Below are 1073443 nucleotides of genomic sequence, written 5' to 3'. Positions count from 1 at the left end.
GATGTTCTAAAGGACGCTTTATCTGGGGTAATTTTGGCCAATTCTTACGTTATTGTGTAGGATATTCAGAGATGCAGAGAATGAGCGATGGCTTTGTCTGCTAAGATCAGAGCAATTTACAAGCTTTACTGAGGGACAAGATCTCATAAAGGAACTTTTGAGCTGGAGTCTGTCAACACCACTGAGAACTGGCATGACATCAAGCTCCATGATTATGGATAGCTTCAGCATCAGTGGGCAGAGAGAAAGGCTGTGGGCATGTGGAATTCCTCCTAGCCAGAGCAGGAAGCCTTGCAGCTTATGACTGGCTTCATATTAGATTAATTTTTTTAATTAAAAAGGTAATCATATACATGGGAACAAAGTCAAATTGTACAATGGAAAACAAGTCTGTCTCCCATCCTAAATTCCTTGTTGAGTTCTCCTCTCAGGAACAGTCATTGTTGCCCAATTTATGTGGGCGTAAATATTCTAGGAGTTCATCAAGCATGGTCCTACTCCAGCTTCTACACAGAAGGGAGTGGCATCACCATAACCTCTGTCTCCTGCTCTGTTCACATAGTATCTTGTAGGTCATTCTTTAACTGTGATAATGGCTATGTCTTTTGTGTTCTCACTATGTCCAGAACACCAGGCTTGGTATTTGTACCTATATTTGTAATCCTCTCAACAGTTTATGAGGTGGGTACAATTATTAAGCTCGTTTTACAGATGCACAAATAAAGGCATGGAGGGATACATGACCTGCCCAAGGTTTCCAGTCTAGAGAGGCCAACCCAGGATTTTAACCCCAGAACCTGTTCAGGACAACTACCAGTGTTATCACCCTAGAGGCACCTCATTCTTAAAAACCAATACTATTATATCATACTTCATAGACACAATAGAAAGTATAAGGAGTATGTAGTATTTTTTTTGAGATGGAGTCTTGCTCTGTCACCCAGGCTGGAGTGAAATGGTGTGATTTCCGCTCACTGCAAGCTCTGCCTCCCAGGTTCAAGTGATTCTCCTGCCTCAGCCTCCCAAGTAGCTAGGATTACATGTGCCCGCCACCAAGCCCAGCTAATTTTTTTGTGTTTTTAGTAGAGACGGAGTTTCACCATGTTGGCCAGGCTGGTCTCGAACTCCTGACATTAGGTGATCCACCCACCTCTGCCTCCCAAAGTGCTGGGATTACAGGAGTGAGCCACCGCGCCCGGCCCAGGAGTATGTAGTATTAAGCACAGTAGTAAAATAAAAAATTGCAGGGGTTCCATACACTCTCTTGCTGTATAAAAATCATTTTACTCCGCATGTAATAATATCTAAATAATATCTCATTTTGTTTCTCTTCTCTTCTTTTTGAAGTAAAAATTATGTCATAGTTCCTCGTTCATTTGCACCACTCTGTTTTACTCCTTTGGGTGGATGTATCATAACTTACTTAACCAGTCTAACTGATGGGCATTCAGAATGTTTGAATCATTTGGCTGTTATTTGTAACAACCATGACCCTGCTTCTATATATGTCTTTGTATACCTCTCTGAGTATCCTCAAGGATAAAAGCCCAGGTCAAAAGCCCCAGTCAACTGGGTCAAGGGCTAGATAGGGCTAAGTTTGCCATACAAGGAGTTACACCAATGATCTCTTTCACAGTTGTTGAATGAGAGTCCTGCTTCATCACAATAGTTGGTAAAGTTAATTTTTTTTTTTGTCCTGGCCAGTTTGAAAAGTAAAAGCTTTCTACTTTTAAATTAAATAACATTTATTTAATTATGATTGAGGTCAAGTAGCCATTTGTATTCCATTTGTACATGAAAATAGCCTCACTTATTTATCTGTTACTTGTCTTTTCTTATTGAATCTCAACCGATCATTACAAATTGTGGAAATTAGCACTTTCTCTATAATCTGTGACAAATGCTTTCCTGCAGATTGTCATTTATTTTTTAACTCTGTTTATGGTAATTTTTCCTAAACAGAATTATGTGGTCAGATTCATAACTTTTATCATGTTGGAATATTATGTTTTATGTAGAAAGCCCTTCCAAAAACACTCAAGGGTCTTTTTTTTTAATGTTCTCAAGTTTTACTCTAATAATTTGGCAGTTTTATCTTTCGTATGTGTTTAAATATTCATCCATCTACTAGAAGTTTTTGGTTGAATGAAGTGAGATAAAAATTTTTATATTACTTTTTACAGATTGCTACCCTGGTACCCCAACTCCACTTTTGAATAATCTACCCTTTTACCCACTGATTTGAAATACAGTTTTTAAAAAAATTATTTCATTTTTTTAAGACAGGATCTCGCTCTGTCACCCAGGCTGGAGTGCAGTGACACGATCACAGCTCACTGCAGCCTTGACCTCCTGGGCTCAAGTGATCCTCCGATCTCAGCCTCCCGAGTAGCTGGGACCACAGGCACGTGTGCCACTACAACCAGCTAATTTTAAAAAATTATTTATAGAGATGGTATCTACCTATGTTACCCAGGCTTGTCTCAAACTCCTAGGCTCAAGCAATCCTCCTGCCTCAGCTTCCCAAAGTGTTGAGATTACAGGCGTGAGCCACTGCACCCAGCCTGAAATACAGTTGGATCATACATCAAATTGTTGTATGCATTTGGCCTGTTTCTTTACTCACTCCATGACTCCATTGATCTTTTTGCCTGTTCACACATGAAAACCAAACTACAGCTCTACAATATTTTTACATTATTGCTCTCTTTAAATTATTGCTCTTTTGAGTTTTCACAGTTTTTCTGGAAATGATCAAATGTTTATTTTTTTCTGCGTGAATTTTTCTTTAGCTTGTGTAGTTAAAAAAGTAGGAGATCCTATTGATATTTTTATTGAGATCACATTAGTTTAGGCAGAATTATTTTCAGCATTTACAACACTGATGTTTTCTACCCAATAATAAAGTAGTTCCCCCATATTTTAGTCTTCTCTTGTCTTTTGGTATCATTTATAAAGTATATTTATATAGGACCTGTGTATTTCTTAAAAATTATAGTCCCAGATATTCTTTTTTTTTTTACTCTTTTCCTCCATTATATTTTCTAGTGAGTTGCTGCTTGCACATGAGAAGCTACTAATTTTTGTTTAATTTTGTCACCAGGGATCTTACTAAGTCTCTTAATTGTTTACAACAGTTTTTCAGTTGATTCTCCTGTGTGAGTGTGTATTTGAGGCATACTATTGTATGATCTGCAAATAATAAAACATTTACTTCCTTCTCAATATTTTTGAATTTTTTCTCTTGTCTAATTATATTAATGAGTAATTCAAATACAATTTAGAATTGTGGCAATTGTGAGCATCCTGATCTCTTTCTTGACTTCAGTAGAAATATTTTGTCATTAAACACAATGCTGGCACCTGCACATGTGTAAAATCATGATAAATGAGTACGTTCCTATTTTATTAAGATATTAAATGTGAATTGTGTTGAACTTAATGCTTTTTCTTTTCTTTTCTTTTCTTTTTTGAGATGGTTCTCGCTCTGTCACCCAGGCTAGAGTGCAGTGGTAAGATCTTGGCTCACTGCAACCTCCACCTCCTGGGTTCAAGTGATTCTCCTGCCTTGGCCTCCCTAGTAGCTGGGATAACAGGTGCCCACCACCATGCCTGGCTAATTTTTTTGTATTATTAGTAGAGAGGGGTTTCACCATGTTTGCCAGCCTGGTCTCGAACTCCTGACCTCAGGTGATCTGCCCGCCTCTGCCTCCCAAAGTGCTGGGATTACAGGCATGAGCCACCACATCCAGCCGAACTTAATGCCTTTTCTAAATCTATGGACAAACTAATGTAGTTTTCCTCTTTTGACCTACTCCATGTTATATTAGTAGATTTCCTACTTCGGGGCATTTTCCCGTCTTAGATTGAACTCCATGTTGGCTATGGTGGATTTTTCTTTTAAAGCATGGTTGGATTACAGTTTTTATAACTATGTTCATGGGTGAGATTGGTTTATATTTTTCTTTTGGGAGGCATTCTCAAATGTTGTTATCTCTGTGTGTGTGTGTATATATATATACATATATACACACACATTTTTATTCATAAAAATAATTGGTTAAATGGAGCACAATATCTTGGATTGAATCTGGGAACAGAAAAGGATCATCAGTGGAAAAAGAATGGGTGAAATCCAAATAAAATCTGTAGATTAGTTAATAGTTCTGTACCATTAATAGTTTCTTAGTTTTGACAAACGTACTCTGGTTATAGAATACATTACCAGTACGGAAAGCTGGGAGAAGGCTGTATGAAAACTCCCTGTATTATCTTTGCAAGTCTTCTGTAAATCTAAAAGTATTCAAAAATAAAAGTTCTGAAATAAAACATACTTCGTAAGATTTCCTTCTTCATCATTCATAGCAGTTTCAATAACATTGACAGTATCAGCATTTTGGATGGTTGATGAAATCCATTTACAAAATCTACTGCGCTGAGTGCTCCCTTGAAGTCTCTGCTATGTGAACTATTCTGTTTCTATTTCTCTTTTTTCATTTCTGTATTTAGTAACTTATATCTTATTAGAAAACCATGAGGTTTTCATATTTATTTCTGCAAAATTGAGCAGGGTAATCATTTATTATTTTAAAATTTTCCTTGCAGCTGAGAATTTTCCGATTTCATACCTATTTTTTTTTTCTTTTTGTGGTTTTCTGCCATTTTCCTTGATTTGGTTAATTTTTCTCCTTTTATATTTATTATCTCTCCCTGCAATTTTCTCAAATTTATTTTATTTGTCTCGCCTTAATTTTTTTTTTTTTTTTTTTTGAGACCGGGTCTCACTCTGTTGCCCAGGTTGGAGCGCAGTGGCGTGATCTTGGCTCACTGCAACTTCCGCCTCCCAGGTTCAAGAGACTCTCCTGCCTCAGCCTCCCTAGTAGCTGGGATTACTGGCATGTGCCACGATGCCAAGCTAATTTTTGTATTTTTAGTAGAGATGGGGTTTCACCACGTTGGCCAGGCTGGTCTCGAACGCCTGACCTCAGGTAATCCACCCACCTCGGCCTCCCAAAGTGCTGGGATTATAGGTGTGAGCCACCACTCCCAGTAATTTTTTTAGTTGAGTGTATATACTGTTAATTTAAGTACTTAAAGCTATGAAATTCCCTCAACATATTGCTTTAGCTATATCATATAGCTTCTGATAAATGTTTTTGTGTATTATCTTTATTTCATAATATTCTGCAGTTCTGTTTTCTATTTTATTTTGGACCTGAGGTCTGTATAAGAGAAAATTTAAAAGGTTTTAGGGATCTGTTGCTTTTAAAAGTAACACTCGCTAGATTGGTTATTTTTATTTTTGAACAAGTCCTTACAGTGAGTAACCACTGTCATTTTTTTCTCTACGAATATTTTTATTTGATCATGAATACTTGCAAAACAAAAGCAGACATACAGTAAAATTCTTTATCTTCATTTCTGCCATATCTTCCCACACTTTAAAAAGTTCAGACTCCTTTTCCTAGCTTATGTGATTTTACTTTCATAATTTATCAGAGGTTGCATTGGACTTTCAGTTAAGTGAAAGGAGCTATACAATTAGATCATGTCTCTTTGGGAGGTTGTATAGTTAGAAGTTTAGGTTCAATGAAAATTTAGAATAAAGAAGTATAATGATAGAGACATATAGGACATAAACAGGAGAAGGGAATGATGATGAAATATGCTCCTAAATCTGCGAATTTCACATCTTAGGAAGCCAAGAATCCCCAGTCCCACCACTAACCTAAGATGCTGATGAAGTCCCCATCAGAAATAATAGGGACCCTTTAGTTCAATGCAGGAGGGCATCACTTACATGATTAAGGGAGGGCGTGTGTGTCAGCATTTGCAGCCCCATTTTTAGCTGATTGAAAATCTAGCCAACAACTTCCGGGCAGATAAGGTTGCCCCCCGACCAATTCCTGAGTGGTATCACCTCTGCTAGACACGAAATACTTCCACACCCTTGGCCTTCGGAGTGGCCATGCTCCATCCCTCGTCTTTCTGTGCGGCCTCTGTAGAGGCCAAGATCCTCTCCGACAGTTCTGCAAGCTGGGATGCCGCCCTGCTCTGCCAAGTGTCTCAAAGGTAAGGCGTTGCTTCAAATTATTCAGAAATAATAAAGCATACAAAACCCCATGTGGATTTTAAGAATATTCACACATAACCTATAAAACTGACTTTAGCCTTGAATGCTTCCTGAAGTAATGGATTTTGACTTGTTCCCCCAAATCTTCCCACATGACTCAATCTGATGAAAATGATATGATTCTCAAGGGATTCCTGTGGTTCCATCGCCCATACCGTTTGCCATTTTCCACCCTGTCCAATGTGGTGGGTCTTTTCTACTTGTTCCGCTTGGCTGATAGCTGTCCACATCTTCCGTGCCAGCCCTTGGGTGTGCATTCTTTCTTGAGACACGTCTCCAAATCAGATTACTGTAGTGAGCTTCCTCTTCCCCTGGGTATTTATTTATTTAGATATAAAGAAAGTTGACAAATGTGTTTTGTATTACATGCTATCAACTACAGCGGCTGCAGTTCCACAGGGCTGAGGGATGTTTTTCATCAAGGCCTGAGAGTTGCCCCTTGTGAGCCCAGTGTTCCTTCCATTTCTAGGTAGAGGGAATGGCCTGGGTCCCCTTAACTGGTCAGCAAAAAGTATAGGAGGAGGTACATCAGCTTCTATGTGCTTCTTCCTGTTTCTTTTTTCATTGTCTTCTTGTTGCTCTTTCTACAGCTCATTTTCTTTAGAGCACACACAGCTGTATATGGGTTTCAGGGCAGCATGCTCACATTTATTATAAATTCCATCTTTACTTGACTTCAGTGTCATATAGTAATAATGATTATTATTTTATAGTAATTACTTTCATTTTATTTTATAGTAATTTACTCTTATTTTATGAGCCAAAAAGAAATCAGGTGTTCTCATACTTCCTAGCTTATCATTGAATTCAGTTCGCCATGTTGTATGTGTGCATTTGCGTGTGTGCATGAGAAAGACAGAGGGAGGGACAGAGAATGGGTTGGCACTGATTAGGTGCCACAAAACAATAAAACATTGCCTAATTTGAATAGCTTCAAGGTATCACCCAATACTCACCATGGTAATAATAGTAATACCTAAGAAATTGTGTTGAATCTTCACACTATCCAATGCCACTCTTTGTTAGACTCTTCGTTAGGCGCCTTGCCTGTATTACATCTGTTAGTCCTCACGACGACTTTACAAGATAGGAATGCTATCCCCATTGGACGCATGACGTGACTGAGGCTCAGAGAGTGACTAATTCGTCTACAGTGGGAATGGGATCAAAACTCAGATTGTATAACCAACGATGGTCAGGATGCTCTGTGGAAGATGTAGCCTTCTTTACTAAAGGCTTTTCTACAGCTTCCTAAGAGAGTTTTCTCCCAAAAAGAATGCTTACACACTGTTGGTGGGGCTGTAAATTAGTTTAGCCATGTGGCAGACAGTGTGGCAATTCCTCGAAGACCTGAAGACAGAGTACCATCCGACCCAGCAATCCCATTACTGAGTATATACCTGAAGGAATATAAATCATTCTATTACAAAGACACATGCACATGAATGTCCATTGCAGCGCTATTCACAATAGCAAATACATGGAATCAACCTAAATGTCCATCAATGATAGACTAGATAAAGAAAATATGGTACATATAATCGGTATGGAATACTATGCAGTCATAAAAAAGAACAAGATCACATCCTTTGCAGGGACATGGATGGAGCTGGAGGCCTTTATCCTTAGCAAACTAACACAGGAACAGAAAACCAAATACTAAATGTTCTCTCATAAGTGGGAGCTAAATTATGAGAACACATGGACACATAGAGGGGAACAACAGACGCTCGGGCCTCCTTGAGGGTGGAGGTTGGGAGGAGGGAGAGGATCCAGAAAAACAACTAATGGGTATTAGGCTTAATACCTGGGGTGAGGAAATAATCAGTACAACAACCTCACCGCCATGTCACAAGTTTACCTGTGTAACAAATCTGTGCTTGTACTCTGAACTTAACATAAAAGTTAAAAAAAGAGTGTTTTCTCCCAATGTTGCAAGGAACCTCCTTTTAGAGTTGGGTAAACGTTTGAAGATTCAAAATAGAATTGAGTAATATCTGGAGCAGAAAATACAGCACCATTCCTGTCTGCTTTCCCTTCCTCTTTCTCAAGAGGCCTCTCCTTCCCACCTCATCTGCTTCTAGCAAATCAAATTGATACAATTATAAAATGTTAAGCTGTTTTTTAATTGTTATGGATGCTAATTTTTGTAACCTGTCATTCCCTATTTGTCTCATTAAAACATTTTATTTCCCATATTTATAGAGTGGCATCTAAGTTTTAGAAAGTGACAGTATTTTTTAAAGTGAGATTTCATTTCTTAGATAATTTATGCTTTCAGTTGTTTAGTTTACTCTTAGGTCATTACTTACTGCATAAATTAGTAGATCAAAGCGAAGAAATGGTTCTTAGAGTTTCAGCTGTAAGGCACCTGGCTGTCTTGGATGTAGGCCCTTGAATTTGGGCTCTAGGCATGAGTATTTTACCTTTTTACCTTACGATTAACCTTGTGATTAATGCCAGGGTTGTAAAAATCTCTTAAACCCATCTGACAAATTTTTCTTATGCACTAAACATGCCTAGCGGCAGCTCCCTGGATTTACACAGCAAGTTTTGTGTTTAGGAGCAAGTTCAGGGTCTCCTGTTTGTGAAATCCTTACCATAACTACTTCCCTCCAAAGGGTCATTATGGAAACTGATCTTTCATAACAGAGGCATTGCAGAGCACACAATCAAGAAACACTGACTCTGCTTCTTGAGTAATATCAACAAGAAAGACATTTTTAGTCTTTACATGTGCGGTTCTAAGTTCAGAATAGCATTTCCTGTGGCTGAAAAATCTCAGGAGACTGTGATCTGGAGCAACAAGGTGGTGCAAACAGTTATTTTAATGAGAGCAGAGGCATGTGGCTCGCAGGAAGGGAGGAGAGTCCGCCTCTGCTGCTTCCACTCGAGTATGGGAGGGCAGCTCTGGGGAGAGGTACAGCCTGAAACCCTGCAGTGTTATTGTCTGGGTTGCCCTATAATTTAGGGTGCTGAGTGTGATATAAGAGGGCCATTAAATCAGGACATTAACCATGTCAGAAAGTAAATGAGCTCCTTTGTTGGATGGAGTTCTGTGGTCTTGGAGTCACCAGGGTAAATCATTCACATGAATACCGCTCCCATGAGGGGTCTGCATGGGCAGAGACCAGTAGATGTGGGTTTCATATACACCCCGAGTGTGCACACAGGTCCACACCCACTCGCACGCAAGCTATACTCCGCAAGGTAGGAGGACAACATTCACCTTCAGCTGAGATCCAACCATTTTACCAGCAAGCTCATCCGACCACTAACAGGATAAGGGACTGGCCTTGTTTTCACAGAAAGGCAGAGACACTTCTCCTTCGGCAGGCTGCCTGTGAGCCAGAGACCTTAAGTGGTTTTAAGTCAGCATTGCAAACTTTACCTTGTGATTCCAGAATTTATTTCTGGGTGATGAATCTTCATCTTTGAATCTTCATTTTGCAATATCTTACTATGAGTGTGTGTGTGTGTGTGTGTGTGTGTGTGTGTGTGTGTGTTTTAAACTAATATTTATTTATCTACTTTTCTACAAATCACTTGCAAAGCACTTTTCACATACGTCTTCTCATTGTAAGTTTTTAAAAAAAGATCCTCAATTTACAGAGACAAAAGTTAATATAAAGAGGAGGGTGAAAAAGATTCATGTTAAAATTTGCCAACAGAACAACTGGACATCCATAAGCAAAAAAATTTTAAAAGTCTCTGATCTAAGTCTCTTACCTTATAAAAGAATTAAGTCAAAATGTACCATGTAAAACTATAAAGCTCTTAGAAGAAAACAGGAGAACAGCTTCATGACCTTGGGTTGGGCGAGAAGTTCTTACATTTAACATCTAGTACATGACTGAGAAAAGAAAAACTTTGTGAATTGGATTTCAGCAAATTAAAATATTTTGCTCCACAAAAGGCACCATTAAGTGGGTGAAAACACAAGTCGTAAATGGGGAGGAAACACTTGCAAATCACGTATGAGATTAAGGACTTATATCCAGAGTATATAAAGAACCCTCAAAACTCAACAGTAAGAAAACAAACAACTGAATTTTTTCAATGGGCAAAATATTCGAAGAGACACTTCACCAAAGAAGATAAAAGCAAATGGACACAACGAGAAGTCTTCAACAGCATTAGCCTCTAGGAAAATGCAAATTAGAACAGCCATGAGAGTCCGTTTCCCACCTATTAGAATGGCTAAAATGAAAACACTAACAATACCAAGTGGTGGCAAGAATGAGACAACTGGCACTTTCACACATGCTGGTGGGAATGCAAAGTGACGTGGCCACTCTGAAAAACAGTTTGTCAGTTTAAGTTTAATGACACGCTTACCATACGACTCAAGAATCCCACGCCTAGATACTTGCTCTACAGAAATGAAAGCATGTTTACACAGAACCTGTGCATGACTGTTTATAGAAAGAGTATTTATCATCACTAAAACTGAAACACTCTTATTGATGGGTGAATTGAGAAACACACTGTGGTATATGAAATACTACCTCACAATAAAAAGGAATAAACTATTGAGACAGATGACAACATGGAGAAACTTCAAAGGCATTATACTGAGTGAAAAAAAACTAATTGCAAAAGGTTACCTACTGCGTGAGTTTATAAAGCAAAACCATAGGGATGGAAAACAGACCAGCAGTTGTCAGGGGTTGGGGGTGGAGAAGAGTTTGGCTATGAAAGGCAGCTTGAGGCCAGAGTCTGGGGGATGGAAGTCTTCCATAACCTAATTGTGGAGGTGGTTACACAAATCTACATGTCTTAAAACTCATAGAACTGTACACTACATGGAAGTCCATTTCACTGTCTATAAATTTAAACATTAATAATAAAAGCAAATAAGCAAAAATGGTAGCTGGCATTGATCAAGTGCTTACCATGTGCTTGGCCTATTGTGGCGTTCTGTCCAAGGGCATTCATTTCCACTTTGGTCCCTCTGACTCCAGCTTCCCACCACACCTCAGCTACCTGCTTTTCAGCTAGACTGGCACCAAGCCAAAAGCCCAGAACAACTTCAAGTTACTTCTGGTGATGCCTTTTTCACTTGGCTTCTTCTTTAGTTTAATAAGTTGGTGCATGGGATTTGTCTTCTACTGCAAGACCTGGCTTTTGTGTTAGGACAGGAGCTACGGGCTGGCTAGGATCTGTGACTAGCAGCGAGGTGGGACTCAGGCTTGTGACAGGAGGCTGAGCAGATGGCGGCCATCCCCAGGAGTCAGTCCTCTGGGAGCACAGAAAGTACTAAAATCCGATTGTTGGCACACGTGTGAGCAGGATGGAAAAGGGCCACCCTGGCTCACTAAAGGTTGTTCCTGGAACAGGATTGCCCCAGGGTGCCCTGGAACTAGTCATCCTGCAAGTCAGGGCTCAGTGAGTTGAGCATTGCTCTGACATAGAGAAAAATTAAAAGCATTCTGCATAAAGTCTGTCATTCTTCCTGTACACAGTGCAGGAGAGGGGCTCAAACTGACCAGAGGCAGACACCGATTTCAGAGCCTTTGTGACATTCAGGAAAGGTTCTGGAGTTGATTTGTGGCTGCAGATGACTCTGTCCTGACTTGGATGAAGCCAGAGGAGGCATGCAGGGGCTGCCTGGATTCTCCAATCCTGAGGGCAGTCGGACGTCTGTGGAGCTCATTCCATCTTGCCCTCTGCCCTGGGCATCGCTGTGATGGCCTGACCTCATTGGCTGTAAATTAAGGCCTCTCCATTTTCTGCAAACCTCCTGATCACTGCCCAGGTAGTGGGGCTCTGACAAGGTGTGTGGGAACTTTCCCAGGTTGGCCCCCCAGGAGAGGGGCTGGGTGGAAAGACCACTCTGCATGGACTGAATGGAGTGAGATCTGAGACAGGTGGGACATGTTTTCTGCATCGAGTGGAATTTCAAAGAGATTCCAGAAATAATCATGGCAAGACAGATCCATGCTTGAAGAGTCTTGAGCTGTGGGGACTGTTTCTCAAACAAAGACAGTGAAGGCAGTACAATTAAGTAGATTGGGGACTCAGAGGGCCTTGCTTAAATTTATTTTTCTGGGGGAAAGCACAGGATGGATAGGATTACCAAGATCACAGGGAGCAGAAGATGATGTCACTGGCTGAACAGAGAGCCTTCTGGTGGGGGGTGGGCTCACCCAGTTCTCAGCCACCCCACAGCTTCCCACTGGAGGTGAGGGGAGCCGATGACTTGGCAGGCAAAAGAGCAGGACTGTGTCCTCAGAGAAGCCTTGCTGTGTGACTCGGGGCTAGGAACTGGGGCACAGTCCATGTGCATGTTAGCACACAGACAGCAGACACTTCTGTTCCTGACTCGGCTTCCTTCTCGTGGTGGTTCTGCAAGGCAGCTCACTTGTTCTGGGCCAACGTGCATCTCAGCTGGAGATCGGGGAGGGTGGGCACCTATCTACTCTTCTGCCTGTCCCTGTTAGGTTCGCAGAGGAGCAGCGTTCTGCCCGGCTGCAGGGCCCTGACCGCTGCTGTGGGTCCGAGCGCCTGGCTTAGATTTGGACTGGTTTTGGGGGCATCAACATCAGGGAGCACTGAGGCCTCTCTGGACCTCTATGAGCCCCTTATGGTTGATCTTGAGTGACAGCATGCAACCCCAAAGCTCTTGTAGCCTGAAGAGGAGAATGCATTCAGCAACGTTGTTGAGCTTTACTGATGAGATTTCTCAGGTTCCAGCCCACCCAGGAGGTAATTGGGAGGAGTGAGAGTTGGCGATGATTTCCACTGATTTTCAGATGCCTGTTGAGAAGATGATATGGTTTTTCTCCTTTAATACATTAATGTGATGAAGTGTGTGCATTGACTTTCCAATAGTAAATCACTCTTGTATTCCAGGATTAAAAAAAGATAATACTTAACATGTAATGTTAACATTTTATGACTTAATCAAAACATTGAAAACAAATGGAACTATCAAGCTTATCATGAAGACATTAATCTTTACCACTCTGATTCCAAGTCAGGCACAATTCCTTCACATTTTAAAATGTCTGAAAATGGGACGCAACAATAGATGATATTTCATTCATCAGTAAGAGTTTTCCCTCTTGTGTTGCATTGTACAACCAATGTCATACAGTGCTTATAGCTCCGATTTTGGTTAAGTCAATATTCTTTATTTTGACTTTAAAAATTCAAAGCTGAGCCATATAGTAGACAGGATTACATCTCCTGTTTTGTGCAATCTTTGTTCCTTGTGTTAAGAATCATTCTGTCATATTATTTGCTTAGTTTTTTATATGCCTAAGCTAATTCCATTTTAAACATTCCAAAAAATCCATTTAACTCCATTCGGTGCAAATGTATGAGGTAAGGTGCTGTTTTCTTTATTTTTTCATCTGGACCAGTGGCAGGCTGGTACATGTTTAACAACTGCCTCTCCAAAAGAAAACACATGCATTTATATGCATATAAGTTTACTATAAGTGTTACTGACATAAAGGACAGTTAGCACACTACTTACAATTAACAATAAAAACTTTATTGTAACTTCTATACGACGAACTGTTTCTCACAGAATGCTTTCATTGATCTTTGTCAAACTCTTATAACCATAACGAATGAGTGTAGTTCTTTTTAAAATTTTTTATGTTATTTTTAATTTTTAGTGACAGGGTCTCCCTCTGTTGCCCAGGCTGGAGTGCAGTGATGTGATCTCATTGTCTGGAACTCCTGGGCTCAAGCAATCTTCCCGCCTCAGCTTACTGAGTAGGTGGGACTACAGGCATGCACCACCATGGCTGGCTAATTTTTAAATTTTTCCGTAGAGATGGAGTCTCACTTGCTGCCCAGGCTGGTCTCCATCTCCTGGCCTCAAAAGATTGATCCTCCTGCCTCAGCCTTCCAAGTGTAGAGATTATAGGTGTGAGCCACCATGCCCGGCCTGGAGTGCAGTTCTTATGTGTTAGTTTTTTAGTATTTTCACTTTTGTTAATGTATAAGACACAAGTGCAACAACAAGAATTTTTTTGAACTTCATTTTGTTCATCAATGATGTGAGTATAATTTCTTTGCTTCATTGCATATTAGTTTTTGAGTACTGAAAGACTATTTTCGTGTCTTTTATTCCTGCTATTCACAACGTAATGACTTCAGACTTGACTCATGTAAAGTCTAATCTGCATTAACAATGTCTTCATTATTTTCTTAAGTATAGACCATCAGAACAATAAATCAAGCCCTGATTTGAAGCTTTTGCTGGTTTCTGTGGTGTAAATACTTCCACCCAGGCCAATATCAAGCTACTAATGTGACATTGCTGAACACAGAGTTGGCAAGAGGTGCGTTGTACTCTACCATGAAAACACAATAAATGCACTCCTGAACTTAAAATAAAAGTTGAAAAAAAGAAAAAACAAAAAGAAACCACACGTGTTAAAATGCAAAAAAAAAAAAATACAATAAGTGTAAATTACAAGAACACAGATACCAGTAAAATGTAGTATAATGAGATATAGATGAATTTGGAATATTTATCATCTTTATTTCTAATATGATTAAGCCTTTTATAATTTACTTTTTAAATAATGACTGTGTTTAAAAACTGGCTTACAACATTCCCAAATATTTAACAATTGGCTCCAATGGGCTGACACCAGTACCACCACATGATAGAGCCCTCCCACCTAGAGTCCCTCCTCCTCCTGTACCCATCTTCACAGATCATTCTCTAGGCCTGCTGCACAGCTGTTGACCTCAGATTTCTCTTGGTTGTGATTCTAAAAATCCCCTTTACCTTTTGCTGCATTGGATTCCATTTTCTAGAGCCCACATCTTCCTCTTTCTCGGCTTACTCCCTCATTTTTAGGGAGCACATCCTTTAGTAGATCCCTGAGAAAAGGGAAATGGAATTTTTCTTGTCAGATCATCTAGGCACATGTCGAATGAAATCCACTGGCCTGATGTGTTTACCACTTGGTTGAGATATGCTTCATTATCATAGTTAGAAACCATCACTCACTCTTTTCTCATTTTTTAAATCATTTGTTCAATATGCATTGTGAATCTACTATGCTTCATTATTATTATCCTGTTGATTATAACAATAAAAATTCTTTTGCTACTTAAAGTCTTTCATGTGGAACATTATGCTTTTCAAGTCTTTGGCTTTGATATTTTTACCTTACAAATTCCATCATCAAACAGCTGTCATTCAAAGCTTGTTCAGCTTCATGTTCTTTCCTGCCTGGTCTCAAATGCCACACTTCACTTGCCATTAGTGTGACAGCATCTTTGAAGACAACGCTAAAGTCTGATTTTGCATGTGGCTTGTGTGGTGAGTTCTAAAATGCATTTAGGTGAGACAAAGCTTTATTTATTTACCCTGTATTCCTGATTTGTGCCCTAATTTCTTCAACCCAAACAACGAAGGCATGAGATACGATGACGGTAGAGGGACTTCTCGCTGTAAAATTATAGAATTCTGTTCCATGAATAATCTTTGGGTGACTTTATCCAGGGAAATCTGTAAAAATGAAGAATGGGGGAGGAGGAGAGTGAAGGAGAAAAGAAAGAAAAAGGAAATAGTAGAGGGCAGATGAAAATAGCAGCAGCAGCCACTTGCATGATTGGAATCTGAAATAAAAAGAGTCCCTCAAACTAGCATGTTCTTAAATGAGCTGAAGGAATTCTAATAGATTTTCAACAATTATTAAAAAAAAAATCTACATTTCAGAAAATCCAGCCTGGGCCTATGATCTGTTTATTTACTGATCTGGGATCCTTGAGAGGCCTTTAAAAATGTCAGCCTGGGCCAGGCGCAGTGGCTCATACCTGTAATCCCAGAACTTTGGGAGGCCGAGGCGGGCGGATCACGAGGTCAGCAGATCAAGACCATCCTGGCTAACACGGTGAAACCCTGTCTCTACTAAAAATACAAAAAAAATTAGCCGGTAGTGATGGCGGGTGCCTGTAGTCTCAGCTACTCGGGAGGCTGAGGCAGAAGAATGGCGTGAACCCGGGAGGCGGAGATCACGTCACTGCACTCCAGCCTGGGCTACAGAGCGAGACTCCGTCTCAAAAAAAAAAAAAAAAAAAAAGTCAGCCTGTTGGAGAGCATCCTTAGGGGATATTCCAGAAGTGTTCAGACTGCCTGGGAATTTTGTACCAGTCACCTGTGCTTCTAGGGGTTGGTACTACCCCTGAGAAAGAAGCCACGTAGGAAGGACGAATTCCTTGAGGGCATTTGGCTCTGTGTCCCATGAGGCTGGCACTCTAGCAGGGGTGGTCCAAAGAGACCTGAAAATTGGCAGTTCCCCAAGCCCTGATCCCTTACTCTCCACCAATCCCTTCCTGTTGAACCAACTATCAGGGCATGCCTGTGTGCCATGGGGCAGCCCACGGCCTGTCTGATCCTTTTCTGACCCCTTAGCCCATGGATGCTCAGGGGTCCTCTATCCAACCCAGCATGGTGTCACCTGGGTTGTGCTTTTTCCTGCTCTCTTTCTTGACCACTGGGCTCTCCTAATTCTGCATCCATCATCCCTGCTTCTTGTACTCTTTTAAAGCACCCTGGGTCTCAGACTAGCTCCCATGGACAAAAGCTGTGACTGGATCCGTCTGGGGCTTCACACTGGCTGGGCACGTGCTGAGGCTGGTTGCATTGCTCCTGGAGGAGAAGGCCCCACACTCATCCTCTCTCTTCTCTGTTGCTGTGACTGCACTCCCAAACAGTGAGGCTCAGCTGTGGGCCGGGCTCCGTTTCTACTGCCACTTCCGAAGTCAACGACAGGAACTAGAGGGTGTGGGCTGCCACAGGGGGCTCGTGCCAGAGGGACATGGGGGTTGCCCAGGGTGGTCAGAAGTGGACAATGCCAGAAGGTGAGAGCAGAAGGCTCGAAGATGAGAAACCAAGTTGTTCTTGGGCCTGCATGCTGGGCACAAACAAGGCTGGCAGAGGAACAGGGAGGGGAGAAGAAGGTGGGAACACGTGCTGTGCACATGCTGAGATAGTTGCAGTAGCCATAGTCTCTGCCAAATCCCTGGGGGAGCCACCTGGCTTTGCAGCCCACAGTTGGGGTGAACAGATTGGCCCCTGTCCTCCAAGAATGCCTGTGATCAGGACACCAGGGCAAGGATTTTGGGGGTCCATTACCCCTGGTTAGGACCCGTTCCTGCTGTGATCCTTTCCCTCCTATAAACACACCTTCTCCACAGGAGAAAAGCCCACTCTTCCACTCCTGGGCTCCAGGGGCAGATCCTGGGCTGTATAATTAATGTGGCAGTTTTCCTCATTCTGTGGTGCTTACAGAGGCTTTGAGCCATGACATGAACCTCTGATTTTTATCTAACTGTTCACATGTGGATGTTTCAGCTCCTCCCTCACTTCCACCACAATGCAGCACCATGCCTCTTCCAGGGGCCTCTCAACAAGTATTCTCCTTTAGGGCTGGCATGCATGTGCCCAACTTGCTCACTGAACAGACTACCTTGGCCTGCTCAGCTACTCACCCTTGACACCTTCATCAAGCACTGGTGCTCAGCTCAGCCCAGGGTCCCACAGCTCCTGTGTCCACACGTGAGTATGCACATGTCCGATCTCCCAGCATGTGCTGCCTGTCTGCCCAGGAGGCGGCTGACAGGGCAATCCTCCCACCAGGGTTCTGGCCAGGACAAACGAGGGGCTTCCCCATGATCCGGGTCCCTGGCAGTTAACAGGCTCCTCGTCTTGCCTCGATGGCCCCAGGAGACAATCCCCAAAAGACCACAGTTAGAAATCAGGACGTTTCCCAGGGTTTGGCTGCCAGGTTTATCCATGGCCATCTGATTACATACTTTAAATCATTGCAATGGTAAATCATCCATGTTACCAGCCTGGTGCTGGAATTCACTTTTTTATTGATGGAAACTCTGCAGTTTTACATTAGTTATAAGGGGAATTCAAGGTTGCTTATGAGAGGTTTTGCCCATACAAAAAAGTTTAGGAGTTATTGATGTCCCAAAAATGAGGGACTGGGATGGGCTGGCTGTTTCCCAAAAATCAGTGATTTGGCTTGATTTGCTATTAATCAATTTTCCTCACTTCTTTTGAATTTGATCTTATCTAATGAGAAGTAAATAAGTGGACAAAGTTAGTGAGTAGAATCAAGAAGCAACTGGAAAATTCCCACCAAAATGAGGAGATTTTCTTTTTAAAGTCCTGCCGCTTCTGCTTTCTTTCATATATAAGGGGAAAATTCTAGTTATGAAAGAGAAGCTGAAGGATGGCTGGAGATTACCACAGATTTTAATGGTGATTTTTTAAAAAAGGTTACTATCTTAATTTTATTCTGCACCAAAGAAGGACATATTTTCTACTGTTGTCTGCCTGTCATAACCTAACTTTTTTTTCTCTAAATGTTTGGATGGTGTAAGATCCTCTATAGTCTCATAGAACCTAAGCCAGAAGCAGGAACCTTCTGCATAACCACGAATCCTCAGGTGATTCCTTTTGAGAATTCTGGGGGATGGACAGAGGAAACGAAAGCAAATTTCCACAACCAAAGAGGTGAGTGGATGAGGAAGGTGAGTGGGAGGAAAGGATCCCAGAGCGCCTACTCCTGAACCCACGTCATCAGAAGAGACGTATCAGCCGGAAGGCTGTAGGCATTTCCTCAGTGGAAACAGGCAGGTTCCTGATAAATCAGCCTGGAGGTCAAGAAATCTGAGCTTTTTGAATAACAGGATTTAAATTCAGCAGATTTTTGGATGTCTGATATGAAACAATTGGGGAATTAACTTCTAAATTCAACAGCTAAAACAAAAAGATGAGGTGATAAAAGATTACCTACAGCAACAGTTTCCTCTGTGAGAAAATATAATTATGAGAGTCTCAGATGATCTTTCCTTTGTAAAACAAATACTTTATTACCTAGGTGTGAGTTTTCAGCTCTGGGAGGAAGGTACAGATGGAGAAAAACTGCAGGCACCTGCATTTGTAATGATTTGGGGAGTTTGTTTTATCAACTGCTCACAGGATTGAAATAGCACCTCTGGGACTGATTTCCTTGCCTAATTTCTGACTTTGCAGTCTCCAGATATTGAAGGAAGAATGGCAAGACAGTTCTGGGGTACAGCTGTGCAGTTTAGGGGACAGAAGTCATAGGGTAAGGACACTGCTGTTGACCTTCCACCTTGACCCCTCCCCTTCCTGGGACAGTGTGAAGCAGGCAGGCAGAGTGCAGACAGACTATAACATAGAATACCACCCAAGTTTTCAGATTGGCCTCAAGGTAGCACACAAATGAAGCAGACTGGACCTGCATGCTAAGCCTGCTAAAAGGAAAATTTAAATAGGACCTGTCTCATAACACAATACTCAGGATTATTTTTAAAATGATTTGTTATATAAAGGAGCAGGAAAATTACAACTTGAAAGAACAATCAACAGACGCTAACACTGAGATGAATTCAAATTTCATCTGATGATTCAGATGAAATTTTCTGACAAAGATTTTAAAGCAACCATCATAAAAATGCTCCAATAAGGAATTAGGAACGCTCTTGAAATATGTTAAAATCTTAATTTAAAAAGATACAAAATAACTAAATAGACATCACAGATAAAATGATATAACTACATGGAAGTAATAGAACAAAAAATGTAATAACCAAAATTAAAAACTTACTGAATGTGCTTAATAACAAAGAAGAGATAATAGAAGAAAGAACTTCTGAATTTGAAGGCAGATGAATAGAAATGATCCAGTTTGGACAATATATACAAAAAATGCACTGAAAAAAGAAGAACAGAGCCTCAGGGAACTGTGAAATAATAACAAAAGAAATCTAGTATGTGCATCATCAGAGTCCCAGTAAGGGAGGAGAAAGGGAGTAGGGTTGAAAGACATTTGAAGAAATAATGCCTAAAATCCCCCCAAATTTGGCAAAAGTCATAAGCCTACAGATTCAAGAGCAGAGTGAACCCCAAATAGGATAACTCAAGAAACCCATGCCCAGACATATCACAATCAAACTTCTGAAAACTAAGGACATAGGAAAATCACCTAGAAAGAAATAATGCATTACCTAAAAAGAAACAATAATTCTAGTAACAGTGGACTTATCATCAGAAATCCTGGAGTCCAGAAGGAAGTGGTACATGTTTCAAGTGCTGAAAGGAAAACAAACCATTAACTGTCAACTCAGGATTCTATATCCAGCAAAAATATCCTTCAGGAAGGAAGAGAGGATAAGAGCATTCTCAGATAAAGGAGAATTTGTTACCAGCAGACCTACCCTAGAAGAATGACTAAAGGAAGTTCTTCAAACAGAAAGAAAATAACAGAAAAAAAACTTAGAATGTGAGGAAGGAAGAAATAACAATGAAATGGGTAAAAATGGAGTTAAGTAAAACAGACTATCCCTTTACTCTTTAGTTTTTTGTTTGTTTGTTTGTTTTGTTTTGTTTGTTCTTTTTAAGAGAGAGTCTCACTCTGTCACCCAGGCTGGAGTCCAGTGGCGCCATCTCAGCTCACTGCAAGCTCCACCTCCCAGGTTCACACCATTCTCCTGCCTCAGCCTCCCAAGTAGCTGGGACTACAGGCGCCTGCCACCAGGCCTGGCCAATTTTTTTTGTATTTTTTAGTAGAAACAGGGTTTCACTGTGTTAGCCAGGATGGTCTCGATCTCCTATCCTCGTGATCCACCCGCCTCAGCCTCCCAAAGTGCTGGGATTACAGGCATGAGCCACCACGACCGGCCTAATTTTTTAAATAAAGTTTGATGGTTGAAGCAAAATGTTTGTAAAAACCCACATCATTTAATGTAGTGCTCAGTGTATGTAGAGGAAACATTTAAGGAAATTGTATTATAAAGGAGTGGGGGGATGGTTAAAGGCACCTAAATGGAGATAACATTTCTACATTTTATTTGAAGTGGTAAGATACTGACACCAGCAGACTGCAATAAGTTACATATGCATATTTTAATACCTAGAGAAACCACTAAAAAACTATAAAAGACATATACTTACAATATTTAAGATAAATAAAATAGCATTCTAGAAAATGTTTAACTCACAAGAAAACAAAACATTAAAAACAGAAACAAACAACACAGAGAACAAACAAAAAAATAAAATGGCAGACAGAAGAATAAAATGGCTAACATATTAATAATTACATTAAATGTAAATGATCTAAATGTGCCAGATATTGGCAGAGTGGATTAAAGATCATGACCCAACTACTTTCTGTCTATGAAGAACTTACTTCAAATTTAATAATATACGTAGTTTGAAAGTAAAAGAAGAGGCAGTAAGATGCCCATGGCCTCGGTGGGCAGGGGACAAGCTGAAGTTGGATGTTAAGTTCACAAATCAGAGATGTCACCAAGTTCAGAATCAATGTCAGAGAAGCAATTCTGAGCTCCCACTGTGAAGTGAGTGTTTAACAAATATGATTAATGTGGTTACTGCTGCCCCCACAAATTCATGCTATTACCACATTTGACTGATGATAAAACTATCACTCTGAGTCTTAAACCAAAACTTGCCTGAAACCAAGCTAATGAGTAAGGGACCAGGGGCATCTGCCAAGCACATCCAAATTTTTTTTACATTTCAGACTTAAAGCAGAACTGGAAGGCTTTAAGGAAGGAGAAGGGACAAAGTAAGGGGGCTTGTAGTTTGGAACAGTGAGTTCCAGCAAGATTGTAGATTTCTAGGATGGCCTCATCCTAAAACTCTGAGCCTGAACCCTGACCCCTAACTCTCACCCCACAGTGCTCACATTCAGGAGAAACCTTGAGTATTGATGATTTTAAGGGCTTTTTGTTTGAAAATTACATGTGGTAATGATATTGTGCATATGATTTTTAAAAAACAATTCTAATTTTTTGGATATATATATATACTTCAGTATTTGCAGACAAAATGGTATGATGTCTGGAATCTGCTCTGAAATAAGCCAATGTGTGTGTGAGTGTGTGTGTGTGGGTGGGAAGGACATCAGGGTGTTATTGAAATAAAATTATAAATGATTTAATACTTGCTGAAGTTGGCAATTGGTACATGTGGGTCCATTTGGTCTCTCTGCTTTTGTGTATATTTGAAAATTTTTATAATAAAATTGTTTTTTTAAAAGCCACCAAAGATAACCTGGAAAGGAAAGAGAAGCCATGTGCCTGAGGAGAGAAGGGAGGCCAGGCCAGGTTCCCTGGGTTAGGTGGGGGGATGGTGGAAGGATGCTGTTGATGAGCTGACTAGGCGTGTGAATTTTGGGTGTGGCTGGACTTGAACCAGCAGTTTTCCCATTCTCCGGTGCAACGTTTGTCCACTTAGCCCAGAATGCCTGAGGCTCAAGCACAGCTGTGCCTGCCAGAGGGAGGCCCAGTAAAAGGACATTCCCTTTGAGGAACTGGTGATCCAAAATGGGTACCCCAAACCAAGTGGACATCAATGGGACAAGTCTGTTCAATGCTAAACTGTATCCTTTTGTCCTTCATCCCCCTCAGCTTGCCCGAATCCACCTGGCACCTATATTCAAGCCTTTTATCTTTTCACATTCTGTTCCTGTTCTACCCTTTTCCCAAAGCCATGTCCACTCCCAGCGGCTTTAGTAAAAGCACTATGCTTCCATGTTCTTAAAATGATTTCTGAGATACCTACCCACTAAGAAATTCCTCCTAAATATTTAGATAAGGGGTGTTGAGTTCTACCACAATTCCTTCCTCACATATTCTTCCACCAAATACCTTGACTCATTTGCTTTTCTTTACTGTAAAAATGTAAACTCCCAGTTTATTAATTGGTATCTGTTTCTAATATTTCAGTCTGGCGCAGTGTGGTCTGTGCTGATGTGTCAGCTGCAGGAAGCAGGCATGGTACTACTGGTTTTCTTAGCTTACTCTGTGTAGTTACTCAAGAAAAGGCTCACTGACAGGCACCTCTCAGATGCTTCAGGAGAGGAGGGCTGTCTTTGTGAAAGGAATAGGAAGAATGGTGAGGTGTCGTTTGTGCTCTCCCCTGTCCCTGGCTGCCTCCACTTCCCTCGGGCATCTAGGACTGAGGCAGCCTTCTCACTAGGACCTCTAAAACCCAACTGCTGTATTTTCTGATGTCAAAACTTCTCAGTCCCATCTCCCCAGGATGCTCCTCCAGGTTAGAACAGCCAATCACTTGAACGGTGCTGCCTTAATGAGTTACTCAATTCTGACTAACATTTGCATTTTAATACTTTGGTCCAAAGGGTAAATATTATAGGCATCTGGAGCACCTTTGGAAGCTGGTGAAGGAGATATTCCAGAGTGTGGGTGGTTTCTAGCACCTTCATATCAGTCCATGTGGGCTGCGGCTAGAAGCTGGCACTGTGTTCGAATTATAAATCACCCAATAAACCATGACAAAGGAAAACATTGGCAAGCCACCTCCAGCTAGTTGATGAAGGCTTTATGAAGAGAAGATTCTTACCTGCGCTTAAGGAATATGGGAGCCTCTTCGAGAAAGCTGGAGGGAACGCCATCCCTGGACACAACTGGATTTGTCTGCCATGTGTTGGCACGCCTGGGGGCCTTTCACCTCGGGGTTCCATGATTTGGGACAGATTTCATGGTGGGATCTGTTGAATAGGAAATATACTGTTGGAAATAAGACAGGACAGAAGCCTTTCAGCTCCATCATTCTGAGCTTTTCCTAGGTTCACACTGGGTTTTTTGAGCTCCCAAATGCTGTATCACAGTGAACTCATATGGAAAGGCAAAACTTCTTATCCTGAACTGTATGGGTCAAATACTTCCTTCAAGGCAGACTCAAATGCTGGGAGGATCCCTCCCTCCTCTCTTCCTCTCCAATTTCGGCCTCCTGACGTCAGTGAAGCTTTTACTGGCCTAGACACTTTGGCCTTGGGCCCAGAAAGCATCATTGTGGACAGCCCAGACCTGAGGCTGATGGCCCAGATAATTGGACAATCTGGGCCCAGATACCAGTTTCCAAAACCAAAGAGATTTCTGTGTTGCGTGAGCTATCATTTAAGCCAGACAGAAAAGCTTTGACATTTCTTCCCCATTCCCTCTTTTTAAACAATGTAAAATGCTGTTCCACATGTAATTGTACTGGAGAAATGTGACAACTATAATTTTAGGCCTCAAATGCCCACAAACAGTTTTGTAAATCTTACAGACTCTATTCATCAATAAATTGTGTGTGTGATTAACCATTCTAAAATGGCTTTTTTCTTTTTTCCTCATTTAAAAAAATGTATAGCCCATTGACAATAGTTTTAAAATACTGAATTTATTTTAAAGATTTGAAACATATTTGGATAGATAAATATCTATATGTCTTAATATTTTAATTTACATATAATAATTAACTTTTCTCATGAACAATTCTGTGAGTTTTTACATACGCATAGATTCTTGTAACCACCACCACATATAGGATTCAAAACAAGTCCAGTATCCCAAAGGATGTGTCCTTTGGGTTTTCCCTTTGTAGTCAAGCCCTCCTTCCACACTTAACCCCTGACAATCACTTAATGTGTTCTCCATCACTAAGTTTTCCCTTTCCAGAATGTCATATAAATGGAATCATGTAACAGGTAACTTTAAGCATGACTTCTAACCACAATGCCTTTGCAATTCATCCAAGTCATTGTGTGTATCAAGAGTTTGTTCTGGCCGGACATGGTGGCTCACACCTATAATACCAGCACTTTGGGAGGCCGAGGCGGGTGGATCACGTGAGGTCAGAAGTTAGAGACCAGCTGGCCAAAATGGTGAAACCCAATCTCTATAAAAAATACAAAAATCAGCTGGGTGTAATAGCACGTGCCTGTAATCCCAGCTACTCAGGAGGCTGAGGCAGGAGAACCTATTGAATCCAAGAGGCAGAGGTTGCAGTGAGCCAAGATCGCACCACTGCACTCCAGCCTGGGCAACGAAAACAAGACTCTGTCTCAAAAAAAAAAAAAAAAAAAAAAAAAAAAAAGAATTAGTTCCTTTTCATTGCTGAGTAGTTTTCTGTTGTATGGATATACAAGTTTGTTTGCCTATTTACCCACTGAGACATATTGGGATCATTTCCACTTTTCTGGCAATTATAAATAATGTTGGTATAAACATTCATGAACTAATTATTGTGTGAATGTAAGTTTTCATTTCTCTATAGTAAATACCTAGGAGTGTGGTTGCTGGGTCATATTGTAAGTTTATGGTTAACTTTACAACAACTGCTCAACTATTTTCCAGAGTGATTGTATCATTTTGTATTCCCATCAACAAATGTATGCATGAGAGCTCCAGTTGCTCCTCATCCTCACCAACACTTGGTATTGAGTTCTTTTTTTAAAATTTTGCCATTTTAATAGGCATGTAATGGTGTGTCATTGTAGCTTTAATATGCACTTCCTTAATAGCTAATGGTACTGAGTATCTGTTCATGAGTTTATTTGCTATCCATATATCTTTTGGTGAAGTGTCTGTTAAAATGTTTTGCTCCTTAAAAGTTTTTTTTTTTTTTAATTGAGTAGAGTACATTCTGGATACAATCCTTTGTCTCAGCAGTCCCCAACATTTTTGGCACCAGGGACCAGTTTTGTCAAAGATAATTTTTTCCATGGACTGACAGAGGAGATGGTTTCAGGATGACACTGTTCCACCTCAGATCATCAGGCATTAGATTCTTATAAGGAGCGTGCAACCTAGATCCCTTGCATGTGCAATTCACAATGGGTTCCAAGCTCCTGTGAGAATCTAATGCCACCACTGATCTGACAGGAGCAGAGCTCAGATGGTAATGCTTGCTGGCCTGCCACTCACCTCCTGCTGTGCAGCCCAGTTCCTAACAGGCTAGTTTTATGTTTTACATGTAGGTCTACGATGCTATTTGAGTAAATTTTTAAATATTATGTGGGGTGTAGGTTAAGGCTTATTTATTTATTTTTTACATATGGTATTCAGTTGTTCTAGGACCATTTAGAGAAAAGTTTGTTCTTTCTTCACCTAACTGCCTTTGCACCTTTGTCAAAATTCGTTGGCCGTATTTTTGTGAACCTATTTTTTGAGTTTCTGTTCTGTTCCATGTATGCACATATCTATTCATTTGCCAATACTACACTGTATTGACTGCTGGAGTTTTATCGTATGTTTTAAAATTAGGTAATATGAGTCCTTGAACTTTGTTCTTCTTTTTAAAGATTTTGGCTATTCTAGTTCCTTAACCCATCCATACACATTTTAGAATAAGTTGTCTATATGTACAAAGGATCTTGCTGATATTTTAATTGGGAATGTGCTAAATCTATAAATCAATTTTGGGATTTATTGGCATCTTAAGTAAGCCTTCCAATCTGTGAACATGGTATGTCACTCTATTTAGATCTTCTTCGATCTCTTTCATTGCTGTTCTGGATTTTTCAGCATGTAAAAGCTGCACATATTTTGACAAATTTACTTATACCTAAGTACTTCATTTTGAAGGCTATTGTAAATGCTTTTAAAATATCAGTTTCCAACTGCCCAGTGTTATTATAAAGAAATGCAATTGATTTTGTTTATTGATATTATGTTCTGTGACAGGAAAATAAAATATTGGGACCCAAAACTCCCTATGCCAAAGAGAAAAATTAAGTTTGGAAGTGAGTTACCCAAATAAAAGCTGTCTTTTCTTTTTTTACTAAAAATATAACTACAGATAGAAGGCCAAATGTCTCCACAGGTGGCCTCTCTCATCCTGACAATGTAAATTAACAGGTTATTTTTACTAGTACAGGAAAATAGGAGACTAGAAATCATCCCCCAACCCACCCTAACATGAATACATATTTGACTTTTACCTCTACTCTGTGTTTATCTTATGTTAAGTGTAGGTTTCCCAAGTGCAAGATGAATACATAATTGACTGTTCCCTTTACGCTCCTTCCTTTTCATGCACAACATGTGGATTCAGTGAGACTAATCAAAGCCTCACAAGAATGTGGCCATACACTCCCTCTTTTTTTTTCTTTCCCCTTTCCCCTGCTGCTCACATTTTCCCTTTTAAATATTGAAGCCCTCAAAATCTTCTTTGGAAAAAGTTTGGGCCACAGATCCTACTGTGGCTTGCATCTCCTTTTCCCAGCAAAATAAACCTCTAAATTGATTGAGGCTCACCTCAGTCATTCTCTTTGGTCTCACAGTGGTATGACCTTGTTCAACACACTAGTTCTAGAAATTTTTTAAAGTGAATTTTCTATATAGACAATCATATCATCTCTTAATAAAGGTATTAACATTTTTCTTTCAAATCTGGATGCCTATTATTTCTTTTTCTTGCCTTATTGCATTTGCAAGCATTTTAATATGCCATCAAATAGGAGTAGTGAAGGCAGATATCCTTGCCTAGTTCCCAGACTTAGAAAGTATTCAGTCTTTGACTGTTAAGAATGATGTTAGCTGTAGGTTTTCTAGTATATGCCTTTTATCAGATTGAGGAACTTCATTACTATTCTTAGTTTGCCTAGGTTTAAAAAAATTATGCATAAATGTTGAATTCTATCCAGCAGTGTTTTTTCTCCATCTATTGATATGATCATAGTATTTTGTTACTGTTAAGTCTGTGTAGTGGTTAATTTTATTTGTCCACTTGCAGATTATTTTGGGATGAGTTTAACATTTAAATCAGTAAATTTTGGGTAAAGAAGATTGCCCTCAATAATGTGAGTGGGCCTCATCCACTCAGTTGAAAGTTTAAATAGAACAAAAAGATCAGCCTCCCTGAACAAGAGAAAATTCTCTGGCAGATGGCCATCAGACTTCATCCGCACCAGTGGCTCTTCTGAGTCTTGCCTGCTGGCCTTCAGACTGGAACTGCACCACTGGCTCTCCTGTATCTTGAGCCTGTTACAGAACTGAACTGGGGTCCACTCTCTCAGCACAGTAAGGGCAAACACCCACACTGAGATTTGCAGCAGGAGAAAGAAGAACATTTATTTATAGGACACCAGGCAAGGAGAATTGGGCAGCTCACGCTTAAGACACAACCTATCCAGTGGCTTGCAAGCAAGAATTTTTAAAGGTGGGGATAAATTTCAGGAAAGCAGAAGTTACAGGCAAAATTGTAAAGCAATATATGGAGGTTATACAATGGTTTGGCCTACAAAGTGGGGATATCTTGAAGTGAGGGCCTCTAGGTAATAGCTTCAAAATTTTTCTGATTTGCAATTGGTTAAGGAAGAGAAGCTTTGTTTAAAAATTTGAGGGGAGTAGAAAGATATGCTAAGTCTGACTTGTGTGACTTCCTCCCAGCACCTCAGGAAGAACTTCAGAACAAAGAACAGTGGTCAGAGTTTAGTCCTCCATTCCCCCTTATCTGAGAGGTCTATGTGCCAGTGGATTCATTTAGTGGAGGTCCAGATTTCTGAAAAAGCACTTAGGGACATACGTTAAGATGTTATCTTTAGTCAAATATCCTATGACTCTAACTTCCTTGACTATTGTTTTAAGCTACTATTACCTGCTTGTTTATCAAGTTACTCATTTACTTCTCAGGGCTGGGTTGGTGCCTGAAATTTCCCTTGAAGGAACTCAAGATTTCCTTTAATTTCTATGCCTGCAGGCCCCTAAGATGGACCCCTGCTCTATCTCAAGCCTGCCAGCCCACACTGCAGATTTTGGACTTGCCAGTCTCCATAATCTCATGAGCCAATTCTTTATAATAAATCTCTTTACACATGTATGCATGTGTAAAGAGAGCACTGTTAGGTCATGGAGTGATCTGGTAACAGAGATAGGCAAAATATCATCCTTCAATACTCCTAACCAAACACTTATAAGAAGCAAGGATCTGAGTGTGTATATAATACTTTCCAACATTTTTGTCACACTAGAAGTGTAATGACATTGGCTGGTTGGAGCTAATGTTGCTAGACAAAGAAGTGGGGAAATAAAAAGTTAAGCTCAGGGATATTAGTTTCCAGCACAAATGCTGAATTAATGACCTAAGAGCTTCTATGTCTGCCCTGAAAGAGACCATTATCTCCTGTAGCCTCAGAGCTGAGATTGCTGAAAACCAAACCCAGAATCTCATCCTGCAAGAGGCTGACTTACAATGTAAATTGAATTCCAAGCCTTGCAGAGTGTCCACTGCTAAATGAGGCATTGATTGGAAAGGAACTAGATCCTAAATTTGAAATGGGATGTGTAGAAAGTTGAAATGGGACCCTGATGAAGCTGAGGACATTGAGACCCTAAATTTTGATCAGACTCCTTTGTCAGTAGAAGGAGTCTTTCTGTCCCCAGTATGAGAAGCCTCTCCACCCCAGTGAGAGGAAATTAACTCTGTCTTGTTTGAGGAAGTTGCAATGGCTGCCTCGAGGCAGTTGCCCTGCAAGACAAGCAGATTGTCCTCAGGGTCCACCCCCAAGACACTTCTTTGTTTCTAAACCTGTAACTAGACTTAAGCCCCAATAGGATCCTAAAGGTAGGGTATGGAGTATGACTCATGAGATGTGCTACACTTTAAAGGAGCTACTTGAGTTTTCTAATTTACACAAACAGGAATCTGGGGAATATGTATGGAAACAGACATTAAGGTTGTGGGATAATGCTTGAAGGAACATAAAGTTGGATGAGGACAAATTTATTGATATGGGCCCACTAAGAAGAGATTCTGCATTTAATATTTCAGCTCAGGGAGTTAGAAAGGGCTTTAAAGTTTGGTTGGTTGGTTGGCTAAAATGAGGACTAAAAGGTGGCCCAGAGTGAGTGAGCTGAAAATACCAGAACTATCTTGCTACACTCAAAGGCTTAGAGAGATTGGAACATTAAAATAAATTTGTCATTTAAGGCCTGCGCACAGACCCTGAAACGGTCCAAAACACACACCTTTCACCATGACTGTGAGAAGTAAATTTATGAGGAGAGCCCCAGTGTCTTTGAAGAGCTCTGTGATCACTCTTCTTTGTAGGCCAGAACTTACAGTGGGAACTGTGGTCACTGATTGGGAAACCTACATCAAATGGAGTAACTGGATCTCAGGGTGGCAGCGGACAAGGTATATATTCAGCTGCCACAGGCAAGGAGGATGTGGTTATCATGATGTACAGCAAAGTCACAGCAGCAATCAGAATAGTCTATTTCACTTCTAGGAACACCATGGTCAGCTGCTAACCAATACCATAAGTAGATTTATGTTGTAAGTAGACTTATGTGTTGGTTAACAGTTGACCATGGCGGCCCCAGAAGTGAAATAGACAAGGAGCATAATAAATTCTTACTTCATCTGTATAAGCATAAAAGTTCTAGGTCAAGTAACCAAAAGTCTAAGCTGAATCACAAAAACAGAGAATCTTGGCCCCTCAATCAATTCCCAGACTTGAGCCAGTTTATCGACCCTTGAACTCCTTGAGCCAATTCCCCCAAATTTGTACTATTAATCTTTCTCCCAACTTTCCAAAAGAGACCTATGGCCTTTTACCAGGGTAGCTGTGCATTGGGAAAAAGAAAATAATCAGACCTCTAGAGTACTACTGGACACTGGTGCTGAGCTGATATCACCAATACCAGGAGACCCAAAACATCACTGAGGCCCACCAGTCAAAGTAGGGACTTATGGAAGTCAGGTGATCAATGGAGTTTCAGCTCAGCTGAGTTTCACAGTGGATCCAGCGAGCCTCAGAACCCATCTTGGGCTATTTCTCCAGTTCCAGAATGCATAATTGGAGTAGACATACTCGGTCACAGGCAGAATCCTTACATTGCTCACCTGACCTATGATATGAGGGCTAATATGGTGGAAAAGGCCAATTGGAAGCCATTAGAGCTTCCTCCACATAGAAAAATAGTTAATCAAAAACAATACTGTGTCTATATCCCTGGAAGGATTGCACAGGTTGGTGCCACCGTCAAGGACCTGGAAGATGCAGAGATGGTGATTCCCACCATATCCCAATTCAACTTGCCTATTTGGCCTGCACAGAAGACAGATGGATCTTGGAGAATAATGGTGGATTATTATAAGCTTAATCAGGGGGTGAATCTAATTTTAGCTGCTATATAAGATGGAGTTTTACAGCTTGAGCAAATGAACACAACCCCTGGTAACTTGTACCAGCTATTTAACTGGCAAATGCTTTCCACCAGAAGCAGTTTGCTTTCAGCTAGCAAAGCCAGCAATACATCTTCACTGTCCTACCTCAGGGCTATATCAACTCTCAAGTCCTGTGTTATAATTTAGTTCACAGGATCTTGACTGTGTTTCCCTTCCACAAGATATCATACTGGTGCATTACCTTGATGACATTACACTGACTGGACCTAGTGAGCAAGAAATGTAACTACTCTAGATTTATTGAAAAGACATTTACATGCCGGGAGGTAAGAAATAAATCCAATAAAAATTCAGGGGCCGGCCAGGTGCGGTGGCTCACGCCTGTAATCCCAGCACTTTGGGAGGCTGAGGCGGGCAGATCATGAGGTCAGGAAATCAAGACCATCCTGGCTAACATGGTGAAACCCCGTCTCTACTAAAAATACAAAACATTAGCTGTGCGTGGTGGTGGGCACCTGTAGTCCCAGCTACTCAGGAGGCTGAGGCAGGAGAATGGCTTGAACCCGGGAGGCGAAGCTTGCAGTGAGCCAAGATTAGGCCACTGTACTCCAGCCTGGGCGACAGAGTGAGACTGCATCTCAAAAAAAAAAAAAAAAAAAAATTCAGGGGCCTTCTACCTCAGTGACATTTCTAAGGATCTGGTAGAGTGGGGCATTCCAATATATTAGTTCTAAAATGAAGGCTAAGTTGTTGAATCTGGCCTCTCCTACAGCAATATCAACAAAAAGGCACAATGCCTAGTGTGTCTCTCTGGATTTTGGAGGCAATATATTCCTCATCTGGGTTTGCTAATCTGATCCATTCACTGAGTGACTGAGTAACTCCAAAAGCTGCTTGTTTTGAGTGGGGCCCAGAATAAGAGAATGCTCTGCAACAGGTTCAGGCTGTTGTGCAAGCCGCTCTGTCACTTAGACCATATGACCCAGCAGATCCAGTGGTTCTTGAAGTATCAGTGGCAGATGGAGATGCTGTTTGGAGCATTTGGCAGGCACCTGGAGATGAATCACAGGAATAGATGGTTAGGATTTTGGGGCAAAGCCTTGCTATCCTCTGCAAATAACTACTCCTTTGAGAAACAGCTCTTGGCCTGCTACTGGGCCTCAGTAATGACTGAATGCCTAATTATGGACCATCAAATTCCCATACAATTTGAGCTGCCCATCATGAACTAGGTGGCGTATGACCCCTAACCCATAAAGTTGGGCATACACAGCAGGACTTCATCATCAAATGAGGGTGCTATATACAAGATTGGGTTCATGCGGGCCCAGAAGGCACAAATAAGCTACACGAAGAAGTGGCCCAAATGCCCATCGTCCCCACTCCTGCCATACTGCCTTCTGTCTCCCAGTCTGCACCTATGACCTCATGGGGAGTTCCCTATGATCAATTGACAGAGGAAGAGAAAGCACTGGCCTTGTTTATGTGATATGCAGGCACCACCTAAATGTGAGCACCTGCAGCACTACAGCCCCTTTCTGGGACATCCCTAAAGGACAGTGGTGAATGGAAATCCTCCCAGGCAGCAGAAATTTGAACAATACACCTGGTTATGCACTTTGCTTGAAAGGGGAAAAGGCTAGACATGTGACTATATACTGATTCATGGGCTGTGGCCAGTAGTTTGGCTGGATAGTCAAGGACACGTAAGAAACATGATTGGAAAATTGGTCACAAGGAATAGGTATGTGGATAGACCTCTCTGCATGGGCAAAAAAAAAATGAAGGTATTTGTATCCTATGTCAATGCCACCAAAGGGTGACCTCAGTAGAGGTGGACTTTAATAATTAAATGGATAGGATGACCTGTTCTGTGGATATCAATTAGCCTCTTTCCCCAGGGACTTCTGTTATTTCCCAGTGAACTCATAAAAAAAGTAGCCATGGTGGAGGTTATGCATGGGCTCAGTAACATGAACTTCTACTCATCAAAGATGACCTGACTACAGACACCACTGAGCACCCAATCTGCTAACAGCAGAGACCAGCTCTGAATCTCCACCATGGCATCATTCCCTGGGGTGTTCAGTCAGCTACCAGGTGGCAGGTTGATTATATTGGACTGTTTCTCTCATGGAAGAAGCAGCATTTTATTCTTACCAGAATATATATTCTAGATACAGATTTGCCTATCATGCACACAATGTTTCTGCCAAGACTACTATTCAGATTTATGGAATGCCTTATCCATTGTCATGGTATTCCACACAGCATTGTGTCTGGTCAAGGAATTCAATTTGCAGCAAATAAAGTGTGACAATAGACCTATGCCCCTGGACATCATTGGTCTTTCCATGTTCCACACCATCCTGATGCACCTGGCTTGATAGAATAGTGGAATTGGCATTGGAAAACTCAGCAACAGTTTCATCTAGGTGACAATACCTTACAGGTCTGGGGAAAGTTCTTTAGAAGGCTGTATATGCTCTGAAGTATCCAATATATGGTGCTGTTTCTCCCATAGCCAGGATGAACTTCTACTCATCAAAGATCCAGGAATCAAAGGTCCAGGAATCAAGGGGTGAAAATAGGAGTGACACCATTCACTACCATCCCTAGTGACTCACTGGCAAAATGTTTGCTTCCTGTTCCACAACTTCATATCCCCCTGGCCTAGAGGTCTTAGTACCAAAGGAAAGAATGCTTCTGCCAAGAGACACAACACTGATTCCACTGAATTGGAAGTTAGGACTGCCAACTGAGCATTTTGGACTCCTCAGGCCTCTGGATCAAGAGGAAAAAGAGTTACTGTGCTGGCTGGGGTGATTGATTCTGACTACCAAGGGAAACTGGATACTGCTCCACAATGATGGTAAAGAAGAATGTGTCTGGAGCACAGGAGATCCCCTAGGGCATCTCAGTATTACCAAGCCTTGAGATCAAAGTCAATAAAAAACTAGAACAACTCAATCCAGGCAGGGCTACTAACAGTCCAGACACCTCAGGAATGAAGGTTTGGGTACCACACTCGATAAAGAACTCCTACTTGCTGAAGTACCTGCTGAAGGCAAAGGGAACATGAAGTGGGTAGTGGAAGGTAGTTTTAATTGCCAGCTATGATCACGTGACCAGTTATAGAAATGAGAACTATAATTATAATGACTGTTTCTTCCATATTTTTGATGAACATGTTTGTGTGTGTATATATGCATGTATGTACCAAATATCTTTGTTTTCTTCCCTCTCTAATCTCATTATTATATACCATAAGATGTACTGATGTCAGATCACAGTATTTAAGTTTGTTAATGTTACAAGATCGGTGGGGTGCTGTTTTTCTGGCTGGAAATCTCTGTGGCTGGTGGCACCTTTTTGGCTGAGTTTTGTTCAGGCCCACTGGGCTCATTCAGCCCACTCAGCCTGGCAGGCTGTGCTTGGCTCACACTACCAGCCTGGATCCCATACCTGCCAAGGGTGAGCCAGGTGTCGAGTGGTGAGGGGTGTATGAGCAAACAAGCATGGGATCCAGTCACTGCACACAATCAGTCATGCTGGCCACTGCAGCAGGGCAGGCAGCTCCAGGTGTCAGCACAGGCCCTTGCTCTCTGTGAGGCTGCAGTTGGACCAGGTGCACTGCAAGCAGCTTACATGGCTGCAACTGGGGAATGTGGTGGCACCTGGTAGCTTGGAGACTCCAGGAGCTGCTAGGCCACAAAGAGGGAGTCACAGCCCTGGCCTGGGGAGCTTCTAAGTCTGGGCTCCCTGAAGGGCCACAGTTCTTCTCTCCTTCTCTTCACCCACAATGTGGCAAGCAAGGGGTGTGTTTCAGCCCTGTTTGTGTCACAGCTTTTTCAGTCCTGCCATGTGGCAGGTCCTGAGTTCTTGTCCTGTGTCCAGGAAGAATGAGGTATGCAGACAAGTGGAGGGTGAGCAAGGTGATGAAGAGCTTTACTGAGTGACAAAATAGCTCAGAGAAGGCCCTGCAGTGGGTAGCTCCTCTCTGCAGCCGGTTGTCCTGATGTCTGCTCAGCTATGGCTGAGCCCAGGGCTTTTATGGGCCTCAGAGGGGAGGAACTGCACACCAATTGGTCCACAGGCAGCCATGGGCCAGCCTGGAAAACATACCACAAGTTTCCATTCTGGTCTGTGGGACTGGAAGCCCAGCCTGCAGCCTTCAGGCCCTTCCTGGGCAGAAGGTGAGTCCTTACTGGGCACCTACCCCCTTCCACTCAGGAACCTGTGTGTCTCCGGCTGCATTCATGGTGCCTGTGCTGTAGGTGCCAATGGGCACCTGCAGGCCAGCATCAAGCTGCCCTCAGTGCCCCCTTGGCTTCCCTCCTATGCTCAACAGTGCTCAAAGTCTGGAGGGGTCCTAGGCAGCAGGTGGCTGGTGTGTCAGCACTGCCCTGAGTGTGTGCATACCTGGCTGGGCTGTGATAGTGTCCGGGCTTGGCCCTGACTTTTCTCTGAGATCAGAGCAGGCACTGGCAACAGGGAGAAGCCAGGCAGCAGGATAAGGTACTTCCAAGCCTGCAAGGGCAGGGGGAGACTTCTGGGGTCCTCAAGAGTGCAGGGATGCCTGGGTCCACACCTGTGGTTTGGGTTGCTGCAGCTCTGCCTGGTGGGGTAGGGATTCTGCCTGCTCCATGAAGCAGGAGGCCCTGGTCAGCAGCCATGACTTGGGTGGCTGCGGCTGCACCTGGGGAGCTCCCTTTCCATCAACTCAGAAGGGGCAGGGTTCCCATTTGTCCCTGGCTCCTGCCAGCTCCACGGAGTATGCAGCCCTGGCCACGCCTCCCTGTTGCAGCCAGAGTGATGGCAGCAGCCGCTCCAGATGGGCCTCTGCTGCCATCATTAACTTTATATCATAGCATTTAAATTACTGGATGTCAGGGAAAGGAGTAAACATCCAATGACTTTGCTTTCTTTTCTGGGGAAGAAGTTAGTGCATTTTCAGTTGTGTGCAAGACAATTGTATCCTAAGAAGATGCATTCAGATGCCAGGTTGACAAGAAGTAAACTTGTGACGGTTCATTTTATGTGTCAACTTTGAGGATGTTTTTGGATGAGATTATTTAAAACAATTTACTGTCGGTAAAGAAGACTGCTCTCCATAATGTGGGTGGGTCTCATTGAATTAGTTGAAGGCCTGCATGAAAAAAAAAAAAGACTGGTCTCCCCAGCAAGGTAAAATTTTTCAGCAGTCTGCCTTTAAATCTCATCTGCCCCATTGGCTCTTCTAGGTCTCAAGCCTACTGGCCCACACTACAGATTTGAATTTCCCAGCCTCCATTCCATAATTTATGTAAATCAGTTCCCCATAGGAAATCTCTTTCTCTCTCTTTCTCTCTCTCTCTCCCCCCCTCTCCTCTCCCCCTCCCTCTCCTTCTTCCTCTCCCTTTTCCTCTCCCTCTGTCCATTTCTGTTGGTTCTGCTTCTCTGGATAACTCACTAATGCAGCCTATTAATGTGGTGAATCACATTCATTACCTTCAAATATTGAGTCATTCTTATTTAGGATAAATTCCACTTCATTATGATGGATTTTTAAAAAATATTGCTGTATCCAATTTGCTAATATTTTATTGAGGACTTTTGGGTCTATAGTCATAGGAGTATTGGTCTGTGGTTTTCTTTTCTTGTGCTTGTCTTAGTTCAGTTTTGGTATGACAGTAACATTGGCCTACTAAAGAAGTTAAGAAGTGTTCTCTCCTTTGCTATTTTCTGGATGGGTTTATTAAGTATCACTGTTATTTTTCATTTGAATGTGTGGCCAAATTCACAATGAAACCATCTGGCTTGGAGTTTGCCTTTTTAGGTTTTGTTTTTAATGGCGAGTTCAAATTTTAAAAAATATATAAGACTATTTACACAGTTTATTTCTTCTTGATTTAATTTTGGTAGTTTGTGGCTTTTAAGAAATTGGCTCATCATCTAAATTATTAAATTTATGAGCATAGAGTTGTTCATAGTATCCCTTTATTATCCTTCTGATGTATTTAAAAGGTGTCAGATACTATGAACAACAATCAGGAATACCTTCTTTTTCCCCCTGATGTCGGCAATTTGTTTCTTTCATCTTTTTTTCTTGGTCAGTCTGGCTATAGGTTTATCAATTTTATTGACTTTTTTAAAGAATCAAATTTGGTTTTATTGATTTTATCTGTTGTTTTTACCTCTTAAATGTCGTTGATTCCTGCTCTCATCTTTATTATTTCTGCCCTCCTAGCTTTAGGTTTATTTTACTCTTTTTTCTAGCTAATTGAAGTGGAAGCTTAAATTATTGATTTGAGACCTTTCTTCTTTTATAATATATATTTCATATACCATAACTTTTCCTCTAAACACTGCTTTAGCTCCATCCCACAAATTTTTATATGTTATATTTTCATTTTATTTACTTCAAAAGATTTTTTAATTTCCCTTGAGACTTCTTTCTTGGCCTATGGATTATTTAGAAATACATTATTTAATTTTCAAATATTTGAAGATTTTCCAGACATTATTCTAATATTGATTTCTAGTTTAATTCCTTTATGGCCATAAACCATACTTGAATAATTTTTAAAAAATTAAATTTAACTTAAAAAAATTAGAATATGATCTTATTTTGTAAATGTTCTATAGGTACTTGAAAAGAATGTGTATTCTGCTTTTGTTGGGTGAAGTATCTACACATATCAATTAGGTTGAGCTGGTTGATGGTGTTCTTCGTGTCTTTTATATACTTGCTGATTTTCCATCTATTTGTTTGATTACTGAGAGAAATGCTTAAATCCACAACTGTAACTGTATATTTGTCTATTTCTCCTTTCAGTTCTATTTGGTTTTACTTTATGCATTTTGAAGCCCTGTTGTTAGGAACATACACATTTAGGATTGTTATATCTTCTTTAAACCTGTAATTTTTTTAGTATTTAAAAATAATCTTATAGAATGAGGTGACATTCAATTGAAAAAAAAGCACAATGGATTAACCCTTTTTAAAGAAAAACTTTATTTTTAATGTGTACTCTGAATTTCCTCATTTTTTAAAGCAAAGAGCCTCTGGAAATCATATTACATTATAGGCTGCTGTGACTAAGTTTTGATTAAATGTTTTTTTCTTTCCTAAATATCTCCCTTTGTTACATTAGTTAAGTGTAGGTCCTCATTTTGGTTGGTGTAATTCCAAAAAATCAAGGGTAGGGTTTTTTCCCTTCAGGCCCCAAAGCCACAGTCAAAAGTAGTCAGTTGTCTCTCTCTCCCTATGCCCCTCCTTCTGCATGGGTTTCTGTGTGTGTTTACTTGTAAAACATACCAACTCCCATGGAAAAACGATCAAATCTCAAAACTAAAATACAGAAGCTCCGCTTTTACCTGTAGCCTTGCTGCCAGTTATTTTCAGACAAGGGTTAGGATGTATGTTTTCCAGAGTTCCCCAAAGTGAGCCAGTGTACAGTGTTGGCCCTGACAAGCACGGGTGGGAATGAGGGAAAATAAAGAAATTTTCGCCCTTGCGTCAGGCTCTGGAAAGCAAAATTCAGAAAAAAGGCTGAGAAAAGCTTTCTTCCGAAGAACCTTTCTAAGCATTGTTGGAATCTGGCTTGAAAACAATGCACAGCATTTGACATTTCTTCATATTATGCCAAAGGTAGTTAACTAAGGAAGGTGCCAGCTCAGGTTGGAGATTTGAGACCTCATGGGTTGGCCCTGGAGTGATTATCTACTGCACTAGTCTACTGGACCTTCTCCGTTCTTCCAGCTTCAACAGCAAGAGGCCCCAGAGCTGTCATCCACGTCTCCTTACACGTTGGACATCTGCTTCAAGAACCCCTCCAATTAAAAGAGCAGGAAACTCCCCGGTGGCTGTTTACCACGTCCCCCACAGACCATGAAGTGAACATCTGATAACTGGCCGGGGGAGGAATAAACTCACTTTAGCTCATAGTTAACGGTTTAACAGGTCCCTGTGTGTTTATTCATAGAACCCTGGTTGGTTGGACTTGAGTTTAAATAGTTGATAGGAAGCAATACCTTCCTTCCTGATATCCCGAGCTCATCCAGAGCCAGAGGATGAACTTTCCCGGTTGGTTTACCGTCCCTATAAATAAACATAATGTCTGTATTTATAGAAGACCCACTGCCTCCGAATAAGTGGAGCTTGAATAATTGACGTCCTTCATAAACTCCCACTGTGGCGGAAGCAAGCCTCTTGGCCCTGGGGGCTCTTAGTGACCTCTGGGTGTCTTCAGCTCCTGGTGACCCAGAGTGAACAAACAAGTCCCCTGGCCACACCATGAAGGCCACAGGAAGCTGCAAGCTCACAAGCCCTCCTGCGCATGTGGTTAGCCTAAGGAAGACCACAGTAGGTATTTTTAAAGCTCTGCTCTAGGAATTGCTTAGGAGAAATGGCCCTAAATGGCTTAAACTCAAGGATGGGAACTGCCTACTGAAATCGATAGGCCTTTTTTGTGGTAGGCAAGGGAGTGAGAGTGGCCAGGTCCTTGAGAGCGCTGTCCTGCTTCCGTGCTTGTGCGGGTGACAGGGAGATTCTGGCCTCACTGTTCAGGGACAGCCACACTTGACAGGTGCTCCCCAGCAGGCTATACGCAGGATTGGTGCTAGGGCCACTGTGTCTACCTACATGGCATCCGCAAGCCCAGCCTGAGCGCAGCTGGCGATGGCTTATTCTAACCCCAAGGCCAACATTCCATTCCACCATCCTGTCCTGTTCTCTTGGGTTTGTTTCCAGATACAAGTGAGGATTCAGAGGATGTCCTGGACTGCTGAAATCCCTTTGATCTATTGCTTCCCACCCCAGGCAAAATGGCCTCTAGCCTTCATCATGATTAAATGACAGTACCACAAGAGAAAGAGGCACGGCTCGCTGCACCCGCAAGCTGTGCTGGCTACAAAAGAACCTTTCCATTCAGCTCAAAGCACACTGTTCAGAGACTGGCTTGTTGTAGCTGTGCACATGGTGTTGGCTTCAAAGGTAAGTTATTTCCTTGATGCTGTTTTGTTTTTTACTTGGTTGTTGTTCAGTACATGACATTGCTTGCTCTGCCTTATTTGGGCGTCACGGGAAGTGCTGGAATCTATTTGTGGGGATAAACACAAAAATAAACACTTGCAGAAGAGGGCATCTGAGGACACCTGAGACTGTTTAACTTGTGCCTGTGACTGAAGGGAAGTGGGTTCTAACCTGGCTGCCTTTGATGTGTGGTGGAAGGAGCCCAGGGCAGCGGGGCCAGTCACGCAAGGACATCGCTCAAGGCCCAGACCACCCTCCCTAATTGAGCCCAGCAGACGGCGAAGCTGGGAAAGGCACCCAGATTCCAGCTACACTGCTGGCATGGGCCTGGGCAGGCAGCTGAGCGGCCCATCGGGCGGGGACAGTGGCTGATTGTCTGGCTGAAAACAAGCCTGGGGGATTGTGTGTCGTGGGGAAGGGATCCCCGTCTGATCTTCATCCACAGGGACCCGGGGCACCTGGAGCCCTGTCAGAGCCCTGCTCCCAGGTTTCCGGCTGAATGGCCCAACAATGTTTACAGCCCTTACCCCCGGGGGGTGGGCGCCCCCAAGGTCCAGGCACCTGAAAGCAGAGAGGACTCACCCTTGTGTTATTATTCCCCAGGCTGCAGAGCCATGCTTGTTTCAGGCAGGCTGTGGACAGGTATGCACCAGCAGACACCCAACACCGAGCAAGGGGGTGGCAGGAGACACACGCACACCTGGGCCGTTCCCCTCACAGGTACGAAGCCGCTTCCCTGGGGGAGGCTTTTTATATCTGCCGACAGCGATCATGACAAGATAAAATGCAAGGATGCCTGGGTTTCTTGTCAAAGAAAATGAAGCTTATTCCAGGGCACCAGCACCTCCCCTGCAGGTCTGAAGCAGTCCAGCTCTAAAGGCTAGGAACCTTTTGTTTGCTGAGAATATTCTGGAATTTTTCAGCAGTTATTACAGCCCAGATGTAACGTCTGAAATGCATGAACAGAGCCTAAAGCACTCAGCCTTGCAGGGAACAGTTATGTCCCCTGTATATCCAGGAGTCTTGGTTTGGGGGCGTCATCTGAGGATTCCAGCAACACTCACAGCCCACCCCACTCCACTGCAGCCCCCTAGGGACCACAGTTGATTCTGCCAAACTAACTCTGAATCCTAACAGACGCTTAGGTTTTATAGCTGTTGTTCCTGGACACTGTGCAGCCACTGGCTCTTTTTTATTTTGCTCCACGGGTCCCAGGTTTTCGTCTGCAGAATGATTTGTTTCTCTAGTTCTCAGTTCACTTGGCGCTATGTGCGCCCCTCCAGGCCGTGCCTCGCTCCTTGGCCCACCCAGGCCTGTCCCAGCTCCCAGATGCACAGAAGGGAGCCCTGGGGGGCCTCGTCCAGCGCAAAGCCCAAAGCCTCCTTGTGCTTCCCACATGGTTCCCGTCTCACTCCCCTGCCTTCCTTCTCTTCTCCAGCTTCAGATCCCATCACTGAAAAGGTCATGCTGATTTTGACCCTTGGGCGCGTTCTAGGACTTGGTTTTGCTTTTGCTCACTCCCTGGCTTCACTCTGTGACTGCACTGGGTCACAGACCTTCCCCGGGTCTCCTCCCACTAACAACCCCGTTCCATTTGGTCCTGGCCCCCAGAACACCTGCCCAGTGTGGTTGGTTCTCCCTTTGGGCGTGAAGGTGGGGTAAAACTCAGTCCCTGTTCACTGTGTATTTGTCTGGTTTTAGCACACAGAGTAAACAAGCAGAGGCACAAGCAGGGCTAGTTAAGACCTTAGATCTTCCATGGAGTCACACTTTGCAGGTCTCACCTCACGTTGTACCAAACCTACCAAGGCACCTTCCCTCCCTGGGTGCACCTCACCCGGACCTCCAAGCGAGCGGAGCTGCACTGCACACGCTGCCATGCATTCACTCTGGTGGACGTTTGATGGACCACACGGCGACTTCTGTTGGCAGCATTTTTGGCTTATTTTCCAGCCAATGACTCCCCGGTGTCCTCATCCAGAGGCAGCTGCTGATAAGCTGCCCCAGTTTAACCTTCACAGACACAAAGGCCGTGGAGGTGGCCCTTGGTTTTTGCCTCCCTGCTGAAAACAACAACAAACCTCGAAACACCACCACTCGGCTTCTTTGGTTCCTGCTTCCCTACCCTCCTATGGAGTCTCTGATTTCTAGCCATCCATCTTACCCTGCAGATGGTCGCAGTACACAAGGGAAATTTACATGGAACAGTGGTGAGCAAAAAGACAGAAATGCTCTCCTTTTCCTGGGCCAGGTATGCACACTCGCCCACCCTTTCCCACATCCCTCCACTTCTTCTCCTCTGCTTTAGAATCCAAAGTTCTTCAGGAACTTACCCCAGAGACGACCCTTCTGCGCTTTCCTAGGGGCTTTTTTGCACTACAGCCTCTCCTCATTAAAAATAACAACAGAAAAAAAAATAAAAAACAAAAACTGATCTTGCTCCCACATCTCCTTCTAGATCCAACCCCTCTGTCCCTTCTCTGCCAGCATTCACCTGGAATTTGTCTTTTTGTGTCTGAGCTCTTTTCCCCCAGGCATCGTGATGCTGCGTCTATCAAACCCGACATTCTGACCAATGCCCTACCTAGCCTGTCAAGTGGTTATTGTATTCCATTGCTCTGGTTTTGTACCAGCACTGCACTATTTTAATGACTCTGGCTTTGCAAAATGGCCTAATGCCTGGTAGAGAGAGGTTGTTTTTGATGATGGTGTTTAAAATTGATTTAGCTCTTCAAATTCCTTGTTTCATATAAATTTTGGAATCGGTTTCCAAAGATGAATCAAAGAATCTTAATTGCATTTGCACTTAATGTATTAATTGGGAAGTAAAGTAACTAGATCTCTACAATGTTGAATTTTTCTATGCCTAGACAGTAAATATCTATTTATTTATTTTAATTTTGTATGTCTTTCAGTGTTTTCTAATAATCTCCATAAAGTTTGCACATTCTTGTTAGGTGTATTTTATATGGGTGTATGTATATGTCTTGCAGATGTGACATTTTAAATGTTACATTACTAGTTTCTTATTGAATATTTAATGAATAATTATTAATTTTTATAACTTTATTTTGTATTCATATACCCTTCCTCACTGTCTTACTAATTCTATTATTTTATCCATTGAGTTGCTTGTCTTTTTTTATATGGATGATGATAAATTACTTACAATTTTGTCTACCTTTCTAATTCTTATTCTTGTCTTGTTGCATTGTTTAGAATCTCTAGTACTCTATTCAATAGTAGTGGTGATAATGGGCATTTTCCCGCATTAAATATGTTGTTTTACTATTACATAAGCTGTCTGCAGTAGATTTTTGATAAGTGCCAATTATTATTTTCATGATATTTCCTTCTATGGTTATGATGTGCATGTTTTCTTGTGAACGTGCTTTAAATTGTATTGAGTGCTTTTTCTGTATCTTTTGAAAGGTACATAGATGTTTCTTCTTCTTCTTCTTCTTTTTTTTTTTTTTGAGATGGAGTCTTGCTCTGTCGCCCAGGCTGGAGTGCAGTGGCACGATCTTGGCTCACTGCAAGCTTTGCTTCCCAGGTTCACGCCATTCTCCTGCCTCAGCCTCCCGAGTAGCTGGGACTACAGGTGCCCACCACCATGCCCGGCTAATTTTTTATATTTTTAGTAGAGATGGGGTTTCACCATGTTAGCCAGGATGGTCTTGATCTCCTGACCTCGTGATCTGCCCACGTTGGCCTCCCAAAGTGTTGGGATTACAGGCGTGAGCCTCCGCGCCTGGACTTTTCTTCTTTAATATATTAACGAGGTGAAATATGCATACATTATACCTAATGAAAGAACCATCTTTCCATTTCTAGTGTAAGCCTAACTTAGTCATGACAAATTATTATTTTAGGACACTACAGATTAGAATCCCTAACATTTCCTGTAGGACTTTTACATTTATATTTCTAAGAGACTTCTAAGTGACCTGTACTTTTTCTTTCTTATAGGAACCATTGCATTTATTTTAATACAGATTATATTTACACGAAAAATAAATTAAAAGCTTATTTATTTTTATCTGCAAGATATATGTTATGTAAGTATTTTATCTTATTTAATTCTTATTATCTGTAAGAACTTATAAAAATAGGAATTATCTGTTCTTTGGCAATTTGATAAAAATATACCCAAAAAATCTGAGTGAGGTTGTAGATTGCCACCTGATTTTCTTGATTGCAACTGGTTTACTTTGGCAGCTTATATTCTATATATTCTTTGGTTTTTCAAAAGTGTATGAAATAGTTGTTCATAATATCTTCTTTGATTTAAAACATTTTTTCAGTATCTATAGTTATTTCCCTTTTTAATTGCCAGATTTGGGGTTTCGTACCTTCTTTTTCAATTGATTCATTCTGTCAAAGGATTTATTTAAAATCTTAATAGTTCTTTCAAAGAACCTCGGTTTTATGAATTATCTCTAGTACCTACTCTCCCCCAATCCATGTATTTCATTAACTTTTGCCCCCTTTTTTATTCTAAGCCTAATTTTTTCAATCTTTCTTGTTTTCTGCTAAATATATTAAAACTATATGTCTCCCTCTAAGTATTGTTTTGGATATATTCCACAGTTTTTGATAAGTAGTATTTTTATATTTATTTCATTGAAAATTGATAATTCCATTATGATTTCCTTTTAATCCACGAATTATTGAAAAGTAAAGCTTTTAGTTTTCAAACATGGAATGTTTTCAGTGAATTTTTTCTTTGTTGATTCCTGATTTTATTGTATCATGAAGACAGAATGCAGTCTGTATGATGTTGGTTATTTGGAATTTGTTAAGACTTTCTTTGTGGCCAAATATGTGATCAATTTTCATAACTGTTCTGTGTGCTTTTTGTTTTTTATATACAAAGTTAAAATTAAGTTTATAATTGAATTATTCCATTATCTACATCCCTCTTTTTTTTTGCCTGGTTGGTGTTTTCATTTTTGAGAAGTTTGCTAACATCTACTATAATATGGATTTATTTTCTCGATGGGTGTATTGTTTATTTTATCAGTATAAAATGTATTTCTTCACCCCTTTTAATACTGTTGCTTTAAACTTTATTTGGTGTGACATTAGTATTTCTATTATAGCATTTCTTTTGTTCACATTTGCCCATTTTGTTAGCTTGTTTGTCTTTCTATTATTAAGTTGTAGCAGTACTTTAAGTATACTGGGTACCAGTTTTTTATTTTGTCAGATATATGTTATGTGCATGTGTTATCTTACTCTGTGGCTTGTCTATTCGTTTTCCTCACTGGGCCTTTTGATCAGCAGAAGATTTAATTTTGATGAAGTCTAATTTATCAGGTTTTTTTTTCTTTTATTGTTATTGCTTTCTGTTTTGTCTGAGAAACCTTTGCCTATGCCCAAGTCCTGAAGACATTCTATTTTCCTTTAAAAGCTTCATGGTCCATTTCAAATTAATTGTTTTTTGAGATGGAGTATCGCTTTGTCACCCAGGCTGGGGTGCAGTGGCGTGATCTCGGCTCACTGCAACCTCTGCCTCCTGGGTTCAAGTGATTCTCCTGCCTCAGCCTCCTGAGTAGCTGGTACTATAGGCGTGTGCCACCACACCAGGCTAATTTTTTGTATTTTTAGTACAGATGGGGTTTCATCATGTTAGCCAGGATGGTTTCGATCTCCTGACCTCAGCCTCCCAAAGTGCTGGGATTACAGGTATGAGCCACTGCATCCAGCCATAGTATTCTTATTTTATATTGCTGGATAGTATTTGCCAATATTAGTAAAATTAGCAATTAGTAATAGTAATTACTATTACTTATTAGCAAATCAGTAATTAGTAATAGCACTTGCATTATTACTAAACTAATTAGTGATAGTTTGTCTATTACCTTATATACACATCCAATAGGCTATACAAGGATAAATATCAATAATATTAGCAAATATTAACAAATTAGTAATAGTAATTACTATTGCTTATTAGCAGATTACTAGTTAGTAATAATAACTGCATTGCTGGTATAAACTATTTCGTAGTGAAGTAGTATCCTTTTTATATATTGCTGGATGGCATTTACTAGTATTTTGTTAAGTTTTTTTGCACCTATGTTTATGAAAGACCTTGAGTCGTAATTCTCTTCCTTCTTTCCTCCCTCCCTCCCTCCCTTCCTTTTCTTTTTGTCAGGCTATTATTTGGTATTAGGGTTGTGCTGGCATCATTAAATGGGTTGGAATGTTTTTCATCCTCCTCTGTTTTCTGAATAAGTTTACATAAGATTGGTATTATTTCTTAAATGTTTAATAGAATTAATCAGTGAAAACATTTGGACCTGGAATTTTCTTTACTGGAGGAATTTAATTTCTTTAATATAGGACTATTCCTAATTTTTGTTTCATCTTGTATTAGTTTTGGTTAGTGGTGTTTCTCTAAGAATTTGTCTATTTCATCTAAGTTGTTAAATTTTTTGGCATAATACTGTTCATTATATTTCTTCTTTTATTCCCCTGATATTGGTAATTTGTGTTCTCTCTCTCTCTCTCATCAGTTTAGCTAAGCATTTATTAATTTTCTTAATCTTTTCAAAAAACCAACTTTTGGTTTTTAATTTTTTCTCTATTATTTTCCATTTTGTTGATTTCTGCCTGTATCTTTATTGTTTCTTTTATTCTACTCAACTTTGCTTTTTTTCCCCAACTTCTTAAGGTGAAATCATAGGTCATTGATTTAAGATTTTTTTATTTTATAATGTAAGTTTCTGAGCTGTAATGTTTTGATCTAAATTCTGCTTTACTCAAATTCCTAATTTTAATGCGTAGGGTTTTTGATTTTCTATCATTCAGTTTTAATATTTTTAAATTTTCATTGTGACTTTTTTTTTACTTATAGATTACTTAGAAGTGTGTTATTTGTTGCCAAATATTTGGGGTTTTCCTAGATATTTTATTCTTATAGATTTCTAAGTTAGTTCTGTAATTATCAGGGAACGTAGTCTATGTGATTTAAATCCTTGTAAATTTATTTAGTTTATTTAATAACCTATCATATGGTATATCTTGGTAAGCAAACTATGTGAACTTAAGAATACAGATTCAGCAATTTTAGATATATTGTCCTAAAACATCAATTAGATTAGAGTGGCTGATAGCATTATTCAGTTCATCTATATCTTTAGTGATGTTTTGGACTAGGTTTTATGACTATTCTTGAGAGAGCGATGTTTACAATTTTAACTTTGTGGAACTGTGTGATTCTTTCTTTAATTCTGTCAATTTTTGCTTCATGTATTTCGAAGCTCTGTTATTAGCCATATGTTTATCTATAATTTTTATAGATGAATCTAATAAATTGACCCTTTTATCATCATGACTTACCCTTCTTCATCTTCAGTAAAACTATTTGTCTTATGGTCAGTTTTGTCTGATATTAATGTAGCCATTCCAGTCTTCTTCTGCTTCCTGGTAGCATGGTACAAATGTTTTCATCCATTTACTTTCAACCTATCTGTGTCTTATTACATATAAGTCGTACCTCTTACAGATAGCATGTAGTTGGGTTTTGCTCTTTCATCCATAATGATAATATCATTCTTTTAATTGTCATGTTTGTTCTATTCTGTGATGGTTAATATTAAGTGTCAACTTGATTTGATTGAAGGATGCAAAGTATTGTTTCTGGGTGTGTCTGTAAGGATGTTGCCAGAGGAAGTTAACATTTGAGTCAGTGGACTGGGAAAGGAACACTCACTGTCAATGTGGGTGGGTACCTTTCCATCAGCTGCCAGTGCAACTAGAAAAAGCAGGCAGAAGAAGGTGAAATAAACTGGCTTGCTGAGTTGTCAGGCTTTCGTCTTTCTCCCATGCTGGATGCCTCCTGCCCTTGAACATCAGACTCTGAGTTCTTTGGCCTCTTGGACTTATGCCAGTGGTTTGCCAGGGGCTCTTGGGCCTTCACCCACAGATTGAAGGTGGCACTGTCGGCTTCCCTACTTCTGAGGCTTTGGGACTCAGACTGGGCCACTACTGGCTTCCTTGCTCCTCAGGTTGCAGACAGCAAGTGGGACTTCGTCTTGGTGATCATGTGAGTTAATTTTCCTTAATAAACTCCCTTTCATATATACATATATCCTATTAGTTCTGTCCCTCTGGAGATCCCTAATACAGATTTTGGTACCAGGAATGGGGTACTGCTATAAAGATCCCTGAAAATGTGGAAGTGACTTTGGAACTTGGTAATGGGCAGAGGTTGGAACAGTTTGGAAGGCTCAGAAGACAGGAAGATGTGGGAAAGTTTGGGACAGACTTGTTGAATGGTTTTGACCAAAATGCTAATAGTGATATGGACAATAAATTCCAGGCTGAGGTGGTCTCAGATGGAGATGAGGAACTTATTGGGAACTGGAGCAAAGGTCACTCTTGATATGCTTTAGCAAAGAGACTGGAGGCATTTTCTCCCTGCCCTAGAGATCTGTGGAAATTTGAACTTGAGAGAGTTGATTTAGGGTATCTGGCAGAAGAAATTTCTAAGCAGCAAAGCATTCAAGAGGTGACGGGCTTTTCCTGGAAGTGTGCAGGTATATGAGCTCACAAAGAGATGGTTTGAAATTGGAGCTTATGTTTAAAGGGGAAGCAAAGAATAAAAGTTTAGAAAATTTGCAGCCTCACCATGTGATAGAAAAGAAAAACCCGTTTTCTGGGGAGAACTTCAAGTTAGCTGCAGAAATTTTCATGAATAATGAGGAACTGAATGTTAATTGCCAAGACAATAAGGAAAATGTCTCTAGGGCATTTCAGAGATCTTCAAGGCAGCCCCTCCCATCACAGGTCCAGAGGTCTAGGAGGGAAAAATGGTTTCATGGGCCAGGCCCAGGGCCCAGCTGCTTTGTGCAACATAGGGACTTGGTGCCCTGTGTCCCAGCTGCTTCAGCTCCAGCTGTAGCTAAAAGGGGCCACAGTACAGGTCAGGCCATTGCTTCCGAGTGTGCAAGCCCCAAGCCTTTGAGCCTTCCACATGGTGTTGGGCCTGCAGGTGCACAGAAAACAAGAGTTGAGCTTTGGGTGCCTCTGCCTAGATTTCAGAAGATGTATGGAAACACCTGATTGTCCAGGCAGAAGTCTGCTGCAGGGGCAGAGCCCTCATGGGGAACCTCTACTAGGGCAATGCAGAGGGGAAATGTGGGGTTGGAGTCCCAACACAGAGTCCCCACTGAGGCATTGCCTAGTGGAGCTGTGAGAAGAGGGCCACCGTCCTTCAAACCCCAGAATGATAGATCCACTGATAGCTTGCACCATGCACTTGGAAAGGCCTTAGGCACTCAGTGCCAGCCAGTGAAACCAGCCAAAAGGGATATCTATTGGTTTTAACTATACCATTGCATTTTTAGATGTTTGTCTTGGGGATAACACTCCTAACCCTCCACAGTTTACTTCCTATTAATATTGCACCATTTACCTAAAGTGTAGAAACCTTGCAGCCATATAGGACCATTTCCCATTCCTCTGTTTTTTATGCTATAGCAATCATATGTGTTACCTCTACATATGTTACCTCACAAGGCATTGTTCTGTTTTTCCTTTGACAGTTTTATATATTTTTACAAATTAAAAGAGAAATAGTATATTTACCCAGAAATATACTATTTCTTATGTTATTCTTCCCTTCCTAAAGATCCAGTTTTCTGTTTAGTATCATTTCCCTTCAGCCTGAGCAACCTCTTTAAGCATTTCTTATACTGAAGTTTGCTGGCTATAAATTCTCTTAATTTTCTTTTTACCTAAGCATGTTTTTATTTCATCTTTATTCTTGAAAGATATTTTCACTGTATATAAACTTCTGAGTTAATGGTTTTTTCTTTCAAAGCTTTTAAATAACTTCTCATCTCCGTTGTTTCTGATGAGAAGTCAGTGATAACTCAAATGTTTTTCACCCATATGTATTTTTTTTCTCGCTTCTTTTGAGATTCTTTCTATAAAAAACTTGTTTTCAGAAGTTTGACTCTGATGTGCCCTGGCTTGGTTTTCTTTGTATTCGTACTTCTTGGAGTTTACTGAGCTTCTTTAATCTTTAAAATTTAGAAATTTGGAGCTATTTTTTTTTTGTAGAAATTATTTGCATTTTAAAACTTGTGATAAGATATAGATCGCATATAGAGCTTTATGTATATGATTTGGTAGTTTTAAGAACATTCACATTGCTGTGCAACCCAACTCCAGAACTCATTTCATTTCGCCAAAGTAAAACTCTATACCCACCACACAACTCTCTATTCCCTCCTCCCTTCAGGCCCTGGTAACCACCATTCTATTTTCCGTCTCTATAAATCTGACTATTCTAGGTATCTCATGTAAGTGGAACCATACAGTATTTGTCCTTTTCTGACTAGCTTATTTCACTTAGCACCATGTCCTCAAGGTGCATCCACGTTGTAGCATGTGTCCAAATTTCCTTCCTTTCTAAGGCTGAAGAATATCTTGCTGTATGTATACACCACATTTTGTTTATGTGCTCATGCATCGATGGACACTTGTGTTGCTTCCATCTTTTGGCTATTGTGGATAATGTGACTATGAAAATTGGTGTACAAATACCTGTTTGAATCCCTGCTCTCAATTCCTCTGGGTATATGCCCAAACATGGAATTGCTGAATCATATGGTAAATCTCTTTTCAATTTTTTTTTTTTTGAGACAGCATTTCACTCTTGTTGCCCAGGCTGGACTACAGTGGCACAATCTCGGCTCACTGCAGCCTCTACCTCCTGGGTTCAAGCAATTCTCCTGCCTCAGCCTCTCGAGTAGCTAGGATTACAGGCGCCTGCCACCACACCTGGCTAATTTTTTGTATTTTTAGTAGAGACAGGGTTTTGCCATGTTGGTCAAGCTGGTCTCAAACTCCTGACCTCAGGTGATCTGCCCGTCTTGGCCTCTCGAAGTGTTGGGATGACAGGTGTGATCCACTGCGCCTGGTCTATTTTCAATTTTTTCAGGAACCACCATACTCTGCCACAGCAGCTGAACCTTTTACACTCTTACAACAGTGCACTGGTGTTCCAATTTCATCATGTCCTTGTCAACTCTTCTTATTTTTTTAAGGTGGCACACTACTAGGTATGAAGTGGTATCTTATTGTGATTTTAATTTGTTTTTTTTTCAGTGATTAGTGATGTTGAACATCTCTTCATGTGCTTGTTAGCCATTTGTATATTTTCTTTGGAGAAATGTCTATTCAATTCTTTACCCATTTTTTTAATTGAGTTTTTTTTTGTTTGTTTTGTTTTGCTGTCGAGCTATTGGAATTCTGTCTGTATTCTGAATATTAACCCTTTATCAGATATATAATTTGTAAATATTTTCTCTCATTCTGTGGGCTGCTTTTTCATTTTGTTGATTATATTCTTTGATGTACAGATTTTTTATAATAAAATTTATCTATTTTTACTTTTGCTACCTGTGCTTTTAGTGTCATATCCAAGAAATCATTGCCAAGTCCAATGTCATGAAGCTTTCCCCTTATTTTATTATTATTATTTTGAGTGTAGTGGCGCGATCTCGGCTCACTGCAAGCTCCGCCTCCCGGGTTCACGCCATTCTCCTGCCTCAGCCTCCCGAGTAGCTGGGACTACAGGCGCCCGCCACCACGCCCAGCTAATTTTTTGTATTTTTAGTAGAGACGGGGCTTCACCATGTTCGCCAGGATGGTCTCGATCTCCTGACCTCGTGATCCGCCCGCCTCGGCCTCCCACAGTGCTGGGATTGCAGGCATGAGCCACTGTGCCGGCCACCCATTTTAACGTGTACAGTTGAATGGCACTCTGCACACTCACATTACTGTGCAGCCATCACTGCCATCTGCCTCCAGAACTCTTTCCATCTTCCCAAACTGAAATTCTGTACTCATTAAACACTAACTCCACATTCCCTCCTTCCCTCAGCCCCTGGCAAGCACCATTCTACTTTCTGTCTCTATGAATCTGATGACTCCAGGCACCTCGCATAAATGGAATCGTGCAGCATTGGTCCTTCGTGACTGGCTTATGATTGAGCGTAATGTCCTCAAGGGCTCACCATGTTGCAACACATGTCAGAATCTTTTGAAGGTGGAATAATATTTCATTGTATGTATATACCACATGTTGCTTATTCATTCATTGTTGGACATTTAGGTTGTTTTCATCTTTTTGTGAATAATGCTGCTGTGAATATGAACGTAGGAAGTTCATTTTATAAGGGGACCCAGGGAAGTTTTAACTGGTACATGATACGAGAGGTAACATCTATGGTCACGAGGCAAAGGAAGTTGCCAAATGCCTGTGGCTTGAGCCACATGAAGGGAGGGATGATTTAGGATGGGGGCCCACATAAAAGGAACATGCCAGGGAGCTTTTGCTGTGAAAAACACTTGCCTGACAGCAGAGAGTGCGCTTCATGCTCCTCTACCTACTGCTTCTGGACGGCTTATGTGTGTGCTGCACACCTCACTCCGCTGGCCGAGTTCTCTCCATCCAGATCTTCCGGCACTTGGGTGCAGTTACCTGCACTTTGCAGATGAGGAAATGGAAGCGCAAAGATATTAGTAGGCCTGTTCCTGTCACCAGCCAGCTGGCTCCAAACGTTGTCCTCCAAGGCATGGAAGGATGGTCAGGACATCGTGGGGTGCCTCTGTCAGAAGCACCCTGGTCCCTCAGGATCCTGATGTTCCTTCACATCCAGGGTGGCTGGATGCAGGGAGGAGGCCCAGAGAAAGTGGCACACGGTGTGAAGTTCAAGGATGCAGTGTGATGTGGCTCCAGGCCACCCAGTGACGTGAGGCAGGGGCATCCCATCCCTATCTTGCTTCTCGGTTTCTTCATCTGTAGAACATAGACAGCCACTCTTCCCTCATGGAGATGTTGAGAAAATCACAACCCACACGGTGTGGGAAGTCGTCTGCCCACAGTAGGCAGATGATGAGGGGGCAGCAATTTCAGGCCACTTTGCAGACCCTACACTATTCTTTTTTTTTTTTTTTTTTGAGATGGAGTCTCGCTCTGTCGCCCAGGCTGGAGTGCAGTGGCGTGATCTCAGCTCACTGCAAGCTCCGCCTCCCGGGTTCAAGCCATGCTCCTGCCTCAGCCTCCCGAGCAGGTGGGACTACAGGCGCCCGCCACCATGCCCGGCTAATTTTTTGTATTTTTAGTAGAGATGAGGTTTCACCGTATTAGCCAGGATGGTCTTGATCTCCTGACCTCGTGATCCGCCCGCCTTGGCCTCCCAAAGTGCTGGGATTACAGGCGTGAGCCACCGCCCCCGGCCAACCCTACGCTATTCTTGTGCCCTTGCCCGCTGGAGCCTGAGATGTGTGAGGGCAAGCCCATCCCCCTCCTGCGTAGACTTGCCCCTCTCAGCGAGGAGTGAGGGTGCTGGGAGGTGAGGGGTCATGCCCTCTTGGCACAGGGGGAGGCTGAGAGCACGGGCTCCTGTGAGGAGGGCAGGAGGGCAGACACTGAGGGCACATGCTGAGGGCAGGTGTTCCTGGCCCAACTAATACCCCACTGGGCAGGTAACAGCCGGAGGTAACAAAACCACAACATGGTGAGTGGCAGGGTAGGGGGCAGGTGGACAGAGAGTGGGGAGAGGTGTTGGGAAAGGCACAAGTTCTGGAATCAACCCGTCTGATTCCATTCCATCCACAAGGGCTGGTCCCCTGCTATTCTGGGCATGGACAGGCCGCAGCACAGGCCAATTGCAAAGATTCCCTTTGCTGAGCTCTGCGGCCCTCCTGTTATGGAGTCTGGTGCACAGCAGCCATTTGCCAAGTGGAGGCTGTATTTCTTCCAGAAAGCTGCCTTTCCTAAATTCCTTTCTACATCTGTCAGTTGGGAAGGCGGCTCCCTCTCTAACTCCCCTTCCCCTATGGTGAGCTCCTGCAAGCACATATAGTAGGTGCTCGATGCTTGCTGGCAAAATCAATGAATGGGCAGGGCATCATAGCCAAGACAGTCGAGGGCAACAGGAAGAGAAGAGTTCAGATTTCAAGAGGAAGCCGAGAGTAAAACCCTGTGCTGTCCTGGGAGACACATTCATAGGCATTTCATTCTGGAACTCTACCCGAGGCATCCAGGAGCCTGCCTGGGGGCCTCTGCCTCAATATTGCTGCATCTGTCCACACAGTCTTCTAGGTCCTATGTGTCTGCTAAGGGATGCTAACTTGACTGTTCGCAGAGCGGAGAAAGGCACGATCACCCAGAAAGCCCACACAGTAAGGACAGAGCCACAGTGTAAGCACTGGCTCAGCCTGTTGCTTCTGAGCCCCCATCCTGTGCAGGACCCCACTCTGTGTGGCAGAGAGGAAACACAGGGATGAATCCCATGGGCATCACCTCCCCCCAGGAGTTCATGCTCCAGGTGCAGGGCTTGGGAAGAGACACTGCAGAATCAGGCTTTGCAGTGAGCTGCTGTTTCCCTTGCTAGAAATGGTTTCTTTGGGTGATGATTGAATGGCGATGGTCTTCAGGGCTGTTCCGTTCAGTTGTGTAGTTGCATTGGGCCAAATGTGCCCAGCTAGGAGGCAAATTGGACCTGAAATCCAGCTCATGCCACTTTTGCCACACCATGCCAGGGGTTGCTGCTGCCCAGGGGGGCACCTTCTGTAATCTACACAAAGGCACAGCACGTGGGCAGTGCTGAGCTTGCTTCCTTCTGGTGCATCCGATGCCAGTGAGCAAGAAGGCAAGGTGCAGTGTGCAGCCCCTTGGTGGGACCCCAAACTGCTGCAGGGGAAGTAGCGGGGGCAGAGAGATGGGCGGCCCACCCACCTGTACAGGGCCCCTTACCTCCCCATTCCCTCTCATCCCAGCCCTGGGGCATGCTTGGAGGTTGGCAGAGCCTTGCAGGAACTGACTCTGGAGATTCTCAGAAGGAAAAGCAGGAGAGGGAGTTTCCAGAGATTGGCGGGGAACTGAGGGGAGATCCCTGTGACTGAAGCCTGCTTAGCAACATGGGAATCTCCTGCCATCACAGGATGCCAAAAGGGTGCAAGGCAAGAGAGACAAAAGGTAAAGTAACAAAGGCCCCTGATCAAAGCCAGGGGCTGGGTGTCCCTGGCTCCACTTTACACAGGAATCAACTGAGGCTCACTGGGTGAGGCTGCTTGACCCCCAGCACTCTACTAGTCAGTGGCTGGGCCACGCTTTAGACCGCGGCCTGCCTGGCTCCCCACAGCAGCTGCTGCCTCTGCATGGACACCACCCCAGCCTGGCACTGGGTGCAGTCGTGTGGGGGAAGCTGCAGCCTGGGCAGGTTGGGCTCTTGCGTTGCTCCCAGAGCAGCTGACCTCATCCCATCTGGGTGTGTGGGGAAGGCAGCAGGTGTGGTGCTGGGAGGGACACGAGCCCGTGTTCAACATGTCTGGAGAAATCAGTGACAACAGAAATGGCACGCGATTTCCGTATGGAGAGCAAAGCCACCGAGGGGTTTCTCCGGAAAAGTCAGGTGGATGGCATCGATTGCTCAAGGAGGATTTAGCAATAGGATGGAAGGAAGCCTACACGCTGGCGTCAGGAGCACGCTCAACCAGCACAAGAAGCGCACCCAGGCGGCAGGAGCCACAGCCGCCTCCAGGTGTCCGTGATGCGCCTTCAGCGGGCACCGCAGCTCTAGCTGCGCGTTAGGGTCCCCGGAGAAGTTACAAAGCGAGCGCATAGGCTTGGGCCCTATTCAATGGTTCTGCCTTAATTGCTCTGGGGAGACCCCGGCAGGGGCATGTTTTTGAGTTTCAGGACTCTACTGTGTAGCTGTAATGGAGAATCTTTCTCTGTGGGCTCATGACGCCCACCCAGGTCTGCTCCCCACCCCGTCCCATGAAGCCTTCTGCCTCCAGGGTGGCAGCAGGTCGACCAGGGGCCGTGTGAGCTGGAGCAGGCCGATCCTCACCTGCGTCTAGAGAGGCCATCTGGCCAGGTGACCCGTGAGGCTCCTCCCTGGGGCAAAATCTTCGTGAAGGGTGGGCTGGAGAAGACGTGAAGGCAGGTGGGACGCACCCACTTCCCAGCCCTGAGGGACTGGAGACTGGTGTCTCAGCCAGCTCAGGCTGCCATAGCAAAATACCACAGAATGGGAGGCTTAAACAACAGCTTGATTTTTCTCACAGTTCTGGAAGCTGGAAGCCCCAAATCAAGGCGTCGGCAGGGCTGGTTTCTCTGAGACCATCCTGGGCTTGCAGACGGCCGCCCTCTCTCCATATCCACATGTGATCCTTCCTCTGTGCCTGTCTGTGTCCTAATCTCTTTTTCTTGTAAGGACATGAGTCAGATCATGTTAGGGACCACCCTAACGACCCCAATTTAACCTAACTGCCTCTTTAAAGGCCCTGTCTCCAAATAGACACATTCTGAGGAATTGGGGGTTTAGGGCCTCGGTGCATGAATTTGGGAGAAACACAATTCAGCCCCTAACAGCTGTGCTGGAGGCTTGATGAGACGGCCCTGCCTAATCTAACTTCAGGACAGCAAGCACACACCTGTATGCTCACACTCACACACACACCTGCATGCTCACACACACACATGCCCGCATGCTCACACTCACACACATTGACACGCACACACACACTCACACACATACACACGCACACTCACACACACACAGACACACACATTCAAACACTCACACAGCACACTCACATTGACACACATTCACACACTCACACATACACACTCACACATACACATATACACACTCACACACATTGACACACACACTCATACACATTCACACACACGCACGCACACTCACACACATTGACACACACACTCACAAATTCACACACTCACACACATACACATGTACACACACATTGACATACACACACATTCACACACACACACACTCTCACATCACATTGATCTAGGGATTTCCTCAGGTTGAAACGGGCCTGACCATCTGCAAATGGGCAGGTAAGTCCAAATGCAGAACTGATCTTCACTTAGGGCTTCAGACAAAATCTCACTTAATTGATGTAAAAGCCCATTAACCGCCCCCCCCCGAAAGTAAAACAACAGCAACAACAACAAAAGGTGTTTCGAATTAGTTTTTGAAAGTAAAAGTATTTCAAGAAATTCACTCCATGAATGAGTCATGACATGGCATAGTGGGAAGAACAACTTCCTGGGGCCAGGAAAACCTGAGCTGAAAGTCAGTAGTGCCTGTGAGCAGCCCCTGGACCTGGGGCAACTCACTGACCTCTCTGAGCCCAGCTTCTTAGGGGCTTGTGAGCATCGTCCCCTGCCAGGGCCTCTGCACACCGCCTGGTCTGGAACAGGGACACCTTGGGTGCTCCTCCCTCCAAGCCTTCCCACCGCCCTGGTGCACAAGGCACCTACAGCTCTGGAGCTACCAGCTGAGGTGCTCTGGGCTCTCCTGCGGGGCTGAGGGGCTCGTGACGCTGGGCCTCTTCCTACAGTCACTCATATCCACGTGGAATGAGGTTTCCAATATCCATAGGCAAATATGATCCACCCACCTGCCTGCCTACCTTCTGAAGTCACCATTTCCCTGACATAATTGCATCTTACAGATCTTACAGCTGTTTCCTGTGGCCCACTCGATGGTTGGTGGCACCTTGGCATGTCCACCAGGTAGCACCTCATGCTGAACATCACAGCTGGCCCCAGGCAGGCCCTTCCCTTCCTCCTCACTCTGTCTACATCACTGGATCAGGGAAGCTGGCTTCATTCAACCCTTCCTTCTGTAGGTCCTGAAAGGTGAGGTGATGGCTGCTTCTCCACTCCCCACCCCTCTTTGTTGTGTAAGTGTGATTGGTCACACATCACAGAAAACTCATAAAGCAGATATTGGCCACGTAACGTAGAATTTGAAAGCAAACATCTATGCCATAGGAAACAGCCAATTGCCTTGACTCAGGAGCGCCCCCAAGAGCCTGTCTCACTGGGAATCCTTCAGCTGTCCCAAGAGGAAACCATTGCGTTGACTTTTGTGACAGTCATGTACTTGGTTTTAATGATGTTTATCACTTACTTACAAGTTCTTAAGCACCAGAGTTGAGTTGGGCCTCTTTCTGCCCCTGGGATCACTGGGCATGTCCTCGTCAGTGCCTGATTTCTTTTGCTCAGTGTGTTTGGGGGATCCTTCTATTTCATTGCCTGGTCTTCGCTCATTTCCTATTGCAGTTCCGTGCATGGCCCATTACATGAACACAACCATTGTTTTCTCTCTTCCATTGTTTTCTCTCTTCTGCTATTGATGGACTCGGGGTTGCTTCTGATCTTTGGCTCTTAGGAAGGTTGCTCCATAAACACCCTCTTACCTGTCTCCAGGTGCACCTGTGCACAGTGCCTGCCAGAAAACTACCTGGGGGTGGAACTGAGTTTCTTCACTTTGGCAGGTGCTGCAGACGGTCAGCTTCTCTTCTCACCAGCAGTGGGAGAGCCCCCTGTGCTCCAGCCCTCCCCAGAGCTGGGGATCATCAGACCTGAGAGCCACAGGTCCTCGTCCATGTGTAGCTGACCAGATGTGAGGATGCTCTGCCCATGTTTGGGGACAGCTTCTTTTCCTCTCCCCGTCTGGCTCCCCGCTGCTCCCTGTGTGCCCACCCCACCTGCCCCGGTGTTTGGCTGGCCTCCTCTTCCTGCTGAGCCAGTGCCTCTAAGGAGCTGCCAGCGGTGGGGATGCGCCAGGCCTCCTCCAGTTCTCCAGGGCACAGGCTTTCTGCAGCGACCATCCCGGGTCTCATTGAGCTCTGCACCCTGCACCCGCAGCAGCTGACCTCACGGAGTCTGCCCCTCTGCTGCAGCTTGCCCTGGCCTCCTGCCTGCCTCTTTCTGATCCTGTCATCTTTTGCCTCCTTGGCCTCCCTCCTGGCCTTGCTGCTGTCTCCCTTCCTCAGCTTGTCTTTTGGGGAATCTCTAACCTTCCAGAACTCCCTCTGCCCATATGGAGCCCCGATCTGGGCAGCACCACCCCTTTGCAAAACTCCCCTCTGTCCGCACCTCCCTGGGGCTTGCAGGCACCATCCAAGGAACAGCAGGACTCACCATCTCAGTGAGCCACGGCAGGGTAGCCCGGGTCTGAGGCAGCGTGGGATTGGGAGTCTGAGCCATGGCGTGGGCTATGGGACCTGGGCCAGGCAGCAAATGTCTCTAAGCTCTCCTGTTCTCATCCATAAAAGAACATAATTATAAGGATTCAGTGAGAGAATATCCACGGCAGTGTTTGGGAGTGATGTGCTACCTGGCTCAGAAGTCACTGTGAACATCATTGTCCCTTTCTGTAATGTAGCTTTCTGTCTGATGCATCTAGCTAGTATGTAAGGAGAACCTGGTGCACACAAGCTGTTACTTCACCTTATCTTGTTGTGGAGTGCTCGTAACTGCCCCCCAGGAGGTAGGCACCGTGTTCCTCTCTGCTTTACAGAAGAGGAAACCGAGGCCTAGGAAGGGGGCTGGCCTTGGCTGAGATGTCACCCCTGATGACAGGCAAAGCTGGGAATCTCATCTCTGTGGCCAGACTCCCAGCACCATCATGCACGGCTTTCTGGAGCAAAGGCAGAATGATGAGGAGATCACAGGCACGGAGGCAGGAGTGTGAAAGCATCAGAATATGCCACCCCAAAGGATGCCGCTTTGACATAAGGATTATTTTGAGCTGAAGGCAACTGAGAAACAGCCAGATGCAGAAAAAGCTCTCTACTCCCCATGCTCCCATCTGCCTCAAGGGAGGGCAGAAATTTGTCTTTTTTTTTTTTTTTTTTTTTTTGAGACAGAGTCTCACTCTGTCACCCAGGCTGGAGTGCAGTGGAGCAATCTTGGCTCACTGCAATCTCAGCCTCCTCAGTTCAAGAGATCCTCATGCCTCAGATCCCCAAGTAGCTGGGATTACAAGCATGCACCACCGCACTCGGCTAATTTTTGTATTTTTAGTAGAGACCGGGTTTCGCCGTGTTGGCCAGGCTGGTCTTGAACTCCTGACTTCCTCCTTCAACACCTGCCTCGGCCTCCCAAAGTGCTGGGATTACAGGCATGAGCCACGGTGGCTGGCCCAGAAATTCATTTTTGTGAAGGAATCCCCCTCCCCTCTCCTGTACCAGAAAGAAGCCACAACCCATCACCGGAGATGGCACCAACCTGAATAGTCATAACCTTTAACAAAATTACCCTTATCTTCCATTATTTCCCCCACATGTATCCCTTTCCACATTTGCCATCCCTAGAAGCTCAAAACATTTTTCCTTTGTCTTGTCACGTCTCCACAATTTTTTTATTTTTTTTGAAACAGAGTCTTGCTCTGTCACCCAGGCTGGAGTGCAGGGACACGATCTCGACTCACTGCAACCTCCGCCTCCCGGGTTCAAGTGATTCTCCAGCCTCAGCCTCCTGAGTAGCTGGGATTACAGGCATGTGCCACCATGCCCAGATAATTTTTGTATTTTTAGTAGAGATGGGGTTTCACCATGTTGGTCAGGCTTGTCTCAATCTCCTGACCTCGTGATCCTCCCGCCTTGGCCTCCCAAAGTGCTGGGATTACAGACATGAGCCACCATGCTGGCCACATCTCCACAATTTATGGCTCTTTGTTAAGATGTTACACAGGCTCCAAATGCTAACCACCTCAGAGAGTCACATTTCTTTGTGAATGCCCACGCATATGTATATAATTAAATCTGTTCTTTTCTCTTGTTAATTGCCTTTTGTCAGTTTAATTTGCAGGACCTCAGTCACTGAACATAAGAAGGTAGAAGACACATTTTTTTTTCTCCCTCACAAAGCCAGGACCCCTGAGGAGGGTCCCAGGCCCTGCTCATAGCACACCATGCCTAAGAGGGGACCAGCTCCAGGCAACAGCAGGGTAACCGCCCCCCATGATATGGAATGCTGTGGGATGTGCCAGGGTGTGGCCCCCAGCCAGGGTGAGCAAGCGGGTCAGCTCCCTCTGGCCCTTGGAGGCCTCAGTATGCCTTGCAGCCCGAGTCCTCCCTGTCCCTCCTTGCAGCCCGAGTCCTGCCTGTCCCTCCTTGCAGCCCTGGCTGCAGAAAGGGTGAACCTGCCTTGAGGGCACTGCCTGCGCCTTCCCAGGGAGCTCCTCTGGCCTCCCCTCTCCATTCGCCCACTCCTCCGTGGTTACATTTTGTGAAAACAGATGCTTTCCAGGAGAGTCACAGTTCATTAGGGAGATGGAGAGCAGGGATCCCAGGCTGCCACTGTGACCAGAATGGAGAGGCCTTCCCAGCACAGCAATCCCCTGGGCTGGTGCAGTGCCTGGCCCATCAGAGGGGCTGAATGGGCAGGGGCAGGGCAGACAGAGATTGCCCTACAGAGGTGACCTTTTGTTACTAGCTTGAGAGTTGCTTTCCTCTATCTCTTTAGATAAGTTATTTGGTAGATGCTGTTACTGATGTGTGCACTGTGGGCTTCAGCAAAGACAGAAACAGATCCCTGAGAACCCCTGGGAACAGCTGCAGTGGTGAGTGGCCACTCCCAGCAGTCCTCTCTCAGAGGACAGAGGGGCTACACAGAGGAGGAAAGGAGGGGTGTGGGTGTTTCTCCCCACGCCTTTTGCTTCCAGAGAGAGGCCTCTGGGATGCAGGATCTCCCCAGGTGTTGCTTCTTCAGCTGGGAGCTGTTGACACCCACCAGGGACTGGAAGATCCCTGGACAAAACGAAGGTGAGAAAGAAGCCCCGGAAGGGCCCAGGGGAGAGGGATGTGCCAAGAGAGAAAGATGGGGTTTCCTGGGGGCACCTGGACCCGCCTGGTCCCTGTACTCTGGGCCCTGCCCTGGCCCGTCACTACTGACCTGCTCTCCCAAACGCCAATCACACCACCCACACAGAATCACTGGCTAAATGAGGTTCATGGTTCTGTGTGGACACCTCCACATCCACCTTTTCACTACATTCAAACGGTGGCTCTTGCCTTTATTTTTGAAACAGCCTTACTGAGGTGTGATTGACATAGAACAAGCCGTGCCTATCTGGAGTGTACAATTTGCTAGCTTTGACTTAGGTAGACCCCCCAGGAAACCATCACCATGGTCAAGACAGTGAGCGCATTCATCAGCCCAAGCATTATTTATGTCTTTAAACTAACATAAATTATCATTAAACAAACTGGTATGGACACAAATTGACAGGAAATAGAAACCGAAGGCATGAGCCTCTCTTCTGTGGAGGGGATGGTTGGGGACGGTCACCACTTCCACGCATGCCTGTGGGGACTCCTGCAGGCAACCCACTCTGGTTTTCTGGAAAGCAGGAGAACATCCCAGAAATGCTACACAGAGTTCCTGAGGGCAGGTCTGCTGCCGGCTGAAGGAGAACCTGAATGTGGGCACGCCAGGCAGAGGGGATGGCCTGTCACCCTCTTCAGAAGGCGCTTCATGGTAGGAAGGTAAAGGGCAGCTCTCGGGTGTGGATTTAAAATCCTAGTCAGGCCTGAAGTAAAATTTGGGAAAGATTCCTGTCCTTCTGCCCGTTCCCAAGGCAACTGCCTTCTCCTCAGCACCTACTGGCATAGGGCATGCCCAACTCGGTACCCACCGGGTGCAGGCCAGAAACTCACAAACTCAACTGAGTTGTCAGGATGGGGCCTTGGCTGGTGGGCGGGCCTTGATCATCTCTGGTTTCTCTTGCTGGGATTTACTTATTTATTGCCAAAAGCTGAATACCTGGATTCCTAAGTGCGATCTCCTAATTCTTCCAGTTGGCAATGTAATGATTTTTTAAACACGTCAGGGGAGGCAGGTCTAAGGGCCCCCAAACTACAGGTGTCCGTCTCGAGGCATTAGCCCTATCGGGTGGCTCCAGATTGGCTCTTTCTTCACCCCCCAACAGATTCCCCTTGCATTTCACTTCATGTCAACAAACTTCCGCTGAGCAAGTGTGGCTGTCACGTCCAGGGCCCTGGGCTAGGGAAGCTGCAGAGGTGATTGGCCATCCCTGTCCGTGGGGAGACTTGCTAGCTGAAGTGCGCCACAGAAATGCATCCTAGTCCATGGGCTTAGGGAAGAGAAGGCAATTAGTCTACTGGGGTGCTCCCAGAAGGCTGCAGGAAGGAAGGAGCACTGGAGCTGAGAAAGATGATGAAGATCCACAGGTCAGCAGCGAGGAAGAAGAGGAGAGCTGCAGAGGTGGAGAGTGCAAGGTGTGTCCCGGGAGCGACAGGTGGTTTGCCTATGGGGCCAGACTGGGGACCCCAGGGATGCTGGGGTGTTGGGAGAAGAATGATTTGGAAAAAAGGAGACTCATCTTCTCCTGGTCTCTCTCCCTCTCTGAGGCCTCCTAAGGCATTGCCTCTGGGCCTCTTGGGGGTTCTGTGGAACTTGGATTATGATCCTAGAAACCTAGAAATAAGAGTGGCCACAAAGATTCTGTCGCTGAGACCCATCCAATGCAGGACCCCCGTCTCCTACAGCACTAATTTCATCCACATCCCCTTCCCACCTCTCCATCAAATAGGCCAGACCCCCAGCGTCCCTTCTTATAGAAATGGGAGGTGGGGACTCTTGAGTTTTTCCCAGCGTAAGAATAAAAAAATGAGCTGCCAAAAGTTGCCTGGAATCAGAACTCGGGAGCGCACTGGAGCTGGGAGAGAAGAAATGGATACAGACAAGCTTCCTCTGGCCAGCTGTGCCTACACTCTATAAAAAAGTGTCAGATTCAATCACCCGGGTTTGGGGGTTGTTGGCGCCAAACATCTGGATCTTTGGACGGGCCCCTAAGACGCCAGGATGTTGCACTTCCCACCTGGAAGTCTGCCGTCATCTAAGTGCAGCCCTGACTCGGGAGAGGGCGAGCACCTGGCCAGGCCCGGCCCACTTCCTCCGAGGGGCCTCGGCCCGGCTCCCTGCAGACGGACAGGACACACGTGTTCGCAGGACCTCTGGGGTGGGGGTGGGGAGGAGGCAGGGCCTGTCTAGCCTGTTCTGGGTCTTTCCTGGCTCTGAAGCAGCCCTGTGCCCACAACCAGGAACTTACCGCGGGTGGCTGCACCCTGGGTTGACTCAGGCCGACGGGCCTGGCCCCTGGGAAGTGGACGCGATGCTACGTAGGCTTTGCTTATGAAGGAAGAAATCTACTTACATCCATCTGACTCTCTCCTCTCACCAAGAATAAGCCACATAGTTCATTCCAAGGGTCTGAATTCCCAGAGGTGCTCTGTGTGTGTGTGTAGGCTTACTACTTCAAAAGGAGGCAAAACGATGCCAGCCCTTCAAAATACTTTGCAGCAATACAGTGACTTGAATTAGAGCCTGTCATCCCCACTAATTTGCTAGTAAATAAAGATGTTTCTGACCATCTAAAGGAGGTGGCCAGGGAAAGCCAACTAATTTTTGTGTGACGTAACGCCCCGCCCTCTCCTGGCTGGTGTCAAGGGCACTGCCCAGGTGTAAGTGCAGTAGTTGGCAGGAAATGTCTTGAGAATATGAAGCTGCATCCTAGTTCCTCCGTCGGTTAAACGTGGAGTTACCATGTGCCCAGCAATCCCACTCCTGGGATATACCCGAGACAAATGAGAATAGACGTCCACCCAGAAACCTGTCCGTGAATGCTCACAGCAGCACTGTTCACAACAGCGAAAAGTGGAAGCAACGTAGACGCCACCAGATGATGAATGAAGAAATGAAATAGGGTCCATCCATATCATGCAGTATTATTTGGCAGTAAGAAGGAACGAAGTACCAATACATCCTGCAGCATGAATGGGCCTTGAAAGCACGATGGCAAGTGAAAGAAGCCAGACACAGAATGATCAATATTGTATGATTCCAATTATGTAAAATGCCCAGAATAGGCAAATCCATAGAAATAAAAAACAATTCATAGTTTCCTAAGGCTGGGGGCAGAGAGGAATGAGGAGTGACTGCTAATGGCTATGAGGTTTGTTTTTGTAGTGATGGAATGTTCTATAATTTGGTGATGGATGTACAATTCCGTGAATAGACTAAAAGCCACTGGATTGTGCACTTTCAATGGGTAAATTGAATGTTATGTGAATTATACCACAATAAAATTGTTCTTTTAAAAGGCAAAAAAGCTGCACTCTCAACAAATTCCAGGATTCAGACTTTTTAAATTCCCAGATAGTTGCCCACCCAATCAGTCCACATAGTTGAGGGGATTTTGTTGTTGTTGTTTTTGATACGGAGTCTCGCTCTGTCACCCAGGCTGGAGTGCAGTGGCACAGTCTCAGCTGACTGCAACCTCCACCTCCCGGGTTCAAGGGACTCTCCTGCCTCAGCCTCCTGAGTAGCAGGGATTACAGATGCGTGCCACCACTCCCAGCTAATTTTTTGTATTTTTAGTAGAGACGGGGTTTCACCATGTTGGCCAGGGTGGTCTCGAGCTCCTGACCTTGTGATCCGCCCACCTCGGCCTCCCAAAGTGCTGGGATTACAGGTGTGAGCCACCGCGCCTGACTGAGAGGTTTTAATAGGGTTAAATAACGGACTTATGTTTTGTTGGTTGGCATCCAATATTTGGAATTGTGGCAAGATAGGACTGATCTCATCACCGTGCTCCCAGGGAGATAACAGTGGGATATGATTTTCCTTGACATAAAAGGCTGAGCTATGTTCTTACGATTTTAGAGGAAGGACTGAATGTTTATTACCCCAGAATCCAGTATTTGGACCCGTGAAACAAAGAATGATAGCTCATTTTGTTTTTATAGAGTCGGGGTATCACTCTGTTGTTCTTGCTGGAGTACATGGGTGCAATCGTGGCTCACTGCAACCTCGAACTCCGGGGCTGAAATGATATTCCTGTCTCAGCCTCCCGATTAGCTGGGACTACAGTTGCATGCCACCATGCCTGACTCATTAAAAAAAAAAATTGTAGAAATGTGGTCTTGCTATGTTGCCCAGGCTGCTCTCAAACTCCTGGCCTCAAGTGATCCTCCTGCCTCAGCCTCCTAGGTTGCTGGGACTATAGGCATAAGCCACTGCATGTGGTAGGATCTATGAAATTAAAAAAATGATAGCTTGTTGTTTTGCTGTGTGGCCTTGGGCAAATGACCTAGCCTCTCCGGTTTGTAGTTTCTTCCTTTATAAAATGGGGATAAAAATGGTACCATTTCTTAGGGTTCTATGAGGATTAAATAGGTAAAATATTTAAACCACTAGCCCGGGCGCAGTGGCTCATTCCTGTAATCCAAGCACTTCGGGAGGCTGAGGCGGGCAGATCGCCTGAGGTCAGGAGTTCGAGACCAGCCTGGCCAACATGGTAAAACCCCATCTCAACTAAAAATACACACACACACACAAAATTAGCTGAGCATGGTGGCAGGCGCCTGTAATTCCAGCTACATGGGAGGCTGAGGCGGGCAGATCACCTGAGGTCAGGAGTTCGAGACCAGCCTGGCCAACATGGTAAAACCCCGTCTCAACTAAAAATACACACACACAAAAAAAATTAGCTGAGCATGGTGGCAGGCGCCTGTAATTCCAGCTACATGGGAGGCTGAGGCAGAAGAATTGCTTGAACCAAGGAGGCAGAGGTTGCAGTGAGCCGAGACCGCACCATTGCACTCCAGCTTGGGCAATGAGAATGAAACTCCGTCTCAAAAAAAAAAAAAAAAAATTAAGCCACTAAAAATAGTGTCCAGCGTATTACACAATGCATTTACTACTATTTGCTTTCTGCTTCTGGGCCTAAGGACTTGGTCTCCACTGCCCGATGTCTTCCCCTTAAACTTTCAAATTGCTCACCACCTCACTCTGATAGGGTCCCTGGTCACCTATCACAAGGCACGATGCCTTGCCTGACCACACGAGCTAAGAGGGCCACTCCATCCCACTACTGTTTGTCTTCACCTCACTGTTATGACCTGAAATCGCTATGTCTGTGTTTGCTTGTGTGTTTACTATTTTGCTTTTCCATGAGCGTGCACACTGCCTTGTTCATGCATTGAACCTTGCCTGGGCCAGAGGCATTTGCTGAAGGAAAGAATGAATCAAAGAAGGGTGTCCCCTGTTCATGGAGCATGTCCCGGAGCTCTGTGCCCCCAACCTCAGAAGATTTAAGGAGGCCTAATCTGAGCAGTTAGAGGGACCTTCAGCAATTGTGTGTGTCCGGGGAGGCTCTCAGTCCTAGGAGCCCTGGAAATACAAAGTCCAGAAGTGAGAAGCCAGAAAAGTACTATCCTTTTGGCCAGAAGCTGAATTCATCTTGAGGGAAGACTCTTTCTTCTCGGGAAACACAACCACTGGTTGTGCCCTCGGATGAGGGCAGGTCCCGCTCTGCCATGGAGCAGCTGACAAGTGCAGAACTGGACACTTTTCAGGCAGGATGGAGGGGGACGGTGGGCAAAGGGCTGCTCCAGCCGAGCTTATCACCTGATCTCATCCCCGGATCTGGACCACGTGGCCAACGAGCTGCCAGAGAGGCAGGAAAAGTGAGTGTATTTTTGCTGAGCATATTAATACTCCAATCAAATTAGATCGGAATGAAGAAAAAGCAGAATCGCAGAATAGCTGTTAGCAAAGGAGAAAAATACGACAACAGTGATAGTCGTGGTACCCGCAGCCCCTCTCACAGAGCAGGAGGGTACAAAAGGGCCAGGTGCCCCATAACTCCCTCACAGTTGCTTTTCAAGCAATAAACAGAGTATAGGGGCTTACACGGAGCCAGCGGGTATGCTTGGGAAAACACCCAGTGACCCCAGCCCATGAGGCACTCAGAAAAGAGAGGACACCACAGCGGCCTCCCCTTAAAAATCAAGCAAGCAGGCCAGGCATGGTGGCTCCCGCTTGTAATCTCAGCACTTTGGGAGGCTGAAGCATCACTTGAGATCAGGAGTTCGAGACCAGCCTGGCCAACATGGTGAAACCCCATCTCTACTAAAAATGCAAAAATTAGCTGGGCGTGTTGGCAAACGCCTGTAATCCCAGCTGCTTGGGAGGCTGAGGTAGGAGAATCACTTGAACTGGGGAGGTGGAGGTTGCAGTGAGCCGAGATTGCACCACTGCACTCCAGCCTGGGCAACCGAGTGAGACCCTGTCTCAAAAAAAAAAAAAAAAAATCAAGCAAGCAAACAGCATTTTCCCCGACCCTAACTATGAAAGAAATGCCAGATCTCTTCACCATACACCATCTGGAAAATTCAGGGAACTATACAGAAGAAAACGAAAGCCCCAAACCCTACCAGTGTCAGATGAACACGGTTACCATTCTGACGTGATTCCTTCCAAACCCTCCCTTCCATTCCCGATAGCATTTTAGGTTGTGCGCTTTCCTTTGGAATGTATGACTTGCCTTTTGCCCTGAGTGCATAGATCAACCTTTTGTGTGTATGGAAAGTATTTGGAATCTCAAGAAGCCAGCATAGGGGCTTAAACACAGACAAAAAACACCCCTCCATCCCCCGGCTTCCCTCTCAGGTGTATACCCACTGTGACTTCCAAAGCTGGGTGCGTGAGTTGTGTGTTTCTTAAATTACACGGACTGCAGAAGCCACATGGGAAGCAAGCAATTCTCCAAAAGGGGCTTTTATATGCCTTGTGTGGCCAAGTGTGCCTCCAGCCCAGGGGAGAGGAAGTACATGGAGTTTACTTCTTGGACAGATCAGGCCTCTTTAAGTACTTTTTTTTTTTTTTAATTCAATTAGCTTGAGAGGGAAGGTGGGGAAGGTCACCAGCTGTGTGGTTTGTGAGTCAGTTGAATTTCAAGCTGTAAACTGCGTATTTCAGGCAATGGACATCTTAAGGCTTGGGGATTTTATTATTATTTATTTTCAAGTCTGGCCCTAGAACAGACTGGTTCTGTCCCTCTCCAGGTTTTAGCATTAGATCTTGATGTCTGTAAATAAGGAGGTAATTTGAGATATCTGTGACCTAAATTTGGGAGATTAATGAAATGAGGGTCTGGTGCCGTGAGGCTGGGGCGAAGAGACGGGTGAAAGTCTGTGTGTCAGGCACTCACTTCCAGGTGGCCTCCCTGCGGCTGACATTGGCTCTGAAACCTGATTGGGTCCAGCAGTTTGACCGCAGGCAGAATATTTAAATTGAAACTGTCCTGGAAAGTTTGGGGAGCATGATTGCCCTAAGTATTGCCTGTGCTTTATCTTGTTTATGTAACATACATTAGCAAATTTAAGCACTCGGGGACCAGGAAGTCAGCAGTGCGGGAGTTGGGGGCGGGTTGGGGGTTGAAGCCCCTGGTTTATCGTATTTGTGAGTTTCTGTGGTATAAACAATCTCACCAACTTGACATCATTGGAGGTTGGGGAGCGGTATGCAGTATGATATGGTACATATTATATGGTGTTTCCACCATATAAACACCAGATAGATTGTAAATAAACATAAACAATAGTAAAATTGAGTAAAATAAGTAGAAAGCGATGGGTTTGATGAGTTTTCAGTTTTACCTTTGCTCTTAATACAATTGTTTTTAATATAACTTACCTCATTGTAAGCTTACTATTCATTTTTTTTTTTTTTTTAAATAAAAGCTGCATTTAACAAGCAGATCACAAGATTTCTGCAAATGTAACAGCATTCCCTCATGATCAGGAATGAGGCGGCCCCAGGACACAGATGTCTAATGGGGCAGGTTGGGAGGGAGTGAGCACACACTGTCCTGTGTCTGACAAGGCCTAGGAAGGTTTCCACTGTACTCACCCTGCCAACCCTGCCAGCTCTGCAGCCCAGCTGTCTGGCTCTCTGGCTAAGCACCACCCAGGGATGCTTCCTGGTTCCCAGGTCTCACTCAAGCAGCCTACTGGACTGGGGCCCATCTCCAAGTCTCAGATCTTCCTCCCTCCCTCCCTTCCTCTCTGTCTCTGTGCCTGTCTGAGCCCAGGACAATAAGGCAAGTCATCAGCCTATTGTGTGTCTTTTTTTTTCGAGACAGAGTCTCACTGTTTTGCCCAGGCTGGAGTGCAGTGGCGTGATCTCGGCTCACTGCAACATCCACCTCCACAGTTCAAGCGATTCTCCTGCCTCAGCCTCCCAAGTAGCTAGGACCACAGGCATGCACCACCATGCCTGGCAACTTTTTGTATTTTCAGTAGAGACAGAGTTTTGCTATGTTGTCCAGGCTGGTCTCTAACTCCAGACCTCATGTGATCCGCACACCTCAGCCTCCTAAAGTGCTGGGAATACAGGCATGAGCCACCGCACCCAGCCGTGTGTGTCCTTCATAAATGTCATTTGTGGGGAGGGTCAGTTGGAGACATTTGAAAATCTCCTAAGCTGTTGAAAAGAGGCCAGAGACAGAAAGCAGGCCCTCCAGCCTGTAGCTGTCACCTGGAGGCTGTGCCCATGGTTCCCTGGCCTGACTTCCTGCGGCCATTCCACACCTGGGAAGAGGGAGGGAACTGCAGAAGCACCATTTACGGAGCATCTGCCAAGAGGGAAGTGGGGCTGATTGATGCTGCCTAGAAGAAAGGCCACCTCTTGGCTGAGTTATGCTACATCTCTCCTTGCCTGGAGCTGCCTCAGACAACGAAGGCATGCTGGACGCATGCCACCCCTGACCCAGAATGCGCAGAGAGGTCCATGCAGCGAGCCCCAGAGAGCAAGGATGAGGTGCCCACTCTTTACTCTTGAGCCAGCTCCTTGGCTTTGCGCTGCATGCCCGGGGAGGGAAGGGGGCTCAGAGTGGGAGGGGAAGGCCTGGCCAAGGCAAGTCCTGGAGGAGACACACTCCCACATTTAGAGACAAAGACATGCTGATCCTGAAGATATCATTAATTTAATTTTATAGGACAGAATCCTGGGAAGCTGGCCAACCTGAGGGAAGGAAGGGATGGGGGAAATTGGAATTCTAAAATATTTTAAAGCAGTTGCAATGGATTACTTTTGATTACTTTCAAGAACATAAAGTAACTTGAAGGAAGCTGACTATGGGTTGCAAATAGCACATTAAGAATAATGTGCTATTTGCATATTAAGAGTTTGTAAGAAATCCTACAGGCTAAAGGGTCCAGAGGCACAGTAGGGTGGGAAGGAGTGAGGGGGGTCCAGCAGGGAGAGTGTTCAGTTATTGAACTCAGGACATCTTGAATCCACCATCTCAACCCTGAGGGCTTTTGACTCTATGTTTATGAATATAAAAGCATTAGCCCAAATTGTTTCAATATTGGCTATTTTGGAGAAGAAAATATCTTCTAGAGCTAATTCCTTCATGGTCATTTGATTTCATGATCATTTTTTCATGAAGCAGCGTTGGAACAAAGTCCCTCTCTCCTACTGTCATTTTTACTTCACTGAAACTGCTTTTATCAGGATTCTTTCTTTTTTCCAGGACAACAACAACTAGGCTCCCAACCCCACTAGGACTCTCCTCTCTCCTGAAATGGCTGACTTTTCTTGGACAGTCTCCCTCCTCAGGGCTTGGCCCTGGCAGCTCTGGTCCCAGGTTAAAAATCCTGGGGAAGCCTCTAATAGATCCAGCAGTGTTCCCTGTCCATTCCTGGCCCAGTCACCTTTGGGCAACGGGCAGAGATGCAATGATGTCCCCACCCATCTTGGAGGCTGGGGCGGAGTCTGTAAGCAGGTGAAAACCCTGCTTCAACCCGGCCAGGTTTAGAATGGGGTTTCTGTCTTGGGCAGATGAAACACACCCACCCATGATTGCTTTGGTCATTTTTCCCAAATGCTAAATGATCACAGCTCAGTCAGAGAGACTTCTCCAAAACTCCAGCACTTCACAGATGAGTGTGTGTCAGCACAGTAAGCTTCCAGCAGAATGGAGCGGCACATGGGGCATCAGAGAAGCCCCACCCTGTGTGCCAGGCTGGGCTGGCCAGGAATCAGATGGCCATGGGTCCTTTATTCACAGGGCTGGGCATGGTCAGAGTTGTGAGTGGCCCAGCACCTCTAGGCAGACAGAGGCTGTGGGAAAAAGAGGGGTTTGTGGAGTCACGAAGGCTCTCCCAAGTATGGGTTGCTTGTTCTGTTCTGTTTTGCTGCTCAGCCTATTCCAGCAGGCCCCATCCAGCTCCTGTCCAGCTCTAGGTCAGCTGTGTAGGGGCCGTGACAATGGCTCTCTCCTGTTAGGGTCCCGTACCCTGCCAGGGCTTTCCACTCATGACTGCAGATCCTCAGGAAACCCACCCAGGACACGCTTTTCACCTGCTGTGTGTCTCTGCTGCATCTTCAGTAACATGGAGCTGTCTTTAGTCTCCAACTCCAGGACTGCATGAGAACCAATGAGGCCCCTAGAGCAAGGTCCCGGCACGGCCTGAGGGTGGCCCTTATGGACTTGTAATTGCAACTGCTCTCAGGAGCTGGTCGGTGCTCAGGCCCACCTGCCTCCCCACTCAGGGATGGCCACCATCGCTCCCTGGGGCTCTGGGCAACCACAGAAGACCTGGGGATCTGGGGCAGAGTTGCCTCCTGCCCACAGTAGGGGGAGGTCGCTGCACCTGGGGATAAAATCTGACAGACTGGGTGGGTCACTCCGACAGCCCCTGGGAGGGCGAGACTTGTGGGGGTGGCCACTTGTGGAGGGGCTGGGTGGCTGTTGCCATCCCAGGAGGGCAGTGCTATAATGCACTTGGCTGGAAGGCCTAGGCTGAACGGCTGATCTAATGCCTCCATGCAGGACTTGCATGGGGCATAAACACCTAGGGCAGCAATAAAGTGAAGAGGAAGGAGCTGGATCCCCTTATAACCCTCATTTCCACCTCCCAGGGAAGGTGGTGGAGGGAGGAAGCCTGGCTACATGGAGGGTGAGGCCTCGGGCAGGTCTCTGTATCCCACCCCTGGCACCTCTGGCTCCTGAACACACAGACACACAAACAGGGCCTCTCCCTGCATGGCCTTCTGTGGGCAGGGGCTTCCCTAAGCGAGGAGGGACCATCAGGAAGCAACACCTGGCATTTGCAAAGACAGGAAGGGTTCCACAGGTCCCGTTAACTCCCGGGCTGGAAGAGGAGCCCACTCACTCCTGTCTCGTGGACACTGCCGGGTGGCAGGTCCTGTCCCTGTGGCCCTGAGGACTCAGATGATGTCCCTTATCTGCCTCTACCCTCAGGCTTCTGCAGCCTTTTGCCTGGTGCCCACAAGGTAACAAAGCCTCACCTCCCACCCCAGGCTGATGGGGCGGGAGGCTCAGGAACCGCATGACACACAAAAGCCCTGCCTCCACTCTCATTCACTCACCTCCAAGGTGGCTCTAATTATCCTCATTTTATAGAAAACCGATGACCAGAGAAGCCCACAGAACTGGTCCCCGTGCACCCAGGGTTCAAACACAGGTCATCTGAACTCGAAGGCCTACATCAGAATTCCAGAAACCCCACCACCCTGGGACCAAAACCACCACCCTGGGGCCAAAACCACCACCGTGGGACCAAAACCACCACCGTGGGGCCAAAACCACCACCCTGGGGCCAAAACCACCACCCTGGGACCAAAACCAACACCCTGGGACCAAAACCACCACCGTGGGGCCAAAACCACCACCGTGGGACCAAAACCACCACCCTGGGGCCAAAACCACCACCCTGGGGCCAAAACCACCACCGTGGGGCCAAAACCACCACCGTGGGGCCAAAACCACCACCCTGGGACCAAAACCAACGCCCTGGGACCAAAACCAACGCCCTGGGACCAAAACCAACGCCCTGGGGCCAAAACCACCACCGTGGGACCAAAACCACCACCCTGGGGCCAAAACCACCACCCTGGGGCCAAAACCACCACCCTGGGACCAAAACCACAACCGTGGGGCCAAAACCACCACCGTGGGGCCAAAACCACCACCCTGGGGCCAAAACCACCACCCTGGGGCCAAAACCACCACCGTGGGACCAAAACCACCACCCTGGGGCCAAAACCACCACCCTGGGGCCAAAACCACCACCGTGGGACCAAAACCACCACCCTGGGGCCAAAACCACCACCCTGGGACCAAAACCACCACCCTGGGACCAAAACCACAACCGTGGGGCCAAAACCACCACCGTGGGGCCAAAACCACCACCCTGGGGCCAAAACCACCACCCTGGGGCCAAAACCACCACCGTGGGGCCAAAACCACCACCGTGGGGCCAAAACCACCACCCTGGGGCCAAAACCACCACCCTGGGACCAAAACCACCGCCCTGGGACCAAAACCACTGCCCTGGGACCAAAACCACCACCGTGGGGCCAAAACCACCACCGTGGGGCCAAAACCACCACCCTGGGACCAAAACCACCACCCTGGGACCAAAACCAACACCCTGGGACCAAAACCACCACCCTGGGACCAAAACCAACGCCCTGGGACCAAAACCACCACCCTGGGGCCAAAACCACCACCCTGGGACCAAAACCACCACCCTGGGGCCAAAACCACCACCCTGGGGCCAAAACCACCACCCTGGGACCTGCCACTCTCTGAGCTTCAGCTTCAGATTCCAGAGAGAAAGAGGAGGTGGGAGGATCTGACTGGTCCAGCCCAGGTCCTCGGGCCGGCCAGGGCCCTGGATGTCTCCACTGCATGCTGGCTGTGGCGTGCTTCAAGCCCTCACTGCTCCCAAGAGCCACTGATTTGCTCCCTCAGCCAGCTGGGACTGCTCTGATGTGGAACAGCAGAGACTTACTCAGGCCACTTTACTTTACTACCTTATTACCAGGGTGCCCTCAGCTGGAGTCGGTGCGGACTGGCCAGCCGACGCGGGGGCAGCCCAGGCCCTTCTGTTTCCTCCTTCTCTGTGTCTGTCCCTCTCATCACTCAACAAATGAGTGTGGGGAAAACGATAAGTAAATGGGGGCAGATGGGAGGGGAGATGGAGAGAGGGAGGGAGAGAAGGAAGGAGAGAAAGATGGAGGGAGGAAGGGAGAGAAAGGAGGAAGGGAGAGAAAGGAGAAAGGGAGGGAAGGAGAAAGGGAGGTTAGGAGAAAGGGAGGGAAGGAGAAAGGGAGGGAAGGGGAAAGGGAGGGAAGGAGAAAGGGAGGGAAGGGGAAAGGAGGACGGAAGTGGGGGGAAAAGGATGAGGGAAGGGAGGGGGGACAGCGCATCTGGTTTCCAGTTTCTGGCCCTCCTCTCACCAGCTGACAGACGCTGGCCGAGACCCTCATCCCCTGTGAGGCTTGTCTCCCTCATCTGTAAAGTGGGGCTGCAAGGCCTCCCCTCAGGGACTTTCAGTGGAGCTGGGAGCAGGCCCCTCATTTCCCTCCTGATCCTGAGAGCAAGGCAGGACCAGCTCTTTCCAGAACAGGGGCAGAGGGATTTTGGCTTCTGTGTCTCCTAATGACCTTCCAATGTCTCAGGTCTCCAGGAGGGAAGGAGTAATGCCCACCCGCCCGCAGGACCCTCCCCAGCCTGGCCCATAAGCTGTGGCCATTGGCCAGGAGAGATGTGCTTCCCCCTGGGGGGTCTGGAAGCCATTCACTCCCTCTCCGACCTCACCCCTTCATCTGCAGGTTAAGCAGTGAAGCCTGGACGGGGTGCCCAGCCCTGTGCCTGTCTGAGAGAACATAGTACCTGGGCCCAGGTTCCTCTGGGTGGTTTTGAGGTGCGGAGAGTAGAGGTGGGATCCCGGGCCAGTGCCCAGGGCCTGCCTGCCTGGAGCTGCTGCAGCTCCCAGGGAATGGGGTCTAGGTTGGCACCAGGCCAAGGTCTCCCAGCCCACACACTCCCAGACCTTGACTTGATCTTCTTAATTTCCACAATCCTCTTAATTGGCCGATCACAAGGCCTCCTAAGTCAATCAGATTCTCTCTTGACCACCCCCCACCATCTCTGTCTCATGCTGGGTGTCCCTCGCCATCCATCTCCCTTTGCCTCTCTGTTTCTGTCTGTCTCTGCACTGCCGTCTCCCCCTCCTCCCATATCTCTCTGGGCCTGTCCCTCCACTCCCTCCTTTGCTTCCGGCCTCACACTTTGGTCCCCACCCCCCTCCGGTGGTCTCACAGGGACAGCTGTGAAGAATTAGGAGCTGGACGGTGAGGATCAGCCCGGAGCGGCAGGGGATGATTTATGTCTCCGTGGGAGATCGGGCAGGTTTTCTTAATTATTTCACCCAACAGCACATGTCCTGGGGCTCTCGGGGATTTTCTTGGACTTTCCCTCCTCTCAAAGTCTTGATTCTCACCTGAGTTAGACAGTTTGTCTTCATTTGTAGAGCAGCTTTCAGGCCCCCAGAAACGGTCCCAGCCCCCCACGCCCCTAAGCTTCCAGAGAGTATCTGCGGTGAGCCCGGGAGCCCCGGGAACCAGCCTCCCCTGGCCCGCATCCCTGCATCCCTCCTCTTCCCAGAATGGGGTGCCTCTCCTCCGAGAGTCCCCTTGCCCCGTGTTGCCCCAGACCCCGATGGAGGGGCTCAGAGCCACACCTCTGCAAAGGGATGCGGGACCAGTTCTTACCCTAGGGGCCACCAATAACAGGGGCCACCAATAACAGCTGCTCCCTGCCCGGCTTCAGAGGCTGCTTCCCACTGAAGCCAGCTCCCTTGGGTGTCGCTGTCACAGGGACCAGAACCGCTGCCATTCCCTCGGGCAAGCTGCCCAGCGAGCTGCTGCCTTCTTCTCTGTGAAATGGGGCAACAAAGGCACCTGCCTCACAGGACGATTGCTACAGCTACCGCAACTCCCTGAGCATCTAGTACGTGCCAGCGCCACGTCACACCCTCTTGCCAATCATCCCGTTCTTCCTCTCAGTGACCATGGCAGGAGGGATTTGTATGTCCATTTTATGGATTGAGAGACTGAGGTTTAGAGATGTGAAATTATTTTGCTAAGTCCTGAGAGCTCCAGAAGGTGGTGTCGTGGAACCCCAGTGCTTATCTGGGGTGTTTTTTCATTATTCCACCCACAGGAAGCCCCTGGTGCCTTCCGCTTCTCTGCCCCATGACACTCCCCACTGCTGTGGCTGCGTGCCCACACGGGCTCCCACCACACACAGGAGGAGGGAGCTGACTGCCCTGGCAACTCCGCTTGTGGTTAAAGGAGGGGGAGCTCACATTTCAGTTCTTCCTGGCTTGGAAAAGGCCATTGGAAAAAACAGCCCTCCCACCCCCCAGCGATGTGTGTTCACAGCTCTTCAGCCCTGGCAGGCCTGAGCGCTCCCCCAAGGCAGTGGAGAGATCTGGGGCCATGGGCGGCAGCCACACCGCACAGTGGGGGAGGTACACTCTGGGTACAAGTACCTCATCCTGCAGGGTTTAGAGGGCCTGGAGGTCTGAGACTGGCTGAGCACAGGGCTCTGGGCGTTGGCAGTGTGTCTCACACACAGTTAGGCTGATACTGCTGGTGGAACTGCAGAGCTGTAGATCCAGAGGCTGCAAAAGGGAATGAGGTTCTCTCAGCCAGCAGGCCCTTAATTACAGGCTGCAGGTGAGTGGAAGAGCTTCATGCTGTGAACAGGCTCCAGAAAGCTTCATTCTTTATACTGGCCAAGGGGAGGGGGAGGAAAAGGAGGCCGGCCCAGGGATGCTAGATTAGACAAACCTGTGAGGTTCTAATAATATAAACACAAATCAAACTGTCTTAAGCAAAAAGAAACATTGATGAATGTAATTAAAATGTTTAAGGTGTAGCTTCAGGTATAGCTGGATCCAGATGCTCTAACAGTGTCACCAGGAAGCTGTCTGTCATCCTCTAGCTCAGCTTTCTTTGGCTTGGCTTCACTCTCAGGCAGCTCCTTCCAAGGAGCAGCCCTTGAGCAGCTCCTGGGCTACATCACCGGCTGCAAACAAGCCCAGAGGCTGCTGCTTACCGAGTGAACTGGGCCGCATGTTTGTCTCCAAACTAATCACATCAGTCGGGCTGGACTGTGCTGAATATTTCAGCCTCACTCACATCCTTCTCCTGAGTGGAGGCATCCATGCAAGGCTGCAGAACCACACGACAGAATACAATTGTGATGGGGTTGACACCCCAAGGAAATGCGGCAGCTGATACCAGGAAAGAGGAATGAACACGGGGCTGGGTCCACCTTGCCCAGGTCACTTCGGCACCCCATCCCTCCATTTCCTCATCAGCAAGAAAAGAGGGGCCGTAAGGCCCACCTCCCCAGGTGGACTCCACGTCTAAGCCCCCATGGCCCCATGGGTCAAGTGTGAGTTGTAAGGAACTGGGGGTGAAGGGAAGGCCCGAGCCAGGCCTCCACACCGGCCACCTCTCACTTCAGGTTCAGTGAGTGGGATGAAAAACACCACAAAATGAAGACAAAGGCTCTATTGCCTGTCCCTGGCTTCTCCTCACACTTTGTGCTGCCTGGGCCCTGCTGGCCTACTGTCAGCTCCTCTTCCTGCCCAGGGGACTTCAGCCAGACTCCTTCCCCTGCCGGGAGGCCTGTTCACCCCTCTAGCACCCACTGCCTGCCTGGATGCAACCTCTTGAAGGCATATGAGAGGTGGCCTTTTCACATCTGTCCCCTGGCCGGGGAGGCCGGGATGGTCGTCTGCTCCTCAGGTCCCTTGGGAGGAAGGCACGAGGGAGCTGCTGCTGACTAAAGCTGGAGGAGCCGTTCCCCCACCCCACAGGCTCCCTTGTCAGTCATTCCTCTTTGCCTGTAGCTCTTCCTCCCTTCCAGCCAGACTCAAGGCTGGGGCTGACTGTGTCAGGGAAGGGAGACCCGGAAGAGCCCAGTGAGGCCTGCAGGGGAAGCCTTGACCCATGGAGTCCAACCCTGCTCTCAGAAGCACGCACAAGGATGTAGCTTTGAGAGGACAAAGGCATCTGGCACTTCCTGCAGAAAAGGAGGGAAGAGTGTGGGATAGGATGACGGGGGGTTTCTGCTGACTGAGAGGCCCCAGGATCAGGCCCTGCACTGTGGGATGACTCACCCCACTTTCCAGGGGTCAGAGATACCTCATGGTAGGTTGAGGGATGCCAAGGCAGAGGAACTTGGACCCCCTCTTTCCTCTGAGACTCTGTGGCCTGGCTGGTGGCCACCTGGAGAGACACGGTCTGGAGGAGACTGGGACAGAGGTGCGGTGGCACTTGTCCTCTGCAGGGCTGAAATGGCCTGGGGGGCACTCACAGCTTTCTGGGGCTCCTAGGAGCGAGGTGGAGATGGCTAAGAGTTGGCAGTAGAGGACATGGAGTGGGGGCCCCATTCAGTGAGGATGTGCAGAGGTTTGAAGGCTGGCCTGCCACCTAGATGGCCCCTGTCCCATGCCAGGGTGGCATGGAAGCTCCCTGTCGGCATGGGACTTCCCCAGAGATAAAGGGCAAGGAGATGGGGAGAAGAGACTCCGGAACTCATCTGATGGGTCAGCACTCACGGGTCAGGAAGTGTCAAGCGCTGGGCCTCCATTCGGTGCTGCTGCTGTGTGTGTCTGCCCTCTGCCAGCACCACGCTTGGTTTCTATAGCTCTGTAGTAAGTCTCAGTACCGGGTATGTGGTTTCTCCTACTTCATTCTCCTCTGTCAGAGACTGTTATCTCGGGCCTTTCCTTTCTCATATATATTATAGAATAAGCTTGTCTGTATCTGTAAAAACCTTGCTGAGATTTTGATAGGAATGGTGTTAAAACTGCCGTCAGTTTGGGTAGAAGAGACATCTGTCGTGCTGAGCCTTCGAATCCATGAACCCTGACGTGTCTCCATGCACTGAGGTCTTCCTTGATTTCTTTCATCAGTGGCTTGTAATTTTCATCACACAGACTCTTATTTTTTAAACTCATAAAATGATTCACCTAGAGCTTTCCAGGTTGACTGTAGCATCCTCTTTGTCTTTATTCTTGCCGTCTTGCTGAAGGCAGTACTCCATCCCACTAAGGACACCTCGTTGAGCTCCAGGTCCATGTAATCCACGCCAAGTTGTGACTATGCACAAACTTAACCACCTCTGGGGGTGGGGAAGACATCCTGCTGAGGCAGCCCCTCCTCCGACTGTGCCCGCCAGAAAGTTCTTGCATGGAGTACATTTCTGCACCCAGGGGCCCTGGCTCTACCCCAGGGCCACCCACCCACAGTTCGAATCCCTGACTTTCTCTGCTTCACAAACCTTTTGTCTCTTCTCTAAGCCTCAACTCAGAGCACTCCGCTGGGTGTTTCTCAAAATTCGCCTCCCTCCGCTGACTGGTCCTCATCTTCTTTCAGCTCCTGACACTGTCAATCTGTCTCTGAAACACACATGAAACACACACACTCTCTCTCTCTCTTCTCTTCTTCCTTTGTCTCATCACCACACATTCCTTTCTCTTCCTCTCCAAGCCAGTCCCACGTCCTGGCTGCCCTCACAGGTGACAGCTGAGATCTGACTTACACCTGGCCAGGGACAAGGCACCTTCCACCTGCTCCCAAGTGTCCCAAATGAACCCAGAGAAGAATTGAAACAGACTCCAGTGGCTCTTCTCTTTCAGGATACTGTGCCACACGTAGGGATGAGCAGGGAAGCTTCCACACGAAGCCATCTAAACCTCAGTCTAACTTTGTTTTTGCAGGCTCTGGCAATGATGCCAGACTCTATGGGACAACAGGTCACCAAGGCAACCCTGCCCAGTGGATTTGGCCAACGTTTTGGACCGTGTAAATAACACCTCTATTCATGTCCAGCTGCTGGTGACCCGGAAGAGGCAGCAGACGCTGTGGAGGCTTTGCCAGCCTCCCTGCCTGGATCATGAGACCCTGAGCAATACACTTGTCTTTCTGAGTCTCTGCTTCCTCCTCACAAGGCAGGGTGCTAAGCTCTACCTCCCAAGGAGCTGGTGTGCATTGTGGAAATCAGATACAGTGCCGAGCACCACGCCTGGAACTGTGGTCATGGCACTGTGACCACCATCGTCATTAGCGTTTTGGAGGGAGGCCACGCAGTTCTGTGGCTGCTTGTGTCTCTGAACTTGCTCACTCATGTGGCTCCTTAAAGAGTGGTTTGTGGTGGTTTCTTCCTCAGATGAGAACAGCACCGGGTCCCGGGTTTCTATTTGTCTTGCATCTCCCAAAAGTGCTGACTTACTCAACCAAGTACACCCAGGCCCCGGGGCTGACCAGGGAAGTGATTCAGGGTGTGGCACAGGGGTGGGCAGGAGCACCCACCTGCTTGAGCCCCACAACACCATTGGGTGCGGCTGCCCAAGGACCCCCAACACTCATCCACACTTTTGGCCCTTTAGAGACCCAAGGCTTAGACTGCTCGAAGAAGGGAGGCTGCACCCTCAGCCGGAGAGAGGATTCAAATGGTAGCTAGCAAGACTCCAGAGATGTACAAGCAGCCGGGGGCCACCAGATACGGCAGGCAACCGGGCCCTTTAAGTGTGGCTAGTCCAGGTTGGCATGTCCTGAGAGTGTAAAATCCACACTGGATTTCAAAGACTTTGTACCAAAATTTATATATGTATTTTTATATATAATAATATCTTAGATATTAGATATATATCAGATATATAGATAATATAATATATATTAGATATATGTATATCTAATATATCTAACATAATAGATAATATATACGTTACAGTCTGTTTCTTTTCACTTTAAAAATATGGCTACCAGAAGCTTTGAAATGACATGTGGCTGGTATTTACAGCTCACGTTGTGTTTCTATAGGGTAGTGCCACTCAACAGACTGTCCAATATATATGACTTGTTTTAGGGGCCTGGTCCTGGGAGGCCAGGGTCCTCCTCTTTCCTTGATCCCAGGAGATCCTGCAGGGTCCTCGCCACCTAGCCCTCTTGGCCTTGGTGCACATACAACAAAATCCAGAACCCTGGAAGGCTCCTGTGCCCCCCTGCATCTTTGGATCTGCACACCCAGCCCTGTGCACACAGTCCCTCAAGCACATATAGCTCTCTTATGAAACTTGGGAACAGGACTTCCTGATTCAAGGTACTTTCCTGGTGTCCTCCAGAAAATCAACACAATAAACATGCAAATCTATGACAGCTACCATGGGAATAATGTCTCGGATACAGCACCCTTGTCCAGTATGCAACTTGCACAGCCATATGTGGCAGCCCTGCCAGTATCTAGCTGCTCAATAAATATTAGTTGGAGAGATAATTAAGGAAGAAATAATAGGGACCCCCACCCCCATGATGTTTCTGGGCTGAGGCTGCACCTCTTGTCCAATGAAAATGGCAGTTTTTTTCAAGCAAGAGGCCACTTCTCAGGACTGTGGCCCTAGCCTCACTCAGTGCCCACACGTGAAAACCACGTCAATGTAGCACCACACCTCCAACATTCAGAAAGTTCACATAGCTACGGGCAGAAGGTAAACACCTACCGATGCTTCAAGCCCAGCCTAGGACCCTCTGCGAAGAATCTCCCTCTCTGCACTGCTGATGTCACTGAACAGCCCCAGGGAGGGGGCGCTGGGCTAGTCTAACCTGAGCTGTTACCATCCTGGTTGAGGGACCATTGCTGTGTTGAAGGATGGGTGCTGATACAGACTGGTGCAGTGTGCTGGCATGCTTTTATCAGAGAGTGCTGATACACATCTGCTTAGAATGATTAAAGTTTCTCATCTCGTCTGACTCATAGGGCAGCATCCACAGAAAAGCAGAGGATGAGATAAGCCAGGAGGGCTGGGAGTGTCCGACTTTCACAGCTCTGTTTTCACCTCACAATGTCCTGTTTGCTCTCAGTGAGTTTGTTGGTTGGTTATATAAACATGTAGATATTTACTCATCTGTGGCAGGGTGAGTTTAACCCTTTTCTTCCTTGGCTTCTCACATATAGCTTTTATTTGTGTTTCATTCATGTTTAGCATTGATGATTTCTCTCATTTGACACTTTTCCATTACATGGAAATTTCAGTCCCCAGAAAAAATGTAAAAGAGGGTGTTTTGCTTGTTTGTGAATTCATCTTTCTTTTCTTTTAAAAGCATTTTCTATTTTCCCACATATGAGTTTGATTGCATCTAGAGAGCAACAGGAAGTGAGTGAGGGGCCAAGCTGAGAGCATCAAAACAATTCTCAGCCCCGTTTTCCAGAGCTCCTTGCAGTTCCTTTAACCAAATGGATGTTTTGCGGAGAGTTAGGTTATTTAGTACAGTAAACAATTTTTTTTCTTTTCCTTTCAGCCACTTAATGTGGTATCATGAAAGGAAGATCAACTTCTTAATGAAAAAAAGCTGTGATGGAAGAGGAGGCTATAGCACATCAGGAGCGCTTCCAGGCTTACATAAGTAACATTCCTGCTGCATAAACATCTTGGCAAATCCGGAGACTAAATCCCATCCCACACCGCTGGCCTGAACCAAACACTGTATAATATTTAAAAAAAAAAAAAAAAAAAAAGAATCCTGTTGATGGTAACAGTTTTCTTTCCAGAAACAAGTCATTAGTTTGGACAAAAAAATCCAATTGCATCTGCTGAGCTCCCCCCAAAGTTCTAGTGGAAATTATTATCTAGAGAAAAAGCAAGTGAGGAGTAAGAGTGGAGGATTGTGATCTCTTAAGAGTAAAACAGAAACGGCACTTAAACCCCATGATGTTCCTTTCGGCGCAAAATTGCAAACCCCAAATAATTAAACTACCCTAATTTGGCAAATGTCAACAAGAGAGTTCAAAAATAATCATCATAATTTTAATGCATTATTAACTCTACTAGAGATTTTAAACAAAATTAAACATTGACCTATTTACTTAACTCCTGAAATGACATGAAGTTGAAGGATACAGGCCGGGTGTGGCGACTCATGGCCATAATCCCAGCATTTGGGAGGCCTTGGTGGGCGGGTCACCTGAGGTCAAGAGTTCGAGACCAGCTTGGCCAACATGGAGAAACCCCATCTCTACTAAAAATAGAAAAAAAAAAAAATTAGCCAGGCGTGGTGGCAGGTGTCTCTAATCCCAGCTACTCTGGAGGCTGAGGCAGGAGAATCACTTGAACCCGGGGTAGGCGAAAACGTTGCAATGAGCTGAGATGGCACCGCTGCACTCCGCCCTGGGTGACAGAGTCAGATTCCCGGTCAAAAAAGGAACATTCATTAAACATTTACTGTGGCCAGGGGCTGTGGCTCACTCCTGTAATCCTAGCACTTTGGGAGGCTGAAGCGGGCAGGTCACCTGAGGTCAGGAGTTTGAGACCAGCCTGGCCAACACGGTAAAACCCCGTCTCTACTAAAAATACAAAAACGAAATTAGCTGGGTGTGGTGGCAGGCACCTGTAATCCCAGCTACTCAGGAGGCTGAGGCAGGAAAATCACTTGAACCTGGGAGGCAGAGGTTGCAGTGAGCCAAGACTGAGCCACTGCATTCCAGTCTGGGCAACAGAGCGAGACTCTGTCTCAAAAAAAAAAAAAAAAAAAGAAAAGTATGTACTTGGTGCTCTTGGGAGCCCCAGCTTTCCTGTAATACATACATAGGAATTCATATTAATATTTGTTCCCAAGAAAAGATGGGACTTACAGAGCACTATCTGTTTCATAACATATTCTCCATGACATTTTAATTCCAAGAAGTACTAACACCAAGTTGTGAGGGAAAGCGATTCCTTCTTTCTAAGTGTTTGAGGCATAAAAGCAAAGTCATATTCCAATAAAACCAGTTTCCATGGTTCCTGAGCTACAAAGAATATTTGCATTTCTTTCTTCAATTCCCACAAGTAACAACTCTTCAGAAGTGGTTCCTCTAAAGTCTTTTCTTCCAAAAGTCTGAACAGACCAATGATCATAGAAGTGATAGGGAAAATAGTTAGAGCTCCTCCTAGACCCCCCCAAAGGGCATCAAGTCCAAATCATTTCTCAGTGCTTCTCAAATTACTCCACTCCATAGGAAAAGAGGAAAACTTCCAACTATTTACAAAGCCAAGAGTATTACTGGTTTGAAAACTTGACAAAGAGTTTAACTAAAAGTAAAACTACAGACCAATCTCACTCATTAATATTGATTGGAAAATGTTAAAGAAAATCTAAGCAAATAGAATCAGGAAATCAGGACCAAGGCAAAGATGTTCACTATCGTCATTACTGTATAAAGTTGTATTGGAGGGATTAGCCAAAGAAAGAAAAAGAGGAAATAACTACAAGCAGATCAATTTGAAAGGAAACAATAACAATAAAAAAAATCTGTGTAGATGATATGATGATATATTAGGAGAGTCCCCAAATAATCACTGGAAAAGCTAAGGCAAACCATAAGACAATTCAGTAAAATAGCAGGCTATGAAATGAATAAACAGGAGCCAAAACCTCCATATCTATAAACAAAGGCCATCTAGGAGGAATAATAAAAGGGAAGATCTCATTTCTGATAGGGAGAAAAAAAGACCTTAGTGTAAACTTAATGAGAAACGTGCAACCTATTCAAGGAAAATACAAAACTTTTGTGAAAGATGCAAAAGTGTAATTAAGGAAATTGAGAGATATACCATGTTCGTAGATAGGAAGACCGAACATCAAAAAGATATCAATTTATTTTAAAATAATTTATAAATTTGGCATGGTCTCAATAAATATTATGGCTTTTTTTCTGGAGCTAGGCAAGCTGATTCAAAGGTTTAATTGAAGCACAAACAAGCAGAAATAGCCAGGAAAATCTGAAAAAACAATGTGGAGAAACTAGCATTACCAAATATTAAAACATATTACAAAGTTTTTATCATTTAAAAGAACAGTATAGAACTGGTGCACAGACTGACGGGACAGAATAGAAAAATCCAGAAATAGGCTCAACCGCTCATGGAAATTTAATATACACCAAAGGAAGCATCTCAAATCAGTGGAGAAAAAATAGTCTTTTAAAATTAGTGGCACTGGAATAATACCTGCATAGCTACAGAAAAAAAAGAGAAAACTAATTTGTTTCTCACCCTGTATACAAAGATAACTTCTTATTAGTTCAGAGATTAAATATTTAATATTATGGAATAATAAGAAATCATATAAAATAAAAAATGAATAAATTACTGATAATTCAGGGAGGGGGAAAAATGTTCCTAAACTATGACTGAAAATCCAGAAGCAATTAAGGAAAAGACTGACAAATTCGACAGCATATAAACAGAGGAAAACTTTTGCATGAAAAAAAAAAACAAAAACACCATAAATAAATGAAAAAGGAAAAATAGATTGTGAAAGAGTTTCTTAAAAGACAGAAGAAAAAGACTAAGAATCTCATAGAAAAATAAGCCAGAGCTATGAGCAGATATATCAGAAAAAAATGCAAATAGTCCTCATCCACATGCACATTGATTAACCATCTTCACAATAAGAGAAATGTAAATGAAAACTATAATGAGTATTATTCTTACATTTAAGGGACAAAAATCCAAAAGTTTGATGACAAACTTGGTGCTGGTGGGAGTAAGAAAAGATTCTTCAACACTATGAAAAGAAATTTTGAAATATTTAGCAAAATTACACAAGCATTTGATCCAGAAATCTCCCTTTAGAAATCTATTATAAATACATATTCCCAAAATGTTTTTTAAATATGCATGGTTATATTAAAAGGCAGGAAACAATTAAAATGTCCACAAATACAATTATATAAAGTTAGTGTTCAAACTATAGTACTTCTACTCAATGGAGAATTATTCAGATGTTAAGAGAAATGAGGACTATCTCTATGCATTGCTAAAGACAATCTCCAGAATATATCATTTTGTGAAGAAAAAACAATTGAAGAATACATTTTTAAAGAGAAACTTTTGTTTTTGTGCAATATAAATGTTCTACATAAATATAAAGTGAAATATGAGGAACATTTATAAAGTAATTTGTGAAAATAAAAAGTCAGATTTAACGAAATAAGTCTCTGTGTTGACTTAATGTCCTAGCCATACAGAGGGGTATATTTTAAAACACAGTAATTCCATGGAACATTTCTAGTGGGGTATACCCCAATGACAAAAAAAGTAACTGCAAAGAAATCTTAATTGTTACTAATCATGTTGCTAGAAATCATTTGGGAACTGATATTCTCAAGCTTATGTATATGCTAACATGAAGGAAATAACCATACAAATGTTAGGAATCAAGATTTTAAATAAAAGAGGTCCAATGTAAAATCTTTGTAATCCTGAATCTGAATCTGGAGATATCAGAATAAACTCATAATGTGTTTCCTTTAAGAAAAATGTATTTCCTTGTTCCATTTGTTCACAAAGGCCTAGAAACAATGATCAGCCAACGAGTGATAAACACCGCAAATGCCTCGATTTTGGTCTCTAAATTCCATTTTTCACCAAAAGAAATCAGGCTCTTTGAAGAAATGTCTGGATCCAGGTGTGGAGCAGGAAATACACAAGATAAACCTGGATCATCTTGTCAAATCTGAGAACATGTACACAGTCATGGACGGCTGCTATTGGGTCAAAGGGATTCAGGAACCAACCGCAGAAGGCTCCTACTGGCCAAAGGTAGTACAATATGAGCATCAAGAACAGCAGTTACAATGCATTGAAGCATAAACAACACATACATATGTTGAATCCGTGAGTTCATAATGATAAGCAAAAAAACATGAGACAAACGCCAAACTCATTTTTAACTTTTAAGGCTAATGGAATGCCAGTTTATTATTCTGAAATCTGTAAACAAAGGGGAAAAAAATTAAACATTTATCTGGCCTTCCCTGAAGGAACTGTGCCTCAGGGTAACAAAGTTTTTGGTGAGAGGAAGTTTCTCTTTGTAGAAGTATTTTAGTTAACACATGGAGAAGGAATGATAAAGTTGGAAGATCACCATTTTGAAACCTCTAATGGTCATCAATGTCTGCTAAAACCATTAGGCAAAAAGCTGATGGGGAATTTTAATAACTGATGGATCAGGCTAACAATATTTGAAACCATTGATCCATCTTAACAGCACAGAAGGGGAGAGAACCAGAGATTATGTGTCTCCTGATAGAAGTACACACCACCACCCATGAAGTATTTTTGCCAAAAAAAATCCAACCTGTTTATTATAAAGTCACAGATCTACCATTTTATAAGAAACACTGCAGATGGAAGATCATGTTAGATGACACCATAGGGATGCAATCAACAAGGTCCGGAATCTGACAAACTCCACAGGATGAATGACCCGGATCTTCAACAGGAAAATTAAGGGGGATGGGAAAGATGCTTAAGAGACTCATCAACCCATATGAAATGTGTGACCTTTATTTGAATCCTGATTCAAACAAACCAACTGTAAAAATGAGTTATGAGATAGTTCAGGAAATAAGAATATATGACATTTTTATTGTTAAAATTTTTAGATTTGATAATAGCAATATGGTTTTTTTTAAGAGTCTTATCTTTTAGATATAAATGCTAAAGTACTTATAGACTAAAATACTTGCTGTCTGGGATTTGCTTCAAAAGAATCCTATCGGGGGAAGGAAAGAAAATGGGCAGGCTAGAGATGCTATGTATTAGCTATGACGTGATGATTATTGAGATGCAATGATGGCTGTTTTTTATACCTTGTATATACATTTGGATATGTTCAGGACTTTTCTAACAAAATGTTAACAAAAGAAAATAAAGTTGTTCTTGATGTCTCAGGAGCCCACAGATGTCTGATGAGAAGGTATAGCGTTTCCATCCATGGATAGAACTTGTTAGGGTATACAGAAAAGACTCAAACCTCAGTTGCCTGTCCCCCATCCTTCATGCCAGACTCTCATGGTCAAGATTTCCAGAAATATAAGGACTATCTATGTAGTTTACATACAAGTGGGATGATATAGTTGGGGAGAGGAACTCAAATATCTAAAGCCCTGGGTAAGATGGGGGTAGGGGGTGGAATTTAATTGTATATTGGGAAATAACCACCACAAAACTTCTTTGACTAACAGGAGAAGAATTTTTTATCGAACTCTCAATCTGAAGATCATTAATTTTCTACCAAAAGTCAGGGTACACATGAACACCTAAATTCATTACTCACATCCATAAAGTTCATTGCTGCATCCAAAGATAAATGCAAAATCATCCACAAGTTGTTATATGGGGCATCTTTTCAGACTACTAACTTGGGTTATGTCTACTGTTGAATAGATCTGTGCAGTGTTTTATATGTCAGGGAAGTTAAAGCTACAGAACTAAGGTTGATAAAGATCCAACTTAAAGCATAAAATTTTATTTATTTATTAATTTATTTTTATTTTCATAGGTTATTGGGGAACAGGTGGTGTTTGGTGACATGAGTAAGTTCTTCAGTGGTGATTTGTGAGATTTTGGTGCACCCATCACCCGAGAAGTGTACACTGTACCTCTTTTATCCCTCAGCCCCCTCCCACCCTTTCCCTTCTAGTCCCCAAAATCTACTGCATCATTTTTAAAGCATGATATTTTAAAAAGGCAAAGGTTGAAAGAGCTAGCAGACAGAGTGGGCTCAATAAGTATTTGCTTACATGTTAGAAAAGCAACACTGGTATCTACCGTACTCTGCTATTTTCAGAAATACAGACAATGCAAATCACGAAAGTAGACACTCAATAAATGGTAATTATAAGTGAAAGACTAGCTGTGGGGCAGAGTAGATAATCATGATGAAGAACCATGAGCCAGAGAACTAAACAGGTTCTTGGCTAAAGGCCTCATTGATGTTCTAATGAGGAGACCTAATGGAATGTCTAAATGGGAGCTGCATGTGCTATTTAATTATAGGTTGCTGTGCATATCTATCAATTGTTTAGCTCATTTCATAGGGTGTAATGATTGTCTTTATTCAATCCCAAGCAAGAAAGCACATCAGAGATTGTTCCAGAGAGGGAATTGAACTGGAGGACCAAAGGACCCTGGAAGTCAATATTCTGGCACCCAGAGTGACCAGCATGTGATGAGCTGTACCCTTACAAAGTGGCACCTAATATACTCCTGCTGCTATTTGTGTACATGCATATATTAGATTAACCATAATGAAACTGCTGATATGCAACCATCATTGACCAAAAAAACAGCAATGTCATAGGATTCAACTTAATACTGTGAAACTTGAACATGCGGAAGGGATGGAGAAGTAGGTGAGACTAAAGTTCCTCAAAGGTGGTGGTTCTCAATGCTCCAAATACTCTCTTTATAACTAATGCTTTATAATGTCCCCATTTTTATCCTGAAATAAAAGTCAAGTAACATAACTCAACCACATTTAAAAATTTTTTAAATTCAGTACTATTCCCTAACTTTAATGTAATGCAGAAATGAGAAGACATTACTTTTTAAAAAATAATACATGTGATGGTTATTTTTATGTGTCAACTTGGCTAGGCCAGAGTACCTGAATATTTGGTCAAATACCAGTCTAGTTGCGGCTGTAAAGGTATTTTTTGGATTAGATTAACATTTAAATCACCAGACTTGGGTCCGCATAGTGGCTTACTCCTGCAATCCCAGCACTTTGGGAGGTTGAGGTGGGCAGATCACCTGAGGTCAGGAGTTCAAGACCAGCCTGGCCAACATGGTGAAACCCAATCTTTAATTAAAAAAAAAAAAATTAGCTGGGTGTAGTGACAGGTGCCTGTAATCCCAGCTACTTGGGAAGCTGAGGCAGTAGAATTGCTTGAACCTGGGAGGCGGAGGTCGCAGTGAGCTGAGATCTTGCTACTACACTCCAGCCTAGGCAATAAGAGTGAAACTTCATCTCAAAAAAAAAATAATCAGCAGATTTTAAATAAACCAGATTAATCCTTCATAAGGTGGATGGGCCTTGTTTAATCAGTTGAAGGTCTTAAGAGCAAAGACTGAGGTCCCCCAAGGAAGAAGGAATTCTGTCTCCAGGATGCCACTGGACTTAAGCTGCAGTGACAACTCTTCCTTGGATCTCCAGCCTGTCAGCCTGCCCTGCAGATTCTGGACATGCCAGCCCTCACAGTTATGTGAGAGCCAATTCCTTAAAATAAGTCAGTCTGTCTCTCTCTCTCTCTCTCTTCCTATTTCCTCCTCTCTCTCTCCCACCTCTGTCTTCTCCATATATATATATGTGCACACACACACAACACACACACACATATATATATATCTAATATGGTATATGTGTGTGCATGTACGTGAATATATCCAATAGTATGTATGTATACATATGTATATAAACGCATACACATTCACAGATGCACACTCACACACAATAGGTTGTACACATGTGTATACACAAACACACTCATTCTACTGGTTCTATTTCTCTAGAAAACCATGACTAATATAAGATGATTTAAAAATAAATTTGGCAGCTAACCAGGGAGGTGAAAGATCTCTAATAATGAGAATTACAAAACAGTACTCAAAGAAATCAGAGAAGACACAAACAAATGGAAAAAAATCCCAGGCTCATGGATAGGAAGAATCAATATCATTAAAATAGACCTACTTTCCAAAGCAACTACAGATTCAATGCTATTCCTATCAAACTACCAACAACATTCCTCACAGAACTAGAAAAAACTTTAAAAATTCACATGGAACCAAAAAAGAGCCTGAATAGCCAAGGCAATCCTAAGCAAAAAAAAAAAAAAAAAACAAGTCTGGAGGCATCACATTACCCAACTTCAAACTATACCACAGAGCTACAGTAACGAAAACAGCATGGTACTGGTACAAAAACAGGCACATACACCAATGTAACAGAATAGAGAGCCCAGGAGTAAGGCCGCACACTTACAACCATCTGATCTTCAACAAAGCCGACAAAAACAAGCAATGGGGAAAAGACTCCCTATTCAATAAATGTGCTGGATAACTGGCTAGCAATATGCAGAATATTGAAGCTGGACTCTCCATACACCATATACAAAAATTAATTTAAGATGGGTTAAAGACATAAATATAAAACCCAAAACTATAAAAAAACTCTGGAAAACAACCTAGGCAATACCATACTGGACATAGGAACTGGCAAAGAGTTCATGACAAAGACATCAAAAGCAATTGCAACAAAAGTAAAAACTGACAAATGGGATCTAATTAAACTTCAAAGCTTCTGCACAGCAAAAGAAACCATCAGCAGAATAAACAGACAACCTACAGAATAGGAGAAAACATTTGCAAACTATGCATCTGACAAAAGTCTAATACTCAGCATCTACAAGGAACTTAAACAAATTTACAAGGGAAAACAACCCCATTAAAGAGGGGGCAAAGGACATGAACAGACACTTTTCAAAAGAAGACAAATATGTGGCTAACAATTATATGAAAATAAGCTCAATATCACTGATCATTAGAGAAATGCAAATCAAAACCACAATGAGATACCATCTCACAGCAGTCAGAATGTCTACTACTAAAAAGTCAAAAAATAACAGATGCTGGCAAGGTTGTGGGAAAAATGGAACACTTACACACTGTTGGTGGAAATGTAAACTGGTTCAACCATTGTGAAAAGCAGTACGGCGATTCCTCAAAGAGCTAAAGGCAGAACTACCATTCAACCCTGTCATCCCATTACTGGGTATATACCCAGAGGAATATAAATCATTCTAGCATAAAGACAAATGTTCACTGCAGCACTATTCACAATAGCAAAGACATGGAATCAACCTAAATGCCCATCAGTGACAGACTGAATAAAGAAAATGTGGTACATAAACACCATGGAATACTGTGCAGTGATAAAAAAACAAGATCATGTCTTTTGCAGAAATGTGGATGGAGCTGGAGGCTGTTATCCTTAGCAAACTAACACAGAAACAGAAAACCAAGTACTGCATTCTCACCTATAAGTGGGAGCTAAATTATGAGAACTTGTGAACACAAAGAAGGAAACAATAGACATTGGGTCTACTTGAATGTTGAGGGTGGGAGGAGGGAGAGGAGCAGAAAAGACAACTATTGGGTACTGGGTTTAATACCTGGGTGATAAAATAATCTGTACAACAAACCCCCATGACATGAGTTTACCTACATAACAAACCTTCACATGTACCCCAGAACTTAAAACAAAAGTTAAAAAAAAAAAAAAGAAAAAAAATCATTGCCAAAACCATTGTCAAAAAAACGTTACTAGGAGTTAACATTACAATTGTGAAAGGAAAATGAATCTTGGGACCCCAAACTCACTAAGCCAGAGGGAAAAGCCAAGCTGGGAACCAGGTCATGCAAACCTGCCTCCCATTTTGATTCCTAAATAAGATGGTTACAAAGATGAAAAGCTACATACTTCCCTCACATTGTGCCCACATGAAAATTCCTTGTGGGACCCAAGATCTTTACCCTAAAGTGGTTCTGTTAAAGTTCACCATAGCCATGTAAATTGATAGCTTATCTTCACAGGTACAGAGACAAAGGACAGAACTCAAAGTCGTCCCTTTGTTCATCTGAGACAAATGCATACGTAATTGTTTCCTCTGCCCTGTTGTCTATGTTATCTTGTGTAAAAATGCAGATTCACTGAGCCAGACAAAGGCATGAATGACTATTTCCCCCTACCCCATTCACATGAAAATTGTGTATTTCTCAGTATCCTACCCTTTCCCTTTTGAATGTTGAAGCACTCAAAATCATATTTAAAGAAAGGCATAGACCTATCTCCCCAGTGCATGTCCTTAACTTTGGCAAATAAGCCTCCTAAAATGATTTTTTTAATTAAAATAAATAAATTAGGAAAAATTCTGCTTCTGGGAAGATGGAGTAGACATATCTTTCCCTAATTTCCCACTAAGCACAACTAAAACTCTGGACATTATATATAAAACAAACATGATAAGTCTCTGAAAGGTGATGAGGAGAAGGTAGGCTGGCTAAGTGCCTTAAGACTCAAGGAATGATGTGGTAGTGAGTTCTGTAGGGTTTCTTTTTGCCTCATATATCCTAAACTTGGAACTGAAAAAGCTGGCAAGCTGGAGATCCCGATGAACACAAACAACCACCACAATAACGAAAGCTTGCTCTCTCTAACAAAAGGGCCAAGAAAGGGGCAGCCTAGCAAGACAGAAAACTTGTACAGACTAACTGCTCTATTCCAATGAAAACCACAGAAAACATTACCTACATCAGCAAAGACCAAGTAGAGAGCCTAGACTTCTTCCTTTGTGAGACTCTTAACACACACCAAAGGGTGACATCAGAGAAGACCAAGTAGACACCTAAGATTTTCATCCCCACTGGTAAGTAATGAGATATGAACCCCCAGGGTCAGTGGAGACAAGTTAGGGAGCTAGACCTCCCACCCACATCCAGCAACAACAAAGAACCCCACAGCTCAGGTGTCCACAGAGGCTGAGTGAGGAACCTGGACTTCTACCCCTACCTGGCAGTAACAAGGCAGCACTCCTTTTCCACCTCTGCAAAAACAATGTCAGAGAAAGCTAGCTAAAACAGAAGATTTAAATATGGTCCAAATTTTCCTAACATAATACAAAAATGTCCAGATTAGAGTTGAAAATCACTCATCATGTCAAGAACTAGAAAGATCTCAAATGTAATGAAAAAGACAGTGAACAGATGCCAACATCAGGATGACAAAGACGTTAAAATTATCTTAAAGATATTTTAAAGAAGCCATGATAAAAATGCTCTAACGAGCAATTATGATCACGAAATACATCTAAAAAAAAACTTAAGAAACAGAAATTTTCCACAAAGAAGATGTAAAGAAGAACCAAATGAAAATTTTAGAACTGAAAAATACAATAGCTGAAATAAACAGCTTAGTAGATGGGTTCAACAGCAGAATGAGGGGACAGAGGAAAGAATCAGTAAACTTGAAGATAGAAAAATAGAAATAAGCCAATCTGAACAACAGAGAGAAAATATTCTGGAAAAAAAAAAAAAAAAGAACAGAGGGTTGGGGACTGAGGGGACTATGACAAACGATCTAATGTTTGGGTCAAAAGAGTCCTGGAAGAAAAAGGTCCAGGCTGAAAAAGCACTTGAAGAAATAATGGCTGAAAAACTTACCAAATTTAGCAACAGACATAAATTTATAGATTCAAGAAGTAGAACAAATGCCAAATGGAATAAACCCCAAGAAAAACATGCCAAGACACATCAAAGTAATACTTTTGAAAACTAAAGACAAAAAAAAAATTCTGAAAGTGGCCAGAGAAAACCATAACATCTTACCTATTGAGGAAAAACAATTTGAATGACAGCAGATTTCTCTTCAGAAAGCAAAGAGGCCGGAAGAAAGGGGTGTAATATTTTTCAAGTGCTGAAAGAAAGGAATTGTCAACCTAGAATCAATTCCTAGTAAAATAGCCTTATGACTGAAATGAAAAATCAAGACAGTTTTGAATGAAGGAAAACTAAGAAAATTGTCACCAGCAAATCTACCCTAAAATAATAAAGGAATTTCTCAAAATAGAGACAAAACAATGAAAGAAAGAATCTTAGAATATCTAAAAGGGGCTGGGGCCAATGGCTCGCACCGGTAATCCCAGCACTTCAGGATGCCAAGGCAGGCAGATCATGTGAGGCCAAGAGTTGGAGACCAGCCTGACCAACATGGCGAAACCCCATCTCTACTAAAAATACAAAAATTAGCCAGATGTGGCGGTGTGGCCCTGTAATCCCAGCTACTCAGGAGGCTGAGGCACAAGGATTGCTTGAACCTCGGAGGCGGAGGTTGCAGTGAGCCGAGATCATGCCATTTCACTCCAGCCTGGTGACACAGCAAGACTCTGTCTCAAAAAAAAAAAAAAAAAAAAAAAAAAGATATCTAAAAGGAAGAAAGAACATGGAAAGAAGAAAATTACTAACTAAAAGATTTTCCTTCTTCTCTTGAATTTTCTAAATTAAGTTTGATGGGAAAAGCAAAAATTATAACACTGTGTGATATGGTTCTAAAGATATGCAGGGGAAAATTCAGTACAGTTATAACTGGAAGAAGGTAAAGGGATATAAAGAGAGGGAAGATATCTATACTGAATTAACTGGTAAAATGACAATACTAGCAGACAGTGATAAATTATTTTATGTAATTTAATATTTAGAGCAATCACTGAAGAAAAATTCTAAGAAATAGACTCAAAAACACTACAGATAAATCAATTGGAATTCTAAAAAATGTTCAAGTAACCCATAGGAAGCAGGAAAAGAAAACAAAGAAACAATGAAAAAAAGGAGTAAACAAAATTTTAAAATGGCAGACTTAAGCTTTAACATATTTATAATTCTATTAAATGTAAATGATCTAAGTGCACCATTTATAAGACAGAGATTGGAAGAGTCTGTTTTAAATGGACAAAGTAGACAACATGCGAGAACAGATGGGCAATATAAGCAGGGAGGTAGAAATCGTAAGAAAGAACCAAAAAGAACTGCTGAAAGACAAAAACACTGTAACAGAAACGAAGGATGCATTTGATGGGCTTATTAGTAACCCATCAAAAGAAAGATAAGAAAGAGAGGAAAAAAACAGAAAAAAAATACTGGAACAATATTTCCACCAAATTAATGTCACACAGCAAACCATAGACCCAGGAAGTTCAGAGAACACCATGCAGGATAAATGCCAAAAACACTGCACCTAGGCCTATCATCTTCAAACTACAGAAAATCAAAGAGAGGAAAAACATGTTACTACAAAGAAACAAAGATAAGAAATTATATCCAACTTCTCTTCAGAAACCATGCGAGCAAGAAGAGAGTAGAGTGAAATAAAGTGTAGCGAAATAAAGCCCACAACCCAGCAACCTACAATTCTGTACCCTGTAAAATTATCCTTCAAAAGTGAAGGAAAAATACTTTCTCAGACAAACACATATTGAGGGAATTCGTTGTCAGTGAACCTGCCTTGCAAGAAATTTTAAAAGAAGTTCTTTAGGGAGAAGGAAAATAATGTAGTTCAGAAACCTGGACCTACATAAAGAAAGTATAAAGGTTGAAGAAAAAATACGTGAAGGGAAAATAAAAATGTTTATTTTTCTTATTCTCAATTGATTTAACAGATAAATTTGTTTAAAATAATAATAGCAACATTGTATTAGATATATATATGCACTTATATATAAATAAAATTAGTGACAGCAGTGATACGAAAAATGGAAAAGAGGAATTTGGATTATTTGTTATTATAAGGTATTCACACAACTTGTGAAGTGGGATATTGTTATTTAAAAGTACACTCAAATTAGTTGTCAATGTATGTTACAACTCTAGGGAAACCACTAAAAAATAAAAAAAGAAGTACAACTGATATGCCAAGAAAGGAGAGAAAATGGAATGTAAAATGCTAATTAAGACCACAAAAGATAGGAAAAGAGTGGAAGACAAAAGAAGAAAGAAAGATGAAAGGCAACAAATAGAAAAGTGTAACAAATATGGTAGATACGAATCCAATGATATCAATAATAATGTTGAATGTCAATGGTATAATATGAATCCAATTACACCAATAATAATTTTGAATGTCAATGATATAAATGCACCAACTAAAAGACAGTCATTGTCAGAGTGGATCAATAAACAAGACCCAACTATATGTTCTCCACCAAAAAAAACAAAAAACAAACCCACTTAAAATATGAAGATAAAAATAGGTTAAAAGAAAATGGACAAAATATTACAAAGTAAGATTAATCAAAAGAAAGCAGAAGTAGCCATATTAATTTTAGAAAAAGCAGACCTAAAAGCAGGGAAAGTGATCATGGATAAAGAAGGGCATTACATAGTGATAAATGGGTCAATTCTCCAAGAAGACATAACAATCCTTAACGTGTATGCCCTTAACATCAGTGTCAAACTATGAGACACAAAAACTGATAGAATTGCAAGGAAAAATAGATGAATACACTGTCATAGTTGAAGATTCAAAAACTCTTGATCATAAATGGGCAGATCCAGCAAGCAGTAAATCAGTAAGGACATAATTGAACTCAACAACACCATAAATCAACTGGATATAATTGATATCTCTAGACTATTTCATCCAACAACAGCAGAATACATATTCTTCTCAAGCTCACATGGGACATTCACCAAAATGGACCATATTCTGGGCTATAAAATACACGTAATTAAAAAAAACAAAAAACAGAAATCATTGAATATCTACTTTCAGACCCCAAAGTAATTAAACTAGAAATTAATGACAGGAAGATAATGGGATAATCCCCAACTACATAGAGATTAAACAACACCTTTCTAAATAATATATGGTCAAAGAAGAAAACTAAAGGGAAACTTTAAAATATTTGGGACTAAATGAAAATTAAAACATAACTAATAAAAATTTGTGGGATGCAGTGAAAGCAACACTTAGTGGGAAATTTACAGCACTGAATACACATATAAGAAAAGAAGATCTAAAAACAAACTAATTTCTACATTAGGAAGCTAGAAATAAAGAGTAAATTAAATTCCAAGTATACAGAAGAAAAGAAATAATAAGAATTAGAACAAAAATTAATTAAATTGAAAATAGGAAATTAACAGAAAAAAAATCAATGAAATAAAAACGTGGTACTTTGAAAAGACCAGTAAAATTGATAAGCCTTTAGCCAGGCTGAGAAAAAAAGACAGGACACAAATTACTAATGTCAGACATGAGAGAAGGGACGTCACTATAAATCCCATAGACACTGAAAGGATGATAAATAAATACTATGAACAACTCTATGCCCACAAATTTGGTAACCTAGATAAAATGGACCAATATCTTGAAAGACACAAGCTGCCAAAACTCACATAAGAAGAAACAGACAATCTTAATAGGTCTATATCTATTGAAGAGGTTGAATCAATTACCTCCAAAACAAAAAGCCTCAGGCCCATCCATATAGGTTCACTGGTGATTTCTACCAAACATTTAAGGAAGAAACTACACCAATTCTCTACAGCCACTTTCAGAAGATAGAAACAGAGGGAGGCTATGCATGTTTAGGGGCAGAGAGTATAAGGCAAATCTCTGCACCTTCCTCTCAATTTTGCTATGAACCTAAAACTGCTCTTAAAAATAAAGTCTTAAAAATTAAACAACAACAAACATTATTCAACCATATGTTATCCAAAAGAAATTTCTTCCAATATAATGATAAAGGCAGGTTGGCAGTAAAGGGATTTTTTAAAAATCATGCAAACATCAATCGAAGGAAAGCAGGAATGGCTATATAAACATAAGATGGAGTAGATATCAGAACAAAGAAAATTACCAGAGACAGAAAGAGACATATAATAATATAATAATAAAAGGGTCAATCCATCAAGAAGATATAGTAATTCTAAATATGTATGCACCTAACAACAGAGCTACAAGATGTATGAACACAAAACTGATAAAACTAAAAGGAGAAATAGAGAAATCCACAATTATAGTTGGAGATTTCAATGCACCTATCTGAACAATTTATGAAACAACTAGAAAGAAAATCAGCAAGTATAGAGAGAAGAATTCAGCAATACCATCAGTCAACAAATCTAAACGACATTCATAGAACACATCGCTCAACAGCAGAATATATATTCTTTCCAAGTGTCCACAAAACATATACCAAGATAGGACATATTACCAGCCATTAAAAAAATTCACAAATTTAAAAGAATTAGACTCATACCAAGTGTATTCTCTAACCACAGTGGAATTCAACAAGAAATCAAAAGCAGAAAAATAACAAGAAATTTCCAGACACTTAGAAACTAAACAACACATATTTAAATAATCCCTGAGTAAAAAATAAACTCTGTAGGAAAAAATGTTTTTAAATATATTAAAATGAATAAAAATTAAAATACAATATATCCAAATTTTAGGGACACAGCTAACATAGTGCTGAGAGGGAAATTTATAACATGAAACGCACACGTTAGGAAACAGGAAAAGTCTCAAATCATTAATCTGGGTTCTTAATCTAGAGAAAGAAATGCAAAATAAATCAATAGCAATCAAAAAGAACAAAATAATATGGATAAAAGCAGAAATTAATAAAATCGAAAACAAAATATAGAGAAAAATCAACAAAACAAAGAACTGGTTCTTTAAAAACACCAACAAAACTGACAAATCTTTAGAAAGACTAAAAACAAGAGAGAGATGCAAATTACCAATATCAGGGTTGAAACAAGGAATATTACTACAGTCTCTGCAGGATTATACAGACAGATAATAAGGCAATACGAGAAAGTATTCAACATGCATAAATTTGACAATTTAGATAAAACTGATCACTTCCTTAAAAAATATAAATTACCACAACTCGCCCAATATAAAATAGATCATGTAAATAGCCCCATAGTTCTTAAGGAAATTTAATTTATAATTTTAAAACTCCCAAAGAAGAAATCTCTAGGACAAGGCAGTTTTACTGGATAACTCTACCAAACTCTTTAAAAAGAATGAACACCAGTTATACAACCTCTTCCAGAAAATAGAAGAGGCAAGAACATTTTCCAATTCATTTTATGAGCCTAGTATTACCCTCATGCCACATTCAGATAAATGCCTTGTGGGGTTTATTCCAGGCATGCAAGATTGCTCCAATATTAGGAAACTAATCAATGTGATCCAACATATTAACAGCCTAAAGAAGGAAAACCACATATTCCTACCAATCAATGCAGAAAAAGCATTTGACAAGATTCAATACCCATTAATGTTTAAAAAATTCTCAAAAAATAGAAATAAAGGGGAAGTTGCTCAACTTGATAAAAGGATCTACAAAAAGCTACAGCAAACATTCTTACCTGTGAAAGATTGAATGCTTTCCTCCTAAGATTAGGAACAAAGGCAGGATGTCTGCTCTCATCACTCTTACTCAGCATAGACTGGAAGTTCTGGTCAATACAATAGAAAAGAAAGGTAATGAAAGGAAGAAATAAAAGTCACCCAATTTCTGGATGAGGTAATTGTCCACATAGACGATCCCAAGAGATATATTAAAAAAACTCTTAAGAATTTACAAATGTGTTCAGGAAAGTTGAAGCATACAAGATAAACATACAAAAATAACATTTTTCTATATAGTGCCAAAGAACACATGGAGATTGAAATTAAAAATACAATAGCATTTACAATTGTTCAAAGGAAAATAAAACATTTAGGTGTAAATCTAACAAATCACTTACAGGAATTGTATGCTGAAAACTATATAATGCTGATAAAGGAAATCAAAGATGATATAATAAATGGAAATGCATATTATGTTCATGGACTGGAGTCTCAACGCAGTAAAGATGTCGATTCTTCCTAAGTTAATATACAGAGTTAATGCAATTTTTGTCAAAATTCCAGGAATTTGCCATATAAATTCTCAAATTATATGGAATTTTGTTTTAGTTATATTTATATGAAAAAGGAAAATCACTGGAATAACTAAAGCAAAAGTTCAAAAAAGAATAAAGTGGGATAAATGAGTTTACTCAATTTCAAGACTTACTATTTATAGTGACAGTTATCAAGACTGTGTGGTATTGGCAGAGGGACAGACATACATAGATCAATAGAACAGAGCAGAGAACCCGGAAATAGACCCATACAAGTATGTCCAACTGAGTTTTAACAAAGCAGCAGAAGCAATTCAACAGAGTAAAGATAGCCTTTACAACAAATGGTACTAGTGCAATTGGACATCCAGAGGCAAAAAAAAAAAAGAATCTTGCCCTATCTTATACAAAAATTACTCAAAATACACCATGGGCTAAAATGTAAACTGTAAAATTATAAAACTTGTAGAAAAAAGAACATAACATAAAATATTCAGGGCTAAGGATAGAAGAAAATTCTTGAACTTGACACCAAAAACATGATCCATACAAGGAGAAACTGACATTGAACGTCATCAAAAACACTTTTGTTCCGCAAAAGATCCTGTTAAAAGGATGAAAACAAGCTACAGAGTGAGCAAAAATATTTGCAAACTACCTATCTATATTTATATAACTCATGTAATTAATCAGTAAAAAAGCAAACAATCCTTAGAAATTGGGCCAAAGACATGAACAGACATTTTACCAAAAAGGATGTACTAATGGCAAATAAGCACATGAAAAAATACTTAATGAGCTTAGCCATTAGGGAAACGTAAATTAAAAGCACAATAAATTATCACTAACTATCTAATCAGAATGGCTAAAATAAAAATTGGTGACGACAACACCAAAGCTGGTGATGTGGGGAAATTCAGTCGCTCACAGATGGCTGGTGGGAGTGTGAAATGATACAGTTAAAACCAGCCGGAAGTTTTATATAAATCTAAACATGCAACTAGCATTGCACTACTTGACATTTATCCAAGAGAAATGAAGACTTATATCCACCCAAATGCTTGAACATGAATGTTTATAGCAGCTTTGTTTGCAATTGCCGCATATGGAAAACAGCCCAGATGTCCTTCAGTGGGTGAATAATGAAACCAGCTGTGGTACATCCATACCATGGGATAATGCTGAGCAACAGCAAGGAACAGACTACTGATCCATGCAGCACCCTAAGTGGATCTGTGAGTCCATTTATCATATACTATTCTTTTTTCTTTCCCTTTCTTTTTTTTTTTTTTAGACAGTGTCTCACTCTGTCACCCAGCCTGGAGTGCAGTGGCATGATGGTAACTCACCGCAGCCTCAACCTCCTGGTCTCAAGCCGGGACTACAGGCGTGTGTTACCATGCCTAGCTTATGTAACACTCTTTAAATGACAAAATTATAGAAATAGAGAGCATATTAATGTTCATCAAGGGTTAAGGAGGGGCAGGGAGCTGGCGGGAAGCAGGTGTAGCCATAAGGAAATGGAACCGTTCTGCATCTTGACTACATCACTGTCAATATCCTAGCTGTGATATTATGCTACGGTTTTGAAAGATGTTACCATTGGAGAAAACAGGTAAGGAGATTTCTTTGTGTTATTTCTTACAACTGCACGTGAGTCTACAATGTTCTCAAAATAAAAAACATAATTAGAAAAAAATAAATGGCAGAAGCCACATATATAATAGTGGACAAGACACCAGCAACTATGGAAAGGCCAGGGTGACAGTAATAGATTTAAACGCAGGCTAATGCTGAAGTTTGTGTTAATTCAAATGCCATGAACAACAATACTGTTAGCAATGTTGGTTAACAAAAGGTTCACAATTCTCAATAAAATTCTGAACCAAACAATAATCTTTTCTCTCAAATAACACAGTATTTGCATTCTTGGAAACTACTAAGTATATTAAAACTACGCAAAACTGACTTTGTGTTTATATGTAACATGGAGTTAAATTCTAGGCTCACTGAATAAAACCCCAAATGTGACAACCAAAAATGCCCCCAAAGGGAAGTACGTTTTCCCTGCATTAATACCCGTTGCTCTACCCTCCAGCATTATCTGGAGACCACTGGTGAAGCAGGTATGTGAATCCATCTGTCTTTTATTAAACTAGGCATTAAAAAGACTTGTGAAATATTTTCTACATTTGCGAAATTACGTAAAACAATATCACTTTTCTCAATTTTTTTTCTGTTTCGGGAAATAGAGCTAGAGAGTAATGAAGTTCAGAAATCAGAAAGTTTGAAAATCGCTGCTCTCAGGCAAGTGCCCCATCTTCCCCCCTTGATATTGACAGCATCTAGTAACATGACTAAAACATGATAGGTGCTACATAAACACCTTTATTGAGCTGAACAAAGAGACCAGCTAGAAGACCAGAAAACCCCACTTCACCAGAACACTCCAAGTATTCCCTTGAGTACCCAGGATTCAATGAGTAGAGCAAAGGCTCCCACGGCTGGGGATCTTCCTTGTGTAACTGTGCCTCCCCTGGCGCCCTGGACAGTGTCTTCCATAGAGCTCCCACTTCCCATTTCACTTGAGACCCAGCCCAATTCCAGAGCCTGCCCAAGGTCACAGCTGAGAGCGAAGGACCCAGGGCTTTTGCCTCCAAGCCTCTGGCTTCCCCACCAGCCTTTGCTGCCCTAGCGGTGGCACTTTCACCCTTTCCTCTGATTGGCTGTGGAAATAGACAAGGCCTTGTCAAAGCTGTGGCTAGTGGGTTTCATGATTCTTTCTCATGTAGGACTCTGCCCCGGGATGAGGGGAACTCGCTAGAGAAATGGCTGCAAAAGCTGGGCTCTTGCTTCTCAGTCAGGAGACAGCCCTTCCTGGGGAAAGGACTGGGCACCAGCCAGAATGGAGAGGAGAGCCCTCCGTCTCATTGGTCCTGTGTGGAGCACCCTGACTAATGCAATGTCCTCTGATAAAACTAGCTGGAATATGTCCTTCGAATGTGCCGCAGTGACTGTCTTCTTCTCAGGTCTGTATGGCACCTACATGTTTTCTCCAAGCCTCAAACCCTCCAGTCGGCAGGGCCACCTGAAAGCCCAGGCACAGGAGCGCTGGCCCAAATTTCAGATGGTCACATGACTTTTCCATGCTTAGGAACATGTTTTCCTGCTCCCCACAGACAATCCATTATAGTATCAGGAGGAGAAAATTCTAGAATAAATCCATTCTCAATTCCCTGCATCCCTTTTGATGGTGCTCACACTGCGAAAGCTAATTGGGCAGGGTAACAGTGGGGCGAGGCACCCCATACCCCAGCTGCAGTTTACTCATTGAGTTAAGGATGGAAGCTTCCCTCTGTTTCTTCACCTGAACAAAAACCAATATTAAACCTTAATCTCCGGGCCTAGGAACATTTTACATTTGACCACTGTGACCCTCCAAAAGGCTGGGAGCAGGACATCCTGAAAATCAAACGAGTTGAGGCGAAAAATAATGTAGAATTGAGGAGTCTTCAATTAAGCTGTTTTGTAAAATGAGTCTAATGATTGATTTCTGCACAGCTGATCAGACAGGTCTTGAGGTTTATTCAGTTCTAGCAATAAGATGTCTCAGTACCCTGTTGGTGTGTGTGTGTAGTGGGGACAAGGAGGTGGCCTACTATCGTCATATCTGGTGTGTTTGCTTCCCTGGAGGTAATCATCACTCAACAGAAAGTAAAGCTCAAAGACCCCAAAAGTCCTAGATATCCTCAGAGCTATTAATTGTTTTTGTTGTTGTTCTGCAGTAGAACCAGAAAAGTTGGTAAGGAAAGGTCTGGAAGAGGGAGTTCCAGCCTCCCTCCAGGCCCTGCCTCCGATGCCAGACGCGCTGTAGAAAGCTGTAAACTGCTCCACAGTCCCACGCATGGGGAGAGAGATCCTGTTACCCTGACTTGCCTTCAGATCACCTCATGTCTTCTGAAAGCTGAGCTGCCTGTCATTTTATCGGGACTATTTTGACCGCAGAGGCCTCTGAATCGCCCACTTGGCAGGACTCGCCAGGCTTCTTGCTAAGCCCAGCCCAAGGTTCCCCGCAGGGGTTCACTCCACCATTTAATTATATGTGGTTTGAGAAGTCTGCAATAATCCTCTGAAAATGGACGGCCGTTTTGTTCTCCTCTCACGGCAGAGGCTCCTAAAACAGGCCAACCAATCTTCATTTGTTCTGTAAGCAGTGAGGGGCAAGGATAACACAAAGGTTCTACCCAGGTTCCCAGCTCCCGGGGAACGTGTGGCAAGGGGCACAAATATCATCAAGAGGTAAGGGGTCCCCACCCATGGGTGCGCAACACACAGCTCACAAAGTGGAAGGCTGGGAGTCCAATCCAGCCTACAGACACTTAGTCTCTGACAAATTTTGATTTTTTTTTCTCAATTTGCTTGGAAATTTTAACAGTTAAAACATTTTACATTAAGATCTGTATTTCTGGCCTCTCTTGAAAAATTGGGAGATTTAGCAGCTCCAGGCTGCATTCCCCAAGGCAACTGAGGGCTGGAGCTGAGGAATCATCGCCCCCTTCAGACGGGGCAGTGGATCTCAGAGCCTGGTCCTCATCAGTAGCAGCCACATCACCTGGACACTTGTTAGAACTGTGGAGTCTGAAGGCCGGGTGGGGTGGCTCACGCCTGTAATCCCAGCACTTTGGGAGGCCGAGGTGGGCGGATCACAAGGTCAAGAGATGGCCAACATGGTGAAGCCCTGTCTCTACTAAAAATACAAAAATTAGCTGGGCGTGGCGGTGCCTGCCTGTAGTCCCAGCTACTGGGGAGGCTGAGGCAGGAGAATTGCTTGAACCAAGAAGGCGGAGGTTGCAGTGATCCGAGATTGCGCCACTGCACTCCAGCCTGGTGAAAGAGCAAGACTCTGTCAAAAAAAGAAAGAAAGAAAGAAAAAGAAATGTGAAGTCTGCAAAAATCAAACTTGCAGAAGATGAGAGGAGAATGGTAACTACCAGAGACTGGGGACGGGGAATGGGGATGGGGAGATGTTGACCAAAGGGGTTCACAGTTTCAGCTGGACAGGAGGACTAGGTTTTTGAGATCTATTGTATGATATGGTGACCATGGTCAATAATAACGTAATATATTTAAAAATTACTAGAAGAATAGATTTCAAATGTTCTCACTACAGAGAAATGATAAATATGTGAAGTGATGGATGTGTTACTCTTTAGCTTGATATAATCATTCCACAATGTATACATGTATCAAAACATCATATTTTACCCCATAAGTATATGCAATTGTTATTTGTCAATTAAAAGTAAAAATTCAAATTAGCCATGCATGGTGGCATGCGCCTGTACTCCCAGCTGCTTGGGAGCCTAAGCCCAGGAGGCGGAGGTTGCAGTGAGCCGAGACTGCACTACTGCACTCCAACCTGGGTGTCAGAGTGAGACTCTGTCTCAAAAACAAAAACAAACAAACAAACAAATCCAAATAAACAAGAAAGAGAAATGCACGTTTTCAACCCCAGAACCACTGCCTCAGACACTCCGGCATAGGGCCCAGCACTCTGTGTTCGACAAGCCCTGCAGGGAGTCTGATGCTTGAATTTGAGGATGGCTGAGACCGAGCCTGGGTACTGTTTCCAAAGTGCCCACTGTGCCCTGATGCCTACTCCCAGCCTGGATCTACATCAAGTGTTGATGCTACCAGCCTCTGTGTTTGTGACTCCTAGCTTCACTGCTTTTGCATTTTGTATTTTGCATTTGCATTTTGTATTTGTATTCCACTCAGCTGGAATAGTTGGCAGCAATGTGCCTTGTTCTCTGCATACAAGGGGTGATGGGAGAAGGCTCTGATGTGCCTCCAGGCCAGGCTACAAAGTCAAAAGTCAAGCAGCAAGCGCTGAAGGCTCAATGCATGAAGACCCAAAAGAAGCTGAAAAGAAGAGAGGTGGCAGGAGAAGGCCCTGGATCGATGCCACCTGGATCTAGTCACTTTCATCCCCCGCCCTGGGGCGCCTTCTCACCCATATACATGTGACTTGGTGCAGCTGTAAGTGGCTATGTGCATATTTACGTGTTTCTAATATTTGTCCTGGGTTGTGTATTTTTCTGCCTGCTCTTCTGTCTCTACTTCAGAAGACACTTCCCTCTCGACAACCCAGGGCAAGGGCTGGGCCCTTACATCCTCTAAGCCCAGGGGTCTGCTGGGCAAACACTCACGGCCACCACAAAGATGGAGTGGAGCTGATCTGGCCGGGCTCTCAGCAAGAGGGTGCAGAGGAAAATGTAGGCAAAAGCCAGGAGAGCTGTATGGACACCTGGATCATGGCTGCCACTGATAAAATGGGCAAAAAAATGACAGCCCACTGGTTTGAAAAGGGGAGCAGAGCAGGCCTGAGCTGCCAAGGTCAAGGACAGGTGGGATTTGCTGTAGTGCCGCAGCCTGGCCATGGTGCTTGGCACAAAGCAGACACAGCCTAAGTATTTGCCGGAAAGAAGAAATAAAACAGTGTGGCACTGAAGTTGGGCTGAGGGGGCCCTGACATTTGCTCACTTACTCATTCCTCCATCTGTTCACTCTCTGCATGTGGCGCTTTTGTACCAGGCCCTGCTCCAAGCACAATCGGGAGCCAGGGATTCAGTGACACACTCAGCTGAATGGAGAAAGCAAAGAATTTCCATTAACACCTGCATAACATGCAGGTGCAGGACGGGCTGCCAGGTGCCAGGAGCTCTCATGTCATTTAAGTGGCTGCTCCTTCCTCAGCTGATCTAGGTTCCCGCAGCATCACACCGACCCCCTAGGTATGATCTGGGCCTCCCCTGCTTGAGGAAAGAAGGAAGAAGATAGGAGGACCTCATCTGTACCCATGTGGAGCTAGGAGCCTTAGACTCTGACTGCCCTGAGAGCGGTGGGCAACATGTTCATTTATATTGGAAAGATAATAATTACAACGAATATTATTATGGTAGCAGCAGCAGGAGTTAACAGTAAGAGCTGCCTTTATTGCCTGATGTATTAATCCATTCTCACACTGCTATAAAGAAGTACCTGAGACTGGGTAATTTATAAAGAAAAGAGGTTTAATTGCCTAACAGTTCCACAGAGTGTACAGAAGGCATGGCTGGGAGGCCTCAGGAAATTGGTGGAGAGTGGTAGAAGGGCAAGGGAAAGCAAGCGCATCTTCACGTGGCAGCAGGAGAGAAAGAGAGCAAAGGGGGAAGTGCTACGTACTTTCAAACAACCAGATCTTGTGAGAACTCATTCACTATCACGAGAACAGCAAGGGAGAAATCCTCCCCCATGATGCAATCACTTCCCACCAGGTCCCTGCCCCAACATTGGGGATTACAATTCAACATGAGATTTGGGTGGGGACACAGAGTCAAACCGTATCACCAGAGTTCTCACTAAGATATAGGCCAATGAGTCAGGCATATTTTCTGCATTTGGTCATTTTCTCATCACAACAGTCAAAAGGATTAGATATTTTGATCTTATTTTACAAATGAAGAAGCTCAGTATTAGGGAGTTTGGGTGTCAGGCATCTTTTCAAATCCAGTGAGGTACATTAGAAGAGCCAACCCTATATAAGAGACGGCAAAGGAAAGAAAACAAAATTAGAGTCCAAGAACCTAAGTCTAAACCTCACTTGGCTCTATTAATTATTAGCTACAGGCCACCACATACAGCTGCCCAGGTTGTCTACTGCATCACAACCCCAGGAGATGCTTTTCACTGAGAGAGCAGTGTGAGTGCTCTCTCAGGTTGTGCAACCTGGCGACCCTTGTTAGTTCTATGGCCACCTAACCTCCTCTCAGGGTATCGTGAGGGTTCAAGGAGATGTCTGCACCAAGTCTTTGTGTGCAAAGCCTGTGGCTCCAGGGATTCCATACCTGTCTTTCCACTGGATGTCTTCTTGGTGGGGAATCTGCTGCAGGTCACCAGGATTAGCCAAGCCCTGGCTGGCAGAGACAAACATTCTCAGAATGTCAGTTTCCTGCCTTCTGTGGAATGCGGCAGCCTGGAGACAAACAGGAACGGGAGCCAAGGACTCGTGTCTCTGGCCCCAGCTCTTCATTGTTAAATGCTCTCTTCACAGCCATGGGCTAACAGAGAAGCCACCAACAGGTGGTTCTGCTTTGCAGCGTGATGGAAACTTAGGCCCATCCCCTCCTCGTTTACAGTGCGTGCCAGCACCAGCCATCCTTGTGACAAAAAGATACCCAAGAAACAGCAGAGAGCCAAGACTCTCATCAATAGAGAGCTGTAAGCTTCCCCCCATGGAGCTGAGAATGGGGTACTGAACAGGGTCTGAACCCAGCACAAACTCTTCATGGGATTTGGTAGCACTGGGCTTCCAGAGGGCAAAAGAAGCTTCCAAACAGACAAAAATATAATGGCAGGTTTATGTTCTTCCTGGGAAATCTGATGACAAGTTCTCATGGAATGAAAGAATTGGCCTAAAATATGACTTGGCTCCAGGTACAAACATCAGTGTTGGTCAGCCCAGGGATCCTAACTTAGCCAAGAACTGAGGAACCACATATAAGAAGCCTCGAGGGGCATGGTCCCTCCTGCAGTGCTGTGTCCTGGAATTCATCCCCAAGCCACTGTGACCTTTCTCCTATATTACCTTGTTGCTATTCCCATGCACACAGCTCTCACTGGCTTGTTTTTTTGCCCGAGGCCTTCAACAAGGCTCACCTGCTCTCAGAAAAGCACTATGGATACTAGGCTTGCTTCTCATCTAAGGATACCCCTGTTGGGAGGGAGCCACCAACACAGCATGCTGGGGCTGAGCCGAGACCCCCTCCTCGCAGCTGGTGGACTGGGGATGAAGACCCCCAAGCTGGGCCTGGGGATTTGGGGTTGGGACTTGGAAATGCCTGATAGGATTTGTCACACACACTTGAATTGAAAACATGTCAGCAAGGAAGTTCAAGGTTGAACAGAGTCTCTTTAAGGTCTGACCTTTGGTCTGCCTAGAGAGCCACGTGGACGGGGAAATGATAATGAGAGAAGGGGGCCCAGAAAGAAAGAGGGGAAAGGCTCCTTCCTGGATTCTCTCTGGATTTCCCATTCCTGGGTCCAGGTCTTCCTGAGCTTTCCATTCCTTTAGGCTCCCCATGTCCTTAAAATAAATGCACCCCATTTGCACACTTTTCTATTTTTTGCCTGTTTGAGAGGATCACCATTACTGGGAGGTGACAACTTGCCCTGACTTGAACCTCCAGCAGTCACAAAGCAGTGCAAGGATGTGGAAGCCCCAGTTTCTGACATCATCTCCCAACTTTATGCTTAAAACATAGGGCACATATGTGACAACTCCCATGACTGTTTAATGACAGTCAGGACATCCATGTTCCTCATCCTTGTTCATCTTTGCACTATCCTTTTGAGGCAATTGTTGTTCCCAGTTTACAGGTAAAAACACTGAGGCTCAGAGAGGTTAAGCAACTTGCCTAAAGTCACACAGCTTCTGCTAATTCAGTGTATTCCTCAACTCATCCTCCAGTGCTAGAGACCCCTGGTCAGAAGGGCTTACAGAATTAACAAACCTTAGCCAGAGCAGGACTCTGAGGAGTTTACTAGTCTCATTAAGGCCCTGACACATGTTTTAAATTCATTCATTTTCTCAAGCTCTGGGGAAGGCTTGCAAAAGCAGCCCAGTGGATGGCAGCTGTGGAGACAGATCATGTCCTCGGGGCTTCATTCAGTGACTCACTCTCCTTGTCAGATTGAGCCCCTCTACTGCTGTGGCCGCTGCCTGGAGAAGAGGAGACGGCTCTGCCTGCTGCCGCCCCTGCCCTGGGTGGGAACCGCCAGGGCCACCTGCCATAAATGCAGCTCTCTAGGTCCCCTCTAAGATGGATGGAATCAGATCCTACCAATGTCCATCTTACAATCTGCTTGTTTAAAAAGTGATTGCACAATTAGCCGGGTGTGGTGGCAGGTGTCTATAATCCCAGCTACTGGGGAGGCTGAGGCAGGAGAATCGCTTGAACCCAGGAGGTGGAGGTTGCAGTGAGCTGAGATCACACCACTGCACTCCAGCCTGGGTAGCAGAGCGACACTCCATCTCAAAAAAAAAAAAAAAAAAAAAGTGGTTGCACAGAGCCTTATGTGCACTTGAACTTCAGACCTAAGTCACCATTTTGGAGACTTGAGGCCCATGTGTTCTCAAAGTGAACTGAAAGTCCTCCTCGTGGGCTTTCCCCCAGGGTTTCACTTCCATTCCTTTCCTGTCCTTTTCTTTCCTTTCCTTAGTGCTTTTGGTTCCTTGGAGCCACTGTCTGAGTGGGCCTGAGAGCGCTCGGGAAGTCAGATGAGGATGCTGCCGTCACGCTGTCTTCCCAGCCATGTGGGAGGTCAGCCTGGGTGGTTCTGGAAATTTGCTACCCACTGACTGAGAGAGCAAACACTGTCCCCAGGAAACAACTGGGTGACTCCTAGCACCTTCAGTGGGCCCTGGGCCCCAAAGGCCACTTTCCTGGCTGGTGGTCGCTGAGGGTTAACAGTGCCCTGAGCAGCGTCACTTTAGAATCTTTATAAAGGCTGTGCTGGGCAACAGTCAAGTCGGCCGGGGAGTGCATTGGTTGAGGTTGTCTTGACTGTCTGCAAGGCTGAGAAAACCTGAATCATCCATCTCAAACATGGGGGTAGGTGTGTAAACAGAAAGGGGGCCGGAGGAGTCCTCTGACATGCACCCTGTTGGTCAGCGCTGAGCCCAGGCCCTGGCAGAAAGGGCAGCCACCACTCAGCTCCCACTGATTGGGCCACATGGAGATTCATCCTGGAATTGAAAAGATCATCTGGATTTTCAAGAAATGGGAAATTCTGATTTTATGTGAAATTTCCCAACTTGTAATAAAATATTGGCATGTAATTTAATTTATAAACAACACCCTATACTGGCCAAACAAAATTATCTGCTGACTGGATGCGGCTCCCAGGCTGTCTGTTGTGGCCTCTGCTGTCAACGTTGTCTAAGAGGTAGTGGCTCTGCAAGGAGAGTGCATTGGCTTTGCTCAGACATGAACCTTCTGGTAGACAGTCTCAGCCTGTGGCTGCAGGCCAGCAGGGCAGAACCACCCAGGACACAGAGGCTGGGGTGGCAGGCACCAGAGGCTGAGCCATGGCTAGGCATGAGCTGGCCTGGAGAGCAGGTGTGGATAGGGACATGCATTTATTCTTTTTTTTTTTTTTTGACACGGAGTTTTGCTCTTGTAGCCCAGGCTGCAGTGCAATGGCGTGGTCTTGGCTCACTGCAACCTCTGCCTCCTGGGTTCAAGTGATTCTCTTGCCTCAGCCTCCTGAGTAGCTGGGATTACAGGTGCACGCCATCATGCCTGGCTAATTTCCGTACTATTAGTAGAGATGGAGTTTCACCATGTTGGCCAGGCTGGTCTCGAACTCTTGACCTCAGGTGATCCACCCGCCTTGGCCTCCCAAAGTGCTGGGATTACAGGTGTGAGCCACCGCGCCCGGCCTATTCTTTCAGCAAATATTTACTAGCTGCAGCATATGAGGCACTGAGATACATGGCAGCTTGTTAATTTCCTGGGGCTGCTGTAACAAATCACAACAGACTCGGTGGCTTTAAACAACAAAAATGTATCCCCTCACAGTTCTAGAGGCCAGAAGTTAGAAACCAGTAGCACTTGGCCAAAGTCAAGGTGTTGTTAGGGCCACCCTCCGGCGGAGGCACGAGGGGAGAAGCCCTTCCTCGGCTCTTCCAGCCTCTGGTGGCTGCATCACTCTAGTCTCTGCCTCGTGGCCACACGGCCTCCTTCCCTCCTGTGTGTGTCACATCTCTTTCTGCATCTCTTTTATAAGGACACCTGTTTGCTTTAGGAGCCACCTGGATAATCCGGGATAATCTCCCCATCTCAAAATCCTTCACATCTGCAAAGATCATTTTTCCTTATAAGGTAACATTTACAGGTTCCAGAGGTGAAGACCTGGTATCTTTGGGGGCCAGTATTCAGCCATGATTCAGGAGGAACATAACTCACAGGTGGCAAAGAACAAAAAACAGATAAGGTCCTTCTCCTCCTAGATCTTACTTTCTAGTGGGCAGAGGGGGCAGAAGAAAGCCAACATGCCAGTAAATACATAATCAAATCTCATGTTACAGACATGCTGGGGAGAATGACCAAGATCCTTTGGGCCCTGCTCCTCAGGCCTCAGGAATGTGCCCCACTGGGTTGTCCACCTCTGTCCGCCCCACCAGGTGGAGGCTGGGCTGTCCCTGACCGCATCCCCAAGCTCCTCAGCTCACACCTGTTGCACGTGTTTGCTGCAGACCCCGAGACTTGAATGAGAACATCATCTGGTGGGGATTGGGAGCCCGACAGGAAGGGAAGCCATCCGGGTGGTTCCCTTGAGAGCTATCTGGCGTCCTGCTGGAGGATGCAGTCAGTCTGGCTGCAGCTGAGGAAGGGCAGGCTCCCTCGGGGCTCACCTAGAGGGCTTGGCTGGTGACCACAGACTTCTTGGAGCACACTTCCCTTCTCAGTTCCAAGCCCCACTGGGGAGATTTTCCTGGCCCACGTAGAGCTTGTGCTGGGAATTCCACACCTGCCTATCACAAAGCAAGCACCAGCAAGGCACAGTGGTGGCACCTTCCACAGAGGGAGGACTCCTCTCCTCATAGGAGGGCCTGGCAGTCACTGTGTGAAGCCCCCAAAAGGTAGGCTGGGTCGGAGGGCTCGCCTCCAGCTTTTGGTCTCCAGTCTGGTTACAGCCATGTCTCCGGGAGCCCAGCCTCAGAGCTCCATTCCAGCAAGGCTGGGGGGAAGGTTCTGGACTGGGGCAGGGGGCCTGAAAACGTCAAGGTCACATGATGCATTCGATGGGGCTCAGGACACACCACCGCAAAACATGACCATAGGAGACCAAAATGTGCCACCTCCAAATACACTTCTTGGCGTATTTTGGTCTAGTTATTCAAGAAGGTGCAGACACAGGAGTAGCTCTGAAAAAGCTGTCCTTTTGTAAAAGAAATTTTTCATCTATAAAGGAAATCTACATTAGCTTAGTGAAGTATCTCTATCAGGAAGAGGGCTGCTCCCAGATAACTTTTATGACCTGAGGGACTTTTTATCTGCAGAACAAGACAACCTTTATTCACCATACATTTCCTTCCCTCATCCTACCATCAACCTGTGTTGCCACCTCCATCCCCCGACCCTGGAAGTCGCAAGCCTCTGTTCTGTAGCTCAGTATATAAGGTTCAGTTCTCTGACCCTTACTGAAGTCTTGTATTTTGTAGAATTCTCATGCAGATATGTGTAATTAAAATGGTTTTCTCTTGTTTATCTGTGTTATGTCAACTTAATTTGTATCCCAACCAAAAACTTAGGGGGGTGGAAGGAAGTCATTTCCCCCTCCTCTACACATGTCAATATTTAAGTGTGTTCCCATCCCCTTGACCCCCCCTGCCAGGCACACCCTGTTACTCCTACGTGTCAGATGTCATTCTCTCTTTATGAATGAAACAGGAGACTGAGGTCCAGGGAGGAATGTAACTCATCCAAACGCCTTCAGATTCCAGCAGGCCGTGCCCACTGGCATATGAATTTAAACGCAATTTGTAAATAAAATCCTCCAAAGCCACCTGCATCCACCCCTCTCTGATATCCCGGGAAGTTGGGAAACTCTGGAAGTACGCTGGTCTTCCCCGCAGTGGGAGCAGCGGGGAGCTGAGACTCTCCTGCCTGCCCCGGAGGAGCAGAAGCGTGGGAGGGTGGGCAAGTCAAGCACTTGGTATCTCCATTGTGAAACACCGGGATAATCAGGCTCTCCTTCCGAGGGGAGAGCTGTCAGGGCAGGTCCACAGAAGCCACGCGAGGGCTTTGAACTCTGCAACAGGCAGGGCTGGAGGGAGACAAAGGAGCCCCGGGGTGGGTATAGTTTCCAGGGCAGCCCTGGCCCTGGTCCCCTGACACCCTTGGAAAACAGAGAATCAGGCTTGGCATATTTAGCACCCGGAAGCAGCTAGGAACGGTGGCTGCAGAGTGAGAACTGAGTTATCCTGGTCACACCATCTACAGTTGTGTGTCCTTGACCACGAGTCTCCGTGGGAACTCGGTGTCCCCATTGAGAAAATAAGAACAATGCCCCTGACACAGGGTTGTTTTGAAAATTAGATATAATTTTCCATAATCCATAACACAGTAGGCACTACATTCAATGGTAGAACATTCTTGTTCTTGCTATCACAGTGTGACCTTGGGAGAGTCCATTCATCTCTCTCTACTTGGTTTCTTTAGATGTCAAAAGAGACATTCTCAGGTGCTTCGCTTTTCTTGTCTTTAAAATGGCAGCAGTCACAGTATGTTCCTTATCGGATGCTGGGAGGGTGCCACAAGTGAGCGTCAGGGGAACAGAGCCGGGTTCGTGCCGAGTACTCTGTGTGTGTGTGCTGGTATCCGTGCTACTCTATGGCACTGGGACACATCATCATTCCAGGCCTTACCAGGAGGAAGGGAATGGGATAAGAATGAAATCAGGGTAATGGGGATGGTAGAAGGAAGCCCAGCAAAGCTGCTGCTCCACGCAGTGAGGAGGGAGCATAGAGACCCTCCTACTCTCCCCCAGGCTCAGAGTCCCCAGGAAGCCTGGGGGACCACAGCCCTCCTCCGCATTCCAGACTACAGCCCCAAGCCCAGGATCTCGAGTGTCCTGCAAGGCCCTGACCCTTGGCAGCCACCCGGCAGGCCTACGCATACTAGGGCAGGCCCAGTGTGTGTTGGACTCAGGGTGGGCATATGTGGGCAGGGCACATGCACAGTGCACTAGTGAGGCATTTCTGCCCGCATTTCACCGACGAACAAACTGAGACATAAGGAGTTTCAGCAAATTGTCTGAGCCCCATGGTGAGTCAGTGAGGGCTGGGAAACTGGAGCCCTGGTATCCCTAAGGCTCCCGTATTCCCTGTAAGGAAGTTCTGGCATCGCCTAGAGAGAGAGTATTCTCTCACTGCTCACCACCCACCCCCACCCCAACCCAGCCCCTGAAAACACCCATGGGGCCTGGTAAACCATGAATCTCTCCCAAGTGTACCACGAGCTGGGCCCCATCTGCAGCAGGCATTCCCGGAGGGTTACATGCAGGTCCTGGTGATGCGGTGGGGCTGGCTGGTGGTCCACGCCATGAGGAGTGACCACATAGACCACCCTGCCCTCTGCCTACTTCCCAAGCTTAGAGTCCGCAGGAGGCCTGGGAGGCCACAGTGCCCAAACGGAACCAGGTATAGGCTACTTCCCTCTGATTGCTTTCAAGAAATCTGTGACCTCTGATCCATTCTGGGCTGGCCTCATTTAGGAGGTCAAGTTTCATGTCCCTTTTAGGAACAACCATGAGTCCCAGGCTGCCTCTGGCCCCTCCTGGCTTCTCCTCCTTCTCCAAGCATCCCTTGATAGAAGCTGGTGGAAAGCAGCTTGTCTGTTCTTGTGGGGCAGCCTCCAGGCATGGCTGCTTCAGCAGGGGCTCCACTTGCCCCTGTTAGCAGCTCCCCACACCCCCGATCCCATTCCCCTTAACCCAAAACTTCAGGAGCTCTGGGTTTACTCAGTCCAAAGGGGTCGGCCCTGTGCCACTGGAGTGTCTCCAGCCCACTTGTGGCCTTGGCCTCTGTGGCTATGTCCCCAAGGTGCAACAGAAGAGGCCGAAACGTTCTACAGAGTTCACTGCATGGTACCACGCACTGCAGTGATGACCTTGAGGATCCAGGCCCAAGAACAGGTGGAGGGGCACCCAGGGCTCAGGTCCATGTGATTCACTCAGGCTCAGCCATTGTTGCAAAGTCCCTCCAGGCCAGCTTAGCTTCCAGCATGTACCTTTGTAGTCATGCTACAGCGTGGAAATACATGTGAACATGGCATGGTCTTTGGTCAGTGAACACACTGCTCCGGGGTCTCCCTGTGCACACTGCTACACTCTGTTTCCCATCTCTCGTTCAGTTCAGAGCAGCTGCATGTCTGACTTCCAACAATGGAATGTGGGGAAAATGACGGGAGCCACCTCCAAACCATCCATGAAAACCTCCCACACAAGACTCCATGACCTCTCTCCATCTGCCTGCTGAATAGGGAAGCCCCTGAGGACTAGAGAGGGCAGGGCACAGGACAGAAGCACCGCGGGTCCCTTCCCTGGGTTGCCACTGAATAAGAGCCACCTGGGAGAGCCTTCCAGCCCAGCCAGGATCCCCCATGTGGGACCACTGCATCAGTGAAAAGAAAATTCCAGTGCTTTAAGCCAGGGATCAGCCAACTGCAGACTGCAGGCCAAATCCAGCCGCCTGCCTGTTTTTGTATGGCCTTCTGTATGTGAGCTCAAAATGGGTTTTATGGGTTTTTTTGTTTGTTTGTTTTTGTTTGTTTTGTTTTGTTTGAGACAAAGTCTTGCTCTGTTGCCCAGGCTGGAGTGCAGAGGCCCGATCTCAGCTCACTGCAACCTCCACCTCCAAGGTTCAAGCCATTCTCCTGCCTCAGCCTCCCAAGTAGCTGGGATTTCAGGCATGTGCCACCACGCTTGGATAATTTTTGTATTTTTAGTAGAGACGGGGTTTCATCATGTTCATCAGGTTGGTCTTGAATTCCTGACATCGTGATCCACCCGCCTCAGCCTCCCAAAGTGCTGGGATTACAGGCGTGAGCCACCGCGCCTGGCCAGGTTTTATGTTTTAAAAAAGGATTTAAAGAATAGGATTTTGTGACACAGAAAAATTATATGAAATTCAAATTTCAGTGCCCTTACATAAAGTTTGATTGGAGCACAGTCACACCAGTTCATTTACATCCCATCTGTGGCTGCTCTCACAGGACAACAGCAGAGGTGAGAGTTGCAAGACCGTATGGCCTGCAAAGCCTAAAAGTATTCCCCCCCAGTCCATACAGAGAGTTTGCCAACCCCTGCTTTCTTCTGTCACTAGGATTTGAGGGTTGTTTGTTACAGAAGTGAGCTTATCCTGGCTAACACAATTAAGTGACATGATAAATTTTTTTTTTTTTTGAGATGGAGTCTCACTCTGTTGCCCAGGCTGGAGTGCAGTGGCACTATCTGGGCTCACTGCAACCTCCGCCTCCTGAACTCAAGCGATTCTCCTGCCTCAGCCTCCTGAGTAGCTGGGATTACAGGTGCCTGCCACCACACCCAGCTAATTTTTGTATTTTTCATAGAGATGAGGTTTCACCACATTGACCAGGCTGGTCTTAAACTCCTGACCTTAAGTGATCCACCTGCCTTGGCCTCCCAAAGTGCTGGGATTACAGGCATGAGCCACCATGCCCAGCCATGATGAAGATTTTTAAGACTTTGAGATGTAGGGCAAAATTGCCTTTTGGAGGATTATGTTAACTTATACACTCCCACCAAGACTTATGAGCAGGACAATTGCCCCACTCTTTTGCCAATCCTGGGCATGTGACATACCCTCACTAGAAAACAAGAATAATGATTCCACCTGCCTAGGGCTATGGGGGAGCCGAAATGAAATAGTCTGTGACATACTAGGTGCCCAGTAAATATCACTATTGACCTTTGGGTGCTGAGAGGTCCTTCTCACAAGAGTGAGATCATAATACACGGATGTTTTTGATGCCTAAGTCTGGCCCCACAAGGAAGATCTTCTGATGCGTCAGGCGCATTGCTTTGAGAATGTCTGTGGATGGTACTCTCTCCTTCTGATGCCCATGTCGTTAAGTGGCCCTGTGACGATATCAGAACTGCCTGTTCTTTTCTTTATTTCTTGGGTTTGCACAACTCATCCAGGCTGTTAGAAGTGGAATGCGATTAGATGAGGAAAAGAAAAAAAAAAAAGCCCTGAGCACTTCTGCCAAGGAGAATTATACAGGTACTAGATCAGCACTCTACTCTGATAGAATGAGGAAACCCAAAGGCAAATTGGCACAGCCCTGCAAAAAACAAAGAGCCCTGTGTCCCCTTTGAAAATTCCTGCTGGTGATATGGCCAAGAAAAATTCGGGAAGATGAGAGGCAGTGACCAGACCACCTGAATTCCAGCACACTCCCTGGTTAAGAACTAATGGAAGTAAGGAAACTATTTTTGGAAGCTGGTTAAATATAAAAAGCAGAGACATGGATGGAAATTATATCAGATGACATCCACCATGCTCTCAGGAAAGTAAAAAGGAGAAAGGGGAGAGGGGAGAGGCAGTGTGACATGCTGCAGCCAGCACCCATGGTCCACAGGGCCCAGCTGTTAAATATTTAAGAACTTCCTGAACCTGTTCTTTAACTGTTGGTGAATTAAAGTCAGCCATGGTGGAAGTATTTGCACCACAGAAATTGGCAAAAGCCACAGATCAGGGCTTTGTGACTTTTTTCCCCAGAGTTCCAATTTACCAATACACCCCTGGGTAGAGGGAGAAGAGGGGAATGAAGGCAATGTTCCATCAGGAAAGGAGCCTCAACTCAGAGGAGGAGAAGCAGCAAAAAGGAAGAGCAATAACCTTAGTTTTTTTTGTCCCTTAGGGAAAATTTTCAGATATGGCCCAGACGGGTTAAGTGACTTGCCCAAAGTTACACAGCTAAGAAGTTTTAGAGCTAGAATTTGAACCCAAGTATTTCTGGTAATGATGATTTCTTTCAGTATCTTTTTTCTTTCACTCTCTCAACAACTGATTAATGAATTAATGAAAGGGAGTCACCTGTTTGAAAAAAGTGTCTTTAGGGTCAGCTGCCTGAAAAATTCTGAATCCATGGGTTAGAATCACATGTTTGCTTTTGGCTTGGTTACCAATGGCTTTGTTTTCACAAACCAAATACACTCTCAAAGGACCCAAATTTGCTATCTTTAAGGATTTTCTGTATGACTAATCCTGCATGTATAATCCTGGGAAGCCAGTTCCAAAGATTGGTTTTGAGAATGCTTTGGTGTTATCTCCTGAGTAATGAGTAATCTCTCAAGAAGTCCAAGTGTAAAAAGAAACACTCGCTTAGAGGCCAAATTCCAGGTATAGTCACTGGATCAAGGGACAAGATGGTGAGTTTGAAGGGGGGGCCTACGATCTACTGGCTCTCTCACACTTCTTAAAGGGCCCATTGGCTGGTGTCAGGGAGGTCGGGGAAGGAAGTTGAGGAGAGCTGGAAACATCCCAGGCTTCTGTTTGCATTTCTTTGGCAAGGGGTTGCCACTTGTGTGGACAAGTATTATTAGGATGACCTACCTTGATTTAGCTAGTCAGGATAAATAAAAAACCTTCTTGGTTTTCATAAATACTGTGGCATTTTACAGTCATGACTCAGTGCTTCATCTGCAATCAAGATTCAGACACCAATGACCAATGGTTGGAAGTGATGATTCATTCAAACAGCACATTGATTTTGCAATAGACCGTGGAACTCTGTCCACATAAAACTCATTATATTTCCCTGTCAGAACTCAGAGTCGTCAAGGCAACCTAGTCCTGCATGCCAACTCGTTCTGGTCCGTGTTCACGTTTTGTACTCACGGTCCTGTTCCTGTCGGTTTGAGGAGTGGAAAGTTCCCTGACATCAGCACTGCTAGCTCGTCCTCTTCAGGGGCTGATGCTGCAGCTGGCTGACTCTTGACAGCAAGTGGTTCTCCCCATTTGGGCAGGGCTTATGTTCTGCAAGGTTTATTAGGGCCAATTAGCTCCTCAGAAGGGTATTGCAAAAATAAAGTAAATTCAGGAGCTACCTCCCTTCAAATGGACACTGCTCTACCAACAAGCTATGGCACATCAAGGGCAGCGGCGTTAAATTCTCAGCCTTCAAGACACAGCCTGCAGCCCGCCCTCCTTTCCCCAGCAGCTCCTGGGAGCATCCCGGCCACGTGGACATGGCAGGCTGGGAAGACCCAACGATGGGGCACTATGCCATGTGTAAAGGGGATAACTAGCTTGGAATTACCCACTTACCGTATCCAATCTAACTTGGATAACTGTGAGAAATCGTATTCAACAATACTATTTACATATTGAAACTGTCTCAATAATTTGTAGATACTCATCTTTTCTGGAACGTTCATGAGTAATTTGTCTCAGTATCTCTATGTAACTGAGACAGAAAGCTTGGCTCTACCCATGAAAGAATTAGTCACTTACATAAATAAGGATACAAACGGCTTGAGGAAATAGATTCTGTGAGACTCAAAACAGGATTACCAAGAACTGAAATGTACACTGGTGAGGCACATCACGCCACACACACACACACACACACACACACACGACCCATCTGCCCACCGCCCTGCTGGCACCAGCATAGCAACAATGAACAATGGTGTGGAATGTGTACAGCATGACAGCACTGACATTTCCTCTTCCCAGTTAACCAGCGTGGCACTGCTGTGGTTCATTCACTGGCAGCTCATTCATTTGTTCCTTAATGTGACCTGACTCCCCATTCATTCCCTCCCCACCCCAAACCCGTCACCAGGCTCTCTGGAACTTTCCTATCTCCTCCACCTCTTCTCTAAATCTTCCTTGTGCGGGAACCTGGCTGCCCCCCCCACCGAGGACCCCACTTCCCCTGCAACCTCTCAAGGAGGGGAAGGGTTGCTGGTGTAAGAAAGTTGGGGGTGGGTTGGAAGCTGGGAGTGTCCCACGGCTGCTTCTACACCTCTCTATTCCTCCTGGCCACTGGCTTCCTCTCCCCGCTGCTGTGGTCCATCAACCTTCATTTTGGGGCAGACTTGAGCTGCTCATTGGCTTCGTCTCTTGTCACCACATGGCAGACTGTCTCTCTCAATGGCCAGCCAGGTCCTGACCTCCCCAGCACCTGAGCTGTCCTCCTTGTCCCCGCCCCCAACACTCCCATGGTCTCACCCTGCTGTTGCCAGTAGCTTCCCCACGTCCAAGGTCTCCATCTCCAGTATCCCTTCTGTGGCTGCCACACAGGGTCCTCCCAGCTCACCCACTCAATGTCCCCATGGCTGTAATCCACTCTCTCCCCAGTCCTCCCATCCCCATCCTCAGCACCTTCTCCCTCCCTTTCTTCACACCCTCCTCCATCATCATAACCCTTAACTCCCTGCCCACCCTGGCACTGTGAGTACTATACCCCCATGACTGAACCCTAATCTTGAATGGGCCCAGCCATTTGCCTTCTCCACATAGCTGTTGTTGCCAGAGAAAATCTCCCAACCAGGACGACTGGTTCTGCCTCCATCCATTAGAACATGACTCAGGGGCTCTCAGCATTGCTCAGGGTCCCGAATCCCTTCCTTGGAGTTGACTTTTCTGCTCTCTGAGGCCATCTCATGCTGTCTCCTCCCCTGGTCCACCCACAGGGCTGCCCTCACCTCCTGGTTCCTGCGTGAAACACTAGAAGTGAAGGGACCTCCCTTCACTTCCTGCATCCCATGGAAGCATGTCTGAGTCCAGGGAACTGTGACCTGCTCTCCCACCCCAGCCCTCATCTCGTGGCATCCTGCACCTGACCCTCTGGCCCTTCCCCTCTCTCACCATAGCCTTCAGCCTGTACACCGGATCATCCTTGGACATGCAGATTCCAGCACCTTCTACCTGAAAAAACCACACCCTCCGCCCCATTTCTTCGTCTCATTCTCTGCCCTCCTTCACGACAGAGGGTCTCCAAAACGGCTGTCTACACGCTGCCTCCATTTCCCCACCTCCATGATCCATACCTCTTCAACTCTCTCCAGCCTGACTATTGTCCCCTAGCTCCGTGGAAGCTCCCTTATTAGGGCCACCAATGTTTCCTTGTTCACAAATCCAGTAGACACTTTTTTCTCCCTATCGGCGTTGGTCACAGTCGTCCACTCCTCCTGTTTTAATACCTTCCCCTCCCGACTTCCTGGGCCTGTCACCCACTCAGCTTCCTGCAACTGCGCTTTCCACCCATGCCTCGCCCCGTCTGACCAACATTCCACACTGCAGCGCGCAGCCTTGGCCCTGGGTCCCTTCTCCTCCTCATCTCTCTTTTCAGAGGATCGCATTCAGCCTCATGGCTTTTACATACCTTCTGTACTCTGAGGATGCCAACAGGATGTCTCCAGACCTTGCCTCACCACCCGTACTCTTATTCTAGCTGCCCCCTTGGCACTCTCACTTGGCAGTCTAGGATGTGTCTGTCATGGAACAGGACCAAAATGGAGCTGTTAGTCCATTCCCTCTTCCCTCTGGGGAAAGCTCAATGAAACAAGTACACACACTTATTCTTGAGCCTTCTCCAGTCCTTCTTTCAGGCCTGCCACCAAGAAGATACCCTTGAGGCTCCACCCCTAAAACCTGGGTCAGTCTGATCTCAAACCTTTTGGCCTTTTAGGAGATAACTTGACAGGAAAGTCCTTGTGGCTCAGTAAGCTGTCATCCCCAGCTCCAAGCTCATCCAAGCCTTCAGCACCTCTCTGGCCTTGTGGCCTCCAGCTGCGTGCCCATTGCGATGCAGAGCTGGCATCCATGCTTGGCCAGAACACCTCCTCCCCTGTCAATAGCTCCTGGTTTCCCCATGGACAACTCACCTTCCTCCACTCTCTACCTGTCTTAGCCCAAGGTGACCCTACCCCCAGCTACTTGACAGCAGGAAGGCAACTCAAGTACAGCCAAACAATCTATTCCATTTCCTTGGGAACAGGACCCCAGCCAGGCCAAAAAGACCAAATTTTAGGACTTGGGAGTTACTGGAAATGTGACGCTCTCCAGCTGGGAGGGAGGGGGTCTTGATGACATTATTTGAGCCACTAAATCCACTTATTTCTGCACCTTTCAGTTATGGGGGCCAATAATCCCCCCACCTTTATTTTTACTTAAACCAGTTTGAGTAGGGATTATTTTACTCACAACTCAAAGAGCTCTGATGAATGCATCAGTTCATTCATTCATTCATTCATTCACTCGCTCATTCACATACTACGTGCTAAGCACTAATTCACCCGCTAATGATTTGCCTAATCACCATTGTGCTCACGTCACTGAAACCATATATGCCCTCCACCTGACCCCATTGCTTATGGGATCTAAAGTCCTGGCGTTTATAATTCCATAGTTGGGCCCTATCTGATATTTTTCCAGGCTCCTTAATAGAAACACACACATCAAAGAGACCAATTCCCTCTAGTCCCCTTCAAAAACCATATTTACTCCAGTTTCAACACTGTGTTGAAACTCCCAACTTGATCCATCTCCGATGCCCATCTCTGTCTCTCGGCCCCTCTGAGGAGTCACAGAGAAGGATGCTGGCTCACATACCATGCGTCCTTCTGCAGCACCTCCTCTGCTGGGTCCTGCCCCACAGCACTGCCCCAATGCATACACGTCCTGCTTCCCAAAGGGCAACGTGAGGGCCTGCGTCTCAAGTAGAGTTTGTGCCTCTGAGTGCCTGGGACAGAGCTGGACGTGCTCCTGAATGACAAGAACAGACACTAGTACACAGCTTACTATTGTCCAGGCCTGGTTCTATGTTAATTCAATTAACTCTCAGGATAGCCAGCAGTTGGGAAACCAAAGCACTCAGGAACTCACTCAAGGCCACATGGCTAGAAGGTGACGGAGCTGGAATAAGAACCTGGAACCGCCTCAATATGGGATTTCATCGAGGAAGGGGCAGAAGAGACCTTCAGGGAAAATGCACTTCTGAGGCCTCCTCTTCTAACCCAGTGCCTACCCTGCCATCTGAGGTGAACGTCCTTACTGAACTGATCTCTGCCCGAGTGGCTCAGAAAGTCAAGTCTATGGATCCCTGCTGGGCATCGTGTCAGTGTCAAAGTGCTCAAATGTTTCTAGACTCTTACCCCCAGCATCGGGTCTTGCAGCTTCCCAGCCCAGTAACAAACAGTGGACAGGCAGGGATCCGCGGCCCATTCTTTGAGTATAGGATCCAGTCAGCTCTTCTCCTGGAGTGCATGGCACCTCTTCACCTCTAGTCAACCCTGTCCGAGGTGGGCAGCCACATGTGATCCTAGAGTCCAGAAGGCTGGAGGCACGAGCTGAGAAGCAGGGAGCCGGCCAAGGAGACACCAGCCTGAGCAGAAGGCCAGCGGGAGCAGCTGAGACAGCGATGGGAAAGCAGCCCTGGCTGCTCGGCCTCCTGCTCCTAAGGCCAGTGGCCACAGGCCAGGCCAGCCCTGTCATTGACAGTCAAGAAGCCAGGGATTCAGTGCCAAGGGCCACTGGGTCTCCTGAGAATAATTAACCAGGTCGCCACTCGAAGACAGAAGGTCAGATTGATGGGCCTCCAACCAGGGGTCAATGGCCTCTGTCTGGTAAACACTCAAGTTTCATTAATTCTTTCAACAAACATTTACTGATTGCTGGGCTCTGTGCCAGCATGTGAGATCGAACCAGGCCTTCTGTCTTCTGGGCTGGTTGGGAGATGGGCGCCTCAACAAACTCTCACACTGACGGTCAAGGGAGGGGTGATGGGGAAGAAGAGGGGACACGGAGCCACCTACTTGGCTGCAGCTTCATAGAGAAGTTCAGTGGCCTCTCGCCCATGCCTGTGGTATGCGAAGCTGTTTGGGGACCTGCCCCTGCCTTGCCCAGCCCATTTCTCAGCATCAGGGCAACTGATCCTTCCAGGAGCCTCTGAGTTAACAAGCACAGTAAAAGCTAGGGGTCTTGCCATGGGCCAGGGGGCAGCACAAGAATAGAAGCCCCTTCCCCACTAAGTCCTGCCCCTCCTCCGGTCCCTTTCCACCTGCCATTCATTCGCACCCCCAGAACCTGATGTTCTGAGCTGGGACCTGTCACTTCTCCAGCAGAGGCTGGGAGGACAATAGAAAGACAATGTTCCTTATTCCTGAGAGGCAGCGTGACAGAATTTAAAACCTCAGCAAGATCTGGGTTCAAATCCTGACTCAGCCATTGACGAGAGAGCTATGAAGGGGTCGAGAGCTTAGACGGAGCTAGATGGCCTGGGGCCGAATTCCAGCACCGCCACCTCCCCTGTGTCAGAGTGTGTCACCTAACGTTCCTGTGAACTGAAGAGCACTGAAGAACCTGCCGTAGGGTTGTTCAGAGGAGCGAGCAACTGATTTCACGCAGGGCTTAAAACACGGCTTTGCTCACAGCAAGCACTTCGTTCTTGCCAGTTGTTGTTGGCCGTGGTTATTATACCTGCTGGGAGGGACATTGATATTATACCTGCTGGGAGGGACACTGAAAGATGTAAATGGGCCAGTCACTTAAACATGTCGAGCAGGTGCCTGGCAAACTTTAGTGTCCTTTCTTCCACGTTTTTCTGTTAAGATAAAGAACACAAGGAAGGCAGACCCTGCCATCCCCAGAATCCCCACGGCGAGGGCCTGCCGGGAGGGGTCTGTCTCCCGGGGCTGCTCCCGTGGTTCCCAGGGTGGCAGCAACTCGATTCCATTTTTGCAACACCCCTCAAGTCCTCTCAAGGGTCATCTGAAGTTCTTGAGATAATATCAATTTAAATTCACCTGATTTTTTAAACATGGTTCTTTAAAGAAGCAGGAAGACAGAGAGGTGGAAGAAGCTGAATGGCCGTGCCCGCGGGAGCATGGCTGGTCAGACGCCGGGTCTGAGGAGTACCGAGGTGAGCCCAGAGGACACTCCCCAGTCTCTGACCCTGGGGCAGATGCCAGGAAACTCTCTCCCTGGGACAGGCCCTACGTCTTGTGCAGGGAGGGAAGCTAAGTGTTGTACAGAAAAGACAAGGCTTAAAATGCTGATTCCTCCTCATGCCTGCCACCTCCTTCCTACCAGGCAGGGGCTTTTCTTGCTGCCTTTTTCAGAGCATTTTGTGGGAGGAAAGAGGAAAGCCATTGAGGGTCTCTAGGCTGAAGCCTCAAGGCTGGAAGGGATGGTGCAAAGGGAAGCAGGGGACACCAGACACAATCTCCCACCTGAAATGAGTGCCACACAGCCTGGCCAAGTGATGCTTAGCTAGTGGGATGAGCTGCCTGCAAGACCAACAGAGCCCTTCTCTCTGTAGCTGTCTCAGCACCCAGCCCTGCCCTCTGAAGAGAGAGGAGGCCTCACTGGGGGCCTTTCTCCATACAGCCTGCTAGGGACCTCACGGATTGTTGAAAGGGTAGCGCCATTGGGACCTCAGAGTCACCTGCACGTGCTCCCAGGGGGCCTGGGTAGACCTGGCCTCAAATCCCATTCCCTGACCACTGCCTGGTACCCTGTTGGCTGAAGGAACATCCCAGTGGATCTGCCAGCCAGGAGAGAGCCTTAGATGTCATTTCATTTCAAGTCATGCCAGCCCTTCCCTGAGCTGCCCACTGTGGTTTGGGCCGAAGTGTCCATCTAGATAGATAATTGCCAGCCTTGGCCTCATGTTGGGACTCGGTTTTTCCTAGCTCTCTTTGGCTTCTGTCTGCCTCTCCAGCTGGCAGAATCCTATCGTGCCTGGGCTGGCGGCACCGGCAGGCATCTGGGCAGGGCCGGCCAAGGTGAGAGCCAGGCCACCAGGTGAGCCCAGGCCACGATACCAGCAGGTGAGGCAGGTAGCGTGAGGATGAAGTGTCCTAGGGAGAGGAGCGTGGTGGGTGAGTCACTGCAGAGGAGTCCTCTGGGGTTATGAATAGGCCTGGCTGGCGAGATGGGAGGAAGAATGATAAAACACCATTGTAGGAGCAGCTTCCTGATAGGCAGTTATGAAACCAGGAATAATCCTTCTGAGGGAATTTCAGGCTTCAGGCAGCTCTGAGCCCCTTCCGTGCCAAGGCCAGCGTTATAAAGTGCACGAGGTGCCTGGGGCCTGCCGGAGCTGCGCCTATACAATGGCATTTAATTTATCAGCATGCCAGCCTCCCAGATAAGCATGCTCATCCCCAACTTAGACACGGATAAACAGACCAGGCGAGGCTCCCCGCCCGGGCTCCACAGCTGAACCAGTACAGGAACGCAGGTCTGTCTGACAGCGAGGCTTCAACCAGGCCATGAGGCTTGCTGGCCAGCCGTGGGGGACAGGCAGGACCCAGGAACCCCAAAATGATCACACCGTAAACTCTAGCATCCAGAGATTCCTAGTACAATGCAGTCAACCAAATACTCCACTGAGATCCGTATGTGAGGCCGGCTGCAGGAAACGCTGCCCAGCGAGGGAGGTAGTTGGAAATCCATTTAAATAGAAGCGGGTCTGTTAAAACCACTTCATCTTCATTTCCTTTTTAAAAAATTAAATAGGCCGGGTGCAGTGGCTCGTGCCTGTAATTCCAGCACTTTGGGAGCCTGAGGCGGGTGGATCACGAGGTCAGGAGATCGAGACCATCCTGGCCAACATGGTGAAACCCTGTCTCTACCAAAAATCAAAAATTAGCTGGGCGTGGTGGCAGGCACCTGTGGTCCCAGCTACTCGGGAGGCTGAGGCAGAAGAATCGCTTGAACCCAGAAAGCAGAGGCTGCAGTGAGCCGAGATCGCACCACTGCTCTCCAGCCTGGCGACAGAGCCAGACTCTGTCTAAATAAATAAGTAAATGCCACAGCTGGAAGAGGCTTCCAATAGGAACCAAGCAGAGGCCTGTTTTCTGCTACAAGGTCATCTTGCTTCCATTTGCCGGTGAGGGTCACGTCTCTGTCCATGCAGGAGTTCTGGAGACCATTCCAGAAATTCCCTGGCCCACACAGCCATGCCCACTCCAGCTTCTCCCACACAGCCCTCAGATGGAGCAAGGCTGGGCCTGGCCGGGTGGGCACCAGTGGCCTCAGGGGAGACCAGAATGTGGTCTGGTTGGGACCCCACCCGCTTCCCTGGGCTTCAGGCCCAACGTGCAGGCTTATGCACATTCTCAAGCTGCCTGGGAGCTGGACATCGGGGGTGAGTGACGTCAGAGCCTGGAGAGAGCATCCTCTGGCTGTGGCCTACGGGGTGTGGCGGGGATGGAGTCTGGCAAAGTTTCGCCTGCTCCTTCGAGCACTGCAGGCACAGAACCTCAGCAGGCCAAACCCCATCGGCACCAGCAAGGCCAGGAGGACACCACTCATGCAAACTAGAGGGTTTGGTTGGCCTGTTTTTGTTTTCTACATAAATACCAAACAACCATCTCTCCTTGCCTTTGACAAATCAGCAGCTCCATTGTGAAAGCTGACAGTGGAGGATGCACTTCAGGGAGGAATGGAAGGGGTCCAAGTCACCCTGGATATCTACTTATCTGGAACAGGGGGCTCTGAAAGGGGTGTCTGGGGAAGGTCTTTTCTCTAGTGGGGATCAAGAAGGAGCTGGCAGTAGCCTGGACAAAGCAGCTCCCCCCACCCCATAGGCACCGCTCGAAGCTCTTGCCTTTTCCCTGTTACCGTAGGATGACGTAAGTCCCAACCTGTGCCTCAGCTCTGTCTTCCTACTAGGGATTTTCAAGACGTTTGGCTCTTCTGAAGCCTGGACATTGCACACACAAGTTAGAGCCAAGCACAACTGCTTTAGCTTAAAACAAACTCTGCCTTCTGTAATTAAAGCCTCAACGCAATGGCTGTAATGTCTGTGTGCTTGCTGGCTTGTTTCCTGTGATCTCTCCAAGTATATCACAAGCCACTCATAAGCCATATGCAAACCCAGATGCACAGAACCCCACCCCCAACAACCCCAGCCTTCCCTCCTGACGGTGAGACATGGGCACTTCATTTATCAAAGTTCGAAGAGGCCAGATAGGTGCCAGGCATCCTGCAGCTTGTGGTCTTTGGCTGCATTCGAGTTTCTGGAACATTTATCTAACAACCCAAGGTGCCAGAGCTACTAACGCTGTGCTGAGGGCAGTGCAGCCTGAAGGGCTTTGAGGAAGGGAAACCGTGTAATCCGAACCCAAGCCCAGTTAGCATGGAAGCAACACAGCCATCTGCAGAGACAAGCCCAGCCCTCTTAACTGTCAACCCAAGATCAGTCAAGGGATCCAAGATACAGGTTCTGCCATTCCCAAATGGCACACACATCTTTCTCCACCAAGTGGCTGCTTATGAGCAACTGGGACGAAAGCATGCACCAAATCCCTTAGGTCCATGACAACAGGGCAGGTGGGGGTGCAGGTGCAGGTGGCGGCAATGGTGGAGATGGTAGAGCTTGTGGTGATGGTGCTTGCAGAGGAGGTGGTGATGACCATGGTGAGGAATAGCAGTGGGCAGGCCGATCCTGGTTCAGATGGAATTGGGTTGGCACTCCTTCCCGCAAGAGCATGAGCAACTGCACCGCTGGATCTTATACTCAGGAATTTTCCGACAGATTTAACACTTCAGAGGCACAACTGCCCCTTCCTACTAGAGCTTAAAGAGCACATCATAACCTGGGCCCGACATCAACCTGTCTTTCCTTCTGCTCACTTTTCCAGGGGTTCCGTCCATTTCTGTGGCTGTTGACTCCCAAGTCCGTGTTTCCAGCCCAGAACCCTCCCCTGAGCCTCAGCTCCTACATGGTAGTTCTTCTGGACATCCTGTGTCTGTTCTGCGATCAAACTCAGCATGTCCAAATGAGCTATTTTTTAACATCCATCCTGGTCTCAAACCTACCATCATTCTACATTCTCTATCATGATGAATCCATGCAGACACGAATCAGAAATTCCTACTATGTCCTGCACTCATCATCACCACCTCCCCTACGACCACTCTACCATCACCTCTACCAACACCTCCATGACCTCAACCTCCACCTTCACCCCCATTTCCGCCCCATCCCCACACCCACCACCTTCACCTCCACCACCATCACCACTTTTACCTCCTTTACCTCTGCCACCACCACCACCACCAATATAAACACCAACGTCATCTCCACCTCCACCTCCACCACCACCACCATGACCTCCACCACCACCTCCACCTCCATCATGACCTCCACTTCCACCTCCACCATGACCTCCACCACCACCTCCACCTCCACCATGACCTCCACCTCCACCTCCACCATGACCTCCACCTCCACCTCCACCATGACCTCCACCTTCACCTCCACCATGACCTCCACCTCCACCATGACCTCCACCTCCACCTCCACCATGACCTCCACTTCCACCTCCACCATGACCTCCACCTCCACCATGACCTCCACCTCCACCACCACCATGACCTCCACTTCCACCTCCACCACCCCCATCACAACTTCCACCACCACCTCCAATATAAACACCATCATCATCTCCACCTTCACCTCCATTTCTACCACCACCATCTCCACCTACACTACTTTTACCTCCACCTCTACCACTAACAACATCAACACTATCATCACCTCCACTGCCTCATCTTCGCCTCTGGCTTCTCTTCCACCACCATCACCATCATTGTCACCTCTAGCTTCCATCACCACCACCACCAACACCACCTCCACCTCCATCACCTCCACAGTCTTCACCACCACCTCCACCTCCACCTCCAACACCACACACACATGCACAAAACTTTGTGTGCATACACACACACACACACATGCACACACTCCTGCTGGGTCAGGTCACCTACTTTTAGTGATTCTTTCTCCTAAATTCTCTAGAGTCTGCCCCTATGTCAATCTTGCCATATCCAGCTCTGCACTCTTCATCTTCCTCTCCTCCCATCTGGCCTAGACACAGCTGTTACAGTGACCTTTCTAGAGGGCTTAAAGCCTGCAATGACTTCTTACCACATGCCCCCAGACTTTCCCAAATGTGCCCTAAAAGAAAGAGTCTTGATCATATTTGGAAAATGCTGAGTTAAAAAACTTAAATGCTTATGTTTACTGTAAGCTTTGTCACAGCCTTTAATATAAATGGGTATTCAGCCACATCTAGAGGAAGAATAGAGTTTCCCATAACTTGCTGGGGCTCCTCAGGGAAAAGTGGATACTGAACCACCTCTTTGGCTCTTGCTTCCCTTTCTCTGCCTTAAAAACCCTTATTCTGCTGATAAGAATAAAGGTTCCTTACACACCTTCCAAGGTGAATGTGGTCAGCCCCTCTCTACTCCTTCCTCACTCCTTCTCCAATACTGTAATCATCTGTCTCCATTTCTGATTTCCCCACTGGTCTGGAAGCTCCCTAAAGCAGAGAATAATAGTGATCTCCTGGGCCAACACAGCAATCAAGAAATGGTGTGTGTCCCATTCGTGTTTGTGGAGTAACTGTTGAATGTTTACTGATCTGGGCAAGAAAAGTTGAAGCAAAACCAGTGGTCTACTGGAGTGATGTGCCCACCCTCTGCATCTCAGGCCCTCTTCTCCCTCCAACACCTCAGCTCACTGCCCTGGACCCTGCCTCCACCCCTCCATCAATGTCGCTCTTACTCATGTCACCAGTGGCTGGAACCACTAACTCCCCCTGGCACATTTCTGCTTTCAGCCAACTCAACCTCTCAGCAGAATTCTACACAGTCCACCCTGTGGTCTCTCTGAGACACTCTCCAGCCCAGCCCCTGCCTGGTTTTCCTCCCACCCCTCTGGCTACTACGCTGTCCTGGTCTCCTTTACTGGCCTGGGCCTCTCTATCCTTCTGGCCAATGCTGGCATCCCTTCAGGCTTTGACCTTGTTCTCCTCATCCCCTGCTCTGGGCTCTGTCCATTAGCAGTTTCCTGACCCTTCCCAGCTGCTCCATGGCTGTGACTATCCCCGTCCTCTGATGATCCGTCATGATGTGTCTGCCCCAGACTTCTCCTTGGACCTTCCAGTCTGATCTCACTAACTGCCCAATGGACTAATGTCCTTTAATATCTCACTGGCACCTCAAACTCAGTGTAGCCAAAATCTTAACTCTTGATCTTCCCCCTCCAACCTAATCTGCCTCCGGTATTTTCGCATCTCCATAAACGGCTCGTCCATCTGGCTTACCTCCATGGCTTGGCCAAAGTTAGTTCCTCTACACAGATCTTCTTATAAATGTATTTTTTTGCAATAAGAATAATAAATATGTGACCTGCACTTTTAAAATACCATGTATAGGCCAGGTGAGGTGGCTCATGTCTGTAATCCAAACAGTTTGGGAGGCCGAGGCAGCCAGATTGCTTGAGCTTGAGACCAGCCTGGGCAACATGGTGAAACCCCATCTCTGCCAAAAATACAAAAATTAGTCGGGCATGATGACGTGCACCTGTAGTCCCAGCTACTTGGGGGGCTGAGGCAGGAGAATCACTTGAGCCCAAGAGGCGGAGGTTGCAGTGAGCCAGGATCACACCACTGTATTCCTGCCTGGGTGACAGAGCAAGACCCTGTCTTTAAAAAAAAAAAAAGTAATCATCTTGGTTTACTGAAACTCTTTGTTATAGATTAGCAAATCCCCATTTCCCCCTGCTCTGGCCCCTGGAAATCACCATTCTACTCTCTGCTTCTACGAGTTTCACTATTTTCAATATCTCAGATGTAAAATCATGAAATATTTGTCCTTCTGTGACTTGTTCATTTCACTTAGCATAATGTCTTCCAGGTTCATTTATGTTGTTGCAGACAGCAGTATTTTCAGCTTTTTCAAGACTGAATAATATTCCCTCATGTGTCTATACCACATTTTCTTTATCTATTTATTCTTTGAAGACACTTAGGTTGTTTCCACATCTTTGCTAGTGTGACTCATGCTGCAATGGCAGAGGAGCGCAGACGTCTCTTCAAGATCCTGATTTCAGTTCTTTAGAACAAATACCCAGTAGTGGGATTGTTGGATCATAATAGCTCCATTTTTACTTTTTTGAGGAATCTCCATACTGTTTTCCAGAGTGGCTGCACCATTTTGCATTCCTACCCAGTGTGTGAGGGTTCTAAATTCTCCACACCCTTGTCAACATGTATCTTTTGGGCTTTGGTAATAGCTATCTTGACAGGTGTGAGATGCTATCACTTTGAGGTTTTGGTTTGTGTTTCCTGGTGATTAGCGATGCTGAGCATTCTTCCCAGTCCACCCGTTTCTCTTGATCCTCATTGCCACCAGCCAATCCAAACACCAACCTCTCTATTGCTTGCATTCTTGTGGCAGCCTCCAAACAGGTCTCCTGGCATGTTCCTATCACAAAAGGCAGCAGCCTCACCCTTCTCAGCAGATCAACAAGAAACTCCCTTCTTGCCTCCTGGAGGCTCAGGGCTCTTAGACATTCTGCTTGTGTCACGCATAATGGAGCTTGCTTTAGTTTCCTGGGGCTGCCAGAACAAATACCATAGACAGGGTGGCTTAAACAATGGACGTTTATCATCTCACGGTTCTGGAAGCTGGAAGTCTGAGATCAGGGTGTCAGCAGGGCTGGTTCCTTCTAGGGGCCATAAGGGAGAATCCGTCCCAGGCCTGTCTCTCTCCTGGTGGGTTGCTGGCTATCTTTGGTGTTCCTCGTCTGGTAGACCCCCACCTTCATCTTCACTTGGCGTTCTTCCTGTGTGCGTGTCTGTATCCAAGTTTCTCATCTTTATAAGTTCACCAGTCATATTGGATTAGAGGCCCACTCTATTCCAGTATGGCCTTTTCCTAATTTAACTAACTGCATCTTCAATGACTCTATTTCCAAACAATTAGGGCAAGTTCTAAAGTACTAAAGCATTAAGACTTCAACTTCGGTTTTAGGGGCAGAGCCTGTCCACAGGTCCAAAGAAGACGCCACAGAGCCCTGGGTCAGCTGGCACGGGTGGGGGTCTCTCTGTGGTTGGTAGCACATGGACAGGGTGAGCATTGGTAGCACATGGGCGGGGTGAGCACTGGTAGCACATGGGCAGGGTGAGCACTGGTAGCACATGGGCAGGGTGAGCATTGGTAGCACATGGGCAGGGTGAGCATTGGTAGCACATGGGCAGGGTGAGCATTGGTAGCACATGGACAGGGTGAGCACCCAGTGTGGAAGGCATATGGTGGAGTGGCCAGCGTTATGAGGCCCTCAGACACTGCCTGGCCTAGGAAGGTCACTTTTGAATGAAGGGACCTTCACCCACCTCCAGAGAAGGCGGGGATCTCCGCTACATCTCTGGTGAGGAAACTGAGTGGGGGCCTCCACAGGGCTCCCCAGACCTCTTGCCAGCTCAGCTCTGAGAGCCCCAGTCACCAACAAGCTCTGGGGATGAAGCAGGGTGGCCGCTCACCCTGGCAGGGCCATGGCTCTAGCACCTTACTTATCTGCTGCCCAGAAGGTGCCGGCCCTCCCCTTCCTCATTCACCCTGTCGCCAAGAACTGAGGGCCGGCCAGAGCCTTCCCAGCACTTGCAAGATAAATGGGAGTGAGCAGACATTTCCATAGCCCGACTCCCTTTCTGTGGCTGCCTGGTCCACTTCAAGGTCCGCAGACTCCACTCCAGAAGAGCAGCAGCGCGAAGAGAACTTCTCCTGACATGGAGGTGTGCAAAGGGTGCACCTACGACAGCTGCTCCAGGTCGCTGGGCTCCATGGTCTGTGTGAGCCTTAGCACCGGGAAGGCACAGAGGGCCCTTCACATTGACATTTTATCTCCATTAAAGATGGCAGAGGGATTCCTGTGATGAGGTTAGCTCATCACAACCATGAGTCCCCCTCTTCCCTCCCACACAGCTGGGCTCCCAAGATTTCAAGAGTGCCCATAGCCGGCGAGCCGCAGCCTGGGCACAAACAGCTGCTCAATAAAGGCCTCCTGGCTGCTTCTTTATTCCCCATCGGCATGCTCAGCTTCCTGCTGGGACTCCCTCCCAAAGTAGGATTCTCTGATTATCTTTAGCTGACCTCTCTCCCAAGTTCCCCTGTGCTGTCTCTGGCCAGGATAACAGCATCACCACTTTCAGTTGCCTCAGCCAGAGATGTTGACTCCTCATAGCTTGTCCTCTCTGAGGCCCCTGGCTTCTGTCTCCCTATTTCCCTTGAGCCCTGCCGCATCTTTCCACGCAGAGAACCTCCCATCAGGCCTGCACTTGGCCTTGCCCTTAGCGTGATGATGGCCTTTGCTCTTGGCTCCGCTCTGGTGGGTTCTTTCCGTCCCATCCAACCTCCTCTCTGCCTCCAGAGCCCCAGGACAGCTTGAGAGCCTGTACCACCCGATGGTACACTGTTTGGACATGCATAGTCTGGCCTCTGCCTATTTGGCTTGACTTTCCCTGGCCAGCCTGCACCATCCTCTAAACATCCATGCCCTTCACCTCCTGCCTCAACCACACCAAGCCACTTTCTATCCCACACCAGGTCATGCTGTTTCCTACCATTGTACTTTTCACCACTACGTCCCTCCCTTTTGGAACCCTCTTCTTCTAGTCCTCTAGCCCACGAACCCTTATTCATCCTCTGAGGCCCAACTCCAACATCGACTTCTGTGACATCAGCCTGAGTCACCCCACTCCTTCATGTCTTCTCCCAGAGCAGGTTGGAACCTCATCCACATTGGATTTGTCACTTCCTATTGTAATCCTTTGTCAACCAGCCAGTCTCTCCCACAAGAGTCCCAAAAGTTCTCAAATGCCAGTGTGCACAAAATCACCTGCAGCATGATAAACAGCAGGCCACCTGGCTCCACGCCCGAGATTCCAATCTGGGGCCCAGGAATGAACATTTTCATAAACATACCAGGTGATCTTCATGCAGGTGATCCTGGGGCCCCATACTAGATCTGCTGCTCTCATGGGTTCCAGGCTTGGGGAATCTTGTCTTCTTCAGGGGTAGGCGTCCCCAGCTCCAGCTCAGCGACCATCACATGGAATAATAAATGAGAGACCTTGGCTCACAGCATGGCTTCCCCGCTTCTGCCAGCCAAGTGGCTATGGCAGGCCCCACCACTCCTCTGAGGTTCAAGGAAGACTTCCACCAGGCCCGGTTCACAGAGCTGTGAGGAGGATTTGGGAACATGAGAACCTCAGGCACAACATTTGGGCCCACTACATGATCAGTGAATACGGTTGAATCTATAGCAACATATGCTTCTTATAGTTTTCAAAATGTGCTGAGGCCTTACTCTAGTCATGTAATGGGATATCTGCTTACAAACAGTCATAGGAGTAAAAAAAATCCCTTCGTCCCCTCCCTTCTTAGGAGTCAATGGAGTTTACAATCTGTTCCGATTTCCCCCAGGTGTCAAAGGGAGGAGAGTGTTTCCAGCCTGCTGCATGTCCCCTGTAGTGGGGACAGGCCCTGGCGTGGGGACCATGGGGAGCTGCAGTGGTCCTGGGCCTGTACACACTGGCCAGCAGAAATCACCTTTTTCCCACGCCCCTCCCAGAAGGTTTGAGGAACAGGAATGAGACTGGGGCTGGAACAGAGACTGAGTGAAGGCCAGAGCCATGGGAAAAAAGGCGGGGGAAGTATGGGGGGCTCAGGCTAGGACAGCCACTGGAGGGCGTGGGCAGAAGAATGCACTGTCTGACTTCCACTATGAAACCATCACTGGCCGCTTTCTCGAGACTGGAATACGGGAAGAAATAGGGAGGCTGCCTGAGAGCGCACATCATTCAGATGTGAATTGATGGTGCTTAGACAAAGGTGAGGGCAGCAAACCTGATGAGAAGCGGCAGTTCCAGAAAGATCAACAGGGTTTCCTGGCAATTGGATATGGGGTGTGAGAGAAGACAGAAGTCAATTTGAGTGGGTTTCTGTTGCTTGCAGCCAAAAGACTGAGTCCTGACACTGGGTTCCTTTGCTCTCCCCAGGAGCTGGAGGTGCTCTCTTCCAGCAGACTCCCCACTGGGCCCAAGGAAAGCCTGGTAAGATGCTCCCTCAGAAGTCACCCAGGGCCCCATGAGGAATTAGAAGTGATGACTAAGCCAAAGAATTGAGTGAGTGAGGCTGTTTACACAGAGAAGCCCAGTCAGAAAGAACAAAAGGTGTGAATGAGAAATCCAGGAAATCGGCCATGAACCCAAGAGCTTGTTTGGGTTCAGCACACTTTCCCACACATTGTCAGCAGCTGCAAGGCCCATCCTCTGTGGCTGAAACTTCTCGGTGAAAGTGCCAGACCACACACATCAGCCTTTATGACTGTGCTGGTGTGGTGGAAGCAGTACTCACCTACCCTCTCTGTGAGCACTCCAGATTTCCCAGCCTCCCTTGTTATGAGGCCAGGTCATGTGACTAATTCTGACCAATGGACTGTGAGCACCAAAGATGGGTTTTACTTCCAGGACAAGCAGTAGGAGGCAATGTGTGTCCTCCATCCCTCTCTTTCTGTGTTACAGTGATCTGGGGCAAAATGGACGTCTCCTGGATCCTTGAGTCACCACGTGGAGAAGAACTATTGACCACTCTTGCTGGGCCTTACAGGAGCAAGAAATAAACTTCTGCTTCTTACAAGGTTAATTTATTGCCAGAGCATGGCATGGCATAGCTGTGGCAAATACAACTGGGTAAGGACTTGGGCACCAATTTAAAACTACAATACAAGGGTAGGTCACATTCATATATTACTTTGCAGTTTAAAAGAGCTTTTGCTTATTCTCATTTGATACTCACCTGTTCTATGAACTAGGTAGGTCTATCTGAATATTTTCAAATGGACACCTTCTGACTGGCTTCAAAAGCAATGATAGAGAAATCAATAGATTTCCTTTGTAGAAAACAAAATGTAAAAGAAGACTTTTTAAATCATACTATTAAAAGTTAATATAGACATACAGACAAACTTACTAGGAGCAAGCAGGACCTACTGAGAAAGCTATGAACTCGACTGAGGGAAATAAAATTTTAACAAATACTGAGTTCTTGATTAGGAAGATTCAGTATCATAAATATAAAAACTCTTCCAAGTTAACATATAAATGTAACATACTTTGAATCAAAACCCTCAGATGACTTTTTGAGAGGCTTGATAGTATGAATACGAAGTTTTTCTTGGAAAACGAAGAGGTGATAGTAATTTAAACATTGTGTGTGGGAGAGGTCACAGTGCACTACTAGATATTAAAACAAAGCTAACCCCAAACCACAACCATCAAGGTGGGCTCTAACGGAGAAATAAACATAACCACAAGATAGAATAGAAATCCTGCAAACAGACTCCAGTACTTCTTATTCCAAAGGGATTCGAAGCCAAAGCTTAACAGTTTTCAAACCCTCAAACTCTGGGGCATTCCATACATTGCCAGGGTAACAGTGGCTTATTATGGCAAAGATCCTCACTAGAATGGCCTGAGATGGAAAGGAAGGTGTGTTGAAATGTGTGTGTGACTTTGAAAAACTGCCTGCACACATATACATATTCCTAAAATGCAAAAAAATGATAAACAGTTCAAGATATTGCTTACTTCTGCAAGAGAAGAAAAAGAATGAAATCAGAAAGACTTCAAAGGTTCTTCAAAGACTTAATGATGTTCTATTTATTTTGCTGAGAGGTGGGTAGATGAGGGTTCATTATATTATTCTTTTTTTTTTTTTTTTTTGAGATGGAGTCTCACTCTGTCATCCAGGCTGGAGTACAGTGGTGCAATCTTGGCTCGCTGCAACCTCTGCCCCCCAGGTTCAAGTGACTCTCTTGCCTCAACCTCCAGAGTAGCTGGAACTACAGGCACATGCCACCACACCCAGCTAATTTTTTGTATTTTCAGGAGAGACAGGGTTTTACCATGTTGGCCAGGCTGGTCTTGAACTCTTGACCTCAGGTTATCTGCCCACCTCAGCCTCTCAAAGTGCTAGGGTTACAGGCATAACTGTGCCCAGCCCATTATATTATTCTTTATTCCTTATGTAGACAATCTACACATTCTTTGTATGTATGAAATATTTCCTAATACATTTTAAAACCCCTGAGGTGTATTGATATCCCTCCCAGGAAGATGTATCCACTCCATCTTCAGTTACAAATCAATGAATTAATAAATGAATAGTAAAATGACAAAAGATCTTGAAGAATTATAACGTGAAGCATTATCCATGATTCACCATATTTTGCAAAAAAAAAAAAAAAAATTGGTGATGAAGATGAGGTCCAGTGCTTTCATAAAAACAGGTGAGGAAATAACTTCTAGTGTCATGCTATTCTTCCCCTAGTACTTAACCTCCCTACCATACTGTACAAAAAAGACATAGACTTCCGATACAGCTGCAATCACCATTTAGAACTGTAATGGAAAAAAACAATATTTTTTTTTCCTTTTTTTTGAGATGGCGTCTCACCCTGCCACCCAGGCTAGAGTGCAGTGGCGCAATCTCAGCTCACTGCAACCTCTGCCTCCCAGGTTCAAGCAATTCTTCTGCCTCAGCCTCCCAAGCAGCTGGGACTACAGGTGTGTGCCACCACACCCAGCTAATTTTTGTATTTTTAGTAGACACAGGGTTTCACCATGTTGGCCAGGCTGGTTTTGAACTCCTGACCTGAAGTGATCCACCCACTTTGACTTCCCAAAGTGCTGGGATTACAGGCGTGAGCCACCATGCCTGGCCAAAAACAAAAACAAGTTTAAACAATTTTTAAACTCCCATAGGAATAGAAGATTATAAATTCTATATGGAAAAATCAACAAAAATTTATTGAAGGACATTTTTTAAAAGACATGAATAACTCCATGTTCCTCAGTGGAAATGCTCATTTTTATAAAAGGCTCACGTCTCCCCAAAATAGTATAAAACTGAATAAATTGCCAACCAATAACTTAAAGGATTCCTATAGAATTTGCAAAATGGGTTCTATTTTAATTATATCTGAAAGAAGAGCCAGAGGTGTCTGAAAATAAGAAAATTGAAAGGTTATTGAGATATTGGATATCAAACTATTCTATAAAGTTTTAGTTATTAAAGCATTGTGGTATTATTGGCAATAGGATAGACAGATTGATGAAAAAAAAAACCCCAGCAAGTCTTGAAACGAACTCAATATATGGTAGAGGTGTCATTTCAAACCAGCAGAGACAGACTCAAATGTTCAATAAATGAAGGCTGGACCTTTAACTAGTATTATGGATTATTTGCTTAGGGCCCAGCCCAGTGGCTCACACCTGTAATCCCAGTAGTTTGGGAGGCTGAGGCAGGAGGATCAATTAAGCCCAGGAGTTCAAGACCAGCCCGAGCAACATAGTGAGATCCTGTCACTACCAAAAAAAAAAAAAAAAAAATTGCCAGACATGGTGCCACATGCCTGTGGTTCAAGCTACTCAAGAGACTGAGGTGGGAGGATCCCTTGAGCCTGGGAAGTCGAGGCTGCAGTAAGTTGCGAGCATGCCACTGCACTTCAGCCTGGGTGACACAGTGAGACCCTGTCTTAAAAAAAAAAATTGAACTACTCAGATCCCTAACACATCACTATATACAAAAATAAAATTCAAATGAATCAAAGAATCAATTGCAAAAAATAAATTTATAAAAGTATTAGAAAATATATAGGAACATATCTTCATACTTAATATGCAGAAAGTTTTGCTAAGCAAGATATCGAATCCATTAGCCATAAAATAAAATAATGATATATTCAACTACCTACAAATTTGAGAAGTTCTGTACATTAATAACATCATTTTCTAAGTTTAATAGTGAGAGAGACTCAGGGAGAAATTATTTGTAATGTGTATGATAAATAATCCCAATTCACTAACTATAAAAAGTTTTAAGAATTAGTAAAAGAAAAAGAGCCACCTGGGCAGAATAACCAGGCAAATGACACCAAAACACAATTCACAGAAGAAATACAAATGTTACACTTAAAAACACAAGTTCAAACAATGAGATGACATTTAAAAATGTACCAGATTGGCAAACATTTTTAAAGATTGATAATATGACATGTGGGTTTGGTTATGAAAGAAAGGAATCCATCACAAGGCTGCATCACAAGCTCTTAGAGTATGGAATGGGCACCCTGTTTTGGAGGGCACTGAGCGATGCCCACTGACAAAACAGGCAGCCCTCTGATCCAGTAGTCTCACAGTTAGGAATGCACCTGACCCAAATCCTCACACCGTGCACAAGGCTACACATTCAGGAACATTTCCCGCAGTATTGCTAATAATAGCTAAAGTAGGAGAAACTTAAAGATCTCTTAGAATGGGACTGGCCAAATAAATGATGGTGTATTACTCCTGTGAAATATCATGCAATCATTCATAAGAATTAGGTGGTTCTAAATGTACAGAAGCAAAAAGAGACCAAAGGTATATTCTCAAATGCAAGATAGAGCCTCAAAACAGTACATTTGTTATGACCCATTTTTCAAGTGCCTCTCTCTCTCTCTCTATATATATATATATGTACAATATTTGTAGGGAGATATATATATATATATATCTCATATATATATATATATATATGTCATGAAACAAAGAACTAGAATGGTCCTTACCAACCTGTTACTCTAGCAAGAGAAATCAGATTGGGAGTGAGGTGGGAAGATGGGATCTGTGATGAAGAACTTTTAATAATCTACGTTTCTGTTGCATGAGACATTTTAAAAAGATATGTTAAAAAATAGTCAAAGAATAGTAAGTGCAGAATTTTTTTAAATTTTTAAAAATTATTTCATTTAAGTTTTTAAATCCTTAAATATATTTGCAGCAATCTTTCCTTTGTAAAGTAGTATATAGGACCATAAAATGACCACACAATCTGAACCATGCAAAGCAATCTTAGTGATTAAGAGGGAGAACACACCCTAAATCTCCTCTGAGAAGGGAACAAGGACTGGGTCTTGAAGAGAAACCTGCAAGTTTTTCTTAATATACTTCTGTGTTATTGGATAGTTGGCAATGAGCGTTAGAATTTTTAAAAGAAGAAAAACACATGCAGAAAAAGAGAAAGTCATCTGACAATACCATTGTTTTTCTAAAGAAATACTTAAAATACGTATACATGAAAATATTTCATTAGATTATTATTGAATTATCTTTATTAGATTTTTAAAATTATGAAGTAATACATGTTTGCAACAATGAAACAAGCCAAAGATGATGAAGAAAATGTTACCGTTTCTGGATTTGTTCCGTTTCACTGCTCTATGTGAATATTTGTGTGTCAATGCCATACTGTTCTGTTAAAGCAGTTTTAAAGCTGTAATATCCCCTGAGGCAAACTACTCCCCTCACACCATTCTTTTATAAGTTGTTCCAGGCTATTCTCAGACTTTGTTCTTTTCAATTACCTTTAAGATATATTTATTTAAAGATATAGTATAGTATAGGGATTCCATTTAAAATCACATTTCATTTTCATTTTTATACAATTTCGACTTTCTATTTAGGTATGTGATATGTCTCTCCAATGTTGTTTTAATTTCTTTAATAAAGTTGTATAATGTTCTTCAGTAGGTATTAGATTCTTCTTGCTAGTTTTATTTTTATTCCTATGAATATTGCAGGATTTTAAATAACTAAGATGAGTAGATTTCCATTTTCATTTCTAACTAAATTTTGATAATAGAGAAAGGCTATTTATTTTTGTATATTTACCTTGTATCCAGCAAACTTGCTACATGTTTTACTCAATACTAAGTTTTAATTAGTCTCTCAGGTTTTCAAGATATGCAATCAACCATGATAATTTTGTCTGTTTGTAATATTTATATTTTTAATTTAATTTTCATGTTTTATCTTAGTAATAAAAGCACACAGTTTTAAAAGTCAAATGATACTAGAAGATTTATAATTTTAAAAAGTAGTTTCTTGCTACACTCACTTTTTTTTGCCACACTTACTTTTTATTCTGAATCTTCAGATGCAGCCACCTTGACCTATTTTAGCTACTTCTTTCAACATTTTCACAGAGCCATATTTCTAAATGACATGTTCATATGAGCACATTTTTATTTTTTTAAGTTTAGATACTATCTATTGACTTCCTACAATGGTAAAATAAGAATTTAGCTCTCTTACACCACCCCTCACCCACACACATATTCCCCATTCTCCTAATACAGTTTTACCACAATAAACCAATTTTTATACTCACATAGTCATGGATATGTAAATATTATCTATAGCTGAGCCATACACATAGTGACCATCTTTCCTTTGCTTTACAGCTTTTCTTTTCCCTGAAGTTAATAATGGCTTTAGGTTTTTGTTTCTTCCTTCCTTTCTTTCTTTGCTTCTTTGTTTTCCTGTGTGTGCATGTGTATTGTTGTTATTGTTTTGTTTTGCTTAGCTATTCATTAACATCTCCTCTGGATACATTCTCCTCTCATTATATTTAAGTACACTCCATAATCTATTCATTTTGTATTTTTTTTGGAGATTTCTTTCGGTGGCCCTCTATCTTCCTGCTACAAATGGGATCAGCTGCTCTGACAGGCAAATACATGGCTGTAATTCTGGACTTCCATTCACATTAACCTTTCAAAACATCTTTTTGCCTTTCAGCCGTGTTTCCTGTTCACTTATTTTTCATTTTTCATGGTCTTTCTCTGTATTAATTTACTCTTTGCAGTAGTTAGAAGAGAGATGATGAGAAAGAAGTCATTCCCACTTGTTGTAAAAGTTTTCCAGTAGAGAGAGAAACATGAACTACTAAGCCAAAATGGCAGAAGAGAAGGGGTTAACTGAAAGAGAAAAACTGTGGTCACCCAAGATAAGAAGGTACTATGTGGGAGAAAGTTCCCAGAGATCACACATGGGTGAGCTGGCTTTGGAGAGGGGAAAGTCTTCCCACAAGCATCGACCGGAAGAGCTGAAAGGCAGACTCTACTTCTGGGAATTTGGCAGACTGGATTATTTGGGTCAACCCTTCTGCAGAAAACAATGACAAATGTCAGATAAAATAGGAGAGACACATATTTTGAAGCATCCAAAAGCTGGCTAAATATTAGATTTATTAAAGTTGCCTTTTTGACAGTCAAAAATGGTGTACTAATAATAATATCATACGTTGCAACCTAATAGTGAGGAATTATTAGGCCAAACATTTAAGAGAAAGAGGGAGCCCCAGAGACGAAAGAGCAATACTGGAGTTGCTTTTGCCTTGAGGGCAACTGCTGATCCAGCAAACTTGAACTTTGATTGGTTCCTGATGGTGACGGGGGAAAAACAAAAGTGAAGAGTATAACAGGAGAATCTCCCCACATTAAATCATGAGCCCAGAAAGCTATACCCTCAGAATAAAAATGAGTCAGTAGTAATCTTCTTCTCCCATCCGAGCGAGGGAATTAAATGAGGCACTGAGCAGAGCAGGAGAGGATGGCGATGTCCTCTCAATATTTGTAATCATAAGTAGGCCTTTAGGGAGATCTGCATCCCAAATTCACATTCCTGGGATGGTCCCAAACTAATCTTAAGTGCGAATTTAGTTTAAAGTACTCTTTGACTAGTAGTGACCTCAGGCAACTTCAGGAAAAAACAAATGCAAATCCCAAAGGGAAGCACTTCATCCCACAAATAATTTTTCAAGGACAGTGAGCATTATACAATAAAAAATAACCAAGCACATAAGGAAACAAGGCACCATGAGTGAGATCCAATAGAAAGAATGAACAGCAGAAACAAACCTGCAAAAAGTCAGATTCTAGAATCATATGACATGGATTATAAAATAACTACACTTCTTGATGTTAAAAGATTTTTGAAGCTTAAAATATCCTGCAGAGAATAGGAAACTATAAAAAGTGACATAGCAAATTTGAAATTGAACCAAATGGAACTTCTAGGAATAAAAATAAGGAATAATCATAATTTAAAACTCAGTCAACAGGTTCAACAAAAGCAGAAAAAGCTGAAGAAAGAATTTGGGAACTGGAAGCTAGGTCAAGATAAATCATCTAGAATGAAGCACAGTGACAAAAAATGGAAAATGTGAAAGAGAAGTTAAGAAATATGGACGACGGAATGAGAAGACCAACATGCATTTAATCAGAGTCAGCGAAGGAGAGGAAAACAATGGAGAAAAGTCAGTATTTGAAGAGATATTGGCTAGACATTTTCAGAACTGGCGGACGTTTGGAATATGATCCAGGGTAGTGTTCCTCACTAAATACATAACAAAATTTGTTCTGCCGTCATAGAGTTGTGGGTATTAGTAGGACTTGGGGAATTTTAAATTTTATTAAACCAAGATCACGCCACCCCACCCTCCGAGTTAAAATTCAGTATCAGTGTGATAACACGTTGCAAAATCAGCCCCTACTCTGGATGGGAAATGAAGACTTACAGCCCAGCTGAAATGCAGTAGAGGAAGTTCTTTAGAAATAGTGATATTAGGATAGAATTCCTTTGAATCCTCCCAAAAGAGCCACGAAGTTTCATTTTTAAAAATCAGTATTTTGGTGAAAAAGCATAACTTCTTGGAGGATGAAAAAGAAAATCCCACAAGGTCCTACATCAACAGCCTGGGCCAAGGCGCCAGAAAAACTTCATATACTCTGTCTTGTCATGAGTTACAATCATTGTTCTGGGAATTTTCTCAGGGGCTTGGCATTTTTCCTTATAAACAAAACTACATATCATTCTTGAAGCTGTCTGATAACTGGAATGCTAGCAGTTACAGCATCTTTTCCAGGCCAAAGAGCAATGCCCAGTGGTCCCAAAGGGCAGCTAGGGGTCTAGGTTTTGGTTTTCATTCCCCGGCGGAGCTGCTCTCATTCAGGACACATGTGGAGACAGCCAGCTCACATGGACCTCAGAGGGCTTCTTCCTCTACTCCACAGCCCTGTACTTTTCTCTGCCTGGAGATATTAAAGGTCAAGGGCTAAGGCTTCTGAGGGTCTGTTAGTATGTACTAAGTTCCTTGAGACTCCTAGCTCAAGTACGCATGGCTGGCACAGCACGTTCCTTGTTTGCAAATTAATCCTGTGATGAAGTTTATAAGACAAAGTTTGATGACCTCTTGGATAAAGGGATGCAGGCTCAGAGACAGTTTAAATAAACTGAACTAAAAAGGCAAAGAAATAATCATTGGCAAGCTTCCCAGTCATCTTTCTTTTAGTTTCTCTCCCTCCTTTCCTTCCTTCCTTGCTTCCTTTCTGTTAGTAATATCAGGGTAGTTTATCTCTTTATTATCTAGCCTTGATTCCCCACCATGCCTTGAGCAGAGCCCCTGATTTAGAGATTGATCAGGGAGTCATGCACACTTCTGTGTCATTGTACCTCTATTGGTGGTGGTGCTGGGCTCTTTCATGTGAATATGACACTGATCCCTGTAGGACTGGCAGAAGGTGGCTTACAGGCATTCTCAGCTACCTTGAGAGTCTGCTCTCATTGGAGTCTAGGTTCTCTTCCTCTCCAGTGCCTCCCCCTGGCCGCCCCGCACACTCTTCTTCATTCATAAACCTTCAGTCACTCCCCATCGTCTCCAGTCTCAAGGCTAACCTTGTTTGGCTTTCAAGGCCTTCCTCAGTCTCATCCCAATAACAGTCCCCAGCTGATTTCCAGCTCTCATTTCTCTAGTGGTTCTCAACCTGGGGTGCCCTAGAGGGTGTTTGGAAATGTGTAGAAGCATTTTCATTGTCATTAGGATGGGGGTGGCACTTACTGGGCAGGGTCCAGGCATGAGAATTACCCTCTAATGCCTGGAACAGTCCCACACACTGAACAATTGTCTCATCCCAATGCCAGTGGTGGCCCTGTTGAGAAACGCTGCTTGATTCTGGCCAAACTTGCTCACTCTCCATCCATCAAACCAGTTATGTGTGTTTGCACTCCTGGCCCAACCCACCTGGAATTTCCCTCCTTTCCTCTCTGCTCCTCTGAGTTCTACCCACTTAGAAGGCACTCATTTTAAAGATATGGCTTGCTTGGACACCCAGCTGAAGCCACTCCCTCTAAACCTTCAAAGCCACTATTATCATTGAGAGGCTGACCAGCTCGTGGGAGGTATATGGACAGTTGAGCCGCACAGCCCCAGGTTTGAGCCTCATTCTGCCACTCTACCCATGTGGCCTGAGGAGAGCCACTTCCTCTTGCTAAGCCTACTTTCCTCGTCTGTAAAGTAGAGATGATAATAGCACCTACCTTTTTTCTATGAGGAATTTTCTATGAGGATTAAATGCTGCACCATAGGGTAAAGTGCCCAGTGCCTCCTGGCATGTGGCAGGAACTCCATTAATGCTATACATATATTTGTATATATTCCTTACAAGACAGTGTGCTTATTCACTAAATGCTTGTAGAGTTGATATCCACCCCTAAGGCTGTCTACAAAGTTGAAGCATGGAGTTGCTGCAGAGTTGAAGCATCATGCTGGACAGACTGGGCGGGCAAAGGTTCATTTCCTGCAGCCACAGAATGTGTCTTAGTACGGGAGCCACTTGGAAGCGGCAAATGAAGAGGGGCCCCCACGGGGCAACACCCTCAGCATCCTATCTTTTCACTATGCGGAAGCACATGCTTAATGACGCCCACTGCCTGAGGTCCGTGCACGTCCCAAGGGAGAGCTAAGAGGAGAACATGGGCTCCATCAGTCTTACTGAGGGCAGTGACTGCCCATAAGAAATGGAAGCCAGAGGGTGAGAGTGAGATGCCATCCCCTGAAATGGAACGCCACTTCCACACCACTTCCAGCACCTCTCAGCTGCTCGCTCCTCGCACTGGTTCTGTGCTCCTAAAACTCTGTTACCTTGGAGTCTTCCTAACTCGGCTTTGCTCTGCGGCCTGACCACAGAGCATTGACCCTTAGAGGAGGAATGGCTTCACTGCATTTATCCAGTGACATGGGATGTTACAGATATCCAGGAATTAGGGCAAAGGCCAGGCCAGCCCCAGCTTGCTGGTCTGAGGCCAAAGCCCGAGACCCTGCTCTCTTTGAACTGGCTCATAGCAAACATGACGGCCTTGCCGATGAAAGTTGAGGATGTGACTTGCTTGGTAACACTTAAGAAATGAAAGTTGAGAGACTTCTCAGTGAGGAATGACTAAGCGTGATACTGTAAGCCAGGGACTTTCAAGTGCCTCCTCAACGATTTCCTACTTTTAAGGTTAACAACATTCCAGAAGTCTAAAAAGATGCACAGAGAGTATTCCAAACTCCCTAGAGGAAGAGTTCAGATGCAAGGCATTGAATTTGCTGGGCTTTGAAGACAAGGAAATGTCAAAACCAAACTCAGGACAATATGTTAAGGGAATGAATGGGACTGTCTGGTGGGAGTGAAGGAGCCGTGAACAGAGGGAGTAGGACTGAACCTGAGCTAAATGACAAGACTTCTGGGCACCTCACACAGCTTCTCTGAGTGTCTGCCTCATTATTCCATGAGAACATTGGCCTATAAAGACTACAGATGCTCCCTGACTTACAATGGGGTTGCATCCCAATACACCCTTCATAAGTTGAAAATATCATAAATCGAAAATGCATTTAATACACCTAACCTACCAAACATCATAGCTTAGCCTAGTTGACCTTAAACAGGCTCAGAACATTGACATTAGTCTACAGTTGGGCAAAATCATCTAACACAAAGCCTATTTTATAATAAGTGTTGAAAACCTCATGCAGTTTGTTGAATACTGTACTGAAGTATGGTTTCTAGTCAATGTGTATAACTTTTGCACCACTGTAAAGTTGGAAAACCCTAAGTCAAACCATCATAAAATCTGTATGTCTATGTGATGAGCCAGTTAAACACCCAATGGACTTTTACCCAAGGGATTGGTAAGTGGCCAAAATGATTGCATTGGTTGATTCATTGTCTGCTGGCTCTTTCCACAGAAGACTACCTCCTCACATGATGAGCCACAAAGGCATCTGAGGATGTCCAGCTCTCTTGGGTCACCCCAGATCCACCTGATGCTACATTCCTGGACCTGGGCCTGGTGCCAAGTTCTGCTCTTGACACTAGTCATCTGTTAGTTACCCCTCTGGACCGCCCCTTCTTCGTGTCTCCATGAGCTTGCTCCCAGACCCCAGGGCAGGGCTAATTCCATCAGGGCTCTGGACTGGGGGTCAGTTGCACCTGTGCCCAAAAGCCAGAGCCAAGAAGCTGCAATGTCCTTTGCTCACCACACTGCACTGGGTAGCACCTGGTGTATAGTCAGAGCACCAGGGTGAGAATGGACAAGGGCCAACTTGGACTCCTATTGTCTGAGGGGAATGCGGCTGTCGCTGCCCTGAACAGGCAAGTCAGAGAGGAGCTGGAACAGAGGCCTGATTTGGTTCCTTGCACCTGTTGGCACACCTCTCAATACAGGGTCTCAACAGGAGCTCTGGACTGAGAGTCACAATCATTTATACCCCCGGGTAAAAGTGTTCAAAAGAGAAAGGCTGGAGGGGACTCCCTGCCCAATGACACAGTGTCCCTCTTCAGGAGCTGGAGAAGCTTAGGCTTCAACATGGAGAAACGTGTCTGTCTCAAACCTATATCTGCCAATGTAGGCACATGTTTCCCTGCCAGGGGCCAGCTGGAAGCTTCTTGGAGCTCCTTATGCTTCTGGCCTCTGCAACTCACAAACTGTTCAGCAGGGCAAAACCCTTAACAAGCTGGAACATAATCAAAACTCTAAATGCATTAGGTCATTTCTCCTGTAATGAGAAAGAAAAATCACAATAAAACAAATTCACATCAAGAACATACTGAAAACAGTAACAAGAGCCATATCCACAAAACAATCTTAGCCTTGTCACCAGCGAGGAGGCAACCTTAGGATGGTGGCTGTAAGGCCATCAAATCCCCAAGGAACTGTCCAACCATCCAACAAAAGAATCAATACTGGAGACGATCGCTGTTTCCCAAGGCAGAGAGCAGACACATGCATCGCGCCTTGTCAGTGACGACGCAAATGGAAACGCTTCTGCGGTCAATCTTCAGTGAATGCGATGATTTTATTAACTGATTCTTGAGTATCCAGGGCCCTCCTTAAACATTCTGGTGAAAGGACATTTGTAAGATACACAAAGAATTCACACACCCTACATCTTGAGAAAATCAGACACTTCATATCCTTTTTGGAAATGAGATCGAGAACAAAATAAAATATAAAAATCTTTTAAAATCCATGAAACAATGAGGAGAAGAGAAGGGGATGAGGGGACAAACAAAAAGAAAAGGGGCCACTTGCCTGGCCCTTTGGAGGCCTGGAAAGTTAAACGTGTCCTAAAGTCATGGCACTGGCCGCCCTCCAAAATCTGAGAGGCACCTCAAGGCATTTGGAAGAAAGCACCACTTGGCTGGGAAAAGTGGTACCAAGGGAGGCTTTCAGGCCAGGAATTACAGGGAAAGTAACAATCATGTTAATCAAGTGCCTAGAATTGGCTTCACACCGACTTTCTCTGAAACCATTGGCCAAGTATATCTTTCAGTTTATTTGCACAATTGACCAAAACTCCTTCTACCTTAGAACGTATTAACCTGATCTACTTGTTCTTAAGGTTCAGGAGATCACAGATTCCTTTGAGAATCCAACAAAGCTATGTACCCTTTCCACCAAAAAATTATTGTTGGCACACACTTCTCAACGAATTAACAAGGACCCGAAGCCAACTCATAGACCCTGGTTTGAAACCCCCGTGCTAAAATGGGCTCCATTTGGGACCCAGGGACCAAGGATGGGCGCAGTTTCATTTCCCGAGTTTCAATATCAGGGGCCGATCATCTACGCGAGGTGACGTGATCACTCTAATCATAAGAGAAAGGCACCTTAGCGCCTCCCAAGTTTGCCCTGGGAATTTAGCATCCTCACTGGTTATTGTGGAGGCATCCATCCAGCCTGGCCAGGGCCCTTTCTCCCAGGGGCCTTCAGGCATTTACAAAACACCAGATGGCACGACACTTCTAGGCAGGTATGAGACAGGACAACCTATTAGTACTCAAATCAGGGACTGTCTCCATTAGGGATGTGTGTGTGTGTGTGTGTGTCCATGCACGCGTGCACCTGGGAATCTCAGGCCATCTCAGTGGGCTGGTTGAGTTCATCTAGACTCACCTGAGCCATTTCTTCACTTTGGAGCATTTCTCCAAAGAAATTATGGGTAAAACCAACATCACAAATGATGTAATGATTTGGCCCAGAAGTGATCCTCATCACTTCCCCTCCCGGCCCTTTGGCCGGGAGCAGTGCTATGGCCCTGTCTGAGAAGGGAGGAAAATAGAAACTCCCTGTGGTCCACCAGAGCAGAGCACTGGATCCAGGCAAGCTCAGGAGCTCTCCTCCACACACCCTTTACACAGGAATCAGAGACACCAATGGGAAAAAGGACATGCTCTAGGTCACTGTCTAGAAAGGGCACAGCCAAGACTCCAGCCTGGGTCTGTCCTACAAAGTTTCCATGCCCCTAATCACAGTCGGAGCTCAGTGGGGGTAAACAAAGGGAAGGCAGAAGCAAAGAACTTCCTTGCTCTGTGTGATGTGCTTTCAGGTCGCAAGGAGCTTTCTGCATGCTGGGGGACCACCTGCCCTGGGAGAGTCTGGGGTCTACAGGCCTCCCCGCATTCCACTACTGGGGAGAGCACACTGATGACAGCCCTCGCCTGGTGTTACTGATGTCTTAGCATGTTGGCCATGCAATAAGCAGATTTTCATCTCACCTCTGACTTGGTGGCACACGATGGGCCTCCTGGTGAGCTTGAGGGTCGTGCTGCAACATTCCATTTCTATTGCATCAGTGTCACTGGGGCACACAGAGCACGCCTTCCTGCAGCCCCAAACCTACAGGCTCCCCCAACAAGGCCCCTCCCCACACAGGGACCAGGGTGGCAAAGGGTGCACAATGCCCTCTTCCTGTGGCCTATTGAGAAGGAGTGGGCAGGGCACGGAGGCAGTGGGGAGGCTGTGAAGGAAGGTTTGCCTTCGTTTTAAGGTTTGGTGCTTTTAGGCATAAACTCTGAGTTTCTTTCCTCACACCATGCCCACAGCCAGGAGGCTGGGAAATCAGGCTTGCTGGGGCTCAGACCTGAGTAGCTAGTCTTCATGCTCTGAGCCAAAGAGCACAGCAGGGTCTGTGCCTGGGGTCAGTGTCCTCACAGCAGCAGCACCTGTGGCCCATAGCAATGACTGAACTATGGCCCTGGGGTCCTGGGTGGCACACCACCCCCCAGTATCAACTAGGAAGGGTCTGGAGTCAAGCTTCTGCCCCTACATTGTGTTGGCTGCCTCTTTCCTACACAATGTTTAGGAGTTTGCTTGATTTATTTTGAGAGCAAATTACTATCACAATTGGAGAGCCCTGAGCCCCTCGCCTGCCCCAGGACTCTCCTCAATCCCCCCGCGCTTTCTCTCTTTCTCTCTCTCTCTCCCCTGTACGCTGCCACCCATGCAGCTGATGCGACACAGCTGCGGAGTGATTTAACGCGGGGATCATTCCTGTCTGACACTCTGACTTGGGAGAAAACCTGGATGTTTTTGTGCATAATAGAGCTACTTTCCTCACTCAGCATCAGCATTTACAGGCTGTACAACTCACTCTTCCTGGAATTTGCTCTTCTGGTTCTTGTAATCCTGGGCTGAGTGATGCCATGCCTCCCTGTTCTCTGCTTCCTGCAAGGATTTTTTTTTTCTTTTTGGCTGGCCACATTTGATCCATTAGAAGCCTCCCCGTTTTTTCCCTTCCATTTCTCCCTTTCCATCCCCCCTTTCAGTCCACCCTGAGGGTTTCTGAATAAAGCCGGAGGAGTGCGTTCCCGCCTTTGACTCACGCTGCTCCAGCTGAAAGTTCACTGAATTTCCTTATGCACCAAGAAGCTTCACACTGAGTACCTCTGAGAAACTCTTACTCACTTGATTACAGCATTGCTAAACTTTTGGCAGAACACGTGTTTACCCATTTAATTATCATTATTCAGTGTTTCTCCCACTCAGATTTCTGGTTTTACATATTATGTCATTTTTGGCTGAGCAGACGTGTTGGGAGTGGTAGATAGAAAGGGGAAAAAGATACAGTGGATCCTGCTGTGCACCTAAACTTTAGTTTTTTCTCCCCAGGACGACTGTCTGCGAGCTATCCATGTCACTAAGCAAATATTCTTTCCTTTAAATCACTTTTCTTTTGTTTTCAGAAAAAGTCCCTTCCATTGGTACTCCCCTCATTGGGTCTTACTCATGCCTCAATCACTTCCTACTGGGGTTATAGATGGTTTTTGTTTCACGACATCTAAAATGATGTCTTTTGAATGAATATCCAAGGAGCCAAACAGACATAGAAAGATTGATTCTGGAAAATAAAATATTAGTCATTTGCTTTCCTCACTTGTGAAACACGCTGAAGGATTAAAATTCAAATCAGTCATCCAGATTTCCAAGGTTTTCGTCATCCCAATCAATCTCGTAATTCAAACCCAGAATCAGCTTCATCTATTCACATATGCCTTTCTTTTTTTGGTGGATTTGTGGGTGACCATTTCCAAGCCACTGGCCGGGGAAGACAAGAGAGGATGACCCCTGTATGTGAACCGCAGGTCACTAGCCCATGAGCCCAGCTGTCTCCAGGAGAGAACCGAGGAGCTTCTGCCAAGGACGCATTGACCTCTGGGATGCCCTGGCCTGAAAGGACCCCCACATTTGACTCTGCTCTAACTATCTGTCTCGTCACTGTTTTGTTCCCCACTGCTCCCCACCAGGGCTCCTGGCTCTAAGTCCACTCGAGGACGAAGGCGCCAGCTGAGAAGGCATGGTCCGAGAACATCTTGCCTGCAAGGGGCCATGCTCTGGTCCCAGCCTCGGCTCATGTGGGCAGCTGACACATCTTCCCATGAGTGGGAACTGCGGGTTCACCCTCGTCTTTGTCGTCCAGCACGTGGCCCTCAGGGAGCAGCCTTTCCTCACAGTCACCCGCTTCCCTCTGGGCCTTGACCCTGCTACTGACGAGAAGGCTACGTGCTCACCAAAAATGTGTGCTCATCTCTGAGTGTGGGGTGGTGCCCGGAGACAGCCCTGTCCAGCAGCAGCCCTGCCGGGGACGACATTTCCCCCTTCCCTTGCTTCCAGGCAAGGCCAGGGCCAAGTGACTAGTTCTTACCAGAGGAATGTCGGCAGATGTGCTGAGTGTCGTTTCTGAGGCAGACATGACTGAGCCTTCCCTCCAGTCTCCAGCTGGAGAAGGAGCAGATCCAGGGGCCTGGGGGATGGCAAAGACATGAGAGGGAGAGATCCAGGTCTCTATGGACGGGTCGCCGTTGCCCAAGCACATCTGCCTCGGACTGCTGTTCCATAGAGTGGAACACAAAGGCCTACATGCCAAACCACTGAGATGCAGGGGGTCATTTGTTCCGGCAGCCAGTGTCCCTTCAGCCTCCAACGGCCGTCTTCATCCCTCCCCCTCTGGAGCTGCTGAGTTCCTGGCAGAGCTCCCTGGGTGTGGCCGCCTGTCCTGAGCCTGCCACCTCCCAAGGGGCTAATTTCCCCACAACAGCTGAGACCAGCACCCTGAGGGCCAACAGCAGTGGCAGCTTCAAACCTCCAAGTCTTTTTTATTTTATTTTAATTATTTATTTATTTTTTGAGATGGAGTCTCACTCTGTTGCCCAGGCTGGAGTGCAGTGGCACAATCTTGGCTCACTGCAACCTCTGCCTGCCGGGTTCAAGTGATTCTCCTGTCTCAGCCTCCTGAGTAGCTGGGATTACAGGTGCACACCACCACGCCCGGCTAATGTTTGTATTTTTATTAGAGACGGGGTTTCCCCATGTTGGTCAGGCTGGTCTCGAACTCCTGACCTCAGGTTATCCACCTGCCTCAGCCTCCCAAAGTGCTGGGATTACAGGTGTGAGCCACTGCACCCAGCCTCCAAGTCTTTTGTCAAGATGACTTCCGTCCCTTCAGGGTATATCCAGCAGATGCTGCCCAGGCTGCTGTGAGGGGGACAAGGGCTCATTCCCCAGTAGGCACGAAGGGAAGCTATACGGGGGTCAGCTCCCCCAGGGTGCAAATCTGCACCCAGACTCCACAAGGAGCCTAGCCTGTCCCTCTCTCAGTTCTCAGCCTGCTAAACAGGAGAATGATGCTTCCTGCAGGGTGGCTAGAGGCTTTCAAAGGATAAGACAGCTAACGTGGCTGGTGCAAGGGCTCAGGAAACATCAGCTCCCTTCCGCCCTCCTTTCTGAGTAGGAAACTATGAGGCCGAAACTCATCTAGAAAGGCAAAGAGGGAAACCCCCCTAAAACCCCAAGACAGGTCAGGTGTGGTGGCTCATGCCTATAATCCCAGCACTTTGGGAGGCCAAGGCAAGCAGATCACCTGAGGTTGGGCATTTGAGACCAGCTTGACCAACATGGAGAAAGCCCATCTCTCCTAATAATACAAAAATTAGCCGGATGTGGTGGCGCATGCCTGTAATCCCAGCTACTTGGGAGGCTGAGGCACGAGAATCACTTGAACCCAGGGGGCGGGGGTTGCAGTGAGCCGAGATCACACCATTGCACTCCAGCCTGGGCAACAAGAGTGAAACTCCGTCTCACAAAAAAAAAAAAACCAAGACAGGCAGGCAAACCAGACAGGGTACAGTCACTTCTGGCCATGCCCTTCCCAATTAGGGCTGAACTCTGCCAGCCTTCCAGCATTCCAGGGAGGTGACATCTGGGCCAGGGGTCCCCAGCGGCCAGCCCAGGCCCACTGTGACCTGCGCCCCAGAACACACCACAGTGGCGTGCAGGGTGCTGTTGGGACCCCCTTCCCACCACACCTAGGGTCAGCTGGTGGCAGGAAGGAAGCTGCTTTCAGAGCTCTTTAAAACAGCCCTTGATTATGACAAAGCCAAAAAATAACAGATGCTGATGAGGTTGCTGAGAAAAGAGAACACTTACACACTGTTGGTGGAAGTGTAAATTAGTTCAGCCATTGTGGAAGACAGTGTGGCGATTCCTCAAACAGCTAAACACAGAACTACCATTCAAGCCAGCAATCCCATTACTGTGTATATACCCAAAGGAATAGAAATCATTCTACCATGAAGACACATGCACGCGTATGTTCACTGCAGCTCTAGTCACAATAGCTAAGACATGGAATCAGCCTACATGCCGATCAGTGACAGACTGGATAAAGAAAATGTGGTACATATACTCCATAGAATACTAAGCAGCCATAAAAAAGAACAAGATCATGTCCTTTGCAGGGACATGCATGGAGCTGGAGACCATCATCCTTAGCAAACTAACCCAGGAACAGAAAACTAAATCGCACATGTTCTCACCTACAAGTGGGAGCTAAATGATGAGAACACATGGACACATAGAGGGGAACGACACACACTGGGGCCTCCTTGAGGGTGGAGGCTGGGAGGAGGGAGAGGATCAGAAAAATAGCTATTGGGTACTAGGCTTAGTACCTGGGGACTAAATCTGTACAACAAACCCCCGTGACACACATTTACCTGCACATGTACCCCTGAACAAACCCGGACATGTATTCCCGAACCTAAAATTTAAAAAAACCTGCACATGTACTCCTGAACCTAAAATAACAGTTTTTTTAAATCATCCCTAGCTATATGAACTTAAATGGATGAATGAATATATCAGTCAATCGGTGCCTGGGGTGTGCGGCCACCTGCCTGTGTCTCGGATGGAGAATCAGTGCTCTCCCGTTGATCTTGTCCTGACGCAGATGCAGCCCAGGCTGCACTCTAGAAAGCCCACAGCTACTTTCCAGCCAGCTGCCTGACAAGGAGGGAACACAAGGGTTGTTCTCCTGGAGCAGCTCCAGCTCCACTGTCCTCGGGGGCCTGCCTCACCCTCCACATCTCTTTCAGCACCTGGGCAGCCCTACCCTGGTGTCCTAGGAAGTGCGCCTCATGTCCTGCACTCCTCCAGAGCATCTGCTGGAACTGCAGCATGGGAGCCCGCTTGTCATCGGGGGTCTTTTTGAGACTCTGGCCTTCGTCTCAATCCATCCTTGAGCACAGGGTACCTGGACGTGGCTTGCCTGAACCCCACTTCTGCAGAATGTCTGCTCTCAAGGAAACTCAGCCAAGACACCAAATTCCATAGGATGTGTCTGGTGACCCTGAAGAGGAATTCAGAACCTCTCATTTCAAATGGAATCAGATACTGAAGGATGATATTGGTCCTCTGTCCTTCCCTAAGGCCTGAGAGTGTCTAAATGTCAGCCAGGACAAACTCCGTTTGGGGAAAGTAGGGTAACTTGTTTAAAGCCCTGGAGATCCTAAGTGGAATTACATTTTTGTTATATGCAGGGGTTCTTGGGGAGCTCAGGATGGCCACTGCTCCTCCTTTCTCAGGAGGGCCCAGCAGTAAGGAGGAAATAAGGAAGTCACCTCCATCCTTGCCCTAAAGAGGTGCTTCATCAAGGCAACTCTTTCCTGCTCTGTGGCCAAGACCTGAGAGCCCTCCAAGGCCAGCTTCCAGAATAAAAAGGGAGATGACAACTCCGGAGCATAGGGGCAAAACATCTCCTCTCTGGAATGATGAGCCCAGATTCTCTTCCAGACCCACAGGGCAAAATCATGAGTATTTTTGGAGGATGGAGAGAGGAAACCCTTCCTTTCTTCTCCGCAGATGGAGCTGCTGCCACTAGTGCCTCAGCACTTCCAAAAAGGCCCACATGCCAGCCAGGCCCCCAAAATTAAAGGAGCAGTTCATATTTTCAGCAAGAGGAAGGGAGAGGAAAATGTGTGTAGATGACAGTTCTGCATGGTAGGGGCAGGGACAAAAGGGGCTATCAAAAATAGAACCAGGAGACCCACCCCCCCAGGGACACTTTCTGGCCTTGGGGCCCACTAGTAAAGTCTCAACCACAGCAGAGTCCACAGGAAACCACCCCCTGCCTGCTCAGATGGCCCTCAAGGAACTTCGAGGTTTAGAGAAGACTCTGTTAGAGTCCACGATAAAAGAGCCTGTGAAGAAATAAGATTTGGAGCTTTTGTCTACTGCGGTATTTGACTGGAAATATCAATTGCCTCTAGAGTTACAGACCCAACCCTGCATTAAAATACCCTTTCATGCCTGAAATGCTAGCAAGTGTTTAAAGCACCCTTCATTTATGGATGCTGCAAAACCATCAGACTTCAGAGTTTTTTGATAGAGGTAGTTCAACGACATTCAAACCACCTTTGCAAAAATTATAACAGTGAGAAAATGATGACAGTAAAAGTGACCTGACCTAACCAACTCCATCTTGCCTTTAACCTCCAAACTGCCTTTGGTCATTCCTGATTGTGGGCCAACCTAACTTTAGGAGAAATTTAGTCTATAGTTTAAATGATAACAGCCCTCCCCCTAAACTAAACTGCCTCTGTAAAACTAATGAAAGGCCAGTGGCTTAGGCAGCTTAGAGGAGCCTGAATTCATAGTTAAACTATTATCAGCCATGACTCCAGAGGTCATAAGATTTATAACTTCCCCAATTACTCCTGTAAATAACATCATCATTGTAGAGCCTGAAACTGGCCTTTTGAGATGTGTTTTCAGACTTTTGCATTTCTGACTGCTGGACGACTCCACCAGGACCAGCAACTCCTGTGGCCCCCACCCAGAAGCAGACTCAGTGCATGAGGACCATTTTCCACACCCCCATGATCATATCCCCAACAAGTCAGCAACACTCATTCTCTAGCCCCCCGCCCACCAAACTATATTTAAAAAACACTAGCCTCCAAATTTTCAGGGCGGCTTATTTGAGTAATAATAAATCTCCAGTCTCCTGTTCAGCCAGCTCTGTGTGTATTAGCTCCGTCTCTACTACAGTTCCCCTGTGTTGGGAAATGGGCTCTCTTTGGGCAGTGGGCAAGAAGAACCTGTTGTGTGGTTACAACATCAACCACTTCATTACCAAACACTAATGAAACAGAAAGGCCTCATTTTAGAGGGACTGACCCTTGAGCGAGCAGATCCATCTGCTGGAGATTTTCCAAGGCTCCTGGCCTGCCCCCCACGCCCAGTAGCCATCAAGTCAACTCTTGAAGGCAGGGTGGATGTCTGAATTCCTCCAATCAGGGGTAGGATTTGCACTCCACACAACTCTCTGTGTCTCCATATACAAGGTCTGGCCACATGCCTCAAGTTTCTCAACTTGCGAAGACACACAGAGGACATTCTGACAGGATGTGTCATGAGGTTTGTGAAAGAGGGTCCCTATGGGGCACAGCCATTGTCTGAGTTAGAAGAAAAGTGGGGCCCAGTCCTTTGTGCCCATGAAACCTTCCTCACCCCCACATGCTGGCCAGTCTCTTCTCTCTCCCCGAATCTGATCAGGTGCATAAAGGCTTCTGGATAATGGACTGTTGTTACGAGTTGCCTTTGCAACACTTCTATCTTCATCTTTTCTCCAGATGTCATAACATGATGGTCATAATGTTCATTTGTTTTCTTAAGAAATTCGTGCTAAGCACCAGGTGCTAGATGAAAAAGGAGTCCCATGTCCACAAAGCTCACAGTTTTGTGGGAAGGAGAGTCCCACAAGCAGGTGATACAGGGAATAACAAGACTCCCCACCTACTCTGGGGTGGTCAGAGAAGGCTTCCTGCAGGACAGGATGTCTCAGCTGAGACCTTCGGAATGCCTCGGATTCAACCAGCAGAAGGGAGAAACTGAAATGGCATGGGAACCTAGCCAGACTCAGGCCTCAGAAGCAGCAGACACAGAGACGGTGAGGTGAGAGAGAATGTCGCACTTGGGGAAATGGCTGAGACGCCAAGGAGAGATGAGGGGGGCCCACAGGCCCACAAGAAGCTTTAATTGCACCAGCAAGGTGGCTCATGCCTATAATCCCAGCACTTTGGGAGGCTGAGGTGGGTGAATCACTTGAGGTCAGGAGTTCGAGACTAGCCTGGCAAACATGGTGAAACCCCATCTCTACTGAAAATAGAAAAATTAGCCAGGTGTGATGGTGGCACATCTGTAATCCTACCTGCTGTAGAGGCTGATGCAGGAAAATTGCTTGAACCCAGGATGCGGAGGTTGCAGTGAGCCGAGATCACTGCTCCACTGCACTCCAGCCTGGGTGACAGAATAAGACTCCATCTCAAAAAAAACACACACACACACAAACTTAAAAACTAAAAATAAAAAGAAGCTTTAATTTCACCCCAGGGGCAACATCAGGACACAAACCTGGCCTGAGAATGGCTGACAGGTGAGTCTGAGTCAGCTGCCATATGTCATAAACTATAAGATGCCATCAATTTTAAGCCACAACCTGTCTCAGAAATGTTAAAATGTGAAAAACTGTCAATATTAGAATATGAGAGATAGAAGGCCACTCCACTGAATGAAGAAAAAATAGTATCAGCTCAAAGCAACCCACGCACCAGAGGAGTGAGGCAGTCCCACCTGGGGAATGCAGAGTGTGAGCTGGGGAGAGGAGGTTGCAAATAGCACCACTTTGCTGGGGACAATTGTATGCCCCTATATGGCCTACTCTCAACAATTTTTCCCAGGCCAAACAGATAAAAGAAAACCTCGGCCAGGTGCAGTGGCTTATGCCTATCATCCCAGCACTTTGGGAGGCTGAGGCAGGCGGATCATGAGGTCAGGAGTTCAAGACCAGTCTGACCAACATGGTGAAACCCCATCTCTACTAAAAATACAAAAATTAGCCAGGTGTGGTGGTGCTTGCCTGTAATCCAAGCTATTCAGGAGGCTGAGGCAGGAGAATTGCTTGAACCTAGGACGCGGAGGTTACAGTGAGCTGAGATCACACCACTGCACTCTAGCCCTCCAGCCGGGCGACAGAGCAAGACTCCATCTAAAAAAAAAAAAAAAAAAAAAGATTCCATTCCAAGATGGCCGAATAGGAACAGCTCCAGTCTGCAGCTCCCAGCGTGATAGATGCAGAAGATGGGTGATTTCTGCATTTCCAACTGAGGTACCTGGTTCATCTCACCAGGACTGGTTGGACAGTGGGTGCAGCCCACAGAGGGCATGTCAAAGCAGGGCGGGGCATTGCCTCATCCAGGAAGCACAAGGGGCCAGGGGATTTCCTTTTCCTAGCCAGGGGAAGCATAACAGACTGTACCTGGAAAAATGGGACACTCCCACCCAAATACTGCACTTTTCCAATGGTCTTAGCAAACAGCACACCAGGAGATTATATGCCACACCCACAGAACCTTGCTCACTGCTAGTCTGAGATCGAACTGCGAGGCAGCAAGCCTGGCAGGGGGAGGGGTGTCCGCCATTGCTGAGGCTTGAGTACGTAAACAAAGCAGCCAGGGAAGCTTGAACTGAGTGGAGCCCACCTCAGCTCACCAAGGCCTGCTGCCTCTGTAGTCTGCACCTCTAGGGGCAGGGCATAGCTGAACAAAAGGCAGCAGAAACTTCTGCAGACTTAAACGTCCCTGTCTGACAGCTCTGAAGAGAGCAGTGGTTCTGCCAGCACAGGGTTTGAGCTCTGAGAATGGACAGACTGCCTCCTCAAGTGGGTGCCTGACCCCCGTGTAGCCTAACTGGGAGACACCTCCCAGTAGGGGTCGACTGACACCTCATACAGGCAGGTGCCCCTCTGGGACGAAGCTTCCAGAAGAAGGATCAGGCAGCAATATTTGCTGTTCTGCAATATTTACTGTTTTGCTGCCTCTGCTGGTGATACCCAGGCAAACAGGGTCTAGAGTGGACCTCCAGCAAACTCCAACAGATCTGCAGCTGAGGGACCTGTTAGAAGGAAAACTAACAAACAGAAAGGAATAGCATCAACATCAACTAAAAGGACATCCACACCAAAACCCCATCTGTAGGTCACTAACATCGAAGACCAAAGGTAGAAAAAACCACAAAGATGGGGAGAAACCAGAGCAGAAAAGCTGAAAATTCTAAACACCAGAGAGTCTCTTCTCCTCCAAAGGGTCACAGCTCCTCGCCAGCAGCAGAACAAAGCTGGACAAAGAATGACTTTGACAAGCTGACAGAAGTAGACTTCAGAAGGTCGGTAATAACAAACTTCTCTGAGCTAAAGGAGGATGTTTGAACCCATCGCAAGGAAGCTAAAAACCTTGAAAAAAGATTAGACAAATGGCTAACTAGAATAAACAGTGTAGAGAAGACCTTAAATGACCTGATAGAGCTGAAAACCATGGCATGAGAACTACGTGACACATGCACAAGCTTCAATAGCCAATTTGATCAAGTGGAAGAAAGGGTATCAGTGATTCAAGATCAAATTAATGAAATAAAGCAAGAAGAGAAGTTTAGAGAAAAAAGAGTAAAAAGAAATAAAGCCTCCAAGAAATATGGGACTATGTAAAAAGACAAAATCTACGTCTGACTGGTGTACCTGAAAGTGACAGGGAGAATGGAACCAAGTTGGAAAACACTTTTCACGATATTATCCAGAACTTCCCCAACATAGCAAGGCAGGCCAGCATTCAAATTCAGGAAATACAGAGAACACCACAAAGATGCTCCTTGAAAAGAGCAACCCCAAGACACATAATTGTCAGATTCACCAAACTTGAAATGAAGGAAAAAATGTTAAGGGCAGCCAGAGAGAAAGGTTGGGTTACCCACAAAGGGAAGCCCATCAGACTAACAACAGATCTCTCGGCAGAAACTCTACAAGCCAGAAGAGAGTGGGGACCAATATTCAACATTCTTAAAAAAAGAATTTTCAACCCAGAATTTCATATCCAGCCAAACTAAGCTTCATAAGTGAAGGAGAAATAAAATCCTTTACAGACAAGCAAATGCTGAGAGATTTTGTCACCACCGGGCCTGACTTACAAGAGCTCCTGAAGGAAGCACTGAACATGGAAAGGAACAACCGGTACCAGCCACTACAAAAACATGCCAAATTGTAAAGACCATCAAGGCTAGGAAGAAACTGCATCAACTAATGGGCAAAATAACCAGCTAACATCATAATGACAGGATCAAATCCACACATAACAATATTAACCTTAAATGAAAATGGGCTAAATGTCCCAATTAAAAGACACAGACATAAATTGGATAAAGAGTCAAGACCCATCAGTGTGCTGTATTCAGGAGACCCATCTCACATGCAGAGACACATATAGGCTCAAAATAAAGGGATGGAGAAAGATCTACCAAGCAAATGGAAAACAAAAAAAAGCAGGGGTTGCAATCCTAATCTCTGATAAAACAGACTTTAAACCAACAAAGATCAAAAGAGACAAAGAAGGCCATTACATAATGGTAAAGGGATCAATTCGACAAGAAGAGCTAACTATCCTAAGTATATATGCACCCAATATAGGAGCACCCAGATTCATAAAGCAACTCCTTAGAGACCTACAAAGAGACTTAGCCTCCCACACAATAATAATGGGAGACTTTAACACCCCACTCTCTGTATTAGACAGATCAACGAGACAGAGGTTAACAAGGATACCCAGGAATTGAACTCAGCTCTGCACCAAGCGGACCTAATAGACATCTACAGAACTCTCCACCCCAAATCAACAGAATATACATTCTTCTCAGTACCACACCACACCTATTCCAAAATTGACCACATAGTTGGAAGTAAAGCACTCCTCAGCAAATGTAAAACAACAGAAATTACAACAAACTGTCTCTCAGACCACAGTGCAATCAATTAGAACTCAGGATGAAGAAACTCACTCAAAACTGCACAAATATATGGGAAATGAACAACCTGCTCCTGAATGACTACTGGGTAAATAACGAATTGAAGGCAGAAATAAAGATGTTCTTTGAAACCAATGAGAACAAAGACACAACATATCAGAATCTCTGGGACACATTTAAAGCAGTGTGTAGAGGGAAATTTATAGCACTAAATGCCCACAAGAGAAAGCAGGAAAGATCTAAAATTGACACCCTAACATCACAATTAAAAGAACTAGAGAAGCAAGAGCAAACACATTCAAAAGCTAGCAGAAGGCAAGAAATAACTAAGATCAGAGCAGAACTGAAGGAGACAGAGACATAAAAATCCCTTCAAAAAATCAGTGAATCCAGGAGCTGGTTTTTTGAAAAGATCAACAAAATTGATAGACCGCTAGCAAGACTAATAAAGAAGAAAAGAGAGAAGAATAAAAAAGATGCAATAAAAAATGATAAAGGGGATATCACCACCGATCCCACAGAAATACAAATTACCATCAGAGAATACTATAAACACCTCTACGCAAATAAACTAGAAAATCTAGAAGAAATGGATAAATTCCTGGACACGTACACCCTCCCAAGACTAAATCAGGAAGAAGTTGAATCTCTAAATAGACCAATAACAGGCTCCGAAATTGAGGCAATAATTAATAGCCTACCAACCAAAAAAAGTCCAGGACCAGACAGATTCACAGCCGAATTCTACCAGAAGTACAAAGAGAAGCTGGTACCATTCCTTCTGAAATTATTCCAATCAATAGAAAAAGAGAGAATCCTTCCTAACTCATTTTATGAGGCCAACATCATCTTGATACCAAAGCCTGGCAAAGCACAACAAAAAAAGAGAATTTTAGACCAATATCCCTGATGAACATTGATGTGAAAATCCTCAATAAAATACTGGCAAACTGAATCCAGCAGCACATCAAAAAGCTTATCCACCACAATAAAGTCAGCTTCATCCCTGGGATGCAAGGCTGGTTCAACATACGCAAATCAATAAATGTAATCCATCACATAAACAGAACCAACGACAAAAACCACACGATTATCTCAATGGATGCAGAAAAGGCCTTCAACAAAGGTCAACAGCCCTTCATGCTAAAAACTCTCAATAAACTAGGTATTGATGTAACATATCTCAAAATAATAAGAGCTATTTATGACAAACCCACAGCCAATATCATACTGAATGGGCAAAAACTGGAAGCATTCCCTTTGAAAACTGGCACAAGACAAGGATGCCCTCTCTCACCGCTCCTATTCAACATAGTATTGGCAGTTCTGGCCAGGGCAATCAGGCAGGAGAAATAAATAAAGGGTATTCAATAAGGAAAAGAGGAAGTCAAATTGTCCCTGTTTGCAGATGATATGATTGTATATCTAGAAAACCCCATCATCTCAGCCTAAAATTTCCTTAAGCTGATAAGCAACTTCAGCAAAGTCTCAGGATACAAAATCAATGTACAAAAATCACAAGCATTCCTATACACCAATAACAGACAAACAGAGAGCCAAATCATGAGTGAACTCCCTTTCACAATTGCTACAAAGAGAATAAAATACCTAGGAATCCAACTTACAAGGGATGTGAAGGCCCTCTTCAAGGAGAACTACAAGCCACTGCTCAATGAAATAAAAGTGGGCACAAACAAATGGAAGAACATTCTATGCTTATGGATAGGAAGAATCAATATCATGACAATGGCCATACTGCCCAAGGTAATTTATAGATTCAATGTCATCCCCATCAAGCTACCAATGACTTTCTTCACAGAGTTATAAAAAACTACTTTAAACTTTATATGGAACCAAAAAAGAGCCCAAATTGCCAAGACAATCCTAAGCAAAAAGAACAAAGCTCGAGGCATCACACTACTTGACTTCAAACTATACGACAAGGCTACAGTAACCAAAACAGCATGGTACTGGTACCAAAACAGAGATATAGGCCAATGGAACAGAACAGAGGCCTCAGAAATAACACCACACATCTACAATCATCTGATCTTTGACAAACCTGACAAAAACAAGAAATGGGGAAAGGATTCCCTATTTAATAAATGGTGCTGGGAAAACTGGCTAGCCATATGTAGAAAGCTGAAACTAGATCTCTTCTTTACACCTTATACAAAAATTAATTCAAGATGGATTAAAGACTTAAATGTTAGACCTAAAACCATAAAAACCCTAGAAGAAAACCTAGGCAATACCATTCAGGACATAGGCATGGGCAAGAACTGCATGACTAAAACACCAAAAGCAATGGCAACAAAAGCCAAAATTGACAAATGGGATCTAATTAAACTAAAGAGCTTCTGCACAGCAAAAGAAACTACCATCTGAGTGAACAGGCAACCTACAGAATGGGAGAAAATTTTTGTAATCTACCCATCTGATAAAGGGGTAATATCCAGAATCTACAAAGAACTTAAACAAATTTACAAGAAAAAAACAAACAACCTCATCAAAAAGTGGGCAAAGGATATGAACAGACACTTCTCAAAAGAAGACATTTATGCAGCCAACAGATACATGAAAAAATGGTCATCATCACTGGTCATCAGAGTAATGCAAATCAAAACCACAATGAGATAGCATCTCACAGTAGTCAGAATGGCGATCATTAAAAAGTCAGGAAACAACAGATGCTGGAGAGGATGTGGAGAAATAGGAACACTTTTACACTGTTGGTGGCAGTGTAAACTAGTTCAACCATTGTGGAAGATGGTGTGGCCATTCCTCAAGGATCTAGAACTAGAAATACCATTTGACCCAGTGATCCCATTACTGGGTATACACCCAAAGGATTATAAATCATGCTACTATAAAGACACATGCACACATATGTTTATTGTGGCACTACTCACAATAGCAAAGTCTTGGAACCAACCCAAATGTCCATTAATGATAGACTGGTTTAAGAAAATGTGGCATATATACACCAAGGAATACTATGCAGCCATAAAAAAGGATGAGTTCATATCCTTTGCAGAGACATGGATGAAGCTGGAAACCATCATTCTCAGCAAACTATCGCAAGGACAGAAAACCAAACACCGAATGTTCTCACTCATAGGTGGGAATTGAACAATGAGAACACGTGGACACGGGGCGGGGAACATCACACACTGGGGCCTGTGGTGGGGGGAGGGATAGCATTAGGAGATATACCTAATGTAAATGACAAGTTAATGGGTGCAGCAAACCAACATGGCACATGTATACCTATGTAACAAACCTGCACGTTGTGCACATGTACTCTAGAACTTAAAGTATATATTAAAAAAACTTTCACATACCAATAAATGGATTCAAAACCTCATCTCGGTCTGAAAAAAAAAAGTAAGCCTCAAGGCCTAATTAAAAATATATATATGAAGCAAAGGAAACGCTTGAACACTGTTGGTAAATTAGTACAGCCATTGTGGAAAACTCCATAGAGGTTCCTCAAAAAAATAAAAATAGAACTACCATAGATCCAGCAATCACCCTTCTGGTGATTTAGCCAAAAGATTTGAGATCAGTATGTGAAAGAGGTATCTGCACTCCCATGTTCACTGTGGCATTATTCACAATAGCCAAGATATAGAATCAACCTAAGGGTCCATCAACAGATGACGGATAAGGGAAATGTGGTACATATATACAATGGAGTACTATTAGCTTTAAAAAGAAGGAAATTCTGCCATTTGCAGCCACACGGATGGAATTGAAGAACATTATGCTAAGTGAAATAAGCCAGGCACAGGAAGACAAATACCACATGTTCTCACTTAAATGTGGAATCGAAAACAAGCAGATGGCTGGGCATGGTGGCTGATGCCTGTAATCTCAGTACTTTGAGAGGCTGAGATGGGAGGATCGCTGGAGAGTTAGAGACCATCCCTGGCAACATAGTGATACCCCCATCTCAACAAAAGATAAAAAAAAAATAGCCAGGTGTGGTGGCACAGGCCTCTGGGCCCAGCTACTCCGGAGGCTGAGTCGGGAGGATTGCTTGAGCGTGAAAGGTCGAAACTGCAGTGAGCCAGGGTCACGCCACTGCACTCTAGCCTGGGTGACAGAGTGAGACCTTATCTCAAAATAAATAAATAAATAAAATTTAAAAAAAGGGAAAAGGAGAGGGGAAGGAGGGAGGGAAGGGAGCAGAGGATAGAATGGCAGTTACCAGAGCCAGGGGTTAGGGAAAATTGGAAGGCAATGGTCAAAGGGTACAGGGCCTCAATTAAAAGGAGGAGGAATTTTATTTTCCTTGGAGATATAGTGCACATCATAATAAAATAGTAAATAATAATGTATAGTACATTTTAACATCGCTAAGAGAGTAAACTTCAAATGTTCTCACCACAAAAAAATGAAAAGTTTTGAGGTGATATGTTAATTAGCTTGATTTAATTTTTTCACATTGTATTCATGGATGAAAACAACACTTTGTACTCCATAAACATATACAACTATAATTTATCAATCTACAATTAAAAGCAGAAAAGTCCAAAAATGGGTTCCCTAAGTGGGACATGGAGATGAAAAGGACAACCTGTGCTTTTCTGAGGGGGCACATTTGGGCCGATCTCACGCATATGAGGCTCCCACCCACACAGAGCTGCCTTTCCAACCCCACACTCAACAGCAACCCCCAGACTGTCCCCTGCTCTGTGTCCCACCCTCTACTGAGGCTGTGGCTGTCCTGCCCTCTGCCGGATGGTCAGCATTCACACACCATATTTCCTGGTTGACATTTTACGCTCTTTTTAACATTTCTGAACTCATGTCTTTTACAATCGAGGCGTATGTTAAGATGGTGGCATTTTTCCCTTCTGAAAAGCTGTTACTGCTCTGATGGTGCCTCTTACAATAACGGTAAAATCCAGAGCCTTAGACTCGAGAATATTCGGTAATCCCCGTGCCCAGCAGATCACGCTGTAGCGAATGACTCATTAAAACACACACACACATGAAAACAGGACACCAGCTTTTTTTCTTTTCGTAAATACTGCGGTCTCCAACTGGTCTCCCCCTTTTGCAAATGTGCACAAATAACCACTAATAAACAAATTCCAAGCTCTATTGGGTAATTCCTCTTAAAAAGGAAAAAACTGGGGTAGTCTCTTAGTTTAGAGTCAGGAGTATTTTGGGTTAGAGTCACAGGAATTAGACTCAGGAGTATTTTAGGGAGTGCTTTTTGCCTCCATCTGTAAAAGTATGGATTCTGCAGTGAGGTCGGGTGGGGGAAATGACCCCAGCAAGGAGGAGGCTGGGCGATGTGGCTGGACGCAGCTTGCTTAACTTGCCGGCTGTCATTTGGCAGTGCCTGTTGACACCCATCATCTGGGTCCTCTTCACCGGAGCCCTGTACCCACTGTCCCTGTGTGGGAACTGAGTCTCTGGGAGTCAGGTGGCTTACCCATCACCACGCAGCACAGAGGTGTGCAGTCAGGACTTGAACGCAGGTGCATCCAATTCCACACACCCACAGAGATTCCCAGAGAGAGGCACGGCGCCCAGGGTGCTTTAACCCAAGATGCAAATGAGCTTCCCTTAAGTTCTGCCCAGTAGACCCCCAGTGCAGAGTTCCCCTCCCTGCTACGCAGTGCTGCCATTTCCACGTTGAAGAGCAATCGCCGGGTGGAGGTTCATTCATGAAACGTTTGTTTCTACCTGTCCCCCCAGAGCTGCGCTGGAAATGGCCCCTTTGACAACAGAACCATCGGCAGGGCTCGCCCCTTTCTGGTGACTTCCAGATATTAAAACAGTGTGGTCACCTCCTGCCATGCTCACCTGGCAGCTCTCAGGAAGTCTCGTGGGGGTGGGGGGACTTACTTTCCAATACCTCGAGCCTTTCCATTGTGGGTGTGGGCCTTAGTGCCAGAACCCAGCCTGGGGCTCTGGGGAAAGGGTCCTGAGCAGCCAATGTATTAACAGGGCTGGGGTGAGGCAGCCCGGGAGCAGAGCCCATCACTTCCCAGGCAATAGTGTAAACATCCCAACTCTCCCCATCTCCTCTTCTCTCCCTGAAGCGACTTCCACGTATACCCAGTGCTCCCAGCACGGGGTCCCTGTGATTCACAGCCTCCTGCCACTTCAGCGAGCATGCTTTGAAAAGTGAGCCCTCATCCTTCCAGTCTTCATCAAGTGTCCTATGAGCAGGCGGAGGATGACTGCACCAAGCAGGCCATGGCTATGCGGAGCCAAATATGGTGACTCTGATGGGTGGAATTGTGTTCCCAACTAAAATTCATGTGTTGAATCCTAACCCCGAGCGCTGCAGACTGCAATTTGCTAATAAATAGGGTCTTTGCAGGCTGCACCAAGTTAAGATGAGGTCACTAGGGTGGGCCCTAATCTAATGAGACTGGTGTCCTTATAAAAAGGAGATGAGGGCCAGGCGCAGTGGCTCACGCCTGTAATCCCAGCATTTTGGGAGGCTGAGGTGGGCAGATCACAAGGTCAGGAGATCGAGACCATCCTGGCTAGCACAGTGAAACCCCGTCTCTACTAAAAATACAAAAAGTTAGCCGGGCGTGGTGGTGGGCGCCTCTGGTCCCAGCTACTCGGGAGGCTGAGGCAGGAGAATGGCGTGAACCCGGGAGGCGGAGCTTGCAGTGAGCCGAGATCTTGCCATTGCACTCCATCCTGGGCAACAGAGTGAAACTCCGTCTCAGAAAAATAAATAAATAAATAAATAAATAAATAAATAAATAAATAAATAAAATAAAAAGGAGAGACGTGGAAAGAGAGAGACACACATGGGGAGACTGCCACATGGACATGAAGGCACAGATCAGGATGAGTTTTCAACAAGCCAAGGGATGCCAAAGATCTCCAGAAACCCTCCCTGAAGCTAGAGAGAGGCCTGGAGCAGAGTTTCCCTCCCAGCCCTCAGTAGGACCCCACCCTGCCAGCACCTTGATTTTTGTCTTTCAGCCTCCAGAACTGAGAGACGATCCATTTCTGCTGTTTAAGTCCCCAGGCTGTGGCACTCTGAAACAGCCCTCGCAAACTAATACGCTGACCAAACACCCTGGAATCTCCAGGAAAGTTACAATTCCAAGTGTCTAAACCTCAGTCCTCATAAGCTGTCAAAATGTCCCAGAAATTCACATTTCAGCTACAAAATACCCTCTCCCAAGCCACCTCCTAAACCCCCAAACAGCATGAAAGCTCATTGAGAGATCTAAGTCTTGATTCAGGATTCAGAGAATGAGGCCGTCAAACATATAGATCCATCTACAAAAGCCTGCCTCATTCAGGGCTCACTTTACCCAGGGGGAAGCAATCAGGTCTTCTCCCGCTCTCCAGACTCCTGTGATGGTGGTGGGGGCTGGACCCACCCTCGGAAGGCAGGCAAATTCCTGCCAGGAGTCAGCTGAGCCGAGCCATCTCTTGCAGAAAGCTCCAAGCCCTGCAGGGGTGAACCGGCTGCTGCTCCCCAGCTGGGAGCGCTGTCCATCCCTCGGTGCCCCAGGAGCCGCCCCTGGGAGGACAGCCCCGTTTGAAGCCCACGTGCAGGCGAAACCCCTTCAGAGCTGGGCATGGGTTTCCAGTCATCGCCACATCACTCTCTGTCTGAACTTGAACATACCTCAGGCTTGCTGGTTGTTACTGGGTCGCAGTAACTAGATTTTCTTGGGGGGTTGGGGTGGGTGGGTGGAAAGATACATCCAGAAAATGAAATGTAATGTTGCCTCTTATTCACCAAGAAGTTTTTCAAGCCAGAAGACCATGGTGTTTTTCGTTGATTGGTATTGCTTGATTTAGATTCGGAAGCTGGGCTCTCCTACAGTTACCCAGCCCTTCACTGGACTGGCTGACAAGGAACCAAACAGCCCTGTCAACCTGTGCAATGCTCGAGGGTCAGCCAGAAGCCGTGGAGCCCCTAGTCTGAGTGGGGAAAGCAATTCACAGTGGAATGTGCAGAGGCGGCTTCCAGCAAAACCCAACCCACAGTGGCTAGTGGCCCAAGACACGTCACCTGGGCGCTGGGTGAACGGTTTAAAGATGTCACAGTAAAGCCAGCCAAGGGATCAGTTGGACTACATGCAGCATTGTCTGTCTGCAGGGGAGTCCCCTGAGAGTTCCTAGAGACAGACATGTGGCTACCATCTCACCTCCACCACTTCCTCACCATATGACTTCAGGCAACTCCCTTAGCCTCTCTGTGCCTCAGTTTCCTCATCTTCATCTTGCGGTAATGGAGTGCCTGCCTCATAGAGTCATTGAGAAGAGTTGCCTGGAAGAGAGAGCATCCCGCAAGCACACACACACACACACACACACACACACACACACATGCATCCACGCACCCAGGTTGCTAAGTTGTCAGTAACCACAGCCTTTAGGCCATCACAGCCAGCAGGGCCTGAGGATCATCGAGTCCAGAGGAGGAAGGGATGGCCCGAGGGCAGGCCACAGGGGGCTCAGGGCCAGGCGGAAGCCCCCTCCCCTGAGGGGATCCCTGTGCCCTCACACAGAGCCGGGACGCTCCACATCCTTACACTCACAATGTGTCTTTTTCAGATCCCAGAAACCCACATTTCAGGAAAGATGATTTTCTTCAGTATAAGAGGCTCTTATTACAGGAAGGAAACAATTTTAAAATGGCATCTAGAAATGGCCACTTAGGTTAGGTGGGAACAGAGAGACATAATGACCCTCAGTCCTCCACTTTCCCACCCACATTTCTGTGAGGGGTGTGTGTGTGTGTGTGTGCGTGTGTGTGTTTAAACACAAGTCTGAGTCACAAAATTTAAAATCTAAGGAAGGGAATTTTCAAGCGAGTCTCGTCAGCTCCGGCTCTGTGGGACCCACCAGCTTGTCCTATCTATTTACTTTATTATTCGATTGTTGGCCAGAGAGATGAAATATGGGATTAGAGAGGAGGTGAGGGACAAAACAATCCACCATGGTGTAAATAAATGAAGAGCCAAATCCTCCGTCCAAACAAAACCCAAGCGGCCTGGCCAGGCCTTCCTCTCCACGCGCTGCCCCGCGCCTCGCCTCCCCTCAACCGCAGGAACATATGGGGTCGGAAAATGCACGTTAACAAAGTGCTGCGCGTCGCCAGGCGCTGGCTAGTCCCTGGAAGAGACACAAGCATTTCCCAGACTCTGCTGAGGGGCCAGATGTTTTCCTCATTAGGTTTTCCTCGGGTAGAAATAATTCTTGCCTGTTTAATGTTCAAGTCAATTAGTAATCACTCTACAAGGCCTGGGAGCTGTCTACTTTCAGTTGCCTTCAGAGATGAAACTCTAAAAACATATCCTAGCACACAGCATCATCTATGAAACATACCTGCCAAAAACGCTGACCCTGCACCCAGCCTGCCGCCAAACTTACTTCCAGTTTACCGGATATACCAAAAGTAGAGGAACAAGCTAAGTGACACCAGGGATAAACAGGCATGCAAATCCAGAATATGGGATATTCTCTAAGTCAAATTTTCTGGACTCTTTAGTCAACTCCTGAGATTTTTTTTTTTTTTTTTAGGTAGCGTGCACTATTCTGGAATGAAAGATCAAAGGGACACAACCAAATGCAACGTGTAAACCAAGATTCAATCCTGGTTTTAAAAAGTAAATCAAAACCGTTATAACAGATATTCTTGTGGCAACTGGGGAAATTTGAATAAGAACTCTGTATTAGACTTTGAAATTACCATTGTTTTCTTATGAATGATATCAGTATTCTGGTTATATTGAAGAATGTATTTTTGGATGCTAGCGAAGTATCATAATGTCTACACCTTCGTTTTATTTATTTATTTATTTTCAGAGACAAGGTCTCAGCCTGTCATCCAGGCTAGAGCACAGTGCACAGTCATGGCTCACTGCAACTTCAACCTCCGGGGCTCAAGTGATCCTCCCACCTCAGCCTCCCAAGTTGCTGGGACTACTGCTATTATTTTAAATTTTTTGTAGAGGTAGAGTCTTGCTAGATTGCCCCGGTTGGTCTCTAACTCCTGGGCTCAAGTGACCCTCCCACCAGAGCCTCCCAAAGTCCTAGGAGTACAGGTATAAACCACTATGCCCAACCAATAACTTAGTTTTAAATAGCACAGAAAAAAAGATATATAGGCGTCCATGTACACAGAAAGATAACTCAGTGATGTTAACATCTTCGCAAATGTGGAAACCACAAATGCTTTCATATTAAACAGCTGGGGAAAGAAAACAAAGAAAAAGAAAACCAAAAGAACAAAAATAGTTTTAAAACTAAAAAATAAAATTAAGTTAGGGGAAAAATCTATTCTAATTGAAAGCCATGCACTCCACTACTTTGTCTTCTGAAAAGCGTAATGGAGAACATACTGCCGGCCAACAAGTATGCATGATAAAACTACTAGGCATGAAAAGAGGAAACAAGAGCATTGTAAAATCAAAATGCAGCATAGGCCAGGTGCAGTGGCTCACACCTGTAACCCAGCACTTTGAGAGGCCAAGGCGGGAGGATCAGTTGAAAATGGAAGAGAGCCATCCATATACGCACCGATGATGATAGCTCAAAAATCAAGGAAAATCAAATACTGCCCAGTTCCTGTACTTGGTTATATGAATGATGAGAAAATGTTCTCACGTTGGTCTTCAGTCCTCTGGATGCTGAACTAAAAGAATTATACCGGGCTGGGCCCGGTGGCTCATGCCTGTAATCCTAGCACTTTGGGAGGCTGGGGTGGGTGGATCACGAGGTCAAGAGATCGAGACCCTCCTTGACCAACATGGTGAAACCCCATCTCTACTAAAAATACAAAAAGTAGCTAGGTTTGGTGGTGTGCACCTGTAGTCCAAGCTACTCAGGAGGCTGAGGCAGGAGAATCACTTGAACCCGGGAGGCAGAGGTTGCAGTGAGCCGAGATCGTGCCACTCCACTCTAGCCTGGCAACAGAGTAAGACTCTGTCTCAAAAAAAAAAAAAATATATATATATATATATACCCATTACAGGATGTTTTAGTTCATTCAGTTATTCATTCCATAAATATTTGCTGAGGGCCTGCTATAGTCCAGGCACATAGACATATATACATATGTCATGCTATGATGAAATACATAAAGCATGATTAAGGGGCTTGGGAATAGGGAGTCTGACTTTTGGCCAAGGGGCCAGGGTTGAGCTCTTGGAGAAGGTGCCCTCTGGGCTGAGGCTGGAGTGAGTGAGCGAGCCGCCCTGTGTTCCAGAGGGAGGAGTGCTTCTGGCAGAGGAACAGTCCATGCACAGAAAGGCTGCAGGGCAGGGGTGTGCTCTGCACGTGGGGATTGCAGGACTCAGAGCGGCTCCAGCAAAGTGCTACAGGCCAGAGAGGGCTGGAAGCCATGGGAAGCACTTCAGATTTGGTGAGTTGGAAGCCATCAGTAGGTTTGAGAGGAGGAGTGACATGTCTGATCTGTGTTTTTAAAGGTTAAAGCCAAATGATTCTCTTGAAAGAGTAAACCAGAATATTATCAAGTCTATGAAGGCAGGGGTGATATCAAAAACACCGAACAACTTTCCAGACAAGGGCTCTGCCAGTCTCAGCTGACACTGGTCCTTGCATAGAAGCCAGGTGCCAGAGAGCCCACCTGCTGGGGCAAGGGCCAGTTCTGGAGTTCCTGGATCTGGGTGAGGTATCTAAGATCCAGGAGGTCTCAGGGAATGCCTGTTTGCCCATCTGTATGGAAGTAGTTAATATTTTAACAAAAGAATGGGTAAACACAAGCACATATAAAGATAAAATGAATATAAATAAGAGTCAGTCGTGTCTCCATTTAACTGTCTAAAGTAGGTAGAATTGAGTTGGAAGTTTAAGAAAACCCAATCAAGGTCATCGATGAGCAGTTCGACTTCTTCCCCAACTGCCTTTATCCATAGACAATTCATCCATCCATCCATCCATCCATCCATGCATAGAATCCATAGTTTTTAAGTTACTGGCACGTGCCAAATACTGTTTTAGTGGAGAGGGTTTATCAGTAAAGACAGGCAACATCATGGCTCTAATGGAGTTTATATTTTTATGTAAATGGACAATCAACAGATACACAGCAAGCAAATTTCAGCCTGAAAAAATAAAAGCACTTGATGATAATAAGGTGATTGGGAAGTAGGTTAAATACTTTAGATTCCAGAAAAAAAAATCAGCAAGAGAAAGACCGTAGAATAGAACCTGTTCCTGTTGTATTTCTGGAGAAGCACCTGGCCATGTGGAAGGCTCTTTATGTTGGCCGGAAGAAAAATTGAATGTGGAATATTATTTAGCCAACAACAAGAATTCATTATATCTGCACATGGTAACATGAAAGTGTTTCTGCGCGTAGAAACGTGTAAGCTGCAGAGAGATCATTTTTGTAAACTCCATGCAGATAGATGCACAGAGAGAAAGAGCTGGAAGAACTCACACTGCATGGTTAGCACTGGGAAGGAAGAACAGGCTTTCACGTTTTACCTAAGGTATTTCTTCACTGATTATGTTTTAAGGGTATATGCTCATTTTGAAATAAAAAAGGACTTTCAAAAGATGCACACAGTAATTATATGCATTGGGGAGGTGACTTAGAGCAGGAATACTGCTGAATAATTTGGTTCAAACATGAAACCTACACAAGACAAAGTCACTTGACAGATGATGACTCTTCAGATGTTCAGGGAAACTCACACGCGCAGTCACACACGTTGCATCGGCCAGGCTCCCTGATGCCCCCAACGCCTCTCCTATGTCCAAGGAAATACTTTTGCAGAGCACGTTAGAGTTTCCAATGCATGTGTGTTATCTCAGAAACAAAGGGCAGAAGGGGAAAAAAACAGAAAATACAGTACAGTAAGTCTCAAATTTCAGCATCCTGTTGTCACCATTGAAATAACTTGCCAGGAATTCTAGCGGTTAAATAGTCCAGATCTTTACTACAGAGGAAGATTAGAGACGCTGACTCGATGAATTCAGTCCAGGCGAATTCTGTTACTGGTTTGCAACAAAAATAACTGGATGGGAAGAGACTGTCCTTGTGTTTTCTCACCCTAGAAAGACCCGCTTCATGTTGGGAGTATTAAAAGCCTGGAGACAAAGGCATCCTGTGCTGATTTTTGGACAGTATTAGAAAACTAACAAGGCGTGCCCTCCCTAAATTCTCCTGGGTAGTGTTGGTCCAAGGGCCTCACCATGGACAGCTGCACACAAAAAACCGGTGGGTGGGATGCTGGCAGGAGAGGGTCCCAGGGTGAGGGCTCCCTGACCCCAGAGGCTCAGCCTGCGAATCAGGTGACTCAAACTCCTGAAAGACCCTGTAATTTTCAGTTAACTAAATGGGGGGAAAATCAAGATGCAAATCACCTTTCAAGTATTTAATTTAATTAGACAAGGAAAATGAGGCTTCTTGAAAATTCTTACTTGGTATTAACTTCTGTCACAAAGCAGCCGAGAGTAATTGGTAAAAGTGAAAAAGTGATTACCGAGGCTTAAGCTTATTTCTCACAGCTGGTGCACTTTTACAAAGTGAGTTTCATGGTGCTAAACCCTCCACCAGAGCAAGACGGGCCCTGGAGCATGGATTCCAGCCTTTTCATAAGCCACCTCTAATAAGCCATGGTGAGAGGGTGGGTGGAGAGGGGAGCGTGGTAACAGGCAACGGATGTGGGGCTCCTGGCTCCATCTGTTGCCCTGAGTTCCTGGTTTCTCCCCCTGCTGGCTTCTCTGTGATGTGAGGATCACAGTGGGTGGCAGCTGAAGGAGCCCTCAGCTCATGCCTCTAACCCTGGGCAAATGACCCAGCCAGAGTCATACCACCAGTTACCAGCACAGCCAGCCTTCAGTGTCAGCCTGCGTGAGGCCAGGTTAGGCTCTTCTGTCTTTTAGCAAGCTAATCAGGAAGAAAATGGAGCCTGGTCTCACGAGCGCACTGCAGAAGCTGTTCATCTCGAATTCTTCGGCAGCCTCGCTTTCGTGTTACGGCATTAATAATTTTTGTTTATCTTCTTTATTCTCCAGGGGTCTAAACATTTGGAAGGTGGGTTCCTGATCCCATTCCTCCTCCAGGACGGACTACCGTGCATCAGATATAGGAAGCATTGGACATAACAGTTGAAAGAAAGAAAGAAAGGAATCTCTCCACGTCAATAACCAACCTAACTGATGAACTTCAGGAGTCTGTTTTTTCCACCAAAACAGAATAAAACTTCTAAGTAAGGGGTCAACACTTGCAATGCACCAACCTCTGTGTTGAAACTCAAAAACTGAGGAAAAAATAGACTCAGCCCACAAAAAACAATTAAGTGGGTAAGAAGACAATTTTCCTTTTTCATTTTTGAAAAAAAATATTAAAATGAAGGCTCAGAGAAAAATAACACAGTCATGTACTTACTTCCAAAACAGGTACATTTCATCAAACTCATTTTGTCCCTCCCAACCCAAAACAGTCAAATAAAATCAATATCATGGCAAGCCAGGACTTGTCTGGGGTCCTGAACCAGTAGGCCAGGGATCTAGCAGCATTTCCCTCTAGAAAAATATTGTTAGGCAAGTTAGTAGATATAGAGGTTGGAAAATACGACCATTGAAATCTTTGTGAGGATTCAAAGATCCTAAATATTTTGTTAAGCACATTTGCCTGATGAAAGATTTCTGAACCCCCTCTCCCTTACATCTTGACAGGCTGTGTTCTCATTAAGAGGGGCTACAAAACTGGCCAGGCTTTGGAGCAGGGCAGGCTGGACCCAGTCCTGGACTGTGTGTAGTAGATGACTGTACTTTGAAGAGAAACTTTGGATGTCCTTTTTCCTTCAGAGTGGTCTGTTTTTCCACTTTCAAAGGGGAATATGTCAAATCCATCTAATTGTATACATTAAATATGTGATTTTTTGTATAACACTTATATCTCAAAAAAGCTGTTAACCAAAAATGAGATGGAGTCTCGCCCTTTACCCAGGCTGGCGTGCCGTGGTGCGATCTCAGCTCACTGCAACCTTCACCTTCCAGGTTCAAGTGATTCTCCTGCCTCAGCCTCCTGAGTAGCTGGGACTATAGGTGCCAGCCACCACACCTGGATAATTTTTTAAAATTTGTTAGCAGAAATGGCATTTCACCATGTTGGCCAGGCGGGTCTCGAACTCCTGACCTCAAGCAATCCGCCTGCCTTGGCCTCCCAAAGTGCTGGGATTGCAGGTGTGAGCCACCATGCCTGGTAGACCATCTCTGTTTTAGTAGGCAGATTCCATGCAGAGATGACTCCACGTCGGTGGTCCCACCAGTGGCTCCAGGACCCACAGTAGCAGCAGCTTCTGATGTGAGGCTATGCTCACCTCCTGGCTGATTTATTTTTCTTAATGCCCCCGCAAGAAACTCGGGCTGCATTGAGTGGCTGGGAAAGGATTCGTAGGTGCCATGGTTTCTTTTACTGTTCAGGGGTTAGGGGGTGGGTTGGTCAGGCTGCAGCCAGCTGGAGCTGGCAAGGTGTTTTCTATCTGCGATCGGCAATTGGGGCAATGCTACCCATGCTTCTTAGAGACACTTCGTTGGCAGGCCGCCTCACGGGCAGTGCCAAGGCACATGCTGGCCGAAGCAGCTAGAGTCATCGTCTCTCCCACCCTGGAGCAGGCTAGGGCTGTCATTATTCACGTTTGGCACACATTATTATTTACGAGCCACCAAATGAGACTGAAGAACATTAACAGCAGGATAACAGAACTACAGGCTACTGGTTTTGTCTGTGCCCAACTGAAATTAAGTAGTTGCAAAAGATAATTGGAGACATGAAGGTCTCGATGTCGAGCCAGCTTGTAGTGTAGCCGGAGAGATTTGTAGTCTTTGTTCACATAACACATGCAGAACTATTCAAGGCCGGCCCATAAAATACAAAGACTCAGTTTCACGTGTGGGTTCTGAAAAATCACTGCATCTTTCCTTACAACTCATGGATAAGCAGATAGGTGGCTTTTCTAACATCTCATAGTGACTGTAGGATTTCTTTCTTTTTCTTTTTTTACCTTGTCCTTTCTTTGCTACAGAGAGTCCAAATACCCTCACACAGTGGTTCTAAGTTGGGTCCACAGACCAACAGCACACACCTCACCTGGGTGCTTGTTAGACACGGAGATTATTATTTTTTATTTTTTGAGACGGAGCCTCACTTTGTCACCCAGCCTGGAGTGCCGTGGCACGATCTTGGTTCACTGCAACCTCCGCCTCCCAGGCTCAGGCAATTCTTGTGGCTTAGCCTCCTGAGTAGCTGGGACTACAAGCACGTGCCACCACGCCTGGCTAATTTTTTTTTTTTCTGCTTAGTAGAGATGGAGTTTCATCATGTTGGCCAAGTTGGTCTTGAACTCCTGACCTCAGGTGATCTGCCTGCCTCAGCCTCCCAAAGTGCTGGGATTACAGGCATGAGCCGCCATGCCCGGATAGACGTGGAGATTCTTAAGCCCCACCTGAGAACCGCTGCATCTGAAATTCTGGGGGTAGGACCCGCACTATTTTAAAAAGCGCTCCAGTGGATACAGATGCTTGCTCACCTGCACTAACGCAGAGAGTACCGTAATTCCACACCCCAGGGATGGCGTACGTTTTGAATCTGGAAAGTATAAGTCCCTGGCTCCGCACAGCCCCAGCCCTGATCTCTACCCAGCCCAATCTTCCCGTGCCAGCCCTGCTTCTGTCCTCTCGCCCATCATCTGGGCTCCCACGCGGGCTCCTTCCAAGTGCTGGCACAAATCTGGTCCTTCAGCATAGGTGCTCAAAAAGTATGCGTTGAATGAGCTAGCGGCACTCACCAGGGTCATTTCTAAACACTCCTGGGATTTCGTGAACATGTGCAGTAAGGAACACCAGGGCAGAACCGAACGGGGGTTAGGCTTGAGTTGGAAGCACCGTGGGACTCCTCTCTCCTCTCAGGGTCTGTATCACTTCCAGGGGATAGACTCTGACCTGAAAAATCTCTCAAAGTGCATGTCATGCAAAGATGAGCTTCTACTAAGCAGGCTTTTTATTACTGCCCACTAAAACACAAGGTGATTAGAGTACTTTTTAATTAAATAATTGTTAGATGGAGTAGGAAGTAATGGTATCGGTTAATCTCAGGGTAGGGTTTTTTTTTTTTTGAACTCTCTAATAACTTCCTAAACATCAAGCATTTCCATGAAGCTAGCCAAAGTTACTTAATTATAGGCTTCACGAGTAAGTGTTTCTACAGAATTCTCAAAGGGCTCATCAGGCTCCTCATATAACACACGGTTTAGATGTTTCCACGCGGAGCCTGTATACGTGCTTTTTTAAAATTTTTTTTAGAGACGGAGTCTCGCTCTGTCGCCCAGGCTGGAGTGCAGTGGCACGATCTCGGCTCACTGCAACCTCCGCCTCGCGGGTTCTAGCAATTCTCCTGCCTCAGCCTCTGGAGTAGCTGGGACTATAGGCGCACACCGCCAAGCCCGGCTAATTTTTTGTATTTTAGTAGAGACAAGGTTTCACCGTGTTGCCCAGGCTGGTCTCGAACTCCTGAGCTCAGGCAATCCACCTGCCTCCGCCTCCCAAAGTGCTAGGATTACAGGTGTGAGCCACAGCGCCCGGCCTGTGCTTTTTTATCTCAAGGCACAAAGCTGTCCAGAAGTGCGTGCCACGAGGACTTCAACACCTGGGAGCCAGCCCGGCTCATGGATGAGGCAGCAACCAAACTCAGGTGCCGGCATCCCCACCCTGTCCGGCCACCAGTCACTGCAGGGCCTGGCATCGGTTACATAGTGGCTCTCCTGGGGGGTGGGGGGGTCTTTCCAGGCAGGTAAGCACACCCTGGTGACCAGAATGTCACAGCTCATCACCAAGACACTCGACATCGCTGTTGCATCCCCTCACAGCTGTGAGAGTCTCCCTTCAAAGGCCTTTCTGCAGAGGAAGCCAGCCTGGGTATTGCAACATAGGAGCCTGCAAGGCGTCGGGGCAAAGGAGGGCACAGTGGACCGGCAGCAATGCAGCCCCGGAGTCAAGCCCAGCATCGCCACCAGCGGGGAGCCCTCCAGGCTCTTTCAGTCTTGATGTTCGCTCCCGCCTGGAGGCCCCCTCCTGAGTGCTGACAGACTCTCTCTGCACATCTAAAACAGGGCCCATGTGGAGTTCAGTGAAGAAGCATAAAGAGAGCTGGGGGAGAACTCGGGGAACACGGGGGCAGCCTCCGAACTCACTCAGCCTGAGGCCTCTGAACCCACATGGCCCGAGGTCTCCAAACCCACCCAGCCTGAGGCAGGGCCTCGGGGTGGGGACCTGAGGTCCAGAAGGCAGGAGGTGGCAGGCCCTGTGTGGTACACTCAAGTCACCTGACGTCGGCAAGCTCAGCAGAGCGGGCAGATGCTCGGGAACTATCACAGGGCACCCATGTGCGGCGGCTTAACACTGCTGAGATCACAGGCCCCTTGGACATGGTGACAACGCCACAGACCTGCTTCCTGGGAAGGGTCATGTGTCTCCCCTCAGAGGGGCTTCCCAGCCCTGAATTTGGAGGCCCGAGGAGCATGAACATACACACACACACACACACACACACACACACACACACACACACAGAGCAGGAGAGTGGGACACATGTCACAAAACAGGCCCATGGGGAGCTAGGAGGGTGAGCTACGCCAGCTCAGGAGCCTGGGGAAGCCGTCCCAGTGAGAGGCCCTGAGGGCAGAGAAGGGAAGACGCCCCTCCAGCTCTTCACCTGTGGAAATGACGGGAACACCCACTGTGGGGTGGGGAGGGGGCGGTGGCCAGGACGCATGGGAAGGATGTAGATTAGGAGTGCGTACATGAACAAATCGCTGATTCCTTTCCAGTTCTCTCACCTGGCACCAGGGTTAGGACCAGGGGCCTGCCCTCACTCACCAGACATCTGCCAGCCAGGGACCACACACAGCGCCGTGCTCTTTGCTGGGCCGCAAGCCTAAGGCCAGATCCCTGCCTTCCAGGGGGCTTCCAAAGTGGCAGACAAACCAGTTTCCTCATTACAAAGAGGAATTGTGGGGCAACCCTTCCAACCAGGAGTTTCCCAAGGACACAGACAGACCCAAAGGCAAGGAAGGTGGAGGGAAAGGGCACCCTCCCAACTGGAACAGGAACGCCCAGAGAAGCTGGCCTTAGAGGCCACTGCTGTCCTGGGTACAGACTGGGTGTGCGGCAGGATGGAAACCTGCCCTTTGTTCTCCCCAGCCCGCAGACTCACAGACTACACTCCTGCCTGGGCACCAGCCTCTCTGCCACCTCTGGTGGGATGAAAGGGATGGAAAGTCTAGAGAATTCGAGCATAGGTTACTGTAAATCCACAGGCCGTGAACAATGAAGCCCGCTTTGGCCTGCACGATTGTAGCTGATCTCTCTGAAGAGGAGCTACAGGCCCAGCCTTCCCTCCGTGGATGTGGATGAGGCAGAGCTATAGTTTCCTCCCCAGCATGCTTTTTTGTTTTATTTGAGACAGAGTCTCGCTGTGTTGCCCAGGCTGGAGTGCAGTGGCGCCATCTCAGCTCACTACAACCTCCACCTTCCGGGTTCAAGTGATTCTTGCAGCCTCAGCCTCCCTAGTAGCTGGGATTACAGGCACCGGCCACCATACCCGGCAACTTTTTATATTTTTAGTAGAGACGGGGTTTCACCATGTTGGCCAGGCTGGTCTCAAACTCCTGACCTCAAGCGATCTGCCCGCCTCAGCCTCCCAAAATGCTGGGATTACAGGTGTGAGCCACTGCACCCGGCACCAGCATGCCTTGTATCAGAACCTCATCCTCATTCATCTAAGGCTTTAATGTAAACGCACACACCCCTTGCGGTGGTTGGTAAGCTTACGTCATTTACACATTATAGGACAAATATATCCTGAGAACAGACTTCACAAGAAGCAGGACTAAAGATGAGTTCTGAACAGGTTGTAGCAAAGCAGCAGCTGCTTCCTAGGCCTCCAGTGCAGGCAGGGCATGGTGGCAGAGCTCTGCTGGCCCCAGACAAGATGCTGTGCCCTCATCTTTGAGGGGCTCCTAGGTAAGGATGCTGCTGCTGTCACCGCTGCCTGTCTCCATCCCAGGTGCCAGGCCCACCTTAGAATCTGTCGTTGGACTGCTGCTGTGTGTCCTGCTCCATTCCTCTCAGGGAAGGCTCTCCTGACAAGGATAGGTAGGAGGCAAGGGCCGTTCATCTCTACTCCACTGGTATTACCCCAGCAGGCGAGGGCTGAGCCACTACACCTCATGCCCTAGAAACACCTGCCAGGGATGGGGCTGGGAGGCTGGGGTGGTGGGGGTGGTGACTTTCAAATCTACCTGGTATTAGGTTTGACAGGAAGTTGCAAAAGAGACATGATCACCTTGTCATTGACATGTGCACTGTGATTTTAAACACAGAACCTGAAGATGCTCTACATATAGTATATTTGAGTCAACAGTTCTGGGATAAAGCATCACTATCTTAGTCTCTACATATAGTATATTTGAGTCAACAGTTCTGGGATAAAGCATCGCTATCTTAGTCTCTACATATAGTATATTTGAGTCAACAGTTCTGGGATAAAGCATCACTATCTTAGTCTCAAAGGCTGATAAATTAGGATAAACTCTAATGACACGAGTCTTGAAATCACCACACTGAAATTGGCAATCTTACTTTTTACTTGCCTAATGATTTCACAAACTGATAATTTATCAGCTTCTTATAGAAACGTCAGGAGAAGACTCCACATAAGTAAATGTCAACTGTAAAATGTATACAACCACCCAACAGGTGCTATCAGATACAAGGATATTTATTTCAACTTTATTTTAAGATGAAATATCCAAGTTCTTCTCCCTACTCCTCCCCAAGTCTCTTTTTCTCTTTTCAGTGGAAGCGTGTGTTATAAATGTGAGGGATCGTAAAAAATGATGAAAGGATGGCAGTATATCAATCTCTTAGCTGCCTGTCATGAAAGCTAAAAGAAAAAGCAAGCCAAGTATGCATGCCACTGGCCTCTGTGTGCAGGCTCATGTATTCAGTTATCCTGCCCATCTCATCAACAGTGGACAGGCAGAGCTGAGAGCAGTAGCATCCTTGCCTAGGAAGTAACTCTTACTGCCACACTCCTGAGGCCGGCGAAGGACACATGGAGTTCCTAAGGGAGTCCTAGAACCCAAGACGTTTCCTTTTAGTCAAGATTATCCGAAAGGCGGCTAGGTGCGGTGGCTCATGCCTGTAATCCCAGCACTTTGCGGGGGCTGAGGCAGGCAGATCACCTTAGGTCAGGAGTTCGAGACCAGCCTGGCCAACATGGCTAAACCCTGTACCTACTAAAAATACAAAAAAATTAGCCGGGCATGGTGGTGCGCACCTGCAGTCCCAGCTACTTGGGAGGCTGAGGCATGGGAATCGCTCAAACCCGGGTGGCAGAGGTTGCAGTGAGTCGAGATCACACCACTGCACTCCAGCCTGGGTGACAGAGCAAGACTCCGTCTCAATTAAAAAAAAAAAAAAAAAAAAGATTATACAAAAGGCATGGTGGAGGCTAAAGCTGAACTCTTGGGTCACATTTTATAGGAAATTACAGGCATTTTATAGATGTGTGGGCTTTAAATCCAGGAAGCATAACATGCGAAATCCTAAGCCTTGCCAACTTCTGCCAAAACGGGTCTCACTCTGTTATTTCTGTCTTCATTACGGGATGATTTCCATTCCGTGGAAAACAACTGATCCAGCAGGAGAGGAGTGACACCAATTCAGGGATGGTGAGGACCAGCTAGGAGCGTAAGAAGGCCTGGCCTTCCCACCTGCCCAAGGAAGGGTTTGGACAAGGATTCACTTGAAAATCTGTGGGAGTATCCACAGTGTGAAAGGCACCATGCCAGGCAGGTACTAAAGAGGGCAGAAATGGTCAAACAAGGACCGAGTCGGCCAGGGCTTTCCTATGTAAGAATGATACCACCCATGACGTATATGAAACACTGGAGAAAAAGCAACATGGGGTAGAGATGGGGCGGGGGCTGCACGTCAGTCCCCATCCAGCTTCACGGAGAGTGCTGTCCAAGCACAGCTGGAGAATGCACGGATACTCCAGCGAGCCGCAGGTGCCTGGGGGCAGCTCTGAGTCAGCCATCCAGAGTGTGGCTTGCCCTGCCTCCTTTGGGGGCTCGTAGCGCTGTGGGGGCTCAGGGGGGGGAGAATCCTGACTATGATACAATTCCTGGCAACCAGAATCCAGTGGTCTCTGCTGAAGGTCTTAGTGCCCATACGAGACCAGTAGCTAGGTTCCACTGCCAGGTGACGCTGACAGCAGGGAGGCTGAAGGGAGGCGGCGGAGGGAAGAAGGAAGAGCCAAAGGCAATAGTGGCAGGAATTAGGAGGGACATACTTACCTGAGACTTAAAGCTATGAACGACCTGGCCCCCGTTTCCTTGGAGCCTTTAAGGAACAAAGTGAACACGCTAGGGGCCAAATGCCACATGCCACTGAGACCCTGGAAAATGGATTCTGCTGGCAAATACTGTTCAAGGGTCAGGCAAATAAGACCCAGTGTCCGTCTTCAAGTAACTCTCTGCCCAGTGGACTCACAGCAAATGACTTAAGAGCGCCAGTTAAACCAGGAAGAAATGTAATTTGTTCTCTGGCGCTACCCAAGATGGGAAATGGCTGTAGCCAACTAATGAGGCATTCTTCCAAAATGATAAGCTATATTTCCACCCAGGTAAGGCAGAGAAAATAAGCCATTTGGGAACTCTAAAATCAGCACACTAAAACAACCTGATGAGGCTGAGCCTACACCTTGTACACAGGCACGTACCTCACTAAAGGGTTAAGTGACCAGAATTAAGAGAGGGAAAATCTAGAAGCTCTCTAGAGAAATCTAAAATGGTCATGTACAGTAAGTCCATGCCCCACAAGTGTTCTTTTTTCTGGTAAAGAAAAAGAAAACTAAGAGGTGACCTGACCTAAAACTATCAGAGGAAGGAAAGCAACATTAGCTCAAAACTGAGCAGCAAGAAAAATATGACTACATTTGCCAGATAAAATAGGAAATCTCTGCAGCTGGAGTACTTCTGTGTCAGTCTACTCATCACATAACCAAATGTCTCAACTTAAACTGAATGTCATTGTCCAAATTCAGCCGTCTCTGTTCTGATTCATAAACTACTGTTTCACAGAAAAGTGAATCACTTCATTACTTCTTAATGTAACATAACATTACACTTTTAATTCAAAACAGTGCTCTAATAAACAGGAAACATAAAGGTTCTGAGTGAGATTTTCAAGATACTGGAATCAAGATTTAAAATATATTTATAGGCCTGGTGTGGTGGCTTACGCCTGTAATGCCAACACTTTGGGAGGCTGAGGCGGATCACTTGAGGTCAGGAGTTCAAGACCAGCCTGGCCAACAGGGCGAAACCCCATCTCTACTAAAAATACAAAAACTAGCCAGGCGTAGTGGCGCACACCTATAATCCCAGCTACTTGGGAGGCTGAGGCAGAAGAATCACTTGAACCTGGGAGGCAGAGGTTGCAGTGAGCCAAGACTGTGCCACTGCACTCCAGCCTGTGCGACAAAGCGAGACTCTGTCTCAAAAATCAAATAAAATAAATTTATAATAACTACAAATGATGACGTTTTTAAAAGGCCACATCTGCGAAAGAAGAGAAATACTGTGCTTGAATGCGATCCTTTACTTCCAACAGTTTATGCGTCAGAATGAATCAACCCCTTGCCTTGCAGATACACAACTGAAAAGCAGCATGAGGTGCTCTAGGCATAGCTGGATGAATGAGACTTAAAGATCACATCTAATCATTTAGTGTAAGATACTCGCTCAGGACAGTGAGAGACCAAGCACTGGGGCAACAGGGCTAGTTCAGGGTTTTACTCCCACACTGACTGATGATCTTTTATAGGCCATACGCAAATCACTCAGTCTTTTCAACTGTGATTCAAAATGCTGACTGTCACTCAGGAATCAGAGTTCTTCTGCAAGATAAGGAAATATCCATCAAATGAGCCATGGTCTTCAGGAAATACATTACAAAGCGTGGAACACTATTTGTCAGGGGTATACAAGAGAAGTCATGAGATCCAGTGGGCCATATGCTGGCTGACCCTTTGTTTCATTTAACAGGTAATAACAAAATAACTAAAGATAGAATAAAGAAAAATTATCTTTGTAACTTAGTATCTTGAGTTCTATCATCAAAACTTGTAAAACTTCCCTGTTACTCCTTCAGTTAAGCACACACAGTTACATTAAGTTATATAAATACAGACAGAGGATACAAATCCATTTTCTTTCATCTTAGATATCCAAATAAGTGAGATGTGGAACTATTTTTTTATCAAGTAGATAATGTTTTATCAATAGCTGTAAACCATTTTTGTAAACTGTCTTTCAGCTGAGAAAACAACACACTGCTTCTATCACATTGGAAAAGGAATGATCTCACGGTTTCCAAGCAACACAGCAATTTTTCAAAGCTGAACTCCCCTGCTGATCATTAGAAATAGTTTCAAATGTCCTATTCTTGGCCTTCATTCGTGCCAAACCCTGGACAAGGCTGCAACAAGATTATAGTTCCAAACCATCCCATCTCTGCACGGGGTGCTAAGCAGTCCCTCTTCCCTTTCTCTTAGCACACCATCATTCACATTCACTTCGGGTCTCTCCTGAATCAAGCTGTGCCTATGTTTTATAGAGGAAATGTGAAATCAAAGTTGTTTTGCTTCATCTCCTGCAGGGTAACTCCGTCAGATGCATTGCTTTGACTGCGTGCTGTCCTACGGCTAGAAATGCTGTGGTCTAAGTCCTGTCGTGAGTCAAGGTGTGGCACACACGGGGCAGGTGGCGATTACGGCCCAAGAAGGCCCAGTGCTGGGTCGATACACTCAACACTGTGATCATCTTTTGTTGGTGGGTATTTGCAGAATGCATTGAACAAATTAAAGGAGGGTAAGAAATGGCTTATCTGGTGACGATGGAGAGTGGTATTGTTTTCCACATCATCATATTCTTAACTCCCAGCGATCTAAAATGCTGATGAAGGAAGGATAGAGTTTTATTTATTTTCACCAAATAGCTGGACATATTAAAAACTTAAGGTAGACTGGAAATAAAATACAACTCCAACATGTTTTAAATCAGATTTGATTTTTTTAATTCAAATTGACCCAAAGCAAAACTTACATTAAAAAGGAAGAACAAAATACATTATGATATAACACACTAGGAGTTACATGAAAGCTAAATTTGTGGGCAAATGGCCTTATCCCAATCACATTCTGGGCTCATGAGCACTCCTGCAGGAAAGTTAGAATCTCAATTTCGTATGGTCCACGCCGGTCATTAAACTACACATTCTTGTCTCTTAGGGTGTGCATCTGACGAGTCATGCTAGAGTCCCTCATGCTCCAGATGTGTACTCTTGCTACTGCCAGAACGCTGGATTCTCTAGTGGAAATGCTGTTCCAAGCATGACTGATAATGAATTCAAAAACGAGACAGTCAAGTCCTCCAAACTAACAGGCATGGATTACTGTGTAGTAAATAGTTTAGAAATATGGGAATTAAATAATCTAAAAAACACTCTTACTCTGCTGTACATTTATAAACACAAATATTTACAAAAAAAAAAAAACACAAAACCTTGTTTTCGAAAGATGAGGTTTGCAGTTCATTAATGATCATAATCTTTTGTAAGCTGGTTTCTTTGGTGTATTTGCCAAATATATTTTTATAAAGGTTTAGTAATAGGCTTAAATAATAAATTTCAAAGGAAACATAAAAGAATCTGACAAATTTGAAAATATTCTGAACATTTTCTGTTCTGTTTCTGGAAAAAACAAACGGTTGATTTTTCTGAAAATATCTGTTCTCCCTATTCATTATGTGACCATGGAATGCTTCTCTGTGAATCCAATTCAAATGCAGACCTGCAGGTGTCACCACTATCATCTACCAGTAACCCACCTGGAGACATTTTAGTTATTGTGAAATGTGATTGGGATTTTATTAACAACAAAAATAAAACATTCTTTTTAAGCTTCCAGATAAATCAAACCTCAAACAATAAATAATGGAATTATACACTTCTTCATTAAATAGAAATTTCAAAATTCCAGGAAGAGTTCTCATAATTTTTTTTTTTTCTGAAGTCACAGCAGCAATACAGAACAAAGAATTTACCTTAATCTGATCTTTTTACGTGGAATTCCCTGACTCAAACTCAGTGGCTTAGTTTGGAAACCTCTGAATGGCTGGGGAGAGAAAATCTTTTGAAACTAAGTGAATAAATTCACACACACATACGTGGAAATCAGCCCTTGTGCAAGTGTAACATGAACATCACTGATGAGAGTGCAGAAACTCCAGGCACCCCTCTGCCTCCTCCTATCCCTGGGCCTGGGGTTGTAGGGAGAAGTCACACTCAATTCATTTCTAGCCACACCATGTCTCTAACAGTGCTAGTGTGAACTAGCCCTGACCTGGGTATTGGTTTAAAGAATGAGAATACAGCTTGGCAACTGTCTTCATAAGGGACTCTCTCTGGAGATAACTTTTTGGAACATTTTTATGGGGAAGAGGACAGACTACCCGTTCCTATCCATCAGGCTCCAGCTAGTTTGGGGATGGTTATAGAACTGGCCACACTCAGAGTGGCTGCCTGCGAAAGAGTCTATGCCAAAGAGTCTATGGGCCACACCAGCAATCTCCCGAATAATCCTCTTCTCTGAAGCTGCCCGTCTTCGGAAACCTGTGCAATGCTTAGGCACAAGCAGATCAGAGTCTAAGAGCAAACGCTGTGCTTGAGAAAACAGCACTGCTGGCTCTGAAAAAGGTGAAGCCAGAGAAAACTCCTAGTTCTGCTTAGTTACACTTCTGGGTGAAACAGTTTTACACTTCATGACTTAAATCTAGAAATTCAGACGAGAGAAGCCCTTCGTCTTGTAAACTTCTGATAACAAATTTATTAACAGTGTGTAAATATTTTTTTCCCAAAGCACTAAGAACGATACTGGGACATTTGAAAAGGTTCTTCTGAAGTTAATAACACAAATCAAGCCAGAACGTTTCTGAGGGCATCCTCTTAGATGCCTAATGCCTCTGGGACCTTTTCCATTGTTACTGACACTTTATCATATCCGTGTTTACACGGCAAACATATGCCCAATCAACCCAGAAAATAATTGTCCTGAAGAGCCTCACTGTATATAACCTTAAAATGGGAAATGTTTAATTAGCATATTAGAAATTAGCCAGACTTATAAATGTGTACCCCTTAAAGATTTTACGCTTAAAAAGTTTTTTTTTTTTAAACTGGGAAGAAAAGAAACACCATGAAGCCACCCCAAATTATTGAACCATTAAAGCCAAATGATTTAACAATTTTTAAGGGAAGACTCGACCACCAGGGTACAAAATTTTCTGCTTAAAGTGAAGTCAAAGACATAGCTTCAAATGGAAATTGCAACTGACATACGATGGCTCTGCAGTGACAACTGAAGCGGCGGCTCCTGTCCTCATGGGCATGTCAAAGCTGGCTGTGAAATGACGACCAGCAAGTGACATAATGGATAAAATACACCAGAAGGAGTATTGCACTGCAGGCACAGTTTTAAAAACAGAATACACTGGCTTCACAAAGTTATTTTCTTTCCCGTTAATTTTTTTAAAAGTACAACTCTAACTAGAGATAGAAATCGAGACGCAGTGTCTCAGGGTAGTGTACTACAGTTGTTAAAAAAAAAATAAGTTAAAAACAAGAGCACAGCAAAAGAAAAGCAGAGGTACTGGATTTATGTCATCCGAAAGCTACATTAATTAGGAAAAAGAACAGTTTGAAACGGCCAGTTTGTACTCATTAAAAATGAATGAGGTGACAGCGTTACTTCAAACATTTCTTAGGGCATTTTCCAAAAGAACCCAGGGTGGCCCTGGGTGAAACTGTGCCTCCAAACGTTAACAAGTGCTCTGCTGGTTTAGAATACCGTGCTTACCAAGGAACCATAAATTTGGAAAGGGTAAATTCTCCACTCTAAACCTGCTTGTGTCATTTAAGAAAAGACAATTTTTCTAAATGCAGTATTGTATACAAAGCTTGGACCTCTTAAACTTGGACCAAGAAACCAAATTAAGACCTTCAAGCATGTGGTGTGTGTTTTTATATATATATAAAAAATCCCTCCCCTACAATGAAAACCAACCAAACAAACAGAAAACCCAAAAGTGTATACCTGCTTTCTGATTTCACAGCAAATCAGAAATTGCATAGGATATACTTTGTGCAAGGCAAAAAGCCTTTTAAGTATCTAGAATAGAACTCCTAATCTTGCTCACAGTTCTGGCATATCAGATATCATCAAATTTGTGTTTTAAGTAGTCTTTCATGACCTTGGCAATTGGTAGTTCATCAAGTAGCTTTAGGTTTTGAAGGCCTATACATTGTCGAATTTTAATTCGGCACAGGTCCTGCAAGTTTCTGGGCTGTCCTAAAAAGACAGAAAAAAGAAAATGTTACAAAGCCACAAAGCACAATATTTAAGGCACTTTTGAAAAGAACTGTTCATTTCCCTGAGAAGTTCTCTCTATGGACTTGACATGCAAAGGACCGGAAAGATACCAACTCAAAGTGTCCTAGGACCTTCATGCGATGCCTTATTTGATCCTTTTCACAACCCTGGGATGGTGGATATTTTCAACTCCATTTTACAAATAAGAAAACTGAGTATCAGATGTAAACAAGTTGCTTAATATCAGACAACCAATTAAGGCTTTCGACTGAGACTAAAAACAGTTTTGATTCTAAGCTTCATATCCTTTCTGTTAGAAATCAGGAAAATTCTGGTTCTTGTCCTGACTAGGTCTCTCTCACGCTGGGTGAGCCACTGTGAGCCAATCATTCCTCTGAGCCTTGGCTTCTCAATCTGAAAAGTGTGGGGACTGAAAGAGATGTCCCCTATTGTGAGCCTCCCTTTCAGCTCTGGGTCTAGGACACTGGAGCCCGGACACCCACCACGGTCTCTGTGGAGCTTTCCAAACAAGCTTTCCAGATCTGCTCACCTGTTTTCCGTGATTCTGAACACAGCAGAACCTTGGTTGTAAGGCTGACAGTTGAGGAGTGCAGCAGGACGGGGGTGTGAAAAAGCGCCTCAAGGTATTCTGAATCTACATCGCTTCAAGCTTCCACACCCTGATCACTTGCCCATAAAAACCCGTTATATCTCAATTCAAAAGAAAAATCACAAAATCCTATTTCTTTCCCTTTGGAATATTTTGTTTTACAAAAACAATACAGATGGCTCCAAAAACAAGGAAGAAGTCTTCAACTGTGCTTCAGTAGTGTTTGGAGTCAAGGAAGTTTTGCTTTCATATTAAACATGATAATAAAGCTAATATATATTGAATACTTACTCTGCGCCATGTATTGTTAAGAGCTCATGACATGTATTAACTCCTTTCATCCTTTTATGAGGGAAGTACTTTGATCATCATCCCCATTTTATAGTCTCAGAGAGATTAAGTAACATGCTTAAAGTCAAGTTGAATGCCATATTTCAGTCATTCTCAAACTTCTTGGTTTCAAAACTCCTTTACACTTTAAAAAATTATTGCGAACCCCCAAACTTTTATGTGGGCTATCTCTATAGTAAATGCCATATTATAAGTTAAAACAGACATTTTAGAAATACTTTTAAATTCATTCTAATAAACCCATTACATGTTAACATAAATAACACATCATTATGAAAAATAACTATATTTTCCAAAACCAAAAAAAAATTTAACAAGAAGAATGTCATTCTTTCACATTTTTGCAAAGCTTTTAATGTCTGGTTTAATAGATGATAGCTGAATTTTCATATATGCTTCTGAATTCAATCTGTTGAGATAAATCACATCAATCACACCACCTGGTCTCTGGAAAAAACTGACACTCATGATAAAAGGAATGAGAGAAAGGCAAATCATGTGTCAGTGTTATTATGAAAATCAGGAGGAGACCCATGGAGAGAAAACAGAGTCCGGGATTACACCGCAACTTCTTGCTTACCTATGCAGTGTAATTTTGAGCTGTCTCTTTGTAGTCCTAAGAGACAGGAGCTCCCGTTCTCAGCCTACTAACCCATAACTGTGGGCAAGTCGTGTACACTTCCTGACATGGCTCAGCTGCAAACAAGCTTCTACACTGATCACAAGAAATAGGCCATCGATGATGTTGCCTTCTCAATCCCTGCTGTCTCTGAAAGTGTTGACCTTAGTAACATCATCAATTAATTACTAAAGGGCAGAAATGAGTTCCACAAATATGTGGAGTTTGATTTCCTTATTAAGGGTCAGTTTCTGTGAATGCCCTTGGTCAAACACATGGAACGGGAGAACACCTCATTAAAAGAAGTTGTGGAAAGAGAATACGTGGAGAATACACCGCACCCCAACCAGAATGAAGTGTCCTTGATGACTGGACCAGTTCAATTCAAGGGACAGAGGTATGGATCTTGACTGGTTCTTATGATGAGACTTCTCGAATCTGGTCCTTGGAAGGAAAGTCAACATTGATAATTGTGGGACACATGGATATTGTAACAGATGTGGCCTGGGTGACAAAAGACAGTTTGTGTTACTACTGAGTGGCTCTATGGATCAGACTATTCTCTTATGGGAGTGGAATGTCCAGAGAAACAAAGTGAAAACCCTACGCTGCTGCCCAAGTGTAGATTCCACAGCTATTGATAGCTCAGGAACTAAATTTTGCAGCGGCTCCTGAGATAAGGTGCTAAGGATCTGGTCTACTGTCCCTACAGAAGACGACGAAACGGAGGAATCCACAAACTGACCAAGAAAGAAACAGAAAACAGAGCAGCTGGGACTAACAAGGACTCCCATAGTGACCCTCTCTGGCCACAAGGAAGCAATCTCCTCAGTGCTGTGGTCAGATGCTGAAGAAATCTGCAGCGTATCTTGGGACCATGAAATTAGTGTGTGGGATGTCGCGTTTGGCAATCTGAAGTCAACTTTACAGGAAATAAAGTGTTTAATTGTATTTCCTATTCTCCACTTTGTAAATGTTTAGCATCTGGAAGCACAGATAGGCATATCAGACTGTGGGATCCCCAAACTAAAGATGGCTCTTTCGTGTTGCCGTCCCTAACCTCACATACAGGTTGGGAGACATCAGTAAAATGGTCTCCTACCCATGAACCACAGCAGATTTCAGGATCCTTATATAACACCGTCAAGCTGTGGGATTCAAGAAGTTGTAAGGCTCCTCTCTATGATGTGGCTGCTCATGAAGAGAAAGTTCTGAGAGCAGACTAGACAGACGCAGGGCTCCTTCCGAGTGGAGGAGCAGATAATAAACTGTATTCCTACAGATATTCCAGGGGGCATGAACTCGAATGATAATTTGATTATAGAGATTCTTTCTATAAATGAAAATTGGTAGAGAATCATGAAATTACATTGATGCAGATGCAGAAAGCAGCCTTTTGAAGTTTATATAAAGTTTTCACCCTTCATAACACCTATCACTGTCTTTTCTTATTTTGTATTTACAATACAAAAATTCGTGTTTATAAAACAGAAACTGTGGCTTGCATTCTCTATTTAAAAAAGAAAAAAAGGAAAGAAACCATTTTGACCTCACAGATACCCTAAAAGGGTCTTGGGGACTCCAGGGCCCACTAGACCATACTTGGAAAACTATTCTTGAACTTTATCCTTTATATCCATTGTACTTGCTTACAGTGATCACCGTTATTCAAAAGGAAGTACTTCTTCATAAATGACAAAGGCTGACTTAGACCTCTGCTCTGTAAGGCCTGTATGAACATACGCTTTTCGAGAGGTTACTTGCTATGTGGTCTCCTAACAGAATGGCAGCAGAAGTGACAGCTTTCTTGGAAATGTCTGTAAACTAGGAGTATGTGTATCCACAGATGTCTGTACATGGATCTGTACAGGGATGTGACACACACACTCATGGGCCTCTTGGGAAGATTATGTCTCCTCCACCTTTCAGATCTCTGCCAAAATAGCACTTCATCACAGGAGACTATGTCAGGATTCACCATCAGATACTCCCAGAGTTCCTCTCCTTTATAACATGTAATAAGGTTGTGAGTTCACATTTATTTGGTGATTACGAGTTAATTAATGCCCATCTTCCTCACTATATGACATGCTCCATGAGGGGAGGACCATGTCTGGCCCCATTTGCCAATGTAAATCCAACAGCTGACACGGTACTCGGCGAATATGAGTTGAATGAATGCTTAATCGGCTTGTCCTTAAAGTATAAAACAGTCAGCGTGCTGCAAAACACACTCAGGTCGACAGCAAATCATTTCCAAGCCTGTTTTGAATTATTTTTCAACACTATTCATGGGCTACTTTAGGAAAAGAATAAATTATCATTGTCATTCTTCAGTAAATGCTTACAGTATTTGATCTGCAAATGCAAACTGGAATGTGAATTAGATGTGAATCTTCTTTCTTTAAAGAATTTGATTTTCCTAATAGATGACGGGCTCTTTTTAAGTATTATTTACTTATTTATTGCAATGCAGTCTCACTGTATTGCCCAGGCTGGAGTGCAGTGGTGCAATCTCAATTCACTGCAACCTCCATCTCCCAAGTTCAAGCTATTCTCATGCCTCAGCCTCCCGAGTAGCTGGGATTATAGGCGTGTGCCACCATGCCCAGCTAACTTTTGTATTTTTAATAGAGATGGGGTCTCACCATGTTGGTCAGGCTGGTCTCAAACTCCTGGCCTCAGGTGATCCAGCTGCCTCAGCCTCCCAAAGTGCTGGGATTACGGGCATGAGCCGCCATGCCAGGCCCTTTTTAATATTAATAAAAAGAACCACCATAACATATTCAGGCAAAAAACAGAAGAGGAAAGAGTTGACGTATGTGTATACAGGCATACTTAGATGAAAACGTATCATCCAAAATAGTGGTAAAAACTAAATTACTAGAATTTGCTTAGCTAAGGTAAAAAAGAAGGGGCTGGCTGGGCACGGTGCATCATGCCTGTAATCCCAGCACTTTGGGAGGCCGAGGCAGGCGGATCACGAGGTCAGGAGATTGAGACCATCCTGGCCAACATGGTGAAACCCCGTCTCTACTAAAAAAATATAAAAAAAATTAGCCAGGCGTGGTGGTGGGCACCTGTAATCCCAGCTACTCAGAAGGCTGAGGCAGGAGAATCACTTGAACCCAGGAGGCAGAGGTTGCAGTGAGCCAAGATTGCGCCACTGCACTCCAGGCTGGGAGACAGAATGAGTCAGACTCTGCCTCAAAAAAAAAAAAAAAAAAAAAAAAAAAAAAAGAAGAAGAAGGGACGGAGACAAAAGGTTATGGAATGGGGGATCTGCTGATATGGATTTGTTTTGTGACAGACTGTTCTCTCCAAAGATGACCACATTACCTCCTATCTCTCATGCCTTTCCACAATGAGGCTGGATACTCCTACCATTAAGAGATGAGGTCTATGTTCCCTCTCCTTGAAACTGGGTGGGCCTATGATAATGGTGATAATGTTGTTATGTAACTTCCAAGGCTAAGTCATAAAAGGTGATGCAGCTTTTGCCAGACTCTTGGGACATTCACTACTGCAACACAGCCACCATTCCACCAGGACGCCCTAGCAACCTATACAAGGGAACTGAGGTCACTGACAGACAACCCTGGCTGAGCTCCCGGCCAACTGCCAGCACCAACTTGCCGGCCACCTGAGCCAGCCTTTTTTGTTGTTGTTGTTTTGTTTTGTTTTTTAGCCAGAGTCTCACTCTGTGGCCCAGCCTGGAGTGCAGTGGCACAATCTCAGCTCACTGCAACTTCCACCTCCAGGGTTCAAGCGATTCTCCTGCCTCAGCCTCCAGGCAGCTGGGACTACAGGCATGCACCACCACGCCTGGCTAATTTTTGTATTTTTAACAGAGACAGGGTTTCACCATGTTGGTCAGGCTGGTCTCAAACTCCTGACATCAGGTGATCTGCCTGCCTCGGCCTCCCAAGGTGCTGGGATTGCAGGCATGAGCCACCGCGCCCGGCCGCAAGAGTGAGCCATTTTCAAAGCAGAGAGGCCCCAGTCAAATTGCTCCAGAAAATAACGTGTGGAGCAGGGAAGTAAAACAAATGTCTCTTGTTGTTTTAAGCCACTAAGTTCTGCAGCATTAGATAAGTGAGTGAGACTCTGGGACCTGAAAGTGGGGCTTTGCCCTTGGCACCAGGCAGTGGGAGGGCTTTGAGGTGAGTGTTACAAGGAAGCCAGAAGGCCTTTAAGAAGCCTGTTGGTTGGGGCTGTATAAAAAAGTTTTTTGACTGTTACTAGAAGCTGGAAGACGGGGAAGCCTTGTACATATGTAATAGTGCAAAGTCTGGCAACACTGTCACATGTGGTAATGTGGTAAATAGGAAATGTCCTAATGACCTAATGATCTACTTAGGTAGATTCCTCAGGCAGAATACCGTTAAGTATCACTGGCTTTTCTTCATTGTCTATGATAAGATGCAAGAGGGCAAAAATGAGCCAACAACTTCAATTCAAGGGAAGCACTGACAGAAATGCTACCATCCTCACAAGTTATTTATCTCTGCGTAAGCCCTTCCCAGGGAAAAATGCACATTCTTAGGCCTAAATTTGTTGAAATGCTCTAGTCAATATGTTGAAATGCTCTAGACTAATTTTTCTTTTCCTTTAAATGTGTGTTGTTGGGAGAATCTGACCTTTTAAAGGTTTCTTGACCATGTGTAACTCCTGTCTGCAGAATTTCCTTTAATGATGGAGGCATATCACAGTGGTTAAAAGCATCAACTCTGGAGCCAGGCTGCCTGGATTTGGCTCCTGGCCCCACCACCACTTGCAATCTCTGTGATCTTGGGCTCCTTAGCTTCCTGCCTGTGTTCTCATAATAATCACACTCACCTCAAACGCTTTACAAGCATTAAAAAAGTTAATTTTGGAAAAGTGCTTACAATAGTGCCAAGCACATACTAAGTACCAGGTAAATACATTTTTAAATATGTGTAAGGATGTTTGCTTCTGGTTACCAAAAAAGTAGAGGGCCCCTCTTTGGAAGCTGGAGTCTCCATCTTCCTGGTGTCAGGACAGTAAGAAAACTAGATGACAGTTTAACAGTAAAGAAGCAACTGGAAACCCATTAGTGGGAAACAGTCCTGAGCAAACTGGTAGAAATCACATTCTGGAAATCCCTGCCTGACTTGAATCAGGCAGAGATGTGAGGGCTTTTGCCTGTATAAAAAGATGTGCAGAGATGAAGTGAGGGATATCACTACACTGTTTCTCCACGAGTGTACAGGTATGAACTCCTCTTGCCATGTACCAGTATTGCTGAGTGAAAAGTGAGCTAAATTTTAGGCATAATAAGGACTGCTTATGGTAAGTACTGTCATTTCTAAGACAGTCTAAGGAGCTATTTTTTTTCAGAAATGGCATTTTAAGAGTAGAAGATTATGACTGAAAGAGAAGTACTTATTTTTTTGTCAACAGATCGCTTAAAAGTATTTACTGAGCATCTATTAATGCTGTATGTATTCAACAATACACTATCCCAGAGATTAAAGGGCCAAGGGAAGAGAAGGGCAGTGGCAGAAGAAGAGAAGGCAGAGAAAGAGAATAAAGAGAATGAAAGAAGAAAAATCAACACAAATGTGCACACCATTTACTAGGCATCTTATAAAATTAATCCCTCCCCTGGGAGAGAACTACTTCCCCGTGCACGGGATCATAACAGGGAAAACTGGAAGACATCTCACAAAAGAGCATAATTTAAAGAATTACAAACCCTTTAGGGGATGCAGAAAAAACTACCAGGTATTCATCCTAATGAACTACAATGGAATTACATAACAGTTCAAAGGGTTATTAGTCTTTCCATTTTATAAAGAAGCCCATCATTAGTAATAATTGGGCTGGTATAAAATAGGAAATCATCTTTTGAAGGGTCTAGCGTAAATTACAAAACCAGGGCCAGCGGCATAATTTAGAAAATTAAATATCCTAAATCACCTCCCTGTGACATCGCCATTACCGTTTTTATGATAGGATCAACTTATTTATTTGTTTAAAAATACCTGGATTCATAAAGGTGGAGAGGAAAAACATTTTTAAATATCCAAAGTGAGCAAAATGAAGGCACAACAAAGTTCCAAAGTTGTTCTTTGGGGTGGAGAGGGGTAGAAATTGGAGGTGGAGGGAGGCACAAAGGAAGAAGTGAAAGATTTGCGTCCTCTGGATTGCTCTACACACCTGAACTTCCAGACTCTCTCCATCTTAGGTCAACATCTGGGATGGCCGCCCAATACCTCTGTTTTATTTCAGCTTCCCATTTTAAAATCCTACCATAGGCTGGGCATGGTGGCTCGCGCCTATAATCGCAGCACTTTGAGAGGCTAAGGCGGGCAGATCACTTGAGGTCAGGAGTTCGAGACCAGCCTGACCAACACGGCGAAACCCCATCTCTACTAAAAATACAAAAATTAGCTGGGTATGGTGGCATGTGCCTGTAGTCCCAACTACTCAGGAGGCTGAGGCAGGAGAATTGCATGAGCCTTGTAGGCAGAGGTTGCAGTGAGCTGAGATCACACCATTGCATTCCAGCATGGGTGACAAGTGAGACTCTGTCTCAAAAAAAACAAAAAAGAAAAGAAAAAAATCCTACCATAAACACATTTGATTCCTTTGCTCTTGCCTCTGAATTCCCTTCAGAGGGACCCTAGTATGAAATGTGCTAAACAAATCTTACTTTATAGGACAAAGGCAGTTTCCAGCTCTCCTTAAAATAACAATTACGCTATTCTCTTAGATAGAATCCCAATGTATACAACATCAGGCTTATGATATTTTTCTATTGGTAGCTTTTCTCCAAAGGTAAATGAGCTCTGAACTATATTTTCCATTTGCACTAAGTCAAATGACAAGAAATCTCTAGATGCCTATATTAAAAATAGAAAGTAATACAAATACTATAAAGGGCAGGATATTTTCTGTATCAAAGAACCTTAAAATGTGATGCAATTTGACCAAAAATTGTGTACTATTTATTTCTAAAAGTGATTCTTAATAACTGGGACTGAAAAACCTAGTAAGACTATGATATAATTATAAATCAATAATCAAAAATGCCCCTGGTTAAAATGTATTACATAAATTACTTCTCCAAAGAGTTGTACTACACAACATTGCTTTGGATAAACCATCCTACAAAAATATCAAAGTAGCATGCAAAAGGAACACAGAGGGGAAGGCACTTGTTTTAGAGGCATTTTGTGTGAACAGCTGCTCATATACTTATTGCTATATGGGGTTTAACCGGAGAAAGCCCAAGCCCGCTTTCTTAAAATTAAAAAAAAAGGAGTTGTGATCTTTCTTACTCCTTATTTAAGTTATTTTAAAGTTTGAAACGCTGCCTTTAAAGTTTTACTTCTACAGCTAGAACACAGTACTTGACTACTGCTGAAATTTAAACAAAAATATTTCGGGTTACTGTGGTATTTATAAAATAGTATCTTCAGATATCTGTGATTAATGTTCCAGAAAGCACCTAGTTTAACTACCTGACAGACTGTCTTCTGCAAAACCATTTATACAACTCAATTCCCACCTACTTGATCTTTTTCTTTTAGAAATACATGTCAGTTAACTCCTTAAAACGTACAAATCAAAATACAGCCCAGCCCTCCCTGTTACACACCTCCAAAGCATACTGGTGGTTGCTTCCAGTCTTTGAACAGTGTCTACTACAAACAGATCACTGCCTCAGCTCAGCCTCCTATGGAGAGTAAATACCAAACTAGAGTATTCTCTGACTTAAGAATCACCTAGACCAGAGCCTGCCACAGGAATAAAAGATGCTCTGTTCTCAGTCATAAGTAAGAGTTTAACAATGAGACCACATGGACACAGAGAGGGCAACATCATACACCGGCGCCTGTCGGAGAGTGGGGGACAAGGGGAGGGAGGGCATTAGGACAAATACCTAACGCATGCGGGCCTTAAAACCTAGATGACGGGTTGATAGGTGCAGCAAACCACCATGGCACATGTATACCTATGTAACAAAACTGCACATTCGGCACATGTATCCCAGAACTTAAAATAATAATTAAAAAGATGCTCTGTCAAAGTAAGCCGTGAAAGTAAGTTGTTCACACTCGTAAACAAATAAATGATTTATTTATTCAAGGACTTCCTGGCCCCTTTGATACGTTACTGCGCACGGCGAACCTCTGAAACCTGGACCTAGGATCCAAGGTACTAGTCTTCCAAACTGATGTGAATGATGAACCCACTGGACTCCACAGTATCTGGGAAAACCACAGTTTTTCTTTTTCTTTGAGACTAGTCAAGTGCAGTAGTGAGAAGGGAGGAAAGAGGAGAACCAGGGATCTGATCTGTAACTGACGGTGGACGCTACCTTTGGACTAGCCAGCCAGTTTTATGAACAAACTTCAGGAAATCACTGATCTCTGCAGAGCCTACGTAGTAAATATGATAGTAAACGGAAAGCAATAATGTGATAACATCTCATATTATCCACAGATTTTAACTTTAAACAGAAATACATTAGAGATTCATCAAATTCTGAAACACTAGGCTAACAGGACACCCTTAAAAATCTGATTTTAGGGAATGTATATCACTAGGTCTCAGCTTTTTAGTTTTAGGACCCCCTTGCACTTTTAAAATTGGAGAAGCTCAAAGAATCTTTATGTCAGTTATACTTATCTATATTTACTATTTTAGAAATTGAGAAATTTTTAAAATATCCAATTCACTTAAAATAAGAAAAAATCCACAATCAATTGAAATAAATTTTATGTAAAAAAAAAAAAAAGAGCTGCTTTCCAAAACAAAAAGGATTTTTGCGAGAACAGCACCTCTTACAGTTTTCTGCAAATCTCTTTTAATGTCTGGCTTCACAGAAGGCAGCTGGAGTCAGAGATCTGCTTCTGCATTTCATCTGTTACAACATGCTGTCTTGACTGAAGCACCTGAAGAAAATCCAGCCTCACTCAGATACGCAGTTGGAAAAGGAAGGAATTTTTAAATAAATTTTTTCAAGTAACTTTGGATCTTCTCTGATACTCCATCAAAACTAGACAAGTGGGTGTTTCTTAATGGTTAGTTACAATATGAAATCTGGAACCAAACTGATGAACTTTCGTACTCTGTTACATTAAAATCCATTGGTTCACCTTGCACTTGAAATGGATCGTTTATCCATGTGTGACTGTTGTCACATTACGCATTAGTCATTTGGAAAACAAGGTTCATTGGGTTATGTGGATCTTCCAAATGTTGACCTGTTCCATTACATGAGATCAAAAAATCACTTTTGTTAATATCTCCACTGATGGAAGAAGTCTCTAGATACTAGGAATCTCACAGCAGTAAATACAAGTTTTCTAAAATCCTCATTTGCAAAGCTCAAATTTTATGACTGGCCCTAAGTCCTGTCAGTTGTTTTCCTTAAAGTGACACGTGAATTTTACTCATTTTCAAGAAAATGTCTGCCAAATACCCAGGACTAAGCGGCTAGAGTTTAGCTTCTACTCTTTCCAGTAAAGATGGTGTCCCATGAAAAAGCTGCCAGCTCAGCTCAAACAAATGAAGTTGCTTTTCCTCAATCATCACTGCCCTTTGGTATGCAGTAAGAATGCTTGCCATTTCCATCCCACAGAACATTTAAAAAGCATTCGCAGGAACAGGATTTAATAAAATTAATTTTACCGCCTCATCACGGACATTCTTAAGTGGAATTGGAATGTCTTTTCCTGAGAGTGTCTGGCGGGGAACAACGACCAGTACCGGCTGGGGCCACTGTCTGGATTCACGCTAACATGCCAGCAGTTTCACCTGCCACTGCTTGTACACCATCAACACAAATGTCATCACAGTGAAAAAGGCAAATCACATCTTAGTATTGTTAGGAAATTCGTTTTGATCTCATAGGCACCTAAAACAATCTTGAGAAGCCCCGGCTAAAGTCCACACTGAAAAACATCATTCTAATATAAATAAATAAATAAAAAACAATTTTTGTTTTGCTTTAAATCACAAGAAGCAGAAAATCATAGCCTTTAAGAGTGGTTAGTGGCAAGAATTTTTAAAACGGAGGGACTTGGGGACTATGTTCCAATTCCCCTGTTTTTCAGAGAAGGAAGCTGATCCCAGCGGGGTGTGGGGAGTGTTAAACATCTTGTCAAAGTTTATAAGGCAAGTCAGACACTAGATCAGAAGCCCATTAGCTGCTCTATCATCCCATTCTACTTATTCAACAGCGCCTCTGACACAGGCACAGTGGGGGGATCTTTGGGATGATGTACAGGAGACACCTGATCCCAGTGGGCAAAACATTAATCAGCTCAAAGGACAACGGACAGATATGTTTTTCCTATTTTAAGTAAAAATGATAAACTAAATAGACTTCCAGTTTTAGTTCCAACATGTAAAGAGCTTGGAAATCATCACTCCCATTCTTACAAGACAAAAAACCTGAACAAACTCAAAGTCAATGACTTTTCATGGATCCATCAGAAAACTGAAGATGTGGGGCAAACCTCCACCACAGAGTCTGGAGAGGAAACAAATTCAGAGCCATGGCGGAGATCTGTGTACCTGGAGCCGCAGTCACTGAAGCCATAAACTGGTAGGAACACTGAAATGGTAATTTTGACGAACACTGAAATGGTAAATTTGACTGTGAATTGACTGGTCTGAGAGTGGCAGCCAGTATTAAGAAGCCCCCCACTCAGCTGTTTTACTCCCAGGAACCCCACCAAGTCCTCAAGGTAAAGAGCCAGTAAAGACGCTCTCATGGCTCCAGCATGAGGAGGTGAGAGTAACCCTTGTGAAATGCACCCAGAACCTTCTCCATGACAAAGGCCGGCGCCCCGGGGGGAAAGACTTTCTCAGAACCTTGTCTCAGAGCCACGAGGAAAGCCCATTCCTGAGTCCAGTCCCCTCTGGCCTCCTGTCTCGCTTATGGGGCTGGAAAAGCTACACAAGAAGAAACGTGTGAAGACGCAGCCTAGGGACCCAGGCCCAGGGAAAGACTGAGAGTGAATCAGAAGACTGCAGACCACTGGCCCTCCCCACACCTTACAACTGCACCAATGGGGCTCCACCGTGTAACAGAGGATGAAAGCCGAGAAAGCTGCAGGATGCACCCTCTCTCCAACAAGGCTGCTTAGGGAAGCCCAAAGCCAAGACACGGGACAGAAACAAGGGCACTGCAGGGACCGGAACCTTCTGGCACCTACAGCTGCAATAAACATGACGCACAGCCCAATTCACAGCCAGATTAACAAAAAGTCTCAGGTCAAAGGACTGTTTACCTCAGTTTCTGTTACCCACCATGTCTAGCTTCAGTAAAAAAAATCACAAAACATACTAAGAGGCAAGAAAAAAACACAGTTTGGAGAGACAAAATAAGCATCAGAACAAGACTTAAATATGACACAGGTGTTGGAATTACCAGCCGGGGAATTTAAAACAACCATTAATTATTAAGATTAATGAAATTATTAGATGGTAATTGTAAAATCCTGTCTTAATGCCTTAATAAGCAGCAGCTCTGAGGAGGTGAAATTCTCAACACAGTACAGATGTGGGTGTCACTGGCAAAGGGAAAAAGGAGTGACAAGGTGACCCCCCAACAGTGCTGTACCTTGTCTGCTGGGGCAAACCAACCTTTGACTCTGCTTTGCCTTTTGAACCTTTCCCTCCTACGTAAAGGGTAAAAAGCCTCACAGTGAAAGGAATTCCCAGGTAGAAAGCACAGTATGGCCTCTTTTCTGCAAATAATCTAGCCAATCAGACACCGCATCCTTTCCAGGGTCATTCTCCAGGAGGGAGCCATCCTGTTTACTGCTATCTTACCTTCCACTGGACTGTGTTACTGAAAGTTTCCTCCAATTTCCATACCATTTGCACAAGGAACTGCAGCTACTATTTCTTTCTTTCTTTCTTTCTTTTGAGATGGAGTCTCACTCTGTCACCCAGGCTGGAGTGCAGTGGCATGATCTCGGCTCACTGTAACTGCAGCCTCCCGGGTTCAAGAGATTCTCCTGCCTCAGCCTTGTGAGTAGCGGGGACAATAGGTGCGTGTCACCACACCCAGCTAATTTTTGTGTTTTTAGTAGAGACGGGGTTTCACCATGTTGGACGGGCTGGTCTCTAACTCCCGGCCTCAACTGATCCACCTGCTTTGGCCTCCCAAAGTGCTGGGATGACAGGTGTCAGCCACTGCACCTGGCCCTATCTCTTTTCTTTTCAATCCTTTCCTTTCACCTGCAGAAGTGGCTCGGTGAGAACAGTACTTACCTTGCCAGGTCTATAATTTGTGCTTAAGCATTCTGAGGTGGGGTTTTCCCCAAAAACATATATTTTCTCCTACTTCTCTTTGAACAAAATTCCAGTTGTGCCGATCATTAAAGCCTCACTTTTATACGTGTGTACATGTGAATACGTATATGATTAAACGTTCCTGCTAGTCACTGCCTGAGGTTCAGCTTTCTCATGGAATCTCTTTCTAAAAGATTTCATATTCTGAGTAACTCCCTGGTCCATACATTGACTATGGGAGTTTACCCTGTGAGGAAGAAGGTAAGAAAAAAACTCAGTAACTCACTATCTGATTCTTCAGGATGGGTGGTATTATTTACTCCTCAAGCTTTACTGAGGAACAATCTTTTCACAAGGTTATAGTACTGTACCTGTTTAATAACATCTGCTTGTGTCACCCTTTTCCTGTCCATAACCACTAAGTTTCTCTTTTGAATGGGGCAAACATTCCCACAACCTTCTGCTCTTCACCTGAGGCTGCAGAACTGTAACCAATGCCCACATGCCAGAGCCTCCGGGATCCTCTTAGTTCTGGAGTGGTGTGTGTGCAAATATTATGTACACATTATTCCACTTTGTGTGCATGAGCCTGAGAATGAGGGCCTCCTAAGTTTTGTGCCCTGGCCACTTCACTTGCCTCGACCTAGTCCTGGCCCAGGCACAAGGGGCTATTTACCTCCAGAATGTCCACTGCTGTCTGTCCTCACTACCATTTCTTTCTCTTTCTTTTCTTCCTTCCTCCTTCCTTCCCCTCCTTCCTTCCTTCCTCCTTCCTTCTTCCTTTCCTTCCTTTCTTCCTTTCTTTCCCTTTCCCCTTTCCTTTCCTCTCTTTCTTTCTCTTTTCTTTTTTTTCTTGAGAGAGTTTCACTCTTGTCACCCAGGCCGGAGTGCAGTAGCACAATCTTGGCTCACTGCAACCTCTGCCTCCTGGGTTCAAGCGATTCTCCTGCCTCAGCCTTCCAAGTAGCTGGGATTACAGGCATGTGCCACCATGCCCGGCTAATTTTTGTATTTTTAGTAGAGATGGGGTTTCACCATGTTGGCCAGGCTGGTCTCAAACTCCTGACCTCAGGTGCTCCGCCCGCCTCAGCCTCCCAAAGTGCTAGGATTACAGGCATGAGCCACTGCGCACAGCCGTCACTACCATTTCTACTTAACGTCGGTCACACCTTCACTGTTCTCTCTTTAATTTATTCATTCCATTCTTTTTTTTTTTTTTTTTTTTTGGCTACAAGTAAAAAACCAAAAACTGGCTTCTTATAAACACTGCCAACTAAGCAGGACGCAGGTTTCCTTCCACAGGTGGCGCTCATTATTCAGGCAGGTGCTGTGGCTCCTCTTAGCTGTGTTTATCATTCCTGGGCACAGAGAAGTGGCTCCTCCATGGATGGGCCCTGCTGCGCTCCTGCCGTCCTGGAAGGGGGAGGTTCTGAGGTCTGAATGCTGGACAGCGGGCTGGCTGTAGGGAACAGCAACAGCAGCTCTTCATGGCCTCTCCCCCTACTCAGCACTAACAAGTCACAAGCAGATGTTACTTTATTACCAAGCCACGGGTGCCGCTCTGTTTTTTTTTTGTTTTTGCACTATATAGATCAGAGTTTTTACGGCAATTTTTCCAAAAGGCCACAGTAGTTTTTAAATTTTGGTATTATAATTTTTTTGGTCTCTTCCAATTTAAATAATCTGTTTCTAGTCAAAACAGTGTGATGAAGACTAAAATGTCCCTGAATGAAGACCACCATGTGGCCCCTCTGCTGTCCTTATACCTCGGCAGTCTGCGATCTCCAATCATAAGCCAACAGCATGATGCCTGGGGCTGCGGTGCTCACAGCACGCGGGCTAGAAGAAGCTCTCAGCTTTGATTTAGTGCTCCCTGAACCAACCAACCTTCTTTCAAGCTGCTTTTCATGAGAAAGCTCAGTCCAGAGCATCAGCCACAGCTGCTCCTTCTAGCCCATATTGTTCACCAGGAAAAGAAAACCTATTTAGAGCCAAAGAACACACAGGTGAAGCAGAAACACCAAATTTGCTTTTGGCAGGAAACACCACTAGAGAGTCAAGAAATACTAAATTATGTTGAGGCACCTGAAGACAAAGGACAACTGGAGCCTTAACAGACGGACGGCCCTGCACTCAGGAAAGCAGCCCGTGCTTCCTCAGTCCCCACGCCTCGCTGTGCGCAGTCAGCCAGACTGCCAGGACTACTGAGGACCTCCTAGGTGCACAGCTCTGCTCCTCGTGCAGTGGAGAACCTAAGCACAGACAGAGGCAGTCCCCACTGACATTTCTATCTGCTCAAATTTTAAAGTGCATGTGAGTCTTTAACTCAACATTCCTGCTGTCCAACAACACTGCTAGGGGCAGCTCTGAGGGCTCCGGGACACACGGCAGCTGCCCACATGCTTGTCCTGCCCAGCGGCTCCTCTCAGCCACCTGGCTGCATGCCTCCATGTACAGACTCTGGACAGTTGTATACAGGGTTGAAACTGGGAGGCTTGAGTTGAATATGAATCTAAAGATTTGCTCTGTTGGTGGCAAGCCAGTCCTCGCTGTTAATCCCCCCTCACTTTATTAGTTACACACTTTATCTTGAAAAACAATTACAAAGAACAAGAACATTTTAAGTGTTAAGTGCATTATAAATATTAACTCATTTAATCCTCATAACAAGCCTGTATTATCTTAATTTGAAGGTGAGGACACTAAGGCACAGAGAGATTAGGCGACCTGCCCAAGGTCACAGCTAACATGGGATAGAGTTAAGGCTCAAACTCTTGCAGTCTAGCTCTAGTCTACGCCATTAACCGCTGAACAAAGTATTTTAAAAAAAGGGGCTGAGGCATTTAAGTGAGTATATAACATGCCTTCCTAAGGGCGGCCACACTCGTCATAACTAAGTCTCTAACGTAGAAGTTGAGAGAACAACAACAAGGCAAGCAGGACTGCAGCACTGCAGGTATCACATCTCCCAACTGTGGCAACTTCTGTGTGTCTCAGAAGCTTTCTGCAATGGAACACCCACCAGTCAGCCCCAAATACCTCTCCCAAGGCAGGCAGATCTGTGTGGACCAACAAAGGAACCACCAGGCACTTGTGGCCATTTAAACTTAAATCGCAATTAAATAAAATTGAAATTTCAGTTCCTCAGTGGCAACGGTCACATTAATAGGTGCTCAGCAGCCACATGGGACCAGTGGCTACTATACTGGACAGCAAAGAGAGACCATTTCCAACATTACAGAAACTGGTACTGGCCAGCACTAAGTAGACTAAGTAGTGTGATTTCTTCTTACGCTTTAGTCTGAAAACATTAGTGATAATAATTGCATCTTTTCTTCCATGAATCTGCAAAATTCAAATTACATTTTGTTTCTTCATAAAGCAAATTTGTACTCCAAAGGTCAGCTCCAAGGGGTAGAGTGGGTTACTTACAAGCAGGTCAAGTAAAGCCCTTGTCCTCTAGTAGCTGGTACCCAGGATGTTAATATGTCTTCTTGTATAATAATGACCGAAGGTTCAAAACCAGTGAGGAAAAAGGAACTCATTAAAAAGTTCAGCAGACAGCAAAATCCATTTTGTTCACAGATTTTAGCTTCATGTTGGACATTAAGCATGAGACACACATTCAACTGGTCACATGGAAGCTTGACAAGAGAGGATGGCTAAGTACACACAAGCTGATACCCCATCAGAGGAACAACTAGGACGCACGTGTTACTACAGAAAGTGGGCCAGACACTTCCAGGCTTTAAAAAAAGCACCCACACAAAAACGTTCAAATACAATGGAAGCCATGTGGTCCAGGGACAGTGGTGCCAAACTTCCCACTGCAAATATTTTCTTACAACAATTTCTAGCATCCTTAACTTCCACGAGCGGTATCCCTAAATACACAGCACCACTGCTCCATTTCATGTGGGTTCTCATGAAGCAGAAAAGCCACAATTAAAACGTGAACAACTTAGCAATAAAGCACAAATTCTAGGATATTTTCACAGGTAAGGAATCTAAGATCCAAAATTCTCCCTCTAACTCCTCAACTTGCAGTCAATGGAGGCCAGGTAAGATTATCCTTATGACCAACAGGAATTGCCTTGTTCTAACACAGATCTTTGTTCATTTAAAAAAAATTCTCCTCTCTGTCCTTCTCTCCATTCCTTCCCTCACTCTTACCGTCTACCCCTATTACATCTAGAAACACAACTGAATTTTTATGAAATCTTGTGATACAGTCAAAGTTATTTTTTTATTTCAGAAGAATGAGGCATCGCTTACCAAGCAGTGGTTATAGGAATGATTAGTATCTAGTCATCTTAAGTTGCAAAAACACATTAAGCTCCTCAGAAGATGCAAATTTTTAAAAAATGCAATAAAGTAATAATTATATTACATACTTGTGACTTCTTGTAAGAAATCCAAACATGGTCGACTACTTCCAGAAATACTTATTGAAACAGCCAATGGGGTCTGTCCTTCATAGTTCCGTGTGTTCGTGTCTGCTCCGTAATTATATAACATCCGTGCACACAGCACATCATCCCTAAGGGCAGATAAGTGTAAAGGAGTCTGTCCGTCTTCTAAGCGACCCAAGTTTGTGTCTGCCCCTCTCTGAAGGAACATTCGGCAATAAGAGTGATTGCTTTTGATCACGGCGTATCGCAACAGGAAACCATTCTGAATGTCGATGTTGGCATTGTGGTCCAGGAGGATTTTCACACAGCTTGACCTCTCTCGGATAATGGCGAGCTGAAGCGGTGTGGTACCTTTATCACTGAGTGGGTCAACCTCAGCCTTGAACTCCAGGAGGAGCCGGACAAATGAGTCCCTGCCGTAGTGGGCAGCCACATGGAGGGGAGTCCAGCCGTCATTGCTTTTTGCATTAATGATGTCGCTCCTGTATTCAGATTCTAACATCAAGCGTGCAATGCGGGCCCGGCCATGCATGGCTGCATAGTGAAGAGCCGTGAAGCCTCCGATTAAGTCTTTAACTGTAGGATCAGCTGGAGTTAAAACCAAAATGAAAGTATTAGCAGACTCCAAGACAAAACAACAAACATTACCATGGCACAGCAAACTGTGGCCAATTCTCATATAAAATGTGAAGCAACCAAACACTGTAATGAATATCAAGTACGTTTTTCCTCAGTTTAATTCAAGTCTGGTTTTAATGGAAAATAAATTTTGTAGAATGTTATCAAGTCTGGGTTAATGAAAGGAAAAAGACAAAGTGTTTAAAAAGATATACACAAAAAACGCGGAGTACAGATCACCACATCCCCTGTCTTTGCTAATTTAACCAACTGCCTCTGGCTACTCAACTCCTTCATCTCTGCACTGTTTCATGTTTCTCTTCTGTTTTGAACTTTTTGTTTTATTTTCTCTTGTGCTTCTTCTTGGTCTTAAAGAGAAGCATGTGTAGCAACATCTGCTGCTCTAAATTACAGATACACTATGCTCTGGCACACCGTGGTGTTTTAGGGTATATTAAGTAATAAGAAAAAAGTTTTTCTGTGGTCTGTAAAAATTCCAAAGCATCTCAGATATATGTCAAGTAATCTTGACAAATTGTTTTTTCACAAGATAGAAGTCTATTCTGAATTCTTAGTTTTACACGAACTTTGGAGTTTGTAAGAATTAAGCAATGCATTATGTGAATAACCTCAGCATTGTAAAAATATTTTCTAAAACAGTTCCAAAAACCTCTCCTAATTGACTGATCTCTGGGGAAGGAAAAACAACTATAATAATTTATCTGCTATGTGACTCAAGTCACAGACTTTTCTCACTGGCCTCAGATCTTTCATTAAGCCAAAGGTTGGTTCTTGATGGCGTTCACCCCATGGCATCCCTGGCTGGGGGCAGAAGACGGACGAGGACTGGTTATGCCGGGCACCTCCTAGAAGTCAGCAATTCCATGTAAAAGATCAATTGATCAGACCTAACTACCCAGGATGAAAATGCTCTCTTGTAAAAGTCACCTTAATTTTTGGCTTGTTAATAAAAGAAAAAAATCATTAATGTTTTACACACACACCTACACATACATACACACACACAGCCTCCACAGGTGAGTGAAAACTCACGTATTGTTTAATAAGTGTTATTTAGGTCTAGAACATATTATGACAAATGGTTCTCTTAGAAAAATCTGAGGCAGAAAACTATATGTAAAATAACAATACTGTGGAAAGTATTTCAGTGAAGGAGTTGCTAACAAAACCTATACAAAATAAGATGTTTTTAGGTAAGCCATATCATGTAGATTTCTAAAAACATTTACTGTAAAGTGACAGTACACAATGGTAGTATTAGTTGTATCTATTTAGGGGAAATAAGGGCATTATATCTACCTTGGTCTTAACTGAAAGAAAAATATACAGTACCTGTTTACCACAGGACTTAAATTTAAGTAGGGTAAGAACATTTTAACACAGCATTTTGCTGCCATCTGCTGGTAAGGCATGAGCATGACACTAATGTTTCCACCGGGCAGATACTGCTGAGCCCTTAAGTCACTCAAGCCGGTTCCAGGTGCATCGCTTACCAGAAGTTCAAAGTCAGGCGTGAAATCTACAAGATGCCCTCCCATTCAAATAAAACAAAACATCTTGCCAGAGGTCATTTCTAATCTATACCTGGCCAGTCAACTGCTGGCAGACATTCCCTCTTAATCCGCAAGTGAAATTTAAGAATACCTTCTTTTCACTTCTCCTACCCTTCAGCCACCATCCTTATTTGTATCCTATACTCGTTCTATTTGACAGTAAAATTAAAATTATGTTACAAAACATTGCACTTGCATCTTTGGTTTCCATTTCAGGTCTCTTTCAGGTTCTATGTACATTTTGAAGCTACACTGAGCTAAGGAAAAACAGAGATTAACACACACAACAATGACCTGCATAGTCTCTGTTAAAATCAAATGGGAGATTAGAAGCAATGAAAACGCGAACAAATGTAATTTAAAGATTATTAGCCCATGAAATAAGGTAAGAAAAATATCTCATTTGTAATAGCAACATAAACTACAAAATGCCAAGACAGAAATTCAGTAAGAAATGGACAAGACGTGAAAACATTAAGTGAACTCATGTCACTCTGTATCCACTCAAATGTCCTTTTATCAAAAAAAGAAAAGCCTTCCCTAAACATTTCATCTAAAACAGCAACCCCATCGAACTTATTACTTTGTCCCCTTATCAAACATTTTCTCCCCAGGTGGAACTTATTTTAAATAAGTTGTAGCATAATCTCAACAAGTTCATTTAAATTTACAAGAAAAAAAATTTAATGTATATAAACAGAAGCAAAGAAACATTACCTATGAATATGAGGGGATTTTTTTTTCTAATAGCTTTACTGAGGTAAAATGCACTCACTTTAAGGGTACAGATGATGAGCTTTGATAACTGCATACAAGTATATAACCCACCACCCTATTTAAAATATAGAGCATTCCATCATCTCAAAAAGTTCCTTCATCTCTCTTTAGCCCTTCCCAGACTCTGGGTCCCAGGCAAACCACTGGTCAAAAAAGTTTTGTCATTTCTGGAAATTCATATTAATAGAATCATATGTAGACTTCTGTGTTTGACTTACTTCACTTTGCATGATGTTTCCGAAATACTTCCATGTTGTATCGACAGTTCATTCTTTTGTATTGCTGGATAGTACTGTATACTATATAGTTTTTTTAATCAATTCATGAGAAGATGGGCATTTCAGTTCTTACCAATTTGAGCCTATTTGAATAATACTATCATGAATTAATATATGAGAGAGAGACAGAGAGAGAGAGAGAGAGAGAGAGACAGAGAGAGAAGGACAGGGGGAGAGAGTGTTTTCATCTCACTTGGGTTCAATACCCACGAGAGACTTGCTGGGTCGTATGTGAAATGCACATGAAACTTTCGTAAGTTCCTTTTTAAATGGCTACACCATCTTACATTCTCATCAGCAATGGATGAGTTCAGATTGTTCTACATCTTGGTATCATTAGTCATTTTAATTTCACTCATTCTAGAGAGATAAAATCGTGGCTTATTGTGCTTTTAATTTCTATTTCCCTAATAACTAGTTATACTGAACGTATTCATATACTGTTTTGTGAACTGTCTGTTCACCTCCTTTATCCATTTTTATTGGTTGTCTCCTCATTAATGAGTTGTACAAATTCTGTGTATATTCTGGATACAAGCCTTTTGTCAGATGTGTCTTGTAAATATTTTCTCCTAGTTTGTTGCGTGCTTTTTCATTTTCTGTATTATGTTTTGAAGAGCAAAACTCTTAATTTTGATGAAGCCCATTATTTATTTTACAGTTTGTAGTTCTGTATCCTATTTTAAAAATCTCTGCTCAATGATTTTTTTTCTTCTAGGAATTTTGCACTTTTAACTCTCACATTTAGATCAATGGCCCATAATTAATTTTTCTGTGTGGTATAATGTAAGTTCAAGGTTCAGTACTCCCCACAAAGATATCTACTTGTTCCAGCACAATTTGTTAAAAGGACTCTTTTCTTAATGATTTACCCTAGTGTCACTGATGAAAATCAATTTACCATAAAAGTGTCACTCTATTTCTTAATTCTGTTTTGTTCCATTGACCTAAAAGTCTCTCCATACACCAATCCCACACTGTCTTGACTACTGTAGCTTATAGTAAGTTTTAATAGCAGGTAGCTTAAGTTCTCTAGCTTTCTTTAAAATTATTAATATTTGGGATAATAAATTTTAGAATCAGCTTGTCAAGTCTTCAAACAAGCCTGCTGGAATTTTGATTAGAACGCCACTGACTCTAAGGATGGCAATCTCTCCAAAGTGATCTAAACAATATTGATTCTTCCAAACCATAAACATGGGATAGTTCTCTATATAGGTCTTCTTTAATTCTCTTCAGCAATGTTTTACAGCTTATATACGTCATGCATATCTTTTGTTAAATTTATTCTTAAATATTTTAAACTTTGTTGCTATTATAATGAGCTAAAATTCCATTTTCCAAATGATGACTGCTGATAGAAATAAAATTGATTTTTGTACACTGACTTGTGTATTCTATAATCTACCCAAAATCACTTTTAGTTCTAGAAGACATTTGTAGTTTTCTTGCCAGGGTCTACATGCACAATTATGTTCTCTGCAAATAAAGACAGTTTGACTTCTTTCTTTCCAATTCATGACCCTTGATTACTACTCTGCCCTCATTCCACTGGTTAGAACCTACAGTAGGATGCTGAATAAAGTGGCAAAAGCACAGACCCTTCCCTTGGTTCCTGATCTTAAAAGGAAAGAATTCAGCAGTTCACCACCCGGGAAGCTGTAGCTTTTCATTGCTTTGGAAATCACCTTCTGCTTCTGGTTTCCCATCTTTCTCATGAAGGTATTTAAGACTGTTCCATTTTCTGAATCTACTGAAATGATTGTTAGGTATTTATGTTTTATTCTAATGTGACAAATTACTCAGCCTATTGATTTTCAGATGTTAAACAAATATTGTACTCCTGGAGTAAATACTACTTGGGCGTAATATTTTTTTTTATACACCAATAGACTGGATTTGCCAATATTTCGTTAGGAATTTTGGTATCTATTGTCATGAAAAACATTGGCTTATAGTTTTCTTCCAAGGTCTTTGTTTGGTCTGTATCAGGGCTACACAAGCCTCATACAACAAGCTTGGAAGTGTTCCCTCCTCTGTCAAAAAATTTGTGTAGAATCCTTATTTACATCCTTTAATATCTGAAATAATTCAATGAGAAGCCAGCTGGACCTAAAGTCTTCTCAGTGAAAAGTTTTAGTTATGAGCTAGACTTCTTAAATTGATATAAGGCTATTAATCTGTTTTTTCCTTGGGTCAGTTTTAGCATCAGTTTTGTGCATCAGGAAATCTGTCCATTTTTCCTAATGGCACAAAGGTGCCCATTATACTCCTAATCTTTTTGATGTCTAGAGGATCTGTAGTGACATACCCCTTCCACTCTTTTTAAATTTTTTATTGGTATGTGATATTTTACATGTTTACTGGGTATATGTGAGTATCTATTACACGGACAGAATGTGTAACGATCAAGTCAGGGTATCTGCGTTATCCATCATCACCTTGAGCATTTATCATTTCTATGAGCTGGGAACATTTCAAGTCTTCTCTTGCAGCTACTCTGAGATACATAATACATTGTTGTTAACTATAGTCACCCTATTCTGCTATTGAACATCAGAACTTCTTTCTTCTAACAAATGGAACCCATTAACCAACCTCTCTTCATCTCCTCCTACCACCAACATACCCTTCCCAGCCTCTGTTATCTATCTTCTATTCTCTACTATCGAGAGGCCAACGCTTTTTAGCTTCCACATGAGTGAGAACATGATATTTGTCTTTCTGTGCTTGACTTATTTCACCTCACATGATGACCTCGTCATCTATGTGGCTGCAAATGATCTCATTTTTTATGGCCAAATTGTATTCTATTGTGTGTATATATACCGCAATGGACACTTAGGTTGATTCCAAATCTTTGCTATTGTGAATAGTGCTGTAATAAACACACAAGTGCAGGTATTCCTTTGATATACTGATTTCTTTTCTTTTGGATACTCAGTAGTGGGACTGCTGGATTATATAGTATTTCTATTTTTAGTTTATTTGAGAAATGTCCAGTTTTCCACAGAGGTTGTACTAATTTACAGTCCCACCGATGCCATATTAAGAGTTTTCTTTGACTGCTGGATTACATAGTATTTCTATTTTTAGTTTATTTGAGAAATGTCCAGTTTTCCACAGTGGTTATACTAATTGACAGTCCCACCAACACCGTATTAAGAGTTTTCTTTTCTCTGCCTCTTTGCTGGCATCTGTTATTTTTTGTCTTTTTAACAGTAGCCATTACAACTGGGATAAGATATCTCATTGTGGTTTTGATTTGCATTTCCCTGATGATTAATGATGTTGAGCAATTTTTCACATACCTGCTGGACATCTGCATGTCTTCTTTCGAGAAATGTCTATTTGTGTCCTTTGCTCACTTTTGTTTTTTTGAGATGGAATTTCGCTCTTGTTGCCCAGGCTGCAGTGCAGTGGCATGATCTCGGCTCCCTGCAACCTCTGCCTCCCAGGTTCAAGCGATTCTCCTGCCTCAGCCTCCCAAGTAGCTGGGATTACAGGCATCCACCACCATGTGGGCCCAGCTAATTTTTGTATTTTTAGTAGAGACGGGGTTTTACCATGTTGGCCAAGCTGGTCTTGAACTCCTGGCCTCAGGTGATCCACCCACCTCAGCCTCCCAAAGTGCTGGGATTACAGGTGTGAGCCACCACGCCTGACCTGCCCACTTTTTAATGGGATTATTTGTTGTTTTTACTGTTGAGTTCCTTGTATATTCTGGATATTACAATGTCCCTTGTCAGATGCCAGTTTGCAAATATTTCCTCCCATTCAACAGGTTGTCTCTTCATTCTATTAATTGTTTCTTTTGCTGTATAAAGGTTTTTCAGTTTCTAAAATATAGTCCCATTTGCCTATGTTTTAGTTGTCTATGTTTCTGAGGCCTTAGCCATAAAATCTCTGCCTAAACCAATGTCCTGAAGTGTTTTTCCGTTTTCTTCCAGTAGATGTGACGTTCCAGGTCTTATGTTTATGTTTTTAATCCATCTTATGTTCTTTTGCATATGGTGAGAGACAGGGGTCTGGTTTTATTCTTCCGCACATGGATATCCAGTTTTCCCAGCCTGAAGAGGGTGTCCTTTCCTCAAAGTATGTTCTTGTTATCTTTGTCGAAAATCAGTTTACTAAAAATACGTAGATTTCTGGATTCTCTGTTCCATTGGTCTGTGTCTGTTTTTAGGTCAATACCATGCTGTTTTGGTTACTAGAGCCTTGTAGTATATTTTGAAGTCAGGTAGTGTGATGCCTCCAGCTTTGTCCCTTTTGCTCAGGATTGCTTCAGCTATTTGGGCTCTTTTTTGGTTCCATATGAATTTTAGGATTGTTTTTTCTAACTTTGAAAAACTGATGGTGTTTTGATAGCAGTTGCATTGAATCTACCAATTGCCTTGGATAGAAGAGGCATTTTAACAAAATTAATTCTTCCAATCCATGAGCATGGGATGTCTTTCCATTTGTTTGTGTCCTCTTCGATTTGTTTCATCAGTGCTTTGTAGTTTTCCTTGTAGAGATCTCTCATCTTCTTGGTTAAATTTATTCCTAGGTTGTTGGGTTTTTTTTCTTTTTTCTTTTTGTAGCTATTATAAGTGAGATACCTTCATGATTTCTTTTTTTGCCTGTTTCGTTACTGGTATATAGAAATGCTACTGATTTTTGTATGTTGATTTTGTATCCTACAACTGTACTGATTTATCCGATCTAAGAGTTTTTTGGGTAAAGTCTTTAGGTTTTTCAAAATATAAGATCATATCATCAGCAAAGAGGAACGATTTGACTTTCTCTTTTCCAATTTGAATGCCTTTTATTCCTTTCTCTTGCTTGACTGCTCTGGCTAGGATTTCCAATACTACAGGGAATCTCTCTTCCACTCTTGATATTGGTTATGTATCTTTTCTGTTTTTTTTTTTCCACCATTCTAGACAAAGATCCATCAATTTTATTGATCTTTTCAAAGAATCCTTATTTGTTTTTTAGTTCCATCTATCTTCTCTATCATTTGCCCATTTTCAATTCCACTGATTTCAATTATTCTCTTTATTATTTCATGCTTGTTTTTACTTTGGGATTACTGGATTCTAGAAGTATACAGAAACTGTTTCAATATAGCTCCTTTCTTTGTGCAATTACTGTCATATATTTCATCTTTACATGTTATAAGCCCAACAATTTAATTTCACAATTATTGTCTTTTATTTTAAAAGATGAAATGATGATAAAAATACATTTATACTGTCTGTGGCAAAAGTACTCAAAGGTAAAAGAATAGCATTTCCTAATAACTACTGCCAATGATAGACTTTCAGCTTTTCTTCTACACATTTTTAAAAAATTATACATAGCTGTAACCATACTCTAATTACTGAATTGCTTCTCTATATTTGGGCATTGAGAATGCCTACGTTTGAAAAATTATATACAATGAAAGGTAGACTTTTTTTAAAACTACATCATGACATTCAGAAAGGTGAAACTTTTGTATAGAAAATATTTCCTGCTTTTAAGACTGATTCCTCTGGCCACGTTAAAAGAATTATATTTAATCTAATCATTAATTAAACTTAATTTAAATAAAGAGTTAACATAAATTCTATATTGGCAAGATAAACTACTGTTTTTAAGACTTCAATACATACTGCTAAACTGCTTTCCAAATGTACTCTCATAAATTCCCATCAGTGTGCCAGTGTCACATTTGGAATTATCATTTGCAAAATCTTTCATTTTTGAAATGCTAAAAATATTTTTCACCGTTCTTCTGTGCATTTCTTTGATTACCCCCCTATCTCCTACTTTTTCTCATGTGTTTCACCAAAAGGATTTTACCTACTTTATCGAGAGGTTTTCTCAGGTTCCTCTGGGGATTTGCTTTATAGACTTAACTTCTAGAGCTTTGGCCAACTGCCCGTGGGCCAATTTGCATAAACACTGAATCTGAAGATGAATAAATGCACTAAGACATTGTCTCTTCCAACGTTATTTTCTTGAAATGTCCAGCATGGTCTTAGAGTTTTTAGAAGACTCAAAATTGGAAAATGAAGATAATAACGAGTTTGTTACAATTTCCACCCTTATAATAGAGACTCTTCCATCACGATTCTAACAGTACACTAACCTGGTCAGAAAGACTACCAGGATTTGTACAGATGTGCTATTATATGCATCCCATTTGTGTTTAAAATCTCAAGTATTTTTGGACCACTGTAAAACCCTAAGTTTTCATCATTTTGAAGCAGGATGCTTGAAGGTAAAGCAGCAAAATATCACTTGTATGCACAGGCCAATGTTCCACTGTCAGCCCTTCATATCCATGTGTTCCCTAGCAGAGCGTCAACAAACCACAGATGAAAAATAACTTGATTAAAAAATTAGAAATAATACAACAATAAAAATACATTTTTAAAAAACAATACAGTATTAACAACTACTTACCCAGCATTCACAGTGTGTTAGGTATTATAAGTAATTGAAAAATGATTTTAAAGTACACAGGAAGATATGCGTAGGTTATATGCAAATACTATGCCATTTTCTACCACGGACTTGAGTATCTGTGGTTTTGTTATACTGAGGGGGTAGCTCTGGAACCAATCCCCTGTACATACCAAAGGACAACTGTGCTCTCCAATACGGCAGCCACTCGTCACATGCAACCATTTAAAACATGGCTACTGTGTCCGAGGAACTGAACTTTTTAATTAACTTGGCTGAAATTTAAATAACCACACCTGCTATGGACAGCACAGGCTTAGATTAAACTAGAAAGAGAGCCACACTGTTACCCTTTTGGAATACAGGTAGTATCAGTTACTCAACTCAGACTCGCTCATTTTCTCAACGGATTTCTCCAGAAGCAGCAGCAAGTGTGGCTTCACGGGGCCGCTCCCTACCAGGCTGCCTGTGGTCACAGCGCTCTCCCCAAACTATGGTCACAAGCAACCTCTTACTCTGATTTTGGCTAGCTCTGTGTGATCACTGATCGGTGGTTTTACCAGGCGGGTATATGAATTTAACATTAGTAAAATCTGACCCATCAATATATTTGAGTAATTTCTAGCTGGGTGAGTGACTGGTATTAGACACCTATGTCCCATTTATTAAACTGCATCTGGCTAGCTTCCCTCCTGCTCCTTTACTAATCTTCATTTCAATTAACGGCAACTCTTTTCTTCCTGATCCTCAGGCCAAAAGCTCAGTTATTCTTGATTTACTTCACTCTCACCTCATATCCCAGCTACTCTTCTTGCCTTAGGGCTTACGCCCTTCTGATATGTTCACATACTATAACCAGCTAATTTACTAAAGCACGAATCTGTTCTCCCATTCCTCTGTCAAAGGTTTTGACACCTCACCAATGTCCCTACAATAAATTATTGGATATATTCCAATCTTACTGAACATTCTTCAGCTCCTAAAACCAAAAGTGCTCCTTCTTTCCTTCAACCCGTCACACGCAGTGCCCCTGAGTTGGAGTAATTCCACACCCCCATCCTTCCAGCCTCCATCCTTGCCTCACCTTTCCAGATTTCCACTCCAACCACGCTTTATCTAGAAGTCTTCCTTGCACGCATCCACCCACCCCAGCAGACAGTGAGGACCTTATTACACATGGCACTTAAATTCACTCTTTTGGAACTGCCTTGTTTTCTTAGGGGCAATACAGAATTACAGGTAAGACAATGGGTTGAATCCCAGCTCCACTGCCTATGAAGTAATGACCTTGGGTGAATTACTTACTCTTCTGTAGCTTAGAATTTTTAATGTAAAAACTGATAATACTTATTATCCTAAAAGAGTTGTGAGGAATTTGGCATAGACTAAACCCTCAATAAATGTTGGCTATAACTCCATCCACCAGCAAATGATGAAGTACCAGAAGGAGAGTCCCATATTTGCTCATTTCTGCATCTTGGGGCCCAACCCTGGGCCTGGCATCTATTAGGTGCTCAATAAATATTTGCTGAATACATAGTTTATAAAGGATCAGCTGGCCACCTTGTCTATCTATATGAATTCTTGTTCTTTCTTCCTCTCTGTCTCTACACACACACACACCACACAGCAGGGTGAGAAGGTGAGGGAGAGAAAAAGAGGGAGTGAAAAGTCAAGTCTTGTTTCTTATGAGTTAGTCCACTCACTGTTCCCTATTGGGATCTTTGACTTCATTTTGGTTTACTATCCACCACAAAATAAGCTACTAACAGGAGGAGCCAATCTGACTGGAGTTCACAAACTTTTAAAGAAACTACATTGTTTCGAGACCGGACGCGGTGGCTCATGCCTGTAATTCCAGCACTTTGGGAGGCCGAGGTGGGCAGATCACCTGGGATCAGGAGTTCGGGACCAGCCTAGCCAACATGGTGAAACCCCATCTCTACTAAAAAAAAAAATTAGCTGGGTGTGGTGGCACACGCCTGTAGTCCCAGCTACTCGGAAGGCTAAGACAGGAGAATCGCTTGAACCTGGGAGGCGGAGGTTGCAGTGAGATGAGATCACGCCACTGCACTCCAGCCTGTGTGACAGAGCGAGACTCCATCTCAAAATAAATAAATAAATAAAAAAGAAAAGAAACTATACTGTTTTGAAAGTAACAGGTACGGCTGAGGTGGGAGGACTGCTTGAGCCCAGGAGGTAGAGGCTGCGATGAGCTATGACTGTGCCACTGCACTGCAGCCTGGGTGACACAGGGAGACCCCGTGGGGGGTGGGGGAGGCATGATGCATTCAAGCAACTTTATAATCCCACCATAACGCGGCTCATTTCCAGTATTTTTTGATAAAAGAAAAGATTGGTCTTGTCTCTGTAAAACTGAGGAACAATTACTTTAGATAACTGGTGTTAGTTTTCGCTTTCTTTCTTGACGGAAGCAAAACAGATATGGGTTCTACCCTCAAGAAGCTTTAGATGAATCAGAGATATAGACATTAAATAAAGAACTATAAAACAATTCATTACGCTTATGATAGCTGTAATAATAAAAAGGTACAGGGAACAATAATATCATATAACAGAGGGATAACGTCACACAAGGAACAACAGTATCACATAGCAGGGATATATACAAGGATCCTAGGTAACCTGGTCTGGATATATACAAGGATCCCGGGTGACCTGGTCTGGCTGGTAAGAGGTTTCCCTGAGAAAACGATCAGTGAGAGCTGAGAGAGAAGCAGGCAGAGCAAGGTGATGGGGCAGGGGTGGGGAGTGAGCAGAAGCATGACCCAAGAGGGTCCCAGGCCAAAACCTTTGCACTCAGTGACTCTGAAAGAATGCAGAGGGGCTGTGGCTCAAAGCTGCAGCTGGAAAGGTACGAGGGGCCAGGCACTGCAGCACCATGTGGATCACACTATAAACTTTGAATATCATCCTAAGAGAAATGGGAAACCAATTATGGATTTTTAAAAGGAAATATTTTTATTTCCATTTTAACAGGTCACATTATTTGGAGACTGGTTGGGAGGGGGCAAGACTGGAGGCAGGGATGGAAGAGACCACTGTAGCAGTCCTGGTGAGGAATGTTTCCTGGCCCAAAAATGGGGTGGCATCTCCAGGGAAAGGAAGTGAAAAGCTCTGACAACTTTTTAGGAGGCAGAATCAATAAGACTTAGCAATCAGTCATATTAGAGGTAAGGAAAAGGTACCAAGGATGGTTTCTAGATTTCTGGCATGGCACTCAGAGGCTGTGGTGACACTTACTAGAATGAACACCATGGTGAGAATGGACACAGCTTGTGCTGTGCTGGCGATGTCTATGAGCCATGAGAGTGCAGACATTAAACACATAGTTTAATGTCTAGAGGTCATAAGCCAGGACTAGACTAAATACAGGGCATGCCTAAGCACCACAAGTGGCCATAAGCAAGTGGGCAGTAGGTGTTTTCTTCTACTAATTTTTCTAAGTTGGTTCATAATACACTGGGTGAAACACTTTCTGAATCTCTTATTCTACTAGGGAAAGGGTATCAGGTAAAAGGTGCTACATAAAAACAAATACAGGGCTTATCCAAAATATTTGTTGTTTTAAATAAAAACTCAGAAATGGAACCACACATATATGAAAACCTTATATCTGACCTAGTGCACAGTAATGAAGAAAGAAGGCATGATTTAGGCTGTCTTTATGGGAAAAAAGTGAAACTGTACCAGGCTACCTCATACACCAAAGCCAATTCTGAACAGATTAAAAAGCTAAATACCATAAAACATTTTAGAAGAAAATAAAGGCAAATAATGACCCTGCAGTATATTTCCTAAACAAGACACCAAGGGCACAAATGATAAGGCTAAAGAAAACCATAATTCACCTACATTGAAATGTAGACTTCTGCCCGACAACAAAAACAAGAATGTGAAAAAAACTACAAAAAGAGAGAAAACATTGCAACATCTAACAAAGGAGAATATATAAACAATTCCAACAAATCAGTAAGACAAAAAGCCCAGTCTTGCAATGTTTGTTACTCATATGTCATTTTTTCAAAGAAAAAAAAAAAGAAAAAGAGAGGCAGGTATATCACACCAGGAAAGAGAAAAACCATCTGGTAAGTACATCACTAGCAAAGGCAGGTGAACAGGCACTATCCTGCCCGGTCAGTAAGGACATAAAATGATGACAATCTCTTCGGAGGACAACTTGCCAATATCCATAAAAAATGTTTTGACTTGGCAAATGCACTTCTAGGAGTTAGTCAAGAAATAAACTCTCACATAATGTAACACGATCATTCAAGGACATTCTCTGTAATGTTTCTAGTAGCAGAAAAATGAAAACTTACAATGTCCAACAATAAGAAGTGAAAATAAATTGCATCCATACGATGGAATCTGAGCCAGAGTCCTATGCAGATAAGGAACTATCACTAAATTAACTGTTATGTGAAAAAATCAAGAGGAGGAACAGAACATTTTAAAAAGGGAGCTGGCTACAAGGTAGAAAACGGAAAAATATTTCTGCCTACATGCATAGACTGTCTCTGGATGGTACAAAAGAAACCGGTGAAAGAGATGGCCTCTAGAAGAAGAGTAAGGGACTGGGGCTAAAAGTTAGAGATGTGCCCTCACTGATCAGCTTTAAGTGGCTTTTTAACCATGTATGTATGCACTACCTTTTCAAAAAACAAAATCTCCTGCTGTGAAAATTCCAGCCATTCTCAAAAAATAAAAGAGAATAAACAAATGATAGTATATCCATACCTATCAATACTATATTCAGCAGCTGAAAAGAAGAGTGAATCAATAAGTCATAGAACCAACAGAAGGTTTCTTTGGGGGTAATGACAATGTTTTAAAATTGACTTTGCTGATGAATATCCAACTCCATGAATATGCCAAAAGCCATGAACTGTACACTTTAAATGAGTGAATTCTGTGGCATGTGAATTACATCTCAATAAAGCTATTAAAATATATATAGATATACAGTCATATACTGCTTAATAACAGGGATACATTCTGAGGACTAGGTTGTTAGGTGATTTCGCTCTTGTGTGAACACCATAAAATGCACTCACACAAACCTAGACGGCACAGCGTACTACACACCCAGGTTATATCATATAGCCTACTGTTCTTAGGCCACAAGCCTGTACAGCACGTCACTGTACTGAATACTGGAGGCAACTGTAATACAATGGCATTTGTGTACCTAACCATAGAAAAGGTACAGTAAAACATGGTAGTACAATTTTATGGGACCACCATTGTAAATGGGGTCCATGATTGAGCAAAATGTCCTTATGCTGCACGTAACTAGATACATACATATATACAGAGAGAAAGATTCAGAAACTATAGCCCAAGCTTGTCCAACCTGCAGCCCACGGTGGGCATGCAGCCCAGGACAGCTTTGAATACAGCCTAACACAAATTCATAAACTTTCTTAAAATATTATAAGACTTTTTTGCTTTTTTTTTTTTTTTGCCCATCAGCTATTGTTAAGTGTTAGTGCTAGTGCATTTTATTCATGGCCCAAGACAATTCTTCTTCCAATGTGGCCCAGGGAAGCCAAAAGATTGGACACCCCTGCTACAGCCCCTAAGCCCCTCACTGGTTTTTTCTTTTTTTCCCCCCACCATTGGTTTTGATAAAGTTTTACTGGAACACAGCCACACCCATTAGTTTACATACTATCTGTGGCTGCTTCCAGGCTCCGACTGCAGAGCTGGGTAGTTACAAAGCCAGTATGGCACACAAAGCCTCTCATGTTTACTATCTGGCCTTTTACAGAACAAGTTTGCAGACTCCTGCTATTAAAAAGTCTTTAAGTCACATAGTTGTATAAAAAACAACAGTTGTAGAATTATACAGTCAGTATTATCATTGATGTTCAAAACCACAGACAACATAATACGACAGAATTTTTCTTTCTTTCTTTTTTTTTTTTTTTTTGAGCAGAGTTTCACAATTTCGCCCAGGCAGGAGTGCAGTGGCATGATCTCAGCTCACTGCAACCTCCACCCACTGGGTTCAAGTGATTCTCCTGCCTCAGTCTCCCAAGTAGCCGGGATCATAGGCACCTGGCCACTATGCCCAACTAATTTTTTTACTCTTAGTAGAGATGGGGTTTCGCCACGTTGGCCAAGCTGGTCTCAAACTCCTGACCTCAGGCGATCCACTCACCTCGGCCTCCCAAAGTGCTGGGATTACAGGCGTGAGCTACCACACTTGGTCATATGACTGAATTTCTATGAGTCCATGTAATAGTGTCAGGAAATACTCCAGAAGGATAAGCACTAAACCAAACGTATACCCAGTTACAACCACACAGAGGCAGATGGACAAGGATTAGGAGTTAGCCAAAGGGGACTTTGGCTTTATTTGTATAATTTAACTGAAGATTTTCTTCGTTTGAAAGAGACAATATTCATATATTACTTGAATAACAGAACTTTTATTAACTTTTTTTAAAGTAAGGCTGGCAGAAGTGAAAAGCAATAGGACTAGGTGGAATAAACATTGTGAGCCCTCATCTTGGTCTTAATGTTATGAAGCCCTGCATAGAATTTTAACCGTTCTGACTTTACATCCACCTTTTACTTTTTACAGATCTTTTTCCTGGCGTTCCACTTCTATTTCCCTTTCATCAACTTCAGAACTGAAGTTTTCATGTTGTAAGGTGAAGTGACATGGAAGACAAGCTACAAAGTAGGCACAGGCCAGAGAATTTCTGGGTTCTGACAATGGTCAACTATTTCAGGCATATAGTTCCCATTTCAGGGCCCCTGGGCCATGTGGCTACTCCTAGTCTCAGTGTTAGCACGCCTTGCAATCAGTCCATCCTGTTAGCCTTTGTATTCATATATTCACATTATTCACATGACCCTCATAAGAATTCTAGAACTTCCAACATTTTTCTGCACCTCAAAATGCAAGTAAGTTTGGCTAGTTTTGTAACAAAGTGCACCTTAGGAAGGAAACTAAATCACTTCTAATGAGCAATTAAAGCCCTAGAATGGCATGTATGTAATTTGAGTCCCCAACCAAGCTGCTTTCAACCATAATTTACAGAGATAATGTGGGTATACATGATCAAATATATAAAAAACCCATCTCTAGGAAAATAAAGTAGGCTGAAATTCAACTGCAGAAAGTAGTTTTGGACAATCATTGGTTTAAAAACCATGGGAATGAACAGTTTTTCAAAGCGAAAACATTAATATGTCAAATATGGTTTCCAACTGCACATATTTATACAAAATTAGATCTCAGATAACCAATCTTCTTATAGTATACCTACAAACTATGTACAGTTTCTGGAAAAAACAAGTGCTCTAAAATAACAAAGGAAAGCATCTGAAACAAAAAGATAAGGATAGGGTATCATTAGGCCATGATGTTTAAAGGACTAGTGCTCGGTCTATATGCTTGAGCAATAATCAACAGGGGAAACTTGTGCAATTCTCTAATTATGGGCATACCACAGCCACTTCTGCTTCTGAAACAAAAGCAGCTGGACAACCTGAAGAAAGGTAGCTTAGCTGAAATAACCTGGGCAAACCTGGCTGTACAGACACTACAGTTTCAGGGAAAAGAATCCATTCATAAAACTGATCTTTTAAACAATCTGGTTTTAAACAAAAAGGCACACTTACAGCAAATCTTCACAAAGGAGAGAGAATAAGATGTTGAGTATTAACAGAAGAGAAGCATTAAAAATTACAAATAGACACATTTTAAACTAAACATCATTTATGTTTCTCCATGGGGAAAAAGATTTGCTTCTACAAAACTCACCTCCGTGTTCTAGAAAAACCCGAACACATCTTTCCTTTCCTCTTGCTGCAGAGAAATGAAGCAGAGTCCAGCCATTCGCATCTCGGCCATTCGGGGAATAGCCTTGTTCTAGCATCTTTCGCACTGTGTGGACATCCCCAGCAGCCACCGCGGCCTGAATCTGCAACTCTTCCTGGAGCTCAGGGTTCCTTCGACAATGATGGTGTAACATCCTAGCTGAGTCCACTTTTTACAAAGGATTCATTAGGTTACGGGGATCAGCCTTTAAGAAGAGAAGGTAGAAAAGGTAAAATTTAGAATAACTGGTTCCTGATACTGCGTCTATTAAGTATCACAGAACATTCCATTTGCTACATCAGTAAACCTTACTAATGATAGTGCATACTACTAGCCGGGTGTGGTGGTGCACGCCTATAGTCCCAGCAACTCAGGAGGCTGAGGTGGGAGGATCACCTGAGCCCAGGGGATCAGTCCCAGCTACTCGGGAGGCTGAGGTGGGTGGATGACCTGAACCCAGGAGATCAAAGCTGCAGTGAGCCATGATAGCAACACTGCACTCCAGCCTGGACCACAGGGCAAGACCTCTCTCTCAAAAAAAAAAAAAAGTAGCAATATATTTTAAAACCTTAAGAATCTAAACAATCAGGCCAAGCACAGTGGCTCACGCCTACAATCCTAGCACTTTAGGAGGCCAAGGCAGGCGGATCACTTGAGGCCAGGAATTTGAGACCAGCCTGGCCAACATGGTGAAACCCTGTCTCTACCAAAAATACAAAAATTAGCCGGGTGTGGTGGCACATGTCTGTAATCCCAGCTATTTGGGTGGCTGAGGCACAAGAATTACTTGAACCCGGGAGGTGGAGGTTTCAGTGAGCTGAGATTGCGCCACTGCACTCCAGCCTGGGCAACAGAGTGAAATTCTGTCTCAAAAAAAAAAAAAAAAAAAAAAGAATCTAAACAATCTGGTGATTAACCACATGATCAAATTACTAAAAGGAAAAGTAGTACAGTGAATTCTCATACTCTCTAATAGGTCACAAAAAAGGACTGTACTAAAACCCAACATACAATGAAATATCTGGCCAGGCACAGTGGCTCACGTTTGTAATCCCAGCACTTTGGGAGGCCAAGGAAAAAGGGACCACTTGAGCCCAGGAGTTCAAGACCAACCTGGACAACACAGTGAGACCCTGTCTCTACAAAAAAATACAAAATTAAAAAATTAGCCAGGCATGGTAGTGTGCACCTGTAGTCCCAGCTACTCGGCAGGTAGAAGCAGGAGGATCACTTGAGCTTGGGAGGTTGAGGCTGCAGTGAGCTGTGACTGTGCCACTGCACTCCAGCCTGGGATACAGAGCAAGACCCTGTCTCAAAAATTAAAATAAGAAAGTAAAATGAGACCTCCTTCATGGAAACAGTAAGAGTCCAAAGTGAAATGGTAAAAAGTTGCATCTTACATGTGTGTATACAAAAACATTTTTAGTGTGTTTTTAAGCTTTTAACTACATACAGAAAACTAACAAGCTTCCAGAAAGCCACTCCAGGTGTGCTAACTGGAAGGAATAGATTAGACTCATCTCTTAACTAGTAGTCCCTTTGTTTCTAAACATTTTTTAAACTGTGATGAAGCCCTTTAAAGACATTTCTGTTCTCATATGTAGGTTAGACATATCAGGATAATCTTGCTATCAACAATCGTTTATCTTGCAAAACTTACTATAGACTGTACAAAAGTAAACTTAGGCCTAGGTTAAGTCAAATCATTACAACTTAAGAATACAAATATCCTATGTTGTTTTATACATAGAAAATGGTGTCATTACCTACTCCTAAGTATCACGACTAAGTGCTCAAATTTAAAAATATCAAGCTACTTCTACAAATTGCTATTTCCTCAGAGAAATATGGGAATAAACAAGATTGCCTCTTTTTTTTTTTGAGACGGAGTCTTGCTCTGTCACCCAGGTTGGAGTGCAGTGGCGCGATCTGAGCTCACTGCAACCTCCACCTCCCGGGTTCACACCTTTCTCCTGCCTCAGCCTCCCAAGTAGCTGGGACTACAGGCGCCTGCCACCACGCCCGGCTAATTTTTTTGTATTTTTAGTAGAGACGGGGTTTCACCGTGTTAGCCAGGATGGTCTCGATCTCCTGACCTCGTGATCCACCAGCCTTGGCCTCCCAAAGTGCTAGGATTACAGGCGTGAGCCACCGCGCCCGGCCACAAGATTGCCTCTTATTTCTTCTCTCAATTCCTTCACAAAAATTGTCCCTTCTTAGAAATTTTAAAATGAGAATCCTTTCAGAATAGGTTTTTGCTTATTCTGTTATGAGAGAAAATGCTGAAGACCGTCCGAAGGAATTAATGGAAACATACTATGCTCACAATCATCCTTAACAGCTTTTCTTTTTAATTAAGTGATTATGTTGGCACTTAAACGAGGCCTACCATGCAAGAAAAAGACTGAAACAATATCAAAACAAACCTGGGTTTTCTTTAGTGAGTGGTGTATTTAGTATACATTAACTGATTTAAGAGAGAAGTAAAAGTTAAGTGAGCTTTCCCCCGGAACAACACAGATGACCGATGACCCTGAGGCAACTTGCCTTATGGAAGAGTGTCCCTTCTCCTGATGTACGGATTGCCTAGTAACCATTGTGCACGTACAGCATCGTGGGGAGGGGCTTCAAAGTACGTCCAGGCTACAGAGCAAAAAAGCCTTCTTAACCTAAAAACAAATAAAAATAACAATCATAGGAAAATTCCTTAAAATAATAATCATAGCTGTCTGCATAGTCTACCTTTTGATGAATGTAAACTTCAGTGCTTTACAATAAATCTATAGAGCAGAGAAAGAACTCAGATCAACTCTTACAGAAAATAATCTTGTTACATATGTTCATCTCCAATAAATACGATTTAGTTTCAGGCTTTTCCCCCCAAAATGCAGCTATTTGAGAAAGAGCAAATAAAAACAATAATAAATCATATATTTGGAATTTGGATGCAAGCATAGATTCTTCATTTTCCTGTATTGAGAATACAGTTTCAGACTTGCTTTAACTGAATTACTTTTTAACCGACACCATTAGTCACCTGCACTTTCTAAACAGGACTTAAATGAGAATACGTGTGCATGAAATATAATAGGTGGCCTGGGTTAAAATAAAATCTATGACAACTAAAAGGAGACTGTGTCTTTAAATGCATTTTCTTCATGTGCCCTAAAGGCATCAAGTCAATCACTTTGAAATTGTTATTCCTTTATGCATACACCAAACTAGATAAAACATTAACAACAGCCTTGCCAGGTTCCCCATGTGAATTCTGAATAAACTCTAACCACAACTAAAAGAAAAGGGATCTTTCTTCGTGTCAATTAAATTCCAGCTCTGTTAATTCCAACAAGGTTAAGGACACAAAGTGACTTCCACATAAAACTCTAGGAATGACATATTGGGAGAACTACTACCTCATCCCCTGACGGTGGGTGAGCATCACTTAAACCTTCAGACAAGAAAAGGTCGGGCCACTTAGCAACCTGGCCCGCGGCAGTTGTATGTCCCGCTGGCTGCACACCAGAATTTTCAACCAATCCAAATTGGTATAGTCCACTTCTCTCTTTTCCTCTATTCTCATCTACTTTTCCTTGTCAAACCTCTTCAAGGAAGGTAAAGAGTTTGCCAACTTGCCCTTGGAAATAAAATTTGTTTTAAAATTCTATTATTATTTCTAAATAAATGAGGCCGACGAGATCAGAACAACTCCTACAAAGCAAGCTGTGAAACATGCAAAGCGATCCTTATACAAATGGCCGATTCTAAGACTGGAACATCACACGGTGCCAGAAAGCAAGGAGGTGCTCAAAGAAAGACACCACGGTGGGGGAGGTCAAAGGGACACAGGAGCCAACTGGAAGATCCCTCAATAGCCAAAGAGGGAATAACTGCAGCAATACTTAAAACAGTACCAGATGACAAAGTACAAAGTGGATATCAACAGTTCACATTGATACAAATAACTGATTCGATAAATAAAGGGGGAGAAACACATCTGTTGTTCAGAATTCCAAATAATTTGTATAGATAGTCCCTCCTCAAGGTGGTGACAAACATACGTTAATATAAGATGTTACTAGGAGAAACTGAGTATCGAGCATGTAGGAACTCTGCACAGCCTCAGTAATTGTTCTGTAAATCCAAAGCTTTCCTATAATAAAGTTTATTTTAAAATGCAAATCAGTGTCCCCAATGATGAGCCTCACACATTGCCACAAATGAATATGCCACCACTTTTCACGAGCTACATCTACATTTCAAGAGTGAACATCACTGGACATCTCACTTCCAAGTGTGTCCTCAGCACCCCTTACTTCCCATAAGAAGTAAACATGACCCAACATAGCTTCAAGCCTGAAGAATCCTTGTGGTTGTTGCTGGCTTCCAACTATCCACCGCCACTTCCATGGAGGCAGCTGGAAGTGACAGGGAAGACGGCATGAGAGCTGAGCAGAATAGGAAATGGTGTTAATTTATTAACAATATCAAGAAAAGGCCTGGTGGTAAAAGATGAAGTGGCGAAACTATTTCTCCCCACAAGAAAGATTCACAGGTGGTAGCAACTTGTGCTAATTCCATATGAGCGCCTTCAGTCAAACAAACAAATGTCTACAGAATGCTTGACACTTAATGTGGCACAGTGATAGGGTTTGGCCACAGGTAGCACCTCCAGGTGGTATTCCAATAGAGTTCTGCATACTTAAAATGAATTTTTTAAAATCCCAGACATTTTAAGATTATTTTTCTCTTTTCTGAAAATACCAAGTGCTATAAACAATAACCACAGGTTTAAACCAAAAAAGTACTCCCTGCATGTACTAGTGCATCAACGTTTACCAGAAAAAAACATACACACACGTCATGCACACATGATCCCTGTCAGCTGCACTGCTTTGAATTACGACAGAAAATAATTTATTACCAAAGACCCCCAAGTAGTCAAAAGCATCAACAAGTAATTTCCTCCTGGTGTTACTTTATGAGAGCTGCGCCTGACAGAGTCGAGTCACGTGTATAAATGAAGAAAAGACTATGGAGCTGAAAAGCAAACACAATATCCAGTGGTAAATATGTCTATTAAAAAACAACAGAGGAAGTCCAGAGATGAGAATGGAATAAAGCCTATTTTCCCTCAGGGAGTTTATTAAAAAACTGACAGCTCATGGAAGTCACCTATAAAAAGGAAAGGAATATAGCAAAGGAAGTAATTTTCTTTTTTCTTTTTTTTTTTTTTTTGAGACGGAGGCTCACTCTATTGCCAGGCTGGAGTACAGTGGTGCGATCTCGGCTCACTGCAACTTCTGCCTTCAGGGTTCAAGCGATTCTCCTGCCTCAGCCTCCTAAGTAGCTGGGACTACAGGAGCGTGCCACCACACCCGGCTAATTCATGTATTTTTAGTAGAGACGAGGTTTCACCATGTTAGTCAGGATGATCTCGATCTCTTGACCTTGTGATCCGCCCGCCTCGACCTCCCAAAGTGCTAGGATTACAGGTGTGAGCCACCGCGCCCGGCCAGGAGGTAATTTTGTAAGTTATGTATGTTTAGTTATGTTTTTGTGGACTCAGGAGCTACTGATACTCTGAGGGTATGATCTTCAGAAATTTTATTCTAGGTTTCACAGTCACAAGGAAAAAAAAATCAAACAAACAAGGAAGACTTTCTTTTCCACTTGGGGTCAAAAGAAAAGAATCTAGGCTTCCAAGCTTTAATACTATTGACCATATTAAAAACTACTAATTTAGAAATTCAAGTACATTACCATCTAATTTCCATATAGATGCCAAGTGAAGTTCATTTAGTTAAACCCAAAACTTCTTGCTTCACATAGTTAAGTCTATATGATAGAACACCGTGAAGAATAAAATAAACATAAAACAAAATATGCTTAAGACCTGTCCGAAGTTACAAAACCTTCACCAAATTTGACCATATTTCCCAAATCTCCTTTGGCATAAATGATTAGACATTAATGACTTTTTGCATATTATTATCATTAAAAGTCCACACATTTCTGATTAAGTGATGCAAACTGAACTGTGCTTTCTGATGTCACATAAACTTAGCAACAAGATAATGGCTTACTACTCAAAGAAAGAAATAAGCATTTCTTTGCAAAGTAAACAAAAATACATGCTGGTAAGAAAATAAATGCAATCAGCAACTCCGATGACATTGGGTCTGAGAAAAAAAAAACAAATCCTTCAATGGTTCACATTCACAAGATCTAAGAGGGAAGATGGATGGAAAAACAATACACGGCCGTACCAAAACGGAGAACATGGCTGAGATGCCTGTTCACAAGCTCTACTGATATGATCAGGAGCCTGGAACCCAAAATAAAGTATAAGTGTTATTTTAGTGTCACTCAACAAAGTATAGCATAGTGGTTATGATCCAAAACAAACAAAGGTATTAGTATTTCCTCCAAATTACTGGGCCTCCATATAACATAAGGATTTATTACCATGCACAACTTATCCATGACCCACATAAATTCCAGCAGAGAAACCAATAATTTTCATGAAGTGTGGATGAAGCAACAGAAGAAATTTTGGACTTATCCAGACCCAACTCAAAGCTTAAATCACAAGTATTATAACGATGAGGTCCTGTCAATATTATCTTATTAACCTAGGTCTGCCAACACCATCTTTGTAGCCTCATGTGTCAATTCCTAGAAAGTTTGCAAGAAAGGAGACAATCATCCTACGTAGGGAGGGCATTCAGGGGATTATGAAGTGGAAGGCTGAAAGTCAGGTAATAGATATGCCCATATAAATGATATCTGGCTTTAGACTTTTTAGGGATGGTGTGTATCTCTATGTCACCAAAGTTAAACGTGAACAAATTAAAGAGATACTGTATGTGTCATAGTATTAACTAATTGTAAATGACATCACTTTATGTGTAAAGAATGTAAGTACTGGCCACAGTATACTAAAGATGCATCATTGCATATCTTCAATTAAAATCAATTATTCTCCCTACGTGATTATAAATCTATATTTGGTGACGAAATAAATTGGATTTTTTTTAAGCCACATGATTGGCAATAGAATTAATACAAAGCTAACTGCCAGGTTAAAAAATGTAAGCTACCTAACTAGCCATGTTGGTAAATAAATACCCAAATTAAATACTCTAAATGCCTGGTATAATCTAGACCAAATACTCTCAGTCATTCTGATATTAGAAACATGACAGATGTTGACAATTTACACATATTCCCTAATCTTAGAAAAACTATTAAAAAATGAGATGATCCATGAAATACTATTTAAGCAATGAGAATGAACTGGCTGAGAGCTAGAGTAAAGCCTTATCCTCTCTTACCTTATGTGCTGGACTAGCCACAGACTCCCTCCCTTTACCATCTCAGGTGAAACTACTCTTTAGAAATGAAAGCGTCCTAGAGTTACATGTAAAGCTGAAAAAATATTTAACTGAGAGGCTTGAATACAAAACACAGTACTTCATTTTGATCTTTAGAACATACTTCAAATATTTTAGCATTTTTTAAAAGTTCTGAAGTAATCATTAGGCCATCTCCCTGACAACTTCCATACTTACATAATAAAAATTAGCCTTTAAAGATTTCTGGGTAGCTTTTACTGAAATGATGTAGTCAAGTACTCCTGATTCCCTACATATACATACAAAAGCTGCCCTAAGTTTTCACCAGGGAACAGTCATTGGTAGATACTGATTCTAAATCCTATTCCCTAGAATCTCTTCTTTTGGCATGCAGTTCCATGTGTCAAGAATATGCATACCTCAGATCCCCTTAAAAGCTATGTCTTTATCTCTTTAGCTATGTCTTAAGAATTAACAGAATCAGTAAAGATACTAATTTCTTTTTGTGGAGGGCAGAAAGTCCAGTGGAACATAGGAAATCAAAAATATTCACTTCTGCTATTTTAAGCACTTCCTTGTAACAAAAATTCCCTAAACAATTTGGGATATTAAAATAACTCGGATTAACACGTCACTTTATACTTTTGCTACTGGATGTTAGAAAAGTCATCCATTTGGCTAATTTTGGAATTAAACCTTGTATAATTTCCATGCTTATATCCCCCCTTTAGGAATTACACTAATGTCCTAAGTTTACTTTCAGAGCATTTTCAGAAGCAGCAACAAAATATGGCAGCAGAAATGTGATCACATGAATTAGATGCTTAAATTTCAATCCAGCAAACTCTACGTAAAAGTTTTAAAATGAGAAATCTTTTTTAGAGTGCTAAAATTAAGACCCAGATATGTAAACACACCAAAAGGTTCCTTTGTTTTTAAATTCCTGAGTCAAACGATTAATAAGATATTGTGCAAATTTTTAAAAGTTCTTCTAGAAAATCTGAGGTGTAAGAAACATTGTATCTTTATAAGTTTCAAAACCCATCCACATTTGTCACACACAAACACACAGAAAGCCCAAAGAGTTAATTATGCCTAAGTGCTTCAGGGTAATAATGTTGCCTTCATACCATTCACACTCTTAAGGTACACAGGTTGGCTTTCTAGTAGGAAATAAAATCAAACTATTTTCTGAAACTCATAAATCTCAGGCCAATAATTTACCTTTCTCTACCAAATCGTTGTCAGTTAGATAACTCAAAAGATTTTTCTGATGCAGGTAGAAGAAAGGTGATAGGAAAGAGTAAGGGGGAAAACAGTACATTGTGGTTTAATTAAAAAGGAAAGTCATTCAGAATTAACAAGCAATTAACAAGGAATTAAGGAATTCCTATGAGAGTAAGGAAGGGAGGGTAGCTACAAAAAGGTCTCAAAGCCTCAGAGCAGAGTAAATGGCACAGTGTACCAAAAGATAATGAAAAACACAGAAACACACTGTACAGAAAGAAAGTGGGAAAATACTGTCCTGGGTAGAGAAGTTATAAAATGTTAAATATCAGGCACGGGTAATGTTTTTGTTTTTCCTGGGAAACTGGGGGTGGGGGTGGGGGGGTTAGGAAAGGTTGCATTCCCAGGCAACCACCCTGAAAATAAACCACTGCTTAATGAGGTAGGGGCCAGGAATAAACAACGGGGGAGGGGAGGGCTGGCTCATTACCTTTACAGACGATGCTGGTCAGAGGCACTGTGCCTTCTGCTTCTCTGATAGGTGGGCAGACCTCTTCCTGCTTTCGCGTCTTCTTCAGCCAGCTCAAACCTAGAAAAACAGAAACCAGTGAGTGGTGTAGTGTCTCAGGGGTGGGGAGGGGGGGCTGTGAAGAAGGGGGAGCTCAGGAAAGGAGCTGGAGAGTGGCAAGGGCAGGCAAGAAAAAGCAGAGATTTTCCTCCCTCCTACCCTCCCAGCCAGCACTCTTCCCCTCGGGGGAAGTAAAGGACTTTACCTGTCTCCTCAGCTGCTGCTTCTCTTCCTCCTTTCAGCCTCCTCTACACTCACCAACTTCTCCATTGAAGAAATACCCCAGGCAGGGCCGGACCCTGGTGTTCCTGATCCTCCTCGGTGCCTCACGGCCCCAGCCCGGCGAACATCCGAACAGCCGAGAAGGCAGGAGGTGGCGATCCCGGCCGCCGGGCAGCCTTGGGGCAGAGGTGCAGGGAGGCAGGGAGGAAGTCCTGGCTCGGGTGGGGGGGCAGTCCCGGTCCAGGGCTCGGAGCAGGGGGCTGCCGCGCTCCGGGCCGGAGGCTTCCAGCTACGGAGGGACCCAGCAGGTCTCGGGACGGCGAGGTCCCAGGTCATACGGGGCCCGAAGTGCCAGCCGTGGGGTCTCCGGACAGGGGGCTTTCGGGATGCACTTTGCACTGGGCCACCCCCGCCCCCTCCCTTCAGCACTTTGGGGTCACTGGGATGGGACCAAGCCTTCAACAACCAATCAGCGCCCGCAGTGGAGCCTGAGCCTGGAGCCGTAAACCAGGTCCGGGATGGGTGGGGGTGGAGGGAGTAGGGACGACTTGGTTGGTTGGTTGCTTCCTTCTCTCCTCCTTACCCCCGGCAGCCCCCACCCTCTGCCTGCCGTAAAGTTGCCTTCGCATTCGCGACAGTTAAGGGAGGCGTGCCGAACGGGGCAGAGATTCGTCTCCGATTGGTCTCACTCACTTCCCCTTACAGCTTCCCCGTGGTGGCTTCCGAGGCTCCGCCCCTGGCGGAGGGACTCAAAGCCGTTGCTAAGAGACACTATTCGCCGAAGGCGGTCTCTGCGCATGCGGGAGGAGGTGCCAGCTTGTACTTTCTGTGAACTACGGTGGCCCAGAGCGGGCATTTGTGTTCCCTCAAATGGCGGTGTGAAGAGAGTTCGCCTGAGCCAGATCCCAGGCAGGTAACCGGGACCGGCCGCCGTGCTGGCAGCAGGGGAGGCACGAGTGCGGCCAAATGAGAGCCTGGTTCAGGGCTTAAGGTTGGGAGGGCGGCAGGCTCCAGGAAGCGAGTAGAGGGGTGCCTTGTTTCTCCGCCCCTGTTCAGCGCTTGTCAGACGCAAGTGCCCGGTCTTGGCGCGGCTGTCGGTCCTTGAGACCCCGTTAGCTTCCAGGCTGGCAATGCCTCGCCTGAAGTGGGAGAACGGACTCTCTTTGGGATAGCGATGACGATCCAAGGACTTTCCTGAAAGGCTAGCAACGTTGGCGGGTTCCTGTGAATGAATGGAGAGGGGTCGTGGGGAAAACGCGAGATAGACTGATCAAGACATGTTTGTTAAGCACTTTATTCATTTAGCAAGTGTTTACTGGCCACTGTTCTAGTCCCTGGGGAGACAACAGTGAACAAGATAGTGATTTCGGGGAAACAAACACAAAATTATCAGATGGGGATGGGTTATATGAGGAAAATCAAGCAGAATGGTGGAATTGATTTTGACCAGGACGTGATGGGCTGTATTAGATAGGTAGTGCTATGGTGTGAATATCTGTCCCCTTCAAAACTCATGTTGAAATTTAATCCCCAATGTGGCAGTACTGAGAGGTAGAGTCTTTAAGAGGTGGTTGGACCATGAGGGTTCTGTCTTCACGAGTGGATTAATCTATTCGTGGATTAATGGGTTATCACGGAGGTAGAACTGGTGGCTTTTTAAGGAGAGACTTGACAACTCGTGAGCCTGCTCAGCCCCCTGGCCACGTGGTACTTTGCGGTGCTGTCTCGTGGTCCGTCAGTCTTAGACTTCCCAGCCTCCAAAACTAGACAATAAATTACTTTTCTTCATAAATTACCGAGTTTTAGGAATTATTTTATAAGCAACACGAAACGGACTAAGACAGATAGGAAAGGTCTCTGAGGAAGTGACATTTGAGCAGCGATCTGAATGACAAAGAGCCAGCCATGCCAAGATCTAGGGAGAGAATTTTGCCAGCAGAGAGAATTAGAAATGCAAAGCCTCTGATGCTAGAATATGCTTTGCTGTTTACAGGAACTGCCAGAAAGAAGGCTAGGGTAGCTGCAGCAGAGTGGTAGGAAAATGACTGGTAATGAGACTGGGGGGTGGGGCATAGAGGTGAGAAGACGCCGAGAGTCAGATCTTGAAGGGCCTTGGTAAGCCTTGTTTAGGAGTTTGGACTGTATCCTAAGGAAAGTGGATTGGTTTTTCAGAAGGAAGTGGGTGTAGGGTGGGCCTGGATACAACCACTTTGGAAGGGGTCGGTTGCAGTTGTCCAGAGGAGAAGTGCAGTAGTGGCAGTGAAGATAGATTCAGCTTTTTTATTTTTGTCCTATTATACTTCCCAGCAATCATATTTCATCATTTCAACTTTCTAAATTTCCATTTCTTCTTGAAATTAGTAGCTGAATTATAATTAGAAACAACTTATTCAGGACTATTAAATGCTATCAATTTTTAGTAGCTTTCGGTCTTTCAATTCTACCATGATTTCTCCCTGGTTTTTTTTTTTTTTTTTTTTTTGCTTAACAGCAGGACTCCAATGTAAACAAATAAAATAAAAGCGGTAATTTATTAGTATTGTTAAATGAAATGTATAGGAAGCCATTGTTTTAGATTAAACCCCTGCACTAGGCCCAACAGACCAGGCCAAATCAGAATGGAGTTGCTGGTGCTAGGTGTCACATAATCAAACAACTTAGAAATGGGCCAGTTGTCAAAAAATCCAGAAGATACACAGGAAGGAGTCAAGGAGGCCTGATTTACCTGAGCCAGCATGATAAAGAAGTCTCTCCTCCATTTTGTCTCTGTGAGGAAAGTAACTTTGAAATGACCAATCTGTCTTTTATTCTCTTTTTGCTTCTTCAACCCTTTTCAGCCCACCTCTCTTCAGCTAATCAGAACACCTTTTCTAAATTTTTAGTTGAGATGCTGCCAGATTCATGAATTGCTAATAAAAGCCATTTACATCTTTAAATTTGTTCAAATTTTGTTTGTTTTTGTTTTTGAAATGGAGTCTCCCTCTGTCGCCCAGGCTGGAGTACAGTGGTGTGAGCTTGGCTTACTGCAACCTCCACCTCCCAGGTTCAAGCAGTTCTCCTGCCCCAGCCTCCTGAGTACCTGGGACTACAGACACTCTCCACCACACCCAGCTAATTTTTGTATTTTTAGTGGAGATGGGGTTTTACCACGTTGGCCAGGCTGGTCTCGAACCTCTGACCTCAGGTGATCCACCCGCCTCGGCCTCCCAGAGTGCTGGTATTACAGGTGTGAGCCACTGCACCCAGCCTCAAATTTTGTTTTTTAACAGTTCAAATATAATGTACAAGTTCAGTTTTATAACATTTACTAATTATAGAGTCAAGAAGTTTTGAACTCCCAAAAAGAAGGAAAAAGAGGGAGAGAGAAATGAATAAATATGTAAATTGTTGTGGAGAACATATTCATTCTTATAGCAGACTCGGCACCCATGCAATTCATATGGTGTATTTGCTAAATGATAGTTAAGTAGAGAGATGGGGGCCTAAGAACTTGTTGGTGAAGAGCCTAGAAACAGAGTTGTCTCCTAATTCCTAGTTCTTTGTATTTCTGGCCATTTGTTTTTCATTTAAAATCCTGCCTTTGAGTTAAACAACCATTTTCAAATGATTGAAGTACATGATTATATCGTAGCCAAGTAACATCATATTGTCAAAGTTTCACAGAATGTGCTACTAGATAATTTTAAATTGCTTTATTGAATTGGTGCTATCAGATTTGCTAATTTTTATAACTTTTCAATGATGTAAAAGCAGTTTAGATTGCAGAATATTTATAACAAGTTAATATTGATTAGGTTTTAACAGATACACATTTCCCATTAACTTAATTAATAATATAAAACTCACAAAAATGGGAACATCTTACAACATATAAGTGAAATAATTTGGGATAAGTATTTATGAAGCTTGATTCATGAAACCCTGACTCAATCAGAATTGAGTATATTTCTTGAGTAGAAAAAGACTTTATCATTGGAAAAATGCCCCAGCCCCACTGCAGCAATTCTGATTTAGCTGGTCTCCAGGGAGTCCAAGGCTCATGGATTTTTCCTAATGTTCCAGTGATGTCAGTGTCAAGGTCAGATTCCAAGGTCAAGGACCACTGCCCAGGAGGCTGTGTCCTGGCCCATAAAGCACTTGGTGGTGGAGAGAATGAGCAGGTTATGCTCTAGTTGGCAGCAGGAAGTGTTCTGGGCCTGCAGGTTGTGTCTGGGGATCTTGGTGTAATAAAGAGGGCCACCATAAAGACAGATGCAGCACAGTTTGGAGCCCATCATCTGCCTTGTTAGCCCAACTTAGTTCAGCTGTACCTGGCAGAAAAGGAGATGGGGCTGGGTAGAGAAATTGTATTTCAGACCTTGGTCATCACAGCAAAAAGAACGCCGAAAGAAAGGAAGCTAACTGGAGGCTCTTGAGTTCCTTATAGTTCTTGCCCTGGTAATTTAAGGGATTTTGGTCTTCTATGCTATTCTACCACAGCCATTTTAAGATGGTGCTTCAGTGTGTGTTGCTTCTGTCAAGTACGTTGTCAGATGTGTCATATGGTAAAGACTGAATGAGCTCAGAACTTAATCCCTGCTATGGATACTACTGTTTATAATTCTTTGATACTACATTTTTATTATAATTTAAAATTCACAACTTAAAATATTACATGGTGTTTTTAAAGTTTTTTGAGATCAAAACAGTACTAAAATATACTTTGGGACTGATTTTAGGATTGTCACATATACACTACTAAATTAATCTTCAGCCAGGAATGTATTCCACAAATATAAGTACCTACTGTGTATCAAATGCTGTGCTAGGAGCTAGGGAAGAACCAAGCAGACAACTCTAAATCATACAAATCATTGCACAAATCGTTAAAGTATAATTGTGACACATTCTGTAAGACAGGGCACCAGAGCTGGAAGACAGTATCACCGGAGGACCTACCCCTGCCAAAGAAAGTCATATTTAAGCCTAAAACAAAAGGGAAAGTGGGTGGAAGGAGAAGCATTGTATCAAGGCCCAGAGGCTGGAAGGAACCTTTCAAGGTTAATAAATAAAGACATATTGACATCTTCCTACTTGAGTTGTACAGGTGTTTTCACATATAAGCCATTTAATTTTTGCAAATCTTTGAGTATGCTACTTGGCTGAGGTAGGTAGATAATCTCGTTTTATCAATTGAAAAATCAGATCTTGTCTGTGTACAGAATTTAGGAGTTCAGTAAAATCTAGACAGTATCACATCTATAGACAGTTCCTCAACGCTACCCTGCCACTGGTGGCGGGTTTGTGGGGGCAGATGGAAAAGGGACAAGGCATAGACTGGAAAAGGGGAAGACTAAGGAAAACCTTTCAGTGAAATATTTCATTCTGAAGTACCACTTAAAACATACAGTTATAATTTAGCAACTAAGTATAGAAAAGTATCATTCATATTGATACACTGGAGAATTTCCATTTATTTAAAAAATGCTTAGCATTAGCATATAAAAACCTAAGGAGCTGAGATTCCTCATCAATAAATCAAGTAGATTGCGCAGTGGTTCTCAAAATGTAGTCCCTGGTTCAATTCTTGGGCCCTCCCAGACCCACTAAATCAGAATCTCCAAAGTGGGCCCAGCCATTTGTGTTCTAATAAGCCTTCCAGGTAATTCTGATGCTACGGTTTGAGAATTATCTCTAAATTATCTCTTGAGATTTTTTCTAGCATGAACACGTTATGATTCTAATGTCCAGCATTAATCTGTGCTATGTTTAAAAAAAAAAAAAGATTTGCCTTTGGAGTGGTCACATAATAGAGCTACTTGAGAAAGATACCGTTGCCAGTAGGCCAGGTCAGGTTCTTCGCTTCTCTGCACAAAAGAATTTGAAAGGGAGACCACAGTGAAAATGTAGAATGTTTGTTGCAGAGTGAAAGCAAGTACACACTCAAAAGAGGAGCCTGGATGTGCTCAAAAGAGGCGTGTAATGTGGTCAGGGCTCGCTACGCAGACAGGCATGATGAAGGCACAAGTATTCTATGATGAAAGGAGAGGGTTTCCAGGAAATGGGCGGGCAGTTCCCGGAATCAGGGCGCCACCCTTTTCTTGACTAAATGTGGTTAATCTGGAACTGTCATGGCTTCAGGTACGTGGCAGGGAGTGGGCGGTTTCCCCAGGGAAGTTTTATGGTAATAGGGCATAATGCAGCCAAGAGTATGCATTCAGTCAAGTTTTTGGCCATCTTGGATTTAACCAATTGCAGCAGGCTTCCTCTGTTACATTCTTATCTGTGCCTGGTCCCCAGGTAGCCCTTTCCCATTGGCACAGCTGCCGGCATTCACCTATGCAACCTTTTACTTGTGTATCTATGCTTGCAGCTTGATTTTTCAGGCCGCTTTTTGTTAGAAAAGAAATGATTTGGGGGCTGCTTTTTATTAAAAGGGAAACCTTGCCGAGGACTCTGTTACCCTCACTATCTGTCTAAATAATTTCTAGCTCCTGTATCATCAGGCTGTTACCAGTATATCACTTTGACAGAAAAATGCATTTAAGCATTAAGTCTTTTATCTATAACTTGATTGCCAGGCTTTTCCTTCATGCTAAAAAAATCTGGCCTGTTTCACAGTCCTAAGACAAGAGTTTAATAGGAAGACAATTTACAAACACGTGACAGAGTTTGTATTCTCACTATCTCAGAAGTAACCTGGAAACTTGTTAGAAATACAAATTACTGGGCCCCACCCCAGAACTATCTTATGGGAAGCTCCTAGGGTAGGGCCCTGCAGTCTGCTTTCATAAACCTGTCTAGTGCATGACACAGTTTGAGTACCATTGTTTTGAGGAAAAGGAAGGATGGTGTAGCACTCCAAGGCCAGTAACCGCCAGCACCCCCTTTAGCCCTGAAGGTAAAGAGAGCTGGCAGTTCCTGGAGCTTGAAAGTCCAGCCTGCCTTCCGCCCCTCCCACTCCAAATCTCCTGGAGTCTGTTGGGGCACAGAGGAGAGTGAAGAATGGAACTAAAGGGAAGATGCTGGCACATGGCATGCTGTCGGAAGAGATCTGCCCCACTTCTTTTAATAGGGGAGGGAGGTGCTCTTGTCTAACCAGACCCATTTTATTTTTTCTGTGAAAAGTGCAGTTTCGATTGGTGGAGGGAACCAGAATCCTGGAAGACAGCCTGGGTTTGGAGGCCTCAACTTCCGCGACAGTTGTCACTGCATCTTCATTAATGGAGCAAAATAGATTAAGTAGCCTCTTGGGCTGTGGTCAGATTTGAACCAACTGTTGTTGAATTAGGGGAAGGCCTACTATTGACTTTCCCAGTCTATTAGTCTATGTAGTAGCCACATCATATAAAGAAATAGTAATTTTTTTTACTTCTAATATTGACCATGGAAATAGATTATTTTTGTATTCTGAATTCAAACATAGACATATCTTTTTAAAGATAACCACAAATTGTTTTCCAAAGAGGATGTGCCGTTTTTCATTCTCACCAGCAGTGTAGGAGAGATCTAGTTTCTCAGCATCCTCCCTAGCATTTGGAGTCATTTTTAGCTCTTCTAGTAGTGGTAGTTCACTGCAGTGTTAATTCATATTTCTGTAATGGCTAATATGGTTAAGCATCTTTCTGTGAGATTATTTGCCATCTTTATATCCTCTTTGGTGAAATGTCTGTGCATGTCTGATCCATTTTGTAATTGAATTTTTTTTTTTTAATGTTGAGTTTTGGGAGTTCTTTATATATTCTAGGTACTAGTCATGTGCTTTGCAGATATTTTTCTTTAAGTCTGTAGCTTGTCTTCTCATCTTCTTAGGGTTTTTTTGCAGAGCAAGTTTTAAATTTTGCTGAGTTCCGGTTTATCAGTTTTAACATTTGTGGATCATGCTTTTATGGTCAAGTCTGAGAACCCTTTGACTAGCCTCAGATGCCTAAGATTTTTCCTACATTTTTTTTCTAAAAGTTTAAAGTTTACAGCCATGACCCATTTGGGGTTGACTTTTGTAAAAGGTTGGAGTTATTTTAGAGAAAGTAAAATCAAGGTCATAGTAACCCTTATTCACAGTGCCTTTAATGTGGATGAACTGTTGATGCCCGAGGAGGAACAGTGGATTGTTGATTTTTCATGGGGAACTTGCCAGGTTTGGTATAGCCACTAAAAGTATAGTCAGCCCTCCATATCCACGGATTCCATTCCAGTAGGTTCTGCTCCCCTGGATTCAACCAACCCCAGATCAAAAATATTTAGGGAATTGGGGAAAAATTTTGGCTACAGGATGGGTTGCTGGCTGCCAGGGGGAACCAGCCCTGTGCTCAGAGTTGGCACTGAACATGTATGGATTTTTTCTTCTTGTCATTATTTTCTAAACCGTACAGTGTAACAAATATTTACATAGCATTTACAATGTACCGTGTCAAATATTTTAAGTAATCTTGAGATCATTTAAAATACCTAGGAGGATGTGTGTAGATTATATGCAAATACCACACCATTTTATATATGGGACTTGGGCATCTGTAGATTTTGGTATCCTTAGAGAGTCCTAGAACAAATCTCCGACGGATCCTGAGGGATAACTGCCCTTTGTTTTGTTCAGAAACTCACAATTCCAGAAAACCATGTCACTGACAGCAGCACTACCAACAACATTTGATCCCACAAGATTCGTGATCATTAACCAAAATCAGAGACCCCTGAAGGTCTGATTACCATGCTGGCCTGTTGATTCTGGGGCTTAAATGGAACTACAGTCGGCCCTCTGGATCCACGGGTTCCACATACACAGATTCAACCAACCTCAGATTAAAAAATATTCAGAAAAAATAAAAAATAACAATACAATAATAAAAATAATACAAATCAAAACAATACAGTGTAACAACTATTTACACATCACTTACATTGTGTTAGGTATTATAAGTAATCTAGAGATGATTTAAAGTATATGGCAGGATGTGCACAGTTTATATGCAAATATTATGCCATTTTTTGCCAGGGAGTTGAGCATCCATGGATTTTGGTATCCTTGGTGGGTTTTGGAACCAATCCCCCACAGATACCGAGGGGTGACTATACAATTTTAAAAACTCAGTCAAATCGCTATCCTGATTAACATTTCAACCTGTAGTTGCTGAGTATCTTTTGAAAAAATTAATCTTAGTTTATATTGGGAAATTGCATAGTAATTGACCTTGATTTTAGATCTTGCGTAGCATGTGAAAATGATTCTGAGCACTATTGTTCTACAGTGTGAACAGTTAAGCTGTAGGAGTTACTATTTAATTTGAAGTCCAATGTTGAACTCTTGTCCTGGGCTTTTGGAGCACCAATGGAAGTTTGAAGAGTGCTTTGGTGGAGTGGTGAAGGACACAGGCTCTGATATTAGATTTTCTGGCTTCACATCCTGACTCTGCCCCTGAAGCTGTGTGACATAACATCTCTCTTAGTTTTCTTATCTGTAAAATGGGTATGATAATTAAGCACCCCCCCCCCCATAAAGTTGTAAAACTCACTTAGAGCAGTATCTGGTACATAGTAGGTACTCAATAAAGTTTAATGATTCGTATTCCTAACACAGCAATTTTATGTGAAGATGGGTGGGAACTATGTTATTTTATATTAATAAACACATGGTTTTATTAGGCATATAATGCAAAATTCAAATAGTTTACAGAACTTAAAAAATAAATAGATGCTTCAGAGAAATTTTATACTTAATATGGGTAACCCTTAGGCCACTTGGTGTGGGATTTCAGCTCCTCTGCCAAGAGAAAACACTAAGAGAACCACTGCTCCTTCACTTACCTAGTAAGACTGCCCCAATTGTTTGTTTCCAGGCTAGAGAAATCGTTCATTTATCATATAGATGGCCTCAGAGCCTGTCAGCATCCTGTGCACCCTCTGTCAGACACTTGGGTTTGTTGGTGTCTCTTAAAAGCTCGTTGTCTGAAGAGTACACATTCCCCCAGGCCAGCATGATAATGCAGAATGAGATGTGCAAACCTCAGAGCATCCACTTCAGAAAAAATTGTGGTCAGTTAAATCCCCTAGTTTGTTTTCTTAAGGATTTGTCCTTTCCTTTAATACCACAATTGCTTTAAAAAACACATACAAACTACAGTTTTCAATTCCAATGGGCTACCCGCAGACATTTATTTTAAAGACAGTGTAATTAAGAGGAGTTTATACTTGATCACAATAGAAACAGCCTAGCACCTATTGTCGTCATTCATTCATTAGCTGCCTGGCCCGTTGGCATTTGTGACCTGTATTACTAAGATGAATATTTTTTGATTTCTATCTAAGATTACAGGCCCATCTCCTTTAAGCCTATTACTTCCTATGGGACTAGAACAATAAGTTGATCTTTTGTTAAAGTATATATATGGCCTTTTGTCCTGGGTTCCTGAAGCAGCTCAAGACAGCTTCAGAGCACTAAAAGTAAAAGGCAGTGTTTTGTTATTTATAATAAACACTTTTCACACACCCCAGCTTATGTTAATGAGGTGATTTTTTTGGACCATCTAGATGGCTACAGGATGGAGTGCTCACTGCGGGGAGGGAATCAGCCCTGTGCTCAGAGTTGGAACTTTCAGCCCTACCCCCAGTCTCAGGAAGGGGAGAGGGACTCAAGGTTGAGTCTATCTTCAAGAGCCAGTGATTTAATCAACCATGCCTAAGTAAAGAAGCCTCCGTAAAAATCCAAAAGTGTTATCAGTTGATGGGTGTCCAGGTTCTTGGCGTCTTGAACAAAGAAAGCACAAACGAAGCAAGGGAAGACACACAAAACATACAAACAAAGCAAAGAAAGAATGAAGCAACAAAAGCAGAGATTTATTGAAAATGAGAGTACACCCCACAGGGTGGGAGTGGGCCAAGCATAGGGGCTCAAGAGCACCGTTACAGAATTTTCTGAGGTTTACATACCCTCTAGAGGTTTCCATTGATTACTTGGTGTATGCCCTATGTAAATGAAGAGGGTGAAGTAAAGTCACTTACTTAGTGTACACCCTATGTAAATGGAGAGGATATTTCATAGATGAAGTGTTTCCATTTGATTTAGTTCTAGGAAGTCAGCGTGAATTAGCCTTATGCCCCTGCCTCCAGACCCTATTCTGCCTCATTTCCCCCCAGAAAGACGTGATCCCCATAAATCTTTATGGAGGCAGAGGGACCAATGGTCTATCTTCTGTAACTGCTTCATGCTGGCTTGGGGCACAGTCCCTACCTATTGGGAATCACGGAACTCTCGCCCCTCTCTGTCTAGTGGAGGCAGGGTAGCTCCTTGATGGCCAGGAGTAGTGGCTGGAACCTTTGTTGCATGATCATCTGAAGCTTGATGGTTTCTAGGCGAGAGGAAATGAATTTGGTTAAAAGATTTAATGGGAACTTCAGCGAGTGGATACCTATGCTGCCAGGAATGTTTTCTAGAGATTTGCGGAAGAAAAACAAAACCTAGTCTGTTCTAGGATCTATGTGTTTCCTTAACGTCTTAATGCAAGCAACTCCATTTTGGTTGGGTTAGGTTTGGTCTGTTGGGGCCTAGTGCATGAGTTCAGTCCAAAACAATGGCCTTCCATAATTTTGTTTTAAAAAATTCTCCCTTTTTGGTCACGTTCTCACTTAGGTGAGAGTGTGACCAAAACTTAGGGCCTTAGCACAACTCTCAGTTACCTTCATTTTGGGTTTCTGGTCTCAGTGCATGATTCATAGGTTATGGTGTCCTCATGTTCACACATTTCTTTCAGCTCTTGTCATTCCAGTTGAAGAGAGACCATTTGACATTCTAGAGATGACTGCGTGCAACCATTTAAAACCTTTGAGAGAATACAGCACACAAGGGAAACTATTATTATTATTTTTTTTACCTTTTTTATTTTTTGAGACGGAGTTTTGCTCTTTTCGCCCAGGCTGGAGTGCAATGGCATGATCTTGGCTCACTGCAACCTCCGCCTCCCGGGTTCAAGTGATTCTCCCACCTCAGCCTCCTGAGCAGCTGGGATTACAGGCATGTGCCACCATGCCTGGCTAATTTTGTATTTTTAGTAGAGACAGGGTTTATCATGTTGGCCAGGCTGGTCTCAAACTCCTGACCTCAGGTGATCTGCCCGCCTCGGCCTCCCAAAGTGCTGGGATTAAAGGTATGAGCTACCACGCCTGGCCGAGACTATTGTTATGACTATCGGGAGGATAATACCAAGAGTTTGGAGTATGCTTCTTCCCTTAGGTTCCCATAAACCAAACCACCTAAAATCAAATAGATCAAAGAATGAGCTAGATAAAGAGCCTACTCATTTAACCAAGCAATCTCTTTGTTAATCCCCTACGATGAATCTCTATACTTTTCATTTGATGTATTTCTCCATAGGCCACAAGTGCCAGCAGCTGCATAGATACTTCTCTGTTCAGCCAATTCTATCATAACTTTAACAAGAGAATTTTAAGTCTGTTACATAACTGTAGCCTTTAGAGAAGAATCTGTTATACAGCCTATCATGAGGGAAACATTTCTAATCATTGCTTCTTTTGCAATGGAAAAGGGCCGTGGAAAAAGGACCTAACAAATGATGCCCTTCTAGAAGATTGAAGGCCTCCTAGCAATGTTCTCTTTAACTTGTGATATGGGTTAAGAGGAGTGAACCAATGTTCTGTTTCTGACTGATTATGAGGCAATGTGTGTACCATTAAAATTTCTCACCTGCATTGGACCTTCATCTTTTATCTGTCAAAGTATAAGGTTATTCATATATGAGGCTGGCTGCAAAATCCTTCACAAATAAAAGTGTACCCCATAAGTGCATACAACAGACCCCCTTTTCATTTCTATTGTTCTTGGAGGCATAAACAAAAAATATTCAAAGATAAGACTCTCATAATAGTAGAAGTCTTGATCTGTGATCTTGGGAAAAGCTGTTCACATCAAGGATGCCATGTTCTTCTGGGGAGTGACTTCCTTGGTTAGCTTTACCTTAAGGGTTCCTATGGGTGTACAGTTCCAAGAGTGTGGAGGGACCCTCCTCAGTTGTGAGATTATGAACCCAAAGTTCAGGGTTCCAAAGTTTTGCTGCAATGTGGATGGCAAGGACAACCTTTCTCCAATGTTCTCAGAAGATCTAATCTTTAGGCTCTAGATTTGTGAAGGGGTTGATTGTCCTCAGCAAACCATAAAAAGCTTTCTGTACCTAGTGAAAATACACTGTGGCGTAATGACTTAGTTTTATAACATGAGCCCTCTTGCATGGGAGAGCTTTTATATAACCAGAAAACATGCATTGAAAATAATAATTGAATAAAATCCCTTTATAAAATGTTTAAATGGCCCATCAGGTGACCAAATGTACCTGAAGCTTTGATTATTTTCCCAGGAATATGGGCCCAAACATTGGCTATAAAGTATTTCAGTAATTTATAAGCCACCACACCAATATATTCAATTTGGATCATTTTATCTTTTCTATGATGAGTCATGGAATGCAGAACTTTTAATAATAAAAGCTTTAAGGACTCAGAAAGGACAAGGTGACCATCCTGGTCCTCCATGAGTCCATGCTTAATTAATATTAGACTTATATCCTCTTGAATACCAGTTGTTTCTCCACATTAGGTGCATAGCACTGGTAACTGATGGGTTATCATAGGTAAATTGACTTAGATCGTGGAGTTCATTCAAAATATGTATCTAAAACAATTTCAGTATCAGCTGATTTAACATGAAAATCTGACAAAAAGTATTTTCTTGGTACTTAATTCTTGTTCTACTTGGGTTAGCAGCTTTATACAAGGAAATTTGGTTATTTCTGTGGTTTAACCCTTTAAATTAGGCAAAAATGTACATTCCCATGCTTTCTTATAGTCTTTTACCAACAACACCTTTCACTGTTCTTACACACCTTGCATGTAAAACTGTTTCTTCAGTAGTCTCAGTTACATGTTACAATGTTAACTCTTAGCAACTTTTACTTTTGGTGAAAACCTTGATAAGTTTGGGGTTTTAATTAAGTACTAGATGTGGAGAAGCCTAGAACCCAGAAAGAAATGCAGATAAAGTCTGACTTTTTCTAGCATCTAACTCCATGTGTCCCAGGCCCTACCTAGCTGTAAAACAGGCAAATTTTACAGTTAAGAGTCACAGTGGCATTTACAAAGCATTTAGGAGGCCTAATCACCTTTAAATTGTACAACATTTCTTGCATAAATTCTTTTTCATAAATTATTTCATGACTTACACAGACCATATATCACATGCTTGGACTTTCTGACTTGTCCTAAACACCGCTCTTTTAAACAAGCAGTTATTTTACTTTAGGACAAGAATTTATCATACAAGATCCTTTCTTATATAAAACCTTGTTTGCATAGCTAGAGGGCATGGCTAATTTCACATGTCCCCAAGACTTACCTAGAATCTAATGCTCCGGAATAAATTAAGCAATTTTTAAAAGTCAAAGAAGCAGTTTGTGACCTTAAAGCATTTAGTCAACATAATATCTGACCTGCATAATTTAGACCAAATGTTTACATTTGTGAAGATATTTTTATTTTACCAATATTTTAAAACTGTCTTTATTTCTCAGATTACTTAAGTCACATGAACTAAATGAAAGGCATTACACTTTTTACTTTTCTGACAAAATATTTGATTTAAGCTCTTATTATTAACCAGTTAATTAAAACTCTTTTATATTATACACACAACACATATAAATACACAGAAGATAAAGGATTCATTCCCTGAGCCAGGAATTGAACCCTAAACCCGGGCTACCGTTGTGAAAAGAGAAAGTACAGCCACATAGTTACAAGGTCAAGCTCCCAAGGACATGACTGACCAATTGGCTGGGCCATCTTGAATAGTGGGCTTTTGGGGCCCTACACACACTTTTTATCCTAGGGTACCCCTCTTTATGACAGAAAAATACAGGAAGACACACAGAGCACACCAGATTCACTACAGCTTAAGACCAGCCTCAGAATTCCTTTTGTATTAATTAAAACTTTATAGAGGAGATAAACAGTGACATTTACCTTTCATTTAACCAGTTGGCACAAATTGAGAGAGGCCAGTGTCTGACTACTAAGAAATTCTTGCCCTTTTGCCGGCATGCCAGATTTCTGGGCTCTTTCTCTCTGACCAGCCCTAGTGACCCTAGTCAACTGTAATGCAAACAAATACATTCCCATGAATTAAGAATATTCACAAATAGCTTCAAATTTTGGAGAAATTAGGCAGAGTGAGAAATACTACTCAAATTCTATTTACAAAAGTATAATCAAGACACTTAAAGTATCAGGAAGCCTAAACTCCAAAGAAGTTAGTTTAAGATTAAAAAGCTGGTGTGCTCCATTAATTCCTGCAGGCCCAACAAAGGTAGCCTAGGAATTCTGGATAAATGGGACAAATGATGACTTTCTAGAAACACATAGGAAACAGAATATCCACAGAACCAAATAAAAGCCTTCCACTTAGGAACTTAAAAAAATCATGGTTTTATATATATGCATACACGAGCAAAGCCCAGAGGAGAATAAACAGCAAATGAATGAAAACTGGAAGCACAAACAAACAGAAAACCAACCCTAAATTTTCCCACTGAGTCTATCCTGGAGGCTACAGTGTTACCCAGGGCCCCAAAAAACCCACATAATGAATATTTTATTACTATTACACAATTCAGTTTCCTTAAGTTCACCAATATCATTATACATCCTGTGCAATCAAGAAATTCACTCTAGGCACATGACCTATATAAGTACTTCAGTGCCGGCACTATCCATGCAAAACAGTAAACATAGTGTGAAGCAATGCAAGCATGTATGTGAAATTTGGCTCCACACTAAATCTGGCTTCAGGCTTAACTATATTAAAGAATTGCCAAACTGCTAATGCTTTTTTTTTTTTTTTTTTTAGACAGAGTCTCCCTCTATTGCCAGGCTGGAGTGCAGTGGTGTGATCTTGGCTCACTGCAACCTCTGCCTCCTGGGCTCAAGCGATTCTGCTGCCTCAGCCTCCCAAGTGGCTGGTAGTACAGGCGCAGGCCACCATGCCCAGCTAATTTTTGTATTTTTAGTAGAGACAGGGTTTTACCATTTTGGCCAGGATGGTCTCAATCTCCTGACCTCGTGATCTGCCCGCCTTGGCTCCCAAGGTGCTGGGATTACAGGCATGAGCCACCGCACCCGGCCACATTTCTTTACAATACTTACTTTATTTTAATCAAGACTAAGAGCTTTAACTGAAAACATTAATTAGCCAAATGTCTCCAATTCTCTGTCAGGTTTTAAATAATATTTTATTATATAAACTTTTTCCACATGTTTATCTGCTACTTACTGGTTTCTTACTATGGTATTTCATAAATAACCTTTTCAAATCTGTATCTGAACTAACTTTTAGATAACTTCTGAATTAGACAAAATTATTATTTTTCTCACTAGTAATATAAACTTTTTGGCACATTTTGTTTACAGAATTATGTGTTAACTAGAATTCTTAGTAACCTAAAACTTGTGTGAAACCCCAAAAAGCAAGAAATCCTGAACCATAAGATGTGGGCACTTATAAATAAGAACAGCTCCACAATTTAGAAACATACTTCCCCATATCACAATCCTTTCTTTATTGGAAATGACCCAGATATTAAATGAGCATCAAAAATAGCTCAAAGCATTTAATTTACACAAAAAGTTTACCTAAAACACTTATCCCATTCACTGTGCTCTGTTCTTTCAGTTTTAACAAGGGAGGCATGAGACATCAATCAAGATATGTAAAATGAACATTGGTTCAGTCCAGAAAGGTGGGACAACTCTTAAACGGGGAGAGGGCTTCCAGGTCACAGGTAGGTGAGAGACAAACAGTTGCATTCTCTTGAGTTTCTGATTAGCCTTTCTAAAGGAAGCAGTCAGATATGCATTTATCTTAATGAGCAGAAGGATGACTTTGAATAAAATGGGACACAGATTTGCCCTAAGCAGTTCCCAGCTTGAATTTTCCCTTGAGCTTAGTGATTTTGGGGGCCCAAGATATTTTCCTTTCACAGATTTCTCTGATTTGTCAAAAAAACAAGGCACACAAACCAAGATCATTTTGTTTTGGCTGGGTTTATAGATTAATAATCTTCTATGCCAAACACTGACATCCCAAAATATCTAGCAAAGACAAACATAAAACCAGACAAAAAATGTATGCTGACGGTTCTGAAGGCATTTCTGTTTTTATTTTACCAATAATTTTAAAGCCAGCTTATTTAGTAAAGTTATACTTAAGTCACGTGAACTTAAAAATTGCTTAGACTTAGTTAATGTATGAGCACTCTTATAAGTCAGTTCGGTAAACACAACATATAACAATAAGTGTACATACAAATAAACACATCTAGACATGTACATGTACACATACATGAACGAAGATCCAATAGCTTGGAACCCTAGCCATGAGATAGCAATACAAGCTCGCCAGTTTTACTTTGTTTGACGCAATAGATAATCCAGTGAAGGCTGTGAACCAAACTTTCGAGTAAAACATTTTCCACGGCAGTTTGATTTTTAAAGGCCAAACCTCCCCAGACTCCAAAGGACACTGGGTCCAAACATTTCCAAACGAGAGCATCACATGTTAACCAGGCCCCCTGCTCAGAACAGCAGCACAAAAGCCTGGGTGCATGCAACACCATCCCACTTTCCCATTCAACAGCAAACTCCAGATTCCAAACAATATTGGGGCCAAACAGCATTGCAACTGCAAGAGAAAGTTCTAAGAAGAGTTTAGGACTAGACCTCAGAACCTCTGCCAAGGGCATCCCCTTTGTAGAGACTGAGGTCCAGAGGATCCCCCTGGGGTGTTCCCCTTTGGAGTCCAATCTTAGAGTGTCAGACGTCTCTGACCTTAGGTGGTCACTGGTGCTGTTTTGCATACTTTTCTTCCAGAGGCGATGGCTTACTGTGAGCTTTCCTTTGGTACCTGGGTGTAATCCCCAACTTTTAACATCCATATAATTTGATAATGCCATGCTTTCCCGTGCTTCTCATTCCACTAGAGTGACAGCCATGAACTGTAATGACAGGATTTGGAGCCTGGGTGGGCTTCTTTTGTCCTTAGACAGTCGAGTAGGGGAAACGAAGAATTTATACTTATGTTTTCCTGATTTCTGTGAGCTGCTGTAACATATTAATCAAACCCAAAGGGGAAGTCGGGGCAACTCCAATTTAGAGCCAGTTGATCAGAAGCACAGGTGGAACATCCTGGGGCTTGCAGTTGGCATTAGAATTGTGGCTCAGTCTTCAGTCTGTGTGATCTGATGGTATCCCCAGGTAGATAATGTAGAATTGAATTGGAGGACGCCCAGGTCATGGTCTATGCAGAGTTGCTTTGCTTGCTTGCTGGCTGGTGGGGAGAAATCCTCACACATCTATGGTCAGAAGCATGTTGTAAGAGGATAGTGGAAGAAACAGTTTATTTCTTCCTCTCATAACCCCGATACTTTTTTTTTTCCTCTGTCTCTAAAGGCTCATTTTGAATCTGTATTTCTTAAAGTTTAAAACCTTTCAGTCTACTTTCTCACAATCACTCTTACCAAAGAACCTGGGTCCCACCATGAGAGAAAACAGCCCATCTACTCCCTGGAATATTTATTTACTGGCATTCACTTTGGTTGGTGTGCTAAAATGATTGAGCCATATGAAATTGCCCTTTTTATGGGTTGAAACTAGGTCAGATAGCAATTTCATTCTCATTTTGGTAAAATTTAAGGACTTAGTGACCCATAGGAATATTATTGGAAGTATTTTTATTGCTATAGCATTTAAATAAAAGTAATTCCATTTGTTGCTGAAATTTTTACTAAAAGAGTTGAGCATGTGATAGTAATTAAAACAAAATATTCTGTTTTATAGTGACAGTAGTTTGAAAAGAAATGTTATAACTAAAATATAAAGTAAGTGCAATGGAATTAGACTTTGAGATGGAACATGAAGACTAATTTCTGATGTGTGACAGACAATAATATATCAGGCAATTAAGGAGATTTTGTTCAGGCAGTTGCAATAGGGATAATAAATAAAAATAATTCCATTTGTTGCTGAAATTTTTACTGAAAGAGTTGAACATGTGATAGTAATTAAAACAAAATATTCTGTCTTATAGTGTCAGTAGTTTGAAAAGAAATGTTATTATAACTAAAATATAAAGTAAGTGCAATGGAATTAGACTTTGAGGTGGAACATGAAGACTAATTTCTGATGTGTGACAGACAATATATCAGGCAATTAAGGAGATTATTTTGTTCAGGCAGTTGCAATAGGGAGACTGTTCATAATGGGAAACCTCTTGAAGAGGAAGGAGAAAAGGTAGTGATTAGTAAAACAAGGGAGTCACTGAGGAAGGGTAGAAGTAGGTCCTATTTGGGAATTGTAGACAGTGGGTTGGTCCTTTCTGGTTAACCCTTTCTTGGAATAAAAAAGGGTATGGTGCTTTTCCATTCTGGCCTTCTGAGAGCACGCAGGGCTGAGATAAAGTATAACACTGTCAGATGGAACAACATTACCAACATTTGTATTAATAAATCATATGGGATGCATACCACAGGTTGAAAGTGTGATTCAGAGAAAACTTATCAAAAGTTTCATTCATAACTTTAAAATCTATAGGTTTCTTAATATTTATTTCTCCATGAAAGGACTAAAACAGGGCAGCTTTGTGTTGTGGAGTAATCAACAATTGAAACTCAGGCTAAATCAGGGGAAGAAGCCAGCCATTAAAGACCAAGACTAGGCTAGTGGGCCATATTGTAGACGGAAGACCCAGTATAAGACCAAGACTAGGCTAGTGGGCCATAGTGTAGATGGAAGACCCAGTGTAAGACCAAGACTAGACTAGTGGGCCATAGTGTAGATGGAAGACCCAGTGTAAGACCAAGACTAGGCTGGTGGGCCGTAGTGTAGACAGAAGACCCAGTGTAAGACCAAGACTAGGCTAGTGGGCCATAGTGTAGACGGAAGACCCAGTGTAAGACCAAGACTAGGCTAGTGGCCATATTGTAGATAGAAGACCCAGTATAAGACCAAGACTAGGCTAGTGGGCCGTAGTGTAGATGGAAGACCCAGTGTAAGACCAAGACTAGGCTAGTGGGCCATAGTGTAGATGGAAGACCCAGTATAAGACCAAGACTAGGCTAGTGGGCCGTAGTGTAGATGGAAGACCCAGTGTAAGACCAAGACTAGGCTAGTGGGCCATGTTGTAGATGGAAGACCCAGTATAAGACCAAGACTAGGCTAGGGGGCCATAGTGTAGATGGAAGACCCAGTATAAGACCAAGACTAGGCTAGTGGGCCGTAGTGTAGATGGAAGACCCAGTGTAAGACCAAGACTAGGCTAGTGGGCCATGTTAAGACCAAGACTAGGCTAGTGGGCCGTAGTGTAGATGGAAGACCCAGTGTAAGACCAAGACTAGGCTAGTGGGCCATGTTGTAGATGGAAGACCCAGTATAAGACCAAGACTAGGCTAGTGGGCCGTAGTGTAGATGGAAGACCCAGTGTAAGACCAAGACTAGGCTAGTGGGCCATGTTGTAGATGGAAGACCCAGTATAAGACCAAGACTAGGCTAGTGGGCCATAGTGTAGATGGAAGACCCAGTGTAAGACCAAGACTAGGCTAGTGGGCCATAGTGTAGATGGAAGACCCAGTGTAAGACCAAGACTAGGCTAGTGGGCCATGTTGTAGATGGAAGACACAGTATAAGACCAAGACTAGGCTAGTGGGCCATAGTGTAGACAGAAGACCCAGTGTAAGACCAAGACTAGGCTAGTGGGCCGTAGTGTAGATGGAAGACCCAGTGTAAGACCAAGACTAGGCTAGTGGGCCATAGTGTAGATGGAAGACCCAGTGTAAGACCAAGACTAGGCTAGTGGGCCATAGTGTAGACGGAAGACCCAGTGTAGGACCAAGACTAGGCTGGTGGGCCGTAGTGTAGACGGAAGACCCAGTGTAAGACCAAGACTAGGCTAGTGGCCATATTGTAGATGGAAGACCCAGTATAAGACCAAGACTAGGCTAGTGGGCCGTAGTGTAGATGGAAGACCCAGTGTAAGACCAAGACTAGGCTAGTGGGCCATAGTGTAGATGGAAGACCCAGTATAAGACCAAGACTAGGCTAGTGGGCCGTAGTGTAGATGGAAGACCCAGTGTAAGACCAAGACTAGGCTAGTGGGCCATGTTGTAGATGGAAGACCCAGTATAAGACCAAGACTAGGCTAGGGGGCCATAGTGTAGATGGAAGACCCAGTATAAGACCAAGACTAGGCTGGTGGGCCATAGTGTAGATGGAAGATCCAGTGTAAGACCAAGACTAGGCTAGTGGGCCATGTTAAGACCAAGACTAGGCTAGTGGGCCGTAGTGTAGATGGAAGACCCAGTGTAAGACCAAGACTAGGCTAGTGGGCCATGTTGTAGATGGAAGACCCAGTATAAGACCAAGACTAGGCTAGTGGGCTGTAGTGTAGACGGAAGACCCAGTGTAAGACCAAGACTAGGCTAGTGGGCCATAGTGTAGATGGAAGACCCAGTGTAAGACCAAGACTAGGCTAGTGGGCCATAGTGTAGATGGAAGACCCAGTGTAAGACCAAGACTAGGCTAGTGGGCCATAGTGTAGACGGAAGACCCAGTGTAGGACCAAGACTAGGCTGGTGGGCCGTAGTGTAGACAGAAGACCCAGTGTAAGACCAAGACTAGGCTAGTGGCCATAGTGTAGATGGAAGACCCAGTGTAAGACCAAGACTAGGCTGGTGGGCCGTAGTGTAGGCAGAAGACCCAGTGTAAGACCAAGACTAGGCTAGTGGGCCATGTTGTAGATGGAAGACCCAGTATAAGACCAAGACTAGGCTAGGGGGCCATAGTGTAGATGGAAGACCCAGTATAAGACCAAGACTAGGCTGGTGGGCCATAGTGTAGATGGAAGATCCAGTGTAAGACCAAGACTAGGCTAGTGGGCCATGTTAAGACCAAGACTAGGCTAGTGGGCCGTAGTGTAGATGGAAGACCCAGTGTAAGACCAAGACTAGGCTAGTGGGCCATGTTGTAGATGGAAGACCCAGTATAAGACCAAGACTAGGCTAGTGGGCTGTAGTGTAGACGGAAGACCCAGTGTAAGACCAAGACTAGGCTAGTGGGCCATAGTGTAGATGGAAGACCCAGTGTAAGACCAAGACTAGGCTAGTGGGCCATAGTGTAGATGGAAGACCCAGTGTAAGACCAAGACTAGGCTAGTGGGCCATAGTGTAGACGGAAGACCCAGTGTAGGACCAAGACTAGGCTGGTGGGCCGTAGTGTAGACAGAAGACCCAGTGTAAGACCAAGACTAGGCTAGTGGCCATAGTGTAGATGGAAGACCCAGTGTAAGACCAAGACTAGGCTGGTGGGCCGTAGTGTAGGCAGAAGACCCAGTGTAAGACCAAGACTAGGCTAGTGGCCATATTGTAAATGGAAGACCCAGTGTAAGTGGTAGACTTCCGAAGTCTTTTGGAAGTTGAAGATGGGAAGTGTGTCTATAAACGGGTCAGGGCAGAGAAGTCTGTAATTTTGTTAAAGGGTAAATTTCAAGAGTGTGAAATCACAACCCATATAAAATGACCAAGTATCAAAGATTTTATTTACCTTATTACTAAGAGAACCAGGCACAACCTGTTTAAAGGAGCAGTAAGAAAACCATGAACTATGTAGGGTGAAGGAATGTTAAAATGAGTTTACAGGTGGAAGCAAAACTGATTTTTCCCACTGGGGAGAGGGTTGCCTCTTTATCAGACAGTTCTTCACAGATCTGTGGACAAGAATTATTTGAGGTGTGAAATATTTCAAAGGCAATGAAAGGAGCAAAACCCCCCTCCTTCCCAGGGTCAGATTGTTCCCAGAGGCTCCAGCATTCCATTGTCATGATATTCAGTAATCTCTTTTGCCTATGCCAAAGTCCTAAGTTTTTCCTTGCCATACTCCCTCTATAGTAACTACTTGCTGCTTCTGATGTTGATCCATTTGAAGTTGGAATTTCATTGGCAATAGCCATAATCTAGTTTGACCATATGGCAGTCTAACTTTAAATTTTTATCTATAAATTGGAGGTGAAGGTTAATGAATTTGAATTAGCTCAGTGGTTCTCAACTGGAGTGATTTTGTCCCCCAGGGGACATTTGACAATGTCTGCAGACATTTTTTGGTTGTCAAAATCTGGCAGGTCAGGTGGGAAGTGCTTTGGGCATGTAGAAAAGGTAGAGGTCAGGAATGCTGCCAAACATCTTACAATACACAAAACAGCTCCCCACTACAAAGTTACCTGGCTCCAAATATGAATAGTGCCAAAGTTAAGAAACCCTGATAGCCATTGAAAACTGTTAGAGGAAAGCTCAAGTTTCTGCTGCGTTAAAATTAAACCTAATTTTATGCTCTCAAATCTGTGTGGAAAGCATACATTTCATTGTTACGGTCTTGAAATAATGTTCCTGTTACAATTTTCCGTTTTAGAAATTAAGCAGTCAGCATCCCCTTTAACTTGAGAGACTTAGTGATTAAGTGGAAACAGTTGCTTTCTCTTGTGATAAGCATATAGCAGTTAGAATTTTTAAATTATTTTTCCTATTTTAGGTTTCACTGAAGAAACGTCTTAGAGATTCATTGCACTTCTGAGATTTAATGTTTACAACTTGGAGTTGTCAACCTTCTTATAAGATACATTTTGGAAGTCAAAATGAAAGTTTTCTGTGAAGTTTTAGAAGAGTTATACAAGAAGGTACTTCTTGGAGCCACACTTGAAAATGACAGCCATGATTACATCTTTTATCTCAACCCAGCAGTTTCAGATCAAGATTGCTCTACAGCCACCTCCTTAGAATGGGCAAACACCTGTCGTATCCAGGGCAGGCATCAGCCCATCTCTGTTGGTGTGGCTCCCATTGCTGTAGCACCTGTGTGTTTGAAGACCAACTCTCAGATGAGCGGTTCCAGAGAAGTAATGCTCCTTCAGTTAACAGTGATCAAAGTGATGACAACCCGGATATTGTCTGTCAAAACCGAGTTCCATGCAAAGGAGCAATACAGAGATGTAATTAAAATTCTCTTAGAATCAGCCAAAGTCGATTCTAAATTAGTAAGCCATTTGTTTTTCTAAAGATGTAGATATTTAAAATAAAGTTTTAAGAACATTCAGCAATAGTGGTTAATTATATTTGTTTTTCTCTAGATCTGCATGTTCCAAAATTCAGATAAATTGTTATCTCACATGGCTGCACAGTGCCTTGCATTGCTTCTATATTTCCAATTGAGAGAAAAGGTAAGATAAGTAATCAAAGTATGTTATTATTTCTCTGTCTTAATTTTTTTTTAAATTTAAATGTTTTGTGGAGACAAGGTCTCACTGTGTTGCCCAATCTGATCTCAAACTTCTGGGCTCAAGCAATCCTCCTGCCTCAGCCTCCCAAAGTGCTGGGATTAAAGACGAGAGCCATGGCACCTAACCTGTTTCTCTTATAGTTTCTTTAAAATTGCTCTTTGACATTTGATTTTTACCCTTCAGATATTTGTATTAATAAGACATTTGCTCACATAATAACATATGTAAAGCCATAAAAATTTAAGAATAGAATATGATGATTTGTGTCAAGGATTAGAGTCTTAAATGTGTTGTCAATCATAATCAGATTCTTAACCTAAGAGGTGAATTTCACATCAGAGTCCATAACTTTCTGCAGATTCTCGAACTAGTAGGTGGACCCCTTCCCCCTAAAAAGATTTAGGAACCACCAGTTGAGAACAAGCCTATTTTCACAGGTTTAATGTAAATTCTAACAACAGTCCTCAGCATAATATAAAACAGTATAAATAAATTCAGAGTTGAGTTTTTCTCTTATCTCTGAATTAGTTAATAAACGAAATATCTACTGACTTTTCAACTATAATCTCTTGCTTCTTTCAATAACTTTTTTCTGAATATAAAAAGTGATATTACAGTAGAAAATTTGGAAAATAGACAAAGTATAAAGAGCAAATTAAAATGAAAAATTCACTACTTAGAGATAACACTGCTAACATTTTCATCTTTCATTTTTATTTTCTTTTTTTTTTTCTTTACTGTCATAATTTTTATTCAGCATTACTGTGGAAGTTCTGGCTAGTGCAGTAATTAAAAAAAATAAGTTAAAGGTATAAAGATAAAATGTTGAAGTAAAGGGGCCACAGTCTTTGCTTTCTTGAAACTTAGAATCCAGTAGTAATCTGAATTGTTATAGTCTACCTAAGAGGAGATTTTGAAGTGAACATCAATTATGTAAAATATCTTTTTACCAAGACATGGTAATTTGGCTTCCAGAATTTTTTTTTTGTGGTTATCACTGGCTCATTTTTATTTTTATTTTTTTATTTTTATATATATATATTTTTTATTATACTTTAAGTTCTAGGGTACATGTGCACAACGTGCAGGTTTGTTACATATGTATACATGTGCCATGTTGGTGTGCTGCACCCATTAACTCGTCATTTACATTAGGTATATCTCCTAATGCTATCCCTCCCCCCTTCCCCTACCCCACAACAGGCCCTGGTGTGTGATGTTCCCCTTCCTGTGTTCAAGTGTTGTCATTGTTCAGTTCCCACCTACGAGTGAGAATATGCGGTGTTTGGTTTTTTGTTCTTGCGATAGCTTGCTGAGAATGGTGGTTTCCAGCTTCCTCCATGTCCCTACAAAGGACATGAACTCATCATTTTTTATGGCTGCATAGTATTCCATGGTGCATATGTGCCACATTTTCTTAATCCAGTCTATCATTGTCGGACATTTGGGTTGGTTCCAAGTCTTTGCTATTGTGAGTAGTGCCGCAATAAACATACGTGTCCATGTGTCTTTATAGCAGCATGATTTATAGTCCTTTGGGTATATACCAAGTAATGGGATGGCTGGGTCAAATGGTATTTCTAGCTCTAGATACCTGAGGAATCGCCACACTGTCTTCCATGCTGGTTGAACTAGTTTACAGTCCTACCAACAGTGTAAAAGTGTTCCTATTTTTCCACATCCTCTCCAGCACCTGTTGTTTCCTGACTTTTTAATGATCGACATTCTAACTGGTGTGAGATGATATCTCATTGTGGTTTTGATTTGCATTTCTCTAATGGCCAGTGATGATGAGCATTTTTTCATGTGTCTGTTGGCTGCATAAATGTCTTCTTTTGAGAAGTGTCTGTTCATATCGTTTGCCCACTTTTTGATGGGGTTGTTTGTTTTTTTCTTGTAAATTTGTTTGAGTTCTTTGTAGATTCTGGATATTAGCCCTTTGTCAGATGAGTAGATTGCAAAAATTTTCTCCCATTTTGTAGGTTGCCTGTTCACTCTGATGGTAGTTTCTTTTGCTGTGCAGAAGCTCTTTAGTTTAATTAGATCCCCTTTGTCAATTTTGTCTTTTGTTGCCATTGCTTTTGGTGTTTTAGACATGAAGTCCTTGCCCATGCCTATGTCCTGAATGGTATTGCCTAGGTTTTCTTCTAGGGTTTTTATGGTTTTAGGTCTAACATTTAAGTCTTTAATCCATCTTGAATTAATTTTTGTATAAGGTGTAAGGAAGAGATCCAGTTTCAGCTTTTTACATATGGCTAGCCAGTTTTCCCAGCACCATTTGTTAAATAGGGAATCCTTTCCCCATTTCTTGTTTTTGTCAGGGTTGTCAAAGATCAGATGGTTGTAGATGTGTGGCATTATTTCTGAGGGCTCTGTTCTGTTCCATTGGTCTGTATCTCTGTTTTGGTACCAGTACCATGTTGTTTTGGTTACTGTAGCCTTGTAGTATAGTTGGAAGTCAGGTAGTGTGATGCCTCCAGCTTTGTTCTTTTGGCTTAGGATTGACTTGGCAATGCAGGCTCTTTTTTGGTTCCATATGAACTTTAAAGTAGTTTTTTCCAATTCTGTGAAGAAAGCCATTGGTAGCTTGATGGAGATGGCATTGAATCTATAAACTACCTTGGGCAGTATGGCCATTTTCACAATATTGATTATTCCTATCCATGAGCATGGAATGTTCTTCCATTTGTTTGTGTCCTCTTTTACTTCATTGAGCAGTGGTTTGTAGTTCTCCTTGAAGAGGTCCTTCACACCCCTTGTAAGTTGGATTCCTAGGTATTTTATTCTCTTTGAAGCAATTGTGAATGGGAGTTCACTCATGATTTAGCTGTTTGTCTGTTATTGGTATATAAGAATGCTTGTGATTTTTGCACATTGATTTTGTATCCTGAGACTTTGCTGAAGTTGCTTATCAGCTTAAGGAGATTTTGGGCTGAGACAATGGGGTTTTCTAGATATACAATCATGTCATCTGCAAACAGGGACAATTTGACTTCCTCTTTTCCTAATTGAATACCCTTTGTTTCTTTCTCCTGCCTGATTGCCCTGGCCAGAACTTCCAACACTCTGTTGAATAGGAGTGGTGAGAGAGGGCATTCCTGTCTTGTGCCAGTTTTCAAAGGGAATGCTTCCATTTTTTGCCCATTCAGTATGATATTGGCTGTGGGTTTGTCATAAATAGCTCTTATTATTTTTAGATACGTCCCATCAGTACCTAATTTATTGAGAGTTTTTTAGCATGAAGGGCTGTTGAATTTTGTCAAAGGCCTTTTCTGCGTCTATTGAGATAATCATGTGGTTTTTGTCTTTGGTTCTGTTTATATGATGGATTACATTTATTGATTTGCATATGTTGAACCAGCCTTGCATCCCAGGGATGAAGCCCACTTGATCATGGTGGATAAGCTTTTTGATGTGCTGCCGGATTTGGTTTGCCAGTATTTTACTGAGGATTTTCTTATCGATGTTCATCAGGGATATTGGTCTAAAATTCTCTTTTTTTGTTGTGTCTCTGCCAGGCTTTCGTATCAGGATGATGCTGTCCTCATAAAATGAGTTAGGGAGGATTCCCTCTTTTTCTGTTGATTGGAATAGTTTCAGAAGGAATGGTACCAGCTCCTCCTTGTACGTCTGGTAGAATTCGGCTGTGAATCCATCTGGTCCTGGGCTTTTTTTGGTTGGTAAGCTATTATTATTGCCTTAATTTCAGAGCCTATTATTGGTCTATTAAGAGATTCAGCTTCTTCCTGGTTTAGTCTTGGGAGGGTGTATGTGTCCAGGAATTTATCCATTTCTTCTAGATTTTCTACTTTATTTGCATAGAGGTATTTATAGTATTCTCTGATGGTAGTTTGTATTTCTGTGGAATCAGTGGTGATATTCCCTTTATCATTTTTTATTGCGTCTATTTGATTCTTCTCTCTTTTCTTCTTTATTAGTCTTGCTAACGGTCTATCAGTTTTGTTGGTCTTTTCAAAAAACCAGCTCCTGGATTCATTGATTTTTTTGAAGGGTTTTTTGTGTCTCTGTCTCCTTCAGTTCTGCTCTGAACTTAGTTATTTCTTGCCTTCTGCTAGCTTTTGAATGTGTTTGTTCTTGCTTCTCTAGTTCTTTTAATTGTGATGTTAGGGTGTCAATTTTAGATCTTTACTGCTTTCTCTTGTGGGCATTTAGTGCTATAAATTTCCCTCTACATACTGCTTTAAATGTGTCCCAGAGATTCTGGTATGTTGTGTCTTTGTTCTCGTTGGTTTCAAAGAACATCTTTATTTCTGCCTTCATTTCATTATGTACCCAGTAGTCATTCAGGAGCAGGTTGTTCAGTTTCCATGTAGTTGAGCAGTTTTGAGTGAATTTCTTAATCCTGAGTTCTAGTTTGATTGCACTGTGGTCTGAGAGACAGTTTGTTGTGATTTCTGTTGTTTTACATTTGCTGAGGAGTGCTATGTGGTCAATTTTGGAATAGGTGTGGTGTGGTACTGAGAAGAATGTATATTCTGTTGATTTGGGGTGGAGAGTTCTGTAGATGTCTATTAGGTCTGCTTGGTGCAGAGCTGAATTCAATTCCTGGATATCCTTGTTAACTTTCTGTCTCGTTGTTCTGTCTAATGTTGACAGTGGGGTGTTAAAGTCTCCCATTATTATTGTGTGGGAGTCTAAGTCTCTTTGTAGGTCTCTAAGGAGTTGCTTTATGAATCTGGGTGCTCCCGTATTGGGTGCATATATATTTAGGATAGTTAGCTCTTCTTGTTGAATTGATCCCTTTACCATTATGTAATGGTCTTCTTTGTCTCTTTTGATCTTTGTTGGTTTAAAGTCTGTTTTATCAGAGACTAGGATTGCAACCCCTGCCTTTTTTTGTTTTCTATTTGCTTGGTAGATCTTCCTCCATCCCTTTATTTTATTTCTGTGGCATATTCGATTTTTTTACTTAAATAATATTAGGATATTTCTGTTCCTTCTCGGTTTGCCACTTATTATCATACTTCTTTTGGCCAAATGTGTAAACAATGTTGTATACAGTTGTATTATGTAAAGAAAATATTGTATTTTAACTGCTTTCTTTATTTTCTCACTTGTAGATAACCTTAAGTAATTCCTGGATTGCTTTTTGCCAGAAAAATCTTTCTGAATGCTCTGAGAGTAATAAAGCAATATACTGCCTCTGGACTCTTACAGCAATAATAAAAGAAATCTTTAAAGATTCATGTTCACAGAAAACAGGTATGGATTACATGGCCCCATAAACAATCGTCATCTTGCTCCTGGGAGCGTTGCATTTATAATGAGAAACAAAACTTAATTTGGAACATCTGATCTGTCTTAAAGTAATGAAAAACTCAGTCTCTTCCAATATATTTTGATTGAGGATAACCTGTTTTAAAAGAAAAAAAAGTATAAGGAAAAAAGTAAAGCTTTTCATGAGCACAAATCCCTTGCATTGTTTGATGTTACTGATATTCGTAAAATGAATATTTTTTTTGTTTTGTTTTGTTTTGTTTTTTTGAGACAAGTCTTGCTTTGTTGCCCAGGCTGGAGTGCAATGGCATGATCTTGGCTCACTGCAACCCCTGCCTTGCGAGTTCAAGTGATTCTTCTGCCTCAGCCTCCCTAGTAGCTGGCATTACAGGCGCTCACCACCACACCCAGCTAATTTCTGTATTTTTAGTAGACACAGGGTTTTACCATGTTGGCCAGGCTGGTCTCAAACTCCTGACCTCAAGTGATCCACCCGCATCGGCCTCCCGAAGTGCTGGGATTACAGTTGTGAGCCACTACACCCGGCCATAAAATGAATTTTAACCGTGGTTCTTACCCATTAATCTATGTAACCTCATTTGTTAATGTTAGAGGTAAACATTCCAAATCTGTTTTTTCATCTTAAAAAGTGATATTTATAAAAAGTGAATTGTAAAATTGTTTGAAGAAGACTGTTTTTCCTGTTTATAATTCCTATTTTTATAATTGCAGAAATTCTAAAGCAGTTCCTGACTCATTTCGACACCATTTTTGAAGTGTTTTACAATTCCTTATTGTCTCAGCATTTTGAAAACTGCCGGGATACTTCTAAAATAGTAAACATCCTGATGTGTTTCCTGGAGTTGCTTGAGCTTCTCATCGCCTCCAGAATCCACCTGAAGTTACATTTCACTTGCCAGAGGATTTTATTTTTGAAACCATCTTGCATGCTAGAAGTTATTACCTGGCCTATTCAGGCTTTTGTTAAAAGGAAGGTCATCATATTCCTCAAAAAGTGCCTTCTCTGTAAAGTGGGTGAAGACCTCTGTCGTGGATCTGTGCCTGCCTTAATGCCGCCAGACCATCATGTAGCGGTGGACATGCTGGCTTTAGCTAATGCTGTTTTGCAAGCTGTGAATTCGGGGTTGTTGAAGACACTGTCTGTTTATGAAAAACATTCCTTTTTTGGAGGCGATGAAGTTCAACCTGGATGTGAACATATCACTAGTCCAGATCATGTGATCCTTAGAGCAGCAAGCTTAGTTATAATGAAATCCTTAGAAATCAAGTTTCAGAATTGTTCTTCAGCAAGTGAAATGAAAGGTAATTCTCCAGACTCCTTTTGTATGCAGTGTGTAATTATTTACTTAATACAGTAATTCATAATTATCAAATCTCAGGACTAGTTTAAATTCCAGTAATTTAAGCTGTATGTTATCCTGTTTATAACTTACTACATTTCCCAAAAAATAAAAAAGAACTGGATTTACCTTTAAGAAACATGTCAGCTTTTTGTGCCTACAATGAATTTGTAAAGCATAAGGAATGATTTAGGTTTAAAAAAGTTGCTGTTGAGTCATCTCAAAGTCAGTGATGGAAATCAATTCATATTCAAATATTTACAGCATTTTATTTATATTAATCCTTCTTTTTTTTTTTTTAATCTAAACTGCAGGTGCGTGACCATGGCCCACTGCAGCCCTGACCCCTCTTCGGCCCATGCTATTCCTCCTGTCCCAACCTGGGAGGTCCCAGCCTGGGAGATCAAGGCTACAGTGAGCCGTGACCCATCGCACACCTGCACTCCAGTCCTGGTGCAACAGATGGAGATCCTTTCAGGGAGAGAGAGAGAGAGAGAGAGGAGAAGAGAGATTAAAGAAGAATATGTTCACTCCCACTTATGTGTTTATTGTTATTGTTTGTTATTATTTCCTTGTTATTGTTGTGTTTACTGTTTGTTTATTTTGAGGCAGGGTCTTGCTCTGTCTCCCAGTCTCACTGCAGCCTCAACGTTTTGAGCTCAAGTGATCCTCTCGCCTCTGTTTCCCCACCCCATTTATATTAATCCTTCATACAATTAGTGTTTCTACTAATGTAGATTATCGAAAATTAGATATTGAATTAAAGCTAATATATGAGAAGTTATATTGACAAAGAAATTGTTACATATATAATTTCCAGAATAGTAACTCAGGAGTTCAAAGTCTTCCATTTTGCTTGAGAAAAATGCATAGTAAATGTCTCTAAACAGGCAGCATACAGATTCAGTGAAAAGTTTGAATTGTGAGCAATGACATCACTGAATTGCTTTGGATATAATTTAGCTTTTAATAACTACACATTAGTTATAATTCTGTGCAGTTTTAATTTATAACACTAGATGGCACCTGTTATATAATTCAGCTTTAAATTGTAGTTCAAACTACCTAAAACGTTTTTATTTTTGTGCTTAATAGTAGTACTACTATGCTTTAAACAAACAAAAAATATGTCTCTCTGTTATTTTGAAGACAAAATTATTTTTGCTTGGTTGCATTCTTGCCTCTAGTGACAGACAGCTCTGGCATCCGATGAAGTGATCTTAGTTGTCTGCTCATTTATTTATCTGCTTTTAGCAAGAAATTACATAACTTTTATTTCTAAGAGATAGTTGTTGGGCAGTTGTTGCAAATAGATGATGTAGCTGTACATTTTAAATGTATGCTCTGGAATGAGTCACTTTTTTTCCCTGAGCCTCAGTGTCCTCATTTGCCAAATAAAGATGCTTCCTAACTGATTCCTGATGACTTTTTGAAAGTGAATTAGGAGAATTGCATCTTAAGGTACTTTAGACACTATGAGTTTATATATAGGCAAGATATTCATTCATTCATAAACTATTGCCTACACTTTGAAATTTTCATTTTTTGAAGTTGACTTACAGAGGTTCATGTCTGAGTTACTGACCTTCTTAAAGCCTCATCTTCAGCCCTCTCTGCAATTACACAATCCGTGCAAATGGCTGTCTCGGGTTTTCATAGAACAAGACGATGACATGCTGGAGGCTGCCAAGGCATCACTGGGCATCTACTTAACACTGACCAGGTTAGTGTATTTTAAAGTAATTATTGAACGGCCTACAAGTCAGGAAAGCAGAAAACATTTCTGAGAATGTGCTGGGCATGTTGCTTACTTTCATCATTTGGGGGAAAACATCCTGTGGCAGTTCCTTTCTTTAACCCTGACTTACATGAAAAGGAGATTGCATTTGCATCGCTAGGAAAACCTGGCTGGCTGGGCAGTTCTCAGGTAGTATAACTAGATTGGTATCTGAAAACATGGCTTCTGATTTAGTCTCCAGTAAGTCAGTACACTTCTCTGAGTCTTAATTGTTGTTCATTTAAGACCTCTTTTCACCCCTAAGACTTACTTTTTTGTATTAAGCTTCAGTAAGATGATCTTTGCCTTTGTAAAGGTGAATACAAACTTAGAAATAATCAAAGAAGCTGTTCTGAATTTTCGTTTCAGTCGAATTTGGGCTGATACCTTCTTGAGGCAAATGTCTGAAATTGGTTAAGTTATGTTACTGATGATTTATACTGACTGTCTCTGCTTTATTAAAATAGCTGTACTTGGGGTAATATCTTCTTGTGGCAAATATCTATAATTGGTTATGAAGCTAATAACCGATGACCTTTTCCACTGTTTCTGCTTCTGCTTTATTAAAACCCTCACATATTTGCTTTATTTCCATTTCTTTCTTGGCCTGGGAGAAAGGGATTTCTTGCTAATGATCTGTGGTGCAGCGTTGTGCCGCCAGTACTTACTTGTATTATGACACTGCTGGCAATGGCTGCTCTTAGACTCTTGAGTGTTTGGGGCCAATTTTCAAAAGGTCCTAATCAAGAACACAAAATTCCTGCATGTGATTTGAATTAGGTTCAAAATGGTCAAATACAAGTTCAGTCTGAAAATGCACATGCCTGTAAGAGTGTATCTTAATTGTACTCAAAGTTAGCTCCTTACTCCTCAGGAAGTGGAAACCCCTGAATGAAACTGACTTTGTGTGTGAGTATCTCACTTTCTGAATCCAGTTCAGTGTGTCCAGAGAGGCATGTGCTTACAACATAGATAGTTTTTTTCAGATGTAGTTGTATTCGTTAAGATTTTTTTGGTTGTAAATGATAGAAACCAACTCTAATTTGAGCAAAAGCCAGCATTTATTGGCTCATAACTGGGAATTCTAAAGGGTCAAGTTGGAGTCAGGTATAACTATATGTACAGGGACTATAATCAATCATGTCATCAATCACTTGTCAATTTTTCTCTGTCTCACAGTTTTGAATTCATTCTCAAGGCATGGCCACCAGCAGTTCAAGGCGTAACTCAGCCTTACAGTTATAATCTTCCATAGCTCCAGCAAAAGTCCCAGGGGAGACCTGATTAACCCACTTGGGTCACAGAGCCTTGTCAGAACCAGTCACTGTAGCCAGGAGCATGGTGTGCTCTGATTGGTCAGTCTGGGTCACATGCCCACCCTTGTTGAGGAGGGTAAGGAAGGAGGTTTAGGAATTATCTTACCACATGGAATTGGTTACCTATAAGAATGAGGAGTTCTGATGTCGAGAGAAAGAACGACAGATAACTTCTATTGGGCAGACAAAAACTAGAACTGCCAAAGTCAGTGGATTTTGCTTTACTGAGTCAGATTTCTTTGGAGCTTATGGGGAAGGGAATGGGTTTTGAAATTTTTTCTTTTAAGAAGTGATGCATAGATTTAAAAGTAATCTAATAGGTTAATTTATAGTATGTGAATTATATCTGGTAAAACTGTTTATTTTTGTAAGGTCGTTAATCTGCATTCTCCATTATCTTCATTTTCAGAGGATGTGAAGCCACTGAAAGCTTGACTCAGGGAAAAGAAATGTGGGACCATCACACACATGAAAATGGCTATAATCCTCACTGTATTTTCTTATTCTTCTTGAAAAATATAGGATTTGATTCCACAGTTCTTCTTGACTTTTTGATTTCATCAGAAACCTGTTTTCTTGAATATTTTGTTAGATATTTAAAATTACTGCAAAAGGACTGGGATAATTTTTTCACCATTTGCAATAACTTTGATGCAACTGAATCTAAATATGACATAAGTATTTGTGGCTGTGTCCCCTCACTTGTCCAAGACCCAAGCACCAACCAAACAATACCCCATCGTTTGACTGCTCCTCATAGTCACAGAGATGTGTGTGCTCGGCACTCCTGGGCTTCCGATGCTCCCTCTGAACCACTGAAAGCTGTGATGTCCAAGGGGGCTCACACCATGTGTACTTCTAGTCTGTCTTCCCCCCGGGCCTCTCAAAGTCTGGTAGATTACGACAGCTCTGATGATTCTGATGTGGAATCCACAGACCAGTGTTTAGCTAACAGTAAACAGACATCTTTACACCAGCAAGCAACTAAGGAGATTCAGGATGCAGCTGGGACAAGCAGGGATAAAAAAGAATTTAGCCTTGAGCCTCCATCAAGGCCTCTGGTTCTGAAAGAATTTGATACTGCCTTCTCCTTTGATTGTGAAGTAGCCCCAAATGATGTCGTCTCTGAAGTGGGAATATTTTACAGAATAGTAAAATGCTTCCAGGAACTACAAGATGCCATCTGCCGTTTGCAAAAGAAAAATCTTTTCCCATATAATCCAACTGCACTTTTGAAGTTGTTAAAATACATAGAGGTGATAAGTAATAAAACTATGAACACTTTGTAAAACATTGACATTTTATTTTCCAGGTATGGTTTTTCCTTAATATAAATTATGTCTCAATGAGGTAATAGTATAAAATCATCACCACAAAAGGGTTTTCTTTTTTTATTTTTTGAGACAGAGTATCATTCTGTCGCTCAGGCCGGAGTGCAGTGGCGTGACTCGGCTCACTGCTACCTCCACCTCCTGGGTTCAAGCAATTCTCCTGCCTCAGTCTCCCGAGTAGCTGGAATTACAGGTGCCCGCCACCACGCCCAGCTAATTTTTGTATTTTTAGTAGAGACGGGGGTTTCACCATGTTGCCAGGCTGGTCTTGAACTCCTGACCTCAAGTGATCCGCCTGTCCGCCCTCCCGAAGTGCTGGGATTACAGGCATGAGCCACTGTGCCCGGCTGGGTTTTCTAGACAAGTTCTTACTTTTTGCCTTATTGGAAGCAACCTAGTGACTGAAAAAGAGACATCAAGTGACAAGTCACTCAGTATAGCTATATACCACTGGAGATTTATGGCAGTTCTAAGTGACACAAAATCGGGGGTGGTGATTGCGTTCCTCAGCTAGGGCTGCCATAACAACTTGCCACGTGTGCTGCAGCTTCAGACACCTGGAATTATCCTCATAGTTTTGGAGGCCAGAATCCAAACTCAGGCTTCAGCAGGGCAATGCCCTCACGGTCTGGAGAAGAATCCCACCCTGCCCCTTTCTGGCTTCTGGTGGCAGCCAGCCAGCCATGGTGTCCCTTGTCTTGTAGTGGCGTCACTGCAGTTCCTGCCTCGCATGGCATTTTCCTGTGTCTGTGTCCAGTTTCCCTCCTACAAGGACATCGGTCATTGGATTGGGACCCACCCTCATCCAGTATGATCTCAACTTGATGACAGCTGCAAAGACCCTAATCCCAGATACGGCCACTTTCATGTGTTCTTGATGGACTTGAATCCAGGAGGCTCACTAACCAAATACAGTTACTATTTCCTTCTGGGGTATTTACACAGAAAGCGATATATTACAAATGTAAAATCTTAGCCGTTTCTTTGAGAAGTGATTATACCTGGCCTACTGTATGAACATGATTCTTTCTAAAAAAAAAATTTAATCACTACATAATTTTCCTATTTAAAATTGTGACATGAATAATTATGTTCCATATTCTTAAGGGGAAGCAGTAAATTCCATTTTAATATGTTTGTGTAATAGGAGCAATAGCTATATTGTGCTGTGAAGTCTGGCATTAAGGCAGTCTAAAATATTGCCTGTCCATTTTTTTTTTTTAATGATCTCTTTGCAGAGAAACAGAACAAAGACTAAACCTACCGGACATTAAAATATATATTAAGGCTATGGTATTCGAAACAGTTTAGTACTTAATTCAGGTAGACATGGAAAAATCAGTGGAGCTAAATAGAAAGTTGCTGATTAAAATAACAGCGAAGTACCAGTGTTAGCCAAATAGCAATGCAAAGGTCAAAAGGTTTGCGTTTTAACATGCTGTCGGTGAGGCTATGCGTTAAGGCAGTTTCTACCATAATTGAAAAAGCACGTCAAAGAATGTGTATTCAAGGATGGCACATAGTTTGTAAAAAATGTTAAGGTTTTAGAGTTTTACTAGAAATACCTGGTAAAGTAAGTCAGAATTTGTATAGTCAGTGGAATGGTAGATGCGTTCTATGCATGTTTGTGGATGTGAAACATCTCCAGTAAAAAACAAGTAAATACATGGGGCTTGCAATTATTTAGGGAAAGAAGCAGGGCGGGAGTAATACATATTCATATATATGCTTTTGTGCATGTATAAAATATGTATGTAAGACAACATAAGGAAGTCATAATAGTGGTTGCCTTGGGAGATGGGTCTGATGTGGAAGACAAAGTCTCATCTTTTTGTACTATTTTTAGCGGGATACATGCAGCACTGCATTAGGATATTTCAATGACAGACCACATAGTACAGTGGTCCCATAAGACTATCAAGCCGTTATTTTTAGTGTGACTGTCCTATGTTTAGGCATGTTTAGATACACGCATACTTACTATTGTATTACAGTTGCCTACAGTATTCAGTACAGTAACATGCTGTGTGCAGGTTTGTAGCCTAGGAGCAATGGGCTATACCATATAGCCTAGGTGTGTAGTAGGCTATGCCATCTAGGTTTGGTGAGTATACTCTGTGACATACATGACATGACAACAAAATTGCCTTAGAGCTCATTTCTCAGAACATGTCCCTGTCAAGTGACACATGGCTGTTTTTTGATGGAAATAACTGGGAAAAAAAAATCGACTCTTGTTCCTAAGGGTACATAAATGTTGAATGCATTATAACTCATGCTTATGCAGATGTGGTTTTGACTTGTGTTTCTCCATAAGGTTAGCAAGGAACTGTCAGCCCCTCATTACATGTAAAATGAGGGAAAAGCAATCTTACAGGTATGCGAAGTTGGTGTTTCAGAATCTCTACATTTATAACTAACTCGAGTGTAAGTCAATTCATCACACACTCACTAAGCCCTGCTCTTGCTAAAGGTGACCCTTGGCTGGTGTGATCACTATCCTTGGCCTTTCTGAGCATCTAAGCGCTACTCCCAGAGTTACTTCTTAAAGGAACACAAAACTATTGATGCATGTCTGCACAGTGAATTCCCAGAGTACAATACAAGAGCAGTCTGTAACCTCACCCCTTCCAGTAAAAGCGTATGGAAATACAAGTGAGCACATGGTGCCGTGCACCTGACTGACTTATTTTAAAGCAGAAGAGATACAGAAAAGTGCACTATAAGTATACAGCTTGTTGAAGTTTCAGAAACAGCACACCTGTGGAGCCAGTCCCCAGATCAAGAAATAGCATGAGGCACCCAGAAGTCCCTCTTGAATCCTCTCCCTGTCACTGTCCACCCCTGAAGGTAACTGTGTCATGAACTGAGACAACAGAGACAATCTTTGCCTGGTTTTCTCTTTCTTTTATAAATGGAGTCATAGATTATGTATTCTTTTGTTCAACATCATTTGGGAGTGTGTCCTGATTTATTTTTAAAATGTCAAGTACCTGGCCAGGCATGGTGGCTCACGCCTGTAATCCCAGCTACATGGGAGGCTGAGGCAGGAGAATCGCTTGAACCCCAGAGGCAGAGGCTGCAGTGAGCTGAGACCGCTCCATTGCACTCCAGCTTGGGCAACAAGAGCAAAACTCCATCTCAAAAAAAAGTTAAGTACCCACATTTCAGCTATTATTAGTAACAAAATACTTTGACTCCTCATAATTCTCTGACACGCCTGATATGCTAGAACAGTGAGATTAGCAAACACTGGTCAAACAATAAAGTGTATGATAAACAGGTTATGCAGGGCCTTGTGCAACTGGCCCCAACCTGCTTCTCCAGGCTGTCTGTGGTTTTCTCCCCATCCACTGTTCCTTGCACAACTCTTGGCTCTTACATATTCATTCATCAAGCCCCATCTTCAGTGTTAGATTGTGAAGCCTTCCCCCATCCGTTCTTCACCATTCAATTCTGCATGCTCTATTCTCTGCGCTTTGCTCTTTCCTGTGTTGTATCATTTGTCACATTATATTTGAACCATAAGTCAACAGTCTTTCCATTTGCTAAGCTCTTTTTACATCGTTACATCATAGGCACAGCACAAATGTTGAATAAATGAGAAGTGATCCTTCTCCAGGGACTTGATAATCTACTGGAGGAGACAGATGTGCAGAGAATTATAATCATTATCCTTACCTCGCACTTCCTACTTGCTAGCCACTGTTAAGTGCTCTTCTAATCCTTGTAACAATGTTAGAAAGTAGGTCCTATTATCATTATTATTATTATTATTCTTGTTTTGCAGACATGGAGATTAAGTAGCTTGCCCAAGATCACCCAGCCAGTAAAGTGGCAGAGCTGAAGTAATGGATTCAGGTAGTTGGGTTCCAACCTCTTCTCAGACTCCCTATGTAATTTATTCCTGCCTTCAAGATAGAAGATGAGGGATGTACACTATTAAAACTAAAATTGTTGCAGATTTGGATATGTGTGGTAGGTGGTATAAGTCACACTATAAACTTATACTGGAGTCAGGTCATCCAAGACCTAGAGTGATGTGCTATGGAGTATTGACTTTTCTATACACAATGGACAGCTGATGAGGTGTTTGAGTAAATGACTGGTTTTGTATTTGAAGAAAGTGACTTTAGTGGCAATATAGTGGCTAGAGTTTATTGCCACAATAGAGTGGAAGAGTTTATTGCAGAAATCCCACTGAAGGCAAGGGCAATGGGAATGGGATCCAGGCCTGGCTGAATGCTCACATCAGCTTTTCTGCCCTCAGACACCCACTAACAACAATAAAGAGGCCAAATCACAAGCAACAAGACACATGAGGACAAAATGGAAAAGGAGAAAACAATTTTGGAAGCTCAAAGGTAGGTAGGTTGAAAACTCGTAACCGCCCAGTGGGTTCATCTTTCCCACTCCCTAAACAAAGCCGATTTATCAAGACAGGAATTTCAATAAAGAAAGAGTAATTCACGCAGAGCCGGCTGTAGGGGAGACTGGAGTTTTATTATAACTCAAATCGGTCTTTCCGAGCATTCAGGGATCAGAGTTTTTAAGGATAATTTGGTGGGAAGGGGATGTGAGTCAAGAGTGCTGATTGGTTGGGAAAGAGAAGAGATCAGGGAATTAAAGCTGTCTTCTTGTGCTGAGTCAGTTCCTGGGTGAGGGCCACAAGAACCAAGATCAGATGAGCCAGTTTATCGATCTGGGTGGTGCCAGCTGATCCATCAAGTGCAGGGTCTACAAAATAGTTACTGACTTAGGAGCAGTTTAGGGAGGGTCAGAATCTTGCAGCCTCCAGCTGCATGACTCCTAAACCATAATTTCTAATCTTGTGACTAATTTGTTAATCCTACAAAGGCAGTCTCGTCCCCAGGCAAGAAGGGGATTTGCCTCTTATCTTTGTTTTAAACAATAAATTCCTCTCAAAATTAGTTCAGCCTATGCCCAGGGATGAACAAGGACAGCTTGGAGGTAAGAAGCAAGATGGAGTTGGTTAAGTCCGATCTCTTCCACTGTCCCAGTTACAATTTTGCAGTGGCGGGTTCAAACTAACTTAGTCAACCCAGGAACATTACATTCCTATCTGGAATGGGGAAAACTGAAAAACCTGACTTATGAGCTGGATTCCTCTGACGGCTCAGGAGCTTGTAGTCTTGAGTACCATGCTGTACCATGGGGTGGTGGGTGGAAAAGCAATTCAGGAAACAATTACTTCTAGATCCTCTGCCCCATTCCATGTAGTTAGCCATTGCTCCCTCCACCACCTAGCAGATTAGAGGTTAATTCCCGGAGAGTGTGAAACAACAGGTCTTTGGACTGGGGAACACCAGACACAGCTGGAGATAGGAATAACATACTGAAAACAGGATTAATTAAACATTTACATACTAAATATAACCACCATCCTCCCTGGCCTTCTCCCCAACTCTATTGCCAGAACACTTCTAACTCTAAGTAGGAGGCTAGAAGAGACTTTTCTGGGGAATTTAACAAACCCAAGAAAAAAGACCTAAAGACACTGATATTGGGGTTCCCCAAATGAATTACCCAGCCAAATCACCCTACTATGAAGCCCATAGTGGCAAATATCACCATGTACATAGAGCTAACTGGCATTTAAGTGGCTCACTCTTACATATAATGTGAGTGAATAGCCAAGGATCAACAGGAATTAGGGGAAAGCCTCTAACCCAAAAGGCAGAGATCAAAACAAACACGAAACAGATTAAACAAAGAGGAAGTTAATTTATCAATACCCTCAAAGAAATTATAAAGGATACTACATAAAAAATATTCAGTGAGGGGCTGGGCATGGTGGCTTACAACTGTAATTCCAGCACTTTGGGAGGCCAAGGCAAGAGAATCACTTGAGCCCAGGTGTTTAAGACCAGCCTGGGCGACATCATGAGACTCTGTCTCTCCAAAAAAAAACCCTAAATAGCTGAGTATAGTAGTCCCAGCTACTTGAGAGGCTTGGCAGAAGGATGGTTTGAACCCAGGAGTTTGAGGTTACAGTGAACTACAATCGTATAATCGCACCACTGCACTCCAGCCTGGGTGACAGAGCAGAGCAAGACCCTGTCTCAAAAAAGAAAAAAATATTCAGTGGGGAAACAAATACCTCTTATAAATTAATAATGTGATAGCAAAAATGAAAAAGTAGAAATGTAGTAAAAGTAAGTTGAGGAAATCTAGATTTTACAGCAATAGGACAAAGAAATTAGAAAATAGGAGAGAGAGAGATGATACAATGTGAGAACTGGTCACCAAGGTCCAATAATTGAATAATAGAAGTATCAGAAAGAGAAAAAAGGACTGGAAAAGAGAAAGTACCAAAGAAATTCAAGGAAAGTTTTTAGAACTGAAAGACTTAGTCTTTAAATAATGTGTGCAAGTATAACTGGAAAAAAGAATTTAAAAAGGAGGAACAGGATCAACCTGAAATAAAGAGCCATCGTTTCACTGGCATGCTGAGATGCTGCTCTGTTTACTCAAATAAGAAAGGAAGCCTTAGGAGGAAGAAAAGTTCAGTTCTCACCTGAGTGACTTCTGACACTGTTATCAGCACAGCGTGGCATCCAGCAGAGAGTTAGAAATGCTCTGTTGGAAATTAGAAGGACAGAGCCAAATATGAGTCATTTGTATACAAGTATTATGAACATCATAGAAGAAAGTGTGATTGCCCTGAGAGTGGAGAGAGAAAAGGTGAGGGTGGGTCAGGGGAGTACTGGATAGAAGAAGGAACGTGAGGGAAATTTGAGGCAGGAGAACAGAAAATTCTATGAGGAAACTAAGAAAGGTTTTATAGAGCTTTGAGAAGGAAAATTTATGTGGGGTTTAGTATCTCTGAGAGCAACAGTGGGATGAGATCCGAGAAACCACCAGATGGTTTGACCCTTAGGAAGTAGCTGATGATGTTTAAGAGAGAAATTTTAGGTGGACTCAAGTGTGCACAGGAGGGGAAGAGGTAGAAACCAAGGACGGTGGTTTTCAATTTATTTGTATTCTCTGCACACAAATAATACTGGCATTTTGGGTGGCACCTTTGAAATGACAGGCTGAAAACAATACCATTCAAGTCAGAAATAGTTTTAACACAATCACCAAAGGCAATGTTCCAGAAATCCAAAATATCTCCCTGGGCACCAGCTGGACTTGCTGCTGTACCTCCCACCTCTTCCTCAACACAACCCACTAGGGCTGCACTTTGCAGACATGGACTGCCCAGATGTTTGGACACTTGACCTAAATATTAAACTTTAATTGGTCTTGATTGTCACTTATGACAGTATAAAAATTGTCTTGCTTTATCAAAATGCACATTCGAAAATTATGGTTGACAAAATGCCTTTTCTAACAGTAGGATCATAGATCAGACTAGCAAACCATTTCTGAGTTTTTCTGGTTATTTTAAAGAGGGTAGAACTGAACTCACATCAAAGCCTTTACAGTAAACACCATGTATCCCCTCTTAATTGCAAAGCTGGCCTATATATTTTTTTTAAGATAAAGGAAAAGCAAACAGTGATCCCTTTCTAAGTTTGCAGTTCACAATGAACCTTACCAAGTAGTTGGAATGAACTGTAGTCCAGTTACTTACTGCATTGGGTACAATACATGCTTGTGCACACCCTGGATTGCTTGTGTTTTTCCTTTTCAGAATTTTTGCTTTGTTTTCAAAGTACACTTCTCTGATATTTATTTTAAATTTACTTCACATACTGTTTTTTTGCAATGGAATCTCACTATGTTGCCCAGACTAGTCTCAAACTCCTGGGCTCAATCCTCCTGCCTCAGCCTCCCAAGTAGCTGAGATTACAGGCACACACCACTGTCCCAGCAGTTCTCTGATATTTAGAAGCATTGAGATATGGAATGTGATCTGCCTGTGATTTTCTTTCCAGTGAGAATGGCTCAGGTGTTTGCTGTTTGGTAGAGCCTACCTAATCATTGAAGGCAGTAGAGTTGAAGCATGGTTTTACCTGAAAAATGTGCAATGGCACTATCCTGGCTCACCACAACCTCCACCTCCCGGGTTCAAGCAATTCTCCTGCCTCTGCCTCCCAAATAGCTGGTATTACAGGCATGCACCACCACACCCAGCTAATTTTGTATTTTTAGTAGAGACAGGGTTTCTTAGTGTTGGTCAGGCTGGTCTCTAACTCCTGACCTCAGGTGATCTGCCCACCTAGGCCTCCCAAAGTGCTGGGATTACAGGCATGAGCCACTGTGCCTGGCCATCTGAAAAGCACTTTCTATGCTTATATTGGCAGCACATATACTAAAATTGGAATGATACAGAGAAGATTAGCATGGCCCCTGCTCAAGGATGACATGTAAATTTATGAAGCATTTCATATTTTGTAACTTTAAAAAAAAAAAGGCACTTTCTAGGGGTGGCAATCAGAATGTCTGTGTGTTTTTTAAGTGCCTCAAGCCTCCTGTCAGACTCATTTCTCCCTTTGAGGCCTGTGAAGTAAGCACCCCAGAAGCACACTTATAATTGCTGATGACATCTTTTTAAGCTATCCAATAAATTATGAGGAAGTGCAGGTTTCCCCACAGCTAAACTTCTTTTATTTGCTAAGGACCATATATTGTCCATCTCCAAATCAACAGATATTTGTTTTTCTGCAAAACACAAAAGACTACTTGTGTAAAACAGAATTGGATTTTTAACTGTCAGTTTTCCTGAAAATTATTTTTTAATTTTTTTTCTGATTGTGCTATTTTTCTCCACAATAAAGAGAAAAGGTTCCCCTGACTCACTGGACTATTGACAAGTACATCATTTTTGTATCGCATAGCATTTTTTTTTTGAGATGGCATCTCATTCTGTTGCCCAGACTGGAGTGCAGTGGTGCAATCTTGGCTCACTGCAACCTCCACCTCCTGGGTTCAAGTAATTCTCCTGCCTCAGACTCCCAAGTAGCTAGGATTACAAGCGTGCACCACCATGTCCGGGTATTTTTTTTTTTTTTTTTTGGTATTTTTAGTAGAAATGGGGTTTCACCATGTTGGCCAGGCTGGTCTCAAACCCCTGACCTCAATTGATCCACCCCCCTTGGCCTCCCAAAGTGCTGGCATTACAGGCGTGAGCCACCACGCATGGCTCACATAGCATTCTTTGTTTGAATATAGCATATGCCCTCTTGATTGTGTGTCATTTTTAATATGTACAATAAACAATTTGACGATTACATGGAAGGGAAGATGGGTGACGAAAATAAAATTAATTGGCAACAGCCTTTCCACCATACAAGTGAGTTTTATTACAAATTGGTAATAGAATCAGGGTAACATTTGGGGGTGATCACAAACAGCTGAGTCTTGGAAAGGGCTGTATGGACAGAAGGCATGTCAGTGCAGCTTCACCTGGGGATTTGGAAACAGGGCTCAACAGCTCTCTACACTTCCTGGATTGGTAAGAACAGAGAAGAAGCCACCAGGATTTCATCAGAGGCTTTTTTTAAAAACAGCATAGTAAGAAGTAAATAAATAGTACTGCTTATTTTGTTACTTAATAGTCTGCTGTGGAGGATGGCCAAGGCCTGCCCCTAGTGAAGATGTGTCATTCCAATTGTTATAGGTCAATGGTGACATACCCAATGTGGGAGGCTGGATTCACAAACACAGCAGCATGCCATTTGGAATAGTGATATGTAGAACAGACGATGCTGGGATGCTTAGGCAGTCCGAATTGTCCACCCTCAGTGTGCTACTTGAGTTGTGAATCAGCTGGTAAAAAACAAACAAAAACACCGTAGAGCACGCTGGCAGCTACCAAGCTGGAGGAGGCGGCGGGCGCAAGACTGGGAATGCGCAGGGCTCCCTCCCTGCCCCCGCAGCCCGGGCCGCGGGCCCCGTCTTTCCCGCCGCCGCGCGGCACTCGGTGCCCACCCCCCCACGAGGCCGGCGGCTGCTCCCACCCGGGGGCGTTGTCAGCCATGCCGGGCCGCGTGCTGGGAGGCGAGGGCGCCCATGGGGAGCCTCCATTGATGCCACCGCCGCGCCGCCCTCCGAGGCTGCGTCCTGGGAAGCCCGCCTCCCCGAGCGCTCCAGCCTGGCCCGGTGCCCCGGACCTGAGTGCGTCCGCATGGAGGAGCCCCGACTGGCCCAGGCAGCCGTGGCGTGGGCAGCCGTGACAGGCTCAGAGTGACCCCTGAGAGGTGTGGGAGGAGACCCCCGGCTGGGCGCCCCCGCTCTGCCCCAGCCCCAAGGCCTGGTCGCCGGAGCCGCCTGCCTACCGCCTGCAGGACTTTGACACGCTGGCCACCGTGGGCACTGGGACGTTCGGGCGGGTGTACCCGGTGAAGGAGAAGACAGCCAAGCATTTCTTCGCCCTCAAGTTGATGAGCATTCCTGACGTCATCCGCCTGGCAGGAGCAGCACACGCACATTGAGAAGTGCGTCCTGAAGGACTCATCCGCCCGTCCCTCATCTGCGTCCGGAAGGAAGTCATCCGCCCGTCCCTCATCTGCGTCCTGAAGGACTCATCCGCCCGTCCCTCATCTGCGTCCGGAAGGAAGTCATCCGCCCGTCCCTCATCTGCGTCCGGAAGGAAGTCATCCGCCCGTCCCTCATCTGCGTCCGGAAGGAAGTCATCCGCCCGTCCCTCATCTGCGTCCGGAAGGAAGTCATCCGCCCGTCCCTCATCTGCGTCCGGAAGGAAGTCATCCGCCCGTCCCTCATCTGCGTCCGGAAGGAAGTCATCCGCCCGTCCCTCATCTGCGTCCGGAAGGAAGTCATCCGCCCGTCCCTCATCTGCGTCCGGAAGGAAGTCATCCGCCCGTCCCTCATCTGCGTCCGGAAGGAAGTCATCCGCCCGTCCCTCATCTGCGTCCGGAAGGAAGTCATCCGCCCGTCCCTCATCTGCGTCCGGAAGGAAGTCATCCGCCCGTCCCTCATCTGCGTCCGGAAGGAAGTCATCCGCCCGTCCCTCATCTGCGTCCGGAAGGAAGTCATCCGCCCGTCCCTCATCTGCGTCCTGAAGGAAGTCATCCGCCCGTCCCTCATCTGCGTCCTGAAGGAAGTCATCCGCCCGTCCCTCATCTGCGTCCGGAAGGAAGTCATCCGCCCGTCCCTCATCTGCGTCCTGAAGGACTCATCCGCCCGTCCCTCATCTGCGTCCTGAAGGAAGTCATCCGCCCGTCCCTCATCTGCGTCCGGAAGGAAGTCATCCGCCCGTCCCTCATCTGCGTCCGGAAGGAAGTCATCCGCCCGTCCCTCATCTGCGTCCTGAAGGAAGTCATCCGCCCGTCCCTCATCTGCGTCCGGCAGGAAGTCATCCGCCCGTCCCTCATCTGCGTCCGGCAGGAAGTCATCCGCCCGTCCCTCATCTGCGTCCGGAAGGAAGTCATCCGCCCGTCCCTCATCTGCGTCCGGAAGGAAGTCATCCGCCCGTCCCTCATCTGCGTCCGGAAGGAAGTCATCCGCCCGTCCCTCATCTGCGTCCGGAAGGAAGTCATCCGCCCGTCCCTCATCTGCGTCCGGAAGGAAGTCATCCGCCCGTCCCTCATCTGCGTCCGGAAGGAAGTCATCCGCCCGTCCCTCATCTGCGTCCGGAAGGAAGTCATCCGCCCGTCCCTCATCTGCGTCCGGAAGGAAGTCATCCGCCCGTCCCTCATCTGCGTCCGGAAGGAAGTCATCCGCCCGTCCCTCATCTGCGTCCGGAAGGAAGTCATCCGCCCGTCCCTCATCTGCGTCCGGAAGGAAGTCATCCGCCCGTCCCTCATCTGCGTCCGGAAGGAAGTCATCCGCCCGTCCCTCATCTGCGTCCGGAAGGAAGTCATCCGCCCGTCCCTCATCTGCGTCCGGCAGGAAGTCATCCGCCCGTCCCTCATCTGCGTCCGGCAGGAAGTCATCCGCCCGTCCCTCATCTGCGTCCGGCAGGAAGTCATCCGCCCGTCCCTCATCTGCGTCCGGCAGGAAGTCATCCGCCCGTCCCTCATCTGCGTCCGGCAGGAAGTCATCCGCCCGTCCCTCATCTGCGTCCGGCAGGAAGTCATCCGCCCGTCCCTCATCTGCGTCCGGCAGGAAGTCATCCGCCCGTCCCTCATCTGCGTCCGGAAGGAAGTCATCCGCCCGTCCCTCATCTGCGTCCGGAAGGAAGTCATCCGCCCGTCCCTCATCTGCGTCCGGAAGGAAGTCATCCGCCCGTCCCTCATCTGCGTCCTGAAGGAAGTCATCCGCCCGTCCCTCATCTGCGTCCGGAAGGAAGTCATCCGCCCGTCCCTCATCTGCGTCCGGAAGGAAGTCATCCGCCCGTCCCTCATCTGCGTCCGGAAGGAAGTCATCCGCCCGTCCCTCATCTGCGTCCGGAAGGAAGTCATCCGCCCGTCCCTCATCTGCGTCCGGAAGGAAGTCATCCGCCCGTCCCTCATCTGCGTCCGGAAGGAAGTCATCCGCCCGTCCCTCATCTGCGTCCGGAAGGAAGTCATCCGCCCGTCCCTCATCTGCGTCCGGAAGGAAGTCATCCGCCCGTCCCTCATCTGCGTCCGGAAGGAAGTCATCCGCCCGTCCCTCATCTGCGTCCGGAAGGAAGTCATCCGCCCGTCCCTCATCTGCGTCCAGAAGGAATCATCCACCCGTTTCTCATCAGGCTGTGCTGGACGGGGCATGACTAGCGCTTCCTCTTCAGGCTCATGGAATGTGTTCCAGGCTGTGAGCTCTTCAGCTACCTGCGCAACCAGGGGCTCTTCTACTCTGCGGAGATCATCTGTGCCATCCTGCACTCCAAGGAGATCATCTACAGGGACTTGAAGCCGGAGAACATCCTGCTGGATAGGGACGGACACATCAAGCTCACGGACTTTGGGTTCGCCAAGAAGCTGGTAGACAGGACTTGGACCCTCTGCGGAACACCCGAGTACCTGGCCCCCGAAGTCATTCAGAGCGAGGGTCACGGAAGGGCTGTGGACTGGTGGGCCCTCGGCATCCTGATATTCGAGATGCTCTCAGGGTTTCCTCCGTGTGTGTGTGTGTGTGTGTGACAACACGTTTGGCATTTATCAGAAAATTCTTGCAGACAAGATAGATTTCCCCAGACATTTGGATTTCCATGTAAAAGATCTCATTAAGAAACTGCTCGTGGTTGACAGAACAAGGCGGTTAGGAAATATGAAGAACGGGGCGAATGATGTGAAACGCCATCAGTGGTTCCGCTCCTTGGACTGGGAAGCTGTTCTGCAGAGAAAACTGAAGCCTCCCATCGTGCCCAAGATAGCCCGCAACGGCGACACCTCCAACTTCGGAACTTACCCCGAGAATGACTGGGACACATCCGCGACCGTGCCGCAGAAGGGTTTAGAAATCTTCAAGAATTTCTGAGGACAGGAGCTCACATCTGGAAGAAGCAGGAAGGCTGGAATCTGCCTGCAACAAAGAGCTGCTCCTGAGCAGACCAGTAGCAATGTCTTCTTCACGTGATAAGGACATTTCCACTTTTCTGTCTTTGTGCCTGTATGTATAGAAACAGATCAGAGCACAGTTGAAATTAATATAACTGGCATTATTTAAGCAACTGGAATTCCACACTGTAGGAAGGTTTTGGAAATTGTTTGATTGTAGATTTTATCTTATCCTTTAGTGTTGTGTTCCTACTGTGATGTCTTGGTTTTTCTCATAGACTTAAGTTTATAAGTTTGAACTGGACTTGTTCAATTATAACCGCAAACTGTGTGTGTGTGTGTGTGTGTGTGTGTGTGTGTGTGTGTGTGCATGCACCTGTGTGTATCTATAGAAGTCATTATGACAGATCCACAGAAATTGTGCAATGATGTAAATGTTCATACTTCACAGAGCCTATAATTTTTATTTTTCAATTTGTTTTTTCAAAAATCCCTTCTCTTGGGGACAACATCTGAAGGGTATGTTGCATGGATTTAAAAAAATCATCTCACATGCATTTTTTAGTTTGGGTGAAGAAAACATCATGGGGAGGTCCATCTTCAGTATCTTTAGTGCTTCCTACCTGGTAACTTGAGACTTTAAAAGAAGAAACAGAAGAAGATATGGGAGCGAATTTATTCCAAGAATCTACAATGACATTGAAGTTGTTGGAGGAATATACTGTATTTAAAAAACCTGTGTCACATTCAAAAATTTCATCTAAGCTGGGTGCAGTGGCTTGTTCCTGTAGTCCCAGCACTTCAGGAGGCTGAGGTGGGTGGATTGCTTGAGCCCAGGAGTTGGAGACCAGTCTGGGAAACATGGTGAGATGTCATCTCTCTACAAAATACAAAAAAATTAGCCGGGCATGGTGGCGCTTGCCTATAGTCTCAGCTACTCGGGAGGCTGAAATGAGAGGATCACTTGAGCCCGGGGAGGTCCAGGCCGCAGTGATCCGAGATCACACCACTGCACTCCAGCCTGGGTGACAGAGTGAGACCCTGTCTAAATAAAAAAAAAAAAAAAAGGCAATGGCTTTGTGCTTTTGAAGGTGGAATGAAAGGTGGAATGAAGACACATCCACCTTAAGGCTTTAAAAGACCATGAAGCTGGGTGCAGTGGCTCACTCCTGTAATCCTAGGATTTGGGGAAGCCAAGGCAGGAGGATTGCTTGAGCCTAGGAGTTTGAGACCAGCCTGGGCAGCATAGCAAGACCCCATCTCTATAAAAAGAAAAAAATGTTAAAACACAGTGAAACTGCAGAAACAGAACATAGCCACCCTTTTTCATTAATGACCTTTTCTTCACGTGGTGGTCAACTCAGCAGGTGAGAATAATTAGTAGGTTCAGTAGAATAAAGTCTTTACAATTAATAACTTAGTGGAAAATGATGTTCAGATGATGAAATGTGGAAATGTTTTAGACAACTGTATTTTCAGCCTGTGCGTCTCAGTCACCATCCTGTTGGGATTAACAGTTGAGGGCCATCATTTTCGAAACATTTCACATGCAGTTTCCCATCATTTTTACTGTGAATGTGAAAAGGTGAAACTGGTGCTGACTTCAGCGGCAGGTATACTGAAATTAGAATGACACAGAGGAGATTAGCATGGCCCCCTGTGCAAGGAAGATCCAGATTCATGCCGCATTCCATATTTTTTTTAAAAAAGGTTACACTGTGCACCGAGATGTGCAGCTAGAAGGAAGAGCATGAAGTCTCGTGTTTGCTGACTATAAAAATAAATCATAGTAATAATATTGTTGAAAATTCTGCTTTAAAAATTATTAATAAAACCATAAATGAAACACTATTCTTCAGCACACTTTAAAAAGTACATAGACCCATGAGTCCACGTACTAAAAAATGCCTATTTTTAGGTTGCCTGTTTTGTAATCCAGGATTTCATACTGAGATGAAAATTAGCATCAGGAAAAGCTTGAAATGCCTTGCCTTAATTGTGAACAGATATTGGGGAACCTGCCCCGATATTCACGTAGGTTCTTTTCTGTTTTCCTTGAGCATCTGCCAGCTTGAGAAATAAAGGGACAGAGTACAAAAGAGAGAAATTTTAAAGCTGAGCATCCGGGGGAGACATCACATGTCGGTAGGTTCCGTGATGCCCCACAAGCCACAAAAACCAGCAAGTTTTTATTAGGGATTTTCAAAAGGGGAGGGAGTGTGCGAATAGGTGTGGGTCACAGACATCAAGTACTTCAGAAGGTAATAGAATATCACAAGGCAAGTGGAGGCAGGGTGAGATCACAGGACCACAGGACCGAGGCGAAATTAAAATTGCTAAAGAAGTTTCGGGCACCATTGTCATTGATAACATCTTATCAGGAGACAGGGTTTTTGAGATCAACCGGTCTGACCAAAATTTATTAGGTGGGAATTTCCTCTTCCTAATGAGCCTGGGAGCGCTATGGGAGACTGAGGTCTATTTCACCCCTGCAGTCTCGACCATAAGAGATGACCACGCCCGGGGGGCCAGTTCAGAGACCCACCCCCAGGTGTGCATTCTTTTTCTCAGGGATGTTCCTTGCTGAGAAAAATAATTCAGCGATATTTCTCCCATTTGCTTTTGAAAGAAGAGAAATATGGCTCTGTTCCGCCTGGCTCACCGGCAGTCAGAGTTTAAGGCTATCTCTCTTATTCCCTGAACAATTGCTGTTATCCTGTTCTTTTTTCAAGGTACCCAGATTTCATACTGCTCAAACACACATGCTGTACAATTTGTGCAGTTAATGCAATTATTACAGGGTCCTGAGGCAACATACATCTTCCTCAGCTGACAGGATTAAGAGATTAAAGTAAAGACAGGCATAGGAAATCACAAGAGTATTGATTGGGGAAGTGATAAGTGTCCATGAAATCTTTACAATTTATGTTTAGAGATTGCAGTAAAGACAGGCATAAGAAATTACAAAAGTATTAATTTGGGGAACTAATAAACGTCCATGAAATCTTCACAATCCACGTTCTTCTGCCATGGCTTCAGCCGGTCCCTCCGTTTGGGGTCCCTGACTTCCCGCAACAAACAGATATGCATGAAAATGAAATATGCAAAGCACATTGATGACCTTGTTCTTTACGGACATTGTAATCAGCCTCCAGCCATACAGAACAAATGAGAAATTAGAAGCACTTCCAAGAACGTGTGATGGTGTGAAACCCACTTTTGACCATCATGCACATTTCAACATTTGAAGTGAGACAGGCTACCTGGTAACTTCCCCATGGCGGGGTCATAGTTTAAATGGCCCAATGTCCTGTAGAGGTTAATTTAATCAAAATGAGCTATAAACATAGAACAATCACTATGTATAATTTTAAAATAGTTTACCTGGCCCGGCATGGTGGCTCACGCCTGTGATCCCAGCACTTTGGGAGGCCGAGGTGGGCAGATCACCCACGGTTGGGAGTTCGAGACCAGCCTAGCCAGCATGGCAAAACCCCCATCTCTACTAAAACTACAAAAATTAGGCATGCTGGTGGGTGCCTGTGGCCCCAGCTGCTCAGGAGGCTGAGGCAGGAGAATCGCTTGGACCCGGGAGGCGGAGGCTGCAGTGAGCCAGGATTGTGCCACTGCACTCTAGTCTGGGCGACAGGACAAGACTCCATCTCAAAAAATAAAAATAAAAATAGTTTATCTGGGTGGGCATTCCAAAATTTCCACATAGATGATCACGTGAAACAATCACTGTGCTAAATGTGGAGGAAAATTCATCACGATAATCACAAAATTTGTATCAGAAAAAAATTACAAATGTACTTTGTTTCATGTAATTTTATGAGTTGGAAGTATTTTCTTAAATTGGAACACTATAAGATAATATCTTTAGGAAATGGATATGCCACAATAGGAAGTATAGTGGGGCAAGTCTTGTTTTTCTCAAGGGAAATGCCACCAGCCTGCTTTCATAGGCATTGATAAAACCAGGAAGAAAATAAAGTGACAACTGAATAGTATACACTGTCTCTACTGAATTCTTCTAATTCCTTCCCAACAGAAGTCTAAATCCTGCTTAGCCTAAACATATCTATAGCCAGCGATGGGCAAATTATATTTGCTGTCAGCATGATAGAATAAGAATCAGAAACCCCCCAGTAGTGGGGTAAGATCGTGCACTTCATCCCTTCAAAATGCTGTCAACCCCATTCCCTCTCCATGCCCTCAAACAACTGCACAGTCACTTGTTAGTGAATTTCTCGTTCAGCGTTTTGTTTTTTTCTGTCCATACTTAAAGACCAAATCATTTGTTTGCTCTGAAGAAAAAGAAAAAACAAAACAAAACAAAACAAAAAACCACCCACCAAATCATTTGAAATCACTACCCGTTAAAAAAAATCACCAGTGGAACTAAACAGTTGAGTGGTTTGGGATGTGTTCACCATTTCTGTGTTTGACCTACATGGCCTCTAGTTCTTTGGACCATTGTAACTGTGAAACTATGGCTTAATACTGTTAAAGACCCCAAGGCTCCACTCTGTAGCCAGGTGCACCTCAGGCTGCACAAATATCACACCAGAATGTCACAATCATTCATTGCTCCAGCTACTGAGTGAACAGGGTGCAAGACAGCACTGGCTTGGGTTTTATTTTTGCAGCCAGTTAACTTTGCATCAGGTCTACACAGTCCTTGCAGCCTTTGATTTCTCCAGTTGTAGAGATTTGAAATGGGGTGCCCGGGTTCCTCTCGTTTTTCCTTCAATCTACCTAGCATGCATTTTACACACATTGGAGGAGTCTTATGCACTGTTTTTCTCTGTTGCTGACGGAGGCAAGAAGGCCTTCTAATTAGTCTAACTTAAACGGGCAGGATTCACCTAACAAAAGCAAGAAGAAAAGCACAAGAACAGGTGTCTTAATGCATTTGGATAATTTATTTGGGGTGTGTGCGTGTGTGTGTGTGTGTGTGTCTTGGTGGAGGTGGGGGCTGTATTTTCACCAAGCCTTTTCATAATCAAGTTTGCTTTGCAAACTTTCTGGCCTTACACCCAGCAGAACAGTCCTTGCTAATAAAAGGAGGATGCCCTGTCACGGTTCTCTGTAAATCATCATGTGTTGGGAAGTTCTGTTGATGCTTAGTTTGATCTTCCGTGGTGGACACGTCTGTTCTGTATGTACAAGGCATTACATATGTGTTTTAGCGGATGGGAATTGAAGCCTTTCCACAGTCCTTGTGCTCTGAGATGGCTGTTGAGCTCTGCTCAGCTGTCGTAGCTGAATTCTTTTTTTGTGCTGAACACTGGGCAGCCTCACCATGTTGTCAATGTGCTTCTGGGGCCCCTGTGACTGCTGCCAGATGCCATGCACACAAGCAGAGTGCCTTTGCAGGTTTGTGCACCCCTTGGCGAGCTGGAACTGGGAGCCCTGTGGGGTGATCTCGCCTTCTCATGGGGGGTCGGGGAGGGGAGTGCCTATTTTTAGTCTTGTCTGTTTGTTGCACCATGGAAATCACTGTGATTGTATATATGCCCTAGGAAATTTTTACTGCTGTCTAATTTATGTAATAATGTTGATTCCAGGTTTGTTTAATAAAGCTTTGTATCTTTTAAGAAAAAAAAACCTGTAGCATGTAGAGGAAAGTGCACTGGGATAATCCAAGGCCAGGCTTTGAGGTTCCACTGCTACGTTATGTGACTTTTAGTCTAAACCTTTTGGTGTAATTTCTTTGGTCTGATTATTTATAAGTAGCAGATAATAAAGGAATTTTATACTACAAACACAAGTGACAAGCTTTTGCCTCTTTTTCCTTTTTATTAAAGTAAAACATACATAGGTGTAACCTCTTAAATAATTTTTCTTGTCATAAATTACATATTTGTCATTTTATTGTAGTGTTTCCTTTGTTTTCTCTTGGGTTGCATATGGATTGTTAGGGATTTGTATTTCTCTCTTATAGTTATTTGGAAAACATATCTGCTTTAAATCATTGCCTTTCTTTTTTTTTGAAACCAAGTCTCACTCTGTCGCCCAGGCTGGAGTGCAGTAGCACAATCTCAGCTCACTACAGCCTCCACCTCCTGGGTTCAAACAATTCAGTCTCAGCCACCTGAGTAGCTGGGATTACAGACGTGCACCACCACACCCAGCTAACTTTTGTATCTTTAGTAGAGACAGGGTTTCACCATGTTGTCCAGGCTGGTCTCCAACTCCTGACCTCAAGAGATCTGCCCGCCTCAGCCTCCCAAAGTGCTGGGATTATAGGTGTGAGCCACCATGCCCAGCCAAATCTTTGCCTTTCTATGCTTTTATTTTTTAGTTTTTTGGAGACAGGGTCTACCTCTGTCACCCAGGCTGGAGTGCAGTGACACAATCATGGTGGCTCACGGCAGCCTTGAAACTCCTGCATACAAGTGATCCTCCCCTATCAGCCCCCCGAGTAGCTGAGACTATGGGTGTGTGCCACCATGCCCAGCCTTTTACATTTGTTTGTAGAGATAGGGTCTCACTATGTTGCCCAGCTTGGTTTCAAACTCAGCCTCAAGTGATCCTCCCACATCAGCCTCCCAAAGCACTAGGATTACAGGCATGAGCCTCTGCACCCAGGCACTTTTCTCCTCTTTTCAAAAAAATGCTTGAAAATTCCTTTTTTTAGTCATCAAAGCCAAGACTGAAGTAAAGTATGCATGTAATGGGCTTCCTGCCCCCTCCAGCTTTCTGGCGATTGTTAATTTCACTTGAATTTTTAAACCAAATTGCTATTCCCAGTGATTTTTTACACTATACATCTTCTCCTTAAATTTTATTCTTGACTTTTACACTACATTTTGTTATCACCATTATATTTATTATTTAGTCTTTATTTCATGATGTGTCTAATGAAAAAATCTTAATTTGTGTTCCTTTCTTTGGTAATGTTTCCAGGAAAAATGGCTGGGTTATGTATGCATCCCAACAATTTCCTAAGAAGAAAGATATATTTTCTGAGACTTTGTATATCAGAGTGTGTCTTTTGGTTGCCATTCTTTTGGTTAATGGCAATATGATGTCTTTTATAAACCCATCCCACAATTTTTTTTTTTTTTTTGAGACGGAGTTGCTCTTGTTACCCAGGCTGGAGTGCAGTGGCAGAATCTTGGCTCACTGCAAACTCTGCCTCCCAGATCTCAGCCTCCCAGGTAGCTGGGATTTGTAGGCATGCACCACCATACCCGGCTAATTTTGTATTTTTAGTAGAGATGGGGGTTTCACCATATTAGTCAGGCTGGTCTCGAACCCTTGACCTCAGGTGATCCACCTGCCTCGGCCTCCCAAAGTGCTGGGATTATAGGCATGAGCCACTACGCCTGGTCCTCTTTACTTCTTCATACCCGATCTGATCTTCTTCCATGTCAATTCAATTCATTACATCCAAAGCAGGTTTTACTCATGAGGGAATTAGTGTGTCAAAAGGCTATTAAAAAGCACTAACAAGGCTGGGTGTGGAGGTTCACATCTGTAATCCTAGCACTTTGGGAGGCCAAGGTGGGCAGATTGCTTGAGCCCAGGAGTTGGAGATCAGCCTAGGCAACATGGTGAAACCCCATCTCTACAAAAAAATACAAAAATTAGTCGGGTATAGTGGTTCACGCCTGTCGTTAGTTACTCAGGAGGCTGGGGTGAGAGGATCACCTGAGCTCAGCAAGTTAAGGCTGCAGTAAGCTGTGATTGTGCCACTGCACTCTAGCCTGGGTGAGAGTGAGACTCTGTCTCCAAAAAAAAAAAAAAAAAGAGGTTGGGCGCAGTGGCTCACTTCTGTAATCCCAGCACTTTGGGAGGCCAAGGCAGGCGGATCACCAGGTCAAGATATTAAGACCATCCTGGCCAACATGGTGAAACCCTGTCTCTACTAAAAATACAAAAATTAGCTGGGCGTGGTGGCGCGTGGCTATAGTCCCAGCTATTCGGGAGGCTGGGGCAGGAGAATCGCTTGAACCCAGGAGGCAGAGGTTGCAGTGAGCCACAGCACCCCAGCCTGGTGACAGTGTGAGACTCCATCTTAAAAAATAATAATAAATAAAATAAAATAAAATAGAAAAAAAAGCACTAAAAAGCCTGAAGTCACACATCCCAAAGTTAGTGAATGAGTCGAGTTTAAACCCAGGGCTGTATGGCTATCATGCCTGTTTTCCCCTACTCTGCTACACTGTCTCCTCTGTAAATGTTTTGTTTTGTCTTTTGGAGACAGGGTCTCACTCTGTCACCCATGCTGAAGTGCAGTGGTGCCAGCACAGCTCACTGCATGTAAATGGTTTGCCTAGATTTGTATTTTAATCAAATATTCAGAGAAACAATGCTCCCTGTTCTCTCTTGCTGGGGATGTTTTCATTGCCTTATCTATTTTCTATTTTTCCGTCTCTGTTAATTCAGCCTCATAATGGGAAATGGCTGCAGACCTGGGCTTGCTGGCTGAGATAATCCATGGGTGCTTATGGACTTACTCCAGAAGGGCTTCCCCTTCCTATCAACAGCCTGTAGACCCTTCGTGTTTTCACCTTCTGAAGAGGTTGTGTAAGGCGCTGGGTTCGGAATCACGGAAGGCCCAGGTGCAAACCTCAGCAGTCCCGGGTACCAGCTGTGCAGCTCAGGTGAGCCGCTCAGCCCCTCTCACCCAGTCACGAGTGATGGTGCCTCGCGAGGCCAGTGTAGGACGAGTGTGGTCCAGGCGTCGTACCTGAAAAGGGCACCCAGGAAGGGAGCCGGTGGTCGTTGGGCGCTCTCTCGGCCCGCACCCGGGCATCCCTCGCCCCCGGGCTGGAGGGGCAGTGTCCCAGGATGCGCCGCTGCGGGGACCCCTCGCCCGGCCTCGCGGACCCGCCTCGGCCCAGGACGGAGGAGGAGGCAGGTGCGGGGCCCGGGGCGGGTGCGGGGACGGCAGGTGGAGGGAAGAGGGCCTCAGGCCCTGCTCACCGCGGTGTGTGGGGCTGCCCGACCGCGCCCCCAGCAGGTGCCGCCCAGACCCCGGCCGAGGGTCCTTGTCCCTTTGCAGGCCCAGGTCAAGGCCGAGAGAGGGCCCGAGTCCCCGCACAGGTCAAGGCCGAGAGAGGGCCCGTGACCCCGCGGAGGTCAAGGCCGAGAGAGGGCCCGTGACCCCGCGGAGGTCAAGGCCGAGAGAGGGCCCGTGACCCCGCGGAGGTCAAGGCCGAGAGAGGGCCCGAGTCCCCGCACAGGCCTAGGCCTAAAGTCCTTGTCCCTGTCCAGGCTAGGGCCGAGGCTGAAAGGGGGCCCCTGTTCCCTCGCAGGCCAAGGCCCAGAGTCCCCGTGCTCGCACAGATGGTGTCCTGGGGCCCAGTCGCGCTCCCCCCTCGCGGCAGCCCCTGTGTTCTGGGCCTTGCAAAGTCCGTTAGGAGCGCTCCAGGGCTACAGGGCCCAGCGGTTAACAAGTTTGTAATTACTTTCGTGGGTTTCTACGTTGCAAATTGAGAAGAGGGTTGCTGGGTTGGGCCCCCCTCCTCTGGACGCTAACCCCACCCAGGTAAACAGGGATCCGGCCCAGGTTGCCCAGGTTCCTGCTGGGAGCCGAGGTGGGGGATTCAGTGGGGAGCACTGAAATGTGCTGGAGGCCTGGACGTGATTCCACTGCCACCATCCCCTTTACCCCGGCTACAAAGCCTCCTGCAGTGTGCTTTGTTTTTCCCAGGTAGAAGTTATTAGCCCTGTATCATGAGTAAACGAACACTAAAGATACCCTTTTACTTATACTCAAATTCAAAACATGTATCAAGGGTCCAGAATTATAGATGCTAGGACCTCAAAGGTAAGAAAGGCACCCACCCACAGCCACGTGCGGTGGCACACGCCTGTAATCCCAGCACTTTGAGAGCCAAGGCGGGCGAATCACCAGAGGTCAAGAGTTTGAAACTAGCCTGGCCAACATGGTGAAACCCCGTCTCTACTCAAAATACAAAAATAAGCCGAGTGTGGTGGTGGGCACCTGTGATCCCAGATACTGGGGAGGCTGAGGCAGGAGAATCGCTTGAACCCAGGAGGCAGAGGTGACAGTGAGCCGAGATCGCGCCATTGCACTCCAGCCTGGGCAACAAGAGCAAAACTTCTAATAAAAAAAAAAAAAAAGAAAGAAAGGAAGGAAGGAGGGAGAGGAAGGGAGGGAAGGAAGGAAGGAAGGAAGCCTTCTCTTGTGGTCATAGTTCAGAGGACTGAATCACTCTGATATTTGAGCTTACCCCCGATTTCAAAACTCTCATTAGAAAATGTTTTTAAATCACCTGAAATGAGAACAAAATCTAAGTAGTATGTGGAGTGTAGAGATGGTAAAGCAGTCCAGTTAGGTTGGTTTGGGCAGCGTCAGTGTGCATCGTCATGCATTAACCGTCAGAAAACCAGTGCCAGGGTCCACACCAACAGTTTTCAAAATAAACAGTCTCAATTAGACCTGAATATGACGGGTGTGGTGGCTCATGCATGTAATCCTAGCATTTTGGGAAGCTGAGGCAGGTGGATCACCTGAAGTCAGGAGTTCGAGACCAGCCTAGCCAACATAGTGAAACCCTGCCTCTACTAAAAATACAAACTAGCCAGGTGTGGTGGTGGGCACCTATAATCCCAGCTACTCAGGAGGCTGAGGCAGGAGAATCACTTTAGCCCAGGAGGTGGAGGTTGCAGTGAGCTGAGATCCTACTACTGCACTCCGGCCTGGGTGACAGGGCAAGACTCCATCTCAAAAGCAAACAAACAAAAAAATTTGACCTGAATAGGCAACAGAGTTTATCACAAAGAGATAGCATAGATAAGTATTATTTTATGAAAATGTGGTTTCAGTTATATACATGTTTATATATATATGTATATGTTCATACATATACATATATATTTGTAGGGGTATTTGTATTAGATCATGACATAACATGTATTTATTGTGAATTACATTCTTAAAATTGTTACTGAGTTTGAACCAGGACAAATTCATTACATATACAGAAAGTGCCCTATGGTAGTAATAATTATTGCATACTAATTATTTCCACCATTGGAACTATAGAAGAGTTCAGTGGTATTTTATGCACTAATTAGCTCCATGTTTTATATTTACGTTACATAGTATTAGCATGGCATGCATTTGGGTGTCTGATCTATCACACTAAGAATAGATCATTCCTGACTTGTAAGGAATGCAATGGCAGAATTGCTCCAATATGTGAGAACGGTCACTGTGGCGGTTGCCGATTATGGAAGCCATGAGCCATTATTGTTACCATGAAAATACGCATGATTTATACATTACTTCTACTGTTGCCATGCGTGACCAAATAAGGATCTTTTGCTTTACATTGTTTCTGCTGGAACAAAGTAAAGAAGTTCAACAGTCCAAGAGTTTTCTTTTCTAGTCCAGTTATTATGTTACTTTTTCAGAAAGCTTAGGATCTTGATAATAGTTCATTCCTGAGGCTGAAGGGGTTTCATTATTAACAAGTCAGATAATTTTCATTTCAGTTTTGATAAAAGATTTTTTTTTAATTTTGAGCAAAGGTTGAAGCACTTAATGCTTATTGTAATAATTAGTTTTATATTTTCTATTTTGATTGATTCATTGGTTGATTTTGATTTTAAGGATTTAAATAGCTGAAAGTATGGACCTTATTTCTAGGAAATAATTTCCTGGTGTACCATTTATCCTCTAATGGTTAGTCCAGACATTTAATTGTAAATGACTAGTATCCCATTTTGTAAATAGGCCTTGCAGAGAGTTTAACAGGATCAAGCAAATTATTTTTATTTTTACCATACTTACTGTTGTCATAACTGCTTTGATGAGAGCTCCACAAATGAATGAATGAATGTTATAATTTATTTATCTAAATATTGTGACATGTTACTACTTTTTAGTAAATTTAATTTTTACTCCTTTTTTTAATGAGAGACTAATTTTTGGCAAGTTTATTTCAGGGAAGCTATGAGTCATCTGTCTGAACAAAGATAAGTGAATAGAAATCATCCTGTCTTACAGAACACGTTCAAACAGCACCCAACAAAGAAACAGGCTAGCTCACATCTAAATTTCTAATTCAAAACTGGTCCAGTACAACAGAGGTTAAAAAAACAAAGATTCCAGTTTCTTTCCAGTTTCCTTTTCCTTATTAAGGTCTTAGTAAAAGCCAGTGAGGAACACTTTTTTTTTTTTTTAAGATGGAGTCTCACTCTGTCACCCAGGCTTGAGTGCAGTGGCACGATCTTGGCTCACTGCAACCTCCGCTTCCTGGGTTCAAGGAATTCTCTTGTCTCAGCCTCAGGAGTAGCTGGGATTACAGGCATGCGCCATCACGCCCAGCTAATTTTTGTATCTTTAGTAGAGACAGGGTTTCGCCATGTTGGTCAGGCTGGTCTCAAACTCCCAACCTCAGGTGATCCACCTGCCTGAGGGACACTTCTTAACCAACTTAGTAAGTTATGGTTTTCTTCATATCTCTTAAGTGCCTTCCAAGATACTGGACCCCAGCACTTGTGCTTGCCACGTAGCTCAGCTGATCTGTTGATAGACCCCCACAGAGGGACAGTGAATGTCTGCTGGCGTTCAGGGATGCCCTAGCTTTTTCTAACCAAAGCTACAGACTCTCAGTAGCTGGAAAGCAGGGACGGTATCTGCCTTGTTCACTGTGATTTCTCTATTTTTAGACTCATAGAAAGTGCATAGTAAATCATTGTTGAATACATGAAAACACCAAAGAAAGAAGGAAGAACAGCAGGAGAAAGTATACGTAGCTTGAAACAAAGGGGGAGAGACATAATCTGCTCAGAGTTTGATATCATCCTCAGGTAAGAGTGTGTTATCCACTCTTAACTAATACATTTGAGGGTCTCTTGTCAACCCAACAGTGTTTCTGGGGTGAGATCTGGGCTCATAGGATGAAGAGCTTGCTGGAGTCAGAACACATACCTGTACGCGCACATAGGTACACGTGTGCCACACGCAACTCTGATCAAGTTGTATTGCAGAAGCAGTTTGTGCTATACTGTTAAAGAATAAAGCTGCATATAAAATGGGGCTAATGGTGTAATTTGGATAATTAGCATAAAGAGTTTAGGAAGAGAAAGGTTAATTTTTTTTTATTTGAGAGAGAGTCTTGCTCTGTCACCCAGGCTGGAGTGCAATGGCACGATCTCAGCTCACTGCAACCTCTGCCTCCTGGGTTCAAGCAATTCTCCTTCCTCAGCCTCCCAAGTACCTGGGATTACGGGCGCCTGTCACCACGCCCGGCTAATTTTTTGTGTTTTCAGCAGAGACAGGGTTTTGCCATGTTGGCCAGGCTGGTCTCGAACTCCTGACCTCAGGTGATTCACCCACCTCGGCTTCCCAAAGTGCTGGGATTACAGGTATGAGCCACTGCGCCTGGACAAGAAAGGTTAATCTGAGAAGCAGTTTCCCAGAGGAAAGGGATGGGACTTGGATAACAAGGGATCACAGATGGGGCCTGAGCCAAGGTCAGAGTGATCATAGCCAGTGGGCTCAACCAAAGGGGACAATAGTATTGGGTTTGGTGGACAGTAAGGTGGGGCACGTGGGGTAGGGATTGAACTTCAGAGGGTGGTTTAGGAAATAGATAATCCTAGAAGTTTAGATTTAATGTAATCGGCATAAAGAAGCCATAGTTCTGGAGCAAGAAAGTAATTTGATGGGGGCTGTGTTTTGAGATTACTTGGTAATAGCAAGCAGGAGGACAGCTCCCCCTCAGGACCAGAAAGGGAAGGGAAACAGCCTCCTAGGACTGGAATCTCAGCACCACTTTCAGTCTCACTGATGGCCAGCTCTCCTGGTATGCTTTGATGGCACAGAAGCAACTGATAAGGGGAAATGCATTCGGTTTTGATCTTCCCCTTGAGAGGGTCTGGAAATGATCAAAGAGTGACCAAGCCTACCTGATATGGTTAATCTTTGTGTCCCCACCCAAATCTCATCTTAAATTATAATCCCCATAATCCACATGTGTCGAGGGAAAGACCAGGTAGAAGTAACTGAATCATGCTCTTCTTTCCCCCATGCTCTTCTCATGATAGTGAGCAAGTTCTCCTGAGATCTGATGGTTTTATAAGGGGTTCTTCTCCACTTCACTCAGCACTTTTCTTCCCTGCTGCCTTGTGAAGAAAGTGCCTTCCTTCCTCTTCACCTTCCACCATGATTGTAAGTTTCCTGAGGCCTTCCCAGCCATGCCAAACTGTGAGTCAGTTAAACCACTTTCCTTTATGAATTACCCAGTCTTGAGCAGTTCTTTATAACAGTATGAAAATGGACTAATACAGTACATTAGTACTGCAGAGAGTGGGGTGCTGCTATAAAGGTACACAAAAATGTGGAAGCAACTTTGGAACTAGGTAGCAGGCAGGGGTTGGAACACTTTGGAGGGCTCAGAAGACAGGAGGATGTGGGAAAGTTTGGAACATTTCAGAGACTTGTTGAATGGCTTTAATAAAAATGCTAATAGTGATATGGACAATAAAGTCCAGGCTGAGATGGTCTCAGATGGAGATAAGGAACTTCTTGGGAACTGGAATAAAGTTGACTCTTGCTATGCTTTGGCAAAGAGGCTGGTGGCATTTTTCCCCTGCCCTAGAGATCTGTGGAACTTTGAACTTGAGAGAGATGATTTAGGGTATCTAGTGGAAGAAATTTCTCAAAAGTAAAGTGTTCAAGAGGTGACTTGGGTGCTCTTAAAGGCATTCAGTTTTACGCATTCACAAAGAGATGGTTTGGAATTGGAACTTATGTTTAAAAGAATTGCAGAGCATACAGGCTCAAAATTTGCAGCTTGATGATTCAATGGAAAAGAAAACCTATTTTCTGAGGCGATATTCAAGCTGGCTGCAGAAATTTGCATAAGTAACAAGGAACCAAACATTCATCACCAAGACAATGGGGAAAATGTCTCCAGGGCATGTCAGGGGTCTTAACAGCAGCTCCTCCAATTATAAGCCCAGAGGCCTAGGAGGAAAAAATGGTTTTGTGGGCTCGGCCCAGGGCCTGGCTGCTTCGTGCAGTCTCAGGACTTGGTGCCCTGCATGCCAGCCATGGTTAAAAGGGACCAATATAGAGCCCAGGCCATTGCTTCAGAGGGTGCAAGCCCAAAGTCTTGTAAGTTTACATGTGGTGTTGGGGCTACAGGTGCACAGAAGTCAAGAATCAAGGTTTAGGAACCTCTGCCTAGATTTCCGAGGATGTATAGAAATGCCTGGATGTCTAGGCAGAAATTTGCTGCAGGAGTAGAGCCCTCATGGAGTACCTCTGCTAGGGCAGTGCAGAAGAGAAATGTGGGGTCAGAGTCCCCACACAGAATTCCCACTGGGGCATTGCCTAGTGGAGCTGTGAGAAGAGGGCCACCATCCTCCAGACCCCATAATGGTAGATCCATTGGCAGCTTGCACTGTGCTCCTGGAAAAGCCACAAACACTCAATGCCAGCCTGTGAAAACAGCTGGGAGCAGGGCTGTACCCTGCAAAGCCACAGGGACAGAGCTGGCCAAAATGACAGGAAACCACCTCTTGCATCAGTGTGACCTGGATGTGAGACATGGAGTCAAAGGAGGTTATTTTGGAACTTTAAGATTTAACTGCCCTGCTGAATGTCCAACTTGCATAGGGCCTGTAGTCCCTTTGTTTTGGCCAATTTCACCCATTTTGAATGGGTGTGTTTACCCAATGCCTGTACCACCATTGTATCTAGGAAGTAACTAACTTGCTTTTGATTTTACAGGCTCATAGATGGAAGGGACTTGCCTTGTCTCAGATGGAACTTTGGACTTGGACTTTTGGGTTAATGCTGGAATGAATTAAGACTTTGGGGAACTATTGAGAAGACATGATTGGTTTTGAAATGTGAAAGGGACATGAGATTTGGGAGGGGCCATGGGCAGATGATACGGTTTGGTTGTCCCACCCAAATCTCATCTTGAATTGTAATTTCCATAATCCTCACATGTCCATGGAGAGACCAGATGGAAGTAATTGAATCATGAGGGCAGTTTCCCCCATGTTGTTCATGTGATAGTGAAGGAGTTCTCCTGAGATCTGATGGTTTCATAAGGCGCTCTTCCCCACTTCGCTTGGCACTTCTCCTTTCTGCTGCCTTGCTTCCTCTTCACCTTTTGCCATGGCTGTAAGTCTCCTGAGGCCTCCCCAGTCATGCTGAACTGTGAGTCAGTTAAACCTCTTTGCTTTATAAATTACCCAGTCTCAAGCAGTTCTTTATAGCAGTATGAAAATGGACTAATACACTGCCAAACAGCCACAATGCTACACATGCTCACTTCAACCTCAAGCTTGGTCTACATTTCTCTAATGCCCTCTGGAACAACCAAATCTTTTGTTAATGAGAAGGCAGACAGTGTGAGTGTCTTTTTCTTGGGAATGGGTCATAGTTGGCTGACATTACAAACCTTAGCCTAGCTTGTGTTTTTCACAAGGCACCCCCTTGTGCTTTTTCAAAAATCCCACTAGAGAATTCACAGGCTGAAGAGAGGGTACCCCTTCTTGAGTGTCCTAGGTTTCCCAAGTAGTTCTCCCAGTTCTGTGTTAGCAAGTGGCAGGGTAGGATATGGGATAGGTGGTAGAATAGGAGGAAGAGGGAAAAGCTAGGTCATAATCTCCTTAAGATCAGGGACATTGCCTTCATCTTTGTATTTCAAGCACCTTGTGCAATACATGTGTCAGATGAATGATGGCTAGGTGAATAAGAAGCATTTTGTTTCCTCATTGTCCTGTTCAGATATGACATGGTATCAACAGCCCAGATATTATTCAGACACTCATCACCCTTTTACCTCCTTATTCCTCCTATCTGTTTAGTGGTGGTGCAACTCATATAAATATATTCAAAGCACATGGAACATTGACTGAGGTGCCCAGCCCAGTGTTCAGTAAAGGAATTGTGGATATTGAAGCTACTAAGTTCTATCTTCCAGACTAAGACAGTCATGGGATTGGTTATTTGGGAAGGTGGAAACTTTATCTGCCGACTTCTGTCCATTTCCTAATTTCATATTATGTAGTCTTAGCTCCTCATTTAAAATCCACAACTTAGGCCAGTCGTGGTGGCTCATGCCTGTCATCTCAGCACTTTGGGAGGCCAAGGTGAGCAGTTCATTTGAGCTTAGGAATTCGAGACCAGCCTGGGCAACATGGTGAAACCTTGTCTCTACAAAAAATGCAAAAACTAGCCAGGCATGGTGGCATGTGCCTGTCGTCCCAGCTACTTGGGAGGCTAAAGTAGGAGGATCCCTTGAGCCCAGGAGGTTGAGGTTGCAGTGAGCCATGATCACACTGATGCACTCCAGCCTGAGCAACAGAGCAAAACCCTGTCTCAAAAACAAGCATAAAAAACAAAATGCACAACTTATTACTTCATGGACGTGGGATATGAAATAGTAAATCTTGAGAGTCAATCTTCTCTGTGGTCTTAATTCGTGCTTACATATGAGCATAGGGATATCCCCACTTCCCGCGCACATATGAGCACAGGGATATCCCCACCTCCCGCGCACATATGAGCACAGGGATATCCCCACCTCCCGCGCACATATGAGCACAGGGATATCCCCACCTCCCGCGCGCATATGAGCACAGGGATATCCCCACCTCCCGCGCGCATATGAGCACAGGGATATCCCCACCTCCCGCGCGCATATGAGCACAGGGATATCCCCACCTCCCGCGCGCATATGAGCACAGGGATATCCCCACCTCCCGCGCGCATATGAGCACAGGGATATCCCCACCTCCCGCGCGCATATGAGCACAGGGATATCCCCACCTCCCGCGCGCATATGAGCACAGGGATATCCCCACCTCCCGCGCGCATATGAGCACAGGGATATCCCCACCTCCCGCGCGCATATGAGCACAGGGATATCCCCACCTCCCGCGCGCATATGAGCACAGGGATATCCCCACCTCCCGCGCGCATATGAGCACAGGGATATCCCCACCTCCCGCGCGCATATGAGCACAGGGATATCCCCACTTCACATGCACATATGGATACTTCTAATTCGTGCTTACATATGAGCATAGGGATATCCCCACTTCCCGTGCACATATGGATACTTCTAATCGTGCTTACATATGAGCATAGGATATCCCCACTTCCCGTGCACATATGGATACTTCTAATCGTGCTTATATATGAGCATAGGGATATCCCCACTTCCCGTGCACATATGGATACTTCTTTCTGCACTTGTGTGAACACTTTTGCTCATCTGTGTGAGTGTCTGCTTGTGTCTGTTTTGGCAGTCATGCTATATTTTAATTCTTGACATCCTTAGCTCCTTCAAAAGATGTGATGTGCCTGGCACATAGTATGAACCCAATAAATACTGGCTGAATGAGTTAATGACTGAACGCTATGTTCAGAGAACAGTAATGCCTGCAACTTGGAAACTTTACACAATCCTTGTACTCAAAATTTAAGTGGAGAAACTAAGTCTATATGCATAAAATAAAGTCTGTTACAAAGTAACATAAGAATAAAATAAAATTAATTAAATATACTATGGATGCCAAAATCTGAGATAGGTCTCAGTTAATTTAGAAAGTCTATTTTGTCAAAGTTGAGGACACACTTGCATGACACAGCCTCAGGAGGTCCTGAAGACATGTGCCCAAGGTGGTAGGGGCACAGCTTGGTCTTATACAATTTAGGGAGACATGAGACATCAACACATGTAAGATGTACATCGGTTCAGTCTGGAAAGGTGGAACAACTTGAGGTGTAGGTGGGACAATTTGAAGTGGGGAGGGGACTTCCAAGTCATAGGTCGATAAGAGACAAATTTCAGAGTTGTAAAAACATTGAATGAGTTAGTATATTGAAAAGCACTTAGAACAGTACCTGGCTCAGAGCAAGCACAGAGTGAATGTTAGCTGTGATTATGATTATGATTATGATGACTATAATTATTATTAGTATTGTGAAAGGAAAATAAATCTTGGGGCCCCAAAATCACTAAGCTAAAGGGAAAAAGAAACTGGAAATTGCTTAGGGTTTGCCCTAAGCAATTTGAGTTGCATTCTTTTGAGTTTCTGATTAGCCTCTCCAAATGAGGCCATCAGATGTGCATTTATCGCAGTGAGCAGAGGAGTGACTTTGAATAGAATGGGAGGCAGGTTTGCCCTAAGCGATTTCCAGTTTCTTTTCCCTTTAGCTTAGTGATTTTTGGGGCCCCAAGATTTATTTTCCTTTGACAATACTAATAATGTTATAGTCATCATAAGCATAATCACAGCTAACATTCACACTGTGCTTGCTCTGAGCCAGGTATTGTTCTAAGTGCTTTTCAATATATTAACTCATTCAATGTTTTTACAACTCTGTAAGTATCACTATTATTTTCCTCATTTTGCAGTTGAGAAACCTGAGGACTGAGAGGTTAAGTGACTTGTCTGGAGTCACACAGCTAAAAAGAATAAGGTCACATAGTGAGCACAAAATGGTATTGAGGGTTAGCAATGAATATTTTCTGGAGGAGGCAAGTTGAGTCATGTCCTGTCCCATCACTGACAGCCACACCTGTAACCAGGGGCTGTATGCACAAATGGCCATTACCCATCTGGCCAGCCCTCAGAGGGAGTGGTGAGCTGAGAGAGACAGTCGTGTTGAGAGCCTGCTCACATGGTGACATGGTCTGGCCTGCATACAGCACTGCAGCCTTCCCAGAGTACATGCTAATTAATTCTAAGACTCCTTTGCATGAAGTTCTCAGTATTGACTAAACTCTTCAAGGGAAAAATCTCCCTATTTCCCAGCAAACTCAGAGTAGAGCTGACCTCCTTCATGACACAGCATACTGACTTCAAGTTTTGAAAGAACCCAGTGGGCTGGTCATGGTGGCTCACGCCTGTAATCTCAGCACTTTGGGAGGCCGAGGCAGGTGAATCACGAGGTCAGGAGATCGAGACCATCCTGGCTAACACGGTGAAACCCTGTCTCTACTAAAAACACAAAAAAATTAGCTGGGGGTGGTAACACGTGCCTGTAATCCCAGCTACTTGGGGGGCTGAGGCAGGAGAATCGCTTCAACCCGGGAGGTGGAGGTTGCAGTGAGCTGAGATTGCGCCACTGCACTCCAGCCTGGGTGACAGAGCGAGACTCAATTAAAAAAAAAAAAAAAAAGAGAGAGAGGGAAGGAAGGAAGGAAAGAAGGAAATAAGGAACGAAAGAGAAAGAAAGAAAAGAAAAGAGAAAAGAAAAGAAAAGAACCCAATGAATTGGCCTTCAAAAAGTAACTACCTACTGTGGTAGAGAGGAAGAGACACAGTGGCAAATATATAGATACATAAATGTACTCTGTCAGTATCAAGTGTCAACTCTGTGCCAGGAACTGTTCTAACCCCTGGGGATTTAGCACTGAACACGGCAGACGAAAATTCCGTCCTCCTGAAGCTTACGTGGGGGAGAGGCAGATAAGAGATACAGTAAGTTAGAAGGTGACAGGTGACGTGGAGGAAAATGAAGCAGGAGAGGGGCTGGAGTTTGTAGGGAGGGAGGCCCCCAGGTGAGTCTGGATGCGGGAAAGCAGTTGTTCTCCCGACTAATTTGACAGCAGAGGGTCTTCTCCTCAGTTTTCTCACTTTCTCACCAAGTGGCCTCTCAGGTTATCCGGCAAAGAGACTTTCAACCCTGGGCCAGGGTGAGTGTGGAAGCGGAGTGGAGGGGGGAAGGGAAGATGAAGTTCAGGTCCTCTCATCCTATAATCCATGTGGGGATCCAGAGGAATCACTGTGGCAGGGAGGGGAGATGACTTTATGACAATAAGACATAGGCTTCACGTTTGAGCGGGGTAGGTATTGATCCAGGGATATGAAGATGGCTAAGCCATGTCCCTTGAGGATTCCCAGCGTCGTGGGGAACCACTTGTGAAGACATTTGCTTCTTTCATTTTACCCAACAGGAGTTTTCCACACACTTCTTTAAAGAATGCAGTTTGATCTTACTCTGCCGCCCCGTCTGGAGTGTATTGGGCCGATTACGGCTCACTGCAACCTTGACTTCCCAGGCTCAGGTGATCCTCCCACCTCAGCCTTCCAAGTAGCTGGGATCACAGCTACCATACCCAGCTATTTTTTTTTTTTTCTTGTAGAGACAGGATTTTGCCATGTTGCCCAGTCTGGTCTTGAACTCTTAGACGCAAGCAATCCTCCTGTGTTGGCCTCCCGAAGTGCTGGGATTACAGGCATGAGCCATCGCACCTGGCAGTTTGGTAGCATTTTGACTTAAATTTCTGTCTGTGGACAAATAGCATTTGAAACATCTATGAAAATGATAAGATAAAACATGAGAAGAAAACAGTTTGCTGATAGTAAAAGCTCAAAAATTTTGCCGGTTAGGTTAAGAACAATAGGGCAAAAACTGTATTTGTTAAGTTTCTTGGAAGGGATTCCTTCCTTTGAGGGAAAAGCCTGTTGATTCTTACATTTTCTTCTCTACGAAATTAGGTTAAGGATAGGCTGAAAGCATAAAATGCAACTTAGAAGTTGCCCGCTTCCCCTTCTTCCCCATCTACACCCATGCAACTGTGGGACCTCTGCCCTTGGCTGGGAGAGCTTTTGGCACTGTGTCTTGCTGCTGGAGCCCAGACTCAATTTTCCTGCATCCGGCTTACTGTGTTTTCCTCTTCTAGTTCCTAAGTGGCCCTCCAGAACCTTGACTGGGTTTGTCTCTGGTCTACACTGCTCCTATCCTTCTCCTTCCCAATTTACTAGGTGAAAGGCACCCGGTACCCGCTTTGTAATGCACCCCTACTGCTCCCAACAACACCTCTCCACTGTCATGCTTAATTGTCTACATTTCATTTGTCAGAGGTCCGACGCTCACTTTTTAAAATGCAATGAATCATTAACATGCTAATAAGTGATTTAATATCTATTAATGAGGATTCACAATATAAAACTGATTTAATGTCTCAACTCACTGCTTCCATTTTCTCATAAAAGGAAACAGCTAAGTACTACCTAGGAGAAATGATACCCACGTGCATGCATCTTGCTCTTTCCTTTAATGCTTCCTGGGGTTCTATCTTTTCTCTTAGCAATGCACTGATACATTTATGGTGAGGCACAAGTAAGAAAGAGAAGAAAAAAGGAATCACCTTAGGAATCCTTGAGATAACCATATTTGCTTTTGTTTTCAACTCCACACACAGCCTATTTCCTGCCCTGGGTTATTTTCCTCAGAGGAGCTGTGGAGATGACTAGACTTACACATAGGTCCACAGCTCCCACAAAGTCTTCACCAGCAAACCCTCCGGGTTCCTCACTCCCACAGCTCCCACAAAGTCTTCACCAGCAAACCCTCCGAGTTCCTCACTCCCATTCCTCTAGCACAAGTTGTGCAATAGCCTCATTTTTACATCTTGCCCCTGAAGAAGGGGGAAGAATTACACCTTGACAGTGACTCAAAAAAGACAGCAGATGCTGACGGGGTTCTTTTGATTAACAGGAGTTATAGAACTATGTCTAAATAGTTCCGATTTGATTTGAACATTATATTTTATCAGCAAATAACATGTGTTTCATCGTAGAAGTAACTAAAACAAAGCATGAAAACATGTGGTTCTACAATGTTGGTTTTTTTGTTTTTTGTTTTTTGTTTTTTTGAGACAGGAGTCTCACTCTGTCACCCAGGCTGGAGTGCAGTGGAGTGATCTTGGCTCATTGTAACCTCTGTCTCCTGGGTTCAAGGAATTCTCCTGCCGCAGCCTCCCGAGTAGCTGGGATTACAGGCACCCACCACCATGCCCAGCTCATTTTTTGTATTTTTAATAGAGATAGGGTTTCACCACGTTGGCCAGGCTGGTCTCAAACTCCTGACCTCAAGGGATCCTCCCACCTCGGCCTCCCAAAGTGCTGGGATTACAGGTGTGAGCCACTGTTCCCAGCCTTGTTCCCCAATATTCTTTTGGCTTGTTTAATTCTGAGAAAGAGAGTCCAAAATAGGGTTCAGGACATTCTTTTCCCGAGATATCCCCGGAGTGAAAATGAGTGTTGGATGATCACTATTTTGGGTACTAATTGTTTGACCAGTATTGAACAGCTGAGCTCCAGGGGTAGAAAGAGATCTAAGGCTTGTCCAGTGAGGATTCCCAAAGTAGTGGGGAAGCAGATACAAAAATCAGTTAAGTTGTGATAGAGTAGTAGGTGTTGCAATAAAGGTATACCCACAGAACAGAGAGGGCCGAGGCTAGGGAAGCTTGAGCAGGATTCAGACTTTCATTAGGCACAGAGGCGAGAGAGCAGCTCATGGCAAGGGCCCAGAAGCTGCCCACTGTTGTGTCTGGAATCTAGTGGCAAAGGGCAAAAGGAAGTCCTGGAGCAGCAGGTTGCGAGCAGGCCATTGTGCCAAGGAGTCTGGTCTTGATCCTATAGGTAGAAGGTGGCTGGTAGAGTTTAATCAGCAGAAGAAAAAGAAATGAGAATGGGAATATGAGTTAGGTGACAATTGGATGAAGATGGAAGCCTCATGTCAGGAAACCAATTCTGCAGTGGTCTCCTGGCAGAAGATGAGGCAGACCTGAACTGAGCCTACCTCAGTTAGTGGCCAGTCTGCTTTAAATTCAACCCTTCTGCCAGATGGTTTTAAAAATGTATGAGCCCATTACTGAAAAACAGAATGTCTTCGAAGAGAAAGGCAGACCAGGAAGCCCTGAGTGAGAAGTACCCAGTGAAAGGAAGGGCCTTTATCAATCCTCTCTCTTTGAACTAAATTCATTAGTGAAATCTGAGAAACTTTGGAGCTTCAATGAATTTGAAACTGGTGTTTCCCTTTATCTGCATCTAGTCCATTTTTAATTTGCGGTCATCTATTAGCTGATGAAAAAAGAAAAATGTCTTTCAGCAGTTGAAGACAGCTAATGAGAATCAGGCTCTCAGTGTGGGCGGTACTGCTGATGTTTGGTTTGTGAGAGATACAGGAATCAACTTGTTGAAGCTCTCTACTTGTCAGAGCACCTTTAAATAATCCAAGCCCAGAGTTGTTTCATCTTCAGGCAAGAGAAAGTGAAAATGGCTTCAAAGGTACAATATCTCAAATAAACACTACAAAATGCATCCACACTTGCCTTTGAAATTGTAGTGGTTCAAGCACACAGAGACAAGCAACAATGTTTATTTCCTGATACTAATGAGCTTGTCTGTCTTTGTCTATGATGATTGTTCTTAGAGACAAACAAATAAAAATGCGAATTATATCTGACTGTTCTAAGAAGAAAAGATTGCCAGACTATTGTATTTTTTGGCAGTTATATGCTTCAAAAAACTGATCGTTTTCTCAATTCCTAGGAAGCGGGCAGAGAAATCACATTCCTGTGGACCAATGCTCCTTAGTGGATGGGTTTTGTGGCATGGTGGTGATTTAGTTAGCAAGAAGCCCTGCCTGTTTTCTGGAGAGTACCATACTTGTCGAACCAGCTCCTAGGACAGTGCAGGGTTGTGACTGGTGTTTTGGGGTTCTCTCTGCGCATAAGCCCTTTCCTTTTAATACAAACAGCAAGATCATCCTGTTCAGCAGTTGACAGATGACTGTGTGCACCAAAAGGCAACAACGATGAGGCAACTGATGCATTTGTAACTCAATGTCTCACTGAATTCCAGCTTTCTTTTCTCAAGGTGGTGAAACAGGAAGCAACATCCCATCAGGAAGAACCCGAGGGTGCCATCCAGCAGCTTCGCCTCACGTCACTGACTACCCTCAGTCAGAAATCTTGACTCGCAACTTTGGAGGGTGGGTCTCTGAAGGAATTTCAGGTCTTACACAGAGATGAGTTGTGCTGCTCTCTGAGAACGAAGCTGGTTGGAACGCTGGAAGCTGCTCTCTGACTGCACTTCACAAGCAAGGGGCACTTTTGTGGACTGACATTTCAGCAAGGTAGGCGCCATCCCATGGATGTGGTTAGTATTTGAGGACTTTCAAAACCAAGGTGGCCGTGATTCCGCGTGTGAGCTTGTGTGTGTATGTGTGCCTGGGTGCGTGACAGAGAGAGGGAGAGGAGACAGAGATGGGGGGAGAGGCGGACAAATGAAGAAATGTTCATTTTTGGTCTGATGTTTGGGAGACGTACAGAAAAGACAGACTTGGGGCCCTTTGCTTTGTAGAGTTTTGCTTGGAAGTGTTTAGTAGTAGAGGGTAAATGTCGAGTCCAAACTTCCACTCCTGACCTGCATTGCTCTCGGGCGAGTTTAAACTGATTCATTGAGGGTTAGGAAGAAAGGTCTGGGCAGTGAAATCACACACGGCTGAATGCTCAGCATAGCTTGGTTTATCAGGAAAGCCCTGAATCCAGGTGGAATGAAAGGGGTGAGCACAGATCTTTGCCAGGTGGCAAAGGCCATTTCAGACCATCCCAGAGTGCCTTAAGCTGAGAACAAGGTGGGACTTGCTCACCCCACAGTGGCAAGCCTTCCTAAGCTGCTTCTGTCTTGAGAGACGTAGTGCTCAGTGTCATGCCAGGAGAAATTAGCTGTTCAGTTCTAAGGCTGCCAGTCTCATGCAGAAAAGTGAAACAAAATCAAACTACTTTTTCTGATCTAAGCAAATGTTTAGCAAGAATGTTCTGTTAAGCATTTTTATTTTTTTGAAACCTTTACACAAAACAAGGGAAATAAAGCTTTAGGGCTGACCAGATAATGAATTTTAATTTATTCATTAACCCACAATGTTCAAGTGCCTTCTCTACCATAAGTGAGTGTTTGACTTTAAACTTCACATTTTCATTGCCTTCCCCCCTACAAGCCTTTTGTTTTTCTTAAAAGGGGTTTCCATTTATAATTTCTTCAGTAGAATTTCTGGATAAAGAGACAAGTTCTTTAAAGAGAAAATATGTATATGTTCAAAAGGTAATAATTATGTGGCCCTCTCATTCACAATATTTCTGCCTTTTTCTAAAATATCAATCAAATTGATTTACATAAGTCTGAAGATCATTCTGGGCTAATACTAATCTACATTTACTAAGTCCTTGCTGTGTGTACGTGCATTTTCCCCTTTAGGGCTCATGATACGCCACTTTCAGACGAGGAATTGAGGCTTAGTGAGATTTACAGTGGTACAGTAGGGATGTGAGAAAGCCACAGCTTTATTGCATTTCTGCACACTAAGATATATGATTTCAGCTCATTCTATATTCCCATTCTATTCCATTAACCCCCTACAGGGTCCTTGTGTGGAGGGATTCCTGAAGCTATGATAATATTCAAATACTCGAACTTGGTGTCTTATAACAAAAGGCCAAAATCAATCAATCAATCTATCACCTGCTTCTGCTGTTGGAGGAAGGCTTGGTGTGGTGGACAGAACATTGACTAGAAAGACAGATCAAAATTCAAATTCCTGCATCCTGCTTACTAACTGTGACCCTGGCAAGTCACTGAAATTCCTTTTTTATTTTTTTGAGATGGAGTCTTGCTCTGTCACTGAGGCTGCAGTGCAGTGGCATGATCTTGGCTCTCTGAAACCTCTGCCTCGTGGGTTCAAGCGATTCTCGTGCCTCAGCCTCCCAAGTAGCTGGGAGTATAGGCATGTGACACCACACCTAGCTAATTTTTTTGTAGTTTTAGTAGAGATGGGGGTTTCGCCATGTTGGTCAGTCTAGTCTCGATCTCCTGGCCTCAAGTGATCTGCCCACCTCAGCCTCCCAATGTACTAGGATTCCAGGCATAACCCACCACACCTGGCCTCAGTGCAGTTCTTCAAATCTCAGTTTCCTTATTTATAAAATAATTATTATAACATCCATCAAACGAGGTTGTTTATTATAAGACATAAAAAGGCAGGGTATGTCAAATGCCTTCCATAGGACCTGACAGAGGGTAGGCCCTTGGTAAACAGTATTCATTTCTCCATTTTGCAGTGATTTCTTCATGCTCTTGACATGTTGGATCCTGTTCTAGGATTGGGGGTATCACCAGTGAACAAAGTAGACAAGTCCCTGCCCTCACGGAGTTGCCTTTCCACTGGTACTTGTTCCTTATATCCTAGTGTACTTTCTTGGAAAATCACTTTGTGATTATCTTTCTTTGTGGAGCTGATCCAGCTTTCAAACAGCCTCTTAAAGTAATGAATGTCCTATGCCAAAAGTCCCCCAAAGCATAGTAAAATCAAGCAAAAAGCAAGAACGTCAGATACTTCTTTTTCAAAAGTCAGTTTGTTGTGGTAGGCCAGGAAAGTTGTTTTTACACACACACACACACACACACACACACACACACACACACACACACACACACACACAGTTTATGTAGGTTTTCCCTGGCCTCCACACCACAGCAGAAGCACTGCCAGGAGCTGGCAGAGTGCTCATGGGAGGAGGGTGCTGGGCTGGCTCCAAGGGAGCTCCCTCCGCTCACAGAGCACGGAGTGTATCGTGGCAACTGTTCATTTATCTTGGGCCCCAAGCCATCCACACAAGAAGCTTGGACTTTCCAAGCTCTCCCCAACACGAATTTATGGGATGCGATGCAAAGATTGACCTGCGGGTGTACACCTTTATAAGGATGGATTTGGGACAAAAACGATTGACTTACGTTTTGGCAAAAAGCCTGCAGTCAAGTTCATCAAGTAGGCCAGCTGGCATCAAGAATGGTGTTTTGGCAATCTATCTCTATGTTTGAATCCGGAGAAACTGCAGATCATAGCAGAGAGATAGCAGAGGGGAACACAGAGAAGCTCTCTCTGGAATCAGATGCAGGTAGATTCTTCTTTCTCCTGGAAACACCTCAACACACAATACAACGATCTAATTGATCTTATACAGCCCGAGTTTATGGTTTTATTTACTGGATGGACCCAGGATGATTGAAGAAATCCTTGTGCCAACCCTAGACAGACCAGACAGTTGGCAATATGAAAGAAGGCATTCTAAAGTAGTGGGACTTACTTTCCTAAGTCCTGTGCAACAATCAAGCCCATCATTTTACAGCCACACTGTATGTGCTGCCTTAAGATTTGTCCTTGTAGCTGGAATTTACAATGATGAAAACATAAATGAAGCTAAAAGTCTAATTAAAATAAATAAATTAGGGCTTACGTATAAAAACCCCAATTGGCAAGTGAACGGAGAGATTAAGAATCTTTGACCTTGTAACAAAACTGTAACAGCCACAGTTCTCCACAGGGCTTTCTGTTGATGGTGGACAGATGTTCAATTGTAAATGGGCTTCAGTTAGATCACTTCCAAAGGTTGTTATTATCATAATTTCAAGGCTGAGAATTTCCATTAATAAATAGAAAATAGCTCTGATAAGAAGGAGATTTGGCTTGGATGTCCATGAAGCAAATTTTACCTTTCCCAAATATGAGAATTTAAAATTTCTTCATCTGTGAGTATCTTCCTGCTACTTAAATATAAAATTAAAGGATTCTGGTTATTTATTTTTTTGGCCTACCTGGCCACTGGAAAATCTGTGGAGACGATTTGCGCTGGTGGTGGATTATATGTTTCAATCTAATGGAAAGTTTCCTCTTTATTGTTTTCTGAGTTAAATCTTTAGGAAATACCAGGAAACTAAGATATTTAACCAAAATTCCCAAATCTGTCTGCTCAGGATTGGTAAACACACACTCACATTCATACACATGTGTGTATGTGCATAATATGAAAACACAACCAAAAGATGCATACATTTCTCATTAATGGAAAAAGTGTAAAATTCACAGGTAAGGCATACATTTAGGTTATTTGAAGAGGTAAAATATTAAGGAGCTTGAAACCACTTTTACTTACTATATTCAGGTTCTAAGATGAAGTACTTAGTGAAGAAAAATCATATGTGATAATCCATTTAATTCTCTGCTGGGATAAGGTCTATTTGTTTTATTTTGATTTCTTTGCCAGACATATTTTACTGGATAGTCAATAAATACTTGTTGATTAGATTGACCCTGACACAGGCTGAACAATAAACTAATCATTTCAAAATTTAAGCAAAAAAATTCTGAAAACATTTTCTTCAATAATGAAGATTACTTGACATCATTTAATAACTAACTTGGCTTCAATTTCTTCCCCTCAAAGTTTGTTTTCTTGTTTGACATATGATTAAAAACTTTAAAAGCATACAATATGCTGATGCTGAACAAATGTCAAATTCTGCAGATTAGCAATTTTCATTTGTAATGTTCACATCAGAGGATCATTACTATATTCCACTTTGGGTCAAAGTTACAGGGTTTCATAATGAGCTATTCCTATCCCATTAGCTGTAACTTGCTTTACCTGGCTTGATTCCAACAGAGATCCGCCTTATGTGGAATTCTGGACTATAACTAATTGTGTAAGAGTAAAACTTCAGAGCTTTTCTAGATGATGACTATAAAATTGTATGCAACTTGAATTTTCCTAAGTGATTGTTGTGTAGATTACACTATTGCAGTGATTTTCAAACGTTTTTAACCATTACTGTTAGTAAGAAATACTTTTCAGATCTCAACTTAGGACATATATACACACACAATTCTGAAATAATAGTTTCATAAAACAATACTTATAGGTATTGATGTTTTCTATTTCATTTCATTACACTCTACAGCATTTCTGGTCATAACCGACTAATTAATTTTGTGACCTACTGGTAGTGGTTCTCAATACTGTCTGAAAATTAAAATCAACTAGGGAACAATAGACCAATGGAATGGACTAAGATGCTAGAAAAAAAACCTCCACAAATTTGGACCTTTGATTTATGACAACATTGGCACTACAGGAAAGGACAGACATTTGAATGTCCATGTACAAATAAATGAGTCTTGATTCTCATCTTAAAATTCATACAGCTCTAAGTATTAATCTCGATGTGACAGGTAAAACAATATAACTTCTAGATCTTCACTGTCCAATATGGCAGTTGCTAGCCACATGTGGCTATTGAGTACCTGAAATACTAGAAAATTTAAAATTACATATGTTACTCCCAGTTTTCTTCCTACTGAACAGCATTGTTCTAGATGACAAAACAGAATATATGTATGACCTTGGGTAGACAGTGATTTCTTTTTTTTTTTTTTTTTTTTTTGAGATGGAGTCTTGCTCTGTTGCCCAGGCTGGAGTGCAGTGGTGCAATCTCCGCTCACTGCAAGCTCCGCCTCCTAGGTTCATGCCATTCTCCTGCCTCAGCCTCCCAAGGAGCTGGGACTACAGGTGCCCACCACCATGCCTGGCTAATTTTTTGTATTTTTAGTAGAGACAGGGTTTCACCGTGTTAGCCAGGATGGTCGCAATCTCCTGACCTTGTGATCTGCTCACCTCGGCCTCCCAAAGTGCTGGGATTACAGGTGTGAGCCACTACACTTGGCGATTTCTTAAACAAGATACAATAAGTACTAACATGATGAAAAAGATCTGTAAATTGGTTATGTTAAAAATAAGAACTTCTGTTTCTCAAAGCATACCACTAAAAGAGTAAAAGACAAACTGCAGGAGAGGAGACATTTGCCATGCAAATAACATGTAAGGAGTCATGCATATAACATGACTTGTTATGCATGTAACAAACAAGGAGTCCTATCCAAAACAGAAACAAGGCAATTTTGAAAGATAGACCACCACAACAGAAAAATGGGCAAGAGGTTTGAACAGGTACTTCACAAAAAAACATATTCAGACAGCCAAGAAACTTGAAACATACTCAACCTTGTTAGCTTTCTGGGGAATGCAGATTAAAACTGCAATGAAGTACCACTACACACCCACCAGAAAGGTGAAAATTTAAAAGACAGACAATAGAAATTTTGGCAAGGATATTAAACCACTGGAACTCTCATACGTCACTGGGAGGAGTGTAAATAGTCACAACAGCTTTGAAAAACTGTTCAGCAATATCTGTTAAACTGAATATACATATGCCTTATGACCTGGCATTTCCACTCCCAGGTATATGTTCTACAGAAATGCATTCACGTATTTACCTAAAACATGTTCAAGAATGTTCAAGAATGTTCATAAATGGCACCTTTAAGTGTTATAATCCCAAACTCAAAACAACCCATATTTCCATCGACAACAGAATGGGAACACAGATCGTGATATAGTGATATAGTCATGGGATGGAATATTAAAAGTCAACGAAAATGAGTTCGCTACTGTTACACGCAACAACATAGATGCATCTCAGTCCTAAAAGTTGAGTGAAAGAATCCAGATGCCAAGGAATGTGCTCAAAACAATCATATTTACATAAAGTTCAAGAACAGGCAACATGGATCCATGGTGGTGACAGGGAGAGGCATGAGGAAGAGTCTGGGGTGCTGGTCATATTCTTTTGTGCTTTGTTTCTTTACCATCTGTATGTTATACTTCAATAATTATATTACAGTAACAATACAGCAGTGACAATACTGATACCAGGACTGCACCTTCAGAGATCTTGGTTTAGTTGATCTGGTTAGGTAGAAAGCATGGTCAAAAAATCTCTCCCAAGGAATTCACATGTAGAACCAGGGTTGGGAACCAGTGCACTAATGGTTTACAACTGGTCCTTTGAAAACCCATGTGCTATGACAAACTGTAATTGTTACACCAGGCTGTGCTAGGCCCTTATTATCTCTGCTCAAGTTATACTGACTTGACGACATAATTCATATTGAGAAATGTTAGCAACATAAGGAGTCACAAAGTTAACTGCCCTAGAAAGCAGGTCAGGTGCCTGAAAACAGTTGGCCAGGTTGGTAAGCGTGTGTTCCATTTAAGGCCTGTGGCTCCAGTGATTCTTGCCGGTCTTCTGAGTTTCTGAGTGAAGCTGCAAATCTGGATTTCTATGTGCAAATTCTTGAATTTTCAGTGTTGGGTCAAATTGTTTCAAAGCCCCATGCACCAGTCCAAACTGATTGGTGGGCCCAAATTTGCCAGCACCAAGCTCTCCCGTTGGTTTGAAACTCTGACTTAAGTTTTAGACCTATTATAGAAGGACGCTTATGGGCACAGTTGTGTAATATATTAATTATGTTTCTCTTTTTCTGCTTCTTCAGGGATGTTGTGAAACAAAAGCTGACATTTATATATATATATATACATATACACAGTATTTGAGTTCCTCAGTAGAAAGCTATCATATATACTCAGGTAATTATCTTTATTTTATTTTATTTTACCTCTACTGTGTTTTCTTAACTATAATCTTGGGAAATTAACATCTGTGACTCAGAAGTTGATATCTGGCATTGTTTTGCATATTCTGGGGACAAGTGGAGTTTGGGCAAAGCCAGTACCATGCTATTCTCTATGAAATACTATAGATTTGTATTCTTTCCTTTTGAAAGCGGAGATGCAGGAGAAAGCTTCATGTGACAGCAGCAGGTAGCAAAGAGCCATCATGGGGTGGCATTTGCTGTCTGTGCTCTGGTCTTCCACCCCCATAACACCTGCTGTTCTGATGGGAAGGAAGGAAGAGCTGGCTGTGCTGGGCAGGTCTCTAGCTTCCAGCGTCTTACCTGTAAGGAGAAACTTTCAAAACCACATTCCTTCAAAATCATAAAATATGACCCCAAATGATAAAAAATCATCATTTGTATGAGGAAGAGTCATTCATGAAGCATGTTCGCAAATATTGACTTGATGAAAGGCAAAGTCAGGTAACGTAGAGGGGAGGAGTTGCACTTTTACCGTTAATGCCTAAATTTGAGTCTGGCTCTGTATCACCTTGAGCAGTCACTTTATCTCTCTAAACTTCATTGTTCACCTGCAAATTGGAAGCATGCATAATTATTATTGTTGTAAGGATTCAATGAGTGTGGGTGCAACATTGTAAGCTGTGGTATGTACAGTTGTTCGTTATAATTTTAATCATCTCATTTACTTTTTGTAACGGTCTGTGAAAAGCTGGTGTTGTTATTCCCAGTTTTGACCTGCAAGAACCAGATATTCATGCTGCTAGATGCCTGATCCCAGGTCTGTGCTCTCCCTGCACCAGCCATGCTTGCTCACACAGAGCTTCCCCTCCTCCCCACCCTGCTCACTCCTAGTAGGACAGTGGAGGGCTCAGGCAGAAGGGGCTCCCATCCAAGGCAACACTCTGCCTTGGGCCTGTCGTTTTCTACACCTTACCAAAAGTTTTGCTAAACAGCAAAGGCAGTTTATCACACATGTATTTTCCCAGCCTGCTTTTTAGTGAAGATGACAGTGGTGAAGAGGTAGCCTACTGGGAGGAAGAGAAGGAGGAAGCATTATAAGCCACGGAGTGAAGAAATACTTCCTGCTCACAAAGAAAGTGCTCGCTGTGAGAAGGAGCGGTTCAGCGGGGCCTTCAGGATTCACATGAGGACTTCTGTCTTGGTCATGCTACCAGCCCCTCTGGTGGCTACACAGCCCGAACAGATCTTTGGCTTCCAGAATTCACAGGACTTCTGGAGGTTCAGACCTATCCCAAGGCCCTGTGGACAGGCCTACCCCTAACATTTGCAGGACACAGGGCAAGAATACAAATGGAGGCACCAGCCCTCAGCTGGGCCCGGTCTTTCCTCCCAGCCTCACTTATGTCCTGCTCTGCTAGGAGCCTGATGGGCATGTGTGTGGCCAGTGCATGCTACGTCCCCTGCCTTCCCCTCCCCAAGTCTTCTTTGGGCCTTCTCCAGGCCTAGCATTATACTATGCTGTCACTTTTAAGAGGACAGACCTAGAAAGGGGCCCATGCAGGTCCTGGAAGTAGGCTCAGAGCTGCTCAGGCAGGGAATTCTAGGATCCTTGATCACCTAGCAAGTCTGGAAAGGGGGCATGGATGTGGGTGTACATGTCTCCGTGAACCTGTGGACTCCTCACCCAAGGGAGAAGTGAGGCCAGAGGAGGGCCAAAGGGGGTTCTTTTAAATTAAAGCCAGATGTAAGGGCGGGGCTGCTCCTGAGGATCAAGCACAGGGTCCTGGTACACAGCTGGCACTTAATCATACCTTTGACTGTTGTGTGACAGAGGGACAAAGGCCGAGCAATTTCAGAAGTGCTGTGGAATATCTAAGTATTGCTCTTCTTCCACCTCCACGCTCCATAAACATCGACCTAGCAGCATGGCAAAGGTTGGAGTGGCTGGGATTTCATAAGATGGCAGATGAGTGACATTCCCAACCCTGTGTACTAGCAGGAAGAGCAATTTACTGAGAAACAGCTTCACTGGGCTGGGAAGAGAAACAATCCAAGGCTCTCCCTCTCCCCAAACAAGAGGACATCACTGGGGCTCAGATGGGTGGTGTCTCTTGGTCTATTTTTAGAATCCATGTAGGTTTAGTGTCTTTCGTATGTACATTCCAGGGAGTAGCTGGTATATTTGAAGCTGAATATCATATGACCCTTCCGTTCACTTTTCTTCAGAACATTTCTTTCCTTTAGAGCAACCTAAAGACATCTATATTTAAATTTCATGAACATGAATAACATCGAGGAACTCTGAATCCCCTCACACAGCACCCGGAGCTGCTGCTGGAAGGTGGGGATGGGAGTGAAGGGGGTCAGAGTGGTCACTTCAACTCCAAGTCCACCTCCATCACTGTCTCATCTCCAGGGTTCTCCTCCACAAAATGTGGACGTGTGATTCACAGTAGCACTTTGGCCAAGTATATTTTTTGGTGGATTTTTTTTTTTTTTGAGATGGAGTCTCTCTCTGTCGCCCAGGCTGGAGTACAGTGACGCGATCTCAGCTCACTGCAACCTCCGCCTTCCGGGTTCAAGCGATTCTCCTGCCTCAGCATCCTGAGTAGCTGGGATCACAGATGTGCACCACCACGCCTGGCTAATTTTGTATTTTTAGTAGAGACGGTTTCACCATGTTGGTCAGGCTGGTCTCGTACTCCTAACCTGGTGATCTGCCCGCCTCGGCCTCCTAAAGTGCTGGGATTACAGGCATGAGCCACCACGCGCAGCCAGGTGGAATTTTTTAAAATAAAATATCCAATAAGTCTTACAGAAAGCATTTTAAAAAGAAGGCTTAGGAACACATTGACCCCAAATGAAGATCAATAGAGCAGAATCAGAAGATCACACTGGCACATGTTTGATCCCCCAGGGAAAAGGAGCTGATAATGTGGCTGGTGTGGTGTCGAGCTGGGAAATCCTATGTATGTTATAGCACAGTATCGCCTCACATTCACACCAGCTGATTTTCACTAATAGGCAGAGAGATGACGTGAAAATTGTGTAAATGCATATTGACAGAAATTTAAGGATACTCCTTTGAAAGAATGTGTATTTGAAAAGTCTGGAAATTTTTATTTTTAAATAGTATGTTACATTTTCAAACAATATGCCCAAGACTTTTTCTGCCAGACATCTTTGCAAGTGAAGTATCTCTAAATTCAGTCATAGATTTAATCATTAATCAAAAAAATTGAATAAATGAAATTTATTCTCTAATGTTCCAGGCACAGCAGATATCCTGTATGAGCCATGCTCTCTCTCTCTCTCTGTCCTTCTCTCTCTCTGTGTCCCTGTCTCTCTCTCTCACTCTCTGTGTGTGTCTCTCTCTGTCTCTCTCTTTGTCCCTCTCTCTGTCTCTCAGTCATTCTGTGTTTGTCTTTGTCTATCTCTCTGTCACCCCCTATCTATTTAAAATCGGGGTGTTATACATTTTTTTCTTTAAGAGGATTCTTGCATTAGACAGGGCTAGACAGAAAAGACTAGCCTTTTTCCAGTATAAGGTCTTACAATTTATTTTCTCTTGGTGAGTAGTTAGCAAGGGCTGGTGATCACTGACAGAGGGAGCAGCTGCTCTGGCCAGAGAGATGAATGACCCATCCCCATTTGCTCAAGGTAGAAAACAGTAACTATTCCAACAGGTGCCTAATCCCCCAGCCCAATGCCATTGGCCCTTGGCCAGAGATATTGCTCTAAATTTTCTTGTGATTTCGGAGTCTGAGAAGAAAGCAGTTGACACTATATTTGGGGATGTTTTTCTGCACTCCTTCACCATTTCCCTGCCTCTCCTGTAAGCACTCACACCCACTGCACCCCACTCTCCTCCAAGAACTAGGATCTTTGTCATCTTGTTCTTTTCCAAGGGGTGCTTTATCTTGCAGGGGCTGTAGGCTGTACAACAGGAAACCCTGCCTGCAAACATTACATAACAAACACATATTTTAAAATATTAAAATTTGGAGCTTGCTTCATCAGTGTACCTTAGTAACCCCAAATCCTTTCCTAAAAGTGACCCAGCTTCCTCTTTATCTGTGGGCAAGAGACAGATGTTCCATATTCCTTCTTGATCAAGGTCCTACTCTTTTTCATAAAATGATTCCTTTGGTGGCACTGCCCAAGCAAGTTTCCTGAGGTAAGAAATCCTGCTGTCACTGAGGAAATCACCCCGCAAAAGACACTATCCCTCAGAAAAGCCACTCCCCCACCAACACTTGGTCAGGGTGACCTAAACCCTGATCAGGGTATTGTAGGAAAGGAGGGACTGCTGGCTGGCCATCTTACCACTTGGAGGCACAGTGCCATCAATGAGGAAATGTAAATAGTGACTGCAGTGTCAATGCCAACAGTATATAGGGCACTTGCCATGTGCCAGGCATTACATTAGGTAACTGAGACACATGATGTACTTTATTTACTCCTGATCTAGAACTTACAAAATAAACATAAATTGTTGTGTCTATTTTTACAGACTGACTTGTCCTAGATCCGTTAGCTATTCAGTGACAGGACTGACCTTCAAACTGGGCTTCCTGACTCCAGAGCCACAGTTCTAAGCTTTCAGGCTCTGTGAGGAATTCAGGGCTTAGAAAACATCGCTTACCCTAAGCCATGTAGTTGGAAAGCGGTGAAAGTGGCATTCAGATTCCCAAACTCCTTTTATTAGCAAGTCGCTAGGTCCTGGGTTCTCACATGTCTTGTCCTGGAAATCCTACTCTTGTTTGCTGAGGTTGGGAGGGAGATCTGGGCATTCTCCCAGGTGAGGCCCATCTTTGGAAAGCTTGGAACCACCTGACATTGCAACACAGCCTCTCCAGGACCTGTCCCTGGGTATTTTACTTAGCACAGTTGGTACCCATTATGTGGGCTTTCCTTACTGCAAGACAGCTGTGAAACCAGTTATCTTTATCCAGTAGTGAGAGAGATGAGAATACAGTGGGGGAGGAGGCTACGAAGCCACAGGAGGTTCTCCCATTTCTCTCTCTGGGGAATCTTTTAAAACTTAGTATTTAATTTTATTGTTTAAACCAGCCTGACATCTGATTCTTTCCTGTACCCAGTAGGTGACGATAATAAGATGAGGTTACTGTATAACGCTTCCCCAGCACATTACAGTGTTCAGGTATGTCTGTATACCTAATCTCCCTTAGTCCCAAGACAGGTCTTTGTGGTAGGTGGAATTAACCCCATTTAACAGGCCAGTAAACAAAGATTCAGAGAGATTGAGTTGCCTGAGATCACTCAGCTATTAAGTGACAGGACTGGCCCTTAAACTGGGTTTCCTGACTGCGGAGCCACTGTTCTCTCGAAAGTTTTTAGGCAAGACTTACAGCTGCTTGTGGTATATGAAGTGCGCATTCACTCATTTTTGTTTGTTATTTTTATTGTGTCCATCAATTGCCAGCTTGCAATCTGTGTAATGGCCTTACCCACCCCTTTCTAACCGGATGAGGTGATGGGAAGCCAGTGCAGCACCCTTGAGTGGCACACAGGACGTCTTTGCAGACACTAAGGCAATCCTTTAGTCTCTCAAATGGGAAAACTCAGACAGAACCAGGTGACTCACCTTAGGCCCTTTGTGACTCACTGGCAGCAGGTTCCCAACTCCTTTGCTCTGCCCTGGACCAGTCACTTGTGCCCGACACTAATAACAGGGTAATTTGTGAGAAATGATGTGTGACTCACCAGGCAGGGGAGGAGAGTTCGCGAAGATGGCCAGTGGAGAGGAGCAAGATGTTTACCAGCAATTGGAAAGGAAATGCTGACAGATGCTCCTTGGATTAACATTTCTCAGTTTTGCAACACCATTGCCTACTTACCCAGCCACCAGCTTACATTTTACATTCCTAAGTGAACAACCAAAAGGTGGGGAGGGGAGTTCTACCTTTGAAAACAGAACTATCAATCTCATAGTGTTCCTCCCCATCACCTTGGACCCCTTTTTTTGAACCCTAAGATTTACATTCTTCTAAGACCTATCTGTTCTGTGACTTTGCTTTACACCCCTCTGACTTCAGTCATACCTGTTTTTCTGCACATTTCTATCCACATTACTATTCTAAGTCAACTTCCTGGCTCACTTCCCTCCCTGGGTCCTGAGTGGGCCTTTGGCAATCTCTGTTGAGGTGATGATCAGGCCAAGATAAGCCCAAGCGGTTTAAGGTGAAGGGGCCTTGGGAGAATTCCATTTTGGTGAGCACTGCCTCCTGGAAAGCCATGTGCTATTGTGTCTATTACCTCCACACTGTAAAGTCATTTTACAGGTAGATTTCAAGAGCCTGTCTTCCTACTGACTAAGGGAGTACACTTTGTATTTTCTCTGAAATTGTTAAAATCCAAAAGATTCCAATAGTTAGCTGTTTGTGTGAGTAAAATGGCTGTGATAAGTTTTTATGTAGGTAACAATCTTGCCTTACTTCAAATCAGTTTAATCCACATATTATCTGTGTCAAGCCATTAGCTTTTGTATATGAAACATTTACTATAAAAATTAGCCTCTTAAAAATATTAATGTGAAACAAATTACCATTTAGACAGGGGGAACTAGGTGTGTATTGGAAAAACACTGGCTTTCCTGGGTTTACTCAGATACAGCAATTTTATTTCCCTGGGACTCAGTTTCTTCATATCTATAGCGCTGGGCTAGATGTTGCATGATTTTTAGAATAAAATTTGCTTTCACTGATTTGAATAATCAAATAAGAAAAGAGTGATAAATTTTCCTAATGTTGAATCAGTGATAACAATATTTTAAAAGTTTAAGCCACCCAGAACTTATCATGTTAGTATATCAATTATTTTTTATGTTTCTTTCAAGTTTTTTTATACCCACACACATACATGTGATATGTATAAAATAGTATCATATAATGAGATCATATTTATCATATAATCATAGTATGATATAACTTTTAATTTGGATTTTACTTTTTAATATGTCATTAGGATTTCTCATGTTGATAAATTTTATAATTTCTAACATTAGCTGGATATTATTATCTGGAGTTAATATTTCAAATGTGCTTAAACATTCTGGTCTTTAAAAAACTAATGTTACTAACATTGAAGTGTTATTTATTAACTGTAGCTTTCAAAAATTGTGTCCAGTTTTATGTTTTATGTATATTCCCAGGTACACTTGAACATTTTAGTGACTCCTAAAATTTATTATCTAGTTTCCAAAAGGATAGTATCATTTGTGTTGCCACCAGTGACAGATGCGTGTAGTAGTTTTACTATATCGTAGTTAGCACTGAATATTATTTTTAAATAACTTCTTCTAACTTAATAAGTGTCAATTAAAGAATTTTAGGACCTGGAAGTTTATTTAGTTCCCTTCCTTAGAAGGGCAATTTCATGGTATTTAATAGTTTGACTCCAATTTATCATTTAACAGACATGAAATAAAGCGATTTACAAGCATTTACCCACTTACTCATTCTAACAACCCTGCAGGGAGGTACAATGATCAACTCCATCTTGTAGATGGGGAAACTGAGGTCATGCTAGTTGTCCATGGGCACATGGCTAGTTAAGTGTCAAAACTAGGCTTTAGACCTGAGGAGCCTGGCTCCAAAGTCCATGTGCTTGACCGCTGTGGTATATGTATTGAGCACTTACTATTTGTACACTTACTGTATGCCAGGTTATGGAACCTTGGGGGATCTGGGGCTCTGGAAAGCCTAGATGAGGATCTTATAGATGCTTAAATGGAGACTTGAGGTGAAGGGGTGAGCAGAGCATTCTAGGCAGAAGGAATGGCCTATGCACATGCCTCAAGGCTAAAAAAAGAACTTTGACAGTAATTCCAGCACTTTGGAAAGCTGAGGTGGAAGGATTGCTTGAGCCCAGGAGTTTGAGACCAGCCTGGGCAATATAGTAAGACCTCGTCACTACTAAAAATGAAAAACTAGCTGGGTGTGGTAGTGCGTGCCTGTGGTCCCAGCTACTTAGGAGGCTGAGGTGGGAGGATTGCTTGAACCCAGAAAGTCAAGGCTTCAGTGAGCCATGATCAGCCTGGGTGACAGAGCAAGATCTTATCTCAAAAAAAGAAAAAAAAAGAAAAGAAAACAAGAACTTTGCCTTTTGCTTTCAAAGATTAGAAAGCAGACCCCTCACAGTTGCAGTATCACAGACTGAGGAGAAGAGGGGCACAGAAGGACTGGAAAAGTAGGCAGGGGTCCAACCGCCCAGGGCCCTCCTGCAAGCATCTCAGTTACAGGAGAGTGCAGGGAGAGGGAAGACAGGGAGCTGCCTCCAGACAGAGGTGGACTCATTTTGGAGAAAAAGCCTCTGACACAACCTTCCCCAAGTGGAGTTTCTTCTGCACACAACAGGAGACAGCAGTAGCTGCCTGGAGCATTTCTAAGAATTAGTTCATTGGCTTGAGATTTAGGTTAGGAAGGGGCTGATAGATGGCAACCTAGACCACAGTATATTGTGGAGTTTTGTTACAGAGCCAAGAGAAACACATCTTGAAGGGAAGACCATGAGGGGAGAGCTCTGGCTCGAAAGGGAACTTGACCCTTTCAGATGCCAAATGTCTAATTGGCATTTTTGAGCTTTATTAGTTTTGCTAGGAAAATATCCCAATTATGTTTAGTAACAGTGAGAAAGTATTGCCCTAGTGGAAAGTGACAGCTGGCTCATGGAGACATTAAATTTTGGAATCAGTGGGAGCAAAAGGGCAGAATCACATCTTCCTGAAACCTCAAGTCATCACCTAATTTATAAGCACAATAAAGTAAAGCAAACTCTACCAACAGTGTTAGGAGGGAAAATGAGGGGGCTCTCCCTTCTCATTTGGACTTCCGAGGCCTTTTTTGACTTGCTCAGAATACCTTCAGCCTTTGATATCTAGTATTAGAGTAAAGCACATAAAGATGGTTGGACTTTTCCACCAAGGCACACTGCATCCAGTCAGGATTAGAGTAATGGGAGATTGGCTAGTAACAACTCTGACGAATATAGGACTAGCAGGTATAAGAAGCAGTCACACCTCTGGGATATTGAGCACCCAAGGAAGAGGCTCCCCACAGGCTGACATGCAGACCCTCTTGAAAGAAGTCTTTATGGTACCAGCGGAACTTGCTGGAAACCAGCCCTCTGGAACTTGCCATAAATCTGCCCTGTAGGGTTCTGGGAGAGCTGCTTGTTAGCAGGTATCTCCCTGGAGGCACGCTGCCGCAACACCCCCAAGGGAGGTGCTGAAATCTGCTGGCAGCTGGGGGTTGCTGGAGCCCTTCACTGTGTGCCCCAGATCTCAAAAGCAAAACCCTTCCTCCCACCATGTTGCTACATGACCCTCTTCTGACAAAGCTTCCTGACCAGCTGGCAAAGGGAAAATATGTAAAGGGATTGGATCCATTTTCCCCGAGCAGGCAAAAAGGATGAATTTGGAGTTGAGAGGCATTAACTTGACAACTGGCCCAAGCTTCAAGAAAGAAGCCCTGTAAGAAGAGCAAAGACTCATGATGCTCCTCTCCAGGGCATGTAACAGAGCATTAATGGAAACCCAGGCTCCCAGTGGACTTACGATGCTCCTCTCCAGGGCATGTAACAGAACATTAATGGAAACCCAGGCTCCCAATGGACTTATGATGCTCCTCTCCAGGGCATGTAACAGAGCATTAATGGAAACCCAGGCTCCCAGTGGACTTACGATGCTCCTCTCCAGGGCATGTAACAGAACATTAATGGAAACCCAGGCTCCCAATGGACTTATGATGCTCCTCTCTAGGGCATGTAACAGAGTATTAATGGAAACCCAGGCTGCCAGTGGACTTACGATGCTCCTCTCCAGGGCATGTAACAGAGTGTTAATGGAAACCCAGGCTGCCAGTGGACTTACGATGCTCCTCTCCAGGGCATGTAACAGAGTATTAATGGAAACCCAGGCTCCCAGTGGACTTACGATGCTCCTCTCTAGCGCATGTAACAGAGTATTAATGGAAACCCAGGCTGCCAGTGGACTTACGATGCTCCTCTCCAGGGCATGTAACAGAACGTTAATGGAAACCCAGGCTCTCAATGGACTTATGATGCTCCTCTCTAGGGCATGTAACAGAGTATTAATGGAAACCCAGGCTGCCAGTGGACGTATGATGGAAAAAGTCCCTGGATTATTTTTTTAATTTGAGTTATAGAAGTTCTTTATATATTCTAGATAAAAGTTCTTTGTGTTGCAGATATTTTCTCCCAGTCTGTAGTGTGGCTTTTTTATTCTCTTAATGTTTCTTTTTTTTTTCTTTGAGATGGAGTCTTGCTCTGTCACGCAGCCTGGAGTGCATTGGTGTAATCTTGGCTCACTACAACCTCCGCCTCCAGGGTTCAAGAAATTCTCCTGCCTCAGCCTCCCAAGTAGCTGGGATTACAGGCACCTTCCACCACGCCCGGGTAATTTTTGTATTTTTAGTAGAGATGCGGTTTCACCATGTTGGTCAGCCTGGTCCTCGAACTCCTGACCTCAGGTGATCCACTCAACTCAGCCTCCCAAAGTGCTGGGATTAGAGGCGTGAGTTACCGTGCCCGACCTTAATGGTATCTTTTGATGAGCAGAAGTCTCCATGTTTTACAGTCTACCTGGAAACAATACAAACCATAGCTCTTGTTTACTGATCTTTTCCATTATTTTCTCTGTATTATTAGAGTCACAGTCTCACCTGTTGTAACAAATAGAACTCAAAATTCAATGACTAAGATAGAAATTCATTTCTCTTGCATGTAACAGTACAGACATGAATGGCCCAGGGCTAATGAGTTAATTGGCTTTAAAAATTGCTCCTGTCCTGTCAGCCACATCTCCAGCTATCAGGAAGGCAGAGAGAAACCAGGACATGCAGCTTGGTCTTTAGGGAGATTACGCAAATCAATTCCACCCCTATGTCATTGACCCAGGCATAGTCACACATGCCACATCTGGGGAGGCTGGAGAATGCTGCCTCATGGAGCGGGCAGCCACATACCAGGTGTAACTGGGGTGGAGGCTGGGGGTGTGTAACTAAAAAGAATAAATGGATACTTGGGAGCATCCTGATACCACTTAATGACATCTTTGAAGTGATACCATATTTTTGTCACAAATATTCTGAATTTTTCTTTTTTTTTGAAACTCTATTATGAATTTCTTCCAGGCTTTAAATTAATATAATTGTTAAATTTTGTATAGGAGAATTCCTTAAAATTATTTTTTGTCTTGTAGTAAGTTAATTGCTCCTCTTCATTACAGTATAGGATATTTTTCTTTTTTTTCTCTCTCTTCAGTTTTTTTACAGTTATAGCCTAAGGCATTCATAATTTTGTTAATGCACTAACTTAGAGACAGTAAATATCCTTCAAGGTTAAGTTGTTCTATCATTTGCATTGTCTTCTTCATGTGAAATGGTACAATTTTAAATGCATTTAGAATTGGAATTTACCATGGGCTTGGTCTTAGCACTGGGCACAGGAGGTGCGTAGCTGCTAATGTTTTCCTTTGTGTTTTATCTTAAAGGCATACTTTTTTTTTTTTTTGGTTGGGTTTGTAGAGCTGGTTCCAAAGAAAGCACAAACAGACTAATGTAGATAAACATGTTTACCTGACCCTTTAACCAAATTTTAAGAATTGTTTTACAACTAATAAAAATGAAGTTGTTTTTAGATAATTAAATCAGATTTTATTATTGGCTGAAGCATCACTCTTTGATTGTTCAAAAATGCATTCTAGCCCCAGTAAGCTTTACATCCATTCATTCAATAAATATTCATTTGGTGTCTACTGTGTGGCCAGCTCTGAGTAGGCAATAGCGAGCAAGACAGAGAAGGTCCTTCTGTTACAGAGCTGACTTTCCCTTCACCAGAGAATGCCGGTCACCTATAACCTAGCTGGTCACCTGACCTTCAAAAGCTCTTGCCAACTCATATCCTCCAACCATAATAATGTTCAGAGATCGCAAATGTGAACTCAAGCGCATCCTTGCACTTTGTCAGTCAGAAAAATACCTTTACTTCAGTTAGACTTGTTTGCCCACCTTGCCATTTCTTGTTCCTGCTGTCTGTCTGAGAGAAACCTTCTGTTCTGTAGAGATAGTTTCTTGTTGCTCTCCTCTATCTGAGAGATATGTTCTGTAGCAATATCTTCTAAACTGGTATGGAATTTACAGTATGAATTGGATGAATAATTACCAGATGTTGTCCAAAGCCTCAGCTTGGATTGGAGTTCTTACATCAGCAAAAGTTAGACTGTCATATTTTTAAATACTTTACAAAAATGTTGCTTCAAATAGTGATAAACTTGTGGCCCAACTGGTTTTATTCCTTCCATCCTAAGTTCGAATGGAATGGCGTCCATCTGAGGAAGTAGCTCAACAGGCTTCATTTACACATTGGGTTCTATACCCACGAGGTTAGAAAAGAATGACCATGAACTCCCTACATTAGCTACATTGTCTTCTTGGAAACTTTTGGCAGCTGAAGTCGAAAATAGGGTTTAAGAATTCCATAGTATTAGCAAAAAACACAGCTGGGGCTGAGATGCCTCATCCGTTACTATTGCTTCCCCCAAAGTACAAAGAAATAAACGCAGGCATTTTTCTTGCAAATATTTCATATTTTAAAAAATAGCCTCAGATTTTTTTATGTAAATAAAATCACAATTTCTTCTGATATTTTTACATGAGTAAAAATTGCAGAACTTAGAGAATGCACACGGGATGAGAAAAAGGGGCCTTGAGTAGCTGAAGAGAGAAAAAGGAACTGAGAATGACCCAGGGGTAAATAAGTACATTTGCTTCCAAGAGAATTCCAAGCAGAGATACTGAGGAGTTGTTAACAGAGTTTATTTTTAAATTGCCAGAAATTGCTAGAATTGGGTCAAATGACTAAAGATGGGAGATGAGCTAAGAACTTAATGTGGGCATCAGTGGGCTCCTGAGACTGATCGAAAAGTGAGTGAGTCAAAATCAAGGTCCTTAAAGGACAGAATCATTGCTGTGAAGGCTCAAGAATTTTTCACAGCAGTGACATGTGGGGTTTTAAAAATACAGATATCTCTCCATTTCAATATTTTGTAAGTGTCCTTTCCATCTGAGTATTGTTGAAGTATTGCGATGCTTACACAGTTGACCCAGCACAAAAGTATTGTTCTACTCACAGTATAGGTGATATGTTTTTTTTCATCTACCAAGCATCTTTTTAAGGCTATTCAGGGAAGCCAGCAGCCTCCTTTACACGGAAAAAAACCACCTTAAGCAGTAACTAAGAGTGTCATTATCAAATTTCCAACAGGAAGAACAAGGGCAAAAATGGGAGAGAAAGAAGAAAAAGAGACAAATGAGCAAATGAGTGCCCACTGTCAGCAAGATGAGGTCAGAGGCTAAACAGGGGGAGAAACTGACAAATGCTGCAGGCTGTGTACTTCTCAGTTATAAATCCTAAAAACAGGTACCTCTGCTACACTTACGGTTCAGACAACCAAATTGGAGTCATCAGTTTCTCTAAAGGAGGGTGTGGAAGATGCTGGATGTATAAGTTGGGGTTCTTGGTTGTAGGCAATAGAATCTACCTCTTTCTTAGTACCTTAAATAAAATACTTCATTGGAGGCAACTCACATCATTGAAGGAAGGCTGATGGACTAGACTTGGATGACAGTGGAAACCAAGGCAGTCAGGAAAGCCAAGAAGCTGAGAGACCGCGACTATCTTTTCCTCAGCAGCAGTCACGGCCGCTGCTGCCTCGGCAGGATGCCATCTGCTGCTGCTGCTGGATAGCATTGTCTGCTCCAGATTCAATCCCAAGAAAAGCATCTGAATGACAAGCTCTAAGGTCAGGCCAATGCCAGCAGATGGAGAATGGCCCCCTTTGGCATTCACAATGGGAAAGGCATCGTACCAACTTCACACATGGTGGCAATTTTCACTGACTACTATGTGGGCTGGATGCTGAGCTGGTGGCATGTCCAAAATGACATGTCCAGTACACTAGGATCAGGTAAATGTGGCTCTGAAAGATCCCAGAGCTTCTGGCTGTGGGTTATCACAGGCTGTGGCCTGAGAGCAGCCATGGCGAGGCCATGAGAATGTGACTTGTTTCTTGCTAACAGTCTGAAGTAGCAGAGAGGATTAGGGAAGAGTGACTGTCACAGTCTTCACTTCCTTTGTGTGTTTAGCCTCTGATCTCATCTTGAGGGAAGATGAGGCTGGCTGGAGGGGTAGCCTGGACCATTAAAGCCCATGCCTAGAGCTGAAATATTGGCTTATGGAGTCTATGACCACCCTTATCTTCAAGGGGCCATCATCTGGGAGAGACACTTCTTCAGGAGAGTTCAATTTTGCTTTTTAAAGCATACTGTTTTTTTCTTCCATAAAGTCATGAAATTTAAAGTCATGCTGAAGTCTGAACCTGGTTATAGTCTTTATTTCTTTTATTTATTTTTCGGGGTTTGTGGATGCAAGCTTGACTCAGGAGAATTTGGGAGGTAAAACTTAAGCACCATAAATGAAGAACAGGCAGCTGCAGCCTGAAATTCAGGATAAGCCATAGATTAAAAGGTGTAAAGGTTAAAAGTTGATGAAGCTGAGAAGGAGGCTTCCTAACTTTCTTATTTTTTTGGAGGTATAATTTACATACCATGCAATTCACCCATTTAACGTGTGCAAAATTCAATATTTTTTAGTATATTTACAGAATTGTGCAACCAACACCACATTCAAATGTTAAACATTTTCACCACCTTAAAAAGAAACCCTGTACCCATCAGAAGCCATTTCTCATTTTCCCTCGTCTGTCCCCACTTCTGCTTTACCTCACTAAGGAGCTACTAACCTAATTTATATCTCTGGACATTTCACGTAAATGGAATCATACAATATGTGGCCTTCTGTGTCTGGCCACTTAGCATCATCTTTTCAAGAGTCATCCATACTGAGCATGAATCTTTTCTATTTTCTTCAGTACATGCCTAGGAGTAGAATTACAAAGTCTTATGGGAACTGTGTATTTAACCATTTGAGAAACCAACAGCCTGTTTTCCATGGCAGTGGCACCTTGTCACATTCCCACCAGCAATGTCTGGTGTGTGTGTGTGTGGGGCGGGGGGGTCCCGATTTCTTCACACCCCGTCAGCACTTGTGATGTGTTGGATGGCAGCTATGGGTGTGAAGGGCATCTCTGGGTATGGGTGTGACTTCCATTTCTCTCATGGCTGAGGCAGAGCATCTTTTCATATGCTTATTGGCCATTTCTATATTGTCTTTGATAAAATGTCTATTCAGATCCTTTGCTCATTTTTAAACTGGATTATTCATCATTTTTTTTCATTGAGTTGTCAGTGTCCTTTACATATTCTAACCACAAGTCCCTTCTCAGATACATGACCTTCAAGGATTTTTTTCCATTCTGTGGGTCATCATTGATGGTGTCCATTTGTCTATTCTTTCTTTTGTTGTTTGCGCTTTTTGGTTGTTGATTGTTTGTTTGTTTGTTTGTTTTGAAACAGGGTCTCTCAGACCCGATGGCTCACAAAGACACCCCATAGGCTCACAGAGGAGCTGGCTACCAAATTCTGTCACTCAGGCTGGAGTGCAGTGGCCCCATTTTGGCTCACTGAAACCTCTGCCTCTGGGCTCAAGCAATCCTCCCACCTCAGTATCCTGAGTAACTGAGATTACAGGCGCATGCCACCATGCCCCATGCCTAGCTAATTTTTGTATTTTTTGTAGAGATGGGATCTCACTATGTTGTCCAAGCTGGTCTTGAATTCCTGGGCTCAGGCAATCCGCCCACCCCAGCCTTCCAGGGTCCTGGATGTATAGGTGTGAGCCATCACACCCAGCCTGCTTGTGCTTTTGATATATAAGAAGGCTTTGCCTAACTCGAGGTCACAAAGATTTACTCCTATATTTTCTTCTAAGAGTTTTACCATTTTAGCCATTATATTTAGATCTGTGCTTTGTTTTCATTTTTGAGTATGATGTGAAGAATGGGTTCTTAATACTTCTGAAGCTGCAATAATTGATGTTTGGTGGCAGCACATGAAGAAAGAGTGAAGAATGTAGATTTATTGTCTTTCTCAGTTTGGACTACATTTTCCAAGAGGTCATCCTCAACTCTTGAGTTCTTTCCATCTTCCCTAAATATTTTTGGCTGTTGAGTATTAAAGTTTCTATGGCTTTCAACAGATCTTAATCCATTGCTTACATGTAATGCACAAGGAATTGTTTAGCATGGTAACCCCTACATAACCATGATAAACTATTTGATTAGTTATATTTCACATGATACAAAATAATCTGTACTGCCTTGAGTTGTGTTTTACAGGTGAGCAAGCTATTTTGTATAACAGTGTTTATAATAATATTGGGGGGAAAACCTAACTCAGTGTCATTGCTATGTGTTCCCTGAGTCCTTATCTATTAAATTTGGAGCCAATAAAGTAAGGAACATGCTGAGGCAAACTTCTAGGAAAAAAAATATCTTTGCCCTTGCAGGAGTATCTAGTTTTGATGCAGTTGAGGAACACAGACCTGGCACAAGCTTTGTCCATTACAGAGAGCCTCTGTGGCCTCGACTGGTTTCTCAAGTCTGTAGGAAGTTTGAACTTTTGCTGGAGTTTGACTCAAAGGCTTGTGGATGTTCTTGTTCTGAGATGTTCTGGGCGAGTACTTCAAAATAGATTTCTCTAAATTCCCCTTTTGATCAGTTATGTCAGACAGATGGTTCAGGCAACCAAGCTTGAGTCCTCACTTATTTTACCAAACCAACCATGAAAGTTGATCAATTCTTCCTTCCTAACAGCTCTGTCAACAGCTCTCACTGCACCTTCGTACCCAGATCAAATCTGCAGTCCGTGGTCATCCCTTCACCCCTGTCCTTTCTGTGGCCCTGAAGCCTAATCAAGAGGAAGTATCACTAAGTCTTTGTTGATTATCTTTTTTCCACCATATTTACACAACTTTGCAATGGTATAAATAGGATTCACTCCTCCCTCTCAGGGTAGAAATTCTAATAAAAGAACAGTCCATGGAGCCTGGGCATGGTGCTTATGCCTGTCATCCCAGCACTTTGGGAGGCCGAGGCGGGCGGATCACCTGAGGTTGGGAGTTCAAGACCAGCCTGACCAACATGGAGAAACCCTGTCTCTACTAAAAATATGAAATTAGCTGGCCATGGTGGCATATGTCTGTAATCCCAGCTACTTGGGAGGCTAAGGCAGGAGAATTGCTTGAACCCAGAAGGCGGAGGTTGCAGTGAGCCAAGATCACGCCATTGCACTCCAGCCTCCGCAACAGGAGCGAAACTCCATCTCAAAAAAAAAAAAAAAAGAATAGTCCATGGAAAAGGCAGCCTTTCTCCAGGGGCACAGCCTTGCAGGTGTGGAGGCAACTGGGTTAGCACTTCTCCGAATGGTGGGTAAGAAGTGAGATGAGGTACGGAATTATCTCACCAGGGTTCAATTCTTGGTTTTGGTGTGGATCTTTCTGAAGGACATTGGGGTCCACACTGTGGAATTCTTTCTCATCTGAAGTCAGAAATCTGTCACTTCAGTATTCCCTTCTTGTATCCTACCCTCTGATCTAGTCTTCCCATTACCCTCGGGCCTCACTCCCAACACACATGTCTTTGACCTTCACTCCCTTGAGTTTTCTTTCTTCCCCATCAATCTCACTTCTCTCTGTGGCTCACTTTATCCTCTACCCGATTTGCATCCCACAGATGGCGTTATTCCCTCTGGTCCCCACTGCTCTGGCCAAACCTTCTCTCTGCTGACTGCATCTATTGCTGTGAGCTGATTGTCCTCTAGTTTCTCCATCTCCTGAGGCATGCTTCACACCACTGCCGGAAGAGCTGCCAGGCATGTGCCCGGGTGAAGCAAAGTGGGGAGGGGGCTTGAAATCCAGTCCTCATTCCACTGATCATTTTGGGCTTGGTAGAGCTGTGTCTGCCTAGAGAGAATACCTTCCTCTAATCAGCACAAAGACACCCTATGGGCTCACGGAGGAGCTGGCCACCAAATTGACCTTTCTAAAATAGCTGACCATCTCATTCCTCTTCATAATACCCTTCAGTGGGTCCTATCAGCTAAATGCCAAGCTCCTTAGCATGGAATGCAAGCAAACCCTCTAAGGCCTAGCCTGCTTGTCCCACCAGCATTTTAATGAGGGTGATCATATGATTTATTGTCCAAAGTATTCCTTTCAGAATACTTCTGAAAGGAAGGAAGAGCTGTTACTGATTATGCCAGGGCAATCCACTGCAGTGCCTGGGCACTTATTTGTAACCTACCATTCCACAGCTTGGATTCATTCACTGTGGTAGTACCAACCCGCTGGTAGTTTTCTATGTGCACCTTGTTATTTCCCGATTAAGAGGTTTTGACAGAGTTATTTTGACAACCTGGTTGTGAATCTGAGGACATTTTGATTCCTTTTTCTGATTAAACATTCAAAGATGAAATTCATGCATCCTCAAGTCAAAATCCCAAGTCCAAAATTTTCACAGCCTAAACAATGATATTAAAACATCGAATTTACATTATTCTATGCTCTGGTTACTTGATTGTAGTATGAATACTTTATCTGCTTAGAACTTGTATTCCTTCTTCCCCATTTTCCTGCCTTTCCTGGCTTATGTCCACTTATTGTTCAAGATATCTCAAGGACTTTTTCTTCCAGTTACCTTTCCCTGATATTTCCTGGTTGGGCTCAGTGCCCATCATCTTGTTCCCACAGCAAACTGTATACGTTTTTTAGCATACCTAAAAAAAAAATATGTTGAAGTCATGAGTTCAGGCCTGCCTTGCTTACGAGACTATTATATCCTCAAGGCAGGAAGCCTCTCATATTAATTGTTTTATCCTCAGTGCTCAGCACGGCTCTTCACAAATAATAGAATCTTAATAAATATTCCTTTACATAGACTAATTTGATCTCCTTGTAATATGAAGTGAAACATGCCTGCCCCTTATTTCCTGGGGAATTTTTTAGGGTACTAGTGATGATTTGTACCTACTTGGAGCCTTCAGGACATTGACTTTTGGCATGTTAAAGTTGTAAAGCCTATTGTTATTTTTTTATACCATAGAATCATACACAAAGAAAATATACGTGCATAATATTCACATATGTTTTGCCAAAAGTGTGAACAGTGATGTGTTAAACTTGAGTTTTTTCATAAACAAAATTGTCCTGAGGGTATGGAAGAGTAATTCCTGTTTAATGCAATGAAGGATCATATAATCCATTAAATAATAGTATTCCATTCTTGCCTTATTTTCTTTCTTTTTTTTTTTTTTCTTTTTTTGAGGTGGAGTCTTGCTCTGTCGCCAGGCTGGAGTACAGTGGCGTGATCTTGGCTCACTGCAAACTCTGCCTCCTGGGATCAAGCGATTCTCCTGCCACAGGCTCCCAAGTTGCTGGGACTACAGGTGTGCACCACCACACCTGACCAATTTTTGTATTTTTAGTAGAGATGGGGTTTCACCATGTTGGCCAGGATGGACTTGATCTCTTGACCTCATGATCCGCCCGCCTCGGTCTCCCAAAGTGCTGATATTGCAGGTGTGAGCCACTGCGCTAGGCCTCTTGCCTTATTTTCTAAGCTCTCTGGATCTGGCATTTTGAGCCAAGGTGATCAATGTTATCCTAAAGTTACGTGTTTGTTTTACAAGCCTAATGTCTGTTTCCATTTCTCTAGAATGTTTTGGACGTTTAAAGAATGGTTCTGGTTGGAAAGATTCTGGCTTCCTCCAACAATAAAGTGGTCAGATCTTGAGGATCACGATGGACTCGTCTTTGTAAAACCTTCTCATTTATACGTGACAATTCCATATGCTTTTCTCTTGCTGATTATCAGACGTGTATTTGAAAAGTAAGTAGTACTTGTGTCTTTCCTTCCCATTCCCCCTCTTTGCTCTAACACTAGAATAATACAGTATTAGGCTTAGTGAGATCCTTAAAGAATCTGTTGTTCAGAGGTTGCCACTAATGGGCCACAGATTCTGGGGATGAGTTAATGTAATCAGATGCGCTCCAAATGTTATTTAAAGGCTGAACAACAAAAAATTAGAAACATGGATCCCACTGAGTGCTTTAGTTTTATAACGAAGAAAATCAAGATCAAGAGAGGTTGCAGACCACAGAGCTTATTAGTGTCAATGACAATACGGGAACCCAGTTCATCTACTCTTCCATGGTGTCTGACAATGCATGTGCATTCCCAGAAAGGTTGTGCTAGAAGAGTCTATGACTCAGGAAGCATTAGCATCCTCAAGTGCCTATAAAATAACAAAAATGGCTCATTAAAGTCTAAACCAAATATTGCTATATAGTATAGCTTATTTTAAAGGTTTATTTAAAGGTTTAATAGCTGCCCTTCATTCTAAAGTGCAAGGAAATCAAAGAGAAAAACTATCAGTTTGCTTTCTCAGAAAAAGTAAACTTATTTTTTTCTTGATTTAATTTAAATGGATATTATTTCCAGCCTTTTTATTAAAATTGTACTAGTGTTATGATAACAGTAGATAAATGTTCGTCTATAATCTCTGTAGTTGACTCTATTTCAAAAAGCTGTTATTAGCACATTAATTTATTTGGAGCAAAGAGAATATTCAAATGTCAAGAGTTGGAAAAACTTGAGACAAAATCTGATAGAGATCATTTTGTCCAAGACTAACTGTAATGCAGATCATATGTTTACAAACATTTGCAGGGTCCTTATCTTGAGAGCTAGTTTGACCAACTCTGTTTCATGAACTCTTGAAAAAGTTTTTGTACAAACAACAACTTCACTGGGGCCAACAGTGTGCTATTCCTATTGGGAGGAAAAGAAAGTCCCTGGAAACCACTAAACCCTGGCTGAGAACATTTGAAAATGTACTTCTTTTCTGACAGTTAATTCTACTTTTTACTCACATATTTGGATATGTCAAGAATGCATAAATAAAGTAGAAGAATTACTATCCTGAAATACTAGCTGTTCTTGCATTGTATCCAGTGATCTTTGAATTTGGCATCCAGGTCCATTACTTATTTCCATTGCAGATTTCCTACTTTTTGGTGGACAGCTCCATTTTTCACAGTTTGGCCAGGACTGTGAGCCAGAAACATCTTTAGGTTGCCAAAGCAGCACAGCTGTGGAGGACCAGCTTGTTACGTCCCTGTCTTGGCCTCTCCAACAACAATCAGGAAGGAATCCAACCCTCTCTTAATTCCTAGGACCATTGTTGCTTCTTCTCAAGGGATTAAGTATAGTCTATATTCTCCATTCTATCTCCTTATAACTTCAGCTCCCAATAACTCACTCTCCACTTTTTCCATTGTGACGCTGCAGAAAACTATGTGTTGCTTCACTAATGCCATATCGCTTTTAATGCCATAGAAGGAAGGAAAATTTAGCAGGGAGAGAGGTCATACTTTTTGAAGTATAAGTTTATGTTTTTTTCCAGGGCCTCTATATCATTAGTGGGAGATTGAACCACTTATATCATAAATAAAATATCACTTATACCTTATATTTGAATAGGAGTTTATAGTTTAAGAGCTACCTAAAATCACAAATGGTGTGGTCTCAGTCTGCAGGTGTGGAAATGAGAGGTAAATGACCTGGCCAAGGTCACACAGTTAACATGTAATGGGATGGATCTGGGACTCGAACCCGTGAGCTCAGGTTTAGGGTTGTTGGTTTTTTATTTTCTGACTGTTTCAGTAATTCTTAGACTTTCACAGCGAAAGACTCCTGATGGCAGAAGAGAGTACACAAATGTCTCTTGGGAATACAGAAAGCAAGGTTAAAGAGATAATAGCAAACATAAAAATGTCTGAACTATTTTTAAAATTCATGTAAATATAACCCTATGTTTCAGCATATCCTGATATATTTAACACAAGAAAGCTTCCTTCTTTTGTTCTAGACTGTATTTATGTACATCTTCTCATTCTATGAGGTGACCAAGGGTTGTGATTTGGCTGGTTCATTATTATCCTTTAGTACTAGCCAAGAACTATTTAAGATCAGAAATTAATGTTTCTTCCTAGAAAAGCAAGAAGAGAGAGACAGACAGAAGATGAGAAGCAAAGAAGCAGATAATTTGAAAGTAACTGACATTTACTTTGTATTTAAGATTTTCTTTCCTTGAAAGTTATAGTTTGTGGCTTATGTTTTGTTTTTTGTTTTTGTGTGTGTGTGTGGCTAATGTTTTGATTTTTATTTTGTCCAGACTACTAGTTTCTAAATAGTTTATCTTCTGTGCATTCTTTTATGTGTCTGAAGTGTGATTTAAAAGAAACCTAACCTGCTCAAATATCAACACTCGTGGAATAAACACATTGTCTCAGAGTAAATCATGGTCCCAGAAGAGTCCAAGGCAGGGGTGCAGGTGGTAAAATCAGAAGGACACATTTTTATTATTGTTGTTACTTAATTATACACGAGTAGATTCTCCACCCCAGCAACATAAGGTCATGATGGGGCAGTATGTCCATCGTTCTTTAAAGAAGGGTAGGGTAGCTGGAGTAACCTATCTGTAGCGACTTACATAAATTGAAGAAGTATTGTTACTAACTGTCCCAAATGGCAATAGTCTTAAAATATGCACATTAGACTTTTTCATCTGAGATCTACTTTGCTCCCAATATCTTGTTCACACATAAAAACAAAACAAAACAAAACCTCTGAAAAACTCTGCTCACAGAGCCTCTGAATCCTTAGGAACTGGGAATCAATCTTATGCCAACAGGCTAGTGTATCTATTTAGGAGAAGTATTTAAATGTAACATGCCTAATATCTGCCTAGGGATACATTCCTTTTATTCTATTAAAATATTAAAAATAAAGGGAGATATGGGATGTCTAGGCTTTTGGTTCCCAGGTAACTGATGGGGTGCTAGACAAAGAGGGGGCCGTCTGGGTGTCTGAATGGGTTTGTCTGAAGGCTCAGTTCTGCAATAGTAGCAAACATAAGGGACTCATTCCCTGGTAATTAACCTAACTTTGAACCATTTACATGGGAGCAGATGTTCATTCTTTTTTCTTCCTCTCAGACTTTTTTTTTTTCTATTCCATATCAATAAAATGAAAATTTAGGCAAGCTAGCTGGCAAGCTAATCTCTAAGTTTCTTTCTAGGGCTAAGACTTACAATTTCCCTTATCTCTTCAGTTCAATTTATCAAATATTTATTGTGCTTCTTTCTTCTCTCCTTCTTCAAAATAGATTTTTAATTAAGTGACTATTTATATTCATCTATACTTTATTAGGTGATTGATTTCCTAGATTTATTTGAAAAGGAAGGATAGCACTTAATTAGACAACTACATTTATATCTATACTCTGTTCTGTTAACAATGTTATTTTTTGGCCGGGTGCGGTGGCTCATGCCTATAATTCCAGCACTTTGGGAGGCTGAGGCAGGCAGATCACGAGATCAGGCGATCGAGACCATCCTGGCCAACATAGTGAAACCCCGTCTGTACTAAAAATACAAAAAAATTAGCTGGGTGTGTTGGCACGTGCCTGTAGTCCCAGCTCTTCGTGAGGCTGAGGCAGGAGAATCGCTTGAACCCAGGAGGCAGAAGTTGCAGTGAGCCGAGATCACGCCACTGCACTCCAGCCTGGCGACAGAGTGAGACTCCATCTCAAAAAAAAAAAAAAAGGTTTTTTTTGTGTGTGTGTGTGTGTGTGTGTGTAAGAGATAGGTATCCAGTAAAACAAAAATCATTATGTCTGTCCTTGAAGTTAACAAAGAGGACTGTAGTTCTCTTTCTTGTTTAAATTAATGATTTTAACAGGTATTTATTCCTCATATCAGCAAGGATGCTATGAATGTGTATATTTATCTATGTGTATACTTACCCATATGCTATTTCTCACATGACCCTCTAGAGAAGAATGTTATGCTTCATTTGGCTTTGAGATTAGTTTTGTTTCCTTACTATATAAATCTTTGGTTTAATTCTATTTTGCTTTCCCCTCCTAATTTCTTCATTTCTAGCACTTGAGGAGATAGCACTGAGCGGATATATTGAAAACACTACCCTATGAAACTATTTCCAGTTTGTGTTGTTCTAATAGAGAAAAAAAATGGATGTTTTCTCCACTAAAATTTTCCAGCTACTAGGTTGGATAAATGAACTAATTCAATTATTTATCCAAAACCCTGTCATATATAGATATTTTTCTATCTCTCTCTCTATATATACATACACACACATACACACACACACACACATATATGCTCTCTGTCTCTCTGTGTCTCTCTCTGTCTCTCTCTCTATATATATGTCTATATAAGAGCAATCTTGAGTGATGGATGACTTTTTCATTAATTCCTTTTTTTCCCCATGCACTACTCCCATTCCCCTCTGTCGTGTTCTGTGTGTTTGGTGATACTTTATTTGTATGACCCAGTAAAACATGTGCTTCATGTACAGGTATCACTTGTTGACATAAATGGTATTGCGCTAAGACCTTTTCTTTCTTCTTTTTTAAAATTTAGCACTATGTTTTATGGTCTCTCCACATTGCTCTGTGTACATCTGGGGCATAACTCACTTATTTTTATATGTCTCTGAAATTTAGGGGCCATTTTCAAGAGAACTTAATTCATCTGGAAGTTGGACTGACATACATTTAATCAGATTATCTTAGGAGAGTTTTTATTCAACTTCCATCGATATAAAAATGAATTTAAGAACTAAATGATCATTCATAACTAAAATTTTCAGCATTTAATTCAATACAAGAATTCTTCTTAAGTAAATCCTAGAATTGACTGGCCTGGCAGAAGATAGTACCTTTGTCAGAACTGAAGGAAGAATAGGGAAATCTCATTATTTTAAAAATATCTGCTTTATTGAGGTTTGATTTACATACAATAAAGTTCATCCAAAATTTGATGCATTTTGACAAATGTATACAGTCTTACAAGCATTACCACGATTATGATACAGATTTCTGTCAGCTAAAAAATTCTCTTGTAATGCTTTCAGTTAATACCCTCGCTACCCACTAGCCACCAGCAATCACTAATCTATTTTCTGTCACTATAATTTTGTATTTTCTAATATTTCCTTTAAGTGAAATCATATAGATTATGGTCTTTTGTGTTCGACTTCTTTCATTAAGCTTAATGCTTTTAAGATTTTTTTCATGTTATGTATATCAGTGGTTCCTTTCTATTGCTGAATAGTCTTTCAACATACATATATACTATAACTTATTTATCCTTTAGTTGATGGGAAGAAATTTGTGTTGCATACAGTTTTAGGCTGTTATGAATGAAGTTACTATGAACATTTGAGTACAAGAATTTGTACAGATATATGCTTTTATTTCTCTTGGCAAAGAGCTAAAACATTTGCTCTTCAAGACACTGTTAGTGTATATCCCTACAATGGAATATTGTTCTGCAATGAAGAGGAATGCACTACAAATACATGCCGTGACATGAGTGAGCCTCAGAAACATTCAGCTCTGTGAAAGAAGCCAGACACAAGTGACCACATATTGTATAATTTCATGTATATTAAATATTCAAAAAGGCAAACTATAAAAACAGAAAATAGATGAGTGGTTGCCTGGGGCAGGTGCAAGAAGAAACAGAGATTAATAATAGACATGAATGATGGAAATGTTCTAAGGCTGATTCATAGTAATGGTTGTACAACTTAGTAAATTTACTAAGAAGTCATTTTATACATTAAAAAATTGTATACTTGAAAATATTGAATTATATGATATGCAAAATACCTTACTAGTTATCTTTTTAGGAAACATTACTGTAAATAAAATAACAAGGCAAGCCACAGACTGGGAGAAATTATATGTAAAACATATATCTGATAAAGGACTTAAATTCAGAATATATAAATAACTCAGAACTCAATAATAAAAAGAAATAACTTGGTTTTAAAAATAGGCAAAAGATTTGAGTAAATACTTCATCAAATAAGATATACAAATAGAAAACAAGCACATGGAAAGATGCTCAACATTATTAGTCATTAGGAAAATATAAATTAAAACCACAATGCACTGGATTAGCAAAAATGTCAGAGTAAGAACCTCTGAAAATTCTTTCTTCCATAAAAGCAACCAGAAAACTAGCAAAAATTGTCACAGTCAGTTTTTTTCAGAATTGAGAATCAGCCAAAGGCTTACAGTGATGTAGGAGTTGTTATTTAAGAAAAACAGCAGAATCTTGGAAGGAATAGCAAGCTGTGTGACATTTTTAAATTGCCCTGTTCCCATCTTGCCCTCTCCATCTCTGGATAGCCTTGAAGAACCAATGGCCCACAATTACAGTGGAAACTAGCAACCTGGCTGCCACTGAAAGGAGCAGAACAGAGTAGAAGCTCCTTCAAAGCTCATTATCAGAGGACTGTCATTATCTGACCTGTCTGATGGTTCTCTGGAAGACACTACTCACAGTGCTGTCTTTATCTGACCTGACTCAGAGCTCACCCAGTGAAAAAGCCTTTTCCCTGAGGGTGTTTGTCTAAAACAATTAGAGGCAATTGATTAACTTCGTAACTGTCTAAGACAGTGGATAACAATTAGGGCAAACAATAAAATGAACAAAAAGCTTAAAAGGAAAACCTAGAACATGAGATGTGCATTGAAGGCTTTGAAAAACTCCAACATGTTCTTGGAAATCTAGAAGACCTGTGTAAGGGTTAATGCATGTTCATGGCTATCTGCATGCTCAGGAAAGACCTGGGAAGGCCATAAGCTCTCACCTCTGAATGACCTTTAGGCTCTGTGCAAACATTAAGTGAAGGCTAAGGCAGAGTTGCTTACTGCCTAGCTAAATGTTGAAGGTGTGCCCCAACATATGCACAGAGCTCCTCAGGAAAGACTGAGAGACTTATTGGTTCTAAGCATTTAAGGAAATCTCTGTCTAATCATTAGCTGACCACTAAGCTAACCTAATAAAGCCTTCAGTGCTCACACATCACAAAGAAGACTTTACAGATTAATTCAAAAAAGGTGACTAAGCCTCACGTCTGTAATCCCAGCACTTTGGGAGGCCAAGGCGGGTGGATCATGAGGTCAGGAGATCGAGACCATCCTGGCTAACACAGTGAAACCCCATCTCTACTAAAAATAAAAAAAATTAGCTGGGCGTGGTGGTAAGCACCTGTAGTCCCAGCTACTCAGGAGGCTGAGGCAGGAGAATGGCATGAACCTGGGAGGTGGAGCTTGCAGTGAGCTGAGATCATGCCACTGCACTCCAGCCTGGGTGACAGTGCAAGACTCCATCTCTAAATAAATAAATAAATATATATATATATATATATATATATATATATATATATGTAAGAAAAGAAAAAAGGTGACTAAGCAAACAAATGGACAATGACAAATAGCAAAAACAACAAACTTTGGGGAGGAGAAATAATCTGATTTTTATAGTTGCCACCTTATAGTATTTAACATGTCCAATTTTCAACAAAAACTTATGAGACATGGAAAGAAACAAAAAATTATGCACTATACACAGGAAATATAGCAATTATTGCAAGTATTTCTGAGAAAGCCTAGATAATGGACTTATTAGAGGCTTTAAGTCAACTATTTTAAATATGTTCAAAGAACTGGAGAAAAACATGCTTAAGATCTAAAGGAAAGCATGAAAACAATGTCTCACCAAATCAAGAACATCAATAAAGTAATTGAAACTATAAATTATAACAAAGAACCAAATAGAAGTTCTAGGGTTGAGAACTACAATGACTGAAATCAAAATTTCATGAGAGAGGCTCAATAGCATATTTGAGCAGGCATAAGAAAGAGTCAGCAGTGTGAGGAACAGCAAAATAAAAGAGAATGAAGAAAAATAGTCTTAGAGACTTGAATACCAACATACACATAATGGGAATTCCAGAAGGAGAGAAGAGAATAAATAGGACCCCAAAAATGTGAAGAAATAAATGGCCGAAAATTTCCCTGAATTCTGAATCTGCATATCCAAAAAGCTAAACAAACTCCCAGTATGATACATTTAAAGAGAACTACATCTACATATGTCATAATCAGCTTGTCAAAAGCCAAAAAGAAAGAATCTTGAAGGCAGCAAGAGTGGAGCAACTCATCACATACAAGGAATTCTCATTATGATTAGGAATCGATTTCTCATCAGCATCTATGTAGGCCAAAGGCGGCGGAATGACACATAAAAAGTGCTGAAAGAAAAACACTGTGAACCAAACAAAACTCTCCTTCAAAATGAAAGAGAAATTAAGACATTCTCAAATAAACAAAAACCAAGAGAATTCATTACTAGCAGGCCTAGCATACAAAAAGTTTGAAAGGAAGTCCTTCAGACTGAAATGAGAGTACACAAGATAGTAACTCAAATCCACATGAAGAAATAGCACCAGTAAAAGTAACTACATAAGAAAATAAAATGATAGTATAAGCACATTTTTTGTTTTTAACACTTTCTCCTATCTGATTTAAAAGGCAATTGTATAAAACAATAATCTAAATCTGTGTTGATCAGAACACAATTTATAAAGATGTAATCTGTGAGACAAGAGCACAAAGAAGGGGACGGAGAATGGAGTTTTTTAACCCTATTGAAATTAATTTGATATTAATCTGAAGTAAGATGTTATAAATTAATATGTCAATTATAATCCCCAAGTGAATCACTAAGCAAATAACTTTTAAAATAGTAAAAAACCAAAAAGACAAGAAAGTTAAAATGGTCCATCAGAAAATATCTATTTAACACAAAATAAGGTCGTGATGGACAAATAAACAAAAGGGCATAAGATGTATAGAAAACAAATAGCAAAATGGCAGACATAAGTCCTATTTTATCAGGAATTACTTTAAATGTAAATGGATTAAATAATTAAAGGCATAGATAAAATAGTTAGGAAAACACGATCCAACTATATGTTGTCCATAAAAGACACCTGTTTGTTTAAAGACACAAATAGGTTGAATGTAAAAGGATGGAAAAAGATATACCATGCAAACAGTAACTAAAAGAGGACTGGAGTAGCTGTACTAATATCAGACAAAATGTAATTTAATAGATTTCAGAATTGTTACTACAGACAAAGGACATTTTATAATAATAAAAGGGTAAATCTGTCCAGATGATATAACAATTATAAACATATACACACTTAGCAACAGAGTTCCAAAATACGTGGAGTAAAAACTGACAGAATTAAAGGGCAATCAGGCAAGTCAACAATAATAGTTGTAAACTTCAATACTCACTTTCAATAATTGATAGAACAGCTAGGCAGAAGATTATCAACAGGGAAATAGAAGACTTGAACAATATTGTAAACCAGCTAGACCTAACAAACATCTATAGAACACTCTACTCAACAACACCAGAATACACATTCTTCTCACATGCACAAAGAACATTCTCCAGCATGATTACATATTAGGCTACAAAACAAGTCTCAATAAATGTGAAAGGATTTAGATAGAAAATATGTTTTCCAACCACAATGAAATAAAATTAGAAATCAATAACAGCCAGGCACTGTGGCTCATGTCTGTAATCCCAACACTTCGGGTGGCTGAGACAGGAGGATCACTTAAGACTAGGAATTGGAGACCAGCCTGGGCAACATAGCAAAACCCTCATCTCTTAAAAAAAAAAAGAAATCAATAACAGAAAGAAATCAAGAAATTAACAAATACATGTAAATTAGATAACATATTTCTAAATAACCAACCAGTCAGGGAAGAAATCACAAGGTAAATTTGCAAATACTTGAGATGAATGAAAAAGAAAATGCCATACTAAAACTTAATAGAATGCAGCAATAGCAGTGTTTGAAGGGAAACTTATAGCTGCAAACACCTATATTTAAAATGAAGAAAGACCTCAAATCAATAATGTAAAATTCCACCTTAACGGACTAGAAAAAAAAATCAATCTAAATTTAAAGCAAGTAGAAGATAGGAAATAATAAAGATTATAGTGGAAAATCAACAAAAACCACTACACACCCAGTAGAATTGCCAAGGCTGACAGTACCATGTGTTGGCAGGGATATGGGCTAACTGGAACTCTGACAAATTATTGGTGGGAATGCAATATAGTACAGTCACTTTGGAAAACAACTTGCCAGTTTTTTATAAAGTTAAATGTATAATTGCCCTACCACCCGTCAATCCTATTGTTACGTATTTGCCCTAGAGTTGTGCCATTTTTTCATATGTTAGAACTTGAAATGGGAATGTAGTAATTTCTTTAAGATAATAACACCAAATAAAACATTTTCTAACAAAATTCCTATTTATTTTAATCCCCGGGAGTCTTTAAAATTCTAAGTAGAACAGCTTATTCTAATTCCTAAATCTTATCTATAAATATGTTTGGATTAACATAAAATGCATTTTAGAATTGTGCAAGTGTTTTTTTTTTAATTATTGCTTTTTTGTATGGACTGAAACTTTTCTGTTTTGAGAGACAGATTTTGGCTGTACGTAGCCCCAGTGTCAACATAAACAAATGATTGATTTCATTAGAAACCTGAAGTTACAGCTTTAATTTTCTGGTGTCATTGTGGATTTATTCTTAGATTTTGAACTTTTTTTCTTTTCATATTTTTGTAGATTTGTTGCTTCACCTCTAGCAAAATCATTTGGCATTAAAGAGACAGTTCGAAAGGTTACACCAAATACTGTCTTAGAGAATTTTTTCAAACATTCCACAAGGCAACCATTGCAAGTAAGTACAAATTCTTTGCTTTTTGATTTAAAAATCTTCTTTCTTAATGGTTCAATTATCTATAGCTTACCTTGTGTGTGCAAGAAATCTATTCTAGTTGACCAGCAAATGATCTGGATTCACTTGGATTTATTATTTCTTTGTTCTGTTGACAGGTTTAGAACATCCCAAGTGTGATACATATGATAATATAAAATAACAAATATTAACAGTTGAACTATTGTATTTAACTATAGTGTAGAGCACTAATGATCAGTGCCATAATTTGGGAATAAAGGTCAACATTTAATTTTTAATGGTCAAATATATACAAAGTATACAGATGAAGAAATATAATTGTTAGGGCAGAGAAGCCCATATCTGACAATTTTGATGATTGTGGCATCATCAAAATACATTACACACATTATGAAAATGTTCATTGGGGTCGCTTTCATGAGTAGAACTGTTATTTTATTCAAAGCCTCAACATACTCAGAAATATGCTGTGCCCCGACTATTCTCCAGAGACAATTTCTAAGAGTCACAGTTCTCTTCACAATATAAAGTTTCCTTCATTTATGTTGTAGTGCACTGCATGCTTAAATACATTCAGAAAAAGAAAAAAGAAAAAGTTTTTAATCTAATAGTTAAAAAAATAATGTCTAAGTAAGTCTAGTGTTCACTCCAGTTTTGTTATATTTCCACAGTTAAAATGACAGATGAAACAAAACTTCTCCAAAAGTGATACAGCCTCTATGATGAATACAAACAGCTATCCCCAGTAATTTAAAAAATCAAGTACATATGCTAACACAGTTCTAGGATAAATAGATTTCTGAGGGTCCTGAACTTTATTTCCTGAATTAAGTTGCCTCTACTATGACAATTGCTCTAATTTTTTCCTCGTGGTTTCTCTGCACATGAAAGCACATTGAGGTTTGACCACCTCGCGTGAGATATGGTGTCCAGAATTGCTCATAGCAAGTGAGAGCTGGCTCTAACTTGTTCTGCCCTCAGCTCCTGTATTTGACTGCTTTTGTAACCTAGGGATAGTCTGACAAGCCATCTTTATATGTTTTTTATTCCCGTGTGCTTTAAATGACTGCTATCATTCGTCTAAATCCTTTTGTTACCACTGGTGATAATAATACCTAAGCATCCCTTCATATGTTTCAAATGGGAAATTATTTAGCTGTGTTTAAAAAAAAATAGGGCTCTTTCTGGGTCCTTTATTATCCTTCTTTGTTTGGGAACAACTAACTTTAGTAATACTTTGTATAAAATGGGAAGAACAGTGCTATAATACCAATTCATTGCTATCCTTGCTATTGCTAAGAGCTTCTAGTCAGCTTTTCAGAATATTTAAAATTATCTAGAAAATTTGGTCCTTACCAAGCTTCTCTGCTATGGAGAAAAAATGGCCATGTGACAAAGGAAAACTAAGGATAGCTGAAAAGGTTTATAGGGTGGTAGTCTTTCTTTTTCATGATTAAGATGAGGAAACTTAAGGCCCAGCCAAAGGAAAATGAGTGGTCATTCTGCTAATGAGTGGCTGAATCAAAAGCTAGAACCTGGCCCATACTTCCAGTCCAGTAACCTTTCCACCATGCTACGGTGAGTTCTTTATCTGTAAATGGAATGTTAAAAATATATTTTAAAGACTGGTGCTGTGTTTATAGTAATTATTCTAACTCAACTGACATTACAGTATGGTTTAATAAAGACAGAATTTTGACATTTGCATCCAGTAAGAAGGAAAAAAAAGTGGCTGGGCGCAGTGGCTCACGCCTGTAATCCCAGCACTTTGGGAGCCCGAGGTGGGTGGATCACGAGGTCTGGAGATCGAGACCATCCTGGCCAACATGGTGAAACCCTGTCTCTACTAAAAATACAAAAATTAGCTGGGCGTGGTGGCGAGTGCCTGTAATCCCAGCTACTTGGGAGGCTGAGGCAGGAGGACAGCTTGAACCAGGGAGTTGGAGGTTGCAGTGAGCCACGATTGTGCCACCATAATCCAGCCTGGTGACAGAGTGAGACTCCATCTAAAAAAAAAAAAACAGTTATATATCACCCCCGAAGTGTTAGCTTCATCTATTGAACCAAAAAGGTGATGGAATATAAGATTCCTAAATTATATTGCTCTGAGATTAAAAAACTGAGGCAGTATTTGTATAGTATATCAAGATAACAATAATTTGGCCAGCAAAATGTCCATAGCCTAAAAGCACTAGGACTTAGGAAGATAGAATGTAATACAGGAGGACAGAGTTCATGACTTAATAGCAATTTCAGATACAGAAACAAACTCATCTCACCATACCTACCACATTAACCTGGCCAGTGTCATACAGATAGCACTTTGCTTAATTATGGCTGAGGTAATAAGACAAGTTGCTGGGTGGATGAAAAACAGTTTTGTACTGATTCAAGATTAGGGTATTACCACTAAAAAAAAGTATTCAAAACCTAAACAGTAGAATATTGCATTGGTAATATTTGTAGATAACACCTGACTTGATTGAAACAATGGAGTACACAGACCCAAGGATGCTTCTTCAGCAGCTATAGACTGCACCAGGAAAACAAAACACTTCCATGCATATGACATCTACTGTGGGCTGGTTAGCACAGAAGGGTATAACATGGTGTTGATGAGGCCTAAAATACTATACACATGAGCCTCAGTGAGAGTTTTGGTCTGTGATATTGCACAGTTCTCTTATGATTGTATCTATGTAGGTGTGTGTCTGATACATGTGTATGTGTGCGTATCAAGAACAACTTCCAGATGTTTGGGGTAAGACCAACAACTCTGACCAACAGATCAATTATAGTGCTATAGGTAACATGTACTAACAGTGGAACTTATTATCTAGCCCTTTCCTTAGCAAAATAAAAAATAATTATATATATATGAACTGATGCAGAACAAGTAAGTTCTGGAAGAGATCTGAAGAAAACGTGGCACTGTGAGACTGAACTCAAGCCAGTTACTACACTCAATAAAGGTATTCCAGTGTGCTAGCTTGAGTCATTCATAGATTCAAACATTTTTAGAGCAAAAACCCCTTCTAGTGCTATTTATTGTACAGGGGAGACATGTGAGAGCCGAAGAGGTAGGGTGACTCCTCTACTGGCACAGAGGGTTCCCTTTTCAGTCCAGAGGCCAGGTCTCTTGGCCCCATTCAGCACTCCTCCTTTAGGCCATTCGACCTCTCCTTGAGGCTGTGCCTGAGAGAGACCTTTCCTGCATGTTCCAACCCACTTCTGAATGTTCACAGCAATAGGTAGTGTAGAGGCTAAAAATACAAATTGTGAGGACAAACCGTGTAAGGTTAGAGCCTGGCTCTGTCACAGACTTTCTGTGTGGAGATGGACAGATTAAACTTCCCATGCCTCGGTTTCCTCTTCTGTGAATTGAGCATAATTATATTGCTTATCTCATAGGGCTCTTGTGAGGATCAAATTGAGTTAATACATATAAAGTGCTTAGAATAGTGCCTGGCACATAGTAGATGCTCAGTAAAGGTCAGCTATTATTATTTGTCCATTAACTTTGCGCCTGTCATGCACTGACTTCCAAAGGAGCGTGTTTAAGCATGTCTTCCTCACTCAAGGGAATTGTCACTTTGTTTCTTAATCATGCTTGTTTTTGTTCCCATGACATCTTGCACTATTTTCTGGTCATTACAGATGGTCAATAAATGCTTCATGTTTCACACATTAATTCAAGAAAACACTTTTAGACACTTTTGTTTGCAAGGAGTTTTCTCTCTTAATAATATCATAGTGCATGAGGCCAGTATTGATAAGACTGACTTTCAACTACATTCTTCTGTACTCCAAAACAGAAAAAAAAAACTTCGACTCATAAACAGTTACTGTCTTCTATATATGTTTATTAATAATTCATTGGGCAATTATTTGCAGAAGTCATGGGAGAATAAAACTGAGTTGTTCTAAGGTCTGAGAACATTCCAGAATAAAGACAAGGACTTTAGTTTGTTTTGCTCACTACTGAATCTCCCACACCTGGATGGTGCCTGGCACCAGTGCTTAGAGACTCTTTAAATCCTTTCAAATGAATGAATGACAAAACACTTGAAATAGTAAAGCTAGGCCCAGAGCCCCTTCGGTCTGAGCACACAGAGTGTAGTGCAGCAGCATGCCAGAATATGTCCTGCTGTGCACCAGCCAACAGAATTTGAATTGTATTCCCATGTTGGGGGTCTGTTCGCGTTTGCAAATTATGTTAAAAGTAAAGGAATACTTTTTTCTTAAATGATTTGTAGTCCCGGGTTTCCTTTCTGTGTTTGGTCATAAAAATCTCTAGCACTGACACAGCACTCAATAGTTTCATTAGCACATTCCAATCCCTTGGTCCTCAAATCATCCCTCGGAGGTGGGTAGCAAACATTCTCTTAATATCCCATTTTCCATGGGGGTCAAAGTGCGGTGCTTACGCCTACATAGCTAGGAGGTAGCAGAACTGGATCTTCTGTTTTCAGCTTCCTGCCCTTCCTACCATATCCGATTGCTTTGACACTGCAGTGTTCTTTCCTTCCTGCAAGGGAACATATAAGATAATCTAGCAGAAGCTGTCCAGCTGGTCACAGACTTTTGGGTATTCAGCCATCTGGCCCACAGGCAGGCTTTATTTGGCCCTCACAATACTCATCCACAATTGGTTTAAATTTACTTTGAGGGATTGGTCAACATTTTTAAAAACCTAGTGATTTCTCATCAAAATCCTGGGTCTGCACGTTTTCTCTGGAAGCGTCAGCCAGATCTTGGTCATACCTGGCCTTTTGGGACATGATGTGTGCTTCTCTGCCTGCTGTATCCATACAGCTCCCACTTCTTCCCTCAGCACTGAAGCTGAAGGTCAGTTTTATGCCATTTTATTTTTCACAAAATAGAATTAAGAGGAAATGGAAATGTTTCTTTTATTTATTTATGTATTTATTTATTTAGAGATGGAGTCCTTCTCTGTCGCCCAGGCTGGAGTACAGTGTCACAATCTTGGTTCACTGCAACCTCTGCCCCCAAGATTCCAGCAAGTCTCCTGCCTCAGCCTCCTGAGTAGCTGGGATTACAGGAGCCCACCACCACGCCCAGCTAATTTTTGTATTTTTAGTAGAGATGGGGTTTCACCATATTGGCCAGGCAGATCTCGAACTCCTGACCGCCTTCTCGGCCTCCCAAAGTGCTGGGATTACAGGCGTGAGCCGCTACACCCTGCCAGAAATATTTCTTATTCTTACTTGGGAAATAAGAAATCAAGAGGGCTAGCATTTTTTATGAGCATATTTCTTTGTGGACGTGGAGGTTACCATAGGTTTAAAGTACAAAACTTGCCTATGTTAAAATCCCACTGTGAAACAGACCTGGTCCATTTGGTCATTTATGTTTCTTGTCTGGCTTGGGGAGACTTTCGAATTGGTAACATTTGAACAGATCTATCATTCATATTGTTTCCAATTTTAAATCATAGCCTACAACTTCTACTTCCCAAAAGAGAAGCAATCATTATCATCATATTTTGCAATTGTTATTTTTGTTATTGAAATTATTTTGGATTAGTTTGAAATAGGCTCTCTATGTAATTAAATGTAAAAGTGGATGGCTAACACTGGTTTGAGTTTCTCCTGCATTATCTTCTGGAGCTGTCAGAAAGATCATGTGAAATAACAAAATGCACTAGCCTAAGTTCTCGTCCACACTTTGCTACTAATTTTAGGTTTTGGACAAGTCACTGAACTTCTTGGGGCTTCAGTTCCCCATAGGAAAAATGAGGAGATTGGATTTTATTGGATTTGATTTAAACTATGCTACTCTACCTGGCGCCTAGGAAGTCCTAAGCACATTTTAGCTGAACAAGTGAGCTCACACATGCAACTTGAATGCTGGGTTGCTGCCAGCGTATGGAGAATTGATCTTTCTCAGTAACTTAGAGAGCTGGGATAGTCACATTTTGTTTTTTGGTATGTGTGCATGTATGTGATTCCATAAGCAAAAGAGGTAAATTCCCTGGCTCCAGGTCTCATGACGGAATTTCTCTCATCCCCAGTACCGAGGCTCTTGTAACTCAATCTCCGTCTCCTGTCTGCCTGCCAGTCTGACTCTGTTCTTTATCACTCATTTATTCGTTTCATCCCTTTTCAGACTGATATTTATGGACTGGCAAAGAAGTGTAACTTGACGGAGCGCCAGGTGGAAAGATGGTTTAGGAGTCGGCGGAATCAAGAGAGGCCTTCCAGGCTGAAGAAATTCCAGGAAGCTTGGTAAGGAGGATGGGCCAAGCTTTAGGAATGCTGCCGTCCTATCTGGAGCAGAGTGGTCCTTGCAGAGAGAATACTGCCGGAGCAGCAGAGGGAGGGTTCAGACCCAGCTCTGCCACCCACCGATGTGGTGTTTTAGGCTCCTCACATATTTGCCTTCTCTGCTTCCTCCACTCCTTTATAAATCAAGTAAGCTCTGAACTCTATTTATCGGGCCTCCCGAACCAGAATAGGTTCAGACAGACTCCCACACTATGAACTCTCTAAGATGAACAGGAGATGTTATGTACTCAGCCTGAAACCCAGAAAAATCATAAAAATGTCTTAACTGGTGTTTCTCTTTTCTTAGGGTCAGGGTTGGCCCTAGGTCACCAGACTTTATCACCTGTATCCAACCATCACAACTGTAAGAGCAGAGAATGTCTGCAAGGACTTGTGTTCCCTCTCAGAACACTGAGAAGGCCTCTCTGTGTGGCGTGGCTCATGACCCCAGCCCTCCTGTAGGGTGCACAGCCCATCCTCTTGGTTTCCCAGGATTTTTAGTAGAGGTGGTCAGGAGATCAAGACCATGGTGAGACCCCATCTCTACTAAAAATACAAAAAATTAGCTGGGCGTGGTGGCGGGCGCCTGTAGTCCCAGCTACTCGGGAGGCTGAGGCAGGAGAATGGCGTGAACCCGGGAGGCGGAGCTTGCAGTGAGCCGAGATCACGCCACTGCACTCCAGCCTGGGTGACAGAGCGAGACTCTGTCTCAAAAAAAATAAAAAAAATTAATAATAATAATAATTATTATTATTATTGATCCTTCTGCCAATGATGTGAGACAGTCAGGGAAGTTGGGGCTATCCTGTTTCAATGAGAAACTGCACATCCATCTAGTTTAAGGGTCTCTTAGGTGTTTGAACGGCTGTTGCATTCAGATCTTCTGACTCCTATTCCGATACTATTTCTTGTTCTATCATACTGCCCCTGGCACCTAATGCTTACCTCCCAGCAAGCAGAGGATCCTTAAATTGAGTAATATTTGGGCATCTGGCCATGTCAGTAAGCCTACTAAAATTCTTCCAGAGTTCAGGCTGGAGAAGGGAATTTTGAGTTACCCTTATCAATCAGTCAGGCAATGCAGAGGTACAGGTTAGTATCTTTTCTGTGCGTAGCACTGTCCTAGATCTTGTGGCGTTCTAGATTTTAAGAGGAGGGTAACATGTGAGTAGTGGTTACCGGCCTTAAACAGTGAATTAGGGAGGCCAGATTATCACACATGAAACCACAACATCTATTGTCGCGCCACCCCAGTGGCACGTGGGAGTGTACACCAGCAGATACAACATCATGTTTAGACGTGTTGTGGGAATTTAGAGGTGATGGCATCAGCATGGCTGAAGTAGTTAAAGAAAGGCTTTCTAGAGAAGGGAAGACATAGGTTGGACCTTGAAGAATGGGTCAGATTGCCAAAAGAAAAGAAAGCAGGTTTAAGGCAGTATTTTCAAGTAAAGCAAAGACACAAAGCAGGAAATTATGCAATATATTCAGGACACAGTAAGTGGGCCCATGAATAAAATTTAAGCCTTATCTTATTCTTTAGCAATGTCACATGTTTATTCTAAGTTAAAAGTTATTATGGACTAGATAAACAGACTAAACCTAGTGCCATGTTGTTTAATTGTACAGGGACTCTGCTTTTTGAAAATCAGCTGTGGGATGTGCTACAGAAATCATAGCATGAGTTACCTAACCTCAAGCCTTTTGAAAATCTCCGGGCACTTATTTCTTAACACCAGCTCCTAAAATTACTTTCCAACAGGCAAAAATTCCTTTGTAACATCCAGATGGATGAGCCCCCAGGCACGTTGAGTTCAGTGTATTTGTTCCTTGGTGACTTTCTTTCATGGTGACCCTTGTGCCCTATTCCACAGCATTCAGGATCTTAATACGTAATGGGCCCTTTTTTTAAAAAAAAAATCAAATTCCACATTAGCTGACCACTTTTTCATTTTAAAATACAGATTTCCACCTAGCGATAAGAAGGAACACCAAGTCCTTAGGTATCCAGGTAGGAGAACTCCTCAGTGTGGGAGAAAGGGCTCTCCCCGGCTGGGTGCATGCGGCCTTACCCTCGTCTGATCCGTGCAGTCCACGGCCCACTCTATGCAGCGTCCCCACCACAGGCCTCCCATCTGGCCCCGGCAGTGTCTCTCAGCACTCTGCCCATTCCTCCCTGGCTGCACCCTGCAGTCCCTCCTTTCACTATCACCATCGTTACCCAACCAATTCGTTTCTGAATGGTTTTTCAGTGGGTTTTCTCTCCCCCCACGTTTATGTTTATCTCATTCTTTCCTGGAAAAAAATAAAAGAAGTTTTACTCTTAGGTGAAACTAGTGAAATGACATTGACAAGGATATTATCATTCATCTTTTCAGTGAAGTGCAGCAATTATCAAACTTTTCGATGTCAAGACCCCTTGGTCTCTTAAAAACTCTTGAAAATCCCAAAGAGCATTTGTGTGTGTTATACCTATTGGTATTTACTGTATTCGAAGTGAAAACTGAGATATTTATAAGACAGGAGACTACACAAGCGCGCGTTTCATCAGTGCAATTTCATTCAGAGCAATACTGTGATCACATGTCACATGACCTCGCTTGTGAGAGAATGACAGGAAAAAAAGCAAATAATGTGTTAGTAATATTCTGAAAATATTCTGACCTCAGGGTTCTCTGGCACACACTTTGAGAATCCCTGGTTTAGGGCTTCTCTGAGTAGGATTTGTCCAGAAACAAGTGAGACTTGGCTGTACTCTTGGATCTGAGTATTACTCCTCAAACTTCCGTAAGTTTTATGATCTTTCTTAGCTTCAATTTCCTTTAGGATATTGGCTGTTAGCAACAGTCTGTGAGAAGGGACTAATTACAGCATCGGCTTCATAATCTTGTGAAAAGAAAAATGTGACATAGCGCATGTGTGCGCAGCACCGTGCCTGATGGAGCTGAGAAATCAATAGATGCTTGGGAAATAAACACCGGGAGAGCACCCACACTTTTGGCTTCATTTGTGGGTTGGCTGGCCTTATCATCTCCTATATTTTGTGGGTTTTGTTTGGACAAGATAATCCAGGGAGCCAAGGAAATGCTCTCAGCAAATCAAATGAGTGCAGTAAAGTTTCAACTTTCATTTTGTAAAATGTCTTTTGGATATTTTTATGGTTCAACTTTTTGACTATTGAACCCTACTTTTTTCTCCTATCAAAACAAGCCATGAAGAAAGACTGTCGTCTAGCTTAGGGGAAATGATAATGTTCAGGAAACACTCCTCGATGCAGAGTCCAAAGACCTGCACTTCAAGTTGCAGCTTTCCTCCTTCTTAGCTGCATGGGCTGGGGAGATGGCTTCATTTTTCTGATTCTGATTTTACATTTACAAAATGGGTATTTATCTACGTTCCTATGTCCTATCTTACAGGTGTGTCAAGGAAAGCACTGTAAGGCCTTACACAAAGATAAGAAAACATCTTATTTTAATATTATTATTTCTCCAGCAATCATTAGATAAAATAGACATAATTTTAAAAAACTTTTTATTTGGAACGTTGCAAGCATATATTAAAGTAGAAAGACTGCATAATGAATTAAGTGTTATTACCCATCACCAGCTTTAGTTGATCAACTCAAGGCCAATCCTATGTCCTCTCTATCCCCACTACACCTCTCCCCTACCACAGATAGGTTTGGAAGCAAATATCAGACACTGTTATTTCATTTGTAAGTATTTTAGCATGTATCTCAAAAAGATAAGAACTCTTTATTTTCAGCATAATTGCAATATCAGTATCTTCTTATGATTTTTTATTTAATAAAAGATTTTTACTTAATAATAGCAAATATTCAGTGTTTAGATTTCCCTGATTGTCTCATAATTTTCTTTACAATTTCTTGATTTGAATCAGCATCTAAATAAGATCCATTCGTTACAATTTTTTGATGTGTCTTTACAGTCTCTTAGTCTACAGGTCTTTCTCCATACATGAGGAAAATCTTCTCTTTCAAAACCTGCTTTTAGGAGAAAAGAGTAAAGTCTGGCCACATAAAAACCTTTTAACTGGGAATTAAATGGGGATAAGAGGAATAATTAGACTTATTAGGTTCCTTCCTGATAATGCTAATATCAATCCACTGTTTATTGTGTGCCTGGAACTGGGCTAGCCATTATAATCAGAATAATGGCTGCCATTTATTGTTGCTTACTTTATGCTAGACCTGTTATCACAGATTTTCAGTTCTTTTCACATTTTGAGGTAGTGTTCTTATTCTCATTTTACAGGTAAGAAAGTCAGGCCTTCTGAGGTTACATGATTTACCTAAGGTTGTAACCATCTAATAAGTGGGGCAGAGCCAGGATAGAAACTTTGATTTGTCTGACTCCAGAATGTGTGTTCTTTGTAAAATCTGCCATACCTAATCATTTTCTCCTCAAATCTCAGTTACCTTTACAAGGGAGTAAAGATTTTTCTTTCTTTTGGCAGCTGGAGATTTGCATTTTACTTAATGATCACTGTTGCTGGAATTGCGTTTCTTTATGATGTAAGTTATCTTTTTATATCTTCGATTGGAATTTGTCTTTAATTTTTGAAATTCTTGTCTGTGAATTCCTTTAGGGTATAGTACTTTCAATAAGATAACCAGTTTTAGAGATTTCTCTCAAGATTCAAGATTTGTCTCAAATATTGCTACAGATATCTCAAGATTTTTTATTGCTACAGAAGCAATAATACAATTGGTTTAGAAATAATTTGGTTCATACAGTTACTTGTTTGAAACCATTTCCTCTATGAGACAGCACTATTTACTTATCTTAGATTCACTAGTAGTGAATTTCACAGAGATGTTATATAGGAATATGTAAGAAATACTCTACAGAGGGAGAAATACGTGCAGTAGAAGCAAAAGAATATGGCAAAGGTCAATTTCCTGTGCATCTTTGCCTGCTGTAAATGACATAAGGAAGAGCTTAGGTTTTCTGCCAAAATTGACCTTTGACACCGACAAATTTATTTTTCATCTGTTGGCTCTTTTTTTTTTTTCTTCTTTCAGAAACCTTGGCTATATGACTTATGGGAGGTTTGGAATGGCTATCCCAAACAGGTAAGTCCCTTATAACATATTCCTCCCCTTACTTCAACACCAAGATCCCTCACATTATCTCCTTAGTTAGGTCTTGGTCCCCTGCTACTCTTTGTTCACTACTATGTCATCCCTGGCACTTTTTCTACTTGAGCTTCCTTATCCTTATTGACCCTCATTTGTCTCATTCCTTTAGTTTGTTTACAGTTAATGTAATTACATATTTGGGTTTAAATCTACCATCTTACTATTTATTTTTTACTTGTACCACCTGATGCATTTTCTTTTGTACTCCCTTCTTGCTTTTCTATGGGGCAGTCAAGTAATTAAAAAAATACTATTCTTTTTCATGCCTTATATTGACTTTTCAGTTACACATGCTTTTGTTCTTCTAGTAATTATCTTGGACATTACTGTATATGTCCTTGACTTATTACAGTCTGATACAAATCGGTGTTCTTACCTCTTTCCACTCACTGAAAGGTAATTAGAATACACCATACACCCTCCTCCTTCAAATATTTAAAACCTTAGAAGTCATTGCTATTATTGTTTTGTAAATCGGTCAAGTTACCCTTTTTGTGCTATTCCTTGCTTCCTGTATTTCCATGTTTCCATCTGGGATTATTATCCTCCTGTCTGAAGAAGTACCTTTGCTATTTTTTTTAATGGTGGGTATGCCAGATTTTGTTTGTCAGAAAGATGTAATACTGCCTTTGACTTTTAAAGGATATTTTTGCTGGGTATAGAATTCTAGATTAGCAGTTATTTTCCTTCACTTTAAATGATGTTATTTCATTGTTTTCTAGATCTCATCAGTTCTAAAAGAATGCAGCTGTCACTTTTAGTTTTTCTTCTTTGAACATAATGCCTTTTTTCTCTTTTTGGCTGTTCCCCTCATAACACAACCCACGGTGCGTGCAGTTATCATCTGACCTTTAGCCCTATGGGGATTAGGGATGGAAGGATTGGCCCAAATACTGATACTCTGGCTACTGCTATTACTGTGAGTCATAAACTACATGCTGTCTACCAAGGTGTCTACTATCTTCTACCAGCGTTCATGGAACTTGTGGCAAACTAACTTGTTAGCTTGCAACTAGGGTAAAATGTCAGACACTTCACTATTCTGGATATTTTCTACTTTCCTGTTGTCCAGTTCACTGGTACTTTTCTTAAGCCATGTCTAATCTACTATTAAACACATCTTTTGAATTCTTAATTTCAGTTATTATATTTTTTGATTCTCAAATTTTTATTTTATTTTTTAATGGATCCCAGTTCTCTACTGAAATTTTCTTTTGAGCTGTTTTTGAAGTTACTTTAAAGTCAAAGTCTGATTAGTCTCATCTCTTGACCACCTGTGGATCTGTTTTCTCTCTTGCTTCTGTCTCCTTATGCTTCATAGCTTTTGATTAAATGACAGACACTGTATACAAAAAAGTATAGATGGTCAGGATGATATTATCTTCCTTCACAGAGGACTTACTTTCACTTCTGTTAGGTGTTAGAACAGGGCAGATCACCTTTAATCCTTGATTGAGCTGATTCAAGGTAGACTTCAGTCTTTGTGAAGGCAAGTATATTCACAACTTACCCATATTCTAGGGTATTCTTTTTCAATGATTTCAAATAAAATATTACAGTGCTTACCATGACTCCTTTTCCTTAGTCAACCTGAACACCAGTTTGCTTCCTAGTACTCTGATATTACAGCCACTACTGCTTAACTTCTGCTGTTTCTTAGTCTCTGGGCTCCATACTGCTTATAAACTGGCATATGCAGAATTTATGATATGTATAGGATGGTCTTCTTTGAATTTATTCTTAGGGCCTACAGTACTTCTCAAGAAACAGGGTTCACTTGAAATAAAGGGTTCCTCTAGTGCATTTTTCTTCTCTTTAGGAACTTGACTCCACAGGTTCTGGATGCCCTACTTGCTCTCTGATGTCTTCAAACAGACATTCTTTCTTGTCCTTTATCCAGATTTTTAAGTTGTTCTTAATAGGAGGATTAGTCTCATACAGTCCTGTCATAGAATAAAGCAGAAACTCTGTCTCATTCTTTTATGGCCTTATCAAGGATGAGGAGTTGACCAAAAAAATTCGTTATACGTTAGCCTCAGCATTAAGGAATTCAATAAAATTAGACAATAAGGGACCTAAGAATTAGCTAGACCAAACCCCAGGCTTATCATCTTCTGTCTCCAACTTACTCATATCTTGTCAGGTGTATCAGTTATCCGTTGGTACATAACAAACCATCCCCAAAACTTAGTGCCTTCAAACAACAACCATTTATTTTCTCTTGATTTGATTGTCAATTTAGGCTGGGCTCAGCTAGGCAGTGTTTCTGCTCCATGTGGTGTCAACTGAGTTCATTCATGCATTTTCAGACAATTGGGAGGCCGGCTAGGGAATGGCTCAAGTCTAGGTGACGTCATTCATAGCATTGGTGATCAGCACCTTGATTCTCTTCTTTGTGGCCTCTTCAGCAGGATGGCTCAGGTTTCTTACATGGTACTTATAAAGTCTCTGCATGCATCACATTTGCTTATGTCTCCTTGACCAAAGACCAGGATCAAGTCCATAGTCAGTGTTGGAGGAGACTGCACAAGGGCTTAGATATCAGAAGGCAACATTCATTGGGTACACTAAGTAATATAATGTCTCAACTTAGCTAAAATAAACACCACCACTCCCACTATAAAATTGTTAAGAAAATTCTAGCTATGAAAATTTTATTGTTTTATTCAGAAGATATTTTTGGAGTTCTTAAATAATTATGCATATTTTATTACTGTCCCATTTTAGAATGGGCTAATTCTGACCACCAGCCTGTCACCAGAAAAGAGATTAAGACATCAGATTTTGAGTAATATTCAAGAAACATTAATCAAAGTAAATTGTAGGACCAGCAGAAAAGACTTCCCATTGTTCCTAAGTAAAGATTTTTAATTTTTTAAAAAATTTAAACTTGACTCTGAATAAATTGAAGGCATTTACACCTGTGGCAGTTGTATTTAATTTTTTAAACGAAACATTCAACTTGGGTTTGGAATACTTGTCTCTACCCTTTTAGAAATAAAATGCCTTGAAATATTATCTTTAATTCCTTCGTTGAAATATAAATTGAAATATCAATCAATGTTATTTTATGGAATCTGGTGGGATATAAATAGGTATAAAAGGAGGTTTTAGTGCATTAAAATGAGTTGCTTCTATGATGGCATTTAAAGTAATGAATACTCTTCTTTTCCTCAGCCCCTGCTGCCATCCCAGTACTGGTACTACATTTTAGAAATGAGTTTTTATTGGTCTCTGTTATTTAGACTTGGCTTTGATGTCAAGAGAAAGGTAAGTGTCTTATTTACAAAGCTTCTTTATCAGTTTCTTCAAAAATTCCCATCTCCCTGCCCCAAATTCTAATCTTTAAGTTGTATTTTTCTGTGTTTTTGGGTCAAGTTCATTGCTTTTGTGTGCTTTATAGTACATAAAATATTGCTAATTATACTCATGCTTTGGTGCCTTGGTAAACATTTGTAGTGAAACATTATAAAAACTTTAACTTTGAAGCTCCACTTCTGTTCAATAAGAAAAAAACATTTCCTTTATATGTCTGTTTCTTGGGAATTTAATGTCCATCAGTGCAAAGAAGAAATATGTTAGTAGTATTAATTCTGCAACCACATCTTTTAGTTGATTGCAAAACCACTTCATATACAACTTTTTGATATTTACAAAGACATTGAAAACATTTTTCCATTAATTCATCAAATATATTTATGAGGAAACCTTGCTTCGGGCATTATTAGCTTTGCTTTATGTGCAGGGAAACTCAGTCACAGGCATGCTAAATGCCACTTCTGAAGTCACAAAGTGAGGTATTTTAGGAATTGTTTGGTTGTTACTGATTCCTAATTACTAATCCAGCAAACCATGTTAAATCCTGAATGCAATCATAAGATTTTGTCGTATATGTAAGCAATTCAGATCAAATGATAAATTCTCTTGGCATATACCTCATAAACTACACCGTAAGTAAAAGGCTGGTTTGTAGCAAAATTTGTATGGTAAATACAATGATATTTAATATTAGATAAACCAGTTTAGCTTGATTAAATATTTGTGTTGAGTGATGGTGGCCATTATGAGGGACACACTGCAGTCAACTGGACATCTTAAGACATGAGAAATCTAAGTATAAGCACATACTGTGAAAGTATCTGATAGAAATAATCTCCATTTCCATGTAACTCAATAATAGCTGTAGATTAACTATACTAACTTTAGGCTAGGAATACATCAAAATTTAATTGGTTGAGTCATTTTTTCAAGGGATAGAATTGAAAATAATCATTTTTTAGAAAGTCTTTATATACAGGTAGGTTGATCATGTATTTCACCCACCTTTGATTTTGCTGTAGTTGACTTGCCTTTTATTATTTACAGGTGCATTGAACAACTTCTTAAAAATTAAATATAAATATATGTTAAATGTCTTATAAAGATGTATCTTCAGAAACATAAAGCTATTGGGAAGTGGCTAAAGCACAGGCCCTGGAGTCAGGTCTCCTGGGTTTGAATTCCCGGCTTCACCACGCACTAACATCTTGAGCTAGTTGGTTAAACTCTCTAAACTTGATCTCCTTATCTATAAAATGAAGCTAAAAATAGTTCCTATCTCCTCTGTTTGTTGTGGGAATTAAACAGGTTAATCTGTATAAAATACTTCCTGAGGCTGGGTGCAGAGGCTCACGCCTGTGATCCCAGCACTTTGGGAGGCTGAGGCAGGTGGATCATGAGGTCAAGAGATCGAGGCCATCCTGGCCAACATGGTGAAATCCTGTCTCTTCTAAAAATACAAAAATTAGCCGGGTGTGGTGGCACATGCCTGTAGTCCCAGCTACTTGGGAGGCTGAGGCAGGAGAATCGCTTGAACCTGAGAGGTGGAGGTTGCAGTGAGCCAAGATCGCACCACTGCACTACAGCCTGGTGACAGAGCAAGACTCCGTCTCAAAAAAAAAAAGAAAAAAAAAGAAACTTCCTGATATACAGCAAGCGCTCAATAAATTGAGCTATTATTGGTATTGTATTTACTTTGGCTATGAGGAAGCTGAAATCTTTAAGTTTTTTAAACATCTTTATTGAGATATCCACATATAACACAATTAAACCATTTAAAGTATACATTCAGTAGTTTTTAACATACATTCAGAGTTGTGCAATCATCATCACAGTCAATTTTAGAACATTTGTGTCATCCCAAGAAGAAACTCTATACCATTTAGCAGTCACTCCCCGTTTCTCTCAACCTCCCCAGCCCCTGGCAACCATAAATCTCCTTTGTCTGTATAGATGTGCCTCTTCTGGATATTTTATATCAATGGAATTATATAATACGTGGTCTTTTATGTTTGTCTTGTTTCACTTACTGTAATGTTTTCCAGGTTCATCCATGTTATGGCATGTATCAGTACATCATTACTTTTTATTGCTAAGTAATTGTCCATTGTACGGATGGATGCATTTTATTCATCCTCTTATCAGTTGATGGACATTTGGGTTGTTTCCTCCATTTTGCTGTTATGAGTAATGCTGTGGATTCATACACAAGTTTTTGCATGAACATATGTTTTCATTCTACCTAAGAGTGGAATTGCTGGGCCATATGGTAATTCTATGTCTAATCTTTTGAGAAACTGTCAGACTGTTTAACAAAGCAGCTACACCATTTTGCATCCCTACCAGCACTGTATTAGAGTTCCAGTTTCTCCACATCCTTGCCAACACTTGTTATTGTTCATCTTTTTTATTATAGCCATCCTAGTGGGTGTGAAGTATATCTCATTGTGGTTTTGGTTTGAATTCTCCTAATGGCTAATGATTGAGCATGCTTTCATGTGTGAATTGGCCATTTGTATATTTTCTTTGCAGAAAACCTTTAAGTCTTTATTATACTCAGTGACAGTAGCTTTCCTTAGGCTAGATTGTCTTATTTCATATGCACTAACTTATTTAATGGTTGTGTAGATTTATTATATCAATCTTTTTTTCTTTTTGGGGAATAGGCAGGGGATAAACAATAACTGTAGGTGTACACAGGAATATGCTTGTGTGTGTATGCATTTATTATGTGTTGGGGGGCAGTGTGTGTGTATACATATATCCAGTGTGGGATGGTATCTCAACGTTAAATGATTTCATCAACAAGAATAATACATGTCTTAGCTCCCTCACAAAGATTGTGTTTAGGAATTAAAGTAAAAGCATTTTATAAATTTCAAAACATGCAGATGTAAGTTATTGGTCTCATTATTATTATGATTATCTCTTCCAGTGATTGGGAAATAAATGCATTTGCTTAATGGCTTCCATTTTCCCTCATCTTACAGGATTTTCTAGCTCATATCATCCACCACCTGGCTGCTATTAGTCTGATGAGCTTCTCTTGGTGTGCTAATTATATTCGCAGTGGGACCCTCGTGATGATTGTACACGATGTGGCTGACATTTGGCTGGAGGTAAACATTTGCCATTAAAAAACTAATGACAATACCATGTCCTGGGTTTCTGTAACTGCTCACAGAAGTAATTGTGAGCAATTTAGCAGAGCTCTGTGTCCTGAAAACACCCAAATTCTGAGAATATCTCTAGATTCCCAGATCCTCCAAGATTACAGAAATGAAACCTCGTAGTTTTAACTTTCAATCCTTCTCCATGGTACTAGAGAGATGTTAATTTGTGGGATTCCACTTCTGAAGGTTGCATGCACATGCCCACTCAGGAAGTAAGGTGGGATATTTGAAGAAGGAATGGACTCTAATCTTCTAAAAGGAAAACTTGGATTTATGACATTGAGGATTCCCAAATTTGGATGGCACCATCTATTCACTTAGGCCAAAGCTTGAATACCCGTTGAATGTTCACACTCCCCCACCCTCCCCTCCCCGAGCCCAATCCCTTGCTTTAAGGAGTGTAAGATGATTTTTTTTAAGGCCCTCATTTTCTAAGGGAGGAAGAGGGCTTAGAATGTTTTCTGAAGGAGTCAACATTAAAACAAGAGTCTTCCTAATCTCACCCCACACAAAATAGAAGAAACAAAGCCACATTGGGATTGTTTTCTGGACCTGTTTCTGTTCTGTTTTGATTCTTGTTGACCCCAGGCAGTGATGGAATTGTCCCCTTCTCTGCCAGATCTCTTGCTGTATTTAGAGCAACAGTTCCCAGAACTGCTGAGTTATTTGTTTAAATATACTCATTTATAATGAATCCAGGGGAAATGACGCTAACCCATTTCACATTTGGGATTACTTTTGAAGGGCTAACAATTGAATACAGGTCGCTATGGAAGAAATTAAATTTAATAGAATCTTATTCTTCTAGGTTGGGGTTTAGCAAACTTCTTGGCAAAGGGCCAGATAGTAAATTTAGTTTTGTGGGCTGCGTATGATCTCTGTCACATATTCTTCGGTGTTTTTTGTTTTTTGCTTTTTCAAATACCCTCTTAAAACCGTGAGAATCATTCTTAAGGGCTGATCGGCTTTAGCCCATGGGGGGACTGTAATTTACCAGACCCTGTTGTAGAAGCCACCAGAAGTCAGTTGCAGCCATTTCAAAGCAACTGGCCACTATTAAAATATCCTCTGCGTACAGAATTTTGTTTCTACCCTGTATGTAATCATCATTAGACATGTAAATCCCATTCTAAAGGTCAAGATTATTATATGTGCTTCAGGGCAACAAATGACTTAGCAGGAGAAGGATTGTGCCGTTTTTTTCTGTATGGTGCTGTCTGGATGCAGCCCTCCCTGGTGTAATTACCTCCTTCTCTGATCGTATCTCAGTAATCCTGACAGAAGATTAAGACCACACTGGCCCCGACTTAAGAATTTTATACGACTCTGTTGCTTCTAAACCCTCATATTCAATTGCCTTTGGTGTGTGTCCAATGTAAAAACAGCCTCATTGTGTTATTAAAGGGGAGTTAGATGTTCACCCTGGGAATAAACACGGGGTTGCCCTGCCACCCTCCCCACCCTTTCACTGATGTGACATGATTCCCTAAGTAACTTGGACAAATCACTTATTGTTTTGTTTTCTAGCCCCAGCTGTAACATGAGAAGTCATATCTGTCCATTGGGGTATGTGATGAAGTTTAGCTCATTATTACCTGAAAACGTTCTGAGGTCCTTAGGTTAAAAAAAAAAAAAGAAGAAGAAGAAAAATGAACTGTCCAATCTTAGAGGTTCCCTCATGGGCAAACTTTAAGAACAGCTTCATATTGCTAATGATTGAGAATCAAGTCATGATCTGATGTGAGGTTCGATGAGCAAGGCTGGTACCTCCCATCAGCTGGTGGTAGACAAAATATTAAGTGGTGGCAGGGGCCTATTTGTGATGTTCTCCCAGGGTGCACAGCCCATGGCTTACTTGAATAGTGCGTTTTAGGGTTTGTTTTCACAATCAAGTTCTAATTGAACCCAGACATAGCACAACTTTTGCACCTGGCTTCTTTGAGATGGTGCCTATTCATCTTTCATATTTCTCAAGACACTGGGTCATTTCTTAGCTCTTTCTTTTGGAGAAAAAACAGCCTTCACATCTACCATTCTCACTCGTAAGTGACCTTTTTTGACTTCTTCATTCATCTTCCTGAACCTCTAAGTTTCCACATGGTCAAGTTTGGATCCAGGACCCAATATCCTGACTGATACTTAGCAAGCAAAGGGGCTGCTGTCTACCATTTCATCATTACACAATCCAGAATATGTTCTGTGTATGTTTTGCCCAAAAGTGTGTTACTTCACCCTCACAAATGGACCCACAGGGATCCTCTCCCATGCCTGTGCACATCCCTTGCTTCCCACCCAGCTAGCCCCTGATCCTTCCACCAGCCTCCCACTCCACTACAGTCACTCTGAATGTGGGCCTTTCTCTCCACACCCGTCTCCCACCGACCAGGCACACCAACCTCTCTATGTCAGCAACTGAAGCTGTTCTCTGGGGGCCCTCTGCCAACCCCACAGTCAGGCCATATTCTCACCCCTTGGTAGTATGGCAAAATATGAAAGATGCCACGTGAACCCTTTCTGGAATGTAAATGTGTTGCCTCTCTTGCTCTGGAAGGGCCTTGAGCCTCTGGGATGAAGTTGGTTCTGAAACTGCCCAAGTCTAAGCCACGTTCCCTAGAAGAGTGATCTGTGCCCCAGCAACTCCTCCCACCTCCTGCTCCCAGACTCCCACTCTCTATTCCCACCAGAAACTTCCCTCTTCAGCCCTGGACACTGCTGGATAATGCACTAGAGAGCGCTTATCAATTAACTGTCTTCTACCACACTCAGCAACCCTTTCTGCAGTTCTTTCTATTCAACACAGATAATATGAGCAGTATAGACTAGCATAAAAGAATTAGGAAAGATCAAATGCTTGAAACTTTATTTCAACCAGTTCAGGACCCCGAGAGCTGCCTCCCAACTTTGCCTCTTCCCTCATCTGCCTTGAAGTAGCCTCCTTGACTGCAGCATTCCCAGCCCAGCTCAGGATTTCCCACTTGTCCCAGCCTTTCTTCAGTCCAGTTCTCCTCCCAGTTAAATGGAGATATGAAATAAATGCCCACATGAAGTGCATGCCAAAATCGATTATGCTAACTTAAAGTGTTTTCAAAAGACATGAGTGGTATTACAGGCATTTAAATATATTTCTAAAAACATTATATTATGCAAAATGTCAAACATATGGCAAGATAAAGGGAATCATATAATGGACCCATCAGCTTTAGCAGTTATCAATATGGCCAGTCTTGTTTTATCTATTGCCCCACCTGTACCCCCTACTTTCCACCCAGATTGTTTTGAAGCAAATCCCAGACCTCATATCATTTCATTTATAAATTTAACTTTAAAAATGTAGGCTATTGTCACTTTATCTGCAGTTTCTTTCTTTTTTGCAGTCTGCTAAGATGTTTTCTTATGCTGGATGGACGCAGACCTGTAACACCCTGTTTTTCATCTTCTCCACCATATTTTTCATCAGCCGCCTCATTGTTTTTCCTTTCTGGTGAGTAGACCGGTGATGTGCCCTGCCTTTGGTCAGTGTGCAGAGGTGGCCTCAGCGCATGGTTACCCTCAGGGCATTGCACTTTCCATACGTGGGTCTCCAGTTATTTGTGTCAAGTGCAGTTGAGGAAAAGAATGTGATGGAGCCATTTTTATAAATAATTAAAACAACACTCTGTGGTGTGGAAAAGGCTTATTACAACGGGAAATGGAAAATGTGTGACCTGACGGGCAAGCAGCAGCTCTTACTCTGTCTTGTTTCATGAATGTAGACCTTTCTTTGTGATTAACAGCTTTTCTAGTCACTCAATGAAAAGTCACTGTCCAATCACCAGTTCTCTAAAAGAGAGGTATGTTCTGTGTTACAATAATTATAGCCATTACTTGAATGCCAGACACTGGATTAGGTCCTTCCCATATCTTGGCTCTAGTCTACACAATAACTCATAAGGATGAGTATTATCACTTCCACTTCCCAGATAAGGAAAACTGATACTTGTTTATTTCATTCTCTGTGACCACTGGTTCTAATTATGGTTTGAGTATCCTTTCGATATGATTGGCTCTCGACCAGTCTGTTGATTTTGTTTAGCCACAGACCAGCAATGAAAAGCATATATTACATCTCCCATGACAGTCATTTCCTTGGGAAGCATAATGTTCCATGTGTTGATTGACAGAAACCAGAGTAACATGCGGGGAAGACTTAGATGGTTTGGAAGGAACAGCTTTTAACCAACCATAATTTGGGGCTAGTCTGGGAACTTGGGATCCTCCAAACAGAAGACTTAGTGCTGTTGAAGAGCCTAGATGCAGGGGAAATGGATGGAGACTCAAGTTCCAGGCCTCATTCTTAAGTGTATAGACAGCACCCTTGGCTGGCATCCAGGGAAATCCAGCCAGAGAGGTCAATGCCCTTTCCTGGAAGCCAGCTGCATTCTTTAGACCATGTGTATTCGGCATTTTCTGGAGAGGAACAACAGAGTGTAGTGGTTAAGTTGCTACATGCGAGAGTCCATCCTGGATTTAAATCCTGACTCCACACTTACGACCTTTGTGATCTTGAACAGGTTATACCACCTCTCTGTGCCTCAGTTTTCTCATATGTAAAATGGAAATAACGGTTGGCATGAGGCTTAACTAGTTTATATAGTTTGGAACAATGTCTGGTACTCAGTAAAGAATCAGTAAATACTACCTACTATAATTAAACATATTAATGAGTATCTCAGAATTTGAAGTTCAACTAGAATCAAATCTAAGATAAATGTCTCAGATATTTTCCTTGGTTGATAAATCATTACCATCACTTTTACTTTGACTGAGCAAGTGTGTTTGTGAAATTTTAGTAATGGCTGGGCATGGTGGTGCATGCCTATAGTCCCAGCTACTCAGTAGCCTGAGGTTGGCGGGGGGTCACTTAAGCCCAGGAGTTCTAGATCAGCCTGGGCAACATAGTGAGACCCTGTCTTTAAATATATATATATATATATATATATAGAGAGAGAGAGAGAGAGAGAGAGAGAGAGAGAGAGAGAATGATAGCAATTATTGATAGAATAATATTGACTTGCTGATGACAGTTGGGCATAGCTTTTCAGTGTGACTTTCATGACACTATCAATCCAGCATTTGCCCCTCAGTTCTCCATGTCCTAAAGGCACTACACGTTCCAATTGCCTGTTGCTGTATAACACAGCATCTGAAAGTCTAGTGGCTTAAGACAGCAGTGGGCAAACTTTTTCTTTAAAAGGCCAGAGAATATATATTTTAGGCTTTGAGGGCCACCTATGATCTTTTTTGCAAGTTTTTATTCATTTTATTTTGTTTTATAATCCTTTAAAAATGTACCAAGCCATACTTACTTAGCTCATGGGCTGTACGAAAACATACACCCAGGTTGCAGGCCGAATTTTACCCACAGGCCATAGTTTGCAGACCTCTGTCTTAAGACAACAACATTTATTGATTATTATTATTATTTCTCATGGTTCTAGGAGTCGATTGGCCTTGGCTAGATGATTTTCACTTAGGGTCTCTTGTGTGGTTACAGTTATATGGCGGCTGGGCAGTCACATAGTGTCTAGAGTCCTCAACACATGGCTGAAGTCATATATAGAAAATCAGGCTAGGTGCGGTGGCTCACGCCTATATCCCGGTACTTTGGGAGGCCGAGGCGGGTGGATCACCTGAAGTCAGGAGTTCAAGACCAACCTGTCCAACATGGTGAAACCCCATCTCTACTAAAAATACAAAAAAATTAGCCGGGTGTGGTGGCACATGCCTATAATCCCAGCCACTCGGGAGCCTGAGGCAGGAAAAGTGCTTGAACCTGGGAGACGGAGGTTGCAGTGAGCCGAGATTGTGCCACTGCACTCCAGCCTGGGCAACAGAGAAAGACTCCATCTAGAAAGAAAGAAAGAGAGAGAGAGACGGATGGAGGAAAGAAGGAAGGAAGGAAGGAAGGAAGGAAGGAAGGAAGGAAGGAAGGAAGGAAAGAAGGAAAGAAGGAAAGAAGATAAGAAAATCAGCTGGCTGATGCTGCTTGTGCTTATTGGCTGGGACTTCAGCTGGGGCTGTCCGCTGGAATACCCACAGCCCCTCTAGTTGGCCTCGGCCTCCTCATCGCATGGCACCTGCATTTCAAGGGTGAGCATTTCAAGAGAGTGCTAGAGAGACGCTGCATCTTTTTTCATAAACAGCCTCAGTAGTCACATCACGTCATTTCCAACCTTGTATTTTTCATTGGAACCAGGTCACTAAATCTGACTCATATTCAAGGGAAGGAAAACTAGACTCCATTTCTTGATGGGAGCAGTTTCGAAGATTTTGCAGATGTTTTTAAAAAGCACACACCATGGAAGCTCTCGGTCCAGGGAACTCTCTGAGAAGTTTCTGCAATATTGCTGCCATGGTTGGCTTTTGATTTAGCAATGGAGAACATTCACCTCAGACTATCCCATGATGTCTCAAAATAAACAAGCAAGCTTACTTACCCATAAACAATTGAGCAACACAGTGGTGCTCAGTGATTGTTGGGGTAGTGCGCTATTTTCCCACACTGTTGTCTTTGAAAACCCTACATTTAAGAACTCATTCTCAGGCCAGCATTTCTGGTTTTCAAGGAGAATTGAGTTACATGTGTTTGGCATTTTCTTGATCTTTATACTGAATTCACTTGCCCATTGGAGAGGGCAGCCAGTACTCCTATTTGCTGTCTTCAAGGAGTTGGGTTGCAAATAAACCAATATGAACAGACTTGACTGTAAAATAAAATGAAACAGGCCAGGCACAGTAGCTCACGCCTGTAATCCCAGCACTTTGGGAGGCCAAGGCAGGAGGATCACCTCAGGTCAGGAGTTCGAGACCAGCCTGGTCAACATGGTGAAACCCCATCTCTACTAAAAATACAAAAATTAGCCGGGTGTGATGGCGAGTGCCAGTAATCCCAGCTACTCGGGAGGCTGAGACAGGAGAATCACCTGAAACTGGGAGGTGGAGGTTGCAGTGAGCCAAGATTTTGCTATTGCACTCCAGCCTGGGTGACAAGAGTGAAACTCCATCTCAAAAAAAAAAAAAAAAAAAAAGTTAAAAAACAAAACAACAGCAAAAACTTTTTCCTGGTAAAAATATTTCTGTACTGACTTTGACTGATTCTCATTGTTTGGAAAGTTGAGAAAAACCTCACCAAGCCATTGGAAGTTTGGCAGATCAATTTTCAATGGTCTTTGAAGGAAGTATGTCAATCAGAGAGGGAGCTTCTTTCAGGTACAGTGTACTGCTCTAGTTTAAATGGTCTTCCCACCAGCATGAACTTGCCACCAGCACAATCATCTTCATGGAGTCAAAGGGGAAAATTTAGTTCCTTGTTGTTAGCTTGGCCCCAACCCTCTGTCTAAAACTTATAACTCTGTAGATTCATTTTTCGAGGATGCTTTATTCTATCCAAACGTACTGGGATTTTACTACGGAGCAAGCAATGTGCAGATCATAGGTATCATTGGAGGGTGGCTTAACTAACCTATTTCACCATTCAGACATTTTAGAGGCACTATGGGAGGCAGTTTGCAATCTAGTTGCTCTGTTCTTCTTTCCAGCTGCTTTTGTTGCACATCCTGTGGTGATATACACGGTAGGGCGGGGCGAAAGCTAACTGGGGTTGTGCTCATCTGAGATTTGTCTGGAAGCCTTGAGAAGGAGAGCTGGAGTGTGTACATTTCCCTTGCCCTTTCTTTGACCTTTCTCTGATTTTCCCCAGCCTCAAGCACATTTGCATATTCTCCTGGCGAGTCTCCCTTTCATGTCCAGCCACTGCACTCTTCTATTTCTGAGGATCTTATCCCATTCTCAGTCAGCATCTGCAAGAGTTAGTTACGTTGGTTTTCTAAGCATTGTTTCATTAACATTAGGCAGAAATTCAAAAGCACACTGGTCAAATTGTTTAAATTTAATTGCCTGGTAACTCCATCTGTTTGCATTCCTGTTCAAAACCATTTAAATCGCAGGTGGATGTTTTTCACACTGTATTCCCAACTATTGTTCTTAAAAATGATTTCTCTAGTTTGGAATTATCGGATGTATCTATCTTCTTGAGCATTATCCAAATACTCACAGGGAGTTATTAGGCTAGAAAGACCTTTCTAAGGCCAGGCAAACCACTTCCTCTGACTACTAACAGTTTTCCTCCACAAATAACAAGAGCAGATCGTGGTTCCACTCAGGTAGGTCCACCTGAAGGGAAGGCGTGTGTGCCCTGTTTTGCTGGTTTTGCAACCTGTGAGTTCAGTGTCTGTCACAGCTGAGTGTGCAGGGGGCAGGGTGGCTTGTTGCTTCATTTCTTGAATTCATCACAGCTGGGTGTTATAAACAGTACAAGGGGAGTGAGAGCCAGCTTATGCCTTTCAGGAGTGCATTATGGCAGTAGAGAGATCTTTGTGTCTAACCCTGTTTCATGTGGTTGAAGACTATTCACATTGACCTGTGTTTCTCAGATGTCTCAAAAAGAAAAATACAAAACATTTTCAACTGCAAATAATACTGAAATACCTAGCTCCCTTACTTCCAAGGATACATATGCTTGTAAGGTTTCTCCCTCACCACTGGTTCACTGGACTTCAGATTTCAGCGTTTGATGATCCAGCTATTACAAGTGTAGAAAAATGGTACCCTGGGAAGTCCACATGTGAAAGGGAATATTATCGACAATGAGACCATGTAAATACTTGGAATGGCTAATAGAGAAAGGAGAGTTTTAAAAAACAGAGAAAGATAAAGCTGAAAGCACCCAACAGTGCTCTTAGCTGATGTTCATCGGTGGGGACCCGGGATGAGGGAATGATGGACCCTTCTTTTCCTCTGAAGGCCTGAAGCCTTGGTCCTAAATGAGAAGCAGAGGGCAGAGCATCGGTTCTGATGGCACCATGGTCAGCTTAGTGCCGTTTGCGCAACCAGCAAAGAAAAGGAAGGTACAAGGCAAGAAAGACTCTGTTGAAGCTGGGCCACTCCCTTGAGCCACCACTGCAGATATGTATCTCAGAACTAGACTTTCCAGTTACACACCTGATGAAGGAGACTACCTGTTCTACCACATGTGTTCACTGTCTCACTCCACAGGGGCCCTTAGAAGAGCTCTCCTATCCTGCCCATGTGCTTGGTACCTTCTTTATGCAATTTTTGAGTTCATGAAGAACAGCTACAACAATCACCCCTCTTCAAACCATAGAATCCTAGAATAAGGAACTTTATTTATAATGTAGTCCAATCCTTTTATTCATGTAGTCATTTATTTAGAATTTTTTTTTTTTTTCTGAGACAGAGTCTCACTCTGTTGCCAGGCTGGAGTACAGTGGCCTGATCTTAGCTCACTGCAACCTCTGCCTCCCGGGTTCAAGCGATTCTCCTGCCTCAGCCTCCTGAGTTGCTGGGACTACAAGTGCATGCCACCATACCCAGCTAATTTTTGTATTTTTAGTAGAAACGGGGTTTCACCATGTTGGCCAGGATGGTCTCGATCTCTTGACCTTGTGGTCTGCCTGCCTCAGCCTCCCAATTTTAGAAATAATTTTAAGCTTACAAAGAAATTTCTAGTATACTACAGAGAACCCCTAGATATACTGTTTACCAGTTAGCATTTTGCCCCATTTACTTTGTCATTCCTTCTCTCTCTACTTCCCCACCACACACATGTATGAATATACATATTTGTTTCTGAATCATTTGCAAGTTGTAAACATCAACTAAATAATTCCTTGTGCCCTAAGTAATTCAGTGTGTATTGCCTAAGAAGAAGGACATTTTCTTACATAATCACAATACAGTTATCAATTGCAGGAAATGTAGCAATCTACCTTCCATGTTCCAATTTGGTCAATCAATCCAATGATGTCTTTTATTGCTTTTCCCCCTGACTGTGTGGGGATCCAGCTCCAGATCACGTATTGCATTTAGCTGTCTTTCATCTGGAACAGTTGCTTACCTCTTCTTTGTCTTTCATGTCGCTGACATTGTTGAAACATTTAGACACCACATTTATTTTTCAGTTGAAGAGTTAAGGTACTTCCAGGATCACATAGCTGGTTATGGAAGAATCAAGACTAGAAACAGGATATTTGAAACACAGAACAGATAGGCTTCAAATTAAATTTGAAACTAGGGTTAAGAGTGTATCATTTGCCTTCACTAAATATTGATTAAGTTTTCTTCAACTACCCAGTCATTTAGAAACTTAAGAGATCACTGAGGTAGATAATTGTTCACCTGTAGAACAAGTATTTGCTATCCTAAAAGGGCTTAATGCTCATACCCACAATTAGCAAGAAAATAAGACCCTTACCTTGCAATTTTCATTAGACAAATACAACTTTTTGGTGGTTGCCTTAGCTAGTCCAGCAAAACCAGCTAATGTTTATACCAACACTGCAATTTATTCAAACCATGCCAACTCCAGTGATTGGAAGAGTTAAATTGGAAACAAAACTGAAAACAGAAAAAGCTGAGCTTTGCAATCCAAGGGCACGGTAGTAGCTTATCCATTTGGAAAGGTTAAATCCAGTGGACAGGGACAAAGTGGTTCTAAGAATTTAGGAATATAGCAGTCTTTTGGCATTCTTTATGAAAAGGAAAATTCCATTCAGTTGCTGTAAGGTGGTGACTAGCGATAATGTGCAAGTGTTGTGTGTTCTATGCATGTGCCTGCACACATGTATGCACATGTGTTAGGAAGAGAGCTGGGAAGGGCAGATGGAATTTTTTTTCTTTTTCCCAGTCTTCTTTTAGCATAGAAGGAGAGGAAACTTGAGAGACTAGACCATCCTTTATTGAAGTCTTGAAATTTTAACTGTGGCATCATAGCTGGTTGTTACCCGTGCCACAATGGCTACTCCCCTCTGACTCCTGTTCCACTTCTTTGGCCTCCAGTCCCCTCTGTCCTCTTGCAGAGAATGTTCAGGCAGCAGAGTCCCCATTCCTCGGAGCCTGCTTACCCTCTCCAAAGTGGACTCCTCCTCTTCCCCTTGGCAGGAAATCCAGCCATTTCAGGAGCACCCTCTTGGGGGGTGTTGCTCTAACTGTGTTACTGGTGTAAGTTCTGTGCAGTAGGAGAGGGCTAGTTGTGGGAAAGTAGTAGTGGCCATAGTGGTAGTAAGAGTAATAGTTGTAACTATCATTTTTGAATACTTACTATGTAATAGGCACTTTCCATTTGTCAACTCATTGAATCCTCATAACCACCCGGGTGGTGTTCTCATTTTACAAAAGAAACTGAAGCCCAGAGAGATTATGGAACTTGCTAAGATCCTGGGAGCCCTGATTGAAATCTTGAAGACTCCAGCGCCAATTCCACTGGCCTCTCCTCTCTGCCCAGAGGCTCAGCTCTCTTAGAAGACATTTGCATCTTAATGGCAGCTTCTTTCATTCTGAGTGCTCTACAGTTTGTAAAGCTGGCTGTGTGTCTCCTGGGAGCCTCTGGTCAAAGGAGGTGGTGGAGGGGCAGCTAGTTCTACCCAGTGACTAAGGAACTAAGGCTCAGTGACTTATGCAGGTTTCGAGCCAAGAAATTAGTGGTGTTGAGCCTTGAACCCAGCTCTGATATTCTGTTCCACATGTGTCACTCCTCTTTCTAAAACCAGCCAAGCTTCCTGTTGCTCTCACAATGAAGGCCACACCTCCACCCTGACTTGCAAGGCCTACCTGAGATGGCTTCTTCACCTCTCCCACCTCATCTTACACCACCCTTCACTGGCACTCCTCTCCTTTAAGCCACACTGGTCTTCTTTTAGCTCCTCGAATTTTCCATGATGCTTCCCACTTGACAGCCTTTGTACATGTAGAACCCTGCCATATGCCCTGTCATTTTCTTTCTTTCTTTACATGGATCACAATGGGCAATTATATGTTTAGCTAATTATTCACATTCTCTGGTAGACTGTGTAAAGAAGGTATTTTTGAGTAGGTCCTTTTGTCAATAATAACACTGACAAATTCCCAATAGGGGACCTAGTAAGGGGCAAGGCCCTGAGCCAGACAAGGGAAGGACCCAGAGGTGAAGGTGTCCTGGCCACTGCCTTTGGAAAGCTTGCCTGCTAGTGAGGAGGGGAGAGCCAGGAGGAAAGGAATAAATTCAGGGGTGACCAGAATTACATGGAAACTTTTGTTGTGGAGAGACCCATGCTTTAATGGATGGAAAGGGGTTCAGTTGAAAAGGGAAAGTACATTCTAGGCAGAAAGAGTACAGAATAAGGCCCAAGGATCCAGCAAACCAGAATGGCAAGTAGGTTTTTACATGTATCATTTCCTCTAATAAGCCTATAAATAAATGTGGGTACCAGAAGGTAAACCCTACTGGTTTAGGGGTTTTGGTCCCTCTCATTCATTGCTATATTCCCGGCTACTACCAAGTGTCAGGTAGCACTTTAGTAGGTGCTCAGTAATGGTTTATTGAATAAATAAGGTAGGTACTCTCTGCTCGCATTTTACAGATGAGGAAATGCACAAATAAGTGACATGGTATATAAGTAGTAAAGCCAGAACTTTAAGAAAATATGGGAAAATATGTTTTATATTGATGGGGCTGAAAAAGGACCTTTAAAGCATAATATGTATGCTAAGTATAAAATAAGCAATTGACAGATTTGATTTAAAAATTTTTTAAATTACTTTGCCAAAAAAATCAGTATTGAAAGAAAATACTGGACTGTATAAAGCTAATTAACATAATTTAAAAATAGTGTTGATATCTTTAGTATATAAAGAGCATTTAAGAATCAACAGGAAAAATAAATGCTCCAATAGAAAAATGGACAGATGCCACAAAAGCAGTTCATAAAGAATAAAGAAAAGTAGCCGAGTAAAATAACCAATAAGAGATATAAATAGATGTATAAATACATATAGTCACTATACATTAAATAAAAATATGAATATAAACAGTACTCTGTTATTTTAGGTGGAGACTGATAAAATACAATATTGGTCAATATCTGAGGAAGCAGATACTCTTATATATTGGGTGCAAGAATATAAATTGGTATAGTCTTTCTGGAAAGCAGTGTAACATTATATTCCAAATTGTAAAATGAGTCTACTCTTTGATTCAGGATTTTAGCTATTCTAAGTGGATAATCAAACAATTACATCAAAATGTTTTTACAGAACCACACGTGGTGGTTCATGCCTGTAATCCCAGAACTTTGGAAGGCTTAACTCCCTTAAGCCTAGAAGTTCGAGATCAGCCTGGGCAACAAGGCAAAACCCTGTCTCTACAAAAAACAAAATACAAAAATTGGCCAGGTGTTGTGCCGTATACCGGGAGTCCCAGCTACTCAGGTGGCTGAGGTTGGAGGATTGCTTGAGGCTGGGAGGTAGAGGCTATAGTAAGCTGTGATCATGCCTCTGCACTCCTGCCTGGGAGACAGAGCGAGACCGTGTCTCAAAAAAAAAATGTATTTACAAGTAATTCTCACAGTATTCTTTCTAATATAATGAACATTTGGGAAGAATTTAAATGTCTATTAATAAGGGATTAGTTAAATTGTGATATATCTATAAAATGGATTTCTGTGAAGCCATTATATATGGTGATACATAGTAGGGGTTGGCAGGCTATGGCTCAAAGGCCAAATTCAGCCTATTGCCTGGTTTTGTTGATAAAGTTCTATTGGAACACAGACACACACACTAATGTATGTACTTTCTATACATGAATTAGTTTATGTAATGTTAGCTGTCATGGCTGCTTTTGTACTGTAATGGCTGAATTGAGTAGTTGCAACAGAGACCAAATGGTCCAGAGGCCTGAAATATTTATTTTCTTTTCCTTTACAAACAAGTTTGCTAACTCTTGACATGTAGCTTTGTTTATTGTTGTGGAAAGCTCTCTGTAACATGTTATTGCATGAAAAAAGTAGGGTACAAAAATCACACATAGGTAGTGATCACCTCATTACATAAAAGCATGTGGTGATAGGAGGGGCAAAATAGAAGCACTTTAAAGAATATAGTTTTGAGAGAGATATCCTAAATCATTTAACAAAATATTCTGGGTTACCTGTAAGTTGTGAGACTTCAGGTGAGTTTTCATTCCTTAACCTCTATATATTTTTCTGTAATTCCTAAATTTTTAAAAGCAATCGAGTTATTACATCTTTTTTTTTTTTTGAGATGAAGTCTTGCTCTGTCACCCAGGCTAGAGTGCAATGGCATGATGTCGGCTCACTGCACACTCTGCCTCCCGGGTTCAAGCATTTCTCTTCCCTCAGCATCCCAAGTAGCCGGGATTACAGATATCTGCCACCACACCTGGCTAATTTTTATATTTTTTAGTAGATGTGGGGTTTCACCATGTTGGTCAGGCTGGTCTTGAACTCCTGACCTCAGGTAATCCACCTGCCTCAGCCTCCCAAAGTGCTGGGATTACAGGCATGAGCCACTGCACCTGGCCCCTGTTTTCCAAACAAAAAACTTGAACTGATAACTTACAAAAGAAGAAATAGAGCTACTAAGCAGACATAGGGGAAATGTTAAGGCCTTGCGAATAATGTAAACTGAAAGTATTTTATCTTTTAAATTAACAAATTTTGAAACTATTTCATACTGGTTCTGAGTTCAGTGAAACTCTTCTTTCATAAATTGCTGGTGGCCTTATAAATAGTTACAATTTAGGAAAATAATTTGGCAACATTTTAGTACCTTTTAATATACAATCTTGAATTTTAATATCTTTAATGTACACCTTAAAACAGTAATCTCACGTTTAGAAATATATAGTTTCATAGAAATAATTTCAGTTTATGAAAGACTATATACATCAAGTTGTCTAAATAGCATAAAATGTCTTTGATTTAAAGCTAAATGTAATTGAACATAAAATCTCACAAATGCTATGTTTACTGCAGTGGCAAAAATATAGAACAATATGAAGTACCAACAAAGGTATAGAACAACTGACATTCTCATGCTTTGCTGGTGGGAATCTAAAGCAACCACTCTGGAAAATAGTTTTTCAGTTTATTATAAAGTTAAGCATATATTTACCAGATGGCACACAATTCTACCCCTATATACTTACCCTTGAAAAATCAAAACTTCTGTTCACATATAAATATCTACATGAATATTTATAGCAGTTCTATTCATAAATGTCAAAAGCTGGAAACAACCCAAATGCTCCTCAGTAGGTAAAAAAGCAGTGATGCAGCCATAAAGTGGAGTGCCACTCAGTAATAAGAAGGAGCATGCTATTGATAACCATGACAACTGAATGAATCTTAAAAGCATTATGCTGTGTGAAAGAAGGTGGCCTTAAAAGCTCACACAACGTATGATTCCATTTATGTCCTTGGAAGACAGACCAAAGGATACAGAGCAAAGTGTTTGCCAAGTTTATGTGTGGAGGAGGGTGTGGCAATAAAGGGATAGCATCACAGAATTTTTTTGGCAAGATAGGCTGTTCTGTATCCTAATTGTAGTGGTGTTTAAATAAACCTATAGACATATTAAATTCATTGAACAATATACCAAAAAACAGTAAATTTTACTGCATGTTAATAAAAAAATAAAAAAAATTGTATAGGAAAATACTGGAAGAGAATGCATGAAAATTACAATATTGTTTGTTTAAGGTGATGGTGTTATGGACAATTTTCTTGTTTCCCCAATGTTACATGAAAAAAATTATTTCTATAACTAATATACTTACAAACAAACCTATTGAAAGACTCTAAATTCATAGTGCTATATAAGTTTGAGAAATAAACAAATAGTCCTTCATATGGCAATAATATCTTTTTTTTTTTTTTCACGGAATCTTGCTCTGTCACCCAGGCTGGAGTGCAGTGGCACAATCTCAGCTCACTGCAACCTCCACCTCCCAGGTTCAAGCAATTCTTTTGCCTCAGCCTCCCTAGTAGCTGGGATTACAGGTGCATGCCACCACACCCAGCTAATTTTTGTATTTTTAGTACAACTGGGGTTTGGCCATGTTGGCCAGGCTGGTCTCAATCTCCTGACCTCAGGTGATCTGTCCACCTTGGCCTCCCAAAGTGCTGGTATTACAGGCATGAGCCACCATGCCCGGCCCATATGGCAATAATATCTGAAGACACTGTGCATCTTAGGTCATCAGGAGCAGTTCAAATTGTGTCCAGGAGCCTGTTTATGAAACTAATAAAGCATGCAATTTACTTTAGGAAGCAGAAGTGTTAAGTACTCATGGAATTTTTGCTTTGTTAAAGCTTATTTTATTTGGAAAATGTACTTTTGTAGAATTCTCTATTCACTTTTGATGCCAAATAAATGAGATTGTGTTTTAAGGCAATAATAACCTCATGTAAACATGCATTATCTTATTTGTTCTTTAAAATCCTCTAGCCCCATCACCAGAAGGTAAAAATGGTTAGTGTATGCTTTCGTTTGAAAAGAGGAAACCAAGGTACAGAAACATTCCAGTTTAAACACTGGGTAATAAAAATGCTGTTTCTTTAACTTTTCTTCAGGAAGACAGATTGTACTTTTTTTGTTGCTTGCCAGTAATGATATTTAAGATAATATTATTGTATCTTTTCTTTTGATAATTTCCTGGGCTTTATTGGAAACGAAATACATGTATGGCTTAGGAGAAAAACTATTTGTTTTATTATTGAAAATTCATAAGTGCTTTGGTTGTAATGAAATTCTCTCAACTGTTTGGTGTTTCAGGATTTTATATTGCACGCTGATCTTGCCTATGTATCACCTCGAGCCTTTCTTTTCATACATCTTCCTCAACCTACAGCTCATGATCTTGCAGGTCCTTCACCTTTACTGGGGTTATTACATCTTGAAGATGCTCAACAGATGTATATTCATGAAGGTAAGGGCTGTCCAAATATTATTGCTCTTAATGTCATTGCCAGGTTAATGGTGAGGCCCAGACTGTTGAATGTTCAAGTTAATTCATAGTTTTAACCAGAATTCTTTTTTCTTGATTTTATTATTTTTGATTAAAATTTTGGAAAAATAGAGCTAGATTTTTCATAAGTAGGTCTTTAAGGTGCTTTTAAGAAATTGCTTTTATTAGAAGATATGTTATTTTTGACATTTTAAAAATGTCAAAACTTCAAAAATTATAAAAATTGCTGCTTGTTTTTATGCTTGAAGAAAATTTTTAAACTTTTGCTTATTGATATGTAATATTTGTGCATATTTATGTGATGTTTTGTACATGCATAGAATGTGTATTCAGGACATTTGGGGTATCCATCATCTTGAGTATTTATCATCTCTAAGTGTTGGGAACATTTCAAGTCCTCTCTTCCAGCTATTTTGAAATATACAGTGTATTGTTGTTAACTACAGTCACCTGCTACTGAACATTGGAATTTATTCCTTTTATCTAACTGTAAGTTTTTACCTATTACGCAGCCTTTCTTCATCTTCCCCCAACCCCACCAACACATCCTTCCCAATCTGGTGTCTATCATTCTACTCTTTGGTATATCGTTTTTTTTTTTTTTTTCCTTGGGATAAATATGCAGTAGTGAGATTGCTGGGTCATATGGTAGTTCTACATTTAGTTTTTGAGAAATCTGCATTCCGTTTTCCATAGAGATTGTACTAATTTACATTCCCACAAACAGTGTATAAGAGTTCCCTCTTCTTTACATTCTCACCAGTGTCTTTCAATCACTTTTTGCCTTTTTAATAATAACAGTTTTAACTGGGGTGAGATGATATCTCATTGTAGTTTTCACTTGCACACTTCCCTGATGATTGGTGACATTGAGCATTTTTTCATATGTCTGTTGGCCACTGTATGTTTTTTCTTCAGAAATATTTATTCATGTCCTTTGCCCCTTTTTAATGGAATTATCATTATTATTATTTGTTGTTGTTGTTTTACTGTTGAGCTGTTTGAGTTCCCTGTATATTCTGGATATTAGTCCATTATCAGATGAAGGATTTGCAAATATTTTCTCCCATTCAACAGGTTGTCTCTTCACTATGTTGATTGTTTCCTTTGCTGCACAGAAGCTTCTTAGTTTAATATAGTCCCATGTGTCTATTTTGGTTTTTGTTGCCTGTGCTTTTGAGGTCTTAGCCATTGAATCTTTGCCTAGACCAGTGTCCTGAAGTATTTCCCTGAAGTACTTCCCTTATGTATTCTTCAAGTAGTTTTATATTTTGGGATCTTATATTTAAGTCTATAATCTGTGTTGAGTTGATTTTTGTATATGACGAGAGACAGAGATCTAGTTTCAATCTTCTGCATGTGGATATCCAATTTTCCCCACACCATTTATTGAAGAGGATGTCCTTTCCCCCAATGTATGTATTTTTTTATTTCTGTGAAAAATGGCATTGGTATCTTTTTTTTTTTGACAATGCCTTGCTCTGTCTTCAAGGCTAGAGTGCAGGGGCATGATTATGACTCACTGCTGCCTCAATCTCCCAGGCTCAAACAATCCTCCCACTTCAGCCACTCAAGTAGCTGGGACTACAGGCCCATGCCACCACACTTCACTAATTTTTAAAATTTTTCGTAGAGATGGGGTCTCTATGTTTTCCAGGATGGCCTCAAACTCTTGGGGTCAAGCGATTCTCTTGCCTTGGCCTCCCAAAGTACTGGAATTACAGGTGTGAGGCACTATGCCTGGCCAACATTGCTATCTTGGTAGAGATTGAATTGAATCTGTAGATAGCTTTGAGCAGTCTGGTCATTTTAGTGATATTAACTTTTCTAATCCATGAGCATGGGCTCTCTTTCCATTTGTTTATGTCCTCTTCAATTTTTAAAAATCAGTGTTTTGTAGTTTTCCTTGTAGAGGTCTTTTACCTCCTTGGTTAAATTTATTCCTAGGTATTTTTGTAGTTATTGTAAATGGGATTCCCTTATTGAGTTCTTTTTCAGCTAGTGTGTCGTTCATATATAGACACTATTTTTTATGTTGAATTTGTATCCTGTAACTTTACTGAATTTATTTATCAGATCTAAGGCTTTTTTGGTGAAGTCTTTAGGTTTTTCTGGATATAAGATCGTGCCATCTGCAAAGAGGGACAATTTGACATCCTCTTTTCTAATTTGGATGCCTTTTATTTGTCTCTTGCCTGATTGCTCTGACTTTAATGTCCAGTACTACGTCAAACAGGAGTAGTAAAGTCAGCATCTTTGTCTTGTTCTAGTTTTTAAAGGAAAGGCTTTCAGCCTTTCACCATTTAGTATGATGTTAGCTATGAATCTGTCATATATGCCCTTCATTATGTTCAGTTATGTTCCCTCTATGACTAGTTTGTTGAGAGTTTTTATCATAAAAGGATGCTGAATTTTATTAAATGCTTTTTTCTGCGTCTATTGAGATGATCATATAGATTTTATTCTACATTCTGTCGATGTAATGTATCACATTTTTAAATTTGTTTATATTGAACCAACCTTGCATCGCTGGGTTGAATCCCACTTGGCCATGGTATGTTATCTTTTTGATGTAATGTTGGATTTTGCTTGCTAGCATTTTGTTGAGAATTTTTGTATCTATGTTAATCAGGGATATTGACCTGTAGTATTTTTTTGTTGTTGGGTCCTTGTCTGGTTTTGATATCAAGGTAACGCTGGCCTTGTAGAATGAGTTAGGGAGAATTCCCTCCACTTAATTTTTTTTTTGAATAGTTTAAGGAGAATTGCTGTAAATTCTTCTCTGTAAATTTGGTGGAATTTAGCAATACAGCTATCTGGACCTGGACTTTTCTTTGTTGAAAGACTTTTTATTACTGATCCAATCTCTTTACTTTTTATTGGTCTGTTCAGGTTTTCTGTTTCTTCCTCAATCAGTCTTGGGACGTTGTATGTGTTTATGAATTTAACCATTGCCTCTAGGTTTTCCAGTTTGTTAGTGAATAGTTATTCACTATAGTTTCTGATAATCTTTATATTTCTGTGGTATCAATTGTAATGAGTCTTTTTTGTTTCGAGTTTCTTTATTTTGGTCTTTTCTCCTTTTTTCTTGGTCAGTCTAGCTAGCAATCTATTTTGTTTATCTTTTCAAAAACTAACTTCTAATTTTGTTGGTTCTTTGTAATTATTTTCAGTCTCTTTCATTTAGATTTGCTCTGATCTTTATTGTGTCTTTCCATCTATTAATTTTGCATTTGGTTTATTCTTGCTTTCCTAGTTCATTGAAGTGCATCACTAGATTTTTTATATGACATCTTTCTGCTTTTTTGATGTAGAAGTTTATTGCTATAAACTTCCCTCTTAGCACTGCTTTTGTCGTATCTCATAGGTTTTGATATGTTGGGTTTTGATTTTCACTTGTTTCAAGAAATGTTTTGATTTCCCTCTTAATTTCTTTCTTGACCTAGTGGTCATTTTGGAGCATGTTGTTTAATTTCCATGTATTCATACAGTTTTCAAAGTTTCTCTTATTATTGATTTATAGTTCTAATCCATTGTGGTCTAAAAAGATACTACATATAATTTCAGTTTTTTAAAATTTGTTGAGACATGTTTTATGTCCTAACATATGGTCTATCCTGGAGAATGTCCCATGTGCTGATGAGAAGAATGTGTATTCTATAGCCATTGGATGAAATGTTCTGTAAAAGTCTGTTAGGTCCATTTGGCATAAAGTGCAGTTTAAATCCAATGTTTCTTTATAAATATTCCGTCCAGATGATCCATCTAATGGTGATAGTAGGGTGTTGAAGTCTCCAACTATTATTGTGTTGGACTTCATCTCTCTCTTTAGTAATATTTGCTTTATATATCTGAGTGCTCTATTGTTGGCCACACATATATTTAGAATTGTATTTCTTGCTGAGTTGATCTCTTTATCATTATATAATGGCCTTTTTTGTCTATTTTTACTGTTTTTTGAATTAAAGTCTGTTTTATCTGTATCTGATATAAGTATAGGTGTTTCTGCTTGCTTTTGGTTTCCATTTGCAGGATTATCTTTTTACATTCCTTTACTTTTAGTCTATATGTTTTGTTTTGTTTTGGTTTTTTGTTTGTTTTGTTTTTTGTTTTTTTGAGACAGAGTCTTGCTCTGTCACCCAGGCTAGAGTGCAGAGGCACGATCTTGGCTCACTGCAAGCTCCGCCTCCCAGGTTCACACCATTCTCCCACCTCAGCCTTCCTAGTAGCTGGAACTACAGGTGCCCATCACCACACCCGGCTAATTTTGTTTTTGTATTTTTAGTAGAGACAGGGTTTCACCATGTTAGCCTGGATGGTCTCGATCTCCTGACCTTGTGATCTTCCCACCTTGGCCTCCCAAAGTGCTGGGATTACAGGCATGAGCCACCATGCCTGGCCTAGTCTATATGTGTTTTCACAGGTGAAATAAGCTTCTTGTAGGCAGCATATAGTGAGTCATTTTTAAATCCATTCAGCTAGTCTATATCTTTTAAGTGGAAAGTTTAATCTGTTTACATTCAAGGTTAGTATTAATATGTGAGGGGTTATTTCTGTCATTTTATTAATTAATTTCTAGTTGTTCTGTATATCCTTTGTTTCTTTCTTTCTCTCTTACTGTTTATCATTGTGGTTTGGTGGTTTTCTGCAGTGGTAACATTTGAGTCCTTTCTCATCTTCATTTATGTGCTTGTTCTACCAGTATGTTTTATACTTTTCTGTTTTCATGCTGGTAGATATGATTTTTTCACTTCTGGATGTAGAACTGCCTGAAGCATTTCTTGTAGGGCCAGTGTAGTTGTGATGAATTCCCTTAGTTTTTGCATATCTGGAAAATACTTTATTTCTTCTACATTTATAAAAGATAAGTTTTCTGAGTATAGAATTCTTGGCTAACAGGTTTTTCCCCCCCCGCTTTCAGGACTATGACCATATCATCCCATTTTCCCCTGGCCTGTAAGGTTTCTGTTGTTAGTCCGATGGTGGTTTCCTTACAGGTGACTAGACACATTTCTGTTGCTGTTCTTAGAATGCTATCTTTGTTTCTGACTTCCAACAGTTTGACTATAATATGCAGTAAAGACCTTTAAGAATCATGTCTATTTGTGAATCTCTGAACTTCTTGTATCTGGATGTCTAAATCTCTTGCAAACTTGGGAACACTTCAGCTATTATTTTGTTAAATAGGTTTCTATCTTTTTTATTTTATTTTCACCTCTGGAACACCAAAAGTTCAATAAGTTGTTTCCCTTACAGTGTCCCATATGTCATGTAGGCTATGTTCATTCTTTTTTCATTTTTTTCTTTATTTTTATCTAATGGAGTTATTTCAAAAGACCTGTCTTCAAGTTCTGAAATTCTTTCTTCTGCTTGATCTAGTCTTTTTTTTTTTTTTTTTTTTTTTGAGACAGAGTCTTGCTGTGTTGCCAGGCTGGAGTGCAGTGGCACGATCTTGGCTCACTGCAATTTCTGCCTGCCAAGTTCAAGCGATTCCCCTGCCTCAACCTCCTGAGTAGCTGGGACTACCGGTGCATGCCACATGCCCAGCTAATTTTTTGCATTTTAGTAAAGAAGGGGTTTCACCATGTTGGCCAGAATGGTTTTGGTCTCCTGACCTCATGATCTGCCCACCTTGGCCTCCCAAAGTGCTGGGATTACAGGAGTGAGCCACAACACCTGGCCAATCTAGTCTATTTTTAAAGCATTTGAAAGTATTTTGTATTTCATTCAATGAATTCTTTACTTCCAGAATTTCTGTTTGGTTCTTTTTTTTATGATCTCTATCTCTTTGGTAAACCTCTCGTTCACATTATGAATTGTTTTTCTGATTTCCTTGTAGTTTATCTGTGTTCTCTTATATCTCACTGAGGTTCTTTAATATAATTATATTGAGTTCTTTTTCGGGGATATCTTAAGTTTGTATTTATTGGAACCTGTTGCTGGAGAATTATTGTGTTTTTTGAAGGTATTATATTTCCTTGCTTTTTTATGTTTCCATGTCCTTAAATTGATATCTACACATCTGGTATAACAGTTGCTTCTTACATTTTTTTGAATTTGTTTTCATAGAGGAGGATATTTTCCTGAAGATGTACTTGCAGTGGTTGTTGGTAGGGCACTTTGGTTCTGATTCTGGGTGCATGCAATATTGTAGTCATTATGTGATATTTTTGGCTATAAACAACCTCAGTGGTGTCTGTGAATTTTTCATTGGCTTAGGGTGCAGTTATTGGAGACTGTGGTGAGGTTTTGCTGGGGATGGGAATGCCAAGTGGGATAGTCCTTGGGCCCCAGTGGTGGCAGCAGTGGGCCAAATGGTCCTGTCCTTGGGCACTAGTGTTAGCAGCTCCAGGTGGGCTGATTCTTGGGCCTTCAGATAGCTTTCCCAGGTGCCAACAGTGGCAGTGATGGGGCAGGAGGTAGGTTGGCCTTTGGGCCCCTAGGCAGAAACTGTGGCATGGGCAATGGTGGTAGCAGTCACTTAACAATCCTCTGGCTCCCAAGTGGTCTGCATTGGTGTTGGCAGTGGCTGCAATGGGCTAGGACGGCCAGTCCCCAGGCCTGCAGGTTGCATGTGCAGGTGAGTACTAGCTGTGGTGACAGCAGCAGGTTAGGTTGGCACAACCTGGGAGGAGTGCTCAGATACCAATCATTGTGAACACAGCCAGTTAATTTCTGGGCCTTCCAATGGTATGCTTGGGCAGTAGGGGGAGGGAGTGTGGAACCAGGCAAGGCAGACCTATCCTCAGGCCCCCCTGTGGTGCACGCATGTGCTGGTTGTGGTAGGCAGGGGCAGGGTGCCCTGCTACTGGGAAGAGTGGGGTTGCTTTCAGTGGCAGCACCTGCAGGTGGTTGGCTAGGGAGCACAAGCTTCATCCCCAGGTAGCAGCTGTGGATAGGGTAGCCTGTCCTTAGGACACTTGTAAATGCATGCTGACTCTACTACTAAGGAAATGGGGTCACTGCCAGTGGCTTGCACTTTGGCCCTGGTAGTGGCATCCAGCAGTGGGACACATAAAAATGTGTGATGGCACACTACTGGGGATATCAGGGCCACTGTCAATAGTTACTGCTTCAGCCCTGGTAGCAACAGCCAGCCACAGCAGTGCCCCCACATGGGGAATGTCATTGGAGCTCCAGGAATGTGTAGATGCAGGGACTGTTGTGCTTCAGCACAGGCTGCAGTTTGGCGGAGGCTAGGCTCTCAAAATGGCACTGTGCTGTAGCTGCTTAGGACTCAGGGGGTATGTGGGACCTCGTATGAGCTCCTTCTATGGAGCAATGCTTTTGTGTCAACTCTAGGCAGCTCTCTATGTTAGTCTTATGGCCCGTGAGAGTTGAGAGCCTCTCCTGTGGCTAGGATTGCAGGAGTCCATGATGGGAATGTGGACTACTGAGATCTCTTACTTACCCTTTTCCCACACTGGGGAGTATCTCCAGGTTCTTAGCTGAGCAGACGGTCTTGGCTTCCCTTTCCTTTTTTGCCTTAAGTGTTTCCTGTCACTTCTCTGTTGAATTCTACTCTTCTCTTAGAGGATCTGTTCAAAGTGTGATTATCTACTCGCTATTTGGTTCCTCTGTGGAGGAGGCATGTACCCGATGCCTCTAGTTATTCTCGATTTTGCTGCTTTTTAAAGAATCCCCTAATGAGTCAAAACTTGCTCCAGTTTTGGACAACCTTTATGATGATAATTGAATAATACTTCAGAGCCTTATGTTTATTTTTATTGAATATCCAAATTGCACATAATGCTCTCCCCCTGAGCTTGTTCCCCACTAGTCTCTGAAATACTGTCCATCATTTTACTATGCTTTGTTTCTGAAAACATCTTCTCTAAATAATAACAAATTAATTAGACTATTGATTCAAACTTTTAGACTATTGAAGGTTTTTTGTTTGTGTTGTTTTGAATTAGGTTCTGTGCTTTAATTCCAGAACACAGTGAGGGAAAGGCAACAGAGATGAATAAGATAGTCCCTGACTTTAGGGGAAATAGCCCACCATCTAGTGGGGGAATGTTCATCTACCGGCAACTAACTATAGCATACAGAATGTCCTGTGGTACATACAGGCCCCAGAAACTTGCTATGGAAGAAAAGCTAAAAAGAGAAATTAACTCAAGGGACCAGGAAATGTTTCATTGAGTGATGGAGTTTGAGTTGAGCCTTTAAAGCAAGTGAAAAAGATCGCATTTCTGCTTTGTCTTAAAATCATAACCTACTACTAAGTGTTGATGAAAAGAGTCAAACTCTGTAAAATATTTGAACAGGTTTATCCTGAACCAAATATGAACGACCAGTGGCCCATGACACAGCCGCAGGAGATCCTGAGAACATGTGCCCAAGGTGGTCGGACTACAACTTGGTTTTAGACATTTTAGGGAGATATAAGTCATCAGTCAATGCATGTAAGATGTACATTGCTTTGGTCTGGAAAGGCAAGACAACTGGAAGTAGGGGGCTTCCAGGTCATAGGCAGATTCAGGGATTTTTCTGATTGGCAATTGGTTGAAAGAGTTATTAGATAACTCATTAGATAAGAGCTGAAATCAATAGAAAGGAATGTCTGTATTAAGATAAGGAGTTGTGGAGACCAAGGTTTTATTATGCTGATGAAGCCTCCAGGTAGCTGACTTCAGTGCTGTTATGAGACCTTAAAAGGTGCCAGACTGTTAATTCATTCTCTCCTGGATCAGAGGAAAGATCCAGAAAGGAAAGGTGATTCTCCGCAAAATGTAGGTTTGCTCCACAAGAGACAGTTTGGTAGGGCCATTTCAAACTATATCAAAGGAATATATTTTGGAGTAAAATATTTCAATTTCTTTCAGGGGCTGCTATCTATCATGTGATGTTATACTAGAGTCAGGCTGGAACTTGGTGTCTTATTGCTACAAAAGTCAGTCTTAAGATCTCTGTTTTAATGTTACTGATGGTCAGCTGTGCCTGGATTCCAAAGGAAGGAGGGTGTATAATGAGGTGTGTCTGACTCTCACTTCCCATCATGGCCTCAACTAGATTTTCAGGTTTACATTGGAATGTCCTTGGCTGAGAGGGGGTCCATCAGGCAGTTGGGGGTTTAGAACTTTATTTTTGGTTTACATAAGGGAGTTTTCATTAAGGATCTTTCAAGTTGAAAGTTATAGCTGGCTCACATTTAGGTGTTACTATCCGTGTATAATATATACAGCACTATATTGTCAGATTGAGTGACTTGTGTGTACCAAGGATGCTGGCAGTTAGTCTGATAAGCTCAGTTTTTAATCAACTCTTTGATTAATTAGTTTTCCAACTTTAGTAAATGTGCCTCAAAGATCACTGAAGAGTTGGCAAAGGAAATGGAAACTGCCGTAATTGACCTCTGAGTTTTCTACCATCTCTTAGCTTCTAGATCTTCACAGAGGTATGGGAAATTAGCCCACATCTCGGTTAATCTAAAAAAAAAAAAAAAAAACTGAGAAGTTTCTTCTTGAACTGAATTACTGATGACCTTGTTTTCTTGAGAGCCAACTTTTCCTGTTAAAGTTGTGGTGCCAAAAAAAAAAAAAACTTTCATTGAATGGTCCTAGTTTATTAAAGTTCTAAATAGCTTTTCTGTGATCTCTGAAAAAGTTGTTTTCATGCACGTCTGTGTGAAGAGACCACCAAACAGGCTTTGTGTGAGCAACAAGGCTGTTTATTGCACCTGGGTGCAGGCGGGCTGAGTCCGAAAAGAGAGTCAGTGAAGGGAGATAGGGGTGGGGCCATTTTATAGGATTTGGGTAGGTAAAGGAAAAAGGGGGGTTGTTCTCTAGTGGGCAGGAGTGGGGGTCACAAGGTGCTCAGTAGGGGAGCTTTTGAGCCAGGATGAGCCAGGAGAAGGAATTTCACAAGATAACATCATCGTTAAGGCAGGAACAGGCCATTTTCACTTCTTTTGTGGTGGAATGTCATCAGTTAAGGCAGGAACAGGCCATCTGGATGTGTATGTGCAGGTCACAGGGGATATGATGGCTTAGCCTGGGCTCAGAGGCCTGACATTCCTGTCTTCTTATATTAATAAGAAAAATAAAATGAAATAGTGGTAAAGTGTTGGGAAGGTGAAAATTTTGGGGGATGGTATGGAGATAAAATGGGCGATGTTTCTCAGGGCTGCTTCAAGCAGGATTAGGGGTGGTGTGGGAACCTAGAGGGGGAGAGATTAAGCTGAAGGAAGATTTTGTGGTAAGGGATGATATTGTGCGGTTGTTAGAAGAAACATTTGTCATTTAGAATTATTGGTGATGGCCTGGATACAGTTTTGTATGAATTGAAAAACTAAATGGAATAAGAGAAGGAGAAAAACAGGTGTTAAAGGACTAAGAATTGGGAGGACCTAGGACATCTAATTAGAGAGTGCCAAAGGAGGTTCAGCATAGCCTTGCCCGCAAAGATTATTTATTTACTTTAAGAGTTAAGAGTGGTGGTTTGGGGATAGCACCAGGAGATATCAGCTGTGATGGCTTGGAGAAACAGTGTAAACTGGCAGTGTAAACAAGAGCAGGGCACGTATGAGTAGTTGAGAATGGTGAATAGGAGTATGACTAGACAGAAGATAGTAGGGATGACAAGTTTTTTGGGGCACAGTCCAAGTTGGTCTGGTGTCTGGAATGAGACTGGGGCCTAATAAAAAGGAGTGTCTATACAGGAGCTCAAATGGGCTGTACCTTGTAGCATTCCGAGGACAGGCCTGAATTCTGAGAAGGGAAAGTGGTAAAAGTATTGTCCAGTCCTTTTTAAGTTGGTGGCTGAGCTTGGTGAGGTGTGTTTTTAAAAGACCATTAGTCTGTTCTACCTTTCCTGAAGACTGAGGACTGTAAGGGATATAAAGGTTTCACTGAATACTAAGAACCTGAAAAAATGCTTGGCTGATTTGATGAATAAAGGCCGGTCTGCTATTGGACTATATAGAGGTGGGAAGGCCAAACTGAGGAATTATGTCTGACAGAAGGGAAGAAATGACCATGGTGGCCTTCTTAGACCTTGTGGGAAAGGCCTCTACCTATCCAGGGTAAGTGTCTACCTAGACCAAGAGGTATTTTAGTTTCCTGACTCAGGGCATGTTGAGTAAAGCTAATTTGCGAGTCCTGGGTGGAGGCAAATCCCTGAGCTTGATGTGTAGGGAAGGGAGGGGGCCTGAAGAATCCCTGAGGAGTAGTAGAATAGCAGATGGAACACTGAGAAGTTATTTCCTTGAGGATAGATTTCCACAATGGAAAGGAAATGAGAGGTTCTAAGAGGCGGGCTAGCGGCTTGTACTATAGCATAGCCTGCCTTTGCTGGTGTGTGGCCATTAGGCCTGGTGGAACTGCCATCAATAAACCAAGTGTGATCAGGGTGAGAAGCAGGGAAGAAGGAAATGTGGGGAAATGGGGTGAACGTCAGGTGGATCAGAGAGATGCAGTCATGGGGGTCAGGTGTGGTATCTGGAATAATGTGGGAGGCCGGATTGAAGTCCAGGCCAGGGACAATGGTAATTGTGGGAGACTCAACAAAGAGTGAGTACAGCTGAAGGAGCCGGGGAGCAGAAAGTATATATGTCAGGTGTGAGGAAGAAAATAGATTTTGGAAGTTATGAGAGCTGTAGAGAGTGAGTTGAGCATAGTTTGTGATTTTAAGGGCTTCTAAAAGTATTAAGGCAGCAGCAGCCACTGCACGGAGACATGATGGCCAGCCTGAAACAGTAAGGTCAAGTTGTTTGGACAAAAAGGCTACAGGATGTGATCCTGGTCCCTGTGTAAGAATTCTGATTGCACAGCCCTACACTTCAGCTGTGTGCAATGAAAAGGGTTGGGATGAGTCAGGGAGAGCTAGAATGGGGGCAGTCTCTAAAGCTGTCTTCAAGGAAGGGAAAGAGGAGTGGGGAAAGGATTTAGGATCTTTGGGGTCAGCTAGGTTTCCTTTTGTGAGTTTATAGAATGTTTTTTTTAGGATGGCAAAACCAGGTATCTAAAGGTGAAAGTATCTAACCATGCCTAGGAAGGAAAGGAGTTGTTGTTTTGTAGAAGGGGTTGGGGTTTGGGAGATTAGTCAGACATGATCGGCAGGGAGAGCACGTGTGTCTTTATGAGAATTATGCTGAGATAGGTAACAGATAGGGAAGAAATTTGGGCTTGACTAAAGTAATGGGGGCTGTCTGTGAAGCTTTGTGGCAGTGCAGCCCAGGTAATTTGCTGAGCCTGATGGGTGTCAGGGTCAGTCCAAGTGAAAGTGAAGAGAGGCTGGGATGAAGGGTGCAAAGGAATAGTAAAGAAAGCATGTTTGAGATCCAGAACACAATAATGGATTGTGGAGTGAGGTATTGAGGATAGGAGAGTATATGGGTTTGACACCATGGGGTGGATAGGCAAAACAATGTGGTTGATAAGGCATAGATCCTGAACTAACTTATAAGGCTTGTCTGGTTTTAGAACAAGTGAAATGGGGGAATTGTAAGGAGAGTTTATAGGCTTTAAAAGGCCATGCTGCAGCAGGCGAGTGATAGCAGGCTTTAATCTTTTCAAAGCATGCTGTGGGATGGGATATTGGCATTGAGCAGGGTAAGGGTGATTAGGTTTTAATGAGATGGTAAGGGGTGCATGATCGGTCACCAAGGAGGGAGTAGAGGTATCTTATACTTGTGGGTTAAGGTTGGGGGATACAAGAGGAGGACACAAAGGAGGCTTTGGATTGGGAAGAAGGGCAGTAATGAGGTGTGGCTATAGCCCAGGAATAGTCAGGGAAGCAGATAATTTAGTTAAAGTGTCTCAGCCTAATAAGGGAACTGGGCAGGTGGGGATAACTAAAAAGGAGTGCTTAAAAGAGTATTGTCTAAGTTGGCACCAGAGTTGGGGAGTTTTAAGAGGTTTAGAAGCCTGGCCGTCAATACCCACAACAGTTATGGAGGCAAGGTAAACAGGCCTTTGAAAAGAAGGTAATGTGGAGTGGGTAGCCTCCGTATTGATTAAGAAGGGGACGGACTTACCTTCCACTGTGAGAGTTACTTGAAGCTCGGCGTCTGTGATGGTCTAGGGGGCTTCTGAAGTGATCGGGCAGTGTCAGTCTGCAGCCACTAAGCCATGAAGATCTGGGAAGGAGTCAGTCAGAGAGCCTTGGGCCAGAGTTCCAGGGGCTCTGGGAGTGGGTGCCAGATGAGTTGAACAGTCTGATTTTCAGTGGGGTCCTGCACAGATGGGACGTGGCTTAGGAGGAATCCTGGGCTGCAGGCATTCCTTGGCCTGGTGGCCAGATTTCTGGCACTTGTAGCAAGCTCCTGGGGGAGGCAGTTCTGGAGGAATGCCTGGCCACTGCAGTTCAGGTATTTGGAAGTTCTTGTGTGCTGGAGATGTGGCTGGGGTTTGTCTCACAGTGGAGGCAAGGAATTGCAACTCAGAAATACATTGTTACTTGGCTGCCTCTATTCTATTATTGTACACCTTGAAGGCGAGGTTAATTAAGTCCTGTTGTGGGGTTTGAGGGCCAGAATTCAATTTTTGGAGTTTTATTTAATGTCGGGAGCAGATTGGGTAATAAAATGTATGTTGAGAATAAGACGGCCTTTTGACCTTTTAGGGTCTAGGGCTGTAAAGTGTCTCAGGGTTGCTGCCGAACGAGCCATGAACTGGGTTGGGTTTTTCATATTTGATGAAAAAGAGCCTAAACACTATCTGATTTGGGATAAAGAAAAAGGAGCATTAACCTTGACTATGCCTTTAGCTCCAGCCACCTTTTTAAGAGTAAATTGCTGGGCAGGTGGGGGAGGGCTAGTCATGGAACAAAACTGTAAGCTGGCCTGGGTGTGAGGAGGGGAGGTGATATAAGTATTATATGGTGGAGGAGTGGAGGCTGAGGAAGAATTGGGACTTAGCTCGGCCTGGTGAGGAGGGGAGGGCTAGTCATGGAACAAAACTGTAAGCTGGCCTGGGTGTGAGGAGGGGAGATGATATAAGTATTATATGGTGGAGGACTGGAGGCTGAGGAAGAATTGGGACTTAGCTCGGCCTGGTGAGGAGGGGAGAGGTCAGATGGGTCTGTAGAAAAGGAAGATTAGAAAGACTTAGCGACACTTGGGGTTGGGACTGAGGGGACAGGCGGGAGGGAAAGAAGGAAGATTTGGGATGAGTTGCACTGGGAACAGAGACTAGGGAGGGACTGATGTGTAAAAGAATGCCTGGACGTCAGGCACCTCAGATCGTTTGCCTATTTTACGAAAAGAATTATTTAGATCTTGTAGGATGGAAAAATTGAAAGTGCCATTTTTTGGCTATTTGGAACCACTGTCAAGTTTGTATTGGGGTCAAGCAGCATTGCAGAAGAAAATAAGGCATTTAGGTTTTAGGTCAGGTGCAAGTTAAAGAGGTTTTAGGTTTTTGAGAACACAGGCTAAGGGAGAAGAAGGGGGAATGGAAGGTGGAAGGTTGCCCATAGTGAAGGAGGCAAGTTTAAAGAGAAGGGTAGAGACACGGAGGGAAGGGGTTCGGGTGTTTTTACCCTCCAGAAAAGCGAGAAAGGGGTCGGGGCGTGGAAGTAAGGGGTTGGGGCACAGAGATAAGTGGTCAGGGTGCAGAAATAAGGGATCGGGGTGCAGAGATCAGGGGTCAGGGCATGGAAATAAGGGATCGGGGCACAGAGATAAGAGGTCGGGGTGCAGAAATAAGGGATCAGGGTGCAGAGATAAGAGGTCGGGGTGCAGAAATAAGAGATTGAGGCACAGAGATAAGAGGTCAGGGTGTGGAAATAAGGGATCAGGGCGCAGAGATAAGAGGTCGGGGTTCCTGCCCCTCCCCCAGAAAAGCGGGACTTGCCGCTAAGGGTGAAGGAGAAGAGGTTGAGGGGTTCTTGCCCCTCCCCCAGAAAAGCGGAGAAGGGGTAGAGACATGGAGAGAAGGGGTTGGGGTTCTTGCCCCTCCCCCAGAAAAGCAGGACTTGCTGCTAAGAGTGAAGGACCAAGGCAGGCATCCCTGCGTGGTCTGACACCTCTGAAACCTGGGTGAATAATCAGAGAGGTGTCCCTGCAATGATTAAACACCAAGCGAAGGCTGCCTTCCCTAGTCCGTGACCAGTGCCGGAGTTTTGGGTCCATGGATAAAACATGTCTCCTTTGTCTCTACCAGAAAATGAAAGGAATTGAAATTAAGGGAAGGGAGAAATTGAAGTGTGGTGCCAAGATTGAAAGGAGAAAGAGGTTGAGGGATAGTGAGAGAGGTTGGAGAAGACAGTAAAAAGAGGCCACTTACCGGATTTGAAATTGGTGAGATGTTTCTTGGGCTGGTCGGTCTGAGGACCTGAGGTCGTAGGTGGATCTTTCTCACAGAGCAAAGAACAGGAGGACAGGGGATTGATCTCCCAAGGGAGGTCCCCCCTCTCCAGTCACAGCACCAAATTTCATGTGCGTCCGTGTGAAGAGACCACCAAACAGGCTTTGTGTGAGCAGCAAGGCTGTTTATTTCACCTGGGTGCAGGCAGGCTGAGTCCGAAAAGAGAGTCAGTGAAGGGAGATAGGGGTGGGGCCGTTTTATAGGATTTGGGTAGGTAAAGGAAAAAGGGGGTTTGTTCTCTGGTGGGCAGGAGTGGGGGTCACAAGGTGCTCAGTAGGGGAGCTTTTGAGCCAGAATGAGCCAGGAGAAGGAATTTCACAAGATAATGTCATCAGTTAAGGCAGGAACAGGCCATTTTCACTTCTTTTGTGGTGGAATGTCATCAGTTAAGGCAGGAACAGACCATCTGGATGTGTATGTGCAGGTCACAGGGGATATGATGGCTTAGCTTAGGCTCAGAGGACTGACAGTTTTCTTATCTCTAAGTGAGTGATAAAGTGGAAGTAACTGAGACAAGTTAAATAAGAACTGGATCAGTTAGACAGTTTGCACTTGCAGTAGTTGGTGTGAAGGAAAGGCCCTGGACTGAGCCTATAATGATTGGGTCCAGCCTTCCAGAAGCTCCTGTCCCCATGGAGAAACGGTTCCCTTATTAACTGGTGAGAGACAATAATTACAGGCTTGAAAAGGATCTGGGGGAGTGAAGCTTGGAAAACAGAAGATACCCTAGTTTCATTGTGATTTTCCTGTCTGATCTCTAATGGGTCATGCCAGGCCTGATTAGAAACCCAGCAGGTTGGGGAGCCATGGACAAGAATTCCTGATTTCTCATGTTGTCCTTTGGAGAAGCTGTTTCCAATTGCAGTTTGACAGGAGTTGTGGAGGCCCCCACAGCCGTAATCCTTGCAGTTTGTATGACTTCAGCAGGCTTGCATGTGTACTTTGTTTTCCACAGCAGTGGCAAAACTGGCTGTGAAATCAGCTTATTCCTCCAAAGCTGTAAAGCCTCCTTTTAAAGAACACTATTTGAAGGCATAGTTGCATTGCAAAGAGGAGGAGAGGGCTAGAGGCTGGAGTTAAAATTCTTAGAGGGATAACTAACAAATCCATTTTCAACTCTATTTAATCAGCGTTTAGCATTTAATGCATTTGATTGTTACTAAGGCGACAGATTCTTGGATACTTTACAAATGAAATTGCAGACGTTCATGTGCCTCCAAAAATTTCTTTTAAATCTTGTAACAGAGATTGTGAGTTTGTTCCTTCAATTCCTTACACATGGAAAACTCTCAGTAAGTAACTTTAAATATGCAAAGAATACAAAATTTGGAAAACAAACCACCCTGTTTTGGGTAGCAAGTTACAAAATAATGTATTAATCATTTTTGGTCTCCATGAATTTTCATGGCAGACTGAAAAGAAGGTGATTATACTTCTAAAAATAGCATTTTTGGTAATAGTCACATCTTATTTTTTCTAAACAATAAGGTCATTGCATTTGATGAATAAGAACCTTCCACTATTTGCTTTTGCTCTTGAATGCCTTAAAATAAAAATATCACTATAATTTCAAAACTCTAGCTTATATGGACCCTGCTTAGCAGGCATCCTGCTGCTTGAGAACAAGGCTTGGCACTGAAACTTATCTAGTTCCTATAAAATGGTTGATTTTGTGATGAGCTACTAGCCGATACATTACATCAGAAAATATGACAGGCTGCCACTCATCTTGTCATTTTCTTTGCTAACATGAGAAGTGCCTTGAGAGGAAATTAGAAGGAAAATAGTATGCTTTTGTTTAATATTACTTAAGAGAACTTGATCATCCTTAAGCTTTTATTCTCTTCTTTCTAAATATCATCCTGGATCCTGGCCAGCTCAAGCATGTCTGTGTGACATCTTGTGCTGGTGAGTAGTCAAGACGTGCGGGGGGAACTGTAGCATGCAGCCACGAAAGCCAGGATGGAGAAACCAGCCCCTTGGCAACCTGCCCAGCCATCTGCAACTCAACAGGCAGGATCTCTTCAGTTCATAGAATGACACTTTACATACACTGAACTGTTTTAGCTAAAGAGAGGAACATGCTAACAAACATGAGGAAACCGAAGCGTAGACCAAATTCACACAGTAATTTCATGGCAAAGCCAAGACTAGAACTTGAGTCTCTTAACTTGTAACACTTCACCTTTTAAATTATTCTTTACTTGAGTTAAGGCAAAAAAATTAATAACTAGAAAAACCAGAAAATTAGTTTAAAATACTTGTATGGAGTTATAAAATAGTGAATATTCAAAAATTTTCAAGAGTTAAAAAATATATATGTATACACCTACTGGGTACCCACAAAAATTTCAAAAAATAAAAATAAATAGTGAATACAGGCCGGGCACAGTGGCTTATGACTGGAATCCTAGCACTTTGGGAGGCTGAGGTGGGAGGATCACCTGAGGTCAGGAGTTTGAAACCAGCCTAACCAACATGGCAAAACCCTGTCTCTACTAAAAATACAAAAATTAGCTGGGCGTGGTGGTGTGGGCCTGTAATCCCAGCCACTTGGGAGGCTGAGGTGGGAGAATTGCTTGAACCAGAGAGGTGGAGGTTGTAGTGAGCCGAGATCACGCTACTGCACTCCACTCCAGCCTGGGAGACAGAGTGAGACTCCATCTCAAAAAAAAAAAAAAAAAAAATGGGTACATAATCCAATTGATGAGTAATCAAGATCATAGATTAAAATGCAGCATAAATCTTGTAACTTACTTTTGAACTTTTTGAAAGCATAAGAAGATATTTTGTTTTTCTTCTTTTTTTAATCTCACATCACTTCCAAGTAAAGCGGTTAGATAGCTAAGAGCACAGGTTCTGTGTAGATTCAAACGTCAGCTCTCCCATTCACTGGCAATGTGATCTTGGGTATATTACTTCATTCATTGCCTCAGTTTCTTCACCTGTAAAATAGGGATCATGATATTAGTGCCTGCATTGAAGGATAAAGCCCTGAGAACAGTGGGTGGCACATAGTAAGCACATGATAAATGTTAGCTGCCATTGTCATGATCAATATGATCAGTATTACTACTTTAGCAGGTTCTTTCTACCAAACTACAGAGAGCCTGTGAATGAGTCATTGTTGGGCAGTTGGCTCTCAGCAAGCCTCTTCATTTTGCTCAGGCAGACAGTGCTGCAGCTGACATTGTGAGTCCTTGTCTTGAAACCAAAGGCTCCAGTGACAGTTTTCTAAGCTGTCTTTTGCCAGTTGACTTTCATGACTCACATTCCAGGTGGTCATTTTTGACACATCCTCGTAGATGTCAACATGTTAGGGAAGAACACAAAGTCTGTAACATCCAAGAAGCCTAGTAGGTAAGAGTCTGCTAGTAGGTAAGAGTGAATGTAAAACTGCACTTTGCTGAACAATAATTTATAAAAATATCACAAAGACTGATTGTTGAAATAAAGTATGTTAGAAATGCTGTCAATGTAGGCCAGGCGTGGTGGCTCATACCTGTAATCCCAGCACTTTGGGAGGCCAAGGCAGGCGGATCACGAGGTCAGGAGATCAAGACCATCCTGGCTAACACGGTGAAACCCTGTCTCTGCTAAAAATACAAAAAAAATTAGCCGGGCATGGTGGAGCGCACCTGTAGTCCCAGCTTCTCAGGAGGCCGAGGCAGGAGAATGGCGTGAACCCAGGAGGCGGAGCTTGCAGTGAGTGGAGATCGCACCACTGCACTCCAACCTGGATGACTGAGTGAGACTCCATCTCAAAAAAAAAAAAAAAAAGTCAGGAAAGAACAGATGCTACTTCCTATAGGATCATCATGATTACCACATTTAGATGTTGCAGTGTCTCTCTCTGTTGCTGATGATAACGGCTTGTCTTTTTAGCTCTTAATTTTAGGCAAACTGACCTCTGATGGAAAACAGTATACTAGGATGTTTAAATAAGTAAAACAATCTCTTTTTTTTTGTACTTTTAGAATCCCCTATAGCTGGTGTCCTATCACTATGATTATGCAAAACTGGTCTGTTAGCATTATTAAAAACATTTTTCTTATTAGCATCTTATTTTATTTATTTATTTATTTATTTTACTTTAAGCTCTGGGATACATGTGCAGAACATGCAGGTTTGTTACATATGTATACATGTGCCATGGTAGTTTGCTGCACCTATCAACCCATCACCTAGTTTTTAAGCCTTGCATGTACTAGGTATTTGTCCTAATGCTCTTCCTCCGCTTGCCCCCCAGCCCCGATAGGCCTCGGTGTGTGATGTTCCCCTCCCTGTGTCCATGTGTTCTCGTTGTTCAACTTCTACTTATGAGTGAGAACAGGCAGTGTTTGGTTTTCTGTTCTTGTGTTAGTTTGCTGAGGATGATGATTTCCAGCTTCATCCACGTTCCTGCAAAGAACATGAACTCATTCTTTTTTATGGCTGCACAGTATTCCATGGTGTATATGTGCCACATTTTCTTTATCCAGTCTATCATTGATGGACATTTGGGTTGGTTCCAAGTCTTTGCTATTGTAAATAGTGCTACAATAAACATATGTATGCATGTGTCTTTATAATAGAATTATTTATAATCCTTTGGGTATATACCCAGTAATGGGATTGCTGGGTCAAATGGTATTTCTGGCTCTAGATCCTTGAGAAATTCGCCACACTGTCTTCCACAATGGTTGAACTAATTTATACTCCCACCAACAGTGTAAAAGCATTATTTCTCCACAGCCTCGCCAGCATCTGTTGTGTCCTAACTTTTTAATGATCACCATTCTAGCTGGTGTGAGATGCTATCTCATTGTGGTTTTGATTTGCATTTCTCTCATGACCAGTGATGATGAGCTCTTTTTCAAATGTTTGTTGGCCACACAGATGTCTTCTTTTGAGAAGTGTCTGTTCGTACCCTTGACCCACTTTTTGATGGGGTTGTTTGTTTTTTTCTTGTAAATTTGTTTAAGTTCATTGTAGATTCTGGATATTAGACCTTTGTCAGATGGATAGATTGCAAAAATTTTCTCCCATTCTATAGGTGGCCTGTTCACTCTGATGCTAGTTTCTTTTGCTGTGCAGAAGCTCTTTAGTTTAATTAGATCCCATTCGTCAATTTTGGCTTTTGCTGCCATTGCTTTTGGTGTTTTAGTCATGAAGTCTTTGCCCATGCCTATGTCCTGAATGGTATTGCCTAGGTTTTCTTCTAAGGCTTTTATGGTTTTAGGTTTTACATTTAAGACTTCAATGCATCTTGAGTTAATTTTTGTATAAGGTGTAAGGAAGGGGTCCAGTTTCTGTTTTTTGCGTATGGCTAGCCAGTATAAAACAAGCTTTTATTCCAGTTTTCTTTGGTACTCCCTGTTTCCTCAAAGAGGTTCTGGCTGCTGGCATCTGTTTCCAACAGCAGACCTGTCTTCCCTACAGTCACTCAGGACTGACTTAGTCACACGAGGGATCTTCCGTACTCCAGTTTATCACATATTAGCTCCAGTGTGCTAAAGTTCTTGCTTTGTGTGTTTTCTGGCAATGGTTTTCAAAATACTAGTTCTTTGGAGGTGCTGGGCTACCCAAGTCGTTTGGCCAGCAGGAAGTCAAAGGAGGCAGTTGCAAATGAAAGGGCTTAAGATGAGAGCTGCTTCCTGAGAGCGCGGCATTGATATCTGTGGGATTCCAATCCTGCCTCTCTTTCCTCTGTCCCAAATGTGGACTGTGATGTCCCCAGAACCACAGACCATGTCTTGCTGAAGTTGGAAAGGAGGGTGAGGGAGGGGGAAGAACCAAGTACAAGAAACTCTGACATCCCTTGTTCCCATTATTTTTAAACATCGTTTCCCAAAACGAAATGAATTTTTATATAATCCTGAAAGGAAGAGATAGTCTCCTTTTTATTAGTAGAGAAACAGATGCACACACACAGATGTCGTATATGGAATCTGAACTTTAGACAGGGGCACAGGCACAGTTTGTGGCTTGTTAATAAATCTGCACATTCACAGCAGGATATGAGAGTTTTATTAATGTGTTCTTAGGCCAGAGAGCTTGGTAAAAACAGGTATAGGGAGGCCCCATGCTGGCCAGCACTGTCCCTGCTAATCTCCCACTGTTTTCTGTGGCTACACCCTCCCTGTGGCCATCTCCCCACCCCTACTACCTAAGTCTCAGAAGAGAGCTTTGTGTGACACAAAAGAAACCTTATTCCTGAACACTCATTCAGTGTGTAGATGTGGGTAAAAGAAATTCGTTTTTCAAACATTTTCATTTTGATTTATCATGTGGGCTTTAGCGCCTGAGTGATTTATGATGCAGATGGCTTGATCTGTGCTCTGATTTGGGAACAGCACGCATGCCGTCTGTGGAACTCTGGGTGCTCAAAGGGGCTGTGTTCTTCAAAGGGTGTCTCCTTGGCACATGTGACAGGCCCAGGAAGTCCTGAGCAAAGCAGTCCTGGGCACGCACTCTTCGCGTGGATCCATGGCCAATGCCCTGGATGCCTGAGCTAAGACATCATGGAATGCCTGTCCTTTCCAATGGGCCTTGGCCTCAAGATTCCTCCATGCAACTGGCATACTTCTAGGACGTCTTCAGTCTGAGCCTGGAAACATGGTCACGTCTTTCAAAGGAATGGAACTGGCTCTGCTGAGTCATCTAGATGGGTTGGAAACCCAGATCCACTCCTCAAAGCTCTCCACAGAGGCCTGACTGCAGGGGCTAAGGCCAGAACAGGCCCTACATGGGCAGCTACCTGTTTAATGTTTGGATGGTAGCCCCTAAATCTACCTGCATGCAAGACAGCATGAAGAATGTGGAGAAAGCCCAGGCCTCAAGAGGGCCCCAGGGTCATGGCTGTCCAGAGGAAGAGAGTAATGGGGGAGATCTAAGTCAGCAAGGCTGTGGCGAAAGCCTGAGGCAAGCTTTGCCCACTTTGAAGCTTTCTGTTGCTATTTGTTCCTGCCATGTCAGTTGAGAGTGTTTGTGTGGGCATGTATAGGTGTGTGTGTGTGTGCACATGCGTGCATGGGCAGGCATACACAGGAGGATCTGGGGATACCCTGGGCTTCCACACCTGTGAGGGAGTGAGGGGAGCTGGGCTGGGCAAAGGGAGAAGTTGAACTCTGATGTGGGTGCAACCAAGGCCTCCACCAACCCTACAGAGAGCTCTAGAGCTGGGTGGCCCTTCAGAGATGACCCAATTGAGCCAAGGAGGCTGGGCCTCTGTATTTGGACATTAACCTGTTACTGGATATGGGCTGCCATCTAGAGAGGGGAATTTGTATATATTTTTTCTTCTCCTTATAGATAAGCTGAACGGTGTTCTGTTTCCTAGGAAACCTGAAGCTATATGTTCATGTTGATTCTATAGCTGTTTGGGGAGAATGGTGGGGCGGCGGGGGGAATTTGTAATCAGGCTACCACCATTGTTCTTCAGCCCCAGAAGTCCTCAAGTCATTTGCAATCTTAGGTACTTGAATTGAATTTTTTTTTTTTTTTGAGACAGAGTCTTGCTCTATTGCCCAGGCCAGAGTGCAGCAGTGCGATCTCAGCTCGCTGCAACCTCAGCCTCCTGGGTTCAAGCGATTCTCCTGCCTCAGCTTCCTGAGCAGCTGGGACTACAGGTACCCGCCACCACACCTGGCTGATTCTTTGTATTTTTAGTAGAGATGGGGTTTCACCGTGTTAGCCAGGATGGTCTCAATCTCCTGACCTCATGATCCGCACACCTCAGCCTCCCAAAGTCCTGGGATTACAGGTGTGAGCCACTGCACCCGGCCTGAACTATTTTTAATACCAAATTTCATACCACATACCTTGCAAGTGACCTTGACAATATCTCAGTTATGGAGAGCTCCGCAGAGCAGCACAGAACCAGATGGTAGCCCCTCAGATACCAATCATCAAGCCCTATCACCTCTTCCGTGACTCTGTTTCTGCAGGCTAAATACATACAATTCTTTCGAACGTACGTGACTCTGTTTCTGCAGGCTAAATACATACAATTCTTTCGAACATACGTGACTCTGTTTCTGCAGGCTAAATACATACAACTTTTTTGAACGTACCTCCTAAGACATGCTGTGGAGTCTTTTCACCTACCTCATCACTCTCTTGTTCTATTTTATCCAGATTATTTAAATGTTATACCTAGAAGTCAGCACAGTTTTCTAGATGTGGTCTGACTCATACAAAATCAAGCAGGTCTGTTTTCTCTGTTTTTCTGAAAATTCTGTTTCTATTGATGTAGGTTAGTTTTCCATCGCTGTTAGTCGCATTATGCTGTTAATTCATACTGAGCTTGAAATTGATTAAGCCTCCATGTCTTTTCCACATGAACTATTGTTAAGCAACATTTCCTCCACTGGGGAATTGTCTGGTGCTGAGAGTGGTTTTTCGTTTTTGTTGGAAGTTATATTCCTTTTTGTTAAACTTCATTTTGCTTGATCAGGTTATCATTCCAGCCTTTTGTTTAAGAATGGGAAAGCCTGACATTTGGTGACAGGTGCTTAAATATTTCTGATGACCTGTTGTTTAAAAGGCCTATTAAAGCCAGGAGTGGTGGTACATATTTGTAGTCCTAGCTGTTTGGGAGGCTGAGGCAGGAGGTTTGCTTGAGCTCAGGAAGTCAAGGCTTCAGTGAGCCATGATTGCACCACTGCACAATCTAGCCTGGAAACGGAACAAGACCCTGTCTCTTAAAAAAAAAAAACAAAAGAGGGCCTATTAAAGGAACTCAGGAGTATGCTATACAAGGCAGCTCATGAAAACGTCCTAATTATTTTGTTTGAATCAGAGGAGGATTGTAATTATACTTAAGCCTAACACACAAGAAGATCTACTACTCACACCCTAAAGAAGATCTCCCAGGATTCCAGATTTTTTGCTTCAGATCAACTTGTTACTGCTGTGTTGCTAGCTTATTACATGCTAGCTATGTTGACTACAGCTAACTAGAGTGGCTTGGGCGTTAATAGAAAAATACAGCCAGGTCCCAACACAGACCAGTTAAATCTACAGAGGTGAGATCGAGACACTGGAATTTTTGACAGTCCTCTTCTTCCACTAAATGATTCTAATTTGCATCCTAGGCTGAGATCTACGAGATTAAGCAGAGAAAACCAGCTGCATGTGTCTTCTCCCCACTGGAAAAATGTCCATGGTGCCACTCCATTTACTGGGTCTATTTTTTAAAAAGCGGAGATCACTATACTCTTCCCTACATTTGTAAAGTCAATTGGCATGACCTCAACAAACATTCCCATCTTGAAAATATTACAAAATTAGTGGACTTTTGTGTTACATTGATGTTCTGCACTATAAGAAAAAAAAACTGATAAAAATTCAGACTTGAAAATAAGCACATTGGGATTCTTTCTTTTGTAGAAAAACAGAATTCTTTAAATAGCACATTTTTCTGGAGAATTTAAAAACATGATTTATTTTATAAAATGATTATTTTTAAAGAACCATTTATTATATAAAGTGAGACATACTTGCAATTTTATGTTGCCTTTCTGGACTGAAAAGTTACTTGTGAAATATAGAGACTAAGGAAGTCAAAGTTATTTGAAAGCATGGAATTTTAGAAGTTGAAAGACCCTTAGGCGACCCTCTGCTGCAACTTTTTCTTTTCACAAAGAGTAGCAATCCAGAGAGGGTTTGTGGTCTAACAGACAACCATGCTCTCCAAAGTGCAGTCTGACCATCAGCCCAGGTACAGTCCAGGGACTGCTAGAAATACAATATCTCAGGCCCCACCAGTGACCTCCAGCATGAGAATCTGTAGTTTACCAAGAACCCTAGGTGATTTGCGAGCATGTTACAGTTTGGGAAGCACTGGTCTAGAAAATTCATATTCCAGACAACTGAAAGGAAAACCGCCACGCGTAGCCAGAGTTCACAGAACTCAATTTAAATTTAATGCAACTGCCTTGAGGAGGGAAAAAAGGGGAAAAAACTCAATTTGTTTTTTTCTGTGACCTTGTCAACTTGGATAATTAGAACCTATATAACAAAAAGGAATGTACTTTGCTAGTAGTTCAGAAAATTGAACTCTGACTGAATGTATTTTTTTCATACAGTGAAAGCTAAAAATTTGCTTTCAAAACAGCATAAAATGCTTATTATATAGCTCTTTGTTTCATTGCCAACTGCGGATTTAGACATGGAGTCATTCAAAGAGCAGTGGGACATTATGAGTAATTCACAATCTTCTGGGCTTTTGACATTTCTGCAAAGCCACAGATTCCCAAGCACAGCATTTAGTTACAGCACTTCAAAAACACAGCACTATGATTTTATGGAAGCTGTAGTACAGATGTCATTCCCAGAGGTGTAAGGAAATGCTGTGGGCAAAGATTGTTCATTTAGTTCAAATGAGCATTTTATCTTATTAGCATTAAAATGTATTTTTTTTTCTCATTGTCAAGTTTTTTGTTTTTGTTTTTGTTTTCTTTTGGTCATTCTTTTTTTTTTTTTGAGACGGAGTCTCGCTCTGTCGTCCAGGCTGGAGTGCAGTGGCGTGATCTCGGCTCACTGCAAGCTCCGCCTCCCGGGTTCAAGCCATTCTCCTGCCTCAGCCTCCCGTGTACCTGGGACTACAGGCACCCCCCACCACAACTGGCTAACTTTTTGTATTTTTAGTAGAGACAGGGTTCCACCGTGTTAGCCAGGATGGTCTCGATCTCCTGACCTCGTGATCCGCCCACCTCTGCCACCCAAAGTGCTGGGATTACAGGTGTGAGCCACCGCGCCCGGCTTTTTTGGTCATTCTTGCAATCATTTTTGAGGAATACAGATGAAGCCCAAGTGAATTATGTATAAGCATATATATATATATATATATATATATATATATATATCAAAAAAAATACACCAAAAGTAAAGCCAAAAGTGTAGACATCCGGATTTGACTTTAAATTTATTGTGCTCACCTTTTCTTTTGGTGGAGATTAAAGTGGTGGGAAGTTGTGTATTAATTGAGTGATGCTGGTTGTGTTACACATATTGTACAATACGGGGTGATGGCTGTGGATAAGTATGTTTATTTAAGAAACACAGATGGTGAAGCTTTTCCGTGCTGTGTCATGTGAGGATCAACTGAAGGATGGGGGAATGTTTAGCTGGAAGAGGAGTTCATTATCTTTAAATGTTTGGAAAATTAACCAATGTTTGAAGGGAGTACACAAACTTCTTTTGCCTGGTACAAAGGGGTAGAACTTGGAGGAATGCGTGGGCGCTCCAAGGAGGCAGAGATCAGCCCCAAATATGAAAGGAAGCAGGTAGTGAATGACTGCAGAGACACAGGCCGGGGTGTGCGTCTTCTGCTAGGGTTGTTGTAAAGAGCCTATCAGCATTCAATAGAAACTGGATTAGAAGACACTTAAAGGTCCCTTTCAAACCTGTAGGTCTACAGATACTGCTGTTTCTTACGTAATACCCCTTCCACATCGCAGTGCTACTCCAATAGCCTCCAGAGTTTCCCTCCTGGACTGTGACCTCGGCCTCCCAATTATGCCAGCTGGGCTCCTTCCAGCCATTTCCACACAGTGGCAGAGAGCACTGCTATAGAAACCAGCTCCCCCGGTGCAGAAGCTCACTGAGGACAAACACCTTGTCTGTTTTCTCACTGATACACTGCGAACACCCAAAACAGTGCTATAAAGTGGCTTCTAGTTGGGTTTAGAAATTAATTTGAATTTCTGACCATGACCTGTGAAATTCATTATCTGATCTGTGCTTATTCCAGGCCTCACCTGGGGTCAGGCCCTGCCTTTCTCAGCATTCATTAGCTGTGCTGTCCTTGCTAATCCTCGAGCGTGCGGGGTTCTCACATCGCAGGGCCTCTGCCCACGTTGTTTCTTCTTGAAATGTTTATTCCACTCTTCTCTGGCTACTCCTGTTAAACTATAGGTTACAACTTGAGTTCATTTCCTTAAGGCCTTCCTGGCATCAGCCTCATCTAAGTGAGATTCCTCTATTTAAATATCATAGTATTCTCTACTTCCTAACATGCATCAAATCTGTAACGATGTATTTCTTATTGTGTGTTTGATTCTGTAGCATTCAGTTCTTTCAATAGATTGTAAGTTATTTGAGAACAGACCATTATATCTCCAATGTCTTGCACAGGGCACAGGGTATCAAAAGGATTTTTTGAACTGGTGGTTCTCAACTGGAGCAGTTTTGGCCTTCAAGGATATTTGACAATCTGTGGAGACATTTTTGTCTGTCACAAGTGGGAGGTGCCACTAGTATGATACAGATAACTGGAGGTGCTTACTGCTAGACGTCCCACAATGGGCAGCAAGGTCCCTGAATCACCTGGCCCAAAATATCCACAGTGCCGAGGTTGTGAACCTTGGGGTGAATGAATGAACTGTCTTTTGGTTGATTGTCCTTTGTGGCAAGGTGTTTTTTCCCAAATTATTCATTGCTTTCCCACTGCCAGTGTCTTCTCATCCAGAGGAAACTTTGATTTATGCAGGAACAGCCAAACACATGATTCCTTGAGAAACCAAGCTCTCCAAAATTAGCTGGTTAGTATTTCTTTACATGGAAATGTTGGCATTTAAAATTATTCAAATGATAATGGTTTTGAAAGAAAACAGTTGCCAGCCATTTCCTTTTGAGATAAGGCAACTGCATTGAAAAGTTTTGATGGATGGAGAAAATGAGATTGTAGCAAATGTGTCCGTTGTAATCCCAATCTGAGAAAACATTTACTCTGATAGCACTCTGCACTATAACCTTCAGTTCCTTCACTGTTATGTACCATGAGGGCTGGGAAGGACACACCAGCGGAGGCCGTTTTGACTCTGCCAAACAGTGGTTCCTCATTCATTCTAATTCACTTAGTGACGTGGCTCTCTCATGGCTTTTTTCACCACCTGACCTCTTTACCTTCTGAGTCTAACTCAGTAAAACTGTTCCCATCCTGGGGGTGGCCACCTTCACCTGTCTCTCGGCAGGAAGCACAGAATCTGAGTTTGAGCTACACAACTTTTTGTTTCTAGCTCAAGCCATCATATTTATGAGGAAGACTTGTTAGAAGAAAATGAGTGACAGTTTCTACCTATTGAAAAATTTCATTCGGCTTCGTAGTCAGAGTCTGGGACAGTACTTCCCAATCTTCATCACTTCATCATACCCGAGAGATTGATGTTTGTGCAGCATGCAAGGGTAAACTGAGGTGGGCCTCAAAGCAGGAGAAGACAGTACAAGTAATCCAGGCACCTGGGGCTCTGGTAGCTTCAGGCTCTGCCTTGCTACCCCAAGGCCTGAGAGGATTAATGTCTCAGCATAACTTTTAACCCTTTCCTGGCACATCCGTTGGGAATTTCTGGTATAGAATAGCCTCACGTAATGGCCACTCATCTATGGGCCAATAGATGATAATGTTATTCATTTCCACTTAATATGGGCTGATAGATTGGCATTGCCTAAGAACAAGTCATATTTTGTTTATCCCTGGAGAAGCACAGACGAGATACTTTTAAAATTTTCCTTATTCGGAATTCTTGCCAACAATAGCACTTTCGCTCCTCCGAGACAGGGATGCAGCGCTGTCCAGCAGGAACTATCTGAAGTGGCCGTCACAAGGCCTTCTGCAGAGGACCGTATGTCAGAAGAGGTCTCTCAGGACCAAAACATACGCAGCTGTGTCATGGAGGGCCAGCCAATGGGGCACACACCCCTCGGCTGACTACTGTGTTCCCTTACCCTGAGGTCATGGGTGTGGGCTTGCCAACCTGTGTCAGCTCAGAATCTGGAGCCTGGCCACAGAGATCTGATAGAGCTTGGACATTGCTGAAGATAGCATTTGGAGAGCTGAAGAGTGCAGGGACTCATATCAAAGGACCCAATTGAGTGTAACAGGCTGGAAATGAAGTACCTCATAAAAGGCAGGGATTGGGGATAATTTTTAGGATTTTGTTTTCAGCAACTGAGTGGGTGGGAGTACCATTTGCTAAATTATGGAAGGCCAGAGAAAAAGGTGGTGTTAAGGGGAGGAGACTAGAGTTTAAAGACTGTTAGACAGCTGAGGGATTTTCTAGCTATTGAGTATTTGAGTTTGAAGCCTGAAAGAGGCCCACACGGGGGATATAAACTTGGGAGTCATCTACAGTTAGACAGTATTCAATTAATGCTATGGTATTAGATTAATTCATTCACTCTTTCAACACATATATCCAGAGTGCCTACTATGTACTAAATGAGATCACATACGAGAACCCAGAGAAGACAGATGGTATATTCCAGTACATTCCTACTCATTTTATTCTCTCTCCCTCTCTTTCCCTGCAGAGATGGCCACTGTCTTGAAGCTGGTATCCTTCCTCTCATGCCTCTGTATATTTATTATGTCTGGATATAGTTACGGGCATTAGAGTATTATTTTCTGTATTTTAAAACTTTATGTAAGTGATATGAGCTGATATATAAATGTGTAGCTTTTTTCAGTCATTATAAGACTATTCATATTGATGTATGTCTCCTTGTGAACATGTGTGTGAATTTCTCCATAAACGGAATTGTTAGGTCAAATTTATTTTATTTTTTATTTTTTACTCTCTCAGAGGAACTCATTTTAATTTTTTTATTATGCAACATTTAGTTTATTAATTGAATATGAAATTTTTGATGTGTATATAGCTGATGAGCTTTTTTTCTTTTTCAACTTTTTTTAAAATAAAGAAAATAGGTTTAATTGACTCACAGTTCTGCAGGCTGTACAGGTAACATGACTGGGGAGGCCTCAGGAAACAATCATAGCAGAAGGCAAAGGGAAAGCAGGCACTTCTTACATGGCTGGAGTAGGAGGAAGAGAGCGAAGTGGGAGGTGCTACACACTTTTAAACAACCAGATATCATAAGAACTCACTCACTGTCACAAGAATAGCAAGGGGTAAATCCACCCCCTTGATCCAGTCACCTCCCACCAGGCCCCTCCTCCAACATTCAGAATTACAGTCAACATGAGATTTGGGTGGGGACACAAATCCCAAACCATATCATTCTGCCCCTGGCCTCTCCCACATCTCATGTCCTTCTCACATTGCAAAATACAATTATCTCATCTCAAAAGTCCCTCAAAGTCTTAACTCATCTTAGCATTAACTCAAAAGTCCAAAGTCCAAAGTCTTATCAGAAACAAGCTAGTCTCTTCTGCATATGAGCCTGTAAAATAAAACAGCAATTAATTAGTTCCAAGACACAATGGGGGTATAGGTATTGGGTAAATACTCCCTTTCCAAAAGGGAGAAATCAGTCAAAACAAAGTGGGCTACAGGCCCCATGGAAGTCTGAAGCCCAGCAGGGGGTTCATTAAATCTTATAGCTACAAAATAATTTGCTTTGACTCCATGTCTCACATTCAGGCAACACTGATACTAGGGGTGGGCTCCTAAGGCCCTGGGCAGCTCTGGCCCTGTGGCTCTGCAGTGTACATCACCAGCGGCTGCTCTCAAGGGCTGGTGTTGCATGCCTGTGGCTTTTCCGGGTGCATAGTGCAAGCTGTCAATAAATCTACCATTTTGGGGTCTGGGGGACTGTGGCCCTCTTCTCGCAGCTCCACTCAGTAGTGCCCTGGTAGGAACTCTGTGTGGGGGCTCCAGCCCTACATTTCCCCTCTGCACTGCCTTAGTGGAGGTTCTTCATGAGTGCTCCACCCCTTCGGCAGATTTCTGCCTGGATGTCTAGGCATTTCCGTACATCCTCTGAAATCTAGGCGGAGGCTCCCAAGCCTCACTCTTGCCCTCTGTGCACCCACAGGCTTAACACTATATGGAAGCCGCCAAGGTTTTTGGCTTGCACCCTCTGGAACAGTGGCCTGAGACATATCTGGGGCCCTTTTAGCCATGGCTGGAGCTAAAGCAGCTGGGAAAATGCCTTGGAGGCATTTTTCCCCATTGTCTTGGCTATTAACATTTAGCTCCTCTTTATGCAAATTTCTGCAGCCAGCTTGAATTCCTCCCCAGAAAGTGGGTTTTTCTTTTCTACCACATGGTCAGGCTGCAAATTTTCTTGCAAACTTTTGTGCTCTGCTCCCCTTCTAAATATAAATTCCAGTTTCAGAACATCTCTTGGTTCATGCAGATGAGCATATGCTGTCATAAGCAGCCAGGTCACTTCTTGAACACATTGCTGCTTAAAAATTTCTTCTACCAGACACCCTAAATCATCTCACTCAAGTTCAAAATTCCACAGATCCCTAGAGCAGGGGCATAATGCCAGTCAGTCTCTTTGCTAAAGCAAGGAAAGAGTGACCTTTACTCCAGTTCCCAGAAAGTTCTTCATCTCCATCTGAGACCTCCTCAGCTTGGACTTCACTGTCCCTATCACTATGAGCATTTTGGTCACAACCATTCAACAAGTCTCTAGGAAATTCCAAACTTTCCCTCACTTTCCTGTCATCTTCTGAGCCCTTTAAACTGTTCCAACCTCTTCCCATTACCCAGTTTCAAAGCTGCTTTCACATTTTCAGGTATCTTTATAGCAAGGGCCCACTGCTGGTACCAAGTTTCTGTATTAGTCAGTTCTGGCACTGCTGTAAAGAAATATCTGGCCAGGCATGGTGGCTCACACCTGTAATCCCAGCACTTTGGGAGGCCAAGGCAGACAAATCACCTGAGGTCAGGAGTTCAAGACCAGCCTGACCAACGTGGAGAAACCCCATCTCCACTAAAAATACAAAATTAGCTGAGCATGGTGGTGCATACCTGTAATCCAAGCTACCTGAGAGGCTGAGGCAGGAGGATCACTTAAACTCGGGAGGTGGAGGTTGTGGTGAGCCGAGATGGTGCCATTGCACTCCAGCCTGGGCAACAAGAGCAAAACTCCACCTCAAAAAAAAAAAAAAAAAAAAAAAGAAATATCTGAGACTGAGTAATTTATGGAGAAAAAAATTTAATTAACTCATGGTTCTGCAGGCTGTACAGGTAACATCGTGGGGGAGGCCTCAGGAAACTTCCAATCATGGTGGAAGGTGAAGAGGAAGCAGGCACATCTTACATGGCTGGAGTAGGGGGAAGAGGAGCTCTTTTTCAACTTATGTTTTAGGTTCAGGGGGCACATGTACAGGTTTGTTACTTGGGTAAATTGCATGTTGCTGGGGTTTGGTGTACAAATGATTTTGTCACCCAGGTAGTGAGCATAGTACCTGATAGGTAGTTTTTTGATCCTCACCTTTCCCCTACCCTCCGCCCTCAAGTAGGCCCTAGTGTCTGTTGTACCCCTCTTTGTGTCCATGTGTACTCAATGTTTAGCTCCCACTTGTAAGTGAGAACATGCAGTACTTGGTTTTCTGCTCCTGTATTAATTTACTTGGGATAATGGCCTCCAGCTGCATCCATGTTGTTCCAAAGGACATGATTTTGTTCTTTTTTATGGCTGTATAGCATTTCACAGTGTATATGTACCACATTTCCCTTATCCAGTCCACTACTGATGGGCACCTAGGTTGATTCCATGTTTTTGCTATTGTGAATAGTGCTATGATGAACATATGAGTGCATATGTCTTTTTGGTAGAACAATTTATATTTCTTTGGGTATATACCCAGTAATAGGATTGCTGGGTTGAATGGAAGTTCTGTTTTAAGTTCTTTGAGAAATCTCCAAAATGCTTTCCACAGTGGCCAAACTAATTCACATTCCCACCAGTAGTTTATAAGCATTCCTTTTTCTCCATAACATTGCCAAAATCTGTTATTTTCTTTTTTTTTAACGTCTTTTTTTTTATTATACTTTAAGTTTTAGGGTACATGTGCACAATGTGCAGGTTAGTTACATATGTATACATGTGCCATGCTGGTGTGCTGCACCCACTAACTCGTCATCTAGCATTAGGTATATCTCCGGATACTATCCCTCCCCCCTCCCCCCCACCCCACAACAGTCCCCAGAGTGTGATATTCCCCTTCCTGTGTCCATGTGATCTCATTGTTCAATTCCCACCTGTGAGTGAGAATATGCGGTGTTTGGTTTTTTGTTCTTGCAATAGTTTACTGAGAATGATGATTTCCAATTTCATCCATGTCCCTACAAAGGACATGAACTCATCATTTTTTATGGCTGCATAGTATTCCATGGTGTATATGTGCCACATTTTCTTAATCCAGTCTATCATTGTTGGACATTTGGGTTGGTTCCAAGTCTTTGCTATTGTGAATAATGCCGCAATAAACATACGTGTGCATGTGTCTTTATAGCAGCATGATTTATATTCCTTTGGGTATATACCCAGTAATGGGATGGCTGGGTCAAATGGTATTTCCAGTTCTAGATCCCTGAGGAATCGCCACACTGACTTCCACAATGGTTGAACTAGTTTACAGTCCCACCAACAGTGTAAAAGTGTTCCTATTTCTCCACATCCTCTCCAGCACCTGTTGTTTCCTGACTTTTTAATGATTGCCATTCTAACTGGTATGAGATGGTATCTCATTGTGGTTTTGATTTGCATTTCTCTGATGGCCAGTGATGGTGAGCATTTTTTCATGTGTTTTTTGGCTACATAAATGTCTTCTTTTGAGAAGTGTCTGTTCATGTCCTTCGCCCACTTTTTGATGGGGTTGTTTGTTTTTTTCTTGTAAATTTGTTTGAGTTCATTGTAGATCCTGGATATTAGCCCTTTGTCAGATGAGTAGGTTGTGAAAATTTTCTCCCATTTTGTAGGTTGCCTGTTCACTCTGATGGTAGTTTCTTTTGCTGTGCAGAAGCTCTTTAGTTTAATTAGATCCCATTTGTCAATTTTGGCTTTTGTTGCCATTGCTTTTGGTGTTTTAGACATGAAGTCCTTGCCCATGCCTATGTCCTGAATGGTAATGCCTAAGTTTTCTTCTAGGGTTTTTATGGTTTTAGGTCTAACGTTTAAGTCTTTAATCCATCTTGAATTGATTTTTGTATAAGGTGTAAGGAAGGGATCCAGTTTCAGCTTTCTACATATGGCTAGCCAGTTTTCCCAGCACCATTTATTAAATAGGGAATCCTTTCCCCATTGCTTGTTTTTCTCAGGTTTGTCAAATATCAGGTAGTTGTAGATATGCGGCATTATTTCTGAGGGCTCTGTTCTGTTCCATTGATCTATATCTCTGTTTTGGTACCAGTACCATGCTGTTTTGGTTACTGTAGCCTTGTAGTATAGTTGGAAGTCAGGTAGCGTGATGCCTCCAGCTTTGTTCTTTTGGCTTAGGATTGACTTGGCGATGCGGGCTCTTTTTGGTTCCATATGAACTTTAAAGTAGTTTTTTCCAATTCTGTGAAGAAAGTCATTGGTAGCTTGATGGGGATGGCATTGAATCTATAAATTACCTTGGGCAGTATGGCCATTTTCACGATATTGTTTCTTCCTACCCATGAGCATGGAATGTTCTTCCATTTGTTTGTATCCTCTTTTATTTCCTTGAGCAGTCGTTTGTAATTCTCCTTGAAGAGGTCCTTCACATCCCTTGTAAGTTGGATTCCTAGGTATTTTATTCTCTTTGAAGCAATTGTGAATGGGAGTTCACTTATGATTTGGCTCTCTGTTTGTCTGTTATTGGTATATAAGAATGCTTGTGATTTTTGTACATTGATTTTGTATCCTGAGACTTTGCTGAAGTTGCTTATCAGCTTAAGGAGATTTTGGGCTGAGACGATGGGGTTTTCTAGATATACAATCATGTCGTCTGCAAACAGGGACAATTTGACTTCCTCTTTTCCTAATTGAATACCCTTTATTTCCTTCTCCTGCCTAATTGCCCTGGCCAGAACTTCCAACACTATGTTGAATAGGAGTGGTGAGAGAGGGCATCCCTGTCTTGTGCCAGTTTTCAAAGGGAATGCTTCCAGTTTTTGCCCATTCAGTATGATATTGGCTGTGGGTTTGTCATAGATAGCTCTTATTATTTTGAAATACGTCCCATCAATACCTAATTTATTGAGAGTTTTTAGCATGAAGCGTTGTTGAATTTTGTCAAAGGCTTTTTCTGCATCTATTGAGACAATCATGTGGTTTTTGTCTCTGGTTCTGTTTATATGCTGGATTACATTTATTGATTTGCGTATATTGAACCAGCCTTGCATCCCAGGGATGAAGCCCACTTGATCATGGTGGATAAGCTTTTTGATGTGCTGCTGGATTCGGTTTGCCAGTATTTTATTGAGGATTTTTGCATCAATGTTCATCAAGGATATTGGTCTAAAATTCCCTTTTTTTATTGTGTCTCTGCCTGGCTTTGGTATTAGAATGATGCTGGCCTCATAAAATGAGTTAGGGAGGATTCCCTCTTTTTCTATTGATTGGAATAGTTTCAGAAGGAATGGTACCAGTTCCTCCTTGTACCTCTGGTAGAATTCAGCTGTGAATCCATCTGGTCCTGGACTCTTTTTGGTTGGTAAGCTATTGATTATTGCCACAATTTCAGATCCTGTTATTGGTCTATTCAGAGATTCAACTTCTTCCTGGTTTAGTCTTGGGAGAGTGTTATGTGTCCAGGAATTTATCCATTTCTTCTAGATTTTCTAGTTTATTTGTGTAGAGGTGTTTGTAGTATTCTCTGATGGTAGTTTGTATTTCTGTGGGATCGGTGGTGATATCCCCTTTATCATTTTTTATTGCGTCTATTTGATTCTTCTTTTTTTCTTTATTAGTCTTGCTAGCGGTCTATCAATTTTGTTGATCCTTTAAAAAAACCAGCTCCTGGATTCGTTAATTTTTTGAAGGGTTTTTGTGTCTCTATTTCCTTCAGTTCTGCTCTGATTTTAGTTATTTCTTGCCTTCTGCTAGCTTTTGAATGTGTTTGCTCTTGCTTTTCTAGTTCTTTTAATTGTGATGTTAGGGTGTCAATTTTGGATCTTTCCTGCTTTCTCTTGTGGGCATTTAGTGCTATAAATTTCCCTCTACACATGCTTTGAATGCGTCCCAGAGATTCTGGTATGTTGTGTCTTTGTTCTCGTTGGTTTCAAAGAACATCTTTATTTCTGCCTTCATTTCGTTATGTACCCAGTAGTCATTCAAGAGCAGGTTGTTCAGTTTCCATGTAGTTGAGCGGTTTTGAGTGAGATTCTTAATCCTGAGTTCTAGTTTGATTGCACTGTGGTCTGAGAGATAGTTTGTTATAATTTCTGTTCTTTTACATTTGCTGAGGAGAGCTTTACTTCCCAGTATGTGGTCAGTTTTGAAATAGGTGTGGTGTGGTGCTGAAAAAAATATATATTCTGTTGATTTGGGGTGGAGAGTTCTGTAGATGTCTATTAGGTCTGCTTGGGGCAGAGCTGAGTTCAAGTCCTGGGTATCCTTGTTGACTTTCTGTCTCATTGATCTGTCTAATGTTGACAGTGGGGTGTTAAAGTCTCCCATTATTAATGTGTGGGAGTCTAAGTCTCTTTGTAGGTCACTCAGGACTTGCTTTATGAATCTGGGTGCTCCTGTATTGGGTGCATATATATTTAGGATAGTTAGCTCTTCTTGTTGAATTGATCCCTTTACCATTATGTAATGGCCTTCTTTGTCTCTTTTGATCTTTGTTGGTTTAAAGTCTGTTTTATCAGAGACTAGGATTGCAACCCCTGCCTTTTTTTGTTTTCCATTGGCTTGGTAGATCTTCCTCCATCCTTTTATTTTGAGCCAATGTGTGTCTCTGCACGTGAGATGGGTTTCCTGAATACAGCACACTGATGGGTCTTGACTCTTTATCCAATTTGCCAGTCTGTGTCTTTTAATTGGAGCATTTAGTCCATTTACATTTAAAGTTAATATTGTTATGTGTGAATTTGATCCTGTCATTATGATGTTAGCTGGTTATTTTGCTCGTTAGTTGATGCAGTTTCTTCCTAGTCTCGATGGTCTTTACATTTTGGCATGATTTTGCAGTGGCTGGTACTGGTTGTTCCTTTCCATGTTTAGTGCTTCCTTCAGGAGCTCTTGTAAGGCAGGCCTGGTGGTGACAAAATCTCTCAGCATTTGCTTGTCTGTAAAGTATTTTATTTCTCCTTCACTTATGAAGCTTAGTTTGGCTGGATATGAAATTCTGGGTTGAAAATTCTTTCCTTTAAGAATGTCGAATATTGGCCCCCACTCTCTTCTCGCTTGTAGGGTTTCTGCCGAGATATCTGCTGTTAGTCTGATGGGCTTCCCTTTGAGGGTAACCCGACCTTTCTCTCTGGCTGCCCTTAACATTTTTTCCTTCATTTCAACTTTGGTGAATCTGACAGTTATGTGTCTTGGAGTTGCTCTTCTCGAGGAGTATCTTTGTGGCATTCTCTGCATTTCCTGAATCTGAACGTTGGCCTGCCTTGCTAGATTGGGGAAGTTCTCGTGGATAATATCCTGCAGAGTGTTTTCCAACTTGGTTCCATTTTCCCCATCACTTTCAGGTACACCAATCAGACGTAGATTTGGTCTTTTCACATAGTCCCATATTTCTTGGAGGCTTTGCTCATTTCTTTTTATTCTTTTTTCTCTAAACTTCCCTTCTGACTTCGTTTCATTCATTTCATCTTCCATCGCTGATACCCTTTCTTCCAGTTGATGGCATTGGCTTCTGAGGCTTCTGCATTCTTCACGTAGTTCTCAAGCCTTGGTTTTCAGTTCCATCAGCTCCTTTAAGCACTTCTCTGTATTGGTTATTCTAGTTACACATTCTTCTAAATTTTTTTCAAAGTTTTCAACTTCTTTGCCTTTGGTTTGAATGTCCTCCCGTATCTCAGAGTAATTTGATCATCTGAAGCCTTCTTCTCTCAGCTCGTCAAAGTCATTCTCCATCCAGCTTTGTTCCATTGCTGGTGAGGAACTGTGTTCCTTTGGAGGAGGAGAGGCGCTCTGCTTTTTAGAGTTTCCAGTTTTTTTGCTGTTTTTTCCCCATCTTTGTGGTTTTATCTACTTTTGGTCTTTGATGATGGTGATGTACAGATGGGTTTTTGGTGTGGATGTCCTTTCTGTTTGTTAGTTTTCCTTCTAACAGAGAGGACCCTCAGCTGCAGGTCTGTTGGAATACCCTGCCGTGTGAGGTGTCAGGGTGCCCCTGCTGGGGGGTGCCTCCCAGTTAGGCTGCTCGGGGGTCAGGGGTCAGGGACCCACTTGAGGAGGCAGTCTGCCCGTTCTCAGATCTCCAGCTGCGTGCTGGGAGAACCACTGCTCTCTTCAAAGCTGTCAGACAGGGACATTTAAGTCTGCAGAGGTTACTGCTGTCTTTTTGTTTGTCTGTGCCCTGCCCCCAGAGGTGGAGCCTACAGAGGCAGGCAGGCCTCCTTGAGCTGTGGTGGGCTCCACCCAGTTCGAGCTTCCCGGCTGCTTTGTTTACCTAATCAAGCCTGGGCAATGGCGGCGCCCCTCCCCCAGCCTCGCTGCCGCCTTGCAGTTTGATCTGAGACTGCTGTGCTAGCAACCAGCGAGACTCCGTGGGCGTAGGACCCTCCGAGCCAGGTGTGGGATATAATCTTGTTCGCCGTTTTTTAAGCCGGTCTGAAAAGCGCAGTATTCGGGTGGGAGTGACCCGATTTTCCGGGTGCCTCTGTCACCCCTTTCTTTGACTCGGAAAGGGAACTCCCTGACCCCTTGCGCTTCCCGAGTGAGGCAATGCCTCGCCCTGCTTCGGCTCGTGCACGGTGCGGGCACCCACTGACCTGCGCCCACTGTCTGGCACTCCCTAGTGAGATGAACCCGGTACCTCAGATGGAAATGCAGAAATCACCCGTCACGCTGGGAGCTGTAGACCGGAGCTGTTCCTATTGGGCCATCTTGGCTCCTCCACTATTTTCTTTTTATTCATAGCCGTTCTGACTGGTGTGAAATGGTATCTCTTGGCAGTTTTGATTTGCATTTCTCTAATTATTAGTGATTTTGAATATTTTTTCATATGCTTGTTGGCTGCATGTACGTTTTCTTTTGAGAAATATCTGTTCTTGTCTTTTGCCCGTTTTTTAATGTGGTTGGTTGTTTTTTGCTTGTTGATTTGTAGAATCCTTATAGATTTTGGATATTAGACCCTTTTCAGATTCATCTTGGCTCTGTGTCCTCACTCAAATCTCATCTCAAATTGTAATGCCCGTAATCCCCACATGTTGAGGGAGGGACCAGTTGGGAAGTGATTGGACCATGGGAGCAGTTTGCCCTATGCTGTTCTCGTGATAGTGAGTTCTCATGAGATCTGATGGTTTTATAAGGGGCTCTTCCTCCTTTATTGCTCACTCTTCTCTCTCCTGCTGCCATGTGAAGAAGGTCCTTGCTTCTCCTTATGCCACGATTGTAAGTTTCCTGAGGCCTCCCCAGCCATGTGGAACTATGAGTCAATTAAACTTCTTTCCTTTACAAATTACCCAGTCTTGGGTAGTATCGTTATAGCAGTGTGAAAACGGACTAATACACAGTTTGCAAATATTTTCTCCCATTCTGTAGATTGCCAGCTATCCCAGCACTATTTACTGAATAGGGAGTCTGTTCCCCATCGCTTGTTTTTGTCAACTTTGTTAAAGATCAGATGGTTGTGAGTGTGCCCCTTTATTTCTGGTTCTTTAATCTATTCCATTGTTTCTGTGTCTGTTTTTGTACCAGTACCATTCTGTTTGGGTTCTGTAGCCTTATAGTGTAGTTTGAACTCAGGAAGTGTGACGCCTCTGGCTTTGTTCATTTTGCTTAGGATTACTTTGTCTATTTGGGGGCTCTTTTTTGGTTCTGTATGAATTTTATAATACTTTTTTCTAATTCTGTGAAAAATTACGTTGGTAGTTTGATAAGAATGGTATTGAATCTGTAAGTTGCTTTGGGTAGTATGGCCATTTTAACAATATTGACTTTTCCTATCCATGAATATGGAACATTTTTCCATTTGTTTTTGTCATCTCTGATTTTTTTCCAGTGGTGTTTTTGTTTGTTTTACTTCAAGTTGCAGGATACAAATGCAGAACATGTAGGTTTGCTACATAGGTATATGTGTGTCATGGTGGTTTGCTGCACCTATCAACCCATTATCTCAGTTTTAAGCCCCACATACATTAGGTATTTGTCCTAATGCTCCCTCCCCTCACTCCCTGCCCCCCGACAGGCCCTGGTGTGTGTTTTTCACCTCCCTATGTCCATGTGTTCTCATTGTTCAACTCTCACTTATGAGTGAGAACATGCAGTGTTTGGTTTTCTGTTCCTGTGTTAGTTTGCTGAGGATGATGGCTTCCAGCTTCATCCATTCCCTACAAAGGACATGGTCTCATTCCTTTTTATAACTGCATAGTATTCCATGGTGTGTGTGTACTACATTTTCTTTATCTAATCTATCATTGATGGGCATTTGGGTGTTCCAAGTCTTTGCTATTGTGAAGAGTGCTACAATAAACATACATGTGCATGTGTCTTTATAGTAGAATGATTTATATCTCTTTGGGTATATACCCAGTAATGAGATTGGTGGGTCAAATGGTATTTCTGGTTCTAGTTCCTTGAGGAATTGCCACACTGTTTCCCACAATGGTTGAACTTGCATTCCCAATAACAATATAAAAGCATTCCTGTTTCTCCACAGCCTCACCAGGATTTATTGCTTCTTGACTTTTTAATAATCCCCATTCTGACTGGTGTGAGATGGTATCTCATTGTGATTTTGATTTGCAGTTCTCTAATGATCAGTGATGTTGAACTTTTTCTCATATGTTTGTTGGATGAATAAATGTCTTCTTTTGAGAAGTGTCTGTTCATATCCTTTATCCACTTTTTGTTTTTTTCTTGTAAATTTGTTTAAGTTCATTGTAGGTTCTGGATATTAGCCCTTTGCCAGATGGGTAGATTGCAAAAATTTTCTCCCATTCTGTAGGTTGCCTGTTAACTCTCGTTATAGTTTCTTTTGCTGTGCAGAAGCTCTTTAGTTTAATTAGATCCCATTTGTCAATTTTGGCTTTTGTTGCAATTGCTTTTGGTGTCTTAGTCATGAAGTCTTTGCCCATGCCTATGTCCTGAATGGTATTGCCCAGGTTTTCTTCCAGGGTTTTTTTTTTTTTAATCGTTTTGGGTTTTACATTTAAGGCTTCAATCCATCTTTAGTTAATTTTTGTATAAGGTGTAAAGAAGGGGTCCAGTTTCAGTAGTTTGCATATGGCTGGCCAGTTTTCCTAGCACCATTTATTAAATAGGGAATCCTTTCCCCACTGCTTGTTTTTGTCTGGTTTGTCAAAGATCAGATGGTTGTAGATGTGTGGTATTATTTCTGAGGTCTCTGTTCTGTTCTGTTGGTCTATATGCCTGTTTTGGTACCAGTACCGTGCTGTTTTGGTTTTTGTAGCCTCGTAGTATAACTTGAACTCAGGTAGCATGATTCCTCCAGCTTTGTTCTTTTTGCTTAGGATTGTCTTGGCTATATAGGCTCTTTTTTGGTTCCACATGAAATTTAAAGTAGATTTTTCTAATTCTGTGAAGAATGTCAATGGTAGTTTAATGGGAATAGCATTGAATCTGTAAATTACTTTGGGCAGTATGGCCATTTTCATGGTATTGATTCTTCCTGTCATGAACATGGAATGTTTTTCCATTTGTTTGTGTTCTCTCTTATTTCCTTGAGGAGTGGTTGGTAGTTCTCCTTGAAGAGGGCCTTCACATCCCTTGTTAGCTATATTCCTAGATATTTTATTCTCTTTGTAGCAATTGTGAATGACAGTTCATTCATGATTTGGCTCTCTGATTCTCTGGTGTTTCTGTCAGGTTTTCGTATCAGAATGATGCTGACATCATAGAATGAGTTTGGGAGAAGTCCCTCCTCCTTGATTTTTTGGAATAGTTTCAGTAGGATTGGTATCAGCTCTTCTTCATACATCTGGTAGAATTTGGCTGTGAATCCATCTGTTCCAGGGATTTTTCTGGTTGGCAGGTGTTTTATTACTATTACTATTTCAATTTCAGAATTTGCTGTTGGTCTATTTATGATTTCAGTTTCTTCCTGATTCAATTTTGGGAGGTTATATGTTTCCAGGAATGTGTCCATTTCTTCTAGGTTTTCTAGTTCATGTGCATAGAGGTGTTTATAATAGTCTGTAAGGGTTTTGTTTTTTTTCTTGTATTTCTGTGGGGTTGGTGGTTAGGTTAAATTTACTAGATGCTGCCAACCTATTTTTCTAACCAAATGTATGAGTGTTTCTTTTTCCCCACATGCTCACCAACTTTTGTTACAATATTATCAGACTATTCAATATTCACTAGGTTAATGCACATGAGATTTTATCTTATTATTTGAATTTGCATTTTACTGATTACTAAGATTGAGCGTATAGTATAGTATAGTATAGTATAGTATAGTATAGTATAGTATAGTATAGTCGTCAGTTGTGTTGACTTTTTTGTAAATTGCCTGTTCATGTCCTTTGCCTGCTTTTCTATCACATTCGGTTTCTTCCTTCTTAATGGTGCATATGAGTTATTTGAGCTCTTTGCGTATCTTGAATATTAAGATTTGAAACAAACCATTTCAATTTTAATACAAATTTTGTGGGCTTAATCCTCTGTCTTGCTATGATTATTTCTTGAATGTTGCTTTACTTAAAATCCCAGAGAATTTTTATTTTCAAAATGTTTTTGCAGATCTTTGCCTGGTTAGAGTTGTGGGACTTTCAAGCTGTGAACGTAAAGCTGTTTTTAAAGGATGTAAAATATGGCAATTTGGAGAATATGTTAAACAACAGTTTTAATCCCCAATGCAAATTATGTTGATATAATCAAATCATTTTCTGCATCCATCACAATTTGTTGATCACCACACAGTCTGGCACATTTTTAATTTATTTTGGGTTATATGGAGAGTATGAAAAAAATCCATGCATTTTTATCAAAAGTCACATGGTATAATCTGGGCTCTGCTGCCACTAAGCTGTATCACTCTACTGGGTGGGACTGAGCCCTGTAGCTTTCATCTCATCTGGAAAATGAATGTCAGACCAGATACTCTCCGGAGTCTGTCTAACATGAAAACTTAATTTTTCTCTTAAAAGCTAATTTTAAAAGCCACAGGTTTTTACAAAATGAAATCATTTCTTAAGGAATTAGATCCATTGATAGTAGCAAGAAATAATTAGTGAAAAATAGAACATATTCTATTTTACACTGGTTAGTTGGGAGAGTATAAAAAGCAACTTTTGTGTCTGGCTCTGAAATTCAAGAAGAGGTGTTCTGTATACGTGGAACAGCCACAAAAATTGGCTCTATTTTTCTTCTATAAATCAGGGAACCATGACTAAACTGATCTTAAGGTCATGTTTTAAGCAACTTGGATTCAAACTTCACAGGACTTAAAAGACTTTAGGGCACCCCTTATAAATTTGAAAAAGAACAAAGCTGGAGTACTCAAACTTCCTGATTTCCAAACTTACTACAAATCTTCAGTAATCAAGACAGTGTGGTACCGGCATAAAGACAAACATAAAGACCATGGTATAGAATAGAGAAATAAACCCTCACATATGTATGGTCAAATAATTTTTGATAAGGGTGCCAAGACCATTCAATGGGGAGTCTTTTCGACAAATGGTGCTGGGAAAACTGAATATCCACATGCAAAAGAATGAAGTTGGACCCTTACCTAACACCATACACAAAAATTAACTTGAATTCAAGCAAAGACCTAAAACTATAGAAGAAAACATAGGGCAAATAATTTATTGGATATGACACTAAAGGCACAGACAATAAATGAAAAAATGGGCAAATTTGACTTCATGAAAATTTAAAACTTTGGGGCATCAAAAGACACCATCAACAGAGTTAAAGGTAACCCACAAAATGAGAGAAAATATTTGCAAATCATATATCTGATAAGGGATTCATAAACTGAATGTATTGAGAACTTCTGAAACTCAGCAGCAACAAAACTCCAAATGACCTGGGTTCAAAATTGGGCAAAGGACTTGAATAGACCTTTCTCTGAAGAAGATATATGAATGGCCAATAAGCACATGAAAAGATACTCATCATAACTAATCATTAGGGAAACGCAAATCAAAACTATAATGAGATACCACTCACAGCTATTAGGAGGGTTACTATTAAAAAAACCGAACATAACAAGTGTTGATGGAACTGTTGAATGGTACAGTCACTGTGGAAAACAGTATGGTGGTTCTACAAAAAGTTAAACATAGGCTTAACCACATGATCCAGCAATTCCAATTCTGGATATATATCTAAAAGAATTGAAAGCAGGGACACAGATATTGTCCTGTTTTCAATATCTGTGTTGATATTCGTAGCAGCATTATTCACAATCACTAAAATATAGAAGCAATCCAGCGACCATTGAGAGACAATTGGATAAACAATATGTGATATATGCACACCATGGAATATTATTCAGCCTTTAAAAGGAAGGAAATTTGGCCAGGCACGGTGGCTCACGTCTGTAATCCCAACACTTTGGGAGCCCGAGGCGGGTGGATCACCTGAGGTCAGGAGTTCAAGACCAGCCTGGCCAACATGGTGAAACCCCGTCTCTACTAAAAATACAAAAATTAGCCGGGCTTGGTGGTGGGCACCTGTAATGCCAGCTACTTGGGAGGCTGAGGCAGGAGAATCACTTGTACTAGGGAGGCGAGGTTACAGTGAGCCAAGATCGTGCCACTGCACTCCAGCCTGGGCAACGAGAATGAAACTGCATCTCAAAAGAAAAAAAACAGAAAACAAAACGAAGGAAATTTGGACACATGCTACAACATGAATGAAACTTGAGGACATTACGCAAAGTGAAATAAGCCAATTACAAGAAGACATATACTGTGTGATTCCACTTATATGAGGTACTTAGAATTGACAAAGTCATAGAGACAGAAAGTGGAATGGTGGTTGCCAGAGGCTGGGGAAAGGGGAGAAGTGGGGGAGTTATTGTTAATGGGTACAGAGTTTCTGTTTCACAAGATGAAAAGAGCTCTGGGAATGGATGGTGGTGATGATTACAAGAATTATGAATGTATTTAATCCCACTGAACACACTTAAAGATGGTTAACATAGTAAATCTTATGTGCATTTTGCCACAGAAATTTAAAAAGACTTTAGACAATGCTTTGACACTTCTAGACTGTGGGAAGTCAGGGCTGTTGTCTTGGTAATGGTATTCTGTGTCTAAAAAATTTGATACCAGACAAAGTTAATTACCATGTGATATGACAGGTTCAATTGGTTTTCCTGAGCCCCTCAAAAGAAAAGGAGAAGCAGAAGTTGGAAGTGCGTCTATTGCTTTAGGGACACTCCAGTGCTCTGAATGAGTGAGTCTTGGAATGTGAGGCAGTTCGTCTCTATGCCTCTGCTCCTAGAACACACCCTTCAAAGGAAAACTTTGACTTTGATCCACCTTTAATCAGGGGAAGGTCATTTTGGTCCTAATTTCAGGGTTTTCAGTTTCTCCTAGTGTGTTGTCTGTTCTCAAACTAAACGAGGTCTCCCTTTGTAGTGACTGTGATTTCAACCACAGCCACTGAATGCAGGCCTCCTGTGCCTGCTGGAGTGCCAAGCTGATAATATTTGTCAGTACTGGTCCTGTTGAGTGATGTGAGGGTTCCATAGCCCCTGTTAGGACAAGTAACAGGGTCACTATTAAGCTAGGAACTTGTCTCTCATTCTTTTCACTGTCGTTTTGTGTAACCGAAGGGAGTTGTTGGGGGCAGAGACTTCTAAAAGACCTCGCAAAAATCATGACCATCCCCTTCCAACGTGGAGTGAATAATATTGCTAATAACATTCTAGACCACCCAGGTTGTTTTCGGAGAAAGTTCAGTGGAATACTAGGTACCTTTGCTACGTTATCAGAATAGTAATATGCTCTGTAATGGCGGCTACCGTAGGAAAACCTTCCCAAGTGGGAGTCACTCTGGCAGATGACAGGCGTGTGTGCCACAGTATGCTCCGGCCAGGGCAAGAACTGCGCACAAAATCATTACAGTCCTGTGGCTGCTGACACCCAGGTCCACCCCTCCACTCTTCAAAGAGGGGTTTGGATCCTTCTTGAAGCATGTGTTTTCTTGACCCTTTAATGATTTGTAGAGGGGTCAGGGCCAACAATTTGCCTAAGAAAAGTTCCAATAGCCCAGTAACAAAACCTACAGGGTGTTGGTGTGTGGAGAGCAAATGGGAAGGGCAACACAATAAGAGGCCAGTAGATTCAAAGAAACGGACTCACACTGATTTTGCGAGCAAAGTCTTGGCACTCAGTCAAAGCAGACAGGTAGAGTTTCAGAAAATACCAAGGCTCCACCTCTAGTGAGTACGTAGATCCCTTGTTCCCCCTAGAGCATACTTGATTTTGTTTCTAATTTCTATGAAGTGTTTTAATTACTGGAAAAAATCTGCAGTTGCGATATGGTTTTTCTCAGAATATGGGTGGTGGGCTGCATGTTTTTTTAAGCTCTCTTGATTTCAGCTGATTAGAAAAACCTCATTTTTCTAGCATACCTTAGCCAGAGTTTTTCAAACTGTGAGTTGCAAATCATGAATAGGTTGCCACATCCATCTCATAGATCTAGACCATCATTTAAAAAATGAAATAGAATATAGAACATGTCAGTGTTTGTCTCACCTAGGAAACAATCATTTATTAGGATTAATTTTTATTATTTCAAATTTATACCTAAAGGCCAGAACTGATGGCACCTGAGGCAAGGTCAGAATAGGGATGGAAGATGTAGCGAGACAGGGGGCACTTGGCTCAGAAGGAGGGGAGAAGGCACTTTCTTATACAAAGAGCCAACCTCAAATAGACCTGGGTTGCCAGTCTCCTGGGTGTCCTGCCTCATCAAGTATTTGTGCAGCCTACTCCAGCAAGGGTCTGTAGAGCATTGCTGTTCAAGGTGTGTAAGCTTAGAGTCTGGCTTTTCATCCTGTGTACCTTTCGTAGCTGTGTGGTGTTGTGAAAGTTACTTAACCACCCTGAGCCTCAGTTTCCTCTCTTTTAAAATAAAGAGAACAGCTGCTATGTCTTGTGGCTGTGAGGAGGAAATGTTGTTGATGTAACTGTTTAGTCCTGAGCCTGCCACATGGTAAGCCTTTTAAATGTCATTGCTATTACTGTTATATGAAAGATGGACTGTACAAGGTAAAATTGAATATAAAGAGAGATTTATTGATTTCCAATTTATATCATTCAAGCTTGCATGACATGCACCCATCCTAATCATCCATCTAATAAACTCTTACCGCAGGGAAATCCAGAGGGATCCCTTCTGAGCTTGATTCATCATCTAAGGTAGTAGTTGTCAATCCTATCGGAGCCATACTCCTTCACTGGCCTGAAATTAAATTCCTAGGTTATATAATTTACTTATAAGTATAATTTCAAAAAACAACATAATTCCACAACTGTTTTTAAAAGAAATAAGATGAAAGATATTTCTGATAAAATATGCATTTCATGTGTGAAATGTGTGCATAACTGTGCTAGAAAATGTCATGAAGTTGGCCAGTGCTGTGCTTGCATGTAGAGCCACCAAGAATGGAGGCTACAAGTGCAGACTGATACAGCTGTATTAAACGGGTAACTCAAATGTCATCAGTAGCATTGCTGTCAGTGACATGGTTTCCTGGAATTATGAGTTTCCAAACAAAGAAAAGTACATATTTCCCTCGGTATCCATGGGGGATTGGTTCCAGGACTACCCACACATACCAAAATCTGAGGATGCTCAAGTGCCTCAAATAAAATTGGCCGAGTGTGGTGGCTTACACCTGTAATCCCAGCACTTTGGGAGGCCAAGGTGGGTGGATCACTTGAGGTCAGGAGTTCAAGACCAGCCTGGCCAACATAGTGAAACCCCATCTCTACTAAAAATATAAACATTAGCCAGGCACGGTGGTGGCCGCCTGTAATCCCAGGTACTCAGGGGGCTGAGGCAGGAGAATCACTTGAACCTTGGAGGCAGAGGTTGCAGGGAGCCAAGATTGCACCATTGCACTCCAGCCTGGGCAACAAGAACAAAACTCTGTCTCAAAATAAATAAATAATTTTTAAAAATAAATAAATAAATAAAATGGTGTTGCATTTGCATGTAACCTACACACTGCCTCCTATATACTTTAAATTATCTCTAGATTACTTACAATACCTAATACCATGTAGATGCTGTGTAAATAGTTGTTGTACTACATTTTTTAGGGAATGACAAGAATCTATAAATGTCCAGTACTGATACAACCATTCTTTTTTTTTCCTGAATATTTTTGACAAATGTGGAACCCACAGATATGGAGGGCAAACTGTATAGTCTTACTTTGACTTATATACACAGTTGCAATCCTGGAAAATTCAGAATATATTAAAACCATGCAAAAAATTATTGTGCTTGAATGCACAAAGGAGTCAGATTCTAGGCTTGGATAGTTATGGACAGGGTTTTCACCTATGTGCATGCCTGACGGGACATGTGAATGTCAGCACATTGCAGGACTGCCAGCATCCCTAGCCTTTGCTCCCTAAACATCAGTAGTATTCTCTAACCTTTGTGACCGCCAAGATGCTATAAAGTTCCAACAGGCCCTATACAGTTGGGATCTCTTGTTAAAGGCAAACGGCTGGAGGGTGTGTGGTTGGGAGCAGATGGGGTGGCGCCCTCGAGGACTGGTTTCTTTCTTAGCTAACACAGCTCTTTAAGTCTTGCAGAGATGGGTGGGTAGATGCTGGTATGCCTTTCTGGAGAGAAATTAGGTTCTTTGTTCTGATTTGAGTTTCCCCTCTGATATGGTTTGGCTGTGTCCCCACCCAAAACTCATCTTGAATTGTAACTCCCACAATTCCCATGTATCATGGGAGGGACCCAGTGGGAGGTAATTGAATCATGGGAGTGGGTCTTTCCCATGCTGTTCTCGCAATAGTGAATAAGTCTCACAAGATCTGATGTGTCAAAAAGAGGAGTTCCCCTGCACAAGCTCTCTCTCTCTCTTTGCCCGCTGCCATCCATGTAAGATGTGACTTTCTCCTCCTTGCTTTCTGCCATGATTGTGAGGCCTCCCAGCCAGTGTGGAACTGTAAGTTCATTAAACCTTTTTTTCTTCCCAGTCTCAGGTATGTCTTTATCAGCAGCATGGAAACAGATTAATATACCCTTGTTCTCTACAGAAATCTTTTGAGAAAGGAAGAGGCACTGACTATGCAAGCATCAACCAAGCATGGCCCTTTCCTGAAAGGCTTCATCTGTAGGAGGGAGTGCTTTTGATCCTGGCTCCCAGCATATCAGAGAAAGCTTGCCTTTCTCTGATGCATCTTAACTGAGGAGATGCCAAGTTTATTCCTCAGTGTTTACAAGGAGGCTTGTTCATTTTGACACTCTTTCTGTGGTGTTGTGGAAAAGCACCGAACATACAGAGACAAGCCCCATGAAGTTGAATTTCTGTGATTCAGCTAGCATAATGTGGGCACTTTGGTTTTTCAAAAGCCATGTTCAGATTACACACAGAGGTATTTGGTTACATATATGCTGAGACTCTTGGGAGGTGGCCAGTTTTAGTCTGCAGGTCACAAAAGGGAAAAAAGAAGTTGTACAGTTATGGATGTCATCTTGAAAAATGATGTGAGAAGAAACAGTCTTCATCTTCCATATCTTTTTTTCTTTTCTAAGCTGGGTTTAATAGAGACATTTGTGAACTGGCCTAGAGGGTGATCCTGGGGTCATGTCTATCACTGGACATGCACAGAGCTTGAGTTAACTTATTTGTTTTAATAATTCATATCATCCTTTATCTTCCACAATGAGGGTGGATCTATAGCACCTCCATCTTCTTTCCTCGGGGCAATGTTATTTTTCTAGATTTCTCTGCAAAATTACTTTGAGACACCATGAGAGAAGAGGAGGAAACATATGACTCATAATGAGTAACTGTCCTTGAAAGAGTTCTTGCATGAAGAAAATAGAAAACATTCTAATTACAAGTAATAAAAATATCCTGACAACCAAAATGCCCACATGAGTAGTACTTTACTTTGCAAGTGTTAGTGGGAAAACCCACAGTATTTGCTTTTTAAAAAGAAATCCTTATAAGTTTTATTTTTAAAATTATTATCAGGAAAATGGACATTTTTCTGTTGATGTAGAGTTTTGTGAATTTTAACATGTGTGTATATTTGTGCAGCCATCCCCATAATCAGGATACACAGCATCATTTCATCAACCCAAATAACTCTTTCCTGTAACCCAGTTCCAGCAACCACTTACCTGTTATCCATCCCTATAGTTTTATCTTTTTGAGAATGTCATGAAAATGATATTCCTGTGTCGTACAATAGATCATATTTTGAAACTAACATTTTTTTACTCAGCATAATGTCTTTAAGATTCATCGAACTTCTTATAAATGTCAATAGTTTGTTCCTTTTTATTGTTAGGAGCATTTCATTGTGTGGGTGTTCCAATTGTTTTGCGACCTTGTCAGCGCTTGGTATTGCCAGTCATTTTAACTTGTGCTATTCTAACGGGTTTGTAGTTGTACATCATCATGGTTTCCATTTGCATTTTCCTAATGACTAATGGTGTTGAACATCCTTTCATATGCTTATTTGTCATCCTGTGTCCTCTTTGATAAAGTGTCTCTTTGTATGCCTTTTGCCCATTTTTTAAATTAGGGGGTTTTTTTTGTTTTTTTTTTTTTTTACCATTGAGTTTTGAGAGTTCTTTATTATGCATACAAATTGGATATGTGATTTGCAAATATTTTCTCCCAGTTTGCAGCTTATCCTTTCATTCTCTGAATAGTGTCTGTCTTAGAGCAAAAGTTTTTAATTTTGATGAATTCCAGTTTGCCAGTTTTTTCTTTCATGTTTTTAGTGCCATGTTTAAGAACTCGTTGCCCAGATCAAGGTCATGGGTTTTCTTCTAAAAGTTTTAAAGTTTTATATTTTACATTTAGATCCATTAAGCTGGCTTTTGTACAATGTATGACATTTTAGTCAAAGTTTACTTATTTGCTTACAGATGTCCAGTTGCTCTGACCATTTGTTGAAAAGACTGTTCTTTCTCCACTGAATTGCTTTGAACCTTTGTAAAAATTCAATCAGCCATATTTGTGTGGATCTGTTTCTAGAGCCTCCATTCTGTTCCACTGATCTGCATGTTTATTCCTTTGTGAACACCACCCTGTCTGGATTACTGTAACTTTATATAAGTCTTAAAATCTGGCAGTGTGAGTCCTCCCATTTTATTATGTTTTTCAGAATTGCTTTAGCTATTCGAGTTCCTTTGCCTCTCCATATAAATTTTAGAATTACATTGTCTGCATCTACAGAAAATTCTGCTGGGACATTGATTAGTATTGCGTGGAATCTATAGGATAATTTGGGGATAATTAATACTTTCATTATGTTCAGTCTTCCAATTCATGAACATAGTATGTCTCTCCAACTCTTTAGGTCTTCTTTGATTTCTTTCAAAGAATTTCAGATTTCTCTCTGAATTTTGTAGGTTTTACATACAGATCCTATACATGGTTTGTTAGATGTATACCTAGGTATTTGATTTTTGAAACTATTATAAATGGCACAGATTTTTAAATTTCAGTTTTTAATTGGCCACTGCTAGTTGTATTAATTTCTATGGTGACTGTAACAAATTTCTACAAATTTGGTGCTCAAAATAACAGAAATGTATTCTCTCACAGTTCAAGAGGTCAGAAGTCCATAATTAGTTTTGAGCCAAAATCAAGGTGTCAGTTAGCAGGGTCGTGTTCTTTCAGAGGCACTAGAGGAGCATCTGTTCTTTGCTGCTTCTAGCTTCTGGTGGCTGCCAGCATTTCTTGGCTTGTAACTGCATCATTCCAGTCTCTTCTCTGTCTTCACATTGCCTCGCTTCTGTGTGTTGGCCCTTCCTCTGCCTCTGTTTTTATAAGGACCACTTGTGATGCCATAGAGGGCCCACTTACATAATCTAGGATACTATTCTCATCTCAAGGATCTTAATCACATCTGCAAAAACTTTACACAGGGTAATTCTGGCCTCATAAAATAAAATGAGACCTGTTCCCTCCTCTTCTATTTTCTGGAAGTGATTGTGGATGTTTTGTGTTATTTCTCCTTTGTGTGTTTCATAGAATTTACCAATGTAAACATTTGGACCTAGTGCTGCTATTTTTCAGGTTTTTGATTACAAATTAAATGTCCTTCATAGTTATATAACTATCCAGATTACCTGTTTTGGCTGGGGCAAGTTTTAGTAGTTTGTAGTTTTTGAGAAATTGGTCCATTTTATCTAAGTTGTCAAATGTATATGCATAGAGTTGTTCATAGCATTCTGTTGTTATTCTTATATTGTCTGCAGTATCTATAGTCATGTCTTCTTTTTCTTTACTGTTAATTTGTGCTTTCCCTCTTTTTTCTTTATCAGTCTTGCTAGTGAGTTATTAGATCTTTTCAAAGAATTGGCTTTTGGGTTTATTGGTTTTCCTTATTGTTTTTTCTGTTTTCAGTTTCATTAATTGTTTTGTCCTAATTATTTCCTTTCTTTTGCTTGCCTTGGGTTTATTTGGCTCTTCTTTTTTTCTAGATTCTTAAAGTTGAAGCTGAAATTGTTTGAGACTTTTTTTCTTATTGAATATAAACATGTAAAGCTATGTATTTCCTTTTAAGCATATTTTAGCTGCATTGAACAAATTTTGATATGTTGTATTTTCATTTTCATTTAGTTTAAAATATTTTCTAATATTCTTTGAATCTTACTCTTTGACCCAGCGATTGTTTAGAAGGATCTTATTTACTTTCTAAGTGTTTTGAAATTTCCCTATTTTTGATATTGGTTTCTAGCTTAATTCCATTATGGTCTAGAAATATGCTTTGTGTAATGTCAATTATTTAGGTTTGTTAAGGTTGGCTTTATGATCCATGATATAGTCAATCTTGGTGAATGTTTAGTTATTTGGATATTGGGTTTTCCTTAAAGGGAGCCATACTTGAAACTGGCTGTTGGCAGATTTACTCAAGACTCTTCCTGGAAGATTGTCACTCACAGCCAATTCTTTCCTTTGTCTAGAGCATCCAGGATGTGAGGAGTGATGACGAGGATTATGAAGAGGAAGAGGAAGAGGAAGAAGAAGAGGCTACCAAAGGCAAAGACATGGATTGTTTAAAGAACGGCCTCGGGGCTGAGAGGCACCTCATTCCCAATGGCCAGCATGGCCATTAGCTGGAAGCCCACAGGACTCCTATGGCACAGCATGCTGCAAGTACTGTTGGCAGCCTGGCTTCCAGGCCCCACACAGACCCCACATTCTGCCCTTCCCTCTTTCTCACCACCGCCTTCCCTCCCACCTAAGATGTGTTTACCAAAATGTTGTTAACTTGTGTTAAAATGTTAAATATAAGCATGCCCATGGATTTTTACTGCAGTTAGGACTCAGACTGGTCAAAGATTTCAAAGATTTCTCCACAGAACCGTCTCAGTTCTAATTGCACTCCTTCATGCATGTCACTTTCTCAGGGGCTCACTTTGTTATAGGCCCTTTCGCCTCGCCACCTTGCCTGTCCTCAGGACACTTTCACAGGTGCTAAGTAATCTCATTTTTCCCAGGTGTGTTTGGCCACAAATAGCAGCTTCTTTCTCAAAATGAGTTAGAAGTGGCAGTGGGACAGGAGCAGAAGGACCACACCAGGAGACACTTCCATCCTGAAGCTTAGGTGCCTCATCTCCACAGGGCGGTGGCAGTCCCTGCCTGCCACCCCACAGGGTTGCAGCAAGGATTAAGTGAGATCACAGAAGTTTAAGTACACACTGTTAACCGTGGGGTCATCGTGAACCAACCCACTTTGCACTGTTTGGGAGACAGAAACCTGGCTAAACATGGCACTGCAATGGGCCTGAACAAAAGGCAGAATCTTTAAAAATTCCTCTTAAATGACTCTGGATATACCTGGAAATGAAAGTGCCAAGAAAGGTGTGCCATTTTATTTGCTAACTATTTATGCATTAGCTCCCCAAGGGTCATTCTCAGATTCTCCTGGAATTCTTCTCCCTCAGGACCCATGGTTCAAGGAAGGAAATTTAGGCCCTGTTCCTTCCTGTCCTTTGCTGGTCTTTCCCTTTTTTCCTTTCTAGGAGGGAAGCTTCTGTGCTGCTGCCCTGAGCCCTTCCTTCAGGCCAGCACAGTACCTGGGGACCTCCACGGGGGAATGGGATCCAGGCCAGGTTGCTTGCTGAGCCTCATCACCCAGGAGGCCTGAGCCTCTGGGGAGGGCACGCATGTACACTGCCAGACCCAGGGGAGATCTTGGGAACAGAGGATGCTACGTGATTTCCTCTGGCTTCCAACCCAATCAGCCTGCATCACAGTGAAACACAACACAAAAGGCCATAAAAGGTATACCCCTGAGAAATGTTTAAGGGCAGGTGCTAGAGTCAGTGCCAGCTCCCTGGGAGGAGGGATAGGGACGGGCAGATCAGTAGCCAGCTTGTCCTCACCCTCAGGAAGGGAGCACCGGAGAAGACTTGCACACGTCCCTGCCTCCCCTGTGGCCTTGTCACCAGAAGGACACATCTCCTGGGCACAATGTGTAGGGCTGACCTGGGAGACTTCTCAGGTGGCTGCTGACTGAGGAGAGGCCAGGCCTTCCCGAGGAAGACCCTGAGTAAAATCTGCGTCTGTCCTCACCACCTGGCACAGTCTCTCATAACGGTCAGATTTTGTATGTTCATCCTATTTATTCAGGGGCTCGTAGTTGAAAGCCACAGGAGAGGTCGGCTTGTAGGGACTGGAAAATCAGCCCCAAGCAGAGCAGCTGCAGGGCCCCTGGAGCCGGAAGGACACTGCACAAAACAGACTGCGTTATTGTTATTTTTAAATAAAAACATACATTTGAAACCTTAAGGCTAAACAAAAACAAACAAAAAATGCTGTAGAATTCTTTCCACAACAATATCTCTTTCTGAGAAGTTGTTACAAACAAGGTCAGATTTCCTCTGTATAACATTTGCTTTTATGAGGACAATATCACGTGCATTATATGCATAATATGAGATTATAAATCAAAACGCCTGCACCCACTTTAGGGCATAGCTATTGACTTATTATTAATATTATATTATTATTATTTTGCTGGAAGAAGGTCACACTAAGATATAATTTTTTATGTTTTCAGTTAACGGTATGTTTTCTTCTTTGCTTATTTGGTTTTTGTCTCTGTACCAAATATCTTCTTGCTTAAGGTAGAAAAGTGTTTGTTTACCTCTATCTCCAGTTTTTTTTCTTATTTGAATGTTGAAGGTAAAATTGATATACCAATTTTAACTATTTCTGATACAGCTGAAAGCACTAAACTACTTCATAAGAAGTAGATACTCATTTTTGTAACACTATTTAGGGCTTTTGTGGTTAATTTTAAAGGAAACCACTCTTTCTACAGGAAACAAGGGCTCAGGATTCTTCAGATGACCTTATAAAAATGCAGTCCACAGTGCTATCAATATTGTAACAGTAATGACTACAATAAAGCCAAAAGTCCAGTGTACCTGGTGATTGAGTAGATTCAGCATGCACATTGCTTGGCTTCTTAGGGATAATAACAGGTCTCCCTGTGTAGTGGAAATAAAGATTTGCCATTCCTCCGGAAGGGCCATGCCAGGAATCAGGGAAGCAGTGAGGAGAAGGAAGCCAGGTTGGGATATTCGGGCTGCTGCGTTTGCGGTGTCAGACACCAGATAAGAGGAGCCTGGCTGACATGGGGAGCCCCTTGCCTGATTGGGGTGAGCCTCTGGGCTATGTACGGTGGAACCAGCCAGCCAGCCTGGGGGCTGGAGTCTAAGCAGAGCTCGGCATCTGCACCCTGTGCAGGAACCACTGAAGTGCTAAGAAAGGGGACTGATTCTAAAGGTGTTTTCTCAGCCTCATTTTCTGTATTTACCTTTCAAAGATGTAGGAGGAAACAGAGTCTAGACTGTCCATCAGAATGACCTATGGAGCTTTAAAAACAAACGCACCTTGCCTGTCTCCTGCTCCACGTTTTGATTCAATATTTCTGGAGTGAGCAGCAAAAATCTTCATTTTAACGGAGTGCCACGTATTTCTGAAGAGCAGTCAAGATTCTGTGTGCCTTCCTCTGGTTTTAGTCCTAGCTGCAGTTTCATATGCTAAGAGCTGGGAAAATGCAATGGTACAGAATATTTAATCCAAAATAAAAGAAGAAAAGGAAACACAGAACAAGCAAGATGAATCGCAAACTCATGTTAAGATGGTGAGTAGGTAGATTTCAGTTTACATTTACCAGTAATTATACCAAGTGTAAAAATAAAGAGTGCCAGGCTGGATTTTTAAAAATCTCAATTATACGATGCTTACAAGAGATACGCTATAAAAAAGTGTTGAAAGTAAAAACATGGACAAATATATACCATGCAAACTCCACTCCTCCCCCAAAAAACGCTGGCATAGTTATATCAATATCAGACAAAGGAAAGGAGAACTAGTGGATAGTAAGAGGAATGTTTAATACTAATGAAAGGGGCTAGGTGCGGTGGCTCATGCCTGTAATCCCAGCACTTTGTGAGGCCGAGGTGGGCGGATCACGAGGTCAGGAGATTGAGACCATCCTGGCTAACACGGTGAAACCCCGTCTCTACTAAAAATATAAAACATTAGCCGGGCGCGGTGGCGGGCGCCTGTAGTCCCAGCTACTAGGGAGGCTGAGGCAGGAGAATGGCATGAACCTGGGAGGCAGAGCTTGCGGTGAGCTGAGATTGCGCCACTGTACTCCAGCCTGGGCGACAGAGCCAGACTCCGTCTCAAAAAAAAAAAAAAAATTAAATATGTATACACCTAATAATATAGCTTCAAAATATCTAAAGAAAAATTTCACAGACTTAAAGGGAGTAACAAATTCATAATCCTGTTTGGGAGGTTTTTAATACATCTCTCAGTATCTCATAGAACAAGAAGACAAAAAAAAAAAACCAATAGGAATATAGAAGATTTGAACAATGCCATTAACAAAATCCACCTAGTTGATGTATATATAGAACACTGCCCCCAACAACTGTAGAATTTACATTTGTTTCGAGTGCATATAGAACATTTACCCAAATAGGCCATATACTGGCCTTTAAGGCAATTTCCAAAACATTTCAAAGGTTTAAAATCACATGGAATATGATTACAGATAACAGTGAAATTAAACTAGAAATCTTTAACAAAAAGATAAATGGAAAAATCTCCACATATTTTTAAATGAAGCAATGCACTTCTAAATAACCTGTAGATCAAAGAAGAAATGGAAATAAAACTTTTTAAACTGAATTATAGTAAAAAATGTGTGGGATGCAACTAATAAGAAATTTAGAGAAAAAATTATATTAAAAGCTTTTATAAGTAAAGATAGAGGCTGACAAAATCAATTGTCTAAATATATCAAAATATAAAAAGGAAAATTAGTAACATGGAAAACATAATAGCTCAGAGTATCAAATAAAAAAAGCTGGTTTCTTAAAGTAAAAAATTTATAAAATTCTAGCAAGACAGATGAAGAAAGGCAAAGAGCAATGTTAGGAATGAAAAGGATCCATCACTGTAGACCAAGCAGAAACCAAACAGGTAAGGAGAGAATATTGTGAACAACTTTATGTCAATACATTCGAAGATGTATACAAAATGTATAAATTCCTAGGAAAACAAAACTTGTCAAAATGGACACGAGAAGAAATAGGTATTTAAATAGTGCTCTATCTGAAACAAAACTGAATCTGAAATTTTAACCCTACCTGCCCACCACCCGCCACAAAAAAAGTACACGAAAATACTTTAGGTCCAGATCAATGAACTCTTCCAATATTTAAGGAAAAAATAATACAAGTATTATGCAACCTTTTCCAGGGACAAAAGGAACAGACATTTCCACACTTGCTTTATAAGGCCAGCATAATCTTGCCAAAATCTGACAATAATATTAGAAGAAGAAAGAAACAAAACTATAGGCTAAGTCGATCACGAACATAGGTACAAAATTCCTAAAAGAAAGCAAAATGAATTCAGCAATATATAAACAGATAATGTGTGAAAACCAGGTTGGGTTTATTTTAGGAACTTGAGGTTGATTTAATACTTGAAAATTAGTGTTAGTCACCATTTTTATAAAATAAAGGAAAAAGCCATATGTTTAAAAACCTTTATAAAATTCAACATACATTTGTTACAACAAAAACAAAAATCCCTTTTATCAAAGTAGGATGGAACTACCTTAATCTGATAAATAGTATCTTTAAAAAGCGAAAAAGCATTGTAATGCTATAATGATGGAATATTGAAACTATTGAAAACTTTTCCCTCTCAGATTGTTATTAAGACAAGGATGCTCGTGATCTTCAAGGATACCCATCATTCTAAATATAGTTAATATTGTTTCTCTTCCCTCTCCCCTCCTCTCCTCTCCTCTCCTTTTTCTCTTTCTCTTTCTTTTTTTTGAGACAGAGTCTCGCTCTGCTGCCCAGGCTGGAGTGCAGTGGTGCAATCTTGGTTCACTGCAACCTCCACCTCCCGGGTTCAAGCAATTCTCCCACCTCAGCCTCCCAAGTAGCTGGGATTACAGGCGCACGCCACCAGGCCAGGCTAATTTTTGTATTTTTATTACAGACAGTTTCACTATGTTGGCCAGGCTGGTCTTGAACTCCTGGCCTCAGGTGATCTGCCCACCTTGGCTTCCCAAAGTGTTGGGATTTCAGGCGTGAGCCACCACACCCAGCCAACACTGTATTTTTCATTCTAGCCAATGTAATATTTCAAGAAATAAACATTACAAGGTTTGAAAGGGAGAAATAAAAGCTGTTATTGGAGATGCAAATATATAAAATAAATTGTGTGTGTGTGTGTGTGTGTGTGTGTGTGTAATTTATACAGAAATGCCAAGAAACAAGTCTGGTCAAGACAATCTTTGAAAGAACAAAGTGAGAGAACTTATTGTGCCAAATACTAAGACGTATTATAAAATATTTAAGGCAGTTCAAAATTAGTACAAGCACAGGCAAATAGAAGAATAACATTGTTATTAAAGTCCAGGAACAAGTTTACGCATATATGGACAGTTGGCTATCACTAATGATAAAAATTTAACAGAGCTGGGCATGGTGGCTCAGGTGTATAATCCTAGCACTTTGGGAGGCCAAGGTGGGAGGATTGCTTGAGGCCAGGAGTTTGAGACCAGCCTGAGCAACATAGCGAGACCTGCCCCCACCGTCTCTACAAAGAATAACAAATTAGCTGAGTGCGCTAGCTAGTGTGTTCCTATAGTCCCAGCTACTCAGGATGCTGAGGCTGGAGGATCACTTGAGCCCAGGAGTTGGAGGCTGCAGTGAGCCATGATCACGCATGTCTCCAGCCTGGGAGACAGAATGAGACCTTGTCTCTAAAAAAAGAAAATTTAAACTTGGCCCCTACTTAACAACACCATACACAAAATAAATTCCAAGATTTTTGTATATTTAAATGCAAAAGGTAAAATAATAAAGGTTCCAGAAGGAAACATAAGAGAATATCTTAAAATAAGCAAAGATTTCTTGAACAAAACATCAAGCATTATTTATAAAGGAAAATATTAACATCATATTAAATCAAAATAAAGAACATTTGTTTCTCAAATATGCTATTAAGACAGTGAAAAGTCAAGCCATAGAGTGAGAGAAAATGTTTGCAACACATAGAACTAATGAAAGGTTAACATCCAGAATATTTGAAAAACTCCTACAAAAAATAATAATGAAAACATACTGGTCAGGCGTAGTGGCTCATGTTTGCAATCCCAGCACTTTGGGAGGCCGAGGCAGGCGGATGACCTGAGGTCAGGAGTTCGAGACCAGCCTGGCCAACATGGTGAAACCCTGTCTTTACTAAAAACACAAAAATATTAGCCAAATGTGGCAGTGGGCGCCTGATAATCCCAGCTACTCGGGAGGCTGAGGCATGAGAATTGCTTGAACTCGGGAGGCGGAGGTTGCAGTGAGCTGAGATGGCACCGCTATACTCTGGCCTGGGCAACGGCAATGAAACTCTGTCTCAAAAAAAAGGAAATCATACTGACAGCCCAATGATAAAAGCGAGCAAGGCATTTAACCAGACGCTTTAGAAACGACCATATCCAAATGTCCAACACACATGAAAAGGTGCTCGATTTCATTAATCACGAGAGAAACGCAAAGTACAACCACCATAAAATACCACTAAACACCTACCAGAATATTGATAATTAGATAGTACCAAATGGCAATCACGAGGAGCCAGCAGAGCTCACACACTGCTGGAGGAGTGCAGACAGGTGCAGCTGAGGCAGGAGAGGTAGTCAGGGAAGTAACCACTAAGTCCTTGGGATGGGAACTGTGGCAACCGCACCATCAACACAATAAGCCCCAGCACTCATGTTGTAGTCAAGCTCATTCAAGCAAAGCTATATCCAGTAGGGAACAACCCCCGTAGAGAGCATATGCTTTTTTATTTTACCTGACCTCAGACTGACCCTTTGTTCATAATAATTGTAAAAAACACACCCCTGGGTGGAGATTTAAGATGATAATAAGACATGCAATATATGAATGTATGAACAAGCATGTACAGCTGCTGCGTGTGTGCACCCTCAGGACCACTCAGAACATACTTACTAGTAACACCTCTTCCCACCCTCTTGTGAATAACCATGTAAGACTCCCATAAAAGGAGTTTCCCCAGTAACAGGCAACATTGTCTCATCCTTATGAGCAGCCCGATCTGAGTCCTCTCTCAGGGTGTAGTCTGTTCTGCACCTAACTTTGAGAGTATTCTTTGTGATACATTGCTCTGTGCTGCATCTTCTTTGCTGTGTCTCTTGTTTAAATATTTTTGAACTAAGAAGACAAGAACTGAGGTTTCATAACAGTCATCAACACAGCAACTTTGAAAAACAGTTTGTCATTTTCTGTAATTGAATATATGTCTATATTATGACCCAGCAGTTTCACTTCTCATTATACAGTTGAGCCATGAACAATGCAGGGGTTAGAGGTACTGACTGCCCAGGCAGCTGAAAAATCTATGTATGACTTAACTCCCTAAAAACGTATCTACTAATACCCTACTGTTGACCAGAAGCCTTACCAAGGACATAAACCGGCAATTAACATACATTTTGTATGTTTGATGTTTTATGTCAACATACTGTATTCTTACAACAAAGTAAGCTAGAGAAAAAGACATTATTAAGAAAATCAAAAGGAAGAAAAATGTATCTGCTATTCATTACATGGACGTGAGTCATTATAAAGGGCTTCATCCTTGTCATCTTCGCATTGAGTAGGCAGAGGAGGAAGAGGAGAGGTTGGTTTTGCTGTCTTCCAGGTAGCAGAAGCAGAAGAAAATCCATGGAAAAGTGGACCCATGTGATTCAAACCTGTATTACTCAAGGGTCAACTACAGAAACGAAAGGCATGTGTGTGAATAATCCTATCAGCAATGTTCATAATTGCCTAATGGACACTTTCCAAATGTTCATCAAGAGTAGGATGGATAAGTAAACTGTGGTATATTTATAGTATGAGATATTATATAACACTGGAAACAAACTGGTATTTGCAACAATGTGGCTTCATCACACAATTTTAGTGTTTGGCAAAAGAATCTACTCCAAAATGAATACACAGTTTATGTTTCTGTTTTTTATAAAATTCAGAATCAGTCAAAACCAATCTATGGTGCTAAAGTCAGGGTAATGGCTATCTCTGAGGTGAAGGGAGGGGCTGTGTCTTTATGGGGGCCCTACAGGCTTTCGCAATGCTGCTGATGTTCTACTTCTTGACCTGGGTGGTGGTTACATGGGTGTGTTCAATTTGTGATCAATCATGAAACGGTAAACTTGACTTTTATACTTTTCCATATGTATTATAATTTTTAAGTTATTAAAATGAAAAAGGAAAAGCTAGCTACTTTTGCCTGAGACAGCTGACATTATTGACCAAAATCTCTTTTTTGTAAGAACTTTCAATGCAAAAAAAATTTTTTTAAGTAGACATAAAAGCCCATAATCTTATCACCAGGTAATCGCCATTGGCATAGAAAATAACAGTAATAAAATTGATACATGTGCATCAAGCATTCAAATAATGCAAAAATGGAAAGTAAAAAAGCTCTCTGCACAGTCTCTCTCCCAAAGAGAAGCACGTTGACATTAATTGTGATTCCATCCACAAGCACCCTTATGCCTAGTTTAGGAGGTATCCACTGCTCCCTGCCAGCTCCCCAAATAACCTCAACACAACTTGCTGCTAAGACAGCTCCGAGCTTCTTGCTCATGGCAGGAAGGGAGAGCACCTCCTTGACAGAGCTGCGGCACTGCTCAGTGGGGGAAGGACCAGGCCCTACTGCATTGAGCTTTCTAGGACTGGCTGAGGATGGCGATAGCACAGCTTAGGGCTGGTGAAAGCAGCAATGCCAAGGTCTTGAGGTGTTCAAAGAATCTCAGGGCTTTTAAGGAGTAAGCTGTCTACCAAGGCCTATCAGTGTCTTGTGAGAAGGTCCTCAAATGAACAATATAGTTATTTGCCTGACAAAAGTCTTCTGGAATAGTAAATTATACTAATGAAAATAAGGAATACTCAAGTTATATTAATAAGGACAGTGAGCTTGGGGGGTCTGTGGTTTAGGCTCTACTCTGCATACTTATGCCATCTCTGTGTATACAGTTGGCCCTCCCTGTCCATGGTTCTGAATTCATGGATGGATTTGACCAATCATGGATGGAATTTGAATATTTTGGGGGTAGGGGGAGGAACTGGGTCTGTACTGAACACGTACAGACGTTTTTTCCTGGCATTATTCCCTAAACAGTACCTTACAACAACTAGTTACATGGCATTAACACTATGATTTCAAGTATACAGAAGGAAAGTGCACAATTGTATGCAAATACTCTGCTATTTTATATCAGGGACTTGAGCATCTGGGGATTTTGGTATCCACAGGTAGGGTGGGGGCAGTCCTGGAACCGATCTCAACCAGACATTGAGAAACAATTATGTTTCTATTATCCTTATTCATAGAAATGCTGCACTAATGTGCCCAGGTGAAGTGGAAATGAAGGCATAGGGCCACATCTTCTACATGCCCCCGGGACTGTGAACACCCGGAGGCATTGCCGTTACCTAATTTGCACTAAGATTCCATATAGGCTATTAGCACTCACATGCAATCTATTTTTAAAACACAAAAAGACCTGTGCTCTGAGTGGAACACGCTGGTCTGTACCTTGCTTTTTTATCACTGCTGGGTGGTAGAGAGCTTTCCACATCAGCACAGGTGGACTTCATTTCTGTAGGGGCTGCCCCTAATCCTTAAAAATGTATAATCCTTAGAAATGTATCACAAAATATTTAACCAGTCTCATATTTTTGCAAGCTTGAGCTGTTTCTAGTTTGTAGCTCTTAAAATATTACAATGAACATCCTTGGGAGCAAGTATTTAACCAAGACTGCCTGAGTTAAAATCCCTACTCCATGGTATACTGTGTAATCTTGGGCAAGTCCCTTAATTTCCACTTTTGTGTTTTTTTTTTTTTTTGAGACGGAGTCTCGCTCTGTTGGCCAGGATGGAGTGCAGTGGCACAGTCTCGGCTCACTGCAACCTCCGCCTCCTGGGTTCAAGCGATTCTCATGCCTCAGCCTCCTGAGTAGCTGGGGTTACAGGCTCAGGCCACTATGCCAGGCTAATTTTTGTATTTTTGGTAGAGATGGAGTTTTACCATGTTGGCCAGGCTGGTCTTGAATTCCTGACCTCAAGCGATCCTCCTGCCTTGGCCTCCCACAGTGCTGGGATTACAGGTGTGAGCCACTGTGCCTGACAAGTCCTTAATTTCTTCACCCTCAGTTTAGTCATCTATAAAAAGGGCATAAGATCTTCCTCATGGTGTCATTTTGAGGATTCAATGAGATGATCCATTTGGGAATTTTTTACCCTGATTTCTTATAGCAAGCACTCAGTACATGTTAACTCTTCTTACTATTCATAATTACCACAGGGTAAATTTCTACAAGTGAGATTTCTGGGTCAAAAGGCACATACCTTTTTTTCACTAGATACAAATTGCCTTGTTCTACAACATTTAAACTCTACTGCCATTTCTCTGAAATGGGAATCAACTTCTGACCTTTTTGTCTGCCTGACAGACTTAATCTTACCGTGTTTAACTTGCAGATGGAACATTTGTGGTTCTTTTGTTTGCTTGTCTGTTTTTCTATTGGAATAGTGCTCTTTTCCTTGTAAATTTCTATGAGCTCATTATCAATTAAGGGGTTTGCTTTCTTTTCCATCATATGTAATATAAAAATTTCCTAGTTTGCTTTTGGTCTTATGACTTTATACATAAAATTGGGGGGGACATTTTTTTTCCTTTGGTAATAAAATATATTAATCATGTCTTTAACAGTCTTCGGACTCTGTATCTTGCTTGGAAAGTCTGCGCTAAACAGAATTATACTCAAAAACATTCATGCTTCTTTTTATAACTTACATAGGTTAATGAACCCTTTGCTCCATCTGGTATTTATTTTGGTGTAAGAAATGAGGTAAATAGGGATTTTTAAAAATGGTTTGCTGGTTGTCCCCAAGGCATTTGCTGAGCATTTTTCTTTTCCTTTGTGCTTTGCATTTGCTGAGCATTTTTTCTTTTCCTTTGTGCTTTGCATTTGCTGAGCATTTTTCTTTTCCTTTGTGCTTTGCATTTGCTGAGCATTTTTTTCTTTTCCTTTGTGCTTTGCAATGCCACCCTTAAGTTATTTTGTGTCTCCTGTCTCTTTCTGGACTTCCCATTCTGTTTCACCAAAGTACTACCAATACCAAATTGTTTTAATTAGTGCAGCCTTATAATAGGTTTTCTTATGGTTAGATCAATAATCCGTTTTTCCTCTTGTCTTTCCCAATATTACTGGCCCATTCAACATCTTTATTTGATTTCCAATATTTATTTTATTCCAAGCTAGAAACTGGATGAATTCTAGTTTTTGTTTTTTGTTAGGCTCCTCTCAAAATCCCAATGGTGTGCTATTTTAAGATTGCTTTAAATTTATACACTTAGAAGAACTGACAATTTATCATATTGAGTATTCCCATCCAAGAGCGAGTTGTCTTTTCAGTTAAATTCTTTATCTCTTAGTAAAATAGGGAATTTTATTTGTATACACCCTGAACATTTCCTTTAACATTTCACGGAGGTAATTTTCTCTTTGATTATTATTGTGAATAAAATCTTTACTTCCTTTTATTTTTTTTAATACTTAGAAAAGCTATTGATTTTTGAATGATAGCTGTGAGATATGCCTCTCCGCTCAAGTTTCTAATAGGTTTTCAGCAATTTTGGGGTTTTCTATGTATAGAAAGTCATCATTTGCAGATTATTTGTTACTATATATGATAGTAATAAATCAAAATACTTTATTACTATGTATGATAGTAATAAATTATCTGTAAATTATAATTTTCCATTTTTTCTCCAATATTTTTCTTTTCTTTTTGTGTAAATGCATTGGCTTTTATCTCTAGATTAGTGTTGATACAGACTAGGCTTGTCTTGCTTCTGCCTTTAAAGATTATGTTTCTAGTTACTCACCATTAAGCATGATGATGGCTTTTAGTTTCCCACATATATTCTTCCTCTTTTTAGTTTTAAAAATCAGAAATGGGTGTTGAATTGCATATCTTGGGGGTGTTGATTTAGCCCTTTGTCATTTGGCCTGTTAGTCTGATGGTGATAGTTTTTTATTACTGGACTAGCCTAGCATTCCTGAGGTCAGCCCATCTTGGTCACAGTGTGTTATTTTTTCATTTACAGATGGATTTTATTTGTCCACATTTAGCATTTTAGCATAGATTTTAATTTTGTGTTTAAAAATTAACTTTATCTTTCAGCACAATTTTGAGCTCACAGCAAAACTGAGTGGAAGGTATAGTGGTTGTCCGTAAACCCTTTCCTCACACCTGCATAGCCTCCCCATAATCAACATCTCTCATTAGAGCAAAATGCTTGTTACAATTGATGAGCCTATATGGACACATCATTGTCACCCTGAGTCCATAGTTTACACTAGGGTTCATTTCTGGTGCTGTGCATTCTATGGGTTTGAGCAAATGTATCATGACATGTAGTCATCATTATAGTACCACACAGATAGTTTCAGTGCCGTAAAAATCCTCTGTGCTCCCCCAATCATCCCTCCCTTCCCCCACCCCCCAGCAACCACAGATCCTTTTACTGTCTCAATAGTTTTGCCTTTTCTAGAATGTCATATGGTTGGAATCATATAGTCTGTAGCATTTTCAGATTGACTTATTTCACTTAGTAAAGTTAAGTTTCCTCCATGTCTTTTCATTGTTTCATAGTTCATTTTAGCACAAAATAATATCCCATTGTCTGGATGAAGCACAGTTTATTTATCCATTCACCTACTGAAGGATATCTTGGTTGCTTCCAAAGTTGGGCAATTATGAAAAAAAGCTTTTATAAACATTTATGTGCAGGTTTCTGTGTGGACATGTTTCATTTGGGTAAATATCAGGGTGCACAATTGCTGAACTGTCTGATAAGAGTGTGTTCATTTTGTAACACTGCCAACTTGTCTTTTAAAGCGTCTGTACCATTTTGTATTCCCACCAGCAATGGATGAGAGTTCCTGTTGCTCCACATCCTCACCAGCATTTGGTGTTGTCAGTCTTCTGGATTTTGCCCATTTTAATGAATGTGTAGTGGTTTAGCAAAAATTTTTCACTAAAAATTTTTTCTACAGATTTTTATTTTGCATGCTTCTTAATTATTTTGTATAAATATTATGCCAGTTTATAAAGAGAAATTGGAATGATTCTTTCTTTTCTCATTCTGAAATACTTTAAATAGTATCAGGCTTATACATTCCTGGAGAGTTTGAAAGAATTTACTTTTGAAACCATTTAAACTTAACAGATTTTGGGGGTGGGGCTGGGGGGTAATTTTTTTAAAGCTTTCTTAACATCTTCAATTGTTATCAGTCTGTTGGGTAGTCTTCTATCTCAAGGCCAATTTTGGTCATCTATATTTTCTTGAAAACCAATTTCCTCTATTCAGCTTTTCAAATGTGTTTGTATAGATAATTGCAAAATCCTCTGGAATAATTTCTCTGTATTCATGCTTATTTTGCCCTTTTCATTTATAATGTGTGATTGCACTTGCTTCCTTTACTTCTTGATTAGGCTATACAGTAGCTCATCTCCATGACCCACCCCCCCAAAATGATCAGTTCTTATGCTTATTAATTTCTAACTTTATATTCTTTTGTTCTGCTTTCCTTGGTTTATTGCTCCTTTTCTAATTTCTTGAGCTGGATACTTTCTTTTCTTGTTTAGATATGTAGGTGTTTAAGGCTATGAATTTTCCTCCAAACACAGTTTTAGCCCATTTTATACTGTTTTCATAGGTATTGATGTCATATAATTGTTTTAAAGATAGTCTATAATTTTAGTTTTTATTTCTTTGTTGATCCAAGATTATTTATGATAATGTAAAAAATGATAGTTGGTTAATTTATCCCCCATCTATTTTTTTATTTTCTAGATTATTTTTGCATTATAGACAAACCGTGTACTCTCTAATATATTTTGCAATGTATCTAGCATATTTTGTTGCCTAATGTATGTTCTAGGGCAGCAGTCCTCAACCTTTCTGACATCAAGGACCAGTTTCATGCGGGTGGGGGGTGTTTGGATGGTTTCAGGATGAAACTGTTCCACCTCAGATCATCAGGCATTAGATTCTCATAAGGATAGATGTGCAATGTAGATCCTCGACATGTGCACTTCACAATAGCGTCCATGCTTACAACAGAATCTAAAGCAGCCACTGATCTGGCAGGAGGTGGAGCTCAGGCCGTAATGCTCGCTTGCCTGCGGCTCACCTCCTACTGTGCCCAATGATACCAGTTTGTGGCCCAAGGTTGGGGACCCCTATTCTAGGGGAACTTGCAAATGTATATGCAATTTTGTCAGGATATTGTTCAACCTTATCAATTATTTTATTTAGATTCATATTTATTTGGGGTATGTCATGCTTTGACAGAGGTGAGTTAAAATCTTCCACAGTCATAGTTATGATTTCCAATTTCTGCTATTTTTTCATAGTTAAGTTTTTTTATTGCTATATTTTTGGTGCATATCTTATTTGTGATACTTGTAGCTTCAGTGTGGATTTTACTTTTATTAATATGTGTGTCTGCCTCAACTAGTTTGGCTTTTTCTATCTTGAGTGTCACATTGTGAGTTGTATGACTAATATTAATAACTTGATTCCTGATTTATTTTGAACTGAATTTGTTTGAAATAGTTTTGACTTTTATTTTTATTCTTTATGATTTGATTTGTTTTAATTTCATATCATATATCATAGGTTCTGAAATGTTTCTACCACAACATTTCTGACACCATATGTGAGGGGTTTTCCCATTCCAACGACCAACTCTTCAATTCTTAGGACACAAGCTGTGTGTCCTATAATTCAATTCAATTCTGGCCCTAACTACTTGGAGTCAGTGTCAACTCTGAAGGTTTAAGGGCTCTGATCCACAAGACTGCCCTCACTTCAGTTGCGAGTCCTAGATTGTGATGTGTATTTCTGACCAACTGGCTACACACTGGCGATTCCCTCTCATCAGGTTCCATAACTCCCTTGAACAGCTCATAGAACTCAGGAAGGCACTTCACTTATGTTAGTCAGTTTATTATGAAGGACGCAACTCAGGAACAGCCACACTGAAGAGATACGTGGGGTGAGGTACAGGCATAGGGGCACTTCCATGCCTCTTCAGGCACTTCACCCTCCCAGCACCTTGATGGGTTCACAGGCGTAGAATCTCTCCAAAGCCTGTCATTTAAGAGTTTCATCAAAGTTTTTTTACATAGACATGATTAAGTCAGGAGCCACTGGTGTTTAACTCAGTATGCAGCCCCTCTCCCTTCCTCAGAGGCCAGGATAAGTTTGAAGGTTCCGACCTCTAAATATGCCTTGGTCTTTCTGGTGACCAGCCCCACTTTATAGGTGTGGCTATAAAGGTGTGGCCAAAAGAACAGCTTTGGCTGTTGACTGTGGTGGTAGGTATCCAAAGCTATGCGTGTGATAAAATTGCATAGAACTATGCATACACACACACACAGACACACATGCACAAATGGGTTCATGCATAATTGCATAATTGGTGAAGTCCAAATAAACTGTGGGTTGTACAAATGTTAATTTTTTGGTTTTGATATTACACTGCAGTTATCCAAAATGCTATCACTAGGGATATGAGAGTGCAGGGTTGCAGGCTGCACAGGACCTCATTTGATATCTTTTTTCTAACTTCCTATGAATCCATAACTATTTTAAAATAAAAAGTTAAAAAAATGTCAAATAATTCCAACATCTGTGTCATTTTGATATTGGCATCATTAATTGTCTTTTCTCATTCAAGTTAATATTTTCCTGGTTCTGGCTGGGTGCAGTGGCTCACGCCTGTAATCCCAGCACTTTGGGAGGCCAAAGCAGGAGGATCACTTGAGGTCAGGAGTTCGAGAACAGCCTGGCCAACATAGTGAAACCCCATCTCTACTAAAAATACAAAAAGTTAGCCAGTCATGGTAGTGTACGTCTGTAATCCCAGCTACTCAGAAGACTGAGACAGGAGAATTGCTTGAACTTGGGAGATCGAGGTTGCAGTGAGCAGAGATCATGCCACTGCACTCCAGCCTGGGTGACAGAGTGAGACTCTGTCTCCAAAAAATATAAAAATATAAGATTTTTCTGATTCTTGGTATAACAACTAACTTTGTATTATATCCTAAACATTTTGGTTATTATGAGACTCTGGATTTATCTAAGTCTTCTATTTTATCACGCCGTTTTTGACACCATGATGGTGAGGAATAGGAGAGGAGGAGCTGCCTCATTAGTACCTGGTGAAGGTGGAAATCCAGTTTCCTCACTTTGCCAGTGTTGACACCCAGGTGCAGAAGGGTGTATCATTAGTGCTAGGTGAAGATGGGAGCTCAGCCTCCCTGAGACCTCTGCTGACATGCTGACACCACCCTGGCTAGTAGGAGCACTTCATTGCCCTTCCCCACATTGCTTCCACTGACACTGCAGAGTGGGATGAGCGCTCAGTATTGCTTGAAGGTGGTGAAATTCTCAGTTCCCCATCCAGCTTCCTCTGAAACCATCCCAGTGAGGAGAGGAAAAGACATGCAACTGATGGAAGTCTAGGTTCCCCACTCATTCTTTGCTGTGAGGAGCGGGAATGAGGGCACAGTTTTTTTTCATGGCATTTGGCTGGAGCAGGGAAGTTACACACCACCATGCAGTTCCTTGGGTCCTGAGGGCCCTAGCCAGTCTGCCTTCTTTTCTCCACCTTTCAGTGTCTTCTTTTGCTTGTTTTTCATATAACGTCCAAGGTTTTTAAGTGTACTTAGCAAGAAGAATAGCAAAAAGTGCATTTACTTCATCTTGTCCAGCAGTCTTTTCTTTTAATAACTAAGTTTATTCCATTTACATTTATTGGAGTAATACTCCTAAATAATACTCATATGTTTCTTATTTCAGTTTGTTTCCCCTTTCTATCTTTTCTATTGGGATTATTTTGTAGTTCATGTGGGTATGTGTTTTCCTTTTGCTAATTTGAAAGGTTTATAGTTGTGCTGGTGTTTCTAATGATTATATATAGGTTATATGAGAGATTGTAATTTCAGATATTCACTAGATTCTCCTAGTTTCCCCTCTTGCTAAAGTTCTGCTCAGACCAGGGAGCTGGGGGAAGCCTGCTCTGGGCGGCCCAGACCAGGGACTACAAAGTGACATTTGGCTCTGGCAGGGCCCTAAAAATTAGCCTTTCCTTCTGTGTGAGTGGCTGAGAAAGGAAAGGGGAATGTGAATCAAGTTTCTAATATGGAACCCTTTGTGTCCACCTAACTGGGGAGGCACTCCTTAGGAAAGAGAGGGGATAACTGGGTCAACTGATACATTTTTACATTAATAAAAGTTGGGTATATTATATTTTACATTTTACTCAATCTGCAGTCCCTTAGGAATACTTCTAGGCTACTAGGTTTAAATTTCTATTGGAAACCCCTGTATTTTCTTGAGTTATAGGGAGGGAGTAAACTAAAGCCCTGAGGACGGCCTGGGGATTCCCGTGAACTCTCTGTGGGAACCTCCACCCACCATCTGTGACTTTGGGGAAGCCAGTGCTTTATCTTTCCGTCTTCCACTATCCCTGACAACAGGTGATTGTGTTGAGCTTTGCTTCCTGGGACTGGCATTAGGAAAACAACAGGCCATCACTGAGGATTGCTGGAGGGGTGGAATTTTAAAGGAGAAAACCTAATCCCAGCTAGGAGAAGGGTCTTGCCCAAGGTGGTAGCACTGCTTGGCCACACCCGTCCCATCTGGGTAGCCTGTTTTACCTTTTGGTAAAAGACTTTGGCCCCTTGCTGTCACAGCTGGGGCCTGGCTTCAACACAGGATTGGTGGAGTCTCTGCCAAGTGGCTGAAGGTTTCTCACTTGACACGTGAATGGAAGCCCCGACACCCGCCCCTCGGGGCTTGGCTCCGAAAGCAGGCTGCTTGCTTCAGCAGTTTTCTTGGCTCCCTGCTCCCACAGCGACAGCCATGTCCCCTTCAGAGCCTCAACCACTGGCCTCCATGGATCTCTAACAGCCACCACTCAGCCCCCATGTGCGGTGAGCAAGTAAGTGACCCGGCCTGTCTCTCACAGTGAGCGAAGGCTTCTGGTCCAGATACTGTTCCGCAGCTGATGTGTCAACCTGCCCTGTGCTCCAGGGAAGCACAGATCTCCTCTCTCAGGGCTGTTGTCTCAGCTGCTTCTCCACAACCTGCAGCTCTGCCAAGCTGCCAAAATCTCCCTCGTCCTCCATGCTAATAAAACCTTCCACCAGGTGGCTCTCATGTTCCTGTGTAGGACAAAAATGAGAAAAAGAAGACAAAATGCCTAGGTTTTTAAAGAGAGAGAGGGGCAGGTGACAGAGAGAAATAAATGAGGGCCTTGTCCAGAGCTGCTCTGAAGGACATCTGTCCCTTGGCAGCTGCCTCAGGTGCCCTGCATTTACTCTGGGATTTGGGATGAGTCAAGGTACTCAGCTGTTGTGCCAGGCTTGGCATCACCTTGTGTGTCCTATTCCCACTGGTCACTGTGAGTTGTAGAAAGGTCCCCTGGAGCTCACTGCAAATGAGTCTTCCTTACCTATTGGGATCATTGAGAGGTCCCCAGTTCCTGTGGTGGACCTTTCATGGGGATTTTTTCTCTTTAAAACAATGCATCAGTAAAGGAATTCAGTGATAAGCAGGACCCCCTGGGCTCCTTCTGCACCAGCCTAGCTGGGTTGGAACAGATGTGGAGGCAACAAACACAAAGCCACGTGGAGCGATGTGGAACAGGCATGCCTCCTGGCCTGAGCTGCTGGGTTTGGGCTCATTCTCTTTCTCCATTCTAGGCTTTGCATGCTGCTGTTCTGAGGCAGGGGAAATGGGAAAGACTTTGCAACATTTACACTGGGGCCCTAAAATATAAACTGGATCTTGGAAGGCAGAGTTCAGCAGGCTGCCACGAATACTACTGAAGGACGCAGACACCATCAGGCTGGCATCCTACATGTGCTTGAGCAGGAGTCCGTAACCTGGACCTCACAGGGCTGTCCTCTGCAGAAGAATCTGACCCCTTGGCCCTGCAAAAGCAGACACACTGGGGTCAGGTCAGGGATGAGAGGGTGACAAGTCAGATGGCCAGGCAGCCATGGCAACTTAGCAGACAGTGCGCAGCATGGCCAGCGAGAAAACGTATGGGGGCTGGGCGCGGTGGCTCACGCCTGTAATCCCAGCACTTTGGGAGGCCGAGGTGCACAGATCACTTGAGGTCAGGAGTTCGAGACCAGCCTGGCCAACATGGTGAAACCCTGTCTCTAATAAAAATACAAAAATTAGCCGGACATGGTAGTACATCCCTGTAATCCCAGCTACACGGGAGGCTGAGGCAGGAGAATCGTTTGAACCTGGGAGGCAGAGCTTGCGGTGAGCCGAGATGGCCCCACTGCACTCCAGTCTGGGTGACAGAGCGAGGCTCCATCTCAAAAAAAAAAAAAAAAAAAAAAAAGCAAGAAAAGAAAATGCATGGGAAGGGCCAGGCCCGTGAGTAGGAGTTTTGCTTGGAATTTATTAGTAAGAATAAAGTACTGAACTGCAGATAATGTATTCTAAAAAAGAATGCATTCAGAATTATTTATCTAATTTAAAGTATAATAAAATAAAAATTAAAAAAAAAGTATTACAACCTTGTACAGAACAGAAAAAAAAAAAAGAAATGGATCATAGACCTGAATGTAAAACTAAAACAATAAAACTACAATAAAACATAAGAACATATGTTTGAGACTTTGATGTAGATAAAGATTTTTTAGATTGGATGCAAAAAGCACTAACTATGAAGTAAAATGTTAAATTAACAAGTCTCTGCTCATCAAACGGCATCATTATAATAGCCAAACACTGAATATATTTTCAAATGTCCATCAAGGAGAACTGATAAATAAATCAAAGTATATTTATACAATGGAATCTACTCTGTAATATAAAAGAATAAACAAGTGATACATACTGCAACATGGATGAATCTCCAAAATATCATGTTGGCTAAAAGATGTCAGAGATGATACCTATTGCATGGAATAATTTGTACAATGTCCAAACACAGGCAAAAATAATCTTAGATTATAGCAATTAGAAAGTGGTTTTTTTTGAGATGGGGAGAATTGACTGGGAAATTATGAAACTTTTTAGGTGATAGAAATGTTCTGTGTCTTATTTGGAGTTGTGGTTACCTGAGTGAATACCACTCTCAAAATGTTCAAATGAACACTTAAGATGTGTTCATTTTACTGCTTGTAATTATACCCCAATCAAATTATCCTGAATTCTCAGCAAACTAGGAAGAAAGGAGAACTTCTTTAACTTGATAAAGGACATCCAAAAAAAAAAATCCTGCAGGTAAAATTATACTCAATGGTGAGAAATTAGAAGTTCTCCTGCTAAGATCAGGAAAAAGTCAAGGATGTCCCCTCTCACAACTGCTATTTAACATAATACTGGAAGTCCTAGCTTATGAAATAAGACAAGAAAAGGAAATAAAAGATAATTGAATTGGGAAGAAAGAAAGAAACTGTCTTTGAGCTCAGATGACATGATCATCTATGGAGAAAATCAGAAAGAATTGACCAAAAAAAATCTATAAGAAGTGATTATAGCAAGTTTACAGTATATAAGGTTAATATACAAAAGTCTATCACTTTCTTATATACCAGTAATGAACAAGTGGAATTTGACATTAAAAACATGTACCATTTAGCACCCCCACAAAATGAAATACTTAGGTTTAAGTCTAACAAAATACGTATAAGATCTGTATGAGGAAAAGTACAAAACTCTGATGAAATAAATCAAAGTACTAAATATACGGAGCGATATTCCATGTTCACAGATAGGAAGATGCATTATTGTCAAGATGTCCATTCTTCTCAACTCAATCTACAGACTCAACACAATCCCAATCAAAATCTCAGCAAGCTATTTTGTGGATATTGACAAACTGACTCTAAAGTTTATATGGGAAGCAAAAGACCCACAGTAGCCATAAAAATACTGAAGGAGAACAAAGTCAGATGATTGACACTACCCAGCCTCAAGACTTACTATAAAGGTACAATACTCAAGACAGTGTGGTATTGGTAAAATAGACAAACAGATTAATGGAACAGTACAGAGCCCAGAAACAGACCCACACTAACATAGTCAACTTATCTTTGACAAAGGAGCAAAGGCAATACAATGGCGAAAAGACAGTTTTTCTTCAACAAATAGTGCTGGGACAACTAGATATCCACATGCAAAATAGTGAGTCTACACACAGACCTTACACCCTTCACAAAAATTAACTCAAAATTAATCATAGACCTAATCGTAAAACGCAAAAATATAAAACTCCTAGCAGATAACATAAGAGAAGGTCTAGATAACCTTGGGTTTGAAGATGACTTTTTAGATACAACACCCAAGATACAATCCATCAAAGAAATAATTGATAAGCTGGACTTTTAAAAACTTCTACTCTGAGAAAGACACTGTCAAGAAAATCAGAAGACAAGCTACAGACTGGGAGAAAATGTTTGTAAAAGATATATCTGATAAAGGACTGTTATCCAATATATAGAAAGAACTCTTAAAACTCAACAAGAGGCCAGGAGCAATGGCTCACACCTATAATCCCAGCACTTTGGGAGGCCGAGGCAAATGGATTGCTTGAGTCCAGGAGTTTGCGACCAGTCTGGGCAACATGGCAAATCCGCATCTCTACAAAAAATGAGGCAGGCATGGTGGCACGTGCCTGTAGTCTCAGGAGGCTGAGGTGGGAGGATCATCTGAGTCCAGGAGGTCGAGGATACAGTGAACCACGATCGTGCCACTGCACTCCAGCCTGGGTGACAGAATGAAATCCTGTCTCAAAATTCTTTACTGCCTCCATAGTTTTGCCTTTTCCAGAATCTCCTATAGTTGGAATCATACAGCATGTAGTTTTCAGATTGGCTTCTGTTATTTAATAATATACACTTAAGGTTCCTCATGTCTTTTCATGGCTCGATCCTCATTTGTTTTTAGGTGCTAATAAAGGAATTACGGGGGCGGAAAGGATGGGTCAGCTCCTTTCCCCATCCAGCGAAGAAACCCTGCTAGGGTGAGAAAATAGATGGGAAGTTGAACGATGGGTGTTTTTTGGTCCCTGATTCTATTAAATGGGCCATGACAACCATCTCATTATACCTATCTCTTAGAATTAAGAAAAAAAAAATCGGGAGCAATTCAACAAATCAAGTCAAATTATGGGCTTCCGGCAAAAGAGGGACATCCAAGAACAGAGTGACCAAATGTGGTCCTTCTGATGAGAGTGCTCAGGAAAATGCCTGGCTGGGGGTTACTGCAGAGAGAGTCTGTGGTCACCTGCAGGGGCTAGTTCAGCCTCTGCAGGCACCACGACTGCGCTGGTTTGGGCACCTCAGTGTAAAGCTCAGGCAGCAGCCCAGGATTGGGTGGGGGAAGGAGGGAGAGAGGGAGAGAGAGGGAGGGAGGGAGAGGGAGGGAGGGAGAGGGAGGGAGGGAGAGAGAGAGAGGGAGGGAGAGGGAGGGAGGGAGGGAGAGAGAGGGAGGGAGAGAGAGAGAGGGAGGGAGGGAGAGGGAGGGAGGGAGAGAGAGAGGGAGGGAGGGAGGGGGAGGGAGGGAGGGAGAGGGAGGGAGAGAGAGAGAGGGAGGGAGGGAGGGGGAGGGAGGGCGGGAGAGAGAGGGAGGGAGGGAGGGGGAGGGAGGGAGAGAGAGAGAGGGAGGGAGGGGGGAGGGAGGGAGGGAGGGAGAGAGAGAGAGGGAGGGAGGGGGAGGGAGGGAGGGAGAGAGAGAGAGGGAGGGAGGGAGGGAGGGAGAGAGAGAGAGGGAGGGAGGGAGAGGGAGGGGGAGGGAGGGAGGGGGAGGGAGGGAGAGAGAGAGGGAGGGAGGGGGAGGGAGGGAGGGAGGGAGGGAGAGAGAGAGAGGGAGGGAGGGAGAGGGAGGGAGGGAGGGAGAGGGAGGGAGGGAGAGAGAGAGAGGGAGGGAGGGGGAGGGAGGGAGGGAGGGAGGGAGAGAGAGAGGGAGGGAGGGAGAGGGAGGGAGGGAGAGAGAGGGAGGGAGGGAGAGAGAGAGGGAGGGAGGGGGAGGGAGGGAGGGAGAGGGAGGGAGGGTGGGAGGGAGAGAGAGGGAGGGAGGGAGAGGGAGGGAGGGAGAGGGAGGGTGAGGGAGGGAGAGGGAGGGAGAGAGAGGGAGGGAGGGGGAGGGAGGGAGGGAGGGAGAGAGAGGGAGGGAGGGAGAGGGAGGGAGGGAGGGAGGGAGAGAGAGGGAGGGAGAGAGAGGGAGGGAGGGAGAGAGAGAGGGAGGGAGGGGGAGGGAGGGAGGGTGGGAGGGAGAGAGAGGGAGGGAGGGAGAGGGAGGGAGGGAGGGAGAGGGAGGGAGAGAGAGGGAGGGAGGGAGGGAGGGGGAGGGAGGGAGGGGGAGGGGGAGAGAGAGAGGGAGGGAGGGAGGGAGAGAGGGAGAGGGAGGGAGGGAGGGAGGGAGGGAGAGGGAGAGAGGGAGGGAGAGGGAGGGAGAGAGAGGGAGGGAGGGAGGGGGAGGGAGGGAGGGGGAGGGGGAGAGAGAGAGGGAGGGAGGGAGGGAGGGAGAGGGAGGGAGGGAGGGAGGGAGAGGGAGAGAGGGAGGGAGAGGGAGGGAGAGAGAGGGAGGGAGGGAGGGAGGGGGAGGGAGGGAGGGGGAGGGGGAGAGAGAGAGGGAGGGAGGGAGGGAGAGAGGGAGAGGGAGGGAGGGAGAGAGAGGGAGGGAGGGAGAGGGAGGGAGGGAGGGAGAGAGAGGGAGGGAGGGGGAGGGAGGGAGGGAAGGAGAGGGAGGGAGGGAGAGAGAGAGAGGGAGGGAGGGAGAGGGAGGGAGGGAGGGAGGGAGAGAGAGGGAGGGAGAGAGAGGGAGGGAGGGAGAGAGAGAGGGAGGGAGGGGGAGGGAGGGAGGGAGGGTGGGAGGGAGAGGGAGGGAGGGAGGGAGGGGGAGGGAGGGAGGGAGGGAGAGAGAGGGAGGGAGGGAGAGGGAGGGAGGGAGGGAGAGGGAGGGAGGGAGAGAGAGAGAGGGAGGGAGGGGGAGGGAGGGAGGGAGGGAAGGAGAGGGAGGGAGGGGAGAGAGAGAGAGGGAGGGAGGGAGAGGGAGGGAGGGAGGGAGAGAGAGGGAGGGAGAGAGAGGGAGGGAGGGAGAGAGAGAGGGAGGGAGGGGGAGGGAGGGAGGGAGGGTGGGAGGGAGAGGGAGGGAGGGAGGGAGGGGGAGGGAGGGAGGGAGGGGGAGGGAGGGAGGGAGGGGGAGGGAGGGAGGGAGGGAGAGAGAGGGAGGGAGGGAGGGGGAGGGAGGGAGGGAGAGAGAGAGAGGGAGGGAGGGAGGGGGAGGGAGGGAGGGGGAGGGAGGGAGGGAGGGAGAGAGAGAGGGAGGGAGGGAGAGGGAGGGAGGGAGGGAGGGAGAGGGAGGGAGAGAGAGGGAGGGAGGGAGGGAGGGAGGGAGGGGGAGGGAGAGAGAGGGAGGGAGGGAGGGAGGGAGAGGGAGAGAGGGAGGGAGAGGGAGAGAGGGAGGGAGGGAGGGAGGGAGAGAGAGGGAGGGAGGGAGGGAGGGAAGGAGAAAGAGAGAGAGTGAATCACCGGACCAAACCAAAGAGTGAATGGGAGACAGAGGGTAAGGGTGAGCGAGGGCAGGAGAGGAGATCCGGTAGGTCTTTCTGGAGTGGCCAGAGGGTCCCCACTCTCCCGCTCTTCTCAGCTCCACCCCGTCCCCACCCCACTGGGGTCTCCACCGCCCCTCCCCGCCTCCCGACGCCCCTCCTTCCCTGCTCGCCCACCCTCTTCTGCCAGGCTCCCCGCCGCCCACTCCTCCCTCCCTCCCGCCGCCCCTCTTCCCCCGCGGCTCGGCGTGCGGAGGCCCAGGGTGTCCACCCGAAGGTCCCCGGGGTGCGTCTGGCCGCCCGTTGGCCCTTCGCTTTGGGGACTGCGTTTAATCGATGATAAAACATTTCCCGAGAAAGGGGTGAGCTCTGCTGCTGCCTCCGCGAGAGCAGGCGCCAGTTCAAGGCCTGCCGCCCCCGCCCAGCCCTGCTCCCCTCCAGGCCACCCCGACCGCCGCGGCCCCGGCCGAGGGCAGGACAGGAAGGCTGCGAGGCCGAAGCGCGTGAGGACGACCTTCCCTCGGTGGAGACGCCGCCGCCGCCGCGCCTGGCCGGGCTTCGCCGGGGTCTGGGCGGAGGGCGCGGGCGCGCGGGGCCGCGAGGGGAAGAGCAGAAGCGGAGGCGAAGGCGAGGGACGCCGCGCACCGGGCCCAGGCCGTACGGAAGTGGCTTGAGTGGGGACTGGCGTTCCCTCCCTCCCGGCCTTCAGGGCCTACTCGCGGCTCTGAAACCCCAGTGCCAGGCGCCTGCCCTGGTCCACGCTTCGTCCACCTCCCGCGGGAAACCCCTCGCAGCGGGGGTCGGAGGGGAGCCCTGGGAGAGATGAGGGGAGAAGCATGAGACCGGGTCCTAGGGGAAAAAAGAGAAACGAAAGGTTTGATCCCCTCCCTCCTCGCACCCCCTCCGTCTGTTTTTGGCATCAACTTCTTGCCAGGGGCTCCCGGGAAGGGGAATTTGATAACCACGTAACTTCACCCTTAGATGGCACAGGCCAAGGCCTTTCTGCGGAGCGGAGCTGCCGGTGATTTCCAGAATGCACTCACCTTTCTCTTCTCTTCGCTGTCTCTCTCTTTCCGTCCCCCATTCCCTTCTTCCCGCCCTCTGTCTTCTCTCCCTTCCTCCCTCCACCTTCCACCCCCCAACCCCTCCCCAAGATCTTAGTGGGACAGATCTGATTTAATCACACTCTGCACGGTGTCAGCAGAGAGCCATGCCAAGCTCTGATTTTGTTCTCTACTATTATTTTCCTCTTAATCCCCACTGCTCATACTCAGAGTGGACAATTTGAGAATACAACATATGTATACACCAACGTTTCTACAGATGTGTACGTCCATGAAATCATCACCGCAAGCAACATAGGGAACACATTCACCACCTCCAAACATTTCCTCCAGTCCCTTTATAATTTATTCCCCATGTACCTCTCTGCACTCCCCCTTCTCCAGGCAACCTCTGATTTGTCAACACATTCATTTGTGTTTTCTAAAATTTTATGTAAATGGAATAATATACTATGTGCTCTTTTTTAAAAAAATAATTTCAACTTTTATTTTAGATTAAAGGGTACATGTGCAGGTTTGTTTCATGAGTATGTTGCAGGGTGCTGAAGGTTGGGGTACAGATGATCCAGTCACCCAGGTAGTGAGTAGGAGTTTTTCAGCCCACGTTCTGTTCGGCTCCCTCCCTGCCTCCCTCCCTCCCTAGTCGTCCCCAGTGTCTGCTCTTCCCATCTTTATGTCTATGTGTATTCAATGTTTAGGTCCCACTTATAAGTGAGAACATGCGTTATTTGGTTTCCCATTCTTGGGTTAATTCCTTAGGACAATGGCTGCCATCCATGTTGCTGCGAAGGACATGACCACAATGAGATAACGTCTCACACCGGTCAGAATGGCGATTATGAAAAAGTCAAAAAACAACCAATGCTGGTGAGGCTGCGGAGAAGAGGGAACCCTTATACACTGTTTCTGGGAATAAAAACTAGTTCAGCCACTGTGGAAGGCAGTTTGGAGATTTCTGAAAGCACTTAGAACTGCTATTCGACCCAGCAATCCATTACTGGGTATATACCCAAAGGCAAGTAAGTCATTTTATCAAAAAGGCATGTGCAACCATATGTTCATCAAAGCATTGTTTACAATCGCAAAGACATGGAATCAATCTAGATGCCCATCAGCAGTGGATTGGATGAAGAAAATGTGGTACCTATACACCATGGAATGCTAAGCAGCCATAGAAAGGAACATCTGTTCTTTCCTTTAGTCCGGCTTCCCCTACTCAATAGTTATTCTGAGATTCATTTATATCGTTGCAGGTATACCTAGTTCATGATTGTTTATTCCATTGTATATTCTATATTCTACACTCTGCTTGTCTGTTTACCTGTTCAGCATTTGGATTGCTTGCATTTGGGGATATTACAAATAAAACTGTCATGATCATTCATTTACAAGTCTTTGTATACGTATATGCTAGGTAGGTGGATGTTTAACTCTTTAAGAAGCTGCCAAAATGTGGTTGTACCATTTTATGTTCTCAGCAGTAATGTACAAAAAGTTCCAATTCCTTCACATCCTCACCAACACTTACTGTGGTTAGTTTATTGGAATTTTAAATTTGCACTTCCCTAAAGACTAGTTAATGATATTGAGCACCTGTCAAAATTCATTTTCCATCTATATATCTTTTTCTTTTATTTATTTATTTATTTTTATTTATTTATTTATTTATTTTATTATTATTATACTTTAAGTTTTAGGGTACATGTGCACAATGTGCAGGTTAGTTACATATGTATACATGTACCATGCTGGTGTGCTGCACCCATTAACTTGTCATTTAGTATTAGGTATATCCCCTAATGCTATCCCTCCCCTCTCCCTCCACCCCATGACAGGCCCTGGTGTGTGATGTTCCCCTTCCTGTGTCCAAGTGTTCTCATTGTTCAATTCCCACCTATGAGTGAGAACAGGCGGTGTTTGATTTTTTTGTCCTTGCGATAGTTTGCTGAGAATGATGGTTTCCAGCTTCATCCATGTCCCTACAAAGGACGTGAACTCATCATTTTTTATGGCTGCATAGTATTCCATGGTGTATATGTGCCACATTTTCTTAATCCAGTCTGTCATTGATGGACATTTGGGTTGGTTCCAAGTCTTTGCTATTGTGAATAATGCCGCAATAAACAGACATGTGCATGTGTCTTTATAGCAGCATGATTTATAGTCCTTTGGGTATATACCCAGTAATGGGATGGCTGGGTCAAATGGTATTTCTAGTTCTAGATCCCTGAGGAATTGCCACACTGACTTCCACAATGGTTGAACTAGTTTACAGTCCCACCAACAGTGTAAAAGTGTTCCTATTTCTCCACATCCTCTCCAGCACCTGTTGTTTCCTGACGTTTTAATGATCGCCATTCTAACTGGTGTGAGATGGTATCCCATTGTGGTTTTGATTTGCATTTCTCTGATGGCCAGTGATGGTGAGCATTTTTTCATGTGTCTTTTGGCTGCATAAATGTCTTCTTTTGAGAAGTGTCTGTTCATGTCCTTCTCCCACTTTTTGATGGCGTTGTTTGTTTGTTTCTTATAAATTTGTTTGAGTTCATTGTAGATTCTGGATATTAGCCCTTTGTCAGATGAGTAGGTTGCGAACATTTTCTCCCATTTTGTAGGTTGCCTGTTCACTCTGATGGTAGTTTCTTTTGCTGTGCAGAAGCTCTTTAGTTTAATTAGATCCCATTTGTCAATTTTGGCTTTTGTTGCCATGGCTTTTGGTGTTATAGACATGAAGTCCTTGCCCATGCCTATGTCCTGAATGGTAATGCCTAAGTTTTCTTCTAGGGTTTTTATGGTTTTAGGTCTAACGTTTAAGTCTTTAATCCATCTTGAATTAATTTTTGTATAAGGCGTAAGGAAGGGATCCAGTTTCAGCTTTCTACATATGGCTAGCCAGTTTTTCCAGCACCATTTATTAAATAGGGAATCCTTTCCCCATTCCATGTTTTTCTCAGGTTTGTCAAAGATCAGATAGTTGTAGATGTGTGGTATTATTTCTGAGGCCTCTGTTCTGTTCCATTGATCTATATCTCTGTTTTGGTACCAGTACCATGCTGTTTTGGTTACTGTAGCCTTGTAGTATAGTTTGAAGTCAGGTAGCGTGATGCCTCCAGCTTTGTTCTTTTGGCTTAGGATTGACTTGGTGATGCGGGCTCTCTTTTGGTTCCATATGAACTTTAAAGTAGTTTTTTCTAGTTCTGGGAAGAAAGTCATTGGTAGCTTGATGGAGATGGCATTGAATCTATAAATTACCTTGGGCAGTATGGCCATTTTCACAATTTGGATTCTTCCTACCCATGAGCATGGAATGTTCTTCCATTTGTTTGTATCCTCTTTTATTTCATTGAGCAGTGGTTTGTAGTTCTCCTTGAAGAGGTACTTCACGTCCCTTGTAAGTTGGATTCCTAGGTATTTGATTGTCTTTGAAGCAATTGTGAATGGGAGTTCACTCATGATTTGGCTCTCTGTTTGTCTGTTGTTGGTGTATAAGAATGCTTGTGATTTTTGTACATTGATTTTGTATCCTGAGACTTTGCTGATGGTGCACTACACCCACTGTCCTGCGTGCACTGTCTGGCACTCCCTAGTGAGATGAACCCGGTACCTCAGATGGAAATGCGGAAATCACCCCTCTTTTGCATCGCCCACACTGGGTGCTGCAGACCGGAGCTGTTCCTATTCAGCCATCTTGGCTGCCCTCCCCTTTCTTTTTCAGTAATATGTATATTCGAATCTTTTGCCCTTTTCAAAAAATTGGGCTATGTGTTTCCTTATGTGTTTGTTGTGTGTGTGTGTTTTATTGTGGTAAAATATACGTATCATGAAATTTACCATTTTAGCCATTTTTAAGTATACAGTTTAGTAGCATTAAGTACATTCACATTGCTGTGCAGCCATCACCACTATTTCCAAACTTTTTCGTTATCCTAAACAGAAACTCCATACACCCTTTAAGCAATAACTCTCCATTCTCCTCTCTCCTCAACAGCTGATAACCTCTCTTCCATATGTTGGGTAATTCTATGTTTAGTGTTCTTCCTTTCTTTTTTCTAAAAAATAATTTTCTCCCAGTCTGTGGCTTGTGTTTGCATTCTCTTTTTAAAAAAATTCAATTTATTTTTATTTCAATAAGTTTTGGGGAAACAGGTAGTGTTTGGTTACATGAATAAGTTCTTTAGTGGTGATTTCTGAAATTTTGGTGCACCCATCACTGTGTACACTGTACTCAATGTATAGCCTTTTACCCCTCACACCCTCCCACCCTTTCCCCAAAGTCCCCAAGGTCTATTGTATCATTCTTATGCCTTTGCATCCTCATAGCTTAGCTCTCACTTATGAGTGAGAACATACAATGTTCAGTTTTCCATTCCTGAGTTACTTCACTTAGAATGATGGTCTCCAATTCCATCCAGGTTGCTGCAAATGCCATTATTTTGTTCCTTTTTATGACTGAGTAGTATTCCATGGCGTGCATATATATATATATATATATATGTATACCAAATTTTTTTAAAATTTTTTTATTATACTTTAAGTTCTGGGATACATGTGCAGAACGTGTAGGTTTGTTACGTAGGTATACACGTACCATGGTGGTTTGCTGTACCCATCAACCCATCATCTACATTAGGTATTTCTCCTGATGCTATCCCTCCCCTAGCCCACCCATCCCCTGACAGGCCCCGGTGTGTGATGTTCCTCTCCCTATTTCCATGTGTTCTCATTGTTCTACTCCCAGTTATGGGTGAGAACATGCAGTGTTTGGTTTTCTGTTCCTGTGTTAGTTTGCTGAGAATGATGGTTTCCAGCTTCATCCATGTCCCTGCAAAGGACATGAACTCATCCTTTTTATGGCTGCATAGTATTCCATGGTGTATATGTGCCACATGTTCTTTATCCAGTCTACCATTGATGGACATTTGGGTGGGTTCCAAGACTTTTGCTTTGAACAGTGCCACAATAAACATAAGTGTGCATGTGTCTTTATAGTAGAGTGATTTTTAATCCTTTGTGTATATACTCAGTAATGGGATTGCTGGGTCAAATGGTATTTCTGGTTCTAGATACTTGAGGAATCTCCACACTGACTTCCACAATGGTTGAAGTAGTTTACACTCCCACCAACAGTGTAAAAGTGTTCCTATTTCTCCACATCGTCTCCAGCATCTGTTGTTTCCTGACTTTTTGATGATCACCATTCTAACTGGCATGAGATGGTATCTCATTGTGGTTTTGATTTGCATTTCTCTAATAACCAGTGATGATGAGCTTTTTTTCATATGTTTTTTGCCTGCATAGATGTCTTCTTTTGAGAAGCATCTGTTCATATCATTTGCCTACTTTTTGATGGGGTTGTTTGGTTTTTTCTTGTAAGTTTGTTTAAGTTCTTTGTAGATTCTGGATGTTAGCCTTTTGTCAGATGAATAGATTGCAAAAATTTTCTCCCATTCTGTAGGTTGCCTGTTCGATCTAATGATAGTTTCTTCTGTGGTGCAGAAGCTCTTTAGCTTAATTAGATCCCATTTGTCAATTCTGGCTTTTGTTGCCATTGCTTTTGGTGTTTTACTCATGAAGTCTTTGCCCATGCCTATGTCCTGAATGGCATTGCCTAGGTTTTCTTCTAGGGTTTTTATGGTTTTAGGTCTTACATTTAAGTCTTTAATCCATCTTGAGTTAATATTTGTATAAGGTGTAAGGAAGGGATCCAGTTTCAGTTTTCTGCATATGGCTAGCCAGTTTTCCCAACACCATTTATTAAATAGGGAATCCTTTCCCCATTGCTTGTTTTTGTGAGGTCTGTCAAAGATCAGATAGTTGTAGATGTGTGGTGTTATTTCTGAGGGCTCTGTCTTGTTCCATTGGTCTATGTATCTATTTTGGTACCCGTACCACATTGCTTTGGTTACTGTAGCCTTGTAGTATAGTTTGAAGTCAGGTAGTGTGATGCCTCCAGCTTTGTTCTTTTTGCTTAGGATTTTCTTGGCTATATGGGCTCTTTTTTGGTTCCATATGAAATTTAAAGTAGTTTTTTCTAATTCTGTGAAGAAAGTCGATGGTAGTTTGCTAGGGATAGCATTGAATGTATAAATTACTTTGGGCAGTATGGCCATTTTCACAATATTGATTCTTCCTATCCATGAGCATGGAATATTTTTCCATTTGTTTGTCCTCTCTTATTTCCTTGAGCAGTGGTTTGTAGTTCCCCTTGAAGAGATCCTTCACATCCCATGTAAGTTGTATTCCTAGGTATTTTATTCTCTTTGTGGCAATTTTGAGTGGGAGTTCACTCATGATTTGGCTCTCTGTTGGTCTATAATTGGTGTATAGGAATGCTTATGATTTTTGCAGATTGATTTTGTATCCTGAGACTTTGCTGAAGTTGCTTATCAGCTTAAGGAGATTTTGTGCTGAGATGATGGGGTTCTCTAAATATACAATAATGTCATCTGCAAACAGAGACAATTTGACTTCCTCTCTTCCTATTTGAATACGCTTTATTTATTTCTCTTGCCTGATTGCCCTGGCCAGAACTTCCAATTCTGTGTTCAATAGGAATGATGAGAGAGGGCATCCTTGTCTTGTGCCGGTTTTCAAAGGGAATGCTTCCGGTTTTTGCCCATTCAGTAAGATATTGGCTGTGGATTTTTCATAAATAGCTCTTATTATTTTGAGATACGTTCCATCAATACCTAGGTTATTGTGAGTTTTTAGCATGAAGGGGTAATGAGTTTTGTCGAAGGCCTTTTCTGCATCTATTGAGATAATCGTGTGGTTTTTGTCATTGGTTCTCTTTATGTGATGGATTACATTTATTGATTTGTGTATGTTGAACCAGCCTTGCATCCCAGGGATGAAGCCAACTTGATCGTGGTGAATAAGCTTTCTGATGTGCTGCTGAATTTGGCTTCCCAGTATTTTACCGAGGATTTTTGCATCGATATTCATCAGGGATATTGGCCTGAAATTTTCTCTTTTTGTTGTGTCTCTGCCAGGTTTTGGTATCAAGATGATGCTGGCCTCATAAAATGAGTTAGGGAGGATTCCCTCCTTTTCTATTGTTTAAAATAATTTCAGAAGGAATAGTACCAGCTCCTCTTTGTACCTGTGGTAGAATTCAGCTGTAAATCCATCTGGTCCTGGGCTCTTTTTGGTTGGTAGGCTATTAACTACTGCCTCAATTTGAGAACTTGTTATTGGTCTATTCAGGGATTCGACTTCTTGCTTATTTAGACTTGGGAGGGTGTAAGTGTCCAGGAGTTTATCCATTTCTCTTAGATTTTCTAGTTTATTTGCATACAGGTGTTTTCAGTATTCTCCGATGGTAGTTTGTATTTCTGTGGGATCAGTATACCACATTTTCTTTAAACACTCATTGATTAATGGGCATTTGGGCTGGTTCCATGTTTGTTTGTTTTTTTGTTTGTTTGTTTGTTTTTTGAGGTGGAGTCTTGCTCTGTTGCCCAGGCTGGAGTGCAGTGGCATGATCTTAGCTCACTGGAAGCTCCACCTCCCAGGTTCACGCCATTCTCCTTCCTCAGCCTCCCTGGTAGCTGGGACTACAGGCACCTGCCACCACGCTTGGCTAATTTTCTTTTCTATTTTTTAGTAGAAACGGGGTTTCACCATGTTTACCAGGATGGTCTCGATCTCCTGACCTCGTGATCTGCCCACCTTGGCCTCCCAAAGTGCTGGGAGGTTCCATGTTTTTGCAATTGCAAATTGTTCTGCTATAAACCTGCGTATGCACGTATCTTTTTAGTATAATGACTTCTTTTCCTCTGGGTAGATACCCAGGAGTGGGATTGCTGGATCAAATTATAGATCTACTTTTAGTTCTTTAAGGAATCTCCACACTGATTTTCACAGTGGCTATCCTAGTTTACATTCCCACCAACAGTGTAAAAGTGTTTCCTTTTTACCACATCCATGCCATCTATTATTTTTTGATTTTTTAACTATGGCCATTCTTGCAGGAGCAAGGTGGTATCACATTTTGGTTTTGATTTGCATTTCCCTGATATTTACTGATGTTGAGGATTTTTCCATGTGCTTGTTGGCCATTTGTATATCTTCTTTTGAGAATTTGTCTATCATGTCCTTAGCCCACTTTTTGACGGGATTGTTTCATTCTTGCTGATTTGTTGTAGTTCTTTGTAGATTCTAGATATTAGTCCTTTGTCAGATGTATAGATTCTGAAGATTTTCTCCCACAGTGTGGGTTGTCTGTTAAGTCTGCTGATTATTTCTTTTGCTGTGCAGAAGCTTTTTAATTTAATTAAGTCCCATATATTTGTCTTTGTTTTTGTTGCATTTGCTTTTGGGTTCTTGGGCATGTAGTATTTGCCTAAGATAATGTCTAGAAGCGTTTTTCCAGTGTTATCTTCTAGAATTTTTATGATTTCTGGTCTTAATTTAAGCCTTTGATCCATCTTGAGTTGATTTTTATTATTAGGTGAGAGACGAGGATCCAGTTTCATTCTTCCACATGTGGCTAGCCAATTCTCCCAGCACCATTTGTTGAATAGGGTGTCCTTTCCCCATTTTATGTTTTTGTTTGCTTTGCCAAAGATCAGTTGACTGTAAGTATTTGGCTTTATTTTTGGGTTCTCTATGCTGTTCCATAGGTCTGTGTGCCTATTTTTATACCAGTATCATGTTGTTTCGGTGACTATGGCCTTATAGTTTGAAGTCAGGTAATGTGATGCCTCCAGATTTGCTTAGTCTTGCTTTGGCTATGCAGGCTCTTTTTTGGTTCCATATGAATTTTAGGATTGTTTTTCTAGTTCTATGAAGAATGATCGTGGTATTTTGATGGGAACTGCATTGAATTTGTAGATTGCTTTTGGCAGTATGGCCATTTTCACAATATTGATTCTACCTATCCATGAGCATGGGATGTGTTTCCATTTGTTTGTGTCATCTATGATTTCTTTCAGCAGTGTTTTGTAGTTTTCCTTGTAGAGGTCTTTCACATACTTGGTTAGGTATATTCCTAAGTATTTTTTTTTTTTTTTTTGCAGCTATTGTAAAGGGGGTTGAGTTCTTGATTTGATTCTCAGCTTGGTCACTGTTTGTGTATAGCAGAGCTACTGATTTGTGTACATTAATTTTGTATCCTGAAACTTTGCTGAATGCATTTACCAGTTCTATGAGTTTCTTGGATGAGTCTTTAGGGTTTTCTAGACATATGATCATATCATCAGCAAACAGTGAGAGTTTGGCATCCTCTTTACCAATTTGGATGCGCTCAATTTCTTTCTCTTATCTGATTGCTCTGGCTAGGACTTCCAGTACTCTATTGAATAGAACTGATGAAAATGGGTATCCCTGTTTTGTTCTTGTTCTCAGGGGGAATGCTTTCAACTTTTCCCCACTCCATATAATGTTGGCTGTGTGTTTGTCATAGATGGCTTTTATTACCTTAAGGCGTGTCCCTTCTATGCCAATTTTGCTGAGAGTTTTAACCATAAAGAGATGCTGGATCTTGTAAAATGCTTTTTCTGCATCTATTGAGATGATCATTTGATTTTTGTTTTTAATTCTGTTTGTGTGGTGTATCACAATTATTGACCTCCAGATGTTAAGCCACCCTTGCATCCCTGGTGTGAAACCCACTTGATCATGGTGGATTATCTTTTTGATATGCTGTTGTATTTGGTTAGCTAGTATTTTATTGAGGATTTTTGCATCTATGTTCATCAGGGATGTTGGTATATAGTTTTCTTTTTTTGTTATGTCCTTCTCTGGTTTTGATATTAGGGTTATAATGGTATCATAGAATGATTTAGTGAGGATTCTCTCTCTCTCTCTCTGTCTCTCTCTCTCTCTTCCCTGTGGAATAGTGTCAACAGGATTGGTATCAGTTCTTCTTTGAATGTCTGATAGAATTCAGCTGTGAATCTGTCTGGTCCTGGACTTTTTTGTTGTTGGCATTTTTTAAATTTCTATTTCAATCTCGCTGCTTGTTATTGGTCTGTTCAGGGTTTCTATATCTTCCTGGTTTAATCTAGGAGGGTTGTATATTTCCAGGAATTTATCCATGTCCTCAGGGTTTTTTAGTTTATGTGTGTGGGCATTCATAGTAGCCTTGAGTAATCTTTTGTATTTCTGTAGTATCAGTAGTAATATTTACCATTTTGTTTCTAATTAAGCTTATTTGGATCTTCTCTCTTCTTGGTTAATCTCACTACTGGTCTATCAATTTTATTTATCTTTTTAAAGAACCGGCTTTTTGTTTCAATTATCTTTTGTATTTTTTTGGTTTTAATTTCATTTAGTTCTGCTCTGATGGTCATTATTTCTTTTCTTCTGCTGGGTTTGGTTTTGGATCGTTCTTGTTTCTCCATTTCCATGAGGTGTGACCATAGATTGTCTATTTGTGCTCTTTCAGACTTTTTTATATAAGCATTTAATGTTGTGAACTTTCTTCTTAGCACTGCTTTTGCTGTATCCCAGAAATTTTGATAGGTTGTGCAACTATTATCATTCAGTTCAAAAAATTTTTAAATTTCCATCTTGATTTCATTGTTGACCCAACAATCACTCAGGAGCAGGTTATTTAATTTCCATGTATTTGCCTGGTTTTGATGGTTCCTTTTGGAGCTGATTTCTAATTTTATTCCACTGTGGTGTGAGAGAGTACTTGTTATAATTTCAATTTTCTTAAATTTACTGAGACTTATTTTGTGGCCTATCATATGGTCTATCTTGGAGAATGTTCCATGTGCTGATAATAGAATGTATATTCTGCAGTTGTTGGGTAGAATGTTCTGTAAATATCTGTTAAGTCCATTTGTTGTAGGGTATAGTTTAAGTCCATTGTTCTTTGTTGACTTTCTGTCTTGATGACCTGTCTAGTGCTGTCAGTGGAGTATTGAAATCTCCCACTATTATTGTGTTGCTGTCTACCTCATTTCTTAGGTCTAGTAGTAATTGCTTTATAAATTTGGGAGCTCCAATGTTAGGTGCACATATATTTATGATTGTTATATTTTTCTGTTGGACTAGTCCTGTTATCATTACATAATGTCCCTCTTTGTCTTTTTTTTTTAAGTTTTTCCTTTTTTATTGTTATACTTTAAGTTCTGGGGTACATGTGCACAATGTGCAGGTTTGTTACATAGGTATACATGTGCCGTGTTGGTTTGCTGCACCCATCAATTGGTCATTTACATTAGGTATTTCTCCTAATGCTATTCCTCCCCCAGCCCTCCACCCACTGATAGGCCCTGGTGTGTGATGTTCCCCTCCCTGTGTCTATGCGTTCTCATTGTTCAACTCCCGCTTATGGGTGAGAACATGTGGTGTTTGGTTTCCTCTTCTTGTGTTACTTTGCTGAGAATGATGGTTTCCAGTTTCATCCATGTCCCTGCAAACAACATGAACTCATCCTTTTTTAAAATGGCTGCATAGTATTCCATGGTGCATGTGTGCCACATTTTCTTTATCCAGTCTATCATTGATGCGCATTTGGGTTGGTTCCAAGACTTAACTGCTTTTGCTTTAAAGTTTGTTTTGTCTGATATAAGAATAGCTACTTCTGCTCACTTTTGGTGTCCTTTGCATGGACTATCTTTTTCCACCCTTTTACCTTAAGTTTATGTGAGTCCTTATGTGTTAGGTGAGTCTCCTGAGGATAGCAGAAACTTGGTTGGTGAATTCTTATCCATTCTGCCATTCTGTATATTTTAAGTGGAGCATTTAAGCCATTTACATTCAACATTAGTTTTGAGATGTGACACACTATTCTATTCATTGTGCTACTTATTGCCTGAATACCTTGTTTTTTTTTTTTCATTGTGTTATTGTTTGATAGGTCTTGTGAGATATATGCTTTAAGGAGGGTCTATTTTGGTGTATTTTGAGGATTTGTTTCAAGATTTAGAGCTCCTTTTAGCAGTTCTTGAAGTGCTGGCTTGGTAGTGGTGAGTTCTCTCAGCATTTGTTTGTCTGGAAAATACTGCATCTTTCTTTTATTTATGAAGCTTAGTTTCACTGGATACAAAATTCTTGATTGATAATTGTTTTGTTTAAGGAGGCTAAAAATAGAACACCAATCCCTTCTCACTTGTAGGGTTTCTGCTGAGAAAATTGCTGTTACTCTGTTTTCCTTTATAGTTACCTGATACTTTCGCCTCACAGCTCTTAAGATTTGTTCCTTCATCTTGACTTTAGATAACCTGATACATATGTGCCTATGCGATGATCTTTTTGCGATGAATTTCCCAGATGTTCTTTGAGCTTCTTGATTTTGAATGTCTAGATCTTTAGCAAGGCCAGGGAAGTTTTCCTCAAGTATTCCCTCAAATATGTTTTCCAAACTTTTAGATTTCTCTTCTTCCTGGGGAACACCAATTATTCTCAGGTTTGGATGTTTAACATAGTCCTAAACTTTGTGGAGGCTTTGTTCATTTTTTTTTTTTTTTTCGAGATGGAGTCTTGCTCTGTAGTCCAGGTTGGAGTGCAATGGCATGATCTCGGCTCACTGTAGCCTCTGCCTCCTGGGTTCAAGTGGTTCTTCTGTCTCAGCCTCCCGAGTAGCTGGGATACAGGCACGCGCCACCTTGCCCAGCTAATTTTTGTATTTTTAGTAGAGATGGAGTTTCACCATGTTGGCCAGGCTGGTCTCGAACTCCTGACCTCAGGTGATCTGCCCGCCTCCGCCTCCCAAAGTGTTAGGATTACAGGCATGAGCCACCATGCCCGGCTGGCTTTGTTCATTTGTTAAAATTCTTTTATCTTTGTCTTTGATGGATTGGGTTAATTAGAAAGTCTTGTCTTCAAGCTCTGAAGTTCTTTCTTCTGCTTGTTCGGTTCTATTGCTGAGACTTTCCAGTGCATTTTGCATTTCTCTAAGTGTGTCCTTGATTTCCAGAAGTTGTGATTGTTTTTTGTTTATGCTATTTCTTTCACTGAAGATTTTTCCTTTCATATCCTGTATCATGTTTTGGTTTCTTTACATTGGACTTTACCTTTCTCTGGTGCCTCCTTGATTAGCTTAATAATTCTTCTGAATTCTTTTTCTGGGAATTTAGAAGTTTCATCTTGGTGTGGATCCATTGCTGGTGAGCTAGTGTGATCTTTGGGGCTGCGAAAGAACCTTGTTTTGTCATATTACCAGAATTGTTTTTCTGGTTTCTTCTCATTTGGGTAAACTATGTCAGAGGGAAGATCTGGGACTCCAGGGCTGCTGTTCATATTCTTTTGTCCCACTAGGTGCTCCCTTTATGTGGTTTTCTCCCTCTTCCCCTAGGAATAGGGCTTCCTGAGAGCTGAACTGCAGTGATTGTTTTTGCCCTTCTGAGTCTAGCCACTCAGTGGAGCTACCAGTCTCTGGGCTGGTACTAGGGAGTGTCTGCAAAGAGTCCTATGATGTGATCTGTCTTCAGGTCTTTCAACTGTGGATACCAGCACCTGCTCCGGTGGAGGGAGCAGGGGAGTGCAGTGGACTCTGAAGATCCTTGGTTGTGTTTTTGTTTAATGCGCTGGTTTTGTGTGGTTGGCCTCCAGCCAGGAGGTGGTGTTTTCAGGAGTGCATCAGCTACAGGTTGAATAGGGAGGAGGAAAACTTGCCCCAGGGTTACGTGGTTAAGTATTCCTAATTTTCTTTCTTTCTTTAATGTTTCTCTGCAATATTTTATAGTTTTCAATATACAGGTCTTTCACATCCTTTGTCAGACTTATCCCTAAGTATTTTATGCTACTGTTTTTATGCTATTTTATGCCATTGTTAATAATATTGTTTTTAAATTCTGATGTTTATTCATTGCTAGTATATAGAAATACAATTGAAATTCTTATATTGATCTTATATCCTACAGTCTTGCTGAACTTACTATTAGTCTTAGTAAATTTTTGTGTGGATTTTCTGTGAAGATGATCCTGATGTCTGTGAATAAAGGCCATTTTACTTCTTCCTTTCCAATCTGGATTCCTTTCACTTATTTTTCTTGCCTGACTACACCAGCTAGAATTTCCTGTGCAGCGTTGAAAAGAGATGGTGAGAGCCAACACCCTTGTCTTGTTCCTGACTTTAGGGGAAAAGCGTTTCAGTCTTTCACCATTAAGTATGATGTTATCTGTAGGTTTTTTCATAGATGTCCTTTATCAGGTTGAGGAAGGTCTCTTCTGCTGTTAGTTGGCTGAGAGCTTTTTTTTTTTTTTTAATCAGGAATGGATGTTGGATGTTATCAAAGGCTTTATGTCTTCTGACATGACCATATGATTTTTCCTTTATAGTCTGTTAATATTGAGAATTCCAGTGATTGATTTTAGAATATCAGACAAACACTTTCTTTGTGATCCCTCGAGCTCTGTGTATTTCCGATACTAGCAACCAAGGATTTTGGACAAATACAATCTAGTTATTGAGATCTGATCATAGTTTCTCTGCCCAGCTTTATATTTCAAAGCTTAATTGATTTTGGAAGAAAGTTCTAGGCGACATATGTAAGAAAGGGGAGAAACCCATAAACTGCTGGTGATGTGGAAAGTATTTCTTACCAAGTACTTGCTATGTGTCAAGTGGCTTAGGGGTTGGGTGCGAAAATACACACTCCTGAGATGTGGTGCCCAGACAGGGGCTGTTGCAAAGAGACCCCAGGACCCCAGGGTTATTTAAAGAACAAAGCCTTCCACACCCCTTCCCTCTCTCGATAGCAGGGCACACCTTTACATCTGGATTTCTGTTGCCGTTATTATTGTTTTTAATCAAACCTACATAAACCTGGTGAATCGAAGTTACTTCAGAGAAGAATGACAGTCAGTGAATCCAGAGAGAGATGGGTTTGATGCTTTCTTATCTCTGGCCACATGACAGTTCATGGAGTCTTCAGAAATTTCTAATTTTATCAAATTGTTTTCTTTACTTAGTCATTTATTCAGTAAACATAACCAAGTGTGTATAAATATGCCAGCACTCTCCTAGGCCCTTGTCTCTGTTTCCAAGAATTGTTTGAATTGCTGCATTACAAGTTCAAGCATAACTGGGAGGTAATCTAGCACAACTCCTCATTTTACAGATGAGAAAACTGAGAATCTGAGAAGAGAAAAACATTGCCCTAGACTCTGCAGTCAGAGAATCACTACAACCACCACGTGATCCATTCACAGGTGAGTTGGACTTCCCTTTTTCTTCCCATGTTGCCCCTTAATGATAGAGGGCATGGCTCTGGTGTCCCACGGTTTGAGTCAAATTCCTGTTCCACAAATGACCATCTGTGCAACCTTGATGAACACAGTGCTTACTTCTGGCGCTATTGCCCTGAGTATAGAATGTGGTTAATAATAACGCCTATGTCAAAGGGTTGTGGTGAGGCCACTGGTTCTTGCCTACTTCCTCCTGCTTCTAGCTTTCTGATGCATACATAGGTGGTCACCATGTCCCACAGAGAAAGAAATAGGAACCATGCTCACGCATTAAATCCTTGTGACCCAGTGGGAAATTTTGTATCTTTGTTGACATTACATTTTTATCTATAAAGTGAGATTCTTCATGAGACATTTGTGAGACATAGTCAATATTTTAAGATTTTATAACTCTCAAAGATATAACTTATTGAGTCATCTTGGGCAAGTCATTAGCATTTCTCAGCTCACTTTTCCCACTTATTAGTGAAAGATAATAATTTTTTCCTGGCAGAATTATTGTAAGAATTAAATACTTACTTGTGTATGTTACGTTATACAAATGCCATCCTAGTTGTAAAAACAAAGATAATACGTATATTAAAGGAAGAACCATTCTGGAATTTAAAAAATATTTATTAATTTTTTAAAGTAATACATTCAATAGTTAAAGAAAATGATGTAGAAGTTCCTAAAGTGTGAAATAATGACACCTTGCCCAAATCTGTCTACCCTAGACTCACTGCTGAAAGCAATCCTTTTAACTATTTCTGGTTTTAATTTTTCTGATCATTTTCTTCATACCATTAAAATTGTTCTTAATTTTTTTTATATGTCAAGACTAGATATAGCAAGTGATGTATTACAATGATGGATAAGGATTTACCTCACTTTTTATCACATTCCCATCCCAATATGAGACTTTTATTTCTTTTATTAATTACCTTTGTGAATTCAAAGTATACATGTATATCTTTACTTCTTATTTTATCAACTATAGGCAATATCTTTCTCTTCACTTTGGAAGATGAGGGAACTTGCCCCCTATACGTTTCTTCATTTCTTTTTAACTTCCATCTCTTCTCCTTTGTTATCTACTCTTTTACTTTGACATTGTTATGGATGACAACTTTTACAATTGATTCTGCAGCCGGAATGATATATTCTGCTATTTCTTTTTGGTTGATTCTAAAAGTTGAAAATCATTGCACAGTGTTTACATTATGATTTTGATATAATTATTATATAAGTCTTTTCTGAAGTTAAGCATGTATCATGACTATATTTCCCTTTGTTGTGGGCTATTTTGGCCCTTTTTTTCTTTCCTTCTGTCTTTTGTGTGTGTGTGTGTTTCTGTTTAGCTTCTGGACACTGGGACTTCCATTTCCTCTCTGATGGTGTCAGCAACACAATGCAAGCACCACATTCATTGTTTCCTAGGGAAGCTAAACAGTTCCATTCCTGGACCTATACCATGGGTGGGTAGAGAGGCCGCACACAGGGACCAACTAGCCATCTGGCTGCTCTTGCAGATGTACTTACCCTGCTCAGCCTACAGGTTGCTTTTGGGTGCCCTAAATTTTTTATAGCCACTTCTTGCATACCTCCATTAGATGAATGCTTTCATATAAATCTTTAACATGCCTTAGAATTAATTTTAGTTTGTGTTATGACTCTGTAGTTGTTAGCTATTGCTGCATAACAAATTAGTCCAAAACTTAGTGACTCAAAACACTAATAATAATTTATTTTCTCTTGTTTTTTTAACGGTCTGGAATTCAGCCAGGGTGGACACAGTGGGAAGGGCTTGTCTCTACTCATGGTGTTTGGGGCAGACTCAAAGGCTGGGGGCTGAAATCATCGGAAGGCCTGACTGAGGGTAGAGGATCTGCTTCCAAAATGACTCACTCACATGACAAATTAGTTGGTTCTGGCAAGTTGGCCTCCTTTCCAAGAAGTGCCTCTCCACACATGAGCTTCTCTGCAGGGTTGCTTGAGTGTCCTCATGACATGGCTGGTGGTTCCCAAAAAAGCAAGTGATCCAAGAGCAACATTCAGGAATAAGTTCAATCCTTTCTATGACCTAGCCTCAGAACTCACAAAGCATCACTCTCAATACGCCCTATTCATCAGAAGCAAGGCAGTAATTCCAGCACACTTTCTAGGCAGAGGAATTAGGTACACCTGTTGAAGGGAAGCAGGTCATAATTAGAGGATATATTTTTGAACCACCACAGAATCTAACTTAGGTTCGTACAAATATATAAACAGCTGTCCAGTACCACATATTGAATAGTCTATCATTACTATATCAGTTTGAGCCATGACTATTTGCATTTACTAAGAATGTGTGTCATTACCATTGAAGACGTTCCAGTGGGACAAGATGTGAAAGCAGAAGACAGTGGTATTGATGATCCTGACCCTGTATAGGCCTAGGCTAATGTGTGTTTGTGTCTTAATATTTGACAAAAAGTTTAAAATGTAAAAAATAAACAATTTCAAAAGTAGGAAAAAAGCTTATAGAATAAGGATATGAAGAATGAAAATATTTTTGTATAGCTGTACAATGTGTTTGTGTATTTAAGCTGTTATTAAAAGAGTCAAAAAATTTAAAAATTCTTAAGGTAGAAAAGTTACAGTAAGCTAAAGTGAATATATTATTGAAGGAAAGAAAATTTTTTAAAATAAATTGAGTGTGGGCTTAGTGTACAGGGTTTTAAAGTCTACAGTAGTGTACAGTAGTGTCCTAGGCCTTCGTATTTACTCACCACTCACTCGCTGACTCACCCAGAGCAACTTCCAGTCCCGTAAGCTCCAAGCTTACGGTAGGTGCCCTAGACAGGTGCACCAGTTTCAATCTTTCATACCATATTTTTACTGTATCTTTTCTATGTTTAGATACACAAATACTTACCATTGTGTTACAGTTGCCTACAGTGTTCAGTACCACACTGTACAGGTTTGTAGTCTAGAAGCACAGCCTACAGCCTGGGTGTGTAGTAGGCTGTGCTGTTTCGGTTTGGGTAAGTACACTCTATATTGTTTGCACAATGATGCAATTGCCTGACGATGCATTTCTCAGAACATCTGCTCACTGTTACGCAACGGAGGACTGTGAATGGGAGTTTATTTTGTTTTTCAGTCTGTACTGGCAGCGAATCATACATAGCTTAGTTTATCAGACAAGCTGCTTTTCTTGAGCAAAGAAACAACTAGGAGAGAAACGGGGCTTTGGAACCCTGATGCGGCAATGCTGAAAGAGGAGAAATATCCCAAGGAAGGGAAAGGTGTGTTGCAGAACGATGAAAAACAGGCGGCTTCTCACAGCTGTTCTCAGGGGACGAGACGGGGTGGGATGCAGCTCCGCCGGTGCCTAACACTAAGGGCCCTCATCCTGCCGATTCGGTTGTGTCGGGACGGCCAGTGCTGTCTCCTCGTCAGATGCTGCTTCTGGTCTCCCCGCAGAAGACGCCACTGGAGTTGCCTTTTCAAGGATGGGGACATTTGAAGGCCCTGGACGCTCAGCTCTGCGGCGGGCTGAGATCTCACTAGCACCCCCTGGTGGAGGCCGGCGCCAAGCTGATGCGGGAAGTAGGGCGCGGAAGCGCTCCGGATTGGACCGGTAGCAGCTAGACCGCAACGCCTGTATTTAAAGGGATAGTAACTTGGACTCGTTCTGCAATATCCCCACAGGGGCCTGACTGAGTGAGCGAGCATGGACGGCCGCGGGGCTTTCTGGCCATTCCCAGAGCCAGGCAGGAAGGCCTCGGGAGGCTGGGGCTCCCGTTCCCGGTGAAGCGGACGCCGCCAGCGCCCTAGAACCCAGGAGGAAGCACACAGGCCCCACAGAGAGTGGTTGGCAGGATTCACTCGGGGATTAGGATGCCGGCCAAATCGCGGAATTTGAGGCTGGAATCCAAGCTCAACAGGAAAGTAGTGAAATACAAATGGGAAAAACAGGGCTCTGGAGCAGGGAGGGAGCTGGTGCCGGCATTTCCCACCCACGCCGGTTTGGGAAGGCGGGAGCGACGCCGGCCGCCCCCTGCTGGAGGGGATGTGGCATCTCACGGGCTGCCCGGGAGCGGGGCTGGCTACTCCTGCGACCAGCGTGAAGAGGGTCTGGGGGGGCTGTGGGGGGATCCCCCACGCACCCTTGTTCCTCTCACCGTTACCTCTGGATGCCTCGGGGCAAAGGCCTTCCTCCACCTATAAACAGAGTCGACGCATGGGTCTTGGAACCCGGGCACACCAGTCCCCAGCTAACGACATCCCCGAGGTGGGGGATTCGAGAGGGTCACGTTTGGCCCAGGAACCCGCAGTCCTCTTTGGTCTTCGGCCGTCTATTTCTAAGCGTGGGCCTCTGGCACGGCGGCTCTGGGCACAGCCCATGCTGCTTTCGGGCTGGGTGGCTTCAATGACGACAACAATTATCACAGTGACGGTGACCTTCACCCCAACAGGACTGCTGTGTGTGAAGCACTCAAGAGAGCCCCTACAACCAACCTGCCAGGAGTCGGCTCCTGAAAACAGGGTCGGAAAAGGTCAGTGCCCATCAGAATCGAGCTGTTGGCGAAAAGCTGGAAAGGTCAGGAGCTTTGTCCATCTCAAGGGCAACAAACTGCCTTGACCCTGAGGACCGTGAAGACGAGTTTCCCTCACCGCAGCTCTCGAGACAACAGGGATCGGATTCAGAAAGACACTGCCTGTATAAGGCTCTTGTTTGTCTTGTTTTTAATTCCTGCCCTCTGCCTCCAAATCTCAGTCCTCTATCTGTGAAACGGAATTCGGCCTTGCCTGTCCACAAAATGAAGACAAGGCATCTCGTGTATGTTAAGATGAAACAAGATCTTAGCAAAAGAGTAATGATTTCTTTTTTAAAACATTTTTACTGTACTAAAAGGTACTATAACATAAAATTACCATTTCAATCATTTGTAAGTTCAGTGGCATTAAGTACATTCACATTGTCGGGCAGCTGTCAGAGGTGTTGGAACCAGAGCAACTCCATCTTGAACAGGGGCTGCGCAAAATGAGGCTGAGACCTGCTGGGCTGCATTCCCAGGAGGTTAGGCATTCTTCGTCACAGGATGAGTCAGTGGCTGCCAGGGAGGCAGGGTGGTTACCCCAGGAACCAATGAATTGCATCTCAGGGGAGGTTTCGCCAGATACAAGTCACAAAGACCCTGCTGATTAAACAAGATGCAGTAAAGAAGCTGACCAAAACCTACCAAAACCAAGATGGTGACAAAAGCAACCTCTGCTCGTCCTCACTGCTCATCATACACTAATTATAATGTATTAGCATGGCAAAAGACACTCCCGCTAGTGCCATGGCAGCTTACAAATGCCATGACAACATCTGGAAGTCACTCAATGTGGTCTAAAAAGGGAAGGAACCCTCAGTTCCAGGAACTCCCCATCCTTTCCCAGAAAACTCACGAATAATACACTCTTTGCTTATCACATAATCACAAAATAACCATAACTATACCAAAGTAAAGGAATAAATAACTGAAGTAAGGATACGTTTATCCGAAGGAATAAATATACCAAAGTAAAATAACCAAAGTAAAGGAATGAAAGGGTGGCTACTCCATAGGCAGAGCCCATGCCTCTGTTCTCCCTATGGAGTAGCCACCCTTTTATTCCTTTACTTTTCTTAATAAATGTGCTTTCATTTGAGTCTGTTGCCCACTCTTGAATTCCTTCCTTCATGTAGCCAAGAACCCACGTAGCCTCCCAGGCTGAACCCCAGTTTCAGGGTTCATCCTATGACACAAGCATCACCACCATCTACTTCCAGAACTTTTTCATCATCCCCAAAAAACTCTGGACTAATTAAACACTAACTCCCTATTCCCCCTTGCCCTCAACCCCTGGCAACCACCACTCTCCTTTTTGTCTCCATAAATTCGACTACTCCAGGTACCTCACAGGAGTGGAATCTTACAGTATGTGTCCCTTGTGACTGGTTTATTTCACCTAGCAGAATGTTTTAAGGTTCATCTATGTTGTGGCATGTGTCAGAATTTCCTTCCTTTTGAAGGCTGAATAATACTCTGTTGAATGAATAGATCACATTTTGCTTATCCACTCCTCTGTTGATGGACTCCTGGGTTGCTTCCACTCCTTGGCTATTGTGAATAATGCTGCTATGAATATGAGTATGCAAATACCTGTTGGAGTCCCCGCTTTCAAAGCTTTGGGGTTCACATCCAGAAACGGAATTGCTGGATCATAGGGTCAATCTATTTTGGAGGAATAGTCATACTGTTTTCCACAGTGACTGTACCATTCTACATTCCCGCAAAATTATTTCTTTCTATCTGCCTTCCCCCACTGGTTAGAACACAGAGAAGTTACTTTTTCGTTTCTAAATCCCCAGCACCAGGAACAGTGTCTAGTTCATAACAGAGCTCTATAGAGAACTGTGGAAAAAAAAGCGCAATTTACATGCTGCTGCCTCTTCATTTGGCATCTCAGTACGTGGCACACAGAAAGTAGGCACTGAAGAAGGGTTGAAGGACCTAATGAGTACATAAATGAATGCAGTTACCATTGCTTTTCCCTTGGTCTAGACTGAGGACAGACATTTTTGTAAATTAAGCTACTTAGTTAAATGTAGACCTCTGGCCAGTTTTGCTCATCCAGAAGTTTCACTTTAATGCCACTTCAAAGATACTGTTTTCTGTAAATCAGATCATAATTGTGATGAGAATGATGTGGGGATGTGTCCTGGACTCTCCCCATCCCCCACCTCACAGCCTAATGTATAATGCACATTTTATTCAGGACCATTTTGGATGTGTAGGATCTGCTCCAGAACACAGGATAATGGGCCTCTTTTCTGGGGATGGTGTGGTTCCATCATTAGATAGCAGGTGTGTCATCTGCAGGTACTGGTCTCACTATTCAACCACTGGTTGAAAGATTGGTTCAAGATCAACTCTTTGAAAAATCAAAGTATTACTTTGACAAATGCTTTTTTGATATTTCTCAACCAATTAACCTTGAAAAGTTCACCATGAAGTTGAATTGCCTAAACTTATACATTGTATGGGCACTGAGATGCAATTTTTAGGGCTGTGTGGGCATCAGCGATGCCTGTTTTCAATACATTGTAGCTATGCTCAGTGTCATGGGCCTTGTAGGGCTGTGACCTCTTTTTGTCTAAGCATTGAAGCCAATCTAAAACTCTTTTCCAAAAAGAAAATGTTTTCTTTGCTAATAAGTCACCATCAACTGCAGCAGAGGCAGCTGTTTGGGCTTCACAATTTGCGGAAGCACATGCCAGCCTGGCTCTGTCTTGTGCTTGTTCACAGTATATGGCTTTGGCCTTGTTCAGCATCAGGGAGTAGCTGTTCCTTGGGTCATGCATGGAGTTGGATTTAACCCTGGCTTTCAGCTGGCCAGTCCTCATCAGGAGCTTGGGCAGGAGAAATAGTACTCTGGTGAATGGTCTGAAGACATTAGATCATAGATGACCTTGGCTGCAAGCAACTAAATCCAGACCACAACAGTTTATCCAAATAGGGTTAACCAAACAAGTACAATGTGTACCCAAATGATATCAGTGTCCCATGATCCTTCCATCATCCACTGGATGATTTCTTAATTCAAAGTCAAACAAAAACAAAAGCAGATTTGAAACATTCTCGTCCATCCTTGAAAGTGGATCATATTCCATGGTCTCGCTCTTTGAAGTGGTCAACTGAACAGCTGGATACATGGTCTGGAGCTGGGAGGAGGAGTGCCTTAGTCCATTCCTGCTGCTATGACAAAATAGCTTAGACTTGGTAATTTATAAATAATAGACATTTATTTCTCATTGTTCTGGTGGCTGGGAAGTCCAAGGTCAAGGTGCCGGCAGATTCAGTGTCTGGTAAGCTCTCTGTGTCCAAGATGACACCTTGTTGCTGCATCTTCTGAAGAGGACAAATGTTGTGTCCTCATATGGCAGAAGAGATGCAGGGCAAAAGGGCCAAGAAGCCCTCTTGAGCCTCTTTAATGAGGGCATTAATTCCATTCATGAGGGCAGAGCCCTCATGACTTTGGGCCTTAACCCAAAAGGCTCCACCTCTTAATACCAGCACAATGAGGTAAGTTTCACCATGAATTTTGGAGGGACATAAACATTCAAACCGTGGCAAAGAGTCTGGACTAGGGGATGACTCTGTAAAGTGAGTGCTTGTCCACTGCCAAAAGAAAGGGATAAGATGAGGAATGCGAAGCTGAGAAGGGGAGGGTTCGAGATCATCACTGCATTGAGAGAAAGGGGAGTTGGGCAGAGGAGTGTAGTAGCAATGGTGGGCATGGCGATGGCTCAAATGAAGAAGGTGATTGCAGATTTCCCTGTTGCATGCTTGGCTCCAGTGGTGTTCAGAGCTCAACCACATGCTCAGTGAGAGTAGAGAGTTGAGTTTACCCAGGCCTGTAGTTCTGCACGACAACTGCAGTGAAAAGGGATAGGGGAGGGTGCTGAGCATATTGGCAAGAGTGTTTTCAGAGTCATGGGGCCTGGAATGCAAGCTGGATATGGAGGCAAGTGAAGAGAGGCTGGTGGGTTGGGAGATGCAGACTGAGAGACCTTCTGAGGTAGGAGCATTTGGACGAGCATGCTGGGAGGACAAGAAGCTGTGGTCAGAGGTGGATGTTCAAGTTTTGGAAGGTGGAACAGCTAGGGGCGATGACAAGGTGTAGGGTGTGAATTTGAGAGTGGACAGTTGGGGCAGCATAGCACAGAAGGTCACTGAAGGAGGAAATTGAGGAGCCCAGAGCCCAGGGTGGGGGATGGGAGTTGTCTATATGTGTGTCTGTTAGGGGTCGAGTTTGGCTGCATATAACAGACAACCCAAATAGCAACAGCTTAAAAGAGACAAGAGTATATTTTTTTTCTGATATAGCAAAAAGTGCAGAAGTAGACAGCTCAGGTCTGGCATGGTGACTCCAAGATGTCATCAGCAACCCAGAGTTCATTGATCTTTTTGCTTCCCAGGGGTATGGCACTCTTCCTCATGCTTACCAGATGGCTGCTGGAATTCCAGGAATCACATGCAAATTCTAGTCAGGAGCAAAGAGGAAGAGACACAGTGAAAAGGGGTATACAGCGGCAGAAGGAAGCTCCTCAAATGAACTCTCCTAGAACTCTAGCCAGTAGCTTCTCCTTCTATCACAGTGGCCAGAACTGTGACAAGTGACCATCCTTAGGGGAAAAAAGATGCTGAGAAATGTGAATTTTGTTGCCACCTTACATTTTCAAAGGAGTTCCATTCGTAAGTACAGAACGCTCAGAGAAGAGGCAGCAGATCTAGGATATGGAGCAGCAGCTCTTAAGGGCACAGTGGGAAGGTTTCAAGACTGAGGAGGATCTTGGATTTGGGTAGGGGAAGGCAGTTCACAGTATTGTGGAGGAAATGCTGTGAAAGAGAAAGTGGAAGGCACGGAAGCTTAAACTTTTAATATGACTGGTGAATACAAGGATGAAGGGCAAAGGGAATTCAGATTCATGGTGGTCAGATTAAGACCTTCAGCGGATCTGTCTCCCAGCCCCACATACCCACTTCCATGTTCTGCTCTTTACTGAAGCTGAAAGTCTGCAACCTTCATTCTCTGACTCCCTTACATTTTCTTAGGCTTCTTGCTAGCTTCTGCCAAAAAGAGGCCCTGGCAGGAGATTAGATGGCAGGGGGCAGAGGTAAGGTTATTCCATGTTAACAGGTGCTGGAAGTTGCTGGTGTGGCAATGAGAACTGGGCCCCGGTCAAGGCAGCACTACTTTGGTAGATCCAGAATCAACCATGATAACCGTGACAGTGTCTTCAACAGTGCAGCAGTAGACACAGGCCCCTGGTGCTGGAATCCAATACAGGGACAGGAGCAGCACGGAGTCACGGAACACCGTCTTGCCTTCATGTCACTTTTCCATTTCTTCTTTCTCCCTCTTACTCTACCAGCTACCTGTGGAGATGTTGAACCTTTTATCTGTAGCTGTCTGCTTAGGAACAGAAGAAAAGGCAGCTCATTGCTTGACTCAGCTTTCGGCTTAATTTTTTTCTTTTGGCAGAGTGAATTGGGGTCCCAGGTGTTTATTTTCCTTTTGTAGTACCTTTCCTCAACATGCAATTTAATACAAAAAGAACAATAAACCTTAACAAAGTTTGGCGTGTATTATTCCAGACTTTCCTCTTGGATTTTATGTACACTTATCTGAATCCATGCAGATCATGGCATGTGTGTCTGTGTGTTTATACACATTTTTTTTTTTTTTGGTGTGCCTCATTCTGCAACTTGATTTTTAAAAAAATTTGATAACTGATCTTGGAGATCTGTCCATGTTGTTACATATATGAGATTTTTGTATTTCTTTTAATTAATGGTGTTCAAGTAGCCGTTTATGTAACGATGAACATTCAGGTTTTTGCAATTTTTTGCTCTTAATAAGGTGCCCTGGTGAACAAACATTCTTGTACGTGTGCCAGAGTTTCTCTGGAGTAATTAACCAGCGTGGAATTACAGAGTTGTAGAATGTGTGCATTTTTAGTTTTATTAAAACTAAAGTAAAACTTTAATTTTACAGTTTGCCCAATTGTTCCTCAGAGTGGCTGTGCCAATTTATACTCTCCACCCATAGGTAGGAGAGTGTCCTCTCTAATTCTTGATTTTTCTAAGCTCTTTAATTTTGGTTAGTTGGGAGATAAAATAGTATCTTTCTGTTTTAGTTTTCATGTCCCTATGGACTAATTTTAGCATTTGAGCATCTTGGATAGGTTCTTGATAGGTTGGTGATGGCTACTTCAGGCTGACTTGCGCTTGTGAGGTGGTGTGGCCCATACTCCATGGTTTTCAGTGGCAGGCCTTAGAAATGGCTCTTTTTGACAAAAAGATTCACTAAGAAACTTACTGTGATATCTTTAAAAAAATAATATTTTGTGAGTACATAGTAGGTGTATATGTTTACAAAATGTATATACATGAAATTTTTTGATATGGCCATACAATGAGTAATAATCCCATCAGGGTAAATGAGGTGTCCCTCACCTCAATCACCAGGGTTTCTTGTCCTGCCAGAAAATGCTACTGAGCTGTCAGTCATCTGAGGTTGTTGACCTGGACAGAGGCAAGGGGGAGAAACACAGCCCCAGGCCTGGCCAAGAGCAGGACCTGTGCAGATGCCCCCAGAACTGTAGGTGCCAAGCAGTGAGGGCAGCCCCTTTTGTGGCAAGCCTCTGTGGAGGGCCACTGTTCAGCCTTGGGGTTCATTATATTTCGGGGAAGCTGGCCAGTGTTATAGATTCCTTCAGACGCTATGTAATCCTGTGATGAATTTAGATTCCGAGGCTTCAAGCAGGATCCAGTGGGGAACTATAACCTTTCTGCTATGATAAAATGGAAAAGAGCAGGACAGGGAAGGGAAAGGAAACCTGAGATTGGTTATGGTTACACTTAATTTTTGTTTTGTTTTGTTTTTTTGAGATAGAGTCTTGCTCTGTTGCCCAGGCTGGAGTGCAGTGGCACAATCTCGGCTCACTGCAACCTCCACCCCCCGGGTTCAAGCGATACTTCTGCCTTAGCCTCCCGAGTAGCTGGGACTACAGGTGTGCGCCATCACGCCTGGCTAATTTTTGTATTTTTAGTAGAGACAGGGTTTCACCATATTGGCCAGGCTAGTCTGGAACCCCTGACTTCGTGACCCGCCCGCCTTGGCCTCCCAAAGTGCTGGGATTACAGGCATGAGCCTCTACAAGATGCTATTCAGCAAGCTAATGGAGTCACCTTCCCTGCAGACCTCAGTTATATTGTGGCAGGAAAGGATCAACTCATTCTGTTTCTGGGAGACTCACGTTCAAGGCCAGGCTTTGGGACTTTGTGCCTCAGTTTCCTAACCTGTAACACTGAGTCCTGCTTCCCTCGGGGCGGGGGGATCCTGCTGTTAATAAGAAGCACCAAGCCAGAAATCAGGACCACAAATTCTAGCCTTTGCTCCAACAGGAACTCTCTGGGTAACTTAAGCGTTTTTCCTTAAGCTCTCTCTCTTCCTCGGTTTTTCAATCTGTAAGAGGGTGTGAGCATGCGTGTTGCACTGGCTCCTGTGGGATTAAAGAAGACAGGAGGTGTGAAGAGTTTGGATAAACGCCGCGGATATAGCCTTCAGGTGCAAACTCAGGTGTGCGGGAAAGTGGACTGGGAGTCTTTGCGGCCACAAACAACTAAAACCTAACTTCAGATGTAAAGATTATATGCAGTTTTGGATGAAACCGCTTGGCCGGGGCGATTTCCGCCCTATCTTCCCGGAAACTGGGCAGCAGGCTGAGAGATTTCCAAAATGAGGACAAGCTCTGAAGACCAGCCCCGCATCCTCCAGCTCTTCCAGGGTCCCACGGCTCCGGTCGGCTCCCGCGCGCCACCTGGTGTCGTGTCCCCGCCACTGCCCAGAAACCACGTGTAAGAAAGCGCTGACAACCTAACTACGCACTGTGGTTTCGACCCATCCCAACCAATAGGGAAGGAGGAGGCGGGGCGGAGGAAAGCGAGGGCCCAATCCCCTCCCGCTTTCCGAGGGGAAGGCGGGGCTTGGGGTTTACCACGTTGGGTTTGTCCGCAGCGCTAATTACTTTTTCCAAAGGCTGGAGGGCTTCACTCCGGCTGGCGCCGCCGCCTAGCGCGCTCCTGCTTCGCCGCCACGGTCCGGGGGGCTGCCGGTCCCGGGTACCATGTGTGACGGCGCCCTGCTGCCTCCGCTCGTCCTGCCCGTGCTGCTGCTGCTGGTTTGGGGACTGGACCCGGGCACAGGTAGCGCCCCCTCCCACAGCCCTCTTCACCCCGCGTCCCGCGGCTACCTTCCCTCTGCGTTCTCGCGGCGTCCTGGCGGCCCGGGGGCGGCGGCGGGACCGCTGACGGCGCCCGAGCGGAGGAGGCGCGGGCCGCGGCCGGAGTACGGGAGTCGGGTGGCTCCGTGGCAGGCGCGCCGCCGCCGGGTCTCCGCTCGCCGATGCGCGGCGCCGTTCCGGGAGGTGCTCGGGCGGCTGCGCCGGAGACCCTCCCCGGGTGGCGCGGGCCGGCGTGGAGGTGCCGGGCGAGGGAAGGGAAGGCAGCGCCCGCTCCGGGTCGCGCTGTCCCCGCGCTGGCGCGGCTGGCGGCCAGCGGGAGGGCGGGCGTCCGGGCGGGCCCCGCCGCGCTGACGCGTCTCCTCTCTCCCCGCAGCTGTCGGCGACGCGGCGGCCGACGTGGAGGTGGTGCTCCCGTGGCGGGTGCGCCCCGACGACGTGCACCTGCCGCCGCTGCCCGCAGCCCCCGGGCCCCGACGGCGGCGACGCCCCCGCACGCCCCCAGCCGCCCCGCGCGCCCGGCCCGGAGAGCGCGCCCTGCTGCTGCACCTGCCGGCCTTCGGGCGCGACCTGTACCTTCAGCTGCGCCGCGACCTGCGCTTCCTGTCCCGAGGCTTCGAGGTGGAGGAGGCGGGCGCGGCCGGGCGCCGCGGCCGCCCCGCCGAGCTGTGCTTCTACTCGGGCCGTGTGCTCGGCCACCCCGGCTCCCTCGTCTCGCTCAGCGCCTGCGGCGCCGCCGGCGGCCTGGTACTGCCCGCGCCACCTCCGGGTCGGCCCGTCTGGTCTGTTGCGGCGCAGAGTGGTCGCCGTGGAGGGTGGGGGTGGGGCGCCTCTGCTGGAAGTCCAGCCTCCAGGAGAACCGGAGGGAACCCCCTGCCTTTCCACCTCTCCCCATCCCCCACCCCGGGCTTCGGTACCCTCTATAGGCAAAGGGGGTGGGAGGGGCAGCATCCCAGTCCAGCGCCTCTGCAGCCCGTGGAACCCGCGCGGAGCTGGGGTTGCATGGGGTATACGCCGCCCGCCCTAGGGAGCGCAGATCTGGCAGGGATGAAACTGTCAGGGCCCAGGAGCTCCCTTGCTGTGGCAGTAACTTCCCTGCCCCGAAGTTCCTGGCCTGTTGCATTTGAGGCACCGGGAACAGGTGCTCCCAGGGGGAGGGGGGGTTCTTGTGTGCACTTGCCCTGCCTGCGCGCACACTTGATCATGTGGCTACACTGGCGCCCAGACGAGCACTCAGCTTCTCCATCGTGCCCCGAAAGCCGCACACATGGCCGGCAGATGGGCTGCCCCCAGCGAAGCTTGGTATGGACCCAGAGCATGAACCGCAGGGGTTCTCTGTCTTCTGTCATGACTGGCCTCTGGGGAGGCAGTTTCTGATATTAGTTCGTGTCCGTCCTTCCCAGACACAAGAAACTGCTCCCTACACCTCCACCTTTTCTTCTGCCACCATCTAGAATTCTCCAGCCCTTACTCACAGAGTCTGTGGCGAGTCCTCGAGAATCTACGAAGCTAGAAGGCTGGAGATGCAAGGTCTTATGTGAGACCTCTCTTTCTTCCCAGTCCTGCGGGTATCTCTGTGTGTAGTTTCCTAGATCAGTCTGGCTCTCCTTTCAGGAGTTTTCTGAGTTCTGATTAGGGTGTGATAGGCTTTTGCTCAGCTGGGAAAAATAGGCAACCTTGGTGAAACAAGGAAAGTGACGTAGACCCTTGGAGGGGGCCTGGTAGGAAGGAGCTAATGTGGACCTGGGGCGGGGAATGTGGACCTGGGGCGGGGAATGTGGACCTGGGGCGGGGAATGTGGACCTGGGGCGGGGAATGTGGGTTGTGGGCAAGGAGGCTTAAGTAGGAGTGAGAAAGGCTCAGATCACTGTAGGGCTCGGGTCAAGGCTGTATCATATTCTGGGAGGGACTGGGAAGGCCCACATCATTTTTCCTGTTTTTGCCAAAGTGTTTAAAGTCTAAGTCACATCATTGTACTGTACATGGAAACATCTGAATCCCATTTGCTGCGGTTTAGTGAGTTTCTGTAGAGGTCAGAGTTTATACTTCTTGGTGTAAAGTTTCCAGCAAGGAGCTATCTGTGAAGGAGCCGAGGTGGAAAGCTGGATAACATTGATTTAAAATCCTTGCAGAATGAGGGCTGGGCCCTGTCATAGATGGCATCTCAGCCAGCTTCTCGGCAAGACTGTCCTTCCCTTTAGCACCATGTGAGGGTGCTGTGCTTTAGATAAAGGAACCTGGCCAACAGGCTGAGTTCAGTGTGTGCCAGTGGCGGGTGTACCTCTGAGACTTCAGCTTTTAAATTCCTGCCGGAGCAGACACTTCTGTTGTTTAGTCTGCCTTGTTCATCCCGTTCGTGTGAGCTGGACACTGGACACTCCCCCTCCGTACGTACTGAAGGCAGGAGGGAAGAGACAGTGGGGTGACTTGGAGGTGGACCCTTTGTTTGCAAGGTGGTCCTGAAAGTGTAAAGAAAAGAAAGCAACAGGAATTTGGGCTAACCAAGTTTGCATGGCAGACTAGCTTTGACTTTGGTTTTCAGTTCAGGTGGCTGATGATGTTGTGTTAGTCCCTCTTGACTGTGGTAGAAGCTCTGTGAAGTGGACATGTGGAGTTGTGTGTGTGTGTATTTGCTACTACAGGCTTGGCTATAAGGTGTGGGAAGGGAGGCTATAAGTAGATGATTTTTGGTGGCCATGGAGGAGGGGCATTTCGAAGTGTCCTTGTATCTAAAAATGAGGAGCAAGATTCGGGCAAACTTCTTCTCTTAAGGACCAGATAATAAATAGTTTAGGCTTTGTGGGCCACATAGCCTTTGTTGCAGCTGCTCAAAGCTGCCCTTTTAGTGTGAAAGCAGCTACAGCTACGGATGGCATACGAGCGAATGGATGTGGCCACGTTCAACAAAACTTGGTTCCGGATGTTGAGTATCATGTTAATTGCTGGTAAGTCCCACTGTATTGAACATCTCCTAAAGGGCTCAGTAGAGAGTGTTGAGTGCCTGGGCTGGGGGCACACAGGTTCTATTCCATGTTGCTTGGAATCTGTGCTGTTTGTCTCCAGAGATGTTTGCGGTCTGTTTAAAGGAGACGCATTATTAGAATAGATCATTCCGTAGCTGTTTAGGGGCCATGGAGAGTAAAGCACCTGTTCCATTTTTGCTCCTTCTCCTTTTGACAGCAGACAGAGGCATGGGCCTGCCGCATTCCTTTCTTGGTGTCTTATCTTGAAAAGCTGGGCCAGCTGCGCCTTTTGGATCTTCAAAGGCCATAGACTTAAGTATTAATTGTTTTCTGTTTATGCTTCTTCATTGTATTTACATTTCCAGGAGTCTTTAGAGCATGGGTTTTTTGGAAGTGTTTCTATGAGCATATCATTTCAAAGCATGAACTTCAGGTGTCTGAGGAAGGCCTTTACACTCTTCGTGAATTTATGTAAGTTCGGATCAGCTGCCTCTGTGATCAGGACTGGATCGTGGAAGGCCAGTGGAATTGGAATCAGGCTGAACTTCATAGGTAGACAAGATAGCGGAGAGGGCACTTCAAGAACAGCATGAGCGTCAGGCTCTGAAAAGAGTCTATGCAGCTTGTCTGAAGTGAGTGGCTGGAGGACTTGTTTTAGGAAGAGTGAACGAGAGGAGGGGAGGGCTGGAGGCCCCTGCTGTCGGGTTTGGTCTGCCAACCAGTGGCCATCCTTCCTTGGATGATACTCACAAAGCTTGGGAAGGCCACCCACTGGAATGTGTCCACCCCTTCTTGGAAAAAGCTGTGGCCTGCCAGGGGCACACTGTGAGATGGTGGGACCAGACAGACCACCAAGGAGCTCTGGGCTGCAAAACATTAAGCCATAACCGCGTTCCAGGCCACCTTGAAGGACTGTGAGAAGGTCAGGGATCCACGTTCCAGGCCACCTTGAAGGACTGTGAGAAGGTCGGGGATCCTCCTACCATAGCTCCTCTGTTGCCACAGCCATATGCTGTAGGACTGTTATTTGGAATCACTGGGGTCAGTCTGGTGGCCCAGCCCACCTCACTGACTGGTCAGCCTGACTGCAGACCATGTGTCCATGTTGGTAGCACGTCATTTGTGGCACATGGGACATTGATAGTTCCGTACAGCTATTCCAGTCCACTTGAGAACTTTAGAGAATGCGTACCTCTAATTTATAGGGGAGCAAGTGTAGTCCAGATAAGAATAGATGGGGGCAGCCAGGTGCGGTGGCTTACACCTGTAATCCCAGCACTTTGGAAGGCCGAGGTGGGTGGACCAGCAGGTCAGGAGCTCAAGACCAGTCTTGGCCAACATGGTGAAACCTCGTCTCTACTAAAGATACAAAAAATTAGCTGGGCATGGTGGTGGGCGCCTGTAATCCCAGCTACTCGGGGGGCTGAGGCAGGAGAATCACTTGAACCTGGGAGGTGGAGCTTGCAGTGAGGTGAGATCCCGCCAGTGCACTCCAGCCTGGGTGAGCTCAGCCAGCTGATGAGTAGGCAGTGTAGGTTAGAAGTGTTGGGGACCCCGCTTTTAAGAGGGCAGCCTGCATGTGTACGACTCCTGTGATGAAAAGGCAGGTTTGGGATGTTACTACCTCTTTCTTTAGAAAAGAGTCATCAAACCCTTTTGATTGATTGATTTACAAAATTGCCCAGCTTTATAATGCAGCCTACTCGATGGAGAACAGCTGAGTAGGAGTTAGTCTTGTCAAAAATTATATGGTGTGGAGACCCATTGGAAGGGTCTGCATTATAATACATCATTATATTGAGACAGGTCTGAGGAAGGTACGTAGTCCTAAGTGATTACTTATTATTGCTGAGGAATTGATTGTGTGCAGAATAAATATGTTTGGAGAATACAAAGCACATATATAGAACTTTGTACAAAGAAACAATTGAGTGGATGTTAAGGGGCACTTTGGCAGGAATGGAAGAAGGGCAAAGACAGTTTTGTGGAGTTGAGAGGCACGGAAGTATTGGAGGGAAGAACTCAGAAAGTTCTAAGGCCTCTGGCTGCCACCTCTGGAACAACATTCCTGTGGCCTCATGGTGGCTTCTCTTTGTCCCCCTTTGTCCTCTTCAGCCCTGCATACTCTTGTTTTCCTCCTGATTGCTCAGGGCTTCATCCAGCTGCAGCTCTCCAGGGCTGGGCTGACTCCTCTTAGGCTGCCAGGCACTGACTGCTCCTGCACCAGGCTGCCCACCAGCATCGTCTAGGACACACGTTAGATTTTCCCACTTTGAACTTTTGTTGACAACATTTAAAAACAAATGAAAAAGAAGTAAAAGATGGGACGATGAAGTGAAGCAGGCTTCTTTGACTGATTGCATTCTTGGAGCTTACTTCCTGAACTCTGAAATACTGCAGCTGCCTGATCTTGGATGTGTGTGATGGGGAAGATGTTTTTTGCAGCCAGTACATCTGAGGGAACCATGCAGAGTGGTTGGTTAACTTTTCCCTGGACCCGCTTCTGTGCACAGGTTCCCAGATGCATAGTCACATTCTTGCTTCTTAGGAAATGAAACTGTTTGGCCATTTGGAGCTGTGATCTTGAGCGAGTCACTTAACTCCTTTGAACCTTTCTGCCTGCAGCCATACAGGGGTAAATAACATGGCCCTGCAAGGCTGTTGGTAGAATGGAAGAAGATAAAGTCTGTGAAATCATTTAGTGAGAGCCTGGCACATTAAGGCATTAAAAACAGGCCGCTTCTCCTGCCCCGCAGGCTGTTCCCAGACTTTTCTAGTTATACATCAGCTGATCAGTCATCGCTGTTGCCTGAATGAGCAGATCATTATCACGCACCTGCCACGTGCAGGATGCTCTGGTAGGCGCCCAGCAAGGCTCAGAGAGAAAGACAGTGCAGGCCCTGTCTGGGAAGACAGTCCCAGCCTCCTGGAGATAGGTGTGCTGGAGCCTGGAACTGGGCAGGGCGGGGCTCTGGGGAGGGAGGAGGGTAGCCTTCAGATTCCAGGAGGGAGGAGTGAGTGACTGAAAAGTCACCGAGGCCCCATTGTCCTGAGATAAGGGACCCATGAGTGGATTTGTGGGGTGGTGGTTTTAAGGGAGAGATGGGGGTAGAGGAACTGAACTGGCAGGCGTGTGGATTAAATGGGGCAGGTCTCTGGGTGCCAACCGAAGGCATTTGGACTTGATCCTAGAGCAGTGGTTCTCAACCTTGAGCCGGCGTTACAGTCCCCTGGAGGGCCCGTTAAACTGACTGCTGGGCCCCATCCAGGAGTTTTTGATGTAGCAGGTCTGGGGTGGGCCTGAGAGCTTGCATTTCTCACAAGTTCCCCAGGGGATGCTGATGCTGCCGTTCTGGGAGGGCACTCTGAGGGTCACTGGCTGAGAGGCGATGGAGGATGGGTAGTTGGGGAATCCTGGGGCTAGCCGTATGGGGAGGACTGAACGAGGGGAGCACTTAGAGCAGGGAGGTGACCAGGCTCAAGCCTCCGACCGTGGCAAGCCTCAGAAAGGAAGGAAGACCACACGAGAGGGACTCTGAAGGGCAGGCTGGCAGTCCTTTTTGGCTGGCTGGCACTGACTAGTGGTCTGAAAGGGCTGACACTGAAGTGAGGGACCCCCACATTACCAAGGAGAGGCCTGCTTTGGGAAGAAGACCAAGCGTCTGTGCTCAGGCATTTCACATTCGAGGAGGCGGCGGGACCGGGGGAGGGGCCCTCCAGGTGGTGCCTCAGAAGGGGTGCAGGTTGGGAAGCCCCGCGTGGCCGTGTTGCGTGGGGGAGGCTCCTTCCACGGAAAGAGGTGCGTGCCCGCCGGAGAGTCGGGGGGCAGGACGGGAGGATCTGCAGTTACAGGGTGGCTTTTTCTTCTTGGAAGCTGGTTGGTCCCTACAGGAAGCAAACTCACCACCCCGTTGGCCCTATCCTCTCAACCCATCTTGACCTAGAGAAGGAGACCTAAGACCCGCTCATGTTAACTAAGGAGCTGCAGACTCCTGAAGAAAGGGAATTCCATTGCTGTCTTTGTGGAATCGTGTGACTTTGTCCCCTCCCACAGAGACATGCTGCTTTGAAGCACACAGGACAGACGTTCTCTGTTATCTTAACTGCATTTTCTAAGCTATGCCGAGAACATGTGCTAACGTTAGGTGATAAAAACCTCTATGTCTTTCACACTTTCCACACTGCAGTGAGAGCTGGTCCTGCTTCAGGCACGAGGTGGTGTGGCGTGAACAATGCCTGATTTACAACTCTGTCTTAATAGGACCCTTCAAAGCAAGTACCCACAACAAAGAGAGTTGAAAGGTAACCACTCACAACTGCTGAAATATCAAGTTATTGCCTGATCCGTGTTATTTGAGCCACACTTATAGTATAGCATACCAAATCCTGCAAAACTGAAGATTTCTCTGTTAAGAGCACCATTTCATTGGGGGCTTTATTATATGCCTTAAAACCAAGGGGCTTCAGGGCTGCCAGTTCTGTCTGCCATAGGCATTTGTTTCTATAAAGTTTGTCTCTTTGGAGGATGGTTGCAGGCCTCTTGTGTCTAAGGCACAGGCTCATAGCTGGTGTTTCTTCATCGCCATCAATGGGACAGAAGAGGCCTTGGACAAACATTTCCCTGAGTCTCCCTTCCCCACATAGATGGTGACATGGGAGTCACACAGATCCAAGAAGCCCTGCTCAGCTCTTAGGGCCACGCGCAGTGGTGGGCCAGAAGCAAGGGCAGTGGGCAGAGCTCCACAGAGGAAGTCCCAGTTTCCAAATCCAAGGACCTCTCCACATGGAATCAAGGCAGTAGGTGTCCAGGGTCTCCAGCACCCAGTGAAAAGCTAGGACGGCGCTTCTCAACCCTGGCTACACATTGAATTTTCCTGGTCACCTTTGAAAAAATATCAGTGCCTGGGCTCCACCCCAGAGATTCCGATTCACTTGGCCTGGAGTAGGGGCTGAGGCATCAGGAGTTTTCGAAGCTCCCCAGATCATAACAATATGTAGCCGGGGATGAGAAGCCCTGAGCCAGGGGGCTGCAGGCAGTCTGTGCACGTAACTGCGTTTTCAGTCGAATTTTTTTCTTTTTGAGTAACTGTTGTGTGGCAGACATTGGCAAAAACAGGAGGAATAATTCTGATCTTGCCTCAGTGGAACAAACTGTTAGGTCGTGAAAAGGTCCTATAACATGGGGTAGTGGGCTGGAATGTAAGAGTGCAGGGGGCTGCGGGGAAGGGGCTTTATTTAGGGAAGAGAGGTCAGGGAGAGAGAAGGAAGGGTGGTGGGTATTTGGGGTGAGACTCTGTGTAATGCATAGGTGGCACTTCTCAACAGGACGTTTGACCGCTGGTGGCATGCTGACAATGGCAGTGTTAGAGAGGCTTGAAGGAACCCGGGGACAGTGAGACAGTGAGGGAGGAGGAGGCAGGGCCCTTCCTCACGCGGGTTCCCAGGGTGAGGGCCCTGTACAACCCCTCCTTCCTGGTGCTAGCCTGGCCACATCCCTGTTCGAGGTCGGGGCCCAAGAGGGCAAGTGGCTGCCAGGGCGAGTACTCACTAGTCCATTCATCCATCTTTCCCCAGCATTGCTGTTTTCTTCCTTAAGTTTATAGAAACCAGCACATGGGGCCCCTGAGAATTGTAAAGAAAAACCTTCCCTAAGGTGCTAAGTGATGCTTTGCATGTGTATATGAGTGTGTATGTGTAGGATTTCTCACCAAGGTGAGATCTCCCTGTCTTTAAAAGTTTGTATCAGCTTAGAACTAACAGCTGACTGCTTTTTATGCCGGGGTTTGTGAATGCAAACTCTAGACTGAACGAATAATAACTAGCTTTGAAAGTGCTAGATCCTGGGGGGGCTTTGACCCACAGCCAGGGTGTTTCCAAATGAGTCCAGCCCCTCATTAGAGTGAAGCGTATCCTCTGGGGAGCAGATGGGGGGTCCTCCCACGCGGGGCTCCATCCCACGCGCTGTGCCGTACCCTGCCCACTCTATCTTGACTGCGGCAGTTTTCGGGTGTCCTGCACCGAGGCCGCATTGCGCACAGCTGTGATGGAGCTCTGCAGATCCCACTGTGGCCACCCTCTTCCATTTCTTCAGTTTCCCCAAAGTTTCCTAGTGAACAGACTCAAGTTTTCACTTTGAAGGAGAGGGAGGAAAGCTGTGCTCTCCTGCAGGTCATGCAGTGCCGCTTTGAGACAGTTTTATTTGGGCAGTAAAATCTTTGAGCTGTTCTTGGCAAAAGTTCTAATGAAATGGAAACCTTGAAATATGCTTAGAGCGGTAAGTATGGCCTCACCCTGTATCTTGGGGACGCAAGGTTGTAGGCGATCTTATTAGTTGATCTGATTTACTTTCCAGGAATCTTGGTACCGGTGCATCCTTTCGGAACGTAGAGCTGGGGTCTATCTCATTTGGCTTAAGTGAGTTTTATACTTGAGACTGGAGTTAGCTCTGCGTGTGGTGGGGAGTGCTGCTTCTCCAAGTGTGGTCCCTGTATTACATGGAAACTTCTTAGAAATGCACATTCTTGGGCTCCAGCAGGACCTCCAGGTGATTTGGGCGCACGCTAGGCTTTGAGAACCAAGGGTGTAGTGTGTCATGGCTTTTGAAAAGTGAGGGTGGAAGAGGGAGACAAGAAAGGATGTCATGGCCCCCTGAGACTCATCCGCCAGATCTCCTGAATCTGCGATCAAAGGCAGTTCGGGATTGTTCCCAGGAGAAGGGGATGTTGACTGCATCGATCAGTGTTCAAACCAGGTCCTCCCCTGGCCCTGCCTGGGTTCGATTTCCTTGAGAGATTTACCATTTTGACTCCGCTTAAGAAGGGAAACTAGCAGCAGGTGCCTGCTGAAGGAGGGCAAATTGTTTTGATGCTGTCAAAACAATACTAATGTTACTCTTAATATACCCAGGGATAAGATACATTTTTCTATTAGGGATATAAATGTCATTCCCAACAATTTCAGTGTTGCCTCCCAGGTGGAATTTTTGGGGGGATGATTTTTAAAGTAACTTAAAAAATAATTCTAAAAATCTGATAATGAAGTAGTTCATCTTCTCTGAAAGCCAACATGGAAAATGGATGCTGTTGTATCTGTCTCTACCCCCACCGCCAACGCAGCTGCTCTGTGGTATGTTTGTAAGTCACACACAAGCTCACTCTTGGGCTCAGGTAAATCTGACCAATTTGCAAAGAAACGAGCCCAAACGTGGAAAACCAAATCACAGCAAGGTGGTCTTGCCTGCCCCTCCGGGGGGCCATGGGCGTGTGTGAGTGAGGATGACCGACATCGCGTTTCCTTCTCCTTTCTGGACAGGTTGGCCTCATTCAGCTTGGGCAGGAGCAGGTGCTAATCCAGCCCCTCAACAACTCCCAGGGCCCATTCAGTGGACGAGAACATCTGATCAGGCGCAAATGGTCCTTGACCCCCAGCCCTTCTGCCGAGGCCCAGAGACCTGAGCAGCTCTGCAAGTTTCTAACAGGTGAGTCCGGGCAGCAGCATGACCAGCTTAGAACACACGCACAGCCCGCGTCCTTTGTGTGTCTCCAAGTGCACTGAAGCCACGTGAGTGAGAACTTACCTTCCCCTATATTTCAAAAGCTGTTTTATTGCCCTGAGACCACTTCCTTTTCCTTTCTATGTGTCTTAGTGTCGGCAGTCCTTTGAAAAAGTCATCGTTTTGTTTCTGCAAGGAACCCGGGATCTCTTTGATGCAGTCCCTCAATTTTATATATCAAGAGCAAGTTGAGGTCCAAAAAACCTTGTAGCCGAGCTTGGATAAGAATTCCCTCCTCCTGGTGCCCTGGCCAGGAGCTCACTTTTAATAATACAGTGCTCCCGAGTTCTGGCCGCAGTAACTAAAGCCACCTGGGCCGCCTCTGAAGCTGTGATTGGGTTCTCGATTCTTGCAGTGTGGCCCCCAGGCCAGCAGCATCAGCATCACTTGGGAACTTGTTAGAAATGCACATTTTCAGGCCAGACCTGTGAATCAGAAACCCTGGGGGAGGGTCCAGTCATCTGTAGTTTCACGGGTCCTCCAGGGGATTTAGATACGTGCTAAAGTGTGAGAACCACTGCTTTAAAACTTGCCAGGCACTGGCCTGTCCCCCAACATCCTGATCTATTTTAGTCTGGGGTATGATTTGGGTGCCAGTGTTTTTAAAAGTGATTTTAAGATGCAGTGTGGGGGGAGAACCTGGGGCTCTTATACTCTGGGTCTCTCTTTGAACAACCCTAATGTGGATGACCTGTCACCTGTTTAAGGACATTTCATGGGGCTACAAATGTCCCCAGATGAAGTTGAAGCACAGGTGGCGTTTCCTCCCAGGAGATCGTGGGACCCCACTGCTGACTTCTGGGGGTTGTGCTTCTGTAGTTTAAAGACTTATCGTTGTATGAAAATGCAGTGTGTCTTGGTTTGGTATTCTGGTGACATTGGAAACAATGTGTCTTGGTTTAGTATCCCGGTGACATTGGGAATAAACTATGTGACTGCTTTAGAATTACCTTGTTATTTGTAAACAAGTTTTGCGGTTGAGCTCAGCTGCTGTGTGTGGACTTGATGGCAGTACATTGACTTTCTCCTTAGCCTAGTCTGGGTGGGCAAGGTGAGTATTAGAGGTGATTGTGCTGGATAGAGGGCATCTCTGAAACCTCAAGAGAGCTTTGAGTCTCAAATGGAGACATCAGGGTTTTTCTGTTCTTTCTGCCTCCTTACAAAAGTGAGGAAGACCTCGTACAATTACTAGCAGCTAAAAAATACCTTTTAATAGGAAACAGGGTCTTTGGTCTGACAGTTGGTTGTGTGTGGATTTGATGTCAGTATGGCTTTTTTTTTTTTTTTTTGGAGACACGATCTCACTTTGTCACCCAGGCTGGAGTGCAGTGGTGTGATCATGGCTTGCCACAGCCTTGACCTCCTGCGCTCAGGTGATCCTCGCTCCTGAGTAGCTGGGACCACAGGCGTGCACCACCACACCTGGCTAATTTTTGTTTTGGTAGAGATGGGGTTTCGCTGTGTTTCCCAGGCTGGTCTTGAACCCCTGGGCTCAAGTGATCCTCTCGCCTTGGCCTGCCAAAGTCCTGGGATTATAGGCATGAGCCACTATGCCCGGCCCCCTGCAGTGTGCTATTTTTAACCTGAGCCCCTGACCCTACCTAGTTCTGTCTTGACGTACCGGCACCGAGGCAGAGGGATTTCTCCACGGCAGTGGTTCTCAGTCCTGGCTGTACCTTAGCATCACCTGGGAATCTTTAACAGCTACTCACGCCTGGGTCCCACCCACAGAGAACCACTTTAATTAGACATCCTGGGGACATCTGGCAAAGTAAAGACTCCCAGGTGGTTCTGATGTTCAGCTGGTGTTGAAAACCACATCGCTAAGGACTGTTAAACCTGAGGAATAGTACCTGTGGGCCATCGGGAGTGGATTTTCCCATTTGAGCACCTTCAAGCAGGGCCATGCAACGAAACAAAGGACAGATGTGTCTTCTTCTCACTGTTCTCTCTGCTCACGCCACCGTTCATCAGCCTCTAGTCCATGGTCAGAACTCAGCGTGCTTGTAGATGAGATAATGGGATGTTTGTCTAATGGCCACCTTCCATCCTCTTTAGTGGTGTGATACTGAGGATCACTGACAACATGATAAATGGTGCTTGTGTTTGCATTTTTGTCCCTAAGGAGAGTTTTGAGGCATTCTTTTGATAGACTGTTTAGCCTTTAATGAGGAAATAAAATTAACAAAATCAGGGTGGGGTGGGTGTGATGGAACAAGTTAAAACAAGAGCAGCCACGCAAGACTGTAGGGAGAAATTTCTGAACTTGCTTAAAAATACTATCTCTCCTTCCCTGCTCCCAAACCTTGCATCAGCTTGCTTTTTGGTGCGGGAGTAATGTGCGTATTTAAGGTTGTGCCAGACTCAGGCTCTGCACTAGTCAGGAACACAGACACAGAGGAGAGTTACATATTTTGCTTCTGGTCCTTCTTGCATTGCATGAAATATTCAGTAAATGTGGCTGTCCTGAGAATGACAATGGGCCTTTTAATAGGCTGAGCTAATGAGCAGTCAGTTAGGCCCTATCTAGTTTGGATTAGCTTTCAAACATCAGGAGTTTAGAAATCGGGAAAATTAATTTACTGGGACATCTGCAAAGTACATTCTTTAAGTTTCCTAGAAGTTTCCTAATCTTTCCTAGAAAGATTAATCAGATTAAACCAAGCTTTCCCATGGGAACATGCTCTTCCTGGCTGAACATGGCAGCCATAGGTTTCGTGCCCTGTTGTTGACCCTGTGTTATGATAGCCTTGGACATGGTCTGAGAGTAGCCTTGCCGGCTCTTGTAGGTGAGGAGGAGTCTAAGAAACTTCCTCCATGAAGCACTCAGTGTACTTGAAAGGTGAACCTAGGTGAGCCGCTGTGCTGAGTAGGGTTTTATGTCTGAGCAGGGTTGGTGGCTAGAAGGACTGACACGGCAAAGGCCACCTGGGAACTGTTTATTTCCCTTGGATACTACTGAGGTTGCATTTCTAATGGTCTTTGGGGCTTCAGGCGAGGGGACAGGCTGATCCTGTTTCCTACATTGCTCCTTATTTTGGGGGCCTGATAAACTGATCCATAAAATAGCACTCCAGGTTGGAACTTGGCAAACTAAAATGGTACCTTGGATATTTTGAAATGTTCCTTGATTTTTAAAAAGTTACTTTGACTTCAAACGTTCTAATCTTCCTTCTGTGCTTGTTTTAATTTCTCCATTATGATTCAGTTTAGAATCTTCCTCCCAGCATTTTCATGCTCTTAAGTAACTATGAATCTTCCTCTCCTTCCCCGTGGTGTATTTCACATGTGTGTGGTAGAAGTAGATGGTGAAATAGAAGAGTAATTTTCCCTTGGCCTTTGCAGTATAGGAATCCTGCAACATGCTGAGTGGTGGTGAGCTCACTGGAACGTGATTATGCCTCCAGCTGTGGTTTCTGTGAAGCACTGATGTCTACTTTATAGGTTAAGTTCTGTTATCATTGTTTTAAAAAATCATTGTGGTTATTTTTTAGTATTGTTTGTTCATTTACAGCATTATAAAGGTAATGTCAATGAGTATTTGTTGGATACTATAACTCCGTAGAAACTGTGCATTGCTAATTTATGCAAGAATTTGCACGTATAATACGTGTATATCCTCTGTAGTGCACAGTTGGTCAGGTCTTGTGCTTTGTACCAATTATGCCTAGTGTTCCATTATTGGAACGCTAAGCTTGTGGGAGTTATTTATACCCTGCTGCTCAAGGTCATCGCCAAGGTCTGAGTTTTCACACAAAAAATGTGCAACCTCTGGCATAAATGGGTTAAGATTCATTGGGTTGGAAATGACAGAAATCAAACTGGCTTAAACACTAAAGACATCATTGACATGAGTTCATGGAGCTGATGAGTAAAGCAGGAGGTTGGATATCAGGTAACACTTACCCAAGCTTCACTTCTCTGTTGTCACTTCTTTGTATGACACCCTCTGTCCTCACCTGGCTCCGCTTAGGGTGACCAAGAGGCAGCTAGGATGAGGTCAACCGTTCTGTTTAATTGGGATGAGGAGGTCAACCGTTCTGTTTAATTGGGATTTGAAGTGGGTTGGCTTGGACTGGGTTTGCCACTAGCTGCAAAGGTTTATGGCAGGCTTAGGTCTCTCCCCATAAAGACGTAGGTGCCAGTACTCATGTGACTATGCAGATACCACTCTGTTTCCATCCCTGTCCTGACTTCTGCCAGCCATCACACACTTGGTAAAAGTCAGGAGTAGATTTAGGACATCTCAAATCCAGGTGTAATCCATTATTACAGCCCACACAGTTAGCAATTGGCTGTTTCCTCCTTATTTCCACAGCTTAGATGCTAATTACCTCCTCATTCCACCTGTGCCCCAGGGATAACTGTAGCTGTTGATCTTTGCTCAGCAAGGGCCAATCCCTCTGAAATTTGGTTCCTCTACACTTCTTTGAGACCGTAGCTCTCCCAGTGGATAAAATAAAATATGATTTTGTAGTGTATCCAGTGTTCTTTGCTGTAAAAGTGGTAGTTGGAGTCTTTCCTGTCCTTCTACGTCTTAACTGGAAGCAGAACCTAAAAGGAATGGCATTAAATTGCTACTTTGAGTTTCTTCAAGTTAATATTTTAAACATTTATTTGCATATAAATGTTAACTCTATAAGTAGACATCAGTAGCTTAAGAATTATTATTCTGCAAAGAGAAAAAAGAACCATGGTAGAGGCGCAATTCTGTTGCCCTTTGCTGTAACCTCAGAAGAAGAGTCCCTTGATGTCTCTGTGCTTCTGTGTGTGGAGCGAAGAGGCTGCTCCAAAGCTGCACAGACCCAGGGGCTTAACCGAAATCTATTGTTTTGTTGGTATTTATTATTCATAGTTATGGAGGCCAAAAGTGTGGGATCAAGGCGTTGACAGGGTTGGTTCCTTCTGAGGCTATGAGGAAAGGATCTGTTTCAGGCTTCTCTCCTTGGCTTGCAGATGGCTATTGTGTTAGTTGATTTGTGTTGCCTGAAGGAATACCTGAGGCTGGGTAATTTATACAGAAAAGAGGTTTATTTTGGCTCAGAGTTCTGCAGCGTGTACACAAAGCATAGTGTCAGTGTCTGTTTCTGGTGGAAGATGAAGGGGAGCCAGCGTGTCACATGGGGAGAGAAGGGAGCGAGAGAGAAGGGAACGAGAGAGAGCGAAGAGGTGAGGGTCTTTTTAAACAGCCAACTCTTGCATGAACTAATGGAGTGAGAACTCACTCATCACCACGGGGATGGCACTAAGCCATTCATGAGGGATCCGCCACCTCCCACTAGGCTCCACCTCCAGCATTGGGCAGCACGTTTCATTATGAGATCTGGAGGGGACACACATCCAAACCGTATTGGCCGTCTTCTCCCTGTGTCTTCACATGGTCTTATCTCTCTGCATGTCTCTGTCCAAATTTCCTCTTAGGAGGATCCCAGTCATTGGATTAGGGCCCACTGTTGTGCTTTATTTTAACTTAGTTACCTCTCTAAAAACCCTATCTGCAAATGCAACCACATTCTAAGGTCCTGGGGGTTAGGACTTCAACATAGGAATCTGGCAGGGTTCTGGAGTGGTGGGCAGGGGTGTGGTGCATAGTTCAAGCCACACAGCCTCTGTTTTCTTACCTGCACCATGGGGTGGTGATGTCTGTTGTAGGATAATTGCGGAGGAACACTGAGAACCAGGGGTGCTGTAACCACCTCCAGCCACTCTGGAGGGCATGTTCAAGAGAACCCTCATAAATGTCTAAAAGGTAAAAATCACATTTACAGGAAACTGGAAGTGGGCCACACAAAGGGACCTTGTGTGTAACAATAGACACCATCGTTGGCTGGTCAGCTATTCAGTTACGCTTTTGATAACAATTTGAGGGGCTGTGTAAGCTCAGGCAAGTTAGAATGGTGCCACCCTCTCTGAGCTTCAGTTTCCTTGTAATGTCATCTACCTCTTAGGGCTTTTGTGAGTATTAAATGAGTTAATGCAGACTTGCCACTTAGGGCCAGTCCATGTTGGCTATTGCTGCAGCTGCTGTGGTTATAATTCACCTGCTCATTTTTTACTATTGAGGAGACCACTTCAATGCCCTTTTTCTGTATTAAGTCAGGGAGAGAGAGGCCCTGCAGAGCACTAAGCTGGGAGCTAGAGACTCTCATTAGTATTCTTGAATCTGCCATCCTTGCCTCTTGAGCAAATCCACAAGAAATCAAGGAATCTTAGTATTTGTAGACAGGAAGTTATGCTTTCAGGTCATATGCTAAGTTTCCCTTCTCACTGACCCTCCGGACTCTGGTGAGATTTGCATACTGTGGCGAACATGACATAGTATGGTCCTTGCCTCCAGAGAACTTAGGGTTTGGTGGGGGAGATAGGCAGTAAAGACGTAAATGAATGTAGCAGGTGTAAATTATTTTGAATTATGAAATAATTTACAACAGGCAAAACACAAAAAAGAAACCTGCATATCCAGCATTCAGACCTACCCTATGTTAACATGTGGTCAGATTTGCTTCAGAGCTTTCTTCTTCTGTTTATTTATTTGAGATGGAGTCTCACTCTGTCGCCCTGGGTAGAGTGTAGTGGTGTGATCTCGGCTCACTGCAAAATCTGTCTCCCGGGTTCAAGTGATTCTCCTGCCTCAGCCTCCCAAGTAGCTGGGACCACAGGTGCCCACCAGCACGCCCGACTGATTTCTGTACTTTTAGTAGAGATGGGGTTTTGCCATGTTGGCCAGGGTGGTCTTGAACTCCTGACCTCAGGTGATCTGCCTGCCTCGGCCTCCCAAAGTGCTGGGATGCTTTCTTCTTTTTTTTGAGAGAAATGAACATTTACGGATATGACTGATGGTGTTCTCCCCTCCACCCACTATCATGGCTCTGGCTTATTCCCCGGAAGCAACCACCAGACTGACTTGACATAGGGGAACCTTCCTTTCCATGTTTTTTGTACTTTTATAGCGATTATGATATATAGTCATAAACTGCATACTGTATTGTTTTGTATGTTTTAAAATTCACATAAATGATTTTATGCTGTGCAGCTTGCATTTATCACTCACAGTCATGTCTTCTAGATTTATCTATCTTAATAAATGCAGATCTAGTTCATTTATCTTTACTGCAGAGTTTTGTCTATTAACCTTTTCGAAGAACTGGCTTGGTATTGTTTTTCTTTATTTTTGAATTTCTATTTGTATCTTTATTTTTTTTTCCTTTATTCCTTTTTTAAATGTTCTCTAGGTTTATTCCTATTGCTTTTTCCCTAACTTCTTGAGTAGAATACCTAGCTCAGTAAATTTTACTGTCTTCATTTTTAATTTCTGTATTTAAGGCTGCACATTTCCCTGTAAGCACACCTGTAGGGGCATACAAATTTTCATATGTAATATTTCTAGTACCCACTTCTAAATAGTCTGTAATTTCCCCATACCTTTTCCCTAAAGAGGCAGTACAGTATAGTGGTAAGAATTTAGACACAAGTTTACTGGATTTGATTTTCTGTCTTTACCACTAGCTTGAGTGACCTTGGGTTATTTATTTAACCCCTTTAAAGTGTCTCAATTTCTTTATTAGTAAAAGGGTGATAATGATTGCATGTATTTTATAAAACTAAGATGATTAAGTTAATATATGTAAACACAGCGTGTGGCAGAAAGTAAATAATTGAATTTTTATTTTTTCATATAATTTTTTTGGTATCTTTACAACATGATTTATAATTCTTTTTTTTTTTTTTTTTTTTTTTTTTTTTTTTTTTTTTTGAGGCGGAGTCTCGCTGTCTTCCGAGCTGGAGTTCAGTGGCACAATCTTGGCTCACTGCAAGCTCCGCCTCCCGGGTCCACGCCATTCTCCTGCCTCAGCCTCCTGAGTAGCTGGGACTACAGGCGCCCGCCACCACGCCTGGCTAATTTTTTGTATTTTTAGTAGAGATGGGGTTTCACCATGTTGACCAGGATGGTCTTGATCTCCTGACCTCGTGATCTGTCTGCCTCAGCCTCCCAAAGTGCTGGGATTACAGGTGTGAGTCACCACGCCTGGCCAATTTATAATTCTGTGTATAACAATGGAGAATGTGGTGCATATGATATTTCCATTTTTTTAATAGTGTCAGTATTTCTGCTGCAATTTCCTGTCTTTTCATCCATCATGAGCACATTTTCCTTTAAGTCCTTGAGCATTATGGTAATAATTGCTTCAAAATTCTTGTTTGCTATTCTAACATCTGGGTCATCTTCGGGTTTGGTCTACATTGATTGTCTTTTCTCTTGAAAAGGGGTCACATTTTCCAAGTTATTCATGTGTCAAGTAATTTTGGATTGTGTTCTGGATATTGTAAATGTAACATGGAGATTCTGAATTCTATTACTCTGGAGAGTATTTTAGCTGGCAATTAATTTTGTCGGACTCAGACTGCAGAATTTGTATCTTGGGTGGCAACTCAAATCTCAGTTCTTTTATTCTTAACTACACTCTTTTCCATGTAGGCATCATCCTGAGAGTTGGGTAGAATTTATAGACAGAATTTTCGGCTTCCCCTTTGTGGATCTCTCCTTTCCAGCATGCCTCCCCCATACTTTCCAGTCACCTTGTTGCCCTGCACTCTGTCCTCTGGTTCTTCAGATCACAGGGGCTGCAAGCTTTCTGTTGGAGCGTTACCCCTTCTGCATGGCACTGACCAGGCCTTCCCTCAGTCTCCTGTGCTGTTCCTGTCTTCCAAGTGTTGACTCCACCCACATCTTCCAACTTTCAGGTGTTTGGATTTTTGTATTTTTTTCAAGTTTACAGTTGCTATCTATAGGAGGATTAGGTTTATTAGAAGCTTTTGAGCATACTGAATTCCATACATCATTGATTTACTGGTAGTGGTAGAGATTTGCATCGTGGCCTAGAACATAGATGTTTTTGTTTTAATAAATGTTTTATGTATAAATGAAAAGAGTACATCATCTCAAATTACTGCCAACAGATTATATATTTTCTAATTGTTGTGTTCTATATGCCCATTTACTGAAGTTAGTGTGATGTCAGAATCATTTATAGTCTCGTTATTTTGGACCTGCCTGATTTGTTTTAGAGATACATTAAAAATCTCGTAACTTATTGTGGCTTGGCCAGTTTTACCTTTTAATTCTATTGATCTCTGCTTTGTAAGTTGTGAGGCAGTATTGTTTGGTGCACACAGGTGTATGAGCTGTACGGCTGGTGAGCCATTCCTTTTATCATCACGTAATGGGCCATTTTTATCCCTGCCAATACTTTCGTCCTTCCAGATGTTTTCAGCTAACGCTAGTATTAGCCAGTCAGGTTTTATTTTGGTAAATGTTTGCTTGATGTTTCTTTTCCCTTAGTTTTATTTTCAGTCATTCTCTGTCATGATGATGTACATATGTTTCTTAAAAGTAAGATATGTTTGAATTTTTAAAAAAATGTCAAATTTGGGAATATGTTTTTTCATTGGCAGGGTTAGTGTTTTCATGTTTCTAGTATTGCTAGAATTCATTTTATTTCTAACACCTTATATATTATCTGTTTACTATACCATGCTTTTTCTTTGCTTCTGTTTCTTTTGGTTGTTGTTTGTTTGTTTCTATTGGCTTGACCAACTTTTAAAAAAAATTTCCCCTTCTCTCTTCCACTGGTGTGGAAATTTGATACTCTATTAAAATTTTGTTGTTGTTGCCTTAAAAATATATAAAGGAAGTCTGAGGCATCAGGTTTCCTTCATTTATAATATAAAAGCCTTCAAATGCTTTATCTTTGATTTTACACATTATTTTTATCTGTTAATTTAACCACATTTTGTCTTTGTCTCTTCCCAATGAATGGTAATCATGTTTTTGCAGTTAGATTATTTAGATTTACTGATATCTTTGTCAGCTTGCTCAGTATTGTTTCTTGCAACCCACTTCCCTGGGCTTAATTTCCTTGAAGAACATTTTTAAATGAGGGTTTGCAAATGGCTAAATTATTATTTTTGCTTTGTCCAAACTGTCTTTATTTTACCTTTACTCTTTTTTTTTCTTTTGAGACAGAGTCTTGCTCTGTCTCCCATGCTGGAGTGCAGTGGCGCGATCTTGGTTCACTGCAACCTCTGCCTCCCAGGCTTAAGGGATCCTCCTACCTTAACCTTTCGAGTAGCTGGGACTACAGGCATGCGCCACCGCACCCGGCTAATTTTTAGTATATTTTTAGAGACAGGGTTTCACCATGTAGCCCAGGCTGATCGCCATCTCCTGGAACTAAGCAATTGGCCCGCCTGGGCCTCCCAAAGTGCTGGGACTACAGGTGTGGGCCATGGTGCTCAGCCTTCGCCCTTATTCTTAGTGATGTTTTAGCCAAACGTGGAATTCTAGGTTGAGTCTTAACACTTCAAAGATACTATTGTACTGTGTTCAGACTGCTATTTTTGTTACAAAAGGTCCTCTGGCCCTCTGATTTTAGATTCTGTGTAATGCTCTGCCTTCTCTCTGTGCAGGACTGTTGTTGGGTTCTGCAGCATTCCCCGTGGACTTCCCATGTTTATTCTGTTTGGGACTCGTCATGATTTTCCCAGCCTCCCTCTTGTGGAGACGTGCCTCTTACCATTACCTACGTCTTCTCCTGAAATTCCTAGTTGATATATGTGGACCTTACTATTTTTTCTTCTATGTTTTGTGTCATCTTTTGGCGTTTTTGGTCTCCATCTCTATGTTCTGTGTTCTAGAGAATTTCCTGTCATTGATTTCTCGGTTCACCAGATTTTTCTTAAACTACGTCTGATCTCCATGTAATCTTCTACTGAGTTTTTAATTTTCGCAATTATATTCAATACTTTTAGAAGTTATATCTGATTCTTTTCCACTGCTGTCTTTTTTATAGTGTACTATTCTTTCATGATGCCATTACCTTTCCTTTATCACTTTAGATCTTTTATGTATTTATTTTTTTGAGGCAGAGGTTCGCTCTTGCTGCCCAGGCTGGAGTGCAATGGCAGGATCTCAGCTCACCGCAACCTCTGCTTCCTGGGTTCAAGCAATTCTCCTGCCTCAGCCTCCTGAGTGACTGGGATTATAGGTGTGAGCCACCGTGCCCCACCTAGATCTTCTTAGTGTAATTATTTGAAGTCTTTTTTGAGTGATTCCACCTTCTGAATTTCTTTTCTTTTTCTCGAGATGGAGTCTCTCTCTGTCGCCCAGGTTGGAGTGCAGTGGTATGGTCTTGAGTCACCGTAACCTCCACCTCCTGGGTTCAAGCGATTCTCTTGCCTCAGCCTCCGAGTAGCTGGGACTACAGGTGCGTGCCACCATGCCCAGCTAATTTTTTTGTATTTTTAGTAGAGACAGGGTTTCGCCATTTTGGCCAGGCTGTTCTCAAACTCCTGACCTTGAGATCTGCCTGCGTCGGCCTCCCTAAGTGCTGGGATTACAGGCGTGAGCCACTGCCCAGCCAGCTTCTGAATTTCTTGAGGAGTGTCAGCTCACACTCCCTTTCACATGTGGATTGTAATTTTATACTGTGAGCTCAAATTCTGCTGATGTGTTCTCCCTCCTGCCCTGCTTACCTGGGAATTTCTAATGGCAGGACTTTCAAGGTAGGCCCTCAGCCCCTCTGGCTTTTGGGTCACTGCTGAAAAGCACACATCCCATTTACAGGACACTGTCCTTTGCTCTGCTCTTGGCTGCTTCAGCCTTGGTCCCTCGGCTCAAGGCCACCCCCTGCCCCCAGTGCTATTCTACCCTCTTTGGGAGTCCCCTATGCTCTGCATTATGGAAAAGTCTTCACTGAGTCATTTCATATGCACTTCTGCCAGATGCCCCAGGGCTCTTCCACAAGTGCACATGTCATCTCTCCTTCAGTGCTTCTCCTTAGGCCATCGGCAGCACAGGATGATCTACTTGTGTGTGTAGCACAGGCTTGGGGATTTGTACTGGGGACCCTGCCCATGTCCCGCTGGTATCCTGAACTCTGAATGCAGACAGACTTCCCTGCACCCCTGTGCCATGGGTGGGGTTGTCCAGCCACTCTGGGGTCCTGGCCAGATTCCCCCATCTCCGTGTTGTAGGTTAACATTGGCCCTTCACCCAGTAGACCAATATTTGGGCCCAACAACTGCTGGATTGTTGAGGTCTCAGATCATTCACTCACTTCCAGGCGTGAGATTTCTTCACCTTTCTGGAACAGGAGATTTTCCTATTTATTTTGCATTTGCCTAAGGAATGGTCTTAGTCTGTTTGGGCTGCTATAACAAAAACTGTCAGCTAGATAGTTCATAAACAACAGAAATTTATTTCTTACAGTTCTACAGTCTGGGAAGCCCAAGATCAAAGTACTAGCAGCCTCAGTGTTTGGTGAGGGGCCTGCTCTCTGCTTCACAGATGGTGCCTTCTCTCTGTGTCCTCACCTGGGGGAAGGGGCTAGCTGGCTCTCTGGAGACTCTCTTATAAGGGCACTAATACCATTCATGAGGGCCCCACCCTCATGACCTTCCAACACCATCACATTGTAGATTAGGTCTCAATGTCTGAATTTGAGGGGGACATAAACACTCAGACCATAGCTGGTATTAAAAAACTATAAGGGGGAGGGTGTTAGATTTTGTCTAGTATATCTAGGTCCTTCTCGTTGTCTGACTCTGTTTCATGAATTATTCATGAATGATTTACCCCTCATGAATCAGTGTGACTGTTTCATTCCTCGGACTCAGGCATGTCAGAAATGTCATCGTCTCATCATCTGAAAGTCAGATCAGGCACTCTGACCCGTCACCTCAGTCATTGATGGAGGTCTTCCCTTCCATGTCCTGCAAATGTCCCTGGGGCTTTGTAATGGCAGGACTTTCAAGACAGGCCCTCAGTCCCTCTGGCATTCGGGTCGCTACTGAAAAGCACGTGTCCCATTCACAGGACGCTGTCCTATTCTCTGCTCTTGGCCGCTTCAGCCTTGGCCCCTCAACTCACGGCTGTCCCCTGCCCCTGGTGTTACTCTTTTGGGAGCTCAGGTTTCAGAAACTAAACCAGGAATGGTGGCCGTGCCCAGCTTTATGCCCAGCAAGGCACCCATGGCAGAGGAACAGAAAGGCTACCTTGTCACCATAACATGAGAAGAAAACCACGTGTGCCTCGTAAGTCAGCAGACCGAGCACTCACTATTTCTTTTGCTGACCTCCAGTCCAAGCATTGTCTCTTTTCTCGGTGTTGTCCCCCCAGAAATGCTCAGCGTTTGTTCCCTGGGGCCACACACCTCGCATGGTGTTTCTTGGGTGCCCTGCGAGAGCACAGCCCTGTGGCATTTCTGATGTGTCCCCACCGGCTCATCTGGAGGGATCTGGAGCTGATGTTAGGGGTCAGCTGAGCGAGGGTCCATCCTGGAAGAACAGAGGGTCAAGCAGACCCTCTGCTCCTTTGAGGCTGGGAACCCGGGTCCTCATTTCCTGTCTCCCTGGTGCTCATGGGGCAGAGGCACTATGGAAGTCACCAGATAATTGTTTCTGGGACTTCGGTGCTTTCCAGAGAAGCCCACGGGGCCCCTTTTACACCCTGAGTGTTCAGTCGTCATCATTACTACGTTTGCCATTGTCTTCCAAGCTTGTGCCTCACAAGCTTTGAGGAGAAGCTCAGACCCTGCCGTTTGGTTGATATGAGCTATGTCTTCATCCAAGTCCCTCCATCCCATTTTTATGTGTTTTTTAGACAAACAACTGAGGAAATCTTAGGATTTTTTTTTGAGGTGTCGGGTGAGTGGACACTCACCCTTTAGGAAGGGGTCGTGTGCTGATAATTTGTAATTACCCTTTGGGAAGAATAAAGCTAAAACCCAACCATATCACTCTATAAAACTATGATGATTGCTGTTATTATTCCCCGGAGGCTGTATGACCGTGTGGAGCCTGTCAGATACTGTAAAAGGGACATTTCCTGCTGCCCACCTGTGTGACTGGGAATGGACACAGCCATGGATGGGCCTAGTGGCCTTGGGCAGGGCCTGCCCCTACTTCCCAGCACGTAGAGGCACTGAGACAAGTCAGCCTGTTTCTCCTATTCTTACCTTTCCTCATCTCTGAAAGAGAGGGAATGCATGTCTTGATATATTTGCTTCTCCAGGTTGCAAGTTAAATTGAGTTAAATGAACTCATGCAAATGCAATTTCATGAAGTAGAAAGTATTATTAAAATGTAAGGTGTCATCTCTCTATGGAAAACTTCCATAGAGTGGGTTTCCCAAAAGCCAAGCCTGGGATGAGGACTTGGGTGCAGGTGGTCAGTGTCAGGGAGGGGGAGGGGGTTCCAGGAAGCAGGAGAGAGAGACAGGGCAGAGGAAAATCCACTGGCATCCAGTGGAAAATCCACCGGAAGGTGAGTGAGTGTGTGTCAAGATTGTTGCTGCAGGCAATGGGCTTGATTCCGAAGGGAACACTGGAGTGTGCACAGAAGGCTCCCCAGACGTGACCCACGGATGGCGAGAATGGAAGTGTGATCCGGGGGTTCTCGGCTCCCGAATTTCTGAGATGCTCCTGTGCGGGCCAAGGGAGTGGGCTTCTAGGCAAGAAAACCTGCAAACAAAGCAAAGGCCAGCGTGACATGCTTGAGGAGGGGCTGGGCCAGCTGCACTGCCACCACAGCTATGGCAGAAGTTGGGGTGGCATGGTACCTCAGGAGGGCATCCTGGGGAGGCAGCCAGTGGCAGATTCCATCAATGCACAGTGCTGGGGCCCTAACCCTCTCAAAATGCTAGTAACTTAAGAAAGTTTGTTACCTTCTAAAAAAACCTTGTGTAGTCAGTTAAAAAAATTTCTTCCTGCATGAACAACCTGTTGATCTATGCCATATTCCTCCCATCCTTCCTACTTTGTAAAAATAGAGTCATTCCACAAAGCAGCTTGGAGATTTCCTCGGGAGTGTTCAAGGCTTGGCCAAAGTGAGCCTCTTAGGCTCTGCAAGGGCCTCTCGCCTTGGAGGGACACCCTCTGCCCCTGTGGTTCCCTCCAGTGGTCCCTGCTTTCTGGGCTGATCTGGAGACAATTGGAAATGGATAAGCCAGGCCTGGGGCCGTGTTTAAATGAGGCTTCATGTAAGTATGAGTTAAATTCTGTGTACTTTTAAGCTTTCAGTGACTGTGTGTGAGTGTGTGTGTCTTTAAAGCTGTCTTTTAGTGTATTTTTAGGCCTCTGTAATTTTTAAAAAATTTTTTCTAGACGCAGGGGTCTCATTGTGTTGCCTAGGCTGGTGGCAAACTCCTGGACTGGATTGGTCCACCCACCTCAGCCTCCCAGAATGCTGGGATTATAGGTGTGAGCCATCACAGCTGGCAGGCTTCTGCATTTACACTTGTAACGTGCCCTCTTATCTAGGGCAGTGATGCAGTGATGTATTTGCTTGACTAGTGTTCCTTTATGCTGTGTTAAGCCCTGTTCTGAGCACTGGAGATCCTAAGAGACAGATGTCCCTGCCCTCACACAGCCACCCTCCTTGAGATCAGCCAATCACCAGTGTTGTTCTGTCCCCTGATCAGTTTCTGATTTCCCTGCGGTGTTCCCTGGGAAGGGTGGGGAGAGAGAAAAGAGGGGTGAACCGAGTCAGCAGGCTGGCAGCCGAGGCTGCCGCAGGAAGCAGCAGTGCCCCGGCACAGTGGGCTCCTCATCCCTGCAGTGGATACCTGGGGCAGAGGACGAAGGTCCCGCCCACCTGCCACGCTGCCTGCCTGCCTCCCGGCCTCCAGCCCAGCATTCCTAGCATCCTTGCTTTTACCTCTGAGATCAGGTGGGTTCTGTGGACTGATGTCTCCCACCTGGGACCTGCCCCAGGTCATGCCATTACAACAGAGCCGGCGGGGTTTGCCCCCTTGTCCCTCAGAGGCATTTGACACTAAGGACCCCTCACTCCTTGTGCCTCCTGCAGTTCCCGGTTTATAAAATGCACTCTCCAGGGACGGTCGGCTCCTCTTCCACACCTTCTTCCAAACAGGGTGTCCCAGGTCTCTGCTGCTCTTTTTCTCACTGCCTTGGGATCCTTCCTGGCTCCAGCTGGGAGCAGTCCCACTCGGCATATCTCCCACTCCGTCCCCAGCCTCCTGTCTTTGTGGCTGGCTGCAGGCACTGTCCATTCCCAATAACTTGGTGTTTCTGAACCAAAGTCTTGTCTGACGATGCCTGTCCATGTTCTCACCAGTTTTTTTCCAGTCACCCAGACTCAAAAATAACTGTTTGCTCTGTTATCCTTGTCCCCTTTACTTGTACAATATTCTCCCATACTTTTGGTTTGCTTCTTATTTTGGTATACTGTAATAGCAAAGAGCTTTGGTATATCTGTCACCCAAATTCACTGGTGAGCATTTTTCTCTCTTTATGGTGTTCTCTCCCTCTTCCCTCTTTCAACCCTCTCTTTCGTCTTCCAACCCTTTCTCCCTCCACACATATTTTGTTCTGAACCACTTGAGACTAATTTGCTGACATCATGTCCCTTTATCTATACATACAAATTTTCTTAGAACCCTTACTTAACGTAAGGATAGACTTAGGGGATACAATGCTGTTATCTAATACGCCATTTGCGTTTCCATTTTTCCAGTTGTCACAGTAATGTCTTTTATAGCTTTCTTTTCTTGGTACAGAATCCAGTCTAGACTCACATATTGCATTTAGCTGTCATGTCTCCCGAGTCTTCTCCAATATGGGTTAATTCCTTCGTATTTGTCTTTCCTGATCTTCACATTTTTTCCCCAAAATATTAGTATAGACTAGTGATTTTGTAGGATGTCTTTAAATTTGGTTTTGTCTGACGTTTCTTCATGATGACGTTTGGGGTGTACGTGTCCAGCAAGAAAGAAGTGATGTTGTGTTCTGCTCAGTGCATCTTATCAGGAGGCACATGCTGTATGTCTGTCCCATTATTGGGGATGTCAACTTCTATTACTTGGCCAAGGTTGTGTTTAGCTGCATGGACTTGTAGATTCTTATTTTACCTCATGAATATTCATTCTACATTTATTTATTTAGATGCCCAAACGGTCTCAGATTTGGCCCGTGTGGGTGTATTTTTTAAAATTGGACATGGGTATCAAATCTTCCAAACACTTTTGCAACATCATGGAGGCTTGCATATAATTGTTCTGCATAGATATATTAATGTGGCGTATTATGTAAATAGTTTTCTAATGTTATGACAACCTTAAATCCTGGAATAAATCTCATTTGGTTGTGGTGTATTCTTTCCTCAGAGTGTTCTTGCATTCTGTTCGCTAGTGTTTTATTTAGGCTCTTTGCATCCATATTCATATGTGATATTGCCCTATAATATTGTTTCGTGTGTGTGTGTTATTTTCCGTTTAGATATTAGTGTTATAGCTCCGTGAAAAGAAGTATGGAAGCTTTCATTTATTTTTGGTGCTCGGAAACCATTTATGAACCGTGGAGGCTGTTGGTTTCGTAGAGGCTTAGTAGAATCCCCCGTGGAGCCATCTCAGATTAATGCTTTTTTGTGACTACAGTTTTTTCATAACTTTCTCCCTTTCTTCCGTGAAAATTGATCTGTTTAAGCTTTGTATGCTTATGGGATCGATTTTGGTAAATTGTATTTTCCTAGAAAATTGTATCTAGATTTTCCAATTTAAACGTGTAAGGGCCTCCCCTTACTTACGTGTTATTACTTAATGGAGGTCACCCTAGATTGCACATCCCTAGGTCACAGGGCCTTTGGTACATTAAAGTTATACTTAGGCTCATGGGACTGTATGGAGTGACCTTTTTGTGTCTATCTTTGTACTGCTCTTGAAAATCTCTCTTGGTTTTGGAGGCCCAATTTGGATGTCACCTTCTCCAGAAAGTCCACCCTGATTGCCTCATTTGGTTTTCTGTAATCCTGAAGTGCTTTGCTGACTCCTGAAGGGCTGAGCATCACACTGTATCTGCAGTTCATTGTCTTCGTTGTATCCAAGGCATTCTGGCAGGAAGGCAAGACTCAGGCATTACTTTCTTATTACCGCTCTAACAAATTACCACAGACTTAGTGTTGTAAAATAACACAAATATATTATCTTACAGCTCTGGAGGTCAGAAGTCTGCAATCAGTTTCACTGGGGTAAAATCAAAGTGTCAGCAGGCCTTCGTTCCTTCTGGAGGTTCCAGGGGAGAATCTGTTTCCTCATTTTTTCCAGCTCCCAGAGGCTGCCTGCATTCCTTGGCTCATGGCCTCTTCCCCTCCTTCAAAGTCAGCAGTGGCTGTTGAGTCTTTTTCACACTGCGTCACTCTGACAATTCTCTTCTGTAGTCAGATTTCCCTCTGCCTCCCTCATCTAAAGACCCATCAAAGCCACCCAGATAATCCAGGATAACACGTGCATCTCAAAACCTTAGCTGGATCACATTTGCAAAGCCCCGTTTACCATGTAAGTTCACATTTTCATAGGTTCTGGGGATTAGGATGTGGATATCCTTGGGGTGTTGGGAGGCCATGAGCTCACTCAGCCGTCTGGCCCATGGCCTTCTGGGGACGACCATCCCTCCTGCAGCCTCAGGGCTGGGCCAGCTGCCAGGAGCTTCCCTGAGCCACCTGGACAGCCCCAGCCAGCATGCACTTTAAATAATAAACCATGCATTCTTGATCCGTCTACTGCAACACATAAAGAAGTTTCCTTTTTTGTCCCACAAGTCTAAGCATGGCAATCACCGTCAATATTAAGTATTTTTTTTTTTCCTTTTTCACTTATCTGTTGGACACGTTCTCTCTGAGAACCCAGATGTGAGGATAGGGCAGGCACCTCTTCTTGAATATTCCTATTACTTGATTAAGAAAGAAAAGCTAAAACCTAAACATTGAAACAAAAAATAAAAGGGTATGATGCCATTTTTTGTGTGTGCGCATATGTGTCTGAATCCTTTTTCCCACATGCAGCTCCGCCAAACAGAGGAATTGGACGAGAAGTGGTGTCGGCTCTTCCCAGTTCTCCCCTGGACTCTTATGCAACACACGCCCGCCCCACTTCAGTAACTCAAAGCAGAGAAGGCCTCCAGCTTAAATAGGAAAATCTGCCTCGAGCTGCAGACGGATCAAGAATTCATAGTTTATTATTTAAAGTGCACACTGGCTGGGGCTGTCCAGGTGGCTCAGGGAAGCTCCTGGCAGCTGGTCCAGCCCTGAGGCTGGAGGAGGGATGGTGGCCCCCAGAAGGCCATGGGCCAGGCGGCTGAGTGAGCGCATGGCCTCGGTGCTGGCTTGGTGTTGCAGGGGGCGGTGGGGGTGGAGAGAGAGGTCCCTGCCAGCTCCCGCAGTAGTGTCTGATTTTTGAATCAGCGGCGTTCATGTTCCCTCCAAGGGAGAGAGCCGGGAGAATGTGTGACTGAGAGTGCACACCCGGCTTCCCTCCCAGCAGGAGGCCTCTGGCCAAAAAGTCCACCCGAGGCAAGGGAAGGAGAACAGACACTCTGGTGTTTTTAAGAAATGGCTTTCAGGTTACATTTTTTCCTCCTTTGCAAAAAGGTCTAGCCTTCTCAGTACATGAATTTCTCATGGAAAAGCCTAGCAGAAAGTCTCACCAGGACAGCTGCTGCCCAGTTTTGTTGAGTGTTTTCCAGCTGCAGATGCAGTGGGTCCTTTTGCAAAGCCTGCTTTCCAAAGCAACAGGCAATTTCATGTGCACCACCAGACAGAGAATTTGCCTGCTGGAACCTGTATGGGGTTGCACAAACTGCCTTTGGGCTGAAGGAGCTGGTACCTTTCTCAATCCATTAGCAAGTCGTAGATCAAACTCCCTGTCATGGCGTTTGGATGGAGCTGGACAATGAAGCTTAGGGGAAAAGCCCAGTAAAGCCGGGAGTGTTCCCACCCAGTGGAGCAGAAAACGTCAGGCGTCATTGGTGGTCGGCTTTGGTGGTGGTGTGGATGCAACCTGGGACCAGCTGTGAAGGGACAGAGGTCTCGCTCACATCTGCTGCAGGGGACCTTCTGCTCTGGTGTCCACCCTGCACCCTGTGCTTAGGCGTGCTCCAGAATTGGGGAGCAGAAAGGGACCTTTCTTCTCTGTAAGCGAAGAGACACAGCTTATAGGTTGGGGTCCTGTGGATTTCTTAGGAAGCCAGTGCTTGGCCTGCTGAGCCTCTGCGATGGGGATGAGCCATTCTTTGTGTCAATATTTAAAGAAATACAACACACTCCTAGAAGATAAACTGTTTCCACTGCTGCCAGGGATGTGGCTGCTTCTCTCACTGTGCTTTTGGGGGAGGCTTTATTACCCCTCCTCTCCCTGTGTGGGGCTGATGGTCGACAGCGGGCACAGCTTAGGTTCGGAGTCTCCTGCCTGCTTTGTCCCTGGGGGTATCATCTGAATCGTGTTTGGCCTGTTGGTTTCCTTTCTGGGAGGCAGTTAATCATCTTGTTGGTGCAGAGTGTTCAGCGGCACATCCGTTCATTTCTGTCAGGGGCCTGCTTGGCTCGCCTCTGAGTTTGAAAAGCTGCCTGCCTTAGTATAAATATGCATTTCCCAGCCTCGAGGGCGGCTCGGCTGTTGCAGTGACAAGAGCATCTGTGCATCCCTCGGGGCACATTGTCCCTTGCCGGCAGGTGATCTGCCTCAAATCTTCCTGTTTCCTATCCCTGATGCCTTTCCCTGAAGCTGCCCCTGGAAGGGTCCTGGGGTCTCTGCTGTGTTTGCTTCATCACGTGTGTACAGGCGTTGGCTACTGTGGTCGGGGGCAGCAGGGAGAGAGAGTGCCCAGAACAGGCCTGGCCACACAGACCCCCAGGCAGTTGGGGTGGGCCCAGAGTTCTGGAGGAGAGGAGGAAAGAGGTCATGATGGCGATTTGGGGATGCTCCCCGGGGAAGCAAGATTTGAGCCAGGCATTGAAACTGCTGGGCTTCACGTGGATTCCAGAGAAAGGGCATGGCTTGTGTCATCTGTGCCTTTGTACGTTGTCCACATGCCTGGCACGTTGTAGGCTTCAGAAATCTCAAGAAGCCCGTGGGAATGGGTTTGGGATTAGAGAGGACTCTGCGGCAGCCAGGTTGGTGAGACAGGCCCCAGACTGAGGCAGGCCAGAGCTTGAGTCCTGTCTCGAAATCCATCCTCACTGAGGGGGCTTGGGCAGGGGGCACCCCCGAGGTTGCAGTGGGTTCCATCCCAGCGCTGACCACCATCACAGCTGTGGGGAATAGCCATTCCATTTTTTGTGCGTTTTTGAGACAGGGTGTCGCCCTGTCACCCAGTCTGGAGTGCAGTGGCACAACCACAGCTCACTGCAGCCTCGACCTTCCTCGAGTGATCCTCCTGCACTCGCCCCCACATGCCTCCGAGTACCTGGGTTCAGAGGCGTGTGCCACCACGCCCAGCTGATTATTGTTTTGTGGAGATGAGGTCTCACTGTGCTGCCCAGGATTTTCGTGAACTCCTGGGCTCAATCCTGCCACCTCTGCCTCCCAAAGTGCTGGGATCACAGGCTTGAGCCATTGCCCCTGGCCACATGGCCATTCTGTGGGCATGCAGCGTCCAGCCTCTGTAAGAATGAGGACCATGTTGTTGAGAATGTAGCTTTCTTTGGGACATCTAAGTTGTGAAAATCAGAGTTTTCCCTGAGCCAACTGCCCATTTTGCTGTATTTGGGGACCCAGAAGTTTGGGAAGAAACAGGAACAGGGATTGATGGTTGTGAATCTGGTGTGGCTTTCTCACCTCATCTGACCAGGGCACGAAACCCCAAGATATGCCCAGGTGCATGAGTTGTGTCCCTCTCTGTCCCCTGGGGTGGCCTTTCCTGCTGCTTAGTCAGACTCCCCTGGTGATGTACACTGGGTTGTCTCGTGGAGAAAGTAGCCGGCAGAAGAAGCCAGGGCAAACTTGGATGGCTAAGCCCGGGATTCTGTTTTCCTTTCCCATTACTTTTTTTTCTTTTTTCATGAATCCAACACTGACAGTACAGATTTCTTGAAGACATTCCAGTTTCAACCATATTAAAGAGTAGTTACTTGGAGTTATGATACATCAGTAACTACCTAAAAAGGGAAAGCATTTAGCAATAGCAAAAAAAGGAAGCTGTTCAAGTTGTAGCAAGAATCTTGTTATAATTGCTTCCAGCGTGAATGACGTGGGCACTTTGCTCAGGAAGCCTGAGGATTCTACCAGCGAGTGAACGATGGTGTTCCCTGCTTGCTTTATCTTTGGGGATTCTGAGATTGACAACTGTCGTCTTCTGCTTTTTTCCTTCCAGTTGTCTGTGGCAAGCAGCCGCTCGCAGCCTGTGTTCCAGACAACTGAACATAATTTCTGGCTGCCAGATAAAATAAAATGTTTTATAATAACTTTTTGACAAGGCTGGACGATCAAGCCTTTTGTGGGGTGTGTGTGAGTTGTCTGTGTATGTGGGAGAAAAAGCGGAGATCGTTTTGTTCCAGGGGTATGATGTTTTGGTAATAGATGTCATTGAAAAGTTGTTTTAAAAAGTGAGACTTTTGTAAAGTGGGTCAAATTTTAAATGAAGTAGATGAGCTTACCGTTTTAAAGGAAGCTGGAGTAAATCCTGTAAAGTGGAGACGTTTTCGGCAGGATATGCACCAGCTGCTTAGAACGTACTCGTAGGTTGAATTTTGTATTTTTCATGGAAAAAACATAATTGCTTGTCTAGGGCAGATTTGTGATGATTGGACTCTTTCTGCAGGGCACCATTATAGATGAGCAAGACTGTCGCCCAGGTGTGGCAGTGTTGGGGGTGTGTGGTGGTGGCAGGTCCCAGCAGGGGGTCTGTGGGAACCCACACTGTTGTGCTGTTTCAGAAGCTTGTGGAGGACGCCAGCCACACCTGGCACTGCACGCCACACGTGACATCCGCTATCTCATTTTCTCCTCCTCAAATGCTCAGCTGTTTTCATCACAGTAAAACGGCATGGTTCCCATTACAGCTGGATAAACATGAAGGGGCATTTAGGGACCAGAGGCAGGAGGTCTGCATTGCTTAGCCCTCTCTCCATCTCAAGCTAAGCCAGAAAAATAAATAAAAGGGAATTTATTGACTCATGTGAAAAGCCCATCAGGTAATATGAGCTTTAGTCATGGCTGGACCCAGGGTTTACAGCAGTGTGGCTGGGGCTTCCTTGCTTGCTCTTGCCATCTCTTTCTTTTGTTTCACTCTGGGTTTACTTAAATCTCAGGCAGGTCTTTCCTGATGGCAGCACAGGGGGCCCCTGGCAGCTGTAGCTTTTGTGGTCCTTGGTGCCTGTGAACCCAGTCACACCAAACTTTGTGAAAGGATTTGAGTGGCCCTGCTTGGGTCACGTGCCCAGCCCTGGACTCATCCCTCTGTCCAAGAAGCAGAGTCTTTTTTCCTGTCCTATAACGTGGTCATCACACAGCATTGGGGTAGGGCTGGTGATAGACAGCTTCATTGGTTTGGTGTGGTCCTCAGAAGCAAAGAGGTGTTCTATTGCAGGATGGGGCAAAACTCTAGAAGCCCTCTTAGGTGGCCTAGATAATTTTGTCAATCTTTGCCTTTTTCTCCTGAACCCAAACTTTTGGGATGGCATTTGCTCACAGGCATTCATGAAGTGCTCCTCAGTCCCTGCCATGGTCCTCTCTCAGCCTCGTTCTCCTTTCTGTCAGGGTCAGCAGAGGAAAGAAGTCATGTTCAAGCTGTGGGCTATGCTTAGGTGAAAGGCCATTCTAAGAGCAATTCTTTGGGCCTGTGTTCTTGCAGGATGCCCAGTTGCCCAAGTCCGGGTTGGCTCAGGTAATTCAAGGGGGTGCTGCATCCCCGCTTTGGGCTTTGGAAGCACAGCAGGGCATAAGGGTTTCTACCCAGTTCGAGCATGGGAGAAACCAACAAGTTATGGCGCTGACTGCTGTATCAGTCCCTATTGCTGCACGATGAGCTACCCCAAAGCTGAGTCGTTTGAAATTGCCATTTTAATAAGTTCATAGATTCTGTGGGTCAGGGATTTGACGAGGCACGGTGGACATAGCTTTTCTCAGTTCCACAGTGTCTGGGCCTCACCTGGGAGGACTTGAAATCTGGAGGCTGGAGTGATCTGGAGGTGCCTCATTCATGTGTCTGGCCTGGAGGTGGATGACTTGAAGACAAGGACAACAACGTGGAGCGTCTACCTGTGGCCTCTGCAGCTTGGCGTCCATACCTTGGTGGCAGACATACTTCTTCTATGGCCACCAGGGCTCCCAATGCAAGAGTTCCCGCAAGCCCAGCAGGAGCTGCGCTGCCTTTGAGGATCAGCCTCAGAAATCCTAGAGCATCACTCTGAAGGTACTCTGTTGGCTGAAGCAGTTAGAAACCTACCCAGGTTCAAGGGCAGAGAGATAGACCCCACCGCTCAATGTCAAAGAATTTGGGGGCCTTATTTAAAACCTCTTCACACCTCTATAACTGCAGGTAGGTGACACCGCTAGTGACAAAGGGCTACTGTGCAGAGGGATCAGAGACAGCTCGAGGAGAGGGCATATTCCATAGTTCAGAGAGAGCATACCGGGTACGGGGCTCTTCAGCCCAGCTTTGGACATTGGTGTGCATCAACTGTGGGCATTGGGCCTAGAGAAGGCTTTGGTGTCAGAGCTGTGGTGTAGTCACTCTGAGTGTTCTTGGTCAGTTAATTGATTATAGCTTTACGGAGATAAAATTAACATGCAATAAACTGAATATATTCAAATGTGCAATGTGATGAGTTTGTTTAAATTTATATGTATTTTTAGAGATGGTGTCTTGCCATGTTGCCTAGGCTGGTCTTGAACGGGGCCCAAGCAGTCCTCCTGCCTTGGCTTCCCAAAGTGCTGGGATTACAGGTGTGAGCCACCATGACTGGCCTAATGTGATGAGTTTTGACATGTGAATGCATCAGTAAAACCACCCTCACGATAAGATAACATATCCGGTAGATCCAGATCTAAGTGTCTTCAGAATGTACAGTCTCAGTCTCTGGGGCAAGTGTAAGACCCCACCATGGCCCAGCAGAATGGAGTAGGCAGATGCCTGTGAGCCCCTGGGTGCACCTGCCTGCCCTCTAGCAGCTGATCTGAGATGGGACGTGAACCAGGGCCATCCAGGGGGCCTTGCGCACACAGGTCTTGGCACTGGCTTTTGCCAGCGCTCTTGTCGTTGGAATTTGAGTAAATACAGCAAACCCATCTGAAGACCTGAGTACAAATACCACAGCCTTTGAGACGGATTTATTTCAGGGACCAGAAACAGTTTGAGGAATCTGGCATCCTAAACAGGTAAACAAATAAACAAATCTGGCAAGAAGTTAGGGCTTCTAAGAAACAAAGAGCCATAAAGACCAGGTTGAGATGTTAAAACAACAAGCTTAAAATAAATGAGACCTGGATGAGATAAGCTTTATAAGGTTTTTTTTTTTTTTATAGTTGACCTTTGAACAATGTGCAGGGTTGAGGATGAAGGGTACTGACCCGCCCCCTCTGCCCCTGCACCGCAACATGCAGTTGAAAATTTCAGTGTAACTTTTGACTCTCCAGAAAATTAACTGCTAATAGGCTGCGCTTGACTGGAAGTCTTACTGTTAACATAAACAATGTGTATTGTATACTGTATTCTTACAATATAGTAAGCTAGAGAAAAGAAAACGTTACTAAGAAAATCATAAGGAAGAGAAAATATATTCACTATTTATTAAGTGGAAGTAGATCATTACAAAGATCTTCATCCTTGTCATCTTCATGCTGAGTAGGCGGAAGAGGGAGAGGGAGAGGAGAGGTTGGTCTTGCTGTCTTGGGTGGCAGAGGTGAAAATCCATGTATAAGTGGGCCCGCGCAGTTCAAACCTGTGATATTCAAGGGTCAACTGTACTACAGTCTGCTGCAGCAGATCAAAATGCACAAAGGCGGCAGTACAGAGCAGGAATGGCTTTGTACATTTGAATTAGCGATGAGAATAACTGTGAGGTAGTCCCTCAGGAGGCAAAGGAAAGAAGACAGTGGTGAGAAAGAAAGTGCTAGAAATGGATTACAGGGAATGGAAATCCAATCCAGGAATCCCTGCAGATGGAACCCTTCCCCCAAGACAGAATAGGAGCATTGATCAAAGATTTATAATGAATGAAGGCTTTTCGGGAAGTTTGAAACAAATCTCAGTTTTCAGGATAAAAGGCTTACTGTGTTTAGTCAGAATGAATTTACATGGACTCACAGATTTATTCTGGCAAAATTTGCGAATTATAAGGTTAAAAAAATTATACTAGTATTCAAACAGACAAAACGGGCTACTCAAAAGAAATGAAAATCCAGCAGGCCACAGAGTTATCCGTGATACAGGGTCCCAGAAGACAGTGGAGCCAGGAGTCCAGTGCTTGGAGGAGAAGGGGTTGTGCCCTAAGGATATGACACTCAGACAAGTTGTTGTTCAAGAGTACAGGCAACTGAGGGGTGCTTTTAGCTACCTGAGAGGTTCGAGATGATATAGCCTGGTTGCCTTTGTTCTGGGAAGGATTGTTTGAAGACATCACTGCAGTTGATTCTGAGCTGAAGCAAAATTAAGAGATTGGGAATAGGGAAGTCATGACATAAAGAGCTGATTAAGGCCGGGTGCGGCGGCTCATGCCTGTAATCCCAGTGCTTTGGGAGGCCGAGGCGGGTGGCTCACCTGAGGTCAGGAGTTGGAGACCAGCCTGCACAACATGGCGAAACCCCGTCTCTACTAAAAATACAAAAAATTAGCCGGGCGTGGCGGCATGCACCTGTAGTCCCAACTACTCGGGAGGTTGAGGCAGAAGAATCGCTTGAACCTCCCAGGAGGCAGAGGTTGCAGTGAGCTGAGATCACACCACTGCACTCCAGCCTGGGCGACAAGAGAGAAACTCCTTCTCAAAAAAATAAATAAATAAAATAAAATAAATTGTAAAAAAGCTGATTAAAACTGTTGAACAGAGTGAAGCCTAACTGATACAAATATAATCACATATGGAATAGAATTAAGGGGAGATCAAAGACCTAAATTTAAGAGCTAAAACTATCAGAGTCTTAGAAGCAAACATAGATGTGAGTATTTGTGGTCTAGGTTTAGGCGATGGTTTCTTACATACGGTACCCAAAGCACGAGCAACCAAAGAAAATATAGATAAATTGGACCTCATGAAAATTAAAAACTTTTGTGTCTTAAAGGATACCATCAAAAAAGTAAAAATACAACTCATATGATGGGAGAAGAGTTCTTTAAATCATATGTCCGGTAAGAGACTTGTATTTAAAGTATATAAAGAATTCCTGTAACTCAGTGATAGAATGACATTGACTTCAATTAATGGATAAAGGACTTGAACAGTGTATCAGGGTTCTCTCGAGGGACAGAACTAATGGAATATATATATAATATATATTATATATTTTATATATAAAGGTAAGTTTATATATATAAATTTTTATGTTTTTATATATAGTTTATATATAAATATAAATATATATATATTTATAATATATATTATATATTTTATATATATAAAGGGAAGTTTATTAAGTATTAACTCACATGATCATAAGGTCCCACAATAGGCCATCTGCAGGCTATGGAGTAAGGAGAGCCAGTCCAAGTTCCAAAACTGAAGAACCTGGAGTCCGATGTTTGAGGGCAGGAAGCATCCAGCACGGGAGAAAATGTAGGCTGGGAGTCCAGGCCAGTTTCTCTTCTCACATTTTTCTGCCTGCTTTGTATCCTAACCTCCCTGGCAGGATTAGGATTATGCCCACCTAGATTAAGGGTGGGTCTGCCTTTCGCAGCCCATTGATTCAAATGTGAATCTCCTGTGGTAACACTCTCACAGACACACCCAGGATCAATACTTTGTATTCTTCAATCCAGTCAAATTGACACTCAGTATTAACCATCGCAGATAGTTCTCTAAAGAAGGTATACAAATAGACAATAAGCACCTGCAGAGATGCTCAGCATCATCAGCCATCAGGGAAATGCAAATCAAAATTACAATGAGGTACCACCTCACTCCTGCTTGGATGGTTATAGTAAAAAAGATAGCAAATGTTGGCAAGGATTTCGAATTCTCATACACTGCTGTTGAGAATGTAAAATGGTGCAGTTGTTGAAGAAAACAGTCTGGAAGTTCTTTAAAAGTTTAAGCATAGAATTACTGTATGACTTAGCCACTCCACCTCATACATATCCAAAAGAAATTAAAACATTTATCCACACAGAAACTTGAGTAAGAACGTCCATAGCAGCATTGTTGATAATAGCTTCAAAGTGGAAACAACTCAAATGACTGTCAATTTGCGAATTAAATAAAATGTGTATAGTCATACAATAGAATTTTATTTGGCAATAAAAAGGAATGAAGCACTGATGCCTGCTGCAGCATGGATGAACCTTGAACATGTAAGTGAAAGAAACCAGACACAGAAGATCACATATTATATGATTCTGTTAATGTGAAATACCCAGAATAGGCAAATCTGGAGACAGAAAGATTAATGATTTCTTAGGCCTGAGGGTGGGGAAGGACAGAGGAAAATGGAAAGTGATTGCAAGGGGTTATGGGGTTTCTATTTAGGTCATGCAACTGTTCTAAAAATGTGCTGAGTGCGTATAGTTCTGTGAATACACTGAAAACAACTGTATATGCTAAATGGGTGAATTGTGTAATATATGGATGATAGCAATAAAGCTGTTATAAAAATTAAGGGAAGATGTAAAACATAAATTATAATGCTTTAATAGTAATTTGTATCTCAAGTTTATGAAATGTTGACAAATCAGAAGTGGAAAGGGATGTGGGAGAAAAAAAGATGCTAAATTCTTATGCAAAAGGGAAAATCAAATTGTTCTTGACTTTGATAATCAGAAAACTGTAGAGTAAAGGTTGTTTCTTAAGATGGTAAAGATAATTTACTAGTAGAATAGCCTACCCAATTACTAAAGATGATAAGCCTAATGAAATATAACTTACATAAGCTGGGCGTGGTGACTCACGCCTGTAATCCCAGGGCTTTGGGAGGCTGAGGTGGATCACAACATCAGGAGATCAACCATCCTGGCTAACACAGTGAAACCCCGTCTCTACTAAATATACAAAAAAAAAAAAAAAATAGCCCGGTGTGGTGGTGGGCGCCTGTAGTCCCAGCTACTTGGGAGGCTGAGGCAGGAGAATGGTGTGAACCTGGGAGGTGGAGCTTGCAGTGAGCTGAGATTACACCACTGCACTTTAGCCTGGGCAACAGAGACTCCATCTCAGAAAAAAAAATACATATATATAACTCACGTAGAACAGTAGAGAGAGAAAAGGAACTAAAAACATGACAGAAGATCAACCATTATCAACTTTTACAATAAATATAAAAGTGTTAAAATCCCCAGTTGAAATACAAGGACTTAGAAATGAGTTAAAAAGTTAATGTAAAAGCACAGGTAAAGATTTAAGCATTAAACACAAGTTAAAAGGTGGTAAAACTGGGGATAATATTTACCATAGTGCTCCAAAAGTCTAGTATTCTTTTATTTGCTCTTTCACTTATTTTAAAACTATTTCTTGAATATCCACTGCATGCTAGGCACTAGGTTTGGAGTGGTGATCCTTGCTCTTGAGCTTCCTGTGTGGTGGAAGAGGCTAACATTAAACACAGAACAATTAAATGATGACAAATAGTGAGTGCTCCAAGGAAAAGAAAAATGTGCTATTGTGGTTTAGATTAAGGGACCCACAAAAGCTTCTTTGAGGAAGTGGCACTTGGGGTGTACATACAAGTTATGTGACTGCTGGGGATAATAACTTTCCAGGTGGAGCTGCAGCATGTTCCAGAGGCCAGGGTGTGGACAAGAGATGAGATGCTGGAACTCATGAAAGCCCATGTGATGATGTGGTGCCCTCCTAGTTGGATTTTAGAGGAAGCCACAGGAAGCTCTAGGAAATCAAGAATGAGGGGTTCTAGTGCATTTGTGAGTTGACTAACAAGGAATTCTGCCTCTCTACTCTTGGCTGGTTTGCTCACCCTGGTGGAGCCCAAGGCTCCTTTCCACGTGGAAGCACTTCAAGAAATGGCTGACCTGGCTGTCAAGGAAGCACTGTCCTCTTGGTAATCCAGAGGGGGCATTGGAAAGTTGGGAGTAGGAGTCCAGTGAGGTCCATATCACTGTGGGTCAGAAGGACCATGGCTCAGGTGACTGCGTTTTCTGGGCAGGTTGTTTTGCTCTGAAGGGTCCTTGGCATTTGGGAAGGGGTTCTTTGGGAAAGAATGCCATTCTGATGATGGGTCTAGGCCAAAAGGGAAATATTTTGACTTTTTTCTCACCCCTAGGCCTATGGTTGGTTGGTTGAGCACTCTCTCTCTTGTGGTGTCTCTCCCTCTTCTATCTTGAGGGACATCTGGGGCTTCTGTGACACTCCAGAGGCCTCTGGAGGAGTGAAGGACACCTGACTGTAAACAGCCCTGGGCATGTTGGAGGTATTTAACACATTTGGAAGAAACTCTGACTCCAGAGCCCTACAGGGCCAAGGATTTGTTGTTGCTTGCTAATCCTCTGAAAAGAGGACTGAAGGATTGCTTTATTCTTTTCTTAATTTGTTCATTTACTTCATTCTGTCATTAACTTATTCATTCAGAAACAATGACTGAACACCACCTGTGTTCCTGGTGCCCTTCTCAGCACAAGAGGTACAGAGGAGAGAGGGCTGTTCCCATCCTCAAACCTAGCAGTGTGGGGACACAACCTCAGGCCCCCGTAGGGTGTGCTTGGTGATTTTGGGGACTGGGGGAGAGGTGGCTTTGTGTTAAAGTGATGAAGGTGAAGAGTGTGGGTTGCTAGTCACACAATGGCCTGGCCCCTTTGCATAGGTGGAGGAATTTCTGAGGTGTCTAAAGTTTCTCCTACGTCCTTGTCAAAGATGAAAGACCATCTGTCAAAAGAAACCATTCCCAGGATCCCGATGGGGGATTCCAGGTGCAGAGAAGCCGTCGATTTCTTTTCAGGCTTTTGTTTGCCCTGTCTTGCTCTGGTTGAAACGTGAACACGTTAATTAATTTCTTCCCCCAAGCTGTGTGTTTGGGGAATGTTCTTTTTTTTTTTTTTTTCTTTTCCATCAATTTAGAAGGTAAAACTGTCAAGCTGCTATAGGCTAGTGTAATCTTTCAGCAGTAGACTTTGCTGAAAAGTGGTGGTGAGAATCATGATAATTCTAAGTACTGGCATTTGTTTTTTGCGGATTTGCTGAATGTGTCTTGGTGGGGCTGTGAGATGACTGTCCTGCCTGCGAGTCCCCCGACTGTCCTGACGGCGGTTACACACACACACACCCTGACGTCCGGGCATGCAAAGGTGGCCTGCCTCATCCACACTTCTTGAGGCAGGGAAGATGAGTATCTGAGTATCTTATGGGCTAAATTGTGTCTCCCCCAAGTTCATAGGTTGAAGTCCTAACTAGCCCAGTACCTTAGAATGTGACTGTTTTTGCAGATGGGGTCTTTAAAGAGGTAATTAAGTTAAAATAAGGTGATGAAGGTGGGTCCCCTAATCTGATATGACTGGTGTCCTTAGACAAAAAGGAAATTTGGACACAGACATGTATAGAGGGACAACCCTGTGAGGACAGGAAGGTGACAGCCACCTACAAGCAAAGGAGAGAGGCCTGGAACAAGTCCTTCCCTCGTGGCCCTCTGAAGAAACCAACCCCACTGACTCTTTGATCTTGGACTTCCAGCCTCTGGGACTGTGAGAAGTAAATTTCTTTCATTTAAGTGCATTGAATATTTATTAGAGGTTGAGACAAAGGTTTAAGGGTAATGCAAAATTAACCAGAAAATGTGGTGGTCTGCTTTATTTTCGGGGTATCCTGTGACAGCCAGTCTGAAGCATTTTTACTGGACTAGACTCAGCTTCTCCTGCATGATGCTACCTGGCATTTTCTCTCTTTCTTTGTGCATGTACTTGGTGGTCCAGCTTTGTTCTTCCCTAATGCAATGAATATGCTTTCCCTTTCTTTCTCCCTCCATTTGGAAGCCAGCTTTCCCTGGAAGTTCTGTACCGGTTCCTGGATGTGTGTGCCTAACACGGTTCTTCCATCTGGGGTGTGTTTATGGGACTGATGAGTTTTTGCATGCAAAAACATGTAAACACTCAGATGAGTTTCTCCCTCCCTCTGGGAGAGCACCCAACGCAGGGTCGACCACAGAGTCGGGGCTTGATGAGGGCTTGCAGAGCGACAGTTGTCCTTTCCCAGTTGGTATGAGTGCAGTAGAAGCCTCGTTCTTCCTGGCTGGGAGTCTGGAGCTGACATCCTCAAATGTGGCTGGAAGGGGACAGCAGTAGAAACTGAGGGAGGCAGTCTTCAGTGGGCCTGGGTTTCTTCATTTTATGTTTCAATTTTTTCTCATTTCAAGGGAATCTTCCCTTGACTCTAGGACCTTCTAGCTGCATTCCTGTCTCTCTCGTCCCTGGACTTCTCCAAAGTTTGCGCCGTTTCCTCATAGGCCAAACATGCATTCAACCCTCTCTAGTCTGGTTTTCGCCTGCACCTGTCCCCACGAGCACTCTCACTGAGACCCCCCACCCCCCCACCGTGACTCCCTGTTGTTCAGTCAGCCCCTCCTTCCTTCCTTCCTGGGCACTCTGCTGTGTTGGAGATGCCACGCAGCCCTGCCTCTCAGGACTTCACTTTCCCTGGTTCTTGGGATGTCATGCTCTGCTCTTCTCGTAGCTCGGGCTTCTCTGTCTCTGCCTCTGTAGTGTTATTTCCATCTCTTCTATCTAGCCATGTGGTTTTGAGGTCTCTAAAGGATTGGTCTGGAACTGATGATTCCTGAATGCTGTGAGCTCTGAGGCATTGGAATGAAGTATTCCCTTGCTTCTTGAGCTCCCAAGTCTGCACAGCCGGCAGCCAGCCTGACATCTCCACCTGGATGCTTCTAAAGCACCTGAAACTCAATTAGGCCAGAACTCACAGTGCTTTCTTCCTACCTGGCCCTATTCCAGTGGTCCCCAATTCAGTGACTGGTCCCCCCATTCATCCAGGTCAGTGAGGAATTATCCTTGATGGTGCCTCTTCTTTATCCAAATAGCCCCAGTATTGTTCCATCTTCGAAGTCCCTCCTGAATCTATTTGCTTCTTCCCACCTGCAGTTGCCTTCCTTGTCCAGATATTGTCCGTTTTCACCTTGGCCCCTGGAGTAGTTATCCAACCAGTGTGCCCTGGAATCTCTTCTGCCCACAGAAGCCATAAGGACACATTCAGAACACGAGCCCTAGGTGGCGTCCCCCTGCTCCCAGAATTAAAGAAGAAAACTCTTAACACATCCCACATGACCCTGCCTGTTCGCCCTGCCCATTGCTCCGGCCTCCTTGGTGCCTACCTTCTCTCTTGCTCTTGCCTCCTTGCAGTTTCTAGAACATACCGTGCTTTCTTCCACCCCTGGGCCCTGTGTATATGCTGTTCCCACTCTCTGGACTCCTCCTAGCTCCTCTCCCCCACCCCTATCTGTTAACTCTTACTTATCTTTCCAACCTTGGCCCTTGCATCACTGCCTTGGGGAAGGCTTTCTTGAACCCCCAGGGTAAATCAGGGCCCCTCCTTATATTTTCTCATAGTATTGTCCACTCTTTCTTAATAGTACCTGTCACATGTAGAATGTTTAATTCTTCTGTTCATTTGGTTAATGTCTGCTCCTTCTAGATGGGCACCTACATTGTGGCAGTAACTAGCACACATAGGTTCTCAATAAATATTTAACTGAATTAATATCTTTCAACTTCATCTATAGGCAGAGGTGCCCTGCTTGGTATCTACATGGCTGTAACCATGGATAGGAAGGTCCAGCCCGGCTTCCCTACCCTGGCCTGCTGTATTCAAGAATGCAGGCATGGGTCATACCTCCTTTCTAGTATGGGGACTGATTTTAGACTCCAAATTTCATCAGGTCTGTCTTCATTTGGGATCTTAATCATATATCCGTAAATGCACGTGCGCGTGCGTGCGTGCGCGCACACACACACACACACACACCCTCACCCCCTCCAAACAAAAAACCCTTATTTTCCACCTTTCTTTGTAAGGAATTTACATGAAAAAGATGCCTTTTATAAAAATGACTTGGCCTTGGGGGAAGTTATTTAAAGAATGCAAACTTGGAGAGCAAAACTTATTTTTTGCCTTTTGGAAAAAAAAGAAAGAGAAGGCCATTATGCTTCAAGGATGTTGGATTTATGCAGCTGTGGAAAACTTCACCTGGCTGGGAGTTCTGCACATGTGGAGCCATCATTTCCAGTTAAGAAGGTGATTTTTCTATAAACAGATCTTTTGCTTTTGTTAAAAAAAAAAAAGTGGTCACAAAGCAGTTTTCTTGGACCTGGCAATTTCATTGGAAAGCATGTTGTCTGCAAGTGCGTGTGTTCAAACTCGGTAGGACACCTGAAAACCTGTTGCCGGCTCACTGCTTGGCTTGGGTTTCCTTCTCGAGTACTTTTCCCACATTGACCCTGAATCTGTTAAGCACTGTCCCCAGGTTCTTAGATGTGGGTGATAGGTTGTTGAGAAATCTGTGGTACGCTTTGATACTCTTAATTCCCATCACAGGACACCCTATTGACTGGTTTTTGTTAAATGGTGACTCAGAATATAGGCCAACTTTCCTGTCTATGGCAGCATTCTGTAGTGTGGAAGTACATATTCAATATCCTGATATTTCTATGGTGAAAAGAAGTCAATCCTTAGTTCCACACCTGGGAGGAGTCTTTGAAGCTTCAATGACATATAGGCACTAGTTTAAGGTCTGACCTTCTCTATGTCAGTTTGTGTCTAGCCAGGAAAACAGGAACCATGCTAGGTATTTCTAACAGAGGGATTTGACACAGGGAATTGGTTATGTCAGTGTCAGTGTCTGCATGAGCACAGAGGGAAGCTGATATAACCCAGGAGATAGGTATCATCCTAGGGCTAGAAAAATAAAAGGTGAATTTCCAGGATCACAGAGCGTGAAGGAGGGGGCTGTGGGGCTGTGGCTTATACCTTTGAAGGGACAGACCATGGAGGGAGTATACCCAAGTTGGTGCCTAGATGGCTGCACCTCTGAGGGAGCATGGGGAGGCTGGGTCCTGTAATAGCCCAAGAGCTGGAGGCTGGAACCATAGTTGTCCTGTATGGTTGTCCCTACTGAGCTGAAAACACAAGGAACCCCATCTCCCCACCTCCTGCCTTTCATTCTCCCGCTAGTGCCCCCTATTGACAGAGCTCAGCAGGAAGCCAGCTGGCAAGGTGGTCTGGGAAATATATTAATAGTTAGGCTGCCAGCCCCAGAGTTATAGAGCAGAGTGCAGAAGAGGGGCTGGGAGACAAGAGGCAGAATGGGAAATGGAGACCTTTCTGTTCAGTAAAACTTCAAGGGCACCAAGTTGAGGCCTGGGTGAATATCTAGGGCTCCTGAACCTCAGTCTGAAGATATTTTGATTATATCCCATGCTTTTTAAGAAGGTCAATGACACAAGACAGTTGGACATGCAGGGTAATCCACATGTCTTACTATTTTTCATGCTGCAATTGTGGTGACTTTGGTGTCCTGAGAAAGCACTGGTGTGGCTGGGGGCAGGAGGCAGAGGGACAGAAGGCTGATAAACAGAAAGCCCAGTTGTTGCGGCCGTTGGTCTCTCTCCCAAGGAGAAGGACTCATGCACTCTGCTTCCCACCTTGGTGAGAGACATTTGATTTTCATTTTCCCCACCTATGTAAAATGTTGCTCACGTTTCACGGTTCAAATAGGTGGTTTTCACGGACGGCCACATTTTGTTTTATCATGTTTCTGATGATTACAACCTCCACTCCCCCTGGAATGTTGAGATGTTAGAGTGGGATGTTGGGGAGCCCCTCTTACAACTGGTATTTTGAGGTAGGGTCTTGCTCTGTCGCCCATGCTGGAGTGCAGTGGCACAGTCATGGCTCAATGCATCATCAGTCTCTGGGCTCAAGTGATCCTCCCACCTCAGCGTCCTGAGTCGCCCGGACTACAAGCACGTGCCACCATCTCCAGCTTTTTTTTTTTTTGCCCACGCTGGTCTCAAACTCCTAGGCTTAGGGGATCCTTCTACCTTGGCCTCACATAGCTCTGGGGTTACAGGTATGAGCCACTGCATCTGGTCCAAAACTGTTATTTTTGTATCAGTTCCAATTCATTTTTTTTGTGATGGAGGGTGGCCCTAGGAGAGAAGTTCTTTCATGCCACCTGCAGAGTAGGAAATACAGAAGGCAAGTTTTTGGTGAGTGTTCAGACTGGAGCTCTTGGCAGCTGGAGAATATGACCATTCAGACCTGTAGTGTTCATAAAAGCAATCCAAGTTTGCTGTGTGGTTCTGGGGACATGCAAAATTTTCAAATCAGTACTTAGACCCTAATAATTAACAGCAATAATGACAGTGCCATGCAGATGATAGAAATAAGACGAGTGGCATGATTTGGTTGTGTTGTTATATATCTGACCCTATGTTAGAGGCTGAGCGTAGGTCTCTTCATCCCACATCTACCTTAAGAGGGCAGAACGATTATCATCTTGCCTTATAGACAAGGAAACTCACCCACTGTCACCCTGGAAGTCCATGGGCAGATTCTAACCAGCTCTGTCAGATGTCAAAGTTGGGCACCTTACGACTAGTGTTGCCCCCTCCCTTTTAGGTGGAGGAAGTGACTCGTATTTCATTTCAGGACATTTATGTTAAGTTTCCTAAAACTGATCTTGTTATTAGGAATTTCAAAGAGTTTTAAACAAATCATTCAATAACTATGCCTATTGAATTACTACTGTAAACCACACAGTGCTAGGTGTTGGGATAGGTCCAAAGGTTAATGTTTGGGTCCCCATGGTCTAGTCAAGAAGGCAAGTGTAGACTCTCAAAGTGCACAGTAATAGCTGTGTAGCCTGGAGGAGGAGAGCTGGGGGTAGGTGGCCAGGAGGCATTCCAAGGCCCCTTGAGGTTGGCTGTCTAGACCCCCCATCAGTGGTGGGATGGCTGGGGGATCCTGGGGCACACTGGGTGACCTCCAGAGTTCCAGTCTTCTGTCCAGTCTGTTCTGAGAGGTTTTGCCATTCCCACGGTTACTTCTAATTTATAAGTTTGAATTTGTTTTTGATGGGGCAGGTACAGAAAAAAAAGCATTATCTCCATCCACACGTTCTATGTAACAGCCAAGCCCTGGGGACCACAGACTCTTTGTACTTAAAGTGGGCTGCCCATTGGGGCCCTTCCTAGGTCATGCCACCCAGTAAGAAACAGGACCACCTGCCGACCAGTGCCATTCTGATTCAGGAAACAAAAGTCACCACCTCACCTCTTCCTGCCAGCTTGGGCCACCTCTGTCATTGGCCTTTCTTGGAGTTCTGTTCCCCCCACTCCCATCCTCCCCACTTTTTCTTGGCCCCTCTTCTGGGTGCAATAATAGCTCTCCCTGGACCAAGGGACCCCTGAGGCTACCGACTTGGAACACACAGATTGAACACTTTCTGGAATTCCCTTTGATGAGTATTTTAATTTTAGGCCCTTTGGCATTTTCGAAGGTTCCTATAAGATATAATTAAACAAAATTCATGATTGCATTTGCCATAAAATGATGTCGACAATACTGCCTATTGTATCACCAGATGGTCCCTCTGTGGGGTCTTCCTTGGTGTTTTTATTTGGGAAGTTGGTGTTTGGAGAATATTATCTGTCCCTAAGGAATGGTATCCTTCGTCCTGCTGGAAGAGAATGACAAACCTATAATCCAGCATGATTCTTTTTTTCCCCCTCTGGTTTTAGGAAACTCAGAACCAAATTTCAGGGCAGAATGAATGGTGATAAGGATGCCTGGGCTGGAATCCCAGTCAACTAGGTTAGTGGTGTTGGGCAAGATAGTTAACAAATCTCCTTGTGCCTCAGTTTGCACATCTGTAGAATGGGATGTAGTCCTGACTCAGTGCTTGGTGGGCAGTTCTGTGCACATGGGGTTAGTGTCTCATAATTTCACACGGGGTTAGTGTCTCTCATAATTTCACACGGGGTGAGTGTCTCTCATAATTTCTCACGGGGTGAGTGTCTCTCATAATTTCTCACGGAGTGAGTGTCTCTCATAATTTCACACGGGGTGAGTGTCTCTCATAATTTCACACGGGGTGAGTATCTCTCATAATTTCACAGAGGGTGAGTGTCTCTAACATGGGGTGAGTGTCTCTAACACAGGGTGAGTGTCTCTCGTAATTTCACACGGGGTGAGTGTCTCTCGTAATTTCACACGGGGTGAGTGTGTCTCGTAATTTCACACGGGGTGAGTGTCTCTCATAATTCCACATGGGCTGAGTGTCTCTCGTAGTTTCTCACGGGCTGAGTGTCTCTCGTAGTTTCTCACGGGGTGAGCGTCTCTCGTGATTCCACACGGGGTGAGCGTCTCTCGTGATTCCCCACGGGGTGAGCGTCTCTCGTGATTCCCCACGGGGTGAGCGTCTCTCGTGATTCCCCACGGGCTGAGCGTCTCTCGTGATTCCCCACGGGGTGAGCGTCTCTCGTGATTCCCCACGGGGTGAGCGTCTCTCGTGATTCCCCACGGGCTGAGCGTCTCTCGTGATTCCCCACGGGGTGAGCGTCTCTCGTGATTCCCCACGGGCTGAGCGTCTCTCGTGATTCCCCACGGGGTGAGCGTCTCTCGTGATTCCCCACGGGGTGAGCGTCTCTCGTGATTCCCCACGGGGTGAGCGTCTCTCGTGATTCCCCACGGGCTGAGCGTCTCTCGTGATTCCCCACGGGGTGAGCGTCTCTCGTGATTCCCCACGGGCTGAGCGTCTCTCGTGATTCCCCACGGGCTGAGCGTCTCTCGTGATTCCCCACGGGCTGAGCGTCTCTCGTGATTCCCCACGGGCTGAGCGTCTCTCGTGATTCCCCACGGGCTGAGCGTCTCTCGTGATTCCCCACGGGGTGAGCGTCTCTCGTGATTCCCCACGGGGTGAGCGTCTCTCGTGATTCCCCACGGGGTGAGCGTCTCTCGTGATTCCCCACGGGCTGAGCGTCTCTCGTGATTCCCCACGGGGTGAGCGTCTCTCGTGATTCCCCACGGGGTGAGCGTCTCTCGTGATTCCCCACGGGGTGAGCGTCTCTCGTGATTCCACACGGGCTGAGCGTCTCTCGTGATTCCACACGGGGTGAGTGTCTCATAATTTTTATCACGAGAGCTACCGTGTTGACCTTTTGTTGGTATATTTGTGTTTTCTTTTTTAACTTTTATTTTTGTTTCAGGGGTACATGTGCAGGTTTGTTACACAAATAAATCGCATCGTGGGGGTTTGGTGTACATATTATTTCATCACCTAGGTAAATAAGCATAGTACCCGATAGGTCGTTCACTTCTTTGTGGCCATGTGTACTGAGTGTTTAACTCCCACTTATAAATGAGAACGTGCAGTATTTGGTTTTCTGTTCTGGTGTTAGTTCGCTTAGGATGATGGCCTTTCGCTCCATCCATGTGCTGCAGAGGACATGATCTCATTCTTTTTTATGGCTGTATAGTATTTCCTGGTGTATATGTACCACATTTTGTTTACCAGTCTACCATTGATAGGCATCTAGATTGATTCCAGGTTTTTGCTATTGTGAATCGCGCTGTGAAGAACATACATGTGCATGGGTCTTCCTGTTAGAATGATTTATATTCCTTTGGGTATATACTCAATAATGGGTTGAATGGTAGTTCTGTGTTAAAATTCCTTGAGAAATTTCCAAATTTATTTTCATAGTAGCTGAAACTAATTTACATTTCCACCAGCAGTGTATAAAGCATTTTCTTTTCTCCACAACCTGGCCAGCATCTGCTAGTTTTTTACTTTTTAACAATAGCCATTCTAACTGGTATGAGATGGTATCTCATTGTGGTTTTGGTTTGCATTCCTCTGATGATTAGTGATGTTGAGTAATTTTTCATATGGTTATTGGCCACGTGTATGTCTTCTTTTGAAAAGTATCTGTTCCTGTCCTTTGCCCACTTTTTAATGGGATTTGTTTTGTGCTTGTTAATTTGCATTCCTTATAGATTCTGTATATTAGACCTTTTTCAGATACATAGTTTGCAAATATTTCCTCTCAGTCTGTGGGTTGTGTGTTTATTCTGTTGATAGGTTCTTTTGCTGTGCAAGGGCTCTTTGGTTTAATTAGGCCCCATTTGTCAATTTTTGTTTTTGTTGCGATTGCTTTTGGCATCTTTGACATGAAATCTTTGGTACGGAGGGCCTATGTATAGAATGGTATTTCCTAGGTTTTCTTCCAGGGTTTTTATAGTTTTCGGTTTTACATTTAAGCATTTAATCCATCCCGAGTTAATTTTTGTATATGGTGAGAGGAAGGGGTCCAATTTTAATCTTCTGCAAATAAGTTATTTCAGCACCATTTATTGAATAGAAAGTCCTTTCCCTAGTGCTTGTTTTTGTTGTCTTTTTCAGAGATCAGGTAGTTGTAGGCGTGCAGCTTTATTTCTGGGCTCTCTATTCTGTTCCATTGGTCTATGTGTCTGTTTTTGTACAAGTGCCATGCTGTTTTGGTTACTCTAGCCTTGTAGTATATAAAGTCCGGTAATGTCATGCCTCCTTCTTTGTTCTTTTTGCTTAGAATTGATTTAGCTATTCAGGCTCTTTTCTGGTTCCATATGAATTTTAGAATAGTTTTTTTCTAATCCTGTGAAGAATGTCTTTGGTAGTTTGATAGGAATAACATTGAATCTATAAATTGCTTTGGACAGTATGGCTATTTTAACAATATTGTTTCTTCCTATCCAAGACCGTGGAATGATTTTCCATTTGTTTGTGTCATCTCTGATTTCTTTGAGAAGTGTTTTGTAGTTCTCACTGTAGAGATTTTGCGTGTCCTTGGTTAGCCTTATTCCTGGGTATTTTATTTTTTGTTATTGTTATTGTTAGTGGGATTGCATTGATTTGCACTCATCTTGGATGTCGTTGGTATATAGAAGTGCTACTGATTTTTGTGCATTGATTATATATCTGAGACTTTGCTGGAGTTATCAGATCTAGGAGCTTTTGGGGGTAGAGATTATGGGATTTCTAGTTGTAAAATCGTAACGTCTGCAAGCAGAGATGGTTTGACTTACTCTCTTCCTGTATGATGTCTTTTATTTCTTTCTCTTGCCTGAATGCTCTGGCTAGGGCTTCCAGTACTAGGTTGAGTAGGAGTCATGAGAGTGGGCATCCTTGTCTTGTTACAGTTCTCAAGCGGAATGCTTTCAGCTTCTGCCCATTGAGTATGATGGGCGGTGGGTTTGTCATAGATGGCTCTTACTATTTTGAGGTATGCTCCTTCAATACGTAGTTTGTGGAGGGTTTTTAACATAAAGGGATGTGGAGTTTTATCACAAGCCTTTTTCTGCATCTATTGAGATGATCATATGGCTTTGGGTTTTATTTCTGTTTATGCGATGAATCACAATTATTGATTTGCATATGTTGAACCAACCTTGCATCCCAGGAATAAAGCCTGGTTGATCATGGTGAATTAGGTTTTGATGTGTTGCTGGATTCAGTTTGCTAGTATTTTGTTGAAGATCTTTGCATCTGTGTTCATCAAGGACATTGGCCTTAAGAGTGTGTGTGTGTGTGTGTGTGTGTGTGTGTGTGTGTATGTATGTGTGTGTCTGCAAGGTTTTGGCATCAGAATGATGCTGACCATATAGAATGAGTTAGGGAGGACTCCCTCCTCCTTCGTATTTCATAATGCTTTTAGTAGGAATGGTACCAGCTCTTCTTTATACATCTGGTAGAATCTGGCTGTGAATCTATCTGGTCCTGGGCTTTTTCTGGTTGGTAGGCTTTTTATTACTGATTCAATTTTAGAACTTGGTTTTTTCAGGGATTCAGTTTCTTCCTGATTCAATCTTGGGAGAATGGATGTTTCCAGGAATTCATCAGTTTCTTCCAGGTTTTCTAGTTTGTGTGCATAGAGGTGTTCATAGTAGTCTTTAAAAGTTTTTTGTATTTCTGTGGAGTTAGTGGTAATGTCCCCTTTGTCATTTATGATTGGGTTTATTTGGATCTTCTCTTTTTATTGGTCTAGCTAGAGGTCTACCAATCTTATTTACTCTTTCAAAGAACAAAGCTCTGGTTTTGTTGATCTTTTGTTTTTCATGTCTCAGTTTTATTCAGTTCAGCTGTGATTTTGGTTATTTCTTGTCTTCTGCTACCACTGAGGTTGGTTTACTCTTGTTTTTCTAGTTCCTCAAGGTGTGATGGCAGATCATTAATTTCATATCTTTCTGATTTTTTTGATGAGAGCATTTGGCATTTAAATAACTTCATTTTCTGCTTTAGCTGTTTCTCAGAGATTTTGGTATGTTGTATCTTTTTTCTCATTAGTTTCAAAAAATTCATTGATTTCTGCCTTAATTTCACTGTTTCCAGGTGCAGCTTGTTTAATTTCCATGTAATTGTATGGTTTTGAGTGATCTTCCTAGTATTGATTTCTATTTTTATTGCACTGTTCTGACAGTGTGACTGGTATAATTTTGGGTTTTTTGTGAATGTGCTGAGAATTGTCTTATGGCTGATTGTGTGGTAGATTTTAGAGTATGTGGCATGTGCAGATGAGAAGAATGTATACTCTGTTGGTTTTGGGCGGAGAGTTTTGTAGTTGTCTGTTAGATCCATTTGGTCAAGTGTTGAGTTCACGTCCTGAATATCTTTATTAGTTTTCTGCCTTGATGATCTATGTAATACCGTCAGTAGGGTGTTGAAGTCTCCAGCTGTTACTATGTAGTTATCTGTGTCTCTTTGTAGGTCTCTAAGAACTTGTTTTATGAATCTGCTTCTGTGTTGGGTGCATATATATTTGGAATAGTTAAGTGTTCTTGTTGAATTGAACCCTTTACCATTATGTAATGCCCTTCTTTGTCTTTTTAAAAAATTATTGTTGGCTTAAAGCCTGTTTTGTCTGAAATTAGAATAGCAACTCTTGCTTTTTTGTTTTGTTTTGTTTTCCATTTACTTGGTAGATGTTTCTCCATCCCTTTACTCTGATCCTGTGGGTGTCACTCTGTGTGAGTGTGTGTGTGAGATGGGTCTCTTGAAGACAGCATACAGTTGTTTCTTGCTTCTTTATCCAACTTGTCACTTTGTGACTTTTGACTGGGGCCTTTAGTTTGTTTATATTCCAAGCTAATATCGGTATATACAGATTTCTTCCTGTCATCATGTTGCTAGCTGGTTATTACATAGACTTGATTGTGTAGTTGCTTTATAGTGTCAATGGCTATCTACTTAAGTGTGTTTTTGTGGTGGCCATTAACCAGTCATTCCTTTCCATATTTAACAGTCCCTTAAGGACATCTTGTAAGGCAGGTCTGGTGGTATTAAATCCCTGTAGCATTTGCTTTGGTGAAAAGGATCTTATTTCTCTTTCACGTATGAAGCTTAATTTGGCTGGATATCAAGTCCTTGATTGGAGTACAGGCCTTTAATTTCTCCTGGCTTATAGAATTTCTGCTGAAAGGTCTGCTGTTAGCCTGATGGGGTTCCCTTCGTAGGTGACCTACCTCTTCTCCCTAGTTGCCTTTAATATTCTTTATTTTATGTCAACCTTGGAGAATCTGATGACTGTGTGTTTTGGGGATGGTCATCTTGTATAGGATCTTTCAGGGGTTCTCTATTTCCTGAATTTGAATATTGTCCTCTCTAGTGAGGTTGGGGGAATTTTCATGGATGATATCCTCAAATATGTTTTCCCTGTTGCTTGCTTTCTCTCCTTCTCTTTCAAGGATGCCAACGGCTGATCGATTTGGTCTCTTTACATAATTCCATATTTCTTGAGGTTTTATTCATTCTTTTTTTCTTTAGCTTGTCTGCCTGAGTTAATTCAGAGAACCAGTCTTCGAACTCTGTGATTCCTTCCTCAACTTGGTGTATCCTGCTGTTAGTACTTGCGATTGCATTATGAAATTCTTGTAGTGAGATTTTCAGCTCCATCAGATCTTTTTTTTTTTCCTTTTGTGATGGAGTCTTGCTGTGTCACCAGGCTGGAGTGTGGTGGCGTGATCTTGGCTCACTGCAACCTCTGCCTCCTGGGTTCAAGTGATTCTCCCACCTCAGCCTCCTGGTAGCTGGGACTACAGGTGTGTGCCACCACACCCAGCTAATTTTTGTATTTTTAGTAGAGACGGGGTTTAACCAGGTTGGCCAGGATGGTCTCAATCTCTTGACCTTGTGATCCACCCACTTCGGCCTTGCAAAGTCCATCAGATCTTTCTTATAATGGCCGTTTCATGTTTTAGCTCCTGTATCATTTTGTATTCCTTAGATTGGGTTTCAACTTTCTCCTGAATCTCAGTGATCTTTATTGCTCTCCATATTCTGAATTCTGTGTCTGTCATTTCAGCCTGGTTAAGAACCATCTAGTGTGGTCATTTGGAGGTAAGACACTCTGGCTTTTTGAGTTGCCAGTGTGTTTATACTGTATTTTTCCCGTCTGCATGGGCTGATGTTCCTTTACTCTTTGAAGTTGCTGTCCTTTGGATGGGTTATTTTGATGCCCTTAGGCATTTGATTGTGGTATAAGGTGAACTCAGCTGACTGGCTTCTATTCTGGAAGATTTCAGAGGGCTAAGGCAGCACCCATGGGCTCTGTGCTTTAACTCTGAGGTGCCGGTATGAGTTTCCCAGCTTTGTTTTCTGGTCCCCTGCAGTTAGTAACCTGATGCACTGGAGAGGCTGAGGTGTTCCCGGTCTGCTGGCCCCAACACTTCGATGTGGGGTGCTGGCCACAGTACTTCATAGGAGCGGTGGAAGTGGGATCTGTGCTTGCTCATATGTGCCAGCAGCCACGGTGGCATGTCAGACTGCCTGTGCCTCAGCAGCAGTGGAGTCCCAGTGGAGGTGCGTAGGGCGGTGGGATGGGCTCTGCCATCAGTGGTAGGGCAGCAGGGTGCACATGCACATTCATGTTTTGCGGGGAGGAAGGGTGAAGTCTGCCAATACGTATGTGCCGGCAAAGCAGTGGGAGGGATCCGTGGGTGAGTGTTTGCTGACAAAGCGGTGGGGGAGGCTGCTTGTGGGCTGGTCGCGTTGGTGGAGGCTGGTCTGCTGGAGCTCTGCAGTGGTTAGCTGCCATCTGCCCACGAAGGAGCAATGATGGGCCGCCCCGGGAAGCACCCTGTTCGGGCATCGAAGGCTGTGCTGGAAGCTGGTGTGACCATGCTGGGGCCCTGGGAGAGGCTGGCACATGGTGGGTGGTGCTCAGATCAGACCGTCCTCATCCTATGGGCAAGACCACCCTGGTCTGTGCAGGTCCAGCAGTCACCCAAAGGCTAAAGCCACCTAGAGGATCTTGGTAAGACTTGGGAGCTGGGCATCCATGGCCATGCTCCACTGTACCTGTTCCCACGCAAAACCCTCTGGGCTCCACACAGGCTGGAGTCCTGCCCCTGCCACCTCTCTCAGCAGCTCTCCCTGCCAGCTCAAGCATTCGTGCGGGTCATGGGATCTCCTGCAGCTAGGATTTCAGAGGTCTGTGGCAGGAGCAGGCTACTCCTTGCCTATTCAACTCAACCCTTCCCCAGGTCTTCCTTGGAAATGGCGTTGGTAGAATTTGAGATGCAGGGATTCTTCTTGTGTAGCAGGAAGTAAAGGAATTCTGAGAGGGGTTGTGGTTTTGAATTTTCATGCCAAATATTTTTTGATCTATGTATTGTTTTTCCCTAATAAATACCTGGATACTGTATCCTTTCTAAACTAAAGGAGTATCTGTTCCATACAGAGCTTTGATAATTCACAGTTGAGATAGTTGTTGTTTTTATTTTTTCAGTTTTCAAAGTGGAGAACTAGTAACTACAATGACGGTTTATATATTTGCTCAACATTTTTAGCAGTCCCCAAACGTCTAGAGTAAATTATAATTTGAAGATTCTATAAGTACATTTCTGTCTTTTTCTCTTCATCTTGTTCCAGAAGGATTTGAGGTATCTTACATAAATACATAAAATTTTCTTTTCTAATGGGTAACTGAGGCAAAGGGAAAGAGATGTAGGAAAAATAATATGAAGCCAGAGACTGAAAATCTTCCAAGTCAGTACCACCTCCAGCAAGGTGCTGGCAAAAGAAACTGCTGGGCTTGCCTTCAAGAATGCTTCCTGGTGTCTGTGACAACAGGAGAAGGCTTGAGGCCTGACCTGACTGCGATGTCCTCATCAGCGGGGCGAGAGCCACCCTTCATTCCCACAGCAGCTGGAGACGGCCGGTCACGAGCAGAGCGTGGAGCACTCCCTGGCTGGCCACACGCCCACCCACCTGCACTTTGACCTCTCTGGTGAGGTCAGAATCCAGCACATGTGTTATTCTGAAATTAGTGTTTTTCTTCTTACTTTTGAAGATGCTATCATCTGTGAATATTGGCATCTGTGTAGCATTATCAAGCATATTTTTGCAGTTTAGGGAATTAAAGGTAGAAGTTTATTAGGGTTCTTTTCTCCCTGTAGGAAAAGGAATGACCATCACAAATGATGCTGTGGGTCTCTGCTGAGGGAGTGGTTGAGATCAGGGAGGGAGGAGGAGGCTAAGGCGCCCTCTAGCCTCCCACCCCTCAATGCTCCTGTTCTCACTTGCCAGCACCCCAGGAAGGACACTTGCGTTGGAAAGGAATGCAGGTCCATGGTCTCTTGTCTGCAGTTCCAAAATCCAGGGGTTTCAACACTCATTCTGTGGCAAGCCCTGCCCTGCACTCACATGGGGCTGTTGAGCAAGTGTCATTAGTCATCCCTTTACCCACTGCATGCATTCCTTCAGTGAGCATTTATTTCCCACCACCTGTGTGCTAGGGAATGGGGGAAAGGAGCCAATGACAGTCATTAGTGGAAGCTTGTGAAAACCACAGCGCACCTGCCCGTTTACCTGTTACTCAGTATTCTGGGTATGTGTTAACTCAGAGTGTGTCACTCTTTACGGCACCCTGTTAGGTTAGCTCTCCAAGGCCTAGGGAGGCACAGGTCTTATAAGTTTTTCTTTGTAAACTTGAAAGACACATACCCAGTACGGGATTTTTTGTTTGTTTGTTTGTTTGTTTGTTTAAGATGGAATGTTGCTCTGTTGCCCAGGCTGGATTGCAGTGGTGTGATCTTGGCTCACTGCAACCTCTGCTACCCAGGTTCAAGCAATTATCCTGCCTCGCCTCCCGAGTGGCTGGGATTACAGGCACGCACCACCATGCCTGGCTAATTTTTGTAATTTTAGTAGAGACGGGGTTTCACCAGGTTGGCTAGGGTGGTCTCAAACTCCTGACCGCAAGTGATCTGCCCTCCTCGGCCTCCCAAAGTGCTGGGATTACAGGCGTGAGCCACTGCGCCCAGTGCAGTGCAGGATTTTGAAATGTTAAGTGTCCAGGAACAACCTGTCCCTCTGGTCTGGGAGTGACGGGCTCCTTTTCTTAGAGAGCTCTCAGCTCTTACATGTTGATGCTAGCTGGCTCCTCATGTGTCCTGTGGGCCCTGCTAGGAATGCAGCTCTTTCTGTACTAGAACTTAAAAATATACGACAAGGTGTGAAGTACCGAATAACCAACGTGGGGAGCATCTGCAGATGGTGACTCAAAGAAATGGGTTATCAACACTGACTTTGAGAAGGGCCGCGGCTGCCATTTGGCTCATACCTGATCGCCTGGGAGAATGAGGGTGTGCTGGTTACAACAGAGCTCCTGCTTGGGTGGCCCATCAGCTCTGCACCTTTAAAATGGAAACAAGGAAGGAATCTTCATAGATTCCAGGCTGGTCAGGTCAGAGATAACCTGGCTGGTGAGTGTGGGGGTAGGTCACTAGATTTTCCACCAGCGGCCTCTTTCCTTCTGCCAATGTGCAAAGGCAGAGCCACCTAGGACCTTGATTTTGTGTTAGAATGGATGCTTTCTTCCCTTAGTCCATCACTGAGGCCTGGAAGGCTTCAGGGGAGATGAGCCTGGCTCTGAGGGAGGAGACCCATCCTGCAGGGCTGAGAAGATTTCATTTTGCAGTTTTGTGATAAATCAGATGGCATACTTTTCTCCCTCGAGGGCTCCCGTTTTACCGTTTAGAGTTTAAAAGTGATGCCTGTGTTTTTCTCAAACTCAATGATATTTCTTTAAAATACAGTAATACCTGCATATTATATAAATCTGGAAAATACAGAGGAAAATAGGAAAACGAAGATCACATACCACTATTCATATTTTGGTTCTTCCTAGGTGTTTTAGTATTTATTTTCCTTTGGGGCCTGAAGATACTTGTATGTAAGATTTTTGCAAAATCATGATCTAACTATATATGCAGATTTATATCGGCTTCTCTAGATCTCTAAGTCATCTTCGTGGTATGATTTTAATGGCTGTATACCTTTTTACTGTTGTTGGCTTTATCTATAGTTGTATATTTCCATTTTTTTGCCACTTTTTTGTGATTGTAATTGTGTTGTATAGCCATTTTTGTTTGTAAATTACGACCCATATCTCAGATTATTTCATAATACAGTGGTTACCTCTTATCTGTGGTTTCACTTTCCGTAGTTTCATTTATTCACGGTCAACCAGGGATCAAAAATAGGTGAGTATAGTACAATGAGCGATTTTGAGAGAGAGACCTCATTCACATAACTTTTAGTACAGTATATTGTTAGGATTCCATTTGTTAATGTAAATCTCTTACTATGCCTAATTTATAAATGACACGTTATCGTAGGTATGTATGCATACGACGTAACATAGTCTAGTAGATGTAGGGCTCGGTACTGTCTGTGGTTTCAGGGATCCACTGGGAGTCTTGGAACATAGCCCCTGCAGATAAAGAGGGCCTGCTGTATCCAGTTTTGGTCCTGGAATGATTGGGTCACTTTATGAAGCCGGTTGGTGCATATGTAGACTGTGTGTAGCAGAGATGTGTCCATATAGGCTAGTGCTAACATGGAAATAACTATCAAATGAGAGAGACTTCCTGTTTATATTCGGATTCTGAAAATGCATGCGGTTCATATCAACCTGTTGTGTTGGTCAGAGGTGTTTCCATGTACAAAGACTATGGCAGATTTGGACCTGTAGGTGTGGGCTCTTTTGTAACAGTAGCTGTTTATCAAAGTAAGATTTTACAGGGATATAGGTTATCTAGAGAATCAGTGGAGAATTACTCACACATCTACTACTAATCCTTCCCTATTGTGAGGAAAGGGAAGATTTTCATTTTAGCCTGGATGTGGGTCGTATGATTTTCCTTCTGATTATGTATTTTTTTAAAAAACATAGTGTTTTTATGTCTACCAACATTTATGGCTCCTGATTCCTGAGTCCAAGAAGAGTTACTGGGATGCCAGCCCCCAGGGGAGTGTCCTGTCCCCTCCGCCCAGCTTCCTTGGTCCAGTTATCCACCTTGGGTGTGGCCTTTCAGACCCCTGCCCGCTGGGCCCCGGCCTCCTTTTCTGTGCGTACTTGGCAGCTCTCCACGCTTCTCTGAAGGGGTGGGTTTTCTCCTCTGTTCCCCTCAGCCCCATTGGCCTCCCCAGCTGTGGTGGGAGTTGGGTGTGGGCCCCTCATCTGGCCTCATAGCTGTTACCCTTCTTTTGGGCCAGCACCCCCCTACGTGAGTGAACTCGGGGCACCCACATGACGGTGGAGATTGCTGGGTGCTGGGCCCCTCTAGGCCTGTCAAGACTGACCACTCTCTCGGGCAGGCTTGACAGAAGGCCTGTTCACTGCATGGTTTTGGAAGTCGGTAAGCCAAGGACCGCACAAATGTTTCCATCATTTTCTAGAAAAGAAGAAGCCGACGCGGGGCAGGCCTTCGCGGGACTGGCGGGAGCGGAGGAACGCTATCCGGCTCACCAGCGAGCACACGGTGGAGACCCTGGTGGTGGCCGACGCCGACATGGTGCAGTACCACGGGGCCGAGGCCGCCCAGAGGTTCATCCTGACCGTCATGAACATGGTGAGTCCGGAGCCGGGGTCCTGATGTGGGGGGCTCTGTTTTCTCCTTGATGACAGATCTGGAAGCAGGTGCTGTGTCCTCTTGTCCTCAAGTGAGGAAGACGCTGGGTTGGGGATACGGGAACATAGCCTGGTAATTCTGGGCATTGAGGAGGGCAAGTAACTGGGGGACATCCCGATGGAAGAGCACCTGCCCTCGGCTCCACACTGGCGTAGTGTTGAAGTGCCCAGATCTGCTCAGTGACGGGGCCAGTTGTTACCAGAAGGCTTCCTTCCCAAAAGTATAAGACCCACTCCAAGTGGCAAAGTCCTGTGAATCCCAGACCCTGCTCCAAGGAGTCCATAGTCTAGCGGGGGGAACAAATTCCAACCTCTATGGGAAAAAGAGCTTACTGTGTGACGAGAAGTGGGGAGAGAGGTTGCCTAGTTGAGAGAACCAAGGAAGGAGTCAGGATGCCCACGTCTGTCTATGTCCGATTTGTCACATGGGGATGGACGGGTGGTGAGGCTGACTACTCAAATGTTATACACTGAAGGACCTTCAAGGACATCCTAGCTTTACCCATCCATTCATTTTCCCAGGTGTTTTTAAGGACCAAGTCATTTGACATGGCGGGAACGGGGAGCCATAAGGGTGTGGAAGTTGTGGACAGGGCCTGGTGAGGGAGGGAGGGCCAGGCATCTTGAGGAGCAGGGGCTCCACCCTGAGAAGTGGGACCACTGAAGGGGGGAGGGGAGCAATGTGCCGAGGTTGATGTTAGGAAGAACAGCCCAGCAGCTGCATGCAGGATGGATTGGAATGGGAAGCAGTGTTGTGGAGCATTGGGGCTGGAGCGAGTGTGGGAGAGGTTGGAGTGGGAATGGAGGAGGGCCTGGGGTAAGAGGAAGGAGCTGCAGGAATTGGTGACTGGCAGGATGTGGGGGTTGGAGAGGCAGGAAGAGGAGGCAAGAGAAATCCAGGCTACTACACCCAGGCTTCAAGCTGGGCCTCTGGGTGGGTGGTGGAGCCATTGTCTGAGAAAAGGAGGAGCAATGAATATGGGGCCACAGCAAAGAGTTTCCATTCTGGACAAGCTGAATTCAAGGTGGGAAATCAGGACAGATGTCTTGGTGGGAAAGAGGGACCTGGGCTTTTCAGCCTACAGCAGCAGCTGAAGTAGGGGAGTGAGCAGCACTGCCTGGCTGAAATGTATCAGTGAGTAGAGAAGCTGTCCAAAGACAGCCCATGGAGCACCAGCCCTGGGGGGGATGGGGCAACGACCTGGGAAGAGGTTGTCCTGAAGAAGGGGTGACAGGTGCAGGAGGAGCCTGGTTAACAATGCCAGATGGAATGGCATTAGGGAGTGTTGTCTGTAGATGCTTGATGAGGACAAACTGAAAAATGAATGGGAAATGAGAAGCAGAAACAGCTACAACTCAGCTGTAGAAACAGCCAAGTTGCTGATCTTGGCTAAAGGAGAGGAGAGAGAAGCCTAGTCAGGTGGAATCTGGGTCAAGGGGAACTTTGTAGAGGGAAAGGGGTGCGAAGGTTCCGAGTGTGAGGTTTAGCCTCAGGCCTGGGCCAGACTCCTGCCCAGCCATAACAGAAGAACCTCTCTCAGCCTGCTTCTTATCAGCAGGTCAGGAATCTAGCTCTGGCCACAGTGAGTGCACGGTGCCTGGCCACAAATGGTCAGGCCGCTTATGGAAGGGAGTGACGCGAGAGGACAGGGCAAGGTTAAACGAAATGGGTGCAGTGGGGAATGACCCAGGGCCTGAGTTTTCAGTGGGGACACAGCAGCCGTGGGTTGTGGGGTAGGGAGATGACATGCCTATTCCCGGAATCTGCAGGGCCTTTGGGCCAGCTGCAGCCAAGGTCTTGAGGTCTAGCCTTTGTTTGCTTGGTGTGATGAGCGCTGGAGCTCAGGGGTAAGTGCTGGGGAGGAAGTTGGCTCTGACATGAAGCCCAAGGGAGGGGCTCAGAGTGCTGGTAGGATAGCAGAGGGTGGTGGTCCTCATGGCTGGACAGGGTCTGCATGTGGCTCTTTGCCCATGTGTGGATGTGATGTTGCTGGCAGCTCCGGTGTTCTAGAGGTAGATTGGGCGGGGCTGTGGCTGGGCAAGGACACAAAGCTGGATGAACCCCCAGTGCACCATTCCCGCTGGGATCTCGGCTCTGGTAGTTGTGTAGCTGGGGCTGTGGTGGCTGGGAGGCCTGGTGGCATGTGGTGGCCTGGACAAAGGATACCAGGACTGATTCTCCCCTTGTGGGGATGGGATCCCACAGCTTGTTTCCCAGAGGCTGAAGGAGGCCCGAGAGCAGGGAGGCTCAGGGACATTGCCAGGGTCACATAGGAAGTCACTGGCAGAGCTATGACCACCATGTCAAGCCTTTCTTTCCCCTAACCAGCCACAGGGAAATCAATGTTGAGGACCCCAATCCTGGGCCCACTGGGTGTGGGGAACCCCACGGCAATCCTGCTTGTTAGGAGACAAATCTCTGGTACTTTGTCTTCCATTTCATTGAAGACTTTCCAGGACTGGCTTTCGGGACATGCCTCTATCTGCAGGAAACTCCCTCTATCTCCGCCACGCCCCTCACCCCTATTGTGCTCTGAAGGGAGGCTGCTTTGGCAGCACTCAGAGTAGAGGCCTCATGTCGAGCCGCTGGACCCACACGTTCCCTCATATGCCAGGCTCTTCTGCAAGGCACACTTGCCAAGGAGGCCCCTGGGACCTGGGCCAGGGATCTGCTTTCCGACGTGGCCTCAGTGGGCATGTGAGGGTGCCATGCTGTTCCCACCCCTCCTTCAAAGTCATCAACTCTGGAAGTTCCATTAACTTAAAAATTTTTTTTTTGCAAGTTTCTTTTTCTGTTTTTTTATTGTGGTAGAATGCATATGCAATACGAAATTCACTGTCTGAACCATTTTTATGTGGACCAGCTCAGTGGCCTAAAGCACATTCACCTTGTTAATGCAACCACCACCACCATCCACCTCCAGAACTTTTTCACTGTCCGCAAAATGGAAACTTCCTGCCCGTTAAACACTATCTTCCCCTTTTCCGTCTCCCCCAGCCCCTGCCAACCTCCATTCTACTTTCTATCTGTGTGAATCTGATGACTCTAGATACCTCATATAAGTAGAATCATGCAGTATTTATTCTCTTGTGGACAAATGGCTTATTTCAGTCACCATAATGTCCACAGAGTTCACCCATGTTGTGGCATGTGTCAGGATGGCTTTCCTTTTTAAGGATGAGTAGTATCCCATTGCACGTACGTGCACCACCTTTTTCTTTTCCATTCGTCCGTCAGCATATGCCTGGGTTGTTTCTACCTTTTGCTACTGTGGATAATGTTGCTGTGAACGTGGGGGTGCAAATCTCTGTTCAAGTCCCTGCTTTCAATTTTCTGGGGCATACACCTGGAAATGGAGTTGCTTAACTTTTGATGGTGCTCAGCTCTGAGAAATAGTTCAGTGTTAACTTTTGATGATGCTCCTTTCTGAGAAATAGTTCTGTGTTCCTCGTGTGCACAAACCCAGGTCTCCCCTGTGGCCGGTTAATGACGGGCTGCCTTGCTGCCGTCTGCCCGGAGCACGCCTGAGAGGGCTGCAGGGTTTGGCTCTGCACCAGATGTTTTCATCTGCAGATTATTTTCTCTCTCTCTCTCTTTTTAATTATCCAGGGCACAAGTGCAAGGAATAAACATTCATTACAACAGCTAAGGTAGTCATAAGGCAGAGCTTCGAGTTTGATATTTGCTTTCATAATTTATCATCCAGGCAGGGGTGGCTGTTTGATCCCAGGCAGGGAGTGGGAAGGGAATGGGGTTGGTACATGGAGACAGACACTCCCACCCTGCACCCCTCTTGGGCCGTAAAGACTGAAGGGCTCTGTTTTTTGCCTTTGATTAAACACCCTTCACCCCTCTTCAGCTGCTTGTACTAAGACGCTGGTGGCTCAAGAGCCCGGGGCTGAGGGCAGACCCGGGGCTAACACCTGAAGTTTAGATTGAGATGTTTCCTGAGGAGGCCTGCCTAATAAGGGTGATCCCACTGTGAGAAGGGCTGGGTGCGATGACTCTGAGCCCTTCTGTTGTCTATACTTGGGGTTTCCGGGGCCTTTTGATCCAAGCCAGAAGGCGAATGGAAGCAGAGTCGTCAGCCCCCTTGCACAGGGGGGCTCACACCGCAGCAGCCCTTTCTTGCCGCTCTAGCCCTGGACCACCATTAAGTAAATTGAAAAACAAGTTCCGTTCAGAGATGACACCTTGTTTAAACAAGACCGCCTCCATCAGCACCCCCCTTTCTCAATCCCTCAAATCCTAGTTTGGGAAATCCAAAGAGTTCTTTCCTGCCTGCGGCTGTTTTAGAAAAGGGCTTTCTGTTAGCAAGTGAGATAACCTTTAATCCGGGAGGAAGGGAAAGGATTGTGGCTGGGCTGTCATTAGACAAGCCCCCTGGAACATAGAGCAGAACGTGATGCCAGCGAGCCCATCTGTTTCCCTCCAGAGCATGTTTTCTGTGGGGCTGTGGGATGGGAGTGGCTCTGTCTCCTTAACCCCTCCAGATTTGGAAGGAAACCTACTAGAGTTGGTTGCCACCTTCATTCCAACACATTTCTCTCTGAGTTGTGGGAAATAGCATGATTTGTGCTGATGGCCAGGCACCCACTCCCTCCCACCCTCCCACCAGGCACCCACTCCCTCCCACCCTCCCACCAGGCACCCACTCCCTCCCACCCTCCCACCAGGCACCCACTCCCTCCCACCAGGCACCCACTCCCTCCCTCCCACCCTCCCACCAGGCACCCACTCCCTCCCACCCTCCCACCAGGCACCCGCTCCCTCCCACCCTCCCACCAAGCACCCACTCCCTCCCTCCTACCCTCCCACCAGGCACCCACTCCCTCCCACCCTCCCACCAGGCACCCACTCCCTCCCACCCTCCCACCAAGCACCCACTCCCTCCCTCCTACCCTCCCACCAGGCACCCACTCCCTCCCACCCTCCCACCAGGCACCCACTCCCTCCCACCCTCCCACCAGGCACCCACTCCCTCCCTTCCACCCTCCCACCAGGCACCCACTCCCTCCCACCCTCCCACTTAGGTCTCTGTGGTCAGAGGCCTGGCCTGCCCATGTGTGCTGACCTGCCTGCCAAGGCATAACCCAGACAGTCCCCTGTCCCCAAGGCAGACTGGGGGCTAACAGTGCCTCAGAGAGCTGATAACGTGGCCAAAGCTGGGAGAATTTGGCATCAAGCGTTTGCTCCGGGTTTCATAGCATCTCATGGTTTTAATGTATTAGATTAGCGTCAGCCACTGGCCCCAGGGGAAGATGTGACTGCTTATGATGCACTAGCTGTCCCAGATGGCAAAGTGCTTCCACCTTACTGCCTTCTCATACCTGGTGGATTTCATCATTCCCATTTTGCAGAGAAGGAAATAGAGGCTTGGGGACGTGACACAGCCAGGGTGCAGAGCCTGTGAGTACACAGTAGGGCAAGGACTCCAGTCCCGGACTGAGGGACCCCATGTCACCTTGTTGAAGGTGACAGGCATGTCTGGAACCCATCCTTTCTTTCTGTCTGCACCCTGGACTGACTGCCATTATTTCTGGCCTTGACAGCTGCTGGAGCTTCCTTGCCAGGCTTCTCACTTCCATTTTCTTCCCCCTTGAATCCTTGCTACAGAATAACCAGCAAGATCCTCTTCCAACAGAATTGGAACTTTGTCACTAGGCAGCATTGAGCCCCTCTGTGGCTTCCCCTTGCATTGGATGGGGAAGGCCCCCCACCCCCTGCCTTTCATGTGGCCCTCCAGCCTGTGTGGCCAGGACCCATCTGCTTTTCCATTCTTTTTGCCATCAACACTGACTTTAACTAGGCAGCCCGAACTTGACTTACTGTCTTTGTCAGGAATGCTCTGCTTACGTGCCTTGTGGAACGAGTTCCTCTGCCTTTTAGGACTCTGTGCAAATGTCCCCTCAGAGGGTCCCTCTTTGCTGATCCCTCTGATGAGGCCCACCCTGTTTTCCTCAACATAAAAGCCTGCTCTTTCCTGGGTAGTCTTCATCTGAATTTACAATTCCATATTTATTTGCTTTCAAAAAACCATTCTGCTGAGGTTTTTAATGCCATTGAAGTTAAGCTGGTGTAAAGTCAGATTAGAGTGTTATAACTTTAATCCTAATTAAATATAATCCCCACAGTAACCCCAAAGAAAATAACTAGAGAATACACACAAAAGCAAATGAAAAGGGAATTAAAAGTTTCACTACCAAAAAAATATATATGTATATATATAAAAGAAAATCAAATCAGCTAAACACAAAAGAAGTCAGTAATGCAGGAAATGAGGAACCAAAGCTATTACAAGCCATATAGGAAACAAAGAACAAAATGGAAAAGTAAGTCCCTTCTTATCAGTAATTACTTGAAGTGTAAATTAATTAAACTTCAATCAGACAGAAATTGATGGCAGAATGAATTTGTTTTTTAAATCATAGATCCAACTATATGCGGTCTATAAGAGACTTACTGTAGATCAGACACAGAGGTTGAAAGTGAAAGGATAGAAAAAGAAATTCCATGCTAATTGTAACCAAAAGAGAGCAGGAATACCTATACTAACATCAGACAACAGACACTTTAAATCAAAAAGCTTACAAGAGGCAAAGGGGTTGTTATATATTAATAAAAGTTCCAATATGTAAGAAGATATAACAGTTATAAATATTTACACATCTGATAACAGATCATCAAAATATATGAAATAAAATTGATAGAACTGAGAGAAATACACAGTTGTACAATAATAGTTGGAGATTTCAATCCCCACTCTCATTAGTAGATAGAACAACCAGACAGAAGAAAAGGAAATAGAAGACTTAACACAATAAGTCAACTGGATCTAGCAGGCATACACAGAACACTCTACCCAACAACAATGGAAGACTTTTTTTTCCTCAAGGGAACACAGGACATTCTGCAGGATAGACCATGTGTTAGGTCACAAATTAAGTCTCAACAGATTGAAAAGATTGATATTATACAAAGTACCATCACTGACAACAATGGGGTGAAGTTAGAAATCAGTAACAGAAGGAGAACTGGAAAATTCACAAATTTGTAGAAATTAAACCACATGCTATTAAATAACCAAAGAGTCAAAGAAGAAATCACAAGTGACATTAGAAAATACTTAGAGATAAATGAAAACAAAAACACATGTCAAAACTTATGGGACAAGGACAAAGCACTGCTTAGGGGGAAATGTATAGCATGTATAGCGGTAAACACTTAAAAGGAAAAATCTCAAACAATCTGACTTTACAACTTAAGGAACTAGAAGAAGAACAAGCTATTTTATTCCTTCTGCTAGTTTTGAGTTTAGCTTTGGATTGCTATGGATTAAAGCAGAGAGAAAAGGACAGAAAAACAATAGAGCCAATGAAACCAAGAGTTAGTTCTTTGGAAAGATTAAGAAAAGTGACAAACCTTAGCTAGATTGACTGATAAAAAAGCCTCAAATTACTAATAACAGAAATGAAAACAGGGACACTACGACCCATTCTACAGAAATAAAAAGGATTATAAGAGAGTACTATGGACCATTGCATGTTAACAAATGGATAACCTAGATGAAGTGGACAAATTCCTAGACACGCAAAATCTACCAACACTTAATCACAAAGAAATAGAAAATTTGAAGAGTCATAATTAGTAAGGTAATTGAATCAGTAATCAAAAACCTCCTAATAAAGAATAGCCCTGGACATTATGACTTCATTGGTAAACTATACCAAACATTTAAAGGAGAGCTAACACTAGTCCTCCTCAAATTCTTCCAAAAAAGCTGAAGAGGAGAAAACACTTCCTAACTCATTGTGTGAGACTGGCATTCCCTGATAACAAAGCCAAAGAAAAGAAACAAAACTACAGTCCCTTATAAATAAGAAAACAATAGTTCAAATATTCATTGATGTAAAAGTCCTCAATAAAATGCTAGGAAACCAAATTCAATAGCATATTAAAATGATTCTACATCATGATCAAGTGGGCTTTATTCCTGGAATGCAAGGATGGCTCAACATAGGCAAATCAATTAAAAAAAGTGATATACTCCATTAACAAAATGAAAAGAAAAAATGATCATCCCAATTTATACAGGAAAAGAATTTGATAAAATTCAGCAGCCTTTCATGATAAAAGCACTCAATAGACTAGGAATAGAAGGAAACTACCTCAACATTATAAAGGTCATATATGAAAAACTCACAGCTAATATTACACTCAGTGGTGAAAGACTGAAAGCTTTTTCTTTAAAATCTGGAACAAGGCAAGAGTGCCTGCTTTTGCTACTTCTGTTCAACATAACACTGGAAGTTCTAGCTAGAGCAGTTAGGCAAGAAAAAGAAATTGAAGGCCTGCAAATAAGAAAAGAAGTAGTAAAATGATCTCTGTTCACAGATGACATATTTATTACATGTAGAAAACCCTAAATCTTAAACACACAGAGAGAGAGACAGAGAGAATGCTAATAAATTCTTTGCAAAGTAGCCACGTACTAAACCAACCACAAAAATCAGTTGCATTTCTATATGCTAACAATAATCTGAAAAGAAAATTAAGAAAACAGTTCTGTCTTCAGCAGCATCAAAAAGAATAAAATACTTAGGAATTAACCAAATAAGGGATAGAGTTTTACATGGAAAGCTGTAAAACATCAATGAAGGAAATGAAAGAAGACATAAATGGAAAGCCATCATGTTCATGGAGTGGAAGACTTATTGTTAAGATATCAATGTTATCCAAAGCAGTTTACAGATTCAATGCAATTTCTATCAAAATCCCAATGACTTTTTTGCAGAGATAGAGAAATCCATTCTAAAATTAATATGAAATCTCAAAGGACATTGAATAACCAAAACCATCTTGAACAAAAGAACACAATAAGACTCACACTTCCTCATTTCAAAATTTACTCAAAAGCTGTAATAATCAAAACACTTTACTGACATAAAGACAAACCCAAAGATCAGTAAAATGAAGTAGAGCTCAGCAATTAACACTTATATATATGGTCAAATAATTTTTGATAAGGATGCCGAGACCTTCAATAGAGAAGTGACAGTCTTTTCAAGAACTGGTGCTGGGAAAGCTGGGTATCTGTATGCAAAAGAACAAAGTTGGATCCTTATCTAACATACAAAAATTAACTCAAAATGGATCAAAGTCCTAAACAGAAGAGGTAAAACTCTTAGAAGAAAAAACGGGGGAAAAGTTTTGTGAGATTTGATTTGGCAGTGATTTCTTGGATACAACACCAAAAGCACAGGCAGCAAAAGGAAAAATAGACAAATTGGAATTCATCAAAATTAAAAACTCTTGTGCTTCAAAGGATACTATCAACAAAGTAAAATGGCAACCCACGGAATAGGAGGAAATATTTGCAAATCAAATATTTTATAATATCCAGAATATATAGAAAGCTTCTAAAACCCAGGAAGGAGAAAAAAAGCAATTCAATTTAAAAAATGGGAAAGGACTTAGGTAGACATTTTTACAAAGAAGACGTACAAATAGCCAATAAGTACATGGAAAGATACTTGGCATCAATCATCAGGGAAATGGAAATTAAAACTATAATAAAGTACCACTTCACATCCATTCCCATGGCTATTATAAAACAAAAAAATAAAACACCAAAACAAAACAAGTGTTGACAATGATGCGGAAAAATGGGAAATTTTGTACATTATTAGTGGGAATATATAGAAAATGGTATGATTCCTCAATGAAACAGAATTACCATATGATCTAGCAATTTCACTTTTGAGTAAACACCCAAAAATGTTTATCCCAAAGCAGGGACAAGAACAGATATTTATACACCAATGTTCATAGCAGGATTATTCACCATAACTAAATGGTGGAAGCAACCCAAAGTGTCCACAGATGGATGAGTAGGTAAATAAATATAGCGTATAGGTATAATGGAATATTATTCAGCCTTAAAAAGGAAAACAATTCTGACACATGCTATAACATAGATGAGCCGTGAAGACATTATGCTACGTGAAATAAGCCAGTCACCAAAGAACAAATACTGTGATTTCACTTATGTAGGGTAGTGAATTCACAGAGACGGAAAGTAGAATAGTGCTGGCCAGATGGCTGAGAAGGAGGAGGGAATGGAGAATTGTCTAATGGGTACAGAGTTTCAGCTTTACAAGATGAAGAAAGTTTTGGGGATAGGTAGTAGTGATAGTGTATAACAGTGTGAATATATTTAATGCCACTTAATTGTAAGCTTAAAAATGTTGAAAATGGTAAAATTTTATGTTATGCATATTTTACCACAATTTTTAAAAACATCCTACATATCACCTGCCTTTGCAGTATCCATAAGCTCATCAAGGTAGGACTATGTCTACACCATCAACATTTTGTCAGTGCCTGGTACGCATGCAGGAGATGATCCAGAAATATTTGTGTAGTCAGTGAATGCATAAATGAATGACTGATGCCATATACCAGCATCCTTTGCGAAGGATTCAGTGCTGAAGTCACAGAAACAAACACTGGCTTTACTTTTTTAATTCCTTGGCAAATTTGCTTCTGGAGAGCCTTTTGTATTCTAAGCACATCCCACGGATATGGTGTATTAAACTCTGTTTGAAAGTGTTTATGCATAAATATAATAATACACTTACACTTCCTACACAGCCCCTGAGGTAGGCTGCTGAACTACGGGCCATCTCCTCTAGGTCTTGTCTTTTACCGAGGGTGGTACAAGATGGAGAAGATAAAACAAGCATGGTTAAAAAGAAAAACTGCACCAAGAAAGAATGCCTGGTGGCTACAAATGGCTTCTCATCCACACCCTATTGAAGAAATGGCTCCAGAGTCACAGAAGAAATGGCTCCAGAGTCACAGAAGAAATGGCTGCAGTCAGAGCAGATCCACCTTGGCCGTTTTTAAGAGCTTATGAAGCCTGGAAGAGGTCCCAGAGAAAACTGGCATCGTGCAAAGTGGTCTCATTTTTGAACAAGGAAGAAAGGAGTCTTGTAAACCCTAGAGCAATGCATTTGGCCCTTCTTGTATTGGTTGGGGATTTTGATTACAAGCAACAGGGGCTGGATCTGGGCTGGCTGAAGTAGAAAAGGAATCCCAGTTTTGGAGGTATAGAGGGAGGCATCCAGAATCAAAATGAAAACCGAGTCTCCAAGCTCAGAGTTTGGGGAAAGTTTGGAGGGAACTGGAGAGGCCAGGAAGCAGGAGAGATGAAGGCTAAGGTCAGGTGAGGAGTGAGGGCTGGTCATGCAGGCTTGACCTCTCAGGCTGGATTCCTGCTGCCGCTTCTCTGTCCCGAGAACATCTCCTGACTGTCTACTGTCCCTCCTCCAGGAATCAGAGCCCCGAAGGGAATCCAGGGAACAGGACTGCTCTGGGGCTGCGAGGGCGGGCAGAGTGAGTCTCCATCCACTGAGGTTTCAATGGTGGGAAGCCGGTCCTTGCCATTCTCTAGAGCTCACCTCCTGGGAGCAGTTTTCCTCAATGAATACAGCAATAGATGCTGTTTGGCCCCTTAAAAAGTAAAAATTAAAAATCAGTCAATCAATAAAAATCCCAGCAATGTGTCTAGTTACCACAGAGGCTAGAGTATAAAAGAAGCTTACTCATATGACCCAACACCTCTACTCCTGGGTACATAAAGAAATGAACTGATAGTTTCTTTTGCTGTACAGAAGCTCTTTAGTTTAATAGATCTCACTTGTCAATTTTTGTTTTTGTTACAATAGCTTCTAGGACTTAGTCATGAATCCTTTACCAAGGCTGCTGTCCAGAAAGGTATTTCCGATGTTTTCTTTTAAGGTTTTTATAGTTTGAGGACTCGCATTTAATCTTTAATCCATCTTGAGTTCATTTTTGTATATGGTGAAAAATAGGGGTCCCGTTTCATTCTTCTGCATATAGCTAGCTATCCCAGCACCATTTATTGAGTGGGGAGTCTTTTCCCTATTGCTTATTTTTGTTAACTTTGTCAAAGATTAGATGGTTGTAGGTATGTGGCATTATTTCTGGGTTCCTGTTTCTGTTCCATTGGTCTGTGTGTCTTGTTTTTGTATAAGTGCCATGTTTTTTGGTTACTGTAACCTTCTAGTATAGTTTGAAGTCAGGTAATGTGATGCTTCTGGCTTTATTATTTTTGCTTAGGATTGCTTTGGCTGTTCTGCCCCTTTTTTGGTTCTATATGAAGTTTAGAATAGTTTTTTCTAATTCTGTGAAAATGATGTTGGTAGTTTAATAAGAATACAAGCTACAGGGTGGGAGAAAATATTTGCAAACTATCTGACAAAGGTCTAACATCCAGAATCTATAAGGAATTTAAACAGTGCAAAAGCAACCCCATTAAAAAGTGTGCAAAAAACATGAACTGACACTTCTCAAAAGAAGACATACACACGGCCAACAAACATGTGAAAAGATGCTCCACATCAGCAATCATCAGAGCAATGCAAACCAATACCACAAGATACCATCTCACACCAGTGAGAATGGTCATTATTAAAAAGTCAGAAAAATAACATGCTGGCAAGGTGCAGAGAAAAATGCTCATACGCTGTTGGTGGAAAGGTAAATTAGTTCAGTCACTGTGCAGGGCAGTTTGGAGATTTCTCAGAGAACTCAAGACAGAACTACCCTTTGACCCAGCAACCCCATTACTGAGTATACACCCAAAGGCATAGAGATCATTCTGCCATAAAAACACATGCATGCATATGTTCATTACAGCACCGTTCATAATAGCAAAGACATGGAATCAACCTAGATGCCCATCAGTGGTAAACTAGAGAAAAGAAAATGTGGTACATATACACCATAGAATACTACACAGCTGTAAAAAAGAACAACTCACGTCCTTTGCAGCAACATGGATACAGCTAAAGGCCATTATCCTAAGTGAATTAATGCGGGATCAGAAAACCAAATGCTGCATATTCTCACTCATAAGTGGGAGCTAAACACTGGGTACATGTGGATATAAAGATGGCAACAATAAAATAGTTACAAAAATGGATAAGATACAGTATTTGATAGCACAACGGGGTGACTATAGTCAGTAATTGTATATTTTAAAATAACTAAAAGTGTAAATGGATTGTCTGTAAGACAAAGGATAAATGCTTAAGGTGATAGGTACTCCGTTTACCCTGATGTGATAATTATGCATTGTATGCCTGTACCAAAATATTTCATGTACCCCATAAATGTATGCACCTACTATGAACCCACAAAAATTAGAAATAAAAATTTTTAAAAGGTGGCAGCAGACACTGGGGACTACCAGAGAAGGGAGACAGGGAGGGGGGCAAGGGCTGAGGAACTACCTCTGGGTACTATGCTGAGTACCTGGGTGATGGGGTGATTCGTATCCCAAACTTCAGCATCACGCAATAGACTCACGTAACCAACCTGCACACATACCCCTGAATCTAAAGTAAATGTTGACATTATAAATATACATTCATGTAGACCTACCACGAAAATAAAAAAAGAAATGAATTAAAAGCAGAGCCTGGAAGAGGTATCTGTACACCCGTGTTCACAGCAGCATTCCTCACAGTGGCTGAACGATGGCAAAAACAGCCAAGGTGTCCATTGGCAGATGGGCAGATAAACAAAACGTGGGGTGTCCATACAATGGAATATTATCCAGCCTTAAAAAGGAAGGAAATTCCCACACATGCCACAACATGGATGAACTTTGAGGACAGTATGCCAAGTGACACAAAAACACAAGTGCTAAATGACTCTGCTTACATGGTAACTGCAGTGTCCAAGTCATAGAAACAAAGTAGAATGGGGGTTGGGTCGGGGGCAGGGGGAGTTAGTGTTTCGTGAGTATAGAGCTTCGGTATTGGAGGATGAAAAGAGTCCTGGAGGTTAATTGTACAATAATGTGAACGTAATTAACACTACAGGTAAGTACACGGTTGTGCACTAGTGGGTGAGATGGTAAATTTTATGTTCTGTTTGTTTCACCAGAAATACAAAACAATTGACTGATTCTACTCAGATGGATTTACTGGGTACTTAGTGTGTGCTAGGGGCCCTTGTGTCCTCTGCTGGGATAGAGTGGGGACCACCGGAGGTCTCATCCTCCGGAGCTCATGCAGTAGGAACGACAGACAGCATTCAACATGCAAATCAGTGAGAAGGAAAACCAGAGCATGGTAAGTGCCCTGCAGAGAACCAGGGGACAGCAGTGACAGGTATCAGGGCCACATCTCTAAGAGGAGTGAGGTGGCCTTAGAGGGGAAGGTGTTAAGCCAACATAAGCAACCAGCCAGTGGTGGTCAGGCTGGCATTGGAGAAGCACAGAAATAGCTGGTTGCTTGTGGGTGATGGGGAGGGTGCTGGGGGCACAGTGAGAAGCGGGCAGGCCGACCTTGCAGGCGGGGAGACCAGGGTGTGGAGAGCAGCCTCATTCCAGGCAGTGGGAAGCTGCTGCACGGGCTTAAGCAGAAGAGGGATGTGGTCCGGTTAGTGTTTTAAAATATGCTTCTGCCTGCCCTTACCTAGGGGAATGGAGTTCGGCTCCTGGCTCTGTGTCCCTGGCAAACCACTCACCTGTGCAGGTACATGTAGAGGGCGAAGCCTCCATCGGGCCGGGCGCCCAGCAGCACTCTGGCCCCGCAGTTGTGGGTTTTCCAGATGTGCTGTGCTGGTTTTGTGTGTACATCATGTGATTCTCTTTTGGTTGGGGTGGCGGTGACACGGGAGCAGGAATATTTTAAAGAATAAATTGCAGACGGAAGCAGGTGGTGCTGATACCAGAAACCGTGGGTGTGGGCAGCCAAATTGGAAAATGGGGCAGTTTAACAGAGCTTTGGTTGTTCTTAGCTTCCTTAGCGACCGTGGAGTGGAATGAAAAACCTGAGCTGTTCCAGGCAAGTTCTGTTTGGAGGGAAAATGACATCAAATTTACTCAGTTACCATGTGGAAGAGACAAGCCTCTCTCTGGTGACCAGCAAGACTAGCATAGTGCTAGAGCACTGGCTGGTTCCCACTCTCCGGTGGGTGTGGAGCGGGGTGGGGAAGGAGCACTGTTCAACACAGATGACCTGCCCACACCCAGGGTCTCTGATTCAGTGGGGGCTGGGGTGGACTCCAGAATGTGCATTTCCAACAAGTGCCCAGGTCATGTTGGTGCTGCTGCTTTGGGGACCCCACTCAGACACTGTGCTACAGAGCATAGCTTTCTCCTGTTTGGGGGTCTTAATAGCAGTGTATGCAACCTGACAGTGTCACCCACAGGTCCCTGTGTGGCTCTGGGGGGAGGCCTTGGGTCACACAGGTAAGTGGTGCCCTTGTGAAGCCCAGCCTGGCGTGGTGAGCAGCTCCTCTCCTTGTACCTCCAACCACGGCTCCTTCTCTGGTCCCTGTCTGCCCCTCCCTTGCCGTGTCCCCACATTGCCTAGCCAGAGAAGCCGTAGTGTGCTGCAGGCGGCAGGTCCACCCTGCTAGGCCCCTAGGCTGCCAAGGAAATGTGACAAACGCAGCCAGGACTGAACACTTGCTGGGATGCCGCCAGAGCTGGACGCCGGAGACCGAATTTCCAGATGCTTGGCTGCGCTGTTCCCTCCCCAACCAGGTGTCTCCCTAAACATCATATAGCCGTTGCGTCCAAGACTTCTCCTGAGCATGAGTTTCCATGGGAAAAAAAAGAAGACGAGACTTTGTTACATGTCTTTGAGGCTTGTGCCTTGTGTTTTGTGGCTGTCGTCGGATTGTCACCTGGCTCGCCTGGCTTGGCACGGGACCTCAGTTGATTCTGAACATGCGCCTTGCCCTGTGCTCTGAGCCTTGTCAGAGCCTGTGGTCGGCACCTGGCAGGTGACAAAGTGCTTGAGCTGTGTTCAGGCCTTGGTACCTGCTTTCTTGGACGTCAGTGCCCTAGTTACATGTCAAGGGGAAATTTCTTCTTACAAGGCTTGCTAGAGAACATTATTTAGAGCATGAAGCTTTATTTTTTTAATTCGTTAACTTTGTACTTTTAATTGTAGTAAAATACACTTAACATGAAATTTACCACCTTAGCCATTTTTAACTGTGTGGTTCGGTATTCTTAGGTTTGCATTCCTGTGCAATCAATCTCTACAGCTTTTTTATCTTGCAAAACGGAAACTCTGTACCCATTAAACACCTTCCCATTTTTGCCTCCCCCGAGCCCCTGGAACACGAAACTTTCCCATCCCCCTTCCATCTCTCACCTTTTTAGTGGCATTTGTTCCAAGGGAGGCGACTGAGCTTTGGGCTAATGGTGTATGGAGTGCATGTGGCTCTGAACTGTCATCAGCCCGCCAAGGAGAAAATGGGTGATTTTGACAAGGGAGCTTGTTCCTACAGTTTTGTTCTTCCTGAAACTTGCACTGTTCCTTGCGGTCTTTCCTTTTGTGGCATATCAGAATATGACTGAGGACTGCTTTCTCGTGTTACTTCTTTAAATCTGTAGTATTCCTTAATGTTTCTGGTTTTGACTGGGGTTGGCGTGACAGGCAGTGTTTAGATTGTGCCGTGCAATCTCAGTGAACACTGTGCAACTTGAATTTTCTCCCTCATAACTTCAAGTTTTCATTCTTTCTAATTTTCATGTTTTGAACTGAAATTTACCAGTTTAGATCCAATTCTGATGCTGAATATTTTAAGGAAAATTTGAATTACAGCCATTGGATGGTTCTCGAACTATCAAAACAGGAACGAGTTAGGTGCCTCCCCCGTCCTCCCCCAGGCTTGGGGATAGGACATGAATACGTGACTTCAGAACTGGCTTGTGGAGGGTCCAGTATTAAGAAAACAACAGCTAGTTGTTCTTGAGGAAAGGAGATTTTGGAAATTGCAGAAGTGAGAACAGAACAACTGAATGTGTTCTATTTTTCCTTGTGTGAAAGAATATTACGTCACACAAAGATAGGTTTTTTTTAACTGTAATAATGGTTTTCAAAGAGTAAAATTCGAGCAGTGACACGGCTGATTCCTTTGTCACGGAGATGCTCAAACACTGCGTGCCTGGCTTCTAGCGCTTGTGGGCTGGGTGCAGCCGTGTTGAGCGGCTCCACTCGGCCTGAGTTGACCCTGGTGATGCTGTCTACCGTGCTTATCGCTTGCTGCTGCTGCTGATGTATTGAAAACGTGAACACAGCACCTGCTGGAGAAAGTTTTAATGTTCCTGCTGGAAAATTCTCCCTCCTGGGTTATGTCTATAGGTAAAAAACCAAGTAGAATATTTAAAAGATTCTCATTCTTGTTCCCTCCAACCTTCCATCTGCCACTACCTTTACTATGCTCTCCGCGTACCTCTCGCAATCCTGCTTTCTCAGCGTTACGGCAAAGGAACTCGGCAGAGTCATAATGACCTGGGGCTCGTCAGCTGCAGGGGGCTTTTTCCATCCATGTCAACTTTGACTCCTTCGCCTTATTCCAGGTTTTCCTTCTCTTCCTTTTGAATCACTTTCCTGTGACTGCTTGATGTTGAGGTCCTTACAATTAAGTTCTGCAACAAGACATGCAAAATTGAGAAAGATAGGTCCTTTTCTGTTATTGCAATTTATTTCAGTGACAAACTTTGGTTACAATGGGACTTGAGGGAATAAAGAAGGAATGTGGACCTTTTGGCTGGACAGGGCTGAGTTTGAATCAAGCCATTGTGACTGGCTGTGGGTCTCACGCAGGTGGCTTTACCTCGGTGAACTGGTTTCTGTGTTTCCCAGCTGAGAGTAGTGGAGATGCCAGCCTTGGTGGGGTGTGGCAAGGGTTAGCAATGACACAGGCTGGCGTTCAGCAGCAGGCATCTGTCTCCCCCAGCCCCTTCATGAAGGTCGCCTTAAACCCCAAGCATGAAAGCCCACAATGGAAGTTTTCAGCCTTCTGCCCCTTCTTTTCTTCAAAACCACCTTTCGTATGCGTGTTTTTTTTTTAACCAACTATATCCAGCTTAGCTTTATCTATATACATAAGCATACTGTATATGTATGTTTGCACACGTGTGTATGATTCTACAGGTTTCTCTTATATACATTTTTCTTTTGGCAAATCCATTTTTAAGGACATTTTTGTCTTTCCTGGACAACCTTTTAAATAAAATCTGGGTTATGTTTCTCACATATGTATTTTTTGTTCCAATAAGACTTGATGTATGGACACTGACATTTGAATTTCACATAATTATTCTTTAGTTTTTTTTTTTTTAGTACTGGAAGAGTACAACCTATATTTTTAATATTGATTTTTAAATTTGTTATGAATGGAATTTGTATTTTAGAACAATTTTAGATGTACAGAAAAATTGATCAGTTAGTACAGAGAGCTGCCATACATAGTTTCCCCATTATGAGCCTCTCATATTAGAATGGCATGTTTCTTGTAATTAATGCACCAATACTGATACAGTGTTATAAACTAAAGTCTACACTTTATTTCTATTTCCTTATTTTTACATAATCTCTTTTCTGTGTCCCAAGTTCCCATCTAGGATACTACTGTATTTTTAAAACTTTTTATCTTTATATCTTTATTTCTTTTTTCTGTCTTGATAGGTATACAATATGTTTCAGCACCAGAGCCTGGGGATTAAAATTAACATTCAAGTGACCAAGCTTGTCCTGCTACAACAACGTCCTGTAAGTCCCCACAGGCACCTTTCAAGCATGCAGAAAATGTGGCTGGGCTGGAGCTTCCCAATTGCTGTTGAATGCTAAGCCGGGCTCCAGGGAGTTGCTAGTCTCCGTCACTCTCTGTGGCTTTGCCAGTGTGAGAGGAAAGCCGGCATCAGTACTGGAAGCATGGTGTGAGGGTGGGCTGTTGAGAATCTCAGGGAACCCTAAGCAGTGAGCCCACACACATCCACCTCTCCTGGAGGGTCTCGGATGGAGTCTCTAGGATAGTGCAAAGCTTGATGGCAAGGTCTCTGGCATTGTGGCTTCCCTTCTGAAACTACATTAGAGCTTCGACCCCAGTTTGGGTTCACGGCAGCATCATTTTCTGGTCTTTCAATGGAGCGCCTTCCCACATGCTGATGTTACCTGCCGAGTCAAGCCATCACCATGAGACTGAGGGAGCATCGCTTGGTTTGGGATACTGTTCTGTTTGCAGAAAAGAAGATGCTTTTTTAAAAACAACATAGTCTTCACTTGCACCTATATATAAGGCCCCTGATGGTCTCTCTGGATCTATGCCACATACCCACTAGCATCAGGCTTTTCTTCGAGGGCAGTGAGTCATCAAATGATGTCTCAGTGAGTGACTGCCTCCACCTTAACGTCCTTGTCATAGTCTGGATATAAACTCTGGCCCCCCAGGCGTTTGTGTCTCTAACTGTCCTCTGACTTTTTTTAGGCTAAGTTGTCCATTGGGCACCATGGTGAGCGGTCCCTGGAGAGCTTCTGTCACTGGCAGAATGAGGAGTATGGAGGAGCGCGATACCTCGGCAATAACCAGGTTCCTGGCGGGAAGGACGACCCGCCCCTGGTGGATGCTGCTGTGTTTGTGACCAGGTAAGATGGGATTTGGCCTGTAGCTGACATGTGAGAGGGAAAAGATGTTTCCCTTCAGAGAGGAAATAGGCATGTTGTTAGGAATTCAGGCTTGGAAATCAGACCTTGGGCCACCTGTCTGGGTTTTGGTTTCCTCATTAGTAAGTGGGGGTTAACGGTGGTATCCACCTCTGAGGTAGGTACGATGCCTGGGCATGTAGCTGTGTCCCTCTTTGTCCCTCCTCCATTGTCACATGGCATTCTCCCTGCCTGTGACTCTGTCCAGACTTCCCTCTTCCTATAAATATAACAGTTATGGGATTTGGGCTCACCTTACTCCAGTGTGACCACATCTTACCTTGATTCTACCTGCAGTGACCCTTTTTCCACATAGGGTCACATTCACAGGTACTGAGGGTCAGGACTTGGACATTTCTTTTTTGAGGGATACAACTGTTGTATGTCATTGATGTCGATGTGGCTATATCATTTTTTTCTTACGTTTTCAACCCTCTTTGAGAACACTGATTTTTCTTTGGTTGCTTTACTTTAATAACTTAAACAAAATGTGTTACATGTTCATACCAAAACTCTCCCTTTATAAAATACACAGAAATATTCCTTAATAACTTAATCCATTAGATTAAAAATACCAGCTTTTTATTAGAGTTGCTAAGAATATGTCAACTTTGAATTTTAATGACTTTTTTTAATTTAAAGAAACTACTTCCCAAATTGCGTGCTTGCTTTTCCAACTCTGTGAATTTGGAAGTAAAGTTGTGGAAGGGAGAACTTTATCGTATCTTTAGCTTGGGGACAGTTTGTTTCTCCACAAAAAGGTTTTTTGTTTTGTTTTTTTTTTTTTTTTTTTTTGAGATGGAGTCTCCTCTGTTGCCCAGGCTCAAGTGCAGTATGACGCAATCCTGGCTCACTGCAACCTCTGCGTCATGGGTTCAAGTGATTCTCCTGCCTCAGCCTCCTGAGTAGCTGGGATTACAGGTGTGTGCCACCACACCTGGCTAATTGTTGTATTTTTAATAGAGATGGGGTTTCACCACATTGGCCAGGCTGGTCTGGAACCCCTGACCTCAGGTAATCTGCCCGCCTTGGCCTCCCAAAATGCTAGGATTACAGGTGTGAGCCACCACGCCTGGCCATCCACAAAGAGTTAAATCTCACTTAACATTTGGTTTTGAGTCAAGAAAGGCTTTTGGTTGCATTTCTCAGGCCATGTGCTGCAAACTCTGAGCCCCATGACGTCTCAGTCATCTGGGGAAGTTCTGTGACCCCAGCCCCAGACACCGGATGGTGCAGCTTTCGTTCCTTTCAAAAATCCCAGAATAAGCCGGGAGCGATGGCTCATGCCTGTAATCCTAGCACTTTGGGAGGCTGAGGCGGGCGGATCACCTGAGGTCAGGAGTTCGAGACCAGCTTGGCCAACATTATGAAACCCCATCTCTACTAAAAATACAAAAATTAGCTGGGCGTGGTGGTGCACACTTGTAATCCCAGCTACTTGGGAGGCTGAGGCAGGAGAATTTTTTGAACCGGGGAGGCAGAGGTTACAGTGAACTGAGATCATGCCATTGCACTCCAGCCTGGGTGACAAGAGTGAAACTCTGTCTCAAAAGAAAAACAAAAACAAAAATCCTAGAATAGACACAATGCCACCACCCATTGCCAAATGGATGCCTGCTCACTCTTGTGGATGGTTCGTCGATTGCCAGCCCTGAGTATGCTTTGTTACACATTTCACAGTGTGCTTTGTAGCGTGCCAATCCCTTAGGAGAACACTTGCTGCTTCAACAGGATATGATTAAATATATAATCCATATATAAGCTCTATCATAGACAATCAGTTATTGAAGAGACATTTTAGAAAAAGTCTGTCTAATAATTCTGATTGTCTATGACATGGCTGATGTAGTAGCAGGCACCAGGGACCAAGGGATGAACATGACCTGGCTCATGCTTTTGACCTGGACTTCCCACTCCAGTGAGCACTGGGAGCCTCCAGGCACCACCTTCCCCAAGAGCAGTGGCTGCCCACACTCACTGGCCAGAGGCCGCTGTTGCTCAAGGCACTTTGCAATGGCATTTGGGGACTGTGAGGCTTCCTGTAGAATACCCTGGGTGCCGCAGCATTCAGGTTAAGGGTACCATGATTTGAGAGTGGATTCGATTTAGGGAGCAAGCAAGAGTCCTTGGGAACCGTGTCTGTGCATGATCATAAGTAAATGGAGCTGATTTTCCAAATGGTAATTATATTTGGTCTGAAAGACTTTCCTAGAGAGGAACTCTAAACAACGTCATCTGTGGAATATGCAGCTAAACTCCCAGGTTTCTACTTTGAGAAGAGTTTTCATAAATACTATGGAAAATCTATAGTTTCTGGTGTTTTGCTAAGAAATAATTAATGGCTTATGGTAATTTTCCCTACATTGGAAAAAGTTTTCTCTCTTTCCTGCTGTTTCCTTTCATTGAGTGGAGAAAGCACTTGTAAGTGGTCTGCATTTGGGGATAAATAGCATTTTTTTTCCAGAGGCAATAAATGTCACCAAGATGACTGTTGACAGGATGTCTGTATTAGCCCTTTTACAAGGAGACATCAGCAGTCATGACGCACCCTCAATGCAAAGATGCTATGAGTTAGACTTTCTTTTCATTTTTCACCCTCCTAACTTAGCACAAAGGAAATATTTTCTGTAAAAATCTTCTTTTCTATACCTCAAACTTTTTACAATGGCTACTGTAAAACAAAATGATATGGTTTTGCTGTGTCCCCACCCAAATCTCATCTTGAATTCCCACATGTTGTGGGAGGGACCTGGTGGGAGGTAATTGAATCGTGGGGGCAGGTCTTTCTTGTGCTGTTCTCGGGATCGTGAAGAAGTCTCACAAGATCTGATTATATAAGGGGGTGTTTCCCTACACAAGCTCTCTTCCCCTGCCTGCTGCCATGTGAGACGTGCCTTTCGCCTTCCACCGTGATTGTGAGGCCTCCCCAGCCACGTGGAACTATAAGTCCATTAAACCTCTTTCTTCTGTAAATTGCGCGGTCTTGAGTATATCTTTATCAGTGGTGTGAAAATGGACTAATACACAAAACAATGGGAAATAACAAGTGTTGGAAGACTGTGGAGAAATTTGAACTCTTTTGTGCACCATTGATGGGAATGTAAAATGGTACAGCCACAGTAGAAAACCAGATGATGGTACCTCAAAAACTCAAAACTAGAGTTACCACGTGATCCCACTTCTGAACCCAGAAGAACTGAAATTCAAGATAATTGAAAGCAGAGACTCTGATATTTGAACACTCATGTTCACAGCAAAATTATTCATGACAGCCAAGAGGTGGGAGTGACCTATATGTCCATTGATGGATGAATGGGTAAACAGATATGCTGTATATGTACAAGGGAATATTACTCAGCCTTAAAAAGGAAGGAGATTGTGACACGTGCTACAACATGGATGAACCTCAAGGACAAATACTGCATGATTGCACTTACGTGAGGTACCTACAGTAGTCAGATTCGTAGAGATAAAGAATGGTGGTTGCCAGAGGCTGGGGAGAAGGGAGAATGGGGAGTTATTATTTCATGGGTACAGAGTTTCAGTGTGGGGTGATGGAAAGGTTTTGGAGGTGGATAGCGGTGATGGTTGCATGACAGTGAATTTAGTTAACATTACTGAGCTTTACACTCAATGGTTAAGATAGTAAATTTTATGTTCATGTATTAGCACAATAAAAAAATTCGTAGTAAAAATGTTCTGTTCTAACTAAACACATAGGAGAGGGATCCTAATTGCATGGGAGTGGTTCTGGATGAGGATGCTGGGGGCATGGGCAATGTCCTCATCCAGGTACAGAGAAAACAAGATTTTGTCAGCCGCAGGCTGCTGGGCTCTGGATGAAGGATGCATTTGGCGTCTTGCATAGCTGTTAGCTGTTGCCAGCCCGGGAGCCTGAGCTTTCTTCTGCATTTTGGGCTGACGCCTTGAAGCTACATGAGCAATCACGGTCCCTCTCACCTGCTGCTGTGGAGCTGCTGGACTGAACAGATCAGTGCACGTCCCGTCTTCTGGGTCCTCGCAGATGTTAAATTGAAGATCTCCTTGAAGGACGGGGGAGGCCGCACTGGAGTCGGGCAGGAAGCTGAGTTGGCCAGGAAGCCTTGTATAATAACTAGAGGTAGAGAGCTGCAATTCCCTAGGTTGGGATAATAATGGGCTGATGTTTTCACAGGGAGATTGGGTGCGAGGCAGCTGCTGCCCTGGAGAAACTGTCCTTTCCTCCCACCGTAACCCGAGCTGAGGCTGCACGGGCCTGGCTGCGCTCAGGGGCCAGCTTCCAGGTCCTGAGCTAGGACGGGCCAACGTCAGAATTTCCTCCCGTTTAAGGTTCTTTTTTCACCTTCCGGGCTGTGGTCAAGCCGGACAGTGTATTCTCCAAGACATTCCCTGACAAACAGGTGGCTAGATGGCTGCCGTGGAGGACGTGAGCATGACATGTCTAGCAGGAGCTGCTGAGCCAGAAGCGGTTGAAGCTGGGTTTTCTGCAGCTGTGTCTGGGACTTGGAAGAACCCCTGAGTGGACTGGGCCTGGGGTCACACGGAGCCCACACAGAAGCCAGGGCTTAGGGGGCTTCAGCACCTGGGAGGGCTTCACCTTGGGCTCCACATCTGACTCAGAAAGCCGAGAACGCAGAGAACTCCTTCCTGAAGTCGAGAACTCCTCCTCGAGCCTGGGCCTGTGCTCCGGGTGAGAGTGCGTGGGAGACGCCACAGCAGACACAGCCGGCCTGAAGCTGCACCACCAGGATCCCTCTGGCCAGACCTTCCCCTCCAGCATAATACCATCTAACTCCTCGGGGCACCCTTTCCTTCACCTTCTGCCAGGGGACCCTCTTGCCAGGCTTTGCGCGTGGTGAAGCCTCAGCAAGTATCCATGGAACTTGGTGTTACGCTCCCAGGCTTCCCACGCTCGTGAGGCCGTGGCTGCTGGGTAGCTTGCAGGGCCCCTTGAAAGGGTCTGGAAACGTCAGTCAACTAATAAAAGAATTTATTAAGTCCCAACTGTATGCCTGGCTGTGAGTTACGCACAGAATCAGCTGTGTAACTTGTGGTGCCCCATGCAAAATGAAAATATGGACCCCGCGACAGCAGAGTGTTAGCCCAGGGCATGGGTCAGACACCCACAAAGCCAGCCCTGTCATGCAGATCCAAGTCAGCCTCGAGGAATGCACCTTGGGGTTTCAATGGATGTAGGCGCTGGGAGCCAAGTCTAGCCCTCTTTTCATTCCTGAAGTGAATCCTACAGTCCCTGCCTGGGGGTTTGACATGAGTTGGCAGTGGGATGACATAAAAAGTGAGTGCCCCTGATAATGAATGGAACAGAGCCAGGTTCCCTGGAGATAAAGCAGCCCCTGCAGGCAGATGGCTTGCTTCTTCTCTTCTGAGAAAGGACCTTGAACAGGAAGGATGGAGATTCAGATTCGGCTGACCTTTTCAAGACAGGCCTCTAAATGAGTGTGGCTCTCCCTCCCTGAGCTGAACACACCCCTTCCTCCAGTGAAGCAGTGGGTGGTACCTCGGGGTCTGTCATTTGAGACTGCCTGTTTCCCCCCAGGGCAGCCATTGGATGGGAGAACGCGGGGAGGTGGAGTCCTCCTCAGCCAACAGGGCTGGCTCTCCCCAAAATGGCGCCTGCCTTGGCCTTGGCCTGGGGCTTCACTTCTCTTCTGTCAGACTGAGGCCTTGGTCCCTTTCTCCCTTTGCCCAGCTTAGACGATGGGGCAAAGCTTTAAATATGTCCGGTTCACAACTCTGAGAAACCCTGGAGCAAGGTCCTGGGCCAGCTGTGTGTGTGTGTGTGTGCGTCTGTGTGTGTGTCTGTGTGTGTGTGTGTCTGTGTGTGTGTGTCTCTGTGTGTGTGTGTGTGTGTCTATGTGTGTCTTTGTGTGTGTGTGTCTGTGTGTGTGTGTGTGTGTGTTGCTCAAAACACGAGAATTGGGAAGGGTGCTGAATGTTGGGCTGGGGCTAGGTAGGTATGGGGCCAGTGAGCACACCTATGGCTCTAATTTTATTTGCTTTCCCCTCTGCCAGTGCTGCTTCTATCGCCTATTGCTTCATCTTCTAAAAGGGAGTCTGATGGAAAAATCAAGTCACTAGGCCTTTTCATCTCTTTATGATATTCCTTCTCCATTTCCCTGAAGGTTACCTTGGTTTTGGAGTGAGGTTATGAAAAGTGTGGATCTCAAGCGTTCTTTGGGCCCTGAGAGAAGTTGGGCGTGGGGCCTGGGAGGGGCCGTGTCTGGGCCAGGTTGTGGCTCCTCAGCCGGCTGAGTCCTGCCCCAGCCAACCCTCTGTGGTTGATCCCTGACCATGGAAACTTATAAAGAAGCATAGGAATGATCCAGTATTAGAAAAGAAGAGCCTAGACCCCTGGTTTCCCCACAGCAGGCCAGATGAACCCCTTGTACTTGCAGAACCAGGGCTGGACCAGGTTTCAAGCATCTTTGCTGTCTCACTGGTCCACAGATACCACCCACCCAGGGGATCCTGGGGAGCTTTAAGGAATACAGCTTTTTTCCTTCAACTTTTAAGTTCTGGGGCACATGTGCAGGATGTGCAGGTTCATTACATAGGTAAACATGTGCCATGGTGGTTTGTAGCACAGATCAACCCGTCTCCTAGGTATTAAGCCCGGCATCTGTGAGCTATTCTTCCTCATGCTGTCCCTCTCCTTCACCCCCCGTCCCCCGGCTGGCCCTGGTGTGTGTTGTTCCCCACCATGTGTCTGTGTTCGCATCGTTCAGCTCCCACTTACAAGTGAGAACATGTGGTGTTTGCTTTTCTGTTTCTGCGTTAGTTTGCTGAGGATAATAGGCTCCAGCTCCATCCATGTCCCTGCAAAGAACATGATCTCATTCCTTTTTATGGCTGCATAGTAGAGGAATACAGTTTTTAGAAATGACTTTTTGTTGTCTTCTCGTGAAAGCAATACATGGTCATTACAGCATCAAAAACCAGTTGCTGCCCAAATAGAGTAGCTTGGGGAAGTAGAGTAGCTTGGGGAGGCCACTGCAGTTGGATGCTATTGTCTGAGAATTGTCTCTGATCAGTGACTTGGCAAACATCTTCCAAAACATTTTCAGCTGCTGAAAGGAGTCCTTCCAGCAACTGTTATGTATAGAATAGTTCATCTGTAAAAGAAGGTTCTCGTGTAGGGTAAGTGGACCTACCCCGGGAAATGTGGATGGATTACTGTTGCCAAACGCTGCTGTTTGTTATCATTCGCTGTGGCCTGTGTCCACTGGAAAAATAACATTGCAGGATGACTACTTGAGGTTAATTCACAGTGTTTTCTTCTCCCATTCTTGGGGATACTGCATATACCTGACGATGGCTTTTTTATTTTTTAGGACAGATTTCTGTGTACACAAAGATGAACCGTGTGACACTGTTGGTAAGTTTAGAGTTGAAATAATAATCTAAGGGGCTGATACACCCTGGGAGAATCTGGAGACTTCCTGGTCACAGTGGAGGAGCTGTCCTCAAACAAGCACTGCACATTCTGTTGCCTTCCTTCCTGTAAGTTGGTCTTTGACTTTCCTTTTTTTATTTTCCTGAAATGTTTTGAAGTTATTGATGGCAGAAGGCATCTAGATGAGGGGTCATTAAGGAAGCTATGAAGAGTGACACCAAGAGGAAAAGCCACCAGGCCGTTCCAAGGGGTCTGCAGTTGGGGGTGCATTTGGCTCTGAGCATTTTGGTCACCCAGGCAGGAGAGGCAGCCTGCTAAGTTACACAGTTGTGGTCATGAGATGGAAGCTTAGCAGTTTGTTCTCATGCATGCACATGACCTTTATTGAGCTTTACCCTAAGAGGTGAAGTGTGACTGTAGATTATAAGACATGCAATCTCTTCCACCTGCCTTGGTGCCAGGCCACTTGCTTTTTAGTGACTAAAGACAGCACTGAAAGTGGCATGCAGTGCTGAGAAAACACCCTTTCCTTCTTCACCTTCCCCTCCTCCTCTCCCTTTACCTCCCTCATCTTCCCTTCCCCTCCCTCATCTTCCCTTCCCCCTCTACCTTCCCCTCCCTTATCTTCCCCTCCCCTTCTACCTTCCCCTCCCCCTCCACCTTCCCCTCCCCCTCTACCTTCCCCTCCCCCTCTACCTTCCCCTCCCCCTCTACCTTCCCCTCCCCCTCTACCTTCCCCTCCCCCTCTACCTTCCCCTCCCCCTCTACCTTCCCCTCCCCCTCTACCTTCCCCTCCCCCTCTACCTTCCCCTCCCCCTCTACCTTCCCCTCCTTCACCTTCCCCTTCACCTGCCATTTTCCTTTCTCTCCCGTCCTCAGTTATGTCTGGTTTGCTCTTCAGTTCTCATGGATTTCAAATGGAAACCATTCTTTGAGTGTAGGCACACAGTGTTTGGTTAATACAGGCACAATGCCAAGGGTGTTTCCAGTTTTCCCTGCCATAACGCAAACCTTTGTTCATCGGGAGGCTGAAATATAGTATTGCATTGCCGGAATCAAAATTGTGAATCATGTATGTTTAGAATTGTAGTAAAACCGAAGAAAACAGTATAGGTGTGAAAAATATATAATGTTATGAAATTCACATGTTGAAAACCTGGGCTTCTGGTGGAGCCCCAGCAGTGGGTAGCCCCGAGCCTTTGTTCTGGCTCTGCCACGTGCCAGCTGGGTGGCCTTGGATGTGTCTCCACTCTGGTTTCTTAATCCATCAAATGATCACTTTGGGTTAGGTGACTCACAAGACCCTTCAAAATCTAATATAATGATAGCTACCATTCATGTCACATTTTAGAGTTTACAAAATGATTTTTAATATATTACACTTCATCGGTCCTCTAACCAGATCTGAGAGCGAGATGTCAAGAAGCAACCAGCCAACTCCTCCTGCTTTGTTATTTGGGGGCTGTCTCCATGAGGGAATTGCTAGACAAAGGCTGTGTGAAGTATGCTTCCCTGGAGTGCTGGCTGACACAGGCCCAGGTCAGGTTGGGGCCATGGATACTTGTACCGGCTGACCTCTGTCTGTCAACAGGGCTGCCAGGCATGTGCTGTTACTAGGAGTGGCTGCTCTTTCCTGGGGTTCACGGGTCAGGCTTGGCCACAGTACCCATGTCCGGGGCGCCTCTGCTCCGTGCTCCTCCTGCTTCCTGGCTTGCCCCGTGGAGACATAATCTCTCAATCGTGTGGCCTTTGCCTGTACTTCTCCCCTGGCAGCCCCTGAGCAAAACAGAGCCCAGCTCTGGCCTCCAGGCTGTGTGTCCTTCAGCACCTGGCACTGGATTGAGAGGCTTGGTCACTCCTGTTGGTTGGTTGGTTGATTAAATGAAGAACTGAATGAATGAATGAATGAATGAATGCAGGTGAAGGGACTCCAATGCCAGTGTTCATTAAAACAGTGTATCCAGTGGTGTGGTTTTCTTCCATAGGATTTACAGCTAGCTTTCCGTTTCTTTTGAATATATAAAAGCTTTCTCTTTTGATGGGAATATGCCATTAATTGTGATTATATCCTGTGTTCAGGCCCCTCGTGAAGAGCAGGCAGCTGCTTCGAATCAAGCATCTTCTCCTTTCCTAAGCCACATCATCATACCACTTTTTATTGGTTTGCTCGGGCGCCATAACAAAATGCCACACAAACTGAGTGGCTTTAACAACAGAAATGTGTTGTCTCACAGATCTGGAGGCTGGAAGTCCTAGATCCAGGTGTCGGCAGACTTTGCCTCTCCTGAGGGCCTCTCCTCTTGGCCGTAGCTGGCTGCCTTCTCCTGTGTCCTCTTGTGGCCTTTCCTCTGTGTGCGCACCTGCCTGTTCTCTCTCCTCCTTATAAAGGACGCCAGTCATACTGGCCTAGAGCCCCCACTCTGTGACCTCACATAACCTTAATTAGCTTTTTTTGTTGTTGAGATAGAGTCTCGCTCTGTCGCCTAGGCTGGAGTGCAGTGGCACGATCTCGGCTCACTGCAACCTCTGCCTCCCGGGTTCACGCCATTCTCCTGCCTCAGCCTCCTGAGTAGCTGGGACTACAGGTGCCTGCCACCACGCCCGGCTAATTTTTTGTATTTTTAGTAGAGATGGGTTTTCACCATGTTAGCCAGGATGGTCTCGATCTGCTGATCTCATGATCCATCCGCCTCGGCCTCCCACAGTGCTGGGATTACAGGCATGAGCCACTGCGCCCGGCCAACCTTAATTAGCTTTTTAAAGGTCCTCTCTCTACCTATAGTCACATTGGGAGTTAGGGTTTCTACATAAGAATTTTGTGGGGATACAAGTCAATCCATAGCACCGCTCATTTGATACTTTGTCACATGTTACTAGGGAGCATCTTATGTCCTCATATCCCTTCCCAGGTGCATGCATCTCACTTCCTTAACAAGAAAGTCTTTTAATGGTCGGGACTGGGTGGAGTCACTGTTCTTCACGTGACAGCTGGTTAGCTGAGGGCAGAACCAGCCTATCTCCTGATCCCCAGTACGTGTTCTTTCTAATACCTCAGTGATTTTCAGCTTCTCCAAGGGAGCTGATGCCTTTTTTTCTTTTTTAAAAAAATTAAACGTATATGGTGTTTTATTAGTATATGTTTCTCTTAATGTGTCATATTTTGCTTGTACAGATGATTAAGCCAGTCAGAACAATGGGATGATTCGATGAACAGAAAAATGTAAAAACTGGGGTTATGGCAGTGGTATATTGATCTCAGCATCCAATTTATTTATGGACTTTAAAATATTTTTATTTTGAGTAATTATACAGTCATGATCATTGCCAAAAGAGTACAGAGAGGTCTGTTGTACCTATCACCCAGCTTTGTCCAGTGGTAACATCTGACATAACTGCAGTACCCTCTCATAACCAGGAGATGGGTGGACCCGATAGAGTGAACTAGACTACAGCTCTTAATCAGGCTTCACTGGTTTCTGCATGCACTCATTTGTTGGTATGCTTTTGTATAAAGTTCTGTGACATCTTATTACATGGGCAGCTTTGTCCATCCACCATGACAATCAGGAACAGAAGTCCACGGCGGCTGAGATGCCCCCTCGGACTGCCTCTTGAGAGCCACTCCCTGCCACCCTCCCCTTCCCTAACCGCTGGCACCCATTTATCTGTATTCCATCTCTATGATTTTCTCATCCCAATATCAGTTTATTTTTCAAATTTTGTTTTGATTGCGCAGAATGGAAAAATAATCTGAGTCATGTAGATGCATGCTTGCCAATGCTAAGAGATTTTCAACAGCTGCCTTGAAACCTCAGGGTCCAGCTCGAGCGTGAGATGCTGTGTCTTGAGTTCTGTAGGAAAGGAGCTGTCTGGTACCTCGAGATAACTAGGAAAGCTTTGGGTTGCCAGTGTTGTGTAATTTGGTATATAACAGCGTTTTTTTGTTGTTGTTTTGATTAGGGTGCAGCTCACATATATGTAAAGAGGGCAAAACTTGATGGATTTTTAATTTATGCTTATACTCATCTTTTTTGGCTCAATCTGGTATTTATTGAAATCATTTTAAAGCAATATCTTGAGTTCTGTTTTAAATCGTGCTTTTTTATACTGTGGTAAAATACACATAACATTTGCCACCAGAAGCATTTTTAAGTGTGCAATTCAGTGGCATCCAGTACCTCCACACAGCTGTGCGGTCCCATGCCTCTACTCTTGAAACCATAACTCAGATTGAGGTGAAGAAGGCGATCAGCCCTCCAGTTCCTTATGGCCTAACCCCCACCCTCAGTAGTCCCCCCAGGGTAACCTGTTATTGTTAAGTGTTTTAATGAGTGTTTTTAAAATAGTTTAAAATAGATTTCAGATCTCAGTTTGAATGAAGCATTGGAATAAACTCTGAGGCGCTGCGAGGTTTGGGGCTTCCGTAAAAATACTCTCCTCTGCATCAGCCCATTTGTCTCCACTGCCCAGTCTACATTTCTGATTGTGAGGAATGAGCCAAGGGCACCTACCGGAAGGGGGCTGCCGCCAGGCTGGGAGACTGGCTTGGAACACAGGCAGCACCTGGGGGAGCTCCGGAAGTGGGGAGGCCACTGACATCACATAGAAGTTAGTGGCAAGGCCTGTCTGGTCCATGTGCCACCACGGCTGGGGAGTGACCTCCATCTCCCCCCAACAGCCCAGGGTCCTGTGGTCTGCCCCTCCCCACCCCACCTGCACTGGAGTGAGGGAGATTCTGGCCTTTGGGCTTCCACAGGAGAGGCAACAGCACCTCTCACGAAGAATGCATGTTGAGGGTAAAGCTTCCCAAAGGGGATCACTGTGCTTTAGCCAGGCGGGAGGATGAATGCCAGACAGCCCAAGATGACCAATGCCCACTGCACCCTTCAGATCTTTCGGTGAAGATTGAAACACAAGGCTTGCATCTCTAGGCTTCACAGGGGTGCTAGTGATGTAGGCAAAGTTGGCGTTTCCAAGGCCCTGATTCTCCTGAGCCCTGCAGTGCAGAGGCCTCACCACACTTCTCTATACTGGGTGGATTTGAGTGGGCAGATGAATGGGCATGCTTTCAAAAAGTCACACCAGGTCCAGGCGTGGTGGCTCACGCCTGTAATCCCATCACTTTGGGAGGCCGAGGTGGGCGGATCACGTGAGGTCAAGAATTTGAGACCAGCCTGATCAACATGGTGAAACTCTGTCTCTACTAAAAATACAGAAATTAGCCAGGCGTGGTGGCGGGCACCTGTAATGCCAGCTACTCAGGAGGCTGCGACAGGACAATCATTAGAACCTGGGAAGTGGAGGTTGCAGTGAGCCGAGATCGCACCACTGCACTCTAGCCTGGGCAACAGAGTGAGACTGTCTCAAAAAAAAAAAAAAAAAATTAACACCAGAAGGACCCTTCCTCCTTCCCTCCTGGCACCGATATGGGCTTCTTAGGCTTCGCTGGAATGGGAAGGATAGCAAGGATAACCCCCTTGGGAATTCTGATCTCCACGTTGGAGGAAGTCACTGTAAGGCAGGAGGATCTGGAACAAGCCACCATCCCCTCACTGAGTGGCCCCCACTCTGCACATGTCAGACCTTCTCTTTGTGGGGTGTGCACATTTCCTCTGTTGAATTCTTCATCCAGAGCTGTCTGTTTTCCAGCCACTGTTGTGACATAGGTGCTGTCCTGGGTGAGAAGAGGGAGGTGACAAGATGGGGACTTGGCAGAGGTGAGGTCGTGCCTGCCCTTTGCGTTCCTCTTCCAGATGCATACCCTCTGGGCCTCTCTCTGGCAGTGGCTGAAGACAGCAGCCGCTTCTCTCCAAGCCTGGCTGGCTAGGCAGGTGTCTGCGTGTTGCTCAGTGGATGTGGAGCATTGGTTTTCTCCTACCCGTGCCTCCAAATTGAGCTACGGTGGTTTTTGTGCCAGCCTAAATCAAGCTAGTCTTCTTTTTGCCCTTTGCTTGGTCTCCTAATATTTTTTAATTAATGGAAGGGCCTCCCTTTTCGTTGTCCAGTGAGGGGGAGGGGTGATCCTGCAGGAGGAAGTGGAGATGTTCCACCGTTGCAGGCTGAAGGCCGGGTTGATGCTGTGGAGGAGCTTGGAGTCTGGTCTGTGCGCTGGGCCCCAGCGGCTGTGGCTTGAGGGTCCCATGGCTTTCCCTGAACTTGGGGGGAAGGACACCCTCCTTGCGTCACCCCTGGCACTGGTACCACAGTCTCTCATAGGTTTGGGTGGCCTGAGGGGAGGTTGGTAGACGTGCCCACTGCCCTTCGGGTGTGAGGAAGAGCGTGTGGGTGGAGGAAGTGCGGGTGGGGGATATTGCTGGCCAGGACGGTGGTGTTTGGGAACAAAGCATCGGTTTTGGAAATCTGTGTCAGGCCAGCCCACCATGAGGCCACGAACCCAAGAGGAGCTGGGGAACTGGCAAGAGGTGAGGGGGAGTGGGTGTGGGGAATGGACGGTGTTGTGTGCTGGACCTGTTGAGTTTTTATTAATTGAATGTGTCAAAGAGGAAGAGAAGCTGTGAACCCTGTGATGTCATCAGTTAGGTAAGAAAGAAATGCCACTTTTTATGCATAAACACAAACATATGAAAATGGGCCCATCTGACGGTGCTTCGTCCCTTCCACATTGGTCACCATGTGACCCTTCACTTATCCCAGCCCTGGCGTCCTCGCTGGTTGGTGTGTAGAGCCCTCTGGGGAATTTCCGTCACAAGTGAGCCAGCGTTTTCTGTGTTACAGTGGTGTTGGTATGTCTTCATTCTGTGAGGATGGTTTTGGGTTGTCAAAAAGAGGTGTCAAAAGTGTTCTTTGCTGGGTGAGGCTGGCAAGTCGTGTTTGAGATACAAAGATACAAATCAAGTTTTACTGGCTAGACCAGCTCTTGAGTTTCTTTGCTTCTTGGGGCTCTCCTATCTGCTTGTTCCAGTGTATTGTTATTCCTTGTAAGCTGACAGAAGGCAAATTTCAATTGTGCTTCCAGACTGTGTGTTAGAAGTATAGTCTCCAGGCCAGGTGTGGTTCATGCCAGTAATCCCAGCACTTTGGGAGGCCTAGGTGGGTGGATCACTTGAGGTCAGGAGTTCGAGACTCGCCCGGCCAACACGGCAAAACCCTGTCTCTACAAAAAAAATACAAAAAATTATCCGGGTGTGGTGGTGGGTGTCTGTAATCCCAGCTACTCGGAAGGCTGAGGCAGGAGAATCGCTTGAACCTGGGAGATGGAGGTTGCAGTGAGCCGAGATTGTGCCACTGCACTCCAGCCTGGGCGACAGAGAGAGACATTGTCTCAAAAAATAAAAAATAAATAAATAAATAAATAAATAAATAAATAAATAAAAGGGCAAACCACTTGAACAGATACTTTACATATACATGGATGGCAAATAAACTTATGAAAAAATAATATCACTAGCCTGTAGCAAAATGCAAAATTAAAGCTATGATGAAATATGGCTATGGAATGGATAAAATACAATAAAAAAAAAAGTGTAGTCTCCAGACATTGCCTCCGAGGGCAAATGACTCCTTCAAATGAGTAAGCTCTGAAGTGGCTTTGTCCTCACCTAGGACCCATCTCACTTTTGGGCCCCGTTCTGGGCTTATCCACACTATGTCGTTGGTGTCTACTCTGAGAAGGTTACAAAGGGGAAGGCTTAATTACATATTCGTTGTTCCAAATTAGACAACTTGCAGTCTTTAGCAAATTCATCTGTTTGTCAGAGGCTACCTTGGTATTTATAATTATGCTTTTGACCATATTCTTTGCTTTTTGAGAGGTTTTATGAAAGGTTTCAATTTTGGGAATCAAGTATGCTTACATCTAGCCATCAAGAGTGCAGAAATTTTTGGCAAGGTTCATTTTCATCATAGTATTAAAAAATAGACCATCTGCTTAAAAGACTTAGGAAAGTCGCATGCTATTCATTTTAGGGCTTCATATCCCACAAATTCAGCTTGGATTTCTCGGCTGATTGAGTTGCCTGGAAAACAAAAAAGTGGAGGCTTTAGGAAACTAGTTCCCTTTCTCACAGGTTTAGCTTTAAGCATCCGTAGAGTATTTCCTCCGGAATGCCAGTTAGGTTGTGTCTGATCGTTGGAGAGGATCTGCGAAAGACTGTGTGTAGGAGCTGTTATGCCTAAGAGAACAGAAGAGGACAAGGACTGGCGATCCCGAGAACATTCCTGCCTTGACCTCTGTGTGCTTGCTCTGTGCACCACTTAGAGATAGTGACTGGGGTGAATAAACATGTAAGTGATGCATGTGTCTTACCTACACACAAATACGAGACACATATGTACACACGTACACACACACCTTTACGCTCATGCATGCCTGGGGTGCATGCACACACATGGAAGTGTGCAGTGTGTGTGCTTCCCATACCTTAAGGCCTGGCGAGGCTCCATCTATGCCTACAAAATCTGTAAGTTCTCTACCATCGCTTGTTAGATCCTTCCAAGAAGATCTGTCTGCCCTGGGAACAACAAAATAAGATCCCACTGCGGGAGGTTTGTGTTTGAGACTTGGCTGGAAGTCCACACTGAAACCAGTTGCCCCAGGGGACCAAGTTCAACTTTTCTTGTTCTTCCTGCCAGGGTTGTGTCTAAGGTTACATAATGGCTGAAATACATTAGAAAATGGTGAAAATATGTAGGTATGTTTTTGCATGGGATGGGCTTCTACCAGCCCTTTGGAGATGTAGAACCAACATTTACTTTGGAACTAGACAGAGACCAACAAAACGCAGGGCTGTGCATGAATGCCTTTTGGGCTGGAAAGCAAGAGGGCTGAGCAAGCAAAGCAGCTCCCCTTGCAGGGTTTCCAGCCGTGACCTTTCAAATGCAGGCCCAGAGCCCCCTTCATTATTCTGACTGGGAAAGTAAGTGTCCTGTAAGAGTGTCCTTCCTTGAGGTGGCTGGTGAGTACTTTCCCAGGCCCCTGCCTGCGAGGGGATTCTGAAACAGACCTCCCTTCCAGGTTGGCAGCTGCAAACCTGCACAAGATATTGATGACATTGGTGTCAGTCCAAAGCCCACTGCCCTGTCATTCTTCCACAGCTTCAGTGTGACAAGAGCAGAAGGAGTGTCTCTTGTTCTCTCGGTGTTTCTGTTCCTCATGGCCGAGGAACACCTCATGGCAAGCTTGGAATGCAGTTGCATGCTCCATTGCCTTACAGTGCAACTCTTACTCTAGTCATGCAATTGGGAGTCAGCCTGACCCTTTATTGGGTTTGTTAGAAACAAACCAACAAAGCCCTCCCCGAAAACATGAGGGGGAATAGAATCGTAAATGGAAACTAGGCCTTGAAGTGATGCCTCCTCTGTCACTGTGAGTCCTGAGGAGCTCTTAGACCCTGTGTGCTGCCTGTTCATAAACAGCCTCTGCACTCGGCGGTGCAGGAGAGGCAAGGAGAGCAGGTACCATCTGTAGCCAGTGCCATTGAAACAAGGCTCCTGCTCCTGCTCCGGTTGGAACAAGCCGAGGAAATCGCAGGCTGAGAGCCAGGGAAGGGCTGCCTGTACAGTGGCCCTCAAGGTCCTGTTTACCACCTGCAGGGGCCCTTCCTCTCCATGATGAAGGCTGAGCCCATCACCAGGTGCCACCCATGAGAAGCGGGGACAGGCATGACTCTTCTTTATGAAACCATCCGATCTCATGAGACTTATTCGCTATCACCAGAACAGCACAGGAAAGAACTGCCCCCGTAATTCAATTACCTCCCACCAGGTCCCTCCCATGACACGTGGGAATTATTGGAGCTAGATGAGATTTGGGTGGGGACACAGCCAAACCGTATCAGTAAGTCACTCAAGGACAGTGGTGGACAAGATTGGCTCTGCAGTTAAACCTGCATTCGAATCTTGCTTGTCCACCACTGTCGTTGAGTGACTTACTGATACGGTTTGGCTGTGTCCCCACCCAAATCTCATCTAGCTCCAATAATTCCCACCTGTCATGGGAGGGACCTGGTGGGAGGTAATTGAATTATGGGGGCAGGTCTTTCCTGTGCTGTTCTGGTGATAGGGAATAAGTCTCATGAGATCTGATGGTTTCATAAAGAGGAGTTCCCCTGCAGAAGCTCTCTCTGGCCTGCCACCATGTAAGATGTGACTTTTCTCCCCTTTGCCTCCCGCCATGACTGTGAGGCCTCCTCAGCCATGTGGAACTGTGAGTCCATTAAACCTCTTTTCCTTTATACCTAGACTCTGGTATGTCTTTGTTAGCAGTGTGAGAATAGACTGATACACTTACCTCATATCCCCTGCTCTGTTTTCTCATCTGGAAAATGGGGATAATAGTATCGAGGGTTGTTGTGAGGGTTAAAGCGGATGGCTAATCACACTCATTAGGATGACCACTTTCATTTCATTTTGTTTTGTTTCATTTATTTTCTTTTTTTTTTTTTGAGATGGAGTCTTGCTCTATCACCCAGGCTGGAGTGCAGTGGCAGGATCTCGGCTCACTACAACCTCTGCCTCCCGGGTTCCAGCAGTTCTCCTGCCTCAGCCTCCCACGTAGCTGGGATTACAGGCATGCGCCATTACGCCTGGCGAATTTTTGTATTTTTAGTAGAGATAGTGTTTGACTGTGTTGGCCACACTGGTCTGGAACTCCTGACCTCAGGTGATCCACCCTCCTTGGCCTCCCAAAGTATTAGGATTACTGGCGTGAGCCACGGCACCCAGCCAGAATGACCACTTTCAGAACCAGAAATAACAGCTGTTGGCGAGGATGTAGAGAGATGGGAACCCTTGTGCACTGCTGGTGAGAATGCAAAATGGTGCATCTGCTATGGAAAACAGTATGGTAGTTTCTCAAAAAATTAAAAAATATGATTCAGGAACTCTACTTCTTGATACACTCCCAAAAGAATTGAAAGCAGGGACTCAGATATTCGTACATCCATATTCATAGCAGCACTATTTACAATAGCCAGGATATGGAAACATCCCAGGTGTTGATAGAGGGGTGAGTGGATAAACAAAAATGTGGTCTATCCACACAATGGAGTATTACTCAGCCTTCAAAAGGAAGGAGATAGTGACACATGCTATAATATGGATGAACCTTGAGGACATTATGCTGAATGAAATAAGCCAGTCACAAAAGGATGAGTAGTGAATGAAGCCACTCACTTGAGGCACCTAAAGTGGTCAGATTCATGGAGACAGAAAGCAGGATGGCAGTTGCCAGGAGCTGAGGAAAGCGGTCATGGGGAATTTGTGTTTAATGGGCAGAGTTTTTTAGTTGAGGAAGATGAAAAGTTCTGTAGGTGGACGGTGGTGATGGTTGTACAACAGTGTGAAGGTACTTAGTGCCACAGAACTGTACACTTAAAAATAGGTAAGATGGTACGTTTTATGTTATGTATACTTTCCATAATTTTTTTAAAGAAGTAAGATGACAGAGGGAGCAGTGTTGTGAATTTTATTTTCTAACACTTCTTTGAGATTTTGTCCAAGAAAAATGATCAGGATGGGAGAAGGACAATTCCCAGCAAAGGGGCTCCTCCTGCCTTCTCCCCTGGGAGGCGAGGGAGGAGTGATGAGACACAAATAGTGCAGGGTTTGAGGGTGGTGTGTGCAGGACGGGGAGGAGAGGTACCGCCTAGGATGGGAGAGGCTGCAGTGTGTGGGAGAGGATGGAGAGAGGAGGGGGCATTTTAAGAAGTGTCACCAGGGGGTGAATTAGAGCCCTTTGAAATGTTCTTAAGGACATGCCAGTAGAGATTAGGGTGCCTTTGCAAGTTTCTTTTCTGGTTGCTAGGCTATGCATCTTTGGCTTAAACTCCAGGGCCAGATTGGACCGTGCGGGCACTGAGACTTACTGAAGTTACCGCTGATGTTTTTGGACAACAGACAGTCCTCATTTGCATCTGGCATTAAAATCACCGCTTTAGAGTTGAGCCAAGAGTTCGTTTTCCCAGTGACTGCTCGGCCGCTGGACTCACGGTGTAAAGAGCAAAGTCAGTCATGCCGAAGCCATTGCGCGCTTGGAATTAACCACAAGGGCAGGATGCGAGTGACCCTCCGGAGTCAGAACTGCAATTTGAGGGAGAATGTTTGTTTGTAGCTTGCGTGTTTCAGGCAGTCCCCCAGGCTCCTGTGCTCTTTGTGAGTTCGTTAATTTGAAGAACCTTAAACCCTCCCTTGTGAAATCTCAGGTTGGCGCTGAGTTTTTACCCTCAATTTCTACAGATAAGCAGCGTAAGTGCTTCAGGAACGGGAAGGAAGGTTATGTCAGGGCGATCTGTTGGGCTGCTCTACCAGAGACCGAATCTGGGCCTGGCTACTATTTAGGACTTGAGTTTAAGCAACCTTCGGAGTTACTGGCATAGACGACTTGGATTAGAAATTCCTGACAAGTGCTGTTGTGCTGAGAGGAAGCTTGATTGACATATAGAAAAGGGCTGAGTCATGGTTAGACAAGAACTGAATCATGGTTAGGAAAGGCCTGAGTCATGGTTAGGTGAGCTGAGTCAAGGTTAGGAAAGGGCTGAGGGCCAAGTGACTGCCCTCTGCCTGGTGGAATGGGAGTGGAAGTGATACGAGCTATTTCTAGGCCTGGCCCAGCATCCATGAATGGCACCTGGGGGCTCTTTCTCCATTGGCCGACTGGCTGAGGTTGTCCACAGAAGTGGTAGCCATGGCCCCTGAAACATTGGATGTTACATGAGTGAGAAGTAAAGTGTGTTGAGACACTGAGATTTGAGGCTTTGTTTGCTAAAGAAATTACCGCAACAATCAGAAGTGCTAGTGTGTGTATCTACAAGATCCTGCCCTTGAAATACTTCGAGGTCTCAAGGCGTTGAAGACTTCCATCCCTGTGGGGACTAAGAGGACAGTGGCCCTATCTCTACGTTCAGGCTTACAGAACAACTTTGGCAGGTGACCTGCCAGGGTGTGGTGGAATGAGGGGTAGAGCCAGAATCTTGAGTGATTTTTACTGAAGAATTAAAAGGTAGTCTTGGACTTGTAGGGGAAGAAAATTTAACTTTTTACTCCACCCATATTAGATTCATTGGCCAGGACCCTGAAAATAAGACTGACAGCAACAGCAAAAAAAGCCAGATAGGCCAGGTGCAGGGGCTCACTTCTGTAATCCCAGCACTTTGGGAGACCAAGGTGGATGGATCACAAGGTCAGGAGTTCGAGACCAGCCTGACCAACATAGTGAAACACCATCTCTACTAAAAATACAAAAAATAGCTGGGCTTGGTGGCGGGCACCTGTAATCCCAGCTACTCAGGAGGTTGAGGCAGGAGAATCGCTTGAACCCGGGAGGCGGAGGTTGCAGTGAGCTGAGATCCTGTCACTGCACTCCAGCTTGGGCAACAGAGCGAGACTCTGTCTCAAAAAAGAAAAGCCAGATTAACAAGAGAAAAACAAACAGAAGTTGAGTATGAGCTGGGAGCTCTCAGCAATGAGGAACACAGAGGGGTGATTAGAACTTGGCCTTATACTGCATCTTGACAAAGAATAATACATTCTTAGAGGTGACAAGATGAAAGAAAAGGACTGAGTTCTGGGTGGCAGATTGTGGGAAGGTCAGCTGTGGGCGAACTGCTGGAAGATGAAGGCTCATTACTTGAGTTTGTCATGTAGATTCCTCGGGTGCCCTCTGGAGTGATGAGGGTCTGGGGTTCTCTCCAGTGATTAACTTCTGTTCTTCCTGGTAGAGGAGTGAGGGGAGCACCTTTACAAATTCATGTCTTGCTCTTTGGCAGAGAGTGGGAGGACAGAAAGCTTTCTTGTACCTGCTTCTTGTCCATTGCTTTCAGCTCAAAATAATCCTTCGGCCACAGTGGCATATGTTGCTATCCTTCAGCCTTTGCTGTGGTCTTGGAACACATTGCTGACGTTGCTGAAGGCATCTGGGGCTGAGGAGGAAGAAGCAGCAGAGAGATTGCTGCTCCTTGAGAACAGGAGTCACTTAGGCCTGGGGATTGGAAAGGTGCCTGCAGCTCTGGTCTCTGGTGGCAGTCTGGGTGCTGACCAGCAGCTTCCCAGTCTCCATTAAGGGCCCAGAGCCAGCCTTAGGCTTGAGGTGGGGCCCAGGGCCCCTCCTGAGCAGCAGCTGGTTACAGGAATGAGTACAGTGATGACTGGATCCCCCCATGCTGATCCCGGTACACGTGGAGCAGGCTCACTGATCTGCTGCACAGCCTGGATTGTTGGGGTTGGGCACATTCTGGCTTTGCTGTGACTGGGGGAGAGACAGACATCTGGTTGCAGGACATCAGGTAAAGGTTTTCACCTGGAGACCACCTCCTCCTTCACTGGCTGAGGGTGGAGGGTGATCCTGAAGGTGGGGCGTGGCGCACATCTTTCCCCAGAGGGCTCACCATCCCTCCACTCCAGGGGTTGTAAGGCCCTGATGGAATTCCCACCTGACTTCTTTGTCAAATCAGCTGCATAGGAGTGGCATGTGTCCATGTCCACCTTCCTCCTGGCCACACCATGTCCCTTCTCTCTGAAGTGCCCTGGACTGTGCTCCAGTAGCACCAGGCAGCTAGGGGAGCCTGGTGGCTCATTAGCCGTCAAAGCATGGCAGGAGGCAGCCTCTGTGGCTCCAGAGCCCGTCTCCAACACTTCCTCCTGCAACTCTGGAGAGAGACCTCCTTCTCATTGCTTCCACAAAGGGTAGCCTCTTCTTGCCGCTGCCCCGCTCAGGGGCATCCACACAGTGCAGCATCTCACAGGCCTGGGAGCGGTGCCGAGATCCGCACCTTCTTTTCCCTTAGCCTTGGAGAGCTGAAGAGCGTTGCTTTCAGCAGGGTTGACTGCGGTATCCCTGCACCAGTCATTATTGACAGGTAGGAAAGACCAAAACCAGCGCCGCTCCTCATCCCGTGCTTGCAGGAGTGATGAAAGTGAGACTGAGAACAGCTACCATCTGTTGAGAACGTCATGGTCTTGGGTCGTTTAATCTGCACAACACTGTGCGGGAGCTGCTGCTGTTCTATCCATTCTGCATGTGGGAAAACTGAGGTGCAGAGAGGGAGATGTCTCGCCCGAAGGCACACAGCTTGTAAGCAGCCAAGCTAGGCTCTGACCCCAGGCGGTTGGGTTACAGTCTTTCCTTTCTCACATTTCGTTTTCTTTTTTGAGACGGAGTCTCGCTCTGTTGCCCAGGCTGGAGTGCAGTGGCGCGATCTCGGCTCACTGCAAGCTCCATCTCCTGGTTCAAGTGATTCTCCCACCTCAGTCTCCCAAGTACCTGGGGTTACAGGCACACGCCACTACGCCTGGCTAACTTTTGTATTTTTAGTAGAAACAGGGTTTCACCTGTTTCAGGTTGGCCAGGCTGGTCTTGAACTCCTGACCTCAAGTATTCTGCCCTCCTGGGCCTCCCAAAGTGCTGGAATTACAGGTGTGAGCCACCACGCCCTGCCCTTCTCGCTTTTTGATAGCATTTTAAGTGAGGCATCATTATTCCTGTGAGCAGATGGGGAAACTGAGGCTGTAAAAGAATACATTTCTTGTCTGAAATTATGCCACTCACGAGTGACAGCTGGGATCACACTGTCTCACAGCAAAGCCTGAGGGCTTAACTCTGGTCTCGTCTGCCAGACCTGTGCCCATTCATTTTGTTCTTGGCAGGTATTAAATTCCTATCGTTGCTTTTACCCTGTGTTTTCTCCTTTGCCGCGTCCATCACAGGTTCTGTGTTCAGGACGGATCTTGGTCCTCACCGACATTGTGCTTTTCCGTCATTCAGACTCAGTAAAAGTCTGTTGAGTGCCTACTGTGTGCCAGGCCCGGCTCCAGCCCTGGGGACACTCAAGGCACCAAACAAAGGCCGTTGCTCTTGTGGGGTGATGTTTTAGTGGAGGGGATGCAACTCATGTGAAGTCAGTAAGTACACTCTAGCGTGTGGATGGAGGCTGGCAATAAAGGGAACGTGGAAAGCAGATAAGAAGGGTGGGAAGTGGAGGGGCTGGGACCTGAAACTTTACCTGGAGTGGCCAAAGGCTTTGCTGAGAAGGTGACATTTGGACATTACACTCATTTGCAACCCGTTTGCAGGCCAGGGCCATTAGAAGTGTTGAGGTTGCCTACGCCAACACTATTAATTTCTGTGAGCAAAGGCAGGGTCCCCACCATGGACAGCAGGGTGAGTGGCTGTCCCACAGTGGGAGCAAGCTGGGTACCCCTGGGCCAACTCCGTCTTTGCTTCTTTTTTGCAGGGCTCCTAATCAGACCTGGATTTGAGTCTTTCTTCTGCCATTTCCTTGACCTTGGGCAAGTCACTTAAGAGACTTAGTGTTGGCTGGGCGCAGTGGGCTCACACCTGTAATCCCAGCACTTTGGGAGACCAAGGTCGGTGGATCACCTGAGGTCAGGAGTTTGAGACCAGCCTGGCCAACATCGTGAAACCCTGTCTCTACTAAAAATATAAAAATTGGCCAGGCGTGGTGGCATGTGCCTATAATTCCAGCTACTTGGGAGGCGGAGACAGGAGAATTGCTTGAACCTGGGAGGCGGAGGTTGCACTGAGCTGAGATTGCACCATTGCACTCCAGCCTGGGTGACAGAGCGAGACTCTGTCTCAAAAAAAAAAAAAAAAAAAAAAAAAAAAACAACCTCAGCGTTCCTCCTTTCCCTACTTGTGTATTGAGACGGCAGTGTCTTCCCCACGGGACTGCTGTGAGGCTTGCCCATCGAGTCCCTCCTGCACAATGCCTGCTCTGTGAATCTTGTCCTTGTGTCCGCTCAGCCTGCCCCAGGACATCATGCCCAGCCACCCTCTTCCTGTCGTCGTGTGGATCTCCTAGGGAGGGTGCCAGGACAGAGCTGCTCAGCCAGGGCAGGGCTGGGGCTTCCCAAGGGTGAGTCCTAATGTAGGCAAAGGCCGGGAAGTGAGACCCCAAAAGCAGTTAAAGCAAAGAGCAGAAGCCCAGGGGCCTGAGGCTTACTGAGGGAGAGCCTCCTGCTTGCCTGGTGCTGTACTCAGACCTCGGCCCTCACATGGAGTCGTCTCCTGTAGGCGCCAGTTCACAGATGAAGGCGCTGAGGCTCCTCACCGGGCTGCGTAGTAACACGATGGTGGAGCTGGGAGGAACCTGGCTGGCCTGACACCCCAGTTAGGCTTGTGCTGAAAGGGTAAGATGTTGCAGGGGCAGGGTTGTGGGGGCCTGAGGAATTCGGCTTGCAGCTTCAGATTTGAGTCTGAGGATCGTGGGAGCTACTCCAAGTGAGCTGATCTCATGTTGTGCAGAGATGAGAGGAGAATTGAAGCTGGAAACCGTGGGATTCAGCCGTAGAGTCCCCTCCTGTGACAGACCCATTCCTGGCTCTGTTTTGGGGGAAGAGGAGAGGGAGCATGGAACAGGTAGTTGGTATTTCTTTCTTTTTCTTTAGAGTCAGGAGTCTCACTCTGTTGCCCAGACTGGAGTGCAGTGGTGCAGTCATAGCTCACTGCAGCCTCGACCTCCTGGGCTCAAGCAATCCTCCCACTTCAGCCTCCTGAGTAGCTGGGACAAGAGGCATGCACCGCTATGCCCAGCTAATGTTTTTATTTTATGTAGAAACAAGGTCTTACAGTGTTTCCCAGGCTGGTCTCAACCTCCTGGCCTCTAGTGATCCTCCTGTCTCAGCCTCCCAAGCTGCTGGGATTACAGGAGTGAGCTACTGCCATTTTTTTTCTGTTTTTTGTTTTTTTGTAAAGATTTAAAGAGGGTCCATGTTAGCTGTTCAGTGTTAGTAAGAGGGCTTTGTAGATTTACATGCCTCTGGATCACGTGGAGGACTCCTTTAAACATAGCCGGCTGGACCTCACCCCAGATGTTTGCATTCGGTGGACCTGGGCAGGGCTGTGGATGCTGCTGGTGCTGGTGTGAGGACCACACTCTGAGAAGCCCTGTCTTATTGTGGCTGGGGGTCTTCTCTTGTTAGGGTTTTTTTTTTTTTTTTTTTTTAATGTCGTGGATGACATGAATATAGGGCAGCTCTCTCAATGTAATGTTTACTGTCATTTCATGATTACTTGTGCAAATATCGTAGACATTTACTTTTTTTACAAAAAGCAACGATGATGGAAAATTCCGAGTTCCTTCCTGTGTTCTCTTGCTCTGAGTCTGTGCGACTCTGGCGTCTGACCCAAATTAGAGATGGTAATTGAGTCACTGGTGACTGTGGATGTCTGTGATCATTAGGATATTGACTGTCATGCAAGGAATCGAATTTACCCCAAATGTTCAGCCACCTCATCAGATTTTCCATAAACTTGATGTTGGTATTTAAGAGAGGCAGGAGGAGTTGTGGTTTTGAGCCTGGCCTCTGCCTGGTTCAGATCCCAGCTCTGCTACCTAGAGTACAGCCTGAGCAATTTACTTGTCCTCATGTTTCCATTTCCTGATCTGTGGATTGAAGGTAATAGGATGAGGTAAAGGGCCCAGAACTCATAATAAATGCCCCATCATCATTGACTGTGTTGTTCTTGTTTCAGTGCCCCCGGCACCTTTTGATGTCAGAGAGGGCCCTGGAAGTCCTCTGTGGTGGTGTTTGGGAAGAGAGCTCCCCGAAGCGAATGGTTCTCAAAGGGTGATCCCAGACCACAGCATCAGCAAAACCTGGGAAGGTATGAGGAATGCACATTCTTAGCTTCCTCGGGGTCCTTCTGGGTCAGAATCTCTGAGGTGATGCCGAGCATCTGTGATGTGGCAAGGCTTCCGGAGATTCTGACACATGCTTAGTTTTGAGAACCACTGATCTGAGTCTTGGTGGGCAGCACCTGAGACAGGAGGGCATGGACGACACCCGAGAGACGGGAGGGCTCAACTCTACTGGCCGTATGTGTGTGCATGGTGTGGGGTGGTCGGGGAGGTCAGTTTGGGGAGGATCTTTGCATGCTCAGGAAAGCCAGGTGCCCAGCAGCTGTGTAAGTAACCAGGGGGCCAGCACTGCACAGGCCCTTGCCTGCCACCAGCCCTACTGACATTCTTCCGAGAACACGCATGACGCATGGCTTTTCTAGCACATGGAATCCTGGTCACACCACTGCTGACAGAGGAGGCTTCTGATAAAGGCCATTTCTCCCTTCCATTTCTCCCCGAGCACCTCCTGCATCCTATCTCATCGTGGGCCTGCGTCTGCCTTCCTGTTCTCGAATTGCTGAGGCAGGAGTCATGGCCCAGCACTATTTTCCCTCTTCCAGTGGCATTCTGGGGTTTTATTCTGTGAACATAATTACCTTGTTTTTCTTCTTAAGCCAATTCAGCTTATTCATGCCTCTTCCCTCATGTTCCCACTGCCTTTCTCTTGTTTGGTTGCACAATATTCCAGGTATTTTCTATTGTCTCCTCTACCCCGTGGTTACAAAATCAAACAAGACAAAACAGCTGTGCATAGGCTGTGGCGGGGGTGCCTTGGGAGAAGCTGGGATGGCCCCTTCCTTTCCACCCTGGCTCAGCTGCTGATTGAATGGAAGCTTTCCCGGAGAGGCAGCAGTCAGAGGAGTGGTCGGGGAGTCCCTGGGGCTGCCTTACGGGCTGGTTGCAGCGTTTCCTCTGCCACAGAGCTGCGAATGCCAAGGTGAACATAAGTTTTGAGATAAAGTGGAAACCCCAGGAGGTTTTCATCCTAGAAGAGGAGGCAATAAGACAGTCACGTGTTGGACCAAGGAGTCGTTTTCCCCCAAACCCAGCTTTGCGCACCCTGTGTGGGAAAGTTGGAGGGAATTGGAAAAGCAGGGATTATGGATGGGGCCAAGGAGACAGGTCACAGAGTGCAAGAAGGGGCTTGAAGAGGCAGCTGGCTCTGCTCCTTCCCAGTACGTGACTGTGGGCCCGTATCCTTCATCTTCCTTACTGGTGGCATCAGGACTGGACTACCATATGCCAGGCGGTGTCCTGGGGATCAAATGTGGAAGGAACGTAAAGCATTTGGCACAGTGCCTGTCTGCCTCGTGGAAAACGGTGGCTGCGAGTTTTATTAGCTCTTTCTAGTAGTCGACTGGCTGTTGTACTGTCTTTGTTTCTGAAGGTGCCCGACACACACTTCTAGTCCATCTGCAATGCCTGTCCACTCTACCTTCAAAATATATTCTCGATCAGACCTCTTTGAACCACACTGGCCATTCCTCCCACGGTCCAGGCCCGTGCTTCCCTTGCCTGCTGGGTCTCCTCCCTGCCACGGAGCTTCCTCTTCAACAGTTTTTTCTTACATGACAGGCAGAGGGTTACTTTTAAGCCCCAAACCAGATCATGTGGGTTCCCTGCTCAGAATCTTCTAACAGCTTCTGAAGACACTTAAGATAGAACTGACAGAACAGTAGGGTGCCCAGGACATGTGGCCCAGGGTTCTCCTGCCAACCTCTCTTCCTGGTGCTCACTCCCGGGAAGCCACCTCTGCCTCAGCCTCCTCCTTCCCTTGCCAGGCTCGCTTCCATCTCCAGCTTGGCACCCGTTTTTCCTGGGCCTGGCACACTCTCCCCCTGACATCTCCGTAACTCGCTCTCTTCCCACCGTTAGGTCTCTGTTCAAGAGCATCTCCTCAGAGAGACAGAAGCGGCCTCTCCATTTAGTTTTCAGTTATTGCTGGACATTGCATGTTTCTCTGTCCTTTGCCTGTGTGATGGGAACACAGACCCAGCATCTTCATGCCCCCACTGTGTTCCCATCGACTGCACATGAAAGATGCAATGAGTTTTATTAATACAACTGATTTCACTAATCAAAACATTTAAACATATTTTTCGAGATAATAAAACTTGCCCATCTGCCCTGTAATGGTGTTTGGAGAGATGAAGGACTCAGGACACAGTGCTAGGGAATTTCCAGTTCCGTTTGTGACTCCAGTTCACCATCTTAAAAAACGGCGACTTATGTGACTTTTCAGTGAGTTAATCTTCTGTATTTTTTTTTTTGAGATGGAGTTTCACTCTTGTTGCCCAGGCTGGAGTGCCATAGCGCAATCTTGGCTCACTGCAACCTCTGCCTCCTGGGTTCAAGCGATTCTCCTGCCTCAGCCTCCTGAGTACCTGGGGTTACAGGCGTCCGTCCCCACGCCCGACTCATTTTTTGTCTTTTTAGTAGAGACGGGATTTCACCATGTTGGGCAGACTAGTCTGGAGCTCCTGACCTCAGGTGATCCACCATCCTTAGCCTCCCAAAGTGCTAGGATTACAGGCGTGAGCCACCGCGCCCGGCCTCTTCTGTACCATTTAACACCCTTTTTTATCTGTGCGGTAGGTAGAGGAACCTCAGATTCAACCCATATTTATTGAATACCTCAATACTCTCCCTTTAAAAACTGACATTGGGCAGTGGACCTTGGAGATTCAGGGCGTTCCTCCTCTGGGGTGGAGTGTGAGATGGCCTCTGCCTGTGAGACCTGCCGCAGTGGGATCGATCTGCGCCGCCTCCAACCGAGACCTGAAGACGCAAATTCCATGGTGTCAGTGTGAAGAACTGTGAGGAGGCAGTGAGAGGAGGGCCTGGGCAGGGTGTCCCACATGGGCCAAATGGCCAAGTCACTCCTGCTATTCAGGAAACAGGCTTGGTGGGGTCACATAACTTGTCCACTGACACAGGAAGACTTCAGTTCTGGTGACTTGGTGTCCTGCACTTACCGACAGAGCCCTTTGTGGCTGCCCAACGTGAGACCTTCGTTGCCATCAAAAGGAGGGGAAGGGAATAGCCCATTGGACATCTACGTCCCACCAGCGTGTTTCACGTTAAGAAGAAGGTGGGTTTACTGGGAGGATGTGTCACCTCTCTGCATGACTTGATGTGAGTCTGGGAACTCCAAGTGTTCATTCCATGTCTGGCACTATTTTCATCTCCATCAGGCTTTCAGAGCCCAGGGATGATGGGTCCATACCCGGGACTTGAACCTCACGTCTGCCTTGAGGGGAAGGAGAGGAGTTGGGGAGGTGCTGGCAGGGGGAAGCCCACCTCCCACCCTGGCTCCATGCTGCAGGCAGGTGTCTTGCCCAGGTGGATTGGCTTCCGCTGCTAGGCCAGGGTTAGCCTAGTTCTGGTGAGGAAAGTTCTCCATTCTGAGCCTTGTAATGAAATCTGGAGCTGCCTCTGGCCAGGTATCCCCAACCCAACCCAATTTTTCTGCCTATCTCATTGGAAGTGTCAATTTCTTTATTACTTCAGCTGAGGAAAAACAGGTCTTCACACTAAGACAATTCAAGTGGGGGTAAGGTCGCCGTGATTCATTTTTGTTACTCTATTGAGTTCTAGAGTAAGTATAATTCACAAGTAAAATGAAGGTTCAGGAATTAGATGTGGAGACTAAGGACGATGCCAAGATTTATTCTATGTCTGTGCTCAGCCCAAATTGGGCTCAAAAGGAAGAAAAAGGATGAGGAATTACTACACATTATTCGCTTCTCCTGAGAATGACGGTAAGATGACCTAATACAATCAGGGGTGAATCTGAGGCTAGAAAATGCGTACTCAAAGCTCAGAAGGAGGCAACAGACCATTGAGACCCTTTTGGACAAGACTGAGTGAGTTCAAGAAAAACCGGCACCTGACCAGCCAAGTAGGTGATTCCAAACTCCCTCCTGCCCTGAGAACCCTTGGACACACCAGGAAATTACACACTGTGTGACATCAGCTTGGGAGAAGGCCTTTTTATCCCAAGTCTGATCAGCTTCTGTAACACTTAGAAAAATGATTTGATTACAGGCGGTCAGTGGAGAAAAAAACAGATCACCATCAGTAACTGGCCAGGATTCTTTTCTTCCTCATTCATGGTCCCTGTCAGGCCAGCGAATGGGAGGTGTTGGTTGTTCCTGCAGGAAGGCAGTTATCCCCTGTGGATTCCAGTGGCTGGTTTATGAAATAAGAAGCTTATGCACACTGGGAATTGTCTTTAATGAAATGAGAATTAGCCAGAGAGTTAGACATAGGGGTCATTGCCAAGAGGAATTACACTGAAGCCTCAATTAAAATTTCCACTGGATTATCTGATAAGTAGTTGTGCCTTTGGTATTTTATTGTCTTTGACAAATGGCATGAGTTCGGAATTTGAAGCAACGTAGGCCATAACATAACACGGTCCTGAAAATAATGAGGCACACCATTGCTAGATACAAAGTACTTAAATTCCCTGATGGAAGTATTTATTTTAAAGACTCCTTTGGATTATCTCCCTCCCAGGATGTGCAGGTGCTCTCTCTGTGTTCTGATGGGGTTGCCAACTTCACAATTCCTTTTGGTGCCAACAGTGTTCTCAGCACCGGGTGGAAAGGGTGGCTGCCTTCCAAGACATACCTTGCTTTATTGCTAATCCCTCTGTCTCCTCCCCCGTGGGCTGTTCTTGTCCCCTGGCTGCTGGGAGACAGAGTGATGGCTTCCTAATTGGGTCCCCAGGCAGTCCCGACACCTGTTTCAGGAGGTGTTTGGTATCAACAGTGGACTTCGCTTCTCCTGCTAAGATATGTTTCCGAAGCTAGGTGTGTGTGTGTTTAAATTCATTTTTATAATTTTCTTTCTTCCAAGCATAGTCGTTACCCACTATTGGTGCCTTCATTTAAACAATAAATGCTTTCATTCAAAATGCAGTACTTCCTAAGCTTTTGCTGAGTGATCGAACCCCAAAAAAATGTTAAATACCAGTCACTCCCATCTCAACCCAGTGGTCAGGCCTAAGATAGCTGTTATGAAGATGCCTCAGGACAATTAGACTTTTCAGGAACTTTTTGGCTATCATGCCATTGCAATTTGCAGACCGTCCCAGTCTAACCCTGTTTCCTCCACTCCTTGGTCTCCTTGCACCATTGCTGGACTCAGATCCCTCCCTGCTGTGAGGTTTGGAATTAGCTCGTGTGTCTATGGCATGGATGACTTCTCCTCCAACTCTGTACCAGCCAGCATCTGGAAAGAGTTATACACAAGAATCTATTACTATCTAGCCTGCCCTCAGCCCTGGACGCGCATCTGATGTGGAGACCCACTGGATGCTCTGTAGAATGTGGAGTTCTCTTTGAAGGTACCACAAAGATAGGGGTCTGCAAGTGTGGCTTTGGTGCACCGCGGGTGTCATTCATAATGTGTTTGTGCTCTTCTGCAAGCCCAAACTGCAGAGAAAGTTTAACTGAGAAAACCACTTATACTGAGTTGTCCTCTCAGTTAATATGCCCCTGGTTATGCTTAAGTGCCCGGTGTTGGTTATGCTCGTGCAGCTTGGCCAGAAAGCTTCTAGGACTTCAGCATGGGCTGGGTGGTTGGCGGTGGGGGCAGAGTGAGTTGGAGCTAGTTGATGTGCTGTGGGTGCACCCTCCTTAGCTGTGAGGGAGGCCAACACAGGCAGGCTTTCCCTGCACTGATCATCTCAGGTGACTGTGTGGCAATTTTCTGCTGGTCAGGGAAGGTGCTGTGGCCTTTCATCTTGGCTCTGTGTCCACCTGCTCACTGGAGCTCCATACTTCACCACCGCAAGAGAGTTGCCCTTGCGTTCTCTGTCTACACTTCAAAGGAAGATGTTTGCATTTGGTCAGGGAGAGGGAACTTTGCAGTTAGTTCTCCTGAGGCTCTGTGGGTGTTTTGTTGTGGGAGGAGGGGTGTCAGCGTCTTCAGCGGATCATGTGACCTTTGAGTGGTCGCCTCTGGGACATCATATGATTCTCTGAGGTCAACAGAGGGTGGATCGTTTGGACTGCAGCCGGGAGACTGGATCCTTTTTAGTTTAGTGGGACCAGCCTTGCTGTGGTTCTCAGTCCAGAGAGAAGACTTCCTGAATGTGACGTGAGCATCCAGGTCAACAGGCAGAACCACTGTGCGTCATAGAACAGAAGCCACTGAAATAAGAGTGATTGTCCCATGGACCAAGACATCAGCAGAGATTTGTAAGGCAGGAATTTGCAAGGGAAGGCATCAGCAACACTCATGTTTCACGTCAGAGTTGCAGGGCAGGATATAAGATAAGAGGCCTGGGAGTCCAGTCAGTGGTCACTTCTGTCAATGTGGGGAGGGGGTGGGGAGAGCTACCTAGGAGGGAGAGTGATTCATAGCCTGAAACCATCTTTGCGTCCTATTTGCAAGCTGTTGGGTTGTGCAGGACTTAAAGCTGCGCTGGCTCCTCAGCACCTGCAGTGTCAGTGGTGAGCTACTCTGTTGGGGTCTTCAGGGATACTCCATGAGAACCGTCTTCCCCTCCCAAGCTTGGAGCCAGTGGTAGTCACAGTGTCTGTGTGCGTTACTACCAAGGAAGCTGATTGGAGAAGGGGGCCCAAATGTCACTGAATGTTTCACTGAATGTTTCACCTTAGAATGATCCAATTTGCTCCCTGAAATTTAACGGAAGCACTATCCAACTTCTCTTCTGCAACTGTCACAGACAGGGCCGCAGGGCAATGGCCCCCTCGTAGAGGCAGGTGACACTGTGGGTGGTGAGCCCACCACAGGGCCCCATCCTCCCGCAGGTAGGCAGGGAGAGCTGAGGTTGGGGGGCTAGTGAGCAGGCCAGCTCCTTCCCCCAGACCATTGGACAGACAAGTCACCTGCCCTTGCCAGGCAGAGCATTGCTGTGGCAGACCTCACTCTGCATGGAAACACGAGGGGTAGAGAATAGGAGTTCTCCAAGAGCATGCCAAGTGTGGCATTTGACGTTTCATGCCCTTACCTGCCTGTGTCTGTTCAGCGCTCTCTCGTGGTCTCTCACATGTCCACTTGGGCTGGGTCTGTGTCCTCATCCTGCCCTAAATGTACCTGCTCACTCTCACTCTCGAGTTTTCCTTTTCCCCTCGGTCCAGTCCCTCTTTCAGTTAGTTCATTAATGCACTAATTGATCAATAATGAATTCAGCAGTGTTCATGAGCCTCTGTACCTGTCAGGCTTTGCGTATGGTACCAGTATTATAGTGGTGTGCAAAGCAGATGAGATTCCTGCCTTCAGAACACTTACAGTCTAATCAGAGTGACAGGCATAAAAGAACTGGTCATACAAATAGATATGATGATAAACTGGGCCAGGTTTCTTGAATGCAGAGGTCACGTGCTGGATGGTGTCAAAGTAGACTGTTCTGAGGCCTTTCGGAGATGGTAACATCAAGGCTAGGATCCGAACTGTGAGAAGGAGTCAGCCATGTAAAGATTTCAGGAAAGAGCGTGTAGGTGAGGAGATGGCCCCTTCTGAAAGCCTTGAAGCAAGAAAGAGTTTGGAGCATTTGAGGAACACGAAGGAGGCCCAGTGGTGAGAAATAAGGCAGGGCCATGTCTGCAGGGCTTTGAGGACTCCGCAAGGCGTCGTGGATTTTATCTGAGTGTCGGGATTCAACATCAAAGAGCTATGGGCAGATGACGTGGCCATGTTTACTGCAGTGGGGACAAGGTCAGGAATGAAAGCAGTTGCTCTAAGATAACAGTGGGTTTGGAAGGTATTGCTAGTTGTGGACTGAGCAGCCATGCCCCTCTCTTATACATTGCTGGGCTGTGTGCCCACCATCAGGTGATGAAGCCAGTCACGACAGTCCATTCCTTTTCCTGGATAATCACTTACCTGGTCTCCCTTGCAGCAGTGGCTGTGCAATCCCACGTAGCCCAGGGAAATCTAAGCAAAGGCCTGCTGGCAGCCTCAGAGAAAGGTTTTCCACCCTGGGAAGCTACTGTGTGAGGACAGTGCTTAGGGCTTCTACAGCTGTCTTGGGACCATGAGGGAAAGGCCAGGAGGACCACAGATCTGTCCATCCAGCGCTGTGCCATCACTGGGCTGCCTGATCAATCCAGGGCCGCCTGCCTCTCCAGACTTCTGTGTTGAGCAATGGTGTCTCCTCTCTGATTAAACCATTGTTTTCTATTACTTGCGGCCAAGTGCACGGTCATTTAGGGGAGATAAAGAAAAGTGGGTGGATCTGAGATCTCCATATTGACATGACTTAGTAATGAATTGGAGGTGGAATGGGGAGGATTGGAGGGGGTAGTGAGGATTTCTCATGTTTCCTGCATGGTGGGTGGGAAAGACAGAGGATCTCAGTTTTGCTCCCAGTGGAACAGACAGTGGTTATTTGGGCTGAGGTGAACCCACTTTGATTTGGAGCTGGGCCTGAGTCAGAGGTTTGACTTTAGCCTGTGAGAAATCCAGGTGGAAGTGTTCAGGAGATGATTGAAACACAGATCTGGATTTGAACAGCGAGATCTGGCTGAGGGGGCACTCGGGGTTCATCAGTGCTCAGAGGTGGGGCCTGAGGCTGTGGGTAGGGTTTCATCATGGTGGGAGGGAGGAGAGCCAGGAGAGGCCCAGGTGGGAACAGCTACTGCTTTTCTTATTCTGCCCAGTATCTTTATTTTAGTGTCTTTTGAAATGATGGACGTCATGTATTTGTCACTTAATTGCATCAAATCACACATATTAGGCTGACTCACATGAAATTGTCATTTTTCTAGATCAGAACAGTTGATTATTAGCAATTGTGTAGGACTCAACCTAATAGCTGCTGTTACCAGCTGTGTACCAGATACTGTATTAGATCAAACCAACCAATGAATTATCACTTATTTTCTGTCTAAATTTCACCCCATCACTCCCATGGATAAAACTCACCATTGGTTTCTCTGCGTCCACAAGGTAAAATCCCAACTGAGATCATCCTCTGAGGTCTTTTATGGTCCATCTCCACCCATGTTTGCTGAAAGCCCCTGCACTCTCCTTTCCAGGCATATCAAGCCCAGATCTGCAAATGCAGTGAGAGAGTTACAGGATTTCTCCAGAATCCCATTTCCACTGGGTGTCTTGTCTTGGCTTCTGCATGTGTCCATATCACGAGTTCAGTTTCACTGAAAAGCCTCTCTTCACTTCGTGGTCTGGATGTGGATGGTATACAGTTGTGCTTCTGATTGTATTATGGTCCCTCAAAACCACATCTGATTATGTGCCTGGAGATTTGGGGTTTCAGGCCTGAAGGGCAAAGCCTCCTTTTCCCCCGGCTGACTCCTGCTTATCTTTCGAGGTGTAACTCATGTCATGACTGCTGGGTAGTCTGTGGCCTCCCTGGGAACTCCAAGGACCCAGATCCTCCACTGTCTTGGAACCTCTCTGGCTGGGCTGACATCACCCTGGAGCGGCACCCAGAACACAGACCATGACTGCTCTGAGGACGGAATGGCACAGAGGCCATGACTGCTGTAAGGACTGAATGGGCACAGAGGCCGTGACTGCTGTAAGGACTGAATGGCACAGAGACCGTGACTGCTGTAAGGACTGAATGGGCACAGAGACCGTGACTGCTGTAAGGACTGAATGGCACAGAGACCGTGACTGCTGTAAGGACAGAATGGGCACAGAGACCGTGACTGCTGTAAGGACTGAATGGCACAGAGACCGTGACTGCTGTAAGGACTGAATGGCACAGAGACCATGACTGCTGTAAGGACTGAATGGCACAGAGACCGTGACTGCTGTAAGGACAGAATGGGCACAGAGACCGTGACTGCTATGAGGACTGAATGGGCACAGAGGCTATGACTGCTATAAGGACTGAATGGCACAGAGACCGTGACTGCTGTAAGGACAGAATGGGCACAGAGACTGTGACTGCTGTAAGGACTGAATGGCACAGAGACCATGACTGCTGTAAGGACTGAATGGCACAGAGACCGTGACTGCTGTAAGGACTGAATGGCACAGAGACCGTGACTGCTGTAAGGACTGAATGGCACAGAGACCGTGACTGCTGTAAGGACAGAATGGGCACAGAGACCGTGACTGCTGTAAGGACTGAATGGCACAGAGACCGTGACTGCTGTAAGGACTGAATGGGCACAGAGGCCGTGACTGCTATGAGGACTGAATGGCACAGAGGCTATGACTGCTATAAGGACTGAATGGCACAGAGGCTATGACTGCCATAAGGACTGAATGGCACAGAGACCGTGACTGCTGTAAGGACTGAATGGCACAGAGACCGTGACTGCTGTAAGGACTGAATGGCACAGAGACCGTGACTGCTGTAAGGACAGAATGGGCACAGAGACCGTGACTGCTATGAGGACTGAATGGGCACAGAGGCTATGACTGCTATAAGGACTGAATGGCACAGAGACCGTGACTGCTGTAAGGACAGAATGGGCACAGAGACTGTGACTGCTGTAAGGAATGAATGGCACAGAGACCATGACTGCTGTAAGGACTGAATGGCACAGAGACCGTGACTGCTGTAAGGACAGAATGGGCACAGAGACCGTGACTGCTGTAAGGACTGAATGGCACAGAGACCGTGACTGCTGTAAGGACTGAATGGCACAGAGACCGTGACTGCTGTAAGGACAGAATGGGCACAGAGACCATGACTGCTATAAGGACTGAATGGCACAGAGGCTATGACTGCTATAAGGACTGAATGGCACAGAGACCATGACTGCTGTAAGGACTGAATGGGCACAGAGACCATGACTGCTATAAGGACTGAATGGCACAGAGGCTATGACTGCTATAAGGACTGAATGGCACAGAGGCTATGACTGCTATAAGGACTGAATGGCACAGAGACCATGACTGCTGTAAGGACTGAATGGCACAGAGACCGTGACTGCTGTAAGGACAGAATGGACACAGAGGCCATGACTGCTGTAAGGACAGAATGGGCACAGAGGCTATGACTGCTATAAGGACTGAATGGCACAGAGACCGTGACTGCTGTAAGGACTGAATGGGCACAGAGACCGTGACTGCTGTAAGGACTGAATGGGCACAGAGACTGTGACTGCTGTAAGGACTGAATGGCACAGAGACCGTGACTGCTGTAAGGACTGAATGGCACAGAGACCGTGACTGCTGTAAGGACTGAATGGGCACAGAGGCTATGACTGCTATAAGGACTGAATGGCACAGAGGCCGTGACTGCTGTAAGGACTGAATGGGCACAGAGGCTATGACTGCTATAAGGACTGAATGGCACACAGGCTATGACTGCTGTAAGGACTGAATGGCACAGAGACCGTCACTGCTATAAGGACTGAATGGCCCAGAGACCGTGACTGCTGTAAGGACTGAATGGCCCAGAGACGGTGACTGCTGTAAGGACTGAATGGCACAGAGGCCGTGACTGCTGTAAGGACTGAATGGCCCAGAGACCGTGACTGCTGTAAGGACTGAATGGCACAGAGATGGTGACTGCTGTAAGGACTGAATGGCACAGAGGCCGTGACTGCTGTAAGGACTGAATGGCACAGAGACCGTGACTGCTGTAAGGACTGAATGGCACAGAGACCGTGACTGCTGTAAGGACAGAATGGGCACAGAGGCCGTGACTGCTGTAAGGACAGAATGGGCACAGAGGCCGTGACTGCTGTAAGGACAGAATGGGCACAGAGGCTATGACTGCTATAAGGACTGAATGGCACAGAGACCGTGACTGCTCTAAGGACTGAATGGGCACAGAGACCGTGACTGCTGTAAGGACTGAATGGGCACAGAGACCGTGACTGCTGTAAGGACTGAATGGCACAGAGACTGTGACTGCTGTAAGGACTGAATGGCACAGAGACCGTGACTGCTGTAAGGACTGAATGGCACAGAGACCGTGACTGCTGTAAGGACTGAATGGGCACAGAGGCTATGACTGCTATAAGGACTGAATGGCACAGAGACCGTGACTGCTGTAAGGACTGAATGGGCACAGAGGCTATGACTGCTATAGGGACTGAATGGCACACAGGCTATGACTGCTGTAAGGACTGAATGGCACAGAGACCGTCACTGCTATAAGGACTGAATGGCCCAGAGACCGTGACTGCTGTAAGGACTGAATGGCACAGAGACGGTGACTGCTGTAAGGACTGAATGGCACAGAGGCCGTGACTGCTGTAAGGACTGAATGGCCCAGAGACCGTGACTGCTGTAAGGACTGAATGGCCCAGAGACCGTGACTGCTGTAAGGACTGAATGGCACAGAGACCGTGACTGCTGTAAGGACTGCATGGGCACAGAGGCCGTGTCTGCTGTAAGGACTGAATGGCACAGAGACCATGACTGCTGTAAGGACTGAATGGCACAGAGACCGTGACTGCTGTAAGGACAGAATGGGCACAGAGACCGTGACTGCTGTAAGGACAGAATGGGCACAGAGACCATGACTGCTGTAAGGACAGAATGGGCACAGAGGCCGTGACTGCTGTAAGGACAGAATGGGCACAGAGGCCGTGACTGCTGTAAGGACAGAATGGGCACAGAGGCCATGACTGCTGTAAGGACAGAATGGGCACAGAGGCTATGACTGCTATAAGGACTGAATGGCACAGAGACCGTGACTGCTGTAAGGACTGAATGGGCACAGAGACCATGACTGCTATAAGGACTGAATGGCACAGAGGCTATGACTGCTATAAGGACTGAATGGCACAGAGGCTATGACTGCTATAAGGACTGAATGGCACAGAGACCATGACTGCTGTAAGGACTGAATGGCACAGAGACCGTGACTGCTGTAAGGACAGAATGGACACAGAGGCCATGACTGCTGTAAGGACAGAATGGGCACAGAGGCTATGACTGCTATAAGGACTGAATGGCACAGAGACCGTGACTGCTGTAAGGACTGAATGGGCACAGAGACCGTGACTGCTGTAAGGACTGAATGGGCACAGAGACTGTGACTGCTGTTAGGACTGAATGGCACAGAGACCGTGACTGCTGTAAGGACTGAATGGCACAGAGACCGTGACTGCTGTAAGGACTGAATGGGCACAGAGGCTATGACTGCTATAAGGACTGAATGGCACAGAGGCCGTGACTGCTGTAAGGACTGAATGGGCACAGAGGCTATGACTGCTATAAGGACTGAATGGCACACAGGCTATGACTGCTGTAAGGACTGAATGGCACAGAGACCGTCACTGCTATAAGGACTGAATGGCCCAGAGACCGTGACTGCTGTAAGGACTGAATGGCCCAGAGACGGTGACTGCTGTAAGGACTGAATGGCACAGAGGCCGTGACTGCTGTAAGGACTGAATGGCCCAGAGACCGTGACTGCTGTAAGGACTGAATGGCACAGAGATGGTGACTGCTGTAAGGACTGAATGGCACAGAGGCCGTGACTGCTGTAAGGACTGAATGGCACAGAGACCGTGACTGCTGTAAGGACTGAATGGCACAGAGACCGTGACTGCTGTAAGGACAGAATGGGCACAGAGGCCGTGACTGCTGTAAGGACAGAATGGGCACAGAGGCCGTGACTGCTGTAAGGACAGAATGGGCACAGAGGCTATGACTGCTATAAGGACTGAATGGCACAGAGACCGTGACTGCTCTAAGGACTGAATGGGCACAGAGACCGTGACTGCTGTAAGGACTGAATGGGCACAGAGACCGTGACTGCTGTAAGGACTGAATGGCACAGAGACTGTGACTGCTGTAAGGACTGAATGGCACAGAGACCGTGACTGCTGTAAGGACTGAATGGCACAGAGACCGTGACTGCTGTAAGGACTGAATGGGCACAGAGGCTATGACTGCTATAAGGACTGAATGGCACAGAGGCCGTGACTGCTGTAAGGACTGAATGGGCACAGAGGCTATGACTGCTATAGGGACTGAATGGCACACAGGCTATGACTGCTGTAAGGACTGAATGGCACAGAGACCGTCACTGCTATAAGGACTGAATGGCCCAGAGACCGTGACTGCTGTAAGGACTGAATGGCACAGAGACGGTGACTGCTGTAAGGACTGAATGGCACAGAGGCCGTGACTGCTGTAAGGACTGAATGGCCCAGAGACCGTGACTGCTGTAAGGACTGAATGGCCCAGAGACCGTGACTGCTGTAAGGACTGAATGGCACAGAGACCGTGACTGCTGTAAGGACTGCATGGGCACAGAGGCCGTGTCTGCTGTAAGGACTGAATGGCACAGAGACCATGACTGCTGTAAGGACTGAATGGCACAGAGACCGTGACTGCTGTAAGGACAGAATGGGCACAGAGACCGTGACTGCTGTAAGGACAGAATGGGCACAGAGGCCATGACTGCTGTAAGGACAGAATGGGCACAGAGGCCGTGACTGCTGTAAGGACAGAATGGGCACAGAGGCCGTGACTGCTGTAAGGACAGAATGGGCACAGAGGCCATGACTGCTGTAAGGACAGAATGGGCACAGAGGCTATGACTGCTATAAGGACTGAATGGCACAGAGACCGTGACTGCTCTAAGGACTGAATGGGCACAGAGACCGTGACTGCTGTAAGGACTGAATGGGCACAGAGACCGTGACTGGTGTAAGGACTGAATGGCACAGAGACTGTGACTGCTGTAAGGACTGAATGGCACAGAGACCGTGACTGCTGTAAGGACTGAATGGCACAGAGACCGTGACTGCTGTAAGGACTGAATGGGCACAGAGGCTATGACTGCTATAAGGACTGAATGGCACAGAGGCCGTGACTGCTGTAAGGACTGAATGGGCACAGAGGCTATGACTGCTATAGGGACTGAATGGCACACAGGCTATGACTGCTGTAAGGACTGAATGGCACAGAGACCGTCACTGCTATAAGGACTGAATGGCCCAGAGACCGTGACTGCTGTAAGGACTGAATGGCACAGAGACGGTGACTGCTGTAAGGACTGAATGGCACAGAGGCCGTGACTGCTGTAAGGACTGAATGGCCCAGAGACCGTGACTGCTGTAAGGACTGAATGGCACAGAGACCGTGACTGCTGTAAGGACTGCATGGGCACAGAGGCCGTGTCTGCTGTAAGGACTGAATGGCACAGAGACCATGACTGCTGTAAGGACTGAATGGCACAGAGACCGTGACTGCTGTAAGGACTGAATGGCACAGAGACCGTGACTGCTGTAAGGACTGAATGGCACAGAGACGGTGACTGCTGTAAGGACTGAATGGCACAGAGGCCATGACTGCTTAAGGACTGCATGAATGGCACAGAGGCCGTGACTGCTTAAGGACTGCATGAATGGCTGCTGCTGGGGTTTCTTTCTGAACCGTCGGGGACGCTCCCCCAAGTCCCCTTTGTCCCCTCTTGGGTCCTAGTTTGAGCCATGTGCTGGCACTCGGTTATTTTAACGAAACCATATACATTTTTGACATGACAGAGGAATGGTTTGTATGTTCTTCCCCAACTCTTAAAAAAAGAATTAAAAAGGATCTTTTAGCCGTTTTATAAAATCTTCGCTATGTCCCTCAGAAGGCTTTTGCCAAGATGGTTAAGTATGTTTCCAACCTTGGAGCGATAGCAGCTGCATGTTTTGCTGCAACTGGAGGAAAGTATATTTCTTGTGGAATTCAGCCTACAAAGGCAGGTTCCCCATGGCTGTGAAATTGGTGGTGAGTAAGAGGGAGGACTTGGTTCTAGCAAGGTGGTGATGAGCAAGGCAGCCTCGTGGATCCATGCCACATCCAGGGGCTCATTACTTCTGGGTGCTCCTGGGTCCAGATGGAATGCTGGTGGTGAAGTCTGTGGGGTTCTTGAAGTTGCCTGACCAGCTTCGCAGCTTCCTTTGCTGCTTGTACCCTTAAAACCTGTGGGTGGCCCTGTTTTGACAAAGAGTAGGACTGTTGAGAGCCTTGGGGTTGGCCCCGGAGGCTCTCTCTGGAAGTGGAGGGAGTCCCCTTTCCTAGAATGTCAATGCCTGGTGCGGTCAGTGCAGGACAAAGAGTGTTCTGTGTCCCTGTAAGGCTGCTTGGGAGATGTAATCCTAGGAGAAGGTTACAGCAGATCAGAGAGAGTACTGGGGAAACAGTGACCTTTCCTCGCCTTTGCACTGGGGGTGAAGAACGAGGACCTTATAATAAAGGAGAATATTTTGCCTCTGTACAATGGCAAGTGTTTCACTCTCAAACCAAATCCCTTTTGAGGTTTTTTTTTTTTCTCTTTGAAATCTTGTGATGACTGAGTAATTTATGATGTAGTAACCTTGTCTGTATCTCAATTCTTTTACCCTTGTAAACATCTGCTGCAAAAATCACAAATGGCTGGCTGCAAAGGAGGAAGTTACCGCCCACCAAAGCCTCCCCATCCTGTTCCCTCTCCCTCCCTGGTATATCTGTGCCCCCCACCCTCTTGTACTCACTGCACTTAGACAATTGCATTTGCTCTGTCTCCGCTCTGTAATCGCCAAGTACACTCCAAAGGCGGTGGGCAGTGTGGACATCCCCACCATGATGGTTAATACCGAGTGTCAACTTGACTGGATTGAAGGATACAGAATATTAATCCTGGGTGTGTCTGTGTGGGTGTTGGCAAAAGAGATTAACATTTGGGTCTGGGGGCTGGGGAAGGCAGATCCACCCTTAATCTGGTGGGCACAATCTAATCAGCTTCCACTAAATATAAAGCAGGCAGAAAAACACGAAAAGGAGAGATGGGCCTAGGCTCCCAGCCTACGTCTTTCTCCTGTGCTAGATGCTTCCTGCCCTGGAACATCAGACCCCAAGTTCTTCAGCTTCGGGACTCGGACTGCTTCTCCTTGCTCCTCAGCTTGCAGACAGCCTATTGTGGGACCTTGTGAACGTATAATACTTAATAAACTCCATATATATACACACATATATACACACACACATATATATATACACCCACACAGACACACCCAGGTTATATATATGCGTGTATACATATGTGTATGTGTATATATATATATATACACATACACGTGTGTATATATACACTATACGTATATACATATATACATGTATATATACACGTGTGTGTGTGTCTGTGTGTGTGTGTGTGTGTGTGTGAAGTTCTATCTCTCTAAGAGAACCCTAATACACGCACATATGTGGGCCACCAGGACAAGAGTCACTGTGATTCTTGTTCATCTCCTCTTCTCAGAGTGGGTCCCTGCCTTCTTTGCCCTGCTCCTGGCCTCCTGGGAAGGCAACATCCAGCTTCTGCCCCCGTGAGATGAGCTGGGGGCCAGTGTAGAGGGAGAGAGCACTTTGAAACATGCTTATATACTTCATGCAGAAGTAGCAAGCTAGTTACCCGGGCTGCATCTGGTCTCAAACATGTTTTGTTTAATATTTTCTTATTAGTCTTCTAATACTGAAAAAAAAGAGTCAGTGCTTTTTCCTAAGAAAGGAAACAACTGACTCTTTGGTGGCTTTGGAAAAATCTGGCACTTCCAGGCGCACATCCCCATATGGCAGCAGTGAGCTGGAGCTAAGGAGTGGCTGTCCCCTTTAGACAGTTTCCAGTTTGCCATAGTCCTCACCATGCCCTTTTGTCTCCCTCCCCTGATGCTAAGTGACAGGTGCCTCTCGTCCTCACATTGTGCTGTGACTTTCCTTGTGGTGCAGTAAGAGAAAACTGAAATGTTCCTGCACCCGCATCTTTATCAAAAGTGGGAAAATGGAAAATAGGGTGAGAGCGCTGAGTGTTTCAAGGGAAGAAATGTGAAAGAATAGCTTTCTACATAGAATTAAATCCCAGGAAACACCCGTTTGTGATTTGAATGCCAGCAAAGTGTGTCCATGTCAGAAGAACACAATTCAAAAGACCATTGGAAGGGTGCCTGCCTCCCCCTTAGGCTTCCTGACTGGTCCGTAGCATTCGAGTTGGTCACTCTTACTCTGAAAAGGCCATTTCTTAATGGCAGCCACGTTGGCATCATGGGCGGAACAGTTTCTTGTTGTGCAGGAGTGTCTGCCATACTGCAGAGCATTGGCCATTTTGGCCTCTGTCCAGGCATGGCCCCTCAGTTGTGTAACAACTCCTGCCTCCAATATTTCCAAACTTTTCAAGTGGAGAAGTCCAGCCCTCCAGGGATGTTGGATGGTAGATGTTTGTGTCCTAGGACGGACTGGGCCAGAGGACCTGGCCCCAAGCTGTGTGCTTGGTTCAGGGAGGACACGGAGGCCACCCAGGTGCACACGTTGCCCAGGTTCTGTGTTCTCCCAGTGCAGCACTGAGCCAGTCAGATCTGCCTCCTTCCAGGCAGGGCTGCCCGGGTTTTCAGAAGATGCGGCAGAACAAAGCCACGCTTATTTGTATCTTGTCTTTCTGTTCAGACGTGCTGTGGCCCCTTTCATCTAAGTAGGCTGGCAGGAGCATCTGGTCTGCCCGCCAGCGTGGTATTAAGAGCCATCCACAGCCGGATGCCAGGACTTCAGGCAGAGAACTGTCTGCATGAAGCGGCACCTCCTCGGTGCTTACCTGGCACTCTGCTTCCTTTCTGGGATCTATTTTGGTGTCTATACCACAGTCCACCTTGTTCTGTGTGGATGAGTCTTCCGTAGCTACAAGGAAATAGTCACGTTGCAAATTGCTGGGTTGCAGCTGATCCCGCTCCTGCAGTGGTGAGATCAGACTGCCATCAAAGCACTCTTAAGGCTAAGGCGTGACTTAGTTTAATAAAATGGTTTGCACAAATCCACCTGGTTGACTGGGTCACAGACTGTGTGCCCCTGTGTGATGATGGCCTCGAGGCCCTCAGGTGATGCCTGCACAGCTTCTCAGAGACCCCAAGCGGCCTCCGGCAGAGGTGTCAGCCCGAGAGCAGAAGGAGTGTGCAAGGCGGGGCTAACCCCGAGCACAGGCAGAAGTCAACAAGCAGCCTTATTTCAGGCCCTGTTAAGAGGAGCCGAAGTTCTTGGAAGTAAATGGAATTCTGGATAATTTCACACCAGCTCTCAGACCACCCGGCAAACCTGTCCCAGTGGCACTCCTCATCCGTTTCCAGAAACAGCCGTCGGGAAGAACCTGAGACCCACGAGAATGACGTGGGAGTTTGCACACGTGCCGAGGCTTCAGCAAGTGGTCATGACTGACTTGGCGTATGGCTGATTTTAGAGCAAGGGAAGACTCATGTATTGTAATTAAAGGGAGGTGGAAGTGCATTAGAACTTCCGTTATCTCAGGGCAGAGTTTGTTACTCCAAAAGAACAATAGGTATTATAGCGTAAAATTTCCCGACGGCTGACCATTCAGAACAACTTTATTCACATATAGTTTGTACAAATAGTGCAGATTACCACCTTATATGAGTGTATGAGCTGTCCACTACTGTAGCAAAATTTTTTCTCTCCTTAAAACACACACACATGTGCTATGCGGGACTCAAGAGTCTACAGGCACTGAGACAAATTGTGTCACTGTTAAAAAAAAAAAATGAAGTTTATTGGCGTAGCTTTGGTGGGCATTAAACATTTCCAGCATATTTTTGTGTATTTCAAGAGGCTAATTGTGTTATTTAATTGAGAAGATTTGTGAGCATCTTGTAGGTGTCACTGTTTAAAAAAAAAAACACATAAGCATTTGCCCGTCAAACTGGTGGTATTAAATTGGAAATCAGGAAGCATGTTCCCAGTTCCTCAAGAAATTAAACATAGAGTTATTGTCTAGGCAGCTGTTTCACTCCTAGGTAGGTACCCAAGAGAATTGGAAACATACGTCCATGCAGAAACTTCTACGCGAATAATCACAGTCGCATTATCCGTAAGAGTCCCAATGTAGAAACTACCCAAGTGTCCATCAGTTGATGAATGGATGCCTCAGTTGTGGAATATCCATGCAATGGAATGTTATTTGGCAATAAGAAGTACTAACATTACATGCTGTGACATGGATGACCCTTGACAACGTTATGCTAAGTGAAAGAAGCCAGTCACAAAAGGCCGCATATCGTGTGATTCCATTTAGGTGAAGTGTCCAGAAGAGGCGAGTGCACAGAGACAAAGTAGATTAGTGGGTGCCAGGGGCTCGGGGAGGAGGAAGTGGGCTGTGATGTCACATCTTTCATCACCCTAACTATAAGAGTGATGAAAATCTTCTCGAATTAGGTCATGATGGTGGCTGCACAACTTTGAGAAAGTACTAAAACCACTGAAGCATATACTTCAAAGGGGTGAACTTAATGGTGTGTGAATTATATCCTAATACAAAAATAGCGAGGTAGAGGAGATGGGAGAAAATATTATCAGTTGTTGCGTCTAAGTGGAGGGAATAGAGCCGATCATGTTACTGTTATTTCTACTTTTCTATGTTTGAATATTTTCACAGTGAAGCGTTCAGGGGGAAAAAGAAGAAAGGGGGCAAAGACAAGAAAGGCATATGCTTCCGCTGCCACCCCACTTAGGATGGATTTATTTCAGTTCAACAAAAAAGACACAGGAGGCGCTGGTGAAATCTCAGGCTACTGAATGTTTCCCACTTTTCGAGGGTTAGTCTGACGCTTGCTGGGGAGTGTGCTGGTAGGGACGCCTGACATCGACATGTCTGCTGTCCGTTATGAGGAGTGTCTAAGGCCAGACTTTCAGGTTCATGCTCCTTGTTCAATAAATAAATGAGTGGATGGATTGGTGATGAGACTTCATGCATCAGAAGGTGCCATGGCGATGCATTAGGAATAGACATGAGCCTAGGATGTGAGGTCTCATTTTCCTTCTCTGCAAAATGGGAATAATAAAATTGTACCCGCCTCATAAAATTGTTGTGGGGTAACAGATGTAAAGTGCTTATTGCGGTTTTTGGCACATATTATTTTAAAACTTCTTATAAAGAATGCTCAGTGGAAAGTAGAAAGGATTAAAGGAAGAAAAGGAACTAGAGGAATGAATGGTTTGTATCTTTTTGCATGAAGGGAGCATGTGGGACTTCTGAATGCTTCCAGGTTTCTAGCATTCCCAGGTCAGATGAAGGGGCCTTTTACTTTTACCCAGAACAGTCAGAATTATTCTTTCCTGCTGTTGTGCTTTCTCCTTGAAGTTGCCATACATTCTCCTTGTCCATGTGAAGACTTTGAGTGAGCCAACTAGAAGGTGAAATTCCAGGGTCTCTGGATGCGTTAGGAGGCAGTTTGCCTCGAACTGGGATCAAACACTGGGTTTGAGATACAAAAAGCCCTGTTGAGGACGATAACGCTCTCTGATTATATAGGGATGGGGTTATGAGTGGTGGCGATTTTCCTGTTTTAAGTTCTTCAGTGTTCTTGAGAGTATCTACTATGTTATACTCTTATAAGTAGGAAAAAACATTACTTTTAAGAAAATTTTGACCTTGCATGCTGGATGACATCTTTAAAACTGCTTTTTTGAAGTACAATTTGCATACCATAAAGTTTACCTAAGCTATGTACTAAAGTGGTTTTTAGTATATTTATAGAATTACACAGCCATCACCATAATTTGATTTAGGAACATTTTTATCACCCCAGAAATAAACCCTGTACTCGTTAGAAGTCATTCCACATTTCCTGTCAACACTCTTGTCCCCAAGCACTAGTCACCCACTAAGCTGCCATGGATTTGCCTGTTCTGGACATTTCATCTAAACAGAATCATACAGTATGTGGCCTTTTGTGCCTGGCTCTTTTCATTTTTGGCATAATGCTTTCAGGGGTCATCTACGCTTTAACCTGTATCAGAACATCATACTTGTTTTAGCATGTGTCAGAACTTCATTCCTTTTGTTAAATCATATTCCATTGCATATACATGTTTAGAGGTACATATGCATGTGTAGATGGACGTGTGCGTGTTCAGGTGGACGAGTGCATGTTTAGGTGGACGTGTGCGTGTTTAGATGTACATGTACATGTTTACTTGCTTATCTTTCAGTGATGCGTATTTGAGTTCTTCCCATTTTTTTGATATTGTGAACAATGTTTCCATAAACATTCACATTTGAGTTTTTATGGGGACACGTTTTCAGTTCTTTCGTATATGTGACTAGGAATGGAATTGCTTAAATCAGATGGTAATTCTAGGTTGAGTATTTTGAGACGCTGCCAAACGCTTTTCCTATGGGGAGTGTCTACACCGTTTTACATTCCTGTCAGCAGTGTAGGAAGATTCTGTTTTCTCTGCATTCTTGCCAACACCCATCTTTTTGATTATAGTCATTCTGGTGGGTGTGAAGTAGTATCTTATTGTGGTTTTGATTTGCCTTTCTCTAATGGCTGATGTTGAACATATTTTCCCATGCTTATTGGCCACACGTATTTCTGCTTTGGAAAAATGTCTATTTAGATCATTTGCCCATTCAAAAATTGTGTTTGGTTTTTATTGGGTTGGAATAATTTTTTTTGCTGGGAGGTGGTGTTGGATTCTTCCCAAGAATTTTATTTTTAAATGACAAACCATAATTGTATGTATTTATGGGGTGCAGTATGTTTCAGTACATGTTACATTGTGGAATGATCAAATCAGGCTAGTTAGCATATCTGTCATCTCAAATATTTATAATTTCCTTGTGGTGAGAAAATTTAAAATCCTCTGTTTGGCCGAGTGCAGTGGCTCACGCCTGCAGTCCCAGCCCTTTGGGAGGCTGAGGTGGGCAGATCACTTGAGCCCAGGAGTTTGAGACTAGCCTGGGCAACATGGTGAAACCCTGTAGCTACAGAAAATTAGCCGGGCATGGTGGTGTGCACCTGTAGTCCCAGCCACTTGGGAGGCTGAGGTGGGAGGATGCCCTGAGCCCGGGAGGTCAAGGCGGCAGTGAGCACTGATTCCACCACTGCAGTCCAGCACTTCACAGTGAGACCCTGGTAATCAGTCAATCATTCAGTCATTCCTTTTTTCCTTCCTCTTTTAGCTGTTTTGAAATATATGGTGTACAGACTTGTAAGGATTCTTCATGTATTCTGGGTAAAAGTCACTTACCAGATAGATGATTGGCAAATATCATTTCCCACTGTGGGAACCTTTTCACTTTCTTGATGGTATCTTCCGAAGCATAAAAAATTTCAACTTTGATGTAGTCATTTTTTATCACTTGTACTTTTGGTATCATACCTATGAAACCATTGCCTAACCCAGGATCACAAATATTTACTTTTTTGTTTTGTTTGTTTTTGAGAAGAGTCTTGCTCTGACGCCCCAGGCTGGAGTGCAATGGCGTGATCTCGGCTCACTGCAGCCTCCGCCTCCCGGATTCAAGCGATTCTCCTGCCTCAGCCTCCCGAGTAGCTGGGAATATAGGCACCCGCCACCACGCCCAGCTAATTTTTTGTATTTTTAGTAGAGACAGGGTTTTCCCGTGTTGGCCAGGCTGGTCTTGAACTCCTGGACCTCAGGTGGTCCGCCTGCCTTGGCCTCCCAAACTGCTTCTAAGAGTTTTATATTTTCAGTCTTACGTTTAGGTCTGTGATCCACTCTGAGTTAATTTTTGTGTATGATGCGAAGTAGGGTTCTAAATTCATTTTCTTGCATATGGATATCCAGTTGTCCAAGTACCACTAATTGAAAAGACTATTCCTTGCTTGCCTTGTCCGAGATGACATTTTGGTGGGAAACACAGGTATTTTATATTGTGGAACATGAAGTCTCCTGTTTATTTTTCCCTATCAGAAAGATGTTGCTGAAACACAAACCCATGTCCCGTGTCCCTGTTGTCTAGTTATAAGTTTAATATCAACTCTTCCTCTTGAAAGCAGCATTTTCAGCCTCAGGAAACTAATTTTATTATTTTTAGACTTGTGTTTGATTAAATACATGGGAAGTCTAGAGCAGGAAGGCACCCTGACCTCAGAAAACAGAAGAACATGTGATGTTTCCAAGAAGTGCATTCAATGTGTGTTTCGAATGTAATCTTAGTAAAATATTGTTATTTAATTATTATGAATTCACCTATCTCAAAATCTGAAAAAGTTTTGTGAAGAGTTCTCTTTCCCCTTGATGAGCAGGGGTGAATTGTTAGGTGGGCCTGGAACGTCAGGACCTAACCAAGGTGGGAGCCATAGGCCTCTGGATAAAGCATCCCGGTAGCTTGGTAGACAGCAGACTGTGTCAGGATAAGTGTCAGCATCGGGAAAAAGGGCTCCGTGAGCTTGTCTTTAAAGGCAGTCAGCGCAAAATCCAGGTCAGGCAAGGAGAGCAAAGGTAAGGAGGCGCAGTGCAGTTCCAGACGTTGTATATGCTGGTATCTTCTTGTGGCCAACCTTGTCCTGACCCCCAGCGCAGATAAAGAGAGTGGCCTCTGATGCCGGTGAAGGTGGTGTTTTCCCGGTCCCCAGCTCTTTGCTGTTCTTCAGCTTTCCAAATGTCATGTTGATAAAAGCATTTAGAGGTTCACAGCCTCTACGCTGGCAACTAAACTGCCGATCATTGTGAAATTGTCCTGTGCCTTTTGGCACAGAGTTTTGGCTTGATACATACTTTTTGTTAAACTTTAAGAAAAAATTTGGACTTGGTCAAACTAATTGCAGTGTTAGATAATATTTGTTCAGAGTTTACTCTGAACAGTGCTTCTTCTCTCATTATTCATTTAATCCTCAATTCCACGAGGTAGGTGTTCATCTCATCTTACAAAAGGGGGCACAAGGCTTGGGGAGATGAAACAATTGCCATAGTCACCCAGGTGGGAAGTGGCAGAGGGAGACTCAAATGCAGACCCCAGTCCAGAGCCTGCGCTTCTCACCCCGCTCAGACTCTGCTGGCACAAAGAGAAATCTCCCTGTGGCTTACATTCCCAAGAATGGCCAAGGGAGCTGAGGATATGTTAGGAACAGGGACTCCCGAGTCAGCTCTGCTCTCGTAAGCACAGTCTTGGTTCTCCTGGGGAGAGTCAGCGACACCTAAACTCTGAGTTTGAGTTATTCATCCTCAGGCAAATGGTGTCTTGGAGGTCGCTGGCCATCCTGCCAGCAGCAGGATGTTTTGATACTTGTGTCTTCGAGTGGGAGAAGGGAAATACACTAGCAGCTCCCTTTGCAGAGGCCCATTTGCCCTTACCTACAGAGCAGCCCAGGGGCCTTGTGGATCATCCTTACACCTGGGGAGGGACCAAGAAGGGCACTCCAGGGTCTGCTGACTGAGTCACTTAGGCCAGGCCAGCCCTAGACTTCCCTGACTATCAGCCAGAAGGCCAACTTGTTACCCAAGGGCAGCAGTGACCAGGGCAGGTATCTTAGGGGCTGTCAACTTCTCTGTTGGCCATGCCAAGATTCCACGTGGAGTTCTCTGTAGTGCACAAGCTCAGATAATGAAGGAGAATCAGTCATACTGAAATCAAGGCTAACAGTGAGGTTCCTTCTGCCATGACAATGGGACAGTTACAAGGCTGGAGCTATCAGAAGAATGCCAGACGTTCGGGCCCTAATCCATCTGGTAGATGTTCCAGATGAGACCCAGACATGAAATCTAACAAAGAGTCCAGGAAAATCGTCAGCTCATCTCACAAGCAGCTGATCTTCCACATCAACATCTTGCTTCACTTTGGGAAGTTTGCTTCACCAACTTCTGGTTTAATTGCTGGCCTCGCCAGTCCGTCTGATTTAGTATTGCTACTGCGTTCCAAACGCAGGCACGAGGGCTGCCTCTGGCTGTAGCCGGAACCTGCCAGGCACAGTGCAGGGGTCAGGAAATAGCAGTCCACATTCTTGGGTTGTTATGCTTTTGGATGGGAGATTCTGTATTGAGAGGGTTGGAATTAGTCTTTATTTCATGATACCAAATGGAGGTGTAAAAGATCTATGGGACAATAGAGCAGAATGGGCAGTTGTTTCCTCCTAAAAGAGAGTTGTCTCTGCAGGGCAGTAACGAACTTGTCACGGGACAGTGCAACAGCAAAGCTTCACTCTTTCATGGTGTCATTGTGCTCATAGTGATAATCGAGGACCGTCTCAGAGGAAATGTGCCGTGTCGCTTGTGCGTATTTGGAATTGGGATGACTAGCTAAGGAACGAATACAGATGCCATTAAGAAATGATTTCAGCCTCCTACGTGGATGGTGGGCTGAGCAAGTGAACCTAGAACATTCTGTGATTTCCAGTGCCCGGAAGAGTAGAGCATGGCCAGGTCAGCAGTACCATTAAGAAGTGGCCAATAAAAGTGCGTATGCAATCCCATGCTCCTCCAGAAGATAGTCTTGAAGGATGGATCCCATTTTATTCCTTTAAAAAAATTTTTTTGCCTTTTCAAGTTTTTTATTATTATACTTTTTTAATTAAAAAAGCATAATTACCACAGTTACATAATTACTACAAATTCCAAAGGACTACAGCAGGACTAGAATAATGAATGAATCACTTCAGCCTGGAAAACAGATACTCCCAATAATATTAATGTTATAATACAAGCTCATTCAAGTATTTTACATTTCTTTCGTCTCTTTTTTTGGCCTTTTAAATATGATATCTTAGCACATAGCAAAGATAATGTGCGATGAGCATAAGGTAGAACCTTCTTCACAAAGCCAGATGACAAGTTTTCCTCTCCAGTGAGAAATGGGTTCTAAGTTCCTGTCTTCCCTGTCGACATGGCTGAACGGGGAGACGGTGGGGTTGGGGAAAATCCAGGGACTCTTCCACACGGGAGGTACTCCAGGGTTCCATTCAGGAGGGCGCCAGATAACTGAGATAACTCTATCCAGGCTTTTTTGGCAAAACAAACAAAAAACAAAAACAACCCTCACTCTCCGTAACTAGTCATCTTTCTTGCCCCTCCTCACTTTCAGGGCCTTCTCAGCAGCTTGCTTTCTTTTGTAAAATCATCAGAAAAGAGAAAAAAAGAGCTACAATGGAACAAAACAAAAACATTTAATAACTTTGACATAGGGGCCCAGCACCTCTATCTGACCCTCAGGGGTCCCGGCTGGGACGGGGCCAGATGGCCCTTCTCTACTGGTAGTGCGTGTGCTCCCAGGTGCAGGAGAGGGCAAAGGAGAAACCTGCCCCTTGACAGGGCTGAGCCACACAGACCTTCTGATGTTTGATACTCAAAGGTTATGTTGGCATGGACCAGCCTTGGAAGGGTTAGGATGAATAGAAGGATCTAGGCAGGCTTTTGCTTTGCGTCTCAGGTCTTGGATCCCATTTTAAAATGATTCTCCTGCCTTGTCTCCAAGTTTTGTTTGGTGAGTTGTTTATGTTAGACAGAGAGAGAGTGATTTAGGAAAATAACACAGCTCTGTTCTGTTCCCATGCTGACGGGCGCTGGCATGGGATGTTCCCAGGGTGTGTGTGGTGTGTGTGCTGTGGACGGGGAGGAAGCCATAAATGCTTCTTTGGTCTTAGACCCTGACAGAGTGGATGTTGACGTCGATTTTCTGAGCAATCATGGTGATTTGTCAGTATCCATCAAATGGAGAACACCATCAACAAATGGCTTTTATATCATGTTTTTCCTCTTGTCAACCCAAAACAAATCCAGTTTTTAGAAATACTAATTTTCAGAAAACAAAGAGAGCTTGTTACATTTGTCAGCATATACTCTGCTGCGCCAAGTCCATCTCCATGGATGTTCAATTCATGTTCAATTCAGTTAAACATACCAAGATACAATAAAGGCCCTGCAGTTGGGACCAGGGAACAGGTATTGGCCTTGTCCAAACAGAATAGAGTGGTTTCTTTTTAAAATTTGTATTTTATATATACACACTCAAGATTATACCTTTGTGAATCGTATATATGTTAAACTACGGATATGTGCATATCCCTCAGCTGTTTTTCTTCTTTTTTATATTATTTACAATTACAGGCTAATTTAAATTGGATGCTTAACTCAGGGTGCTTTCTAAATTAAATGCATGCACCTGATTGACAAAAATGTACGCGTCACCCTATGCATTACCTTGGCTGCTTCCCACTCCACCCCACCCCCGCCCCAGGCATAATAAAGAGTCAATTTGGCTGCTCTTTTACAAGTGACATTGTTGGTGAATAATGTGAGACCTTTCCTCATGTTTTCTATGTGTCGGTTAGTTGAGATCTGGCAACGAAAAGCACATTCTACAAAGCATTTTTGGTTATCACCTTCTGAGGAATGCTTGGGTAACCCCCAAGGGCTGGAGGATAATTTTCCCAGGGTCTTTTGGTCTGACTTGGCTCATCAGAGAGGGTTTTTTTTTCCTAGGGAATGTCTTTGATTACATTCTGGGATTCCTGTGTTTAGTGTTTTTAACCTTTCTGAGGTTACGGATCCCTTTGGAAATTAGATGAAAGCTATAAAGCTTCTTGCAAGAAATACACACATGCATATTAACTTTTGCAGTCTCAAGGGTTAAAGACATCTGTATGTGAGCCTTGTTAGTTTGTGTTTTAAAAGGAAACTCCCTGGACTTTGAATCGTAGTTGGCAGGCTTCTCCCGTCTTCCCTGGAATGCGTTATGCACGGGCCTGACTGTGAGTCTGTCTCCCAGGCTTGCTGTACATTCCCTAGGGGCAGAGTCCTCTCTACCTTTGCTGCGGTTACAGGGGATCTGCAGCCAGACTGGCTGGGTTCGGTTCAGCGAGTTCTCCTACTTGGTTGCAGCATGAGCCTGGGGGATTTGCTTACCCTCTTGGTGCCTCAGTTTCCCCATGTGTGAATGAGGATGATAATAGCATCCCTTCGTGGGGTGGTGGTACGTGCACATGCATGTGTACATATGTGTGCATACACATCAGAGGCTACCGAGATTCCTGTCAGCAGGGACAGGTGGGTGGGCACAACAGCACGGAAATGAAGCCTGGATGGTGACCTGCCACTTCCCAGGATATAACCACTTCCTGACTTCTACACACCTTTCAGCCTTTCTCAGTGGGTCAAATTACTTCCTAAAATGGCCAATATACCAATTTATATTCTCTTTAATAGCATCTGGGAGTCTTTAATCGTGATAACCTTGCCGGTTATTGTCAGAATTTTTTATGTTTTGTCAACATGCTGGGTGTGAATTGATATCTTCTTGTGATTTTATTTCTCATTTCTCTGGTGATGAGGTAGGTTGTATATCTTTTTAAATCTTTGGTTTTAGGAATTGAAAATGTCTTCATTGTGTCTTTTCTTCATCTTTACCTTTGTTTATGGTACCTTTTATGACATAGAAGTTTTCAGTATGGATTTAGCTAGATAGCCCAATCTTTTTTATGATCTTTGCTTCCTGTTTCTTGTTTTAAAAATTCTTTGCTACTCTAGGAACATAAAGACCTCCACTACATTTTCCTCTGACAGATTCGAAGTTGTTTCCATGCTTGCGTATTTCATCCATTTTGAGTTTGTTTCTGTGTCTGGCATGAGGTTGAGAGTTTAATTCATTCATCTCCCTGTGGACACCTGTGGTCCCAGTGCCATTTATTGAACAGTCTATCATTTTCCAGTTATTCAATATTTTTAAAAGTCAGGCAATTTGCATTTTATGTAAGCTCTTCTAACTTTTTTTTTTGAGATGAAGTTGTCTTGCTCTATTGCCCGGGCTGGAGTGAAGTGGCACAGTCTCAAGTCACTGCAACCTCCACCTCCCAGGTGCAACCGTTTCTCCAGCTTCCCAAGTAGCTGGGATTACAGGCACAGGCCACCATGCCCTGCTAATTTTTGTATTTTATTTATTTATTTATTTATTTATTTGAGACTGAGTCTTGCTCTATCACCCAGGCTGGAGTGCAGTGGCGTGATCTCGGCTCACTGCAAGCTCCACCTCCCAGGTTCACGCCATTCTCCTGCCTCAGCCCCCGAGTAGCTGGGACTACAGGTGCCTGCCACCATGCCCAGCTAATTTTTTGTATTTTTAGTAGAGTGGAGGTTTCACCGTGTTAGCCAGGATGGTCTCGATCTCCTGACCTCGTGATCCGCGCATCTCTGCTGCCCAAAGTGCTGGGATTACAGGCGTGAGCCACCACGCCCAGCCAATTTTTGTATTTTTAGTAGAGACGGGGTTTCAGCCATGTTGGCTGGGCTGGTCTCAAACTCCTGACCTCAAGTGATCCACCCACCTTGGCATCCCGTGATGCTGGGATTACAGGCATGAGCCACTGCGCCCGACTAGCTCTTCTAATTTTTAATTGTTGGTGACTGATTAGAATTTTCATTTCAATCCTAAATGGGCCAAATAAAACATTCCTGCAGTTGAAATCCTTCTGTGGCTGCCAGCTTGCGGTCTCTGATGTAGTGCTTTAGGTCAGGACCTGTGGCCCTGAAGACCTGAGATTGAATCCCAGCTCCACCCCTCATTTGCTGTTTGACCTCGGATGAGTTGTTGACTTCTCAGAGTCTTAATTTACTCATCAGTAGTACTGCAAGGATAATAACAATATGTACCTCACCAAGTGGTGGTGTGGGTAAAATGAGATCCTGCGTGGGAATCTCTAGTGCAGGGCCTGGTACACACATAGTAAGTGTCTGACAAATGTTAGTGTTCATCAGCAGCCGCTGCCTCATTACTTACCCCTCCCTGTTCCAGCCCACTTCTTTTTTTTTTTTTTTTTTTTTTTTTTGAGATGGAGTCTCACTCTGTCGCCCAGGCTGGAGTGCAGTGGCACGATCTTGGCTCACTGCAAGCTCCTCCTCCCAGGTTCACGCCATTCTCCTGCCTCAGCCTCCCGAGTAGCTGGGACTACAGGCGCCCACCACGCCCGGCTAATTTTTTGTACTTTTAGTAGAGACGGGGTTTCACCATGTTAGCCAGGATGGTCTTGATCTCCTGACCTCATGATCTGCCTGCGGACCACCACAGAGGCATAGAGGCAACCTGGAAATGTTTGAAATTGCTTGAAAGGTGAAGAACATTTGTTTTTCTTGGCCTTTGACATTTTAAAGACAGACATTGACATGCATGCTATTTCCATAGTCTGGGATGATTCTGAAACCCATTGTAACCCACTGGTAATGAGCTGCCTCCATAAGCATGGAACAGGGACATACCTTCACCCTGAAGATGGGGCCTGAGACTTGGTACCATCCACTTTCTGCCACGCTGGCGATGATTCTGAGGCTGGCCGTCTTCCTTGTCTGCCACTGATTCTGCCACGAGTCAGCTGTTTCCTCTTTGTAATCTTAGTGCCCACTTGACTTCGTGGTGTGGCTCTCATCAACATTCTTTTCTAAGAGGCTTTTTTTTTTTTAAATAAAATGGAATGCCGTCATTTTTACATCCTGCCAGCAGAGGCAGAGATTGTCCTGGGGCTTCCCCTGGGCCATCAGAAGAGAGGGCTTGTCATGGTAGTCTGACTTTAGTTCATGACTGTTGAGTCAACACCCAAAATGATGGCTGGCTTCCCATGTTTGGGTTACTTCTTTAGTGGAGGGGCCGTGGTGCCCTGCCAGGGAGTGATTTATGGACTTGAACTCAGGAGCTGGCGTTCAGGAGCTGGTGCCCAGAGCTGCTCTGAGGCCTGGGCTGACCTTTGTGCACAGCCCAAGAGCAGGGCCCCGAGAGGTGTCTAGAACAACGTGTAGATTGAAAGAGCTTACCCTTGTCCCGAGGTTTCACTAAAAGTCCACATTTCATCCCCCAAAGAATGGGCTTTGCTGGGCTAAGCATTTAGCAAGAAATGCGGTTACTTGTTTTGAGAATCCTTTTCTTTCTTTCTTCCTTTTTTTTTTTTTTTTTTCTTTTGCTAACTTGGCAAATATTTCCATGCATGGCCTTGCATTGTATTCATCCTTTAGAAATGCGGCTATAAGAGGGAGTGAAGCTGTTTTTCAAGGTTGTTTCAGGCAAGTCTCAAGAATGTACCATTGGAAGAGCCCTTGGAAGGCAGTAAAGGTAAATTAGAAATGGCTCATATGGTCCGAGAAATACGAGTGATACAGGTAAAGCCTGGTGTTGCAGGTGAAAGCAGACTTTGACTAATACACACCACTATGGCTTCATCAACTCATGACCCTTGGATATACCAAAGACATACCCTTATCTAAATTGTCCAGTGACCTTGACTCTTCCCAGATTCTTAAACCAAGGCCATCTTCTCCTTCTATTTCACATGCATGTGTGTATCCGTTTGTTATCTTTTAAATTATAATTGAGGCAAAATTTACATATAGATAGTGTATCTAAGTGTACTGTTCAGTGAATATTTGTAAACTGATGAGCTTTGTGTAATGATGAATGATGACCTGGATCTAGAAACAAGACAATATCAGCCCCCGGGCAGGGCCTCTTCATGCCCCTTCTGGTCACTAGTCCCTCTGGGATAACACTGACCTGACTTTTTGATCTCTAAATGAATTATTATAAGGCAAACATCCTTGTGACCAGCATCCTGGTCAAACAGTAGAGTCTATCAGCCCTGCAGGTGGGCCCCGTCCCAGCCACAGCCCCTTCCCTCTGCACAGGTACCCACTTCCTTGGCTTTTGTAGTGATGAGCACCTTCTGTCTTCTGGCCTTATGCATTTGTGATTTTTGAAGGAGTCAAGGTAAAAAGAACAAGCAGCACATGTTTCTGGCCTGCTGCATTTGGTTCTGCACACCCGGAATGCCTGTTGCCGATTGGTTTTCATTGAGATTCGCTAAGCAGAACCAGCAGCAGTGCTCCCTTTTTGTGAGCCTGCTGTGTGCTAGGGAGGCTCCTGGATTCCCAACAGACCTGGAAGAGTCTGCTGTGTACCAGGTGAGGCTTGCAACAGACCTGGAAGCTTCCAGAGCTCTCTGGCCCATCCCACCTTCCCCTGGAGTTCTTTGGGATTCCCTGGGGACTTGAAGAGATGATTTTAGCCTCCGATTCTTCAGAGCTAGCAGTATATTACTTTTATAAGAGTCTTTTAAAACTGACTCCTCCCTCCAAGGCTGTGTTTGAGTGTTTTTAGAACATCTCCTAGGGCCTGGGGATTTCCAGGGAGTCTCCTGCAAATAGAAATGGCCAATGATGTGAGTGATGGGTCCACGTTTGGCATGTTGTCATGATTCTCTCACCTCCCTCCCTGGTGCCTTAGTTTCTCCTGATGGATATCCCTGGCTGTAACTTGCAAGGTGTACCCCATTGTCAAACGACTGAGGGATGGCACTTCTCTGCCTACAGATGCAGCTGGCTAAGGTGTTGTATGATTTTAAATACAGAACACCCCTACTCCACCATATTTTTCATTCTTCTCTACCAAGCGTTTTTGTAACTAGTTCAACCTGATGCTCCTACAACTTTCCAGGTCGGTTCCTTGTTATTAAACCATGTCGTGAACATCGAGGCCAAGCCCATGGCGCGTTAGGTGGCTGCAGTGCTGTGTGGCAAATGAGCATGGTGAGTTCCGGTGGCCGCCATGCTCGTGGGTTAGCCATGTTTGAGCAAGGGGACCCAGGGTGCACTCTGGGTGTATTAGCTTGTTTAGAGCTCCTCTTACAGAATACTGCAGACTAGGAGGCTTACACAGCAGACAGTTATTCCTCACGGGTCTGGAAGCTGGAACTCCGCAGTGCCAGTAGGACTGGTTTGGGATAAGGAATCTCTTTCCTGGCTTGTCGACAGCTGCCTTCTCACTGTGTCCTCACCTGCCCTCTTGTGCTCACTTGGAGAGAGGGAAAGAGGGAGGGAGGGAGAAATACCTTTAGTGTCTCTTCTTCTTTTTATAAGGACCCAGACCTGTTGGATCAGGGCCCCACCTTGCTGACCTCATTTAACCTTCATCACCTCCCTGAAGGCCCTGTCTCCAAATACAGTGACATTGGAGATTAGGGCTTCAACCTCTGAATTTCAGGGGGACACAGTTTAGCCCATAACAGTGAGCATGATTAAAATGCACGTATTTGCTCTTACCAGCCCCTACTCTGCCTTCTTCCTGGCTCCAGCTGTCATCACAGTTGAGCAGCCTCCGCTCATGGCCCTGCCTGTGGCTGCTCTAATAACTGTGATTCAAACAGAAATGCTGAGAAAGATCAGGATTCTAGGCACACACCTCAGACAGCTGCCTTGGGAAGGCTGAGTCAGGAATGTGCCCCTCCTTCCAGGTCGCATTTGAATCTCTGAAGGGAGATTCGATCCATTCCCAGATTCCCTTTGGGGATATCTGACCCCATGGAAGACTTAGTTATCCCATTCCCCACATGGAGGAGATTATTTTTAGCCAAAACATACCACACTTCTTCTCAGCCTCACCCCCACCTAAAACCGCAGCTTTCCCCAGGGAGAGGGAGGGCATTCTAACCCACCAGCAAAGGGGAGACATTTCCAGTTAGAGAAGATAGAGGAGGCTGAAAGCTGTCACTGAAGTGGGACTAAGCCAAGTTCATTTTAAAATTATTGACTGAAATAGGCACCAAGCAGTGCAGTTGATAGAGAATGTGAGTGTGTTACAGCTTTCAAAATTCACCAGGGTCCATTGCTGTAGGAGTGAGTGCGGGCATCACCCTCATGCTGCCAGTAAGGGGAGGGGTGTCCTGGGCATGCCCATGTCTACAGACGTACACTCATGTGCACACACAGGAGCCTGCACACAGGTGACGGTGCAGTGCTGCTGAGGTGCAGCCATCCAGCAGGCTGGTCAGGGCGTCGTGTTTCCTGAATGCCAAATGCTAGAAGACAGGGCTCTTCTCTGGTAGCCAGGGAGTACATGCAGAGGCCCAGAGGTCTCCTGAAAGGGAACTCCAAGGCGCTCATCACCTGCTGCATTCACGGTGCCGCCCGCAGTTGCTCCCCACACAGGGAGCCACCCGTGGTCTGGGAAAGTTTGCCAAGAGAGTGGTCAGAATGAGGGTGTGGCTCACTGAGGGGCCCTCAGCTGTGACAGGTGACCCAGAGGGAGGAGCAGGGATCAGTGGGTGCACGGCTCAGTGTGGAGCTTCCTCTCCAGTTTCCACTTGTTTGCCCTCTGGAGAGGCCAGATCTGGGCTTGGTCCCTGGCGCAGCTGTCTTTCAGAGACCCCAGCGCCCACCCTTCAGGCCCTGAGGCTTGGCTTGGAACATCCCTGCTCACCTTTCTACCGGCTTTGTCTTTTTGCTGAAATGGCCTTGAGGCTGCTTCCCCTAGGCGTGTGCCTGCTCAGCTTAGACTCTGCCCAGCGCAAGGCCTGTCACATACAGGCAGTCAGGAAACACTTGACAAAGTGTTTGTCAAAATAAGAGATTTTCAAGGCTCCTCTGATGTCCTGAGGTGAACCTGCCTGGGACCATTTCTGGTGGGCATCAGGGCCTGTTTCAGAAGCCCCTGAGCCTCTCTGGGGTCCTCCGAAGAGAGGCACACTGTGATTTGACAAACGTCGTTGCTCCCTGGAGAACCCCTCCCACGTGATGGGTCCTGCTGACACGAGCATCATCTTCTCTGGCAGGTGGGTAATCTGCACGATATCTCCATGCACTTGGCTCAAGTTGGCTGTGGCCTTTTGAACATCACCACTTACTCGTTTCTCTTTCCTTCCCCTCTATCGGCATGTTTTGGTTTCTAGCAGCAAACTGTTGGCATAAACTTTTGGCTTCTAACTTGTAAATCCCAGGGCCAATTTATTCCTCCACTTACCCTTAACTCACAGAACACATGAAAATGTTATCTTGTAGGAGTGACTGCTCCAGCCCAGGGACCCTCCAGTCATCTGTGGGGACTCTTGTGATTCTCTTACCAGAGACAGCATCTCCTCCTGAAGTCCAGGATCCTGGAGGTGCCTGGGAAACCGAAGCCAAGGACATCTGTGTCCTAAGCTGTGGTCTCATTAACCCTAGGGAGCAAGGCCCAGAACATGTAGCCTTTCCTGACTCTGACCCATAACTGAGAACCCCATCACGAAGCAACAGCTCACATGGCGTAACAACACACAAACCAACAAACTGAGTTAGCCTGCAAGGCCATAACTGCTGGATGACTCCCGGTCCACAGAAAACCATAATTGCCAAGGGGAAAGTCTGGAAGGCTTCCTTAGAGAATGTGCCAGCACATTCATTGCTTGGGCTGGCAGTGGAAATGAAGGTGACTCCCTACCTCACTCCCAGCCCCTTCCGCCTCAGCTACTCTTCTGTTGTAAGAGGTTAGGATTTTCCCACCCCCACTTGTGTTTTTGATGTTATAGCTAAGAAGGCTTTGTCTACACCAAGGTCAGGAAGATTTCCATCTTAGTTTTCTTCTAAGACTTTTATAGTTTTAGCACTCACATTTATCTCTCTAATTCATTTTGACTTATATTTTAAATGTGGTGTGAGGTAGGGGTGAAACTTTATTATTCCTTTGTAGTTAGTTTTCCTTTGTCACATCCTAGACTCTAAGACATTTGCTCCTAAATGCTGTTCAGCCATTCAGATCACACCCACATCCACTTAGGTTTGCAAGAACACAAGGACTTGTCAATGAGCCTGAATCTGCAATCCAGTATCCATGACTATGGTTGGTGTATGGCAGATGCCACATGCTCTCTTGTGACTGACAGCTTGATGTCCCAGCAATAACTATGACAGCGTTTGGTAGTTGAGCAGTTGGTGGGAAAAACTGAGCCATCTCTCTCAAAGGCAGACCCTGTAAGGTTGGACTAATGGGCAGCAAGGCCACCAGCTGCAGATGGCTTATATGCAACAACTTACTGCATCAACCAGAGTTTATACAGTTGTTTGTTGTTTATTCCTTAAGTCTAGAGAGAGTCGAGTGGTCAGCCCCGAGATAAAGAGTTATGAGCTTCTATCATGTAGTTTTCTACTGAAAAAGAACTAATTAAGTCTCTTCGCCCAATTTTGTCTACAAAATTATGCTGCTACTGAGAAAAGGAAAGGAAAGAAGACAAATGAGCACCTGTGTTGTGCTGGCATGGATGGGAAGATGGGTCACAGAGCTAGTGGATGGGAGCCTCTTCTCTCGATAAATTAAATGAGCTTCTCCAGGTGTCAGAAGAATTCATTACACCCCTTCTTTTTTTTTTTTTTTTTGAGACGGAGTCTTGGTCTGTCACCCAGGCTGCAGTGCAGTGATGGAGCTCAGCTCACTGCAACCTCTACCTCCTGCGTTCAAGTGATTCTCCTGCTTCAGCCTCCAGAGTAGCTGGGACCATAGGGACCTGCCACCATGCCTGGCTAATTTGGGTGTTTTTTTGTTTTGTTTTTGTTTTGTTTTGTTTTGTTTTGTTTGAGAAAGAGTCTTGCTTTGTCTCTCAGGCTGGTGTGCAGTGGCGCGATCTCGGCTCACTGCAAGCTCCACCTCCCAGGTTCATGCCATTCTCCTGCCTCAGTCTCCCGAGTAGCTGGGACTACAGGCACCTGCCACCACACCCGGCTAATTTTTTGTATTTTTAGTAGAGATGGGGTTTCACCATGTTAGCCAGGATGGTCTCGATCTCCTGACCTCATGATCCGCCTGCTCGGTCTCCCAAAGTGCTGGGATTACATGCGTGGGCCACCACACCCGGCCAATTTTGTATTTTTAATAGAGACAGGGTTTCACCATGTTGGCCAGGCTGGTCTTGAACTCCTGACCTCAGGCGATCCTCCCAGCTCAGCCTCCCAAAGTGCTGGGATTACAGGCATGAGCCACCGCACCTGGCCCGCACCCCTTCATTTTTACCCTCTGTGTTTCAGATTTTTTCAAGAGTGTGTTTGTTGTCGGGGGTATAGTAGAGTTGGAGTGAGCCACCATTTGGGACACAAGCACACACTTGTTGTCGGGGGTGTAGTAGAGCCTCTGTTTCCCCATCTATAAAATGGGACCAGTCATGCCTGCCAAGCAAGGGAGGGTCGAGTGTTCAGAGCAGTCTCGCCCATTAGAGGCACGACTAAGAAATTCCAGTTGCCTGTCTGCCTCCGTTTTGTTACAAGAAACTATGCAAACATGTGGAATTGATGTTTTTAAAATTTTTTAAATAAGTTCTGTGATCTGTGGAGAATTTTAAATCATAGAAGGCTGGATGTGAAAGCACCACTGCAGGGTCTAAAAGCCTCGCCTCAGCATAAGGCAATTCCAGTTAACTCAGAAGGTTCCACAGTGTCAGCACTGAAATTAGCAGAGCTGTGTCACAGACCTCAGTTTTTAATAAATCAATACAGAGAAAACTGGTTTTTCCTCATTTCTTGACAAGCACCAGCATATGGGGATTTGGTGGATTTTCCCAGCTTGGTGCCTTCTGCAGCCTGAGACGGTGGGGGTATCTCTGAGTCTCCAGGGCTCTGTCTTCCCTAGACTGCAGTTTCTTTTTAGAAACATGGAATAGTGGTGGGCTTTGTTTTCTGCTGCAGCTGGATGGCTTAATTACCGTTTATTCTCCCGACAGCTCTTATTTTACAACAACCTGGGATTTTCTCCAGACTTTGTTTTGTGCATTCTAAGCATTTCCACCTCATCTCTCATAAACACACAGGTCTTGTGCTCTGTTATCAGGAGCTGTTTCTTTTATGTGTTTTTCCTTGCTCAGTTTTATGACCAGGCTGGTCACGATTGGAATAAATCGTTAAAAGCATTCGACCTTAATCCACCTTTGTGCAAGAGCATTTCTTGTAAATAAACTGATTCTTTGTTTTCTAGTTAAAATCATCTGCACCTTGGAAAAATTAAAATGCAATTATTGGAAGGCTCCTTGCTTCACTGTTCCACTAGCATTGCACGTTACCTAATTAGAGTGGAAAGTCAGGGCTGCCTTCTCCGAGTGCTGAGTGTGGCTGAGGCCAGGGGGGATGTGTTTGTGTGGCATTTAAGGTCTGCCGGTTCTGCATCAGAGCCCGTGGTGGGCACACTCAGGACAGGAAGCTCAGCACATCTGGCCTCATTATGTCTCCCTTCCCCCTCACCAGGCAACTTCTCCAGGGCGTGCAGATCTGATTGTTTCTAATTGATTCATTGACCCAGAGGGGCTGCAGCCAGGGCTGGGCGGGCACTGCTGGGTGTGTGTCTGAGCGTGTGCGTGCAGCCACGTGGGCCGCGTGCACATACCGTCAGGGCTATGTAGCAGTATTCCACCTACTCACTGGTAGACTTGTAAAAGCAACCCACAAAACATTTTTAAACAAAACCCAGAATAATGACCTTGAAGGCACCGAGAAACCACATCACATCCTTTCTGGTTGTCGTGTTGTTTTTTTTCAATAGTCTGCATTGCTGGGTTGTGACATCCACGTGGCCACAAAAGCATCTTGAGGCAAAATAACATTTAATTTGTTCTTTATTTATTTTTAACTAAGCACATTGCATGTTTCCAAATAAAAATAGACCCACAATGAGGTACCTGGGCCCAGTGTGTGGAACATGAGCCCTGGAGCCGCACCTCTGCGGAGCCAGGCCATGTGAGCCTCCTCTGCGCCTTTTGGAGCGGACGAGGAAGGAGGATGTGTTAGTCCGTTTTCACGCTGCTGTAAAGATACTACCTGAGACTGGGTAGTTTATAAAGGAAAGAGGTTTAATTGACTCTCAGTTCTGCATGGCTGGGGAGGCCTCAGGAAACTTACAATCATGGCTGAAGGGGAAAGGGAAGCAGACACCTTCTTCACAGTGCAGCAGGAGAGAGGGGGGAGGGGAAGAACTGCCAAACACTCCTAAAACCATCAGCTCTCATGAGAACTAACTCACTATCCCAAGAACGGCGTGGGGGAAACTGTTCCCATGATCCAATCACTTCCCACCAGGTCCCTCCCTGACACATGGGGATTACAATTTGAGATGAGATTTGGGTGGGGACACAGAGCCACACCGCATCAGAGGGACCACCCTGTGTGTGGCTGAGCTCTGCGCCAGTTTGATTTGGACTTCAGCAAAGAGGATGTTGGTTTAGCTCTTTGGGGGCAGGAAGGAGGGGTCATTTTTAATGAAATGGTTCCCCTGTCCCATTCTCCCCTGCCCTCTGCCAACTCCTTCCCTCCTGAGACACCTCAGGCAAGTTCATGGAAGGAGCCCTTGGAAAGGAGCAATGTGCAGCTCGACAGAGGGACAGCCATGGGGGACAGCAGGTGCAGCTCGACAGAGGGACAGCCCATGGGGGAGAGCAGGTGCAGTTCGACAGAGGGACAGCCCATGGGGGAGAGCAGGTGCAGCTCGACAGAGGGACAGCCCATGGGGGAGAGCAGGTGCTCCTTCCTGGTGGCCACAGCCCATCCAGGGCATGGAGTTGACGGGCAGAGTCCAGCTATATTTAGCCGTCATCCGCCCCATGGCGCTATGCCAGCAGAGCCACTGCCCACCAACCCCCAATGTGACTGCACAGCCAGGGGAGCACTGAGCTCCTATAGCCACCCCATGCCACCATCCACTTGCGTGTCACACAGGGGCATATCGAGGAACTGCCCTCGGGGTTAAACGCCCATGGGAGGGCGGATGTCAGGTTTCCTAGCGGACCCTGTTGAGATAAGCCCTGTGGTCCCTGCGGGGTGAGACATGTCTTTCCTGGGTGCGGGGAGTACTGTGGTGGGGAGCCCTGGAGAGTCAGCCCCCAGAAGTGCAGCCGGCATGGGCTCGCCCTCCCCACCCCTGCTGTGGCCGCCCTCCCAGCATTCCCCAGAGGGGCCGGCACCCAAGGGCTCCATGTCATCCCACGCGTCCCTCTGCCAGAGCCACATTCTTCCCCTGGAAAACGCCTGCCCCTCCTGCAGTGGCTGGCCTGCCGTCCCACCAACACCACCCACCCTTGGGATGCGGCCTCCACTGCCCTGCATTGCGTTTCTCCTGGTGTGTACGGTTCAGGTTTCCTGTGGTAGGGTGAGATCCTTAGGTGCGAGCATGTGTGTGTGGAGACACACGTTTGGCTTGTGGGCTGGTCCTCACTGAGGACTTCAAGACCCTGGCTCTCCCAGCGCTGGCTCCGCTTCCTCTGGGTCTTCCTCTCTCAAGGGCTCCTGAAGCATTTTTCAGAACATTCTGTGCAGCCTTCCGGGGCGTGCTGTCCACGAGACCCAGCACAGACCCCGGCTCACGCCCGGGATGCACATTGTGAGGAGGCACTCCCTCTCAGGGTGTGCGGGGGCAGGGGCATCGCCTGAGAGGAGTCAGGGCCTCTTAAACCTTGCACCCTCGGTGTCTTACCTGGCTGGCCTCACCTGGTCCCAGCCCTAGGCACTGAAGTTAGACAGATCTGGCGTAGGATCCCAGCATGGGGTGCCCATCCAGGTGACCTTGGGAGAGTTACCTTTCCTTTCCAAACCTCAGTTTCCCTCATCCTGGGTCACGGGGATTAAGTTAGGTGCTATGGGTACTCTACACAGCACACCCCCGACGCGTATTAGATGCCTGATGGATGCTTGCGGTGGTTATTGTTTTATTGGGTGAACACAAAAGCATCATACACAAACCCTTCCCATATGGGCTGAGGCTCATAGTCAGCATTGTCGCCGTGTGCCTGCCTTGATTGTGCATGACGTTGACCGTGCGGACTTGCCCGGTGAGACCAGGGCCTCCCACGTTCTGAAGAGGATGTGTTTTGTGTCTCTGCTGCAGGAATTGCTTACTTAGGAGGTGTGTGCAGTGCTAAGAGGAAGTGTGTGCTTGCCGAAGACAATGGTCTCAATTTGGCCTTTACCATCGCCCATGAGCTGGGCCACAAGTAAGTATCAGACTCTGTGTCGTCCTGTTTTCTTTCAGTCTTTTCTGAGTACAGATTTTTCGCTTGAATTCTGTAAGTTCTAAAACAGTGCTGCTCTATGCCTTTGCTGCGTCTGCAATAAAGGACCCAGGTCAGTACACTAGGGTCCAAACCCTCAGAGACCCCACGAGATGACTGCACCGATTGGCTTGGAGAGTTGAAATGTTAATTTGATGTGCACGTCTATTCTTAAAGCCAACAGACTAGAGAGAAGAGTTTCCTCTCAGGATGTCCTTATTTAATTGTACTTCCTTTCCGGGACGAGCATGATCTTTGATTCACTCTAAGTCTATTATTCACATAATGGGATGCATCTTTATACTGTTGACTTTCCATGTCTTTTTCTGCCAATTCTAAAGTCCAACTTTCTGATTGTAGAATTTAGTGGCTTAGTTTTGAAGAATTAACAGCTGTGGATGAGAGTCTTTGCACACAGCGATTCTGCTCTTTAGGATGAAATAACCATAGAACCTTAGAGCTTGCCTTAAGGAGAGTCCGAGGCAACCTCCTGGTTGTTCAGATGAGGAAACAGAGCGTCAGAGGGGTTGTTGAGTGGCTGGCCCCAGGTTGTGACCACCTGTAGGAAGCCTCAAGTGGCAGAAAGCCAGATGACGCTAACACTGTGGCCTGAGGGTTATTCTTTTTCCTAGAGTAGGTGTCTGTTTTATGTTTCTCTGAAGGAAAGATTGTGATATGACTGCTTAAGAGCTTAAAAGAAAATTAAATTGAGGAGGCCAGAGCATGCAAAACAGTGGAAAGGTTTATATTGGATTGAATAGAACATAAGTAAATGGAAATCTAGTTCTTGGGGTAAAAATTATTGTAAAGGTTTCCTAATGACCTACACAGTAAGATGCCTGGAACCTCAACTGTTAACTCTAGTTTTTACGAGAGTAAAGTCAATGTTTAAGAAGGAGTATAAAAGCAATTGTTTTTCTCAAGCATTTGCCGTATCTGTGGCTTTACTTTTTGTTTGTTTGTTTTTTTATGAGTGATGCCTTTTAATGAGCTTGTATTCTATTAATTCACTTTTTAAAATGCTGGTCCATATCCACTGAATTGATTTTATAATCTTTTTGTTTTGTTTTTGCTGTTTTTTGTTTTTAATTATACTCTAAGTTCTGGGATACATGTGCAGAATGTGCAGGTTTGTTACATGGGTATATACGTGCCATGGTGGTTTGCTGCACCCATCAACCTGTCATCTACATTAGGTATTTCTCCTAATGCCATCCTTCCCCTAGTCCTCCATCCCCTAACAGGCCCTAGTGTGTGGTATTCCCTCCCTGTGTCCATGTGTTCTCATTGTTCAACTCCCACTTATGAGTGAGAACATGCGGTGTTTGGTTTTCTGTTCCTGGGTTAGTTTGCTGAGGATGATGGTTTCCAGCTTCATCCATGTCCCTGCAAAGGACATGAACTCATCCATTTTTATGGCTGCATGTTTTTGTTGTTGTTTTGGTTTATCTAGCGCCATTTTAATTTCTTCCATTCCTGTAGAGGGGTTTGGTAGTTGGCCTTTCCGCACCTATTGTATGTCATGATGTGAGTAGGTACAGAGAGTGGAAATGATGTTATGTGAAATTCCTGGGGTAGGGAGGGAATCCCATGTTATTGACCCAGGACCTGGTGAAGCAAGATGAGAAGTTGTCTCTGAGTGCACAGTTATCTCATCTCAACACTATTTTTAAAAATACTGGTGACAATTCTTTGCACAGAACTGTTTTTTAAATGAAGTTCAATTGCATTTGTATTAATACCTCTGAGTTCTTAAAATCCCGTATCCAAGAGTGATTTGCTGGGGAAAAAAAGCATAAATCAGAATGGGTTTGGCAAACATCTTCCCACCATCAAGGGACCCAACCAGCATGCCATAGTACCTAAGAATCAGTTACCTAATGATTATGAGAATGCAGGATGCCAGAGTACTTACCAACACCTGAGCTGCTATGGGCCTTTGAATAGTCAAGGTGGGTTGAGCTATAGTTACATGAACTGCAATATCCCACGCCAGCCTCCAGCAGCATGGCACATGCTAAGTGCCATTTGCACATATGTGTGGGCGCACACATGCCGCATGGAGGTCTTTTCTCATCAGACATTAAAAATACAGAGGGCCATTTTCTCCCTGATGACCTGTTCGAGTGTGCCGGATCAAACACTGGCCTCCCTGCAGCGGAGGTCTGCAAAGATGAATGGTTAGATTCAAACACACTTTAGTACCCTTTAGCTATAGACTGTGTAGAATTTCTTGGAGGACTCTTTATAGCTTGCTATTGAACTCCAATTACCGACAAAAACAAACACCTTATTGTTAATCAAAGCCAATAAATCTTGCTAGCATTTGGCCCTCCCCCTCTTTGGGTAATTACAGGTTTCCCAGGGAAGTCTGTCATCTTTGATTAGTCGCAAGTGTTGGGAAGCAGATCCCCGAGGATGAAGCTATGTCCTCCCCGTCCGCAGGCCCCTCTGGTTGCTGGGCTGTGGTTGCAGGCTACATGGGCTGCTGGAAAAGGCCAAGACCAACCTGCACTCTCAGCAAAGCCACCGGCCAGGCTGTTTCACAGACACGAAACCAGAAAGCTGATCCCTATTTTGGAATACAGTGGAGCCATTTAACTCCATATTCCTTAGCTTATGTGAAGAAAGTCTCCAGGTGGCTCACCCACCGGTCCCTTACCATGGAATGCTGACAAAGTGAAACATTTCTGGAGGGAAGGTATGTGCGTGTGCGCCTTTGCACACAGCACGCAAAGGTGTGGCTCTCCTGTTCGTTACCTAATGTGCGTCGTAGGGCGATTGGTGTAAGCAGCTACCCTAACATCTGATTGTCAGGAAAAAAATTCCACTTCTGTGTGAGCTGCACGTTCCACTTATCAAACAGTGAGTTGCGCAGATTCACATGATTTTGTTGCTGCATTGGCTGTCAGAAAACACAAAGCTAGATTTAGGGCTCATTTTCAGCAATTAACTAGCCTACATCCTGGAATTATACTTTCCTCCCTCTTCTCTTTCTAGTGTCTCTTTGTATGCGTGGCTTTATTTTAAATCAAACATAATTTATTTGGTACAATAAACTGGCTCTAATCCAATTTGCAGTCAAATAGGTCCTAAGTTTTAATTAAACTTAAAGTTCTTGCCATGGTAATGTCAATACTGCTGCTTCGGCCATGAGTTAATAACACACTAGTGATGTTTAACTCAGGTCAGAGCTCTCGTTTATTGAACACCTACTATGTGCAGGGTACTGTGTGAGATGCTGTGTGTTTATCACGCCATTGAGTCAGTCCTATGAGGTAGGCATTATATAGGTTTTACTTTACAGGTTAGGAAACTAGTATTGCTTTTTTTAAAATTTATAGTTACTATTTAATATGATTTGGGATCACTTATGTGATTATACATGCTGCAATAGGCCCATTAAAATAAGGATACAAATTACATGAAATAAATAATAAGAGAACTTGTAGAGTCAAAAACCAAGGTACTTTCAGTTTAAGGGAAGTAAATGTCCGTGTGTATAGCTGCTGCTGGCTGACCAAGGACAATGACCATATCATGGAGAGGGGTTCCCTAGGACACTCGAGTACTGTGGGTGAGATTGACAGATTTTTTTTTTTTGAGATGAGATTGACAGCTTCTTTTTTTTTTTTTTTTTTGAGACCAAACAATGGGCCAGTCATTTAATTAATGTAAGTCTGAGACTATTAGGATGAAAGTGATGCCAGTGAAAATGTGAAAATGATCAATAGTTCTGTGGTCTTACGGAAACATGGAACAGGCTCCATTTACATATTAATACATAAATGAATCTGAGATTTTAAAAGCTTCTTGCCCGGGGCCTTCTCACAGGTCCTGCCTCTCCTATATCATCATTAACTCCCGTGTAACCTCTGAGCTGAAGCTATGGATTCATTAGATTAACAGCTTTCTGATTCTGTGCCCTGACAAAGGAGCAGGCTGCAGAAGACTCCCCAGCCCTGCTGTGGACACGAGCTGGGGGATGGCAAGTCCTGGTGCAGGTGCTGTGTGAGAAGCTGCAGAGGGGCCACCCTTGCTGCTGCCTGGAGGCAGAGTCAGCTGCTGAGCAGCGGTCACGCTGACAACAGCCTGGAGGTTCCTAAATGCACACCCGTCCCCTTGGTTGCCTTCTTGCCTGTGAAAGGCTATTCTGATGGGCAGCCATGTGCTACCTTTGGGTTCAGCTAGTAATTAGAAATGTTGGCAGCATTGAGTGTGAGGAAGGCAGCTGTGTCCCTTTCCATAGCGGTAGCTTGAGAAATGCACCGTAAAGTGAGTGTTTTTAGCCGGGGTCTCCTTTGCCTTTCTCCATCCTGCGGTGGCCGTTAGAAAGCAGCAGCCCCTGCACATGGGAAGATGGCTACAACAGGCATCTTCTACCAGCTGATCCTTGCTAAGACAGGAACCGTGGAATGGGGGGCAGTTCCTTGAGAGAAACTGCCCAGCTGGGATGACACACCCCAGGGTTTTCTCCTTCAAGAAACCAGGACAGGGTGCCTTGTCCTGGATGTCAGCATCCAACATGCCGATCACAATTTGGTTTTAAAGAGAAAGAGGAAAATCCAGAAGTAAGCATTTGTTTCTCTCAGATAGGCCCCTGTTTTTCAACTCTGATTGGTCCTGGGAAGGACTGACCCCTGATGATGAGTAGAAGCTCAGCTCTATGCTGACTGCCCGTGAGAAAAAGCAAAAATAAAACCCAGATCAAGGAGGGAGTTGGCAGTAACTTTAGTGTGACTTTCAGGTGGGTGTAATGCAGCTGTTTGGATTGTAGCATCTATTGTTGGCTGTGATTTGGAAGCTCCGGTATAAAAGAAAGTGCATAGCTCTGTGAAGGCTGCTGAGTGCCTTGTGTTTCCAGGGAAGTGGGTCTGGTATGCTGCAGCTAGGTCCAGGGGAGGTGCCTGGTAGGAGGAGCTGGTCCTAGTGCAGCTGCAGGCAGGAGGGCACAGAACCAAGTGTCCACTAGTCGTTCTGGGCCTAGGGAAACCCAGGACCCTGTGCCCACCTGTGTCTCAATCACGTAAGGCAGCAAACTCCTGGGAGATGTCTAGAGACAGGACCTTCTAGGTGGGGTGACAGTGGAAGGGAGGGAGTCTGCTTTGTGCACCATCCGCCACCCACTCAGAAAAACGAAAAGGATGTATCTTTATACAGAGAAATAAAAAGGTTTCTCATTGCAGAAAATAAACCTCTGCCTTTGTTGGAGTGAGGAGTGTCTGTTAGATAAGCCTGAGCCAGACCAGGGTTCAAGAAATGCCTGGCCCTGGGAGCCGGCCCGAACCACGGGAGGTCTCCAGCCCAAGTAGCACCAGCGCCACGCACGTGCTCAGCCTCCTGCAGCCTCTCCTCGGGGAGGAGCTTCTCCAGACCTGCCCCTCCTCGGGTTTCCCCTGCCGTCCCTGCACCCTTGCTTCGGTCAAAAAACCATTCTCTTTCCATTCTGGAGTTGACCTCTCCTGTAGTGGGGAGGCTCAGCCCGTGGCCTCTGGAAAACACTGTCTTGACACAAGTTGGGAGCTTGGCGTAGATGGTGCCTGGCAGTGACGCGCAGCAGGAGCACTGGGCGTTTAGAAATGCAGTGGCCCAGCCTCACCCACCATGGACCGATGCGCTCGCTCTCGGGGAGGAAGCTCAGGAAAGCTCTCCAGGAGATTCCGCACATCCCAGGTGGAGAACCGCGGAAGACGCAACATCGGACCAGGTGGAGAACCGCGGAAGACGCAACATCAGACCAGGTGGAGAACCGCGGAAGACGCAACATCGGACCAGGTGGAGAACCGCGGAAGACGCAACATCGGACCAGGAGGAGAACCGCGGAAGACGCAACATCGGACCAGGTGGAGAACCGCGGAAGACGCAACATCGGACCAGGTGGAGAACCGCGGAAGACGCAACATCGGACCAGGAGGAGAACCGCGGAAGACGCAACATCGGACCAGGTGGAGAACCGCGGAAGACGCAACATCGGACCAGGTGGAGAACCGCAGAAGACGCAACATCGGACCAGGTGGAGAACCGCGGAAGACGCAACATCGGAGGTGTCTCGTTGTTGCTCTTTCTGGCCTTGCCCACATTCCTGCCACCATCTCTTTCCGCCATGCCTCCAAGGCCCCAGTGCTGGGGAGCCAACACTGGGTCTCCCCCAGTGCTGAGCCCGGCTGTGCTGAAAATAACCCACCCACTTCACCTCTCTCTCGGTCACCCTGAGTTCCATGCGCCTCACCACTTCTGAGTGAGCGCTCAGGACCCAGCCATTCTGAATGTTGCTAGCATAGACAGGCTTAGTCCTCTCTCTACTCCGTCAGCTCCCGGGAGACCTCAAGGAGGGCGTGGCGCAAAGCGTAAAGTGACCTGTGGCAGAGCCGCTGGAAGAATGGGCCGGGCAGAAGCCTGGACCCAGAAGAGGCAGGAGAGCGAGCAGCAGAGGGGCAGGTGGAGCCCTGCAAGGCCAGAGGGCAGGTGGGGCTGCCACCAGGTGCAGGTGAAGCTCAGTCTTCTCTAATTTTCATTACATTGGATGCTTCCAGCCAGATGTGATGCTGTGCCAAGGTGAGTTTGGGACAGCGGACGTCGGGAAGGATGCCACATTGACTAGGGACGTGCTTGCCTGGCCTGCAGCTCAGAACGTGAAGGAATCTGATCCCTGCGAAGTGTGGCCCATGGGCAGTGGGTGGACACATGTCTGGGGGAGTGATGGGGAGGAGGGAAGGTTGGGGGAGAGCCATGTGGGGGAAATGTTCCCATAACTGGAGTTGACATGGTTCAAATGAAAAGAAATTGTCTCAGTCCCAGAACAGGAAGGAAAGCAAGCCATTATCCAGATGTGTGAAGCATGGAAATGCTTGTCTGTGATTTGTATTAAGAACGAGCCAGCCGGCACAGTGCTGTGGGGACACGGAATGGACCCAGGACACATCTAGGCAGGCAGGCAACCCATCAGCAGACAGTCATGGGTGGTGGCTGCTCTTGCCTCAAATGTTTGGCCTGAGTGCTCCACCTAGTAGGCACAGCACAGACATCAGATGGGCCGGCATTGAAAGGAAGGTATGCAGAGAGAGAATTTCTGAGAATGTCATAACTGTTTAGAAATCCTGGAGGGAGAGCGAGCATTCTTTTGTTCTAGCTGGGATTAGGGCAGTTGTGTTCACATAGGGGTTGGCCTTCCTGGAGGAACAGAAAAGGGGGTGCCTCCCTCCAGGAAGGGATGGAGCCTTGGACAGGCTCTAGACAGGTTTCCCAGCAGGTTCCTGCCTGGGCCTCATCCCCAGTTCCCGCTTAGCAATCACGGCCTCAGGCGGTCTTCCCTTCTCTACTGAAGGGTAATTGGTGGTGCTTGAAGCATTGAAGGGTTCTCAGGTTTCCCTCGGCGGAGCTTGGAGTGATTCCTGAATACAGTTTCCTCTGCACTTGGCCCCTGCATCAAAGTCCGTGTGTGAGCGTCCACTGGGCACCGCAGTCTTACCCAAATTCCAGAGTTGTTCAAAACGTGCAGGCCTTATTTCCTTTTATTTATGTATTTATATTTATTTTTAATTTTTATGGGTATATAGTAGGTATATATATTTATAGGTTACATGAGATACTTTGATACAGGCATGCAATGCGTAAGTCACATCAGGGTGTTTTGCTGGTGAGACTTACAGGGTTCTTGACCTTGACAAGCCACAAACCTCCTGGTGCCTTGGTTGTGATAGAATGAGCTTGCGACTCTGGAGGACCCACGGGGCAGCTGTTGGTCTGCCCCACTCAGCATTGCCTGATTTCTTGCTTCCTCCCCTCTCCCTTTCTCTCACACAAATAAAAGCAGAATTTCCTTCTGGCCCCTCCCCAGCAGAGAATCTTGGATGGGAGGTGCCCCCACAGCGACCAGAGCAGCAAGGAGCATTTGTGACTGTGGGCTCTGTCTAAATGGCCCTACTGCTGTCTGCAGCAATTCTCACGGTCCTGCATTCATGGGTTGCAGAGAAACTGCATTGCTCTTCCTTGGAGTCTCATCATTGATGTGGAGTCTCATGCGAGGCGACGACATTTCTTCCAGTTGTCTGGAAAACCCAGAGCCTCTGTTCCAAAGAGGATCTCAGCCACAGCCTTCCCAAATCCCACCAGGCCAGGCCTGATGCCTGGCTTGGAGGGAGGGAAACTCAAACAGAAAGCTATTAAAAGCCTGTCAGCAAGCAGGCACATGCAGTCCTACCTGTATTCTGAGCAGCATGTCCAAACAGCTGTTGGCTGGAGCTCAGCGTCACGGTAGGAAGTCCAGCCGTGGAGAGGCTTCCTCTGCCCCCAGAGTTTCGTTACTGAATAAGGCAGGTTACACACGCTGTGCTGATGTTTGTCTCTGCCCCAGGAATCCTTTGCATTTAATTATCAGGTAGATTCCCTTGCCTAAAATAATGTCATCCAAGATGGTGTTTGAGGAGGCAGGAGGGAAGTTGAGTTTGGCTAAAGAACCAGATTCTGAAATCCCCTCAGAACTTCCAGACTCTTCCAGCAGTTAGCTGAGATGTAGTTTTCTTGTGTCAGAGCTTCTGGCAGCCTCAACTGAGTGGTTCTTGGAGCTGGAAGGGATGTCCAGAGTCGACATTTTGCAGACGGTGAGCCACCTCCCTTCCCACGGCGCTATGTGGCCCAGTGGAGACTCGGACCAGAAGCTCAGGCCACGGCACAGTGCTCTTTCCACACGTGAACAGAACCAGGGCCAGCGCTGAGCCCTGTCCAGGTGGCTCTCTTGGTAACTGGACTCACTTCACGTTTACTTGAAAAGACACCTTTGGCTTACACAGCTAGGGTTTCCTTCGTGCTCAGGTGGCAGGGGTGTGATCTGATGCAGCTTTCTCTGCAGAAGGAGCGTCCCCATTTTTCCAGGTGTTTGGTTTCCTGCCTGAAACCCTTGTGCACCTACTGCCCACTGCCAGTGGACAACTTGAAACCAAGTACCTGACTTCTCCAGACCTGCCCCTCTTGGGGTTCCTCCTGCCGTCCCTGTGCCCTTGCTCCGGTCAGCCATTCTCTTCTCATTCTGGAAGTGACCTCTCCTGTAGTGGCCAGGCCCAACCTGTGGCCTCTGGAAAACCCAACCTGTGGCCTCTGGAAGAAACCTGAATGCCTTTGGGGACCTTGCCACCAGCCCACTCAATGGCACGTTCTGGGAAAGGGCGCTTCTCATCTCCATCTGTTTGAGGTCACAGATGGCTTGCTCTCACTTTGTGCGAAGGTGGTAGTTTTGCCAAATGGCAGTGGCAGACAGAGAGGGCCAGCAGAAGGGCTGGGGGGTCTGGGAGAGCCACGGAATCATGTACTTTGTTCCTGATATCAGAGCAGAGCACAGATGGTAGTTTCCAGGAGCCAGCATGAGGATCTGGGAATGGCCTTTCTTGGAAAAAAATATACATCAGTAGATGGATGTAGAATGAGGGAGGTTATCATTTTCTTAGCAAGTCGCTGGAAGCATGAGTTAGGGCATCCTCTTGTTAAGCAGAGCCTCACTTCTGCAGTGTTGAGAGGGCCTGTGCTAAGTAAGCCTCAGTGACTCACGCCTCACTTGTGATTGGTATCAGCAGCCAATGAGAGGAAGGCAGGCTGGTCAGCGTTGAACTGAGCTGGGGAAGAGTCTTAGGGTTTCCAAGGTCCCGGTGATGCTGATGCAGGCAACTGAGGCAGGCAACCACTGGGAGAAGCTGGGCCCTGTGGTGCTGGGTGTATCATGTCGGGGCCTGAACTTGTGCCCACACCTTGGCCACGGCTTTCCCAGATTGCATTCAGGTGGATTGCTAAAGAGAAAGACAGGGCATCCACAGTGGTAGCTTTTAGAAGTCAAACTTGATAATACTCTCGCCATACCAAGGACATAGCAGATCCAGGAGAACGCCTGCCGTGAGGCAGCTTCAGACACTGAAGACAAGTGACAAGACGCCTGCTGACGACCCAAAGGCATGCATGGGTTGGTTTCTGGTCAGGGGAGCCTTCAGCAGGAGCACATGTTCCTGTTATTCCTTCCATACAGAGGCGTGTGCTGCTTTGGTAAATGACACCTAGTGAGCCTGTGGTTGGCTGTGTTGGTGGCTCTGCATTTGGGGAGCACCTGAATTAATAAAGGGCCTGCGCAGCTTTGTGGCACATGCTCTGTGATGACCCAGGGATGTCAGAAACTGCTCCCAGCAGCAGGAAGAGAGTTAGAAAGAAAAAGGCAGCCAACTTCCTGCCAGCTGCTTGGTCCACACTCGGCTTACTCAGCAGAACAAGCTCACAAAGCCCCGCTCCATATACCGTCCCCCAGTTGAGCTGTCCTTTCTGATTTAACAATTTTCACCTAAAACTCCTACATCCCATGCCTAGTTCAGAATCTGGCAGAGGGAAGAAGCCCCCCATTTGGTGCTGCACACAGTGGAGAGGCACCCTAGGACATCAACTCGTGCCTTGCACTTCACAGTGTAGTCTTGAACCAGCAGCATCTGCATCACCCTGGAGACTGTTGGTTGGAAATGCAGGTCTCAGGCCTGCCAGGGGACTCGTGTACAACATGATAGTTTGAGACAACTAGCTAAGGACATCCAAGGGTGGACGTTTTGGTTTAACTCATTCCTCAGTCCGATGCTCAGTGTTGCAGCTGCAGGTGTATATAACTTGGTGGGTTAAAGCAAAAGACTTTTTTTTCCATCTTGTTTCTGCGGGGGTGTTTTCGGGATAGCTTTCATACCCTGGCTTTGCAATCTCTTCTCTGGTCCCTCCTCTTTGGCCATGCTTTATTTGCTGCCTGTGCAATGCTAGAAGGCTTTCAGGGATTGTCAGCTGGCTTTGGAATTTGATGCTAGGTTTCCGTTCAGCCTCCTCTACCACCTGGAGACAGGTTTCTTAGCAGGTGTGCTTGGTACAGCCACCACTGATCCTACCTGTCAAAGAGACCTCACTCTAGTCCAGACATTTGACTTGACACATTATAAAACCTGGTACATTTTTGGCTAAACTTCAGCACATCAAACTCTTGGATATTTACAAACTTGTATGGAAACATGCTGGTCAACTTGAATTGGGGTTTCCCGTGAAATGGGGGTTTTCCATGTAGAATATGGAAGGAAGCCGCAAAACTGTCAGAAACACTGAAGAAGAATGTTAGACTCTCCCTAAAAATTCCCAAAGCAGCTGGTTTTGTGTGTGTGTTCTTGTTTTTTTTTAAGAGACAGGGCTTCGTGGCCGGGCGTGGTAGCTCATGCCTAAAATCCCAGCATTTCGGGAGGCTGAGGCGGGCAGATCACCTGAGGTCAGGAGTTTGAGACCAGCCTGACCAACATGGAGAAACCCCGTCTCTACTAAAAAATACAAAATTAGCTGGGCATGGTGGTGCATGCCTGTAATTCCAGCTACTTGGGAGGCTGAGGCAGGAGAATCCCTTAAACCCGGGAGGTGGAGGTTACAGTGAGCCGAAATCACGCCATTGCATTCCAGCCTGGGCAACAAGAGTGAAACTCCACCTCAAACAAAAAAAAAAGAGGACCTCGCTCTGTCACCCAGGCTGGAATGCAGTGGTGTGATCGCAACTCACTGCAGCCTCAAACCCCTGGACTCAAGTGCCCCTCCCACCTTAGCCTCCTACGTTGCTTGGACTACAGTCTCACACCATCCCGCCTGGTTATTGCTGCTCTTTGACTTGCCAAAAAAGGCAGACTATGGGTCCCTGACTTTGCTCTCTTGCCTTTTTTTGGTCTCCCATTCAGTTTTTATTTCCATTTTGGGGGCAGAAGCCGAGATGTGAGCGACTGTGCTTTTCCTGGAGGGTGTCTTCTTCCCACCCTCACTGCCAGGGACCGTGTGTGAAGAGCTGGTCCCGTGGCTGCCCTTTTGGTGAAATAGGGAGTTGGCAGGTCAGTCTGTTGGGGTGTCTTGAGTCAGGTATGAAAAGCATCATTTTCTGTTTCCACATTTGTTATATTATTACCCATGGCCTGGAAGACCAGAGCAACGTTCAAATGCTGGGTGGAAACTTCTGGAATCTGGGAGTTCAGAGTAAACCATAAAGTCCAGGAACCAGATCACTTCTTGCTGCAACATGAATCATGTGTCCAGAGAAGCTGGTTCACCTCTTGCGGGTTGAGCCTGGTACCTGCCTGGCATTAGTCTTCAGTGGTCCTTGTGTTCATAGCAACTCCTACAAAGTGACTGTAAAGTTCATTTCCTTGTGAAAGGTAGCTCAGGAAGGAAAGCCAAGAGGGCTGGTTACCAAAAGGAAAGAAAGTCGAAGAGCACCCTAAAGCAATCATGTTTTCAACCTTAGGGATTTGCAAAGGGTTGTAAAGATGCCCCCATTTGAACACAGTGGGCACGCTGACAGATACTGCCTGCTCTAACGTTATCACTGGGCATGCTTATCTCCGTCTCAGTGGCCCAGCAAGTCTCACCTTACACACCAGGGATGTGCAGTGCACCTTGTACCGGTGGGAACTGAGGTCCTGGGTGATGGAGGAGGTGATGAGAGGTCAATAGTTGCTTCACATGAGTCTGGCTCTCTTGGTCCAGATTAAAAGAACTTATTTGCAAATGGGAGTGGCAGACCACATTGATAATTATGGAAGAGCAATGAAGGAAGAGAAGGAATGCCAAAGACTAAAAATAGGCAGATGCCATCTTGCAAAAGGGAAATGAGACAAATGGCATACATTTCAACTTATGATATTAATATTGCTTATAGGAAACATTCCAGAATGGCTCATCAAACATAATTTGTAAGCTCTCAGAAATAAAAGCGACAATCCTAGAAGTCAGCCAAGGATTGTGCAGAGATAGGGGATGGAAAATTTTGCTCAGGTTTCTGCAAAACTCTCAGCCCTCCTGATGGGGAAATATGGAGAACTGTGAGCTGGATACTGCTGCAGTTAAAGGAGTTTGTAACAGTTGGATAACCTTACTCAATGGATGCTTATTAGTAAAGGAATGTCTACCTGAGAGAGTTGCTTCCTGCCTGCCCCGGGCACTGGAATCACTGCTTGTTTGACTGCTGTAGTGATGACCTGGCTGTGGAGATAGGTAGTATGCTCATCAGACATTGAGATGGCACCAAGATGGGAGGGAAAAGGGTATGCGGCAATTCACAGTCCATGAAGTTGTTGGTCACCTTGAAAAGTGGCCAAATGCAGCAATGCATGATTGCATTTCATTTTCACCCCATCCTATAGTAGTAGTAGTATTTGCATTTTATAGAGAGGAAGATGAGGCCCAGGACACTCCACTGGTAAATGGCAGAGCCAGGCTTCAAGCCCTTTGTCAATGTTGAAGTCCATGCACTCACCATGTGCCTTACAGCTTTCCAGATGGCATTTAACATCGGCTAAGTCTCAGATCAACTGATGTACAGGATGGAGGAAATGCAGCTTAATGACAGTATCACTGCCAGCGAGTATATCTGTCCCTACTTCCTTCTCATACTTCATTGACATTACTCATTGATCCCAGGACCTTCCCTTCTCCACTGAATCGCAACTCACAGGCCTTCCCAACTCTAGGCGGCCACTGCCAGTAGATTAGGGCTGGCATAAGAGATGAAACGAACTGACCATCCCGTAGGTGTGGAGTAATTGTTGGCTGCACTCACACGACCAGTGTGTTCTTGAGCTGTATTAACACCAGCCTCATCCTCGGAAATGAAGGTGGTGTTAGTCCTGCCAAGCCCTTCAGGGGTTAAGTGGCACCAGGAGGCTTGTGTTCAGCGTGGGAAGTCTGTTTTAAGAAGGACTTCGGGAGCCAGAAGCACATTCATAGGCAAGGGAAGGGGATGATGAAGGAAACGGCTGGAAGGACTGAGTGTCTTTATGTGGACGAGGTGTGCAGGGGATACTTTGGAGGATGCCAGGGCATGAGGGGTCTCTGCGGAGCCCCCGACGGCAGAGCTGAACTGGCGTGCTGCAAGTTACAGGAAAAGAGGTTGCAACTTAGTGGAAGAGGGTTCTTAATGTTAGAGTTCTTTAGAAGCAATGGGAAGTGTTGATTTTCTCACACTGGCGAGTTTGCACAAAGATGCTGCCTTCTGCCTTAGGGGTTGAAGTGGAGATTTTTGGAGTTTGAAGAGGTTTGAATTGATCTCTGATCTCACTTTAGACCCTCGTGTTCTTGATTCTGTGACATGGGGTCAACATGGGGGGCAAAAGAGACCAGGATCTGAGCAGTGCATGCTGTGGGTTCACAGGCAGTAAGACAAAACTTAAAACACATGTGTACCCTGTTGAGCAGTGGCAGATCTCACAGGTTTCTTCTATGAGCTTGTTCTCAGGGATTTATGTCTGTTAATTCATCCCAACTATGCCATGGGGTAATTCCTGTCATTCTCTCCATTCTACAGGTAGGGAAACTGAGGCACAGGGAACTTAAGCAACTTGCCATGGTCCCAAGAGCTTGTAAGTGATGGAATCAGGATTTGAACCAGGAAGTAAGGTCTCAGTGTCCACACTGCTGACCACTATGTCCATAGCCTCTGCCACAGACTTTAGTGCTTTCAGATTGCTTTCATGTGCACTGTCCATGTTAGGCGTCCTCAGGGAGGAGGCAGGTGCTCTTGGCCCAGGAAAATAGAATGGTCACTGAGGAGCATGTCTGAATTTGGAGACAGAGGAGTAGACATCAGCCTGATGTAATAGAGGAGTGATTAACAAAAGCCATGGGGCCGGGAGGAGGAGAGCTGGTGAGCCCAGGCCACAGTGGGACAGGACCCTATCATACCTGCCACATACAGGTCCCAGAGCTCTGGACAGGGCCCCCAGAAGAGAGGGGCTGTGACAGGGGGCTAGGGGAAGTCTGATCTGGTGATGGCCACAGCAGCATGATGGACGGAGGGAAGGTGGTGACAAGACCAGAGGCAGGAGCGGAGTTCCCAGGTGGCAGCATTGGTCAGGAGGCACAGAGGAGAGACACCCTATGCTGGGCCTCAGGATCTCAGAGGTTCTGCCAAAATGTGTAGCCAGGGTCTGGTCCCTAAAGAAAAATTCCTGAAGGCAGCTTTGCCACAAATCATTTACCCTCCATGTGCCCCAGTGTCCTCGTCTGTATAATGGGGATGCTGACAGCCTCAGAAAAACGTAAAGGTAACCTTCTCTAAATGTAACCAGATATCCTAGAGATTATTCAACAGCAACAATAAATTGATAATGAAAGCTGGAAAGAAGAAGGCTCACTGGCCAGGGGCCCCAGGGCTTGAGAATGACAACATGGTGAATTCTCTGGATTTTCTTTTCCTCTCCCCACCTACACCGATTGGGGCACCTGGAGGCCTGCAAACTGGAGCTTTCCACAGTCTTAGACATAAAACCCAAGAACAGTCTGCTCTCCCTGGCCAATGGACTGGGGAGACAAAGCCCAACAGAGACCACATGGGGAGCCTGAGACCTGCTTCATAAACAGGACATAGTGAGCTGGCTACTCTACCTGCAGCAGCAGCAAACCCCAGGCCTACTCAACTTGTGCTCCACAACCAGGACACTGGTGGGCAGCTCGATCTGCTCCCAGCAGCAGCAGCAGCAGCAGCAGCAGCAGCAATGAAACCCCTTGTCTCCCTGCTGTCTCTGTACCCAGAAGCTTCTCTCTCCCTGACCCCCCTATAGGAGGTGGCTCAGCGACACCCAGTAACACAGGGAAGTGCCTTTCACCCCCACAGATATCACCAGCAGCGACTGAAGAGGAGCCTCAACAATACCATAAAAACAAAGCAGATTGGGATAACATTGCAGGGCCTCTAAAAACTAAACTGTCATTGGAATTAAAGCCCACAAAAGTAAGCCAGACCTACCTGGCAAACCTAAACAGTGTGATGTCTTGCTGCAATAGCATATTTAAACAGGATCAAGAGACTCCTAATATAATAACCAAAGTATTCAGGATGTAGTTGAAAATCACTAGTCAGACTAGGCAAGCCACAATTTGAGAAAAATCAGTCAGCTGGCACCAGTGACAAACGTTGGAATTGTCTAACGACAATTATAAATCATAATAATGCTTCCAACAATTCATTATAAATTTTCTTGAAACAAAAACAAAATTTCAACAAAGAAATTGAAATTTTACAGAAGTAAATCAATGAAAATTATAGAACTGAAAAAATATAGGAACAACAACAAAATTCTCATTGGATGGAATTTAGGTAGAGTGGAGATGACGGAATAGAATCCGTGAACTTAGATGAATATAATTCACTCAATCTGAACAGAGAAAATACACTGGAAAAAAAATGAGCTGGGCCTTAGGGATCTGTGGAAGATATAAACTTGTATCAGGAATCCCAGAAGCAGTCAGGCATGGTGGTTCACACCTGTAATCCCAGCACTTTGGGGGAGGCCAAGGCAGGCAGATTACTTGAGGTCAGGACTTCCAGACCAACCTGGTCAACATAGAAGAACCCCGTCTCTACTAAAAATACAAAACTTAGTCGGGTTTTGTGGTGCATGCCTGTAATCCCAGCTACTCAGGAGGCTGAGGCTGGAGAATCACTTGAACCCAGGAGGTGGAAGTTGCAGTGAGCTGAGATCGTGCCACCGCACTCCAGCCTGGGTGACAGTGTGAGACTCTGTCTCAAAAACAAAAGAAAAGAAAAAGAAAAAGAATCCCAGAAGCAAAGGATAAAGAGTGTGGTACTGGAAAAAATATTTGAAGAAATAAAGTCCGAAAACATCCCAATTAAGTGAAAGACATATGCCTGCAGATTCAAGAAGCTGAGTGAATCCCAAATAGGATAAGCTCTAAGAAATTCACACTAAGGCACATCAAAACTAAATTCCTTAAAGAAAAAACTCTTCAAAACAACCAGAGACCAGAGGGAGGAGCAAGATGGCCAAATAAAACAGAAGCCTCCATCAGTTGTCACCCCCTGCCACCACCCCACAGTAACACCAAATTTAACAGCTATCTACACCAAAAGTGCCTTCATAAGAATCAAAAATCAAGTGAGCACTCACAGTACCTAGTTTTAACTTCATATCACTGAAGGAGGCACTGAAGTCGGTAGGAAAGACAGTCTTGAATTGCCAGTGCAACCTCTTCCCCCACCCTTCAACAGCAGCCACAGTGTAGCACAGAGAGGTAATCTCTGTGCTTGGCGGAGGGATAGCACAACGAGTGTGAGACTTTGCATTTAACTCAATGCTGCCCTATCACAGTGTGATATGGTTTGGATCTGTGTCCCCACCCAAATCTCATTTCAAATTATAATCGCGTAATCCCCAAGTCTTGAGGGAGGAACCTCAAGAAAAGCAGAGGGTGGGTGGTTTCCCCATGCTGTTCTTGCGATAGTGAGTGCTCACGAGATCTGATCGTTTTAGAAGGGGCTCGTCCGCCTTCGCTCTTCTCTCTCTTGCCACCATGTGAAAAAGGTCCTTGCTTCCCCTTTGCCTTTTGCCATGATTGTAAGTTTCCTGAGGTCTCCCCAGCCATGTGCAACTGTGAGTCCACATGTTAAACCTCTTTCCTTTATAAGTTACCCAGACTCGGGCATTTCTTTGTAGCAGTGTGAAAAATGGCCTAATGCACAGTGGAAAGCAAAACTGGGCTGAACTCAGCTGACACCCATGGATGTCCTAGCTAGAAGAGGAATCACCCATCCCAGTGGTTGGAACTTGAGTTTTGGCAGGCCTCGCCTTCGTGGGCTAAAGTGCTCTGGGGTTCTAAATAAACGTGAAAGGCAGTTTGGGCCACAAGGACTGAAACTGCTAGTTAAGTCCTAGTGCTGTGTTGGACTTGGAGCCAGTGGACTTGGGGGGCATGCAACTTAATGAGACACTAGCTGAGGTGGCTAAGGGAGTGCTTGTGCCACCCCTCTCCCAACCCCAGGCTATGCTGCTTGCAGCAACAAAAATAACTCCTTCCTCCTTCTTCAGGAGAGAAGAGGGAAGCGTAAAGAGAACATTGTCTTGCATCTTGAATACCAGCTCAGCCACAGGAAGATAGGGCACCAGCCAGGTTCATAAGGCCCCCATTCTAGGCCGTATCTCCCAGATGACAATTCTAGACACACACTTAGCCAGAAGGAAACCCATTGCCTTGAAGGGAAGGACCCAGTCCTGGCATCATTCATAACTTGCTGGCTAAAGAACGCTTAGCCAGCCCTGAATAATCAGAGGTATACCCAGGTAGTATGCCATGGGCCTTGGCTTAGACTCTGAGATGTGGTGGCTTCAGGTGAGACCCAGCACTTTTCCATCTGTGGTGGCTATGGTAAGAGACTCCTTCTGCTTGAGAAAAGCAGAGGGAAAAGTAAAAGGGACTTTGTCTTGCACCTTAGGTACCAGCTTGGCCACAGTGGGGTGGAGCACCAAGTGGGCTCTTGGGGTCCCCAGTTCCAGGCCTTTGCTCTGGACAGCATTTCTGGACTGTTCTGGGCCAGAGGGGAGTCCACTGCCCTAAATGGTGAGTCCGATGTCTGGCAGCATTCACCACAAACTGAAGAGTGCTTGAGCCTTAAGTGAACATTGTGGTAGCCTGGCAGTACTCCCCATGGGCCTTGTGTGGTGGCGGTGGCCACAGGAAGAGGCTCCTCTGCCTGTGAAAGAGGAGGGAGGAGAGGGAGGGACTTTGTCTCTAGTTTGAGTGTCAGCTTAGCTGCAGTAGAATAGACCGCCAGGTAGATTTCCAAGGTTTTGACTCCAGTGCCTGGCTCTTGGACAGTGTCTCTGGATCCACCTGGGGCCTAGGGGAACTTGCCGCCCTGAAGGGAAGGACAAGCCTTGCTGGCTCTGCCACCTGCTGATTGTAGCACCCTGGGACTTTGAGAGAATATAGGCAGTATCTAGGTAGTGGTTACAGCAGGCCTTGGGTCATCCCATTTATAATAGCTACAAATAAAATACCTAAGAATTAACTTAACCAAAGAAGTAAAAGATCTCTGTAATGAAAATTATAAAACACTGATGCAAGCTATTGAAGGGGACTCAAAAAAAATAGAAAGATATTCAGCGTTCATGAATTGTAAGAATAAATACTGTTAAAACATCCATACTACCCAAAGCAATCTACAGATTCGGTGCAATCCCTATCAAAATATCAATGACATTCTTCACAGAGATAGAAAAAAAAATCCTAAAATTTATATGGAACCATAAAAGACCCAAAATAGCAAAAGCTATCCTGAGCAAAAAGAAGGAAACTGGAGGAATCACATTACCTGACTTCAGATTATACTGTAGAGCTATAGTAACCAAAATGGCATGGGTATTGGCATTTAAAACAGATACACAGAGCAATGGCACAGAACGGAGAACCCAGAAACAAATTCATACATCTACAGTGAACTCATTATTGACGAAGGTGCCAAGAACATACGTTGGGGAAAGGACAGTCTCCTCAGTAAGTGGGGCTGGGAAAACTAGATATCCATATGCAGAAAACTGAAACTAGATCCCTTTCTCTTGCTATGTACAAAAACCAAAATAGATTAAAGACTTAAATCTAAGACCTCAAACTATGAAACTGATAAAACAGTGGGGAGACACTCCAGGACAGTGGTCTGGGCAAAGATTTCTTGAGTGATACCCCACAGGAACAGGCAGCCAAAGGAAAATTGGACAAATGGGATCACATGAAGTTAAGAAGCTTCTGCACAACAAAGAAAACAACCAGCAAAGTGAAGAGACACCCCACAGAATGGGAGAAAATATTTGCAAACTACCCATCTGACAAGAGATTAATAACCAGAATACATAAGGAGCTCAAACAACTCTTAGGAAAAAATCTTATAATCTGATTTAAAAATGGGCAAAAGATCTGAATAGACATTTTTCAAAAGAAGACATACAAATGAAAAAGTGTTCATCATTGATCATCAGAGAAATGCAGATCAAAACTACCATGAGATATCATCTCACCCCAGTTATAAAGGCTTTTATCCAAAAGACAGGCAATAACAAATGCTGGCAAGGTTGTGGAAAAAAGGCAACCCTCATACACTGGTGGGAATGTAAATTAGTACCACCACTATGGAGAACAGTTTGGAGGTTCCTCAATAAACTAAAAATAGAACTATTTTTGTGATCCAGCAATCTCTCTGCTAGGTATATACCCAAAAGAAAGGAAGTCAGTATATCAAAGAGATATCTGCCCTCGCATGTTTATTGTAGCACTAGTCACAATAGCCAAGATTTGGAAGCAACCAAAGTGTTCATCAACAGAGGAATGGATTAAAAAAATATGGTACTTATCACAATGGAGTAGAAAGAATGAGATCCTGTCACTTGCAACAACGTGGATGGAACTGGAGGTCATAATAAGCCAGGCACAGAAATACGAACTTCACATGTTCTACTTGTTGGAGCTAAAAATTAAAACAATTGAACTCATAGAGAGTAGAATGATGGTTACCAGAGGCTAAGACGGGTAATAGGAGGCTGGCAGGGAAGTGAAGATAGTTAATGGGTACAAAAAATAGTTAGAAGGAATGAATAAGACCTAGTATTTGGTTCCACAACAGGGCTATAGTTATAATTTAAATGTACATTTTTAAATAACTAAAAAAGTATACTTGGATTGTTTGAGAAGATGATACCCCGTTTGCCCTGATATGATTATTAGACATTGTATGTCTGTATCAAAATATCTCATGCACCCCATAAATACATACAGCTACTCTGTACCCACAGAAATTAAGAAAAAAAAATCGGGAACAATGTATTGCCTATAAAGAAACAGCAATTTGGATGACAATAGGTTTCTCATCTGAAATCATAGAGGCCAGAATGAAGTGGCACAAAATTTTTTTTAAGTGTTGAAATAATTCTCAATTTTCAATCCTATATCAAATAAAACTATCCTTCAGGAATGAAGAAAAAATACAGACATTCTCAGAAAAAGGAAATCTAATAGAATTTGTTGCTAGTAAACAGACCCTTAAAGAATGGCTGAAATAAGCTCTCCAAAGAAAATGGTAGCAGAAGAATATGGATCCTTCAAAACAGAATGGGTAAAAGAACAACAGAAGAATAGTAAAAGAACAACAGAATGGGTAAAAGTACAACTACATATTATAGAGTATTCTTCACTTCGTAAACTTTTTAAGTCATATTCTAGCATTGAAGCATAAGTTATAACATTTCATGTATGTAGACAGAACACTTAAGGCAGTGCATTATGGGGAGGGTACGAGGATCTAAATAAATGTAACATTTCTCTACCTAACTCAGAGTGGTGAAATGTCAACACCAGTTGGCTGTGTTGTGTGTATATGGCAATACCTAGAAGAACCAGTAAGAAAACTATACAGAGTGATATTTTTAAAATCATGAATAAATCAAAATCAAACTCTAATTGATGTTCAAGTAACCCACAGGATGTCTAGAAAAAAGAAACAAAAGAAACAAAACAAATAATAAAATGGCACACTTAATCCCTAACATGTCAGTAATTGCTTTCAATGATCTAAAAAAATACTTCAGCTAAAAGACAAACATTGGCAGAATGGATTTAAAAATATGACCTAACTATATGCTCCCTGAAAGAAACTCATTTCAAACATAACGACATAGGTAGATTGAACGTAAAATTTTAAAAATGGAAAAAATACATCATGAAAACGTTCATTTTGGAAAAAAACAGGAATCACTATATTAATATCAGAAAAAGTAGACTTCAGAGGAAAGAAGATTGATGACTGGGGCAAAGAGGGACATTGTATAATGATAAAAAGGTCAACCCACCAGAAAAGATACAACAACCTTTAACGTGTATGTACCAAAATAAAGAGATTCAAAATACATGAAACAAAAACTAACCTGAGAGAAAAAGTAGATGAATCCACAATTATAGCTAGATGAATCCACAATTTTAAAAGGCTATTTTCAAAACCTCCCTCTCAGCAATTGATAAAAATATTAGACAGAAAATTAGCAAGGATATAGAACCAAACATCAACCAACAGGATCCGATGGACATTTATAGAACACTCCATCCAACAACAGCAAAATACACATTCTTTTCAAGCTGTCATGGAACATTCAGCATTATAGACTACATCCTGAGGCACAAAGCAAACTGTAACAAGTTTAAAAGAATTGAGATCGTGTAAGGTATGTTCTCTGACCTTATAATGGAATCAAACTGAAAATCAATAACAAAAAGACAACAGGAAAATCTGCAAACACTTGAAAATTAAATAACACATGTCTGGATAAACCATAAGAGAAGAAATTTCATTGGAAATAAAAAATACATAGAACTGAATGAAAATGAAAACACATTTTATCCAAATCTGTGGGATATAGCTAGAGCAGTGCTGAGAGGGAAATGTATGGTTGTTAAGTGCTTACATTAGAAAAGAGGAAAGATTGCGAATGAATAATTGTTAAGTTCCTACTTCAAGAAATTAGAAATGCACGTGTAAAATGGTACAGCCGCTCTGGAAAAGTTCCTTTTAAAACTTAACGTACGGCCCAGCAATTGCACTGTTGGGCATTTATCCCAGAGAATTGGAAAGTCATTTTCATGCAGAAACTTGCACATGAATATTCATAACAACTCTATTCTTCATAATAGCTCAAAACTTGAAACTACCTAAATGTCCTCCAATGGGTGAGCAGTTAATCTGTGGTACAGTCATATCATGCAATACCACCTAGCAATAAAAATGAATGAATTATGGGCACACACAGCAATGTGGATGAACCTCAAGGACATTACACCAAATTTTAAAAAGCTAGTTTCAAAAGCATACATAATGCATGGTTCCATTTATATAACATTTGTGAAATAACAATTATTGAGATGGAGAGCAGACTAGTGGTTGCCAGGGTTTGAAGGATAGGGAGGAGGGTGGTTATGGTCATAAAAGGGTAGTCTTGTGGTGATGATACAGTTAAGTTTCTTGATTGTGGTGGTTACACAAAGATACACACGTGATATAATTGCATAGAGCTCTACACATATGAATGAACGCATGTATAAGTGGTTTAATCAGAACAAGTTTTGTGGATCGTACCCAATGTCAGAATCCTGATTTTGATATACTGTAGTTATCCAAAATGTTACCATTGTGGGAGGCTGGGGGAAGGGTGCATGCAACCTACCTGTGTTTTTCCTTTCAACTTTCTGTGAATCTATAGCTATACAGAGAAAAGATAAAATGCCTTGAGCATCTTTTAAAAATCCAGATGTCCGGGTCACACTTCGTACCAATTAAGTCATGATTTCTGCAGGTGGGATTTAGGCATCTGTATTTCTTTTAACTCCTTAGGCAACTCCAACACGTAGCCTAGTTTGAGAATCTGTGCTCCTTAATGTGAGCAGTTGTCATAAATGTCATCTTCCTCCTCCTCGTTAAAGCAGCACTGATAGAGCCCTTCCTCTGTGCCATGTACTGTTTGAAGCACCGTGCATTCATCATCCCATCTCACCGTCAGTAATAACCACTCTTCTTTCTTCACTGCCGTCGTTAGGCCTCCTTTCCCATTGGAGAGTGGTTGGCCACTGGCCGGTGGTTCTGGAAGCATAGAAATGCAGACCTTCCTCATTCTTTTACCACCCACCTCATGAGGGAGTTTGCGCCTGTGGCCTGGGCAGCAGGGCCTGGAAGACAGATCACAGGGCAGGCCATGGTCTAGGGGTTGGTCTCCTATCTTGTTTCGGCTGCCGTGTTTCATAATTTCATTATTTCTTATGTCCTAAAACGAAAAGACTTGGCTGCCAAAAATAAATGTTTACTTGCCTGTGACATTGAGAATGATGAATCTGCCTTGGGACTGGAGGGTGTGGAAGACAGGAAAGACATGTGGAATCTTGCCAAGCAACAAGCAGGCAGGCTCCGTTGCACTCTCTGGGGGCACCGTTCACACAGACAATGAGGTCACCACAAGCTGGAGTTGACACGGAAGGGTGAGATTTGAGGAAGGCTGAGAACGAGCTGGTGGTCTCCTAGGACTGAGAACCAAGAGACAAAAGGGGACCAGAAAGAGGTACAGATGACCAAGCCACATAAATTCACCTCTGAGGTCAGAGTCTCCATCACGCCTTGCGACGCATTCCTTCACCTAGAAGTCAGCTGCTGTTCAGGCTCCCTTTATGCATTAAGAGTTGAAATGTTGGTTTTCTTTTCCTAAAGAATTAGGATTCTCTTGAAGGCCTTAACATGGGACTGGGGGGCATACGACGTTTGTAAATGCATGAGCGCTCTACTGCCTCAGTCTGGTGAAATCATGCCGACCTCCTACCTGAAGCAGAAGGAAAATCCTTAGGCCGTGCCGGGTAACCAAGGATAAGGACAGAAGGCTGTTCCTTGGACAGCTGCTGTTCCAGACCAATTAGTCTCTGCTCTGTTGGTTGCCAAATTTGGCACTAATTTCTTCCATAAACACAAGTTGAAAGCAGACATTTAAATAAAAGGCAATATCAGAGTTACTTTTTTAAAAAGGCATAGGAAGTGGAACAGCTGAGTACCCTTGCTTTTTCTGATTCTTGTTTCACTCCAAATGTGAGATCGAATCCCTTCAAAGCTGGGTTGCAGTAGGCTGCGAGGGGAGGGTGAGTTGGCGGGCAGGACTGGGAGATGCTGGAAGGTGGGTGCTTCTTCTTTTCCCTGATGCTTTCTGCCCAGGGCTGCATATTCTGGGAGGCATGGAACCTGCTGGAACCACCCTTTATTGACACTGGGAGGCTTTTTGTCTGGAACACCTTTTCCTTTTACATTTCAGATGAGATTTTGTGGAAAGAGCCCCTTTTCCTGTCTTAACGACCCATTATCAACTACAAAGTTGCCTCTAGTAAAAATATCTACTGTCGTTCATGCAATCCTTTCAGTGCCTTGCTTGAAACCACATTCCATCCTCCTAACATGAACATTGCTTTGAGCCAAAATCCAGAGAGGGTTTGAGGACAAGTTGTGTACACAGTCATTAAGACAGCCAAAAGAATATATTTTTATCCTGTGAAATGAATGCCAGTTGAGCAGCAGTGATTACTGCAAGAAGCTATAATTTATACTAGGAGAAGTGAATATTTTTTTAAGGTAAAAAAGTATTGCTTTAGAAGAGCCTCAAAAGTATATTTAAAAAGTAAACGAAATACTAGTAACAATACTCCCAAAGATGAAACTGCATGGAAATTTCAAAAACGAGCCCTTGGTGTTAGAAAAACAGTGAGTCTGTACAATACCCAGGATACTTGGGACAGAGTTGCACAAACTAGGATTTAGTAACCTAGCAGCAGTGTGATTACAGTTCCTGAACTTTGTTCCTTAGAATATTCCCTGTCAGGGCAGACTATCTAGATGAAACATTGGGGCCTTGTATTTTAGTTGTGTCCAGAATCTGCCAACACTATTGCCCTCCTCTGTCTCACCCAAAATTGGGAATCTGAGCAGAAATAACAGTGAGAATGTTGACTTTGACCAAGAAATGATTATCCTGAATGTTGTGTTGCCTGGCTAAGAAGTCTGTGAATTTTTGCCATTGGTTATCAACTCGGCTTCTCCCTGGACTTTGTGGGAAAAAGGAGAGAAGCTTAAATGGGACCAAGAGCTCTGTCACATTGTAAAGAGGGGGCTTGATCTGTGTTTTCCAGTAAGGCAGGTGGGGGCTGTGCCTGGAAGATGTGTGAAGGTGGATCTCAGCTCAGAGTAGGAGAAAGCTGCGGCTGTGGTCCTGCCTGAGCTATTCACAGACAGCCTGTTTCTAGTGGTGATGTTTGGCCTCAATGGTACACTAGACTCACCTGGGAGTCCCTGTAAAATTCAGATGCCTGGCCTGTACTCCAGAGAGCCTGGTTTACTTGGTCTGAGGTGGGCCCCAGATATTGGTGTTTGGTCTGAGGTGGGCCGCAGATATTGGTGTGTTAAAAGTTTCCCAAGTGATGCTCACATGCAGCCAGCAGTAATAGCCACAGTGGGATGCTTACAGTGTAATCGAGATATAGGCTCAGTAGCTTGCCACTTGCAGAGTCCAGTGAATAAGAGAGAGGTCTGGCATAAAGAAAGCGACTTTTTATTCCAAAGTTCAGCTTAGTGGAGGAAGGACAGGCTTCCTGCCTTAAGGGTATTGCTTCCCTTTTGGAGCAGAAAGTGAGCACTTTTAAAAGGCAGGAGAGGAGGTAAGTGAGCAGGTGGGGGTTGGCAAGCTATCTTGGTGCCTTGTCTACCAGGTGGTTGACTTGGGGTCCTCATGGGCAGAAATAGTTTGTGAGGGTGTCCAGAAACTCTAGCAGGCATACTTTGGGTTGTAAATCGACTGTTCTCTCTCAAGGCAACCTCCTGGTGGATGAGAGTTCTGCTCTGGAGCTTCTAAGCACGTAGATGAACTTGCCCTGTAGGGAGTGTCTGGTGAAGAGGAGGTAAAAGACTGCAATTGCATTTCTAAAAAGCTAAGTAGGGAGTGGGGGAAAAGAGGAAAGAGAAAAGAAGAGAAAAAAATGATTAAACTATCTTAGAAAAATGGAGTACTGGGTTACAATAGTGCAAGAGTTCCTCACCAGTTGTGGACCAGCAACTTCAGCGTCACTTGGAACTAAATAGAAGTGTGAAAATCCTCATCCATCTCCCCACCCCACCCCTTAGACCGCTTGGGCTTAGTTTTCCCAAGCCTTCCAGGAGATTCTAATGTGCACAGAAGTTTGAGAAGCACTCTTCTACACTGTAGCAATGGCTCTCAAACTTTGATAGACGTTGGAAACAGAATGCTTGTTCCTTTGTTAGAAATGCTTGTTCCTTGGTACCTCAAGGAAAAATTAGCATTCAGACAAAAAGTTTTCTCAGCAAGGCAAATTTACTGTCTGCAGAAAGGGTGCTCCTCGCAGTTGGAACAATGGTGAGGGCACACCAGAACAAGGGAGGGGTGGGGGAATCTTATTCCTAATGCAGGTAGCCCCTACTGCTGTGTTGTTCCCCTGTTGGCTAGGGTGGGACCTCACAGTCTAAGCTAATTCTGATTGGCTATTTTAAAGAAAGCAGAGGTATAAGCCAGAGTGGTGGGGTGAATAGTTTGGTGGGAAGTACGGTTAGAAACAGGTAACTAAAGGTGACTTAGGTCAGAGCAGGTGACTGGGATGAATCAAGACAGAGCAGGTGACCAGAGGTGAGTCAGGATGGAGCAGGTGACCAGGATGAGTCAGGATGGGGCAGGTGACCAAGGGAACAGATGTGAACTACTGATTAAAACTGGTGGAAAATGTTGTTTACTGAAACTATGAGGAAGTGAAACTTTAAAATGGAGGACAAAGAACTGAGCATATTACATACTGATTCTTTGAAGAAAAATTTAGAATTCACTGCATCCAACAATAGACATGAGAATCACCTGGAACCTCTAAAAAATCCAGATGCCCAGGTCATGCCTCATCCCAGTGAAATCAGAGCCTGTGATTGAGGGAGCCAGGCACCAGTGTTTTCTAGTATTCTCCAGGGGATTCCACTGTGCAGCCACACTTGGGAACCAATGCTTTGCGGAAATTGAGCTGGATCCTTCCTGGTATTAAGGTTCTAGACTTTGCCTCTGAAATTCTGTCCTGTCTCCCTAGTGTTAAGTTACCTCAGGCAGAACATGAATGGTCTGAGAGCCTGGAAGGGATTAGTGTCTACATTGTTGCTGGGGGAAGTGGGTCTGCTTGCCTCTGATTTCTTATGTGCTTTTCAGAGAGGGATGATAAGGGGATTCTGTGCTGACTGGGTGCCCTCAGGCACTCCCAGCCACTTAAGTAACACAGGCAGAGAGGCCATAGTTCCACGGGGTTAAGACCTTTTAAAAGAAGTTCTTAGCAGCAGAGAAGCTGTTTTTATTTTGTTGGGTCCGTTGGTTCCATTCATTTATGAACATTTACCAGCCCCTTCCGTGTGGTGAGCACTGAGCCAGGCTGCCGGGAGGTTCTGGGCCATTGAGGTGTAGAGAAACATGACCAGTCCTGCTTTTGGGGGTTCTCCAAAGACCTTGAAAGGCCACTGGGGTGCTCAGGAGCTCAGCTGGAGGGATGCTGTCTGCTGGCGAGGACTGGGGCTGCTGCAGGAAGGATGGGACCTGCAAGCTGGGCCCGCAAGAGGAGAGTGGCATCCAGATGGGGGCAGAGGCATGAGCAAAGGCACTGGGGTACAGGGATGTTGTGGGAGCGTGCAGGGGTCAGGGTTTGTGTCACTTGAGTGACAGCTCCCTCAGGCCCCCCTAACCTGTGACATGCATTTCATAGCCCTGCGAGGTGGGATAGAGGAGGATGCACTCCTGCCCCTGCTCCCACCCCAGCCTCCTGGGCAGGGTGGAAAGGCAGCCGTCCAAATAATGAGGCCATAAATCCCCTCCTGGCATTTGGATCTTAAAGAAGGAAGGAAGGAAGGAAGGGGGTAAGGACATTAGGACCAGGAAGCAGTCTGTCCTTGCACTGTCTGCTGCCCAGAGCATCTGTCCCATCAGGCATCCCTGGGAGGTCTTTGAACTTTGGAGGCAGCAGGCTCTCTCAACTGCAGCCCCTCCTGCAGGTCGGCTAATCCCCTCCTCCAACTGGCCTTTGAAGGGTATGGGAAGTGCTGGGGGCTGGTTTCTACTGCCCATTAAAATGGCTTCCCCTAGGAGAACCAGTGACAGGGGCTGCCCCTAAGGGGGGCAGCAGGCACCTAGGAAGCTGGTGTGGGGGATGGGCTCAATTTTCATCTCACAGCCCTTGATATCCTTTGAATTTCTACCATGTACTTATTTTAGTGACTCAGTAAAGTAACGGGTGCCACCAGCCAGGCCTTCTCCTGCTATTGGCTGAGATAAACCCTCCCTGAGAAATCTGCCAGTCAAAATTGTCAGTAGAAAGCTTATTCAATCTCAGCTTCCAAGGAATCCAAGTTGCTAAGTCTAAGTGGAATTGGAAAAATCTTGTCTAGTGCAGGGATATAAGCAGTTTAAAAGGGAAACAAAAGTACTTGCTGTTCTTTTGTTTTTTTGTGGGAGAAAAACGGGCTGATAGAAAACCAACTGACCTAGAGCATTTCCTCTGAATAAACACTTCTAAAAGATGTTGTTTTGAGAGCTGACTGTGAGGTTTACCAGAACAAACCAAATTTCATCTTGAAATACGCGAAGGGACTTTCATTGGTTCCCAATTTGATGTGTCTTTTCAAGTTTCTGTGGCTGGATTGTGCAAAGGTAGAAACTTTGAGGTAGGCCAGAAGGCTGATTTCAGCCCAGCATTTAGGAGTCCCTGCGTGCTGGGGGACTTTCCGCGGCTGGCTGTGAGGCCGTGGGCAGGTTGCTTCTCTCTGGGCTTCAGTTTCCACATAGGTTCGGATGAGGGGGCTACAAGGGCCCTTTAAGTCTCGAACCCTGCAGCTCTTTAAGGCCTGTATCTCAACTGTGAAAGGAGTTACCATTCTGCAGCAGTCTCCTGGCAATATGTTTTTAACGTACAAAAGTTTAAGGTAACTAAAAGGGGAGGACGGATGAATGTCACAAAGAATTCAAAGTTCTCTACCCCCACCCCATGCCCCCCGCCATCGTTCCCAAGCCCATGTGGACTTGGTGCCCACGTAACATCTCATGGTGCCAGTCACATCACGCTTCCTCTTCTAGCCTCGGGTGTATGTGGGAAAGTCAGAGGGTAGGCACAGGTAACGTCTCGGACCTGTACTTATGATAAGAGACTAGGAGGTGTCCGGGAAGAAGGGAACCAACCCTGAACCCCCCCTCCTGAGTGCCCTGGGACACTGAGTGCCCCCAGGAGTGGCCCCGGAGAACAGAGGTGTCATTGCTTCAAGCTGGTCCAAGATTTTAGCTGCTTCTCAACACCTGTTCTCCCCAAAGCCACATCCATGCTGTGTTGCAGGCGAGTCCCAGTGCCCCGTGACCAGATGCCCCCGGCTCTCCACCTCTAACCCCAAGAGGGATTTTCCTGCTGGTTTCAAGCATGCAGTTCACAGTACCTGAGGGCTCCCAGCCTCCACGTGGCCACTTCCGCACAGGTTAGCAGGTGCCAGTTCTTTGCTCTCATTTGAGTGTGGGGGCAATTGCATCCTCAATGACTGGACCATGTATGGAGGTTCAGTGCATGGGCTGCCCGGGCTCAAGCTGTGCTTGGCCAGTTACCTCAGGCAAGCTTCCCAGCTTCTCCTGGCCTCAGTTCCCTCATCTGTGAAGTAGAATAATAATAATTCATGAGATGATATATGTAATGAGTAGTGATTTTCACTTTGAAAACAGTTCTCTTTCCCAGGTACTCCCCACTTGATGGGCATGAGTGCCCCTTGTAGAGTATTTTCCTTTCTCTGCTCTGTCAATATTGTTCCCACTCTCAGCATCCCATTTAGCATCTGTGTTGAACGGTGGCTCCACCTTTGTCTGTACCTCAGGTGCATGTTCCATGCACACACAAGTGCTTAGCATCATGCCTGGCATGTGACGGGCAGTGGAAGCTGTGCTGGTGGATGGATAAGAGCATGAATGGAAGAAATTTAGGGTATCTGTTCAGGTTCTCTGAATGCCTTGGGCTTCCCGAGGCTCTGACCTGAATGAGTAGCAACCTTCACAGACCAGGAGTGTATGAATCCCCACCTCTAAGGGAATATGATGAACACAGCCCACAGTGGTGATACACCATCATTTTTACCGTGCCTGCCCCCACCACCACCGCACTGGCCACCACGATGCCCAACACATCTGCCATGATAGTCACTCCTCCGGGTAGTGTGCTAAGGCAGATGATGTTAAAATACAAAGCACCTGGGGGGCAAGGGGAGGGTCCTCTGAATCAGGGACATCAACGGGAGGGTAGGAGCAGACAGCCTGGGTGCAGGACATTGTTGCGGGGCTGGGGATGGGAAGGGAAAGAATCACATCCCCCAACCCGCAGAGCTTGGTGTTGCAAACCCCAGAGGATGCATTGAGTGGGGAGATTTGCCTTGACCTTCTGATGTGCTTGCCTCTGTAGCACTCCGCAAGAAACAGACACTGAAGACTTGGAGTGGCTGTAGACTTCCCTAAAACTGAGGAATTGCTCTCCACTTACACATGATTTTTGCTACGCACTGTTAGCAGCAAGTTCCTCCTCGACATCTGGAGGGTAGACTGTTAGCCTGGGGTTTTCATCTTCAGGAGCTTTTAGCCATCTTTCCATTTCCTGCCCTGTCCCAGCCCTGTGTCTGCAGCACCATTAGATGAATTACTCTCTAGGCTCGGAAGCAGGAAGCATATTCTTATTCTCACCAAATCGCCCTGTTTCCTTCAACAAAGTTCCATGATACTGACAGCGCCCCGCTCCAGCAGTCTTTCCTTGGCAGAACCTTGGGAGTACATTTCTCTAAGGAGAAGCACTTTGTACTCTTCAGCTCTGCTGTGTTCTTGCTTAATAAGCCGTGCACGTGGTCTTCTGATAGAGCCACCCTGAAACCAAAATCCAGGAGGTGGTTACTCCCGTCACTCACAGTGCACCCTTGGCAGAGCAGGAGAGGCGAACGGAGCCATGAGCTGCATCCTCGGAGCCCTCCCTGTCTGCACACCTGCCTCTGACAGATACAGTGGGGCCTGAGGAAGGCCCGCCGCAGACTTGAAGGGGGAACAGGAGTCCCAGAAAGCCAACACGTACCCCCCTTGTTCGTCCTGCAGTGTTTAGAGTGGGAGGTTTACACGGCTTCGCCACTTTCTGGCAGGTCATCTGGGTTTTTTGCCAGGAGCATTTCTGTGTCCTGGGCCAGAGCAGGCCCCAGAAGGGAGAGCAGCTCGGGCCCTGTGACATTCATCATGTGCATGGGTAGTTTCAAAAGAGCACAGTGCTTTCATAAATTTGTTTTCCTAAGTAAAAATTAGGTTTTCTGCATAAATTATCGTCCTTTAAAAACCTAAGGAGAGCCTCACAAGACCTTTTCGCATGATAATTATCTCCCTTGCTCTGCCGCATTGAATTTCGCCATATGCGCATTTTTAGCAGAAGAAAGCACATTCTTTGACTAAATTCATTAGCAACTGAGAAGATCCCAGGTTTAATTACACTGCATGCCATCCATAGGAAGGTGCCTCGGGAGTCCCCCTTCCTGCTTGAGGTCACATTTGCTCTCCAGCATCCTGTCACTGTCCGCAGCACACAGTGCAGCCCGGTGGTTTCTTCTTCACTTGGATGCAAAGAGCTTTTGGTTCTGACTCTTCACCTCTAAGAAATCCACAGCAGCCCTGGAATTGGGAGGGTTTTCACGGATGACAGCATCCGCACGACCAACTGGGTGTAAATTAAGATCACGTGAAGAGTCAGTACGTGATAACAGGCAAAGGGCTCCCTTTCCTGAATGCCCACGCTTTCAGCTCCTGATGTCTACACCTGGCCACTAATTGTTCTCCAGCTGTGTTATGAGATTGGGTTATTTCTCCAAGTATCTGTGAGTAATTTGTGGGCAAAGATATGCTATGATGATATCCAATGAGATGATATCCAGGGCTCCCACCTCAAGTTAGCCAATCAGGTTCTCACTTAGGCTTGTGTGGTCTGGGTGCTAGCAATTAGTCACTTGTGCCTATTTAAATTTCTCTTAATTAAAAATTAGTTCCTCAGTCACACTAGCACATTTCAAACTCTTAGTAGCCACACGTGGCCAGTGGCCACAATATCAGGCAGCCCACATAGAGACTTTCCCATCATCGCAGAAAGTTTTATTGAACAGCACTGGCCTAGGCTACATGCCAACAGCCTGCTGATTTCTCTGTGATCCCCACCAGGCCATGGGCTTCCTGCAGAGGCTGTGTGTCACTCACTGCTATGGGCCTGCTGCTCTGCACAATGCCTGGTGCAAGACGGTGCACAATCTACTCTTGAAAGAATGAAGAACAACTACGCCTTAAATTGTGCCCAGCCTTCTAGATCAAGAATCATGAAGTTATTCCCTTCTAGACTGGAAACCTTTGAATAGCCACCTGGTTCATGCCCCTCATCTCTCAGCTAGGAAAACAAGCCCAGGAGTTTAGGAACCTTGCTTAACATCCCCATAATAATTATTGTCAGGTCTTTAACCATGATCTCTTTCTCCTTGGACTATTGCACTGTAGCAGCAAGGAAGGCTTTACAAATGATTATTTACAAGAAACCTTCCTTAACCTCATCAAGGTTACCTACCTATGAGTAATCTGGAGCAAATGTATTCAGCGTGCAAACATTAGTAGCATTTCCAGTCGATGTGGGAACAGGGCAAAGGTGCCCATGTTGTAACTGATATTTAATATTATTTTAGAAGTCCTGTTCAATTTCATAAGGCAAGAAATAAGGTATAAATATGGAAAAGGATGATGCAAAATGAGAATTGCCTGTATATTGTAAAAGAATCATCTGAAAAGCCATTGGAAACAGTAGATGTTCATCATGGTATTGTATCATAAGAGCAACATGCAGCAATCTGTAGTTTTCCTAAGTACAAGCAATCATTACAATAGAATAAAAAGCAGATCTTATTCACAGTTTCAACCAAAGATATGAAATACCCAAGAATGATGCTAATAGGAAATGTAAGATCGTCATGATGCAAACTAAAAACGCTTGCCAAGGTCATTCACAAAAAGCCTGGCAAAATGAAGAGGTGCCCTATGTCCTAAGATGGCAAGACTCAAACTTCTAATGATGCGATTTCTCCCCAAAGTAATCAGTGTATTTAGTGCAATCCCAAATTAGAATGACTTTTTATAGAATTTGACAAACTAAAATCATAGGGAAGAATAAAATTCTCAAAATACCCAAGGCCATTCTGGAAAAAAAAAACAAAAAAGAGAGAAAGGAAAAAGAATTGGTTCATTGCTTCTACTCCCTCTGTTTGTCCTGAGGGGGGGCAGAGGTTTTTCTTAACACCCTACAGCCTTTTCACCTGAATTGGCATTGTTCCCTCGAATCACCTGGGGAGGCTATATTCTTACTCCATCATTATGGCATCATTCTAAACATCTTCAGAGTTTCTAACTGGAATCAGCTTTAGCACAGCCCCTCACAGGAGAATGGTTTCTCAGGTCAGAAACTAACATAACTTCATGGGTTTCTTTTCTGTGAAATATTTCAAATCTTTAACTCAGAGTCTATTCAAGTCATAAGGCCGTTTGCCTGCGTTGGCTCTAGATGCATTTTTGGATGCTCTAAGCAGTGAGGACATTGTGAGAAGGAGAATGGGAGCCTCCCAAGCAGGTGCCGCTCATTTGGGAGCCTGTGTCATTGCGTGTTCATATTGGGTCCATCCTATCATGAAGCCATGGCATGCCCAGGAGGCATTGGGGGGAGGCACGCTGTGGGTAGCCTCTGTCCTATGTGCTGATGGTGCATTACATGGACCTAGGTGCTCATATGCTGCTTTCATGTCAAGCTATTGATTGATCCCAGTCCTGTGTCCAGCTGTGCTCTAAGAGCTGATGGAGTGGAGAAAGGTGAGACCAGCTCACTCCCTAAGGACTGTCTTTGTCAAGTGGGAGCAAGATCAGAGTGGCAGGAGCTGGTGAGCCCATGGAATCTATTCGGACCAGAAAACAGCATTTCACAGAGATGGCAGGAGCTTCAGCCCTATAGTCTAATGTCCCTTGAGCTTTTACCAAGTCCAGGCTACTGCATACACTCTGAAGCAAGGAGGAGTGTGACCTGCCGCATTCAAACCTAGATCTACTGTTGGGAGCCAAAAAGAATGGGAGGCTGTGCCCTAGGCCACCATCTTCATCCCCTTCCTATGGAGAGCAACACATGGTATAGATGAGTGGTCATTAGTGATTGTCCTTCAGAGGTGTCCTGAGGGCATCTGCAGTCCTGGACGGGGGTAGCCACTTACCAAGAACAGTGGGCCTCTGAGACTTAAGCTTTACTCCAGGAGTCTTACCACAGTCCCTAAACCACATCTGCTAGAACAGACATGTTGTTCTCTTAGCTCATTGCAGAGAAAGAATGGGAATAAAGGCATTGAAGTGGGGTGGGAACTTTTCCTTTCCCCGCCAGCCCACCTGCCCTATAGGATGACTTCCCTCCTTAGGCCACAGCTCTCTGAGAGCACCTGAGTTTTCAGCTCGAGGGGCTGCAACTTGCTTTGCTCAAGCGAATGTGTGTGCTTAGAAGAAGCAAGGCCATTCTTCTCCACTGTGCCTACTACTGCCAGGCACTTTGGTGGCTGTTTTCGCATGTGACCCTGACCCCTATTCCTTTAGAGAATGTAAACTCTGTATTCTCAGTGCCTAGAACAGGCTCTGGCATGCAGAAGGCATTCAACAAATACTTGTTGAATGAATGAATGACATTCAGTATTATTATCCCTGTTTAGTCATAGATGAGGAAACCAAGGCTCAGAGGTATATTTCTTTCTCAAGAGGCAGAGTTGACATTTTCTTCTAGGTTGGTCTGACTGCAAAGCCAGGGATGCTTCTAGATGGGAAGGAGTACTTTGTATCATCCTCCCTGGCTGCTGACACCTTCTCATCAAAGCCATCAGGACATTGGAGGCTGGCTGGGACCTGGAGCTGGCCACTGTGTATGCACGTGTCCCTGGAGTGCAGGGGTGGAGGAGGGTGTGCTGAATACGGGAGACTAAGCAGCTAGCGCCTGGTGCCTGATACTGTTAACTTGTCTGGGAAAGATGGTTTCAGAGAAAGAAGGCCAGCTAGGAGTGCAGATTCTGCTCTTCTGCATGACTTGAGCGAATCACTCTACTCTTACAGCCTTCAAAGGTGCTCAGCAAGAATGGGGGAGATGATGGCTGCTTCTATCCCTGTTTCATCTGGAGGCTGTGAAGACACACTGGTAAAATAAGTGAAATGCTCAGACAAAGTGGTAGTGGCCCAGTGCACTGCACCTTGACAGAGCGAGAGTCTAAAGTAAGGGTGAAAGGTGAAAATAGTGTGGTCCAAATGATCTTTGAAAACTTCCTAGGAGGTACCATATTCAACTGTGTCTGTCTACATCCTTCATACCCAGATTTCCTGCCACTGTTGGAAACAGCAGCCATTTCTTAGAGCATCAGATAGAATTTAAACTTCACTAGCCAAGCGTGGTGGCATGCACCTGTAATCCCAGCTACTTGGGAAGCTGAGACAGGAGGATCACTTGAGGCCAGGAGTTTGAGGCTGCAGTGAACTGTGATCATGCCACTGCACTCCAGCTTGGGTGATAGAGTGAGACCCTGTCTATTAATTAAAATTATAAAATTTAGATTTCAAATACTAAGACTCCACACCTTCTGCCCGTGTTGTATAAAAAAAAAATGTGGATCATGAAGCACCAGAGTCACCCTCAGCATGGGGTGGTGCTTGCAGCAAGAAACCCCAAGAGAAGGATGGATACATGGCTTTATCTCACACCCTCTCAGGGTGTCAGTGTGCACAAGCAAACAGGCTTGCTGACTGGAATAGGGGACAGAATCTCCCGTGCTTCATTCTCTCTGTCTCTCTTTATCTGTCTCAATAAGTTGAATTTTTGGTAAAAGTTAAAAGCCCACTTGATGTGAATATTGTAAATGTATGGAGATGTATGTGTGTATATATGTACGTACCTGTAAGTGTAGGTATATACCTGTCCTATATACCTATAGAGAACTATATAGAACTATATAGTTATATATATACACATATATATACACATATAAATATATATGTGTATATATATGTGTATATATAACATATATGTATGTATACATATAATTATATATGTGTATATATACATATATAACTATATATGTGTGTATATATACATATATAGTTATATGTATACATATATAGTTATGTGTATATATAGTTATATATACATATATAACTATATATGTATATATGTACACATATATATATATGTTTAAATTCTATCTGATGCTGTAAGAAATGGCTGCTGTTTCCAACAGTGGCAGAAAATCTGGGTATGAAGGATGTAGACAGACACAGTTGAATATGGTACCTCCTAGGAAGTATATATACACATATATGTAACTACGTAGTTATATATATATACATATATATAACTACATAGCTATATATATATACGTATATATAACTACATAGCTATATATATATACGTATATATAACTACATAGCTATATATATACGTATATATAACTACATAGCTATATATATATACGTATATATAACTACATAGCTATATATATACGTATATATAACTACGTAGTTATATATATATACGTATATATAACTACGTAGTTATATATATACACGTATATATAACTACGTAGTTATATATATATACGTATATATAACTACGTAGTTATATATATATACGTATATATAACTACGTAGTTATATATACGTATATAGAACAGGTATATACCTACACTTACATGTACGTATATATGTCTACACAAACCCAGGCAAGGCTACTTTGAGTGAAGGCTGTACCTGACTCATGCACCTTATGTCAAAATCCCATGTATATAGATTCAAGAATTGAGTACTTGCTTGTCACTTCAGTACTCTGGTTAGCTTAGAGAGGCTGTGTATATTGTATGGGTGTTATCCATATTTACCTGCTGTGATGTTGTCTATTCTAGAAAAATACACTGAACACCAACACTATATTGGTCATTATTTATCCATTGGTGATTCCAAAGTTTGTACTGTTTTAGGATGATTCTTACTGACATGGTACTATGTGCATTTGAAGTACAGCTAAATCTATGACGACCCCCAGTCTACTCTGGGGTTTGCCTTATTGCTGAATCCCTGAAAGCTGGTGGGCTCATTTTTCTTTACAAAACACAAACAAGTACCTTCTCCGCAGTGAGAGGCTTTTCATGCTATTGCTGCCTATTTGTTTTGTTCTCCGTAAATGGGGTTATTGATGATCATGGGAATTGACCCTGTTCTTCTACCTGTAAATGAGTGCAGCCTGTTATCCCCTAGTGGCATTTAATCTTGTAGGTAGCGTTTCTGAGTAGCTCAAGACTGGGGGCACAATCTGGTCCTTGGCAAGAGGTACTGACTGGAGAATTTCCCCTCTAGTGCAGAGCTGGCCTGTTAATTATTGTTATGTTGATTAGCAATAATAAATACACATCTGCCCACTATTTCTTAGAAACTGCCATGGGGGGCCATTCCAGTTACTGCAAAGTCAATAAGCATCTATTGAATAGGAATTGCCAGGCAGTGTCCCCACAGGGCTATGGAAGTAGGGCTGGAGTCAGCCTTCCATGGAGACGCTGTGTTCACGGGAGCCCAAGCTCTTCATCCCACTCCGGGGATTCATTCCACAGACTCAGCCAAGACTATTTTGAGGTGAGGCCGGACCTGACGCCTACACCTGACATCAAAATCCCAAAGCTTCTGAGAGACAGGTAGGCTCAGAGCCAGGTAAAGCTGAAGCTTCCGGAGTGGCAGAGGTTCCGTCTAGAACACCTGCTCATGTCCTGTGAGATTCAGAAGCCAGGAGGGGTCGAGCGCTGTGGGAATCCTCTCAGAACTTGCCGCACGGTGTGCTTTGTGTCTCCCAAAACAAATACAGAGCAGCATGTTATTTTAAGAGAAAATCAACTCAAGGCCATGAAGTTATGACTGTGTCTGATAAAGCTGGGCCACGTGAGACACAAGGCCCATCTGTGCCCTCAGCCCCTCAGTCACTGAAAGTTAAAATGACTGGGCATACTTAACGCCACACGTTTTCGTTAAATATAATGTTGCCAGAAATAATAAATGCCCTGGGACATAAACTTAAAATAACATGAGTTTCTCAGTCAAAGTAATCTTTAATTTAAACTAAAAATAGCCTAGACAGTAGTTGATGTCAGCCTCAAGTATCAAGGCTCCTCCCGGCCCAATGCTGGTTAATCGAACTGTAAAGTGATGAGCCGCTTGGCATGTAAACATTTTAAAGGAGATCAAGCGTGATCTATATTAGAGACAAGCTCCAGAAACCCAAGAATCCCACTCGGCTGATTTTGCTGACTGGAACATTCCTTGGGGAAGTCCTCTCGGCCGGCAGAGTGAAACGCTCACTGGACGTGGTGTGCTTCGGTCGGCCACATCCCTGTGAGGAATATAGAGTTGCCAACAGCACAGCCGTCTTTTCCGAGCGCTTTTGTAACCATCCTGTGTGTCTCCTGAATCACCAGGTTCTCTGGCCAGGAGAAGAGGCCCTGTGGGAAGAAGGAGCCCCTTTCATTTGATAACCAAGTTGTCCACTGAGAAAGCTCATGAAATTTTCTTCCATAAATGATGAGACCATCCTCCCAGGGCTTGAGTCTCCTCCCATTGCAGTTTTCCAAGCAACATCCATGTTTGAAAAACCCTTCTGGTAGCTGCCCAGGAGATCCCAGCCAGGGAGAATGGGAGCAGCTTGTCCAAGTGCACAGTTAGAATACTTAATTCATGTGTTGATCCTCCATCGACTTGTGCCCCAGGTTTGAAAAGTTCTCATTACCTGAGGTGGGAGATGCCTCTGATCCTGGCCAAGGTAGGGAAAGAGGTTTTAGAGAATGCCTACAGGGAGAGTTGTTTTCTTCAGGGACTTGAATATTTCTCAGAGTAAGATAATGCTGTATCCATTTGGTGAATGTGCAAATTTTGTAACGTTTGACACTGCAGCTGATGAGACCCTCTTTACTTGGGGGCCGTTCCAGGAGAAACGGGTTTTCTGAGTGGGGTATTTGAGGGGCAGTGACCCAGGCAAGTGCAACCTCTGTGTAAGTTCCCAGATGATTTTCGCCGGAACCCAGCTCATGGTTCCAGACCCTGTGGCTTCCTGAAACTATGCATGTTCTTAAAGAGGCAAAACGTTCCTTTCTCTTAGGCTTACATTCCTGAATGTTTCACATCATTGATACAATGAAGGCCTTGCATTTACCTCGTTGCTTCCAAGTGCAAGATCATGTTCCAAGTAGAGACTCTAGTCTGTGACTCAGACTAGGACTCCAGGGTCTGTGAGTTGTGACCCTTATGAAGAGACATTGTTAATGCTGATTAGGAACATGCCTGCCAAGGCTGGAGATAGCAATTTGACCTGGTCCACATGCAGTGGTTACACCATGAGGTGGCAGCTGGAGCCACTGAGACATTTTATTTCTATAACCTCTGTACATTTGGCAGAGTTCATTGAAATCCATCAGAACTTTCAGAAGACCTGCTCATTTAAAAACTCTCTCACCAGTTTTATTTAAAGAAAGAAAATCAAACCCTAAGTCAAATTTAAGATAGTTGACTTTTAATGTCCTTTGCTAAGCATACTTGAAAAACCAGTCAGTTCCTTCAACAGTTAACATGAAATAGAGAAAGAAAAAGCTACCAGGTAGAAGAAAATAAAAAGCTGGTTTCACCTAACATAAAGTCCTTAAGGTTCACCCATGTTGTTGCATATCGCAGAATTTCCTTTTTTAAGACTAAATAATATTTCATTGTATGTATAGACTACATTTTATTGATCCATCTATCAGTGGCTGTTTAGGTTGGGTTCATATCTTGGCTATTGTGAATAATGCTATAACTGAACGTGGGAGTGATGTCTCTTGGAGATTCTGGTTTCAATTCTTTTGCATAAATATTTTGAAATAGAATTGTTGGATCATGCAGTAGTTTTATTTTTAATTTTTTGAGGAACCTCCATACTGTTTTTTTCATAGCATCTATCCCATTTTGCATTCTTACCAACGCCATGCAGGGGTTTTAATTTCTCTGCATTCTCACAGACATTTGTCATGTTTTGTATTTTCGTAGTAAACATCATGAGAGGTGTAAGGTGGTATCTCATCAGGGTTTTGATTTGTGTTTCTCTGATGATTAGTGACGTTGGGCATCTTTTCATGTGCCTGCTGGCCATTTGTATGTCTTCTTTAGAGAAACGTCTTCTCAAGTCTTTAGCCCATTTTTAACTGGGTTGTTAGTTTTTTTGCTATTGAGTTGTAGGAGCTTCATATATATTTTAAAACTTAATCCGTTACTTTATGCTAAATGAAATAAGCTAGTTGCAGAAGGAAAAATACTGCAGGATTCCACTTACATAAGGCATCTAAAATAGTCAAATTCATAGAATCAAAGAGTGGGCTTGTATTGCCAGGGGCTGGAGGGAGGAGGAAGGGGGAGCTGCTCATCAGTAAGCATCGAGTTTCAGTAGAGCTCAGGAGAGCTGCTGAACAGCATTGCAATTGTAGTCCACAATACTGTATTGTAAGCTTAAAAACTTCAGAGGGCAGCTCTCATGTGAAGTGCTTTTACCACTATGAAATACAGTTAAAGAAAATGAACTTCAAAAAAAGAATTCATACTGAGAGTGAAAGTAAAAAGAATTTTTTTGGTGCCAAGGATGAATATATTTTTAAAATCTTTTTTATTTGTAACAGGATTTTTTTAAAGCTGAATGGAGATTGCTTTCTCATGCACTTGTATATAAGTAAACATTTTCTGTTGCTCACCCAAAAGTAAAGTAAAAAGCTGAGTAATTGCATTGAAAAAATAGAACTCACTTTATTCAGCAAAGTGACCATTAAGCAGTGGCTGACGCCTGTAATCCCAGCACTTTGGGAGGCCGAGGCGGGCGGATCACAAGGTCAAGAGGTTGAGACCATCCTGGCCAACATGGTGAAACCCTGTCTCTACTAAAAATACAAAAATTAGCTGGGCGTGGTGGCGCGTGCCTCTAGTCCCAGCTATTCGGGAGGCTGAGGCAGGAGAATAGCTTGAACGCGGGAGGCAGAGGTTGCAGTGATCCGAGATTCTGCCACTGCACTCCAGCCTGGGTGACTGAGCAAGACTCCATCTCAAAAAAAAAAAAAAAAAAAAAAAAGAATATAGCTAAAGTGTTCTCACTGGCCATATTTGTCTGATAATTTCTTCAGTCTTCCTTTAACCCTAATTGGATGGATACCTGACACTGAGGCATGAGGACGAGACTGAATCTAACGAGAGGTGGCTTTTGCCATTCTGCCAAGCAGTCTGCCACCATGCCAGATCAACACACTTGTCATGGATATGAGTTGTCCGGTATTTTTTTGGCACTTTCTTTGCTATTGAACAGATAATTCGTTCAATAAATATTTTTACCAAATGCTCGCTTTGCACCAGTTTCTGCTGCCCTGAGAAAATAGGGTGAGTTGGAAGAGCCTGTGGGCCTCCAGTCAGGAGGGTCTGAGGTTGATAGCAGTCCAGACCACGCGAAAATATGGCCATCTATACCTAGGTGGCGGTGCAGACACTCCCTTTTCAGAAATGACTCTAGTTGGTCACTTGAGCAATTAAGCAAAAAATTGATTCAAGTGGAGAAATATCAAGACATTATATGTAAGTGCCTTAGTCATTTTGTTTTAACTTAAGCTATAAAAACATTAGTTTTTTTCAACAATTTTGTAATGGAGAGGGAAAGCCTCTTCTTTGAGGACGGGTGTCTGCCAATTGGACTTCCATGTCACCTTCTGATATGGTTTGGCTGTGTCCCCACCCAAATCTCATTTTGAATTGTAATCCAATGTGTTGAGGGAGGGACCCGCTGGGAGGTGATTGGATCATTAGGGTGGTTTCCTCTGTCCTGTTCTTGTGACAGTGAGAGAGTTCTCACGAGATCTGATGGGTTTGTAAGCATCTGGCATTTTCCTTGCTTGTGCTTCTCTCCCCTGCCACCATTTGAAGTAGGTCTTTGCTTCCCCTTCACCTTCTGCCATGATTGTAAGTTTCCTGAGGTCTCCCTGGCAGAACTGTGAGTCAGTTAAACCTCTTTCCTTTAAAAATTGCCCAGTTTCAAGTGTGAAACACTTTATAGCAGTGTGAAAATGGACTAATACAGTTTCCTCACACAAAGCATGCCTATAATAAGAGTTTGAATCTAGTTTCTTTTATATATGCATATGTGTGTGTGTGTGTGTTTGTATACACATAAAAAGGATTGTAAAAGACTTGTGAAGCAGCCTTGGAGCAGATTTTTATGATTTATTCCTCATCTTTCACAGTTGTCTTGCCCACACCCAGTTGGACAGCAGTCTATCTTAGCTACTGGCTAAATCTGTTTTCATGAGAACAACAACTTGGTGTTTGTCCCCATATTTCGTTGGTTAACCCATCATGTAGCCACATGTATGAATTGAAATAACAAGTGTCACTGACATCAGTAGGTTTAAGAATAAATACAATGGAAGATTGGTAAGGATGCCCCCACTCCACTGATGGGGGAAGTCACATGTGGGTGATCAGAGAGGGCCCCGCTAGCCCAAAGTTCCAGAACACATGAGCGCCAGGCAGCAGATCCTCCAAAGGACATGGGTGACTTCAGCTGATCCAACTCCACGTGGGAGTTGGCCAAGGGAGCATCTCTGTAGGCAAAAGGGTGTGGGGGTGGCCTGCAGGCATGCAGAGAAGACAGGATGGGTTTCTGTTGGGGAGACACCACCATTAGGCAACAAGCAGGGGAGTTGATGGAAGATGGCCAAATATCTATGAGCAAACTAGGAAAACGTGGCTCTAGAGCAGAGTTTAGAAACCTCTTTTATCATTATCTGTGTCAGTGTTCATCTCTTCTCCCAAGCTGGCAGTGATTTGAGGTCTTTTCCTTGTGGTCCGTTACCTGGCACTTGGAAAGTGTCTAATATTTTTGAATGAATGAAAGTACATGTTCTTTTTTGTTGTCGTTGTTCCACTGAGATTGTTGAAAGATGGTCATCCTTATACACATTGGGGCATAAGAACTCTGGGTCAGCAAACTGTGGGCCACTGGATCTTGCGTGCTGCAAGTCTTGGCTCACCCCAGTGAGGGCACGTGTATAAGCTAAGATCACTGTTCAGCTCACAGTGTGATGAGCCCTCCAGGCCTAGACAGGCATCCTGGTATCTCTCAGGTATAGCTGAATAGGGAAGATGACAGGTGTGATCTTGTTAGATGTGAAAGATAGAAAAGCCATACTCTGTAATGAGTTGGAAGGCTTAGATTCAGATCATTCTATAAGTCAATGTCTAGGATGGTACCCAGTGATTCCCTTTAGCACAGTGATTATCTCTAAGGAACAGAAACACCAAAACCTTGAACATTGGAATATTTAAGAAAACAAGTCTAGCCATCAGGAGCTTAAAGTTTAAGAATTATCATGTCACAATTAATTATCAGAGTTAATATACTTTGTTGATTTATTGTTATTTAGTGAATGCTATTAGTGTCTGTCATTTGCTCAATTTCTCTTCATTCACTAAATAAGCAAATCCTCACCCTCTATTTCTGTGAAAACACATGACTGTGGGTCTGCTGTGTGAGAACCACTTTCACGTTACGTCAGTTTTTGTTTTTAAGACTTGATTTACCTTAGCATGGTCCGCTAGCACCAGGAACTGGAAATGAGAAGCCTGTAGCGTAAGCATCCCTCTCTCCTCCTTCTTGGACAGCTTGGGCATGAACCACGACGATGACCACTCATCTTGCGCTGGCAGGTCCCACATCATGTCAGGAGAGTGGGTGAAAGGCCGGAACCCAAGTGACCTCTCTTGGTCCTCCTGCAGCCGAGATGACCTTGAAAACTTCCTCAAGTAAGTCCTGGAATTATTCTATAGGATGAATGCAATCAAAAGTACTTCGAAAAGACAAAAGTATTGGAGTCTCAGCAAGTGTGAAGTGGAGAAATGACTCTCTTTTGGGATTTGCATCTAGTCTCAAGAGGCGGTCAGCACAGTGTCCTATAATGGCAAGGACATCTCCCACATGCGCATCTGCTCCAGTGATGGGCGCACAGTGGGTGATCATTACGTAATTGCTGATCGATTCAAATGTCAACATAGTCACCCTGTCTTGAAAAGAAACCCATTTCATTCCTCTGCAGTGTTGTGACTGTGTGGTCACCTTGGGGCGCCCCTGGGCCGCTGCAGAATGCAGCATTTCCTGGTGTGGAGATGAAGGCCGCTTGCCTAGAGAGGGAGTGAATTTGCTGGGGGATGAGGGGTGGGTTTGCTCACCTTCCTCACCTCTGGGGAGGGGAGGTCTGTGTTTATCTCACTGCTAGTTTCTTCCCAGAAGGTGTCTGCACCCTTCCATTCTCAGATTTCTGTGGAAGAATCGGCCATCTGATTTCAGACCTTTGTCACAGTCTGTAGCTGTGGACGATGCGGGTCCCTTAGTGTCAAGACCTCGGGGTTGGGTTTACAGAGTGACTGTGCAGACCCTGGTCACTGAGCTACTTAGCCGTATGAATTCATGCACCCTGGGAGACAGCAGTGAGTCGGCGACTCTCACCTGCAGATGGAGCTTCTCAGTCCAGTAGCACATTCAAGTACCCGATGAATTCAGGATGTAGTGGCAAAGGTGCCATCCTGGGTCTTTTTTCATGACGTTCCTTGTTCTTGGGGAAATTGTTCAGTGGTAAACCAGCTTAACAATGCACTCATTACTTTTAATGTAGTCTACTTCCCACTGAGTATTTGATACCACAGATCTTAGGAAATGCTGTAAGCCCCTTGATGTTATTTCACTTCACCCAGAAGGGTCATGGCTACAAGATGGGTTGGGTTTGTTTGTTTGTTTCTTGAGATGGAGTCTCACTCTGTCTCCCAGGCTGGAGTGCAGTGGTGCGATCTTGGCTCACTACAACCTCTATCTCCCAGGTTCAAGCAATTCTCCTGCCTCAGCCTCCCCAGTAGCTGGGATTACCGGCACATGCCACCACACCCGGATAATTTTTGTATTTTTAGTAGAGATGGGGTTTCGCCATGTTGGCCAGGCTGGCCTCGAACTCCTGATCCGAGGTGATCTGCCTGCCTCGGCCTCCCAAAGTGCTGGGATTACAGGTGTGAGCTACCGCGCCCGGCCAAGATCAGGTGTTTTTATTTGCTCATGTACATAGCACTGGTGACAAGTAGTGTGTGTGAGCCCAGATGTAAACCAGGATCAGTCTGTGTCTTGTGTTCATGCAACTCTTTCCTTAAGAATCTTGGCAAGTGACTGGGTTTTCTGCCTTAAACCATCTGCCTTTAGAAATTGAGAAATAAAAGCATTGTAGTTAGTAACCTCCTTTAGAGCCAGAGCCTCGCAATCCCCAGTTCACTTATTCATTTATTTATTTATGAGTCAGAGTCTCACTCTCTCACCCAGGCTGGAGTGCAGTGGTGCTATCTTGGCTCACTGCAACCTCAGCCTCCTGAGTTCAAGTAATTCTCCTGCTTCAGCCTTCCAAGTAGCTGGGACTACAGGTGGGACTACAACCATGCCTGGCTAATTTGTGTGTTTTTAGTAGAGACAGGAGTTTCCCCATGTTGGCCAGACTGGTCTTGAACTCCTGACCTCAAGTGATCCACCCACCTCAGCCTCCCAAAGTGCTGGGATTACTGGTGTGAGCCCCCGAACCCGGCCCCCAGTTCACTCTTTTAGAGACGCACCTCTCATTGTAAATGAATGCTCCCACCCCAGTTGAAATCCTGAAGTCCTCGGCGGGTGTTGCCAGTGGCTTTCAGGGATAGCGTGGTCAAGTGAGACACCAAGGTCCCACAAGCACTCGAAAAGAACCTGACGAGTTGGAAATAAGCACTTTAATTTTATTTAAAGTAAAACAAGTCTAACTTGTTCTTTATTCATGATAGTTTTTGCTCAGAGCCATAGTCTAAGAAAATACGATAATCTATTCCAAAATCATTTTCATCAAAGAAAGCTTTCAAACTCCCCAGTAAAAGTCCATCAGCCTTGTGGATGTCATTCCTACGCCCCTCCCAAGTCTCCAGGTTCTTACTGCCTTCAGAGCGAAGATTCACATTTGGCCATGTAGAAAAAGAGGAATGCACAGCAAAAAAGCACAGTCTGTGTGTCCAGTGCTTGCGTCTTTTTTCCATAAGGAACGTGGAGGTGCCTTCTTCTCAGTGACTGAAAACTCAAAAAAAAAAAAAAAAAAAAAGAAAAACAAAACAAAAAAACCTAGGCAGTACATTTGCAAGTCAACTTGCCTCTCGGCTGTTTCAGGTCAAAAGTCAGCACCTGCTTGCTAGTCACGGACCCCAGAAGCCAGCACACAGTACGCCTCCCGCACAAGCTGCCGGGCATGCACTACAGTGCCAACGAGCAGTGCCAGATCCTGTTTGGCACGAATGCCACCTTCTGCAGAAACATGGAGGTAAGCAGCCGTGGGAGGGCTGGCTCGGGACAGAGCATGGATCCAGCCCTCCCACAGCAGGTCTGGCTTCTGCTGGAGGACATGGGCGTTCACACTCAGCACAGGCACATACACACACAAGCACACGTATACATGTATATGCACACACACGTTCGCATACAGAGACATGCATAAACACACTCTCACAGGCATTTGCACATGTGCACCCCATATAGCCATACACACATACACACCTACACATGCAATTGCAGGCACACATCTACACACAGTCCCCCACACGGGCACTTTTGCAGGGGAATCCTTCAGGGTTACTACTGACTCCGGTAGCCTAACATTTTAATATGGAAACCTGAGGACACTAGAGACGCAGGACACTGTCGCCTGACTTCAAACACTGCATGGATCAACAAGAGGGTTAAAACTATTAAACATTTGAGCGTATCAAATTGGGAAAATTTAACAAGTAATAAATTGATTATATGATAATAACCCCATTAAACAGTTACCGCTTGTTGAGCAGTGCCTAAGTGTTTGGTACTAACGCTTCCAACATGTGTGATCCCAATTAGTCTTCACCATAGCTCCCGAGATCCTGTCCCTGGTTTACAGATGACAACACCAAGTCAAAGTAAGCAAACATTGAAAATGGCTTTGTTAGTAGGTAGTAGAGCTAGGATTTGAACTCAAGTCTCATTCACCCCTGATTGCACACTTTTTCACCATGATGCCAACAGCAAGGTCTGTGACTTGGCTGGTTTTATGGGTGGCGGGTGCCAAGAGGGGCATGTGGGTACCCAGGGCAGGGCAGTCTCCATGCCTGTGGCCATCTGTGTAGCAGACAGGGAAGGCCCTGGCCACAGGGGAAGGCCAGGAGCCTGTGGTCCACCTGGCCCTGGCCGTGACGGGGCTAGGGGAGCAGAACCTGCACCATCCTGTGGAGAAGGAGGACAGAAGAAGGGGAACCAGCCAGGGGTATGCGGAACTCAGCAGCCAGGCAGCAGGTGGTCAGCCTGAGGGAGGGCTATTCCAGCACTGGCACTCAGAAGCACACCTGGTCCCAAGGAGGATGTGTGGATGGCTGGGCAGGTTCCTGGAGCAGCACCAAAGCACACAGGCACATGCAGGCTGCCTCCAGAATGCGGTCCCAGTGCCCATTAGCCCGGACTCCTGGAGACAGATGCTGCCTCTTGAGTGCTTCCTGTCTGAGTATAAGTTAGTTTAGGAAATTGGGACACAACCTGCAGTTGGAGCATTGCCTGCCACCTTTGGGGTTGCAAAAAAGGGCAGCTCCTTAAAACCAGGCTGTTGTCTCCTACTGGCTGTTTCCCCAAAGGACGTTTATCCACACTGTAGTGCTGATTCTGCCCTGCCATTCCCCTGGGGAGCACGCCTGCGAGGGTCCCCTCCGGAGACCAGTGGGAAGCTGTCACCCATGTCAGCCTCCCACTGGATGCCTGTGCCTCCTGCCCCCAGCAGCAGGGTTGAAGGACACCTCCATGGGGAGATGTGATGAGCCCTAGGATGTGATCGTCCCCAGCATCCTGCAGCGGTGCCCAAACTCACCATCAGCCACTGTGTGGCTTGAGTGTTAAGGCTCATGCACAGGCACAGTGCCTGCCAAGAGGCATCCTGTCTGCCCCCTCAGTCCCTGCAGTGCATGGATGGCACCGAGATGCCAGTAAAGAGCAGGTTTCAGGGAGTCCCTTGATGATGTGGAGACAGCATGAGATTGTGTGGATGGGATAACCAGGGAGGACGTCAGGCAGAGAAAAGGGCCCCAGACACTGGGGCTGGGGAAGTGGATAGTGCCCAGCTGAGCCAAGGGACAGAGTGGTCATTCTGCCCACTGCGGAGTCCTCAGCAGGGCCGGTGAGATGTGGCGGGCCAGGCTGAGCTGGTCCTACAGGGCAGGATTAAGTGGGGTGGAGGCTGGGCAGAGACTGCCTGCTCCATGAGAGCTGGAGCTATTTTCCCTTCTAGGAGCCAAGCGCTTGCATCCCGCTTGGATGAGGAGGGACAGAGGGAGGGAGGCACTTGTACTGGGGACTCACAGTCTCCCAGGCTGGACTTTGTCCTTGCACTGTCACACACAACCCTGACTGCAACCGCAAAGGCAAGGGCTTTTAACCCCATTTTAACAGATGAGAATATAGAAGCTAAGAGAGATTAGGAAACAAGCCAGGCTCACCCAGCTGGAAAGGGGTGGGCTGGAAAGCGAGCCCAGGGGTATCTGTTACTGAGGGAGGAAAGGAAAGCTACTATCATTCAAAGACAGACCCCAAAGAGAGGAGGCAGGGGATGTGGTATTTTATTTTCCTTCAGAATCATATTTTCATGAGAGGAATTCAGTTAGAGGGCAACAAGCAATGATTCCCTCAGCTTTGTGACTCCTTTCTCCCTAGAAGCTCAAAATCCAAATGCATATCAAGTGAGATCTTCCCACGTGCGTTTTACATTGAAGCTGAACATTTATTCCTGGGCTCCCAAGGAACTGCAAAATATGTTTTCCTGTTTGCTTTTGCCTCGAGAGTTTCACCAGCAATAAAATAAATGTGTTTTTTCCTCTCCAATAACTAGCAGAAAGGATTTCTTAGGGGAGTGATGGAATGACAGCCCCCTTCATGGCCACCAGCCTCAGCTGGTCAGTAGTGATTGTCCTGCTTGCAAGGCTAGTGACACTTTCTTTAGAGGAATCTGACTGTGGGGTAGCAGTGATTGTGCACACTGGAGAAAATGTCGCGATTGTTAGAAACAAATGCTTATTCCTCAGTGCCGAAAAGAAGAACTAGCACTCAAAGAATTTTCTCCGCAAAAGACAGAAGGTGTGACTCATGGATGGAGCAATGGCGAGAGCACACCTGAACAAGGGAGAGGAAGGGGTTCTTATTCCTGACGCAGGTAGCCCCTACTGCTGTGTTATTCCCCTTTTGGCTAGGATTGGACCACACAGTCTAAGCTAATTCTGATTGGCTATTTTAAAGAGAGAAAGGGTATAAGCCAGAGTGGTGTGGTGAGCAATTTGGCAGGAAAAACAGTTAGGAACAGGGAACTAAAGGTGACTTAGGTCAGAGCAGGTGACCAGGGGTGACTCAGGTCAAAGCAGGTGACCAGGATGAATCAGGACGGAGCAGGTGACCAGGGGAACAGATGTGAACTACTGATTAAAACTGGTGGAAAAGGTTTATGGAAACTACGAGGAAGTTAAACTTTAAAATGGAGGACAAAGAACTGAACATGCTGACATACTGATTATTTGAACTCTATCCAACACACTCACACTCTTTTGGGGAAGAAAGTGCAGAAGACCAGATGCTTCCCTGTGAACCCTTTGAGAACCAAGGATTTGGGGCATGCTGCCCTAGGCCTGGGACATGTATCAGTCAAATCCAGGTGAAGACAGTGCCACACTTCAGGGCTCCAGGCCCTGCTGTATCAACAGTCTGCGCCTTCCCTGCTTTTGTAGGACTGTGTTGTGGTTGATGTTGGGTATGGCAGGAGAGCGTACATATGCTGTTATCCCTCAATTCTTCCCTGCTATGCAGCCTTGCTGGTGCAGGCGTGTGCCCCCTCCTTTCTTCCTTCTGGGCCTCATCCTGCCCTATGCTCCCCTGCACTTACTCTATTCCAGCTGTACTGGTTTTCCTTTTCTTCTCGGACCCCACCAGGGACACAGTTGCTTCATGCTGGCTATTTCCTCCTCCCTGCCACTCTTCTCCCAGTTATCCACATGACTAATTCCCTCACCTTTTTTGAGTTCTGTTTTTTTTTTTTTAATATAAGCTTCTCAATGAGGCCTACCCTGACTACCCTCTTTAAGATGACAATCTGGTTCCCTCCCCTGCCCACCTGTGCAGCATCCACATCTCCTAATTCACAAGAAACATGAAGAAATCTAGAAAAATACTCATTATAATCAAATTGTTTGAAAGTAGTGAAAAAGAGAAAATCTTCAAGGAGCCAGAGGAAAAACAGATAAGTTATATACAGATAAAGGTAAAACTGACAGTACACCTCTCATTAGAAGCAGTGTAAGTGAAAGGACAACAGAGAAACATTGTAAAGTACTAAAAAAAAAAAAAAAAAAAAAGGCTGTCAGCCTACAATTCTATACCCAGCAAAAATATCTTTCAAAATTAAATGTGAAATGCAGTTTTTCTGAAAACTGAAAAAAATGTATCACCAAGAGGCCCACATTATAAGAAATATTAAAGGAAATCTTCTGCAGAAAATGATACTAGGTGGAAATATGGATCTACACAAAGAAATGAAGAGCCCTGGAAGTAGTAATTTCGTGGGCAAATATATGATAGATTCAGATACACTCAAAGTCTTCAAAAGATCATTGATCATTTAAACAACTGTGTTTTATGAAAAACATTAAGAATATAATTGTGGTAGATCTTTATGTCCTATCCTCAGCAGCTGTGAATGTTACTTTATATGGTGAAAGGACTTTGCCAGTGTGGCTAAGTATCTTGAGATGGGGAGATTTTCTTGGGTTATCTGGGTGGCCCAGTGTACTCAAGAGTCCTTACTAAGAAGGAGGCAGGAGATCAGGGTGAGTAATAAGAGATGTAGCAATAGAAGCATGAAGTCGGAGTGATGCAAGGAAGGGGCTATGAGCCAAGGAATGCAACAGCCATGAGAAGCTGGAAAAGGCAAGGAAACCTCACAGCCTCGCAGGAGGAACCAGCCCTATTGACACCTTGGCTTTAGCTCAGTGAGACTGATTTTGGGCTTCTGACATCCAGAACTATAAGAGAATTGTGTTGTTTTAAGCCACTAAGTTTGTAGTAGCAGCAATAGGAAACTAATACAGATTTGCCATAGGAAACTAATACATTAGTTTAGGGTTTTTCACATACATAAAAGTAAAAGGTATGACATTCGTACAAAGGCCAGAAAGGGAGAAATGGAAGCACAGTCATACGCCTCATCATGAGGTTTCAGTCAGTATCAGCTGCATATGTGATGGTGGTCCTGTGAGATTATGATGGAACTGCCTCATAGAGGTGTACCATTTTTAACCTTTTATACCATATTTTTATACCTTTTCGATGTTTAGATACACAAAATACCATTGTGTTACACACAAAATACCATTGTGTTACAGTTGCCTACAGCAGGCAGTGGTGTAGTAGTAGTAGTACAGTACCATGCTATACAGGTTTGTAGCCTAGGAGCAATAGGCTACACCACAGAGCCTAGGTGTGTAGTAGGTTATGCCGTCTAGGTTTGTGCACTCTATGATGTTTACACAATGAAAGGTCTGCCTGATGCATTTCTCAGAACGTATTCCCATTGTTGAGTGATGCATAACTATCAGGGAATTTGCCCTGATAGTCACGTAGGTTCTTTTCTATTTTCCTTAAGCATCAGCTGGTTTGAGAAATAAGGGGACAGAGTACAAAAGAGAGAAATTTTTAAAGCTGGGCGTCCGGGGGAGACATCACATCTCGGTAGGTTCCATGATGCCCCCCAAGCCACAAAACCAGCAAGTTTTTATTAGGGATTTTCAAAAGGGGAGGGAGTGTGCGAATAGGTGTGGGTCACAGACATCAAGTGCTTCAGAAGGTAATAGAATATCACAACGCAAGTGGAGGCAGGGCAAGGTCACAGGACCACAGGACCGGGGTGAAATTAAAATTGCTAATGAAGTTTCGGACACCATTGTCATTGATAACATCTTATCAGGAGACAGAGTTTTGAGAGCAACCAGTCTGACCAAAATTTATTAGGCGGGAATTTCCTCTTCCTAATAAGCCTGGGAGCGCGCTATGGGAGACTGGGGTCTATTTCACCTCTGCAGTCTCGACCATAAGCGACAACAACGCCCAGGGGGGCCATCTGTAGACCTATACCCCCAGGCACATATTCTCTTTCCCAGGGATGTTCCTTGCTAAGAAAAATAATTCAGCGATATTTCTCCCATTTGCTTTTGAAAGAAGAGAAATATGGCTCTGTTCCGCCTGGCTCACCGGCAGTCAGAGTTTAAGGTTATCTCTCTTATTCCCTGAACAATTGCTGTTATCCTGTTCTTTTTTCAAGGTGCCCAGATTTCATATTTGTTCAAACACACATGCTATACAATTTGTGCAGTTAACACAGTTATCACAGGGTCCTGAGACGACATACATCTTCCTCAGCTGACAGGATTAAGAGATTAAAGTAAACACAGGCATAGGAAATCACAAGGGTATTGATTGGGGAAGTGATAAGTGTCCATGAAATCTTCACAATTTATGTTTAGAGATTGCAGTAAAGACAGGCAGAAGAAATTATAAAAGTATTAATTTGGGGAACTAATAAATGTCCATGAAATCTTCACAATCCACGTTCTTCTGCCATGGCTTCAGCCGGTCCCTCCATTTGGGGTCCCTGACTTCCTACAACACATAACTGTATACTATTATACAGTTTTTATACTATATACAAGCTGGAATAATTTTTGTTTTTTTGGAGATGGAGTTTCGCTCTTGTCGCCCAGGCTGCAGTGCAGTAGCTCGATCTCAGCTCACTGCAACCTCCACCTCCCAGGTTCAAGTGATTCTCCTGTCTCAGCCTCCTGAGTAGCTGTGATTACAGGCATGCGCCACCACGCCCAGCTAATTTTTGTATTTTTAGTAGAGATGGGGTTTCACCGTGTTGGCTAGGCTGGTCACGAACTCCTGACCTCAAGTGATCCCCCTGCCTTGGCCTCCCAAAGTGCTGGGATTACAGGTGTGAGCCACTGTACCCGGCCTGGAATAATCTTACATAAAGGCAGAATGTGATGCGTTAAAGATTAGAATGTCAACTAAGTAAAGCAACCAATAAATAACAACAGAGTTTTAGCTAATATGCCAAGAAAGAAAAGAAAATGTCTTCATATATTGCTTATTCCTATGATTAAGCACATTAGAAACAGATCATGCCAGGATGGATCATAAATACATATTAACCATTTATACTCCATTCCATTAATAAACATATACAATTCTCATTACATTAGGGTTCTTGACATGTTCACTTTAGATGTGTGTCTTCGTGAGGCAGGCCCCATGACCATCCTATATCTCCAGAAAAACAGTACTAATGGTCCAGTTTTCTCATCAGCAGTCACACCAGTGGTGTCGTGATGTCTTAAGGTGCCTGCAGTTATTGCAGAGGGAACTTTGATGCAAAATTCTCAGCAGTATTCTTCAAACCAATGTTGGCCTTCTTTAATATGAAAAATATTACTACTTGCTAGATGCTGTAAAACGAAAGAAAAATGTTCATAGTCAGGAGTTTTAGGGGTGAATGAATTAAAAGTCTAAAAATTTGGAGGACTGTTCTCTTAACCCCATTCATATGTAGGAATTGAGAACACCATTCATATTCCCAAGCCCTAGGCCCCCGCAAAGACCGTTGCTAAGAACTGGTAAGCCCCTCACTGGTGTTGCTGTGTGCAGAGCCTGAGGGCAGCTTAGAAAAGCACCTGAGCATTAATGGGGCAGCAGTTTTGGGGGATGTGTGTGTATGTCTGTGTATCTTTTATCTTAAAATTTTCTAGAACTTTAAGTATATTATGAGACAAAAAATGATGAAATATGACAGAGGCTGGACACTGCCAAGGGAATAAAACTGTGAGCCACACCAGTGCTGAGGAGTTGAACATTTGCTTTTTATTTTTCTGAAATATAGAGAAGTAAGAAAAGAAACTGGTTAGATTATGTTTTGAGAAAAATACCATCATGACTAGTGATGGGCAGTTTTCATTTTGCTGCTGCCTCTTCTGAAGGAAAATAGCTTGCCTGCCTCAAGATGAGCCCACACTGTTCCCTGGCAGGAGGGAGAGGCCTCCCTGGTCTCAGGGGTGGCGTTTCTCATCGACACGCGTGTGTTATTGTACCAAAGCAGGACTGCTCACCTCGGGTCCTTGGATAGATTTCAAAGAATTGGTGAACCAGGATAGGAAAGAGATTATACTTTTCATTTTCTTCAAGTTCTCATGGAAGTTAGTATTCTCTTCCATACTGAATGTTGGCCGTAAACCACAGGAGTCTTAGCCATACCTGTGACTGCCACTGTGATTAGGAATCACTGATTTTTTTTTTTTTTTTGAGATGGAGTCTTGCTCTGTCGTCCAGGCTGGAGAGCAGTGGCACAGTCTCGGCTCACTGCGATATCCGCCTCCCAGATTCAAGCGATTCTCCTGCGTCAGCCTCACAAGAAGCTGGGATTACAGGTGCCTTCCACCACGCCCGGCTAATTTTTGTATTTTTAGTAGAGACAGGGTTTTGCCATGTTGGCCAGGCTGGTCAGACTCCTGACCTCAGGTGATCCACCCGCCTCAGCCTCCCAAAGTGCTGGGACTACGGGCGTGAGCCACCACGCCCAGCCACGGAATCACAGATATTTTTATACCATGTAAATTGTGGCCGACATCTCAAAATACTGTTTAGACTCTTCACCAATTCAAAATGATGGTGGTTAGTCGACCCAGGGCCAGATCTTGTTATGTGTTGACAAATGCATATATTACTATATTACAAATTTAGAATGTTTTATATTTTGAAAACACTTCCAGTTTAATTGTTTTCTTGGTTATCGTATGTATTTTATAATTATGCATTCACCACATACCCTGAGGAGGCTCCATCAGGTGCCTCCAGAAGCACAGAATGGCCAGGTGCTGGGTGGAATTGGACATGCGGACCTTCTTTCTGACTGGTCCTCTCTGTATGTTCTTCTGCCACTCGCAATTCATAGCTGTTTTAAGACCAATCAATTTAAAGATCATTTCCCTACTCAAAGGTGTAGGTAAATGACCTTGGAAGAGCATTTCTGCAATTACTTTAGGAGCAGTCTAGGCTTCAAATATTAACCAGGTTGCTGGTTTCTCAAACATTTGCATACCGGAGAACTGAGAAAAATTAAAATACAGTCCATATTAATTCTTAGGACTCTGGAGGCCCCCACACTCTCACCACTGAATGTCTGTCTGCAGAATGCTAGTATTGTAAGGCTCAAAGCTGTCTATGGAAATATGAACTAGAAAAAAAATTGGCATCAATAACTGGCATTTGTTGCAAAAGTTATTGGCGAATACAGCTGTCTCCTCTTTTAGCCAATGGTAATGTGATGTTTTTAATTCAATAAAGCATTTCGAGAAAGTCCAAACATAAAGTTATAAACATTGGATGGTAAATATTTATTAGAAAGGGGAAATAAACTTTATGCAATTAGCCCAATCAGTCTTTTTTATGATTACAAGTTTCTCCTGTCTGTCAGCAAAGTCACTGCAAAAGAAAGTTGCTATTTAACAACACTTTCAAGCTACTTAAGCTCAGATATTCTTCCAGGTGAAGCAGAGGGTGAGAAGGCCCAATGCAGGCGCTGTCAGCTGCAAGGAAGAGTGTGTATTGCTGCTAGAGACGGAGCAAGAAGGGGTGCAGTTAGGGTCCTGTCCTGACCGCGATCCCTGCCTCACAAAGTCCCACCGCTTTCTGACATGAGAGAGGTGTTCTTCTGCCCCGTCACCACCACCCTGCTCCTGGAGGCTTTCAGTTGAAAGGTGCTGTTCAATGACCACCCGCCCCTTTCCCTCCTGCGTCCCAGGAATGCATTCCACCATCATGGCTCCAAAGCCCGGGCATGGCTGCCACACAGTAGTGCTTGGAAGGGATGTACACTCTTCTTGTTAGTTGCCACGAGCATATATGTGCCTGTATGTCATAGCATTCACAAGGACCTGAGGTGTGCATGTGATGCCGCTGTTTAAGAATGTTATTGAGCGCAAAGCTGTCAGCCAATCATTTCAGGAAGACAGGATCTAGACTGGTCATAGGCATTGGAAGGTCTTAGACAATTGTTTCTACGTAATACTCCCTCCTTTCTCTTTTCTCGTTAATTGCCTTTTGGTACAGCGTGGAGATACTTTCTAGATCACACAGTGCCTGAGAAGGGCTGTCTAGTCAGGCTGCCCAGGGCCCCATTCTGCCTCTGTTCTTGAACAGGTTGCCTAGTCTCACTATGTCTCAGTCTTCTCATCTGCACAATGGGAATATAAACTCTACTTATCCATCATTGTGAAGTCATGAGAGTTAGTAGTAACTGAATTAAAGCACTTAGCATGTAGCACACACTCAATAAATGTTAGGTAGTGTCCGTTCTCTGCCTCCTTGTCGCCTGGAGCCAGAGGGACAGGAGGAGACACTGTTTAGCTGAGATCACATGGGCCTGTCCCTTCCCATATCTTTCCCTGTGCTGTCCTCACCATCCCTCCTGGTACTCTGGGAGCCTGGAACCCCCAGGGATTGCTTTCCCATGTCCAGTACCTCTACCTGGGCAAAATCCCAGTCTCCAGGCTTTTCTCCTTTCTCACGTCCTGCAGATTTACATGCGCATCTTATGGCTAGAGAGATGCTTGGGGTGACAAAATTCTACCTTGGGACAACAAAGTTTGTTCCTCTGATGCCAGTTATTTTTAAACCTGGTGGATTGCTAGAGTCCTCCAGAGACTGTTAGAAGTTTCTGTGTCTTACTCCAGATTTTCTGTCTTAAAAGTCTTCAGGAAGATGGGTTTCAGGTATCTGTCTTTCCGTACAGCTTCCCTGGAGATTCTTCCATTCAGCTTAGTTAGGAAACTGCTCATCTAAATGAGGTCTGTCCCTTTAATGCTGGTGGACCTGGCCAGAATGGGTGGCTGGCGGGGTCCCGGAGCCTGGCCTTGCCCCTCTCAGGGCTGCACGGTAGTGCGTGGACTTGGATGCCAGGCTGAAAGCTGTCTTGCCTGTCTCGGTCTCCGCTTCCTGCCCAGCATCTGCAGCCTCTCAGAGCCGTTGGACTTTGGCAGCAGATGGTCCTAATTTTCCAGAAGTGTTTGAAAGTTTACAGTAGACTGCCTTTTCAGAGAGCTCTCCACACCATGCCAGTTGTGAGTTGTCTTTCTTGTCCCTGCTGCCAGCTGAAGTCCTGGGCCCCACCCTCACCCGGCAGCCCCCAACCCCAGCCAGGTGACGGTCTCTGTAGCCCTCAGGAACATGGAAGGAGTGGCCCTCCCAGGACTCAGGAAGCCTTCCAGGAGTGGGGCTGGCATGCTGGCCTGGGGAAGACTTCACACTGCAGTAGTATGTGTGGAAAATTTGGATTAGTCACTTTTTCATCCAGCTCTTAGCGTTTGTTTTCTCTCTCTTTTGGCTTGTGTTATCAGCAGCACATTTTTGAGAGACTTTATATAAGCATCTCATTCAGTATCATTTTGAGTTAGAGCCGCCCTCCAAACCCTCAGCAGATGCCCAGAGAGGATGAGGCAAGAGAACAGCAACATGACCTTCACAGTCCTTGACAGGGACACCACCAGTTGAAGAAAAGTGGCGAAGGCTTGTGTACGTGAGCAATGGTGCCATCTGAGCAGCTCAAACCTTCCCGTGTTTTCACAGCGCTCCAGGGATGCATGCTTGCTGCTGGCTCATCATGCAGCCCCTCGAGGAACTATGCAGCAAAACATGCTGGGGATGACTCTTGACAAACCGTAAGCGTAGCCAGTGAGGTGACAAATGCTAGAACCAGAGAGCTGTTTCATTTTCCTTGCCATTTGCATGGACTGTGACTTTCCACTGCAACTCAAGCACTGCCGCCGGGGGCGGGAGTGGGAGAGGAGGTCTTAGTACCCCCACCCCTGATTTGGCCTGGGCAGCTGCCCTTTGTGTGTTTCCACCCTGTTCTAGTGCATCACGTGTCGCTGAAGCCCAGGGGCATGCTGCCCAGCAGTGTTTCCAGGGAGAACTCTGCAGGCGGAGGGAACGGCATGTCGCTGAGCACAGAGCGCCCCATCTCACTGCAGATGAGAGGATGGACACTCACACCGAGAATGCATGATTGCAGGGGAAGCGGGAAGAGGAAATTGGGGACTGATGGAGAGGTAGTGTAACCAGTGGGAAGGAGCCTGTGTTCTGGGTTAGAACAGGTCCACCCATTTCCTCATCTGTAAAATGGGAACAGGAAGTGTCTGTCTCACAAGGTTGATGTGGGTAGGAAAGAGACAACCCTGATAAAGCACTTCTATGATGTCTGGACTTGGTGACTGCTTAGTTTGCCAGGCACTGGTTTACAGATGAAAGTATTCATCCCATTCATACATTCGACACGTCTTTACTGGATATATATGTGTGTGTGTGTGTGTGTGTGTGTGTGTGTGTGTGTGTGTGTGTGTGTCGGAGTTGGTCAGGACTAGTGTAGAGTTGTCCTGTCATTTTTTAAAAATTGTGTTATTTTTTAACTTTTTGTTGTAAGACAATTGTAACTCTTAAAACTTACAAAAAATAGTATATGCCTTTCAGCCAACTTCCTGTTATGTTAACATCTTACACGGCCAGGCACAGTGGCTCATGCCTGTAATCCCAGCACTTTGGGGGGCCAGGGCAGGAGGATCACCAGAGGTTAGGGGTTCAAGACCAGCCTGGCCAACATGGTGAAACCCCATCTCTACCAAAAATACAAAAATTAGCCAGGCATGGTGGCGCATGCCTGTAGTCCCAGCTACTTGGGAGGCTGAGGCAGGAGAATCGCTTGAACCCAGGAGGCGGAGGTTGCAGTGAGCTGAGATTGCACCACTGCACTCCAGCCTGGGTGACAGAGTGAGGCTCGATCTCAAAAATAAAAATAACAAAAATAAAAAAATCTTACATGCCCGTAGAACCATAATGAAAACCAGGAAATTAAGCTTGGTACAATACTATTAAGTAAAATACATTTAAGTTTCACCAGTTTTTCCGTCAATGTCCTTTCTGTATACCAGGATCCTATTTCGCATTTAGTTGTCATGTCTCTGGTCTCCTCCAATAACAGTTCCTCAGCCTTTCCTTTTCTTTCATGACCTTGACGCTTTTGAAGAGTACCAGTCTATCGGTTTGCCTTTGGGTTTGTCTGATGTGTTCTCATGACTAGATTGAGGTTCCGCGTTATTGGGAAGGATACCACAGAGGTGATGTGGTCATTATGTCTCGTTACTGGTGATGCTAGCCTTGGTCACCTAGCTAAGCTGTTACCTGGCAGGATACTCCACCGTAACTTACTGTTTTTCCTTTTGTTGAGTTTTTCTGTAGCAGTTTCCCAACCTCAGCGCTATTGGTGTCTTAGGCTGAATAATTCTTTGTTGCAGGGCACTGTCTTGTACAATACAAGATCTTTAGCAGTATCCTTGGCCTCTGCCTCCTATAGCTCGGGGGCACTCCCCCTGGTTGTGACAACCAAAAAATGCCTTCGGACATTGCCAAACATCCTCTGGGTCTTTTATGTCAATGAGTCTACATACACTTTTAGTGTTTCCCGAGCGATGGCTTTGCTCACTTACACATTCTTAGAAAATCATTTCATCTCAGGCTTATATACATAAAACTGAGCTAAGTGGTCCCTGATAATTTTTTTAAATTTCTCTACATTTTGGATATTTTCTCCTTTCTTTTCTTCTTTGTTGTACTTTTCTCCCCTTTTTCCTGTATTGTTTAACAAAAGGTTCATCTACTTTCCCCCCAAAGAGCCAACCCTTATATTTTTCGTTGGTTTTTCTGTTTCACCCTTTTTAATGCCCAGTCTTTGAAATTTGACAAATGCAGAGTTATATAACCAATCAATTTGCAAAACAGGTCCATCGCCCAAAATACCCCCCATGCTCCTTCAAGCTAGTCTCTTCCCCTATTACCAGGAAATCACTGATAATTTTTGTCCTTCTTGTTTTTTAAAAATGTATATTAAAGCATTTTAAATTTTTTTAAAAGGCAAGTTAGTAGTTTCATCCCGTGTTTAAGAGGAGGGGGTCACACGAGGGTGTGATACTAAGAGACAGAGATCATGGCGGCCATAGTAGAACACTGCCTCCTGCCCCTAAGTGGAGAATGTCTTTATTCTACATGGCATGTGTTCTGTTCCAGCTGTTTTCTTCTCAAATATTGTCTCTGCCCAACTCTTTCTATTCTCTATTTCTGGGTCTGATTAGACACATACATCAGTATTTCTCACTTGGTTCTTCGGATCTCTTAACCCATCTTTTATATTCCCCACCGCCTTTTCTCTGCAGGCTGCATTCTGGATAATTTCTTCAGGTCTGTTTTCTAGTCACACATTCTCTCATTCAGGGCTGTCAAAATCCATTGATTTTCTTCAACAATTATATATTTCATTTTTAAATGTTATTTCCAGTTTCTTATATTCAACAGTGTTAATATCTTGCTGCTAGCTTGTTTATGTAATCTCATTTTCTGTTTCTTTATAGATAGTTACTATAAATTCTGTATCTGACAATTTTATTACCTTAACACCTTGGCAGTTTAAATCTTCTGTTTGTTGTTGCTGCTGACCATCACTCACATTACCATGTTTGATTGTGGGTTTATACTTTATTGGACATAACCATGGAATTCTGAGATCCTAAATTGCTCTCTTTAGGAGAACTTAAATTTGTTTCAACCAGAACCCCTTTTTCTGAAAAGGGGCTGCTTCTAGCCTTTTCAGAACTGGTAAACACCCTTCCAGATTCCCTGGTTTAACCTGGGTGTCTCAGATAGATCTCCTGACCTTGTTCCATCTGAGATAGGCCAGCCCCAGATGACTTCTCCCAACTGCAGTGCCAACTGAGATATAAGAGCTTTCAAAGGTAAAATGTTAACCACAAAGAAAAAATAGCACAATTGGGTGGTAGAAGGAATGAAAGGGCTGGCATTGGTGTTGGCAGTGAAAGGGTGGGCATTGGTGTTGGCAGTGAAAGGGTGGGTGTTGGTGTTGGCAGTGAAAGGGTGGGTGTTGGTAGTGAAAGGGTGGGTGTTGGTGTTGGCAACCAACGCCTGCCCTTTGGGGAACCCACCCTTGCATGTGCTCATCACAGATTGGTATACAGTAGTGTATATGTATAAAGACAGCTGGGTATGGGTTTTGTATTTGCTTCCTCGGATATTTCCTTTACTTGGGGGTGAGCTCAGCAATAAGAACTATCCTTTATTATGGTACCCAGCTGTTGTGTACTGGAAGAGCAGCCCTGTCTGCCACAAAGTCTGCTATTCACTGAAAGCAGAAGGTTCATCCATCAGTCACCCTTCTCTTTAGGGTGCCTGCTGCCTGAGCATGATGAATGCATCTCCACCTCCAAGCCCCACCCTTTCATTCCTTCCACCACCCAATTCTGTTATTTTTCTTTGTGCTTAACATTTTACCTTTGGAAGTTCTTATATCTCAGTTTTCACATTTTATCTGTTATATTTTGCTCTTTCCCCAGCTAGAAAAGATAAAGACATTGATGTACATACAGACAGCCTCCCACGGCCCCCACCCCAGTGCACCTTCTTCCCAGCCGGTTCTTCTCTCTGCCATTTCTGCCTTGTCTGGGTTTCCGTCCCATGCATTCTGTTCTCTAACTCCCATTCCTACATTGGTTTCAATCAGTACTTTGATCAGTGCTCACTGCTGGCCCATTTTCTATGGGTTCTTCAGTCATTTCTTAGTTGGCCAAAGGTCATCCTCTGGTAACTTCTCCAGAAAGGATTTAACTACTTGTAAGTTCAAAAATCTTTTTCCATTGCCTAAGTACTTGAGCAAGCGTTTAGTTGATATAAATTTCCTGGGCCACATGTTCTGCCTTTCCTTGTGTCTGTATCAGCATCACTCACTCCAGTGCCTGTAGAGAGAGGCTGCTGCAAAGACATCTGCACAGCCCGAGCTCTTTTCCCATTATCTGTGCTGGCTACCCAAAGAGTGTTCTGGTTTATCTCTGAAACCCAGTGACTTTATCAGGACACGCCTCTGGGCTCATTATTTTGCGCCATTTTTTCTTGGGGCTTTGCTTTGCAATCTGAGAATAAGACCTTCCATCATTTCAGTTGAGGGTCTTGAATTTATATTCAAATGCCCTTTCTTTTACATCACTTTAGTTCTCTTCTTTATGAGTCTTGTGCTTCTAACCCAGCTCAGACTCTGTGACCTTCACAAACATTGACCTCCTCATTGGAAAAGTGGAAAAAATAGAGAAAGCCCTCTCCTGCCTGCCTCCCAGGGCTGCCATGAGGCTCAGGATGACAGGAACCTGAGCACTTTGTCATTTGCAATGCATGACCTGAATGCAGGCTGTTGATCTAGAAGGCATCAAGGTGATGACAAGCATTCGTGTAGTCACCACATCTGTTCAGTCATGAAAATGTATCATAAGAATGGTGAGGACTTGGCTTGGGTGCAGAGAGCAGTGCTGGTGGCCAACTTGGATGAGACGCTGCAGTGCTAACTTCTCCTTTGGTGTCATTCCCATTTTCTTATATGTTAAGCTGACCACAAAGGTAGCCACTATCCTGACTCCCAACACTGTAGTTCAACATTGTTGTTGAACTGTATGTAAATGAAATCATACAGTATTCCATTGTTCTAATATACCAGCCTTCATCTGTTCTGCTCTTAATGGGCATTTGGGTTGTTTCCAACATGGAACTAATGCAAGTAGTATTTCAGTGAACTTTCTTGACAGTGTCTTTGGTGAACACATACACATTTTTTTCGTTATATACTTAAGATTCGAATTGCTGGGTATTAGAATGTGTGTGTCTTCAGCTTTAGCAAATACTGCCAAAGTTTTCCAAAGCTGTTGAACCAAGTTAAAATCTCATTCTCAGCATCCAAGAGGACCCATTGTGCCCCATTGTTCCCAATGAGCAGTGCTCTCCGTCTTCTTCATTCTACCCATTCTGGCTGCTGTGTCAAGGTATCTAATGGTGGTTGTAATTTCCCTTCCCTGATGACTAAAGAAGCTAAGCACCTTTTCATATGTTTACTAGCCATTTAAACATTCTCTTTTATGAAGTGTCTGTTCAAGACTTTTGCCCATTTTTCTACTGGGTCTTTTTCTTAATTGATCTATAGGAGTTTTTTGTTGTTTTAAATCATGTTTTGGATACAAACACTTTGTTGGTTATACACATTACAAATCTCTTATGTATTGCAAATATATTCTTGTGTTCTTACAGTTGCCTTTTGGTAAACAGAAGTTGTTAATTTTGGCCAGGCACAGTGGCTCATGCCTGTAATCCCAGCACTTTGGGAGACTGAGACGGGCGGATCACGAGGTCAGGAGATTGAGACCATCCTGGCTAACTCGCTGAAACCCCGTCTCTACTAAAAATACAAAAAATTAGCCGGGTGTGGTGGCAGGCGCCTGTGGTCCCAGCTACTCGGAAGGCTGAGGTAGGAGAATGGCGTGAACCTGGGAGGCGGAGCTTGCAGTGAGCCGAGATCACACTACTGCACTCCATCCTGGGCGACAGAGTGAGACTCTGTCTCAAAAAAAAAAAAAAGTTGTTAATTTTAATATGGTATAATGCATTAGTTTTCTTACTTTATCATTAGTCCTTTTTGTGTTCTGTTTAAGAAATCTTTGTCTAACCTCATTCTTCTTTTCTTTGATGGTTAGAAAAGTTTCATGAGAAAGCCCTGTCTATAAAATCCATAACAAACAGTTGACACCACCTTCTTCCTCTTTCTCCTGATGGAGTGGTCATTTCTCCTAATCCCAAGTGCTCCTGTCCCATAAATTCTCCCCCTGGGTCAGCCTTGTCTTGTGAGCACATGTCCACACACAGACACCACAGTCTCAAAGAGCTCGCAGGTCAGAGTGCATGGAATCAAATGTTTGATGAGGTGCAGTTCGTCTTTATAGGACCAGCTGTGCTGCACTGGGGCTCTCATCTTTTTACCATTCCTTTGAGGGGTGAACAATCATGGGAACATGCAGGCTTTTCTGAACCGCATGTGCAGTATTCCACTTGAGCCATCCACTTCCTAAAGGGCACAGATCAGCTCCGACATATGTGAAAAATGAGAAGGAGCTGTGGGCTTTTCTTAGCTCTCTTTAAAAGCTCCCTCCAGCTCTGCCTTCCTTCCCTTTCTCTTATTTTTATCCCTTCAACTTCTAAAAATTGTTTGATTTTAGACAGCACAGTTGTGCGTCTATTCTATGCAGATGTTTGAGATTACTTGGAAGAGCAGGCCTCTAAACTGAACACGACACCCTTTGCAAACCCCATGGTGACCACCCTGTACCAGCTACAGGAGCTCCTTGACCTTCATCCTGCTCAGTGTGAAGCAGCAGGTCCCTGGCCACACCCTGGAGGGTGATGTCTTCCTGCTCCAACTTGGGCCTTTTAGCCATGATTGGGTTTGTCATCCTGGAATCACTGCGTCTTCACAAGATCTTTAAGTACATCTGTTCTCAATTTTCAGACTGTGAGGCCAGGATTTGGGTGCAAGTAGTTTATCTGGGAAGTGATCCCAGGAAGCACTGTGAGGGGGTGAGGGAGAAAGCAGTCAAGAAAGGTGCAATCATGAGTAAGTGACTGCTGTCAGCAGCGGGGCCATCCCCCCAGGACCCTCTGAGAGGCGTGTGGAACTTGCCTCAGTATCATCTCCCTGTCCCCTGGGCGGGTGGGGAGTTGTCCAGCTCCTGTCTCTTATGGTTGAGGTCACTGTCTGCATGTGGTTCCTTCAGAGAGGACACTGGCTGTGTCTGCTTTCATGATTTTGATAAATTGTCTCCTTCTGAGCACTTTGTTGATGCCCAGATTTCCTAATGATACAATTGGGAGTCTGTGTGTTTAAATGCCAATTCCTGTTTTAGTGGAATTATTTTAATTGTGTATTTGTAGATGTTCTGGAAGTTCTGTAGGTAAAATACTATAAAAAATTGTGCACAGCTCAGCTGAGCTAGAAACAGGTGACCGCAGGGAGAACAGAAGGTTGCCCCTGTAACCCTGTCGGGGTACCAGCCCTTCATGGCCCTTCGGGCTGTCATTTCTTGGCCTCACAGTGGTTGCCTACCCATCTGGCCTTGACTTCAGAGTTGCCTCTTCCAGCAAGCCCTCCCTGATGAGGTTTGATTAGATCCTCTTTCTGTGTCCCCTAGACAGCCCCTGGGTATCTGCCTCACCCCTCACTGCTGTAAATGGAAGATGTCTGTTTGCTCATCACTCCTGGGAGGCAGGGGCTGCTGCTCCTGGCCAGGGTTGTGCCTCTGATATCTCCTAGGCCCTCGATGGTTGTTGGAGCTGTTGAACTCAACTCCGTGAGACAAGCCCTCCTAGGAGTAGATGGACAGGATTTTGTTGAGCTATATGAGCCAGTTCAAGTGATGCACTGATATTTGGGACATACAGACTTATGACCCTCTGGCTTCCCCATACGTTTCGAATCCCAAATTTGAAACAATGGTTGGGCCACACCTCTGACCCTAGCTGTGACCTGTGAGTGTGGGTGTTCTCCACAATTATGGTTCCTTCCCTTGTCCTGCAGCATCTAATGTGTGCTGGACTGTGGTGCCTGGTAGAAGGAGACACATCCTGCAAGACCAAGCTGGACCCTCCCCTGGATGGCACCGAGTGTGGGGCAGACAAGGTAACCTCTGACTTCCCACTGCCCCCAACAGGCAGCTCCACATCTCGCAGGCAACTGGCACCTCTTCTGAAACACAATCTGTACTCTACTTAGGAGCCCCTGAAACATCCCCCAGGCGGCACAGAAATGCCCATGGAGGCCACTCCGGGCACAGAGTGGTGCCTACATCACCTCATTCCTTTTTCTTATAAGATACAAGTATCATTTACTTAATATTTTTGTTAGATTAACTCCTTTCATCATGTAAGAAAATTTACTTAAAAGGAACACTTTCACCAGTATATTTCAAATGGAAAAACAACATCACCTGCTATACACAGTAGGCTCTCGTAAAAATAATTCAGTGAGAACAGTATTATCCAATTCTAGCTAAATGTTGAGAGAATGAGCTTGTTCCTCATGTGCAGGAGAGATGGGGAGGTGTTGGAGAGAAGGGGTGTTCGGGATCTGCAGCCCCAGGACCTCTCTCCAGTCTTATTGCAAGAATTGAAAGAGTTGAAAAAGGAGTAAAGGTTTGCTCTGATGCCGTGATTGGGAACCACAGAAATCACACCTAGCACCTCAGGGTATGTGCTGTGCACTTTGAGAAATTGTTTTATAGGGCTGGCCTTGAGTTATCCTCAGAAAGAACCAAGGTTCCCTCATGTGGAGCTGGCTGTGCCATCGCCAAGCAGCAAACACAACTCTCAAGTTCACAAGCTCGACCGGGGCATGCCGCCTCCCAGCGAGAAACGCACTCACGTCAAACAAAGTTTGCAGAAGCCCAGGTCTCTTCAAGAGCTACGTAGATTAATCCTTTTCCTGGGATTTAGAAAATCCCCATGGAGCACATCCATCTGAAAGTTGAGGGCAAAATCCAAACCCTACAGCGATATGAGTGTCAGTTTGAGGAAGTAAGGCATGTCTCTAAAATTAGCAAACGTGCAAACCCTGAAATAGACTGTACCTTTATGTAAATTTAGCAAATGGGTTCTTGGCAGCATGGCATTTCGGGGCCTGGCGGGCTGGAGTGAGCAGCTTTGCTGAGTGCCTGGGCCCCGACCCTCCCCGCTGTGTTTCAGTGGTGCCGCGCGGGGGAGTGCGTGAGCAAGACGCCCATCCCGGAGCACGTGGACGGAGACTGGAGCCCGTGGGGCGCCTGGAGCATGTGCAGCCGAACATGTGGGACGGGAGCCCGCTTCCGGCAGAGGAAATGTGACAACCCCCCGTAAGTCCCCTGACCAGCCGTACCCCAACATGCCACGATTGGAGTTTCCCAACAGCAGCTCTCGCTGTCTCACACAAAGCAGGGTCTGTCTCCCGCTGAGCAGTAGAAGATAAGGAAAATGAAACCCAGCCAAGGTCCGGGGTGCAGGGGCCTCGTGTGTGTCAAATGACATCTCAGCTTAAATTGCTCTTTCTGTGAACATGGATACAGTAGAGTCTGGGGTGAGCTGACTCCCTCATTCCTTCCCTGGGCCCCAGTGGAAAGGTTTTCGGAGGCAGCTGTATGACAGTCCCTCCGGCCTGCCCGTGGTTCAGCAAGTCCAGGGTCATTCCACACTGGCTGGCTGCTGATGTGGGAGCAGCCTGGTGGTTCATGAGTCACAGAGTGTCTGGGTGCAGCTGTCTTCCTCATCCTAATATTTGTCAAGGGTCCTCCTGTAACTGTTAGAAAAAAAGTGATTTAGTTTTTTTCTCTTTGGCTTCTTTTTATTGACTCTGATGACACCATGACCTTTCCTGTTCACCTTTGTACATTTGTTCCACGAAACTCAGGGATCGATTTTGGGCTTGATGGTGATAGTTCCATCAGCAGATTTTTCCCTTGTCTTCTTGAAGTTTCCCATTTCTTTCTTTTTTTTTTTTTTTTTCGTACTTTAAGTTCTGGGGTACATGTGCAGAATGTGCAGGTTTGTTCCATAGGTATACACGTGCCATGGTGGTTTGCTGCACCCATCAACTCGTCACCTACATTAGGTATTTCTCCTAATGCTATCCCTCCCCTTGCCCCTCAACCCCCTCGACAGGCACCGGTGTATGATGTTTCCCTCTCTGTGTCCCTGTGTTCTCATTGTTCAGCTCCCACTTCTGAGTGAGAACATACAGTGTTTGGTTTTCTGTTCCTGTGTTAGTTTGCTGAGAATGATGTTTTTCAGCTTCATCCTTGTCCCTGCAAAGGACATGAACCCATCCTTTTTTATGGCTGCATAGTATTCCATGGTGTACATGTGCCACATTTTCTTTATCCAGTCTATCATTGATGGGCATTTGGGTTGGTTCCAAGTCTTTGCTATTGTGAATAGTGCCACAATAAACATATGGCTGCATGTGTCTTTATGGTAGAATGATTTATAATCCTTGGGTATATACTCAGTAATGGGATTGCTGGGTCAAATGAAGCTTCCCATTTCTTACCATTTCTTTTAATGATCTGTTTTATGCCTTGTGTGTCAGCAGTTGCAGCACATTAATTTTGAAAACGAGCAAGTTCTAAATAATGACTATAAAGAAATCTCCACAATTAAGTCCTGTTGATGGATAATTAGCAAATGCCTCTTATGTTTAAAAATCCTGATGCCCAGGTCATACCCCAGCCTGATCAAATCACAGAACACTAAGGGTGGGACCCAGGAATTGGATATTTTATCTTCCCAGGTGACTCCAACAGCAGCCAATGTTGGAACCTCTGGATTAAAGGAAGGATTATGCTCCTAGTTTGGTCAGTGACAGGAACACCATTTTCCCAGCAATGCTATAAGAATTGGCATTGTGTATTAATTATGTCTTATTAAAACATTTCCCTCTAGCACCCAGCAGAGTGCGGGGCACATAGGTGTTTAGTCTGTTAGGAATGACTTTTTTTTTTTTTTTTGAGATGGAGCCTCACTCTGTCCCCCAGGCTGGAGTGCGGTGGCTCAGTCTCGGCTCACTGCAACCTCCGCCTCCCTGCTTCAAGTGATTCTCCTGCCTCAGCCTCCCAAGTAGCTGGGATTACAGGAGTGCGCCACAACTCCCACCTACTTTTTGTATTTTTAGTAGAGATGGGGTTTCGCCATGTTGCCAGGCTGGTCTTGAACTCCTGACCTCATGTGATCTGCTCACCTCTGCCTCCCAAAATGCTGGGATTACAGGTGTGAGCCATCATGCCCAATCCAGGAATGACTTCTTAATTAAGGGCATAGATGGGTAGATGATTAGAAACCCTGTTTAGCTAAATGGTGGGAAATTAATAGGTGGTTGCAGTTTTTGCATTACTCTATGTTGAAGTTAGTAGTTTGACCTCTGGCCCCGTGAAGAGAGGGCTGGGTTTGGAGTCATGGCATTGGGCCTGACCTTGTTGGTTAATGGTCATGTGACCTCACGACTCTTCTGTTCCCTGGCCTTAGTTCTGCCCACTAGAGGGAGCGGACATGGTAGAGTGGGAAGAGCCAGGCTTCAAAGCCAGGACAGATACATCTTCAAATCCCAGCATGACAACTTTTTTTTTTTTTTTTTTTTTTTGAGACGGAGTTTCGCTCTTGTTGCCCAGGCTGTAGTGCAATGGCGCGATCTCGGCTCATCACAGCCTCCACCTTCCAGGTTGAAGCGATTCTCCTGCCTCAGCCTCCTGAGTAGCTGGGATTACAGCCATGCACCACCACACTCGGCTAATTTTGTAATTTTAGTAGAGATGGGGTTTCTCCATGTTGGTCAGGCTGGTCTCAAACTCCTGACCTGAGGTGATCTGCCCACCTTGTCTTCCCAAAGTGCTGGGATGACAGGTGTGAGCCACTGTGCCTGGCTGCCAGCATGACTTCTTATAGCGCCGACTGCTGGTACTTGTCTCTTCATCTGAAACTTGGAAGAATTCATGGGAATGCACAGAAAGTCCTTGGTGTGTATTTAATAAGCAGCCGCTCTTGTTATTAGCACTCACAGAAGAACGAGGATGGTACCAGTTGCCCTTCCCTGTCTAAGGCTTTGTTAAGTGCAGAGAGAAATTGGCAGGGATTGTGGTTGTCATGGGTGCTCCACGTTTGTGATTGGAGTTTGTGGGTCCTAGTGGAAGACTGGTCTTCTTGGCACGTTACGTGTCTTATCTCATAACAGGTGACACCCAGTAAACATCATAGCAGGAGGATATCAGAACCTCTGAATGTCTGAAGGAGCCAGTGTCCTGAGACTGTCAACATTTAAGTTGTCTCTAGGCAAGGGCAACATTTGCAAGAATAAGATGTTATCAACGCTATGCAAATGCCATAGGTGCCTCTTTGAAGGGAACTGGTGTTGTCTGCCTTCTCGGGATGACATTAGCTAGGGCTTCCCTGGCATTGGTAGCCCAAAGACAAGGCTTTCCAGAGCTTTTTGCCTTCATGTCTTGGCAGGACCCCTGTCACCATCTGAACTGCTTCCTGCCCTGCCCACCCATGGTTGCTCTGGGATACCACAGGGGCATTTTGCTCTTGGGGGATCCTAAACACCACCCAGTTCAGACAGCGGCATTAGTGTACTCTCGCTGGCCTGCCCTGCCATGGGGTTTCTTATATTGGGATTCTCACCCCATTCTCCCAGGTCCCATGGCCCCAGGAGAGAGGCTGTTCTGTAAATCACAAAGTTGTGAAAATCTTTCACTCTTCTTCTTCATCAGGTCCTCCCTCTCCCTCGCCATGATAGTCGCGGCTGTTCTCTCCCTTGCTTTTTCCTGTATTTCATCATTGAGGAATGGGAGAATTTGCAGGGCCTCGGTACACAGACGGCTGAGGGTTTGTGGGTCTCAGCACGTCGGATTGTTAGTCACTGATGCACCTTCACATCCAATCTCTGTGGTCCAGCAGCATCGTCCTGTGGGGCAGGGCGATGGCAGAAGGAACAGAAAGAGCCTGCAGCATTCCCACTCCTCCCAGCCGCGTGCCCCTTCCTGATGAAGCCTTTCCAACATGAAGCCTTCAGTAAACCTTGCCAGGGCCTGAACTCTGCTAGGTGTGGGCCTGCAGTGAGAAGCAAAGACAGATAAAAATCCCTGCCTACCCACAAGGGATGCAGTCCCACCAACTCCCCTTTGTTCTCTCTCAGACACTTCAAACAGGACCCTTTCTAAACTGGGACCTCTACTCCTAGCCCACATCTCCCCTCTCAGTAAATAGCACCACCATCCTTGCATTGCTTGAGTCCAAAGCCCCTGAGTCCATGCAGTTTCCTCTTATATCCTTTCTGCCTCCTCCACGTCTGGTCATGAGGAGGGTGGTGAATGCAGCAGACCTGCACCACGCACTGGGTTCCCTTAGGCATTTATGTAGGAAATTATTGAATGCAGCCCCATGGGAGAGGTATTATTTTTATCTTCATTGTACAGAAAAAAAAAAAACTTTATCAGGGGGCCGAGCCCAGTGGCTGATGCCTGTAATTCCAGCACTTTGGGATTCTGAGGCAGGTGGATCACCTGAGGTCAGGAGTTCAAGATCAGCCTGGCCAACATGGTGAAACCCTATCTCTACTAAAAGTACGAAAATTAGCCAGGTGCGGTGGCGCGTGCCTGTAATCCCAGCTACTTGGGAGGCGGAGGCAGGAGAATCGCTTGAACCCGGGAGGTGCAGTTTGCAGTGAGCTGCGATCACACCACTGCACTCCAGCCTGAGTGACAGAGTGGGACTCCATCTCAAAACAAAACTAACACACAAAAAATAGAATCATATTGAAGTTTGGTAACTTGCCCAACGTCACACATGAGGCAGCGGCAGGCCAGGTTTGGAGCCCAGTTCTAGAAACCAGAAGTCCAAAATCAAGGTGTCAGCACAGTGCTTCCTTCTTGAAACTCCAAATGTGAATCCGTTTCGTGGCTCCCGGCAACCCTTGGCCTCCCCTGGCTGGGAGGTGCATCACCTCCATCTCTGCCTCTGACTTCACGTGGTCTCTTCTCTGTGTGTCCTCTCACCTTTTCTTCCCTTGGAAGAACGCTTGTCATTGGATTTAGGGCCCACCCAAATCCAGGATGGTCTCATCTCCAGATCCTTAGCTTAATTACATCTGCCAAGACCCTTTTGCCAAATAAGGTCTCATTTGCAGGTTGCAAGTGGACTATCTTTTGAGGCGGAGGGGACCCACCATTCAGCCCCCTACAGCCTCGAAGCCTCCTTTGTGCTCTCGGCCACAGCATTCTAACCCCAGGACCCTCCCCAGTGCTGTCTTCCCTTTCCTTAACTTGCCTTTTCCTTTCTTTGGGTGTTAATGTAAATGTCTTCTCAAGAGATCTCTGTCCCTGACAGCCTGCTTAAAATGGGGTGCTGCTTAAGTCTCCGTCGGCACCTCTTCCTTACGTTACACGTGTTACAACAGCTGTTATTGTTGTTATGTATTTGCTCACTTGTTTTGACTGTGTCCTCCCCACTGGCCTTTGAGCTGAGCTCTGTGCAGGCCCAGGACAGGCCACACCTGTTTGGACACCATGCTGCCTTCCGTGCCTACAGCAGAGCGGCCACTCCATAAAATGTGCTGACTGCCTTCCTGCCTGGACGTGCACTTGCCCCAGAAAACCAATCTCTCTGCAATACCAGTGCCTCCAAAACACATCCCTAATATCATTTTTTCACTGAAACACAAAGCTGATCATAAGCGATTAGGCCAAAGTGGCAGACCACCAGGTAGGCCTCATGCCCTTGTATCATCTCCCCTCACTGAGGCCCAGATGCTATAAACGGCCACATGAGGCCTACCTGTCACCTGTTGTGCCTGCCCTTCTCCAGCAAGGTGGCATCTCAGTCTGGAGTGCTCGGCATCACCTTGAGAACAAGCTTCAACACAGAACCCAGCCTTGTTTTTCCCTAGTAAAAGAAGTGATACCTTTTTGCTCCTATAATATTTACACCTTGGTAGTCTGTTCGATCTTTCGCAGTGGCAATGTAGCTCTGTTTTCTGTTGTGAATGAAAACAGCATGCTCCTTTTTCCTATGTAGTTTTCTATGGAGTTTCTTGCCTCCATGGATCCAGCCCAGGTGAATGGGAAGAGGCGGGACAGTCCTTGGGTGGGTGGATTACCAGCCATCTTGGGGGCTTCCCAAAGAAACGCAGGATGTGGTGTGTTTTATGAAGTCCAGGCTGCAGCCTCCAGCCTGCTTCTGCAGGATGCCCTGATGGTAGTGATTGTTACAAAGCGCAGCTGACCAGGGCCTCAGAGCCAAGCTCTGACAAAAACAACGTCCTCTCCCCGTCTCACTCCTTAAATCACCAGGCCTGCTGCCTAGAGATTTCACAAGGATGTCCCAAATTCACTGCTGTGTAGGTCTCAGGCTTGGAACACTCCCACGACCCCCTTCTCACCCCCTTCACTTTATATTCCTGGCTCTGCTCCCTGTCTTCTGTAGCTGGTTTATTCACTGTCCAAAAATACTGGCAAGAGAGTCCCCCCACACACAATTATTTTTTTTAGTCTTGGTCTTCACAGCTCTTGGAATTTTTATTTTTTGCTAGCTGACGTGGAAGCCTTAGGGACCTTCGGTGTTTCCAAAGCGACTTCCTAGGCCCGTCCTTTCCTGCTATAATTTATGTTGCTGTTGGTGGGAGTTACGTCAGAAGACTGCAGGGTAGAAAATGCATTTCTAATTTACCTTCTGTTACCCCTCAACAGTTTGTGTGTGGAGAAGAGCTGGGGAGGGAGGGGAGAGGAAGGCTCAGATGCACATGTATGAAAAGCCAGCTGCATCCCAGCAGGTGCAGCAGGGGCAGGAGAGTGGAGTGCAGAGCTGGGACACAGCAGGGTCACCATGAGGTGCAGCCCACATGCACCAGAAAGGGAGAGGAAGGCAGCTAGCCTGCTAAGACGGCAGGAGGACGGCTGGTGTAAGGTTATGTGCCTGTAACTGGTTTTTGCTTCCACAGCGAAACCCCATCTATGTGCTTTCCATGTGCCAGCGATCTGGCATTCATATGGATAATTTTTAAAAATTTAAGTATTCTACACTGAAGCATAAGTTACATGTGTTACTTGGACACCTTTCAGAGGAGGCCTTAAAACTGGGATGTCTGCTGCCTTGAGGGTGCGTTAGCAGCTCGCAGCACTTCTGAAACCCTATGGCTTTGCCCTGCTCTCTTCTCAGAGCTCACAGAGCCAGGGGCCGCCAGGGCAGGGACCAGAACTGCCAGGTTTGTACAGAGCGTCCTGTGTCTCTGGATGGTGAAGCTGGTCCGAACTGCTGTTGTGACTTTATCTTCTGGTCTGTCTTCATTTAATACAGCAAACCTGAAAAGAAAAAGTGGCATCTTTCTCTTCCAGCCTGTCTTGATTCTACCTGTCCATCTACTCTCAAAGAAAGGGGCAGATGTTCTGCCATGTGATCCTGTTGATCTCAGCAAACCTTTGCTGCTTCTCTGCTCTGTGCTTGTGTCTATCAAGGCCCCGAGGACTCCACTTCAGCAGGAGACGGTCCTTGTTCTGCAGGCGCTTGGGAAATATGGGGGTAGAGCTCACCTTTCTCTCCACGCCTTCAGTTTCTCACCAAAGCCTCTCTACCTTACTCTTTTGCTTATTTTTAAACAAACTTATGAAGGTAGAGTATACAAAGAAGCACAGCTCTGTGCACAGTATTGCTCATCACGGTCGAGCATGTGTGTTGGGGCGCACGTGCAGGTATATGTCAGTACAGTAGGAGGGCAGTCGCTGGCCCCTGGGGCGCGCATGTGTGACCACATAACAGCTGCCAGCTTTGCAGAATGGCCGTGCCATCTCCATTGCCGTGGCTGGGGTGGCTTTCTACTTGCCCCATGTCCTCACTGACACCGGTGTTGTCAGTAATTCTCTCTGGTTTTGGCCATTCTGATGCGTGTGTAGCAGTATCTGGCTGGGGAATTGGTACTTTCCTCATCAACAGTGAGGCTGAACTTCTGTTTCCTTATTTGCCATTTGGATATCCTTTTCTTGTGAAGTACCCATGCAAGCCATTTGGTTTTGTATCTAAGCTTCTATTTTATTCATGTTTAGGAGTCCTAGAACAGGCCTGGCACAGTGGCTCATGCCTATAATCCCAGCAGTTTGGGAGGCCAAGGCACGTGGATCACCTGAGGCTAGGAGTTCATGACTAGCCTGGCCAGCATGGCGAGACCCCATCTCTACTAAAAATACAAAAAAAATTAGCCGGTCATGGTGGCGTGCACCTGTCATCTTAGCTACTCAGGAGGCTGACCCACAAGAATCACTTGAACCCAGGAGGCAGAGGTTATAGTGAGCCGAGATCTTACCACTGCACTCCAGCCTGGACGACAGAGCAAGACTCTGTCCAAAAAAAAAAAAAGTCTAGAACAGAAAAACTAGAAACTATTGATTGATAGTAAAAATTCAAATTAAAAAACCCATCACACCCCGATGACTGGTCAGTGAGTCAGACTGTCCTTCAGGCCTCGTGGTGGCCGATGGGCAGCCCCTCCCAGAGGCAGAGGCAGGGCGCCTGTTCTTGCTGGGTCCAGGAGCTCTTGCACGCTACATTTCTTCTCTCCACCTCTTGCTCGTCAGCCAAGTGGTTATGTCACCTGTTGGAGCGTTGATTTCCTCACCCAAAGGGTGCAGTCAGGAGCACCTTCTGATTCTGTGTGTGGATTTAATGAAGTAATGGTTAGAAGGGCCAGCCAAATGGGAGCCCTCTGGGCGTGTCGGCTGTTTTATGATCACTGTTTATGTGAAAGTGCCTCTTGCCTTGAAGTTTCTTCCCGGTCCTCAGGGATCAGTCCTCATTTCAGGATGAGATTGCAACTTGTTGGCTGTCCCCTGGAGGCCTCATGGGACCTCGGAGCCTTGTTGCCCAGTAGGGCTGTGCCTTCCTGCCCTCACAGGAGAGGCTGAGGGAAAGACCGGACCCACCTTCAGCTCCTGGGAAGGGATAACTCTATCACGAATCTCTTATATTAACTGTTCTTTATTTTAGCCCTGTCAAGCTGGCTTTCTGTCGTTTTAGTCTCCCTAGTTGTGTTTTGTTTTTCTCCTTACTGCGTAGCTCAGAGCCACTTCCAGAGTGAGTAAGAGCCCTGCCCTCTGCTCCTGAGACTGTGTGAGGGTGGTCTCTCCAGTTGCTTTTGGGGATTTGGTCCCCTGCTGCACTCGCTGGCCCCGCACACTGTCTCCTGAAGCCCCCGTGTCCACACAATTCAGGCTTTATCCACCCAGCCCAGTGTGGGGTCCTTGGGAAAGTTGGGGCCTCCTTTGAGTCCTCCCCCAGAACTTCTGTCAGGTAGCCATCTGTGGAAACTGCCAGCCACACCCTCCCCCACAAGGATTCTCCTTCTGTCTTCTCTATGCCGCAGAGGGAGGGTGCCTCTTTCTGTTGTCTCAGGACCAAGGTACAGTTGACTCCTGAACAACATGGGTTTGAACTGTGCAGGTGCACTTACACATGCGTTTTTCTGTCTCTGCTGCTCCTGAGACAGCAGGACCAACTCCTCCTCTTTCTCTGCCAACTCAATGTGGAGACGATGAGAAGGAAGGCCTTTATGATGATCCACTTCCACTTCATGAGTAGGAAGTATATTTTCTCTTCCTTGTGATTTTCTTAATAACCTTTTCTCTAGCTGACTTTACTGTAAGAATATAGTATAAAACACATATAACCTACAAAACATGTTAATTATGTGATCAATAAGACTTCCAGTTGGTAATAGGCTATTAATAGTTAATTTTGGGGGTGTTAAAAGTTATATGTGGATTTTCTGCTACATGTGAGGGGTCAGCATTTCTAACCCCCACATTGTTCAGAGGTCAGCTGCACATGCAGGAGGCCCGCACTGATGTGACCGTAGAGGCCCTGTGTTATAGAGACAGTCATAAAAAATGAAGGACCGCAAGTGGGGTCCTGCCGCATAGCAATTGGGGATTATTTAGGTAGCAAATTGTGTACCTAGTGGATGACTTCTCTCCTTTCTCATGTCGTTCAAAATAATGACTTAAAACTGAAGAAAGTCAGTTCCTGTGGTCATATTTTTAAATCAGGGAAAGTTCAAGGAAATATTAGCTATAACAGGTGGTTGGAGTAATGGGAACTTACTAAGAGGTAAAGAGAACTCTAAAGAATACAGGAAGAGCAGATGCAGGTAGCATCCTGTGTCTTTAGGTCTGAGGCAGAGCACCCAAGGAAGAAACAAATCTGTATGACAGTGACTCACACATAGCTACTGTGAAGGACATACAGTAGCTGCTACCACAGTTTTGTCCAGGGATGAAATTCCTTGGACCTTGTTAGAGAGGGTGCAACTGGGGCCCACTGAATGAGGGAGAGGCTTGTAGAGGTTCTGTACTGGTGGAACTCTCTGGGAAGCCACACTTAAGATGTCAGGGAAAGGTTCCAAGGGAAGAAACTGCATCTCCAACCAGAATAGGAATCTATCCAAAAAGTTGGTGTGCTTGGAAGCTACCCACTGGAGTACAGGAGAATGCTGTCCACAGGGAGGTGGAATGCATCACAGGCCGCTGAAGAAGCATGCTGAGAGAAGCCACATACCAGGACCAGGGAGAAAAGCCTGTTCCTCCTGCATTCAGGTTTCATCTAGTATCCTTTCGTTTGAACTTGAAGGACTCCCGTTAGCATTTATTGTAATGCAGGTCTAGTGGTAACAAACTTTCTCCATTTTTTGTTTATCTGGGAATGTGTTAATTTTCACCTTGATTTTTGAGGGACAGTTACATGGATATAGAGTTCTTGCTTGACCGTTCTGTTCTTAGGCACTTTAAGTATATAAGCACACTTCTTTTTGGCCTTCAAGGTTTCTGGTGAGAAATTGGCTAATAATCTTGTTGACGATCCCTTGTATGGGATATGTCACTTCTCTCTTGGTGCTTTCAAGATTCTCTCTTTGTCTTTTGGCAGTTTAATTATAATGTGTCTTAGTATGGGTCCTTGTATCCTACTTGGAATTTCTCGAGCTTCTTGGATTTATAGAGTCACGTCTTTCTTTACATTCGGTAAGCTTCAGCCATTATTTCTTCAAATCATCTCTTAACCCTTTCTCTCTTTTTTCTCCTGAGACTCGCTTAGTGACCTACATTGATCCACTCGATGGTGTCCCACAGATATGTCTGCTTACTTTTCTACATTTTTTTCTTTTTACTTCTCAGACTCAGCAATTTCAATTGTCCTATATTCAAGTTTGCTAATTCTTTCTTCTGCCTGCTAAAATCTTCTCTGAACTGGTGGATTTTTCATTTCAGTTCTTATACTTTTCAATTCCAAAATTTATCTTTGTTTCCTTAACTTCCATATTTTTATTGATATTCTCATTTTGTTTATAGATTGTCTTCCTGTCTTTATCTGTGCCTTCATTTGGTTCCTGAGCATTTTTAAGACAGTCGTTTTAAAGTATTTGTCTAGCAAGGCCAACATCTGGGTTTCCTCAGGGACAGGCTCTGCCAATACATTTTGTTCTTTTGAATGAACCATACTTTCTGTTTCTTTGTATGCCTTGTGATGTTTTCATTAAAAACTAGACATTCAAATCTTAGAATGCAGTAACTCTAGAAATAGATTCTACCCCTTCCCCAGGGTGTTTGGTTTGGTTTTGTTTTATGATTTAGTGGTATCTCTGGATCAGGAATCAACCTGAAGTGAAAGCTGAAGGTCTTATGAGGTCTTTTTTGAACCTGTATCTTTTCCTAGCCATTGCTGGTGGCTTTCTAAGTTCTTCTAGATGAAGTTGCTTTTAAATGTCTTTGTGCCTAAATGTCTGGCTCCTAAAAGCAAAAAGGAAGGAAATCCCCTGGAAGCCACTTCACCCGGTGGAGGTTACAGCAATGTCAGCCATCTTCTGCATCTGCACCTTAACAACTGAAAGTAGCAATCAACAGTCAGAACACAGAAACCAGATATTTGGAAGATAAGGTTCTTACTGCTCACCCTGACTCCAGAAAGTTGCAACAGGAGCACAGACATAGCTGCCTGCCTTGTGGGTGAAGGATGGGCAGTAACTGTTACCACACTAAAGGCTGAAATTGAGCAAAATTAACTGAAATTGACCTGGCTTTCCCCTGGAAGCTGCAAGCCTTCAAGTAGACTGCAGAGTTTCAAAATAGTTTCTTCAGGTAGTTTTTGCCAGTGTGAGTATTGTCTGGATGGAGAACTGGATTCCTGGTGCTTCCTCCTCAGCTCTCTTCCTGACATCATTCCCTCTGTTGGTCATTTTAAGATCAGCTCTGATAATATAGTTCATGTCAGTCTAGTGCTTATTGGAGACCCTCCTGTGCAATGCTCTCTGCTGAGAACACAGAACCCAGATATTTGGAAGATGAGATGCTTCCAGATAAGAGGAACAGGAGGAAGACAGCTCTCCATTTCATAAGGTTGGTGGTAAGCAGCATAGCAGATACCCAAACAAGATGTGGAGATGCTCCAGGTAGGAAGGAAAAATAGGGTGGAGGTGGCCTCAAAGATGGACAGAGGGTTAGGAGGTGGGAAGTGGGGATTACGGGGCCTGTGAGCTAGATAAGGGGCCGCATAGAGACTGCCTGTTGGAGAAGTTGTCAGGGAGAAGCAGCAGCAGAAGCAGATGTGGAGGGAGGTGTGCCGAGGCACGTGTGGTATCCCATGTGCTCCGCCTCCAGACCCACTTGCTTCTGGATCCAGTTCTCTTACATCATATCACATCATATCTCCTCTCCACCTCCTCACTGTCAGGGGTGAAGGTAATTGTTGTATGCGGGTTAGGCAGATGTAAAACTGGAGAAATCAGCTACTGGAAAGGGAGGAAACTGAAGTGTAAAAGGAAGCTCGATAACCACTCAGGAAGTTAATCACGATGTTCACCAATCACAGTCTATACTCAAGTGTGTAGGAAATGTAGCTTTCTTTATTCTTCTACGAACCCACCTAATTTGTATTTCTTTACTCCCTTCCAGTCCGTGTTTTGTTCCTCATGACTTCGTGTCTGCCCTGCTTTCCCTTAGTCTGCATGTAAGTTCCGCGAGGAGCATCTGGTCCTTGTGTCGTCCGGTTCCTTAGTTTCCTGGGGCTGCCATAACAAAGGACCCCCAACCAGGCGGCTTCAACAACCAAAAGTTATTGTCGTACAGTCCTGGAGGCTGGAAGTCCAAATCAGGGTGTCAACAGGGTTGGTTTCTCCTGAGCACTGTGAGGGAGAATCTGTTCCAGGCCTCTCTCTCAGCTTCTGGTGGCTTGCTGACAATGTTTGGCATTCTTTGTGTGTCTCTCTGCCGGTCTCTCTCTCTCTGTGTGTGTGTGTGTGTGTGTGTGTGTGTGTGTGTGTATCTCCAGATGTCCCCTTTTCATAAGGACACTTCATATTGCATTAGGGGCTCAACCTACTCTAGTATAGCCTCATTTTGACTAATTTTGTCTGTGCCCTGTTGGCCCTGTTTCCAAATCGGGTTGCACTCTGAGGCACTAGAGGTTAGGACTTCTGCATAGAGTTTTGTGGGGGCCCAGTTCAGCTTGAAACGTTGTGCCATGCTGCATCTGCTGCCTCACTCGTTCCTTCTCTGGTGCCCGCTCGTGGGGACTCACTTATTGCCAGGGTGATGTTTCTCCTACTGATCCATGTGGCTCTTGGGGGCCAGCCCTTCTGTGCTCCTTCCATGCAGTGTTCCATGGCACAGGATTTGATTCATTCTGTCTGCCAATGGTACCTGGCCCAGGCTGCCTGGGGAGGCTGTCTGAGGCCCCTTCTGCCTAAACACACCATGCAGTCATTTCTCTGGAACTGATGCCTCCCTTGCCTTCTAGACAGGAAGCAGAACACAAGGCCCCTCTGTTCTCAGATTCCATAAACCTTCTAGAGGGTTAGCCGTTGCCTAACTGGAAGACCAGCAGAGCTCAAGGCCCCACTATGGGGCCACCAGTAGGTTTAATCTCTCCAGATCTCTTCTTCTCCTGGGGGAGGGAACTGTTTTCTAGTGTATATGAGGTAGACAGAAGTATGAAAGGGGCCTTTCTCCTCAGGATATTTTCTCCAAGACAACTGGGTAGACCAGGAGTTGGCAAAAGTAAGGCTCATGGGCCAAATCTGGCTTACCACCAGGTGTTTATAAAGTTTTATTGGGACACAGCCATGCCTGTTCTTTTACATGTTATCTCTAGCTGCTTTTGTGCTACAGTGGCAGTTGAGTGATTGGAGACTATTTGGCCCACAAAACCAAAAATATTTACTATCTGGCCCTTCACAGAAACATGTTTTCAACCCCTGGTGTAGACCTTTATAACACAAAAGCCCAAAGGCTTCTGCCCTCTTCTGCTGTTATATCTCTCCCCTAAAGCACCAGTCCCAGGGTGGTCTTGCTCTCTGAACATGAAAAATGGCAAAGGAAGAAAAAGAAATACACAACACGAAATGGCTAATGTGTCCAGATGACATTTGGCCAACAGGTGTGTGTGATTTGTGGAAATTCATTGAGCAGAACTGTTTGGATGTGTGCCCTTTTCTTTCTTTCATAGACTGAATTTCAATAAAAAGTGCGAGGGGTGGGAGTGGATAAGAAATCTTATTCCATCATGATGACCTTGACATCATGGAAATGAATGGAACCACTGAGGTTGCCCAGGTTGTCAAGGACACCCTGGGGCCTTGCAGAAGCACAGGGCAGAGCCATGCTTTGCCAGCCAGGCCCTCACACGTGTGGACTTGGCCAGTGAACACAGTCTGGAACTCCAGAATGGCTTAAAACCCCAGCCTCAGCACAGAGCATCTAGGATCCAAGACCATAGCATTGACCATGTGTGGTCTCACACCTGCCCAGGTAAAGGTAGCACAGCCCGGATCTAACTGGTCTCCACTCAAAGCCCATGAGCAGTGAACTTGTTGTTCTTATTCTTTTCATTATAAAGTAAACGAGCTATGTATTTACTCATCCTGAAACTTAACCTCCAGAGTATACCTGGGGGGCATTTTAAGGTCTTCATTTCAGAGAAGACCCCTGCAGAACACACACACACCCTCTCCAGAAGTGTCCCTTGGGTTTTCAGTGTTACCCGTGGCCAAATTTTAAGTTCAGATGAAGGACGCAATGTGTGGATCTTGCCAAACTCATACTCACTGCCTTCTTTTTCCATATGACCTTGATTTGCAGTTCTCAGATGCACCTTTCAGAGGGCTCACTTAAACATGCCGGCAGTGTGGGTCTGGGATTGTGGGCATTTGGTCTGTAACAGCAGAGAGGGGGTGGCTTTGGAAACCTTGCCCTGCCCCCTTCCCCTCCTCCTCCTGGCAAGAGAGATGGAAACAGCTCTCCTGCCCTTCGGTCACACCACCTGGTTAACGCAGACCTTCTTCTTCCTTCTAGCCCTGGGCCTGGAGGCACACACTGCCCGGGTGCCAGTGTAGAACATGCGGTCTGCGAGAACCTGCCCTGCCCCAAGGGTCTGCCCAGCTTCCGGGACCAGCAGTGCCAGGCACACGACCGGCTGAGCCCCAAGAAGAAAGGCCTGCTGACAGCCGTGGTGGTTGACGGTAAAGACATATGGCATGTCCTTGCATGGCAGCCTCCTGTCCTCCCCTAGGAACATAAAAACTACCTAGGGAAGCCGGGGGGCATCCCTTTCCCAAACCAACCCAGCAAGACACTCCAGTCCTCTGCCCAGCTCAGCTGTGGCCCAACTTTGTAAGTTGTGGGGTTGACCTTGAATGACCCAGCTCTCTGAGATGTTCCAACTGCAGCTGTTGAAGCAGGCAGCAGGCCAGGTGCATCCTGCAACCCCATTTGTAGCGAGGAGGCTGTGCTGGCATCCTGCCCCTGGCGCCATGTGTGGAGGGACCCAGGACGAGCTGAGGAGACCAAGGAGCTTTACAGGGGCATCCCGGTGTGCTGGTGCGGCTGCTCTCTGGCTTTCCAATGTGGATGATCCCTGTATTGCTTCTCTTGGTTTATTTGGAATTGGCTCTTAATCCTTGGCTAGGATGTTGGGGGACATTTTGAGAATCGTTTACAACTTAGGAAAGATGATAATAAGCACAGGTCCCATTTTCTTTCCAAGAGCTTTCTCCTGAATCAAGAGGCTCTGCCCCATTGGGCCACTGCAAGCATTTCCAGTAGCTGATGAAGTTCTAGGTGGTGTGTCATGTAGACATTTGTAATGTCTGCTTAATTAATGTCCTTAATAGATGAGGACACCCCAGGACCCGCTTCAGGGTTGTTGGGTTTGTTTTTTTTTACCTAAAACTGTTCTTCTTTAGGAAACAAGACTCTGTGCTATAATGATGACATATGAACCCGTTTATCGATATGTCATGTACAAGACACAAGTTAGCTCTACATACATCGTCTCATTTAATACGCAAAACAAGCTGTGCAGAAGATGAGAGGGAATAAGGTTACAGGACGCCTCTAAGCACCTGCAGCTGACAAGAGGCCAGGGCGGGAGCTGACCTCACTTCCAGAGCAGTTGACTCACAGAAAATAAGCAGCTATTGCCTGGCTGCCAACACTTGAAGAAGACAGACCGCATGACTTCATGGGTGTGGAGTGAGGGAGCTTGAAGAAGAACTCAGGAAACTGGGCCTGATTTTTAGACAGCCTCAAAAGTGTTTTGCAGAAGAATGAAGTTCTGATGCCAGGTCTTATGTTTCTTCCCTGTGATAGGAAGAGCCTTTGAAATCTGCATTCGGCGTTCTGCTGTCGCAAGTTCAGGTGTGCGTAGCTGTGTGAAGGTGGGCCCGGGCATCTCTGGAATAGCAGCCTCAGATCTGCAGCTTTTAGTCTAACAGCCTGAGCCATCCTCTTTGAGCTGACTCGTAGAGCAACATGTGATGCTCTAAATTGTAGCAGATAACACCAGCCCACTCAGATGAGGACTCATTTGAAAGTATTGGGGAGCCCCCTCATTGTCCTTTTTTAAAAAGAACACCACCTTTGGGGACCGCGTAATGTAGCTGCGCCATCAGCTCGCCAGCAGAATTCAAGAGAAACACGGCCTTTGCACCCTGAATTTTCCCTGCAGATGAGGGAGAGGGGAGACCTGCCCTCCTAGAAGGAACGAGTGCGGCTGGAGCCGTGCAGTTGCACACAGGCCTTTGCCTCTCTCCGCCTGGCTGAGAGTCGGATGCAGGAGGTGGCAGGAGGCTTCCCGCTGTGTCAGGCACACGCAGACCCCTAATTGGAAGCGAGAGAGCTGCCATTTGGTTCTCATGAGAACCAGCCTTGAATCCGAGCCTTCAGCTTTCCCCGGCATGCCAGATAAAGATGCTTTTAGACGTCTTTACTGTCCACTCCCACTTTGCAGGAGCAAGAAGAGGTCAGGTCTGGGACAGATTCACGCTCTTCAAATTTCATCTCAACTTTGTGCCCCAAGTTGTTCTTTCCTTGGTTGCCTGCTTCAGGTTTCAATGCTCCCGTCTTATTTATTCAGCACAGAAATCCCACTGAAATGTCTGTGTTTCCACAGATTTCTCCAAGTCCAGATTAAACTTCTGTTTTCCTTCTGACCGCCTTTGGATGGCTGGACTCTTTCGTTGCCTTATCACCACAGTGGCTGGGACTTGAGTCTGCCCAGATCCTCCACCCAGGAAGCCTTGCGGTGTGGCTCTTTGGGGGGCCGCTTGGATTGGGAATGTGACCTTTCACCCACTTCCTTTCTGTTTCTCTCTGCCTAAGTCCTAAGTTATTGTCACTAGAGTGCCACCGCCTTTGATCTGAAAAGAGCAGCCCTGTTTGATGAGGACAGCTACCAGGCAGTAAGTATCTCGCGTTTGAAGGAGAGACCCCACGCTCGGGGCTTTGCACCGGTAGCTTGACACGTCCTGCTCTGGGGTAGAATCGCCCTGACTTCTTGCATCTGCAGTTTCATTTCTCTCAAATACCAACAGAAGCCAGCATTTTTAAAAGGAGCACTTCATCAAGGGTAAAAACAAAATAATAAATGGCCAATTTAGAAGGCAGGAGGGGAATACGGATTATAAGTGTTCCTCTGAAAACTCCATTTATAAGAGGCACAGTTCTAGCTGAGCCGTGATAGGAACGATTCCTGTGGTTGGGCTCCGGGCTCTTCTGAAGCCCATTATGACTGCCCTATTCATAGCAGTGCTATCGCTGCGGAATTCTTTGGCGAGTGACGCACAGTTCAAAAGAAGGGAAGCTGTATTTTTGTTCTTTTTTTTCGTCTTCCATTTTTAAAAAAAAAAAAAAAAGAAGAAGAAAGAATTCTTGCAGAGGTAGATTTTCCAAGGGAGGATTCAGGACCACAAATCCATCCCCCCTCCAAAAGAAGACAAAGATCCTCCTTAGAAAATATTTCTAAGTGGAAAAGCCTTTAGACAGAAACCCATTGAGATGGGCCACTGCCAAACCCACCCCATTTCTGCTTTTCTCGTGGAATCTCATTGAAGTGGAAACCTTCAAGAGTTCAGTCCTCCTTGCCCAGGCCAGCAGGCCACGGGCCCACTGAAGTGTCGGAGAGCTTGGCAAAGGCTGCGTCTGGACGTGGCTGTGCGTTCCCAGCGCCTCCTGCCTGGCACGGCAGAACCCCCCAGGTCTGAGCCTCTGTGGGGATGAGGGGCGTGATGGTTAGGACTCTCTGACTACAGCTCCGCCAAGCCAGCTGGGGCTGCTTAATGAAAAGGAGGGAAGCTGTTGCAAAGCTGAAGATGTCAGGACCTTAGCTCTGTGGTCTTCGCAGCTTGCGTTTGGTAGTCACACCCCCGTGCACCCACTGCAGACTGGCTTTCTCAGAACTTGTCCGTGTGGAAGCTGGTAGGGTAGCCCACGGCACCTCTTATGTAAATCCACATCCCTTACCCAGATCCTTTTGGGCCACATACAGTTCAAGCTTCAGAGCATTTTATGTGTTCAAAAGGTAATGACAGTGCATCAACCAAATATTTGTATTGCTAGTGGGTTCCAGGAGAGCACCCCATAGTCAGTCACGTGGGTCTGTCCACCAGGTGACCTCATTAAGGGGGATACTGACACTACCGAGAGCTCACATCAGTCCAGGCTGGTTTTGCTGCCAAATGTGTTTGCCACAAATGGAAGAGAACACTTACAGTTTTCAGAGCTTTTTGAATTTCTGAATTACATATAAGGGAGTGTAGCCTTCTTTGGGATCCATCAACCATGAGCAGACATGACCTCTCTGCATCTGAATTTCAGGACCGAGTTCCCAGGAAAGAGATGAGGAATGGGCCAGCTGTGGGCAGGTGCTCACTGCTGGTAAAATCCGCAGAGGCCTGTCTGCCGGGGACTGATGAGGGGGCCAGGGTGGGCAGCTTTGGGAACAGGAGTCTGAGTAGCCTCCTCAGCATGTGTCCCCCACAGAGGACCAGGGAGAACTTGGATGGGTGCTGTGATGAACTCAAAATAAAGCAATGTCCCCACCATGCTAAGACCTTCTAACTGCTGGCCTGGAGAGAGAGCAGAGAGACTGCTGAGAGCCACGAGTGTCTTCACTGCAGAGGAATGTTCCAAACCTCCAGCGGGCACATGTGACCACGTGGTTCCCAAGCTTCTGAGCCCATCTTCCCTGCCCTGCCTGTGACCTCCTCCAGCCAAGCAGAAGTCCTGATGCCAGGCAGGCCAGCAAGAAGCCAGACCGGCCCCAGGCTTTGCAGCTTCAGTCAGAATTCCATCTCAGCACACACCAGCCATGCAGGTGGCACGTTCCAAGCTTCCTTCCTTCAAGTGTGTGGTTGTATAACTTTTAAGAAAATGTGATCTTCTGTGCTGTTGGGGATGTAGGAGTGTTGATGCTGGGTGCAAAGCTGAATCCCACCACCTCATGTTATTTACTGGGGTCTTGTTCCTGGAGATTAATCTCCCACCTAAAGCAACCTGGAGGGAAATAGAGAATTTTGAGGGATTCTGAGCCTCCTCCTCACATTTTAAAAACCTTATCCTTTGGGAGATCATGCCATATAGTTTGCTAGAGATGTGGGTGCCCTGAATTCCAAGCAGAGGCCTCAAAGAGGAGATGGACAAATGGAGAGTTCTGGCTGAGCAGGGAAGGGAAGCCCCACCTCTAGACTCTGTTCTGGAGCCTGAGTGTCCCCAGCTGTCCAAGCTGTGGAGGGCAGTGTCTGCAGGTGAGAGCTGCATGCAGGTGGAGCTGAGCATTCCTTCCTGCAAGGCTCATGGCCAGCATCCCTCCAGCTGAGGTTGGCCTTCCTGCTTTGCAGAGTCCGCATTTCTCTGCTCACCCTAAAGAGTCCAGATAAACAGCCTTCATCCCTTTGAAGTCTGGCCTTTCTAACTTGCCTCAAAACAGCCTCTGCTTTTCTACCCAAGTCCCACTTCCACTTCTACTCGAATCAGAGGATACACTCGGAAGCCAGAAACATGCATGAAACTGGTGGTTTGTTTGTAGCAATGCCACTTTGCTCTTGGTAATTTTGGCCCTAGGAGTTCTCAGTTTAGAGAGGAAATTGCGATGATGGAAAAAGAAGCAGGCTGGAGCCAAGAGGCCGGGGTGTGGCCCTGCCAACTGCAGACAGTTGAGCACTTCCTATGAGCCCTGTGTGCATGTCTGTATAGTGGAACAGTGACAGCACCCACCTGAAATGAATAGATAACTACTTAGCATGCTGCCTGGAACACAGTGGTAGTAAATATCATTTATGATTTCATCATCCTTACTACTGCAGCTGTTGAGCAAATCACCTCAAAGCTCAATTACTCCCAGTACTGAGTCAACATTTCAGTGTAAAGGTAATTAAAATCCAGTGTCAAACCACCTCAGCCAAGGGACCCTTGCTTTTAACGAAACAGTAGAGGCAGCCCAGCGTGTGGAGTAGACTCCACGCTGGGGGCTGTGTTGCTGTATTTCTCCCACCAGCTCCGCAAGATGCTTGGGGAACCTCAGGGCCCCAGAGGGTACCTCAGTGACCCTGTCAAGCAAGCTCCCTCGAGCTAATCTCAGTATATGTCTCCATCTTCCAGAGTTCTCCTTCCACCAGCCACCTCCTGAGGTCCTTCCCTGCAAGTGGAAGGACAGCTGCCCCTTGCCTGCCAGCACAGGAAATGAGTCATTCCTTCCAGGCTGCACCCAGCCCTCCGACAGCTCCCATTGGACCTGAAACATGTGGCCTCACCCTGGGTTTGCTGTACACTTGTCCATGAGCCCACTGGGGCCTTCAGAAGCAAACATCACGTGTCTGTCTGTCCCCGGAAGTGCCCCCCAGAGTGCCTTGTGTGAGGGAGGGGTCAGTCCCTGCTTGGTGAATGGATACATGGTGAGGCATCATTACTCCCCTGACCTGGGAAGCTTCAGATCTCCAGTCTTCTCGTGGGCAGATGTTTTCCCCCACAGCTAACTGGAAGAAATGAGGGAAGCATTTCCACCACACTCCTGGAGCTTCTTTCCAGCGCTGTAAGACAAGATTTCCTGTGGAGCCTGGTGAGAAGCAGACTTCGTGGGACAGGAGGCCTGGAAGGTGACTGAACACAGGGGTGGTTTAGTCCTCCAGTCACGAGACAGCACGTCTGCTCTGACAAGAACTCTGCAGGTGGGATGCCAAGGTCCTCCGAGGCCAGGTCGGCTCAGAAGCCTCTCTCTGTCCCTGCTCTTGCTGGCCCGGGGCCACCAGAAGGACCCACTGATCAGGGAGGCCTGGTGGAGAAGACAAAGAGCAGCAAGGAGGATGAAGGTCTTTGACTCTCGCCCTGTGCCAAGTAACCACATAGATGGCATTAGGGTGAGGTGACAGAGAGAGAGGAGAAAAATGCATTCCTCTTGCTCAGTTACTTACAGAAGAACAAAATCTATTCAAGCTGTTTGTTCAAAAATATATACTGAGTCTTGTGGGGTGCGGTGGCTCACTCCTATAATCCCAGCACTTTGGGAGGCCGAGGCAGGCAAGTCACAAGGTCAGGAGATCGAGACCACCCTGGCTAACACGGTGAAACGGTGTCTACTAAAAATACAAAAAATTAGCCAGGCATGGTGGTGGGTGCCTGTAGTCCCAGCTACTTGGGAGGCTGAGGCAGGAGAATGGCACGAACTCAGGAGGCGGAGTTTGCATTGAGCTGAGATCGCGCCACTGCACTCTAGCCTGGGCAACAGAGCGAGACTCTGTCTCAAAAAAAAAAAAAATATATATATATATATATGTGTGTGTATTCTTATATATAAATTTATATAGATATATAAAAATATATACTGATATATATATATATATCAGTATATAAATATATATATATATACTGAGTCTTTTTGTGAGCCAGGTCCTGGGCCCACTGTGGGGACAAAAAAATGAAAGCTTAAGTCCCCTGCCCTCTAAGAGCTCACAGACCCAGCATAATCTGAAGATGATTAAAAGTCATCCCTTTCACCCTCTTTTAGCGATGGGACCTGCCTTATAATAAATCCCTTCATATATGGGAGGTGCCCAAACAATTCTAGGACAACAGGCAGATGCTGTCGCTTTAATGGAGGTGTGTGCACAGTGCATGTGGAGATGCTGCTCCTGCCCCACCTCAATGCTGGCGTGAGGGAAGAGCTGCAGGGTGGAAGCTTCCAGGGCAGTAGAAGGCAAAGTGCCGCGAGGGATTTCCAGGCAGAGAGCGCACACCGGGCAAAGGCTGGGGAGCTGGGCGCATTCTGGGAGGTCATGTGTTTTTAGGAGTAGGGGAAACCCAGGTTTCCATCCTGCCTGGGTGCACGTGCGGCTCTTATAAGCTGTCCTAGCGGCCCACGTGTCCCCTTTGTACCTTATTCCCACTCAGTTTCTTCTGGGATCTCCGTACCCCAGAGCACAGCTCTGACTGTCACCCAGCAGCTAGGGGAGCACTGAAGCTCTTACCAAAGCTACTGTCATGGTGACCCTTGGGGCCGCTGCCCTCACTCAGAGGCATTCGTGTTCCCCTTCCCCTCCCCCTCCCTTCACACCCTCGCTGTAAGAGTGGCTCCAGCTCCCGCTTGATGTGTATTCAACGTAGAGATTAGCACACAACTACTCCTTTGTTCACCAGATGTATTTGATGCCTTAAGGAAAAGGAAACTTCCTGTATCATTGCAAAGGATAGAGAGATGAGAGAAGGCAGCCCCACAGAGCTCCGACCTGCACTGTCTTCCCCTGTGGCTGTGGGTCTTTTTCCACTTGCTGTGCCGCGTGTTTAGAGGAGCTGGAGCGCGTACCTGAGCTCATGCACCTTTACTGACCTGTGCGGACCTCTCTTCCTCAGGGTTTCCCTCTGCCCACATGTACCTGTGCCCTGCATGGCCCACGCACACCTTCCCGTGTCAACGTCCTCCAACCTTTCCCTCCTCAGATAAGCCATGTGAACTCTACTGCTCGCCCCTCGGGAAGGAGTCCCCACTGCTGGTGGCCGACAGGGTCCTGGACGGCACACCCTGCGGGCCCTACGAGACTGATCTCTGCGTGCACGGCAAGTGCCAGGTGACGTACTTCTCCTTCGGTCCTTGGTGGGGCTTTGGAGAGGAGACTCACTCTCCCCAGACAGGGAGTGGGGTAGAGCAGAGGTCTCAGGAGGCCTAGGGGAGTGGATTTTCTTAGGAAGGCACCCAGTGATGCCGCCTCCTGCCACCAGTGTTGCCTGGTGCAACAACCCTAGCTCAGTAATGACTGAGTGCTAGGCCAACAAGGAGTGGAGGTGGAAAGAACAGGCACAACGTATTCTAAGACTTTGAAAATTGCTTTAGACATCATGACCAAGACGAAGGTAGGCAGGGTACTAAGATGCGCCTAAAGGATGTCTGCACAAGCCAGGCCCCATTTAGTGCAGAAGAGACGGCAGAACTGAGCCCATGCCTGTGCAGGTAACGCCAGGCAGATAGGTGCGCCCAGCTGTCAGGGAGCACCCATCTACTGGTATATAGTCCCAAAGGCATTGAGGGCTGGATGGCCATGACTGGTTAGAACAGCGATAAAAATCATTTAAGTAAAGAAAGAGAGGCCGGGTGCGGTGGCTCGTGCCTATAATCCCAGCACTTTGGGAGGCCGAGGCAGGAGGATCATAAGACCAGGAGTTCAAGACCAGCCTGGCCAACTGGGTGAAACTCTGTCTCTACTAAAAATACAAAAATAAATTAGCCGGGCATGGTGGCACGCACTTGTAATCCCAGCTACTCGGGAGGCTGAGACAGGAGAATTGCTTGAACCTGGGAGGCGGAGGTTGCAGTGAGCTGAGATCACGCCACTGCCTTCCAGCCTGGGCAACAAAGCAAGACTCTGTCTCGGGGGGAAAAAAAAAAAGAATGCGAGAAGAAGGAAGGAAGCTTACCCTCCACCTGCATTAACCCTGCCCAAGCTGAGGGCCACCTGTAGCCCTTACCCTCCCCAGGTGGGGCTCCTAGCCTGGGGTAGCAGAGGTGACTCCATGCTCCCATTTTGTCCCTCAGAATGAGCACCTCCTGAGGTGGTGCAGCAGCTGGGATGGGGGGTGGGTGTCGAAGCTTTGTATTTTCTGTGCCTCGCTTATTCCACAGGTACCATACTCCCTGGTGACTCGGGTCAAGCTGGGCATGTTGTGAGAGAGCCCCAGCATCTTAGTCAGCTTGGGCACCTGTAACGATACACCATAGACCAGGCAGCTTTTGAACAACTGACCTTTATTACTCACAGTTCTGGAAGCTGGGAAGTCCACGACTGAGGCCTTGAGGCACAGGCAGATTTGGGATCTGATGAGGGGTCGCTTATCATAGACAGTGTTTCTTGCTGTGTCCTCGTGTAGTGGAAGGGGCTGGTGAGCTCTCTTGTGAGTCTCTTTTATGGGGGCCCTGATCCTGTTCATGAGAGTTCTGCCCTCATGTCCCAGTCAGCTCCCAAAACATCCACCTCCTAACACCATCACCTTGAGGGCTGGTGATTCAACATATGGATTTGAGGAGACACAAACATTCAGACCACAGCACCCAGGGAGCGCTCTGCCCTCAGCCACACATACGCGTTCCTGTCATCCTATGACCATGTTCCCTCAACTGTGTCCTCCACAGGGCAGCCCACCAAGAGCTAGTGACAGTGGCAGCTCCTGATGTCTGGAGCAGGCAGACCAGTGTCAGGATCACCATGCATTGTCCTCACAGAACTGTGCTGAGTCAGATGCTGGCTTCCAGGCGTCAGGTCCACTTGCCCATGCGGACAGCAGATCTGCTTATGCTCTTTGCTTGCTCAGTGCCTAGCAGAGTGCATAGGCATCAATATTTCAGTGTGCGTGACAAACAGAACAAGAGGAGGCAAGGCATAAAGACAGACACAAAGACAGCTTCCAGGGTGATTGCTGCAGCAAACCATTTCCACCCAAACAGATGCTTTTTCCTGCTAAGGCCAAATCAGTCTGAAACTGGGATTTTTCAGGGAAAAGCTTGACAAGACCCAGACTCCTTTGGCACTGCCAGGCTTTGTTATCAAATACAGATAAATGTGGGTGATAAGCGCCTGGTGCCCAAGAGTCTTGGCACAGCAACCTCACGGGGAGGGAGGCAGTGATGAGTGGTTGAGCTGGCCCCTCCTGGCTGCTTTCTTGTAACAAAGAATGTCCAAGGCCCTGCCCCTCGGGCAGTATGAACAAAGCCCTTATCATTGCTATTGAAATGAGGCATCGTGATGGTTCTTGGTAAACTTCTAACCAGCCAAGTGCAGGGCTGGTGTCCTGCCTAAATTACACACTTCCACAGACCATCCTGCCCAACGACTTAATGTTCCTCCCAAGTTAGAGTTCTTACACCCTTTAGAGCGGCACCAGCCGAGCCATCCCCAGCCTCTGCCAGCATCTTCTGCAGCGTTCTTGCCAATGGGGAGGCATTTCTAAGAATCCTAAAATTGTCTAGCCAGTGGGGTCTGTGTTACTGGCTGGACATAATTTATGCTCTGTGTGATCTGTGCCAATGGGCTCCATCCATGATCTTGGTTTTAATCACAGCCTTTTCAACTGGAGGATGTTCCATACTATGACAATGAAACCTTTAGTCGTGGAATCAAAGAGAAAATGCTGCTCCAGATATTTGAATGGCCTAAGTCTGTGGTCATGAGGATAGCATTGAGCCCAACCCTGTTCTGCACTTGGGTGTCGTCTTAGTCAACTCAGGCTGCTCTAACAAATACCCTAGACTGGGTAGCTTATAAGCAACAGACTTATTTCTCAACGTTCTGGAGGCTGGAAATCCAACATCCAGGGGCTGGCATAGATGGGTTCTGGTGAAGGCCCACTTTCATGCTGTAGACTGCTGCCACTCTGTGTCCTCACATGGCATAAAGAGAGCTAGTATCCAGGCATGGTGGTGGAGGCCTGTAGTTCCAGCTACTCCAGAGGCTGAGGTGGGAGAATCACTTGAGCCTGAGAGGCAGAGGTTGCAGTGAATCGAGATTGTGCCACTGCACTCCAGCCTAGGTGACAGAGTGAGACCATGTCTTGAAAAAAACAAAAAACCATTTTCTTGAGGCCAGGTGTGGTGGCTCACGCCTATAATCCCAGCGCTTTGGGAGGCCAAGGCGGGCAGATCACTGGAGGTCGGGAGTTCCAGGACCAGCCCAGCTAACATGGTGAAACTCCATCTCTACTAAAAATACAAAAAAATTTGCTGGGTGTGGTGATGGGTGCCTGTAATCCCAGCTACTCAGGAGGCTAAAGCAGGAGAATCGCTTGAACCCGGGAGGTGGAGGATGCAGTGAGCCGAGATTGCACCATTGCACTCCAGCCTGGGCGACAGAGTAAGACTCCATCTCAAAAAAAATAAAAATAAGAGAGCTAGCTAGCTCTCTAGCCTCTTCTTACAAAGGCACCAACGCATTCATGAGCTCTACCCCCTCTTGACCTAATCACCTCCCAGAGGCTTCACTCCCAAATACTATCACGTTGGTATGAACGGTTCAATTTATGAACTCTAGAAGGCACAAACATCCAGTCCATTGGAGATGTGATGGGAGTGACATTGGGATGCACGCCTTCCTGTTCCCAGATGCCACTCCATCCCCAGATGTCACTCCATCCCCAGGACCAGCCTATCTATTTCCAGTGCCTCCACCCTTGTCATCATCATTGCAGGGATTGATTGGCGCCTGCACTGCACCTCACATTAACCAAGTAGAGTCACCAGGGTGCGCAGGTGCAGATGGAGGCACCTTTCAAGATACTCGATGGTGGTCTCTTGCTCCTTGGGAGCCTCACCCTGCCACTGCAGAGACCCTGCCTACCAATTCTCGAAAGCACCATCTCCCGGGTGGCTGCACCCTGGTAACCCGCTGCCTCCAGGCAGACCACCAGTCTTTACAAAAGAGCCACCATCCTGGTGGGTGGCAACAGCACCTACCTGCATGTACTTCTCCAGGTTAAAACCGTGAGAAACAACTTGTTTTCTGAAGGAAGTTAAAAAGCCATCTGCTATTGGTCTAACAGTACTTTCTTCAGACAGATACTGTAAAGGTTAACCTCAGCCCACTCTTAAATCGATGCTCACAAAACTCCAAATTGTTAGTTGTAGTTAATGAACTTTTATAAAAATCGGGCATTCTTAAATAAGATCACAAATTCAATTCAAATATAGTACTTACATCTTGTTGCAGTAATTGTCAAGATGGAACATTCTGGATTCCTGTGGCATTTGTGAATGTGTAAAGCAAGAAAAAAATGGTTAAGGAAAATAATAGTAATTGTAATGTTAAAACCTCAGGGGCCTAATGAGTGGAAAGTCTGTATCTATTCATTGATAATAATTGCCTAATTACAATGGATTAAACATACAAATCACCCACATTTTATGTGGGACAGCACTCACAGAAATATTGCCGTGGTTTGCCTACTAGCGTTTCCCTCTCTTTCCCCTTCAGCTATAAATTGTGCTATTTGGGGGTAGCAGACGGCATTCTGGGAAATGTCGAGGAACATAGTAACTAGTTGGTAGGGGATGAGAGGCTTCAAAATGGCATTTTGAGTAGATTCCACTACACTCCAAATAGCAGGCTGATTCAAACCATAACATGAAACATGGAAATGCCATTTTATTCTGTTTTTATGAGGACTGAGTTAAGTTTCATTTCAGTGAGTCACAAATTATTTAACATGCTGAAATTAAACTTAACAGCACTCATAAAATTGGGAGGGAATTGGGGGAAGTAACACAAACATTGTGTATTTTTCAGCAAGCCCCTATAAATCAAGAGTCCCATCATTAATGATTCCTACTGTTGGCCTCCAGAAGGAGAGACACCGGGGTAATAAGTCTCTGATACACAACTGCATCTGGAGCTGCTGACATCCAATGAGTGAGTCCAGCTGACACGCGGCTTTGCCCGTTGGACGATGGACAGACCCAGATGTATCTGAGACCCAGCTATGCTTGCCTTACTGGTTTGTGCACACCTGTAGCCAACATTCTCCAATTCAGTTCCTACTTCCTTGGTACCGTAATTTGTATGCATATCCTGGGCTTGATGAATACCGAGCCAAAACACCTTCAGAGCCTGTGACCTTCTTCAGTGGAGGAAGTACGTCTCATTAACCTGTGCTTCCCTGTACACTGGCCCAGAGGAAAGCCTTTGATTGCATATTGAAAGAAGGGGCCAGGTGCAGTGGCTCATGCCTATAATCCCAACACTTTGAGAGGCCAAGGTAGGTGGATTACCTAAGGTCAGGAGTTCGAGACCAGCCTGGCCGATATGGTGAAACCCCGTCTCTACCAAAAATACAAAAATTAGCCGGGCATGGTAGTGCATGCCCATAATTCCAGCTAAGGAGGCTGAGGCAGGAGAATTGCTTGAACCCGGGCAGTGGAGGTTGCAGTGAGCCAAGATCGCGCCAGTGCACTCTAGCCTGGGTGACAGAGAGAGACTCCATCTCAAAAAAGGACAAAAAAAAAAAAAAGTAGCTAGATGGATGGATTATGTGTTCTTAGGATTTCAGTGGTTCTGGAATCTGGAGCCCATTTCAATGGACGACTTTCATTGCCAAGCATTTATTGGCCTCCTATTTCCTGTCCAAAGATCATCTATGAGGCAGGTAGAATTACTGGGGAAGTTTAGGAGAATTCAAAGAGACCCTGGTCTCAGAGGACCCCCAGGTAAAGCAGAGGTAACAAGCCTGCAGGAAAGCGTGCCTGGCACTTAAGCCTGGGTTTGCATCTTCACGATGCTCCCCACATGCTGCCCTTCCCTGCACCATGACCCTGCAGCTGGCATCTCTAACGTGTGTTAGTGTGGGTGCCAAACCTTTATGGATAGCAGTGCCTGAAACGTGAAGGTCATTCCCTGCACCCCTTTTTTCTGATTAACCTCCCATGACAACTTCTGGTTGAAGCCAGCAGACCAAGCCACATGTTCCTGCCTCTTCCATGCGGGACTCCACTAAACCAGCACAAACAGTGAAGGGAAGCAGGAGCTTCCAGGTGAAAGATCCCATCTCTTTCTGGATGACAGAAGTGGGTGGAAGTGTCATGCAGGAACAAAGCAGCAGAGACCAGAGCTGGAAGAGGTGGAGAGTCGCCACTGAAAAGACAGCCCAAACCGAGAGCTGTGGGCTTGAGAATGGAGGGTCGGAAGTGAAGAGTGGGCTGAAAACAAGTCCGAGGGTGCATCGGCATGCTGATGGTGTCTGATCCCACACTCAGAGCTTGACGGGCTGTCAGGTAAAATGTTAGGGAGCTGCTTTCCAGAGTCATGGAATGAACTGTTTGAGGAAACCCAGAGCAGGCAGGGAGGTCTCTGTGCTGAGGACGGTGCCCAGCCTTCTGCGTTGGGGTTAGAGGTCAATTTCCCTCGCGCTAGTTACGAAAGGAAACCTACCATGCAGCAGTGCCCAGCTTCAAATGTGGATCCCCTTCAGTCGGCCTTCAAATGTAGAGCCCCTTTGGTCGGCCCTCAAATGTGGATCTCCTTTGGTCGGGCTTCAAATATGGATCCCCTTCGGTCGGCCTTCAAGTGTAGATGTCCTTCGGTCGGGCTTCAAATGTAGATCTCCTTTGGTCGGCCTTCAAGTGTAGATGTCCTTCAGTCGGGCTTCAAATGTAGATCTCCTTCGGTCGGCCTTCAAGTGTAGATGTCCTTCAGTCGGGCTTCAAATGTAGATCTCCTTCGGTCGGCCTTCCTGTTGCTTGTTCTCAAATACAAGTGGGCAACCAGACATCATCTGCTATTTGAAGAAAACCAGCAGCATGAAGGAGAAAGACCAAGAAAAACAAACAGAAAAAACTGATCCTGGCAGAAAATTGAGATAATTATGGAGTTCTCCATGCAGCCAAACTATCAAGCAAGCATGCAGGGAAACTAATTTTGAGACACAGAAGAACTCAGAAATTCTATTTTCCGTGCATGCGTTCTGCAGAAGTTACATGTAGTTTTGCAAAACAAGAATGAAGTCAAGAAAGAGGAAGATGGGCACTACAGGCCCTGGTGGCACTCACCCAGGAACCCAGGAAATCCTGGAGTCACGGCTGCGCGACTGGCCTAAAATCTGCACTCGCTTAAAAGTCATTCAAGAAGTCAGTGGCCTCCCTCCAACCGAAGAGATGGGATGAGGCAGTAGTTGGAAGATAGCTAATAAGTTGAAGAAAGCAAGTACTGCTTATTCCAGCCAGAAAAAACAAGTACCATCAAAACTTGTACAAGGAAGTCCCAATTCAAATATGAGAAAACTAAACTCCCCAGCTTGATAAGAGGTCATCATTTGTACGCACTTACTGAACACACATGTGCTTAACACCGCACCAGCCACTGTGTGTGTCAGAGGATGGGGGAAGGCCAAGAATACAAAGAATTCTCAGACACAGTCCTCTCTGTGCTTATGGTCCGTTAGGGAGATGACACATACTCACTTGGAAACCCAACGACCAGAGGTGAAGGCGTGATTTAACAACCAAAAAGAGTTTCCACTTAGACATAGCAGAAAACACATAGGGTGGAATTTCGTTTATTCCTGCATCAGGTATTTGTTGATCACATTCCGAGTGCTACACACTGTATTGTGTGCTGGGCTTTCATTAGGGAGCAGGACCAAGAGGATCCCTGTCCCTGTCCAACATACAGACAGGCCATGTCAGCTCACAAACGTGATCATTCCAGAGATTGGTATGTGTGAAGAAGAAAGGAAAATGGTGCCATAGAGAGACCCAGCGGGGGACTGTGGCTGAGGAGGACAGTGAGCAGGTGGCATGGCATTTCTCTTAGAGGGGACAGCCTTTGAGGAAGAGCCAGCCTGGCAGAGAGTTGGGGGCAGAGAGCTCCAGGCAGAGGGAAGCGAGAGGGAGATGGGTGCATTCCAGCAACAGACGAGGGCGGAGGCTGGCACAAAGGAGCCAGGGCCCAGGCAGAATTGATGCAGAGGAGTGAAGCGATCTTAGCTATGGATAACTGATTCAAGTAGATCCCAGGAAACGAGTTAAGAGGCTATTCTGGTTGCCCACCTGGCTGAGGGGTCATTCGGGGGGAGGGCTTACAAGAGTGGGCTGGAGGGGGTCGGATTCACTGTGCATCTGGAGGGGGAGGAAGGGAGGCTGAGTTGGTGAGCAGCTGGGATGAGATCATGGAGGGTCTTAAATTCATATGTGTGGACGTTTCTGATAGGCAGTGGGGATGTGTGGCCACAGATCTTATCTCTCTTTTTGTGTGGAGATTAGTCTGGCAGCAGGCAGGAGAAAAATGCTCCCATAGTTCATGTCCTGATTAAGGAGGGTGTAAAGTAGGGAGCCGAACATGGAGGAGAAGTAGGCAACAGAGGTTTTCAGGGCACAAAAAACCCAAGCTCACCAACTAACTGGGTACGTCCCAAAATAGAAGAGTCAGAAATGGCTTGGAGGTTTCAGGCTAGGATGCCTGTCTGTCAGTTCCAAGACAGTGGCAGGGGGTGTCCAACTAGAATTAAGAGATCAGGCAGCTTTGGAGGAGAAGTTGTCGCATTGAAAGTCCGGAGAGATTGCTCAGCAGACTCTTAGTAGTGAGAGCCAGGGTGGAGTGAGGGGAGAAGTGGGCTTAAGAGCTCTTTGCATGAGGGTGATGGCTGAAATAAGGAGAAGGCGAAATTACCAAGAAAATGAAAAATCAGAAGGAGCAGGGAGCCCCGGGGGAGCTACCCACTTTCACGGAGTCGAAGAAGCAAGAGGAGGGAGGAGTCATCCAGGGGGTGGGAGGAGAATCAGACAGGAGCCATCCTTGGCCTCCAGGGCATCTTTAGGCACACACTCTGGGGTGTCTGCTTGTTTCCACACTGGCGCCTCCCTCCATCTTACATGTCTTTATTTCCAGGTTAGGCACATAACAGGCACCATGGGTGAATCAATACATGTACAACAAAGACAGGGTGGGTGTTACACACAGCGGACGCTGTAGAGCAAGAGGTGAAAGATGAGGCTGGAGACACGTCCACTAGGTGTGATGACCAGGAGGCTGTTGTTCCTGGTTATCTTCAACAGGGGCAAAGTTCCAGGGTGGAATCCAGGACTCAGACAGCTAAAGATGGACATTTCCCACTGTCCACGGCCCATCCTGTGCCCTCCTCAGCACACGGATCTGAGCACTAAAGCTTTTCCAAGCACTTTCTGCATGTTTCTCAGGAGCTGTCTTGACCAATGAAGAACTTGTGCTTTTCCCCCCGTTCCATCCCATCTCATACCATCCCATACCATCCCATGCCTTTAATTATGCCGTGGGACATTGTTCCTTGGTCCTTTGGTGTCACATACACCCTGACTTAGCCAGAGGCACAGGGTGCGACCAGCAAATGCTGGCCAGGAACTTGAAGCCCTGCTTTGAAAGCTGAGAAATGGGTGATGAAGATTCCTAGGAAAGTAACTAAGGATCACCAGGATAACATGGGAAGACTTGAGAGAGTTTATTGCCTGGAGTTTCCTCAGGCTTGGTCATCTTGTTCTCTTGGAACACCAAGCCTCATAAATACAATCATCAAAGCTCCCCTAATATTCAGAATTAATGACTTCAGTTGTGTCCTATGGCAGCTTCCATTTGAAAACCATCCCAGTTTCTGCCAAGATTATAAGTTGCTTGCGCTGACTGAAACAATGGAAGAAAATGCCCCCGTTCGCAGATTTTGTGGCTGTCACCCATCAGCATTTAGACTCACTGCTGTTCAGACATGGTCAGCCCTGCATTCCCTGCCTCCAGATGCAGACAGCCTCTAAAATAACACCAAGTAGAGTGGGCAGAACCCATGGACCTGTCCCAGCCCCTGGATGGTCTCCAGAATTAACTGAAAGGGCAACTCTGTATGCATTCCTGTTTGCACCTGCCCTGAAAAGCCCCCTTCTTTGGGGCTGGAGGAAACTGGACCAAATGGGGCATCTAGAAGCTGTTGAATCAGGAAACCTTAACTGAGGTGCAGGACAAGGAACCAGGCCTGAAGCCAGAGACTCACTCCTACCAAGCAAGGGTGTGGTTTGAAAATTATAGGAAGCCAGGGTAGGGAAGGTCTATAGCAGAGGGCACCTGAGATGAGAAAGCCCAGGTGGGAGCTGGAACAGGTGCCAGGAAAGAGGCCAGCGGGAGAGACCAGCTCTGTGGGCATTGGCCCTGTGGCCCCAGCAGAAGCAAGTCTGGAGACCATGCACTGGAGCTCTGAAGTGAAACAAAGCAACAGACACGTGGTCTCACAGATTTGGTCTCGGCGTTTGCTAAACCCTGCTGGGGGACATTTTCTTGGCTACTCTATTCTTAGCCCTTATAATTTTTTTTTTTTTTTTGAGACGGACTCTTGCTCTATTGCCCAGGCTGGAGTGCAGTGGCGCAATCTCAGCTCACTGCAACCTCCGCCTCCCAGGTTCAAGCTACTCTCCTGCCTCAGCCTCCCGAGTAGCTGGGACTACAGGTGCGTGTCACTATAGGTGCGTGCCACCATGCCTAGCTAGTTTTTGTATTTTTAGTAGAGACGGGGTTTCACCATGTTGACCAGGCTGGTCTTGAACTCCTGACCTCATGATCCACCCACCTCAGCCTCCCAAAGTGCTGAGATTACAGGCGTGAGCCACCGCACCGGGCCAGCCCCTGTAATCTTTATACTGAGCAACTTGATAGCAGCTGGCTAGCAGTCCACACCGAGAATCTAGGCAGCCCTGCACTGCGCTCCAGGCTCACGGTGCCTCATCACAGCTGGCTTCCCTCCAGGTCACTACTGGATGGTCAGCCTCGGCAAAGCATTGCAGTTGGTTGCCAGTTACCATATATGTCTTGATATGTTACTTACATCTCCCCAGCCGCCATCAAGCCCACTGTTATCCATTTGCTCCTTGCTGTCCTCTGGCCACTAAAGCCTTCAATTTTACCCTTTTCCTCTTTTTATACTAACTTTGAACAAGTTTGATCTTTTATTCAAGCTCTGCCCTTTTTCAGATTTCATCATGGTCATTTTTAGACTCAACTTGCTCAGCTTTTAGAACATCTAAAAGTCTTCTCTGGAATCTGTCCAGTTATGCTATCATTTTTGGACAGAACAATAGTGATTTCCCATTAGATCTTTTTCAAAAAAATAAAAGGCTCCAAGGATGAGACTTGAGGATTACTAAATAAGAAGAGCATTCACCTATTCCTTTGAGTAGCATGCCATCATGCAGCGGTTCTCATCGCATGGCCCCGGCAAGCAGCCTCAGCATCTCCTGGGAGCCGATTAGAAATGCACATTCTCAGGTGCACCCAGACCCGCTGGGTCAGAAACTCTAGGGCTGGGACAGAGCAGTTTGTGTTTTAACAGCCCTCCCCATGAGGCCGATGCACACTTAAGTTGGAGAACTGCTGCCATAATGAACAGAGGATGCTGATGTCTTTGGGGAGTTGTGGGGCCAGGCACTTGCCTCCAGGGATGCGCGTGCAGCCAGCCTGGCACCCCAGGCGCTGTGCTAGCTCCAAGCCCTGCCTGCAGGTGGGAGTACCTGTGAGGGGGAAGCACGGTGCTGCTTCTCGTCCGGGCATCACGGGAAGGGGCTAACTCACCTCCACCAGGATTATCTTGGATATTGATTTTTTGAGTTCTGGCTGTAGATTCCTTTGGAGTCTGAAGTGCCAGTATGTAACCTGGGGTGCAGGGCAGTAGGAAAAACCCAGTTCTTGTTCTGGAAGCATTAGCTTTATAGGGGGAAAATGTGGAGGGACATTTAGGCAATGTGGCTAGTAAATAATTACCCAATGTTCAGTTTAAATTTAGGTTATTTTGCAGAATACAAAATTCTCACTTTCTTAAGAAAAAAAGAGTCCAAAACCTTTTTCTACTTTTTAGAAAACAGGCTGTGCTTCTCAGATCCACCTAGGGTAGAAGCAGCCTCTCCTCTGCTCTCAGACGTGCCTAGTTGAAAAGGTATGAGAGATGGGGCTCTTCATAGACTAGGTCTTCCTACCTGAGAAAAGAGGGGCCCGTGCCAAGCCCTGCCTGAATGAGCTGTGGGCATCCCTACCTTGTTAGAAAAGTCTGTGGTTTCTGTTGTATGTTCTGAGACTACTGGTTGTTTCAGCCAAGTTACAGGTGACCCCCACAGCCCAGAGGGGAACCCCCATCATGAGAAATTGTGGCTGCACCTGCTGGTGTGACGGTTCAGGCTTCACTCTCTCCCCAGGGTCTCTGCCTCCAGGCAGTCAGGGCGTCAGGCCTCAGTGTGACCCCCATGGGCACTTGTGCCTGCATGGATCTCCCTCCTCCAGAACAAATACCAAAAAATACACTTTACAACTATGCGGGTATAAAGACAAATATAATCTAGGTTGGATTCTGTGCATCTTTTTTCTCTCCTGAATTAAAATATTTTCTTGGGCCTCTGAATGGATCAGAGCCCCAGGCCCCATGTATGCTGCACCTCATGGAAAGTTAGCCTTGCAGGGCAGCCTCTTTAAAACTCCTCTGAGTCTTAACCACAGAATAATGAGGCCCTCTGGTTCTTTAGAAAATCGGCTGTGACGGCATCATCGGGTCTGCAGCCAAAGAGGACAGATGCGGGGTCTGCAGTGGGGACGGCAAGACCTGCCAGTTGGTGAAGGGCGACTTCAGCCACGCCCGGGGGACAGGTGAGTGTCGGCCCATGGGGCTGCTGTGGCTACAGTGTTTTGTGTCCTTTGCCTACAGCTACTGATTGCAGTCTTCCCTACATTTCATATTTAAGGGCTAGATGGTAGTGGATAGGTGACCTGGAACTTCAGTTTCATTTCTGAAAAGCAAGAAAGGACATTTCAGCAAGAATGATGCCTTCAAGTTGCTAGTAATGAATAGTTTGCCGTGAACGGAAAAAGCTCCCCACTTAGCCTGAGGTCCATGAATCACTGGTAGCTGCCCTGTGCCAGGAGCTCAGCACTTCCTAGCATCTCGCCTTCTGATGCGCAGGCAGAGAAGGTGGGAAAGACACTTGCCAAATCATTTTACCTGTCGATGGAAGACATTTGCTCTGTGTTTGAATTTTCTGTTAGTAAAAGTAGGATAACACATTTCTAAAACGTGCATGAAGCCATACAGTCTGGAAGGTCTCAGGTGCCACTGCCAGCTGTGACTCTGGAGTACCCGAGCCTCCTGGTCCCCAGGGGCAGACATTCCTCAGCACTGTCCCTAGAGAGGGATGCCAGGATTCGGTTGATGGGCCGGCTTCATCTTTCTGCTTGCATGGTTTTTGCAGCTGCAGGCTGCTTTGTCTTACATGGGACACAACTTTCTGATCTCCTGTCCTGGAGGACAATGTTTAAGAAAGCGTCTGTGGTTGACACCTAGTGAGGGGAGCACGAGGCAGGCAAGCCACCTGGAGAGGGAGCTCTGGCAGCCTTAGTGAGTGTCCACTCACCCCCCATCACCAGGAGAACTTGTGTTGGGAGGAAGGAGCTGAGAAACTTAATTTCCACAAGTTGCTCTGCATAGAAGCTTCTCAGTTCATTTTACCCCGACAAGAGAACAGAAGCACATTTCTGCCTCCCTGTCTCACAGAACAGCCCCGTAAGGTGAGGCATGCTCTCCTCTCCACTTTTCTCTGTGTGGATAGGAAACCTGGTCTGGAAGAAATGTTCCTTCTAGATGCCTGCGGGAAAGACAGCCTACTGCGCCAACATTTTGCAGGACCCTGTGAAAGCAAAACCAGAGGAAATGCAAATGCAAAATGAAACTTAAAAATGAAATTTCAGGTGGATTTTAAAGATGGGTACCTAGTCAGCGAGGCACGGAGCTTAGTGTGAGAACCTGTGCCTGCCACGTGGCTCCTGAGGTCAACAGAGAAAGGAGAGGCAGGAGCAGGTTGGTTTGGGGGAAAGTGGCCTCCGTAGCTACACTGTCCAGTTCAGCAGCCACTGGCCCCTGGAGACGATCCAAACTGTAATTCATTAAAATGAAACCAACTTATAAGTTCATCTTTCCATCTCACTGGGCAAATTTTGAGTACTCCGTTGCTGCACACGGCCAGCGGCTCCTGTGTTGGGCAGCACAGGCAGACAATATTCCCAGCATTCCAGAAGGTTCTACTGGACAGCACAGCTCCAGAGCGTTGCCCATTTCTGCTATTGGTTTTGACATACTTGATGCCATTTTCTCTATTGGTACCCCAGCTCCTGGGCTCCCATGAGAATTTGACCTTGCCTATTGCTGCTGAGCCAACATTTAGGAGCAAAACTCCTGCAGTTGGTGAAGGATTACTACTTATTGTTGGCTTTTCTTTTTTAATGGAAGCATTAGAACCCTTTGTTTATTAATTTGAATATTGTATTGAGCTCCCATAAAGAGAACTGACTACAAGTGCGTGATTCTGTAGAAGACAAGTCAGGTACAGCGAGGCCCACTCCCATCCCCAACCCTGGGCAACTCTGTATGTAGAACACTAAGGAAAGTTCTACCACACATCTAACATAGGATCTCACTTCTGAGATAACCCAGATTAAGGTCAAAAGTGGTCTTCCTTTGCCCAGACTCTGATCTGTATACCAGCCCTTGATTTGGCCTATCAATGGCCAAATGAATGGCAGACCTGTTCATCTGGCCACAGTAATGTCCTCCTCTCCTGCTCACTCTTTTCCCTTCTCCATCCACTCCGGCCTGGGCCACATCCCTGTCTGGAATGTGAGGTCAGACCCCTGTGGCCATGACAGTGAGTCCCCCATGGAAGGATGGACCATACTGGAAGCCTCCTTGGGTAGCTGCTCCCACCCTGGCTTGCAGCCTAGCGTGTGTCCTTCCAGCTGCCAAGGCACAGAAGCCTCAGCAAACCTTCAGACAAAAATAAGCACACGTTCGCTTCACCTACCTGGACTGTCATTCTGAGTGATTGCCAGTTGTCACACATTCATTTTAAGGTACACAGCAGGTTTTTGTTTTTTGTTTTTCAAATCCTCACAGCTGGAGTCTGTGACCGCGAGCCCACATCCATATGGATTCTATATATTGAAAATCTGCCTGCAGTACTCCTTTGCACAAGAATGAGTCACTGGCTGCCTATCTAGTGTAGTTTCATTCAGCACAAACCTGTCATCATGGTCTGACATACTGGAATGCACTTTAGAGATACAAATGGTTACCCCCAAGCCCATTCACGCAATGGTTATTTATGCAGCATGACTACATTTTAACCGCTAGGTATACAGAAATAAGTTATTGTCCCCACCCCAGGTACAGTCGAGGGAGGGGACCCCCGGGCAAACAGACAGCATCAGCCTATGTGAGCATGAGGTGGAGGCAGCCCAGCAGGCGTGTTGTGGGACCCCAGGTTCTGGTGGGGCACCAGACCTAGGCCTCCAAAAGCTGAGGGTGGCCCCCAGCACTAAAGGACAAGTAGAAATCAGCTGATAGTGGGGGTAGGGGGAGGACACTTCAGGCTGAAGGGGAAACATATCCTTGCGAGACCCAGCATGGAAATCGTAGAAAGCCCCCAGGTCAAGAGGCATCTGGGTGACGCCAAGTGCAGCTGAGTGGGTGGATTCACCAGGCCTATCAGTTTAGATAGGAAGCTGACTTTCATCTCTGCTTGCCCCTAAAGAATGAGGGAAGGAGGAGTGCCTTATCTCCCTTAAGGGTGAATATCAAAGAGAAACTCCACACCAGAAAGATAAAGCGGAATCAAATGCTGGATTTTTGCCCAATTTTATGAAGTCCTGACCTCTGCCTGAACTCCTGTGGGTTCTCTTAGCAAAGTTCCTGAGCTGAGAATCCAGGGCAGACCCACACGTGGCAAAGTGTCCAGCCCAGCAGAGCGAAATGTCCCTCTCTGTCATGAGAGGTCCCAGTGTGGCACCAGGGGAAGTGGCATCCTGCGTGTAGGGCGTTTATCGCCCTCCAGCCTGTGGCTTCCAAACTTTGAACAAATGAGGTCCTCAGCTACTTACCTATGGAAGGAATCAACTCAACTTGGCTGTAATATTGCTTTTCTGATGGATGGGCTTCCAAATGCTCATGCCTTGGGCTGGCTTAAGACAGTTGAGTTATCTGAACCTAGTAATTTGAGAGTTCTTGGTATGATGCTTTTATTTCATTAAATTGCCATTTTAACAATATTATCTTTATTCCACCCTGCTCCTTGGCACTAAAAAGGTGGCTGGTCAGTCTCCAGGTGACCAGCCCATGGACAGCCAGGACACACCTGGACTGAAGTCCTCACTGAGAACCAGCCAAGGATACCTGTGGGCTTTGGATCCCTTTGCTTTGTGTTCTTGCAAGAACCTTTTCACGTAATCCTTAAAAGAAAGGGTGGGGTGAGGATCCCTTTTGAATGTGGATAGATCCATGTGTCACATATTTGTTCAGTAATTACCTCTAGAGCCCCTGCCACATGCCAGGTTCCATGCTCTGTGTAGTGTGGGGTGTGGAATCTCGTGGGGGCGGAAATTCACTGTTGGGGCTTATGGTACAAAATGAGGCTTCTTTACACTGTGATGAAGAATCATAAAATGTGCACATAAACCAGTGACAACGTATTTCTTTTTCTCAGTTAAGAATGATCTCTGTACGAAGGTATCCACATGTGTGATGGCAGAGGCTGTTCCCAAGTGTTTCTCATGTAAGATGCTGGATGTTACGTGTCGTCCCAGCAGTGACATGCTTGGTGTGGCTCTTGCCTGGCTCACGCGTCTGAGTGTTTTCTGAATAGAATCAATGGGAGTCAGTTGTGTGCGAAGCCATGGATAAACTCAGAGGCCATTAAATGCTTACATAAACTGACGTTGAAGACTGATTACCATCAGAAAAACTGTAAGATGAAACCAATTTTAAAGCTATAAAAGATAGAGTCAAATGGAAACGTACCCTAGCCTGCTGGGGGTAAGTTTTCTTTCCCCTCAGGCACACCGTGTGCTCTGGCAGAAAATACCTAGACATGCCAGAGAATTTAGCCTTCGCTGGCGCCTTCTTCCATAGAAAAGTTTTCATATTTCAGGACTGGTTTCCCTACAGGCAGAGGGGCATTTGGTAACACCCTTCTGGTCTTCATTTGTCTACACTGACCTCCCATTCTGAGGGGCGAACCAAGGCACAGTCTAGCCTCACGGGTTTCACAAACAATGAGTTCTTTTCAATTAGACAACCATTAGGGAGAAACATAAGATAGTAATATTCTTGTGAATAACTTTTGTAAGAAGAGAAAAATAAAACAAATGCCTCTCCAAATATTTTATGATCTATTTACAAAACAAAAAAAAGGAACTCTGATTTTAGGGGAAAGAGTCCAAGTACACATAGCCAGGGTTTTACCTCTAGTCCATCATGGTACCTTTTCAGTCCGATGGTTTTCTTCCAAAGATGGTTAATGCTCCTGAAAACAAGAGGAAAAATGGGAGCCCCAAGACATCTCACAGCAAGACTACTTGAGAAATTCAGACACAAATGACTTCACAGGGAAATTGCTCATAGCCTAGTAATAGTAACTCTGGAAGATTTGAGACAGGTTAAAGGTCAACATCACTTTGAAGTTCCTTCTTACTACTGGTCCTTAGGGCAGAAATGGCATGTTCTCCTGGAACCATGGCAAAGGCATTGGATTTTATCCATGGCTTCCTCATGAAACCAAATCATGTTCCTGTAACTGGATTTCTCCTGCTTGGTGGCTGAAGCTAGAATGGGAAATCACTCCAAAGATAAAGCCTTACCTAAAATGTGAATCTACCTTGTAAATTCTGAGAGTAAATCCTACCTCATAATTATTCTTCATGCTTCGGCAGTGTGGTGGTATCTGGCATCCACATCGAGGGTGTCTGGCTTGAGAGATGCCAGGGTGCTTTGGGACTTGGTGGTGGTACTCTTTCCCTTCTGGGTGGCTCTTCACACCTGCCTCAGGTGGACTTTGAGCTCTGGGTCAGAGCAGGGGTTGGAGGCCTGTGAGCTCGAGGCAGTTTCCCCGGTTTGTGGACAGAGGGCCTGCCTTTCAGTTCAGGGACTGTCTTTTTCATTGGTTACCCTTTTGTGGTTTTTTTTGTTTGTTTTTTTTTGTTTTATTGTTGAGACGGAGTCTCACTCTGCCTCCCAGGCTGGAATGCAGTGGCACAATCTCGGCTCATTGCAACCTCCGCCTCCCGGGTTCAAGCTATTCCCCCGCCTCAGCCTCCTGAGTAGCTGAGATTACTGGCATGCACCACCACACATGGCTAATTTTTTGTATTATTTAGCAGAGATGGGGTTTCACCATGTCGTTCAGGCTAGTCTTGAACTCCTGACCTCATGATCCACCCACCTCAACCTCCCAAAGTGCTGGGATTACAGGCGTGAGCCACTGCGCCCAGCTGGTTTCCTTTTTATCATGAACAGAGAAACTTGTCGTAGGACGGTTAGCAGAGCGCATGCATAAGGACTGCCCTGCGTTGAGAGGTCACCTGAGGGTGGGCTCACTTGGGTACCGAGTCCGCCCTGAACTGCTTTTCATCAGCACCTCCACCAGGGGCACATGAGAAAAGACAGAAAACGGATGTCTTTTCACTGTTGCATCCTGTGGCAAAGTTAAGCTTAAGAATAGATGTGGATACCATGCATCAGCTGCACAGGGACCTTGCTGTGGAATGAGGGAAAGGAATTGATCAGGGCCCAATCAGCTCTGTCGGATTCTGCAGATCGGTGATCCCAATGCCAAGGTTTGTTAGTTGCAAAAGTTTCCATACAACAGCAGCTTCCTTCAAGAGCAGCTCATCCCCCACAAGCGGATCTTGTTTGCAGGTATGTTTGGTAGTTTGAGTGGAGATTCCTCTGAAAAAGAATCTAATCACTTTGACCCCGAACAACTTTTATCTCAGCTTTTGACATTTTACTGCCTTGGATTCCATATGCCTGGAATCCAATCACAGTTGAAACTCCCCAGAAGGAATGGATTTCTCTGAGAGAGATTTGCTGTAGAGTATTTTGTGCCACAATCCTAAAAGCTGGTTTTCTCGTGGCCAGAATTTTTCAGTAGAGAAGCAATCCAAGAGCAAAGACAATTTTTTTTCCAATTTATTGCTGAATTTTATTTTGTTTTTTTTTTAATTTTATTATACTTTTAAGTTCTAGGGTACATGTGCACAACATGCAGGTTTGTTACATATGTATACATGTGCCATGTTGGTGTGCTGCACCCATTAACTCGTCCTTTATGTTAGCTATATCTCCTAATCCTATCCCTCCCCCCTCCCCCCACCCCACAACAGTCCCCAGTGTGTGATGTTCCCCTTCCTGTGTCCATGTGTTCTCATTGTTCAGTTCCCACCTATGAGTGAGAACATGCGGTGTTTGGTTTTTTGTCCTTGTGATAGTTTGTTGAGAATAATGGTTTCCAGCTTCATCCATGTCCCTACAAAGGACATGAACTCATCATTTTTTATGGCTGCATAGTATTCCATGGTGTATATGTGCCACATTTTCTTAATCCAGTCTATCACTGTTGGACATTTGGGTTGGTTCCAAGTCTTTGCTATTGGAATAGTGCCACAATAAACATATGTGTGCATGTGTCTTTATAGCAGCATGATTTATAATCCTTGGGTATATACCCAGTAATGGGATGGCTGGGTCAAATGGTATTTCTAGTTCTAGATCCCTGAGGAATCGCCACACTGACTGCCACAGTGGTTGAACTAGTTTACAGTCCCACCAACAGTGTAAAAGTGTTCTATTTCTCCACATCCTCTCCAGCACCTGTTGTTTCCTGACTTTTTAATGATTGCCATTCTAACTGGTGTGAGATGGTATCTCATTGTGGTTTTGATTTGCATTTCTCTGATGGCCAGTGATGGTGAGCATTTTTTCATGTGTTTTTGGCTGCATAAATGTCTTCTTTTGAGAAGTGTCTGTTCATATCCTTTGCCCACTTTTTGATGGGGTTGTTTTTTTCTTGTAGATTTGTTTGAGTTCATTGTAGATTCTGGATATTAGCCTTTTGTCAGATGAGTAGATTGCAAAAATTTTCTCTCATTCTGTAGGTTGCCTGTTCACTCTGATGGTAGTTTCTTTTGCTGTGCAGAAGCTCTTCAGTTTAATTAGATCCCATTTGTCAATTTTGGCTTTTGTTGCCACTGCTTTTGGTGTTTTAGACATGAAGTCCTTGCCCATGCCTATGTCCTGAATGGTAATGACTAGGTTTTCTTCTAGGGTTTTTCTGGTTTTAGGTCTCACATGTAAGTTTTTAATCCATCTTGAATTAATTTTTGTATAAGGTGTAAGGAAGGGATCCAGTTTCAGCTTTCTACATATGGCTAGCCAGTTTTCCCAGCACCATTTATTAAATAGGGAATCCTTTCCCCATTCCTTGTTTTTGTCAGGTTTGTCAAAGATCAGATAGTTGTAGATGTGTGGTATTATTTCTGAGGGCTCTGTTCTGTTCCATTGGTCTATAGCTCTGTTTTGGTACCAGTACCATGCTGTTTTGGTTACTGTAGCCTTGTAGTATAGTTTGAAGTCAGGTAGTGTGATGCCTCCAGCTTTGTACTTTTGGCTTAGGATTGACTTGGCAATGTGGGCTCTTTTTTTGGTTCCATATGAACTTTAAAGTAGTTTTTTCCAATTCTGTGAAGAAAGTCATTGGTAGCTTGATGGAGATGGCATTGAATCTATAAATTACCTTGGGCAGTATGGCTATTTTCACAATATTGATTCTTCCTACCCATGAGCATGGAATGTTCTTCCTTTTGTTTGTATCCTCTTTTATTTCCTTGAGCAGTGGTTTGTAGTTCTCCTTGAAAGGTCCTTCACATCCCTTGTAAATTGGATTCCTAGGTATTTGATTCTCTTTGAAGCAATTGTGAATGGGAGTTCACTCATGATTTGGCTCTCTGTTTGTCTGTTATTGGTGTGTAAGAATGCTTGTGATTTTTGTACATTGATTTTGTATCCTGAGACTTTGCGGAAGTTGCCTACCAGCTCAAGGAGATTTTGGGCTGAGATGGTGGGGTTTTCTAGATATACAGTCATGTCATCTGCAAACAGGGACAATTTGACTTCCTCTTTTCCTAATTCAATGCCCTTTATTTCCTTCTCCTGCCTGATTGCCCTGGCCAGAACTTCAAACATTGTGTTGAATAGGAGTGGTGAGAGAAGGCATCCCTGTCTTGTGCCGGTTTTCAAAGGGAATGCTTCCAGTTTTTGCCCATTCAGTATGATGTTGGCTGTGGGTTTGTCATAGATAGCTCTTATTATTTTGAGATACGTCCCATCAATACCTAATTTATTGAGAGTTTTTAGCAAGAAGCATTGCTGAATTTTGTCAGAGGCCTTTTCTGCATCTATTGAGATAATCATGTGGTTTTTGTCTTTGGGTCTGTTTATATGCTGGATTACGTTTATTGATTTGTGTATGTTGAACCAGCCTTGCATCCCAGGGATGAAGCCCACTTGATCATGGTGGATAAGCTTTTTGATGTGCTGCTGGATTCGTTTTGCCAGTATTTTACTGAGGATTTTCGCATCGATGTTCATCAGGGATATTGGTCTAAAATTCTCTTTTTTGGTTGTGTCTCTGCCCGGCTTTGGTATCAGGATGATGCTGGCCTCATAAAATGAGTTAGGGAGGATTCCCTCTTTTTCTATTGATTGGAAGAGTTTCAGAAGGAATGGTACCAGCTCCTCCTTGTACCTCTGGTAGAATTCGGCTGTGAATCCATCTGGTCCTGGACATTTTTTGGTTGGTAAGCTATTAATTATTGCCTCAATTTTTGAGCCTGTTATTGGTCTATTCAGAGATTCAACTTCTTCCTGGTTTAGTCTTGGGAGGGTGTATGTGTTGAGGAATTTATCCATTTCTTCTAGATTTTCTAGTTTATTTGTGTAGAGGTGTTTATAAGATATGATGGTAGTTTGTATTTCTGTGGGATCAGTGGTGATATCCCCTTTATCATTTTGTATTGTGTCTATTTGATTCTTCTCTGTTTTCTTCTTTATTAGTCTTGCTAGTGGTCATCAATTTGTTGATCTTTTCAAAAAATCAGCTCCTGGATTCATTGATTTTTTGAAGGGTTTTTTGTGTCTCTATTTCCTTCATTTCTGCTCTGATCTTAGTTATTTCTTGCCTTCTGCATGCTTTTGAATGTGTTTGCTCTTGATTCTCTGGTTCTTTCAATTGTGATGTTAGGGTGTCAATTTTAGATCTTTCCTGTTTTCTCTTGTGGGCATTTAGTGCTATAACTTTCCATCTACACACTGCTTTGAATGTGTCCCAGAGATTCTGGTATGTTGTGTCTTTGTTCTCATTGGTTTCAAAGAACATCTTTATTTCTGCCTTCATTTCGTTATGTACCCAGTAGTCATTCAGGAGCAGGTTGTTCAGTTTCCATGTAGTTGAGCGGTTTTGAGTGAGTTTCTTAATCCTGAGTTCTAGTTTGATTGCACTGTGAGAAACAGTTTGTTATAATTTCTGTTGTTTTACATTTTCTGAGGAGTACTTTACTTCCAACTAAGTGGTCAATTTTGGAATAAGTGTGGTGTGGTGCTGAGAAGAATGTATATTCTGTTGATTTCGGGTGGAGAGTTCTATAGATGTCTGTTAGGTCTGCTTGGTGCAGAGCTGAGTTCAATTCCTGGATATCCTTGTTAACTTTGTGTCTCATTGATCTGTCTAATGTTGACAGTGGGGTGTTAAAGTCTCCCATTATTATTGTGTGGGAGTCTAAGTCTCTTTCTAGTCACTAAGGACTTGCTTTATGAATCTGGGTGCTCCTCTATTGGATGCATATATATTTAGGATAGTTAGCTCTTCTAGTTGAATTGATCCCTTTACCATTATGTAATGACCTTCTTTGTCTCTTTTAATCTTTGTTCATTTAAAATCTGTTTTATCAGAGACTAGGATTGCAACCTCTGCCTTTTTCTGTTTTCCATTGGCTTGGTAGATCTTCCTTCATCCCTTTATTTTGAGCCTGTGTGTGTCTCTGCACATGAGGTGGGTTTCCTGAATACAGCACACTGATGGGTCTTGACTCTTTATCCAATTTGCCAGTCTATGTCTTTTAATTGGAGCATTTAGCCCATTTACATTTAAGGTTAATATTGTTATGTGTGAATTTGATCCTGTCATTATGATATTAGCTGGTTATTTTGCTCATTAGTTGATGCAGTTTCTTCCTAGCCTTGATGGTCTTTACAATTTGGCTTGTTTTTGCAGTGGCTGTTACCAGTTGTTCCTTTCCATGTTTAGTGCTTCCTTCAAGAGCTCTTGTAAGGCAGGCCTGGTGGTGACAAAATCTCTCAGCATTTGCTTGTCTGTAAAGTATTTTATTTCTCCTTCACTTATGAAGCTTAGTTTGGCTGGATATGAAATTCTGGGTTGAAAATTCTTTCCTTTAAGAATGTTGAATATTGGCCCCCACTCTCTTCTGGCTTATAGAGTTTCTGCCGAGAGATCAGCTCTTAGTCTGATGATGGGCTTGCCTTTGTGGGTAACCCGACCTTTCTCTCTGGCTGCCCTTAACATTTTTTCCTTGATTTCAACTTTGGTGAATCTGACAATTATGTGTCTTGGAGTCACTCTTCTCAAGGAGTATCTTTGTGGTGTTCTCTGTATTTCCTGAATTTGAGTGTTGGCCTGCCTTGCTAGATTGGGGAAGTTCTCCTGGATAATATCCTGCAGAGTGTTTTCCAACTTGATTCCATTCTCCCTGTCACTTTCAGGTCCACCAATCAGACGTAGATTTGGTCTTTTCACATAGTCCCATATTTCTTGGAGGCTTTGTTCATTTCTTTTTATTCTTTTTTCTCTAAACTTCTCTTCTCACTTCATTTCATTCTTTCATCTTCCATCGCTGATACTCTTTCTTCCAGTTGATCGCATCGGCTACTGAGGCCTTGTGCATTTGTCACGTAGTTCTTGTGCCATGGCTTTCAGCTCCCTCAGGTCCTTTAAGGACATCTCTGCATTGGTTATTCTAGTTAGCCATTCGTCTAATTTTTTTTTCAAGTTTTTTAACTTCTTTGCCATGGGTTCGGACTTCCTCCTTTAGCTTGGAGTAGTTTGATCTTTTGAAGCCTTCTTCTGTCACCTCATCAAAGTCATTCTCCATCCAGCTTTGTTCCATTGCTGGTGAGGAGCTGTGTTCCTTTGGAGGAGTAGAGGCACTCCAGTTTTTAGCGTTTCCAGTTTTTCTGCGCTGTTTTTTCCCCATGTTTGTGGTTTTATCTACCTTTGGTCTTTGATGATGGTGATGTACAGATGGGTTTTTGGTATGGATGTCCTTTCTGTTTGTTAGTTTTCCTTCTGACAGTCAGGACCCTCAGCTACAGGTCTGTTGGATTTTGCTGGAGTTCCACTGCAGACCCTGTTTGCCTGGGTATCAGCAGCGGTGGCTGCAGAACAGCGGATATTGGTGAATTGCAAATGCTGCTGCCTGATCGTTCCTCTGGAAGTTTTGTCTTGGAGGAGTACCCAGTCGTGTGAGGTGTCAGTCCGCCCCTACAGGGGGGTGCCTCCCAGTTAGGCTACTCGGGGGTCAGGGACCCACTTGGGGAGGCAGTCTGCCCGTTCTCCGATCTCAAGCTGCATGCTGGGAGAACTACTACTCTCTTCAAGGCTGTCAGAAAGGGACAGTTAAGTCTGCAGAGGTTTCTGCTGCCTTTTGTTTGTCTGTGCCCTGCCCCCAGAGGTGGAGTCTACAGAGGCAGGCAAGCCTCCTTGAGCTGTGGTGGGCTCCACCCAGTTCGAGCTTCCCGGCGGCTTTGTTTACCTACTCAAGCCTCGGCAATGGCGGACACCCCACCCCCAGCCTCTCTGCCACCTTGCAGTTTGATCTCAGACTGCTGTGCTAGCAATGAGCGAGGCTCTGTGGGCATGGGACCCTCCCAGCGATGCGCGGGATATAATCTCCCGGTGTGCCATTTGTTAAGCCCATTGTAAGAGTGCGGTATTAGGGTGGGAGTGACCTGATTTTCCAGGTGCCGTCTGTCACCCCTTTCTTTGACTAGGAAGGGGAATTCCCTGACCCCTTTCACTTCCCGGGTGAGGTGATGCCTCACCCTGCTTCGGCTCACTCACGGTGCACTGCACCCACTGTCCTGCAACCACTGTCCAGCACCCCCCAGTGAGATGAACCCGGTACCTCAGTTGGAAATGCAGGAATCACCCGTCTTCTTCATCGCTCACACTGGGAGCTGTAGACTGGAGCTGTTCCTATTTGGTCATCTTGGCTCAAAAACCTTGCCCTTGCTCTAGAGCCACTGGAGGGGGAAGGGCCAAGTGCCAGCTGCTCTGGCATGCCAGCATCACTATTCCCAAGTCACATGTGGTTGGAAAGCATCATACTAGATGACCACACAACTGCCTGGGGATCAGGGCACAACAATAAGGCACCCGCTGCCCTCAAACTAGACTTTGTTTACATTTGTGAAGTCTCTCCAAACATCCTGCAGGACATTTATTTGTAAACATCCAAGGCTAGGTCTGTGGTAACAATGCCAAGGCATTTGCTGTCAAGGCTGAAGGACACTGCTAAACTTTCTGACTGAGAAACTTTCTTTCTGGATGATTGAACATGTGGTTGTTTTCAGGTCTTCCAAAGATAACCTGAAAATGAATGAAAAGGAACTTCTTGAAAGGTTTAGGGAGAACAAGGACATCTCAGGCGGAAGTTCATCTATGGATGGAACAGAATGAATATACTTGGTTTTGCTGAAATAAACAAGCAAACAAAACTAACGTGAAAGTGCCTCCTAGGTCTCAGTGGCTTAACACAAAAGTCTGCTTCCAGCCCCTGCTGCCTGCACACTGTGGGTCAGCAGGAGGCCCTGCAGAGTGAGGTCACTCCTGGAACTAGGCTGGCAGAGACTTTATCTGTTCACAGGTTGCCATAGTCACCTTGGCAAGGAAAGGGAGTATGGCAAACCAGGCCCTGATGTGCTTCAGGCTCCTGCGGGGAAGCGACACACCTCATTTTCACTTACATTTTACTCTTCAAGTCACATGGTCACACACGTTTAAGTGGGTGGTGAAATGTGTTACTTCCATATTTCCAGAGAAAGACTTGGAAATATTTGTGGCCAGCACCATAACACAGCAGCTCTAGGAGTTTTCCCACAACACAGCACCTCTAGGAAACGCCTCTTCATTCTGGTATTTTGGTTGCCGACACAGCAACAGCTCCCTGCACCCAGCAGAAAGCCAATCCTGAGAGTAAGCAAACCCTGCGCATCCCCACGGGAGACCACCCACCTGCAGCCTCCTGGTTCTTGAAGGAGAGTCTGCAACACAAATGAGAAAAACCAAGATGAACTGAAAAAAAAAAAAAAAAGAATAACGGGAAAAAGTAACTCAAATAATGTAAGTTCTCTAATAACTATTTGTAGAAAGATTTAAGATGATATTGTAGCCACAAAACAAGAACAGAATGCCATGGGAAGGAACAATCAGAAAACAAAAAAGAGATCTCAAAAATTAAAAATATGACTATCAGACCAGCCTGAGCAACATGGCGAAACCCCACCTCTACAAAAAATACAAAAAAATCAGGTAGACACGGTGGTGTGTGCCTGAAGTCCCCACTACTCAGGAAGCGGGGGCAGGAGGATTGCATGAGCTGGGGTGGGGGTGCAGAGGTTACAGTTAGCTGAGATCACGCCACTGCACTCCATCCTGGGCAACAGACTGAGACCCTGTCTCAAAAAAAAAAAAAAAAGACTATCAAAACCATGCAATAAGGCCAGGCACGGTGGCTCACGCCTGTAATCCCAGCACTTTGGGAGGCCAAGGTGGATGGATCATGAGGTCAAGAGATGGAGACCATCCTGGCTAACATGGTAAAACCCCATCTCTACTAAAAATACAAAAATTAGCTGGGCGTGGTGGCACGTGCCTGTACTCCCAGCTACTCGGGAGGCCGAGGCAGGAGAATCGCTTGAACCCAGGAGGCGAAGGTTGCAGTGAGCCAAGATTGCACCACTGCACTCCAGCCTGGGCAACAGAAGCAAGACTCTTGGTCTCAAAGAAAACAAAAAAACCAATAAAAGCAAAGAAACAACAGATGATAGACTGATAGACTGACAATTTTTGCAACATGTCTAGTAAGTAAAGAGTCTGAGTCCAAAAAATATCAAATTATAGTAATATATGTTATGGACATTTTTTAAACTACTGCATCGTAACTAAATAAAAGATGGTAGTAAAATGGGCAAAGCTTAAGAACAAGGCCATTAACTGAAAAGGGAAAACAAATGGTCAATAAGTGTATAGGACACTGAGCCTTGTTGGTTGTCAGGGAAGTGCAAATTCAACTTATGACAACATCTTTTCACCAAATGGATTAGCAAATACTAAGAAGATTGATCTTGTCAAGTATTTAGAAATCTTTGAATAAACATTTACTCTCGTATAGTGTTGATTGGCTTAAATAGTATTTAAACCAAGGTCAACTAAGCAGTACCTGTGTTTGACTCAGTGATTCTCACAGTAGCTGACCTGGTAGGACATTATATCTATGCATAAGAAGACATGTACAAAGCCATTCATAGAAGTATTGTTTCTTTTCTAAGCAGCTTTATAAAGATATAATTCACATGCCATATAATTCACCCATTTAAAGTGTGCGATTGAATGAGTTTTAGCACAAGGTCATGCAGCCATGTATTAGGGTTCCGTAGAGGAGATACACACATACATATATATGGGAGTTTATTAAGTAGTGTGTGTGTATGTATGTGTGCATATATATATAGGGGAGTTTATTAAGTATTAACTTACATGATCACAACATCCCACAATAGGCTGTCCGCAAGCTGAGGAGCAAGGAGAGCCAGTCCCAGTCCCAAAACTGAAGAACTTGGGGGTCTGATGTTCCAGGGCAGGAAGCATCTAGCACAGGAGAAAGATGTAGGCTGGGAGCCTAGGCCCACTTCTCCTTTTCATGTTTTTCTGCCTGCTTTATATTTGCTGGCAGCTGATTAGATTGTGCCCTCCAGATTAAGGGTGGATCTGCCTTCCCCAGCGCCCTGACCCAAATGTTAAACTCTTTTGGCAACACCCTCACAGACACATCCAGGATCAATACTTTGTATCCTTTAATCTAATCAAGTTGACACTCAGTATCAACCATCACAAGTCCACCCCTTGTCAACTTGAACCCATACACATCTTCTGAGAACACACGTAGTCTTCAAATAAAGAAAATAATAAGGTCATAATTACCCCTAACATAATACAGCTATCCTTCGTACAACCAGAAATACACCAATCCCCAACCCAAATACTATTACATAAAGTTAACAATACTTAACATGCTGATATGAAGTCAATAAATCTTATGTCACATGATAAAGGAAAAGGAAATATACTTTCTTAGTGCAAGTGTATACATGCACAAACATGTTTTTAGCAAAAAAAGGAGGAAATATGACAATTACAGACTTCAGTTCTGCAGGTGGTCACATGGTTGTAGCTGGTATCGATAACTACCTTTTTCTACTACCCGTTCTGTATTCCCTTTGCCTTCAGCAAGCACCTCAGCAGGTCGTGGGTTTTTTCTTGGTGGAGTGACCCAAACCTTCATTCCTGAATGGTCTGGGTCATTTGTAGTCCTGCCTGGATTGGGCTGTTGTAGTTTCCCATTGACCTTAGTCACAGGGCATGGTGATACTAAGAGACGCCCTAATGGATCTCCTGTATTCCATGCATACTCTTCCTTACCTCCTTTGTGGAGTAGTAGACTGATTTCATCTTGATAGTCCAGGTCAGTCACCCCAGTCAACACTGTAACTCCCTTCTTGGCCTGTTGACTTAAAGGTGGGAGGAGCCCAAAGTGTCCAGGTGGGTACCAATCTTCCAGTTTAATGGAATCGTTGTGTCTCCTGGTGGCAGCATTTCTCCCTCTGGAACTAAGATTTCCAGGCCAGCAGAATGTAATGTCGGGGGAACAGGAAGCAAAAATTTTGTTAGGGGATCACTAGGGGTGATGGTGAGTGGTGTCAGTTCAGTTTCACCCCTTGATTCCTGGACCGTGAATCCTGGCTATGGGAGAAACAGTACGGTATATTGGATGCTAATTCAGAACATATACGGCCTGCTGGAGAACTTTGCCCCAGCCCTGCAAAGTATTGTCACCTAGTTGGCATTGTAATTGTGACTTCAAAAGGCCATTCCACCGTTCTTTCCAGCCCCTTCAGGATGATGGAGAACATGGTAAGACCAGTGAATTCCATGAGAATGAGCCCACTGCCACGCCTCTTTAGCTGTAAAGTGAGTGCCTTGGTCAGAGGCAGTGCTGTGTGGAACACCGTGATGGTGGATAAGGCATTCCGAGACTCCACGGATGGTAGTCTTGGCAGAAGCATTTCGTGCAGGATAGGCAAAGCCATATCCATAGTAAGTATCTATTCCAGTGAGGACAAACCACTGCCCTTTCCATGATGGAAAAGGTACAATATAATCAACTTGCCACCAGGTTGCTAGCTTATCACCCCAAGGAATGGTGCCATAACACCACAGTCATTCCCAAAAGAAACCCCATGCTTGGTAGCAGTCATTCCCCATCTCCCTCTTAAGCCCTAGGCAACCACTCATCTAATGTCTGTATCTACAAATTTGCCTATCTGGACATTTCATGTAAATGGAGTAGTATAATACGTGGTCCTTCCTGACAGGCTTTTTTCCCTTAGCATAGTATTTTCAAGTCATGCATGTTGTCACATACATCAATGTTTCTTTTTATTGCCAAATACTATTCCATTGTTTGGAGATAACACATTGTATAAATACAGTCATTGGTTGATTGGTATTTGGATTGTTTCCACTTTTTTGGCTGTTAGGAATAATGCTGTTATAAACTTTTGTGTACGAGTTATCATGTGGACATGTTTTCATTTCCCTTGTATATATACCTGGGAGTGGAATTGGTGAGTGAGAATTCTGTGTTTAACTTTTGGAGTAGCTGCCAAACTCTTTTCCAAAGTGGCTGCACCACTTTACGTTTCTGGTAGCAGTGAATGAAGGCTACCGTTTCGCCATGTTCTCTCCAACTTACTATTTTTTGTTAGAGTCATCCTAGTGGGTACAATGTGGTATGTCCTTGTGGTTTTGGTTTGCACTTCCCTAATGACTAATAAATCATTAGCATCTTTTTATTTGCTTATGGATTGTTCATATATCTTTTTTGCGGAAGTGCCTGTTAAAATCCTTTGCCCATTTTTAAATTGGATTGTCATTTTCTTGTCGAGCTGCAAGCTTTCTTTATATATTCTGGATGTAGTTCCTTTATCAGACAAATGTTTTGCACAGATTTTCTCCCAGTGTATGAGTTGGCTTTTCACTCTCTTGATGGTATCTTTTGAAACACAGGTTTTCAGTTTTGATGCAATCCAGTTAAACTATTTTTTCTTTTGTTGCTTGTGCTTTTGCTGCTATGTCTAAGAAACTATTGCCTAATTCAAGGTCATGAAGATTTACCCCTCTGTTTTCTTCCAAGAGGTTTCTAGTTTTAGCTCTGATACTTCTGTGATCCATTTTTTAGTTAATTTTTTGTATGGTCTGAAATAGGTGTACAACTTCATCCTTTTGCATATGGATATCCAGTTGTCCCAACACTGTTGGTTGAAGACTGTTCTTTCCCCGATGAATATTCTTGGCACCTTTGTTTTTTAAAAAATTGTTTTCTGGACTCTCAATTATATTCCATTGTTAGAAACTACTGTCTTTATGCCATTACCTTCCTGTCTTGATTGCTATAGATAGCTAGAAAGTTTTGGAATCAGGAAATCTGAGTTCTTTAACTTCTTTTGAAGTATTATTTTGGCTATTCTGGGTCTGTTGCATTTTCATCTGAATTTTAGGAACAGCTTGTCATTTTTTGCAAAAAAAAAAAAAGCTGGGATTTTTTATAGGGATTACGTTGAATCTGTAGACCAATTTGTGAAGCAGTTACATTTTTACAATGTCGTCTGATCCAAGAATATAAAATATCTTTCCATTTATTTAGATATTTGTTAATACCTTTCAGCAATGTGTTGTAGTCTTCAGCTTACAAACCCTCCAGGTCTTTTTTTAATGTATTCCTAAGTGTTTGATTCTTTTTGATGCTACTTAAATTGAATTGTTTTTAAATTTCATTTTCCAACTGTTCATTGCTAACATATAGAAATGCAGTTGATTTTTATATATTGGCCTTGTATCCTGCAATCTTACTGAACCTGTCATATAGGTTTTTTAATGGATTCCTTAGGATTTTCTGTATATAAGATTTTAGCATCTGCAAATAGAGATAATTTTACTTCTTCTTTCCAACCTGTATGCCTTGTATTTCTTTTCCTTGCCTAGTTGCCCTAGATAGAACTCCCAGGACAGTGTTGAATGGGAGTAGCAGGACGTCCCTGTCTTGTTCCTTATCTTAGGGGACAAGCATTTAGTATTTCACCATTAAGTATGCTGTTAGCTGTGGAGTTTTGTAGATGCCCTTTATCAGGTTGAGCATGCTCCCTTCTATTCCTAGTTTGTTGAGTATTTTTATCAGGAAGGAGTGTTGAAATTTGTCAAATGCTTTTCCTGCACCTATTGAGATGATCTTGTGGATTTTGCTCCTTATTAACATGGAGGATTATATTGATTGATTTTTTTTTTTTTTGAGAGGGAGTCTCACTCTGTTGCCCAGGCTGGAGTGCAGTTGCACAATCTCGGATCACTGCAACCCTTGCCCACCGGGTTCAAGCGATTCTCGTGCCTCAGCCTCCTGAGTAGCTGGGATTATAGGCACGCACCACCATGCCAGGCTAATTTTTGTGTGTGTGTGTGTGTGGTAGAGACAGGGTTTCACCATGTTGGCCAGGCTGGTTTCAAACTCCTGGCCTCAAGTGATCCACCTGTCCCGGCCTCCCAAACTGCTGGGATTACAGGGGTTAGCCAGTGTGCCCAGTCTGATTTTTCCATATGTTAAACCAAGCTTGAGTCCTAGCATAAATCATATTTGATCATAGTGTAGAATCCTTTTTATATGTGGCTGGATTGGGCTTGCTAGTATTTTGTGGAGGGGTTTTCTGTGCATATTCATATATGATGTAGTGTTGTTTCTTATAGTGAAAATTTTGAAACAATCTAAATGTCCATTAATAGGTGAGTAGATATATAAACATCATAGCGATTTAAGCAAAAAAATAGAGCTATACATAATAACATACATGATCTCTGAGACATGCTTTTAAAAATTGCAAATGTAGTATGATATAATATTGAGTTACTCCTAACATAGAATTGAGACAAATGTAAATATGAAAATACTATGCTATGTTTTTGTTTGTGTAGTATTAAACTTCTTCCAGTGAGAAAGTATACTCAAGTGTATTTGTATAAATTCAAAATATATAAATTGTTTTTTAAAAGGAAAATGACAATGAACACACTGATATCAATAAATCTATGTCCTAACAAATTTCACTGTAAACCAAGGAAAGTCCTGTTAGCCTACAACACTGTCCTGTTTCTCCCTACCACACCTACTGCAAGCAGTCAGTATGATTAGAACTTGTCTCACTTTAAAATTTGAAATAAATTTACCAGCACAGGATCTATACAAGTATCCAGCAATAGGAAAAAGATAAAGGGGACAAGGAAAACATATGACTTTTTAAAAATCCTGGCAAAATCTTACCAAGGAAAAGATGAAAATTGTGACCCAGTGTTACTGCCATAAATTTCAGAAATTGATCAACAGTAGCCTTGATAAAATAGGAACTCATAGGCCAGGCGCAATGGCTCACGCATGTAACCCCAGCACTTTGGGAGGCTGGGGCAGGTGGATCACCTGAGGTCAGGAGTTCGAGACCAGCCTGGCCAACATAGTGCAACCCCATCTCTACTAAAAATACAAAAATTAGCTGTGCATGGTGGTGGGCGCCTGTAATCCCAGCTACTAAGGAAGCTGAGGTAGGAGAATTGCTTGAACCCGGAAGGTGGAGGTTGCATTGAGCTGAGATCACGGTACTGTGCTCCAGCCTAGGCAACAGAGCAAAACTCCATCTTGAAAACAAAAAAAAGAAAGAAAATAAGAATTCATAGCTAAGATACAAAACCTCAGGAAAGAAACAGTGACACAATGAAGCAAGAGAGAGAGATGAAACGTGACTTAGCAGAATTGAGGACGTACGTAGGAGAGGTCACTGAATCCATCACAGAAACCAGGTCTACGTGGAAGCAGACAGAGAAAATCAGCACTATGAGAGTGCAGTAAGAAACCTGGAGGACAGGATTGAGGAAAACAACAGTGGAAAATGGAAATAAACAAAAAGTCCCGGGATAAAAGATCAAATGAGCACTGCAGAAGGCAAAGGAGACAAATGTATATACTTTGATATCCCCCCGAAAAGAAAACCAAGCAAATAGATCAGAAAAAAGATAGGTGTACAGATAATATAGCCTTGTATCCCAGGAAAAGTTGACACAAAGCTATGAATAGCCTAATAGTTATTAGACATTAAAGGTAAGACTCTTTTGAGCATCCCATCTAAATTTTAGAGAACCTAATAATAGGGCAATAACCAGCAGTCCTCAGACTTCTCCACGGTCACATTTTGTGGAGCCACTCATACAACAGCCTCAGAGAAAGCAAGTATGACCTCAACATGTTACAGCAGCCAAATTGACATTCAAGGATAAGGACAATGAACAATTATTTTTTGCTGTACAGTATCATATTTCAGAAAATGGAATTCCCATAAGCCCATCTCAAAGGGAACACATTTGAGACCAGCAAGAATTTATTAGAGAAACTGGCAGAAAAATGCATAACAAACATTAAATTCCTTTTTAGGATGAAAACTAAAACAACTATAGGAATTACCTTAGAGAGTAAAAAGTAAATGTTACAAACTAATACAATGTCAAAATGATATAATAAAAGTTGAAATGGGATGTGAGAAAGTAGGATGCACCATGATTATTCTCATTTCCTTATTTTGTAATATCCAGGGACTAAATTGCATCTGATAAGTTACACAATAGAAGTATAAATATACAGGCCTATGGAAGAACATTAAATAAAAAATAACAAGTAGAATTTATTGGTAGGGGGCAGGATGAAGAAATCCAACTAAATAGTATACAGCTCCACTGTTTTCTCATTTAATGAACCAAATGGGGGTAGGAAAGTACAAATATGTAAAGTAATAGAGAATAGGGAAATAAAGTACAGAGGAAATTAATAAGTCATAAGAGATTACATTGCTCGGTTCTGTAAATAATTTTAAAACCTGTTTGAAATGAATGATTGAAAAAATTTCCCAATCGTGACTCTATATAAAATCAACACAGATAAGTTATTACAGAAGCATAGAAATACTCCTAATTAAAGCAAGTATAATACTGATACTAAAACCCAATCCAACAAAGGAAGCATAAGAACAATTACAGAGCATTCTTACGAATAATTTTGCGAAAGTTCTAAATATAATATTAGCAAACAATTCAGCAGCATATTAAAATAATATGCTATTGCCAAGTGAGGTTTATTCTGAGATGTGAAGATGGTTTTATATTAGAAAATATATTAATATAATTATACTGTTAATAGAACAAGGTGTAAGAGCAAGAGGAAACTATGCCCTTAGATGCTGAAAGAGCATGCAGTAAAATTCAACCTTTATTCCTAACAAAACTCTTCATATGAGAATAATGTATATGTCTTTAACATGATTATATTATGCATAAAATATGTTATACATGAGATATTATTATACACTCTATATAACCATAAGCCCACATTATATTCAACAGCAAAACACTGTAAGCATTCTTGTTGTAATAAAAAACAAAACAAAGGTGTACATTCTCTCCAGGAATATTTGACATTTTTCTGATGGTGCTCACCAATGCATTTAGAAAAGAAAAATGACTACGGCCACACCGCCCCAAATGTGTCTGATCTTCTCTGATCTCAGAAGCTAAGCAAGGTCAGGTCTGGTTAGTACTTGGATGGGTGAGGAATACATATGTTTATACCATAAACATTTCAAAAGAGTAAAACTATTACTGTGGTAGATATTATTGTGATATTATTATTTATCTTGAAATCCTAAGAGAATTAACCGTGAAAATATGACAAATTATAAAAGGATTCAGGAAGTTGGGTACAAAATTAATACATAGAAATCAGTTGCATTTTTTTTATTATACTCTAAGTTCTAGGGTACATGTGCACAACGTGCAGGTTAGTTACATAGGTATACATGTGCCATGTTGGTGTGCTGCACCCATCAACTCGTCATTTAACATTAGGTATATCTCCTAATGCTATATCTCCCCCCTCCCCCCACCCCACAACAGTCCCCAGTGTGTGATGTTCCCCTTCCTGTGTCCATGTGTTCTCATTGTTCAATTCCCACCTATGAGTGAGAACATGCGGTGTTTGGTTTTTTGTCCTTGTGATAGTTTGCTGAGAGTGATGGTTTCCAGCTTCATCCATGTCCCTACAAAGGACATGAACTCATCATTTTTTATGGCTGCATAGTATTCCATGGTGTATATGTGCCACATTTTTTTAATCCAGTCTATCATTGTTGGACATTTGGCTTGGTTCCAAGTCTTTGCTATTGTGAATAGTGCCGCAATAAACATACGTGTGCATGTGTCTTTATAACAGCATGATTTATATTCCTTTGGGTATATACCCAGTAATGGGATGGCTGGGTCAAATGGTATTTCTAGTTCAAGATCTCTGAGGAATCGCCACACTGACTTCCACAATGGTTGAACTAGTTTACAGTCCTACCAACAGTGTAAAAGTGTTCTATTTCTCCACATCCTCTCCAGCACCTGTTGTTTCCTGACCTTTTAATGATCGCCATTCTAACTGGTGTGAGATGGTATCTCATTGTGGTTTTGATTTGCATTTCTCTGATGGCCAGTGATGGTGAGCATTTTTTTCATGTGTCTTTGGCCGCATAAATGTCTTCTTTTGAGAAGTGTCTGTTCATATACTTTGCCCACTTTTTGATGGGGCTGTTTGTTTTTTTCTTGTAGATTTGAGTTCATTGTAGATTCTGGATATTAGCCCTTTGTCAGATGAGTAGATTACAAAAATTTTCTCCCATTCTGCAGGTTGCCTGTTCACTCTGATGGTAGTTTCTTTTGCTTTGCAGAAGCCCTTTAGTTTAATTTTGTCAATTTTGTCCCATTTGTCAATTTTGGCTTTTGTTGCCATTGCTTTTGGTGTTTTAGATATGAAGTCCTTGCCCATGCTTATGTCATGAATGGTGTTGCCTAGGTTTTCTTCTAGGGTTTTTATGGTTTTAGATCTAACATTTAAGTCTTTAATCCATCTTGAATTAATTTTTGTGTAAGGTGTAAGGAGGGGATCCAGTTTCAGCTTTCTACATATGGCTAGCCAGTTTTCCCACCACCATTTGTTAAATAGGGAATCCTTTCCCCATTTCTTGTTTTTGTCAGGTTTGTCAAAGATCAGATGGCTGTAGATGTGCGGTATTATTTCTGAGTGCTCTGTTCTGTTCCATTGGTCTATAGCTCTGTTTTGGTACCAGTACCATGCTGTTTTGGTTACTGTAGCCTTGTAGTATAGTTTGAAGTCAGGTAGCGTGATGCCTCCAGCTTTGTTCTTTTGGCTTAGGATTGACTTGGTGATGCGGGCTCTCTTTTGGTTCCATATGAACTTTAGTTTTTTCCAATTCTGTGAAGAAAGTCATTGGTAGCTTGATGGAGATGGCATTGAATCTATAAATTACCTTGGGCAGTATGGCCATTTTCATGATATTGATTCTTCCTACCCATGAGCATGGAATGTTCTTCCATTCGTTTGTATCCTCTTTTATTTCATTGAGCAGTGGTTTGTAGTTCTCCTTGAAGAGGTCCTTCACATCCCTTGTAAGTTGGATTCCTAGGTATTTGATTGTCTTTGAAGCAATTGTGAATGGGAGTTCACTCATGATTTGGCTCTGTGTTTGTCTGTTATTGGTATATAAGAAAGACTGTGATTTTTGCACATTGATTTTGTATCCTGAGACTTTGCGGAAGTTGCTTATCAGCTTAAGGAGATTTTGGGCTGAGACGATGGGGTTTTCTAGATATACAGTCATGTCATCTGCAAACAGGGACAATTTGACTTCCTCTTTTCCTAATTGAATACCCTTTATTTCCTTCTCCTGCCTGACTGCCCTGGCCAGAACTTCCAACACTGTGTTGAATAGGAGTGGCGAGAGAGGGCATACCTGTCTTGTGCCAGTTTTCAAAGGGAATGCTTCCAGTTTTTGCCCATTCAGTATGATATTGGCTATGGGTTTGTCATAAATAGCTCTTATTATTTTGAGATACCTATCAATACCTAATTTATTGAGAGTTTTTAGCATGAAGAGTTGTTGAATTTTGTCAAAGGCCTTTTCTGCATCTATTGAGATAATCATGTGGTTTTTGTCTTTGGTTCTGTTTATATGCTGGATTACGTTTATTGAATTGCGTATGTTGAACCAGCCTTGCATCCCAGGGATGAAGCCCACTTGATCATGGTGGATAAGCTTCTTGATGTGCTGCTGGATTCGGTTTGCCAGTATTTTATTGAGGATTTTTGCATCGATGTTCATCAGGGATATTGGTCTAAAATTCTCTTTTTTTGTTGTGTCTCTGCCAGCCTTTGGTATCAGGATGATGCTGGCCTCATAAAATGAGTTAGGGAGGATTCCCTCTTTTTCTGTTGATTGGAATAGTTTCAGAAGAAATGGTACCAGCTCCTCCTTGTACCTCTGGTAGAATTCGGCTGTGAATCCATCTGGTCCTGGACTTTTTTTGGTTGGTAAGCTATTAATTATTGCCTCAATTTCACAGCCTGTTATTGGTCTATTCAGAGATTCAACTTCTTCCTGGTTTAGTCTTGGGAGGGTGTATGTGTTACGGAATTTATCCATTTCTTCTAGATTTTCTAGTTTATTTGCATAGAGGTGTTTGTAGTATTCTCTGATGGCAGTTTGTATTTCTGTGGGATCAGTGGTGATATCCCCTTTATCATTTTTTATTGCGTCTATTTGATTCTTGTCTCTTTTCTTCTTTATCAGTCTTGCTAGTGGTCTGTCAATTTTGTTGATCTCCTCAAAAAACCAGCTCCTGGATTCATTGATTTTTTTTGAAGGGTTTTTTGTGTCTCTATTTCCTTCATTTCTGCTCTGATCTTAGTTATTTCTTGCCTTCTGCTAGCTTTTGAATGTGTTTGCTCTTGATTCTCTAGTTCTTTTAATTGTGATGTTAGGGTGTCAATTTTAGATCTTTCCTGCTTTCTCTTGTGGGCATTTAGTGCTATAAATTTCCCTCTACACACTGCTTTAAATGTGTCCCAGAGAATCTGGTATGTTGTGTCTTTGTTCTCGTTGGTTTCAAAGAACAACTTTATTTCTGCCTTCATTTCGTTATGTACCCAGTAGTCATTCAAGAGCAGGTTGTTCAGTTTCCATGTAGTTGAGCGATTTTGAGTGAGTTTCTTAATCCTGAGTTCTAATTTGATTGCACTGTGGTCTGAGAGACAGTTTGTTATAATTTCTGTTGTTTTACATTTGCTGAGGAGTACTTTACTTCCAACTAAGTGATCAATTTTGGAATAAGTGTGGTGTGGTGCTGAGAAGAATGTATATTCTGTTGATTTAGGGTGGAGAGTTCTATAGATGTCTATTAGGTCCACTTGGTGCAGAGCTGAGTTCAATTCCTGGATATCCTTGTTAACTTTCTGACTCGTTGATCTGTCTAATGTTGACAGTGGGGTGTTAAAGTCTCCCATTATTATTGTTTGGGAGTCTAAGGCTCTTTCTAGGTCTCTAAGAACTTGCTTTATGAATCTGGGTGCTCCTGTATTGGGTGCATATATATTTAGGATAGTTAGCTCTTTTTGTTGAATTGATCCCTTTACCATTATGTAATGGCCTTCTTTGTCTCTTTTGATCTTTGTTGGCTTAAAGTCTGTTTTATCAGAGACTAGGATTGCAACCCCTGCCTTTTTTTGTTTTCCATTGGCTTGGTAGATCTTCCTCCATCCCTTTATTTTGAGCCTATGTGTGTCTCTGCACATGAGATGGGTTTCCTGAATACAGCACACTGATGGTTCTTGACTCTTTATCCAGTTTGCTAGTCTGTGTCTTTTAATTGGAGCATTTAGCCCATTTACATTTAAGGTTAATATTGTTATATGTGAATTTGATCCTGTCATTATGATGTTAACTGGTTATTTTGCTCTTTAGTTGGTGCAGTTTCTTCCTAGCCTCGATGGTCTTTACAATTTGGCATGTTTTTGCAGTGGCTGTTACCAGTTGTTCCTTTCCATGTTTAGTGCTTCCTTCAGGAGCTCTTGTAGGACAGGCCTGGTGGTGACAAAATCTCTCAGCATTTGCTTGTCTGTAAAGTATTTTATTTCGGGCAGGCCTGGTGTGACAAAATCTCTCAGCATTTGCTTGTCTGTAAAGTATTTTATTTCTCCTTCACTTATGAAGCTTAGTTTGGCTGGATATGAAATTCTGGGTTGAAAATTCTTTTCTTTAAGAATGTTGAATATTGGCCCCCCACTCTCTTCTGGCTTGTAGAGTTTCTGCTGAGAGATCCGCTGTTAGTCTGATGGGCTTCCCTTTGTGGGTAACCTGACCTTTCTCTCTGGCTGCCCTTAACATTTTTTCCTTGATTTCAACTTTGGTGAATCTGACAATTATGTGTCTTGGAGTTGCTCTTCTCGAGGAGTATCTTTGTGGCGTTCTCTGTATTTCCTGAATTTGAGTGTTGGCCTGCCTTGCTAGATTGGGGAAGTTCTCCTGGATAATATCCTGCAGAGTGTTTTCCAACTTGGTTCCATTCTCCCCGTGACTTTCAGGTACACCAATCAGAAGTAGATTTGGTCTTTTCACATAGTCCCATATTTCTTGGAGGCTTTGTTCATTTCTTTTTATTCTTTTTTCTCTAAACTTCTCTTCTCGCTTAATTTCATTCATCTTCCATCGCTGATACCCTTTCTTCCAGTTGATCGAATCAGCTACTGAGGCTTCTGCATTCGTCACGTAGTTCTCATGGCTTGGTTTTCAGCTCCCTCAGGTCCTTTAAGGACTTCTCTGCATTGGTTATTCTAGTTAGCCATTCATCTAATCTTTTTTCAAGGTTTTTAACTTCTATGCCATGGGTTTCAACTTCCTCCTTTAGCTCAGAGTAGTTTGATCATCTGAAGCCTTCTGCTCTCAGCTTACCATTCTCTGTCCCTTTGTTCCCTTGCTGGTGAGGAGCTGCGTTTCTTTGGAGGAGGAGAGGTGCTCTGATTTTTAGAGTTTCCAGTTTTTCTGCTCTTTTTTTCCCCATGTTTGTGGTTTTATCTACCTTTGGTCTTTGATGATGGTGACATACAAATGGGGTTTTGGTGTGGATATCCTTTCTGTTTGTTAGTTTTCCTTCTAACAGTCAGGACCCTCAGCTACAGGTCTTTTGGATTTTGCTGGAGGTCCACTCCAGACCCTGTTTGCCTGGGTATCAGCAGCAGAGGCTGCAGAACAACGGATATTGGTGAACAGCAGATGTTGCTGCCTGATCGTTCCTCTGGAAGTTTTGTCTCAGAGGGGTACCCAGCTGTGTGAGGTGTCAGTCTGCTCCTACTCGGGGGTGCCTCCCATTTAGGCTACTCAGGGGTCAGGGACCCACTTGAGGAGGCAGTCTGTCTGTTCGCAGATGTCCAGCTGTGTGCTGGGAGAACCACTACTCTGTTCAAGGCTGTCAGAAAGGGACATTTAAGTCTGCAGAGGTTACTGCTGCCTTTTGTTTGGCTATGCGCTGCCCCAAGAGGTGGAGTCTACAGAGGAAGGCAGGCCTCCTTGAGCTGCGGTGGGCTCCACCCAGTTCGAGCTTCCCGGTGGCTTTGTTTACCTACTCAAGCCTGGACAATGGCGGGCCCCCCTCCCGCAGCCTCACTGCCGCCTTGCAGTTTCATCTCAGACTGCTGTACTAGCAATGAGTGAGTCTCTGTGGGTGTAGGACCCTTCGAGCCAGGCGCAGGATATAATCTCCTGGCGTGCCGTTTGCTAAGACCGTTGGAAAAGCGCAGTATTAGGGTGGGAGTGACCCGATTTTCCAGGTGCCATCTGTCACGCCTTTCTTTGACTACGAAAGGGAATTGCCTGACCCCTTGCGCTTCCCGGGTGACGGGATGCCTCTCCCTGCTTCAGCTCACGCTCAGTGCGCTGCACCCACTGTCCTGCACCCACTTTCTGACACTCCCCAGTGAGATGAACCAGGTACCTCAGTTGGAAATGCAGAAATCACCTGTCTTCTGTGTCACTCACACTGGGAGCTGTAGACTGGAGCTGTTCCTGTTCGGCCATCTTGGCTCTTTTTTTTTCATTTGCATTTTTTGTACAAATTAATAAACGGTTAAAAGATAAAAGGTAGGAAACAATCCAAGGGATTGATCTGATCTGACCTGGGAAGCACAAAGTCATCCAAGCAGGGTAAATAAAAAATAAAAGATAAAATAAGCACTGCAGAAGACAAAAGAGATAAACATATGTACTCTGATGTTCAAAAGAAAATCAAATAGGTCAGAAAAAAAAAATGTGTACTAATAATATAGCTTTGTGTCCCAAGAAAGGTTGACACAAAACTATGAGTAGTCTAATAGTTCTTAGATGTTAAACGTAAAATGTGACTGGAGAAATTTGACAACTGGTATTTCCCTTTTATCTATGCTTAGAAATGTCATGGTGAAACTGCAGAACACCAAGGAATATTGCTGAGACAGATAGGCTACTTAGAAAGGAACAACACTTAGAATGATGGCTGCCTTCTCAATATCATAAGGGAAGACAGTGGAAAAGTGTATTTCAAGTGTTGAAGGAATATTGCTGAGACAGATGGGCCACTTAGAAAGGAACGACACTTAGAATGATGGCTGCTTTCTCAATATCATAAGGGAAGACAGTGGAAAAGTGTATTTCAAGTGTTGAAGGAATATTGCTGAGACAGGCCGCTTAGAAAGGAACGACACTTAGAAGGATGGCTGCCTTCTCAATATCATAAGGGAATACAGTGGAAAAGTGTATTTCAAGTGTTGAAGGAATATTGCTGAGACAGATAGGCCACTTAGAAAGGAACGACACTTAGAAGGATGGCTGCCTTCTCAATATCATAAGGGAAGACAGCGGAAAAGTGTATTTCAAGTGTTGAAGGAATACTGCTGAGACAGAAAGGAACGACACTTAGAAGCATGGCTGCCCTCTCAATATCATAAGGGAAGACAGCAGAAAAGTGTATTTCAAGTGTTGAAGGAATACTGCTGAGACAGAAAGGAACGACACTTAGAAGGATGGCTGCCCTCTCAATATCATAAGGGAAGACAGCGGAAAAGTGTATTTCAAGTGTTGAAGGAATACTGCTGAGACAGAAAGGAACGACACTTAGAAGGATGGCTGCCCTCTCAATATCATAAGGGAAGACAGCGGAAAAGTGTATTTCAAGTGTTGAAGGAATACTGCTGAGACAGAAAGGAACGACACTTAGAAGGATGGCTGCCCTCTCAATATCATAAGGGAAGACAGTGGAAAAGTGTATTTCAAGCGTTGAAGGAATACTGCTGAGACAGATGGGCCACTTAGAAAGGAACGACACTTAGAATGATGGCTGCCTTCTCTGTATCATAAGGGAAGACAGTGGAAAAGTGTATTTCAAGTGTTGAAGGACAATAACAACCAATTTAGAATCAAATGCCCAAGAACACCATTTCTCAAAGCCAAGAGAATGTCAATGAAGACATTTATAGATAAACAAAGCCAGAGAGTTTACAACAACCAAGAGACCTACACTAAAGGAACTTCACATGGATTTAAGGAAGAAAAAAAGATATCAGAAGAATGGTCTGATGTGGGGAAGAAATGGTGAGAAAAAAATGATAAATGTTTATGTAAAACTAAGCAAACACCACATGTATGAAATAATTTTAAAAAAAATATCTAAGACGTGTATCCATATACCATCTAAGCCCTGACAAGCGTGATCACAGTTCAACTCTGAGTTCTTGGTATGGTTTGGGAGAAAAACAGTATGATGATTTCAGTAGATGCACAAAAACATTTTATTAACTTTAATATCTCTTCATGATAAAAGCTGTTAGCACACTAAGTATTCAAAAAGAGAATGTCCCCACATGTGTTTATTGCAGCACTGTTTACAATAGCAAAGACTTGGAACCGACCCAAATGCCCATCAATGATAGACTGGATAAAGAAAATGTGGCACATGTACACCATGGAATACTATGCAGCCATAAAAAAGAATGAGTTCATGTCCTTTGCAGGCACATGGATGAAGCTGGAAACCATCATTTTCAGCAAACTAACACAAAAACAGAAAACCAAACACCACATGTTCTCACTCATAAGTGGGAGTTGAACAATGAGAATTCATGGATACAGAGAGGGGAACATCACATACACCCCCCAGCCTGTCGGGGGGTGGGGGAAAAGGGGAGGGAGAGCATTAGGACAAATACGTAATGCATGCAGGGCTTAAAACCGAGGTGATGGGTTGACGGGTGCAGCAAACCACCATGGCACATGTATACATATGTAACAAACCTGCACGTTCAGCACATGTATCCCAGAACTTAAAGTAAAATTTAAACAAGAGAATGTCCCTAACCTGATAGATTCATGATACCTATCCTGTTCTCACAGTAACAATCTTTTTCGGTGGGAAAACTTCGGAAGCACTCCTAGGACATCATGAATTACACGAGGATGCCGCAATAGCATTTTGCATACAATGTGGTTTTGTAAATTGCAACCAGAATAGTGAAAGAAGAAACTAAAGGCATAAAGACTAGAAAGGAAGAAACAGAACTGTCATATTAGCAGATGTAGAGTTAGCTACATAGAAACTCGGCCAAAATATAGAAATTATTATAGTTTAAAAATGTAGCTGGCTACAGAACACCTCATATAGCCTATAGATCAATATACTTTTTGCTTGATCCTTTTATAATTTTTGAATTTTGTACCTTATACATACATTTCCTAGCAAAACTAATTATTTTGAAGTTGTCACTGATCTTTTAAAAGTACATATAATATTCTTTTCACATAAAATGATATATGTATGTTTATATGCATTAAGAGTTGTTGAAAAGGCTGGTCACCAAAATATTACTTTCTTGGGGTAATTTTCTCATTGTGATGTGGTATAGGTCAATTCTGGTTTTCTGCTATATGTTGTTTGAACTTTTGTATACTATTTTTATTATAAAAATAAATCCATTTTATTGTGAGAAAATGAATGAATAAATAGACCCCTCAAAATAGGTATTTCCATGATTTCCACATAGTTGAACCTAGAAATCTCTAATTTTTTACAGCTCCGCTCATGATTCTGGTGATCACATTGGGAACAACAGGGCTAGGATTTGTAATCTAAGTTGAGAGCCTCATCTGAATCACAGAAACAAACGCCTAATATGCTTGTCTAAATCCCAAATAAAAATCAAACCAAAATTATTACCAGCCTACGTTTCAGAATCTCACCGTCATGTTAGGCTCACTTACTGGCAATCACCCTATTAACCAGGCATTAGCCAGTTGCCAGCTTCTGCCCTGGCAGCTTCAGTCATGTTTTCCCGAGTCTTCACTTCCTACCTGCCGTCCTGGCCCCCTACTCTGCTTAAAAACATGCAAGGAATTGGACAAAACTATACAAGTGAAATGGCCAAAGGTGGTGGAAGCAAGAAACGGTGCACCGTGTGTCAAGGCAATACTGTAGTTTTGTCATAGGGTAAATTGCTTGGTTTCTGCTGTCATCCCATGGATATTCAGGGAAAGTTCAAAATACAACAAAGAGCAAAAGGCCCTCCAGCAGATGAATGAGACCAGGGCCACTATTCACTGATGCACCAGGGAGGTGCCATTCTCGTAGAATACCAGGCTCTATTCTTTTGCTATGGTTTCCGTAACAAAGTGCCGCAAACTAGGTGGCATAAGCACCAGAAACTTACTGTCTTTTGGTTCTGGAGTTGAGAAATCTGAGATCAAGGTGTCAGCAGGGTTGGTTCCTTCTGCAGGTCACGAAGGAGGATCTGTTCCATGCTTCTTGCCTAACTTCCGGTGGTTTGCTGGCAGTCTGTGGCGTTCCTTGGCTGCTTTGTAGAAACATCACTTCATCTCTGCCTTCATGTTCTCGCGACATTCTCCCTATGTGCTTGTCTCCCTATGTGCATGTCTCCCTATGTGCATGTCTCCCTATGTGCATGTCTCCCTATGTGCATGTCTCCCTATGTGCATGTCTCCCTATGTGCATGTCTCCCTATGTGCATGTCTCCCTATGTGCATGTCCTTTTGTAAGGACGTCAGTCATTTTGGATTAGGCCTACCTACTCCAGGATGACTTCATCTTAATATGCCTGCAGTGGTCACATGCTGATGTTCTGGTTGAAGGGGGGGCCCAGTTAGAACTTCAACATACGAATTTGGAGGAGGGGGACACCACTCAACCTGAAACATGTGCAAATCCTGCTCTCTGGAAATGGGGCCACCGGGAGGTCCTGGCCTTAGGAGAGCCTCCTTCTGCGCCAGCCCTCCATTTCTGAAGCCACTGTGGGGGGCTTGGTAGCTAGATTTTGGCCGGGGGATGCTGCACGGCCTCTGGTGCAGGGTGGAGGTGTGGTTTACCTCTGTGTCGTTTGTTGCTACAGGTTATATCGAAGCTGCCATCATTCCTGCTGGAGCTCGGAGGATCCGTGTGGTGGAAGATAAACCTGCCCACAGCTTTCTGGGTAAAACACAAATGACTTGACTCACCATTTATGTGTTGAGAATCGATTTTGATGATCAGTCTGGTAAATTGGTTCAGTGTCATTCCTCCCGGGTTATGGCTGGTTTCACGCCTGTGTTGTAATGACATGAGCACCCAGAGGGGACCACACAGTGCTGTCATATTTGACTAACATGCAGCCACCCCCAGGGTGGCTTAGGGGCGGGAACAGGAAGGAAAATGATAGAAGACAAGCTTGGGACAGGAAGGAGGATCATAGAAGAGTGAAGGAAGTTGTGAGGAATTGGGGCAGGTTACCAGTCCCCCAGAGTAACCCCAGGAGAGCTGAGAGCACCTTGAGTCTGAGCAGTGCAGGCCATTGGCCAACTTGCAGGAAGCCCCATTGGGCTGCCAGTGGCTCTGGGGATGACTTCTTAGCTGGAAAAAGAACAACAATCTTAAGTCTCATGGAAACCCAGAAGGATACCAATTTCACTAAGGTCTGTGTATCCCAAATTCCTAGTGGCCAGCTCCATTGACTTCAAGCACAAACACCTGCATCTTTCCGTAGACTTGGGTTCTATTCTGGACTAGTTTTCCTAACTATGCAGGAGCAAAGCCATTCTGATAAATCCCTTCCTAGCCAGAGAAGACCTTCTGAGGGTATCCTTGGCCCAATTCCCAGATGACCCCAGCAAAGGTCAGCCCAGGACTTGAGCCCCAAGGTGGTTGGAGTTCTGAGTTGGACACAGAAGTGGAGACAGCAGGGTGCCCAGAGGGTGCCTCTGCTCCTACCTTCCTGGCTTGGAACATGCTGTGGCCCCTGCCCTTCTGCCAGCTTTAATCCCATGTTCCTGTCTTGGGTTAAACTTAAACTCAAGGTGGCTGATCTTCCTCAGGTACCCCTCTTCTGAGCTGTTTTCATGTCATCATCTCTCAGCCTGTGTTGCAAAGTGCTGATTGAGACTGAAGAAAGAAAAAGTAAGACATGATTTGTCTAGTTTCAAAAATGATTTTAGCTAAATCGAAGTTACCCATGAAACCCTTTTATTTCCGTTTTTATCACTGATTTTTTAAAATGACATCTTTGTCCACATTCCTGCCTTTATAGACTATGCAAAAGTCCGAGTCTTTCTTTGAAATGGTCTCTGCTTGAGAGACTCAATGTCTACTGAGACAGACACAAAACAAATCTCGAATAGGCAAGTTTACAATGAAGACCACAGTCCTGTTAAAGAGTTAGGAAATGCTTTGACGCTAAGATGCTCCTCACACACCTGCCTTGGGGAAGGCAGGCATGCCCATTTCCAAGCACCCACGTGGGGTATCACTGGCACCACACTCTGTGGATCCCCCCATGTCCCAAGCTGCCCTGCCACCTCCTCCCAGCTTGGTCACCTGCCATCCACCCTGCCTCCTTGAGGCTGTGACGGCCGCTCGTGCTTCTGCTGCCAGGGTAAGACCTTGACATCCCTGGAGTTGACATCCATGTGCATTTTCATCAGCCCCATGGTTTTTCACCTCCCCTGCATGGACAGTGTCCCTGCCTCGCCTGGCACTCTCCTCCTCAGCTGTCCCAGCTGTCACTCTGCAAATAGAACAACACTTAAAAATGCATTCTAAAACGAGGCCTCTTGCTGCTTTTGGCAGCTTCCAAGTGACAGCCTCTTTTTACTAAATTCGCAAAGAGCCCACTCCCTCTCCTGCCCATCAAAGGACATTGGGTCAACCTCACCAGCATTTGCATTGGAAGCCCCACCAGCTGGTATCATGCCAAAAAGTTACCCTTCCCCTTCCCAACCCACGCATTTGAATGTACTGGAGGCCCTCCGTGGGAGGCTGATGTCACCTTTCATCCTAATTCAAAATTCGCAGTCTGGGTATTCCAAGAGGTACTCAGTTTGGAGGTCGAAGTAGTGGTTCTTCCATCAAGCCCAGAAGGTGTCCCTGCGAGTAAGTCCCTTGGCTTCCGACCCTGGCTTCTGAGATTTCCCAGCATGGCTGCTCCGCCTGGCTCAGCCCTGAGTGTCTGGCGATAGGAGTGTCTTCCTTATCTCCACTTTTGCATGGCAATTTTAGAATGACAGAGGATGTTAGAATCCTTCGGCTCACTCCTCAACTTCCCATTCCTGTGGTACAAATGGACCTTTCACTCACATTCACTTTAGGGCCAACAGGTGCTAACTAGCAGATGCCACCCAGGAGAACGAGCTCTTGTGATCGTCCGTCAGCTCCTGAGGCCTGAGGGCCATGTGTACAAAAAAAGAACAATAGCATCCGCGATAGTGGCTCCCAGTCACGGAGCTCGGCTGTGCCTTGGAGACCCGATCCCTAATCTCCCTAAATGGGCTGCAAGGTATTGCTCTGCTTCCTTCATAGAGGGGCAAGCTGAAGCTTCAGGGGGCTTGGTGTCTCATCCAGGGTCTCCACCTCCTCTGATTTCGCTGCCATTCATGGAGCCTCTCAGAATTACTCTGTCCAATCATGGCCAGAGACTGCCGGATGGAGACTTTTCATTGGAGAACACACGTTAAACCTGCCTGTTGTTGCCACTACGTTGTATGCACTTCGGAACAAACCTGCATCCCACAGAGATTGGTTTAACATCTTGGGGTGACTGCTCAGCTCTCCAGAAGCAGTGGGCCTCCGTGGGAGGTTGGAGCCGGCTTCCTGCCTTATCTTACCCAGAAGGCATAATCCCAGGACTCCAGGGCCTGGCTGATGGACACGGGCAAGCCTGAAGGTGGTCCACACTCATTATGTTTCTAAAGTTAGTTCAAAAAGGCCTTTGCCTCCACTCGGGGCTGGGTGCTTTGGAAGTCAACCCAGTGTAACTTTGAATTACTCTCACATTTGCTGGGAGCAATTCCTGAAAAATTTCACCCCACCTACCTTCAGCCCACGCTGGCTGGCTTTCTGCTCACAACCACCTGGAACAGGAAATGCCTGGGCAGTTTGTATCCATAGCTAAGAACACAGCTGGCAGAACTCCGAGTGGAAATAAAAGGAGCTGACTTGCTGCCAGGATTAGAAGTAGGTTGACTGTGGGTCAGGTCTTCCAGTGAAGCTAGGAGGGAGAGAGACTAAAAGAACCCCACTCGGGCTTCTGTGCAGCTCCATGCCAGAGAGGGGCACGTGGACAGGGTCAGAGCTCGCATCTGCCTCCAGCCAGCTCTGAAAAGGAGCAGTGCCCTTCCCTCAGGAATGCCCCCACCTCGCTCCCTGGAATGGCGCATGGTCTTTCCCACAGTGCCTGGAAGACCAGGATGGTGTGTAAGTGTCCACAGAGAGGAAGAAGGGCCAGAGACCGAAATGGACGTTCTGCATGTAACCTCACACTCCAGCTCATTGCAAAGGTTTTGTTCTGCCCTGGTGGCAAAGGAAAGTGTACCCACCCGTGTGGTGCCCCACAGAAGTCTAACTGTTGAGAGCTTCTGAGCAAAACCCACAAAAGTGAGCATAGTTATGTTTTGGGTAGTGATTTAAGACTTCCAATCTCTGGCCCAGGCGAAATGAGCAAGGGAAAATCTCCCCAGCAAACCAGAGCTTCAGAATTCACAGATAAAATCAAATCACTGGGGGAGTCCCCTGTTCTTCACTCTGTTAATTGCCCATAAAATCAAAGCATTCGTAATCATTTTAATTGCCCCATGGAGTGTTTTCTGGGTCCAACAATAACCTGATTTCAAGTGCACACTAATTAATCTCAAAATACTTAGAGACAAAGGGGGCTTGGAGATACTCACTGATGCCCAAGGTTTGAGGGGACAGGAACTTGTAGAGCCCAAAATGTATTTAATTTGGAAGGTTGTCTTTCAGGAAAAAAAATACATTATGCATAGGGCCGTGGAAAGGACTCCTCCAGAGGTGCCTGGAGCTGCAGCCTCATAGGCCTCATAGGCCTTTGCAGACCCCACTCTGTGCAGCTAACGCAAGGCAGGAGAGCAACCCAAGCTGCCACAGAAGGGGCCAGGAGGTGACCTGCATTGTCTCTCTGGATTTGACATGGCCCCATGAAGTCATTGTTCTTGGGACTCCACAATGAACCTATTTATTCACTGTTAAAAATGATCTTGACGTCCCAAAGGAATCTCTGAGGCTGACATCTCTTTTGAGGGATGTCAGGCGCGAACTTCTGATTTTAGCAGGAAGTTATGATTTTTCAGATGGACCACAGCAAACTGCAAATTTGGAATCTTGCTAAGTGACACCAAAGTGAAAAGGTTGGAAGTAACCCCTATGCCTCCTGGCTCTGCTGACCTCCTGCTAATAACTCTGCCTGTGTTTTCCTCTCCCCGGGAGATACACAAATGTGTGGCTAGGAGCACGCTGTCCCGTGGAAAGGCGTGCAGGCTCTGAGCTGGAAAGCTGCATTTGCAGTGCGCCAGAACTTGCAGCCACTGCGGCGACGGCCACAGGCAGTGCGTGGGCATGCCAAGTGTATTCTTTCTGGGGCTGTGAGAGTTGACCCCAAACCCACGCCTGGCCTCAAACAAGTTGTGATTGTGCAGGAGTTCTCCAACTCATCGGCTCCAGACCAGGACCTCCAAAGCAAAGACAAGCATCTTCAGAATTCGTTGGAGTGCCCGTACAGCTGTGTGTGGCTTGTGAGAGCCAATTGGAGGCATCTCTTCCCCACTCCTTGTTCACTGATGCCAGGTGGATAGCAAAATCTGTCATGGTGAGGGTATTTACACTTTGGGAAGCAAATACGCCATGGCTCTAGGCTATTTTCCCCAGAGAACCGGCTGCCGCCAGCACTCTGTTGTCCGGTATGTTCCTTCCCATCAGCAGCTGAGCTTGCCTGGGTTTGTCCGTCAGCCGCAGCCTCTTTCGCTTTCCTATCCCACAATTCCTTGACCATACCCAGTGACTCCTCCGTGGCCTCCTGTAGCCCTCTTCTGACACCTCTCCCACCCATTCCGCTACTGACAAGCAAGACCCCGCTCCGGTGATCAGAGGATGGCAGGCTCCAAGGCCCAAGTGGCTGTACCTCCACCTCGTGCTGTAGTTGCTGCTGCTGCTGCTGCTGCCGCCCAGTGTCGGGCCTCCGATGGCAGAAGCAGGGCTTCCCCAGGCCAGCCGCCACCTCTGTGCAGCGTTTCTGAGGATGGTCTTATAACCGTCTCCAGGTGTGCCCTCCTGCCCTTTTTTGGGCCTTTTCACTCTTGACTTGCCAGATGTTTTACTTTTGGCATGGAAGTGGGGTAGTTTGTAGGTTGTCATTCAGAGTCACTTTAAAACATCTTTAAAAAAAGGGCCCGAGAAATACATAAACAAGGCCAGTGGAGAAAGAGTCACCTCCTCAGGAGTGTTAGAGCCAGGATAGGAGAGTTACAGCCGGGATAGGGGTGTTAGAGCCGGGATAGGGGTGTTAGAGCCGGGATAGGAGGGTTAGAGCCGGGATGGGGTGTTAGAGCCGGGATAGGAGGGTTAGAGCCGGGATGGGGTGTTAGAGCCGGGATAGGGGGTGTTAGAGCCGGGATAGGGGGTGTTAGAGCCAGGATAGGGGTGTCAGAGCCAGGATAGGAGAGTTAGAGCCGGGATAGGGGGTGTTAGAGCCGGGATAGGGGGTGTTAGAGCCGGGATATAAGGGTTAGAGCCGGGATAGGGGTGTTGGAGCCGGGATAGGGGTGTTGGAGCCGGGATAGGGGTGTTGGAGCCGGGATAGGGGTGTTGGAGCTGGGATAGGGGTGTTGGAGCCGGGATAGGGGTGTTGGAGCCGGGATAGGAGGGTTAGAGCCGGGACAGGGGTGTTAGAGCCGGGATAGGAGGGTTAGAGCCGGGATAGAGGTGTTAGTGCTGGGATATGGGCAGAGGCCCTGGAGGGAGTTTGAGGCAGGGGTGGAGTGTACCAGGCCTTCTGCCTCTCAGGGGTACTCAGCTGGGTGGTAAACATCTGGGGCCTATTTATAGGAAGCTGTAATAGTAATTTTCTTTCCTCGCCTGTTCTGCCTTCTTCGTGATTAGCTTTTTTTTAACCCAACCTCCAAAAAGCATGTGTGAATGCCAAACCCAGCTCTCAGTTGCTGAGCACCAGCTTCAGGCACTGCTGGATCCAGGGGCTTAAAATGATGTCACAGGAGAAACGGTTTCTCTCCGCACTGGCACTCCTGCCTGTCCTCTCTGTGGACATCTTCCTGTGGGCTGGTAGATCCAGGCTCACATCCAGTCTCTGGGAAACCCTGTGAGAAGAAAGCTGCCTTTTCCTAAGGTGAACAAAAGTCCCCCTGTTTGGGGTTGGGTGATGGGCTTGTGCCTGGAACTGTGGGGTTCAATCCCACGTGACGGGAGGAAAAACATGTTCCCAGGAGAAACCCTGGGTACCATTGCTTAAAGGGAGAAACAGATGCCGTGTGATGGGCACAGTGGGTGTTCACAGAAGCAACAAACCAGGGACGAGCCTGGGGCCCCAGCTCAGGGCAGCCCGTGTTGGAGTCTGTCACTGGCAGGGTGTGGATATGGGACTCAGCCGGTCCGTGCCGGTGGCCTAGCAAGGAGGAGAGCAGCTGCCTGGCTTCCCTCTGGTCTTTGTGAGAGAAATGGGTTCTACGGAGCAGGCCCTGGTGTGACTGTGGTCAGCACACAGCTTCAAAGAAATCATTTGCTCATCTCTGACTCCTTTGTATAGGGCACCTCAGCATGCCTGGGTGTCCTCTATCCTCACAGTGAGCCCCCTTCCTTCTTCCCACCCTCTGAGGCCACTCTCCATCTCTTGCCTCCTTTTCCCAGCCAAACCTCTGAAAAGTGGAAAAAACTTTACCTTCCACTTGCTTCTCCGTATGGGGTGCTGTGCCTTCCTCCCTCCATCACCCCACCCAGAACTGATCTTAGCAGTCCTGGCCTCTGAGGATCAGGAATGACCGTCCTGCCTCACACACTGCAGGCAGCCACACACCGCTGAGCCACACGCTGCGGGCGGCGTTGTCTCCTCTCCCTGTCTTACACGCTCAGCTGAAAGTGGGCTTATCCCAGGAAGCCTTCCCCATCTGCCCCGTCCCACAACATTCCTGGGCCCCAGAGGCACCTTACCATAAAGCTTGTGAAATTGTGTTACGTTCATCTTTTCTCTGTCTCCCTTCCAAACTGTGAGCTCCCTGGGAGCAAGAGCTGTGTCTGTCTTTAGCCCGCAGTGAGGAGGCCCTCAAAATAGGCTGAGGGACTGGCAGGGTACATCTGCTGTTCCCCCAACTTATGCTTTCTGAGGTGTTTCTTCAAGCAGGAGTCCCCAGACCCCAGGTTGTGGACCAGCAGTAGTCCATGGTCTGTTAGGAGCCAGGCTGCGCAGCAGCAGGTGAGTGCCCTGCGAGGGAGCGTGACCGCCTGAGCTGCGCCTCCTGTCAGATCAGAAGCGGGACATTAGATTCTCATAGGAGCGCAAACCCTATTGTGAACGGCACATGCAAGGGATCTAGGTTGTGCATGCCTTATGAGAATCTAATGGCTGATGATCTGAGGTGGAAAGTTTCATCCCAAAACCATCCCCCGCCACCCCACTTCCCCCAACCCCCTGGTCTGTGGAAAAATTGCCTTCCACGAAACCAGTCCCTAGTCCCAAAAAGCAGTCCTGGGGACTGCTGTCTTAAAGGACTCTGGCCCCTTGGTTTTTTCTATCTGCTCCTTCCCACCAGCCCACACTGGATCCTAAAACCAAATAGACACATGCATATGCAAGAGACAATTTTCTAAACCTGCAGAGAGCTTGAAAGAATGATGAACGTCCATGCACCCTTTGCCTATATTTGCCTATAGTTAATATAACCAAGTATATATTTGCATTATTAGCTCACTAGAAGCATTGGAAATCCGTGAAATCAGTCACTGTTGTAAGGGTATATAGAATATGAAACCCTGTAACAGAGCGTAGAATTTGTCCTTTTTGAAAACAGGCCTTACCTTTGCACATTTCAGCATTAGTCATAAAATCTAGACTGATGCTAAAGAAATGGGAATTGAAAGTTGTCAGAGTGATAAGTGCAGTAGGATTGGTCTATTGGATTCAGGTCTCCACTCTACAACTGAATAGCTTTGTGATTTGGGGCAAGGCACTTCTCTCTGCCCCCATTGCGTCACCCATGAAGTGATGACAATAATTCAGAGGGTTGTTGAGAAGATTAAATGGGTCAGAGTATATGAAAGAGCCAACCTAGAGAATATGCACCTTAAATGGCAGTTTGCAGATGGTGGCAGAAGAAGAGAAAAAGGAGAGGAAACTGTGGGCGTCCCAACATTCTCACCTCCTTTTCATAGCCAGGACAGTTCAGTTGTGGGTTGGATTTCTTGAAGGGAAACAGATTCGGCTCCAAGTGGCAGGGCTTTCTCTTTCTTAAGCTGTCCCTGGAGTCCTATAATCCTCAGCCTCTCATAGCCACCCTGGATACAAGACCCCACTGGAAGCCACTCTGCTGGAAAGTTCCTAGAAGCGAGGAACCTGTTTCTCTTGGCAGTCCCTCTAACACGAGAAGCCCTGAGCCTGCGTCTGTGTGTTTGCCGGGAGCGAGCAGTGGGACCATAATGTCCTGGAGACAGGAACTGAGGCCAGTGACTACCCAGCGACCCTCTGTTGCTTGTGGCCTGCTCCAGCCTGAGGCTGATGAATTCAGCAGTAACCAAAACCCCTTTTGGGTTTCAACTCTCATTTTCCAAAATCAGTATTAAATGTGGGCATTTTATTTCTGGCCTCAGTAAGCAGAGAACAGTCAATGCAGCAGAATCTGATTTCATTGATATGGACTGAGTAGGGTCCCAATGAGATATATGTAGATCAGTTTGGGGTGTCCGTGGGGCTCCAGTTGTGTGTGCAGGGAGTATGGGCATAGGACTGAGGGTGCCCTGGAGTTCCCATTTTGGGAAATGACAGACTTACTATCACCTCTTGTCATCTGCCGACTTCTCCTAAAATGCCAGAATAGGTTTTAGTTGTTGGGATTTTTTTTTTCCTAAATAACAGCAGCAACAAAATAGGATGTCACTGCAGAGTGCTGTCCTCATGAGAACCACATGATCTTCACCCCGAAGTGGGAAGACACAAGAAAAATCCTGGTGAGCGACTCAGAAAATAGTAAATACATGGCTTGTGTGGAAAACCAAGTTTCTGCTTATGGCCCGTCAGCAGCATGTTGATTCTCAGCCCCTCCTGGCACAGGCTGTCCCTGGTAGAGATGTGGGCGAGCAAACGTGAGAACCTGAAGCCCACAGAGCTAGGGTGTGAGAGTGCCTCTCCCCTGCTACGCTCAGCCCCCAACCACTGCTTGTCCACAGCTGCCAAGTGTGACCACCACATCTGTGGGTGGCTAGAGTTTCCAAACGTTCATACTTAACAGAGTAATGGTTATTGATTGAAGGGATGTCCACTTTAGTAATGGGGGGATATCGGATCCTTAAGAGGTGCTGGAGATGGGCTGCTCTCCTTCTAGAACCCCAGGTAGGTAATAGGAAAGGGAACTGATGAGTTTTGCTAAAGCAGCAAAACCTGGTTTGTAGCCTGTGACACATTAAAATGGAATGAATTCATCAGGCAGAAAACCATCTGCTGGGTAAGTTTAGTGAAATGATATCAGACCATGGTTGTCTCCATTCCCTGCCTCTCCACCCCTAACCCCAGCTATCTGAGTTGGTTTTGAGACAGAAGCCCAGGCTGAAAGGTGCCCATCAATCCCACAGCTCTCCCTGGGGATCCTAGGGGTCTGCGTCTCCGTGCTCCCTGCGATCCAGGCTTTTGTTCTCAGTACACAGAGCACTTGCCTTCTCTCGCTTCAGGCCTCTCTCCTTCCCCCTGTGGAAGGGAGACCTCTGCCCCACTCAGGGGCTGTAAATTCCGTTTAAAGACAGGCTGGATCCCCCTACCCCCAGCCCCTTGATTCTTTGGTCTTCAATTTGCTTTCTAGCTCTCAAAGACTCCGGTAAGGGATCCATCAACAGTGACTGGAAGATAGAGCTCCCCGGAGAGTTCCAGATTGCAGGCACAACTGTTCGCTATGTGAGAAGGGGGCTGTGGGAGAAGATTTCTGCCAAGGGACCAACCAAACTACCGCTGCACTTGATGGTAACTTGCTGGGCTTCCACCCTTGTCTCGGGGGTATGGCTCCCAGAGGTCTACTAGGTTACTTTCCAATTTACTTCTTCTTGGGACCTCGGGGGCAGGAGATGCGTCTGGCTTCCAGGGGTTTATGCGGTCCCCTGCTGCTCAGTCCTCTCCCCTCTCTGGGTCCTTTCTTTTCCAGTCCCTTGCACAACTTGCTTCAGAATTCTCTCATTGCGTCCCCTGGCTCTTCCCTGGCCGAGCTCCTATCTTTTTCAAGAGGAGCTGCCTCAAAGAAGGAAATGCTTAGCCACGTGGATGGCAGCCAGGGAGACTTGGCCTTATTAAGCAGACAGCCCCACTCCAAGTCTGTTTTTGCATCGGTTGGTGAGATGCATAGATCTGCCTGCACAGAGTGTATATCATTACCTTTCGGAAATGAACTATGACTCCAGGTCCGAACTGGAATCCCTCAGATTTCACAGACCCAGCTTGCAACAAGCATTTGGGAATCAGGGAGGGGGATCAGATGATGCGGGTATTGTACTCCCCAGGTGACCTCCAGAAACCTGTGAGCCATTGGGCCAGGCCAGGGCGCCGTCTTACCTGTTGTCTCAGGGAGGCCTCCATGCAAGCCACTGAAACATCAGTGATGCCTCCTTTTAAACATGTCAGAGATCTCCAGGGAATGGAGCGCCCTGCTTCCGTCTCAAGATCCAGGAGTTCTCATGGCTAACTTCTGATGCCTCATCATTATCGATTCTGTGTCTCCTTCCAAAAAATAGGATTTGTGGCAGCTTGTGCCCCTGTAATCAAAACACGCTTTGTCCACAGTGCCTGCCAGAGTCTCTCCGTGGAAGTTCTTCTTCCCCGTTAATTTGTGATCTCTGGCAGCCTGTAAGTGTTCCAGGTTAGTTGACACCCAAAAGATTTTCTAGCCATTGCCCAGGGAATCTCCTGAGGAGGCTGGCTCTGCCGGGGAGCGCTGGCCCCCAGGGTGGGCATTGCCCCATAGTGGTGTTAACCCCGTTAAAATTTCTGGGGAGACAAAGGCAAGGCAGTTTTCATGTGCAACCTAAACCATGTAGAAATCTGCCAGTGCACCACTCAGCCCGCTAAGTCCACTGCAAATACGTTCCTGCAAGTAGGTTTCTGGGACCCAAGAATGTGTACCTAAGTCATTTATCTGGGATAAGATTGTTCCCTAGTCACAGTCAGAACAAATCCTCCTATTCTGAGTTAAAAGCAGTTATTCAGGGGGACTAAGAGAGGAGGCAAAACATAAAACCTGTACTGAAACTTCATCTGTTAGCATGAGAATTTGCTTTCTCTAGCAAACACCAATGTGAGTGTATTTCCCTTTTCACCAAAAGCCTTTGTAAACTGAGCAAGTGGTTAGCCCATTAAAGCGAAGTCCCCAGCCTGGATTCATTCAGACCAGGGTGAACAAAACTCGGAGAAAGCAACTACTACCGTAACTGAAGTTTCAGCCCTCGCTTAATATTGATGGCTTTTCTTTCAAAATGTGATTGTCACTTCAAGATTTTAAAACTGAAAATGAGAGGGGCCCCTTTGCCTCTATATAGAAAGCCATGGTCCCCAAACTGGGATGTACACATTGTTTGCAGAATCAGTATCACCAGTGAGCTGCATTTTGCCCTTGAGCTTGCCTTACCCCTGACTCTCTGGACCAACTGACACAGCAGTGATTGATGATGGGGAGTGAAGGAAGATGTTCATTTCCAAAGAAATAGAGTCACCCCAATTGCTCTGATGCCTTTCTAGGTAAAAGTTTATCTGTGTCTTTCCTGTCTGCAAGGGCAGCTTTGTGGGTGAGCATGCAGGAATGTGGACTGTTCTCTGCGTGACGCAGCTCTCCATCAAAATTGCAGTGAGAGGTTTCAGAGTCACTTATCCTAAAGCACCTAGTCTAAGCTTGTCTCTCTCTTGGGTAGGAAAGAACAGAACTCCCTCACGATGGTTTGCATTCACCCCACTCCTAAGTTGAGTCCCTGAGGAATCCAGGGTTGAGGTAAAGGATCACCCTCAGTGGAACCTGTTTTCAGCCCCAGAAAAGAGCTGGTTACCCCTCATAAAGAAACAGCCGCGGTGTGCCTGTGTGTGCAGATTCGGCAAACCCACGGGCCATCCTTCCTTTTCAAAATGGCCTTTTGTTTTGCGGCTGATCCAGGTGTTGTTATTTCACGACCAAGATTATGGAATTCATTATGAATACACTGTTCCTGTAAACCGCACCGTGGAAAATCAAAGCGAACCAGAAAAACCGCAGGACTCTTTGTTCATCTGGACCCACAGCGGCTGGGAAGGGTGCAGTGTGCAGTGCGGCGGAGGTGAGTGGCCGTGGTCCGTGACCTGTTGGGTGTGGGGTTTTGCTGAAGGAAGGAGAAAGGCATCTGTGGCCAGCACGCAGAGTGTGAGACATCTGCAACCTGTAGCTCCATGGGAATTTAACCATATCCCACCGAAAATCTCTCTGCAGAATACTTGGGCAGAGTCTTCCCAACTCCCACACTAGGGTCATGCCCATACCTCTACTTTGCCTGGGGCCCAGGGCCCCACAGCTCTGACCTGTGGGTGAAGCGGGGTTTGGCTGATGTATGATTACGTCTCGGGTGTGACAGGTGGACCCTGGGAATAAACAGAATAGACCTTCAACTGCTGCCGCTTGCTGGAGGGGCACCAGAGCATGTCTCTGCCCGCTCCCAAATTCCCTTCCCTCTTGGCCACAGTCACCTCACTCCAGGATACAATGGAAAGAAAAAGTCCTGCAAGTCGGGTGAAACATTCTGAGCATGAGTCCTGACTGCACAACTTCCTGCTTGACCTCAGCAAATGACTTCCTCTCTCTACCCCATGTTTCCTCACTTCTGAAATAGGATGGTTGTCTCTCATGCACACTGCAGGGTCCACAGGGTGAGCCAAAGAGCCTGTCGTACAGCAAGAATCAATATGACCAAAAGGCATTGTGTTTATTGTTGTGTCATTGAGAGGGGGCAATAGGAAGCCATTCTGAACTCTGAGCTAGCAGTTTCTTAGTACAGTGCTGTTTGTCACCCTAGCAGGGCACATAGAAGGGTCATGGGAGATGGAACACAGGGTGGGTAGATTTTAGTGGACAAAGAGTTGGGACAGAAGGTTGACCTGGACTCTGGTAGGCCAACCCAGAGAGTTGGATAATGGAGTGGAACCCCGGGCATAGCCCCCGCCATCCCTAGTCCTGAGCACCTATTGACTGCTTGGATAACTTTTGTTAGATGTCCAGTATGTAAAGCATTGCTTACCATTTAAGGGATTCATCCCATTTTTCATGGGTAGGAGTTATAGACACACAGGAATTTCTTCCTGGGCGTCTTGGCCAACCACCCTCACTGTCTGTGCTTAGCCTATTCCTGCAACAGCCCTGCGGCAGTTGGCATAGCCTCCGGATACCACCATCAGCCCTGCATCCTCCACTCTGCACCTCTCCCCGGGGGGCCTTCTCCCCCTCAGCCCTTAGCTGACGCTTGTGCCGATGGCCTTTCAACTTCCAAATCCAGCTAACACATCTACCTCTGATTCCAGCCAGGTTTTCCTCTTGGGCAACTTGTTGCAAACTAAGCATAGCCCACATGGAATAGTTAGCAGGCTCTCCTGGGGTCAGGGGCAGGCTGTTCTGTTGCTGTTGGCTTGGTGGCAATCCTTTTATGACACTGATGACTTCCAGCTTCCTAACACAGTGGTCAGACCTGCCACCAAAGCTGAAAGCAGTTCCGTGCTTTCTGTACTCATGCAAGGCTGCCATGTGGGGCAGCAGCAACTGGCAGTGGAGTTCAGGTCTCCATGATTTCGAGTCATCCCTACATGACAAATTGCCCAGGACACAGACCCAGCAGGGAGCCCAGGATCCAAATAGTTGTGCTTGACTCCCTATTAATATTTTATTGTCACTCTTCCCAAATAATAATAATGACAGCGATAGAGCTTAGATGAAGTGTTAGCCACCTGCCAGGTTCTGTTCTATGGACACCATATATATTTGTTTATTTTAATCATCACTGAGGCACCCTGAGGCACAGTGAAGTTAAGCAAACCAGGCTGCTTGAGGAAACTGAGACACAGAAGCATGGTGGCCAACTGTTGACACTGTGGCTACTGTGATGCTATTTGTGATACAGCCAAGACTTGAACCCAGACAGCCTGGCTCCAAGGGCCACCCTCCTAACTCCCAGTCACTCAGCCTGCCTGACAAAGGCATGGCCATGCAGTATTTAGGGTGACAAAGGCATGGCCGTGCAGTGTTTAGGGTGCTCTGGGAACACCCATAAGAAGGGCTACATCTATTTGGGATAATGAATTAGCAAAGCTTCCCAAGAGCAGGTGGGGGCTCAGCCATAAGTACCAGCTGGCTGGCTAGACAAGTCAGAATGGCTCTGGAATGCCTGTCTAGAGGATGCAGGTCTGCGTGTCTTCCAGACCAGACTCCTCATCTCCCACTTCTCCCCAGCAAGCAGGAATTCTGTAATAGGTAGCCAGACTCTGCTGAGGGCTGATGTGCAGGTCTTTAATTGAGATCAGATCTCCATAGACTTTAAACATCAAACAAGCAGATAAAAAGATGAGCAATCTTTGGAAATCAAAGGCCCAAATCAACGAACCCCAAACTGTCCAAGGACACCGCTGATCTGAGGTGTTGCTGCTTTCTTATCTTGTTCTAGAATCTTCCAGGGCCCCACTCTGCCTTCTGTGTCTTGTACTCTCCTCCCTACGATTATAGTTCTTCCTCTCTAAAAACCCACATGACATTTACAGCAGTCACTTTAAATGACCAAGTGACCATCAGCAGCACCCAAACATGCTTTCATGGGCATGCAAGCCCAGCCTTTCCACATGGGTGCAGCCACAGTCTCTCAGCTCCCTGTGGTTTGGTTTCCAGGGGAGCGCAGAACCATCGTCTCGTGTACACGGATTGTCAACAAGACCACAACTCTGGTGAACGACAGTGACTGCCCTCAAGCAAGCCGCCCAGAGCCCCAGGTCCGAAGGTGCAACTTGCACCCCTGCCAGTCACGGTAAGGAGCTGGGTTCTGTAGCTTGGACCCACCAGAGTCTGGGGCGGCAGCACCATCAGTGGTGGGGAGTGATATGCAGTTAATGCCACAGTACTGCTCTATGCTGTGTTCCGTTATTGTTGATGAGAGATTTCTGCTTGCTCAAATTACCAAATTTCCAGCTACTAAGCCAGGACTCTGATGGAAATACAACCTTCACTGGAAGGCATTGTGTAGGAGACCATTAGTAACATCTCATGGCAAAAAAAAAAAAAAAAAAAAAAAAAAATGGCCATCACCACACACTTTTAACCATTGGCTTCCCCAAATTACTTTGTCTTGGTGGAGAAGGAAACAAATATTGGAGTCTGAGTGCCCAGGAGAAAGGGTGCACACAGGCTAATGTTGTGGGTGACCTGTTTCAGTGGCTGAAATTCATGCCAGTGAGTGTGGATCTTGGTGTTTATTCTTCGGGATCCATCAGAACTTCTGTCCCAGCCCCAGCTTTCATGGCCGTGTTACCCTTGTGGACTCTCTTGGGTTGTCAGGAGATGAATTGTGTGAAATGCGTTCCTCAGCTAAGCCTCCTCTTTTTGAGTCATTTTAGCGGGACTTTAATGAATCCATTACGTTGTGGCATGTCACCCTTTGGCCTTCTGTCCTGCTCTGAATTGAGGTGAATGGTTTTTGCTTTGTGGTTCTGTGTATCATTTGAGGCATATTGACCTTTTCTAACTAGGCTAGGTGTTTAGTATTTCCATTTTCTAGGTTTTTTAACTCAGTTTGTGCCGCTTGCCTAGTACAAGAGCTTCACAACATATTTGGCTTTTGCACCAACCCCCTTTGTTTTGTCAAACTCTTAAAATGTGTTTGAGTGAGAAAGAGAGGAGACAGGAAGGAAAAAAAGAAGGTGAGGCTTGCTGTGATGATTTTCTGTGCTCCTTGCCAAATTAAGAATGAAATTCCACCCTAATGCTGAAGGCCTGGAGGAAGAGCTCACTGCAGGAAATCTGCTTGAGCACCTCGGTATGAGCAGCTGGACCACGAACCTATCGATCAGTCCATCAGGTCATATTCAGGGGCCACAGAATGGAGGATTTGCCACTGTAAAGACTCAGCAGTCGAACAGGCTACAGCCTCTTCTCTGGAAACTAAAGATGGCCTGGCCCTGGTGAAGTGATTAGAAAATAGGATAAGAGACGATGGAGGAGGAGGGTTCAGCATGAGCTCAAGGGCATGATTGAGCAAAAAGGTCTTAGGGCTCCATTCGAGAAGCATGTTTTTATTGGGGAACCTGCCCCCGATAGTCACATAGGTTCTTTTCTATTTTCCCTAAGCGTCGGCTGGCTTGAGAAATAAAGGGACAGAGTACAAAAGGGAGAAATTTTAAAGCTGGGCATCCGGGGGAGACATCACATGTCAGCAGGTTCCGTGATGCCCCCGAGCCGTAAAACCAGCAAGTTTTTATTAGGGATTTTCAAAAGGGGAGGGAGTGTGCGAATAGGGTGTGGGTCACAGAGATCACGTACTTCACAAGGTAATAAGATATCACAAGGCAAATGGAGGCAGGGCGAGATCACAGGACCGGGGCGAAAAATTGCTAATGAAGTTTCGGGCACCATTGTCATTGATAACATCTTATCAGGAGATAGGGTTTGAGAGCAACCAGTCTGACCAAAATTTATTAGGCGGGAATTTCCTCATCCTAATAATCCTGGGAGTGCTATGGGAGACTGGGGCTCATTTCATCCCTACTGTCTCAATCATAGAAGACGGCCACACCCAGGGGGGCCATTTTAGAGGCCTACCCTCAGGGGCTCATTCTCTTTCTCAGGGATGTTCCTTGCTGAGAAAAAGAATTCAGTGATACTTCCTCCCATTTGCTTTAGAAAGAAAAGAAATATGGCTCTGTTCCGCCTGGCTCACCGGCAGTCAGAGTTTAAGGTTATCTCACTTGTTCCCTGAATGTTGCTGTTATCCTGTTCTTTTTTCAAGGTGCCCAGATTTCATGTTGTTCAAACACACATGCTCTACAAACAATTTGTGCAGTTAACGCAATCATCACAGGGTCCTGAGGCAATATACATCCTCCTCAGCTTATGAGTTGACAGGATTAAGAGATTAAAGTAAAGACAGGCATAGGAAATCACAAGGGTATTGATTGGGGAAGTGATAAGTGTCCATAAAATCTTCACAATTTATGTTCAGAGATTACAGTAAAGACAGGCATAAGAAATTATAAAAGTATTTATTTGGGGAACTAATAAGTGTCCACGAAATCTTCACAATCCACGTTCTTCTGCCATGGCTTTAGCCGGTCCCTCCGTTTGGGGTTCCTGACTTCCCGCAACATGTTTTAAAATCAGTTCTGTTTTCAAACTATTTTATACCCAAGTCTTTTTAAAATTATGCACAGAAACCAGTAAAAGGAAACAGATGAAATGAGAACTGCTACCACTGAATTGAGACACACACACAATGTGGCAGAGTGGGCCAGTCTACTCTGCCTTTTCCACCTCTCACAGTACGCCCTGGCTTCTCTGTGGAACTCCAGGGATAAGATTTTGAAATAAAGGATTCTGCTTCCTGTAACAATAGAGTAGCTTATATTGGACCAGCCCTCCTACAGATAACAATTATGAACTCTGGAGACAGTATAAAAAGCAATTGTTTAAAAGCTAGAAAGCAGCCTGGGCGAGGGGGCACACACCTGTAATCCCAGCACTTTGGGAGGCAAAGGCGGGCAGATCACTTAAGGTCAGGAGTTTGAGATCAGCCTGGCCAACATAGTGAAACCCTGTCTCTACTAAAAATACAAAAATTAGCTGGGTGTGGTGGCAGATGCCTGTAGTCTCAGCTACTCAGGAGGCTGAGGCAGGAGAATTGCTTGAACCTGGGAGGTGGAGGTTGCATTGAGCTGAGATGGCACCACTGCACTCCAGCCTTGGTGACAGAGTGAGACTCCATCTCAAAAATTAATTAATTAATTAAATCTAGAAAGCAGTTAGAAACTGAAGAGAAATAGAGAAATGGAGGAATAGAATGGCATGGAATTGAATTACTGATGTTGACAGCTCTTCAACCAAAGGAAGGCCCTGGTTCCATTGAGACTAGCTAAAACTCTGATAGTTACCCGCCATCTTTTACTGGTTAAGCCATCAGAGGAGAATATTCAGGGAAACCCATAGCAGCTGGAAATTGAGAAGGAAAGACTCCAGAAAGGAGGGAGCCACAGAGAGCGACTCCCAAATTCTGCATATATCTCAAGAATCTCTGGGAATTCTTAGAGACTAGGGCCAAATCTAAGAATAAGACAGGCCGGCCAGACTCCACATAGCACAGCTAAAGCTAGAAGACCTGAACTGAGACTGTAGCTGCTGCCCACCACAAGAAAGACAGTGCCTGGAGTTTTATTCCAGCCAAATTAGCTGCCTACTAAAACAAAAATTCAATATTCTTCTAAAATGAAACTCTAGAGCTGCATAGTTCAATATGGTGGTCACTAGCCACTCCAAATTGAAATCTGCTATAAATGTAAAATATACATGAGGTTTCAAAGATTTAGTATGAAAAGAGATTATAAGTCTCAATTATTTTATAAAATATTTAAGATTATAAAATATCTTAATTTTTAACGTGATTACTTTGATTATAATCATCCCAAATGATTATATTTGGGATGCATTAGGACAAACAAAATATATTACTAAAATTAAATTTGAGGTTTTTTTACTATTTTAATGTGGCTTCTAAAAAAATCCAAATTAACAGGCTGGGCATGGTGGCTCATGCCTGTAATCCCACCACTTTGGGAGGCCAAGGCAGGCAGATCACCTGAGGTCAAGATTTCGAGACAAGCCTGGCCAACATGATGAAACCCCGTCTCTACTAAAAATACAAAAATTAGCCAGGCATGGTGGCGTGCACATGTAGTCCCAACTACTCAGGAGGCTGAGGCAGAAAACTTGCTTGAACCTGGGATACAGAGGTTGCAGTGAGCTGAGATCACACCACTGTACTCCAGCCTGGGTGATTAAGCCAGACTCCATCTCAAAAAAAAAAAAATCCAAATTATATATCCAGTTCTCATCTTCTTTCTGTTGAGCAGTGCTGCTGTTCATTAGTGTATCATTCACGGTGTTCCAGGTACAATCCAAAATTACTAGTCATATAGGGAAACAGATCCATACTCAAAAGAGAAGGCCATTAATGGAGACTGACTGGAAGATGACATGTATGTTGGAATTAGAAGAAAAGAATGTTAAAGCAGCTATTGTAACTATGCTCAGAAATGTAAGAAAAGCTATGCTCATGGTCACGGAACATATAGGAAATCTTAGAAGAAAAAAAGAGATACTCTACAACAACACAGTTTTAGGACTAAAAAATAAATACAATATCTGAAATTTAAAAAATTCACTCCATGGGTCTAACAACAGAGTAAGATGATGAAAGATTACTGAACTTGAAGATAGAGGATTAGACATTATTCAGTCTAGAAAATGGGAAGGAAAAAATTGTTGACAATGAGCAAGACTCAGTTACCTGTGGGATAGTATCAAGCATTCTAGCATAAGGGTAATTGGAGTCACAGAAGGAGAGGAGAGAGAAAATGGAGCAGAAAATAATCATTTAAGAAACAGTGATCAAAAATTTCCCAGGTTTAGTGAAAGACAGATGAGAGGTAATCAGATCACATCTTCATGTTTCAACTAGATCCCAGATTAATTCAAAGTGCCATAACAGACCCCTCTGATCATTACAACAAGTGGGCAAGTATAGCAAGTTCGTGAGTTTGCCTCCCATGTATCTTCTAAGAGAACCTTGCTGCACTGCAAAACTGAAACCAGAAGATCATGTAGGAAAACACCTACAAAACAAAGTGACATAAACAAACATGAGTGCAGACTCTATAAATGAGTGCCACAGAGCTGTGCTAAGCCTACGATAGATAACATCAAGTGTGTGTATTGCTACAGAAAGTTCAGAGTCATTTTGGCTTGACGGACCACAGTCCTGCAGTGTTGCCACGTTTGAGCCAAGTTCAAGCCAAATACACTTCAGACTAAAAGCAATTTCAGAAGCAAGTTCTTAGTATCTCCGTAGAACAGGGGTCAGCAAACTTCATCTGTATAGGTCTAGAGAATAAATATTTTTGCCTTCGCAGGCCACATGTGGTCTCTGGCATATTTTTTTCTGTATTTTGAGTCATAATCCTTTAAAACATGTAAAATTTGTTATTCGCCCTTGGGTTGTCCAAAAATAACCCCGCAGGCCAGACATAGCCCACACGTAAGAGTTTGCTGGCCTCTGTTTTGGATTATTGCTTAGTCTCATTTTGCCCACTGAGATATTGGCACCACACCCTCAGCATGAGCCAGAGCTCTGCAGGTATTAGCTCAGGGAATGTATTTTCTTATTATACAAAGGAGGACGTGTTAGAATTCTGAATTTCTTTTTATTGTGTAACTTGATAAATATTCGATTTCTGCCTCCCCACCACTTCTCTTTCCCACTTCCTTACACTCCCTTCCTGACTGTAAAATCATGTGAATCAGACTTAAAGAATGAGTGGAATTACTTAGAGCAGAGAAGAAAATGAAATTGAAAAACAGGAGAAAATAGCACCTAAGATCTGCCTTAGAGACTGTAGACAGGAAGTGCCTGGCTGCCTGCCCCAGGCTGGTTTTGTTTGCTCATTTGTTGATGTGTTTATTCTGAACCGTCTGACCTTGTACTTTTTCTTAAACTGGATATGTGAGTGCCATGACTCATCAAAGAGGATTTATTGTTTGGCTAAAGAAATGTATGATCTGATAATAGATTTTAAAGCTCTTGCAAATCCTAACAAGATAGATCCGTGCATACATACATACACATACATATATACATACACACATGTAAATATATCTACATGCACCATATACATATATATAGGTATTATGTACAGTAGTCCCCACTTATTTGCAGTTTCACTTTCTCTGGTTTCAGTTACCCGTGGTCAACCATTGCCCAAAAATATTTAAAGGAAAATTTCTGAAACAATTCATCAGTTTTAAGTTGCTTGCTGTTCTGAGTAGTGTCATGAAATCTCACACCATCCCGCTCTGTCCTGCCCAGGACGTGAATCATCCCCTTGTCCAGGGGATCCACAGTGTCTCTGCTCCCTGCTGGTTGTCACTCAGTAGCCATCTCAGTTAGCAGATCAACTGTAGGGTGTCGTAGTTCTTGCATTTTACTTAATATTGGTCTCAAAGCACAAGAGTGGTGATCATGGCAACTCAGATGTACTAAAAAGAAGCTATAAAATGCATCCTGTAAGTGAAAAGGTAAAAGTCTTCAACTTAATAAGGGAAGAAAAACAAATGTATGCTGAGGTTGCTCAGATCTACAGTAAATGAATCTTCTACCCATGAAATTGTGAAGAAAAAGAAGAAAGAAATCTGTGCATAGTTTATACAGGGTTCAGTACTAGCCTTATTTTCAAGCATCCACTGGGGGTCTTAGAACATATCTGCCATAGATAAGGGAGGACTTCTGTACAGCTATTATACACACACATATTTGGACAACAAAATTTGAATTATTGCATGGCACGATCTAGTTGTCATGAGTCTTTCATAAGAACCTGTGGTTACATGGATTCATGCTAGTAAGTGAAGAAAAGTAGAAAACCTGACCTTAGGAAGTGAGTGCCAGAAAATCGGGGAGATTGGACACACAAGTAAAAACTGCACCTGGGCAACAGGGTGAGGTGGAGATGTGGAGGGTCTGGATTACAAATGGCTGTTTCAGATGGGGTGGCCTGAGTGGAGGACAGAGCCTGGAACCTGGAAGAAGCGCCCAAGAATCCCATGGTGTGAACTTTATTAAAGAAGCCAGAATGCAACCCACTGTTGAACCTGGCAAGGTGAAAGAGCCTTTCTATGTTATTGTTACTCTTTGACCTTTAAAATGGCAGAGATGTTTGTCTTTTTCCTTTATACTTTCCTTTATTTCTCCTGATCTCCCTTTAATTTTCTTCAACCCTTTTTCCATTGAGTTCCTGACAGTTTCCTTTGCCTTCCCAACTGCACACCATTAGCACCTCTTATTCTAATCCTAGCTCTGTGGATACTTCTCCCAAACCCTGCTGTAAACCATATGGAATCTGGAGTCTGACACGCATGGCAGATGGCGTCTCCCCAGCATCTCACACACCAACACAAAAACATTGACAAACCTGACCCTGACATTGGCAGGCATGGCAGAAATCACAGATCAGCCCAGCTGTTATGGCCATGGCCAGCAGCCTTCACCTTGCTAACCACAGTCTGCAGGGAAGAGGCCTCCCCATCATTCAGCATCCAAAGAGCAGTACTGTGTGACGAGACCCTTGAGACCCAGCCTCAGGTGGTCCTGGAGCAAGGAGGCAGGGGCTGCCAATGAAGTGGACTCGTCCCGGAGCACAGACCTTGTGCTTTACCAGATTTAACATTTTTGCAGTCTTTAAGAGCTTATTAGCCACTTGAAAAAGGCCATTCCAAGTTATTAGATATTTCCCTATGGTATTTATGATTTGAACTTCTTCCCAGGCAGTACATGCTGTACTGTACATTGAATTAGAGTGATTCAGAAAAGAACATTCAACATCTTACTGGCAATTGAATTGAATAGTCATTTGCAAGGAAGCGTATTTGGTTTTTAAATTTGTTCTCCTTCCTCAATTATCTTAATCAGGCTGGCCTTATTTGGGGTTAAAATGGAATGGAATCCCTTTTTATTAAAGCACATTTTGTGTTTGTGCGCGCGTGCATGTATGAGAGACAGAGAGAGAGACCATGACTTAAGAATGAAGCCTGGAATACGTGGATCTTTAGCTACTGCCACAATCTGAAAAGATATGGTTTTTTAATCCATTTCTTGCTAGTCTGAAACATAAACATTTTCTTTCCTGTCTTTTTCTAAAATAAAATAGGTAAATCTAATTGTGACTAATACCTGTGGTCTATTACATGCCTTGTTGATGGTATGTGAGTGGGGAGGAGAAATTTAGATTGCCAAGATGCTGGAACTTTTTCTGACACAAATTTCAGGATGTCACCTGTCTTTAAATTAAATGTTAAGTTTTGAAGCCTTACCTTATTTATCTAAATTAAGAAACATTCAAGATGGAGGACAAGAAAGCATTTTCAGAGGTTTTTTTTTTTTTTTTTTTTTTTTGGTCATTTGACCATCCCTTCGTTTGATCATTACAGAGGATGAGAGAATGCCCTGGTACCAGGTTCACAGGTGACAGGATTTCTCCTGTTGGGAAATGCTTTGCATGTAGGCTCTGCAACCCATCAAAATAGATCCTTCTCTCTTCCTGATTTTTCTGAGTAATAAAATATGAAAACCATCAAGCATTTGATGTTTCCGTTTGACTTTTTATGTCACAGTTACAAGAAAGGACAAGTAAAGGGAAAAGGTGAGATTTAGTCTGAGGAATACTGAAAGAACAACAACAACCGCTGCCCCAAAAAAGATTACAAAGCGATCTCTCAGAAATGAAGGGAAGCTGTGTATTCTCCAGGTTCTGGAAGAAACATCAGCCCACAGAAGAAATGGCCGTGCAGTAAGGGCAACAGTGGAAGGGTTCCTAGCTTGTGGAATTGCTGAGGGTTTCAGAAATGAGCTTGGATATGTTGGTGGCTGCGTCTCAAAACGGCCCTTTCCCCTTGGGGTCTAATGAAGGTCATTCTTGGCAGACTCCTGTGCTGGCTGACTCCCTTACAGCAATGAACAGTCCACAGATAAGAATGATTCTTTTCTCCTTCTGAGTGTATACTTACATACAAATACATTGAAAGTAAAAAGATGGAAAAAGTTATATCATGCAGACAGAAAGCAGGAGTGCTATACTAATACCAGACAAAAAGATTTTTTTTAAAAATTACTAGAATACAGACATTTTATGATGATAAAAGGGCAATCCATCAGGAAGATACAACAATTATAAACATATGAGACCCTAAAATACATGGAGCAAAACTGACAGAAATGAAGGAATAAATACATAACAGTAATAACTGGAGACTTCAATACCTCACTTTCAATAGTGGATTTTAAAAACAAGGTGTATCAACAAGGAAATAGAAGACTTAACAGTATAAACCAACCAAACCTAATAGATATCTCTAAAACACTCCACCTAACAACAGCAGAATTTGTACATGGAACACTATTCACAATGGATCATACACTAGGCCAGTAAATAAACCTAACAAGCATGAAACAATAGAAATAATACGAGTTATGTTCTCTGGCCACCATGGAATGACATTAGAAATCAGTAAGAGAAAGAAGTTTAAGAAACTCATAAGTACATGGAAATTAAAAAGTACCCTCCCTAAACAACCAGTGGGTCAAATAGAAATCACAAGGGAAACTAAATCGTATTTTGAGATGAATCGAGGTGAAGGCACAATATAACAGAACTTGGGGAATGTGGCTAAAGCAGGCCTTAAGGGGAAATTTATGGCTGTAAACACTTATACTGAAAAAGAAGAAAGATTTCAAATCAGTAAACTAACCTTCCATGTAATGACACTGGAAAGAGGAGCAACAGAACCTAAAGCAAGCAGAATGAAAGAAATAGTAACATTCATGCAGAAATTAATGAAATAAAGGGTAGAAAATAGTACAGCAGAATAATAAACCAAAAGTTGACTATAGGAAGAAATCAACAACATGGACAAGTCTTTAGCTAGATTGGCCAAGAATAAAAGAAGACATAAATTACTAAATTAAAGAACGAAAGCAGGAATGTGACTACTGACCTTACAGAAATAAAAAGGATTGGGAATGAACACTATGAACAACTGGATGCCCTAAGTTAGATAACTTACAGAAAGTGGACAAAGTCCTACACATAAGCAGGCTACTGAAAGCGAATAAAGAGCAGCTGCCAAGAACCCACAGCCAACACCATACTTAAAGTGAAAGACGGAATGCTTTTCTCCAAAGATCAGTAGCAAGACACAATATCTGCTCTTACTATTTCTATCCAACATTTTATTAAAGATTCCAGCCTAGGCATTTACCCAAGTAAATGAAATAAAATGCATCCATGTTTGAATAGAAGAAGTAAAACTGTCTGTATTTACAAATGACATGATCTTGTATACAGATAATACTAAGGAATCTCTAAAAACGATTAGAACTAATAAACAAGGTCTGGATGTTTACAGATGTAAGATCAATAAGGAAAAATCAATTGTATTTCTGTATAGTATCAATTAAGTGAAATTAAGAAAAAAATCCACTTATAATAACATCAAAAAGAATAAAATACTTTGGAATAAATTTAATAAAAGAATTTTAAAACATATTCTGAAAACTACAAAAATATCTCAAATAGAAAGACATTCATTTTCATGAATGAGAAGACTTGTTAAGATAACAATACTCTACAAATTGATCTATAGATTTAGTGCAATCTCTATCAAAATTTAAGCCATCTTTCTTCCCCAAATGGGGACATGTTGCTAAAATTCATACGGAATTGCAAAGGGCCTCAAATCCTCAAAACAATCTTAGAAAAGAATAACAAAGTTGGAGGCCTCATGCTTCCCAATTTCAAAGCTTACTGTAAACTATAGTGATCCAGACAGTATGGCCCTGGCATAAGGATAGACATAAAGAACAATGGCGTATAACTGACAGTCCGGAAATAAATCTTCACAGTTACTGTCAACTGCTTTTCCACCAGGGTGCCAACAGCAATCAATGGAGAAAGAATAGTCTTTTCAAACAAATGGTGCTGTGACAACTAGCTATCCACATGCAAGAGAATGCAGTTGGAGGTGGGGCGCATTGGCTCACACCTGTACTCCCAGCATTTTTAGAGGACTGCTTGAGTCCAGGAGTTCGAGACCAGCCTGGGCAACATGGTAAAACCCTTTCTCTAAAAAAAAAAAATACAAAATTAGCCTGGTATGGTAGTGTGTGTCTGTAGTCCCGGCTACTTGGGTGGTGGGGGGCAGGCTGAAATGGGAGATCGAGGCTGCAGTGAATCTAGATTGAGATTGCACCACTATACTCCAACCTGGGTGACAGAGTGAGACCCTGTCTCAAAAAAAGATAAAGGACAATCAAAGAATGGGAAAAATATTTTCAAATTATATATCTGATAAGGAACTTATATGAAGAACATCTAGGCCAAGCATGGTGGCTTATGCCTGTAATCCCAGCACTTTGGGAGGCCGAGGCAGGTGGATGTCCTGAGCTCAGGAGTTCAAGACCAACCTGGGCAACATGGTGAAACCCCATCTCTACTAAAATACAAAAAATGACTTGGGTGTGGTGGTGCATGTCTGTAGTCTCAGCTACTCAGGAGACAGGCACGAGAATCGCTTGAGCCCCGGAGGCGAAGGTTGCAGTGAGCCGAAATTGCGCCACTGCACTCCAGCTTGGGCTACAGAGTGAGACTCTGTCTAAAAAAGAAGAAAAAAAAAAAAAAAAGGAATACCTAAAGAGCTACTACAGCTCAATAATAAGATGACACAAAACCTAATTGAAAACTGAACAAAAGATCTGAACAGACATTCCTCTAAAGAAGGTATATTCAGCATCCTTAGCAGGGAAATGCCAATCAAAACCATATGATCACACTCACAAGTGTGGCTGTGATCGAAAAGACAGATGATAACAAATGTTGATGAGGATGTTGGGAAGTCAGGACTTTCACACTCTGGGATGGGAATATTAAATGACACAACCACTTTTTTAAAAAAATCTGGCAGTTCCTCAAAAAGTTCTGCTTGAGTTATTATTCAAATCAGCAATTCCAGTACTATGTATATGCCCAAGAATGATGAAAACATGTCCACACAAGAGCTTGTACACAAATGTTCATAGTATTATAATGGCTAAGAGGTAGAAACATGGCACATATTCATTCACTGAAGAATAGACAAACAAAATGCAGTAGATTCAGGCAGCGCAATATTATTCAGCCATAAAAAGGAATGAAGTTCTGGCACAGAGAAACCCTGAAAACATGCTAGGTGGAAAAAGCCAGATACAAAAGGTCACATGTGAAATTCCATCTAGATGCAATTGTCTAGATGAGACAAAATCCGTAGAGATGGAAGGTAGATGGGTGGCTGCCTAGGGCTAATGAGGAGGGAGAGGGATGGAAGTGAGGGTTGATAACTAAAGGGTTACAGGATTTCTTTTGTTGTAATAAAAAGATCCTGGATTGTAGTGAAAACCATTGAATTGTGCGCTTCAGATGGTTGCATTGTGGTATATGAGTTATATCTCAAAGCTATTAAAAAATGAACTCACGAAAAAGTGCGCACTTAACGGTTGCAGGCTCTCGAGCTAAGGAGAGGCCTCTTGCAGGCTCCCGTGAGTGCAGAGGCTGACACACCAGCCCAGAGCTCACGATATCTCGGGACTTGGGGCAGTGGGGACAGTCAGGAGCCTGTGCTAGAAAGGTCCTAATTGTCACTTCTCAAGCAGGAATCAGTGGATCTTGTTTAGTGGCTGCCTTTATCATGCTGGGCTGCTTCTCTCACCCCTTCCTCTGTCCTTTCCCGTTACGCAGTGCCGGCTTCTCCCAGCGCCTCTGGTGGGGATTCTCAGGACAGAGAATTTGCCCAGTGTGGTCCATTGCCCTTCAGCAGGCCCTTTCGCAGTGCACCTTCCCCTTGCTGCCTCTCTGCACCCTCCTTGCCTTTCTTCTGGAGGGGCTTTCCTGCAAGTCATGCACCCACCATGGCTGCCATTCCCAAAGACTCTGACAAAGAAGCCCTAATGCTTCTCCCTGGGCCAGCCATCATCTCTACAGCCTCATAGAAAAGCCATCCCGAGCATCACATTGGAGACACCCTCCCATAGGCTGGTTGGGTTTGGAACTGAGAGTCAAGGATTTTCTTTCCCCATGTTCTCTGTGCTTCTCACTTACAAGGGAGCCTGGATGGGACCCCCTATGTCTCTGAGCAGTAGCTTGTACACTCATAACATGCAGAGAATAACAGTATTCTCTGCATGTTATTTCAGCAATAACTTGGCGAGTCGTCTCTTCATTTTCTAGGTCATTTCTTTTTCATATTTATACTACATACTCCCAGGTTCTTGCAGGATTTGACATTGCTTAATATCGGCCTGAGCCCACCTACCTTAATACCGGACAAGATGAAAAAGGGTGTTGTAAACTGTACAGGGAGGCTAGTCTCTGGGGGTCCCTCTGGAACCACGCAGTCCCGCCTGTCCTCCTGGTGGCCCCAAGCTGGCCCCCAGACTCGGCACACCTGAGGATCAATGCTTAGATTTGCTCATCCCAGTCAGTGAAATCCTACCCTGAAAAAAGTGCCATCCTCCTTTTCTCCTCATCCCCTGCACCTCTGCCTCAAACCCCAAAACAGAAACATCAGGGTAAGAATGAGCAAACATTACCCACTGGTGAGACAGTGAAAATAAGAACGTAACCAAAGTCGTGGCCAGGATCCCTTCACACACAGACAGGATAAGTCTTTCCTCGATAATATATGTAGTCTGGAAATACTCCAGAATTAAAATTAATTTTTTAAAAATAACTGAGCACATCCCTTATGATCACGTTTTATATCTGTTCCTTTCTAAGAAACCATTTGAGACCTTCTAGAAAGACCTCACATAGGCTGGATTCATAAACATTCAGGACCGCCTGTCAGAGCTAATGTCGTGAAACCTGGGTCATTTCTAACCATCTAGAGCATTGCTGGGGAACTGCATGCCTGGCCTCTGTTCAAAGTTATTGCTCTTTTGAAAGCTGAGCACCCTGAGTACCTGAGGGTTGCCTTTTTACAAATGTTCCAAGTGCTAGAGTTTTCCCCATGGAGTATGACGTTAATCTTAGGTCCCCGGGGTGATGGGGCATTTGCTGGGAGACAGGCAGGTTCTCCTTTTCCAAGGAAGGTGGCCTTCCAGCTCTGTGTGCCTGCATGTTTATGCTAAGGGGATTATTAAGGAAAGAATAGAATGAAAGATTTATCAGTAAGCTAAGGGCATTGCACTGGGAGGGAAGAGGCTGAACCTGTTTTAACTTTTTCTTATGTGGGAATGAGTTTATCAGGTCCTTTTCCAAGAGAGGTTTTAATGCTGGAGGAATAAGGAGAACAAGTAGGTGTCGGGCACACGAGGGAGCAGGATGGAGATATCTGAAGCCACCAGTGGCCCTTTCTCCAGTTCTGTTTGGGACATTTTCCGAGAAGGACTTAGTGGCTTAAATGTCAAAGGAAAGAGTTTGCAAGTGGACTGTCTGGGGCTGCTTGTCGGCCAAGGTCACAAACGCCAGTTCTCATACAAACAGTGGTGTACACGCGGGGTCCTTCTTCCCAAGCCCAGCAGTGGCATCCCCTTTCTGCAGGGGCTCACTGCGCTCTTCAGGTGAGGCCAGGCATCCAGCCTGGTAGTGGCAGGTGCTTCCCAGGCTGCAGACTGCATGCTCTGCAGCCTCCTTGTTGGCCGGCCAGGCCTCTGCACTGTGTACACAGTGACGACGGTCACAGCACTGCCTCCCACAGCACGGCCTGTGCCAAGATTAGAGGGAAAGGGGATTCCGTGGGCATGTCAGGTAGGGAAGTGCTGGCTCAGACAGCCCCACGGTCTCAATCCTCCATGGTCTCTTGCCAGCAGACGCACTGTTGGTGTGCCACTGTGTGCTGTGAACCACTTTGAGAATCCCAGCCTTGTGCTTCTTCCCAGGAGAATTGTAATCCTGGAATCTACCTTTCCTGGAGCTTCTGCAGAAAGAGGTGCTCCCAGCAGCAAGGTCAAGGCACTGTGGGCTCACAAGGGCTTGGGGGACCCTATACCTTCACTAGAAAAGTAAACACAGCCAACCTCTTTCTTCCATTGGATAGAGCTAATGTATAGTGGAAGGTAAGGAGACCATCCAATAAGCTGATGGCATCACTGCCAATCAAACTGCTGTCCCCACCAGTCTCCCAATCTGCTCTGAAGCCATGGCTGTGGTGTGGAAATGCAAGGAGGTGATCGTGGCACCACCGGCTTCTAGAGCACAATTGGGCCTTGCTGGGCCACAGAAACCAGATCTGAACTTGCCCCAAAAAGATAAGAGAATATAGAAAGAATGTGGAGTAGCTCCCAAAATTGAAGAGACACTGAAAAGTTGGTCTGGGAGAGAAGATCCCCGAATTGGCTGGAGCAGCTCCTGTATCCACTCCAAAGGCCACTCTGCTCAGAACCCAGGTTCCTGCCAAGTCCGATCAGTCTTTCTCAGCTCACGTGCTCTCCTGTTGGCCAACAAACGGGAGCATGGTAAAGAAAACCGAGGTGTTCTCACCTCTCACCAGAAGAAGGAAGATGACATGAGACAGGCAGAAACTATTAAGTCCTATAGAGAGACAGGCTAAGGTCATGATCTCACCAAGACTGAGAAATGAAGACTGTCCAACCCATTCTGCTCTCAGCTAGAATGAGAGCAGGCAAGTCTGTTAGCAAGAGGGCTACTGTACTGGAAAATCCCTGTGTACTGGGAAAAGCCAGCCCAACCGGAATGTTACTCTTGGATGGGAACTTTCAACATCAGCAGCTGTGTGCTTCTCAAAGCATGAGAGTTTTTTTTCCAAACCCTTCATGACTGGGTGTGGTACAACCTGTTACCAAACCCAGACTTATCCTGGTTATTTTAACCTCAAGATGGTACCAACAGAATCTTCAGTCCCCAGAGTGTAATTTGATCAGGTGTGATGGCTTGGGAAAAAAATAAAAATGGGTGCAGTGGACTCATCAGCTGCTGGTTCAACCCTGTTCACTGGGCCTTCTGCTTCCCGTTGAGAGCTTAGTTTGGACCCATAAATTCCAGAGAACCATTTTTTTCTCTCAAAACAATACTTGAAAATGATTATTGTAAAAGTAGAGAATTTTAAAACTCAGAAATTGTGTTCTTGCTAAGACGTAAAGTACAGAAGCAGCAGAAAGGCAAAGCTCTTTGGGAATGGGCCAGTTCACTGTTGCTCATCAGCAGTAAGGAGAGAAAGGAGGAAGTGGCTGCTGGCTGTCTCGTGGGTTAGGTAGCCCCACAGTCCCTCTGGAAAGTCGACGTATTCACCTCATTTTACAGATGAAGACTTCGAGACGCTTAGTCATTAAGTAGCTTTCCCAGCTCATTCTGGTAACAGAACGCAAAACAATGTTTTCCTCCTTTAAATCTTACATACTTTCTGCTTTCTCGTTCTCATTTTAAAAACAGTACAGCCTGCTTCTGCCATGGCATTAAAAAGAACCCTTTTGACCAAGGCAGCTCTAAATTGATATCCAAAAGCGGGGCAAGAGAGTCATCAGACAGTACTGTAGTGGCATTTAACTCCGAGTGCTATCAAGGGGAAGCTGGAGTGGTTCCTTTCCCTGGAAGTGAAACTCGCAGCCCAAAGGCCCAAAGCTCTGGGATTAAACACTAGAGCAATTTTTCAGAATGCTGTAGTTAGTTGGTTTTCTGGCTTGTTGTTAGTGTTATCTGCACCCATACTAGAAAAGAAATGAAAATTCAGGACATATCTAACATAAGGGGTTCAATATGAAGGTGGTTTCCCAGGAGACCTGGGGAGATTTGGGGTTGAGGCAGTGAGAGGTGCTGACGGGTGCCATCCTGGACCTCTGAGACAAGCACACTTTCTACCCATGCCTTGCTGACCTTGAGCTTGGAGGGGCTGGGAGGGACTCTCAGTCAGACCCCAAGTAACCAGTGATGCAAGTTGCCAGGCAATGGAGAAGGAGAGGTGTGTCTGTGTCCCAGGCCTGAGATTTTCTGGATAAGGAACTAAACCTTTGATACCCATTCAGGAATCAAACCCACAGCTTCTGAAACCTCCATGCTGTCCTCTATGGCTAAGTAATGCATCTACCTGTACCAAGTGCCGCGTATAGACAGGACACCTCCGTCATTCCTGTATGGTCTGTGTGACTCTGTTTCTTTAGTCTTCCCTTTCTTTTTCTTGTTCCTCTTCCCCGTAAGGGCAAGGACCTTATCAGTGCTCAATTCACTCAGCAAATATTTGTCAGGAACTTATTTGTAGAACCAAGCTGCCACACGGTGAGTACTCTACAAATATGGAAATCACTGGGTGTGCGGCTTAGTCTCCAGTGCCCAGCAGCGCCTAGAGCTTAGCAGGTCTTAGTAAGTCATTTGAACAGATAAATGGATTGTTTGATACTGGTGGAGGGAATGTGCCTCAGTCATCCCAGAATTGCTCATCTCTATGGTTAGCAGCATTATGTCGAAAATGAGATTTCATTCCGGTGGCATGAGCATTTACCCATTAGGGGACAGATGTCTGGTCTGGACAGATGCTCCGTTGATGAAGGGGTGGAAATCAGAGGCTGGTTTGGGACCCTGGTGTGTGTTGGATTGTCTTCTAGTTAAATCATTCACCCTCTCTAGGTAGAGCCTGTGGTCGACTTTACCCATGCTGTGTCCTACCCATAGCCCACCTTGACTTCTCCCTCTAGTCCTACTCATTCCACTCTCAGCAGCAGTTTCTGCAGACATATTTTAAGTCCTTCCTTTACCTGCTCATGCTTTACAGCAGCCTTTATTGAAATGGATTTGTTTAAAGTTGGAAGCAATAGCAAGATCATCATCTACTTATCATGTAGAGGCAGCAAGACATGCAATTTGTTAGGTTCGGTAGCTAGCCAGAAAAAGAATGAAATGCTCCATCCATTTCACCCAGGGGCAGCTTCACATGGTGGGCATTGAGAGACTGACCTCAGGTTACCACCTCACCCCTAGCTGCATGCAAACCCACGGGCAAGTTACATGATCTTGCCATCTGTAAACATGGGAAATGAGAACATCTGTCATAGAAGTCTTGAGGAGATGAAGTGAAGTAATGCCTATAAATTCCTTCACCCCGAGTCAGCACTCCGTGAACGCCAGCCAAAACTATCATCACTGCTCAACTACAAAACTATATCGATGATGAACATCAGCCAGCTGTTGGACCCCAACATTGTGTGGGTTATCCCTTATTTCGTAAGACACTCCTCACACATACACATGCGAGCGTGCACACACACATTTTTAATACAGTTATAACTACATAATCTAAACCCATGCTGGTATTTTCCAGATAGTAAAAGATTGCGGGCAGGTCCCAGAGTATACTAACATTCCCCTTCTTGTCAGAACAAGATCATATAATTTATACGTATTTCAGAGTAAATTGCAACAGCAGAAAGGTCTTGAGTGGTTCATTTCTAACCTCTTGAATGCGTCTGGGCTCTCTACCTGTGAACTTTAGATAGTATCATCAGCAGGGTGGGGGTAAGACTAGGGAAGGAAAAAGGATCATGGGAGGGTCTCAGCATCATTCAAACCCGAAGATTGGATTTCAGGCTCAGCGCGTGACTAGAGATTTCACAGATGTGCTGTGCCCAGGTGGCTCATTACAGACCGCTGGAGCCCTGGTAGGCGGAGCGTGAGGAGGTTGCATTTGTGGGTGGTTGTGAAAGGCTGGGTCCTGCCAGCACTTCTGTCTGCTAACCTGTATTTGGGTTTAAATACCACTGAAGGAAGGAGCCTGATGAAATTGAAGTACATAATTTCCAAAAGGAATTCCTTACGACATTAAGGGCAGAAATTAGCACTGAGGAGGTAATGAACGTGCCCTGGCCCACCCCGTGCACATGGCTCAGTCGTGTTTTCCTTCCACGACTCTTAATCCGCTTCCTGGGAAGAGGATGTTCCCTGGCCAGGGGGAGAGAGCTTTACCCTGAATCATGAGAACAGGGAGTGAAAAACATTTCAGCTGCACCTGCCCAGTGAGTTGTCAGGGAGGACAAAGGGTGATCTGGGGGCCAGCACCTCTCAGAGAGCTGATCAGAAGCAAGGCTCAGGCCTCGGGTGATTATTTTCCTGATATGTCTAGTGGCTCTACTGTGCTGAAATCCCCAGGAGACTGGGTAACTGACAGAGTGCTGGGCCCCACTCCCAGAGCTTCTGATTCAGTACATCTAGAGTGAGACCTGGAAACTTACATTTCTAGCTAGGGCTCTGATAGCACTCATGATGCTGGTCCAGGGACTGCATTGAGAACCACCAGCATATAGTAACGAAGGTCCCTTGACATTTTAACTCAGAAAGCATGGTGGAAATCACCAGATTTGGTGAATTGGGTCCCATGACTTGAATCTAACAGCAGATGCAAAAATCCTTCAGTAGAGATAGAGTATGGGGCTTATCTAGGAGGGAAAGGTAGTCAGTTACCTCATCTCCTGAAGACTTCAGGGCCCAGAGCCCAGGCCACTGAGGGGAGAGAGCCACAAAGCAGAGACCTAACCAAGTGGAGATCGAAGGCAGGACTTTGCAGGAGGCTCCAGGCCTTGCATGGCAGCAGCTCTGGTGACTGGAGCTGGGGATGGAAATGACGCAGCCGTATGCCCTAATTGACAGACAAAGCACTCCCCATTTCTCCTCTCTCCGGCATAAATGGATGAATGAAAGGACTCATCACCCTGACTTTATTTCTTACAAAGCAGGAAGGTTTGTGACAACCTGGGAAGCAACGGCCATTTTGTTTTGCAGTTTGCCACAGTCAGGAAAGGAAACCGAGCAGGGTTAAATCTAGATCCCTATGTTTTGAGAAGATATTAATAGAATAAGTAAAGGTCAGAGTAGAGGTAGTTTTGTTCCCACAGCTACAGAAAGTCAATACAGTTCAGCACCAAGGGGAAATCTGGGAAGATTCCATTCTGACTCCATAATCACAACTGACCCAACAAGACATAAGATGGGAGACATACTCAGGACTAGGGGTTCACCCTGGTGGCTCGGGGTGAACCAGATGGAAAGACCCAAGTGCACTGAGGCATGCAGCAATGGGAGGGAGGAAACAGTTTGGAGCCTTAGCAGGCAGCTCTGGCCAGACAGCGAGATGTCCGCAAACAGCCCTGCTAAGAAAGGTTTGACAAAGATAGCTTTTTGTGGTTGTTTTAAGTTAGCCCTTGAAATAAGGAAAACTGAGAAGGAGATGCCTGTTAAGGCTAAAAGTGACAAAAGGCAAAGTGCAGGTTCACTGCTGCTTTTCAAAAAGGAGAAGGAGGGTAAAGGTAGAAGGCAAAGATAGAAGAAAGCAGGCAAAGAGCATGGCAGCTCAAGAAAACTAAGGAGGGAACCCTGAGAAGCAGAAGCAGTAGAGTGAGGACTCCAGCAGCCAGGTTCCCATCCCAGCCCCGCTGCTGCCATCAGGGGACCTGCAGCAGGCCACTCAACCTGTCTGTACGACAGGGGACTGAGAGAGTTCCTACCTCAGAGGGCTGTCATGAGAATGATGCGAGCTAAGAGAAATAAATGGCTCAGGACAGTTCCTGGCACACAGTAAGAGCTAAATTTGTCATTTTTATGATCACTGTTATGATTTTCTAGAAGTGTCCAAAACCCCATTCCAGGACAAAATCCAATCCAAGATGCTACAGAACTTTACAGCTGTCATCTCTGAGGCTCTGCTGGCTGGTTCTGAGAAATCACAGCAGACAAGAGCAGAGCCAGTGGTCTGAGGGCTGGGTCTCAATTTCCCAAACAGATAAATGGCCGGGTCCGAAGAATGCCGTTTCAGAGTGCTGTCAACCCCTGGCACAACTAGAGGATGAGGGATGATTTAGGCAGATGGTTTGCATGCATTTTTGAAAAGAAGGCTGCATGAGTGCCCCAAATGTGTGAGGGTTTAATGAGAACATTCTGCGCCTGTCTGACAGTGTTATTGGGGTGGTGGATCAGGTCAGCAGAGCACTTAGTAAGCTTCCCATGATATTATTATGGATGAAGCAGGGACACAGATGGCAGCTGATGGCTCATCACCCAGGCACTACAGTTCCTAGAGGGTCTGTCTGTGGCTCTGCCTGTACAGCTTGTCAGCAGCTTCCTGTCATGTGACTTCTCTGGGTAGGGCTCCCCAGTGGGGACTGCCATGGGGTCAGGAGACTCCACAGAAATGTGTGGCTATCAAGTGGTAGGACTCGTCTCAGAACGGGGCACTCATTCTGCTCCCCAACCCACTCCTTCTGACTCATGAGACTCAGACTCCCAGTTCTCAGGGTCTGCATGATGTCCTCACAGATCAGACCAAGAAAGAAAATGTGAACTGAAAATTTTATAACTAGCTAAACTATCCTTCGAGTATCAAAGCTTTAGAAAAACAATTTTAAATAGACAAGAGCTGAGGACGCTGTATCCCTGAGCCCTTCTTGAGGAATTTACCGGAGCAGGAATCAGCAAACTTTTCCAGTGAAAGACAGATATTAAATATTTTAGGCTTTACAAGCCATATAGTCTCTGTCTTAACTACTCAGTTCTATTGTAGCACAAAAGCAGCTACAAACAATGTATAAACAAATAGGGCTGTATTCTAATAAAACTATATTCACCAAGACAAGTATCAGGGAGGATTTGGCCCTCAGGCCATAGTTTGCCAATCCCACTACTATCATAGGATGCCCTTCATCTAACCAAGAGATGACTAGGGTCAGCAGTAAAAGGGCTGATGGTGAGCATCTTAGGATGTTTAATTGTGGAGCTAAGACTAATACAAAGTTAGATACAGGAATGAAAAATAATATGTAAATGTTACATGCTCTGACAAAATGAAAAGAATGCAACTAAAAGCAATAGAAAAAAAGAGTAGAATAAAAGAATAAAAAGAAAAAAAACAGAAAGCAGGAGAATCAAATAATAACATTTGTCGTTGTTTAGAGAGTGGGTGGAAGTCAAGAGATATCATTAAAAACTGATAAACCAGGTAGTAAAAGATTAGGAAAGAGAGACAAAGTGCATTTTACAAAGGTATGAGTACTTCTGCACCTCCCAACTCTTGTTCACCCTGTTCTCCTTGCCCATAATGCCTTCACCTGTATTCTCCACTTGTACACATTAAAACACATGTGATACCACTGACACACCCACTAGACTGGTTGAAATAGAAAAGACAGATGATACTATGTTTTGGCAAGGACATGGAGCCATTGGCATTCTCTGTCATTGCTGGTGTGAGTGTAAATTGGCATAACCACTTTGGAAATCTATTTGTCTAAACATACAAATTCTCATGACCCAGAAATTCTACTCCTAGATTGTTTCAAGGTGGGCAGAGCTATACAGACATTCCCCCAAAGTCTGAGGAAGCTGAGAGGCCAAAGAGGCTGACAAATCTAGTTTCTTAGAAAGAAACATTTAATAGGGACTTACAAACAGAAGGCATGTCTGTGCCTCGGGCAGCAGCAAGACAAGATGATGGATCCCCATGCCATTGTCCCCCAGACCCAGGTCAAGGAATGGTTCAGATGCAATTTGTAGGACAACTGAAGTGTGATAGCATAAGGTTGTTTGACCTAAGAGCACAATTTATGGTATGTACCTGATTTTACACAAGCAACAGTAGATAAATTGGAAATCTCGGAGGCCTTCCTGGAACTACAGTTAGTCAGTTAAGCCAACATGGCAGATAAGCATTCAAGATGGAGTTGCTTTAGCCTCCCATTTAAGATGCAGTTGCTTTAGCTTCCTCATAGGTATATGCCAACAAGTTGTACAAGACATGTACAAGAATGTTCACAACAGTGCTAGTCATAAGAGGCCAAAACCTGAAACAACCCAAATGCACATCCGCAGTACAATGGATGGATTGTGGTCTAGTCATACAATGAAATATGACACAATGATGAAAATAAACTATTGTTCTACAAAACTTGGATCAATCTCGCAAATAAAGAAGCTAGACACAAAAGACAAGAGTGCCTGCTCTGTGAGTTCATTTATATAAAGTTGAAGAACACGCCAAACAAACCTGTGACGGTAGGAGTCAGAATTGTTGGGGGAGGCTCATAACTGAGTATGAGGAGGCCTTCTGAGGTTCTGGTAGTGTTCCTTTTCTTGATCTGAGTTGTAGTTACAAGCCTTGCTTTGTGAAAATTTCATCAAGCTGTATACTTATAATTTATATACTTTTATTTATTTATGTGATACTTGAATAACACTATCAAAAATGGTTGGAGTAAAACAAAAACAAAAACCTTTAGATACCAAAAAATAAATAAACAGTAAAGAAATAACATCTAAAAAACACAGAAAACAAAATAAAATATACACAGTAATTATAATTAAATACTACTACACAGTTGAGATCAAGTGTATTGGAATTGGCCTAGCTTACTAGTTAAAAGAGAAAGATTTTCTTTTTCTGAAAGAAAAGGCATGGTGGCTCACGCCTGTAATCCCAGCACTTCGGGAGGCCGAGGCGGGCAGATGACCTGAGGTTAGGAGTTCGAGACCAGCCTGGCCAATGTGGTGAAACCCTGTCTCTACTAAAAATACAAAAAAATTAGCTGGGCGTGGTGGCGAGCACCTATAATCCCAGCTACTGGGGAGGCTGAGGCAGGAGAATTGCTTGAACCCTGGGGGTGGAGGTTGCAGTGAGCCAAGATCACGCCACTTCACTCCAGCCTGGGCAAAAGAGTGAAACTCTGTCTCAAAAAAAAAAAAAAAAGAAAAGAAAAGAAGAGAAAAAGATTTTCAAATTGGCTCACAAAGACCCAACTATATGCTGTATGCAAAAAAACACACCTAAAAGAAACCGATTCAAAAAGGCTAAAAATAAAGGTATTCCAGGGAAGCAAAAACAGTAAGAGAGCAGAGGTAGCAATCCTAACTTTAGACAAAATAGACTTCAAGCCAAAAAGCATTAAATGTGACAAGGAAACTTACATTAAAAGTCTTAATTTATAATGAAGATATAACAGTTATGAATATTTATGCTTCAAATAACATAGCAGCCATTTATAAAAAGTATAAACTGCAGGAGATACAGAGAGAAATGTATTGGCTATAGGAGACAACATTAGCGTACCACTCTGAGTCCAAGACCGATCTCCCTGTGTGATCCTGAGCAGGTTACTTCACAGGAGCTCCCCCCTTATCTAATTGGGAATCAAGTGAAGACTAAAGCACACAACATCTGGCATATAGAAGGGTCCAACTAGTGTGGTTCTTATTGTTTATTTACTTGAAGCAGGTCACATTGCAACTAGACATGTATTTGTCAAGGCCACGTGCTAAGGAAACATTGACCGGCAGGGAACATCCAAAGCAGGGGAGTGGGGTGGAGGGACTGTAGCCTGGACACTGCTGCCTCTTAAGGAACAGCTGAAGGGCTACATGCATGGGCAGAAAGAAGACACAAGGGATACATAGAAGGACTTTTGGAAACCTTGCCCCATTGCCTTCACAAATGTAAAGCATCGTCACTAGAGAACAAGCATACCCAACAGCCTAGTGGGTCAGGCATGGCCGGGTCATAGTGTAATGAGATCCCCATCACGGAGAGATCCAAGCACTCCTCCCTGGCCCTCTGAATGATGTTGCTCAACACTTTGGATCCAGGACTTCCATTTGTACCCTGTGGAAATCATCCAAAATATGGACAAAATTGGCACCTACCCAAATGGCCAGGTATGTATGGCTCTATGTATATGACAGAGTAATATGCAAGCATTAAAAAGTTAATCTTTAGCACTTTGGGAGGCCAAGGTGGGAGGACTGCTTGAAGCCAGGAGTTTGAGACCAGCCAGGGCAACAAAATGAGACAACATCTCTACAAAAAAATTTTTTTAAATTAGCCAGTTACAGTGACATGTGCTTGTAGTCCCAGCTATTTGGGAGGCCGACGCAGGAGAATTGCTTGAGCCCAGGAGTTCGAGGCTGTACTGAGCTGAATTGCACCACTGCCCTCCAGCCTGGGTGACAGAGCAAGACCCCATCTCAACAACAACAACAACAACAAAAATCAACCTTTAGAAAAGATTTTTGATTGCATAGGAATTGCTTCGCTATCAATAGCGATGCACAGTATACAATGATTTGTGGTATGACATCAACATCAAAGGAAGATGTTTAGGAAAAAAGACTAGGATCATGTGTGTCCTTTGGTTCTCTCGCTATTTTTTGTACTTTCCAGATTTTCTACAATGTGCATGAATTATATTTATAAGTTCTACTAAGCAGAAAATACGGCAATAGAAGAGATAAACTAAAGTGAGTGAGAATAGCCCAAGATGCCCTGGAGACCAGCGCAAAGATCATTTTTGTAAGCTCCAGGTCACTTGTCAGTTTTCTTCATAGAGAACCATGGAATTTAATTAAATTTAGAAGACATTCATGACGTCCTTAAGCACGAGGCTCTGTGCTGGAGTCTGACTTTCAGAAGAGATGGGGAGAAGGCAAGGACTTGGACAAGGACCATCCACAGCAAGATGTGACCAGGCTATTGTGGATGAAGAGAGGAAATCTGGACTCTGGCCCCAAATACAGTTATTTCACCAGGGAGTGGGATATTCTCTACAATTCTGTGAATAAAATTTTCTTGGCCAGGCAAAGTGGCTCACACCTGTAATCCCACCACTTTGGGAGGCCGAGGCAGGCAGATCACCTAAGGTCAGGAGGTTCGAGACCAGCCTGACCAACGTGAAACCCCGTCTCTACTAAAAATACAAAAAAAAAATTAGCCCTATGTGGTGGCAGGCACCTGTAATCCCAACGACCCAGGAGGCTGAAGCAAGAGAATCACTTGAACCCACGAGACAGAGGTTGCAGTGAGCCAAGATCACACCACTGCACTTTATCCTGGACAACAAAAGTGAAACTCTGTCTCAAAAAAAAAAAAAAAAAATTTATTTTGTTCACCTAAAAACAAAAGTTGACAAGGGAAAACATCACAAAACTTGGTTCAACAAGACTTGATGGAAGAGTCTCTTTTCTCAGGGTCTTGAAGGCAGAATGGCAGCCAGCCAGTCTCCTGTCTGCCTCTTGCTGAGAAATCCTTAAAGCCTGATTAGACAGAAACATCTTTGCAGAGCAGACCCTTAGGAAATTGTTTTTGAAAATTCAAGAAGAAGCAGTGCTCTGGTGAAAACAGATCACGTGACAAGATACTTGCTGAGCAAAAGTCTCAAAAGTATATGGATGAGTGAATGCCATCAGCTTCATACAGCCAGAAATAAAATGAATCTCCTTCCTTTCTGCTTGGAAGGCTTACGGACGTGGTTTCTGTAGCTCATTAGCTATTAAAATTATTAACAAATTATTATTTTCAGTTGAAAGTGGTTATGGTATTCATTATTCCTCCCATGCCAAGACTCTCTGTAATTTACTCAGAACATGAATTATCCAAAGCAATCCAGAGTTTCTAAATAGTTTTGGACCAGGTTCACTGCCTTTGGCTCAGCAAACCTGTCAGGGCTGGGTGGCTAAAGGTCTCCGTTACATAATTTACTGGTAACTTAATTGAGACTAATTACTGTGTCTCATGTCTCATTTGCCTGCCTGAAGAACATCTGCCCGGCAGCTGCCGTAACTGCGTTTGGTTGGGGTGTTTGAATCTTTTTGTGATGTGAAATAAAGGGCATGAATATTTTAATGTAGACTTATCCCACTGTCACGTTTTATAGGAAACTGCTGGTTGTTTTCTTGGCCAGCAACATGAATACGAACTTTCTCTCCAGTGTGCCAGAGCCGAGGTTTAGGGTGGACTCAGCACACGCTGCCTCAGTGGGGTCCACCGCCGAGGAGGAGGTGGGGGCTGTGGCTAAGTCAGCGCATGGGGGTGTGGTGCACGCAGCTCCTGGACTGCTCTGTGATATGGCTGCTGGGGGCCTGCGTCCATCCAGAAGGGGACACTGGGTGATATCAGATTGACCATATAGGATCAATCGTTGGCACATCCACGTGAGAAACAAATGAGTTTCAACCCATTTCACAGATGGAAAAACTGAGCCCGGGGAAGTTTAGTAGCCAAGGTCAACAAAGACTTAGCCTGGGAGCCCAAACTAGATCTGAGCCTCTTGACTCCTAGGAGTACCCAAGCCATAGCAAGGTCAGGATAGTCTTGGCAGGAACGGTATCATTTAGGCCATTTGGAGAGCCTCAGATGAGCCAGCAGTGGAAGAGAGAACATCTAGGACCTGTGGAGGAGCAGGCGCTTGACATTGGCCAACTGAGAAATGAGGAGGGCGTGTAGGCAGAGGGACCGGTGCCAGCATGTCTGAGTGAAGGAACAGCCAACAGCCTGGGAGGGAGGAGCACATGTGGCTGGCCAGGGCCAGGGCAACAAGGCTTGTTCCCCTTACCTTCATCTACCCTGGTACTTCTTTTTCTTAGTCCAGAGTCTTACTTTTGTTTCTCTGCATATATTCCTGAAAACAGCTGCAGTCCTTGGGTGGCACTATGAAGGAGCGTGGACTGAATGAATGAGTAAATCATCAGACTGGCTGGGACCGGAATGCTGGGCTCAGGATATGGAAGGCATTAGGTACTAGGGAGCCGTCGAAAGTTTCAGACTGGAGCTGTGGCAGAGAAGCATAGGTTACTTGGAAGGGAAAAGAGATTACATGTTTGTTTTTGGGGAGGCAGTGCAGTTAGGAGACTGTTATGGCACCCTAGAGAAGGGTGGCCATGGATATGGGGAGGGGAAGGCAGATTTGAGATCCTTCATGGTGGTTGGCTTGGTGGGACTTAGTGGTTGCTTGAACGTGGCACAGAGAGCAGTTCAAGATGACCCCCAGATCCTAACCCTGCATGTCTGGTCTTTGGAAAGGAAGTGGCCACTAGGCTTCAGTGATGGGGACTAGCAGAGTGGTCTGTGACATGCACACCCACCCAGAACCACAGGCCTGGTGGGACTCCCTGCTATCCTCTAGGCTGGTGAACACATCGGCCTGAAGCCTCCCAGGTGGAGAGTCAGGGGTCCCTTATGCCCTGTTCCCTAGTATCTGAAGGAACATGGCATAGATAAGGTCCTCAAACAGTTATTTGTAAGTGAGCCATGAGAGGAAAGAAGCCACAGACTGAACCAAGGAAAGAGCCAAGCTAGCTTAGAAAATGGGGGAGGGAGGAGATAGAGAAGTGGAGGGGAGAATAGCGAAGCTCCCAGCGCTGGAGAAGCCCAGGAGGAAGCAGGCGGAAACGAGGAGAGGCTGCCAGTGACAAAGCTGTCATCTGTACTAAAGATGATTATGACACGTCATGGTCTCCAGACACCCTTAGTCACTTTAGTCAGTGCGTGGAGATAGACACAGCCGAACGCCAGCCACTGGGTCAGGATGGGCGCCCTGGGCCTCAGCCGTCTCCACATGGCTCTAGCCTGGATGTCTGTTGCCCCTGGGAAACCTCTTTTCAAGTTCACCACGAACATGGACTTTATAAGCCATAACTACCAGGGTCACTGCTTCTAACTTAGCAGCAGCATGTTGAGAGGCACCAGGAACTCAAAATAGACCCACGGAGGGTCACCTTGCAGCTTGTTGTCAGGGGCCTGGCTGGCTCCTGATGGCTCTGGGGGGGTCAGGGAGTGAACCTGCAGCTTGCAGTTAAAGGTAGTTGCGGGTGGGGATTCAGGCAGAGCTGTGAATTCCCTTGCTCGTAAAGCTGCATGCCAGAGCCCCAGGCAGCCAGCTCAGTCCTGTTGGAGCCCTGCCTCTGCCCCTTCGAACACAGTTGCTGAGGGAGCGCTTCCCCTGTGTCCCCCTTACAGGACAAGCAGAGCTGCCTCACTCAGACTGCTGAGCACCTCCCTACCTTGCCCCAGGACATTTTCTGAGAGCCTTGTGAAATTCTGAATATTTTCATGTCCAAAGTGGAGCAGCAGCGGGGGTGGAATGCTGGGGAGGTCTGCTTGTGTGTTTTCACATTGAATAATTTTGTGGGGCCGGGCAGCTGGGCCAGCTGGGCAGGGACTCCCGCTGGTGTTAATCAGTCCCCTGGGTGTTTTCTGCAGCCTACTTGGTTCGGGACTTTGGTGTTTATTTCTGATGGGTACCATTCCAACTGCTGTCCTGGGAAAACTATGCCACGTCATTATGCTTTGGGAGTCTTTTTTTTTTTCCAAATCTTAGGACAAGATGCTTGGGGCTAACCTGTTAAGTTAGCATGTGTGAGTAGTAGGAATTTGGTGATCAAAACAAAGAAAGCAATGACAAGGACCCGTGTGCAGGCCAGTGGTGCAGAATCATCTCCAAGTGTGAGCTGGAGGGAGATGGGCATCTACCTGTTGGAGCTTAGGCTCAGAACCACGGCAGCTGCTGCTTCAGGATAGGAAAGTGTAAAGTCCTAGACTAGAGGCCACAGGGCCAAATTCCACAGCAGACGTAGCTTGGCCCACACAGGCGTCTTAAGGTTTTAGGATTCATTTCCAACATTTTTAAATCAGGAGATTGCAGTAAGACTCTGGATTTTCAGCCTTACTTTTAAAAATGAACGGCGTGGCAACATTTGGCCTCAGTGGGCTGGAGCGCAGGTGTGGTCGTACACCGGGTAGCACGTGTTCAGTTGCCCGTGGTGTCAACCACTCACTGCAGCCAAGGTCAGTTAGTACATACCAGCCTGATTATAGCTTCTGTAAGTATTTTTCTTATAAAAATTTTCATGGTACAGAAAAGTACCGAGATTAACTAATAAACACGTCTCCACTTCCCAGTTTTAACAAATCTTTACAATCGCTGTATTCATTTCACGTCCGTTAAGTCATAATATGTTACAGATACGTTGGAAGTCCTTTTTGACCCTCCCGTTCTCCTCCTTTCCCCTGTTGGTATGTATGCATCTCATCCCACCCAAATTTTCAAACTTGCACTATATATGTATATATCCACAAACAGAAGAGAGTATTGTTTGTTGTGTCTTAAATAGTCTCTTAGGGTATGTACATCTGTCTTGCCCCGGGAACTCGCCGTGTTGCTGCTGTAGCTCTTTGGCATTTGTTTTCTATATGATTTCATCTTACACATTTATTCATTCTGCCATCGATGAACACGTAGGTGGATTGCCATTTGAGGTTTATACAATTATGGAGTGAATGTCGTTTTCTGGTTTTCTTGGGCACATGTGTAAGAAACTGTATCCCTAGAAGTGGAATAAGGCATAGGTTATACATAACTTGAGCTTTACTCCAAAGGGGTTACCTGTAGATAGCATCCCACCAGTACCGTGTGAGAACATTTCTCCCATCATGGCCAAATGTGGCTTAGTCACATATTTTAGTGTTGTCAGTCTGATGGATGTGAAAGGGCACGTCCTCGTTTGGTTTTTAAATTCCCCTGCTCTGTGGTGAGGTTGAATATTTTCAGATGTTTGGGGGATGTATTAGTCTGTTGTCACATTGCAAAGAACTACCTGAGACTGGATAGTGTAAAAGAGAAGAGGCTTCATTGGCACACAATTCTGCAGGCTGTACAGGAAGCACAGCTGGAGAGGCCTCAGGAAACTTACACTCATGGCAGAAGGCAAAAGAGAAGTAGGCACTTCCTACCTGGCTGGAGCAGGAGGAAGAGAGAGAAGTGGGAGGTGGTTCACACTTCTAAGCAACCAGATCTCCTGAGAACTTACTCAGTATCATGAGAACAGCAAAGGGGAAATCCTCCCTATGATCCAATCACCTCCCACCAGGCCCCTCCTCCAACACGAGGAATTACAATTTAACATGAGGTTTGGGTGAGGGCCCAGAGCCAACCCATATCAGGAGATATTTATATTTCTTCTTAAGTGATTTTTTTCTTTTATTGTTTGCCCATTATCTGATTAGGCAATTTGTCTTCTCTTAGTTGATTTGTATGTTCAGCTTTACAAAAGAAAAGAACGCTGACACAGGCTACGACACAGATGCACATTGAGGACATTATGCTAAGTGAAATAAGCCCATCACAGAAGGACAATACTGTATGATTCCGCTTATGTAAGGCATCTAGAGTAGTGAATTCACAGAAACAGAAAGTAGCAGGGTGGTTGCCAGGGGCTAGGGAGAGCAGGAAATAGGGAGTTATTGTTTAGTGGGCACAGAGTTTCAGTGTAGGAAGATGAAAAGCTTTAGAGATGGATGGGGTTGGTGTCTATACAATAATTTGAGTATACTTAATGTCACTGAACTGTACAGCTTACAAATGGATTTGATGGTAAATTTCATTATGTATATTTTACCACAACAAAAAACACACATAATGAAATACCACTTCACACCTACTAGCATGACTATAATCAAAAAAGACATAATAGGAAGTCTGTGTGATGATGGTGATAATCTAGAACCTGCACGAACAAGCCAGCAACCCCAAGAGGACTCACAGACCCACTGAAGGAAGCAGACTGCTCCTGCAGGACCCGGGAGACACTCCAAATACTGTGAGTGCCCAAACTGTGGAAGTGGGAAAGGGAGAGCATCCTCTCCCAAACATACACCCCCACTGGAGAAAATGAAGGTCTGTTTTTGGGGGAAGTTTCCATCCTTACCTGGAGCTGAGTTAGTTTAGAGAGTCGAGTGAAATACAGAAGTAGAGGAAGCAGCGGGAAAGGCCCTGGGAGCTCCCTGGGTCCCCAAGCAGGCCATTCCTGCCTGGCACCACAGGGATCCATCGGGAGGGAGGCCAGAGGAGAGGCTGAACACCACAGGGAGAAGGAAGTCTCCAGCTGAACTATGTAATAATTTGAACCAGGCAAGAAGCCTCCTGGCCAGAACTTGGGGGGAGGGCACAAATCCAGTGTGCAGATTCCACAGGTGGGGGCAGAAACAAGCCCTTTTCTTTCACGGCTGGGAGGCAGATAGCCTGGGGCAAGTTCTCAAGCCCAGCTTGCCCACTGCCTGGAAACAGACTCGGGGCTGTTGAGGGGGCACGTTGGGAGTGAGACCAGCCCTTTGGATTGCGTGGGAGCTGGGTGAGGCCTGTGACTGCCGGCTTTCCCCCACTTCCCTGACAACCTGCATGACTCAGCAGAGGCAGCCATAACCCTCCTAGGTACACAACTCCATTGACCTGGGAACCTCAACCCCATCCCCCATAGCAGCCACAGCAAGACCAGCCCAAGGAGAGTCTGAGCTCAGACGCGTCCACCCCTGCCCACACTTGAATGGGCCTTCCCTATCCACCCTGGTAACTGAAGACAAATGGCATATAATCTTGAGGGTTCTAGGGCCCCACCCGCCACTGATCACTCTCCATACTACCATAGCTGGTGCTCTTTGGAAAGCATCACCTCCTGGCAGGAGGCCAACCAGCACAAAAATAGAATACTAAACCACCAAAGCTAAGAACCCTCACAGAGTCCATTTCACTCCCTTGCCACCTACACTGGAACAGGTGCTGGTATCTACAGCTGAGAGACCCATAGATGGTTCACATCACAGGACTCCGTGCAGACAAGCCTCAATACCATCCTGGAGCCGGGTAGACTTGCTGCTAGACCCAGAAGAGAGACAGCAATCACTTCAGTTCGGCTCACAGGAAGCCATATCCATAGGAAAAGTGGGGGAGTACTCCATCAAGGGAACACCCCGTGGGACAAAAGAATCTGAACAACAGCCTTCAGCCCTAGACCTTTCCTTTAACAGAGTCTACCCAAATGAGAAGGAACTAGAAAACCAACTCTGGTAATATGACAAAACAAGTCTCTTTAGTACCCCCCAAAAACTCACACTTGTTCACCAGCAATGGATCCAAACCAAGATGAAATCTCTGATTTACCTGAAAAAATATTCAGGAGGTTAGTTATTAAGCTAATAAAGGAGGCACCAGGGAAAGGCAAAGCCCACTGCAAGGAAATCCAAAAAAACGATACAAGAAGTGAAGGGAGAAATATTCAAGGAAATAGATAGCATAAAGAAAAAACAATCAAAACTTCAGGAAACATTGGACACACTTATAGAAATGCAAAATCCTCTGGAAAGTCTCAGCAATAGGATTGAACTAGTAGAAGAAAGTAATTCTCAGAGCTCGAAGACAGGTCTTTGAATTAACCCAATCCAACAAAGACAAGAATAAGAAAGTATGAACAGAGCCTCCAAGAAGTCTGGGATTATGTTAAACAACCAAACCTAAGAATAATCAGTGTTCCTGAGGAAGAAGAGAAATCTAAAAGTTTGGAAAATATATTTGAGGGAATAATGGAGGAATACTTCCCCAGCCTTGCTAGAGACCTAGACATCCAAATACAAGAAGCACAAGGAACACGTGGGAAATGCATCGCAAAAAGATCATCACTTACGCACATTGTCATCAGGTTATCTAAAGTTAAGATGAAGGAAAGAATATTAAGAGCTGTGAGACAGAAGCACCAGGTAACCCATAAAAGAAAACCTATCATATTAACAGCAGATTTCTCAGCAGAAAACCTACAAGCTAGAAGAGATTGGGGCCCTATCTTCAGCCTCCTCAAACAAAACAATTATCAGCCAAGTATTTTGTTTCCAGCAAAAGTAAGCATCATATATGAAGGAAAGATACAGTCTTTTTCAGACAAACGAATGCTGAGAGAATTCGCCACTACCAAGCCACCACTACAAGAACTGCTCAAAGGAGCTCTAAATCTTGAAACAAATTCTGGAAACACATCAAAACAGAACCTCTTTAAAGCATAAATCACACAGGACCTTTAAAACAAAAATACAAGTTAAAAAACAAAAAGAAAAACAAAAAAAAGCAAGGTACACAGGCAACAAATAGCATGACAAATGCAACGGTACCTCACATCCCAATACTAACATTGAATGTAAATGGCCTAAATGCTCCACTGAAAAGATACAGAACCACAGAATGGGTAAGAACTCACCAACCAACCCTCTGCTACCTTCAGGAGACTCACATAAACTAAAGTAAAGGGGTGGAAAAAGGCAATTCATGCAAATAGACAGCAAAAGCGAGCAGGGGTAGCTATTCTCGTATCAGACGAAAAAAACTTTAAAGCAGCCGCAGTTAAAAGAGACAAAGTGAGACATCATATAATGGTAAAAGGTCTTGTCCAACAGGAAAATATCACAATCCTAAACATATATGCACCTAACACTGGAGCTTCCAAATATATAAAACAATTACTAATAGACCTAAGAAATGAGATAGAGAGCAACACAATAATAGTGGGGGACTTCAATACTCCACTGATAGCACTAGACAGTTCATCAAAACAGAAAGTCAACAAAGAAATAATAGATTTAAGCTATACCTTGGAACAAATGGACTTAAAAGATATATACAGAAGATTTCATCCAACAACTGCAGAATACACATTCTATTCAACAGCTTGTGGAACTTTCTCCAAGATAGACCATATGGTAGGCCATAAAATGAGCCTCAATAAATTTAAGAAAATTGAAATTATATCAGGCACTCTCTCAGACCACAGTAGAATAAAACAGGAAATCAACTCCAAAAGGAACCTTCAAAATCATGTAAATACGTGGAAATTAAATAACCTGCTCCCAAATGAGCATTGGGTCAAAAAGGAAATGAAGATGGAAATTTAAAAATTCTTAGAACTGAACGACAGTAATGACACAACCTGTCAAAATCTCTGGAATACAGCAAAGGCAGTGATAAGAGGAAAGTTCTCAGCCCTAAACATCTACATCAGAAAGACTGAAAGAGCACAGACTGATATTCTAAGGTCACACCTCAAGGAACTAGAGAAACAAGAACAAGCCCAGCAAAAGAAAGGAAATAACCAAGATCAGAGCAGAACTAAATGAAATTGAATTTAAAAAAAGATAAACAAAAAGCTGGTTCTTTGAAAAGATAAATAAAATTGGTAGACCTTTAGCAAGAGTAACCAAGAAAAGAAGAGAGAAAATCCAAATAACCTCATTAAGAAATAAAATAGATATTACAACTGATACCGGTGAAATGTGAAAGATTATTCAAGGCTACTATGAACATCTTTATGTACATAAACTAGAAAACCTAGAAGAGATAGATAAATTCTTGGAAAAATACAACCCTTCTAGCTTAAATCAGGAAGAATTGCATACCCTGAACAGACCAATAACAAGCAGCGAGATTGAAATGGTAATTTAAAAGTTACCAACAAAAAAAAATCCAGGACCAGACAGATTCACAGCAGAATTCTACCAGACATTCAAAGAAGAATTGGTACCATTCCTTGTGACACTATTCCACAAAATAGAGAAAGAAAGAACCCTCCCTCATTCATTCTATGAAGCCAGCGTCACCCTAATGCCAAAACCAGGAAAGGACATAACCAAAAAAGAAAACTACAGACCGATATCCTTCATGAACATAGATTCTAAAATCCTTAACAAAATACAAGTTAACTGAATCCAACAACATATCAAAAAGATAATCTACCATGATCAAGTGGATTTCATACCAGGGATGCAGGGAGGGTTTAATATACACAAGTCAGTAAATGTGATACACCACATAAATAGAATTTAAAACAAAAATAACATGATCATCTCAATAGATGCAGAGAAAGCATTTGACAAAATCCCTCATCGCTTTATGATTAAAACTTTCAGCAAAACCGGCATGTGAGGGACATACCTCAATGTAGTAAAAGCCATCTATGACAAACCCACAGCCAACACATTACTGATGGGGAAAAGTTGAAAGCTTTCTGTCTGAGAACTGGAACAAGACAAGGATGCCCACTCTCACTACTCCTCTTCAACATAGTACTGGAAGTCCTATCCAGAGCAATCAGACAAGAGAAAGAAATAAAGGGCATCCAAATTGGTAAAGAGGAAGTCAAACTGTCACTGTTTGCTGACAGTATGGTCGTTTACCTAGAAAACCCTAAAGACTCCTCCAGAAAGCTCCTAGAACTGATCAAAGAATTCAGCAAAGTTTCCAGAAACAAGATTAATGTACACAAATTGGTAGCTCTACCATATACCAAAAGCGACCAAGCAGAGAATCAAATCAAGAACTCATCCCCTTTTACAATAGCTGCAAAAAAATAAAATGCTTAGCAATATACCTAACCAAGAAGGCAAAAGACCTTTACAAGGAAAACTATAAAACACCGCTGAAAGAAATCATAGATGACACAAACAAATGGAAACACATCCCATGCTCACATATGGGTAGAATCAATATTGTGAAAATGACCATACTGCCAAAAACAATCTACAAATTCAATGCAATTCCCATCAAAATACTGCTATCATTCTTCACAGAGTTAGAAAAAACAATTCTAAAATTCATATGGAACCAAAAAAGAGCCTGCATAGCCAAAGCAAGACTAAGCAAAAAGAACAAATCTGGAGGCATCACACTACCTGATTTCAAACTATACTATAAGGCCATAGCCACCAAAACAGCATGGTACTGGTATAAAAATAGGCACATAGATCAATGGAACAGAATAGAGAACCCAGAATAAACCCAAATACTTACAGCCAACTGATCTTCGACAAAGCAAACAAAAACATAAAGTGGGGAAAGGACACCCTTTTCAGCAAATGGTGCTGGGATAATTGGCTAGACACATGTAGGAGAATGAAACTGGATCTTCATCTCTCACCTAATAACAGAAATCAACTCAAGACGGATTAAGGACTTAAATCTAAGACCTGAAACTATAAAAATTCTAGAAGATAACGTTGGAAAAACCCTTCTAGAAATTGGCTTAGGCAAGGATTTCATAACCAAGAACTAAAAAGCAACCATAATAAAAACAAAGATAAATAGTTGGGACTTAATTAAACTAAAGAGCTTCTGCATGGTGAAAGGAACAGCAGAGTAAACAGACAACCCACAGAGTGGGAGAAAATCTTCACGATGTATACATTTGACAAAGGACTAATATCCAAAATCTACAATGAACTCAAAACAAGAATAAAAACAATTGCATCAAACAGTGGTCAAAGGACATGAATAGACAGTTCTCAAAAGAAGATATACAAAAGGCCAACAAACATATGAAAACAATGCTCAGCATCACTAATGATCAGGGAAATGCAAATCAAAACCACAATGCAATACCCCATTACTACTGCAAGAATGACCATAACCAAAAAATCAAAAAACAGTAGATGTTGACATGGATGCCGTGATCAGGGAACACTTCTACACTGCTGATGGGACTGTAAACTAGTACAGCCACTATGGAAAACAGTGTATAGGTTCCTTAAAGAACTGAAAGTAGAACTACCATTTGGCCCAGCAATCCCACCACTGGGTATGTACCCAGAGGAAAAGAAGTCATTATACAAGAAAGATACTTGCATGTTTGTAGCAGCACAATTCACAATTGCAAAATCTTGGAACCTACCCAAATGCCCATCAGTCAACAAGTGGATAAAGAGACTGTGGTATATTTATATGATGGAATACTGCTTGGCCATAAACACGAATGAATTAATGGCATTTGCAGCAATCTGAGTGAGATTGGAGACTGTGCCTCAGTTTCCTCACCTATAGAATGGATCTTTATAGGATCAATGCAAGGATCAAATAAGTTGAATCATATAAAGTGCTTAGAACATTGCCTGGCACATAGGAAGCTCTGAAAAAGGCTTAGCTGGTATAATAACTAGAGAATCTATTTTAGAAATACTTTCCCTTAAACCATATTTTATAATAGCAAAGTGTTGAAAATCTTCCTGCCTGCCTTTGTTCTCTCCTTTCCTTCCTTCCTTCTTTTCCTTTCCTCATTCCTCCCTTTCTTCTTTCCTTTCCTCCTTCCTTCCCTCCCTCCCTTCTGTCCTTACCGCCTTTCCTTCTCTCCCTCCCGTCCCTCCTCCTTTCCTTCCCTCCCTCCCATCCCTCCTTTCCTTCCCTCCCTCCCTCCCATCCCTCCTTTCCTTCCCTCCCTCCCTCCCATCCCTTCTTTCCTTCCCTCCCTCCCATCCCTTCTTTCCTTCCCTCCCTCCCATCCCTCCTTTCCTTCTCTCCCTCCCGTCCCTCCTCCTTTCCTTCCCTCCCTCCCATCCCTCCTTTCCTTCCCTCCCTCCCTCCCATCCCTCCTTTCCTTCCCTCCCTCCCTCCCATCCCTTCTTTCCTTCCCTCCCTCCCATCCCTCCTTTCCTTCCCTCCCTCCCTCCCATCCCTCCTTTCCTTCCCTCCCTCCCATCCCTCTTTTCCTTCCCTCCCTCCCATCCTTCCTTTCCTTCCCTCCCATCCCTCCTTTCCTTCCCTCCCTCCCTCCCATCCTTTCCTTCCCTCCCTCCCTCCCATCCCTCCCTTCCCTCCCTCCCTCCCATCCCTTTCCTTCCCTCCCTCCCATCTCTCCTTTCCTTCCCCTCCCTCCCTCCCATCCCTCCTTTCCTTCCCTCCCTCCCATCCCTCCTTTCCTTCCCTCCCTCCTTCCCATCCCTCCTTTCCTTCCCTCCCTCCCATCCCTCCTTTCCTTCCCTCCCTCCCTCCCATCCCTCCTTTCCTTCCCTCCCTCCCATCCCTCCTTTCCTTCCCTCCCTCCCTCCCATCCCTCCTTTCCTTCCCTCCCATCCCTCCTTTCCTTCCCTCCCTCCCTCCCATCCCTCCTTTCCTTCCCTCCCTCCCTCCCATCCTTTCCTTCCCTCCCTCCCTCCCATCCTTTCCTTCCCTCCCTCCCTCCCTCCCATCCTTTCCTTCCCTCCCTCCCTCCCATCCTTTCCTTCCCTCCCTCCCTCCCATCCTTTCCTTCCCTCCCTCCCTCCCATCCCTCCTTTCCTTCCCTCCCTCCCATCCCTCCTTTCCTTCCCTCCCTCCCATCTCTCCTTTCCTTCCCCTCCCCCCTCCCATCCCTCCTTTCCTTCCCTCCCTCCCATCCCTCCTTTCCTTCCCTCCCTCCCTCCCATCCTTTCCTTCCCTCCCTCCCTCCCATCCCTCCTTTCCTTCCCTCCCTCCCATCCCTCCTTTCCTTCCCTACCTCCCATCCCTCCTTTCCTTCCCTCCCTCCCATCCCTCCTTTCCTTCCCTCCCTCCCATCTCTCCTTTCTTTCCCCTCCCTCCCTCCCATCCCTCCTTTCCTTCCCCTCCCTCCCTCCCATCCCTCCTTTCCTTCCCCTCCCTCCCTCCCATCCCTCCTTTCCTTCCCTTCCCCTCCCTCCCATCCCTCCTTTCCTTCCCCTCCCTCCCTCCCATCCCTCCTTTCCTTCCCTCCCTCCCATCCCTCCTTTCCTTCCCTCCCTCCCATCTCTCCTTTCCTTCCCTCCCTCCCTCCTATCCCTCCTTTCCTTCCCCTCCCTCCCATCCCTCCTTTCCTTCCCCTCCCTCCCTCCCATCCCTCCTTTCCTTCCCTCCCTCCCATCCCTCCTTTCCTTCCCTCCCTCCCATCCCTCCTTTCCTTCCCTCCCTCCCATCCCTCCTTTCCTTCCCTCCCTCCCATCTTTCCTTTCCTTCCCCTCCCTCCCTCCCATCCCTCCTTTCCTTCCCCTCCCTCCCTCCCATCCCTCCTTTCCTTCCCTCCCTCCATCCCATCCTTTCCTTCCCTCCCTCCCTCCCATCCCTCCTTTCCTTCCCTCCCTCCCTCCCATCCCTCCTTTCCTTCCCTCCCTCCCTCCCATCCCTCCTTTCCTTCCCTCCCTCCCTCCCATCCCTCCTTTCCTTCCCTCCCTCCCTCCCATCCCTCCTTTCCTTCCCTCCCTCCCATCCCTCCTTTCCTTCCCTCCCTCCCATACCTCCTTTCCTTCCCTCCCTCCCTCCCATCTCTCCTTTCCTTCCCTCCCTCCCTCCCTCCCATCCTTTCCTTCCCTCCCTCCCTCCCATCCCTCCTTTCCTTCCCTCCCTCCCATCCCTCCTTTCCTTCCCTCCCTCCCATCCCTCCTTCCCCTCCCTCCCTCCCATCCCTCCTTTCCTTCCCCTCCCTCCCTCCCATCCCTCCTTTCCTTCCCTCCCTCCCATCTCTCCTTTCCTTCTCCTCCCTCCCATCCCTCCTTTCCTTCCCTCCCTCCCTCCCATCCTTTCCTTCCCTCCCTCCCTCCCATCCTTTCCTTCCCTCCCTCCCTCCCATCCCTCCTTTCCTTCCCTCCCTCCCATCCCTCCTTTCCTTCCCTCCCTCCCATCCCTCCTTTCCTTCCCTCCCTCCCATCCCTCCTTTCCTTCCCTCCCTCCCTCCCATCCCTCCTTTCCTTCCCTCCCTCCCTCCCATCCCTCCTTTCCTTCCCTCCCTCCCTCCCATCCCTCCTTTCCTTCCCTCCCCTCCCTCCTCCTTTACTTCCCTCCCTTCTTCCTTCCTTCCTTTCTGTCTCTTTCCCCAGCAAATGAGAACTAACCATCATGGCCCAAGGATTTTTTCAGGAAAACATGGAAAGACCCTGGCTGATCACCCATCTCGATTCTTAGGGTTGAACTAATTAACTGAAGCCTCAAAATCAGTGTTTTTTACAGGATTTAAGGCTGAAAGTGGTTTCTCAGTAGTCCTCACTGTTAGCAAAAGACAACGTTCTCTGCGTCGCGGGGCCTCTCTGCACGTAGAACCGCCGGCTTCCGGAGACGCGCACGTTCACAGATGGTGCCGTGCTCCTCACAGTGCGCTGCAGATTTTCATTTCCTCTTTCAAAAAGCAAATATGGGAATAATATTACTTTTCAGGGAAATGTATATGAGAACTCATAATTCTCGAGTTTTAAATGGAGAAAGGCTGCATGGAAGCCTCACGTGTGCCTGTAAAGCGTCCCTCTGGGTCCCCTGGGAGAACATTGCAGCCCAGCTAGTAAAGTCCCAGTTGTACCTCCTCACCTCCCTCCTTTGCAGACATCTGTCCAATAAAAGCAGCCACAGGTCTTCAGGACTATGCATGGCACATGTTAAAGCTGTGCTTTGGTTGTTCTCGTAACAGAGTTGCTGGCTGTCATCTGCCAGGAGCTGTGAGAGGGACCCAGTCTCAGGCAGACAGGAACCTCTGACGCTGGTGTTTCTTGGGAAGGGCCTGGGAGCATGGCCTCTTGGCTGGCCAGCTCCTTCCACAGCCTCTCACCCACAGGCTCGCAGCACACGTGGAGAACAGTGTCGCAGGGGCACTGGGAAGGGCCTTGCCTCCCACAGCAAAGCAGAACAGAGTGCTTGCTTTCTCCCTGGTCCTGCACCACGGAGAGAAGGAAGGGATGTGCATGCCTGGAGCATCCCCTGTGCAGGCACCTCCTGATCGCCCCATGCCCAATATATTTACTTATCATTCAGTCCTCACACACACGCCCACTGCTCTTGCCCCTGATTTATGGATGAGGAACCCTGTATTAGTCTGTTCTCATGCTGCTAATAAAGACATACCCGAGAGTGGGTAATTTATAAAGGAAAGAGGTTTAATGGACTCGCAGTTGCACGTGGCTGGGGAGGCCTCACCATTATGGCAGAAGCCAAAAGAGAACAAAGGCACATCTTACATTGTGGCAGACAAGAAGGCATGTGCAGGGGAACTGCCCTTTATAAAACCATCAGATCTCAAGACTTATTCACTATCTTGAGAACAGCACGGGAAAAAACCCACCCTCATGATTCAGTTACCTCCCACCAGGTCCCTCCCACGACACATGGGAATTATGGGAGCTACAATTCAAGATGAGATTCGGGTGAGGACACAGCCAAACCATATCAAACTCAAAGCTCAGAGGAGGTAAATCCAAAATAGGATTCAGTACTCAGAGGCCTTCAGCTGTGAGTGTTCTGTCCCTCATGTCTAAACCATGCAAATCTATTGAAAGTTAGAAAAAAAAATTAAGATGAATGTGACCATCTCTGTTTTGGTTTGGACTGTCCACACAGACTGTCCATTCCAGAGGGCTTTGGGGGAACAGCAACTCCTCTTAACAAGACCGATGCCTGGATGGAGAGTAACGGGCACAACAGTCGTAATAAGCTGGGGTTTATCAGGCCTGTGGAATGTCAGGCCTGGGCTGAGTGCTCGGTAGAGGTCACCTGAGTCACGCCTCCAACAAGCCTGTGAGATGAGAGCAACATCTTACAAAGAAGGAAACTGAGGCTTGAGCACAGACTCCCCCAGGGTGGCACAGCTGGGGAGTCAGTGGAGTGAGGACTTGAGTCTGGGTCTGTCCAGGTCCTTCTGAGAATTTGAGAAGGTCTGACTTCAGTATGTGGGCACCTTGAACTTTCAGGGTCATGATGAGGCTAGTCAGGTGCACCCGTGCTGGAAGTAGGATTATATGAACAAAAAAAGAAAGCCCCTGAACTGAGGCACAGAGGGCCCACCTACATAGGAATAGGGGAGCCCGAGGCCAGTCTTGCTGCCTCTCCAAGTTGTTTTCTCCCTCTGTAAAGGGAAACTAGCAGGTCTCATGCCTCCTCCTCTGGGAGTTACAGTGGGCATGAGAATGAGACAGCGGGTAGAAAAGGACAGGGTACGCCAGGCGCAGTGGCTCACATCTCTAATCCTAGCACTTTGGGAGGCTGAGAAGGGAGGATTGCTTGATCCCAGGAGTTCAGGACCAGGCTAGGCAATATAGTGAGACCTTGTCTCTACAGAAAATCCAAAAATTAACCGGGCATGGTGACACACGCCTGTCGTCCCAGCTATGCAGTAGGCTGAGGTAGAAGGATCACTTGAGCCCCAAGAGGTCGAGGCTGCAGTCAGCCAAGATTGCACCACTGCACTCTAGACTGAGTGACAGAGTGAGATCCAGTCTCAGAAACAAACCAACAAACAAAAACGGCACAAACTGGAGGGGTGACCACATGTGTGTTAGAGTCACAGGGCTGACCCACCAGGGGTAGGTGTGAGCCTGTTTTTTCAGGCTGGCTCAGGGCAGACAATAAATGAGAAGTGAGAACTCTGATCCATCTCGCTTTCCAGATCAGATGCCCAAGTCTCCCTGGGACAGGAAGGGACGAGATCACTCTTCAGGCTGGGCTCTTTGTCAGGATGCCATAATCCACCAGCCCAGGCTCGTCACCAGACCCCAGAGGGAGATGGCAGTCCAGTGCTGGCCAAGGCCAAGCCTTGCCCTCAGGTGTCCTCCTGGGCCCCCGGGCCCTGGCCTCCTTCCCCTTGGCTGCCCACATCTTGGATATTGCCTCTGATGAGTCACGGGCTCTACTGTTTGGCCCACGATGACTCTTCCATTAGGCACCGCCTGTGGGCAGGGTCCCATTCCCATGTGTCTGCAGCAGCCTGTTCTCAGCGGCTGCTTCTGCCTCTTGGTCACTCTGGGTGCTTCCCCTGGCCACAGAAATCCCCTTGTCCTCTCCTCTTCCTCACACAGTACACTAGGCCAGAGGCTCACAGGCCCCCACACACCCCCTCCGACTCCCAGGCACCTCTGGGCAGGCCTGGTTTCCAAAGTTCAGTGCCCCTCTAAGAGGGAGGGTCTGCAGAGCCCACTCAGCAGGCATCAGACCACGTTTCTTAAGAGGCATTGGGACCACCCTCTCCTTCACCCGTCCATCCCTGCTTCCCCCTGAGGCCTCTTCTGGGCCAGCAGCCTTTCCCTGCTGCCAAATCCAAAGATGCCTTTCAGGCCCCAGCACTACAGGTGCAGTCCCTTCCCGGCATCCCTGACCTGGCGGTCACCCCCTCTGCATCTCTTCTGGAGGCTGCCATTCCCCCCAGGTGCTTGCACTCCCCAAGCCCCTGCCCTCCAAGCTGTCTTCTCTGTGTCTGCGCTGTCTGGATGATCCCTTCTTACCTTTGGTTTCCCCCTTGACCTCCTTTGCTCATGACTTTCCAGCCCTGTGTCTCCAACCTGACCGCACCCCAAGCTGCAGACTGCACCTGCCGACCTGCCTGACACTGCACCCGGTGGCCCCTCAACCCGGCCTCTAGAGCAGCGCCACCCTTCCACTGCAGGCCAGCTCCTCCCCGGGTGCTCCTTCTCAGTGGAGGTACCACCAACATTCTTGGGCTCAGCGTCCTGAGCCTGACATTTCTTGCCTTCTTTCTCTCTTTGACCCCACATACCAAAGACGCTGTCATCTCCACCCTTTAAGAGTCTTCCAACCAGGGAGGCTGAGGCAGGAGAATCGGTTGAACCCAGGAGGCAAAGGTTGCAGTGAGTCGAGATCGTGCCATTGCACTCCAGCCTGGGTGACAACAGCGAAATTCCGTCTCCGTCTCAAAAAAAAAAAAAAAAAAATCTTCTACCAAGGCATGTTGTCCCCTTGCCACCACTGCCTTGGGGAAAGCCATCATCTTGCCCTCTGGCACATGATTCCTGAGTGTACCAAAGGCCACCTCTCTCCCACCCCAGCCTTAAGGTGTGGACCAGACATCCCAGACTTGTCAGTTGCACCACAGTCCCTCCACCTCCTGGACATTGTGAGGGCAGGCTCCCTCCGTCTGAATGCTGAGCCCTGCTTATTTGGTTGACCAGCTCCACTTTGACCTTCAGGACCCAACCCAAGCTCCAGTTCCTTCACATCACTTGTCAGATGTTAAAGAAATTGTCTGTTTTTATGTTTCTCCCACCCCTGAGAACCACACACTTGCCTGAGGTTTGTGAAGGTGGGGAAACTGAGTCAAGTGTCCCAGCCCTTGGTTCAGGACTTAACCTGAGGTTGACACTCATGTATCTGGGAACAAAGAGGCTGAGACTGAGCGGGTTGACCATACCAGTGGCTGCTTTCTTTGGCCTGGCCTGCATTTTCTGGAGCTTGGGCAGTGTTTGCCACCCTTTTTATGCTGCGATGTTGTATGATTGACTTCTTGATGCCCTGCCTGGAATTGGCCTGTCTCTAACAGATGCTCAGAGAATCACATACAGGCACCTGTTTCCTTACTTTGATTAACTGAGTGAATGTGGGGAACATTCCTAGCACAGAGATTGGCACAGATCAGACACTCAGTCGATACCAGCGCCTTCTTTTGCGCCCATTCTGGGGAGGCACAAAGTTAACACTGGACCCCTGGACAAACCACTTGTTAGCCCAGATTGTGTTGGAATTTAACATCTCATGCTGTTTTTTGATAATTTAAAGTTGTTGAAAATAACGACCTACCAGGGCTCTCTCTTTGGCTACCTGCGTTTGAGATTCCCTCTATATTCAACATAAAATAACTGTGTCAGAAAAGTGTGACCCTGATGATGTCATTGTTTCTTTGCAACAAGTGTCACATCAGCAGACCGCACAAGGCCTTTACCTAGTTTAAATCTCAGCCAAATCAAGATGTAAATAGAAATTGAATTTTAAATAGGAGCCGAGTTTTTTCAGGATTGTGAATGCAGTGAGTGTGCGGTTGGCAGAATAACGGCCCCACAGGTGTCCACATTCTAATCCGTAGAACCTGGGAATATGGGGCCTCCTGTGTGGCCAAGAGGAGTTAAGGTTGCAGATGGTGTTAAGGTTGTGGTATGGATTGACTTGTGTCCTCTTCAAAATTCTTTTATTGAAGTCCTAACCCCCAGTATCTCAGAATGTGACCTTATTTGGAAACAGGGTCGCGGCAGATGTAATTAGGTAAAATGATATCATACTGAAGTAGGGTGGGGCCCTGATCTGATATGACAGGTATCCTTATAAGAAGAGGGTCATGTAAGGACACAGACACACAGAGGACACTGTGGGAAGATGCAGGCTGGGGCTGGGGCTGGGGCTGGGGCTGGGGCTGGGGCTGGGGTGATGCTTCTGCATGCCAGGGAACACCAAGGCTTCCCAGCCGCCACCAGAACCTAGGAGAGAGACACAGAACACATTCTCCTTCAGGGCCCTTGGGAGGACCAGCCACACTGACACCATGGTTTTGGACTTCTGGCCTCCAAAACTGTGAGGGAATAGATTCCTGTTGTTTTAAGCCACCCAATTCGTGATACTTTGATCGACAATCCTAGCAAACTAATACAGGTTGGTAGTCAGCTGTGATGCTTTTATTAGCAGTCCTTTTATCGGCAAATTTTAAGGCCAACTGATTATCGGGTTGGCAATCAGCTGGCCTTAAAGTAGATTATTCTGGATTATCTGGGTGAGTCTGGGGTCATCACAAGGGTCCTTCCAGGTCGGAGATGAGGCAGAAGAGAAGGTCGGAGTGACACAGTGTGAGAAACACTCCCCCACCACTGCTGGTCTTGAGGATGGAGGAAGACGCCCCAAGCCAAGGAATGGGGCAGCGTGGAGCTGGAAAAGAAGGAATGGGGCAGCGTGGAGCTGGAAAAGAAGGAATGGGGCAGCGTGGAGCTGGAAAAGAAGGAATGGGGCAGCGTGGAGCTGGAAAAGAAGGAATGGGGCAGCGTGGAGCTGGAAAAGGCAGGAGACAGATTCTTCCCTGGAGTCTCCAGGAGGAACCAGCCCTCTCAGCACGCTGGTTTTAGATTTGAGAGACTCATGCCAGACTTCTGACCTCCAGAACTGTAAGATAATAAATCTGTGTTATTTTGAGCCATTAAGTTGGGAGTAATTTGTTACAGTAGGAATAAGAATACAGGGTCTCATATGGTCACTGAGCTGCCTGAGGCATCTCATTAGGATGATTTAACTTGAAGCATATGCAGAGGAACTGAGTCAGTGCTAGGCAGGAAAGGAAGCAGAGTCCGTTCTGACTCCTGCAGAGTTGCAGGAGGAACAGGAGAAGGGGTGCCCTGAATTAGAGACGTGTTAACTGTGACTTCCTAAAGAATTACAGTTTCAGCCAGGCGTAGTGGCTCATGCCTGTAATCCCAGCACTTTGGGAGGCTGAGGCAGGCAGATCACTTGATGCCAGAAGTTCAAGACCAGCCTGGCATATATGCCAAAACTCCATCTCTACTAAAACTTCAAAAATGAGCCGGGTGTGGTTGCTCATGTCCATAATCCCAGCACTTTGGGAGGCCAAGGCGGGCGGATCACTGGAGGTCAGCAGTTCAAGACCAGCCTGGCCAACATGGCAAAACCCCATCACTACTAAAAATACAAAAATTAGCCAGGTATGGTGGAGCACACTTGTAATGCCAGCTACTCGGGAGGCTGAGGCACCAGAATCCCTTGAACTCGGGAGGTGGAGGCTGCAGTGCGCCGAGATTGCGCCATTGCACTCCAGCCTGGGCAACACAGTGAGACTCCACTCAAAAAAAAAAAAAAAAAAAGAATTACAGTATCATGCTTTTAAGATGAGCAGCTAACTCAAACTTGGCTAATAAATATTGCTGTTAAAGTTTTTTGGGGCTTACTAGTGGAAAAAAATAGGGCTTACAATGTAATTGGAATATAAATTGTTTTACGGAACTACAGTTCCTTTCCCAAATTACTGGATTTAAAGTCAATGGGATCTGACTGTGGAGGGGGGTTGCACAGTGTCGTTCAAGTGTCGTAGGTGGGCTCCTGGAGCCAGGGGGGTTTGGGTGAAATGATTTCTTTATGCCACCAAAAAAAAAAAGTTTTAAGGAAGTCATTTTCTGCCCATACCTCATTGAGATTTGTCAAGATCAGAAGCAAAAAGTCTAGCTGAAAAACAGCTAAAATACGCCGGGGAATGCTTGTGCACAAAGTCCACACAGCAACCCCTGTAGACGGCTCCTCCTGCACTGCAGGTGTGAACATGTGCACCCCGGGCACAGCACTCTGCTCTCCCCTTCGGCTGCCTGCGGCTTAAGAAACACTTCGCTTCTGTGACTTTTCTTCACTGATTTACAACTTGCTTCTAACCACCCACTGACATCATTCTTTTAATTGTGGTAAAATACACATAAAATTTACCATCTTACCATTTGTAAATGTACAGTTCAGTGGCAGTAAGTACATTCACCTTGTGCAGCCATCACCACCATCCAAACACAGAACTTTTCTATCTTCTTCAACTGAAAGTCTGCCCCCATTAAACACTCACTCCCTATTCCCCCTTCCCCTCAGCCCCTGGCAACCATCATTCTACTTTGTCTCCATAAATCTGACTGCTCCAGGGATCTCACATAAGTGGAATTGCACAGGATTTCTCCTTTGGTTATTGGCTTCTTTCTCTTGGCATGAAGCTCATCCATGTCGTAGCATGCATCAGAATCTCCTTTTTGACAACTAAATAATATTCCCTTGTATGCATATACTACACTTTATTCATCCTTTGATGGACACTTGGGTCTTTTCCACCTTTTGGCTATTGTGGATAATGCTGCTGTGAACACAGGTGTGCAGACATCTTACCATACCGTCTTTTAATCTATCCACATAGCCATTCAGTGGCTATGTGTCATTCTAACAGTGGATAATAGAGTTTAAAACTGAGTAAAACAGGATACAGTGGCCTCGCTTACTCGCGGCTAACCCTGCTGACTGAGACTCAGCTCAGACGTCACTTCCCCAACCCCAAGGCAGAGCAAGTCGCCTCCCTGGGCCCCCACGGCCCCGTGTTCACCTCCTCTACAGCAGTGAGCCTCGTATACTGCTGATCCGGCTGCTTATGTGGCTCCTGTGGGCTGAGCCGTATTTCTGACTATACATCTAGAACCCCAGGCGGAGCTGGGAAGTAGAAGGAAGGGTGTGGAGCAAGGGCTGTGCCCTGAGCTGCCTGGTGTGGGACCCACGGTCGTGAGTGCATTTGTGCTCCTCTCTCATGGGGAGACTCGAGGTCCCCCATGGTGGGGTTGGGAGGCTGCGCTCTCGGCAGATGGAGCTTGTTTTTGAATTCCAGGGGCCCCAGGACATGAGAGTTTATCAGTCCATCTGGCGATGCCCATTGCACCACAGGAGGGAGGCAGGGGCAGCCCCAGAGGAGGGGTGAATGGCAGAGCATCCCTGGCTGAGGAGCAGGGCGGCACCTGTGGGCTGCACCTACACCTCATGTGCTGGGGGCTGTGTAACCCTCCCCCTGTGAGGCTCTGGGCCGTGACATGGAGGGAGATTGATTGTAAGGACTCCACGGGAAAGGGCTGGACAGCAGGAAGGAGGGATGCATGAGGTATGTTCCATTCTGGCACAAGAGGCAAAGGAGAGAAGAGGCAGGACAGCCAGCCGCCCCTCACTGCTCTGCAGGAATCTCCCGTGTGAAAACAGTGCCCCTCCCAGGGCCATTTCTCCAAATTGCTCAAATCAAGAAATCACTTTTGTGGGAAGCCTCTTAAATCTACAAAACTTTTTGAGTGACATTTTTGCTTTTTCCACGTTCCTCTTGACTCTGTTTCCCCGCAGATATGGCTTTTTAAGTCAGCGAGGGGACAGGGGATGTAGAGACATCAGGGCAGGACTGCTGAGCCTCGCCCAGCTCTTCCCTCGTCCCCCCCGTGTGTCCTGGATGTGGCCTCTGTGTCAACCAGAGTCGCTGCTCACGTCCACTAGAGCACCTGCCGTGGTCACGTGCTGGGAATGGCCATGCACCCTGTGGCCTACGGCATGCCAAGTGGCATCCCCATGAGCAAGACAGAGGGGCCCCACTTCTCAGGCTTGGCCCTGGAAGCACAGCACATACAAAGGCGGGAGCAGACTCAAAGCCGTTTTCACAGTTGGGGTCAGCACAATAGCGCCAAACAGGTCTCACCCTAAAGCCTGATGTCTTTATTCACAAAGTCAACTGCAAAAGGGCAGGACAAAGGAGATCTTGTGGGAGTCAGTTCATGAGAGACAAAAAGCAGCCCAGGATGGGGAGGTTAGTATGTTTAATCTGGCTGCTTAAAAATATAGAAATAGTATCAAGTTGGACAACATTGATGAAGTCAGAGTCTCTATTTTAGAAAAGAAAATCATCACATTCAAATTTCTTTTTCTTTTTTCTTTTTTTTTTTGTTTTTTGGTTTTGGCCTTTTTTTTTTTTTTTTTTTTTTTTTTTTTGAGACTGAGTCTCGCTCTGTCCCCAAGGCTGGCAGGCTGGAGTGCAGTGGTGCAATTTCGGCTCACTACAACCTCTGCCTCCCCGGTCCAGACAGTTCTCTCACCTCAGCCTCCCAAGTAGCTGGGACCACAGATGCACACCACCACGGTGGGCTATTTTTGTATTTTAGTAGAGATGGGGTTTCACCATACCAGCCAGGCTGATCTCGAACTCCTGACCTCAGGAGATCCACCCACCTTGGCCTCCCAAAATGCTGGGATTATAGGTGTGAGCCACTGTGCCCGGCCTAGACTTGATTCTATGGAGTACTTGTAGGTTCACATCAAAACTGAGAGGAAGGTACAGAGAGATTTCTCACACACTGCCTGCTGCGGGCACGCATGGTCTCCCCGCCAGAGTGCTACGTTTGTTACCGCTGAGGGACCTACCCTGACACATCACGACATCATCGTCACCCACATCTATGGTTCATCTTAGGCTTCATTCTCAGTGTTGCACATTTTGTGGGTTTGGACAGATTTATGACATGTTTCCACCGTTATAGCATCATACAAAGCAGTGTCACTGCCCTAAAAATTCTCTGTGCTCCAACCACTTTCCTTCTTTAAAAAAAAAAAAAAGGAAAAGAGACCAGTTTATTTTGTGATTGTAAGCAAAGAAAGAAATGACACAGCTACCAATCTCCTATTCTGTGCCTCTTCTTCCCAGGTACAGACATTGTTTTCCTTCGGGAGAGATGTGGCTGATTCTAGATTCAGGGGTAATGGGCATGCCTGGATCATGGCCTTCATCATTCTCTTCCTGGGGAGAGCTTTGGGTCCTCCAAAGGCCCAGAAGTCTAGTGAACCTGGCTGATGCCCAGTAAATGTCTGCCCCGCTGACTATTTTCCATATCTCCTTCCAAGAGCACCTTCTGGTGTTCTTCCCTCTATTTTCTTGACCATAGCCCCCAGCAGGCATAAGATCTATGTCGTGGAGCCAATATTTCTACAGTGATGATTCTAGAAACCAGTCTGTTCTGAAAGCTTTCACCATTTCTCAGGAGCAATGAGAGAAATAAGCATACGTTTTTATTCATTTTAAAGATGTCTCCTTTATTTGAGACTATGTCTCTTCTGTATTTTTAGTGTTAAGGTGTATTCTGGGGGAGCAGTATGGTTGGGGCCGGGCACAGTGGCTCACACCTGTAATCCCAGCACTTTGGGAGGCTGAGGCAGGTGGATCACTTAAGGTCAGGAGTTCGAGACCAGCCTGACCAACATGGTGAAACCCGTCTCTACTAAAAATACAAAAATTAGTCAGGCGTGGTGGCGCATGGCTGTAAACCCGACTACTCAGGAGGCTGAGGCAGGAAAATCGCTTGAACCTGGGAGGTGGAGGTTGCAATGAGCCGAGATCGTGCCATTGCGCTCCAGCCTGGGTGACAAGAGCGAAACTCCATCTCAAAAAATAAAGAAGATAGTGGCTGTTTTTTAGTATGTGTGTGCTTATTGTCCCTATCCGTCACATTCATTCTTGCTGCTTCCAGGCCACATCTGGGCCATGTCCTCTGGAAGAAAAGTCGTGACTGAGTAGAAGATGAATGGGAGGGATTGAACATCTGCCACACAAACTCTTTTGGCCAAAAGAAGAGAAAACTTAAAGGGGAACAAAAGAACTGTCTTCACATATTTAAGAAGGCCTCTGGGTTAGTTACTCCAAAGACCAGAACTAGGAGAAATGAACTAGGAGAAATGTGTAGAATTTAGCTCAATTCTCTTCGTGCTGAGTGTGGCCAGGTGCTGAGATGGGAGGCTCATGGCCACCCTGCAGGAGTTCTCCATCTCCTACCAAGGAGACAATGACAGCAATGATAGCTAAGAGTTACATTTACACGGGCTTCAGGTGTGCCAGACACTGTTGTAAGCAGTTTAGTGACAATGTGCCACTTGTCCTCACAACTGCACCCCAAGGGAGTCACTGTGGCTCCCATCCCTGCCATGCGAGCCATGGATCCAAGAAGGGCTTCACTGGAGTTAGGCCCCAGCAGCCTGAGGATAGAGTGATGATTCTGCCAAGAGGATTGGAACTTAGCTCCAGAGGAAGTGCTCTGGGACAAGGAGGGACAACCTGGGGTGGAGGGAGGAGCCCAGGTGGCTCTGTCTTCTCAGCGCCAGAGATGCCGGCGCCACCCCAGTTGGTTCAGACCAGTGCCGTCCTCACCGGGACTGCCGTAGGAGCCTCCTCTCTGGTCTCCCTGCCGCTGCTTCTGCCCACTATAAACTGGTATCCACACCGAGCCAGTGGTCCTCTCAGAGCCGAAAGGAACATGTCACTCCTCTCTCAAAACCCTCCAGTACTCCATCTTATTTGAACAAGAGCCACCAGTGCCAGCCAGGCCCTAGGTATCTCACCCTTCTGCCTCCCAAATCCCATCCTTTCCCCTCGCTCTCCCCTTCCTCACTCCGCCTCCACCCCGCCAGCGTGCCCCTCCACCAGGGCCTTTGCACCCCTGTGACCTCTGCCTTGGAAGCCTTTTCCCACGTAGCCACGGGGCTCACTTCCTCCCAGGCTCTCCTGAGATGTCCGCTTCCCAGCGAGGCCTTCCCTGCATCCTGCTGTAAGATAAAACCCCACCCACTCCCTGTTCTGCTCATGCTGCTTGACTTGTCTCTAGAGCACTTGTGACTGTGTGTTACGGTCTCTAATCTCATCTAGTATATTTGTTATAGATGCTATGGTGGTATATATGGTTCAGTGGCTATATATGGTCTGCCTCCCTCAGAATGTAAGCTTCAGAGGGCAGGGACTTTGCTTCACTCACTGCTTCCTCATCAGAACCTAGAAGGTGCCTGGCACATGGGAGGCCCTCGATAAATCTGCAGTGCCTGGATGGGCAGATGAGCCACTCAGCTGGGACCGGAAAGCGAGAGACAGCTGGCACCGTCCAGTACCCGTTCAAAGGATCCTGCCAGTGGGCAAAAGCGGTAGACATTGCTCAACAGTGGGATGGCCCGGCATGGCATGATCAGACTTGGTTTGGGGCGGGATTCAGGACTGTTTTTGACTAATGAGGAGGAACTGAGTGCCTGTCAGACCTGGCAGTGCACAGGTCAAGCTGCTTTGTCAGGTGGCGAACTCTTGGAAGCGAGGAGTTTATGAGGCAGGACAAGAAAGGGCAAAGCCAGTTGGCTCATCCAGAAAGCAAGCAGGGGAGATCCCTTAGTGTTCCCAAAAGGGCACTGGAAGCCCTTTGAGTGTCATGAGGAAGCATGATTCCCAAGCTGCTCAGCTGCTTTCCAGCGCCCTGAGGCCAACAGAGACGCCTAATGCATCGGATCATCAGGCTATCAGGCAGGGACCTGAAGTTTTATTTTTTGTTTTTATTTTTTGGGGGACAGAGTCTCACTCTGTCACCCAGGCTGGAGTGCAGTGGCACGATCTTGGCTCACTGCAACCTCCACCCCCTGGGTTCAAGCGATTCTCCTGCCTCAGCCTCCTGAGTAGCTGGGACTACAGGTGTGCACCACCACGCCTGGATAATTTTTTGTATTTTTAGTAGAGACGGGGTTTCACCACGTTGGCCAGGCTGGTCTCGAACTCCTGACCTCAAGTGATCCACCCGCCTCAGCCTCCCAAAGTGCTGGGATGACAGGCGTGAGCCACCGCCCACAGTGCTGGGATGACAGGCGTGAGCCACCGCCCACAGTGCTGGGATGACAGGCGTGAGCCACCGCCCAGCCTGAGCCAGAGTTTTAGAAGAACAGTTTCAGACGCCAACCTCAACAGCCTCTGTCTTCCCACGGCCCACAACGTGCCACTCGCAGGCACCACAGCCGTCTCCGGAGGGCCCAGGCTCTGGAAAGCAGGGAGGGCCTAGTTCTGGTTAATCAAGCTGGGACTGATGTGGGCTGGGGGGTTCTTTGTCAATGGCTGTATCAATCCCCTGTTGCCGCAGCAACAAACAGCTGCAACATCTCCGTCACTGACAGTAGCGCAGGCGGTAGTGATGCGGACTGTCCGTAGGGACATTCCCTGTACTGGGACTGTTCTCCCAGCAGAGGGTAAGAAGCAAAGAGAATCAGAGCCAAACCACATAACCACATTCAGAGCTTCTGCCGGGACGCAGCCAGCATCCTCTTCACTCACACCCTGTCGAAAGAAGCAGGTCCTATGACAACAAGCAGATACGTCATTCCCCACAGGGAGGCCGTGACCAGATCATTCCGTCTGCCGTAGGGGTGTTGGTTGCAGAAAGATGTCTGTGCTGAGGAGACCACCCAACCAGAGGACCACTCAAGTCACTCCCTCTGTGCCGATACTCTGAGTTATGTCCAGGGTTGGCTGAAAAGCTTCCTGACTCTGCCTCCCTCTCTCCCACCACAGGGCAGCAATTCCACGATCCGGCCGGAAGGCCCTCCGGAGAGGCTGGCCTCTCACCCCAGTCGTTCTCTCTCTCTTTCCTCCCGTCTGGCAGGTGGGTGGCCGGCCCGTGGAGCCCCTGCTCGGCGACCTGTGAGAAAGGCTTCCAGCATCGGGAGGTGACCTGCGTGTACCAGCTGCAGAACGGCACACATGTCGCTACACGGCCCCTCTACTGCCCGGGCCCCCGGCCGGCGGCAGTGCAGAGCTGTGACGGCCAGGACTGCCTGTCCATCTGGGAGGCGTCTGAGTGGTCACAGGTGGGTGCCTGGGCTTGCCGCCAGGACTCAGCCACAGGGACTCCAACACGGTGCATGGTATTGGTGACATTCTGGTGCCTCCCAGCCCTCGCTCGCCCCCCGGTCAGCTTGAAGTTGTGTTACAGCTCATGTGTTCTTAATTTCCACCTCAGATAACAGCCTGGCTGCGGAAACACAGATACCACGTCTCTGATGATGTACGTGTCAACACCACAGTGAAGGACTGTTTGATCCCATTTCCTATGAAAATTCTCACATCAAGATAGGATAGACAGATACTGACCGACTTTTTAATCTCCTTTGGGTGTATTTAACTGTGGTGTGCTCAGGCTGGGAAGGTGGTTTCAAAGGTTTGCCTTTAATCCTCCAGCAGTCTTTGTAGATTACGAGAGTCAGATGCCAGGAGGGACAGCTGTTAGTGTGCAAGTTGGAGTTACAAATCTCATGCCATAAAATGTTTTGCAAAGAAGTGGATTAAGCCTTAAGTCTTGACTTTGAAGGTTGGTCCTGGGAGTACAATTTTATCTCTGGTGATGTCATCCTTCAGGGCTTTGCATTGACTTTGTGTTAATGATTTTGACTGTTTGGCTATAAAACTACAAAAAAAAAAAAATTAGCTGAATAAAGGGCAGGCTTCCCTCAGGTCTTCCACCAGCGTAGTCTAGAAAACTCAGAGACGCTCATCCAAGACACTCTTTAGTGTGGAAAATATTTTTAAAGTTCCCTCTATTGCCAAACAGTTGGAATTATTTTGAATAAAAAAGTATTCAGCCCATTTTTAATGAAGGAAAAGTCTGCCATTGGCTGCTCTAAAACAAAGGTTAATTTTCAAACAGATCTTGGCATGTATTTGTTTATAGATCAGGATTTTTAGTCCTACATTTTATGATATTTTAGGAAAAGAGAGTTTGAGATTTTGTTGTTTGATTTTTTTTTTCTTTATCTATGCTTACGTTTGTCAGTTTAACATCAGAGGGATTTTTTTTGGCCCCTTGCTGGGAGGGTTGAGGCAGGTGTTCAGTCCCCTCCCCTTTCCAGTACTTTAGGTGAGCCTTTGGGTTTTAATTGCCTGGCTCTTGATCGAAGTAAGACTTGTGCTTTGATCAGATCAAAACCATAAATTTTCCACTCAGGGGTAAAATCCTGTCTCTACTAAATACAAAAAATTAGCCGGGCATGGTGGCGCATGCCTGTAATCCCAGCTACTTGGGCGGTTGAGGCATGAGAATTGCTTGAACCTGGGAGGTAGAGGTTGCAGTGAGCCGAGATTGTGCCATTGCACTTCAGCCTGGACAACAAGAACGAAACTCTGTCTCAAAAAAAAAAAAAAAAATCCACTCAGACTCTTTTTATGGGGGAAAACAATGCTTCCCCACCAAGTCTGACATCATCAATTATTACAGCACTGAAGATCTCTACGTTTGGAAAATGTGAGACAATGGGAGCAAGATTTAAAGAAATTTCTCTGTGTCTGTATCTATGGGCACACCTAATCCTAATCCCGAACGAGCACCACACCAGTCAGCCTAACTCTGGCTTAGCCCAGGCTTGAGCAAAATGCTTCCTTCTGAACATTTAACTTGGAATCAAATCATTCCCCATGGGAAGCTCGCGAAGCTGGTACTTCTGCCGCTTCCCACGTGCTGAAGTCCCAAAGTGAGACTGTCTTCCGCTGGAAGCAGATGGGTTTCAGTTTCTCAAGGGAGAGTTTTCATTAACGTAGTCGCTTTTATCCAACCAGCTGTGTTGATTGCTCTCGCTACCTACTCCCCAGCTTCTTCCCGACTTTATTAGAAGAAGGATCAAATATCCAGAAGGAAGGAAAAGGTAGTGCGTTTCTCCTGTCCTCAGCTTGCAGGCCCCGCCCCTGATGGGAAGCAAAGAGAGAGACCGAAGGGCACCCTCCTAGGCCCCTTTGGAGCTGGAGCCGTCCTCAGCAGCCTGCAGCACTGCTCAGACAAAGGCTTCAAGAGAATGGGTTGCTGGTCAGAGTTTGGTTAAGGGTCAGGGTTTGGTTAAGAAACAGGCTGGACATTCAGAGCTTGAAATTCAAGGGGAGGAGGTGAGCAATGCAAAATAGAGGCCAGGCAAGAGTGAACTTAGGCAGAAATGGTGCATGGGTTCCTGGTTGCAGAGGAGCAAGTTGTGTGGATGCTGGTGCCAGGGGTAGCCCACAAGTCAGACAGTGAGGACAGAGTTGCTGAAATGGTCAGGAAACCTTGCCACGCAGAGAAGCAAGGGGTAGCCCTGCAGTGCAGTGCCCCAGGCCTCCTGCCCAAGCTCCTGCATGTAAAGCCCACTGCAATCAGCCTCCTACCCCTGCTCCTGCATGCAAAGCCCACCATGGACTGACCCCTGGCATCCAGGGACCCTTTAAACCAGCTCTACACTCCACACACAGCTACTCTCCCCACTCCCTGCAGGGGACATTGCAGCCAGTTCTGAAGCATGTGCATTTCCAACCAGCCTTAATTAGCCTTGAAAGAAAACCCCATGGGATCTTTAGACAAAGAGCTGAATTGAATTCGTAAGAAAGAGCGGCGAGGCGCGACGGCTCACACCTGTAATCCCAGCACTTTGGGAGGCTGAGTCGGGTGGATCACGAGTCAGGAGATTGAGACCATCCTGGCTAACATGGTGAAACCCTGTCACTACTAAAAATACAAAAATCAGCCAGGCATGGTGGTGGGCACCTGTAATCCCAGCTACTCAGGAGGCTGAGGCAGGAGAATTGCTTGAACCTGGGAGATGGAGGTTGCAGTGAGCCGATATTGCACCACTGCACTCCAGCCTGGGTGACAGAGCGAGACTCCGTCTCAAAATAAAAAATAAAAAAAGAGAAAGCTAGATCATATCTTGGGATAAATGTCAATAACAAATATCAGGAATAACATTTGTCATTTATGTACCTTTTTTCCAGTGGACACAGTGGGATTTTTTTTTTTTTTTTAAGAGATTGGGGTCTGTATGTTTCCCAGGCTGGTCTTGAACTCCTGGCCTCGAGTGATCACTCAGCCTCCCAAAGTGCTGGGATTATGGGTGTGAACTACTGCATTTGGCCTAGAACTTTTTAAAGTTGAGTTTGTTATAACTCAAGAAAGTCACTGCTGTTGCCTGCCATATTTGTGGTAAACTGAGCAAGTATGAAACCGCCTTGGCAGAATCCAGCCTTCTGCACACCATCTTTCCAAGTTATGTGTTTACGCCTGTGTCAGGGACAGGGCTCCCAGGGCCAACTTGTTTGTGAGTTTTGTCCTCCCGAGGCTGTGGGTCAGCTCGGCCTGGGCTTCCTTCTGCTTTGCTTTTGGAGATGGTAAGTTCTCCTGCCAGCCCGGGCACTGTCCCTCCCCAAGTTCTGTGGTGGGCGTGTCAGGAGCAGGCTCCAGACGCACTCCAGAGTGCCTGTCCGCTGTGTTGACACCCTGTCATGCCCTCTGTCTCTTCGCTCCTTCTTGCTGCTGGGAATCCTGAACTCTTGAGGGCAGGCACATCATTCATCACCCCCAGGCCCTGCCCAGGTCCCATCCCCACTGCCCCTTGCCAGGTCTCCTGCAAGTAAGTAAACTACCACAGGGGCCATGCGTCTGTCACCATTCTTGGTGTCTGCATTCAGACATTCACTGGAGCTCTCTGCAAAGGCTTTCCACCTGCCTCATGAGAAAGTCACCTGTGGCTTTTCCTTCCTTCTGCCTCCTCCTCCTCCTTCTCCCGGCTGGATCGAGGAGTTTGTCCCAGGCTGGTCCAAGCACAGCACGTGCACCTGGAGGCCAGCTGGGAAGATCTGGGGCCTGGGACTCAGCTTTAGGGCCTCACCTTGCCCCGGCTGGCACCTGTTCACTGCCCCATTCATGGCTCCGTCACACACCTGCCCTTCGAGCTCACGTATTGCCCCACTCATGGCTCCATCACACACCTGCCCTTCAAGCTCACGTATTGCCTTGAGCTTTTGGACCTGACAAGTGGCCACTGAATTCCACTCCCCTCACGTGACCTTATGAGTACCCCAGGTTCTTCCCACTCCTGATCCCTAGGTCCCTTCCACAACACTGGCCCCTCGGCCGGGGCCCCGGCTGGGACCACGTGCATAAGACCCTGCAGACCAGGAGCTTTTTGAGGGCAGAAGTGTGGGTTTTCATCTCTGCATCATCCCCACACCGCACCTGGCACATTGGAGGGAGTCAATAGCTGTTGATGGCCTTGAATCGAATTGGAACTGGGTTAAATATTTGAATGGTGTCTTGCAGTGCTCTGCCAGCTGTGGTAAAGGGGTGCGGAGACGGACCGTGGCGTGCACCAACTCACAAGGGAAATGCGACGCATCCACGAGGCCGAGAGCCGAGGAGGCCTGCGAGGACTACTCAGGCTGCTACGAGTGGAAAACCGGGGACTGGTCTACGGTGAGAGCAGCCTGCTGGCATTTCTCTCCGTGCCGCAGTGCAGGGGGCTCGAGGGTCGGGAACTCAGCTCTTGTGACGGGTCCCAATTCTACACGGCAGTCCCAGGGTAACTAGGCAAATTCATTTTCCTTCCACCCGCTGCAACTACCCGAGACCCCGTGTGCTTCCTCCCCTGCTTCTCCCACAGGCCGCACCAGCACTGCCCCTTGGGGCTCACTGGGAGAACCCCACTGCTTCACGTGCATGCAGGAGGAACCCGAAACGCAGCCCAAGGCAGGACGCGGGTGCCCGGGATGCCAGGCTTGCCATGCTGTGCGGTGTGCTGGCAGGCCCCAGCCTCCTGCCATGGGGACACTTGGGGCAAACATCACTTCCATTCACTCCCAGGACCCCTGGGCAAGGGCCTGGAGATGCGGGGACAGACAGGGCAGGGGGCCTTGGGGTGGTGGCAGGGAGGAGTATCACAGAACCGCCGGGTCAGCACTCTCAAGAGCAAGGGTGAATAAAGGGCCACTGAATGTTTCTCCAGGTAAGAAAATGCTTTGTTGTTTAACTCCTCTTTTATTCATTCATCTGATATATCTGAATGATTCCTGTTTTCTGGGGACCAAGGTGAGCACCACTGCCACCTGTAAGAACCTTCTAGTGGGTTTTCTAGAGTCTTCTCACAAAATCTGTACCACTCCTCCTGTAAGCATAGACCGTGTTTGTCCTTCTGTATGGTCTTAGCAACTGAAAAACTCCTGCTTGCTTCTCCTGATAGCTCTTCCCTCAAAGATTGCCAACTGCTGACCTAGAGCCATTGGTTTTTGCTCAGCCTGCAGAATATCTTAAACATGTTGGAATTAGTGGCTAGCATTTTTTTTTTAAGTTCTGAGGTACATGTGCAGAATGTGCAGGTTTGTTACACGGGTATACATGTGTCATGGTGGTTTGCTGCGCCCATCAACCCATCATCTAGGTTTTAAGCCCCAGATGCATTAGGTATTTGTCCTAATGTACTGCTTCCCCTAGCCCCCCAACCCCACGACAGTCCCTGGTGTGTGATGTTCCCTTCCCTGTGCCCATATGTTCTCATTGTTCACCTCCCACTTATGAGTGAGAACATACAGTGTTTGGTTTTCTGTTCCTGTGTTAGTTTGCTGAGGATGATGGTTTCCAGCTTCATCCATGTCCCTGCAAAGGACATGAACTCATCCTTTTTTTGTGGCTGCATAGTATTCCGTGGTGTATATGTGCCACATTTTCTTTATCCAGTCTATCATTGATGGATATTTGGGTTGGTTCCAAGTCTTTGCTATTGTCAACAGGGCCGCAGTAAACGTATGTGTGCACGTGTCTTTATAGTGGAATGGTTTATAATCCTTTGGGTATATACCCAGTAAAGGGATTGCTGGGTCAAATGGTATTTCTGGTTCTAGGTCCTTGAGGAATCACCACACTGTCTTCCACAATGGTTGAACTAATTTATATTCCCCATGAACAGTGTAAAAGCATTCCTATTTTTCCACATCCTCTCTAGCATCTGTTGTTTCCTGACTTTTTAATGATCACCATTCTAACTGGCATGAGATGGTATCTCATTGTGGTTTTGATTTGCATTTCTCTAATGACCAGTGATGATGAGCTTTTTTTCATATGTTTATTGGCTGCATAAATGTCTTCTTTTGAGAAGTGTCTGTTCATATCCTTCACCCACTTTTTGATGGGGTGGTTTGGTTTTTTCTTGTAAATTTGTTTAAGTTCTTTGTAGATTCTGGATATTAGCCTTTGGTCAGATGGATAGATCGCAAAAATTTTTCCCATTCTGTAGGTTGCCTGTTCACTCTGATGCTAGTTTCTTTTGCTGTGCAGAAGCTCTTTAGTTTAATTAGATCCCATTTGTCAATTTTGGCTTTTGCTGTCCTTGCTTTTGGTGTTTTAGTCACAAAGTCTTTGACCATGCCTATGTCCTGAATGGTATTGCCTAGGTTTTCTTCTAGGGTTTTCATGGTTTTAGGTCTTAGGTTTAAGTCTTTAATCCATCTTGAGTTAATTTTTGTACAAGGTGTAAGGAAAGGGTCCAGTTTTAGTTTTCTACATATGGCTAGCCAGTTTTCCCAACACCGCATATTAAATAGGGAATCCTTTCCCCATTGCTTGTTTTTGTCAGGGTTGTCAAAGATCAGATGGTTGTAGATGTGTGGCATTATTTCTGAAATTTCATTTGAAAATTTAGGTTTTGGCTTCGCTATGAAAATGTGGCAACATGGCTCAGGCAGGTAATTTTGCTTCTGCCTGTGCTTTACAGAAGGAAAAATGGGTTTTCCATTGGAAGGCAAAATTTATCAGAATCTGATCCCTGCAGAAATGCTACCACCTTCCCATCAGCCCAAGTCAGAACACAAAGTTCCCCAAACCCTTTGAGTAAAAAAAAAAAAAAAAAAAGCCAAATTTCCCAATTCCCAGTTTGCCTGGTAGTGCTAAGGTACCCTATTATTCTGGATTAACAGTGAATTTGAGAAGGACCTAAAACACCTCCTTCCTATTTACTCCCTGGTCAAAACATCTGACCAACGCAATAGAACTGAGGCTGTCAGTCCAGTTTCCCCAAAACCAAACAGGGACATCACACAGTTACTTGGATGTTAATAAAGCTTAGTATGGAGCTGCCAGGATGTATCTTACACTGGCAGAGAAACTTAACCTCAGAGCTCCCACAAAAGATATGTGTGCTTTGGCTGGGCGTGGTGGCTCACACCTGTAGTCCCAGCACTTTGGGGGGCCAAGGCAGGATTGCTTGAGCCCAGAAGTTCCAGACCAGCCTGGGAAACATAGGGATACCCTGTCTCTACAAAAAAAAAAAAAAAAAAAAATCAAAAAAATAGCTGGGCGTGGTGGCGCATGCCCATAGTCTTAGCTACTTAGGAGGCTGAGGCGGGAGGATCACTTGAGCCAGGGAAGTCGAGGCTACAGTGAGCCATTATTGCACCACTGCACTCCAGCTCAGTCAAGAGAGCGAAACCCCATCTGAAAAGAAAGAAAGAAAGATGCACTTCGAACCATGAGAACTTGAACTCACACAAGGGGCTGATTTACAGCTCTGACTCTACTTGTGTGCCTTAACCTCTCTTTATCTCTGAAATGGAATCATAAACACTGACCCTGCCTGTTTCTCAGAGATGCTTAGAGGTTTCAAGACGCTAATATATATGTCTAAGTACTTGGACAACTAAACCCATTTCATTTCATTGCCCAAAATCCACCACCCAATGTTCACATGGTTCTGGGGCCCATTCTGATCTGACCTAACCTTGTCTCATCAGTAGGGCTTCCGGCCTTTTATAGACAACACTGAGAAATTCTCTGTCCAAGCACATCCAGACCTAGCTTGAAAACGGTCACTGATCCTAGCCCAAAGACTGTAGGTGGGCTACCAGCAGACCAGGTTCTGATCCATAAGTAACACACTGGCAGATGTTCGGGATCATCTGAAGAACTGATGATTACCTCATGCCTACATGGTTACCGAGAGTCCAGAAGGTGTAGAAGGGGAAGCTGCCCAGCACAGTAACAGGCAGAATAGCATTGTTTGGACACTGAGTGTTCAGATGTGAACTGGAATAAAGCTGTCATTGTCTTCAGGGAATTGGAAGGGTCCTAGCGGTCACGCCCTAAATGCAGCCTATACTATTGTTGGCGCCTGTGCCCACAGGGGTCCGGGGCAGGAGTGGAGGCAAGAAGTGGTCAGTTCTAGGCCTGGGCCACACCTGCCCATCTGGGGTTGGGGCACCTAGCACTGCTTTCCTTTTTGTGGGGTACCCCTGTGCCTCATGTCACTGGTCCCCTCCAGCCAAGGTTGTCACCCCTGCTGCACAGAAGAGGGAACAGAGGCTCAGAGCAGTTCCCTGACTCGCCCACACCCCCCGGCAGAGTCCAAGCTCCTGGACCCAGTTCTGTGCTCAGGCTACTTGGTGGAAACCAAGCAAGAAGGGATTGGGTCGGCGAGCTGAGGGGCATCCTGTAGATGGTCTTTGGGCTCCAGGGCCTGGCTGTCCTCAGCATCACCATTCCTGTTCTGAGGACTCGCTGGACACTTTTGCTTTCGTATGTACCTTGACCTTCCTGGTACAAGGAGGTGCAAAACAACCAAAACATGAATGGGAATAACATGTGGGACACTCAGCAGCCCTGCCCAAGACCTGGTGCTCATGCAACACGTGGCTCACTCAGCCCATGAGCCTTCCCTCCTCTGCTGTTTGGGGTCCCTCCCTGGCCAAGGACACTGTGCAGGTTTCCCCAGACAGGACCTTCAGCCTTCCGGGAATGCCTGTCAGGTAAGATGGAGCCTTTTGCCTGGCCGTCCTCTCTTCACCAGCCATGCTGTGAAGAACACTTCCAGGCTTTCAGAAGAGTGAGGTATTGGAGTCACTGTGTCCACTTTTCCCACAGCCCATTTGACAAGCTGTCCCTGCAGTAAGAACAAAAGGAATTTGTGGGATGTGAGGGCCTCCGTGACATCTTGGTTGCTGTATTAATCTACTTTGCATTGCTGTGAAGGAATGCCTGAGACTGGATCATTGATAAAGAGGTTTATTTGGCTCATGGTTCTGCAGACTGTATAGGAAGCACCATGCTGGCATCTGCTTCTGGGGAGGCCTCAGGAGGCTTTTACTTGCAGTAGAAGGTGGAGCTGGCATGTCATATGGTGAAAGAGGGAGAGAGAGGGCAGAGGCCCCAGACTTTTTTAAACAACCAGCTCTTGGTGAACTAACAGAGCAAGAACCCACTCATGACCATGGGAAGGACATCAAGCCATTCCTGAGGGACCCGTGCGCGTGACCCAAACACCTCCCACCAGGCCCCACCTCCAACGTTGGGAGGCACATTTCGGCATGAGATTTGGCGGGACAAACACCCAAACTGTATCAGCCACTGTCTGGAGCTGGCGTCAGATGGCATCCCATTGTGTGCACCGAGCTGTTATGGAGAGGTCTTAGCCAGGGCCCCCAGCCAGAGCCTGAGCCTGAGGCTGAGCTGGGGGAAGGTTGGTTTTACCAAGCAGAGAGGGCCTGCAGGGACATTAAACTGGAGTTGGCACCATGTGTGTGTATGGCGTACCAGGAGCATGCCGGTGGGGGCTGCATAGACATGAACCAAGAGACCCTGACCCCAACTGTGGACCTCCTGCTGCCATCACCCAGGAGAGTTGGGGGCTGGGCACCTCCCCACCACCACCACCTGCCCCTCACTACCCTCTCCCCAGATAGAGAAACTTGCCCGTTTTTCCCTCTCTGCCTTCTCTGGAGAAGTGGGAAGAATACATTTCCCTAGGGTGGTGGTGGGGACCCCATGTCCTTACTCCCTGGAGACCAGACCTCTCTAATTAGATTCCATGGGATGAGGCTTCCCGAGCGTTTTTGTCTGATTCGGACTGTTTGGGTTTGCCGTATGGTTTATGTGTCATCTTTGCTGTCCAGCTTGCAGATGGCGCCATGGTTGCACCCATGGGTTCCACTGCCTTTTTAAACCAGTCACCCAGGGCTTCCTTCCTGTAACCAGCCACCAAACCTCATCATGTGCTGGCATTTGAAAGCAGCAGACAAAGTGCCCAAAAGGAAAGCAGAGAGAAGGCTGAACACTATCCGTGTATCACTGTAGTTGTGGAAGGTTGTTAATGTAACCAGTTGTCCAGTTTCTACGTCTTGGGAGGCAAACACCGCAGCAGCAGCAGCATGCTGGCTAAGCAGGTGTTCCGCTCACTGTGTTAAGCAGGTGTTCCGCTCACTGTGTTGCAATAGAGGGAGCTCAAAGGGGGAATCTTCCAGCAGATGGAAGCTTTGATATCCCCATCCAAGCAGTCTCCTCTCACTTCACCCCAAGGTGCTGTTGAGAAAGATGAGACTGTTTCCAAGGAGGTGAGGAACGGGCCAGTCCAAGAGCATGCTGCAGGTGCTAGCTGGGGGAGGACACCCAGGGATGGCTGAGCACTCCTGCCACTCAGAGCCTTGGGGAGGTGGGCAGGCCCCTAGGGAAGATGGAGCCCCTCTCTCCCTGCCCCTAGCCCTCATCCTGACCTTGGCCAGCAGCCAAACACTAACCAGGGTTGTGTATGAGGGACACACATCACGTTCCCATCCCTGCCTAGGGCACTCCTATCACTCTGGTATGTTTGAAAAATGACCTGCAGCTGCCTTCCCACCGGGGATAGTAGCTCTTTCCAGAAAACAATGCTGATCATTGTTTTCACCCACTGAATGCCAGGTCTATGTATTCCACTCTGGGGGTGGCGGGCCCTTAAAATTGGGGAGGAGGAAATCTCATTTCTTTCTAGATAGCATGACTTCTGAGCATTAATCACCACTGAAATGATGGGATGTTTCCAATGAAAAACACATTCTGGAGGGATTATAATGGATGATGTTTTTAAAGAAAACCATGACTTAACAGACCAAGGGAAGAGAACGGTGTTCCCTTATACTGAAAAGAAGAAAGTGGTCGTTGACCCCCTGGTGCCAGTGGAAGGGGCTGATCTGACTTGCAAGGCCTCTGAGCACCCTCACAGCCCAAGCCAGCCTTCTTTCTGTGTGTGATGTGGAGATAGCAGTGCCTCAGAGGCCTTTCAAATCAAATGATGCAGTACATGTTCAAGGATCTGTGTTCTCTGAGCCCTAGGAGGAAGTCAGGGAGAACCAGTCTGAGGTCAAGTTCATGTGTATTTTGCTATGTCTGTGTGCTCCCCAGAAACCCAGCTGTTAGATGCCTTTCTGTGTTCTAGGCAAGGAGATACAGGCTTGAGTTCCATGGCCTTAGCAATGAATGAACCTTGTATCACGCGAGTGGGTAGTTACAGACAGTTTTCAATGTGGACACACCATCTCTGAGGCCTGCATTTGCTTTGGTGGGGCCTGAACCCCCCTGCCCCACCCTGCAAGGCCTGCCTGCCTGGCTGTGGCCCCCACTTGCTGTGGGCATGTGGCCAAGCCACTTCAGTTCAGCCGGCATTTCTGGAGTTGCTGTTCTATGCCAGACCCTGTGCTGGTGGTACAAGAGTGGACAATGACTCGGCCTAAAGGGAGACAGACAAGGAGCTGGCTATAGTGGCCCATGCTGAGTCCCACTGGGCAGGTATGAAGTCAGCACTGTGGGATCCAGACAGCCCCTGCCTGGGGAGCCACAGCTGGGGGTGGGTGCAGGTAGAGGGTAAGACTACTTTTATTGGGATCAATGGCATTGGCCCGTGACATTTGCCGTTGCTTTAGAATTTACAAAGCACGTTCCCTCAGGGTATCTCATTGGACCCTCACCCATCTGTCCCCATTTTACAGATGAGCAAGCTGAGGCTCAGAGTGGTGATATGGCTTTCTTCACAGTCATACAACTAGAAAATGGCAGGGCTGGTAATCCACCTTGGCTTCAAGTGCAAGATCATGTCAGAGGCTTAGATTCCGAATTTGAAACAAGAAGGAGCTGAGCTCTAAGATGCTCATGTGGTCGTTATTAAGTCAAGTATCTGTCTGCTCTCTCCCCAGCCCATGACGCCCATCACAATCTGCTCCCCCAAAGGCTTTGAGTCAGTCGTTTACACTTTAGTGTAAATCTCTTATCTCTCTAGGAGATCCTGCATGTTTAGCCTCCCCTTAATTGTGAAATTAAAAGTTGAGTCCTTATTGAAGAATATTTGACCGTCAAAAATCAAGTGCACAAGGAGGCACTGGGGACCCTGGGGCCCTTTTCTGGGACACATGAAACTGTGCCATGGCAGCAGCTAGCACTCTGCATCCAGATCAAGAGAGGCAGATCCTCCATTCACCATCACTCCCAGGAATGTGAGCAGCCTGTGAAAGGCAGTGACCAAAATTCAGTGCTTTTCTGGGCAGGGGCAAAAAGGAGCGGGGACAGACACTTCCTTGGTGTGGAACACCGTGTGTGAGTCCACAGAGCCCGCCGCTGGGCCATCCGTGCTTTACAGAGAGAAGTCTGAGACCTGGGCCGTGCTCACATGAGAGCAGTGAGCTTGCTGAAGAGCAGCAAGGTCCCAGGAAATTGCCAGGAGGGGTGGCCGCAGGGAAGTGAGGTGGGCCGCGGGGAAGTGAGGCGGGCCGCGGGGAAGTGAGGTGGGCCGCAGGGCCATGCCGAATGGTCCAAAGGCCAGTGCCTCCATCTCCTGGGTCCCCTGCCGTCCCTCCATTTGCTCAGTGTCCCTTGTCAAACCAGCCGCCTTTGCAGGGAGTGAGAGATCAGAGAGCGGGGAAGCCTGGTCATTCCATGCCCCGTCTCCACCACAGTCTAGGTTCTAATCACTGCCTGCATGTGGCTGGTAAGTCAGAAGACATCATCCCTAAGGAGTGCTTTTTTGTCATTGACCTCAGAGCAGGGCAGGTGGTTAAGACAACACAGGTTCACAACCCAGCCCCGCTGCTGTCCCCATCTCACCTTGTGTGGGCATCATCCGCCATCAGATGAGTTTGGGGGTAGCCCTCATAGGGCTGATTGAGGAGTGAATGGCATCCGAGCATAGCATTCACCCCAGTGCTGGCACAGGGAAATGCCCAGTAGGGGCTTTTGGTCATCGTTATTTTCACAATCACCATCTGGGGCAGTCATCAGCCTCATCTCTCATCAGAATCTCATTTCTTATATGGGCCTGTAAAATGTTCACGTATTCGAAGAACAGTCCCTCGAGTGTGCTTCAGGCCCCATAAATGGTGCATGCTGTGGTTGAGGCTTCAGGCCCCATAAACGGTGCGTTCCGTGGTTGGGTACCCACACGTGATGGCGGCATGGCCTGGGGCAGCTGTCTGACTGCAGCTTTTGCAGTGGGTGGTGGGAAGCAAAGTTACCCACAGGGAACAGCTCCAGCCCCAGGAAAGAGGATGAGAGCTGCCCGCAGTCTCCTCTGCGCTTCAGTCCCCAAGAGCTCTGGAGGCGACCCGGCCCCTGCAGGCCATCGGGGGTCACCTCAGCCTCCTGGTTACCTGGCTAGAAGGTCCCAGCCACAATATGCAGGTCAGCAGGCCGCGAATTCAGAGGAAGGAGGGACCCCTGAAGCTGAGACTGCCGGGAACAAAGCAGGCGTCGCAGGGGGTGTGGGAGGGGGTGTCTGTGAAGCATTTCCTGTTTCTCAGCGACGGGGTGTTTTCACTGTTGTCTAACACTCTGCTGTTTCAGGTTTCAACCGCTTCCGAGGTTTTCCTCGCTCATGCCAAGTCTCGGGGGGGAAACCTGTTCAAAATGCTTTTGAAGAGCTTTGACATTTCACCAGCCAAGCACCTTTTCAGTAGAAACTGCAGTTACTGTCAGGATTCTGTCAGTCTCTTTCTTTGCTATCTAAAACCAGCCTGAGGCAGGCTGGCCCCTCAGAGACTCACTCAGTGGGGACGGGGTGGATTCATTGTGCTTTGAGAGTTCAGCCTTGCATGATTTCACCCCATCTTGGGCTTGTGCTCACCCCAGACCCAGTGCGGGGAGACAGTGGGGGGCAGCCCTGCCTGGGCCACTCTGCAGGAAGCAGAGCGCGGGCGTGTGTAGTTGACATTCCTGGAGTGTTTTCCTCTTCCTGAGAGCTTTACAGCCTCCTCTCGCTAATTCTCAAAACATCCTGTTGGGATCTGGTGTTATTTACAGTTGTGATTTTACAGCTGGGAGAAGCTAGGGGAAGGGAATCCCGCTGTGGGGAAGGATGTCATCAGGGTAGGGGTGAGGGAGACCTGGTTCCTCCCCTGTTGGGGGTGGTACGGGCAGGTGGGGGGCAGGGGCAGGCTAGCTGTGTGGCTTGGAAAGACTTACATGGACGCTCTGAAACCTCACATTCTGCCTCTCTGAAAGGTGGCGCCGCATCCCCAGCAGACACCACTTATTGAGCACCTACTGTGTTCTGAGCTCTGGCCACGGCAGCTGTCAGTGTGAGGATGAACAAGCTCGTACATAAGCCCGGTCCCCCGTACACAGCAGACAGGCAGGAGGTGGGCCCTGCTGCGACGGTGACTGCCGTTACTATTATTATTAAAGAAGCTAGTAACGCTTGCACAATGTGTCAGTATCACGCTGCTCTGGGGAACCTCACACCTTTTCTCTTTTTGCCGGAAACTCTACCTAAAGGAAAATCTCTTTTACACAGTAACTTCATGAAATGATTTGCACAAAAAAAAAGCACATGAGTAAATCCAAATTGAACCTCTTTTTGCCCTTTGTGCATCAACAATTTTGTTACTGTTTTTCCAGTGACACCCCCTCCCTGCCTGGGAAGGGTGGTGGACAGATGCAGAGGCTGCCTCTCCACCGGGCAGCCAGCTCCGACGCACAGCTGTGGGCACCTGCTGGGGAGGGGGCTCCACTCACTTCAGGTTTCCCGGCAAGGAGCTTTTCAGCTAAATTTATTGCTGCCCCCATTTCTGTCTCAGTTACCTGAATCTTGGGAAGCCACATGAAATTGGATGTGATGAGCCCCTTGACAAAAGGACCAAACAAGACCAGATATGTTTTTTATAGATCTGTTTGCCTGGATAATTAAAGCCTGAAAAATGGCTTCACAGCGATGCTTGGGGCAAATTCGATGCTATCAGGAGACACTACAGTCTCCTCACTGTTCAATTAACGTTGAAGCCTCAGGGGAGGCCGACAGAGAAGGAATTCACCCCGTGGGCCCACCATGGCCCAGCTCAAGTTACGAGGGTGTCGTTCAACAGCAACCCCTTCAGACCTGGCTGGAATCATGTTTGTCTTCAGGGCCAAAACAGCCTCTAATTGTGCTCCCTGAGGTCTGGCTGCCTGATCAGGCAGGGTGCACCTGCCTGTGGAGGGCCTGGTGACCGAAGGGCAGCCCAGGGAGTGCTAAGGGAGTGGGCCAGGTGACGCAGTGTGCCTTGCTGGGCTCCAGGAGCTCCCTGCCCAGCTCGCTGTGGTGCTTGGCTGTGCATTTACTGTTGAGAATAATAACAGCAGGACTTGTGGAGCTCCACTCTGAGACCCCCGGCTAGGCTCCTATTCCACACTGCCTCTACTGCAGGAAACAATTCTACAAACAAGAGTTTGTTATCCTCATGCTGCAAATAAACTGAGGCTCAGAGAGGTTAAGTCATTTGCCTGAGGTCACACAGCTAGTAAGTGGGGACGTAGCAGGCCAACAGGCACCCGTTCCCCCTGCCGCCTGACACCCCGCACTGCATGGCCTCTCCATCAAAACTCTGGTTTAGGAGAGTATATTACCTGTGGATTTTAGGCCAGGGCAGGCCTGGCAGCACCTCAGCTCAAATGAAAATGCAGCTGGTTAGGATGGTGGGCCACCAGCAGGTTACACCAGAGTCATTGGCAGAATTCTCCAGTTTTATTTTTAATTATATAAGTAGCTCTTACTATAGAACACACTAAAAGGAAAATTAGTCCCAGAAACCATATGATGACATGGTAAATTTTTATAACGGTTTGTCTTCCAAACTGTTACATAGGTATACACACATCTATATTAAACAAAAACGGGGTGGTTTCTGTACATGCCACTTTGTAACTTGTCTTCTCACCTAACACATGGAAGCATCCTCTAGGGGCTGGCCCAGACACAGCTCCAGGCAGTTAAGCAAACACCCCAAAATTCTCAAAAATTCTCCCAGGTGAGTCAGAGCCACTCATAGCCCACAGCTGTGTGAACAGCGCCCACTAGGACTCCAGCTAGAATTAAGCAAACCCTAATTCTGATGAGAGTAAAATGCCTACAAGGGGCAGAGCCCTTGGAACCACCTGCCCTCAGAACTGCCTCACACCTGGCCCTGACCTGGCCCTGCCTCATGGGGGCACTAGTGAACAGTGAGAACAGACACCTGTCCCTGTTGAAGGACTTTGGAGACACCCTTCCGTGATCTCATGGAGCAGTTCTATTTATAGACTGGAAAATTAAAAGCCAGTGACCCATGCTAGGAAAGATAATGAGTAAATGGTGGAGATGGGTAGTGACCTGGTTCTTTGATTCCCGCTTCCAATTAAAGCTCCATTCAGTACAACCTCTTATTCACATAGGAGGGTGGAATTCATTCCATGAGATGGGGTCGCTGGACCACTCGCCACTCCTACCTCTGCAACTTTGAGCAAGACGTGGACCCGTGCCAACCTCAGTGGCCGGCGTCAGCCCTGAGGATTGTTGTGGAACGTTCCTTGCTGCCGTGGAGGCCTACGAGGGGTCCACTGGGAAGAGCAGGCATACCACCTGCATATGCTGGAGACGTGCCACATGTCAGCCTTTTCCCCTCGGCCCCAGAGCAGGCTGCACAAGACTAAGACCTTTCAGAGGGGACACGTCTGCAAGGTCACCTCAAATGCCTGAGTTTTACGATGGTCATTGATCATTTGCAGGCAGAAACCTTGCCAATGCTGCAGTTGGTTTTAATAGACGCACAGGGTGAAGCCCTTGCCCTTGTGTGATTTTCACATACATAGCAGCAACACTCGCAGAAGAAACGGAAGCCCTTCCTGGCACTCCTGCAGGGCTGAGCCCCTTAACAGCAGTGACTCAGTGGGACTGACTCCCCAGCTGGCAGGGCACGGGCACCTCTTCAGGAGATGCAGGGGAGTGAGGCGGGTTCCTCCATCCATCTGTGCAGTTTCCTCCCCAGAAATCCAACAGTCCCCTGCCCCATGCTCCTCTCTCCAGAAAGGAATAGGAGGCTGCCTGGCTTTCCCTCCTGGGTACATGTTTTGCAGTAGAGGCGGCACTGTGGCCAATGGCCCGAGAAAAGATCTGAAGAGAAAAGGGATGTTGGTGTTGCCTGCAGGTCAGCAGGCAGCAGGTGTATCTCTCTGTTTTTAGTTTTTACTTTTTTGAAACAGAGTCTTGCTCTATCACCCAAGCTGGAGTGCAGTGGTGCAATCTCAGCTAACTGCAACCTCTGCCTCCTGGGTTGAAGTGATTCTCCTGTCTCAGCCTCCCAAGTAGCTGGGATTACAGGTGCTCACCACCATGCCCAGCTAATTTTTATATTTTTAGTAGAGACAGCGTTTTGCCATGTGGGCCAGGCTGGTCTCGAACTCCTGGCCTCAGGTGACCTGCCCACCGCAGCCTCCCAAAATGCTGGGATTACAGGTGTGAGCCACCGCACCCAGCCCTCTGTTCTTAAGTGGGCCTCATACGTGCCAAATAGTCACAGAAATTAACCCTGATTATATGGTAATCCCGTTTTCCCAGGAAGCAGGGTTTCTTTTGAATTACATAACACATTTAGATATAAAAGTCTCTAGTGATGTAAGTGGACTCATCAAATGCCTGCCATTAAGTAACTTATTGATGTAGTTATACATTCATATTTAAAGTTATGCATTATGAACATTCAGATTTAGAAATGTTGCTATTTTCCTTGGTATGTTATAAAATGGAGCCTTATGAAATGGATGCTTTGAGGTCAAAACAGTTGAATAGAAGCAGTTTTGTGTGGTGCAACCTGGTGATTGTAGTGTTGGTCTCATCGTCACCAGCTCCACTTTGAGTCGCCTGTCGGTTTGCCAGAGGGCACGTGGTCGTATCTGACTTCACTCAAATGCTGCCCTTTTTCAGTCTGTGTCCCGCTCCCAGTGGACCACTCGCATGGTTTTGCAGGGGATTGGCGTGACTTCGCTCTGTGTTTAGCGTTCGGCTCCGTGGCTTTGTTCTGCATTGGGAACGTTGGCTTTTCCCTTCATCTACCACATTTGTGTGGACTCTCAGTTTCTGGGTACAACTACTTACCAGATTGCTTTTGTAAGTGATTTTTTTTTTTTTTTTTTTGAGATGGAGTCTTGCTCTGTTGCCGAGGCTGGAGTGCAGTGGCACGATCTCGGCTCACCACAACCTCCACCTCCTGGGTTCAAGCGATTTTCCTGCCTCAGCCTCCCGAGTAGCTAGGATTACAGGTGCACGCCACCACGCCTGGCTAATTTTTGTATTTTTAGTAGAGACAAGGTTTCACTATGTTGGCCAGGATGGTCTCAAACTCCTCACCTCGTGATCTGCCTGCCTCAGCCTCCCAATGTGCTGGGATTACAGGCGTGAGCCACCGCACCTGGCCTCTAAAATGAATTTTGACTGAAAGCCTTTGCTCCCTTACCTTTAGGCACACCTGTCATCTGGCTATAAACTGCAGTCAGGGCTGCGCCTGGATGTTGTTCTTGCTTAATTATACGTATTTGTGTGTGCAGAGACACAACTACTCCTTAACAGGAAGAAGAGAGAGCTCTTTGCATTCTCCCCAGGGACCTGAGAGGAGGTTCAGGTTAAGTCGGAAGCCCTCGGTTCTGAATGCCCACTGCAAGCACTTGGAGAGCTTTATAAACACTGAGCTCTGGGTCTTGGGACCCCCTCCACCATCGGATTGTATTGGTGTGGGATTTTTCAAAGCTCACCAGGTAGCTGCATGCAGTAGATCCCAGTGTGCAGCCAGCTTCCTCCAAGGTGCCCCCAACACCAGCAGGGCGGGAGTCGCGTTGCTGTAGCACCTGTCTTGTGTTCAAGGCGGGAACTTCCTTGTGTGACTTCATCCCTCAACCTCAGCCCTCCTCAAACTTCCATGCGCCTGATGCCGACTCCTGAGGTCTGGGATGGAGCCCTGAAATCTGCATGTGTAATGCATGAATTTGAAAGGCCATGAGCTGCCTCCGAAGGGTTTATCTAAGAAAAGGAACAAGGCATGAAGTGGAGGCCCTAGGGGTTGGCCTGGCCTCTCGGGTCAGAGCCCTGGTTCCAGTCTGAACGTGCCGGGGGCCCACTAGGGAGCTGCTTGTGGTTTTCACACCTCCTTTGTGAGCTGAAAAAACCGGTGCCCCTTTAGAGCAACATTCCCTCTGAATGTTTATCACTCTAAAGTGAAAAAAAGACACACAAAACCTGGACCTGCTTGTCAGGCAAGGAAGCTGAGGAATCCACCTGGCTTGCAGAAGCCCCCTTGGGAGCAGACAGCCCTCCCAGGCACAGATGGGACACCACCGCCTCCCACGCAGCCTGTGTCTGGAGACTCCGCATGACCCCCAGGAAGGTCCTTTCTCCAGCAAGGCCAGGGTCAGGGCCAAGAGTGAGGACACGGGAAGCACAGGATCTGCGGGGCACCTGCCTCCCTCACCACGTGTGGCATTCAGAGAACAAGGCTGCGCCCAAACCCTCCACGCCCTGCTCCCCTCTCTCCACCCCAGGTGCCATTACTAGCTCCAGCTCGGCTGCTGTACCGGTTTTGCTGACTGCTCTCAGAACCCTGTAAATCAGGGGTTGTGTGGGCTCTGGTGGACACCAAAGTATACTCATGGACCTGGCTGTCTTCCTGGGAAGAGGCCAATGTAAGGGAGAAGAGACCATTCCAAGGGCTCCTGGGAGAAAGCAAGGGCCGAAAAGCTCAAGAGCAGAATCTGAGTAGAGGACTCAGATACCTGGCCAGTTCCTACCTGGGAAATGCTTTAAGGAGTGTGAAGAGAGGCCAGGCACGGTGGCTCACTCCTGTAATCCCAGCACTTTGGGAGGCCAAGGCGGGCAGATTGCCTGAGGTCAGGAGTTCAAGACCAGTCTGGCCAATATGATGAAGCCCTGTCTCTACTAAAAATACAAAAAAATTAGCCAGGTGTGGTGGCAGGTGCCTATAATCCCAGCTACTCAGAAGGCTGAGGCAGGGGAATCACTTGAACCAGGGAGGTGGAGGTTGCAGTGAGCCGAGATTGCGCCACTGCACTCCAGCCTGGGTGATAAAGCGAGACTCCATCTCAAAAAAAAAAAAAAAAAAAAAAAAAAAAAAAAAAAAAATATATATATATATATATATATATATATGAAGAGGAGGGACGGAGAACAGAACCACGAAGTCTTACCAGGTCCACTCCTTGGGAATTTGGGGGCCTCTGCTCAACTATGTTGACCAGGTTTTAGCAAACACGGCACCTCCTCATGCTGGGGCTGGAGATGCCAGCAGCCAGGGATGTCTAAATCAACACCGTCAGCCACATGTTAGTGCGTGACTCTGGTATGCAAGAAAGGTTGTACTTTGTTTTCTTTTACTTAATTCTAAGCCCCAATCCTCCAGGCTTGTGGGAAATTCAACCCCAGTCATTACTGGGCTCTTCTCCATGCCCAAGACTGGGCAAAGGCCCCGGAGCCTCAGGCAGCAGACAGTGCTGGGGAGACCTCTGTGGTCATCAGGCCCGGTCCTTCCTGGGGGCCACCAAGCCATGCTGCTCACCATCTCAAAAACATCAGAGCCTGGAGCAGAGGCGAGCGGTGGAATGCAGCTAGCGTGAGTTAATATTTCAGCTGTTGTCTTAACATCGTAGTCTCCCCTGGCTGCTGTCACCAAGTACCAAAGCCTGGGTGGCTTAAACATTTATTCCTTACAGTTCTGGAGGTGGAGGGTCAAAATCAAGGTGCTAACAAATCCAGTGTCTGGTGAAGACCCTCCCCGATTTACAGACCACCGTATCCTCTCATGGTGGAGAGCCAGCAAGCTCGGGTCTCTTTCCCTTCTCACACTATTCCCAGCATGGAGGCACCACCCTCATGACATCTAACCCTACTCACCTCCCAAAGCCACCCACCTCCACGGCTCCAACATCTGCATTTTGCAGAGACACAAACATGCATTCCATAACATCTTGAAACAGGCTTCTATCAGGCAGCTGCTATTTTTGCCCTGAATGATTGCAAGTGCCTGGGCATGACACACAGGGCCCAGCCCAGGGGCAGCCACATTGTGAGGCCATCGTCCCAGCCCCCTGACCTTGTGTAGGCCCCACTCAGGCTGTCCTGTCTCCGCAGTGCCACATTGTGAGGCCATCATCCCAGCCCCCTGACCTCGTGTAGGCCCCCACTCAGGCTGTCCTGTCTCCGCAGTGCCACATTGTGAGGCCATCATCCCAGTCCCCTGATCTCATGTCAGCCCCACTCAGGCTGTCCTATCTCTGCAGTGCTCGTCGACCTGCGGGAAGGGCCTGCAGTCCCGGGTGGTGCAGTGCATGCACAAGGTCACAGGGCGCCATGGCAGTGAGTGCCCCGCCCTCTCGAAGCCTGCCCCCTACAGACAGTGCTACCAGGAGGTCTGCAACGACAGGATCAACGCCAACACCATCACCTCCCCCCGCCTTGGTGAGTGTCTTCACTGGCCCCGGTTCCCAGGGGGCTGCTGTGTCTCCTGCCCAGTAAGTCCTCCCTGACGGTGAGGTTCTTTGAGCCAGAAAGCCCCTTCTTGGGCCTCACTTGTCACATAAGGCTGACATTTGTCAGTTCTGTAGAAGAGGTTTCAGAGATGGAATTCCATTCCTTGTTGGGGAAGTGCTGTTTGCTTACTGCTGTCTCCAACACAGGCACCCGAGCGTCTCCCTCACCCCTTTGCCCAACACAGGAGAATGTTCCACAGACACTGTAGGTTTCCTGTGCATGAGGAATGTGAAGGGAAGTGCTGCTTTCTAGAAATGAAAGCTCCAGGGGTATCCTTCATGATGCCATGAGGATGCACACGTGGGGCACACCCCAGGCTGATGCTTGAGCAGCAGACAGGCGTGGTGGAGGGGCTGCAGACTGTGTGAGTGGTTTGGCCCTGGGTGCTCGGAACCTGGCCTCTTACCAGTTCATGCCCCAGGTCAGTGGTGATACAAGGAGAAGAAGAGCACTTAAAGATCTGGCTGGGTGTGGTCGCTCATGCCTGTAAATCCCAGCACTTTGGTAGGCCGAGATGGGTGGATCACCTGAGGTCAGGAGTTCGAGACCAGCCTGACCAACATGGTGAAACCCCGTCTCTACTAAAAATACAAAAATCAGCCGGGCGTGGTGGCGCGTGCCTGTGGTCCCCACTACTCAGGCGACTGAGGCAGGAGAATCGCTTGAACCCGGGAGGCAGAGGTTGTAGTGAGCCGAGATCGTGCCACTGCACTCCAGCCTGGGCAACAGAGTAAGACTCCATCTCAACAAAAAACAATGATATGATGATTCCTTTTAACAGAGTTTCTGCTTTGCTAAATAGAAGTCCCTGAGAAATATTTGCCTACCTGAGGCTGGAAACTCACCAAAATGAAGGGGATTTCTAGCACCTTTGTTCCGGGGGAGGCCTTTGAGCTGGCAGAAGTATAGTTGTGGCTTTTCAAGCACCGGCCTGCTTGGGAACTTCAGGACCTCCCTCGAGCAGGGCCTTCTCTCTGTACAATCAAGACCCTGAAGGATATTTGGGCCACTTGTATGTACTTGGACCTCATGCTTCTTGGGGTCCTTTGATGTCCACTGTTCCATGTTGTCCTGTTTTATAAATGCCTACAGTAATGGTACCCTCGGCCACAAAACAGTAAGTGCCACTTAGCTCGGAAGCAAGTGGCCTGTGCCCTCTTCCCTGAAGAGGCAGCCAGACCACCACACTCTGTCATGTGGTTGGGTTTGGATGCAAAGGTGCATCCCTGTGACAGAAAGTGGCACCCCCAGTGCCCTGGCAGGAGGCATGGCCTAATCAGTGCAAAGGGTTGACGAGTGCACAAGGGTGAGGGAGCCCAGATGGTCAGACCACAAGCCCTCCCTGTGCCTGCATCAGGACATGCCTAGGCCATCCCTGACCCTGGGTGTTCTCTCTCCTGTCCCCTTAGCTGCTCTGACCTACAAATGCACACGAGACCAATGGACGGTATATTGCCGGGTCATCCGAGAAAAGAACCTCTGCCAGGACATGCGGTGGTACCAGCGCTGCTGCCAGACCTGCAGGGACTTCTATGCAAACAAGATGCGCCAGCCACTGCCGAGCTCGTGACGCGCAGTCCCAGGGGTCGCTCAAAGCTCAGACTCAGGTCTGAAACCCACCCACCCGCAAGTGTACCAGCCTTGTGGCCACGCCCCCACAAGGCTGCCACAAGAATCCAACTGCATAGAACATGAGCGTGGACTTGGCATTTGCCATTAGTGCTTCCGTACTTAATATATTGTTAACAGCCACTGGCTGGCTTTCTACAGTGAGGAGAAAGTAGGCATGAATCACAAAGTAACTTCAATTTCTAGGATTTCAGGTACCTCGAAGGGAAGCACCTCTGGCAGACAACCCTCAAGAGAGAGACATCATTTAGTGTTCCTGTCTTGACTCGCTTTTGACATTTGAATTTCCAGTGCTTGGTATATCATGGAGGAAAATATCATGGAGGAAACATCCCCAAAACGAGACATGCTAGAAAAGGCTTTATTCTAAAGGCTTTATTCTGAAAGCCGGCGACACCCTGGAGGGAGGGGCAGGTGTTGGGGAGCCTCTGCCCGTGGCTTCTCGGGGGAGGGCCAGGCTGCTTGGCCCACGTTTCTCTTCCTCTACCTTCTTGACCACATGAGAACCAGGACGTTGCCTCCATGCCCGTCTCTGACAGTCTCTAAATCCTAGGTGTTGCCTTGGAAGTCTCGTCCCTGGAGTGTAAATCTATATATGCCAGCGAGGACAGCAGTGCCACGCAGTTCATACCACCCGCATGGGAAGAATGTTCCAAGAGAGTCTGGGTTTGGGGAAGCATCTAATTTTCAGAGCTCTGCTGTCCACCGTGTAGGGAAACAGAAGGGCCTCTCTTCAAGGTGCTGTGACATAAGAAACGGTAATTGCGGTGATGGGGTTGCTTCCTAAGGCAAAGGTAAGCTTGGGCCACCTTCACTGGGGCGGATGGGCACCTGCCCCGCCTTCCGGGAGCATCCACTCTGGCCTGCACTTCCTAAAGCTTTGTACCTTAGAGATGCTGTACCCCATCCCAGTGGCTTTCTACCGACCGTGGCCATTTATCTGAAGGTAAGACGACATTTGGGACCTCTGAGGACACAAGCCCAGGCCTAGGATCTGTAGAGCAAGGCCTGACTGCTCCATCCTGGCACGGAGCAGCCTGATGTGCCGGGACCAGGGGAGGAACGCCATCTGGCTGGCACTGCTGCACACTCGCCGAGCCTTCCTGTAGCCCCAGACTTTGTGGTACCCATTATCATCACGCCTGTCATCATTGACCCATCTTCTTGGTGGGGTAAGGATGATGCATGATGAAGGTCCTTCACTCCTGCAGCCCCCTTACACCTGGCAGCAGACGAGCAGAGTGGCCTCTTTGAGAGCACAGAGGATGGTAGCACCCTACCTGCAAGGAGGCCGGGCAGGGACCCTAGATGCCAGGAGGCCTGTTTTGCTCACCAACTTGGTGGGCATTTCATGGGTGCTTATGTTCTAGGACTTTACCGTAAGCAACACCTCCTCCCTGATTTCAGACAGAAGGTCTCACTTGCACTTCCATGGGATCATCTCCCAGTGCTTCTTGATTTATTGGTGCTGTGTTTGTGTTTTGTTTTGTTAGATGTCACAACCGTAGAGTTAGCTTAAATCAGAAAGAAGCCTCTCTGCCTTCTCCACCCTGTCTTACTAGCTGTGTTTTTGTTTTTACTACCCCAGAGGCAGAGAAGCGGTAGGGATGTCAGGGAATTTACTCACTTCCACTTGAATCAACGAGAAGTGTTGAGAAACTTCCGTGGGTGCTCTGCGGAAAGAACCGAGAGTGTCAGGATGGAGCGGCCCACCCTCGCCCCGGGGCCTGCGCAGACCACTGTCCTCCCCTTCAGGCCTGGCCCCCAGCAGACTCCCGTGAATTCCCGTTTTCACAAAGCCCTCAAAATTTTGGGGGCGCTGAGGTTCAGTTTTCTTCATCCCCAAATGAACTGTTAATTCACTGAAAGACATTTAGACTTTTGCAGCCAAGGAGCAGAGCCGGGCAAGCTCACTAAGGAAGCCTTAGCTTGGTCTCCTGCATGGGCCCCGGGGCCTCCAGATATGCCCACGGTCACCCTGGCAAGGGCCCCACACCCTCAGAATGAAAAGGATTGATTGGGTTATTGTCAGATACCCCCATTAGTTCCCCTAAAGTCTGCATCTTCAGCTCATCTTTTTGTTGTCGGTGTTTTTTGAGACAGTCTCTCCCTCTGTTGCCCAGGCTGGAGTGCAGTGGCACGATCTCAGCTCACTGAAAGCTCCGCCTCCCAGATTCAGGCCATTCTTCTGCCTCACCCTCCCCAGTAGCTGGGACTACAGGCGCCCGCCACCACGCCCACCTACTTTTTTGTATTTTTACTAGAGACGGGGTTTCACCATGTTAGCCAGGATGGTCTCGATCTCCTGACCTCATGATCCACCCGCCTCGGCCTTCCAAAGTGCTGGGATTTCAGTGAAACCATCATAAACATTCTTGTTCCACAGATGCTGATCACAGCAGTGATGTTTCTGTGTTAATACCCTGTACTGTCCCTCGAGTACTGTACCTTTGTGCTTGCACACGTGTCACTAACACACGTGTTACTAACCAGAGTCTCACGACCCTACGGTGCTATTTTTATTGGTGCAAAATGAAACCCTCTCAGCTGACCGTTGCTGGATATGATCAGAATGCAGGAAAAGAGCCTCTATGGCAATACGATTGTCCTTTTTTCATTTCAGAGTCAAATGTATCTATTTTCCATTCGTTAACTTGCATTACATACTGTACCCATGGAATTTTTGTTTTACTTTTGGTGCTGCTTTTGAAAGGAAAAAAAACGGAAGACAAACATTGGACGCCATTATACATGAAAATTATACATGAAAAATTAATCATTTCATTGGAAGCAAGTTGAATATGTGTAATAAAATGTTTTTCCATAACGGTTTTAAGCTGTCTGTGAAGTAAAAGACAAAAGCCAGTCCCCAAGGGCTGACGGGGAGGCTGTGTCCTTCCCCACTGTGGTGGCCACCGTGGCTTGCCAGGGACTTGGCTGCAGGGAGCCTGCTGGCCACATCTGCAGTTGGTGTCAGAGGTCACTGGGAAATGCAGTTCGGGGGGATGGCTGCCTCTCCCTGAGCAAGTGCTAACAAATCTTTCAGTCCTGGCCTCATCCCGTTGTGGTTGCAAAACCCTGGGTGGGGACCTGAGGGTCTGACAGTTGTGCTGTGAGCCTGCGCATCTGATGTAGGGCAGCCACCTCACTGGCAGAGTGGCCCATGCTCCAAGACCCATGCTGCAGAGTGCAGGCCCTGGCCACGCTGGCTGGAGAGCCATGCTGAACTCTCCAGCCACTACCCCCACAACCCTGCCAACAGCCCTCACAGCTTCCCTCTGCCAGCAGATGTGACGGCAAGTCCCGGCCCTGCACATCCCCCAGCACTGCAGACAGGACAGGGGTTCCACACCACCACAGTGGGAACAACCACAGCCATTTGGATCCCATCTGGGCCTGACATGGAACACACATGTCACAGCTTACAGGGATGGGGAGTCCATCTCCTCCTGGAGTCAGGAGAAACCCCCACACTCACAACCTTAGAACCCTCTATGAAGACTAAAGCAGGCCAGGTGCAGCGGCTCATACCTGTAATCCCAGACCTTTGGAAAGTTGACGTGGGAGGCTTGAGGCCAAGAGTTGACCAGCCTGGGCAAAATAGCGAGACCCCTGTCTACTAAAGTTAGCCGGGTGTGGTGGCATACTCCTGTAGTCCCTCCCAGCTACTCAGGAGGCTGAGGCAAGAAGATCACCCGAGCCCAGGAGTTGGAGGCTGCAGTGAGCTGTGATTGTGCCACTGTACTCCAGCCTGGACAACAGAGCAAGTCCCTATCTAAGAAAAAAAAAAAAAAAAAAACTGGTGTAGCACCCAGAAATCTCACTAAAATAATTTGACAGACAACACACTGCCCACAGCCCCCTGGTCACTGGAAAACCTGTGGTTTGTGTAAATTCTCAAGAACCGTCGCCCACCTGCCTCCAGGAGGTGTTAGAACCCTCTTGTCCTTCCTCCGTTCTACCCTTTCTGGCGGGTTGGCTTTTAACAGCCCTGTTCGCGTGGAATTTCTTCATGAGCTGCTGTGATTCCTGGATGGCCCCAGTGATTCCGGTTTGTTAGATGAAATTGACAAGCTCTCCATCAGCAAGTTTCGAGTAGGCATCTGTTGGGGACCAAGCACTTCCTAGAACCAAAGAGAATGCAAAGGAACAGAAGTCTTATTCAGGAGCCCACAGCCCCACGGGGCAGAGAAACCTGGAGACGCGCACAGCTGGGAATGAGCCTGAGGAACAGAGCTCGGAAGAGGGAAAGGTCAGGATGTCCTCTGTGGGTTTGTTGACTGACCTTCTGGACACAGATTAGAAGGGCTGGGGTTGGAAGCTTTTACTGCAGCACCCTCTCTCTGTAAAAGGTCTCAGCAAAAGCCTTTGCATTTCTGCTTCCAGGTACAAACCTGCCTGCATGTGTGTCCACCTTCTCTGCCTGACAAGGAAGCAGTGCCCAGCCTTCCTGGAAAGCCAGCCCTCCCACCATCACTGACCTCCCCCCTTCCCCAGCAGCGCTCCACACACCACCTCACCTCTGGTCATGAACTCCCTTGGCTTTTGCCCTCTGCTCTGCAGTAACACTCTTCTTGACAGGTCACCAATGACTTCATGGCATCAGGTTGCGTGGACATCCTAGCGTCCTGTTCCCCAGCTCCCAGCAGCCCTCCCCTTTGACACAGCCCCTCTGCAGCACCACACACTGCTGCCTTTCCTCGCCTCTCCCCGCCATCCAGCTGGTGATGGAGTGCCCCAAGCTCAGTCCTCCACCCTTTTCTATGTACTTTCTCCCTAGGTCCTATTACCTGGACTCAAGACTTTTTACACCACGTACATTCTGTTATCTTCCAAGTGAACATTTTGGGCCCTGACAGCCATCCCGGCCCACCTCTGTACTCACGCATGACTCTCCACGTGCATATACTCAATCCCCCGGGAAGTTTGGGACTAAGATGGCGCTTCATAGTTGTCCTAAATCTGCAATTTCAACAGGGGGTTTGGTGAGGGCAGCTCACCTCTGCTGGGGTGGCTCAAAGGTCAAGTAGAGACTGGAAGGGTCAGAAGGGCTATAGTCTTGCACCTGTGGCCGGTGATGACAGCTGTCAGTCAGAACTTCCGCTAGGACCATCAGCCGGGACACCTGCAAGGGGCCTCTCCAAGGGATGGTGGGATTTTGGTGGCAAACATCCCAAGAGTGAGCTGCACAACCTTTTGTGACAACTCAAAAGTTCCACAGCATCACTCCCACCATACCCTAAGAGCAAGGCAGGCACAAAGGCTCACCTGAGTTTAAGGGGAGGGGACAAAGAGTCCACCTCTTGCTGGGGGTGGTGTCAGGGTTCTGGAAGAACAACTGGAGTGGGAAATATTGTTAGGGCCATTTTTAGGAGATTCACACACCTCCCCTGTATTAGTCGGGGTTCTCCAGGGAAATGGAACCAAGAGAATAGATGAGATTTATTAAGGGAATTGGCTCACATGATGATTGGAGGCCAAGAAGTCCTGCCATCTGCTCTCTGCCAGCGGGAGACTCAGGAAAGCTGCCACTGCAATTCAGTCACAGTCCAAAGGCCAGAGAACCTGGAGTTCTGGGGCAGGAGAAGATGGATGGTCCAGCTCCAGCAGAGTGCAGATTTACCCTTCCTCAGCCTTCCTGTTCTATTCGGGCCCTCAGCAGATTGGACAGTGCCCACCCACCTTGGTGGAGGTGGATCTTCTTTACTCAGTCTATGGATTCAGACACTCATGTCTTCCAGAAATAGCCTCACAGACACTTCCAGAAATCATGTTTTACCAGCCAACTGGGCATCCCTTTACCCAGGCAAGTTGATATATAAAATTAACCTTCATATTCACACATGCAAAATACACTCACCCCTCCCCCACCCCAGCCCTAAAGTCTCATCTCCTTTCAGCATCAGGCTCGGGACTGCATCCCCTGAATCAGGTGCCGATGTGGCTCCTCCAGCATGGTTCCCCAGGCATGGGCCCTTGAGCACTGGTTCTAAAATTCCGTGAACTAAAGAGAGACATCCTCTCCCCTCCACCCAGAGGCTCAAGAGAAGATGGTGGCAACGGCATAAGACAACCACTGCAGACACTCCCTATTTTAAAAGGAGGGACAGAGAAGGCACGTGACAGGCACCATCCAGCAGCTGACGTCCAGTCTGGCACATGGTGCCAATTCCATTAGGCTCAGTCCTACTGCCAGGGAACGATTCTCCTTGGACTGCCTCCAGAAGCCAAAGAGGCTTTTGGCATATTGTGATTCATTCGTAATGATAGGGGAGGCATGATTCAATAAAGTGTCCTTCCTTTTGGAGAGCATGTTCTGACACGCCCCCAGCTACTTGGACTCCTATGAACTTCACTGATAAAATGAGCCCTTGGGCTGGGCACGGTGGCTCATGCCTGTAATCCCAGCACATTGGGAGGCCAAGGCGGGCGGATAATGAGGTCAGGAGATCAAGAGATCAAGACCATCCTGGCCAACATGGTGAAACCCCATCTCTACTAAAAATACAAAAATTAGCTGGGTGTGGTGGCATGCGCCTGTAGTCCCAGCTACTTGGGAAGCTGAGGCAGAAGAACTGCTTGAATCCGGGATGTGGAGGTTGCAGTGAGCCGAGATGGTGCCACTGCACTCCAGCCTGGGGGAGAGAACGCGACTCCGTCTCAAAAAAAAAAAAAGAGGGGGTGCCCTCAAATTTTCATAGGGCTTTTCTCCCCCAGCCTAGGGTCCATGTGTCCTCCCACGGCCTCTAGTCTACTTGCCACTCCTGTGCATCTGGTCTGATTAACATGATGTCACAGATACAGTGGATCAGTCCAAGTTCTTGGGAGAGTCTTTACAATCCAGGCCCTCTCAGGCAGTATCATAACAGAGAATTAACATCAGCCCCGGGGAGGACAAGTGGAAACTTGTGTCTGTCACACTTCTTTGGCCCCACTCTTCCTTTCTGATATGGATGGAAATGAATGCCTTCCCCAGCCACTGGCCATCGTCCTTGCATCTGAATCACGTTAATTTGCTCTAGCAAAGACATCACACCTGGCACAGCAGTTTGTGTGAGGCTCATTCCTGGATAAAATTGCAGTAGTCCACTGTGGTCAGAGAGGATCCACTGTGAATTTCGTAGATGCCAGACTGAGGAATTGCATGGGAATATGATGGGGACAACCACAGCAGCATCCTTTAGGTCTTTAAGAATGACATTCATAATGCTATTCTCACTGGGTTGCAACATTGCTATTGATTTACTGTCTTGCCTGGTGTCATGAGTGGTGCAAGATTAGAGATAACCAGGTCCACAAACATTTGTATCTTTCTACAATGTCAGACTTTTATTGATGCCATTTCAATCACAGAAGCCCAAAGTTCGATGGAGTTCCCAAGTATGCAGTTCTCCTTAGTACTACCCATTCACTTGGTAGTCAGAGCCATGGGCACCAGGCTCAAGCCCCTCCACGGGTCAGTCAATATTGCAAACCACGCATAATAGTATACATAGTCACTCACGCCTATAATCCCAGCACTTTGGGAGGCCAAGGCAGGTGGATCACCTGAGGTTAGGAATTCAAGACCAGCCTGGCCAACATGGTGAAACCCTGTCTCTACTAAAAATACAAAACTTAGCCAGGCATGGTGGCAGGTGCCTGTAGTCCCAGCTACTCAGGAGGTCGAGGCAGGAGAATCGCTTGAACCTGGGAGGTGAAGGTTGCAGTGAGCCGAGATCACGCCACTGCACTCCAGCCTGGGTGCCAAAGCTAGACTCAGTCTCAATAATAATATACATAGTCACTATATAAATGTTACAGATTAAACATTCCACAGTAAACAAAGTAACATTTAACATCAAGAGAAAAAGACTGAAAGAATTAATCAACCAGGCCAGGGGAAGTAAGACAAAATGAGTCCTGGACTGGGTTGGCCAGTCCATCGGTCTTGCAAGGAAGAGCCTTTGATATAGCAGAGCTTTTGGAGGCAGATGTGAAGTTCTTATCATAAGTGACTGCAAGACCATGTCAATTAAGATGGCCAGTTGAAGCTGCTGAAGGGCTGGCTGTTCTTTTATGGTCACAGAGTCCTCTGGTGAGAACTGATTGATAGTATTAAATAGAAGAGTATGCTTATTTGTGACCTTATCTGGTTGGATGCTGTCTTAATTTTTTTATTTGTTTCCTAAGCAAAACATCTCATCCTTGTTGGCAAAGTGCCCTATGAAATATACAATGGAGGGAGGCCGAGGCGGGTGGATCACGAGGTCAGGAGTTCGAGACCAACCTGGTCAACATAGTGAAACCCCATCTCTACTAAAGATACAAAAAAATTACCCGGGCATGGTGGCACGTGCCTGTAATCCCAGCTACTTAGGAAGCTGAGGCAGGAGAATAGCTTGAACCTGGGAGGTGGAGGTTGCAGTGAGCCGAGATCACGCCACTGCACTCCAGCCTGGGACAGAGTGAGACTCCATCTCAAGAAAAGAAAAAAGAAATATATAATGCAGTCCTTTTCTAAGATGGAGTTAGTTATGTCAAGGGTGCTGTATACACCCGGGGAGAGGGAGGTAGTTTCACAGACTTCCACTTGGCCCTCCCCATTACAGCAGTTCTTTACCCTACAGGCCAAGGACCAAGTCCAGCCATTACCAGTACACATTTAGGGAGGGGGAACCATCACTGCGAGGCTTCACGGACCCACCAGACCCACTGTGAACCAAACCTGGACCAGGCCCCATTTATTATGTGAACTCCATTCCCCGTCACTCTGAAACGGGGACCACAATGACACTCAGTAGCCGGGGTACCAGTGTCAACTTGGATCCTGTGTGCAAGTCCTCTAAATGTCTGCGTATATTTCTCTCCAACAAGTCAATGGTTGTAGGTTCCTTTGGGGAAAGATTGGGGGCAATTAATTGATACCCTTCTCCCTGGGACCCAACCTCTCCTTCAGTCAATGGATTCTGGGCATGAAAACCGGCTCAGACTGGAAACTGAGCAAGACGCCATGTTTGACAGGATGGTTGCTCTTGTGATCGCCCTTTTTTAGTCAATGTGTAACCTGAGTAATACTATAAATGTACAATGAATTGAGTTATAGGTGGGAAGTTGGCTGCTCCTCTGTCTGGCCCTAGTAGGGCTCTATTAACTATTTCCAACCGCTGTCTGTAGGTCAGGCCCCCCTGCTGCTTCTCTGACCTTGCTGCCCCTCATGATCTGACACCCACCCTTTTTCTGACTGTGAAGGGCTTACCATGGGGCTTTATTTTGTGATCCTATTAGCCTCATGGCTATCAGGGAGCCCAGTTCTGCATAGCATCCCCTGCTGTCAGCCATGACCTACGGGGGACCGTTCTGCTGGAACTTCTCCACAATGCTGCTGCCCTTTCAGCAGGACCTCCTCACTGCTTTGGGAAGTGGAGGAGTTTCCCTCAGACCCTCCTATGGAACATTGGATGGGGGCTGGGAAGGTGCCCCAGCCTTAGAAAGAATATCCTCCCTAGCAGGCCCAGCCTCTGACTCTTCTGAACCCTCTATCTCTACCTACCAAAACATTTCTCTCTTTTTTTTTTTTTTGAGACTGAGTCTCGCTCTGTCACCCAGGCTGGAGTGCAGTGGTGCAATCTTAGCTCACTGTAACCTCCATTTCCCGGGTTCAAGCGATTCTCCTGCCTCAGCCTCCTGAGAAGCTGGGATTACAGGTGCCCACCACCACGCCTAGTTAATTTTTGTATTTTTAGTAGAGATGGGGTTTCGCCATGTTGGCCAGGCTGGTCTTGAACTCCTGACCTCAGGTGATCCACCTACCTCAGCCTCCCAAAGTGCTGGGATTACAGGTGTGAGCCACCATGCCCGGCCCCTACCAAAACACTTCTACTGCACTTTGCGAGACCATCACTGTCCCCAAGGTTCTTGAGCCATCTGTCTCCCAGGGTCCTTGGGAGGGAATTAAATCCATGCAGAGAACTCCCGCTACAAGAGGTAGAATTTCCCCTTCTACCTTCATGTCCACTGTTCCTTATCCAGCACTTCAGATCCGGTCTGGTACACTCTCCTGGCATCTGCATGTCCATTCTTGCTAGGGCCTGCAGCTCCTTCGGGATCTAGTTCCTTTCCCCCTCCACCTGAGTTACATTGTGACTTAGGAATCTGTCTGGTGGCCAGGAGGGGAGGTGGGGGAGATCCTGATTCTAACACAGCATTTATATTATCTTACAAGGCACAGGACTCGGTATCATCTTTAAGCAAGGGAGCAGTGATGGATAGCTTTAATAGGTAAGAGAGGGCCACTTCCGCAGGCTGGAAAGCGTCTAGAGAATGTGGGGTTTCACAGTTTTTGGACATTTACTGAGTTATCCCCCTTCCAATCCCAGAATCCCACTCCTTCGTAATCAGGATTCTGACCTGCATGTAGCCAACTTCCTAGGGTTGAGAATTCAGCCTTCTCTGAAGCTTCTGTACTCATTACCATTGAAGCCTGGCCTGATCCTCAATGCTTTCTGCCCTCTTAAGACATAAGGGCCTCGTTTCACACTTCCCCTTAAATTAGTGATTAATCATCTGTAGCATTTTTATTGTCTTTCTCCAATGCATCACTAACACTGGCAACAGCCACTTAATTTCTTTGCCTTGGAATTTCTGTTTCCCTGTATCTTTCAAATGACTGAGCTATTGCACCATCAGTGAAGGCTTAATCATTGCCCATACAGATGCCAGAGGCTTCCCTCCTGGGAGGTTGGTGGGGGGGGGGGGGTGCGGGGGAGCCCTTGTATCCAGCTGGCAGGTGATGGCAGCTCCAAAATCCTATTTTAGGGTCTGCTTCCTATAGGACCACTCCTGGCACCAGCTGCCTTAGTTTGCGTTCTCAAGAGCCAGTCTGAGATGGAGGCTTGTGGGGAGGTTGATTGGGAGGTACCCTCGGGAATCCTGTGATGAGGAAGAAAGGATTTGGCACAGGCAGGTACCATGGGGAGCTGTAGAGTGAAACGGTTGTCTCAAACAGAGGCAAGGTGGCAGGCCTTCGTATATCACAGGACGAATGCCATCTTGAGGGTTCGCTGTCTTCTGCTGAGAGGGTACTGGGGACAGACTCAGCTGTGAGCAGCCACCACTCCTGGCAGCTGGGGACAGCCCTCAGTCCTGAAGGGGGATCTGTGTGGCACACCACATCACACACCACATGCCTTAAACTTAGATTGTTACAAATTAAATGCCCAATTAACTGTGGCTTCCCCAAATCAGTAAATGGCACCACTAACCAACTAATGTCTGATATCAAAACGTCAAAGTCACCTTTCTTTCCTCAGTTTCCCTTCCTGTCCTCAACCCAATTCAGCCACAGATACCATTGGTTCTACCTCCAAAGGATGTCTGTAATCTGCCCACTTCTCCCTATCTTCACTGCCACGCAGTGGCTGTGCGCCAAGTCGCAGACATTTCACCAGGACTCCGCAGTAGCTTCCTGTCATAGTCCATTAGGGCTGCTATAACAAACATCTTAGCCTGGGTAATTTATAAACAGAGACATACTGCTCCCAGTTCCAGAGGCTGGAAGGTCAAGGTACCAGAAGAATCAGTGTCTGGTGAGGGCTCCCACCCTACTTGAGAGATTCTGCCTTCTCACTGAGTCCCCACATGGTGGTAGAAGGGGCTAACATGCTCTCTGGGTTCTCTTAGTAACGACTCTAGTCCCATTCATGAGGGCTCCACCCTCGTGGCCTGATCACCTCCCAGAGACCCTACCTCCCAACACCACTGCACTGAGAATTAAGTTTCAACATCTGAATTTTGGGAAGACACAAACATTCAGACTATCACACTTCCTGACCGTCTCCCTCCGACACACACTCCACACCCTAGCCAGGGTAATATCGGAAAAACGTAAATCATAATAAAAACTTAAGTGGCATTCCCTGCTTAACATCCTCTGATAGCTTCTCACCCCTGTGGTCCTCTCAGACCCCCGTTCCCTCCTCTCCTACCCTGTCCTTCCCGCACAGGACGCCCAGCCAGTCTCCTTTCTGTCTGCGAGCCTTCTGCCCTCTTCCCCACCGGGCCTCAGCAGGTGCTGCTCCCCACGTAGGTAACGCTGCCATCTCACATCCCGCGGGTCTTTCCACTGCTGAAATCTCTGCATCCGTCATGTTTCAGCTCCCATGTGACCCCTCACACAGCTGTTCCAAGCATCCAGCTAACATGGCCTCCCAGTCACGGTTGCTGTCTTGAAGCACTGCTCGGTCCTTGTCACAACCCAGAATTATTAACGTTTTTGCTTGTGTAGTGTCACTTTCCCATCTAGAAAGCAAGCTCCCCACACACAGAACTCATGTGGCACTTTTGTGTAGCTGGAGCCCTGGTGCCCAGCATGTGCACCCCCTAAGTGAATACACTTAACCTTTGTTAGTTCCCATTCTATTGCTTACATTATGTTCAGATAAGCTAAAGACTGTACCAGGACATGTTTTTACTGGGTAATAAAAACATACTCTAACTTTTTTTTTTTTTTTTTTTTGAGACGGAGTCTTGCTCTGTCGCCCAGGCTGGAGGGCAGTGGCACCATATTGACTCACTGCAACCTCCACCTCCCAGGTTCAAGCGATTCTCCTGCCTCAGCCTCCCAAGTAGCTGGGACTATAGGTGCATGCCACCATCCCTGGCTAATTTTTGTATTTTAAGTAGAGACAGGGTTTCACCATGTTGGCCAGGCTGGTCTCGAAACTCCTGACCTCAAGTGATCCACCTGCCTCAGCTTTCCAAAGTGCTGGGACTGCAGGTGTGAGCCACCGCACCTGGCCAAACATACTCTAGTAATTTTTTTGGCTTATACCTCAAGTGATACAGACATTTGGACAACCAGATGTACATCAATAAGGAAAAGATGCTTACCATTTTCCAAATGCTCCCCCTTGCCAACAGAGATAGGTGTTTCCAGGTGGCTGTCATGGTGATAGAAGCTGTTTTCTCGTCTTTTCATTTGATCTGTGGAATAGGAAAGTGATGACTCAGAAGGCAGAGAACATTCATGGTCTGGAGAGGATCTTTGAAAAGCCTGATGTGGCGCCACCATCTGGTGTCTCTAGAATAAAAGTTGTAACCGCGTGGTTCATGGTATCTTCGGGACAAGCCCGCGTGCCGGCTGGGACCCAGCATGACATGGGGGCTCGCCCACTCTGGGATTTCCTTAACCAGGGACCACTGTCATGCCTCGTGCACTGTGAACTTGTCATCCCCGTGGCTTGGAAGCCCTCCTCAGAAAGACATCCCCTTTCAGAGCCTGAGCAGCCACAGCATTTCAGGGGACCACATAAAAAATGACCAAGAAGGCCAGACACGGTGGCTCACACCTGTAATCCTAGCACTTCAGGAGGAGGATGGAGGAAGAAGGATCGCTTGAAGCCAGGAGTTCAAGACCAGCCTGGGCAACATAACAAGACCTCGCCTCTACAAAAAAATAAACAATTAGCCAGGTGTAGTGGTATACTCCTGTAGTCCCAGCTTCTCGGGAGGCTGAGGTGGGAGGATCGATTGCTTGAGCCCAGGAGGTTGAGGCTGCAGTAAGCCATGATCACGCCACTGCCCTGCAGCTTGGATGATAGAGACCCTGTCTAGAAAATAAAAAGAGACCAAGAAATAGGAAGATTTTCCTCCTAGAATTGCTCAGGAGAACACTGGGATTTCCTCTGGAAAAGACTAGACACTTATGTCTGGGGGAATCCATCCCATTGTGGCAAAAAGAAGGTAAAGGACCCAGTGAATCAGAGTTTGTTGGAAGCCTGGTGCGGTGGCTCACACCTGTAATCCCAGCACTTTGGGAGGCTGAGGTGGGCAGATCACTTGAGGCCAACACGGCAAAACCCTGTCTCTTCTAAAAATACAAAAATTAGCCAGGCATGGTGGTACGTGCCTGTAATCCCAGCTACTCAGGAGAATCGCTTTAACCTGGGAGGTGGAGTTTGCAGTAAGCAGAGATGGTGCCACTGCACTCCAGCTTGGGTGACAGAACAAGACTCTGTCTCAAAAACACAAAAACAAAAAAAACAGAGTTCGTTGTTAGACAGAGCCCAGTAGAGCCAAAACAAAACTCCTTCCTGGCAGAGGCATCAGGATAAATGTCAGCCCTTAACAGGGGCTGCCACAGACCCCACCGTTATCCATATTTACCTACAGCCCAGCACTGCTGTGATGAGGCTCAGGGAAAATAACAGGGTCCCTGAAGTCTCCAACAAGCTCTTTCCTACCCACCCTGTCTCTGTCTCCAAAGTTTTCTCTTTCCACGCACCCGATCCTACCCTCTCACTTTTCTGCCTCTTTCTCGTGTATTTGGTCTCTCCTCCCTCCTTACATCCATCTCTCCCTTCGCTCTTCCCTCCCTTTCCATTTCCTGCATTATTTCCCACCTTCTCCAATTTAAGAGGATTGTCCACTTCTGACTTGGCCCCATCATAGATGCAGAAACTTCCACTGAGGGTCAGCTCATAGATCCCTGGGGACTCGGGGGCTGCCCTAAGGGCTGTGTTTCTACTGAGCCTTTAGAATACCAAGTACCCTTTAAAAATTCACTTGCAAACTACCCACCCAGTATCGTTGCAGACTGTTCTCTAGAAGTTTTAGAGGTCTCTGCGTGCTCACTTCCAACTTATTTCTGTGTGTGCCAGTCACACGTTCAACAATTCTTTGGCTCACAATGTATCCCCAGCAATTGGCTTTCTTGCCACTGAGGTTAGTTTTAACATGCCAGTTGATAGTTATAAAACAGCAGTTCTGGAAATCCCATTGAAGGATTGCTCTGTATTAACACATCATCAAAATAGTATATTGCAAAGTCAACATACGATTATAACTGTTGACCTATCAAATACTGAAAGATTTTGAAACCTCAGTGGGAGCCAAATGCCATTTTATTAAATTGGGATACAGGAAAGGAAGAGTGTTGCAAATGTTGCAGTGGTGTTAGTTTGAGATGTTAGTGGGTTTTGCCAATATTTTCTCTAACAAAATAAGAATGTAATATATCTATGTCACATTAGAATATTGCATGTTTATTCTATATATACCTATACTCACATATATACATACACACAGTGCATACAATGTGAAGTGTGGCCACAGAGTTGACGTGGGACAATCTACTGTGGCTCATATCTAATGGCTGTAGAGCAGTTTCAATGAGGTTCCTGCAACCTCTGGAGCAATGGCCCCATTACTCAATTAAGACAGAGGCTCCCAAAGCAGCTGCAACACCCATCTGAAAATGTTAAGTTATGGTATATAAAAATTTATATCATGACTCATATATTCAACAACCGTTTTACAATGTAAGTCAATAAACTTTTATTGAGCAGTGTGGCAGATACAGGGTAGGGGATGAAGGATGAATGCACAGTCCCCTGTCCTCAGAGAGTCATAACAGTATGTTACTGTGCCCTTCTCTTGGAAATGAGTGACTCTGCCCAAATGTGGAAAAATATTTAAGTGAGTTCAAAACTAATATGGCTGTTGGCTCTGAATACAGAATCAACAAACCTCTGCCCAAATAGAAATCAGATCCGCTGTCTTTCTGATCTAACTCAGCAAAGCCAAGTTCTCAAAGTTTGAATTCCTCCTGCATAAGCACCCTCAAATGCACTTCTTGCCTCTGACATTGCACTCATCCCAAATATCACTTCCTGATGGCATGACCTGTGCTTTCTGAGTGTGTTGATGGGTCAGACCACTGAGGAGTCCTGCGTGGCTCTCTCTGTCCAGACCAAGCTGGCTGGTCAGGATGAACGGCCATGTCTATCTGTACAAGGCTGGTGGCTTATGTGAGCTAGACTTACACAGCTGTTTTAGGATGTTCAAAAAGATCAAAGAGCAGGAAATCATGAAACAAAATCAAGTAGATAGAGAAAAGAACCAACAAGAAAAAAAAATTCTAATTGACAAGCAAAGTGGTTACAGTGAAAACCTCAAAGCCCTGGGTAAATGCGAGAGACAAAGGAATCCAACACAGGGCTCGTGAATGGGAAAGTTACCTGGAAGAGGGAAGAGTTGTACCCAGAAGGCAGTGTAGAGAGGCAAAGGAACTTTTTTAAAAATGAAAGTGTAGGCAGGGTGCGTTGGCTCAAGCCTGTAATCCCAGCACTTTGGGAGGATGAGATGGGTGGATCACCTGAGGTCAGGAGTTTGAGACCAGCCTGGCCAATATGGTGAAACCCCATCTCTACTAAAAATACCAAAATTAGCCAGGCGTGGTGGCATGTGCCTGTAATCTCAGCTACTCGGGAGGCTGAGGCAGGAGAATCACTTGAACCCAGGAGGCAGAGGTTACAGTGAGCCAAGATCACGCCATTGCACTCCAGCCTGGGTGACAGAGCAAGACTCCATCTCACACACACACACACAAAAGTAGTTAGGCAAAGAGTTTGAGAGGTGTTGACTTCTGTCTAAACGCCACTCCAGAGATGAGAATCAAAGAAATGGAAGAGGAAATGTATTGAGATCACGGCTGGGGATGTGCAAGAACTGAAGACGAGAGTGACATGCACAGAAGTGAATCCACACCTCATACATCATATTGAAACTACAGCGATCAAGGAGGAAGAAGAAATCTTAAAAGCCACCCGAGAAAAGACAGGCGCCCTGGAAGGAACAACAGTCTGACAGCAGGTGCCAGAGGGAATGGAATAGTATCTTAAAGTGCTGAGAGCGGCCGCAGCCGTGGCTGTTTAGTTCAGCTATTAGCATTCCAGGGAACAGACTGTGGGGAGCGCTACTTCCTCCTTCTCCAGAGTCTCCCACCATTGACAGCGGTCATTTCTCAGACTCCCGGCTCCCGCCCGGGGCCTGTGTGTCTCAATGAGTGGCTCCATCTTGCTCCATTTTTACAAAAGTGAGAAACCTGAGAGGCAGCCCATAGACAGAACCTCCCCAAGTCCTGTCACTTTGTTTTTTTTTTTTTTCCTTTTTTGTAGAGATGGGATCTCACTATGCTGGTCTCGAACTTCTGGCCTCAAGGGATCCTCCTGCCTTGGCCTCCCTAAGTGATGGGATTACAGGCGTGAGCCACCATACCCAGCCCATGTCCTTTGTCTTAAATTCCCACATGTCCATCCCTGTGGGCACTGCTCCGGCTCAGGCCTGTTGCAGGAGCCGCCTGGCTCGCCTTGCTCCCTACCACCTCACCAATACCAAAGTCACTCTTTTCAGACCGCTAACAGGGGCTCCCTTTACTGCTTCCTACTCAAAGCTCTCCCAGCTCACCCTTCAGGCAATGTGCTCCCCCTGTTGCCCCCTGTCCATGCCTGCCTGGGATCCCCAGTGTTCCAAGCCAGGGGTCTACAAACCAGGGCTCACCGGCCGCACTGTTTGGATACCCCCTCTGCCCAGTCCCTGGCTGTGGGGTCATTCCCAGCTGTGCCACATGATCGCCTTCAGCAAAAGCCTGCAGGTAACTCTGGGTGCCACACTTCTGTGTGAGAATCGCATCCAGTCTGCTCTACCCCTCTGTATAAGTTGATCCTTTAGAAAGGCATAGGAAGTCCAGGCAAGGACAAAGCCTCTTTCCTGTGGCCCTGCGTGTTGTTCCAGTCCTTCCCGGAGCCCTTGTTCTTCCGTGCATCCCCCATACCACAGCCCACACCACCCCTCCCCACATGCCTTCCTGGTGGGCACCAGAGCTTCCCCTTCCATTCTCCACAGTCTCTTTCATGCCACACCCTGGTGGGTGCTAGGCAGGACATAGGCTGGGTCCAGGTTCCCCCTCTCAAGCGGCATGAGGCCCGTGCCTGTCCACAAAGGACCCCCAGCCCCACCAGGGATGAGAATCCAGGGCTGAGGTGCAGAGCCACGTGGAGGCCAGAGAGCTGTGCTCCTGGGTGTGAGGAGATATAACCATGTCTTTTATTTTCTGTTTCCTGATGCTTTGACATCTGGGGCCTGCCAACCCTGAAGGGATGGCCCCTCCCAGGACTATTTCCTAGAGAGAATAAAGAACTCACCCCCAGTGTGCTCCTCAAATGTGAGCCAAACAATCCAGAGGCCACACCCCTGGCCACACCCCCATCCTTCCAGCCACCCCCACCTCCCCGCGGTGCCCCAGGGCGAGTACCAGGCAACTAGAGACAGGCCCAACACCCCAAAGCCTGCAGAAATTAATCAAACAGGCCAATCCCTGGCCTGTCTACCCTGCCTTGCCCAGTCCTTCCCATGGAACCACAGTAGAGGCTCTTGTCCATGTTTTATTCCTGCTGCCTCTGCCTCCTGCCCAGTCCTGTGCTTCCTGGCATGACTCCCCATGGCACACTCCCTTGTCTTGGGAACTGTGAGTAACAAACCATCTTTTCAAGGGCAGCTGCCTCCTGATCTGTTGGTCCTGCTGTTCCTCACATTTTCTCTTAACGTGTATTTTAAAACAGAGGGTAAAGAAGAAAGTGGTCAGGACTCTTGGGAAGATTAGAGACAAGAACATGGGGCCTATTTGCCAGGATGGGTGGGTTCTAAGGGAGGGGAACAGATGGGTCATGCGTTACATCAAGGCAGGTGGTCAGCAGCTACCTCCTGCCCTGCCACGCCCCACCTACCCACCCTCGGCCTGCCCGTGGACTGCACTTCCTCCTCAGGTTGGAAAATAAGGCAGACTCTTCCAGGCTCTCTTCTAAAGGAGAGCACACCAATAAATCAAACACCAAAGTATGCCTTCTTCTCATTTTATTCTAATGCAAGCATCCTGGAGTCTTCTGTACCTTCTATCTACGCACCCTGCCCTCCAGCCCTCTCTCTGTAAGGCTATGTAACACATGGCCTTGTCTGAACCAAAACTGCCTCCCAGAGGCTGGATGGAATGCTGGCTGCAGGGTCTGGGTCCTGAGGCAGATTGATGGGTGAACCCATCTCAAAATGAGATCCTGCTTGGCTTTGAGTCATGAAGCCCCCTGAAAGTAATCCAGGACTGTCGGCCACTCTACAGAGTGGGTGCAGCCACATTCCACACCAGGAAGACCAAAGGCAGAGAGGCTGTCACGTCTCTCAGAGCCACATAGCAAAGAGTGATTCACTCTGCTTCATGCAGTCCATGGAGACTCACAGAGGAGAGGACACCTGAAGGAGAAGTGAGGATCTGGCAGGCAGAGGAGAGGAGAGGAAGGGCTTTCTGGACAGAAGGGACAGGCTGTGCAAGGGGACAGAGGAGAGTGGGAAATCGGTGGCACATGAGGTGCAGCATTGTGGGGTTGATAGCAATTGAAACCGGAGGTCCAAAGACCAGCATGTTTCCAGTTTTGCCCCCGGCCTCCAGGGCCCACCACAGGGCCTCGTGCAGATGAAGGATTCAATAAAGATTTCCTGATGAATGAATGAGTTCAAGACACAGCCATGGACAGAGACGTGGGACCCTGAATGCCAGACCAACAGCAGTTTGCCTTCTGCTCAGAGTGGGCTAACTGGGCTCCAGGCAGAAAAGGACACCTAATTAGACCTTCTTGATTCTACAGAGATCATGCCAGGATAGCCAGGGGTGTTTCTGGCTAAGCCGGATGAGCTGGTTAAGCCATGCTCTTGAAATAAATAGCTTGTACTGTTTGTCCCCCAAGGACAAAACGTGCTTCATGGAGCCTGTCTCATTATTCCTTGCAACATACATATGCAAAGCATTAGCGGGCAGATTTCCCAGCTCCAGCTTGTTTAGAGAGTGAAGATTTGTGTCAAGGTCACACAGCACATGAGGGGTGAAACTGAAAGCAGCAATGACCCTCAGCCCCTTGTCCTAACCATGTTCTTCTCTGATGCTTTTCCCCCTTGCTTCAGCCAGGGGCCAAGGCTGACTTACCAAACCATGACTCAGCTCCTATCTGCGGGTTAGGCCCAGGACAGGGTCTCCTCCTCCAGGCTGGGATGCTGGCTCCCCACAGCGGACTGTAACTTGCTTACTACAGTGTGGCTCTGTCCTGCAGTGATTGTCACCTCTGGGGGCCAGGCAAGATTCAAGCCCCTGAGGGGAGAAGGAGATGACTCATGTATGCCTGAAAGAAAGCAGGAAGGAGGTAGAAACTGGACCCAAATGGAAGAGCCTGGCCTAGCCCCTTGGGAAGTAACCAGAAAGCTTCCTCACGCAGCAGACCCGCTTGACCTCCAGAAGGCTCCAGCATGCTTATACGATTCCCAGTTCTCATTCCGGCACCAGAAAGCCGGCCTCTCCGCTCCATTCCACAGTTTTAACAAATACTGAGTGAGCTCTCATACGTGCCAGGCACTGCACTGGCCACCATGCACATGGCAATTTCCACATCCACAATAGCATGGGCTCTGTGTTAAACACGTTAGAAGTCAAGAGATACAGTGGTAGACATGACAGACACAGCCCTGCCCTCGTGAGTTTACAGTCTGAAATCGTTGTATTTCAGAGAGTCAGGGCAATATAGTTTTGGAAAGACTACAAATCCTAGTCAGAGAGACCTGGATTCAAGACACGGGCCTAGCTTCTCACCAACTGGTTACTAAACAATGTGAAAATGGAAGTTTGGACTGACGTCAATATGCAGAGATACCATGTGCCCAAGACAATACCTGACCCCAAACCATCAAACCAAAACCCCTTACCCATGGGTATGGATGTAAAAAAGCTGGGCTTTGGTGATTAAAATATTTCTTTGGAGAGAGCCACTGGTGTGCCTCGTTCCAGCCCTGCCAATGAGGAGATGGTACCTCCCACCCATCTTGGGCCTAGAAAAGAAGAGGGGCTACATGGAGACCTCAAAAGGGACTTCATACCATACACGTACCCAGATGTTTAGGCAGCATAGTGGTTGGGTACCTGGCTCACAGCTGAGAAATCCAGACGGAAAGAGATTGGCCCTTTGTTGGCTGGGGCTGCCAGGACAGAAAGCCATAGAAGTGGCTTAAACAAAAGAACTCTATTTCTCATAGTACTGGAGGCTGGAAGTCCCAGATCAAGATCCAACAGGGCTTGGTTTCTGGAGAGGGTGCTCTTCCTGGCTCTCAGACAGCTGCTGTGTCCTCCCATGGCCTTTCCTCTGAGCACTCTTGGAGAAAGAGTGAAGGAGAGTTCTCGGTGTCCCTTCTCATAAGGATACTAATCCTACGGATCAGGGCCCCACCCTTATGGCCTCATTTAACCCTAATTACCTTGTTATAGGCCCTGTTTCCAAATTCAGTCACACTGGGGGTTAAGGTTCAACATATGAATGGGGGGCAGGGGGACAATTCAGTCTATAGCAGGCAACCTAGCTACTTTGATGGCAGAGGAAGGGAGGTAGCTGCACCAGAATCAGCCTGCACTTTCAGAGTGTGTCAGGGTAGAGACAGTGGGGGGCCGTGTATGAGAGAGAGCTGATGTGGGGTGGCTTAGGTCCTGTCCAAGGGGACTGTGTGGTGAGGAGACAATAGGAGAATACCAGCTGTGATCCACCAGCGTCCCTGGAGCTGAAGGAGTACTAACCGCAAGTAGAGAAAAGCCCATCTTCTACATCAGCCTGCAGGAGAGAGATGTCAGCAGATAACAGGGTGATGGATGTGTATCTCCAGGCCACCTATGAACGTGCTCTAGGAGGCAAAGTCAGCTCTGAGTACTTGCAAGGCCCAGAGAACAATCATATTTGATAGTCACATCAGTACCTGCCAAGAAGGAACCTTCCTGGTCCCCTTTCCCCTCCACCTGCCCCCAGCCCATGGAAGACAAAGAATTCCCAGGTGGGGAAAGCTCTAACAGGCTTACTGCGGACTCTTCCCCCAGGCAATCTTCCTCCTGAAGCCAGAAGAGACAGAATAGATTCAACTTTAAATGAAATTCAGAGTTGTATTATGCCATGAAACTGGATAGTTTTATTACTGAATCGAGACCATATTTTGCAACTTAAGTTGACTTGAGAAAGTTGACTGGGAAACTATTTTTATTACCTTGGAGAGACCAAAAAAATTCATGGACCAAAACTTTCATCCAGGGTCAGGGGAAGAACCAGCCCCAAGAATAGATTTATAGAGACAGTGAAGAGGTGGCAAGAACATGCTTCATGGGGACTCCCCCGACCTGGAATTTGTGTGTGTTCAATGCCACAGGTACACATGCTACATGGTTTGCCATCTTAAAATAGGGATAATATAACTTGCCATGGAATATTGCTCTGAACATTAAACTACATATGTTAATGTCTGCAAGACACCTAGGGCAGCACCTGGCACTCAGTAGGTCCAAAGACATGGTAGCCAGTGTGATTGTTGTTCGTGATAGTGTAGCAAGAGCATTAAGAAGTACCTAGAGGTTAGAAGTCTCTGCAACTCCGAGCTTGCTTTGTGTCATCTCCCTCCAAAGTTGACTCTCATGTTAAGGTCAGTTTCTAGTACTATGGAATTCCAAGGAAGTTCCAAACTGCAAGGAAATCTGACCTCTCTCTCTCCCCCAAGCCCAATACAACATTTGAATTTTATGTGGAAATCTTAAACCTCTCCTTCTCATTTGGTCTCACTTGGAGCTTTGAAAATATAAGATATGCCATATATGGTTTCTCCCCAGACTCATGCCGAACACTAGTCACTGTTTTCCAGAAACCTCAGCATCTGCTCAGCTATCTAGCCCCTGGGATCACTGCGAAATTGGACTAATACCAAGGACCGGTTACCACAGTACGTCATCTACTCATGAATACTGTTAAGTGAGCTTGGTTTCAAGAAACCTTAAACCTTCAATGCATAACTCAATTCAGTCTGTTCTTGGCATTCCAGAACATGATTAATGGTGACGCCATGCCACAAATAAGTTATACATGGCTCAGAACTCTAATTCACAATTGATTAGTCCATGAACAATAGCCCTGAGTAACGTAGTGTTAATGGCCAGCCCTGGTGGTCTGTTCCTACCAGAAACCCATTACTAAGTCCACCCTGTGTTTTACAGCATCCCTACTGGAGCCCAATATCTGCTTATGGGGGCAACTGCTTTGTTTAATGGTTGCTAGCCACGTGCAATTAGCTAGAGTAGAACAGACACTTTAGAGGTTACTGCTTCAGCCTCCTAGTGAGAGGATGGGAAATATGATTTTTTAAAAAGTCAGTTTGCCTTCAAGTGGATCATATTCCCACAGACTGGGAAATAGATGCCTTCACATTGTGCTTGGGATGAGGGCAGGGAGAAAAGGCAACCTGTAACCAGTGATTTCCAAAGGCAGCAGGGGTCACTGGCTGCATGGGCAGGAAGTGAAACTCTTACAGGCCTGCCAGGTGGAATGGAAGGATGTCTGAAACTGTAGGGAAGGAAGATACATCAGACAGTGAGAGGGAATGAATGTGAAGACAGGAGGGACAGGTGGCAATGAAATGTGAATCCACATGAAGAAATAAACAGCACTGATAAAGGTAACTACATAGGTAGATATAAAAGACAGTACAACTGGAATTTTTGTAACTCCTTTTCTCCTATTTGTTTTAAAATAGGAGAAAACTATATGAAACAAGCCTCTGTCAATGGACACATAATGTATAGAAATGTATAGTAAAAGCATAAAAGAAATACACTGTGACCTATATGAGAAAAAAAAAAATCAAGAAACAATCCCACTTAATATCAAGAAACAATCCCACTTAATAATATCTATCAAAAAATAGAAATAATTAAGGAGGGCAAAGATCTATACACTGAAAACTATAAAACATTGATGAAAGAAATTGAGGAAGACTTCAATAAGTGAAAAGATATCCTGTGTTCCTGGATTGGAATAAATAATATTGTTAAAATGTTCATACTACCCAAAGTGACCTATGGATTCAATGCAACTCCCATCAAAATTCCAATGACATTTTTCACAGAAATAGGAAACAATTCTAAAACTCATATGGAACCATAAAAGACCCAAATAGCCCAAGCAGTCTTGAGCAAAAAGAACAAAGCCAGAGGCATCACACTACCTGACTTCAAAATATACTACAAAGGTATAGTAATCAAAAGAGCATGGCACTGGCCCCAAAACAGACATATAAATCAAGGAAACAGAATAGAGAGCCCCAAAATAAATCTACACATTTGCAATTGATTTTTTCCACAATGATGGCAAAAATACATGATGAGGGGAAAGACAGTGTAAATTAAATGGTGCTGGGAAAACTGGATAGCCACATATGGAAGATTGAAATTAGATCCTTATCTCACACCATATACAAAAATAAAATGCATTAAAAACTTGAATGTAAGACCTGAAAATGTTAAACTATTAGAGGAGAACATAGGGGGAAGTTTGATGACATTGGTCTGGGCAATTATTTTTTGGATATGACCCAAAAAGCACAGGCAAAAAAAGCAAAAATACACATATGGGATTATATCAAACTAAAAAGTTTCTACACAGTAAAGAAAACAACCAACCGCATAAAGAGACAATTTACAGGAGAAAATATTTGCAAACCATACATCTGATAATGGTTTAAATCAAAAATATCTGAAGAACTCAAGCAACTCAATAGCAAGAAAACAAATAACCTTATTTGTTTTTAGTGAGCAAAGGACCTGAATACACATTTCTCAAAAGGAGACATACAAATGGCCAACAGATATATGAAAATATTCGCCACATCACTAAACGTTAGAGAAATGCAAATTAAAACCACAGTGAGATCTCACACTTGTTAGAATAGCTATTATCAAAAAGATGAAAAATAACAAGTGTTGGTAATGTGGAGAAAATGAAACCCTTGTACATAGTTGGTGGGAATGTAAATCAGTACAACCATTACAGAAAACAGTATGAAGCCTTCTTAAAAATAGAACTACCATATGACCCAACAATCCTACCACTGGATATATATACAAAGGAAATCGATATGTCAAAGAGATATCTGCACTTCCATGTGCACAGCAGCATTATTCACAAAGACCATGATACAGAAACAACCCAAGTGTCCATCAACAGATGAATAAAGTAAATGTGGCTGTGTATACACAATGGAATACTATTTAACCTTAAAAAGAAGGAAATTCTGTCATTTGCAAAAACATGGATGAACCTGGAAGATATGTTAAGTGAAATAAGCCAAACACAGAAAGACAAATACCACATGATCTCACATATGAAATCTAGGCCGGGTGCTGTGGCTCACGCCTGTAATCCCAGCACTTTGGGAGGCCAAGGAGGGCAGATCACTTGAAGTCAGGAGTTCGAGACCAGCCTGGCCAACATGGTGAAACCCTGTCTCTACTAAAAATACAAAAATTAGCCAGGTGTGGTGGTAAGCACCTGTACTCCCGGCTATTAGGGAGGCTGAGGCAGGAGAATTGCTTAAACCTGGGAGGCAGAGATTGCAGTGAGCCAAGATCGTGCCACTGCACTCCAGCCTGGGTGACAGAGCATGACCCTGTCTCAAAAAAAAAAAAAAAAAAAAAAAAACACTAAAACAGTTGAACTCATAGAAGCTGAGAATATAATGGTGCTTGCCAGGGGCTGGGGTATGGGGTGTTGGGGAGATGTTGGTCAAAGCATGCAAAATTCAGATATACATTAGGAATAAGTTCAAGAGATCTGTTGTACAGCATGGTGACTATAGTTAACAATGTACTGTATATTCAAAAATCACTAAGAACGTAGATTTTAAGTGTTTTCACCACAAAAAAATACATGAGGTAATGCATGTTAATTAGCTAAATTTAGCCATTCTACAACGTGTATATATTTCAAATCATGTTATATGCCATAAATATTTATAATTTTCAACATAAAATATTAATTCATTTTTAAGAAGTCCTATTGGCCGGGCACGGTGGCTCGCTCCTGCAATCCCAACACTTTGGGAGGCCGAGGTGGGTAGATCATGAGGTCAGGAGTTCAAGACCAGCCTGGCCAAAATGGTGAAACCCCATCTCTACTAAAAATACAAAAATTAGCCAGGTGTGGTAGTGGGCGCTACTTGCGAGGCTGCGGCAAAGAATTGCTTGGACCCAGGAGGCGAAGTTTGCAGTGAGCCAAGATCATGCCACTGCACTCCAGCCTGGGCGACAGAGCAAGACTCCGTCTCAAAAAAAAAAAAAAAAAAAAATCCTATTACAGTAGATATCAAAGGAAAGAGATTTAAAAGAAACTACCACAGCAATGAGAAAAAATCTATACCCCAATATCATGAAACTCTGTATCATCTATAGACACCCTGCATTTCACTATTACATGAGAGAGAAACTTTGGTGTTAAAAAAAAGAAAGAAACGTCTAACCTTACATAGCCTGGCAGAAGTTGAAGAGGTAAGGTTTGCCAAGTCATTACGATAAAGATGGGAAATAGAGGAAGAGATACTTGTGGTGGAAAGTAAAAATAAATTGAGGAAGGAAAACCTGGGCTTGAAGCTCAGTCATCCCTTTTTTAAGGCATTTATACCTTAGAGAAGGTACTTAACTACACTATCTGCCAATTTCATCATCTATAAAATGAGAATAAATATACCTAACTTTCAGGTTGTTTTAAGAATTACCTATAATGGGCCAGGTGTGGTGGCTTACGCCTGTAATACCAACACTTTGGGAAGCTGAGGCAGGCGGGTCACTTGAGGTCAGTTTGAGACCAGCCTGGCCAACATGGTGAAACCCTGGCTCTATTAAAAATACAAAAATTAGCCAGGCACAGTGGTGGGAGCCTGTAATCTCAGCTACTTGGGAGGCTGAGGCATGAGAATTGCTTGAACCCGGGAGGCAGAGGTTACAGTGAGCTGAGATTGTGCCACTGCACTCCAGCCTGGGCGACAGAGCAAGACAAAAAAAAAAAAAAAATATATATATATATATATATATATATATATAAAATGACTAGTTGATATAATACATTATTTTTAAAAAGAGCATGAAGATGGAGGAGGGAACAAAGCTATATAGTAACAAAGTTTTTGTATACTATTAAAATTAAGTTGATATTATTACATACTGGATTACTATAAATCAAGACATTAATGGTAAACTACCAGGGCAACCACTAAGAAAATAACTCAAAAATATATTGTTAAAGAAAAAACAAGGGAATTGAGATTGTACATAGAAAATATCTTTTTAACAGAAAAGGCAGTAATGATGGAATTGAACAAAAAGATATAAGACTTAATAGAAAACCAAACAGCAGAATGGCATACATAAATTCTACCCTATCAGTAATTAAATTAAATATAAATGTATTAAACTCTCCAATTAAAAGGCATAGATTGTCAGAATGGATTTAAAATAAAAACATGATCCGACTGTTATCTATGAGAGACTCACTTTAGATTCAAAGACGCATATAGGTTGAAAGAATTAATAAAAGGATAGCAAAAGATATGCCACACAAACAGTAACCAAAGGAGAGTTGGAGTGGCTATAATAATTTCAGACAAAATTGACTTTCAGTCAAAAATTGTTACTAGAGACAAGGAAATAATTTTATAATGATAAAAGGGTCAATCCATCAAGACAATCTAACAATTACAAACTTATAAAATACAACAGTTGAACAATGTCATCAATCTACTATATTTAACAGATATTTATAGAACTCCACCCAACAATATCAGAATACACGTTCTTCTCAAGTGCATAGGGAACATTATCCATATGCTAGGCCATAAAACAAGTCTCAGTAAATTAAAAGGATTCAAATCATACAAAGCATGTTCTCCAACTATAATGGAATTAGAAATCTATAATAGAGAGAAATTTGGGAAATGCACAAATATGTGAAATTAAACAACATACTCCTAAATAACCAATGAATCAAAGGAGAAAGTGTTAGGGAAATTAGAACATACTTTGAGATAAATGAAAATGAAGACACATTCCAAAACTTATTGAATGCACTTAGAACGGTGCTCAAAGAGATATTTTTAGCTACACACGCTTTCACATCAAAAAAAGTAAATAACCTACCCTTCAACATTAAGAAACTGGACATGAAGTACAGACTAAACTGAAAGCAAGCATAAGAAATTGAATAATAAAAATAAGCGTGGAAATAGAAAAATGAGAGAAAAAAAATCAATGACCATAAAAATTCTTTTAAAAAAATCAACACAAATGACAAACTATTAGCTATGTTGCCCAAAAAATAAAAGAAGACTCAAAGTATTAAAACCAGAAATGAAGATGATATTACTACCAAACTTACAGAAATAAAAAGGATATAAGGGAATATTATGAACTGAATGCCAAAAAATTAGATAATCTAGATGAAGTTGACAAATTTTTAGAAAGATAAAAATTGCCAAAACTACTTCAAGAAAAAATAGAAAATATGAATCAATTATGACAAGTAAAGAGATCGAGTCAGTAATCAAAACACTTTCAACACACACAGAAAAAGGCTAGGACCAAATGGCTTCACTAGTGAGTTCTACCAAACTATTTATGAGCTAACTAATCTTTGACCAAATTACCCAAAAATAGAAAATAAGGGAACATTTTTCAACTCATTATATGAGGCCGATATTACCTTGACGCCAAAATCAGACAAAGTCATTAAAAGAAAACTATGGGTCAATATTCCTCATGAGACTGGGCACAGTGACTCATGCCTGTAATCCCAGCACTTTGGGAGGCCAAGGCAGGAAGATTGCTTGAGGTCAGGAGTTTGAGACAAGCCTGGGCAACACAGCAAGACACCATCGCTATAAAAAAATTTTTTTAATTAGCCAGGTGTAGTGGTACATGTCTGTAGTCCTAGCTATTCTAGAGGCTGAGGTGGGAGGATCCCTTGAGCCCAGGAGTTCAAGGCTGCAGTGAGCTATGATGGTTCCACTGCACTCCAGCCTGCATTACAGAATGAGACCCTGTCTCAAAAAAAAAAGAAAAAAGAAAAAAAGAAAAATATCCCTATGAGTATAGATTCGAAAGTCCTCAACAAAATAGTAGCAAACAGAATATAGCAGTATATTAAAAGAATTATGCACTATGACCAAGTGGGATTTATCCTGGGAATGCAACCTTGGTTCAACATATGAAAAATCAACCAATGTAATTGCTTTAGTTTCCTATGGCTGCTGTAACAAGTTACCATAAATCTGGTGACACAAACTAGATAGCATCTTTAAAACTCTGTTTCTATCATTACATCATCTTCTCTGATTCTGATTTTCCTGTATCTTTTCTATAAGTACTCTTGTGATTGCATTAGTTCCACCCAGATAATCCAAGAAAATCTCCCCACCTCAAGAACCTTAACCTAACATCTACAGGTTACTTTTACCACATAAGATAATATATTTATGGTTCTGAAGATTAGGACTTGGGCCTCTTTGAGTTGTCATTATTCTGCATACCACATATTAATCAGATAATGTTAATTTAATAATATCAGATACCAATAGAAGTGAGAGAACTAAATATTAACAAAAAAAGGGGGGAAAGCATAATCGTCAACAGATTCAGAAAAAGTACTTGACAAAATACCACACTTTCATGATAAAAACACAACACACTAGGAACAGAAGCGAAGTTTTAGAGTAACGTCAGCAAGATGACTGACTGGAGACCCTCGCACTCATCCACCCACAAAGGCAGCCAAAACAACAAGCAAACAACCACTTTTTGATGAAAATAACTAAAGGAGGGCACCAAAGTACATCAAAGGAGTAGCAGAAACCCTGTAGAGCAAAGAAACCCACTATTGCCACATGGAGAAAGGAAGGAACACAGGTCACCTCTGCCACCCCATTCCCCAGTTGGCATCAACTAAAAACTAGGAGGGACTATTTCCTACAGAGAAAAGGTAAGAACTTCAGCAGCCTCCATTACCACCTTGGACACCTGTAGTTCTCACAGGCACTAAGGCCAGCCTAGGGAGTTGCCTGGAGTTCACACAGCTGTGCTCCCCCAAGAGAAGGAGTCAACATTGTGTCCTACTCCAGTGGCCTACATGGCTACTGTGCTGTGACATCTTGGAACCAGAATCACTGCTGGAGTGTGTCCTGCTCCAGGAGTGAGTGATCACAGCACCCTCAGCACCTTTCCATCCCTGAGGCTTTGACACCACTGAGCCATCCCTGCCTGGTGGTCTGCCATCCCTGAGAAGAGCTGCTGCTACACCCTACCCCATGGGGCCATGCTACTGTAGAACTACTTCATCTACCACTCCCAGTTGCTACTGTGCCCTGCCCTTCCAGGCCTGAGCTGAAGTGGCACACTGCCTCCTGGGGAAATACTACATTGGCTGTCTAGAGCATCCATACTCTCCAGGCCAGAACTGAAGTGGCACCCTGCACTCCAGCAAATGGCGCCCTGACTGCCCAGAGCAGCCACACTCCCCAGGCCTCAGCTGAAATGGTGCATCACCTCCTGTGTAATTAATGCCTTGGCCAAGCTAAGCAGTGGCACATCCCAGGGATGAACTGACATGGTCCCCTGTGTCCCAGGGAAATAGGGCAGTGGCTAACCTGCGACACCCCATCCTACTGGGCAAATAACTGTAGTACCTTGCTTCTCTGGAACTGGACTCACCCCTAGAGTCTGAGCTGCTGAGACATTTCACTCACAAGGAATAGTGTCATTGTTGTACTACTCCCTGCCTCCCCCTCCCCAACTGGCACTGTGGACCCAAGTGAAAGCTGAACTCTGCTAATCTGAGGTCCTTGTTGCAGCCTCACCTTGCCTAACAGAGCCTCCCATTTCCCACCATCCCGGGGTCCAGAGTCATGACTACATGGTGTTTCATTCCCCCTACGCCTGAGTTGCCATTGTACCCTATTGGCTCTGGTTCCTGAATTGCAGCTGTACCCTGATGCCCAGGCCCACACCTCCAGAGCTCCCCTTCTTCTACGAAGCTAGGCCAGTGCTATTCCCTAACCCCTAGAGTCGGAGTCACAGCTACAACCCGGCCGCCTGGGTTCAAGCTGCTGGGAGTTGCCTCAGATTATAGACTCTGGCTCTGTGGGCAGTCTGCATGCAACCCTTCCTTCAGAGATCGAACCTGTACCCCAAGACCCAGGTGCCACAGTTCGTTCTCAAGACCCTGAGTCCAGGGCCCAAGCTCCACATTTGCTCTTGTCACCTGTGACCTGGAACCCTGCGCTGCTGCAGCTGCTTGTGGGCTGTGTCAGAACATCAAAAGGGGTCCTCTCAGCTAGTCTTCTCGTTGTGAGGAAAAGAAAAACAGGGGGACCCCAAAAGCTGTTGCCACCTGGGATCCTAACAACCTACACTGCCACTGCTGCTGCCACATATTGCTATAGCCTAGGCTACTGAGGCACCCAGTCATTGCTGATGTTGATCGTAGCTGAAGCAGCTGCATGGAGGTTATACTACTGTGTCTACTCAGATGGTGAGTAGAACCACCATATTCTTCCCAACTGGTATACTAAGACTTTCCCTACAAAAACCACTCTGTAAAGTTTGGAAAAGGTAATCATTCCATCAGATGTGCAGACATCAATGCAGGAACACAAGAAACATGAAAAAGCCAGAAAAGGCCAGACATGGTGGCTCATGCCTGTAATCCCAACAAACACATTGAGAGGCTGAGGCAGGAGGATTACTTGAGTCCAGGAGTTTGAATATGTTCCCCATAACTTCCTATGTTACCCACCCTGGGTAACATAGGAAGACCCTATCGCTACAAAAAAAATGTAAAATAAAAAAATTACTCAGGCATGGTGGCACATGCCTGAGATCACAGCCACTCAGAAAGCTGAGGTGGGAGGATTGCTTGAGCCTGAGAGGTTAAGGCTGAAGTGAGCCATGATCATGCACTGCACTCTAGCCTGGGTGACAATGGGACACTGCCCCACTCCCCTCCTCCCCACAAAAAAGGAAGAAGAAAAAGCCAGGAAACATGATACCACCAAAGGAACATAATTCTCAGGCAACTGACCTTCCCCCCTCCCCAGAAAGGGAAGTTTACAGATTGCCTAAAAAGGAATTCAAAATAGTGACCTTAAGAAAACTCAGATATAAGAGAATACAGATAGACAATTCAATGAAATTAGGAAAACAGTTCATTATCTGAATGAGAAATTCAACAAAAGAGATATCATAAAAATTTAATCAAACCTTGGAGCTAAAAAATTTAGTTAACGAAATAAAACATACAATAGAAAGCTTAAACAGCAAACTAGATCAAGGAGAAGAACAAATCTTTGAACTTGAAGATGAGTCTTTTAAAATTAGTCAGAGGAGGGAAAAAGAATGAAAAAGAGTGAAGACAGCTTATAGGACCTGTGGGATGCCATTAAGAGAACAAATATTTGCATTATGAAAGTTCCAGAAGGAGAAGAGACAAAGATAGAGAAAGAAAGCTTATATAATAAATTGCTGAAAACTTCATAAGCCTTGGAAGATACATGGATATTCAGATACACAAAGCTCAACTTTTCCCAAATAGATTCGACCCAAAGAAGTCCACTGTAAGACATGCTATAATTAAACTATCAAAAGTCAATGACAACATTTTAAAAGCAGTAGCAGAAAAATGTCAAGTCACATAAGGGAATGCCAATTAGACCAACAGTGGATTTCTCAGCACACACCTTGTAGGGCAGGAGAGAATGGAATGACATATTCGAAGTGCTGAAAAGAAACTGCCAACTATACTGCTATACTCAGCAAAGCTGTCCTTCAGAAATAAATGAGAAATAATCTTTCCCAGACAAACAAAAGTTGAAGGAATTTATTACCACTAGACCTTCCTTACAAGAGATGTTTAAGGGAGTTCTTTAAGTGGAAATAAAAGGACACTAATAACTAACATGGAAACATATGAAAGTATAAAATTCACTGGTAAAGGTAAATATATAGTCAACTCTAGAATATTCTAATATTGTTACATAAAGTATAGTTCTATAAAGTATATATAGATACAGATAGTATAAAGGTTAAAGACCAAAACAGTCAAAGAAAAAAAAGCTATATTAAGAGACACATAATATAAAATGATGTAAATTGCAACATCAAAAATATAAATGAGGGAGGGTAAAAGTCTGATGTTTTTGTATGTGACTGAAGTTAAGTTGTTTTCAGTATGAAATAGTCTATAGTTTTACGTAAGCCTTATGGTAACAACAAAGAAAAAAAAATTATAGCAGATACACAAAGTAAAGAGAAAGAAATAATAATAGTACTACAGAAACTCATCAAATCAAAGATGAACAAGAGAGAAAGGAACAAAGGATCTACAAAACAACCAGGAAACAATTAACGAAGTGGCAGTAGTAAGTCCTTACCCATCAATAATTACTTTGAATGTAAGTGGATTAAATTCTTTAATCAAAAGACAGAGTGGCTAAATGGATTTTTTTTAATAATAAGGTTAAGAATATGCTGCCTACAAGAGACCCACACTAGCCTTAGGGACAAACTGACTGAAAATGAAGGGTTAAAAGATATTTCATGCAAATGATAACCAAAAGAAAGCAGTGTGGCTATAATCACAGCAGATAAAATAGACTTCAAGTCAAGAACTGCCACAAGAAAAAGAGAAGGTTATTATTTAATGTAAAGAACTCAATTCATCACAAGGACATAATTGTACGCATATATGCACCTAACATTGGATTACCTAACTATATAAAGCAAATATTAATAGACATGGAGGGAGAAATAGGTAGCAATACAATAGGGGACTACTTACTCAATATCCCGCTTTCAACAATAGATTAAAAATTAATAAGGAAATACTGAAATTGAACTGCACTTTAGACATAATGGACCTAACACACATATATAGAACTTTCCACTCAATAGCAGCAAAATACACATTCTTCTGTAGTGCACATGAAATATTCTTCAGGATAGACATACCATAGTCCACAAAATAAGTCTTAAATTTAAGAAGACAAATTTTATCAAGTATTATTTCCAAACAATGATATAAAACTAGGAATCAATAAGAGCAGGAACTTTGGAAAATTCCTAAGTATGTGGAAATTGAACATGCTCCTGGATAACCAATGGGTCACAGAAAAAAAAATCAAAAGGGAATTTTTAAAATATTTTGAGAAAAACAGCAATTGAAACACAACATACCAAAACCTATGGGATGCAGCAAAAAGCAGGTCTAAGAGAGAAATTTATAGCAATAAATGCTTACGTTAAAACAGAAGAAAAGCTGAGTGCAGTGACTCACATCTGTAATCCTGGTACTTTAGGAGGCCAAGGTGGGTGAATCACTTGAGGTCAGGAGTTCGAGACCAGCTGGACAACATGGTGAAACCACATCTCTACTAAAAATGCAAAAATTAGCAGGGTGTGGTGGTGCACATCTGCAATCCCAGCTACTCAGAAGTCTGAGGCAGGAGAATCACTTGAACCCAGGAGGCAGAAGTTGCAGTGAGCCAAGATCATGCCACTACACTCCAGCCTGGGTGACAGAGTGAGAGAATCCATTAAAAAAAAAAAAGAGAGAGAGAAGAAAGATTCCAACTAAACACTAAACATTTAGCCTAATATTATGCCCCAAGGAACTAGAGAAAGAACAGATTAAACCCAAAGTTAGCAGAAGGCAGGAAATAATAATCTGAGCAGAAATAAGCCAAATAGAGAACAGAAAAACCATAGGGAAAAATTCAATAATAAGAGTAGGCTGGGCACAGTGGCTCATGCCCATAATCCCAGCACTCTGGGAGACCTAGGAGGGTGGATCACTTGAGGTCAGGAGTTCGAGATCAGTCTGGCCAACATGGTGAAACCCCGTCTCTACTACAAATACAAAAATTAGCTGGGTGTAGTGGCACATGCCTGTAGTCCCAGTTACTTGGGAGCCTGAGTCAGCAGGATTGCTTGAACCCAGAAGGTGGAGGTTGCAGTAAAAAAAGATCACACCACTGCACTCCAGCCTGGGCAACAGAGTGAGACTCCCCCTCAAAATAATAGTAATAATAATAATAATAATAGGAGTTGGTTTTTTGAAAAAAAAAAAACCCTTAGCTAGACTAAGTAAAAAGGTGAATAGACTCAAATACATAAAATAAGAAATGAAATTGGAACTATTACAGCAGAGGTTGAAGTGGTAATTTAAAATCTCCCAACAAAGAAAAGCCGAGGACCAAGTGGCTTTACAGATAAATTCTACCAAACTTTCAAAGAATTAATATCAACGCTTCCTAAACACTTCCAAAAAATAGAACTGGGAGAAATACTCCCTAACACATTGTATAAGACCAACATCACCTTGATACCTAAGCCAGACTAAGACACCACAAGAAAATAAAACTACAAGCCAATATCTCTGATAAACATTGATGTGAAAATCCACAATAAAATTTGAGGAGCAAATTGAGTTCAGTAACACATCAAAAATATTGCACGTCATGATCAAGTGTCATGCAAGGCTGTTTTAACTTATGCAAACCAATCAGTGTTATACATCACATTAACAGACTGAAAGACAAAAACCACATGATCATATCAATTGATGCACAAAAATCACTCAACAAAGTTCAACGTTATTTCATAATAAAGAAAACTCTTAACAGTTTAAGTATAGAAGGAAAGTTCTTCAAGATAATAAAAGCTAGTCATCAAAAAGACACAGCTAACATCATAAACAATGGGGAGAAACAAAGCTTTTTCCTCTCAGATCTGGTACAGGGCAAGGAAGCCCACTCTCACCACTTCTTTTCAGCATAGTACTGGAAGTTCTATCAAGAGCAATTAGACAAGAAAAAAATAATAAAAAGATACCCAAATCAAAAAGGAAGAAGTAAACTTATCTCTATTTGAAGATGGCATAATCCTATATGTAGAAAATGCCAAAGAGTCCACCAAAAAAAAAACCTGTTAGATCTAATAAATGAATTATGTAAAGTTACAAAATATAAAATCAATATACAAAAATCTGTGGCATTTCTATATGCAAATAATGGTCAAACTGAAAAAGAAATCAAGAAAACAATCCTAATTACAGACGCATAAAAAAATACTTAGGAATAAATTTAACCAAGGAAGTGAAAGACCTGTATACTGAAACTATAAAACACTGATGAAAGATATTGAAGAGGACACAAATAAGTGAATATATTCCACGCTTATGAATTGGAAGAATTGATGTTTTTAAAATGTCCGTACTGCCTAGAGCAATATATAGATTCAATGCAATCCATACCAAAACCCCAATGATATTCTTCATAGAAATAGCAAAAAGAATCCCAAAACTCACATGGAACCACAAAAGACTCCAAACAGCCAAATTAATTTTGAGAAAAAAAAAGTTGGAGGCATCACACTTCCCAATTCAAAATTGTATTACGAAGCTATAGTAATCAAACACTATGGTACTGGCATAAAACCAGACATACTGACCGGTGGAATAGAATAGAGTACAGGAATAAATCCAGTCATAATTAGTGAACTAATTTTCAACAAGGGCACCAAGAAAGACATTGGGGAAAGGATGGTCTCTTCAATAAATGGTCCTGGGAAAACTGATTTCCACATGCAGAAGAATAAAACTGGACTGTTACCCTACACTGGACTCTTATCCATTTTGAGTTGATTTTTGTGTAGGATAAAAGAAAAGACCTAAACCTAAGACCTGGAACTCTAAAACTCCTAGAAGGGTAAAGCTCTTTGACATTGGCCTCGGCAATGATTTCTTAGATATCACATCAAAAGCTCAGGCTACAAAAACAAAAATAAATAAATGGGACTACATCAAACTAAAAAGCTTCTGCCCAGCAAAGAAAATAATCAACAAAATGAAAAGGCAACCTACGGATTAGAAAAATCCATGTATCAGATAAGGGGTTAATATCCAAGATGTATAAAGAACTCATGCAACTCAATAGCAAGAAAACATATAACCCAATTTAAAAATGGGCAAAGGACTTGAACAGACATTTCTCCAAAGAGACATACAAATGGCCAACAGTACATGAAAAGGAGTTCAACAACACCAATCAGAGAAGTGTAAATGAAACCACTATGAGATGCCATCTCACACCTGTTAGGATGGCTATTATTAAAAAATACAAGAGATAACAAGTGCCATGAGAGTGTGGAGAAAAGAGAACCCTTTGTACCCCTTGTATCAACTCTGTTGGTGGGAATGTAGATTGGTATAGCCATTATGAAAAAACAGTATGGAAGTTTCAGAAAATTAAAAAATAGACCTACCATATGGCCCAGCAATCCCTCTTCTGGGTACATACCCAACAGAAATGAAATGACCACCTCATAAAAATAGTGCACTCCCATGTTTAATGCAGAATTAGTCACAATAACCAAGATATGGAAACAATCTAGGTGTCCATCAATGGACAAATGAATAAGGAAGCTGTGGTATATATACAATGGAATATTTTATTCAGCCTTAACAAAGAGGAACTCCTGCCATTTGTCCCTGCATCGGTGGACCTGGAGGACATTACACTAAGTGAATTAAGTCAGACACAAAACATATTGCATAGTCTCACTTACATGTGGAATCTTTTTTAAAAGGTCAAATATATGGAGAATAAAACAGTGGTTACCAAGACCAGAGTTATGGGGCAGGGGAATGGGAAGATGTAGGTCAAAGGACACTGAGTATCCCTAATTGATTTGCAGATTCGATCTAATTCCTAATGAAATTCCAACTGCCTTTTTTTTTTTGCGCAGAAATATAAAAGCTAATTCTAAAATTCAGGCTAGGCATGGTGGCTCATGCCTGTAATCCCAGCAGTTTGGGAGGCTGAGGTGGGAAAATCACTTGAAGTCAGTTCAAGACCAGCCTGGGCAACAAAGAGAGATCCCCCCCCCTCAACCCATGTATATAAAAATAAAGATAATAAAATTAGCCAGTGCAGTAGCATGCACCTGTAATCACAGCTCCTCAGGAGGCTGGGGTGGGAGCCCAGGAGATTGACTCTACAGTAAGCGATGATTGCACCACTACACTCCAGCCTGGGCAACAAAGGAAAAAAAAATCCTAAAATTCATATGGATATGTAAGTGGCCCAAAATAGCCAAAACAATCTTGAAAAAGAGAAACAAGGTGGGAGGACTTGTACTTCCCAGTGTCAGTGGGGTTATGTTACAGTAATCAACACAGTGTGGTTCAGGCATAAGGATACATATATAGATGAATGGCATAAAATTAAGAGTCCAGAAATAAACCTGCACATCTATGGTCAATTAATTTTTGACAAGAGTGGCAAGATCATTAAGTAGGAGCAAGAATACTGTTTTCAACATGTTGTGCTGGAACAGCTGGACATCCACATGCAAAAGAATGAATTAGAGCCTTACCTTATACCGTATACAAAAAATTAACTCAAAATGGAAAAAAGACTTAAATGTAAGAACCAAAGTAATAAAACTCCTTGAAAATACAGGTACCTTTTCATGACCTTTGATTAAATAATGGTTTATTGGCTATTATACCAGAAGCACAAGCAACCAAAGAAAAAATTAATCTATTGGACTTCATAAAACTTGAAAACTTTTCACTTCAAAAGATACTTTTCTCCCATTTTAACTTTCCTGATAGTATTTGCAAGACATATTTCTGATAAGGTTCTAACATCAAAAACATCTAAAGAACCCTTACAACAATAAAAAGACAACCACATTTAAAAAACGGGTAAAGGATTTAAATAGAATTTCTTCAATGAAGATTTTAAAATGACAAGTAGAGGAAATGCTAATCATTAGTCACCAGGGAAAAATAAATCAAAACTACAATAACATATCACTTCACACACACTAGGATGCTTATAATAATGACAGAACAAGGCCGGGCATGGTGGCTCGTGCCTGTAATCCTAGCACTTTGGGAGGCCGAGGCCGGCGGATCACATGAGATCAGGAGTTCAAGACCAGCCTGACCAACATGGTGAAACTCGATCTCTACAAAAAAAAAATACAAAAAAAAAAAAAAAAAATTAGCCAGGTGTGGTGGCGTGCACCTGTAACCCCAGCTACTCGGGAGAATGAGGCAATTGCTTGAACCCAGGAGGCAGAGGTTGTAGTGAGCCGAGATTGCGCCACTGCACTCCAGCCTGTGTGACAGACTGAGACCTTGTCTCAAAATAATAATGAGAGAAAGAAAGAAAAACATTTTAAGGTTCATTCACATGATAAGAGTGAAAGAAACCAGTCACAAAGACCGTATGTTTTATGCTTCCATTTATATGAAATATACAGAACAGGCAAATCTATAGAGACAGAAAGAAGATTAGTTGTTGCCTAGTAGTAGGGTATAGAATTGGGTGCTAATAAGGATGGAGTTTCCTTTTAGGGGTGACTAAAATGTTATAAAATTGACTAGTAATGGTGGTATAAATTTGAATATGCTAAAAACCACTGAATTGTACACTCTGAATGGGTCAATAGTATGGTATGTAAATTATATTTCAATAAAGCTGTTAAGAAATAAAATAAATTTAGTGGCACATGCCTACAGTCCTAGCTACTTAAGAGGCTGAGGCAAAAGGATTGCTTGAGCCCAGGAATTCCGGGCTGCAGTGATCCATGATCACATCCGTGAATAGCTACTGCAACCCAGCCTTGGGAACATAGCAAGACCCTGTCTCAAATAAATAAATAAATAAATAAAATTGGCATAATTTTTTAAGAAGAGCTGTGGTTCCTCAAAATAGCTACTTTGGAAAGCAGTGTACCTAGCATTAGTAAGGATATAACAGGCTTTGCTGCAGGAACAAATAAACCCACATCTCAGTGACTCATATCACACCCAGTGCTGGCTGACTAGCTCTCCTGGGCAATTTCTCTGAGTGGTGACTTTGGGATCCAAGCTTCATCTTGTGACATTGCCATGTAAATATATACCCACTGAGGTCACTGTGGAAAGGCAAGAGAGAATGGATGATGGTTCAAGGGAGGTTATAGCTGGCTTGAAAGTTGTACACCTTACTTCCTCCTGCACCACAATGGCCAAACTATGGTCATATAGCTCCAATTTAATTACAAGTCATGCTGGAAAAGTCTTCCAATGTGCCCAGGGAGAGGAAAGTGAAATATGATTTGGTGAGCCCATGGCATTGTCTCTGTCCCAAATCACCCATGAAGGAAGGTCGAGGGGAGAGGGGAGAGAGAAAGAAAAAGAAAAAAGAAACCAGCTACTGCTCAAACTTGTAGAGATCCTCTTTGGCAAATATTTTCATATGCAGTTGAAAAGAATAAATCTTCCTAACTCATGATTTTGTTTTTTGGGCTATTGACACCTTCAGGACTCACTCATTAGGTCCACTGCCTGCCAGTTACATTCCCTGCACTCCCCACACTCTTGGCGTATCTCAGTCACTCCTCATATTGCAGGTTACCTGTTTTATATCTGTATCTAGGACCCAATGTACTCATTTCTTTACCCCAACTGGTAGCAAAAGCCCAGCACATACTAGATGGCCAAGACAAGTTTTGGGACCACAACATATGTAACCTAGTTGAGAAACACTAGGCAAACACCTCAAGAGCAAGCACAGGGTTTTATTCTGGCAACTTTGCAGTGTTCAGCACACCATAGGGATCATTTGACTGATTCTTCTCTGGCCCAACCAAAGCTAAGCAGCTGCCAAGCAGGTATGGTCATTCATCCATCCATCATTTGAGGATCAACTTTCTATCAGGCACTGAGATAGGTGCTGTAGATTTTAGCTTGGCCATCTCTAAATCGGAGAGCTAATGAAGATGCTGAGCCTTCACCACTCAAAGAGATCCTCTGGTGTCATTTGGGAAGAGGGAGGTTGCCCTGGAGCAGTCACCACGTCTCAGAGTCTGTTCTTAGAAGGCAAAGGGGAAGAGTTCTGCTCTAGACCTAGCCAACAGTTGGTGCTGTTGGTGTGGATGGGAGCAGAGGGAGGGGCTGGCCCTGTGATCATAGTTTTGCCCATGCTTTAGTGATGAATAGTGCGTATCCCTTCTCTGCAGCTGACATTCACTTCTTTAGGGCTCCTTTTCCTTCAGGGGCAGAGTCAACCAGTTGCTCAGTTCATGGTGTGCTAGCACAATTTCTCCATGTGAAGTCCTGCTCCTACTGTGCTTTACTTATTCCTCTTCATCCCAATTCTCCACTCCCACCTTTGCACATTCAACCCTTCTGTTGCATTTAATGTTTATCTTTCTTTTTCTCCGCACACTTGAGAAACCTGACAAGTTGATTGATAGGTATGTATTTTCAGGTTCCTACAAATGATGCGGTGTTAGAGATTTTGTCCTGCTTCTTTTCTCACTCAACGCTATTTTTAAGGCTGTAGCCACGGTGACGGGTGTCCACCCTGTTTGTGGCTGTGGGTCATCCATGTGACCATCTCATTTTACTCACCCATTCCCCAGTGATGGATGCCAGCCTCTAACTCCACTGTCCCCAAACAATACTGTGACAAATCACTTCTCGGTCGCTTTGTGTGCAAGTCTTTGGGACATATGCCCAGGAACAAAATGTCTAGCACTTGAATGATACGGGTATCAATGTCACTAAGCAGAGCGAGATCCCCCTCTACAATGGCTGTACTCAGCTACCTGTCAGCCAACCACATATGGAATATCTCAACCTTCACCATCCCTGTGGCTGGCACAGGCTTAGAGAGAGGCCAGTGCAGCTCAAGGTCTAGAGTTATCAAGGAAAAGCCATTGTTCTGAGGTCCATCTCCTGAAAGGCGGCCTCTCCTGAGTGTCATCCTGTCTCATCTTTTCCTCACCCCGGGTCCTCCCTGGTGGATATGGTTCTCCTCCTCATCCCCCAAACTTCTCATGCCCCAGCATGGGCCACCCCACCACAGACTTGGCATCTGGGGTGGGTGGACAGGAAGGGGGGTGGACTGGCCTACCCAAGTGGCAGAGCACTGGCCTTGGCAATTTGGTGCAGGAAGACAGGATCCAGGAGGGAGATGAGCTCTCACCCCGGATAAGCGTTCAGAAGCGGCATTCAAGTTCCCCCCTCCCAGTTTTTCATCCGATGCTCACCACACCCCCTGGGTAACCGGGATGTGTAAAGTTGAAGAACCCCCACTCCCAAGTGAGGTGATTTGCCTCAAGGAGAGGCTGAGTTGAGGCCAGAACCTCCTTGGCTTTTTGGACATTCAGGACCCAGTGGTACAGGGGTGGGGGTGGGCCGCTTGCTCCCCAGAGAAGAGAGGGAGGAAGAGAGAAAGGGGAAGAGGAGCCAGGCCAGCAACTGCAGATAAACAAGGATATTCCCAGGGCTCGGCCCCAGGGCACTTGAAAGCCAGCAGCTCAGGCAGAGGCTGTGATGGGTCCCCCAGCAGAGCTTCAGTGAAACACCGCGGTGTCACCAGTCATTTGTCTCCCTGGCACAGGCCCACTCATCTACTCTTGGCTTGGAATGAACTGGTTCCCCAGAGGAGAGGCTATCTGGCTAATTGTGCACAAACACATAGAACTTGCTGCAGTCAAGACCTGCACGCTGACCCCACCACGCCGGCCAGTCCAGGGTCATGTGGCCGCCTCTTCACCTCCAGCAAATGAAGCTGGTACAGCTGTTGGCAGAGCCAGAAGGGGTACTTTCTAGGCACATACCTGCCCCTAAGATGGGAGGCCTTTGTATACATTTTTATTGTAGATGGGGTCTGAGACAATTTTTCTGTCCCTACTCTGGTGTCCACAGACTGTCACACCACCACTTCTGCTTTCAGGCAGAAAACCACCTCCCAGCAGGCTCCCACTGAGGACTCTCGCCTGACCTGGAAACCCCTGGCTCCTCTCTGCTGCCATCTGTCTCAGGGAGAGTTGGGCTGGAGGAGGGAGTGGAGCAGTGGGGACAGGAAGTCCCTCGCTAGACCCAGCAAAACAGGGACCCTTGGCTTGGGTGGGCAGCTTTCTGCAGCCCCCTTTGTTTCCACCTGGAAACGTTGATTTCCCCAGTTGGACACTCAGAATCTCAAATGACATCAAGGCCACGAACAAATCTCTCCTCCTCTGCAGGGCATTCTTTTCACATGCCCTCAGAGCATGACTGAGCTTGGAGGAATTCTGAGCCATGGTTGGTTTGCTGCAAATGGGCATCGTCAGGTGTTCCTGTAGCCAGGGAAACAGGAAATGGGGACAGAGGAGAGGGGATACCAGTAGAGCTTTGAGTCCTCGGGTTCCAAGAGGGGAGAAGATGGATGTGGCATGCGTGTCTAGGGCCCAGGCTGAAGGCCCTGAACGGCAGAGGAGACCGGGGCTACAGGGTCACGTCATGGAGCAGAAGGCCTGTGCACCAGAACGCACCATGAGGCCACCATCTGGGGGTCAACAGGGGCAGCTGAACCTCATCATGCCTAGGGTTTCTGGTCACCTCCTACCTATGCAGAGCTGTGGACAATAAGCTGGACCAGCAGTTACCACCCGAAAAGCAAGAGGAGCGCTCACCACAGTCATGCCTTGCCAGCCCCTCTTCCTGACCCCAACATTAGAACAGCAAGTGCCAGGAAGCAGGAGAGTCATGTGCAACTGCCCCTACCCCACTCTCCATCTATGAAAACACCAGGTTTAGCCTGCACTAGGTGGAGAAGGAAAGAGAGATTGATGTTTCAAAATGAGCTATCAGAGGACTTCTATTTACAGCAATATGAGAAACTAGGTAACCTGAAAGGCACACCCACTGCAATATGCTCAGAATTGCTTGGTGCAATAGAACAGACTCTAAATGCAGAGTTAGTTCAATAGAAAGTAAAGGCCAAAAGATGAACTGGGAACCAACAATTAGGTATACAACTTCATGATCTCCCCACCCACCAGGGCTGGCATCCTCTCACTAACTCAGGGGCTTGGGTTGGTTTTGTTTTGCTTTTTGAGACAGAGTCTCACTCTGCCACCCAGGTTGGAGTGCAGTGGCACGATCTCAGCTCACTGCAACCTCCACCTCCCGGGTTCAAGTGATTCTCATGCTTCAGCCTCCCGAGTAGCTGGGATTACAGATGTGCATCACTATGCCTGGCTAGTTTTTGTATTTATTTTTAGTAGAAATGGGGTTTTGCCATGTTGACCAGGCTGGTCTTGAACTCCTGGCCTCATGTGATCCACCCAACTTGGCCTCCCAAAGTGCCAGGATTACAGGCGTGTGCCACCGTCCCTGGCCTAGGGACTTGGGTTTTAATGCTGTGAGGAATTGGAGAGGAAACCTTGGACCTGCCCCGCAACACTCATAAATGAGGGGTCCTTCAAGGGCAGGATGCACTCTCAGTAATCATCATCTAGAGAAAGTTCCCCCACTGGCAGTTATGTCAGGGATATTAGACTTGGCCTGGGCTCTGAGTAGGGAAAATGATTCTCCTATGAATTTGTCATCACAGGCCCATACTCATGTGATGGGATTAGGCTGTATATGACATGCATGGGCCAGAAAATCCCCAGGTCAAAACATGGGTATGCAAAGCAGTCCTGGGCTGGTGATAACACCAAGCACCTGGCTGAAGCAAACCCAAAAGCACTCTGGAGGCACCCACTCTCATGTAAGGTACAGAATATTCCAATAGATGAAGTCCCCATTAAGACCAGCTCACAATCCCAAATTACAAAACACTGGCAACTCCAAGTCAATAAACTTCAGGGATGGAAAGATAGTAGAATTATCAAAACAGAGCCTACAAGATAAATTGGCTTAAAATTACTAAAGACCTAAAATGAGAAATAAAAACAGAAAAAAAGAATCAAGATACATGAAAAAATAGGTAAATTTTAAAAAGTATTTCCAGAAAGTAAAATTTTTAAAATATAATTATTGAAATAATAGAAATATCTCTGCAGACGGGTTACCACTGATTCTCAAAGTTTATCACACCTGAGGATCCCCTGGAGGGCTTGTTAAACACAGACTGCAGGGCCACCTCCAGAGTTTCTGGGGCAGGGCCTGAGAATTTGCATTTATAAGAAGTACCCAGGTGAAGCTGCACTGATGATCTGGGGACAACGGGTTAGGCTGATTAACTCTGGCCAAAGACAAAATTCTGACTGACCAAAGTAGTTGACAAGTTAGTGAATAAAGTTGGGTATTTTAATAGATCTTCTATCCAGGGGAAAGGAGTTTCAATTAGCACACAGTTGAAAGCAGTAACTGAGAAAAATAAAACCATGTCCACGTGCATGTTTCAAATACACTGTCAGGATTTTCAATAGTCTAAGTAGTCTGTATCTTGTCCAAGGTTACAAGAGACAAAGAACATTATATATTGAGAAGAGATTCAATACAGCAAGAATATGTAGTTATAAACATTTAGCACTTAACAGAATATGCAAAGCAGAAAGGGAGCGAATTGGAGGGAAAAGTAGTTCTACAATAATCGTCGGAGACCTCAGTCCCCCACTTTCAATAATGGAAAGAACAACCAGACAGAAGATAAGAAAGGAAATGAGAGGACTTGAACAACACAGCAAGCCAAGTAGACCTAACACACACCACCAGGCCCCCAGTGCATTTCAGCTGAGGCCTCTGGACACGAGGCCCACGACAGGTGTGCTAGTGGGCCCACGACTGCTGTGACAAATTACCACAAACTTGCTGGCTTCCAACAACACACGTTTATGATCTTACAGTCCTGGAGGTCGAAAGAGTAAACAGAGGTCTCACTGAGCTAAAATCAAGCTGCTGGCCGGGCTGCGTTTCTTTCCGGAGGTTCGTTGGGAGAACCCAGTCCCTTACCTTTTCCAGCTGCTAGGCAGAGGCCGCCCTGTTCTGTGGCCCATCCTCCATCCTCAAAGCCAGAAAAACCGGGCTGAGACCTCCTGGTGCTGTCGGCCTTCTCTGTTCTCTCTCTTTCTTCCTCTCGCCTCTCTTCCTTATAAGCACAGGTGATTGCATTGGGCCCACCTGGGTGACCCAGGCTAATCTCCTTACCCATTAAGCTCCCCATCCTCAGCCTTTTCTTCTGTCAGATGGAGAATATAATCCCCTAGTTTTAGGGAATTTTGAGGAATAAATCGGATTACTAAACTGTGAGTTCCTTGAGTCAATAAAGATTAACTGAGCACTTATTGTGTGTAAGGCAACTTTCCTAAGTGCTAGGGATACGACAGTGAACAAAACACACAAAAATGCGTGTTTCTGTCTGTGTGTGCAATTAATCTACCTTAATTCCATCCGCAACTGTAATTCCCTTTTGCCATGTAAGGGGACAAACTCACAGGCTCTGGGGAGTAGGATGTGGACACCCTTGGGGCGTTTATTCTGCCTTCCACAGTGGAGGACTGCAGACGCTGTGGGCGAAATGTTTGGAGCTGGTGCCATTAAAACCCTCTGCAGTTCCCGCTCAAGGTGCAACTCTCAAGTACTGGCACCTGGGTTTGCGGCCATGTGAGGCTCTGAGCAGCACGGGCCTTGGGGACACTGAAGATATCAGAGGCCCTAGAGGTATGTGTGGCTTCCCAGGTTAAAGCTGGCACGGAGAGAGAAGAGCGTGGCAAGTCAGGCAAACCCGGTGAACTCCCTTTGTCAGCTTTCCTTCCGTCTGCCACAAGGAAGGCCTGTGCCAGAACCCAGGGCCTTCTGGGCTGAGAGGCCGCAGCCTGCATTGGAAGGCCACTGAGTCACGGACGTGGGAAGATGACCATCGGTGTCCGAGACGCGAGTATAAAGCCAGACGCTGCCACTCACCAAGCTGCGCGATCTCGGGCGAGCAGCGCTTCGCCAGGCTCGGCCCACGGCGACGCCACAGTGCCTCCTGCCGGCCGGACGCCCTCACTCGTGCGCTCCGCCCTCACCCGTGCGCCCCGCCCTCACTCGTGCGCTCCGCCCTCACTCCTGCGCCCCGCCCTCACCCGTGCGCCCCGCCCTCACCCCTGCGCCCCGCCCTCACCCGTGCGCCCCGCCCTCACCCGTGCGCCCCGCCCTCACCCCTGCGCCCCGCCCTCACCCGTGCGCCCCGCCCTCACCCCTGCGCCCCGCCCTCACTCCTGCGCCCCGCCCTCACCCGTGCGCCCCGCCCTCACTCCTGCACTCCGCCCGGCAGTGCGGCCCGCCCTGACTCGTGCGCCCCGCCCTGACTCGTGCGCCCCGCCCTGACTCCTGCGCCCCGCCCTCACTCCTGCGCCCCGCCCTGACTCCTGCGCCCCGCCCACACTCCTGCGCCCCGCCCTCACTCCTGCGCCCCGCCCTGACTCCTGCGCCCCGCCCTCACTCGTGCGCCCCGCCCTGACTCGTGCGCCCCGCCCTGACTCGTGCGCCCCGCCCTGACTCCTGCGCCCCGCCCTCACCCGTGCGCCCCGCCCTCACTCCTGCACTCCGCCCGGCAGTGCGGCCCGCCCTGACTCGTGCGCCCCGCCCTGACTCCTGCGCCCCGCCCTCACTCCTGCGCCCCGCCCTGACTCCTGCGCCCCGCCCACACTCCTGCGCCCCGCCCTGACTCCTGCGCCCCGCCCTGACTCCTGCGCCCCGCCCTCACTCGTGCGCCCCGCCCTGACTCGTGCGCCCCGCCCTGACTCGTGCGCCCCGCCCTGACTCCTGCGCCCCGCCCTCACTCCTGCGCCCCGCCCTCACTCCTGCGCCCCGCCCACACTCCTGCGCCCCGCCCACACTCCTGCGCCCCGCCCACACTCCTGCGCCCCGCCCTCACTCCTGCGCCCCGCCCACACTCCTGCGCCCCGCCCACACTCCTGCGCCCCGCCCTCACTCCTGCGCCCCGCCCACACTCCTGCGCCCCGCCCTCACTCCTGCGCCCCGCCCTCACTCCTGCGCCCCGCCCACACTCCTGCGCCCCGCCCACACTCCTGCGCCCCGCCCTCACTCCTGCGCCCCGCCCTCACTCCTGCGCCCCGCCCACACTCCTGCGCCCCGCCCTCACTCCTGCGCCCCGCCCACACTCCTGCGCCCCGCCCTCACTCCTGCGCCCCGCCCTCACTCCTGCGCCCCGCCCACACTCCTGCGCCCCGCCCTCACTCCTGCGCTCCGCCCTCACTCCTGCACTCCGCCCGGCAGTGCGGCCCGCACCCGCCCCCTCCCGAGCACCTTGGCGCGCACTTAGCCAGTACCTGGGCGTGCACCTCGGCGTTCAACGCGGCCTTTGCGGCGGCTCTCACCTTGGACCTGAGGCTTCCCGCTTCGTTCTAGAGTGAAGGCCGGAAGAGCCCAGACAGGAAGGTGTCAGCTGTGTCCCACACCCAGGTGGCCTGTGCTGTCCCTTAAGTACAGCAGCAACAATGTCACCTGGGGAGGAAAGCTTCATGGAGCTCAACAGATTTGCAGGGGTGAAAGATGGAGGGAGGAGAGGAGTTGGATTCCTATCCTAGTTTTTATCTGGATAACTCCTGAGCCAAGCACAGCTTTGTGAGCCTCTAGAGACCCCCTAACCTACTTGCATCAACTGGACATAAAGAGGGGAGCCCAATAGCAACTGCATCCATTCTAAAACCAAAAGCTACTGTTATTCGCCAGGCATGGTAGTAAGTGTCCTATGAGTGTTAATTCATCCATCAAACATTCTTTGAGCTTCCCCTCTGAGCCAGATCGTGTCCAGGTGTCTGGGATGCAGAGGTAACGAACGTGCACACACAGGCATACACACATATTCCTATCCCCTCTACTTCGTCGGCGCTGTTGTTTGACATAGGAATTACTACCATCTAAAACATTATATATTTTACTTTATTTTTCTTATATTGTTGTCTGCTACCACACATGTATGCCTGTGCACATCCACACCAACCCACACACACTCACACACAGACACATTTTTTGTGTGTTTTGTTCACTTTTGTATCCCTAGCACTTAGGAAAGTTGCCTTACACACAGTAAGTGCTCAGTCTTTATCAGCTCAAGGAACTCACGATTTGGTAATCTGATGTATTCCTCAAAATTCCCTAAAACTAGGGGATTATATTGTTCATTTGACAGAAGAAAAGGCTGAGGATGGGGAGTGGCCTGCATGGACTGATTCAGCTCTGAGCAGTGGAGATGGGAGGCAGACCCAGGTCGGCTGATCCTAAATCCTGTCCTCTGAGTGTCCCCCATAAGCTAATTACTGGAGAAAGCAGAAAGAAACCACTATTATCAGCATTGCTTTTCATTTTATTAATCTGAAGAGTGAACATAGTGAAAGCAGGCAGCTACATGTTAGCTGTAGACGGTAGACCACATCTGTTCAAGAATCCCTCCCAGATCATTACATATAAAAATGGCAAATAAAATAATTTTAGCTTTATTTATTTATTTAAAGTTCTACTGAGATAGCAATAAAATAAGGAAAACAATGAGAGGGCAGAAATTCCATTGGAATCAAAATCCTGTATGAGTGAGCTGAATTTTGTCCTGAAGGCTTCTGCTGGTTTCCAGTAGCCTAGAGCCACAGTTACACTGAACTGTGCTGGGTACAAATGACCCAAGTAAGAGGGGAGCTGGGCTGGAGGAAGAGTTCTGACCAGACACCCCTGCATGAAGTCAGAAATCCCAGAACTCAATACCTTCAGTGGGTGAGCACAGAAGCAAAGAAATAAAACATTCCCCTAACACATTCCTAACCATCTGTCCCTATTTGACTAGGAAGAGGGCAAGAATCTACACTTTTTGTGAAAATTGAAGCCCCCTCGCAAATAGAAAGTTTTGGGTTTGGTGTTTTTTGTTTGTTTGTTTTTTGAGATAGAGTCTCACTGTGTCACCCAGGCTGGAGTGCAGTGGCGCGATCTCGGCTCACTGCAAGCTCTGCCTCCCGGGTGCACACCATTCTCCTGCCTCAGCCTCCCGAGTAGCTGGGACTACAGGTGCCCACCACCACGCCCAGCTAATTTTTTTGTATTTTTAGTAGAGACAGGGTTTCACCGTGTTAGCCAGTAAGGTCTCAGTCTCCTGACCTCGTGATCTGCCCGCCTCAGCCTCCCAAAGTGCTGGGATTATAGATGTAAGCCACCGTGCCCGGCCTGGGTTTGTTTGTTTTCTGAGACGGAGTCTCGCTCTGTCACCCAGGCTAGAGCGCATTGGCTCACTGCAACCGCCACCTCCCAGGTTCAAGCAATTGTCCTGCCTCAGCCTCCCAAGTAGCTGGAATTACTGGCACCCACCAACATGCCCGGCTAAGTTTTGTATTTTTAGTAGAGATGGGGTTTCACCATGTTAGCCAGGCTAATCTCAAACTCCTGACTTCAGGTGATCCACCTGCGTCAGTCTCCCAAAGTGCTGAGATTACAGGCATGAGCCACTGCTCTCAGCCAGAAATTTTAGTTTAAAGTGATCTGAAGCTGACTGTGCTTCCTGGCACCTAGCATAGGCAAATATAAGTTCTCTCCAAAAGGTTTAAGCTGAGGCCTTAACGATTTCTCAAAGATAGTGACTAGGAACATGATTTTATAATCAAAAGTCACAAAACACATGAAGAAACAAACTGTCGTGAAATAGGTTCCATGCTTGGTAATGGTAGACTGAGTGAATCAGAACAGCTCTCCCTCAAGAACAACAGAAAATCTTGACATCATTGGCAAGCAAACAAGTGAGTGAGAAATTATGGAAAAGAGACGGAATTCCAGAAAAGTTAGCTCAGAATTTGAAATCATTTTGACCTGGGGATACTAAAAAGGGATCAGCCCTCAAAGGAACTGAAGACCAACCGCAAAATTATGTCAGTCCCTGATGATATTAAGATGACCTGGGGTAACTGGTGCTTCTAGTCTCATTGCCTAGAGAAAAAGTAATCCTCTTAAAATGTAGATACAATTATCCAGAACCTCAAATTACCTCTTAAATGTTTACATATAATGCCCAGCATTTAATTTTTTAAAAGCCAGGAATAGCAGAGGTTAAGATATTAACAAAACTCAAGATAATCAATGAACAGTAGGCACATATCCTTGGAGCATCCAGGATTTGAAATTATCAGAAACAAACCTCATACAGCTATAATTAATTGGTTTAAGAAATACAGAAGTATTTTGTCAGAGAATGAGAAAGGATTCAAAATAGAAATCCTAAATCTTAAAACTTTAGAACAAACTGAAATTATGAAATCAATAGATTGGTTTAACAGGAGTTTGAGTTCAACTGAAGAAAAAGTGAAATGGGAGATGGAATCAGAAAAAAAATACATGCTGAGGCACAGAAAGACAAAATGTTGGAAAATACAGAAGGAATATAAGAGGCGTCTAGAGTATGGTAAAAATATCTAGCATATTTGTTATGAGGAGTCACAGAGGAAAGGAGAAGACAGAGTGGAGAAGAAGCACTATTTGAAAAGAAGAGAATTTTCAAAAATGAATAAAAGATGGGATACCCCAGATACAAGCAACAGTATAATTCCCAAGAAGGATAGAAACAACACCATATCTAGGGACATTACAGCAAACTGATGAAAAGCAAAAACAGAGAAAAATCTGAAAGCATTTGGAAAAAAAAAAGAAAATTATCTTCAAAGGAGCAACACTAAGACTGATGACTGATTTTAAAATAGAAACAATGGACTCCAGGAAACAAAGGAACAGCATCTTGATGCCATCTTGCTAAACTGGAAGTCTATACCCAGTGAAAATATCCTTCGAAAAGTGAAGGAGAAATAGAGGCTGAAAGACAAACAGCATTGAGAAACACATTACCAGCAAAAAAAAATTTAAAAAGATATTGTAATTAAAAAGCTGCTCACAAAGAAAACCAGGTGCAGACAATTTTGCAAGTGAATGCTTACAAACATTTAAGAAAGAAAGAACACTGCTTCTACACAAAATCTTCCAAAGCATAGGAAAAGGGGAATACAATTAAAATTATGTACCACCTTTTTAAAAAAAGAATAAAAAGATGAACATTTAGAGAAAAATTTAAAGATATAAATAAAGTAAGCAATGTACTATGCTATAGACTGGAATATTCAATATTTAAAAATATCAGTTCTCTAATAGATCTGTACAGTCTGGTTCTAAAAATCATGTCGACATTGACACACAACTTGAATAGACCGCAAGGGAAGTATTTTTTTTTTAAAGCCAATCTCAAAAGGTTACACACTATATGTTTCCATTATTCTTGGAATAATGAAGTTACAGAGCTGGAAAACAGACTAATGGTTGCCCGAGATTAACGTTAGGAGGTTTGGGAGATAACCGTCTGTTCAGTGCAGTAAGGCAAGGAAAGACAACTAAAGGGTGAAGATTAGAAAGGAAAAAGTAAACTGTCATTATTTACAGATAACATGATTGCATGCATAAAAAATTAAAAGAAAACAGGTAAAACATCAAAGCTCATGAAATAATTTATCAAGGTTACTGGCTAAAGATTACTATGAAAAATCATTTGCGTTTCTTCACACCAACAACAAACATTAAGAAAATTAATTTCTCCCCCAAAAGTTGTTTAGCCTGAATCTAGTCATAAGGAAACAAGCCAAATCTAGACTGCAGGACATTCTACAAAATGACCGGCCTAGACTTTTCAAACATGCCAATATCATGAAAAGAGGGAGCAGGAAAGGAGGCGGGGTGTTCTGAATTAGATTAAAGAGACATGAAAAATGAGTGCAATGTCTGATGCCAGATTAGATTCCAGGGTTTCTTGAGATACAATCTATGTAGCATAAAACGCACCATCTTAACGGACGCATTTCTGTGATTTTTAACATATTCACCAAGTCGTGCAATCATCACCGTGATCTAATTCCAGGACATTTTCATCGCCTCCCGAAATCCCTCCTACCCATTAGGTGTCACTTCCACTTCCGCACTCCTCCCAGCCCCTGCCGACCACTAATCTACTTGCTGCCTCTATAGGTTTTCCTATTCTGGATATTCCAAATAAATGAAACCATACGATATGTGCTCTTTTACATCTGGCTTCTTCCTTCACTGACATTTCTTTAACACTTTCAAGGTTCATCCATGTTTTAGCATGTATCAATACTTCACGTCTTTCTAAGGCTAAATAATATTCCATTGTATGGATTTATCACATTTTGTTTATATATTCATCAGTCAAAGGACATTTGGGTTGTTTCTGTTTTGGCCATTGTGAAGAATGCCACCATGAAGATTCACGTACACATTTTTGTGTGAACATATGTTTTCAGTTCTCTTGGATGTATACCTAGTAGTGGAATTGCTGGATCATACAGTAACCGGACATCTAACTTTTTGAGGAACTGCCAGGCTGTCTTCCACAGCTGCTGCACAATTTTCCATTCCCACCCACAAATGTATAAGGGTTCCAATTTCTTCACATCCTTGTTGACACTTGTTATTATTATTTTTTATTATAGCCATACTAGTGAGTGTGAAGTGGTACCTCACTGTAGTTTTGATTTCCAGTTCCCTAATGACTAGTGATATTGAATATATTTTCATGTGCTTATTGGTAATTTCTATGTCTTCTTTGTAGAAATGCCTATTCAATTTCTTTCTCCATTTTTAAATGGAGTTGTCTTTTTATTATTAAGTTGTATGAATTCTTTGAATTCTTTTTATGTTCTAGAAACTAGACACTTATCAGATATATGACCTGCAATATTTTCTTCCAGTATGTGGGCTGTCTTTTGACTTTGATAGTGTTATTTGATGCACAATTTTTTTTAATTTTGATGAAGTTCAGCTTATCTGTTTTTTCTTTGATTGCTTGTGCTTTTGGTGTCATATCCACAAAGCTGTTGCCTAATCCAAGATTACAAATTTTCAAACCTATGTTTTCTTCTGATTTTTATAATTTTAACTTTTATATTGAGATCTTTGATCCATTTTGAGTTAATTTTTAGTATGTGGTATGTGGTAGAGATGAACATTTATAATTTGTAAAAAAAAGACTATTCTTTCATCTGTTTAATGGTCTTAGAATTCTTGTAAAAAATCCATTGACACCTTCAATGTGAGGACTTTTTTTGACTGTCAGTTCTAGTCCACTGATATATATGGTTATTCTCGTGCCAATTTTGATTACTGTTGCTTTGTAGTAAGTTTTGAATTGGAGAACTGTGCATCCTCCAACCTTGTTTCCAGGATTTTTTGGGCTATTCTGGGCTCCTTTAATCCCATATGAATTATAAGATCAACTTGTCTATATTTGAAAAATATGCAGATGGAATTGTCTCTTTCGTTCTTGATTTTAGTAATTTGAATCTTTCTTTTCCTTTGGCAGTCTAGTTAAAGGTTTGTCAAATTTTTTTTTATCATTTCAAAGAACCAACTTTGGTTTCATTAATTTTCTCTATCATTCTTCTGTTCTCTATATTTTTCGCCCTGCTCTAAGCTTTATTATTTCCAGGCAGTTTGTGATAAGGCAGAAAGGGTAAAGAATAATTCTGGGCTAGGGGAATGATATGAGCTAAGCCATAGATATATGAAAGGGCATGACAATTACAGCAAATGATGAGCAGCTCTGTGTAATAGCCCCCAGAGCTGGGGGTGAGGGCAGATACAACTAAACTGTATTTTAGCAAGATCATTCCAGCAATGTGGGAAAATGGGAGAGAGAGAGGTTAGAAAGGAAGCAAGAAGTGGTGCTGGACAGCTTGATGTGTTGATAAGGATGAGGAAGAAGGAATGGATGTGACGGGGATTAAGAGGTCCACTTGGAAGTGTCTGTGGACCATTGACCATGAGGAGAGGGAGAAGTATAGGACGGTGTGCGGCTGGTGTTGGGGCCATAGGCTATATCAAGGGAGTGTGAGTGGGAAGATAAAGGGTTCTGTTTGGGGAAGGTTGTGTGTCAATGTGTCTTGAGGCATCTGGACAGAAATGTCCAGAAACAGTGGGAGAGACAGGTTGGGAACACAGGCAGAAGTCAAGGATGTGGGGCAGGTTTGAGGGCCATTGGTGAGTGGGCAGAAAGGATGTGACCCACCCCACGGAAAAGGTCAAGGATGAAAGAGAACCTACAACATCTCTGGTAACACCAGGGTTAGAGGCTGAAACACAAGACCAGGAGTCAGCAAACAAGATGAAGGGGCCAGCCAGAAAGTGGCAGTCAGTGCTGTGAAAACACCAGCAGTGCACGGCGGCACCTCAGAAGCCCCTGGGAGGGACTGAAGATGGGACAAGGCCAGCAGGGCTGAGAGTCCCAAAGAGGTCAAGTAAGGTGTGGCTGCCCATGTCCACTGGACTTGGCCGTCAGTGAGCCATCAGCCACTCACCCAATGACAGTGCAGGAGGCAGAAGCTCAAGTGGAGTGGGCCGAGGAGCTGAGGCAGGCAAGGAAGTAGGAGGGCAAGTGTTCACCACCTTCCCAGGAGTTTGATAGGACCACAAGGAGAGGGAGAAAGTGGCCAATCAGCTGAAGGTCTGAATAGAACATAAAGGCTGATCTCCCATGAGTAAGAGGGAACACCTCCTGCCTGACTGCCTTCACGCTGGGACATTTGTCACCCTCTCCAAGCCCCCCCAACCTTTGGACTCAAACTTAAGCATTAGCTGTTCCTGGGTCTTGGACCTGCTGGAACCGTGTCACCGGCTGTCCTGGGTCTCCAGCTGGCCAACTGCAGATCTGGGGACTTGTCAGCCTCCACAGTCACAGGAACCAATTATTTATTATATGAATCTCCTATTGGTTCTGTTTCACTGGAAGACCTGACTAATGCAAGGGGCACTGGGGGTGGTAATGGACACCTTTCTTCAGGCTGAAAGAAAGGACTATGTGGAGGCCTACGAGTTGATTGAGCAGGAAGAACAGGGAGTGAAGGAGCTCAACAGAAGGTTCATTGCTCCAAGTGGTGGGGCCTCTTACTGATCCAGTTACAGGGCCTGCATCCTCATCCATTCCATCCTCACCACGCGTCAGCAGAGCCATAGGGTTGAGGAGTCTCTCCCCTGCGGTTTATACACGATATGGTTTGGTTTCCTCCAGCATCTACCTCTCAACTGCAGAACCCCCCTTTCCCACTGGGCAGCAGCTCCCTAAGTCCTTATTAGGGAGCCATAAGCTTTCGACTTCTTTTGGTTACTGCTTGTAGGAGTTAGGATTCCATCCCGTTCACTGGTTAAATCTTCACTCTCAAGCTCCATTTGAAACTCATCTCCCCTTCCTGTGCCAGCCAGAGCCACAGTCTTGGAGCTGGAGAGGAGGCTGAGCTTTGATCCTGAGCTGGCCTTGCCCTTTCTTGCGGGCTTACCCTTCTGGTGCCCAGGGTGGGGGTAGGGGAGAGAGAAGGTCTGCAGGGGGCTACTTCTAAGCAATGCTGGTGACCTCTACTGCTGCCGTCTCCCATAGGTGGGGTCGGGCTTTCAAGAGGCAGAGTTCAGTGTCACGCCAACCTTTCCATTGCTAAGGACCAGCCCTCCCAAGTTCCCCTTCAGCCTGGTCAGACATTGAGACCCTGTCTCAGCTGTCCAGGTGGGTGCCCATCACTCAACTTGACTTCTGCCTGACAGAGAGGCTCTGTCCCTCAGCCAATCCTATTCCTTCGTGCAGAGCTCTTCTGCAAGCTCCGAGGGCTTTGGAGAACTGGGACGGGGTGTCGGGGGTCCCCCTTTCCTTCCCAGATATGCCATGCCCCATCCCTCATATTCACCATGGAACCCTCCTTCTTTCCTCAGTCACATTGCTGGGGGAGGGAAGTGTCTGCAAAGAGCAATGAATTGGGGTGCAAGTGACGGCAGTGTCACAGCAATGCAAGGAGTGCCCCTGGGAAAGAACCAGAGGGCAGCCAGGGACACTGGCTCTGTTGGAGGGAGGCATCTGGGCTGGTCTTTCCGAGGCAAAGAGTTTGCATGGGTGGTGGCCCCAGCAGTAAAGCAGTGCCTCTGTAATGGGGCACCCCCAATCTCTGGGTGTTAAAATGCAGGTTCTGTTGCAGTGTTCCTGGGCGGCACTCCAGGTTTGGCCTTTCTAAGTCCTTGGGGGTGCTGGGGATGCTGGCTCAGGGACTGTCCCTCCCTGGAGGGATCTGCGATTTCAGAGGCTCAACATGACACACATAAATCTCTCTCACGCTTGCAACTGGACAACCTTTCCTGCACCCTCCCTCCCCCAAGCATGTGTTCCTGTTTTGTTTTATTCTCTATGGAAACAACATGAACAAAGGGTCTAGTAACCAATACATGGAGAGGACTCTCTACACTCCAAGCACCGCAGTGTTCTAGTTAATCCTCCTAACAGCCCTCCGCTGCACAGGCGGGGAAACTGAGGCCTGGAGCTGTCCAGTCACTGACTGGAGGATGCACATGGGGAAGTGGCAGAGCTGTCTGCTCCCAGGGAGGAGGGTAGCCCTCAGCCCCTCACACTGCCAGAGGTCACCCAGGGAGGGCTTTTTCCAAACAGCCTTTTGGAAAGGGAGGGTCTGGAAATTTCCTCAGGCTAATTAACTTGAAGCAAGGACCCTGCAGTGAAGAGGCGGCACTTTTAACAGCTCTGAGACAGTTACATGCTAAGTTTCTGGTAAACAGAAATGAATGAGTCCCAAGAGGGCTGGGGTTTGTTTTGGGAAAAGAGAAAGGGGGAAAAGTCAGCCAGGGCAGACCGGAGGAGGCTAATGGCAGCCTGGGAGGCCTTGTCAGTGTCTCCCCCGGGCAGGCCACGGGCCACTTCCAACAGCTGCTGCCAGAGCCTGCAGGCCTGCTGGGGTCCTGGGCTGCGTGATGTGCATATATTAATCTCCTGGGATTGCCATGAAGTACCACAAACTGTGCGGCTTCAACAGCAGACATTTATCATGTCACAGCTCTGGAGTCGAGAAGTCTGAGATCAAGGTGAGGCAGGGTTGGTTCCTCCTGGGGGCCCTGAGTGGGGACTGCTCCAGGCCTCTCGTCTAACTTCTGGTGGTTGTCACCATCTTCTGTGTTCCTTGGCCTGTAGGTCTCGCCCCATCCCTGCCCTCATCTTCACTCGGTGTTCTCCCTACGTGCGAGCCTGTCTCTGGGTCCAAATTTCCCCTTTTTATAAGGACGCCAGTCGCACCGCATCAGGGACCCACCCTACTCCATATGGCCTCGTCTTAACTCGTTACATCTGCAACAACCTAAGTGGGACCAGTTCTGCGGTACAGGGGACGGGGCTTCAACATACGAGTCCTCAGAGGATGCAGTGCCACCCATCACGGTGAGGGAGGGGTACGGATGGCCCCTCTACCCGGACAGCCCAGATGTGGACCCATGGATTTTCTCACACAAATTCCAGGACCCCCAAGCACAGTTAGAGAAAGTATTACAAGGCCTGGGGAATGGACAACAGGTGGCTCTTCCCTGGGCAATCCCCAGCGCTGGAGACAGATGAGGGTGTTTCCACAGCATGTGGCAGGACGTCCTCCACGTGTCACATGAGCGCCCAGACCCGCAGACACGGTCGCAAACTTCCTGAAACCTCAGTCCATGAGGCCAAAGGCACTGCCACGGAAGGGCTGGGCCAGGACAAGCCACGGAGCCTCTCTTCACCCGCCTGCCGGGGAGGATAATGCTGACCTTGAAAGTACAACTAAGGCTGCTGGATGAACTCAGTGCACTTTCCACCCCACCTCAGGTGAAGTCATCTTGAAGTTACTGTCTCTGGATGAACTCAGTGCACTTTCCGCCCCACCTCAGGTGAAGTCATCTTGAAGTTACTGTCTTAGCCCTGCCCCTGCCCTGCCCTCCCACATTCTAGCAAAGACTCAGCCAAATGCCTTTCTTTTTTTTTTTTTTTTCTTTTGAGAGGGAGCTTCCCTCTTGTCGCCCAGACAGGAGTGCAATGACACGATCTTGGCTCACTGCAACCTCTGCCTCCCAGGTTCAAGTGATTCTCCCACCCCAGCCTCCCAAGTAGCTGGGACTACAAGCGTGCACCACTACACCCGGCTAATTTTTGTATTTTTAGTAGAGACAGGGTTTCACCAGGTTGGCCAGGCTGGTCTCGAACTCCTGACCTCAGGTGATCCACCTGCCTGGGCCTCCCAAAGTGCTGGGATTACAGGCGTGAACCACCGCCCCTGGCCTAGCCAAATGCCTTTCACCAACTTTAATGATCCAACCCTCAGGGCACATGGAGTGCATACTGGCCTGGAACCCTGGGGACCGCAGGCCTCTGTTTCTGCAGCCAGCAGCCACCCACTTTGATTCCAATGTCCTGCTATTCCCTGGGGGAGTCACCGCCCTTCACCCCCACTGTCAAGCCGTCAGCTTAAGGCAGCTCGACATCACCCAAGGCAGACAATGGGAGCCCTTCCCATGCCTTTTCCTGGAATTACTGGGAACGGTAAGCTCTTTTTTTCCCCTGTGGGGGAATGAAGTACCTACCTTATGTACAGACATGATAAAATGGACGCAGCACTACCTGGAGATAACAAGGTAATATGTGTAAAGTACCTACGCAGGAAATATTTCTTGTTCAGGTGTTGAAGGTAAAATGACACAGGAATGTACAGGAAGCACCCAAGGCATCCACAGAACATGCTTGTTGCAGAGGCGGGTTTACTGTGAAGGCAACAAAGCCTAAGCTTGCAGTCCCTCACCTGAGCCGCCCTGTCCAAGGCCCTGCATTGAATTCTGTCTGTAACTTTGTCTCTTTCTCATCAAGAGGACAACACCTATCCCCAAAATTGTATAATAAGCTTCATGTCCCCAAAACTTGGATCCAGTTCTGAATGCTGGGCATGGGAAATAAGAGGAACTGAGATTTTTTAAAATTGACAAAATGCAGAGGGTGAACCAGATGCTATTTAGCTTCCTTCTAAGGCAAAAGTCTCATCTGTCTGTGATCCTGATGTAATAAACCCATCTTTTTGGATTGCACTGGGACTGGATTCAAGACTTTAAAAAAACCGAAAGGCTTTTCTTGAAAACAGAAATTAGCATTTAACCCTAAGATAATAAAGCAGAAGCCATATGAAATTCAAAGTGCTTAAATTTCCATTAAAGAATAAATTCAGGTCTCCAGGGGGGGAAAAAATGAAGCAAATACTTCTCCCAGGGCAAGAGGAAAAGAAGGCTGTCCGAGTACCTCTCAGGGAGGAAGGTGGAGCTGACAGCCAGGAGAATTCACTATAGAAGAATCCAGACCTGGGAGCGAAGAACCCACTTCAGGGCTCACTGAAGACTCTGTCCTGGCTTCTTAACCCAGCCCACCTGGGGAGCAGGGAAGGGCCCTGCAATTGAGACGACTGAATAGAGAAGGCAGCTAGGCACGGTGGCACACGCCTGTAATCCCAGCACTTGGGGAGGTCGAGGCGGGTGGATCACAAGGTCAGGAGTTCAAGACCAGCCTAGCCAACATGGTGAAACCCCGTCTTTACTAAAAATACAAAAATTAGCTGGGAGCACCTGTAATCCCAGCTACTTGGGAGGCTGAGGCAAGAGAATTTCTCGAACTCGGGAGGTGGAGGTTGCAGTGAAACGAGATCACGCCACTGCACTCCAGCCTGGGTGAGAGAGCGAGACTCCATCTCAAAAAAAAAAAAAAAAAAAAAATTGAAAAGGCAACTGCATACAGGGGAGGATTCTGTGTTAAAGCCTGCTTTTCCTGGTAGGAATTTCTTGAAGCAACAGGAAGCTCTGAAACTCTGTTTTCAGTCACTTGGACAGTCAGTCGGTTGTGGGTCAACAAACTTTCCATGTGTTTATGTTTGAGGCACCAGGCTGAGCCCTGGAGATGTAGAGCGGAAAGCAGAGGGTTGTACTGGAAGTGACTGTAGAAGGTGTAGTGGCTGAGGCCATGACGGATGGACAGCACAGGCCTCTGGAAGGGACACTAAAAGGGAGTATCTGCCTAGTCTAGGTGCCATCCGTAATGATACCTGACATTTTTGACTTGGGCTTTGTGCACATGACAAACGGAGTGTTAAGAATGCCAAGAACAACAGCTCAGGGCCAGGCGCGGCGGCTTATGCCTGTAATCCCAGCACTTTGGGAGGCTGAGGCAGGCGGATCACCTGAAGTCACGAGTTCGAGACCAGCCTGGCCAACATGGCGAAATCCTGTCCTACTAAAAATACAAAAATTAGCTGGGCCTGGTGGCGGGTGCCTGTAATCCCAGCTACTCGGAAGGCTGAGGCAGGAGAATCACTTGAACCCAGGAGGCGGAGGTTGCAGTGAGCCAAGGATCATGCCACTGCACTCCAGCCTGGGCAACAAAGCAAGACTCCACCTCAAAAAAAAGAACAACAGGCCTGAAATGGGGCCACCCTCCTGCTAGCTGGAAAAGGTGCCATGGCTTCCTCTGTCAGTGTCAGCTCCCATCACAAAGGAGGGACAAGTAACAGCCTACTCTTCCAGGCCAGGCCTCCTCCCACAGCTGTCGGCCTTAGGCATAGTCTGTGTGTCATGAGTTGTCCAGCGTCCTGGTGGAAGGCTTTGCTTCCTAAGTGTCTGTAATGCATGGGGCTCATCTGGGGCCAGCTGACATAGCAGGCTGCGTGCCGTGCAGTCCTGGCCTGTCCAGCCTGTACCTGAGTGCTCTGTGCTCGGTCCCCTTCCCTGGAGGACACAGAGCCACAACCTCCCCCAGCAACAGCAGCCACATGCATTTCTTTTCTTCATTTTTTATTTTTTTTGGAAATAGGTTCTCAGTCTGTTGCCCATGCTGGAGTGCAGTGGTGTGATCACACTCACTGCACCCTCCCTGGGCTCAGGTGATCCGCCCACCTCAACCTCCCGAATAGTTAGGAATACAGGTGAGCACACGCAGCTAATTTTTTTTTTTTTTTTATGTCTTTGTAGAGACAGGGTTTCGTCATGTTGCCCAGGCTGGTCTCGAACTCCTGGACTCAAGTGATCTGCTCACCTCGGCTTCCCAAATTGCTAGGATTACAGGCGTGAGCCAACGCATCCAGCTGCATTTCTGTGTCACTCCCTCATACCCAATGTTCTGTGGCCCACCCTTTCACAGGGAGTTTAGGGTAGGGGCCTTACATGTTCTTGGAGGGGTAAGGGATGTTTGCAGAGAATACCCTAGTTGAATCAAGTCTTGAAAAAGAAGCCAGGACTCCTCCAACAGACAAAAGGAAAAGGGTTTTCCAGACGGAATATAAGAGGGGAGCCACCAGAAGACATGGGAAGGCCTGGCAGGTGCTTGTGAGAGGCCGAAGCAAGACAGGCAGGGCCTGGCAGAAGAGCAATTGCAGGAAGGACTGATGAGACCTGGTGCCAAAGGGACAGAGGTGATGGAAAAGAAATAAGGAGGGGACCCACAACTGCTAGGCTGGCTCATGACAACTCCCCTCTATAAAGTAGTGCTTGCATCCAAGTACAATTCCTGAGAAATGGAAGTTTGCCATAGTATAGATGTCATCATCTGACTGTACTCATCGGGTGTGCTAAGATGCACACGTTCCCATCAACACGGCTACACTCCCATTTACCTTTACTTAGGGCTGAGTTGAAAAACCTGTTGAGAAGGTAGCCCCTCCGTGGGTTAATTCACAGGGTGCTGAGATGTGCCATTAGCTGGTCACTGGGTCCTGAAATTTCTCCCTTTGGATCATGTCCACAGCTGCCTCCCATCCATACACAAGTGTGTGGCCCAGGAACACTGACCTGCTTCCAACCTGCTGGTTTTATCCCGTCTGAGCTAATCTGGGTAAGCAGGAGAAGGGAATGGTTTTTCCAGGCGAGGGGTGTGTGGACAAGCCTTGAGTTCATTGAACAGTTTTGTGAACCCACTTCAGATCATAGCAGGGCAATTCCAGGAGCCACAGACAGCCAAAGTGACTTGTTTCAGCACTGGAAGAAGTTCTCTGAACTGTATTGCTCAGTCAGGGCAGCAGCCTAGTTGGGGGCTTGAGCGATTGTGGCTCAAGGCTCAACCCTTTGGGCCTGATGGAGATTAGCTCTGCCTTTTCTAGTAGAGATGGCATTCAGGGCCTCGAGTGGGGATTCTCTTTTAGGAAAGAGGCCTGCAAACTTGGCCTTTTGCAGACTGAGAAATAGGCCCAAATAGAAATCTAGGCACGTGCATCCAAACTAGCAGCTGTCTGTTTGCTGAGTGTTCTGTGTGTTTATGAATATCCAGTTCTTTCAAAAAGGACATGAGGTCTCGCAAAATTGACACGTAATATGTTAATAAAATTGTTTTTAAACTATGAGAGTTAAACTTAACTCTCTGGTTAAGCTTTAACTCTTTAACTCTCTGGGTTAAGCTTTCAATTTTGCTCTGAACTCATGTCTCAGGACTCATGTCCACACCAATGAGTAGAATCATCTTTAAAGAAACCACGCTGGCTGGACGCAGTGGCTCCCACCTGTAATCCCAGCACTTTGGGAGACTAAGGAGGGTGGATCTCTTGAGATCAGGAGTTTGAGACCAGCCTGGCCAATATGGCAAAACCCCATCTCTACTAAAAATGCAAAAAAGTAGCCGGACATGGTGGCTGGCACCTGTAATCCCAGCTACTCAGGAAGCTGAGGCAAGAGAATTGCTTGAACCTGGGAGGCAGAGGTTGCAGTGAGCGGAGATCGCGCCACTGCACTCTAGCCTGGGCAGTAACAGCGAAACTCCATCTGAAGAAAAGAAAGAAAAGAAAGAAAAGGAAGGAAGGAAGGAAGGAAGGAAGGAAGAAAGGCCTGCCCTCACCACATATGATGTTGACCTTTGCTGTTTTCTACCCCATCCTAGTCCATTTTGTAGGATGCTGGGGCAGCTCCCTCAACTAATTCATGCCCCAGGAATTGGAATATCCATAAGGGTTTAGAAAACTCTCCCCTCCACTGAGAGCCCTCTGAGGACAGGGCTATCTGTTCCTTGCCCTGAGCCTGGCATACAGTAGGTGCTTATTGAAGCCTTGAGAACCTTAGTGAGGGGTAAGGAAAGAGGCTGGGGATGGAATTTGTGAGGTGGTACATAGTGAGAATTGAGAAACTTAGGGTGTGTCCCTTTTTGCCCCAGCTGTGAGGAAGTTCAAACCATGACTTTGAGACCTTTAAAACTACTTATCTTGAGTTTGTGTCTAGTGGAGAACCAGCTGTGAGCCTCATGAAGCCTCTCATCACAGTTTGTTAATTTGAGGACTGAGCTCTCTCGCGGCTCAGAAGACAGACGACTATTTGAGCAGATTTGCGTGGGCAGAGCTGGATTCACCCCAACTACCAAGTTAGAATTGTTAGAGATTGCATTTTGCAACACTAAAATGAACCAGCGTGGAAGATTTTAGAAGCATGGAAAATTAAACCTAGAAAGACCATAGGGAAACATCCAGCCAACTCTCCCATTTTAAAAGTGAAGGATTTAGGCTGGGCATGGTGGCTCATGCCTGTAATCCCAGGGAAGCTGAGACGGGTAGATCACTTGAGGTCAGGAGTTTGAGACCAGCCTGGCCAACATGGTGAAACCCCGTCTCTACTAAAATACAAAACTTAGCTGGGCACAGTGGCACACACCTGTAATCCCAGCTACTTGGGAGGCTGAGGCAGGAGAATTGCTTGAGCCTGGGAGGCGGAGATTACAATGAACTGAGATCGCACCACTGCACTCCAGCCTGGGTGACAGAGCGAGACTCCGCCTCAAAAAATAAAAAATAAAAATAAAAATAAATAAAAGTGAAGGATTAGTAAATCCTAGATTACTTGCCCAAGATCAGGAAAAAGACAAGAACCCAAATATACTAGCTCCCAATTCAACATTCTTCTTATTATTAAACATTGCCCCTTTCAAAAACTTTGGATTTCATCCTCGTCATATTTCAGTACTCTTGTTGATTTATTTTGGGTTTATCTGATCAAGAACTAACATTTCAGAGGTGTTAGGATTGATCAGTGTTACTGCTTTGTGAAAGGAAAATAACATCTCGGGATTCCAATTCACTAAGCCGAAAGGAAAAAAAATAAGCTGAAGGCTGGGCCGTGCAAGAAACTGCCTTTCCTTCTGTTCGTAAGCAGATTGCTACAGATGAAAGGCCAGATATCTCCACAGGTAGCTACCCTATGTTCACTTTATCTTGGGTAAAGTGCTAATTTACTGACCGCAAAATGAATACATGTTGCTGGGTGTGGTGGCTCACACCTGTAGTCCCAGCACTTTGGGAGGCTGAGGCGGGTGGACTGCCTGAGCTCAGGAGTTCGAGACCAGCCTGGGTAACACAGTGAAACCCTGTCTCTACTAAAATACAAAAAATTGGCAGGGCATGATGGCATTCACTTGGAATCCCAGCTACTCAGGAGGCAGAGACAGGAGAATCGCTTGAACCTGGGAAGCGGAGGTTGCAGTGAGCCGAGATTACGCCAGTGCACAGCCTGGGCGACAGAGTGAGACTCCATCTCAAAAAAAATAAAAAGAAAGAAAAATTGAACACATTTTTGACCATTCCCCTACCTGTTTCTTTCTTGCAACATGTGGATTCAGTAATGCAACTCTCCCCTCCCTCGTTCCCCTCCAGCCCGCTTTTCCCCTTTAAATACTGAAGCCCTCAAAATCATCTTTGGAAAAAGTCACGGATCACAGATTGTTCCTGTGGTTTTGTGTGCCTTTTTTCCAAGCATGTCCTTAACCTTGGCAAAATAAACTTCCAAATTGATTGAGACCTGTCTCAGATATTTTTGGGTTTACAGCTTACAGATATGAATCACTTGCCAAAGACACTGGCATTTAGTGAGCTCTCCTAGGCTGTAACCAGTATGTCAAACGTGAAGATTATTGTGTGTGATCATTTGGATTCCTTGTTATGATGTATTTTATAAATGCACTAGTTATATCTTTGCTGATGTATTTTTGCTGATCTTTCGTAAGGTGGAACTTTTGTCTAAATGGTATATATTAAACTGTATTGAGTGTTACAAAACCAATATTCTATGGAGAATACAAAAAAATGGACTAAATTAACTAGGGGGAGAAAAAGCACGAGTCCTGGGTTGCAAGGACCAAGTGAGGCATGGGCGGAGCAGGTTGTATTCGGCAGGCCCAGAAGAGGGAGCCCCACGACCTGTCTGCCTGTCCCTCTCACTCTCCTCCAAGAGAGACTGCCCTTGAGTTTCCACTTGACCACACTAGATTAGGTTTCTAAAGCAATGTGCTCAGGACTTTTCTTCATTCCCTCCTCCACCCTTAGAGAAGTAGACTCCAGCCAGCAAAGTAAAAAAAAACCTCAACCCCAAGTGTTGTGTATTCGGATCTCCAGAAACAAACAAACAAACAAACACCACTTCAGGCATCAGGGGAATAAAATGGAGAGAACTCGGAGGGCGGCCCAGTTGAGGGCAGACATGGTCCCATAAAAGGCATCCCTGGGCAAGGGGCCGGAGGCCTGGGAGGATGGAGACACCTGAACCCCATGCTTGGAAAAAATGAGAAATAGCTCTTGATAGAGGGGCCAGAGCGTGGAGCAGGGCGGGCTGGGGGGGGCCTGACCTACGCAACAGGAAGCGGCCTGCCCACCCTCTCCACTGCCATGCTCCCCAGCACAGCTGGAAAGGAAAAGGGCTACAGAGTCTGCAGATTCTTTGTTTTTTAAAAGCCCAAGCAGCTTATTTTAAGTCAATAATGCCATGGCCTCAGAGCAAAGCAGACACTGCAGGTACAGCACTGGGAACACCATGGGCCTGTATTCCAGGGGAAACCTGGAGCCTGGGAGGCACATTTCACGGGCAGAGGTGGGAAGGAGTCACCTGGAGCTGATTTCCATGGACCTGTGAGCCCTGAGCCCTCAGGCCCGGCTGGCTTTTTGTGGGAGGACAGCGCTCCCAGGAGCCAGCCAGTGAGGGGGCCTGCAGCCCTGCAACCCAGAGCCCAGTGTGCAACAAGCAGCCAGAGGGCTCACTCTCAGAATGGGGGCTCGGCTGACCCATCCCAGGACAGACAGCGGGCCTGTCACCAATCACGCCGTTGCGGTGGCAAAGTATTGTAAGGCTGAAGATTTGGAGCTCTGGGCCAGACTGCTGGCTTTGAATCCTGACTTAGACCTCTACTGTGTGACCCCAGGCAGGTTACTTCACTTTTCTGTGTCTCAGTTTCCTCCTCTGTAAAATAGGGGTGATAATATGGGTTGCAATTTCTTGTTTACAATTCCAAAATCCAAAAAGCTCCAAAGAAATGATATATAAACACACACATACATACAGATACACAGCCTCTTCAACTTAAGATAGGGTTACATCCACATAAACTCATTGTAAGTTGAAATGATTGTTAAGTTGAAAATGAATTTAATACACCTAACCTACCAAACATCATAGCTGAGCCTAGCCTACCTTAAACGTGCTCGAACACTGACATTAGCCTACAGCTGGACAAAATCATCTGGCAACGCAGTCCACTGTGGAGTATCAGTTCTTTTTTTTTTTTTTTTTTTTTGAGATGGAGTCTTGCTCTGTCTCCAGGCTGGAGTGCAGTGGCGCAATCTCGGCTTACTGCAACCTCCACCTCCCAGGTTCAAATGATTCTCCTGCCTCAGCCTCCCGAGTAGCTGGGACTACAGGCACATGCCACCATGCCCAGCTAATTTTTGTATTTCTTTAGTAGAGATGGGGTTTCACCATGTTGGACAGGATGGTCTTGATCTTTTGACCTCGTGATCCACCCGCCTCGGCCTCCCAAAGTGCTGGGACTACAGGCGTGAGCCGTCCCGCCCGGCCGCAGTATCAGTTCTTTACCCTCCTACTTGAGTGACCGACTGGGAGCTGTGGCCACTGCAGCTGGCCAGCATTGCAAGACGGTCTTGTACCACACATGGCTAGCACAGGAAAACACTAAAATTCCAAATTTAAGTATAGTTTCTATCGAATGCATATCACTTTCACACCATTGTAAAGTCAAAACATCCTTAAATTGAACCATGGTAAATTGGGGACCATCTGTATTGACCAAAAAAAAAAAAAGGCAAATAGCCAAATGGAAAAAAAACTGGCAAAAGGAAGGCAGTTTTAGCAGAGATTTCTAGGTACTTACTTCAATTGCCATCCCCCCAACCCCCATCCTTCTCAGTAATAGAATTCTGATATTACTCAGAGTTGCCATTTATCTAATTGAAAGACCATGTTTCCCAGCCTCCCTTGCAGATAGGTATAGCCATGTGACTAAATTCTGATTCAATATATGCAAGCAGAAGTGTTGTGTGTTATGTCCAGGAAGACTCCTTAAAGGGAAGGAGTGTGTCCTCCTTTGTGCCTGCCTCTCCCCTGCTGGTTGGAATGAGGGTGTGATGCCTGGCACTCTAGCAGCCATCTTGGAACATGGGGCTGAGGACCACAGCCATTCCCTAAGGAGAGCAAAATGCAGTCCTAGAAGACGCCCGGGTCCCTGATTAGTTTGCAAAGCCACAATACCAATCCCGAACTCCCTTCCTCCAGAATTCTTTTACAAGGGACAAAAATAAATTTCTATCCAATTTAAGCCTCTGTTGTTTTTGGTTTTTCTGCCATATGCAAATAAACCTAATCCAATTAACACAGCAAATCACAGAGGAGCAAATCCAAATGACCAACAGAAAATGGTGCTGAAGTTTGTCGGTAATTAGAAAAATGCAAATTAAACAACACACCACTTTATACCCATCAAACTGATTAAAAACGAAATGTGTTAATATGTTTGTGGGCAAAGATTCAGGGAAAGCATTCTCTAATACATTGTTGCTGAAACATAAATTGTTATGGCATTTTTGGAAAGCAACCTGGCAACAGTTATTAAAATTAAAACTAGATATACCCTTCAGTCTAGCAATCTCATTCCTGGTACTCTAGCTCCGAGTAATAAAAGAATTAATGTGTATGCAGGTGATGCAGTTTGGATCAGTGTCTCCACCCAAATCTCATGTGGAATTGTAATAATCCCCAATGTCGGAGGTAGGGCCTGGTGGGAGGTGATTGGATCATGGGGTGGACTTCTCATGAATGTTCTACTGATTGAACTCAAGAGCGATACAGATAAAGTAGAAATCATTTTTTTTCCAAGGAAATGACTTTTATCTAAATCCTGAGTGAGAGCTGCATGTGTCTGATGATCCTTGATTCTCTATTTATATTCATGTGAAAGAACTAGATGACTGACACACGTAGCTTCTATAAGATTTTGTTTCAGTTGTGAATGATTTCATCATCAGCAGGTCTGTCTTCTGAGTGGGCAGGCTGGCTCTGAACTCTATGTGCAGACAGGCATGTCAAGACAACCTTGAGGTGAGCAGGAGAGCAGCTAAGATTGCCCTAAAATGCCAGAGAATCATAATAAATCAAAGGACTAATCCTACTCAGGAAGAATGTTTATTACATGAGAGTGTTATTTGCTGGTCGTAGCTAGCAAGAAGGTCAGGCGTAAAGGCACCTCTGACTGCTTTTACCTCAGAATGGGCCAAAAGGAGGGAAGAGAAAGGGAAGTTGGAAAGAAATAGCACTATTCATCCACAAAACCTCAATGATTTCCCTGATTTTTGTTCCATTACAACTTTGCTTTACTCAGTTGATCAAATGAAGCTTAAAACCTCCTGAGGCCCTACCCTTGACAATAGTATCCATCTTCCCTACTTCTTCTGCTCCCTTCTGGGCAAATTTTGGACAACTAGCAACTCTGTTCTCTTTTATTCGTATAACAGCCTCCAGAACTGCACGAGAATCCATTTCAGTTGTTTTAAGTCACCAAGCGTGTAGTAATTTGTTATGGCAGCCCTAGGAAACTCATATAAATAGAATCTCATTAACTTCCTGTCTTTCAGAAGTCCTCCAGAAATCTCTGAGCCGCTCATGTAAACCCTGGGCCCATATTACTCTCAGTACTGCTGTGTATTTATTTCGTTTTGTTTCTCTTGACTAGGACAGAAGTGAGCTAGTTTCAGTCTGCATTGAAATTTTTAAAATAATATTTAATATTTAACTCCAGTGTATCTTCAGTCTTGCCCTAGAAGCCAGATACAGATTCAGGCTAGACTGAAGAGAAAGCATTCCGCTACAAGAAAGGAGATTTAATTTTTGGTTCCCTGGCACATAGAGTACGCATTTCCCCGATGAAATGGTGTCAGACCAAGTGCCTTTAAGACGAAAGCCAATCAAGATGATGGGTTTGGCAGCTTCTTACTCGGCTTCAATGGCCCCCATGCCATCTCAATCATAAAAGTGTTATGTGTATGTGTATATTCAGTTTCTCATTCTTCCACTGGCATTGTTTCACAAAATCCCTCCAGATATAACCAATATTCATTTTAATTTCAGTCAGAGTAAGTATAAAATCAGTTCTCTTCATAACATCAGTTTTTGACTTCAAACCTTCAGAGACATAAATGTGCTTTAAGAAAAGCTCCTACTATTTCTTTCCTCCAGCAAAAATCGTGCAGTGATCTGTTACTGCCAGTGAAGAATTAGATATGTAAATGGGAGGAGGGCATTTGAAGGCAGATGGTACCTAGGAATGGATGGGCGGTCGCATGGGTTTTTCTTCATTAAGACATCTTAAAGTTTGGTTCTCAGTGTGAAGACAGTTTAAATTGAAATAATTTTTGTACCTTGACACTGCAATAAGTTCCCTGTACATGCATCAAGTTTTACAAATGAGAAGCTATGTGGCGCTTCTGATAGAGCAAGGTGTTCAGGACTAAAACCACAGAATATTCCTTAAATAGCTCCCTTTGATGTGAGAGCCTGAAAATTAGACATCAAAAATGAATAACCCTGCAACTCTAAGAAAAATAGAGCAAGTGAAATACAATTTAATGAATCCCTATGTGATAGGAAACCATAGTTCAAATCATTTGACATCAGAACATACCCTCCGTCCCTTAACCTCAAAATGTTAAAGCCAGCTCAAGTCACCTGACTTTTAGCAAAATTTCTCAAACAATTCCAGCCCACATTGATCTCTTTCTCCAAAGACTTTATTTGTACTTATCTGTCAATCATAAACTTGAAATCAGATACCATCTTGTAGCACTATCTAAACTACTTCACCTGTACATAGCTTGTTTTCCTATTGCAATTACAATTCAATGGGGCCAAGAACCACATCTTAATCTTCTTTTGTATCCTGCAATAAGTACTTTTTTAAAAAGTTGAAGTGATGTAATCTTCAAAATAAAATGGATCATTCAGACACATTAAGATTTTAAATAACAAATTTGCAAGATACTAGGCTGTGCAATTTTATCTGCAATATTAAAAGCTATAAAAGGTCACCTGCCTTTAGTCATAAGTCATGTGGGTATATTATATTCAAATCCACATCCTGCCTGCCATGCTTCCTTTCGAATTCTCCTTTTGGAGATTTTGGTGCCCTTTACTTAGAATAATAGTGAAATTATGTCTAAAAAATAATTGACAAGACCTACTTTTCACCAACCCATCACCCCAGTCATCAATCTCGCTTTAACCCAGAGTTGGCAAGCTATTAGTAGCTACCATTTGCTTCCAAATACGACATAGATAGATAGATAAACATAGACATGAATGTATGTATGTATGTATGTCAATGACCTTGAAAGTTTGGTATTATTAGCCTTGTTTTGCAGATACATAAATAACTTTCTCAAGGTTGTAGACTAACTAAACCAAGATTCAAACCTCAATTTCCAAAATCCATGTGGTTTACATTAAGTCACCTCCCTTGCTAGTAAAGCTTCATATGTCAGATCCTACAAAGATAAATTAAAACTGGAATGGACTAAAAGCTCTTTGATTTCCTGAGTTTATAAGTTTTGCTTTTATTTATTTAAGTAATATCCTGCAAGTCACAAAGTACAAAATCTTATGAAAAGCAGTGAATAAAAGTCATGTGAGAGCAAGTTTGCAGAAGAAAAAGTAAATAACATAAGAAACAGACTATGCAAGAGATTGATCTGGTTACAAGAAAAATAAAACAAGGAGCAGAAAAAAATAAAAGACATTGGCAATACAGAAATGGCCTTATTATGTCATTTTTTAGTCAAAATGATATCGGCACGTGCATTATTTTAGACTTTTTAAAAAGATTTTGCACATATGTGCAGTTGGGAATCAATAAGGACAGATGACGCAATGAAGGTTTATTTGTGAAAATGCTGGTGGTTGCAAATGCTGTACAACTGTGCAAAATCCTGAATGTACTTACCATGAGATTGACCACTGGCTCCCAATTTCATCCTAGCTCCTTTCGTAGTAGAGGTGGACAAGCATTCTTATTTTTTGCTGTGAATGGTGCAGTTGGGCTTATGGAAGTCAAGGTAAGAGGAACAGGGACATGGCTCAATTGAAACCCTTTTATGTATGTTACTCCCAGACAGCACTAAAAGCAGGCAACTTGGTTTCCAGAACTCCTGGGGTAATTCCAATGAGCAACCAAATTTGAGCCCTACTACTTTAATTGAATAGGATGGCATATTAATCAGGCTTCTCCAGAGAAACAGAACTAATGTGATACAGATGGATTAGATAAATAGGTGTAAAGAATGGAAAGAGATAGAGATACATGAGGAGATACACTACGGAAATTGGCTCACCCAGTTATGGAGACTGAGAAATCGTATGATACACCATCTGCAAGCAGGAGAACCAGGGAAGTCTGTAGTGTAATGCAGTCTGAGTCCAAAGGCCTGAGAACCTGGAGCTCTGTTGTCTGAGGGCTGGAGAAGCTCCCAGCTCCAGAAGAGACAGCAAATTCACCTTTCCTCTGTTGTTTTGTTCTATCTAGTCCCTACACGGATTGGTAAGGGCAGATCTTCTTCACTCAGTCTACTGATTCAAATGCTAATCTCTTCCAGAAACACCCTCACAGACATACCCAGAAATAATGTTTTAGCAGCTATCTGTATATTCCTTGAAACCAGTCAAGGTGATGACTAAAATTAACCATCACAAATGCTGTCAGCATAGTGACTTGGCCTAGAAGAATACATGGATTCAAGTAATAGGCTTGATAACCATATGGATGAATGGCATTATCCAGTCATCTTAAAAATACATCACATGATCCCAGTAAGTGATAATCTCACAGAATTCAAGTAGAAGACTAGAATTTTTTTGCAACAGTCATGTAGGAAAATTAATGCAATAGTAGCTTTGCAGGACACTTCTAGGAAAGTTATTCAGAGGTCATGGGAGAGAAAAGCTCACTGTTAAAATTAATATTCTTCAATCACACACTTATCAAATCTATTTTAAATACATAGCAAGAAACAAGAAGAAAGAAAAAAGAGGCAAGGTGGGATCCGAGCAGGTAGAAGAGCCATCCTCCCTGAATTATAGATTTTAGATTAACACATTACCATATTTATGCTCTCTCCCTCTCTCTCTCTCTCTGCTTCATCACCCTTCCCAGCTGATGTTGGGGGCCAGTAGATGATGCCTGGGGCAACAGAATACACTTGCTGTATTTGAGATAATCAGGCAAGCATTCCCGACTGCAGATGACATCACCAGTTAGCTTGCTGAACAGGTGTGGGTTGTATCTGTATTTATTGGGCATAGTGTATGTGGAGCCATCAGGGGACTACTGCATGTGCTACCAATGGGCAGTGAATTTAGAAATAGCTGTGAGTTGAGAGAATCATGTCTTATGATTCGGCCTTTTCAATTGTCTTTTTTCAGAAGAAAGTCTTGTATTTGTTACATCATGTAACCCATTTATTCTTTCTATCTTTAACATTCTTAGAGATTATCATCGTACATCATCTAGCTAACATCTCTTTTGAATTCTGCCTACATAGCAAAAACTACTTGCTTATTCATACCCAGACTTAACACATCCTATAAGGTTTCTCTCTCTCTCTTTATTGTAAGATAGCTTTCTCACTATCTATGCTTAACATTCTTTATCAGTTGTATCACTCCTGTTTATTTTCTTTTTGTAAAAGCATTGAATATTCTCAAATAAGAAAGCAAGCATATATTCTAAAAACTTTCTCCATGTTTCAATGACAGGACTTTATTGTAGAGGTGAAAGAGACCTCTGTCACTTTTATTACTCACTTAGGATAACTGTACATTTTAAAGTGGAAGTGTAACTGCTGTGTGCAACCTTTGTTAAGGACAGTATGTTCAAGGGGAAAAGGCTGTGGGCAAATCAAAGAAATTCAAATTGAAGAAAGGTGACAACTAAACATTAAAGCATTAAAATATCTCAGGAATGGAATGACCCATGTTGAGCAAAATTTCAGGCTAAGCACAAATCCAAAAGAGTGACATTTTGCAAAGACTGGCAAATGTAAATAAAAGGATAATTATTCACTGCAGGAACTGTGGTTTCTAGTCTCCCAAATTAGTCCAATGAGTTGCACACTGAAGTAACATTTGTGTCATCAGAAAAGGTATTTTATATTTTAATAATTATGTATAGTATACATATAAACACAATTAAACGTAAAAAATATGTAAATATATGTTTATATGTATATTAGGCCATTCTTGCATTGCTATAAAGAAATACCTGAGACTGAATAATTGATAAGTAAAATAGGTTTAATTAGCTCAGGTTTGGTGGGCTTTACAGGAGACACGGCACCAGCATCTACTTGGCTTTTGGAGAGGCCTCAGGGAGCTTTTACTAATGGTGGAAGGCAAAGCGGGGGAAGACATATCACATGGCAAAAGCAGGAGCAAGAGAGAGGCAGAGGTGACTCACTTTTAAACAACAAAATTTTCTGAGAAGTCACTCACTATCAAGAGGCCAGCACCAAGAGGATGGTGCTAAACTGTTCATGAGAAATCCACCTCCACGATCCAGTCACCTCCCACCAGGCCCCACCTGCAATATTGGGGGTTATATTTCAACATGTGATTTGAGTGAGGACAAATATCCTAACTATACAAATACGCATATACATATGTACAGAAACAACCAATGGTATCTCTTTTAATTGACAAGTAAAATTATATATATTTATGTTGTACAACATGATGTTTTTGATATATGTATACATTGTAGAACGATTAAATCAAGCTATACAACATATACCTTACCTCACATTTTTATCTGTTGTGGGGACAACACTTAGAATCTACTTTCTTAGCCATTTTCAAATATACAATATATTTGCATTAATTGTTGTCAGCATGGTGTATAATAGAGCTCTTGAGCTTACTTCCCCTAACTGAAATTTTCTCCCTTTGACCCTCGTGTCCTCAGTCCCTCCATTTCCTAGCCTCTGGTAACCACCATTTTATTTCTTATTTCTATAAGTTGGACTTTTTTATACTCCACGTGTAAGTGAGATCATGTGGTATTTGTCTTTCTGTGCCTAGCTTATTTTACGTAATGCAATGTCCTCCATGTCTATTCATGTTGGTGCAAATGACAAGATTTCCTTCATTTTTAAAGCTATTCCATTGTGTATATATATCACATTTTCTTTATCCATTCATCCACTGATGAACACTTAGGTTGATTCTAATAGCTAAATAGCTAAATCTATTTTAGCTCTTGTGATAGTGCTGCAATGAACAGGACAGTGCAGATATCTCTTTGACATACCAATTTAATATCCTTTGGAAATATATCCAAGTGGTAGAATTACTGGATCATATGGTAGTTCTATTTTTAATTTTTGAGGGAGCTCCATACTGTTTTCCATAATGACTGTACCAATCTACATTCCCACAAACAGTTAAAAAGGTTTCCCTTTTCTTCACATTCTCACCAATACTTGTTGTCATTCAAGTTTTTGATAATAGCCCTTCTAGCAAATGTGAGATGATACCTTACTGTGGTTGTGATTTGCATTTCCCTGGTGATAGGTGGTGTTGAGCATTTTTATACCTGTTGGCTATCTGTATAACTTCTTTTGAAAAATGTCTATTCGCATCCTTTGCTTACTTTTAATCAGGTATTTTGTTTTCTTACTTTTGAGTTCTTTATATATTTTGGATATCAACTCCTTACCATATTCATGGTTTGCCAATATTTTCTCATATTCTGTAGGTTGTCTCTTCACTCTGTTGAATGTTTCCTTGGCCATGCAGAAGCGTTTTAGTTTGATGCAATCCTCTTTGTCTATTTTAGCTTTGTGCTTTTGAGGTCAAATCTAAAAAAATTATTGCCTATATCAATGTTCTATAGTTTTGCCCTTAAACTTTCTTTTAGTAGTTTTATAGTTTTTGGTTTTAGGTTTAAGTCTTTAATCCATTTTGAGTTGACTTTTGTATTTAGTGTAATATAAAAGTTGAATTTCATTCTTCTGTGTGTGGTTATCCACTTTTCCTATGACCTCTTATTGAAGAGACTATTCTTTCCCCATTGTGTGTTCTTGGCACCTTTATTGAAAATAAATTGACCAAAAATGATGTATTTATTTGTTTATGCTTGTACCATACTGTTTTGATTCCTATAGCTTTAGAGTAGATTTTGAAATTGGGTTATGTGATGCTGTCAGCTTTGTTCATTTTGATCAAGTTACTTAGGCTATTTGAGATTCCACACAAATTTTAGGATTGATTTTTCTATTTCTATAAAATATCATTGGAATTTTGATATGGATTACACAGAATCTGTAGATTGTTTTGGGTGGCATAAACTTTTAACAATATTAAGTCTTCTAGTTCATGAGCACGAGATATCTTTCTATTTAGTTATGTCTTCTACAATTTCTTTCATCAATGTTTTGTGCTTTTCAGCGTGTGGATCTTTCATATCCCTGGTTAAATTTATTCTTATATAATTTTTTGTAACTATTGTAAATGGGGTTGTAGTCTTAATTTTTTTCAGATAGTTCCTTGTTACTGTAGAAACATCCTTATTTTTGTATGTTAATTTTTTTATTTTTTATTTATTATTATTATTATACTTTAAGTTTTAGGGTACATATGTTAATTTTTTTTATCCTGCAACTTTACTGTATTCTTTATTAGTTCTAACAGTTTCTTGGTGGAGTCTTTATGGTTTTCTCTATATAAGATCATATCATCTGCAAGCAGTGACGATTTAACTTTTTTCCTTCCTATTTGGATGCCTTTTCTTTCTTTCCCTTACCTAACTGCTCTGGCTAGGACTTTCAGTAACATGTTAAATGAAAGTGGTGAGAGCGGACACATCCTTGTCTTGTTCCTGATCTTAGAGGAAAAGCTTTCAACTTTTCACTGTTAAGTATGATGTTAGCTGTGGGATTGTCAGATATGGCCTTTGTTGTGTTAAGGTACATTCATTCTGTTCCTTATTGAGAGTATCTATCATGAATGGATGTTGAATTTTGTCAAACACATTTTCTGCACCTATGGAAATGATCATATTAATTTTGTCTTTCATTCTTTTAATGTGGTAGATAGTATATATTGATTTGTGTATGTTGAACCATTCCTGCATCCCAGGGATAAATCCCACTTAATTATGAAAATTATATTGCTATTTAAACTGGTAGCTTCAAAAGTCCTACTGTGTCAGTCAGTTTACCAGCAGAAAGCAGCTGTCACAAACAAATAAAGGTAATTGCAGAAGATTGAATAAAGAACCTATTTACAAAGGGAAGAACAGTGTATAGGAAAATAACAGAGGTTAGTGAAGTGCCCTATTCTAGTGACAGTGGAGCCATTACTGTCTTGGCCAGAACAGGCTAGAGGAGGAGTTTCTGGAACCTAGCATGAGACAGTTGTAAGGAAAGGGCCATCTTGAGAGGAGCTTGGGCCTGTGAAGGACACATTCAGTCTGAGGTTACCAGGCAAGAAGCTATCCAGAAGAGTAAGTGCTGGGTGAGTTTCCTCTCATCTTCTGAAACCTGGTGATATGGTTTGGCTTTGTCCCCACCCAAATCTCATCTTGAATTCCCATGTGTTGTGGGAGGGACCTGGTGGCAGGTAATTGAATCATGAGGGCAGGTCTTTCCTGTGCTGTTCTCATGAGAGGAAGTCTCACAAGATCTGATGGTTATTATAAGGGGGAGTTTTCCTGCACAAGCTCTCTCTTTGCCTGCTGCCATCCATGTAAGATGTGATTTGCTCCTCTTTGCCTTCCACCATGATTGTGAGGCTTTCCCAGCCACATGGAACTGTAAGTCCAATTAAACCTCTTTTGTAAATTGTCCAGTCTCAGGTATGTCTTTATCAGAAGCATGAAAAGGGACTAATACAGGAAATTGGTACCAGTAGAGTGGGGCATTACTGAAAAAATACCCAAAAATGTAGAAGCAACTTTGGAATTGGGTAACAGGCAGAGGTTGGAACACTTTGGAGGGCTCAGAAAAAGACAGGAAAATGTGGGAAAGTGTGGAACTTCCTAGAGACTTGCTGAATGGCTTTAACCAAAAGCCTGATAGTGATATGGACAATAAGGTCCAGGCTGATGTGGTCTCAGATAGAGATGAGGAACTTGTTGGGAACTGGAGCAAAGGTGACTCTTGTTATGTTTTGGTAAAAAGACTGGCAGCATTTTGCCCCTGCCCTAGAGATTTGTGGATCTTTGAACTTGAGAGAGATGATTTAGTGTATCTGGCGGAAGAAATTTCTAAGCAGCAAAACATTCAAGAGATGACTTGGGTGCTGTTAAAGGAACTCAGTTTTATAAGGGAAGCAGAGCATAAAGGTTGAGAAAATTTGCAGCCTAACAATGTGTTAGAAAAGAAAATCCATTTTATGAATGGATTGCAGAAATTTGCATAAGTAACTAGGAGCCCAATGTTAATCCCCAAAACAATGGGGACAATGTCTCCAGGGCATGTCAGAGGTCTTCATGGCAGCCCCTTCCATCACAGGCTCAGAGGCCTAGGATAAAATGGTTCCCTGGGCCAGGCCCAGGGTCCCTGTGCTGTGTGCAGTCTAAGGACTTGGTGCCCTGCATCCCAGCCACCCCAGCCATGACTAAAAAGGGCCAAAGTACAGCTTGGGCTTTGCTTCAGAAGGTGGAAGCCCCAAGCCTTGGCAGCTTCCACGTGGTGTTGAGTCTGCAGGTGCACAGAAGTCAAGAATTGAGGTTTAGGAACCTCGGCCTAGATTTCAGATGTATGAAAATGCCTGGATGCCCAGGCAAAAGTTTGCTGTGGCCGGGGTGGGAGTGGGGGGCTCATGGAGAACCTCAGCTAGGGCAGTGTGAAAGGGAAATGCGGGGTCAGAGCCCCCACACAAAGTCCTTACTGGGGCACCATCTAGGGATGCTATGAGAAGAGGGCCACCATCCTCCAGACCCCAGAATGGCAGATCCACTGACAGCTTGTACCATCCACCTGGAAAAGTCACAGATACTCAATGCCAGCCGATGGAAGCAGCCAAGAGAGAGGCTGTACCCACCAAAGCCTCAGGGGTGGAGCTGCCCAAGACCATGGGAACCCACATCTTGCATCAGTGTGACCTGGATGTGAGACACGGAGTCAAAGGAAATCATTTCACAGCTTGAAGATTTGACTGCCTTGCTGGATTTCAGATTTGCATGGGGCCTGTAGCCCCTTTGTTTTGGCCAATGTCTCCCATTTGGAATGGCTGTATTTATCCAATGCTTATACCCACATCGTATCTAGGAAGTAACTAACTTGCTTTTGATTTTACAGGCTCATAGGCAGAAGGCAATTCTCTTGTCTCAGATGAGACTTTGGACTATGGACTTTTGAGTAATGCTGAAATGAGTTAAGACTTTGCAGGACTGATGGGAAGGCATGATTGGATTTGAAATGTGAGGACATGAGATTTGGGAGGGGCCAGGGGCAGAATTATATGGTTTGGCTGTGTCCCCACCAAAATCTTATCTTGAATTCCCACGTGTTGTGGGAGGGACCTGGCGGCAGGTAATTGAATCATGGGGGCAGGTCTTTCCCGTGCTGTTCTCATGAGAGGAAGTCTCACAAGATCTGATGGTAAGGGGGAGTTTTCCTGCACAAGCTCTCTGTTTGCCTGCTGCTATCCACTTAAGACCTGACTTGCTTGTCCTTGCCTTCTGCCATGACTGTGAGGTTTCCCTAGCCAAGTGTAACTGTAAGTCCAATTATACCTCTTTCTTTTGTAAATTGCCCAGTCTCAGGTATGTCTTTATCAGCAGCGTGAGAACTGACTAATATGCCTGGCTAGGTTAACAGAGCTTAGTTTATATGCGGATGTTAATATTTGGTAATGGTTGTGAACATGAAACTTGTGAAGACTGTAGTGACGGATCAGTCATGTCTGCTTTCAATATGAGAAGACATAACGGTGTCAAGCTTGCCAAATATTTTCCAGTGTCTTCCCTGAAAACATTATGGTTAGAGAAACTGCAAGGAAATTTCTGAAAATTCTGAAGTGAAGAGCGAATTCTCATAGGTGAGGCTGAAAGATATTCATGCATGAGGCATAGCATGTGCAAATATCTAGAGAAATAAAAGACCATGCACAATTCTTAGAATTGCAAGTACCTACAATATGAACAGAAAGCATAACAGGTGAGAACAACAGTGTGAGAAATAGGTCCAGTAAAGCAGGATGCATTTAGATAATGAAAAACCTAGAAGCCGAGCATGTGAAGTTGGGTTTTTAGCCATGAGTTGTCATGATGAAATTTTGCATTTAAGCAGCCACTTTGATGTCAGTGTACAGAATGAACTGAAGCAATGAGCAGAGTGAGCGGAACCAACAAAGAAAACTGAAGAAAGACACCCAATGAGTTCAGCTTTACTTAGTTAAGCTTCACATTTCTGAGTTGCCAATCAGTGCTGATTCCTGGCAAATGGATGGTTGTGAATATGACACAATCCTGCCCTGCCCCAGAAGAGCTTATAGGAGAGAAAGGCAATTTCTCCAAGTGCCCTGGGAGCAGAGAGCTAGGAGAGGAACAGAAATGAAGGTGAAAGAGGTCAAGCATGACCATTCTTTATCAGCAAGGCCAGTACCAACTCGTGGGGCTTACGGAGTTCCCCAGAGCTTTCAGCATTTCTGAACCAGTTCTTGAAGACATCACAGTACACTTGTCTGTATGTCTTTCTCACATACACACAAACACACACACACACACACATACACAGGAACCATTGATCAAAAACATCTCTATCAACATCTCCTAATTAGTTGAGAATTAGTAAATACATGTGGTTTGAGAAGATGACTGTTATTGTACTTTTAAGTAAAATATTGAATATCATATCTTGTATTAATAAATGGAATAAAAAATTATGTTTTCCTTCAATAATATGAACTGACATTCTATATAAAGAACTAAAATATAAAGTTAATAACTACTTACATTTGTAAATCTATAAAATTATAAATGATAATACATACTCCATTTTAATTTATCCTTACAAAGCTCTAGAGGTACATGGGAATAAGTATTCTTTTATTTTACTAAGCAATGAAAATTCATGGAATTATGTGACTCTCTCAAGGTTTACAAGTAAATATCATAGCCAGGACTTGAACCTTCATCTTCTGTCTCCAAAGTGAGGATTGTTTTCTATTATACCACCCCATTGTCTAATAGGCAGTATTTTGTTAAAACAAAATTAAAAAGAAAAAGAGAAAAATCTTATTGTACATTATTTACGGTACTCCTGCAGAAGAATATTTGAGAGAATGGCTTACGTAAGGAAGAGAACATATTGTCTAGTCTCAATAAAAATTTAATGTTTAAAATTATTGAGCCTATTATTTGCTAAAAAAAAAAAAAGAAAAATATATAGATACAGTCTTTCCATCACCATTCCAGCCACTAATTCTGATCTCCTTAAATGCCCAGCTTCCTGGGCATTCACTCCTGGAGGCAGCCATGCTCTCTACCCAGGTCTCCACCTTCTAGAGTCGTGTTGGATATTCTCTGTGGTTAGGGTTAATATGCTGGTTGGAATTACCAGGTGTAGATCACATTTTTTGTTTGTTTGTTTTTTGAAAGGCCTATTCTTTTGTTACTTTAAGTTCTGGGATACATGTGCTGAACATGCAGGTTTGTTACATAGGTATACATGTGTCATGGTGGTTTGCTGCACCCATCAACCTGTCATCTAGGTTTTAAGCCCCGCATGCATTAGGTATTTGTCCTAATACTCTCCCTCCTCTTTCCCCCGACCTCCTGACAGGCCCTGGTGTGTGGTATTCCCTCCCTGTGTCCATGTGTTCTCATTGTTCAACTCCCACTTATGAGTGAGAACATGCGGTGTTTGGTTTTCTGTTCTTGTGTTAGTTTGCTGAGGATGATGGTTTCCAGCTTCATTCATGTCCCTGCAAAGGACATGAACTCATCCTTTTTTATGGCTGCATAGTATTCTGTGGTGTAAATGTACCACATTTTCTTTATCCCATCTATCATTGATGGGATACCCAAAGGACTATAAATCATTCTACTATAAAGACACATGCACATATATGTTTATTGCAGCACTATTTACAATATCACATTTTATATAATTATCTGGAAATTGTCCTGGTTCCTGATAGAAGAGGCATTAGCTCCATTCAGTTGGCATCCTGGGTCATAAAGCAATTAAAGAAATTGCTTTGATCTCTAAAGAAATTGTTGCTCAGATTTCTAATTATTGTTATTCTATGTAGAAGTGTCATCCTAACCAAGGTGCATGGAAATCTCTCTCTCACTAACATTGGGAGAAAATGTGCAAGTAATGAGAGGCTTCAAGTAAAGGTGACAGGGGTGCTTTCCAGAGTTATATCTCAAGGGAAGAAAAAGATGTGGCAGTTTCTTTGTATCTCTACTAGAGGATCCATTCTTCAAGTCGGTTGAGTAAACCTTTCTTGACTTTGGTTACCAAATGCATTCATCGTAGGTCCTGATTAGTTAGCACTAACGATGTTCTCTTCCTGTGAAGCTGTTTGCAGCCTTGAGGAACACTAGAAAGATTTCCACCTACCGGCTGTACCAAAACTTGGAAGAGGCCTAGAAAATATTCCTTTTCTCTTGTACTTTCAAATGAGAAGACTTAGTTGAAATCTTGAGAATCATGAGCTCAGTGCAGCAAGGAATCATCATGCATTTACACATAGTGCTGCAATTTTCTACTGTTGTTTTTCATCCCTGAGGCTACAGACAATATTCTCTAATTCACAAAGGTCCATTTTATTCACCAGCTTTATTCTACAGAATTGGATCCTGCCTCGTTTTGCCCAACATTTCTGATCAGATCTTGATTTCTTTTATTTTAAAATCATAAAAAACTTTTTTTCTTCCTAAACATCATAAAATTGTTAGTGAGTAGAAGAATAATTCATGAGATTTTACGATCATGCCACTGTGTTATTCATTATAGTCACCATGATGTAGAATAGAGCTCTTGAATTCATTTCCCCTAACTGTAATTATATATCCTTTTACCAACATTTCCTCAACTCCCCCACCCCCCAACCACCCTAGTCATTGGTAACCACCATCCTACTCTCTACTTCTATGAGATCAACTTTTTCAGATTCTACCTATGAGTGAGATCTTTGTCTTAGTCAGTGATAGTGCAGAGAACAGGCTCAAGCTCCAAGAAGCTCTCTTCGTTAATAAATGTGAGCACCTGCTAAGTCCTTCACCCAAGCCATTGACCTGGGAGTCCAACCTTAATTCCGGCTAAGGTTCACATTTCCCTGAAGTGGCTGGCACTATGCTAGGCCTGCTGATATATCTATGTCAAGCAAGAACTGAAGACAGGCTATGAAAACCACACATCAGTGGAATTCTCTTCTATATCAATTTATGAAAGAGTACACCAAGTTTATAAAGATCATATCCCACCATTGCTCCGGTCAACCCATGTAACCTTTGCTTATATTTCAGTCATCCACATCCCCTCCTAGATGAAGGTTAGAGAGAGTGGATTGGAGCATACAGGTCTTCCTCCTGCTTTCCTCTCTTCCATTTTTTCTTCTCTCACCCTTATATTCAACAAATGTCTACTCCCTGCCAGGCATGTGTTCTAAGTACTGGGGATGGAATGGTAAGGACCACAGAAAAATTCTTCGCCCTTCATGGAGCTTACATTCAAGAAATAGAAATAGAAAATAAACAAGTAAATATGTTGAACATCAGGAGATGATAAGTGGCATGGAGAAAAATGAAAGGACTGTAAACAAGGTAGATTTGATCATAGGAAAGCTCCTTGAAGAAGTGTCAATTGAGAGAAAATGTCTACATGTTATGAGGGAGTAAGTGGTTCATAAGCAGCAGAGAGTATCTTCTGGTCGGAGATAAACAGTGATTACAAAAAGTCCCAATATTGGAACAAGCATGGCTCAATGGAGGGAAAGCGAGATGGCCTGTGTGACTAGACTGCAGTAAGTGAGGTTGAGGGATGGGGATGAACTGAGAAGCCAAGAGAGAGCAGATCAGAGAGATTCAGCACTACTGGGGTGATTTGAGCATGAATGGATACAGAGACTAATTTAAGTTTTTAAACCATCTCTGTCTGTTGAGAACGAACAGTAGAGAATAAAAAGGGAGAAATAAGAAGAAAAGATGACAATATTTGCAGGAGTGCATGACAGTGGCTGGTTCCACGGTGGAAACGTGATTGCATCTGGGTTATATATGGAAGCCAGGGAGGAAGGAGATTGCTGATGAGATGAATGTGTAAATGTTGAGTGAGTGTCGATGCTATGTACTGAGATAAGGAAGATTGGAGGTTGAAGTATGGGGGTTCAAGAGTTCTTTTCTGAATGTTTATTAGACATCTGGAGAATCATGTTAAGTACGCAGTTAGATAAAACAATCAGGAGCTCAGGATAGATGTCAGAACTAGACGAATAAATATGGCAATCATCAGCAGAGATGGCACTCGGCATTAGAGGACTGGATTTTTTCAACCAGGAAATATGTTTAGAATTGGAAGAGAAGATGTTCTAGAATTGAGCCCATAAGTACCCAGACTTTCTTGAGAAGAAGGACACGGTGAAGGAGACCAAGAAGACGCAACTAATCAGACGAACACCTGTACAGTGTGTGTGTCTAAGAAGTCAAAGAAAGAAAGTATTTCAAGAAAGAGATAACCAACAGCATCAAATGCCCTGAAATGGCAAGTAAGACGTACGTAACCTCGACAAAGGTATTTCAGTGGATTTGTGGGGATGAAGGTCTGATTGGAGAGGATTAAAGAGAAAGTGGGGAGAACTTCCACTTAAATACATTTATCTCCCCATCCTCCCAAAACACCAATAAAATGTATGTAATGGAATTTTTTTGGCATAAACTACAAGGACAAAGAGTGTAGAAAAGGAAACAACAGGCAGAAAACCCACATCGACAAAATTTTATAATCTGGTATGGTAGTAACTGACTCAGTAGGCCAGAGAAGGGGAAATGTAACCCTATATTCAGGTTGCCAGAAAGATATAGTTCTATTTACTGCTAAACCCCAAGAAGGCTCAGAAAGTGGAGAACCAGCTTCCTTAGATGGGAGGAGTGTGAAATGGAGCTAAAAACAGGGTTGATTGAAGATCTTTTAAGTAGCTACCAGATACCACACTTTACTTCCCAGCTCGGTGCAAGCAGGCATGGGAGTATTACTCTCTGGAAAGGTTTGACAAGGGGTTAAAAGGCTCTGAACATGGGGATGGCAGACACAGGTGAGAGCAAATGTGCAGTGCCTTACTGACATGGGGAGATTTTAAGTAAAATTCTTGAATGAAGGGTAAGACACTCCTTACCCTGCTTCCTTGTCTGTTTCTCTGCTTTACCTTCACAAAGATGGCTGCCAGGCTTGCATCAGCGCCCTTCCACTGTAAAGCATTCTAAAAAGTTCACCTTCAGTTTTGAGGGTTGTGATCCTATAGCAATAACCCGTTTCCTCTTCTGCATCTTTGATAACCCTCTCATCATTGACATCATCCAATTTTTTCTGCAACCAATGGTGAAACATGTCTCAGGCTGCTTCCTGTATTTGGAAAAGCCCTCCTTCAAATTTAGCTAAAGGACTCTGTCATGTTTACGAAAAAAGAAGAAAAAAAAATCACTTGAAATGAAATGTCCCCATTCCCATCTACTTCCAACCTTAAATTGAATATTATGTCAAACACAAGAGGCCATTAACATGCAAACATTTGTAATCGTCGCTGCTTTACTTCACCCGGTGCATCTTATTGTGTTTTTATGTAATTTGGATGTGATTAAAATGTGTGCAAATATTATCGTAATGTAGCTAAGCAGGTATTTATGTGAAAACATATGGTCCAGTGTAGTGGATATAAGACCTGGTTCAATAACACATGCCTCTAGGTGTTTAATGATATTTGATGGCATAATTTTTTTTAAATCTCAGTTTTCCGAATCATTATCTAGATTCAAGGAGGCAGAGATCCAGATGCTTTACCATATTTTCTGCACCTCATTATTAAATTCACGTCTTAACTATTCTTTGTAAGTAAACTGTCATAGAAGACTTTCATAATTAACCAGAGAAAGCTTTATGCCCCCTTTTCAAAGTTTAAATGGGGATCTAAAAACAAAGCAGACCAAATACCTATTCGCTCCAGGCCAATGTAGACATCGATAAAATTAGCCAGTGTTCTGTCAATGATAATCTAAATCATTCTCTCATGCATTTATGCACAATTATATTAGCTTATTATTATACTGTCATAAACAATGGTTGTAGTAACAATCGCCTACCATATGTAGACCTACAATTATGAGTTGTGCATAGACCTTGTCTGGAAGTCAAAAGATAGTATTCACTTTGTTTTATGGAATAATCTTTTCGGTAATTTTGAGAAAGTCATATATTTTTAGTGAACCTTATTCTTGCTTACTGTAAAATAGAATCCTGCTCCTGAGCTCTCTCAAAATCATCATAAAATCAAAGGTGACAATGTGAAAATATATTGTTACTTTTGTTAGTTTATTTCATCTAGTTCACTTATTTGTCACTGCTCTTATTTGCTATTCTTACATGAAAGTCTCATACTTGTCTCTAAGTATACACATCCATTGTCATTCAGATAGAGATGTTGTGAGGACCTTGAATCACTTAATTTAATTAACACTCTTAATTTTTCAGATGAAGAAACGTTGTTCACCCAGAAAATTTAAGTGACAAACCAAGGCCACACCTATAACTGGTGGCAGTCCCCAAACTAAAACTCCAGGCCTCTAGTCTTTTCACTGACATCCATATTCATTTCTCAGAAAATATCACTTACTTTGGGAAGTATTGAAAGAAATGTTGCTAAGATGTAAACACAAAATAAAGTGAGACATAAACGAAAAATAAAACACCGTGTTTAAATATTCAGATGGCCAATGACAGACTGGATTAAGAAAACGTGGCACATATACACCGTGGAATACTATGCAGCCATAAAAAAGGATGAGTTCATGTCCTTTGTAGGGACATGGATGAAGCTGGAAACCATCATTCTCAGCAAACTATCGCAAGGACAGAAAACCAAACACCGAATATTCTCACTCATAGGTGGGAACTGAACAATGAGAACAATTGGACACAGGGTGGGGAACATCACACACTGGGGCCTGTCGTGGGGTCAGGGGAGCGGGGAGGGATAGCATTAGGAGATATACCTAATGTAAATGATGAGTTAACGGGTACAGCACACCATCATGGCACATGTATACATATGTAACAAACCTGCAGGTTGTATACATGTACCCTAAAACTTAGAGTATAATAATAATTAAAATAAATAAATATTCAGATGGCATATAATATGCCCTGATGAGACCAGCTCGGTCAGGGATATCCTAACCCCGGGGCGCTAGAGGAATTAAAGACACACACACACACAGAAATATAGACATGTGAAGTGGGAAATCAAGGGTCTCACAGCCTTCAGAGCTGAGACCCCCAAACAGAGATTTACCCACATATTTATTAACAGCAAACCAGTCATTAGCATTGTTTCTATAGATATTAAATTAACTAAAAGTATCCCTTATGGGAAACGAAGGGATGGGCCGAATGAACACGCCCTTAAAACACAGATCGCTCATCTTTTGTTTGTGGCTTAAGAATGCCTTTAAGCAGTTTTCTACCCTGGGCAGGCCAGGTGGTCCCTGCCCTCATTCCCGTAAACCCACAACCTTCCAGCTTGGGAGTTAGGGCCATTGTGGACATATCACAGTGCTGCAGACATTTTTTTATGGCCAGTTTTGGGGCCAGTTTATGGACAGATTTTGGGGAGCTGGCTCCCAACAATGCCCCAACTAAGATATTAGAAAAATCTAAAGTGAAGATTTTCTCCTAAATATACTTTTACACAAGGTTTATATATATATACATATACATATATATATGCATGTAGATATATTCAGTATAATTCTAAAGTCATAAAACTGATAAAACAATTTAATTCTAAAACAGCCTCTTTATGAATTCTTTGTATACATGTTTGGTGACAACATTAAAATAATATTTAATAATTTAAAGAGTACTCAGAAAGTACACAGATTTTCCACCTTATTTGGCATGATCTGCAGCGCTGAAGATTACCAGCAGCTACAATATGGAGAGACAAATGCTTCAGCTGTTTGTTGTTCATTTCCGCCTCTTTGATGTAAAATATCCAGGGAGCCCAGAACACTATTTTTTTTTAAATTTTTATTTTACGAATCACAAACGCTCTGTTAGGACCTTGCTTACAATGATTTAACATGCAGTGTCAGGTTTTAATGCTTTCAGCAATTTAGCATCTGCCTTTATTAATTCCAAGTTCCAAAAGCATATCTCAACCATCCACATCCTCATCTTCTGGAGTTCAGTATATAATGCCAGGAAAAAGTAAAAACAAAACAAAACAAAACAGAAAAAACTTTCAACATGGACGTAGAGAAAAGGAAATATTCCTAATGTTCATTTGGAGAAACCTATAACCAGGGCACTTACTTCCACGTCCTGAAGACATTCAGGAGCCAGACAGATACTTTAGCTGCCTGATGTTTGACTAACTGTATCCTTCGAAGAGACTGTAAAATCGCATTTAAGTCTGACATCCTCCCAGCTAAAGCGCTGAGTTTATCAAGTAAACAAAAATAAATCAATTACATTTTCACAAAATTACTGAGTGCTTCTGGGTGGTGAGTGGAGGAATCAGAATGAGGCTTTTCCCCCTTTTCATAGAAAATCTAAGATAATGTCGAATAAAAACTATGGACTGCAATTTTTCCAAATAATGCCGAGGAAACAAACTAGATCGCATTTTTAGTGTAGGCATCCACTTTACTCACTGACATTTTTGCACGCAAGCTTACTTTGGGGTCAAAAGAAGACAGAGAAAAGAGAAAAAATAGGAACCAAAACTTAATAGGATAAATGAATCTATCTTTATGTTAACCCTTCTCTATCCCTAAAATAGTTTTTACTATTGCATCCGGCATTCATTCATTCATTCATTCATTTTACTGTTGTTGTTTATCCAGTTATTTTCTTGCAGAATTAACACTTCAGTAGTGCTGAAGATAGCTCTATTGCTGTGTTCCCTTGAGAGCTTCCGCCTGAAATGAATGAACATCAAGGCCAAATTTGGAACTACAGGGACAGTTTTCAGTTTATTCACTTTATATATTGACTGAGCCCTGAGTCAAGGTTCCCAGGTCATTCCATCTAAATTTAGCTTACTTGGATATATTTGAACTGGATGAGTTGTCATTTCTTCTGAAGACAAATTCTGACAAGACCATTAGTGATGCATGATATTTTGTGAAAATAAAATTCAAACTGTGAAATCCTCAGTAGCCTCAAGGAGCTGTATTTATAATTATTTTTAATTAAATTTCACAGTCAAGGTATGGAATATAAAATGCATATGGTGCAAATTGTTGCTAGGGAGGTTGGACTGTAGCAGAATGTGTTTTGTTGCATTAATTTTTAATTTTCTCTCACTAATTTCTCATGTGTTTGGAATGTCAGATCAATTTTTTTGTTTGTTTGTTTTTTGTTTTTTGTTTGAGACAGAGTCTCGCTCTGTCCCCAGGCTGGAGTGCAATGGCGCGATCTCAGCTCACTGCAAGCTCCGCCTCCCGGGTTCATGCCATTCTCCCGCCTCAGCCTCCCGAGTAGCTGGGACTACAGGCGCCAGCCACCAGGCCCGGCTAATTTTTTTGTATTTTTAGTAGCGACGGGGTTTCACCGTGTTAGCCAGAGAGATGGTCTCAATCTCCTGACCTCATGATCCGCCCACCTTGGCCCCCCAAAGTGCTGGGATTACAGGCATGAGCCACCGTGCCTGGCCCCAATTTTTTTTTTAACGTTGTCTCTGACTCTGGTATCCTTCGGTGTTGCTTTTCTCTCCTTAAAAGCTTTTCAGCTTTTCATGGGAAATTTAGCTTCTAGATTATGAAGATTTTTGTTGCTCTGATCCCCTCTTATTTAACCCTTTTTATTCAATGTTAGATAACTATGAAATAAAAAAAATAAAGGCAAGTTTAACATGAATTCAGTGTTTGTTTTTAACATCTCATGTAGAATGAGTTTAAAGAAAATTTTCAATAGCATTTCAAAATAAATGTACACCGAACAAACTGTCATGTTAAGGGGAAACAATTTAGAATTTATCATCTTTCTACCTATTGATCAATACCAGGAAAGACTTTAAACGCCTGTAATCCCAGCACTTTGGGAGGCTGAGGCCAGTGGATCACCTGAGGTCAGGAGTTTGAGACCAGCCTGACCAACAAGGTGAAACCCCGTCCCTACTAAAAATACAAAAATTAGCTGGATGTGGTGGCAGGCGCCTGTAATTCCAGCTACTCGGGAGGTTGAGGCATGAGAATCGCTTGAACCTGGGAGGTGGAGATTGCAGTGAACCAAGATCGTGTCATTGCACTCCAGCCTGGGCAACAGAGCAAGACTCTGTCACAAACAAACAAACAAACAAACAAACAACAAAAACAACAAAAAACCTTTAACCTCAATTGTAGACTATTCCATAGTTGTGACACTGTATCTATTTAGTACTATCTAGTAATAGACACAATTATTATCATCATCCAGGAGATTTTCTTGTATTGTTTACAAAACAATAAATAACATTTTCATTGTAACTCGACAATTATTTAACATAGTTGTAAACCCAGATGTTAAATGTTTGATACAACAGACATATTTCTTGACCTTACTGCTTATAATATAATGAGATATACAGACTTACAGGCAGATGATTTTAATACTGTGCAGTGAGTGCAATTATTAGGTAAATATGCACCTGAACTATATTTAGGGAACCAGAAAAGGCTTCTGCAGGAAGGGATGCCTATGCCAAAATTTGAAGACTTGGAAAGGATTAGCAAGAGAAATGGGAGAGGTTGGCTTGAAGACGGAAGATGGGGAAGGGAAAGGGTGTTCTGGCCTTGATTTTAAAGAAAGCGTGTGTTTGCAGAGCTGAACACAGTTCAAGGCAAGATGTCAAGCGGGATACATTAAAGGATGAGTGTGCAAAGATTTGCAGGGTGTGGAAAATGAACGGGCTGATGATGAAGCCGTATTAATTAGTTTGGAGTTTAACCTGCTGACAGAGTAGAACTACTGATGGTCGGGGGCCCTTACTACACACGGTAATGGCATAAGGTTGACTCTGGCTTCCTTGCTGATAAGGGGTTGAAGGACAAAACAGGAAGAGCAAGAAGACCAGTTAGGAAGTAATAAGTTATCCATGGAAGGAGCATTCACTAATGGAGAATTTTCCTGGATTAAGAGAGAGGGTTAAATTAAGACTTTTTTTTTTTTTGTAAAAAAATTTATTCTGGTAAAATATATACAACAGAAAATTTGCCCTTTTTGCCTTATTAAGGGTACAATTCAGTGGCATTGATTACATTTATAATGTACAATAATCGTCACTATTTCCAAAAGGTTTTAATCATCCCAAACAAGAAACATTTAAGAGACATTTAACACAGGACTTGGTGACTTATAGGAGATAGAGTGGCAGAAGCAGTAAAAAATGATGTCAAAGGCACTTGTTATTACTTTTGCTATCATGGCTTTCAATTTTTTTATTTAATATTTTCTTGAACTTTCTGTGCTGTCACTGTCAACATTTCAAATCCATGGGTTTTTCTTTTTTTTATTATTATACTTTAAGTTCTAGGGTACATGTGCACAATGTGCAGGTTTGTTACATAGGTATACATGTGCCATGTTGGTGTGCTGCACCCATTAACTCGTCATTTAACATTAGGTGTATCTCCTAATGCTATCCCTCCCCACTCCCCCCTCCCCCCACCCCACAACAGGCCCCGGTGTGTGATGTTCCCCTTCCTGTGTCCATGTGTTCTCATTATTCAATTCCCACCTATGAGTGAGAACATGCGGTGTTTGGTTTTTTGTCCTTGTGAAAGTTTGCTGAGAATGATGGTTTCCAGCTTCATCCATGTCCCTACAAAGGACATGAACTCATCATTTTTTATGGCTGCATAGTATTTCATGGTGTATATGTGCCACATTTTCTTGATCCAGTCTATCGTTGTTGGACATTTGGGTTGGTTCCAAGTCTTTGCTATTGTGAATAGTGCCACAATAAACAAACATTCATGTGCTTGTGTCTTTATAGCAGCATGATTTGTAATCCTTTGGGTATATACCCAGTAATGGGATGGCTAGGTCAAATGGTATTTCTAGTTCTAGATCCCTGAGGAATCGCCACACTGTCTTCCAAAATGGTTGAACTAGTTTACAGTCCCAACAACAGTGTAAAAGTGTTCCTATTTCTCCACATCCTCTCCAGCACCTGTTGTTTCCTGACTTACTAATGATTGCCATTCTAACTGGTGTGAGATAGTATCTCATTGTGGTTTTGATTTGCATTTCTCTGATGGCCAGTGATGATGAGCATTTTTTCAGTGTCTTTTGGCTGCATAAATGTCTTCTTTTGAGAAGTGTCTGTTCATATTCTTCGCCCACTTTTTGATGGGGTTGTTTTCTTTTTCTTGTAAACTTGTTTGAGTTCATTGTAGATTCTGGATATTAGCCCTTTGTCAGATGAGTAGATTGCAAAAATTTTCTCCCATTCTGTAGGTTGCCTGTTCACTCTGATGGTAGTTTCTTTTGCTGTGCAGAAGTTCTTTAGTTTAATTAGATCCCATTTGTCAATTTTGGCTTTTGTTGCCATTGCTTTTGGTGTTTTAGACAGGAAGTCCTTGCCCATGCCTATGTCCTGAATGGTATTGCCTAGGTTTTCTTCTAGGGTTTTTATGGTTTTAGGTCTAACATTTAAGTCTTTAATCCATCTTGAATTAATTTGATGAACATCGATGCAAAAATCCTCAATAAAATACTGGCAAACCGAATCCAGCAGCACATCAAACAGCTTATCCACCATGATCAAGTGGGCTTCATCCCTGGGATGCAAGGCTGGTTCAACATACGCAAATCAATAAATGTAATCCAGCATATAAACAGAACCAAAGACAAAAACCACATGATTATCTCAATAGATGCACAAAAGGCCTTCGGCAAAATTCAACAGCCCTTCATGCAAAAAACTCTCAATAAATTAGGTATTGATGGGACGTATCTCAAAATAGTAAGAGCTATTTATGACAAACCCACAGCCAATATCATATGGAATGGGCAAAAACTAGAAGCATTCCCTTTGAAAACTGGCACAAGACAGGGATGCCCTCTCTCACCACTCCTATTCAACATAGTGTTGGAAGTTCTGGCCAGGGCAATCAGGCAGGAGAAAGAAATAAAGGGTATTCAATTAGGAAAAGAGGAAGTCAAATTGTCCCTGTTTGCAGATGACATGATTGTATATCTAGAAAACCCCATCGTCTCAGCCCAAAATCTCCTTAAGCTGATAACTAACTTCAGCAAAGTCTCAGGATACAAAATCAATGTGCAAAATTCACAAGCATTCTTATACACCAATAACAGAGAAACAGAGAGTCAAATCATGAGTGAACTCCCATTCACAATTACTTCAAAGAGAATAAAATACCTAGGAATCCACCTTACAAGGGGTGTGAAGGACCTCTTCAAGGAGAACTACAAACCACTGCTCAACAGAATAAAAAAGGACACAAACAAATGAAAGGACATTCCATGCTCATGGATAGGAAGAATCAATATCGTGAAAATGGCCATACTGCCCAAGGCAATTTATAGATTCAATGCCATCCCCATCAAGCTACCAATGACTTTCTTCACAGAACTGGAAAAAACCACTTTAAAGTTCACATGGAACCAAAAAAGAGCCCACATTGCCAAGTCAATCCTAAGCCAAAAGAACAAAGCTGGAGGCATCATGCTACCTGACTTCAAACTATACTACAAGGCTACAGTAACCAAAACAGCATGGTACTGGTACCAAAACAGAGATATAGACCAATGGAACAGAATAGAGCCCTCAGAAATAATGTCGCATATCTACAACTATCTGATCTTTGACAAACCTGACAAAAACAAGAAATGGGGAAAGAATTCCCTATTTAATAAATGCTGCTGGGAAAACTGGCTAGCCACATGTAGAAAGCTGAAACTGGATCCCTTCCTTACACCTTACACAAATCCATGCATTTTTCAAGTGTCTTTGTAAATCTCCTGTAGATGGATTTGCTTTTTTCTCCACCAATACAACCATAGAGTGTAGTCCATTTATATTTAGGGAAGTATGGATATATTAGAATATATTTCATCATCTTGTATGTGCTTTGATCTTATTTTTGGCTTCTGGATATTTTGTTGGTTTGTTTTTTTTAACTTTCTTACTGGCACAGCAATTTTTTGGAATTTATTTCTCCCATTTTATGTCTTATTTCTGGAGCCTTTTAAAGAGAATATTATTTAGCATATATCTAGCAAGATTCTGCCAGTAAAGAAAGTATTCCCATGTGTGGGTTTTTTTTTTCCAGTTTGTTCATTTATTTATTTATTCTTTGAGACAGAATTTCACTCTTGTCACCCAGGTGACTTTATTTATTTGAAAATAAAGTAATATGAGAAGAAATGTAAAGCTCTCTTTCCCATTTTACCCTACTCTTCCCCAAGACCAACTTAATTACTTTTAATGATTGTTCCCTGGAGAAGAGCAACATGTTCAGGCTCATTACTGGCACCTACAATTCTGTTTACAATGGCTTGCATTAGAGAAATAATAATTTTTATTTAGGAAGAAGACTTTTGTTTAATATACTGCCTATATTCTAGTCTCCCTAAGAGAATGGAAAAGGACAGAAAAAAAATTTAAAATATCAGACATAAAAATAAGAACAGACTTCTTTTCTCCTTCTCCTTCTAATAGAAGAGATTGATAATAAGGTAGGAGATTTTCAATTCCAGTCCACCATGGTGAGCCTCAAATTGTCTATGAGATTGTGTACAGTTATTTAAATTAATTAAGGTATTTACCCATTTTAATTGACAAAATTATATATATTGTGTACATTATGTTTTCAAAAATGTATACATTGTGGAATGGCTAAATTGAGCTGATTTAACTTATGCATGACATCACATACTTACTATTTTTTGTGGTGACAACACTTACAATGGACTCTTTTAGCAATTTTCAAGAATGCAGTTGACCCTCGAACAGCATGGGTTTGAATTGTGCAGGCGCTTTACACACAGATTTCCTTCCACCTCTGCCTGCCCTGAGACATCAAGACCAACACCTCCTCTTCCTCTTCCTCTTCCTCTTCAGCCTAATCAACATGAAGATAATGAGGATGAAGACCTTTATGATGATTTACTTCCACTTAATAGCAAATATATTTTCTTTACCTTATGATTTTCTTAATAACATTTTCTTTTTCTCTAGCTTACTTTATTGTAAGAATACTGTATATACTGTATATAATACATACAACATACAAAATATGTGTTCATCGACCACTTATGTTATTGGAAAGGCTTCTTGTCAACAGTAGGCAATTAGCAGTTAAGTGTGGAGAGAGTCAAAAATTATATTTGGGTTTTCAGCTGCGTGGATGGCTAGCACCTCCAATGCTTATATTGTTTGAGCGTCAACTGTACATTGTTATTAACTGTTAATTGTGCACAGTCCTTTCCAAGAGCTGTGAAACTTTACTTATCTAAAAACACTTAGCCATGTATTTGACCAACTGAGCTTGGAATACGCTACTTCTTCCCCAACCCATTGCTCTTGTCTAGGAGTACTTTATTGTCTATAAAACAGTATCCTATAATGGTAGGCAATTCTAAGACATAGTTCTAGCCATATTCGTTTGAAATCTTAAATTGTCTCCCTTTGTCTATAGAGAATTTTTAAACTTAAATGCATACAAGGGGAAAACTTGTAATATAAATGGATTATTTTGGACCAGATATATAGGAAGAACTGTCCAATATCAAGAAAGAATGCTCCAATTAATATTCAAATTCATATTAAAGTAGAAAAGCACTCACCTATCCCTGTGCATGTATGTGTTTGCATGTGCTGAATCTGAGCTTAGTTCCTCCCAGTGACTCCATTTGTGAAGATGTTGTATAGAGTTATCCAATCACTCATTTGTTTGTTATACACAATCGTCATGATCTTCATGACTTAGCTCTGTGCACTCTGCCTAGACTATTTTTTTTTCCATTCTTTTCTGTGCTCCAACCATAATGTATAGGGGGCAATTGTGCTATTCTAAATATATAACCTAATTTATGCCTCTGTGAATTTGCTTCTGAATTCTCTTTGTCATGAATATCCTTTCTCGCCTTGTCTTTTTTTCCTGTCTTGAAAATCTGTTATTATTTTACTTATACGGCAAAGTCTCCTATACGCAGTTTTCCCCAATTCTTCCACCACAACCCTCAAAATGCTACTTATTTACTCCTCTTTGCAGGGGATTCTGTGCATGAATCTGTGTTATCATACTACATTCTAGTTTATGGTTTGTATTTGAATATTGGTATCTTCCAGCGACTTGTGTACGAAGGAACGTGCCAAATCTTTGAAACCCTAGGAACAATAAAAATGCTCAGCATACAGTAGGTATTTAACAAGTGAATCAGGAAGAGGGAATAAAGGAAAAAAGGAAGAGAGAGTAAGTGAGAGGGGGTTGGTTGGGGAATACATAGGTGCTGACTTATTACCTTAGATAAGTTATTACCTCCCTTCTTTTCAGTTTTTTGGAGGAAAAGTAATACCTATCTGGCAGGTTTGTTCTAAGATTCAAAAGAAAAGTAAAAAGAAAACACTGGAAATGGCCAGATATCTTGCTTCACTATTTAAAACTTTAACCTTCATTTACTATTCAATGTGTAAGCAAAAAATAGAGTGCTTTGTGATGGGGCCAGTTAATGTAACAGACCTGAACTAGTGCCAATAATGAGTTTTATGTTCCCGCTGTGTTGACCAGATTTCATGCATAAAAACCTTATGAGGCACAGGCAGCTAATCTTAAAATGCATTTTATTGATGCTTTTAAGTAAGAAAAACATAAGATTCATACTAGTTAAAATATATAAAGACCCAAGTGGTATTAAAATTGAAGTTCAGGCTGGGCACGGTGGCTCACGCCTGAAATCCCAGCACTTTGGGAGGCCAAGGTGGGCAGATAATGAGGTCAGGAGTTCGAGACCAGCCTGGCCAACATAGTGAAACCCCATCTCTACTGAAAATACAAAAATTATCCAGACATGGTGGCGCAGGCCTGTAGTCTCAGCTACTCAGGAGGCTGAGGCAAGAGAATCACTTGAACCTGGGAGGTGGAGCTTGCAGTGAGCTGAGATAGCACCACTGCACTCCAGCCTGGGCAACAGAGTGACACTCCATCTCAAAAAAAGAAAAAAAAATGAAGTTCAATGTAAAAATAGCCTTAACATTTCCGTAGGTTAAGTTAAACTTTGTGTACAAAAATTTAAAAAAAGAAAGATTTCTACCGAACTTTGAACTAACTAGAATACATATCAGGTAAAATAAAAACTTTCTGGGTTCATCATTGTTATGGATATTTGATTATCTAGAGAACAACTATTTTGTGAATGAAAATAAATAGGAATATTTTATTTTATCCTAGTAGAGTTAATCTAGAGAGTTCATTCATTGCTTCAGAACAATTTCACAAACTTAATTTACCATATATTTCAAGATTTCCCTAATGAAATATCGATAATAGTTTATACGTGTTCTAATTTCAGCTAGGAGGAGCATCAAATAAATGCACTCAAGTTAGCTTTCAAAACTTCTTGATGACAATTCTGAGGTACCATATAGTAGTACCTCAATTTCTTTAGTCTCACAAAAGGAAAGTGTCACACTGAGGCAGCTTATGCACACTGCACTTTTACAAATCTAGAAACAGCATTCAGCATTTCTGAAAGGAAAAATTAAGATTAATCTCCGTATTAGTCTGTTTTCATACTGCTATAAAGAACTGCCTGAGACTGGGCAATTTATAAAGGAAAGAGGTTTAATTGACTCACAGTTCAGCATGACTGCGGAAGCCTCAGGAAACTTACAATTATAACAGAAGGTGAAGGGGAAGCAAGCACCTTCTTCACAGGGTGGCAGGAAGTAGAAGTGCCAAGTGAAGGACAGAGACCCTTATAAAACCGTCAGATTTTGTGAGAACTCACTCACTATCACCCCCGTGATTCAATTACCTCCACCTGATCCCTCCCTTGACACATGGGGATTATAGCGATTACAATTCAAGATGAGACCTGAGTGGGGACACAAAGACTAACCATATCAATCTCAATACATTTTTTGCTAAATCTAGGTAGACTTCTCTGCTGAGTGATCATCTATGTAGTACATTATAATCATGAAAGTTCCTGGGCAGTTCAGATATATAAGAGGTATGAGGGTATCTAAAATAATTTTATGACCATAATAAAATCACATTTGGCTTCTGAAGCAATAACTATGGTATGGCATATAGGTTAAATTCTTATAAACCAGGTATATTTAAAATATAGTTATAACCGGCCGGGCACAGTGGCTCATGCCTGTAATCCCAGCACTTTGGGAGGCCGAGGCAGGTGGATCACAAGGTTAGGAGATCAAGACCATCCTGGCTAACACAGTGAAACCCTGTCTCTACTAAAAATACAAAAAATTAGCCAGGCGCGGTGGTGGGCATCTGTAGTCCCAGCTACCCGGGAGGCTAAGGCAGGAGAATGGCATGAACCCGGGAGGTGGAGTATATATGTAGTTATAACCAATGAATAGAATGTAACTAATAAAATTAACTGCAGCAGACTTATCACTTATCTCAGTAAGTGGTACAAAGAAAAAGAGGACTTTCACTTCCATGGACGTAGGCAGTAATCCCAAGACTGGATGACTCTTTGAGAATCAGGCATCTTCCATACTTGTTTTCCCTAACTTTGTCTGAAAATGACTGCTGAGATTCCACTTGACAACCAACATCTTTCCCATCACCGTCTCAGAAAATGGATCCTCAAGACTAAAAGATAATCCATGTTTAAATTCCAGTAACATAATGTATTCAAAGTATTTTCTTTGATGAAAATTCACCTTCAAAAATCTATAGTTTTGTTCTCAAGTGTCTATAAAACGGAATCTGCTAGTAGTCCTCAAGATTTTTTTTTTCATATTTATCAGCCCACTTGCCTTCCCCTTTGCAAATGACTGTTTAATGCTCAGGACTATGTTCTGGTTATAGGATTTATTCCAAACACTTATTTAATGAATTTTGAAGCGAAAATTTTAATTGTTATTAAAATACTAAAAATATTCTCTCTTTTCTTTTAAAAAGATTTCTCGTTCTCTCAGGCAATCAAACTAAGAAAGTATTTCTAGTACAGAAAAACATCATTCTGGTGAATACTTTATAGCAGTATGTAAAACAGGATGTTCCCACTATTTTTACTGCCACAAGATTCCAAATATTTTAGAGCTTAAGTTTTACAAAAGTTTCAAAGAATCAACCATGAAAATTGCATGGTAGGCTTATTTGCATTATGTATCAGGGAGAATATTTTTAGCTCAGAGTTATTTTAGACATGACTGGGTAAAAATGAACTCTCTTACTATCCCAAGAGTATGCATACATTTCTACAATAAATAACGAAGAATGAAAAAGCATGAAAAATATTACTGCATTTGGAATTAGGTCTTTTCTCCAAGTTCTTTGAAGGGAGGTTAATGTGTAAAAGGGCATCCCTATTCATGGAAATCTGAATGCTGATAAACAATACATAATGCTAGTGATTATCACCTAATTTCAATATTTATTGAAAACTGCCATTTCAGAGCAATCAAAGCACATCATGAATTGTGCTGTTATCTACATGTGTATAAGTTTTCCATAAATATTGAGTTTCAGTCATTATTATTAGTATAATTTATTATTAACTTCTTGGAGACTTGAATCCATATGGAAAATGATTCAAATCTTACACTATCTTCTTTTGTCTCTATTATATTCTTTATACATATGATACAAATAAAGGAATAAGTTATTCAATGAGGCCAGTAAAACGTATTTTATGGAGAGGGCTATTTCTGAGAAAAACTATAAAGTCACGAAACTTGTTTTTGATACCATCGCATTTCCACAGTTAGTGTTGTTTCTTGGCAACTTTTGCATCAAAGACAAACAAACACAACTTCCTTTGGAATTTCAGGACCCTTATGTTGTTCTCATAGTGCTCACATTGCACTACAGAGACCCTGATAGACAAAAGGTGCATTCTTTCTCCCAACAGAATTCACCTTTCTAATCAGTGAAAAAACAATATTGCCTGTTCTGTGCCAGACATTATGATAGGAACAGGGTGTATATTACACAAATGATAATCACTTAAATAAGATGTTTGTAACATTCTTTGCCCTATAATAGTTCATAGTCTAATGGAAAAGATGGACAGGTAATTAATGCATACTACAATAAAAATAACATAAAAAATAACATTTATTTTTCAGGAACCCTTTGAAACACTTTACATGTATTAATCCTTACAACACTCCTAGTAGGCACTGTTGATACCCCCATTTTATAAATGAGGAAACTACGATGCAAAGCAATTAAGTGCAAATGGGTTATTGCCAAGGAAGAGGACATCTAACTTGACCTAAATGATTCAGACATTGATTAAGAGAGGCTTTATAGAAGCGATAAGCCTGAATTAAACTTCCAAAATGATTAGGTTTGCAATGATAAAGAAAAAATAACCAGACAGGAACTGTGTTCACAATATACGAAGTATGGAAAAAATAGAAAGGTATCATATCCACATTAAATATATATATTATATATAAATATATATTTACATATATAAATATATATATGGTGGTGCATGCCTATAGAACCAGCTACTCAGAAGACTGAGGCAGGAGGATCTCTTGAGCCCAGGAGGTCAAGGCTGCAGTGAGCTAGGATGGTGCCACTACACTCCCACCTGGGTAAAAGAGTGAGAGCCTGTCTCTAAAAAATTATTTTAAAATAAAAAAAAAAAAAGGAACAAAAGGTGAAAAAGTCACACAGATGTGAGAATACATGCCAGATTTGGAAAGTACCAAGTCAGTATTCAATTTGCCTAGAATTTAAGACTGAATGGGAAGGAAAGGAATGAAGCCAGAGAATTACCAGCCTATGAATGGATCTGTGTGCTCTGCTAAGACGCTTGATTTTACACAGGAATTTTTAAGATATTCAGCAAAAGAATGAATCTCCACCCTATCAACTCTCACAAAATATAATTTATTAGTATCCCTTTTTTTTGCTATGGCTCTCCTTGTCTGTCTAATACCATTAAAAATAATTGGATGTAGATGAATATTCACTAAAGTATTATTTTTTCAAAGATACTTAAATTTCATTAAGATATATTTGAAGATTACAAAGCCTTCAAGTTTCTAAGACAGATGTTTCTAGACTTATGATGTGGCTATGTCCCAATAAATCCACTGGAAATCAAAAATATCCTAAGTTGAAAATGCATTTAATACCCTGAAAACCCCATTGTAAAACTGAAAAGTTGTAAGTTGAACCATTTTAAGTCCAGATGCTCCTCCACTGAGGATGGAATTATGTCCTGATAAATCCAACATAAAAGTAAAAAAATCCTAATTCAAACCAGGGTAAGTCAGAGATCATCTGCATTGGCATTTCAGGTCACTTGGCAGAATCGTGAGTTGCTTTTGGGCAGAGAAGCCATTTTCTTACTCCTGTGAATAATTCAAATGGTTGGTTACAAGAAAGTTGGGAGAGTAGCACATTAGGGGCCTCTGGATTCAATGTCCAGGTCGTCACTCACCTGTTGCAAGTAATTTAGCTTCTTTTAGCTTCTCTAGTCATCCATTTTCTCAGCAATGGAATGGGTAGGAGGAGAGACAATGAAAAGCAAGGTTATTTCAAATACCTTTTCAAATTCTTACATCTTCATTCTATGACACTAATCTTGACCTATTCAAAAAGCAAGTTCTAATTGCAGAGCGAGATTTCTCTAGAAATATCTTTTACAAAATAGCGTTAACTCTCCAGAAGGGCAACAAATTGATGTGAGCAGCTAAAACTTTTGTATAACCTCCAAACATTTAACAGGAGATATTTTGTTAAATATAGAAAGCAAAATGACAAAACAGTAATGCTTTTCTCCTTAAAAGGGTCATACAATTAAATCTGTAAGAATAGTCTTATGCATATGATTACCTCAATTTCACATTTAAGGAAGCAGAGTCACATAATTGAAACAACTTTTCACACATCACATATTTCAGCAGTGGTGGGGCCAGACGCTAAACCTCTGTTGTCTAATGGGAAGTCCACTGCTTACTTTACCACAACAGTTGTTCTTATGATGACAGTTAAGGCTTAGCATTATAGACAGTTTCATAAGCAATAGGAATATTTTATTTCAAATAGAGCTAGAAAGACAATAGACATAAAATCAAATGTGTTAATCACTTGAACCACAAAAAGAGAAGCTTGCATTTCCAGCAGTGTGTGAAGTATAAGGTGGAAAATGCAAACCTGTCAATGTGCCCCCATTTCCATAGAACATGTGGTTTAGCAGGATCCCTGGGAGGGAACACACACAGTGACCACAGAAGGAGCTTGCCCTTGGAATATTCCTGTTTATGTGAATTTACAACAAAAGTTGATCTTTCATTGGCATTAAGAAGTTATATAGCCTTCCTGAACCTGCTTTTAAAATAAATGTATCTACAGTAAAATTACCAAATTGTGTTCCTTAGATGTCAAAAAATATCACAAAGGCAGTAAAATAGACTTCTTATGGTCTTAAATATGCTAATGTTAACTTTAAGTCTCCAAGAAGGGGTATAAAGGCTATGAGCAATGCAACATTTCCCAAACTTTTTTGACCAATAAAACTTCCCCTACCAACAACACCTACACCCAAAAAGTATGTAAAGCAAATGAAAAGGCTGATAAAAATAAGGATTTATGTTTTTCCCCAGTAAAATAGAATAATCTAGAGGGACAGTGAGATAAAATTTAAGTTTTCTAAAGAAGATTTAATAACTTGATACCTACAGGGCATTTTAATATAAAAATTTATGTTTGTGCTTCCACTATAGAAATACATAGAGAGTTTTCAATATTTTAATCTTTTGCCAATGTATAGTGATCAGAAGTGGCATCTTGAAATCAAATATGCTTAGTTAATAAGACTATAGCATACCTTGGAAGTATGTAATAATGTGTAGAAAAGTCTGGATGTGTAGAGAAGTTATGGGGGACATAACTGGTAAATGTGAAACAGATTGTGCAGTGATTTATGAACACTACAAAATACTTCTGGTATCCAAATATTGAATAAAATTAGCAAGGAAGTATTATATAACTTTGTTCTTCCTATTTTACTATAATATATTTTAGGAACCGTGTTTTCACACTACCACAATCTGGATACATCCAATTGCTGATAATACTGGACATGTTTACACAAAGGATTACAATATTTTATTGCTCAGATGTCCAACTTTAAAGACGGGCATTTTATGAGAAACATGGTATAAAAGGAAAACGCTATAACATAGGATTATCTCTTGTGAAACTTCATGTATGAAATAACACAGCTTCAACATGCGTAAAGCAAGAACTGCATTAACTGTAGAAATGACAAACAGGAAAAGACAGACCCAAAGTGATGTTAAAGACTTTCTTCCCTCTCTAAGGCCATGAAAGATCAAATACACAAAATATTCAAACAGATAAGGAAAATGTCAATAAAATATTGAATATAATACATACACATAAACATATACACTGAAATGTTTCATTATATTAAAAAGAGACCCTTATTTCAAATGTTATGGGATATTTAAATAAATCAGACAATAAATTTGAAACTAGAAAAAGAACACATGTAATGCTCTTAGGCTTAGAAAATGATACCCAGTGCATGGTGATTTGGCTTGCTGAGTACTTTGCCCTGAAGGACTTTGGAACATCTCTGAAGCAGCCTCAGAACCAAGTTACTCCTTCCTCAAAGATTCGATCAGAGGTCATCTGCTGTAACTTCTTCTACCTGATCCCCTCACATCAAGTATTGCCACCTAGAAATCATGCTCCGCATAGAAGCCAGTGGTATCATAATAAACAGCAATCAACAATCCAGCATTCAGTTCCTTTAGCTCTTCTTTCCATTCTAAATCTCCTTTTATTCATCAGAACACCCACATTTTATTATAGATTTCTGCTCTAATAGATATCAGTTTAATCTTTCTCCCTTCTGCTATTTTCCAGGGTTTGTATTCCTTACATTTGCTTACTTCTTTTTCCACCGAGAAGCTCCTAGTTCCATTTGTAACTAAATTTCTTACCCGAGTCTCTTAACTGCCACTCTATTTCCCACCTTGTGTAATTCTCACCAAAGATTCACCTAACTTGATATGTATTTATGATTTTTTTCTCTTTCTAGGCATCAGACACATGTTATTCACTATCGCACTAAAATTGATAATGTAAAATTTTTACTTTATGTATTATTTCAGGGAATTTTTATAAATTGCAATGACTGGTAGTAACATAACAATGAATATAATTACTATACTTTTCAAGGATTTACAAAATGTATACTCATAGTCTAGGAGTTACATACTTACAGGAATTTAAACTGACAAAGGCACCACCCTCATTTTGAACAACAGCTAAAAGGAAATAACATCTAATGCTTCAGTTATGTGCAGCTCTTAAGTACTCTTCCCATGGTAATTGCCATTGTGAAATTAATAAAACTTATGCAAATGGTGCACCAGTGAAATTAAGAACAGCAGCTAGACTTTGCATCCTTTTTTTCCCCTCTTGATTTTTACTAAGTAACCTCTAAATATTAAGGCAAATTTTCTTGGATATCTTAATTACATAGTTATTTGCACAAATGACTCTGTAAGATTTTTTGACATTTATCTTTCAAGCCAAACTAACGTGGTATTCTTCTCTTACAATTGATTGTCATAAATAATCTGGTCACTGACAATCTGATATATTATTACAAGGAAAAGTAGAAAAAAAGTTATTTAGGTTAATTTGACTTCTGCTCCCCAAATACTTAACTTTAGTCTCTCTTGATGATCTGAGAAACTACAGAAAATTAAAAAGTAAATAGCTAAGTGCTCTTAATACTAATGATGGGGAAAAGGTAAGTAGATACACCAGTGATTAAAAACGCACTAAGATACACTTCAGATGACATCGGTGCGGACATCTATACCAGTGATTACAAACAGGGCATTTTAATTCTTTCCTCGCTTTTATTCTAAAGATTTTCATAAGAAATGTTTGCTGATTTCAACTTACATATTGATAAAGATGTCGCTGACAAGTTGAATAACTCCAAATTATGTTGTAAGAAAATGTTTAAAAAGAGTTAAAAACAAAACACTGTGACTAAATGAAGTTTAGTATTCAGGTTCTAATGATTAGATTGACCACTAACACGACATAACCATAGAGGATCATGGGAAATAAAGATGGGTGATGTTAGGCAATGTGTATGTCCCTACAAAATATTAACAACCTTTTATCACAATAATACAAGTCTCACTATCTAGTAATGGTATTAAGATATTGAAGTAAAACAAATGAATACTTTATTAAATTTAACTTTCTATATTGACTCACATATTTAGTGACCAAAAATAAATTTAGTCACATCTACACTAAAAAGTAGTTTTCTAAGTCACAACTGTCACTTTATAATAACAAATGCAAAAGTAACTGCAGAATAATGATCATTAATTTTCTCAAAACTAAATCACTCACTTTGTATTTAAAATAATAAAATACTTAAGGGGCTTCTTGTCAAGCAATTGTTTTAGCATATCAATAAACACATTATTGTTTATGCACGGAGATAATTTTCTGAGAACTAGGAGTCAAGATTACTTCTAACAAATTAATAATCACTACTAATGTGTTTTATTTATTTTTGTAGAATATTTAATTTTTATGTCATATTTTATTTCTTCATAGCCTTGATAACTGCATTTTTATTATGAATGGCTTCATATTGCATACACTAAAATGTATTTATTATTTAAAATAGAACCGCAAATTTTAAAATAACATTTGTTGTATAAGCAATTTCATGAAATAATTCATCAATTATTTTTAGGTTAACACATTCTTTGCAAATATAGCATATACTTAATCAAATTCATTTAAATTCAAGTAACATGCATTTTCTAAACACTGAAGAGGTCAAAGATGATGATGATAAGATTCTTCTCTTAAATAATTTCAGTTTGATAGTATAAATTAACCATATATACAAAATTCTAAAACGAAAGATAAAATGATTGCTATTAACGATAAAAATGATTGTGCGACATCCAGATGAGATGTAGGGAAGATCAATCATTTGAAGTATGACAAGGGTTGGTTGGTAGTTAGAAAACTATGTTTAAAACAATGAGAAACAAAAAGTAGAATTTTTTTTAGTTCTAGGAAAAGCAAAAGTTGTACCAAAGTGAAAAGGAAATAATATACTAACTGAAACAAATAATATTTGCTAGTCAAGATTATGCTAAAATTGATTTATTGAATCACTTGAATATTGTTTAACCTTATCACTAATCCACAATCAGAGGACAGTATATAATGCTAAAATAAATAAGTCAAGATACCACAACAATCAATTTTATTTAGACAGATGGCAATAAAGACCAGAAAAATAGCTATCAGAGTTAGTATTATTATCCCTGGGAGCATAATGGTTTAAAGGATGAACAATGATCACTTTTTATTATTAATCTTTCATATCACTTGATTTTATTTTTAAAATGTATGTATAATTTTATTAAAATTTTATGCAACAACGAGAATAACTGAAGAAATAAGTGGAAGAAAGAAAAGGATTACAGAACTAGAAACTTAAGAAAAAACTTCCAGAAAAATATCTAATACAAAGATAAGAATAAAGAAAATTAAAGAGGCAAAAAACAAAATATTTAGAGGATCAATCCAGGTTGTTCATCATTTGGTAAGGGGAGTTAGACGATTATCAATGCAGCTGGCCTAAAAAACCATCTTAGATAACACACATCAAGGTTCTCCAGGAAGGAGATCTTCAGGAGTTCCACCAGGTTTTTTGTTTCTTGTTTTACATTTTGTAATATAAAGTCACTGGTGATGCTCATATAGAAGTAATTCTAAAAGTGACTTAAAGATTAAAATATTAAAACAATTAAATCAAAATAGTTTCAAAAGATAAAACTAGAAATACTACCGAAAGCTACTATTTCAAGTATTTCACAAAGAAAAGAAGCTGAAACTGATGGCTAAATGCATTACCAGTGTCAACAGTTGGGAAGATTTTTAGAATGTGGGAAACTTAAGCATGATTGTAGGCAGAGTGGGAAGTCAGGGAAGGCAGAATGCAAATTTACAATATATTCGTGTAAATGTTACACTTTATTGAAGGAATGGGACTTGTTACAGAGGAAGTTACAAGATGGCTTTCTCTTCCCATATCACTATCTTCAAAGGAGGTCTGTGGACTTATTCTATACCAATTCTAGATGAAATCTCAGGTAGATAGTATAGCTGTCTTTGTTGTGCTCAGGCATGAATTTATAGTGTCATTTTGAAAGACTAAATATTCCAATCCAGTCTTGTAAATCAAAACACAGTCAATGTAAAATTATCATTTCACCATTTTATCTTTATTGAGTCTGGGAAACCTATAGTGGGAAGCTGGGGTGCGGTCAACATCTCTTTCTCTTGCCTCTTCTTATGTCACACTCACTGGCTACTGCTTGGGCCCAGGGAATGAAGTTGTAAGAATGAGAAAAGATAACGTTTTATGTAAGCAGAGTTGTCATCAGACAATGTGATCCTCTGGCTGAGGCAACTGTCCAAAACCAACTCTGCCATTGGCCATGTGAGGTCCTGGGAAACCCACCCCTGATGGTACCCACCAAAGCCTCCACTCCCACCCTCAGCCCCCATATCTGGCAAGATGCTTATGAATTGGCCTCAAGCCTTAGCTGCCAGAGGTCATCCCTCTGTTACAGTTATCTCCAATCACCTCCTTGGGTAAAATTCCTTTTAGTAAAGATAAATTCAACCATATTTCTTCTGTGAGGCCAACATCTAGCCCACAGAAAACGTGACTGAACTTCTGCCCAGACTTCTGGAGATACTGAAGCATTTCACTCCTAAGGAAATATTTCTTGGCCAGGCATGGTGGCTTACACCTGTAATCCCAGCACTTTGGGAGGCCAAGGTTGGGGGTCACCTGAGGTTAGGAGTTCAAGACCAGCCTGGCCAACATGATGGAAGCCCTGTCTCTACTAAAATTCCAAAATTAGCTGGGTGTGGTGGCAGGCGCCTGTAATCCCAGCTACATGGGGGCTGAGGCACGGGAATTGCTTGAACCCAGGATGCCGAGGTTGCAGTGAGCTGAGATCGCACCACTACACTCCAGCCTGGGTGGCAGAGCAAGACTCTGTCTCTAAATAAATAAATAAATAAATAAATAAATAAATAAATAAATAAAATATTTCTGCACTCTCCAGCTCAAGCCAGTCTCTGGCCTTTAAGCTTTTAAAGCATGACTCAGGTCCAAGTCCCTACATATTACCCAACAACAATGACAACAACAACAACAATAATAATAGTAGAACATACACCAAGCTCTCTGAGTATCTTCCTGAAAGCTCCCCTCGGCTGATGCTTCCAGTGCCTTCTCTTTACCCCTCCACGTCCATTCTCTACCTGGATCCAACCCTTCCTGTTTGCTCCTGGGATGGTTTGTCACGGCTTCCAATCCTCTGGCTCTGGTTCTGTCTAGCACCACCAGGAGGAGAAAGTGTGGAGGAAATAGGAGCTGAGGCATTGGTGGTTCTGACCCTGTCCCCGTCAGGCTCTGGGTTGGCAGTGGCACTGTTCCTGTCTGAAAGACCCAGCTCCTCCTGGAGGCCTGTCCTCAGCTGTGTCGCCACAGGTCTGGGTTCTGAAACCTCCATTTCTATTTCCCTCTTTAGGTTCAGGGATGGTTACAGTTGCTCTGTTGCTCACACCAGATGCTGCATGCTCCATTTTTGTTTTCCCCCACCTTCTCCACAACTTTATAAATCGTTCCTCTATTAACATTTTAAATGAAAACTCAGTGTGTTGTCTGTTCCCTACTAGGACCTCGACTGTTGTGCTTGGATTAACGAGACGAGGCGACCTACTCTCTCCATGCTGCTCTCTAACATTTTGTACTATTCCATTGATTGAATTTTTTTTTTTTTTTTTTTGAGACAGGTTCTTGCTCTGTCACTCAGGCTGGAGTGCAGTGGTGCGATCCTGGCTCCACTATAGTCTTGAACGCCTGGGCTCAAGCAATCCTCCTTCCTTAGTCTTCCAAGTAGCTGGGATTACAGGAATGAGCCACCATGCCTGGCCCTTACTAATCCATATTAATATGCCAACTACTCTCTTTAAAAAATCCTCATCAGAGGCTTACCAAATTGAATGATAAATTATAGTCTTATCTAACCTGAAAGTAGATGATGGCCTAATGCTTGAAGAACCAGTTGTATAACTCTAAAAACACTCGGCAGAAGTGAGTTAGCACCTCAGTGAGAATGTGGCAAAAAAGAGAAAATAATGAGGTCTGAGAGAAGAAGAAAGGAATGAAATGTTCAGGCAAGAAAATGAGTAGAAATATTTTTTCTTCTGAGATAACAGAAAAGTAAAAAGTTATATGGTCCCAGCTACTAGGGAGGCTGAGGTGGGAGGATGGCTTGATCCTGGGAGGCAGGGGTTGCAATGAGCTGAGATTGCGCCAACGCACTCCAGCCTGGGCGACAGAGTGAGACTCTGTCTCAAAAAAAAAAAAAAAAGAAAGAAAGAAAGAAATGTTGCATAACTAAACATATAAAAATAGTTTCCAAATTAAAAAAAAAATGAGTGAAACAGTTGCTTCTGAGCATTGTAAATTTTTCAGGAATGCAATTATTCATAGTCATTTCCCTTAGAAAGTTTACTGATAGTGTTCAATTTATTTATTTATTTATTTTGAGAAGCAGGTTTGCTCTTGTTGCCCAGGCTGGAGTGCAGTGGTGCGATCTCGGCTCACTGCAACCTCTGCCTCCCAGGTTCAAGCCATACCCCTGTCTCAGCCCCCCAAGTAGCTGGGATTACAGGTGCCTGCCACCATGCTCAGCTAATTTTTTTGTATTTTTAGTACAGATGGAGATTCACCATGTTGGCTAGGCTAGTAAATTGTTTTTTTTAGACGGAGTCTCACTCTGTTGCCCAGGGTGGAGTGCAGTGGCACGATCTTGGCTCATTGCAACCTCTGCCCCCCAGGTTCAAGTGATCCTCCTGCCTCAGTCCCCTTAATAGCTGGGATTACAGGCACCCGCCACCATGACCAACTAATTTTTGTATTTTTAGTAGAGACGGGGTTTCGCCATGTTAGCCACACTGGTCTCAAACTCCTGACCTCAGGTGATCCACCTGCCTTGGCCTCCCAAAGTGCTGGGATTACAGGTGTGAGCCACCGTGCCCGGCCTGTTCAAATTTAAATCTAGTGAAAAAGGTCCTTGAATCTAGGCAAACCCTTTAATGGAAACTTTTCCAAATGTTTATTTCTGCCATGTCCATTCACACATTTTTCAGTATGACGCACATATAAAATGTGAATATTCTGAGATTTTTTTACCTTTCCTGCAAGTTATCCAACCACAGATTCAGGAATGATGGCAGAAGATGATACAGTTCTCTCACAACAGTAACAGTAGCCGGAATACCAGCACGTTTTGCATTGGTTCTCCAAGCCCACTTTACACAAGTCAGTATGAAGACGGTCAGATGGCACATGCTGACACAATGAGTTTGATTACAGGAAAGAAACCCTGAGTTTAGGGAACCCACAGCTTTTATAACAGGAGGCACACCTGCTTCTTCTCGGCAGGGAGACACTATCACAATCTCTAAGGCTCCAAGCCAACTTGGTCTTTGCTCCGGAGAAATACACTCCGCTTTCCAGGGCTTACTGTGCAAATATCCATGATGAGGTAGTTCAAAGGGCAGTCAGTGTCCCTACTTGTAAGATATGCAGAATTGCAAGGAACACATGAATAACTGTCTCACAATAGCATGTACTTACATTTAACATAAATTTAGATTCACAATCCCCAGGATTTAAATCCCTGGATTTCTATCTAATCCAGAGCTTGCTTTTTATTATTGCTGTATTATATCCAGAAAATATTAACCTTCTGATAGGAAGCTTCTACTTCTGAGAGTCTGTGTCAGTCTGATTTTGACAATATAATATTGTCCACTGCGAATTTACATTAATTTGCATATATAATCTGTGATATTATCTTGAATACAAGTATTTAAAATGTTCAATGATAGAAATTCACATATTAGTTTCTTTGATTTTCATAACTCAGATTATACAGTTATATGTCCAGAAAAAGAATGCACAATGCTGTAAATTGTACATCCGTTGGGATATATGACTATTTTGGTCATTTAAAAAAATGTTGCAGAGGACCACCAGGAAATTGTTATTGACAATATAACATCTGAGTTGAAAACTGATTAATGATGACATACTTTTAGGAAATAGCTATAATAATAAGTTGTACATTTTAATGTACAGTGTGAAATCAAGAGAAGAAAGATGATACAAGTCAAAGATAGAAACTTTGCGCTATCAATGTGGAGTTCAGTGGAAAAGAACAAGTAAATTTATCCTGGTGCAATTTAATGCTGAGCCTTCTGCCAACTTCCCCCTATTCAACTAACCAAGACCTTACAAGATTTGGGAGGATATTCTTAGTGAACATAATTCAGCTGCTCCCAGCTTTAATAAGAAAACTCTACTTCCTTCAGCAGTCTTTTCCTTGAAGTAATTGCTACTTGCCTTTTTTCATCCTAGAGTGGTTAAAACCCAAAAGTCAAAATTAAGTGTAGGCATAGGACACAGTATCTAAGCTTTTGGTCCAAGGGACAGAGGTAACCTTGAGACTCAAAGGTGATGTCACCAAGTATGCCAGGGTGAGGTGGCCACATGGGTCAAAGCCTTAATTACAAAAAGTGTCTCCTTGTTCACCGTGTCCTCACTATGTAACTTTTTCAGGAGCCTGTGACAGTCATAGGAAGCAGATCAAGGATTCTCACGACCCAGGGCTCTGCTCATACTTTTCCATCTCATTGCCGTGAAAATATCTTCTGCTTTAATCATAACCACCACCACTCACTCCTGTCTGTGTTTAGTACAAAGAGCAAGGGGCAGAGTACTCATCAACTTAGGGGGAGGAGGAGTCAGTAGAGAAAGCATTCATGAGAAAAGGTTTACATCTCAGCAATTTCTAGGAACAAAAGACTTATGAAATTCTAACATTTTATTTTGACACAGTTCTTTTTTAGTATTTTGTTAGATACAAATACAGATTTTGAAAAATCATTTTATAATAATTACAGTATTTGCCAACCTGTTTCTACCACGTAACTTCTACGTATAAATCGGTGGAGAGGTAGTCATACCGGGGCCATGCTGCATAGCATCCTGCACCACAGCTCACTATCTTTTACATAATATGCTTTAGTATGTTCAGAAAACATTCTTAGTAAAGGCCTCAGAAATTATGATAGAGTAATACCAGTCACAGAATCAAGAAAGGCATCTAGTTTAATCTACAGAAGATTTTAGAAATAATCTTGTAACATATCCACTAAGTTGAATAATGAACATTAGACCACTTTTTATTCCATTATAATCTTATTTTCTCTCATAACACGATCCATTAAAGAATAGATTATATTGTAAAAGCTCCTAAAAAAGTATCAAATCTGCCTTTGTTCCATTCCAACTAAGCTGTGTTTCCCACCTGTTCTGTGCTTGCTAAAAATAAAATGAGAAAATAAAATGACTATCTAAAGTGGTTTTAAAAAAGACTGTATCATAGATCCTGTGAAATCCTTCCTGATTTAAATCCTTTGAGTGGCGGATAACTTGAAATGGCAAATGAATTGACCACAGAACGGTGCACACTATTCAAGGTTTGTTCATGGAGTCTTGTCTATCACAGTGATCTGTGGGCGTGACAACATCATCTATACAGTGTTCATTTTTCTCTTAGGTGGTCTGGGCATTCTTAAGCCATTTATTCAAACATTATCTTTTCAATTCTACCCTATAATTTTTATTTCTAAAGCTAAGTAAGCACACACCAGGTACCTGTACCTGGGTAGTGGTTTTCTAGGATATAGTAAAATGCAGGAGAAACTGAAAAGCAAATGGGTGCAGATGAATTGAAAACTCTTCCCTCCCCACATCGAAGCCCAGCTGAAGGTTAACATTTGAACAGAAAACATCTTCATAGACACGAATGGGAAAAGTTAATGCTCAGAATCCAGAAGTAAAATGCAACCACTCCTACTCACTTCTTCTAGAAATTGCTTTATAAGTGATCCTGAGGAATTCTTTCTCTATCTCTCTCTCTCACTCTCCCTCCTCCCTCATCTCTTCTCTCTCCTAATTCTGGCTGAAATTGGCAACTAAGTCAAATGTAGCTAAGCAAACAGACTAGAGTCTCAGTATGAGACAGATATATATGTATGCACAATACACATACATATTTACGTGTATGTATATATACACATATATATGTATTATTTTTCTCTTAATTCTACCCACAAAAGAAGCACTAATACCTTAAGAACCATAAGCAAATTTTGTGCACAGATGGTTTTTAATACCTGTCCCTACTGAAAGGAACAAGAGCCTCTTGGAGAAATGTCTGGTTCCAGGGCTGGGACAAAGAAGGTACATGATGAAACTGGAACATCTTTTTGTGCCAGAAAGAAAGGAAGTGATCAAGAAAACAATGGGGACATGTCAAAAAGAAACAGGCAATAGCTTGAAGGGGTTCCTGCTGACCAAATCTAGGAACAATTTGAGTATCAAAATAAATGAGGACTGCAATAGATTGCAACGATTAAATAAAACACGATGATTAAAGTAGAAAATTATTCATCTATTATCATAAGCAAACAAACAGATACATGCATACATAAATGGATAAATAGGCAGAGGAGAAAAGAGAACATTTCTTTACATTAGTGTGCCAGCTGATACATGTGAAAGGAAGAGTCATGGAGTGGCGGTGTGGAGGGAGGTGGGGTGGGGAATACCATTTGCAACCATGGTGGTAAAGAATAATTCAGGCAAGAAATATCAGGAGAATACTTATCGTTGGGAAGAGCTGGATGAGAAGCAGGCTGCTTGCATGTTCTCAAAGTGTCTCTTCACAGACTGCTGTTCATTACAGGGAGAAAAGTACTAATGTTTTTACTTAGCATAATGCATTTTCAAGTAAGTCTTGTCTTTATATGTACTAGAACTTCATTCCTTTTTTTTTTTTTTTTTTTTTGGTTAAGTAGCATTTCATTGTATGGATATGCCCCAGTGAGTTTATTTATTTACCAATTAATGGACACTATAGTTGTTTTCGGTTTGGGGTTGTCCCATATAAAATTGCTATAAATATTCATGTACAGATACTGTGCAGACATATTTTCATTTTCCTTGGTAAAAATCTGGAAATGGAATTGCTCAGTCATACAATAAGTGCATGTATGAATTTATAACAGAAAGTGCTAATCTGTTTTCCAAAGTGGCTATAGTAATTTACATTCTCATCAAAAACATATGAGTGTTTGGTTGTTCATCCTTACCACAACATGGTTTTGTTACCTTATCTTTATTTTAAATGTTCCAATAAATAGTGATATTTTCTTACGGTTTAAATTTGCATTCCCCTAATGATTAATAATGTTGATCATCTTTTTACTTGTCATCGCTATCATTGTTTTTTGGTGAAGTGTCTTTTCAAATATTTTACCTAATTTTTTTAACCAAATCGTTTGGCTTCTTAATATTGAGTTGTAAGAATTCTTTGTATATTCTGGATACAAATTCCTTATCTGATCTATGATTTGCAAATATTTTCTCCCAGTCTGTGGATTATCTTTTAATTTTCTTAATGGCGATTTTTTAAGAGCAGGAGTTCTTAATTTTTATAAAGTCCAATTTTTCTATTTTTATTTTTATTATTTATCCCATTTTCTCACCTTATCTAAGAAATCTTTTCCTAACCATGTTCATAAAGATTTTCTCAAATATTTTCTTCTATAAGTTCTAGAGTTTTACATGTTACATTCAGGCCTCTGATCTATTTCAACTTAATATTTTCTATAACAAGAAAGGTGAAGATCAAGACTCATCTTTTTTCACATGATCACCAAGTTAATCAAGCATCATTTGTAAAAAGTCTGTTCTTTCACCATTGAAAATCAATCATTGTAGAATACTAGCTGGCTACATACGTGTGGATCTATGTTTAGACACTATATTCTGTTCCAAATTATTTTGTAAATTTGTATACTTTACCTCAATGCAACCTTATATTACTATAGCTTTATAGTGTGACTTTAAATCAAACTATATGAATCCTCCACATTTGTTCTTTTAAAATATTGTTTTAGTTATTCTCAAGGTTTGCATTTTCAAGTGTTTTAGAATCAGCTTGTCAATTCAACAAAAATACCTGATGGGATTTTGATAGGGATTGAAATGAATTTATAAATCAGTTTTGGGTAGAATTGAGATTTAAATAATATTTAGTCTTTTATTCCATAAACACAGTGTATCTCTCCATTGCTTTATTTTTATGTTGATTTTTTATCAATGATTTTTAATTTCCAGCACACAAACCTTGCATATATTTTACTAGATCTATTCTGAATAATTTCATGTTTTTGATATATTGCAAACGGTATTATGTTTTTTAATTTCAATTTTCAGTTATTTTTAGCTCATATACAAGGGTGTGATTATATATATACAAACATATATATATACATAGACATATATAATATATATATATGTTGACCTGGCATTCTATGACCTTGTAAATTTCACGTTTAAATCAGTTTAGTATTTTTGTAGCCTTTCTGAGATTTTCTAAATAGCTAATTATAACGTTTGTTAATAAAGACAGTTTTGTTTTTCCCAGTCTGCATGCCTCTATCTCTTTTTCTTCCCTTATTATTTTCACTAAGACCTCAGCCTAATGTTGAATAGAAATGGTGAGAACAGACATGCTTACCTTGTTCTCAACCTTAAGGGGTATTCATCAGTCTTTCACAATTTAGTATTATATTCATGGTAGGTTTTGTCAACTTGAAAGTGTTCCTTATCTTTCTGATTTGCTAAGATCTTTATAACTATAACAAATGTTGAATTTTATCAAGTGCATTTCTGCATGTATTGAGATCCTCCAGGTGCTTGGATGTCAGTGCTCCTGTTGCAGGGCCAGGCAATACGATTTTATTGTTGTGTTTTATTGTATGTGTTTTCAAGCAAAAAGCTGAATCTAAGCTGCCTACATAGGCCCAGGAATAAATGCTGTACCCTCAGTTGACAGGGACTAGAAAATTCCTCCTCTCCAGTCAGAGACATGACAAGGAATCTTGATTCTGCTCTGATTCTGGATACTAAGCAGACAATCACACCTCAAGTAGACTTTGAACTCTAATCTGAAATACAATTATAATAATAGAGTTCCTGATTTCAGACATTAACATAAAAGTTGTTTTTGAGTTCATTATGGAATCAAAGGCTAAATATTCTGAAGAGACATTTCTGCCATACAGGCCACATGGTATCTTTAATTGAGAATAATGGAAGCTAACCCTTCTAAACTCTTCTTACTGTATTGAAATTTAAGGAGAATATATGATAGAGCATATATTTTTTTCACTCATTCAACAAATATTTATTGAATGTGTCTGTTAGGGGTCCAGGCATTTTTCAGGCTCTGATACGATGAAAGGAAAACATGAAAAACCATGTCTTGTTCCAAGGGGAGATGATTATTATTATTTGCATGGTACTGCAGCCAAATGTGTCCACCTTATTCGAGTGCATATTGATTGACTATAACATGATAGCCTCTCTTAGGATATAAAGTACTTTTAGATCCTAAAACATTTGTGAGACCTTTCCTAAATAATCACTAATAATGTAAAATATATACACAAATGATTATATATATATCTTCATTTCGTTATTATTTTCAATAAGAATATAAAAAACTGGCTTTGTTCTAGGAAGTTACTTTGCTTTGTGATATTTCTGCATTTATTTATCCTCTATACACCTCTTATTAGATAGAATTATGCTGAGTTGCTACAAACGAAATAAGTCCATTTCTATACATTATTTGTTTTGTCAAATAATGCCATGTTCAGGCTTTAAAATGTATCCATTCTTCTGGAGTTATTTAAAGATACGTGCTTCAGTTTATATTGATAGCACCATACTAATCATTTTATAAAAATATTTGAAATTTAATTGCTGATATTCAATATTAGGCATATTTTTTGCTCCTATTTTATCCATCAAAGTAAAGCCTCCTCCTAGTGCAGATTTATTTGAGTAAGCACCATTCACCTCTGCTATCAAATATTTCCAAATTAATTATAGTTATTTCCATGTTTTTACCCTATTTTGATTTGTCCAACTATTTAATTTCTAATTAAACTTTTTACTTAAGTTACAAACTAAGCAGATGTCTAGATTGGTTGTTGTTTCCAGATTTATTTCAGACATTAAGAAAATTGTATTCAGTCTTTAATATATTTAATAGAACAAAACTCAAGTTGTTGTTTTGCTAATTATTCTATATCTATAGATTAAAACATTAATCCCTGTTAAAATCATGCTATTTAGTACTAAGTTTTGTTGGATGAAGGGAGGATCAAACTAGGGCATGTCATTTTTTGACAAAAGAGTTAACTGAGTGGCTCTGAATTGCTCATTAGGCGTAACTTTCCTCTGACAGCGTCACATGTGAGTTTCCAGTAGGAGTGCCTTGTCATGGAGGGTGGTTATTCATGTCAAGAGGATTGAAGTGTGTATAATCACCAGCTAGAACCTTCAGTATGCAAGAGGCTTCCTTCTGCCTTTGTGTGTAATAGTGGTCTTTAAAGCTGGAGCTTTTGCTGAATGTTGTTGATACATTACAACAATATCCAGAAAATGCACTCTATTTCCTCACTAATCCAAAGGAGAAAATGGCATATTTCTAAATTACTAAGAAAACTGAAAACCACAAACATTTATTTCCATAATCCTGTTGCTGACATTAGGATACATGTAAAAATTTAATCCAAGTTCAACTGAAATTCTTCCATCAGCTTTTGTTTAGCTGCTGTGGAGTTTTACAGGAAATTCAGATGCTATAGGCTTCCCTTATAAGCTTCCTTCAATAACCTGATTCTTGCCAGTAATAAATCTGTCCATCATGGTAAGTGAAGCTTTTGTTATTCACATTGCCTTACGTTTATTTAACACAAAGCCCTATTTGTATATCTCCACTGAAATCCTTGGTCATTTTTGATTGTCTAATAAATTGTGTTTTAAAGTTGGCATTGAGTTTCAAATCATACTGTATAAACTACCAGTGGTATGACACTCAGTGTTTATTTTAAAGCCATGATAAGTATAATTCACTTTTCTTCTAAATGGACTCAGTTCCAAGTAGAATTACAAGGGATAACAAACTGTCTTTGAAATAAACTTTGTAGTAGAGGAAAAAGCAAACAATCCTTGATATGAATCAAGAAATTTAGATTATCCTCCTGGCCAAGCAACCACCTGCCTGTAATTTTGTAAAAGAAACGTGGCTTCATTGACGTCTCTCTCCTTGTCAGTAAAGTAAGACAGAAATAATTGAATTAATTATTCTCCCTATCAGTAAATAGTTTATTACTTTTAAAACCTAATTTCCTTAAACTTTGAAACTATGACTTTAGTTTATGATTATTGTCTTTAATTATTGGCAATACTTTGAATAATTTAAAAATGCTAGGCTAGGCATGGCCATTGTACTCATTTTATGCCTCAAAAAATTCACCATTGATGGATTAGTCTTATTTAGAAAAACATGCAGAGCTTTAAGTATAAAAATGCAATGTTGATTTGAGGGTTTTTTGTCGCTGTTTCTCATTAAGTTCACCTGCAAGATTTTACTTTCAATGTAGCATAGTATCATTGATTTTACTTACAGCTTTTATTTTTCATTTTTCACTGAGTATACAATATATCTGATTCTTCAGTGTTATTATTGTTTATATGTCAGGTAGGAATGCTGATCATTTAGGGTTTGGAAGTTTTCAAAGCCTATAGAATTTTGAAGTCAATGCTGTTGGCTTTCAGGATAACAAATGAAACAGCAAAAGGACTCATTTTCCATTTGATATCTTACAAATATAATTATATAAGGAAATTCCCTTCACCCACTATAGGATTCTGCTGTCAGAAATGTCTCTGTTTCCAGTGATTTTCAGAGCAAATGGCCTACAAATGAAAATCTCACTTAATACAAACATGCTTCCAAATGTTTTAGACATGTTACCAATTTTAGTTCAAATTCAATATTTTAATAATTGTGTTATGAATAGTAGTACTAAAGCATCAATTATAAATCAGTATTAGGTTCTATGCTGAAAATACGGTGCATATACAGGCCAGATATTCTTGAAAAATGACAAAATAGTAGAGCTCCTGCTTGAATAGTTTAAGATCTTCTGGGAAAAATAAATCTGATAAATTAAAATTTGCATAAATTTATGAAAGTCCCTATGGAGGTTTTGCCCATTAATGGGCTTTTAAAAAAGACAGCATACTTCTTGTAATAATAATATTTGGTGGTGTACAGTGAAATTTTTCTTTTAGGGTTTCCTTTTTTAATTTTATTTTTTAATTTTACTGTAAGTTTTGGGATACATGTGCAGAACGTGGAGGTTTGCTACATAGGTATACCTGTGCCATGGCGGTCTGCTGCATCTGTTAACCCATCCTCTAAGTTTCCTCCCCTCGCCTTGGTGTATGTTGTTCCCCTCCCTGTGTTCATGTGTTATTATTGTTCAACTCCCACTTATGAGTGAAAACATGCGATGTCTGGTTTTCTGTTCCTGTGTTAGTTTGCTGAGGATGATGGCTTCCAGCTTCATCCATGTCCCTGCAAAGGACATGATCTCATTCCTTTTTATGGCTTCATAGTATTCCATGGTGTAAATGTACCACATTTTCTTTATCCAGTCTATCATCAATGGGCATTTGGGTTGGTTCCATGACTTTGCTATTGTAAATAGTGCTACAATAAACATATGCGTGCATGTGTCTTTATAGTAGAATGATTTATATTCCTTTGGGTATATACCCAGTAATGGGATTGCTAGGTCAAACGGTATTTCTGGTTCTAGATCCTTGAGGAGTCACCATACTGTCATCCATAATGGTTGAACTAATTTGCATTCCCCACCAACAGTGTAACAGCATTCCTATTTCTCCACAACCTCGCCAGCATCTATTGCTTCTTGACTTTTTAATAATTGCAATTCTGACTGGTGTGAGATAGTATCTCACTGTGGTTTTGATTTGCATTTCTCTAATGATCAGTGATGTTGAGCTTTTTATCATGTGTTTGTTGGCCGTGTAAAAATCTTCTTTTGAGAATTGTCTTACAGTGAATTTTTATTTACCTTCCTTTAATTTCCAGAAACTTTCCAAGATTACTTCCCTGATTGTTTTGTTGATATCTTGCTTTACTGAGAATAATATGTATGTTTAGAGATATTTTTGTATGCATGTAATATTTCTTTCGATACTTAGACCATCTCTAATTTTAGGATTTACTGATATTGACTCCCTCTAGCTCAACTGTGATTATAGCAAATTAGAGTAATTCCAATCTCTTCCCATCAACATTCATCAGCTAGCTAAGGGTTATCTCATCTCAGCCTCCTTCACTTTTCCCGATCCTTCTTTTCCAAAGTTGATACCACTAGTTTGTTGCCAGTTTTACTTTTATTTTTTTCAACCTCCAGTTCCCTGGTTGTTTTGTTTGTTTTTGCTAATATTTCCACGTATAAGTAAATCAAGATCTATTTTTACTAAAACCATAACTTCTAAATTGAGGTAAATGATAACAGGAATGATTTCAGAAAAATTAACTGGAATTAATGTCTATAAATAATATCCCTCACCTGAATTCATAGCTTCTTAGGCGTTATGTCTTCTTAAAAAGTAACTGATTTGATAAACAACATCTACAAAAAAATCCTCCATTGTACTTAATGGTGAGGAACTGGAAGTGTTTTTGCTAGGTTTAGAAACAAGGCCAGGATGCCCTCTCTTACAACTCCTAGTCAACATTTTACTGGAAGAAATAGCTGATGTAATATGTGAAAAAGAAGGAAAACGTTTATAGATTGGAAAGGAAGGAAATCAAATGTCTTCATTTGTAGATGACATGGTTGGCTATGGAGAAAATTCCAAAGAAATGTTAAAAAATAAAAATACCACCAAGATCAATAAGGTCAATATGATACAAGGTTAATATATGAAATAAATTTCTTTCCTATATTCCATAAACAAACATTTCAGAATTTTAAAAAAGAATGACACAATCACAATAGCACTAAAAACTTTTTCATTAGCACCAAAAAATGAATTACTTATGTATAAATATATACAGAGTCTATATGTAGAAATCTACAAAACATGATAAAAGACTAAAAGAAGATCTAAATAAATGGAGAAATATTCCATATTCATGGATTGGAAGATTCAATATTGTTTGATGTCAACTGAATATATAGATTCAAAATAAAAGCAATAAAAATAAAAATTGTATTTAATAGCTCTTAGCAAATTGATTCTAAAGTCTATGTTGAAAAGAAAAAGACCTAAAATAGGCAAGATAATACTGAAGAGAAAAAAAGTTTGAAGACTCATGCTACCTGGTTTTAATATTTAGTATAAAGCTACCATAATCAAGACAGCATGGTATTGGTTAAAATAAGATACATAGATCAGCAGAAGAGAAGAGAGAGTCTAAAAGTAGCACACACAGTCAGCTATCTTTAAAAAGGGGGAAAAGACAATTCAATGGAGAAAGAATTATATTTTTAACAAATGATGCTGAAGCAGTTATACATCTGTATGCAAAAAACAACCTAACAACAAACCTTATACGTGTCCCAATAATCAACTCAGAACAGATCACAGATCTAACTGTAAAATATAAAGCTATAAACATTGTAGAATAAAATACCTGAGAAAAATGTACGTGAACATGAGTTTGGTTATGCTTTTAGCTTTAATACCAAAAGCACAATTTGTGGAAGAAAAGTTTGATGTTGGGCTTTATTAAAACTAAAGTGCCTGTTCTGCAAAAGACAAGTTAAGAAAACGGAAACACAAGCCACAAACCAGGAAAACATGTTTGCACAGCAAAAATCTGATAAAGGACTGGTATTCAGGATATACAAATACTTCTTAAAAGTCAACACTAAAAAAACAAACATCCTAATTTAAAAGTGGGCAAAAGATCTGAATAGACCTCTTACCCAACATGATATACAGATGACAAATAAGCACATGAAAATACACTCTAATAATTTGTCATTAAGGAAGTGCAAATTAAAACAACAACCAGATATGCACTTATTAGAACGGCTAATATCCAAAAAACCAAAAATACAAATTGCTGATGATATGGAACAACAGGAAATCTCATTCATTGCTGATAGTAATGTAAAATGATACAGTCACTTTGGAAGACCCAGCTTGGCAGTTTCTAACAAAGGTAAACATAGTATTATCATTTGACCCAGCAGTCATGCTTCTGGGTATTTACTGAATGTTTTTTAAACACATGACCACACAAAAACCTACAGGTAAATGTTTATAAGTGGCTATATTCATAATAGCCAAATTTGGAATCAATTAAAATGTTCTTCATTAGGCAAATAAACACACTATTATATTTCGATGCAACGGAATATTATTCAACAATAAAAAGTAAGGAATTATCAAACCACATAAGCACATAGCTAAGTCTTAAAGTACATATTGTTAAGTGAAATAAACCAGGCTGGGCCGGGCACTCGCGCCTGTAATCCCAGCACTTTGGGAGGCCAAGGTGGGTGAATCATGAGGTCAGGAGTTCGAGACCAGCCTGGCCAACATGGTGAAATCCCATCTCTACTAAAGATACAAAAAATTAGCCGGGCATGGTGGCGTGTGCCTGTCATCCCAGCTACTCTGGAGGCTGAGGCAGAAGAATTGCTTGAACCCGGGAAGCAGAGGTTGTAGTGAGCTGAGATCACACCACTGCAACTCCAACTTGGGCAACAGGGTGAGACTCCATCTCAAAAATAAATAAATAAATAAATAAATAAACCAGGCTGAAAAGGCCATGGCTTCATACCGCATTATTTAGTTTACATGACATTTTGAAAAAGGCAAAATTATAGAGATAGTTAATGGATCAGTGGTGTCCAGAGTTTCAACATAGGGTGAGAGTGGTAAAGCACAGGACATTGTTTAGCTTACAGAAAATCTTCTATATGATACTGTAATTTTTGATACATAATACTATGTATTTGTCAAAACCAATTGAACTATTAAACATAAAAATTGTTCCTTGGTATATGCAAATTTGAAAAAAATCAATTATTTAAAGGTCAAAGGCATACCTGGATAGAATGCAGAATTTGACAAAAGGATCTAACTATATTACAAGCTCTCCGAGGGTGGGGAGGATGGGAGCACTGAAGTAAGGAAGTGCTAAAGCAAAGCAAAACAAAACAAACCTAAACCTCAAAATATCCTAAAACCCTCAGTGATGGGGATATGTCGGGGACAAAGAAACCAACTGAAGGAGTTCTCAACAAAACCTATAGCAATTTGAGCAACAGAAAAAAATACAGTAGTATTGTATTATAACTCAAAGTATAAATAACTATGAATTCATACTAACAATAAATGATGTGTAAATAAATAAATGGGAAAAATAGATAAGTATTCTGGTCAGAAGAAGTCCAAATAGCTTATGTGGATACTCTGCCCTCAGTGAGATGGGGCATAACTCCTTGTTTTTTAAGTATGGGCTGTGCATAGGGGCCTCTTTCCAAAGACTGCCATATGTGATCCTTAATACTGAGTGTCAACTTGATTGAATTGAAGGATGCAGGGTGTTGATTCCTGTGTGTCTGTGGGGTATTACCAAAGGAGATTAGCATTTGAGTCAGTGGGCTGGGGAAGGTAGACCCACCCTTAATCTGGGGGGCAACATCTAATCAACTGCCAGCGAATATAAAGCAGGCGGGGAAACATCAAAGGAGAGACGGGCCTAGCATCCCAGCCTGCATCTTTCTCTCATGCTGGATGCTTCCTGGCCTTGAACACTGGACTCCAAGTTCTTCAGTTTGGGGACTCGGACTGGCTCTCCTTGTTCCTCAGCTCGGCACAGACAGCCTATTGTGGGACCTTGTGATCGTGTAATCTAATACTTAATAAACTCCCCTTTATATATATGTATATCTATCCTATTAGTTGTGTCCCTCTAAGAGAACACTGACCAATACACCATATGAAAATTGAAGAAAAAAAAATAGAGTAACTTTGCAGTGGAGAAATTTGACAAACACTACCCCAGCCAAGTAATCAAAGTGAAAATCAACAGCGATATGCCTTGTTGATAATATGTCATTAAAATGGTGTGATGAAAATGGTCCTTTTCCACTGTGGTCTTCTCCAGAACACATAACCTCAGTCTAATCATGAGAGAAACATCAGTCAAATCCCAATTGAGGGTCATTCTACAAAATACCTAACAAGTACTTCTCAGAACTATCACGGTCATCAATAACATGAAGACCAGCAAAACTGTCACAGCCAAGAGGAGCCTATAGAGACATGACAACCAAATGTAATATATTATTGTGGTTGGGATCCTGGAACAGAAAGAGGATACTAGAGAAAAACTAAGGAAATCTGAATAAAGTGTGGGCTTTAATTAATAATAGATCAATATTGACTCATTAATTGTAAAAAATGTACCGTATTAATGAAAAATGTTAATAGGAGAAATTTGATGTGGGCTGTATAGAAGTCTCTGTACTATCTTAGTAATTTTTTGGTAAATCTAAAACTTTAAAAATTAAAAGCTTATTAAAAATAAATTTAAAATGTGATTGATAATTACAGTAGTATAATTATGCAGCTGATGCTATAATTAAACTAATAAGAATATAACTAGATTCATGTGTACTGATATGGAAGCAAGTCAAGGATACATTATGTAAAAAAAAAGCAAATTGCAAAAACATTGCATTATTGTGACTCACTTTATGCAAAAATGTGAATACATATGCATACACCCAAATATTTGAAGAGGTACACACTAAAGTGTGGTTAAAGATAGCGATAACATTGAGGGTTGTAGAAAATGGGGTGAATGTGGGCATAGACCTTTTTTCTATACATTTCTCTTATTTGAATATTTTACAATAAACATGTATTTGCAGATACTTATAAGTTATTTATGATATAAAATATTTTTCTTAGATGTATTTTAACTTCTTTTTGCTACCAAGCCTGACTTAATCCATTATTCTGTTTCATTAATATAACATCAAGTGTCTTCTCCAATGCTTCTTTTTGCTAGGCATGTAAACAAGAATAAATTTCTCCCAGGTTAAAGAGGAAAATAAGAAAACAAAACAAAACGAAAAAAGCTTACCCCGTATTTTTTTTTCTGCCAAATTTCCTGAAGGTGTTGTCTATCATCATTATTTCTACTTCCCTATGTCGTTTTCTCTGTCAGTTCACTGCAGGCTGTCTTCCGCCTTTACCTCTCTACTCAGTCTAGTGTATGGCAACCTTCCTGACAGTGTGGTGGAGAGGGTAAAGCTCTGGGCAGATTTGGGCTCTGTGTCTGAGAACTTGCATATTTTACTTTACTTTCCTAATCTCAATTTCTTTACGTCTAAAATGAGGACAGTATCCTTCTTGCTAACTTCTAGTATAGAAACTGATACATAATATATTTTAATAAATATTGATCAGATGATCTAAAAAGCAACCTCATCATAGCATCATGGCATAGATGTAATCCCTCATCATCTTTTCTCTAGATTCTGGCAGTGGTCTATTAGTGTTACAGATGAACTAACCTCCCTAAAGAGTCTCAGTGTGTCTGCCCTCACAATCCTTCAAATCTCTGTCAACACAATATCCAGAGTGGGCCCATTGAAGCCTAAAAAGTGGGCATGTCTCCTCTCCTCAGAACCTTCCAGAGCTTACTATTGCACAAGAATGTGAGTTTGGGTAGCGTTTGTATGGGCATGTGTATATGTGTGTGTGAGAGGGAATGTGTATTTGTGGAGGTAAACCTAGGAATCACCAACACTGGAGTGGAAAAATATGGCAGGGAAGAAAGCAAGCCAATAAAAGGTTTGTTATCAAGCAGTGTACTGCTGTGGGCACCAGGTGCCTAGGCTCAGTAGGAAACTCAGAAGGATAGGGTGAATATGACCCAGAGTCATTCCAACCAAGGTTCCAAGAAGCTGAAAATTTGGTCCACACCATCTGCCAGTTATTGGTTGATGGCTGCTTTGGGGAAGGAAATGGAAGGAATGCATTAGTTTCTAGCATGCCCAATCTACTTTATCTTTAAGCCTGGCAAACTGTAGCAGCCAAAGAGAGCGCTCAGTTGAAGAGCTGTTAATAGGGAGCATACCCAAGAATGGTGAAAGCCAAGGAAATATGGATGGGTAGCTGACAGCATCTGCAAAAATGTCTTTTTTTCAAATATCTCATGTATTTGTATTTCCTTTCCCATGCATCATTTAAGGTTCTTTAGGAAACAGAAGGCATATTCAAAGGGGATAATTAAAGAGAATTTAACAAAATGGCTATTTATTAATATGTAAGCAGTTTTCAAGAAGAATTTCACAAGTTACAAGAAAGCTAGATGGACTAAAGCTATTTCTGTTGCCTAAAGAAGCAAGGATAAGGAACAGAGACTTGAACTTTTAGATGTGGCCTTAAGTAGCAGAAATCAGGCACTGCTAAGCTATGCCTCAGCAGGGAAGGATCCGAGAAATCACACTCTGATCTCTCCTCCAACCTCTGATCTGCTGTCTTTGTCTTTTATTGGTCAAAGTAACACAAAGCCAGAGTATAGAAAGTGAAGCAGGACTTAGGAGTCAGTGGCCAGAGCGCAAAGCTCACTGAAGGGTGAGAAGCGGAGCCAGAAGAGCAGGTGGAGAATATTCAGCATGACTAGGGCAATGCAACTTGCATGAAAGCCTGACTTTTGTCCCTCTGTTTCCTGCACTATCCCCCACAAATAGAACAGTGCCTCACATAGTAACACATAGTCAGTACTAAATAGATATTTGTTGAATGTTTCAGTCCATTCACAATACTTGTGCTATTCATTGTAAAGTATTCCAGGATTGCACTTCGTTTAACTTTTGCCTTCCGAAAAGTGCAAACTGATATCTCAATATTGTGAATAAATGCCCTGAAAATGTTGAAGTGCTTCATCATAGGGGAGTGTCACGGCTTCTAATAATCATGATGTAAAGATTGGTTTTAAAAAAATGCCATCTTCTCTTGTAACTCAGTATTTCCATTTCCTCTTCTAAATGAAGCAATAAAAATGGTTTTCCTAAGTCGCTAAAGTCCTAATTTGAAAATTGTTTGGCTTCCATGAACACAAAATAATTCCATTTGATAAGGCATATTTTATTAGTATTTACCATTACTGTTAACGAAAGGCATATGTAGGAGATTGGCTGGTGCTGATATTGGATGACCATATATCAGAAAAAAATATATTAAATTACACTTTATCATTTCTATATTTCTAACTTGGGAGAATATTTCTGTCAGTCAGTGATTCAGGATCCTGTATTTAATTAGCTGTTAAACATTTATTACAATTTTGGATTTTGTCTTTTTTTATTGAAATAGTTTAACAAACATGATTCATTGAAAATAATATTCTCATCCCATGTTAAAAAGTTTTCTAATTTTATTTTTTATACTCAACTTTTTTTTACCTTATATTCATCAAAAAAAAAAAAAAATAGAAGTGAATGTATCTCCCCAAAATTCATTTCTACCTGGGCTCTGTGAATGTGACTTTATTTGAAAACAGAACATTTTCAAATATAATAAAGTTAAGATGAATTTACACTGGATTGCTAAAGATCTGAAATCCAATATGACTGATGTTCTTATAAGAAGAGGGAAATTTGGAGACAGACACAGGCACACAGAAGAGATGCGTGTATAGATGGAGACAGAGGCTGGAGTTAGGTTGCCACTGGCAAGAGTACCAAAGATTGCTGGCAACCACCAAAATCTAGGGAAGAAGCATGAGTTAGACTTTCCCTCAGAGCCCTCAGAAGGAACCAATCCTATCCACACCTTCATTTCAAATGTTCAGACTCCAGAACCATAAAAGAATAAATATCTGTTGTTTGAAGTCACAATATTTGTTACAGAAGTCCAAGTAAATATATACAGAATAAAACACAGTACTAGATCCGTTCTCATCCACCAGGAAAAATTTTTTGGAATATTAATTCTGGAAATGAAGAGTTGATTGCCTTTTTTTTTTTTTTTTTTTGATATGGAGTCTTGCTCTTGTCACCCAGGCTGGAGTGCAATGGCACAATCTCGGCTCACTGCAACCTCCGCCTCATGGGTTCAAGTGATTCTCTTGCTTCAGCCTCCCGAGTAGCTAGGATTACAGGTGTGCACCACCACGCTCGGCTAATTTTTGTATTTTTAGTAGAAACAGGGTTTCACCATGTTGGCCAGGCTGGTCTCGAACTCCTGACCTCCAGTGATCCGCCCCCCTTCGGCCTCCCAAAGTGCTGGGATTACAGGCGTGAGCCACCGTGCCCAGCTGATTGCCACTTTTGGAGTATCAAGAGTCGGCCTTTATTAGCAAGTATTTCCATCTTCCAATTTGGGTTGAACAAAATTAGAACTGACAACGGACCAGATGCTTCTATTACCAGTATTTCAACCTCCAGAGGATGTGAGTAACAGTTTTCAAGTAACTCTCATCATAGCCCAAGCTTACTTAAACTCTAAAATGAAAGAATAGAAATAGACTCAGGATGCCAAAAAGTCATATATTTTTCTGATTTAAACCCATCAAACTGAAATTTAAAATAAAAATTATCTTGAAAACCTGCTACATAGCAAACACTGTGTTTGGGAATACAACATTGAGTAAGACAATTTCCCGGACTTCAAGGAGTTCGAAGTATGACTGTAATATACAATGAAATATACAGTGAAAAGGGAAACATGAGGCTACAGAAATAAAATGAGGCATATCATGTTCAGCTATATGCTGAAAGCATTTGGAAATCATTGAGGAGTTTGAAGTTGGGAAGCAACAGGATAAAATTTGTCATTTAGAAAACAGCACGGGGTAGAGTGGAGGGTAGTTTGGGCAGATGCAAGCCTGGAATGACTGGGAGATCAGCTAGGCCATTATAGCTGACATTCTGAGAAAAAGGTGAGGTGGCTTCACATAGAGAGTTAGCAATGAAAAAATGAAAGTGAAAAAATGGACGGATTAAAAGGATTGTTTCAATGGTTAATCAGCAAAGTTTGGGGATTTAATTGGCAGTAGAGATGGGAAGGAAAGAGAGCGGGGAGGGAAAGGCAGATTCCAGTTAGTGGAAGTTAGTGGCATCACGGTGCAGTTTTCTCCAGGCCGGACGCCCGAGATGAAGGGCAGGGCCCAGGTACACAATGGAGAGGCAGGAACAATGGGCTACATTCAAGAAAACTGATTTTCTGTTATTTACATTCAAATTATGTATATATCCACCCACTCACAAACATGCTTTTTTATTCTTTCAAATGAATTAGCCTACTTCTCTCTATTTATGAATAGCATTTGGTTGATTTAGCTCATTATTTAGCTAAACTAAGTTCAGTCAACTTTCAAAAACAGCAAAAACAGGCCAAAGTGGGAGGATCACTTGAGGCCAGGAGTTTGAGACCAGCCTAGGCAATATAGTGAGATCCCTGTTTCTACAAAAACAAAACAACAACAATAAGTATCCATGTGTGGTGGCATGCATCTGTAATCCCAGCTACTCTTAAGAGGCTGAGGACAGAGGATGGCTTGAGCCCAGGTGTTCAAGGCTGCAGTGAGCTATGCTCTCACCACTGCATTCCAGCCTGGGTGACAAAGAGAGACCCTGTCTCAAAAAAAAAAAAAAAAAAAAAAAAAAAAGGCAAAAGTTTGATATTACACAGCTAGATATTTTCAAAACATAATTAAAAAAACAAAAGAAATAATTTGAGGTAATTGTAAAAGACATAATTTTAAGTAGATTTTGAAAATCTACATGAACAGTCCTTGCTCTCATTAGATGGTGCATATTTAACTGAACTTTGCAGGTGACGGCAGAGACACAGGTTAATAATAAACATGATGACTTGAAGTAGTAACTCAATTTATTATTTTAAGATATATTAAAGTTAAGTGCGATAAATTTATTTAAATGAAAAGAAAAAAGTCATATTTTTCATGGAAATACTAAGTAAATAAAAAGTACAAACATTGTTTCAGAAATAAAACTGCAACCCTTTAATGATCTCACTCAAGGCCTCAGCTTGGCTCTCAGTTCTATAAGTCTTTTCGTTCTAAGTGTTTGTTCTAACACTGGATCCCTGTGTGTTTTACTCCAAATCCAGATCCCAGGGTGCAAACTGCATATAATCAAAAGGGAAAATACAAATAGCTATGACTAAATTAGAGAAACAACTGGCACGGAAGAGTGTGAGTCAGAACTACTAGTTTTCTAGAAGGTATTTTTTTTTAATTCAAAAATTGAAGTATGGACAGGTGTATTCCATGAAGCAGTGGGGCAATAGTAAACTCAATGTAACCACATGCTCTGCACAATGAATACTTCAAATTTTCCAAGATAAGTCTGCAGAAAACAGGAAATGGATTCTTCACTCTGCAATTTTTTATTTCTAAGGTTACATTCTTTTAACTTTTCAGACTGTTACTACAGTCTGTACCACATTCTGAGTGTTTCCTAGAAAACTAATAAAGTTGAGATCATCTGAATTGCTTTTCTATTTTTCTATTTCTTTGCACACTGGTATGAATCATACTTCTCTAAGCAAATATGTTCCTTAATGTATTACTTTTCTTATTTTGAAAACTCTAAAACTACCTACTCTAATTTATAATATCACAGAACTTTACTCTGTGTTTATTACACATTTATCCCAATTCTATTACTTTTATTCTACATACAGCCCTCATCAGATTTTCACTGTCTTTCTTATCATCTGTGTGGGCATTAGTCACTAGACTAGAAACTTCTTGGGGTAAAAAAATCCCAATATTCCTAATTATATCAGCTAGCCTCCAGCATCATACATGAGATAGGTATTTTATCTGTTGTTTGAAACTGACAGAGCTTTATAAAACCATATAATCACTCACTGGTTTGGCATTCTACATGGCGATATTTATCAATCATTATGAAGTGCAAGACACAACACAAAGTGTATATTCAATCTTATACAGAGCATTTGGGGACACCTATGTTGCAAAATTGAGAGTTCTATTTATTTGGATTTGAGAATGATAATGTGAAGTGTAGGCCGTTTTAAATTCACACTTGTTCCAGCACTGGACAGCACCACGTTTTGCCTCCCGTGTTTCCAGGTCAGGTTTTGCAACCAAATGAGTTCAAGCTGTGTCAAGTTTTGTTGCATAATGCAATATTTTAAAATCTTCCAGCTTTAAGAGCTGGTATTCTGTTCTTTCAGAATTTTAAACTGTGGAACACATTGTCAGACAAACAGCGATCCAAAGAAGGAAGAGATAGGCATTTCAGGAAAATGACATAAAGCGTAAGAAAATAGAGATGAGGAAAAAAAAGAAAAGAAAAGAAATACTTCAGAAAAGACATGTAACCCAGAGAGCTGGGAGTGTAGATCTTGAAAATGGGTCAAGTGCATTACAGCTGGAGCAAGCCATCAGGGTTCAATTATAGGAGATATATGTTTTGCTCCTATTATTTTTCCGGCTTTATTGAGACAAAATTGACAAATAAAAGTTGTATATGTTTAAGGTATACAACATAATGAGTTAATATGTTTATGTGTTGTGAAGTGATTACCACAATCAAGCTAATTAAAACACCCATCACCTCACATAGTTACTGGATTTTTGTGTGTGGTGAGAACACTTGAGATCTACTCTTGGCAAATTTCAACTATAAAACACAGTGTCACTAACTATAGTCACCAGACTGTACATTACATCACTCCAACCTATTAATCTTATAACTGGAAGTTTATATCCTTTGGCCGATTTCTCCCCATTTTCCCAACTTCCTAGCCCCTGGCAAACACCATTCTACTCTCTGCCTCTGTGAATTCGACTTCTTTAGCTTCCACATATAAGTGAGATCAAATAGTATTTGTCTTTCTGTGTCTACCTTATTTCACCTAGCATAATATTCTCCAGGTTTATCCATGTTGTCACAAGTGGCAAGATTTCATCTTTTTCATAGCCAATATTGTACTGTATGTATACCACATTTTCATCACCCATTCATCTGTTAGCAGATACTTTAGTCTGTTTCCATATCTTGTCTATTATGAATAATACTGCGGTGAACATGGGAGTGCAGATATCTCTTCAAGATACTGATATATTTTCCTCTGCATATATACCAAGAAGTGAGATTGCTGGATCATATGGTAGTTCACTTTTTATTTACTTATTTGTTTTTAAGGAACCTCCATATGGTTTTCCATGATGACCATACCAAATTAAATTCTCACCAATAGTGTACAAAGATTCCTCTTTCTCCATGCCCTTGCCAATGCTTGCTATCTCTTGTCTCTTTTTAAATAATAGGCATCCTAACATGTGTGAAATGATATCTCATTATGGTTTTCATTTGAATTTCCATGACGGTTTGTGATATTAAGCATTTTTTCATGTACCTATTGGCCATTTTTATGTTTTCTTTAGAAAAATGTCATTCCAGTCCTTTGCCCATTTTTAATCAGGTTTTTTTTTTTTTGCTATTGAGTTGTAGTTTCATATATAATTTGGATATTAACCCCTTAACAGACATCTGGTTTGCAAATATTTTATTTCACTCCCTGGGTTGTCTTTTCATTTGGCTTTTTTTTTTTTTTTTTTTTTTGCTTCTTCCAGAGCAATTAAATACACTATTAGCCATGCTAGCCCTTACTTATTCATGACTCCCTACCTCTAGACAGAAAACTCTGAGGAACAACTAGTCCCTATATCTTGCTGCTTACTAGATGTGCATGTTCTATAGACACTAAATTCAATTTGTCTAACCATATTCATCCATTAATGTAACAAGCCATTATTAGCCAATGTATAAGACATTGGAGGTTCAATGGTGAAAGTCATACCAATTGAATTTTTGGTACAATTACTTCAATAATGTCAGACATAACAAAATTACAAACTGAAGCATACTCTGATGGAAGGAATGAATGTCCTTCTCAGAGGGTATGTAAGAAGCAAGCTTTCCCACATCTGGTGGGGCCGATGTTCCCTGAGGAAGTGATAGCTGATCTGGGATATGAGGGTGAAAGGGAAAGGAAGGAAGGCTATCAGAATGGGAACGAGCATGTGCAAAACCCCTGTGGCAAGGCAGAGTGGGAGGCATCACAGAAAGTGAAAGAAACCTGTGTGGAAAGAAAGCCAAGGAGCCACTGCTTGTATATGAAACCATCATTGTTAACCCTCTAGAAGCCTTCTGTCTGCTCCTCCAGTCACAGCCCCCTTTCTTCCACTAAAGGAATAGTAACTACACTGTTCAAATATTTATGGCAATAATTCCTTATTATATTAATTACCACTCTTAAGAATTTCCTTTTAAGTGTATATAAATGGAACCATAAAGCATATAGTCTTCGTGTATGATTTTACCTACAGTACATTTTGTTTTTCCAATTTGTTTATGTTCTTGAGTCACATATTTCATTCATTTTGGATGCTCGATAGGATTCTTTGTATGAATATACAATAATTCATGAACCTAATGCTTTGATGATGAACATTTTTGATGTTTCTGTATTTCTAGTGATCACAAATCATATATGATTAAACATCCAGACACACATATGCACGTCATTTCTCTAGAACAGCAAGAAATATATATATATGAATGTGAACATATGCAAACACAAGTTCATGCATAATACTAATATAAAATTATGTACTTTTCTATCTCCTTTCACATATTTTCTGTTTGTGTCTCTCTTTTCATCATTATTGATGGTTTCTTCTTCCCTCTCTTCCATTTAATGATCTCTCTGCATCTTATCCATTGAATTCTTAATTTAGGCTATTTCACATATTACATTGTTTTTTCTAGAATTTCTATTACTTTCTTTTCTGAAAAATCTGCCTGACAGATCTCTTAGTCTATATAAACACAATCTAACACAATTTTCTATTATGATGGAAATATTCTATAAATCAGTACTGCACAATAAAGTATTAACCAACCGCATGTAGCTATTCAGCTCTTGAAACACGGCTAATTAAAGAATTGAACTTTTATTTTTATATATTTATTTATAATTATTTTAAAGTTAACATTTCTAGCAACTTTTATATTAGATAGAAGTTCTCCTATGATTCCATTTTCACCATCCACTTACCCTGAAAAGAAAAAAAAAAAACCTGACTCGCTCAGGGCAGGCATAGTGGCTCATGCCTGTAATCACAGCACTTTGGGAGGCCGAGGCAGGAGGGTTGCTTGACTCAGGAGTTTGAGACCAGCCTGGGCAACAAAGTAAAACCCCATCTCTAATAATAATAATAACTATAATAATAATAATTAGGTTGGAGTATTGGCATACGCCTATGCTCCCAGCTACTAGGGAGGCTGAGATGGGAGGATCACTTGAGCCCGAGAGGTAAAGGCTGCAGTGAACCATATCATGCCAATGCACCCTGACCTGGGCAACAGAACGAGACCCTCTCTCAAAAAACACACACACACACAAACATGCTCAATCGGAAAAATTTGAAAAAAAAATAGACAATCATAATCAAGACTCAATTGTCAACATTCATATTTAGTGTATAAATTATATACACTAAATGAGATTGTGTACATACCTATCCATCTCTACACACATGCACATAATATAAACAAAATAAATTTTAGTAATTTTGGTTTATATATTTTATAGCCTATTTTTTCAAACAATATTTATAAAAGAATTTTATGGCATTAAATAGTGTCTAAAATCATCGACTGTAATGATTATGTAAAATTTCACCCTTTGGTTCTATAATAATATTCTCTTATTGCTCAACATTTAGACTACTATTTTGATACTGTTGCTAACATGATTATCTCTAGCTGATTTCTTAGGATTATTGAGATTAAAGTAGGATTGCTGGAATAAAATATCCAAATATTAAAACATTTTTGGTATTTATTGTCAAATTGTTTTTCAGAAAAGTTTTACCAGCTTAAGTTGTCATTAGAGTAAGATAAGAATGCAGTGTGAATTTAAGTCCTGTTTCTCCTCTACCTTTTCCTATCTCCTCTTTTTCTGTATCACCATATGACATTTGTCATAGTCCTGTTCTTCTTCAATATCTTTATTCCATAACCTCTGTTTTAAAGGTTCCCTCTCCCTATTCCATATTCAGCTCTCCTGTCTTAAACACTAAATCTCACATCCATATTTCCAATCTGTCATGTCTTCCAAGATCAAGTCCCACTTTTCCAATATGTCTGCTATATATGTGTGTCCTTGTCCCTATTGACTCTCATCACATCTAGAGCTGAATTTTTAACATTATCTCTGCCCCCAGCCTATCCTAATAACTCAACTCCCACTGTGTTCAGATTTTCCCTTTCTGTAAGCAATCCCATTGTCACTTGAACACAAAGCCCCCACTCTGTCTCTTTTCCTTTATCTCACAAATGCCGACAGTCGTCAAGAATGATTAAGTTTTCATTTCCAATATGAATCCAAGGCATGTCTTATCTTGCATACTGCTGCTTCCATGCTAGAACAGGCCTTTATCACCATGGCAATTTTCTTTTAAACACTGTTCCTGCATTTAGCTTTCCTTCCATTAATCTATTCTACTCAATGCTTCTAAACTTATCTACTCAATTTATCATTTTGAGGGTGCCACTGTCTTTGTCAAAAGTCTTCAATGTCCCCCTGTTGTCTTTTAAGCAACCCCAAGTTGCATAATTCATCATTTATCCATTTGTCCCGCCAGCCAGCCATTCAAAATTTATTGAGTGCCTACATGATTTTTTTTCCTTTGGAGAAATGCCATTCAGCTACTGGAGCTACTTGGGCCTTGCTTACAAAGGGCGTGAAGTGAAGTGCCTGGGAGTTTATATCCCCTTAAGGTTTCCACTAACCAGTGACTGAAAGATACTGACAAAAGACCCAGATCCATAGTCTGGAATAGCTCTGAAGCTTAGTTTACGCTCCAAAGTTTCCCTGTGGAATCAGGCTAAAGGCTGTTCTTGGGCTTTGCATGGCGATCACACACTTGCCTGACTTCCTTCTCTTTCTTGCCCTACTTCACTAGTTGCCTTATTTATCTACCCTGGAGCTCTTCCTTAATAAATTATTTTCACATGAATTCTTCTCTTAGGTTCTGTTTCTGGAAAATCCAAAGAAAACCACTTTTGTTAAAAACCAAAGACATGATCACTACTGAGAATGAACTCATGCTGAGTAGAAAAAATAGACACGCAAGCCAGCAATTTAGATTTTAATATGCTATCTACCATAATAGTGGGATTTGCAAAGTCCTGTGAAATGAGGGAAGAATAAATACCTACCTCAGGTAAGGGAAGTCAGACTGGAAAGTCTTCACCTAAAGTAATGTCTGATCTTAAATTTGGAGAAGATTTTATTTAGGCAGAAATAGGTAAACTAGTTATAACAAATAGTGTGGGAAAAAATTTAATGTTATAAGAACATGAAATTCTTCAGGAACTACAAATAACTCAATGTATTATTATCAGAGACAATATTTGATACAAGGGAGGGGGAGGGAACTGATTTGAATAGGTGAGTAAGATGGCAGAAATGTGAATTCAAAACATTCTCTGAGTGTTGAAAAAAGAGCTCATCTAATTTATCTGTCCAAGATGGCAAACAATATGGAGAACCAGGAGGGCGATGCCTTCAATCATAGAGTTGTAGCTGCTGTTCTGGCAGCATTGAGGAGGACTGCACGTGGAAGTTGCAAGAAGGGCTAGTCTGAAGAAAGAATAATCAGAAATCAAATACCACGGTGAGCACAAAGGGCTGAGAAGAGAGATAATGTGAGATACGAGAAGAAGAAATTGGTGGTAGTTGGTGATTGATTGGGTCTGTGGTAAGATTCTAGGCTTTGGATCACCCTGCCAGTCATCAAATCCAATAGATTTTTTTTTTTTACTTACTTTATCAAGATAGCAGCATTTTCCTTCCTTCTTCAGCTTCCTGTTCGATTGTTTTGCTAACTTTTGTACATTTTCCAAATTATCCATATTGACAATACATTATTCTTTTATTTGTAAAGTGGGGTAGGTGGTAAAAATGAAATAATAGCATATAAACAACTTACTAAAAATTATTGAGTTAATCAGAAAAAGCATGTTGGTAATTAATATACATATGAAAAAAGTCCAACCTCAATCATAACTTTTTAAAAAATGTCAATAGAAACAATAAGAATATCAGATTAACAAAAATTTTAGTTGTAAAACATTCAATTTTGGCAAAGATAAAGGAAAGAAACATGCTAATGCACTACCTGCGAGACTATAATAGTTCCAAATGTTTGAAGACCCAGTAGAAATATCTGGCAAATTAAAACACTCACTTCCTTTCATCCAGCAATGGCACCACTAACAATTTACACTAAGAATCAATCTAGATGAATATATATGAAGATGCTTATTACAGTATTATTTATAATAGCAAAAAAATCCATTAATATAAACTTATTAGCTACACTACAAAGTGACCGTTCTATGGAATATTATGCAGATGTTATAAAGGATATGTTAATATAAATGTGGTCAATAAGTATTGCATTACAAAAAGAAGAGTAGAAATTGAGTTTGTAGAGAATAATTTCATCACCATATAATGAGAATATATATACACTGAAAATTTCTGAAAGGATCCACCCAAAACTGCTAACATTATTTACCACTGGGGCTTGAAAATGATAGAGATTTGCTCTTGTCATTTTTTTTTCCCCCAGGAACAACAGTAATTTGGCCATAAAATTAGTGAAAAGAAAGAGGCATTAACAAGATAACTGAGGGACGGTGTCGAGTTTTTATATGTTTGTGGAAGGAGGAAATGAGAAATTAAAACTTTACATAATTCTGTTGAAATAAAATAAAAATAAAATCCTTATAGTCACAACTCTAAGAAAGGAAAGGTACTTACAGACAGGAGAATAGAGGCTAATCCCACATCCTATAAGTGTCAAACCAAGGACTAGGATTCAGCTCTCCTGACCCTTGTCCCAGTGCTCTTTCTATGATCCTAAGCAACAGTATATCTATGCCTAGAAAATCAAGCCAACTGAGGTGGAAAAGATCTCAGCCATTATTTCTGTCTTCTCTGAATATACAGGATTGATTATGAGTTCATAAATAAATAAGAAATATTGAAGGGTTGTCCATGTGACACTAAAGTTCCACTGTATTCTGAACCAGAAATTCTTAATTCAATACCATTGCTCTAAAAGGATGCTTTCTCAAGCACTGAAAAATATGGTTCCATTTATGTCCCTAATTTAAGGGAAGAGACATTTTGAATTGGAGGCAAATAATCTGTGTTGTAACACTTCAAAGCTTGGTCAGGAAGCTTATGCCAAATGCCTTATGTGTACTTGTGATTTTTGTATTCTGACCCTGAATGTATTTCACACATAAGCTGACATGTCTCCAATAATTTTCCTCCTAATTACGGTATAAATGAAATATTAGCACATATTATCTCAGCACCCCACCAACTGATCAGTTTGTTGCTATAAAGTGCAAATGCCCAATCATATAAAATTCCAAGCACCGCTCTACTGAAAATGAGAAGGCATCACTAGCATGTGAGTGAAAAGAATATTATGTGCTTCCCTTTTCTATATGTTAAATTGCTTCACATTGAAAAAATAAATTCACTCTGGGAGACTGAGGCGGGCAGATCATAAGGTCAAGAGATTGAGACCATCCTGGCCAACATGGTGAAACCCTGTCTCTACTAAAAATACAAAAATTAGCTGGGCATGGTGACGTACACCTGTAGTTCCAGCTACTCGGGAGGCTGAGGCAGGAGAATCGCTTGAACCCAGGAGGCAGAGGTTGCAGTGAGCCGAGATCATAAATAGGCTGCATTCCAGCCTGGTGACACAGAGAGCCTCCCTCTCAAAAAAATTTTAAAAATGAAATAAATAAAAAATAAGTTAAATAATATACTAATCAAAAATTTGTAAATTATCCATCTACTTCTAGGAAATTACAAAGAACAAATTTCATTATTTTAGCATAAGAGGGATGGATTTACTTTTGTAATTTTCAATATATTAACAATAGATTTTTTTCCTAGTGTTGTTTAGGATACTTCCTACAATGCTTCATTCAAGTTATCAGTGATTTTTACTATGTATTGTAAAGGATACCTAGCCAACATATATAAATATTTGCTGAATTCAAGATTACTAAGTCAAGAAGCTGGGGTAAATAAAACGGAAACAGGACATCTGTGAATATTTAAGGATATAATCTCGCAATTGCATGTTTCTGCTGGCTTTTCATAACATAATAAACCTTGTTTTTTCTTCTAATTTAAAAAATGCTATCAATAATAAAAATGCTAATTATACAGAATCAGCATTTTTATGCATATATCAATTCTTACAAATGTTCTAATTTCAGTTGAGTAAATTGATATGTAAATATACTTGTAAGACAGAAAATGTTGTAAGAAGATTAATTTGAGGTTATAAGTAGACTAGTGAATTAAAATTTCCATTTCCTATGCTGCAGAGCACTTTTAATGCAATTTGGAGGGAGAACATTAGTGCTCAGCATTTATAATTTATCATTTGACATTTGGACTAAAAATTCGAAGTGTATAGAAGTATTACATATATTTTTTAAATTTCCAATACTGCATATGCTACATGATAATGCAGGATTTTACAAAGAGATTAGTGTAATTCAGCGGTTAATCACAAATATTTCAAAAAGGAGCTACATTGTGGACCTTATATTCCCCTCATAGTTGCTTCAGGAAGGGATCTCATTTGTCAATCCTTCTCAACATTGGGTTCTATTCAGTTCTTAACTGAAAATAGGAAAAAATGCCACCCTATACTGAAGCATATCAACAGAACTGGAAACATTATGCATAATTTTCAATAGATGAGGGTATACATTTACAAAGTATTCACAAAAAGATATTTTTGGCCAAAATTCGGTTGAATTTGTTGAAAGGAAGTACATCTCTGATCTACTTTTTTAGAATTTTCTGGGTTTCAAGGTCTTAAACAGAGGTGTGTGTGTATGTGTGTGCGTGTGTGTGTACGGAAATGTAGTGTGTTCATAAAAATGTCACTGTTGGTGTTTCCAAAATGAAGCTACTAAAAAATAGAGAACTGGTATAATCTAGAGAGGGAGAGGAATCGATAATGCAGAGCGCGCTTGGAAAATAAAACTATGGAAAAGAGGCCACAGTATGGACCAGAAGCAATTACCTGATCACTAAAAAAGAGAGAAGAGAAAGAAAAAGACACAGGAAAACAGAGTCAGAGAGGCAGAAAGAGAAAAATCAAACAGTATATTTGGCACTGTAGAGAGTAAAAGAATGAGAGATTTTTCTCCTTTCTGTTCATGGGTTATGAAATTGAGGTTTTCCATATAATTAAGAAAGGATGGATCTTGGTGAAGGGCATATTGTCATCTATGAGAGAACTGCGAGAAGTGTAGAGAAGATTAGAGATGGCTGACATTGCTGCTTGGGGTAATAACTCTAAAACTTCTACCATTCAGTCATGCAGATGAGGTGAACAGGTATTTGGGGACATGTTTGACACTTGATCACATGTAACGATAATATATATTACATTTAGAACAATTTATATCATAATTTATGTGTGAAGCAGGATGTAGCTCAAGAAGGAATATTCAGAAACTTTACCTAAAAGCCAATTCATAAGTTATTCTAAAATTGTTGTCAACCTTGTGGGCATATTTTCTAGGGATTTCAAGTGAGCAAAAATTGTCAAGAAATAAAATCCGTCAAGAGTACTGACTGCTTTGCCTATGAATCGTAGACACACTTAAGAGGTATTTAACATTTTAGTTAGAGCTATAAATTATCTTTGCTTTGAAATTTAAAAATGTGTTTTCTTTAAACATTGGTTTCATTTTCTTAGGCATTTATTCAAATATACAAAGGTGTGAATGTATGTGATTTTTAGACTATAAAATACTTTGAAATTGTTAAATAAATGTTTGCTAATAATACATTTCGTTATGGAAGAATTTTTGGATTCCTTTTGCTCTCAGTATTGACTACTGTCATTGTAGAAGTTCTGATAGTATGATAATTATATGAAGACTCTGAGTTGAAATGCATCATCCTAAAGCAATGAAAACATATTTTCTTGTTCTTGTTTTATCATATTTATGTATAACAGAAATGGAAAGACTAAAAGATTTCATTATCACAATTTTGGAGGGCAGAGAAAATACCAACAATCTGCATTTCCAGGCTAAGTTTAAGCTACTTAGAAGCCAAACCTTCTCATTATTCAGCTGGCATACCACATTCAGCAAGAGACTGTTTCAGTTTTTTCATAGCGATGTTTAACTTTAAATAAGAGATTATATAATTAATGCTAAAATTGCCTGTCACTATTATATTCCTTAAGGTTTTCTATTCTTTCTTAGCTTAAGTCCTGACTTTTATTTTCATTGTTGTCATTGTTATTTTTCTTTTCATAGAAACGTACTACTTAGCTCTATAATCTTTTGTTTGACATTAAGGGAAAAAGATTTTTGACAAAGCAAAAATATGCTTGAATAAGTTTGTGGTCTTCTGTACAGGTTTAACTTTATATAGTTGGATTTTTTACATTTTTAATAATAATGATGATTATGTAAACTTTATCCAAAAATTATTATAATTATTGAGATTAATTTTTAATCAATTAAAAAGTTTTTAAATAAATGTTATTTGAAGTGTTTATAAGATCAGAAAACAAATGAAAAGATTAATGGTTATAAATCAATATTTGCTTATAATGTAAATGAAACTATTTGTTAATTTCTAGAAATTTATTGCATATTTGATTCTACTTTCCAGGCAATATTCCCATGTAAGTTTGTCTTCATTTTAATAAACTTGTATCCAGAGGCGCGGTTCCAAGATGGCTCAACAGGAACAGCTCCAGTCTACAGCTCCCAGTGTGAACGATGCAGAAGACAGGTGATTTTTGCATTTCCAACTGAGCTTTGAAGAGGGTAGTGGTTCTCCCAGCATGGATTTTGAGATCTGAGAATGGACAGACTGTCTCCTCAAGTGGGTCCCTGACCCCCGAGTAGCCTAACTGGGAGGCACCCCCCAGTAGGGGCAGACTGACACCTCACATAGGCAGGTACCCCTCTGATTTGAAACCTCCAGAGGAACGATCGGACAGCAACATTTGCTGTTCAGCAATATTCGCTGTTCTGCAGACTCCGCTGCTGATACCCAGGCAAACAGGGTCTGGAGTGGACCTCCAGCACAATCCAACAGACCTGCAGCTGAGGGTCCTGACAGTTAGAAGGAAAACTAACAAACAGAAAGGACATCCACACCAAAACCCCATCTGTACGTCACCATCATCAAATACCAAAGGTAGATAAAACCACAAAGATGGGGAAAAAACAGAACAGAAAAACTGAAAATTCTAAAAATCAGAGCGCCTCTCCTCCTCCAAAGGAACACAGCTCCTCACCAGCAATGGAACAAAGCTGGACAGATAATGACTTTGATGAGTTGAGAGAAGAAGGCTTCAGATGATCAAACTTCTCTGAGCTAAAGGAGGAAGTTCGAACCCATCACAAAGAAGTTAAAAACCTTGAGAAAAGATTAGACAAATGGCTAACTAGAATAACCAATGCAAAGAAGTCCTTAAAGGACCCGATGGAGCTGAAAACCATGGCACGAGAAATATGTGACGAATGCACAAGCTTCAGTAGCCAATTCGATCAGCTGGAAGAAAGGGTATCAGTGATTGAAGATCAAATGAATGAAATGAAGCAAGAAGAGAAGTGTAGAAAAAAAAGAATAAAAAGAAATGAGCAAAGCCTCCAAGAAATATGGGACTATCTGAAAAGACCAAATCTACGTCTGATTGGTGTACCTGAAAGTGATGGGGAGAATGGAACCAAGTTGGAAAACACTCTGCAGGATATTATCCAGGAGAACTTCCCCAACCTAGCAAGGCAGGCCAACATTCAAATTAGGAAACACAGAGAACGCCACAAAGATGCTCTTCGAGAAGAGCAACTCCAAGACACATAATTGTCAGATTCACCAAAGTTGAAATGAAGGAAAAAATGTTAAGGGCAGCCAGAGAGAAAGGTCGGGTTACCCACAAAGGAAAGCCCATCAGACGAACAGCAGCTCTCTCAGCAGAAACTCTACAAGCCAGAAGAGAGTGGGGACCAATATTCAACATTCTTAAAGAAAAGAATTTTCAACCCAGAATTTCATATCCAGCCAAATTAAGCTTCATAAGTGAAGGAGAAATAAAATACTATACAGACAAGCAAATGCTGAGAGATTTTGTCACCACCAGGCCTGCCCTAAAAGAGCTCCTGAAGGAAGCACTAAACATGGAAAGGAACAACCGGTACCAGCCACTACAAAAACATGCCAAATTGTAAAGGCCATCGATGCTAGGAAGAAACTGCATCAACTAACAAGCAAAATAACCAGCTAACATCATAATGACAGGATCAAATCCACACATAACAGTATGAACCTTAAATGTAAATGGGCTAAATGCTCCAATTAAAAGACACAGACTGGCAAATTGGATAAAGAGTCAGGACACATCAGTGTGCTGTATTCAGGAGACCCGTCCCACATGCAGAGACACACACAGGCTCAAAATAAAGGGATGGAGGAAGATCTACCAAGCAAATGGAAAACAAAAAAAAGGCAGAGGTTGCAATCCTAGTCTCTGATAAAACAGACTTTAAACCAACAAAGATCAAAAGAGACAAAGAAGGCCATTACATAATGGTAAAGGGATCAATTCAACAAGAAGAGCTAACTATCCTAAATATATATGCATCCAATACAGGAGCACCCAGATTCATAAAGCAACTCCTTAGAGACCTACAAAGAGACTTAGACTCCCACACAATAACAATGGGAGACTTTAACACCCCACTGTCAACATTAGACAGATCAACGAGACAGAAAGTTAACAAGGATATCCAGGAATTGAATTCAGCTCTGCACCAAGCAGACCCAATAGACATCTACAGAACTCTCCACCCCAAATCAACAGAATATACATTCTTCTCAGCACTACACCACACCTATTCCAAAACTGACCACATAGTTGGAAGTAAAGCACTCCTCAGCAAATGTAAAAGAATAGAAATTATAACAAACTGTCTCTGAGACCAGAGTGCAATCAAACTAGAACTCAGGATTAAGAAACTCACTTAAAACTGCTCAACTACATGGAAACTGAACAACCTGCTCCTGAATGACTACTGGGTACATAACGAAATGAAGGCAGAAATAAAGATGTTCTTTGAAACCAATGAGAACAAAGACACAACATACTAGAATCTCTGGGACACATTTAAAGCAGTGTGTAGAGGGAAATTTATAGCACTAAATGCCCACAAGAGAAAGCAGGAAAGATCTAAACTTGACACCCTAACATCACAATTAAAAGAACCAGAGAAGCAAGAGCAAACACATTCAAAAGCTAGCAGAAGGCAAGAAATAACTAAGATCAGAGCAGAACTGAAGCAGATAGAGATACAAAAAACCCTTCAAAAAATCAATGAATCCAGGAGCTGGTTTTTTGAAAAGATCATCAAAACTGATCGACTGCTTGCAAGAGTAATAAAGAAGAAAAGAGAGAAGAATCAAATAGATGCAATACAAAATGATAAAGGGAATATCACCACCAATCCCACAGAAATACAAACTACCATCAGAGAATACTATAAACACCTCTATGCAAATAAACTAGAAAACACAGAAGAAATGGATAAATTCCTCGACACATACACCATCCCAAGACTAAACCAGGAAGAAGCTGAATCTCTGAATAGACCAATAACAGGCTCTGAAATTGAGGCAATAATTAATAGCTTACCAACCAAGAAAAGTCCAGGACCAGATGGATTCACAGCCAAATTCTACCAGAGGTACAAGGAGGAGCTGGTACCATTCCTTCTGAAACTATTCCAATCAATAGAAAAAGAGGGAATCCTCCCTAACTCACTTTATGAAGCCAGCATCATCCTGATACCAAAGCCTGGCAGAGACACAACAAAAAAAGAGAATTTTAGACCAATATCCCTGAAGAACATCAACGCAAAAATCCTCAATAAAATACTGGCAAACCAAATACAGCAGCACATCAAAAGCTTATCCACCATGATCAAGTGGGCTTCATCCCTGGGATGCAAGGCTGGTTCAACATACACAAATCAATAAACGTAATCCAGCATATAAACGAACCAAAGACAAAAACCACATGATTATCTCAATAGATGCAGAAAAGGCCTTTGACAAAATTCAACAGCCCTTCATGCAAAAAACTCTCAATAAATTAGGTATTGATGGGATGTATCTCAAAATAATAAGAGCTATTTATGACAAACCCACAGCCAATATCATACTGAATGGGCAAAAACTGGAAGCATTCCCTTTGAAAACTGGCACAAGACAGGGATGCCCTCTCTCACCACTCCTATTCAACATAGTGTTGGAAGTTCTGGCCAGGGCAATCAGGCAGGAGAAAGAAATAAAGGGTATTCAATTAGGAAAAGAGGAAGTCAAATTGTCCCTGTTTGCAGATGACATGATTGTATATCCAGAAAACCCCATCGTCTCAGCCCAAAATCTCCTTAAGCTGATAAATAACTTCAGCAAAGCCTTAGGATACAAAATCAATGTGCAAAAATCACAAGCATTCTTATATACCAATAACAGACAAACAGTCAAATCATGAGTGAACTCCCATTCACAATTGCTTCAAAGACAATAAAATACCTAGGAATCCAACTTACAAGGGATGTGAAGGACCTCCTCAAGGAGAACTGCAAACCACTGCTCAACAAAATAAAACAGGACACAAGCAAACGAAAGAACATTCCATGCTCATGGATAGGAAGAATCAATATCGTGAAAATGGCCATACTGCCCAAGGTAATTTGTAGATTCAATGCCACCCCCATCAAGCTACCAATGACTTTCTTCACAGAATTGGAAAAAACTACTTTATAAAGTTCATATGGAACCAAAAAAGAGCCCGCATTGCCAAATCAATCCTAAGCCAAAAGAACAAAGCTGGAGGCATCATGCTACCTGACTTCAAACTATACTACAAGGCTACAGTAACCGAAACAGCATGGTACTGGTACCAAAACAGAGATATAGACCAATGGAATAGAACAGAGCCCTCAGAAATAATACCACACATCTACAACTATCTGATCTTTGACAAACCCGACAAAAACAAGAAATGGGGAAAGGATTCCCTATTTAACAAATGGTGCTCGGAAAACTGGCTTGCCATATGGAGAAAGCTGAAACTGGATCCCTTCCTTACACGTTATACAAAAATTAATTCAAGATGGATTGATGACTTAAATGTTAGACCTAAAACCATAAAAACCCTAGAAGAAAACCTAGGCAATACCATTCAGGACATAGGCATGAGCAAGGACTTCATGTCTAAAACACCAAAAGCAATGGCAACAAAAGCCAAAATTGACAAATGGGATCTAATTAAACTAAATAACTTCTGCACAGCAAAAGAAACTGCCATCAGAGTGAACAGGCAACCTACAGAATGGGAGAAAATTTTTGCAACCTACTCATCTGACAAAGGGCTAATATCCAGAATCTACAAAGAACTTAAACAAATTTACAAGAAAAAAACAAACAACCCTATCAAAAAGTGGGCAAAGGATATGAACAGACACTTCTCAAAAGAAGACATTTATGCAGCCAACAGACACATGAAAAAAATGCTCATCATCACTGGCCATCAGAGAAATGCAAATCAAAACCACAATGAGATACCATCTCACACCAGTTAGAATGGCAATCATTAAAAAGTCAGGAAACAACAGGTGCTGGAGAGAATGTGGAGAAATAGGAACACTTTTACACTGTTGGTGGGACCGTAAACTAGTTCAACCATTGTGGAGGACACTGTGGCAATTCCTCAGGGATCTAGAACTAGAAATACCATTTGACCCAGCAATCCCATTACTGGGTATATACCCAAAGGAATATAAATCATGCTGCTATAAAGACACATGGACACGTATATTTATTGCGGCACTACTCACAATAGCAAAGACTAGGAACCAACCCAAATGTCCATCAATGATAGAATGGATTGAGAAAATGTGGCACATATACACCATGGAATACTATGCAGCCATAAAAAAGGATGAGTTCATGTCCTTTGTGGGGACATGGATGAAGCTGGAAACCATCATTCTCAGCAAACTATCGCAAGGACAAAAAACCAAATACCGCATATTCTCACTCATAGGTGGGAATTGAACAATGAGAACACTTGGACACAGGAAGGGGAACATCACACACCGGGGCCTGTTGTGGGGTGGGGGGAGGGGGGAGGGATAGCATTAGGAGATACACCTAATGTAAATGACGAGTTAATGGGTGCAGCACACCAACATGGCACATGTATACATATGTAACAAACCTGCACATTGTGCACATGTACCCTAAAGTTAAAGTATAATAAAAATATATATATAAACAAATTGTATCCAGAAAAATAATACAACTTAATTTGAATATACAAAAATTTCAAATAATGACTCACATATGCTCAGTAAGTTTAATGTCTTGACTTTAATCACATCAAAGACTTCTTATATTAATATAATTTTGTGCATATGCAAGGGTTTCACTTCTGTATGTAATCAAGAACTCAGCTAAGCTGTTTATCCTCTCCATGTTCTTCCAGAACATTCTGCCTTAATGATCTAATTCATGGTTACTTCCGACTCCATTTTTTAATTTCACCATTACTATGCATCTCATTTACATTTTATTTCCTGGGCCTTTCCTCCTTTCTCAAAAACTACCCAGAGATCATGACAGCAGCCTTTTCTTGACTTCCACACCTTACACACACAGGCACACACACACACTCTTATTTTCACAAATATGTGAATAGGGGAACAAGTATTGCTACATTTTATATTATTCTTGACAGATGAAACTGGGCACCTGTTTGCTGTATATCATAGGCTTGGCCAACATCAGGCAGATGCTGCCCAGATGTCCTTTCTTCATCTAGAAACATGGAGCCATACTGGCCACCTCACTTTCCTCACACCCTCAACCGAATTGTCCCCAGGTCCCAATCAGCAGTTGAATCCATTTCCTTTCCTTCATTTTCCTTTCTGCTACCCAGGCATTTGTCCTCTTGGAGAGCAAGACGAAGCCTTCCTGCCTCATGCTTAATCTGCTCCAGTGGCATTAGCCTACACTCATTCCTCAAAGAGAACAGATCCTTCCTAACTCAGAATTTCACAAAAGGCACCTACCCAGGAGTCCTCGCCACTCTATTCCGCCCCATGTCCCTTCAAATTCAATAGCCATAGGTCTTAGTCTAGAGGTGACACCTCTGGGACAATGTACCTGAAGCCCTAGACAAGGAGTTTTATTTGCCATCAAACATTCTATGTTTTTCTACATGATATTTATACAAATAATTTTTGTTTAAATAATTTTTAACATTTTAGTCCCTCTCAACACATAAACTCCTAAAAATCAGTGTGTTGCTCACTACTGATTTCCAGCACCTAGCACAGTCCTTAGCATATGGTTGGAACTCACTGAATTTCAGATTTATAAAGAAATGAATTGATGGATGTTGTACGCATGTGTGAGGAGCCATGTGGAATGTAAATGGCAGGATACCTATGTGTAAAGTTGTCAGAATCAAGGAAATGGCGCTAAACTGGCAGCCGGAAAGCTAATCCATACGGATGTCAAGGAGATGAGGCTTGAGACACAGAGCAGTGAGCAATGTGAGGGATCCAAAGACTAGGGAAGTCCCACAGGAATACAAGAGATGATTCAAAGAACCCTTGGTTGTCCTGAAACACTGCTTTGATTCGTGGGCTAGAGGGCTGAAGACAAGTGCATGCAAAAGTGCTTTCTCTAAATGTCTCACCAGCTTGTGTTTTGAATGTATGATTCCAGAACTATATATCACCCATCTCTCGGTGCTGTTCAGTTCTTTTCATCCTGCTAAATCTTTTCTGCATCTCTATTTAGATGATTTCTCATTCTTTCCATCTGAGACTGAACTAATGGCACAAAGATGGTTATTTCCATGTAAGGATGTTACTAAGAAGAGTATATAGGGTCTAGTTAGCAAAAACAGACCACAGAATTTTTTTTAAAGTCTGCCCAGCATTTAAGAAGATATCAGCCTGTTCTCCAAGTCTCCAGTCCTATCTCTTATGTCTACCAGCCTTTAGTCTTTTTCTTTTTCTAAGGATAAGCTCTCACTTTTCAAATTCTGTGTGACATTCTTAAGGCCACATACATGAACACATTTTCATCTATTCCATCTTGCAGTCCTGAAGCAGTAACATGACTACCTGTTGTGGCAAAAAGACTGCTCCTTGGTCTGATCTGCATCTTCCAGGGAACTTGCTTGGCAGCCTGCGATCCATCACATTTTCCCCTTAGTAAATCTCAGAAAAAGATCACCCATAAGCTTAGTACAGGAGTATTCTGAAGTTTGACTAGTATTTTAGAGTGCTGTAGATCCTAAGATGAAAGCAGTAAGAAAGTTGAAAAAATAATATTATTTATTCAACAGGCATGCTAGAAATCTCAGAACTTCCCTAGTCAGTATTTTCTGTCCTATGCATGTAACATAAAACTCTGCAAAATTAGAACTGAGTTATCTGTAAAGACATTCAGAAATAAACAAGACCAGCCTTGAAGGGAAGGCCTTGTAATCCGTGGTTTATTCTCCTTTTCTCATTATGGCTGATGGCAGATTAGAGTAGGTGCTCAGCCACGGATTCACTGAAATAATGCTTTAAAGTATACTAATTCATAGAAATCCTCCGCACTTTCAATTACAATGAAACTATCCATCCATTCCTCTAAAATTTGTGAGTATTAATCATTCTATGTTTCTAGCTTTTATTCTGCATTTGTGATCCCTTTGTACTACTTTTTCTGTTAGGATACAGTCAAGAAAACTGAAACCATGGTAGTAGGTAGGTACTTTAAAGACGGAATTGTATACCAGATGTTAGAAGGCTCTAGAAGTACTTGAGCAGGAGTAATTGTAGACATCAGTTTACCTTAAATGGGCAGAATTCAGATAGATAACAACAACAACAAAAAAGAGACTGTGGAGGTTATTCATAGTGGGCTAATTTGTGTGGGAAAAAGAAGTAGGTATAAATCAATATATTCTAGTATCTGTGAGATAACAAATATGAGAAATTTTTTTCTAGGCTAGTTGGGTAAAGTTTAAAAGTGTTGTGCTTTATCCTCTAGACAATTGAGAGTAGTTGCCGTATTTAAGAAAGATAAAGAAACTGTTCTGTGTGCAGGGAAGATAGAAATGGAAGACATTGGAAGCAGAGAGAAGTTAAGGGAGAATGTTCACATTATCCTAAAGTGTTAAGAACCTGAATGAAACTCATTGCAAAATCATTGCCAGGGAATACAGTGCAGGGACTGACTCTAGCAGTGGATAAGGACAACTCACAGAGAGAAATCTGACAATCCATGTTTAGAAGAGGGAAGGAAGCCAGGAATAGTTATTAATAAGTCCAAGACTTCAGTTGTGTTTTTTTGTTTTGTTTTAACTCCCAGCAAGCTAAACTTGACAATAATGTAGCTCAATTTCTCCCTGCCTCATTTTCTTAATCTCTATAATCTTGCCCCAGAAAAGCCGTTTACACCCTAGCTCAGAAAATTCTGTATTAATTTGTCTTCATAAGATTATAAAATTTTCAAAACTGTCTATTCATGATAATTAGAGAAATACAAATCAAGACCACAATGAGATGCAATCTTACATCTTTAGTAATAGATGGCTATTACTAAAAAGTCAAAAAAATAACAGATGCTGGCAAAGTTGTGAAGAAAAAGGAATGCTTATACACTGTTGGTGGGAGTGTAAATTAGTTCATCCATTGTGGAAGACAGTGTGGCAATTCCTCAAAAACCTAAAGACAGAAATAGCATTTGACCCAGCAATCCCATTACTGGGTATATACTCAAAGGAATATAAATCATTCTATTATAAAGACACATGCATGCATATGTTCACTGCAGCACTATTCACAATAGCAAAGACACAGAACCAACCAAAATGGCAATCAGTGACACACTGGATCAAGAAAATGTGGTACATATACACCATGGAATACTATGAAGCCATGAAAAAGAACAGAGATCATGTCTTTTGCAGGGACATGGACGGAGCTAGAGGCCATTATCCTTAGCAAACTAACACAGGAACAGAAAACCAAACACCGCATGTTCTCACTTATAAGTAGGAGCTAAATGATGAGAACTCACATGGACACATAGAGAGGAACAACACACACTGGGGACTTTCAGAGAGTGGAGACAGGGAGATGGGAGATCATCAGGAAAAATAACTAATGGGTGCTAGACTTAATACCTGGATGATGAAATAATCTGTACCATCAAAATACTGTCCTCATCTTAAAAGTAAATAGCACTATTTTATTTAATAGTTTATATTTTGGAATCCTAACCAGATATTTTTTGCTTAAATTTCAAGCACTGCATTACTTCCAAAGACATGCTATGGGTATGTGGAAATTATATCAAACATGAGTAAATTTTGTTGACCAAGACTGTAGAAATAACAATACCATCATATAAAGATATGAATACAGACATTGTTGGTTGGTGAAAATTACCCCCAAATGTCCAATGCCGTGAGTATACTTTGAATAGCTACTTAGTTTGGTTTTTATTAACATTATATGAAGGTTATTTCTAAGCCTGCAGACATAATTCATAGAATATACTACTCCGATATTTGAGAATGTACTACTTAAATATTTGGATATATTTATTCCAAATATATCTCCACTGTGCTTTTTTAGAAGATGCAGTTGCCATCACAGTAAGACATTGCTGATTCAGGTCAAATTTTTAATTAACTGGAAAAATCAAAGAATGCAATTCTTTTTCAAGATTTCTTCAAATAAAGAAACAAGCAAGATTAGGCTGTGGTGCTGTGAATAACACCAAGAAGTATGGAGTCGGGCAAGCCTCAGGTTCAGTCACAGTTCTACTGTTAAGCAGATAATAATTCTAAGGGTGCGTTTTTGTGTCTTAGGCTTGTGGAGACCTATGGTAGCATTCCACAGATCAACACTGAGCCTACCCCACGACTACTCAACCTGCCCATTATTTGGGTAGCTTTCATATAACCAGTTAGAAAGAAAACATCTATAAAAACTACTAAAGAATTATATGTTTTAATTAAGGGTACCAAACATGGTCAAGTTAGAGAACAATACAGTAGAAACCTTCTATTCAAATATAACTGAGACCAGTTTTTTGACAGTTAATCTAAAAAATGAGTTAAGGAGGAGGATCACGGGGTTAAAAAAACCACAAATGTAAATTAATTGGCCAATATTTTGATATAAGCCCAGGACCCTTTGATTATCACTTTATTAACTGGAGTTTCTATACATTGTCTTCTTTGTATAAATTATTATCATAACAAGTCAATTAGAATTCCAAATTTTTATTTGTTTAAAGTAGAACAAAAATTTAAAGTAACAAGTGCAAAAACCTTTTAGCTTATTAAAATTTTATTATTCTAATTTTATAATTTTTTCTTAAAATTTTTACATTGCTTAGCCCTCACATTAATCAACTTAGCTTTTTCTAATCTTTTCAAGACCCAACATATTTTTACATAAATAGCACCACTCTATTATGACCACATCACTGATTTTATTTATGTCACCAAAGACTAACTTGAATACAACCTAAATAAACTGGCTTGTAAATAAGTTAACATAACACCAAGTTGAGGCAATAGACATAATAGAAAACACACTGTTATTTTATAGGGAGAATGTACAGTGTCAGTTCATTTAACAAGTTAGTTAAACACAACTCAACTACAACAATGTCAACGAAAAGTAGCAAATTCTGTTTTTGCTCCATGGACTTACAGCCAGTGAGTCCTGAGAAAGAAGAGATAATTGAAAGAGCTTCATTGGCAGGTGAATCTGTGCTTGGCCTTTTAGCTTAGAGACTGAAGCTCCATATTAAAAGCAGAAGAATAGTGAGGCATCCCATGTGAAGAAAGGAATCAGAACAGACATGCAGGGGCAAAAGTAGCCATGGTCTGCATCCTGGCTCAGGAGGACAGTATGTGTTGAAGAGCAAAGCTTAGAATGGGCTGATGCCTGTAACCTCACCCCATCCCATTGCTTTATCTACTCACAGTTTGCCCAGAAAATCGGGCACCCCACAATGAGAACAGGAACTGGGCATCCCAGCCAATCTTCAGCTGGGTGGGTCTCATAGGGTGGTCAGATTTGAAAAAAATAACAATAGGCTTTGAAGAAAAAGACTTGGAGATGAAGCAGAATGCTCCTGCCAAAGCTTTCCTCAATTGACATAAGAGGAACAAGTTTATTTCCCAAATTAATTATAGTATAATTTACCAGGTATCCAAATAAATTTGTTTAGAGACTAAGAGTTTTCGCCTCAAATAATGCCTGACCATAATTTTACATATAATTCTTTTATTCAACAAATGCTCAATGTATGTTTGTTTTATACCAAACACGTTTTAAGGAATTAGGAATACCATTGTGGATAAAATAGACAATCTTCACTAAATGCTTAGTTATGACGGGAGGCAAACAAATACATAAGAAAGAAAATAATTAAGAAATACAGTTTTATGCCTAATTGTATCAGGTGATAGTAAGTGCTGTGTCCCCAAAACACTTACTCATTTTCTCAAACTATTATAAAACAGGGAAGGTGCACAAAGAGTGCTGGACATGGGACTGAAGATTCTTTTTAAATATGGTTGCCAGGGAAGTCCTCACTGTGTAAGAACATTCCATCGAAGACTTGAAGGAGATGAGGGAAGTCATCAAGTGGATGGGAAAAAGAACACTCCCAGTAACAGGACCAGCAAATGCAAAGACCAGAGGAGAAAGACTGCTTTGCTTAAGGGACAGCAAATAGGTCTCCCTGCTACAGCAGAGTAAATACAGTGGAAATGGAAGAAGAGTTTTTAGTTGTAAGGCAAGAAGGGGGACCAACCATGGAGAGTCTTAGATGTCATTGTGGAGATTTCCATTTTGCTGGAGGTGAAATGGAAGCCACTGAAGGCACTTGAAATGGAGGCTGATATGGTTCACAGCTTTAATAGTCTGCTGTCTGCTGAGATAAGAATTGACCATAGGTCAAAGGGTAGATCTAGGTAGTGAGATGTTACTGCAGTCACCTAGGAAAGAGCTAGGATGATTTGAACTAGAGTGGTAGTAGTAAGAGGTGGTCATATTTTGAAAATATTTTTAAAGTAGAGTTGACAGGATTTGGTGATGAATTTGGCATGTGATGTGAGTCAAATTTCATAGCCTGAGCCAAACATCCCTATTTAATTACGTTTAATATAATGGAAAAGGTGGGGGAAAATGGATTAAGAAAAGAAAGAAGTTTGGCATGGGAAACAGTAAGGTGAAGAAACCAGTAGGGATGTTAGATATCTAAATCTGAGTTCAGGAGTTTTGAATGCATAGAAAATTTGATCGTTAGCATGGGGATAGTATTTGAAACCATGAGACTGGACAAGATCATTTTAGTTTAGTATATTTCCACAGATTATATTTCAAGCATCATGCTAGATACTTTAACGTTTGGCCATTTTAAAAGCCCATTGGTAAATTTCACAGGAATGAGGATTTGACTGACCTGTTTTTCTCAGCTGTCTGACCTCAGTAGGATGCATTATTGTATTGTATTTAATTCCCTATAAAATTCCAAAATATCAAAATAAGGCCTGTATTTGTTAGCAGGATTTTTCAGATAGAACTATACTATAGATAGAACTATACTACTTAATTTCACAGAAATATCCTTCCCTGGGGTGATGATACTATTATATCACCAGTCATGAAGTCATGCTAACTTGTAGGCAACAATGGAGCTCACATTTTGATCTAAGCTGATTAGCATGAATTACTTAAATTATGAAAATGCACACTTTCAGGGGGCAGACAGATTTTATTAATTCTGAATTATGTCAAACTATCACTTAGTAATTCTCAAGGGCCCAACTCTGGCAAAACCAGATGCTGCAGTGTATGTGTTTCCTATTCTCTTCCAACTTTTTTCATCATGGTTCATCAGCAAATGCTATGAAGTCTAATTAATTTAATTAATGGATCTCAGGGCCATTGGACAATGCATTTACATGAATTGCTCTGTGAAGGAGCTCTGTCTTGCTCTCTCGCTCTCTCTGCCCCCCTTTCTCCCCCTCTTTCTCTTTCAAGAGCAGAACATTTTGGTGAACTCCAGTTAACTGGCTGAACTAAGCAGCAATCTCTTAGGTAATGATGCACTGCTAACAAACCTCAGCATAGACTATAACACTACCACTAAAGCTTCTGTTCATGTTGTTCTAGGGCTAATAAAATGGAATATTGTAATCTAGCTCTGAGGAAATTTGAGATTGTCTCATGTTTTCTCAGTTAAACCAGAAAATAATTAATTATAGGGAAGGGACAAGAATTGCCATGGCAGAGCCAGGCTGAGAAATAATTTCTGTTCACTCTCAATGTATTATCTGCTTTGTCCCTAGAGGCTCCCTTTTGTTACTCTTGTATCAAAATTCCACTAAATTTTCCTGCCATCTCAACTCAAAAATCATACCTACAAAGAGCTAAAGTTTTCATCTTTTTGCTTTCGCAAAAACTCTGTGCCAGCTATGAGAGTGTAAGCTTTATAGTTATATATAGATGTTTTTATTTATAATATTTCTCCTGCAAAACAGGATTAGAGAAAGTGAACCAAAAAGAACATGTAATAAGATGAATAATGAATAGAAAAATAAATTGCTCTAAAGACAAAGTAAAGGAAACTATAAAAGGGAGATGACTAGAACTATTTAGCAAGAAGAGACCTCATTCTTTCCATCAAATAGTGTGGTGTAATTTGCACAATGCACCCAATGGTTAATGAACACATATTTGTTGAGGATATCATTAATAAATAATACAACCAATGAAAAACTAATACAAAAGATTTTTACTCTGCAGGAAGTAACTATTAGGTAGGTATTGTAAATTCTAACTTTAAAAGGTAGAGGAAAATATATATTGATCTGACTCATAAATTCAACAGGAAGACACAGAGTAACAATTACTGCAGGTGAATTTCAGCTCTCAGTCTATCTACCAACCAGTGTCACCAGGAACCTTCTTCAGACCCATGTATCCAACTGCTTATTTATCTGTTGCACCTGAATATCCCTCAGATACCTCCATTTAATTCATCTTCTTCCTCCAAACTAGACAGTATCCAAGCAGATCCAGAGAACTGTGAAGAGCTATTCTAGTCTCCGCCCTCTCCCCTGTTGCTGATCCAGTTAAGAGGGCCAAAGAATGTAGTTGAGAGGACATCAGCTCTGTATCTAGTAGCATTTAGTTTTAACCTCATCCCTTAACTTAAAATTGGCATGCCCTTCAGTAAGCAATTTAACTCCTCTGAATATGAATTGATAAAAGTAAAAAAAAAAATTACAAAATTAATTGTAGTGAGGATTAAAATATCATGTTTGGTACATCATGAGCTCTCGATAAACAGTTGTAGTATTGTTATTCAAACTGGTACACAGGCCTATCACTTCTCCTTCCTTTTAGATCTGTTTCTTTTTCCTTCTGTTCTCACCTCTGAATGTCCCAACCCAATCTCCCTTCCTCTATCACCTTTTTAGGAAATCCATCCGCACCCCACTCACCCCACCACTCCTCACACTCCTTTCTCTCCTACCCTGGCCTCCACCACAGCTCCTCCATCCCACCTGTAATCCAGCCTCTAAACCACTATCAGGGCTGTGGTTCTGAAGTGCAAATCTCATCATGTTGTACCTTATAACATCTTTGAATGACACCTATTTGTCTCATGATAAATTCTAAATTCCTTAGTTTTATGTTGACCATGACCATTTTTTATCTGACCCTGTCCGTCGCTCCCTAATTCTCATTTCTCTCCACCAAATACTCCACCCTTGTACTGAACAACGTGCCTCTACTTTCATCTCTTCATACTTATATTTTTTCCTTGATCCTTAACTTTGCTCACAATGTTCCTGTCATCTGGAATGGCATTTTCCCTACTGGCCTGGAAAATTTGACTATTCCTTTGTGACGGAATTCAGTTTTCACTCCCCCGTGAGTGACCTTCTTAGGACAAATTGACAGTATCTTATATTGTACCCCCACAGTCCAATAGGCAGTCTTCAAGTGTCCAATATGACAGTGCATGGTATTTGTTGTTTATATGCCTATATCCCCCACTGGCTTTGAGAAACTTGAGAGATTGTTGTAACCTTTTGTATCTCCAGTGTCTAGCAGAGCATGCATCTATTTGTGTTTTGAATGAGTGAGTGAATTAATGAATGATGAGAAAGCAATGACCTATGTTTTGTCTCTACCTCTTACATGAGATTATAAATAGACTGATTCAACTGAAGATTCCAGGTCCTATTCCTTTTGCTGTTGTTATCGTATATGTTAGCAAAAAGCTTCATCCTTTCCAAAAATTTCTTCAGTGGTAGCAATAAATTCAGTGTCTTCTGGAAGCAACATTGTGCTCTCTTTCTCTCTCTCTCTCTCTGATTTGCCTATTGCTACTTTGAATAGTATGTGTTTATGACTTTATAATTCATTACAGTACATGTAATAGGAGCCCTGCTATTTCTTCATAAGTGGTTATAAAAAATATTCATACTTGCTTATGTTTTGTGAACATCTATATGTGGTGGAGCATATGTTATTATAATCTTATTTTAAGTGGAAATACAGATTAAAGGATTTTCTCTTACTGTTCTTAATGTAAAGCTTCTAAATTAGATATACAAAAGCGCTCATCTAGAAGCTAATGGAACCACAAGCAAAACACAGAAAAAGGCTTACCGAGAACAAATTATAACAAACGTTAGTTTTATTGCAATAGAATTACTAAATTAGTACATGATGGAACAAAAGATCTATAACAAGTTTAGATGTCAGTAATTTATTGGACACGGATTGTATATACTGTACCCACAAAATTCTATCAAATTGTTTCTATTTCAAGAAATTTTCAGTTTATTCATGTTCAACACAAAAGTTAATTATACATGAAATATAAACTGAATGGAAAACATTGGCATTGTATTTCCTGGCTTTCTGGGAAGAATGTGGGAGTAGGGTTAACACGGAAATGCAAGAGAAAGCTCTTGACTACTCTCCTTGTTCCCAGGATAGGACAAAATACACACGGCCAAGAATGAGAAAAGTAGGACAAAACCCAATGTAGTCAAGAGAGTTATGACCCTGAGGTGTGAAGTAAGATCTGGCCCTGGGAATGTTGACTGACACTGCAATATTTAGTGTCTAGACTGGAATGATTAGATATGAAGTGGGTTAACTTGGAGTCTTTAGAGATGGCGCTATTCCCAGAAAGATAAATGAGATCCAGTCCTAGGACAAAAGGACAAATATCATTGGTCGGAAAAAGAAAAAATGATTTAGAAAAGAGAGAAAGAGAAACCAATGTAGAGGAGAAGAAGAAATCCCAAGGATGGAGACCAAAGGGTTTGCCAGACAGTCTGTTCCTTGGGAATGTGAGTTACACAGCAACCTAGAAGATGATGCTACTTCCAAGCCCATGATTCTGTCTCCATGACTTAGGACACTAGTCACAAAGAAATAGAACACACCTTTCTCTTTCTAGATATCATTGTCAGTTGAAGAACTGCTACTCATGGCCTGCTAGAGTGAAACTCATTGGCTCTAGGAATGAATGAAATTGGGCCTGCTGGAGGCCTTTAATTATTATGTGGCATCAGAACTGACGAGGATTGATGTGGGTGTTATTTCAATAAAGTGTTACAAACAATTCATATATGAAAAATTTACTTTTTCTTAATTTATAAATACACTAATATAGTATTTCAATGTTGTTATTCAAATTAAAGACCATGTCAGTTCTTAGACACAATCTCTCACTGTGTATTAATCTCAATAAGACATTGTAATAACCACATACATATTTTACATATACATAAATTAATAGACATTACTTTTTGAGCTGTTTTAGGTTTACAGACAGTATTAGTGAAAATTAAAGTGCGTGTCCATAGACTCTCTCACTCCACCCCCATTTCTCCTATTTTTAACATCTTATGGTATTTTTAACATTAGCATGTTACATTTGTTACAAGTGATGAGCCAATGTTGATAAATTATTTTTATCTAAAGTTCATAATTATATTAGGGTTCACTCTTTGTGGTGTCCATTTTATGGATTTTAACAGGGTGTAATAAGATGTACCCACCATGACAATGTTACACAGAATAATAGTTTCACTGCCTTAAAAATCCCCTGTGCTCTACCTAGTTATTCCTCCTTTCTTTCCTCCCCAGGAACCCCTGGGGAGGTTTCTAGTTTTTAGGCAAAACTAGAAAATATTATCGATAATTCTACCTCCCTCCCATCTTTCCACCTCCCTCTCTTGACACAAAATCTGACCAGCCCACCCCATTTCCAGTGATTAGCTGTCAAGGTGGGCTAAGCCAAGAAAATGTGGGTTTTCCCTGAGACTAAACCTCTCTTTCTGGGAGATCTGGAATCACAGGGACAAGGTTGGCCACCTTGGGGTAGTCAGAATTCATCTTGCCTAAATGCGGAGAGGTTAGGCAAGTTTCTAGAAAGCCAAACTGCTTTCTAGAAAGTCAAAGATAATTATACTTTGTGCCATGACTGTGAGACTGCCCATTTTATTGCACACTTTCTAACATTCTTACCAAACTGATAAATACAAGCTGGTACCTAGAAGAAAAAAACGCCAGGCATGGTGGCTCACACCTGTAATCCCAGCATTTTGGGAGGCCAAAGCAGGTGGATCACCTGAGGTCAGGAGTTCGAGATCAGCCTGGCCAACATGGTGAAACCCCATCTCTACTAAAACTAGAAAAATTAGCCGGCGTGGTGGCAGGCACCTGTAATCCCAGCTACTTGGGAGGCTGAGGCAGGAGAATCGCTTGAACCCAGGAGGCAGATGTTGCAGTGAGCTGAGATCATGCCATTGCACTCCAGCCCGGGTGACAAGAGCAAGACTAAGTCTCAAAAAAAAAAAAAAACAAAAAAAAACTTTCCATACAATATAATTTGTTCCATCTCTAGAAACCAATTCAGCAGTGAGAACTGAAAGCCACCACTTGGAAGGTTTCAACTATTCAGCTCTACCTATTGATTTCTAAAGCATTAGTTAAGGTAGAAACACACACACACACACACACACATATAGCCTATGTATTCAGTACCAGGAAACATGACTGACTAGATGGTATAATCATCCAACAGAAAGTGCACAATAACTGAAGCCACTGCAGAGGAGTAAGTTATGACACGGATCTACAATATTGTTGAGTGAAAAAGCAGATTACAAAAAAAATCTGATTTTTCAAGGGAGAGGGAACATATACAAACACAGGAGAAAAGAGATGCACAGATGACTGGAAAAATACAAAATTCTGATAGTGGTACCTACTGAGTGGTAGAATTATCGATAATATTTTCTAGTTTTGCCTAAAAATTTTCTAAATTTCTTAAGATAAGAAGGTTTTGTTATCCATATTATAAAATATCCACCACCACCACAGGAAACTTAACCTTCAGCACAAACTCAACAACACGTTCAAAGTTTGTTCAGTTTAATATTTATGAGACAATCTATTTTGAAAGACATCTAAAATGATGACCAATATTTAAACCTATGCCTTAATATTTTTCAATCATATTTTTTAAATTTTGTAATTTTGATAAGGTTAAGCTTTACATCAATCTTGAAAAGATAAGTTTTCTATTTGTCTTCAAAATATGACCTAAAATATGCCAGTTTTTAAACAGCGAATGGTGCTCAAAAACCGCAATATAAATTCAGGCAGTGTTCCTTACATAGAATGTTTAAGTGCTTCTAACACTGCTGTTTTTCACCAGTTATGAAAACACATTACAATTATCTAAGCATCTAATTATTCAGGTCCCTTGTTTCTCCTCCATTCTATTAGTTTTATAGTCATTTTAAGGCCTGTGAGGATGAAGTTGTCTGTGATGGCTACCACAAAGGTTACTATAAGTGGACAAATTTCCAACAACTTTATCTCCACTACCATCCCCACCATAAAACTGTCTTGATCAAGGGCAACACATTTCAAGGTTAACCAAGACAACCTCTTTACCTGTCACTGCTCAAGAAAAGGATTTTTTTTGGTCTTATTTAGAAATAACTTTCTGTATCTATTTTTCTCCATAAATCCACTGAGGCCAATGTGTGGCTCTATCTCAAGCACCAGCAAGCAAAACTGCCTGCCAGAATGTTCAGTTTTTGTATCTTTCCAAATGTAGGACACAGCTCTCTTTTGATATGATAGTTTTTTGAAAATTGATACATAAACTTCTTCTCGAAAGTTCAGCCAGGCACAGTGGCTCACGCCTGTAATCCCAGGATTTTAGGAGGCCGAGGCAGGTGGATCACGAGGTCAGGAGTTCAAAACCAGCCTGGCCAAGATGGTGAACCCCGTCTCTACTAAAACCACAAAACTTAGCCAGGTGGGGTGGCAGGTGCCTGTAATCCCAGCTACTCAGGAGGCTGAGGCAAGAGAATCGCTTGAACCTGGGTGGCGGAGGTTGCAGTGAGACGAGATCGTGCCACTGCACTCCAGCCTGGGTGTCAGAGTGAGAATCCGTCTTATAAGAAAAGAAAAGAAAAAGTTCAGATATACAGCAGTTGTAATTCTTCTGAAGGCTGCTTATGGGACACATTACTTTCACACTTTGCTGTTCAATAAATGTGGGGTGGAGAAGAAAGTAAACTCACAGAATTACCATATAAAATAAAATTCTAAGTGCTCTGACAACAAAAGAAACTTACACACACACACACAAACACACAAACACAAACACACACGGTTTTCCCTGCTATCATTTTACAACTAAACAACCAAAGTAGCTAACCCAGAGCCCACAACAGCAGAGTAAAAATTCTAACACTTGGTTAAATAAAAATGCACATATACCGCTGTGAGCTAAAAAAAAATGCTTAAGCATTCAAAGACAGACAGCAATTACAGCTACTGAGAACATCATTGTAAGCAAACTGAGGCAGAGAAAATAAAGGTGCTGATGAGGAATTGAACCACCTAACCTGCAGAAACCCACTGGATGGTTTCCCAGGTTCCGAGTTGGCATTGTCTTTCAGAGTGATTTCTAAAAGAGATCACATAATACTGTTACAAAGGATCTGGAGAAAGGGACCCTTGCTTTAGGCTCTCTGGCTCTCCAGTCATGCTTTACATTTTCACTTCTTACACTCTCTTTCATATGAAATCAATTTACAGAATTCCATCAAGCCCTTAGAGACCTTCCTATCCATGACAAGTTCTTGATGTAGCTCTGCACTTTTGACAAATTCTTAGCAGTTAACTTACAAGGCAGTTAAGATTTTTGTTCAAGCACGATATAGCTAGAATAGGGTCATATACTCAACAAAACAAATATTTACCAAGCATTTACTGACTGGAAGATAATAAGCACAAAGCATAATTATAAAATATTTTCCCCTGCCACCATAAAAAAATGTAAAAAGACTTAGAGTATATAGCATAACATGACCAAAGTAAAAATTGTGAGGACCAAAGTAAAAATTGTGAGGACCAAAGAGGGGAGGAAGGGAAAATATCAACATGAACTGAATATGACCTAGGAGAGCCTTGATGGTCAGACATGTAAAGACAAATTGGGTAGGGTTAAGGGGTGGAGGTCAGGGACGCACCCTACAGGGGAAAAACAGCTGACACAGAAGCCTGAAAGGAAAAGCGGGCAGACACCTGTACGGGACTCTTACCTGCCGCCTTGACTGTACAATGAGCCCTTCCAGAACACAGCAGCGCGCGGCCAGGCCCCGGGGAGAGGGATCGCTCAAACAGCACCAGAGGCTGCATTCCAACTTTTCCTCCGTCAACGAGTCCGTTTTCATTGTTAGTTTCTCCTTAAACACGAACTTAAAAACAACTGGCTTAAATCTACTATCGCATCTTGCGTGATCATGTTTGTGCCTTACAGTGACAGGTCGCAAATGATAGAAATTCAACTCAAACTGTCACAAGAAAAGAAGGAAAGACTTGTAACTATTTAAACATATTGCTAATTAAAGATGTCTGGAAAATTGACTCAAAAACAAAAACAAAACAACAACAACAAAAAATTGGCCGAACACGCGGGAACAGGGAAAACCTCACTGAAGAATGAGGCCTTAAAACTTAAGGGCCTTGGGTCCCGGTGCGGTGGCTCACGCCTGGAATCCCAGCACTTTGGGAGGCAGAGGTGGGTCATTTGAGGTCAGGAGTTCGAGACTAGCCTGGCCAACACGGTGAAACCCCTTCTCTACTAAAAACACAAAAGTTAGCCAGCCTTGGTGGCGGGGCCTGTAATCCAGCTACTCGGGAGGCTGAGGCAGGAGAATCGCTTTAACCCCTGGACTGTCAAAGACATAGGCTGCAGTGAGCCGAGATCCCGCCACTGCACTCCAGCCTGGGCGACAGAGTGAGACCGTCTCAAAAAAACAAAGAAAAAAAAACTTTTTTTTTTTTTTTTTGAGAGAAGTCTCGCTCTTGTCCCCCAGGTTTGAGTGCAGTGGCTTAATCTGGGCTCACTGCAACCTCCGCCTCCCGGGTTCAAACGATTCTCCTGCCTCTGCCTCCCAAGTAGCTGGGATTAAGGCGCCTGCCACCACGCCCGGCTAATTTTTGTAGTTTTTAGTAGAAACGCGGTTTCACCATGTTGGCCACGCTGGTCTCGAACTCCTGACCTCAGGAGATCCGCCCGCCTCGGCCTCCCAAAGTGCTGGGATTACAGGCGTGCGCCCCCGCGCCCGGGCAAAAAACCCGAGCATCTTAGAGGCCTTTTCCCTTCCGCGCCTGGGCTCAAACAACGCTGGAGCGCCCTGCCCCGCCCTGTCGCGGTCCCGCTGACTGAGGGCGACCATGAGTCCCAAGACGGCTCCGGCCGCGGCGGGCTCCCACCTCGGTGCGTAGCGACGGCGGCCAAGAGGGGCCAGCAGCCCCCAAGTCAGCCCCGCGCCAGGAGCCGGAGAGACGCGCCCTCCGCCTCCTCCCACCCAAGCCTCGCGCAGTCCCGGGGGCGGGGCCCGTTGAGGGAGAAAGGGGCGGGGACCCGGGGCCTCTACCCGTTAGGCTGCCGTTGGTCCCGAGACTCCCCCATCTCCGCCCCCGCCCTGCCCTGCGAGGCCGCCGCCGGGCGCCTCACCGTTATGTGGCAGTGGAGCGCGAGCCGCGGCTGCGGCTCCTGGTTCTTGTGGAAGGTAGACGCCGGCAACTTCAGCTTGGTCTTAACCCTGACAGGGACATCTTCCCCTCATCTCCGGCGGGAGGGGCGCCGCTGTCATGGCTGCGACCACCCGGCGGGACCGCCCGGCCGAGCCCTCGCGGCTTCGCCTCTCCCCGCCGCCTCAGCCTTGGTGGGAGCGCGGATGGAAGATGGGAAGGGGCACCGAGGCCTCGGCGGGGAGCTGTGTGGCGGCCTCGGGGGCTGCTCCCTTTGTAACCGACGCCACCGACAGGAGGGGCGGCTCCTGTCAAGCCGCAGCTTCAAAGGGCAACAGCGGCCGGGCGCGGGGGCTCGCGCCTGTAATCCCAGCACTTTGGGAGGCCGAGGCGGGCGGATCACGAGGTCAGGAGATCGAGACCATCCCGGCTAACACGGTGAAACCCCGTCTCTACTAAAAATACAAAAAATTAGCCGGGCGCGGTGGCGGCGCCTGTAGTCCCAGCTACTCGGGAGGCTGAGGCAGGAGGATGGCGTGAACCCGGGAGGCGGAGCTTGCAGTGAGCCGAGATCGCGCCACTGCACTCCAGCCTGGGGGACCCAGCGAGACTCCGTCCCCCCAAAAAAAAAAAGGGACAACAGCACCACCGTCCCCGCTACCGCCTGGGAAAGGGCTGCCCCAACCCTGCCACCTTCCCTGTCACCCCTCAACCCGGCGCGCACCCGTTTTGGCGGTTGCACGAGTCCAGAGCGTGCGCGCGCTCCGGGCTGCCCCCTCCTCCCCTTGACCCAGCACCTTTCTGCCCGACCCATCTAGTCCCTGCATTCCTCACACTCGCCTACTGGAGGCTCAGGGCGGCACAACCACCAACTGTAGAGTGTGTGTGTGTGTGTCTCCCAAGGGAACAGAGCACTGCTGAGTTCAGGTTGATTATTAGGTCGTGGACTGTCAGCAAAATGCAGTCACAAGAAGGCTGTGGGCTGTTTTGTGTTTTGCGGTGACATCATGTTGCTCATGTTTTATGTTTTTCAGAGTTCATTAGTTTCTATTTGTTCTCAGTTAATATCCAGCTCAATAGATTGCATAAGTAGAATACCCCCAAACTGAAAGTCACCTACATAAAGTGTACTGAAAAATATGTCACCCACTTAAACTATAGCTTAAACTATAGTTGAAGTTGTGTACACACTAGTTTTGTGTAGCCAACACTAGGTAATGGGTAAAGGCACAGGATCCTGGGGCTCTACTGCCTGGGTTCAAGTTCCAACTTAGCCATTTGCTGGCTGTGAAATACTAGACAACTTTAAGCCTCAGTTTCCTTTTTTTTTTTAAACTTAATCCCAAATGTGATAGTAAGTCTCAGTTTCTTGATCTGAAAAACAGAAATTATTCAATGAGAGTCTATGTGAAAACATTAAAGTTTTTAAAGCCACTGCCTGGCTCAGGAAAGTCCTCAGCTTTAGCCGTTATTCGCTATGATAATTATTGTGTTGGCTACACGTGCATTAATGAGGTAGGAAAATGCTCAAGGATAACAACCAAGTATCCAGATTATCTCATGAGACCGAGAGAGATGCATATGTGTGCATGCTCATGTTTCAGCTCAGAGCGCTTTGTCTAGAAGGTTCTTGAGCTCAGAGGCCCAGGCACTATCAACTGGACTTTGCAGTGGAGGCATCACTTTTGTTGATCAATGAAATTGACATAATGCTCATTTTTTTTTAGCACCGACCATGTGCCGAGAGCTAACTGTGTCAAGAAGAGCATGCTTCAGTTGGCTGGAGTGCGCAATTCAACTTGTGGAGGAATGAGAAATGTTAGTGTTGAGACAAGAAACATAAAACCCCAGGGTAAGGTAGGAATCAGTGAAAGGCAGAGGAACTGCCGTCCAGTAATGAGTTAGGCTTTGCTGGCTTCTGGCCCTATAGATGGCTCTTTGGAGAGGAAAAAATTAAGCCAGGCCCGAGGGCACAGATCCTAAGGGAATGCTGGCAGCCTAGGCTGTCTATGGAAGAGAAGCAGAGGGTGGCACCTGGTTGAAAGAGGGGGTTGGGGGACATAGCTTGAGCCTGTGTTTACAGATGGAGTCCTCTGATTCCTGCAACTGGGGAAGGAGATCGTGCCGGATCCAGGGACCTCAAATCAGAACTCTTCCCACCCACACCCCTTCTTTTCAGGGCGTCTTTCATTGCAAACAACAGATAAGCTAGATGGAAAGCTCAGCAGATTCTCACGGTGGTGCCTAGCAGGCCAGGCCTAGCTGCCGTTTAACCTGTGACTGAGGATGATGCCACTGGCCTGTAAACACACATTGGAAAATCTTTATGTCCATGGACACGCCATGCCCCACAGAGACAGCTGTGCATGGTTCTTTAGCTTTGGGGTGCTGTGCTGGCAGTTGCCTGATAAATGTGTAGGATTAAAATGGGATGCCCTGGAGCTTAGCTAATCTTTATCCCCCTCCCCCCTCTAAAATGAAGGGGCTGCTAGTTTTGTTTGCTTTATGAAAGATGGATCTGTCATTGTTTTTAGAACCTTTGGAGAAAGATTTCTTGGGAGGAAGCGATCCTGAACCCCCAGAGATTTTCTCATTTACTGGTGCACCAGCTTTCGAGTCCTAGGTCTTCATCCTGGCTCAGCCACCCTCCAGCTGTGTGACCTTTGAGAAGTTGCTTGACTACACTGAGTCTCATTGTCACCTATGAGTGGAGGTTGCTACATTGCTACTGTGTGGAGCACCTACCCCCAGGCACTCTTACAGGGTGATGGTGAAGATTAAATGCAATAATAAGGCTGAAGGAGGAGGATCGCTTGAAGCCAGGAGTTTGAGACTAGCCTGGGCAACAAAGCCAGACCACATTTCTATGAAAATGTTTTTTTAAAAATTAGCTGGACTTGGTGGCTTAGGCCTACAGTCCAGCTACTCGAGAGGCTGAGGTGAGACCACTTGAGCCCAGGAGCTTGAGGCTGCAGTGAGCTGTGATTGCACCACTGCACTCCAGCCCGGGAAACAGAGAGAGAACCTATCTCAAATAAATGAATAAGTAAATAAATAAAATAATAAAATAATGCATGCAATTAGTACACTAGTACATGATCAGGCACATGATAACTGCTCGATAAATGGTAGCCTCAGTAAACTTTGTAATGTTTTAAAGGACAATGTCCTTTGGACTCAGCCCAGTGACAGAGCATTTGAAAAGACTGATGTGTATGATGGCTGTTTCCTACAGATACAAGACTGTACCTCCAGGGACCCAAGGCATTGGCTCAATGGGGCACCTTGTTCTGTTTACTCTTGTTTTGGTCAGCACCGATTGCCCTAGGGCTAAGCAGGACTGCCACCACAGACTCAGTTGCCAAGAGTATCCCCCTCCCCAAGCTAGCCATGGGAAAGCCACTTGCATCGTAAGACTACAGGAAATCAAAGGGAATAAAAAGCACAATTTAGTCACCTACTCTCCAGTTGATGGGCAATAGGTTTTTGCTATTTTGAACAGAGCTGTTAGGAACATTCCTTGTCCACATCCCCTGTTTTATATAGGCAAGAATTTCTCTTGCATGTAGAGTAGAATTGCTGGGCTGGGAGGAGTGTGAATATTGAACCTTATGAGATGGAGCCAAATTGTTTTCCAAAGTGATCATACCAGTGTATACTCCCAGCAGCAGTTCTTAAGAGATCTCAGGATCTCTATCTTCTGGTGATTTCACAAGCAGTCAAAAAGAATGAACGCCAGTGATAAACAACAATAAGAACTTTAGCAATATAATATTGTGAGAAAAACAAATTCTAGAAGGATGCATACAGAATATATAACTTGGAAAAGAAAATGTATATATAGGCCCAGCATGGTGGCTCATGCCTGTAATCCTGGCACTTTGGGAGGCCAAGGCAGGAGGATTGCTTGAGGCCAGGAGTTCAAGACCAGCCTAGGTAACATAGCAAAACCCTTTCTCTACAAAAACTAGAAAAATTAGCCAGGTGTGGTGGTGCAGGCTTGTAGTCCCAGCTACTCATGAGGCTGAGGTGGGAGGATCTCTTGAGTTTAAGTGTTCAAGGTTATGGTGAGCCATTATTGCACCACTGCACTCCAGCCTGGGCAACAGAATAAGACCCTGTCTGCAAAAGAAAAAAACAAGTAAATAAGTAAAATTTAAAAACAAAATGTGGGCTGGGCACAGATTCTCACGCCTGTAATTCCAGCACTTTGCGGGGCTGAAGTGGGTACCTTATGAGGTCAGGAGTTCAAGACCAGCCTGATCAACATGGTGAAACCATGTCTCTACTAAAAATAGAAAAATTACCTGGGGTGGTGGTACGCGCCTGTAATCCCAGGTACTCAGGAGGCAGAGGCAGGAGAATCACTTGAACCTGGGAGACAGAGGTTGCAGTGAGCCAAGACTATGCCATTGCACTCCAGCCTGGGCGACAGAGCAAGACTCCATCTCAAAAAAAAAAAAAAAAAAAAAAGGTTTTTTAAACAGATAAACACCATTGACAAACAAAAGGAAACATGACAACTGATACCACAAAAACTCAAAGGATCACTAGTGGCTATTATCAGCAACTATATGCAAACAATAGGAAAACGTACTAAAAAGGGATAAATTTCCGGACACATCCAGACACCAAGACTGAACCGCGATGAAATCCAAAACCAGAACAGACCAATAACAAACAATGGGATCCAAGTGGTAATGAAAAGTCTCTCAGCAAAGAAAAGCCTGGGACCTGATGATTCACTGCTGAATTCTAGCAAACATTTAAAGAAGAACTAATACCAACCTTACCCAAACGATTCCAAAAATAGAGAAGGAGGGAATACTTCCAAACTCATTCTACAAGGCTAATATTACCCTGATACCAAAACTAAAGATACATCCAAAAAAGAAAACTACAGGCCAGTATCACTGATGAATATTGATGCAAAAATCCTCAACAAAGTATTAGCTAATTGAATTCAACAACACATTAAAGTTGGGGTGCAGTGTCCCAGGTTCACTCAACCCTTCCCGTTTTCCTCTCTGTGTGTGTCTACTTTGCTGTGTTCCCTGGTGGCAGCGGCGGTGGCAATGTTGGTGCGTGGGCCTCCCAGGACAAGGGGAAAGTGAGTATGCCCTTTTCTTGCCTCCTGCCAGGCATCTGCAGCCTGGCACAAGCTCTGGCCAGGTCTTCAAGCAAGGGACCTGGAGATGTTCTTTTCCAATTTCTGGATTGGTAACTTGAGGCAAATTCTGGGCACTAGAATCAGAACTAAGACGAGACTTGAATCAGGGGAGTCTGGGGTCCTGAGAGGCAGAGGCCTGAAACCATCTAGAGCATGTGGGGAGCTGGGTGTGTGTTCAGGCCAGTTGCCTTTCTCTGTGCTTCAATGTTCCAGGTACCCTTGGAGGGACTGAGATCCTAGGGATTCCCGGAGCCTGGCTGCATGGCCTGGCCACCCTGATGCCCTTGCGTTCTCCGTGACAGGACAGCAAGGCCGAGGAGAATGGCTCCCACAGCTTCATGCACTCCATGGACCCACAGCTGGAGTGGCAAATGGAAACCACCCAGAACCTGGTGGACTCCTACATGGCCATTGTCAACAAGACTGTGTGGGACCTCATGGTTGGTGCGAAGCCCAAGACCATCATGCATATCATGATCTACAACGTGCATGCACCGCGTCATGGGGGTAGGCGGCTCCTGTGGCACTGGGGATGCAGGTGGCCATGTTGGCCTGGGGGAGATGCTGACCAGCCCTATGGGACCAGGTCCAGGGAGGGAGGCATGGTCCAGACCAGAGCTGTCTCATAGAAATATAACATGGGACTGAGGACAGTGGTCCGTGCCTGTAATCCCAGCACTTTGGGAGGCCAAGGCGGGAGGATAGCTTGAACCCAGGAGTTTGAGACCAGCCTGGGCAATATAGTGAGACCTGGCCTCTACACAAAAATTTTAAAAATAGCTGGGCTTGGTGGTGGCACATGCCTATAGTCCTAGCTACTCGACAGGCTGACATTAGAGGATCACTTTGAGCCCAAGAGGTTGAGGATGCAGTGAGCAGTGATCTTGCCCTCTAAACTCCAGCCTAGGGACAGAGTAAGATCCTATCTCCAAAAAAATTATGAAAAACCTGAGTAGACAGGTGTCCTGGTAGCATGATAGGTCCAGGGTGCCCTCCCAGATCTGTGACTTGCACAGGCGACCTTTCCTCTGGACCTCAGTGTCCCTATCTGAGTGAGAAAAGGGAAATGGGGAGGCAGATATTTGAGTTTAAGCTGTGCAGAAGCCGAATGTGAAAAGCCATACTCAGGGCGTCAACTCCAGCACACAGTCCCAGCAGGGGCCAGCGGGAGGCCAGGGCAGCACAGGCATCAGGACCCAAACTCCTTCCTTCTTTGCCCACTCTCAGACAAAGGAGTTCATCGTCTCAGAGCTGCTGTCCAACCTGCACTCACGTGGGAACCAGACGACACTCATGGAGGAGGTGGCAGAGCAGGCACAGCGGCGCGATGAGATGCTGCTTCTCAGAGCTGCTGTCCAACCTGTACTCGCGTGGGAATGAGAAGACACTCCTGGAGGAGTCGGCAGAGCAGGCAGACCAAGGAGTTCATCTTCTCGGAGCTGCTGTCCAACCTGTACTCACGTGGGAACGAGCAGACACTCCTGGAGGAGTCGGCAGAGCAGGCAGACCAAGGAGTTCATCTTCTCAGAGCTGCTGTCCAACCTGCACTCGCGTGGGAACCAGAAGACACTCGTGGAGGAGTCGGCAGAGCAGGCACAGCGGCGCGACGAGATGCTGCTTCTCAGAGCTGCTGTCCAACCTGTACTCACGTGGGAATGAGAAGACACTCGTGGAGGAGTCGGCAGAGCAGGCAGACCAAGGAGTTCATCTTCTCAGAGCTGCTGTCCAACCTGTACTCGCGTGGGAACCAGCAGACACCCCTGGAGGAGTCGGCAGAGCAGGCAGACCAAGGATTTCATCTTCTCAGAGCTGCTGTCCAACCTGTACTCGCGTGGGAGAGATCAGACACTCCTGGAGGAGTCGGCAGAGCAGGCAGACCAAAGAGTTCATCTTCTCAGAGCTGCTGTCCAACCTGTACTCGCGTGGGAACCAGCAGACACTCCTGGAGGAGTCGGCAGAGCAGGCACAGCGGCGCAATGAGATGCTGCTTCTCAGAGCTGCTGTCCAAACTGTACTCGCGTGGGAACGAGCAGACACTCCTGGAGGAGTCAGCAGAGCAGGCAGACCCAGGAGTTCATTTTCTCAGAGCTGCTGTCCAACCTGTACACGCGTGGGAATGAGCAGACACTCCTGGAGGAGTCGGCAGAGCAGGCAGACCAAGGAGTTCATCTTCTCAGAGCTGCTGCCCAACCTGCACTCGCGGGGGAACCAGAAGACACTCGTGGAGGAGTCGGCAGAGCAGGCACAGCGTCGCGACGAGATGCTGCTTCTCAGAGCTGCTGTCCAACCTGTACTCGCGTGGGAACGAGCAGACACTCCTGGAGGAGTCGGCAGAGCAGGCAGACCAAGGAGTTCATCTTCTCAGAGCTGCTGTCCAACCTGTACTCGCGTGGGAATGAGAAGACACTCCTGGAGGAGTTGGCAGAGCAGGCAGACCAAGGAGTTCATCTTCTCGGAGCTGCTGTCCAACCTGTACTCACGTGGGAACGGGCAGACACTCCTGGAGGAGTCGGCAGAGCAGACAGACCAAGGAGTTCATCTTCTCAGAGCTACTGTCCAACCTGCACTCGCATGGGAACCAGAAGAGACTCGTGGAGGAGTCGGCAGAGCAGGCACAGCGGCGCCATGAGATGCTGCGTCTCAGAGCTGCTGTCCAACCTGTACTCGTGTGGGAATGAGAAGACACTCGTGGAGGAGTCGGCATAGCAGGCAGACCAAGGAGTTCATCTTCTCAGAGCTGCTGTCCAACCTGTACTCGCGTGGGAGTAATCAGACACTCCTGGAGGAGTCGGCAGAGCAGGCAGACCAAGGAGTTCATCTTCTCAGAGCTGCTGTCCAACCTGTACTCGCGTGGGAGTGATCAGACACTCCTGGAGGAGTCGGCAGAGCAGGCAGACCAAGGAGTTCATCTTCTCAGAGCTGCTGTCCAACCTACACTCGCGTAGGAACCAGGAGACACTCGTGGAGGAGTCGGCAGAGCAGGCAGACCAAGGAGTTCATCTTCTCAGAGATGCCGTCCAACCTGTACTCGCGTGGGATGGAGCAGACACTCCTGGAGGAGTCGGCATAGCAGGGAGACCAAGGAGTTCATCTTCTCGGAGCTGCTGTCCAACCTGTACTCGCGTGGGAACGAGAAGACACTCCTGGAGGAGTCGGCAGAGCAGGCAGACCAAGCAGTTCATCTTCTCGGAGCTTGTGTCCAACCTGTACTCGCGTGGGAACGAGCAGACACTCCTGGAAGAGTCGGCAGATCAGGCAGACCAAGGAATTCATCTTCTCAGAGCTGCTGTCCAAACTCAACTCGCGTGGGAACCAGAAGACACTCGTGCAGGAGTCGGCAGACCAGTCACAGTGGTGCGACGAAATGTTGCTTCTCAGAGCTGCTGTCCAACCTGTACTCGCGTGGGAATGAGAAGACACTCCTGGCGGAGTCGGCAGAGCAGGCAGACCAAGGAGTTCATCTTCTCGGAGCTGCTGTCCAACCTGTACTCGCGTGGGAATGAGCAGACACTCCTGGAGGAGTCGGCAGAGCAGGCAGACCAAGGAGTTCATCTTCTCAGAGCTGCTGTCCAAACTGCGCTCGCGTGGGAACCAGAAGACACTTGTGGAAGAATCGGCAGAGCAGGCAGACCAAGGAGTTCATCTTCTCAGAGCTGCTGTCCAACCTGTACTCGCGTGGGAAGGAGCCGACACTCCTGGAGGAGTCGGCATAGCAGGGAGCCCAAGGCGTTCATCTTCTCGGAGCTGCTGTGCAACCTGTACACGCGTGGGAACGAGAGGACACTCCTGGAAGAGTTGGCAGAGCTGGCAGACCAAGGAGTTCATCTTCTCGGAGCAGCTGTCCAACCTGTACTCGCGTGGGAACGAGCAGACACTCCTGGAGGAGTCGGCAGAGCACGCAGACCAAGGATTTCATCTTCTCAGAGCTGCTGTCCAACCTGAACTCGCGTGGGAACCAGAAGACACTCGTGCAGGAGTCGGCAGAGCAGGCACAGTGGCGCGACGAGATGCTGCTTCTCAGAGGTGCTGTCCAACCTCTACTCGCGAGGGAATGAGAAGACACTCCTGGAGGAGTCGGCAGAGCAGGCCGACCAAGGAGTTCATCATCTCGGAGCTGCTGTCCAACCTGTACTCGCGTGGGAATGACGAGACACTCTGGAGGAGTTGGCAGAGCAGGCAGACCAAGGATTTCATCATCTCGGAGCTGCTGTCCAACCTGTACTCGCGTGGGAATGAGTAGACACTCTGGAGGAGTCGGCAGAGCAGGCAGACCAAGGAGTTCATCTTCTCGGAGCTTCTGTCCAACCTGTACTCGCGTGGGAAGGAGTAGACACTCTGGAGGAGTCGGCACAGCAGGCAGACCAAGGAGTTCATCATCTCGGAGCTGCTGTCCAACCTGTACTCGCGTGAGAATGAGTAGACACTCTGGAGGAGTCGGCAGCGCAGGCAGACCAAGGAGTTCATCTTCTCGGAGCTGCTGTCCAACCTGTACTCGCGTGGGAACGAGAAGACACTCCTGGAGGAGTCGACAGAGCAGGCAGACCAAGGAGTTCATCTTCTCAGAGCTGCTGTCCAACCTGCACTCACGTGGGAACCATAAGACACTCGTGGAGGAGTCGGCAGAGCAGGCAGACCAAGGAGTTCATCTTCTCAGAGCTGCTGTCCAACCTGTACTCGCGTGGGAACGAGCAGAAACTCCTGCAGGAGTCGGCAGAGGAGGCAGACCAAGGACTTCATCTTCTCAGAACTGCTGTCCAACCTGCACTCGCGTGGGAACCAGAAGACACTCGTGGAGGAGTCGGCAGAGCAGGCAGACCAAGGAGTTCATCTTCTAAGAGCTGCTGTCCAACCTGTACTCGCGTGGGAATGAGAAGACACTCCTGGAGGAGTCGGCAGAGCAGGCAGACCAAGGAGTTCATCTTCTCGGAGCTACTGTGCAACGTGTACTCGCGTGGGAATGAGAAGACACTCCTGGAGGAGTCGGCAGAGCAGGTACAGTGACGCGACGAGATGCTGCTTCTCAGCTGCTGTCCAACCTGTACTTGCGTGGGAACGAGAAGACACTCTTGGAGGCGTCGTCCGAGCAGGCAGACCAAGGAGTTCATCTTCTCGGAGCTGCTGTCCAACCTGTACTCGCGTAGTAATGAGAAGACACTCCTGGAGGAGTTGACAGAGCAGGCAGACCAAGGAGTTCATCTTCTCAGAGCTGCTGTCCAACCTGTACTCGCGTGGGAACGAGAAGACACTCCTGGAGGAGTCGACAGAGCAGGCAGACCAAGGAGTTCATCGTCTCAGAGCTGCTGTCAAATCTGCACTTGCGTGGGAACCAGGAGACACTCCTGGAAGAGTCGGCAGAGCAGGCAGACCAAGGAGTTCATCTTCTCAGAGCTGCTGTCCAACCTGTACACACGTGGGAATGAGAAGACACTCCTGGTGGAGTCGGCATAGCAGGGAGACCAAGGAGTTCATTTTCTCGGAGCTGCTGTCCAACCTGTACTCGCGTGGGATCGAGTACACACTCCTGGAGGAATCGGCAGAGCAGGCAGACAAAGGAGATAATCTTCTCAGAGCTGCTGTCCAACCTGTACTCGCGTGGGAATGCGTAGACACTCTGCAGGAGTCGGCAGAGCAGGCAGACCAAGGAGTTCATCTTCTCGGAGCTGGTGTCCAACCTGTACTCCCGTGGGAATGAGTAGATACTCTGCAGGAGTCGGCAGAGCAGGCAGACCAAGGAGTTCATATTCTCCGAGCTGCTATCCAACCTGTACTCGCGTGGGAACGAGAAGACACTCCTGGAGGAGTCAACAGAGCAGGAAGACCGAGGATTTCATCTTCTCGGAGCTGTTGTCCAACCTGTACTCGCGTGGGAACGAGACGATACTCCTGGAGGAGTCGACAGAGCAGGCAGACCAAGGAGTTCATCTTCTCAGAGCTGTTGTCCAACCTGTACTCGCGTGGGAACGAGCAGACACTCCTGGAGGAGTCGGCAGAGCAGGCAGACCAAGGAGTTCATCTTCTCAGAGCTGCTGTCCAACCTGCACTCGCGTGGGAACCAGAAGACACTCGTGGAGGAGTCGGCAGGGCAGGCAGACCAAGGAATTCATCTTCTCACCGCTGCTGTCCAACCTTTACTCGCGTGGGAACGAGCAGACACTCCTGGAGGAGTCGGCAGAGCAGGCAGACCAAGGAGTTCATCTTCTCGGAGCTGCTGTCCAACCTGTACTCGCGTGGGAATGAGAAGACACTCCTGGAGGAGTCGGCAGAGCAGGCAGAGTGGCACGACGACATGCTGCTTCTCAGAGCTGCTGTCCAACCTGTACTCGCGTGGGAACGAGAAGACACACTTGGAGGAGTCGGCAGAGCAGGCAGACCAAGGAGTTCATCTTCTCGGAGCTGCTGTCCAACCTGTACTCGCGTGGGAATGAGAAGACACTCCTGGAGGAGTCGGCAGAGCAGGCACAGTGGCACGACGAGATGCTGCTTCTCAGAGCTGCTGTCCAACCGGTACTCGCGTGGGAACGAGAAGACACTCTTGGAGGAGTCGGCAGAGCAGGCAGACCAAGGAGTTCGTCTTCTCAGAGCTGCTGTCCAACCTGTACTCGCGTGGGAATGCGTAGACACTCTGCAGGAGTCGGCAGAGCAGGCAGACCAAGCAGTTCATCTTCTTGGAGCTGCTGTCCAACCTGTACTCGCGTGGGAACGAGAAGACACTCCTGGAGGAGTCGGCAGAGCAGGCAGACCAAGGAGTTCATCTTCTCAGAGCTGCTATCCAACCTGTACTCGCGTGGGAACGAGCAGACACTCCTGGAGGGGTCGGCAGAGCAGGCAGACCAAGGAGTTCATCTTCTCAGAGCTGCTGTCCAACCTGCACTCGCGTGTGAACCAGAAGACACTCGTGAAGGTGTCGGCAGAGCAGGCAGACCAAGGATTTCATCTTCTCAGCGCTCCTGTCCAACCTGTACTCGCGTGGGAACGAGCAGACACTCCTGGAGGAGTCAGCAGAGCAGGCAGACCAAGGAATTCATCTTCTGGGAGCTGCTGTCCAACTTGTACTCGCGTGGGAATGAGAAGACACTCCTGGAGGAGTCGGCAGAGCAGGCAGACCAAGGATTTCATCTTCTCGGAGCTGCTATCCAACCTGTACTCGCGTGGGAATGAGAAGACACTCCTGGAGGAGTCGGCAGAGCAGGCAGACCAAGGAGTCCATCTTCTCGGAGCTGGTGTCTAACCTGTACTCGCGTGGGAATGAGTACACACTCTGCAGGAGTCGGCAGAGCAGGCAGACCAAGGAGTTCATCTTCTCGGAGCTGCTGTGCAACCTGTACTCGCGTGAGAACGAGAAGACACTCCTGGAGGAGTCGACAGAGCAGGCAGACCAAGGAGTTCATCTTCTCGGAGCTGCTGTCCAACCTGTACTCGCGTGGGAACGAGAAGACACTCCTGGAGGAGTCGACAGAGCAGGCAGACCAAGCAGTTCATCTTCTCGGAGCTGCTGTCCAAACTGTACTCGCGTGGGAACGAGTAGACACTCCTGGAGGAGTCGACAGAGCAGGCCGACCAAGGAATTCATCTTCTCGGAGCTGCTGTCCAACCTGTACTCACGTGGGAATGAGCAGACACTCCTGGAGGAGTCGACAGAGCAGGCAGACCAAGGATTTCATCTTCTCAGAGCTGCTGTCCAACCTGTACTCACGTGGGAACGAGCAGACACTCCTGGAGGAGTTGGCAGAGCAGGAAGACCAAGGAATTCATCTTCGCGGAGCTGCTGTCCAACCTGCACTCGCGTGGGAACCAGAATACACTCGTGGAGGAGTCGGCAGAGCAGGCAGACCAAGGAGTTCATCTTCTCAGAGCTGCTGTCCAACCTGTACTCGCGTGGGATAGAGCAGACACTCCTGGAGGAGTCGGCAGAGCAGGCAGACCAAGTAGTTCATCTTCTCAGAGCTGCTGTCCAACCTGTACTCGCGTGGGAATGAGGAGACACTCTGCAGGAGTCGGCAGAGCAGGCAGACCAAGGAGTTCATCTTCTCGGAGCTGCTGTCCAACCTGTACTCGCGTGGGAATGAGTAGACACTCTGCAGGAGTTGGCAGAGCAGGCAGACCAAGGAGCTCATCTTCTCGGAGCTGGTGTCCAACCTGTACTCGCGTGGGAATGAGTACACACTCTGCAGGAATCGGAAGAGCAGGCAGACCAAGGAGTTCACCTTCTCGTAGCTGCTGTGCAACCTGTACTCACGTGGGAATGAGAAGACACTCCTGGAGGAGTCGACAGAGCAGACAGACCAAGCAGTTCACCTTCTCGGAGCTGCTGTCCAACCTGTACTCGCGTGTGAATGAGAAGACACTCCTGGAGGAGTCGGCAGAGCAGGCAGACCGAAGATTTCATCTTCTCAGAGCTGCTGTCCAACCTGTACTCGCGTGGGAACGAGAAGACACTCCTGGAGGAGTCTACAGAGCAGGCAGACCAAGGAGTTCATCTTCTCGGAACTGCTGTCCAACCTGTACTCGCGTGGGAACGAGAAGACAATCCTGGAGGAGTCGACAGAGCAGACAGATCAAGGAGTTCATCTTCTCGGAGCTGCTGTCCAACCTGTACTCGCGTGGGAACGAGAAGACACTCCTGGAGGAGTCGGCAGAGCAGGCAGACCAAGGAGTTCATCTTCTCGGAGCTGCTGTCCAACCTGTACTCACGTGGGAATGAGAAGACACTCCTGGAGGAGTCGACAGAGCAGGCCGACCAAGGAATTCATCTTCTCGGAGCTGCTGTCCAACCTGTACTCACGTGGGAACGAGCAGACACTCCTGGAGGAGTCGGCAGAGCAGGCAGACCAAGGAGTTCATCTTCTCGGAGCTGCTGTCCAACCTGTACTCGCGTGGGAACGAGCAGACACTCCTGGAGGAGTCGGCAGAGCAGGCAGACCACGGAGTTCATCTTCTCAGAGCTGCTGTCCAACCTGCACTCGGGTGTGAACCACAAGACACTCATGGAGGTGTCGGCAGAGCAGGCAGACCAAGGAGTTCATCTTCTCAGCGCTGCTGTCCAACCTGTACTCGCGTGGGAACGAGCAGACACTCCTGGAGAAGTCGGCAGAGCAGGCAGACCAAGGAATTCATCTTCTCGGAGCTGCTGTCCAACCTGTACTCGCGTGGGAATGAGAAGACACTCCTGGAGGAGTCGGCACAGCAGGCACACTGGCGCGACGAGATGCTGCTTCTCAGAGCTGCTGTCCAACCTGTACTCGCGTGGGAATGAGTAGACACTCTGCAGGAGTTGGCAGAGCAGGCAGACCAAGGAGTTCATCTTCTCGGAGCTGGTGTCCAACCTGTACTCGCGTGGGAATGAGTACACACTCTGCAGGAGTCGGCAGAGCAGGCAGACCAAGGAGTTCATCTTCTCAGAGCTGCTTTCCAACCTGTACTCGGGTGGGAACGAGAAGACACTCCTGGAGGAGTCGACAGAGCAGGCAGACCAAGGAGTTCATCTTCTCGGAGATGCTGTCCAACCTGTACTCGCGTGGGAACGAGAAGACACTCCTGTAGGAGTCGACAGAGCAGGCAGACCAAGGAGTTCATCTTCTCGGAGCTGCTGTCCAAACTGTACTCGCGTTGGAACGAGAAGACATTCCTGGAGGAGTCGACAAAGCAGGCGGACCAAGGAGTTCATCTTCTCGGAGCTGCTGTCCAACCTGTACTCGCGTGGGAACGAGCAGACACTCCTGGAGGAGTCAGCAGAGCAGGCAGACCAAGGAGTTCATCTTCTTGGAGCTGCTGTCCAACCTGTACTTGCGTGGGAACGAGAAGACACTCCTGGAGGAGTCGACAGAGCAGGCAGACCAAGCAGTTCATCTTCTCAGAGCTGCTGTCCAACCTGTACTTGCGTGGGAACGAGAAGACACACCTGGAGGAGTCGGCAGAGCGGGCAGACCAAGGAGTTCACCTTCTCAGAGCTGCTGTCCAACCTGTACTCGCGTGGGAACGAGCAGACACTCCTGGAGGAGTCGGCAGAGCAGGCAGACCAAGGAGTTCATCTTCTCGGAGCTGCTGTCCAACCTGTACTCGCGTGGGAACGAGCAGACACTCCTGGAGGAGTCGGCAGAGCAGGCAGACCACGGAGTTCATCTTCTCAGAGCTGCTGTCCAACCTGCACTCGGGTGTGAACCACAAGACACTCATGGAGGTGTCGGCAGAGCAGGCAGACCAAGGAGTTCATCTTCTCAGCGCTGCTGTCCAACCTGTGCTCGCGTGGGAACGAGCAGACACTCCTGGAGAAGTCGGCAGAGCAGGCAGACCAAGGAATTCATCTTCTCGGAGCTGCTGTCCAACCTGTACTCGCGTGGGAATGAGAAGACACTCCTGGAGGAGTCGGCACAGCAGGCACACTGGCGCGACGAGATGCTGCTTCTCAGAGCTGCTGTCCAACCTGTACTCGCGTGGGAATGAGTAGACACTCTGCAGGAGTTGGCAGAGCAGGCAGACCAAGGAGTTCATCTTCTCGGAGCTGGTGTCCAACCTGTACTCGAGTGGGAATGAGTACACACTCTGCAGGAGTCGGCAGAGCAGGCAGACCAAGGAGTTCATCTTCTCAGAGCTGCTTTCCAACCTGTACTCGGGTGGGAACGAGAAGACACTCCTGGAGGAGTCGACAGAGCAGGCAGACCAAGGAATTCATCTTCTCGGAGATGCTGTCCAACCTGTACTCGCGTGGGAACGAGAAGACACTCCTGTAGGAGTCGACAGAGCAGGCAGACCAAGGAGTTCATCTTCTCGGAGCTGCTGTCCAAACTGTACTCGCGTTGGAACGAGAAGACATTCCTGGAGGAGTCGACAAAGCAGGCGGACCAAGGAGTTCATCTTCTCGGAGCTGCTGTCCAACCTGTACTCGCGTGGGAACGAGCAGACACTCCTGGAGGAGTCAGCAGAGCAGGCAGACCAAGGAGTTCATCTTCTTGGAGCTGCTGTCCAACCTGTACTTGCGTGGGAACGAGAAGACACTCCTGGAGGAGTCGACAGAGCAGGCAGACCAAGCAGTTCATCTTCTCAGAGCTGCTGTCCAACCTGTACTTGCGTGGGAACGAGAAGACACTCCTGGAGGAGTCGGCAGAGCGGGCAGACCAAGGAGTTCACCTTCTCAGAGCTGCTGTCCAACCTGTACTCGCGTGGGAACGAGCAGACACTCCTGGAGGAGTCGGCAGAGCAGGCAGACCAAGGAGTTCATCTTCTCAGAGCTGCTGTCCAACCTGCACTCGCGTGTGAACCAGAAGACACTCGTGGAGGTGTCGGCAGAGCAGGCAGACCAAGGATTTCATCTTCTCAGCGCTGCTGTCCAACCTGTACTCGCGTGGGAACGGGAAGACACTCCTGGAGGAGTCGGCAGAGCAGACAGACCAAGGACTTCATCTTCTCGGAGCTGCTGTCCAACCTGTACTCGCGTGGGACTGAGAAGACACTCCTGGAGGAGTCGGCATAGCAGGCAGACCAAGGATTTCATCTTCTCGGAGCTGCTGTCCAACCTGTACTCGCGTGGGAATGAGAAGACACTCCTGGAGGAGTGGGCAGAGCAGGCAGACCAAGGAGTTCATCTTCTCCGAGCTGCTGTCCAACCTGAACTCGCGTGGGAATGAGTCGACACTCTGCAGGAGTCGGCAGAGCAGGCAGACCAAGGAGTTCATCTTCTCGGAGCTGCTGTCCAACCTGTACTCGCGTGGGAATGAGTAGACACTCTGCAGGAGTCGGCAGAGCAGGCAGACCAAGGAGTTCATCTTCTCGGAGCTGCTGTCCAACCTGTTCTCGCGTGGGAATGAGAAGACACACCTGGAGGAGTCGGCAGAGTAGGCAGACCAAGGGTTTCATCTTCTCAGAGCTGCTATGAAACCTGCACTCGCGTGGGAACGAGAAGACACTTCTGGAGGAGTCGGCAGAGCAGGCAGACCAAGGAGTTCATCTTCTCGGAGCTGCTGTCCCACCTGCACTCGCGTGTAAACCAGAAGACACTCGTGGAAGAGTCGGCAGGGCAGGCAGACCAAGGAGTTCATCTTCTCACCGCTGCTGTCCAACCTGTACTCGCGTGGGAACGAGCAGACACTCCTGGAGGAGTCGGCAGAGCAGGCAGACCAAGGAGTTCATCTTCTCGGAGCTGCTGTCCAACCTGTACTCGCGTGGGAATGAGAAGACACTCCTGGAGGAGTCGGCAGAGCAGGCACAGTGGCACGACGAGACGCTGCTTCTCAGAGCTGCTGTACAACCTGTACTCGCGTGGGAACGAGAAGACACTCTTGGAGGAGTCGGCAGAGCAGGCAGACCAAGGAGTTCATCTTCTCGGAGCTGCTGTCCAACCTGTACTCGCGTGGGAATGAGAAGACACTCCTGGAGGAGTCGGCAGAGCAGGCACAGTGGCACGACGAGATGCTGCTTCTCAGAGCTGCTGTCCAACCGGTACTAGCGTGGGAACGAGAAGACACTCTTGGAGGAGTCGGCAGAGCAGGCAGACCAAGGAGTTCGTCTTCTCAGAGCTGCTGTCCAATCTGTACTCGCGTGGGAATGAGAAGACACTCCTGTAGGAGTCGGCAGAGCAGGCAGACCAAGGAGTTCATCTTCTCAGAGCTGCTGTCCAACCTGTACTCGCGTGGGAATGCGTAGACACTCTGCAGGAGTCGGCAGAGCAGGCAGACCAAGCAGTTCATCTTCTTGGAGCTGCTGTCCAACCTGTACTCCCGTGGGAACGAGAAGACAATCCTGGAGGAGTCGACAGAGCAGGCAGACCAAGCAGTTCATCTTCTCGGAGCTGCTGTCCAACCTGTACTTGCGTGGGAACGAGAAGACACTCCTGGAGCAGTCGGCAGAGCAGGCAGACCAAGGAGTTCATCTTCTCAGAGCTGCTATCCAACCTGTACTCGCGTGGGAACGAGCAGACACTCCTGGAGGGGTCGGCAGAGCAGGCAGACCTAGGAGTTCATCTTCTCAGAGCTGCTGTCCAACCTGCACTCGCATGTGAACCAGAAGACACTCGTGAAGGTGTCGGCAGAGCAGGCAGACCAAGGATTTCATCTTCTCAGCGCTCCTGTCCAACCTGTACTCGCGTGGGAACGAGCAGACACTCCTGGAGGAGTCAGCAGAGCAGGCAGATCAAGGAATTCATCTTCTCGGAGCTGCTGTCCAACCTGTACTCGCGTGGGAATGAGAAGACACTCCTGGAGGAGTCGGCACAGCAGGCAGACCAAGGAGTTCATCTTCTCGGAGCTGGTGTCCAACCTGTACTCGCGTGGGAATGAGTACACACTCTGCAGGAGTCGGCAGAGCAGGCAGACCAAGGAGTTCATCTTCTCGGAGATGCTGTGCAACCTATACTCGCGTGGGAATGAGAAGACACTCCTGGAGGAGTCGACAGAGCAGGCAGACCAAGGAGTTCATCTTCTCAGAGCTGCTGTCCAACCTGTACTCGCGGGGGAACGAGCAGACACTCCTGGAGGGGTCGGCAGAGCAGGCAGACCTAGGAGTTCATCTTCTCAGAGCTGCTGTCCAACCTGCACTCGCATGTGAACCAGAAGACACTCGTGAAGGTGTCGGCAGAGCAGGCAGACCAAGGATTTCATCTTCTCAGCGCTCCTGTCCAACCTGTACTCGCGTGGGAACGAGCAGACACTCCTGGAGGAGTCGGCAGAGCAGGCAGACCAAGGAGTTCATCTTCTCGGAGCTGCTGTCCAACCTGTACTCGCGTGGGAATGAGTACACACTCTGCAGGAGTCGGCAGAGCAGGCAGACCAAGGAGTTCATCTTCTCGGAGCTGCTGTCCAACCTGTACCCGCGTGGGAACGAGCAGACACTCCTGGAGGAGTCAGCAGAGGACGCAGACCAAGGAGTTCATCTTCTCAGAGCTGCTGTCCCACCTGTACTCGCATGGGAACGAGAAGACACTCCTGGAGGAGTCGGCAGAGCAGGCAGACCAAGGAGTTCATCTTCTCAGAGCTGCTGTCCAACCTGTACTCGCGTGGGAACGAGCAGACACTCCTGGAGGAGTCGGCAGAGCAGGCAGACCAAGGAGTTCATCTTCTCAGCGCTGCTGTCCAACCTGTACTCCCGTGGGAACGAGCAGACCCTCCTGGAGGAGTCGGCAGAGCAGGCAGACCAAGGAATTCATCTTCTCGGAGCTGCTGTCCAACCTTTACACGCGTGGGAATGAGAAGACACTCCTTGTGAAGTCGGCAGAGCAGGCAGACCAAGGAGTTCATCTTCTCGGAACTGCTGTCCAACCTGTACTCGCGTGGGATAGAGCAGACACTCCTGGAGGAGTCGGCAGAGCAGGCAGACCAAGTAGTTCATCTTCTCAGAGCTGCTGTCCAACCTGTACTCGCGTGGGAATGAGTAGACACTCTGCAGGAGTTGGCAGAGCAGGCAGACCAAGGAGTTCATCTTCTCGGAGCTGGTGTCCAACCTGTACTCGCGTGGGAATGAGTACACACTCTGCAGGAGTCGGCAGAGCAGGCAGACCAAGGAGTTCATCTTCTCGTAGCTGCTGTGCAACCTGTACTCACGTGGGAACGAGAAGACACTCCTGGAGGAGTCGACAGAGCAGACAGACCAAGGAGTTCATCTTCTCAGAGCTGCTGTCCAATCTGTACTCGCGTGGGAATGAGAAGACACTCCAGGAGGAGTCGGCAGAGCACGCAGACCGAGGAGTTCATCTTCTCAGAGCTGCTGTCCAACCTGTACTCGCGTGGGAACGAGAAGACACTCCTGGAGGAGTCGACAGAGCAGGCAGACCAAGGAGTTCATCTTCCCGGAGCTGCTGTCCAACCTGTACTCGCGTGGGAACGAGAAGACACACCGGGAGGAGTCGACAGAATAGGCAGACCAAGGAGTTCATTTTGTCGGAGCTGCTCTCCAACCTGTACTCGCGTGGGAACGAGAAGACACTCCTGGAGGAGTCGGCACAGCAGGCAGACCAAGGAGTTCATCTTCTCGGAGCTGCTGTCCAACCTGTACTCGCGTGGGAACGAGAAGACACTCCTGGAGGAGTTGACAGAGCAGGCAGACCAAGGAGTTCATCTTCTCAGAGCTGCTGTCCAACCGGAACTCGCGTGGGAACGAGCAGACACCCCTGGAGGAGTGGGCAGAGCAGGCAGACCAAGGAGTTCATCTTCTCAGAGCTGCTGTCCAAACTGCACTCACGTGGGAACCAGAAGACACTCGTGCAGGAGTTGGCAGAGCAGGCACAGTGGCGCGACGAGATGCTGCTTCTCAGAGGTGCTGTCCAACCTGTACTCGCGTGGGAAGGAGCAGACACTCCTGGAGGAGTCGGCAGAGCAGGCAGACCAAGGAGTTCATCTTCTCGGAGCCGCTGTCCAACCTGTACTCGCGTGGGAATGGGTAGACACTCTGGAGGAGTTGGCAGAGCGGGCAGACCAAGGATTTCATCTTCTCGGAGCTGCTGTGCAACCTGTACTTGCGTGGGAATGAGAAGACACTCCTGTGGGAGCCGACAGAGCAGGCAGACCAAGGAGTTCATCTTCTCAGAGCTGCTGTCCAACCTGTACTCGCGTGGGAACGAGCAGACACTCCTGGAGGAGTCGGCAGAGGAGGCTGACCAAGGAGTTCATCTTCTCAGAGCTGCTGTCCAACCTGAACTCTCGTGTGAACCAGAAGACACTCGTGGAGGAGTCTGCAGAGCAGGCAGACCAAGGAGTTCATCTTCTCGTAGCTGCTGTGCAACCTGTACTCACGTGGGAACGAGAAGACACTCCTGGAGGAGTCGACAGAGCAGACAGACCAAGGAGTTCATCTTCTCGGAGCTGCTGTCCAACCTGTACTCGCGTGGGAACGAGAAGACACTCCTGGAGGAGTCGGCAGAGCAGGCAGACCAAGGAGTTCATCTTCTCAGAGCTGCTGTCCAACCTGTACTCACGTGGGAACGAGAAGACACTCCTGGAGGAGTCAACAGAGCAGGCCGACCAAGGAATTCATCTTCTCGGAGCTGCTGTCCAACCTGTACTCGCGTGGGAACGAGCAGACACTCCTGGAGGAGTCGGCAGAGCAGGCAGACCAAGGGGTTCATCTTCTCGGAGCTGCTGTCCAACCTGTACTCGCGTGGGAACGAGCAGACACTCCTGGAGGAGTCGGCAGAGCAGGCAGACCACGGAGTTCATCTTCTCAGAGCTGCTGTCCAACCTGCACTCGGGTGTGAAGCACAAGACACTCATGGATGTGTCGGCAGAGCAGGCAGACCTAGGAGTTCATCTTCTCGGAGCTGCTGTCCAACCTGTACTCACGTGGGAACGAGAAGACACTCCTGGAGGAGTCGACAGAGCAGGCCGACCAAGGAATTCATCTTCTCGGAGCTGCTGTCCAACCTGTACTCACGTGGGAACGAGCAGACACTCCTGGAGGAGTCGGCAGAGCAGGCAGACCAAGGAGTTCATCTTCTCGGAGCTGCTGTCCAACCTGTACTCGCGTGGGAACAAGCAGACACTCCTGGAGGAGTCGGCAGAGCAGGCAGACCACGGAGTTCATCGTCTCAGAGCTGCTGTCCAACCTGCACTCGGGTGTGAACCACAAGACACTCATGGAGGTGTCGGCAGAGCAGGCAGACCAAGGAGTTCATCTTCTCAGCGCTGCTGTCCAACCTGTGCTCGCGTGGGAACGAGCAGACACTCCTGGAGAAGTCGGCAGAGCAGGCAGACCGAGGAATTCATCTTCTCGGAGCTGCTGTCCAACCTGTACTCGCGTGGGAATGAGAAGACACTCCTGGAGGAGTCGGCACAGCAGGCACACTGGCGCGACGAGATGCTGCTTCTCAGAGCTGCTGTCTAACCTGTACTCGCGTGGGAATGAGTAGACACTCTGCAGGAGTTGGCAGAGCAGGCAGACCAAGGAGTTCATCTTCTCGGAGCTGGTGTCCAACCTGTACTCGCGTGGGAATGAGTACACACTCTGCAGGAGTCGGCAGAGCAGGCAGACCAAGGAGTTCATCTTCTCGGAGCTGCTTTCCAACCTGTACTCGGGTGCGAACGAGAAGACACTCCTGGAGGAGTCGACAGAGCAGGCAGACCAAGGAGTTCATCTTCTCGGAGATGCTGTCCAACCTGTACTCGCGTGGGAACGAGAAGACACTCCTGTAGGAGTCGACAGAGCAGGCAGACCAAGGAGTTCATCTTCTCGGAGCTGCTGTCCAAACTGTACTCGCGTGGGAACGAGAAGACATTCCTGGAGGAGTCGACAAAGCAGGCGGACCAAGGAGTTCATCTTCTCGGAGCTGCTGTCCAACCTGTACTCGCGTGGGAACGAGCAGACACTCCTGGAGGAGTCAGCAGAGCAGGCAGACCAAGGAGTTCATCTTCTTGGAGCTGCTGTCCAACCTGTACTCACGTGGGAACGAGAAGACACTCCTGGAGGAGTCGACAGAGCAGGCAGACCAAGCAGTTCATCTTCTCAGAGCTGCTGTCCAACCTGTACTTGCGTGGGAACGAGAAGACACTCCTGGAGGAGTCGGCAGAGCAGGCAGACCAAGGAGTTCATCTTCTCAGAGCTGCTGTCCAACCTGCACTCGCGTGTGAACCAGAAGACACTCGTGGAGGTGTCGGCAGAGCAGGCAGACCAAGGATTTCATCTTCTCAGCGCTGCTGTCCAACCTGTACTCGCGTGGGAACGAGAAGACACTCCTGGAGGAGTCGGCAGAGCAGGCAGACCAAGGACTTCATCTTCTCGGAGCTGCTGTCCAACCTGTACTCGCGTGGGACTGAGAAGACACTCCTGGAGGTGTCGGCAGAGCAGGCAGACCAAGGATTTCATCTTCTCGGAGCTGCTGTCCAACCTGTACTCGCGTGGGAATGAGAAGACACTCCTGGAGGAGTCGGCAGAGCAGGCAGACCAAGGAGTTCATCTTCTCCGAGCTGCTGTCCAACCTGTACTCGCGTGGGAATGAGTCGACCCTCTGCAGGAGTCGGCAGAGCAGGCAGACCAAGGAGTTCATCTTCTCGGAGCTGCTGTCCAACCTGTACTCGCGTGGGAATGAGTAGACACTCTGCAGGAGTCGGCAGAGGAGGCAGACCAAGGAGTTCATCTTCTCGGAGCTGGTGTCCAACCTTTACTCGCGTGGGAATGAGTAGACACTCTGCAGGAGTCGACAGAGCAGGCAGACCATGGAGTTCATCTTCTCGGAGCTGCTGTCCAACCTGTACTCGCGTGGGAACGAGCAGACGCTCCTGGAGGAGTCGGCAGAGCAGGCAGACCATGGAGTTCATCTTCTCAGAGCTGCTGTCCAACCTGTACTCGCGTGGGAATGAGCAGACACTCCTGGAGGAGTCGGCAGAGCAGGCAGACGAAGGAGTTTATCTTCTCAGAGCTGCTGTCCAACCTGCACTCGCGTGTGAACCAGAAGACACTCGTGGAGGAGTCGGCAGAGCAGGCAGACCAAGGAGTTCATCTTCTCTGAGCTGCTGTCCAACCTGTACTCGCCTGGTAACGAGCAGACACTCCTGGAGGAGTCGGCATAGCAGGCCGACCAAGGAATTCATCTTCTCGGAGCTGCTGTCCAACCTGTACACGCGTGGGAAAGAGAAGACACTCCTGGAGGAGTCAGCAGAGCAGGCAGACCAAGGAGTTCATCTTCTCAGAGCTGCTGTCCAACCTGCACTCGCGTGGGAACCAGAAGACACTCGTGGAGGAGTCGGCAGAGCAGGCACAGTGGCGCGACGAGATGCTGCTTCTCAGAGCTGCTGTCCAACCTGTAGTCGCGTGGGAACGAGAAGACACTCTTGGAGGAGTCGGCAGAGCAGGTAGACCAAGGAGTTCATCTTCTCGGAGCTTCTGTCCAACCTGTACTCGCGTGGGAACGAGAAGACACACCGGGAGGAGTCGACAGAATAGGCAGACCAAGGAGTTCATTTTGTCGGAGCTGCTCTCCAACCTGTACTCGCGTGGGAACGAGAAGACACTCCTGGAGGAGTCGGCACAGCAGGCAGACCAAGGAGTTCATCTTCTCGGAGCTGCTGTCCAACCTGTACTCGCGTGGGAACGAGAAGACACTCCTGGAGGAGTTGACAGAGCAGGCAGACCAAGGAGTTCATCTTCTCAGAGCTGCTGTCCAACCGGAACTCGCGTGGGAACGAGCAGACACCCCTGGAGGAGTGGGCAGAGCAGGCAGACCAAGGAGTTCATCTTCTCAGAGCTGCTGTCCAAACTGCACTCACGTGGGAACCAGAAGACACTCGTGCAGGAGTTGGCAGAGCAGGCACAGTGGCGCGACGAGATGCTGCTTCTCAGAGGTGCTGTCCAACCTGTACTCGCGTGGGAAGGAGCAGACACTCCTGGAGGAGTCGGCAGAGCAGGCAGACCAAGGAGTTCATCTTCTCGGAGCCGCTGTCCAACCTGTACTCGCGTGGGAATGGGTAGACACTCTGGAGGAGTTGGCAGAGCGGGCAGACCAAGGATTTCATCTTCTCGGAGCTGCTGTGCAACCTGTACTTGCGTGGGAATGAGAAGACACTCCTGTGGGAGCCGACAGAGCAGGCAGACCAAGGAGTTCATCTTCTCAGAGCTGCTGTCCAACCTGTACTCGCGTGGGAACGAGCAGACACTCCTGGAGGAGTCGGCAGAGGAGGCTGACCAAGGAGTTCATCTTCTCAGAGCTGCTGTCCAACCTGAACTCTCGTGTGAACCAGAAGACACTCGTGGAGGAGTCTGCAGAGCAGGCAGACCAAGGAGTTCATCTTCTCGTAGCTGCTGTGCAACCTGTACTCACGTGGGAACGAGAAGACACTCCTGGAGGAGTCGACAGAGCAGACAGACCAAGGAGTTCATCTTCTCGGAGCTGCTGTCCAACCTGTACTCGCGTGGGAACGAGAAGACACTCCTGGAGGAGTCGGCAGAGCAGGCAGACCAAGGAGTTCATCTTCTCAGAGCTGCTGTCCAACCTGTACTCACGTGGGAACGAGAAGACACTCCTGGAGGAGTCAACAGAGCAGGCCGACCAAGGAATTCATCTTCTCGGAGCTGCTGTCCAACCTGTACTCGCGTGGGAACGAGCAGACACTCCTGGAGGAGTCGGCAGAGCAGGCAGACCAAGGGGTTCATCTTCTCGGAGCTGCTGTCCAACCTGTACTCGCCTGGTAACGAGCAGACACTCCTGGAGGAGTCGGCATAGCAGGCCGACCAAGGAATTCATCTTCTCGGAGCTGCTGTCCAACCTGTACACGCGTGGGAAAGAGAAGACACTCCTGGAGGAGTCAGCAGAGCAGGCAGACCAAGGAGTTCATCTTCTCAGAGCTGCTGTCCAACCTGCACTCGCGTGGGAACCAGAAGACACTCGTGGAGGAGTCGGCAGAGCAGGCACAGTGGCGCGACGAGATGCTGCTTCTCAGAGCTGCTGTCCAACCTGTAGTCGCGTGGGAACGAGAAGACACTCTTGGAGGAGTCGGCAGAGCAGGTAGACCAAGGAGTTCATCTTCTCGGAGCTTCTGTCCAACCTGTACTCGCGTGGGAACGAGAAGACACACCGGGAGGAGTCGACAGAATAGGCAGACCAAGGAGTTCATTTTGTCGGAGCTGCTCTCCAACCTGTACTCGCGTGGGAACGAGAAGACACTCCTGGAGGAGTCGGCACAGCAGGCAGACCAAGGAGTTCATCTTCTCGGAGCTGCTGTCCAACCTGTACTCGCGTGGGAACGAGAAGACACTCCTGGAGGAGTTGACAGAGCAGGCAGACCAAGGAGTTCATCTTCTCAGAGCTGCTGTCCAACCGGAACTCGCGTGGGAACGAGCAGACACCCCTGGAGGAGTGGGCAGAGCAGGCAGACCAAGGAGTTCATCTTCTCAGAGCTGCTGTCCAAACTGCACTCACGTGGGAACCAGAAGACACTCGTGCAGGAGTTGGCAGAGCAGGCACAGTGGCGCGACGAGATGCTGCTTCTCAGAGGTGCTGTCCAACCTGTACTCGCGTGGGAAGGAGCAGACACTCCTGGAGGAGTCGGCAGAGCAGGCAGACCAAGGAGTTCATCTTCTCGGAGCCGCTGTCCAACCTGTACTCGCGTGGGAATGGGTAGACACTCTGGAGGAGTTGGCAGAGCGGGCAGACCAAGGATTTCATCTTCTCGGAGCTGCTGTGCAACCTGTACTTGCGTGGGAATGAGAAGACACTCCTGTGGGAGCCGACAGAGCAGGCAGACCAAGGAGTTCATCTTCTCAGAGCTGCTGTCCAACCTGTACTCGCGTGGGAACGAGCAGACACTCCTGGAGGAGTCGGCAGAGGAGGCTGACCAAGGAGTTCATCTTCTCAGAGCTGCTGTCCAACCTGAACTCTCGTGTGAACCAGAAGACACTCGTGGAGGAGTCTGCAGAGCAGGCAGACCAAGGAGTTCATCTTCTCGTAGCTGCTGTGCAACCTGTACTCACGTGGGAACGAGAAGACACTCCTGGAGGAGTCGACAGAGCAGACAGACCAAGGAGTTCATCTTCTCGGAGCTGCTGTCCAACCTGTACTCGCGTGGGAACGAGAAGACACTCCTGGAGGAGTCGGCAGAGCAGGCAGACCAAGGAGTTCATCTTCTCAGAGCTGCTGTCCAACCTGTACTCACGTGGGAACGAGAAGACACTCCTGGAGGAGTCAACAGAGCAGGCCGACCAAGGAATTCATCTTCTCGGAGCTGCTGTCCAACCTGTACTCGCGTGGGAACGAGCAGACACTCCTGGAGGAGTCGGCAGAGCAGGCAGACCAAGGGGTTCATCTTCTCGGAGCTGCTGTCCAACCTGTACTCGCGTGGGAACGAGCAGACACTCCTGGAGGAGTCGGCAGAGCAGGCAGACCACGGAGTTCATCTTCTCAGAGCTGCTGTCCAACCTGCACTCGGGTGTGAAGCACAAGACACTCATGGATGTGTCGGCAGAGCAGGCAGACCTAGGAGTTCATCTTCTCGGAGCTGCTGTCCAACCTGTACTCACGTGGGAACGAGAAGACACTCCTGGAGGAGTCGACAGAGCAGGCCGACCAAGGAATTCATCTTCTCGGAGCTGCTGTCCAACCTGTACTCACGTGGGAACGAGCAGACACTCCTGGAGGAGTCGGCAGAGCAGGCAGACCAAGGAGTTCATCTTCTCGGAGCTGCTGTCCAACCTGTACTCGCGTGGGAACAAGCAGACACTCCTGGAGGAGTCGGCAGAGCAGGCAGACCACGGAGTTCATCGTCTCAGAGCTGCTGTCCAACCTGCACTCGGGTGTGAACCACAAGACACTCATGGAGGTGTCGGCAGAGCAGGCAGACCAAGGAGTTCATCTTCTCAGCGCTGCTGTCCAACCTGTGCTCGCGTGGGAACGAGCAGACACTCCTGGAGAAGTCGGCAGAGCAGGCAGACCGAGGAATTCATCTTCTCGGAGCTGCTGTCCAACCTGTACTCGCGTGGGAATGAGAAGACACTCCTGGAGGAGTCGGCACAGCAGGCACACTGGCGCGACGAGATGCTGCTTCTCAGAGCTGCTGTCTAACCTGTACTCGCGTGGGAATGAGTAGACACTCTGCAGGAGTTGGCAGAGCAGGCAGACCAAGGAGTTCATCTTCTCGGAGCTGGTGTCCAACCTGTACTCGCGTGGGAATGAGTACACACTCTGCAGGAGTCGGCAGAGCAGGCAGACCAAGGAGTTCATCTTCTCGGAGCTGCTTTCCAACCTGTACTCGGGTGCGAACGAGAAGACACTCCTGGAGGAGTCGACAGAGCAGGCAGACCAAGGAGTTCATCTTCTCGGAGATGCTGTCCAACCTGTACTCGCGTGGGAACGAGAAGACACTCCTGTAGGAGTCGACAGAGCAGGCAGACCAAGGAGTTCATCTTCTCGGAGCTGCTGTCCAAACTGTACTCGCGTGGGAACGAGAAGACATTCCTGGAGGAGTCGACAAAGCAGGCGGACCAAGGAGTTCATCTTCTCGGAGCTGCTGTCCAACCTGTACTCGCGTGGGAACGAGCAGACACTCCTGGAGGAGTCAGCAGAGCAGGCAGACCAAGGAGTTCATCTTCTTGGAGCTGCTGTCCAACCTGTACTCACGTGGGAACGAGAAGACACTCCTGGAGGAGTCGACAGAGCAGGCAGACCAAGCAGTTCATCTTCTCAGAGCTGCTGTCCAACCTGTACTTGCGTGGGAACGAGAAGACACTCCTGGAGGAGTCGGCAGAGCAGGCAGACCAAGGAGTTCATCTTCTCAGAGCTGCTGTCCAACCTGCACTCGCGTGTGAACCAGAAGACACTCGTGGAGGTGTCGGCAGAGCAGGCAGACCAAGGATTTCATCTTCTCAGCGCTGCTGTCCAACCTGTACTCGCGTGGGAACGAGAAGACACTCCTGGAGGAGTCGGCAGAGCAGGCAGACCAAGGACTTCATCTTCTCGGAGCTGCTGTCCAACCTGTACTCGCGTGGGACTGAGAAGACACTCCTGGAGGTGTCGGCAGAGCAGGCAGACCAAGGATTTCATCTTCTCGGAGCTGCTGTCCAACCTGTACTCGCGTGGGAATGAGAAGACACTCCTGGAGGAGTCGGCAGAGCAGGCAGACCAAGGAGTTCATCTTCTCCGAGCTGCTGTCCAACCTGTACTCGCGTGGGAATGAGTCGACCCTCTGCAGGAGTCGGCAGAGCAGGCAGACCAAGGAGTTCATCTTCTCGGAGCTGCTGTCCAACCTGTACTCGCGTGGGAATGAGTAGACACTCTGCAGGAGTCGGCAGAGGAGGCAGACCAAGGAGTTCATCTTCTCGGAGCTGGTGTCCAACCTTTACTCGCGTGGGAATGAGTAGACACTCTGCAGGAGTCGACAGAGCAGGCAGACCATGGAGTTCATCTTCTCGGAGCTGCTGTCCAACCTGTACTCGCGTGGGAACGAGCAGACGCTCCTGGAGGAGTCGGCAGAGCAGGCAGACCATGGAGTTCATCTTCTCAGAGCTGCTGTCCAACCTGTACTCGCGTGGGAATGAGCAGACACTCCTGGAGGAGTCGGCAGAGCAGGCAGACGAAGGAGTTTATCTTCTCAGAGCTGCTGTCCAACCTGCACTCGCGTGTGAACCAGAAGACACTCGTGGAGGAGTCGGCAGAGCAGGCAGACCAAGGAGTTCATCTTCTCTGAGCTGCTGTCCAACCTGTACTCGCCTGGTAACGAGCAGACACTCCTGGAGGAGTCGGCATAGCAGGCCGACCAAGGAATTCATCTTCTCGGAGCTGCTGTCCAACCTGTACACGCGTGGGAAAGAGAAGACACTCCTGGAGGAGTCAGCAGAGCAGGCAGACCAAGGAGTTCATCTTCTCAGAGCTGCTGTCCAACCTGCACTCGCGTGGGAACCAGAAGACACTCGTGGAGGAGTCGGCAGAGCAGGCACAGTGGCGCGACGAGATGCTGCTTCTCAGAGCTGCTGTCCAACCTGTAGTCGCGTGGGAACGAGAAGACACTCTTGGAGGAGTCGGCAGAGCAGGTAGACCAAGGAGTTCATCTTCTCGGAGCTTCTGTCCAACCTGTACTCGCGTGGGAATGAGAAGACACTCTTGGAGGAGTCGGCATAGCAGGCAGACCAAGGATTTCATCTTCTCGGAGCTACTGTCCAACCTGTACTCGCGTGGGAATGAGAAGACACTCCTGGAGGAGTCGACAGAGCAGGCAGACCAAGGAGTTCATCTTCTCAGAGCTTCTGTCCAACCTGCACTCGCGTGGGAACCAGAAGACACTCGTGGAGGAGTCGGCAGAGCAGGCAGACCAAGGAGTTCATCTTCTCGGAGCTGCTGTCCAACCTGTACTCGCGTGGGAAGGAGCAGACCCTCCTGGAGGAGTCGGCATAGCAGGGAGACCAAGGAGTTCATCTTCTCAGAGCTGCTATCCAACCTGTACTCGCGTGGGAACGAGAAGACACTCCTGGAGGAGTCGGCAGAGCAGGCAGACCAAGGAGTTCATCTTCTCGGAGCTGCTGTCCAACCTGCACTCGCGTGGGAAGCAGAAGACACTCCTGGATGAGTCGGCAGAGCAGGCAGACCAAGGAGTTCATCGTCTCGGAGCTGCTGTCCAACCTGTACTCGCGTGGGAATGAGTAGACACTCTGGAGGAGTCGGCAGAGCAGGCAGACCAAGGAGTTCATCTTCTCGGAGCTGCTGTCCAACCTGTACACGCGTGGGAACGAGAAGACACTCCTGGAGGAGTCGGCAGAGCCGGCAGCCCAAGGAGTTCATCTTCTCAGAGCTGCTGTCCAACCTATACTCGCGTAGGAGCAAGAAGACACTCCTGGAGGAGTCGGCAGAGCAGGCACAGCGGCGCGACGAGATGCTGCGCATGCACCACGTGCTGAAAGAGGCTCTCAGCATCATCGGCGACATCACCACGAACACCGTCAGCACAGCTCCGGGGCCCGTGGAGGACGCCTAGCTGCAGGTACAAAGCATCCCGGCTGGACGCAGGTACCGGGGCTGGCCCCCACTAGCCCCAAAGCCCCCCAGCTTCAATGGCTGAGCTTGTGGGCACTGGGAACAGGCTCTGTGCCCAAGCTGGCAGACATGGGTTCTCTCTGGAGCTGTTAGAGATCTCGTGGTTTATGGTGTAAGGGCTGAGAGCTTGGAGGGGGTTGTGTGCAGGGCTGTACTCTGAGGCGGCCAGAGGCCTAGGAATGTCATCCTGGCCATGCTGTACCTGTTGTGAAGTCTGAGTCATGCTGCCAGGGCGGGCATCTAGCTCCCAGCCTGGAAGTGCTGAGAGCCAAATCTACTGCAGAGCAGGGGTGATAGTCAGGGTCCCACCTCCTCTATCTGTTGACAATCCAATGGTGATCTAAGATACAACCTTGAGAGTCCCATACACACGGTCAACCCACAACACACCTCACTGGCCAGGCAGGGACACACAGTCCCCTTCCCTCCCTCCAAGGTACCATCATAGCTGATAGCGTGTGGCTGAAGGCAGTGTCCCTGGCCCCCGCTGAAGCACTACCGCCAGCCAGCAGACTCAGCACCTTGGCCTGTTGCTTCTAGAGGTTGCCTCTGCTATTCAGCCGAGGGGACCATAGTGCATGCTGGCCCGGCTGAGCTCCACCCAGCAAGCCCACCCACCTCCCTTGCCATGGACTCTCCCTCTTCTGCTTTTCCCAGCAGGAAGGGCCCAGCCTCACCTTTGTGACCTGCAACCGCCAACAAGCTGAGGCGCCCCTCTTAGACTTATAAGTCTATAGCCAGTGGCATCCAGCTGCCTGTCCTCCCTACCTCCCCCAGGGTCCCTTCAGTGGGTCCTGGGCTTTCTCACTGCCCAAAAGGGGCTCTGGCAATCACTCCAGCCATCCATCCCTTTTAGCTTCATCGTCCTGGTTCAAGCAGTGTTCCTTCTGTATCTGGCCTGGTGGCTGTTGTTTTGGGTTCCCAAAAGCAAGAGGTGGCCCCGGGCCAGTGGGTTCAAAGACAGGGTGACCAGAGAAGAGGGACATTGGAGGGGGCTGAGCATTGCTCTAAATGGTGGGTGCACTGCCCTGGGTGCCCTGAAAGAGGCCAGCGTGTGTGTGGGGGGGAGGGCCGCTGCAGCCCCCAGGCACTAACTGTGAAGCATTGCTCTGAACAGTGGGTGCACCGCCCTGGGTGCCCTGAAAGAGGCCAGCGTGTGTGGGGTGGGGAGGGCCGCTGCAGCCCCCAGGCACTAACTGTGAAGCATTGCTCTGAACGGTGGGTGCACCGCCCTGGGTGCCCTGAAAGAGGCCAGCGTGTGTGGGGTGGGGAGGGCCGCCGCAGCCCCCAGGCACTAACTGTGAAGCTCTGCCTCCCTCCTTCTTCCTCCCCTTTCCTTTCCAGCCCCACTTTCCCAGGAGCCTTGCCATACCCACACCTGCGCCCTCCCCACCCCAGCCCTCCCACAGCTGCTGTGGCACACCTGTGCTCTGCACTTGCCTCATCAGCTCTCTGCTCGCTTTTCTCTCTCCTGCTTCTCTCTGCTTTCTCTCCAACTGCCAGCTGATTGGGTCAGGCAAGACCATCCCATCCTCAGAGCCCCAGCCCCCACTTCGACCTCTAAACAGATAAACAGATCCCTCCTCTTCTCAGAGACCTCCCTTTCCAAGCCTGCCTGAGCGGCTGTTCTGTGACTTGACAGTGGCTCCCCCAGCCTCAAAGCCAGCCCCCTACATCTGTGACTTAGTCTGTTGTAGTGGTGAGCTGACACATCCAGGTGTGACCACTGCTGAAAACTTGTGCCCCCTTTGTGATATGCCCCGTCCTGCTCTCTAAATATCTATAAATACATATATATATATATATACACACACACACACACACACACACACACGCACCAACACCTGGCCGACCGCCTCGTCTCTAGCGCTGGGAATCAGTCACCCTGCTGTCCTTTTGGAGTCTTGTGGCCCAACAAGAGAAAGCTGTCCCCTGACATTGCCCCTCCAAAGTGCACCACCTCCAGTGAGGCTCCCTGTCATGCCCAGCCTGTGGACAGCCAGCCCCGCCATCCCTCCCGCCCCCCACCAAGCATGGGGGTGCTATGCAGGCCTCTGTGTGGCCTGACAGTCTCTACCAGTCCTGCTGTCCCTCGGCTGAGAATCAAACCCATTTCTGGATGGCGGGGAAGTGTGTCCTCTGCTGGCTGTGTTCTGTGTGGAGCTCAGAGGACGGGAAAGGCCAAGCCATTTCTAGGGTGCTGTTGGGAGCTGTGAAAAGGTCACACCATTTCCAAGGGACACTTTTCCTGGAAAGCCCCTGGAGCTTAGCTGGCTCTTATCCTGTGAAGCCAGCTCTGGCCACCAGGGGGCAGGGCCGTGAACTCAGCCTGGAGGGAGCCTGGGGGGCAGCCGGCACTCTGGAGGGACAGACAGAACAGGCCACCAGGTGCAGATAGGAGAGGGAGGCAAGGGGATGGAACGGAAGACACCTGGGGTGGATGGAAGTCAGTGCCCTTAGGTGCTGGTACCTGTCTTCCCGGCCATGGCTAGATCACGCTTCTGAGCCTGTTGGCTGTCAGGACCGGGCTGCGCCCCATAGGTGCCATGGCAGTCCCCGTGGAATCCCCCAGGCGTCACCAGGCAGCATACAGGTAACAGACCTGGAAGGTCCCCAACAGCCCAGCTGGACACGCTCAGACACTCCAGGGCTTCTCGTTCAGTGGCACAAACACCAGGACCCAGTGAGGGAAATGGGAACACACCAGGCTGAGCAGTATGGCTAAATCCGTTTATTCCAAAATGAAAAGCAAAATAAACAGGAGTCGCATCACCAGGAGCCATGACCCCATCCCCGCCTCCTTTCTCTGTCCTATGCTAGCAATACATAAGTTTCCCAGCCACAAATAATGATTAGACACTCCTCCCCATGTGCCAGCTCCAACCTCCTCTAGGTACGATACAGGGGCGGCCCTACCCTCTGGAATATACAAAACATTACATAGATACAATATGTACACCGGGGAAGGGGGGCCACCCCAGCAGCCTGTGCCCTCACCTGGTCCACAGTTAGCCCCACTGTCCCGCCTCAGCTGCGTCTCTGAATAAGAAGATGGGAGCCCCCCCGAGGGAAAAGTTACTATGGTGAGAGTAAGGAGGCCATCAGACCTCCTCCAAACAAACCACCTCTGCCAGCCTCTGGCTCTTAAATAACAATCATCATCATCCAGAAATTTAAGGACTCAGCCCTGGTCAAGGCGGCAAAGGGTCTGTTTGTCTTTCCCCATTAGACAGAGGTCTTGTGTGGCTACCCTAATTGTAAAGGGGTGACTGGGAAGGGGTGGTAGGGTCATGGTGGCAGTGGAGACTCCAGCCCTACTTCTCCAGGTTTGCTGACAGAGGCCTGCTTTTAATTTTTGTTTTTATCCCATGACTTTTTTTAAAATCCCGTAACTTCTTTTTCATAACTTTTTTTGTAACTTTTCATAAAATTTTTTTCTACTTTTTTGCCACAACTTTTTTACTTTTTTTATCCCATAACTTTTTCACTCTGTAACATTTTTTAATCCTGTAACTTTATTTTGTGTTCTTTTAACAAACACTTGCATAGCTATATTACAATTTTGTAAAAATGAAACAGATTATCTCATGCCAAGCATGCCCAGCATTCGCACAGTATCAACACCTTTAATACTATAGTTTTTCAAGACATGCAAAACAAAATTTTAAGGCAAAAACAGCACTTTGCAACAATTTAATAATTTATTACATTACAGTAGCATCACACTAGCAGTCAATAATGCCACTTTAGGCAAAAGTTTTTCAGTATTTCCATTATACCTTCTGTTTACAAGAATTCATAAATTGGTAAAATTCATTCTAAGAAAACTTGGCAAATAAAGCTTTGGACTGGAATTGGCATTTCTTTCTCTACTTTTCCCTCCCACCGTTTCTTTCTTTTAAACTATAGTATTCATATTTTAAAATGTTTTATTTCAGAACTTTAAGATAGCAATTACATTTTTTAATAGTTACATTATTTTTAAATGACTCTTTAAGATAAAGTTTTAGAGAAACTATATTATGGATAGGGCTGATTTACATTTTCAAATTTTCTAAAAATCAGCTTTGGTTTTAGAACTGATTTCTTTTTTTCATTTCTGGAAAACCTATCAGGTTTAATCAAATACTTTAAAAATAATTATTATATATTGCAATCTTTAAATAGGTGTTTTGATTCTTCCTGCAGAAATTCAAATTGATTCAGTTGAACTAGCATTTTAAAATTCTATGTTTCTGATGAACTCTAACCTTCCTTCTAAGCAAATCAAAACTGCATTGTACTGAATGAGGAAGAGCACAAATACTTGGCTGAATGAGGTATTGCAAAAGACTGTATGCACTTTGAAGAAACACGAGTTAGTCATACGATTTCCATTCTTTTTAGCTTTCTCTTAAATATATGACAAATACCTACACAAAGAGTGGTATTTCAGTTAATGTAGTAAATTTATTTCCAGACTGACGTTCAGCTTAAATATGCCCGTATGTGATTTAATCCATAGGCACCTGAGGAAGACATTATTGTCAGACTGGTTACAGATGCTAAATGCTAGCTGAAGGTCATTCCTAGTCATTGATATTTATCAGGGTAAAAGTGAAGTGATTTCAACAATAAAAGTACCTTTGAAATAGTTTACCACTGTATTAGATAAACCCAGTTTCAGAATGATAAAGAAAAAACGTTAGACCAAATAGATGTGGCTAATTAACAGTGGTATGATTTCTAGCCTGAGGGTTTAAAATGGACTTAAAGTAACTGTCTTTAAACTGAACTCAAAGAATGCAAAAGCAGCAAGTTCAGAAAATAAAAGGCAAGAACAGGACTTTAGGTCCATTTTAAACCCATGGGCTAGAAATCGTACCACTGTTAATTAGCTGCATTATTTGGTCTAACATTTTTTCTTTATCATTCTGAAACTGGGTTTATCTAATACATTGATACATTCATACAATTTGGAAGAGTCAGTTGAAGTCACAAGGACCCAATATTTGCGCTCTTTCAGTGAATGCAGGCAAATCTGTTATTCCATCGGTAAAATCGTATTGTTGCTCTCCTGTTAATGTCATATTTAGAAAAGTATCATGAGGACGCCAAATGCTAAAAATGGAGATGGTCTAGTAACTAGAAATCCCCACCCCAGGGAGCACACGTACACATCTCCCTACATCCTAATAATGTGATGTGTTTTGGAACACAGACATTAGAACTTCATGAAGTTTGAACTGTTGAGTCTTTCCCAAGTATCATCAAGTTATGATTTAGGCAATGTATGACCGAAATCATTCATTCATCATGCATAGGCACAATCACATAAATATTGCACAAAATATGTCCCTAACTGAAACTGAGAGGTACAAAAACATATTTCACTCTTAGTAAACAAGTTTGTGAGGAAATATAACTCTGTGATTGTATAGACACATTTCCTGATAATACATTGACATTCACAAACAGTAGATTGCACTGCAGTTTATAAACATTTTAAATTGCATAAACTTCTCCTTGATATTCAAATATAGTATAATACTGTCTACTAAAACTCCTTTTTGTTTCAACTAAGTACTCTCACATATATTAGTTTATAATAATGTTTGTTATTATTTTTTAAAGTGTTTTCCATTCAAGGAAAAGAAGTAAATTCCTATGTCAGAGTAACCAAGGTGGTTGAAGAATAGGTATTAGCCAGAGAGGTGTAGATGGTAAAAATCAATCTTCAAGCCTCAAAGAAGCTCCATGAACAGAGAGGAATGCCGGGTGTCACAAGCTTTCCTTCACTCTAATTCATTCTTGACTAGAGCCTGTATGCCTGTTCCAGGGACATTTAAACTCCTAAAGGATTTCTTATGATCTTTACTAAATAAGAAGAATGCCAGCCAGCACTCTTTTGTGTACTGGGACATGTGGTCATGTGATTAAAACAGGTAACATCAACTCTGACTTTAAAATGTATTATAGACACAAATGCTCTAAGCTAGGAAAGGTTTTCCACATCTACAGTCAACAATGGGAGCCTTTCGTTCCTCAGAAATGATCAGTTTTTAGGTCATCGAGAAAGAGTACAACTGCTGCAGCTCATGATGCAATATCTTCATGAGCCCAGAGCACATACAAATCTGAAGGGAACTACCATAGTACAGCGCTAATTGTTGGCACCGGAACAAATGAAACACACTCTATCCTGCACATACCTGCCACAGCAGGCCACTTTCCGCTTCTGTGAGATTTTAAAAGCTCCCCCAAAATGTTATTACTCCCATCACCAATACACAGAAAATAGGGGAAAGGCTGTTTCCAGTTCTCGGCCTTTAAACAACTCTAAATGTCAGTATTCATAGTGGCATATTACAAAGTAATAAACAGTGCACACTTGGGGGCAAACCACATATTGAGCTAATGAAGAGCTCACTGTGATTAAGATTAGATCAAACAATAGCAGAACATAAGCAAATTTTATCTGAATTCCGTAATGAACATACATGCTGGAATAACATTAAAAAAGCATGGCAGCCTGTTCCAAACCAGCAAGAATAATTTTGTGCAAATAGTGGGTCTTTGTGTATTTGAACTCCCACCACGTAAGGGCAAACTCGATGTGCATGCTAGTGACCTACAATTATGAAACTAAAAAAGAAAAATGCTGAAGGATGCCAGAGTGAACATCAGTGAAAGCCACAGAGACCCACTCTCCTTTAACTTTTTACAAATAAACTATAAATTACAAACACAAATAATCATGAGTGGCTCTAACATTCAAATGAAGTAAATGAATTGGGTAGGAGATGAACCCCATAACTTTGTTTCCTTTTTTAAAATTTCTTGAGCAGCTCTTTGATGATGGTGATGTTTATCTCCTTCTTCTCAGCAGCCAAGCCCAGCAAAAGAATGGCATACGGGAGTTGCTGCACAAGCCTGGTTGCTCCACGCTGTCAGTGAGGCTCACCTCACAAAGATCTTTGGAGAGAAGGAGGTGGGGATCCGAGTGCAGTGAGAGCCTCCCCTGCCCCTGCCTGTCAACCCTGCCTGAGGACTCTACTCACCACCATGCTTGTCAGCACCCACAAGCTCCTGGGGGGCTGGGGCTCCTGGACCGGGGTCATCAGCAAGCTTCAGGGCAGTGGCCGGGAATTTGCTGTGTCCCTCGTTGTAGTCACCACAAGCCGCAACATCGTCTCCAGCAGCTCCAGCAGCTTCACCTGGAGGGAGGGGTGCTCAGCTGTTACGGACCTACCGGCGCCCACCCTCACGCCCACCCCCACCCCTGCAGAGATGTTGCACACCCTACCTTCATCTCTTCCTTGTCCTGGACCAGCCTGATGATGTCCTCCTCCCGTTGCCGCATCTTTGGCACTGCCCCCTGGCTGTGTTCTAGGGTGATGAACTTTCCTGCAGGAGGACAGGGCTCAGACGCTGAGGTCCCTCCGACGGCCCTGCAGCTCCCCCTGCCGTGCCCTGGCCTCCCGCTCACTGATGGCTTCTGTCTTTCCAGTACTGGATGAATCGAAGTTCTAGTTTCTCCGCTCGCTACCTCAGGTCCACCTTCTCCTCCAGAAGGTCCATAAGGCCGCTCTGGAGCCAAAATAATGGGGTCACATCTCGGCAGCAACACCCACCCCTGCCCTTCTTGGCCCATGCCAGGACTCAGTCACCTCCAGCTTCTCCATGACCTCCTGCATGGCCCGGTGGGTCTCCCCACTCACAGACTGGCCCCTAGTCACTGGGGCTGGGACCGCTGCCTCTGGCTTCTGCTGGGCCGAGGCCACCAGGTGAGCCATGCGCTGGCAGCACACCCTCTGCTCTTTCACCTGCTCTCGTAACCGTGCCTGCTCCTCCTGGGCACTGGCTCCAGCGGAGTTGAAAAATGCAACCTGAGGGCAAGAGGTGAGCATTCTTGTAGAGGCATACACAGAACAAACAGGGCAGAGAGGTGGAGTGCAGCCTCTTCCCTTGGGGCCTCAGAGAGTGCATCTGTTGGTCACAGGTGAAATGGTGTCTGACCACTGGCTCCCGGAAGGGGTGAGGGTCCAGAGAAATCAGAAGGCAGGGAAACCAAGAGCATAAAGGGGCCTTGGAGGGACCACAGAGGAAGGTGGCAAAATGGGTACAGGGGGAGTCAGGCTCACCGTGGCCTCCCAGCTCTCCAGGTCCTCCGGGTTGCTCGGCATGGGCCAAGGTGCCTCCTCCTCCTCACTGTCCAGATGTCCTCCTCCATCTCCTGTGGGGGGTGGCAAGAAGGGTCCTCAGACAGCCCAACAAGGGGGGTACTGTGGGCCCACCTCTGCCTCCACCCTCACTGTGTAACACTGAGCCAGCCACTACCCAGAGAGCAGCTGCTGTTCTTTATTTTTACTTTTAAGAACCAAGATCAGGCATAGTCCCACTACCAGTCGATGTGGGAGTTCTGACCCACTCCCTTTCTGACCTGGGCCAGTTCAGCCATCCTTAGGCAACTTGGTGGCCCCCCGCTCCCAGGAGGACATCATATTGATGCCAAACTTAGTGCGGGCACCCGGTCGGCATAGGGACCAGCTGTTCTAAAGGTCTCTTCCAACCTTTACCTTTTTCTTTGCTGCGGCCAATTTGCTCTGTTGAGTTTCTTCTGCCATTGCAGGGTGGGGAGGGAGGTGGGGTGGGGAGGGAGGCGGGGTTGGGGCCACGTGAGCAAAATCCCAGTGAGCACTGATGAACACCTCCACTTGCCTACCAGGCAGCTGTGTGACTGAGCCCGAGGAGGCGTAACTAGGGCCCCCATAGAATGCAGAACAGGGGCGTGGCCTTAATGCTCCAAGCCCATTGGTCAATGACAAAGATGAAAGGGAAAGGGGGTATGGCCAGGCAGCAGTAGGTCCAGAGGGACCTGTGGCTCACAAGGAAAGCTGTCCATGCAACCGCTGTCCCCGCCTACTCTGAGGGGAGGGGCCGCCCCCTCTGGGAGAGGGGAGGGGCCGCCCCCTCTGGGAGAGGGGAGGGGCCGCCCCCTCTGGGAGAGGGGCCGGCTTTTGCTTTAAAAGCTTTAAAACTTTAAAAAATATATGTGTGTATACTTTATATATATATGTGTGTGTGTGTGTGTATCTATGTGTTCCTCCAGAGCTGTCTTCATTATCCAGCTTCTATGCAAGGTCTACGATTTTGGCCTATATTTTTCATCTTCAAACACAGTACAAAAATTACCAGTATTACCATAACTGAGATAAAGATCCTATAAAAATGGAAAATCCATAGCATGCTTGATGATTAATAAAGCAGACTATATTATCCAAAATTCCAATAAGATAAAATAATCACAAGTTTCTTTTTTTTGGAAAAAGATTTCTCTTATTCTATGTTATTGTTAAAAAATTTTTTCTTAAACAAGAAACATGTCTAATATCTGTAACAACACAAAGCTTTTGGGCCAGATGCGGTGGCTTGCGCCTGTAATCCCAGCACTTTGGGAGCCCAAGGTGGGTGGATCACCTGAAGTCAGGAGTTCGAGACCAGCCTGGCCAACATGGTGAAACCCCATCTCTACTAATAGTACAAAAACTAGCCAGGTGAGGTAGTGGGTGCCTGTAATCCCAGCTATTCAGGAGGCTGAGGCAGGAGAATCACTTGAACCCGGGAGACGGAGTTTGCAGTGAGCCAAGCTCACACCACTGCAGTCCAGCCTGGGTGACAGAGCGAAACTCCATCTCAAAAGAAATAAAATAAAATAAAATACAAAATAAATTTAAAGAGCTTTCAATTTAATAAGCACTCAAAGCTCTTTACTGGTTTAAAACAAATACAAGGCTCATTTTTCTAGAATCACCTGGCCTCTCTAAGCCTTGCAAATGAAACTGAATTTCTCACTTGATACTTGCCTGTGACTTGCAATCATGAAAACCAAGAATTGTGTTATGTCACTGTGTACTGCTTGTTACCTGAATTCCACACTAGGCTGGGATCAAGGGTTGAATCTTTCAGATTAGCTCCATAACCTGTGTGCTTCTTATCCCAGACCAAACCAAGTTTTTGTCTAGAGTTCTGCAATTTACAGTTAGTAGAGAAGAGTAATGTAGTCTCTGGACTAGCAGCACCAGCAGCACCTGAGAACTCTTTATAAGTGCAAATTCCCAGGCCCTACCCTGGACCTGGTGAATCAGAAACTCTGGAGTAGGGCTCAGCAATCTGTGCTGCAGTAATCCCTCCAGCTGTTTAAGAACCTCTGCCATACAGCAGGTAGAAAAATGTGTTTCCTTCTGTAGGTCCAAAGCCAGGGATACCATATGTTCTGTCTTGATACGAAGCAATGACATGCAATTAAAACACATAACACATAACTCTCCTACCTACTCCCACCCTCCATCCAATATGTTTTATTTTTATGAGTTCCATAAGAAAACAAGCAGCAATCAGAGGTTTACTCTAAAAAGTATGTTTACAAGTATCAGTTCTCATCCAGCCTGATCTCATACAAAACCATTTACATCCTCTTACTGCTAAAGTTTTAAAAAAGTATCTTCAAATGTTAAGACTCAGGCACACTAGGAGTTCTATAATAAAACACCAAGTAGATTGGAATGTCCAAACTTACTAGAGAAGAAAAGTGGAATCATTGGCTATATTTTCAAATTGCATTCAAAGGAAATTTAAGTTCCGAATTTATTCACCTTCATACTTCCAAGTTAATAGAATTCAACCAGAACACTCCATTCCTTCAAAGCCTCTAGCCAGGCAAAGTTTTACTGTATTACTTCTTGGTTTCAATGGATATAAGCAGAGTCCTGGTAGGCATTTTGTATACCTGCAGAGATGAAGAACTAAACAGTTCCATCTGTTCCATATTAAAACAAAAGTCCTGTAAACCTTGGGTGGTGAGTTTAATACTTCAGCACTAGCACCAAAGCCTCAAATAGGAAAAGATACCAAGAACACCACTAGCAAACAAAACTAAACTCTCGGCCGGGAGCAGTAGTTCG

At 44.3% G+C, this 1073443-nt stretch overlaps 6 protein-coding genes, 2 long non-coding RNA genes, 2 other non-coding genes and 4 pseudogenes across 24 annotated transcripts; 9 read left to right on the top strand and 5 right to left on the bottom strand.

Moving 5' to 3' along the window:
• Positions 1–48963: 48963 nt before the first annotated feature.
• LOC129393964 (formin-2-like) lies at positions 48964–59124 on the top strand (annotated as a pseudogene).
• Positions 59125–189124: 130000 nt separating this feature from the next.
• ASB7 (ankyrin repeat and SOCS box containing 7) lies at positions 189125–238445 on the bottom strand. The gene is made up of 6 exons (XM_003828431.6): positions 237672–238445; positions 237389–237487; positions 230864–230985; positions 228260–228521; positions 210759–211364; positions 189125–192481 (listed from the first exon to the last, which is right to left on the bottom strand). The coding sequence occupies exons 4-6, from the start codon at positions 228468–228470 to the stop codon at positions 192342–192344; spliced, it is 957 nt and encodes a 318-aa protein (XP_003828479.1). The 5' UTR covers positions 228471–228521; positions 230864–230985; positions 237389–237487; positions 237672–238445; the 3' UTR covers positions 189125–192341.
• LOC117976125 (ribosome biogenesis protein WDR12-like) lies at positions 193336–197990 on the top strand (annotated as a pseudogene).
• LINS1 (lines homolog 1) lies at positions 238394–273020 on the top strand. Of its 6 annotated transcripts, none has more exons than XM_055099022.2 (8): positions 238394–238597; positions 254394–254502; positions 261293–261794; positions 261888–261977; positions 267119–267260; positions 268008–268598; positions 270188–270359; positions 272139–273020. In XM_055099022.2, the coding sequence occupies exons 3-8, from the start codon at positions 261396–261398 to the stop codon at positions 273016–273018; spliced, it is 2274 nt and encodes a 757-aa protein (XP_054954997.2). In that variant the 5' UTR covers positions 238394–238597; positions 254394–254502; positions 261293–261395; the 3' UTR covers positions 273019–273020. The 6 variants fall into 6 exon arrangements, with proteins under 6 accessions (XP_054954997.2, XP_003828478.4, XP_008952071.4 ...); XM_055099021.2 differs by having other exon boundaries at positions 238539–238601; XM_003828430.5 differs by lacking the exon at positions 254394–254502.
• Positions 273021–281317: 8297 nt separating this feature from the next.
• LOC112437381 (U6 spliceosomal RNA) lies at positions 281318–281424 on the top strand. The gene has a single exon (XR_003026000.1). It is a non-coding gene; the product is annotated as a U6 spliceosomal RNA (small nuclear RNA).
• A 574-nt stretch (positions 281425–281998) lies between these two features.
• LOC134729107 (uncharacterized) lies at positions 281999–283464 on the bottom strand. Its single transcript, XR_010109993.1, has 3 exons — positions 283308–283464; positions 282666–282798; positions 281999–282476 (listed from the first exon to the last, which is right to left on the bottom strand). It is a non-coding gene; the product is annotated as an uncharacterized LOC134729107 (long non-coding RNA).
• A 4542-nt stretch (positions 283465–288006) lies between these two features.
• LOC112437217 (U6 spliceosomal RNA) lies at positions 288007–288109 on the top strand. Its single transcript, XR_003025858.1, has one exon. It is a non-coding gene; the product is annotated as a U6 spliceosomal RNA (small nuclear RNA).
• Positions 288110–293286: 5177 nt separating this feature from the next.
• CERS3 (ceramide synthase 3) lies at positions 293287–439750 on the top strand. Of its 8 annotated transcripts, XM_055098250.3 has the most exons (16): positions 293287–295911; positions 299067–299207; positions 311043–311301; positions 318394–318487; positions 323598–323659; positions 336227–336365; positions 338207–338380; positions 349104–349218; positions 355366–355484; positions 360000–360057; positions 360568–360618; positions 363862–363954; positions 366993–367121; positions 370550–370656; positions 383847–384000; positions 437280–439750. In XM_055098250.3, exons 6-16 carry the CDS (start codon positions 336334–336336, stop codon positions 437430–437432), a joined length of 1185 nt encoding a protein of 394 aa, XP_054954225.2. In that variant the 5' UTR covers positions 293287–295911; positions 299067–299207; positions 311043–311301; positions 318394–318487; positions 323598–323659; positions 336227–336333; the 3' UTR covers positions 437433–439750. The 8 variants fall into 8 exon arrangements, with proteins under 8 accessions (XP_054954225.2, XP_054954224.2, XP_054954226.2 ...); XM_055098249.3 differs by lacking the exon at positions 323598–323659 and having other exon boundaries at positions 293287–295277; XM_055098251.3 differs by lacking the exon at positions 323598–323659 and having other exon boundaries at positions 293287–295281.
• LOC130540848 (uncharacterized) lies at positions 400407–463651 on the bottom strand. Its single transcript, XR_008954850.2, has 5 exons — positions 463601–463651; positions 440220–440376; positions 431470–431561; positions 414058–414149; positions 400407–402295 (listed from the first exon to the last, which is right to left on the bottom strand). It is a non-coding gene; the product is annotated as an uncharacterized LOC130540848 (long non-coding RNA).
• An 18814-nt stretch (positions 463652–482465) lies between these two features.
• LOC129394012 (uncharacterized) lies at positions 482466–484333 on the top strand (annotated as a pseudogene).
• A 6898-nt stretch (positions 484334–491231) lies between these two features.
• ADAMTS17 (ADAM metallopeptidase with thrombospondin type 1 motif 17) lies at positions 491232–867304 on the top strand. Of its 2 annotated transcripts, XM_034939508.3 has the most exons (24): positions 491232–491538; positions 491950–492320; positions 501848–502013; positions 551746–551918; positions 570506–570589; positions 571305–571462; positions 578872–578915; positions 638796–638901; positions 683148–683288; positions 685702–685852; positions 705134–705235; positions 706297–706442; positions 721455–721621; positions 729369–729496; positions 741922–742042; positions 745924–745992; positions 775028–775108; positions 784974–785131; positions 787299–787458; positions 790041–790176; positions 844005–844209; positions 848454–848606; positions 865485–865662; positions 867144–867304. In XM_034939508.3, the coding sequence occupies exons 1-24, from the start codon at positions 491460–491462 to the stop codon at positions 867302–867304; spliced, it is 3438 nt and encodes a 1145-aa protein (XP_034795399.1). In that variant the 5' UTR covers positions 491232–491459. The 2 variants fall into 2 exon arrangements, with proteins under 2 accessions (XP_034795399.1, XP_034795400.1); XM_034939509.3 differs by lacking the exon at positions 745924–745992.
• Positions 867305–871351: 4047 nt separating this feature from the next.
• Positions 871352–1032728, bottom strand: UBE2Q2P13 (uncharacterized; annotated as a pseudogene). Its single transcript, XR_010109894.1, has 5 exons — positions 1032607–1032728; positions 1031885–1032223; positions 1030464–1030619; positions 880234–880326; positions 871352–871487 (listed from the first exon to the last, which is right to left on the bottom strand). The product of XR_010109894.1 is annotated as an uncharacterized UBE2Q2P13 (transcript).
• A 4681-nt stretch (positions 1032729–1037409) lies between these two features.
• LOC117975955 (uncharacterized) lies at positions 1037410–1069999 on the top strand. Its single transcript, XM_063596952.1, is given in 5 exon segments — positions 1037410–1037578; positions 1038578–1038943; positions 1062322–1062414; positions 1062417–1062447; positions 1069366–1069999. Coding segments are annotated over 5 exon segments (1293 nt in total).
• Positions 1070000–1070089: 90 nt separating this feature from the next.
• Positions 1070090–1070780, bottom strand: LOC129394011 (golgin subfamily A member 2-like). Its single transcript, XM_055098852.1, has 2 exons — positions 1070624–1070780; positions 1070090–1070368 (listed from the first exon to the last, which is right to left on the bottom strand). The coding sequence occupies exons 1-2, from the start codon at positions 1070663–1070665 to the stop codon at positions 1070090–1070092; spliced, it is 321 nt and encodes a 106-aa protein (XP_054954827.1). The 5' UTR covers positions 1070666–1070780.
• Between the last annotated feature and the right edge of the window lie 2663 nt (positions 1070781–1073443).

The sequence above is a fragment of the Pan paniscus genome, chromosome 16 (assembly GCF_029289425.2).
Source record: "Pan paniscus chromosome 16, NHGRI_mPanPan1-v2.0_pri, whole genome shotgun sequence".
NCBI lineage: Eukaryota > Metazoa > Chordata > Mammalia > Primates > Hominidae > Pan > Pan paniscus.
This window is presented reverse-complemented; position numbering and strand designations above follow the sequence as displayed.

Coding starts and splice junctions, on each gene's coding strand:
- ASB7 (XM_003828431.6), bottom strand. CDS start 228,470: ATGTTACACCATCATTGTCGAAGGAACCCTGAGCTCCAGGAAGAGTTG. Junction 211,365..228,259: donor GGTTTTTCTAGAACACGGAG/GTGAGTTTTGTA, acceptor TTTTAACTCCAG/CTGATCCTACAGTTAAAGAC. Junction 192,482..210,758: donor TTTCTTACAAGAAGTCACAA/GTATGTAATATA, acceptor CTGTCTTTTTAG/GACAGCCCAGAAACTTGCAG.
- LINS1 (XM_003828430.5), top strand. CDS start 261,396: ATGAAAGTTTTCTGTGAAGTTTTAGAAGAGTTATACAAGAAGGTACTT. Junction 267,261..268,007: donor TTCATGTTCACAGAAAACAG/GTATGGATTACA, acceptor TTATAATTGCAG/AAATTCTAAAGCAGTTCCTG. Junction 270,360..272,138: donor ATCTACTTAACACTGACCAG/GTTAGTGTATTT, acceptor CTTCATTTTCAG/AGGATGTGAAGCCACTGAAA.
- CERS3 (XM_055098249.3), top strand. CDS start 336,334: ATGCTTCACACCACTGCCGGAAGAGCTGCCAG. Junction 355,485..359,999: donor AAGAAATTCCAGGAAGCTTG/GTAAGGAGGATG, acceptor TTCTTTTGGCAG/CTGGAGATTTGCATTTTACT. Junction 384,001..437,279: donor ACAGATGTATATTCATGAAG/GTAAGGGCTGTC, acceptor TCCTTTGTCTAG/AGCATCCAGGATGTGAGGAG.
- ADAMTS17 (XM_034939508.3), top strand. CDS start 491,460: ATGTGTGACGGCGCCCTGCTGCCTCCGCTCGTCCTGCCCGTGCTGCTG. Junction 492,321..501,847: donor GCGGCGCCGCCGGCGGCCTG/GTACTGCCCGCG, acceptor CTTTCTGGACAG/GTTGGCCTCATTCAGCTTGG. Junction 502,014..551,745: donor GCTCTGCAAGTTTCTAACAG/GTGAGTCCGGGC, acceptor ATCATTTTCTAG/AAAAGAAGAAGCCGACGCGG.
- LOC129394011 (XM_055098852.1), bottom strand. CDS start 1,070,665: ATGCCGAGCAACCCGGAGGACCTGGAGAGCTGGGAGGCCACG. Junction 1,070,369..1,070,623: donor TGGAGAGCTGGGAGGCCACG/GTGAGCCTGACT, acceptor TCTTGCCCTCAG/GTTGCATTTTTCAACTCCGC.